Here is a 1141412-nt window from a genome sequence, read left to right as displayed (position 1 = left end):
ATACGGTTCTTCAGAGTGGAGACGCGCGCGCACGTTTGGTTTTTATGCGGCGTTCTCCCCTGATGGTTTCTGACGTCGCCTTCTGGGCTATGTATACATATGAGACATTCAATTATCATTAATCCAGAATGATACAAGTTTCAGCTTCCGGCGTGGAAGAAGGCTGTTGACGCCGACATTATATCATTTCAACGTAGGGAAAGCAAAACGGATCATTCAATGTTTCTCATTCAACATAAAGCATGTGAGATAATTTTCCGTAACGTTCATAATCATCTAAAAATACAAACGAAGTAAAAATACACCGGAAGCTTATTCGAATTGAATATAACGCTTTGCACCTCGATGTCGAATTTGTCCACTTGCAATCTTTTGCAGCATACACATAGAATGTCATGATTACCACGAGAATGAAGAAATATGTTGGTAATGATGGAAGCAAGAAGAGACGCAGTCAACAAATATTCTATTCCTCATGGCATTCATTTCATTTGACACGTAAGAAGAGGTAAAGCGGGAATTTACTTTCGTTAACACGAAAGATATGCCGCACATATTGATAACGAGGAAGTCTGCGTCTTCATACGTTTCCTCCTTGAAATCTGTATGCTCTATTATATACTAAGTAGCCCGATCATTGTTTCAGTAATGTTACCCTCTTGTTTGACCCCGTAACGATGAACAGATTCCAAATCCATGTCTCCCTTCCTGGGTTGTTTTTTGTGTTTTATTGCTTGGAATTCCTGAAGCAGACCACTGTGCCTTCCCCCCTCGTGGGTTAGGTCTCAAAACTAAACCGCTTTGTATCCAATGGCATAATTTATTCAGACAGCATCAGCATAAGACTATCAAACAAAGCTTTCCATTTACAGTTGCAGCACTCTAACCAGCACTGACCAAAGTGTAATCCACGGTCATGGTCCTAAATTACCAGCTGTCTGCTACTGTGGCAAAGTCCGTACTACACTGTCGATTCCGCAGCACCATTTTATCTGGTAACACTGTGTAGTTGCACAGTTGTGCTACCAGGTCTGTCCTCACACTGTCAACTTTATGTATCTCACTTCTCCTGTAGCGTAGATCACGAGGAGCCGAAGTAAATGAGTGTATTCTGCATGACGTAACATTCAGTATTCCCTTCTTTCATAGCCACTCTTCATGTGCATCGATACCAAATAGGAATGCGAAAACTCTTGCGAGTGAGAGAATGACAATAACAATCGTAACAAGAACAAGCAAATAATGAATGATGTTTATTCCAACGCAGAACGAGAATGGCTTTAAATATAAAAATCTGTATCTATATCTATATCCATATCTATTGATCTTTGAGTTGGCACAATGCAAATATATTCTTAGCATTTAGTTACTGAATTTAGTTCTGGATGTTTGCAGAGAAAAGGAAAAGTCGGTACTTCTCGCTAGTGTAATATAATGTGAACCAGCAACTACCCTTTCCTTAGAACACGACTCAAGCAGGTCCTCAAGTAGGTAGCAAGGCACTGCTGCATTCTGTTCCCTGACATTGCTCTGATGACGGTTAATGCAGATAGTTCCGATTATGAAATACAAAACGTATTGCAGGTTAGTTCCTAGGATAGTAACATTAAATTTGCGTTGTAGACGGCACATGAACGTGACGACTATCCATATTACTCATCAATATAAAAAGACAATATTTAGGGAACTTAGCAGGATTACTCAAAATGAATTCTGAAATTGGGTGACTGACTGCACAGGTGCTAAACGTCGTCAAGAGTATACGATGTCCTAATCGCATTAGGAATATGAAGATCGTCTTCGACAGCTCGCAACTTTCACATTGCTATCTCCACCCTACTCCAGACAGCCCTCGGTGGAGTTGCACTAAATTGCCGATGTTATGGAAGGCCTTCAAACCGACAACAGACCACATATTGAAAAATACAAAGCGAATTCTCTTGCAGCGTAAGCTTATTGTAACTAATCTAAAAATTATTGGAGAGGAACATTGTCCTATTCAAAAAAAGTAAAATGTTACACACTGTTGACGTCAAACGGACATTATCTATGTCCTGTCTTGTGTCCTACTCATCTATAATATCAAGTGTACTATGAAAATGATTATATATAATGGACGATAGGGTAATGCATTGATACCAGATGGTGGGGGCCGGCCGGTGTGGCCGTGCGGTTCTAGGCGCTTCAGTCTGGAACCGCGTGACCGCTACGGTCGCAGGTTCGAATCCTGCCTCGGGCATGGATGTGAGTGATGTCCTTAGGTTAGTTAGGTTTAAGTAGTTCTAAGTTCTAGGGGACTGATGACCTTAGAAGTTAAGTCCCATAGTGCTCAGAGCCATTTGAACCATTTGAACTATTTAACACAAAATGACATTAAAAATTAAAGTTATTCACGAGCAGCTAGTTGAGAATATGTATGAACATTAAATGACACGACGAACTGAAATAATATGACGAAGAGTTCAGCGCTCACTGGGAATAGAGCCCCACACATATCGTTGTTGACTACACACAAAGAGACGTCAGCTACCGAATTTTTCTCCACCAGCTGCTCAGAATAGCATCTTGAACTTACAGTCATCTCGCAAATAGTTCTGTGTCTCACTGGGAGTTAAAAACGTCAGATATCGTTAGTGTTGACAACGAATGAAAATACATTAAAAATCAAAATTATTATCCACCAGCAGATAGGTGTTCTCATGATAGAGCTTGATAATACATAATTAAATCTTTAGTGCCGGGCCAGGATTCGATCCCATTCACGCGTAAAATGTGAAGGTGTTGAGGAATCTGCAGTTTTGAACAAACAACAAATTGTAGCCGAGCTGTATTGCCACGAAGGGATCAAATTCCGCGTTAAGGGCAGTCTGAGTTGCATTCCCAGTTTAGAACCAATTTTATCGACATACAGAAGCTCAAATAAAAGATGGAATAAGTGTCCTGTGACCATACATAGCGTTTGTGTCGTCACTTGAAATAAATAACTAGTATAAGAAAGGTTACTGGTGATAGAGTTTCTACATGTCGCCACTCCAGACTTTATTGTGGTTCAACCTACCGCCTACTTGGTAAAGAAGGAATATCATCTTTAATGTGAATTTTCAGACCACGCAGCCATTATATCTCCTCACTTGGTGTAGCCAGGAGAGAATGGAATCTGTCTCTCCCTATCTAAAATCATTGACGGAAGTGGGAATCGAACCCAGACCATAGGTATAACAACCTACCATCCGTCCAACAGACCACGAAATCCTCTTCTCTGCGAGTCATTTTTCTATCGTAACGCAGTTGCGCCACACTGGATGAGAATTCTGACACACAGGCTCCCTGTAGTAATTTGCAGCATGTTCAGTAAATTCATTTACTTGGTTGACCGAATCACCATGAACTAGCTGCCTCGGCTACCCAGTGCATACATTCGACTATTTTGTAATCACAGAAATAAAATCACGTAACTGCCACCTACACACAACTGCCAACAGTGTAGGATGCAGAAGTTTAAATAGGAAGTGTTCCTTTCCACTTGAGCTATTCTATTGCGCTATCTGTTACTAGAAAACGTCGCTCAGTCCAAAAGAAAAGCTGTAACTGTTTGTCTCTCAGAAGTCAAGACCTGGCCATATGCATAATCTCACAGTGCTGTGGAATCCAAAAGTTCTGGAGGAATAGTTGCCGAGCTCTGGAGCTGCTGTAGCTACGTGTCAGCTTGTAGCATGGATAAGATGTCGCGAGTTCGAATCCATTCAGTGCTACATTTTTTAAAACGCAATTCTGCTCTCTGCTGAAGGTATCAATCTAATGGAACTTTGAACATAATTCCCTTCACTTCTCAACCCAAAGTAGTCGCATGTGGAAAAAGGGATAACTACTGTGACATTTTGTTCTGTTCAGGTTTAATAGACAGCAGGCAGCAGATGCATCTCGAAGATGTGCAGGGAGAGCGCATCGTGCCATAATATGTCAGAAAAGTATTTTCTATATTAGCCGTCGTGTGGTAGTGATATTTTATTCTTCTTCAAACTTTATTTGACAGCTTTAACTCAGAACAAGTTTTCTACATGCATGTAATCAATAAACTGCATGTGCATTGTCAGACTGTCATAGGTAACATCTGAGAATTCGCATATATCGTTGATGATTAATTTCTCTCTCATGTTTACTATTGTTTTAACAACACTAAAGGAAACCTTACGAAAATTGTGCACTGTATTATAAGAAATGAAATAAAACTAACCATGGTAACCTTACGACGAAAGTATCTGTACACAAGCATGCCTCTATCGACACGAATTAGTAAAATACTACTCACTTAGATTTTGATTGGGTCTGTGTTTAATTGGTATGCTGTGTCATACTCAAGAGGTATGCAAATGTGGCATTTCATAAATATAGTTACGTATTCCTAGAAACCCAAAATTCGCTTGTCAGCAGCGGAAAGAGGCCTTACCTGTTGTGCAGCATTGTAAGTTTTTCAACATTGCACTATGAGCTGAAAGCATTTTCTTGCGATTTCCTTATTGATGTTTGATCTGACTGCTTGTAGCTCTTTCACAGAAGGGATAAAAACGTTGCAGTCAGTGAGAGTGGAACTGCGAACCGTAACAGACGCTTTTTCACAGCTCAGCACGTTACCACAGAGCTGGCGAGGAGGTATGAGTCTTAGCTTCCTATTACGATGGCAATGGTAACTAGAACTCGTAAACCGCTATTTGAATGTCGAGATTAGTTGCGGTTTCCACCTGCAACGACTTTCCTGGGCTGGAAACCATAAATTTTCAATCTTTTGTTACCCTGCAAGCGATAATAACTCAGATTATTCAATGGAAATGACAGGTAAAATCAAGTGAACTTTGAGGCTTAATTCCGTGCACACCAGGAAGTAACTCGTCGATCACAGAGTTGCCAAACATACGTTGCCTTGTTGCCAAATCTCAGTTACAGTACCAGCAGGAAGAAGACGAACCGATGTGATCCTACAGCGGTCTGGGAAGTGACCATAGCTGGTGTCTCCAAGTCACGGCTGCTACGGCCTGGAATACGTAATGCGTCTCATTCGCTTTCTGTAACTGGGTTTAGGGACTGGAGCGTAGTTACTAATAATACTCAGAACTGACTGCAAACTGAGCGTCATAAATCAGTAACTCTCATTGTTGTTTTTATATTTCTTTCGTAAGTGTACTCAAAACTAAGAAAGTCATTCACAGGCGTTTTCGTGCCTCGCCGATAGTCGAGCACAACATACAAATAAAAATAAAAAAGAATGTGTGTGTGTGTGTGTGTGTGTGTGTGTGTGTGTTTGTGAGAGAGAGAGAGAGAGAAATAAAAAGCAATGAGAGAGAGTGTAAAAAATTGTTGTAAAGAAATTGAATCATGGTATTTAAAGAAATCTTTCATTAAAATGACACGTTCCATATCATTACGAAATGTCGTATTCATGATCTATGGAACAAGAGTTAATCTAATGTAATCTAATCTAATCTAATCACATCATATTGATGATTAGCCATGAAGAGTCATGAATTACCGAAATTTTGGCCAATACCAGTAACCAAATGTAAACTTGAAAATAAAAGACGACAATTTTTGTAATAAACCGTGACTGCTATCAAGACCCTTTCGTCCCTGTTATCGAACCACGAAAGATGTCTGATATACCTCCATTCTGAAGTAACAAAGTGTGCATGCATTTAAAGATGAAGTGCATGATGTGAAGTTCTGTGACGGAGATACGAACCCAACACGTAATCCGATTGTTAACTAAGAAAAATCAAATGTTACGTATCGGTTTTTCTTACGAGCCGCTAGGTGTCTGAATCTAAAATAAGGATACAAACTTTTGTGCCTAAGCGACAATCGAACTGCACACCTACCGTGCATCCACGAATATAGCTTAAGTTTCAGTTGCTTACTCATGAACAGTAAGATGTGTGCGTGTTTGACCAGAAATAACGACACCTGTTGCCATTGTTGGAAACACATGAACAGACATTGAAATTGCGCGTTAATTTTCACTAGCAGGTGGGTGTGCACTTGATAGAGCAAGAAATGAAATTATGAATATTTTTGTACTGGATCAGGTTTCAGACCCACATACTTACCTTTGGAGGAGACCTAGAGAAGATTGCAGTCTTGGGAAATGGAACGAAATGACTGAACTATACTGTTCCGAGAGATTCAGATCCTCGAAAGAGGAGATACGAATTCGAATCACAGTCCAGCACCAAATTTTTCAACGTCTCTAGTTCAATCAAGTACAAGTAAAATAGGAGCCCCGTCCCTTTAAATGGCTATCGGTTCATCAAATAAAATAAAATTTTCTAATGTAAGTAAGCTTACTGGCGACTGTATTTCTGTTTACCATGACTTCCGCTGTGTCATTTCCCAACGTAAACCGGCTCTGCCCAGTTGGTAATGAAGGAACGTGATGTATAATGCGGATTCTGGATTATAACGTCTTTCTCTTGAGGTTACCAGAGGTAAAATAAATCTGTTTGTGCCTCTTAAAAGTAAATGCCTGAACCCACGCATTGCACCTGTGATAGCTCGTTCCACCATACCATTGTGGCCACATTACCCAGCCCCAAGAGTGTGCTGTAACGGATGATGTGCTTAGCTTACAAAATTAGTCACGGTGGAAAAAATGCGAGTCTATTAAATGGTCGAGTAGAAGCAAGCTTCTGACGCAGAGATTATGCTATTCTCATGTCAGCAGGATGTAAAGACTCTTCTAGGCATCATAGGCTGGATGTGAAGCCATTTTGATTTTTCACAAATTCAGCAAATTTCTTAGTTCGAGAAAATCCACTGCAAAGTGTAAAGTTGCCGGATAATTCGATTATTACTGTTGTTATTACTATCATTTTATTCATACCGCTGCTGGAACACGACCGTAGTCTTCAGGTAAAACGCGAGACCAGCTAATACGACGTCTGGCGACCGAAAGCACATATCGACAAAATATTTATCGCCCCTTTCCTCTCGGTGCTGAAGCTATGAGTGTAATTCAAGCGAATCTACAATATCATATTAGCTGGTCTCGCGTTTTACCTCAAGACTACGGTCGTAGTCAAGAGTAATGTACTAAGACTGGAGTCAAGACTTCCTCTGGGAAGTGCCGCAGTCTACATGTTGCTAGATCGAGCATATTGCCAGACATAGAATTCTGAGAGGAGCACGACTGTATTGTCCACCTTACGTGAACGACTCGGCGGTCAATTTTTTGGTCTGAGACGGTATCTACAACACATATTGCACGCTGAAGACCCAGAAGAATTTAAAAAAAAAGTAGTTTATGAGAGCAACGTTAACCATAGCGTTCGAAGTATTCATAGTATTGTATACGTGTGTGTAAACGCCTTCCAATGACCACTCAAGAAAGACAAGGATACACAGTCTAGCTCCAATATTATAAATACGCCTCAGTTTGTGGATGAACTCAGACTTAGGTTGATAATAATTGTGAAAATTTAGCAGCACTGTACCCATAGGTGTTAAACTCGTTTTCAACCAATGATTCCCACAGCTACAGGGATACTACTTGTGATACCTCTTAGACAAAATACTTAAGCAGTGTTATCAGACGAAAAGATCAACCTGACACAAACTGTGAGAAGTTTGTTTTACAACCTTCGTACTTGGATATTCAGCTTTTTCCTATTTGAGATATCTGTGATTGTTGCTGCTTAAGACGATTTAAGCAGAAACTAAATTCCCTCAGCTTCGACAATGTTTAAAGAAATCGTCTTATTGGCACTAAATAGTGGTTTGTGAATTGTTTACCGGCCGTACTCTGCCGTATTTTGCCGGTTGGAAGGCAAAAGCTTACTGACAAATTTCACACAGAAATTACTGTTACAGTGTACTTATGGAGCCAAATGAGTGAATTGCGTATTTTCCGGTGAGAAAGAGCACTGGCAAACAGTCTTCACTACATTAGGTTATTTAAACTGGTGTCACTCTGAGCTAGAATTTATGGTCAGCGACTAAGTGTAAGGTCAACGTTTTGGATGCGAGTTTTGCGACTGTGAAATACTTTCCTACATTATAGAAGCGAATATTAAATTTGAACTAATATTGCGAAAATTTTGTACTTGGACAGCTTAGAATGAAAATACTTCTGTTTATTTCAAAGGGAAACAATAGATTTTCTAAAACACTGTCTGTCATACACAACTTGAAACAGGTCATGTCGACCAAATCATGTGGAAGAACTAACAGCAACGTATATCGGAAGGCAGTAAGATCTCTTGCCTTTTGGTTTGTCAGTACTCGATAGCCATTTCTAGGCGAAAGTAAATGAAGAAAGGCAGTGCGTTTTTGTTACCAAGTAACGTCTTCGTCAATTACTTTAGTTTTAAAGTAATCTACGAGTAATTGCTGGTGTTTGATATTAACATGAAAAGGATTCCGTAGACAGGGAAAGAACCTGTTCATGGGAAACTACATCTATAGTGACCAAAAGGCATTAAATGATGTTACAGCAGCGGTATGAATAAAATGATATTAATAATAACAGTAATAATCGAATTATCCGGCAACTTCACACTTTGCAGTGGATTTTCTCGAACTAAGAAATTTGCTGAATTTGTGAAAAATCAAAATGGCTTCACATCCAGCCTATGATGCCTAGAAGAGTCTTTACATCCTGCTGACATGAGAATAGCATAATCTCTGCGTCAGAAGCTTGCTTCTACTCGACCATTTAATAGACTCGCATTTTTTCCACCGTGACTAATTTTGTAAGCTAAGCACATCATCCGTTACAGCACACTCTTGGGGCTGGGTAATGTGGCCACAATGGTATGGTGGAACGAGCTATCACAGGTGCAATGCGTGGGTTCAGGCATTTACTTTTAAGAGGCACAAACAGATTTATTTTACCTCTGGTAACCTCAAGAGAAAGACGTTATAATCCAGAATCCGCATTATACATCACGTTCCTTCATTACCAACTGGGCAGAGCCGGTTTACGTTGGGAAATGACACAGCGGAAGTCATGGTAAACAGAAATACAGTCGCCAGTAAGCTTACTTACATTAGAAAATTTTATTTTACTTGATGAACCGATAGCCATTTAAAGGGACAGGGCTCTTAGTTTACTTGTACTTGATTGAACTAGAGACGTTGAAAAATTTGGTGCTGGACTGTGATTCGCATTCGTATCTCCTCTTTCGAGGATCTGAATCTCTCGGAACAGTATAGTTAAATCATTTCGTTCGTTTTCCCAAGACTGCAGTCTTCTCTAGGTCTCCTCCAAAGGTAAATATGTGGGTCCGAATCCTGATCCAGTACAAAAATATTCATAATTTCATTTCTAGCTCTATCAAGTGCACACCCACCTGCTAGTGAAAATTAACGCGCAATTTCAATGTCTGTTCATGTGTTACCAACAATGGCAACAGGTGTCGTTATTTCTGGTCAAACACGCACACATCTTACTGTTCATGAGTAAGCAACTGAAACTTAAGCTATATTCGTGGATGCACGGTAGGTGTGCAGTTCGATTGTCGCTTAGGCACAAAAGTTTGTATCCTTATTTTAGATTCAGACACCTAGCGGCTCGTAAGAAAAACCGATACGTAACATTTGATTTTTCTTAGTTAACAATCGGATTACGTGTTGGGTTCGTATCTCCGTCACAGAACTTCACATCATGCACTTCATCTTTAAATGCATGCACACTTTGTTACTTCAGAATGGAGGTATATCAGACATCTTTCGTGGTTCGATAACAGGGACGAAAGGGTCTTGATAGCAGTCACGGTTTATTACAAAAATTGTCGTCTTTTATTTTCAAGTTTACATTTGGTTACTGGTATTGGCCAAAATTTCGGTAATTCATGACTCTTCATGGCTAATCATCAATATGATGTGATTAGATTAGATTAGATTACATTAGATTAACTCTTGTTCCATAGATCATGAATACGACATTTCGTAATGATATGGAACGTGTCATTTTAATGAAAGATTTCTTTAAATACCATGATTCAATTTCTTTACAACAATTTTTTACACTCTCTCTCATTGCTTTTTATTTCTCTCTCTCTCTCTCTCACAAACACACACACACACACACACACACACACACACACATTCTTTTTTATTTTTATTTGTATGTTGTGCTCGACTATCGGCGAGGCACGAAAACGCCTGTGAATGACTTTCTTAGTTTTGAGTACACTTACGAAAGAAATATAAAAACAACAATGAGAGTTACTGATTTATGACGCTCAGTTTGCAGTCAGTTCTGAGTATTATTAGTAACTACGCTCCAGTCCCTAAACCCAGTTACAGAAAGCGAATGAGACGCATTACGTATTCCAGGCCGTAGCAGCCGTGACTTGGAGACACCAGCTATGGTCACTTCCCAGACCGCTGTAGGATCACATCGGTTCGTCTTCTTCCTGCTGGTACTGTAACTGAGATTTGGCAACAAGGCAACGTATGTTTGGCAACTCTGTGATCGACGAGTTACTTCCTGGTGTGCACGGAATTAAGCCTCAAAGTTCACTTGATTTTACCCGTCATTTCCATTGAATAATCTGAGTTATTATCGCTTGCAGGGTAACAAAAGATTGAAAATTTACGGTTTCCAGCCCAAGAAAGTCGTTGCAGGTGGAAACCGCAACTAATCTCGACATTCAAATAGCGGTTTACGAGTTCTAGTTACTATTGCCCTCGTAATAGGAAGCTAAGACTCATACCTCCTCGCCAGCACTGTGGTAACGTGCTGAGCTGTGAAAAAGCGTCTGTTACGGTTCGCAGTTCCAGTCTCACTGACTGTAACGTTGTTATCCCTTCTGTGAAAGAGCTACAAGCAGTCAGATCAAACATCAATAAGGAAATCGCAAGAAAATGCTTTCAGCTCATAGTGCAATGTTGAAAAACTTACAATGCTGCACAACAGGTAAGGCCTCTTTCCGCTGCTGACAAGCGAATTTTGGGTTTCTAGGAATACGTAACTATATTTATGAAATGCCACATTTGCATACCTCTTGAGTATGACACAGCATACCAATTAAACACAGACCCAATCAAAATCTAAGTGAGTAGTATTTTACTAATTCGTGTCGATAGAGGCATGCTTGTGTACAGATACTTTCGTCGTAAGGTTACCATGGTTAGTTTTATTTCATTTCTTATAATACAGTGCACAATTTTCGTAAGGTTTCCTTTAGTGTTGTTAAAACAATAGTAAACATGAGAGAGAAATTAATCATCAACGATATATGCGAATTCTCAGATGTTACCTATGACAGTCTGACAATGCACATGCAGTTTATTGATTACATGCATGTAGAAAACTTGTTCTGAGTTAAAGCTGTCAAACAAAGTTTGAAGAAGAATAAAATATCACTACCACACGACGGCTAATATAGAAAATACTTTTCTGACATATTATGGCACGATGCGCTCTCCCTGCACATCTTCGAGATGCATCTGCTGCCTGCTGTCTATTAAACCTGAACAGAACAAAATGTCACAGTAGTTATCCCTTTTTCCACATGCGACTACTTTGGGTTGAGAAGTGAAGGGAATTATGTTCAAAGTTCCATTAGATTGATACCTTCAGCAGAGAGCAGAATTGCGTTTTAAAAAATGTAGCACTGAATGGATTCGAACTCGCGACATCTTATCCATGCTACACGCTGACACGTAGCTACAGCAGCTCCAGAGCTCGGCAACTATTCCTCCAGAACTTTTGGATTCCACAGCACTGTGAGATTATGCATATGGCCAGGTCTTGACTTCTGAGAGACAAACAGTTACAGCTTTTCTTTTGGACTGAGCGACGTTTTCTAGTAACAGATAGCGCAATAGAATAGCTCAAGTGGAAAGGAACACTTCCTATTTAAACTTCTGCATCCTACACTGTTGGCAGTTGTGTGTAGGTGGCAGTTACGTGATTTTATTTCTGTGATTACAAAATAGTCGAATGTATGCACTGGGTAGCCGAGGCAGCTAGTTCATGGTGATTCGGTCAACCAAGTAAATGAATTTACTGAACATGCTGCAAATTACTACAGGGAGCCTGTGTGTCAGAATTCTCATCCAGTGTGGCGCAACTGCGTTACGATAGAAAAATGACTCGCAGAGAAGAGGATTTCGTGGTCTGTTGGACGGATGGTAGGTTGTTATACCTATGGTCTGGGTTCGATTCCCACTTCCGTCAATGATTTTAGATAGGGAGAGACAGATTCCATTCTCTCCTGGCTACACCAAGTGAGGAGATATAATGGCTGCGTGGTCTGAAAATTCACATTAAAGATGATATTCCTTCTTTACCAAGTAGGCGGTAGGTTGAACCACAATAAAGTCTGGAGTGGCGACATGTAGAAACTCTATCACCAGTAACCTTTCTTATACTAGTTATTTATTTCAAGTGACGACACAAACGCTATGTATGGTCACAGGACACTTATTCCATCTTTTATTTGAGCTTCTGTATGTCGATAAAATTGGTTCTAAACTGGGAATGCAACTCAGACCGCCCTTAACGCGGAATTTGATCCCTTCGTGGCAATACAGCTCGGCTACAATTTGTTGTTTGTTCAAAACTGCAGATTCCTCAACACCTTCACATTTTACGCGTGAATGGGATCGAATCCTGGCCCGGCACTAAAGATTTAATTATGTATTATCAAGCTCTATCATGAGAACACCTATCTGCTGGTGGATAATAATTTTGATTTTTAATGTATTTTCATTCGTTGTCAACACTAACGATATCTGACGTTTTTAACTCCCAGTGAGACACAGAACTATTTGCGAGATGACTGTAAGTTCAAGATGCTATTCTGAGCAGCTGGTGGAGAAAAATTCGGTAGCTGACGTCTCTTTGTGTGTAGTCAACAACGATATGTGTGGGGCTCTATTCCCAGTGAGCGCTGAACTCTTCGTCATATTATTTCAGTTCGTCGTGTCATTTAATGTTCATACATATTCTCAACTAGCTGCTCGTGAATAACTTTAATTTTTAATGTCATTTTGTGTTAAATAGTTCAAATGGTTCAAATGGCTCTGAGCACTATGGGACTTAACTTCTAAGGTCATCAGTCCCCTAGAACTTAGAACTACTTAAACCTAACTAACCTAAGGACATCACTCACATCCATGCCCGAGGCAGGATTCGAACCTGCGACCGTAGCGGTCACGCGGTTCCAGACTGAAGCGCCTAGAACCGCACGGCCACACCGGCCGGCCCCCACCATCTGGTATCAATGCATTACCCTATCGTCCATTATATATAATCATTTTCATAGTACACTTGATATTATAGATGAGTAGGACACAAGACAGGACATAGATAATGTCCGTTTGACGTCAACAGTGTGTAACATTTTACTTTTTTTGAATAGGACAATGTTCCTCTCCAATAATTTTTAGATTAGTTACAATAAGCTTACGCTGCAAGAGAATTCGCTTTGTATTTTTCAATATGTGGTCTGTTGTCGGTTTGAAGGCCTTCCATAACATCGGCAATTTAGTGCAACTCCACCGAGGGCTGTCTGGAGTAGGGTGGAGATAGCAATGTGAAAGTTGCGAGCTGTCGAAGACGATCTTCATATTCCTAATGCGATTAGGACATCGTATACTCTTGACGACGTTTAGCACCTGTGCAGTCAGTCACCCAATTTCAGAATTCATTTTGAGTAATCCTGCTAAGTTCCCTAAATATTGTCTTTTTATATTGATGAGTAATATGGATAGTCGTCACGTTCATGTGCCGTCTACAACGCAAATTTAATGTTACTATCCTAGGAACTAACCTGCAATACGTTTTGTATTTCATAATCGGAACTATCTGCATTAACCGTCATCAGAGCAATGTCAGGGAACAGAATGCAGCAGTGCCTTGCTACCTACTTGAGGACCTGCTTGAGTCGTGTTCTAAGGAAAGGGTAGTTGCTGGTTCACATTATATTACACTAGCGAGAAGTACCGACTTTTCCTTTTCTCTGCAAACATCCAGAACTAAATTCAGTAACTAAATGCTAAGAATATATTTGCATTGTGCCAACTCAAAGATCAATAGATATGGATATAGATATAGATACAGATTTTTATATTTAAAGCCATTCTCGTTCTGCGTTGGAATAAACATCATTCATTATTTGCTTGTTCTTGTTACGATTGTTATTGTCATTCTCTCACTCGCAAGAGTTTTCGCATTCCTATTTGGTATCGATGCACATGAAGAGTGGCTATGAAAGAAGGGAATACTGAATGTTACGTCATGCAGAATACACTCATTTACTTCGGCTCCTCGTGATCTACGCTACAGGAGAAGTGAGATACATAAAGTTGACAGTGTGAGGACAGACCTGGTAGCACAACTGTGCAACTACACAGTGTTACCAGATAAAATGGTGCTGCGGAATCGACAGTGTAGTACGGACTTTGCCACAGTAGCAGACAGCTGGTAATTTAGGACCATGACCGTGGATTACACTTTGGTCAGTGCTGGTTAGAGTGCTGCAACTGTAAATGGAAAGCTTTGTTTGATAGTCTTATGCTGATGCTGTCTGAATAAATTATGCCATTGGATACAAAGCGGTTTAGTTTTGAGACCTAACCCACGAGGGGGGAAGGCACAGTGGTCTGCTTCAGGAATTCCAAGCAATAAAACACAAAAAACAACCCAGGAAGGGAGACATGGATTTGGAATCTGTTCATCGTTACGGGGTCAAACAAGAGGGTAACATTACTGAAACAATGATCGGGCTACTTAGTATATAATAGAGCATACAGATTTCAAGGAGGAAACGTATGAAGACGCAGACTTCCTCGTTATCAATATGTGCGGCATATCTTTCGTGTTAACGAAAGTAAATTCCCGCTTTACCTCTTCTTACGTGTCAAATGAAATGAATGCCATGAGGAATAGAATATTTGTTGACTGCGTCTCTTCTTGCTTCCATCATTACCAACATATTTCTTCATTCTCGTGGTAATCATGACATTCTATGTGTATGCTGCAAAAGATTGCAAGTGGACAAATTCGACATCGAGGTGCAAAGCGTTATATTCAATTCGAATAAGCTTCCGGTGTATTTTTACTTCGTTTGTATTTTTAGATGATTATGAACGTTACGGAAAATTATCTCACATGCTTTATGTTGAATGAGAAACATTGAATGATCCGTTTTGCTTTCCCTACGTTGAAATGATATAATGTCGGCGTCAACAGCCTTCTTCCACGCCGGAAGCTGAAACTTGTATCATTCTGGATTAATGATAATTGAATGTCTCATATGTATACATAGCCCAGAAGGCGACGTCAGAAACCATCAGGGGAGAACGCCGCATAAAAACCAAACGTGCGCGCGCGTCTCCACTCTGAAGAACCGTATCGGAGAATCACGGCAAGCATTTCGCTGAAGAGCTGCCTCGTCAGAGAGCCTAGAAATGGCAGCGTCGTAGCAAGTATTTGTCAACACTCTGATAGTGCATTTACTTCCGGGTGAAGGTCGGCGTTACCTCGCTAAATTCACTTGACATTCGTTTTCCACATCGAAGACTCGTACGATATAATCCACTGCAAGATGACACAATTAGAAAGTATATTTAATTTCTGGACTCCAAGAACGGCGTTCTTCACATAAGTAACACCTGTTTGTGTGTGCATTCGGGAGGACGACGGTGCAATCCCGCGCCCGGCCATCCTGATTTAGGTTTTCAATGATTTCCCTAAATCGCTTCAGGCAAATGCCGGGATGGTTCCTTAGGAAGGGCACGGCCGATTTCCTTCCCCATCCTTCCCTAATCCGAGCTTGTGCTCCGTCTCTAATGACATCGTTGTCGACGCGACGTTAAAACAGTAATCTCCACCTCCTCTGTTCGTGTGTTTAAGGTTGCGTTTTGAGGTTCAGGCAACATCGCAGTGACTATATTCCGCCTCTGGCCGCCTGTGTGTCGTTAGCTCAGAGGTTCCCTTGTGCGTTGCAGTGCTTGTACTATAAGACATAGCAGTTCGAATCACGGTAGAAGCCGCTGAGTACAACCTTTTATTTTCCATTTTAATTAATGGAGTTGCAAACTGCTAGTAAAAATTTCTTATGCGAAATCTGAAGAATGCCTTTAAACATCAATCTTCGTCCGATTTCGACTTAGTAAATTAAGTTAATATCATGGATTTCTGCTTTGCAAATTCCAAGGTGCTTCACTGTAAAATAGACCCTGAAAAGATTCAAACCGACTGTCAACGATATAAATTTGAGCTTTTTTCGTCATATAGGTCTAACATGTCAGAAGGTTGTTTATGAAGTGCACATGTTCATTAATGTAGTTCCCTTCTTCTAAATTTTTGCAATAGCATTTAACTGTAGACGTTTTCTAACACCGGCGTTAGCAATTCCTTTCCGTTCTCTGAAACCTTCAAAACGACAAATTTTTCTGGTTTAAATCTGATGACCTTAACTATCACTTCCGATCAACAATAAATACTTCATGAACCCATACATGGAACTCCAAATGTGCAGTGTTCCTGCACTGCTACAGAGCATGCATTGCAAGGTATTCACACAGTTTATCGCATAGACTTACCATAAGGAATGAAACAAGAACTGTAATACACTTTACACCACAGACGCTCACTCTTGCTTGACGAAAACATCCAAACATTGACGAAAAGTTGCACAAATAATTGAGTTTGAAAGGAAAAGAAACGAGGTATGAAGCATTTATAAATTCATCGAATGTAGTGAGGTGGTTTAATTTCGTCCCAGTCTATAAAATTAATTTCGGGCCAACTCAGCTCTTGCCGATTAATGTAATATAATACCCGCCCACTAATCAGGGCGTCTGTCTCCGTTGCTTTTGAGCGTGAATGGAAATTGTAGAAATTTTCTGTGGAGTAACATTTAATAATAAAGCGTTTTAAATCATCAAAAGCGATGAGCGGTTGCAGGCGCTTTCGATAAAGAACGGGGGAGTGCAGCGCCGCTGCTGTCGCCACGGCCGCTGCCAGTAGCCAGCAAATGGATCCCGGAGCTTTGTCGCATACGGCGTCCAGAGGAGGACAGTCTGCAGGAATTCTGCCGCAAAATCGTTACTGGATAAAATTTTGATATCGGTGTGTCACAAAGCGAAATAGATTGAATCTGCGCTACCATTACATTCACGTCTTCAGCATTCAGACAGAAGAGGCTATAAAAATATTTTGTGCCAGCTGCTCTCGATCAACTGACATTATGAACAGAAACAACGCACGCTACCGCTAGACCACAGGCGTAATCACCCTAGAGTTTCTCTATCATGGGATAAGTTCTCCTCCAGGAAGTGCCGCAGTCTACAGTGTTGCCAGATTGTGCAGATAACCGGACTTAGAGAATTAGCGAGTTGGCCAGTTTTTTTGTCCCATGTCGCGATCGGCGCGGACTTAGCCTCTGAAGCGGCCGGCCGCCGGTCAAGTTTTATGTCAAAGAGTGTACATCCTCAAAGTGCACTCCATTCGGATGTGTTAGCAGCGACATGACAACATTTGTCTTGCCGCTGTTGGATGGACCCACAATTACTGACCGTATGTTGTCGGGAAGGAGTACGCCATTCTTCTTCTAATCTTCTTGCACACTGTCACAGCTTCAGTCGCTCACAACAAAGTCTTGATGTTTCACCAGCTCTGTCATGTTACCTACTACGTCAGGTACTGGCTTGCAGTGGGCTTTTATAGAAAATAATGAACACTACGCGCTTCCATGATACCGACCATCGCAGGTACTGGCGTGCAATGGGCCTTTGCAGAGAATTTAGTTAAATGACATAATTTTCTGCTGTTGTATGTTTGCAGTGAAAATATGGGTGGAAATAGCTTTAGTACTTGCAATATAGTGAGAGGTAAGAAGCAAAAAACACATACATGGTTACATAAATTTTTATTCATTAATGAGACACAGGATCCACTACATCAAAAGATCTTTCTCTATCTTAACACTGGTACGGAATACAGAAAATAAAGCCTTCTTGTAAGAACAGAACTCAGCATGTATTTCTCTCAGACTTCTTGGCAGTACATTAGTTATCGTTGGTACCATATTCACCAACTATTCGAAGTCGTCTATATGCACACTGTTCATACTTAGATACTCTGCAATGTCTCTGTATACTGCTCTAACACAAGGCAACCATCTGTCTTTCCCACACAGTGGATAGCACCATCTGTAGACCGAACAAGTTTGTAACGGTGGAGTGCTGTAGATAAAGGGATGTTTCCCTTGATTTCACATCCTGTTGTACAGGATAGAGTTAGAGCAGCACAGTAAACGTCCAGAGCAGGACAGCTCGGATGGTACTCAGTGGTCAACTGCTGCTTGATGTAGGCTTTTGCACAATATAGTTCATCCAACTCCACCTCCGTAAACTGCTCTTTAACACATTTCGCTGCATTCTTGATCTCTGTCACAACATGCCACTCTTTGTCTGTGGTTGCTTCTATACCAATTTGTAAAAATTCTGAACCAGTGGTGGATAAATTATACACAGAAGTGAACAGTGGTGGTGCACAAGACTTAATTAGTATCTTCTTATCTATTACATCCTCACTTTGTCCGTCCAGTATCAATGGAATACTCTGCGATGACGCGTACGATAGGGTCCAGTACTGACCTGTGTCGTGCTGATTACGATCCCTGGTACACTACTTCAGACAGCAACAGCCCCCCAAAAGGGCAATTCGAGGACCCCATGGCCTCTTGTACGACTCACTGGCGCAGGCGGAGCTGTTTGCGGATACATACCAACAACAGATGACTACGCCCCCCACGGAGGATGGAGATGATACACTCCACCGTGCAGAGGAGGACACAGCGGCGGTATGGGAAGCTATTCGGGACACCCCGACTAACGCTATGCCCGGCTCACAACGCCGGAGGAAATTCGGAGGATTATCAAGTATAGCAAACACACCTCACCTGGAACAGATAGAATCAGCAATACGGAATTGAAACACCTACCGAGAAAGCCTATTGTGCTTCTCACTCGGATAGTGAACAGCTGCCTCAGGACTGGATACTTCCCAGAGGCATGGAAGATTGCCAGAATAGTGCCAGTACCAAAACCGGGCAAGGATCTCTCACACCCTGACAGCTACAGACCCATAAGTTTACTGCCGACGCTGCGAAAGGTACTGGAACGTGTCCTACTGAAACGCATGCTGGACATCCTTGTGGCACACAACACCATCCGACCGGAGCAGTTTGGCTTCCAGGAGAAGCTGTCGGCTGAGTTACAACTACTACGCATCACGGAATCTATCCAAGACAATTTCAACAAGAAAAAACATACCATTGGAGTCTTTCTCGATATAGAAAAGGCTTACGATAAAGTATGGCGGCGCAACTTGATCGTCAAGCTCCGACGTACCACTCCCCAACCAGACTGCTATTTAAAACTTCTCGACAATTTTCTTCAGGATCGCAGATTATATCTTCGCATTGATGACGAGAATTCAACAACACGGCCTGTCCTTGAAGGACTTCCGCAAGGATCGGTCATATCTCCACTACTGTTTAATTTATACATTAATGACCTCCCGACGGTGCCACATGTTGCTGGCAGTTTCTATGCCGACGACACAGCGCTCCTGACTGCAGGCACCAGAATGGACCACCTCATCACACGGATGCAGCGCCAACTAGATTTAGTGGACCACTGGACCCACAGGAACAAAATAACGGTCAATGCAGAGAAAACCAAAGTTATTGTCTTCACACGTCGAAGACCCATCGTCAACGAACGCCTACGGATGTCAGACCAGCCACTCCCCTGGGCAACAACTGTAAAATACCTTGGAGTGCATCTGGACGCCAAACTGCTGTAGAGTCATCACATTATGGAGAAGAAGACGTCTGGCCTCAAAATGCTGGGAGCTCTCCTCCCATTTCTGAAGAGCTCGTACCTCAGCCAACGCACGAAACTCCAGTTGTACCACGCCCCAGTTGAACCATCTGGGGGTACTACGTGTGCCACTAACTACAAGAAGCTGCAGCTCGTACAGAGCAGATGCCTACGATGGATCACTGGAGCCCAATGGTGGATCCGGAATCATGACATTCATCGAGCCTTTAGCAAATCTTACCTCTCAGACAAGGTCAAGGAGAAGGCACGAATCTTATTTCGGAAGTTGGGCATGATACGCGACAGTACACCACAACTCACCACAGTAGGTACGGTAGAACCCTTACGCAACCACAAATATAAATTACCGAAGGCGATAGTATTTGAGCCTCCGTAAATGATATCCCTACGTAATTCTCCATAATTTAAGGACATAAAGTCCTTTAGCACTTCTACACACATGTTTTCAAACACACACCAAGAGCAGCGAATTAAAGGACTCTTCTGTGTGCCCAAACTAAAGCTGAAAGAAGAATAAACAAATAACGCGAAAAATTTTACCTTTTCCATTCCCTACAGAAGCAAAAATCAACGAAGTTGATCAGACTTCAACACCACACACACACACACACACACACACACACACACACACACACACAAATGGTACACTACAGCGAGTCAGGGGCTAGTTGAGTGTTGTCAACCGACAATAATATCTCAGTGTTCTTCTCCATCAAGCTGGCCAGGTGTGCAGCAAGATCCCAGGATGCTTCTGCTGCTGCAGCTATCGGCAGGCTAGGACACATTGCTGTTGCAGACCACGACAGGCTGGAGGACTTCATATCCACTGATAAGCAGAGAATAAAAACCGTTACAAGCGATAATAGCAGCACAAAGACTTAATCTTCCTCACACGACAGCAAACACAGTCGTTAAACAAGGGATACTTACTCATCCGCAACTTATTCCTATTCGGCTGGGCAGCGCTGGACAGTCTCGCTGGCGCTTCATGTTAACTACTATTGAGGCTTCAGAGCTGCTACACCCGCCTTATATCCCTGATGTGATCGTGTACTGCGTTCGTATCGGCTACTGCCAGTTTCAGGTGTCTCTGGTGAACTAATTGTGAACTATACCAGTTGCCTGGTCCTCTGGATCGGAGCAGACGTCTCTTGTGAGGTGGAAAACTTACTGTGAATTTAGCCCGACGGTTAGTCACGCGGTCTAACGCACTGCTTCTCGAGTCGGAAGGCGTGCTGGTCCCCAGCACGAATCCACCCGGTGGTTTAGTGTCGAGGTGCCAGCCAGCCTGTGGATGGTTTTTAAGGCGGTTTTCCATCTGCTTCGGCGAATGCGGACTGGTTCCCCTTATTCCACCTCAGTTACACTATGTCGGCGATTGCTGCACAAACATTGTCTCCACATGTGTGTACACCATAATTGCTCTACCACTCAAGAATTTTGGGTTACACTCGTCTGTTATGAGGTGGACTGCTGTGGGCTGTTGTGGGGTTGTGAACCACTGAGAGCTATGGCGGGTGAAGCCTCTCTGTCGATTCTAGGTCCCTGGTTCAATACATACATACGTACTGTGAATTTCAAAAATGGCAGCCAGTTATAACAACAGCATTGGTCTCCTTGACTTGCAGAATACATCTTGATACCATTCTGCTGCATAGACTTTATCTGCCAGACAGTATTACTCTTCTTCTTGAGGCACTCATCCAATATAACTCCTATGGACGCAGTCTTTGGTTGTATGGTAAAGGCAACATGGCTTTTAAACTCCTCCTGGTCAGACACCAACAGCTCTTTGATAGAACACATTCCTCACAGCAGCGAGGATGGGTTGGTGGAGGGGGAACTGGATAGGGATGAGCGGCTGAAACTCTTCAGTGGTAGAAATCACGAATATGAATATGCTTCCACTGAAGCGAATTAGCATGAACTGCCACTACTTCCATTTGGAAGAGTGAATGCTTCATGTGGAATATCTTAGCACTTTGTGCGTGTGCATTAGCATGTATTGGTTGTGACGTGTATCTTGGATACATCCCTCTGCACTGCTGCAATCTGCTGAATCAAATTCTTCTGTTTCTTTCTCCTACACTCTTTCATTATCATAGCCTTCCATTGCTTGTGTAGTGAACTATGGCTACAGTCGTCCTTCGAATGGATACATGTAATACAGCTGTTGAATGTTGCTCTATCCTCCACATTCATCTCATTGACTGAACACATCGCAATGTTTCCACAATAACTGCTCATTATAGACTGAACCTCTCCCACCAATTTTGGCCTGTGAAAAAAATTTCCCACACAAATTTGAATTTCCCGTAAATTTCTGCAGGAGGGGGTGCAGCATCAGCACAGCCCTGGGGCAAAGAAATTCCCACCAAAACTCGAAATTCCCTCCAAAAATCAAAATTCCTGGCAACAGGGTAGTTGGGGGAAGGGGAACGGGAGGAGTGAGGAGGAGGGAACATGTGGGAACCCACTTGCAGGCTGAGGAAAACACATGACGCCATCTGGAGGTGGGGGTAGAGGTGGGCGTGGTCAGGGGTAATTAATTGCTCAATTTAATTAATTTGAATATAAATTTTATATCAAAATTGCACCCATGCCGCCCTTACCCTATTACTTATGGCTCATTTAGATAATTAAAATAAAATAACACTCATGGATATTTATGCAGATAAACAAATAGTTCACGGGTTGAGGGAGGGACATCAGTGTCCAACGGGCACACTATTTCGTCAAGTGATCACGGTGTCATCATGAGGTCTGATGATGAATTGATTGCTTAGGGGCCTGCGTATCTATTATCTCTTCCCCACTTCCTCAGATCTGTCGCTTCGTCCATCGTCCGCACCCAGAATCTCCGCCCTCCCTCTTTCCCCTCCAATATGTTGCAGCGTCGTTGGCTCCAGCCCATATACGTCAGCTGGTGGCACCTCTATTGTTGTTCTGCATGGTTCTGAAATCAGTTCATTGTGGAACATCTCTTTCGTATTCATAATCAGACTAAGTGCGGTTACCCAGGTCTTACTGGGGATGTAACGACTATCACGACTGATCAGCGGTCCCCTTTCTCAAATCTCGATAGATTCTTTAGTCACCCAGTCCCAGTTAGATGTCAGCATCAGGATCTTGGTGTGGTTGTAATTCATGCCGTATAATTCCAATACGCAATGTTCCGTGACTTCCGGCTTGTTTGGATGTTGCAGTCTAGTGTGCAGTTGGTGTTCTCGGCCACGCTCTTCGACAGTGCACACCGTCTGTCCTATGTAAGTCTTGTCACAATGGCAAGCTATCTGGTAGATTCAAGATTTCTGTAGTCCAAGGTCGTCTTTGACACTACCAAACAGTAGTTTATTTTAGCTGCTGGGCGAAAGACTGTTTTCACTTGGTGTTTCCAGATAATTCGTCCTATCTTTCCGGATAATGTTCCTTAAAATGGAATAAACGCAATGATGGTATTCTCCTGAGGTTCGTCTTTGGTTTCCGCGGGTTGTACAGTGGGCGTGAGACATACGGCTCTTTGCCTGTCAGTGTAGCCATTCTTCAGGATCACCATCCTCAGATGTTCAAGGTCTTGGTAGAGGCTTTTATTGCCGTACGGCGGGTGAGCCCTACATCCCGTTCCTCCGCACTGAGCGGTGGCAACTGTCTGCATGAAGGTATAGGTCGGTGTGTGTCCACTTCCGATTCGTGCTGAGGCCCAGCGTGCCACCCTCTTCATTTTTACCAGGACATCCAGAAAGTAGAGCTCTCCATCCACTTGTACCTCCACGGTAAAATCGATGTGCTGGTGTGTGGAATTAAGATTTATGCGGAAGTCATTCAACTTGTCTCTTCCATTTGGTGACATGACGAAGGTGTCGTCTACATACAGGGAGAAAAAAACAGGTAGGTTTCCATTTGGCTGATTCGAAGGCTTTTGCCTATAAATGTTCCATAGATATGTTAGCGACAACTGTTGGTAGTGGACTTCTCAAGGCTACTCCGTTTTTTTTTTTTTGTTTTTTTTTTTGTTTTTTTTTTTCTCGTAATAGCGACCATCGGAAAGAAGGTATTTCGGGATCAAGACATGCCTAAAACGTATGACCGTCTCTATGCCGAATTTCTTACCAATAAGTTAAAAGCACTCTTGTCAAAGTACTCTATTGAAAAGTAAGACAAGGCGAAGCTCTCAAGGATGTCATTATCTTCAGCTTAAAATTATATGTCGTCCAACAAATCCACAGAGTTACGAATATGACGTGAAGACCTCCAGACGTAAGATCTAAGCAAATCCTTAGGTAGTTAGAGAGTGAGTACCTGGTGCTGGCAAAGCCGTCGGTTGCCATCACTGACATCTGGCGATTCACCCCTGAACTGTATCGTCATGAATAACGCCAGGAGAAGCTGAAGAATTACATCTTTGTACAGATACAGTGAACTTTAAGTCTGATGTGAATATTGCTTTTTATATTACTTTATTACTGATATATTTATGTCTTTTGGGTTTGTGATTATGCGCGTTAGTACTGTTGAGAATTGATAATTCGTTCTTATTTAAGAAGCACATTGTATAAAAGATTTGATTAATTTTCTGTGGTTGACTAATTATCTATATTGAAAATAATTTTGAATATATTATGCGGTTTATGTACGTACGTAGTTTGCCAAAAAGTAGACATTATGTATGCAACCTGTAACCTTACAATGCCTATCGACAGTGCTGTCTAGATATAAACAGACGTGAGTTTTCCCCAGTATAAGTTCGCAAGGTAGCTTTAAATTACATGAAGAAAATTTTGTAGAGGACTGAGACTCTTATCCAGCACCTATTGTTCCTGTTAACTTACCATGAAAAAATTGAATTATAGTTTCATTCACAAGTAACATACTGTTCGTATACTAAACTTGAAAAGTAGACGTTAAATATCATTTTCTTTTACATGTAATGGGACGTGTGCATGTTTGAACTAGGAATAACATGACGAATAGTTCTGTGCCGACGAAGTTGAACCCTGCAAGTATTGTTGACTACAGACGAATATTCGTTAAAAACCAAATTCTTTTTCTCTAGCCGCTATGAGTGGCATGTCTGAACTTTAAATGATGTGATGAAAAGTCCTATGACGGTGAGTCGAAATCCCCATCTATATTTACTGTCGACAACACTCTAAAGGACGTTAAGAATCAAAAAACCTTTTTTTTGAACTGGAAATGACATAATGAAAATTTGTGCCAAACAAGGATTTGAACAAAGATAAAGGCCTTTCGTGCAGGCCTTTAGGAGTTAGGAGTCTGGAATCTTGGAGAAAACAACGAAATGATGGGACTTGAGTCTCAGATCTCGCGAAAGGGACATACCCTTAATGTATCTAGAAAAATATATCGTTGTACGACACATAGTTCAGTAGATATGACGTCATAAAGACTGAGATGCATAAGAAACTGCTGCAGTATGGGTAACGTTTTAACTGGTTTTTCTTTACTATTAACTCTACTTACAACACATTTCGCAGACAGTAGGCACGTATACCACTGGCTCCACCTGCAAAATTATATCATTGTGCACCACATAGTTTAGGAGATATGACGTCGTAAACTTCGTGCTCCGTGAAAATGAAAATGCTGGGTGAAATTCGCTGGAGACACAAGTGAAATATGTGTACAAATACGCGTGAAATTTGTTAAATACGTGTGAAATATATTTGAAACATGCGTATGTGGGCAAAGCCACCGGTACAGAGCACGTCCTAAACCCCTGGAAAGATTACAATCGTATTTGGTACACATGTTAGTTTCAATCTGGAAAGAAATGCTATAGTGTTATGAAGCACCAATCTCCTATTGGGGTGAATGTGATAACGTGGAGAGAGAAGGGCAGATGAAGAGATGGAGAGATAGGCAGAGTGTGGTGGAGAAGGAAAGGAACAGAAAAATGGAGAAGGAGAAGATGGACAGAGAGAGGGGAGAGGAGGAGATAGACGCAGAAAAGAAAGAGGAGAGATGAATAGGGTGAGAGGGGAGAAGGAGGTAGGTAGAGAGGAAAGAGGAAGATATAGACGGAGAGAGAGGGAGGAAGAGATGGAATTAGAGGGGGAGGAGGAAATTGACAGACAGAGGGGCAGGAGGGGATGGACAGAGAGTGGGGGATGGAGATGGACAGGGAGAAGAGGTGTTGGAGAAGGACAGAGAGAAGTGGAAGCAGGAGATGGAGTAATAGAATGGGATGAATACATACCCAGGCAGCGCCAGGAACTTAGCGAGTACTGAATAAATATCAACACATGATGAGTGAGCCACACATTCCTCTAAATTAAACATAAACAACCAAGGTTTTCAGTCAACGACGTGCCTAAAGCCTACCACTTCACATAAAACTTGAAATTAGGAAACAATTTATGATAGCCCAACAAAAAGATTCAAAGCTTATCAACCATGTAGCAAATGAGCTTTAGTAGATAGAAGGTTTTTGTTGCTCCAGACATTCAGAAACTAATGAAAGACGAAATATTTCAAGACAAAATGAAAGCTTCAATATCCTTCAAAGAAGTTGTCAACAAGTTTCTCAGCAACTACGTATTATGAGAATACAATAACAAACATGTTGGATAACTGAGCTTGAAGCTGCACTTGCTGGATCTGACGTAAGTCGTCTTCCAGAGAATCTAGGTGACGTGAGTGAAAAACGTGTAGAAGGGTTCCATCAAGATAATAAATAAAAGGAAGCTAGGAAGAAAGGTTGATGAGACATCAGCATAATAGCTGACTACTGCTGGATGGTACGCAGGTAGTGTCTTCAGGCTCTACACAAAAGAAAATGTTCGAAACCGAGCTTTGTGCGGGAAAAGAAGAGATGTTAAAATTAACGGCTGTACATTGGTACTAGCTGAATACCTGGCATTCTGCATCTCTTCCGGCCACTCTCTTTGTTCATTTGCTACTCTCCTGTCTCTGTCAGTATGGTCCTCCCCACCATCTTTATCCATCTGCTGTTCCCCCTTTTCCCACATGCTCCTTCCCCCTCCATCCATCTCCTCCTCCCCCCTCTAAGACCACTTCCAACTGCTGTTGTATCTCCTCTTCCCCCATTTCTCTCTCCATCTCCTCCTCCTCATCTCTCTGCCTATATTTTCTTCCCTTCTCACAGTTTGTCTCCTCCTCCCATCCTTCTGTGCCCCATTCTCTGTCCATTTTCTCCACCCCATCTCTGTCCATCTCCCCCTCCCCCCTCTCTCAGGACATCTCCTGCTCCCCCTCTTTCTGTCCATCACCTCCTTGACCTCTCTCTGTCCATGTCCTCCTCATTCGTTCCTCTGTCCACCTCCTCTTCTTCCCTGTGTCTGTCCCTTTGCCCCCTCTTCCTCTCTCTATGCACCTCCTTCTCCCCCATATCTGTGGCCATCTTTAACGAATTTTGACCTATAGTTTTGTTTTCACGCAGCTCAATGATTATGACGTCATATCTCCTGAATTATGTGTCGTAGAATGATATAATTTTGCAGGTGCGTTCAGTGGCATATGTGGATACTGTCTACGAAATGCGTTTTGAATGGAATTAGTTGCAAATAATTCATAAATTTAAACGTCATGTATGATGTGGCATTTTTCACGCATCTCAGTGTTTATGACGTCCTATCTTCTGAACTATGTGTTGTACCGAAAGCTGTTGCGAATGTAACTAGTAGCAAAGAAGATATACATTTAAAGGTCATGCCTGATGCGACTGTTTCACTGCATGAGCAGCGAAAATGTAGTTAAATGCTAAACTTTTTCCCTTTCATCATTTTGTGCGGGTTGTAAGCGATAAAAAGTTTCGTAAATGTTTGAAATTTTGTGTAAAGGTTGTTTAAGTCAATAAGTGCTCTCATTCTGAAATACTCCATCGATAAAGTCATGGTATTCCTGCTTCGTTGGCTAGAATTCTTTTCATCCCCAAACTATTTGATAGGTAGGTGCTTCTTACCCCAACAGCGATTATTTCCAGACGTTAAGTGATATGTGTACCAAGTTTGTTTTACATCGGTCCAGTGATTTATGAGGAGATGTGGAACATACATACATACATACTCTCTCTCTCTCTCTCTCTCTCTCTCATTCTCTTCCCCTATATCTGCGCCCATCTTTCGGAATAATCATACACAGGGTGGTCCATTGATAGTGACCAGGCCAAATATCTCACGAAATAAGCGTCAAACGAAAAAACTACAAAGAACGAAACTTGTCTAGCTTGAAGGGGGAAACCAGATGGTGCTATGGTTGGCTCGCTAGATGGCGCTTTGTAGTTATTTCGTGAGATATTTGGCCCGGTCACGATCAATGGACCACCCTGTATATCGCCCTTGTGGAAATCACAAACAAAAAAAAAGAACATTTAATTCAAGGGTGACGACACAGTGCAGCAAAGGAGTAAAGTCGTAAGTAAAATTTTCAATCAGAACGTGAACATCATACAGTTCAGTAAAGTCGTTAAAAATTGAATTGAAAATGTCGCCGTGGGAAGTTGACTCTCGACCAACGGTGTTAGCGAGGGATGCAATATTAGCACGTTTCCTGCGCTCCCGCGTAATAATACGATGGAGTAGTAAAGTCAGTTCATCTTGTAAAAAGGTACGTGAGTGAGACCTCCTCCAGAGTCCCTCCGTCTGAAACCGTTTTAGCTGAAACACTTTTGGTTTTAATTCGCCGTACACCCATAATCCGCAGAGGAGTTTGGCTAGCGTTACCATAAATTTGACGTAACATAGAGCAAAAAATTCTTGGATCCACCGGACGTCTGCCACTTTCGCGGCACCAAAACGCATGACAGCTTTACGAATTTCTGATTTGACACGCAGTGTACATCATTACACAATAGACGAGTACCGTTCCACTGAACGACGACAACGGGCCCATACTTCCTGAATGACAAATACCAAGGCAATGGACTTGTAACCAGGCTATACTGGGCATCTAGAGAACACGATACAATTTACCGGTTGCTGCATATAATTACATGTGACAGCTACAGCACAAGGATTAGTAAAACAGGCAGGTACCACGTCAACGTCCAAGCGCTGCCCTCACAAGGAATCAGAATGTTAAAAGCGATCAAGTTGACTGCTAGAGGTGGCAGTAAAACATGTGTTAAGGATAAGCATCACATCGATGCAACTGCTGAGTCGTGAGTTGTGCTGTAATAAGTTAGCACGTGTTTGTGTCTCTCGTCGCGGAAATGGAACCGCATAATATTGCGCAACGGCATGCCATTTCTTTTTGCGTTAAATTTTGTAAAAACCCGCGACAACTTACGGTAAGCTTCAGAAGGCTTTTGGAGAGGAGGTTATGTCAAGAGGTCGAGTTTTTCGTTGGCATAAAATGTTTATTGAAGGCAGAACGGTTGAAGATGAAGACCGCAGTGGACAAGCATCAACCTCACAGGACGGATGTCAACTTGGCCAGGGTGCGTGAACTCGTATGATCTGATCGAAAATTGTCCATGAAAATGATTCCAGAAGAACTGAACATCAATCGAGAAATGGTTCGTCTAATAAAGACTGAAGATCTACGTATGAGAAAGATTGGTGGAGAAATAGTCAACAAAAATCTCACACCACAACAGCGAGAAACAGAGTAAAATGTGGCAGGCGATCTGTTAGAGCAAACGTAAATCAATCCAGAATTGTTGAGCCGTGTTATCACTGGCGATGAAAGTAGGTTTTTTCAGCACGATCCAGAGACAAAAAGGCGAATGTTCGCAATGGTGCTAAAAGAGATCACCCAGACCAAAAAAAGTTAGCATGTCAAAGTCAAAAGTGAAATGCATGCTTGTGTGCTTCTTTGATTCCAAGGGAATTGTTCATAAAGAGTGGGTGCCTCCTGGACAAACAGTTAATCAATATTACTACACAGAAATTTTAGAAAGACTTCGTAAGAGTTCTTCGTGTCCGTGCCAACATTTCTGATAACTGGATTCTGCATCACTATAATACGCCATCCCTTACTGATCTATCACTACAGCAATTTTTAACCTCAAAACAAATTTCAGTACTACCACAGCTACCTTATTCACCAGATATCGTTCCGTGCGACTTTTTTCTATTTCCAAGAGTCAAAACGGCGGTCAAGGCACACCATTTACAAACAACACAAGATGTCCAAAAAGATGTGATGAGGGTCTTGGAGGATATTACAGAAGATGAGTTCAAGAAATGTTACCATCAATGGCAGAAGCGCTGGAAGAAGTGTTAGCAATCAGAAGGGAATTACTCTGGAGGAGACAACACTAAACTTGAGTAATACGGTAAGCAACATTTTTTTTTCACATCAGTCTCATTACTTTATTGTCGCACCTCGTACGTACCCTCTTTCTCTCTCTCTCTCTGTCTGTCTCTGTCTCTGTCTCACTCTCTCTCTCTCTCTCTCTCCAATTCCTTCAAATAAGTTGTCAACCCCCCCCCCCCACCCCCACCCCCCCCCACCCCCACCGCCCATGAACCGTGGACCTTGAAGTTGGTGGGGAGGAACAAAACTTCTGGTCACGTGAATACAGGGTTATAAATACAAAATCAAATATGGGTGTTGCAGAAATAGGTGTAATAATGAATAAGAAAATAGGAATGCGGGTAAACTACTACAAACAGCATAGTGAACGCATTATTGTGGCCAAGATAGATAAGAAGCCCACGGTTACCACAGGGATACAAGTTTGTATGCCAACTAGCTCCGCAGATGACGAAGAGATTGATGAAATGTATGAAGAGATAAAAGAAATTATTCAGACAGTGAAGGGAGACTAAAATTTAACAGTCATGGGTGACTGGAATTCGATAGCAGTCAAAGGAAGAGAAGGAAACGTACTAGGTGAATATGGAATGGGGGTAAGAAATGAAAGAGGAAGCCGCCTGGTAGAATTTTGCACAGATCATAACTTAGTCATAGCTAACACTTAGTTCAAGAATCATAAAAGTAAGTTGTATACATGGAAGAAGCCTGGAGATACTCGAAGGTTTCAGATAGATTATGTAATTGTAAGACAGAGACTTAGGAAGCAGGTTTTAAATTGTAAGACATTTCAAGGGACAGATGTGGACTCTGACCACAATCTATTGGTTATGAACTGTAGATTAAAACTGAAGAAACTGCAAAACGGTGGGAATTTAAGGAATTTAAGGAGATGGGATCTGGATAAACTGACAGAACCAGAGGTTGTAGAAAGTTTCAGGGAGAACATTAGGGAACGATTGACAGGAATGGGGGAAAGAAATACAGTACAAGAAGAATGGGTAGCTCTGAGAGATGAAGTAGTGAAGGCAGCAGAGAATTAAGCAGGTAGAAAGACGAGGCTAAGTAGAAATCCTTGGGTAACAGAAGATATATTGAATTTAACTGATGAAAGGAGAAAATATAAAAATTCTGTAAATGAAGCAGCCAAAAAGGAAAATAAACGTCTCAAAAATGAGATCGACAGGAAGTGCAAAATGGCTAAGCAGGGATGGCTAGAGGACAAATGTAAGGATGTAGAGGCACATCTCACTAGCGGTAAGATAATGCTCCCTACAGGCAAATTAAAGAGACTTTTGGAGAAAAGAGAACCACTTGTATGAATATCAGGAGGTCTGATGGAAACCCAGTTCTAAGCAAAGAAGAGAAAGCAGAAACGTGGAAGGAGCATATAGAGGGTCTGTACAAGGGTGATGTACTTGAGGACAATATTATGGAAATGGAAGAGGATGTAGATGAAGATGAAATGGGAGATATGATACTGCGTGAAGAGTTTGACAGAGCAATGAAAGACCTAAGCCGAAACAAGGCCCCGTGACTAACAACATTCCATTAGTATTACTGGTAGCCTTGGGAGAGCCAGCCCTGACAATACTCTACCATCTGGTGAGCAAGATGTATGAGACGGGCGAAATACCCTCAGACTTCAAGAAGAATATAATAAGTCCAATCCCAACGAAAGCAGGTGTTGACAGATATGAAAATTACCAAACTATCAATTTAATAAGCCACGGCTGCAAAATAATAACACGAATTCTTTATACACGAATGGAAAAACTGGTAGAATCCGACCTCGGGGAAGGCAATACTGACCCAACACGTGAGGCAATACTGACCCAACGACTTATCTTACGTTTCTAGCATTTGTATACTTAGAGAGAGCTTTTGACAATGTTGACTGGAATACTCTTTTTCAATTTCTGAAGGTGGCAGGGGTAAAATACAGGGAGTAAAAGGCTATTTACAACTTGTACAGAAACCAGATGGCAGTTATAAGAGTCGAGGGGCATGAAAGGGGAGCAGTGGTTGGGAAGGGATTGAGACAGGGTTGTAGCCTATCCCCGATGTTATTCTGTCTGTATATTGAGCAAGCAGTAAAGGAAACAAAAGAAAAATTCGGATTAGGAATTAAATTCCATGGAGAAGAAATAAAAACTTTGAGGTTCGCCGATGACATTGTAATTCTGTCAGAGACAGCAAAGGACCTGAAAAAGCAGCTTAACGGAATGGACAATGTCTTGAAAGGAGGATATAAGATGAACATCAACAAAAGCAAAACAAGGATAATGGAATGTAGTCGAATTAAATCGGGTGATGCTGAGGATATTAGATTAGGAAATGAGACGCTTAAAGTAGTAAATGAGTTTTGCTATTTGGGGAGCAAAATAACTGATGATGGTCGAAGTAGAAAGGATATAAAATGTGGACTGGCAATGGCAAGGAAAGTGTTTCTGAAGAAGAGAAATTTGTTAACATCGAGTATAGATTTAAGTGTCAGGAAGTCGTTTCTGAAATCGTTTGTATGAAGTATGACCATGTAAGGAAGTCAAACGTGGACGATAAATAGTTTGGACAAGAAGAGAATAGAAGCTTTAGAAATGTGGTGCTACAGAACAATGCTGAAGATTAGATGGGTACATTACATAACTAATGAGGAGGTATTGAATAGAATTAGGGAGAAGAGAAATCTGTGGCACACCTTGACTAGAAGAAGGGATCGGTTGATAGGACATGTTCTGAGGCATCAAGGGATCACCAATGTAGTATTGGAGGGCAGCGTGGAGGGTAAAAATCGTAGAGGGAGACCAAGAGATGAGTACACTAAGTAGATTCAGAAGGATGTAGGTTGCAGTAGGTACTGGGAGATGAGGAAGCTTGCACAGGATGAAGTAGCACGGAGAGCTGCATCAAACCAGCCTCAGGACTGAAGACCACAACAACATCAAGTTGTCAACAAGTTTCTCGGCAACTAAAAATACGTGTATTATAAGAATATAATAACAAGCATGCTGGGTAACTGGGCTGTCGTTTGTACACAGGTGATTCATGTGAAAAGGTTTACGACGAGATTATGGCCGCATGATGGGAATGAATACAAATTGAATGTGGAATTGTCGTTGGAGCTGGACGCATTTCATTTCGGAAATCGTTGGGGAATTCAATATTCCGACAACCACACTGTGAAAAGGAAAAACCAAAGTTCATGCATTACCTCTCACCACCAACAACGTAATTTTGGAAATTTGTGGTAAGTTCGCCGGCCAGTGTGGCCGAGCAGTTCTAGGCGCTACAGTCTGGAACCGCGCGACCGCTACGGTCGCAGGTTCGAATCCTGCCTCGGGCATGGATGTGTGTGATGTCCTTAGGTTAGTTAGGTTTAAGTAGTTCTAAGTTGTAGGGGACTGATGACCTCAGCAATTAAGTCCCATAGTGTTCAGAGACATTTGAACCATTTTGTGGTAAGTTCCTATGGAACCAAATTGCTGGCGTCATCGGTCCCTGGGCTTACACACTACTTAAACTAACTTAAATTAACTTACGCTAAGGACAACACCCTCACCCATTCCCGAGGGAGAACTCGAACCTCCGACGGGGCGAGCCGTGCGAACCGTGGCAGGGCGCCCCGGACCACGCAGCTACCCCACGCGGCGACAATGCAATGGGCGACGGCCTTCACTTAACGACCGAGAGCAGCGACGTTTGCGAAGAGTTGTTAGTGCTCACACACAAACAATACTGCGTGAAATAACCGCATAAATCAACGTGGGACGCACGACGTACGTATCCGTTGAGGTGGTTCGACGAAATTTAGTGTTAATGGGCTATGGCTGCAGACGACTGACGCGAGTGCATTTCCTAATAGCATGACATCGCCTGCAACGCTTCTCCTGGGATCATGACCGTATCGGTTGGGCCCTAGACGACTGGAAAACCGTGGCCTGATCAGATGAGTCCCGATTTCGGTTGGTAAGAGCTGATGGTAAGGTTCGAGTGTGGCGCAAACCTCACGAAGCCATGGACCCAAGTTGTGAACAAGGCACTGTGCAAGCTGGTGGTGGCTCCATAATGGTGTGGGCTGTGTTTACATGGAATAGACTGGGTCCTCTGGTCCAGCTTAACCGATCATTGACTGGAAATGCTTACGTTCAGCTACGCGAAGACCATTTGCAGCCATTCATAAACTGTATGTTCCTAAACTACGATGGAATATTCACGCTTAACACTGCACCCCGTCACCAAGCCGCAATTGTTCACGACTGGTTTGAAGAACATTCTGGACAGTTCGAGCAAATGATTTTAGCAGCCAGATCGCTCGCAGTGAATCCCATTGAACATTTATGGCACATAATAAAGAGGTCACGTCGTGCACAAAACCTTACACCGGCAACACATTCGTAGTTATGGACGGCTATAGTGGCAGCGTGGCTCAATACTTCTGCAGGGGACTTCCAACGACTTGTTGAGTCCATGACCTGTCGAGTTGCTGCACTAGGCGTGGCAAAAGAGGTCGGACGCGATATTGAGAGGTATCCTATGAATACGGTAGAATGGATGTAAATGTTCATACACAGAAATGATTTCAGATGATCTATTCAAGAGAAAGAACATCACAAACGCAACAAGTCAGTAACGCGTTGGTCCACTTCTGGCCCTTTTTCAAGCAATTATTCGGCTTGACAGATTTGTTGGACGTTCTCCAGAAAGACATCATGCCAAACTCTGTCCAACCTGGCGCGTTAGATCGTCAAAATTCCGAGATGACTGGAGGGTCATGCCCCAACGTTCTCAACTGTGGAGAGATCCGGTGACCTTGCTTGTGAAGGGAGGGTTTCGCAAGCACGAATACAAACATTAGCAACTCTCGCCGTGTGCGGGCGGGCATTATCTTGCTGAAATGTAAGCCCAGGATGGCCTGCCATGGAGGGCAACAAAACGGGGCGTAAAATATCGTCGACGTACCGATGTGCTGTAAGGGTGCCACGGATGATAATCAAAGAGGTCCTGCTATGAAAAGACATTGCACCCCAGAACATCACCCCAGGTTATCGGGCTGTATGACGGGCGACAGTCAGGTTGGTATTCCCTCACTGTCCGCGGCGTCTCCAGGCACGTCTTTCCAGGTTCAAATGGTTCAAATGGCTCTAAGCACTATAGGACTTAACATCTGAGGTCATCAGTCCCCTAGACTTAGAACTACTTAAACCTAACTAACCTAAGGACATCACACACATCCATGCCCGAGGCAAGATTCGAACTTGCGACCGTAGCAGCAGCGTGGATCCGGACTGAAGCGCCTAGAACCGCTCGACCACAGCGGCCGGCTCTGCGCAGGTCATCGGGGCTCAGTTCGAAGCGGGACTCGTCACTGAAGACAATTCTACTCCAGTCAATCACATCCCATGCCGAGGACATGTGTGGAGATGCCCCAGACAGCTGTGGAATACGACATGACTGTTGCCCGCAATATGGGCGGACAACCAGAAGTGATGATCTGTGGTGCCATTTTATTAGACAGCAAGAACCCTTTGGTTATGATCCGCAGTACCTTTACCGCACCGTGGTTCGTCGTCAACATTTTACGCTCCGTTCTGTTGTCCTTCACAGCAAGTCATCCTTAGTTTACATTTCAGCAAGATAATGACCGCCCGCACAAGGCAAGAGTGTCTACTATTTGTCTTCGTGCTTGCTAAATCTTGCCTTGGTCAGCAATGTCGCCGGATCCATCACCAGTTGACAAAGTTTTAAGCATTATGGGCAGGTCCTTCCAGTCATCTCAGGGTTTTGACGATCTAATGAGCCAGTTGGACAGAATTAGGCACTATATGCCTCAGGAGGTCATCCAACAATTCTGTCAATCAATGCCATGCCAAATAACTGCTTGGTTATGGCCAGAGGCGATCCAACACACTGATTATCTGCTCAATTTTTGAAGATTTTTGTTTTGAATAAATCATCTAATTTTCTGAAAGTGTAATCATCTGTTTCTCTGTACATGTACATCACATGTATCGATTTCCATTCCATTCGGAAAATTCCTTCATGGTGCGTCTTTTCCTTCTTTTCTCAGAATGCATATGTGTACATCTATTTTTGTAATATGTATGGATTGAAGGCCATAATGGTTCATGATATGGTTAGGAGTCTCTTATGTGCACATTAGTTTTTTAATAAAGTTTTTTTAACGTGTGTGTTTTATATGAATCTTCTGAGTTTTCAACATCTCTTTGTAAGAAAAAATCTTACGTAACAGAGGGCAACCCTTAGTGTTTCTGAACTTAGCATATCAAGAAACGTTAGGATCACCTAAAATGATTTAAGAAATTCATGGTATCAATCAGTGGATCTATGTGTACTGACCATATTAAGAATCTCATTACAACGAGAACATACTTTCCTCGCCACGTTATAGAGATCTTCATGCTAGTAGGTAAATTATCTGAGCTCAGAATCATCCCCTCTGATTTTTGCGTCGTGCCGTACGTACTGTACTGCCCAACACGCACACCCTGTTGAGCTAAAGATATTTCTGCTGTCTGGAAAAAACGTGCTATTCCTAACGTATTTAGTTACACAGTATCCAATATTCAAGTCCACGTCTGCAGCCATAACACATTTACAGTGATCTGTGGGTTGCTTTGGTTTCTCCAAGTTACTTACGCGTTTTCTATTTACTGTTACTGATATTCGAATTAACACTGCTACTATCTGCTTTGTAGGTGACGTCGCCTTCCTTTGCATTTACGTCATTCGTTGAAGTGAAACCTTCGCTTACCTAAGTTTACTTTACTTACCTGAGTTTACTTTACTTACCTGAGTTTACTTTGTCATTGCTGGTTGTCGTGTTTTCGTGCTTTTACTTCTCCACGTTTCTCCCTTTACCCTCGAATAAAATTCCACAAGGTTCGAAACGCGCTGATTTTACGTATCTTCTGCTTTTCGGTGTGTCGTACGCTTTCGTAGTGAAGCGGTTGACTGCTGAGCGAGTAGGTGGAAGACCCTGTGTCACTGCCGTCGTTGACTATTGTGGCTGAATGTACAGTCCGCGATTTCCTCTGTTCTCAGCAGAAATTGAGTCTGAAGTGTGGTCCACCGAAACAGGCGATACTTCAGATCCCTTGCAACTGATTGCTCTATTAACCCCAGACAGACTATGTCTTCAATACAGTCTGTTGCTTCCGGGAAATTGTCCCTAGTGACACCTGCAGCGAGTAAAGGCAGTATCGATGGTAGATAGAATGAAACCCATCTGTCCTCACCACACGATTGCCGTATGCCAATTACTGGCTTCCACAGACGGAGATTTGTAGTTGTTACATTTGAATGGCGTTGCAGGTTGAGCGTTGTCCATCTCATAGTGAGACTGGCTGTCGTAAACGTTGTAGATCATTTTTGCAGTAAAACTGAACTATAGTCGATGCGGGCTATAATCCCGTGTAATAAAATTTGATACGTCGTGCATTCTGTTGCTGCAGAATTTTACTGTCACGATTGTAATTCGAATGCAGAACGCAAGCTATTCTTTTGTCTGTCTCAGTAGAGGCTTTTAATTCGTGCCCTTCTCCATCACATTTAACGCAAATCGTTTGACTGGACGTGCAGACGAGTGAAATATGATGTACTTCACATAATTTGTAACAGCGTGCTTCTGTTAAATTATCATTTGCAGTTAATGATTCGAAAGCAGTGTACGTTCTTTCCTTTCATAACAACAAATTTCATGTAATTCTTCAGGCTTTCCCGGCGAGGCGTTGTCATGTTGACTAATCGGGTTTCTGCGTCTTTCCTGCACGATATTTCAACTGCGTGACTCACAGTCTTCTTCAGGTGCTGTGCGACACTGATTCCAGTGGTTTTTTTCTGTTTTTTCTTCATGTTGTGTCCAAAGAGTGATTCCCTTTGGCGATTTTTTCTTGTGGAGTAGCAAGGTGTGACAAATGGTTTCACTTTATCGTGTATTCCTTTGCAAAGGAGCTTGGGCTCTCTGTGGGTCCTTGAGTCCTTTGAGGGTGTTGGTTAGATAGTCGTACGAGTGATGGACAGTAACAATCACGAATAACTGAAGATTGCATCATCCTTAATGGTCCTGTGGGGGTGCAACAATGGCTCGAGACAACTTGTATTTGTGCCATTGTTGTGGTAGGTCCTGGCTTACATTCGCAAGTTGGTGGACACTTCCCGATTCTCGTCTAATTTGTGAAAAAGACGATTGTTCTGGTCTCTTATCTTCTAAGCGACGTATTTTTCTCCTGTCAGCTCGTGTATTTCTCTCGTCCTGGCCCATTGTGGGGCACCTAGACTCCACTTCAAACGTCTGTTTTGTAGTGGTTGCAAACTACGTATATTAGAGACACATGTTGTTCCCCAAGACGTCGAGCCGTACAGCAGTGAGGGTTGCACCGTTGCTCTATAAAGTTTTAATTTCGTTGACGGGTTTATATTCCTGCTCGTGGAAAACGGTGTGAGTGCCCGGATCATCTTCATAGTATTCAGTTTTATATCTTGTATGTGTGGGGTAAAAGTCATCCCTTTATCCAGTATCACTCCCAGGAATTTCGCCGTCGCAGTCCAGGGTATTGGCTGTCCATTGATGGCAAGTCGCTTCCTCAGTTCCAGCCGTTTCTTCGTAAACAGTTTTGCTGCAGTTTCCGTAGGACGTTCAGATGTGTGTGAAATCTTATGGGACTTAACTGCTAAGGTCATCAGTCCCTAAGCTTATACACTATTTAACCGAAATTATCCTAAGGACAAACACACACATCCATGCCCGAGGGAGGACTCGAACCTCCGCCGGGACCAGCCGCACTGTCCACGACTGCATCGCCTTTGAGTTTTCGTAGGGTTTAGGGTGATTTTATTGCCCTTTGCGCATTGTTCGGTGATGACAAGTTGTCGCTACATCCTGTTGAAAAGTTTTTCGATGTTCCTTCCAGAGGTAAGGAAGGCCGTGTTGGCGTACAGTCTGGCGGTGACGTGCAGAATGGTGGGAATGACGTTACTGTACAAATTAAACAGGCATGGCGATATCACTGCTCCCTGTGGGATGCCAGCTGAGACAGTTTTCAGTGATGATTTCTTCCCAACTATTTGTACAAACAGACGACTGTCCTGCAGAAAGCTACTAATCAGCTTGATGCATCAGTCGGGGAGACGGGTTTGATCGATTAGTTTGACTATAAGCTTGTCACGCCACACCCGATCATATGCCTTTTTGATATCTAGGGCCGGCCGGTGTGGCCGAGTGGTTCTAGGCGCTTCAGTCTGGAACCGCGCGACCGCTACGGTCGCAGGTTCGAATCCTGCCTCGGGCATGGAAGTGTGTGATGTTCTTAGGTTAGTCAGGTTTAAGTAGTTCTAAGTTCTAGGGGATTGATGACCTCAGATGTTAAGTCCTATAGCGCTCACAGCCATTTGAACCATTTGATATCTAGGAAAACTCCAGCTGTGGAGTTCCGTATCTATTCAGGTTGAGTTGTATGGACTCTGTGATCCGAAGCAGCTGATGCTCCGCCGATAACCGTGGCTGGAAGCCAAACTGTTCATGGCGTATGATATTATTTTCTTCCAGATAGTCTTTGAGACGATGTAGTAGCACCCGTTCCAGTATTTTGCAGAGTGTGGGCAACAGTCTAATCAGGCTGTAGCTCTCAGGAAACGTTGGGTTTTTTCCTCTTTTGGGAATAGAAATCGTCTTCACCGTTTTCCAGTCTGCAGGGAAGTAGCCGTTGAGTAAGCAGCTGTTGATAATTCGAGTTAAGAGAACGATGGCCTTTCTCGGAAGACGCTTAAGATCGGCGTTGCTCACAGAGTCCTTGCCAGGCGCCGAGTTGTTCGTCTTTCTGATGAATTTTCTCACATCAGCGGGAGTACTAAGAACAGGCCTCAGTTGTGTGGGGAGTTGGCGGAAGTCGGCGACTCGCTATCGGATACGGTCCTCTTCCTTCGAATCCTCTGCATCCTGTGGGGGCGGAGCTGTTTTGTGGTGTTCATATACGTCGGCATACAATTCAACTTGGCCAAGAGAGTCGTATAAGAGGCCATCGGGGGCTCGTATTGCTCTATTAGGTGGTCTCGGTTGGCGTAGTGGCCTGACAAGTTGCCACTCTTCCCTAGTCTGGAGAAACATTTCATCCATCTTTGTTTCCCAGAGTTCTTGATGCAATTCTTGAGCTCGACGGCATAGCACCCGGGACAAACGATGCATCAGCCATCTATCTTCTGGATTTCTATATCGTTACCATCTTTTCTGTGAGTATTCCAGTGAAGCTTTATGTCGGTGAGATGAGGAGCGAATGTTTCAAATTGATGCTCATGACGAAAGATATCAGTCACTGCACGTCTTGTTGCCCGTTGGATTTTAGCTGTCAAAGTTGCCACAGCGATGTCAATTTCCGGAATTGTAGAGACTGCTTGGGTCGGTCAGACGTCATTGTTAAGATATGTCGCAAAGAGATGCCAGTTAACAGCTCTGGAGCTAGCAGGAAGTATTGGGAGGCCGCCTCCCTCGAGAAGTCAAAGAACTGGTAGATGATCAGATGACAGGTCCTGGAGGGTCAAGGGCTGTAGATTTGCTGCGACATATTTAACAGTCGCTATATCGAGAACGTCAGCCTAGTGGACGGCGAACTCAGGGGTGAGAGTCGGCTCCCGTGGCCCATATATTGTGACTTGAAGACCGTTCTCTAGATCGTAGAGTTGCTTTCCCTTTCGGTTGGCACTCCCTGAATGCCAAGCCCCATGTTTGGAGTTAAGGTCTCCTCCCAGCAAGACCTTATTGAAACGATCGAAGACAGCATGAAGATCTCTGGCCACCAACTGTTTCTTGGGGCTAAGATACGCCCCCACAAGAGTTATGTTTCCTATTGCCGTGAAGATTGTAACCGTTGTGGCTTCCAGTGGGTCCAGGGGCGGTAGATCCTTCTGAAGATGTCATATGGTGTTTTTGACGAACACTGCAGTTTCTCCACCTCGTTGTCCAACCCGGTCCGTCCTATAACCATGCATGTTGCGTAATTTGAAACTACCCATCTCCGTCACGTGAGTTTCCGATATCAGAACTCTGTCCAACCTGTGCCGACCAACAAATTCGTTCAGTTCAGTTTGTTTACGTCTTGCGCCATTGGTATTAAAAATGCAGAGTAGGAGGTGTCTTGTTCTGCGGCTGTTATCTATTCCTTAAGGAGCGGTAAACGCCTTGATTATTCCCTCCACCAGCGCACTCCCCTGTAGAGAAGGTACCTGATGTCGTAGATTTTATGGTTGTCCTTTGCCTTGGGAAGGCTGACGCAGTACGTGGGCAGCCTAACTAATTCACCATTGAATTCATCTCCCTCTCTCCTTTTATATTGATGTATCCTCATGTATCCCCCATGCCGGCCACGGTGGCCTCGCGGTTCTAGGCACTGCAGTCCGGAACCGCGGGACTGGTACGGTCGCAGGTTCGAATCCTGCTTCAGGCATGGATGTGTGTGATGTCCTTAGGTTAGTTAGGTTTAAGTAGTTCTAAGTTCTAGGGGACTGACGACCTAAGATGTTAAGTCCCATAGTGCTCAGAGCCATTTGAACCATTTTTGTATCCCCCATGAGCCATGGACCTTGCCGTTGGTGGGGAGGCTTGCGTGCCTCAGCGATACAGATAGCCGTACCGTAGGTGCAACCACAACGGAGGGGTATCTGTTGAGAGGCCAGACAAACGTGTGGTTCCTGAAGAGGGGCAGCAGCTTTTCAGTAGTTGCAGGGGCAACAGTCTGGATGATTGACTGATCTGGCCTTGTAACACTAGCCAAAACGGCCTTGCTGTGCTGGTACTGCGAACGGCTAAAAGCAAGGGGAAACCACAGCCGTAATTTTTCCCGAGGGCATGCAGCTTTACTGTATGGTTAAATGATGATGACGTCCTCTTGGGTAAAATATTCCGGAGGTAAAGTAGTCCCCCATTCGGATCTCCGGGAGGGGACTACTCAGGAGGACGTTGTTATCAGGAGAAAGAAAACTGGCGTTCTGCGGATCGCAGCATGGAATGTCAGATCCCTTAATCGACCAGGTAGGTTAGAAAACTTAAAAAGGGAAATGGATAGGTTAAAGTTAGATGTAGTGGGAATTAGTGAAGTTCAGTGGCAGGAAGAACAAGACTTTTGGTCAGGTGAATACAGGGTTATAAATACAAAACCAAATAGGGGTAATGCAGGAGTAGGTTTAATAATGAATAAAAAATAGGAGTGCGGGTAAGCTACTACAAACAGCATAGTGAACGCATTATTGTGGCCAAGATAGACACGAAGCCCACACCTACTACAATAGTACAAGTTTATATGCCAACTAGCTCTGCAGATGATGAAGAAATTGATGAAATGTATGATGAGATAAAAGAAATTATTCAGGTATTGAAGGGAGACTAAAATTTAACAGTCATGGGTGACTGGAATTCGATAGTAGTCAAAGGAAGAGAAGGAAACGTACTAGGTGAATATGGAATGGGGGTAAGAAATGAAAGAGGAAGCCGCCTGGTAGAATTTTGCACAGAGCATAACTTAATCATAGCTAACACTTGGTTCAAGAATCATAAAAGAAGGTTGTACACATGGAAGAATCCTGGAAATACTAGATGTATCAGATAGATTATATAATGGTAAGACAGAGATTTAGGAACCAGGTATTAAATTGTAAGACATTTCCAGGGGCAGATGTGGACTCTGACCACAATCTATTGGTTATGAACTGTAGATTAAAACTGAAGAAACTGCAAAAATGTGAGAATTTAAGGAGATGGGATCTGGGCAAACTGATTAAACCGGAGGTTGTACAGAGTTTCAGGGAGAGCATAAGGGAACAATTGTCACAAATGGGGGAAAGAAATACAGTAGAAGAAGAATGGGTAGCTCTGCGGGATGAAGTAGTGAAGGCAGCAGAGGATCAAGCAGGTAAAAAGACGAGGGCTAGTAGAAATCCTTGGTTAACAGAAGAAATATTGAATTTAATAGATGAAAGGAGAAAATATAAAAATTCAGTAAATGAAGCGGGCAAAAAGGAATACAATCATCTCAAAAATGAGATCGACAGGAAGTGCAAAATGGCTAAGCAGGGATGGCTAGAGGACAAATGTAAGGATGTAGAGGTTTATCTCACTAGGGGTAAGAAAGATACTGCCTACAGGAAAATTAAAGAGACCTTTGGAGAAAAGAGAACCACTTTTATGAATACCAGGAGGTCGGATGGAAACCCAGTTCTAAGCAAAGAAGGGAAAGCAGAAAGGTTGAAGGGGTATATAGATGGTCTATACAAGGGCGACGTACTTGAGGACAATATTCTGGAAAGGGAAGAGAATGTAGATGAAGACGAAATGGGAGATACAATACTGCGGGAAGAGTTTAACAGAGCACTGAAAGGTCTGAGTCGAAACAAGGCCCCGGGAGTAGACAACATTCCATTAGAACTACTGACGGCCATGGGAGAGCCAGTCCTGACAAAACTCTACCATCTGGTGAGCAAGATGTATGAGACAGGCGAAATACCCTCAGACTTCAAGAAGAATATAATAATTCCAGTCCCTAAGAAAGCAGGTGTTGACATATGTGGAAATTAACGAACTATCAGTTTAATAAGCCACAGCTGCAAAATACTAACGCGAATTCTTTACAGACGAATGGAAAAACTAGTAGAAGCCAACCTTGGGGAAGATCAGTTTGTATTCCGTAGAAATATTGGAACACGTGAGGCAATATTGACCTTACGTCTTATCTTAGAAGAAAGATGAAGCAAAGGCAAACCTACGTTTCTAGCTTTTGTAGACTTAGAGAAAGCTTTTGACAATGCTGACTGGAATACTCTCTTTCAAATTCTAAAGGTGGCAGGGGTAAAATACAGGAAGCGAAAGGCTATTTACAATTTGTACAGAAACCAGATGGCTGTTATAAGAGTCGAGGGACATGAAAGGGAAGCAGCGGTTGGGAGGGGAGTGAGACAGGGTTGTAGCCTCTCCCCGATGTTATTCAATCTGTATATTGAGCAAGCAGTAAAGGAAACAAAAGAAAAATTTGGAGTAGGAATTAAAATCCATGGAGAAGAAATAAAAACTTTGAGGTTCGCCGATGACATTGTAATTCTGTCAGAGACAGCAAAGGACACGGAAAAGCAGCTTAACGGAATGGACAATTTCTTGAAAGGAGCATATAAGATGAACATCAACAAAAGCAAAACGAGGATAATGGAATGTAGTCGAATCAAGTCGGGTGATGCTGAGGGAATTAGATTAGGAAATGAGACAGTTAAAGTAGTAAAGGAGTTTTGCTATTTGGGGAGCAAAATAACTGATGATGGTCGAAGTAGAGTGGATATAAAATGTAGACTGGCAATGGCAAGAAAGGCGTTTCTGAAGAAGAGAAATTTGTTAACATCGAGTATAGATTTAAGTGTCAGGAAGTCGTTTCTGAAAGTATTTGTATGGAGTGTAGCCATGTATGGAAGTGAAACATGGACGACAACTAGTTTGGACAAGAAGAGAATAGAAGCTTTAGAAATGTGGTGCTACAGAAGAATGCTGAAGATTAGGTGGGTAGATCACATAACTAATGAGGAGGTATTGAATAGAACTGGGGAGAAGAGGAGTTTGTGGCACAACTTGACAAGAAGAAGAGACCGGTTGGTAGGTCATGTTCTGAGGCATCAAGGGATCACAAATTTAGCGTTGGAGGGCAGTGTGGAGGGTAAAAATCATAGAGGGAGACCAAGATATGAATACACTAAGCAGATTCAGAAGGATGTAGGTTGCAGTAAGTACTGGGAGATGAAGAAGCTTGCACAGGATAGAGTAGCACGGAGAGCTGCATCAAACCAGTCTCAGGACTGAAGACCACAACAACAACAACATCCTGGCGTGGGGGAATCCTTTTTCACTTAATGCCTCCTGGAGTTGACGTTCTGTAACCTGTGCAGCCAGTCGTTTGATCATCACCTTAAGTTCCTTTTCCTCCAGTGGTTGATGTTTGAAGTGTGGCAAATCGTAGGTCTCAAAAATTTCAGAGCCTTTCTTTGATCCTCAAAGGACTCGAAATGTTACTTAATCCGGTCGTTCTGTAAGATGCCCTTCAGGGTTCCGGAGAGTTGTTGACGTAGCGTATTATTCAATTCCACATACTGGCCAGTATAATTAATGGTCACTGATGGAACACGTTTTTGTTTTGCTGCGTCTGATGCACCAGCACGTTGTCCTTCCGACGTTCCTAGCTCGGGGTTTCGTGTCTGCGTGAAGTCGTCCTTGTTGTCATCTCTGGCGGTAATAGGTGTGAACCTATTGGTAATCTCAATCGTCTCAGCTCGTCGTTTCTGAGGGTTCGCGTCTTCTTTCGAGTTTCTCCGACAGTACCGTTTGTGTCGCACTAGGACGAAATCATCCGTTTCTGCAAAACTGGTGTCTCTTTCCAGCGGTTCTTAGTCCATCAATTCGACGTTCTCGCTGAATTCCAGTAGTGTTGTCCTTTCCTGTTCCGCGTCAGGTTCGTCGTGAAGGACGCTGCCGCGTGGAGGGTACGAGTTTTCTTCGTCCGTGAAGGTTGCAATTTTGAGCGGCGCCGCCGGCTTCCGCGAACGCTTTTGTTTGCCGGTAAAAGTGGCTGTTGGTGTCAGTTCGGCGTCGTGTTCTCTCGTCGCCGCGACGTCAGGCGGTTGCACAGCTCCGCCCGAATGAAACGTGGAACTCTCATAAACCAATTCCATAGACTATATCGTCTCCCTCCGATGACCATCGGCGGGTGCCGAAGTCGTCATAAGTGGAGTGGCTGATGGGCCCTGAGGCGGGGCAGACCCCGCCGACTGGCGATCGACCCCTCCTGCGCGCGCGCTGCAGGGTTTGCTCGCGTTCTGAGTACACCGTTTTTTTGTGCCGGGTGGTCGCAACTGCTAGCTTGCAGGTAGAAGTCGGTGTGAGTGGATTTGAGGTACCATCTCCCTTCCTCTTAACTAGTATATATAGGAAAGGGAGTAGTCCATCTTTCTCCAGTTCCGTGGTGAATTTAATGTTAGGGTGGCGTGAGTTTAGGTGGTCCAAGAAAACATCGAGCTTTTCCCTCCCGTAGCGCCAGATGACTCTGGTACTGTCATCAACCTGAGCGAGACGGAATTGGACGCGACTACCTTGAAAGTATTGAGGAGGGGTCTCAATTTTGCAGTTACCCCCAGAAATATTCATGCTGCGGCCTTCGTCAGTGCAGTGAAGCAGGTTGCCCTGAAACTTTCTGCCAGTGAGGCTGAAGAAGTCGGACGAGAGACTTGTAGGGCGCTCACTAAGGCCAACGGTGGTTCACGGGTACGAACTCTTTCAAATTTGGCGACGGAGATAGAACATCTACGGTCTGTGTTCTACAAAAATGGATACTCTTCTCGAGATGTTCAAAAGGCGCTGCGCCGTGTTTCGCCATCGGAGGTTCCTGAAGAGATACAAGAAGAACGCAAAAGGTTCCACATTTGCCATATGTTGGGCCGATATCTGCCAAAATCAGCATAATTCTCCGCAAACATAACATTAAAAGCGTGCTCCATTCGCCCACCAAGATTAAGGCTCTATTAGGGAGGGTGAAGGATGACCTACGTCTACAGAAACCGGGCGTTTACCACGAACCATGTGAATGTGGGATGGCATACATCGAACAGACGACCAGGACCGTTGACATCAGATGCAAAGAGCACCAAAGGCCACCAGACTGAGACAGGCGACCAAGTCAGCGATTGCCGAGCATTTTTTAGAACTCAATCATTCTATGAAGTATAAAGGTGCCAATATTTTAACACAAACATCGAGATACTAGGGCAGCGTCATCAGAGAATCTATTGAGATTAAGGTCTCGGAGAACCTCATTAACTGGGACACCGGTTTTCAGCTGAGCTCGGCTTGGAATCCAGAACACGATCTTCTGAAGACGCAACGTAGGCAACACCAGACCCCAATGGCCACAAGTATAAAGATGGAATTAGGGATAACAGCCCAGTACATGTAACAAATGGCATACGTGAAATGGTACCTCAGACAACAGACACAATATCTGAGGGCGTTCTTTCGAGTCTCGAGTGACAGATTGAACAGAATCGACGTGAAAATGACAGTGCAGCCGCTCCTAGGGGACAAGAACTTCGGACGGAACGCCTAACAGGGCACACCACGGTAATAGAACGTCTCAATTCACAGAAGGACTCAAATGATGACAATCGGAAGATAAAACGTCTAGCACAGCTTAGACGCCATTCAGAACTTAATTCGGCTACATTGACAATGTATAATAGCCACAAAGTACGCGCACAGCGTTCCGAACAGCCGCGGCTAGAAGAAAACGCTACAGCAGTTGCTATTGGTCGGCGGACACCACGGACAGAGCGTCAGACGCGGCGCGGACCACAGAGAGAACGCCTAGCACAACGTAGGCATAAATACCGGACTCGTTCTACACTGGAATCAGTATCGGACAGCACCTGAAGAGGACTGTGAGTCACGCAGTTGAAATACCGTGCAGAAAAGACGCGAATAAGAAGCAGAAACCTGATTATTCAACATGACAATAAATTTCTTACTTTCGGACTGTCCCCAAGTATCCCTTGTCCATGGGGACCAGCCTTGAATTTTTAAGAGTATGGTTTCATACAGTTCTTCAAGAAATTCTCTATCACAAAAGGTCTCCGCTACATTGTACGCTATGATTGATGGGTTTTTCTTCTTTATAAGTACACATTTCATGTTATCTGTTTTACTGACGCACATCTCGATGCTTAGACCATTCAGTTTCCACTTTAAGTGTACACGCTGTGGACGTCATTTCCTTGATATTGAGATTTTCTTTTCTGGGCTCATTTCACGAATTATCTTCTTCGTAATAACTTTTCTATTCGTCTCGTCTGTGGCCTTGATAAAAATAATATTGTCTTGTTCTGCCATTTTTGACGCACTTGGACAATATTTTGGATTCTACCTTTCCCAGAATCGGGAGTAGCTTTCACTGGACAAGTGTACTGGTTTTCGCCTCTAAATACTCAGTTTTCCCCTTCTTAACGAGAGAGCAAGTCTTCGACGGCTTGTCTCTGAGATTTGTGTTCTCTTGACGCAACTCGATTATCTACCCTGCTAACTTTGCCTGGAGAAGCGCCCAGTCCGAGAGTTTCTCCTTGATTTTGTCTTTCGAAACAAGAGACACTTCTCTTCCAATACTTTTTTTCGATTATGACAGTGACACTATGCGACTGTTTTTACCACTTTATATTTCTCTAGTGGCATTGTCTCTCTCACTCCTTCTCGGAAACCCTTCCTGTTTGTCATTAATGGTAACACCGATTTTACGCCGATCCCCTGTTCTTCACTAACTGCATCGAAAACCTTCCACAGTGAATTGACTGTTTTTCTGCTACATATCTTTCTCAAAAAGCTCTGTAGTGCAACCCACAGCGAATCTCTGCCTTTGCCAAATATTCATCATGTATTCTTCTCCAAATCAGTTTCTGGAAACCTGAAAGCATCGTATTTTAATATGCTGCGATTGAAGAATCAACATACGATATTTTCCTAATTTTTTCTGAATCTTAAACGCGCCAGTAACACAGATCTAGCCTTGTCTTGTATACAGAGTGAATCTGGGTTGTATTAATTTTATTTCTTGCCCCCATTTATCCTTGTATCTGTATTACACTGATAATACTGCTCAACAGTGCAAATGTCGATGGTGTACACTATATCACTTGTTTGGAAACAAAATTTTTCTATTCAGATTTGTTTTTAGAGAGGGTTCATCTTGAGGAAAATCCTGTGGTTGCAGATGAAAAACTATAAAACAAAAAAAGAACAAATGTATTAAATTACGTAAAGATCCTGGAAATCCACAGAATGTGATAACAAGGTACATGTACAAAATTTTTTCTGTTCTCAAAATGTAAATACTGACTTAAAAACTCAAATTTGGTGTGTACAAGTAGTAGAAAGCGTTTTTCCTGTTTTATAGAAGATAACAAAAAAACACTGATGAAGCTGAAACTTTAGCAAAACATCTCTGCCGGCCGGAGTGGCCGAGCGGTTCTAGGCGCTACAGTCTGGAACTGCGCACCGCTACGGTCGCAGGTTCGAATCCTGCCTCGGGCCTGGATGTGTGTGATGTCCTAAGGGTTAGTTAGGTTTAAGTAGTTCTAAGTTCTAGGGGACTTATGACCTCAGCAGTTGAGTCCCGTAGTGCTCAGAGCCATTTGAACCATTTTTTTGAAAACATGTCTGGAGAATAAAAATAAAAATAGGAATTCTGTTTGCTCAAGGCGGACTCTCCAAATACAAATCTATTTGTAAGCAAACACGGACAGATGAGCTTCAGCCTCAAGATGTTCATTTGTTCCATTACTTTTGATAGTTGCTGTTGACAACAGTAATACCCTGTTTACTATTCGCCCTCAAGCTTGCTTTCAGTACATCTCTGCCCTATCCTCACAAGGGTAACTGGGGAATGGATAGGTTTACTGATGAAGAGTTGTCGGATATGCACCTCGTTTATGGGTGCACTAATAAGTGAAAGTAAAGTCGTATGGCATTAATGGCTGGTAGACACCGAAGAGCAGTTTCAGCCGCCTTATAGGAAAGGTTTTTCCTATCCTCCCCGCCCGCAGGCACTTTTCCTTCGCGATGTATGACAGTTGTGTTGGTAAGTGGTAAAATTTTGGTAAGAACTTATGGGGCCAAACTGCTCAGATCATCGGTCCCTAAGCCTACACACTACGTAATCTGACTTAAACTAACTTACACTATGGACAACATACACACCCATGCCCGAGAGAGAACTCGAACTTCCCACGGGGGGAGCAGCACGGACCGTGACAAGGCGCCCAGCCCGCGCGGCTTTAGTGTAGGCGACTGTAATGTGTTTCTGTGTAGTGTTGTGTCATGTTCGTGTTGTAGACGACGAGGGAAGGGAGAGCGTGGAAGCCTGTGCCGGCACATAGCTTACTGCTGTCGAAAGGTACCAAGGTGTCGCCGAGCTCATTGTACTCTTCACCATCAACAGTGCCACATGCCTTCACTTCATGAGACAGTGCGGACAGGTTTGGAATGTTACCCAGGGCCTTGGCGCACTGACAAGTGATCATGAACTTTATGTCGCGACCTCTCCTCCCACTTTCGGCCAAATACTGGCAGCGAAATTTTCATCCTCCACAAGGATTCGAACTGTCTTACTTATTAATCGAGCACCACCTCACAGGAGTGCGTTTGCGACTTCGGCTACGAAGGCAGGTTATGGGCTGATCGGTTGCAATGGTAGAGCGGCACAGCGCCGCTGTGCTGAGTTACTCCAGCAGTGACGGCAACCACATCGCAGTACTTTCCCAAATGTACGACGGTAATTGTATTACTCTATTCATGTGTTGTACGTGTTTGTTGCATACTACAGGTTGTTTCATTGTTGTGACGGCATCTTCACATAAGCAAACGTAAGCGGTGTGAGGAATGGTTTAAATCATAACTAAATTATGACTTTGTAACTAAGCACCGAAAACCATGGGCTTCTAATCTAAAGTACTCATAAATATTCCTGAAAAATCACTGCCAGTTGCTACAGTATGGAACAGCGCGACCGCTACGGTCGTGGGTTCGAATCCTACCTCGGGCATGGATGTGTGTGATGTCCTTAGGTTAGTTAGGTTTAAGTAGTTCTAAGTTCTAGGGGACTGATGACCAAAGTAGCTAAGTCCCATAGTGCTCAGAGTCATTTGAGCCACCACTGCCAGTTTGCCGGTAGAAAGCAGGTTCACCTAGTATAGCAGAGAATGTAGTCTCAATGGAGTGATGGAACATACGAAAATTTGTGCAAAAAATCTACTTATCTATTTAAGTGGCTAATAGGAGATACATACTGCCTCCCAACAGCAGCTACAGATGACTTTCAAATGGAAAGAGGCAACATAGTGATAAAACACTCGGCTTAGGTTCAAGAACATCTCTATTCCAGTCCCAGCGTAGCTAATATGTTTCCGATTTTCCATCTAATCTGTAAAATAATTACAAGCGAAAGAGTAGATACATCATTTCACAAACTCGTTCCTAGGTAGAACGGGTAGTCCGTCGCTAATGGCTGAAATGGCTCTGAGCACTATGGGACTTAACTGCTGAGGTCATCAGTCCCCTAGACATAGAACTACTTAAACCTAACTATCCTAAGGACATCACACACATCCATGCCCGAGGCAGGATTCGAACCTGCGACCGTAGCGGTCGCCGGGTCGCAGACTGTAGCGCCTAGATCCGCTCGGCCACGCTGGCCGGCCCGTCGCTGATGGATTCGGCTGTCGGTCAGAACCTAAGATTTTTCAAAATATTCAGTTTCTCCATATAAAGCTCCCGAAAAGCCTCCCAAACATGCGTTGGAGTTTGTCGACTGATTTATGGTGTACGTCGCCGATAGTAACCACTTTCTGTTTCCGTTAGTGAAAACGATTCAACGACGCAACACAATAGAAAACGTTGTGTGGCGTGCTAGTTGTATCCGTCATTGACTGCAGAAATGACTTAGTGCTTCAACAAAAGACGAAATTGCAGTCAAAAGTAACCAAAGAAAATATTATCTATGTGGTCTGTACCGTCGTCGACAGTTTTACCATTCGAAATTCTATCAAAGACCTCCGCAATGACAGGTTCCCCATCGTAGACACCCATATCGCTTGCCTTTATTCGGACTACGTAGTCTGAAGTTCGAGCAATATGTTACTACCGATTGTGAAGAGTGACTCAACGAACTGTGCCAACATGAAACATGAAATTTAACAAATGACAGTGAAGTAGACCGAGAGACCAATGCAAGAGGATGACCCATTCTCGTTCCTAACAAGGGAACCTCCCCATCGCACCCCCCTCAGATTTAGTTATAAGTTGGCACAGTGGATAGGCCTTGAAAAACTGAACACAGATCAATCGAGAAAACAGGAAGAAGTTGTGTGGAACTATGAAAAAAATAAGCAAAATATACAAACTGAGTAGTCCATGGCAAGATAGGAAACAACATGAATAGTCTGAACTCAGGAGCGCCGTGGTCCCGTGGTTAGCGTGAGTAGCTGCGGAACGAGAGGTCCTTGGTTCAAGTCTTCCCTCGAGTGAAAAGTTTAATGTTTTATTTTCAGACAATTGTTATCTGACAAACTCTTATCTTTTCATCACTTTTTTGGGAGTGATTATCACATCCACAAGAAAAGCTAAATCGGGCAAAGTAGAAGAATCTTTTTACCCATTCGCGAAGTGTACAAGTTAGGTGGGTCGACAACATATTCCTGTCTTGTGTCGCACATGCCGTCACCAGTTCAAATGGCTCTGAGCACTATGGGACTCAACATCTATGGTCATCAGTCCCCTAGAACTTAGAACTACTTAAACCTAACTAACCTAAGGACAGCACACAACACCCAGCCATCACGAGGCAGAGAAAATCCCTGACCCCGCCGGGAATCGAACCCGGGAACCCGGGCGTGGGAAGCGAGAACGCTACCGCACGACCACGAGATGCGGGCTCCGTCACCAGCGTCGTATAGAATATATCAGAGGTGTTTACCTGTGTAGGAATCGGTTTTGAGCCATGACCTTGCGATCAAATGTTTTCGGTTCCCATTGGAGAGGCACTTCCTTTCGTCTACTAATCGCACGGTTTTGCGGTGCGGTCGCCAAACACAGACACTAAACTTATTACAGTGAACAGAGACGTCAATGAACGAACGGACAGATCTTAACTTTGCGAAAATAAAAAAAAATAAAATTTTCACTCGAGAGAAGACCGGAACCAAGGACCTCTAACTCCGAGGGTGCTCACGCTAACAACGGGACCACGGCGCTCCTGAGCTCACCCTCTTCATGATGTTGCATATCTTGCACATGGACTACTCAGTTTGTATATTTTGCTTATTTTTTTCATAGTTCCACACAACTTCTTCCTGTTTTCTCGATTGATCTGTGTTCAGTTTTTCATGGACTATCCACTGTGCCAACTTATAACTAAATCTGAGGGGTGTGCGATGAGGAGGTTCCCTTGTAAGAAGTATTACATTTAGAGCCTCCATGATACGGGACCGGACGGAGAAATTCTCAGTTATTAGTAGTAAGGTTCCTATAGTCAGACACCCGCTCGGATGGCCGCGCGTGTTAACAAGCTGCTTCCGGGATTCGGGGAGGCGCACTGGCCTCGGATCGAATCCCTCTGTCGGATTAACAATTAGAGCTGGTGTGCCGGATGTGATTTCTAGGCGGTTTCCCATATCCAACTAGGTGAATGCAAGGCTGCTACCCTCGTTCTATCTCAGTTACATCATTCGCAAACATTAAGAAAACGTTCGCACACTTTCACTGGGATAACACTGCATGCAGATAGTTACGGTAAAAGGAGGGGGGGTGGGGGGCGGGGTGGATGGGGGAGGGGACAACAAGCACGGCATCCGACCACCCCCTAACATTAACAGTGCCAATTGCGATAACAATCACGCTGACCCCGTTTTGGTACCGGATAAAGGAAAAAGAAGAAGAGAGTGATCTAGCCATTGTGATAACTAGATTAATGATGATACGTCCATATCGGTTCTCCCCCGGGTAGGTATCGCTCGTGCAAAAGAGTTTAGACCTCCCGCTGATTGCTTGCGCACTCCTTGCCTTGAGAAGCGTCTTAAAGCCTGACGCGAGCGGAAAAGATAGCGGTGTCCCGTGTTTGGCTGTCAAGCATAGAGCGGGGCTCGGGTGGACAAGAGCCACGCCACTGCCTGTATTTGTCACGTGACGGTCGCCAGTTCCGAGGTGAATCGTCGGCATGGAGGCAGTGTTGTAAACGCGACACTTGAAAGCGCAGTTGTCTGTCATTAGCCCAACGGGTCGCTGTGTGGGGTATGTTCGCCGGAATGTGTCGAAGGCTGCTGTCTTTACCTCGTCTCTGGCGTCTGATTATTAGTGGTGAAAACCAGACGGACATTTAATTTGAACTGAGTTTCCCCAGATTACCCATATTCTTAATTTAGTTAGACGGTTAGGGTGTTAAGTTACGACAGTGACAAACTGTATGCCCCTATTTGTGCGTTTAAACTGACGTGTCGAATTGTACATTATGTTTACAAAATGCATGGATGCCAGAATGCGGTCTCTAAACATTGAACTACAAATATTTGTTCACTTTTCGTATTATTAGTAAGGAGTTACTTAACGCTATTAGTAGTAAGGAGTTACCTATTGCAGTCGTGCTTTACTTAAGTGTCAAATTTTCGAACTTACTGTTTCAGCCTTTTGTATGCCTGTGTTGGCCGATTTGTTGCATTCATGCATAATTGAATTGCTTTATTGTAATGCGTAAATTAATTGTGGTTTTTCTCTCTGTCGCAGAAGTCCGTAATAACTGCATGTATTAAAGTAACGCGGCACGAGACGTGGGCACACTGGTGCATTATACAAGTTGCTGTCTGAGATGTTTTACCTCAACCGGGTTAGATAGAGCAGGAGTCATTTTCCTGAATGTGTGCCACTGAAACATTTTCTGTAAGGATGGGTAAAGGCAGTGTCAGGTGTAAATTCAGCAAACTGCGGAGTTTATTGTTATGGCCATTTCTTTGGGCACTTGTATTTTATCTGTTCTTAATGATGAATGGTTTTGATTTTCTCACAAAGTGGCGTGCTGAGTAGAGTTTGGATTTCACAATATTGTTATTTGGATGCCAATCGAAGTTCAGCCTAAATAACTGAATTTTGCTTTGTTCTCATTACAGTTTTGGAATTGAAGTGTCCATTTATTTTATAAACCACAGTTTAGTGACTGTTTACATTGTCTAAGGGCCAAGGTCCTTTTTAATTTCTTAAAATTTCGAAACTAGAACCTGTACAAAATTTTAATAGTTAATACTAATGATCCTATGCAACTGTTTGTTAATTACCATTGTAAACAAATTGACTTGGTTGTTTGTCAAATAAATGTTATATACAAGTTCCCAGTGGCTTACCAATCAAGACTCCTTGTATCCAAGTTCAACCTGCTCCAAGATCAAATAACTCTGTTCCTAATCTGAACGTTCCAAATGGCTCACTCATTTTAATTTTCAACAGCAACCACTTGCAACATTCGTCGTATTCATTGCCTAGATAGCTGGACTGGACAGTCTTTAGATGCTACTAGTCCAAACAGAGACTGTTGGAAACCTAAATATCTAACAGAAGAGAAATTACCAAAACGCTGCGTATCTGCCGTTGCATCCTATACTTTTTTCATTCTAATTTAAGTTTCTAAATGTAAACTGCTCATCTCAAGTTATTACTATATGCGATCCACATTCAAACCCTACACGGATCATCTTATTACAGCTACTCAAATCTTCTTATAGATGTTGTGCCTCCGGTAGTTTAATCCGCTTAATAGGGAAAATGACCACTTTAGACTCGAGAAAGTTTTTACATTTACTTAAAAAGTGGGCTTTCTAATAAATTACATTCGCCTCACCATGGGGATAGTTGGCAGCAGTCGCTCATATTTTCAAATTCAACGAAGCAGAGATGAAATTGAGTTAATTACAAGCTTAACGTAGTGGATCTCAGCGTACAGACACATTTTCTATATCAGATTCCCAGAAGACTTTTAAGTGAAAAAATCTCGCATTGCAGCAGGGGAGAAAATCGTAAAGTAAATGACGTCCCACGCTGAGATCACATTGCCATCGAGGCTATGCCCACACGCTCTCATTTAAAGCTGCGAACTCTTCTGACACAGTGGTCGTTAGCGTTTTATAGTCAAAGTCAGTCCAATACTCAGTACGTGGGCGTTGGGGGCAGAAAATAAAATCGCGCAACGCCGTTCTGAACATCTTCGTAGTGGAGGTGGTTTGCCATTGATTTCCTCCCGCATATTATGAGACGTCAAGTGTGTATCTGTGTCGTGTGATTAGTGCTTTTACATTGTAGTGTTGATTTTTTGATGTTACGGATGAAGGGAAAGGAGAGGATGAAAGCTGGTGCTGGAACATTGCCCACTCCTCTCGAACAGCACGAAAGGGATTGCCGAACTTATGGTCCCATCCGACAGACGGATCACTATCAAAAGAGTCGTTTGCTCACATTCCATGAGACGTTGCGGAGGTATTTGGAGTTCCAAACCAGGATATTGTCGCTCGTGCTTATAGTCACTAGCAGTCACATTGTATGTGTTGGCGAGTAATAATAATCTTGTGGGACTTAACTGAGGCTCGGCGAGTTGACGGAGCTCTGGTGGAGTTAAGAATAGTTGAATGACAGCAGGTCCGATAAATATGTATGTAAATGATACAGTATTATTATTGATGGATAAATACTTGCTTTCAACCTTCCTCTACTTTTTGATTGATGTCTGCTGATAGCACTCCATTACGATTCTTTCATCATCACGTACGGATATCAAACGATCCCCATTGGAAGATGTCAGACTGGGAGATGGGAGGGGAGGGGAAGGGTGACATTGCCACGTGTGGATCGATTTCTTCAAAGACATACAAAGCGCTGGCAGTTGTGATCGAGCGGCTCTAGGCGCTTCAGTCCGAAACTACGCGGCTGCTAAGGTCGCAGGTTCGAATCCTGCCTCGGGCATGGATGTGTGTGATGCCCTTAGGTTAGTTAGGTTTAAGTAGTTATAAGTCTAGGGGACTGATGACCTCAGAATTTAAGTCCCATAGTGCTTAAAGCCATTTGAACCGTTTGAACATACAAAGCTGTAATGTGATACTGGCGAAGAAGTGCTGACGGATGCCGAGTCAACGATTTGGATTCGTTCGTCCTCTGACCTTCTGCTACTACATTAGTGTCAGAGAAACCCGTGACACACTTTGAAACAATACAAAGTCACTGAACTTGCAGTGAACAGTTTCTCTCACTGATGAGAAAGCAAAGGCTGGTGGGACATTTTTATTGTGTAACATGTAAAACTCATAGACAACCTCTGTCATTGTGTCACAAAGTCAGGAAAGTTTGACTTATGCAATAAATTACTTGTGTCAGCAGAGAAAGAATATTTCGCAGCAAGGGGTAATTATTTTCAATGGTGTTCAACATCTGTCGTATATTAAAAGTGATTGATATTGGGTTGGGTTGTTTGGGGGAAGAGACCAAACAGCGTGGTCATCGGTCTCATCGGATTAGGGAAGGATGGTGAAGGAAGTCGGCCGTGCCCTTTCAAAGGAACCATCCCGGCATTTGCCTGGAGCGATTTAGGGAAATCACGGAAAACCTAAATCAGGATGGCCAGACGCGGGATTGAACCGTCGTCCTCCCGAATGCGAGTCCAGTGTGCTAACCACTGCGCCACCTCGCTCGGTGTGATTGATATTAATGCTATAAAAATGAAATCGTGCTTACAACTAAGGAATTCATCTTTGAATTAGTTATAATTTGAATGAGGCTATGAACATTAATACATTTTGCTGTGATAATTGCCAATGAGTAAGTTTAAGAAAAATAGCTACAGACAGGGATGTAAACATTTTAAAAAGTGTTTTGATATGCCTGTTTGCAAGAAGAAAACTGCAGTTTTTCTGACAGTTGATAACAACTCTCAGTTGGCTACAGCTGAAGCAAGTACCTTTTATGGAATTAGTCAGTCTGAATGGACTGTGTCTAAATTATCCCTTTTCACTCCAACATTGTCATATGAAACGCGAACCTGGGAAACTTTATGCTGTAGTTTAACTGTCTCAGTACCCGAGATCCCTGACACATGTCTAGGAGGTAGTCTGCTCGAGTCCCGACGGTGGAAGAAATTTTCATCGCTAGTGGTTGGCCGGAATAGGGAGGGAAGGTGTCGGTGGCATAAAGTTCCTGTACGAATTCAAAAGTGTCATCATCCCGATACAGCTCCCTGTGCTGCCAATCTAATGCCCTTGGTAATTAGAATGCCAGGGGAGGACTAAAGCATAATTAACTGACTATATTCCCATGTACAACTCAGCAGGATGTGGAACGCTCAGCCTATAAATGTGTGTTACCATGTACTTCCAATATGTATGTATCTGAATGTTAGTGTATCTGTACGTATGGCTGTATAACCCAAATCTGGTTCTTGTATACTGTTCTCACATTCGATACGATATTGCAGTGCCTGTGTTATTCCGGTTACGATGCGAAGTTCCTTTGCACATGCATGCATGTCCAAAGGAACAGGCACTGCGGCGATTACAGCCGTTATGAAATGCACCAAATGTATTCGCAGTTGCGAATTAGGACAACCATTAGCTGTAGAAAGGAATGACGACAATAAAAATTTGTGCCACACCGGGACTCGAACGCTGAATTCCCGCTTATCGCGATGGGTCGTCATCCCAATTTTTATTTTGTTCTCATTTTGTTCGTTAATGGTCGTTGTGTTTATTCGGGGAGGACGTTCCATGACCCTTGTTCAAATTCATCGTTGATTTATTAACTCAGTTTTTTTTATTATTATTACAGATGGCAGATTACTCTCTTGCCGAATACGCTTACCTACCGCGCCGGCTCCCATTTGGCTATCCGTGCACGACTCGCTGCCAGACCCAAACTTCCAAATTTCATCAGTCATGCGTCTACGACCTGTACTCGTACATCCATTATGTATATTCCCGTACATGTCAGGCATTGTACTTGAAAGTCGCTTGCCTCGTATCGGCAGATAAATACGACATTGCAATGCCTGTGTTATTCTGATTACATCTACATCTACATCTACATCTATACTCCGCGAGCCACCTTACGGTGTGTGGCGGAGGGTACTTATTGTACGATGCAAAGTTCCTTTGGACATGCATGCAGACTTTGCTGCCATCTTCAGATATTGAAAACTTCTTGTTATAAATAGTGTACGTTTTGAGTTGGAACCTCATGCCAAGTTGTCATGTTAGTAGACAAAATGTAGCACATTATGCAACGGTTTGTCATAAATAAAACATCTAAAATCAAAAAGTACCTTATGCACATGTCCATATATGTAGCACTCACAGATAATTGTTACGTCATAAAAATCACAGTACACAATCATCTGTGAGAGCTACATGTATGGATATGGCCCTGTGGGTACGGTGCTTTTTGATTTTAAACGTTTTATTTATGACAAACCTTTCTATAATGTGCTACATTTTATCCACTAACATAACAACTTAGCGTGAGGTTCCAACTCAAAAGGTGCACGTCTTATAACAAATTTTTGAACATTTGAAGATGACAGCAAAGTCTATCAAAGGTTGGTTGGTTGTTTTGGGGAAGGAGACCAGACAGCGTGGTCATCGGTCTCACCGGATTAGGAAAGGATGGGGAGGGAAGTCGGCCGTGCCCTTTCAGAGGAGCCATCCCGGCATTTGCCTGGAGTGATTTAGGGAAATCACGGAAAACCTAAATCAGGAAGGCCGGACGCGGGATTGAACCGTCGTCCTAAAGTCTATCAAAACCGGCTGTTGTAAATAAAGAAATATTTATGCTATCTTGGGTTTAGAAAGTATTTGCCGTTTTAATTGGCATTGGTGAATTCGGGCGTGAGCTAAGTCGAGTATGCCGTCTACTTCAGGGGCAGGGTGGTATGTAGCGTGGCCACTGCGAGGTTAATAGAAGTGAGAAGGGGAATATTTTACTGTTAGTCTTCCAATGTTGACGACTTACGGGTGTGGGCAGCTAGCACCTATCAGCTGCTGTGGTATCAATATCAAACGGAAATAACATGGATTCGTGAATGAGCATAATACAGGCTGTCATCTACAAATGTGGTACATGTTTGTGTCACGTATTATAAAAATCTAATCAAGGCTGTAGTATTACAGTGCAATGAGCGAAAGAAAAATGACATTCAAAACACTTAGTACACATTTGTGATCGTGTCTGATATTACAATTACTGTTACTAATTAATAAATAACATACTAATTTATGTAGGTTACCAATGAAGTAAGAGCGGTAGGGGAAGCCATGGTACAGTGATCAGGACGGGAAAACTGGCCATTTCATATTTTTTGTCTTGAACGGTGCTGCTGCCTGCCATGAAGTGGTCAGACTAGTTCTCATCTACATCGCTACTGTTGTCAGCGGGACTGACAGAAGAAGCTTGTTCCGTTATTTTTTAGAAAAACTTTTCTGTTTTTGAGTCATCTAATGTAAAATCATTTATACAATTCTCATTACTTCACTTGTACGGAGAGAAATAATTTTTGACAGTGGCAACTACAATTGTAGTTTCTTGCTATTTATTTCGGTTTGGTAATTCCTTCTGTGGGTCACTAGTGCCGGCACGGCGTCTGATATGGAGAAGTGGCCACACAACACACTACTTGTTGGGAAAAGTGAACATCCCAGTAAGAATTAGTTACTTCCAAGAAACACGTATAATACAACAGATGAAACTGACTTCAAAACCCTTTTATATACAAAGTTACCATCCGTGATTCTATCTCTTTCTGCTAATTTTGAATTAAGTTACATTATTTAACACTGTCTCTGGTCTGCACAAATTTTTCTGTTCTGTTATGGCCTGGGCAAGCAACAGGGTTTCCAGGTTCTAAATTAAAGACTGTCTTTTATTTGGAACATTTCTCTTCTGCTGTATTTGACATAACATAAAAGTCTGATTTGAAACTGTCTGCTGTAGCCGCTTGATTTTCTTCCAAAGAATATGGCGTGAAGATGCCTAGAAAATGTTATTGGGATACTGCTGTGATGGCACTGGCCGCAGTACCCGCTTAGGTACAGACAACTGGTCACTATGTGAGCCTTCAGAAAAATGCATGTAGTTCCAATACGTTATTTTCTTTTTTAGTCAAAAAATATTTGGTGTGATACCTTATAATATGTAGATTCAAAATGTGTAAGTGGTAAGCATCTATCAACAACCATGGTTTGATGAAAATTGTAAATTTGACGACCACTGGTCTAGATGGTACTTTTAGACATGCATATACACTCCTGGAAATGGAAAAAAGAACACATTGACACCGGTGTGTCAGACCCACCATACTTGCTCCGGACACTGCGAGAGGGCTGTACAAGCAATGATCACACGCACAGCACAGCGGACACACCAGGAACCCCGGTGTTGGCCGTCGAATGGCGCTAGCTGCGCAGCATTTGTGCACCGCCGCCGTCAGTGTCAGCCAGTTTGCCGTGGCATACGGAGCTCCATCGCAGTCTTTAACACTGGTAGCATGCCGCGACAGCGTGGACGTGAACCGTATGTGCAGTTGACGGACTTTGAGCGAGGGCGTATAGTGGGCATGCGGGAGGCAGGGTGGATGTACCGCCGAATTGCTCAACACGTGGGGCGTGAGGTCTCCACAGTACATCGATGTTGTCGCCAGTGGTCGGCGGAAGGTGCACGTGCCCGTCGACCTGGGACCGGACCGCAGCGACGCACGGATGCACGCCAAGACCGTAGGATCCTACGCAGTGCCGTAGGGGACCGCACCGCCACTTCCCAGCAAATTAGGGACACTGTTGCTCCTGGGGTATCGGCGAGGACCATTCGCAACCGTCTCCATGAAGCTGGGCTACGGTCCCGCACGCCGTTAGGCCGTCTTCCGCTCACGCCCCAACATCGTGCAGCCCGCCTCCAGTGGTGTCGCGACAGGCGTGAATGGAGGGACGAATGGAGACGTGTCGTCTTCAGCGATAAGAGTCGCTTCTGCCTTGGTGCCAATGATGGTCGTATGCGTGTTTGGCGCCGTGCAGGTGAGCGCCACAATCAGGACTGCATACGAACGAGGCACACAGGGCCAACACCCGGCATCATGGTGTGGGGAGCGATCTCCTACACTGGCCGTACACCACTGGCGATCGTCGAGGGGACACTGAATACTGCACGGTACATCCAAACCGTCATCGAACCCATCGTTCTACCATTCCTAGACCGGCAAGGGAACTTGCTGTTCCAACAGGACAATGCACGTCCGCATGTATCCCGTGCCACCCAACGTGCTCTAGAAGGTGTAAGTCAACTACCCTGGCCAGCAAGATCTCCGGATCTGTCCCCCATTGAGCATGTTTGGGACTGGATGAAGCGTCGTCCCACGCGGTCTGCACGTCCAGCACGAACGCTGGTCCAACTGAGGCGCCAGGTGGAAATGGCATGGCAAGCCGTTCCACAGGACTACATCCAGCATCTCTACGATCGTCTCCATGGGAGAATAGCAGCCTGCATTGCTGCGAAAGGTGGATATACACTGTACTAGTGCCGACATTGTGCATGCTCTGTTGCCTGTGTCTATCTGCCTGTGGTTCTGTCAGTGTGATCATGTGATGTATCTGACCCCAGGAATGTGTCAATAAAGTTTCCCCTTCCTGGGACAATGAATTCACGGTGTTCTTATTTCAATTTCCAGGAGTGTATATTCAGTTTTCCATCCGCAGCTTTCGAAACGCTTCTTACAGGGCATACAAAAGAAAGTTTTATTGTTTATTTAGATACGTGGTCATCAATATGGATTTATCGTTTCTTATTGTATTGCCAGTAGGATTTTTATGCCATAATACCACTGTGTATCGTGTGTTGCATTTTCGGCTTGCTTACTCGTTTCAGTATATTCTGAATGTAAAATTTGTCTTATATCGGAATCTATCCTTTGCTATGCCTATGTAACTTCATACCAGGGTACGACTTAAACTTATGTACAATGTTAACTGTCAAAACGAACTGTTGAGTAACACGTGCAATGTTGAGATGGCTGTACGGGCGTGTTTCGAAAGCCAGTAAATTAAAAAACACTCAGGGGCACCACATTTTTCTGGTGTATTTTTCATGTGGTCGTTTCATTTTAGGTCGCTCCAGAAGATTACTCACTAGTATTTTACAATAGTTTCCGTTTGCAGCGTTTTGTCACGAACAGTGTAATCGCAAAAAAGGGGATCTCTTCCACTACGTATTCACAATACGTTAAATCATCCGCGTTCAGAATCTACTACCAATCCCTGCAGGAATAGTTAATCTTCTGTGGGTCTTCCTGGATTTCGCTACAGTCTTCTGTCGTTCCAATCTTCCTATAAACAATAGCATCATCTACGCGTAGTCTTGAGGGGCCTGCAATACCCAGGCGTATGACTTTTCTAGTACTAGTATTGTGTAGTCATTCTGCATTAGGCAGCGAGTTACGTGGGTAGTGACGAAAAACTATACTCGAATTTGGAAGGCTGTCGTTTTAATCAACGTCTTGTCATCCAAATTTAGGTGTTTAGTGGTTTCTGTAAATCACTTAAGGCAAATATATGGATGGTTGCTTTTGACAAGAGCACTCCAATTTTCTTCTCTGTCAGTCTTTAATTAAAGCTTATTTTATGACTCTGATAACTTCGTCGTCGATGGCACGTTAAAGAGTTCATTTTTTCTATGTTTCTTTTTTTTTCACGTTAGGCAGCTCCGGTTCTTAAAGTTTTCAGTGATTTGTCACCAATAGTGTAGTCGACCAGTAACGGGACATCCCAGCTATTTATGCGGAACAAGTTACATTTCTTATGCTGCGAGTCAACTGCCAGTCTCTGCAGCAAATTTCAAGTATATTTTCGATCGTGAGCATTAAATGTGTTCCATCAATCGTCAACAGATTAGAAGGGTAGCAAGGATGGTTCTGGACGACATTGACATTGAGTATCAGTTTACAACTAAGGCAATTATCATGCTTGTTACCTTCAATGTCACCCCTCCCCTCCCCCTGCCATCCCCTCTTCCACTACCACGCCTCTTCCACTCCCCACTTTTCTCTCAGCCAGTCGTGCGTCGACGTCATCATGCACCTAAAAGGAGTGACTGGTTGATAGGACACAGCATGAGGCCTCAAGGAGTCAGTTTTGGAGGGAAGTGTGGGGAGGGGGGGGGGGGGGATAAAAATTGTAGGGGGATACCAAAGGATGAATTACAGTGAGCAGGTTCAATTTGGCCGCCAAGACAAGATGAGAGAAATTAGGGCTCGTATGGAGGAATATGGACAGTCATTTTCCATCACTCCATTTGCTAGTGGAATAGGAAAGAGAATGATTAGAAGTGATAAGACGCACATGTATGGCATCTTGTGATGTATAGATGTAAATGTACATGTAGGTTGCAGTAGTTATTTTGAGATGAAGAGGCTTGCACAGTATAGAGTAGCATGGAGAGCTGCATCAAAGCAGTCTTCAACCTGGAGACCACAATACATATGCAAAGATCCAATTCTGATGGTGACATTGTGAATTAGAAATAACTCTAAAGCAGTAAATTGATAAACGTAATAAACTGGCTGTTGGGTACCTTCTGTCTCTAAAGCATATGGTGCGAACCAGTTATCAGGAAGAGAATACTCTGTCAAGGGTAACATGGTTGTGCCAGAAGTCATTAAACACAAGAAACAATGCGCAGTGCCACTCAGAGTGGTGTTAACAACACGTCCCTTGATCTGTAGAGCAACAAAAGAAGGATTCGTTTTGTGGTTAACCACAGTACATAATTTGGCATTCAGGCGACTGTGTCTGGAACTGATGGACATATCGCGAACGAAATTTACTTGACTATGGTTTGCTCGCTGCGAAATTCGATGGAGATGATGCGGTAGACCGGCGCTGTTCTCCCCAGACCGGGCTCAGACTACCAGTTTGGCCAAAGGCAACACAAACTCAAGTGTTAACGAATAGTTTTTATAAAACAAGCATTTCCCCATAGTGATACAACCGTTTCTAATAGGAATATTTTTATCTCAGCACAGTCTTGCTGCCATCCACAAGGCAAGGGGAATTTTTTCCCAATTTTCTAGGTTGGTCAGCTCATCCCTGTGGCTCATGCTTTGGAACATCTTTTAGAATATCATGTTGCTTCGTTTGCGTACCATATCGATTCGAACAAATACCCAGCATCAGGACGTATGCAAAGAAATCCGTTTTCAGTGTGTCAGAGTTTAGTAGTAAGCCAGGCTGCAGAATGAAGACCTGCGTGCTATGAATCGTAACTCCCAATACTGAGTATCTAAGGACATTTTACCAGTTAGTGTGTGTTGATGCATACCTGGTTTTCATTCGGTAATATCTACTTTAGTTCAATCGTTGATTCTGCATTCGTGAGAAACATATTTTATCTTGGTTGAAATAGGTTTTTCATACTTTGGATGAATTTCCCTTTATAAATAATCAGATGGTTCCTTATAAAAACGACACAAGATTTCCCACGTAGACTTTTTATGTGTGGAACATCACCAGCGACCTTCCTGCAGAAGCAGTGCTTATTTCAATACTGCAAAGAAAAAAGAAAAACGCTAAATTCAATTTTAAAAAAAAAACGCTTTTCACGTCAAATGATCGCTAGAGTGTTTTCTTCCGTGATAGTAATGAAGGTGGTAGTGGGAAGCGGCACCCGGAGAGCGCACCGCGTATTGGCATCGACATTAATGCTGTCGACATGTGACAAATTTCATTCATTACCCACCGGCTCTTATGCTAAAAGGTGGATTGAAACAGCTGCATCATTCACATTAGATTACATGAATTTAAGCTTCCAGTCAGTTACCGCAACGTAGTATGCGATCACATACCGCACAACGCTAAGCAGAAAACTGTAATTCAAATTTTAGAGTAGTGTCTAGGCAAGTACAGTTTACATATCTTTTTTCTGCATTGTAAAAGTCATTTTTAATACCCGAAGGAATTTAATCCAACCGCCAAGTAGGTATTAAAAGCGCTGAATTTCATAGTGCTGTATTTTTTTCAGTTATTTATGTTTTTGCAATCATTAATTGGCATTCGCTGCATATAGTTTACCTATTAGTGCATGTTTGATCATGACAGTTAGTCACAATCGTAACAGAAACAAACAAAATTTGTTGACATCAGTGTAAATAAATTATCATTTCCAAAGCATAAAGCTAGGTCGTGGACCAGTTCCTTATCAAACTATACAGTATTTGATTCACTGGGACATCATCATCTCAAGACAGTATATTCCTCTTCTGCTATGGACAGAGGGCATGCTTAACATCAGGACATTCATTAGACGTTTTGTAGCTGTCGAAGAATATGGATTTAAGTGCACTGATTTTTTTGCATTTGTCATTGTAAGCGCCTGAAGATTAATCTCGACAGAGATTTTGCAGCGATGCATCTGTTCTCCATTTCAGCTGAAATGTTTATCATAAATATTCAAAATCCGGCATATGTTTGAAATTTTCGAAAGACAGATTAATGTATGTCATGATACTATTGTGCCTTTCGAACGTAAGTCACTTTCAAGGAATAACACGTTCTTGCTCAACATTTGTTGGCGTACATAAAAATATACAGCACAAATTTACAAGTGTGAAATATTTATTGGCTTTCCACACACTTTGAATGAAGTGGACAATATTTTTGTTTCGAGAATTTTTTTTCTTTTTGCTGATATTGATTTTTGCGTAATGGACGAGCTACTGTATATCAGCTCTTAATGCTATCGTTACAGTTACCTCAGCTGAGTTTACAAATACTTATTCACTATACCCAGCTTGTGCTCCAATTGATACTAATAGCTTCTATAGCTTGTAGAGGAGACATATTAAATTATGTTCCATTAAGTTTCGGGTGTGCAGCCGCAAGAAATCTTCTTCTTCTTCTGCACACCCGAAACTTAATGGAACAGTCTTTGCGCCGCCAAAACCTGAAGATTCACATATTAAATTATGTTTCATGTACGAACGGTCTATTCCCACGTTACAAGTAAACGAAAATCTAAATATGTGTCAGTTCTCACGACGATATATAGGGTCCGTTGTTTCCTTACATATTATTATTATGGTCTTGAACGTTCCGCAAACATTTATTGTGTTGTTCAGCCAACTGTGATGATTTCACGATAAATGTCAAATCATATGTTTTTCAGCCCATCAGCTGCTAATATTATCAGTGACAGGTTGTGTAGATGGCGATATTCGAGACTGAATCAGTAGCAAAAGGAGTTCTTCGATGTTCGGTAGTGACCTAGCTTCGTCTACTGTTCCCTCAAATTATCCATTCTTAGTTCATTCGAGAACTGTGAGAGTATAAAAACTGGTTTGTCGGCGTAACGCGCGCCGAGTGGAAGTACAGCGTCTGCCGGAAAACGTGACACTGCAAGGCAGCGCACGGCTCACTGGAAGGAAAACACACTCGCCGAACTGGCCACACCCGTTAAGTGCGCAGCGCCCACACCGGAGAGCCGGAAAATGTTTGGGACGCAGTATCGTCGCATCGACCACCCCTTGTTTGCTCTGTAGGTAGGCTACTATATTCGTAACTGTTGCAGTGGCGTCAGAGTTATCATGCTTTTTGCAACTGACAAACAAGTGTGACACTGTTTACAGTGTACTGCACTTTATGTGTAGAACAACCAACCCCTGTGGCAGACGCTGCAAGAAAGGCGTTCTGCATCAATTTAGTATACTGTATAATTTCCGAAATCGTACGTTCCTAGAAGATTCAAGAAATATATTGCTTCCTCCTCACGTACATTTCGTGAAACGACCATGATGATAAAATTAGGGAGATTCGACCTCACACAGAAGCTTCCCGGCAATCTCCACGAACCATTCAAGAATGAATCAGAAAAGAGAGAGAAGTAATAGTGGTACACAAAGAACCCTCCGCCACACACCGGAAAGTGAATTTCGGTGTTTAGATGTAGATGTAGCTGTAGAAACTTCTATAGTTTTTTCCGTTCCTACGACTAAGACAGAGTACGTAAATGCCATCTTATTTTGGACTTATGCAAGGTGTCTTACATATCAGGACTCCTCTTTTTAATGAGCAATTATAAATATACGGGGTAGTCCATCTGAAGTTTCGGATGAGATTATCCCGAAAGCTATACATTGGGTAAAAACATTGGGTAAGACATGTTTGTAAGCTCAAAGGGGGACATCAAATGATAGTACACGTGACCTCCAACCCCCGCCCCCATCTATGGGGCGGGAGTCAACCTTTTAAAAAAATGGTTCAAATCCCTCCCTCCATCAAAAACTGTAGTGACTTGGCAAGACAGCCAAGCCACTCGGAGGTAGCCGAAAGGCACGCGTTTAAGCTCACGCAGGCTGGCGTGAGGTCTGGAACAGTTATAGGAGTTGAGTCTAATAAAAAAGGTACGTAGCTGGTAGAATACTTAACTTTAATCCATAATTGGTGTACATCGCTCTTGACTGTACATGCTTCACAAGCTAAATATCAAATGCTATGGCGCCTTGCTAGGTCGTAGCAAATGACGTAGCTGAAGGCTATGCTAACTATCGTCTCGGCAAATGTCAGTGAACCTTTCCTAGCAAAGTCAGCTGTACAACTGGGGCGAGTGCTAGGACGTCTCACTAGACCTGCCGTGTGGTGGCGCTCGTTCTGCAATCACTGACAGTGGCGACACGCGGGTCCGACGTATACTAACGGACCGCGGCCGATTTAAAGGCTACCACCTAGCAAGTGTGGTGTCTGGCGGTGACACCACAAAAACTGTGGAGGGTAGGACACATTTTGTATAAAAATAGCTTAATTTGGCGTAATGAAAGAATTCGTGCACATTTTGTATCGATTTAATGCGTCCTTCTCGGATAATTCTAAATAAATCAGAGTTCTTCCCCAATTTCAATTTCTTTCAATTTCAGCGCCATCTGTCAATGGTTTAAAAAAATGTTTCAGACAAAAGTTGATTACTTTTTTATGGAGAACCCGAATCTGCAATAAAAAATGGGTGTTTCGATTTAAGATTTAAAAGTTGCCCCCCCCCCCCCAAGGGGGCGGGGACTGGGGGTCACGTGTAGTATCATTTGGTGTCCCCCTTTGAGCTTACGATCTTGTCTTACCCACTATTTTTACCCGATGTATAGTTTCCGAGACAATCTCATCCGAAACTTCAGATGAACCACCCTGTATATCGAACCGTGACTACGACACGTGAAGAGACATGTAATTTGGAGTAAAACTCGTTCTTTTAGCTCTTTAATGTGTGAAGATACTAAAGCAGACGCGAATTTCTTTATGCAGCTCGAGTCCCTCTTGTACATCTACTTCTATGTGATTACTCTGCAATTCGAAATTAAGTGTCAGGCACTGGGTTCATCGAACTACCTTCCAACAACTTCCTACTGCTCCACCCTCGAACAGGGAGTGGGAAAAACCGACACTTAAATCTTTCCGTACGTTCTCTGATTTCTCTTATTTTATTACGATGATCATTCCTCCATATGTAGGTGGCCGTCAACAAAATATTTTCAAACCCTGAAGAGCCCTGAAGAGGAAGCTGGAGATAGAAATTTCATGAGAATGTTTTGCCGCAACGAAAAACGCCTTTTTCTTAATGACTGTCACCATAATTCGCGTATCATACCAGTGACACTCCGTCCCCTACTTCGCTATAGTAGAAAACGAGTTGCCTTCTTTGAACTTTTTCGATGTCCTCCGTCTACCCTATCTCATGCGATCCCACACCGCACAGCAGTACTCCAGAAGAGGACGGACAAGTATAGCACAAGCAGTCTCTTTAGCAGCCCTGTTGCACGTTTTAAGTGTTCTACCACTAATTCGCAGTTTTTTGTTTGCTTTACCCTCAACAGGTTCTATGTGATCGCTCCAACTGAAGCAGCATTCCACAAGATGTGGGGTTTTACTTTAATATTTGGACACCCTGTTACGTTATTGTTTTTATGAAACATTTCATTAATTTTATGGACAGTATACACAGACGGGGAAGAATCGCATCACCAAAAGTAATTAATGCAGAGCAATGACATTTCGGGAAATCATTTGTCTAGGTATGTAAGTATTCCATTATTATTTTGAGTTTTTCCTCATTACAGAGGCTTATCTCCAACATAATAATTTACTTGGAAATTACAATACAAACAATAAACGTTCTTAAACTATATTTTCAAAATATTCCTGCAGGTGTTTCGATCTTGCGTGTACTCTTCCTCTACGCCCATTCTACTTATTGTGTGCTGTACATTTTGGAGCCAGGTGGTCATAGGTCGTCCTCTTCTTCTTCTTCTCCCCTCCGGTTCCCACTCCAGTATCAATTTTGGTATTCTGGTTTTCTCCATTCGTCGTACATGCCCGTAACACTATCCATTACGTCATATATTCTTTATTTTATTTCCATTCTCCTTATTATTTCGGTGTTCCTTATCTTATCTTTCCTGGAGATTCTTGCCGATCTTCTCCAGAAGTCCACCTCTAGAGCTTGAAATCTTTTAATGTGTTTCATGTTAATTGTCCAGGTCTCCGTTCCATACAGAACCACACTCTCTAATATGGATTTCTATATTAATCTTTTAGTTCTGCTCATTACATTCCTGCTCCATAAGACTGAGTTAAGCATCCCAATGACCCTCCGTGGGTGCATACACGCCAATAATCATAACTTCCCTAGCAAATAATGTCATTTCAACAGTTATAATACGTTGATTGATGAATGTCCAATATGTGATTCTTTCCGTCCGCTACTAATTCTTTTATTGATTTCTGACTCAGATTTTCCCTCGATTTCTAAAATGGATCCCAAATAACAGAAAGTGTTTACCTTTTTGATTTTCTTTCCTTCAATGTATAGCTCATCTGAATCATTAGTCAAGTATTCTGTTTTTTGGTAATTAATCTTCAAACCCCAAGTTCTGTATGCTACTGCTAGTTGATTGCACATATAGTTAGCATCTTCCCCATCTTGTGCTACGACTACTTGATCGTCAGCAAACAATCAATGAGGTAGGTAAACTCCATCTCTTATTTCTAATCCCATACTATTACATTTACGAGACCATCTTCTAAGGCTAATATCTATATAGATTTTAAATAATGATGGTGACATGGGACAGCCCTGTAAAAGGCCTTTCCTTGTTCTAAATTTCTGTGAAAGTTTATTACCAACTTTCACTTGGCAAATGTTATCTTTATACATCTGTTGTAATATTTTAATCAAGGAAGGGTTTATGTTTGCCATATGTAGTGCTCTCCAAAGTAATTTTCTTGGAACAGTATTATACGCTTTTCCTAGATCTATGAAAATTAATCCTATATTTTTTGATTTTTCCCTATGTTTCTCCAAACTCTGTCGTAATGTGAAAATGTGGTCTACACATGATGTCCCAGCCGTGAATCCACATTGTTCTTCTTGGGTTCTAAAAATTTTTTCCAGTCATTAATGTGTTTGTAACATAAATTCCTCGATAATTTGAACAAATTTTCCGATCTTCTTTCTTAAATATTGTATTAATGTAACCTAGCTTCATCTCATTGGGTATTGAATCTCCATGTATCATTTTGTTGAAGAGCTGTGTTATCAGTTTCACAATTTTGTCGCCACCATATTTCAGACACTCCAGATTGATATTCCCTGGTCCCGGTGATTTACCATTCTTTCCTGTCCTCAACGCCTGAAGTACTTCACTTTCTAAAATTTGGATCTCATCATCTTCATGTCCTTTTTCTTCCACTGTTCCTTCTTCTAGATATTCTTCTCTGTCCTCATTTAATAATTTTTGGAAATACTCTTCCCATTCCTTTTGTGTTATCAGTTGGAGATTAGTTTTGCTTTTTGTATCCTGTCGAAGCCCTTTTAATACTGACCATGCTTCTTTTGCTCTCCCAAATCCTAATTTGCTATTCACCTTGACACATGTTCTTTCCCGTGCTTCATTTTTTGCCATCCTTATTTTTTTCATCACTTCATTCTTCTTTTCCTTGTATATTGATCTTGTTTCTTCTGATTTATCATTCAACCACTGAAGGAACGCATTTCGTTTTGCTCTAACGAGGAGCTCTAGTTCCTCTGACCACCACTCTGCTGCACGGTTGTGGTTGCTATCTTTTTTGCCCAACACCTCTGTTGCTATGATTTTCACATTAGCTTTCATATAGTCATATATTTCCTCTGTACTTCCTTCAAATGATTCAACCAGTTTCCTTTCCATCCTGGGCGCGAAGAGTGCTTTGATACTCTCGTCTTGTAGGCTGTCAATATTAAAAGGTAAATCTTCATCTTTCTCAGTCTGGTTCGTTTTATTTATGTTACTTCTATCATTCCTTGCATTCTTCCATGGCCAGAAAGACTTCATTTTTACTAGATAGTGGTCTGATCCACACTGGGCTCCTCTATAAGATCTGGCGTCTACTGCCTTGAAACTAATTGTTTGCCTAATGATAATATAATCTATTATAGAATGAAGCTCTTTAGTGTTCTGTTGTCAAGTATATTTATGAATGTCCTCATGTTTGAAAAATGTGTTGGTAATTTTTAGATCAAATTGTTCACAAATTGCAATCAATCGTTCCCCATTGTCATTATATTCGTCCCCTCCTTGTTTTCTTACTATTCTACAGGATTCTCTAATTCCTACCCTTCCATTCAGATCTCCCATGATAATCAGTTCCTTTCTTCTTGCGATTTTTCAATAGTCTCCCTGAGGGTGGCCCTTATCTTTTGTGTCGTTCGTGGGTGCATATACGCCAATAATCACAACTTCCCTAGCAGATAATGTCATTTCAACAGTTATAATACGTTGATTGATGAATGTCCAATTTGTGATTCTTTCTTTCCATGATTTCTTTATCATAATGGAGACTCCTGTTTTGGCTCTTACTGCTTTTGATACCCTCTCCAGATATGTACATAATTATCCAGTTCTTCTCCTCCTTGGCCTTTCTTCTTTGTTTCAGAGAGTACGACAATATCCATGTTGAACATGTCAAGTTCTGCAGATAGTAAATTTATTTTAGTGGAAATACCTTGCAGTTTCCAGCATCCAAACATCATTTTCCGTTTCTCATCGCCAGTTCGTCGTCCAAAGTTCCAATTTTTCCGAGGCATATTATTAGGTTTTTTAGCATTTTTATGTTTTTATGTGAGTGACGAGCTGGCCCACTGCACAACCCCCAACCCGGAGGACCAGGTAATTTTTACTCAAGGTTTTCTTCCTTTAGCCTTTGATAATCCAATATCATACTACAAGGCAGCACTTGCTAGTTTTGGTCCACCCCGGGTATTTTATTTCCCCGGTACCCACCATATCTGGTGAGCATTCCCCTATCCGCCACCTGGGGAGACGGCGGATGGGAGACCAGCAAACTCCACATGTAAATTCACAGGTTAATGTAAACGCGAGATAAGCCACAGCAAATGAGAAATTGTGGTACATTAACAACCTTTGTTACCGCCACAGTGTTGAATGCGAGCATGCAAATACGCATTGCATGCACTGTGCTGTACAGGTGACGGATGTCAGTTTGTGGGATGGGTTTCCATTCCCCTCCCACTTGGTCGGTCAATACAGGGACGATTAATGCTGTTTGTGGATGACCCTGGAGTTGTCGTCCGATGATGTCCCCATAAGGTTTCGAGTGGCAACAGATCTGGTGATCGAGCAGGCCAAAACAGCATGTTGAGACTCTGTAGAGCATGTTGGGGTACAACAGTGGTATGCGGGCGAGCGTTATCGTGTTGGAAGACACTCCCTGGGATGTTGTTCATGAATAACAAGCAGCAGAACAGGTCGAATCACCGGAATGACGTACAGATTTGCAGTCAGGGTGTGTGGGATAACCACCAGAGTGCTCCTGTTGTTATACAAAATCGCACCCCAGACCATAACTCCAGGTAAAGGTGCAGTGTGTCTAGCACGCGGATAGGTTGATTGCAGGCCCTCAACTGGCCTCCTCCTAATCAACACTCGGCCATCTCTGGTTCCGAGCCAGAACGAGCTTTCATCAGAATACACAAAAGACCTCTACCCTGCCGTCTGCTCTCTGTTGACATCAATGAAGTCGCAAACGGCGGTGGTTTGTGGTCAGTGGAAAGCACGCCACTGGGTGTCTGTCTCGGAGTTTTCCTTGAAGCAACTGATTGAAAACAATTCGTTGTTTCATTGCGTAGCCAACTGCTGGTCAAATTGCTGCTCCAGATTCAGGACGATGAGCCAGAGCCGTATGGTGAACGCGATAGTCTTCCCTCTCGTTAATGCAATGTGGAGTCCGGTCTTCTTTTGACCGTACATTCTCGTGACCACCGCTTCCAGCAGTCATGTACAGTGGCTACATTCTTGCCAAGACTGTCTGCAGTATCGGAGAAGGAACATCGAGCTTCCCGTAGCTCTGTTGCATTGCCTCGTTGAAACTCAGTGAGTTGTTGATAATGGCGTCTTTGTCGCCTTAAAAGTATTCTTGACAAACATAAACTCACCACGACCTATCTCAAAAATAACTAACGTTCATGACGGTTGCAGCGTATATTTAAAGCAAACCTGGTTTGCATCCTCATTCCGACTGGCGCGAAATTTGAATAGACATCATGTTTCAGATGCAGAAACACGCCTTCTAACTTTCGTTTATGTCGCACAACTCCTCCTAGGTACTGAATTTTTTTTTTTTTTTCGTCAGCGTTCAAATGACATAATGTCATGATGAGAGACTGTTGAGAAATTCATACCTTCACAGTTTCTAACGCCCAGATGTAATATCCCGCATCATTCTGTTCAAGAGGATATCAAGTTACCTTACGTTAATAATCGGACACTAAGAGCAATAGTGTATGTTGTCTCGTTGACATAACAAAAACAAATAATCACAAACGCAGATTTATAGCTCTGCAGTTCAGTATCTGTTTGTTACAGATTCAGTTGCAGCCACGGAATGAACAACGACATTTGATTTTAGGTTGTCATACAAAATGTAATTCGCTTGGGGAAAATACGCTTACGATCCATATACCCTGCATTATCGTTGTAACGTCGCACAACGGTAAGAAAATGAAATGTAATACCAGTCGCTACTATCCAGGAAGCTAATGACAAAGAAAGAATTTTTGGTTAGAGTGTGAGGGAAGTTGTCAAACCGAGAGTTAGCAGACCGATTCGTCAACAATAAGAGAAGGTTGGACAATGTAGACAGCTACTTGAATAAACACCATAAATTGTATTAGAGGGCCGGCCGGTGTGGCCGAGCGGTTCTAGTCACTTCAGTCTGGAAGCACGCGAGCGCTATGGTCGCAGGTTCGAATCCTGCCTCGGGCATGGATGTGTGTGATGTCCTTAGGTTTAGTTAGGTTCAAGTAGTTCTAGGGGACTGGTGACTTGAGATGATAAGTCCCATAGTGCTCAGACCCATTTGAACCATTTTTATATTAGAGGATAAAGTCCACTTAACACCTACAAATCAGATGTTTGGATGACTTTTGGGAGAGGTTCCAACGAGAAATTGCAAAACAGAAGTTCTCGGAACACAACAAAGTAGACTGGAGTAAATTAACGAAATTGGTTTCACATAAAGGTGTTGGAAAAATGGGTTGGTCGATGTTCTGTTTCTACGGAAATTACATTCCAAAATGTAAGTTAGAGGTAGTAAACTTATGGCTATTTTATAACTGCTCTAAAGTTACTAAATCAAATCACCAATTTTCGGATCTCTTTCCTGATTAAAGACATGGTGAAAATTTTTCACTGTCTTGTTTTATTTTTAAGTGTGACAGCTACATTATAAAAACGACCTGTGTTATTTACTTAAAATAATGTTAAAAAGAGACTGTATGCTCTGTGACACACCGCTGGTCAGTATTTTCTATTAAACAGTTTGTAGAAATAGCTGGATATGTACCGAATGAGGGTGGCAGGACTGGCAGCACAGCGGTTCTGCGCCTGTGTCACCATCAGGACTTCACGTTATGATGCTTGGATCAAGTTCTTAGCTTTCAAATACAGATAATTTCTCGATTCTTTCTGAGAAAATCATCACCGCAAACGTTAACGAGACTTGTATGACTTAACTTTTTTTACCGAGCGAGGTGGCGCAGTGGTTAGCACACTGGACTCGCATTCGGGAGGACGACGGTTCAATCCCGTCTCCGGCCATCCTGATTTAGGTTTTCCGTGATTTCCCTAAATCGTTTCAGGCAAGTGTCGGGATGGTTCCTTTGAAAGGGCACGGCCGATTTCCTTCCCAATCCTTCCCTAACCCGAGCTTGCGCTCCGTCTCTAATGACCTCGTTGTCGACGGGACGTTAAACACTAACCACCACCACCACCCCCACCACTTAACTTTTTAGAACGCTCGGAGACGGCTAAAAATAAGACATCTCACTGTTTAGTAAAAATTAATAAGAATTCGTAATTTCTTCAAGTTCTAGGTCAATAAAATATCTTCACCTCAGCAGGAGAAAGTTAACGCACAGAAGGGGCGTAATACAGCGGACACTCAAAAACATTATGTGTTCCAGTACACTATCTGACCAAAAATATCTGGACACCTCTATGTAAATGCGCAATTGACCACTAGATGTCACGAGAGTCGGTCCTGTCAGTACAAAAAGACGCAGGGTGTATTATGTTGTGAGCAGAAAAGCAATAACAGCAGAATGGGTCGGTCAGGAGAGTTCATTGACTTCGAACGTTGATTAATCACTGAATGTCACCTAAGTGGTGTGAATGTAGGGGGTGTTCTTGTGGTTTTGATGCGGTCCTCTTATTTTGCATATGAAAATACTGAATACTGAAGGATATGAACACATTATACAGCACTTTATAGAGGAGCAGTTCGGAGATGCCGCTGTGTCAGCAGCACAATGCAACTATGTCGTAAATCAGCATCTGTGACGCAACGGTTTGTAGACAATTGCGTTACTGAAATGGATTTGCCTGCCCAGAGCGTAACCTGAACACAATGGAACTTCCTTGCGATGTGTTAAAACATCGAGTTTCCTCTAAATCCCACGGTCCAATATCCCTATATTGTTTGGTTTCAACTCTTGAGGAAGAACGGGCTACCATTCCTCTAGACATTCAGACACTTCATCTAAAGTGCCCCAGCAGAGTTTAAACCGTCATGAAAGCGAAGTATGGACACACCTCATATTTTAAACTCTTGTTGTTGGTAGAAAAAGAGCAATGGAACTTTATGAACACAACACATCAAGTTATTTCAAAATAAAGCAGCTTGAAAACAACCCAACTAAAATTTTAACCTGATCTGATAGGAAAATGACAGAACACACAGTAACAATTTCATAGTAAGTACGAGCCGTATCGACTATGCTAACGTATTGGGATAGACCAGTATGCTACACTGAAGAGCCAAAGAGGCTGGTACACCTGCCTATATCATGTAAGCCCCCAGCAAGCACGCAGAAGTGCCTCAGTAAGACACGGCATGGACTCGACTAATGTCTGAAGTAGTGCTGGAGGGAACTGACAAAATGAGTCCTGTAGGGGTGTCCCTAAATCCGTAAGAGTTCAAGGGGGTGGAGATCTTTTCTGAACAGCACGTTGCAAGGCATCCCAGATATGTTCAATAATGTTCATGTCTGGGGAGTTTGATGGCCAGCGGAAGTGTTTAAACTCAGAATAGTGCTCTTGGAGCCACTATGTAGCCATTCTGGACGTGTGGCGTGTCGCATTGTCTTGCTGAAAACGGCTAAGTCCGTCGGAATGCGCAATGGTCACGAATAGATGCAGGTGACCAGACAGGATGATTACGTACGTGTCACCTGTCAGAGTCGTATCTAGACGTATCAGGAGTTCCATATCACTCCAACTGCACACGCTTCATACCATTACAGAGCCTCCACCAAGTTGAACAGTCCCCTGATGACATGCAGGGTCCATGGATTCATGAGCTTGTCTCCATACCTGTACACGTCCATCTGTTCGATACAATGTGAAACGAGACTCGTCCGACCAGACAACATGTTTCCAGTCATCAGCAGTCCAGTTTCGGTGCTGAAGGGCCCAGACGAGACGTAAGGCTTTGCGTCGTGCAGTCATCTAGGGTACGCGAGTGGGCCTTCGGCTCCGAAAACCCATATCAATGATCTTTCGCTGAATGGCCCAGCATTGAAATCTGCAGCAATTTTCGGAAGGGTTGCACTTCTGTCACGTTGAACGATTCTCTTCAGTCGCCGTTAGTCCCGTTCTTACGGGATCTCTTTCCGGCCGCAGCTATGTAGGAGAGTTGATGTTTTACCGGATTCCTGGTATTCACAGTATACTTGTGAAGTGGAAGTACGGGAAAATCCCCACTTCATCGCTACCTCGGAGATGCTGTATCCCATCGCTCGCGCGCCGACTATAAAACCACGTTCAAACTCACTTAAATCTCGATAACCTGCCATTGTAGCAGCAGTAACCGATGTAACAACTGCGCTTCACACTTGTCTTATATAGGCGTTGCCGACCGCAGCGCCGTATTCTCCTGTTTACATATCTCTGTATTTGAATACGCATATCTGTACCAGTTTCTCTGGCGCTTCAGTCTATATTGGTCAATCCTAATAGGTACCACAGATGTAACCGATCAATGTTCGTACGTGGATGTAGTCTGTGGTTGATGCGCCCGTGATGACTCAGCGTTTTTGGACGCAGTATGCAAGTTCTTATGCTCCGACTGCTGGGCCATGGACGTGATCGGCGTAGATCAGGAGTGTACTGTGCACCCGCCGAATGGAAATCTGATTGAGAGACCACTTGGTTTGGTAGGTGTCAAACACAGAGAACCGTGAACTGTGAACACCCGATGCAGACTAACGGGAGAGTGGGCCGACGGATTTCTCTAAAGTCGTCCAGCGGAGGAATCTATCTATTAGGAACATTACGAACGTTGATTGTGGACAGTTGGGAATGTGCATCTCATGAGAAGCTTGCAAGGGATAAGTCCCTGCAGTCGCGCTGTTTATCTGTTTCCTCGGTGGCCCAGATAGATAGAACGTCTCCCATGTAAGCAGGAGATCGCGGGTTCGAGTCCTAGTCGGGGCACACATTTTCAGCTATCCCCATTGACGTATATCAACAACACCTGTCGGCAGCTGAAGGTTTCGATTAATTATCATTTATTCTAGAGAAGTTGCACGGTCATCAATGAAATCTGTTCTTTCGGGAACAGTTACTATCTTCATATATAATCCTGTTATTGGTACACTAGCGTGCCAGGCTGGTGAGTTTGTTGAGACCCACATCCACAACTCAACATCCGAGGCAGGGTTCTTGGCAGTATTGGTCCATCTCCTCATGCTTCTAAACATCAAAGACAGGCAACTGCATAACAGTTTTGCATGCTGTACATCAGTAGTAGAGCAAAGATGGTATCACTCCACTCTGCATTGTTGGCAGATTTATTCAAGATGGCGGCCATACATGTGGCAATGACGCACTAACACCATAGCAGGAAAATCAAATTTTGGTGGGAAGATAGGTCAGTTGGGCTACCTCCACAAAACCTAATTCCACCCCTCCCCCTCACCCCGACTCTCCCACCCCCTCTCCCCCTCCCCCTCCTCTCTCCCCTTCCTTCCTCTCTGTCATCTGTAAATTGGTGTGCAAAAGGTCTCAGTCTGTGCTCAGCTTCCAGATAGGAGCGACATAAGTCTTTACTTTGTATGTAGTGTGGCGTATTGCTTATTTAAACAATTTGAGTTGCCATTGATCGAATACTAAATGGTAGCTCCATACAGTGTGTTCACCGTGAGGTCTGGAGGCCAGCTGACCTCATTCACAACACCACCACCATCAGAGGGCGCTGTTGACACTCTCAATTCCCCTCCCATGACCTAATCCAAGATGGTGGACTGCGGAAATCTGGCAGGAAATTCGCTTAGTCTGTGTCTAGCTGCTGGACTGGGAGGACCTCATGACAGTAGGCTACTATAGCGTGCATCAGGGTTTGTTTAAACAATTTGTTTAAGAATATTGTTTATTTATTCCTGAAATCACAATACACTTTGAAACTGATGCTAGGGTTTAAAGAATTTAGACGACGTTAAACAATTGTGATACATTTTATTTTTTCGATACTGAAAGGAGCCACGTAATTACACTGTCATATATCACATTAAAAATAGCTGAAACACTTTCTCGCATACACTCCATGCACGAGAGTCGCGCCCACTGGAAAAATACCTCGCCTAGTGCCCGCAGCAATGACCACAAGCAACCACAGGGCTGTGCGTTAAACACTTCCTGTGCACTGGAAAAACCAGCAACATTCCTCCTCATCCTTGGTGCATTTTCATTCTTTGTGAAACACGCATACCCCTTGTCGTTGAACACAAACTGCTTCATGAGTTATTAAATCCGGTGTTTAACCAATGTGTGGAACGTTGTCACATGTGTTTCTCGAAGAGGTCACAGGAAAGAAATGTTCCACTGCACAAACAGAGACAGAGAGCTCTACAGATGACGCAAGAATATTTAAACAATTTGCGATGTAATTACACATTTTATTCAGATGAATACCACCATACTTGAACACACAGTCGAACACACAGTTCGCACGCTTTTGCGGAAAATGCCCCATCCTTCCCTTGTCCTTGAGCACAAGCAGTTTCTGAAGTTGTTAAATCCAATTGAATATGTCTGTAAATATACTTTCAAAAAGATCCATGCACAGTAGTTTCCTTCGAGATTCGTCATAAACAAATCGTTAAACAATTTGCCGGGATGGATTTCACAGACTGAATAAACGCTTGCAAAGTAGGAATTATTAATTAAAACTACAGATCGACACTGCTCTGGAATATTTGCGAGAATAAACGATTAGGTATAGTGTTTGACGCCTCAACACATTTGCAAATGTTGCTTTCAACATTTTGTTTCAAATACACTAGCACTCAAAATGGTGCACTGTCTTCCCAAGTGCACATGGAATGCAAATACATTGCGTAGTAACAAGAAGAATGCAGATACACTCGAAAAATACATTGCACGGCAATATTGTTTATAAACTGAAAATAAAATAAATGAGCGCCAAAGCGCGAATACACTGCGTTAAAACTCTAAAAACAATCGTACATCACGTAAAAAATATCGTTAAATACACTATCACAGCAGTTTGTTACACAAGGCACGGTCGTAAGTTGGGACCAGCGAAGCGGTGCGTCCGTAAGTGGCCGCAGTTCGCCACAGATTGAACCAGCGACCAGGAGCAGGGGCACTCTGGCTGGATCAACGAGCGCGTCCTGTACAGAGAACGGATCAGCGGAATAAGTTGGTATTTTCAGAACCCCTCATGCAAAAGCCGCGGAGCTGTGGCCAACAGACCAGCACCAACTTGTCGTGCGTGCTCAGACCAGCATTCATCAGCAGATGGGGTGAAATGCTGCACTCCTATTGGTTCCTGGAAGTATTGTCCAGCACTTTCCATCAACCGCCCTTCCTGATGGGTCCAAGCCAAATCAGTGTGTCTATATAAACACTACCCTCTCCGCTCCCAGTCTCGTTCTGCCAGCGTCAATTCGCCAGTGTGGTTGCTCCTTAGTTGTGTGTGTCAGTTTGTTGAACATGAAACGTTCAGCGATATTGAATACCATCAGCATCAGCGGAAAACGAAGTAGAATGACAGAAGAAGAATATGAACTGCCATGTAAGTAAAGAATTTGTGTTTGTAATATGTAGTTAGCCAGCCGCTGTGGCCGAGCGGTTCTAGGCGATTTTAGTCTGGAACCGCTCGACCGCTACGGTCGCAGGTTCGAATCCTGCCTCGGGCATGGATGTGTGTGATGTCCTTAGGTTAGTTAGGTTTAAGTAGTTCTAAGTTCTAGGGGACTGATGACCTCAGATGTTAAGTCTCATAGTGCTCAGAGCCATTTGAATAATATGTAGTTATGGTGTAGAAATCAGGGGAAAAAATTGATGTGTTAAATAATTCTCGTCGGCAGTTCACTTTCTTTTCCTTATTTTACAGTGCAACTCCAGGATTTTATCCTGGACTGCGAGGGCAGACGGGAGGAGGTGGAGGAGGCTGGACCACAGTGAACTCTCTCTGTCGAGGTCCAGCCTCCTGTTGCTAGCCTGCAACAAAAACTGTCACGTGAGTGTTAAAAAAGTTCATTGTAGTGGAAGTGTATTGCATTGTTGGTTTATTTCTTGTTTCGTACTTGTTCTTATTATAACTCACGTGGTGAAAATGCAGCTTGAGCTGGGGGCAATGCTGGAGGATCAAAAAATAAACCATCCATACGCTATGGAACAACCTCCAGCAGCGAATGCACAGCGCCAAAATTAGTCGCGAAAGTGTAGAAAAAAATGAAATATTTATGTGGTAACAGCTATGTAATTCAAAAAACTTTATGTTTCATCTTGTTACAGCAACAATTCTAATGAGGTTAGAGCTTCTAGACGCCGCGTGGGATTAGCCGAGCGGTCTCAGGCGCTGCAGTCATGGACTGTGTGGCTGTTCCCGGCGGAGGTTCGAGTCCTCTCTCGGGCATGGGTGTGTGTGTTTGTCCTTAGGGTAATTTAGGTTAAGTAGTGTGTAAGCTTAGGGTCTGATGACCTTAGCAGTTAAGTCCCATAAGATTTCACACACATTTTTGAGCTCCTAGACAGGCAACTGAAGGCTACTCTCCAACCGCAGCACCGGTTTCAGTACCCAGTGAGACAGCAGAGCAGTCTTCTCAGTGGAAAAAGAGAATTCCAATTTTTTGTTTGTTTGTATCTGTAGTATAGAAGGTTTTTCTGCTTCTCTAACAAATCTGTATATATATCTTTTTGTAGTTGTAGATGAGGTGGGTCAGAGGCCCCATATCGATTTTGACGAGGATGTGATGCCTGAATGAGTCAGGGAAATGGCTCTATATGAAGACCTGCAAAAGCAGCGTGACCTGGACCTTTTAGTGGATGACTTGCCTGAAGGGATGATAAAGATACCTGACAATGTTAATGAAATGTCCACGCCGTGGACTCAGAGCGAGAAAGGTAATTACTCACTCAACTTACTTTCCTTCCAGCAGCAGCAAGCAATATCTGGAACGTTACACTTTTTTTTTTCGTTATTCTCTCTCTTCTACAGCGGCTACACCTCCACAGCTGCAGCATACAGTAGTGCAGGTACCGGTGGTGGTTAAACATAACTCGCCAAAAGGGCGGCCTCCATAACCGCCCCAGCACCGCGTCTGTGAATCGAGCAACGAGCTAACACAAGACATCCTTTATGTGGGGCAGAGGGCCGTCTATAGACTGGTTCGAACAAGATGGGGGAATGGCATCTGCGGAATGTTCTGAGAGTAACATGATGTCTTCTCAGTTCGAGTGTTGAAAGATGAGTTCAAGCAGACCATCCATCTCTGACGGGATGCTGTCCCCCATCCGCCATTGTGGCTTTAAACCATCTCAAACCATTAGCTGTAGAACACCGAAAATTCCAGTCATTTTTCTCGACTGTAGGACAGTGCTTCGAATTCTGTTTGTGTAATTGTTCTGATTTTCCCCGTCTGTGCTTAGACACCAATGTGTGCTTGGAGAAAAGAGGAAAAAATAACGTCCCTGACTCCAACAGCAGTAAATATAAACTAAATCCTCTCACCATTTCAGAAAAGTGATGAACATCACAGCAGCTCTAGGACTTAGAAAGTTTTCTCTCTCTCTCTCTCTCTCTCTCCCTCTCTGGCAGCGCCTTCAAACAAGCAGCTACTCAGACACGGCCAACCGATTCGGCTCAAATTTGGCAGGTCGCTTTAGTATAACATAAAACGAAGGCGTCTAAGATATTTTGGGTCAACACCCCCGCAATTTTGAGAAAATCACCCCTAAAGGTTATGACAAGTAATCGACTCAAAATTGGAGGGATCGATAGATAATTGTAAATAGAGAATTTTTCATCATCAGGATGGAGTCCGCAAACGCAAACTTATCCAGAAATCGAGGAAAGAAACCTTTCCAACTGCCGCTTCTGTACCCGCTTTTCGCCGACAGCGCCGATAGTGCAGTTCCGCTTGGGAGCGACAGCCAAAGGACGTGTCGGTACTTCCGCGTAGTCGTAGCGCCGCAAGCCGTGTTTACAGAAATTCTTGGATTGTGACCTGTGATATTCTCAGTGCTTCTTCACTACCGTCGCACACAAGCTTCTTAATTCACTCACAGCGGTCTCGGCCGCTCATATTGTGCAGTTATGGCCCCAATGCACCCCGCAAGAATACCCTGTGTTTTTCATTTGAGAAATCTTCCAGAAATGTGCAACCGAGTTCTCTAGAAATCCATGACTGGATAGGAGATATTATTGGCATCACGTCCGACCAGGTCCGCACAGCATATTATGACATGGCGAAATACTGTTTCTTTGTGAAGTTTTTAGACCAGATACAACTGAAGAAAATTTTGGTGAATACTGGTGGGAAAGCAGAGTTCCGACATCGTGATCAGTCGGTGAGTACAGTTTCAATAACTAATGCTGACATTGACTATAAACAAGTGCGAATCTTCAATTTGCCGCCTGAGGTTGAGAATTGTTTTCTTAGAGATGACCTCGCCAAATACGGTGACGTCCGACAGATTAGAAACGAAAAATGGTCGAGCCGTCACAAACTCCAATGTTATAGTGGGGTTCGCTTGTCGACATGACCGTTAAAGTCAATATCCCATCCTATATAATGGTTTGTGGTTATAAGGCTCATGTCATTTACGATGGACAAGTAGGCACTTGTTTTATCTGTAACACGAGTGACCATTTACGAGAATATTGCCCATGGCGCGTTGTCGTACTTCGAAACAATCTGCAACAAAGACAGAGATTAACATTGGCTGATGTCCTAACTCAAAATCAGACGCCTTCTGTGATTGACTCCCAACCAAGTGCATCTGTGTCAGAGGACAACGATCTCGGTAACGGCACCTTCCCACCCTTACCTCAGAAACCCGTGGCCAGTCACCCCCTAGCCGCCGTTGTTGCATTATCTGTCGGTAACAAACGACGTCGTACTAGTGACGGTAGTGGCTGCGGTGACCAGGTCGTAAAAAATAAAACCGACGACGCGGAGTCACGGGCTTCCACACAGGACAGGCATATGTCGGATGGCTCAGTTACGACCCGCCAAATTCACATTCAAACTCCCGACGCAGAACCTGTCAATACGAGTGCAGTCGAGTGTTTACAGCAATCCGTTCCGATGCCGCTTCGCGACTCGCCACAGGTGGTCAACACACAAGAGGCGGCAGTCACCAACTGCAAATCGTAAACACAGAGGATGAAAAAAAAATGGTTCAAGTGGCTCTGAGCACTATGGTACTTAACTTCTGATGTCATCAGTCCCATAGGGTCCGCAGCTCGTGGTCGTGCGGTAGCGTTCTCTCTTCCCGCGCCCGGGTTCCCGGGTTCGATTCCCGGCGGGGTCAGGGATTTTCTCTGCCTCGTGATGACTGGGAGTTGTGTGATGTCCTTAGGTTCGTTAGGTTTAAGTAGTTCTAAGTTCTAGGGGACTGATGACCATAGATGTTAAGTCCCATATTGCTCAGAGCCATTTGAACCATTTGAACCCCTAGAACTTAGAACTACTTAAACCTAACTAACCTTATGACATCACACACATCCATGCCCGAGGCAGGATTCGAACCTGCGACAGAGGATGATGCACGCGGTGTAGAGCATCACATATACACCCGCCACCTCGGAACTGCTTCCAAACAACGTGGGGAACCGGAAAGATGTATACAAACAGCCAGTGCGGCTCCAGACAAACACAGTGAGCCTACTGAAGCCGCGTCTTCGGACTTGCCGTCACCCGTTCCGAAGCAAGGACTTTCACAAACTGTTTACAGCCATGACTCACCGACTCCGCCGTCTTCTATGAAACTTCGGAAGACTGTGCGACAGCAAAATAAAGTTAAACCAGATGACTCCGTGACTGGAAGTAAGTCAAAAAGTAAAGGCAGATCAAAAACTGGTACAAAACATGCGGATGTAGGTTCGAAGCCCGATGGTGAGATGGACTGGTCTTCCTACGCTTCCCAACACCCACACGTCTCTGACGAGCATGAGTCAAGCTTATAAGTTTTTGTCCCTGAACATTGATAGAGTTAGGACAGATTTAAAATTAGCAACGCTACGGCAGTTTCTCTAGGAGTCTGAAGCTGATATAGTTCTGTTACAGGAAGTGTCTGTCTTAAGTTTCCATGTATCAGGATTTGTAACAATCGTAAACACCGCGGCGGACGAAGGTACAGGTACGGCCATTCTATCACGAGACGGAATCCCAGTGAGCAATATCGAAATGTTGGACTCCGGTAGAGGCATCGCTTGCCAAATTTTTGACGTCATCCCCCTTCATTATCTACGCTCCATCTGGAACGACCCTAAAATCAGAAAGAGCTAACTTCTTTAAAGAAGACATCATCTACTTGTTGCGCCGCAACCCAACCCAGTTGATAATTAGTGGTGATTTTAACTGTGTGATCCACAGTAAAGATCAATCGCCAAACTTTAATTACTGTAGGGAACTACATGATCTAGTGCGTCACCTGCAGCTGAAGGATGCGTGGGAACTAAAATTTCCTACCCTGGTAAAGTACATGTACCTGACCTCCACCGCATGTAGCCGTCTTGACCGTTTGTACATCTCTGAGAACATTTGCCGACATGTTCTGGACGCCGATGTCACTCCGGCTAGTTTCTCCGACCACTGCGCCCTCTGTGTCACGATAAATCTGGCCAAACAGCATACTAAATGGCAGAGGATTCCGTGGAGCCTAAATGTTTCTATTCTCACCGATGCCGCGCTACAAGATGTCATCTCCACAACATGGGCGGGTTGTCTCAAGCAATGCTGCAGATATCCGAGCAAGATAGCCAGGTGGAATGTTGTGGTCAAACGGAAAATGCGATTATCCTTAAGACACTACAGTTGGCAACGGGCGCAAGATGTCAAACGCACGATTGATTTTTACCAGACAGTTCTGCGAGAGTTGTATGCGACTACGTCACTAACCAACACGCAGCTGACGACCATCAAACAAATAAAGGCGAAGCTTATAGGCATAAAGCGAACGCAGCTTGAAGGACTGAAGATCAGATCTAAAGCAAAATCGCTTCAAGAGGACGAACTTGCATCGCTGTATCACCTCACAAAACATCGTGCCCATCGCAAGCGAGCTTTTATCGGGGAGCTGGACACAGATGATGGACTCCGTTTGACCCGACAGGGTGATATTCTTACTACAGTTTACCGGTACTTCACGGATCTGTACTCGAAATGCGATACATATGGTGTTGACGGCTGCGATATGGTGCGTGTTCTGCCCACCGTCGTCACGCCTGCGGAGAACTCGGCGGTCGTACACGATTTTGCTCCAGACGAAGTCCTTGAACTGATTTCTGGCTCGCCATCGAATAAATCCCCTGGCCCTGATGGTTTGTCACGGGAATTTTATGTGCGTTTCTGGCCCATAATCGGACACGCATTTACAGATGTTCTCAGTGAAGTGATGCGGGGGAGTGATGTGCTTGCCGAAATGAAGGAAGGTCGAATTGTATTAATACCAAAAAGCAAACACCGAAAAACCTTAGATAACTCCCGACCGATTACTTTACTCAATTTTGATTACGAAACCTTTGCCAGAGCACTCAACAGCAGATTGTCTCCATTAATGAAGCAAGTGATTCACAACCATCAATCATGCTTCCCTGGTCGCACTATTATGACGCTCCTTTCGGAATATAGAGATGTAACAGCCATAGCGTCAGTCACTAACGCGAATCTCGCATTGCTGTTTACCGACTTTTGTAAGGCATTTGATCGCGTCCGCCACGAATACCTCCTACAGCTACTGCAGCGGTGTGGATTTGATCAACGGGTTATTAATGTCGTGCAACATTTCGTCACGGGCATTACAACCAGAGTCAGCGTAAATGGACAGCTTACTCAACCCATCGAGGTCCAAAGAGGATTGCCGCGGGGGAGCCCTCTCTCCATGATGTTATTTGTTTTATCGCTCGAGCCACTCTTACGCTCTATTCTTGACAAACTTGCAGGCCTTTCGATCGCCGGGACGTTCTTCGTGGTTCGTGCTTACGCCGACGACGTCGGAGTGTTACTGCGCAACGACGGAGACGTATCAACCCTCAAGACCGCGGTAGACGAGTACTAAAATCAACGCCGATAAATGCATCTTTTCGACGCAGTTATTGTACATTGGGCGAAGCGTGTCGAAGCCCACACCACTCTGAGGATGATTATCGACAAATGCCCGCTAAAATGAATGCAAAAAATTGGAAGTAGGTCAGCAATAAAATGCAAGGTGCAATCTATGAAAACAATTGGCGGTCCGTTGACATTCTGCAACGCATACGACTCCTCAGCAGTTATATATTCAGTAAAGCGTACTATACGGCCCAAATATTTCCAATCCCCAAGATGCAGGCCAAACACGTAATGAAACTCTCTAATAGATTTATCTGGCAAAGGCGTCTGTTCAAACTGAAATACACCACCCTGACGTCTTCCAGACAGGCCGCAGGCCGGCGGACTCGACATGCCTGACATTAACTAAAAGTGTACTGCGTTATATATTAAACGAATCACCCACTTGTTGGACAAGGAACCTCTCAGCGTATCCAGTTGGCTCTTCCGAACCTTACAATTCACCGATATGCACCCACCCATTGATGTAGGTAAAATGCATTAAAAATTACGACATGTCAAACAGTTTTTTCTTGAAGTAAGCTATATTGATGGACATTATTTCACGCAGGATTTACCGACGACGCACCTGTTATTAAAAAGATGGACATCTCCAATAGTCCGGAATCCCATTGAACTTAAATACCCGAGTGTTCATTGGAAGGCAGTTTGGGACAAGATAAGTTTAACTTTCCACACTGCTGAGGTGGCGTCCACATGGTATAAAGTGGTGAACGATGTTATACCCGCAAATAAAAGGTTGCATAGAATCGGCTTATGTGACATTGATAAATGCGTCCGCTGTGGTCTGGTCGACACCCTACGCCATCGCTTCACTTGTGGCGGCCATCTCATTAACTGGAAATGGGTGCAGCAGAGGCTGGGCCTGATTACCCGCAGCAGCCCAGCCAGCCACTGCACCGACATCCTGCTCTGGTCGGTCACGAAACATTTTCCAGCTACCAAGAACAACACCGTGATGTAGCTGTTAGGACAGTTTGTGACATATATCATCATCCACAATAGTGAAGATAATCTCATTAGTTTCGAGTCTTATATGAGAACGGCACGCTGGGAGATGAAACGTTACCCAAATTTCAGGACGATGTTTGGTAACAGGTTAGACATAATTTTTGAAAAACAAGTCATAGGGTAATTCTCGACGCCGGTAAGGACACAAATCACATGCAAGACTATGTAGCCAACAAAATACACAACGAACAAGGGTTTACACCTGTTCCTAGGACTGCTCCCGACTTCTCAGTGGTATTATTAGCTTCATTTGACGTTTTCATTAATTTATGTTGCCTGTGCATGTCTTGTTATCCGTTTGTATGCTTCAAATGACTTTCTGTAAAGAGTTTGGACGCTTGTGAATCAATTGACTGAACTGCAATTCTAGTTAAGACAGTCAGTGATATATATATATATATATATATATATATATATATATATATATATATATATATATATATATATAATTCTTTTTAATATGTTTGCGCTTTGGTTCTATATTTCTGTCTGGACTGAAGATGCTATTGTCAGTTTAATATTTTTGTTCTGTTTTGTAAGCTTACAAATGGCACTATATGGAACTGTATTGAAAAGTGTTCTTCAATTTATTGTAGGATACAATTCCTGTTGAAACAGTTCCAGCACTTCATTATTTTGTTTTTGGGATTATGTGCTTATATGATTGTTTCAATAAAGAAAAAAAAGTATAAAAAATAGCGCAACGGCCAGAGTAACTGACTGGCAATTGGAGAACTCGGGTTCGAATCTCGAAGAAATCTAGCGGATCTTATTCTTTTCGTTGGTATTTTTCCATATCTCAATTCACAGCGATAGGAGGGTTAATAAGGCAAGTAAATCAATAAGGAATGATAATAATAAAGTAGGCAAACTAATTTCCCAAACGCCGTGAGTTAGTAAAGTATTAAACTGTTAAACCTTGTCACATGAAAACAACTCAGAGTAAGAGCGCTGCGAAATCCTCACGAGGGATCACAGATAGCCAACCGCGAGACGCTTGTTTACAGCGAGGCACGGGACAGAATGCACGCGGGGAGAGTTACGTTGTCCCGATTGCCTCTTCGTCATATCATATTTGTGAACACGGAAGAGTGAAGGTGTCAAGCATGAGCCTTATAGAAGTCAATCGGAAACTGTTGTTCTCCGTCATTAGGCTGCCGCGAACCTCGCGGATACATGTAGTGATTTTTCCATCGTTAATGCGCCGAATGAAATACGTTTTGTTAATGAATACGGTGTTCTTCCGTAAGTAACATATGACGAGTACTGTATGTAGTTTGTAATAATTAGCTCGTCTGTTTATGCCGTTGTAACTAGTTATTGTTTGTTGTGTCATATCTTTCAGGTGCTAATCTGAATAATGAAGGATGTACACCCTTCGAATAGCGCTGTAATACATAGTTGGGAGCCTGTCGCAGACGATGGCAAGCGGGAAGTTACCGACGCTGTGTTTTGTTTTGTGAAAGTGTTGCAAGACAAAAAAAAAATGGTTCAAATGGCTCTGAGCACTATGGGACTTAACATCTGTGGTCATCAGTCCCCTAGAACTTAGAACTACTTAAACCTAACTAACCTAAGGACATCACACACATCCATGCCCGAGGCAGGATTCGAACCTGCGACCGTAGCGCCCGCATCTCGTGGTCGTGCGGTAGCGTTCTCGCTTCCCACGCCCGGGTTCCCGGGTTCGATTCCCGGCGGGGTCAGGGATTTTCTCTGCCTCGTGATGGCTGGGTGTTGTGTGCTGTCCTTAGGTTAGTTAGGTTTAAGTAGTTCTAAGTTCTAGGGGACTGATGACCATAGATGTTAAGTCCCATAGCGCTCAGAGCCATCGTAGCGGTCACGCGGTTCCAAACTGAAGCGCCTAGAACCACACGGCCACACCGGCCGGCTGTTGCAAGACAGATGCATTATCAGTGCACTAATGGAAGCAGGCAGTTCTGTTTCTCGGCGTTCCAGATTGATAGGAGCGGCTATCGTCGAGCGATTTTTCGAGTTTAGGAACGAAATGACTTTTGTTGATACTGAAGTACTATACCGTGAAGACGAAGCAGAAGGTGATTCAATGGAAGAAGATATACTGACTAGTGAATCGCAAAATGATCATAACACTTTGGAAATCTCCACGTCACTGGGAATATGTGCTTCATCTGTTCCCGATGACTATTACGAACCGGTTATTAAACGATTGAACTACGGCGCTATACCAATTGAAGTAAAAGGAAAGGCGGTAGCGCTAGCCAGGAATCATCCAAATTGGAACTGACAAACACTGCAAAAGAATGGAGCAATAACAGCCCTGAAAAGGAGGTTCAAAAATGGTTCAAATGGCTCTGAGCACTATGGGACTCAACTGCTGAGGTCATTAGTCCCCTAGAACTTAGAACTAGTTAAACCTAACTAACCTAAGGACATCACAAACATCCATGCCCGAGGCAGGATTCGAACCTGCGACCGTAGCGGTCTTGCGGTTCCAGACTGCAGCGCCTTTAACCGCACGGCCACTTCGGCCGGCCTGAAAAGGAGGAAGAACTTGAAATTGTGGGAAAGTGATATCGTTAAAGGAGGGACAAGATACGACAAATACCAGGCGATAAATAAGTGGACATACGACCGATTTGTCGAATCTCGTTGTCGTAACGAGAATGTAACAACGAGAACACTTCAGGAGTGGGCTGCAGGTCCAGCGCTTCAACATACGGCCAACAAGGATTTTACGTTTGCTGCATCATTATCTTGGGCAAGAAATTTCAAGTCGGAGTATAAAATTCGTCACCGGCTCGTCACAAAATACCTCTCTCATAAGGAGGTACAAAATATAGAGGATATACAGAAAGTGGCGGCTCTTTTCAGCACGCAAGCCGCATAGGATTAGCCGAGCGGTCTGGGGCGCTGCTGGACTGTACGGCTGGTCCCGGCGGAGGTTCGAGTCCTCCCTCGGGCATGGTTGTGTGTGTTTGTGCTTAGGATAATTTAGATTAAGCAGTGTGTAAGCTTAGGGACTGATGACCTTATCAGTTATGTCCCATAAGATTTCACACACATTTGAACATTTTCAGCACGCAAACGGCGTCATTTATGACCGGTTTTAATCGTGATTACGTGATCAACACCTGTCAAAGTGTGTGTGTCGGATGAACATTCGACGCACGTTATCTCATAAGGGAGAAAAACGAACCCTTGTCGCAGTTGGTAGTAAAAAGAAACTAACACATTCGTACACGGTGCAATATGCCATCACAGCCTCTGGAAAAGTGTTGCCTAAGGTTATGTGTGTTTACAAAAAACGAATGTTACATTGGGTTCTCGGGTTATAGAAGAGGTCAATCGTTTAACCAATTCGTTGAAAAATGTTTACATTACCTGCTCTAAATCCGGGAAACTGACGAATGCAATTTACAGAACATTTCTTGAGAATGTTTAAAACCATACGTTTCTGATAACAAGTTTTGTCTAATGTTGGATTCCTGGAGTGGACATATTAATACTACAATATATGACGCAATGTTTATAGATGGCCAGGGTCAGCCGACGTGCACAGTAAAAGTAATACCGCCAAACTGCACACCTGTGTGACAGCCGTGTGATGTTTATTTCTATCGCCAGGTTAATAACTTTATTTCCAGGCTTCAGAATTGCAGTGTGCTTCTGGAAACCCAGTGGAAATTGCACAGCCGCACGGATGCAATAACTATTCACAGCATAATTCATAACCAACATTCAGCACCGATTTTTCAGGCAATGATATCGTATGCGTGGTACGCATCAAAATTAATTCTCGAAAAAGACATATTTTTAAATGTAAACCAAGTTTGTTTTCTGCCGACTCTTCGGAAGGAACAGTGTAGTTGTCGAAAGATTGCATTCATTAGATGTTCTTCGTGCCGTGAGTATATTTGTTTCGAATGTTTATATGACGAGTACCATCCATGTAGTTGTTCGAAGAAAAGTGAGGACAAGAAACAGTTACTGGAAGAGCCATTGTAAAGTGACCTGCAGTAACATTTTAGTTGGTTACTACCCTAAGAGGTTTGAGAAATTTATATTCCTACCTTATTATTCAAAAATGATTCAAATGGCTCTGAGCACTATGGGACTTAACATCTATGGTCATCAGTCCCATAGAACTTAGAACTACTTAAACCTAACTAACCTAAGGATATCACACACATCCATGCCCGAGGCAGGATTCGAACCTGCGACCGTAGCAGCCACGCGGCTCCGGACTGAGCGCCTAGAACCGCTAGACCATCGCGGCCGGCGGTAAGTGTCCTGTTTGGAGTCACAGAGATACATATTTCGGCTTCCAGATATCGTCGTTTTGAGGCGTAAAATCAGATATTGCAGCAGATATCGGTTTCGGGATCTGTTTCCCACCAAAACATGTGACATGTCTCAGGGAGGTTTCACAAGTGTACAGTGATCTGTTTTTACAGTCCATGTTGGAGTGTGGCGGTATACATCGCAAAATTGAGGCAAAATACTGCGTGTCGATCTTTTTGAAAGTGCGTTTAGAGTAATATTCAATTGGATTTAGTAACTCCTGAAGCAGCTCGTGCTCGAAAACAAGGGCATTTCCCACAAATGCACGAGAAGTGTCTCCGGAATGGTTTCACAACTGTGGCGCGATCTTTTTCTTTTTGAGTTCGTGTTCGAGTATGGCGGTGGCGGTACTCCTCTGAACTGTTTAAATACTCGCGAATCGTCTGCATACTGCTCTCCCTCTCTCTCTCTCTCTCTCTCTCTCTCTCTCTCTCTCTGTCTCTGTGTCTCTCACCTCTCACTCACTCTCTCTCTCTCTCTCTCTCTCTTTCTCTCTTTGTGCAGTGCTACATTTAGTTCGTGTGTTATCCTCAAGTTATGCATGTAACAATATTCTGCAACACCAGATGTAATGCCTCCTGAAGCAGTCCGTGAAATACAGCACAAGAAAGTACACCAGGAGGACTGGAGCAGTTGAAAGTCCATGGCGGAATAGATTCTCAAACAGGCATTTGCCTTGGGAGGACGGAGTTCTGAGGTGCGTTGGTATTCCGCATCGGCTTTCGACACGTGTTTCGACAGGAATTTCTCAGATGTCAGGTATGAAAGGGATGCCGCCACCTGATGCTTTTGTTCGAGGATTATTGTCACATCTGGTGTGTTAGTCGCGGGACCAAAGACACACCAGCATGTAGCTCGGCAGCTGACAGCAACGTCGTCACTTTGAGGGGGCCGCTGGTGTACCCCGACTCCTTGCACACTGCGCAGATGGCGTTATGTGCTGCCCAGTGGATGGCGTATGCTTCACTATCGAAAGACTTTTAACAGTGTAATTATGTGTGATCGGTGTTTCATGACACCTGCCAACTGATTTTATTTATGAATAAAATATATACCCTTGAATTTCATGACATGACATCCTTCCTCTCCACAACAGAGCCACCAATTTCCAGGTAGGGGAAGGGAGGGGAAGAGGAGAGGGAGAAGGATAGGGGAGTTTAGCAGAGGGGGAGGGGTTAATTAATTGATCAGTTTGTTTGAGCAGTCATCCAAATGGATAAGAGTGAGAGGGGGCTATTCAAATAGCTCAGGCCTGAAAGTGTACCTGTATCACTGAGGTGGGTTGGCTATTTCCTGAGGAGTTGGTGGTGAAGGGAGAGGGGAAGGGGTGGGGGAACACTGGGTTAAGGACCTGTCAATCAAATGGATGGACTAGCCCCAGGGCGTTTTAATCCTCTTAGCAGAACAATAGGTTAATGACCTGTCAATCAAAAGAGAGCAGTAGGTTTGCCCCTGAGTGCATACCTGCCCCTGATTTAGGCAACCCCCAATGGGGCGTGGTGCCTCCCTTATCTCATTATTAGTGTTACACTATCACCGACTCTGGTGTGTGTCTGTAGAACCCAGACCGCTTTATATGCAGGGTGGTGGCAATATAGTCATTATGACGGTGTTTTTGATAGCTTGGTCGCTGTGTGTTATGTATGATGCCACCAGTAGAATCCCTATGTTGTCAGCTTCAAATGTTGGTTCTCCATAATGTTCCTCGAAAAGGACATCATCTTCCCTCCAGGGATTCGCGTTTGAACCACTTGCTGACTGTAATCCGTCTACTGGAAAAGAAAAATTACTCGTCATGCAAAGTGACTCTCACGATCAATTTAATTAATTAGCCTATCAATTTAGTACCAGTGACATGCCGCCCGGAGGGTGTTGGTGATGACTAGGGCACCACGGATGTGATTCTTCACTTGGAGTTTCTTTCGTTGCAGCGATATCTTTTAACGATATTTGAATTGCTCACCTATGCAGGGAGAGACTACCATCGTATTAAAATCAGATGAGTTACTGAATTTACAAAGTGATTTGGGGTGAAAAACTTACATTTACAATTTCTCTGTGCAGTTACCACAAGAGACTTCATATGTGGTGAGACATTTGGTTACCTTAAGAGAGAGTTCGAAAGTGAGGGGGCGACCTGTGTCAGTGGCAGATTTTGGCATTCCGTCATGAGGCAAATTGAGTTTCATATTCTAGTCCTGTGATGCATGACGAGACAGATAAAGAAAGATATACAGGGTGATTCAAAAAGAATACCACAACTTTAAAAATGTGTATTTAATGAAAGAAACATAATATAACCTTCTGTTATACATCATTACAAAGAGTATTTAAAAAGGTTTTTTTTCACTCAAAAACAAGTTCAGAGATGTTCAATATGGCCCCCTCCAGACACTCGAGCAATATCAACCCGATACTCCAACTCGTTCCACACTCTCTGTAGCATATCAGGCGTAACAGTTTGGATAGCTGCTGTTATTTCTCGTTTCAAATCATCAATGGTGGCTGGGAGAGGTGGCCGAAACCCCATATCCTTAACATACCCCCATAAGAAAAAATCGCAGGGGGTAAGATCAGGGCTTCTTGGAGGCCAGTGATGAAGTGCTCTGTCACAGGCTGCCTGGCCGCCGATCCATCGCCTCGGGTAGTTGACGTTCAGGTAGTTACGGACAGATAAGTGCCAATGTGGTGGCGCTCCATCCTGCTGAAATATGAATTGTTGTGCTTCTTGTTTGAGCTGAGGGAACAGCCAATTCTCTAACATCTCCAGATACTGTAGTCCAGTTACAGTAGCACCTTCGAAGAAAAAGGGACCAAAAACTTTATTGGCTGAAATGGCACAGAAAACGTTCACCTTAGGCGAGTCAAGTTCATACTGAGTTGTTTCCCGCGGATTCTCAGTGCCCCATATACAGACATTGTGACGGTTGACTTTCCCGTTAGTGTGGAAAGTTGCTTCATCACTAAACACAATCTTTGAAACGAAAGATTCATCTGTTTCCATTTGAGCAAGGATAAAATCACAGAAATCGATTCTTTTAATCTTATCAGCTGCAGACAGTGCTTGAACCAATTTCAGACGATAAGGTTTCATAACTAACCTTTTTCGTAGGACTCTCCATACAGTTGATTGTGGAATTTGCAGCTCTCTGCTAGCTCTGCGAGTCGATTTTCCTGGGCTGCGAACAAATGCTTGCTGGATGCGTGCTACATTTTCATCACTCGTTCTCGGCCGTCCAGAACTTTTCCCTTTGCACAAACACCCATTCTCTGTAAACTGTTTATACCAACGTTTAATACACCACCTATCAGGAGGTTTAACACCATACTTCGTTCGAAATGCACGCTGAACAACTGTCGTCGATTCACTTCTGCCGTACTCAATAACACAAAAAGCTTTCTGTTGAGCGGTCGCCATCTTAGCATCAACTGACGCTGACGCCTAGTCAACAGCGCCTCAAGCGAACAAATGTACAACTAAATGAAACTTTATAGCTCCCTTAATTCGCCGACAGATAGTGCTTAGCTCTGCCTTTTGTCGTTGCAGAGTTTTAAATTCCTAAAGTTGTGGCATTCTTTTAGAATCACCCTGTATTTCTACTCGATGAAAGAATACTTAGAGGGAATATAGTTTATGCCACAGTCCAGTACGGGATTTTCACAACAGGTAACGATACTTCAGCGACATGAAAACACGTGTTCTGTCCGATTTCTTCTATCTTCGAAAATAACTCGCATAAACGGGACGAATCTACATTTCGCGTGAGAAATTCGAGTTGTATGGTAAACAACATCGCTGCCTCGGATTGGGTAAAGTAATTTTTTTAAACTGGTAGGTCTACGCCGGGGTGAAATTGTTTAGAGCTATTGTAAACGTTCAAGTTGCAGCTGCTTGTTTCGGAGAGCACAGCGGCTGCCTGCAAGGGCCATCAAGAGGAGTCACCAACTGAAAGTAACGGATTAGCTCAACCTTCGACGTATACAAAGAATTCGTGTACCTGCCTGAGCTTGCCGACAGCAGCGAGGGCTGGCGAAGTGACCAGTGTGAGGGTGAGTGCAACGGAAGCGGATGTCTGTGTACTGCGTAAGAGAAGATTCAAAATGAATGACGTTTCCGCTGGACGTGTTGATAACATCCCAATTCCCACCACTCCAATCGTCCCCGGATGCCCTCCATGGTTTGGGTGGTGCACGCTGGCATACACGGGTGTCCACTACTGCAGCTGCGGCCGCGGCGGTAATTTTCACCGACCTCTTTACGTCGGCACTGGCGATGTACGATGGGGACAGGGGCGCCGCCTGTGGACATCCTGGGGCTGAGTGCACCGGGTGTGTATTTTCAGCTGTTTTAGGTTGTTTTAGGTTGAACCACAATAAAGTCAGGAGTGGCGACATGTAGAAATTCTATCATCAGTAACCTTTCTTATACTAGTTATTTATTTCTAGTGACGAAACAAACGCTATGTAGGGTCACAGGACACTTATTCCACCTTTTAATTGAGCTTCTGTGTGTCGATAAAATTGGTTCTGAACTGGGAATGCAACTCAGACCGCCCTTAAGGCGGAATTTGATCCGTTCGTGGCAATAAAGCTCGACTACAATTTGTTGCTTGTTCAAAATTGCAGATTCCTCAACATCCCCACATATTGCGAGTGAATGGGTTCGAATCCTGGCCCGGCACTAAAGTTTTCATTATGTATTATCAAGCTCTAGCATGAGAACACCTATCTGCTGGTGGATAATAATTTTGATTTTTAATGCATTTTCATTCGTTGTCAACACTAACGATATCTGACGTTTTTGACTCCCAGTGAGACACAGAACTATTTGCGAGATCACTGTAAGTTCAAGGATGTTATTCCGAGCTGCCGGTGGAGTAAAATTCGGTAGCTGACGTCTCTTTGTGTGTAGTCAGCAACGATATGTGTGGGGTTCGATTACCAGTCAGCACTGAACTCTTCGTCATATTATTACTAGTTCAAACATGCTCACGTGTCACTTCTGGTGTAACAAAGCCGTATTTAACGTTCGTTTTCTCTAGAATGTAACAGCGATAGGTGCCGGGTTGGAATACTGGGAAGGAAAAAATTAATGTTTCGTCTCGTCATTTCACTTAAAACATCTTGCTACTGCCGAGAAAATCCGATATGTCACAGTTGACTATGCTTCTATAACAATCCGATTGTGTTCTGGGTTCGAATCCCTGTCCCACACAAAGCCTTACCTCACGACATTTCAAGTAAGTTACTTGTGAAGAAGCAATATTCAACAACTCTCGTAGTTCGTTAACAGGGACAATAGATGCTGAGTAGGAATTCGCGTCCTTTAAAAATGTTTACGCTATGTAATTTAAAGTTGATGTTTCCTAACTGATACTGTCTAAAATCGAGGTATCTCACTCTCTGTATGCCTAGTCAGAAATGACTGTTAGTTTCCGTCAGTCACGAAATCTTTGCTTGGTCTGCATGACCTGGGTTTCAATCCATATGCAGAACGAGACGGTTCGTCGTGTCATTTGAAGTACATACATATTCTCAACTAGCAGCTCGTGAAAAACTTAAAAGTTTTCATGTCATTTTGTGTTAAATAGTAAGTACGGTATGTTACTTTGAAGAGGAAATCATGAATACGACGAGCTTACTACGTGCAGTACCTATCTGACGTAATAATGAGAGTGGTAACATTTCAGGTATGTCATTTATTGTAATAAATGTGAGCTTACAAGCCTTAAGGCAGTCTTATCTGTGATAAGGCGTTCCCTGATTTTGTAGTATCGTGGTATTACTTTATATCTTGAGCTATTGCGATACAGAGCAGTGTTTTCTAGTGATGATTTGTTGGAACCATTTTCAATAAAACGACTGTATCGAGGAGCGATTAGAGGGCCTGCTAGACAGCTGCGTTATGAGGGTTGTATTCGAATCAGGCGAAATGCAATTCAGGTCGTTCGGATACTTTTGAGCACGACTGTACATGTACAGACCAACAAATTAATACAATTTCAGAAATATTGAATGATATATTCGAGAGAAAGATCTTCACAAATTGAGCAAGTCAATAACATTTTGGTCCACGTCTCGCCCTTCTGAAAGCCATTATTTATCTTGACTCTGATTGACAGAGTTACTGGATATCCTCCTAAGGGCTATCGTACCAAATTCTGCTTAATTGGCGCGTTAGATCGTCACAGTCCCTAGGGGGTTGAAGGACACTGCCCAAAATGCTACAAATGTTTTCAAATCGGGGAGATTCGGCAACTTTGCTGTCCAAGTTATGGTTTGGGAAGCATGAAGACAAGCAGTAGACATTCTTCCCGTGTGCAAGCATTATCTTGCTGAAATGTAAGCCTAGGATGGCTTGACATGAAGTACAACAAAAGGGGGCGTAGAATATCGTCGACGTAACGATGTCCTGTAAGGGTGTCACGGATGACAACCAAATGGGTTCTGCTATGAAAAGAAATGGGATCCCAGACCATCACTCCTGGTTTTTAGGCTCTATGGCGGGCGACAGTTAGTTAAGTATCCCACCGACGTCCGGGGCGTCTCCAGGCACGTCTTTGACTTGGTATCTCATTGATTGGAGTAGAATTGTTTCAGTGATGAGTGCCGCTACGAACTTAACTCCGATAACCAGCGAAGACGTGTCTGGAGACGCCCCGGACAGGAGAGAGATACCAGTGTGACTGTCACCCGCAATACGGCCCGAAAGCTGGGAGTGATGGGGATTCTACGCCCCGTTTTGTTGCCCTTTATGGCAAGCCATACTGGCCTTATACTTCAGCAACATAATGCCCTCCCGCACATGGTGACAATTTCTACTGCTTGTCTTCAAGCTTGCCATACCCCACATTGACCAGCAAGATCACCGGATCAACATTTGCATTCACATCACAGTAAATTCAAGTTTACAATTGAGTTGGAAGAAGATACTGTAATCATTTTAGTGCTTAAAATTGACATTAAAAAGCAACAGCAAGTAACTTCTACAGACACAATAATACCTGTCAATTCCCAGCAGGTCATTGCACACGAATATGCAGCCTTCCACTCCATGGTGCACCGCCTACTGTACATGTTACAAACCAAACCAGGTTTTGAAAATGGACTGAAAATAATTAATGATATTGCGTACAGCAATGGCTACAGTCGTGCCCTAACTGACAACACTCTCAATAGAAAGCAGAAGCACAGGATAACAGCACTAAACCACATTGATGACAAATGGATCCGCACGCTATTTGTAGGTAGGATTTCACAGGTACTTTCCAGCAAACTAAAACCCAGGAAATATACTCCCCTTTTTATACTAGGAATACTGTTGCTTACATTCTCTTCAACAATAGAGATAAGATTCCACCTTAAGAATTTATAGGACTTTTTGCAATCTGTGTGGAAAATTATATGTATCTCAATTAAGCAGCGCTGTAGCTGCTAAACTGAGAGTCAAAGAAGCTGGAGACTGGAAAAGAAAGATTTCACCTTTGCAGAACATGTTCTGAATGACTGTCATTCTTATGATACTAAATGTTATGACCTCCATAGAGGAACTAGAGGCAGAACACTAAAATTACTCGTCATCCTGACCATTAATAAACACTAATCAAAGAATCCTGACTAGATACTTAATGACCAAATTCAGTTTCATTATTCTCTGATGCTAAAATAGATTAATGTTTTTCTTAGCATTACGGAATATACTTGTTATAACTGTTTTACACCCTACAGCCACATTCTGTAGACTCCTTTCTCCCCTCTGTCTGCTTCTCCCCCCCACCCCCCACCCCACTCCCCTAATTTCGGTCTGTTCATGGAATTCACCAGTTTGTATATAATCGAGTTTTTGAGCGTTCAAAACCAACAACCAAGCAACATTGTACGTTTTTAATTGACTGGACACCTACAAAACGCCTCTTTCTTCAGTATAATGTATCTAATCATTAAATAAGAACTTCCTTATCGTTTGCACTATTAACAATTGGCTCCATGGAGCAGAATTCCTTTAATGAATGAACTTGTTGATAAATATTTATCGTTCTCATAAATTCGCGTCTTAAGCGATTGTGCGTTAAGGAATGGTTCATATTTCTGCATAAATAAGTCATTCTCTGCATTATTTTCGGTTAACAACCCATCATGTCATATTTAGCCTTTGGTGTGTACTGGAACAAGGCAACTGACTGCAAGAGAATATTACTGTACTTTTCTTTTGCTAGCGAGATGTCACCTTGCTCTCCGCCTCAGCAAAGTATACCGTGCCCATCTTCTGACAATGGCTGTGACAGTTATTGCAGAGTTGATGCACTACAATGGCCAGAAAGATTTATATATGTTAGCAACATTTCTGTAGGAGATAAGGGAGCACCACGAAGCAGAGAGGGAAAAATGAGCCGTAAAATATCCCGTCTAACACTCTTCAGTGATCGAAGAATTTCCTCTTATTGTACGTTTCTTAATGGCTAACGCTGTTTTGTTAATTTCAATAAATAAGCACTTAGACACAGGTGTACTCACGAAAATTTTTATGAGTAATTTGACTTTTAGGCACGTGAAACATACGAACTATCATAGAAACATAAAATTTTCAAAACAAAATCTTCACAGGAATCTTTCTGTACTTTGAGCTCCAAAGAATTGTTCAATTCATTTAAGTGTAATGATTTTACACTCGCGCTTTATTGTTATCATGATGATAAAAGCGGCTTCGCATATTTTATAGTGTTTCTCAAAATTGCTTCTTTAGTCTTTAGTCTTTTACGGGCTCTTTTAGTTTTGTGACAGCTTTCATTCTCGCAGGTTAATCTGTGATGCGATATACACTACGGAAGCTACAGTGAGAACAGAGATCGACGTATACCTTCGTATTCTAGGACATATTCAGCACTTCAAATATAGTTCAAAACTATCAGTCGTAACTATATCAAAATTGTAAGCTGGTCATAACATTACCAACAAGTTTTTGTCGGGAATCACCACACTACAGATGGTGCATTAACAGCAACTCAGTATGTACAATACTCTGAACATGTCTTCGTTGCGCTAATACTGTAATTGTAAACCAGACATTGGCATGTAAACTAAGAGGAATAATCTAGCTCCTCGGGAAACAAGTACCTACTGTAACGTCACTAACTCCAAATTTCATGTACACATACAGATACACACATCACTCCAATCACATACTTTTCCTTCCGAAAATCGCAAAGCATACTGATGATTGTCACTCAACAAAACATTGTCTCCGCTGTCCCCATTGCTGTATGCGATCTCCGACTTGGTCCTTGGGTACTACCCCACAGCCTAAGCCTTTAGGTAATTAACTCGTATCGGTATGTAGATGCAAAATGAAGACTGTAAACTATCATTTGTTAAGCAAGTGGTTCTTTTTCTATTGTGTATTACAAATCCTTCGACAAGACGAGTGCAGTAGCTACACTGAAGTATATTACGAACGTGTTTAGTAACATCCTGTTAACTGACAAATTATCTCAACAACATGAGTCAGTTATAAGTAACTAAGGCTGATGGAAATTCAAGACAAGGAGCCAACCAATAGGTAGGTTTCTGCGATCTGACGACAGTGATGACCAAACTTTTAGAAGGGAAGCCGATTGCAGATCTTACACCGACCTTTTTTGTCTGCCAGTGCTGCTGTCAGCGGCCACTGTATCGGACGATGGCTGTGGATTCCGAAAATCTGCTTAACGCAAACTTTGCATCATGCTCCAATCTGGTTTATATATATGGGGACGAGGGAGTTTGTCGCACACTTATAGAATCCTCACACCTCATCTGCCGTGTTCTGCCGAGAGCATACAGGCATAAACTCCTATAGCTTTCACAGAGCCTGCATAGTGTCCACCGGTATATTGCTCTTTTAGGCTCATTGTTGCCCGCCTCCCGGGAAACTTTACAACGCCCTCTCCGCAGAAAAACGCTTTAGGAACGCGGGAGCGGCAGTCATCTCGTGCAGAAATCCAACGACGGAGTTTCCTGTTGTCAGCTTTGTGTCGGCTCGCGACGGGCGTCCGTTCACCCTGTCCAGTGCATACAATAGCCTTCGCCGAACGCTGTCCTACCAGGCGTCGGCGTCACCTTTACAACCTGCGTTAAGTTAATGGTGCTCTGCTGTCTGTCTATGAAACTGCCATCCAAGCCAAACGTAATTCTTAAGAAATAAAACGCCTATAAGTACTTCATGTACTGGCAACCACTATCGGATAATCTTTAATAAAAATAAAGGAATACGTTATTTTCAAGTCAAATTAATTCGATCTGCATATCGTTCTACATAATTTACGTCTCAAATATCGAAGATGTGAAAGTCGACGAAACCGTGAGTTTCGCCTCTTTCACTTGTTTCTGGAAACTCATTTTTCACATAAGTACTATCATGGATGCCTCCGCGACCAGTATCACAGAAATAGGGTAACCACTTATTCTTCTTCACTGATTATTTATTGTTTAATTGTAACTGGTAATCTACGATTAGTTATAATTTATGTTTTCTGCAAAATATTTATTCAGGTAAATTGTGAGATTTCCACAAATATTACTAAGTTGTAAAGAATGGCCAGACAGTTCATCTTAATTTCAGCGCCAGGAGTATTAATCTAGATTACTGAATTTTTTTTAGTTGAGAAATACAGTTTACCATAACCGATTTATCTGTTTTAGTTACGTTACGTTTTCAGCAGCTTTAACAGAAGATAACTGCACAAAAGGTATAATGCATCAGAAAATAGACACGTATCAGTGGATAGAGTATCTCTCCAAGTTTCTAATTACGATTACAGGTGTCAATATTGGCACCGTTTGTGATGCTAAAAATGTAGATACGTGCATGCAATTCATTGAAGACGCTGACACGTATTGCCAAGGGAGGTGCGATAGCAGCCCGTTTTGAACATCTCTGCGTTGGGTTGCCTAACTCCAGGCGCGACCTAATTTGATGCGACAATACTGAGCGAATAATTTGTCTAGATATTCTGACACGCCTACCCTGAAGTGCAGCGACACCACGACACGTATTATCAATCTAAACTCGTAGAGACTTTCTATGCATTGATATTTGCCTTTTTTCTGTATGTGTTGCAGTTTTCGCACTGTCGTATTCTGAATCTTCGGAGATGCTTACAAATAATCCTGCACACTGAGGGGACAAAAGTCATGGAATACCTCCTAATATCGTGTCGGACGTCCTTTTGCTCGTCTTAAGTGCAGCTGCTCGACATGGCATGGACTCAGCAAGTGATTGCTAGTCCCCTACAGAAATACTGAGCCATGCTGAGAGCCGTCTGTAATTGCGAAAGTGTTTCCGGAGCAGGATTTTGTACACGAGCTGATCTCTTGATCTATGTCCCATAAACGTTCGACGGGATTCATGTCGGATGATATGGGTGGCCAAATCATTCGCTGAACTTGTCCGGAATGTTCTTCAAACTAATCGCGAACAACCGAGGCCCGGTGACATGGTTCATTGTAATCCATAAAAATTCCATCGTTGTTTGGTTACGTGAAGTCCAAGAATGGCTAAAAGTGGTCTCTCAAATTAGCCGAACATATCCAGAGGACCCAGCCCATTCCACGTAAGAACACTCACAGCACCGTGGAACCACAGCCAGCTTACACACTGCCTTGTTGATAACTCGGGTCCATGGGTTCGCGAGATCTGCGCCATACTCGAACCTTACCGTCAGCTCCTATCAACTGAAATCGGGATTCATCAGACCAGGCTACAGTTTTATAGTCGTCAAGGACCCAACCGACATGGTCACGAGCCCAGGAGAGGCGCTGCAGGAAATGTTGTGCTGTTCGCAAAGCCACTCTCGTCGGTTGTCTGCTGCCATGACCCTTTACCGCCAGATTTCGCCACACAGTCCTAACGGATACGTTCGATGTACGTCCCACATTGATTTCTGCGCTGTGTTGCTCTTCTGTTAGCACAGACAACTCGACGCAAACACCGCTGCTCTCGATCGTTAAGTGAAGGCCGTCGGCAACTGTGTTGTCTGTTATGAGAATTCATGCCTGAAATTTGGTATTCTCTGCAGACTCTTAACACTCTGGATCTCGGAATACTGCATTCCCTAATGATTTCCGGAATGGAACGTCCCACGCGTATAGCCCAATTATCATTCCGCGTTCAAAGTCTGTTAATTTCCGCCGTGTGGCCATAATCACATTAGAAACCTTTCCACATGAAACACCGGAGTAAAAATGTCAGCTCCGCTGTCGCTGGCGCTAACTTGACGTGCCATCCTCAGGCACGTGTGGGTGCAGTATTAGCATTTGTTGTGCTTTAGCTGCTAGTCCTTACTTATATGAGAGTGGGGTAACCTTACGGATAGGATTGTCCTGATAGACGTAATTCGTCTAGGTCTTTTAAGATAGGTGACTGACGGAGGAATGTACACATACCCTCGTTTAATAGGTCGGAAACAGGAGATTTGGGTGGGTCGGGCGGAGGAGTTTCGCACCGACCCGAGAGGGACACGCTGACCGACCCAACCCGGCTGAGACCACAAAGTTGTGTTCCTAGTCGGAGGGCGTGAAGACGGGGTGTTTATTGATGAGATTCAAATCCTTCCTCCAGACCAGAGCACGTAAGGTCGAATTATGCCTGACTGGGCCGTAGGGCTGGTGAGGGAGGGGTGGTTTTGGCCTGTCTGGAGGGGTGAAGGAATAGGGATTTTCGGGGTGCGGGTACATCCCGTCACGAAGGGACGCGGCGACCTTCTGCAACACCGGCTGCACGCTGGGCCCCATAGGAAGCGGCAAGCATGCATTCGCCGCCGCAGCAAGTGGGAGTGTCTCGATGGGCGTCCCTCGTCTTGTGTCTGCATCTCATCCTCCCCATCAAGAGGGAGAGCAGACGGCTCCATCTGAGACGCCGCACTGTCCCGCTCGGACGCTGGGGGCGCGGCAGGCCCCGTCTGTGTGGAGGCATCCACCCCCGCAGACGGTCTCGTAGTGGTGTCAGCGGCAGGAGAAAGCGTTTTCTTCTTGAGGATCCGCAGCCCGTCTCGCAACTGTTGCAGCTGGCGGAGGACGGCCATAAGTTCCTCCTTCAAGGCGGCCCTTTCGGCCGCCAGGGTATAGTGGCAGTTTCGAGGCGGCGCGGCTCACCACCCCCGCATAGGCAGGGGGGGGGGGGGGGGGGCAGGACGGCCGTCTCGGGGCGCCAGGGACCGCGTCGGCGCGTGAGGCGACCTTCTTGCATCGGTATGAGCACCGCCGCAATCCGCACAGTTGGCAGCCACGCCGCGTGGCTTGGGGCAGGAGCGTGTTTCGTGTGCCTCGGCACACTTCAGGCACGCTACAGTGTCCCTGCACACATTGGCAATGTGCCCCATCCTTTGACATTTGAAGCACCACTGGGCTATTCGCTTCTTCGGGCGCTGTTAGCGGTCGCGGACCTTCCCGACCACTTCGGCCAGGAATTCCAGTGCGGTCGCAATCTTGCCTCCTTTACCGCGTCCGGCCATGTCGGTAGCGTGGGCAGCGACAGCGAAGCAGCGAGCGGTGCGTCCGTGCGCGAGGCGAGCGGGCGCCAGACTGGTAATGACAGCTCGCACATGCCTCTTCTGTGGGTATTTCGTCCCGGTCTGTTTGTAGTATTAACCGATTGGAGGTTTCGCCTACTGATTCTTGGGTTTTGTCGTCAAGTGATTCTAGTGTTTATGCGTCTTCACGATTGGCAGTTTCATGGGCAGTGTCCTCTTCTGGTGGACTCCTCTCTTTAAAGGTGGAGAAGTGCCACTGGCCGTTTGTGGCGGTCCCGGTCGTCATTCGTTTGTCCGAGTTGGTTGAGAAGTGGGTTGTCAGAAACCCAAGTCTTGTCGTAGAATTTCGCTGCTATCTGGCGAAATCTGTCGATGACTAGTGGTTCCTCCGCTGCTTCATGGAGATATTTGGCGGGGAAATATCGTGGCACATGGTAAATCCTTCTGAAAGCCTTATTTTGCAGCTTCTGCAATCGGTCAATGTGTGTTTTTGCTGCATTTCCCCAGACTGTACATGCGTAGTCCATTATTGGTCGTACACACGTCCTGAAGAGATGCAGTCCGACTGTTGGAGGGAGCGTCGAGTTCTCGTTGATGACTGGGTATAGTTGACCCAGTCTCTGATACGATTTCCGCCAGGCTGCGTCTACGTGTTTCTTCCAGGTGAGTCCTCTATCAAGTATGATTCCCAGATACTTTGCAGAGTCAGTCCACTGAATGTTGGTGCCGAAGAGCTGTACATTTGGTATCACCGGACGGTGTCTTTTAGTGAGCAGCAGAGCTTGGCTTTTGGTGGCGTTGAAACCAATTCTCTTCTTCGTTGCCCAGCTTTCTAGGTCTGAGCAGGCTTCTTGCAGTCTTCTGTGAAGGGTGTCTGGTCGTCGACTCCTCGTGATGACTGTTGTATCGTCAGCGTATATCGCTCGGCGGATACGTGGCGTCTCTGGAATATCTGCAGTTTAGACACTGTAAAGGGTGGGGCCCATTACAGAACCCTGCGGTACTCCTGCCTCAACAGGTCGCTCCGCAGACAGTGCACCGTCCAGTCTGACCTTGAATGTCCTGCCAGTGACGTAACTTCTTAGCAGCTGAATGTATGCTGTTGGTATGCCATAGCCAAACATGCTGTGCAGCAGTCCCTGATGCGCGGGTGACATCAAGCAGGACAATGCCGCAGTATTCTGTTTGATTGAAGGCTAAGATGGCTTCTTCAGTGACGCGTAGTTGAGTGGTTGGCACGAAAGCCAAACTGCTCTGGTGGAAGAATGTGGAGTTCTTCAATCTTCCTTTGTAAGCGGATGAGAAGAAGTCGCTCGAAGACTTTGCTCAGCTGCGGCAGAATACTTATGGGTCTGTAATTCTTCGGATCTGCCCTATCCTTGCCAGGTTTAGGGACAGGGATGATGACTGCCTTCTTCCATGCCTGTGGGTATGCCCTTGTTGCGAGTATGTTGTTGAAGAGTTGACATACTCACGTGATTGTTGCGGTGGTAGTTCCTTGAGCATTCTTCCATCTACGTTGTCAAGTCCTGGCGTCTTCTTATTCAAGAGATTGTTGATGCAACTCATGATTTCTTGTGCCGAGATGGGAGGTATTTCTGTCCCATCTTCGTCTTCTAGATGGTCTTGTAGCCATTGTTCCACCCGATTGACGTGGTTCTGGTCTAATGGGTGGTCTATAGGTTTGGAGCTATTTTCAAATCCGTCCGCTATTGCATTGCCCTTGTCCGCAGGGGTGTAAACTTGTTGTCCGTTGACTGTAAGCGGCGGTACGTTCGTTCTTCTTTTGTTGAGTGCAGCAACGAGTTGCCATCCATCTTCTGTAAAGTCCAAATTTGAGTTTTTCGCGGATCATCGTTGGTTGCGGTGTTCCTGAAGCTGCACCTTGATTTGTCGTTGCAGTTGGTTTACGCGTCGTTTAATTGCTGATTGTCGTGTTTGGTGCCATTCTCTGTTAAGTCGGTTCTTCTCTGTAATCAGTCTTTTGATCTGTTGTGGTAGGTCATCTTCTCTTCTCCCCTGCTGATCCGGTCTTGGGTGAGGTGTGGCTTGAGTCACTGCTTCAGTAATAGCCTCAGTTAGAATGTGCTCCTCTTCATTTACGTCTGTTGCAGCGACGTTGTCGAGTAGTTTTTGCAACACTGTTCGTTTGTAGCGCTGCCAGTCGGTTTTCTTGGTGTTCAGTCGTTTGGCCTATATCTATTACGTCAGGGGCTCCTCTCGGTCTTGGGTAACATGTCGGCTCGTGTGGTCCTATTGTCTGGGCGTGTGCTCTCTCCACTGCGGTTTGGTGTCTTCGGCCGCTGATGATCTTGGTGTTGGAGCTCCACGTCGAATGCTTAACGTTTAGGTCGCCGGCTGTGAAGTATTTTCCTCTCATGCGCAACAAAGCTACGGCGTCTTCTATTTTGAGATGACCAGATGGTGGACGGTAGACTGCTACAAACGTAAGGGGTCCTGTTGTTGTTTCTACTGCTACCGCTGTCTCTTCAATCTTCTCCAGCTGCGGCTTTGGGGCACGGTAATGTTTCAAGGAGTTTCGTACATAGATCGCTGTGCCACCGCCGGCTGTTTGCCTGTCATCCCTGTAGCAGGTATAGTTAGCTATATTCGGTCTTATATCAGGCTTGAGATGGGTTTCGGAGACTAAACAGACGTCAATATTTTCTTCTTGTAGGAAGTTCCTGAATTCCAACAGCTGTGGATAAATACCGTTGGCGTTCCACGTCACGACTTTGAGGTCCTCAGCCGTTCTAGTTCTTGGCATGTTGGGTCTCTTGGGTCTCGGTTTGCGGACAAATTCTTCTGATTGCGGTGTCCACTGCTGTTTCGACGGCTGCAGAGATTATGCGTGGAAGTTCTGCAACGAGTTTCGTCAATGCCTGAAGAATGCTTTTCAGGTCGTTGACGTCTTCACTCTTCTGCGCGGTTTGAGGTTCTGCCTGGTCTTGACGTCGTCGCCGATACAGGTCAGGAAAGTCCTCTTTTTGGAACACTGTGTCGGTTGCTTCTGTGACTGTCGCTCGTCTGTCGGGGTTGGCACCCCAGGCCGACGTAGTAGGTCTCCGTCGGGCTTCCGGCGCAGCTTGCTGCTCGGGTCGTTGTTGTTCACGTAGCTCTGCACGAGTTCAGATGAGGCGGTCTTGGGCAGGTTGGACAGCCCTTGCCGTTCTCGTCTAGTATCTGTGGGCAGTCCATGGAGTCTCCTGCCGGCGTCTTTGTACGTGGTGCACCCCTTGTAGCTGGCCGGGTGTGCACCTCCACAGTTTGCACACGTGGCCGTCTTTTCTCTGACCAGAGTGCATTGTCTACTGTCGCGTCCTTCTCCACACTTTACGCACCGTGGAGGCATGGTGCAGTATGGTGCGACGTGATTTATGCGTTGGCATCGGAAACACATGATGGGTCCCTGCCTTGCTCTTAGTTTTTCGACCTTAATCACAAGGTTGTTTAGTCTTTCCAACTGGAAAATCTTCTTGTGCTCCTCCGTGTCCCGTAGTATGACTACAAACTTCGGTTGGGTTCGGGGTAATGACAGCTCCACATGTGCACTGCCCTTTTATACCTTGTGCGTGCGATACTAACGCCATCTCCTCATGTGCGTATCGCTATCCCATGACTTTCGTCACCTCAGTGTATATTCGTACCGTTTCACAATACCAATCAAACAATCTTAGTACTACATAAAGACCAACAATATAGCAGCCACCCCTTTCTATAGTGACCTGATATTTGGAATCTGTTTTTTAACTTAGCTGTAACAAACTGACTGCCCTTTTGTTTTTCTGCTTATACTGTAGCGTGGTATGGTTGCGAACTGCCGACATGTCTGTGACTGTTGCGTTATTGTAGTGGTCTATTGTCACGCCAGACCATGCAGTACCTCAACGAGGGCAAATCCTCAATGATATTTTAGGTGGTGCATTTGTGTCAATTTGTGTCACAAATTTACCAGTGATACCTCGAACGCTGTATGTTCTGCCGCATCAAAATACATAATTCATAAACAAACTTCAGTTGTGAAAGGGACAATTGAACTTACTGATAGAGTTCGGACGGAATCAAAGTAGATGACTGCCTTTTAATAAAATACCAGTGGCACGGTAGTGGCAGCTCAGCTTGTGGTGCACAAAGATCATAGAATTTTAACGAAAATTGTGCAAATGAATCAGCATAAAGAAAACGCTACTCCTCTTGTAAATCAGGCAAAGACTAAGCTGTAGTGAATGCAGCGTGCACTAAAGCTCTATTATTTGGCTCGTAATGTGTTTTGAAGAGTGTACTTTTACCCTGTTCCCCACATTAGAATGTATTTGTTTGTACAGAAGATCAGACTGTCTTCTGCCAGCTGTGAAATGTGGTGGTGGTTCTGAAATATTTTTGACGATCTTACGGTTGTTTCCTGTGACTTTTGTGGTCTGTGTGAAAGTACTGGCAACTTATGAGGTCTATGATTGCTGTTTAAGTTGTACTGTTCGATTAACGTGATAGGCATTGTTCCCAGTAGGAGACTGAATAGCAGATGACACGCTTGTGAATATCCAAGACTGGTTTTACGAGACTGCGAATTCAGCAGGGCGTCCTCTCTGTTAATACATCGGACCTTTGCAATCTAAATTGAAAAAGATAATTAAGGGACTGTTAACCTTTTCCTGTGCTTCGTGCAAGTTTGGTGGTAACCTGGCAAGAAATGATATAACATCCCATTGGCAAACATTTATAATTTACATTTATCGAATCGCGGGAGTATCCAGGCTGTTTCAGATACCAAAGACACACCTGCACCGAATTAGGCGAACTTTCATGTTATTTTGTCCATCCTTTGTAGGCATCACAACGAAATTGTTAAAGAGTAATTTTTATCCAACACATGCTGTCTATTATGGAAATACTTCACACATAATGCGTTTTATACCGTTACCTTCTGCTTATGATCTCCTACATCGGGTATTTAACGACTTTTCGTTTGTTGCGTCGGTTAACGGCGATCAGCTTTTCGTATTGCATCTGACTAAGTCGTTGACTACTTCACGCATAGTGATGAATGTTTCATTGGCAGGCCGCGGCCTCAGGCGTGCCACACTGACGTGGCCGCCGCCGACCTCGTGGCCGTCAGCGGGCTAAAATATGAAAACGATGGCACCGTCGCTGTGGACCTTCACCTAAGGCACGTTCTCTCAGAAGGACAGTTTCCTTGTCACATATTAGGTTTTCTCAAAATTCAAATTTTGAGATAGTCCTACGTCTGGCACTAAGTGTACTTAAATGATCAAGGAAATTTATTAGAGAGAGTTTGCGTACGTCTCCATTAACACAAGAGAGTCGTGTGTTAAATGCAATAAAAGAAAGAGAGCCAAACAATATACAATCAAGTGTTGCTCTTATGTTAGTGAATCATAGGTCGTACCACCCATGATGGTTCCCTTAAAATGCATAACGCTTATAAATGTTTTTTTTAAATTAATAACGAAATATTTCATTCAAGAATAGGGGGTATATTCCCTCAGTAGCGACTCAGTAGGCTAACGCAGCAATGTATAGTTTAATTGCAAGACATTTGGCATACAACAACGTCCAATAGAAGTTATTCGAAAAGCTCTGAAATAAAAAGAGAACATTTTAAATAAAGAAAAGTTCAATAAGAAATTCCACGATAACAAAACAGCTAATAGTGCATATAGTTACACCAGTTGACCACACATACCTGGCAGCGAAGTACCATGATACAACTGAGGTATCTCAAGAGTACTCTCGTTGCTAATCTCATTCCCGAGATAGACTGTCCGTGGTTCTAAGAGGGCGCGCTGAAGAGTAATGCCTCCGAATGTTTTGTGTGAAAACATTCAAAGATTTTAAGTATGGCAAACGTTACTAATACTCCACGTATTTTTCCTTTATGTCTATATACACTGACAGAAAAAAAAACACAGAAGAAGATGTGTGAATTAAAGGAAAATTAGTAGACGTGTTTCTACATCTGAAAGATGATGTATGTTCAGATTTCGGACCAGTCGCATAAGAGTGGCGCTAGTAGTACCACTGTTGTAGTTGTAGTCTTCAGCCCAGGGACTGGTCTGATGCAGTTCTCCGTGCTACTCTATCCTGTGGAAGTCTCTTCATCTCCGAATGACTACTGCAACCTACATACTTCTAAATCTGCTATGTGTGTTGATCCCTTGCCCTCCCTCTACGATTGTTACCCTCTACGCTTCCCTCCAATACTAAATTGGTGAGCCCTTGATGCTTCAGAGCGTGTCCTATCAACCGATCCCTTCTTCTAGTCAAATTATGCCACAAATTTCTCTTCTCCTCAATTCTATTCATTACCATAGTAGCACCACTGTGAGGATGCAAATCAGGTTTACTTTAAATACATGTTGTAAGGGTGGTGAGACTTAGTTACCTTTGAGACTGGATGTGGTACACTGATGATACTCAAGAATACTTTGGAGGCGACAAAGCCGCCATTATAAACAACTCATTGAATTTGAACGAGGTTATGTTATAGAGCTACGAGAAGCTGGAAGTTCCTTCTCCGATACTGCAGAAAATCTTGGCAGGAATGTAGCCACTGTACATGATTGCTGGCAGAAGGTGCGGTCACAAAAAGACAAGTCACCGGACGGTCACGTGGCACTACCGAGAGAAAAGACCGTTGTGTTCGGTGTATGGCTCTGGCGCATTGTGCTGCATCTGCAGCAGCAATTTGAGCAGCAGTTGGGACCAGAGTGACACAACGAACTGTTACAAATCGGTTCTTCAAGGACAGCTCCGAGACAGACGTCCTGTGGCGCGCGTTCCACTGACCCCAAATCACCGCCGTTTGCGACTTCAGAGGTGCTAAGCGAGAGCTGATTGGGAGGCAGGGTGGAAGTCTGTTGTGTTCAGATGTTCATATGTGTGAGAGTTCCTAAGGGGCCAAACTACTGACGTCATCAGTCCCTAGACTTACACACCACGTAAACTAACTTAAACCAATAACCACCACAACTGTCTTCTAAATTGAACACGAGCGCTACGCTAGCGCTAAGAGGTTAGATAAGTGGATCAATGACTTTTTTATTTTTTTACCGATAAGGATTTAGGAAAGAGAGATAAGGAATTCACATTTATTGTCTATAACACGACATACAGTCACCAATCACTTTTATTTTACAGTTCGCATTGCCTACTTTAGCCCAAATAAAGAGGTACTCATCAACATTCAACTTCTTCTTCCCTCTTGTTGACAGTACAAAGGGCTTGTCTGGAACCAAAATATCATACGGCACCTTAGCAAGTGTGCCTGAAGTCTATGTTATACTCCATGTCGTCCACGCAAGAATTTTTGTTCAGGGAACGTTAGGCGTCACTTGCCGCGCGGCCTCTGACTGGTGCGCCCCTAGCGAGCCCGGTTCAAAGCAGAGCCCGGCAGGCAGAGCGCACTAGTATTACTTGCGCTCTGCCAGGCTAAAAGTCACTTCCAGTGACTGCGTAACTAGCGATAAGGGCGCTCTATCGGCAAGCACCGCAGCACGCAACGTCATTCACTCTGCGTCTGTCGACGGGTGCGGACGCTGTGCTCTTGGGTTACGCTGGGCGTTGACTTTCAACGTTCACTTGTCTTAACGTACCTCTGCAATGCCTAGGCGACGTTATTATCGTCGCCGTTGGTGGCGCATGGTGCGTGTGTACAAGACTTTGAAAGCCATAGATATTGACCTTGCTGGGCAATACAATAAGCAGCAGCTTATTGGAGGCCCAAATGAGTTTCGTGGACTAAGACTGTAGTTCACATGTGAAGTTTCTGCCGTGTTTGGTGGTAGTACATGGTTGACTCTTGCGGTTGTTTGGGGTAACCATGTAGGCTACACCCGTGTCCGAGGGAGGACTCGAACCTCCGGCGGGAGGGGCCGCGCGATCCCTGTCGTCGCCCCTCTAACCGCGAGGCTCTGTTGTGTTTTCTGATGGAAGCTGGTTCAGTCTCGGTGCCAGTGATGTCTGTGTGTCCTTTAGAAGAAGGCAAATTGAGGGCCTGCTACCAATTTCTTTGCATGCTAGACACAATAGACGTACATCTGTAGATATGGTACGGAGTGCGATTTCGTATGTCAGTAGGAGCACTCTCGTGGTTGTGCCACGTACCCTGATTGCTAATTTGTACATCAGTCTGGCGATTCGGCTTACTGTACTGTCATTCACGAAGAGCATTCCGAGGGGTGTTTTCCAATAGGATAACGCTCGCCCAAACACCACTGTTGTAACCCAACATGCTCTACAGAGTGTCAACATGTTGCCTTTGCTGCCCGATCACCAGTTCCTGGGACATCACCTGGTGACAACTCCAACGTCGTTCACAAATAGCATTTCCCATTCTCCCCCCCCCCCCCCCCCCCCCAAGTGCAACAGGCATGGAGCTCCACCGCAAACCGACATCTGGCAGCTATACAGCACAATGTATACACGTTTGCATGCTTGTATTCAATATTCTAGTGGCTGCGCCGCTTATTAATGTAACAGGATTTCAAATTTGCAGTTTTAACATGTTACCTAGACAAATGTATTACCGAAATTTCATTACTCAGCATTAATTATTTTTTGGTTTTGCGATTATTCCAGTCAGTGTATTTCTGAAAATCTAACCGTTTACCCGAATAAATATTTTGTAGTAAATATAAAATTTAGCTGATGGCGGTTATTAATTTACCAACATTTCACGTCTGCAATGGCTTATCCCACGCTTACATTAACCTGTGATCTTGAATGTTAATGACTTACGTGTGTCACCTAGACAAATGTATTCCCGCAATTTCATTACTCTACATAAATTCTTTTTTATGTGTTGTTTCCGGCAGTGAGTTTGAGAGAGGTTGCGTACACCTCCACTGACCTAAAATAGTAGTGTGTTAAATGCAACAGCAGAAAAGAGTGCTAAATTATTTACAACGAAGTGTCGCTCGTATAACACGAACTCTTAGGTCGTACCGACCATGATCGTTCCTTAAAATGCATATCGTTTTTAAATGTTTTATATTAATGGCCAATATTTCACTCAAGAATAGAGAGCACAGTCCGTCACTAGCATATTAGTAGGTTTACGCAGCAATGTATAATTCAATTGAAAGACATTTGGCGTACAACAACGCCAAGATGATGTTACTAGAAACGATCTGAAACAAAAAGTGGATATTAAAAAAGATTCAACTAGTAATTCCACGATAACATAATAGTTAATAGCACATATGATTACCTCAGGTAACCACACACACCTGGCAGCGAAGTGCCATGACACATTTGAAACATGCCAAGAGCTCTCTCCATAGTTGATCTCATTCCTGGGAAATATTGCCCATAGTTTTATGAGGACATACTGTAAAGTAATGCCTCCGATTTTTGTGTGAAAAGTGTTAAGGCTTTTCAGATAAAACAAATGCTGTTAACAGTCTACATCTGTAGTCTTCATGTCTACATTTTTTCAGCCCTCTGCCGCCAGAGGGCTCCGAATTATTGCGCTTCAAATGGCGGTGTGTGACGTAACTAGGTCTGTGCGTGAGAAACAGCTGCTGTAATCGAGTTTCGAATTTGAAGAGTTCGTCCACACATGGAGCACCCTCTCTTTCAGCGTGACAATGCCAGACCACACACGAGAGCTGCGACATCTGCAGCAATCCGACGCCTTGGGTTCACTGTCGACAATCCTCCATACGGTCCCGACTTGCCACCATCCAGTTTTCATCTGTTTTCAAAAATTAAAGAACACCTTCGATGACTTCATTTTGATAGTGACGAAGCTGTGCAAGCAGAGGTGAGGCTGCTGCTCCGCCAAAAATTTCAAACATTCTACTGCGACAATATCAATAAACTGGTCTCTCACTGCGAGGGTCGCCAGGGTGGCTATATTGAGAAATTAATATGTATATATGAAGAATAGAGCTGTAGAATGTTAATAAGGTTTGTTTTGTTTAAAAAGCGTTAACAGTTTTCACATAAGAAATTCGGAGGCATTACTTTTCAGTAAGCCATTGTAGAAAAATGCTTGGTGAAAATACGAAAGCAATAATTCTTCTCCATAATGCAGTAAGAACATATTTCTTCAAATAACAATTCCCAAAATTCTGGCCAGATGCTAAACTTAATACTAGAATTTAAATCGTCCATAGTTCCTCGATACCAGTTCCATAATCCCCCATTTTCTTCTTCCTGTCGTGACAAACATCCATCAGCTCAGTCGAGTGGACGTGATGTGTCCCTAGACTCCGTCGGTAAGCACGAACATTGCTGTCGCGTTCTGACGACCCACTTGAGGAAGTGTTACATCACATTATGTCAAAGCTTCCGAACACCTTGTCACAATTACAAGGCAGGCGAACATGTTGTTCGAGCTTCCCAATGACCCGAAGCAGTTACAAGGTAAATGAATGTGTCTGTTATTAAATGATAGCAAAATTACCAGTAAATGCATTAATTAACAATAAGAAGCTTAGAACCGTACTAACCTACACATAGTGCAACCAGGAGAGCATATGTTTAATATCACTTTTGTACGTTTTTCTTGAATACCTCGAAATCCGCACCCTCCACCGAAAATGTGTCGCAGTACAAAATTAAACTACATTAAATTTCCTGCCATAAATGCCCTATTCATTTTTTTCCCTAGCACTAATATTTTGCTCGAAGAGTGAGCGGCCATGTTCAGAATCCCGCGAGATGTACGTGCGCCATTGCTTAGGTAGTTTTTGTAGGACGTGTTTGAGGTAGTACCACGACTTTATAGACCACAAGTGTGCGTATCAAATTGTTCGCCTCAACTTCCTCTGCATACTGTGGTACGTTGTAAACAATGACAACGTTTGCCGGCTGAAGTGGCCGAGCGGTTCTAGGCGCTACAGTCTGGAGCTGCGCGACCGCTATGGTGGCAGGTTCGAATCCTGTGTGATGTGTGATGTCCTTAGGTTAGTTAGGTTTAAGTAGTTCTAAGTTCTATGGGACTGATGACCTCAGAAGTTTAGTCCCATAGTGCTCAGAGCCATTTGAACCAATGACAACGTTTGAATAACATGGAAAATAAATAACGATGTACACTAAATGTGTTCTGTCTTGGAAAGCATTCAGAATGAGGCATACGTCCGTATTACGTTTTTTGTTAAGAATCACTTATACTATCACCCCCCAAATCATGTTCCTATCCTCCTGCCTCACCCCGTACAAATACAGTTCCGCAAAAGCATACAAAAATTAATTGATAATGTGCAGGCAGTTAAATAGTCTTAATTATTCAATACAGTATATTCTAAATTGAAAACCAAGGCCTGATAATGTTTTAATTAGATGTAGTATAAGAAATATGTTTAATCCGATGACATTTTAATTTAATTTTGGGCGCCAGGTGTGGTGTGTAAATAAGCAATCACCAGTGTTAAATCTGGTGCCCGCTGTGTGAACCGGACACCTAAATTCGTTTGATATAATCTCCGGCCAAATAACTAAAAAATGAACGCCTAGGTTTATTAATGATGATCGTATGGCTCGGCGCTGAGTAGCAAGTCTTTTCAGCTAACGTCACACCGGACGATTCGCGTGTCGATGATGATGAAATGCTAATGAGGGCCACACAACGCCCAGTCCTCGAATAGAAAAAAGCTCCCACCTGGCCGGGAATAGATCCCAGGCCCGTCGCATGTCACTCAAACGCGCTAACCACTCAGCTAGGCGGGCGGACACACTTTTAGCAAACAGAATTAGGCAATAAATTAAGCATATCAACTTAATGGGAAAAAGCGATCAAAGAGGTGAACCCACAGAAATATTAGGCGAGCATAGGTTGAAAACAGGAAAATCAGTTGGTGTCCACCATATCAGCAACGTCGAACCCTTCACGGAATAAGGTGTATGTGTGTGGGACAAACAAACGCTGAATTTAAATGCAAGCTGGAGGTAATCGGCATCGCATAGTAGAGCAAAAGTCGATGTTACATTTTCTTTTGTAAGTGTCATTTCCTCATGTGGTAAACATTTGGCTGGGTAAATTGTTTCAGAGTCAAAGGACAGATTATTAACTAAGAGGAGAAGTGATTGTTAACTCAGACTATTTTGATGCTTTCTTCAGTCATGGAGAAATGTAACATTTTCTCACAAATGAAACTTCTCCCTTAGAGGCGATAGCCACTTGTGTTAACATGGCTGTCCATGTACCGAAGCGATTTGACAACGGGTCGGTTGCACAACTGCTTCGGCAAAGGGATAAAGGACAACTTTCCATTAGAGTGGCTAAATGTCGCTTCAGTAATCATAAAGAAGGCAAATGAAATATCATAAAGCAAAATAAAATGTGTAGTCGAGAATTGTCAATAACTGTATGTACACTGCGCCACTGGAACTGTAATACTATGAAGACGGTCTGCATCTAATGTCATACTGGTATGACGTGTACTACACGATAGGATGTACAAACGATTATCATTTCAGCACAAGCGCCAAAAGCAAGTAGGAGTAACACCACCTACATTCCGCATGTGAGGAAAGATCCCACAGCGGGTTTCTCATTTATAGATCACATTCGGATGTTCTTTTGTTTGTGAGAATACCATGTTATGTCTCGTGTAAGAAGGAGAAATGTTTGCCAGTACGTGTCGAAATTCGACAGTGGCAGGATGACGACCTGTTAACGTTCTGCGATGTTGCTTCCCGCTGAGGTCGGGATCCCCTGACTGGCATGCTAATGTTGCATCGAAGGTCTCGGGAGGGTCATTCTCAGCGCATGCAGATTCTCAATGACCATTGTGACTAGCGCCCGAGAGAACAACTGTATTTATCGATCGCTTGTTTCAAGCAAATATTAAGCTGATGGTCAAATTACATGGTATTGTTCCTTGAGGAACTTGTACTCTGCAGTGGCCATCAAGGAGATTCCCAGTCTGTCTTGTGCTACTTAGCCGATCCGTTGTTAATTCTGTCCTACTTCTGCCAGCAGAAATTTTCGTTTGGTGTTGAGAATTATTTCAGTGCATCTACTCAGTTGGGACTCAATGTCCGATGATAGTGTCTATAGGCAGATAAAAAAGGTAGCTCTCAATGGGTCATACGACCAGTCGTCCAGTAACGGGGTACTTTTTGCTTGAAAAAAACGAAGTAGAAGGTTTTAGTTATTATTTTGTGCGTGCAGTTGAGAGTTGGTTGAATCCAAATTTTTGATCTCCAAAATCCTGGGGTCAATTTGTTGAGAGAAAGAAAAACAAGAAATTTTCGAATTTTTGTACGTTTACGCCTATTACTCGGAAACTATGCATCTCACTGAAAATGTTACCCTTACCAAAACGAAAGGGCATTAAATTTTCCATCGAATGAACTACTCAGATGTGAAAATTGGTGCAGCCGTTTGGTCACAGTCAGCTGTCAAAGTTCGGTCACTTTTACCAACTTGGCTACAAAGTCGGCTCCAACACCTGTAACTCAAAACCGGCTACTCCAAATGAAAAACGTCAAGTTATCAGAGTTGTAGAGATTGAAATTTCATGTTAAAAAAGCATCTAGTTTTTCAGTTTTAGGCACTATAAAGAGTTCATACCCTTGAAAGCCAAAGTAATTCCATTTTGCAGCTTTTTAAGTCAAAGTCATTCGGTGAAACGAGATTTCCAGTGGGAAGCAGACTTTCTCACAAGCAATTATGTATTTCTATGTAAATACTTTTACTTTTATTCATTAAGATGTATTTTTATCCATGTTTTAATTGCTGAGAGTGGGTTGCTAAAATTAAAATCAAGTACACAGTAATGGCCAATATGTATTTACGTATGAGAAATATAAAAATTTGTACAAATGAACAAATACAGGGGCATGAAAACATTAAAAAAACAAAATTAAAGTATTAGAGATAAACATTTTATCAAATTTCACTTCCACCGAAGCCGTTTGGGAGACCGCGCGAGATCCTGGTTCAGCATCCGACCTTCAGAATCCATTGCGGCACCTTCACCAACTTCTCCAATCTCTTCCTCATCCCCGTCGAGCTCAGTTTCTGCGACGTTCTCGCAGGATAAGCCACAACAGTGTTTGCACATCGAGGAGCAGTTCAGTCCAGATTTGCGACGTCCACATACTACTGTGCATCCTGCTTTTTTTCTTTTTTTCGTGCGCAGAAAACCATCTAGTAGCGTGTGTGGTGCCGACCTGTCATCATCGTCACGGGAAGCAAGCCTCACAAGTTCTTCTTTCAGCCCCACTCTCATGGATCAGTTTTCTTCCCAGCCAAGATTGCACCTGATCGTAGGATAGCAGTGAGTCCCACTTTGTTTCTTCCGATGTTGGCGGCAGTCTTTCAAGTTTGAAAGATTTTCTCGGGGCAGACTTTACAAAAAGCTCGTATCAGCGCTCTTCCAAAGTCGCGCAGTTGGAATACTGATACAGGGTTAACATTAGCTGTTACGTCTTAGGAGACTGAAGGCTTAACAAATTCAACAGGTTGCACTTTGAGGTGTGGCTTTTGCGCCATAAGGTTTAGTAATTTCGCTTTTCCTTAACCAAAACTAGAGAATGTGGTGTCACATCCTGTGAAAGTATGGTTGAAAAGAGAAAATGCAGGATCTACTCGGAAAGAATTACTGGAGTACCACATTACTGCTGATTTCCTTCTTCCCAGTTTATGGAAGTACAAGTTGCTCTTGTTGTTTCCTTGACCCATTAGGAAAACAAGCACATAAATGACGTCCCCCACGATTGCCACACCGTTAAACTCAGTAACTTGGGAGATGACTGCTTCCACAATTAATGAATCCGAAGCTTCTTCTGCCTGTAGTAATTGAATATCTGCGGCCTCAAATTTCCCCAATGTCATAGAAATCAAGCGGTTCTCGTTGCTCTCATTTGCGAGAAACGTCTCTTGTGCGACTGCAGCATTTGTATTTTCATCGGAAGCGATATCTGATGAATAAACTGGTGCCTTTAAAAGAAGAGATCTTTTAGAAGACGTTGCTCCCCTTCGCGAAGCACTATTTGGGTAGCTATCGAATATATATATATATATATGTGTGTGTGTGTGTGATTTCAGATCCGTAGTGCTTTCTAAAGCAATAATTTTGACACGGGGTCAAATGATTGACAGAACTTCAAGTCTCTATGAGATTGCTTGATAACACACAGTCTGTGAAACAATGTTAATGGGTTTATGGTAGGAATCCTCTTCTTTCCTATCCTGAGATCCATAGCGCGGGATGCAAGTATTATAACCTTGAGGCTGCGTTAAAATGAGACGTTTTAAAGCTCCTCTCCTTTAATTCTGGTGTTCCCCTTAATTCCTTCTACTAATGCCGCATTACAATTTAACAATTCATCACCAATTACTCCACAGTTTATTGGAAATGGTGGAGGTTTTAACAGCCGGTCATTCAGTTTGTCACTAGTTGGAACTCAGCGCTGAAGCTCTTAAATCCACATGTTGCTCGCTTGTTCTTGATGATGTATCACAGTGTTCTTCAATTTTTTTTACAAACGTCCTGTAAGGATGCCATCCCTGAAGTCTTCTTTGTTGGCACTGAATCGGCGTCCGTGAATTACACCGCAGCAGGAAAGTATGGGGAATTTTCTTAGTGTGTTTAAACGCAGATTCAAATTACCAGTACGCTCAGCCTCAGTGAACTGTTTTGTGAGTATAATATTGCACCCATAATTCGGCTTTCAAGCATATGAACGCTTAATAGTGCCTAAAACTGTAAAACTGGATGCTTTTGTAACATGAAATTTCAGGTTCTAAAACTTTGATAACTTAACATTTTTCATTTGCAGTAGCCGTTTTTGAGTTTCAGACGCTGGAGTCGACTTTTTAGCCAAGTTGATAAAAATGACTGAACTTTGACAACATACTATGCCCAAACGGCTGCATCAATTTTAACATTTAACTAAGTCATTCGCCGCAAAGTTTAATGTTCTTTCATTTATGTAATGGTGACATTTTCAATGAGATGCATAGTTTCTTAGTAGTAGACGAAAACCTGAAAGAAGTGCCAAAATTTCGTGCGTGTTTTTCTTTTGCCCCAAAAAGTTATCCCGAGATTTTGAAGGTCGAAAACTTAGATTCTACATACCCTCAAATATATACGCAAGATAAAAAAATGAAATCTTCTACTTCATTTTTTCCAAGCTAAGGGCCTTTTATGCGACGCCGTTACTGGACTACGCTTGAAACAGCTAACAGGTGCTGATGCTCGCTTATTGAAGAGGGCAGTGAATGCATTCACTATGGTTTGTCTGCGGTCTCTTCGAAGTAGTTTTAGGGTTTCCGATGAATACAGCATGGAGCAATATAAGCAGGGCGTAATGTAATAGCTACTCAAGAAGCTATCGTATCTGAAAAAAAAAATGAGTCATGGAATCTAAGCGTGTAATCTATACATTTGCACTCCTTAATTATATTCTACATGGTTCAAATGGTTCAAATAGCTCTGAGCACAATGGGACTTAACATCTATGGTCATCAGTCCCCTAGAACTTAGAACTACTTAAACCTAACTAACCTAAGGACATCACACAACACCCAGTCATCACGAGGCACAGAAAATCCTTGACCCCGCCGGGAATCTATATTCTACATATTAAAGCATATAAATACCAAAGAACACCAATATATATTAGTAATACACGATACAGAAATAAAGTGTATTACAGTTTCCTTGTAAACTAGTACGTTCGTAATTTTTTGCATAAATGACAGGGTAATTTCACATACATCGCTTGAGAGCCAGAGTAAAAGCACCATTGATGTGTACACTTATTACAATGTGTACTTTCTTGGCTGTCTCTTTGTATGGAATCAAACACAAAATTCTGGATGAAATTAACTAAGAAGCCCCAGAGATAACCTACACTGAAGTCACATCACCGAACAGTTGTGCGACATAAACGGAAGTTGGTAGCGTGTTTTCACATCTGAACGATGATGTCTAATCAAATTTCGTACCAGTCGCGTAAGAGTGGCGCTAGTAGCACCACTTTCAAGATGCAAATCATGTTTGCTTTAAATCCACGCTGTAACGATCGTGAGCGTCAGTTGCCTTTAAGACAGGACATGGTGAGTTGCTGTTAGTCAACAATGTCTTTAAAGCAACAAATACGCCTTTATCAGCAGCTGACTGAGTTCGAAAGACGTCGTGTAATGATGCCACGAGAAGCTCGATGTTCCTTCTGCGGTACTGCACGAAGACTTGGTAAGAATGGAGCCACTCTACACGACTCTGGCAGAGGTCGTCACTGGACTGTAGGGTCGCTAGGTGACCGGGCTTCGGACGGCCATGTAGCACTACCGGGAAAGACGACCGTCATGTTCAGCGTATGGGTCTGGCGCATCGCTTCGCATTTCCAGCAGCAATTTCAGCAGTATTTGGCACCACAGTGACACAATGAACTGTTACAAATCTATTACTTCAAGAACAGCTCCGAGACGGACGCCCTGTAGCGTTCATTCCTCTGACACCAAACCACTACCGTTTGCGACTTCAGAAGTGTTAAGCGAGAGCTTGTTGGAGGGCAGGGTAATAACGAATGATGATGATGATCAAATAATAAGGACAGCATAAACACCCAGTCGGAGGGCAGGGTGAAGGTCTGTTCCTGATGAAAACTGGGTGTGCCTCGGTGACAGTGATGGCTGTGTGTTGGTTAGAAGGAGGCCGGTTGAGGGCGTGCAAACAAGCTATCTGGGTGGTAGACACACTAGACCTATACCTGGAGTTATTGTCTGTGGTGCAATTTCGTGTGACAATAGGACCACTCCCGTGATTGTCCAACGTACCCAGATTGTAAATTTGTACATTAATCCGCTGATTCAACCTGTTGTACTGTCATTCAGGAACAGCATTCCAACGCTCTCCCACTTACCACTGCTGTCACCCAAAATGCTCTACAGAGTGGCGATATGTTGCCTTGGCCCACTCGATCACCATCTCCGTCTCCAGTCGAGCACATATGGGACATCATCGGACGACAACTCCGCAGTCATCCACAACCAGCTATAATTGTCCCTGTATTGACCGATCAAATGCAACAGGTATGGAACTCCATCCCACGAACTGACATCCGGCTACTGTACAACACAATGCATGCACGTCTGCGTACTTGCATTCACCATTCAGACGGTTACACCGATTGTTAATGTACCAGCATTTCACATTTTCAATGATTTATCTCACACTTACATTGACCTGTCATGTTTCAATGTTAGTAACTTAAGTTTGTTACCCAGACAAATGTATTCCCGAAAGTTCATTACTCTACATTTCTTAGTTTTTGGTGTTGCGATTATTTTTTCTTCAGTATATTCCTGTACTAAACTACGTTGTGACAGGGAACCTATGCTGATCTAGAAGGTAAGAGGCTGTGTAGCGGGAGACCTCTGATACTTCTTTGGTTCTGCTCGGATTCAGCGTATTTCTGAGTGCAGTTCGGGGTACTGTATAACTGTCGTGTAGTGATACCCTCACATCTATCACATTATTATGATATCGATATCAATTAATACCGGGGACTTGTTTTGAATGGCTTTGGTCATTCCTTTTGACGCATTCCGCTAATAAACTGCATTTGATAGATGTTTATCAAGGCAGACTGTAGAGAGAGTCGGCAATTGGGTCCAATGCCCACAGTTAATAGCCGGTCCCAACATTAGTTTCGCACTGTGCAGGCAAAAGTGTAATTGGCAGTGCCATTCTTCTTAGGGTCCCATCCTTGATTGTCTTGGTTTCTAATGCTTCATTGGAAACAGAAGAGCTGCTACTATAACGGGTAGTCAAATAAAACGGAAACAGAAGCCGAAAGTATGCAAAGTGTTTATTATTTCAAAAGTAATCACCATCACTGCTAATAAATTTATCCCACTGCGACACAAGACGGTCAGTGCCTTCATGGAAAAATGTTTGGGGTTGTGTGCGGAACCCTGAGTGTACCCACGCGTGCACGTCTTCGTCCAAAGTAAATCGACGGCCACGGACATTTCTCTTCACAGCTCCAAAAGTACAGAAATCGCACGGGGAGAGATCGGCACTTAACGGAGGATGTACAAGGACTTCCCAGCGAAATTTCTACAACTTACCAGAAAAAAAACCTTGGGAAAATGCTGGTGGGCCACTTTTTTGCATTCGCCTCGTTTTTATTTGACTGCCCCTTACACACATTCCTTCCGTCATTGACCTCGTACCAGCGTAGTTGTGCTCTTCATTACAAGTACCACTAAAAGTCTTTCGCGAAATGTTATTTACCATATTAGATAAACACTGCAGTCTGCATCATGTTGTAATTCATAAACCGAAGACTAGTAGCTTTCTTTCAATTATTCACTCCATTCCTCTTGACAGATCCCTCTGGCATCTGTTGCCGATTCTTCACCCTGATGAGGAAATTTGAAATTTGTAGTAAGGTCTTATGGGATCAAACTGCTGAGGTCATCGGTCCCTACGCTTACACACTACTTAATCTAACTTAAACTAACTTACACTAAGGACAACACACACACCCATGCCCGAGAGAGGACTCGAACCTCCGACGGGGGTAGCCGCGCGAACCGTGGCAAGGCGCCCATAGACCGCTCAGCTACACCGCGCGGCCCTGATGATATTGTAAACTTTGAATTCGAAGGGGCTTCAAACTTCCTTCAGTATACTGATCTAGTTCTTTTTTCGTTCTCGGTCAACTTTGGGAGTAGATCATCGGATTTCGAAATTACTCTGTATGCTCTTCACTGAGCCGCCATTCAGGTATTTATTTCTCTTGTCAGTGAAACAAGTTTCATGCGCTGGTTCTCGGCCATTTCTTTTAGGCTTCCCGGTTTCAAATAAGTTTGCTGGGTATACTGCCACAAGCAGCAGTATTGCTTCGGTGGTTCAAAAAAATGGCTCTGAGCACTATGGGACTTAACATCTATGGTCATCAGTTCCCTAGAACTTAGAACTACTTAAACCTAACTAACCTAAGGACATCACACAACACCCAGTCATCACGAGGCAGAGAAAATCCCTGACCCGCCGGGAATCGAACCCGTGAACCAGGGCGCGGGAAGCGAGAACGCTACCGCAAGACCACGAGCTGCGGACACTTCGGTTGTGTCGCTCTGTAGCATATCACTGCTCATCGCCACATCTTCTTTAGTGTTTTCATTTAGCTAAATGTTCACTATTTGTCTGACCATTCACCTACTTTAAAATGTAGACTTTCAATATTACTTCGTAAATTGAACTGCTCAAATAAAGGTTGACACCACCCTCATGACTTCCATAGCTTTCTTTTATCAGAAATTTCTTCCTAGCACTAGTTTGATCATAGGAAAATGTTGCATTCAGCCATATTTCCAAAGGAAGTTAAAGTTAATCAGACTTCGCTCCGCAGTAAATGGATCACGCTGAGTTTGCAATCGTGAACGGGGCAAAGCTGCTTTTACACACAGACTGTGCGCGAATTCTCACTTTATGCGAATAAAGGTGGCCAGCCTGGGAAGCTTCCCGCGAATTGGCGTAAACCACAACGACTTCAAGCGAACATTCAAATGCAGTCGTGTGATGGCACAAATCATTGAAGATACACTGTCCAGTCTCATTAAAGACACCACCCAGCGAAAGCTTGAATAACCACCTTATGCAGCGTGGACTACTGCGAGACGTACAGGAAGAACGACAGTGCGGTTCTCGAAGGTACTGACTGGGATGCGGAGCCATGTCGACTCCAGTGCCGTAGCCAGCAGTGCTAGGTTTCTCGGTTTAGTATCCGTGGCGCCAACAGCCCGATCGAGGTGGTCCCGCAGATTCTCGATTAGGTTTAAATCCGGGGAGCTTGTTGGCTAGTGGAGTACGATAAACTCTTCCTGGTGCTATTGACACCGCGCACGTACATTGCCAGCTGTGTGACACGTTGCATTGTCTTGCTGGTAGATGCCATAGTGCCGAGGAAAAACATACTGAAAACATAGAGACATACTTGCGTTGATTCATTTTGCCATCTAGAACGACGAGATCATACAGGGAATGCCACGGAAATATTTCCCACACCATAAGACCCTTCGTCATCCTGGGCCGCTTTCTTTCAGATTTTTGACCCTGTACACGCCAACCGCTTTCTGTCCGATGGACCATAAACGTGATTCTTGTGAAACGCCAGCTGTAGCCATTCATTGGACGACAAGTTGGGGTACTGGCGTGCAAATTCCAGCCTTCGTCTCCGATGAACAGCAGTCATCATGGGTGCATGAACCGTGCACCTGCTGAGAAGACCCATACGCAGCAACTTTCGCTGAACGGTCGTTGAAGAGACACAGTTGGTAGCCCCCTGATTCATGTGTGCGGTCAGTTGCTGCTCTCCCGTACACACATTTGCAGCCACAGTTCATCCCTGTCATCTATGGCCCGTGGTTCACCACAGTTGCTTCAGCGCCTGTTCTGGATAGCACCATTTTGTCATGCACGGTATACTTTATCCACGGCGGCATGAGAACAGTTCACAGACTTTGCCGTTTCGGAAGCCAGTCATCATGCCTTTTTGGACATCAGATACACCGCTCCGTTTCATCACTACGACAACGACTGTATTGTTTAGCGAACCCCCCCCCCCCCCCCTCCCCTCTCCCCGACACACTTCATATACCCTAAAATGCTAGTGCTGCCACCTGCTGTCTATGAGTGGTTGTTGCACATTGACGTCGAACATAAACGGTGATCACATTAATGTGGCTGGACCGTTTGTCTCGTAGTGATCACCCGCGGAAAACAATTCCAGCTGAAGGCCGTTACCTCACACGTTCCCCAAGCACGATGCAACACAACTGAGTGTGTTTCTTTGGAAGAAGCTGAAGAGGGTGGGGGTGAGGGTGTATCGACTAAGACAGTACATAACTGTCTCCAAGCATTTAATTTTGCCTCTAGGGGTCCATTACATTCAGCAGCACAAACCACCCACTATAACGCTGCCCGAAGAAGCAGAACAAGTGAAGACCTGCAATAGAAGTTGCCTGAACGGCGTTGGTTTCTCTTGCCCAACGAGCTTAGCATTTGTCCGACTCCTAGTGATCCTCCTAGTAGAGTAACCAGATACCAGTTCATGCCTCAGACAAGCAGTCCCAGGGGTTGAGAAGGGCAGTGGATCAGTCTTGTTTTGGGCGGATATCACGTACAAATGTCAGACGTCTCTCATCGCTATCGACGGTACTTTGAGGACTGCGCAGTATCCAGCCTATTTAACAATCCTACGGCAAACAGTTACACAACGTCGTTTCTCAAGACGATAATGCACGAGCACATCGCGCTGACCTAGCGAACACCAATGGAATTGCCTGCGATATCTACTGAGATGAATCAGGCCATGATTGGAATCAAATGAAACTGCATTGCGTCTTCACAGGAATATCCTCACAGACTGGATGACCCCAGGAAAGGCGCCATCAGAAATGGGAACAGGCTTGAGTAGGAAAGTAACCTTTTGGATAACATGCCAAGGAGGATCCAAAATTTTTAAAACGCACAGGATGGAGCAACACGGCACTTAAAGGTTAAATAGCAGCAGATTTTGATTCCACAAATGTACTTAGGTGTTCACCTTCGAACGGAGTAATTCCGTTATTGTTTTCTCTTTATTGCACAGGTAATGTTATACTTTTAATTTCGCATTATATTCTTCTTCTCCTTCTTTTTCTTGATCTTTATCCTGTATTTTGACGGGGCAGCATGTTACTTATTGGATTTGGATTTGGCAATGTTAGTGGTAGAGGTTGGCCATGTGTCTTTCCTTTCAGCAACCCTTTATTGACACTATATGGCTCCTTAGCTTGGTCATTTTTAATCGTTTTTTTTTTCTTTATTGTGATTTTGATCACCTTATGCAAGGCGGGCTGTCAGCAGCAGAGTACGCCGCTCTTCAGCCTTGAGTTTTACAATAAGTAATACATAGAGGTGGCACAGAGAATACAATCAAAACGGTGGGCAAAAAATGTAGACACTTAAAAAACAAAAAACATGGAGCCGTTCACGCTGGACGAGAAACATCACTAACACTAGTTGACACTGTGCACATAACATGGATGATGGCGACGGTACACGTGAACTGTGGTGGCGTGACGGCGAACAAACACTAAACACAAACGAAGGCACACACACGAGACACTGATGACGATGATCTCCGGCGCGCGAAAGTCCACGTAGCGTGTGCGAGTCCGGGGACCTGCCAAAAGAGGAGGGGGGGGGAGGGGGAGGGGGAGGGGAGAACAGAGATGCCACGTGCAGGGGAGATAGGGGGGAAGGGCGGAAGGGGGAGGGGTGGAGGAAGGGGGGAAAGGAGAGAGAAGGGAGGGAGGGTCCCTAAAGGAAAGGACACAGGAAGTGGGGGAGGGGGGGAGGATCAAAGTTGATAGGAGGGGTAGATGGAGGGGAGGAGGACATCATCAGGGAGGGGGAGCTGGCGGAAGCCACCTTGGGAGAGGATTTTTAATCGTGCTGTTCATATCAACTTACCTTCTGTATCAGCTGAAGATAAGGTGAGTGCAGCACACATCTTCTTCTTCTTTTTGTCTAGAAGTTCCCATATCGCTCCTGCTTGTATGTACTACTGTACGGATTTTGATCCACTTTTGAATAATAGACAGAGTTATTCAAGAGGAAAGTTCGTGTGTACAATTTATAAGTATTTCGTAGAAATTGGCTGAACTATGTTTGAAGACTTTCCGCGCTGAGAAAATCGTTGCATTGCCATCTAGCGTACAGTCGTAGCAACTCCAGACACCAGGGAACTTTGAGCAGAATACGTGTCGGGCCTGTTAGTCCGTGGCGTTCCTGAAATTCGATAGGTCGCCGGATCGAATACCACCCGGAGCAAGGTTTCTTCAGTGTATTTTAATTTAGCATTTACTGATCTCGACATCCGCCAGAAGCAAAACGTGGTTCGGATTCCATGTTGACCTGTAGGTCTCGTATTCCCAGAGCAGGATCGGAGATGGGTTTGGTGATCTAACCAGTCAGTCCCTAGCAGCAGAGCGGAACGGACATTCTGTGTGTTTCAGCCACCAGCGCGAGCACGTTCGCTTTGTTTACTTCCTCGAACCGACGCCGTAGCGCGACAAAATAATGGTGAATCAATACAGAAAATCAACACTGAAATTCGCTTTTCGAAACGACTTTCCCAGGCTAAAAGAACTCGATGTCGAGCGGTTTTAAAGGAGGAGGCCAAGATTCCGGTTGCAGACATCGTTGGCAATTACTTTTCGATGGTAAGTAGTCAATGTGAAACTTATTAACGACGCTACATTTGACAAGGTTCTTAGAGAGATGAAGCAGGGACTCCGCTTCTGCCACGCAGACGGAAATATTGGCAACGTCAAGGTTAACCATGCTGGACGGTGACTGCAGTTATACGTATATTCGAATTACCCTTCGAACTCCCGCTGGCAGACATAGTGGCGGCGCTCCGCCCATACAGCACGGTACAAGAACATGTGGCAGAAAATGAACCCAATTTAAGACTGATTCTGTCCTTAACGGGCTACGGCAATTGCGCATTCATCTCCAACGACACGTATTCAAATTGGTTCAAATGGCTCTGAGCACTATAGGACTTAACAGCGGAGGTCATCAGTCCCCTAGAACTTAGAACTACTTAAACCTAACTAACCTAAGGACATCACACACATCCATGCCCGAGGCAGAATTCGAACCTGCGACGGTAGCGGTCGCGCGACGACACGTATTATCATATAGCCAGATAGCAGGCTGCCGGACCATAGTCATTTATGTCGGCCAGCCTAAAAGGTGTTCCTGATGCGGCAAGGAAAGTCACCTTCGTCCGAGTGTGTCCAGTGCCAGATCACACAACTTCCACCGCAGGACGTGCTACCTCTACCGACGCCGACGATACCCCCGATGATTTGCGCGGTAGTGCTCTCCGCCTGTCCAGGCATGACATAACGTTTGTGTACCGGAACAGCCATTCACGGACCGACGCCTGGGCGATCGGTCAGTCTGGCACGTGATAGAACTCCATAAGAAGCCATCGATACGACCGAACACAGCAGGCACCGCTGACAGCAGGGTGACAATCGATTAATTTACCGTACCAATCGAAGCTTTTGTGCCAGCGAGGCGTGAGTAAATGCCATCGTCCAACGCGGAAGGCACCGCTGGAGAAAGAACTGATCCCGCAAGACACCAGCACGAAGCTCACATCACTACCACCGACAATATCCCTGTGGTACAGATGGCGGCGTCCGTCTGCCAGTCCTCTGTAACGAACAGTTGTCAGCAGGAAGGGTCCACCGCAGACTGCGATGCCACTCGGTCCCTTCCTATCAACCACTACAACCTTACGTAACGTGAACAGACTTCTGTGCTGCTGGAACATACAATCTGAACAACACCGGGAGTGCCGCGGTCGGTAAGGTCTGGCGTCACTCGCTGCCTTCCACCATCACCGTGCATAGCCCTGGCCAACAACGGCGCCGCCAGACTTTCTGCTAGGTCGCGATGACTGTCAACATGGTTAGCTCCCATGCCAAGATCCAACTCCTGAGAGAAAAAATACAAAAAAATCAAATGGCTCTAAGCACTATGGGACTTAACATGTGAGGTAATCAGTCCCCTAGACTTAACTACTTAAACCTAACTAACCCAAGGACGTCACAAACAGCCATGCCCGAGGCAGGATTCGAACCTGCGACCGTAGCAGCAGTGCGGTTCCGGACTGAAGCGCCTAGAACCGATCGGCCACAGCGGCCGGCAGAAAACATACAGACCGCGAAATCGACTTCTCATTCCTGCAAGAAGTGCGAACGAACGGACTCCTGCACTTTTATGGTTATGCTAAGTATGTGAAGCCTGGCGGTCTCGCGGACACAGACATGGAGAATTTCATGTGTGATGTTATCGAAGCCACCGACATCACGTATCTCCCCTCCTCTAGAGGATAAGCGCTCACGGCACTCGACACCTGATTCACTAATGTTTATGCAGCGTCGGGCACCACAGATGGTCGTGGCTGTGCTGGGTTCTACTCCGCTGACATCGCCCCTTTTCCTACGATGGTACGAACACGTCTTCGACGGCGATTTTAATTGCGTCCTTCATCCTAAGGACCAAATCCGGCACTACACTCCTTGTCCAGAACTGTGTATAGTGACTGACGATCTTTACTTGTGCGACACGCGAGAAAGATACACAGTGACAGCTCTGGACACACGCATCTTGCCAATTATTTGGCGAGCCGATTGGATCGCATATAAGTCTCTCAGGGTCTTATACAGGGAGTGATGGCCGCCTAACGGTGGCCTCTGGCCTTCTCTGGTGACAGTGTCTATATCTGCATGATACATGTCCATCCCAATAAGTCTGGCATATTAACAGCTTTTGGAAGATAAATTTAACTCACTTCCAAGACCCGGACTACCACTGGCATGTCGCCACAATGTGGGCCTGCTGTGAACAATGTCGCTCCCGATACCCCTCAACTTTGACGTGGTGCCGCTATGTGCCAATTGGGCAATGCGCAAGTCACTCGTACAGTTTATCAAGGACACAACTGAGTGGCATCGGCAGACTCTCGATTTTTACCACGTGTCGCTCTGGTCTGGGACTAGTTGACGTACGGGCAGGGTCAGCTGCCCTCTATAAGACCAATATGTGCAAACGTTGTATCAGTCAACATGGCCCCTGCCAGGTCACTTATTAAAGGTTCTTGGAGGTTCTGATGCTGGTCTCGCACGTGCCGCCGGTGTCGGTGGCGCATGTCGCGGCATACCTCCCCATGTATCGACATTCGTTCTCCAACACAGCTATATGATTTCGGGTCTCCCCGCAACACGCCCGCCGACGGAAAAGGATTTTTACACCGCCCTTTTGCACACGATTCCTTGTAACGTGGTAGAAACAAGCACCCAACTGTGCATTGGCCACGATTGTGGAATACGATACACCACCAGATTCTGCCTATCACCGTGCGCGTGTGCGCGTGATGTGGAATCAAGCCAAGCCACAAACAATACAAAAAAAATGAAAAAAAAGAGACGAGACAGCGGCTCCACGCTATCAGATTAACGGACTCCTCCCCCCTTTGCCCTGACTGTCGCCTCCTGGACACCGCTGATCATTGCTTCACATGAGTGTCGTCCTCCGGCGTTTGGCAATTGACACAGATCTCCGCTTGCTTCCTCCGTGTGACACCTAACGTGTTTGAATCTCGGGCCCTCCTGTGTCTAGACAACTATTACTTTCAAAGACAGTGCAGCTTTATTACTGGTGGTACCTGCAAACCACTCACAACGCCCACCAAGGCACCCAAGGTATCGTTTATTCTTCGAAAATTACTTATACAGTGTTTTCGTTAACTCCCCGCTTACTTGGGGAGTGCCATGTTCAGTTAGACGTTCTGCACAGCGCCACATTGAAGACAAAAACTCCTGAATTGTGAGGAAGGCAAGAGATTGGCTGATTCATAGAAAGATGCATTCGATGGGGCATTAGCAAAGCAGAACGAGTCTGTTGTAGATATTTTTACACTGCATTGTTGGAGGTAGAAAACGACAAGGGCAATGTGCAAGAAAGATTCAGATGCACCATTTTTTGAAGAAATGCTCTTTTTGCTGAAGTTGCACAACTAGTACGCAAATGCTATTTTTGTCCATCGTTTGAATAACATTTTCTTTTATAACATTATGTTTATAGAATTTTTGTTTGTACACATTTACTAAGTACAATCATTTAAAAAAAAAACAAATTTAAAAAATAAATAAAGAAATTGAAGAACCGTGGAGCCCATCTCCTTGGGAGAATTTTTGCGAAAATTAAGGGCAACGCCTGAAGAGGGATAGTTCTTTTTATTTATTTTTTTTGTTAGAATGTAAAGTGTCGGTGGCAGTTAGGGTAGCTTTGACTAAAAAGAAAAAGATTTAACTTAGTTACGTCATCAGATATCTAGTCAATTAAGAAAAAGAGGGAACAGCGCAAAAAAAAAAAAAAAAAAAAAAACAGTAAAGCCCAGGGTTAGTAGCCGAGGAGTCGCGGGTGGCATACCAATCAGATTGCAGATTTTTACCTCTATTTTTAACCTAGCAATCACCTGTCCATTATGTGGAGATTCGCCAGACACGAAGCGTATTTCGGATTCCACGTTAAACTCTAGGTCGCCTTTGCCTGTCTGGATAACTGGCTAGGGAGATGCAAGTGGCCGAAGTGACGTCTAATTGAAAGACTTGCACCAGGACATTGAGCCACACGAAATTTTTATTACCAGGAGCTATACTATACGTATACGTAAAGATTCTCTTTCCATACATGTTAATTACCGTTTCCTGCCGCCTTTTCCTGCCAATAGATGAAGGCTAATCTCAGGGACTACTATAGCGATTTTGGTACAATTTCCAGTAATAGATAGATACATTGATTCACTAGGAAGCTTTGTGTATATGTTTTTTAAATATTTGCTGCAAATTGGCTGAACTGTTATGAAGTACTGTCTCCCTCAGCGCCTTTTCTGACTATATATGAAGGCTAAACTCTGGAATGACTATAGGTATGTTGATACTCGTGATGGACTTGTGCGACAGCCCCGACAAATCAGCGAGTAGCATTGTTAACGGGTTGAGGTCGAGCAGCCCGCTCACGCCTTTATGCGTTGCGGTAGCCGGCAAGTTGCGTGTGCTGCTTACATTTTTCAGATTATGTGAAAGTGATAGAATTCAATTACCTAACGTTGTTCTCTGATGTTTAATCATCTCTATGCAGAACCCGCTAAACAAAACTACCGTTACCACAAACAAGTCCAGCCGTAGACATTTAGCGCTAGTGCTTAATTGCTTAATTTTTTAAATTTTAGGTGCCGGAACGCACCTCTTCAGCCATACATGCACCACACTCCTCACTCTCTCAAGCCATCCAGCCATAAAAGTCACAAGTTTCGAGTTTTGAAAACTTGTGACAAAACTTACAATGAGAGAAATCACTTTCTACAAAATATTGAAATTCAAGTTTTTAAAACATAATTTCTTATAATCAAAACAATAAAATCACAAATTTAGTATTAACAACAGGTGCTACCGTATTGGCGCTATAACAGTAGACCCCTATCACTTTGCTTCCTAATGCTGCTGCCGGCCGGGGTGGCCGAGCGGTTCTAGGCGCTACAGGAACCGCACGACCGCTACGGTCGCAGGTTCGAGTCTTGCCTCGGGCATGGATGTGTGTGATGTCCTTAGGTTAGTTAGGTTTAAGTAGTTCTACGTTCTAGGGGACTGATGACCTTCGAACTTAAGTCCCATAGTGCTCAGAGCCAGCCTAATGCTGCTCGATGCATATCGACACAAATTGGTTGTCTACGTGCCTATGACGTCATAATTTTACCCGCTGCCAGCCGTAATGTTCAAACAGTTGCACTGTTGTTGCTCGGTGAACGTGTGTCCACTATTAATTAATAAAGCATTAAGCGATGAATGACGATGAAGATATTCCTGACCCCTCGTGGTAACGTGCAATTCCGGCTTCCCGAAGAGTTAGGAAAAACAAAAACACGATATGACATGAGACACGAAGTTCGATGTTTAGTAATTGCTTTAGACGTCATTTCACTTCTATTTACTGAGAAACTATGAAGAACCACATGCGATGTGAAACTACAGAAAATTAATGTTACAACTTATGTTGTTCGAAGGCGGACAACATTCGCCGAAGCTGCTGCAAAAAATTGTAAATAACTAAGTTAGTAAAATAAGATTTTCCCATCACTTTTCTTCTGTGAGCGCTTAGGATGCACAACTCACATAACCACTTTTCACGCATTTTAGAATACAGCCACATTTTTACTTTCCTATGTACTGAAGGATTATTGAATTGCGCATGCAGTAGTGGGCAAAGCAAGAGCAATTAACACAACGTTTTTCATAGCAGGAAAAAATTCTGCATGTTTATCATTAACTTAAGTGATTGATAGATTTATAGGTATTTGTGCTCTCATAGAACAAAAATCACTCCAAAGTATTGCTTCAGGTAAGAAGTTATCAATTCATAACACTTTCGAGACGCTTTGGCTCAGGAAACACGCAGCTTTGCCGAGTTGTAAATGATCGCGTACATATGTCACAGCATAGTAAATTGCTTGTGAGTAGTTTCGATAAAAGAAATACTGGTACACATTCAGTGCACATACAGATGTTAGCCGGCCGCGATGGTCTAGTGGTTCTAGGCGCTCAGTCCGGAACCGCGGGACAGCTACGGTCGCAGGTTCGAATCCTGCCTCGGGCATGGATGTGTGTGATGTCCTTAGGTTAGCTAGGTTTAATTAGTTCTAAGTTCTAGGCGACTGATGACCTCAGAAGTTAAGTCGCATAGTGCTCAGAGCCATACAGATGTTAGATACGTGTAGAAAATAGCAAACCGAACCAAATCAGTACTGTGATTTGAGAAATCCCATGAAACTCAACTTACAATTTGGTAGCTACCTATATAACCTTCGGTCCCCGAACCCACATCGAGAATACCGAAAGATTATCGTCGGAAATGAATATTTTTACAAAAGAGAAAAGACTGCTGGAGAACGCTCCAGATCGTGTAAACTTCTCCCGTGCTGGAGGTATATATCCTTCTCCTCGAAGACCGAATTACTCAGAAATGGGTACAGCTGACGACTTGTGACGAATTGTTTACTTTTAGAACATCAGACGCTGACTGCCGCCAGGCCATATCAGCCCTGAAACATGTATTTCAGGCTTTAGTCTACTGAAGTCCACGGAATTAGTCTCGTTTATAGTTTGAATGTCCGAACCTCGCAATAGCGTTCCCTTGTTGTTAAAAAACATAATACACTAAATTAACTCACCAAGCTCCCTTAAGCGGGCTACACTTCGTTCAGCATTATGAAAAAGCGAAATTGGGAATATCCGAAATGTGTATCAACGGCGACTTATTATTTTTTATAGTGTTACCAGTATGATTTTTATAGCATATTACCTCTGTGTGTCCTGTGTTCCATCTTCGTCTTGTTAACTCGTTTCAGTGTATTATGAATGTAAAATTTGTTTTATTTCGGAATTTGTCCTTTCTTAAGGCTATCTAACTTCGTACCAGAGCAATACTTACGATAAGGCTACACGGGCGTTCTTAACGCTACTTTTGTGCGATAAATAACGCAAGATATATGGAGGTTTTTATGCTGTATGATATGGCTCCACGGTAAGGAAATTAACGCGCATTGTCAAATGACAGGCACGTTCTCAAGGTACTGCAGATGGATGCGCCTGCGCCTGCGTCAAAAGACGAAAGTGGCAGCGGCTACACGTGCGTTAAATTTTAATAACGCAGTATTGAGGTCAGCGGTTACTGGTGGCCACGATTGTTGAGGGTTACTCGACATTCAACTAAGTGCGCATGCGTGGCTCGATAAATGGTTCAAATGGCTCTGAGCACTATGGGACTTAACATCTGAGGTCATCAGTCCCCTAGACTTAGAACTAATTAAACCTAACTAACCTAAGGACATCACACACATCCATGCCCGAGGCAGGATTCGAACCCGCGACCGTAGCAGTCGCGCGGTTCCGGACTGAAGCGCCTAGAACCGCTCGGCCACCGCGGCCGGCGTGGCTCGATACTCGTAACGGAGGTTATTGAAGGTGGAGTGTTTATAATGGAGGCTGAAAAGCACAAATGCTTATACGATGTTCGCGACACTGATTACGGGGTGTTACAAAAAGGTACGGCCACACTTTCAGGAAACATTCCTCACACGCAAATAAAGGAAAGATGTTATGTGGACATGTGTCCGGAAACGCTTAATTTCCATGTCAGAGCTCATTTTAGTTTCTTCCACCTACGCTCAATGGAGCACGTTATCATGATTTCATACGGGCTACTCTACCTGTGCTGCTAGAACATGTGCCTTTACAAGTACGACACAACATGTGGATCATGCACGATGGAGCTCCAACACATTTCAGTCGAAGTGTTCGTACGCTTCTCAACAACAGATTCGGTGACCGATGGATTGGTAGAGGTGGACCAATTCCATGGCCTCCACGCTCTCCTGACCTCAACCCTCTTGACATTCATTTATGGGGGCATTTGAAAGCTCCTGTCTACGCAACCCCGGTACCAAATGTAGAGACTCTTCGTGCTCTTATTGTGGACGGCTGTGATACAATACGCCATTCTCCAGGGCTGCATCAGCGCATCAGGGATTCCATGCGACGGAGGGTGGATGCATGTATCCTCGCTAACGGAGGACATTTTGAACATTTCCTGTAACAAAGTGTTTGAAGTCACGCTGGTACGTTCTATTGCTGTGTGTTTCCATTCCATGATTAATGTGATATGAAGAGATGTAATAAAATAAGGTCTAACATGGAAAGTAAGCGTTTCCGGACACATGTCCACATAACATATTTTCTTTCTTTGTGTGTGAGGAATGTTTCCTGAAAGTTTGGCCGTACCTTTTTGTAGCACCCTGTATAAAAATCTTTCTAAGAAATAATATACATGGACGAGTGTATATAAAACAGTTGTCACAGATTGATGGGCAAATGTGGAAGCAGAAGAAAGAAATGAATCAGGTAAGCCTTTGTAGTATTACTTATTTATATTTATTATTTAGTATAGCAATAAAATCTTCGTAAAAAAGTTAATGCTACTCAGTTTCACTAATTATTAAGTGATTATTATGAAGTACATTTGACAAGTAATTTCTATATCTACATGCAATCATTCTTCACGGAAGTGAGCCATGATTTGAAACGAAATATGCCGTAACATTTTCTCGTACAGTACCATTTCCTCGTACATCGGTTCCCCTTTCGCTGCCTCTAGTACCACGATGTGGCAAACTTTCCAAGGAACGCAATAGTACGTCTTTAAACTTCAATGCATCCCCTTTCCTGACTAAGTTGTGTTACAAACAACGCGTTTTGATTATGGAATTTGCAAGCTCAGCATGAACGTCAAGAGGGCAGAGAAAAATACACCACTTATTAGCTAATATTCCAAAGGCACATTCGACAGATCTTCAAGCTCTGCTGAGCCGATAAGTGAAGATTATTTTTTCAAGTATTATAATTTTTCTTGAATAAAGTCGCATTACATTTTGACAAGGTGCAAAAGCTTCATCAGCTACAAAGAAATACGGTATTGGTTGGGATTCATTTTGAAGTGGCTGTGGCAAAGATAAATTGAGGTTACCCGAATAGGTTTCCTGCCCTATATCTGGATAACCATCCCTTTCAAGCGCACCGACATCAGTGTACGTGAAGCAACAATCAGCATCCACCACAGCCATTAGTGCTGTAGAGATGTCCTTTTGTAATTAAGAAAGGCACTGACACTGTGGAATGGCTTAATTATTTCAGTGTGTTTACCGTCTATTGCTCCCATGAAGTGGGGAAATTTGACCTTAATTGAAACTGAGCAGTTATATCTCTGCAATATTCGGTTTTTGGGGTTTTCATAATATTCCAGCCATAATTCCTCCCACATTGTTTCACAAGTGCCCCTAACAATGTCTGCTATTGTCTGACGTCCAGTAAGATACAAAGATCGAAAGGAACATCCAGTGGCTAAGCATCTGAAAAGAAAAGGGCATCAACAATTATAAACAGTATTTCGTATAACCGTTTTAGTTTTCAGACCTCCATTATATACTAACACTAGCAGCAGCGGTTTTGTTATACCGACAAGCTGTGTTGTGTCAATGTAATTAGTTGGCGTTTGATACGTTAGTAAAATTACATGTTATTCATAATATTGTATAATATTGTGTACTTTCACGTTATCAGTGTCTAATTGTGTAATTAAATTAACGAGGAATATTCCACTTCAGAAAAGTATGTGCAGAAGAATTCGAGGAATCCGAAGGACGTAAACGTAAAATCCATGAAAAATGCACCCTCCGATAGCTCTACAATGTCTAAGAGCGAATATATATATATATATATAATAAAGAAATAAGCTTCCACCAAAAAGCAGTGGAACATCTAAGGCAAATTTCTGGATTTCTCGTCACAAATCAGTACAGCAAAGCTGTGTATGTTTTGCACCTGCATTACTGGAAAGAATAATTTCCCTTTCAGTACGTGTGGTAAAACGTAGGAAACACTCTACAAGGAACTGACTCCCCAACAGGGAAACAGACTCCAACTACATGAAATTCCACCTACCAGTGACACTTCAGAAGAAGCTACAGTTTTCCATGCACAGTCAGCAAACAAAGCAAAAAGGAGAAAAGTTGACAGATTCGAAAAAGACCTGTGACGGATTCTTGAACAAAGTACCTCTCACAGATCTGAATCAGGCAATTCAGATAAAATGTTGATGCTATCATTATTTCCAACATTTGCAGACCTATACACACATGATAAATTATATTTTCAAATTTTTCAGCTATTAGAAACTTATGATCATCACCCTAACTCACAATGTCATAACCTAAATTTGCCTTCTCGTGACGAATCTAGTCAAATAACTTATGTGCAGTCCACAGCCCCACCTACTCATCCATTTTCAAATGAAACAGTCAAATCTGGAGATTCTTCAGTGACATATTTCGATGTGTCGTAATTACTGACCGAGCGAGGTGGCGCAGTGGTTAGCACACTGGACTCGCATTTGGGAGGACGACGGTTCAATCCCGCGTCCGGGCATCCTGATTTAGGTTTTCCGTGATTTCCCTAAATGGCAACAGGCAAATGCCGGGATGGTTCCTCTGAAAGGGCACGGCCGAATTCCTTCCCCGTCCTTCCCTGATCCGACGAGACTGATGACCTCGCAGTTTGGTCTCTTCCCACAAACAACCCAACCCTCGTAATTACTGAATTGAATTGTACTGTGGGTATCTCATATTTTTTGGTTGCTGTTGTTGTGGTCTTCAGTCCTGAAACTGGTTTGATGCAGCTCTCCATGCTACTCTATCCTGTGCAAGCTTCTTCATCTCCCAGTACCTACTGCAACCTACATCCCTCTGAATCTGCTTAGTGTATTGATCTCTTGGTCTCCCTCTACGATTTTTACCCTCCACACTGCCCTCCAATGCTAAATTTGTGATCCCTTGATGCCTCAAAACATGTCCTACCAACCGATCCCTTCTTCTAGTCAAGTTGTGCCACAAACTTCTCTTCTCCCCAATCCTATTCAATACCTCCTCATTAGTTACGTGATCTACCCACCTTATCTTCAGCATTCTTCATTCATTTTTTGGTAGGTATGTTAAATTTTCTTGTAATTTGTACAATAAATGGCAGTACAGCTAGTATGACCAAATGTTTATTATTATTACGATTATTATTACATACAGGGTGAGTCAGGAGGAAAGGTACATGCTTTGAGGGGTGATACTAGTGGTGATTCTGAACAAAAAACTCCTGATAAACATATGTCCTTTTCTTAACCGTTTCCAGGTAAACCAATGAAAACAACTAAGAACGGGAAACGTGTAGCGTCGTCCTTACTAACCGTGTCAGTATGCAGTTCACTTGCACATGGTGCAGTTGTTTGCCTCAAGTCTCAATCCGAAAGTGCTCGTCGTAGTGCACGGTACTACAGTGTTGTTGCGTGAACAAGGAATACAGTTTTGTGTAGTGAAAACGCCACGGATCTTCACACATGCAGAGTATGCTGACATGGTGTTTGCCTATGGTATGTCCAATAGGAATTGCAGAGCTGCTGTGCGAGAATACCAACAACGATTCCCGAATCGCAGAGTGCCAGATAGCAGGGTGTTTAGCAGGGTGTTTCACGGATTGCGTGAGCGTGGTACGCTTCCCAGCGTAAACGTTGTCTCTGAACGTCCCGTACAACAAACTCTTAATGAAGCTGAGACATTCTTCAAGTAGTGGAGCGCAACCCTACTACTAGCTCTAGAAGAACTGCTGCCCAACTTGGTATTCCACAAACACGAGTGATACGCACGGTACACGAGCGCGGTCAGTATCCCTTCCGTCGGCAGAGTGTACAACATCTGCATGAAGCAGATGCTGCCGCCCGGCAAGAATTCTGTCAATGGATCACTACCAATGAGCGATTAATTCCACGTATTCTGTTCACTGAAGAGTCAACAACACGAGCAACTTTCATGTATGGGCAAATGAAAATGTGCACGCTACTGTGAAAACGAGGGTTCAACGACGTTTCTCAGTCAACGTGTGGTGGCTGTATTATTGATGACCAACAAATCGGTCCAGTTGTTTTAGATAACCGACTTACAGGGACACGGTATCTTGAGTTTCTTCAAAATGTGTGGATACCCCTTTCGCAACACGAGCTGGTATGTACTTTCAGCATGACGGAGCTCTTAGACATTCCGTACGGCTAGTGACACAGTATCTTAACACAATGTATCCTGGTCGTTGGATCGATCGCTGTGAAGTCATTGCTTGGCCACCGCGGTCACCCGGTCTTACCTCACTGGATCACGGTTTGTGGGAGTGGCTGAAGAGCGACGTCTACAAGCGCAGAGTGGACACAAGACAGGAACTTCTCGCTCGTATCTTACATGCTTGTGCCCAGGAAGAGGAATGCAAAACTGAGCTCCGATCGGAGACACGACACCTGTATACAAGAGCAGCAACATGCATTGAAGTTGACGGTGGACTGTTTGAACATCTTCTATGAGGAAACGTATACAATTAAACAAACCATAGCATAACAGTATCTTAATTTACCGTCACCTGCACCTTTCCCGTTCCAAACTGTTTTCACTGGTTTACCCGGAGACAGTTAAGAAAAGGACATATGTTTATTAGAAGCTTTTTGTTCAGAATCACCAGTAGTATCACCCGTCAAAGCATGTAGCTTTCCTCCTGACTCACCCTGTATAACACGTGCCTTAATGATGCAACTGATAGCCTTCCTAGCTTTGCGAGGTCGATCTACAAATATCGGATGTCTGGATCACTTTCTCTGTTTTTTTCTGTTTCCATCGTCTGACAACTAATACCGAAATAGTCGATTTTGATGTGATGCTCGGTTCTGTCGTTGTACTTCACAATTCTCGAGACACGTGCTTGACACCAGTCGATCCATAATGAACCGTGCTACAAAGGAAACTACGTTAACAATACATCGTGTAGCAGGCGTGCTCACAAACCTGCGTCATTTATCATATAAAACGCCGCGTTACCTATCGTATGGTAGAGCCCGGAATCTGCGATAAGAAAACATTGCGGTAATTTTCGTAAAGTTGTTGTGTTAAAAACCGCCCGTGTAGCCTTAGGCTTGACTCCGAATCGTCAAAACAAAGTGTAGTATAACATTTACAGTGTTGAAATGGCTGTATGCGTACGTTACGAAAGCCAATAAATTAATTATGCAGAGAAATGGATAACAATACGCTGCTTCATATGCTATTTTAGTATATAAGCTTATTTTCGCTTTATTGCTTTCATCAGTAGATCTTCAAAAAATTGCATTTATGCATAATTTAAGTAATATATAATTTATAAGGGTTTTTTTACATTTGATGTTGTACTCGCGTCCTGACATTGTGGATGGACATATGTCAACTTTGAATAAACCATTATTGTTGTTTGGTTTTTGGTTGTAGCGTTGTTTTCAGGAACGTCTTAACGTTGTTTATGGGTCGTGTATCTATGGACTTGTTATTGATGTGCTTGTAATCACTGGTGTTTTGGTTATCCGTTATCCCTATACACAATTTCTTTATGTAAAATCTATTTACATATAATCACCACCATCTTGTTTATTCGTTTATTGACAAATTATTGTAACAACGATGTGTTTGCCTGTCACACCAGTGTTAATAGATTAACTGCTTCTTCTGCTGTTTTGTAAGTATGTTTATTGTATTTTAACACAAATGACTACTTCCCTTATTTTTGATAATGTTTTAACATCTTATGTACTAATACACTATGTGATCAAAAGTATTCGGATACCTGGCTGAAAATAACTTACAAGTTCGTGGCGCTCTCCATCGGTAATACTGGAATTCAGTATGGTGTTGGCCCACCCTTAGCCTTGATGACAGCTTCTACTCTCGCAGGCATACGTTCAACCAGCTGCTGGAAGGTTTATTGGGGAATTGCAGTCCATTCTTCACGGAGTGCTGCACTGAGGAGAGGTATCGATGTCGGTCGGTGAGGCCTGGCATGAAGTCAGCGTTGTAAAACATCCCAAACATGTTCTATAAGAGTCAGGTCAGGACTCTGTGCAGGCCAGTCCATTACAAGGATGTTATTGTCGTGTAATCAGTCCGCCACGGGCTGTGCATGTGTGCCTAATAGCATAGGCACATATGGAACACACACGACACAGATCTGTAAGTCCACGGTATTGGTGATAAGTTGAGAAAACCGTCCCAAAGCACATGTGCTACAAAACGCCACTGTTTCCTGCGCATGTATCCCGACATCAATATGGGATACGATCACCATGCACACGTACACAGGCCACACAGTGGGTTGGCATGCTCTGGATCAGGTGGTCGAGCAGCTGCTGGGGTATAGCCTCCCATTCTTGCAACAGTGCCTGTCGGAGCTCCTGAAGTGTAGTAGGGGTTTGAAGACGTGCAGCGATACGTCGACCGAGAGCATCCCAGACGTGCTCGACGGGGTTTAGGTCTGGAGAACAGGCAGGCCACTCCATTCGCCTGATATCTTCTGTTTCAAGGTACTCCTCCACGATGGCAGCTCGGTGGGGCCATGCGTTATCATCTATCAGGAGGAAGGTGGGACCCAGTGCACCCCTGAAAAGGCAGACATACTGGTGCAAAATGACGTACTGATACACGTGACCTGTTACTGTCCCTCTCTCAAAGACATGCATGGGTGTATGGACATCAATCATAATCCCACCCCATAACATCAAACCACAACCTCCATACAGGTCCCTTTCGAGGTCATTAAGGGGTTGGTATCTGGGTCCTGGTTCACACCAGATGAAAACCCGGCGAGAATCACTGTTCAGACTATACCTGGACTCGTCTGTGAACATAACCTGGGACCACTGTTCTAATGACTATGTACTGTGTTCTTGACACCATGCTTTACAGGCTCTTCTGTGGCTCTGAGCACTATGGGACTCAACTGCTGAGGTCATTAGTCCCCTAGAACATAGAACTAGTTAAACCTAACTAACCTAAGGACATCACAAACATCCATGCCCGAGGCAGGATTCGAACCTGCGACCGTAGCGGTCTTGCGGCTCCAGACTGCAGCGCCTTTAACCGCACGGCCACTTCGGCCGGCGGCTCTTCTGTGACCAGGGATCAGTGGAATGCACCTTGCAGGTCTCTGGGTGACTAAACCATGTCTGTTCAGTCGTCTGTAGACTGTATGTCTGGAGACAGCTGTTCCAGTGGCTGCGATAAGGTCCCGAGCAAGGCTACCTGCAATACTCCGTGGCCATCTGCGGGCACTGATGGTGAGATATCGGTCCTCTTGGGTGTGGACGTCCCGTACTGTAGCGCCTGGACATGTTTCCTGTCTGCTGGAATCGTTGCCATAATCTTGAGATCACACTTTGTGGCACAAGGAGAGCCCGTGCTACGACCTGCTGTGTTTGACCAGCCTCCGGTCGCCCTAGTATTCTACCCCTCATAACGTCATCAATGTGTGTTCTTTGAGCCATTTTCAACACACAGGCACTATTAGCACGTCTGAAAACGTCTGCACACTTACTCGCTGCACCGTGCTCTGACGTGCACCAAAACACCTCTGCATACAGGGTGTTTCAAAAATGACCGGTATATTTGAAACGGCAATAAAAACTAAACGAGCAGCGATAGAAATACACTGTTTGTTGCAAAATGCTTGGGACAACAGTACATTTTCAGGCAGACAAACTTTCGAAATTACAGTAGTTACAATTTTCAACAACAGATGGCGCTGCGGTCTGGGAAACTCTATAGTACGATATTTTCCACATATCCACCATGCGTAGCAATAATATGGCGTAGTCTCTGAATGAAATTACCCGAAACCTTTGACAACGTGTCTGGCGGAATGGCTTCACATGCAGATGAGATGTACTGCTTCAGCTGTTCAATTGTTTCTGGATTCTGGCGGTACACCTGGTCTTTCAAGTGTCCCCACAGAAAGAAGTCACAGGGGTTCATGTCTGGCGAATAGGGAGGCCAATCCACGCCGCCTCCTGTATGTTTCGGATAGCCCAAAGCAATCACACGACCATCGAAATATTCATTCAGGAAATTAAAGACGTCGGCCGTGCGATGTGGCCGGGCACCATCTTGCTTAAACCACGAGGTGTTCGCAGTGTCGTCTAAGGCAGTTTGTACCGCCACAAATTCACGAAGAATGTCCAGATAGCGTGATGCAGTAATCGTTTCGGATCTGAAAAATGGTCCAATGATTCCCTTGGAAGAAATGGCGGCCCAGACCAGTACTTTTTGAGTATGCAGGGACGATTGGACTGCAACATGGGGCTTTTCGGTTCCCCATATGCGCCAGTTCTGTTTATTGACGAAGCCGTCCAGGTAAAAATAAGCTTCGTCAGTAAACCAAATGCTGCCCACATGCATATCGCCGTCATCAATCCTGTGCACTATATCGTTAGCGAATGTCTCTCGTGCAGCAATGGTAGTGGCGCTGAGGGGTTGCCACGTTTGAATTTTATATGGATAGAGGTGTAAACTCTGGCGCATGAGACGATACGTGGACGTTGGCGTCATTTGGACCGCAGCTGCAACACGGCGAACGGAAACCCGAGGCCGCTGTTGGATCACATGCTGCACTAGCTGCGCGTTGCCCTCTATGGTTGCCGTACGCGGTCGCCCTACCTTGCCAGCACGTTCATCCGTCACGTTCCCAGTCCGTTGAACTGTTTCAAACAGATCCTTTATTGTATCGCTTTTCGGTCCTTTGGTTACATTAAACCTCCGTTGAAAACTTCGTCTTGTTGCAACAACACTGTGTTCTAGGCGGTGGAATTCTAACACCAGAAAAATCCTCTGTTCTAAGGAATAAACCATGTTGTCTACAGCACACTTGCACGTTGTGAACAGCACACGCTTACAGCAGAAAGACGACGTACAGAATGGCGCACCCACAGACTGCGTTGTCTTCTATATCTTTCATATCACTTGCAGCGCCATCTGTTGTTGAAAATTGTAACTACTGTAATTTCGAAAGTTTGTCCGCCTGAAAATGTACTGTTGTCCCAAGCATATTGCAACAAACGGTGTATTTCTATCGCTGCTCGTTTAGTTTTTATTGCCGTTTCAAATATACCGGTCATTTTTGAAACACCCTGTATATGGACTGCTGCCAGCGCCACCGTGCAACGACTGCAGGGTCAAATGCACCGCATGGTCATACCCCGACGTGATTTAAACCCGCAAACCGCCCACCAGAGCGTTGTTTCACCATGTATCAGCATTATCCTTAATTTATGAGCATGAGTGTATTACTGCGCCTCCAAGGCAAGTATGCAGGCCATTACAAAATATAGTGAATTTTCGTGAAGGTTTGACTCATGGAGGATTGACCTCCAACGTGTCAGAATCTTTCAGAAAGTTTATACCTCCAGAAATAATGAAGATTACCGTGGGCTATACAAACCAAGAAGCTCGTAATAAGAACGTAAAACTTACAACCAAAGAAGGAATGTACGCCTTCATTAGTATTTTGAAACACATTGACACAAATAATGATACTAGACTGCTTCTTGAGAACTAATGGAGGAAAGTACTGGGACAGAATATCTACATAGCTACAATGAGTCGTATTCGATGTGGAGAACTTCTGTCCCTGATTAGATTTGATGACAAAGAAACAAGAACCGAAAGACGAAAGCAGGATAAGTTTTGCCCCCTTCGTGATGTTTTCGACAAAATTGACAAAACATTTGTGAAATACTACATACCAAGCCCAGATATAACGATCAATGAAATGCTCTCTCTATTTCGAGGAATATGTCTCTTTAAGGTCTTCATGAAAGACAAGCCTGGGAAGTATGGCATATTGATTAAGATGTTATCAGATGCACACACCTGGTATGTTCTAAAAATGGAGTTCTATGCAGTGAAGGATGAACGACCTACTGAGAAACAGAGTGCAAAGGCAGTTGTTAGATGCCTAGTGAATCAGCTGGCAGGAAGTGGAAGAAATATAACAACAGATCTTTATTATACATCCATAGACCTAGCCGAGAAGCTTTACAGTGATGGCAAGTTAACTTTGGTGGGAACATTGAAGAGTAACATAAAACACAAGAACAGCTAAAGAAGACGCAGGGTCGAGAGCTATATTCTTCCAAGTTATTCACAGATCCGGAAACAGACAACGCACCAGTTACCTTGGTTACATACATCTCGAAACTGAAGCCTCCTAAGAATCTCTTACTTCTTTCCACACAACTCAATGATAATAAGGTGGATGAGTTGACAGAGAAAAAAAAAGACAAACATCAATCACTACTACATTGAAATCAAAGGGGCATAGATAGCATTGATCAAATGACGCGACATCATTCAGTAAAACGAAGGACGAGAAGGTGGCCATTATCTCTCTTTTTCACCTTGATAGATATCGCCTGTCTCAATACTGGAACAATTTTGATGATAAACAACTCAAAGTGGAATAAGAAGAAGCATGATGTAAGAAGGCTCTAACTGCTAGAATTAGGTTCGATACAGTTCCCCACAGTCGTTTAATGAACAAAGTAAGAGCATATGGACTATCAGTCCAATTGTGTGATTGGATTGAGGAGTTCCTAGATAACAGGACGCAGCATGTCATTCTCAATGGAGAGAAGTCTTCCGAAGTAAGAGTGATTTCAGGTGTGCCGCAGGGGAGTGTCATAGGACCGTTGCTATTCACAATATACATAAATGACCTTGTGGATGACATCGGAAGTTCACTGAGGCTTTTTGCAGATGATGCTGTGGTGTATCGAGAGGTTGTAACAATGGAAAATTGTACTGAAATGCAGGAGGATCTGCAGCGAATTGACGCATGGTGCAGGGAATGGCAATTGAATCTCAATGTAGACAAGTGTAATGTGCTGCGAATACACAGAAAGATAGATCCTTTATCATTTAGCTACAAAATAGCAGGTCAGCAACTGGAAGCAGTTAATACCATAAATTATCTGGGAGTACGCATTAGGAGTGATTTAAAATGGAATGATCATATAATATTGATCGTCGGTAAAGCAGATGCCAGACTGAGATACATTGGAAGAATCCTAAGGAAATGCAATCCGAAAACAAAGGAAGTAGGTTAAAGTACGCTTGTTCGCCCACTGCTTGAATACTGCTCAGCAGTGTGGGATCCGTACCAGATAGGGTTGATAGAAGATATAGAGAAGATCCAACGGAGAGCAGCGCGCTTCGTTACAGGATCATTTAGTAATCGCGAAAGCGTTACGGAGATGATAGATAAACTCCAGTGGAAGACTCTGCAGGAGAGACGCTCAGTAGCTCGGTACGGGCTTTTGTCAAAGTTTCGAGAACATACCTTCACCGAAGAGTCAAGCAGTATATTGCTCCCTCCTACATATATGTCGCGAAGAGACCATGAGGATAAAATCAGAGAGATTAGAGCCCACACAGAGGCATACCGACAATCCTTCTTTCCACGAACAATACGAGACTGGAATAGAAGGGAGAACCGATAGAGGTACTCAAGGTACCCTCCGCCACACACCGTCAGGTGGCTTGCGGAGTATGGATGTAGATGTAGATGTAGATGTAGGTCAACAGCTCGTTAAGCCAGTTGTGGAAGAGAGAGCAAAGAATATGATGGGCTTACAAAAGCCTATCATCTCTCCAATGGAAAGTATTCTAGGGAAAACGCTGCCCAGCATTACTGCAACGGTTCAATCTGTTGAATTTTATTCAAGAGGAAGATGTCACATCTATTTGAAGAGTAAAAGCTCTAAAAAGGAAAAAAAAGCAAGATGACAAAAGTGTCTATAGTTTGTTGCAGGTGTTCCAAGTATGTGTGTTCCACTCATTCTGCAAAAACAATCATATGGAAAGGTTGTGTAATTGAAGGTGAAAGTGAATAGGAAGCAAAAACTCAATTGCAATTTCTGACTGATTTTCTGTTTTCTTATTTACAGTTAGCTATTGTACGTTCTTTTATGATTTATTTTATGATTTCTTAAGTCTGATGTATATGGAAGCGTTAATTTCATGATAAAAATATAATAATATTTCTCATATTCATTACTTTATTTATTGTCTTCGTATATGTTTTAATGTTCCTGATAACTATGGAAAGTGTGTTGCAACCTAGTAAAGAAATTCCTAGTTCATTAAATAATCAAAACAAAACAAACAAACAAAATGTTAAAAATTGAAAAGAATTTGAGGGCAATTTTTGCCCCCCCCCCCCCCCCTTAGACATCCATGTAACACAGATCCGAGCTTAGTGGTGGTAGGGTTAATGAAACCTTCCTACAACTGCACTATGTTGTCCGCACCTCACCCTATCTCCTTCACAGCACCAACAACCCCCTTTCCTGCTATTGGCCACATCAAGCATATCCCTGTCCGGCCACAACCCCTACGTAATGACCTGACCAAACACCTTCTCCTCAGCGTCTTCTTTCCCACCCTCACCATCACCTGTGCTACTATCTATGTCCGTCCCGCAGCTCCTCTACCCTATGACTTCATTTCCCATACCTTCTCAACCTATGTGATTGCTGGCAACCTCAATATCCACAGCCGTGACCCCGCCAGCCTTCGGCAGTGGTATAAGTTCCCTACCACCCTCCACGGTGACCTTGTTCCTGTCCCACAGCACACCAATCCTGAAAGTAACTCCACCCCATATGTCATCCTTGCTTCCCCCAACCTCCTTGCCCATATTGCCATGGACGTCCTCGATCCCATTGGTAGTGACCACCTCCCAATCCTTCACACCATCTCGTCCACCCATGGGCCCCCTCCTGACCCCCGACTTGCTGCCCCTCTGCAGTGCTGACTGGGATTTCTACCAGGAATCCATTGCCTCATAGGTCGAAAGCCCCCACTTTACCTCTCACCATACTGCTAATGTCACCAATGCCTCTTCCTTCCTCCAGAAGGTCATCACTGAGGCTGTGGAGACCAACAGTGCTATCAAACTCATCCACACTCGCCGCCCTACACTTCCTCCACAGGCCATCCTTCTTCTCCGTGAATCCCACAGGCTGCACTGCTCCTTCCTTTGCACCCATGACCTGGAAACACTCCTCCATGACCGTCAATTACATCGTCACGTCTGAAACCTCCTCACAGCAAAGAAATGCCGGGATTGATGCCAGACATGTACATGCCTCAACTCCCCCCATCCTGTCAACTCCTCCAAGTACTGGTCTGCCTCCCACTGCCTTACCAGTATTCATCCCACCCCACATTACCCTCTTCTCCACAACAATAGCCCCTTCCCTGACAACCTCAGTAAGGCTAATCACTTTGCTTCCCACCTCTTCGACGTCTTCTCCATTCCTGACGATCCCCGTTTTAATTACTCCCTCCTCCTCACCATCCTTGAACACACTGATACCTCTGTCCCGCCACTCGCCCCTAGTTTTTGGTACTTGTATCAGTTCCTACCCTCAGACATAAAACTCCTGTCACCACACACGAAATCAAACTCATTCTCTGCTCCAAACACAACAACACATCTGGTCATGACGGTGTCACCTATTACCAACTCAAGGAATCCCCCCGTACTTCCTGGCTGCCCTTGCCACCCCGTACAACGTTATCCTCTCCACCGGCGTTTACCCTGACCTGTGGAAGACTTCCTGTGCCCTGCTGTTCCCTAAACCCAACAAACCCCCCTCTGACAGCTCTTGCTATCGTCCCATCTGCCTCACCTCTGTGTTCAGTAAGGTCTTCGAGTCGATCTTCTCCCACCTTACCCAGCACCACCTCCTTCCCCTTACCCAGTCTGGCTTCTGGCCCTCTTTCTTAGCCAATGACCAGCTCCTTAATCTTACCAGTCTTCTTTCCCTCCAACTTAACTCCCATCGCTCTACAATCTTTGGTTCCATCGATCTCCAGAACGCCTATGACCTTGTCTGGCATCCAGGGCTCCTCTTTAAATTGTAGACCTATGGTCTCCACATCAATATCGTCCATCTCGTTGTTTCCTTCCCTCCCATCGTCCCTCCAATGTCAATATCCACAATACCAACTCCCATACTTTCTATCCCACTGCCGGCATGCCCCAAAGCTCTGTACTTTATCCTATACACTATCTCCTGCATACTGCCAATATGCTCAAACCTTCCCCACCTGTTCACCTCCTCCAGTTTGCTGATGACACCGCCTTCCTGACCCTTTATCCTACCCTTAAACGGTCCCAATGTACTCTTCAAACCCACCATGAACAGTTCACTACCTAGTGCAACCAGTGCCTCTTTCGCATCAACCCTTCCAAGACCCAGGCAATCATCATAGGTCATACCACTTGTTCCTTCCAGATCCATGACTTTTACCTCACCATTTATGAATATCTTATCCACCTCACTCCTATCCTGAAATACCTTGGCCCCACCCATGACCGTCACCTCACCTGGACATTCCATCTTCTCACAATCCAGCACAAAGCCCACAATAGACTCCGACACTTGAAACTCCAGTCTGGCCAGATATGGGAACTGCATCCTTCCACCATCCTTCGCACCTACAAATCCTTGATCCACCCCATCCTTTGTTATAACAGCATTGCTTGGATTTCCACCCCTCCCAGATTCTATAAAGCCTTCCAAATCCTAGAATCCCATCGACTCTGCCTCGCCTTCCATATCTGCCTTCCATCCCCATGCAAATCCTCTACAACCACATCCCCTTCCCCCATCTTCTTCTTTTCCTCAATCATATCAGCACCCTGTACATTGTCTGCTAACTTGATCCACCCCACCCCCTGTTGAATTCACTCTCTCCACCTCCAGCCCATTGCCACGCCTTTACTGTTGTGTCCCACCCTCTCTCCATCTCCACACCCTCCACCTCCTTTCCCAATGCAGCTTCCATCACATACCACTCCCGGATGATGAGCTTCGCCCTGATCTCTACCCTTCCTACCAATGATAAACACATCTTCTCCGCCCTACTCCTCAGGATTGCCTCTCCCCTCTTCTTCCCTTCCCCTGAACGGTTTTCCTCCCTCCTACACCCCTCTCCCTTTCCTGTGCCCCCCTACTGTGTCTCTGCCCTCCCCTCTGACTTGCATTCCATCTCACGCCCCACCCATCTCCTCCCTCTTGGTGCACCCCCTGATCCCCCGTTCTTCTTTCCCTCTGACCCCCTGCAACCCCCCTTTCCCCACTGCACCTTCCTCTCCCCTCTTTTTCCCTCCTCGGCCTCCCATCCCTTGGCAGGTCCCTTCTGTCACTTTTTATTCTTCATTTGTGATCCATGGCTTACAGTGGATTTTTAAGTGTCTCTCGATCTGTATATTTTTAGTACTGTGGCCGACTTTAACTTGTGTGTGTGACTCCAGTGTATTTTAAGTGCCCCAAAAATCGCCAACTGTGTTCTTTCAACCTTATGTCAACTTTTTTAACTGTCCCCCAATGAATGTCCTTGTGTCAGTGTATATTTTAACTTCCATTGTCTCCAATTACTATTCTTTTTATATCGCCCTTTTTTACGCCCTATTTTATGTATGATTTTCTATTTTTGTTTTTTGTAACGCCACTGTGCCGCTTCCAGCCCTTCCCTGCCCATAAGGGGCAGGGGAATGAAACCACAATAAAAAAGAAAGCCGTCAGTCTGTATATGATCGTAGTATCATGAGAAATCCGAGGAGTCGTCAGCACCAGCCTTAGGGCTAAGCGCTATAACCTTTCTCTGTTTCTTAACGTCACACACAATAGTACTGCTTATTTTTATTACAGGTTCTCTGTATATTATTTTAAGACCATATGTAATAGTGCAGTTTGTAACTTTGCTTTTACTACCCCTGCGGTGATAAAAAATTCTGAACATGGCTTGTATATAAGTCGAAACCGGTCAATAAAGAAATATTATTGCTATCTCGACCGTGCTGCTCTGAACACTATGACACTTAACATCTGAGGTCATCAGTCCCCTAGAACTTAGAACTAGCTAAACCTAACTAACCTAAAGACATCACTCACATCCATGCCTGAGGCAGGAATCGAACCTGCGAACGGAACGGTTGCGCGGTTCCAGACTGAAGCGCCTAGAACCGTTCGCCCACATCGGCCGGCCTCGACCATACATTTTAACGTAAATCAAACAGAATAGCCCCCTCAGAGTCCCAGAAAATCGTAGCCGTGACTTCACCAGCTGAGGCTGCGGCTCTGAACTTTTTCTTCAGAGGAGAGGTGGTGTAGCGCAACTCCGTGGATTGCCGTTTTGTTTCCGATTCGAAGTGATGAAACCAGGTTTAATCAACTGTGACGATGTTCGACAAAAAATTGTCTTTATTAGTCTCTTAACATGCCAGCAGTTCCGCACAGATGCTCTCTAAGGTCGCCTGTTAAGTGGCGAGAAACCCCGCGGGCACACACATCTTTAAGTGCCCCAATAGGTGGACAAGTGTCTCAGCTCTACAAACAGAGACGTCCAATTGAGCAGTGAGATGTTTGATTGTGATCAGCCGGTCACCTCGAATGAGAGTGTCCACACGTTCCCACACTGGAGGAGCCACAGCTGTGTGCGGCCGGCCAGTACCTGGTAGATCCTACATGTTTGCGCGACCTGTTTGTGATGATGACAGACGCTTCGGTCTATGCCACACTATGCTATTGTTCACTGACAGGTGTCCGTAGACATTCTGCAACTGTCTATGAATATCTGCAGTGCTCTGGTCGCAAAAAGAAATTCAGTGAAAGTTCTCTGCTTGGAACGCACCTCAGATACAGACGCCATTTTGAAGGCTACGTATGCCGGCCGGAGTGGCCGTGCGGTTCTAGGCGCTACAGTCTGGAACCGAGCGACCGCTACGGTCGCAGGTTCGAATCCTGCCTCGGGCATGGATGTGTGTGATGTCCTTAGGTTAGTTAGGTTTAATTAGTTCTAAGTTCTAGGCGACTGATGACCTCAGAAGTTAAGTCGCATAGTGCTCAGAGCCAGGTGGTGGTCCATGTTGGTACCAATGACATATATCGATTTGGATTGGAGGAGGTTCTCTCTGGTTTCGGGCGGCTAGCGGAAATGGTAAAGACTGCCAGTCTTGCTTGCGAGATTAAGGCGGATCTCACCATCTGCAGCATCGTCGACAGAACCAACTGTGGTCCTTTGGTGCAGAGCTTTTCTGGAAAAAAGGACTAGTGCATTCGTAAGTCAACGGCACAGCACTCTTATACCCAGGGCCGGCTACACAAATAAGTCATACTCAGAACGATTCCATGCGTCTGGCATAGCTAATTGAGTCGAACTCCTAGCCCTTCCCGTCACAGATAAGATTTCTCCTCTTCTATCGAGCGAGAAACGCGCAGTAAGAACCAACTCAATCTAGCACTTGCGACGGAAAAGGGTCAACCAAAACGGTGACATTTAAGCCAATACAAACAACATTAAGAAGGGAATGCAAGGACACAATAAACAACCAACTACACTAGATCATTCTAAACACGATAACGAGAAAAGTCTAGTATACAGCTCCTTGAACTTCTTCAGGTTAGTTACGTGGTGCATACCTCGCGATCTTTTTGTCCTCAGGGTTTCTATTTCTACACCTTAAGTTCCACGTATTGGCCTTCCATGTCAAGGCTTGCACGATACAAATGGAGGGAGTCCAGTCCCAATATTGCCTCGACTGACAGGTAGGAAACCACTAGAATGTTTGTACACAATCGCACTGATTGGCATACGAAATCTATCAAAACTTGTTTTGTGGCAGGCACTATCTTACCTCCCATTGCACCCCAAAATTTCGTCCTTTGAAGAGGCAATACGGGCCACGTCTTCTCCTTCATGCAACTTTCAAATACGTTCTCATTAATGACTGACACGTAACTTCCTGTGTCTAGAATACAATGAATACATTTACCACTAATATTTACACTAATCACTGGGTACGAAATAAAGGAAACGTCCTCTGGCCCCCGCAACAAATCTTCTCTGATGTCCTCAGTATTCATGTACTAGAGTGGGGGGTCAATCATATTGCGAGTTGCAGCCAGAGCTGCCGCGTTCTAGTCAGTTGTTGGCCTGGTTAGCTCCTTCCCGAGGCGCATTATATGCTGGGGATCAGGACCGTGAATTTCCACACTATTATCGGCCGGCACCCCATTGGCCGACCCGCCGTTTTGCATCCCATTCCGACGCCTATTTGAGCCATTGCGCGAGAACCACTGGTTATTGCGGTTCCAACGCGAGCCATTTGACCTCGGCTGTGGCTCCGATTGGTCATTCGTGTTGACATTGTCCTGTGTGCCACCGCCAGTCTGTTGTGGCCCGCAACTGTCGCCACGCCTCTCATACGCGAGTTCTTGCAACAAGAGTTGAAAGGACTTGAGATCACTCATGCCCCTGCCGGCAATTATGATGTCGCACTGGAGACGTTGTGGCAGTTTCGCCAAACATGTGCGAATGAGTTCTGGCGCGTCATATGGTGTATCGAGGAACTGATTTCGCTGGATAAAATCCGTGAAGTATGTGAGTGGGCTATGATGGCTCCATTCAAGGAATGGTTGCGTCATCATGATCCCTAATTTTACGCAATCTTGGTCGCCCTTCGGCCAAAACTCGTCCAGGAATGCCTTCCTAAAATCGTCATAAGAGTGACAGTCGTGCATAAGAACTCGCATTCGTGCCGCCGCCTCATCCCGGAGATGCCCACAAACAATGTTTTTCTTGAGCGCAGAGCTCCAAGAAGACGGGAACACGCCCTGAAATTGATCTATGAACGTCCGAGGGTGAACCTCGACGCCCAGATCAGGAAACGTGCTGTATCTTTGCACGGAAAGGAAGTGCTTTCTATTTTCATCTTCGTCATCATTTAGAAAAACTTCACGACGCGGGTTGCTTGCGTTATCCCATCTACGTAACCGGCACAGTCTATCTTCAAGAGCCCTCACGTCACCGCCACTGACTTCTCTAGGCGCGCGGTCGTCGCGGACACAGTTCACTGCATCATCGGCTCTTCCCTGTGCCGCATTCTCGCACCCAGATGGCGAGTGCAAAACACGTGCCAGCTCTTGACAGGCTCGGTTCATTGCCGCGTGATGCTCCGTCACCGACAACTACTCTACGGCAGTTGCTCGTTCACGCGGTTCACTGCTTCCTCGTTGCGTGACACTCGTTCACATACGTTTTGTACTGCTGCCGCCTGCTCCTTGTTGGGATCACTAACGACCTCGCGAATCTGTTCCAGATTGAATGGTGCTCCCTCTGAGCCACTAATCGTACTACCTTCCACCACGCTCAGTCGTTCCTCTACTCGCTGGTTGACACTAGATTGTTTCTCTATAACCTCTGCAACATGAATGTCAAGCTGCTCTTTCCAGGACTCAGTGGCTGCAAGACCATCCTTCACAAGATCTACATCGTTCATAAGTCCGGCTGTTGTGCCCTGTACCTCTGCTATGAACGAATCTGTCTTTTCTTTCTGTTCGTCAATTTTATCACTAAGAGTTTTTATTTCCTTCCGCTGTCGTTCTTCAGAAGCTCCGATTTTCTTTCCTAGCTGCTCGGCATCTGCCTTCAATTCATTTCGTAGTTGCGCTACCGAAGCCTGCTGTTGCTCCGCGAGTGTTTTATTCTGCTGCTCGGCAACTGCCTTATTACGCTCTTCCATTGCCCTCATTTCATTTAGTAAGATCTGGATCAGGAACTGTTCTGAGGTGGGCGTGGCTGCTCCGTCGGCACTCTGGCCTTCCCTTGGAACCGTTGGGTCAGTGGCCGCGGCCACCGCCAGTGTAGCCGGCTGTTTCGCGTGCGCGGGTGCGGGCTCATTGAGCTGGGGCGTGGGGTGGGGACACACACCGGCACCTACCCGCTCAACCACGTGGTCCGCGCGGACTGGTGCACCCTGCTTTGTCTTGCCCGTCTCCACTGTCCTTGGCACGAAACCGCTATCTTCGGCCATGGCCACGTGCCTGACTTCGAGCTCGGCTGACCTACTCTTAGCAGATCGCGTTGTAGCGTTCATATTGCTAATAATGTGTTAGGTCCGCAACACGATTTTATGAATGACACACGGTCTCAAATGAAATGCACGCGATGGGGGGCAAGCAATTACGGAATTCGCACTTTATTAATGACCAATCAAAAGCTCGCGGAACATTTATTCAACAACAAAACAACGCCGTTTTTGCAACGCCGATCACAGATGCAAACAGAATTGCACGACCACCTATGGAAAGATAAAACAGTGCACACATACAAATTATTATGCTACACCCAGGGAAACAGAAAAAAAACAAGGAAAGACAAATGGAATGAATAATCTGATTACGGGGGTCAGAAAATTCAATCAGTATCGATCCTGGCAGAGTCGCCATGTAAAAGCAGTGGCTCGTTTTTTTTTTTTTTTTTCAGGTTACTATCCCTTGCTGTAGGGGCTATGATTTTTGATATTTTTTCTAAACCAGAAAGGTAAAACAGAGGCCACTACTTCCACCACATCCAGTGGATTTAGTGCTCACATACTCACACTGAGCCGTGAACACTTCGCAGTTCATCAATGGGAGATAATTGAAAATTTTTATTACTATTATCGGTGCCATGCGTGCAATGGTCGTGCCAGGCGCGCGATATTGAATCTTTATCCTATCATTAATGGCGCGAGACCTGCACGACCTTATAGCAAACGTTATAGTTCTGCATTATTCTATTGTGACACTAAGGGCGATTTCACGTAATGAAAGGGAGAATGTAAAGATTAAAGGACTCATTTATTTAATAGTTGAATATTGAAGAATTATACAATCAGATGGGGGTGGTGGAAGAAAGAATTGAGTTCTGCAGCCTGCCCCAACGCTCGTTCATAATAAGCCACGATAGCAGGAGGAAAGGAATTTTAGGAACGATCACCGTATTATCAAATGGAGTCCAATGTACTAAAGGAAGTGGTTGCAGGCATGCAACGACCACCACTATGAATCAGCCAAACACTAAGAAATACGTTACTGTGGGTGAATCGCTAGGTAGCCTCCTGTACTAAGGGAATGAAACCAGCAAGACGTGAAACTATTCATACGGGGGATACTAGACAACTTTGGTCCGAGGTCCGACTGCGTTAACGAAAAATGAAGGGGCGCCAGACACTCACCACGTAACGTAGGACAAAGGGCACAGGTTTTCAGGCTAGGAAGACCCAAATTCTGAGTCGAATTTTGCACGGGAGAACTGAAAGAGCTACTGCCATACGGAGCGGAAAAGTGAGCATGAAAGTATACACTTTAGTGCCGAACTGCAAGCTACTGTGACTAACCAACACACCTCGCACATTATGCCCAACTGTACAAGGAAAACCTACAGTCTTATAACTCGGAAAAATTGCGTAAACCGTAATTTAAGGAACGCACATCAGTAAAATGACCTATAAGGTTCCCTCTGGGCCACAGGGCGCGTAGCCTCAGTGCACGTCGGCGCTCATGCTTACCGAACTTCATCTCCTGGAAGCCGCACTTCTGGTCACAGGCACGGTCACACTAGAACTGCCCTACTGCCCCTTTGTCCACTGTCCACCCGCGGAGTCCGGTTGGCGCCTACCGGCGAAAAACGGGCGCGCACCTGAACTGGCCAATCAGAGGGCCGGAATCTCACAGGGAAGCGACCTCGCGACGTTAAAATCGAGCAGAAATAGCGGTTACAAGGTTGGTAAGGCAGGTCGGGGAACTGAGAACAGGAGAAACTTTGGCCACTACTGAATGTTCAAACGACAACACGTGCTACCCTGGCGATCGGAAAAACGATGGGAAACGGGAAGCCATCATGGCTGCTAAAAAGACTGCTGCCCTGACCCATAAATAAAGAAAATTCCTAGCGCCAAGCTCCTCTCACAGATCAGTGTGAGACAAAATGTAAACATCGTAAATAAATTAGGCAACCCACAGAAATTATTAACAGGGCCTGAATTATTATATTACCGAATACCAGAATGCTGGGATTAGAAATATAAATATGAGCACTGAATGGTGAATGAAGTGCACGTCTTTCAACCTCTTAGCAACAAACAATCCTGGACAAATAGGGAGTATCATGACGAATACAGGGATCAGCGAGCACAAGGCATTTGCTGCTAGGCTGAATACCGTAACACCCACAACCATCAAAAAGAAACGTAAAGGACATATATTTAAAAAAGCTGATAAAAATGCTCTTAACGTCTTTTTAAGAGACAGTCACCACTTCTCTCGATCTAATCATGTACGCGTAGAAAAGATGTGGAATGATTTGAAAGAGACAGTATCGACAGCAGTTGAGAGATATACAGGTGGTCCATTGATAGTGACCGGGCCAAATATCTCACGAAATAAGCATCACACGAAAAAACTACAAAGAACGAAACTCGTCTAGCTCGAAGGGGGGAACCAGATGGCGCTATGCTTGGCCCGCTAGATGGCGCTGCCATAGCTCAGACAGATATCAACTGCGGTTTTTTAAACAGGAACCCCCAATTTTTAATACATATTCGTGTAGTACACAAAGAAATGTGAATATTTTAGTTGGACCACTTTTTTCGCTTCGTGATAGACGGCGCTGCAATAGTCACAAACGTATAAGTACGTGGTATCACGTAATATTCCGCCAGTGCGGACGGTATTTGCTTCGTGATACATTACCCGTGTAAAAAGGGACCGTTTACCAACTGCGGAAAAGGTCGATATCGTGGTGATGTATGGCTATTGTGATCGAAATGCCCATTGGGCGTGTGCTAAGTATGCTGCTCGGTATCCTGGACGACATCATCCAAGTGTTCGGACCGTTCGCCGGATGGTTACGTTATTTAAGGAAATAGGAAGTGTTCAGCCACATGTGAAACGTCAACCACGACCTGCAACTAATGATGATGCCCAAGTTGGTGTTTTAGCTGCTGTCGTGGCTAATCCGCACATCAGTAGCAGACAAATTGCGCGAGAATCTGGAATCTCAAAAATGTCGGTGTTGAGAATGCTACATCAGCATCGATTGCACCAGGAATTGCATGGCGACGACTTTGAACGTCGTGTACAGTTCTGCCACTGGGCACAAGACAAATTACGGGACGAAGACAGATTTTTTGCACGCGTTCTATTTACCAACGAAGTGTCATTCACCAACAGCAGTAACGTACACCGGCGTAATATGCACTATTGGGCAACGGAAAATCCACGATGGCTGCGACAAGTGGAACATCAGCGACCTTGGCGGGTTAATGTATGGTCTGGCATTATGGGAGGAAGGATAATTGGCCCTCGTTTTATCGATGGCAATCTAAATGGTGCAATGTATGCTGATTTCCTACGTAATGTTCTACCGATGTTAGTACGAGATGTTTCACTGCATGACAGAATGGCGATGTACTTCCAACATGATGGATGTCCGGCACATAGCTCGCTTGCGGTTGAAGCGGTATTGAACAGCATATTTCATGTCAGGTAGATAGGTCGTCGAAGCACCATACCATGGCCCGCACGTTCACCGGATCTGATGTCCCCGGATTTCTTTCTTGCTATCGTGATCCACCGACAACGCCTGACAACATGAGTCAGCGCATTGTCAATGCATGTGCGAACATAACGGAACTACTCGCTGGTGAGAGGAATGTCGTTACACGTATTGCCAAATGCACTGAGGTTGACATCATTTTGAGCATTTATTGCATTAATGTGGTATTTACAGGTAATGGCGCTGTAGCAGCATGCGTTCTCAGAAATGATAAGTTCACAAAGGTACATGTATCACATTGGAACAACCGAAATAAAATGTTCAAACTTACCTACGTTCTGTATTTTAATTTAAAAAACCTACCTTTTACCAACTGTTCGTCGAAAATTGTGAGCCATATGCTTGTGACTATCACAGCGCCATTTATCACAAAGCGAAAAAAGTGGTCCAACTAAAACATTCATATTTCTTAACGTACTACGTGAATACGTAATAAAAAACGGGGGTTACTGTTTAAAAAAAACACAGTAGATATCCGTTTGGCCTATGGCAGCGCCCTCTAGAGGGCCAACCATAGCGCCATCTGGTTTCCCCCTTCAAGCTAGACAAGCTCCGTTCTTTGTAGTTTTTTCGCTTGACGCTTATTTCCTGAGATATTTGGGCTGGTCACGATCAATGGACCACCCTATATACCACATAAATCAATAAGTGATGGTACTGATCCCCCATGGTACACAAAACGGGTAACATCGCTGTTGCAGAAGCTGCGAAAAAAGCATGCCAAATGCAAAAGAAAGCCAAATTCCCAAGACGGGCAAAGTTCCGCAGAAGTACGAAACACGTATAGCTCGTACTTCAATGCGAAATGCTTTTAACAATTTCCACAACAAAATATTGTTTCGGAATCTGGCAGAAAACCCAAAGAGATTCTGGTCATACATAAAGCACACCATGACAAGACGCAATCAATGCCTTCACTGCGCGATAACAATGGTGAAGACACTGATGACAGGGCCACTAAGACAGAGCTATTAAACACGGTTTTCCGAAACTCCTTCACCAAATAAGACGAGGTAAATATTCCTGAATTCTAATCAATAACAACTGCGAAGATGAGAAACATAGTAGATATCCTCGGTGTAGCAAAGCAGCTTAAATCACCTAAAGGCAAGGTCTCCGGTCCAGATTGTATACCAATCAGGTTCCTTTCAGAATATGCTGATGCGATAGCTCCGTATTTAGCAGTTATATACAACCGCTCGCTCACAGAAATTTCCGTACCTAAAGCCTGGAAATTTGCTCAAGTCACACCAATCCCCAAAAAGGGAAATAGGAGTAATCCGCTGAATTGTAGTCCCATATCACTAACGTCGATTTGCAGTAGGGTCTTGGGACATATATTGTATTCAAACATTACGAAGAAAACGATTTATTGACACATAGTCAGCACGGAAACCTCGTTCTTGTGAAAAACAACTAGCTCTCAGAGTGAGATTTTCACTCTGCAGCGGAGTGTGCGCTAATATGAAACTTCCTGCCAGATTAAAACTGTGTGCCCGGCCGAGACTCGAACTCGGGACCTTTGCCTTTCGCGGGCAAGTGCTCTACCACCTGAGCTACCGAAGCACGACTCACGCCCGGTACTCACAGCTTTACTTCTGCCAGTATCTCGTCTCCTACCTTCCAAACTTTACAGAAGCTCTCCTGCGAACCTTGCAGAACTAGCACTCCTGAAAGAAAGGATACAGCGGAGACATGGCTTAGCCACAGCCTGGGAAATGTTTCCAGAATGAGATTTTCACTCTGCAACGGAGTGTGCCGTGATATGAAACTTCCTGGCAGATAAAACTGTGTGCCCGACCGAGACTCGAACTAGGGACCTTTGCCTTTCGTGGGCAAGTGCTCTACCATCTGAGCTACCGAAGCACGACTCACGCCCGGTACTCACAGCCTTACTTCTGCCAGTATCTCGTCTCCTACCTTCCAAACTTTACAGAAGCTCTCCTGCGAACCTTGCAGAACTAGCACTCCTGAAAGAAACTAGCTCTTTATACTCATGAAGTAATGAGTGCCATCGACAGGTGATGTCAAATTGATTCCATATTTTTAGATTTCCAGAAGGCTTTCGACACCATTCCTCACGTGCGTTTTCTAACCGAACTGCGTGCCTATGGAATATCGCCTCAGTTGTGTGACTGGATTCGTGATTTTCTGTCAGAAAGGTCACAGTTCGTAGTAACAGACGGAAAGTCATCGAGTAAAACAGAAGTAATATCCGACGTTCCCCAAGGAAGTGTTATAGGCCCTCTATTGTTATTGATCTATATTAACGACATAGGAGACATTCTGACAATGAGTAGCCCTCTTACATTATTTGCAGATGATGCTCTCTTTTACCGTCTTGTGAAGTCATCAAATGATCAAAACGAATTGCAAAATGATTTAGATTAGCTATCTGTGTGGTGCGGAAAGTGGTAACTGACCCTGAATAAAGAAAAGTGTGAAGTTATTCATATGATTACTAAAAGAAATGGCCGACCGGAGTGGCCGTGCGGTTCTGGGCGCTACAGTCTGGAGCCGAGCGACCGCTACGATCGCAGGTTCGAATCCTGCCTCGGGCATGGATGTGTTTGATGTACTTAGGTTAGTTAGGTTTAATTAGTTCTAACTTCTAGGAGACTGATGACCTCAGAAGTTAAGTCGCATAGTTCTCAGAGCCATTTGAGCCACTAAAAGAAATCCGCTAAATTTCGATTACGCGATAAGTCAGACAAATCTGAAAGCTGTAAATTCAACTAAATACTTATGGATCATAATTACAATTAACCTAAATTGGAACGACCACATAGATAATTTTGTGGATAGAGCAAATCAAAGACTGCTTTTTATTGGCAGAACACTTATAAGGTGCAACAGATCTACTAAAGAGACTGCTTACGCCACACTTGTCCGCCCTATTGTGGAGTATTGCTGTGCGATGTGGAATCAGCATCAGGTGGGACTGACGGATGACATCGAAAAAGTTCAAAAAAGGGCGGCTCGTTTTGTATTATCGCGAAATAGGGGGGATAGTGCCACATACATGATACGTGAGTTGGAGTGGCAATCATTAAAACAAAGGATCTTCTGATGAAATTTCAATTACCAGTTTTCTCCCCCGATTGCGAAAACATTCTGTTGGCACCTACGTAAGTAGGGATAAATAATCATCACGATAAAATAAGAGAAATCAGGGCTCGCACAGAAAAATTTAAATGCTCGTTTTTTCCCGCCCGCCGTACGAGAGTGGAACGGTAGAGACAGATAGAAGGTGGTTCATTGAACCCTCTGCCAGACATTTAATTGTGAATAGCAGAGTTATCACGTAGATGTAGATGTACTTCGATACAGAGGGGTTCGACCATTAGCCTGGCCAGGACGTATCCAGATCTTCAATCCATAAAAAACATTTGGTCATGAGTTGTCGAGACATTGACACACCACCAGTCGCCAGCCACTACTCAGGCGTTGACTTGAAACAGCTGCCAAGTTTGGACAAGTGTAGACGATGGGTCTACTAGCCACTGGGAGTTCCAACTTTAGGTGGATGATGGGGCCCCTCAGAGAAATAGCATGTGGGATGGGAAAGAATGTCAGTTTGCACTCAGTGTGTTTGTTGAGGAGTCTCATCTGTAATATGGAGGAGGTCCTGCTCGTGGCTGTCAAGCACAATGTGTGAAATTGATTGCAGATAGTGGCATATGTGGGCACTAATGATGCCAATAGTAGGGAGATGGGGGCATGAGCCCACTTTAGATATCAAATTGATATCAATTTAATACGCAAATTAATTCAATTCATCAATTAAGTACCACAACAATGCCCACACCCACCCGCAGATGACATAATGTGTTTTTCTCAGCTGGACCACGGGTCCCTGCGTCCTCCCCCTCCCATTTCTCCCCTTCCTCCCCCCTCCATCTACCTTATTGGCCGGAATTTCAAATTTTGGCGTGAATTTCGAAGTTTGGTGGGAATTTCTTTCTCTCAGGGCTGTGCTGACGTTTCAGCCCACCCCACCCGGGAGCTGGCGGGAAATTAAAAATGGCGGTGCCCTTTCTGGGACTCGAACACCAGTCCTCCTGGAAGGAAAGCCCAACTGCACCCCCCAACACACAATTATACCACTAGGCGTCTGAAATTGGCAGTAGCTGACACAACGCAGCATCTGATCGCATCAGGGATATAAGGGATGCCTTGCAGCTCTGCAGCCCACGTTCGTCAGTCAGTCAGCATGAAGCGCCAGCCGATATCGTTCAACGCCGCCCACCCACAGCAGCAACAGAACAGGAAGAAGCCGCAGAAGAGTAAGTAACCGCTGCTTAATGTTTGTGTTTACTGTCGTTTGAGGAAAATGAAGTCTCTGTGCTTCCACCATCGCTTGTAACTGTTTTTCTTCTTCGGTCATCAGTGGTTGCGACTCCATCATACACGCCATGGCAGGATATTCCAGTGACAATGCATGAACTAAGTGAGGATGTAGTGGATGATAAGATACTAATTAAGCCCTGTGCACCACTACTCTTCTCTTCAGTGTATAATTTAACCGGTAGTGAAGCAGGCGCCTTGCCACGGTTCGCGCGGCTCCCCCCATCGAGGTTGGAGTACTCCCTCAGGCATGTGTGTGTGTGTGTGTGTGTGTGTGTGTGTGTGTGTGTGTTGTCGTTAGAGTAGGTTATTTTAAGTTAGATTAAGTAGTGTTTAAGTCTAGGGACCGATGACCTCTGCAGTTTGGTCCCATAAGAACTTACCACAAATATCCAAATTTAAATTATAGTGGTTCGAAGCAATATTGGTATAGAGACAACTGAAGATAGAGACCGGTGCGCTGTGAAAAACTCGAGCAGGCATTTAAAAGCATTAAAGTACGGTTTACAGAGGTGGAATGGGATGAACTGTGTCGTGCAAAAGCCTGCATCAAGCAGTAATTGATCGCCTAGTTTTATCCAAGCCGCTCTGCTATGGAAATTTACTGTGCACCTCTAACTCTATCCATTACAACAGTGTACAATGACCTGCACTCTGTGTGAAATCGGGTGGCACATCCATTTATCTACAGCACACCGTTAAAAACTTGTTCAGTCTACAGATGGTGTTATCCATTGCAGTGGAAAGACTGCCTTGTGGTAAACCTGTGTATAGAGACATTGCAGAGTATCTAAGTATGAACGGCGTGCATGCAGACGACTTCGAACAGTGGGTCAATATGGTGCTAGCGAAAACTAATGTACTGCCAATAAGTTTGAGAGAAATACATGCTGAATTCTGCGCCTACAAGAAGCCTTTATTTCCTACCCTCTGTACAGGTGTTAAGGTAAAGAAAGAACCTGTGGGAAACCCCTTGCACGGCAGTACCTGAAGTAGTAGGTATGATGGCAGGGTGGGTGGAGCATTAAGACTTTGTTGTAAGCGACTGAAGCTGTGACGGTGTGCAAGAAGACCGGAAGAAAAAGAAGAAATGGCGTACTCCTTCCCGACAACATACGTACAATAGTTTTAGGACCATCAAACTGCGGCAAGATAAATGTTCTCATGTTGTTGCCCACACATCCGGATGAAGTGCGCTTTGAGCATGAATGTGTGTTTCAAAAACACTGTTTCCGCCCAAATACCAACTGTTAAAGGAATATTGCAGGGTGTAGATGGTGTCACATACACTATATTCAGTGAGAGAAGTGATATTCCTCCGCTGGAGAAAGTAAAGGCAAACACAATGTTTGTATCTGATGATGTTGCTGTGCGAAACCAAGATCAAATTCAGTGATATTTATGTTTCGGCCCCATATTTTATCTGAATCAGACATATTGCAAAATCCCAGAACAGCTAGTGAAGGAAATACTAACATAATTATAGCATTCAAACAAGACAATATGAATTTAAAGCACATTTACCAGGCTCATGTAGGAACCGATATGTCGTTCAATGATTCTGTAAACATATGTGCAGGTTGTTGGAATCATTCACAGTATGGGTTTTCCGTTATTGATAAAACAAGAAAACTGAATGATGGCAGGTATAGATAGACCTCCCAGGAGTTCCTGTATATGTATAGCCATGCAAAGAGGGGTGTACATGAGCATGCGCATCATCATGGATAAATCCGTACGCATGCCGGGAGCTCAGTTTGATAGGATTGGTGTGCATGGACGAAACATTCGCTTGTACATGGACGCTAAAATTCAAACTGTCGAACGCGAAGTTGGAGGCGTACGCAAGGAATTAGAGACGTGTTGTCATACCCTTCTGAGACGGAACAGTACACTGAATGATCGGGTTAAGCAATCGAGAAGAAAGTAAACGACTTAGCTGAAGGGAAGATAGCTGTTACTGAGAAGGGGCAGCTGCATAAGAACAAGAGCGGACATATAAAACCTCACGCTGCACAGAAGTCCAAATAGTATACAACGAGATGCCGGCTTAGCATAAAGTCATTGAGGCACGGAAGGCCGTTCGCGAGAATTTGTGGTTGCTGATGTTAGGGCATTTGAAGCGGGAGCAGACACCGCGAGAAACCTTTAAACCAGTTACTGAATCTCTCGATGGACTCTCAGCGAAATTCGACGATGACGATGACGCTATTACCAATTTCATTAACCATCATAGCGACGATGGTGAAAAAATAGTAGTATTCATGGAATTGACATTCATCGTAAAAGAGTGAGCAATCGACTCCCGTAGTCTATATATTACTACGATCCCAATGAGCTAATAGACCAGTTACGACTGCTCATGGCATCAGTTGCCGCTGGTAATACAGCTCATTCGAATGAAGTTGTTTCAGGCATTTCTGAGCCTAGAAATAACGGTATCATCGAATAAGTATGGAGACTGTAGTTCGAGAACTGCACAAACCAGCACGCAAAACATACCATCGAGAATATGTTGTGATTAAAGGTTTGGACGACCTGTGGCATGTGGATCTCGCAGACGTGAAAGAATGTTTAATGTCTGACTAACGGATTCAAATATATTTTAATGGCCATTGATACTTATTCTAAATTTGCCTGGTCATTACCCGTGAAAGCGAAAACAGGGAAGGATGTCGTGCACGTGTTTGGGCGATTACTGCAGGTGGGGCCGAATGGAAGCCCAGACAACCTTCAAACAGATCACGGCGACGAGTTTTACAATACATATTTCACGACCTTGATGGAGCGGTATGGGATACATCATTACTCGACCTTCACCCCCCTGAAGGCTAGTATCGTGGAACGTCTGAAAAGAACACTGAAAACCCAAATGTGGATGCGATTCAATCTTCGTGGCTCACACAAATGGACCAACATCCTTCCGTAAATAATTGCACAGTATAATCGAAGCAAACACCGCAAAATAAAAATGAGTCCAATCGATGTTCGTTATAATATACTTCTAGATACAGCATACAACCGTATTAAAATGTTATATCCGCGCAAACAGTAATTTAATGTAGGTGATTTATTACGTATTTCAAAACACAAGACCGCGTTAGAGAAGTCATACGTGCCAAACTGGTCAACCGAGATATTCACAGTTTCCGAACTGCAGAGAACGAATCCTAGAACCCACATCTTAAAGAACAGCAGTGGTACTGAAAGTGCAGGATGCTTCTACAAAGAAGAGTTACATAAGAGCTCGTAACAGGATATGTATTTCGTAGAGAGGCTCATATGGATTCGAGGGAATAGAGCGTTAAGAAAATGACTTGGTTTCCCGCATCACAAAATAGCTGGATCGACGCTGATGCTTTGCTAAATAATAGGGTGCGCAGAACACAACCACCTCAGCAGCATAACGAACATGATAGTAGACGCATTATAGGGGGAGGCGGTGTTCTCGACAAACTACCAGTCGAATTACACATTCCTGGATACAACTACTGTGCACCTGGAGCAAAAGGTGATAAGGGGGTAAATCTGCTCCACGAAGCGTGTATGAAACACGACATTGCATTCACAGCAAATAAAGATCGTAACACCACCTGCGGCGGAGCGATGTTAAACATTTCGCTAGCACTGAGTGAAGCAAGCTGCAAATTAATAGCCGGCCGGTGTGGCCGTGCGGTTCTAGGCGCGTCAGTCTGGAACCGCGTGACCGCTACGGTCGCAGGTTCGAATCCTGCCTCGGGCATGGATGTGTGTGATGTCCTTAGGTTAGTTAGGTTTAAGTAGTTCTGAGTTCTAGGGGACTGATGACCACAGATGTTGAGTCCCATAGTGCTCAGAGCCATTTGAACCATTTTTGCAAATTAATGTACACCTGCCTCATTACAGCGTTCGTTCACCATCCGTTGGTCTGCATTCGTAGGTACTATGTAGACGATGTTAAAATCAGCATTGAAGAAAATCATCGTCCATACTTATGACTGCATAGTCCGCGTAACTCAGGTAACAAAATAAACCGGTAAATCTCTAGTAATAACGGGCAAATGTGGATGCTTCCTTCCTTCATTGAAAATGTTCGCTTCCGAATGCTAATGTTTTTTATTGTCTTTTAGTTATGGTGCCAACCAGTCCACATTTACGTCGATAGCACATCTACTACTTGTTCATGCAGCTTATATCACACGCAAGACAGCCAGAAATGTACTAAGTCCAACCCGAAATATTACGAGATTAATACAGACAATACTCTGCTACGAAATGAGTTTCACACTCAGTCCTTTTCAGTGGATTCTTCAAAGGAAGATGCTCGCCAAGAAATATTCTGTAAATGCATACTGAACGCGCCACACAGAATTATTCACAAAGGCCGATAGTTTCACACGCGGTTTTCTCTACAACAAAGATTCCAAAATCTCCTAAACGTCACAGAACTGTCCGTAAATGCATCTGCTTGCACGGCGATATAAACCGAACGCGAAATAACAATCACTTCTTCATTTTTCAAATAACTTTTTCGGACACGTCTAACATGACCTTCTCGTCCGGCAGCTTGTCCATGACTCTCTGAATTCCGTTGCTTTCAGGGCATATAACTCATTCCAATGCACGCGGAAGACTTTACTTTGATTGGTTGATCAAAACGAACAACCAATCAGATCAATCTTTCAAGATCATATTCGCGCTTAAACTGTTTTACTCCAATCAACATTCGCAGATGCATTTACGTCATTTAATGCTGCAAATATTAACAAAATGTTCCACCAAACCAAACCAAACGAAAACTAAGAGAAAACTATGCTTGAAATATACGTTAGAACTGATTGTTCTCTTATTACCTTTCTGGTCGCCTTATTACAAAAGCAAACACTCGTAGACATACGTCATCCGCCAGTTAGGGGGATTTACAGTTTTCATGACACCCTGGTGGCGTAACACTTGCTAGTTACGTAAGGTGTAATACAATGTAGAATTGAAATTTGGCGTATGTCCCACATACACACTCACATTCACTCTCATTTACTCTCACCCTAACACAAAATATAAATATTAACTTTTAAACTGTTATTTTCATTATGAAAGAAAAATTATTGAAAGTTTAGAATCGAAAATCTTTATAAAATAAATCAGCGCAATGAGAGTGCTATTACTGTTTTCAAATAACAAATTAAATATAAACTGTTATTGCTCCTATCTGAATTTACTTTCTTAAGTGTTGGTTAAGTACTTTTTTAAATGGGTTTTTTATATCTCCAAAACTATTATAGGTATCGGTATGAAAATTTTGACACAAAGTTCGTCTGAATAACAAAACGTCATGTACCAAATTTGGAATAAACCAAATAATATTTAACATAGTTAGTGAGTTTCTTGGTTGGGGTGAATAAGTGATTTTAGTACGCGCCACAGTGAGCATTCTAGTGGTCAGCTTTAGCGGCAGGCCACAAGTCGGCCACCGCCGAATGTTACTATACTGCAGGCTTCCAAAACAGCTTGCCGTAACGTAACAAAATTTACTACAAAAATCTGCAGTCGCATAATAGCTGCAACGCTACACGCCAATCGAATTTTAACTGATAAAGCTAAGGCAATACTTGGGAGAAAGGATATTGGGATAGATCATTGAATTGCAGCATTTTCAGTTGAATAAACTAAGCATGGTAACGTTAAGTTGGGCTTGAGTGTGAAGGAGCTCAGCCAAATTATGAGAGCTGCACGTAGGACGCAATGGAAGAAGATGACAACCGACGAGTGCATGAAAAACTGTATCCTGACTGCGTTGTATGCAGCTAAAAGCGCACTGCAGCGGAAAGAAGCTAGCAAAAAAAAAAAATGATCGATTAAACTATCCAGGGTTCTACCAATACCCAAGACGTCGGGTGGAATTATTCCTTTCCTCGGTCCCGCCCAAGCCGGTCTCTCAGTGGTGGGTTCACTGGCTGGGAGTGCTGCAGCAATTGCTGGACAGACAAGAATGCACAAACTTCTCAGGAACAACTTCAGGAGGCACGAAGACATAACCGCAAGATGAAGGCAGCAGCCATCGAAAAAGAGTTGTACTAGAAGGGACTAGGTCTCCTCATAAACAAAAGAAAAAGCCATCTAGCAAAATGGTTCAAATGGCTCTGAGCACTATGGGACTTAGCTGCTGTGGTCATCAGTCCCCTAGGAATTAGAACTACTTAAACCTAACTAACCTAAGGACATCACACACATCCATGGCCGAGGCAGGATTCGAACCTGCGAGCGTAGCGGTCGCGCGGTTCCAGACTGTAGCGCCTAGAACCGCTCGGCCACACCGGCCGGCGTCATCTAGCAGTCCTACCTGATACGACGCTTACAAATACAGATCTGCTTAAGTTTGTTAAGAAGACATATACAGATCTGCTTAAGTTTGTTAAGAAGACATTCAACATTCCGAGGTATGTTTATGAGGAATACATTACCGAAGACTATGTGGAAACCAGGAGGATGCGGAATTGTGTATCTGGATGTAGCAGGAGGACATGAAACTCACTGGGTAACATTTTTAAAAAAAATAAGAATTAAAATGATATCCACTATTTCGACTCATTCGGTTACCTGTTACCCCTTGAAGGATTACAACGATATTTCACAGGCGGAAGGCATGTGTTCTACAATTTTCGATGCTGCCAAGACTTTAACACATTCCTGTGTGGTCATCTATGCATCATGTCCCTCCTAACGCTTACGAATGATATATAAGGACGGCTACTAAGCATCCATTCGCCAGTATATGTTTAGATGCAAGGTCACTCACTCTCACTTTAAAAGAACTCTCGTCTGTATTACGAGTGAATTACTTCCCACCAACTGATTTGAGCATTGAAGACTAGAGAATCGCGCTGATTGGAATGGAGACATACAACACCATCTCAAATATCACAGAGGCTAACAATAAACTGCATTTGGAAATTAATGATAAAAACGAAATTGACGAATTTTAACCTGGTGCATAAGATATAGACGATTCAAACGAAGTTTTAAAACAGTCTGAAAAAGTGGTTGAGCTCCATGCAAACATCAGTACACGTGAATCTGAAATAAGGACGGTGAATGCATCGATTGACTTTAAGCAGAATGGTTCAATAGGCCCACTAATGGGTTTCACATAGGGACAGGTTTTGAAGAAGGATCCCAGTAAATTTTACAAATCTGATAAGACAGTGGATATTCTCATTGTCACTACAATTCGTGTTGAGTGTAACGTTGCAACGAACTAATATCTCCACGATAGATTGGTTCATTCAATTTACGGATTCTTCCCATCGGTTGGAACAGGGTGTAAGGCTGTTGAGACTTCTACCAAAGCTATACACCTCCCAATGACACATCAGACATTGCACTATCTGGAGCTGCATACTGTGGAACAGAGTAATCAACTTGTTGACTTTCGTGGTAAGGAAACCATTGTACGACTACATCTAAGACAATATGGGCGTAAAGTATAAAACCACTGCACACAGCACAGCACTTCGCAGCAGAACCGCAAGGTGGTAATACGTGCGAACTACGAGTTCCTTAAACCAGTAGGCTTGAAACCTCGCAATGACGTCGTCGCTCAATATATCTCACCAAGTGGAATATGATGAGCGAACCATACACCAGAAATACTTCTCACATAAGCCTTGTGCTTCAACGACATTTAACAAGAACGATGAAATTAGGATTGTCCTCCAGCACCAAGACGCTGTAACTGTTCCACGCAAGAGTTTCAAATATTTCGATGGATAATTTAAGAAAAAGGATCGTAGTCATACAGTGGGATCAGAGCTTACAAGTAATGGTTTGGCATTCCTGTTCCAGGAAATGCGATATGAACTTAATGGCATAAAGATTGATTGTACACGTAATGTTGACATAGCATCAACCTTTAAAACATGTGTCTCATCATCACCTTCGGATCTGAATGGTTTAGAAAATACAGGGTCGTTTATAGACGAGCCCGTGGGCAGAAAAGCAAAAGAGAACCGCTGATTTACTGCATACATATCTCTAAAATTGCTTATGGAGTACTTTGAGGACACGTAGTGAATTATTATGAATGCTAAACAGGAGCTTATTCTGGTACAGAGTGCAACGGATAGCAGCTCCTGCAATCAAGGAGCTCAAGAAGAGAATCAGATCATCAATAAAATTATAAGGAAATGCCACACATCACTGTAGCAGACGAGGAGCGTTTGAAGCTTATCAAAGTTCTGAATACCGGTACGTATCTGCCATTAACTTTCCGCTTGCGGGAGGTTTTTGAGTACCTGCTGCTACTGACAGCGAGCAGTCAGACATCGGCTATTAAAACCCCCGTGCAGCTGGAAACACCGAGATTCATCATACTTGTATTTCCGACCAATAGAATGGGGAAGTCAGCAAACGATTCCACTACTGTAATATAACTAAAGCCAGAGTCTACTTGAATTCAGAATTCTATCCATATGGCAGTTTACAGCTACATTGGGATCAGAATGTGTACAGTCTAACACTTGACATGCGTGCAAGGTTCCGTGCTTCTTACTATGGAGGTGTTGAAGAGGAAGGATGCCTTCACAGTCCACGGAAATTCAAGGAGCTGGTACCAATCACCGTAATAGACTGTTCTAAGCAGAATGAGATAATCAAATCAAGTCCAATAGATGTACGAATCCTCATCAAATTTTCCATAACACACTGCAGCGTATGCTCTAGCTCTGCATGACCGTGTGATTAACTATTGCCCACTTACTGGTGTTGTGCAGCATGCTGTATTAATTACCAAGTGCCGTAGCGTATCCAAAGCATTTCACAATTACAACTTGCAGTGTGAACGTCATCGTCGACATTCAAGGTTTCTATGATGATGAGAGCAGACAATTCATGTTTAAAGATGTTACATTCAGACCATACACAGAAGATGCTGGTATAATAAAGACATTCTCAGCAAGGACTGTGTCACTGAGGCCTTTTGAGGACGTGAATTGTGCTAAAACACGGAGGAGCGCAAAATGTCTAACATGTTTTTTTTTTCATGGACTCCACTACGACGACCCTGGTATACCTTAAAAAGAAGTGATGACGTCACTTCGAATATTGAGACCATCATGGACGTCAAAAGCGAGGAGAAGATCACATGGATGCAACGAATCTTCAAGTTTGCATCTATTCAAAACCTGGAATCCTACGGGTGCCCTGCTCTCCATCAGCTCAAGAAGAAGATATGTGAAAATGAATTGTGTCTGCTTACGAAAATGTAAAATTACTTTTAAGTTGGATTAATGAAGAAAAATAAAATTTTTACCTCACATTCTGTGTTTTTCTTTCTTTCCACCAAGCTTCTACTTAGATAGTATACAGCTTTGCGGCCCGCCCAGTTGGCCGTGCGGTGTAAGGCCCGCCGCACACTGCACGCAGCAGAGGCAGAGCAGAGGCGTAGCAGAGCAACAGAGGTTTTGCCTGTCAGCGCACACTGCACGCAGCAGAGGCGCGGCAGAGCACAGTGGCGGCCCAGCGCTCGCGAAACACAGAACGCCCACCAATGTCCACCGAGAGTCTGTCTATGCAGTTAGACTTAGATTCCGATTCAGATTCGGAACTCAGGAGTGTTATTTTATTGTACAGTGCATACAAGAACAGAGAAAGATCTCTATGGAAAAGCAAGCACATGCAAAAGCGAAGAACACATGCCGAATACGTGTTGTCTACGGAAGTTCCTGATCACGTATTCAGGGAAAGCTTCCGACTGAACAGACGGCAGTTTGAAGAGGTTCATACAGGGTGTTTCAAAAATGACCGGTATATTTGAAACGGTAATAAAAACTAAACGAGCAGCGATAGAAATACACCGTTTGTTGCAATATGCTTGGGACAACAGTACATTTTCAGGCGGACAAACTTTCGAAATTACAGTAGTTACAATTTTCAACAACAGATGGCGCTGCAAGTGATATGAAAGATATAGAAGACAACGCAGTCTGTGGGTGCGCCATTCTGTACGTCGTCTTTCTGCTGTAAGCGTGTGCTGTTCACAACGTGCAAGTGTGCTGTAGACAACATGGTTTATTCCTTAGAACAGAGGATTTTTCTGGTGTTAGAATTCCACCGCCTAGAACACAGTGTTGTTGCAACAAGACGAAGTTTTCAACGGAGGTTTAATGTAACCAAAGGACCGAAAAGCGATACAATAAAGGATCTGTTTGAAACAGTTCAACGGACTGGGAACGTGACGGATGAACGTGCTGGCAAGGTAGGGCGACCGCGTACGGCAACCATAGAGGGCAACGCGCAGCTAGTGCAGCATGTGATCCAACAGCGGCCTCGGGTTTCCGTTCGCCGTGTTGCAGCTGCGGTCCAAATGACGCCAACGTCCACGTATCGTCTCATGCGCCAGAGTTTACACCTCTATCCATATAAAATTCAAACGCGGCAACACCTCAGCGCCGCTACCATTGCTGCACGAGAGACATTCGCTAACGATATAGTGCACAGGATTGATGATGGCGATATGCATGTGGGCAGCATTTGGTTTACTGACGAAGCTTATTTTTACCTGGACGGCTTCGTCAATAAACAGAACTGGCGCATATGGGGAACCGAAAAGCCCCATGTTGCAGTCCCATCGTCCCTGCATCCTCAAAAAGTACTGGTCTGGGCCGCCATTTCTTCCAAAGGAATCATTGGCCCATTTTTCAGATCCGAAACGATTACTGCATCACGCTATCTGGACATTCGTCGTGAATTTGTGGCGGTACAAACTGCCTTAGACGACACTGCGAACACCTCGTGGTTTATGCAAGATGGTGCCCGGCCACATCGCACGGCCGACGTCTTTAATTTCCTGAATGAATATTTCGATGATCGTGTGATTGCTTTGGGCTATCCGAAACATACAGGAGGCGGCGTGGATTGGCATCCCTATTCGCCAGACATGAACCCCTGTGACTTCTTTCTGTGGGGACACTTGAAAGACCAGGTGTACCGCCAGAATCCAGAAACAATTGAACAGCTGAAGCAGTACATCTCATCTGCATGTGAAGCCATTCCGCCAGACACGTTGTCAAAGGTTTCGGGTAATTTCATTCAGAGACTACGCCATATTATTGCTACGCATGGTGGATATGTGGAAAATATCGTACTATAGAGTTTCCCAGACCGCAGCGCCATCTGTTGTTGAAAATTGTAACTACTGTAATTTCGAAAGTTTGTCTGCCTGAAAATGTACTGTTGTCCCAAGCATATTGCAACAAACGGTGTATTTCTATCGCTGCTCGTTTAGTTTTTATTGCCGTTTCAAATATACCGGTCATTTTTGAAATACCCTGTACATTGATAGAGCAAGACATAAGAGGAAAACCAAGTCACATGCGGGAACCCCTACCTACAGAAGAAAAATTAGCTGTATGTTTAAGGTATGCAATTGAAATAAAGTATTTTTTCTCTCAATATTTATTAAAGTTCAGAGAAACAATTTCCATCTGTAAATTTGTTAAAATAATGAACATGATAACACTGTTTATAGTAAATGTGGTGCTGAAGGTTCAAACTCCGTACCGCGAGAGTCAGATATTGACGTGGTAGACGAACTATTTTCTGTGCTGCCTGATGGTATTGATGAATGATTTTGAGCCACTGGTTTAGTCAAAATTTCCTCCTCCGTTTCAGATACTATCTGAAACACTTTTTTCTTTACCAACACTTGGTACGCCTTTGGCATCTCTTTTGTCGGTAGGTACATCGACATGAAAAATTGGTGTAAGGCGTCATTTTCTTGATGCAGTGATCTTTCGCGTAAAATGTCTCTTTTCTTAGCTCTCTTTTCGTAGCTGTTAATACTTTCAAGAATGATTTTACTGACATCTGCTTTCTTCTTCTTCTTTGACAATGGCGTCACCAAGTCGCCTTGTGTTTCGTTCCTCTGTGTGTCTGTTACGTCATCTTCTCCACCATCATTTGCAACGCTCGTTGTAGCATTTACCTCTTCCATTATATTTGTTACTGAACCTCTGTTGGCCATATATGGAACTAAAAATTCCATCTGATTTTGGTACAGCCATGGGCGGATTATGGTCGCTGCTTGCCCACTCTTCTTTTTCTGTCTACGGAGGGCATCTCGATGACAACCCCTAAGTTTTCTCCAATTTTCTTTCGCTGTTTCCCCTGCAACAAGGAATTCCTGAATTTAGTTTTTCATATATTTCCGTATAAAGTGACATAAGAAAGGTGAACAGTTACATTTTCGAATAGTTTGCCCCATTCCCCTAGTAGTGTCAGAAACAATCTGTGATTTCGTGTACACGTACCATAAATGTCGAAACCGTTAGTAACTTTCTGTCCACTCTGCTTATGCTACATAAACGGATTGTTGTCTTTTTTTCATTTTAGGTATTTAACGACGGGGGACATGTTTAAAACCATCGCTCTAAGGTACCGAATGGGTCAAAGGATAGTGTCGAAGGTAGTTTATGATGTGTGTGGAGCGATATGGAAGCATCTACACCATTTATCTACCTGAGCCAACAACAGTTATGTGGGAAAATATTGCTTCTGTCTTTGAGAGGAAATGGCAGTTTTACAATTGTCTTGGAGCTGTTGATGAGAAACATATCATTTTGCGAAAACCTCAATTATCTGGTTCCTCATTTTTCAATTATAAACAGCATTGCTCTGTAGTATTAATGGCTACTGTCGATGCTCATTACAGATTTACCTCTATAGACGTCGGTTCAATGGGCAGATTTAGTGATGGAAATATTTTTTCTAATTCAGTATTAGGAAGATAACTGACTAACAGAACTTTAAAAATCCCACGAGATAAATCGCTTCCTGGACAACAAAATAGAGCCCCTTACGTTTTCGTAGGTGATGAGGCATTTCCTTTATTAAAAAACTTAATGCGACCGTACCCTTAATGCAGAGTTACTGGCAATGACAAAAATAAAGTTTATAATTACAGACTGTCTCGTGCTCGTCAAACTGTAGAGTGTGCATTTGGTATCTTGAGTTCCCAATTTCGTGTGTTTAAACGACCTTTTGAGTGTAAACTAGAGACTGTAGATAGAATTGTGACAGCTGCGTGTGTACTTCATAATTACTTGAGGACTGATAACATTACGTCAAATGATCTCGCCGAGGAGGACGACATGGGACCACAGAGTACTAACCAGCTTCTGTCGTCTGCTCCAAGTAGGTGCAGAAACACGAGTGAAGCTTTTCTTACAAGAGAAAAATTTAATGAGTATTTTAATTCACCAGAAGGTTCTGTTCAATGGCAGTATTGGCCATGGACGTCGGGAGTGACGTTGCGCATCATGCAGCCTATTGCGCACAGTTTGAGTCGTAACACGACGTCATGTGGCTTCACGAAAAACATTATTGAACATGTTGGCGTTGCTGTCAGGGTTCCTCATAGCCATAATCCGTAGGTAGCGGATATCCACTCCATGTCCGAACAACATCGCTTTGGTTCACTCCGAGACGCCTGGACACTTCCCTTGTTGAGAGCCCTTCCTGGCACCAAGTGACAACGTGGACGCGATCGAACCGCGGTATTGACCGTCCACGCATGGTTGAACTACAGACAACACGAGCCGTGTACCTCGTTCCTGGTGGAAATACTGGAACTGATCGGCTGTCAGACCCCTCGGTCTAATAGGCGCTGCTCATGCACGGTTGTTTATTTCTTTGGAAGGGCTTAGTGATATCTCTGAACAGTCAAAGGACTGTGTCTGTGATACTATATCCACAGTCAACGTCTGTCTTCAGGAATTCTGGGAACCGGGGTGGTGCAAAACTTTTTTTATGTGTATACATAGAGTATAAAACTATAACTGGTGTGACTGGAGACATTATCCTGATACACTGAAGGACACTGGACTGTCGACTTAAGGCGTCAGCGCGCTCTAGAGCCACCCACGCTGCTGTTCGAGTGGTAAATCGCGCTAACAGACACAGGTAAAGTAGCCTACCAGGTCCAAAAAATATATTTTAAATGCGGAGGAAATAAATGTTCACTACTGGAAATTAAAACTGGAGCACCAGGAAGGATAGTAAACAACGAAATTATACTTACTTTGTGTTACGCTACAGTAAGAATAACACATGCCTACATTTGTAGGTGATCTGGGGTGTACAGGGGGTCAAATATGCTGCCACCTCTGTTAGGAAGAACAGCTGTAATCCGGCTGAGCATCGAATCGAAGTAATCTTGGATGACAGATAACATTTACATCATACTCCGCAAGTCACCTAACAGGGTGTGGGGGAGGATAATTTTAGTACTATTAACTGATCCCCTCCACTCTCCTCACTGTTCCACTTGCGAGTGGCGTGTGGGAAGAACGATTGCCAGCAAGCCTCTTTATATGCACAGTGTGGTTCATTGGTTTGAAGGGGGAAACCAGATGGCGCTATGCTTGGCCCGCTAGATGGCGCTGCCATAGGTCAAACGGATATCAAATAGGAACCCCCATTTTTATTACATATTCGTGTAGTACATAAAGAAATATTAATGTTTTAGTTGGACCACTTTTTTCGCTTTGTGATAGATGGCGCTGTAATAGTCACAAACGTATAAGTACGTGGTATCACGTAACATTCCGCCAGTGAGGACGGTATTTGCTTCGTGATACATTACCCGTGTTAAAATGAACCGTTTACCAATTGCGGAAAAGGTCCATATCGTGTTGATATATGGCTATTGTGATCAAAATGCCCAACGGGCGTGTGCTATGTATGCTGCTCGGTATCCTGGACGACATCATCCAAGTGTCCGGACAGTTCACTGGATAGTTACCTTATTTAACGAAACAGGAAGTGTTCAGCCACATGTGAAACGTCAACCACGACCTGCAACAAATGACGATGCCTAAGTAGGTGTTTTAGCTGCTGTCGCGGCTAATCCGCACATCAGTAGCAGACAAATTGCACGAGAATCGGGAATCTTAAAAACGTCGGTGCTGAGAATGCTACATCAACATTGATTGCACCCGTACCATATTTCTATGCATCAGGAATTGCATGGCGACGACTTTGAACGTCGTGTACAATTCTACCACTGGGCGCAAGAGGAATTACGGGACTATGACAGATTTTTTGCACGCGTTCTACTTACCGACGAAGCGTCATTCACCAACAGCAGTAACGTAAACCGGCATAATATGCACTATTGTGCAACGGAAAATCCACGATGGCTGCGACAAGTGGAACATCAGCGACCTTGGCGGGTTAATGTATGGTGCGGCATTATGGGAGGAAGGATAATTGGCCCCCGTTTTATCGATGGCAATCTAAAAGGTTCACTGTATGCTGATTTCCTACGTAATGTTGTACCGATGTTAGTACAAGATGTTTCACTGCATGACAGAATGGCGATGTACTTCCAACATGATGGATGTCCGGCACATAGCTCGCGTGCGGTTGAAGCGGTATTGAACAGCATATTTCATGTCAGGTGGATTGATCGTCGAAGCACCATACCATGGCCCGCACGTTCACCTGATCTGACGTCCTCGGATTTCTTTCTGTGGGGAAAGTTGAAGAATATTTGCAATCGTGATCCACTGACAACGCCTGACAACATTCGTCAGCACATTGTCAATGCATGTGCGAGCATTACGGAAGGCGAACTACTCGCTGTTGAGAGGAATGTCGTTACACGTATTGCCAAATGCATTGAGGTTGACGGAGATCATTTTGAGCATTTATTGCATTAATGTGTTATTTACAGGTAATCACGCTGTAACAGCATGCATTCTCAGAAATGATAAGTTTACAAAGGTACATGTATCACAGAGGAACAACCGAAATAAAATGTTCTGTATTTTAATTTAAAAAACCTACCTGTTACCAACTGTTCGTCTAAAATTGTGGCCATATGTTTGTGACTATCACAGCGCCATCTATCACAAAGCGAAAAAAGTGGTCCTACTAAAATATTCATATTTCTTTGCGTACTACACGAATATGTAATAAAAAACGGGGGTTCCTCTTTAAAAAAAAACACAGTTGTTATCCGTTTGACCTATGGCAGCGCCATCTAGCTGGCAACCATAGCGCCATCTGGTTTCCTCTTTCAAGCTAGACAAGTTTCGTTCGTTGTAGTTTTTTCGTTTGACGCGTATTTCGTAAGGTATTTGACCCGGTCACGATGTATGGACCAACCTGTTTAAGCAAAAATTAAAATAAAACCATATATCATGCTTGATAATCAAGCCGTACAAAAAAGTAGAAATTAAGTAAGAAATATCTGTACCTAGCGACAAATTGTTAACTATATAATTTTGTACATTTTTAAAAGACATTAATTTTAAAATAAAACAAGGTTTCTTCTTACTTTCAGTCCTGCAAACTGTTTTATTATATCTTTCGCACCTGATCAACAGTTTCATGCTCCACTGCAAAATGAATAAACCGTTAAGATGATTTTGTGTAGTAGTCGAAGGTAAAAACTCCTTTCACTACTTGCCCAAGACCGCAACTACTACTGAAAGTGGTCTTTTAATTATATCCCATTTATTAAAACTGTGTGCTCGACCGAGACTCGAACTCGGGACCTTTACCCTTCGCGGGCAAGTGCTCTACCATCTGAGCTATCCAAGCACGACTCACGGCCCGTCCTCACAACCTTACTTCTGCCAGTACCTCGTCTCCTACCTTCCAAACTTCACAGAAGCTCTCCTGCGAACCTTGCAGAACTAGCACTCCTGAAAGAAAGGATATTGCGGAGACATGGCTTAGCCACAGCCTGCGGGATGTTTCCAGAACGAGATTTTCACTCTGCAGCGGAGTGTGCGCTGATATGAAATTTCCTGGCAGATTAAAACTTGTCCGCAAAAGGGAAAGGTCCCGAGTTTGTGTCTCGGTCCGGCACACAGTTTTAATCTGCCAGGAAGTTTCATATCAGCGCACACTCCGCTGCAGAGCGAAAATCTCAATCTGGAGACAGACAATCTGGCACACCCAACGCCAGCTGTATCCCTCGAAATATGTGTTGTTGTTTTGGTTAGGACAGAGCTGTGAGGGAAAACAGATTTATTGTTTGTGGTAGATATCCAACGAAGCACACCTTGAGAGTGGCATAGTATAACACAATGGAGTCATCTGCTGATTTCCAACTATTGGCTGCTGCCCTCCTATGGCATGGTCATCATGCAGGTCGCCGGACACCGAGCCAAGCGGCGCATATGGCCCAGGTTGTGTCATCTAAGGCTGCATGAGTTACTGGCGTAAGTGGCGCGGCGTCCTTTCATCTGAAGCCACCGGAACAGGCCAGGAGGCGGGAGTATGTGTGTCTCGTCGGGTCCTGTGGGGCAAGGCGGCTACAGCAGCCGTCATGAATGCGGACGGAGCCCCCCCCCCCCCCCCTTCCCCGCGGTCTCGCGAGGTGGCGTGGTGCAGAAGGCCGGGAATGAATGAACACTGGCGCACTAGCACCCGGCAGCGCAGTGCGGAGAGTCTTAATGACTTTGCGCTCGCAGTATATGAAGCCATGAAGTGATCGGAAGTTAAACAAGAGTATCACTGTCCTACGAAATTCAAATTATGTCCTTCTCAGAGCATAATTCACTGATTTCCCGTCCTCTGAATCTTTTTTCCGATTTCTACCACCTATTCTCGTTTTATAAACAATTTCCATTAACAATTTCTGTTAATATTACGTCTCCTGAATTGGCAATTGAGGGCCACATGCAGGCTGAGAAAAATACATTACATCATGCGGAGGTGGGGGTGGGGGTGGTTTGGGGGGGCTAATTAATTGATCAATTTAATAAATTTGCATATCAGTTTGATACCAATTTGATATCGAAATTGGGGTTATGCGGCCATCTCCCTACTACTGACGCCTGCCACCTGGGTTCTTAGGCCATCCTCGCTTTCTTTCGGTGGATGGCCGATTTCGTAAAGGCTACTAGCAATGCACGTGAGGTGCAGGCTAAGCTATTTGTAGCATCATACCCACGGTCAATGTGGTCCTTTGGTTTCAAGCAGAGTGAAAAGTGTAAACCAGAGACTCTGACAACTCTGCGACGGTATCGGATGCGAATTTCTCGACCTTTGAAATCGTGTGGAGAGTTGTAGCGTCCCCCTTAATAATAGGTCAGACGTGTACCACACGCAGAAAGCGGCTACTAGGGTAGTGGAGTACGTGTGACAGGCACATGAGCATTTTTTAGGTTAGATAAACCCTCCTCTCCTTCAGATCAGAGGCTAATTATCTGCCAAATTAGAATTTACGTCAGCCACAGTGGTCACAGAGAATACTTGTACTTGCAAATCGGATACAAAAAAGGTTGATATCAGTAAACTGCAGGAGCATTGAAGGAAAGGTCCCAGAATTAGTACCGCTTATTGAAGGTTATAAGGCTCAGATAGTATTAGGAAGAGAAAGTTGGTTGAAACCGTAAGTGAATAGCACGAAATCCGAAGTTCAGATTGGAATATTTATCGTATAGACAGATTAGTTGCCAATATTTATAGCAGTAAACATTTAGATAATATCTAGCGAAGTTTTCCCGAGTCCGAATGTGAATTAATCTGGATAAAGTCAAGCATCAAAGGCCGGTTAAGAATGGTAATCGGATGCTTTTACAGATCACCTGGGCCAAGAGTTGTAGTGGTAGAGATCTTCCGAAAATTACTTGGAACAGATAGTTAGATAACCAACCCGTGAAGGTAACGTCTTAGACCTCCGAACAGCAAAAAAACCTGAACTTATCGAATCAGTTAACGTTGAGGAACGTATCAGTGATCATAAGGCTGTGATAGCAACTATGACTACGGGTTTTACAAGAAATGTTAAGAAAGGTAGGAAAATATTTTTGCTTAGGAAGAGTGTCAGGATACAAATGGCAGAGCATCAAAGCAGTCATCATCAAATATTCGGTTGTGAGGACGAAAATGTGCAGCACAAATGGGAAAACTTCAGAAGCATCGTTCAATATGCCTTAGACAATTACGTTCCGGGCAAGGTCATAAGTGATGGAAAGACCGGCCGTGGTTTAACAGTCTTGTCAGAAAACTCATTCGTAAACAAAGAGAGCTTCACCACAGATCAGCTGACAAGGGAAAGCTGAACGAAACGAAAATGAGGGTAGGAAGAGCAATGAGAGGAGTACCGAATGACTTCGAAAGTAAAATTTTGTCAACTGATCAGAGTAAAAGCTCCACGAGGTTTTGGTCTTACGTAAAATCCTAAATCGGTTCGAAATAATCTGTCCACTCACTCAATGACCATACTGGCACCGAAACTGAAGACGACAGAGAGAACCCTGAAATACTGAATTTGATCTTCTGGTCTTCCGAAATTGTTTCACGGCGGAAGATCGTAATGCGGGCCCTCCTTTGAATCGCTTACGAACGTCGAAATGGCAGATACTAAGACAACCGATCACGGAACAGGAAAGCAACTAAAATCGCTTAGTAGTGGAAAACCATCAGGACAAGGTGAAATATCTATAAGATTCTACAAAGACTGTGCACTAGAACTTGCTCCCCTTCTAGTAGCAGTTTATCATAGATCACTGGACCAACGAAGGGTACCTAGCGACAGGAAAAAAGCGCACATCATTCCCGTTTTCATGAAGGGTGGTAGGATACATACACATTTATACGTCTATATCGTTGACGTCAATCTGTTGTAGGATTATGGAACATGTTTTATGTTTAAGAAATATGATATTTTTGGAAAACGAAAATTTCCCGTATAAAAATCAACGTAGATTCCGCAAACAAAGAACCTGCAGAACTTGGCTCGCTCTGTTCCTCCATGAGATCCACAGCGCTGTGGACAACCACGCCCAGGTTGATGAAGTATTCCTTGTCTTATGGAAGGCATTTGACACTGTCCCACACGGCCGTTTAGTAAAAATATATATGTATATACGATCTCATAGAGTATAGGAGAATATTTCCGATTGGATTCAAGACTTCCTTACAGATAGCACTCAACACGTCGCTCTTGTGAAACTTTGCGAGAGAACTTTCCGGGATGAGTCGGACGACATTTTACTTCTTCCCTCATACTCAGAGCCCGCTCTAAAGGAGGGGGCAACCGGTTATTTGTCAGGGGTTCAAAATTGTAGGACGTCGTTTTCGCTTAGGTATGAGAAAAATATTAATGTGTTAAATACGCCATAACAGAAAAATTTTATTGAATACGAACATAAAATATAAGTTCCGTCTCTCTTTTATCTAGTCTTGCATTATTATGATGACGTCGCTCGCTGCTCGGGCAGTTGCTGCGCTATCGCGATACGGAACCCTCAGAGCGCCAGTCCTACACGCACTTGGCCTGTTTTTTTTTTTTTTTTAACTAAATACATCTATAATTAAGATGTTGCTTAGTTTTATACATACTACTTTACCGTAAACCGATTATTTTGGATCGACAATTATACGACACTTCATTAGAAGAAAAAAAAGGAACTTCTCATACGAAGAACGAGATGCAACAACCAAAGATACAAAGGAACAAAATAAAATACATTTTTTTTAGTTTTATAAGCGAGCACGCAGTAAATGCTACAGACACACGATTTGAACAACTTAGTAATCACAGTAGCTGTTTTCAGTTCTTGTATATACGATCAAAGAAATGCTCCTAAAACACTGTAGGAATTTAGGATGTATTTTAACGGGTGGTGATTCTGTTTACATAAATGGGATAGAATTAAAAGACCACTTTCAGTAGTAGTTGCGGTCTTGGGCAAGTAGTGAAAGGAGTTTTTACCTTCGACAACTACACAAAATCATCTTAACGGTTTATTCATTTTGCAGTGGAGCATGAAACTGTTGATCAGGTGCGAAAGATATAATAAAACAGTTTGCAGGACTGAAAGTAAGAAGAAACCTTGTTTTATTTTAAAATTAATGTCTTTTAAAAATGTACAAAATTATATAGTTAACAATTTGTCGCTAGGTACAGATATTTCTTACTTAATTTCTACTTTTTTGTACGGCTTGATTATCAAGCATGATATATGGTTTTATTTTAATTTTTGCTTAAACAGGTTGGTCCATACATCGTGACCGGGTCAAATACCTTACGAAATACGCGTCAAACGAAAAAACTACAATGAACGAAACTTGTCTAGCTTGAAAGAGGAAACCAGATGGCGCTATGGTTGCCAGCTAGATGGCGCTGCCATAGGTCAAACGGATAACAACTGTGTTTTTTTTTAAAGAGGAACCCCCGTTTTTTATTACATATTCGTGTAGTACGTAAAGAAATATGAATATTTTAGTAGGACCACTTTTTTCGCTTTGTGATAGATGGCGCTGTGATAGTCACAAACATATGGCCACAATTTTAGACGAACAGTTGGTAACAGGTAGGTTTTTTAAATTAAAATACAGAGCATTTTATTTCGGTTGTTCCTCTGTGATACATGTACCTTTGTAAACTTATCATTTCTGAGAATGCATGCTGTTACAGCGTGATTACCTGCAAATAACACATTAATGCAATAAATGCTCAAAATGATCTCCGTCAACCTCAATGCATTTGGCAATACGTGTAACGACATTCCTCTCAACAGCGAGTAGTTCGCCTTCCGTAATGCTCGCACATGCATTGACAATGTGCTGACGAATGTTGTCAGGCGTTGTCAGTGGATCACGATTGCAAATATCCTTCAACTTTCCCCGCAGAAAGAAATCCGAGGACGTCAGATCAGGTGAACGTGCGGGCCATGGTATGGTGCTTCGACGATCAATCCACCTGACATGAAATATGCTGTTCAATACCGCTTCAACCGCACGCGAGCTATGTGCCGGACATCCATCATGTTGGAAGTACATCGCCATTCTGTCATGCAGTGAAACATCTTGTACTAACATCGGTACAACATTACGTAGGAAATCAGCATACAGTGAACCTTTTAGATTGCCATCGATAAAACGGGGGCCAATTATCCTTCCTCCCATAATGCCGCACCATACATTAACCCGCCAAGGTCGCTGATGTTCCACTTGTCGCAGCCATCGTGGATTTTCCGTTGCACAATAGTGCATATTATGCCGGTTTACGTTACTGCTGTTGGTGAATGACGCTTCGTCGGTAAGTAGAACGCGTGCAAAAAATCTGTCATAGTCCCGTAATTCCTCTTGCGCCCAGTGGTAGAATTGTACACGACGTTCAAAGTCGTCGCCATGCAATTCCTGATGCATAGAAATATGGTACGGGTGCAATCAATGTTGATGTAGCATTCTCAGCACCGACGTTTTTAAGATTCCCGATTCTCGTGCAATTTGTCTGCTACTGATGTGCGGATTAGCCGCGACAGCAGCTAAAACACCTACTTAGGCATCGTCATTTGTTGCAGGTCGTGGTTGACGTTTCACATGTGGCTGAACACTTCCTGTTTCGTTAAATAAGGTAACTATCCAGTGAACTGTCCGGACACTTGGATGATGTCGTCCAGGATACCGAGCAGCATACATAGCACACGCCCGTTGGGCATTTTGATCACAATAGCCATATATCAACACGATATGGACCTTTTCCGCAATTGGTAAACGGTTCATTTTAACACGGGTAATGTATCACGAAGCAAATACCGTCCTCACTGGCGGAATGTTACGTGATACCACGTACTTATACGTTTGTGACTATTACAGCGCCATCTATCACAAAGCGAAAAAAGTGGTCCAACTAAAACATTAATATTTCTTTATGTACTACACGAATATGTAATAAAAATGGGGGTTCCTATTTGATATCCGTTTGACCTATGGCAGCGCCATCTAGCGGGCCAAGCATAGCGCCATCTGGTTTCCCCCTTCAAACCAGACGAGTTTCGTTCTTTGTAGTTTTGTCGTTTGATGCTTACTTCGTGAGATATTTGGCCCGGGCACTAGCAATGAACCACACTGTGCATATAAAGAGGCTTGCTGGCAATCGTTCTTCCCACACGCCACTCGCAAGTGGAACAGTGAGGAGAGTGGAGGGGATCAGTTAATAGTACTAAAATTATCCTCCCCCACACCCTGTTAGGTGACTTGCGGAGTATGATGTAAATGTTATCTGTCATCCAAGATTACTTCGATTCGATGCCCAGCCGGATTACAGCTGTTCTTCCTAACAGAGGTGGCAGCATATTTGACCCCCTGTACACCCCAGATCACCTACAAATGTAGGCATGTGTTATTCTTACTGTAGCGTAACACAAAGTAAGTATAATTTCGTTGTTTACTATCCTTCCTGGTGTTCCAGTTTTAATTTCCAGTAGTGAACATTTATTTCCTCCGCATTTAAAATATATTTTTTGGACCTGGTAGGCTACTTTACCCGTGCCTGTTAGCGCGATTTACCACTCGAACAGCAGCGTGGGTGGCTCTAGAGCGCGCTGACGCCTTAAGTCGACAGTCCATTGTCCTTCAGTGTATCAGGATAATGTCTCCAGTCACACCAGTTATAGTTTTGTACTCTATGTATACACATAAAAAGAGTTTTGCACCACCCCGGTTCCCAGAATTCCTGAAGACAGACGTTGACTGTGGATATAGTATCACAGACACAGTCCTTTGACTGTTCAGAGATGTCACTAAGCCCTTCCAAAGAAATAAACAACCGTGCATGAGCAGCGCCTATTAGACCGAGGGGTCCGACAGCCGATCAGTTCCAGTATTTCCACCAGGAACGAGGTACACGGCTCGTGTTGTCTGTAGTTCAACCATGCGTGGACGGTCAATACCGCGGTTCGATCGCGTCCACGTTGTCACTTGGTGCCAGGAAGGGCTCTCAACAAGGGAAGTGTCCAGGCGTCTCGGAGTGAACCAAAGCGATGTTGTTCGGACATGGAGTGGATATCCGCTACCTACGGATTATGGGTATGAGGAACCCTGACAGCAACGGCAACATGTTCAATAATGTTTTTCGTGAAGCCACATGACGTCGTGTTACGACTCAAACTGTGCGCAATAGGCTGCATGATGCGCAAAGTCACTCCCGACGTCCATGGCGAGGTCCACCTATGCAACCACGACACCATGCAGCGCCGTACGGATGGGGCCAACAACATGCCGAATGGAACGCTCAGGATTGGCATCACGTTATCTTCACCGATGAGTGTCGCATATGCCTTCAACCAATCGTCGGAGACGTGTTTCGAGGGAACCCGGTCAGGCTGAACGCCTTAGACACGCTGTCCAGCGAGTGCAGCAAGGTGGAGGTTCCCTGCTGTTTTGTGGTTGCATGTGGGGCCGACGTACGCCGCTGGTGGTCATGGAATGCGCCGTAACGGTTGTACGATACGTGAATGCAATCCTCCGACCGATAGTGCAACCATATCGGCAGCATACTGGCGAGGCATTCGTCTTCATGGACGACAATTCGCAACCCCATCATGCACATATTGTGAATGACTTCCTTCAGGATAACGACATCGCTCGACTAGAGTGGTCAGCATGTCCTCCAGACATGAACCCTATCGCACATGCCTGGGAGAAATTGAAAAGGGCTGTTTATGTACGGCGTGACCCACCAACCACTCTGAGGGATCTACGCCGAATGGCCGTTGAGGGGTGGGACACTCTGGACCAACAGTGCCTTGATGAACTTGTGGATAGTATGACACGACGAATACAGACAGGCATCAAGGCAAGAGGACATGCTGCTGGGTATTGGAGGTACCGGTGTGTACAGAAATCTGAAGGTCTCGCTATATGGTGGTACAACATGCAATGTGTGGTTTTCATGAGCAAAAAAAAAGGCCGGGAATGATGTTTATGTTGATCTCTATTCTAATTTTCTGTATAGGTTTCGGAACGCTCGGTACCGAGGTGATGCAAAAAAATTTTATGTGTGTAATAAGGAACTCGCACTTATTCGGCATTCGGATGTGACACACGGGGAATCGCACTCGGTGGGCAGCGAAGACTGCCGTTCCTACCACAGGAAGGCTGCAAGAGTGATCACTAGACGCCTTCCGCGAGCTTGAGCTTCCCTTTTGTTGACAACATTTCCTTCTGCTGACAACGACATTCCCTTTGCTAAATGAAACTCTTTGTAATACGAACACCTGGAATGGCCTGCTGACCCTTTAACTTTCGATTGGAATTTTTCCCCAGTTTTCTTGTATTTAATATAAGGAAAAACTGAATATAAATGATCATACAAAGATTTCTGAGCGTGTCGGCGACGAACAAATGTTCGTAAGCCCCTAGACCTTAACAAAACCACACCTCCATGGCTGCCATGTAATAACAAAAGTAATAAATGATTGGGTAAATACTAGGTCCATTGTTAGAATTTATGTTATGTAATTAATAATTTTTTTTCCTCTTGTCTTATATATATATATATATATATATATATATATATATATATATATATATATATATATATATATATATATATATATATACAGGGTGTCCCAGCTATCTTGTCCGCCCAAAATATCTCTGGAACAATAACAGCCAGTGGAAAACGACTTTCACCGGTATCAATGTGGGGCTGGGGCCCATGAATGTACATATTTGGAAACATTCTAAAACGAAAGCATATGTGTTTTTTAACACAAACTTATGTTTTTTTAAATGGACCTCCAATATTTTTTCTTCAGCAATCCATAGCATGACAAAGCACATACACAATGGCGTTGATGGCATCGCAATATTCCCATTACATCCCGAGATATTGAGACGCGAAGTTGACGCTTGAAACACCCGACATGCGCTGTTAGCGCACGTCCTGAGGCCCAGGCGTGAACCCCACGCTGCCCGTAATCGCGATGTGATTGACATGTGTAATCACACCTCCATACTTATCAAGAGGGACACTTACCTGTCAATCACATCGCGATTGGGGTGTTACAAAAAGGTACGGCCAAACTTTCAGGAAACATTCCTCAGACACAAATAAAGAAAAGATGTTATGTGGACATGTGTCCGGAAACGCTCAATTTCCATGTTAGAGCTCATTTTAGTTTCGTCAGTATGTACTTGAAGGAAGGTAATGTTGACTTCGGTGCTTGTGTTGACACGCGACTCATTGCTCAACAGCACTAGCATCAAGCACATCAGTACGTAGCATCAACAGGTTAGTGTTCATCACGAACGTGGTTTTGCAGTCAGTGCAATGCTTACAAATGCGGAGTTGGCAGGTGCCCATTTGAGGTATGGATTAGCACGAGGCAATAGCCGTGGCGCGGTACCTTTGTATCGAGACAGATTTCCAGAACGAAGGTGTCCCGACAGGAAGACGTTCGAAGCAATTGATCGGCGTCTTAGGGAGCACGGAACATTTCAGCCTATGACTCGCGACTGGGGAAGACCTAGAACGAGGAGGACACCTGCAATGGACGAGCAATTCTTCGTGCAGTTGACGATAACACTAATGTCAGCGTCAGAGAAGTTGCTGCTGTACAAGGTAACGTTGACAACGTCACTGTATGGAGAGTGCTACGGGAGAACCAGTTGTTTCCGTACCATGTACAGCGTGTGCAAGCACTATCAGCAGCTGATTGGCCTCCACGGGTACACTTCTGCGAATGGTTCATCCAACAATGTGTCAATCCTCATTTCCGAGCAAATGTTCTCTTTACGGATGAGGCTTCATTCCAACGTGATCAAATTGTAAATTTTCACAATCAACATGTGTGGGCTGACGAGAATCCGCACGCAATTGTGCAATCACGTCATCAACATAGATTTTCTGTGAACGTTTGGGCAGGCATTGTTGGTGATGTCTTGATTGGGCCCCATGTTCTTCCACCTACGCTCAATTGAGCACGTTATCATTATTTCATACGGGATACTCTACCTGTGTTGCTAGAACATGTGCCTTTACAAGTACGACACAACATGTGGTTCATGCACGATGGAGCTCCTGCACATTTCAGTCGAAGTGTTCGTACGCTTCTCAATAACAGATTCCGTGACCGATGGATTGGTAGAGGCGGACCAATTCCATTGCCTCCAAGCTCTCCTGACCTCAACTCTCTTGACTTTCATTTATGGGGGCATTTGAAAGCTCTTGTCTACGCAACCCCGGTACCAAATGCAGAGAATCTTCGTGCTGGTATTGTGGACGGCTGTGATACAGTACGCCATTCTCCAGGGCTGCATCAGCGCATCAGGGATTCCATGCGACGGAGGGTGGATGCATATATCCTCGCTAACGGAGGACATTTTGAACATCTCCTGTAACAAAATGTTTGAAATCACGCTGGTACGTTCTGTTGCTGTGTGTTTCCATTCCATGATTAATGTGATTTGAAGAGAAGTAATAAAATGAGCTCTAACATGGAAAGTAAGCGTTTCCGGACACATGTCCACATAACATATTTTCTTTCTTTGTGTGTGAGGAATGTTTCCTGAAAGTATATATATATATATATATATATATATATATATATATATATATATATATATATATATATATAAGAAAAATTTGTTAACATCGAGTAAGATATAAATGGCAGGAAGTCGTTTCTGAAAGTATTTGTATGGAGTGTAGCCATGTATGGAAGTGAAACGTGGACGATAAATAGTTTAGACAAGAAGAGAATAAAAGCTTTCGAAATGTGGTGCTACAGAACAATGCTGAAGATTAGATGGGTAGATCACATAACTAATGAGGAGCTTGTGGCACAACTTGGTTGGTAGTACATATTCTGAGACATCGAGGGATCACCAATTTAGTATTGGAGGGCAGCATGGAGGGTAAAAACCGTAGAGGGAGACCAAGAAATGAATACACTAAGCAGATTCAGAAGGATGTAGGCTGCAGTAGGTACTGGGAGATGAAGAAGCTTGCAGAGGATAGAGTAGCATGGAGAGCTGCATCAAACCAGTCTCAGGACTGAAAACCACAACAACAACATATAGTAGTAGTTGTACGGTTTGCTTTTGTTTCTAGGCTGCATAACAAATAATAAATTAATTCTGTAATACGGTATGTGTGTTTCGACGATTCTGTAGGCCTTCATACAGATGACAAAAAACATCCTGAAGTCGAATGCGTTGTAAAGCCTGCTGCTATCCACATTCACGTTCAACACTAACGCCGTACTGAGAACTATTTACTGCCTTCCGCAGATTTGGCTTAGGGGATCTGAAGCTAAGAAGACGTGACCACTGTGAGTAAAATAGCTATCCCCATAACGAGCCCCGTGTCATTGCAGCTGCAAGAATGACTAGCAGCAGACGTAAGCACATCTTTACGGAAATCTCTAACAGAGTCTCTGCATCATTAGTACCCGCTACGTGATACGACTAGAACAGGTGTGGTCTTAACCTGTAGTGATCGTTTTTTTATCCCACTACTGTCCATCAGTCATCTGTCTCTAATCGTTTCTGATTGTCTGTTCGTGAAGACAACGCCACGATACTAAATGCTTGTTCTAAACACTGCATGCTGAATTTATAATGATGCTGCAAACTCACGGGGTCCACTTTATTGAGATAAACCGTTCCAATACATCACATCCAAGGCTGATTTTTCTGCACAGTAGAGCTCACTGGAATTACGGAGGGGCGGGTTACAACTTCTCATCTATCTTACAGTCATTACAGCCCACTTACGCCGATAGGCTTCATGCTGTCCATTCCTTTCATTCTGCGTTGGTAGATACTCAATAAGCTGATGAAAAGTAGCGTTGAAGGAACACCAAGTACCTACCAAGCAAAGGCCGCATAACTCAAGCTCGGAAGCAGCATCTGCAAGGTCGCAAAATTTCGGGCCTTCGGAATTATAAGCAGCTTGCTTCAAAACGGTTTAAAGTTCAACTTATTAGCCTTTACTGCCTCCAAAACAAGCAGCAAATGGCGACCAAGTGCGCATTTACTGTCCAAGTATTACTGGTGCACATTAGTTGCTGTTTTTACTACAATTTCTGTATACGAAAGCAGCCAGAAGTTCACCAGTCCGATCCGAACGATTTTCACGTTCTATCCAATTACTGACCCGACACACGGCTGTTTGCTAGTTACTACATCAAGTCGTTCAGTGATCTTCTTATGAAGGAGTGCTCGCCCAAATGTTTCATAATGTTCACCAGACACGCCACGCGGAGTTTGAAGTACAACCAGAAAGTTCACACGCCAATAACTTCAAAAATGGTTCAAATGGCTCTGAGCACTATGGGACTCAACTGCTGTGGTCATCAGTCCCCTAGAACATAGAACTACTTAAACCTAACTAACCTAAGGACATCACACACATCCATGCCCGAGGCAGGATTCGAACCTGCGACCGCAGCAGTCGCACGGTTCCGGACTGCGCGCCTAGAACCGCGAGACCACCGCGGCCGGCCCAATAACTTCCAAACCAAGTCACTTAAGATGTCCAAACTTTCATTAAAACGTTCAAAACTTACGTAGCTTTATAATTACGATGAAAAAACCGACAGAATGCAAGAAGCCGGCTGGTGTGGCCGAGCGGTTCTAGGCGTTTCAGTCTGGAACCGAGCGACCGCTCCGGTCGCAGGTTCGAGTCTTGCCGCGGGCACGGATGTGTGTGATGTCCTTAGGTTAGTTAGGTTTAAGTAGTTCTAAGTTATAGGGGACTGATGACCTCAGATGTTAAGTAAAATAGTGCTCAGAGCCATTTTTTAGAATGCAAGATGTTCATCTTAACAAAAATATGAGCTGAGCGGTTCCATGTAGAGATGCTCAATAAGACGGTTCCCGAGCGAGTCTCAGAGATAAAAAATTGTAGCACAAAGCACTACACAAAGCGCGTGAAAGCGCTTAATCCCTATCGGCTGAGGATTTAGGCAGCTAATCAGATAAGCTCGAACATTCCTAGTCTCACGATAATTGCTACGTCATCCAACAGCATCACAGAAAGCAGTTTACAAAAGAAATTCTGAATTTACGAAACCAAATTTTATATAAATAAAACAAAGTTTGAACTAAAACCTAGAAATGAAACACAGACTGACTTCATACCTAACTTCTCTCCTGGTTGCTTTTATACAAAAGCATGCATACTAAGACATATGTCACATGATTCGTGACTGCATAAGATTTCTCCCATGCATATATTTTACATAATTTTTTAATACAATCAAACATCCTGGCTTTACGTATGCCCTCCATACACTCTCTCACTCTTTCCACAACACTCACACATCAAAACACAATTAAATAATATTTTTTAAAGTGGCTGGTATTACAGCAGCTTTTGAAATGAAAGCAATGAAAAGTCTAGATAAATAACTGCGATGTACTTCATCTTTCTAATTATAGTTTCTGCCGATATTTTAAATGACTAAATTACAGTCTCTAGCTCAGTTTCGTAACTCCAGATAAGTTATTGTGGCTTTTTGGCAAAAGTTTGTGTCTCGAAAGTACTGAAGATAATGAAATGAGATTTCTATAGTATAGTTGTATTATCAATAGAAGTCTGTATACGGAGTACGTAAAAGAAGATGGAATACAATTTAATACTACTACTTTATATTCATAGAAAATGTGCATAATGTATCGTACGCAACCGGAATGTAAGTATGTAGTCCCAACGGCCAGTGACAACTGCTGGACAACTGCTGCTCTGCCACCACCTACATGACAAGACACACTTCCCAAGATCGTTTACTTCACTGTAGAGAGGAAAGACTAACAATAATGTGCTACGTTAGAAGACCTTTAATTTACTGCCGCTGTTATTTTTCAGGATGGACCTTAAAATAATTATGGCGATCCCAGTGTGTTTGTTAAACCTACAGCCATCCGATTTGAAATCCTATTCACGTACAAATCTAACAGAAAACTGTTTGGCAACTTTGTTGTTCCCGGCTATGAAACCTTCACATTATATACTCGACGACTGACTCACTGAGTATGGCCTCTGGTATTAAGTAAGAATGTTCAATTTTGACTAGATACTGTTCGCAAAACGCGTCAGGAGGAAAAATTAAAGAATTCAGCGACAAGTACAAGAGAAAATTATTTGAGCCAACCATAGTAGCAGACTCACCTAATGTTTCATGTCCAAAGTAATGAACTTATAATAATAATAATTATTATTATTATATTTTTATTGCAGTCGATTGCCGCATAGTCTTCATAATGATACCGGTTTCGTTCAATTTTCTAACATCTTCGGATCTGTTAAAACAAATAAAAGACATGCAAAGTTTGATATTACATATCGTTAACTTATATAAAAGACACATACGATAAATATAAAAGTGCGTACTATGCCATTGTTGTTGCAGAACAACCCGTCAGTTTTATGTGATGTGCGCAGCCTCCATACGTCAATACTCTACACATATTACAAAACCAGGAATTATAAAAGAATGTTGGCAAGCATGTTATATGGTGTCATCCTCTCTATGTGGTACATCAAGATGATAAATTCATTGTGTTAAAGCAAAACAGTTACAAAGATATACCAAATTGTGGTCAGGGTATTTATGTTACGGACTATTACGGGTTCTGACACATGAATAAAGCATATACGCTATAACATTGTACACAGAGGTTAACCTGTCGCCTATTGGTACACTCACGGGTGCCAAGATATAGTAATTCGTATTCTTGTAGATCTGACGAATATCATGTTTTTTTTTTTCTTTTACGCAAGCAGGAGACCATACGGCAATCGAATATGTGTATTTTTTATATATTTATGTTTATAGTACGTGAAGTTCAGAACTCAAATATCAGTCATCCAAAGCCGTTCGATGCAACTCTCGAATACTGTCGAGAAAACCAACTTGTGGGCGTTGTTAATACCCTAAAGCAAGGTCCTTTTCTTCGTCGGGCTGTGTGGCTCTGTGGCAGAATGCTTGCCATCATATGGGCGGCTTGGGTATGACTCCCGCCCATGGTAAATTTTTAAACAAAGGTGCATGTTCCATGAACATTTCCGTGAAGTGTAAAATACGCAAGAATTGAAAAATTTTTGTAATTCTTTTTTAAAATTTAAACAGCCTTTATTAGCAATATTTTATAAAAGATCGGTAATTAAGAATTTATATTTGCAGTGTAAACTGAAATTTTTGTGTGCAACATGTAATTAGAAATAAGAGGACGTGCATTTTTCATAAAAATGAAAATGACATATATGTTCATTAGCATACACAGGATATTCGGAAATTCCCGTTACAGACTTCTAGGGCGTGTAGAGGGAAATAAGTACATAATATTCTGAATAGGAACCCATGTCTGCAAACGTCATCCAACGACGCTACAGTGCGTCAAAGTTATAGGCGCCGCCACCTGTAAATGTATGTATTACAGGATGATTTCATGATGTTACAAACTTTCTAGGATGATGGAGAAGCATAAATGTATTAATTTGAGGTAAGGGTCTCTGTACCGGAAACGAATGAGACAAAAGCTGTAACCGAAAACCACTCTGACTGACAGTGGAATACATACACTGGTATTGGTGTTGCTACGATTGTAGGGTAGGCAACTTTCATGGGCGGTAGTATGGATCAAAACAAGGAAAATATGTCAAGTAAACCGGGGCTCTACAATGCATACCTGAGCAGCTATGAGTACTTGTTCATCTTCGCTACTGTCAAACATCTCCTGCATTGAACAAGCGCTCATAGCTCTTAAGATATGCATTTTAGAGCCCGTCTTTATTGGATATTTCTTCTTGTTTTGGCCCATACTACCATCCCTGAAAGTTACCAACCCTACTGTCTTAGCAACAACAATACAGGTACATGTATTCCAATGTCAGAATCATCAGAACGGTTTTGGCTTATAACTTTCTACTCCTCAGCTTCCGGTACAGGGACCTTTACCTCAAATTGATGCATTTATCCTTCTCCATAATCGTAGAAAGATTGCAACATCATCACGGACTCACCCCGCATGTACAGACGTTTACAAGCACCGGCGCCTATAATTTTGACGCTCTGTAGCGTCGTTGAATGACGTTTCCGGAAGTGGGTTCCTACTCAAAACATTATGTACTCACTGCCCTCTATAAGTCCCAGAACTCTGTAACGGAAATTTCCAAACATTCCGTATTTGATGAATTTTATATTTAAATGCTGTAAGTATCCGAGCTGAAGGAGAAAAGAACGAAAAAATTAATGATCGAAACGTGATTCGAACCAGCGATTCCCAGTCTCGATCGCTACTGATTTTTCTTCCCTATCATTATCATTATGTCTTTTGCGCCTCATGGAAATGCCTCATAGAGCGTGCACCTTACTTCAAAAATTTGGTTCGGCCGGTAATCGTACTCAGGACCTGCACGTGGCAGGTGAACATTCAACTACGCAGCCTCTCCGTCTGTCGAAAAAAAGTCTTACTTCATATTATTGACGCTCGGAAAAGGTCAAAGCACGTTTTATCGAGAATTTTTGCGACTTGCATTATACGGCTTTCAATTATTATTGATACTTGAGTTCTGAAGTTCACGTACCATATACACTTACGAAAAAAAAAGAATCGCCAAAAGTAATTAATGTAGAGTAATGAAGTTTCATGAGTATATTTGTCTACGTAATATATTTAAGTGATTGACACGGCAAGGTCACAGGTTAATGTAAGCGCGAGATAAGCCATTGTAAATGTGAAATGCTGATACGTCAATAACCGATCGTGTGACTAGGGCCTCCCGTCGGGTAGAACGTTCGCCGGGTGCAAGTCTTTTGATTTGACGCCACTTCGGCGACTTGCACGTCGATGGGGATGAAATTACGATGATTGGGACAACACAACACCCAGTTTCTGAGCGGAGAAAATCTCCTACCCAGCTGGGAATCGAACCCGGGCCCTTAGGATTGACATTCTGTCGCACTGACCACTCAGCAACCGGGGGCGGACAATAACCGGTGTAACTGCCAGAATGTTACATACAGGCATGCAAACGTGCATGCATTGTGTTGTACAGGTATCGTATGTCAGTTTGTGCGCTGGAGTTCCATGCCTATTGCACTTGGTCGGTCAGTACAGAGACGGTTAATGCTGTGTATGGATGACGCTGGAGTTGTCGTCTGATGATGTCACATATGGGCTCAATTGGAGACAGGTCTAGTGATCGAGCTGGCCAAGGCAACATGTCGAATCTCTACAGAGCATGCTGGGTTGCACCAACGGTATGCGGCTGAGCGTTATCCTGTTGGAAAACACCCCATGGAATGCAATTCATGAATGGATGTTTGTGATGTCCTTAGGTTAGTTAGGTTTAACTAGTTCTAAGTTCTAGGGGACTAATGACCTCAGCAGTTGAGTCCCATAGTTCTGCTAGAACATGTGCCTTTACAAGTAAGACACAACATGTGGTTCATGAACGATGGAGCTCCTGCACATTTCAGTCGAAGTGTTCGTACGCTTCTCAATAACAGATTCGGTGACCGGTGGATTGGTAGAGGCGGACCAATTCCATGGCCTCCACCCTCTCCTGACCTCAACCCTCTTGACTTTCATTTATGGGGGCATTTGAAAGCTCTTGTCTACGCAACCCCGGTACCAAATGTAGAGACTCTTCGTGCTCGTATTGCGGACGGCAGTGATACAATACGCCATTCTCCAGGGCTGCATCAGCGCATCAGGGATTCCATGCGACGGAGGGTGGATGCATGTATCCTCGCTAACGGAGGACATTTTGAACATTTCCTGTAACCAAATGTTTGAAGTCCCGCTGGTACGTTCTGTTGCTGTGTGTTTCCATTCCATGATTAATGTGATTTGAAGAGAAGTAATAAAATGAGCTCTAACATGGAAAGTAAGCGTTTCCGGACACATGTCCACATAATATATTTTCTTTATTTGTGTGTGAGGAATGTTTCCTGAAAGTTTGGCCGTACCTTTTTGTAACACCCTGCATACACTGATTGACAAAAAAAAACGCACCGCCAAGAAGGATTTGTGCGACGTCCCTGCCTGGACCTCAGTGTCAGGCGAGACTGTGGCACCGAGTTCCGCGAAGGATGCAGAGCAGCAGCAGGCGCAGCCTGGCGTCGAACTGAAGGGCGCTGCTCACGTGGTCCGGCAGTGCTCTGGCGTCGTGCTGCAGCTACTCAGCAACGACCAAGTCCCTGAATCGAATGACGTCCTGTCCTCAAATTCAGCCTCATTTACAGGGTGCTACAAAAAGGTACTGCCAAACTTTCAGGAAACATTTCTCAGACACAAATAAAGAAAAGATGTTATGTGGACATGTCCGGAAACGCTTAATTTCCATGTTAGAGCTCATTTTAGTTTCGTCAGTATGTACTGTACTTCCTCGATTCACCGCCAGTTGGCCCAATTGAAGGAAGGTAATGTTGACTTCGGTGCTTGTGTTGACATGCGACTCATTGCTCTACAGTACTAGCATCAAGCACATCAGTACGTAGCATCAACAGGTTAGTGTTCATTACGAACGTGGTTTTGCAGTCAGTGCAATGTTTACAAATGCGGAGTTGGCAGATGTCCATTTGATGCATGGCTTAGCACGGGGCAATAGCCGTGGCGCGGTACCTTTGTATCGAGACAGATTTCCAGAACGAAGGTGTCCCGACAGGAAGACGTTCGAAGCAATTGAGCGGCGTCTTAGGGAGCACGGAACATTCCAGCCTATGACTCGCGACTGGGGAAGACCTAGAACGACGAGGACACCTGCAATGGACGAGGCAATTCTTCGTGCAGTTGACGATAACCCTAATGTCAGCGTCAGAGAAGTTGCTGCTGTGCAAGGTAACGTTGACCACGTCACTGTATGGAGAGTGCTACGGGAGATCCAGTTCTTTCCGTACCATGTACAGCGTGTGCAGGCACTATCAGCAGCTGATTGGCCTCCACGAGTACACTTCTGCGAATGGTTCATCCAACAATGTGTTAATCCTCATTTCAGAGCAAATGTTCTCTTTACGGATGAGGCTTCATTCCAACGTGATCAAATTGTAAATTTTCACAATCAACATGTGTGGGCTGACGAGAATCCGCACGCAATTGTGCAATCACGTCATCAACATAGATTTTCTGTGAACGTTTGGGCAGGCATTGTTGGTGATGTCAAGATTGGGCCCCATGTTCTTCCACCTACGCTCAATTGAGCACGTTATCATGATTTCATACGGGATATTCTACCTGTTCTGCTAGAACATGTGCCTCTACAAGTACGACACAACATGTGGTTCATGCACGATGGAGCGCACATTTCAGTCGAAGTGTTCGTACGCTTCTCAATAACAGATTCGGTATCCGATGGACTGGTAGAGGCAGACCAATTCCATGGCCTCCACGCTCTCCTGACCGCAACCCTCTTGACTTTCATTTATGGGGGCATTTGAAAGCTCTTGTCTACGCAACCCCGGTACCAAATGTAGAGCCGTATTGTGGACGGCTGTGATACAATACGCCATTCTCCAGGACTGCATCAGCGCATCAGGGATTCCATGCGACGGAGGGTGGATGCATGTATCCTCGCTAACGGAGGACATTTTGAACATTTCCTGTTACAAAGTGTTTGAAGTCACGCTGGTGCGTTCTGTTGCTGTGTGTTTCCATTCCATGATTAATGTGATTTGAAGAGAAGTAATAAAATGAGCTCTAACATGGAAAGTAATCGTTTCCGGACACATGTCCACATAACATATTTTCTTTCTTTGTGTGTGAGGAATGTTTCCTGAAAGTTTGGGCGTACCTTTTTGTAACTCCCTTTATATTCCGTTACTGCCGAACTGTTTCTCTAAAACCTGCTGTCTAATCACGTCGCCCAAAACAAGGAGAGTCGTTCAAATTTTGTGGCAATGACCCGCTTTCTAGAATGTCCTTTGCTGAACAGGGCAGTTTACCGCTGCGCTCAGCTATCCTCGCTTCGCAACTCACTTGTGCATCTGTTGTTGTGCCCTACACGCCGACATAGCGCGGCCGACGGCCAGTGCTGTTACCGCAGTACTCTGCACCTGGCTGCATGCTACTTTCAGTCACTGACACTAAAAATTTAACACTTTTACCTAAAGAACTTTGTAGTGCCACTACATTGCCTCCCTCCGTGGAGAAGACCCAGTATCTCGGGTCTTACTCTGCCCCTTTACTCTACTTTGATTACAACTATACTCTTTATCTGTACAATTACCCCAACTCACCTATTACTAAGTATCACGTAAGCACTGTATCAAATAAGTCAAACTATCTGTCATCTCTTGTCCTGCGAATCCAACCTACCCGAATTTGCATTACCCTTGGATAGAGTTTCCTCATTCTACGACGCTTCAAATATAAAAAAAAAAAGAACCAGTAAGAGCAAAATCACCATGTTGCTACGAAATGCGTCACTATTGCTTGACGTCCACTATTCCGATACAGCTCTACATGCATTTGGTTCAAATGGCTCTGAGCACTATGGGACTTAACATCTATGGTCATCAGTCCCCTAGAACTTAGAACTACTTAAACCTAACTAACCTAAGTACATCACACAACACCCAGTTACATGCATTTGTTCTACAGTTATCTGCTCTTCTTGGGCTGCTATCATTTGGCTTAAAGAGTGGTCCAGACCTGACTCGCAAGTATCATTCAGAAATGTAATATTCTGTTTGGATAAGATCTCTAATGGTTCGCCTGGTCAGTACAGCTGTGACTGTGTCACATTAAATAGATTAACTTCCAATAGTCGCTGATAAATGAAACATTGGTTCTACTATATCACACCAAGTCCTATTAGTTAGTAGTCCATTGTCTCACGACTCCAAACGTTTTTCCCCCGCGAGTTTCCCTTGCTCATAACGATTGGCGACCACCACCGTCTCATTGTACACTGAATAGACCCAGTGGAGCCCTGCTCTCCGAAAATGAGGTTTTGCCTCAATCACCTCCTTTGGGTAAAGATGTTCTCCCGTTTTTCCCTTAAGTAGTTGCAGAATGCTTGTGTCCCTACTCATTCTAACTCACGCACTCATCTCTATGTGTCGATCCTTGTCTTCTGCTAGTAGTAACACCCTTGCTTCCCCCACTTGCATAAATTTCCCAACTGCCACTAGCTTCACCGATAATTGTGCACTGTGTAACACCTAAATACTGCGTATTTGCCAGCTATTGGTATTCTTATCGATACATACCATCACGCACTCTCTGTTACTACACTCACTGCTGCAATATGGTAGTAAAATGTTAAGTTCTGACTACTCGGTTCCACTACTAATTCTAATTCCGATGGAACTCTCCTTTTACCTTCCTCGACCCTTTCAGAAATTGCTCAGTTTACAGCAAGACAGGACTCAATTGACCACATAGCGTCTAATGGACTTCCTCCTGCAAATTTGTTAGCTAGACCCTCGCTTCCCACATGCTACCACCTAGCAACCGCAATAACCTTGTCAAGGTTAACATTGCATCTAATACCTTGATACGTACTTGCACTGCCTCCATACACCGGTTCAGGGTACTAGCCGAGATCCTGGTATATTCCATGATTCCTTTAGTCAGCTGGCGGAGCATGCGTGTAATGCTCTACACTCCGCTCTCCAAATTCATAATTTGGGTGGAATTCCACCCTACAGTCAACTTATTCGTTTCTGCTAACCATCTTGCGGCTTCTGCCGTTTCATTCAATTTACTCACGTCGCTTATGTCTGCTGTACCGAAGACTGTCTTCAGTATTCTACCCCCAGCATCTATCCACTCCCTTTTTACTCTCCTAAGCTCGTCCGGAACTACTTCAGTCACCCTTTGATCTGCTCCTTTAATCGTTCATATGCCTCGAGCAAGTTCCTGTGTCACTGAGGCCTCTCTCTGCTTCCCATTACTAATCGCCAATTCTTGCACCTCTGAAAATACTTCTTCCAGCCTTCTGATTTCATTTCGTAACTCCCACATATTAAATACTAAACTTAAAGACCATTTATGGCTACAAAATACGACATCTGGCTGTTTGAAAACAACACTCCACCATCCAGGTGATGCACTTGCAGTACCGTTACTCCGCCCTGGCGAAGAGGTACAGCACTGCCAAAACTAACATTTTTCTTCTTCGCCTGGCAACCTGAGGACAGGGATCCATATCACATCCCCTCCCCAAAAAAGCCTGCTGTCTCTGAACAGCGATCATCTTATTGTTCTGCTGATAAGACTACCACAAATAAATATATAGGTCTATTCCTACTACAATCAACATTACGTCCTATGCTACACATACAAATAAATTGCACAAAATCGATGCACGTAACTACTGTCTTGACGTTAATGTATAACGAGTCTGAGGTATCCGGACTACCCTCTCTTATTGCTCATCGTTTGCTTTTTCCTCTTAATATCCTTGCATGCCTTTACTAGTGCCTCCGGCACACCCTTGAACGCTCGCAGACATCCTACATGCACAATTGTCGTCTTTGTTGGTAACTGTAGCTTCACATCCACCGGTGACATAGTTCCGGCTACTTGGTACAGGTCCTGGTACTGCGTTAAAAAATTCTTTGACTTTGCCTTCAGCGTATATGGACTCGGCAACATCGCCCATTGGCCTCCCTTCTACTGTAGTGACATAACCATACGCCTCACTGTTTCTCCAAAGCCTTCATATTTTTCTTTGTACCCTGTTACACTCCTCCTTTACATTTCTTGCAAAATCGCAGACTGCTTCTCTCTTTCTGCCACTCTTCTGGTCAATCACGTCGAGAGGTGACGGCCTCTTTTTCCCATCATCACCTCGAATGGTGATAACACAGTGCTAGTGTGTCCTTCAGAGTTATACGCGTTTACGACATAAGCTAGATATATGTCCCAATTTGAATGATTTTAATTCACGTAGTAACTAAGCATTTTCCCAATTGTTCTGTGAACTCTCTCTGACCATCCATTAGTTTGCAGATGTTATGGGCTAGTCCTCAACTTCACTCTCAGCAGCCGACACAATTCCTTCATCAGGTCTGACATGAAGTTCGTCCCGTGGATCGTTAACATCATCTGTGGCATTCCGAACTGATTGCTTGTTTGTCCGGTATTGGCACCATCTCGACGTAACGAGAAAAATTATATATTATGGTCAGCACAAAACGATTACCCGCTGCTGTTCAGCTGAATGGTCGCAATACATCCACCCCTATCAAACTAAAAGATTTTGTTGTTTCTGGCAATCTTTGTAACAACACCTACTTTTGACTCAAATTGGGCCTCTGTGCACAATCCACACAATTCTTGACGTATCGCTCTACATCATTCTTCCTTTCCACCAAAACTTCTCTGCCACCATGGCCTGACAAAATGCAATCGTGCATCTCACGTAATGCTTCCAATTTTAGCTTGGCTGGCACCACCAGTTGTGATCGTAATTTAGTCTCTCAGCACAAGAATTCGTCATGCATACCAAACTGCTGTTATTTCTTATACTGCCTACATTCCTCGTTGGTGTTCTGTGCTGCTCGCCATTCCGCAAAATCGTGACCCAGTGCTTGTATTACAGCTATCTATCTGCTTAGACCATCCACTTATCTGTGTTTCCTCCCGGCTTGTGGATTTCTTAATACTCAACTTCACTGAGTATCAATGCCCATCTCGTAAATCTACTAGATGGGCCCTTCAAGCCTAGTTACCACTTTCAAGCTGTAATGTTCATTATCGCCTTAAGCTTCCTCCCGAGCAAATGTCTAAAATACGTTATTCGGTATACCAGACTAAGCATCTCTCACTCCATTGTGGAGTAATTTTTTTCTGCAACTTTCAGTTGTCTTGATGCAAAGGCAGCAGGACTTTCTTGAACATCGACCTTCTGGCTCAAAACGCTGGCAAGGGCGTAGTTTGACGCATCACATGATATAAATTCTTTCTGAAATTCTGGAAACACCAAAACTGGACTGGATGTCAACATTTTCAACTCGTCAAATGCCTCCCTTCCCCCCCACCCCCACCCACCCCCCACCGACATTCCACCAACCACACAAACTTAACCCCTTTCTTCAACAACTACGTAAGCGGTCTTGCAATATCCGCACATCCCTTCACGAACCTTCTATAATAATTCGCGAGACTGAGGAAAGATTGTAACTCCCTAGTAGTTTGTGGTACTGGAAAATCTTGCACTATTTGCAGTCTCGGATCAGTCATTACACCATCCTTATTTATGACATGGCCGAAATAGTTAATTTCCTCCAGCGCAAAATGACATTTTTCAGCACTGAGTGTGAGACGTGCTGCCTACAATCTGCTGAACACTTCTTTTAGACATCTGCATTTCCGTTGAGTGGAGAATTATATCCTCGTGATGTATTAACCACTGGCATGGTTTCAGTTCTCAAGTACTCCATGCAGCAACTGTTAAAATGTAGTCGGCCCATTTTTCAACCCAAAACGCATCCTCCTGTATCGGTAGTGTCGTCTATTTGCTAGAATAGCTTTTTGGGTCTGTCTTCAGGAGCCGCTTCTAACTGATGATATTCTCTCTTTATGCTCAACGTCGAGAAATTCTTGCTTTTTCCTAGGTTAGCTATGGTTTCCGCGATATTCTGAACAGGGAATGCATCTGTTGTAGTGTTGCTATTAAAATAGCGATAATCGCAAGAAAACCGATACTTCTGCGAACCGTCCATAAACTTCTTACCTACGATTACTATTCCAGCCCCCCTTTCACTGTTTCTTTTCTATTATTCCGTCACCTAGTTTTTGATCTATGAACTCTTCTAAAGCTGGTTGCAACCACCGTGGTAATCTATATGATCTTCGGTATACCGGTGCTTCATTTCCTGTTGGAATCCTGTGTTGTGTTAGTGGCATGTCAGGTAACGGAGAAAACAGATCCTGGAATTCTAGCAACAGATCCACCAACTCTGCTCTTTCCGATCCTTTCAGATGCCTCAACTTCCTTATCCGGAACCTCTGCTGTAGCTAATAACGTTAACTTCAACAACTTTACATCTTCAGCGCCAAAATTATCCACCCCGGCGGGAGTAGTAAAGAGATGGGGCTCTGTGGGCAATATTGACATCAAATTGAAATGCAAATTAATTAACTTGATCACGCTCACCACAATCCCCAACCCCGAATGACGTCATGAGTTTTTTTCAGCCTACACGTAGGACCGCGCTTCCTCCCCATCCACCACTTCCCCTTCCCCTACATAACCTCTTAGTGGGAATTTCGAATTTTTGCGTGAATTTCGAGTTTTGGCTGAAATTTCTTTGCCCCAGTGCAGTGCTGACGTCATAGACAACCCCCCCCCCCTCCCCCGCCACCGGGAAATGGCGGGCAATTGAAAATTATCGTGCCCTTTCTGGGGCACAAACCCTGATCCTTCTGGACAGAAAGCTCAAGTTAACCCCCAAACACATAGAAACTGTCAAGATGCAGAAGAGCAAGTTTGGTTGGGAAACTGGAGTAAAGATCGGTTCTAATTACGCAATTAATCATAAACATCGGTCCCAGTTACATAACTATATGCCTAGAGGTACACAAGGAGTGCCTGAAATCGCAATACATTTCAAAAATTGACGATGCCATACGACAGGTGTCATCCTGCTGAGGAAAAATATCACGATACCACTCTCCAAGTAAGTGGCAGACGCACTCAACCTCTACCCTTCACCCAGATGCTGGTGGGGAAAAAAGTTGAAGTGGAAGGTACTATCCTTATTTTTTGGTGGGAATTATGTTCAACTGACGATATGTTGGTGTTGGACAGAGAGGAGTTTAATAAGTGTATTACCTGTAATCATACAGATGAGGACTGTATCTATCGCTGTTTGACATCAGAGTTCGCTACAGAAGTCTCCTGATGGATTGTTCGACGATCACCCTGTAACCTAGGTGCTCAAAATTGAGGGAGGCCAATATCCCGTACCATAACTGATGGAAAATGCTTCACTATTCTAGTAACACATCGTAACTGTCATGTAAAAAACTAGCATTCGTAAACAATGGGTCATAATGCAACACATGTACTGGGTATCGGGAAAAATCATCGGAATAACACAACTACCACAAAAACCAACCCCAGAAGATTGCATCAGGAGAGAGTCGTGGTAGTTGCAGCTGTGTCCTCCTCGATGGATGGTCTCGAACTGACCACATGAGAGGGAGTCTTACCCTACCACCCCTATCACGCTTCATTCCTTCCTCTCCTCACTGCAGGTAGGGATAGAGGCCTGTTCTATCTTGTCGCTGATGGTCCACAAAGAGATCCTTCTGGTAGCATTGATATAATATATCCAGTCTGCAGATATCAGTCACAGATAGATAAAAGACAAGAGCAGCATGCTTCATGCAATCTGTTCAATGCATAGCTCGGAAAAACTGGACCCCCTGGAACAACAACGAAATTCTGTAGAACACTCCAGATCACTTTTTCAAACTTCCACTGCCTGGGGAACAGGTAGCTCTCTGCCTATTTCGACCACAGCCCCCCAGGAAGCCTCCTGGTTGCGGAGTCTTAAGTGCAATGCGTCGCGAATGAGCACGTGGCTGGGCGGTCAGTGCTATCGATGCCGGCAAAATCTACACATACAATAGACTGTAACGTCGGTGTCCTTCAGAACGAAACTGAGATAAATGGCAGCTGTGCTAACTGTAGGTTGTTTGTCTAAAAGGGCAGCTGCGACCTCCTATGGAACACGCCCACCACACCTCTAGTAGCTCCACCCACAAGAGCAAGCCATTCTGAGAGTGAAAACACGTCACTTAACAGTTTTATTTAACTTCAATGCACCTCCTATAAGCGAGCATCTATTAAAAAGGAAAACACAGTCGTGCTGATAAATAACTGTCCTCTTTCCACGAAAATGGGCACAGTCCATTTTCTTTCAGTTGTATAAGCAAAATCGGCATAGTTTTTACATTCGACTGCAGGATACAGTGCGCATCTCATTATTTTGCGACATCCAACAAAGTGAAAGAAACTACAGCATCGCTGCCGATTACAGATAACCAGGCCGAAGAGGTTGGATTGTACCCTACCTACACATGTCGACCCTGCGTAAAATAAGGAAAAATGCTTCCACTATTTTTTCTGCGAAAACTACCGATCACTGCAGAATGTCCTCATTATTTCGAAACCGTTATTGGAGTAAACAATTTAATGCTGAAGAAAAAGCATCTGTGTTAGGCAACCTCTTTCAGCTTTATAGACAAAGTACATGATTTGAGAGCATCTCTCACTTTCAAATCAGTGTGTAAATAAACTGTCATATGTATTACAAACGTTTCAGACCTGTGAGATAACGGTATAGAATACAGCCTTTCATGCCATTTCCTCACATGGTTCAAATGGCTCTGAGCACTGTAGGACTTAACTTCTTTGGTCATCAGTCCCCTAGAACTTAGAACTACTTAAACCCGACTAACCTAAGGACATCACACACATCCATGCCCGAGGCAGGATTCGAACCCGCGACCGTAGCGGTCGCGCGGTTCCAGACTGTAACGCCTAGAACCGCATGGCCACTAAAGGCCGGCCATTTCCTCACGTGTCAGTAAAAACACTGGCACTGTCTGTCCTAACGATATTATGCAGTTCATACATCTTACTTAACGTAATATGCAAGATTAGCCATTGCATTAAACTACTTTACAATTATGTTTGATGCAACATTTATTGTTGCTTGTCCCTCTAATGTTAACAGTATTGATTCAGAGTGTGTGCGAACACGAATACACACACACACACACACACACACACACACACGCGCGCGCGCAGAGAGAGAGAGAGAGTCATTGATTCCAGTGAGAGTGACGACTGCTGTGTCTTGAACAACACATGAGCCAATCAATTACGCAGGTACATTGCGACCGAAAGGTGTCTCAGTTGTTGGCAACAAATTCCAGCTGTGATGGGCACACCCTTGGGGAAGAATTCATAGTGCAAAACACACTTTTGGAGCTATCAGATGGAAAATATTACGTTCATACTACTCTTTCCTCGAGTTTACGTCTCTTAGTAGGTCTCAGCCGTTCATTTCTTAGGAAGTTAACGATAAAGGCATCATAACACGTCACCAGTAACAGTATTGCATAGGAATGCTCAATGAGCGACCTGATGACGTTCAGCCAAAACTGCAATAATAGTCACTCCGTTGGTTTTTGTTGCTTCGAATTAGTGTATGCAGTACACCTACACCACATTTCTGGACCTTGTCTATTGAATGTAAATGTCACATGATGCTTAAATGGTAATGCATTACTTATATTAGTAGTCGAGACTTCCTTAAGGCGGAAAATCATTCATGCCAGAACGATTTTGTTGAAACAATAATATCTTTTTCTGACGTATTTTTCCCAAAAGCACTCACTCCGCACACAGTTCAGATCTTTCGAGCTGCTTCCTCTGCATTCACCCCTCTATTATACCAAAAGTAAATACTGTGTTGCAGATGTTACACCTTTTTCCATTTGCGACTCAATTTTACAACGTTTAACTGTAGTTCACGATATTCAAGTATGAAAAATCCAATGCTTAACTGAAAGATAATTAGAACTTCAAATTCGAAAATGGCAGTTGATACATACACTGGTAGCGTCGCTCCGCGTTCACCTGGGCGGCACCCGATTTCAGGCGGCGGGTGGCGTCTGGCCAGTTGCCGCTGCAGTGCGAGGAAATACTCGAGCATAAGCTGTTGTGATCGCGACGCAGTCACGAGCTGTCCTGTAGAATTGTTTGGCTAAATGGTTCAAATGGCTCTGAGCACTATGGGACTTAACATCTATGGTCATCAGTCCCCTAGAACTTACAACTACTTAAACCTAACTAACCTAAGGACGTCACACAACACCCAGTCATCTAGAATTATTTCTGGAAGTAGTACTTATTACTGGTGGGTAGAATATGAAGCTAATTACTTTCGATGTTCAATCAGACTCATAACTTTAGACGAGGTCCGAAAAGTGACCAAAAGAAAAAAAAAAAAAAAAACAGTTGGACGCGAACACGTGACTATAAGTTTAGAATTCACGACGATTACCACTTTTTTCCGATGATCGAAGGATCAGGAAGAGGATGTAGCGGGTTTGTCTATGTCGTTTTATTGATTTCTTCGTTTAATTTTCATAACATTTTTAATTTTTTATTTTGTATTGTATTTATGGATTCATTTTTGTTTCATTACAAAAAAAGATCCTACAACTGCCGTAGCCGAACGTCCGAGTCGTCTTCTCGTCTGTTGGTAGGTTGGTTGGTTTTCGGGGGAAGAGACCAAACAGCGAGGTCATCGGTCTCATCGGATTAGGGAAGGACAGGAAAGGAAGTCGGCCGTGCCCTTTCAGAAGAACCATCCCGGCATTTGCCTGGAGCGATTTAGGGAAATCACGGAAAACCTAAATCAGGATGGCCGGACGCGGGATTGAACCGTCGTCCTCCCGAATGCTGTTGGTAGGGGTTTCCCCCTATTCCGTCCGTAGAGGATCAATATGCTCGAGGATTCTGCTTCATTTTCAGCATCTCATACCCGGAACACCCCAGTGCCCCAGTGAGCAGGAGGATCCGCAGATAATGAACTTAAATAATTTGAGTAACGGTTTCTGTACTTCGGGTGGCGGCTGAAAGCTGTATGTGTCGTCATCAGTAGGGACCAAGAGTCGAGTGTGCCTTTGTGAGCATCGCAAAATATGTAGTAAAGGGCCATGCCTTTTAGCCAATTATGGCGTTCGTCCTGGTTGATGGAAAGTATACGCCGTCGGGGAGCAATATATCATCAGCGGAGGTAGACTCCGGCAATCGCCGCAAGAGTCATGCCAGCATGCGCTGCGTCAGTAGCCAGCACTTGCTGGTCGCCGCACAAGTCAGGCGGTGTGCATCCGAGTCAACGACTGAGCATGTCGGACACAAGTGGTCGTCCGCCAGATGAATGGAATGTAGCCTCTGACCTGACGAGTAGCGAACTTCCCATTCACAACTACGTACCACTGAAACGTCCCCTTAGAACAATTTATACATGACTGTGCTTAAACTGACACACAACATTTTTAGCGCAACGCAATCTGACTTTCAAAAATCCCTACAAAAGAAAGGCCCTGACCAACATTAACCTATACCTTTCACAATTCACTTACCTCACCAAAAATCTTCGTTACTCGAACTACTGCAATACAGCGAGCGCCACTACTGCCAGCTAAATAAAAGATTCAAACTACTGAAGGCACTAACTACTAATAGGCATAGTTAGCAAATGAAAGATTTTAATAGAGAGCAAACAATGTATTTACCTTAATAGTGTTGAAAAATCATAATATACATAGCAGTTCATGACATCCAGTCTAACAAATTTCAAAACTCCGCCATTTCTCTCCCCACATCCACCACTGCTGGCGGCTCACCTCCAACTGCGCAACGCTACGCGCTGTTAACATCCAGCTGCCCAACACTACAATGGCAGACAACAATGCAAACTAGCCACAGACTGCACACAGCACAGCCAGTGATTTTCATACAGAGCGCTACGTGGCGTTACCAATAAGAAAACCTAAATAGCCTACTTACACCACAACGAACGCACCGTCGTAGGCAGAAAAGGCATGTGTGCCGCTCGCCACATCGTGTTCCAGGCAACTTCAGGATGTCTGTGCCCGACCGTATTTATAGGTTGCTGCTGTTGATAGAGGCGATAATAGTCTTTCGTGCTGGGCATCCCTGTCGTCGAAAGGTCTGACCGCAAGTAGCTGAAGTCAATCAAGAACTCTCTGATGTGGGCGAGTGCCGGTGAAGTGTGACCTATAGAAACCGGGGGATGCAGAGAGTGTGGTGCCACTTCCGCTATCAGGATTCCCGTCAGAGTTGCGTGGTCAGAGGTCCACGTGCGACGCATAGTGTTGAGATTAAGCGATGGCGCACGGTTATATACATGAATCGAACAGATACCGCCCGCCCGCTGCGGCAGTGTCAGGGTGGCGAATCGGACTTTAAAAACAAGGCCGGCGCTTACGAAATGTCCATATGCTGCTTGAAATCTGTCGGTCATCGTAGCCGTCAAGGGAAGGACATGCGCAAAATAGTTCAGTTTAGAGACAAGATAGGTGTTGACATAACGTGTTCTGAGGAGCATACCCATGCGACGCGATTTGTTGTCCTGCAGCAGAGCACGTGTCTGGTGTAGGAGCCGGCAGTGGGTAGCAGCCACCGTGCGTCGAACATTGCTATAGAACTGCACTCCTAAACATTTGAGTACGGCCACCTTGTCAAAGGGCAACGCAGTTACGTGGGAAAGCCCCCCTCCGACATCCATGTATTTTGTCTTCTTCACGTTGATGATGCTCTCAGCGACCGCCCCGTACTGGCGTAGCCACTGAAGCGCCATATGCATCCTCTGATCTGGCCAGGAACACAACGTCATCGGCGAATGCAAGGACCACGGGCTCACCCAACACAACGACATCTCGGAAGTAGAAAACACTTTCTCCTGACACTTCCGCATCTAACAGTGGTGCCAGGTTGTGTAGATGGCCGGACTCAGCAGCGGTTGGTTTTATTGGCCACCTGAAGTGAACTACTCAGACTTAGTCTCTGTGGCGGCCGGCCAGCGGTCAGTTTTTATCTCTAAGGCTGTACGTACCCTCAATTACACTTCTCGCTTCAGTCGTGCTTGATATTAGCAGTAGTTTGAGGTCAGCCACATAAGTGCTAAAAGGAACTCGTTAAACTTCGGTTACACGATAAATCAGTCTAACCTAAAAGCCGTAAATTCAACTAAATACCTAGGTATTACAATGACAAATAACTTAAATTGGAAGAAACACATAGAAAATGTTGTGGGGAAGGCTAACCAAAGACTACGTTTTGTTGACAGGACACTTAGAAAATGTAAAAGACCCACTAAGGAGACTGTCTACCCTACGGTTGTCTGTCCTCTTTTAGAATACCGCTGGGCGGTGTGGGATCCTTACCAGATAGGACTGACGGAGTACATCGAAGAAGTTCAAAGAAACGCAGCACATTTTGTATTATCGCGAAATATGAGAGAGAGTGTCACAGAAATGATACAGAATTTGGGCTGGACATCATTAAAAGAAAGACGTTTGTCGTTGCGACGGAACCTTCTCACGAAATTCCAGTCAACTTTCTCCTCCGAATGCGAAAATGTTTTGTTGACACCGACCTACATAGGGGGTAACGATCACCACGATAAAATAGGTAAATCAGAGCTCGTACGGAAATACATAGGTGTTCATTCTTTCCGTGCGCTATAGGAGATTGGAATAATAGAGAACTGTGAAGGTGGTTCGAAGAACCCTCTGCCAGGCACTTAAATGTGACTTGCAGAGTATCCATGTGGATGTAGATGTACTGGTTTTGATAGATGCATCCATGTCCCACGAGGAAATAGAGCGAGGAAAAACCGAAATGAATATTTACGATAGTTGATACATCGAGGCACCATCCACATCCCGCTGCATGAAAATGTATACAAAGAAGCAGCAACTTCTTACGAGGGAGTAAGCACCAAAATAGTAGCCAAAGGAGATGTAACACCCTTACTGCTGTTTACAGTAGCACCAAAACGGCTCTGGTAGCATTCCTCTTACATAAAGAAAATCTGGTCTCATGTTTAGTAGTTTTGCTCATGTGTAGGATAATACAGCAATTTCGTCCTAACACCACGTCTCTCCAGTACAACCCCCTAGCACTATTACAGGTGATGTATGACATTGTTCCTGTCTCCTTTGCCGCACAGGGTAGCCGTACGGTCAAATGTGCCTTGCCACGGTTTGCGTGGCTCCTCCCGTCGGACGTTCGAGTCCTCCCTCGGGCATGGGTGTGTGTGTTGCCCTTAGTGTAAGTTAGTTTAAGTTAGGTGGGTGAGCTGACTTTAAATACAATTGAGGTGTGGCGACTTTAAATACTACTGTTACAACGAAGTGTTTTCACTATCAGAATGGCTTGCTCTTGTGGGTGGAGCTGCTACAGGCGTGGTGGGTGTGTTCCATAGGAGGTCACAACTGCCCTTTTAGACAAACAACCCACAGTCAGGACAACTGTCATTTATCTCAGCTTCGTTCTGAGAGACACCGACTTCACTGACATAAGTTATTGCATACACATTGTATGTGTAAATTTTGTTGTCATCGATAGCACTGACCGCCCAGCCACGTGCTCGTTGGGGATGCATTGTACTGAAGACTTCGCAACCAATGTAATTTGCTGCGAATACATAGAAAGAAAGATCCCTTATCATTTAGCTACAATATAGCAGGTCAGCAACTGGAAGCAGTTAATTCCATAAATTATCTGGGAGTACGCATTAGGAGTGATTTAAAATGGAATGATCATATAAAGTTGATCGTCAGTAAAGCAGATGCCAGACTGAGATTCATTGGAAGAATCCTAAGGAAATGCAATCGGAAAACAAAGGAAGTAGGTTACAGTACGCTTGTTCACCCGCTGCTTGAATACTTCTCAGCAGTGTGAGATCCGTACCAGATAGGGTTGACAGAAGAGATAGAGAAGATCCAACGGAGAGCAGCGCGCTTCGTTACAGGATCATTTAGTAATCGCGAAAGCGTTACGGAGATGATAGATAAACTCCAGTGGAACACTCTGCAGGAGAGACGCTCAGTAGCTCGGTACGGGCTTTTGTTGAAGTTTCGAGAACATACCTTCACCGAGGAGTCATGCAGTATATTGCTCCCTCCTACGTATATCTCGCGAAGAGACCATGAGGATAAAATCAGAGAGATTAGAGCCCACACAGAGGCATACCGACAATCCTTCTTTCCACGAACAATACGAGACTGGAATAGAAGAGAGAACCGATAGATGTACTCAAGGTACCCTCCGCCACACACCGTCAGGTGGCTTGCGGAGTATGGATGTAGATGTAGATATAGATGTAGATGTAGACGTAGATGTGATCCACTGAGAGTCTGCTCTGGGGGTGGTGGCTGGCATAGAGCTGCCAGTTCTCCAAATAGCGGAATTTTTTCAAATTGGAGATTACTCCAGAATTTCGTTGTCGTTCCATGAGGGTCCAGCCTTTCAAAGCAATACATTCAACAGATTGCATGAAGCATGCTGCTCTTGTCTTTTATCTAAATGTGACTGGATATATTATATCAATGCTACCAGAAGGATCTCTTTGTGTACCATCAGCGACAGGATAGACTAGGCCTCTATCCCTACCTGCAGTGAGGAGAGGAAGGGATGAAGCGTGGTAGGGGTGTGAGGGTAAGACTCCCTCTCATGTGGTCAGTTCGAGACCATCCATCGAGGAGGACACAGCTGCAACTACCACGACTCTCTCCTGATGCAATATTCTGGGGTTGGTTTTTGTGGTAGTTGTGTTATTCCGATGATTTTTCCCGATACCCAGTACATGTGTTGCATTATGACCCATTGTTTACGAATGCTAGTTTTTTACATGACAGTTACGATGTGTTATTAGAATAGTGAAGTATTTTCCATCAGTTATGGTACGGGATATTGGCCTCCCTCAATTTTGAGCACCTAGGTTACAGGGTGATCGTCGAACAATGCATTAGGAAACTTCTGTAGCGAACTCTGATATCAAACAGCGATAGATACAGTCCTCATCTGTATGATTACAGGTAAAACACTTATTAAACTCCTCTCTGTCCAACACCAACATATCGCCAGTTGAACATAATTCCCACCAAAAAATAAAGATAGTACCTTCCACTTCAACTTTTTTTCCCACCAGTTCGTAGGTGAAGGGTACAGGTTGAGTGCGTCTGCCACTTGTTTGGAGTGGTATCGTGAAATATTTTCCCAGCTGGATAACACCTGTTGTATGGCATCGTCAATTTTTGAGCTGTATTGCGATTTCAGGCACTCCTTGTGTAGCGCTACGCATATGGTTATGTATTTGGGACCTATCTTATGATTAATTCTGTAATTAGGACCGATCTTTACTTCAGTTTCCCAACCAAGACAAATAAAGTACACTAACCTAACATGCTCTCCTGCATTTGGACAATTTCCCTTTTTTAAGTGGTGCACTTGGGATAACTGTCCAGAAGGACAAGGGTTTGAGTGCCTGAACGGTAACCGTTATTTTAATTTCCCGCCAATTCCCGGGTGGGGTGGGACAAAATTGCGCTCGGAGCCCAATCTCCCTACTACTGACGGGTACCACTTTTCCTTCTTTCCTTGCCTGTAGGCGTACAATACTACGTTTCACCAAACAATATGCTGTTTCTAACACTTCACTACCCTCCAATGGCTCTATTACATGTCTTACACCTACTGGTAGTTCGATTCCACATTTACCAATAGTGATTCCCGGGTGCCTTTCGACACACAATCGTACATAACAAGCCTTAACGCTATTGCTCGCTGTTTAACTGGGCTGTCTTGTATACTAGACACTCCTCGCGGTACATAAACATTGACAACAGTTTCCCCTAGTCGGAATATCTTCCCACTCAATTTCCCTACACGTCGTTGAAGGTCAATTGTGGCATGATGTTGATGCAGAAAATCTAAACCAATTATCAAGCCAAATCCCCCGTTTACATAAGACACCACTTCCACACACTGTCTAATTCACCAGTGACCCCAATTCTCATATATCATTGCGAATTCATTGTCCCAGGAAGGGGAAACTTTATTGACACATTCCTGGGGTCAGATACATCACATGATCACACTGACAGAACCACAGGCACATAGACACAGGCAACAGAGCATGCACAATGTCGGCACTAGTACAGTGTATATCCACCTTTCGCAGCAATGCAGGCTGCTATTCTCCCATGGAGACGATCGTAGAGATGCTGGATGTAGTCCTGTGGAACGGCTTGCCATGCCATTTCCACCTGGCGCCTCAGTTGGACCAGCGTTCGTGCTGGACGTGCAGACCGCGTGAGACGACGCTTCATCCAGTCCCAAACATGCTCAATGGGGGACAGATCCGGAGATCTTGCTGGCCAGGGTAGTTGACTTACACCTTCCAGAGCACGTTGGGTGGCACGGGATACATGCGGACGTGCATTGTCCTGTTGGAACAGCAAGTTCCCTTGCCGGCCTAGGAATGGTAGAACGATGGGTTCGATGAGGGTTTGGATGTACCGTGCACTAGTCAGTGTCCCCTCGACGATCACCAGTGGTGTACTGCCAGTGTAGGAGATCGCTCCCCACACCATGATGCCGGGTGTTGGCCCTGTGTGCCTCGGTCGTATGCAGTCCTGATTGTGGCGCTCACCTGCACGGCGCCAAACACGCATACGACCATCATTGGCACCAAGGCAGAAGCGACTCTCATCGCTGAAGACTACACGTCTCCATTCGTCCCTCCATTCACGCCTGTCGCGACACCACTGGAGGCGGGCTGCACGATGTTGGGGCGTGAGCGGAAGACGGCCTAACGGTGTGCGGGACCGTAGCCCAGCTTCATGGAGACGGTTGCGAATGGTCCTCGCCGATACCCCAGGAGCAACAGTGTCCCTAATTTGCTGAGAAGTGGCGGTGCGGTCCCCTACGGCACTGCGTAGGATCCTACGGTCTTGGCGTACATCCATGCGTCGCTGCGGTCCGGTCCCAGGTCGACGGGCACGTGCACCTTCCGCCGACCACTGGCGACAACATCGATGTACTGTGGAGACCTCACGCCCCACGTGTTGAGCAATTCGGCGGTACGTCCACCCGGCCTCCCGCATGCTCACTATACGCCCTCGCTCAAAGTCCGTCAACTGCACATACGGTTCACGTCCACACTGTCGCGGCATGCTACCAGTGTTAAAGACTGCGATGGTGCTCCGTATGCCACGGCAAACTGGCTGACACTGACGGCGGCGGTGCACAAATGCTGCGCAGCTAGCGCCATTCGACGGCCAACACCGCGGTTCCTGGCGTGTCCGCTGTGCCGTGCGTGTGATCATTGCTTGTACAGCCCTCTCGCAACGTCCGGAGCAAGTATGGTGGGTCTGACACACCGGTGTCAATGTGTTCTTTTTTCCATTTCTAGGAGTGTATTTCATCCATCTATAACACCCATTATGGCAGATTCCGCCTCTGCATTCGTTCTCACTGAACTTATTCCGATCGGAAACCACTATCGGCAGCCCTGGGGCCCCATTCTAAGTTTAACGGACCCTTTCTATTCCTTGGACTAACTTTAACATTATCCTTATAATCTCACCGTTGACCTCCCTGCCGCCGTTGGATAAGCAGCTGCAGCAGCAAGTCGTATACTCCTAGCTCACTCATTTGTTACATAGTTTAATTATTAATTTCTTTGTGTGTTTTTGGTACTTGCATTGTTTAATTCATGAATTTCGGGCGTATTATAGTATTTGAGAGTTGTAGCATCGCGTTTTAGTACCCGAATAGTGTAAAATCGCGTAGTCTCCTTCCGCCGCCGAGCAGTGTGTCAGCAGTGCGCAAGTAGCAGCATTACTGCATTTACTAGGCAATCTTGTATTTTAATAACCGTTTAAATTTTGTGTCGATTTGTTTGCGCTCTCTGTAGATTAGTTCAGACGTTCTTTGCACAACAGTTTTTAGCATGGATAGGGACTGCAACTACTGTGTTCGGATGCAGGCTGAGTTGGCATCCCTTCGCGCCCAGCTTCAGGCAGTGTTGGCTTCGGTCACACAGCTTGAGGCTGTTGCCAATGGGCATCACTGCGGAGGTCCGGATGGGGGTTTGTCGGGGACGGCCAGCTCGTCCCACGCATCCCCCGATCGGACTACGACTGTGGTTGCCCGGGATACTGCCCGCATTGAGGCTGATCCCTCACCTGTGGTAGAGTGGGAGATCGTCTCAAGGTGTGGCAGGGGGCGAAAGACATTCCGGAGGGCTGAACGGAAGGCCTCTCCAGTTTGTCTGACGAACCGGTTTCAGGCTCTGTCTCAGGCTGATACTGATCTTCGGCCTGACATGACTGCTTGTCCTGTTCCAGAGGTTGCCCCTCAGTCTGCAAGATCCGGGCGGTCGCAGAGGGTGGGCTTACTGGTAGTTGGGAGCTCCAACGTCAGGCGCGTAATGGGGCTCCTTAGGGATATGGCAGCAAGAGAGGGGAAGAAAACCAATGTGCACTCTGTGTGCATACCGGGGGGAGTCATTCCAGATGTGGAAAGGGTCCTTCCGGATGCCATGAAGGGTACAGGGTGCACCCATCTGCAGGTGGTCGCTCATGTCGGCACCAATGATGTGTGTCGCTATGGATCGGAGGAAATCCTCTCTGGCTTCCGGCGGCTATCTGATTTGGTGAAGACTGCCAGTCTCGCTAGCGGGATGAAAGCAGAGCTCACCATCTGCAGCATCGTCGGCAGGACTGACTGCGGACCTTTGGTACAGAGCCGAGTGGACAGTCTGAATCAGAGGCTGAAACGGTTCTGCGACCGTGTGGGCTGCAGATTCCACGACTTGCGCCATAGGGTGGTGGGGTTTTGGGTTCCGCTGGATAGATCAGAAGTCCACTACACGCAACAAGCGGCTACACGGGTAGCAGGGGTTGTGTGGCGTGGGCTGGGCGGTATTTTAGGTTAGATGGCCTTGGGCAAGTACAGAAAGGGCAACAGCCTCAACGGGTGCGGGGCAAAGTCAGGACATGCGGGGACCAAGCAGCAATCGGTACTGTAATTGTAAACTGTCGAAGCTGCGTTGGTAAAGTACCGGAACTTCAAGCGCTGATACAAAGCACCGAAGCTGAAATCGTTATAGGTACAGAAAGCTGGCTGAAGCCAGAGATAAATTCTGCCAAAATTTTTACAAAGGTACAGGCGGTGTTTAGAAAGGATAGATTGCATGCAACCGGTGGTGGAGTGTTCGTCACTTTTAGTAGTAGTTTATCCTGTAGTGAAGTAGAAGTGTGAATTATTATGAGTGGAGGTTACACTCAACAACCGAGCTAGGTTAATAATTGGCTCCTTTTACCGACCTCCCGACTCGGCAGCATTAGTGGCAGAACAACTGAGAGGATATTTGGAATACATTTCACATAAATTTTCTCAGGATGTTATAGTCTTAGGTGGAGATTTCAATTTACCAGATATAGACTGGGACACTCAGATGTTTAGGACGGGTGGTAGGGACAGAGCATCGAGTGACATTATACTGAGTGCACTATCCGAAAATTACCTCGAGCAATTAAACAGAGAACCGACTCGTGGAGATAACATCTTGGACCTACTGATAACAAACAGACCCGACTCTGTAAGTGCAGAACAGGGAATCAGTGATCATAAGGCCGTTGCAGCATCCCTGAATATGGAAGTTAATAGGAATATAAAAAAAGGGAGGAAGGTTTATCTGTTTAGCAAGAGTAATAGAAGGCAGATTTCAGACTACCTAACAGATCAAAACGAAAATTTCTGTTCCGACACTGACAATGTTGAGTGTTTATGGAAAAAGTTCAAGGCAATCGTAAAATGCGTTTTAGACAGGTACGTGCCGAGTAAAACTGTGAGGGACGGGAAAAACCCACGGTGGTACATCAACAAAGTTAGGAAACTACTGCGAAAGCAAAGAGAGCTTCACTCCAAGTTTAAACGCAGCCAAAACCTCTCAGACACACAGAAGCTAAACGATGTCAAAGTTAGCGTAAGGAGGGCTATGCGTGAAGCGTTCAGTGAATTCGAAAGTAAAATTCTATGTACCGACTTGACAGAAAATCTACGGAAGTTCTGGTCTAACGTTAAATCAGGAAGTGGCTCGAAACAGCATATCCAGACACTTCGGGATGATGGTGGCATTGAAACAGAGGATGACACGCGTAAAGCTGAAATACTAAACACCTTTTTCCAAAGCTGTTTCACAGAGGAAGACCGCACTGCAGTTCCTTCTCTAAATCCTCGCACAAACGAAAAAATGGCTGACATCGAAATAAGTGTCCAAGGAATAGAAAAGCAACTGGAATAACTCAACAGAGGGAAGTCCGCTGGACCTGACGGGATACCAATTCGATTCTACACAGAGTACGCGAAAGAACTTGCCCCCCTTCTAACAGCCGTGTACCGCAAGTCTCTAGAGAAACGGAAGGTTCCAAATGATTGGAAAAGAGCACAGGTAGTCCCAGTCTTCAAGAAGGGTCGTCGAGCAGATGCGCGGAACTATAGATCTATATCTCTGACATCGATCTGTTGTAGAATTTTAGAACATGTTTTTTGCTCGAGTATCATGTCGTTTTTGGAAACCCAGAATCTACTATGTAGGAATCAACATGGATTCCGGAAACAGCGATCGTGTGAGACCCAACTCGCTTTATTTGTTCACGAGACCCAGAAAATATTAAATACAGGCTCCCAGGTAGATGCTATTTTTCTTGACTTCCGGAAGGCGTTCGATACAGTTCCGCACTGTCGCCTGATAAACAAAGTAAGAGCCTACGGAATATCAGACCAGCTGTGTGGCTGGATTGAAGAGTTTTTAGCAAACAGAACACAGCATGTTGTTATCAATGGAGAGACGTCTACAGACGTTAAAGTAACCTCTGGCGTGCCACAGGGGAGTGTTATGGGACCATTGCTTTTCACAATATATATAAATGACCTAGTAGATAGTGTCGGAAGTTCCATGCGGCTTTTCGCGGATGATTCTGTAGTATACAGAGAAGTTGCAGCATTAGAAAATTGTAGCGAAATGCAGGAAGATCTGCAGCGGATAGGCACTTGGTGCAGGGAGTGGCAACTGACCCTTAAAATAGACAAATGTAATGTATTGCGAATACGTAGAAAGAAGGATCCTTTATTGTATGATTATATGATAGCGGAAAAAACACTGGTAGCAGTTACTTCTGTAAAATATCTGGGAGTATGCGTGCGGAACGATTTGAAGTGGAATGATCATATAAAATCAATTGTTGGTAAGGCGGGTACCAGGTTGGATTCATTGGGAGAGTCCTTAGAAAATGTGGTCCATCAACAAAGGAGGTGGCTTACAAAACACTCGTTCGACCTATACTTGAGTATTGCTCATCAGTGTGGGATCCGTACCAGATCGGGTTGACGGAGGAGATAGAGAAGATCCAAAGAAGAGCGGCGCGTTTCGTCACAGGGTTATTTGGTAACCGTGATAGCGTTACGGAGATGTTTAACAAACTCAAGTGGCAGACTCTGAAAGAGAGGCGCTCTGCATCGCGGTGTAGCTTGCTCGCCAGGTTTCGAGAGGGTGCGTTTCTGTATGAGGTATCGAATATATTGCTTCCCCCTACTTATACCTCCCGAGGAGATCACGAATGTAAAATTAGAGAGATTAGAGCGCGCACGGAGGCTTTCAGACAGTCGTTCTTCCCGCAAACCATACGCGACTGGAACAGGAAAGGGAGGTAACGACAGTGGCACGTAAAGTGCCCTCCGCCACACACCGTTGGGTGGCTTGCGGAGTATAAATGTAGATGTAGATGTAGACCAAAACCTCCTCTACTGCCATTTCCATGAAATTGTTGGCGACCCCTGATACTCCAGTTGTGCTGTGGGTTTCGTAATTGGTAACATTGAATTTGAAAGTGTCACTTTCGACCGCAATTAAAATACTTAATATTCGATGTAAATACCTGTTTCTGCTCTCTTACCCCTACCGACGTATCGATTTTTTCGTATTTGAAAGCTAACCTAACCCCTTTATGAAGATAACTAGGTGCCCCGTGCGCACTCTCCAAGACGTTTCTGGTGTCAGACGCCTTAAAAAAGCATCGAGCGCTCATTTCTCGGCCTCTTGCAGCAACACTTCATTTACCTCCTCGTTTAATGGAGAGCTCGTAGGTTTTAAGGTTCATTTTCCTGATTCTATCCGCAAAATATTCTACTGCCTCATTATGTCTCCTGGATACCACCCTTAATCGTTCGCGAAAAAATCGTACGCTATTATGCTTTCTGTATCGCTGTTCCAACTCCTGTCTCAACTGGTCAAAAGTTTCTGCATTTCGAAATGCTCTTGGTATCTTGCAAATAGTTTTGCTTCTCCTGACAAACGTAACCTTCCAAAGTGCAACACCGTTTATCTGACCAACTACCTATGTCAGCTGACAACTGAAGATCCTCTGTAAATGCCAACACATCCTCAGACAATCTACTAGAGAAAGGAGAAAAGATTCACCACATTCAGATCTCTCCTAGAGTTTGCGACTTCAACACTACTATCTAGCGATTCTTTCCTGCTAACACATTAAACCAAACCACATTATCCGCTCTCAACTGAGCCACCTGATTCACTAATGAGTGCACCGCTTCGTCACTGGTGACACCACGTGTCTGATTTTGCCTCTGCATCCATTAACCAAGATAAATATTACGCAACAACGAAATAATACGCACAGAACAATTAGTCCCGAAGTGTTCTACCGAGTTATTTCTTCTCTCTGGTCATGAGATACCTGTACTCTCTACATTCCGTAGCCGTGCGCCCAAAACGGCTACAAGTAAAGAAGTTCCACTACTGATTCAGCATAAGCAACGGACTGCCCGAGGAAATTACACTGAGTGCAACGCACAGGTGCTAAGCATTCTTCTTTACCATCACTCCTAAATGGCGACAGTTCCACAGGTTCGTCTTGTTTCGTAAATGTAACTTTCGTAAAATCACGCGATCTAAACTTCGATCCCATGATTACCATCGCACAAGATCAAAATAGTCTCACTCACCCCTATGACGACGTGCTGCGGAAGTTCCACACCCTCCGCTGTTGAATGCTGCAACGTTGGCCCTCCTCATTCCACTCTGTGTAGACCGCTCAGTAGCGGCAGATCTACTGGGTGTTACGAAAAGGTACGGCCAAACTTTCAGGAAACATTCCTCACACACAAAGAAAGAAAATATGTTATGTGGACATGTGTCCGGAAATGCTTACTTTCCATGTTAGAGCTCATTTTATTACTTCTCTTCAAATCACATTAATCATGGAATGGAAACACATAGCAACGGAACGTACCAGTGTGACTTCAAACACTTTGTTACAGGAAATGTTCAAAATGTCCTCCGTTAGCGAGGATACATGCATCCACCCTCCGTCGCATGGAATCCCTGATGCGCTGATGCAGCCCTGGAGAATGGCGTACTGTATCACAGCCGTCCACAATACGGCTCTACATTTGGTACCGGGGTTGCGTAGACAAGAGCTTTCAAATGCCCCCATAAATGAAAGTCAAGAGGGTTGCGGTCAGGAGAGCGTGGAGGCCATGGAATTGGTCTGCCTTTACCAGTCCATCGGATACCGAATCTGTTATTGAGAAGCGTACGAACACTTCGACTGAAATGTGCAGGAGCTCCATCGTGCATGAACCACATGTTGTGTCGTACTTGTAAAGGCAAATGTTCTAGCAGAACAGGTAGAGTATCCCGTATGAAATCATGATAACGTTCTCCATTGAGCGTAGGTGGAAGAACATGATGCCCAATCAAGACATCACTAACAATGCCTGTGTTGATAACGTGATCGCCGGCCGCGGTGGTCTCGCGGTTCTAGGCGCTCAGTCCGGAGCCGCGCGACTGCTACGGTCGCAGGTTCGAATCCTGCCTCGGGCATGGATGTGTGTGATGTCGTTAGGTTAGTTAGGTTTAAGTAGTTCTAAGTTCTAGAGGACTGATGACCTCAGAAGTTAAGTCCCATAGTGCTCAGAGGCATTTGAACCATTTTAAAACTTCTCCCACACGACCCCGTAGCCAGGAGAGCCCAGAGATGAGGCTTCCGCCACCAACCTAACACCAGTAACTTTCACACGCAGGGAACAAACGTCTTTGCCTACCCGAAAACTACAAGGGTTTGCCACTCTGTAAGACTACCGCTGATTGTCTGCGACAGACTAAACCACTGTACAGCAGAATGAAACACACCCACATTCATTCACTCACGCATGCCACAGAGTTTTGGAATAGGAGAACAAGGGATAAACATTTTGTGGAGTCATGGTCGTGAGTTGGGTAACATATATAAACATAAAAGATTTATAATAGCGTTACAGACGCATTTGCAAGTCTGAAAAGAACTAACATAACAACGATCTAATGCTTGCAAATCGTAGAAAGAAATAGGCTACGGCTAGATTGGATCATAGCTCAGTCTTCTCTGGTACGAAGTTTAGCAACGAAAACACCGGAATTGTTATGTAGGATGCAATGTGCACTGGAAAGCAAATAAAATGATAATGAAAGGGGACTGTAGGGCCCTTTCAACTTCAGTGGTTTGTAAAGGGTAAATGTAGACGTAAAAAATCAAGTGTCATAGATTTGTTTGTAATTTAGAAATTAAGGAAAAAGTAATAGGTGACGGAATACGATGGCCCGGTCGAAATGCTAGGGTCTAGAAGAGAAATCTTCAACAAAGGGTTTGTATTCAGGTACTTTTTTGGAGATGTAAACAATCGCATAATATCTTTCTCGGTGGTACTAAGTGCCCAAATTCCAGCACTTCCTTCAGAAACTGTTTCATTAAATTCTGACGTGGAATATGTATCCTGGCTAATAAATTACTTAGAGGTTTGTTTAGCAGAGATATATAATAGGACTTATAGTGAGATGATCAGTCTTAGGGCACAAAAAGATCAACGATTTGTTGATCAGTTCAGCAAAATCGGCCAGTAGAGGCCATATTTTCAGCAATAAACAAGAAAACCATTCCTGATGTAGACACTGCTCTAAGTGAACGTAAACAAATAATTGCATTTTCTACCGCTGAACTATCATAAGGTTTGAAGGACCTTAGTGGAGAATGTTCTAGTTGGAAGCTAGAAATTATTGCAATGTATACTGCTTATGAAGAAACGGTAAATAAAGATTTGATACCTAAGCATTCTGTAATATTAATGAAACAAAAATAGTATTTAGAAGGTTTTGTGACGGTTCCCAAACCCAAGGTCCTCGGCGGTACTTTTCGGGCAGCCACCACAAATTGTATAGAGCGTGGGTAGTGACCAGGATGTAGCTATGTCTGTTGGCCGAAAAATAATTAATGACAAGAATTGCGCCAGCTAGAATGAAGAGATAACTTATCTTTATTTCTGACGAAACGTGCACCAGCAACACAAGTCCAAGTAATATCCAAGAGTAATCGGTGTACTGAACCCAGTCGAATACAATAGCAAATATCACACTGCAATGGCTCCGCTGTAAACTCCACGAACGGCTAGCAACAGACAATCGACAATAGACTGTCCGTCTCGGGGCCAGCGCTCCTCCTTATATGCAAAAGGCAGAGGGCGCTGCGGACCCGAGCTCAGCCATGGCGCGACCTCTTCCGTCGGCGGTAGACGTCCTGAGACGCCTACGGCAGCGACAGAAACTGTGGCCAGCGATGTCAAGGTCAGGGCGCGCGTGCGCGAGTTGGTTGATTGGTTGGGTCCGTGGATACAACAGAAGGAGCAGTAACTGAAACAAATTTCGCGACTGAAGTGGGACGCCAAACCCGGGAATAAGCTTGTTATGGACGGGAACATTTCTTCTTTAACGGATAGAAAGAATAATTTTTCTGATAAAGTGGTTAAAATTTACCTCCTAGGTTTTGTTCTAATACGGTGCAGAAAATTTGATGAGTATATCTCTAATAGGAAAGTTCACTGGAAGATGTTCAATCAGGATTTCGCAACGTCTTCACTAAATCTTGGGAAGTCGCTGGATATCTAAAACGTTATACAGTAATCTGATCTAATAGTGTTGCAGAGTGATATACCTACCCAGACAGCCACGTGTGTTATTAACGACCGCTTCCGGGACGGGTAGGTACACCGGCTCAGGACGAGTCCGCCCGGCGGATTAACGACCATGGGTCGGTGTGTCGGCCGTCCTAGATGCGGTTTTTAAGCAGTTTCCCACATTCTACCAGGTGAATACCAGGGTGTTTCCCATTTCACACCTCAGATACATGCTACACAAACATTTAGGGCACTTTCTCATACCTGCACAAAGAATTTACTCTATACGCAAACAGAACTAGATACACTGCTTCTGTCCTGAGGAGTTGGTAAGAGACTGATGACTTTCGCTGTCCGGTCTCCTTAAACACATAAACCAGAATTAGGATCAGAGTAGTTAAAAGCGTAAAATTCAAAAAAAAAAAAATGGTTCAAATGGCTCTGAGCACTATGGGACTTAACATCTTATGTCATCAGTCCCCTAGAACTTAGAACTACTTAAACCTAACTAACCTAAGGACATCACACACATCCATGCCCGAGGCAGGATTCGAACCTGCGACCGTAGCAGTGCCGCGGTTCCGGACTGCAGCGCCTAGAACCGCACGGCCACCGCGGCCGGCGTAAATTTGAAGAAAACATTTTACAGAACTGTTGGCCACAGGAGATCCAAGAAGAAATAACTATGAATTTATTTAACGGAGAGAGAGCTACCAGGCTAGATGTAGTTCGTTAGTTGTTTTCAACGATTTCTGATGAACTAGAGCCAGCTCAGCTTGGGGAATTACATCTTACCTTGGTTCACAGGGCCTGCGTCGGTTCAGACTCTGAAAATTTGTCAGCTGAATTAGCCCAGCTCAAAGCCACATTTCGTCAGAATGGTTATACTTAAGGACAAGCGTTACGCTATCGACCAACTATAGATCAGGTGAGTGAAGATAACACCGAGGTGGCATCAGTGAGTCTGGAACCGCGTGACCGCTACGGTCGCAGGTTCGAATCCTGCCTCGGGCCTGGATGTGTGTGATGTCCTTAGGTTAGTTAGGTTTAAGTAGTTCTAAGTTCTAGGGGACTGATGACCACAGATGTTAAGTCCCATAGTGCTCAGAGCCATTTGAACCATTTTTGGCGTCAGTGTCTACGATGTTTTTGCCTTGTAGGATAGGTCGTATTTTGCTGAGATAACATGTGAGATGTGTTTCTCGACCACCATCTAAGATTAGGGTCCTTTTGGGATATCTAAACGATGACCTTGGTGTGCGTAAGATCGGTGTCTATCGTATTCCATTTTAGCTGTGGCATGTCATATATTGGTCAGGCCATTAGGAGCGTTGGGGACCAGTGGAGTGATCACAGGCGCTGCACACGCTTACAACAGCCCAGCAAATCTGACATTGCAAAACACTGCTGTGGCACCATTCTGTGGAGTATAACAACACGGAGACTCTGGCATGCACTTCCAGCTACTGAAACAGTGTTATTAAGGAGCAGATGAAATTAAATTAGCAAGTGACCTTATAAATAGAGATGGAGGTTCTTGCTTAAATTCTGCGTCATTCTCTTGCCATAAAACAGATGGACATAGTTAATTCTACCTCATCCGTTCCTTATTAACATTCACTATCGATAACTTCAGACGTCAGCCATTCTTGGTTGTGCTGTGGCACTAGTGTTTACAACGTATGTATGTCTGTATGTGTGTGTGTGTGTGTGTGTGTGTGTGTGTGTGTGTGTGTGTGTGTGTGTGTGGGTGGTTGGGTGTGTGTGTGTGTGTAATCTATCCGGATATGCTTTGCATCAAATTCCTTCACACAGCGCTTCCTTGCTGCACTTGTGTCTTGAAAACAGCAGGGTCTGTACCTGTTCGAAATATCGGTAGTCTTCAAAGACGTCACGCGGCTGCATTCCTGTAAGTTATTTGACCGTTTTACTGTTAGCCTCCCGCATCTTACGCCATTTCCCGTGCAAGAAGCAATGCTGCAGGCGCTGCATGGCACATGTGAAAACTGCATTGCCCTACTACAGTAAAGCGTTTACAGGTGCGGACAAGCAACTAAGTTAGCGACCGCTGCGAAAGCACGATCGACAGGTGACAGTTATGCACGTACAGGCTTGCTGCGCAAATGGAGACCCTTGCCGTCACTGGTAACCGCCCGCGCGTATTTACAATTAGCATGACGATTTTGCTCACAAGCAAAGGTTAAACGGAATATTGGCTCATTGAAGGGCATGCTGGAGGCAACCACAATACAGAGTGTCCCAAGAGGAATGTTCAATATTGATGAATACGGCAGGAATGATCACTCGAAGCAAAAAAGTCTAGTAAACATGGGTTCTAAAATGTATATCTTATGACCTATGAGCACTTGTTCATCTTCGTTACTGTGAAACATACCCCACATATCTCTTTGTTGTGTACATAGTTCCGCATAGTCAGGGCGTACACAACTTTCCCAGTAGAGCGCGCCCCGCTAAGCACAATAGCGCAGGCGCAGCGCTCGTCCGTCTCCACACTATGAGATGGCGCTGCCTTAGAGACGGACCAAATTGTGCTTCCGCCGATCCACGTATTAATATGTAACGCAGCCAATGAGATTGCTGCTAATGTAGAACCTTTTCTCCTCACGGATCACACTTACGCAGTGATACCTGAACGCGCAAGGTATTATAACGAGTGTACAGACCTCCGATTAGTCAGTCTGCATTTGTCTGCATTAGTCTGTACCAGTCTGCATTTGTCTGCATTTGTCTGTACCAGCCTATAGTCAAGTTTCAGTCTGCGCCTAATAAGATTACCATATTCCTGTACATAGCCATGAAGATAAATGAATAGACACTTTGTCAAGTATCAGAGATATGTGAGAATAAGATTAACGTACCAAGACCAAAGGAACTTCAGATTGTCAATTGTAAACAGCATCCAGAATCAAGTTACGTAATGTCTACGCTTTTTATTATTTTAATAAATGTGTGTGAAAATTAATCAAGTTCTGTTTAAAGTTGGTCATCGTCAATCTGCTACTCCAAGCGTGCAAGTGGCATTTCTATCGTCTGACCTAATGGTAGAAGATAAACACGCCACGATAAGACCACGAGACATATTGCTGACACTCGCCTACTTCGTTAGAGCGACAAGTCAAATAATCTGACGGTGTGTGTACCGAAAGTCTTACAGTACGCACACCACACTCTTCTACTGAACAAGAGCTCATAGCTCTTAAGGCATGCCTTTTACAGCTCATGTTTACTAGGCTTTCTTGCACAGAATGATCGTTCGCGTCGTATTTCTGAATATTGACCATTCCTCCTGGGACAACCTACATGTGAGGTCCCGCGAGTTCGTACAGTCCGTGAGAAGAGGAGAAATGTTGCTTGATCTAGGAGCAGGCACTAAGAGTGGCGAAAATCGAACTCAGTATACCGCAGCCGATTCATACTGTGTTGGCAGGGGGCGGCAGTCCAAAGTAAAGGGAGTTAATTTAAATGGAAAGCAGAATTGGTATTAAATTTATAATCTCCCAGAATTATTCAAGAAACCACGCGTATAAAAGCAGGTAAACACGGATTCATAGGTATAGACAGGGGATGGAGCATATAGGTTCCTGAAACAAACTTCACCCACAAGAGGTAAATGGGAAGGTGGTGACATTACCCATCCGTATAGGATAGTTTCACTCCGGCGTTCGTAGTAGTCGGTCACGCGTTGTTTACTTGCGCGCGCTGCAGCCATTGTTTACAAGTCACATGCGACAGGTGACGTCTCGCGTAGCGTTTATTATACAGTTGCGTTACGCGGTAAGTGATAATCTTTACATACTCCTAAGTGCGTTAGAAAGTATCAAGTACAAACAACAATCGAAACCTACCCCACAATAATACCTTGAAACTGGATTTCGCCAAGTACAACGAGCGGCCAACAGCTCTCGAAATCAAGAGATGGGTAATTGCCCACATGAAAGTAACAAGAAATCAAGTAGACAGTGAGCAACTTGACACTAAAGAGTCGGCCTACTATTACAAAATTTGCTCCAACTTAGTGTACTGGTCACTTTGAGTTAGCATTAGCGACAGGCTCTCTCAAGAAAGTTGCCCTTTAGTTCAGTCGAAGGCTACTTGACAAATGTGTGTGCCTTTAACAGTTCCGTGAAGGCTCCAAAGGATGTAACAAAACTCAAATTGCAGCCTTATGAAAACGTTCGTGCAGTTCTGAACGAGGTCTGGGCGGATTTTTACCTGTTCCTCGTCCCAAATGGTATCAGAACTATCAAAATGGAAGCTATAAAACCGATGCCCTCTGTAATGACTAGTGGGGGCTATCAAAAGTTAGTTACATTACGTACATGGGACAACTATAAACATGTTTCACATGTAGCGAAATATACCACGTTAAACAAGACTGTTCCGGACGAAAATTCTGTCTTGAGTAAACCTATTTAAATGTAAACCTTTATTTTCTGACATCGTAGCAGAAATAAATAGTGAACCGGTGGCAAACGGTGCTGTATGAGCTGAAAGTTCAAAAAATGCTTCAAATGGTTCAAATGGCTCTGAGCACTATGGGACTTAACATATATGGTCATCAGTCCCCTAGAACTTAGAACTACTTAAACCTAACTAACCTAAGGACATCACACAGCACCCAGTCATCACGAGGCAGCTGAAAGTACACTGCTGGCCACCGTAAATGCAACACCAAGAAAGACAAGAGGTAGCACAACAAAATTTATTTTGTAGATAACATGTTGACCAAGTATCAAATGATTACGTTTACAGACGTCTGTGACATGTGGTTCCTGCCAGAATCAGTAGCCAGAGTAGCCGCCATTGTTGGAGATCACCGCTGCCACACGTCTCGGCATTGAGTCAAAGAGACGTTGGATGTGTTCCTGGGGTACCGCAGCTCAAGCAGCTTCCACACGTTGCCAAAGATCATCTGGTGTGGTAGCTGGGGATGTAATCTGGGTCACTCGTTGAGCAACCATGGACCACATGTTCTCTATCGGCGAAAGATCCGGAGAGCGAGCAGGCCAGGGAAGCAATTTAATCTGGTTATTGACGAAGAACCTTTGGACAATGCGTGCCACGTGTGGTCGCGCATTATCCTGTTGAAATATGGCTGTGGTCGAGCCCTGAAGGTAAGGAAGGACAACTGGCTCCAGCACCTCGGATATGTAGCGCAGGCTATTTAAAGTACCGGCAATGCGTACTAGAGGCGTGCGAGAGTAATATCCAATACCGCCCCATACCATAATACCCGGTGCAAGACCAGTGTGGTGGTGCATAATGCAGCTGTCCAGCATCCTCTCTCCACGGTGTCTCCACACTCGAATCCGACCATCGTGGTGCTGCAGACAGAAGCGTGCCTCGTCAGTAAAGACAACGTCATTCCATTCTGCCGTCCACATCCGTCTGTCATCACACCATTGGCGACGGAGACGTCTGTGGTTCTGCGTCAATGGTAGACGAAGCAATGGACGTCTTGCGGACAGACCACTCTGCTGTAAACGGCGTCGAATGGTACGCGCAGACACTGGATGATGCGTTACAGACGCAATGTGCTGTGCTATGGTTCGGGATGTCACTCAGCGATCCGTCACTGCTATGCGCACAATTTGCCTATCAGCACGTGCAGTGGTGCACCGATGTGAATGCGATCGACCACGTCGGTCCGTCGTACCCTCCTGCATCCAACGGTCACATATCCGCATTACAGATGTTTGGTTTCGTCCAACACGACTAGCGATTTCTCTGTATGATAATCCACAATCTCGGTAAGCCACTATCCTTCCTCTGTCGAACTCGGATACTTGATCAAACGATGTTCGCTGTTGTCTAGAGGCATAACTGATCGTCTTATGAAACAACCACAAGGTAAACACACGTGCCGAACGTACACTCATCGAAATCGCCAAGCCTTAAATGGCGCTATGAGGTGGCGCCACAGGCGCGCGTGATGTGCGTCTGCGCTGAAATTCTAATCAGTTGCATATCTCATCGCTGCAAACCCATGGTGTAAATTTCACTTGATTCGGATGCTTCCTTCAGGGTGTTGCATTTTCGGTGGCCAGCAGTGTAATTCAGTTGCTGTTAATGATCTAAAGACTGTAAACAATAACTCGAACACAGTAGTGATGTACGAAATGTTTCAAATGAAGGTGTATCTCCGCCTTTAGGCCTACATGGAAAGAGCACCAGACAGAATTAGGAACGGGGAATACTGACACACTATCTGCCAGTCACGCCCATGCCACTAGTGTACCTGAAGATGATAGCACAGCTCATTCTAGTAATGTCGAGGCAACAACTGGTAAACAGTTCGACACTCAAAGAGACATTGTAATCATGGACGGACAGTTTACAACAGCCAATTCAGAAATGTCTGCAATGAAGGCCGCCCGTGGTGACGCGGTACGCGGTGATTTGGGGCTTGAATTTAAATCGATGATACGTTCAGCGGAAGCATTTGCGGATTGACCATAAGAATCAATAGAACAATCACAGATGGACACAACTGTGTCTACTAGTACAGGGAAGCTGGGTCAACTTTCGACTCAAAAGTATAAGAGGAAAATTTCTACGAGTAGTAACTAAGGGGAGCAAAACGATGTAAACAAAAAATCCACGACAACTTCCATTAGTGGCAGCGGGGAAAGATATAACGGTGTCTGACTTAGAAATGATCTCCTATGCCGAACATCAATTGTTTGCGGACAGTCGTAAGGGAGGACAAAAAGTACAGACACTGGGGAACCAAGCGTAAATATAGTCGAAGCGTAATTTCAGTCTCATTCCAAAGTTCAGACCAATTACTATATCAAGTATAAACACAAAAACTGAGAAAAATAATCCACAACCACAAAAGACATTTATAACCTATCAAAATTATAAATTTGGAAATTGGTGGTAAATTCCTATCGGACCAAACTGCTGAGGTCATCGGACTCTAGGCTTACACCCTACTTAATCTAACTTAAACTAACCTACGCTAAGGGAAACATACAGATCCATGCCCGAGGGAGGGCTCGAACCTCCGACGGGGGGAGGGGTCAAAATTATAAAATGTTTACATTATATATCAATAGAATATCAACTAAGTTCTACAGACCTGTCTACAAAGATACTTCCATGCGGCTGAAATCGATATAGTATTACTACAGGAAGTCGAAACTAACAATCTAGATGAAATTTCAGGATATAACGTAATTCTCAATAGATCTGAAAGTGCAGGTACGGAAAAATTAACAAAAGATGGCATTCAAGAGGCATAAACGGTGAGGCTATTAAGTGGCAGAGAAATACCAGCAGAAACAGAAAATACAATATTTCTAAATGTGTATGCTCCGTCTGAAATCAGTCGTTAAGAGGGGAGGGCCGTGTGTTTCAAACAGGAAATTGTCTCTGTTTTATCGACGCGATGGAGCAGAGTCGTATATGGTGCTGATTTTAACTCTGTTATTGCCAAAAAAGACCAAAAGACCAATTTCAACAGATACATGGAACTCGAACACATGGTCAGAAATTTAAATGTGATTGATCCGTAAGGAGGCAACAAATGCTGACTCATTAATGTACGCCTGCGTGACTAGTCATTCAAACGAGCGGTATAAATCGAATATACATCTAACAAGACTTAGTACTTAACGTCACTATGTCAAAAACCTGGCCTGTAAATTTTCTCAATCATTTTGCATGTATTACCAAAATCAGTTTATACGAGAGTTGGAATTTTAATAGTGGCAACTATTTATTTACAGCTCGTACAAAATAGATACGTGTTCCAAAGTTTTACTGACCTTCAAAGTAGTCACCAGAGCTATGTATAACCCGTTGCCAGCGATGTGAAGTCGTAGGATACTGTTAGCAGTGCCAGTTGTGCTTCCAGTTCGAGCGGCGCGGTCTATTGCCCGACGAATTTGTAGCAGTTCTGAAGCGAATGCCGTGAAGTGTTTCCTTCAGTTTAGAAATCGAGTTGAACTCACGAGGGCTTAAGTCAGGGAATGCAGTAGATGGTATAGCACTTAGCCGGCCGCGGTGGTCTAGCGGTTCTAGGCGCTCAGTCGGGAACCGCGCGACTGCTACGGTCGCAGGTTCGAATCCTGCCTCGGGCATGGCTGTGTGTGATGTCCTTAGGTTAGTTAGGTTTAAGTAGTTCTAAGTTCTAGGGGACTTATGACCTCAGAAGTTAAGTCCCATAGTGCTCAGAGCCATTTGAACCATTTTTTTATAGCACTTAGCAGCCTCATCAGTAAAAAAAAAAAAAAAAAATAAAAAAAATAAACAGTAACAGCTTGCACTGTACGTGCTTGAGCATTGTCCTGCAAAATGATGGTCAGGTCCTGCGGAAAGTGTCGTCACTTCTGTCTCTAAGCTGGTCGTAGGTTGTGTCCCAAAAATGAACAGCACAGAGACAGAAGTGATGACACTTTCTGCAGGACCTGACCATCATTTTGCAGGACAATGCTCAAGCACGTACAATGCAAGCTGTTACTGTTTTTTTTTTTTTTTTTTACTGATGTGGCTGCTAAGTGCTATACCATCTACTGCATTCCTTGACTTAAGACCTCGTGAGTTCAACTCGATTTCTAAACTGAAGGAAACACTTCACGGCATTCGCTTCAGAACTGCTACAAATTCGTCGGGCAATAGACTGCGCCGCTCGAACTGTCAACACAACTGGCACTGCTAAGAGTATCCTACGACTTCCACATCGCTGGCAACGAGTTACACACAATGCTGGGGACTACTTTGAAGGTCAGTAAAACTTTGAAACACGTATCTATTTTGCACGAGTTGTAAATAAATACAGGGTGGTCCAAAAGTCTGGAAACACCCTCATAAAATTCAAATGGAGTAGCAAACAATGAAACAGAGTCCCTACACTCGAGGAACGGGAAGGGGGAAACTTTATAGGCTATGCCACGAACATGGCGGCCACCTTAAAAGTCGCCTTCTTGGATTCAACTCCAAAATTTCAAATGGTAATGTGGTCATGTGACATATCAAACAGATAGAAAATTTCACCAGAAAAACAATGCCGTTGTTACTTTAAACATAGCTTTATTCATTCTCGGGTTATAGCTAGTTACATGTGGCAGCGGTGGGACGCTCGTCAGCATGTGTGTTATGTGCCGAAGAGACATTACGCCGATGTTACACAGTCCCGAGAGACCACCAACAGTCATACAGTCATAGGAATGGCTCGATATGTTGTCCATTATGTTGGATTGTTAATGCTATAGTCCAAACCCAGTCCTGATGAACTTTGACCAACACATCTGGCTGAATTTGACCACACCCATCAACAATGTGCTGCTTTAGATGATGCAAATCTCGTATTTTCACAGAATAAATCAGTGCTTTGACATGATCCCAAAGATAAAAATCCAAAGGAGTCAAATCTGGTGAACTTGGTGGCCACTCCACAGCACCCCTATGACCAATCCACTTTTGAGGGAACTGCACATCCAGGTATGCTCGCACATTGTGCCCCTAATGTGGTGGAGCTCCATCATGCTGGAAGAATTCCGGAAATGTTCCGTCCTCTGTTAACAACAAGGGAACACTTCTTCATCCAATAACCTCACATACCCGTTGGCTGTTAACGTACCATCAATAAAAAAAGTCCAACGACTTTGGTACCCCACACCCCACACCACACCAGACCATCACTTTTGTGGGTCGACCGTTTTGGAAGCATCAATCCAGTGCAGATATGTGTCGGACCAGTATCTGTGATTCTGCTTGTTCACTTCACCACTGATAAAGAAATTGGCTTCATCACTGAACAGCACCTGATAGGGGAAACGTGGGTTTATCTGCAGCTGCTGTGTCACCCATTCTGCGAACTGAACCCGACTATCTGGGTCATCCTCGTTCAGATGTTGGAGCAGCTGAATTTTGAACGGGTGCCATTTGTGCTGCGATAAAATTCGCAGTATGGAGGTACGGCTAACCCCACATTCTTGTGACAGGCGACGAGTACTCGGATACTTGCTAAATAATGCCAACACGCTCACTGTGTTGTTGCTTCATCGGTGGCGGATTTTGGTCTTCCAGCCTTAGGTTTATCTGAGACAGAACCTGTTGCTCAGAATTTGGCCAAAAGCTTGGCAAATGCGCTGCGAGTGATGGGCTGTCTGGTTGGGCGACGACTGTACTTCTTTCTCCTGATATCAAGATGATTTCAATGCGTTCTTCATGTGTTAAAGACGTTTTGTAACCTGAAAATAAGGAAACAATGATTAAAACGTTAGCATGAGTAAATGATATCTAACAGTTAAACACATGCAACATAGGAGGCATGGGATAGTCACTTTGCACAGTTTCAGACTCCATTTTATGACTTCTCAATGCGTAATACTCACGCTGCCGAGCTTCCCACTGCTGCTGCAAGTAATTGGCTATAACACTAGAATGAATAAAGCTATGTTTAAAATAACAACGGCATTGTTTTTCTGGTGAAATTCTCTATCTCTTTGATATGTCATATGACCACATTCCCATTTGAAATTTTGGAGTTGAATCCAAGATGGCGGCTTTCAAGATGGCCGCCATGTTGATGGCATAGCCTATAAAGTTTCCCCCTTCCCGTTCCTCGTGTGTAGGGACTCTGTTTCATTGTTTGCTACTCCATTTGAATTTTATGAGGGTGTTTCCGGACTTTTGGACCACCCTGTAGTTGCCACTATTAAAGTTCCAACCCTTGTAGAAGCAAACAACTGCAATCGTTTTGTAGTGGAAAGGCATCAGGGCCAGATCATATACCTGTAATATTCTACAAAGATTATGCAAAGGAACTTGCTCCCCATCTAGCAACAGCTTTCCGATTGTCGTGTATCAACGAAGAGTACCTAGCGACTGGAAAAAAAGCGCAGATAACTCCCGTTTTCAAGAAGGGTCACAGGACAAATGCATATAGTCCTATTTCATTGGCATCATTCTGTTTTAGAACTATGAAACATGTTCTGTGTGTTATGACATTTTTTGGAGAACGAAAATCTCCTCTATAAAAGTCAGCATATATTCAGCAAACAGATCTTGCGGTACTCAGCTCGCTCTGTTCCTCCATGAGACCTACAGCGCTGTAACCATCGGTGTTCGGGTAGATGCCATGTTCCTGGACTTCAGGAAGGCATTTGACACTGTCCCGCACTGCCGTTTAATGGAAAAAAATACAAGCTTACCGAGTATCGGACCGGATTTGCGACTGGATTCAAGACAGATGTAGAGATAATTTCTGAGATACCCCAAGGAGGTGTGATAGGACCGCTAGTGTTTAGGATGTATACAAATGATCTAGCACAATGCTTCGGAAGCACTTTAAGTTTGTTCGCAGATGATGCAGTTGTCTATAAAAGGACAGCAACACCAAAAGACAGTAACGATTTGCAGAATGACCTACGTAGGTCTGATGAATGGTGCAGGGACTGGTAGTTTGACCCTGAACGTAAATAAATGTAACATACTGCGCACACATAGTAAAAGAAACTAACTACTGTACAACTACACTATTGATGACAAATTGCTGGAAACAGTAACACAGTAAAATATCTAGATGTTTCTATCCGGATCGATTTTAAATGGAATGACCACATAAAAAAAGTATTAGGAAAAGCAGATGTCAGACAGATACATAGGAAGAATCATCCACGAAGGAAGTGAAGTACAAGGCACTTAATCGACCGATTCTCGAGTATTGCTCATTAATCTGGGATACTTACCAGGTAGGACTGATAGAAGAGATAGGGAAGATCCAACGAAGAGTGGCGCGTTTCATCACTGGATCGTTTAGTCGGCGTTAGAGCGTTACAGAAATGCACAACAAACTCCAATGGCAGACGTCACAAGAGAAGCGTCGTGTGTCACAAAGATTTACTACTGAAATTTCGAGAGAGTACTTTCCGGGAACAGTCTGAAAATATATTACTTCTTCCCACACATGTCTCGCGAAATTACCATACGAGGATATTCGAGTTAATAAAGAGACTTACCGACAATCATTCTTCCTACGCGCCATTCGCGAATGGAACAGGAAAATGGGGGATCAGTTAGTGTTACAAGAAGTATACTCCACACACCGTCAGATGGCTTGCGCAGTCTTGGTGTAGATTTACATATATAACTTTCAGTGGAAAAAGATGCTGGGGATATCTTACTCAGAGACGAGGAATTAAGAATTATGGTGTTGGAAACGCGGAAGGCCTGCGTCGCTAACATAAGGAAATATCCCAGCAAGTAATATTGGCGGGTGGAACCGAAACCCGAACTACTAAGATTGTTTAGACAATATGGTTACAGCAGAATTGACTGGAAGAAAAGTATATAGGAATTTCAAATCATGTGCCTCCGAGAATTATACCAACATACACACGACGTGACCACTGCATCTGTTCACAGATAAATCAGATTAAAGCGCAGATAATGTCAACGCAGAGAGCTAACTGTATTATCCAAAAGAGAAAGTGTCACTCTACCACCGAATCCGACATCGAAAAGTATAAACCGCAATATAATCGAGAAACTCATGAGAGGAAACGAAGCAATACAACAGCAGTCTCATATCAAAAGTGGAGTGCTGTAACATTCCCGTGAGTTGTATGCTGCAGTAAACGAAGACAATCTCGAACAAGTTTCTCTGAACGACATCGACGGCGTGCTGACAAGCAGACAACGATTCTCTCAGCGAAGAATTTACAGAAAGGAAATATATGAAGACCTATTGAGGAACCCGAAAGGAAACTCACCAGGAATGGATGGCATACCAGCTGAATTTTGTCTCATTTATTGGAATATATTGAAAGAAGAACTAATTAACGTGTACAGTGATACATGGAACGTCCAATAGCTCTCTTCAAGGATCCACAAGGGGTTCATCGTATTGGTACCGAAGAAATACCCGCCAACAAAAATCAGTTACCCTAAGCCGATATTTTTGATGAACGCCGACTACAAAATTCTAGTCCGAGAGCGAGCGCAAGATTTAGGGACATAGTGATAAACATGATAGGAGATCATCAAACATGCGGGTTCCCCGGACGCAATAAAATAGACACCCTGAGTCACTAACGTGACATAATAGCCATCACAGATATTTGTAGAACAAGAAACTTTGTAAGATCTATTGGTTTTTCGAATGCTTCCGACCAAATCTCTCAAAATTTTCTACTAAAAGCAATGCGGAAATTTGGTATCTACAACAAATTCACCCAACATGTCAGACTCATATTGCAACTGGCCATTCGATATAATGTGGTCAGCCCTATATAAAGTTGTGTTCGAACGTCTCCTAAGAAAACTGAATTCATTCACAGTCATGATCTTGTTAGGAAAGAAAATCGTATGTCGAGCATTTGTGGATGATCTGAGCATATTTGTGTAGACACAATGTGGCGGAACAAGCGCTGTATATTTTGAGATATACAGAGGCGAGTGTGCCGGAGCTTACCCCATTTCACTGCTAGTAGCGCCGCATCATCATAACACGCCTGTGCGTAGCATAGAAAGAATTGCGCTATAATCTATGGTTGAAATTAGATATTAAAGTTATTTTTCCAAATTTTGTCATTATATGCTTCAGTATATTAATGTTAAAATAGTTAAATCTCAGAATGATCCAATAAACATGTTTCGCCAAATACACTGTTTTAATTTTAAAAAAATAAGTGGCGCTAAATAATGCAGCTAGAAAGCTAAAAATTGTTCGGAATGTGCAAACGTATGCCACAATCGACTGTTATAGGTCTTAACTTGATCGGAGCAATATTGGTCAAAATCGGAGTTTCGACGATAAGTTGAAGGCGCTAAATATTACTCAGAGAGATGAAAGTTCTTATGAAGCTACAGTTTGGTACAAAAGCAATAACTTTGTGACTCCACTAAGCTAACTCTAATAGTTTTAAAGTAATTTACTAAAAGCTAAATTTGGAACAAAAACGTCCTTATTCGTAATAGATTAAGCATCATTTGTATTAATGATAGAAAGTTATAATTACAGCATTTGATTACGTTAGGGAAATAATACATCTGTACCAAGTTTGAAGACTTTAGTGTAAATAACAATCAATTCAAGGACTCTTTAAGAGGTAGCTCAGAGGTTACGTTCTACTGTCGGTTCTGTTCTAAAAATTCTAGCCAGCAAAGTTTAAATGCAGTCGAGCTGAGACTTTCTCAGTAACTAAAGCCAACGTAACTTTAATTATGTAAAAATTATGAAGATTGTAAATTGGTACACAATAGAGTTATTAAATAATATGCGTCCGAGAAAGTGGCCATTTAGGTGGTACTACCTGCGTATACAGCAGTTGACAGCAGATGTTCCGTTCAGCCGTCCGCTGCGTACATACATAAATACGGCTAGAGAGGCATGAGACAGATTTCGTCCAAATCTATCGATCTGTCCATATCATACGCTGTGTCTCAGATGATGTCACAGCCAGGCAGCTACCAAACATGTTTTCGGTACAAATAGGAAGAGAACGCACGATGACTGTACACCATCGTGGATCACTTAGATTTTAATGGAAGCAATTGTGTGCCGCCCGTAATGTCGACAAAACGACGTGGCAAGTGGTGAGATTATTTTCCACTTTCGTGGCGAGCAATTAACTTCTATGATTAGAAGTAAGGGCGAAATACCATTTTGATTGTAACTTATCATAGAGGTTGCCTCTGAACTGCTCATAGTGCTGATTATAATGGGACGTTATTATTATTATTGTTATTATTATTATGAGTATTATTATGTTTGTGCATGTGAACTTCTACTGAATACATGAATCAGTTAGAACTCAAAACTTTTATTTATAGTCCTAGTTCTTGATCCCACTGAGTAAACAGGAAGTAGGAACACTTCTTTCAGCGAGGACAAGAAGAATTTTGGACTTGCAGACTGGAAATTATGGTCAGTATGTTCATCACTTCCTGACTGACCGCAAAAATAGTCATCGGGGTCTTGTAAGCGATGGTGACAAACGAATTCATTATACAGGGTGAGGGCAAAGTCTTCCGCTGATTAGAACATTTTATTACAGAATTACAGTTTGACATAACAATTCACATCGGATGCCGTCACATAACTTAGTGTTACTAGTGTTTTTTTTCTTTTTTTTTTAAGACCACTTACGTTAGTAAACCTCTGCGTGTGCTCCCTTGGTAGCTCGGAGAATGTCGAGGCGGTATTCCAGTTCCCGCCAGGTGTTTCGTAACCTATGTTCTGTCACGTACCCACAGCAGCTTGTATCCTAACCTTCAGTTCGTCGACACCATCAACTGGTGTGACGAAGACTCCGTCCTAGTACAGCCCCAGAAAAAAAATTCAAGGGGTGTGATGTCTGGAGAGCGGGGTGGCCAGGGTGTTGGACCGTTCCTTCCAATCCACCGATCCGGAAATGTTTCATTCAGGAAATCACGCACTATCAAAGCGCAGTAGTGGGGGTGGGGGGGGGGGGGGGAGGGGGTTCATCTTGCTGGAAAAGTATCCATGGTTGATATTCTTCTAACTGTGGGGCGATAAACTGTTGCAAAACGTCTGAGTAAATGTTAGCGGTAATGGATTTTTCCGCGAAGAAAAACGTTCCAAAAACTTGTTATGCATGAGGCCGCACCAAACATTCGCTGTCTCGCTGTAACTGTACAGTAGCATGTGGAGGCTCTAAACCCAATGTATGGACATTTTGCCTATATCATTCCACTGACATGAAAAGTGAATTCATCGGTAAATCATATGCGATTTAGGTAATCGTTAGCGTCATCAATCCTGTTGAGAATCTCAGTTGCAAATTCAGTACGTGTCAACAAATCATTCGGGTGCAAGGCCTACATGATTTGCACTTTGTAAGCATGCAACGCCGCGCGGGATTAGCCGAGCGGTCTCAGGCACTGCAGTCATGGACTGTGCGGCTGGTCCCGGCGGAGGTTCGAGTCCTCCCTCGGGCATGGGTGTGTGTGTTTGTCCTTAGGATAATTTAGGTTAAGTAGTGTGTAAGGTTAGGGACTGATAACCTTAGCAGTTAAGTCCCATAGGATTTCACACACATTTGAACATTTTTAAGCATGCAACCTAATCCTTTTACGAAGCATCTTCACCACACTCGCTTGCGGTATTTCAAGTTCACGTGATGCTTGATGAGTTGATTTACACGGATTCCGCTGAAACGATTGCTGAACACGATCAACAGTTGCATCACTCACACGAGGCCTGCCACTTCGAGGACTATCTTCAACGCTGCCTGTTTCGTTAAACTTTGCATACCATCGCTTTATTGATTTAACGTCAGGAGGGCTGCGTCCATAAGTAGCCTGAAACTTACGCTGAACACTGATGGGCGATTTCGTTTTGTGAAACCAAAGCACAATCTGCGCTTTCTCCTGCTTCGACGCCATTTCTCCAGTAACTAACGTGACCTTACAGACCACGTCGGTGTTGTGGAGCGCTAGCGCCATCTATTGGTCACAACAACTAGTAACACTAACCCGTGTAACGTATTATGTCAAACGGTTATTCTGTTGTAAATTTTTATAATTAGGGCAAGACTTTGTGCTCACCCTGTATAATAACCCGCCGCCGGTCCATAACAAGACCAGATACCAAATTCAAAACATTTACTGAACGCTTACTGTTCAGCAACAGGAGCCAGTAACAAGTTGAAGACAATGAACAAAGGAAAAGGTTTACTGCTGGAACAACAAGAATTGCTACCCACAGCGACAAAGGTACAAGGTGTAGGTCTAGATCTGGCGGCAGAGTTACAAAGGATGCAGACTACCAACTGGCGATCGATGTTGCACAAAGTCAGGACCAGCATACAGCTGCAAAATGGCTCTGAAAACTATGGGACTTAACTTCTGAGGTCATCAGTCCCCTAGAACTTAGAACTACTTAAACGTAACTAACCTAAGGACATCACACACACCCACGCCCGAGGCAGGATTCGAACCGTAGCGGTCGCGCGGTTCCAGACTGTAGCGCCTAGAACCGCTCGGCCACCCTGGCCGGCATACAGCTGCATTCCAAGCGATGTCTCAATATGATGTAAAAAGTAAAATTAAGTAAACGAGTTCACCTTATCAAAAGTGAATTAAATAACATCCATTTTGTTAGTACCAGCGCCACTAGCCAAACGTGTATCAGTGATTGGATATCTTGTATGCCGTGGAGATGGTATTGGATTAATAGATACGTACGCAAAATGCAACGCATTACTAGTACGCAATGTCCTTAAAAGATCAAAATTCAGCCACATCGGATTAACAAGAAGCACTAGTCAATATTAGCAAATACGCAAAGTTAGCTTTCTCAGAACCACCATAGTCGAGAACAGCTACATAACCTAGGAAGATAAAATGAGCAATGCATAGAAATAGTGCCATCGTATTAAGATACTTTTAGGTCCTAACAGAATGTTAACTAAATACCCTCATGTCAGTTGGCCAGAGGTGTGGAAGAACATTCACAACATAGGCCCTACAGCTTGCATCAGATGTTACAACAGAATGGTATAAAGCTGTCAGTGAAAGTATTACAATTGTCACATTGTTGTACTCTACCCATCTTGCCGATTCACCTAATTGTGATAAGTGAAATGAGGAGGAAACACGAGTTCACATGTCACCACACACGCGTGATTTCGGAATGGACTCAACAAAAACTTAGATTGCTACTGTGCTATGGCACAATATATCAAGATATAAGAAGGGACACCACACCAAAAGCAGTACCCCAGCCGGAAGAACTATACGGTAATCTGGCTATCGGATCAATTCTTACACTACATGAAAAAATCAAAAATATCGAGCTTAACTGAAGTAGTGGGGCAACAAGGAATATAGTGTTCCTATTGGCTAATGTTGGAGACAAAGGGAGAGCTGACACAAGTTCAATATCAGAAATAGAATGAAAAAAAAAAACAGTTTGCACTAGCCCATAAAATTAATTGTTTAACAATTTACAAGAGTCAAATAGATCACTTACAACACATTGCCTTCACCTTACGATGCTCCTTCTTTGTAATAAAACATATTTTCAACATTTGAGTATCATACACAAACATTATGCGTATCAAGCAATGAAATTTCCCCCACAAATGGATCATAGTACTAAATATATCCGAGATCTTGTATACATCAATGTTTGAGAGCACCAACACCCTCCTCCACCACATTGTTCCATTAAACACATCTGATGAAAAAACAACCTACTGATCACACAAACTAGCGATCGCAAGGCATGCACCGTTCGCCATCTGCAGGGTAGCCCCCATCTTCACCGGCCAGGAGAGAGACCCAAACCTGCCCAGGCCATCTCTGCCCATGCTGAACTTGTGCATGTATGCAATACAACTATCAGAAACATGATTGGGTTCTTAAAAGTACTATAGAATTCCTAAATTGGGTTCTCTCCGCTACATTCAGAACGTAGGAGGAAGGTTCTATTGCGTGACTGAACAGAGACAACAGCAAATACCACTGCAAGACAGAGTCTACTGTGATGTGTTGAGAAACACTAAACATGACACATTTAAACCACAATCTCCTTCGCAGCAATATTTGCCATGGGTAGATGTTAGAGATTGCTGAAACACTCTTACATTCCATGTAGTCGCCTTCCAGACACCCACATGCACTGTGCAGCAGTGCAGTGCCAATACTCAGAGGTCGGTGAAAAATACTTCCGCGACCGCAACCGCAGTTGTGGGCACATGTGTATGTCAGAGTGCACCACCCCTTGCAGGGAAAGCATGCAGGGATGACTGGAGTGGTAGGAATTCAGATGTTATCAATACGTCCAGTGCAAACACCAATCATTTTGAATCTTCTCTCACACAACACACAATACACAAAATGGACAACATACACCATGTGATCAAAAGTATCTGGACACCCCCATATAATCCGACGGGAGGCCCTAGTCACACAACATTTACATTTACATTTACCCCTATATAATACAGAATTGACCACTGGATATCACGAGAGGAGGACCTGCCAGCATAAAATGAGTTGGGGGATATTTGTCTCGTCAGTAAAGATGCTAAAACATCAGAATGGATGTGTCAGAAAAACTCAGTGACTTCGAAATTGGCCTAGTCATTGCATGTTATCTGAGTAATAAGTCTATCACGGACATTTCAACCCTTTTAAAGCAATCCAAGATGACAAATAAATTATAATGTGGTTGTGATGTGGAAATGCAAAGTTACAACCACAGCAAAACCAAGACCAGGTAGACTTCATGTGCAGACAGACAGGGACTGTCAGTCATTGTGGTGTGTCATCGTAACAAATTGCAAAAAGTCAGAGGAAGTAAGTTGTGAAGTGCTACCAGCAGTCCAACTAGCACAATGACTGTGATTAGGGAGTTAAAAAATATTACGTAAATTGTCAAGAAGTTCCTCATAAACTCTTCATTTCTGTGGTGAGTGCAAAGCAACACCTGCGATGGTGTGAAAAGTGACGTGACTGGACAGTGAATGACTGGAAACGATTGACTTGGAGCCGAGAATCGTGCTATATCCTTTGACAGTGTGATGGAAGGGTTTGGGTTTAGTGAATACCTGTAGAACATTACCTGCTTTAATGTGCAGTGCTAACAGTGAAGTATGGAGGAGGTTGTTGTTGTTGTGGTTGTTGTGGTCTTCAGTTCAGAGACTGGTTTGATGCAGCTCTCTATGCTACTCTATCCTGTGCCAGCTTCTTCATCTCCCAGTACCTACTGCAACCTACATCCTTCCGAATCTGCTTAGTGTATTCATCTCTTGGTCTCCCACTGCGATTTTTACCCTCCACACTGCCCTCAGAAACTAAATTGGTGATCCCTTGATGCCTCAGAACATGTCCTACCAACAGATCCCTTCTTTTAGTCAAGTTGTGCCTCAAATTTCTCTTCTCCCCAATTCTATTCAATACCATTAGTTATGTGATCTACCCATCTAATCTTCAGCATTCTTCTGTAGCACCACATATCGAAAGCTTCTATTCTCTTTTTGTCTAAACTATTTATCGTCCACGTTTCACTTCCATACATGGCTGCACTCAATACAAATACTTTCAGAAATGACTTCCTGACACATAAATCAATGTTAACAAATTTCTCTTCTTCAGAAACACTTTCCTTGCCGTTGCCATTCTACATTTTATATCCTCTCTACTTCGTCCGTCATCAGTTATTTTGCTCCCTAAATAGCAAAACTCATTCACTACTTTAAGTGTCTCATTTCATAATTAATTCTCTCAGCATCACCCAATTTAATTCGACTACATTCCATTATCCGCATTTTGCTTTTGTTGATGTTCATCTTATATCCTCCTTTCAAGACACTGTCCATTCTGTTCTACTGCTCTTCCAGGTCCTTAGCTGTCTATTACAGAATTACAATATCATCAGCGAACCTCAAAGTTTTTCAAAGTTTTGACTTATCTGGACGAAAATTACAGTTTGCAGACTGACACAAAAAAGTATGTCTGGCATCACTTTAAGACAAATGGTGACCTGATGATACTTAGATGTCAAGGTGGAGGAGGTAGCGTTATGATATTGGGATGTTTTTCATGGCTATGTTGTGGTCCCATTTTTGCACTTAAGAAAACACTAAAGGTGGAAAGATAGGAATACACTTCGCAGCAGTGTGTACTGAGTACACTAGAGGAAAATTTGAGAGACAATAATTGTATCAACATGACAATGCGCCCTGTGACAAACCAACATTTGTGGGACAATTGTTTGTGGGAAATAACATCTCTGAAATGGAATGGCCTACCAAGAATACCAACCTAAAACCAATTGGAGTATCTTTGGGACGAGTTAGAACGTCAACTTCACACCAGTTCCCAGCTTCCAATACCACTAAAATTGCTGGTTTCACTTCCTGAGGAAGAATGGGCTGACATTCCTCAACAGATGTTCAGACACTTCATTGAAAAATACAGTTCAAGCTATCATAAAGATAAAGGGTGCACACACCCCATATTAATGCCCACTAATAGGTGTCCACATCTATTTGATGAGATCATGTTCACTGCCATGCAGAAAAGTTGTGTACTCTCTAGACTGAGATTTCAAACTTAGATTCCAATACCAACAGGTAATATCTAAGGAAGCATTGAATTTCGCATCGTGAATGTTTTGTAACAATTGGAGCTCCAGCCGCAATAAAAAGAAAACCACCAACATTGCAGACTTATTTCTACCAAATTCCTCTGAAGCGAAGCGTTTAAACAAAAAAGCCTTTGCTCTATTCATTCTATCCAAGTATAAAACAATCATGGTATCAGGTCTGATAATCATCTGTGGAGCTGTTTTGCTGCATATTTCTCAATGTTCTTTTTTTTATACAAAAACTGTAGTTTCTAGTAGGTATTCACTTGGTACTGACAGAATACCCTATTTTTTGAACAGTGCAATGCAGTGGGCCCTTTTGTAACTCTTGCTCATTATACTTCTGGCTCATTTTTGCATTTTGAACACATTTTCCACATTCTGAGCACTTGCACTCCAGAATATTATGCCATAACTGATGCTAGAATGTATGGGTTCATAGTATGTTGCTTTTAGGCACAAGTTATTACACACTGTGGTTAGTATTCATAAGGCATAGCATGCTGTGCTAATTATTTTTCCAAGTACCTTAATGTGTTCATCCCATCTTAATTGCTGATCAACATACATACCTAAAAATTTTGTGCAAACTACTCACTCTTTGGTTTCATTATGTATTTTATATTTTGTTATTTTAGGTCTTTTATTCATCTAGGAGTTCATATTATTAGTCTATTTTACATAAAGAGTCACTTTATTGTTATTTGACCAGTTGGAACTTGGTGACTAAGATGGCGTCTAGTGCGGTTGTGTGTAGTGATCAAGTGAACAAAAGTTAAGTTGTGCCTTAAAAACAGGTGTCTATGGGAATTGTGGTAGTGAAATTGTGAAGCTAAAAGAACGAATTCCAAGTTTACAAAAAACTGTGGACGTTTTAAGATATGACATTTCGCGTTTAAGAAACGAAAATGCTGAGCAGCTGAAAATCCCTCGCAACATGGCGCCAATTGTAAATAATCAGTCGAATTACTCGACAAACAAGAGTAAAATTTACGAAAATACGTGTTGCGTGTGTAAAAACTACAACACTTTCAGTGACAGGCTTGCACTAAAATATCAAAAGTTGCGGAATGGAGACATGCAGAATCGGAGAAATTCCAGTGTGTACCAACTACGTTTAACGAACAAAACGCAACGTTAGAGTCAAAAAGTTTCAGGACTCTGCTACTGTGGACATCGTGCATAAAATGTAAAACTGTGTTTCATTTCTCTTGTGTAAATGTGAACTCTAAACAAAAGTTCTGGCTGTTTATGGAAGACGAGTTAGGACTAGACTTGAATAACAAAGACTGTACTTACGATATAATCAATGTGCTCATTGATGAGGTTAAAGAATTAAAAATTAAATCTGACGAGCTCCGACTACAGAAGTTACAAAATGATGGTGAAATACTCAGAGAAAAAAAAAGGTTCCAAATCATGCGAAAACAAAAACTCTATAAACTAAATCGCTGCAAAAACCAATCAGTATATTACGCCTAAAACAGCATCTAAAGCTGTGAAAAAAATTGCGAATGATTCCTCGTTATACATTACGCCAAGGAACAGGTTTGATGTGCTACAAAAAGATGAAAATTGTGAACAACAAAGCACTGAGGTAAATAAAAACTTCATAGTTCATGAAAACAGCATAAGTAGCAAGAAACATTCGTACAACAGACACAGCAGTAATATAAAAAGCTCACCTAAACACAAAAAAAATAACAGTGTTTGCAGACAGCCATGGGCGATCAGTTGCAGCTAACTTAATGTATCAAAGTCATAATAATTTCGTAATCCAAGGAAATGTTGTACCAGGTGCACCATTAACTTCAATACTTGAAAGCTGTAACAACTTACAGAATCTCACAATGAATGACACAGTTATAATCTGGGGTGACACAAATGATGTAGCCAAAAACGAAGCAGACAAGGCATTAAATGCTATAACATCAGCATTAATTAAGCTTCAGCACACAAATGTAATCATAGTAGGGATACCCCATAGATATGATCTTGAAAACTGGTCTTGTGTGAACGATGAAACCAGGCGAACAAATAGGAAAATAGCCAAAATAGTGAAATCTTTCCAAAACACTCAGTTTGTAACAGTCCCAGAGAACTGAGACTGGTACACTTCTCACGGACTACACCTAAATGCTACTGGCAAGGAAGGAATGGCCAGAACTTTACTTTCAGTCATGTCTCCAAAAAATCAACTAAAGCCTGCAATATCACTTGAGTGGAAGGATCCAGATGGAACTGAGCAAATAGTACCACAGCAAGAGAAAATTACAGTACCAGAAATGAACCACAATGTTGTCAAGAGGACAGTAACAGGATATTCAAAAGTCCAGAAACACATTGTGCTCCTAGAAGATCCTCAAGACCAATAAAACCCAGAGTTCAAAGTGACATGTTTTTGTGCGAAAGTAAAGCAACTAACAAATTCCCAGGACTGGGTAAAAACAACTTGCTAAGCCAGCTAGTTAAAACAACAGAAGCTGTGGCATCAACTGCAGACTCTTCAGCATCACTTACTCAATCAAATGTGGAGTATACAACTCCAGTTACTGCAACATCAGGCAGTTCGGCAACTCCTCGGACTGTACGGAGGAAGAAGGCACCTCAACAGCTACCTTGACAACTAGACAGACAGAAGCCAGGTTGGGTAGTAGATCGAGAAAGGCAAGATCGCCAAAGAACAGGAACACTTTTAATGCCTGGATCCAGAACTTATGTAAGTGAACCAACTCAGTGCATTTTAAAGGAAGATAATCCGAGAGACCAGTTAAAAATACCACTAAGGCTCATGCACCTAAACATACAGTACCTTAGAAATATGCTTAATATCTTACAGGTTTTTGTAAATGAACACTCACCTCATATAGTAGTGTTAACTGAGCATGGATTAAAATCTGATGAAATTATTTACTGTAAACTAGAGGGCTAGTCCTTAGCAAATAGTTATTGTAGACAGCAACATAAGGGTGGTGGTGTGGCAGTTTACATTAGTGGGAATCTCGAGTACAAGAAAATAAACTATCTAGAGCAATACAACAAAGAACGCTTGATTGAAGTGACAGGCATTGAAGTCCACACCAAAGAGTGTAGAGGGGTTATGAGAAAACATAAAGTTATTGGGATTTATCATCCACCAAAGGCTGATGTAGTTAGCTTCATAGACACATTTAGTGAGACGTTGTGGTCCCAGTGACCTAACTATACTTGGTGATCTGAATATTGAGGCAAAATCTTCCAGTTTGTGTAATATGAGGTTAATAGATACTCTTAACCCACATAATCTCATAAATGTAGTAAATAGTGATACCAGGGTAACAAAGTCCACATCTAGCAGAATTGATTATGTTATACTATGTAAACATATTAAAGACTGTGTTAGATGCTGGAAATTGGATTTTCATTCCTCTGACCACAAATGCCAGCTTGTAGAGCATCCCAAAAATGACAAAAGTTATCGAAAATAAAAGTATCCTAAAAGAGAGTAACATCCTTGCCCTAAGAAATAAATTAGCTATAGAGGACTGGGATCTGGTTTACCAGACTGAAGAATCTGAAAACAAATGGGCCAAATTCTATGATACTATGCTAAGACACTTTGACAGATGCTGCCCTGTTAAGAAAATACAAAGAGCGTTCACCCATAACCAAAGTGCAAAAACCAACAGACTGATACTTCCAGCAAATATGATAAAACTCAGGCAAAACATCCAGGACCTGGATGTGTTACACAAGTCAACAAACCTGCAGGTTTTTAAGGCCAAGTACAACGAAGCCAAGAAAATCTTTAAGAAACAGCTTTCAAATCTAAGAAAACAGATATACAGCAGTGAAATAGCTCAATCAGACAATATAGCCAAGACATCATGGAGAATTGTAAATCAATTTTGCAAAGCCACACCGAAGCCAGAAACTGAAATTGTAAATATAAGACATGAAGGAAACACAATTAAAGATCCTAATAAAGTCTGCAATGTTTTCAATAAATACTTTATATCTGCAGCTGTTAGTCCAGTTAATAACACAATTGTGAGTAGTGAGGTAAAGCTCTGCCCCTTTGAAGAGCCACCTTTTGAATTCAAACAAGAAAGTGAAAAAGAAATGGGCAGGATAATAAATAACCCAAAGAATAAGTTCTCATCTGGATGGGATGGTTTGAGTAGTATCGTGATTAAAAAATGTAATAAGGAATTAGTTAAACTAGTCACCGACCTGGTAAACTGCAGTATCAGAGAACATACATTTCCAAATGTATTGAAATGGAGTACAGTTAAATCAGTGCATAAAAAAGGATCCAAGGAACAGGTTTCAAATTTCAGGCCCATATCATTAATACCTGTCTTCAGCAAAGTATTTGAAGTTGTGCTGCTGACACAACTTAGTGACAATTTCTTGAAAAATAAGTTCCTAACAGAGACACAACATGGATTCCGAAAAGATCATGTACTATCACAGCAATTACGGAATTTCTTCACAAAACATATGGTGCCCTTGATCAAGGAATGCAAACAGCTGGCATATTTCTAGACCTTACTAAAGCCTTTGACTCGGTAAACCATGAGTTACTTTTAAGTAAACTTGAGTCATGCAATGTAAATGCTGCATCCATGTACCAAGCAGTATACAAAGCTGACTTACGAAATCAATAATCAGATCATTAATTTCCAGTCCAAATATGAGACAGTCACACAAGGTGTACCCCAGGGCTCAATTTTGGGCCCTTTCCTTTTCCTAGTGTACATAAATGATATACAGCAACCTTTAAACTCCCAATTGGTAACCTATGCAGACGATACATCACTTATTTCTTGGTAAACAAAATGATGAGTTAATGTTGGTAGCAACTGAGGGACTACGTCAAATAACTACATATTTCCAAGATCAAGGTTTGAAAGTTAATATCAGTAAATCTCAGTTATTGCCATTTAAACTTACAAACTTACACCAAACCTCCATTCAGTAACATAGGTGGAATTGAAGTAGTGGACACAGAAGGCTGCAGATTTCTAGGTATTCACCTAGATGAAAATCTAAGATGGGTAAACCATATCAAATTTTTATGCAATAAAATCAGCAGTTCATTACATCTAATCAGCCAGTTATCAAAAGTAGTCCCACATCAGACATTAAAAACAATTTATTATGGAACCATTTTTGCGCAGATTAATTACGGGATAGAGATATGGGGTTGTGCTGCCGACATACACAGGAACAGAATATTAACCCTCCAGAAAAGAGCAATCAGAATTATCCATGGATTAGGGTATAGAGATTCATGCAGGGAAATCTTTGTTCATCATAAATACCTCACAGTCTACTCACTGTATCTTTACAAATTAATTATATTTTTTGTGACACATCAAAACAAAGCAACAAAATGCTCTGATATGCATGCCTATAATACAAGAAATAAAGACTGCTACTACAGACAAAGAACAAAATTAAAAACAACAGACCATAGTCCATCCGTTAGTGGTCAAATATGGTACAACAGATTACCGAGCTCTATAAGGTGCCACAAAGGGAACTTATTCAAAGTGAAACTGAAATATTTCTTGATTGACAAGTGTTTATATTCTTTAAGTGAATATTAATATTAAACTAAAATAAATTATTGCCCGGTACTCACAGCTTTACTTCTGCCAGTATCTCGTCTCCTACCTTCCAAACTCGAGTTGTGCTTCGGTAGCTCAGTTGGTAGAGCACTTTCCCGCGAAAGGCAAAGGTCCCGAGTTCGAGTCTTGGTCGGGCACACAGTTTTAATCTGCCAGGAAGTTTCATATCAGCACACACTCCGCTGCAGAGTGAAAATCTCATTCTGGAAACATCCCCCAGGCTGTGACTAAGTCATGTCTCCGCTGTATCCTTTCTTTCAGGAGTGCTAGTTCTGCATGGTTCGCAGGAGAGCTTCTGTAGAGTTTGGAAGGTAGGAGACGAGATACTGGCAGAAGTAAAGCTGTGAGTACCGGGCGTGAGTCGTGCTTCGGTAGCTCAGTTGGTAGAGCACTTGCCCGCGAAAGGCAAAGATCCCGAGTTCGAGTCTCGGTCGGGCACACAGTTTTAATCTGCCAAGAAGTTTCATATCAGTGCACACTCCGCTGCAGAGTGAAAATCTCATTCCAGTTTCCTTCCTGTTTACATGATACACAAGAATTGATAATTTACATCTGCTTATCTTGTTTTCTCCTCACAGTAGATTTGCAACAAAATTAGTTTTTATTAAACTTTCAACTATTTCAATAAAGCTGTTGCATATGCTTGCTCTTCCCCTTGGCTTTGTAATCTTTTTATTGTCATGTAACAAGACAATACTCTCATCAGTTTTCTTACTTTTGCCTGTTTCCTTTTTTTCACATACCTTTTACTTCTATAGAAACATATAAAATATTTCACACATTATTGCATGAAATAGTAGAAAACTGTTAATTTTAACACCAAACTGTGAAAAATATAAGGTATTTTTATGTCAAATTTAACTTTAAGGCAGAAAGATTTCTGGTCTCTTTTGACATACCATTGCTGGTACAATAATTTATAACACTCTTCTCTATTCCAGTTCCTTCATTTGTGCTTAATATGTAACACAACTTTCATAAAAAAAATTATTTATTAACTTAGATATTTTGAAAAAGATCTTTTGTTCTGTTCAAACTATGTTCAATTTTATAGTGTGCAGCAATAACTGATGCACTGGTTAGTTCATACAGTTATTGCCAAATATAACTGTAAAACATTACTCACTGGTTTTTGTTCCATCCACATTACATAATTTTTTAAAAAGTGTAAAATAATAAATAAAATGATAAAACATATGAATTGTAAAATAAAGTTAATACATGCTGACAATACATCCCATGTATACAGACAGCACATTTGATTGGTATGATGTACACTGAAGCCAGCTGTGTTGTAACTAAACAGCAGCCTCAGTGTGAATTCAACCTTTGAAACTTAATAGTCCATTTGGCACAGTGTGCATATATAAGAAGTTTTAATGTTTTATCTTACATTTACTGGTCTGTATTTTACGATTCAATCCAATTTAAAGTTTATACAACTGTACATTTAATAATGCATGCATGTAGCATTATTGTAACTGGTTCTTTATATGTCTTTCAGCACTGAAGATGACCATACAGTGACCAGAATATGGATATGCCATAAACATTAATTGCAACTGATTGTTATACCTTTTAATAGTTGAAATAAATACAGTCATTGTGGACAACTTCTTCTGCATGGAATCAAACATGTACCTGTAGGTTATTGCTTTTTATTAAGAACTGCTCAATGAGATTTTGTCAGACTGCAAGTGGAACTGAGACTACATAAACATTCCTGGTATAGTAACTGACAATATTCTTGTTGAGTCTGCACCAGGATCATATAATCATCTTGATACAATGTTTCATCAGTCTATCTGGGTGCCATCTTTAGATGAGAATGTTGTTTGCTAAATTTTGCTGATGAGAAACAAAGAGCATTCTTGCCTTAAAATGACTGTCAGATGGACAGTTGAGATATCATGTCAAGATTATTTTATCATCTGGCTGCAGACCCAACAAGAATATTACAAAAGAAACTGATTGCTGTGAATCAATCAGAAATATGTTAAATTATTCTCTTGCTAACATCTGCATCTATTGAATAATATGTTGGAGATGACACAAAAAATTCATTATTTTGTTTTAACTTTTGTTATCCTCTCTGTGGACTCTGGGTGTATTTTCAGATAGTATGTGAATAATGGAGCCAGTTTACTAGTACTTTGTTATGGCTCCTAAGTTTTCCATCTAAGCTGGGATGTTGTCACTGTTGGAGACTGTCACGGTTGCTGTGCATTGTGAGTTGAAAATCATAGTCTCTGTCTGCACCAATCCTGTCTCATTCAGGGGCTTAGTTCCTACTCCAAAATTTAACAGAGACTGAAGGTTCCCCAAGGGGTAAAAGCAAATATCATTATCTATAACACTTGCATATGATTTTGAACTGATAACATTTCAGAAACAGTTTCATCAAAGAACAGGCCTCATCACGTAAACTATTCATTCCAGTAGGGTCTATTTCCTGGAATTATATTGAACTTGCCCTTATAAGTGATATATAGCTGAGGAAAATTTTGATCCTCTTTTATTAAACTGCCATAAGGTTTCAGATAACCAGAAGTTGAGAACTTGCAGATGAAGTATGTACTTGAAATAACTACACGTGATGTATGCTGGTATAAAAAAATTTTGAACTGTGAGACAAACAAATCTATCAGTCATAAGTCTCTACTATAATGAATGAGAATCTAATGATATTGGTATAAAAAGGTTTAGTGTATGATTACAATAATGTTTCTAATGTTACTGCGCATGCCCAAAAAATGTCTGTCACTATTAATCATCACTACCAAATAGCTTTAGTTCAAACATTTGAATATCAACATTCTAAACACGCTGCACATAACAGAACTCTTGGTTTTATCAAGTACTTCACAACCAGATTTATGTAATGGTGTCTATCTTCTATTAAGTTGTCTGAAACTTAGCCCAGAGTCTTTGTTAATTGTAATAATTTTTCTGTTTTCATACTTGTTTCATTATTTACATCTTGGTTTTGACAAGAGAAATTTATTTACGTAACAAAAATTTTTCACTACTTATTCATCCTTTTTGTCTTCAGTTATCTGTTGTAACTTGCTCTAAATAAGAATATGTTTGTCTTTATTATCACACTGCCTTTACTCACTCTTCCATTTCCATCCCACAGTTCTGTATGTCAATAAGGATGTAGTGTGTGAGCATAAATCTTTTGGTTTCTTTGTTTCCTCAAAGTTTGTATGCAGAGACTCTTAGAAAATTTGCTCAGGTAAGTACAAAAAAGGGAAGCTGTCATCAACCTGAAGGATGGTTTGAGTGCCACAGTGCTTTAGTAGAAACAACCGTATTTAACATTATATATGAAGATAGTAACTGTTCTTGAAAGAACAGATACCATTTAGTGACTGAGTAGCTTCTCTAGAATAAATGATAATTAATTGGAACCCTCTGCTGCCAACACGTGTTGTTGATATACCTCGATGGGGACAGCTGAAAATGTGTGCCCCAACAGGGACTTGAACCAGGGATCTCCTGCTTACATGGCAGGTGCTCTATCCATCTGAGCCACTGAGGACACAGATGAATAGTGCGATTGCAGGGCCTTATTCCTTGCATGCTTCCCATGAGACCCACATTCCCAACTGTCCACAATCTACATACGTAATGTACCTAATAGATATTTGCCCATCCACTCATTACTCGAGAACAATAAGGTGACGATTCCCATAAGAGTTTGGGCAACCTGTGTGCATTCGCACAGACAAAGGTCAATGGCTGGGTAACCTTTAACTATATATATGAAGATAGTAACTGTTCTCGAAAGAACAGATATCACTGATGACCGTGCATCTTCTCTAGAATAAATGAGTCCTGGTCGAGGCACACATTTTCAGCTGTCCCCATCAAGGTATATCAACAACACCTGTTGGTAGCTGAGGTTTTCAATTCATTATCATTTATTCTAGAGAAAGCAGTGCATTTGCATATCCAAATAAGCCACTAAGTAAGTATTTGACTAAATGAGAGGAATTATGAAACTGGAATTTTTTCATGAAAATAGGCATCTCACCATTCAGTGTATCAATCAAACAGAACCATGAACTTAAACAATTTTTCAATTATCTGTCACATATATAAACCAAATTATAGAAATTAGTAGCTAAATAAACAAACCCCCTGAAAATGCACTTAGTATTATGGACAGCTGCTTTGAAAAGCTTCCCCCAAGCACCTTCACTTTCACAGAAGCGAGCCAAAATAATATCCTAAAAATAGTGAAAAATTTCAAACCTTCAGTTTATGTTGATTACTGTGATATGTCATGTAATTTGTTGAAATATGTTATTGATTGTGTGATTTATCCCTTAACTTTTTGTATTAACAAATGCCTAGTTGAAAGTAAATTCCCCGACATACTAAAAATTTCTGGAGTTGTGCCCATACATAAAAAAGGGGAAAAGAACTGTCCTACTAGTTACAGACCTATATCCATAACCCCAGTTTTTTCAAAAATTTTACAAGAAATTATGAATGAGCAAGTTAGTGTCTACTTGGGTACAGTTAGACACTGGACTCGCATTCGGGAGGACGACGGTTGAATCCCGCATCCGGCCATCCTGATTTAGGTTTTCCATGGTTTCCCTAAATCACTCCAGGCAAATGCTGGGATGGTTCCTCTGAAAGGGCACGGCCGACTTCCTTCGCCATACTTCCATAATCGATGAGACCAATGACCTCGCTGTCTGGTCTCCTTCCCCAAACAACCCAACCAACCCCTACTTGGGTAAACTAAATATAATTAGTGATAAACAGTTTGAATTTAGGAAAGGTAAATCCACAACAGATGCAATGGACTCCCTCGTAAAATTAGTACTAGATGTGTTCGAGGCTAGGGACTATGCCCAGGCTGCATTTTGTGACCTGAGCAGAGCCTTTGACTGTGTAGAGCATGACACTGTGCTGAATAAGCTAGTTTACTATGGTTTTGATGACAACAGTATAAATCAGTATAAATATGTTCAGGTCTTTCTAGAGAACCGTCAACAAGTTGTGTGCATTGGTAGGGAGAAATCAAATTTGGTTAATGTTAGGTACAGAGTGCCTCATGGGCCGGTGCTTGGACCTTTACTGTTTATACTGATGATTAATTACCTGCCCTTGTTCATAAATTCTCACACAATATTGTATGCTGATGACACAACTTTATACATAAAAACTCTGATCTAGGTGTACTGAAAACACTGACCAAAAATACCCTTGCTCAGTCCTCATTATGGTTCAAAGCTAATGGCTTCTTACTAAATGAAAACAAAACCCAGACACTGTACTTTAGCCTCAAAGAGATTCCTAACTACCAAGAACCAGAAACTGTCAAATTTTTAGGTGTTACTATTGACAATAAATTGACATGGGAACCACACATTAAAAATATATTGGCTAAGCTTGCAAGAGTTATTTATCTAATTAGAAATTTAAAAAGACATTGTTCCACATATTTTGCCTTCTTCCAAAGCATCATCTCTCATGAAATCTTACTGTGGGGTAGTAGCTATCATGTAAATGAAATTTTACTTTTACAGAAGAAAGTAATAAGAATGATAATGGATTCTGATAAAACAGAACATTGTAAACCTCTGTTTATTAAATTGCAGTGTCTTACAGTAGTAAACTTATTCATCCACAATGTTTTATTGTTCATTAGAAACAATTTCTCTAATTTTGTATTGAGAAGTGATATTCATAGCCATAATACTAGAAACAGAACATCTGTAGACGTGCCATATCATAGATTATCAAAATTTCAGAACTCCTACCTAGTTCTTGGACTAACGATGTTTAATAGACTAAGTGCTGACTTTAAAGAACTGCCTGTAAATATTTTTAAAGCTAAATTATACAAGCTACTTGTGAACAATCTGTTTTACACCATTGACGAATTTTTTGAAGACGAAAATACTGTATTCTAATGTGTACCTATTTTATGTAAACCAGTTTACATCAATATAGTAGTTTATGTAGAAATATATGCTCTTGACTTTGTCTATTGCTGTAATCAGCCGAATGACAATAAAATTTTATTATTATTATTATTATTGTTATTATAGATTGTCACCACTCCTAAACATAGCCCTTATAGATTATAAATTGAAACATAATTACCATTTTACTAAACATTTGTTTGGTTGCTTTTATATCCCCTCTCTGGGCAGACAGTACTCAGTTGGCATCCAGAATTCATTCAGGTAAAATCTACGTCTAGAAGGTCTACTCATAGCTATTGCTCATGTAACATCTCCATGATGGAATTTGTATTAACATCTCTGTACAAAAGTTCACACTCAGACTGGAACATGTCAACATATCCACTAGAGAATTTGTGACTCTATAAGGTAATGAATGCAAAAGTGGTGGTCTAATTTAAATCAGTTAATATCTCATGACAGTGTCTGCTGTGAATGCTTTCTGTAAATTTATCAGACACAGTATCAGTTTGACTCGAAGATGGAAATTTGTACTGTAAACATTGCCACTGTGTAACATGTATTATAAGTTGCAAATAACCTTGGTGCAGTAATATCATGTTGAGAAAATTTGCAATGGTTCGATGAGGCTTATTAATGAGTTTCATAGGAACTGTGGCCTAGTCATCACTGGAAAGAAAATTAATTTGCACAAATGTGGAAATGTGACAAATTCAATCCAAATGTATTGTGTCTATCATTGAACTGTAGAGTTACCAACTAAAGCAATTTCGGGTTATAAGACTTCAGTTCTTTTTGGGCCAGTTGAGGATATGCAGAGACATCACTGGGCATAGTGAAAGGACTCATGAAATTAAAGTAGTACAGCTAGTGAAAATATAGTGACAGTGGGTTCTTAGTAGGAACAGAGGACAGTGTGAAAACTAATACAAGGAAGTGAATGAATGTGTAATTCAATGCATAGCCTGAAACAAGTGTGACATTGTTAGTATGGCACCAAATTATGTATCAACTAATGAAAAATCAAAGATATGACCACCATACTGGATGGACTTTCTTCAGACAATGAGAAGATGTCAACAAATATATCAACAGCAACAGCTACCAACACTGGAGAAGTAACAGATACGATCAAATAATAGAAATTCCAGGTTGAAATATTTATACTATAAGGAAAAATATTGCTACTCACCATAAAGATGACATGTTGGGTTACAGAAAGGCACGACAAAAAGACTGTTACACATTTAGCTTTTGGACAAAGCCTTCTACTGAAAAGGAAACACACACATATTCATTTATACAATTAAACACACCTCACGCACAAATGACCACTATCTCCAGCAGCTCAGTCTGGAATGCATTCCAGTCCAAGCTGCTGGAGATAGCAGTCATGTGTGTGTTAGGTTTGCTCGCTTGAGTGAATTGATGTGTGTGTCATTCCTTTCCTGAAATAGGCTTTGGCCAAAAGCTAAATTTGTAACAGTGTTTTCTTTGTGCCTCTTTTCATGTCAGTATGCCATCTTTATGGAAGTATAGGGTAAAGTGTTTCTTCTGCTAGTTTTTGAATGTTGTTTGTCATCTTTTCAAACTGCGTTGTGAAATGATTAAACATAGTGTATTTAATGTGGATGGACAGGGATTAGAAATTAGAGGAGAAAAAGTACTATTTAAAAGTGAGCCCTGCAAGAATACCTGCTTTGAGGATAGGGATCAAGGACTAGGAATTGATGATGAAAAGGGGGTGCTAGTTAAAAATAAGTCTTATGGTGAGAGTGGGATAAAGTGAGAAGAATTAACTTGCTGTGACAAAATGGATGCTAGGCAATTATTGGCAAAATGTCTAGGGCATCACCTATGGAATTCTTGAATGCTAAAGATGATGGAGGTGATATCAAAAGGGTCAGATGGAAGACATGAGCTAATATATTCATCATTTAGGAGCAGAAATTAAAAGTAGTTAAATTCAAAAACGGACAAAAATAATAGTGACATTAAAAACAAGGTTAAAAGAGACATTAATAACTAAAAATCAGATTTGGACAAAAAGATAAATTCAGTAAAAGTCTATTTGGAAAATAAGTTAGAAAAAGTGAATAATGACTTGGAAGTAAAAATAAATACTACAAGCAAAAAATGTGAAACTAGGAAATAGAAAATTACGAAATATTGTGATAAAAGAGTAGAAACAGTTTTTAATTCATGTAAGGAAAAGAATGAAAGATTAGGGAAAATGTGGACTCAAAATAAGAATAAGTTAGAGTCACAAATTGAAACAACAAAGTTAGATATAAATAATATAATAGAAACAACAGAAAAACAAGTAGAAAACAGATGTATGTTAACTACTGAAGAAAAAATAGATGAAACCATAGAAAATATCTGCTTATAAGTTAATCTACATTTGCTTACATTGAAAACCAGATTAGTGTGGTCCAAAGTGTTGAGCATAGTGTATGTAATGTGTCTAATGAAACAGAATTTGTTATTTATAAGAATTTTAACAATTCTGAACCATAAAGTAATGTTCACCAATATGCTTTTACTAGAGAATTTAATGATTTATGTATGAATTGGACAGATATAATGATTTACATAGGAACTGGACAGATGAGAAAGAAACCAGACAAGTGTAAGTAGCGCTCACAGTCTGAGGATTCTTTGGAAATTTGATTATGTTTATAGACAGTTCACCTACAGGTGTCGATGAGCGAGTTTCCAAGTATCAAATTATGAGAGAAATTGCCCTATCATTTGATTGCATTCATGTATAAACTTAAATTTTTTACACCACAAGGTGACCATAGACCTTAATATTTGTCATTAAAATTCAACTTGATACCTCTACTGTTCCTGAGAGAAATGGTTTTAACAGATGGAGAGACGGACAGCAACAAACTGACCTTATAAGGGTACAGACACCTAAACATACCAGTTGCAAGAGGTTATCTAAAGGAAGATGCCTATGGATGGGCAGTTACAGTTACAGAATCTTGCAATTCATGGTAAGGTTTTAAGGAAGCATTTTTGAAACAATGTTAGTCCAGGGATGAGCAGAAAAAGATTTTAAACAAATTTTGGGGTGGTGAAAGGTATGATTTCAGAAGAGGCACTACCAAAGGACTTTGTCACTTCTGGATTACCAAGATTAAATATTTTGATACAGAATTAGGCAATGAATCAATCATAATGGGACTAGAAAACAAACTTCCCCATAGATAAAGCAAGCTGAGGAAGAAATAATGGAAATCCCATGTTAGGTTGGATAGTAAATGACTCTAGTGGACTGTGGGATGGTGGAAGAAGCCAATATGACAGACCAGGGGAACTGAAGATTTTTCTGGTTGCAGCTAAATATGCAATTACATAGTGTGTGTGAATGAAAATACAAGTAATTTTAGGTCAGTTTAAGGGAATTTCGTGTTTAGGGATCCATTCATATTTTTGGTTTTTAAAATTTTCACCTTTTATAGAAAAATGGGGGTTGGTAAGTATGATGTATCTTTGGAGACGTAATGAGACCTTTGTTTCTCTTCAAGTTTTCTGGCATGGACTTTTTGAATATTTACTTGTGTTTGTATATGTCAGTAAAATTTCATAATTGTTTATGGTGCTCATCAGTGAGTAAATAAACAGTCATAGCATCCTACAAAGCAGGAATCACAACACTATGGATATGAGAAAAGCTTTGCACCATAGTGGTATTTATTTATCTTGAAGAAGTGCTAGTCAGGAAGATCTGAAACAATAAAGGGGTAATACAGAGATGTGATGAGAAAGTATTAATAAACAGAAGTTAAGAAAAAAAAGTGTGCCTGCGAGAATTGCATGCAAAGTTGAAAAGTTGAACCCCGATATAAAACTTAACCTGCAATTGTTACTATTGAAAATAGAAATACTATGCTATTTGAAATAAAAATAATAATAATAATATAGACAAAGACTAACAAAAATAGTGAAAACAGAATTGACAGCAAGAAACAAGACAAAAGCTATAAATACTTATGCTATACCAATATTGACCTACTCATTTGGAGTAGTGAAATGGAGTAACACAGACCTAGAAGCACTCAATACACTTACACACTCACAATGCCACAAATATAGAATACATCACATACATTCAGCAACAGAAAGATTCACATTAGGCAGAAAGGAAGGAGAAAGGGGATTCATCGACATAAAAAACCTACATTATGGACAGGTAGACAATTTAAGAAAATTCTTCCTAGAACGAGCAGAAACTAGCAACATACACAAAGCAATCACTCATATAAATACATCGGCTACACCACTGCAATTTCATAACCACTTCTACAACCCTTTAGATCACATAACATCAACAGATACGAAGAAAGTAAATTGGAAAAAGAAAACACTACATGGCAAGCACCCATATCATCTAACACAACCACACATCGATCAAGACGCATCCAACACATGGCTAAGAAAAGGCAATATATACAGTGAGACGGAAGGATTCATGATTGCAATACAGGATCAAACAATAAACACCAGATATTACAGAAAGCATATTATTAAAGATCCCAATACCACAACAGATAAATGCAGACTTTGCAAACAACAAATAGAAACAGTAGATCACATCACAAGTGGATGTACAATACTAGCAAATACAGAATACCCCAGAAGACATGACAATGTAGCAAAAATAATACATCAACAACTTGCCATAAAACATAAACTAATAAAACAACACGTTCCCACATACAAGTATGCACCACAAAATGTACTGGAGAATGATGAATACAAATTATACTGGAACAGAACCATTATAACAGATAAAACAACACCACATAACAAACCTGACATCATACTCACCAATAAAAAGAAGAAATTAACACAACTAATCGAAATATCCATACCCAATACAACAAATATACAGAAGAAAACAGGAGAAAAAATTGAAAAATACATCCAACTGGCTGAGGAAGTCAAGGACATGTGGCATCAGGATAAAGTTGACGTTATACCGATTATACTATCAACTACAGGAGTCATACCACACAATATCCACCAGTACATCAACGCAATACAGCTACATCCAAATGTATATATACAACTACAGAAATCCGTAATTATTGATACGTGTTCAGTAACCCGAAAGTTCCTAAATACAATGTAACATATACCATACAGTTAAAAGGAAGTCACACTTGATGAAGGTCCGCGTCACTTTCCATTTTTAACCAGACCTAAGGTCTGAGAAAAATAGAAATAATAATAATAATGGTAAGGAAAAGAACATAACACCACATAATACATTAACTACTGGTGGAAATGAATGAATGTGAACATGTTTCTAAAGGTTTCCCAGTCATACACAGAGAACTGGATGTCACATGGTGTGAGATCAGCTGAACTGTAGTGCAAAATGTGGCTGGCCGCACATGTGGCACTTGAAAGAATGGGAAAAGACAGTGTATGTCAATCAGTGAGCCATTACAGTGCACTGTGGTGGTGTTCATCACTGCAAAATGGCACTAAGACAACATCTGGATGACTTCGCATGGGGAAGAATCATTGGGAAAGCAGGAAAGTGGAAGAAGAACAAAGTGTAATGAGTGCAATACAAGAGTTTCATATTGCTCACAGCATTGTTGCACTAGCATGGGGAGCGTTCAAAAAGACAAACACTTGTGTCTAAAGGAGAGGAGGTGGTTGACAGTGGTCAATTACAGAAGCGGAGACTGCTACATTGTGCAACAGGCAAAAAGAGACCCATGCCAAACAGCAGTTGCAATTGCAACTGCATTTAACAGGACTGCAAGGCACACAATCTCACCCTCTACAGTGGCACAACAACTGCATGGGGTGAGGGGGGGAGAGGGGGGGGGGCTCTTTGACCGACAACCAGTACATTGCGTTCTGTTGACACATACACATACATCAGTAACACGGTTCATGACGGTGCCAAGAGAATAGGCACTAGACCATTGTGAGGTGGAGTCGCAGGCTTCTTTTGGATGGGAGCAGATTCAGTCTAAGTCGTGATTCTGGACATACCCTCATATTGCAAGGGGCAGGAACATGTAATGCACCTGAGGACATTCTGAAATATGATTGTTTTGGTGGTGCTGGTGTTATGGTCTTGGGGAGGCATATTTTTGTATGGACATACTGACGAAATCTTTAAATATGGGCCAGTTGCTGATCATTTTTATTATGATACTGGTACTCCTTCTCCATGTACATCTTTTCAGAGGTGCATTTGACCCTGACTTCATTTTTTATGGATCACAGTGTGCTACTGCATCGAAAAGCACAGGAGGAGAAGCTCTTTGAATGAGAGGATATTCATCAATAGACTGATCAGCCCCTTCCCCTGACTTAAATATCCTCAAGCACATGTGGGATGCATTAAGAAGATGTATTGTAGCATTAAAACATGCACCAATTACTGTATATTAGTTGTCAACTGTGCTGGTGGAAGAATGGAATGCCCTACCACAAGAACTCTTTACCAGCCTTGTGGCCAGCATGGGGCATGTTGCAGAGCAAGCATTGCTGTCCATGATGATCACATACCCTATTAAGGACTATTTTCTGCCTTTTTTAAGTTCCAGGGGACCATTATAAATCATGGTGACTTCAGTGTAATTATTTTCTTTGATTTAAAGTGTATTCTCTGTTTGCTCATTGCACGTGTCTTTCAGTTAACTTCTGTATTAAACTGTAGCAGTTCTTATTATGTGTGGTCAAAGTTTCATTGAGCTGTGTTACTTAGCAGCAACATGTCAAGTGAAAGTTACTTTCATCCTTAAGTCTTACACACCAATATATATTTAGTGCAGACATTTGTAGAACTTCACAGTTCGGACATAAAATTACTTCAAGGGAATGGTTAACTATGTTACTGATATAGACAGTCATCAGAATCTATCTCTTCTGTTAATTACTATTGCATTCATTGCTCCAGTAACATCACAGATTAGTTGATCTTAAAACTTGCAATTAACAGGTTTCACCTTTTAACAAAATACAGTGCTAGAAGGCAGACTGAACACATAACTTAAAAATCAAGGATGGTTTAAAATTTCCAGATTCCAGTGGCCTCATTACAGTGTTCTTTCTATTACTGATGACTTCAAGTACAAGAGATATAAGGAACTAACCTCCATTTTGATTTAGTATGGAATGTAGTTGGGGTAACAGAACAGTCACTACACTGAATTGCACAGTAGGTCACTGTGCTTAGTTAGAGCTGTGATGTTGAAAGAGACACCATGCTTCTCACTCACCTATAGCTGTCATTCAAAATTCACATTGCAAATGAAAATACCAGCAAATATTAAATCTATTCCATAATATGGTTTTCATGTGGTAAAAGTCTTGGGGCTGTTGACATTCACTGCAAAATTTGTGCTTATATGAACCAAATATGATGAGTGAATGTGTTAAGAATCAGTGGTGTGGTTTGTTAAAACACAGTGTGGAATGTTCGTGAAGATTATAGGCATGACCCTCCAACCGTAGTCAGCAATGGACTGGCATGGAAAATTGATACAAAAGTGAAAAAACTGGTGTGTAATGATACTTTCACTGACAGACAACTTTCTGATTATTGTGTTATTCATGATATAATGGGTAAAAAGTTAGAGTACCACAAGTTCTGTGCTTATTGCCTTACAAAACTCCTTTCTGAGAACCCTCAAATTCAACAGATGACTGCCTCACATGACTTTCCTTTTTCATTCTAGTGTGGAATATGAAGATCTACTGAACAAATTCATGACAGATGATGAGACATGGTTACCTATGCTAAAGCAGAGACAAACCAGCGATCAATGGTAATGGGGTCATACCACCTCACTCAACAAATCAGAAAATCTTGCCATGTGCTGCTAACCAATAAAGGAACAACTATAACTGGACTGGAAGGAATATTCATCCTTAAGCGTACTGTGAGACATTAAGAAAATTTGTGGTGATTATGCGAAAAAGCAACATAAACATATAGTTTTAAGATTTTTCCAATAAATTTTCTTTAATTAATCCAAAATTTTGTTTATAACACAACAAGTTGCTTTCTGGGTAGCCCTCATATAAAGTAACTGCTAGAATAGTTAAGCACAAAAGTAGTAGTAGTAGTACTGCCAAATTTATCTCCTGTTTTAAATACCTCTTCTATAACATACTAAATAATAACCAACTGAAAAGCTTCTTGTGCTTGATAATGAAAATGAACCATCAAAACTTGTAGCAATAATCAACATTTTCATAACGGTTGATGATCATACAACATGATTTTGACAGAATTATATGTATTTATGGAATTGTTTTTTCACTCTCTATGTGAATGGAGAGCTGCATCAAACCAGTCTCAGGACTGAAGACCACACTTGCAAAGATAGCCCTAAAAGAGCAAAGAAGTGGTAAAATATTCTAGAATAGAGATAATTTTTCCTAAGAATATGATCATACACAACATATTCACAGTTACTTGCATTGCGTTTACCATTACAGACAGTGTTCATCATGAAGCAGATTTTCTGGAGCCAGAGGTTTTGCATTATTTCACATGAAGATTCCTATTGCTTCCAGTTGAACAGGAAATATGTCAAGTTCAAACAGGTGCTCTAGGTGACTGCTGTCTGTTTATTTTATGGCTGCTTTTGATACAATCAGATACAAAAATCATCACAAATGCTTGTATCTTATCATGCTTCAAAGGGTTCAAAAATGCAAAGGAGAGCAAGATTGTTAAAAAAAATTACCACTATTTTTAAATGCATAGAAATGAAACATTCAGATTTATAATACTGAATTACGTATAAAACTTGCTTTGTATTTATTACTATGAAAGCAAGTTTTATGTTCTAACAGGATAAAACTATTAGAAGGATATGGAAAGGTTTGAAGATAATGAATGAATTTAATGTAACAGGAATATCGATAATTTTAAGTTGGTAAGTAGAACATATAAATTAGCAACAGTGAAATACATGTTTCACTGTGTAACAAGGAAAAAATTACTGTCTGCGGCCTCTTATATGAAAGGGATACGTTTTACTGACAAACTTGCAGTGACTCATACATAATCATCATTACACATGAGGAAGGAAAAGATTTGCTGCTCTATTTTCTGAAACAAATAATACACATCTGGTTTTATTTTGACATAAAAAAGTAAATCAATCCTCATCCTGAAGGTTGTTACAGACACCACAATGCCTTACTAGGAATGATCCTGATTGGTAACTGATAGTTACCAACCATGCACAGGCAGGGTGACAACTCGAGCGAGCGACCAAATGATGTAAATTGCCCTGAAGATGACCCCATTGTGGGTTGAAACTGGTTGGCGGCAAAATAAATAATACAATTGTGACTGTCATTTTGAATAATTGATTATAAGTAAATTATCACTGTTTATCTCCATACGACTATGTTGTCTAAAATTTTCTGTTGAATAAATTTAGAAAACTGGGATCTGCTGCAGACTGGGCAATAGATCTGCTGACATCTTTGTGTTTTTCACGTACACATTACGAGAATAATGTAAGTGAGATTAGAGTGCATCCACAATCATACATACAGTCCTTTTCTCATGCACACCTTACACAAATGCATTAGGCCTTGAAGTGGTTAATATTAATATCATGAATACTTGAATACTCTGCTGGGTACTGTAGTGCGACATGTGGAGTACGAGTACATAAGTACTCCAGTTGGTTAGTTGACTGTTCTTCCACAGATCATTTTACTATGATGTTAGACATGTGAGCTTAATACAGAAATTAAACATAATTGTATGTTAAGAAACATCCATGCACATAATTACTTACAGGTCTAGTTAATTTCAGATTAATGTTGCACTATTTGTTCACATATCATCATGAGTCACTCACACATAATTTCAGATGACTTCAGATCCATGGTGGTCTCCCTGCCTCTCCATTATATTTTTTGTACAGTCCCATTTGTCTGTCTGAAAGACTGAATCAGTGTTTCTCCATAATGAGATGAACTCAGGAAGCTGAGACCAGGTTATTATTTTCCATCATATATCTTGGTCATACAATGTTCTGATAACATACATTATACTCTGAAAACATCCTCACTTTGCTTTAATTAACTGCACAGTATATACTATTTGAGAGTTATGCTTTAACTGTATTTTAGAACATGTTGGTTTTAGTTATCTCTTTCTTTTCATTTGACAATTCAATTCCCAGGTAGATAATCATGTTATGAGATTTTTGTTTAATTTTTCTCCTTAGATGTAAGTCAAGTCTGGCTCTTGTTCTATGATCAAAAGTAGAGCAGTTATTGCAATAATTAGTTTTCTTCTCAATTTGGCAAATGGATTGGTAGTCGCATAGTGACCTTAGCAACCAACCTACCAGTCACGTACGGTGAAATATAATTAGCGAGTGATAGCATTAAGATTACTTTCTTTTTTTTATAACTGCATGACACATGCTTCTCTATTTTGGTATGGCATTATATATGTTAAGTTATTGTGAAATAAAAGTAGGTTATTCAAAACAGTGTTTGATTCAGTCACAGTAGATGTCTACTTACCCTATGAGGTAAAAATTCTACAGATCTATCAGATGGTGCAATTGTAATCTCTTACTGTTTAAACAGATTTTTGCAATTGACTAAGTTATTGTTTTTAATGACCCGTTTTTGTAGTTTGAATGTACTGACCATATTTTGTGCACTTAATGGCAAAAAAGGATACCATAGCTAAAGACTGAGAGCATATATGAATAGGTGCAACTATTATGACATATCATGCTGACCACATTCTCTTTGGTAGTATTGTTGTGTGCCCACTGCACTACAGTTACTGTTCGTTTCTAAAATATCTATGTTTGCTACATATTCTATGGAATTATCATATCAGTTTAATGTGATTATCAGTTTTGCTCTTCAAACTGTAAATTACACAGTTTCCTTTCTTTATGTTACTTATTGACTAACTGTGAAGATCCCTTACACTTCCATTAGCTGTAGACAAGGTGTGCTTTATTCTGTATCAAGTTTAATGGATTCATGAAGCAAAGTTGTGTGTCTGGGGGGCACACGCGTGCATGTTTGCCCATATATGCATAATACATCTTTTCTTTCCTCAGTGACATCCACAAAGAATAACATGCTGATAAGCCAAAAGATTATGACCACTGCCCACCATACAACTGAACGCTGCCTGGTGGCATTACGAGTATATGACACTGTAAAGAAAGTATGTAAGTTGAGCAGAGAAAAATGGGGAAACATTCTAGCTATGATACAATTGCAAATGAGCAAATCCACTGACCTTAGAAACTTTGAGTATGGGCAGATAGGAATGGTCTGACACCTGGAATGAGCATTGCGCAAATGATGAAGCTGCTCATCTGTTCCCATGCTGTCTTGAGCATCTAAGAGAAGTGATTAGAGGGTGGTGAAACCACAAGTAGGTGACAAGGTGCTGGACATCAACACCTCATCATATACTGTAGAAGATTGAGGCTCACCTTCTCTGTAAAGCAGGATAGGCAGTGATCTGTGGCAGATCTGATGACAGATCACAATGCTGTTGCAGCTAGAAGTGTTTTGTAGCACACTGTTTGGTACACTGCAGAGAACACCCACATTTCCATGTTGACCCAACAACATTGTCAATTATGATTGCTGTGGGCACAGGGCCATCAAGATTGGACCATGGACCAAATTGGAAATGTGTTGCCTCACCAGACAAATCATAGGCTGGTAGGGGCAATATTATGCTACGGAGGATATTCCCTAGGGCTTCCATGGGACTAATGGCAGTAATCAAAGCCACCAAGATAGCTGTGGAATACATGAATATTACTGGAGATCACCCGCACCCCTTCATGCTCGATGACTTCATGGCATTCCCGTCTGGATAACTGTCCATGTCAGAATCATGCTACAATTTTTTGAAGAGAGTAATAGTGAACACATGTTCGTATCTTGGCCACCAAATTCACCTGAACAGCTACTAGCACCACACCCACAAACCACCAGGAATTGTGTGGCATGTGACATGTGTATCTGGTGACATATACATAAAGAAATCTACCACAGACTTGTCAAATCCAGGTGATGCTGATTCACTACTATATTGCATTCAAGGGATGAACAGACTCTCTGCTAAGCAGCTGGTAATACCATTTTGGATCATCAGTATAGTTCCAATATGCTGTTTAAACATCCACTGATTTTATTAATTATATGACATTAATTACAACTTTTCATTTTTTGAATTCATAGAAGCTGGAAATTGTTCTCACATGTTAAAATTACACAAAACACTGAGCTACATTTTCTAAAATAAAATTTATTTATCCTTTCATTGTTGATCTACACTAGAGGATGAACAAAGACAATGTAAAATAAGTTTTGGAAATCATTAAAGTATTGGACACATTAGCCATAGAGCACACCAACACAGAACACTAATCAACATTGCTGAAGCAAATGATAATGAGTTTCTTTCTGCTATACTAGACTAGACATACACAAAGATAATGTTTTGGATCATCAGTATAGTTCCAATATGCTGTTTAAACATCCACTGACTTTTATTAAATATATGACATTCATTACAGCTTTCCATATTTTTGAATTCATAGCTGATGTCAATTGTTCTCACATGTTAACAAAACAGAAAACACTGAGCTACATTTTCTAACACAAAAGTTATCTTTTAATTGTTGATCTAGACTACAGGATGAACAAAAAATGTAAAATACATTTTAGAAAATCATTAAAGCAATGTACACATTAATTATAGAGCACACCTACACAGAACACCAATCAACATTGCTGAAGCAAATGACAATGAGTTTCTTTCTGTTATACTAGACTAGACATACACAAAATATGTTTACAGTATGTTTGTTTCTGTTATACTAGATTAGACATACACAAAATATGTTTACAGTAAGTGTCTTTCTGTCATACTAGACTAGACATACACAAAATATTTTTACAGTAAACTGTAAATGCAAACTACATTAAACAGTCTGACAAGTTAGATCAGCTCTGCAGGACAGAATTTATAGAATCAGATGTTACATGAAAATTTGTTCCTCACACTCAGGTACACAGAAGTAGGAGTATATAAGTGGGAATGTAAAAGTAAGATCCATGGGGCTTCCAGAATTACTATCCTAAATCCTTATATCATGCTGCTGCCTTCATTTGTAGGTACAGAATAACTGTGTTAACACAATTCATTTTCACAAAATGACATACCTTGTAAAACAAAAATTGTATGACCACATAACAACAACAGAGCATTGATAACTACTGTGTGTCATAGAAATTCCATTTCACACACATGAAGCATAGCAACATAAAGGCAGTAAATTGTAGGAAGCATTTTTTTCTGATTTTAAGTTGAAAAGACTCAATAAATATCAAAATGTTGCTACGGACAAATTTTTGCCCTGTGTGTTATATTATTAGAAATATTCAAATGTTACATATTCATATAAAATACACACTTTGCAGATAAAGTCAAAGATAAAACAGACATTCCACCCAGTAAGGATCAAACAATGGGTGCACAATTTCTTCTTGTTATCACAACTAATATCATAAAAGTAACAGAGATGCAAACACCAACTAATTTTATACACCAGACATGACTTTCAGTGTTCATTCCTATTAAGAAACAACTTTTTTTTTAATAAATCATACCGTATAAATGTTAAGAGCTAACTAACATGGAGCAGGAATGCAGTATGGTGTTGAATGCGTAGAGCAGGTAGTGCAGATCTGTACACAAACTGAACAGTGGGACATATAGCAAATAACTGGAGCAGATAACTAACCTAACAATTATTTCCTTCTGTGATTTTGGTGTAGGTTCATCTGCCACTTTACTATATGTGTTGCCTTGGTCTTAAACTGGTCCTTGCTATAAATTTATGAGTTGGTTTTCAGATTATAAACTTGTTCATACAGGACCCATGTTGTTCACTGATAACTTCAAAACAATTACTTTACTACAGTATTATGACTGTGATCTCGTCATTTCTATTAGTAGGCTCATACATAAATGTAAAGTGGTCCCATGGTAAATCGCTGTTACCTTTACCAACATAATCTGAACATTAAAGTATAGAGTGATAAACAGTGTTGCACAAGAATACTGCAGGCTTGACTGAGAGTGAATTTAAATAATATTCAGCAGTCTACATCTATATCTACACCTACATGTAAGAAATAAATATATCCATAAAATAACATCAAGACACTAAAATTTACTTGACTTAGTCATACTACATGTGCTGGCACACTACAACATCAAAACATCAATTACTACATACATACAAGGTATATGATGTATTTTAATAAACATTAAGGTACAGATATTTGATACAACAATTTCATGCATGGCTGTCTTAATTACTTGTTTCCAATTGGCACATATATTTGCATTGCAATTAATTGTTTTAAATACACAACCATAATCTGTCCATGATTATGATATGATATAATACAAGTTAAAGCTTTTCAAGGATCTGTTATTCAGATCCTAGACATAATACTGTAATTGGTAAGATTAGTCATGGACTGACATTTATAAAACACCAAGATTTGTCATTTCTTTTACCACACACTATAGAAAATGGTGAATGATGACACTTACTAAGCCATGAAGAATCACTGTTTAAGTGACCATGTAAAAGGTGTTATCTACTGTACCTATGTTCTGCACTAATGCTTGTAGTCATTACTTTTAGCCCAGATCACATAAAAATCATATTAACTGACTACTGCCTTTGGCAGGGAACTCTTGTCAGTTAATGGCCGTCCACTTACTTGTGCACATTTGACTAGGGTCTTCTGTTCTCTAGGCAGATGTGCAAATCACTATGTCACCCTGGCACAGTGGCTTTGCACAACCGCACAGACTACCTCCCTCCTCAAGCCAAAGTCCTACTCATACCTCAGCCCTGCTGGTACTCCTCCCACAGTCAAGCAGCATTGTAGAGGCTCTCCATCCTCAGCATTGAATAAAACAGAGGATCCTGCCTAAACTCAGACATAGGTGCTTCAATCAAATGAAACTGTACGGTTCCAGAGAACTTTTCAAGTCCTAAAAATCTACTATGCATATATGCAGACTGAAGCAATGGCCATATTCGATGTTTAAGACTTGAAATGTCTCTGGAATGATGTAGTTTTACCTGGGACATTCCATGTCAACTAACTTAGGTCTTCCTGCTTGACCATCACTGATTTTGAAAAACAAAATTATGTGAACATTCTCACATATCCCTGATATACATTGGTAAAGTTTAACATTCATCAAAGCAATACTGGACAGGACATAGTCACTTGCTTAACTCCATGCGCGACTTTGAGCAGAGCGAGTGTGAACTTCTATCGACTTTGAGCTGTTATATCTCAGGCAATAATTTGTTGGATGAAATGAATTGGGCCAGTTTGTACAACTAAGTGCTCATTTTAGAATAATAATGAAAAGAATTTTACGATACACATTTGAAATTTCTTCAAGTGCCGATGTTTTTGGGCTATTTTGACTACAATTTTCTGGCTAAATATGGCTTGTAAAATTCTTTTCATTATTAACGTTTACAGTTGTACAACTTGGCCAAATTAAAATTCACCAGAAATTCATGGTCACCCTGCTCAAAGTCATGCATGGAGTCAAACATGTGACTATATCTTAGCCAGTACTGCTTTGATTACTGTTAAATGTTCATCGGAGACTTACATGAATATCTACATCAAATTTCATCCAAATCTTTGATGGTTAAGCAGGAAAATGTTCTGAAATTTGGCAGTGTGACATGGAATGACCCTTCAATTATTATGCGATCTGGGCGTTTATGATTTGTTGCAGAAAGCAATGCTGCAACATTTTTTTACAGTTTGGAGAGGTAGGAAGTCTTAAAATAACCATAAAATTATAATATCTGCAACTTGTAAAAAGTTTTTTTCTCCAATAAGATGTCACAGTACCATTATTTTTAAAATTTCAAGTGTGTTGTAAGATTTTATTTAACACAGAAAGTGTTGCTACATGGCTAGTACTGATGCAAGGGTGAGAAAAAAATTAAGCCTTCTAACACAATTAGTTACATCATTATAACGTACTGATTTGTTCAAAATAAGGTACATTGTCGCAGTTAAATAATAGTTAACATAACACAAATGTTAACAAGTTTCATATTTTAGAGATGCCATATTCCATTATGGGCCTGAAGTCTATTGGTCTACCTATGTCTAAAACATGATACATAATCCAAACAATATTCTATGTAACACAACAGGTCAAATATTAATATCAGATTATATTTCAAAAGTTGATCACATGTAGGTTAAATATACACTGGCCCATTTTCACATGATTGAAATTGTACTGCTGAAAACAGTTTCTTCCTGAGAAATAATATGATATAGGTATTTTCACTCACAGTTTAGGAGCAAGTGTGAAACATGATGAAACACAATGAAAATATATTCTACATCAGATACATGCACATATTTTTGAAGAAAGTGTAAAAAGGCTGGTTGAAGAAATTAGTCACTGACAATGGATTTCACTACATGTAACGAATGTCAGGTAAAATAATATTATCTGGTAGAAGGAGAATGTGAGGCGGACATTAATATTTTTCACATATAAAAATGCAATGCCTGAGATGTGATAAGTGTCAGAAAAAGGATTCACTGACGTCTGAACCTCCAAATACTGAATTTGAAGTCTGGGCAATCCACTGCATGTTTCACTTCTTATTTGTATTCAAGAACATCTTCCTTATTTTTCTCGCAATTACAGTAATATACACATTTCTTTTTTTAGAAAGTAGACATTTCAAGATTTGCATTTTGCTTTGTGAGAAACTCTTTGACTTGCAAGTACTGTGCTTTGTAATCATCCTGCAACAAAGGAACAGGAAAGATTGATACGGATGGAAATATGGTATTGAGTTAATTAAAACATGTACCATTTCAAATAATTAAAACCCAAAATAAAAAACTAAACATTACCCGGTGATTGATGAGTGATTTTATATCAAACCCTAAGGACATCTTCTTCCACAAATCTTGAAAATATTTTCCATCGAAATAGGTATCTGGCAAACACTGTAACAGAAAAATATTCCATTAGCATCTACTGCAAATATGCCACATTATGAATAATAAGGTTCCTGGGATGTGGACAGGCACATGCAGTTTGAAATGAAGTAATGAAAAACTACAGGCTGCTTGATGCTTCACATTAAAGGAAGGATATTTCAAAATTGTGAGTGTTGACACACACCAAAAAAGTCAGAGGAGTCTTTTCGTCCTCAGATAAGATGGGTACCAATTGATGTGGATTCTGAGTGGCTAGCCCCCTTTCCATTCTCCTGCAACTGTTTCCTGCTCTGAAGAACTGACATGAACGGAGTATGTTATGACACATGTAAGTTGTCACTACAAACAGCTACACTGATATTAAGAATTTAACGATCTGACATAAGCTGACCATATTGTGAAAAACTTTGTAAAAAATTATTCTTACACTTACAGAAAATCAATAACTAAATAACAAGCACAATGTTAACAACTGTTTACAAAATACTGAGAAAAAATATTCTTTGGGAACTGTGAAGCTAGTAAGTTGTTAGGAATTGAACTCAAACAGAAAGAGACTGATGTCAGTTTCCAATTAATATAATCATTTATAGATATACTTATGATTTTATCCAAATAAAGGGTTTGTCTAGTAAAACTGAAGCAGATGTATTTATCATAAAAATATTTAAATCAGTCCAAGTCACAGAGATTTAAAATCTAGTCCTTCCTTCACATTCTATATTAAAACACACATGATAAATAATTTTGTCCTTAATGATGGTATTAGCAATGATGACAATTATTATTATTGCCATTAAGGACAAAATTATTTATCTTTGGGTGTTTTAATATGAAACATGAATAAGGACTAGATTTTAAATATTGTCATGTTTGCATTCTCTGCAACTTGGACTGATATGAAGCTTTTCATATGAATACATCTGCTTTTATTGGGACAAAATCATAGAGACACTCTAGGTTTCAGGATGTAAATCCCATCTTGAGGTGGAAAAAGAGAGAGAGAGAGAGAGAGAGAGAGAGAGAAGAAGAAGAAGAAACTAAGAGGGATACTATATAAAATGAATCAATTAAACAGGTCCGTAAAAATGTGACCATCAGGTCATGTCTTGATTGCATATGAGAAATCGTACCAGCCATGTAAAAAAATCCAGCATTTTTATTAAGTAGTATGTGATGTCCGATGCAAGTGAGGCACAAAAGGGTTCTCTGAGTTAACAAGTAACACACTACATAAATGGTGCCTAACGGAAAAAACTCTGAATGTATCAACAAATAAGCACTGATTGCCTGCCTAATGTAACCTGTGAACCAACTGTGAATGATCAAATATCTGGCATTGACTTAAGAAAGTAAAATGAAAGCATAAATGCCATATAATGCCAAAATGTGAACCTCAAAAGTGGCAGATCACATTAATGTCTGCCGTATGTCGTGGATACCCTGCAAAACTGGTCCATAGATGACCATGTGAACTGCAATGAGATGCCCTGGTACACATGTACGTCATAAAGTGTCCACCCCCAGAACTAATACCAAGGGCAGTAGGGAGAACCAAAGAGATCATTGCTAGCAACATGGTCGTACCCCCATATTGTCTCCCAAATGTCACCCACAACTAATAGCACTAAAGTCATATTACTGTTTGAATGGCATTAACTGAGATACAACTGATACAGGGCAAACAAAGTCACAACACGCAATACATGATGCAATTGTCAAAAAATAATAAAAAGGGATAATAAAATTGTCAAGAAAGAAAATAATAAAACCATTGTATAAAATATAAAAGAGCCCAAACTGACATGTTATAAATTAAACATATTAGTAGAAGATATGACAAAAATAAAGAGTAGTTAATTTTCAAAATACAAGGTTATGGATGAATCTTTAATTATATACAATCTGCACATACTTCAAACTAGGCTCAGAGAACGTGATGCCACTCATAATCCTCAGTCAGCTCTAGTGGTGCATTGGGTAACTAATATGAACAGCTTGTGTAACATTAATGAGGGCTTAGAAATCTTGTATGTACAATCAAAAGAACTGATCCTTAAGTTTTTTTTAAGAGTTAGAAATCATGAAGTGTAAGTTGCAGCATCTAGATAGTAGCCTCAATGATCAGACTGAACATAAACATAAAGGGACACTCAGCAACTATTTACAATATCTGCGGTGGTCTCCACTGTAGTAGGCTGTCATATTTGGTCATGTTTGTGTAAGGTATATGTAGAACATCTTGTCTCCTCATCTTGAAGGTTGTGTATCATGTCAACTGGGAGATGTTGCATAATGTTTTCAGAGCTACGTTCTACTTTCCTTTCAACGAACTGTACATACTACATTGTTCCTCAGCTTTGTACCTAATATGTAATTCTGCAGCTATGTATATGCAGTTTTTTATGATGTTTACTAGTAATTCTGACTTTTCTGTTACTGGAGATTTTAAGCACCATGGTTATGTAGGTTACCTTGTACATTGTGTTGCACTATCTGTATCAATAGCCTTGTATTCTTAATGTGGCCTGCACTGTATATTTGACATATCCTGCACTGTTATTTTTGATTTGTGGTATGTCAGTTTGGTCTCTTTTATGTCGATTGAAGGATGCTTGAAGTTTCAGTTGGTTGCCCATTTGGTCACTAGGAGCACTGTTCATCATGTACCCTTCATTTCTGTTGTCGGTGCAAAGATGGTGACTGCTCAACGAAAAGCTTTTCATGTCATCAAGTGTGGCAGAAGTGAATAGACAACAACTGTTCAGCATGCATTTTGAACCAAGTATCGTGTTGAACCTCCTAATATATGGTGTATTGTATGCTGATCTAAATAATTCACAAAGAAAAGGTGTTTGTGCAAAGGGAAAGTTTCCAGACAGCCGCATACGAATGAAGAAAATTTTGGCCCTGCAAATTCTACAATGACCATTTGGAAATTCCTAAGGTAAAAGTTAGTAATGAACCCTTATCACCTACAGTTGGTTCAAGCCCTTTCCAAAGCTGATAAGGTGAAAAGAATTGAATCCTACAAGTTTGTCCTTGAGCAAATGGAAACAGAGGCCAGTTCATTTTGAAGTAATGAAGCAACATTTCACACAGTCAGTCGGCACAACATCTGATGATGGGGCACTGACATATCTGGAAATGTTGCAGGAATGGCTGTTGGCTCAGCTCAAAGAAGAGGCACGTCAGTTCATATTCCAGCAGGATGGGGCACCACCCCATTGGCACTTATCTGTCCATACCTATTTGAACAAAAGATACCCACAGCATTGGATCAGCTGCCTGGCAGCTTGTGACAGAGCACTCCATCATTGGCCTCCAAGAAACCCTTACCTCAACTCCTGTGATTTTTTTCTATGGGGTACGTTAAAGATATGGTGTTTTGACCACCTCTACCAGGTAACACTGAGGAAGTAAAAGAAGGAATAACTGCAGCTATCCAAACTATTGCACCAGAGATGCTACAGAGAGTGTGGAATGAGTTCGAGTATTGGGTTGATGCCACTCGAGTGTCTGGAGGGGATCATATTGAACATTTATGAACTTGTTTTTGACTGAGACAGACTTTTTAAGTACTATTAATTAATTACCCACACTTCCATCATGTTTCTTTGATTAAATACAGATTTTAAGAGTTATGGTATTCTTTTTGAATCATCCTGTATACTTTTAGGGACAAAATGGCTAAAATAGCTGAATCTGGAAGGGCACTTCCAAAAGGAATTAAATTTTGAACTGAAGATAGGATTCATAACATCGGTAGGTATTGTTACAAGTTTAAATTTGGAAACAGCATATGAAGCAATGTGTCAGTAGGTCATAGTGACATTTGATGACATCATATGATAAGTCAAGTGCCTTGAGTCATAGCACAGAGTTCCAAAATATAGTGCAATGGCTTTTTATTCTGCAGCATATGTCAAATTTCATCCTACACATTGTCTCCTGGGGAAAAAGTGTAGGTAATACTACAGGCCAAGGGATGAAGTCTATGGCTTGTACGTTGTTTCATGATATGGGAACTGTGTGAAGATGACTCATTTCTCCTTGGAACGTAGTAAAGGAAAAGTGTGATAAGGAGTGGATAGTTTGTTCTGTTCTTGTCTTTGGTAACAGGACAGGATGCTTTTCAAACTGATCCTCTGGTCATTCCCACCTAGATAGAAGTGTATTCCACAGTTAACTACCAGTCTGCAGCTGTGCACAACATACTGATAGGACTTTGTTCCAATATCTGCCTACTCTGCTGAGATCATTGATGAGTCACTATAATGGCTACACCTTGCAACAGTGAAGCTCAATACAGGGTGCATTATTGCTCTCTGTATCTATAAAAGAATCTGTTGCATTATCCTAAAACACGTTCTCAATACAGTGTATATGGTATTTCCAGAACCTTTTTAGTCATGGTACATACTCCTTTTATCCACTGCTTCAAATTTCATGCACTGATGACTCCTGTATAAAACTTATATTTTGCAATGTATTTTAATGACTGAAAGAGAAATGTAAGTTCAAGATGCAACTCCTCTCAAATACATCTAACTATTAGAACTATGACTTGGCCTTCTCAGGCATGTGAATGCATGAATGATCACAATAGGTCTGTGCAGTGAAATGACGTTTCATATCACGCTGCACTTGGTATACAATATACAGTCACGCATTGTAACAGAACTATTCAGATTTTTTGCAACACAGAGTTCAGCTACTATTTTTTAGAGAGTTCCATTGGCTGCTGTGACTACTATGTGTGTAAAAGTGCATATCTGAAATTTCCTGGCAGATCAAAGCTGTGTGCCAGACTGGTACTAAAACCCAGAACATTGCCTTTTGTCAACAGTGCTTTTACCAACTGTGCATCGCAGGTACAGCTCATAATCAGCCCTCACAGCTTCAGTCCTGTTAGTAGCCCTCTGCTACTTTCCAAACTTCACAAAAGCTTCACAGCATTTTGGATGAACCAGTTCTCCATAAAATGCTTCCTTCCAGGAACATGTCCATCACAGAATGCCAGACAGCATCTATTAAGTTTGGAAAGTAACAGAGTGTTACAGGCAGAATTAGATCTCTAACTGTAGGTTGCAAGTTACACCTAGGATAGCTCAATTGATATGAGCACAACCTGTAAAAGTTCAGATGGAAGGCCACAGTTTTTATACGCCCCAGGCTCTAAACTTACAAACGACACCCCACTATCATGCAGGCTTCAAAATCTTCATGCTGCTGCGGATGGAGATAGTGGTCATAAGTGTATGAGGTATGGCTGCTCGTGTGAATGTATGTGTGTTTTCCTTTCTGATGAAGTCTTTAGCTGAGAACTCAATGTGCAACAGTCTTCTCATTGTGGCGGCCTGCAACTCAGCATGTCATCTTTATGGTGAGTAGCAATCTATCCTTTCCATAATATAGTTGACATTATAATCTGGACTTTCCATTGTTTGAGTTTGCCTAATGACCAGAACAGGTCTTACTTCACTTCTGTTTCAACTATTCATCATTCCTGTAACATAATTATTTTCCAAAGACTGGAACACATAATGAAATATAAACTGTGAAATAACATTTACAATAACTGACTCAGATGAAAATTTTGGGTCATATAGCTTTTTAACCAGTTTAGATCTGCAGTCGGATGTTTTGAAACTCATTTCATGTCTAGTGATGTGGTATTAAAATGTAGCCTCTTTAGCAGCACAACCAAATAAGTTTTATTCACATTTTTTACTTCAAAAGATATCTTATGTTTGGTGAAGCAGTAGCAGTAATACAACTCCTATGTTTAGATATTTTTGTGTGGTCTAATATCACCTTTTCCTTTATGTACAAGTCTAATATCACCCTTCCTTTATGTGCAACAGACAGTTCTCCAGTACATAGTGAGCAATACACAAATTCATTGCTACTGTCAATATTGTTGTGGTCTTCAGTCCAGAGACTGGTTTGATGCACCTCTCCATGCTACTCTATCCTGTGCAAGGTTCTTCATCTCCAGGTACCTACTGCAACCTACATCCTTCTGAATCTGTTTAGTGTATTCATTTCTTGGTCTCCCTCTACGATTTTTACTCTCCACGCTGCCCTCCAATACTAAATTGGTGATCCCTTGATGCCTCAGAATATGCCCTACCAACCGATCCCTTCTTCTGGTCAAGTTGTCCCACAAATTTCTCTTCTCTCCAATTCTGTTCAATACCTCCTCATTAGTTATGTGATCTACCCATCTAATCTTCAGCATTCTTCTGTAGCACCACATTTCGAAAGCTTCTATTCTCTTCTTGTCTAAACTATTTATCATGCACATTTCACTTCCATACATGGCTACACTCCATACAAATACTTTCAGAAACGACTTCCTGACACTTAAACCTATACTCGATGTTAACAAATTTCTCTTCTTCAGAAACACTTTCCTTGCCATTGCCAGTCTACATTTTATATCCTCTCTACTTTGACCATCATCAGTTATTTTGCTCCCCAAATAGCAAAACTCATTTACTACTTTAAGCGTCTCATTCCCTAATCTAATTCCCACAGGATCACCAGATTTAATTCGACTACATTCCATTATTCTCATTTTGCTTTTGTTGATGTTCATCTTATACCCTCCTTTTAAGAAACAGTCCATTCCGTTCAGCTGCTCTTCCAGGTCCTTTGTTGTCTCTGACAGAATTACAATGTCATCGGTGAACCTCAAAGTTTTTATTTCTTCTCCATGGGTTTTAATTCCAACTCCCAATTTTTCTTTTGTTTCCTTTACTGCTTGCTCAATATACAGACTGAATAACATCACGGTGAAAAATCAGCATTTCTGTTGGAGGTTAATATTAACCACTCGCTTTCTTTTGCCCATTGCTAAATGGTGGGACAGAAAACAAATACAGATAGAATGATCAAAACGCGTAGAGGGGTTACTTCACACACAAAAACACTGCAAAGACTATTCCTGTTGTGTTACCAAATGATTAACAGTAAGTGAATAGTTGTGGTCAAAGTGATAGCCACGTGTCCCCATCAATGTCAGCAGTTGCTCCAATGTTAGCTGACAGAGGCAAGGCAGTAAAAGAATGACTAAAAACCTGATGTGAAATATATAGATACAAAATTTTTAAAAAAAATTCCTTGTCAGCTATAAGATTTTCAAACAACCGATATTTTTATAACCACAGATATTACCCCAGACAGCACTAAAAAATCAGGACTGTCCAGGCATACAGTAAGCCTAATTAAGACTGAAAAGTGCCTGGTTTCAGTGGAATTGTTAGTTATGGGGTATGGTGTGATGGATTATGTAGTTTTTTTCACTGAGGTAAAATGAAACGCTTCAGTGATTTTGAAGAATTTGCAGTAAAGATGCAAAGATGAAAAACAGGTATGTAAGACTGCTGTCCTTTAGACTGAATTTTATAAGATATTAGGCTGGAAGGATCTGGACAGGTTAAGAAGAGACAAGGCTACAGAGAGGTAAGAAGTAGCGTCAAGTGACAGAAGGAACAGCCAGCTTTGTGTCGAATGTGAAAAGATTACTTTGAGCGATAACTACAGTTAAAAATGGATGAACCTCAAGCAGATGTAGGTGTAGAAAGGTAGAGAGGGTAAAACAAACTTTTAGTAAGATTTGCAAAAATACGAATGCAAGGAAGGCAGTACGGAGAAATAAAATTTTGTTGTTATGTAGTTTCATGCCAGTGGTGTAGATCAGCTGTAGCAGGATGAGATAGTAACAAATTCACCAGAGAACAAGGGCAGCAGTTTTTTAAACCTAGTACTGTTCCATGACAAACAATAGTGTATTTAGGATAAATGTGTCAAAGATTTCACCAGTGATGACTTTTTAGGTTACTGTGGGGAGAAAGAAATAATCTCCTCTGTAAAAATTGAGATGGATTCTGCACACAGACATCTTGCAAAAGTCATGTTGCTCTGGTCCTCCATGAGATCCACAACACCATAGACAGTGGCATTCAGGTTAATGCCATGTTCCTTGACTTTAGGAAGGCATTTAATGCCATCCCACATTGCCGTTTAGTGAAAAAAATATGAATGTACCGAGTATTGGCCAGATTTGTGACTGGATTGAAGACTTCCCTGCTGATAGAACTCAACAAGTCACTCTTCCAGAACAAAATTGACAGATGTAAAAGTAATTTCTGGAGTACCCCACAGCGTGGTACGACCATACCTGTTTACAATGTATGTAAATGATCTAGTAGAAAGCCTCAGATTGACCTACATAGGACTGATAAATTGTGCAGGTTCTAGTAGTTAACCCTGAAAGTAAATAAATATAATATATTGCACATACATAAGAAAATAAATCTACTACTGCACAACTACACTACTGATGACAAATTGCTGGAAACAGTATCTACCACAAAATATCTAGGAGTAACTATCGACAGCAACTTTAAGTGGAATGATCACATGAAACAAATACAGTAGTTGTAAAAGCAGCAGATGCCAGACTGAGATTCACAGGAAAAATTTTACGGAAATGTAAACTATCCACAAAAGAAGTAGCTTACAAGGCACTCACTTGACCAGTTCTTGAGTATTGTCCATCAATCTGGGACCTTTACCAGGTGTCACTAATAGAAGAGAAAGAGAAGATCCAGTGAAGACTGGCATATTGCATCACAGGACTATGTAGTTGGTGCAACAAACTCCACTGGCAGATGCTGCATGAGAAGTATTGTGCAGCATGAAGAGGTTTACTACTGAAGTTTTGAAAGAGCCCTCATGTCACATACATCTCACGGAATGATCGGGAAGAGAAAATTCAAGAAGTTAGCGCTAATAAACAGGCTTACCAACAACCATTCATCCCCTGTCCCATTCACAAGTGGAACAGGGAATGGGGGATCAGTTAGTATCACCCAACATACCCATCACCACAAACTGTCATACGGCTTGCAGAGTACTGATATAGATGTAGATGGAAATGGAAGTGTAGATGAAGTAACCAAGCAGTGTTATTCAAGCATACCATATCTGTGCAAACACCTCCTTACTGACAATTTTCAGCAATAACAAGAAACTGTTTTCCATCACATTATATTTTAATCAGCTCACAATGTCAACTATCATATCTGTGTCAGAATATTTTAGGGCTGGGGAATAAAATTTATGAACTACTTTTTGCATCAATGTGTTAAGAGTCATGAAACTCAGTTGACATAATATGCATCTCTGAACATCATGTGACATCATCCTTTAGAATAGTGAGCATATTCTGAGCACCTATAGGAAATTTTAATGTGTTCATAAATCACTTGCACACTCTATTAACGTATTTAACAGCACAGTAGACCAAAGGCACAGTGGTTGTTAGTGATTTTAATACAGATTTTCTTAAAATTCCTTCCAGTAAGAATTCATTTCAGTCAGTAAGATTATTACAAGGCACTCATTTGACCAATTCTTGAATATTGTTCATCAGTCTGGGACCTTTACCAACTACAGTAGTTATTTGCTCCAAAACAGCCATATGTAGACACATATAATGAACAAAATTATAATACGTGATCAGTAATCAACAGTTTCTCTTACGTTTTCTCACAGGCATCACAGCACATGTTGACAGTATGATTGATTTACAGTTTGTCCCTGTGGCACAAATTCCTGATAAACTAATCCTTCAAAATCAAAGAAAACTATCAGCATGACTTTCACATTTCTCCTGACCTGATGAGCTTTTCTTGGTCTTGGAGAACCTTTCCTGGCCCATTGAGAAGATTGAACCATGGTTTCAGCATTATAACCACCAACCCACACCTCATCACCAGTTATGATTCTCTTAAGGACATCTCGCTCTCATTTGCGTAATCCAAAAGCTTTTCACAGATTGTGAGGCAAAGGTCTTTCTAGTCTTGACTCATGAGGCACAGGACGAACTTGGTGGTATTGATGCATTCAAAGATGCACTCTCAGGATTGCATGACATAATCCAACCGAAATGTAACATTTTTCTGCAATCTCTTGGACAGTCAGTCTTCGATTGGTGTGAACAATTTCGTTGACATTTCCAACATGAGCATCATTGGTAAATGTCGAAGGGCATCCTGAATGGGGGTTATCTTTAACTTCCATCCTGGCATTTTTAAACCCTGTGAACCATTCGTAACACCAAGTGTGGCTTATGCAATCATCACCATATGCTTTCTCTCTGTAAAGGTTTTCATAAGCTGAATGCAAAATTAAATGCAGACGCATTGCTTCTCTAACCCTGCTATCTCCAAATTCACAAACTGTATGACACAACATTCTACTCAATACAGCACTGAACAATGACTAACAGATATACAACAATCAAACTTTTGGCAGTTACACATTAAACACATGCATGTGCAGGGATCCCAACTGCATTTCACTCCAACACACAACTGGCACGAAATTATGAATGTTGCATCATTTTTTTAACAGGCTTTGTCTGTTTGTTACTGGAAAGTTAACTGGAGAATTATCAACACAAAGTCAAATATGGGTAACAAAAGTATAGTTCTAATAATTAACAAGAAAACAGGAATGGGAGTAAACTACTATGAACAGCACAGTGAATGCATTGTCGAAAACAAGACAGATATAAGGCCAACATAGTAGAACAAATTTACATTCCTAGTGCCTCCACAGATGAAGAAGACACTGAAATAACATATGACATAATAAGAAAAGGTAGTTATGGGAAACTAGAATTTAATTGTAATGAGCAACCGGAATCTGGTAGTATGAAAATGAAGAGAAGCAAAAATAAATGGGTACGAAAAGTCTAGTATGAAGTAAGTAATTTAGGTGTAAAGGAGAACAGTCACTAAATAGCAAAAGTGTTGAGCTGCAGAGAGACACACACAAAAGGAAAAGAAAACTTGCTAGCTTTTGGAATAAATCCTTTGGCACAAGTGTGTGTGTGTGTGTGTCTGTGTGTGTGTGTGTGTGTGTGTGTGTGTGTGTGTGTGTTTACAAAATGGGTCTGAGCACTATGGGACTTAACTTCTGAGGTCATCAGTCCCCTAGAACGTAGAACTAGTTAAACCTAATTAACCTAAGGAAATCACACACATCCATGCCCGAGGCAGGATTCGAACCTGCGACCGTAGCAGTCGTGTGGTTCCAGACTGTAGCGCCTAGAACCGCTCAGCCACCCCAGCCAGCCATGGTGTGTACACCTGCTCAACAAAGGATTGATTGTGAAAGCTAGCAAGTCTCCTTCCTCTTTTGTGTGTGCCTGTCACTTACTCGCCAATTTTGTTATTCAGAGAAGGAAAAACTGTAAGAGAATGTGGAGTGGAGAGAGAAATGAAAGGAGAAGTACACTGGTGGAATTTTGCACAGAGCATAGTTTAATTATCGCTACTCTTGGTTTAAGAATCATGAAAGAAAGTAGTATAAGCAGAAGAGACATTGGAAGTTTTCAGATATTCTCAGACTTCAATTAGAAAGTAATACATCTATTTCTGAAAAAGATGGGTGCTAACAGGTGTGAATATTACAGAACCATTGGTTTAATCAGTCATGGATGCAAAATACTTACACAAATTACTAACAAAAGAATGGAAAATGTCATATAAGAAAGGCTTGGGGAAGATGAGTTTGGGTTCCAGAGAAATATAGAAGCACATGGGGCAAATAGAAGCACATGGGGCAATACTGACCCTATGATTATCTTTGAAGGCAGGGCAAAAAAAGGAAAAAAAAAATTATAGAATTTGATGACTAAGAGAAACCTTTTTACAAAGTTGACTGAAATAAACTCTTTGAAACTGTCAAGATAGCAAGGATAAAATATACAGAGCAAACAGTTATCTACAGCTCATACAGAATCCAGACAAAGTTATGACCTTACCCCTAATGTTATTCAATCTATAAACTGAACAAGCAGTAAATTAAAACATTGAGGTGTGAAGATGGCTTTATAATTCTGCAAGCAATGGCAAAGAACTTGAAAGGATAGTTGAATGGAATGGAAAGCTTCTTGAAAAGAGATTATAAGATGAACATCAATCAAAGTGAAACAAAGGTAATAGAATGTAGTCATTTAAAATCTGGTGATTCTAAAGGAATTAGATTAGGAAATAAGACACTCAAAGTAGCACATGGATTTTGCTATATGGACAGCAAAATAAGTGAAGAATGGCAATGCAGAGAGGATATAAAATGCAGATTAGAAATAGCAAGAATTGTATACCTGTAAAAGAGAAAACTGTCAACATATGATACCAGCACACCTGGCAACACTTCACAAGCCACAGATGAACAGGAATTGGATATACTTCCTGATTTCCTCCTCCCCCTATTTCTATACATCTCCTTCTCCCCACTCTCTGTCCATCTCCTCCTTCCCCTCTCTATTTCTGTTTCCTCCCCTGCCCCCCGTCCCCTCTCTGTCATCTCTTTTTCCCTCCCTCTCTTCGATCTTGGGCTTTGTTCATTGTTATTTCTAATGTACCCTTGATTGGGGACAGAAGTCACTTAAAGTGAATGGCTAAATATATTGGGATATTTGTTATATAGGGTATGAGAGGGACTTCTCCAACAGCTGGATCTGTGAGGATGGTGGCTTCAATGACAGCATTTCACACAGTTTTAATCTGCAAACTGGTGAGATTACAAAGTCTGTGATTAATACAACTTTCCTGTTTCCTTTTATAACTGACTGCAAGGAAGAAAACAAAACAGCATGTTGTTGTGTATACAATTTTTGTGTAAAATTATGTACAACAAGAAAGAATATATGTGGGAGAAGCAGCTTGGCTAATAGTTTGAATGTCCTGCTATCATAATTAAAATTGACTGTGAGATAGGAAATGAAACTGTACATTTTCACAGCACAACATAACATTTTCTTTCTTGCTGTCAGTTTAAACAGAAAAATCTGTACATTGTAGTTTAAAAAATAAAAAGCCTATATCCATCTGAATGCTTATTAGAATATCATCTGAAGTAAAGAACATCTTGAGATTTTTGCTAATAACTCTTGCCTTTTATATATTTATCAGTGTATCGTGTAAAAATTTGATGTAAAACAGTAAAGCATGTTTTGAGAATTTTGCTAACAATGTTTCTGCTTTGTAAATAAAATTGCAAACAGTTTTGTCACAAGTATGAACATACACCTCTAAAATGCACCTTGTGGAACTTGGCACGTCCACAAATGTAACACTCCTCTGATGCTTGTAAGTTGTTAAAATTTACATTATATAGTAAAAGTGAAAATTTATGCCAAAGTTTAGATTTACATGACACGCAAAGTACATTTTGGAACCTTCTCACTGTAAATACATAGTGCAAGTCAAACTAGTTTTGACAAATCTGTGTGGAATGTGCAATATACTCTCCATTAAAATGTGCAATACACTCTCCGTTAAAATGTTAACATGGTATGAGTAATGAATGTATACTGGATCATGACATAGAACCAAAAATGTTTTTAAATTTCTGAAGATGACAGTCTCACCTGTTGAAACAAGTCCATAAAAGAACAGTTTCAAATGCAATCTTAGCTGTAAAAAGTTTCTTAAAAACTCAACAACTTTTTGAGATTTTTGGCAATGACATTTCCCCATTATATATACACAGGGTGAATCACATAAAACTTGAACTGCAAATATTGTGGAAATGGAAAGTGCTGTTGATGTATGGTTTTCTTAGAATAGATTGGTAGTCCGAGGCACTTATTGTTAGCGAATGCACAGATTGTAATAATACTTATAAAGTACTGACATTAACAAAGTAAAAGTAGGGTAAATTAGAATGTCAATGGTGTTTGCTGAAGGATTCTAGCGTGCGTCTTTTATGAGATACCACAGTTACAGAAGTTCCCAGACATTGTTTTATGCCATTCAACATGCATAGTTGTCAGGTATGATTTTGGTATGTTTGCTTACATTGTGCTTGTGTGTTCCTTGAGTGCATTGCAACTTGCTGCTCAGTTAGTGTGTGACAGCCCAAGTAGTAGGTTGTGAGTGGATGATGGGCTTTACCAATGCAGAAAAGCCACCATTATCATGGTGTACGGAAAGTGTAGGAAGAAAGCAGTTCACCCTTGTATGGTATATGTGGCAAGATATCCCAATAGACATCAACCATCTTGTCAATTATTTATCAACCTCTCCAACCAGTTACATGAAAGTGCTAGTGTAACACCTACATACATAACAGAAGGAAACAACTGATTTCAGCTGAGGGGGAAATTAATTTCCTTGGTGATGTTGCAGTTGACTTGCTTGTTAGCTCCTGTGAAGTCACATGAGGAAGTGGCATGAGACAAGCAAATGTCCTACATAGTCTCCATTGACACATTCTTCAGCCCTATCACATCTCTCTCCATGAAGAGCTGCATGGAAATGATTACGAGAATCAGGAGAATACTCCAGATGTTTCCTGCATCTTGCCTAGTGAGGAAGCCACATTTACCAGTCAGGGCCAGGTAAATTGCCAAAATATCCACTATTGGTCTGTTGAGAATCCCCACTGGTTTCATCAGGTCAAATTTCAGCTTCCATGGAGTGTAAATGTGTGTTGTGGGATAGTGAACCATCAACTCATAGGGCAATTTTTCATAGACAGAACACTGAACCTGCACAAGTATCACAGTCTCCTAACAGACCATCTTCCACAGATGGTAGAAGATATTCCTATGCAGACTAGAAGGAGCCTGCGGTACCAACATGGTGGATGTCTACCCCATAGTGCACAAAGTACTACAGCATGTATTGTTTCCAAATCGTTGGATTGGACACAGAGGACCTGTACCTTGGCCAGCCTGTTCCCTGGATTTGGTGTCTGCAGACTTGTTTCTGTGGGGAAAGCTGAAAGATGGTACCCACGAGGACATACCAACTACACCCAATGATATGCAATGACATATTACTGCAGCCTGCTGAGACATCTCCGCTGAAATGCTAGCACATGAGCAGCAGTCATTCCGTACCACACTGGAAGCATATACTGCTGCTGCCAGTGGTCATTTTGAATACAATCTGCAATGTTCAGGGAATAGGCCACGAAACAGGTCCTCTGCATCCAATCGAAGATCTGCTGTAGTATTTTGTGCACTATGGGGTGGACAGCCATCATGCTGGTACCACAGGTTCCTCCTAGTCTGTAGAGGAACAGTTTCTAGCATCCCTGGATGAAAGTCTATTAGTGGGCTGCAATATCTGTGCATGTTAGTGTTCCATCTATGAAAAACAGACCTATGAGCTGAAGGTTCATTATCCCACACCACATGTTTACACCCCATGGACACCAACATTCCACGTGACAAAGCCAATTAGGATTTTTCAACACACCAATAGTTCATGTTTTGTCAGTTTATCTGGCCATGATTGGTAAATGTGGCTTCAGCACTAAACAAAATACATGATACATCTGGAGTATTCTGTCTTAACCCCCATCTACAGAAGTTAACACGATGCTCACCATTGTTTTCATGCAACTCTTCATGGGGAGTGACGGGGTAGGGATGGAACTCATGTCAATGGAAAATGCATACGACACTTTCTTGATTCATGTCACTTTCTCATATTATTGTGTGGAAGCTTACATGTGGAGTAACTGCAATAGCAGCAAGAACATTAATTTCCCCCTCTTCTGTCATCACTTCTTTCCTTCTGTTATGTTGTCTAGGTGTTACACTATCACTTTCATGTAACTGGTTTAAGAGGTTGAGAAATAATTGCCAAGATGGTTGATGTCTATTGGGATATCTTGCCACATACCCCACACAAGAACAAACTGCATTCTTCCTACCTCTCCATAAACATGATAATGGTGGCTTTTCTGCATTGTTAAAGCCCATCATCCACTCACAAACTGCTGCTTGGACTGTTACACACTAACTGACTAGCAGGTTGCAGTACACTCAAGCAGACTGTAAGCAAACATAAATATTACGGCATAAAGTGAAGCGCCGGCACGTCAGTCAGGAATGATAGAGAAGAGATGGCTGTGAGAAGAAGTCAGCCAACTGCACGCTGACTGACCCCTATCCAGGAAGACAATGCAACAGCAGCGGCCCCTATGTGAAGAGGACATAAGCACGGTGCCAACTGGTGATGGCCCAGTTCGATAGTAGCTGCAACATTAGCAACTAGGGTAGCAGCATCAACGCTATTTACTTCGCTTGTACACTCTATGTAACTCAAACATCAAATTGTTTATCCTGAAGAAGATTGCTTGTTTTATAGGTTGCCCTTTGCTTGCAACACATCTGTGTAATTGTAAAAGGTAAGTATTGTAAATTTCTTTTTTGTAATAAGACTCATTAATATGATTTGTTTGAATGTTTGTCTAGCAAACCTAGTAAACAGGCTTCCTAGACACCGCAATAACATCATACCTAGCCACTAGGCAGACTGAATACCACAAGCAAGTGTCAGTGTAAAAACTTTTCAAAGTATGATGTCTCGTACATGACTCACACTAGAAGACAGCAACAAACACCACTGACATTCTAATTTATATTTTAATTTGTTAATGTCCATAATCATTGCTACATTTACAAAATGTGAGTTTGCACAAAAATATATTTTCTAAGTATTACTGCAATCTGTTGATTGTCCAAGAAAATGAACCCCTGGCTAGCAATCCACTCTGTGAAAATTGCACATCAATAACACTTTCCATTGCTGCAATTTTTGTAGTGCAAGTTTTAGGTGCTTCACCCTGTATATACAACCCTGTGGCCATCCAAATGTTTACTACAGAATTGTGTAAAAATCTGAAGTAAAGTGGTCGAGAACTTTTTGATATTTTTGTTAAAAATGTTAAACAACAACTTATCTTTATACAGAAGTATAGATGCACTTAAGTCTTAGAAAGTATTTTCTGAAGGTATTCATCTACAGCAGGGGTAGTCAACCTTTCTTCACCTACCACCCACTTATGTATCTTTACTAGTAGTAAAATTTTCTAACTGCACACTGTTTCCAGAGTAATGGTGATTTATGAAGTACATAAGTTGCTTCAGTTTATAAATTTATAAAGCAGAGTAAGTTAAAGCATATAGTAATAATTCCTTACCAAATGCTCTCTGTCAAAATTTTATGGAAAAATAATGAAAATGTTTTTCAAACCCCTACAACCTACCAACCCCCATAAAAGCTCGAATGCCAAGTAGGTAATATGGACCAGATTGACTGCCACTAGTCTAGAATGTGGTCTTATACTGAAGTGAAACGTGAATAATAAATGCTTCAGACAAAAAGAGAATAGCAGTTTTTTCAATGTGGTGTTACAGGAGAAGGATGAATATTAGGTAGACAGATAGGCTGACTTACATGGTAGTACTAGATCAACTGGGGAGAAAAGAAACTTGTGGCACAAGTTGACAAAAAGAAGGAAACAGTTAATAGGGCATATAGTGAGGCATCAATGAATCATCGGTCATCAGTCTAGAAATGGAGGGGAGTTGTATATGTATATGTGACTTCTTTGGGTGGGGCAGGGAGAGGGGAGAGGGAACCATAGAGGGAGAGCAAGGCTTGACAACAGTGAGCAGACTCAGATAGATATAGGTTGCAGTGATTCTGCAGAGATGAAGTAGCTTGCACAGGACAGACTAGTGTAGAGAGCTGCACCAAACCAGTCTTCAGACTGAGTTTGTCAGTCTTGAATATTGTGCCATGGAATACTTGAGACCAGACATAACAAATAACCTGATCAATATAAATATGACCATCACTACATCAGAATAACTAAAGACCATCATAAAATTTTTAAAATCAAAACAGGTATGATAAAATGTCAACAAAATTAATTAAAGAGTGGATAAGTTACATTATCCTGGGTACCTTCACTGCGCATTGTTATGGAGAGTCAAAATAAGTTTTGGCTCTGAGCGCTATGCGACTTAACATCTTAGGTCATCAGTTGCCTAGAACTTAGAACTAATTAAACCTAACTAACCTAAGGACATCACACAGCCATGCCCGAGGCAGGATTCGAACCTGCGACCGTAGCGGTCGCTCGGGTCCAGACTGTAGCGCCTAGAACCGCACGGCCACTCCGGCCGGCAAATATGTTTTGCGTTATGTTTTTAATAATGTCATGTTTACATGTATTGTACAATGTGATGTGTTTCTGAGCAGGTCTTGAGGAGAGAAAATGGATTATTGAATAACAAATACACAGTACTATTTCAAAAAGATATATTGCTATTTATATCTTCATAACAAACAAGGTTACAAGAAAGTCGATCATTCTGTTTAATATCCACTCGGTAGCTAAACATTTGCTTGATACATTTTTCACTTCTTTTATGAACAAAAAGTTATTTGGGATGGCCTTGTTAAATGAGACACCCTGTATGGTGTGAAAACTGCCACTCAGGGTCTACGTTTGAGACTGGAAGCCAAACTGCCTTTACTACAAACTGCTGGCAGAAAAGTTGTTATTTCACTAAATTATTAAGGGCTTTGTATCCCTTCAGACTATGTAAACTGAAGAGACCTGTCATTTCAGGTATACATAACAGGCTGTTTGCCATCTCATCATTAATAGAGTTCATCATTATCATCCTTTTGTTGGAACAGGAATCTACCAATGTGAACACAGACTTGCATGTATCTGTGGTCATAAAAGTTGGCAGGCTGGTCTAAGGTGCAGTTCAATGCGTTTCACTGTTTTCTTCGCCTCTGCTTGAAGTACTTTTCTTCATGTTTTACAACAGTTGCTAGTTTCATCATTAAAAATTCCATTTCTAATGATAATGAATCCATCTTCAAATTGTTTTAACTTGGAGTAGATCTAACAGTTTTAACCACAAACATTATATTACCAAAAACTTTTATGCAGCAAATTGTACCAAAAATAATGCATTTTGGGAAGAGCTTTAATTCTGCACAATAATTAGTTTCCATTTTTGTGAGAGATAAGTACAAACACAAAAACCACCAAACACAACATTTCAGCTTGAGAAACACATAAATCAATATGGCACCTGTTTGGTTTGCTTCTATCAAGCAATCACAGTGCAGGACAAATGTCTCACAAACATATTTCTGGCTGTAAACTAGAATGCTGTGAACGTTTATCACAGTATTTACTAAATATTATTTTTACTATTCTGTCAGGTGAATAGCCTGAGTGATTGGAAGATATGGAACAATGAGGCACTATGCTGATTTCTGTGTTTACACAGCTAAAGGGCCGTATTTTGTGGTTTTAAGTTTATAATTGTGTAATATGAAAAGATGCATTTTAACTAATGTATCACACTAAAGATCTCTCCAAAGCACAATGTTTTTTCTAATGATTTATAGCATAGGATCTGACAGAATGAACAGTAGGATTTGAAAACAAGCACAAGTATATTTCTCAGGTATTATGCAATATGAGGATTTTGGACAGGCTTGAAAGGAGATATGGTAGAACTTGTGTGGATGCAGAAAGTAGTAATGTTACAGAAGTTATGGGTGTAATGTAGCATTATCATCTCCAAGAACTTGTGAAAATGTGTGTGGATTTTCTACAGTGCCAGACAAAGTAAGTGTGTGCTATACTGAAGTAAATACGTGTGTAGATTGCTTCATGAGTGATTTAAGTGGGATAATATCTAGTCCATTGGGTGATAACAGGACTCTTTTAGAGGCCATGGAGCCTAGGCCAGATGTACAGGGAAGTGCATGTGCCAATGATTTTTTGTATCATGCAGAAAGGAAATGCACACTGTAATTTTGTTGTGATACTGCAGAGGATGCACAAGAAGCGACCAATAAAGCTGACTGTATTGCAGATGTTGTGAATAATGAAGTGGTACAGATGCACTTATTTCCAAAGGATGCAGATTCATTGCAATCTGTGGTGGCACTGCATCCTTAGAAGGGGGAGGGTGTAGGTGAAGAACAAGGAAAAATTATAATGAGACTGTTAGTCATGTCAACAAGGCAAAATCCTTTCAGGAGGGTGTTCCCATATATCAGGAGGATCGTAAAAGTGGTGACACTTGCAATATAATATGTACTGGAGATATGATGGACCATCATGCAAAAACTGAGCTATGGCGATATGTAATGAAACTTGGGGGAACAGTCTTCCAGGTGGGGTGAACTGTCAGCAGCGATAAAACAGCCACATGGTTCATCTGTCATGAAGACTGAACCAATTAAACTGTGGGAAAAATCATTAAGGTTCAATTCATATGATGTAGTACCACAACCCATAAGGAAATGTAACATTTCAAGAAGAAACCAATGTGTGAATGAATAGTGTTATAGTGAGGGAAATGAGGGGAATTAACTGTCAATGTATTGTGTGTGATACTAACATATGTGGGTTTTGCTTGCACATAGTTATAGGGACATGTTTTTTAGGAAAATGGAAGAGGAACAGCTGTTGCAGAGAGAAAGTTTTGGTTAGTGAAACAAAAGAGAAGGTTAAGAACTGGCTGCATGAAAAGAGATGGTGAAGATAAGAAACAACAGTTTCAGACCACTTACTATTAAGGATGATTCGTTAAGGGTAATTTGTTAAGAGAGAAAGACTCTTTTCCACATCTGTTGGTAATGATGTTAGAGGGCACATTATTTTGCATTAATATTTGTTATGATTAATGGCTTACATATGTTTTTTCAATGATTAGGATGCTTAATGGATGCCGTTGAAGATTTCTTGTGTGTTCTGTGAGACTGGATCTTGTGAGATAATACAGGGATGGGAATGTAAGAGATTAATGACATAGTGCTCAAAGCAATTTTTGCATGATGATTAGTAAAGGATTTAAGCAATTTACAGCAAATTGAAGATTTGCCAGTGATTAGAGGGATTAATAGGAATTGGTGTTAACAGTTTTATTTTGTTTTGTGTAATTTTGTGTGGAATAATGTTTATTTCACCAGTGTGCTTGAAATAACTTTATATCATAAAATGGAAGTAACAGGGAACAAGTTTTGAAATACCAGCTTAGCATAATATATAAGTAAGCAGGACCACCTGTTGTGAAGAACAAGCCGTAAGAAAGTTTGTGAGAGGGAAAGCATTCCCCAGTATTTTTGGTAATTTGTTGAATGAAACGTCAGGCAAGTAAATTAAGTATGCATGACTTTCTGACAGACATCAGCACCTTCCTGAGTAAATCAATTTATCATTAAGTAGTTGGTAATGAATGATACACAGGAGTGAAGAATCTGGTAACATTACTCTGTTAGTTTGTAAGTGGTCAGTTAAGGAAGCTACTGGTCATGGGGAAAATGGAGGTGCCAGTGGGGTAATATGCACATTAAGTATGCAGTCAATGAACCTTGTGGTTTAACTTACGTTCTTAAAGAAAATATACTGTACACAATTATTAGTTTCAGAATGTATGTTGAGTCTTTGCAGAGTGACTGTGAGCTAACATCTGGAGAGTGCATCTACCCGAGGGGGGAGGTGCGTAGTGCCATGACCATATTTTGATGCTATTTAGCAAAATAGTGACAATGCCACTGCTACTGGAAAAGGCCATGGGACTGTACATGCTCAGCACTAGTCAAATGTTGTTATGTCAGATGCAGCAACGCCACTGGCTAATTACAACACTGCAGGCCAGACAAGATGCCAACACCATAATAACAATGACACATTGGAAAGGTAGAACTACTGCAGCATTGGTAGGCCAATTACTACACATCCAATTCATGGCCTTGTTTTGGCCTACATGCTTGAGAGTGATGCTTTGGCAAAACAAGTTTGCACTCATCATTTTAGGCAGTGGTATAACAGTCTGGCTGCCACCAACTACAAGGAGATGTCTACGTTTGTCTATGAAGTGACATGGTTCTACAAGCAACCACCACGAGACTTGGTCTCCACTAACTGCAGGCCAACGGCTGTCTCTTAGTCCAATGTTGTGGTTTAGTGCCTTCCAGTGTTGGGCCACTTCCAAGATCACTTCAGCTACAGCCAGCGATCTACATTGAATGGTAGCCATTAATGACCAGGGCGGTGAAATTGCTCAGCCACCAATGCCTGTGAGGGAAAAAAAGTCATTGTAGGACGATGGTGGGATACCACACCTTCTGCAGTGTCCTGCCCTGGGCAGCAGAGCTGTGCCTAGATGGCATACAAGTAGCCGCATACTCTGCAGGTGAGCATTTCCATTGAGCCACTGACATCACAGCACACTACAGAGCACATATCGTAGAGGGCATTAAAGAGTGTTGCCACCACAGAGTGCCATCATGAGTGTTATAGTTCTTCAATAAAACGAAAACAAACAAACACCATCCAAACAGACCTTGTAGGCCAGTGTCATCCTCAGCCAATAAGTGTCAGTGAATGCAGATACGGAGGGGCATGTGGTCAGCACTCCACTCTCCCAGCCATAGTTAGTTTTCATGACCAGTGCTGATACTTCTCAATCAAGTAGCTACTCAACTGGCCTCTCAAGGGCTGAGTGCACCCCACTTGCCAACAGCAGTCGGCAAACACAGATGGTGACCCATCCAAGTGCTAGTCAAGCCCAACAGCACTTTACTTCAGTGATCTGACAGGAACTGGTGTTATCACTGCAGCAAGGCTGTTGGCTCCTCAATAACATGTATGACTAATAATGACGTGCCTCTGAGCAACCATCAGCTATCATCCTGACAACAACCTCCCACTTTAACTCAACACTGCCAATGGAGAGATCATCCACCCCAGGCCCCTACACAAATAATATACTGATGAGCCAAAACTTTAGGACCACCTGCTTAATAGCTTGTTTTTCCATCTTTAGAACAAAATACATCACTGATTCTGCTTATCAGGGATCTGATAGTTTGTTGGTAGGTTTTTGGAGGTATGTGGCATTAAATGTCTATGCACAGGTCATGTAATTTGTGTAAATAACAGGCCACTGATTTGCATATGTGGTGATGGCACTTGATAGTGCCCCAGATTGGTTCCATAGGATTTACAACAACGGAATTTGGTTACTGAGCCATCAATGTGAGTTCACCATAATGCGACTCAAACCACTGTATAATGGGTGTTCAAAAAGAAACAAGCCAGAGGCATAGTTACAGAAACCATTACCTGTATGTTAGAAGTATTGACCATGGCTTTTGAGACACTTGTCCGACTGTGACACAAGGCAGTGAATGGCTGTATCATAAAATTCTCAGGGCTGTGATGTTAACCAGTTCTACACGTACAGCTGGATGTCACCATCCAAGGTGAATTGTTTGTCCCTTGGAGCCTTTTTAAGGGGACCAAAAATTCATTCCTTCCGATTCACTTCCTGCAGCATGAGACAACAGTTAATGTCCAGCGCTACTTGCAAACCTTGACTATCCTTCACCAAGCGATCAAATCAAAACGACCAGGCAATCTCACTCATGGGGTCATTCTGCTCCACGACAAAGCAAAGCCTCATACGGCCAACACAGTCACGGCACTCCTGCAGAAATTCAAATGGGAGCTTCTTGGCCACCCTCCATACCGTCTCTGATTACTCCATTTTTGGTCCCCTTAAAAAGGCTCTGAGGGGCAAATGATTCACCTTGGACAACAACATCCAGCTGTACATGTGGAACTGGTTAACATCACAGCCTCAGAAATTTTATGAGACAGCCATCCACCGCCTTGTGTCACAGTGGGACAAGTGTCTCAACAGCCAGGTCAGTACTTCTAACATACATGTACTGGTTTCTGTAATTATGCCTCCAGCTCATTTCTTTTTGAACGCCCCTTATAGCATGGTTCTGGTATCGAGATACAGACAACTATACTGCTGAAAGATCACAATGTATGATGAAAGATGTTCTCCAAAACATTTGTGCATGCACCACTGCTGCGCTCTTTTGGCAGAGATACCACAGATCACCTTCTAACCTACTTTACAGAGCAGACAAGGCTCTGAATTCCACTTTCTGTGAAGACTCATGGATGTTCAATCAAATTTAGCACCTAGTGGTAGTTTCACTGTCATTTTACCTCTTTCTGTAGATGCTCACAACAGTAGCATTTGAACATTCGACTAGCTCCATCATTTTTGGGATACGCGCTCACAGGCTCTGCGTAACAATAATCTGCCCTTTATCAAAGTCATTCATCTCAATGGATTTCCCCATTTTCAGCCATAGCTTGGCCTCTCTGTGTCTGCTCCACTTACATACTTTTGTTACTATGTCAGGCACCCACAACGCCACCAGGCGGCATCCAACATCACGATGGGCAGTGGTCATAATGTTCTCCTTATCAGTGTAAAGAAAACCCTGTTTCTACTATCTGTGACTTTTTTGAGGTCTTGATTGTGCTGATGAAAGATTGTTTAGCCAGTTCCATTGCATGCCTACAGTCATGTGCCAAGAACAAGAAGTGGAGAAACCTTCTCAGCATACTTCACTACAAGAATAATACCTAACACAGAAAGAATGAACATTAAATACAGATTCCTTCGAAGTTCAGTTCTCGTGATTGTAATATGTATGAATATTCTGTTCAAAAGTTTGGAGAGTCTGCCTAGAATTTTAATGTTTACAGTTGGCACAATGTGACATGATGTATTGAATCAGGCTGTTTTCTAGAGAGTGACAGTGTTCAGACAGGCAAAAAAATTTATAAATGTCATGACAATTTTTACGAAGAAGATGATGGAGTTACATTAAATAAAATAGGGATGTTGACTCTATGCCAGTTGACTAATGAATGATTGCTTTTAATCAAGAATCATTTCAACAGCCACAGATAACCATGCATTCAACAACATGTAGTGGATAGTGGTGCTTTCTAAACAGCTCTATAAATCTGGGGCCCTCTCAAGGTTTCTATGTAGATGACAATTTATCTCTGAAAATGTTTCCCAAAAGGGGGGACAAAAAGTGAGTAAATACGTGTATATGTCAGCCACAGCCTCTCAGTTCAGAAGCCTCAACTTAAGAAAACACTGGCCGTCAAAGTCTACATTGCATCACGAATAGATGTAAAGTGTAAATACTGAGATCTTCAGGAAAATTGTTTGCAATGCAGATCCAAACAAATTGCACCTATGCAACATTTGTACTAAAAAGTGTGTTTCTCCTATCCATCAAATGATGTAACCATATACATAAATGTCAATCAGTTTTCAAAAATTTTACATCATTGTCTGTCAGCAATGTTATCTGGTAATGGAGCAAAGCCTCCAAAATGTGTTACAATTTTAATAGGTTTTAATGTTCAGTGTATGGTTATGAAGTACTTACTTATTTATAGTTTAAATACAGAGTGATGGGAGCAGCTTATCTGAAGCATATTTTTTGTTTTTTAGGGTTCTGTACCTCAATCGGTATAAACAGAACTCTTAAAGGATTGCCTTGTTGTCATTCTGTCTGTCTGTCGGTCTGTCTCTCTCTCTCTCTCTCTCTCTCATGGCTAAGACCGATTTTTCTCAGGAACAGACAGACATATCTAGTTGAAATTTATGTCACATACTAAGGTCTATGGGCCCTTGGTGGTGTAAAACAATTAAGGGGACATGTATGTGAATAACTGTCAAAAGATCAATTTTTTTAATTTTTGTCTTAAAAAATTCTCTGTAGTTTTCTGAAGAGGAAAAGTTTACTTTCAAGATAATGGACCACAGAAGGTACCAAATTAGAGGAATTTAAAAGTGGCTGTACGCACCATGACTTCCCCATGGCATGCAGTCAGCTCTGTTAAAAATAAAGTTTGTGAATTCAAATCTTGAGCTGACATAAAATTAAAAAAAAAAAAAAAAAAAAATAGAATGTGTTGGACATGTCCAGAAAAGGTTAGCTAGAAGACTGAGGAACTTGAAGAGGAATATGAAGGGAAAGAAATTAGCCGATGGTAAATGGCTTACAGACGAAGAAATAGACAGGTTGCAGAATTATTACGGACAAGCCATAAGACAAAATAAAAATGAACTTGAGGGAATGAAAAAGGCACTATGAGCTACCTTCTTTCATAAATCCTCCACAGATGACAATGCATGTGATGCACTCTGCCCATCTGGCAGTGATTGATGGTGTGGCTGTTACTCAAGGGGGGACTGATGACCTCAGCAGTTGAGTCCCATAGTGCTCAGAGCCATTTGTTACTCAAGGTGAGGCCTACAACCATAAACATTCTTTGCCATTTGCTATAATGGAAGTTGTAAAACCTATATACAGGGATATTAGTGACACAAGATCATTAGAAAATGGTAGGACTCAAAATCCAAATGAAAATTTCAATAACTGTATATGGGAACAGATACAAAAACTGTTCTAGGAGAACAAAATACTTTGAAAATAGGTATGCTAAATTCTGTTCTATATTTCAATGATGGTTAATGTTATGGAACTGATGGGAGTGCCTGGTGGACTAAATATGCATAGAGCTCTAATAGCCACTGACTAAAGGAGACTCTTTGAAATAGAAAAATCAGTGTGGGAAGCCACCAAAGAAGCAAGAACGAGAAGAAGAAATGTGAAAAAGAGAAGGAAGGAAGAACAACACAGGAAACAAGATGAATATGGACCTGGGATGCATTAGTGCCATGCAAGTTTAATAGAAAAAGCAAGTGTTAACTTTGACTTGAATTTCCCAAAAGTTAAATTATTTCATGTACTGTTACATATTGGCTAAAAACTATTAAAGATAAAGAGCTGGAATTTTGTATGCTGTCTTAAAACATGCTTAACTGAAAAGCAGATTACTCTTGTGACTTAACTTTCAAAATAAAATGCTTTTTTGAAGAAAAACCTTGAATTCATTTCCAAAATTTTTGATAATCAAACTTAAAATTTTTTTGTACCACAATTTATGACAGCACCATCTTTTCAATAGTCTGCTTGAAAGATAATAGTGTAAAGAACTTACAGAAAAAAATAAACCTTCTACTTTCTTTGTATTTTGAGTAATATGTACCTATGATGCACGTAAGTAATTAGCATTGTTTATTTTTATTGCAACAAAAAAAAGGTGTGAAAGATAAAGCTGTCGTTCACACAAACAAATGTTCCCAAAAGATGTTTTAAATGAGGTGAGCATTATATGGGCTTACAAATTTTATTCTTTGAGTTATACTGTTTAGAAAACTGACAATTTTTTGAAGGTTTCCCCTGGTATTCATGGACCAGTCCCCTTAAGCTTCTAAGTTGAATGCAATCAAAACATACAGCCATTTATGTCACATATTTAGATACTTGCAAACTCACACACCAAAACATATTATGGTACTTCCCACTGACCTAGAATCATGAAATTTGGCAACAAGCAAGGTTTCACATTATGACTAATGGAAAAAATCCAAAAATTATTAATTTGTAATTATATCACAAGAAAAAAATATTTTTTGTCATATTTTATCTGTCTGTCTGCCCATCTGTTAAGATGTCTTGTTTGCGTATCAAGTTAAAATTTATGTAAAGTTCAAATTTATGCTACATACTAAGGTCTATGCTCCCTTGGCATTGTAAAATATTTAAGCTTCTAAGTTAATGCAATCAAAAGATACAGCCATTTGTGTCACATATTATGAAACTTGCAAACTCACACACCAATACTTATATGGTACTTCCGATTGACCTAGAATCAGAAATTTGGCAAGAAGCAATTTTCCACACTATGCCTAAAATTTTTAAAAAATCCAAAAATAGTTAAACTGTAATTATAGTGCATAAAAATATATTTCTGCCATTAGAACTTACACTGCATTCACCATCCATCAAAAACTTAACAGAAAAATATTACTGCATGCAAACGTAAAATGTAAATTGTAGTCATGTTCTACTAAAATAATAAAAAATATGTTATTAAATCTCCTCTCTCTACATATGTAAACAGAAGTCCCCTGCTCACTTCATTTTGTATGTCTGGGCTATTGTCAGGAGCTACTGTAGAAATTTTGACATGGTCTTGGAATCCCCAGCACCGATATCTTCCCTATATGAATACTCCAATACCCATAACAGGCAAAAATCATCAAGACTCTCAATTCCTGGGGTTGATGAACTACACACACACAATTAAGTTAGTATTGAGCCCCCAGTGCTCCGTTCGCAAGGGGGTTTTTTTTTTTTTTTGGGGTGGGGGGGGGGGTATGTGGGAATGTGTTACTCATGTCATCATCATTCCTTGTCTAAAGCCCTGGAGGAATTTACCACCTGCTATAAAGAAAATCACCTAATCACCTGAATCCAAATGCTACCAAAACTCAGACCCAGCAATTTCGCCTCAGGAACAAATAAGCAGCTAAAACTCTTCAAATCATCTGGGAAGGAATTGCTCTTGAAGACTGTCTGACTCCAAAATATCTGGGAGTGATTCTGGGCCATATCTGTACATACAAGAGACAGAAAGTGTCTACCAGAAACAACACAGTACAGTAACCGACAAGTTGAATACGCACCATGAGAAATAGTGTGCTAACACTGTGTTACACCTGTGCGGACTATCAATGTTCAGCATGTTACAAGTCCAACCATGTCAGAAATATATATGTGGTGCTTAATGAGACCTGTTGCATTATCGTGGATCATTTAAGACCTACATCCATTGGTGAACTCTGCTGTCTTGCTAGTATAGCCCCTCCTGAAATTAGACACGAGATAGCTGCCTCGTGCCAGGAAAGCAAGGCTGGGACTATAAAAGTCCACGCTTTATGTGGCTATCAGCCAGCACATCATCAGCTAAAATCGAGAAAAAAGTTTCTTGGTAACTACTGAAGCTGTTATAGGAAAACCAGAGCAAGCAAGGATCTCAAAGCTGCGGGGGAAATGTCTACATCCTGGGTATTCAGAGAAGTGAATGCTCTCAGCAGATTATGCGCTAGTACCATGAGATGCAAAACCAACCTGCAGAAGTTGGTCCTTCCTGTGGAGTAAGTTTTTTGCACGTGTGGTACTATTTTGACTAACAACTATCTACTACAATGTTCTTCAACTCCAGCCACATGCACCATGAGGGAGACCTGATGAGTGGGACAATGAACGCACTCAAGGTGGCCAATTTCTAGTCAATCAATGAATAAAATGATGTCAACACTCAATTTCCTTTTGTTGATTCTATACTTTGTACTTCCGACAAAATAATAAATGAAAGAAAATCATTTTCTATTCCTGTTTTTTGGCTGAGGGCTGTTCAAACATTTTAAAGTTAATCAGGAAGATGTCAGTGTGCATGCATCAAATGTAGCCTACTGTAATTTTAAGTTTCTTGCATCATAAATGAAAGCCAGGTTTAATGCCCTTGCTTCAGAGACTGAAACAGTACATGTGATGTAGATATTCTTATGGGCCTAATGTAAATGCATGACAAATGAAACTAAGTTCATCTGTGTTACTAGCACCACAGATAGTATTAATATATTTTTTAATCTATGTATCACAAAGAAGCATAAGTTTATCTATAACATTTGTAGTGTTGAAACACATAGTTACATCTGTGATGTATGCAGTCAGATGCACATGATGTGTCACTGTCTCAGCGGCCAGAAACAGGGGTTATGGGTGTGTGAGTTGTGCTCATTGTGAATGTGTACATGTTTTATACTTTAGAAGAAGGCCCTGTGGCCAAAAGCTCAAAGATGTAGGTCTTTTTGTTGTGCCTTTCTGCAGCTCAATGTCTCCTCTATATGGTGGGTAGCACTCAATCCCTTCCAATAGTCTCATTATTCCATACTGGATATATTGTTGCTTCTGTAGTGACATAGTCTGAAGGACAATGAATAGAAATAACTGCTACAATACAGTACATAAGGTAACTGAAAGAAATAAGCAATGAGATGAAGAGAAATGACACTATTATCCAAAGACAATAATTACACTAAAGTCACTGTGATTTTTTATGGTCCTCTGGATACCACAAGAGGCAGGACATGGTTTTTAATAGGATGTGTGACCACCATGGATGGGAATGCTTGCCCTGTATGTGCTCCTATGCTGGTCACAAGACTAGTAAGCAATTCTTCTGTAAGTGTGTTCCATTCCTCAACCAGTGTGGTTGACAACTGCTGGATGGTAGTTGGTTCTTTTGAATGTGCTTCAGTGCCTCTCCCCAATGCATCTCACACATGCTCAGTGGGATTTAAGTTGGAGGAATGGGCACACCAGACCACTTGCGAAATATCCCCTTGCTCCCGTAACTTCTCCACCTGTGCTGCTCAATGCAGTCGTGCATTGTCATCCATAAAAACAAAACAAAGTCAGGGCTAAATGCACCCCTGAAAAGACGCACATGGGGAAGGAGTACAGTATCACAATAACATGGACCAGCAAGTGCACTGTGTTCAAAGATTGGTAGGTCACAATTCTCACACAACACTGTGATTCCGAATACCACACCACTTTGACCACCAAAATGAACATGGTCGATAATGCTGCACATACCCTCATATATCTAGAAGCAGGAACATGTAATGTGCCCAGGAACATTGTCAACCGCGATCATTTTGGTGGTCTAGATGTTACGGTGTAGGGATGCATAGTGTTGTATGGGCACATTGACCTCCCAATTTTTGAATACAGTATATGTACCTATCAGTGTTATTGGGACACTGTACTTCTTCTCCATATGTGTTTTTTCAGAGTTTCATTTGGCCGTGACTTCATTCTATGTTGACAAACATGACTGCTTTGAACTGTGCAGATCGAGGAGCTCTTGGAGCGAGAGAATATTTAGTGAATGGACTGGCCTGCCCATTCCACCAACTTAATTCCATTCAGTATGTGAGGGATGTGTTAGGGAGAGGTACTACAGAACATCCACATGCACCAAATAGCATCCAGCAGCTATCAACAATGCTGATGGAGAAACCAAACACCCTACCACAAGAACTCCTTACCATCATTGCGGCCAGCATGGGATCACGCTGGAGAGCGTACTTTGCCATCTGTGGTGATCACACACTTTATTAAGAACCGTGTTCCATCTTGTGTAATGTCCACAAAACCATTATGAATCATTGTGACTTCAATTTAATTCTTCTCTTTGAATAAAAAAAGTATTTATGGCTGTCTCGTCACATATTTCTTTCAGTTAGATTCAATACTGTACAGTAGCAGTTCTTTCCATGTATGGTCCAAGTTTCATCAAGCCATGTTACTTGGCAGTGACACCTCATGTGAAAGTTACTTTCATCCTTAGATTCACCCACCAGTGTATAATGTGGCATTAATTGTGACAGCCCATTTACAGTGCATCATAGCAATGTTTGTGGCAACACCTTATCATTCAAATAACAAGACCAGTTCTATTAGTCTAAATGCATATTATAGCTTCTTTTATAAGCAGTAAAACTCATATGAATATCTGTGGACAAGTAGATCAAACTCCTTTGCTCTGATATCACTTAGTTTCATGTATCCTTTATTGATTTTAATGAAACTGTAAATTTTAATTGGTCTCAATGTGGAACTATATTTTAAGGGAAGTATATCTTTTAAGTATGTTGGTTTACTATAAACTGTAACAGAGAATGTTAAAATTGTATTTCTGATGGTGCGAGTATGCTGAGACTACAATGTAATAATAATGTGTGTCTACAAAAGGAAAGTGAAAATTTCTATAAATATATAAGGTTTATTTCCCATTTTTTCATTTTCTTTGTTATTTGTATATAGCAAAATGACAAATCTAGAGGCCACAAAATATTATCTGTAGTGGTGGCCACAAGAAGCAATGAAAAATTTATTCTTTTCTGAAACACCTTTTTAGGTGTCTATTTCTATTAACAAGTACAGTAAAAATCATGAAGACAAAATAACTAGGAAATGATGGCATCTGAAACAGCAGTGTTAGCTTACCTCTTGAGGTGGTACTGGAAAGCCACATGCTCCAATGGTATTGAAAACATGCATTGCAGTTTTAAGATAAATATTTGTCAAACGATACCCTCGAGCATTAGGCTTTGAGACATGTATACCTTTTAGGTATTCATAGTCATGTTCATTAATAGTTATAGCCATGATAATGAACAAATCAACTTCAGTTTCCATAATGAATAACTCGTCAACTTCCTGAAATGCAAAGAATAAATAAGTGATCTTAAAAACAGCATTGCTTATATTTAAAAAGAATACTGAGAGAGAATATTTAAGTGATCAATGCCATTACTATGTAATTTTACATTGTTTATGGCCAAAACTGTTCATTTAATCAATTATAAGGCAGTCATGCTGAGGTCTAAAAGTATAAATAATACAAAAAACTGGGCAGTTGTAGAACAAGCATAAAACCAACAGCAATTTGTGTCAATCTGACAGTGTGACGTCCCTCAACTTTGCCACACAGCCATGAGTACTTCCTCAAGGTTATAACATCACATAGTGTGTGTCACCCCATATATACTGTAAATCATTATACATTCTCCTCCCATGAGAGGAAGAGGTGTAACCTGTTAAAATTGTTAACTAGAACAAGGCATAGGTATGCAATGTGGTTCCTGTGTTGCAGAGTACGATAAAGAATGATTTTAAGAGCGGCAAATAATGACAGATGTCATACAGATGCAGTCAATGACCCAAAAGGCTATCTCCAGAACATCACTCAAGTGTATCGAGCTACCATAGTCATTCAGACTTGAATCATAACAGGTTGACCAAGGATCACAAGCCCTCAGTAGCACCATTCTCTGACAGCAACACCATGAAGCAACTTTCTGGCTGACTACTGGAGTCACACCTAGCAACATCATAAGGAGTCCACGTTTCAAGGCCAACTGTTTACTGGTAGTAACTGAACACTGACAGTAACTACACACAGATTACCTCTGTACTTGAGTGCATTCTGTTCATCACTGTGTAACAGTGGACTGGCGTAAGGTGGAGTGAGAGACATGTTCTTGGACCAGTGATGGTGTGATGGTGTGAATGAGCATCAACGCACTCATCAACAACTTGTCAAACCATTTCAGTGTGGTTAGTTGTAAAGGTTCATACAACATATTAATGGTCAGCATCTACCATGCACTCTGGTTTTCTCATGTGTTTGTATTAATATCAGTAGTCAACATATTTAAACTTTTTTTGCATCTGGTTTGCAAACTGATGGATTTACCTAATTTTGGGGTGCTGAATTCACTGGTAAAACCAGTTTTTTCTTTAACACTTTAATTTCATAGATACACAGCAGAATCAAAACAATACTGGTGAACACTGACAGAATTAAAACAAACAATAAATATGTATCCAGAACTTTAGAACTCAATATTATTTAATATGTATATATGAACATGATGCCAATAGAAGGCCTCAATTATTTCACACATATTTTCAACTCTAAACTTCTTTGATAACTGAAAAATGTGACCATGGTACTCTTCTTTTGTCTGCTGGTTCATCACTATCCCATTAGACTTCAACAGTGGTAGCTCATCATCAAAAGGTTCCAGTGACCTTCATAATGGCTTTCCATCACACAGAAATCTCAGTGAAAGCATTCATCCTGCTCATCACTTATGGCTCCCAGATTTTCCAGAAAACAAATCAAGGTAGGAATGTAAAAAGAGAATTTTAAGTAACATTCTAAACCTCATGTTCTTGCACCTGTCAAACAGATAATTCATAATGGAAACCAAGGTGTCATCTCTTCTGCTGCCCGAAAAGTGTTTCCCAATTGCTTTGAATGAGGACCAACAGCAACTTCGATATTTGTGGCTTTGGTATCAAAGGTTGAATCTTTCAGCAATTTTATTATCTGTTATCCAAAAAAATATACCTTCTTTCAGCTCTGCTTCACTCAATTTAGGAAACTTTTCTTTCAAATGTTTCAAGGCCTGACACAAAAATACCCTTAAAAATTAAAATTCTTTTGTGCTACATCACTTTGAAAGGTGGATTCAGGTTCTGCACACCATGATACATACTAGTTGATATATCACATCCTAGATGCAAAACAGCTTATTAGTAGTGTAATTGGTTGGTTGGATTGGAGAGAATGAGTAGTATAATTAATGTAAAATATGACTCATTTCTCTTGATACTTTTCTTCCTTGCCTTGCGTGTTTTCCAATGTTCATTCTGTTCCATTTGCAATGTTCTTTCAGCAAACACAACTGTAACTCTGATCAGATATTTAATTATTACAGACTTAATTTATCAAATTACATTGCAGAATATTAAGAAACCTAATCTGCAAGCACAAAATCAGGTTAATTTGGAAATAAAGCTATAAAAGTCACATTAAGTAACAAGACTTTCATTTTAAATTTCACAATTTTTCATTAAATTTGTAATTGACATCTGAACAACTATTAAACTATAGTCCTTTGGTATCAAAGACCAGCCTTAAAAAAGCACACTAATTCATATGTAATTGCATTGCTTTCACTTCCTGGCTGTCTTATAGAGTCTGCAATCAAGGCAAAGAGAAGCACCAAGTGTGCTACTGTAAGAAATAAGCTTTACTACTGCAAAATGAGGAAGTATGAAAGATGACAGTGCTTTCCGGGAAGGCCACTGCCATGGTAATACCTGTCGGGCACTTCCACTTTCATTTTGTCTTGGTGATTATCATACAATTTCATTCGTCTTCGGTATATCTAAATTTTCCCTCATTGATATTAACCTGATGGACTATTAGAATTAGGATAAACCACTGATTGATCTAACAGTACTTGCATGACTTGAGTAGCAGCAGTAGAATTAAACTCGGCTATAGAGACAGATTTTTAGACGCTGGAGGTGACAATCGCATTAGGGGCAGCTTTAGAACTTTCCCTGAGCAGCAGGTGAGTTCTCAAAACGTTCTCATTGCTAGCCTTCCTTTGTAGTTACCGAAACTGGCTGTGGGCCCTGCAGGGCAGTGGTTTATGGGCCACAATTCTGGTGGTTGGCCTTGTTCCACTAGTGGCCGAAGCAAGAGGGTGGGAAGGCCATGGCTGAATGCAAAATGACACTTTTTTAGAAACTGGCAGCACTGGGCATCTTGGTGCTGGCCTAACCACTTTATTAGCGAGTGGACATGGTGTGGGAGTCAGAAGTTCAAGAACATCAGGGAGAACAGCTGTTTTTTGGAAGATGTTGAACAATGGTAGATGCTGTGGCCACACATTTTGGACATCGTAGCACCTACTGCATCGGCATCCCACTTTACGTCAGCCATCACAGGATGCCTGAATATGTTCACCAGGAAAACCTATGTCATCTGTGTTGTCAAAACAAAGACTTATTGGTGGCCACAACACAACACACCTCCAGGTCTCCACCAATGGTCCCCAGCGACCGCTACCCATTTGTGGAGCCTGCAGAACAGCTTCACCTGAGGGCGTAGCAAGCCTAGGAACTAATTTGCTGCACCAGGCACGTGATCGCAAATAGTTCTGGCAGATACATCCGGCAATGGGCCTTATAAAGTGGCACACTGCCAGCAAAAGGCAGTTCGACGCATCGCTCAGAAGGATACAGAGCTGCTGCCCCGGCAGCCATGGCCAGACGCCTCTTCTAGTTGGCCAATCTCCTGGTATAGTCGACAAACCTCTTGACATTGTAGAACTGTTTGTGTTGATGCTCTCCCTGTGAAAAGTTAGGTCTTTTTATTATTATTACTATTTTGTATTTGTGTCGATCTGCAGTTGGAATCGAGTCGTTTGTTCTTTTGGATATTATACTATTGTTTTGTTTTGGTGAGTCCAATAAACTGTTTCCAGATCTGATTTTTACACATTTCTATTCTGATAGTGCAGATACTTCAGTAAAGGAATGGACTTGCTTCTTGACTGTCGCGGAATACAGACACCAGAGCTCTCCCATTTTTATGGAGAGAGCAGTTAGTTGTAAACTCATTCAGACACCCGGGTGAAATTTCAATATTTTTGTCGATGTGGAACAATCGCTGGTGGATGTGAGATTATCTCCTGCTGTACGATGTGCTACCGAACATTGCAGCTTTGGCAGCGTCGCATGCAGATGATGACATCTCATCTCTCACCAGCTATATCAGTAATGCTGTGCATCTTCAGCAAATTCAGAATCTTATCAATTACTTCCATGACCATCTTTTTTATAGCAGCCTTGTACTCGCAGTAGTTGCTCCCAGTGTTCATTGCATGCTTAATTATATTTTGACATGAGAGACCAATCAGTGGAACAATACATTAGAGCGTGCTTGCCTTGACTGGCATTCTTCCACTCACAGCAGCCGGCGTCATCTACATGTAAATTCCAGTTAGGTTCTCCAAGTATATTGCCAACCAACCTGTATTTGTGTTAATGAAATGTTATACACTTGAAGTTTCTGTTTATATGGTTTTTCTCTCTTGACTTTGATATTAGTTAATAAATCTCTATGTGATGCTGTAGGTACTTGTTATTAATTTTTCAATGACACCCATTCTCATTCCCTGTGATGTCATTTATTTTGTTGTGGGTTTGAAGGAGTTAAATTAATTTTTTGTAAAGTTACTCAACTAATTAGGTGATGCACATAGGGGCTACTATTTAACAAATGTCAGATTTCCTTGCATTACTGATAAATGTGGCACCTCTTGGGTGTGGTGGTTATGACTTTTTAGTCATTTGGCAGATGGAGAATTGTCACCACCATAGGCCAGCTTGCAAGTATAGCCCACAGCTCTTATCTTTTTCCAGTAATAATACATAATTTCAAGCTTTGCTAAATCCAAATCCTTATTCCTCTTAGCAAAATTGTAAACAACACATTTATTGACACAATGTCTGTTATCAGAATGCTGAGGAATCACATATTATTGTACACCACTGAAAGGCTGCTATCTAACAGTGCTGCACCAAGGAAAATTTGGCAGAATATTATAAGCATGTGATACCTTCAGTTTCTCAGGATTAACTGGGCAGTGAGACTGCAGTAGCATGACACTGTAGCTATTTATATGGGTCTGTATGTGTGCTCTGAAGAAAAATGCACATTTGTAAACTGACGTAAAATATTCAAGTTCTTGTTTGTATGAGTATAGAACTCTCAACAACTTTGGTACATGGGAAGCAGTTTTCTTTACTTGTGCTATTATTTGATAAATTAATAATGTTGCTGTAATGAAGTATGGAAACTAAGCTTAGTGAAGGTGATTCCTGCATTCGTTTTCATCATCAACATCAAACGTATTTTTGTACCTGAATTTAAAATGATAATTGTGATGAAAATGAACATTTTTTGGTTTCAGTCACATGCCCAAAGCAGTAATATATAACTATATAGCAGAGCATGAAATGAAGTGTGATGATTTGTTGGCACTTGAGAGTGAGTATATGTGAATGTCTCATTTCAGAGACATTATGAGATCTACTGCAACTGCAGGCTTAGTGCCATGAAGTCATTATGACATTATTACAAACAACTGTGCTCTTCTGAAAAAAAAAATCCATTGCTTATATAAAATACAGAGCAACCCACTACGGTATGATTACAATAAACAGCTGCAACACTATTGCTTGAGTGGAACAGCTGAATTGGAAAATACAGGGGTTTTGCAATAAGTAATGCCCCAAATTATCATTATTTTTATTACTACAGCCATTAATATATATAAGGAAACATACTTTTAGATTATTCAAATTTGATGTTTCTTTCACATGTGTACAAAGTTTTAAACAATTCCAACAGATGCAGAACTGTAGTGAAGCATCAAAATGGCATCTGCATAAGACACTCATTAGAAGCAACATACTGTAATTGCATTCTTGGTTGCAGAAAAAGAAACCATGGAGAACATCCATAAATGTTTGTGTGCAGTTTGTTGTAAAGATGCAGTTGATAGGAGTACTGCTGGTGATGGGTAAATAGAGTTTAAGTGTCAGGAAGCACATAACTGAGCTCCACAATTGACGATGTTTGGGACTCCTGTCACAGCCTATGCTCCCCACATACTGAATCATGCAGATGTCATTATTCTTGCAGACTATCACATCAAAACTCAAAACTTAGCTCTACAGCACTGCAAATGTGAGTGCAATGAAAATATGACTACTAGCACAGGACCAAAGCTTTGTTGTTGTTGTTGTTGTCTTCAGTCCTGAGACTGGTTTGATGCAGCTCTCCATGCTACTCTATCCTGTGCAAGCTTAGCTTTAGCCAACAGGTAATACATGCTGTTACATAATGCTGGTGTAAGGGCATCAAACATCATAGCAAAAGAATTTTTAATTGATACTGTCACCAAATTCCAACTGTTAAGAATACATATGTTCTGAGAGAAAAATTGTGGCAAATTATTTATTGAATGACTCTCATACTTATACTTGCAGCTCTGGCTATTGTGTATGAGACTTTGCTTCAGCTTCTCCACATCTTACTCCACCATAAAATTTTATTTTAAGTCCAAATGCATAATGGTAATTCATACTTAAACCATTATACTACTCCAATAGTCTTCCTGTTACCAACAAATTTGAAGAATCCAGCACACTAGTTGAAAGTGATTACATAAATTGAACATATATATACTTGACAAGCCACCTTGCAGTTGAGGTGGAGGGTACTTTGTATACCATTCTCAATTCTCGAATTCCTGTTCCAGTCATGAATGGTTTGCAGGAAGAACATTTGCCAGTAAGTCTCTAGGGGGGGCTCAGATATTTCTAATTTTATCTTTGTGGTCTTTTTGCAATATATTCACAGGAGGAATCAATATATTTGCTGACTCTTCTAGGAACACACACTCTTGGAACTTTAACAGAAAACCACACCATGATGCAGAATGGCTCTCTTACAGCATCTACCTGTGGAGTTGTTTCATCATCTCCACGACACTTTCATGCTTACTATATGAACCTGTAACAAAATGTGTTGCTTTTCTTTGGATCTCTATTTCCTATCTGGTACGGATTTCGTACTGACGAGCAACATTCAAGTTTTGGTCCAACTAGGTTTTCGTAATCTACTTCCTTTGTTGGTAGGCGACATTTTATGAGGATTCTTCCAATGAATCTCAGTTTGGCATCTACCTGTCCTGCAATTAGTTTTGTGTGGCTATTCCACTTTAAAATGTTGCATATGCATACTACCAGATATTTTATGAAAGTAACTGCTTCCAGTGACTGTTCTGCACTCATGTAATCATATAATAATGAATCTCCCTGTCTATATATGTGCAATATATTACACTTGTTTATGCCAAAGATCAATTGCTACTCCCTGCACAAAACTCTTGTCCTCTGCAGATCTCCCTGTGTTTTGCCACAATTTTCTAGTGTCGCAATTTCTCTGTAAACAACAGAATCATCCACAAAAAGCCTAATGAAACTTCTGACATTGTCCACTATACCATTTTTACATATACTGAAAAAAGTAATGGATCTACAACCTCTGTTGGGGTATGCCCAAAGCTAGTTTCACTTTCCTCCATTGAGAATGACATGCTGTGTTCTGTATGCTAGAAACTCTTCAGTCCAATCACACAGTTGGTCTGATATTCTGAACATTCATATTTCATTCTTAGCAGCAGTGTGGAACCGCATTAAATGCTTTATGAAAGTCAAGGAATATGGCATATAGTTGGGCACTGGTATCTACTGCTTCCTGGGTCTTGTGGACAAACAGAATAAGCAGGGTTTCTTGCAGTCATTGCTTTCAAAACCCATGTTGATTCCTAAAGAGGAGAATTTTAACCTCCAGAAATATCATAAAATGTGAGCATAAAACATATTCCAAAATTCCACAACAGGCTGACATCAGGGGTATAGGCCTACAGTTTGCACATCTGCTTGATGACACTTCTTGAAAATGGAAATGACCTGTACTCTTTTCCAATCATCAGGAACACTTCACTTCTTCCGAGATCTATTAGCATACTTTTGGTGGACTCTGTTAAGTGTGCAGCCTTCAGGCTCATGCTAAACTTCAGTGCTATGAAACATTTCCTAGTATATGTGGCACACTGTTTGGCTCACTGTTATTCCTGTCTGCATCTAACCCCCATGAACCACGGACCTTGGCGTTGGTGGGGAGGCTTGCGTGCCTCAACGATACAGATAGCCATACTGTAGGTGCAACCACAATGGAGAGGTATCTGTTGAGAGGCCAAATGTGTGGTTCCTGAAGAGGGACAGCAGCCTTTTCAGTAGTTGCAGGGGCAACAGTCTGGATGATTGACTGATCTGGCCTTGTAACACTAACCAAAATAGCCTTGCTGTTCTGGTACTGCGAACGGCTGAAAGCAAGGGGAAACTACAGCCGTAATTTTTCCCGAGGGCATGCAGCTTTACTGTATGATTAAAAGATGGTGGCGTCCTCTCGGGTAAAATATTCCGAAGATAAAATAGTCCCCCATTCGGATCTCCGGGCCGGGACTACTCAGGAGGACGTTGTTATCAGGAGACAGAAAACTGGCGTTCTACAGATCGGAGTGTGGAATGTCAGATCCCTTAATTGGGCAGGTAGGTTAGAAAATTTAAAGAGGGAAATGGACAGGTCAAAGTTAGATATAGTGGGAATTAGTGAAGTTCGGTGGCAGGAGGAACAAGACTTTTGGTCAGGTGAATACAGGGTTATAAATACAAAATCAAATAGGGGTAATGCAGGTGTAGGTTTGATAACGAATAAAAAAATAGGAGTACGGGTAAGCTACCACAAACAGCATAGTGAACGCATTATTGTGGCCAAGATAGACACAAAGCCCACGCCTACTACAGCAGTACAAGTTTGTATGCCAACTAGCTCTGCAGATGATGAAGAAATTGATGAAATGTATGATGAGATAAAAGAAATTATTCAGGTAGTGAAGGGAGACAAAAATTTAATAGTCATGGGTGACTGGAATTCAAGCGTAGGAAAAGGGAGAGAAGGAAACATAGTAGGTGAATATGGATTGAGACTAATAAATGAAAGAGGAAACCACCTGGTATAATTTTGCACAGAGCATAACTTAATCATAGCTAACACTTGGTTTAAGAACCATGAAAGAAGGTTGTATATGTGGAAGAACCCTGGAGATACTAAAAGGTATCAGATAGATTATATAATGGTAAGACAGAGATTTAGGAACCAGGTTTTAAATTGTAAGACATTTCCAGGGGCAGATGTGGACTCTGACCACAATCTATTGGTTATGAACTGTAGATTAAAACTGAAGAAACTGCAAAAAGGTGGGAATTTAAGGAGATGGGACCTGGATAAACTGAAAGAACCAGAGGTTGTACAGAGTTTCAGGGAGAGCATTAGGGAACAATTGACAGGAATGGGGGAAAGAAATACAGTAGAAGAAGAATGGGTAGCTTTGAGGGATGGAATAGTGAAGGCAGCAGAGGATCAAATAGGTAAAAAGACGAGGGCTAGTAGAAACCCTTGGGTAACAGAAGAAATATTGAATTTAATTGATGAAAGGAGAAAATATAAAAATGCAATAAATGAAGCAGGCAAAAAGGAATACAAACGTCTCAAAAATGAGATCGACAGGAAGTGCAAAATGGCTGAGCAGGGATGGCTAGAGGACAAATGTAAGGATGTAGAGGCTTATCTCACTAGGGGTAAGATAGATACTGCGTACAGGAAAATTAAAGAGACATTTGGAGAAAGGAGAACCACTTGCATGAATATCAAGAGCTATGATGGAAACCAAGTTCTAAGTAAAGAAGAGAAAGCAGAAAGGTGGAAGGAGTATATAGAGGGTCTATACAAGGGCGATGTACTTGAGGACAATATTATGGAAACGGACGAGGATGTAGATGAAGATGAAATGGGAGATATGATACTGCGTGAAGAGTTTGACAGAGCACTGAAAGACCTGAGTTGAAACGAGGCCCCGGGAGTAGACAACATTCCATTAGAACTACTGCCGGCCTTAGGACAGCCAGTCATGACAAAACTCTACCATCTGGTGAGAAAGATGTATGAGACAGGCGAAATACCCTCAGACTTCAAGAAGAATATAATAATTCCAATCCCAAAGAAAGCAGGTGTTGACAGATGTGAAAATTACTGAACTATCAGTTTAATAAGTCACAGCTGCAAAATACTAACGCGAATTCTTTACATACGAATGGAAAAACTGGTAGAAGCGGACCTCGGGGAAGATCAGTTTGGATTCCATAGAAATGTTGGAACACATGAGGCAATACTGACCCTACGACTTATCTTAGAAGAAAGATTAAGGAAAGGCAAACCTACGTTTCTAGCATTTGTAGACTTACAGAAAGCTTTTGACAATGTTGATTGGAATACTCGCTTACAAATTCTGAAGGTGGCAGGGGTAAAATACAGAGAGCGAAAGGCTATTTACAATTTGTACAGAAATCAGAGGGCAGTTATAAGAGTTGAGGGGTATGAAAGGGAAGCAGTGGTTGGGAAGGGAGTGAGACAGGGTTGTAACCTATCCCCGATGTTATTCAATCTGTATATTGAGCTAGCAATAAAGGAAACAAAAGAAAAGTTCGGAGTAGGTATTAAAATCCATGGAGAAGAAATAAAAACTTTGAGGTTCGCCGATGACATTGTCATTCTGTCAGAGACATCAAACGACTTGGAAGAGCAGTTGAACGGGATGGACAGTGTCTTGAAAGGAGGGTATAAGATGAACATCAACAAAAGCAAAACGAGGATAATGGAATGTAATCGAATTAAGTCGGGTGATGCTGAGGGAATTAGATTAGGAAATGAGACACTTAAAGTAGTAAAGGAGTTTTGCTATTTGGGGAGTAAAATAACTGATGATGGTCGAAGTAGAGAGGATATAAAATGTAGACTGGCAATGGAAAGGAAAGCGTTTCTGAAGAAGAAAAATTTGTTAACATCAAGTACAGATTTAAGTGTCAGGAAGTCATTTCTGAAAGTATTTGTATGAAGTGTAGCCATGTATGTAAGTGAAACGTGGACGATAAATAGTTTAGACAAGAAGAGAATAGAAGCTTTCGAAATGTGGTGGTACAGAAGAATGCTGAAGATTAGATGGGTAGATCACATAACTAATGAGGAGGTATTGAACAGAATTGGGGAGAAGAGGAGCTTGTGGCACAACTTGACTAGAAGAAGGGATCGTTTGGTAGGACATGTTCTGAGACATCGAGGGATCACCAATTTAGTATTGGAGGGCAGCGTGGAGGGTAAAAATCATAGAGGGAGACCAAGAGATGAATACACTAAGCAGATTCAGAAGGATGTAGGCTGCAGTAGGTACTGGGAGATGAAGAAGCTTACACAGGATAGAGTAGCATGGAGAGCTGCATCAAACCAGACTCAGGACTGAAGACCACAACAACAACATCTACATTTACATTTGTACTCTGTAAATAATGTGAATATTAGATGTACTTCTCAGAGTGGCACGCAGGTTTATTCCTGTACCTTTCACATTTACAATGCAAGAGGAATAACTACTTAAATTCCTCTGTGCACACTGTAATTACTCTAACGTTATCTGTATAATACCTACAGAGGTAATAATTAAGGGGCTGAAGTATATTCCCAGAATCTTCACTCCACACTGGTTTTGGAAACTTTGTTTGTGGTCATTCCAGATAAATGATGTATTTCTTGACTATCTGCCATTCTGATTTTTCAGTGTTTCCATGACAATTCCTGTGAGTCAAACAAATATGTAACTATTCATGCTGCCCTTCTTTTAAAATATTCTAATTTTATTTTTATTAGTTTTGAGTACTTGACAGAATTCTGTTTTTATTTTTATATTTATTGATGTTGTTAATTTAATTGAAACTGTTGTATAGGCACTGTTTTTGGGTGTAGTGTTAATGTTCTTCCTCATTTGCTAATTTTATATTTATTTATTGTTAGCTTTTAACTTTGTAATTGTATTACCACTGCACTGCCAAATATGAAATTTGCTTTGTGTTCATGCCCCACTCTAGATGAGTAATATGTCTTCTAATGTTGTTCATGAATATTGTAACTTCTTTGATGACAACAGTCAGTTAAAGACTGACGTTGGTCTTGTACACCAACAACCAGTCAACTAAGTAAATTAATCCTGTGGACAAACACCATATTATGGCTTTCATTTTGAAAATATTCTTTTCATGACAGGAACTTACAGCCCAGTCATCAAGGAAAAATTAGGGCAATAAATTTGTGTAGTTACAAATTTTTCGTACGGTGGTAGGGAGTAGGAAACAAATAATAGACATCCTGACTGTTCAGATGTGAGTGGGAGCACATGTGTGTTTGTGTGTGTGGGGGGGTGGGGGGTGGGGGGGGGGGCATTTAAATCTTTTTGAGTTTTCTTGACTAGCTCGAAAACTTTGACCTCTGCTGAAAATGTTACCCGGAACAAAATTAAATACACTGCACAACACAATTAAAGGGTCACATTTTTGGAACACCATAATTGTCTCCCATGGCAATGTAGACGTTTGAAATTTAGCTCAAAGGCACCTCCAACCTTCTTCTGTAATTGTGTAAAACCATGGACCTAGCGACGAACTTGGTGATGTTTCAAACAGCAAAATGGTGACACATAGGACAAAGCGGCCAGAGCTCAGAAGTTCATGTGAGGTGTAAGATGATTTCTTCTGCCCAAGACTTTGTGGACATGTCATACAATGGGAATGTCATTCCAACCCCTTTTATACACATTTCACCAATTCTTTTTACGCCTCTGCAATGGAGGTCATAACCACAATGCCCATCATTGAAATAATGCAGTTACCTTATAAGTGACCAACAGAAACATTTCACACACACCATCAACAGAATCAACACTAAAAGTCCTCAGTGGGTGTGGTAAAATATGTTAATGAAACCACCCCTTCCACTGGGGCATTGGTTACCACACATTTCACTGTCAAAAACGACAGTTCGCACTACAATGGGCAATAGGATGATCTTCTTGACAACCTTTAACACTGATTCAACCCTTTCCTAAGGGCATCCATGGGCTTGTATCCTCATTGATCACGATTGCACCCTATTGGAGTATAGTGTAACTGTAAATTTTGCTTTGATATACAGGTTGGAACCACTAGTAACTGTTCAAAACCATCCAGTGAAACGAGACTGTGACCTGAAGCAGGAAAGCGTGTTTATGTTTTTTCATCCCTCCTGCTTCACACACTAATTTGACTGAACAGAGACACCCATTTACTGATTCCTAGATGCTGGTGGACATACATCCATTTTGGCACCCCTTAGATTTTATATGCAGCCAGCAGGCGTTAACCCAGTGAATGTTGTGTGATGCAGCTGAGGTGTGTTGAAATGGTCTTATGTCACAACAGCACCTAGGAATCAGTGAATGGCTTTCTCTGTTCAGGAGCATTTTTAAAGTGCCCAACATAGGCACAGGGATGGCACAGAGGATGTTGATGAAATAGATAGTCTTAGAGGGATCCTATGCTGTTTTACTCAAGCATGTGTCAATGTCGCACACCTCTTGTCCTTCTCCCTCTTCCCCTCCCCCTGTAATCATGTCATGTTTCTGCACCATTACAGAGGAAGGTAGTAGGCATCTTTGAGCCAAATTTCAAACTCCTGCATTGCAATGGGGGACAATTACAGTGTTTCAAAAATGTGAGTCTCTAATAGTGTTGCACAGTGTACTTTAACTTTACTACAAAAAAGGTCCTATTCATATTTTTCTCCAGGACTAATTTCTGCATTGCAGGGGATGAAAAAATCACAGATTGTTAAAAATAGTGTTTAATGGTATACAATTAATGTATACTGATAAATGAAATGGGTTAAGAACAAATATTAAATGCTTGTATCACACCTAAGTGTAGTAGAAACATATTTAGGAATAAATTGTGTTCTGAGGATGTAGCACAGCAGAAAGACGGGGGTGGAGTTAGAAGTGTGAGGGAAGGCAGGTCACCAGATTCTGTTCATGCACTTCCCTCCTTCACACGTCTGCAAAACTGCAGCTGACTTACCATTCTTTGTGTTCAAAAACCGTATTACAGAACAGTCGATGGGCTCAGAAATTGCATCAAATAATTTTGAATGATCACTAACAAATGTAATGTTGACACAGTCTAGCTGTAATGGTGTCAGTGGAAATACAATGAACCAGAAAGCCAAGTGTGAATGTGCAGAACTGTGATACTTGTGCTGCGGTGACAACAGAACAAAATGGTACTTACATTCAGGAAATACCTAGGGTGAGGTGTGCATTTTTCACAAAGTGTATTAGCACTGCTTTGAATACAGGTATGAGTGACTAATAATACAAATGCAAGAAAAGCATAAGGACAGAATATACATAAATCTGTGGACACTGTTCCACAGTGCTAGATGGAAACTGAATCCTAGTCATCCTGTATGGGAGCTGTAGCATTCTTCCAGAAAAGGCATCTTCCCCCACCACTAGTGTTACACGCTTTTCAACTCACAGACTGACTATATCTCCCCAGAATTTACTGTCCAAACCCCTCATGTGAGTAGACAAAATAAGTTCACTGAGCTCCAGTTTATATAGTGGAGTTATTTTCAATTTCTTAAGTGAGTTTTTTTTGCTGTTGTTAAATGAGCTCTTATGTAAAAAAGCTTAACAGCTGGAGCTGTCAGCTGTCTACCACACTGAACACCCTACCCCAAGTGTAACGTGCTGTCAATACGTATTTGACTGTATCAATTTCATTATCTCCACTGCAAATGACTGGAATACTTTTTGCAGCTTGAGGGTATCAAATGCATCATCACAGCCAATGTCATATATGGCCTAAAGGCTTAAATTGGCTCTCTCTGTAACAGGAGAAGGTCACTTAGTGTTATGGAACTTCAGAATTTCAGCACAAGTCAAGCACTGCATTAAAGCAGATTACTATTCTAGGTTTAAACATGATCAGTGATATCCCATCATTTGTATTGACACCCATCTTGCAAAATATATTGTGGATGTGTGGTAAGTGGCTCCACTTAGTGCAGCCCAGTCTACAACAATTCTTGAATGGGAGAGATTTATGCAGTCTACCAATACCACAATTCGTGGTGAGAGAAGTGCAATCACTTTCTGATCATTAATTAATTCACCAACAAGTCACTGCACCATGGTTACACTGCTTTACACTATGCTGTCAATGACAGAAGTGGTAATATGACATATTTTTTCAATCTTGTCCATTTCTCACTACCACTACATAGGTCACTGACAACATCAAACTTACAAGTTAAGCACTTCTCAGCCATTGTTTACTGGAATGTATTTTATATAAAAGCTCATTTAACTACTGAAAATAACTCCATTACATAAACATGAACACTGTGGAGTTATTTTGCCTACTTACATACGAGAACTGGATGGGAAATACTGTGGAGATGTAATCTGTCTGTAAGCTGACAAGTGAGCAGTGCTCACGATGGAGGATATCTCATTTCCTGGAAGAACACTGCACCTGCCATACAGGATGACAGAATCAGTTTCTCCTGTAGCAGTGTAGAACAGTGTGTAGAGCGTTACATAGAATCATCCATATGCTTTCCGTGCATTTGTATTATTAGCATCTCATATCTTTATTCAATATAGTGTTAACATACTTAGTGGAAAATAAACTCACCTTCTCCCCTGGAACTTTCAGCACACTGCATCATCAATGAATCACAAGAGAAGCTGCAAAAGGACTGGTATAACCTTGTGAAGTACACTGTAGCTGCTTTTGTGCCATAGTGTGGTACAGAGAATGAGAAATTGCCTGGTTGCTGTTCATTTTGCAGATCTATGAAGCAGGGAAGTGCATGGCCACAATCCAGTGGCTTACCTTCCCTCACATTTCTAATATCCACCCCCCCCCCTTTCGATCCTGTTACACCACCAGAACATAGTTTATTGCTTCATATGTTTCTACTGCACTTAGATGTGATACACGCATTTCATATTTGATGCTAAGCCATATCATATAATAATAAAGATTAGTTTTATATCAATAAAACACTATTTTAATAGTCTGTGATTTATGCATCTCCTGCAATGCAGAAACTATTAGTCCTAGAGAAAAAAGAACAGGACCTTTTCTGTAGGCAATTTAATGCTGTTTAATTTTGTACTGGGAAATATTTTTGCTAAATCCCACTGTTTTTGAAATATGTAAGCAGAACCTAAAAAAGCGACTTTGACACACACACCACCTGCCATGATTTTTAGTATGTTTTTAATGACACACACCCTTACCACTGTACAAAAATTTGCAAGTACACAATTTTTTTCCCACAGTCAACATTTTTTGGTCTCCACTGACTGGGCAATTAGTGAAAATATACTGTGAGACCTGGGTTTCTCCTGGCAGACACACACACACACACACACACACACACACACACACACACACACACACACACACACGTAAACACTAGCACCATCAAACCAGTTATGATGGACATCAGAAGTTATGGATGCTGAAATTAATAATCAACGGGTGAGGTAGCATAGACTCTATCCCTCTATTTTTAGACAAAGAGAGAGCAGGACTCCATGTAGAATTTAAACAAAAACCACCATCTCCATTTATAAGGTTACTTGCTAATTTCATTTCAAGAGCTTCTTTAATGACACTAGCCCAATAGCTGGAAGGGCATGCCAGAATTTGTGTGTTGTTATATTCCACAGGATAACTGGTACCATGACAATGTTCTGCAATGGTGGATTTGCTTGGCTGTTGTATGTGCTACTTATGCTCAGGACACTGGTCCTCCACAATCCTGATAGCCTGACCAATATATGACATGCCACAACTGCAAGGAATACAGTGGGCACCCACCTTATGCAAACCAGTATCATCCTTTATGGAACCTAACATGGGCCCTGGTCTTGGATGGTGGTCAAAAAACACACTTCACATCATATTTCCACAAAATATGACCAGTCCTGATAGAAATGCTCCCTGTGTAAGGCAAAAAGGTGTTACCTCGGTATCATCATCACTAACCCAGTACACAGTTGGACAATGGTGCTATGCACATCTGATCTGTCTTTCACTATAACCATTCTGATGAAATGTTATCTACAGTTGAGCTAACTCAGCTGACAAACTCTCAGGGTCTGAGATGACATGGCCCCTGTGAAACAAAGGTACAGACTATCCCTTCCTATAAAAGGCATGTCCCAATGTATCATCCACCTTCCTCCTAACCAAAACATCAAGGAAGGGAAGACAACCATCCTTTTCCACCTCCATTGTGAAACAAATATTTGGGTGGATTGAATTCAGGTGTTCTACAAGGTCGTTCAAATTCTCAATGCCATGAGGTCAACCAACAAAAGTATCACCTATATATATGAAAAAAAACACACACACACACACACACACACACACACACACAGACACAGGTTTCAAAGCCACCAACTGCAGGGCACATTTCTCGAAATCTTCCATAAAGAAATTAGGAGTAATAGGTGACAACAGGCTGCCCACTGCAACTCCGTCTTTCTGCTCATAGTAGTGGTCATTGAATAAGAAGTAAGTGAAGTCAACACATGTTGAAATAGGTTTGTTAATTCATCACCAAACCTAACCTCAGTCAACTGTAACAAATTCAACAGAAGATCACAAGTGAAGAGAGACACTACATCAAAACCTATTAGATTACTAGAGTCATTCAAATGCATTCCCTCTAATCAACATAAGAAATCCACCGAGTTCTTAATGTGGTGCTCACACCAACCTTCTATAGGACTCCACCGAGGCACACTGTGTTTTGCTACACAGTATGTCTGACCACCAGTCCTACTCACATTGGTGCTCTGACATATCACATGGCATAACACCTGTGGAGTACCAATGTTTCATCCAGTTGTGAGTAACATTGGTGCTCCAACCTAGATATCATGTAGCAAAACACCTGTATACTCTGTTGAGCCCTGTAATAGGTCGGTGAGAGCACCACATTAAGAATTCAGTGGCTTTCTTATTTGGATTATAGGGAATGCATTTGAATGAGTCAGATATTCTAGTAAGTTTTGATGTAGTCTCTCTCTTCACTCATGTTCCTCTGTCAAATTTCATTACAATTGGTTGAATTTAAGTTTGGTTATGAATTAATGAACCTATTTTGACATGTGTTAACTTCCACCTAATTTTTATTCAATGACCAGTACTATGAGCAGACAGATGGAGTTGTGATGGGAAGCCTGTTGTCACTTATTATTCCCAATTTGTTTATGGAAGATTTAGAGGAACGTGCCTTGGAGTTGGTGGCCATGAAACCTGCGTGTTTTTTCAGATATGCAGATGATACTTTTGTTGTCTGGTACTGAGAATTTGAATGTCTTTATAGAACACATGAATTCAATCCACCTAAATATTTGCTTCAGAATGGAGTTTGAAAAGGATTGACTTGTATCTGCAGGCTGATAGTTGTCACCACCCAGCTTGTACCTTGGTTCAGAGAGCCCATGCCATTTTGGGCCCTGAGAGTTTGTCAGCTGAGTTAGACCATCTAAGGTCACCTTCCATCGGAATGGCTATAGTAAGGACAGTTCAGACATGTGTTGCACTGTTGTCCAACTGTGTACCATGTGAGTAATGATGATACTGAGGTAACACCAAAGTCTATGTCCGCCCCCGGTAGCTGAGTGGTCAGCGCGACAGAATGTCAATCCTAAGGGCCCGGGTTCGATTCCTGGCTGTGTCGGAGATTTTCTCCACTCAGGGACTGGGTGTTGTGTTGTCCTAATAATCATCATTTCAACCCCATCAATGAGCAAGTCGCCGAAGAGGCGTCAAATCGAAAGACTTGCCCCAGGTGAATGGTCTACCTGACGGGAGGCCCTAGTCACATGACAATTACAATTAATTACCAAAGTCTATGGCCTTTTTGCCATACACAGGAGCATTTCAAACAGGGTTGGTCATATTTTGTGGAAATATGATGTGAAGTGTGTTTTTCAACCACTAGGGTCCCATTAGGGGTTCCATAAAGGATGATACTGGTTTGCATAATGTGGGTGTCTACTGCATACTTTGCAGTTGTGACATGTCATATATTGGTCAGATTATCAGGACTGTGGAGTACCAGTGTTCTGAGCATTAGCAGCACATACGCTTGCAACAGCCGAGCAAATTTGCCACTGCAGTACATTTTCTTGGAACCAGTCATCCTATGGAATATAACAACACATTGATTCTGGCATGAATGTTCAACTGTTGGGATAGTGTTTTTAAGGACGTTGTTGAATTTAAATTAGCAAGTAAACTTATAATCAGGGACAGTGGTTTTTGATTAATTTCTGCATGCAATCCTACTCTTTCTTGCCAAAGAAGACAGAGCAACACACTTTATGCTATTTCACCCATTGATTATTAATTTCAATATTGATAACTTCTGACATCGGTCATCTTTTCTTGATAGTGCTAGTATTTACATTGTGTGTGTGTGTGTGTGTGTGTGTGTGTGTGTGTGTGTGTGTGTGTGTGTGTGTTGTCTTTATGGAGTTTCTGTGGAAACTGAGGTTTCAAATTCGCTTGCACAGCAGTTCCTTGCTGCAATTTTGCCTTGAAAATGCCATGGTGGGCTCCTGTCGAAATACCAGCAGTTGTCGACAATGTTACTTGGCTCATTTCCTGTAAGTTACGTGAAAATGTACTACTTGCATTTAATTGGAAGTGCTGTCTGGTAGACTGAAAACAATATCAATTAATAAGTCATATTTACATTTATTTCTCAGCAGCACTGATTATTATTTTTAATAGTAATCACCCCACATTTCCTTATGCCTTTATACCCTTTCAGTTTTTCCATCTTTTCTAACATTTTATACAGTTTCATAAAGGTAGCATACCTCTAATTATTTTCTCAGCACAGGTGGAAAAAGGAAATACATTAATATCAAATAAGCAGTAGTTATCAATCACAACAAAAGTAAAAATTCAACCAGAGTAACTGAACAGTTGAATCAAGCTGTGTCACTTACATGTATGAGGTAAAACAGTGTTGCAGCTGGAATAATGAGATGATTTGGCATAATCTTTAGTTTTTCAGGTTGCATATAATTAGACAATATCCAAGCGATTAGACCCCATCTCTTCTTCACGGTATCATCATCACTGGCCTTTGAGTCCCAAAGTGCATTGAGACCAGGATGTCTCACTGAAACAAAGTTACAAAACAAATTGAAACAAGAATCACTATCTGATGAAATATTTACACACTACATACTAATACATTACAGAAATTCAAAACTTTCTTGTATCAATATGGAACATACGTCAACAGTTAATATCCTCATTTGTTTATGGTTGCTAGGGAATTGATGAGAGAATGATAATTCATGGAAAAATAATTATTCTATTTCAATATCACCTGTCTTTCAGAAGCACCCTATCTTTTTGCGGCAAGGAAAATTGTTCTTATTCCTTTATTACAGTTCATTTCTATGAACGAGAAGTGAGTGGGGAACTGTATTTACTTTTTACCAAAATTGAGATCCAATTTGCTTCCAATTTCTGCAGACAACTACCGACTAGCCTTTTATACAAATACGCTTCATCAAGTAATGAATATGCAGCAGGATGGGGCTAACTTATGCTTCTCAACTCATGCTGATAAATGCATATGCGCATATACTGTAACTGTAGATCATTCGATAAAGTCCAGGCAGTCTTCGAAGCGCTCCAAAAGGTCACGTGCCAGCTTGCGGCACGGTCATGCAGTAGCCACAGCAGTGGCCACTACTTCCTGTCGCATTGGAAATACCCGCGGCATTCCCCCTTCTACCCAACCCCGGTGCACAGATACCCTTTGTCGTTGAACACGAACTGCTTCAGGAGTTATTACATCTGGTGTTGCGGAATATTGTCACATACACAACTTGAAGATGTCACAGGAACTAAATGCACCACTGCACAAAGAGAGAGAGGCAGGTTTGCAGATGACGCGGGAATATTTAGACAATCACACGTTTTATTCCGGGGAATACCACCACCACCACAATTGAATGCGGACTCTAAAAAGATCGCGGCACACTTGTGAAACCATCCCAGAGACACTTTGCATGCTTTTTGTGGGAAATAACCTTGTCTTTATGCACAAGCTGCTTCAGGAATTAGTAATTCCAATTGAATGTGTCTCTAAATACACTTTCAAAAAGATCGCTGCACAGTAGTTTGCTTCAGTTTTGCGATGTATACCACCTCATTTAGACACAGACTCTGAAAAAGATCACGACATACTTGTGGGACCTCTCAGTCTTCCTCCACTACTCTGCAATATTTGTATGCACAAACAAACAAATTAGGTAAAGTGTTTAATGCCTCACTACATTTTCAGATGTTGCTTTAAAGAATTTGTTTCAAATACACTCGCACACAAAACACTGCTCTGTCTTCCCTGGTGCACATGGAATGGAAATAGTTCACAGCAAAATATACTCGAAAAAATTACATCGCTAAAATAAATGATCACAAATATACCGCGTCGAAACTCTGAAGACGATCGTGCATCATATAACAAAGAAATATTGTTAAATACACTGTCACAGTAGTTTGCTACACGAGGCACGGTCGTAACTGGTGGACACGCAAAGCGGCGGCGCGTCCGTCAGCGGCCACAGCTCGCCACACAGTGAAGTGCAAACCGGAAGCGGGTTTTTTCTGGCTGTACCCACGAGTGCGTGAAAACAGTAGCCGACCCGACCAGCACCAACTTGTCCTGAGTGCTCAGATCAGCATTCACCAGCAGGTGGGTAGAATGCCACACTCCTATTGGCTACTGAAAATACTGTTCAGGACTTCCCATCAACCGCTCTTCCTGATTGGTTCCCGCCAAATTGTTGAGTCTATATGAACCCTCCCCTCTCCACTCCCGGTCTCATTATGACGATCTTCGACGACTAAGTCGAAGAGAAAATCCCAACACCCAATCCATCATCCTGTTCCTTCCCATATAACACCAAACTTCTCGCCTACCTCAGGCAAGTACCAGACACACTCACAACAATCATCACAAATCACAGACACCAAAAACTATAGAAAAATCACACACACACGTTCACAGGGGAGTAAAAGCCGAAAGGCTACAGACTCCCCCTCACACTTCCCCAAAGAGGGGAAAACAACAGATGAGAGCAGCAGTCCCGGTCTCATTAGGCCATTGTCAGTTCGTCTGTATAGTTGTGTGTCTGTATGTGTCTCTGTCTCTCCTTAATCAATCACGAAGTGCAGCAGCAGCAGCAGCACTACCAGCGTCAGTGGCAGTAGCAAGCATTTTAGAATGGTTGAAGAAGAAGAGTGAATAATTTATGCATATGGTGATGGTAATTAAATCGGGAAAAAATTTAAGGTGTTAAAAAATTCTCATCGGTATTTCAGTTTCTTTTTCTTATTTTACAGTGCAACTCAGGACTTTATCCTGGATTGCTAGTGTAGACGGGAGGCGGAGTAGGAAGAGGCTGGGCTGCAGCAAATTCCTCCTCATGTGGAAAGCCAGCACCTAGGACTGCAACGTGAGTATAATTTTTTTTTAATAGGCGGCTGGAGGCACGCCTAATGAGACGGCAGAACAGCCATTTAAGTGTAAAAATAATTCTAATTTTCTTTGTGTGCGTCTGCAGTAGTGTATGTTTTTTTTCTCTAACAAGTATGTATATTTATATATATATGTCTTACTGTTTTTGTTGGTGAGATGGATCAGCAACATATCGATTCTGATGAGGATGAAATACCTGATTGGGTCAGGGAAATGACCCTAGACGAAAACGTACAAAGGGATCACGACCTGGTCCTTTTTGAGGAGGATGACTTCCCTGAAAGAGTGGTAGAAATACCGGACAACGCTGATGAGTTGCTAGCGCCATGGACCCAGAGCAGGAAAGGTAATTACTCACTCCGCTTATAACCATGTAATCATCTGTATTATTTCATTCTTCCTTTCTTTCCTTGCAGCAAACGTTGTACTTCTTTTTTTTTTTTTTCATTATTCTACAGCAGACGCGTCACCGCAGCCACAGCACAGTGTAGCTCGGGTACCGATTGTGGCTAAACCTTCCATCTCGCCAAAGCAGTTTCCGGTAAGGCAATCAACGCCTATAAGGGCGCCGCTACACGGATCGCGAGACGCTGCCGCTGCCGCTGCCCCAGCACCGCCACTGCCATCCGTGGACCGAGCAATGAGCTACCACCCCTAAGGTTACCGTGACTGGCTTGCAGCAGCAACAACAGCATCGGGAACCATCGCCAAAGGCAGGTTACTCCCACCGGTTTGATCCAGTAGCGCCGCTTCATCCTCCTCCTCATCCTCGTCAGAATCATCGCCCGAGAAAGGTATGTCTGCCACTGCAGGTACCACTTAGCACCTCACCGACCCCGTCATCGACATGATGGACATCACGCTGTAGTAGTAGTAGTAGTAGTATTAGTAACAGAGATTATCCTGTGGCTATCCTTTTATTGAAGGGCATCAGGTCAGTGACATCATACTGCAGTTAGGATACCTGGTGAATGCAAACGCTTTTGAGGAGCGAATCTCATTCATGATGATCGAGAACCCAACAGGAGGGTACCGCAACCCTGTTGGTTTTCTAAGGGCGTGCCTCCTTGTCATAAAGAAGGAGCTCCTCAAGGTAGCCTCTGATCCACGGTATCCCACGTATTAATAAACAGTGCCCTGCGTCGAGCTGTCGCACGTCCACAATGTTGATTCTGGCACTGAAGAGAAGAATCTTCATTAACTTTGGGGGGAAAATGGCGTGATAACATGGAAAACTTCAATTAATAAATCCACCTTGAGTGCTATACTGGCCCGGTTCTCCGAGATGGAAGTGAGAGGGTCAGCTAAAGCACTCAGCCAAATATTACACCTGGACATCCATACACATGTCTATGATCCGGTAAATGGAGAGTCTAGCAACACCAGGCTCTCTAAAAATGTAGCTAATAAGAGGGCATGCATTAATGTCGAATACAGAAAGTATCAGGTTTGTTTTGCATGGTAAATCCCAGCTTGCGAGAGAAATTACGATCATAGGGATCATTCTGAGCGGTCCAGTACATACCATGTAGGTGTTAATATTCGTGGGTGTTATAACTTTGATGGTATCGAGTTCCCCAACAACATCCAGGACATACCTAAATTTGAGGGCAGAATACCGGAATAACGGTGCGCTTTTATGGCCTGGAAAAGAAAAGCAAGTCAGATGAGCAGGACAAGCATATTGTCGTCAGTCCCCTTGAGGCGTGGCGCCTTTATTACTCCTGTCTAGAGCCTGAGTGTCAGGACAATGACTCATGCGTGCACAGTGACAGATGGTTTGAAGTGGGTTCAGCCGAGTATGTAGTTCTACTTTTCATCCACAAGAGTCCAGTTGTGCACAGAGACATTCAAGAAACAGGTCAAGAAAAAGTTTATATGAATTGTTCTGTTTATTTCTTGAAGGCTGTTTTGTTTATTAATGTTTGTACAGTTTTGCATATGCTTTTAGTAGTGTGAATGATGGGTGAATGTGGACTAAAGTAGATATGTAGATCACTATTCTACTGATAAACGCTGTGCGAACTTGCACGAGAAATTTTTAAGACAGTGTGAATGCAGACGACGGGGAAGTTTGTATCATAATATGTTAAGTAAGTTTATGGTAAAAGAAAAGCTAATTCGAGTGCAAATGAAAATAGTTAGTATAAACAAAATATCAGAAAGTTAAATATTTATTTCAGGAAAAAGTACAGTTCGAAAGTGTGTTAATTGTTGATTGGTTAGTCATGAAAAGCGCAGACTAAAGCGGGAGAATAATGTTTTTCTATTGGCCTTAAAGAAAACTGACCAATCAGAACGGAGATTCTTCGCGCGTCTTTTCTCTTGGAGGTAGAGAATGCTTACGGCAGTCAAAGGGAGTCGGAGCCTAGTCTTTCAATGGTACGGTCGTGTGTAATATGAGCTCCGAAGGAAGTTATAATTTTCTGGTTTTAGTTGTGCTACATTTTCCAAAAGTGTTTTAAAGTAAAGGCATATTTATTCCGTAATAGCTGTTCACATTTTGGGAACTACGTTACCATTAACTGGCTAACGTGAATGAAAGGGTTTGTGCATGACTGTGTTAAGATCAGCACGGCTCCGGCAGTGAACGTGTAAATTATCAAGGTTCAGAATATACCGAAATTTTGCCAGTATTTTCACCTTTCATTCAAAATTAAGACCTTCTCCCGATTCTTGGAATAGTTACGTTGTATGCAGCCTGGTGTGAGTTGCAGTACGGTTGACAGGTACGTGCAGGTAAAGGACGAAAGAAGCGGGCCGCCGCACCCTCCATTTCTCAAAATTTGCCAGTGAGCATGAGTTGCATGTAAACGTGCTACTCTTCTCTTAAGGTGATTATTATCATTATGTTTGGATCAAGACAATATCCCGCCTTCTCGCCTCCCAGATGAATAAAAATAAGGGTAAACAGCATATTTGCTTAAGGTGCCTGAATTATTTTTCCTCAGACAAGCTATTAGCAGCGCATCTAATAGACTGCACTGCGCCGGCCGCTGTGACCGAGCGGTTCTAGGCGCTTCGGTCTGGAACCGCGCTGCTGCTACGGTTGCAGGTTCGAATCCTACCTCGAGCATGGATGCGTGTGATGTCGTTAAGTTAGTTAGGTTTAAGTAGTTCTAAGTCTAGGGGACTGATAACCTCAGATGTTAAGTCCCATAGTGCTTAGAGCCATTTGAACTATTTTCTGACTGCGCTTCCAAGGACTCGGTACGTGTTCCAGAAACTCATTGAAACTCTGCCTCGGGGCAATATGCATATCACTCAAGCTGCACTTTCCGACGAGGAAAAGTTTCAACTTGTGACTAGGAAGTGGGTTTTCCTATACGAGTATGTAGATAGTATGGCGAAACTCTACGAAACTTGGCTACCCGACATAACTACATTCTCCAGCGACCTCACAGGCAGTGCCATAACGGATACAAAGTATGATCATGCCGTGAGTGTCAGGCTGGAATTCAACATCTCCACTTTAGGAGAGCATGCACGGCTTTACATGGACACAGACGTGCACCTGCTTGCAGACGTTTTCGAGAAATTCTGGAGTCTATGCATGACCACATATTCTCTGGATCCCGCCTTTTGTTACACGGCACCTGGATTGTCTTGGGATGCAGTGCTCAAGAAAACGAAATTCTGACATGCTTCCTTTCCTTGAGCCAGGGATCCGTGGGGGCCTTTTCGAATGTGTCCATAGGCATGTCAAGGCAAATAACCCACGGATGGATGACAGGTTCAGTGCATTCCTTGATTGCAGTTACATAATGTACTTGGATGTAATTAACTTACGAGCATGCCATGCAGCAATCACTGTCAATTGGTAAGTTTCGATGGGTGCCAGATGAGGAATGTGAGTGTATGCGGTGGAGGCAGAACTAACATAACCTATTAGTTTGCATGATGCGCATGCCGATTTGCCGTTGTGTCCACAGCAACTAGTTCCGCGAGGAGGCTTCACCCCAAAACTGATTACTACGCTGGGGAATAAGCGGAGATACGTTATTCATTATCGTAATCTCTGGGAGTGTCTCAGTGTGGGGATAGAGCTGGTTAGAATTACCTGGACTATCTCCCTGAAGCAGTCCCCCTCGTTCAAGGAGTATATTGATTTGAATATGAGATACAGAGCTTCCACGACGTGTGACTTCGAGAAATATTTTTATAAATTAATAAATAATTCAGTTTTCGGTAAAACAATGGAGAATTTGAGGGAAAGACTTGAAATTTTGATTATGACCGAATGGGATGGGCGTTGTGGCACAAGAAAATGTATTGCCAGACCAAATTTTAAGCGGTTCACCATGTCCAATAAGAACTTTGTTGTTGTTTGGATGGCGTACACTGCAGTAGAGATTACGAAGCCTATTTATGTGGGGATGTGCATACTAGACCTATCCAAAACCCAAATGTACAGCTTTCATTATGAGTTTGTGAAAACTCACTTCGCAGATCCTAAATTACTTTATATGGATACAGAGAGCTTCATCTATTGGATGAAGAACTGCAATCCATATGAAGTAATGAGGTACCATGGTAATGAATTCAACACGTCCTCGTACATGGCCGCCAATCCTTATGGTATTGTTCCACAGAACAAGAAGGTTATCGGACTAATGACAGACGAGGCGAATGGATTGTCGATTGTGGAGTTTGACGATCTGCAATGAAAAATGAATGTGTATCCCACATTGGAAGGTGCCACCCAGAGGCAGGCTAAGTGTTCAGATGTGTGTGAAATCTTATGGGACTTAACTGCTAAGGTCATCAGTCCCTAAGCTTACACACTACTTAGCCTAAATTATCCTAAGGACAAACACACACACCCATGCCCGAGGGAGGATTCGAACCTCCGCCGGGACCAGCCGCACAGTCCATGACTGCAGCGCCCTAGACCGCTCGGCTAATCCCGCGCGCAGGTAGGCTAAGGTTGTGTGTCGTATGGCATGGAGAGGCCTCTCTTTCGAATACTATTTGTGGTGCCTTTGCAGTGGTGCTCGCGGTGCAGCACTGCAGGGGATTTTACCATATGACCATTTCACGAGTGTACCGTGAATATCAGAAATCTGGTAAAACATCAAATCTCCGACAACGCTACGGCCGGAAAAAGGTCCTGGAAGAACAGGACCAATGACGACTGAAGAGTATCGTTCAACGTGACACAAGTGCAAAGCTTCCGCAAATTGCTGCATATTTCAACGCTGGGACATTAGCAAGTGTCAGTGTGCGAACCATTCAACGAAACATCATCGATATGGGCTTTTGGAGCTGAAGGTCCATTCGTGTACCCTTCATGACTGCATGACACAAAGCTTTATGCCTCGCCTGGGCCCGTCAACACCGACATTAGACTGTTGATGGCTGGAAAAATATTACCTGGTCGCAAGAGTCTCGTTTCAAATTGCATCGTGCGGATGGACGTGTACGGGTATGGAGACAAAGTGACAGCATCCTGTCTGATCACCTGCATCCATTAATGTCCACTGTGCATTCTGACGGAATTGGGCAATCCCAGCAGGACAATGCGACACCCCACACGTCCAGAGTTGCATTATAGTGGCTCCAGGAACACTCTTCCGAGCTGAAACACTTCCGCTGGCCACCAAACTTCCCAGATATGAACATTGTTGAGCATGTCTGGGATGCCTTGCAACGTGCTCTTCAGAAGAGATCTTCACCCCATCGTACGCTTACGGATTTATGGACAGCCCTGCAGGATTCGTGGTGTCAGTTCCCTCCAGCACCACTTCAGACATTAGTCGAGTCCACGCCACGTCGTGTTGCGGCACGTCTACGTGCTCGCGGGGCCCTACACGATATTAGACAAGTGTATCAGTTTCTTTGGCTCTTCAGTGTATACGCACGCCATATGTCTGAAAGAAAGAAGTTAAAAAAGCATACCCAAAAAATATATTTATTTATTAAAAACCGTAAATATATTAGTATATTTATTTACTCATATGTAACGTATGTGTAACCCCTAAATATATATACCTACGCACCATGTGCGTCTTGTCAATAGAGTAATTTTTAAGTTTTCACCTGCCGCTAGCCATCCAAGTCAGATTATATAAGTGTGTATATATATTTATATAGCTCACAGTCCATCAGAATTATTATTATTGTAAAAGCCATTGTTACTGGGACCGTTGAAATTAGATTCTAAGTGTGCAGAGTCCATCAGAATTATTGTAAAAGCTTGGACTGTGGAATTTAGTTGTAGTAAAAGTATCTCCACATTATTTTTTAGCGTGGATTTATATATCTGAAAAAATTGTAAACATTCTCATCCAGTGCTACCGGAAATAAAAAAATGTAAAAATTATTCTCAACCAGTATTACTGTTGTAGCATCTAATTAAAAGTATCTCTGCACTGCAATATCAGAGTCAAATTGTACCTGAAGAACTGCATTGTACCTCAAGAACTGAACTGTAATCTCAAGAACTGAATTTCATCTGTTTAACTGAATATCGTTTCCATATGTCTTTAATGTTATTTACAAAAAACCTATCCCCTGTTAAAAGGTTTTGCAACACCCTAGTTCCCAGAACTCCTGTAGATAGACGTTAACGTTGATTGTGGATACTGTAGCACAGACACAGTCCCTTTGACTCTTCAGATATGTCACTAAACCCGCCCAAATATGTGAACAGCCATGCATGAGCAGCGCCTATTAAACGGAGCGGGTCCGACAGCCGATCAGTTCCAGTCATTCCACCACGAAGGAGGTACACGGCTCGCGTTGTCATGAGTTCAACCATGCTTATACGGTCAATACCGCGGTTCGATCGCGTCCGCATTGTTACTTTGTGCCAGGACGGGCTCTCAATAAGGGAAGCGTCCAGGTGTCCCGGAGTGAACCAAAGCGATGTTGTTCGGACATGGAGGACATACAGAGAGACATGAACTGTTGATGACATGTCTCGCTCAGGCCGCCCAAGGGCCACTACTGCAGTGGATGACCGCTACCTGCGGATTATGGCTCGGATAATGCGAAACTTCACTCCCGGCGTCCATGGCGAGGTCCATATTTGCAACCACGACACCATGCAGCGCGGTACATATGGGTCCAACAACATGCCGAATGCACCGCTCAGTACTGGCATCACGTTCTCTTCACCGATGAGTGTCGCTTATGCCTTCAACCAATCAGTAGTAGGAGACGTGTTTGGAGGCAACCCGGTTAGACTGAACGCCTTAGACACACTGTCCAGCGAGTGCAGCAAGGTCGAGGTTCCCTGCTATTTTGGGGTGGAATTATGTGGGGCCGACGTACGCCGATGCTGGTCATGGAAGGCGCCGTATCGGCTATACGATACGTGAATGCCATCCTCTGACCGATAGTGCAACCATATCGGCAGCATATTGGCGAGGCATTCGTCTTCATGGACGACAATTCGTGTCCCCATCGTGCACATCTTGCGAATGACTTTCTTCAGGATAACAACATCGCTTGGCTAGAGTGGCTAGCTTGTCCTCCAGACGTTAACTCTATCGAACATGTCTGGGGTAAAGTGAAAAGGGCTCTTTATGGATGACGTGATCCACCAACCACTCTGAGGGGTCTACGCCGAATCGCCGTTGAGAAGTGGCACAATCTGGACCAACAGTGCCTTGACGAACTTATGGATAGTATGCCACGACGAATTCAGGCAGGCATCAATGCAAGATGACGTTCTGCTGGGTATTAGAGGTACCGGTGTGTACAGCAATTTGGACCACCACCTCTGAAGGTCTCGCTGTACGGTTGTACAACATGCAATGTGTGGTTTTCAAGAGCAATAAAAAGCCCAGGAATGATGTTTATGATGATCTCTAGAATTTTCTGTGCAGGTTCCGGCACTCTCGGTTCCGAGAGTTACAGAACCTGTACAGAAAATTGGAATAGAGATAAACATAAACCTCATTTCCGCACTTTTTATTGCTTTGATATATATATTTACACATAAAAAAAGTTTTACATCACCTCGGTTCCGAGAGTTCCGGAACCTGTACAGAAAATTGGAATAGAGATCAACATAAACATCATTTCCGCCCATTTTATTGCTCATGAAATCAACACATTGCATGTTGTACGTAACGCCGCTTCCTTTGGACGCAAAGATGAAAACATAAAAATAGTACCCAAAACCCAATACAAGCCCCAAACCCAAGATCCAAATTTCATAAAAAAAAGAAAACAAAGTCCCACTGTGATAGCATCACTTGAATAGTAGAGAAACAATGTAAAAAGAAATAGAAAAGAAATCCAGTATAAAGTAATTTAGTATGTTTGCAAAAGAGAGTAAAATCGAATCCCTTTAGTATCAAATTCAAGTAAAAGTAGATCGCAAAATATTACCAGCAGGGAGAGGGCAGCCATTCGAGACCTGAGACAGAGCCCTGAGATTGTTGTCTTACCAGCTGACAAACGCAATGCTACAGTTGTCCTTTCCCATTAGGACTACATTGAGAAGATGCAGAGCCTGCTAAGTGACGTCTCTTACAGGAAGATCAACGTTGACCCCACAAAGAATGTGGAGAACAAGACTAGGGCTCTTCTCAAGGACGCGGATTTACCAGAGGATATCGCCAAGAAATTGACACCTCAAGGACCTGTACCGCCAAGACTTTATGGACTCCCTAAACTCCACGAAGAAGGGGTGCCGTTACGCCCAATTGTCAGCAACATTAGGGCACCTACATATTTGCTGGCCAAATACCTGGCAGAACTACTAAGCCCTTACGTGGGTAAATGTCCTCATCACGTTCGGAATTCTATGGTTTTCGTAAAATGTCTCGAGAACTTCAAGCTGAAAGACTCAGATATCCTGGTGAGTTTTGACGTTGTCTCGTTATTCACCAGGGTACCCCTTCGAGAGTCAGTTGAGCTCATCGCACAGAAATTTGACGAGAAGACGACCGACCTATTCAGGCACGTTCTGACTTCCATGTATTTTCTCTCTAATGGAGAATACTATGAGCAAACAGAAGGAGTCACAAAGGGGAGCCCACTTTCGCCTGTGGTCGCGAATTTCTATATGGAGTATTTCTAGGGGGAAGCTTTGCTGACATCCAAATGGAAACCTACTTGTTTTCTACGTTATGTTGATGACACGTTCGTGAGGCCCCATGGAAGGGACAAGCTCCTAGACTTCCTTACACACCTGAACTCCATACATCCGAACATCAAATTCACTATGGAGACCGAAGCAGAAGGAAGTTTACCATTCCTGGACGTCATGGTCAAAAGAAGAGCGGATGGCACCCTGGGCTATGGGGTACACAGGAAGAAAACGCACACCGACCTGTATTTGCATGCAAATAGCTGCCACCACCCTTCCCAGAGGAATGGGGTACTAAAAACACTGGTGCACAGGGCGCGCACCATCTCGGACGTAGAGAGTCTGCCCCATGAACTGGAACACCTCGAAACTGTATTCCGGAAAAACGGGTACTCGGAATGGCAGATCAGACGCGCTCTCAGCCCCACCTACACAGTACAGCGTGTGGAGATGGACGAAGTCACGGAGGAATAGATAGCCACCACCTATATACCGTATACTGGCGCACTATCGGGGAAAATAGGACGAATATTGAGGAAACACCGAGTAAGAACTGTCTTTTGCCCACCCAATGAAACACTAGCATTACTGGGAAGTGTCAAAGACGATCTCGGTTTGCGGAAGGCCGGCATATATCAGATTCCCTGTGAGTGCGGGAAGACTTACATTGGACAGACAGTGCGCACCATCAAGGGTCGTTGCCGAGAACATCAGAGGCACACTCGACTTATGTACCACAACAAGTCGGCAGTCGCAGAGCACTGTTTGTCCGAAAATCACGAAATAGACTACCAACATACCAGGGTCTTGGCACAGGCATCTAAATACTGGGACAGCGTCGTTAGAGAGGCTATCGAAATTCGCACCAGGGACGGACTCATCAAAAAAAAAAATGGTTCAAATGGGTCTGAGCACTATGGGACTCAACATCTGTGGTCATAAGTCCCCTAGAACTTAGAACTACTTAAACCTAACTAACCTAAGGACATCACACACATCCATGCCCGAGGCAGGATTCGAACCTGCGACCGTAGCAGTCGCGCGGTTCCTGACTGAGCGCCTAGAACCGCTAGACCACCGCGGCCGGCCACGGACTCATCAACACAGATTGCGGCTATAACCTCAGCAAGGCACTGAGTCTAATTAAAAAGAGGCTCAACAAAGAAAACGAACGAGCGAGCAGGGCGGACGACGCAGTTACACCGACGCCACCACAGACGCCGACGCCAGCCTCTTTTTTTATTTTTATTTTTTTGTGTGTGAGGTGGTGTTTACAGTTCCTTCGGCGTGTACTTGTGTGTGGTTTCTTTTGTTATTCTCTGTGATTATATTTTTATTGACAAAAACAAATCGTACGCTTTGGAGGGCATGGTCGGTAACAATAAGGCCTTGCGGCCCCCGACCATCCTCGATTTATGGGGCGTGGGTTTATGGTTGTTGGGTTCTGTGCAGTGGGTGCAGCAGGTGCTGCTTCCCACTGCTTTCCTTTTGTACAGTTGCGCCAGTCGGCCGCTCGGCGAGGTGTTGTCGTCGTTCCGTGGCGGCCGCTGTACTCGTTGTTTCCCGCCGCTTGCCCGCTGGGTACGGGCGTCGTGCATTCGTAGGTCTGCAGCAGGTCTGCGTCTCACTTTAACATTGACTCTCTATCATCTAGTCTAGTGTGGTTTACTCTAGATTAATCTATGATGCTAAGGGTGGTCGTACAGCGGACAGAGAGTGGGGGGGGGGGGGCTTAGTCACCACGTCTTACTTTAGTTTGGGTTCTACGCTAAGTTGCTTGGGTACAAAAGCGGTAAAACAAAGGTAACTCAATTTACACATTTATCTAAACACTATTGGATTTCAACAAGGGAGCACAAATCGGCTAGACAAATTAACTACGAACCAAGGCAAAACCAATTTAAACATTTATCTGTTCCCTATTGTTTCTCAACAAGGGAGCAAGGATTTGTAAGGACAAATAACAAGGGTATATTATATCAAAGGGGAGTGCTAGTGGACTAAGGTAGAAACAAAATCATATTAAACTATTAGGCTATTCACTATTGCTTACTAATCTACTCATCTTGTATGATTTGGCGTGGCACTCTCTGCCTGTGCCACGTTCGGGGTATCACAGTACCTGTGCCCCTGAGTTGTCTACAGTTTTCTCTTAGTGTTGCTAGTTTGTCAAATAGTGTGTTTGCTAATCTTTTAACTGTATCTTGTATCATCTCGATTTCCACTGTTTCGTGGAGCTCGCGTATGGGTGTCCATGTTGGGCGTCCAGAATCCACCTTAGTACCTTGTTTTGCACCCTTTGCAATTTTTTGTGGTTGGTCTGGCACGTGATTCCCCACGCAGAACACCCGTACGTTAGTGCTGGGAGGACTGTTGTTTTGTATAGTGTTCTCTTTGTTTCCATCCACATCTCCCTGCTGAGGAAGAAGGGTAGGAGGGCTTTTGCGAGGTTTATACCTCTCTTCCGCTTTTCCCCGATGTGAAGGTGAAACAGCATTTTTTGTCTAGTGTTACACCCAGGTAATTCACGGAGTCTCTCCACGGTAATTCCTGGGCTTTTAGAGACAGCTGGTTTCTGAGTACCGGCCGCTTTCTTGTGAAGTAGACAGCTGTAGTTTTGTCTGCGTTTAATTTCATTTTGTTTCCCCTACACCAGTCTTCTACCATGTCTAGCTGCCTTTGGAGGCGTGCTATGTTTGAGTGGTGCTGCCTGCCACTCGTGTAGAAGGCTGTGTCATCCGCGAATTGGGCTATCCTGGCATGCGGTGACAGGGGGATGTCGTTTGCATATATGTTGAAGAGTGTGGGTGATAGTACCGAGCCCTGGGGGATGCCGGCCCTCAGGGTCTTTCTTGAGGAGCGTTTTCCGTCTACCTCAACAAGGAACGTCCGGTCTGTCAGAAAGCTGTCTATCAATTTTGTGTACACATCAGGGATCGTTGTATTGTGATGTATCTTGAAGGTCAGGTTGTCGTGCCAAACCTTGTCGTAAGCCTTTTCCCAGTCGAGGAATACTGCTGCTGTTGAATTTGTGTAGTTGAAATTGTGTGTAATGTGTTCTGTTAGTCGAAGGACTTGTAGCTCTGCAGAGATCTTTTTCTGGAACCCGAATTGTTCTGGTCTGAGGGTTTCATCGTCTATGAGACATTTGTTGATCCTGTCCAATAATACTCTTTCAAGCGTTTTCCCCATTGTGGAGAGTAACCTGATAGGGCGATGGTTCGCCGGTAGTTTTGGGTCTTTCCCTGCCTTTGGGATTGTAATAACTTTTGCTGCCTTCCAGGCCGCAGGGAATTTTTGTAGCAGCATGCAGCTATTTATTATGTGTGTTAGCAGGACTAGTGGTTTCCAGGAGAGGTTCTTTAGGTGTATGTTTGAAATTTTGTCTAGTCCTGGTGCGGATCTGCCCTTTCTGCAGGCTATTATTTTCCTTATTTGTGTCGGTGTTGTGAGTTCTGGTGCTGTTTGTGTCGGTGTGTCTCGGAGATTTTGAACTGTTTGTGTGATATTTTCTTCCTCAAGCTGTTCAGCGGCTGTGAGATCGATCTGTGGTGTTGTGTTTTGCTCCTCGTACGTGGCCGCAAACAGTTCGGCTTTCGACAAGGCATCAAACACGATTCCCTGGGGTCCTAGCATAGCCCTTTTGGCTGGTCGCTGCTGTCGAATGTTTTTGACCAGTTGCCACTCGTCCTGGGTTTGGAGGCATAAGGTCTCCATCCTGTCTTCCCAGGTTTCTGCGCGCCATGCTTTCAGACGCTTTTCGAGTTCACGAGACAGTCTGTTCATTTCTCTCCGCTCCCGCGGGTCCCTGCTTCTTTGCCACAGTTTTCGGTGTCTGTTTTTCTGGCATCGGAGCTCCCGCAGTAGCGGAGGGAGTTCTGTTTCGTGCCTATCCGGTAGTATTGTAGTTGTCCAGTCTGTTTTATGGCTTTTTGTATTTTGGATGTCAGGTAGCCGGCCGAAGTGGCCGTGCGGTTAAAGGCGCTGCAGTCTGGAACCGCAAGACCGCTACGGTCGCAGGTTCGAATCCTGCCTCGGGCATGGATGTTTGTGATGTCCTTAAGTTAGTTAGGTTTAACTAGTTCTAAGTTCTAGGGGACTAATGACCTCAGCAGTTGAGTCCCATAGTGCTCAGAGCCATTTTTTTTGATGTCAGGTATTCGACAGCATCGTCCAGCTTTTCCTCTGACGACAGGTCCAGTGTTGGGTTTATTGTGTCTGTGAGGACCCTGCGATACTGTTCCCGGTTCATTTTTATCACTTTTCTCAGGACGTCCGGGAGAGAGTTCATCCTACGGAGCCTCTCTAGTACCGGATTGTGGTAAGACGTTAGGTCCTGGATCGTATCTAGCGTGACGTCGTCTCCGATGTTTTTCGCCAGCAGTACGTCCAGGACGTCCGGTCTGTGTCCGGCTATGACTGGGATGTGTGTCGCGTCGTCTGGGCCGCGGACGATGTAGTGGTACGCGTCCTCCAGTTGCAGGAGTTTTGTTCCTTTCGGGTTCGTTGTGCGGGAATTCCACGCTGGAATTTTAGCGTTTAGGTCCGCGTCCAACGCCACGCTTTGGTGCCTGTCGAAGATCACTCTGAGGCCTTCTTCCAGCAACTGGCGGTTTGGGGCTAGGTATGCTGCCCCCACCGTCAATTTCCCTCTTTCCGTGTTTATTGTAACCAGAGTGACCTCGATATCCTGCACTGGAGGTGCGACCACCACATCGTGCGGAATTTTCCGTTTTAGGAACACGGCCGTAGCGCCTCCTCGTTGATTTTGTCTGCCTGTGCGGTAAGCCGTCATGTTCCGCAGTTTAAAAGTATCGCAGGCCGGAGGTGTGTTTCGGAGACTAACAGGACGTCCACATTGTGATCAGATATGAACGTTTGTAGTTCCGTTTTCTTGTTTCTGATGCCGTTTGCATTCCAGATGCAAAGTGTTGTGTCAGTGTTTTGTCTGCCTCGTTGCGCCATCTTTACATGAACGCACTAAGCAGACCCTGTAGTATTATGTGTGTTTTTTCCGTCCTGTCCGATATTTGACGGAGCGCGTTTGCCGTGTTAAATATTGTTGTGATGATGTTTGAGTCCTGCTCGAGGGTACGGATCGTGTTTATGATCTCCCAGAGGGCGTCCACGAGCAGTCCTTTTTCATTTGTGTGTGGTGTGGCAGTGTTTCTCTGTTTGTTTTGTGTTGTCTCTTTTTGCATCTGAGTTGGTTTTGTAGTGTTAGTTTGGATGTGGTTTGATGTTGTATCGGTCGTTGTTGATGTTAATGCCTCTCTGAAGGAGCGGCGGCGAGGTGTTGGTGTGTTCGTGTCTGTGCCTGCCGCCTCCGCCTGTGCGGCTGCGGCAATGTCCGGATGGACCTGTCGTCGCGCAGGGAGAGGTGGAAACTGTGGTCTTGTTTGTTGGGAGCGTGGGGAGCGTGCGGGGGAGCGTGCGCCCTCTGTTGGGTGTGTGTCTGGTCTGTCTGTTTTGCGTGTCGTTCTTTCTGTTTCGTCATTCGTCACCTTTTGTATTGTTTTCCCTGGAGTTGGGACTCTTACTGGGAGATTTTCTCTGTTTGTTTGGTCATGTTGTGTCTGTGGTGTGTCTTTTAACTTCTGGATGGGGTCTGTCCTCGTCTGTCTTTCGCCCTTAATTGTGTTTTGCATTTCAACTTGCGTATTTCTCATGATATCACATTCAAACATGTTTAACGCTTTCCCCTCTCGGTCATAATATTTTCCACACGGAATCTACTAAAAAGGACGACACTCACTACTAGCGTAAGCAATGAAAGAGTAGTTACTTAAACTTCTCACTTAAATTTTGATGAGGAATGTATTTAGGAAGTACGCCGTTATGCTCCAGGAATAATCCTGAATAAGAACATCAAGTCAAAAACCCTGAGCAAAGTGAGACATCCCCAGTGTGAAGTCATGTCTTGTGAAGAATATTGTATAAAAATAAGATAACTTTAATTGCTTTTGCAATGCGCTAACACTTCATAGCTTTACATCACAGATAACTTTCAGTAGATAACGAATTACCACTGAAGAATTAGTCAGATTTTCTAAGCGTATGTTGTTGTGGTCTTCAGTCCTGAGACTGGTTTGATGCAGCTCTCCATGCTACTCTATCCTGTGTAAGCTTCTTCATCTCCCAGTACCTACTGCAACCTACATCCTTCTGAATCTGCTTGGTGTATTCATCTCTTGGTCTCCCTCTACGATTTTTACCCTCCACGCTGCCCTCCAATGCTAAATTTGTGATCCCTTGATGCCTCAGAACATGACCTACCAACCGATCCCTTCTTCTAGTCAAGTTGTGCCACAAACTTCTCTTCTCCCCAATCCTATTCAATACCTCCTCATTGGTTACGTGATCTACCCATCTAATCTTCAGCATTCTTCTGTACCACCACATTTCGAAAGCTTCTATTCTCTTCTTGTCCAAACTAGTTATCGTCCATGATTCACTTACATACATGGCTACACTCCATACAAATACTTTCAAAAACGACTTCCTGACACTTAAACCTATACTCGATGTTAACAAATTTTTCTTCTTCAGAAACGCTTTCCTTCCCATTGCCAGTCTACATTTTATATCCTCTCTACTTTGACCATCATCAGTTATTTTACTCCCCAAATAGCAAAACTCCTTTACTACTTTAAGTGTCTCATTTCCTAATCTAATTCCCTCAGCATCACCCGATTTAATTTGACTACATTCCATTATCCTCGTTTTGCTTTTGTTGATGTTCATCTTATATCCTCCTTTCAAGACACTGTCCATTCCGTTCAACTGCTCTTCCAAGTCCTTCGCTGTCTCTGACAGAATTACAATGTCATCGGCGAACCTCAAAGTTTTTACTTCTTCTCCATGAATTTTAATACCGACTCCGAATTTTTCTTTTGTTTCCTTTACTGTTTGCTCAATATACAGATTGAATAACATCGGGGAGAGGCTACAACCCTGTCTCACTCCTTTCCCAACCACTGCTTCCCTTTGATGCCCCTCGACTCTTATAACTGCCATCTGGTTTCTGTACAAATTGTAAATAGCCTTTCGCTCCCTGTATTTTACCCCTGCCACCTTCAGAATTTGAAATAGAGTTTTCCAGTTAACATTGTCAAAAGCTTTCTCTAAGTCTACAAATGCTAGAAACGTAGGTTTGCCTTTCCTTAATCTTTCTTCTAAGATTAGTCGTAAGGTTAGTATTGCCTCACGTGTTCCAACATTTCTACGGAATCCAAACTGATCTTCCCCGAGGCCCGCTTCTACCAGTTTTTCCATTCGTCTGTAAAGAATTCGCGTTAGTATTTTGCAGCTGTGACTTATTAAACTAATGGTTCATTAATTTTCACATCTGTCAACACCTGCTTTCTTTGGGATTGGAATTATTATATTCTTCTTGAAGTCTGAGGGTATTTCGCCTGTCTCATACATCTTGCTCACCAGATGGTAGAGTTTTGTCATGACTGGTTCTCCCAAGGCCATCAGTAGTTCTAATGGAATGTTGTCTACTCCCGGGGCCTTGTTTCGACTCAGGTCTTTCAGTGCTCTGTCAAACTCTTCACGCAGTATCTTATCTCCCATTTCGTCTTCATCTACATACTCTTCCATTTCCATAATATTGTCCTCAAGTACATCGCCCTTGTATAAACCCTCTGTATACTCCTTCCACCTTTCTGCCTTCCCTTCTTTGCTTAGAACTGGGTTTCTATCTGAGCTCTTGATATTCATACAAGTGGTTCTCTTCTCTCTAAAGGTCTCTTTAATTTTCCTGTAGGCAGTATCTATCTTACCCCTAGTGAGACAAGCCTCTACATCCTTACATTTGTCCTCTAGCCATCCCTGCTTGGCCATTTTGCACTTCCTGTCGATCTCATTTTTGAGACGTTTGTATTCCTTTTTGCCTGCTTCATTAACTGCATTTTTATATTTTCTCCTTTCGTCAATTAAATTCAATATTTCTTCTGTTACCCAAGGATTTCTATTAGCCCTCGTCTGTTTACCTACTTGATCGTCTGCTGCCTTCACTACTTCATCCCTCAGAGCTACCCATTCTTCTTCTACTGTATTTCCTTCCCCCATTCTTGTCAATTGTCAGTTTATCCAGGTCCCATCTCCTTAAATTCCCACCTTTTTGCAGTTTCTTCAATTTCAATCTGCAGTTCATAACCAGTAGATTGTGGTCAGAAACCACATCTGCCCCTGGAAATGTCTTACAATTTAAAACCTGGTTCCTAAATCTCTGTCTTACCATTATATAATCTATCTGATAGCTTCTAGTATCTCCAGGAGTCTTCCAGGTATACAACCTTCTTTTATGATTCTTGAACCAAGTGTTAGCTATGATTAAGTTATGCTCTGTGCAAAATTCTACCAGGCGGCTTCCTCTTTCATTTCTTCCCCCCAATCCATATTCACCTACTATGTTTCCTTCTCTCCCTTTTCCTACTGACGAATTCCAGTCACTCATGACTATTAAATTTTCGTCTCCCTTCACTATCTGAATAATTTCTTTTATTTCATCGTACATTTCATCTATTTCTTCATCATCTGCAGAGCTAGTTGGCATATAAACTTGTACTACTGTAGTAGGCATGGGTTTTGTGTCTATCTTGGCCACAATAATGCGTTCACTATGCTGTTTGTAGTAGCTAACCCGTACTCCTATTTTTTATTCATTATTAAACCTACTCCTGCATTACCCCTATTTGATTTTGTATTTATAACCCTGTAATCACCTGACCAAAAGTCTTGATCCTCCGGCCACCGAACTTCACTAATTCCCACTATATCTAACATTAACCTATCCATTTCCCTTTTTAAATTTTCTAACCTACCTGCCCGATTAAGGGATCTGACATTCCACGCTCCGATCCGTAGAACGCCAGTTTTCTTTCTCCTGATAACGACGTCCCCCTGAGTAGTCCCCGCCCGGAGATCCGAATGGGGGACTATTTTACCTCCGGAATATTTTACCCAAGAGGACGCCATCATCATTTAATCATACAGTAAAGCTGCATGTCCTCGGGAAAAATTACGGCTGTAGTTTCCCTTTGCTTTCAGCCGTTCGCAGTACCAGCACAGCAAGGCCGTTTTGGTTAATGTTACAAGGCCAGATCAGTCAATCATCCAGACTGTTGCCCCTGCAACTACTGAAAAGGCTGCTGCCCCTCTTCAGGAACCACATGTTTGTCTGGCCTCTCAACAGATACCCCTCCGTTGTGGTTGCACCTACGGTACGGCCATCTGTATCGATGAGGCACGCAAACCTGCCCACCAACGGCAAGGTCCATGGTTCATGGGGGGTCTAAGCGTATATTATTTATAAATATTTCAGCTGAATCATGATTACTTATAGTAGGGGAGAAACGTGTCAATTATACCACTTTTGATATTTTATTTGTTACATCCTAAACAGTAAATTACAAAATTATTTAAACAATTCCATCCTCAACTGCGGGATGTTGTTCTTGATATCTGATCTAAAGAACAAAAATTCTGAGAAAAATAAACGGACTACACTTACTTTTCTAAATATCTGCAAGTGGTACAAATTAGGATTCTGGTTGCCTCATTTGTACCAGTAAGCGTGTAAATTGTGCCTCCCTTACAAACCATCTCCCTAAGCTTAAAGATAAGTAATTACTGGCTAAGTTTAAGCAAATGTTCCATATTTTAGTTCTTACATCACTATTTGCATGCATGGAATATAGCTTTTTCCCTTCTTTCCCCAGCCCTCCGATCATTTTGCATTTCGTGCATCTCATCATTTCTTCCATTCGATCTTCCTCGCAAAGTATGCTATGCCATTCTTCTGTGTTACGAATGAATTTTTGTGGTGGTTTCCCCGCTGAGTCTCCACAACACTTCCTTCTCACAGATGGAGCAGTAATTCTAGATTTCTTCTTCTTTATTTGGTTAACTATTTTTTTCTGCGAGGGTTCTTTTGCATTGAAATTATGGAGCAATCTGTTTCGTTCTACAATGTTAAACGCAAGTTTTGTTACGTCCAACATGCTTAAACCGAACATCATCTCTTTAAATGTAAGAATATGTTCTTCCAATTCGTTTTAAATTTCACTGAAAAACATTTTACCATGGCCTAACATATTTGTATGCCTGTTTGCAATTTTGTTTTGATTTTCAGCATGCCTCTTAATTGTTGTCTTAGGCCATATTCTATACGTGCACATTAATTGAATCCATGGTCCCCATTTAGGTATTCTGTTACAGCTAAATGCGTTATATTTGTGCTCCACTTTCCATAACGCCTTTCAGAAGTTATACTGCTATACAAAATAATTCTTAAATTAATAACTACAATAAAGAATGGATTAGAAAAACCACCACATCATTTCTAAACATTATGTTACCATTAGTGCTAAACGCATCTTTTAAAGCTCACAGTACAGGGAAGTTTCCTAAATTGTGCCAGTACAATATCGGAAATCTATAGCGTTACATTACAGGCAGCCTCGACATTTTCTCTTTGTCAGTTTCTATAAACAAATCATAACCAATACAGATTCATAACAGTCTGAAAACTAAGGCTATTTCATGTATAATCACGCATAAATAAAACATTATGTTGCCACTTACCTTCTAACAATAATTCTCCTCGCCAAGTACAAAAAATATCAGATGAAAGCTACAACAAATTCAATGCTGTCTTTAAACGATTTGTTCCTCAACAAACAGAACTCTTAGCTGATAATATCGCAGCAAGAAGCACACAGTTAAAGGTGATTTCACTAAATTTCAGACAGTAAAAGAGGCAGGAATTTTGTAGCAGTGGTACAAAGTAGGAGCCGGTATAATGTAGACAACTCTCCCCTATGTATGACTCGAGAGTAAGATAAGATTACATCTCTAATACAAGAGGCAATCAAATGAAAACGAGACAGATGGAAAATATGTGAGTAAAATGGTTATTATTTCAAAAGGATTGGCCGTAACTATTAATATATTTATCCCATATGTGAGAATACGGCCAATACCTTCACGGAAAAATGTTTTCGGTTGCCTATGGAACTGTGATTGCACCCAGGCGTTCACCTCTTCGAGCGAAACGAATCGACTCGACGGCCACGAACGTCTTTCTTTAGGACTATAAGAATATGGAAACGCATAAGGAGAGGTAGGGACTGTACGCAGGATGTGTAAGTGCTTCCCATCGAAACTTCTGAATGTCGACGGACGCTATCATTCTGTTGCAGAATAATGCCCGTCCACATACTGCCAAAGCTCTTTCGACTACGCTGCAGGAGTTCCGCTGGAAAGCCCTTGCACATCCTCCTTAAAGTTCCCATAGTTTTGGAGCACTGAAGAAAGACATTCCACATCTAAAGCTGCATCTACATACATACTCCGAAAGCCACCGTACGGTGCCTGGCGGAGGGTACCCTTTACCACTACTAGTCATTTCCTTTCCTGTTCCACTCGCAAATAGAGCGAAGGAAAAACGACCATCTTTATGCCTCCGAATAATCCCTAATTTCTCTTATTTTACCTTCGTGATCCTGAAGCGAAATGTACGTTGGCGACAGTAGAATCGTTCTGCAGTCAGCCTCAAATGTCGGGTCTCTAAATTTCCTCAGTTGTGTTTCTCGAAAAGAACACCACCTTCCCTCCAGGTATTTCCATTTCAGTTCCCGAAGCAGCATCTCAGTAATGCTTGCGTGTTCATCGAACTCACCGGTAACGAATCTAGCAGCCCACCTCTGAATTGCTTCGATGCCTTGCTTCTGTCCGACCTGGTGCGGATCCCCAATACTCGAGCAGTACTCAAAAATAGGTCGCACTGGTGCCCTATATGCGTTTTCCTTTACAGATGAACCACTCTCTCCTAAAATTCTCCCAATAAACCGAATCCGACCATTCGCCTCCCCCACTACAGTCTTTATATGCTCGTTCCATTTGCAACGTTACGCCTAGATACTTAACTGACGTGACTGTGTCAACCAGCACACTGCTAATGCTGTATTGGCGGGTGTGTTATTCCTACTCATCTACATTAACTTACATTTTTCTACATTTAGGGTTATGTTATGTTATGTTAACCGGGGACCTAGAAACGACGGACAGGCTCAGTCCCCGCCGCAGCCGCAGTGGTCCGCAACCCCACGACTATCGCAGTCCACTTCACCCCTCCGCCGCCCCACACCGAACCTAGGGTTACTGTGCGGTTCGGCCCCCGGCGGACCCCCCAGGGAACGTCTCACACCAGACGAGTGTAACCCTATGTCTGCGTGGTAAAGTAATGGTGGCGTACGCGTACGTGGAGAACTTGTTTGCGCAGCAATCGCCGACATAGTGTAGCTGAGGCGGAATAAAGGGAATCAGCCCGCATTCGCCGAGGCAGATGGAAAACCGCCTAATAACCATCCACAGACTGGCCGGTTCACCGGACCTCGACACAAATCCGCTGGGTGGATTTGTGCCGGGGACCGGCTCTCCTTCCCGCCCGGAAAGCAGTGCGTTAGACCGCACGGCGGGGTACATTTAGGGTTAGTTGCCATTCATCACACCAATCAGAAAATTTGTCTAGGTCTTCACGTATACTTCTACAGTTCTCAACGACGACACCTTCCCATACACCACAGTATCATCAGAAAACAACCACAGATTGCTGCATTCGTGGCCGTTGATTTGCTTCGGAGAAAGAGGTGCAGGCCTGAGTACAATCATAGTTCCGTAGGCAACCGTGAAATTTTTTCATGAAGGCATTGGCCGCCTTTTCTCACAGTGGGATAAATGTATTAACAATTATTGCGATTACTTTTGAAATAATAAGTAGTTTATTTACTTTTTTTTTATCTATCCCATTTTCATGCGACTGCCCCTTATGTAATGCCGTATAGAGGAGGAAATTCACAAGGTCAATTCTTGTGTTATATGTTTCAACATATCATCGAATCATAAGCTTCCAGCCTTTTCCACAAGTCTATTAGCCCCCTGTATACTACGAGGACGTGCGAAAAATAATGCCTCCGAATTTTTTTAAGCTGTTCTCAATACCGGTTGAAGAATTACATGTGACACGTATTACTCGGCCGACTCCCCGATTCACTGACGCAAGCTGCAACCTTCTGCTGCTAGAGGACTCCGAATTGTGGCGTGTAACATGGCGATGTGTAACGTAACTACGTCGGTGCATGAGGAACAGCGTGCTATAAAGCAAGTTTCTAACCGCAGAAAATGTTCCTCTAACTGAAATCAATAAAAGAATGAAAGCTGTGTGCGGCTATGATTGTATCAATATCAGCAATGTGGAACGTTGGGAAGTTCGCACTCGTAATGAAAGAAACGGTGGTGCTAACGTCAACGTGTGTGATAGAGTTCGGAGGGACAACAGCGCACTGCAACCGACGACACTCATCGGAATCGGGTTGATGAACTTCACAGAAAATCGTCGGATGACACAGACACAGCTCTCAGGTAGCCTACATGTGGCGTATTGCGAGAGCACGACCTCAGATGTTAAGTACAATAATGCTTAGAGCCATTTGAACCATTTTTTTGGGAGTCAAAGCGATGCTATGACACATTCCACACAGAGGAAAATGTCCAATGGGATGCTCTGAGAATCCAAAGAGAACAAATGACGGAACTCTTCGACATTATTTTCGGCACGACGCGATGAATTGAGAGTAACGAAGTATATGCGAGATGATCACCACAGCTAAGCATCTGCAGCTGCGCGTCGCAGTGACTACCCAGTTTCTTCAAGGCTATGGAGCTTTTCCCAGTGTCCCTTGGAAAAAATCGTGACTCGGAATGAAACACGGCTCCTCTACTACGAACCAGAGAGGCAGCAATAAAACCTAGCGTGGAAACACCCGCTGCCCTCTGTGCATAAGAACTTCAGACAACAGTCATTCTAAAAGAAAGTAATGCTAGCACCGTGACGGAACGTAAAAGAGATTGATCTTGGATCCTGCTAGGCAACGGAAACGTGAAATACGTACAGGGCAACGAGGACTATCTCCTACCTGCATGCCCGTGTTTAACTCATAAAGCAGGACAAAGGTACGCACTCTCCAAAGACCTGGTTTTGAGTTGCTTCCACATCCAAGGCACAACCTTGGTCTCCCGTCATCGGATTACCACATCTTCAGCCCTCTAAATAACTCGCGTGAAGTGGAGCAGTGTTAAGACACGAAACACGCATTCGGAAAAACCGGGTTTCATGAATCTCCCTCCGACCATTCCGATTTAGGTTCACCGTAGTATCCTTAAATCGGTTAAAACGAATTTCAAGAAGGCTTCTCAGAAAATGACACCACCAATTTCCTTCCTCAGCCGTCTTTTAACCGAAACTGGGCTTCGTATCTGCCGCTCTCGTCGTCAACGTGACATTAAACCCTTATCTTCCTTCCTTTGTTAGCAGCTCAAAAACCTAATTCGTTGACAGCATTCACAAGCCGATCGCAGAGTTCCTAAGCGCAATACCGTCCTGGGATGTATGTGGCAAAATAATATGTGTAGTTCTTCTTCTCGTTTGGACATAAAGAATTTCTGTCAACACTGTCTTTACTTTTTGACTCAATCTGACATACACTACTGGCCATTAAAATTGCTTCACCAAGAAGAAATGCAGATGATAAACGGGTATTCATTGGACAAATATATTATACCAGACCTGACATGTGATTACATTTTCACTTAATTTGGGTGCATAGATCCTGAGAAAACAGTATCCAGAATTATCACTTCTGGCCGCAATAACGGACTCGATACGCCTGCGCATTGAGTAAAACAAAGCTTGGATGGCGTGTACAGGTACAAAATGGTTCAAATAGCTCTGAGCACTATGGGACTTAACTTCTGAGGTCATCAGTCCCCTAGAACTTAGAACTACTTAAACCTAACTAACCTAAGGACATCACACACATCCATGCCCGAGGCAGGATTCGAACCTGAGACTGTAGCGGTCGCGCGTTTCCAGACTGTAGCGCCTAGAACCGCTCGGCCACTCCGGCCGGCTTTACAGGTACAGCTGTCCATGCAGCCACAGTTCATCAAGAGTAGTGACTGGCGTATTGTGACGAGCCAGTTGCTCGGCCACCATTGACCAGACGCTTTCAATTGGTGAGACATCTGGACAATGTGCTGGCCAGGGCAGCAGTCGAACATTTTCTGTATCCAGAAAGGCCCGTACAGGACCTGAAACATGCGGTCGTGCAATATCCTGCTGAAATGTAGGGTTTCGCAGGGATCTAATGAAGGGTAGAGACACGGGTCGTAACACATCAGAAATGTAACGTCCACTGTTCAAAGTGCCGTCAATGCGAACAAGAGGTGACCGAGACGTGTTACCAATGGCACCCCATACCATCACGCCGGGTGATACGCCAGTATGGCGATGACGAATACACGCTTCCAGTGTGCGTTCACCGCGATGTCGACAAACACTGGTGCGACCATCATGATGCTGTAAACAGAACCTGGATTCATCCGAAAAAATGACGTTTTACCATTCGTGCACACAGGTTTGTCGTTGAGTACACCATCGCAGGCGGTCTTGCCTGTGATGCAGCGTCAAGGGTAATCGCAGCCTGGTCCCTGAGCTGATAGTCCATGCTGCTGCAAACGTCGTCGAACTGTTCGTGCAGATGGTTGTTGTCTTGCAAACGTCCCCATCTGCTGACTCAGGGATCGAGACGTGGCTGCACGATCCGTTACAGCCATGCGGATAAGTTGCCTTTCATCTCGACTGCTAGTGATACGAAGCAGTTGGGATCCAGTACAGCGTTTCGTATTACCCTCCTGAACCCACCGATTCCATATTCTGCTAACAGTCATTGGATCTCGACCAACGCGAGCAGCAATGTTGCGATACGATAAACAGCAATCACGACAGGCTACAATACGACCTTTATCAAAGTCGGAAACGTGATGGTACGCATTTCTCCTCCTTACACGAGGCATCACAACAACGTTTCACCAGGCAACGCCGGTCAACTGCTGTTTGTGTATGAGAAATCGTTTGGAAAGTTTCCTCGTGTCAGCACATTGTAGGTGTCGCCACCGGCGCCAACCACGTGTGAATGCTCTGAAAAGCTAATCATTTGCATATCACAGCATCTTCTTCCTGTCGGTTAAATTTAGCGTCTGTAGCTCGCCATCTTCGTGGTGTAGCAATTTTAATGGCCAGTAGCGTATAAAACACCCACTTCAGTAGTAGACTGATTCTGTCCATTCAAATACGTACATTACAAACGTCAAGGACACAGTTCATGTATTGCAGATGTACTTGTTAGTCACAGGAATGTTTATCTCGAATCGTCTAAGAGACTCCTCATTTACTGTATGCGCCGGTCGATGTGGCCGAGTGGTTCTAGGCGCTTCAGTCTGGAACCGCGCGACCGCTACGGTCGCAGGTTCGAATCCTGCCTCGGGCATGGATGTGTGTGATGTCCTTAGGTTAGTTAGGTTTAAGTAGTTGTAAGTTCTAGGGGACTGATGACCTCAGATGTTAAGTCAAGTCGTGCTCAGAGCCATTTGAACCATTTTACTGTATACTCCACTTACTCCAATGCGACAGTTCCCCAGGCATTGACGTAGAAAGACATCGTCCTCCACGAAATGGGAGGCTCTTACTTCGCTTCACCTGTCTTGTGATGACTGACTGTTTTTGTTGTTCTCATCACTTCATCATCATTCATGAAAGTGGCGAGATTGGACTGAGCAAAGGTAGGGAATTTGTACGGGCGCTGATAACCGCGCAGTTGAGCGCCCCACAAACTAAACATCATCATCATCTTACTTCGCCGGTGCAAAGCCTGTGCCTGACATATACCCAATATATATTGAACTGATGGGAGGAGCATGTGCTCTTTGCCACAAACCATGTGTGAGCACATCTAAAAATTTACAGAGATAGTTTATGGGAATATGAAACTAAAATATCTTCATAGTACTTTTTCAGGTTTACATCTGTTATTATTAAGGTAGTCATACTTTTACGGTATTATTTAAGATCGTTGTCTATTTCCTTTTACTATAACAGTAGAACATCCTGTCAGATTAATCTTTTGCAAAAAAGGCAAAAACAAAATCAGTATTTCAGTTTTTCTCCTGTACATACGATAATATCAGAGAAGCTGAGCGAACATCGATCATTCTTCTTCAACATGTAAGAATACTGGTAGGTAGGCCAGATATTAACGTTTCATCGATGTCGAGGTCATCAAAAAGAACGCACAAGCTCACACTGTAAAAAGGTGGGGAAAGAAATCGAAATCTCAAATTTGACGGAATCACTACGATATTCGCGATTTATGAAAACCACGAGAAATGAGTCTGGTCTTCTGACCAGCGTACTGCCTCGTTCGATAACGTGAACGGGATTTTATTGTAGTTGCATATTATTCAAATCACCGTCAGAGAACCAGTATGTTCCTCACACATACGCTTCTCATGTAAGAGGAGAGTTGGGGGTTAACGCCTCGTCGACGACGACGTCATTAGGAAGAGATTCCTGGAAAAGGAAACCGGCCTTGTTTTCAAATGAACAATGGCCACATTGTGAGATTGATTTGAGGAAGCCATACAAAACCATTTTTCTTGATGGTCAGACAGGAATTTGAAACTCGGTCTTCCCGAATGCGAATCCAGTCTCGTGACCACTGAAACAGTCGTTCCGTAATAAGCTACGGCCATAAATACAGGTATCTCTGGCCTTATAAGGACGCAGAGGCGTTTGAAACCACCATTTTGGATGTCTTCACTAAATCGTCATTTCACCGCAGATTTTACAGGATGTCTCCATCCTGGATGTGGTTGAATTTCGTTGCGAGATTTGTAAGTGTCGTAAGGAACATGTGTTGGTCAGCAGTTTATCACCAGATAAACCAGGAAACGATGGCGAAGCGAGACTTCCAGGCGCTGTCATAATTCGTGGCTTTTCTGTAAAAGAGTCTTACCGTCAGCGTTCTGGGTCAAAAAAAGAGACGATGCTAGTTTCAGTCCAGCCCATTTCAATCGATTGACTCGAGCACAACAGCAACTACAGCATAAATCGTTAGTGTCCATCTGTAAGCGTTTGAGAGGGAGACTGCGTAACGAAAAACCTCTATATTCTTGAATACGGCAACACTGACGTCAAAATCCCAATCCAGTAAAACACATGTTTTCCACACTATTCCTGTATCATTCAAGACAAATTTCTGTTGTGGGTCACACTTACTACTAGAGGACGCATTGGTCAACATCGCACCACGAAGACAATACAGCAGATTACCCACTGTCAAGCTACATAATAATTCTAAACTGAATTTTTCTCTTCACGATCGAAGAACAAATGATAGCTTTCAGCAAACACAAATCTTTAATTAATTTTTTTTCTGCAATATTTCCGTCTGTGGCAAGATCTTACAATGATGAGGATTCGAAAATGATTTTGCAATTATTTTTACTTGATTCTTTTTATTTAATTCATTTCGTCACTAATTTCACTAACCGCAATGGAAAACAGCCACGTAATCCATCAATATGAGCATCGTGTAACTTTGATCAATGTGTATTTGTATTTTAATTGTGTGGCTGTTGGGTTTCTGAGACGAATACGAGAACAAAATCAGTATTTGCCTAGGTAAGTGTGGGAAATAACTAAAACTGGGTAGTGTAGCTGTCCATTAGTTATTAATCCTTCCTGCGCTTTCGATACAGGTCTGGCTCACCTTCCTGTCTCGAGATCCAACGCAGTGCACTTCTCAAAAATCGTTTTTAGGCATCCAATGTCCCATTTCAGTCTAGCCTTTTAGCCATCTCGATCTGGCTTCTCCGCCGGTGATTTTCCAATAGCCGCATGTCACGAACTGCGCGGCCCCTCCCGCCGGAGGTTCGAGTCCTCCCTGGGGCATGGGTGTATGTGTTGTTCGTAGCATAAATTAGTTTAAGTAGTGTGTAAGACTAGGAACCGATGACCGCAGCAGTTTGGGCCCTTAGGAATTCACAAACATTTGAACATGTTCCAATAATAAAAGTTATAAGCCTTCTTTGCTGATAGAATAAACGTATTTCCTCCAGCATAAAATCGTCTTCCTCAGTATATAAAATCTTATTTCTTCACAAATTAAAATCTTGTTTCTGCATAAAACTATAGGCCTATGTAAAAACAAGCCCTTTGCCCTTCGTAAGTTAAACCGTATTTCTTAGCAAAATGAAAAATATAAGTTTCTTATTTATATCAGTTACAGTATAGAAAAAAAGGAAAATTGATTCATAGTTAAAAAGTTAAAGAGCGTTACTGAAGAAAATACTGCAACTACCCACATTTTTGATTAAATGATTTATTTCACATTAGGTAGTTTCGTGCCTTGGCACCTTTTCATATGACAGTGAAGATTTCTCGTACAAATTAACCATTTTTCTTCAACAATGTAACGAAATATTCGTGATTTTGTGGGTACTCAGAAACCAACGAACCGCACGAAACTCTGTAGTTGATAGTTAGTTGATGATAAATTTTCGTGGAATCCAGTTGAAGTAGTCGGTTAAATTCTGCAAATGGCAGTTAGTTAATGATACATTTTTTTCAGTAACCAGTAAGAAAATCTAAAACGATGTGTAGTATTAAAATTTTGCAATCGGAAACTATTTCATATTATACATGTAAGACCGATACATTTCTTTTAATTTACATATTACAACATAGAAGTACGTTTCATGGACATGTGACGTACTAAACCACGTGCTAGGCTAAGGACAAGAAGGCCGACGCATGTGTTTACGTCTGTTAAGCTTACATGCGACGTCATAGCAGGTAAGTGATTTGGTTGGCAGTACCAAGGATCAAGATGGTACAGTGATAGAATACTTTTACAGCTACGATGTCTGTTACTGCAAAGATTTTTGTTCCTAGCCTGGATCGGGTGGAAACTATACATTCAATTTTCGTTGCCAGTGGCAATGTCTCATGCAACTACACATTTAATTTTTGTTGCCAGTGGCGATGCCTCATGCAAAATTTTCAGTCTCTAAAAAAAATGGATACATTTTCTCTTTGATCAACTAACTAAGCTACATACGGCATCATACATATTCTATCAGTACAAAATTATATGATTTGGATTAAATTTTGCAGATACATTTAGTTTCATAACTCTCATCAATAAAATAATATTAAAGAGCTTCCTCTCTCTTCCTCCCCCATTTTTTCTTCCTCCGCAGAGTTTTGTACTTAATTTTGTAATTTTTTTAAAAATTGCGTACTTCTCTATGCACTTTTTTGTTCTTAGTGTTGTCCTTTCTAGTCCAAATACAGTAGACTTTGCCCGTCCTTTTATCCAGTTAACGACAGTTATGTTGTGTTGGGGTATGGTATTTCGTCTGAAATTAGTAAATCTGGTGGTTGTATGACGTTGGGGCGAGTTCTTTTGATGGTGGCAAGTTTCTGCCTGATAATGTTGCGAAATAGTTTTACATTGTTCCACAGGAGTAAGTGCTTCACATTGTCTATTCAGTTGCAAATGAGACATGTTGCTGGGTTTGTTAACTTTGTATTTTGGAGTTTACGATTCTTGGGTATTTTCTTGACTCTAATGTGGTTTGCTGATGCCACAGTCGATGGTGGTTTCGATCGTAGAAGGTTGTCCACATTGCTGAACAACTGCTCTTTGGAAACTGCCATTCAGTACTGCTGATTTTTTTTTATTACGTTATGGTATATTTGTTGGAATCTGAGCTAGATTCAAAAACGAAACGTTTCTCAATAGGATGTTTATTATGTTGTTGTTGCTGTTGTTGTGGTCTTCAATCTGAAGACTGGTTTGATGCAAATCTCCATTTTATTTTCTCCTGGTGCAATACTCTTCCTCTCCGAATGAATACTGCAACCTACATCCTTCTTAATCTGCTTACTGTATTCGTCTCTTGAACACCCGTACAACTTTTGCCCCCACACTTCCCTCCAGAACTAAATTGGTAATCCGTCGATATCTCAGAACGTGTCCTGTCAACTGATCTCATCTTTTAGTCTGTTGTGCCACAAATTACTTTCCTTCCAATTCTGTTCAGTACTTACGCATTAGTTACGCGGTCTGCCCATCTAATTTCAGTACTATACTGTATCACCACATTTCAAAAGCTTCTATTATCTTCTTCTCTGAACTGCTTATCATCCACGTTTCCCTTCTATACAAGGAGACTGCTTTCAGACGAATACCTTCAGAAAAGACTTTCTAAAAATCTATATTCGATGATAACAAATTTCTCTTTTTCAGAACCTCTTTTCTTGCCAGTACCTTTCTACATTTTATATCCTCTCTCCTTCGGCCGTCATCAGTTATTTCACTGCCCAAATAGCGGAACTCATCTACTACTTTTAGTAGTGTCCTTTCCTAATCCAGTTCCCTCAGCATCTCCTGGTTTAATTTGACTACATTCCATTGTCCATGTTTCGCTTTTCTTGGTGTTGGTCTTATATTCTCCTTACAAGAAGCTGTCTATTCCATTCAACTGCTCACCCAAGTCCTTTGCTGTCTCTGACAGAATTACAATGTCATCGGGAAACCTCAAAGTTTTTATTTCTTCTCTTTAAACTTTAATTCTTTTCCATATTTTTCTTTGGTTTCCTTTACTGCTTGCTCAATGTACATATTGAATAGCATCAGATATTCATTACGATTTCTGTGGGAAGTTAATGACAGTAAAAATTATTTGGGAATATTTCATTTAATAAGCGAGTCGTTAAGCCATTTGCTGCCTTTCTCATTGGTTTTATACGAAGCACTGATTACTAATGGCAGTGGCAATTGTTAGTGTTTCAAATTTGATCTTGAAAATGTAATATCTGGTTACATATAACAAGGAAGATGAAAAAGTGCTTTGTGCTGACGTTTGGAATATTATAATGGAGACTAAGATACTTCAACACATGAAAAATGTAAACAAACTGTTCTGGAAAATTCTTAACTGATTCCCTGTAAGTGGACTGTGGCTGAAATTTGGTAAAACACAATGCAAAAGGGACTGAATATTTTTAAATTCTTAGATGCTTATATTGATAAGAATGTCAACTGAAGTCACGTGTTTTTATTTTCTTAAATGTCTACTCTCTTCATCTTCTGCGTTGATGGTAATAGTAGGCTTTGTGATGCAAATGAATGCACGTGGACTGTGACTGAAATTTGATAAAACACAATACAAAAGAACCAGGATATTTTAAATTTATAGGTGTTTATGTTGATAAGAATGTGAACTAAAGTCTCGTGTTTTTTATTTTCTTAAATGTCTAATCTCTGCAACTTTCGATCGATACAAATTTCAATAATTTACCTGCTTTTCCTATTTTCACATTAATGTCTTGTGGCGTCATATTCTTGGACAATTCTTCACTGTGTAAGAAGGCGTTCGTTGCCCAGAAGCGCGTAGGAAAACAAAATATGTGGTGGCTGTTCTAAATCTTCTTGTAGACAGCTCTAACAACAGCCTCGCAGAACATTAGTTCTCATGAAGTTTGTTGCAAACAATCAAACACAGTTCCAATTAAAAAAATAATACCAGAAGACGTAATAACTTACAACATCCATCATTCAGTGTTGCAAGGAAAAGAGCGAGGTATTCAGCAACAAGAATCTTTGACCAGATACCCAGTGATGCGAAGCAGCTCATACAACACGAACCTGAAGTCTACTTCCAAAATTCCAAACGTTGTTCAGGGATGTCTTGGCACAAGGAACCTGTGATTTCCAGTGGGCCGTTACAGAGTAACTGCGGTTCGTCTGTTTTCTCACAACAGCACACATTTCGACAGTATGCGGTGTGTGTCTTGTCTGGAAACAAACTCGTTCCATTTACTCACGTTACTTTTTGTTGATAACAGTGATGCCCACTTTACTCGTAGCTCTGAAGCTCGCGTTCGACCCTGTTCGGTTCTGTCTCGGGTTTGATTTTACAGCACTATTAGTTGTAAGTTAACAATTACACACAGTAGCAATGCCAGATTTACTGAAAAAATTATGGCCTATCTCACAGTATTTTTCCATCCGCCTGTAGATTGTTGCATTTATCTGCGTTTTGACTTGTGTGTTTAGGTGATTGCATATTACAGGGCTTGTCATTGATGGGAAGGTATCTTCACGAAAACAAAATTTATTGGGATAACAAACCGACTGAGTCATACTTTTGTTGTTACTCTGTATTGAACTACCGGAGACCACGGGTCCCTTGATACCAAAATGTTCAGGAATTATCCCTGAACAACCTCAGACATTTTGTCGGTGGAGTTCGGGTTATCGTTTAGATATTGCTAACTCACCTTGTCAAATGCCTTTACGAACTCTCAAGAAACAGTTGTACATTTAATTTCTTGCGCTTTCGTAGTTCACTGCAAATCTGTATTCCCTTATGTTTTACAGTACTTTCCCGTCTTTGCAAACACGTGTTTAGTATGGCTCTGTTGTGTGCATTATCGTTTTTAGCCATTGTTCGATGATCCGTGGCATTACTTTGCAGTTGTGCGAGGGAAAATAAAAACAGGTCAAGAAAACATCGACGACTCCGGTACATGGTTCAAATGGCTCTGAGCAGTATGGGACTTAACATCTATGGTCATCAGTCCCCTAGAACTTAGAACAACTTAAACCTAACTAACCTAAGGACAGCACACAACACCCAGTCGTCACGAGGCAGAGAAAATCCCTGACCCCGCCGGGAATCGAACCCGGGAACCCGGGCGCGGAAGCGAGAACGCTACCGCACGACCACGAGCTGCGGACACTCCGGTAGAAATGAAATAGAAATGAAATGTCATACAATAAGGGGCTGTGCTGCGATACAGCCATTTGAAATTCAGCGTGCAATCTTGTTTGTCCAGAATCGCTTTATAGCATGTATCAATGCACATGGTCAAAATTTTGAGCGCTTGATGTGACAGTTATAATAATAAACACACGAACCGTACCTTAGTTACGTGTCTGATTACATTTGGTACAGTAGGGTAGATGTGTGTGGCACCTCTTCTCGTGACGAGGATATAGTGGTTTGCGGCGCTGTTATTTTGTAACTATTTGGTAAAGTTCCAAACATGCTATGTCGTTGAAGTCCTCTTCGAAGACTCTTCCCGATACCACAGAAAAAGTATACAGATCTATTAAGAAAAGAACAAATTCGGAGTCATTTTTCGGCAGCTAAAAATGTTAATAATTTCTCGCGTACACGAGAAAAATCACCACATTGCCCGCTGTAACTGCACCTTGTTATATTTGCTCATTCTGGGTGACCCGTCTTAGCTACCTCACTATATACAAAGACCACTGGACTTCATTCGTAGTAAAAATATTTGGTAAATATCTACGGGGATAGTTTCTGGTCGGAGAAATTTACTTTTAGGACGTTGTGCGATCGTACATTCCACCCATTCTTCTTAGATTTCTGTTATCTGTGTTAATATACAAGGCGCATCTGAAACGTTCGGTGTATAGTCCCATATCTTAAAAACAGTGCTGGTTAAGATTAGGCGCCCGCGTATACGTACTGAAAGACATGTCAATAAGCCGCGCGGGGTAGCCGCGCGGTCTGGCGCGCCTTGCCAGGGTTCGTGCGGCTCCCCCCGTCGGAGATTCGAGTCCTCCCTCGGGCATGCGTGTGCGTGTTGTCCTTAGCATTAGTTGGATTAAGTAATGTGTAAGCCTCTTTTTCCACAAAAAAAACATGCCAATAAGCGCCCCCTACCGTTCAGATCACCAAAGCGAAACAGTGGTGCACGCTGCGATCAAGCTAACGGAGTCACTGTGAGAACATGTATCACTGAAAAATGGATCAACGTGTTAACATGAAGTTTTGGTTCAAATTGGTGGAAACGGGGACGGAGACCAACGAGTTGAGTTGTTAGTCAATTGTACGGGGTTAAAGCAGTAAGTAACAAGTCTACGTACCAGTGGTTTTAACTCTTTAGATACGGAAAGGAAGGTGTCGACGATGATCCGCGTACGGGTCAACCGTCAACTAACACAATTTCAGGCAACACCAAACGAGTGTGACGGATGCTTGCGAACGATAGGCGGTTGTCTTTGAGAATGAGAGCAAAAGAATTAAAGATCAGCAAAGACAGTGTAAGCACAATTAGTTATGAACAACTGAAAAGACAGAATACTTGTGCCCAGTAAATACCGCACACGCTGACAGACCAGCAGAAGGAAACTCGAATGGAAACGTCTGGAAATTTCATCGAAATGTGAGACCGCAACCCGCAGTTTTTCGAAACCATCGCCAGAGGGTATCAGACCTAGTGCTACCAATACGATCCAGAGAACAAATGACAGTCAATGGCATAGTGTTCATCGTCTTCCCCGCCTCTCAAAAAACGTTGGCTGATAAAATTCAAAACAAAGACGATGTTGATCGCCTTTTTCGATAGCAAGAGCTAGAACCATCATGAATTTCTACCCGGGGATCAAACTGTGAGTAGGGAGGGTTACGAGAGATCTTGAAACGACTGCTGCAACGCATCCGGCAAGTCCGGCTAGAACTGTGCCTGAGTGCTGGGGCACCCATCCCCTGGGGGCAATGGATGAAGGGTTAAAAGTCGGTGTTACGTAGGTTTTTAAAAGGGTCGGAACTGGAACATTTTATGGCTACTTACAAGTTGCCATTCGTCTTCCAAAATCTTAAAAATGGAATTTCCTCCACGACAACGCACGTCCGCACACTGCGATCCGCGTGCTCAACTTTCTCGCTTCAACGCGAAGTGACTGTTCTCCAGCATCCTCGTTACTCTCCAGATTTGGCGCCGGCAGACCTGTATCCTCACCTTAAATTGGCGGTGAAAAGCTTAGCTTCGCAGACGTTCCGGATATCCAACAATGTGTGACCATGATATTGCGAAAGACTCCACAAGAAGAGTTTGCTGACGGTTGCCAACAGATTGGCAGCCGATACCAGAAGTGTGTTGTAGCTAATGGTAACTACTTTGAAGACCGGTAAAGGTATTTTGTTTGTAGCTCTTGTTTCCTTTATTTTCTGAGACTATACACCGAACATTTCAAACATACCTATAAACTGTGAATTTAGTTAGCAAAAATCTCGAAGGTCTTGGTCGATTTACTTCTTAATTTTTACATAATACTTTTATAAACATACGGACGGTATTTTTTTTAAATAACAATGTGCCAGTTTTCTGCTGAAACCGGCTGCGAGAAAGAAGATGCTGCGATGTGTCGTGTTGTGAAAATGTGCTGTTTCGTTTTTTTTCTCGCTGTCGGTCTTGACTACGATAGCTTAAACTGAATGGGTAAATGGACTGTTATCATTTGTACACCGGGTATGAGACAGACCTCTCCAGCTACTGGATATGTGAGGATAGTGGCTTCAATGATATTATTTAGCGTATTTTTAATTAGCGAATGGGTGGCATTAGAAGTTTCTAACGATTCAGATCGCGTAGTAGTATTTTGATCATAAGCTGAAAAGCCATAAATTCGACTTTCCTAACATAAAGGTTTTCTATTAAAATCGACTACGGAGAGGAAAACAAAACAGCACATTGCTCTGTGCACTATTTTTTACAAAAATTACATGTACAGAGAAATAATGTATATGGTAGAAACAAATTGTCTAATGATTCAAATGCCCTGCTATCGTAGTTAAAACCAACTGCGAGAAAGAAAAAGTAACCGCACATTTTCACAGCACAGCGCAGCATTTTCTTCCTCTCAGTCAGTTTTATCAGAAAACCTGTACATTGTTGTTTAGAAAAAAAATAGATAGCCCATGTCCATCCAGATGTTTGTTAGAGTGTCGTGGAAAAATTTGAAGTAAAACGACCAACGATTTTTCGAGATCTTTTTCAGTCATATTCTTTTATATAGTTCATTATAGTTTCGAGTTTCGTACCTTCAATGTGGGCAAAGTCGCGTCGCGTCCTGACACAGTCACCAGAGATACCCCCATTAGGACTTTATCCAATCCCCACACAAACTTTGCAGTTGCAAAGCATTGCTTGGTTCACTAGTTAAACATAATTTTGCTCTGCTCCAAGTCTTTTTTGCAGTTTTCTTGTTATTTATGGCTGCGAGTTTTCATTAGTAGGATGACTAGCCATTACGTCAGTGATGGCTTCCTTAATTTACTTTTGATTTGTTATAGATTTTCAATAGTCTATTCTCACTTTTGTTAAGACTTTTCTGGTCACACTTTCATTCTCACGTATCAAATCATACATTAATGTTTCCTCTCCTTCAATCGCATTCTGCGTTTTGCTATTATTTAATATTCCAGTTTTTCTTAGTGCATTTCTTTTTGGTCCAATTATTTTAACTTCAAGAAGCATTCCATTACTTTTACGTCTGGTTGACATAATTTCCTCGGATATCTAAAGCAAAAAACTGCCGTTTCCCTACATCACAACGCTTTTTGTCGAATAATTCATTATCATTTTCCATACATTTGGTATTCGACAGTTAAGCCCTCACATTGTTGCCTAGTTACACGGTATCCTGCTTACATCTTCATGTATACTTTGCAGGGCAGGGTACTTCACACCAGCATTCATTTTTCTGTCCTGTTCACTTATTGTGCAAGGCAAAAACTATTATTTTTAAGCCTCTTTATACGTCCTAATACAATCTTACTCTCATATTCACAACGCGAGATTTACGATTGTATCGTAATGGTCACACAGTCTTCTTTGAATGCAGTTTCTCTAAAGCTACCCAACAGGGTTTCGTGGGAACTACGGCGTATTCCGTAAAGGTCTCACACAGCGACACGCGCAACACTGCGTCATAAAAGGTGTGTAATGCTGATTTTCAAAACCCTTTCTGCGCGATACGTCTTCTTTTGTTCGATAATTACTGGAGTAAAGTATGAGAAGTGATTACAATAGATTGAGGAACATACATCCCTTGTTGGACTATTCAATACATAGCTTCTGTCCAGCATGCTTGCTGAATGGTTCATTACATGGACGAATCCAGGCAATGTGATGTATTTCAGTTCTTTCGTATCCTTCCTGTGTGGTCTTTGAATTATATGTTTATCGAAAAGACAAGCTTTATGCGATGGGAGGTATTAAACAAACTACGGTAGAAATTTATCCCCATGTGAAATGGTTTGGGCAGAAGTAACAATTATGGATGAAGCAAACGTTGTAGTTGGTCTTCTACTGGCCACCAGATTTACCTGTAGAAGTAACTTACAACTCCAGAGAAAACCGTCGTTCCCTAGCACATATCTTTCGTAGATATACTACAGTAGGTGGAAGAGGTTTATTTCTTTCTACAGTTGATTGCGAAAAGTAGAATTTTATAGTTGGCGGACGAGGGACACCTTCCTACGAAAGAGTTATAAAAACTTTCTTTGAAAACTGTCTAGAACTGGTGGTGCGGCACCCTACCCATGATGGAAATATACCTCGATGGCAACAAATAACCCCGACCTTTTTGAGGATGTTCACATAGAGGACCATGACTGACTTGCAGAACGAAAAAAAGGTACAAGGCGCAGTACAAGTAAGCATACGGTAATTTCATTTCTCATACAGGATCTAGAATAATTTGATTCAGATAGTGAACATGTAGATCAAGTTAGAAGCAATATTCGTCCAAGTTTTAGAACAACAAGCGCCTATCAGAATACAGATACTCCAGTAAGTATACAAGCAATATCAAGTAACTTCTTTAGGAAAAACATCTCCTGCACAATAGGTGAAAAACAAGATATAGCAAAACAAAAGCTGAACTTCTGAATTTTCTTTTGAAACTTTCCTTCCCCATGAAAAATCAAAGAATGTTGCCACTATTCAATAGCTGTACCATCACTAAGTTGAATATCATAGCCGGCCGGAGTGGCCGAGCGGTTCTAGGCGCTACAGTCTGGAACCGCGCGACCGCTACGGCGCAGGTCCGAATACTGCCTCGGGCATGGATGTGTGTGATGTCCTTAGGTTAGTTAGGTTTAAGTAGTTCTAAGTTCTAGGGGACTGATGACCTCAGATGTTAAGTCACACAGTGCTCAGAGCCATTTGAACCATTTTGAATATCATAGCAATCAGCCAATATTATTTACAGGACATATGGAAACAGCATGTCAACAAAAGAGACTGCATACAAAGCACATGAACTGTATATACTAGAACATTGTCCAAGCGAATGGGATTCACATGAGGTCTGACTAACAGGGATATCGAGAGCGCAAAAACAACGGCGGTGCGAATGGGCACAGGGCTGTATGACTAACGAGAGAATGTAACAGAACAGAGGGGGGGGGGGGGGGGGGGGGGTAAAAACCGCCCAGCTGCATACGCGTCCAGAACTCTGAAGAATGCAGAGCGAAATTACAGCACAATCGAAATAGAGTTTTTGGCCGCAGTTTTAGGGGATAAAAATTTCCGGAATATTTGTTTGGTCGAAAGTTCACCATTTGTACACATCATAAACCACTATAGTGGGTCGGGAATACTACCGATCCGTCTCACGTTTAATGAAGTTCAGATTGAAATTAGAGGAGTATGATTACGGAATTCTATACAAAAAGGACACAAACAACCAAGTAGCTGATATCATATCGAGAATAAGGGAAGTACCGTTAGCTGATACCGAAACTGGGGCAAATGAAAGTGAGGAAAATCCGGTAGTCAAGGAAGACTAATAGCAGGAGATTAATGCTGAAAAAAAAGCGGAAATTTTGTGGCACTTCCATGACGCACCCTTTGGTAATCATCAATGGATCGTGAGAACGTACGATCGAATTAGGAAGTACAGAACGTGATGCGGTATGAAAAAGGATATTGAGGACTATATCAGAAAATGTGTCTGTTACCAAATAAAAACAAGATAAGCCAAAATAAGACAAATACGCCGTTGGATATAGCACCAATACCAGAAGAAGTGTTTGATAGGTGTGATGTTGGTATCGTCAGTCCGGTGACAGTAACAGAGAGAAATAATAAGTATATCCCAAATTTCAGGGTGATCTAACAAAAGTTCACAGTAGTGGAACCAATGGAACAGCAAGCTGCAGATAAAATGGCTCCTGTCCTGGTGGAAAGAATAATTTTGAGATCTGGGATACCTTGGTAATATTGAGTGATAATGGCACCAATTTTTTGAGTGACACACTAAAGAGAGTGTGCAGATTCTTAAGGGTCGGTAGGGTGCAGTGTTCCTGCTATCATCCCCAGTCGAATGGAGCACTGGAAAGATCACATCGAACTATAACGGAATTTCTGAGACTCTGTATCAATAGTGCTCAATCACTTTGGGACGAATGGCTTTAGTTCGTGGTATTTGTGTGCAAAAACACACACTATAGCGGCACGAATTATACACCACATGGGTTGTTTTTCGGTGGAGAATGTAATATACATGGTACATTGCACATGTGTTACTTACAATTACGATGACTATGTATATGAATTAAAGAGAAAATGAGGCGGATGCACCAATGGGCCAGGGATTATTATAAACCGTATAAGGAGAAGATAAGGAGTACTCTGATAGAGACCAGAATCCAAAAGACTTTAAAATGGGCGATCAAGTTCTATTGTACGATGACAGCATTAGAAAGGACACAAGCTTATGCTAGACACATAGTGGCGTAGCCCATACAGTGTAGTAAGGACAGAGGGACCAAATGTGGTCATTTGTTCGAAGAGAAACAAATCTATAACGGTGTATGCCAATAGGTTAAGGGATTTCTTCTAACATAGGACTTTTTCTTGAATTTCAGATGGGTAAAGTGACGGGAGTTCTGTACCTGGTGATCAGTATTGTAGCCATGTACACCATTGGACAGTATCAAGATTTTAGAAGATTTTAGCATAGAGAAGGTTCCTTTCACACCGGGCTTATATTGTGATAGTATGGACAAGGTACAAATCTTCACTGTGACATGGAGGATCGTTAGCTATATTAATCCAAGAGAACTTCAGGGAAAAGCTGATGAGACAGAGAGACTGCCATATTTGTCCGTAGGGCTATGTAAACAAAAGTTTAGGAATAAGGGATCAAATACTTACAGCTGTAGAACAAGCCTTAGAATGGCACACATAAAAAGGATATGGAATTCACAAGATCTAATTGAACAACTAACAGGACATGAGACATGTACGAAAAGAAGTGTCTTAAATTTCGTTGGTGAAATATGTAAAATATTATTTGGGACAGTACATACACAGGCTGCCTCATATTTGAAATCAAAGACTGATTTAATTGAAAATGAGCAAAGTCAACTGTTTAAGTTGACCAAGGAGGAAGTAACAGTAGTCACAGCAACTTTGACGAGTTTCAGTCATACAGCAGCTATCAAGTGAAAGAAGGATGTTGCAACCAGCAAGGGAAATTCCCAAGGATTGTATTAAGAAGTTAGCGAAACTACATTATAGTATTTGGACCCTATTGAGTCAGGACTAATGGTTATTAGTTGCTCCGAAAGAGGAAGGCTTGACTGTTTTGTGGAATGAAAACAAGCCGATTGTAGTGGCCACCGGTACAGCGAGACTAACATTTTATGGAACATAAGTGTTCATACAGTCCAAAAAAATCAAAAGAATTCATGCGACCGGTGAAGACCCAGTGCCAGCCTTGAACATGGAGATTGATTGCTGTATAAAGTTGGACACGCCGTTGGAGCATATAATACAACGTTTAGATGACCTTAAGGTAGTAGCCCACAAAACAGAAGAACTAAGAGGAGTAAATAGCACTTCAAGAGCAGCGTAGTTCTTCAGAAATACCTTGGTTTTATTACTCGTTCTTGTCCTACCTACGAAAAGAAAAGGAATTAAAGTCCAACGAGAAGTATTCAAAATTTTTAGGTTTGCTGATGACATTGTAATTTTGTCAGAGACAGCAAAGGACTTGGAAGAGCAACTGAACGGAATGGGCAGCATCTTAAAAGGAGACTATAAGATGAACATCAACAAAAGCAAAACAAGGGCAAGGGAATGTAGTCGAATTAAACCAGACGATGCTGAGATAATTAGATTAGTAAAGGAGACGCTAAATGCAGCAGATCAGTTTTGCTATTTAGGCACAAAAATAACTGATGATGGCCGAAGTAGAGAAGAGAAATTTGTTAACATCGAATATAGATTTAAGTGTTAGGAAATCTTTCCTGTAGGTATTTTAGAGCGTAGCCACGTATGGAAGTAAATCATGAATGATAAACTGTTTAGACAAGAAGATAATAGAGGCTTTTGAAATATGGTGCTACAGAAGAATGCCGAAGATTAGATGGGCAGATCGTGTAACTAATGAGAAGGTACTGAACAGAGTTGGGGAATGGATCTCTTGATAGGTCACATTGTGAGACATCAAGGGATTGCCAATTCGATATTGGGGGGCCTCTGAGTCACTGACCTGTCTTTTGGGCTGATGCCGAAGAGCAGTCATGAGTCTGCCTCTGGATTCAGTGGATCCCACTTTGGTTTCTGCGTCTGACGACGCCACATAGGTTCCTCAGCCTCCATCCTGACGTAACAATAGTGGCTTCCAGCCCCAGGTTAGATGATCCCTATAAACTGGGTGTCACATGTGCTCGATTCCAGCACAGATGGAATTGGAGGACAAATTGGTCAAGGATAAGGAGGGCAATGATTCCGCAAGTGGTTCCGACCCATTACACCAAGAGTGCAAAAGTCACATAGGGTGAGTCACAAACAAACACAATACTTGTTCTCAGGAAAATTGTATTTTTCTGCTATGTCCACAACAGGACTTATAGACTGGAAATTTACTTTTAGTAAGCTGAGTGAGCCAGTTGAAATGTCTCAGTTTAGGGGTAACAGTTGGCAAGAGTACCTTGTTCCAACTAATTTAACAGGTCATAGTGCGCGTTGTGATAAATTTATGCCTATAATACGTGCTACCTGTAGAAAATACGGGAACAAAGCACATGACAGGTCAATGTGTCGTTGAACAATACATAGGTATAAGAATTACATGTAAATTCCTTGGACGCAAGTGTAGTTATTGAATTCATATTTGCAAGTGCTACTAGTCTGTTCGTGAAAAAAGCGAAAAGTAAATTGCACAAACATGGTGCATTAGCAGGCAGTTACTACCAGTGATATGATAACCAGTTTTATGGACCAAGTTTCTAAATTGTTAGAGGACAGTGAACAACGTAAAGCTTATAATGAACAGCTAAATCAGGAATTAAAAGCTTTACTGGCAGGGCAGCAGCCACAATCGAGTCTAAGTGAAATCAAAAATGTAATAAATGTGTCTTGCTCATATGTTGATCTTGCAGCCATTATCTCATAACCCCCTTCTATGGAAAAATATCAGAGGGCCGAGTCAAGTATCTGGTCAGACAGGGGCAAGCTTGGGGATAGCCAAGTTATGTACCGCGTATCACAAAGTTCTTAATAAGGCACCCACATTTGCAAAATTAGGAGAGGGTTTGCGGTAAAGGTATATAAAGCAAAATAGTGTGTAGTTTTTTTAGGAAAAACTCAAAAACTTTACGAAGAAAGCGAATGAACTGAATCATTGTCTGACCCTATACGCAAAGTGAATGCTAAGACTCACGAGGCATTCCCTCAGGTTTTTTATTTTGCACATTCACAAATCAGTTACCTCGGATCTACACTCCTGGAAATGGAAAAAAGAACACATTGACACCGGTGTGTCAGACCCACCATACTTGCTCCGGACACTGCGAGAGGGCTGTACAAGCAATGATCACACGCACGGCACAGCGGACACACCAGGAACCGCGGTGTTGGCCGTCGAATGGCGCTAGCTGCGCAGCATTTGTGCACCGCCGCCGTCAGTGTCAGCCAGTTTGCCGTGGCATACGGAGCTCCATCGCAGTCTTTAACACTGGTAGCATGCCGCGACAGCGTGGACGTGAACCGTATGTGCAGATGACGGACTTTGAGCGAGGGCGTATAGTGGGCATGCGGGAGGCCGGGTGGACGTACCGCCGAATTGCTCAACACGTGGGGCGTGAGGTCTCCACAGTACATCGATGTTGTCGCCAGTGGTCGGCGGAAGGTGCACGTGCCCGTCGACCTGGGACCGGACCGCAGCGACGCACGGATGCACGCCAAGACCGTAGGATCCTACGCAGTGCCGCAGGGGACCGCACCGCCACTTCCCAGCAAATTAGGGACACTGTTGCTCCTGGGGTATCGGCGAGGACCATTCGCAACCGTCTCCATGAAGCTGGGCTACGGTCCCGCACACCGTTCGGCCGTCTTCCGCTCACGCCCCAACATCGTGCAGCCCGCCTCCAGTGGTGTCGCGACAGGCGTGAATGGAGGGACGAATGGAGACGTGTCGTCTTCAGCGATGAGAGTCGCTTCTGCCTTGGTGCCAATGGTGGTCGTATGCGTGTTTGGCGCCGTGCAGGTGAGCGCCACAATCAGGACTGCATACGACCGAGGCACGCAGGGCCAACACCCGGCATCATGGTGTGGGGAGCGATCTCCTACACTGGCCGTACACCACTGGTGATCGTCGAGGGGACACTGAATAGTGCACGGTACATCCAAACCGTCATCGAACCCATCGTTCTACCATTCCTAGACCGAGAAGGGAACGTGCTGTTCCAACAGGACAATGCACGTCCGCATGTATCCCGTGCCACCCAACGTGCTCTAGAAGGTGTAAGTCAACTACCCTGGCCAGCAAGATCTCCGGATCTGTCCCCCATTGAGCATGTTTGGGACTGGATGAAGCGGCGTCTCACGCGGTCTGCACGTCCAGCACGAACGCTGGTCCAACTGAGGCGCCAGGTGGAAATGGCATGGCAAGCCGTTCCACAGGACTACATCCAGCATCTCTACGATCGTCTCCATGGGAGAATAGCAGCCTGCATTGCTGCGAAAGGTGGATATACACTGTACTAGTGCCGACATTGTGCATGCTCTGTTGCCCGTGTCTATGTGCCTGTGGTTCTGTCAGTGTGATCATGTGATGTATCTGACCCCAGGAATGTGTCAATAAAGTTTCCCCTTCCTGGGACAATGAATTCACGGTGTTCTTATTTCAATTTCCAGGAGTGTATTATTAGCCAAGATGGAAGGAGGACAGATCCTCATCTCACTTTATTTGTGCGTTCACAAATCAGTTACCTCGGACCTATTATTAGCCAAGATGGAAGGAGGACAGATCCTCATCTCAGTTTATTTGTGCGTGATTTTGCAATTCCACAAACAGTAAAACAGTTATAATAATTTCTTGGATTAGCAGATTACTAGCGAAAACTCGTCAAAGAATTTTCAGAAATTGCACAACCACTAACTAGATTATTAAAAAAGGGGATTACATACCACTGGACATCAGGATGTCAAATAGTATTTTAAAACTTTAAAGGAGATGTTAACATCAGACCCTGTATTGGTTTGCCCTGATTTTACCAAAGAATTTATACTATGGTGCGATGCAAGCAACACTGCTTTAGATGGAAAGGAGCACCCATTGGCATATGTGTCTCTTCAGCTAAATACGGCTGAGTGCAACTATTGGACTACAGAAAAAGAAATGCTATCTTTAACATATGGTATACCATATTTTTGTTGTTATCTATATGGTCACAAATTTAAAGTTATTATGGATCATTCATGCTTGAAATGGTTACTGCGACTGAAGATCCTTCAAGTCAGCTAACAAAGTGGTCACGGAAGTTAAGTGAGTTTCAGTATGAGGTAGTTCACAAACCTGATGTTCAGGACACAAATGCGGACACACTTATCAGGAAAACTGCGGTGTTACAAGCATCTGCACTGAGCCAAAAAGACTGAAAGAATGCACAAGCAGCGGACAAAGAATCGAAGTTGTACAGCAAGCAACCGCCGTTTCTTAGACACAGAGGTTCACTGCATCAGTCAACAAAATGCACACCATGCATTTCGATTCCTGCACCACTCTGAATCGAAGTGTTTTGACATGTACATGACCATGTACTGTCAGGACATGGAGGTAAAAGTGATACTGACAGGCAAATTGCAGAGAGAGTTTGGTGAAAAACACAATGAGATGATGTGGAGCAATTTGTTAGAAATTGCATCCTATGTTCTCAATGAACAAACTTGAGACCAAAAAATACAACTACAAAGGTTACCAGAACCACGGAAGCTATTTCAGATGGTAGGAGCTGACCTTCAATACGAGTTTAGCAGGGAATAAGTAGCCTATCTATTAATTACGATCAACCATTTTTCGAGATACCTAGTAATTAATGATAACGATACTAGATTAAAAATCGAGAACTGTAGTTCAAATCATGATTAACAATTAGGTACTTAAAAATTGGAGTACCGGAAACTATAATCGCAGGTCAAGGAACTAATTTTATGTCTGATATGATGAAGCTGTTATGCCTCCTGTTAAAAGTGAAGTAGTTGCGATCTCATTGTTTCACCCACAATCAAATGGGCATGCAGAGCGAGTCCACCATACCACAGTTAAAACCTTAGGTGAATGTATCTAAATTATGTGGTGTGTACAACTCTAAAACCCACACAGGGACAGATCTTTCACCATACGAAGTACGTAGTATATAGGCAGAAGATAGCTTCACCTTTTGACGTGATGTAGCCGAAGTTACGTACACAGGGCAAACATGTGAAGCAATTTGCAAGAACTCTGAAAAAGGTATAGCGACAGATAAAACGCATTAACATAAAACCATTGGAGCGTCAAGAATGCACTGTACAAATTACAAGTAAGTTACCTCAGTACACAGTAGGGCAATGAGTCGTACTAGCGAACTCTTATACCCCAAATGGTGAAACTAATAAATTCTTGACGAAGTTTCGAGGACTGTATCAGGCAGTGTATATGGCTTCACTGGTTAATATCAACTAATTTGCCCATGAAAACATCGATAGTGTACGTTAGTTAGATAAAGGCTTTTAACAGTGGCTTTAATGTGTTACCGCACATACTATCACATAGTGCATGTTAGTAAGATAAAGGCTTTTAAGAGTACCATTAATGTGTTACCGCACATACTATCAGAATTACCGCAGAAGAAGAAGAAGTTACCACGTGGAACGAAACTAGCACAGACTGTACCGTATGGGCTTAGGTCTAGGGATAAGTATTGGGTTATATGTGTTTAATTTTATTTTATTTAGTTTTCTATTGTATATGTAGTTTCCATTGAGAAACACCTGCACACTGAGAACGAGATGAGATTTATGTTAATTCCTTTCTCCTAGGTGATGTCAAAGATGATGTTAAAACACGCTATCACGATCATTGTGGTCTTACTCGTACGTGAGGCAGAGGTAGTTAAGAATCAGTTGTTGAAAAATGGAATCTTATTTTCATGGTAACCGAACGTTCTGCTGACGAACCACAGCTGGTCGCTAAAACTTGCATTTGACATCTGGGAGGTAAGAAATGAAGTACAACGATTACAGGATATGTTCATAGACTTAGCAACTGAAGCAATAAAATGGAAAATGCTAACGGATATGTAGACTGAATATCATGAATTGAAGTATTCCTACGACAAACTAAGGAGTCTGTTGCAACAACTGACAGCGATAATTCCTGAGTAGCTGGTGCGAAAGAAGAGGGATTGCTTAGACGTTGGTGTAAGGCTGTTGAAAACAATATGTGAGACACCAGATAACGAATACTTCGTGAATTTAAATAATGTGCTACGTACGGCACAGGAAATACCCACGAACACAGAAACAACTTTAAGTTGGCATATGAAACAAATCACGAATATTTAACAAGAAATGTTGAACATCACAAAAACTATGCCCAAAATAACAACAAAGTTTTAGCAGTATGCGAAAGGAATGATGGAAACGCTAAAGAAAGATTTAAGAGAGATACAATATCATATACCCTACTGGCCATTAAAAATTGCTACACGACGAGGATGACGTGCTACAGATACGAAATTTAACCGACAGGAAGAAGAGGCTGTGATATGCAAATGATTAGCTTATCAGAGCATTCACACATGGTTGGCGCCGGTGGCGACATCTACAATGTGCTGACACGAGGAAACTTTCCAACCGATTTGTCATACACAAACAGCAGTTGACCGGCGTTGCCTGGTGAAACGTTGTTGTGATGCCTCGTGTAAGGAGGAGAAATGCGTACCGTCACGTTTCCGACTTTGATAAAGGTCGGATTGTGGCCTATCGCGATTGCGGTTTATCGTATCGCGGCATTGCTGTTCGCGTTGGTCAAGATCCAATGACTGTTAGCAGAATATGGAATCGGTGGGTTCAGGAGGGTAATACGAAACGCCGTACTGGATCCCAACTGCCTCGTATCACTAGCAGTCGAGATGACAGGCAACTTATCCGCATGGCTGTAACGGATCGTGCAGCCACGTCTCGATCCCTGAGTCAGCAGATGGGGACGTTTGCAAGACAACAACCATCTGTACGAACAGTTCGACGACGTTTGCAGCAGCATGGACTATCAGCTCGGAGACCATGGCTGCGGTTACCCTTGACGCTGCATCACAGACAGGAGCGCCTGCGATGGTGCACTCAATGACGAACCTGGGTGCACGAATGGCAAAACGTCATTTTTTCGGATGAATCCAGGTTCTGTTTACAGCATCATGATGGTCGCATCCGTGTTTGGCGACATCGTGGTGAACGCACATTGGAAGCGTGTATTCGCCATCGCCATACTGGCGTATCACCCGGCGTGATGGTATGGGGTGCCATTGGTTACACGTCTCGATCACCTCTTGTTCGCTTTGACGGCACTTTGAACAGTGGACGTTACATTTCAGATGTGTTACGACCCGTGGCTCTACCCTTCATTCGATCCCTGCGAAACCCTACATTTCAGCAGGATAATGCACGACCGCATGTTGCAGGTCCTGTGCGGACCTTTCTGGATACAGAAAATATTCGACTGCTGCCCTGGCCAGCACATCCTCCAGATCTCTCACCAACTGAAAACGTCTGGTCAATGGTGGCCGAGCAACTGGCTCGTCACAATACGCCAGTCACTACTCTTGATGAACTGTGGTATCGGGTTGAAGCTGCATGGGGGCGGATGTACCTGTACACGCCATCCAAGCTCTGTTTGACTCAATGCCCAGGCGTATCAAGGCCGTTATTACGGCCAGAGGTGGTTGTTCTGGGTACTGATTTCTCAGGATCTATGCACCCAAATTGCGTGAAAATGTAATGACATGTCAGTTCTAGTATAATATATTTGACCAATGAATACCCGTTTATCATCGGCATTTCTTCTTGGTGTAGCAATTTTAATGGCCATTGGTGTAACAATACTAGATGAGACTCTACTAGTTGCCAGACTACTACGCGAACTAGCTAATAGTATGCGAGATTCCAGAATAGAAATAGAAAGGGAATATGAAGCTGCTTATCAAGCCACACATGGATAGTTAAGTACAACACTATTAACATCATAGTAGCTTTTATTAGGATTCCAGAGAGCAGAAAAGTAATATCTAATGGAGTTACAACATGTTTTACGTCTGGTAAAAAGTAACATAGCATTTTTGATCGTGTTTCTTCGGTTAAGGTGTATTTGGATCAACCTAACGTATAAATTAATATGCAGTTTCCAGAAGCGGGTTTCAACTCTCGATACCAGTGCTTACGCTTCCATTCAAATGGAAGCTTATTAATGACCGGGTACAGGTTCAAACTAGCGGTGCATTATTTTTCAGGACAAGTGGATACGCACGTTGTTATGTCAATAAGAGATGTTAGCAGTTGTGTCAAGGAGTCAGTCACAAGCTGTCCATCTCAGGTGGCGCGAAGCGACAAGTGATCGTGTGAAATTCCGTTATTCCTAGGAGAAATGTGAGCACCAGAATACAAAAGGGTAACATCAGTGCCACAACCACACTTTCACCAGGATGACAATCATCGGATTTATTCCATGTTCTTACGAAAGACAGTAGCAGCGAAAGACAGTAGCAGTTCATTGCTATAACAATAGAACATTTATGGCTATGATAAAATTAGAATTGAGGCAGACTGGGTTATTGATTAATAGAACCAAGTGTGACATAGATGGAACACAGTTTCACCTTCCTGCTATAATTATAGGTACCACGTTAATTATAGGAACTCGATCAATGTTGTATTTGGCTGGAGAAACCTCTACGTATGTTACCCATGCAAAACCTAACCTTCCTGAACAGTACATTGGATCCCAGTTTGCTACAAACGATAGGTGGCTTAATCAATTCAAAGAAAGGACAAATTTCGGTAGGTAAAATGTCACAGTGTGTACGGTGGTATCAAGAGAAACGTAGATGGAATATCATTATGATCAGTGAATCAACAACTAGTGTTATCAGGATACTAGCATTTATTTGTGCAGTTTACTTTTGTCTAAGACGGAAAATCACTCATGCAAAAGAAGAACCATTCATGAGATTTCAATGGAATGGTTTCGTACTAGCAAATAGGAGATTCTAGATAACATAAAGTAAAAAGAAGCAAACTAGGAAGATGACATTGAACTAGGGTATTACTTCTGTTGTGATTAAAGGAACCAAAGACTCAGAGTATATATAAATATGTAAGACAGTTAACCAGCAGACAAGGAAAGAGTAAAATTCGGACGAATTTTATTAAAGTGGATGAGAGGCCCGTAGGTTCGCGGTCGCCCACTCCTGGGCTGGAAAACCCAACTGTTTCATCAAGATGGAGACCGATGAACCTGTGAGGCGTCGTCACACACAGTAAAACAAGATTAAATAATACTTCTTTTTCTCCTCAAAATACATCTTGTCACCGTGTCTTTCGCAGCGGCAGATGACTTTGTACGCTGGAGGGGAATATGCTGCATCCAGATGCAGGCGTAAGGTTGCCGAACATCACTATATCGTTTCCAGAGCACAGGCCAGTGACTCAGAGGGTGGCGGTTTGTCTGCCCATTGGGTCTGAAGGCGCATCCTGTCAGCTATTCTGCTATGGATGACTGCGGAGCGTGATTGTTTGGCCCGTATGCTATCCTGAGAGAACTCTATTTCTCTCAGATCACTACCCGTGTTGTCTCATAAATGGACCACCATGTCAAATGCCGTGATGTCGTGTTGAATGCTGATCCTGACCCACCAGTTCAGTAAGCCGTCTGACCGCCACGATTCTGAAGTTTCAGAGCAGCTGATGCCCTGAACTGGATTGGTGTTGGTGGGCTCCATAAGTGGTGGCTTCAGTACTAGATGCTGATTTGCAGTCATCCATGGCTATGAATCGGTGGTCATCACATAAGTCATCATGAGTATGGCCAATACAGGAACAATCTCACGCAAGATGCTACAAAATTATAATCACAGAATCGAGTGCGAACAACATGAATGCCATCAATCCTGATCGACTGACTCTAGGCTATTACAGTATTTATGGCGTCGAGGAGCGGTATTTATGACACCATTTGTAATGACCAAATCAGTCTCGCCCATTATGAGTCGTCAGCGGTCTTAAGTTTTGATGTATTCGCTTCATCAATTTATTTCAGTATCATAAATGCTTTCTCAAACCCGTGTTAATTGTTTCTGCGTCCTACCAAGTGCTCCTTACATAATTTTACGAGCGTAACGGAGGTAGGTTGGTCTGCATTTGTCTTACACTTTTCCCCTAATACCAGTCACACCTACACACAGAATTTTGATGTTAGACTCTAGGTGACCGACCAACCGTGTCGTAAAGTTTACACCTAGTGGATGGCTCGTGTTGTTATATTTCCATGTGCTTCAGCAGTGTCAGGCTGTAAGGACTTACAAAAATTTTCTCTCTCACGTTCCTTTACTATCTTGACGTGTAACAAATTTGAATAGTTCATATATGATTGCGGTTATTGTTGTCGGCTGTGCATTAACTCTGGAGGAATCCATTCGAGGGACTTCCTGTATATGGGTTGGTGGAAGAAGATACTTGACCATTTAGACTGTAGTGCTATCCCATCACCATCTGGACTTACTACCTATCGCTTATTTTGGATAGCCAGCACTTTATTTACGAATGTCAAGTGGGTTACTGAAACTATCGTGAATATTCCGGCAATTTTAGATAAAACAATTGCCTCATTTAAATTTCTTGCCGTTTTAATTTGACAAAATTGCGATATTTTCAATTTATCTGGGAACATTTGAATATACTGCCATGTGGTGTGCTTCTACCATCTTTAAAATTCTGACTGGAGCTGAAGGTTAACTTGAATCAAGAGCTATACGTCGTGGGCCTTCAAATTTTGTATTTATCAAAACGATTATGCAATCATCACGCAAAAATCTACTATGTTTCCCGCAAATAGTACTCACTTAAAACTTCTGCAGCTGCAAGCCCTTGGCCCTGAAAATGGAAAAGTTATAGGAGCACGAAGCACCATTTTGGGTGACTGTGAACTGGTGCGTTTGTAGTGTTGTCAAAGCAGCGATTTCCAACAATTTCATAACGAAGATAGCAGCTCTAATAGTTCCACACAGCACTGCTAATAGTATTATTTTATTCTTGCGATTAATCAGAAAATACGTTCAGCATCCCCGCAGTAATCTGAGCCGAAGATACTTGTACATCAGAAGGAAAACAGAAAATATGGATACTTGCTCCATGGATATCCAATATGCAGACTTGATGTTCAGCTAGATTCAATTGCTCATCTATACATACAGCTCATTGTTTTTATATTTTGAACGTTGTTTCACAGGTCTAACTAAATACGGAAATTCTCAATGCAATGTTGCATGTCAGCAGTTTTTATCGTCTAAGGTACACTTGTGTGGACAGTACTAAAAAGGAGATGAGCGAATGACACTGAATGGTGCTACATTCCCTAAATTCTCACTATTTACGATGTATATTCGTTATGATAAATGTGGTTCACACCTCTGGTGCGCATTCTCCATAAAAAATAGGCATATGTCATATAATCAATTACGACACTGGTAATGTAGAAGTACTTCACGAGAAATGGTAAAAGCTATCGACATACCCAGTCGCGTTCCCTTGTTCCTGTCATCACTAGCGATGTGCTTGCTATGCGTTTCCTCCCTCAGCACGAGATAAAACAAGGTTTTAAAGTTTCAAACTGATTTACCATGACGGAGGAACTTTACTACTTTCATATTTTGTCTTCAACCAACCCCGAACCTGAAAGACTGTTTCAACGTTTGGAATCCAGTTTGTCATCTCTTCCTAAATCCTGTAACAACTCGGTTGAGCTACGACAGTGTTTCGTATTTGGTAATGTAGTGGTAAATAGGTAATAAAAATTCCGTTACACATACATTCTGCAGGCATAAGTTTTTCACCTTTTTACACCAAATTACTTCTTATTTCAGTCAAACGGAGCAGAACAAAGATGCAACGAAATATACAGCGTTAATGTTTGCTGTCCATTAGACTACTCTATTACAGTAAATATAATGGATTTCCGTATCACCTGCTTCAATTCCGAAAGGAAATTAAGGTCTTTTTTGTCTCTTCGACGTCACTTCATCAGCTTGGATCTAGGCGGAGCACTACATCAGTTGATACGGATAAGAGACAGAACTGGTGGCACTACAAATGAATGAATCTTCGTTGTATTAACCTTGGGTAGCTTTAGGAAACTATGAAACCATTAAATTGGATGGTGTGACAATGCGTAGGAGCTGGCACATACCGAATACGAATCCAGTATTTTACCACTGCTTCGTCGGCTTGTTGTAAACTCATACGGTGTCCACATTGTTATACCATTGGTTTTCTGAGGTATCCTTCCCTGCAGAGTGGAGGGAAATATAATCAGTGGATTCAACATCTGAAAATTTATCGTGGACATAGAATTCATCTTGATATCTTCTCTTTATGTGTTTTCCTCGAGGCTCAAAAATGTATGCGTTCATGTCCCAAAATATAATATAAAACGTGCAGATATTCGGCAGTTCTCAATACTGCGATTCTGTCTTGCAAAATTACACACATTTTTCACTGAAAGCGAAATATAGGGCGCTGAAAGTATAAAATCATACTGTAAGAACAACCACTCCAGTTGTTGTACGTTGAAAGAATGCTGATTTTAAGATATGGATAGAAACACTCTTCAGTCATCTTTTTTTTTTTTTTTTTCGACGAATAATTGAGCTACTTGTTCTTGAGCCTACTTCATCCGTAAATTCTTGCTATTGGCATTAATTATTTGTCTATATGTTACAAAAAATTTATTAAAATCGAGGTTGCCACAATTTAAGGGAGATAACCGCAACTAACAGACACTATAACTAAGGCTATATATGACATCTCGGTTTTGAAGATGTTGACTGATCCTCTTCCACCTGAGGATAGAGGTATCATAACAAGATAATGGCGCCCCAAACGCGAGCGAGTCATTAGTGGGCCTAAGAACAAATCTAAGTGTTCCAGGAAGTCTATCGCTGAATCACCATCAATACGTGCGTGTTCGCGCGCACGCACTACATTTCCTCAATTTTTCTTCCTTCTCTTTGTATGACGACAAACATGATTCTAGAACAGCGATATTTGAGAACTTAGTAATTATAAAGGAAACAACGCCGTCGTTCCATAGAAAACATATAATTTCGAAAATGAAATTCTACAAGTTCATTGTTTATTTGAGTGTTGGCACATGATCTTGGACGCTGTCCAGAAATCCGTTTGCAAAGGATGATGGCAAAAGCTGTATACGTTGTGAGTCGTTTTAGTTACCAATCAGTCAATTCGTTTTCCTCACAAACAGTAGACAGCCATGTCACTTACATAGCTGGTCGAGAAAAGAGAAAAAACTGAACACCGTGAATATCATGAGATATGTACAACTTTGTAATACGTATGAGTGATGCATATTCTATTAAAGCCTTTGAAATTTCACACGAATATAATCAAACAACCACCAGCAAAAAATAGATTCTTTTATGGTGCCCTGAATATCTTGCATTCTTTGCCTCAAGTGGTACCAACTACCACGTTGTTGCGGCACCACTTTACAGCTCACTGACTACGCTATTCAGAAAATGATGATCCAACTGTCAAATGAATTTCTCAAATTCATTTCTATTCGACGACATATTGATTCAACAGTAAAGCCAGAAGTTATATAGGGTGTTGATTGTATTGTGAGAGGCGGTACTACTAATCGAAAAAGAAGTCCAATATACATGGGTCTGGAAATGCATACCTTCTCAGAGCAAAACACTGGTTCACAGGAGCAGCTAAAAGGCGTTTGGCTGTGAATATGAGCACAATCGTCGCACTAGCCCTCCGTCAACACGGTGAACAGAGTAGTTTTACGTATTTGTGTGTTACAGAATTCCAGGTACACGTTAGTCTGATAAGTAGGTAACCTGCAGTCAGTTGTGTGTTTCGAGATTTGTTGTAGCGTAGATTCATTCGTGGTAGTGTGTGTTACTGAAACATAAATTTCTTACCACTCTTGGTATGTATCGTGGTTTCTTATCTACTTACACAAAAAATTTTATTTTTATCTTTACTGTTATTGTGCGGTTTGTACCCGTACGTAGGAATGGTCTACTATTTTTCTTTTCTTTTCTTTTCTTTTCTTTTCTCCACCACTTAACAGCAATGAAGGCCTACTACTCCACAAGTGATATGGCGGACATGATTTTCTCGTATGTTTTAGCAAATATAAGTAGTCTCCGAGTATTTACACTCCAGATAAAATATTTTCACGACGCAAGATAACAACTAATAACCTGTTTCTGGCGGACTGTTTCAGCCTATTAGGGACATACGTTCTCTAGCGCCCCAAAAAGGAAACGGTGGAAAGTATAGCTCAGTCCGAAAGTCTGAAATGTAGCATACATCCTGGAACCAGCATGTGACGATCAGCAGCAGTGGAAGGCATTTATCACCCTCCACGCATTCTTCAACGCGTCCATGCCATAAGGCCGCAACACAACCGTTGCAGATTGCAGTTCTATCAACGGCTCTTGCAAAAGTGATGTGTAGATCCACTGTATAAATGAAAGAATTTATTTACTGATGAAGCGGTGTTCATTGCAGATGTTGTGGAGAATTTTCGTAATCGGCATGCATGTGGTGATGAAAATCCTCCAGCAAATGTAGAAAAAGGGCGTTATCACCATTTTTCAGTTCATGAATGGCCAGGCGTTCTTGATGCTAGATTAATACGTACTACCACAGAGATTAAATGAAGCTCATTGTTCAGAACATTCTTTCTGACGTATTGTCTATTTTTCTGGATGACGTAACATACTATCAAAGCTTACAGATGTAGCTCATGCATGATGGCTTCCCTGTTCCTAATCCTTCAATCCCCTAGACTTTTGGGTCAAGAACTGAGTACCAGCATCGCCTTGCGTCTCATGAAGACGAATCACGTGAACATTGTCCCAAACTGCTGAAACTATCGACAAGGTGAGTAGTATAATACTGGCCCATACAGGTAGAGGTGAATGAAAGAGTCATCAGAAAAAACATATGAAGCATTTTACATGAACAGTTAACTCTGTATTTGAAGGAGCTCGCTTTTTTTTTTCACTCTGTCCAAAATCAAGTGTGAAGGCAAATGTTTGGGATGTCCGCTGATACTCTGGTTAGACTTGTTGGTGTAGATTAGAAGTGGGACCAACACTTTATCCCAGAAACGAAACAGCAGTCAGATGTATGGGTGGAGGTCGGTGACCATACACAAAGAAAAATTACGTCGAGTTCACCTGACGGCAAGGATGGCCACTCTGTAAAATGGACAGTTATTACTAAATACGTTGTAAGCAGTAAAACATGGACTAGCGAATACCGCGCAAGTCTTCTGGGCCAAGTGGACGAGAAAATACGTAAAAAGAAGCCTGTATTGTTAAAAAGAGTCATCTGTCAACAGGACAATCAGAGGCGCTTTGCTAATGGAAAAATTGAGTGTTTTGCCTTAACAATTGATGGAACACCAAGCTTGGCATCATATAACTTGCCTTCATTCCCAAATCCAAATAATATTCTATTTGAAAAACCTTTTTGAGGTCAATATAAGTTTAAGGGTATGTGGTGACCTTTCGTAATCGTAGTCTTGGGGATAAATCTACACACTGGAAAGCGTTGGTCAAAGTGCATTGACATAATGCGTGACCCTCGAAGAATAAGTGCATTTTTATCCCAAGAATACAGTGTTGCAGAGCCAGGCTGAAAAGGCTGAAAACATCCAGCTGAATAGTACCATGCGGCACAGAGGGTTATCTCAACAATTAGTAACGATTAGTAACGATTACCTCAAGTAGACTGCTGAGGCCACAATCACACCGTTACTTCAGCACACACGTCGCATTACATTCCATCAAGGCGATATTCAGTACGCGACACCTAAATTGTTCAATGTCTCTTCGATTTCAGTTGAAAAATATTTCTTCCTGAGTATGTGCATATAGGTACATAAGCGGGAACCATACAAAACTCCTTTTAATTTGGGTTTGCAACGTATACAATCTCTTATTTCTGTTCGTGGAAGCTTAACAAACTAGTTCTTTTTCAATAGGTTGATCTTAGTGGACTGCCACTTTAATCGTCATTTATGTCACTGTTTGTCATTAACTGCTACAACTTCTACTCCCCCATCACACCGTCTTGATAATGATTCTTTTGGGCAATGAATTTATCATTTACTAACTTAACAAACTAAAAAAAACATACGCTTTCAAACATACATTATTCCCCACATTCAGTTGTTGTTGGTGTCATCGGAAACCCGTTTTATCGCTGTTGGCCCTTGAGAACATTCTCTCTTTATTTTTGTTTTTGAGTATCGCAGACACAACACTGCTCTCCTATCTACGTAGAAGCCACTTGTCAACAGAGTCGCCATCAGACACGAGTCAGTCGTGAAAACCAGTTTTTCCCCGAGGAACAACGTGATTTATCTTTATTTCTTTTTCCTTTCCGTTCAGTGACTTAAAACGTTTACACGGTAAACTCTAGTTAGCATTCCGTTTTTTAGAAGGTTGCTGATCACTATTGCTTCCGTAGTTCCTTACACAGTAGACTCCATGAATATAGTCACCGAAATCAATTACTTTTGCCTTTTTACGGCACCTTCTTTTTTTATGGAAGAGACCATCACGTTTCCGATACTAACCCATGACTTCGGCATGTAGTAGAGAACCCCATCTGCTGTTCAGACAAAAGCAACAAAAAACAAACATCATTGTAGTAAATAAGACAACTAGTGAAATTTGCGTCGTAAGCGTCCGTTATAAGCAGCCAATTAGAGTGGCGGCTATCTTACCGAAGCCAAATGCCGGATGGTTCCTTTGAAAGGACATGGTCGATTTCCTATCCCATCCTTCACTATTCGGAGCTTGTGTTGCGTCTCTAATGACCTCGTTGTCGACGGGACGTTAAACTGTAATCTTCCTTCTTCTTGCCAAATTTTTTTCCATGTCTATTTGCTTCCGATATCTGAATGGGCATCTGAGATGCACATAGCAATTGCCACGACGTATGAATACGCTGGAGCATACTTTTCTTTTGATGTTTTCAAATTGTCTTTTCCTAACTCGTCTGTTTAGTAACTTCTAGAGTTTACTTGGTTTAGAAGGTTCTACAATCGGAGGTTTAGAAGGTTCTACAATCGGAAGGAAAACTAGAGGAAATTGTATTTGCGAGACAAGATAAGAAAAGATATACACTGTAATGATCTGTTTACAGAAAAATGAAATGTGTATAGTACTTCACAACAGTGAAAACCAAATAAAGCTGTGAAACATTCGATGTGACTACTCCTGTTATTGCTATTCTTCGTATCTGATACGTCTCTTGTCTCGTTGCTTGGCCATCGAAGCGTATATTCTAGACATTGTATTGTATTTGGATGTATGAATTTCTTATTTAAAAATATATATACGGATTTTTTTCTATGTACGGGATGACTAACCATACATGATCCCATTTTGACCATATTACAAAGTGTCTCCGTTAGAATGTTAGCAAGCACCTATTATATTTAAAGTGTCAGCGACAGTAAAGTCACGGTGTCCAAGCAAGGTGCGTCAGAAGTTGTATAAAATTTTGGAGGGTCTGATTTCGTATCTTTAGAGTCCTGGAGTCCATTATGATTTATGTTTGCCTTGATTTTCTCTAGCCATTCCAGCCTTCAGAAAGTTTATTTCCTTCAACAAGGACACAGTGCATTCCATCTCCAGTCTTTAGAAAAACTAAATTAGTTGCCGGTTCTGACTAAATCTCTGCCTACGAGAAATTAAATTTAGAATAAGAAACAAAAAAAATCTGTAGGAGGAACTATCTACACTTAAATACAAGAAATGAAACTCCGCTGAAATGTAAATATAATTCTGTAAGTCTGCAATCACCGAAGGTAAAATATCTGTCTGAGAGGTGAGCAATAATGGTGAGATGAATGCAGAGAACTACGTACAAGCTATTCACAAGTTGTTACCTCTTGAGCAGTAAGCGTTTATGGGGAAACGCATTCAAAATAATCGAGTAACAGCGTTGGAACTACGTATATTTTTTTGGCTATCGCCAAGTCAAATAGAATTTGCTGGTTTTTAGTATCGCCTCATCTTAATTACAGTCGTCAGCCACGTTCCTGCTTGACCGCTGCAGCCAATTTTTGGAATTGTCAGGAGCATATGTTCACGGAAGACGACACAAGTAGCAACACCGAAACAATGGAGATGACGTCAATGAAGATGACGAGGTGCTATAACTCAGTAGCATTTACTGTCTATTCTAACTTCATGAAACAAGGTATAACCGTTAGAGGTCTTGACGAACGCAAACTGAAATGAGTTCAGGGTGTCAGCCGACTCGATCCGAGGCCACGTGTGACTAACTGTACACATTCCAGGGGCACCGGCCGATTCGGGGAACCTCTACACAGCATGACGGTCCGGGGCCTCGTGACGTTGGCTCCAAGCGTCACGGTTTTTCTACAGGAAAAAAGACGTAACTCCACAGTACGTTCGGTATTACAAGGAAATTCCGTGCCGACTAGCAATACCGATGGAGCTAAAACTACTTCCTTCCATCACCAGAGTCAGATACGTTAGTCACCATAAATCTACAACATTTTCTAAGGCGATTTAATATTTTTCGACTTGTGGATCTGAGAATTCTTTTTAACTGCTGAGCTCATGTAAGTTCCTAGTCGCTATAGAGATTTCAGATAACATTTCTGTCTTGAAACGACGAAATCGACTTTCAGATTTCGAAAGAAATGACGGGGCGAATTCCATGTAGCGTTTCTACTGTAGCTTACCTAGGACTTGATAAAAATTAAAGACAAGAGAAGAAGGGAATTATTTAACAAGGACTGCTGAATGCGGAACTGATTTTATGGACAGAACGGTACACGAGCAGGAAGGCAGTTTGTGAAGCAAACGAGCACAAGCTAAAGGTCAATGTTATATTTCACAACAAAGTACTATTATAAGCAAGTTGCATATCGGTCAAATTGTTGTTGGTAATAATCTGGCAACCTCGAGACTACCGCTGATGGCGTCACGTCTTTTTGCAACGTAGCGGTGTGGCCGCTCGTTTGACCTTGACTGCTGTGCCATGATGCCACGAAGACGCAGTCGCTGGCGTAAGGTCTTCTGCGACACGCCAAGGTACACTGCGATGCTGCGAATCCCACCACTAGTTGCTCCATCGAAGCCTACAAAGAATATCATTTTCTTCATTCTTTGAAGTTCCTCATAGGAGAGGTAATATTTGGACGTATCTTATCATTGCATCATGAAATATCACAGTCCAATGTAACGTATATGACGAGAGTATATGAGCGATTAATTTAGCATCCAACACCGCCACAATAAAACTATAAAAAACATTTACAGAGCGTCCGCATTTCAGAATAGGTAGTGAGGACTGAATTAACACTAACATTTCTACCCAATGAGCCACTTAATGCTGTATTGCGAAGATTACATGGAATCAGTTGCTGACATCCTCCCCAGTCCAGACAAAGATAATGTGCAGAAGAAAGCAGTACTACGTACAATGCCTACATGCCTCAGCGTCTCGAATCTTGTCATTATGATGGTTCTAGTGGAGGAATTACTATCGGAGAGACAATGTGGATTCAGGCCCGCTAGAGCAACCACAGATATGATATTCACAGCTCATCAGCTTCAGGAATAATGCAGAGGTAAAAACAGACCTCTTTACATTGCCTTTATTGATCTTACTAAGGCACTAGACTCCGTAAACTGCGAAGGTTTTAGATGTGAATGGTTTTCCACAGGAATTTATTGCCATCTATAAATTGCTCTATATAGATATGACAGTAGCTGTTATTGGTAACGATTCTGTTGGTCAGTCATTCCGTATCAGTACAGGTCTTAATTTCCTTGTAGGTTGCCGCTGGCATGCAGTTAGTAAAAAATGATCTTCCTGATCAAATACGGTTAACTTACAGAACGCATGGGAAACTGTTGAATCTGACCCGTGCTAAAGCAACGATTCTAACATTTTCTGTAGCATTAGTTGAGCTACAGTATGCCGATAATAATGCAGTTGTAGCTCAGTCCGAAGAACTAGTGTTAATTCTGAATGCCTTCTCCCCAGCTGGTATCAAACTGAATATCAGCAAAACACAGGTTCTTCACCAACCAGCACCATGGAAAGGACAATGAAATATCGGTGTCACCATCGATGGAATGAATCTTCGAGTAGTTAACACATTTCGTTTTCTTGGCAGCATCCTCTCATCAAGTGCGAATACAGAGTTGGAAATACAGTACAGAATTAACAGTGCGGGAGTATCCTTTGCCAGAGTAAGATGTCGAGTATTTGACAACCACAATGTCAATACTGCCACATAGATCATCGTTTACAGTTCAGTTTTAATTCCCAGCGTGCTTTATGGATCAGAATCCTGGATAAGTTACAGAAGCCACCATAAAAATCTGGAACAATAACATCAGCGATGCTTGAGGAGGATTCTGTGTGTATTACAGCAAGATAAACGCACAAGTGTCAGCATCTTTGGAGAGGTACATCCAATCAGTACATAAGCGATGGTTTTAAGACGCCAGTTACGATGAGGAGAGCATATAGTTTGCATGCCCAATAATCGCATTCCCAAAAATGTGTTTTACTCGGAGTTAACAATGGGCAAACCATACGTAGGAGATCAGAGGAAATGATTTAAGAATGTGTCACACTAATGTTAACAACTGGGAGACCTCAGCCCTCGACCGTTCATTCTGGCGGTCACTGGCCTATCGAGAGGAATTTCTTTGTGAAGAAAACAACCGACTGACAGTAACTGAAAGGAGGCAGCGTAGAAAAGAAAACAAAATACGGAGACGAAATAGGAGAGATGCTACTCTACCTGGGACCACCTATCACCACTGAGGCAATATGCGTACTTCTCTCACTGGACTCTACAGTCACCTCCGAATTCACAGACGATTAGAAGACAAACCTTCTCAATTAGGAGCGTTTTTTTATGACTATAACTATATATCTTATGTATGTCGTGAATATTTTTAAATCGCTCCCCAAGGAAAGGTTTTTCCGTATATCGAGAGTTGTTGTTGTGGTCTTCGGTCCAGAGACTGGTTTGATGCAGCCCTCGATGCTACTCTATCCTGTGCAAGCTTCTTCATCTCCCAGTACCTACTGCAATCTACATCCTTCTGAATCTGTTTAGTGTATTCATCTCTTGGTCTCCCTCTACGATTTTTACCCTCCACGCTGCCCTTCAATACTAAATTGGTGATCCCTTGATGCCTCAGAATATGCCCTACCCAACCGATCCCTTCTTCTAGTCAAGTTGTGCCACAAATTTCTCTTATCTCCAATTCTATTCAATACCTCCTCTTTAGTTATGTGATCTACCCATCTAATCTTCAGCATTCTTCTGTAGCACCACATTTCGAAAGCTTCTATTCTCTTCGTGTCTAAACTATTTATAGTCCACGTTTCGCTTCCATACATGGCTACACTCCAGAAACGACTTATTGACACTCAAATCTATACTCGATGTTAGCAAATTACTCTTTTTCAGAAACGCTTTCCTTGCCATTGCCAGCCTACATTTTATGTCCTCTCTACTTCGACCATCATCAGTTATTTTGCTCTCCAAATAGCAAAACTCGTTTACTACTTTAAGCGCCTCATTTCCTAATCTAAATATCGAGGGTACATATTTTAATAATGAAGAAAGGAAGTAAGCTTCGAGTTCCACGTCCCGTCGATAGCGCGCTTGTTAGAGGTTCAAATGGCTCTGAGCACTATGGGACTCAACTGCTGAGGTCATTAGTCCCCTAGAACTTAGAACTAGTTAAACCTAACTAACCTAAGGACATCACACACATCCATGCCCCAGGCAGGATTCGAACCTGCGACCGTAGCGGTCTCGCGGTTCCAGACTGCAGCGCCAGAACCGCGCGGCCACTTCGGCCGGCTCGCTTGTTAGAGACGGAGCACAATCTCGGATTGCGAAAGGATGGGGAAGAAAGTCGGCCGTGCCCTTTTCAACAGACTCATCCTGGCATTTGCTTGGAGCGATTTAGGGAACTCACGGAAAATCTAAATGTGGATGACCGGACGGAGATTTAAATCGTCGTCCTCCCGAACGCGAGTTCAGTATGTTAACCAATGCGCCACCTCGCTCGGTTACCACAATGCGTTACGTCTCTATACTAATGTCTCCAACTGAAGTTTGCTGATAATATTTAAAAAAACATCTGCGTTGATTAAACAAACGAGTCACTACTCCCGCAGTTCTCCTTAGAACTTTATCTACCTGAAAAAAAAATTAATCCCCTCTCATTTATATACCTGACTAACGTGAATTATTCCATTTATTACCAATATATACAAACGATATCGGACTTCTGGTTTATGTAGGAGCATAAAATAACTGTTTTAGACTTAGTGTTAGCTGTCAATCACTCAAAACAGCCCCGATTTTTGTAAATCTCTTTAAGTTTGCAACTTCTTTAGCAATGCCATTTCTCTATCAAAAGAAAAGAGACCCCATTATTCTTCAAATTGTGGGCAGCATCAGCTTTCCTATACGACGAAGTTGTTAATGACCACTGTGTCACTACAATTTATTGTTATGCAGGCACCAAAACGTATCTGATGACACCGGTGTTTACTTTCTGCGGTGGTTTACGATGAGGAGCCTGGATAAAGTCGACGTTTATGCTCTGTGAGGCATTAATTTCTTCTAATAATCACGAATGGTAAAATGAAATTAGGTTTCACAGTTTGTTTCAGGGCTTTTCATAAGACGGGCTTGTTTAGATTCGAGGAATAATTTTATTAATCTACACGCTGATCGGTAAGTTATATGTAACAGCTGATGCTAAACTTCGTCATCACCTTAACTGACAACTCCTGTAAAGTTTCTGTGGAAATACCGGGAACAAGAGGAAATGAAAATGGTTTCTTGCGAAACTAGTTCTAGCTTATTACTGACTGATATCGCAGCTTCAGCTTCATTCCACCTTCTCATAAGCTTCATCCTTATTTCCGTTCTTGCGGATCACAAATTCTGCATTCTCTCATCAATCTCAAAACAGTGCTTTCGTTCTCCACATTATAGTCGGCGGTTAACATTCGAGCGCAAGCCAGACAAAGCCTGAATCACTCATTTATCTTGCTTTGCCACTACTAAACCTCTGAACTTCACAGATAGAACACTAGAGACTTTTTTTAAAAAAAATTACGTCTATTAAAAGCTACACGAAGATACGTGCTAGGTAAAAATAAGAGAAAACTACATGTGTACATGCCTTTTACTCGGTGCTGGAAATGTTTCGAAAATCTAACGAATAAATGAAAGTAGCTTTGCCATTCATTGAAAAACAGAAATTAGAATATATATTAAGTCTTTCTATCGTGACGGAACGCGGGGACGGAGTCGTCTGATAATCTGAGATTAGGAATAGATTGCCTCTGACTGCAGTCAACGACGACGACACCGGCGATGGATGTTGGGCAGACAGCAATAGCTGTGTTGAACTCGTTCCAGTTCTGTGTTTTTAATAACGGAATTTCTTCTTTCAGCAGATACTGTACGGGCACCTGACCGTCACGTTCACACTCCGATTTGCAGAAGAAGAGAACCATTTCAAGAATCAGGTCAGTTCAATGGGATTTTGAAAATAATTCGGCGTTTCGCCTGAGACAAGGTAGCAAATTCCTAGAAGGGCGGACAAGGACTTGAATGCATATCCGTGTCGACACTGGGCAAAGCGCTTTACCACGACGTCCGTTTAGGTGTGGGCGGGGTAATGAGTTCTTGAAAATAAAAATAAAAGTATGGGGACAAGACCACCATTGAGGCACTGGCCTCGACAAGCTACTGAGAAACTGTTAAGTCACTGAAACACCCGCTGCCTGCATGGCGGTGATCCATCAGCATCTTTATCGTGGAAGGGCGGTGGGTGAAAGTCTTTGTTTACAATTTTTGTCGTTCGTGCTGATGAAGTATAAATGGTCATTTGATGGGTACCAGAAGACATGGTCTGTGTAGCTACTTCCTTGCCGGCCGGTGTGGCCGTGCGGTTCTAGGCGCTTCAGTCTGAACCGCGTGACCGCTACGGTCGCAGGTTCGAATCCTGCCTCGGGCATGGATGTGTGAATCGACGACAAGGAATCAACATACTGTACAAAAAATGAGGAACGTAATATACTAGATTAAATGAAAGTAACTTGTACATTTAAAGTTTAACAACACAACCAATCGGATCTAATAACCGGTAAACACAAATTTCAGTGCGATGAACAGTTCAAGTTTTTGGGCGCAATAACAGACGAACAAAATCACAGACAAATAGAATTGAAAATGAGACTTCACAACGTTAATAGAGCATACTGCTCCACACAAAAACTTCTAGAGTCTAAATTACTGACAAGGAAAACTAAAATCCAGCTACATAACACAGTCACTAGACCACTTTAAACTTATGAAGCATAAACATGGAGTTTAACTAAAATAAATGAACACCAGCTATAAGTATTTGAAAACAAAGTTTATGGGAAAATCTTTGCTCCATACTACGATAACGATTCGCAAAGCTGGATAAGAAGACACACCACAAAAACGCAGTGCTATCACAACAAGCAACATTAATGATCATAATAAATTCCAGAAGACTTCAATGGGCAGGCCATTTGATGAGAATGAAAAAAAGGATGAAATGGTTCCAAGAACATTCATAAAGAAGGCATCTGATAAAAGACCAAAGGGGAGACCCAGGAGTACATGGGTAAACGAAATTAAAACGATATATAACAGGATGGGCGTAAATGCTTGCAGGAAGATGCACACGACAGAAGCTTTTGGAGGCAACATGTGATGTCGGAACGGGAGTTTCGAGGGTCTTAGGAGATAAGACGAAAAAGAAGAAGAAGAATATGTAATTAGGAATGCACTTTTCTAAACCATTTTTATAGATGCTATACAAGTGTTGATGGGGAAATATCATACTTGGAAAAATTCAGGATATGTCACCTCTATACATACGCCGCACATAATAAATAAAGAAATAAGAGAACACTACAATATACAATTCAAACAAACAAATTTCTGCGTTGATGGCTTACTCGCACATCGATCAGTGTAAGCGACGTATAATGTGCTTATGGAAATAAATAAAACTTAAGCTGCTGTGGAGGATGGCCATCCAGAACACCACAGCATTATTTTTAATTTCATCAAAAATATTATAGTTTTAAGAATTTCAGCAGCTTCTACTGGTACGATGTCTTTACGAACGACTCCCAACACTGTTTTTAAGTACGCTAGATGCCTTTGTCACGACTTGGTACATCCAGTATAAGGAATGCGTATTCCTGAGTGTGTGTGTGTGGCGGTTTTAGATAGACATATAAAAAGAGATATAGAGCATATTTAAATATCAATCACAGTCTGTAAAAAAGTAACACAAGAGAACCATGAAAGGGTCAGCATATTGCCAGATTTTTCACTGATAAATTGTACTATAATATTAAATGTCTCGTTTCATATTACAGCGAGAAATCTCATTTATGATCGACTAAACTACACCACACAAGTGTGGGAAGAACTGTCTAAAAACCACATTCAAGCTGGACAGTGTAGCCGGCCGCTGTGGCCGAGCGGTTCTATGCGCTTCAGTCCGGAACCGCGCTGCTGCTACCGTCGCAGGTTCGAATCCTGCCTCGGGCATGGATGTTTATGATGTCCTTAGGTTAGTTAGGTTTAAGTAGTTCTAAGTCTAGGGGACTGATGACCTCAGAGGTTAAGTCCCATAGTGCTTAGAGCCATTTGAACCATTTTGGACAGTGTACCGGGCAATGGTCACTGGTCTGTAGAGCGGACTGGGTCCTGGTTTAATTCTAAGGTCATGTTAACATTATCTTGTGTGCCTGCTCCCGAACGATTACACAGAGTACCATGTAGATACGCAGATTTAAAGCGGACACAAGTGCATGGCTTCATTCAATTGCGTAACCGTTTCATTAGCATCGCGACAGCTAAGAGAGAATAACTACCAGCACAGGAGGAACATTAAGTTGTTCAGTATGAAATGGAATCTACTCGGTACACGTTGACCTCTGTCCTTATCGGAAAAATCATCGTGCTTGGTGTACACAGAAGGTACAAGTAAAAGACTGACATTATTAAGCTCAAAACGCCGCCGCTACACCCAGTTGCAAGTCGGGTTTTATGCACTACTGCTGCGTCAATCACAGCCTCGATCGTTAACTTCCCGTCAGGACGAAAATTAAATAAATGTATACTCTCCAAAATTAAGCTTGGTCAGTAACTTGAAAGTTGCTCTTCTGAAAGAATTTGAGAGGATATTTAAGATAAGAGAGAACATTTACCCTCACTGCCTAGTTTCCGGACGCAATGTTCAAAAACGCCCAAATTCATCATCAGACGCGCTTAATCGCGTTGGAAAAACATACACCGCCATCAGAATATATACCATAAACGAAGTCAGAGACTGAATTGACACAATAATAGATCCTTGAGACACGTGGTCACGCCACAGCTAGTTCACACTGAACACAACTAAGAAAATGTGAGCGCCTGTGTCCTGCCCTGTGAACCTCGACTCAGCAGTGATATACTTTTACTTGTTAGTGCCTGTAGCTGTCATTTACAGGGCCTTTAGAAATATTGGAAAGTCTCCGGCATGAGTACTCGACACATTACATTTTAGCAAGAAAGTACTTGAGTGTTGCGACTTCCGTCGCAAACTGATACACTACTTTCAAATGCACACAAAAGAATGACTGGAAAAAGAAAGATACACTGTGGCAAGCTTTTATGAAAGCTAATTTCTTAATGCACGGCTCAAAAACATTAAAGGCAAGCATATTTCACATATTTGTGTATGTCATAAGTTTTCGCAAAAAAAAAAAAAAACATTGTCTCACTTTTACAACAGAAAAAATGTCTCCTTGTAGCAACAACAACAAAAGAAGAGTTTTCTCACATTCAAAAGTGAGTGTTACGGGAATTTTGGTACAGATTCAAGTTTATTCCTTAATTGATAATCTTTCTTAAGCATTTTGAATACCATTTGTTTGAGCCAACGCTGATCTAAGATACTAAGCATAATATTAAAATGTAATGTTGTTGATTTCTAAATGCTAACTTCACATAATTAGAGCTATTTTCTCTCTGATAACTGCATTTGCTAGCAATTAAAACTGAAGCACCAAAAAGGATAACAAGTAACGAAATTTTACTTTTTATAAATATGCGGTATAGTAAGGAGAATGCATTAATGAATTTTGTAGGTGGTTTGGGGGTATACAAGGTGCGAAATTTAATACACGTCTCAGACAGCAACAGTGGCTCTAATCGGGTTAGGCACCGAGTCAAACTGAACTTGGATGACAAATATAGGTATGTTATTTTATGTTGCATCAGTTCTATGTCAGAGTCACTCGATCGTAGCGGTTCGCGAATGGTGGCGTCCCATATATCTCGACAACCATAACAAGATGTTAACGTCAATACATTTTGCCACCTCTACATCTGGCACGAGGGAGCTATTACAGAGAAGATGAGCATCTTCTCTCGAGATCGATAAGACACTCTGAAAATATTTTGAGGGAAAAAATTTGAAAATAGGAGGATTACGAAGAAAATAGAACAGAAACTTATGTTGAGTAGATAGCATATTTCACCACTTCACATCCCAGCTGGCATAGTAACTGACAACCGAGAGAAAATTTTACAGCATTTCGAAGATATGTTTCAATTATTTTAGAATTCAAAACATGAATCCTAAACACGATAGTTGATAATTAAAATATCAAAAGTAATAGCAGATGGGACGTAAAATTACTCGAGGTATGACGAAAGGAAAGACATCTTGAGAACTGGTTACAATTGGAGACAAAGTGATATAAAAAGAAATTATAATAATGCTTACAGATTTCTGCGAAGAAAAAAGTCCCCAAAGTCGGAATAAAAACAGCCTAACAAAACACAAAAAGCCTTGGACCTACCATTCTTCTCTCCGCAGTTTACGAGATACTCCTCAAAATTGTCGTCAGTCAATTTTAAACGGGCAGAGTACAAGCTGTCTCTATTAGTGGATGTGGGAGACTGAACTAACTGAAAGTCGTGAATTACATTACATCACGGAGCAATGAGTATAAAGTAGCATTTTTCTGGTATCAATAAATTTTGAGAAACCATTTGCTCAGTTGCAACAAAATCGGTGCTAACAGCGCTTGAGAAACAAAGCATTCCTTGAACACACGTCAACAGACTGATGAACATATAACCGAATGCAACTTCCATTTGCATTCTTCAGGGCGGTGAGAAGTTCAGAATTTATGCCGGAATCAGGCAAGGAGATCCCATTACACTAAAACCATTATTAGCAAGGGGCTATTTTCAAGCCCTTAAACTGTGGAAACGAAAAGTGAGTATGTGATATTGAAACATATACCAACCACCTTCGTTTTGCAGATGGCATTTAACAGTTTGCCCATAGTGACGATAAATCATAAAATAATGTATAACTGATATTTCGAAAAGAAAATAGCGTAAATTAACAAGGAATTCATAGCACCGTCTCATGAGCTGTGCATTTATTACTGTTAAAAATGACTAGGTGGACAGCAAAATAAATAAACAGAAGCGTGAATCTGTCCTTAAGTGCTTTCGGTAAGCTAATCAAAGTTTTCAAAACAAAGTTTCCGATAATTATGTCTTAAATTCAAAGTTTACAACTAGAGCGTATTGCCTATTTGGTATTACGGCAGTAAGATGCGAATACTTAACGCGAAAACCACTTAAAAACAGGAGGTTATTATACGAGCAATAGACAAATGTATGAGGAATTAATAGGAGAGATAGGAAAACAAATAAATAGATTGGAGTCTAGAGTCGAAGACATAATCTTGAACCCAATGAAAACAAAGTGGATATGGGCAGGACATGTATTCTGGTGGCTGAATGGTAGATGTATCTATGCAATTCTCTGCCAGATTCCAAGAGATTAAGATCGAAACGACTACCTAATATAAGACGTGCAGAAGACGTTGCAAAACACACAAAAGCAACAAGCTGAAACTAAATTTAGTTATTGATTCATAAACAAGAGTGAGGCTCGTCAGACTTCTCACTAGAGCTGCTTTTGCGAGTACAAAGATACGTAACGTCGTTCCTATTACTTTATGGAGTTCCATGGAGCTTAGAAGATCTTGCAGATGTCTAAATCAAGTTCAAACTCTCTTTTTTATGATACAGAACCTTATTACAGTGTCTAACTTTAATGATTGCCCTCCTTATGACGCAAGATTTCATGCCATATATTGCATCATTATGAATGAAACACAACAATCGTATGACGATACTGCACATCTGCATTTGTTTACACACACAATTGAAAACTAATAATTAAATATTAAAGCAACGTGCAGAAAGAAACACGAAAAAGGAACATAACTCTGGGCTACTTTAACAGTCCGCCCCTTTCCTGTTAAAATATAGAAATGTCTCTTTAACGCTGTTTAATTCCTTGTCTGTGATAATTCTCTTATTATTATTTCTTCTAAACGTTTCTGCATGTTCCCCGCAATTGTTGCCGTATATTTGGGCTGACTACGAGACAGCCTTTCCATAACCTTGTCAATAGGTCCTCTTTTAACGAAATTGACCGTTGTTTCCTGTAAATTCTCAGTAACATCGAGATGTAGAAATTGTGAGGCTATTTCAGTAACTTTAGCGTAGTTATATAGTAACTACAGACTCACTCTGTGCACCTTGTGTTTACGGTCGCTATCTCTGTAGAACTGCACGTTGACCTGAAGTACAATTTTCACCATATTTCGAACAATCTTTTAATACAGCCGAGTAGACCGAGAGAGGTGGCGCAGTGTTTAGCACAGTGGACTTCAAATCCGAGGCCGGCCATCCAGATTTGGATTTTCCGTGGTTTCCCCAAATCGTTCCAGTCAAATGGCGCAGTGATTCCTTTCAAAGGTCACGGCCGATTTCCTGCCTCATCCTTGAACTTTTCTGAGCGTGTCCTCCATCTCTAATGACCTCGATGTCGATGGGGTTCTAATCTTCCTTCCTTTCTACACCGAGTAACAATTTTTTGCCATAGAACTATCAGTAAATGTAAAAACGCTCACCTCAGTCGGAGATACACAGTCCCATATTATCACACAGCCCCCATAGCGCTTTATTGTGGGCAGTAGCTCCTTTTTATATAAACCACTCTGTTGCCATGCAACACATATTTCCGCTCCCTTCATACATATTAACACTGTATCTACGTTTGCCAGTAAATATAACGTCTCTCGCCACTCATAGCCTTTACTAATATAAATTCTTCGGAGGTCGAACCTTTTCCTACAGGTAATATCACTAAAATATTGATTTTTTTTCTTGTCAGTCGGCTCCTGTAATATTGACCACAAAGCACTCTTATGTTTATCCCGGTGTGATGTTTCTTCTTGCACTTTTTATACATTTTACACACTACGAGACGTCAGTCTTTAATAATAAGCTTCCGAGGTTGGCACCATTCTGGCAGTGAGTCGATTCGATCTTCATTACCACATTTATTTACTACGTCCTTAATAGTAAAATTGTGTACGTTTAAAAGAAAAGCGTGATTTCCCTGTGCGAAGCGTAAAACAAGATGACGAGGCCATTTCGCTTCATTTCACATCGAGCATTGCTGTGCAAATGCACAGGTAATTAATTAACTGTAGGACTACAAATGAGGTCACGAGTGACATTTCTTGCTATCCATCCGAAGAAACAGACTGAAGTAATTCGGCACCAAAGACAAAAAGAAGATTTACCCGCAGCTGCTAATTATGAATTTTGCGTGACATTATGTTGTTGGAAAAATGCTTTCTCCATACCCCTACGCACTTATTTTCCGCAAAGGCAGACGCAGTACGGGCTCTCTCCATTAGACACGAGAAAACTGTCGCTGTGGTTAGTTAGACCCTAATGCCAGTATTATGTTCGTGGATTACAAGGAATGCAAGTGATATTGCAGTAACACAAACCCCATACTTTCAAATAAATTTTGAATGTAAAATGCAGCTTCTAAGAATCAGACTGATAATCTCCAAATAACGTAGACAATATTTTACCAACATTTTTCCGCGTCAAACGTGAATGAGAACTTTGAAGTCATTACGATATCCTCCGTTGCCATTGTCAGGAGCCGACTGCCTTCACTGGTTCTTTCGTGGCCTTATATAAAAGACTTTTATAAGCAAATTACGACACTCAGGTGATGGGAGTAATGAAGAAGGAAGACACCGGAAACTCGAGTTCCCAGTTAAATACGAAAGAAAAATAAATACAAACTAGAAAAAGCTGAGAATGCGGTCTTCATCAGTTGCTACATGACACATAACTTCCGGCAGAGGAAAACCGAATTTCTGAAACCGATTTTCGCTGTAGTTTTAAATGATGAGGTCTGAGGCAGTTTTGATACCGGTCAAATATCGGTTTTCTGATCGCCAGTTGTCTTACACAATCTCTCTGGAAACCAGCTGACCCGGTTTTCGATTTAGTAAGCCCGACGACTGTTCCTCTTCAATTAAAAATCGGGAAACACACAATTTCGTGCTCAGTCTAATATCTCTACTTCTTCGATGCACAATAAGTCCCTCCGTCCAGTTTAGTCGAAAAGTTTCACAAAAGAGGCGTAACCTGAAAATCCAAGTGTGTTTCAGACACGGTTGGCTGTTTACATGGGAGCGAAAATCAAGAGTGGAGGAGAAAATCCAGCTGCCAGAACCGCATTTCCAGATAGATATGGGAGTGTTTACACAACTAACCAGAAATGGTATTAGGAATTGCTTTACGAAGTCCAGTTTTGGCAGACTCGTGTAAACGTAGCGATTGTGAGCCTATGTTCGACAAAGGAGCTTTTTCCCTTCGTGAAGTATTCAGCAGGCCTCCTGCCAAGATTTATCTGGAAATAATTCCACACGCAGTTTATTATACTTGGTCAACTTGTGCTTGCAAGCTGCATAAATTCGCTTTGTGGAACATGCCTAAAGTGTTAGGCAAGGTTGATGCGGCTCGCGACGCGAGAAATTCCGGTGGGCAGAGTGATCTGGACAGTACTTCCCCCGGGCCCAGCGCCAGTGTGGAGGAAGTGGAGGGGAGCGCAGGTAAACAAGTCAGACCGCAGCCAGCGGCCAGCAGTCGCCACCGCGCCGCGCAGCGCACACCATGGCCGTCCGCGCCTTCACAGGTCAGTGCTCTTGTCGCTAAGGAGTCGGCTCCCGGTTCGTACGCCCCACCCTTTCTCTTCGTGACACCACGCTGGTAAACCACAATGGCAGTCAGCTCAGAGGGAAGAAATCGAAAAGTGTCGATCGCGAGACTTCTTTCCGATATTACAAAAACACATGCCGGTATCGAGATAACTGACAAATCAGCGAATGCTATGGACACAGTTACCTTTAGGGTTGCGACTACGGCGATATCAAAGTTCAATTAAGTGCTTTTGACATGTAATAATTTCGGAATGCTGTGACTCATTACGTGCAGCAGCTACTGTCACCGTATCACTCACGTTATAGTCAATATAATTTCCACGGTAAATGAGTTAGGAAACTCCTCCCCATTTTATTGTTGGAGTGCTGAATCTCTAAATTTATCTCAAAGTTCAGCTAGCAAACTATCGACGGAGAGGATGCGCGCTAATCGTTGTATTTCCCTAGCTTTAAAAGGCAAAGCTTTGCTAAACTCTAAAGTTGCTTTGAATAGAAGTTTTACTACCATTGTCTTATTAAAAGTGGTATGCCGTCGCTTTTCTCCGACCACTGAAATGACGTACCAAGCCAGTCATACAGAAATTTACAGTTGAACATAAACTCCGAACCACGGTGCAACCTGACATTCTTCACACATACAAATCATTGCCTGAAGTGATGAAAGTGGCAGGAAAAAAGCGGAACCGTAACGACAGGTCCCATTAAGCTACAGCACATTATGAAAACCTTTAGGAAACTTGCCACGTTCTATCTGCTTGGCCACCAGATGGCAAAAGAACATGAAAATTGTTGGAGCGAAGTAATGATGGAACTTATCGTTGATGAGATACCCATTTACAACCGCACAGAAGTCGTAAACAAGCTAGCGTCGTCCTAACGAGCAGAAAAGCGCGCTGAACTGTTGATTCATATCCACTGCTCCGAGCGAGGTGAAGCAGTGAGAAAGGCGCTGTACTTCCTTTTGGGAGGAGTTGGGTTCAAATCGTCTGGCGATTCTGATTAGGGTTTTCCGTAGTTTCCTCAAATCGATTAAGCCAAATAGAGGGTTTGTTTCTCTGAACAATTTGCTGAGATATGAAATGGAACGATCGCATACGCTCAGTGTCAGGTGAAGCAGGTAGTAGACTTCAGTTCTGTGGTAGAATACTAGGGAAGTGCAATCAGTATACGGAGATTTCTCAAAAAACACGCTCCTGTGATCCAGTCTAGAATATTCATACGAAACAGGGCTAACAGGACATAGTGCACGTAAACAAAAAGTTGTACGAATAGCCAGAAGTTCCTCCTGTGCGAGAGCGTCAAGGATATTTCGAAAAAAAAAGGCATACACTTGAGAATAAATTCGAAATATCCTATGAAAGCATGCTTAAAAAGTTTCTTGAAGCAGCTCTTAGGGATTGCGAAGAGATTAGAATATTACATCGCGCACAGAAGCGTTTAAGTGATAATTCTTCCCGCGCTACACACGTGAATGGATCGGGAAGCAGTCCTGAGAAGTGGCACAATGAAGTACCCTCTGCCATGCACTTCAGTGGTTTTGAGTATGGATGTAGGTGTAGAATAGGACACGACTAATGTTTTTGCCCATTGTCGACTATCAGAGCTTACGCTGTTGCTCATGACGGCGTTAAACGCTGATATTCCTTCCCTTCTTCATTATGTTAAATGGTGGCAATAATGCGCAACGTTCTTCTTGTAAATAAGCTATATTTTGGAGTTAAATGGTAAAAATTGGCCTTATCGAGTAGACGTGGATACAGTTCATAGCTTCAGAGTTTCACTCATATTCTGCGGTGGCGGTGCATGTATCGTTACGTCTGCAATTCTCCTGGAAAACGTTCCCCCAGGGCGCAATGGAACTATGTGAACGAACGTTGACCCCGCGGGGTACAATGGCAAGGCGGTTGAGACGAGCCTGCGAACAGCCCAGCCTACGCATACCCCAGCAGCAGCCTCTCCGTTCCACGTCACTAGCCGTTGACCTGCCACGAGTAAGACGATTTACCAGCAGCCCATCGTCACACGGCGTGAAATGTTTTAAGGACATGTGTAAAAATATGAAAATCTGGAAAAATAACGGAGTCCTGATTTTCATTCCTGCAAATTCCTTAAAACTTTAATCTTCATATTGAAATGCTAGAGCTAAACTGAAATCAATAAGCCAATAACAAAATTTGCCCTTTGTTTTTCAATGGATCATGAATCAATGGAAATTTCTTTGAAATGCTTGTGTCAAGTGTTCATAACAGAAGCAAACTAGCAAATATTCCTATATTCCTACTTCATATGTGCTATTCCGTGGTTAAAAGTATTTAAAATCATGTTTTGCATAACGTAAGTTTTTGTTTGCTAAAGAACATTTGAGTCCTTTAATCGCCAACAAAAATTGTTTTCCAGCCATAAAAAAAGGGGTTTCACGATGTCAAAGATAACAGCAAAGTGTCAGGAAGACATAGTTAGCATCACGATAGCAGTCGCAATACTTCAGATGTGATCAATCTTGTTCTGGTGGAAGATAGGTGGCACCTGCAAGACGCCGAATTAAGATGACAAAATATAGAAACAGTAAAGCATGTCTACCTCAGAAATAATTATTTTGCGCTGAGGCCAGTATTGTTGCTGTTAAAAGGGTAGATGGAAATGTCTGTTTCATACGCAAAAGAATAAAATCTGGATCAAAATGAAATTTTTTGGACGGACACTTCCGGAAGATGATGGATCTCATTGTAAAGTGACAGTACACAATCGAACTATGAACGGGCGATGCAAAAGCTAAAACTGACCTTGAAGTACTTCGGATGGAATGGAAGCATAGATAAAAATTTACTAAAATCTATGCAACTAAAGCTAACTGAATGAGCATGAGTGATGGTTAAAATCACTTAAACTTAATTCCTACTGGTAGTACGAGACAATGTTGGAACAGGCTTTACAGTTCCAAGCGCGTTTTGTAGCGACAGCGTCTGAAAATATTCCTGTACACTGTCTGCTTACGTGTCTAACAACCCATAAAGCTGCTCGTTCTGAAGACAGTCACGTATATCTAAAAGTGAACGAGCTGGAGTGACTCTTCTACGTTAATGTACAGTAAACGCGCGAGCCTTCTATTGTATCTTGCGGTTTTGTGTGTGTGTGTGTGTGTGTGTGTGTGTGTGTGTGTGTGTGTGTGTGTGTGTGTGTGTGTGTGTGTGTGTGTGTGTGCGTGCGTGTGCGCGCGTTTTTTATATCGACCTCTAATTTAGAATTCCTAGTTCTGGGCGTGATATGATACACACTGGCACAATGCACAGGAATCTTCGGGTTGGCGAAATAAGCAAACTTTCTAGCTAGACAATTCTTAAACGAGGAAATAAAAATCGAATCTCTACTCAGCAAATCACTATGAAGTGCATGAAAGAGGGTAATTCCTATTTTACTGCTTCTTAGGGCCTCCTTCCATACTGTTCATTTATAGAGCGGGGGAAGAATGTTTAAACACTGCTGTGCGCGCTGTATTGCCTGTCTTCGTGGCCCCTGCGGGAACGATGCGTTGAGATTTACTATATTCGTTGATTCGTTGCTTAAAGCTGGTTATTGAAACTTTGTAGCTATGTTTTGGCAATTTTTCTTAAAGCATTTGCCAGTTTTTCAGCATCACCGCGCAAAACTTCGTCCACTAATTCTTTCCTTCGTTGTTAGTCCTGCTTAATTCGGGACACACACTTCAACAATATTCCAAGATGGGTCGCACGAGCGATTTGTAATCAATCGCCTTTGAAGACAGTTTCCATTTTCGTAGTATCCTAAGTGAACGGAAGTCTTCCACCTGCTTTATCTACGACTGAGCCTATGCGATCGTTCAATTTCATATCCAAACAAGTCGTTATTCGGGTATTTGTGTGAGTCGAAAGATGCCAGTTGCGACAAATTGATAATGTAGTCGTACGATACTAAGCTTTCTCGTTCTGTGAACGGCAAACATTTACAATTTTTGAACATTTAAAGCGAGTTCCAATCTGTACATCACGTTGAAATCTTATCGATATATATTCGTGCCGTTTCCTTCAGACAGTACTTCATTGTAGGTAATTGCAATATCTGCGAAAAGTCTTAAGTTACTATTGTTTGTGCAAGGTCTTAAATATAAAACATGGACAGAAAATGTTCCAACATTTCCCTGGGGCACGTTTGAAGTTACTTATGTAAAAGATTGTTCACCCAATTGCACATGCTGCATCCTCTTTATCTACAAATCAGTCCAGTCGCAAATCTTTTGATGCTCTCATGTGATCGTACTTTGAATAATAACCGTAGGTGTGGGGTACTGACTGAAATGCTTTTAGAAAGTCAAGTAATAGTCTGACTGCTTTGACCAAAGAACTTTAATGTCTTATGAGAAAAACTTCACGTGGTTTTCGCATGATCGAGCATCGAATATCAAAGCAGGGTAGTGTTGAAGTTCGTAACTGACTGATTCATTTAATTCTCGTTTTGAGTATTAGGGAATGAGGTTACAAAAGACGCTAATGTCAGTATAGAGAGAGAGAGAGACATTGTAAGTCTATAACTTACAACACAATTACGGCATACCTCTGAGTTTCCTTGCGAAAAAATTAGGTCCACTTCGTCGACTACATTCATTCCTTCAGTTATTGTGAAAGGGATACAAATTTAGGTAACTCAATCGCAGAACCTACGTTCCTCCAGTTACACGATGAACGTAAATATTACCATGAATAACTAATAGTGCGCTGAAGATCGTGGCTTGACTTTTTGTCAAGCATACACAATTAAAATGAATGTACGTTGGTCTGTGCTCGTTTCGCACCAATCATATGCTGCGCAAAGGCACCTTGGGCGCAAACTTCGTACTAAAAATCCTGCACTCATTTCGTAAAATTAGTATCTCCATTGTTTACAAGGAAACATTTAGAAGTTTTAAGAGACAGCAAGAATAAACACTAGCGTATAAGGACTTTTCATCTTGGAACTGAATTTTTAGAAATCTTACTTGAAGATTCAAAGGAAAATACTTATTGCATCGACAAACCTGTGGAACTTCTTGTAAAGTGGATGACGAAATTTATAAATAAACTAAAATACTAGATTTACATGTATAGTAGGTCAAACATTGACAGGACATTTGTCACCTAAATTCCCGCGAGTCGTCATGGAATGACATTTCCTATTGCGCTTGTGCAAGACCCACGACAGTAGCTAAGAAAATTTATTCACAATATTCAGACAGTGATAAAATGTGTGCTGCAAAGCCCTATTTCCCAAGACCCCTGTAAGGGCTCCGCTAAGAACCGGATGAACAGGATGGAGACATGGCATGTAGTTTGTTAAAACAAGCAGAATCTGTACTTTAGGATATGATTTACTTATACTTTGTACTCAGCTATTGTAAATATCTTCAAAGTGTCTAATCACTGATTGAAATAAATTTCGTGAATTCGCAACCATCTTAGTCGTCGTCCATGTGTAATGTTATTTGTAATAAAAGGTATTCCACAAAGTAAAGAAATGGCTAGGGACTAATAATGCCGGGTAAGTTTGCAAGATCGTTTCCAGTGAGCAAAATAGATTGGTGGGTACTTATTCCTCAATCCTTCATTATTGTTGGTGTGTGATTGACATTAATATTTATTATAGGTTTGTTACAGGCATGTTATGACGCATTTATTTTTAACAACGATTTAAGTTGTTCACTCCACGAATGTCAATTTAACTTTTATATTAGAAAAAATTGATGTGACAAATATTTTCTCCTCGATAGCAAAGGCAATGCAAATGGTTGCTGTTCCCGCAAGAAACGTTTGACAGATTACTGCTGCAGTTCTGCTTGAAGACATAATTCACTAATTATTTTCTTGAGGAGATACCACTATTACATTGTCACGCAACTAAATACACTAATTTCCTAACAGTTTGTGTAGGTTCTCTTTACCAACAGTAACGGCTGCCCGCCTAGATAAGATTTTGACCTCAACAGAGAAGGCAACTCTATTGGTACACCGCTACTTTCCAGCATAGAGGTATCGAATGTAAGCACAGTTCTTATCCCCTATAAAGTTCAAGAACGGCTAAAACCAGTCTCAAATTAATAACTGGCGACGTGTAGCACTTCCTCGCATTTGTTCTGGTCTGACTAGTGCTATAATGAGTCTAGTAAACCGATAAATTACGAAATTTGATATCATGGTATTGCAGCCGAAAATTTTTTTTATATACAGGATGGTTACAATTAAACTTTCGCTACTTGAGAGGGCCCCTTAAAAAGTGTGATCGTAGCACAATTCAACATTGTGGAAACATTTGTAAGGACACGCGGAAAAGAAATAACGAATAAACCATTGACAGACATTTGCATTTCCAAATGATAAGGTAACGTTCAATTTCGTATCCTACGCTCTACGTTACAAACGTAGCTCAATGTGACAACCATCTGCATCGACGACAGCCTAGAACCGTCCTAGACACAGTTTCACAATTGTGCAGCACTTCTCTAACGGTGGACCATGGAATATTCAACTGTCGTGACACAGCTGGTGCACCGTTTAAAGATCACACATTGCGTCCAACATTCTCAGCCATGGCAATAGTAACTACAATAATTCGTGGTGGAATTGGCCGTCGGCAACTCCCAAGAGCAACACCCAAATCGCCAGTTAATTCGAACTTCCTAATCATGTTCTTCAAACCCGGTGCGGAAAGGGGACTTCTCCATATTTCTTTAATGCGTCGATACTCGCTAAAAGCAGCAGCACTACTGCTATTATTTCAATCACAGCTATAGCAAAGCCCTGCTCAACTTGTACAGACCCGTATCGACTGTCTGCAATTGATGATGCAGTACGGCGCCTAAACTGAAATCATGGCAAGGTACCAGACGGACGGCGTCACGACGAGAAGCCCATTAGCTCCAATTATAGCCAACCTCTTCCTGGAGTACTTAAACATTGCCCTAGACACGGCTCCTGCAAAGTCTACTTGCTTTTATCGGTACGTAGAAGACCCATTCGTTTTCTTGCTTCGTGGGCGTGAAAATCTGGTAGAATTTTTCAACTTCAGCATCCATAATATCAGATTTACGATGGAAGTAGAGAAAGGTACATTGTCTTTTCTAGACGTCCTCATCCGCCGGAAAGAAAATTGATGTCGCAGCCACCCACACAGACCGATATCTGCATGCTACCAGCTATGATCACCCTTCATAAAAAAAAGTTCTGTCTGAGGACATTGGTGCATAGAGCGGAAGCCGTTTCAGACGCTGAAAGTCTTCCGAACGAACTGAGCCACTTACGGGAAGTCTTAAAAGAAAATGGCTACAGCAACCGCCTGATTTCTCAAGTCATCTTGCAAGGACGAAGAAGCTTGCGTTCTTGCCGTTCTGTGGCTGTCACAGGAAAGATTAGCCGGCTTATGAGAAGCACAAAATCGATACGGTTTTTAGGTCACCGGCTAAAATTTGACAGCTAATAAGGGTTGTGAAAGACGATGTTGGTCTCAGAACACCAGGAGCATGTAAAATACCGTGTGGGTGTGGACAGTTCTATATGGGACAGACTGTACGAACTATTGAACAGCGCTGTGTGGAACACGAGATGTTTTCGCCTTTGGTATCCTGAGAAATCAGCGGTGGCGAGACATACTTCAGAAAACGGACACCGTATTGGATTGGCCGAGAAATCTGTTACTGCACGGACTACTAATTTTTGGGATAGTGTTTTAAAAGAAGCGATAGTTACAAATTTTTGACAGCATCCTCAATAAAGACGGCGGTCTGCAGCTAAGCACAACCTGGAACCCGGCCATCGGTAAGTTGAGGCGGGCGCAGTAAGCGCGCAATGAAAACATTACCATATATGGCGCTGGAGCGAGCACCAGTGACGTCACTGAAGACAGCGCGGCTGTATAAGGACGGCAGCTGCAATCATTAGACAATCACCACTTGACAATGGCCAAGGAGTACTCGGCCGGAAGTTTGTGGATTTTAAACCACTAGAGCCCGAGAAAATTTTACCAGCTTATCAGTATGTCTGCAACTCGAGAAGCTACACCCCACTAAGTTTACCTGATCTTCTAAAAAAATGGCCAATTTGTAGTAAATTTTTAGTTTCTATGCGGTTCTTTTACCTTAGATTCCGTAAAATTTTACTAGGGCACCTGAATACAACCACTCAGACTGATACCATGGCACACTCCCCCACCCCCTCCCTTCTCATAGTCAAATGGTTCAAATGGCTCTGAGCACTATGGGACTCAACATCTGAGATCATCAGTCCCCTAGAACTTAGAACTACTTAAACCTAACTAATCTAAGGACATCACAAACATCCATGCCCGAGGCAGGATTCGAACCTGCGACAGTAGCAGACGCGCGGTTCCGGACTGAAGTGCCTAGAACCGCACGGCCACCGCGGCCGGCCTTCTCATAGTCGATCCAGGCTGTAATTTAAGTAAGTTTCTGTTAACAATATGAAATATTAATAGTGTATGATGCGTGTAGGCGTTGGTTATGGAGGCCTTGACCTTGCTTCCACACCGGCCAGGTTCTCTCCGCCTTTTCCCTACATTTTATCTGCTCTGTTGGGCTGTTTTGTTTCCCCTTTCCTTGTCTTCTTCCCCAGGTGGTGTCCCTGTTGCCTCATGATATTGGTACGGTATGGCGTGGGTGTAGAGACAGTTTGTTGGTGGTGCTAGTGCTCCACTATGTGTAGTATTTGAGCCACCCTTGCTCTCTGTTTCCACCCACCCCACCTCCTGTTCATTCCTCTTCCTGATGTCCTGACATCCCTTTTTCCTTTGTTTGCACGTGACCCCTTCCCCTTGATGATTGGGCTTCAGGAACAATTTCCTGCCATCCTAGGTCATGGGACCAATGACCTCACTGTTTCGTCCCCTCCCCCAAACCAACCAACCAATCAACCATTTCATATGAAACGACTGACGCTGCATCCCGGATTTGATTTCTTAGATCCTTGAGATCCCTAACCTCTGTTTCTCACAAACTTGAGTTCACATACACCCAGGTGCAGAGCAGATATCCAAGGAAGTCAAATCAGGTAAACACAGTGGACGCAATCTTGAAACTCTTCCTGTCCACCTTTTGGCGAATCTTCGATTAGGTACTGATATTCCTTTCTGCGAGAGTAAAATAAGAGAATCCTCTACCCTGTTGGAACACAATTATCAACAATGTTTCTTGCTGAAGAGTGGTTCCTGAGATTGCTAATTATTATTAATTAATAACCACTGATTGCGGTTTCCCATCAGACATTGTTTGTTTTTGCAAAGTCCTGAGATTGCTCCAGAACACCAACGTATGTTTCTCTTCTATTCCGCAAAAACAAAGGGTCCATAAACTGTAGTCATTGTGAATCCAAGCCAAACATTAATTTTTGATGAGTGTTTTTGCTATTAAATGGTAGAGTGAGGTGCCTTGTTACTCATAATGCAGCAGTTGCGTTTAACTTCTCCGCTGATGTGAAATGTGGCCTCATCAGTAAAAAAAAAAATTGCCACGAGGTGTTCGTTGCACGTAACTCCTATCAAATCATAACTCAGCTTGGAGATCGGCGTGAGCTTAGTGTTCAAATTTGTTAAGCACTGAATGTGGCATGCTTATTTGTTTAGCTCTTTGATTTTGATAAGTGAAACTGGTTCCTTAAAGGAAGAGTTCATGCACATTCGGACTTCTTCAGTTTGCTTCTGATACACTGAACCCTCTCTTGTGGTACAGGCCGTTTCCGGGAGCGTGATTGACAGACAACGTTTCCAGGTCTTTGGAACTTCTTGACAACTAACAGGATGTTTTATCTTGTTGGTGCTGGTTTGTGAAATTATTGGGTGAAATACTTTAATTTCCAGATAAGATAAAATACACAGCCACCCACTAACACCCACACGTTCTCTATCGTAGGCATTCTTCCCGATTAAATTGAAAAAAAGGGCCATGTTATTACGGAAATGGATTAAAATTATGTATTATGGAAATATACAAATTATTTCTTAGAAATGAATCGATACTTCATGACCACCCCATGCAATAAGCCTTGTAGAATACTTCACATAGATGTAAAATTACTTGCACTCCTGAGCTAGCTCGTCTGTTTATTAAACTGTTTCATATCGTGCAGATAAACTGCAGATTAATGTTCCCAACAGTGAAAGCAACAAGACTATAAATAGTTCCTCTTATTGCCAGATGAAGTGTGTTAATTGTAACTCAGATGGAATGCCACAGACGGAGAAAATAGCTACCATGAGTAAGGCCAGAGTGTGATATGTGATTTGTTTGTGTAGTCGTCGTGTTCCTGTGCGGAGTGCTAGCCGTGCCACCCCTTCTGGACCTGCCGCCTGCTGAGGACCCAAGCCTCTGGGACGACGACGACTACCTCCCCGTGTCTGCGGGAGAGCGATTCGATGCCTTCGACTGGGCACTTTGCCGGGCGCTGGATGCACGCTACCCGGGAAATGTGGTAGTTTCACCCATCGGCGTCAAGATGGTCCTTGCAATGCTGTACGAGGGCGCCACGGGCGACACAGCGCGCGAACTCGAAGCGGGGTTGCTGCTCACAAAGGACCGCCAGCAGACGCGCGACAAGTACAGTGCCATCGTGGCCTCGCTGCAGGTAACACTCCGAACATCTAAACTGTATTTAGTTAACTATTTATTTTGAATAAACGTCCTCTGAATCATTACCCAAGAGTGTATACGACGAGGCTAAAGATATTCTGAGAGCTTCCAGATTTCTATAATCATCCTACAATTACACTGTTGATCGTTTAAACTGCAACGCCATGAAGGCGGCGTGCAACAAACCTCAAATTGCCACGGAGTGTACTACATGTTTGGATATGCACGTGATTGTCCTTTCAGCATAACTGCGCGGAGTAGTATTAAGTAATGCCAGATTAAGTAGCAGCCTCTTCATTCAGATATCGCGTTTGGATGTTGGTTGTCTGAGAAGATGCTTAGTGTAAAGAAAAAAGTCTGCCCAAGCATACCGGAATTCGGCAGCAGGATCGTGGCCTATCGAGACTGCACGCTCTTGTTCGGAGATACCGCTGTTCATGTGGGTCGGGATCCCAAGACTGTCCTGTGAATGTGGAACTAATTACTTCAGGCGGCCCATAACAGACACTGAGCAGGATCTCAATGGCGCCACACAAGTGCCCGAGAGGACAGACGTTATATTCGCTCGACTGTGCAGGGTTTTACAGCCATGTCAACTATATAGTCACAAAAGTGACTTGGTTTCAGCGAGACCAGTATCCCCGTGGACAGTGCAACCATGCCTCGAACACCGCAGAATGCCAGCAAGGAGACCATTGTTGCGGGTTCCTTTGAGCCAACAGAGGCGCACAGAAAATGGCGCAACTGAAGACAACGCTGCACAACGGAATGGCACCTAGTCTTTTCAGACATGTCGAGATTTCATGTACAGCTTCACGATAGAAGTACCTGTATGTGAAGATGCAGAGAACTCATGTAACAGATTGCATTTGTCGTCATATGGGCCCACCACCTGACGTGATGTCCGCAGCTCGTGGTCAAGTGGCTAGCGTTGCTGACTCTGGATCATGCGGTCCCGGGTTCGATTCCCGGGCAGGTTGGGGATTTTGATCTGCCTGGCAACTGGGTGTCTTTTTCCCCATCATTTCATCATCATTCGCGACCGTGGCTAATTTGGACTGTGTAAAAATTGGGACTTCGCATGGGCGCTGATGACTGCGCAGCTGAGTGTCCCACCACCACCACCACCACCACCACCACCACGACCTGACGTGGTGGTATGGCATATCATGTCATTGAGTACGTAGCACGTTTGCCTCTAGTTCATAAAACTGGTAATTTGGACAGCAGGTGCTCTATCCGACGTTAATGCTAGTAGCTGTGCCTTATCCTAAAGGTCTTTGTGGCCACATGTCGCACATGATATCCTGCCTTGTCTCTCATCCACTGAAAATTTTTGATCATCGGTTGCCGAGGGAATGGGATGCTACCACACGCCAGCTGCTACTAATGAAGTCTGTTGTAGACTTCACACCATGGAATGATCTAACCATACCTGTATTTATCATCAAAACCTAGAATTGGTGCCATCTGAGTTATTAGAACCACTGTTGCTGCCTGGGGTGGTAGCTCTTTTTACTAAACCTCTCCCGTTGTATGCCCCAAATAACCTAAAAATTCATTGACAGCAGGCGTTGCCTGTAGGGGTAACAGCGACAGTTAAAATTTTTTTCAGGCCAGGCACAAAAATCACTCAATATTTTTACTGACTGGTTTCGATTCACTATCATGCTTGCTTGATAAAAGCTGCAAACAAGCGTCCTTTATGATATTTTGTTTATAGATGCACTGTAACTTCCATTCGCCTTCTCTTCTACAGGTTTTTAATGCTTGCCCATTTCATATCACTGCTTGGTAAGGAAAAGCTGTCACTCCAATGGTTGATTTGAACAGTACGGTGTACTACTAAACATGCTGCTGCAGGAGGTAGTAAAATATCTTATTCTGACCTTTGAACTAGCGTTCTCTGTCTGGAATCCGAAGTGTTGCCCAACTTCGCAACTTTCACATTAACAAATCATTGCCATAGCAACAAGAGGGGGTGTTCACTTTAAAGGAATATTTAATACAGAAGGCCCACAAGGCCACAAATAAGAATAAGAATATTCTCAATGATCAAACAAGCAACAGAAGACCAATATTCAAACTAATTCAGTCTACCATCTCTCTCTCTCTCTCTCTCTCTCTCTCTCTCTCTCTCTCTCTCTCTCTCTCTCTCTCCCTCCCTCCCTCCTACCACCTATCCCTCCTACCACGTATCCTTCCTCCATTACCACCCCAGCACTTCTAAATTCTCCCATGATGCCTGTCAGCTCTAAGGCATGTGACAAAGAGCAGGCAAGCATGTGCAGTTAACTGCAGTATAGATTATATGCAAAGAAATATTTATTGGAAGAAACTTATATTTTATGCATTTAGCACATACAGAATGAAAAGTGGCTGCATGAACAGGACACACAAATGAATGTAAGTACAAAACACAACCATATACTGTAAACAGAAATAGCTAGACTTAAAGAAACTGAAAAAGAACCCCTACAAATCTCGAGTAGAAATATGCATAATCAATTTTACGTCTACTATAGACAACTGAAGATACAAAACATCTATTGGTGCAATATATCTGGTACTCAAAAATAAATTTTTAGTTGCAAAAGATGTAAGTTTCTTCATCCTTCCGTTAAAACATAATTGAAGCTAGTAACTGACTGCAGTTGTTAACAGTATTCTTTCCCATCACAGATTATCGAAATAGTATTTGCAGGGTGATTTGCGATGCAGCTGCATGACATTCTTTATAATATGATCATATTACGTAATGTTTTCTGTTATTTGGATCTGCCGGTTTTGAGCTACAGAAAATTAGCTATAGCTCTGTAAAAATTAGATTGCTTGAAAAATGGTATATAACTGTTGGATTCTTTTCAGTGTCATCTGTACATAGTCTGATTTTCCATACACATCAAAAGTCGCCCTGCAAAAAACTAAAACATGATTTAGTAGTTACACAATTTATTACGAAGTCTTGGTAAAACTGTGTGACTAGGAATTAACCAGTTGTTCAGTCAGAAATTTCTATCCACAGGGAAGCAACCCGGATTATCTGTTCGACTTGGGAAACAAAGTATTTGCAGACGTCTCACTGACACTACGACCACGCTTTGTTACAATCCTGAGGGCGTTTTATAACAGTGATATTCAAAATGTCGACTTCAGAGATCCTAAAACTGTGCCCTTAATTAATGAGTGGGTAAAAAATGCTACACGTGGTCACATTGACTCAATAATGAATGAAGGTATGTATAGCTCAAACCATATTCTCTTTTTCTGTATGTCATTCGTGGAAACCACTCTCAAGAGCGAACTTACAGCAAATTTTTTTTTCACATTTAGTTTCCACTACTTACACACGCCTTTGCTTCGGTTATACACACATACTACAGGCAGTAATAAAATAAAGCTTTCTACGAAGATACTAATATTCAGCCGTTATATTCACTTTGTGAGGTCTCATCGCCATTTAATATATTGCTGTTAGAAAAGTAAACCTTGAATTTTTATTTTCTTTAGCAATTTGTCGCAGGTTGTCAACCTTTAAGCTTCTTCCTTTACCACTCTTGTCAGGACAAAATACCCATAAAACTTCAACTCTATATGGCAGGTTATCGTGTCAGTTATGACTGAAAGATACTAATTTATAATGTAGCTGCTATTATCTTCTAAATTTAAATACTTGGAAGGCAAAAAATTAAGTGAATTTAAAGTTTATCACAACAAGAAATTCTAATTAAAGTTGGTTATTAATGGAAGGTATTAATTACAGATGGTCTTTCGGACGCTGTCCTCCTGCTTGTGAACGCACTGTACTTCAAAGGCTCTTGGAAGTATCAGTTTCAGCCTCAGCTTACCTTCACCAGCAATTTCTACACAGGCAAAGGGAAAACTGTAGCCGCACAGTTCATGCGTCAGAGTGCAGAATTTTTCTACTTACACTCTAAAGAGATTAATGCAAGCATATTGCGATTACCCTATCTTGTAAGTTGCATATTATTAGCAATTCCCGAGTTATCTCTGTGACTGCGGTGTGAGGAATCTCTGCAAGTTCATTATAGTAAAACGTTGTACTCATTGTTACAGGGCAGGAAATTCTCAATGTTCATCGTCCTGCCGGACGACAGGGATGGTCTCGAAAACCTTCTGAGCACTGTAAATCCATTTGCTCTGCGAGAAGATCTCGGACTGCTCAGACCGACTGCAGTACACGTGGTGCTCCCAAAATTTACTTTCGAATTTTCTGTACTCCTGAACGATGTTCTGAAGGAGGTAAGTAGTTATGTAAAGGTAATTAAAACTAGACCACAGAGTAATCATCTCGGATATATTGTAGAACTATACTGACAGCTCATGTTGGTCTCGGTACGCTGCATTAAAATGCACAGCGCTAGCTGCTTGAATATCAACTTCGTTGTTGCTGAATTCAGAACTGGGACGTTCTTTTCCTCAGATGACTTTCCATTTGGTCGCCAGTTTGCGAGTTATTGAAATTGCATATTTGTTGGGTAAAAAAAAAAAAAACGCGTAACCTAATTTTTACGCAGTCTGTTTATGAAGGATCGCAAACAAATGTCACGTACATAACATTTTTGTTAGAACGTGGGTACCTGACCACATCACGGAAACGTCATTCGTGTCCAAACACTTTGGCGGTCACTTGAAACATATCTATCACTCTCCTTCACTTACTTCCTATCGTTGCAATTTCAAAAGCAGTACAGCATGTTGGAAGTTTGTGTCCAAGCTAATTTTCTGCAGTTAGCACACAAATCTTATCCATTGCTAACTATAATGTTTATGGACGTGATTCAAAGTAAGAACCCACAGCCAACAATTGTGTCCATTGTTTGGTGTGTTCTAGCTGCAACAAATATGTTTCCTCAGTGGAAACCTCATGTGCACATGTTTGTGAGTGTTCATTTTTTCACCATGCACGAGTTCTGTAACCAGCTGGGCATAACTAAAAAGTTTCAACAAGTGAATGGTTGAATACTATTATCGTTCTTTGCATGGTAATTATTGATCAGTTTGTTTATTATAACAGTGAACATTTCAAAATTGCCCATAAAAAGAAGCCAAGCGTAAAAAGTACATTTTCAAAACGAGTATATACATGTGTATAAATCTTGCATCTAAAATGATCAAAAATCACAACAGCATTAGAGCACAAAGAAAAGTTTCTTTCTGCCAGAAAAATTCAGATCTGAAAGGGTTAAGCTTTAGTGTGTAAAGTAATTTTTGTTTAGTGCATTTCAAACACAGTACTATAAATTAAAAAGTGTAATGTGGAGAAAATTTCAACTTTGTAAAGTATTTGATTCTGTTATTGTCTGGAAAGTCTGTCTTCGCAACCGAATCAGACTTCCAAATGTTTATTCACACGTCTCTCTTCACCTTCATTTTTAAAGCTGCTTGGTAGTTTGTGACGCATGACGTGACAGGATCTGTTGGGTAGCCGGAATAAAACTGGTCAGGAAATTGCGCCCCACTAGCTCAGTCTTAAAACGCAATAGCTTCTCACGCATAATCGCACCCTTTCCGAAAGTTCACTTACTTGGTATCTCAAGAAAAAACTAAGAACCCAAATGTCTCGACATTAAATTCAAAAAATACCAGCAGAACTGACCACGTGCAGGTTACATAAGTTTTACTTATGCAAAGCTGATAACTATTAAGAAATAACGCGGACTTACTTATAATGCTCCGATACGATGTTTTTATTTCGGACTAGCACTTGCACAGGCGTTACGATGTCGTCGGAGTTTTTGCAGGTCGTCACGTAAGTGTGCAATCGTGTTCGGAATCGTTTCGGATGGTTTTCTAATGGTTGTTTCGCTGTCTGGAGTAAAATTTCGCTTTATTTTGAACATTTGGTGCGCATGATGGTTACAACAGAAAACACATGCTACAGCTGAATTCAGTTTATAAGCAGCTTAAATACTTTACCTTATCTGTTGCAAATGTCACGAATGCAGCAGGCTACTGAGAAAGTATAAAAATAAAGGGAAATGAGGCTAAAATTCAGATTCCTAGCCGTTAAGATTGGCTTTCTAAATATAGAAACATCACGACTGATTAAGCGTATGAGGAAGACAGAAGTAAAAAAGGTGGTAATTATTAAGAGAAATTAGAACAAAATTTCCAATCGTAAGTGCCGATAATGCGGTTGGCAATAACATTGTAGTGTCTGTTCGCCTGACCGATTAAATATTACATGGAAAAGTGGAATCCATAAATGCGATGCAACAGGCATTTCAAAGCTCATTAGTTATCACCTTGAACTCTACCCGCATAAGGAAAAAAAAAACACCCTCCCCCTGCGGGTCTGGGGTAAGAATAGGCCCAAGGTATTCCTGCCTGTCGTAAGAGGCGACTAAAAGGAGTTCCAACCGTTTCGGCCTTTCATGTGATGGTCCCCCTTGGGGTTTGACCTTCATTTTTCAAAATTCTACAAAAGTACGAGCCTTTGGGGAAGGACGCCTTACGTGGTGTACCACTGGTCCTCAGTGCACTAAGTCCTTGGCACTCAGCATTGTACCGGCGTTGTAACCATACCCACTATTCCTCAAATTGGGCCTAAACGCCTGGGTTATACAAGTTACGCCCATAGTGCGTCCCCATCTGCACCTACGATCATGATGGACTTTCCATGGCACCAGAAATCCAGCACGGTAGCCAGCCCGTTGTGGTGGGGTCGTCATGTACCCTCTAGGTTGTAGCCCCCTGACAACACAGGGATCGTACTGCCGATACCTGAGCAGCAACCTCCCCACGTCGGCCAAGGAGTAGATGCCCGTCTCCTTGGGGCATCAGGACTCCCGGCAACAGTCATCCTGCCAGGTGGCCCTTGCTGAGGCTGGGTGGCGCCTGTGGGGAGAGCCCCTGGTCGGAGTGGGTGGTATCGGGGCGGGCATTTCGCAGATGAAACGTCAACACGTATCAGGTCGCTTTGCGGCCGAGTCTTTCAAATGGAAAGGTACTGCCTCTAGTTCTGGTTCTCCTGCCCTTTCCCCCTTGGCCACTCCCTGGGAGGAGGGACAGGCCCGCCGGCTTGGGGCGAAGTACTTCCCCCACTATTTGGTCTGTTCTCGAACCGATGGGGGGACGGTCGCCACCTCCAAGCCCATGTTCTTTGTTCAGCACATTGAGGACATCTTCGGGGAAATCGAGGCTCTCAGTAAGATGCGTTCGGGGTCCGTTCTTATAAAGACCACCTCCACCACACAGTCGGCGGCGCTCCAGGCGTGCGACCGCCTAGGGGATATCCCAGTGTCCATTGTCCCGCATCTGGCACTAAATAGGACGCAGGGGGTTATTTTTCATCGGGACCTCCTGCTGCAATCTGATGAGGAGCTCAGGGCCAACCTGGTGCGCCGAGGTGTGCATTTCGTCCGGCGAGTCCAACGCGGCCCCAAAGGCCGTCGCATCGACACCGGGGCCTTTATCCTCGCCTTCGAGGGGGACCTTCTCCCAGAGAAGGTAAAGGTGATGTGCTACCGGTGCGACGTGCAACCTTACGTCCCGCCTCCTGTGCGCTGTTTTCGGTGTTTGCGCTTTGGGCACATGTCGTCACGGTGTGAGGCTGAGCCCCTTTGTGGCGATTGTGGACGTCCTCTTCGTGAGGAACATACATGCACCCCACCACCTCGGTGCGTTAATTGTCCTGGCATCCACTCGCCTAGATCCTCAGACTGCCCCACATATCAGAAGGAGTAGAAGACACAAGAACTCAAAACTTTGGATCGTCTCTCATATTCTGAGGCCAGGAAGAAGTATGACCGCCTCCATCCTGTGCCGTTGACCACTTCGTTTGCCTCAGTTGTGTCCCCTCCTTCCGCGGTATCCTCACCCCTATCCTGTCCCCCCTCCACCTCCTCCCCACATCCGGGGTCTCTGCCTCCGCCTCTCAAATCCCTCCCTTCCAAATCCTCCTCCCCCGTGGCCCCCGCCCCCTCTGCCCCAGGGGCCACCCTTCCCCCCCCTCCTCCTCCTCCTCCTCCTCCTCCTCCTCCTCCTCCTCCTCCACCCCCCCCCCCCCCCCCGCCGCCTGAGAAGCGATCCTCTTCTCAGGCGTCCATCGGGGCAACGTTCCGGACCCCAGCTTCCGAGGTCCGGCGTTCCAAAACAGACCCCACGCGTGAGGAGGACCTCCTTCGGGTCCAGCCCACCACCCCTGTACCTCCTCGGACTTCCAAGAAGGCCCCCAAGAAGAAGTCTTTATCCCCCTCTCCACCCTGGCGCGTTTCGTCTGACGCTCCATCCGTGAGTCGCTGCTCCCGGCCGTCCTCAGTTTCGCCGGGATGCTCTGCTGCCAGGCGCTCAGCTGGCCTCTGGTCGGCAAATGATGATGCCCCTCCTACACCACCAGGGACAGCGGCCGCAGCTGGCGACGACTCGATGGAACAGGATCCGCCTCCCGCCGGTTGTAGCGTTGTTCCCTCGAAACCTGGCCCTCCGTGGCTGTCGAGGTGACCAGCTCTTCCCCCGTCTCGTTCCCCCTCCTTTTTGACTAGCGATGGCCTTGTTACATTGGAACATAAGAGGTATTCGATCTAATCGGGAGGAATTAAAACTGCTTCTCCGCCTGCACTGTCCACTCGTCCTTCGTCTCCAGGAAACCAAGTTGCGCCCGACTGACCGTATTGCCTTTACCCACTATACCTCGGAGCGGTATGACCTCACCCCTGTGGACGGTATCCCAGCTCATGGTGGGGTCATGTTGCTCGGTCGGGACGATGTCTATTACCATCCCATCCCATCCCATTGACCACCCCACTCCAAGCAATAGCTGTCCGTATTACTCTTTCTGCTTTTACTTTTTCAGTTTGTACCATCTACACTCCATCGTCATCCGCTGTTAGTCGGGCTGACATGATGCAACTGATTGTTCAGCTTCCCCCGCCGTTTTTATTGTTTGACGACTTCAATGCCCATCATCCCCTTTGGGGCTCTCCTGCATCCTGTCAAAGAGGCTCACTCTTGGCGGATGTCTTCAACCATCTCAATCTTGTCTGCCTCAATACTTGCGCCCCGACTTTCCTCTTGGACTCTACTCATACCTACTCCCACTTGGACCTCTCGATCTGTTCTACCACTCTTGCCCGTCAGTTAGAGTGGTATGTCCTTTCTGACACCTATTCGAGCGACCACTTCCCCTGTGTCGTTCGTCTCCTGCACCACATCCCATCCCCACGTCCTTCGAGCTGGAACATACTGAAAGCTGACTGGGGACTTTACTCCTCCCTGGCGACCTTTCCGGACCACGATTTTCTCAGTTGTGACAGTCAGGTCGAATACCTCACGGCTGTTATCATCAATGCTGCCGAACGTTCCATTCCTCGTACTACCTCTTCTTCACGTCGTGTTTCCGTCCCCTGGTGGAATGAGGCTTGTAGATACGCTATCCGTGCTCGACGACGTGCTTTACGCACCTTTCGCCGCCATCCTACGTTGGCGAATTGTATTGGATACAAACGACTCCGAGCGCAATGCCGTAGAGTCATCAAAGACAGCAAAAAAGCTTGTTGGGCCTCTTTCACTAGCTCCTTTAACAGTTTTACTCCCTCTTCTGTCGTATGGGGTGGCCTGCGCCGGCTGTCGGGCATTAAGGCCCACTCCTCGGTACCTGGCCTGACCTCAGGTAATGAGGTCCTCGTTGATCCTGTGGCTGTCTCCAACGCCTTTTGCCGGTTTTTCGCGGAGGTTTCAAGCTCCGCCCATTACCACCCTGCCTTCCTTCCCAGGAAAGAGGCAGAAGAGGCTCGGCGACCTTCCTTCCACTCGCTGAATCTGGAAACTTATAATGCCCCCTTTACTATGCGGGAACTCGAACGTGCGCTTGCACTGTCCCGGTCCTCTGCTCCAGGGCCAGATGCCATTCACGTTCAGATGCTGGCACACCTTTCTCCGGCGGGCAAAAGCTTCCTTCTTCGTACCTACAATCGCGTCTGGACCGAAGGTCAGGTCCCCATGCGTTGGCGTGACGCCGGTGTTGTTCCTATACCCAAACCCGGGAAGGATAGACACCTTCCTTGTAGATGCCGCCCCATTTCTCGTACAAGCTGCGTCTGTAAGGTGATGGAGCGCATGGTTCATGCTCGGTTAGTTTGGATTCTTGAATCTCGACGGCTACTTACCAGTCCAATGCGGCTTTCGTCGCCGCCGTTCCGCTGTTGACCACCTTGTGACCTTGTCGACATTCATCATGAACAACTTTTTGCGAAGGCGCCAAACGGTAGCCGTGTTCTTCGATTTGGAGAAGGCTCATGGTACCTGTTGGAGAGAAGGTATCCTCCGCACTATGCACAGGTGGGGCCTACGCGGTCGCCTGCCCCTTTTTATTGATTCCTTTTTAACGGATCGAAAGTTTAGGGTACGTGTGGGTTCCGTATTGTCCGACGTCTTCCTCCAGGAGAACGGAGTGCCTCAGGGCTCCGTCTTGAGTGTAGCCCTTTTTGCCATCGCGATCAATCCAATTATGGATTGCATTCCACCTAATGTCTCAGGCTCTCTTTGTCGATGACTTCGCGATCTACTGCAGTGCCCAGAGAACATGCCTCCTGGAGCGCTGCCTTCAGCGTTGTCTAGACAGCCTATACTCGTGGAGCGTGGCAAATGGCTTCCTGTTCTCTGAAGAGAAGACGGTTTGTATCAACTTTTGGCGATATAAAGCGTTCCTTCCGCCATCCTTACATCTCGGTCCCGTTGTTCTCCCATTCGTGGAAACAACTAAGTTTCTAGGGCTCACGTTGGACAGGAAACTGTGTTGGTCTCCGCATGTCTCTTATTTGGCGGCCCGTTGTACCCGTTCCCTTAATGTCCTCAGTTCTTAGTGGTTCATCTTGGGGAGCGGATCGCACTGTCCTGCTTCGCTTGTATCGGTCCATAGTCCGATCGAAGCTGGATTATGGGAGCTTCGTCTACTCGTCTGCTCGGCCATCCCTCTTACGCCGTCTCAACTCCATCCACCATCGGGGGTTACGTCTTGCGACCGGAGCCTTCTACACTAGTCCTGTCGCGAGTCTTTATGCTGAAGCTGCCGAATTACCATTGACCTACCGGCGCGACGTACTGCTGTGTCGGTATGCCTGCCGGCTGTTGTCTATGCCCGACCACCCCTCTTACCAGTCCTTCTTCGCCGATTCTCTCGACCGTCAGTATGGGTTGTATGTGTCTGCCCTGCTGCCCCCCCGGAGTCCGCTTCCGTCGCCTGCTTCGACAATTGGATTTTGCCCTCCCTACCACCTTCATAGGGGGTGAGAGCCCGACACCACCTTGGCTCCAGGCTCCGGTTCATATTTATCTCGACCTCAGCTCACTCCCGAAGGAGGGTACTCCGGCTGCAGTGTATTGCTCACGGTTTGTCGAACTTCGTGCTCGACTTGCCGGTCACACCTTTATTTACACCGATGGCTCCAAAACTGACGATGGTGTCGGCTGTGCCTTTGTCGTCGGGGCCGCCACCTTTAAATACCGGCTCCTCGACCAATGTTCCAGCTTTACGGCCGAGCTTTTTGCTCTCCATCAGGCCGTTCAGTATGCCCGCCGCCACCGCCATTTATCGTATGTACTCTGCTCTGACTCACTCAGTGCTCTTCAGAGCCTTGGAGCTCCCTATCTGGTCCATCCCTTAGTTCAACGGATACAGCAGTCCCTCCATTCTTTCGCTAATAATGGTTCTCCTGTCAGCTTTCTGTGGGTTCCCGGGCATGTAGGAGTGCCTGGGAATGAGGCTGCGGATGCTGCAGCCAAGGCTGCAGTCCTGCCTCGGCCAGCCTCCCATTGTGTCCCGTCATCTGACGTTCGTGGGGATGTTTCTAAGAGACTTGTGTCGTTGTGGTGGGATGCTTGGTCATCCCTCCAAGGAAACAAGCTCCGGGCAGTAAAACCGCTCCCAACTGCTTGGACAACCTCCTCCCGACCATCTCGGCGAGAGGAGGTCCTTCTGACCAGGTTGCGGATTGGGCATTGCCGGTTTAGCCACCGCTACCTGCTCTCCGGTGACCCAGCCCCGCAGTGCCCTTGTGGTCAGGCATTAACAGTGCGCCATGTTTTATTGTCGTGTCCCCGCTTTAGTCAATCTCGTGTTGTCCTGTCCCTGCCATCTACTTTACCGGATATTTTAGCTGATGACGCTCGAGCAGCTGCTCGTGTTCTGCGTTTTATAACTTTGACTGGCTTGTCCAAAGACATCTAACCTTTTTACTTATTTTATCTGCATCTTTGTTAGGTCTTTCTGGTGTCCCCCCCTCCCCTTGAGTTTTACTAGATTCCATGTGCTCTAACAACAGTGACTGGGCGCTAATGACCTCAGTAGTTGAGCGCCCTTAAACCCCACCAAAAAAAAATCCTTTACGGAAAATTAGTTCTACTGTCCAAAACAAAAACAGATTCAAACACTGTAAAAATGGGACTTCCTAAGACAGCACTTTGAGTTTTGCTGACCACTACGTTTCTAATAGCAGAATCTACTGCAAACAACGAATTACGTAGCGCAATAAATCAGTTCAGGTAAAGTCTCACGTCGCTTAATGCACAATATAAAGCGCAATATTTTGTTACTCATACTGAGCAAACCTTAAAACTAAGAGCAGGCGTTTAAGATATGTATGGTGCTTCATCGTAAAACAAAAACAAATGACAGATTCCAACCATTATACTCACTCAGTGACCTTTGCAACCACGAATGTTTAAACGGTGTGAAAGCGCTACTTACTAGTTATCGCATTATGTCGTGAAATTAGCCACACTGCGCTCGTTTCCCATTTTATAGGCTGAGGTAATTACATGACTATACTGGGGGGCGCAGGACGAAGGTTATGCAAAACGGGACCCGAAATCTGACAGGGCCTAAATAGAGCTTTGGCAATAGCACTGCAAATGAAGAGTTAAAGGATTTGCCAGTTTCAAACTTCATTACGATTTACTGTACTAATGACAGAACATGCAACCACCCAACTAACCAGAAGACTTAAATATTCAATCATCAATAAAGGAATGATGCATAGTTGAGATGTACAAAACAAGCTGGTGGAGAGTTATCGACTTCTCGGAGTGACGTGACTGATGGGGAGTGGAGCGATTCTATTGCTTTAGATTCACGCATTGTTTTTCACATCAGTGTTACGTGAACAGTTTCTTTCTCTTCCTCTTCCTCAACCCCCCAAAAATGTTTTCCGGCGAGGTCGGTTCATACACCCCCTTCCCCCGTCTATCAGACAGAATCGCACCTAGAATTCATGCATACATACTGCAACAAGAACAAATATAAGTTTTCTATTAGCTTCACAAATATAGACGGCCATAACTGAAACAGAACTGAGTGCTGCAGAAATTTTAAAACTGCCTCCCCGGTAGAGGTCAGTGAGCTGTCCCATACTAACGAGTACTATGCAACGAAGCTAATCATTCCTTTTCATCTAATGTGCCAACCCACATTCACAACCGAATGCCATGGGTAAAAAGGCACAGAACGTAATGTGTTCTTTGAAATAAACCAGGGACAATACTGAAAGTTGTGACCGAGCGACGTAGTGTAGTGGTTAGCACACTGGGCTTGCATTCGGGAGGTCGAAGCTTCGAATCCCCCCCCCCCCCCTCCCCCCGGCCAGCGTCCATATTTGTTTTCTGTGATTTCCGTAAACCATTCCATGCAATTAACGCGGTGGTTCCTTCCTAAAGGACACGACAAAGTTCCCTTCCCCATCCTCCTCCCTCCCTACTGATCTTCCGTGTGAAATTAAAAATATTGGCAAGTTTCTTAATTGGGCACTATAAAGTTCTATAAATTTTGGAAAGAAGTTGTACTTGGTCCTGGCAACAGTGTACTGCAATTCAAATTATATATCTACCATTACCTGCGTAATGAGAGGTCAGTGAAGTGAGGATGGTAAATATTTCTTGTTACAAAAACTTCACATTGTTACACATTAACAGGATATCGGCAAATTGACACTTTTTTGCAAAAAATAACTGAAATTTATAACAAGAGTTGACTGTATTGACAAATGCTATATATATCTTTCTGTTTCAGCTGGGAATAAAACAAATTTTCACTGACAAAGCTAATCTGCAGGGAATTGCAAGGAGTCGTTATGGAAAGCTGTCAGTCTCAAAGGTTTTACAGAAATCAGCTCTAGAAGTAAACGAAAAAGGAACTACAGCAGCAGCTGCTACAGGCAAGTTGTGCTAGTTTAGCCAATGTGCAAAAATGCGTTTAAAGTTTCTACTCCAGCATCTTTATATCCCAATATATTCTTGACTGCGAATATCGTTAATCGTAAGTTAACAAGAAAAACATCTTGGGTTTCCAAGACGAGTATTTGAATCAAGAATTAGTAAATTTTAAGTCCTCATTGTTGGAGGAACAATGTCGTTGACTGCAGTTCGTTTCTGGGAGTTATACAATTAAAAGTATAACAACCAGTTCTAGGTGCGTCTTATAAAAGTATTGAACTGAATTGTTACATCAAAGAAAGTAGGCCTAAGTACTAAAAGCACAATTAAGTTCACACTTAAATCACATCACATTAAACACTCTTGTGATGCACCCATTAGAAACAAACTACGTGATTACTGTTTACGTAAAATTCTTTATAGAGAATTTCACTGAAAAATTATTCGAAAAGGTAATTTCCCAGGTTTATTAATGGTTGTCGCACTTGATAATTAAAAACCCCATTTACAAGACATGAGTACGAATGCTGTCCATTAACGTTATTAATAAAGCTTAATCAGATTCTGGAAACAGCTGTCATTCAGGCTAGTAACAAAGCAAACTGTTACAGCCTATGCTTATTTTCTGAGAATTACATTGGAATACGTTCCTTCCTCCTCGCTTAGTCAACAGTAAAGGATCAGCAAATTGTTTGCCTTGTGTGCATCAGTAATTCACATTTTGAATCTCAGGAGTGTCTCAACCATATACACGGATCAGTAAGAGAACGAAGTCCACATCTTCGTGTACCTCGTCGTTCTAATTTTCGCCTACAGAGATGGCGGAGCATTAAGACACGAGACTCGTATATGGGAGGAAAGCAGTTTGTCGCCGTCTAGCCGTCCATATTAGTTTTCCATGATTTCCCTAAAACACTTAAGGCGAATGACGGAACAGTATTTCCAAAAGGTACGGCTGTCGTTGACTGTACTTCAAATCTTAACACCTCGTTCCCCCATGATTTTCATTACAGTCCCAAATCGAGGGTTTTAACAGTCTGCCGCCCTGGTTACTATAGAGGCCCAGAGTAATTTTATATTTTGTGCAGTACGGGAGATCTGTTTTTAATGTGATATTTTCTGACATTTTATGTGAGCACAACTACTCTGTAGCTGTCTTTACGCATGGGTCTAGACAGGGGGCCTCAGTTGGTTGCTGTATTGTTCTCCCAGATCATGTCCTCAAGGTCCGATTGCCTCAAGACTTCACTGTCTTCGACGCAGATCTACATGCGATCTTGTGGGCACTGAAGCAGATGAGACGTTCTTCCAGTGCTAAATTTGTTTAATCCGATTCTCTGAGTGCTCTTAACTCTCTACAAAGTTTCTACCCAGCACATAAAATACTCCCGAATATCCAGGATGTCCTCCAACTGCAAAGACTGGCGAAGATTGTGTCTTTCTGCTGGGTACCAGGGCACACGGACATTCGGGGGAACGAAAGGTCGGATCCTAGCAGTCAAGGTGGTGTCATGATCCTCAGTTGTTTTAGTGTGCCATCATCCTGCATGCTGTGGCCTTGCTGTTCACATCCAAGACTTGCTTCGATGGGAGGAGGAGTGGCTGAAAGTGACGGACAAGCTCCGTCTCGTTAAAGCCACAACGCGACGGTGGTGCCTGTGCTTTCTTTTACCTCATTTGTCGTTCTGTGTTTCAATCTCACATGTAACTTTTTCTCTGTTTTCGCGTATGTGATATAGTGATTTGTGCGGTCGATTCGAATGCATGAGTGTGGAACTATTTTCGAGGTTTCAGCCACATTCATTGGTTTAATGTGTGTAAAGGCGCTGGTAATCACGCTGTTGAGCGCCCATAAGACTCACTCTCTCTCTCTCTCTCTCTCTCTCTCTCTCTCTCTCTCTCTCTCTCTCTCTCTCGCGACTTTCATCCCCAATCTCAGACTTCACTGCTACCGTTGTTTCGATTTCTTCCTAAGCCTAAACTACGCAATATGCTACGTCACTTGTTTGTTGAGAGTTTAAACTTGATCATGATCTTAAGATTTTCCACGTCTCTCTTCAGTGTTTTGCAACACTCCTTTGTCCGTTTTCTGACACAGTATGTAGGATAGGACAAACAAGACTTGGGTGGTACAATTTTTAACTGCTGCATACAGATGTCAAACGGCGTTTCTAGTAGACCTTTTTTGGCATATGGTTTCAGGGTAGAAATTTTTTATATATAAATTCTTAAAGGCTGCAACATAAATTGTATGAATTTTCAACCGTGTGTCTACATCCAAATCAAAATCTAGATTCTGCAGACCACTGTAAAGTGCATGTCAAACAATCTATCCAATTCTACCACAGAAAAGTATTATTTATTTCCATTCCATCGACTTCTCGAATACTGGAAGAACATCTATAATGGCATTGTACGCGATGTATTCGGTCCAATTTTGTCTCCACGGGAACGACACATAGGGGTTGTATGTTTAAAGATTCTTCATCTGTTACTGGTTCTTCAAACTTGTAAGTAGTCTTTAGTGGGATAGTGGACACCTTTGTCATCTGCCATTTAAAGTTCACTGTGGGTTAAACCTGTCAAAATTTGTGCTGCCCTACTTAGTACAAGTTCATTGTCACCAGTTAATCCTATATTGTATGGGTCCCACAGGTGAACCAAATTATAGATTGAGTCGCACAAATGTTATCTAAGGAATGATGTTTATAGATTGAAGGCATTTTTCCAGTATTCCACCAATGAATTTAAATCTGTCACCTGAATTACCCACGACTGAGACTTGTCATTCCCTTGCATATATATATCCACGAACTGTTATATCCAGATATTTATATTAGTTGACTGATTCCATCTGCAATTAACTGATATTATAGTCAGTAGATACTACATACTGCGTTTTGTGAAACGCATAACTTGAAATTTCTGAATATTTATCATTACATGATTTCTGTTGTATGTCCTTTGCGTCTCCATTCCGTGCAATCGATTGCTTCCTTCTAAATGTTGCTGTATGTGCTGACGTCTATCACGTAATCACATCTGAAATCGCTTCCTCGGTCAACTCCTCTTTCCTTCCACTTAGAGCTCTGTCTTGTTACTTGACCACTTACCTACCTAACAACCACCAGCCTAGGAGCACCGATAAGCTAATTCTACAGAGCAGTCTACAGTAAACAGCAAAACTCTAAATAGCAGCGGGATACATCTGAACAACAGAACCTTTCATTAGAAGGCAAGGAGGACATTCCATAAAAAGTGGCCTTTCTGTATCTAGACTGAGTTAACACATGCAACAACCCTAAAATCAAGGAAGCAAGTAAGGAATTGTGTGATATTTCCTAAACGACCACTGTTCAACAAGGGCAGCAGCTCCTTAAATGCGAAATGTATGGGGAATTCTCTGATGTAGCTCAAAAACGTAATTACGTTGGCTCAAACAAAATTATGGTCTCCTGCCTGGGTATTATGAGTATTAAAACCAAGGAATTGTGTAATGGAATAAGAAACATTAAAACATAACTGCCAAATCGTCAAATTTGGAGTACGTGTTGCAGGCTTCCTCTGCCTAAGTGTGTCCACAGCTACCAAACGCCCTGTCAGAGTTCGGCTACACAATACTTGCATGTAAAGCTATATGGGGAAAGACAGTGATCACACAGTAAGGAACAGAAACTGCAAAATATTTCACGAAGAAATGAAAGTTCAAAATATAAATTATCGGCCAAATGTTTCACGCTGAACTGAAAACTTGCTAGAAAAGTCAATGCAGCCACCAACATCTACAGAATTCTTCGGCTCTGTGTTTAATACGCCTGTCATCAGTCGACATTGTCTACCCAGACGAGGAAGCATAAATACGTTCTCTTGTAAGTGCAGCTGCAAAACAGCCGTTACTTCCATACCTATATCAAGATCAGCCACACGAAGTACCAAGAGCACAAAATACTGACGTCTCATCACAAGAAAAAATGCAGCAGGCAGTGTACCAAAACGCCCATAATGGCCAACTTTACCACTAACAGCCAAACGTCAAGCGAACAAACAGAGAATGGCAAGTCGTACTGAGATTCTCACGAAAAGCTTTCATCCAGTCACCATATACGTGCCATAAAGTGTAAGTCTGTTGCCTATACCTGCCCTCCTAATGGTACTGTAAACTCTGATTCACAAAGAACTTTTAGCAGAGTTTCCGCTCTGTTGTTGGTTAGTGAGCTTTATTGTAGACCCTTTTATGGGGGTCTGTTACCATCTGAGAGCCTAGCATGTTCAGAAGCTCGTCTTCTGAAAGGAGTACAACGTTCATTTCAGCACACTTACAGATTTCTTCTCCACCATAGATGTGTTTGCTTTTTGTTGCTCGTAGGCAGCTCAGGAGAAAAGGTCTAAGACTTCACTCCAGTGGGAACTTCATCTTCATACATCTGACAGACAAGCAGTGCACCAAAGTGGATACCAAGACTGACTAGACATTGTTTAGGCAACTGGCTGTTTTTGAACACAGTGTCACATTACGAAAGTGATTCATCAGTCTGACTAATCAAAGATCTTCGGAGGAGGGAAGTACAACTCTGCAATAAGGGTCAGTTTGAGCGGCTCTGATCAGGTTCAGATAGTGACCAAATACACTTATCACTGCTGTATTATTTAGGTCAAGAATTCCTGAACTCTCATCAGTCCATCTCGGCTCAAGTATAGGCAACAAGAAGAAAGATTTCTGGAAAATATAAAAGGCCAGCTATAGCACCTACACTGAAGGGTGTCTCCAACCACCAGCCAGTAACATCGACCAGACAATAGCCCAGCGTTTCGCCATTATTGTCACCACTGCTGCTGCTGCTGCTGACGTGGACCTGGCATCGCGTTGTCACCATATGATCATGGAAACGATTCAGTTGAACAGGGCCCCCTTCTCCATGTGAGAGCGGCATTTGGCACCAAGGCTCCTGATACTGACTCCAGTCACAACAGAATCGAGAGCACTATGCTTCAGCAACATAGAAATCAAAGGAAATAACTACAGAACATTTAATGAAATACGGCACAGGAAAATTTTCCGAATCAGACAGGCAGTTTCGGTCTCCCATCAAAGCGGAAAAAGACTTAACTTACCCAGTAGCTAGCGAAGCACTGCGTTAACTAGCTATGTAGGAAAAATCTTAGCATATGGCCTGGTCTGGATCAGACAACACAGCTTCTTAGCCGATCTATGTGGGTTCAGGAGATATCGACTGACCGTTGACAACCTTGCCTGCCGGAGGTAGCTACACAAACCTTACTACTGTGATAGCGGCCAATAGTTATATTTTTCGACACAAAGGGCATATGATACTACTTGGCATATTATTTTCGGACGCGATCATCAATGGGGCTTCTGTAGTCATTTTCCTAGGCTTTCGTAGTCCTTTGTAACCAACTAAAAAGAGGCTACCGAGTTGGGGTTTCGTCTGCAAATTAATTTACCTGCCAGAAAATAACGCGGAAAGTTGTTTCAAATGTGTAATGAGGTTTCTGGGCTACTTCAGATCGTAAGGGAAAATAGCACTTACTCCATTATGCCTTGGTCTAAGCAGCCCAATTATACATGGCCTCCTCCTCTGGCGAGGGAATCCTCCAGTCTGCACTACTTGTGTACAGAACTAAGTACGCCACACTCTAAATGTTTTAGATTCAGAAAACAGGGCAGAGGCTAGTTCACCAGCTGGTGTATGATGTTTCGGTAGACGATAATACGAATGTGGGACAATACTCTGAAATGTCTTGTTTGCTCCCTTAGTTAATGGGGATAATATTTTGTTACCCGGGTGGCTACCTTATCCTTTCCTTTTTTAAATTTGATCAGTTCGCCACATTTTCTGAGTTTATAATTTCAGCCTTCATTCTACAGACCAATTAGGTTTTTAATATCACATTTTAACAATCTCGGTGTGACTGTTTTACAATCCGCGTGGCTGGGTATGACTGGATATATGAATGTGAGTCTTCTAACAGTTCACATTTGACCAGTTATTGACACAGCATCAGTGAACACATTATTTTTAACAATATAAGTTTACTTCAGTCAAATGTTCGACAGTCACTCAGTTGAAACCGGTACAGCCACAGAAGAATTTGAGTGACTGAAATAAACTTATTCTCCTACAGAGTACATGACACTGATTTTCTATCCTAATTTTTAGCAAGTCAGATTGCACTTACATGAGTTTCCCAGCTTGACAAGGAATTGACAAATCGTAAAGATTAGGTAACCAAACACATTTAAAAAACGTGTCTTCTGTTACAGGTATCGAGGTCATTGATCGAATCGGAGTCAGAGAGGTGACATTCAACGCTACACATCCATTTCTTTTCTTTATTGAAGACGAGACGACTGGTACAGTAATATTCGTAGGAAAAGTTGTGGAACCATCGACTGACAAAACGCCACAGAAAACCACGATTTCTGTTCGACAAGGAGAATTCCACGGTGACAAGAAGAAAGACGGTTCCAAAGGTGTTCAACAGTCTCACGTGTCTCAAACTGAAAAGGAAGGACCTTACCCTGTGGAAATGCCAGATTTTGACATCACATCTCAAACAATCGATAAAGGTGGACAGCAGAAAAAGCGGGTGTACTATATTTTATCCCAAAGTGCGTTCCATTACCTGATTCAATTTTTACCACAGAAGCTTCCGCAATAGTGAACGAAGAAAGTTTCCCCCCTTGATGTCAATACTTTTTACTCGCTAGTCTTTACCAATGCGTCTGCTATACTCATGTTCATAACATATGACTGTGAGAAGACGTGTGTGTGTGTGTGTGTGTGTGTGTGTGTGTGTGTGTGTGTGTGTGTGTGTGTGTGTGTGTGTGTGTGTGTGTAAGAACCAACCAACAGATTTGCAAATTATTAATACAAAAGTCGCTGTCAAAAGAACAATATTTTATTGGTATGTAATGTGGAACAACATGCGAGTGTTTTTTATAATGTTAAACTATATTTAAGAGCTGCAAAGCTAAAACAGAAAGAAAGATGTTGGTTTTATTTATTTATGTCTTGTTAAACTAAAATTTAACTTTTAATTAAAGAAATTTGTAATAAGCGTTTTTCACAACTGTTTTCATCTCGGTATAAATAGCAAAATTTTTTGTCTGTGCCTAAGGTACACCTTGCCTCAACCTAACATTTTAAACAGATTATGCATACAAACAGACGCAAGCTATAAACCACCAACCTAAAAATCATTGACTTTAAAGTAATGTTCAGTGGGTTTGGAGAGGAACAAGGAAACATCCTAGACAGTGCTTGCTGGCTTCCTTTAAAAAGTTGTTGCAGGCACAGGCAACACTCTGCAAATATAAAAGAGGAACATATATTCTAAAAATGATGTGACATCGTTCTTAGCACCACGTTTCGTCCCAAAAATTTCATCGCTTACGTTATATGTGATGTGCTTCTTTTGTATCTTGTATTTCTTACAAACGACGTCACCTTCTCTCAAGACACTACTCACAGCGCTCACCAATCATCCTGAGAGTTTCGCTCTCCATACCTTGGATATTAGGAGCATCAGTCTCACTTCACCGTCAAAACCCCTAAAGACAAGTGCTATCAATCTATCATACGAGTCTCAGATCCTATGGTTACATGCATGTCAAAGATCTGCAGGGCTTTTCAGTGGATCGCAGAAAGGCACGACACTATCAGCTGCACAAGTCCGTAACATTTCCCCTTAAATCATTCCATAACTACAGCGAAACACGAATAGAAACACAAAAACTCTATTTACAGTAACATCACTGGATTCTATATTCGCTCAACAAGTTTGTGCCACGTTTAGAAACGCCACCCATCAATCACTGGAAGAGCGATTATAGCTTATAGCGCTTCGTCCCTCTTCAGTGGTCAGGAATACTGAGTTCTTATATCTCTCCCTGTGGTAGAAACCCTTGGTATTATCCTCCAAACCACTGTCTTCTAACACTATTTGTGCTGACTTAGCTGTCCGACCTGCACTCACGAAAGGGTAGAAAGAGAACGAGGGCTATTTGCTAGTGTGGGTTGCATAAATTCAGGGGCAAACTTACTGTTATGCTAACTGATTTAGTACTCCTGTGGATAATACATCCTGAGAAACCTCTCCCCGACCTTCTCCTCCCTTCCCTCACCCCCCCCCCCCTGGGAAAAGGAAATTGTTCAGTTCTGAGCCACTTGCGCCCCCCCCCCCTCCTGGGAAATCCCCCCGCATTCCCCCCCCCCCCCACCACCACCACCACCACCACCACCACCACCACCACGACCACCACCACATGCATTGGTCACATTGGCACCTGCGTACACAACTCCGGCCATTCCAGACGCTCAGAGGCCGGAGAGACTCACTGACAGCCAAGCAGTTAACCGATCAATTTACGTGGGGAATAATCGTCCAGTGCAAACACTTCTCATATTGAATCTTCTCATGCAGCACACACGTCAACTATCTCCGCTCGACAAGCATACTAGCTAGTTAAGTATTCAGCCATCCAGAGGACCCGCCACTGGGACTTGTTCTTTTAGCTGTCGGCAAGTGTCGATAGGTTGAAGCATTCTTCGTAACTAACCAGTCGTCATAGGTTAAGCTGTGGCTTCTGGTCGACCGCTGGCTGCAAACACTTCGAAACAAGCAGATGTGGATTAGATGCAAGTTCTAACTGCAACTCCCCAGTTCAAAAATCCACTTTACCAAATCCGAGACAGGGATGTTGCTGTCCATATACGTCGAATTTCTCATGTGAGATTTAGATCCCTCCCATTTACAGGAGTCATTTTCAAAGACAGAAAAACTCAGATAACGTGTTTTCACAGCGCTAAAGTAAAGTTTCCTTGGGAAATACTGTACAACAGTATGGCATAGGGTACACTTCATGTAAGTATTCTCTCATCAGATAAAACTATTTGTACTTATCTGTTACGTCCTGCATCACAGGACAGGCAACTCATTTGACTCATGACAAAGTGCTAAGAGCATGCTCTACTTCTGTCATAGGATGTCTCCTCACATTTGCACTGTCTCCAAGTAACCAAATCCTTCATCTCCTAAGATAGCAGCACAGGGAGTTGTAAATACCAGGTTTCTACTATGTATCACTTTATAAATTCGGTAATATAGCTGAGTTTGTTACGATGATCATCTCTCCCTGTGGGAAATTGAAATTTCGTTAAGATCTCGCCGCAACGATAAAACGCCTGACAACTGCTCCGACTCGTGGATCATATCTGTGGTACTCTATCCCTTGCTTCCACCAGTAAATCATTGTCAAACTGATTAACTAAACTGGCCATGAGTCACTTCGCATGGTAATTTTTTTTGTTGCAGTCGTATTACGCTTCCCAGGTAGATCAAATGAGAATCCCTGGAGGGTTGACGATATTTCTTTCGAGGAATACTATTGATAAAACTTACAGAACCGACATTTGAAGCTGACTGCAGAATGTTTCTTCTGCTGCCAACATTTTACATAAGGATCACGAAGGTAAGATAGGAGAAATGAGGCTCATGTGGAGACATGTAGCTGACCCTTTTCCCTCGCTCTACCTGCGAGGAGAAGAGGAAAGGAAATGACTAGTAGTGGTATAGGGAACCCACCGCCACACACCGCATGATGGCTAGCGAAGTAGGCATATAGATGTAAATGTAACCTTAGTCTACCTATTAAGACGTGACTCGCTGCATTTATAACCACACATATCATGGAAGAATGTTCTCTTAATTATCGAGAAAATGAAGGAACTTCTGCCACTGATTGTCTCATGGTAAAAATGTTCATATTAGCCCCTATCTTTATCGTTGCAGTCACTTCACGTGACGTATGTGAGAGGTTGTAATATGGTCGCCCACAACACTTAGATGTCAGAGTATCGCTAACCTGCCGTACTCTTACGAATCTTGCAGTCTTTTATATATAGGATTTGAATCCACCTGTTTTCGACGAGCAAGTGATGTGCCCTGCCAAGTCAGAGATCCCTATTAATTCTCTGGAAATACCACTATTTTCTGACAACACTGTTCCACTTGTTTGAAGGCTGCCGGATCCACCTGTCATTGACTAGGTAGACCCATCACAACTAGAAAAATAGCATACTCAATGCAAAGGAGGAAATGCACGACCATGCAGAGTATATGCGGACAAATACATTCAGAAGCATAACACCTACAATTCATCAATATCGAATGACTAAATATCCTCCTGTACATGTCCTAATCTCCTTTATTACAGTCTTATGATTACTTTGCCAGAAATACGACAGTGTAATGGTGTCAGAGACTTTTGACAGCTCACTCTCTCTCGCGCGCGCTACGATTTTACCGCATCTCTGATCTGATGCATCCCAAAAAAATACCATGTGTGTGTTGACATCGAGTATATGTGGTGATCCCTTTAAATATTCATGTAGTGGTCCACTGGCGCAGGTGGCCAGTTACTGAAGTCGCTTCCACAGTGCTGTGTAAAGTTTCGTCGCCTGTATTGTAGGAAGACCATATCCCACAGACACAGACTATCAATCACAAGATAGGTTCCTGAGTTATTTCATAAGCAGTTTGTGTGTGTGTGTGTGTGTGTGTGTGTGTGTGTGTTGCTCCCACAACACACACAACGATTGAAATAAGATAGAGGCGGTATTTCGTATTGACAACAGCGTAGAAGACATTGAAACTGGTAGTCTGCAGCATTGTGAAGCGTTTCCAAACAGCTCTCTGAAGGTGATGACTTCTACATTTAAACTCATGTTCCACAATGATGGGGTAGCAGATGTCTTGGTGTTCCACTTTCAAACAAACCAACAGTGTTGATTCCTCATATTTGCGGGTACATACTACACCCAGTTATGATTACTGTTTCGGTGTCCTAAGTGGTGGTCATCATGACCTCCAAATCTTAGGCATCTGTCTTTCTCATTTTTATGGCTTACAATGCATACCTGCATGTTGAACAAGGAGACTTTCTGCATGATGTAAACCCACAGAGCACAGATAGTATGCACCATCAATTGTAACACCAGTGGAAGTATGGAATGATATCATACACCCAGTTAAGCATGTAGGTACCATCATTCATCCACATTTTTGTCGTATTTACCTCAATTTTAGGTATTTTCATCAATTTTCATAATTTCATCACGTTTTCCGTAATTTAAACGCATATTACCCAAATACTTGAGTTCCAAACCATCACTCTCGACGACTTGTATCAACAAAAAGGCAGATCCCGCTGATCGCGTGATGCTCTCAGCCAGTGACATTGCAGCATGATTCTCAATTCATGTATCACTGCTAAACCACCCATCCATTACTCTGAGAGTGCTAAATACATGTGGACATATCATGAGTGCTGTAGGGGGAGGGGAGAGGAGGATGGGTATCTCGCAGAGAGGAGTGGCAGAAGGCGACATGTGCTGGCTAGGAAAAACATCAATGGAGAGGGGGTAGTTACTTGATCAATTTATTAGTGTAATTAATTTCATACGAAAAGTGTCCTCATTCCCACTTTACCCTAGTACTTCTCTACTGCCTTCATTCTCTTGCCACCTGTGCACATACTCATCCTCAGCCTTGTTTTCTAAGTCGTCCTGTCATCTCCAGTGTCTTTGCCTACCACCCGGAACAATCGCCCGCTCCAGCCGGAGTGGCCGAGCGGTTCTAGGCGCTTCAGTCTGGAACCGCGCGACCGCTACGTTCACAGGTTCGAATCCTGCTTCGGGCATGGATGTGTGTGATGTCCTTATGTTAGTTGGGTTTAAGTAGTTCTAAGTTCTAGGGGACTGATGACCTCAGATGTTAAGTCCCGTAGTGCTCAGAGCCATTTGAACAATCGCCTGCTTCCCAATCCTCATTGTAAAACATCATGACTGGCTGTGTTGGAGTGTGATTCTTCAATTTATTTTTGTAATTAATGATGAAATACTACATGAGTGAGTGGCCGAATGTTGGTGTCGAATGGGAACAATATTTTGGCCATCAACTGTTGTTTTTAGGACCTTCTTTTAAACGGGTGCTTGTCTCTACTACCCCACCCCTCCCTCCCTCTTCCCTTCTCATCCTCCAACCAGCCATTCTTCCCGCTGTCACTGGCAGCACCCCTGTTGTTGCTCTGCTTGCTCCCAAAGTACTTTCATTGTGAATATCTCGTACCTCTACATAAGCAGACAAAGTGCAGGTTCCCAGGCCCTCATAAGGATCCAATAGTTGAAGATATGTGCCAGTTTAATCCATGATCTGGACATAACAGGTTTATCTCAAGGTCATTGATATGGACTTCTGGTATCAGGTTACACACACGGCAGAATTGGTTCTGGACTTGGTAGCAGCAGGTTCAATCGACACGCTAGTCAACCATAACACACCTGGAACAATTCGTTTGTATCAGCCATAGTTTTGACTGCATAATAAGGCTAGTTTCCCAGTCTTGGCTCTGTATTAACTCACACGTCAACAACTGGCAGCGATGACTGCAGCGGCGCACGTTCAAGTACCGCTGTTCAGCAGCTCCAAGCACTTACACCTGAGGCCACTAACTACAGGCGAAAAATATGGAAATTATCAAAAATTCAGTAAAATCCGGATACGTCATGGGCAAACAGGTCTCAAATGAGAGTATAGCCAAAATTTTTTGTGATATCAAAAAGATCAAAGTGCCTGGCGATGCCTCTTGGATACTTCCCTGTATACAAGAGTGAGCGGATTATTGGAAAAAAATCTGACTCCAAACTGACAGAGATCGACGCTAAAGATTGAGAGAAAGACCTTTAAACTCCTTGAAAAATAAAAAATATGAGCATTTTGTTATTCATACAGAATGGGGAGTAGACATGGTGTCACACATATAACTGGAAATAAAATCAGTAAAGAGGGTTGGGTTGTTTGGGGAAGGAGACCAGACAGCGAGGTCATCGGTCTCACCGGATTAGGGAAGGATGGGGAAGGAAGTCGGCCGTGCCCTTTGAAAGGAACCATCCCGCCATTTGCCTGGAGCGATTTGGGGAAATCACGGAAAACCTAACTCAGGATGGCCGGACGCGGGATTGAACCGTCGTCCTCCCGAATGCGAGTCCAGTGTCTAACCACTGCGCCACCTCGCTCGGTCAGTAGAGAGGGGACAACACGCTTTTAATAGTGGAACGGTGGAGAATTCTAGAAAGAAATGCTGGCAATTAGACATTGTCGTACTCCCACTAGCTCAGTGTGTGAGTGAGAAACCGGTAACATCATGAAATCGAGAAACGTTTGCAGATAGAGAATAAAAAGGAGCTCTGTGAACAACATGGATAGCATAATTTTTACCTCTATCACTTACACTAGCTCCTAATAATACTGGTAGTTGGTGTTTGTCTATTTTTTAAACCCATTTATTGTACGTTTGACTTTTTTTTTTTCAATTGTCTCTGGCGACATCAGTTGTGGGAAATTTACTGCACTCGTCAAATAGGACACTGACTGTTTTAGAGGAGAGTAAATGCACATTGGTGGTGGGTGGTTGCGGTCAGTGTATTAGGTAGTCAGAGCAGAATCACAAGGGTCGCCTTCTCTGAGTGGTCAGCGCGACAGACTGTCAATCCTAAGGGCCCTGGTTCGAGTCCCGGCTGCGTCGGAGATTTTCTCCGCTCAGGGACTGGGTGTTGTGTTGTCCTAATCATCATTATTTCATACCCGTCGACGCGCAAGTCGCCGAAGTGGCGTCAAATCGAAAGACTTGAACCAGGCGAGCGGTCTACCCGACGGGAGGCCCTCGCCACACGCCATTATTATTATTATTATTATTATTATTATTATTATTACTGGAAAGTGCTGCCGCCATGGCCATAGTGGCGGTGGGTTAGTAACGTGTGGGTTACTACACTTCTCCTTTCCTTAGGGGGGGAGGGGGGAGCGCCCAGGTACTGTCTCCATTGTGATGCTCTGATGGTTGACTTGATCATGGTGTTGGATGTGCTCATCCCGGGTATGAATTCCCTGTTTTACTTACTATTCGCCCTATTTCCACAGTTTTCCTATTTTATAATTGGAGACACTAGAGTTGGGTAGTATAGGGAGAGGTCGTAGGCTGTGTCAATTTGTTTATAGCAAATTACCTAAAGTCACGTCACTTGTGTTCTACTTGTTAATAACTATTTAGTATTACGTGTCACCAGCAGAGACCATACTCAGGTAGACACATAAGTACAATTTTTACCTGTTTTTCGCCGGCCGGTGTGGCCGTGCGGTTCTAGGCGCTTCAGTCTGGAACCGCGTGACCGCTACTGTCGCAGGTTCGAATCCTGCCTCGGGCATGGATGCGTGTGATGTCCTTAGGTTAGTTATGTTTAATTAGTTCTAAGTTCTAGGCGACTGATGACCTCAGAAGTTAAGTCGCATAGTGCTCAGAGCCCTTGAACCATTTTTTTACCTGTTTTCCCATATTTTACACCAATTTTAAGTATTTTCAACCATTTCCGTATTTTCCACAGTTTTACATTTTACATATTTTGTCCAATAACGCAAGATCCACCCCGCTGTCCCAGACGTCGCAACGACGTCATGATGCTCTCAGGTAATCACAATGCACTATGTAAATTTGGAAATTTGTGGTAAGGTCTTATGGGACCAAACTGCTGAGGTCATCGGTCCCTAATCTTACACACTACTTAATGTAACTTGAACTAACTTACGCTAAGGAAGACACACACACCCATGCCCGAGAGAGGACTTGAACCTCTAACGGGGGGAGCCGCGCGGATCGTGAAAAGACGCATCAGACAGCGCGGCTACCCCGCGCGGCCACAACGCATTATGTGACCGAATTATGGCTCAAATGGCTCTGAGCACTATGGGACTCAACTGCTGTGGTCGTAAGTCCCCTAGAACTTAGAACTACTTAAACCCAACTAACCTAAGGACAGCACACAACACCCAGCCATCACGAGGCAGAGAAAATCCCTGACCCCGCCGGGAATCGAACCCGGGAACCCGGGCGTGGGAAGCGAGAACGCTACCGCACGACCACGAGATGCGGGCTGACCGAATTAGATATCACTGCTACTGAAGCACATCTTCCCAACTCGATCTTTTATATCTGGGGAACCAAAATGGGCATCTAAGGGATAATGTGTACGCTGTGTCTATTTGCGAATAAAAAAATACGTTAGTCGAGGCTTGTTTGTTAGTAACAAATTAACATTTCATGGCACCAGCAGACGCCACACCCAGACAGATAAATAATTACTCTCATTATCCCATAATTTTACACATTTTTGTGTGTAAACGTCAACATCGCGTCGCGTCGCGTCACGTCGACGCATCCCGTCAAGTCGACGTCATGATGGTCTCAGCATTTTCCCGATTTATGTCATTTTCCCGATTTATGTATCATTGCTAAGCCATCACTCCATCACTAGCGAGTGTGAGACGTCACAGTGTTAGAAATAAACACATTGGTAGAAATTATGACGTCATAGAGAATTCTCTATGCACTACCGATTTCTAACCAAAGATAGATAAATAGAGAAACACCCACTACATTACTAGATTATGTGACATCATAGTAAAATTCCGATGCCTCCATCCACAGATACCGTATTTGTATCACAGCGCTACAAAATACGCACATGGAGATAGAGTCGACCAGTAACTGAAACCAACTCAGCGAAAATCATGTCGCCTGCAGATTAGATCGCCTCTCAGAATCCTACGTGTGGGTGTGTTGCCAAGAACGCTTGGAGGATTGTTGCCGAGACACTACCCAGCAATGGTCGATAAAGTTGCGGTATAATGCTTTCCAGCCTGTTGGGGTGACATTGTTGCTATATCACTTACGGCCGAGGTATCTCCCGCTTGCGATAATAACGGCAAAAAGATCCCGGAACCTCGGTAGAAACATCAATGACTTGTACAAATATACACACAGATTACGGGGAAATCACCCCTGCAATCGGTGGAAAATACCGATACGGTATAGAACTTCTCGTGCAGTCGCGGCAACCAGGTTGTGAACGGGAGACCACATATCTTCCTAACACAACGCCAGACCATCTACCCAGGCGTGGCAGAGAAATTTAAACAATAGGGATCTGTAATCGTCTCCGAAGCGAGCGACCTAGTGGCTGTACACAAGATACTCAGTCATTGAAGGAGGAGGCATCCTGCCACAGCAAAACCTGACGTAACTTGTTGACGCCTTCGCAGAAATACGCAGCTAACAGTTTAAGCGCCATGCACATACCTCCCCACTCCCCTTTCTCTCTAGACCGATCAGAAACACACTCCCCTTCTGCGCTCACCCATCAGCTTTTAAAACTTGAGCGGACGACACCGTTTGCAGCCAGGTAGCACTCCCAGGTGGAATGATGACACGTAATTACGATGTCTAAACAAAATAAACACTGCAATATTCTTAGCATGAGCAAGATTACTATAAGTCCTGTATATTAACCACGGGCAAATCAGCGTATTGTCATCGCTATTAACGTAATTTCGACTGATGCATTGAATTCCAAAGACACACACTGGACATCTAGCACACTGGAGTGTTACTACGAAAACTTATTTGTGCGAGTATCCGCTAAACGTGAGCAGGACAGGTGCAACTGGCATATCCTCTCACTACAGGTGAAAAACCGGGTATATCGAGAAAAAAATTAGCGACAAAATACAATCCTAGGACCACTTCGACGATGCACTGGACACTAGTATTTCCAGACATGTAACTGTCGCAATATTAATATGCGACGTCGCGGAAATAATCCAAAGTATACACAACCTCGCCTACACAATCGAGACTAGGCAATGGCCACAGCGCAGTAAAAATAACCTCTTCCCACATATAGAGTCATAGACTCACAGAGGTCACGATGCATATCCCACTATACGAAAAAAATGCGACCTTCGAGATAAATCGCCGTTTGTCGACAGCGTGTTCTCCAAAGAAAACTTATCGTGCAAAAAATGGTTTGAATGGCTCTGAGCACTATGGGACTCAACTTCTGAGGTCATTAGTCCCCTAGAACTCAGAACTAGTTAAACCTAACTAACCTAAGGACATCACACACATCCATGCCCGAGGCAGGATTCGAACCTGCGACCGTAGTGGTCTAGCGGTTCCAGACTGCAGCGCCTAGAACCGCACGGCCACATCGGCCGGCACTTATCGTGCACCTCGTGATTCAAAAATGCGAAAATCACACGCATAATGACAGATGGAAAAACGGTTTGCACGTACCTGGTAACAGTCAATCAGTATCATATTTATGACGAGAAGATGTGCGTCTCTGTCGACCCAGGATCGGAATACTCGGGCGTGCAACACTTCTCTCGCTATTCCCAAGGTCCACAATGGGTCAACATTGTGCGAACACTGGCTGACAGAAAGCGTGCGAAGCGGCCTAAGAAAACCTAATAAAGGGACCGATGGCCCTTGTAGTCTGATCCCTTCAATCCCACAAACCAACCAAAAGCTAATAAATGGTGGAGATCCCCGACTCGTGAATCCGTTCAGTTAACGGACAGAAAGTTCCTATCCACTCGCCCGGATCTGAGCGTCCGAAGACTGTGCCCGCATTGCAACCGTTAAAACGAAACAAGATCCGAATTGCACCCACAAACTGAGAACGACGCCTCTCTAATGGCCACAGGCCATTCTGATAACGTTACCAACATGCAACTGACGAACACGAAACAGGCAGGGGAAGCTGTCTAAAGAAAAACGTTCTAATATTATTTTGTTACACGTTGTAAGTTGCTGGATTTAGCCAAATAGGCTTATTAATATAAAAAGCATTATTTAGCAACAAAAACACCCCATATTTGTACTGTCTACAATAATATGATCAGGTGTTGAACTTTCAGCTCCTACGACGAATCCACCTCTCATACATCGTTAGAGCTCTGATGACGTCCAGTCTACGCTATGGTCGTCAGATGACGAATCGCAGATCATATAATGTTGGGTCTAATACTTTTGGGGGAGGAGGGGGGTAGCAGATTTTACCTTCACAGTGAGATTTTATTAAACCGACTGTACTTGTGTTATGTTTGGCAACGGGAACCTATAAAAATGCGTTCTGGAAGTATACGCAGTGTTAAATTACGATCGATGTATCACAAGACAGACTTGCACACTGTATCCTACGAAAGAGGAAAAAGGAAGCTATGAGCAACCATGTGCTTTATAAGTTGCTGGCCACACTCTGTAGCACTGACTTTGACTGCCTGTGGAAATATTATAACACAATCCTTACTAAGTGGAAGATTTATCCAAAAACTAATAACATAATGCTGGGACTTGTTACTGGTACACTATGTGATCACAAGTATCCGGACACCTGGGTGAAAATGACTTACAAGTTCGTGGCACCCAACATCGGTAATGCAGGAATTCAATATGGTGTTGGCCCACCCTTAGCCTTGATGACAGCTTTTAGTCTCGCAGGCATATGTTCAGTCAGGTGCTGGAACGTTTCTTGGGGAATGGGAGCCCATTCTTCACGGAGTGCTGCACTCTGGACAGGTACTGATGTCGGTCGGTGAGGCCTGGCACTAAGTCGGAGTTCCAAAACACCCCAAAGGTGTTCGATAGGATTCAGGTCAGGACTCTGTGCAGGCCAGTCAATTACAGGGATGTTATTGTTGTGTAACCACTCCGCCACAGGCCGTGCATTATGAACAGGTGCTCGATCGTGTTGAAAGATGCAATCGCCATCTCCGAATTGCTCTTAAACAGTGAGACGCAAGAAGGTGCTTAAAACATCTGTGTAGGCTTGTGCTGTGATAGAGCAACGGAAAACAAAAAGGGGTGCAAGCCTCCTCCATGGAAAACACGACCACCGCCTTCAAATTTTACTGTTGGCACTACACACGCTTATATATGACTTTCACTGGGCTCTCTCCATACCCACACCCTGCCATCGGATCGCCACATTGTGTGCCGTGATTCGTCACTCCACACAACGTTTTTCCACTGTTCAATCGTGGAATGTTTACGCTCCTTACTCCACGCGAGGCTCCGTTTGGCATTTACTGGCGTGATGTATGGCTTATGAGCAGCCGCTCGACCATGAAATTAAAGTTTTCTCACATCCCGCCGAACTGTCATAGTACTTGCACTGGACCCTGATGCAGTTTGGAAATCCCGTGTGATGGTCTTGATAGAGGTATGGCTATTATACATTACGACCCTCTTCAACTGTCGGCGGTCTCTGTCAGTCAACAGACGAAATCAGCCTGTACGCTTTTGTGCTGTACATGTCCCTTCACGTTTCCACTTCACTATCACATCGGAAACAGTGGACCTAGGGGTGTTTAGGAGTGTGGAAATCTCGCGTACAGACGTATTACGCAAGTGACACCCAATCACCTGACCACGTTCAAAGTCCGTGAGTTCCGTGGAGCGCCCCACTCTGCTCTCTCACGAGGTCTAATGACTACTGAGGTCGCTGATATGGAGTACCTGGCAGTAGATGGCAGCACAATGCACCTAATATGAAAAACGGATGTTTTGGGGGGGTATCCAGATACTTTTGATCACATAGTTTAGGTTTCAATCAACACGCTAGTATTACGTGAGCTGACATTCGACAACACATTTTTTTTTTCGTGAAAATAATATTGAGAACCGTCATTCACAGTCAACGTGACACAAGGCAAAATATAACTTGTAGAGATTGACGTTTTCGTGCCGGCCGGGGTGGCCGTGCGGTTCTAGGCGCTTCAGTCTGGAACCGCGCGACCGCTACGGTCGCAGGTTCGAATCCTGCCTTGGGCATGGGTGTGTGTGATGTCCTTAGGTTAGTTAGGTTTAAGTAGTTCTAAGTCTAGGGGACTGATGACCTCAGATGTTAAGTCCCATTGTGCTCAGAGCCATTTGAACCATTTTGACGTTTTGCTCTTTGTAGCTCTGTTTTTGTGAACGGCACAAGGTATCATACTGTGTGTGTGTGTGTGTGTGTGTGTGTGTGTGTGTGTGTGTGTGTCTTGCGAAGCGAGACGTCATGGTCACATTATCCCATTAGAAGCAATATTCGGCCTGGTGATAGGATAGGCTCTAAAAGAAACATAATGAATCTGTGTGTATTATTTAGAAATGTACGTATGTAAGCTCAGGACTGTCAGTAAACTAGGCTTCTATGGAAGTAGTTGTTGCGATAGTTATAGCCCACTTCCATCAACCCAAGTGGTTAGTGTCTCAGACTGTCAATCAAATCTCGTATTTTATCGTACACACAACGAAAATCGCAAACATGTTATGTATGTGATAAATAATTATTGATTCGAAGACCAACCGCAGGTAACACCATACTGATATTGGCACTGTATAGTGGGACGATGACACATTTGGAAAGATGATGTTTCTACCATCCGTAGCTTCAGGGGCATAAGAAAGCTAGTCTTCCAGTCTTGATTCTGTGGGAAGTAACGTGAGCAGATGAGATGATTTCAATTATCCGGCTGAGTAACACTGAATTTCACAATCAGATTGGCTGTCGTTATCGCTCTTTTGTGTAATTGGGTTCCACGTTAAAATTATAGGCATACAGTGAATAATTTTATAAATCATTTTTGCTATAGGCGAACAGTGAATAGCTATATAAACCAGTACTGTCTTTCTTTCTAGTATAGTTTTGAAGTATTACATCCTGCCATTACGGAATAATCCACTTAAACTACAGTCTTCCACAGCATGTACACACCCAGCCAAAAAACTATAACACTTATGTACTTGAATTTTAGGAGCCATGACATGAAAAGACGTCATGATCCATACCATCTTATCCAGTATTACCCATCAACTAGACCAGTTGCAGAACGTAAGCATTTGCTTCAGCGGACGTTGTCACTGTCAATAAAATTCTTCATGATTGTTGACCGCATTGTCAATATATAAAATTGCCCGACGTTTCGGCCACAGTGACAAATGGCCTTCCTCAGTGCTTTGTGCTGAGATAACTCACTAAGACCTGAGGAAGGACATTTGAAACAGTGGCCGAAACGTCGCACAGTTTCAGATAGTGATAATGCTGGCAACAGCCCAGAAGAATTTTACTGACACGTTGCAGAATGCTCTTAGGGATATAGAGACGATCATTTTAATAGACCTGCTCAACAAACAAGGTTTACTGTATATACCAGGAACACATAATTTATTCTATGTCACCACCTGCAAGACAGCCAGTCTCTGTAGAGATGCGTAGTCGTTCTTTACATTTTCAGACTTCCTCAGATTTCTCCATACTGATTTGTTTACGTCGAATAGACAGTAACCCGGATGTGCAACATAAAATGCTACCAAGGTATCGACCGTAATATAACTGTCAGTACCCCGTTTGGTACTTTGTGAAACCCTTTATCAATCCGGGTTGTTTAGGAGAGACGGACTTCCATCACATCTACATTAATTCTTTGCACGTCAGTCTATTTTGCTAATTGTTTATGTCTGTCGATTTGCTATTATTAGGTAGACCAACCATTGTAATGCATATTTCCACGCTAAATAATTAAAACTATAGGGATACAGTTCTATAACCAATTACTGCACTGCCTAGGTGTCATCTCTGTTTGCGCCACGTAATATTGTTCTTAACAAATCGAACTCAAGTGACGTAATTTGTTTTAAACAAACAGTCACATCCTCTCCATATGCTGTCCAGCTCCAGAGTAATCCCCCACACCCTGGTCTCTTATTTGTAAAAGATGAAGATGAAGATGGTGAAGGGTGGAAAAGGTGGGGGTGCTTGAGCGTCAATGGTCCAGACGGGAGATGGGGTAGGACAGGGAGGGGGAGAGGCGGTTGCCGCCTTTTTATTTCACACGCTACAATTGCCTGGGTGATTCCCCTAAGTGATCTTGATCAATTCCCGGTGGTTCCCCGGGGCAGAGGGAGTGGGGGAACCAAGGAGCCCAAGTATGTAACCTTACACCGTGTGTGTAACATGACATCGGATGTGATGAGATCGTTATCTTAATCCGTACCCACCCCGCTATCCTGCTTGCGTAGGGAGGCAGGCGCATATCTCCTCGCTGACCCTGGCTGGGCTGATGCACGGGCAGCGACTTTCGCATGGCACTGCTGGGCTGGCATCCTTGCTGTGCAATCCACTGTGTTTGTTACTGTAACCCACATGTCGCCACACTTGCGGCAACCGACCCACGGCTATTAACGTTCTATGGCACTTCCATGCTACTTTTCTTTACTTTTGTAAAAGACTAATAATTTCCTGACCAAAGACTGGGTCACAGCACTACACTGCCCTTCCCTACGGAGAAGTCCCAATCCCTTGGATCGTACCCAGGCTTAGAACAGTTTGTAATTACTTCTGCCCTTAATCCGTAAAACTAGTACCCCAAATCTGTTATCCTTAACCAGTACGCAAATTACTGTGTTCATTGTTGAATCCATAAATCTATCTTTCATCTCTTGCCTGTCGTAACCAGTCGATGGGAACTTCGATTAGCCCTGATTCGGCCTTCCGCATGGCTCGTCAAATACATGTGCGCTAGGCAGAGAAAAATCAGAATCACCATGGCGCTTGGAACTGCAATGCTCAGAGTCACAGTTACTTGACCCTTACCGATCCAGTACTGTTCCACATGCTGCAACAGTTCTTCTGCAGTGATCCACCCCTCCTGAGCTGCTATAATTTGGCTTAATGAATGATACTGGCTAGGTTCCCAGGTATTGTTAAGGAAGGTATGGTTTTGTTTGGACAACATCTCTAAAGCTTTGTCTGGCCAGTACAGCTGTAGCTGTGCCACATTTAGTGGGGTAACATCCATCACAGTAGCGGACAAATGATGCTAGGGTCCCAAAATATTACACATAGTCCCACTGATCAACAATTCATTGCTTCGTAATTCCAAACGTCTCGTCCCCATCAGTTTCCCCTGCTCATAGCAGCTAGTAACTGTCACCTTGTTATTGTTCACCAACTATATCCTATGCAAACCTGCTTGCTGAAAATACACTTCCAGTTCGATCACTACTTATTGACAAGGACATCCCTCTGTTTTACTCTTGAAGAATTGTATGATGCATGCGCTCCTGCTTGTCACAGTTTCAAGAGACAGGTATATGGTGACTACCCCGCTCTAGCATTGCTGGATCTTACCATTGGTCACCAAAATGTGTTGATTCCTATCTTCCGTTAATAGCAGCACCCTTCCTCTGTTCCTTGCCCAAATTTTCCAACTTCCGTTAACTTCGCTGTGTAAGTGTGTAATGGGTAACACCTGATCACATCGCGCTTGCCCACCGATAACAACAACAATATGCAGAATCGTGTGCTATCTGTTGTTACACCCACCGTTACACTATGGTAGTAGAATGGCAAGTTCTGGCTACTCAGCTCCACCACGAGTTGTAATTCCGGCGGCAATTCTCGTTGCACCTCCCTCAGTGCCCATGTAGCGGTTGATGAATGCTTCCTGCAGTCTCGTGAACTCCACCCTGGCATCCCAAACACTATCCCCCAGAAACTGCAATAGCCTTGTTAACGTTACTCTTGCATCCAGTATCTGCATTCGAGCTTGTACTGCTTCCAAACCCCGGTTCAGAGTGCTATCTGAGACCATGGCTTGATTCACAACTTCCTTAGTCAGTTTCCGGAGCATGCTTGTGTTGCTTAGCACACTACTCTCCTAGTTCATGATCAGCATGGAATCACATTCTACAGTTATTTTATTTGCCTCAGCTAAACCTCTTGAGGTCTCTGTCACTTTGCTCAACTTGCTTACATCGCTCGCCTCTTCCGCCCAGAACAGTACCCGCTCCTTACTCAAATCCACTCACTGTGCACAATCCACATAATTCCTGACGTATCGATCAACATCATCTTTCCTTGCCTTTCCACCAATACTTTTCCGCCACTCTCCCATTCGTTGCCCAGGAACCCCCATGGCCTAATAAAATGTGATCATGTAACTCACGTAACACTTCTACGAGTGTTCAATTGTCTTGAAGCAGAGGCAACAGGATATTGTTGCTCGTCGACCTCCTGGAACAAAATACAACACAGAGCGAGATTCGACACATCACATGACAATATGAACTCCTTCGAAAGTCTAGAAACAACAACGCTGGACTTCACGTTAATACTTTCTTCAACTCGAAAAATGCTTTCTGGCATTCTTTCGACCATATAAATTTAATCCAGTTCTTCAGCAACTGTGCAAACAGGCTGGCAGTGTCCGCAAACTCTTTCACGAATTTTCTATAATAATTTGCGAGACCGAGGAAACATTTTATTTTCTTGGTTGTTCATGGTATCGAAAGCTCTTGCACCGCTTGTATTAACCTCAGATCGATCGCCACACTATCCTTATTAATGATACGGCCAAGATAGTTAACGTCTTCCAGTGAAAATTGAAATTTTCTGTGCTGTGTGCAGTGCAAATGGGCTGTTCTTTATCTTTTGAACACTCCCTCAGGCGTAGTCTACGTACTTGCATATCCCTTGAAAAGATGATTATATCAACAACATAGACATTGATGTGGTTTCAATATCTTCAGAACTCTGCATTCTTCAACCCAGATGCCATCCATATTTTTTGATAGTGTCTCCAAGGTGCTAATAACGTCGTTTTCGATCTATGCTAAAAACGCCGTTTTCGGTCTATCTTCCGGAGCAACTGCTAACTGATGGTATCCACTCCTGAAGTCCACAGTCGAGAAGTAATGGCTGTGCCCTGAGTTATCTGTCGTCTCCATGATGTTTGGAATTAGGTAGGCATCTGTCGTAGTCTTACTATTCAAATGGCGGTAATCGCAACAAAACTGATGCTTCTTTGAGACCTTCATATACTTTCTTCACACGGTCACAATTCCTACCACCCAGGGACTAGTGCTCTCTCCTATAATTCCATCAGCCAACTTTTGGTTTATAAATTCCTTCAAGTCTGGTTGCAACGATCGTGGGACTCTGTACAGCCTCCGATATACTGGTGCTTCGGAATTCTGGCATAGCAGGCAATGGCCCTTGCGGAAAAAATAAAATCCTGAAATTCTAGCACCAGGTCCTCCATCTGGATACTCTCCGTTCACCTTAAATGCTTCAATTTCCCACGAGATGCAGTCCTAGCGGGATCGTGCCTCATCACAGCCAACACCTCCTGTGTGGCTACGCTCCTCATCTAGAATCTCCAATGCAGCCAATAACTTTTCCTTTAACAAAATGGTTCAAATGGCTCTGAGCACTATGGGACTCAACTGCTGAGGTTATTAGTCCCCTAGAACTTAGAACTAGTTAAACCTAACTAACCTAAGGACAGCACAAACATCCATGCCCGAGGCAGGATTCGAACCTGCGACCGTAGCGGTCTTGCGGTTCCAGACTGCAGCGCCTTTAACCGCACGGCCACTTCGGCCGGCTTTTTCTTTAACAACTTGACTTCTTCAGTGCCAGAATTATCCACACTGACGGGTACTATTTTGCCTCCATTCCTCTCTTGTATTCGTATAATACTATGGTTCACCAAACAACATGCTGCATCCAACATTTCACTACCCTCCTGATTCTATTTATATGACATATAAACTGGCAATTCAGTATCCCCATTCACTCATAGCGACTTGCAGTTACCTCTTGACATGCACTCATGCGAGTCAAGCCTTAATGTCATTGCTCACAGTTTATCTGGACTGTTTTTTTACATTCCTTGTGGCAGATCAACAGTGACTACAGTTTAACCTAGGTGGAATGTCCTCCCACCAAGTTCTACTAAACGTCATCAAAGATCAATTCTGGCATGATGTTGATGCAGAAAGCCCATGCTGTAACCTTTATTTACAAAAGAAACAACTTCTTTACATTTCTTAGACCTGGTTACGTCGAACGAAAAACTCGTCGCTGCTGACACCAATGGTCGTATATCACTATCCTCTACCCCACGCAAATTATAACATGGTGGGTTCCAGCGCCTCCTTCCCACTAACTCTCTTGAGGCCACTGACACATGTGCCCCTGTATCCAACAAAATTTTAATATTTCCTGCCACCTATCACACCCATTATGGCACATTCCACCTCTGGATTCGTTCTTACTGCATTTACTTTACTAGGAACTCCTGTCTGTGGTCCTGGTGATTCCCCCTAACTTGAACGAAGCCTTCCATCTCCCTGCACCACCTTCATTATCACCCCTATATCCTTGTCAGTGACCTACATCCCCCCTACCACCATTCACATTAAATTGCTGGCCACCTCTACTAAACCCATCACTCGTTCATCCTGGTAGCACTGTCTATGAGAATACATGTTTCTGATCCTCCGCCCCTGTCGATCTATCAATTTGCTCGTATTCTAGCGCCAACTTAATCCCAGCGTGGAGATCTTTAGGTCCCCTGTATGTAGCCAGCTAGACATCTCTGGTGACAAATGCCTCAGAAAAGCATACAGTGTCCCCTGTTCAGCCTCCTACAGTACCACTTCGTTCAACTCGTCATCCTGCGATAACTCATAGGTGTGAACATTCAACTTCCTGATCCTATCCCACTGCCTCATATACCTTCTGGGCACAGTACCCAATTGCTCCCGATAAAACCGCGCGCTATTTTGCATGTTATACCGTTGTTCTAACCCCTGTCTCAGTTAATCAAAAGTCCCTCCATTGCCTAAGCTTCTCTGTACCCCTCGAATAACTTTGCTTCCCCCGTCAAACATAATTACGCAGTGTGCAGTAACTGCTTATCCGAACAACACCTAAGTTAGCCGATGACTTGAGATCTTCCACAAATGTTACCACATCCTCAGACGTCCTGCCAGAGAAGGGAGAAACAAGGTTAGCAATAGCCGAATCCTTCCCTAGAATCTGAGACCTCAACAACCGTACTTCGTGATACTTCTCTGCCAGTACATTATTTACAGCTACATTACTGGATCCCATTTGAGCTACCTGATCCACTAAAGGTTGCAAAGCTACCTCACTGGCGAAACTTGGTGTCTCTGACTTTGCCTCTGCCTCGAACTTACTCATTTTCACAACTCAGATAAACACAGAGGAATAACAAAATTAATATAGGTAGAACAGGTCGTCACAGAGTACTCTATCACCCATTTCTTCTGTCTAATCACGAGCCACGTGGACTCCCAGCACTGCCAGCTGTGTGCCCAAAACGGTTACAGATGAATCAATTCACTACTACCGATTCAGCACACGGAGCAGTGTTTCCAAGCAAAATACACTGAGTACTATGCACAGTCACCTATCACTCATCTCTAGAATTCCCGCTAAACTGTGATAAGTCACAGTGATAAGTCCTCCAGTCTTGTAAAGGTAGCGTTCAGACAATTACGCCCATTAAACTCTGACCCCATTACTATCACCACACAAGAGCAAAAACAGTTTCACTTAAGCTGACGACGATACTGAAGTCTGTGGTTCGGATGATGCGCTACAGGGATGGCACCCCTCCACTGTCGACTGCAGTGACGTCGGTCCTGACGCCACTCTGTAAAGTGCTGGGTGGTGGTGACAGGCCGTGGAGCCCAGGGTAAACACTCTTAACAACTGCAAATAACTTTATTGATCTTGATACGTGGCGTAGTGAGGTAGGCACACGTCTCCTCCTGATCCTGCCCGGGGCTGATGTATAGGCAGCAACTTCTCCCTGGTGCTGCTGGGCTGGCACCATGTGCTACTGAGGCCGGCAGCCTGTGTTAGGCAATGGGCGTTGACGTCATGTTGTGCTGCGATGGTGTCCACTCGCGAGGCCGCTTCCCCGCTCTGCACAAGGCAGCGGTGATGCTGTGTGGAGCCAACACCGACTCAAAGTAAGGCCTCGGAGCTTGTTGGTGACGTCACGTCAGCTAGGCACGGCGAACGCCACGTCTGTTGCAGGCATACTCATAATGGTGGTGTCTCCCTCCCTGACACAGGGAAATGTGAAACTATTGGCGGTAGTTGACCAACACACATTGTTCTGAGACATTTCTGCAATCAATTAATTGCGCAATTTGTTACACTTCTTAACAAATAGTGTACTCCTGAACTTAAATTTCCACCTGTTTTAAGGATTGACATACAAAAACAACTTCGTGGTCCAGCAGCGACAGAATGCGTGCTTCTTTACTTTTTTTGTAAATCTGAGGAAGTTACGTTTGTACTGGGTTGCTTTTACAAGAAAATGTGAACACATTGGTGCTCTTCTTAATGCATCTCGGTTGACTCTGCGGTGAGTAGCACTGAATGTTAATGAAATATCTTGCGATTTTACACGTTGGGGGAAGGGGTGGGGGACAGAGGAAGAGGCAAAAGAGAGATACTTGTTTTATCAAATAGATTTTTTTTTTATCTTATAAAGTTTCTCCTTTCAGTTGTAAGAGGGGAATATTTATCTTTTCTAATGCGCATGTTTAAAAAAGTTTAAGCTCAGCAGTATTTTCGATGTATGAAGCTATTTTGTTTCCTGTTTAGAATTCCTTTCGTTGAAAACGACTGTAATCTAATGACTGGCAACAGTTGGACATTTACACACGTAAATTAGTTCACATTTCCAGTGACGATGTCAAACGAAAATAAATAAATAAATAAAACGATTTCATTGTAAGGGGATTGATTTAAGTTTCCATAACAAAATGGATCAAGTAAATATAGTCGAACAAGGCCCCGGGAGTAGACAACATTCCATTAGAACTACTGACGGCCTTGGAAGAGCCACTCCTGACAAAACTCTACCATCTAGTGAGAAAGATGTATGAGAAAGGCGAAATACCCTCAGACTTCAAGAAGAATGTAATAATTCCAATCCCAAAGAAAGCAGGTGCTGACAGATGTGAAAATTACCGAACTATCAGTTTAAAAAGCCACAGCTGCAAAATACTAACGCGAATTCTTTACAGACGAATGGAAAAACTAGTAGAAGCCGACCTTGGGGAAGATCAGTTTGGATTCCGTAGAAATATTGGAACACGTGAGGCAATACTGACCTTACGACTTATCTTAGAAGAAAGATTAAGGAAAGACAAACCTACCTTTCTAGCATTTGTAGACTTAGAGAAAGCTTTTGAGAATGTTGACTGCAACACTCTCTTTCAAATTCTAAAGGTGGCACGGGTAAAATACAGGGAGCGAAAGGCTATTTACAATTTGTACAGAAACCAGATGGCAGTTATAAGAGTCGAGGGACATGAAAGGGAAGCAGCGGTTGGGAAGGGAGTGAGACAGGGTTGTAGCCTTTCCCCGATGTTATTCAATGTGTATATTGAACAAGCAGTGAAGGAAACAAAAGAAAAATTCGGAGTAGGAATTAAAATCCACGGAGAAGAAATAAAAACTTTCAGGTTCGCCGATGACATTGTAATTCTGTCAGAGACAGCAAAGGATTTGGAAGAGCAGTTGAATGGAGTGGACAGTGTCTTGAAAGGAGGATATGAGATGAACATCAACAAAAGCAAAACGAGGATAATGGAATGTAGTCGAATTAAGTCGGGTGATGCTGAGGGAATTAGATTAGGAAATGAGACACTTGAAGTAGTAAAGGAGTTTTGCTATTTGGAGAGCAAAATAACTGATGATGGTCGAAGTAGAGAGGATATAAAATGTAGACAGGCAATGGCAAGAAAAGCGTTTCTGAAGAAGAGAAATTTAGCATCGAGTATAGATTTAAGTGTCAGGAAGTCGTTTCTGAAAGTATTTGTAAGGAGTGTAGCCGTGTTTGGAAGTGAAACATGGACGATAAATAGTTTGGACAAGAAGAGAATAGAAGCTTTCGAAATGTGGAGCTACAGAAGAATGCTGAAGGTTAGATGGGTAGATCACATAACTAATGAGGAGGTATTGAATAGAATTGCGGAGAAGAGGAGTTTGTGGCACAACTTGACAAGACGAACTGACCGGTTGGTAGGACATGTTCTGAGGCATCAAGGGATCACAAATTTAGCATTGGAGGGCAGTGTGAAAGGTAAAAATCGTAGAGGGAGACCAAGAGATGAATACACTAAGCAGATTCAGAAGGATGTAGGTTGCAGTAAGTACTGGGAGATGAATAAGCTTGCACAGGATAGAGTAGCATGGAGAGCTGCATCAAACCAGTCTCAGGACTGAACACCACAACAACGACAAATATAGTTACTTGAATGTAAAATTTCCTAAGCTTGCATTGGGGCAAAGCGTCTTCTCACATTGATCTACGTTTGTTTCGACAGGGTTCGGTAGTACAGAGATATGATCTTCATTTGTAGCTTTACGATAGTAAGAAAATCTTTCATCTAAATAAAATTGCAGAATCCAAAACAATACCAAACATTTTGTCCAAAGATGAGAGATTTATAGTGATAAGCACGCCCAGGCGTTTCTGCCTGCAGCAGACCTGGCGTTCGCCGTGCCTAGCTGACGTTACGTCACCAACAAGCGCCGAGGCCTTCCTTTGAGTCGGTGTTGGTGGAGCCCGCTTGTGCGCTATTCCTCAGCGTCATGTAGGCCCTCGCCCCTCTCGCGTCGCTGTGAAGGAACACGAAGACGGCTATGTGTAGGATACGACTCGCTGCCCTCGGACAGTAGTCAGCTGGCGGCTCGTGTTGAGGGGCCGAGTCCCACTAGTAACCCACTGTCGGAGTCGGCAGGCACGGACAGCAGATCGGCACGGCTGAGACACCAAGTTCCGTGTAGGACTTAGTGCAGATAGCAGGTGCAGCCTGGTCTCTAACCCATGACTGCAGCTGGTGGAGCCAGTCGCCTCATTGTCTGGCGTTGCTTTGGCGTCTTGGTGGCAATGCTGGCTTCTCGCCATGACAAGTGACCCCGGTCTTAAAATCCAGACTTATTTATATGCCTCTATTGCCTATTTGTTTCACTAAAACCCGGGCACTTTGCCGCTGAGCTCAGCTACCCTCACTGCTGAATCCACTGGCATATCTCCACATGTCTTCACAATTGTGGCTACCGACCAGCGGATCTTGAAGTAATGCACTATGGCGCTTCCATGCTACTTTTCCTTACTTTTGTTAAAGACTAATAATTTTCCGACCAAAGGTAGGGTCGCAGCACAACACTGTACTTGAAGAATGTAAGTTTCGTTCAGACTTTGGCGTAATTCCTCTTCTGACAGTTCACTAAGGGTAGATGACACATTAGTAACCGATGGGCATAGTGTGGCAAATCTATTTAACAAGTACTTTATATCCGTTACTGATAGAATGGGATTGTCAGTAAATAATGCCCTTGAATATCTGAAACTAACCTTTACAAATAGCTTCACGTACATGAATATGTCGCTCACTTCACCAAAATAAATAACTTCCATAATAAAATATTTAAAACAAAGAATTCTAGTGGTTATGCCTGCATCTCGTGGCCGTGCGGTAGCGTTCTCGCTTTCCACGCCCGGGTTCCCGGGTTCGATTCCCGGCGGGGTCAGGGATTTTCTCTGTCTCGTGATGGCTGGGTGTTGTGTGCTGTCCTTAGGTTAGTTAGGTTTAAGTAGTTCTAAGTTCTAGGGGACTGATGACCATAGATGTTAAGTCCCATATTGCTCAGAGCCATTTGAACCATTGAGCCCTCTAGTGGTTATGATGAAATATCAACAAAGTTAATTAAGGCCTGTTCTTGTGAGTTAAGTACAATTCTAAGTTACTTGTGTAACCAGTCAGTTATAGCTGGGACATTTCCTGACTGGCTAAAATATGCAGATGTTAAGCTTCTATTCAAGAAAGGGGATAAAGAGATACCATCAAACTACAGACCGATTTCACTTTTGCCAGCATTCTCAAAAATTTTAGAAAAAGTATTGTACAGGCAGCTTCTCAACCATCTGACCACAAATAACATATTATCAAGAACACAGTTTGGATTTCTGAAGGGTTCTGATATCGAGAAGGCTATTTACACCTACAGTGAAAATGTACTTAATTCATTAATAACAAGTTACAAGCAGCAGGTATTTTCTGTGATTTGTCAAAGGCATTCGATTGTGTGAACCACGACATCCTTTTAAATAAATTAGAATTCTATGGTGTCACGGGCAGTGCTGCAAAATGGTTCAAGTCATACCTCGCTAACAGGAAACAAAGGGTGTCAGTGCAAGGGACTAGTGAATTAAGTCATCAGTCATCATCAGAATGGGAAGAAATTAGATGTGGTGTCCCACAAGGATCCATCTTGTGACCATTGCTTTTTCTTGTGTACATTGATGATCTCTCATCAGTTACACTGCCAGAAGCTGAGTTCCTTTTGTTTGCAGATGACACAAGTGTTGCAATAAATAGTATGTCGAGTGTAGTTCTAGAAAGATCTGCTAATGATATTTTCATGGATATTAATAGATGGTTTAAGTCCAACTCACTGACATTAAACTTCGAAAAGACTCACTATATGCAATTCAGAACCTGTAAGAGGTTTCCACCCAGCATATGCATAAAGTATGAAGAAGAGCAGATAGAAGAGGTTGACAGTCTTAAATTCCTGGGATTACAACTTGATAATAAATTCAGTTGGGAGGAGCACGCCACAGAACTGCAGAAACGCCTTAACAAATCTGTATTTGCAATTCGAGTGTTAGCAGACATAGGCGACATAAAAATGAAAAAGCTTGCATACTTTGCCTACTTTCATTCCATAATGTCATATGGTATAATATTTTGGGGCAACTCTTCAAGTCAAACAAAAGTTTTCAGAGTCCAAAAGCGTGTAATACGTATTATTTGTGGAGTAAATTCGCCGGCGTCCTGTAGAAACCTCTTCAAAGAACTGGGTATACTAACTACTGCCTCTCAGTATATTTACTCCTTAATGAAATTCGTCCTAAATAATATACCTCTTTTTCCAACAAACAACTCAGTTGATACCAGGAACAAAAATGATCTGCACAAAGACTTAAAAGCACTTACATTAGTTCAAAAAGGGGTCCACTACTCAGGAACACTCATCTTCAATAATTTGCAAGCAAACATAAAAAATTTAGTTACAAATAAAGATCAGTTTAAAAGGAGCCTGAAAGACTTACTAGTGGCCGGCCGCGGTGGTCTAGCGGTTCTAGGCGCTCAGTCCGGAACCGCGCGACTGCTACGGTCGCAGGTTCGAATCCTGCCTCGGGCATGGATGTGTGTAATGTCCTTAGGTTAGTTAGGTTTAAGTAGTTCTAAGTTCTAGGGGACTGATGACCACAGATGTTAAGTCCCATAGTGCTCAGAGCCATTTGAACCATTTTTGAACCTACTAGTGGCCAACTCCTTCTACTCCATTGATGAATTTTTTAATGGAAACAAATGATGTATGTATATATTCATACTATTAGTATTGTTATTTCAGCTTTAAAAAAAAATTGACATGTTCCACATCCACGAGGATCTCCTCAGCACGGATCTATGGAACGAAAAAATAATCTAATCTAATCTAATCTAATCGCACATATCTTATTTGGTTAGGCACCCAGGACCATTGTCGACCGGTCCTTCACAAGGCAAGAGTTGGGAACATCTAATGTGCCCAGGAACATTACCGAACATGATAATTCTGGTAGTCCAGGTGTGAAAAGACATACTATAGCGTGGGTGTACTGACCTCCAAATCCATCAACACGGTACGCTCACCGGTCAACGTTATTGTGACGCTGTACTCCTTCCCCAACGTGTCTTTTCAGTGGGCTCTGACTTCATTTTTATGGATGCGACGGCATCGATCTGCGCAGGTGGAAGAGCTCCTGGAACGAGAGGATATTCGGCGAATGGACAAGCTTACCCGTTCCCCCGACTTAAGTCGCATCGGGCACGATGGTATGCGTTTGGGAGACTCATTACATCACGTCCACATGAACCACCAAGTCCAGCAGTTGTCAACCACGCTGGCGGCGGAATGGATCGCCCTACCACGAGAACTCCTTACTAACCTTGTGGCCAGCATGATATCACGTTGCACACTATGCACTGCCGTCCGTAGTGATCACACACCCTATTTAAAACCATGTCCCGCCATTTGTAATGTCCAAGGAACCATCATGAACGGCGATGACTTCAGTGTAATTATTGTCTTTGAATAAAGTTATTTTTGTTCGTTTCACTGCGTATTTCTTTCGGTTACCTCTGCACTATACTGTAGCAGTTGTTTCTGTGTATGCTCTAAGTTTCATCGAGCTACGTTACTTGCCAGTGACATATCACACGAAAGCTACTTTTGCCCATAAGTTTTGCACACCAGTGTAATTTCGTCATCTATAAAAGTACTGTAGATCTACGTTTAACCAGTCGTGTCGGTCGGCTAATACTGCATTGACCTAGTAGATAGTGTCTGAAGTCCCATGCGGCTTTTCGTGGATGATGCTGCAGTATACAGAGAAGTTGCAGCATTAGAAAATTGTAGCGAAATGCAGGAAGATCTGCAGCGGATAGGCACTTGGTGCAGGGAGTGGCAACTGACCCTTAACATAGACAAATGTAATGTATTGCGAATACATAGAAGGAAGGATCCTTTATTGTATGATTATATGATAGCGGAACAAACACTGGTAGCAGTTACTTCTGTAAAATATCTGGGAGTATGCGTGCGGAACGATTTGAAGTGGAACGATCATATAAAATTAATTGTTGGTAAGGCGGATACCAGGTTGAGATTCATTGGGAGAGTCCTTAGAAAATGTAGTCCATCAACAAAGGAGGTGGCTTACAAAACACTCGTTCGACCTATACTTGAGTATTGCTCATCAGTGTGGGATCCGTACCAGATCGGGTTGACGGAGGAGATAGAGAAGATCCAAAGAAGAGCGGCGCGTTTCGTCACAGGGTTATTTGGTAACCGTGATAGCGTTACGGAGATGTTTAACAAACTCAAGTGGCAGACTCTGCAAGAGAGGCGCTCTGCATCGCGGTGTAGCTTGCTCGCCAGGTTTCGAGAGGGTGCGTTTCTGGATGAGGTATCGAATATATTGCTTCCCCCTACTTATACCTCCCGAGGAGATCACGAATGTAAAATTAGAGAGATTAGAGCGCGCACGGAGGCTTTCAGACAGTCGTTCTTCCCGCGAACCATACGCGACTGGAACAGGAAAGGGAGGTAATGACAGTGGCACGTAAAGTGCCCTCCGCCACACACCGTTGGGTGGCTTGCGGAGTATAAATGTAGATGTAGATGTAGATTATTACTGTGAACGTCGGGTGTTCAAACACACATTGTTGCTGCAATTCTTTTCCATTATCGCTACTTTTAATTCTGGCAACGATTTGTTTAGCACCAGGCTACGGTGTACACGTGAAAGTAGATAAGTTACTTCTAAGTTTAGGGTCCTGCGTGTTTGGGAAATACAGTATTCACTTTTGTACGAATGTTTTGTAAGCAGTCTCCTTTGTAGATGCACTCTTTTGTTCTTGGAGCACACCGTTTTAAAACATGGAATTAACTGCCTTTTCAGTTTCAGTTTCTGTCTCCTATTTTTTTGAAGTTCGCGTTGCCCAGTCTCAAAGTCTCTGCCTCCATAGTAACCCCATGTTACTGGGAATGTTATGCAGTGTTTCTCAGATATAATTTGCAACTGCAAACTGGGCACACCACCTCTGTCTCAGATGTTATCTTCCTCGTGCCAAAAGAAAAAAAAAGATCGCTACCATAAGTTTCGTGAATCCATGCGCGACGCACGTGTTTGAAAAATTGCGAAACTATCTCCATTTTAAATATTACTGCCACGAAGGGACACAGCACCGTGAGAAAACTGGAAAGACCATCAAGTTGCCTTTCTCATGACGTTATGAATCTTAACTAATCAGCAGATCCGATACTAGTATGCCCCGAAAGGCAGGGGCAGCGGCACACGCAGTATCAGTGACCGCAGGAACTGGTACTGATTTTCGTGATCAGTGGATGCGAGCCTCTCTCGCACCTGGAATTCACTTTGTTCTGTCCTTTTGTACCGCTCATTTCGTTTAACTTCGTTTTGTTCTTATTCCGTCTTGATCCAATTTCAGAATATAATGAAAGGATTTCAGCGTCGGATACAAAAGCCCAATTTTGCGGCATCTCTTCAACCGAGGAAGTAATCGAAGATCTTTTTACCAGGCTGAAATGTGTCGAGAGGATGGAGTTGCTATGTCCAGCCCTTATGATTTGGGTTTCCCGCGCTTTTTCTAAAGCGCTTAATGCAAATACCGTAATGGCAAAAAACAAGCTGAAGCCAGCCAGCACTGAATCCAATAACATACTGGGTGACAATTATTCAACTATGTGAAATAATATTGCCATAACTTCTCAACGGTTTGCGTTAGGACGTTCAAACTGCACGGTTGCCTGCGGGGCATCGTGGGAATTAGTATGCGCAGTATGGTTTGGTTTAGCGACGAAGCCCACTTCCATTAGGATGGGTACGTCAATAAACAAAATTGGCTCATTCGGGGGACTGAGAATCCGCATTTCGCTATCGATAAGTCTCTTCACCAGCTTTCTCCTCCGAATGCGAAAATATTTTGTTGACACCGACATACATAGGGAGAAACGATCACCACGATAAAATAAGGAAAATCAGAGCTCGCACGGAAAGATATTGGTGTCCGTTCTTACCGCGTGCTATACGAGATTGGAATAAGAGAGAATTGTGGAGGTGGATTGATGAACGCTTTGCCAGGCACTTAAATGTGATTTGCAGAGTATCCGTGTAGATGTAGATGTTGAACGAGTGAGTGTGTTGTGTACAATGCCTAGTCACGGAATAATCGGTGCGATATTCCTTGATGGCACGCTGACTACCGAACGGTACGTGAAGCTTTTGGGAGATGATTTCATCCCCATTATCCAAAGACACCCTCATTTCGACTATATGTGGTTCATGCAAGACGGTGCTCGATCCCATCGAAGCGGGAGAGTGTTTGATGTCCTGGAGGAGCACTTTTGGGGACCGTATTCTGGCCCAGGGGTACCCAGAGGCCACTGGCATGGGGTTCGATTGGCCGCCATATTCTGCGGATCTGAACACATACTACTCCTTGTACATCAATAGCCCAAAAACCATTGCTGAGCTGAAAACAGCCATCCAGGAGGTCATCAACAGCATCGATGTTCCGACACTTCAGCGGGTTATGCAGAATTTCGATATTCGTCTGCACCACACCATCGCCAATGACGGCAGGCATATCGAACACGTCATAACCTACATCGTAATATCAGTATTGACGTTTACATGTTGAATAAAGTGTGTGCACGTCGTAGTTTGTAACCAACTTATGTTTTTTCCATATAATTCTGATTTAGTGGTCCCTCGTGTGTTCTGTTTACGTTGTTTCTGTTGGATATCGAATTTCAGACAACAAACTCAGTATCAAAAGGTAGTTCCACGAACTAATCTCGACTATGAGAATCCTTTTAGTCCCTGAATGTCTTTGCTCTGGCGTGTGCTACACGTGGCCAGGACAGAGGTTATCTATAGCATGACCACTTAATAAAAAGTATTCCATACAACTACTTTTCTTCCAGTCCACTGCTCCAGCGAAGGACACTCCACCAACAAGACCACAAGTAAGTAGAAAATTGTGCTCTCCTTCCACGTGAGTGTTATTACGATTTACGCGAGGTCAGGTACGGAATTATTAAAACAATACTTGGAGGGAGCTTCATAGAGTCACAAATTTTATATTTTCATCTACATAATATTCCGCAATCAATCTAACGGTGTGTGGCGGAGGGTACCTCTGGTACCACTAAATGACCCCTCCTTCCCTGTTCCACTCGCGAATGGCGCGTGAGAAGAATGACTGTCGGTAAGCCTCTGCGTTAGTTCTAATTTCTCGTATTTTCTTGTCCTGGTGATTTAGCGAGACGCATGTGGAAAGAAGTAATACATTATCCGGCTCTTCCCGAGATGCGCTCTCTCAAAATTTCAACAGTAAACCTCTCCGTGATGAACAGCGCCTCTCCTCAAGAGTCTGCCACTGGAGTTTGTTGGGCATCTACGTAACGCTCTCGCGCCGACTAAACGTTCCCGTGACGAAACGCGCGGTTCTTTGTTGGATCTCCTCTATTTCTCCTATCAGTCTTACCTCGTACGGATCCTAGATTCACGAAAAATATTCTGGATTCGGGCGAACAAGCGCCTCGTAAGCCACTTCGTTCGTGGACGAGTTACATTTCCTTAAGATTCTTCCTATGAAACTCAGTCTGGCATCTGACTTTATACGGTATTCGTTAATACTATGAGTTGAAGCTTTATGACGCTGAACTATTTCTCATATCAGTAGGAGTGTGTATTCTGTTGCGTTTAGCTGTTTGATGTATAGTACTCTGAGCTCAGTTACGGCTAAAACAAACACGCCATAATTCGGAGCCCTCTAGCCACAGTGGGTTGCAACTTGCGTCAGCGAAGCGGGAAAGTCGACAGAGTAATACGCGTGACATGTAATACTTCAACCGATATTGAGACCAGAATAAAAAATTTAGAGGCATTATTTTTCAGCAAGCCCTGGTAGTATTAGGTACCAGGGCAAGTGCAAAATAAGGAAATTGCTGAATATGAAACCCAAATGGTTACATGCATGGACAATATTCTGGTACTATATGGCAGTCGCCTTACTGTGATAGTGATTTGCCTGTTGGTGAAAGGGTGTTTAGATTGAGACAAGAAGCTGTATACAGTGAAGTCAACGGCCTAGTTCTGCCGTGCGTTTTGTCCTGGCCACTGTAGCACAAGAAACTAATTTCAATACGCCCCTACGTAAGACACTGACCTACAACGCAAGGGTTCCTCCTCCGTTTGGAAGACCTACCACTGTTCAAAAATTGCTATATATTGTGACAGGAAGTTAGCATGCTGTTTGTCAGCTTCAATAGTTCTCTTTTATCTAACGGTATAGATTTGAAGTTCTGTGTCAAAGTCTCGCACAGCAGTTATGAGGCAGAAGATTTTCACGGGTTTCTAGGGGGGATGGCTAGTCTTTTTTTCCTTTTGTTGTGAGCGAGCAAATAGCTACAGTTGTGATTAGTGTAGCTGATGTTCTGTTATCTTACATTTATTTTAACATTTTTAATAACATCACTTCACTGTGTGTTTTACGTATAGCACTTTTCTGTGTATATGTTTGTAGCGGCGTGTGAGGGAATTACGTTTCTATTAGAGGATTACATCTTTTAAAACGCAGTTTTTCATATTTTTACCATTTTCTCTCCAAGATGTTATAGTGGGAGCGCTGATTAATTTTATGTAGCCATTCCTTCTAATTGAAACCGACCAGTTATGCCTCAATTGCTGGCATGTTTCTAACAATGAACAAGATGACGTTGGCTAGGCGTCAGGCACAGAACGCGCACAAAAATAAGCTTAGTAAAATATAAATGACACGAACGAGGGCGGTTGTTTCCAGCCCGTTCATTATACTTTGCTGGCAGTTTTTCATGATGTATACTAAAGTTTAAAGCGACGTGTCATACTTTCAAAGTTAAGTGGTCCATTGGAGCTGTGTGCATTAATACAAATATCACCGAGCGATGTGGCGCAGTGGTTAGACACTGGACTCGCATTCGGGAGGACGACGGTTCAATCCCGCGTCCGGCCATCCTGATTTAGGTTTTCCGTGATTTCCCTAAATCGCTCCAGGCAAATGCTGGGATGGTTCCTTTATCCGGCCGGAGTGGCCGTGCGGTTCTGGGCGCTACAGTCTGGAACAGAGCGACCGCTACGGTCGCAGGTTCGAATCCTGCCTCGGGCATGGATGTGTGTGAAGTCCTTAGGTTAGTTAGGTTTAATTAGTTCTAAGTTCTAGGCGACTGATGACCTCAGAAGTTAAGTCGCATAGTGCTCAGAACCATTTGAACCATTTTTGATGGTTCCTTTCAAAGGGCACGGCCGACTTCCTTCCCCGTCCTTTCCTAATCCGATGAGGCCGATGACCTTGCTGTCTGGTCTCCTTCCCCAAAACAACCAACCAACTACAAATATCAAAAACTATCATGGCTTTTGTGAATACTTCTTCTTCGTTACCATTTGGCACGTCGGAGAAAGCAAATAAGAGACGTGATGCTTTGGCTAAAAAGTAAACTCACATTGGTGGTGGAATGGGGTGTTTAAAATATCTAACCAGACATCTAGATTTAAGGTGTCGGTGATTTCCCTCAAACACTTCAGGCGAATAGTGGAATGAAAGCATCGAACAGGCAACTATCAATTTCGTTCCCCATCCTTGGTCATTATAAAGACGTCTTCGCCGATGGAACATAGGACTGTAATCTTACTTTTGTAGAAAAAAAATGTCATTACCAACTGAGGACTTCGTCCGGTATTCCCAGCAGGATATCAGAGCTGACAGAGGATGCCACAAATGTAAACGGTTTCTTAATAGCAACGTGGAAGTGTAAGATTTCTTAAGCTCTATTTAATTACAGTCCATTTTGATATCTGCTCCGGTTGACAGGCATCGTACAATCTCTAATGACACAGCAGTTGTTTTCTTTTCCTGCTGAATACATCAAAACCCTATATGGTACAGTTTAAGACCAGTCAGAATTATTTTTCATACTTATTGGCTGATGTACGTACCAAAGTGATCCGCAACCAGCAGTGCCTCCAGCCAGTCCTATGGTTTTACATAAACACTTGGTTAAGAAACCAGCAAAGTTACCCCCTTATTCTCTCAGCTCTTTGTTTAAAATAATCCTATATACTTACCGAAAAGTTAGCAAAAATCTTGTAAGGCATTGCACAGGCGCCTGCGTAAAACTCAGAGCTGGACTTAACTAAATCCCCGTCAGGCAAGAACGACTGTTATGTGGATCTTAGAAAAATTAAGAAAATGCATTTTCTACCGATCCTCCTTATCGCGTGCACAAACTACATGGAACGGCTGTACAAACACCTTTCCCACCACTTAAAGGAGTACACCAAAGAAATGCGAACATCCGATGTTTGTTATATACACTCCTGGAAATTGAAATAAGAACACCGTGAATTCATTGTCCCAGGAAGGGGAAACTTTATTGACACATTCCTGGGGTCAGATACATCACATGATCACACTGACAGAACCACAGGCACATAGACACAGGCAACAGAGCATGCACAATGTCGGCACTAGTACAGTGTATATCCACCTTTCGCAGCAATGCAGGCTGCTATTCTCCCATGGAGACGATCGTAGAGATGCCGGATGTAGTCCTGTGGAACGGCTTGCCATGCCATTTCCACCTGGCGCCTCAGTTGGACCAGCGTTCGTGCTGGACGTGCAGACCGCGTGAGACGACGCTTCATCCAGTCCCAAACATGCTCAATGGGGGACAGATCCGGAGATCTTGCTGGCCAGGGTAGTTGACTTACACCTTCTAGAGCACGTTGGGTGGCACGGGATACATGCGGACGTGCATTGTCCTGTTGGAACAGCAAGTTCCCTTGCCGGTCTAGGAATGGTAGAACGATGGGTTCGATGGCGGTTTGGATGTACCGTGCACTATTCAGTGTCCCCTCGACGATCACCAGTGGTGTACGGCCAGTGTAGGAGATCGCTCCCCACACCATGATGCCGGGTGTTGGCCCTGTGTGCCTCGGTCGTATGCAGTCCTGATTGTGGCGCTCACCTGCACGGCGCCAAACACGCATACGACCATCATTGGCACCAAGGCAGAAGCCACTCTCATCGCTGAAGACGACACGTCTCCATTCTTCCCTCCATTCACGCCTGTCGCGACACCACTGGAGGCGGGTTGCACGATGTTGGGGCGTGAGCGGAAGACGGCCTAACGGTGTGCGGGACCGTAGCCCAGCTTCATGGAGACGGTTGCGAATGGTCCTCGCCGATACCCCAGGAGCAACAGTGTCCCTAATTTGCTGGGAAGTGGCGGTGCGGTCCCCTACGGCACTGCGTAGGATCCTACGGTCTTGGCGTGCATCCGTGCGTCGCTGCGGTCCGGTCCCAGGTCGACGGGCACGTGCACCTTCCGCCGACCACTGGCGACAACATCGATGTACTGTGGAGACCTCACGCCCCACGTGTTGAGCAATTCGGCGGTACGTCCACCCGGCCTCCCGCATGCCCACTATACGCCCTCGCTCAAAGTCCGTCAACTGCACATACGGTTCACGTCCACGCTGTCGCGGCATGCTACCAGTGTTAAAGACTGCGATGGAGCTCCGTATGCCACGGCAAACTGGCTGACACTGACGGCGGCGGTGCATAATTGCTGCGCAGCTAGCGCCATTCGACGGCCAACACCGCGGTTCCTGGTGTGTCCGCTGTGCCGTGCGTGTGATCATTGCTTGTACAGCCCTCTCGCAGTGTCCGGAGCAAGTATGGTGGGTCTGACACACCGGTGTCAATGTGTTCTTTTTTCCATTTCCAGGAGTGTACATTTTCTTTTGTTACATATACATGGTGAACATTAATAAAACCGACAAACTGCAGTGACGAATTCCTGACTGGAAATGGAGGAAAAAATGTCCTATGAACAAGTCTCCCGAAATGGATCGTTGCCATGATAGATGGCACTGACGAATGACTGTTCCTCTGACCACGTGCCGTGTGTTCCTTGTGTGTTGCAAGCCGTGTGATTGACGCAGCGTTCTGTAAGCAGCAGAACAGTCCGGTATTCATATCGGGAACAAGCCGAGATAGTGTTTGTCTACGGGTAAGCAGAGTGAACAGTCGAGAGGCAGCATGACTATACCAAAACAAGTACCCTCACAAGCACCAACCACATCACACAACATTTCAAGCCCTTTTTTCGGCGACTATGTGATCATGGATCTTTCAGACAGACGAACGTGCAAGCTCGCGGCGGACTGTGTGTACACCAGATTTGGAGAACTGGGTTCTACGGAATATTGAAACGAACCTCACTACAAGCACCAGGCAAGTGCACGGCCATTTTCTTGTTTCAGTCAATGGAGATAATTTTCCCACATAACTTTCTACTAAAAACTGAATTTTGTACATGATCAATAAGCTAAACGAGACCTCTAATGTGACTGATAACATTCAACATAAAAAGGAAAGACAGAGTCATAACCTTTCTGTATTCTGGCAAATATGGACCGGAATGTAGCCGCACAAAATGGTGCACCATCGCACGTATGGGCAAATTTTCTGAGATTTTACAGAAAAAATTGAAATCCAGCACTCCAGCACATACGGAACCACTTACATGATAGTAGTACCACCAGGGCCGGTTGTAACGCCGAACTGAGTGGGGCGTCAGAGGTTCCCATGTACAGATTTCGTACACAGATTGTATCATAATTAGTACCGAAAACTGACATGGAAAGCAAAAAGTTTTGAGTAAAAGTGGGTCTGCAAACTCGATGTGAGCGAGATAACTGCGAATGTGTGGTTACAAGCCGCCACTGACTTCAGTGTCAAATATTGTACTAATTATTATAAACATATTTGAAATGTACACTTTTCGATTAAGTCCTCACCAAATCGGGGTCAAATTCCACCCAAGATTTGCCTTAACATAAAACACAATACTACTTCAGGACGTTTCATGCGGCGAAACAAGTTTTTTTCAAAAATCAAGTTGATAAGACATGCCTTAAGTCGATAGTTGCTCCAGAAAGATCGTGTGGACTGTCAACTTCATCCACTGAAACTGACGCCTCATGGTCAATACATGGTGTTTCATAATTCCTATTACAGACTTCTATGAGTTGGAACGGGGAATTAGTAAAGAAAATTTTGAAATGGAACCCATACCTGGAAATGAACCGTTTGAATGTAAATATGTTTGAAGATCGGTTCACTTTCAAATATGCCGCTTCACAGTACACACATACAGCGGAGACAATGAGCTCTGAGAAGTGTCCTCTACATGAGCCCGTGGCATGGACAATGATTCGAGTAATAGTCGTCGGATTCTCTTTTAGGTTACGAAGGACGTCCTCGTCTACATCTGCATCTAGATACATACTCAGCAAGCTACCGTAAAGTCCGCGGAGGAGGGTACCCTGTACAACTACGAGTCATTTCCTTTCCAGTTTCCCTCGCAAACAGAACGAGGGAAAAACAGCTATCTGTATAAAAATCTTGAATGCTTGCAGCTCAGCAGCTTTCAGACATTTGTTAAAAGACATCTTCAATAAACCGTGAGCTGCAGTAGAATTGTTTTATCTTCCAAAACCGGTTTTCGGGTTCATAACCCATCATCAGTGGCATGTGATGTGGAGGAACCAACAACTGTATGTGTATCGATTTGTACAAAATGATAACTGTACATATGTAGCAGTAATATAAGTGTGCTTACATTATGCACTTCTATAGCAATGACAAGATTGTCAGTTAATAACACAGGATCTGAAATATGTTCTATAACACAATACACAGTTTGTCATGTACGTTATAGCTGTTTACATGTCTTCGTACAAGCCCAAATCTCTCTAATCTTATCTCCATAGTCCTTACGCTAAATGTACATTGGTGGCAGTAGAATCGTTCTGCAGTCATGCTCATATGCTGATACTCTAAATTTTCTCAGTACTGCTCCTCGAAAAGAAGATCGACTTACCCCCAACGACTCCCATCTGGGTTTCCGACACATCTCCGTAGTACGTGCGTGTTGTTCGAACCTACCGGTAACAAATCAGCAGCCCATCTTAGAATTGCTTCTATGTCTTCCTTTAACTCGACCTGGTGCGGATCCCAGATACTCGAACAATACTCAACAATGGGTCGCTCTAGTGACTTACATGCGGTTTCCCGCACAGACTATCCAACTTCCCTAAAATTCAAAGGCGAGATTGCACTGCGTCCTTAGAACACCATAGTCAACACTTCTAGTTGCAAACCTACCAGTTTAGCCGGCCGAAGTGGCCGTGCGGTTAAAGGCGCTGCAGTCTGGAACCGCCAGGCCGCTACGGTCGCAGGTTCGAATCCTGCCTCGGGCATGGATGTTTGTGATGTCCTTAGGTTAGTTAGGTTTAACTAGTTCTAAGTTCTAGGGGACTAATGACCTCAGCAGTTGAGTCCCATAGTGCTCAGAGCCATTTGAACCTACCAGTTTCTCGCAACCATAGTCGTAGCTGGACGAAAACGGTATGTGATGTCATAGATACAACAGGGACTGACGACGGCGCCCTCTTCACAGTTTTTGAGCGTACCGTGAAGCGGGAGATTTGGAAGTGATTTTTAAACTTATTTTATATCGCAACGGAAATGGGTTCCTTATTAAAACTTTATCTACAAAGTACTAAATCCTATCTACAACCGCTAAAGGTCTGTAAAAGAAATTGTGAAACTCCCTGTTGCTTTATACTCAGTTCTGAAAGAGTTTTCGATGTTGAGGGCTAGAAACATTGCCAGTATATATACTTAGCAACTGTACGACTTACACATCATCTAATCAATAGAATATTTCTCTTTCGTATCACGCACAAATTTGAGACTTCTTTTTCACATGCACACATAAGAAATTTAACCATTATCAATTTTCATATACTTCCCTGACACATTACTGAACGAGGTGGAGCAGTGGCTAACACACTGGTCTCGCATTCAGGAGTACAACGTTTCAAATCCCCGTCCGCCCATCCGGATTTAGGTTTTCTTTGATTTCCCGAATTCGCGCGAGGTAAATGCCAGGACGGTTCCTTTGAATGGAGCATGGCCTATTTAAATCCCCATCTTTTCGTAGTCCAAGTTTGAGTTCTGTTTCTAATGACTAAGCTGTCAAATAGCTCAAATGGCTCTGAGCACTACGGGACTTAACTGCTGTGGTCATCAGTCCCCTAGAACTTAGAACTACTGAAACCTAACTAACCTAAGGACATCACATACGTCCATGCCCGAGGCAGCTGTCAATGGGACATTTAACTCTGACCTTCCTTCCCCCTTCCTTCATAGCAGATTTTCTTAAATTTAACTACATACTGGTGAGTTTTCATCACATGTAACATTACGCAGTTCAACAGCGTGTTATGCTTAACACGTCAGTATTAAATTAGACGATTTCTTTGTATTTCAGTTCCACTTTTCACGACGGAGAATGAAATAATCTATAAATTATTGAATTAAAAATTCCATTATTAAACCAAAAAATAACAAATTTTATATCAGTTTCCCTCCACTCAGAAGGCTGTAGCACGCAGCGACTGTTATATTGTAAATAATAGATTTCAGCTATCAATCGTCCTTTTTTAATTCAATGAACTGTGAATGTAGCCAGACCAACAGGGATTACATGCATTGATCAAAAATGATACTGCATTGAGAATGGCTAGTTTCTAGCTGAAATCTAGATCTGCCAATAAAATTTAAAAAGGACAACTGATAGCTGAACTCTATAATTTCATTTGTTCCGCTCAGTTTAAAAGAGAGTATATTTTTATTCACGCTACAGCAATGTACTAGCTGTAGTCCTTTCTGCTTTCAATAAAATCTTTTGAAGATCTCAGGGATCTCAGGGTTGCCTTAAATGGAAATGAAGTGTTTCATCTTTTAATATTCACCACTGGAGTAAGATTCGTAAATTTATTTCTGTTACAGAGAAATGTCTTTGTACAGGGGGGTGGACAAGAATATGGAAACACAAAAAGCAACACATTTTCATGCCTAATACGGTGTAGCAAAACCACTGGCATTCAAAACATCTTCCAGTCATCTCGGAATGGATGATTACAGGTCCTGTAAGATTCTCAAGGGAGTATTATACCATACTTCCTGCAAAATAGCGGCAAGTTCAGATAACGACGATGGAGGTGCATAGCGCTCACGTAAGCTTCGCTTCAATGCAGACCACAAAGGTTCGATAATACTGGTATCTCGTGAGTGTAGTGGCCACGGGAGATGCAGCAGTTCATCCGCGTGCTCACAGAACACGTTCTGGACGATGAGAGCTGTGTGAACAGGGGCCATGTCATCTTGGGACACAGCATCACAAGTGGGGACCAAACTCTATACTATGGATTGGACCAGATCAACCAAGACTGTCACATAATCTTTGACATTTGGCGGATGATGTTTTTCCGCTTTCCCTGTGTGCGGTATAAATCTTCTTCCTCTTTAAACACCAAACACTTCGGCTTCCTTGGATACGGAAGCACCTACCGTAGCAACATCAAAAATTCGCCCACGTTCGAATTCACTTATCTTGGACACAATACACGCACAGCTACACGGAATGCTGTTCTGACCACGACTGACGCTTTCAACGAAACACGAACATTGCACAGGTGCCGTGCGTTGTCAGATACAACAGCACAACCTGCAGCCTGAACTAGCATCTGCATCTGAGTTCAAGAATTCATTTCTCGCCGTGTTTCCATAGTTTTGTACAACTCCTGTAGTACTTACTGTAGAAGAAAAAGCGACGCATTTCCTTTATCACTACATTTGGATTTATTTTTAAGGGTCTTACGATAAGCCCAATGAAAGGCACTCATTGTCTGTGGGCGGGATCAGGGGGAAAAGGGAAGGGGTGGGGTGAGCGATGGGACGCAGCCCCAAATCCTCCCGCGGTCAGAAAAATGGTTCCGGATCCTCCCAAGCCCGCAAGGGTCTGAAAAACGATGGGACCGAATCCTCCCGTTTGAAGCAAGTAGCAGTTCTAAACGTTATGAATACTCCAAGCAGGCAACAGAAAGCATATGAAGTACAGTAGAAGATGCAAAAAATTTTAGTGTGTATTGTATGTTTAAAAGTTTTATCTTTTATCTTATTGAGATAAAGTCCAGTCGGCACAGCGCCAGCGACTAAGTCACGCTCAAGGTCACGCGCAAAGCGTGCATAAGTGAATCTGTATTTTTTGTTTGAAACATGGGAGGGGTAGGGGAAGGAGATAAGGAACATGGCAAAGATAACTATATTATTGTCTATAATACAACATACCTTGTGTCAGTTTGGGAGGATTCGGTCCTGTTACCTACCTTGTTTCCGGACCATTCTTGGCCGCGTCCGAGCGTTGTCCGCAGAATGGTACGTCCCTCGCGAGGTAGACTGATCTAGAACCAGCTCTGAATAAAACAGGTAGGGTATTACTCGACAATAAGGGTACAACAAATATTTTAGAACAAAGTGGCTTTCATAGAAGCATCGTTAAGCACCGCAGAAAATAATATGTTTCCCAATCAAGCAAAAATGCTGCAATTAGATTATATAGAGAGAACGCAGCGAGAGACTGCAAAACACTGATTCAGTTTGTGGTGATCTTTTCTAAAGGAACGCCATCAGCGTGATGTACAATGCGGTCTTCTCTGAATAGCCAAGAAGAGTTGAACGGTGAAACAACTGGAAGCATTAGAAACCGGCATGTGTATGACACAGATACCAGGTTCAAACTGAACAAACAGTTTCACATTCCAGTGCTCAGTTTGCAAAATCGGTCAAATTAGCATATATGTTTCAGTACCCGCTCGCCAACCATTGAGACTCTACAACATCATCACCAATTGACAGCAAGAACGCTTGGTTGAACATGAGCGAGCTGTGAGGGGACAGCTGTGTGAAAGAAGCGCACTCTTTCCACAAAAGCATATTAGGGATACACGTCTGTTCGATAGTAGTCATTTATTAGTTCGATAGTAGTTATTTCTTTAGGATGCTGCTTGTATAAAATGATACTGCAGAAATAACTGCGTTTACACTCGCAGGCAGAGGAAAAGGCTTCTTTTCGTAGGAAGAAAATAGGAATAAAAGGGACAGGAGAACTCACATTTTGCGCCCCCTCCACGGCTGCTATGTTGGCAGGGGACTATCTCGCCACGGCCTCAGTACAGCCCCTACAGGAGCGTCTAGCAACACGCATTTTTTTTTTCTTATCTGCACGTACAGGTTGACAATTATTGAACTGCATGAAATAAAATCGTCAAAACTTCTCGACGGTTTGCGCTAGGACGTTCAAACTGCACAGTTGGCCGAGGGGCATGATGGGAATTAGTATGCGCAGTATGGTTTGGTTTAGTGACGAAGCCCACTTTCATTTGGATGGGTTCTTCAACAAACAAAATTGGCGCATTTGGGGAACTAAGAAACGGCATTTTGCAATCGAGAAGTCTCTTCACCCCCAACGACTGACTGTGTGGTGTGCAGTGTCCAGTCACCGAATACTCAGTGCGATATTCCATGATGACACACTGACTACCGAACGGTACGTGAAGGTTTTGGAAGATGATTTCATCCCCATTATCCTAAGTGTCCCTGATTTCGACAAGATGTGGTTCATGCAAGACGGAGCTCGATCGCATTGAAGCAGGAAAGTGTTGGACGTCCTGGAGGAGCACTTTGGGGACCTCATTCTGGCTCTGGGGTATCCACAGGCCAGTGGCATGGGCCTCGATTAGTCGCCATATTCTCAGGATCTGTACACCTGCGACTCCTTTTTGTGGGGCTATAGTAAAGACAAGGTGTACAGCAACAACCTCAAAACCATTTCTCAGTTGAAAACTGTCATTCAGGAGGTCATCGACAGCATCGATGTTCCGACACTTCAGCGGGTCATGCAGAATTTCGCTATTCTTTTGCGCCTCATTATCACGAATGATGGCAGGCATGCCGAACGTGTCATAACCTACATCCGAGTATCAGTAGTGACGTTTACATGTTGAATAAAGTTTGTGCACGGCGTAGTTTGTAGCTAATTCACATTTTTTTCATATAGTTCAATAATTGTCGCCCTGTAAAACTCTCCTGGGTTTCGTTCGTACTTTTCGCTTCCTTGATCAACCTATTCTCCCTCAGAAGGTCGTATAACTCCTTATAATTCTGTTGTTGCTTAAAAATACAGGGTGTCTCAGGAGAAATAGCATATGGACACATACCATGTTCTGAAGGGTTTTCGGGTAGAATACATTTAAAGTACATTTGTTTTTGGGGTAGTGGCTGGCACGTATTTGTCGGGGTAGTACAAATAATTCATCACGAAGATTGCCATACCTTACGCCATTAGATGTTAGTTTAAGGGGTTGGATGAAGTCTCAGGTGTAAAATCGAAAGGCGAATACGACGAAGTGAACTGCTTGCTCGAATCATGATAGCTGCTGCCCTCATCAGGGAACGCGCAGAGGTACTCGGGAAAGTAAAACATGTTCTCCCACGAGAGCACAAATGCATTGAAGTTGCCGGTGGGACGTTCGAACATATATTGTAAACTGTACGACAGCAGTAATGTAACGTTTACCATAGTGCTTACACGTGAATGTATTACAAATACGTATTTTTCAACTGATGTTTGCAAAAACTTATGCTGTACTTTTTTCTAACTGTCGTACATATGTAAACCTGACAATGTATTAAATGACACAGAAAATAAATAACAATATACATTTAGATGTGTTCTACCCCAGAAACCATTCGGAATAAGGCGTATGTCCATATGAAGTTTTTTGCTTCAAGTGAACGTTCCTGTCATATCCCTGAATCTTGACCATTCCTCTTCGTACACCCAACTGGCACGAAAAACTTTAATGTCGTATTTGCACGGTTCATTTAGCTAGATCTTGACCATGCATTGTCCCAGCAAGCACCGTGCCGCAGTGGCTACGCAATGCAGGAGCGGGATTCACATCCCGTCTCGCTTTCGAGACAAATTACCCTACATCAAGAGAATAGTGCAACAGTTCTTTGAAAACTCGACGGCCGACATCTTCTCCACCCATGGTTCAAAGTGATATTACGTTGCGTTTCTACCCCTTCCTTGCATTATCATTTTAATTATATTAAACGTTGTAGCTCGTTGAGGCATTCTTTACAGGAAGTTACAATATTCTGTACAATTCAGCGTCTTCCAGGTTTCAAGAAAGAATGATCACTAATACTAATAGTGTAATTCGCAAACTCTCAATTAAAACTTCCTCTCGGTATTATCCGTTTCATGTCACAGCCCCTTCGCAAAAAATGTATTTTTCAGTTCCCGAATAACATAGACAACCCCATGACCAGGATACGAGTCAAGTGATGATTAGTGAGATATTGTGATAACACTAACAAAGTTTCATGAAAGATATTGTCGGTACACATGACGACATCTATTTCAGGTATTCTTATCGGTACGTCAGTTATAGCTTTGCGATTGTCAGCTTCCATCTGTGATTGCAGACCATCGTTGTTTATGGTTGCTAATGTGCGCTCTTGTAATTCACTTCAGAGATAGGATTACACCGCCGCATTGTAAATTACTGAGCCGGCATAGTGTGGCGCACAAATATTCTGCTGATATTAGTAATTCCTTTTTTATGTAATTTCAAGTTTAAACTTCTAAATAAATAAAGTCATTTAACTTAGGGTACATGGTTGGTCTACTCAGTCGGGAGGCAAGCTGACATTCAACTCGCTAATCCCTTATTCGTGGCCGGCCGGAGTGGCCGAGCGGTTATAGGCGCTACAGTCTGGAACCGCGCGACCGCTACGGTCGCAGGTTCGAATCCTGCCTCGGGCATGGATGTGTGTGATGTCCTTAGGTTAGTTAGGTTTAAGTAGTTCTAAGTTCCAGGGGACTGATGACCTCAGAAGTTAAGTCCCACAGTGCTCAGAGCCATTTGAACCATTTTGAACCGTTATTCGTGTTCAGAAGTGTATTTGTATTGTTTCTCTAGTACCTGGCAGACGTATCTCCTTTTCTGCCGAATGTTGCTATATAACAATATGAAGTTACACATTTTTTCTATTGCTTCAGACGCAACTTCTCTCCCACCCACATTTTTCTATTCCACATTTGCTGTCTACACCTCCGTCTCTTGCTACAGAATTACAACATCCCTAAACTACAGTATTATCGCGTCTTTTGGGACATCGATTTTGATTCACAGCTACTTTACGAGTTTTATCTTCGTCGTGAGTCTCTTATTTGGGAAGATTCGCATCCGTTTGAGTTATTTACTTTAGTTTGTTTAGTTGCCTTTGTGATATATTGCCGCATTTTTTATAGTGGTTGTAATTGCATATTTCCTTTGGGCGCATCAACATTCGCAGCCTACATAAGTAGTTTTACAAATCAAATAACACAATTTCAGAGACTTTACTGGTCTCATACAGATACGATTATACACACACACACACACACACACACACACACACACACACACACACACACACTTTCGAGGCTGAGCTGCTATTCCAGAACATGGAGAGCCTCGGCAATGCTGCTCGCATGTAAGTGGCAGTTCAAAGTAAACTGGGGTGGCAGTGCGGATTTGGATCGGGGAGAGAAACGTGCCAGGGTAATCCGTGTAGTTGTGTGAACCGCTGTGTCAAGGTGGCTTAGTAGCTAACGTACCTGCCTAGTAAGCAGGATACCCGGAATCGATTCCTGGCCTAAGTACAAATTTTCACTCGCTGCAGTCTATACACATGAAAATATTTTACTTCCGCCGGTTGTATTTACAGGGGCGGCCAAATGAAAACGATACAGATGGAAAAAAAGTCAGTCAGCTGTTTATTATTTCAAAAGTAATTGCCGTAACTGTTAATACGAGGGTTGGAACTTAAATAGGGAAATACGGAAGCGTCCGATCCCACCCGTCTGCTTTGACCCATGACGTCACAAATATGGCGGAAACAAAAACAAACACACACACTTGCCACAAGAAGCCTAGTGACACTAACGGGACAAGCGCGGGAAATGGGGTGTTTTGGGTGGGGGGCAAACTAAATATAAACAAATTTAGACGCCTTGCGTAGCTACAACGTGTAAGTGAAGACAGCCATGCATGAATACCCACCCACTTCCCCAAGGGTCGTAACCCCTGCAACCCATAGAAGATAAAGATGCTTCAGTAGCTGATTAGTGTTTTTTGTCTTAAAAAAAAATCTCACGGGATAGAACGAACAGATCAGAAAGATAAATATAATAAACTAAAACAGAAATTCGAGGAAATAGATAATTAAAATACGTAATAAGTGTTTTTATATTTAAAAAAAATCTCACGAGATAGAACGAACAGATCAGAAAAGTAAATAAAATAAGATAAAACAGAACTGGAGACAGCCACACTCAAACCAAACTCCGCGCCGTCATGACGTCACACACGACAACACCCTTACGTCACGGGTCAAAGCCGACGCGTTGGATCGGACGCTTCTGTCGACCCTTAAATAGTGGCAACTATTTATTCACAAGCGATACAAAAGAGTTACATGTTTGCACCTGTTACTGTCCTTCAAAGTAGTCACCAACGTTGTGTAGAACCCGTTGCCAGCGATGTGGAAGGCGTAGTATATCGATAGCAGAGCCTGCTCAGTTGATGATGTGAATGGAGCCGTCTACTGCCTGTCGAATCTCTGGAACAGTTCTGAAGCGAATGCCACGAAGTCGTTCCTTCATCTTCGGAATCAAATCAAAGTAACAAGGACTCAAGTCTGGGTGGATGGTACAGTACTTCCCAGTCCCATCGAGCGGTCATAGCAGCTACAGCTTGCGCTGTATGCGCCCGCGCATTGTCGTGCAAAATGATGGGTGGGTTGCGCAGAAAGTGTCGCCACTTCTATCGCAAAGCTGGTCTCAGGTGATTCTCCAAAACGAACAGCAATACTGTGCACTGACGGCCTGTCGTGGAGGTACGTAATGCGCTAGGATAACACCCTCACAGTCGTACACGAGAATCACCGCAACTTTCACGATACTGGGGCTCTGACGCACTTTCGACTTTCGCGGCGACCCAAATAACGCCACTCGTTGGATTGGCGTTTCAGTTTTGGCTTCGTGGCATACGCTTCAGAACTGTTCCAGAGATTCGACAGGCAGTAGACCGCTCCATTCGCACCATCAACAGAACAGGCTCTGCTAACGGTATACTACGCCTTTCACATCGCTGGCAACGGGTTCTACACAACTTTGGTGGCTACTTTGAAGGACAGTAACAGGTGCAAACATGTAACTCTTTTGTATCGGTTGTGAATGAATAGTTGCCACTATTTAAGTTCCAACCCTCCCACATTTGTCCTCTGTGAGAAAAGACGGTCATTGCCTTCCTGGAAAATGTTTCTGTTTGCCTATGGAACCTTTATTGTACCCAAGCGTGCACCTCTTCGTTCGAAGCAAATTGACGGCCACCAATGTCTTTTTTAAGGGTTCCAAAATATGGAAATTGCATAGGGAGAGCCCGGCACTGTATGGAGGATGTTCTGCAGCGTACTTGAAACAACCTTGGCAGCATATGGACGGGCTTGGTAGGATTATGCAAAGCCAAGATCTAGCTAGATGAACAGTGAAAATACCACGCTAAGGTTTTGCGCTTGAATTATTGTCAGGAGATATACCTGGTGCCCCTAAAGGAACGGTCAATATTTAGTGATATGACAGGAAACATGGGCACGTTCACATGTGGCCAATGTTGTTTCGAGTATGCTGCAGAGTTTTCGCTGGGAAGCCCTTACACATCCTCCATACAGTCCTGATCCCTCCCCATGCGATTCCCATATTTCTGGAACCGTCAAGAAAGATATTCGTGGCCGTCGATTTTCTTTGGACGAAGTTAAGCCTGAGTACGCCCATGACTCCGTAGACAACGACAAACATTTTTCCACGAAGTCATTAACCGTCTTGTCTCACAGTGGGATAAATGTATTAACAGTTATGGCGTTTACCTTTGGAACAATGATCAGTTCACTTACTTCTTTAAGTCTGTATCATCTGACTGCCCCATGTATTATTTCCTGTCACCTCTCTTTTTCGCACTTCTCTCAAGACTCGCTTCATGTTTTCATTCGTTCAGAGACATACATCTTTGAGCCATTTTACCCCTTAAAGAGTTATGTACATAATTATTTAGTCATGCGGGTTACTTTGTCTACGTTCCGCTGCATTATTGACCATTCTACATTTCACCCTGATGCTGAAACAATGTACCTTTCCACGTTGATGCTATGTGAAAGTGATAAGGCAAAATACTTATCACAAACAATACTAGTGCCTATCAGTAGTCAATAGGTAAAGATGTCCTCAACCAGAAGATTGTTTTGAAAATCGCAGTGTTTTAGTTGGCACGTTTTTCTTTGAGGTGGACAATGGCCTTGCGCAGTGGTAATACCGGTTCCCGTCAAATCAACGAAGTTAAACGCTGTCGGGCTTGGCGAGCACTTATACAGGCGACTGTCCAGGTCTGCCGTGCGCTGTTGGTAAGTGGCGTGCACTCAGCCGTTGTGAGGCCAAGTGAGGAGGTACTTGACTCAGAAGTAGAGGCTCCGATCACGAAAACTGACAACAGCCGGGAGAACGGTGTGCTGACCAAATGACCCTGCATATCCGCAACCAGTGACGCCTACCGGTGAGGATGACACGGCGGTCGGTCAGTACCGTTGGGCTTTCCGAGGCTTGTTCGAATGAGGTTAAGTTATTACTATTGAAGGTAGAACGCCCTTGTATTTACCTGAATGTACTGACTTATCTAGCCTGTTATGGGGGAACCTACAGTTAAACGTGGACTCGAAACCATGGCATAACTTCGTTTGTTTTACGCTATCAAATCATTGCCAGAGGTGAAAATAGCGACAAATTAAAGGAAAAAACCACAAGACCGATGCAGATTGAAACATGCATTTTAGGATTTGTAATCTGAAACCCACTTAGACCCAGTCATATTAATATACGTCGTTAATAATCTTATAAATTGATGAACGATATTGGCTTAAGAAATCTATTTGTTTTGCTGCAGATGTATCAAACCTAACAAGGCTAGTAGATCTTAATACAAACCAGGAATGACCTGCTCTTGAAGAAACAAAGACGTACTACGGACATACAAGGCGAATGTTTGAGGTGTAGCAGGACATCCTTTAGCAGCTAAACAGGAAGCTGTTTCACGAAGCATGTCACAATACAGATCGCTAGCTACATCCTGAGAAATATTTCACCACTCTTCCTGCAAAAACACACGAGATATGGAACTTCTGTTTCCCCCCGAGTACAAAACGTTAAAACAATTTACGCAGCTGAGTGACGTCTTCGACAACCGCCTATATTTCGACAGGAGCATACCCCGCCATTTTCAAGACACGTATGCAACGAGAGAGCGCTGTGCAAGGAAACTGAAAACCTCTGTATGCGGGGCGTAAGACGTAAGGACAACACACGCAAAGTAGACACTAGCGTTGCCACACAACCAAAGATGACCAACGTCAGAACTTGTTGGTAGTGAATATTAATTACCAACGGGTGAGGTAGCATTAACTCTGCCCCTCTGTCACCATCCGGCTCAGCGTGAAGTGGTACTTCGTACCTTTGTTCATATGGGGCCAACAAATTTCATGCCCTGAAAGTTTTTCAGTTGAATTAATCCATCTCGAAGTCACGTTTCGACAGAATGGTTATGGTGAAAGACAAATTAAACTGGCGTTGCGCTATCGACCAACAGTGACTCCGATGAGTGGTGAAAATAACTAAAATAACTATGTGGCACCAAAGTCTACGGCCTCTCTGCCTTATGCAGGTAGCATTTCCAACAGAATTGGTCGTATTATGCGGAACCATGATATGAAATATGTTTTTCGCTAACCATCTAAGATTAGGGAACATTTTAGGTGCTACAAATGATGATCTTGGTTTTCGTAAGGTGGGTGTGTACCGTATTCCTTGCAGTTGTGCCATGTCATACATTGGTCAGGCTATCAGCGCCTTTGAGGGTCGGTGTATTGAGCGTGTCACACACACAACAAACGAGCAAATCTGCTGCTGCAGAACATCGCCTTGCCACCAGTAATCCTATGGAATATCAGCAACATGGAGACACTGGCATCCATTTCCAGCTATTCGGGTAGTGTTATTGAGGAAGTAGTCGACATTAAACTAGCAAGTGACCTTATGCATAGAAATGAAGGTTTTTGCTTAAATTCTGCTTGGAATCCTGTTCTTTCCCTCGTCAAAACAGAGGGACAGAGTTAATGCTACTTCACCCGTTGGCAATTAATAATCACTATTAATAACTTCTGACGCTGGTCATAATTGCTTGTGAGGTGGCACAACTATTCACGCGAAATGTGTGTGTGTGTGTGTGTGTGTGTGTGTGTGTGTGTGTGTGTATGGCATACCGAGGTTTTACATTTCCTTGCACAGTGGTCTCTCGCAGAAGAATGTGCACTTGCCGAAATATCGGCGGTTGTCGAAGACGTCATCCCGCTGCACTTCCATAGATTGTTTGAACACACGAGACATTGCATCGGTTGTGCAGTCTCGATCAACGGACCAAAACTGGGAGTCATCACAGATCAAGACTTATTGTCTGCACTACCATACCTTTAAAAAAAAGGAGTGTATTGTAGCAAGTTTCCAGAATAATAGGACAGAAAAACACATTACTGAAGTTGGAGGAAGTCTGTCTCCAACACGGCAGTGCCATCAGCGGTTATACTCATCAGCGTCTATGAGTCCACATTACTTCTGTCTGCATATGATAGAAATAATACAGCAGGTTACATGTAAGAGATGGAAGTGCCCTCAACTATTCAGGTTGAGTCGAAAACATGATAAAATTCTTATGGGTTGAATTTCTCACGTAATAACAAGAAGAAAAACAAATACCGACATGGGTCGGAAAATGCTTAGTTTCTGTGGTCAATTACGGCTGATCTTACACAAGCCAAACTTGTGTACAGGGGCCAGCTATCAATGTTTCTTACGCAACACACTACCTCGTTACTTGGACGATATTCCAGCGTACCTGGATGAGTGTAACAAAGTCTCTCGGCTGAGCACGGAAGGGAACAATGTTGTCAATTCATTGACATCCGTACGCACAATAAAGTTCGATAAGAACAGCTGTGTTGTTCCGTACAGAATTTATTCTCACGCTCCCTATTGACGCACGATGTTGAGTGAATTTGCTTTGTAGGATCATAAATATCTTTTCACCTGCCTGTGCAGTTTCAGTGCTAGCTTCACACATGCTACCGCGTAAAATAAACACGCCACACGGAGAGAGGCATAACGAGAATGAAGCACAACAGCTCTATTACAAACCGCAATTGTCTTCCGTAGCTGACACGCGTAACAGACACCTAAGGTTGCAATGCGATATTACTACGGTGAAGAGAACAGACGGCGTAACCATATTGATCCTCTAGCTGGTTGTTGTTATGGTACTTGTCCTATAAACAATTAGCTATTAGGCACTCGGGTATGCTGATCATAATATATCCTGTCTGTCGGTCGAGGCATATGGTGGTCCTGCATATTTCAATGTTTTCCTGCTCCGCGTCTAGATCAGTTTGGTGGCTTCTGTGCTCACCCTGCATAAACCCACAGGACTTCTTTCTGGGGAGCTGTTTCAAGCCCATATTACATTATTTAAAACGATGAGCCAATACATTGTCGATTCGATATCTGAAATGTCGTGTAGAGATAAAGAACCTCGCAAAAATAGGAAGACGTCCTCAAAAGCCTCATCTGTGCAGCTGCTTGAGGATATTACCTATCAAAGCGGTATTGTAAGTCTTCTCTATGTCAAAAAAGAGATAAGGAAAGAAACCAACTATTACACAATGCCTGCTGTATATCCGTCTCCAGCACGGCCAGGTTATCAATGACTGAATGATAGCTGCTGAACCCCCACTAAAAACTACTAAAGAGTGATTAGGATTCCTACATCCAGATAAAGCGACGGTTGATCATACTCTCCAAGGATTATCTACGTATTTTGTGAGGGCAAAGCTACTCGGGCATGTATGTCCTTCCCGGGTTCCTAGGCGGCGATTTATACTTCTTCTTTCCACAAGTCAACAAACTGTTCTGTCTGTCAGATAAAATTACGTAGGGCGAGGAAAATTTCTTTACTTCTCCCCATGAGACGCCATATCATTCTGCCTCAGTGACCAATCTGTGGCGCTGGGAAGTTGGAAATCAGCTGACATTAGCAGTAACTCCGGTGTAATTTGCCATCATTCACTGGGCTAAGTCACGAGACTCTCTGGAAATATTACATTTCGCATTGCAGCAACGACTGCACATACGGTTGTCTTGTGAAGCAATACTCACGCATACGAAGGGTTGAACATGAGAATATTTAATATTTGGACAGCTGAACACATATGTCACAAGTCATCTGCTCTCTGAACACCATGGTGTTATGCCCAAAATGTTAATACTTGAAGCGACACATTGTGGTAGTTATGCAAGGTCTTACTTCCGCATAAGTGAAATGTGATATTATGCACTCGGTTAGTTTTGGTACTCTGGAAATAAGAACTCCAGTTCATCATTCACTAACTTCGTAATGATCTTGCTGTGTCCTCCACAAGATGCGGGATGCAGTCTATAAAAGTTGTTCCAAAGAAACACCGACAACCGTTGGTGACAGGTTCCTTACAGCAAAACAAGAAAGACATGGACTCCAAAACGCATATCTTAAAAAGTTATGAGCACTTGTTCAGTAGAAGAGCTCTGCTTCACAATAGCGAAGATGAAAAAGTATTCATAGCTCTTAAAGTATGCATTCTACTGGACTTCGACAAGGACTACGTAATGCTCCCGCATTACGCCACAACAATAGTTCCCAAGTAGACATCCATCAGCTCAACGTGGATATTAGCAGATATACGGCTCCATTCAGCAGTTAATTAGTATCTGAAGTTAGTACCTCAGACAGAGTCTTAGGACCCAGCTACAATGGCCATCAAGAAGAGCCAAACTGGACGTAATACAACTAATGATCAATGGATCCACGACTGTACCAAGATTTAAAGACAGATCAGTGTAAGTTGGCACTGATGTATATTGCCACACACAATCTTGGTATTACATCTACGTATTGTGAAAATTTTATCAGTAAATCATCGTCAATTGTTGCTAGTCTGTGTTGCCGTCATTTTTGCAACAGTCACTGCCTAGTTGTATCTGGGCCCTGTGAAGACTTTGTATAGTTACTGCATCCAATCACACCACCTCACAACAGCAACTACTCGGTGGAAGGGAGATCCCTTCCTGACAAATTTATGTGTTTCATGCCAAGAGCATTTAGTGAATACAACAGATCTTGTCATTCAGCAACCTAGAATTTATTGCAATTACGACTAGTGGGTATCTCAGTATTTAAGGCCTATTCTCTGAGTAGTATGGCGTTTAACAACTTGTTTACTTGGACAGCTTTCGCTGACTATTCGGGAGTGTACAATTCTGTGGCCTTTAAATAGATTTTAGTGCCCTGTGAATACCTCTTCAAGGACATGAAGAGGTGACAATTTCTGGAAAGTGCTTTAATCACGTTTAATGACAGCGAATACACAGAATGCAGTCTACTACTGCAGTCATTTTGTTTTTAAGGATTTCTCACATGAGCGACCCACGAGAAGTCTCCCGGTTTTTTGGCTGAGGATACTGCTCATAAGAGAACTCGAACCGCTGTGAACGTTTGTGACACAATTACTACGAGTTGTTTGGGGAATAAACGCCAATACAGATAGTTTCTCTTGTAATCTTGACAAGCTAAAAAGCCTAAACTTTGGGGGCGCCAGGTGCCCCAAATGATGCGCGGTAACAAGTGTTTTGCTTCATCGGTGCGTAGCACACCTTGTGGTTGAAGGTATTCTGATAGGAAATTGCACAATCCTAGCAGCCCAAGCTATTAAGCCAAGATTCTCGATTTCTGAGAAACACAACTTCCCATCGCCTGGATTTGATTTGGTGTCACGATCACATGGTCTATGACTTCGCAAATTAGTTTTGTGTGGACTGCGTGCCGTGCTTATTGTTGACATGTTGGTAGTAAACCAGTCAGTTGTTACTAAATAACTTTCATTCTAAGGAAAAACAATCGGATTGGATGGCGAGGTCCTGGCCCACTGTTAACGCGACTGCTGGATCCCACTCCCGAGTATGTTTTCTTTATTTATTTACATGCAGTCGTTGGCGTATCAAATCCTAGTGTAAACTGAAGAGTAACTGGTTGGCAGCGACCTGGCGGCCTGTCTCACTATACAACAAACAACAGGGTTTTTCGAAAGGGGGGAGGGGGGGAGGGGAGGGGGGATTTGTGTCGCTATCATGCATGTACTGAAACTACGAGTTGTCACATTGAACAGCTGATATGAGCGTAAGTTGTTGTTATATGGTGTAAGTTTTTTATGTCAATCAAAAAAAAATCATTCAAGACCAAAAGTTTCTTATCTCAAAGCACTGAGCTTACGATCTTCTAATATCTGTATAATTTTGACTATACAGGTTTGAGAGTTTCTGTATAGCGCAGTATTATACGCGATCCTGAAGATACAAGAGCAGCGAGACATCATCATATATGGAATTTCTCGTCTGCTCGTCGTCTTCGAAGCGTAGCAAAGTGATGCAAATTATTCAGGACACATTTCTACTCCAACCGCATGAGACACGTTTTTCATTCTGGTATGTATCACGGCACAGGGAAATCCATGCAAATAGGTTAAGTCGACATAGCAGCCAAACATATCTTCAAACACCATAATTTGAGAGAATGTGCCACATACTTGGAGGCTGATATCTCGTTGTTGAGCATGATAAACAAAGATTCATACGCCACATTTAAACAAAATGCATTTTACAGTTTTGACGGGAGGGCAGAAGCAAAAGTAAGTACTCAATTTCAGCTGACCAAGGGACGAGAATAGTACAACTCATGAAATGTTATGGGATTTATGGGTCCGCATATAGGCAAAAAATTTGTTTATTCTCAACAAAGATGTTTCTACGAGAGTTCAACATCACCGTTTTTCTTTTACTTTTTAGAATTTTGAGTACTGTCTGGACTTCAGCATAATTATTTTGGTTTGACATTTTAGTGGCTCAAAATGGCTCTGAGCACTATGGGACTTAACAGCGGAGGTCATCAGTCCCCTATAACTTAGAACTACTTAAACCTAACTAAACTAAGGACATAACACACATCCATGCCCGAGGCAAGATTCAAACCTGCGACCGTAGAGGTCGCGCGGTTCCTGACTGACATTTTAGTGTGCTGCAGAGCTGGCGTCTCCTCTTTTCTAGTCCGATGCTCAAACAGCCTCGTTTTTCTGGCGCACAATTTTAGGCTTTCCTGTGTTCCATTCCTCATTTTTCTCTTGAGCTTCATAGCTGACGGATAATACTTGTAGTTTGGAGGGAGAGAGAGAGAGAGAGAGAGAGAGAGAGAGAGTGAGTGTTTGAGTGCTGTCAACAGGGAACATTATACTTTAATTCCAAAGAAAAATTTTTATCAGTTTTAATCAGAGCCAGCCAGATTTTAAGTTTTTCTTGTGTCATTCAAGGCAAATCCCAGAATGATATTTTAAAGGAGTCCACTGCCTGTATCGCCTCCCTTAATAACCGATATATCAATCGCACATTAAACCTTCGAAAATAGAAAGTTATACACGTGTCCCGTCTGTTATTAATCAGTCTACCGCATAAAACTGAACTGCTACGGGTAACTGACGATATTGGCTTAACTCTATTTTGTTTTAATTCCTGTCCGCAGCTCGTGGTCGCGCGGTAGCGTTCTCGTTTCCCGCGCCCGGGTTCGATTCCCGGCGGGGTCAGGGATTTTCTCTGTCTCGTGATGACTGGGTGTTGTGTGATGTCCTTAGGTTAGTTAGGTTTAAGTAGTTCTAAGTTCTAGGGGACTGATGGCCATAGATGGTTCAAATGGTTCAAATGGCTCTGAGCACTATGGGGCTCAACTGCTGAGGTCATAAGTCACCTAGAACTTAGAACTACTTAAACCTAACTAACCTAAGGATATTACACACATCCATGCCCGAGGCAGGATTCGAACCTGTGACCGTAGCGGTCGCGCGGTTCCAAACTGTCCGAGAAATGGACGTGTATTTGTGTTACATATTTTAAAGATTCCTTATTTTTGGACGTGCACAATGTGAGTGCCGTTAAATTCTCAGAGAACTGGTTGAGCACATCCCATCGTGTACTTTATGGCAGCACACAAGCACAACATTTACAAAACGTGGTCGACATTGACGTAAATACCGTAAAAACGCATTAGTTTCAAAGACGTTAAAGTAGTAAAGATGTTAGGCTACTGACGCTGTTTGTTATTTATTTCATGTTTGATTGCGAATATGATGTTACGTACTTTCAGTGCTGTTACCATCAAACAGAATGACGGTTCATCTACATATCTCTCGTACTAAATTCTTACACTATTTATTTTATTACTGGATGAGAATTTCTGCTCAGTATGGTTACTGTAAACATCAGCTAAAGGTCCAGCAAGACTTTTCCCCCTTGGTGTTGCAGTATTTTGTTTACAGGTTTTGCTATTAAAGGTCCTAGGCGCTTCAGTCCGGATCCGCGCTGTTGCTACGGTCGCAGGTTCGAATCCTGCCACGGGCATGGATGTGTGTGATGTCCTTAGGTTAGTTAGGTTTAAGTAGTCCTACGTCTAGGGGACTGATGACCTCAGATGTTAAGTCCCATAGTGCTCAGAGACATTTGAACGATTTACTATTAAAAATAACATAATTACGAGACATTACAAGTGTGAGAATCTCTCGTAACTCATATACAAGTATTTCAGGTTAGTTGAGCTTTTTATGTTCTAGTAGGTCATTTTTCAATACGTTAACAGTTTCTTCTACTGGGATATTAGTATAAAATTGAATTATATTTAATGAGCAACGTCTAGCCATTACTGGTATGTGTATGCCTTTAATATTGTAATGGCGCGACGGAGCGTCAACATCAGTATTAGCCAAGAGGGCCACTTCTGCCTCATAATGGTGTGTGCCGGAATTTATGAGTTGGGATGTTCCAAAACCGCTTTGTTCGCGGAATCAGAATGCTCTTTCAATAACAACATTCTTTAATAAGCGCGGCTTCCATACAAGAGGTCGATGTCTGCGCCCAAGAATCGGCCAGTGCACGTGAACCCTGGGAGCGGCAGTATGCCACCTCAGCATAACACAGCAGGTGGTATGTGTGCCCTTCCTAATGCAAGATAACTGTCTGCTTAGCATCAGCATGGTGAAACTGCTGAGTGATGAACACGGCATGGGGTCCGAGTGCTGGGTAGGGCTATGCAGATGCTCTGCTTTAAACCCAGGACCCTTGGAGTCAGCCAGAGTGACAAGTGATGACTCCAAGACACAGGTCTCTTCTCCTCTGGTGAAAGTCGAAAGTTCAAGTACAAGTGCTGCTAATAGCTGACGCAGGGGATTCATTTAAACTCTCCAGGACTGGGTATGTTCTGACAGGAGCCCACTTCCCTGCACGTAGACAGCTCTGGAAGCGCAGCATTGCGCCACAGCGTGAAGTGACCCAACCCACTGCTGCAGTAGACTACTGCGTTGCAGAGTTCTACGCCATTTTCCTAGAACCCAGTTACAGGACTTTGTCTGTACTGGGCCAATACACTCCTCAACTGTTTGCGATGCCTTGCAGCGACTGATGCCACAACAATAAATTCTACTAAATCAACTTCGTTTTTGATCATATAACTGCTTTCAAAATTGACAGTGGAAAGAACGTCTTTCAGTTTCTGCTTATTCTGTATGCCGGGTTATTTATTGCGTTTACTAGCGGTTGTATGGGGCAGCTTTCTTTTTTTTCTGGCTCTGAGCACTATGGGACTTAACTTCTGAGGTCATCAGTCCCCTAGAACTTAGAACTACTTAAACCTAACTAACCTAAGGACATCACACACACCCATGCCCGAGGCAGGATTCGAACCTGCGACCGTAGCGGTCGCGCGGTTCCAAACTGTAGCGCCTAGAACCGCTCGGCCACCCCGGCCGGCCCATTTGTATGCCTCCAGCGGTACAGTTCATTCCACTAGGAGAGGAAGTTAAAGATTAATATGACTGAGAGCTACCATTCACTACTGGTGGTGCATTCAAATTCTAATAATAGCAACATAATCTGCTCATAAACGCCGGCCGCGGTGGTCTCGCGGTTCTAGGCGCGCAGTCCGGAACCGCGCGACTGCTACGGTCGCAGGTTCGAATCCTGCCTCGGGCATGGATGTGTGTGATGTCCTTAGGTTAGTTAGGTTTAAGTAGTTCTAAGTTCTAGGGGACTGATGAGCACAGCTGTTAAGTCCCATAGTGCTCAGAGCCATTTGAACCATTTTTGCTCATAAACAGACTTAAAGCTCTGAATACTTGAGTCACTAGCGGACTTCTTGCAGATCATAGGCAAAAATAACTTCGGTTTCAGTTAAATTATTTTAAAAACACTAACTGCATATATTACTGGGTACATAAGAATAGAGTTAAAGAGGAAATTTGTGTTTTTATTAACTTCCTTAAAGCATGATAGATGAACATTTGGGATCGGATATTAAATATGCAATTAAATAGTAAACCTCAAATGATGTGTTATAAGCTTTCAGTCCGAAAATGGCTGTAAGACGTATTTTTGCCAGTTAGTTACGACAAAATTTTCTCTGATAAGGCCTCGGGGTCTACAGATCGTAAGCACGGCCCTGACTGGAACCTCACGCCACTCACTGCAACGATACTAAAGGAGCATATGCAAACTGGCGGAGCAGATGAGTAGTGAACAGGCTTTGACATCTCTTATAGTTCAGGCACTGAGTGTTGTGCAAGCCATCCAGCATTGGTCAAAAAATCTTAAAGAGATTTTCATTTAAGAGGTGAGACAAAAATTGTCATGCACACGTAAATGTGTATACCATACACTGAAGTACAAGATACAGTTCTTGGGCTGTTGCAATCACGCAACATCAGGCAGAAAAAGAGTTTACAGCACTAGTTTATATTGACAACACTACTGCAATGAATACGTCCAGAAGTCATATGTTACGTATCACGTTGTTTAATAGTATTAACAATACACATATCAATTGGTTCTACTAAGAAATCTGTCAGTACAATAGAAGGAGTTGCCCATATTCAGGCTCTTTGTAAAATTGCGGTAAACCGGGTATCTCCCCCGGACGGCACTTTCAAGGGGCGCCAAATTCATATTCTTGAAGAAAAAACCCTTATTTCACAAAGCGCACAGCGTCCGGCGCACGTTAGTCTATCGATTATCCATATGATTTTGAGACGCATCTCAGTTCGTTTTTGAATATTTTTAACATGTTATAGGTTTTATTCTGAACGAATTATAAGTTGATTTTTGAATGCGCGCATAGTGAACGTGATTTTCTGCCAGGGGAATACCCATAGCATCTTGAATATTCTTCCCTGAAGACAAAAGGGGACGGGGCTATATGATCTGAGCCGAATAAACCCGAACGGGTAAATACCAATCGCTGTTTGTTTATGTGGTTGACTGGGTGTGCAAATGATCAGCGTTGTTGTAATTATTAGCGAAAGCCATAGATTCAGACTACCAGAATGGAAATAGAGGAATAACAGGTAAAAAAGATTACAAATTATCATCTCGGTGTATCCAAAAAAATGAAATTTTGACAGAAAATTGTTAACAGATCGCTTCACTGCTAAGAACCAATTGCACAGTCCCCGGTTAGTAGCCGCTTTATGTTCTATTCTCGGAGCCGACCGACGTGGCCGAGCGGTTCTACGCGCTTCAGTCTGGAACCGCGCTGCTGCTACGGTCGCAGGTTCGAATTCTGCCTCGGGCATGGATGTGTGTGATGTCCTTAGGCTAGTTAGGTTTAAGTAGTTCTAAGTCTAGGGAACTGATGACCTCAGATGTTAAGTCCTATAGTACTTAGAGTCATTTGAACCATATATTCTCGGAAACGCGCGGAAAACGCCTTGTACGAACACGTAATTACGCCTAAGTGGAGAATAAACGCGGGATAACTGAACCGGTCATTCTGGCAACGTTAGTTAAGTTAAAAGGAGAGTAAGTTTTGACGATGGCCGGAACAGTCACAGAATTAGTGATGACAAGTTTGTTTGTTAGAATGAGGGAGGAGAAGAAACTGGGACATGACGCAAATTGTCTGGAAGACTATGACGATTCCAAATTTATATAAAAATTTCGTACAACTATTTTTCGATCTCATGCATCAGAAACTGGAGCGCATGAATGAAATGTGAAACTATTTCCTACCATAAAACTTTTTGCTTGTAGTATACCTAATAAACATTTGATATTGGTATTTCGTGAATTATATTCTATCATCAGAATGAAATTTTCACTCTGCAGCGTAGTGTGCGCTGATATGAAGCTTCCTGGCAGTCGTGAGTTCGAGTCTCGGTCCGGCACATAGTTTTAACCTGCCAGGAAGTTTAATATTCTGCCGCGATATTTATGTAAATAAGGTTCATAAAAATGACCATTTGTGCCAAAACAGTCTCCTTATTTGGTGTGTGTTACAACTGCTGCAATATTAGAAAGGCTTATTTCGTTTTCTCTAGCAGACAGTGACAAAATTGACGTAATCACATAGAGAAACCACACCACTACTATTCGTATTCACAGCTTTTTCGGTACTGGACAACGATATTTTGATTTTTCAGGCAGCAAAACATTTGACCAACTTTGATGAGGTAATACATTCTTCGCAGAAAGCAAAGCACGCCGCGTAAAGCTGTAACAAGATTAGAAAGAAAGAACTGCTGGGAACTAAGGATTGAAGAAACTTGCTTGTCTCTTGTCCTTACTGCTTTTATGTTTCCCATATTTCATTTATGTCATACAAAAGGAAAGTTATTAGCTAATAGGCAATAAAGAGTGGAAATTTTCTGAAGAGCTCTTATTCTCCCGGCCACAAATAATCCCACCCAGTATTAATTTTGAGTTTTTTAAGGGGTTTGGGGTGTGGGATAAGATGTCAAAGCGACCGACTGGGAGCAGAGGAGGCACCAGAGGACATTTTAATTTCCACTGTCCTGAATATAGCTTTGATGGCTTCCTTTACAAAATATACACGTTTGAATTACACACAGCGAAATATAGTGACGTGCGATAAAAGAATGTTGTGTGAAGAGGCGTGGCACTGCATTTTGGCACACTTAGGACCAAATAACATGTCTTACATTTCCTCGAACATATGTTTTATAAATCAAACTCTTCAAAAAGATTTGCGCTACAAAAGAACATATTTTTGAAAGATCGATTTTTTTTAATTTCTGACGTCCTATCCCAAACGCTCGAGGGGAGTTGAGGCTCCACTATCAAATTTTTTACCCCGGTTCGGAAATGTAGATCCGGGGCCGATTACGAAAACATGCTGAAAAGTAATGCTTCCGAGCTTTTTATGTGAAAACTCTTACAGCTTTTTTTAAAAAAATGGAGTCATTAACATTAGACATCTGTATTCTTCATTGTTTACATATCTGCAGAACTCTGGTGCTAAAGGGCTCCGAATTATACCGTATAATATGGCGACGGGTAGCGTTACGTCTGTCGGTGAGTAACAGCGTCCTGTAAACAAGTTTCGAATTCGAAGAATTCGTCCACACAGGGAGCACCCTATCATTCAGCATGACAATGCCAGACCGCACACGAGGGCCGCGAAGTGTGCAACAATCCGACGTCTTGGGTTCACTGTCAGCGACCAGCATCCATATAGTTCCGACTTGGCACCGTCCGCTTTTTATCTGTTTCCAAAGCTTAAAGGACACCTTCGAGGAGTTCACTCTGATAGTGATGAAGCGGTGCAAGTGTAGCTGAGGTTGTGGCTCTGTCAACCCAAAGTCAAATATTCTACAGTGACGGTACTAACAAACTGGTCTCTCGTTGGGAGAAATGGGTTCGTCGCCGGGGCGACTGCGTTGAGAAATTAATATGTAGACATGGGGGAATAAATATGTAGAACGTTAATAACGTTTGTTTTATTTAAATACCTTTGAATTTTCACATAAAAGACCGGAGGCATTAATTTTCAGCACATCTCGCATATCCAGTACTGATCCTACTCTTAACTGAAAACTTGTCTAACATGGAGAAGGTTTCAAGGAAGATTGGTAAGAATATTACGCTGTGGTTTATAGATTCAACCAGTTAAACGTAAGGATACTTTTTCGTTCGACTATCTGGATTCGGAAGAGAAAATCATTGAAACTCACCTACCCTCGGGACAACGCCATTAGATACAACGATCACACAGTATCAACTCTGCTCATGATCACCGACGCAGAACCAATTACCAGCCTTGAGGCATAAAGAAAATCTCAGATCAGAATGGCCAAACAGCAAAATTCTTAGCGGACTCAGATATTATTGCGCCTACACCCTTAAAATAAAGTAACGCAAATAATATAGCAAAATAAAGAGTAATAACGTTGATCGGTTACCTAAAGAAAGTATCTGTTTACCCTTAGAATAAGATGCGCCTGTCTCCAGTGCACTATCGATATCTGAAAGTTCTTACAATACAATGCCTGCCGGCCCGTGTGGCCGTGCGGTTCTAGGCGCTTCAGTCTGGAACCGCGTGACCGCTACGGTCGCAGGCTCGAATCCTGCCTCGGGCATGGATGTGTGTGATGTCCTTAGATTAGTTAGGTTTAAGTAGTTCTAAGTTCTAGGGGACTGATGACCACAGATTTTAAGTCCCATAGTGCTCAGAGCCATTTGAGCCAATACAATGCCTAAACATTAAGAAGAGCAGATTCCACTATTCTATTATATATTTGATCAGTATTTAATTAACAAAAATATCAACAATTCCGATAAAATAGTACGTAATCCCTATATGCTCATACCGTATTTCTCGTCTTTCAAATGTTGAACGAAGTGTCTGCAACATGTGGGGTCTGAACCAAACTTTTTTTTACTCACCCTACAAACCAGGATCATCTTATAGACAGTACATATCAACTCCCTGGATTGTGATATGGTGCGGTGTTTTTGGGAGGAATTCTTATGTTGCATGGAAATAATCCGTGTTGCAGGTAGTGATGCTGTTGAACACATATAATTCAGTTATTGATGGAATATGTGTGACATGTTTCGAAATGTGTACTATATTATCTTTGTGAATTGTAGCTTCATGAAAGCGGTGTGTTCGCTTTTAATTAGCTGATGATACAGATCAACCCCCTGTGCACTGTGTTTGGCAGGAATTCACATGTGGCGTGCATATGATACGTGCTGCAGACGCACAGTAATAATAATTTCGAGTGACTCAACGGTCTAGAGCAAGTCTTTCAGTTGGACGCCACTTCGGGGACTTGGGCGCACCTAACCTAACACAGTAATCATACTAGAGCAAAGGGATGTACAGTTTAACGTGGAAGACGGACCACGAGTCGTTGCTAGCGAATCTTCACATAAAGGACACATGAAGGCTAGGTTAAATGCAGGCTGAAAAATTACTATGGTTTGACTGGGATTCTATCCTGTGACCTCCCGGTATACAGGCAAACTATTTACCACTAGACCACCAGCCCTGACATAAGCACACACTGAATACATTTAAGTCTGGAATACATTAGTTACAAGTAGAATATGTGCAACATACAGGCTGACTCAGGAGGAATGACACATAATTTTTGACGTGATCTACACGTGAAAATAAACTTGTTAACATGCGTCTGATTTTCGATCGTTATGGAACTGGAGCAGGTTGAAGACTACACATATCCATTAATGAATACGAAGAGAAGTGTGAATATCGCTTACCGAAATACTGTGTAGGAGCTACGGTGGCTCCGGCCTGAGTGGCCGTGCAGTTCTAGGCGCTACAGTCTGGAACCGAGCGACCGCTACGGTCGCAGGTTCGAATCCTGCCTCGGGCATGGATGTGTGTGATGTCCTTAGGTTAGTTAGGTTTAATTAGTTCTAAGTTCTAGGCGACTGGTGACCTCAGAAGTTAAGTCCCATAGTGCTCAGAGCCATTTGAACCATTTTTGAAATGTATCGTGCCTTTCGTGAATAAAACACACGTTAATGAAAACTATGTATTCAGTTTAACGACTAATTGCTTTGATACGAATTATTACAATTAGAATTTTTTCTAAGTATATGAAGTAAGTTTTAATACATCTACTTTTGTATTCTGTTGTTTTTTTACTACATTCTACTACACCACTGGCCAATAAAATTGCTACACCAAGAAGAAATGCAGATGATAAACGCCTATTCATTGGACCTAATATATTATACTCGAACTGACATGTGATGACATTTTCACGCAATTTGGGTGCATAGATCCTGAGAAATCAGTAGCCAGAACAACCACCTCTGGCCGTAATAACGGCCTTGATACGCCTGGGCATTGAGTCAAACAGAGCTTGGATGGCCCGTACAGGTACAGCTGCCCATGCAGCTTCAACACGATACCACAGTTCATCAAGAGTAGTGACTGGCGTATTGTGACGAGCCAGTTGCTCGGCCACCGTTGACCAGACGTTTTCAATTGGTGAGATATCTGGAGAATGTGCTGGCCAGGGCAGCAGTCGAACATTTTCTGTATCCAGAGACGCCCGTACAGGACCTGCAACATGCGGTCGTGCATTATCCTGCTGAAATGTAGGGTTTCGCAGGGATCGAATGAAAGGGTAGAGCCACGGGTCGTAACACATCTGAAATGTAACGTCCACTGTTCAAAGTGCCGTCAATGCGAACAAGAGGTGACCGAGACGTGTAACCAATGGCACCCCATACCATCACGCCTAGTGATACGCCAGTATGGTGATGACGAATACACGCTTCCAATGTGCGTTCACCGCGATGTCGCCAAACACGGATGCAACCATCATGATGCTGTAAACAGAACCTCTATTCATCCGAAAAAATGACGTTTTGCCATTCGTGCACCCAGGTTCGTCGTTGAGTACACCATTGCAGGCGCTCCTGTCTGTGGTGCAGCGTCAAGGGTAACCGCAGCCATGGTCTCCGAGCTGATAGTCCATGCTGCTGCAAACGTCGTCGAACTGCTCGTGGAATTGGTTGTTGTCTTGCAAACGTCTCCATCTGCTGACTCAGGGATCGAGACGTGGCTGCACGATCCGTTGCAGGCATGCGGCTAAGATGTCCGTCATCTTGACTGCTAGTGATACGAGGCCGTTGGGATTCAGCACGGCGTTCCGTATTACCCTCCTGAACCCACCGATTCCATATTCTGCTAACAGTCTTTGCAGGTCGCGGTGGCTGTGCGGTTCTAGGCGCTGCAGTCCGGAAAAGCGGGACTACTACGGTCGCAGGTTCGAATCCTGCCTCGGGCATGGTTGTGTGTGATGTCCTTAGGTTAGTTAGGTTTAAGTAGTTCTAAGTTCTAGGGGACTGATGACCTAAGATTTTAAGTCCCATGGTGCTCAGAGCCATTTGAACCATTTTTAACAGTCTTTGGATCTCGACCAACGCGAACAGCAATGTCGCGATACGATAAACCGCAATCGCGATAGGCTACAATCCGACCTTTATCAAAGTCAGAAACGTGATGGTACGCATTTCTCCTCCTTACACGAGGCATCACAACAACGTTTCACCAGGCAACGCCGGTCAACTGCTGTTTGTGTATGAGAAATCGGTTGGAAACTTTCCTCATGTCAGCACGTTGTAGGTGTCGCCACCGGCGCCAACCTTGTGTGAATGCTCTGAAAAGCTAATATTTGCATATCACAGCATCTTCTTCCTGTTGGTTAAATTTCGCGTCTGTAGCACGTCATCTTCGTGGTGTAGCACTTTTAATGGCCAGAAGTGTACTTCTGAATACTCTTCAACGCGTACTTTTATGAGGCAGCTATTCAGCATAGGATAAACAAAATAATGCTCTCACACTACGTTCCTTCTATGAGTAATACGGGAGACTTAAATCCATTTTGGGAATAATGAGGAGGTTTAAACACACCAAAATGCCATCATACAATATCTTAGCCCATAATCATAAGATAAGCCGACATATTTAATAAATTTGAGGGATTTCCCTGCTAAACGATTTCACACCAGCTGTCGCCCGCCCTTACATGCGAGAACCTTCTTGTGAGTTCCACAATTCATCAGGAGAATGAAATTCGTGGCCAACACTTTGCAACAGACGAAATTGTGGTCGAGTATTAGCGGTAGTAGTGATTTCCCTCTACCCAACCCCCACCTCTCCCATCCCCCCTTCTCTCTCTAACACGCATACACGCCCGCCATGTGAATCCAATGAAGGAAGACAACGTGAATTCAAGGAAAACAGATTAAAAAAAAACAAATCTTGTATACCGATGCTACAGAAAGTACGTGAATTGGCGCAGCACTTGAAGGAACTACACTCTCGCACTCTCGTGGACGGTGGTTCGAGTCCCCGTCTAGTCATTCAAGATTTACAACGGTGTCGCTAAATCGCTTAAGCTTTATTACTGCATGTTTCCCCCCCCCCACACACCCCACCCCTCGCCCCCGCCCACCATGTTGCTCCTTCCGACTGTGAGCTCCGTCTCAAATGACATTTCAGTCGATAGGACGTTAAATCCCAGTATTCTTTAAAATTGCTATATAATTCAAGATGTCTTCTTTAGCGCTCTTTTCCTTCGTTTCATATGTACCGTCCTCCAGTTGCAGCGACTGTTCCGTTCCTAATGACCTCAAAATCGACCAAATATTGATCTATAACTTTAATTTACTTTGAATGAGACTGAAGTGATCACTAAACTAAAAGTTCTCATGCGATGGACGGATCACCGTCAACTCTGTCTCAGCGTCTCACTCAATGAGACACGAATGAAAGGTTTCTAATTTAATTGAAGACATTGGTGCACAGTGTGATGATCATACACTGTACATCATCATCGGCATCGCTCCTTCTCTTGTTTGCTAAAACGCTAGTAATGAACATTCCTTACAACGCTACAGATTCGCAGCGAGTACCTCCCAGACAAGAGTCACTACGTTCGACAGTGTTCTCATCTACGGATGCGGGTGATATTTACGACACAGCCAACATTTTGTGCAGTGAAATGACGATAAGTTGTTAATCAAACCATAGGGAAATGTCTTCTCCTGACAGTAGTTCATACTCAGGGTGAACCAGGACACCATCAAAAAACTTTCAGAGGTTGTATTATAGACCAAACCAAGAAAAAAATTACAGTAAACATAGGTTTTAAAATTCATACGCCAGCCGGAGTGACCGTGCGGTTCTCGGCGCTACAGTCTGGAACTGAGCGACCGCTACGGTCGCAGGTTCGAATCCTGCCTCTGGCATGGATGTGTGTGATGTCCTTAGGTTAGTTAGGTTTAATTAGTTCTAAGTTATAGGGCACTGATGACCTCAGAAGTTAAGTCGCATAGTGCTCAGAGCCAAAATTCATACCTTAACAGCTATGAGCACTTGTTCATCATTGCTACTGTGACACACATATTTTCTCCTGTAAACTCTTTTTTGAGAGTTGGTAGTACTGGACCAAAACGAGGAAAAAAGTCCAGTAAACATGGACCTCAGTCCGCATTTCGTGGTCGTGCGGTAGCGTTCTCGCTTCCCACGCCCGGGTTCCCGGGTTCGATTCCCGGCGGGGTCAGGGATTTTCTCTGCCTCGTGATGGCTGGGTGTTGTGTGATGTCCTTAGGTTAGTTAGGTTTAAGTAGTTCTAAGTTCTAGGGGACTGATGACCTAAGATGTTAAGTCCCATAGTGCTCAGAGCCATGGACCTCAAAGGGTATATTACTCGGCAATGCGAAGTGGTAACCTCGCCACAGTGGCAGAACCGTCGTGTTTACGCCACAGGAACACGGATGAGGAAGCAATACTAACTACACTCCTGTGTTCTTATAAGTGGAGCTCTGTCACACACAGCTTGTCTATTAGCACCTTTGCAAGCGACGCAGTTTCCGGAAGACGAAAATCTCATATCGAAATTAAAATGCGATGTTCGCTGTAGTGTTTACAGGTTAGGTTTGAATCTATTTTCCTAATCCGATCAAATGTAAGTTTTCGAGTGTCACTTGTCTAACACGAATATATTATGTAGATCTACCGTTCCGATTTAGTGAACTCTGAAGTGGGGCTGTGAGCACCTTTGTAGTTTTTTTATTTGATAGAAAGAGGAGGTCGTTCAAGAACAGACGTTTAAACATCTTATCCAGGCGGGACAGTTTTATTACTCCCGCCAGATCATGCGCATTGTTGAAAACAAGTGCCAATTGATCACTAGTTAAACATTATTGTAATCAAACATTTTGGACACTTGCAATGGTTAGAAATATTCTGAGCTTGTGAAGACATTGCGAAAATCAATAGCGTTGTCTCAAGTAGTGGTAAAGTGTATCGGGTAAACATAAGCCAGAGGTAGGTTCTGAATCGCCAGAAGTACCCTTAAGTTTTAATTTTAAACTCTCCATAAAAATGATTATTCATTATTTTTATTCAGTTAATTGTATGTATATTGTTTAAAATCCTTTGACACGTAGATTTAAACATCGTATCAACTTTTTCATTTGCCAATAAGCTTGTAGATTGTATCAACAAGTCTATCCCACCTCTCCCATTGTGAGTTGCCTAATGTTTCGTCACTAACAAATGATTGCTGATGAGAGCGTTTGGCAGCAAAAGAAAGTGGATATAACAGTTTACAAGGGTAATACTTACTATGGCCAATTACTTTCGTTAATTTCGAAAATATTTGAACACTTGCGTATTTTGTTTCGTCAAAGAAAGATGAAATGTTATTCTCCTCAAATACACAAAGATAAGACTTCATGGTCCATTTATGAGTGATAGCCCGACATTTTGGTTTTTCAGTCATGTGATAAGTGTATCCTTAATGAAATTCATGAAACAGTCTGCATTCACTTCAATAAACAGCGACAATACTCCTCACACACTGTCACTTTGCCCACACTTATTTAGAGTGTAATGGGGGTGAATCCGTGTTTTATGTAACTCACTGGTCGCTCTGACGCTTCATTCCTCCATAAAAACCTAATGGTGCAAGCCCTTTTTTGCACTATGTCCTCTCGTTCGCACATAAGAACACAGATATTTTGGCTTCTTTTAAAACTAACTCCCACAGACATAAAAATTTTTATACGACATCACTTAAAACTTCCGCGCTAACAGACCGTGGTCAATGTATAAAACTTTCTCCTAACGTTTCCTCTCCGACAGAGGGAGACATCTTCAGAGGTTAAGTGGCGAACTGCAACCAGAACTTGAGGAGAGCCGAATATATGGGCAGTGTAGAGGACACCACACCCATCACGTGACGTCGGCTACGAGATTATCTCTGATAGTGCCAACATTCTCGATTGAAAGTAATCGATTGTCATTCTTACTTTGCAATGTTGGCATCAAATTTCATCTAATTTAATGCCTTCCTCTTTTCTGTTAAAATTATTCCGGTGTTTATAGTTCTCAATAGCCTCTCTATACATACGGGCATGATAATGCGATGTTTTCGATATGACACTCGTCTCAGTGAATTTTATTTCATGGTCACCCTCTTGGTAAAGATGTTCCGCTACGACCGATTTATCCGTACGTCCCAGGCAGCAGTTCCTCTTGTGTTTAACGAGACAGTTGTTAGCACTTCTTTCTGCGGTACCAACATAAACCAGTCCACAACTACAAGGAATTTTATATACACCCGGTGTAGCCAAATGATGTCGTATATCTTTTGCCGATCTTAAAACGTTCTTTTATCTTCCTAGTGGGGCTGAAGGTAGTTTCCACACCATACTTGCTTAGCACTTCTGTCTCTAAGCTGGTCGTAGATTGTGTTCCAAAAATAAACAGCATAGAGACAGATGTTATGACGCTTTCTGCAGGACCTGACCATCATTTTGCAGGACAATACTCAAGCACATGCAGTGCAAGCTGTTACTGTTTTGTTTGACTGATGGGGCTGCTAAGTGCTATACCACCTACTGCACTCCCCTGACTTAAGTCCTCATGAGTTCAACTCGATTTCTCAACTGAAGGAAACACTTCACGGCATTCGCTTCAGAGCTGCTACATATTCGTCGGGAAATAGACCGCGCCGCTCGAACTGTCAACACAACTGGCACTGCGAAGAGTATCCTACGACTTCCTCATCGCTGGCAACGGGTTATACACAATGCTGGTGACTACTTTGAAGGTCAGTAAAACTTTGAAACACGTATCTATTTTGTACGAGCTGTAAATAAATAGTTGCCACTATTAAAGTTCCAACCCTCGTATCTCCTTGTTAGAATAATCATTGTTCTTGAATGTAGTCCGTAGATGTTTAAGCCCATCTTTTAAGTTAGTTGGTTAACAAATTTTGTGCGCCCTGTCAACCAAGGTTTTAATGAGACCTCTTTTTGGTCTGTGGTGGTGGTCATAATCTTTAAGCAGGTAACTGTCAGTGTGCTTGGCTCTTCTGTATAGCCTACGGCCCAGCGTCCCATCCCCTCGCTTGATAACAGACACATCCAAGAAATTCAGTTGGCCCTTATTCTCCGTCTCCATAGTAAACTGTATTTGAGGACTGATACTGTTGAGATGTATCAGAAAGGCATCCAATTCCGTTGCACCGTGCGTTCATACTACGAACGTATCATCGACCATCGACATAACGGTATCACCTGGCTGGTCTTTTACTAGCAGTCTGCAACGCTCGTTGTTCGAAGTTCTCAGAGTTTCCTAGTTAGCCTTGAAGTTCAGTTCTGTGTGACAAAAGCTGTGTAGTTTTCTCAAAGTTGGTATTTCTTTATATTGTTCGTAATAACGTAGAAATTGCTGCATGATAATACACTTACCCATTTCGTCGATGGTATCCTTATTGTGAGCACATCGCCTCTCCTTCTTTGGCGTGGAATTCTGAATCCCACCCTCCTCGGCTTCGTGTCCCTCCTTCCGTAATTCGCTAACCATCTACTTGCTCAGCTTTAAGATTCTGGTCATACGTTTCGCCGCCTTCTCCGCCGGCAAGACAAATCCCTTCTCTTCCTCATCGTCAATATATTTAACCACGTTAACAGGAAGCCGTCGCGTCTGCCCACAAAGACATTCGCGTTCATCTTCCATGCTTGCACCTTAATCGGAGTGACACCGTGCCTAGTCGCGTGACCAAGTTAGTTCCTGCTTCGGCCAGGTTACCACTTCGTCTCGCCGGCTAATAAATACATTAAGAGCTATCAGTACTTGGACATCTTCGCTACGGTGAAACACATCTCTTCTACTAATTGCTCATAGCTCTTAAGGTACTCATTTGAGACCCCATGTTACTGGACATTTTTTCCTTGTTTTGGTCCATGCTATCACTCCTCAACATACGGAAAGCAAAGAGCTTGCAGTAAAAGAGGTGTGTTTCACAGTGTCGAAGATGAACAAATGTTCATAGCTCTCAACGCATGCATTTAAAAAGAAAAAAAAAACTCTGTCCGAACAGGCCATGAAGGCCCAACGGTACCAACCGGCCACCGTATCATCCTCAAGACCACAGGTGTCACTGGATGCGGATATGGGGGGGGGGGGGGGGGGCACACCGCTCTCCCGGCCGTATGTCAGTTTACAAGAACGGAGCCGTTGCTTCTCAATCAAGCAGCTTCTCAGTTTGCCTCACGAGGGCTGAGTGTAAACCCGCATGCCAAAAGCGCTCGGACGTTGGCATGTATTTTACAACCCATCTTTAACAGACATAATGGTTCAAATGGCTCTGAGCACTATGGGATTAACTTCTGAGGTCATCAGTCCCCTAGAACTTAGAACTACTTAAACCTAAGTAACCTAAGGACATTACACACATCCATGCACGCGGCAGGATTCGAACCTGCGACCGAACAGACATAATTTTCTTTTTTTGGTCCATACTACCATCTCTGAAAGTTTGTCGGCGGAATTCTGGTTCATCCTGTAGACACCTCATCTATCAATTTCAACACATTAGTTTACAGGGAGAACCGGTTCTCTGGCACAGTCGAAACTTTTCTTGATGAAAGAAGAGTGAAATTAAGGGCACATCTTTTATGTCTTAGATGCCAATACAATAATTTCCGCGGAAATGACAAAGCTTTGACGTTACTTCATCAGTTCGCGCGCGCGGCGTTAAACCAAGCGAGTCGGCGGCGTAGTGGTCACGAGCACAATTTCAATTTTTTGTGCTTTGTGTTCAGATCCAATCATATGGTTTTTTTTCGCGAAAATACATGACATTAATGACATCAATATTTTTTGTGACATCGAGAATAATAAGGGGTCATTGACAAAGGTAAGAACTTCACATCTTAATAAAAGTTGTCTTTATATAATCTTATATAACTCGGGAACAGGCCTCGGAAAGCCCAATGGTACCAACCGACCGCAATATCACCCTCAGCCGATAGGTGTCACTGGATGCGAATATGCAGGGGTATGTAATCAGCACACCGCTCTCCTAGCCGTCGTCAGTTCTCGTGCCCGGAGCCGCTACTTCTCAATCAAGTGGCTCCTCAATTGGCTTCACAACGGCTGAGTGCACGCCTCTTGCCAACAGCGCTCGGCAGACCAGACGGCAAGCCCGGCAGCGCTAACTCTGATGATCTGACGGGAACCGGTGTTACTACCGCGGCAATGCCGTTGGCAATATATAACCTCATTCTATTAACAGTAACTGAAGACGAAAAACATGCAAATTCTAGAATTTCTGTTTTTGTTTTGATTGTTTGCTTTTATACTTCAAGAGGACCAGTGTATTCATCAAAGTGACGTGTATCATAAAAACATCAAAGCATTAAAGTTCAGAGCACCACGAGCGACGTGCGAATACGCATGTGCCACAGTCATTTTTTATGTGAATAGCATTAGGAAAAGTGATCTCGTTAACGTTGCTAAATATCTCGCGTACTGGCGATAATTTCGCGGCAAACCAAGCATATCAAAGTATTTTATCGAAAGCTGGAGCATACAGTGGATTACGGATCCATGCGTGTGTTTTATTAATTGCGTCGCTTCTACTTGTGATTTCCGTTTGCTGTACGATGAGAACTGGGCACCTCTGTTATGAGCGAATGTAATTCTTCGCCTGTCAGTAAAAGTATACGTCGGACGGTTGATGGTTGGAGGAATTACTTTTAATGTACACGTCGATATTCCCATTTCATTGACAATCAGGCCATCGCATAAGAAGGGATAACTTTGTCCACACCACGAGTCAATAATGTACAGAAACGGCTCCATTTTTACGTAAAGTCGCAAAACTTTGTCCAAAAACTTATGATACGATTTCTTTGTTTCAGTTGGTCGGTAGCTATTTCTGTAACTCTCTCACTTCAAAACGATAACATTGTCTTACTATAAATGTGATGCTCACATTCTGTTTAATCTGTAACTATAACGAAATCAGGATTGGACTCGGGAATTCTAGTGGAGGTTTTAAGTTGCAACTCTCCTGCTCTTTCCAGTAATTAATCAAACGTACCCGTAAACGTACCCATGTCTTTGCTGCTAATGTATTTGGTGACATGCCGCTGGCGAATTCTGTGTTTCCCCTTAAAAGAATCGCAGTATATGGTTGGAGCTTTGAATTCGAAACTTTCCGACGGCAATAAGACTGCTGCAGCCATTGCCCAGAGCCGCAACGTTCATGTAGTATCTAGGTGTCCATTGTTTCTAGCCTCTGTAAAACGATCGAACGCTTACGGATCGATTATTTTATATTTATCTCGAGTCGCCCCTCCGTTTGTGAGTCCTCGATCGCGATATCTGTTTTGTACTTGTGAGCTTGTGCCCTCGTACACTGCCCAGTACGGATTAATGCTTTCCGGAGAACTGTTAACAACGGTTTTTGATTGGCTCCAAGAAGTCAGGGCAAATTTGGTCCCCGAAACCAACAAGACGTAATCCAATTAATGGAACGGCATCGTAATGTGTACGCAACTGCCACAAAAGCTGGAAAACTTGCAAAAGATACCTGTCATCAGTTTTTGTACAAAGTTTATGTGACCTTACGTAGAAATGGATCCGTTTCTGTACAGTATTGACTCTTGGAATGGACAAAGCTATCCCTCATATACGACTGCCTGGTTGTCGATAAAATCGAAATATCGACGTCTTCATTAAGAGAAATTCCTCCAAAGTGTCAACACTGCGATGTACATCTTTACCGACAGGTGAAGAATTTACATTCGGACATCACAGAAGTGCCCTATTCTCATCACACAACAAACTGAAATCACAAGTAGAAGCGATGTAATTAATAAAATCCACGCCCGAATCCGTAATCAATTGCAGGGTCCAGCTTTAGAGAAAATACTTTGATATGCTTGGTTTGCCACGAAATTATCGCCGGATCGTGAGGTATTAAGCAAGGCTGCTCTTTCTAATAATATTTGCACAAAAAATGACTGTGGCACGTGCGCTTTCCAGCTTTGATCGTGGTGGCCTGAATTTTGATGTTTTGAATGTTTTTATGATATATATCATCCTGGTGAGCCCACTGGTCTTCCTGAAATATAGAAGTAAAAAATCAGAGCAAAAATTGAAATACCAGAATTTATATGCTTTTCATTTTCAATTACTATCAGTCATACAGGGCTAAATAAGAATTGTGACGATGCTCGTAATATCTGTCTTTAATAAGATTTGAAATGTTTGTTTCTTTTGTCAATAGTCCCATCGTATTTCTCGATGCCACAAAAACTATTGTTGTTACTGACGTCACATACTTCCACAACAAAAGAAAAAAAAAACAACATACACTGAGCACAAAACTTGGAAACTGTGCTTTTAGCCTCTACGTCATCAACCCGCTTGATTTAATTCAGCTGGAACTGATGAAGTAGCATCAAAACTGCGTGATTTCCTCGGAAACTATTTCATGTTGGCACCTAAGACAAAATATGTGTCCCTCTATTTTCACCAAGTGTAGCTCCGACTGTGCCAGAGAGCTAACTATGGCGCGTTCCCCTTGTTAGTCTAAAAACGACATGGCAGTTAAAAACGCTAAATGTTTATGTTTCAATGCCAGTACGACATTAACGCCCTCTCTATTATTGGGGGCTAGTTATGCAAAAATCTTTATTTCTGACAAGATAAGTAACTGTTGTAGTTTCCCGAAGGTGATAACTATTTATGAAGATCTTATTTCACCATGCCTCACTTAAGCGGCTGGTGCAACTTGTGTGTAAAATCATGGAGGGGAGATTAAGCGTATAACGTCCCGTCGACAATGAGGACATCAGAGACGGGGCACAGGCTCTGATCGAGAAAAAATACTGACCATGTCCCCTTTCAAGTGCTGGCGCTTTAGCGTATTAGGGAAATCTAAATCTGGCCGTCCTCCCAAATGTGAGGCCAGAATATTACTACTGGGTCACCTCGCTCCGTGCTACTAGATTAATATTAATGAAATGTTCTCGGCCTTCCAGCCGCGTCAGATGGTCAATATCCCACGTACTTTCCACCGAGCTCTCCTCGGACATTGTCAAGTGGTAAATGACTAGACAATAACCGAGGAGAGCTCGGTCGAAACCTCGTGGGATTTTAGCCACATGACACGGCTGGGAGCCCGAGAAGATTTTATTAATTCATAACACCGCAAGACCATGCATTCACAGATTAATATGGTTCAAATGGCTCTGAGCACTATGCGACTTAACGTCTGAGGTCAACAGTCGCCTAGAACTTAGAACTAATTAAACCTAACTAACCTAAGGACATCACACACATCCATGCCCGAGGCAGGATTCGAACCTGCGACCGTAGCGGACAGATTAATATTACTTGGAAACATTGTCAGCATGTGTATGAAATAATCGTTCCCATTACTGCGGCCATAAGCCTCCTTCCACCCATTGCTGCACAGAGGTAAGCCCAACAGACAAAATGTTCGGCACCCCTTTAAAGGATGAGACTGGTCGCTTTGGAACATTGTAGATGGCGCAGCACTGTACCAGGTGGCCATGTGGTCTTCCACCACTGAATTGGTATGTATGTGCCAGACGATTGCATGGAATCAGCACAGTAAGTAGGTCGACGTGTCAGAATGATCCATACCACACCTTGAATGATGTTACACTATTTGTTAGTGTCAACATAAGATTGTACAGCCAACCAGTTGCAAATAACTGATTGATACACTGACTTACGTTTCGACACCTACTACGGATATCTTCATTAGATGAAAAATTTGAGAAAGCGTAAAATTACATTGCAAGAAACCAATGGTCAGAATTACGAGCAGATATGCTCAAATCAAAAAATAAAACTCGTTCCAGCCTTTGGCACATGTGCCTAGCTAGGACCAACATCAGATTGTTGAGTCTGATGTTGTTCCTAGTTAGGCACACGTGCCAAAGGATGGAACGTGTTTTATTTTCTAACTGGAGTATATCAGCTATTAATTCTCACCATTGCTTTCTCGCAATGTAATTTTACGGTTTCTCAAAATTTCATTATGGTTAAGCGTAGTAGGTGTCAAAATCCAGGTCAATGTACCTAACAGTTATTTGCAGCAGGTTGGCTGTATAATCCTATGTTGAAACTAATATACGGTTGCTGAGAAACAGCCATGTTTCACATTTGTTGATGTATCAATATGGACTGTCCAACATATCTATAAGGAATGTGTAGACGTGTAGTGTGGTCTGACATCTCTCGATTTTGTCTCAATTCGTATTATGCAAGGTGTGGAGTGCACCGACGGCGCAATGAGGTGTTTTAACCCGCAGCGAGTAGAGCGTGTAGTACAGGTCAGAGGTCGCTCTGTTATGTTTTTCGTACCGTGACAGGAGCCTACTCATTCAGGTTATCGTGATCTCAGTGAAGGAGTGTTACACTTGGTTCTACATCTTCATGACGATCGCACTGTGTACACTCGTGCCTCCCGAGATGACAACAGCCGTGTTCATGCACACGTGCTTGGTTAGACCAACATTAGAGCACGAAACCGCAACTCGACTGGCCCACTAAATCAGTGGATATTAATCTCATAGAAAAAGTCTGAGCCCGTTTGAAACAGCGTATGAAATGCAGCAATCAACATCTCCGCAATTTGGTAGCGCTCTGAGACCTAATCGTGGATGATTGGCTCGGGTCGGAGTGGCATACATAAACAAACTGACGGACACAAACTTACTCACCGGATTGAGGCCATTATGAAGGCAAGAAGCAGTTACACGAAATTAGCGTCATGTTTCCTGGGTGTTAACTATCGCAAGTCCGTCGAAAAGGCTCAGAGACATACCCGATTACAATCTCAACACATCCTGTAACATCTCTTTTCACTAACACGAAAACTTCAACACTTCACACAAAACTTACCCTTAATATTGCGCTTTGGAACAGGAGGGAATAGAAAATTTCAAAGAACGCTTGCCAAACCAGTTATTTAGCAAATAATCACATGCCAGTTTCATCATAGCTGATTGTCCAATTGGATACCAACAAATGTATGTGCTGTTGCATTTATCGCACAGCTCTGTACCTAATTACAGGAACTTGGAAATTATTAAGCAGCCTTGAATTTTATGTGTCTTCCAAAATTTATAGGTAAATTATGAAACACATAACATGTCAGCCTCAGTTGCAAATAGAAACCAATCTTTACCTAGGTTTCAGCCGAAATAATTTGGTCTTCTTCAGAAGCTACTGACACTAAACTGTTGCATGCCAAAGTTTGGCTGACTTGTTATATGTTTAATTATCACAGTTGCTGACGGGACTTCACGGTGTTAAAAATTCTTAGGTAAATTATTCGTTGTGAACGATTTCTAAAACTGATTCCGTACTGTGTTCGCTGCTATATATATATAACTTAAGCTTATTTATTTAAATCTGAGGGACAACATACTGACTTTCTCAAACTCTGATTTTATTATTTTACTTGCACCTCTTAGAGTAATCTCTCATTGCCGATTCTTTGGACAAGTGTATGCAGGTTAGGAGCACGTCCTTTATGGTATACAGCGATAATCCTTCCAGCATCGTTTTACTGCGTAAAGCGGCTTTGTAAAATAGGAGGAAACGGTACTGGACACCTTTCACATTTCAATAGATAAATAATCTCATTTTTAGTATAGTAGTCTGTACGTAAAGTGAAATTAGAAGTCGGTAGAAAACAAATCTTTAAAAGATATTTACGGTGTTCGCGGATTTTTGGTTGTTTGCTGCTGTTGGTAACGGTTCGCGTGACAAATGATGGTAAGCGAACATGAGAAACCATATTTGAGATGTGCATAGCCAATCACATAGCTCGTCCATAATTTCCTATTCTTCGTCAATGAAATTAACGGGTATTTTATTTCATTCACAGCAATTTAAGCTGTACCCAACTGTATGCTATTATCTAATTGCCTCCGATCAACAATAACGAATTGCCAACTGCAACACGCAATGTTAGAGAGGGATACAGTAAATGCACTTTAGCCGACAAAATGGTGTAAAGAGGCTAAAAGCCTACGAAAGCAACCCTCTGAAGTACTTCTGTAGTTTCTAGTCAAATAACACAAAGCTAGTGTATCAGTTTCTAATATAATTTTTTTACGAAATTCTCATAGATTACTTATGTCTTTTCACAGGTCTGCCAGAAGCTATTTTCTGCTGCTGCCCTGTGTGTGTGTGAATTTCTAAGGGACCAAACTACTGAGGTCATCTGTTTCTAGACTTACACACTACTTTAACTTTTGCTAAGAACAATATACACACCCATGCTCGAGGTAGGACTCAACCTCCGGCGAGCTGCTGCCCTATGAAAATAACATGAATATTAGTGGGCGTTATTATAGTTCTCCTTTGAGTACACACCTACAGAACAGCTTCTCCGTACGATAATCGCTACGACCTAGCACTTGAAACCCGTGTGTTTCGGGTGCGTAAATTTTCACACTTCTCTGTTCAAGTTGGACTTACACTGATAAAAGTCGAAATAAAAGCATCCTAGTTCACCGGTTCAATTTACAATTGACTTCACAATTTTGAATATTAATTAACAAAGCAAATGCACGCGTGAAAAACGTTGAGACACTGTGGACATAACTGCGAGACAAACAGCCTACTCGTACTCCAATTGAATCTTTAGTGCACATTTATGGAAGTTCTTAAAATGTAGTACCACAACAGCGTAGTTTTTTTGCAAATGTTAGAAATGGCCCTGACAAATGGCTGGGTCAGTATTCGTCTAGGAACGTGTCTCCAAGTGTTTCACGTTTACCAGAAACCGAACTTAAAAATGACTCTCTGGTGCAACATTACTACTTATGGCGCCGGCCGCGGTGGTCTCGCGGTTCTAGGCGCGCAGTCCGGAACCGTGCGACTGCTACGGTCGCAGGTTCGAATCCTGCCTCGGGCACGGATGTGTGTGATGTCCTTAGGTTAGTTAGGTTTAAGTAGTTCTAAGTTCTAGGGGACTGATAACCACAGCAGTTGAGTCCCATAGTGCTCAGAGCCATTTGAACCATTTGAACTACTTATGGCAATAGAATGAGACGAAGTCTATTGACGATGCGTCCTTTTTAACGGAAACGAATGACAAATGAGGCAACGGATGACACACAACGGAACGTGTTTTTTCTTAGTGTGCAAGCGTGAATGGCAAATAGCAGTGGACCGGAGTGAATGTGGCACGTCACCAAAGCCGTATTTCGCGAGCAGCCGCAGCCTTGGAAGAGCCTCTGCACTTGCTGCTAGCTGTAGTACAGTAACTGGCTGAACGGGTCAGCCGACTGTTCCCCCTTCCTCCACTGGTGACGTCACGAGTAGGGGAAGTGGGGTTTCTCCACTTCTGACGGCATCTGCAAGCAGTCGGCTGCCGAGAAGTGACAAACACCCATCATGATCGGCGCAGCCACAGGTGAGGCGATTGCGCTATGCATTGCTATGCCAGCCACACACATTCTCACAGTCGTACCGCTATTGCTGCGAACTTACATTTGAAGCCCGATAAGTGCTTGAGGGTATTAGTTTTGATAAAGAAGTTGCTCCTTCGGAACAGTTAGCAGGGCAAGTGGTACACTTGATGAAAGCACTTGGTTAGGAAACTAATTCCTGGGCACAATATTCCGTATGTAAAAATAAAATTAAACAAAAAGGGGGTACGATGTGCAGCTCGTTCATTAATTGACGTATTTGCTTTCGAAGTAATACAGTTAATTTTCGTGAAGTGCATAAACGAAAAATAACTATGAAGTCAGATATATCTCACGCATTCATTATATAGATCTTATTCTGAAATCAAACGCTGATAACTCGGAGAGTTGCCCCATGTCTGAGCTTTATATAGTAGTTAGGCTTTCGTTAACAGGCAATGATGTATGTTTTGTATAAATACCTCATAAATGAGCACTTCGATGAAGGGAAATGTAGAGACTGGTCCCTTGATTCGAACTGTCAGTGTTTCCCGTTCTCTTATAAAACTGTTTCGCATGATGATAAACCATGAAATACATCAAAATTACTGTTTAAGTACGCTTGGATGCAAAAGTTAACTAATTACCTCAAGAACTGTTAAATTATTAAAATTGTAAATTATGTACCATTGTCAAACGCTGTGATCATGCCTTTTCTTCAAAAGCTATTTATGAATTGATGTATCACATCAGTGCAGTGCAAATTACAACCACGTCAACCGCAATTAGCTGTTTTATGGGAAAAATGGTATCTTAATTGCTTTTAAATGTGAATGGTGGAAAAATTTCCTGCAGATAAAGGTAGTTGTTCGTTCAAAGGTTGCTGATGAGTTTATTCACGTGAAAAAAATATATTTAGGGCCTGCTATCGTATATTTCTTCAACTGACAGTTTGGGAGGACATTTGTAATGTTCTAACATGAATTCAAGTTGCCGATGAGCTGATATTACAAATATCTAATAACAAATGCATGGGAAAACAAACGCACTAATCATACATCGCGAATGTTAATTTCTTGCTCCATTTAAAACTTTTATAAATTATAGTCCTGTAGAAAGGTTGTTAAATCAGTAAGGCAAAATATCTGCATTCATTGACGAGGAAATTCATATTTTTTGTATTCCACGTAAAACTAAAGCTTTCGAAGTGCCGTACAATTGTATGTTCAGGCTTGACGATACAGTTAACCTACTCATCAGTCAGAAATAGTTTACGGTACTCGTGAAGCCTTGCACTTCGAAATGTCACAACAGGAACGTCCAATAACTTCTTGTCAAAGCAGGTGGTAGGGTTACGGTACTAAGTTTGCTGCAGTGGACACGTTCAGAAACGCAGCTACAGTGAATAACTGTACTACACCACACATCCAGCAGTATTTGGTAACGCACACTTGCGTACTCGGTCTGGTAGATTAAATATTAGCAAGCTATCACAAAACTTAAATCTGTAATACTAGCATATGAGCTTTACAAGCTAACACATGCTGCCAAGAGTTGTATGTTTTCTGATTAACACCTCTTGAACATACTCAGAAGTGACCCACGTGATCATTATCGCGCGTGCAAAACATTTCAACTCTTTCGTGCACGGAGGCTCTAGCCATAAGTTAGAGGTTAACAAATCCCAAGAATGGAAAGGTAAATTTGGTACCTAGCCCAGGAAGGTAAGGAGGTTACCTTAATGAGATGGACCCGAATATAGACCAATACGTCACAACATAACGAAGCGAGAGACATGCTAATTTTGCTCGTCTATTGCAATCGTATTCAAACAAAATACTCTATGGTTAAGATACCAATGTTCTCAATTGCACTGGATTTAGGTGTAGTGTATCCGCATATACGCGAATTTCATGCTAAACATGGTATGAATGTTACTAAGACGAGTCAGTTTGCTTTCCCAGCTTGTTACTTTAAATTGCTTTATGGTATTCGACACGACCTGAACACTGTCCAGCGGAATACACGAGAGCATAAAAAAGTTGAGACTACAAACAAAATTTTGCACAAATTGCTTACAATAAAATTAGATTAGCGCGCGGTTTTTCGCCCATCCAGGAGTCTGTATTCCTTAGTTTGACTAAATCGCTTGTGATGAATACCGGAGTGATCCCTTCAGAAGGAATAAGTAATTTCCTTCCCCACTCGTCTACGTCAAGCGATCTTTACTCAACCTGACCTTAAGCTCTGTGTCTGACGAACTCGAGATCGACAAGAGGTTAAACTTTCTTTACGTTATAGCCGAAAATATGTAAATGATCGCTGGCATTGCAGAATGCAGCGTTCCAGTTCTAAGCAAAGTGGATTAGAATTTAACATCCACGTCGCCGTATAGGTCATTAGACATAATGTACTTGCCGGACTAGAAAATGTTAGGGGAAGAAGCATCCCGTGAACTTGAAGCACTGGACCTTACATTCACTACGGCAAATCCAACGGCGTCTTGGGGATTTGAAACAATCCCACCATACTGGAGTTTCACTCAGAGGTTTTCAACTTCGGCAAAGAGAAAAAGCTACAGAAGTCCTAAGAATAAAATTCTTTGGTTCTCATATCAAAAATCCATATAAAATGTCATCCTTTAACAACTTTTAGTAATGTCTTCACAAGACTATTATAGTATTTGTTGTAGCTGTTTCGAGTATATGACGGAAAAAATTGGCAAAACTGTTTCTGAAGTTCTCATGTAGGACCAGAAGAAAATATGTACTACACTGAGATTAACATGCGTCTCCCATCTAACATAAGAAAATTAACGGAAGTGGCGTAGTAGAAAGAAAGACTAAAGTTAGTCCACAATATTTCCTGTCACGTACAGTCACTGCATAATGAGAAAGTACTAAAAATTAAATATGCAAAAAATTTTGTTCGTCGCTGTAAAGTTGACCTTAACCCAAAAGATGGTTACTACATATTGTCGTATTTGAGGTGGTATGCGCTTGACTTCCTTCGACTATTCGAACTGACTGACTTGGCTAGTTATAGGGGAACTGAGAATAATAGTGCAATTTGCATTTTGCACATTAACAAATCATAATCAGACGAAAGATGCGATAAGTGATTAAAAAAATCAAGGGACCGAACGGGAATAGAGCTGTAGATTTTGTAGTCTAGCACTTACCTAGTGAGTCACACTTATAACGGATAAGGTAGGATAAAGGATTCTTATCGAACAAGGATATGTCATTGACTGCACGCGACTACTGAGTCATACTTCACGACGACTTCTAGAGCATTATTTACGGACAACAGTTTTCTAATCCTGCATAACGTGATCAAATACGCTTTGACCAGCACAAATTTGTTGGCAATTCGATGTGTCCAGAATAAGGTAAATGCCGGCAGTTACTTACCTGCCCAAACTGAAACAGTGGAAACTTACACCTAGTGTCTGTAGGAAATTTACGAATAATACGCGAAATAATTTGTAACTTGTAATCGGAAATTTTATAGTCCCATACGAAACCGATGAAAATTGAGCCACAGTCAGTGACCATGCGCTCAGACGCAGTTCAAAATGGTTCAAATGGCTCTGAGCACTATGGGACTCAACTGCTGAGGTCATTAGTCCCCTAGAACTAAGAACTAGTTAAACCTAACTAACCTAAGGACATCACAAACATCCATGCCCGAGGCAGGATTCGAACCTGCGACCGTAGCGGTCTTGCGGTTCCAGACTGCAGCGCCTTTAACCGCACGGCCACTTCGGCCGGCTCAGACGCAGTTGCTGTGAGTGCACCGGGAAAGAAAATACTACAGAAAGGTTACGCTTTCGGATTTCAAACATTGTTGAAATGTGGTGTAGCTTGATGGACTTGTAACATCAAGAACTGCAAATTTATTAAAACTGCTTTGAAAACATAGCTGCACTAGTCAAAAAACCACGGAGAAATAAATGGTGATAAAATTCAGAGGTAGAAGATAGTTTGTGATCTGAAGAGGAAACTTAGAGTATACACTATGCGATCAAAAGTATCCGGACACTCCCAAAACATACGTTTTTCATATTAGGTGCATTGTGCTGCCACCTACTGACAGGTACTACATATCAGCGACCTCAATAGTCATTAGACACCGTGAGAGAGCAGAATGCGGCGCTCCACGGGACTCCTGGACTTCGAACGCGGTCAGGTGATGTCACTAGACATACGTCTGTACGCGAGATTTCCACACCACTAAACATCCCTAGGTCCAATATTTCCGATGTAATAGTCAAGTGAAAATGTGAGGGGACACGTAAGGCGTACAGGCTGACCCCGTCTGTTGACTGACAGAGGCCGCCGACAGTTGAAGAGAGTCGTAATGCGTAACGACCAGACATCTATCCAGACCATCACACAGGAATTCCAAACTGCATCAGGATCCAGTGCAAGTACTATGACAGTTAGGCAGGAGGTAAGAAACTTCGATTTCATGGTAGAGCGGCAGCTCATAAGCCACACATGACGCCGGTAAATGCCAAGCGACGCCTCGCTTGGTGTAAGGAGCGTAAACATTGGACGATGTCCGCCCCCGTTAGCTGAGTGGTCAGCGGGACGGAATGCCACCCCAAGGCGCCCGGGTTCGACTTCCGGCTGGGGCCGGGGATTTTCTCCGCTCAGGGACTGGGTATTGTGTTATCATTTCATCCCCTACTCCGACGCGCAAGTCGCCCAATGTGGCGTCGAATGCAATAAGTACTTGCTCTCGGCGGCCGAACTTCCCCGTATGGGGGACTCCCGGCCCACAATGCCGTATGCTCATTTCCATTTTATTCCCACTGGACGATTAAACAGTGGAAAAACGTTGTGTGGAGTGACGAATCACACAATGTGGCGATCCGATGGCATGGTGTAGGTATGGCGGATTCCTGGTGAGCGTCATCTGCCAACGTGTATGGTGCCAACAGTAAAATTCGGAGGTGGTGTTACTGTGTGGTGGTTTTTTTCATGGAGGGGGGCTTGCACCCCTTGTTTTGCGTGGCATTATCACAACACAGGCCTACATTGTTTTCAGCACCTTCTTGCTTCCCACTGTTGAAGAGCAATTCGGGGATGACGATTGCATTTTTCAACACTATCGAGCACCTGTTCATTATGCGCAGCCTGTGGCGGAGTGGTTGCACGACAATAAGTCCTGTAATGGACTGGCCTGCACTGAGTCCTGAACTGAATCTTATCGAACACCTTTGGGATGTTTTGGAATGCCGACTTCGTGCCAGGCCGCACCGACCGACATCGATACCTCTCCCCAGTGCAACACTCCATGAAGAATGGGCTGCCATTCTCCAAGAAACCTTCCAACACCTGATTGAACGTATGCCTGCGAGAGTGGAAGCTGTCATTAAGGCTAAGGGTGGGCCAACACCATATTGAATTCCAGCATTACCGATCGAGGGCGCCATGAACTTATAGGTAATTTTCAGCAAGGTGTCCGGATACTTTTGATCAGTATATCAGTAATAACCTGAAATAACAAACGGAAGAAGTAACGATTAAAAATACAGACAGCTTTGGAAAATCCAGCTAGGGAAAATTCTGCTGAAATTACCTGCAAGTATTCAGGAGGTTCATGTTGCGTTGAATACATTCTGAAAACTACAGTTGGGCGGATTTGTTGTTACATAACGATACGAAAACTTCATCTTATCAGCACGTCTTCAACAGTTGCTCATAAATGTGCTAATCTGAAATTATCTCCGTCAACAACGTTTTCAGATTTTGGAGAAAGCATAATGAAAGCTGGAAGTGAAATGTGGACTAGTGGAAGAATCCAACGTTGTCAATTTCATTTAACACAGAGCTGGTGGTGAAGCATACAAATGTTGGAACTTGCATATGACTGCTATTCTAGAAATGAAATCGGCAAATTTGTCTTGTATATTCTATTTGCTATTGCAGGATCCTAATATGGTTGACAGCTGTTTTGTTGAGGACTTAATAACAGCGATATCCGTGTGTGATAAGCTACAAACGTTCTGCGACTATTTAGTAGATATTTACACATACAAAACCGCACTCTTGCATCCACCAATGTGGGCAGAGCTATGCTGCATTAGACACAAACCACCAATGCTAGCGAAAATTTCCACGGCTAGTAAAATAGTCCGTTCCACTCCCGCAGTGCAGATAGATTTCTTGAGGTACGGTACTGAAGTAAATTCAGCTCGACATCAATATTGCAATCAATTCCTAAAAAAAAAAAAAACAAGAAATCTTATCCAGATTTAAAAAAAAAACGGGAAGCAACAGTAGGCTAACTTGAAAATGGAACATTACAAGAATGCAATATGAGAAATGAGTTACCTATGAAGTAAAGCCTGAGGCAGTTCGCCTCGTGGTGCATCCTGGGTAACGATAAACGAAGCGGTACAAAAATCACCGATTCATATTTAAACAATAGCAGGATAAGCAGTGGTTTTTCCTTACTACTTAAGACAGAAAATGTTTGCGTCGGTTAGAAGTATGTTATTACCTGAGCTGTAGGGTAAGTTTGTGGTCCTTCTCTGACAGCGGAAGGATTGCCTCCAGGGCTCCAGACGATATCCTGAAAATAAAGAACGGTTGGTTTTAGTAAGCTTAGGGTTACCAGACGTCTCTTTTTTGGACTAACAACGGTCCAGAATGATTTTTAGGAAAACCGGGGAAATGTATAGCTAAAAAAAATACTACTGCTTCAACTCGAAAGTGCGGAAATACAACTGAACTCTCACAATTGCAAACACTAAAGAATTTAATCTTTCTTCCAACAATATATTTTTCTAGCCTTTCCTCTTTCCTCTGTCAGCGCCGCGCTGAGCTCGTTACTACTTCAGAGCAACTGAAATAACTGGTGTGGCCACTACAGTGAAGTACCAGCTACAAGACAGCCAGTTAAAGTATTACGTATGCAACAATGCAAGATACCTCGGCTTCTAACAATTTCGAATTACAATGATCATTTTAAACTGCTCTCTTCTCAGTTTGTTTTTAGTTTTTAAGTGAATTAGTGTTAATGTTCAATCGAAACCATGCCAAAACGGAAATGTGCGTTTACCGACGAGTTCCAGGAACGGTTTCCTGACTTCGGGCTGGGAAGTATCAACTAAAAGACAGTGTGTCTCATCTATCCATTTGGTACATTCATTTCAATTGCTAGTAATGGTAAGGTTTATTATCGTGCGGCTGTTTGTCCGTAAATATAAAATTGACATTGGAAATTCATCTGTAGTACTTTTGTTATAATGAATAACTTATAATACGTGCATAATTATTTTGCAGGAGGTTAGACCTAGCTCACCAAAACACTGGTAAACACAATACGCTTGTTTGTACTGCTTCATCTTCGTCCAAAGTCGACTTTTTTGCACAGTAGGATTCCAGACTGGCCCATGCAGCTGAAAGCACCCCATTTTTCATACGGTCAAACATCATCAGAGTTTTAAATCAATGGACTACACAGGAAAGCTGGAGAAAGTCTTAATCAAAGACTCAAATACATCTGTCATGGGTTCGCACTAAAACAGAAGCAATTATTAATACTGCAGTGTCACTTCACTCTATTGTCTGTTGACCTTTTAGAGGTATTTCATGTTTCGGTATTGCAACAGGTGGCAATAACCATGGTCCTGTGAAATTATTTCCAATTATAATGTAATACTATGAAAATAAATCTGGAGTAATTCCAACAAAAGTGATAGAACTTAAAAATACTTCAAATGAACATTCTCAAACGACTGCATCTTACGTATGCGATACTCTAACAAATAGAGATACTGATAACAGATTTTGCTTTTTACCAGGGACAATACGAATACTAATTTTTGTGAAATTAGTACACTACTGGTCATTAAAATTGCTACACCAAGAAGAAATGCAGATAAGCAGGTATTGATTGGACAAATATATTACACTTGAACCGACATGTGATTACATTTTCACGCAGTTTTGGTGCATAGATCCTGAGAAATCAGTACCCAGAACCACCACCTCTGGCCGTAATAACGGCCTTGATACGCCTGGGCATTGAGTCAAACAGAGCTTTGATGGCGTGTACAGGTACAGCCACCCATGCAGCTTCAACACGATACCACAGTTCATCAAGAGTAGTGACTGGCGTATTGTGACGACCCTGTTGCTCGGCCACCATTGACCAGATGTTTTCAGTTGGTGAGATATCTGGAGAATGTGCTGGCCAGGGCAGCAGTCGAACATTTTCTGTATCCAGAAACGCCCGTACAGGACCTGCAACATGCGGTCGTGCATTATCCTGCTGAAATGTAGGGTTTCGCAGGAATCGAATGAGGGGTAGAGCCACGGGTCGTAACACATCTGAAATGTAACGTGCACTGTTCAAAGTGCCGTCAATGCGAACAAGAGGTGACCGAGACGTGTAACCAATGGCACCCCATACCATCACGCCTGGTGATACGCCAGTATGGTGATGACTAATACACGCTTCCAATGTGCGTTCACCACGATGTCGCCAAACACGGATGCGACCATCATGATGCTGTAAACAGAACCTGGATTCATCCGAAAAATGACGTTTTGCCATTGGTGCACCCAGGTTCGTCGTTGAGTACACCATTGGAGGCGCTCCTGTCCATGATGTATCGTCAAGGATAACCGCAGCCATGGTCTGCGAGCTGATAGTCCATGCTGCTGCAAACGTCGTCGAACTGTTCGTGCAGATGGTTGTTGCCTTGCACACGTCCCCATTTGTTGACTCACGGATTGAGACGTTGTTGCACGATTCGTTACAGCCATGCAGGTAAGATACCTGTCATCTCGACTGCTAGTGATACGAGGCAGTTGGGATCCAGCACGGCGTTCCGTATTACCCTCCTGAACCCACCGATTCCATATTCTGCTAACAGTCATCGGATCTCGACCAACGCGAACAGCAATGTCGCGATACGATAAACCGCAATCGCGATAGGCTACAATCCGACCTTTATCAAAGTCGGAAACTTGATGGCACGCATTCCTCCTCCTTACACGAGGCATAACAACGTTTCACCAGGCAACGCCGGTCAACTGCTGTTTGTGTATGAGAGATCGGTTGCAATCTTTCCTCATGTCAGCACGTTGTAGGTGTCGCCACCGGCGCCAACCTTGTGTGAATGCTCTGAAAAGCAAATCATTTGCATATCACAGCATCTTCTTCCTGTCTGTTAAATTTCGCATCTGTAGCACGTCATCTTCGTGGTGTAGTAATTTTAATGGCCAGTAGTGTAGTATTAGTAGAATTGGTACAGTTCGCTCACCTGAAAACAGTTCAAATGATAGATTAGTAGTATAAGACTGCTCTTCTCACGTTTCACGTAACAGTACTCAAAATGGTGTTGCTGCGGGGCTGACATCCGAAGTATTAAAATATTTAATTCTGTTTGCACAGTGCGCACTGAAAGCCTGACTTCTGTGAATACATAGATGTGCTATCTAGGCAATTAAGTCGCTCTATGATTAGGCGGCGGTCTCCTTTCCCTTGTTACAAGACTAACCCAAACGTATCTTGCGCAGAAATCATATTTCATTCCTCAAGATGCAATATGTGTGTGCACGTGTGTACGATGCCACAGTTAAATTTCTCAAAAAATGGTTTTCAGTATTTACAACGATGCGTTTGAAGAAATTTTCCAGGGAGGGATGATGTGGAACAAGCAACTATGTCTCTAAATGATGAGCAATACATAAAGTGCTTTGACCAGTTCTTAAATTTTTGTCGGTTTTTGAGGAAGCAGGCTAATGGAGATCAGTTGTCAAATGATCTCTGGCGTAAATATTTCCAAGAGACAAGGAATGTCGTTTTTCTCAGAGCTACTAAAAATTTTAGTTTTTCTTTGCTATTACTAGTCACAACGCTAGTGTAAAAGGGTTTTCTCACTAGTATACAAAGGACCAAAGATAGAAATAGATTCAGTGTTAAGTCTGTTAAGGGAATTAAGTGTGCATTATAAGCATTGCTTTTATTTGCCTTTTATGATTATTTGCTGCAAAACAAGTAATTACTTTAAGAAATTGGTCCATCAAATGAGTGCTTCAGAGAATGATATAGGTGACTAGTTTGTATTAAAATGTCACAAATTATTGAAACGTATGATTAATTAAACTGATACGGAAAACTACCTATTATGTAAGTTTCATTTGCAAATCACACAGGGCAGTATACTTACATATTTTCATGGTATTAGTTGCAAAAATTATTTATCTTAATGCCACTTCGGTAAATGTCGAGTAACCTATAACAGTTTTGCAAATTCTAGTGTGAATCTAGAAGTGTCCTCAGTTTTGAAGATTACCCTAAGTAATCTACTTATCTGAACGGCGAACAGTTACAGATCCCTTTTTCATTTTTGTAAACGCAGGTAATCGCCAGATGATTCATAAACTGATGAAGTTTCTTTCGCCCTACTACATATTAACAATGTTACTATACAAATGTATTGCAAAGTATTTAAACGCGCGTGCATGAGAAGAAAAGATTAAAAATCTATAAATTTAGTTTTAATTGGCATCAGACACCGCTGACGTAGACTGGTTCCGGCAAGCCCCTTGCGGGGAAGTCCAGAAAACAAGGAAAAAAGCGTGAGGTAGGAGGGAATGAAGTGCCGCAAAGCAGGCTGATGTTTACGCTGACCGCTGCCGGGACAGTTGCCACCAGCATGTAGCAATCTTCGCCATCAGCAGCACGAGGGTCAAACACCACGGCGAGTGAGAGCCAGTACTGGCGGAAAATGACCTTGTGGGACGCTCAACATGTAACCCACTGAAATAAATACGCGCTGCAACAGGACGGCATACTCCTGCTTATTTTGTGTAGACTGCACGAAGGAACTACGGTAAGTCTCGTAGTAACTAAGTTATACATAACGCACGCAATTAAGAAGATTCACTGGGAGACGAATACTGGAATAAGCTACATATTCTGTAAGCCACTGTGCAGTATATTGCGTGAAGTACCTATACCACTGCGTCCAGTTCCTTTCGCACATGGTGATTAAATATATGGGTACGTATGTGGTACCATCTTATTTTGACGCTCCCTATGTGGTATAAATAGCGGAAGCAGAGTAATATCGCTCTTCTAAGACTACACGAGAGGACTTAGGCGAGAAGAACGGCACCCATCTTCCAACGAATCTCATTAAGTCTCCTCGGCATCTGACACTTCAGAATGATCTATACTAAACTGTTAAGATTGTAGCACCACGTCTCTGAATTCCCTATCTCCTCTGACGTACTTAAGGGCTCAAAACACTGACGCGTTGCTTGATTTGCCGTAGACTTGCACGCCGTTTCCTTCACATATGTACTGTACTTTGCCACAACCTATTGGAAAAATGACTTTCGCCGGCCTTTATTTTCACTGATTTCATATGTTTTTAAAATTTCGTAGCGCTTTGTTGTTAAAATTTATTTAAATGTTTAACGTGTATAGTGTTATGTTAAAATGCTAAAGTTTCTTCTCTTGTTTGTTGCATTGTTTTGCATTTATCCGCAGCTCAGTATAAAAAGAGAACTATCGACTTCGTTCTGTATTTCCATGTAGTGATTTGGTGAGGATGCTTTCCTTGACTTGAAGTGGCAACGAAGCGATCTAGCAACGTCAAAGTGCGGTGCTCTCGTTCAGTAAGTGCGCGAGCGTCAGGTTGATACTCGTCACTCTATAGTACGGTGCTTATTAGGCGCTACAACAGAGGCGTCGTTAATCACATGGAGGTTTACCGTTTACGTACGTTCCAAAAAGTACTTCCTTCCACACATACCTTGCCAAATGGTTATGGCAGTAAAAGTGGGTAAATTGCAGCTTGCCCAGAGGCCTAACGACAGTCATTCAGCCCGCGCACCATTCGGGTGAAGAACAGGAAATATAGGCACATGGTAGAACGCAGTTTAGATACCACTGATGACAGAAAGGGAAATTAGTTTCTGGCACAGAAAGACAATCCAGAAGTAGTTTTCCAAGACTTTGCAGCGAAGCAAAAAATGCGAGATATTACAAGGAAGAAGTGCGCACTTTGAAGGAAACACACAATATCGGCAAGCTGAAAGAAAATACTCGTTCCGTTATCTGACTCCTGCTAAAGCCAGTTAAGTTCATAACAGGTCGCAGGAGTCACTCAGTCTACAAATACCTTGTAGGGGCTACTGAGATGGAACAACTCATTTCTCCTGAGGTGTTTCGTGCCTTTGTTGAACTAAAACTGCGCTGAAGTGCTAAAACTTAGAAGTCAATCTACATAACTTGCAGCTTTAAGAAAATGTTCTTTAAAGCTAGCCACAATAATAGTCAGCTTAAAATCATTTCACTCTTCATACAGCAGCTTCTGATTCACTTTTCAGTAAATGATGGCCATGCCACCTGTCATTAAACAACTCCCCCCCAATGCCGTGGCGTCATCAAATTGCAAAACTGCCTCGTACCCCTGGTGCGTATATTTCGAAACTTACCTGGCAGTTCGCTGTATATTGCAGAATAGTAGTTCGTTATTTTTTGAGGTGTGATTGTGATATCCGATGTATTAATGGTGCTATCCGGTTAGATCTTTATAAAACAAGCCTAGTGAAAATAATGGCAGCTAGTACTTAATTGCAGAGAAATGGAAGGTGCATACTTTCATACTTAAAATGTGCCTTTAGATTACACCCCGCAGGGGGCTCACGACTGGCGAGTACGTGCGTGGCAAACATAGGGCTCCACGCTATAGACGCACCTACTTCCTTCCCTGCACTGGAATCTCTCATCTTTGAATTTCCCTCCGTTTTTCTCTTATGGTGGCAGCCTCTGATGTCGACCAAGGCATTCCCCGTGTTCTGGTTTCCTTTCTCGGAGTATTCATTCAGACACGCGCAGATTAGTATTTAAAGTACGAGCTTGGCAAACACGTAAATTTGGAAACAATTATTGTCCTCACAGATGCCAAGTATTTGATACTTTAGGTGACACTATAACATTTAGCACTTCATTCATTGCAGAATGATAGTTTCACATCAGAGTAAAATTATCTACAACTTGATAAAAAGTTCTGAATATCTTTTCTATTAGCACACAGTCGAATCTAAGACGGTACTCTCGTGTTAAGCAATGATTACGAGTGGTCGCTGATTACGGATACTAGGCAGAGCGGCACTGCGCTCGGACATAACTTCCCAGCTGCGGCGGCGTTAAGGAAATACGTGGGGCATGTCTACATTGACATCTGAGATTCGTTGATGCGTCGGGCAACGACTATCTTCAGTTCTGGTGCAATCGTGAGTTACCAACTCTTGCATGAGACCTCGCTCTACCGACAATACACTTTCACTTCTCTATAAATCGTTTTTCTGCTTTGACAGTAGTATTGCCTTCAGTGCCTCGCTTTTACTACTCCTACGTACTTTCCTCACCTGAGCACATTCCTAGTGGATGTCACTACCTCCGGATGAACGCCGAACCCTTGACTCGGACAGATGACATCGCTGTTTTGCCAATTTTAACTGTCCAATCAGTCAAAATCTGCACTGAAATTTTTTTGTAGAGGAAGAATACACCGAAAGAAAGTAAATTTTAGCTTTCAAGTCACACAGTATGTTTCAAAATATGTTGAAATATGAAAAATTTGTAACTCGGCAGGCGACTGGAAGGATTTACACACCTGCCGTAGCTGTGGCGCACAGCGCATGTGCAATACGGTGGGCACATATCTTTGGTTGACGACATATAATCGGACTACATGGCACAACACAATCATTTGTAAAGCGAATTGCAGATTTTGTTGATAGTTTGACACAATTGTTTAATTACTATTTGCTCTAATTTGAATCTCATTTAATATCCCTAATAATGAATTACCTTTGCGCTATCGCTAAGTGTTAACAATGGAGAAAAAATTGAATTTTCTTTGTGATTTCTTGCGTGTGGTTGGTAATAACATCTGTCTTTAAGTGCCAGAGGTTCACAGTAATGTGGAATCCAATTACTGTTTCCAACCACGTGAAGACGAAATACGAGGAACGTGGTATACAATAGAAATCACTTCTCCTGAAATAAATAAATATATATATATATATATATATATATATATATATATATATATATATATATATATATATATATATATATTATTGGTGTTTTGCCCTTAAAGAGCGCATTTGGACTAAACTACATGGCCAGTTCCTTTTGCTGCCTTCCTTGCTGCCCAAACTTCCCTCATTCGCTCGCTGTGTTTCTGTTTCCGGTCCTCTGTCCATGCTTCTTGTCGGCTTCGTGTCTTCGGCTTCATCTTGATTGCCTTTTTGGTTGCCCATATTTCTTTCATCTTCTGGCTGTGATCTTGCTTTCGTTCTTCGGTCCATTTTATGCCTGTTCGTTTGTCGCATTGTATCTCATGTAGTTTACTTTTCTTAATGATGTTTCTGAACTTTATTCTGTCGTTTATTGTGTCTGCTGTTATGTTGAGCTGGTTCAGGTCGTTTTCTACCTCTGCCACCCATTTGTTGTTTCTAGTGGTTACCCAGTCAAAGATCTGTTTGGTCAGCCTGTGTGATGGCATTCTGTATAGGTGTCCATAGAATTGTAGTCTGCGTTTTCTAATCTTTTCTGTGATTGTCTCCGTATGTTTGTACAGTTCCTCTGTAGGTTTCTTGATCCATATTCCATTGTTGTTAGTTGCGCCAAATATTTTCCTAAGTATTTTCCGTTCTACTTTTTCTAATTGTCTGATACGTGTATGCCCTCGGATTAGTGTGGTCTCTGCTGCATATAGTGCCTCGGGGAGCACCACCGTGTCGTAATGGCGTAATTTGGCTTTTTGTGAGATAGACTTCTTGTTGTAATGATTCCACACTACTTTGTATGCCTTGTCCAGTTTAGTCTTTCTTTCTTCATTTGAGTCTCTGTTATGTCCACTCATTTGTAGTGTTTCACCGAGGTATTTGAAGTTTGCTGTTTTGTAAATCGTGCCATACTTTGTGTTCAGAGATGAGAGTTTCTTTGTGCTCATAAACTGTGTCTTTTCGTAAGAGATCTGTAGTCCAGTTTTGGAAGCGATTTCGTGCAGTTTTTCAATAGCGTCTTTTGTTTCCTTTATACCTTTCGTGACAATCGCCAAATCGTCTGCAAAAGCCAGGCATTTAATCTGTAGGTTTCCTAAGGTTATCCCCTGTTGTGATGTTTCCCATTCTTTTATGACCTTATCTAACACCAGATTGAAAAGGAGAGGTGAGAGGCCATCGCCTTGTCGGACACCTGTGCGAATTTCGAAGGGCTCTGATAGTTCCCCACAGAACTTTACTTTTGAGGTCGTGTTGGTTAAAGTTTGCTCTATGATAGCCCGTGTTTTGTTGTCTACTTTGTATTCTGCCAGAATTTTGAAGAGAGTTTTCCGGTCGATAGAGTCGTACGCCTTTTTGAAGTCAACAAAGGTAATGATCAGGTTCTGTTTGTGTTGTAAAATCATTTTCAGGTTCCAAATTTGTTCCGCACAAGACCGCCCTTTACGGAAGCCTGCTTGGTATTCCCCAATCAAGTGGTCGGTTTGGCATTCTAGTCTGTTCAGTAAAGCTTTAGAGAGGATCTTGTATGTGACCGGTAGTAGGGATATTCCTCTGTAGTTGTTCGGGTTAGTCTTGTCACCTTTTTTGTGTAGTGGGTGTATCAGGGCAGTTTTCCAGTCGTCAGGAATTTTCATGGTCTTCCAGATGTCTTCCAAGATCCTGTGGATGTCTTTGGTGAGTTCTGGGTCTTGTAACTTCCAGATTTCCGCGATGATGCCATCTTCTCCTGGTGCTCTACGATTCTTGAGTGACTTTATTATTTCTTTAACTTCTTCTAGAGTTGGAGGTTCACTATCTGGATTGTATGTGCTCGTTTCTGTCATCATTTCTTCCATGGGGGGGGGGGGGGGGGGGGTCCGTGTTGAGCAGTTTTTCAAAGTACTTTGCCAGAATGTCACAATTGTTTTTGGTATTGGTTTCTAGGGTTCCATCCGGTCTTCTGAAGCACAAGTTGGGTTGCTGATATCCAGTCATATTTTCTCTGAACGCTCTGTAGAAGTTTCTTGTATTGTTCTTCATGAAGTCCGATTCGATCTCTGTCAGTCGCCGTTTGTCATACTGTCGTTTTTCACTGCGAATGATTTTGCTTGATTGCTTCTGTGTTTTCAAGAAGTTCATCCAATTCTCTTGGGATTTATGGCAACCAAATTTTTTCCATGCACTGATTCGTTGGTCAATAGCTTGGTCACATGTGTGGTTCCACCAACGGTGTTTCCGTGTTCGTGGTGCTTGTGCTAGTTTCATGGCCTCTCGGATTCTTCGTGAAAGTTGTGTCCAGTCTGTCGTTTTCTCCATTTTAATTTTGTGTAATATTTGTGTCTGGTTTAAAGTAACATATTCTGGATCTGGTCTAACAATTTTGTTCTTCTGGAGCTTTTTCTTGGGCAAAAGACGAATCCTGATCTGTAGTAGGTGGTGGTCTGAGTCGAAGTAGCCTTTACGGGTGTCTATGTTCAAAATTTCTTTTTGTGAGTCTTTCTGCACTATTACGTGGTCGATTTGTAGTTCTTGCTTTCCGCTGGGGAATTTCCATGTGGTAAGTTTTCGTGTTGGTTTCTTGAATTTTGTTGACATAATGGCGAGGTCGTGGCTTTTGCAAAAGTCTATCAGATGTTTTCCGTTTTTGTTGGTGTCCTTGTGTGGAGTATGTTTTCCTGTGATATGTCTGTATATCTTTTCTTTTCCGAGTTTGGCGTTGAAGTCTCCCAGTATTATTTTGACTCTATGTGCAGGAATTTTTCTGATAGTTTCTTCCATTGTCGTCCAGAAGTCATCAATTTCGTCCGGGTTTTTCCTGTTGTAGTCATTAGTTGGTGCATGTGCGTTGATTATTGTGTAGGATTTATTGGCTGATTTCACTGTGATGGTGCTGATTCTTTCGTTTGGTGACGAAAAGTCGATTATGCTGTCCGTGATGGACATTTTGTTAGAAATTATTGAAACATTAGAACAAACTGGAAATAACTCGGATGATTCCGTGAATTGTGGTTCACACAACGATTCTGTGCTAATTAAAGTCCAGAACAAAGTTAGAGTACCTTCCAAGCTCAAAGAAAACCTTTACAGTAATACATCTAACTCAGAAAGAAATGTCTGTAAGATTTTTGGGTAAATGAAGGCGGGAGAAAAGCTCGAACTTAAGCAATGTGCGAAGCTGGTTTCGTTTTGTCACATCTGAACATGAACTGTGTAACGGAAGAAAGATTCAAATGAAGTACGAAATATGTGCCAAAATGAAACTCGTACAAGTATGAAAGAAAAACTAGTAGAAAGATTGAGACAGACTCGTTACTCAACGCACCGTTACTGATGATTTATGGGACTGGGCTCATTCAATTGCAATTGAGGTGACCATTACTGCCGACCTGGTTAAACAGATTCAAGAAATTATACGGAAGACGAAGTCACAAGATTACGAAGTTTACCTGAAGTAAAGATGCATAGACGTCATTAAAAGGAAATACTATACAAAAATTCGTCGCTGATGTGAAGACAAAGCTTCTTACCACCTAACAGCTGCGCATAAAGCGAGTCAGGTTTCGTGCAAACAGCGCTTTATCATTTTTAGCAAAAATGAAGTCACTGTGCAGTCGAATGCTACAAGACGTTCTTATACAACAATCCCAGAGATAAATATCAGTGGATTACTGTATCCACAGCTTTAGCTCTGTCTTCAGGTACATCAAGCCAACTTAGGCCAAAAAAATTAAAAGCAAGGACTGTTTACTTGCAAAATCTTCTAATCGACGTAGCAAAATCAGCAAAATATGGGAAATAATAATTTTCAATATTTGAAACGTTTACCATCCGCAGAAAATTTCATTTCTTTTGTTGGACTTTGGGCCTGGACATAACGACACCTCTTTCTTTAGGAGAACAACGAAAAGAAATTCGGATTCTACCTGGAACTAATGGTATGCTTTAGTCTCTCGCTAATAATTTTTTCAACCGTGCAATGTAATTTTTCCAGAAAATTGTCGGACAATATAATATTCAATAGCTCTTCGTCATTTCAAGTTCACCAGTGGGACAGTATTGTTAATTTTCAGTAATTTCTACATTGTCAGTTTGCATCACCGCATCTGAAGAATTTGATCAAGTATGCCTAGTAAGCACCACTATATGCAGAACGGCCACGATAATTTCTTGCGCATTTCAGTTCTGTCAAAATAAAACTAGTAATTACTGTAAATAGCCTGAATGAGTTCATTTTTCGTTTCAGTTGTGCCTGGGGTATGGGAAACGTCCAATACACGCTTTCCATTTTTGTGATTACAAGCAACAAACAAGGAGCTGTTCCATTGTTAGCAAAATATGCGATATTCAAAAATTATAAGAACTGTTCTACAGAAACTCTTATAAAATAGCCGGCCGTTGTGGACGTGCGGTTCTAGGCGCTTCAGCCTGAAACCGCGTGACCGCTACGGTCGCAGGTTCGAATCCTGCCTCGGGCATGGATGTGTGTGATGTCCTTAGGTTAGTTTTAAGTAGTTCTAAGTTCTAGGGGACTGATGACCACAGATATTAAGTCCCATAGTGCTCAGAGCCATTTTTTTTTGTTATAAAATATTTAACGTCAACAAATCTGAAATAGTTTAGTTGTCGATATGAACTCAGATATTCAAAAAATTGATTTGAGTCTTTTGGTATGGTTTAAGTCCTTAAAATTCACCTGTCTACACGCTGAACTTCGAGCTACGCGGCGCTACATCATCTTGTCAAGGTTGCTTCTGCTTATCCGCCGATTCGCGCGACCGGAAGGAAGGGCTGTACAAACAGCTGTTACAAGCTGTTCATATAGAAAAAATGAGTAACCCTGGTTTTTAAAAATACTGCCAGTGAGCCTTTACGGCTAGCATTTTGACACTGCATTTCTTTCGATGTATTATTCCTGCGTGAAAAAATTTCAGCGTTAAGTTTCGACATGTCAGACTGGACCATTTCCTTGCAAGTTATTCATGTAGTTTATTCTCCATTTTTATTAAGAAATTTCTTGGCTTTGTAGGAGTAAACAGCTGTCTAAGTTGGGAACGAAAAAACGATCTGGATATCAGAATAATTGTTTTGCTACTAAAGTGCATAGCTTGCCAGCAGATATCGAAGATATATTGGCAACTAAACATAGTTTCAAGGCCTGTGCTGTTAACAGAATAAGCACCGCGTAAATTTATGGCACGGAACAGTCATGATCATTCTAAGGAAAGTAAAACCTCATTCGATAACAAGCTCCTCTTACGAGGACCAAAGAAAATTCTGGGGTAATAAAGGTGGCTCTACTTATGGCGACCATTAGAGACAAAGCACTAATTCAGTTCGACAGTCTCATAAACTGGATTACGAAAATCGCGAAATACCTAATTTTGAATTCTCGAGGCTGGGGATAAAGAGGTCAGGCCGTTCGGTATTTCAGTGGAAAGCAACACCATGTGTTCGATGAACCATATCATATTTTATTACGCTGATAAGGGGACCGCGCCAATTCATAACCAATTTAGACCAAATTTATGGTATATGCAGAGCTTTGTTAGAAATTAAAGTAACAGATGTGGGAGCTCCTGATGGAAATGGACATGTCTTGTGGGTAGGGCCTCCCGTCGGGTAGACCGTTCGCCTGGTGCAAGTCTTGAGAGTTGCCGCGACTTCGGCGACTTGCGTGTCGATGGGGATGAAATCAGGACAACACAACACCCAGTCCCTGAGCGGAGAAAATCTCCGACCCAGCAAGGAATCGAACCCAGGCCGGTTAGGTACGACATTCCGTCGTGCTGACCTTTCAGCTACCAGGGGCGGCAGCTCCAGATGACAAAGCGTTTAGGAAAAAATTGCATTTTTGACGCGGCGCTGGTAGGACGAGGCTTTAACTACTTGTTAGCGTAGTTGTTAGGCAGCGGTTTGGGCAGCGGAGAGAGGACAGAACGCTAATCCGAGGGTCACTGGGTCGAGTTCCTCGATGGATAAGTTTTTATTTTAGGACTTTACGTTCCACTGCAAACAGATCGAAATAATTCTCAAAATATTGTTTATTAATATTTCCATAAAACGCATAAAAGGCAAAGGAAACATGAGTATTGTAAATAAATTTCCAAGAAGGAATTTAAGAAGTACCCAAGAATATCCTGTATAAAATTAAACATTTATTACTTTACAGTTGATTTACATGTTCAGGGGTGATACGTGTCGTAAAAACAGATGAAGCTATAATTTTTTTCGGTGTCCTGCATACGTTGTAAGCTCCGCATTTTTACAACTACATCGATGTTTTTAGGTTTCTATAAAGAGACAAATTTGGTTTACATTCATAAAAGGTTCTCTCATCACAGTTCGGCTGCAAACCACGCTAAAGCATTATTTCGTCAATATTGACAAGAATAGTTGATCATCTACAATGGACTGTGTTTTGAAGCGGTCTTCTCGGGATGTGATTACTTTTTCTCTCGCTGCGAAATAAGAGCAGTTTTGAAAAGTTTGTGAGTAAACTACTTGCGTGACGATAAAAAGACATTGCAGGGACGGATTAGCGGAGTGCATTTGAGTGCTATATAAAGGCGATCCTTCATTTTGAAAAGACTAGTCATATAACTGTAGTATCCCCCCCCCGCTCCCCTCTGGTCAGTAACAGCATATATTTGTTCTCCTCCACGTAGGTGTTCATAGCACAAGGCAGTTTTTTTGTAAGTTCCTCATATTTTGATGAAATGACATTCCCACATTTTTCCACACACTCATCCCCCGTTTTTCTAATCCTCGGTCCAAATTTTCCTTTCTTTCCATTTCATGTCTTTCTATGGAAATATTAATAAGATGAGTATATTTCGTTTATTTGCAATGTAACATAAAAAGTGAAAAGAAAAATGCTTCCTCATAACTACTCTACCCCGCGACTCTCGCATTAGCGTTCTGTGCTCTTTCCGTGGCGCCGACAGCTGCCTGGAAACTGCATTAACATAAATGGGTCATGCCTCGTCCGATCCACGCCGAAAATGCTATTTTTTTTTTCGAAATGTTTCTCAATCTGGAGCTCCCACTTCAGTCACTTTCATTGTCAGCCAAGACCTGCATATATCATACATTCGGAGGAAATCGATGATGACGAGCAGGCGCGATCCCATTATCTTTTGTAGATATTTATTGGGCAATCAGTGCCTGTTCCATTCGCCTAAAGAGCTTTCCAAACATACTCTATTTTTCAGGAGCCCCAAAACGCACAACGTTCTGCACTACACAGGATAAAATGACCAGCTGAATACTATAACAGGTGTTTGCCGGATCATAGATCATACTGAATTTCTTTGCTGAACGAAAATCTAACCACCTCCTAATCGATGCACCACAGAAGCAAATAACTGCTATTCTTCTTACAGTAGATCCTTCCATAATTCATTCATATGCGCAAGAACAGACTTAAGTTTTTTTTGTAGCTGAAAGGATAATGTTCATCAGCATTTATCAAACTACCATAGAAAACATTAACACAAGTTTCAGGGCACCCTAAGGAACCTGTGGCGTTGCAGTATCGACTAAGTAGACATTGTATACGTTAATTCAGTGCTGAGTGGAAGCATGCGTCAGCGTGCGTAAACATCAGCATCAAATAACGGTGGCGTATTGCGTCAATTCAACGCATGCATCGGAATATCTTCCATCATGAGTAGTGGAAATCAACCATTCGCCTAAGACTGCAACGTGAGCCAGATGTTAATGATGCAACAGTTCTAACTTCTTTGCGTTACTTAAGTCAACCAACACACTACATGGTCAAAAGTATCCGGACACCTGTTGTTGGAGATTAATATCGGGTGTGTCTACCTTCTGACTTTCTCAGCTTAACTGCAGTATACTGGGAACAATGTCTGAATGTCGGGAGAAATGTTACTGTCCACAAACAATCGCCTCAGATATTGCCCTATGACAGCATGCAGTGTTATGCTGATACCAACGTTTATTGTCGTCGAAATGGTGCTCTGCTGCACGCAGTGCACAATGTTGTAAAACTGTTGGTATCCTTCTGCATTTAAAATTTTCTTAAGCACAATGACGGAACCACGCACTAACCACCAAAAACCCCCACATCGTACCACCTCATCCTCCTCATCTATACTCCACTGTTGGCACTAGAAACGATGGCAGGTAAGGTCCTCCAGGCAATCCCCAAACCCTTTCACCGGATTGCCACAGGAAATAGCGTTATTCATAACTCCAAATATTTCATTTCCAGTTACGCAGGGTCAGTGGTGTTGCTGTTTAGCCTACCTCAAGGGTCACTTGTTACTATTGGCTACAGAAATGCATGGCTTATGAGGAGCTTTTCGATCATCGTACCCCATTCTTTTTAACTCCCTGCAATCCTTGTGCGTAGCCGGACTGTTGGTAGTACTTAATGTCCCTGCTCCCTGTCCATCAATGCTGCTCTTCGTTTAGCTGTGGTTGTAGCTTCGGATTTCGCCTTCTTAATCGCATCACCAACAGTCGACTTCTGGAGCTGGTAAAGAGGTGGTGACAGGAAGAGAATTCAGCCATCCTTCCAATTAACCATGCCAAATCAGTAAATAACCATGCTGACCTTGCGTTGATGTAGGACAAACGCATTTTAGGTATTTGTCATAATATAGTCCCTATTATCTGACAGTGTCGTTTAATTAACACAGTGCTCTCCACCTCTTACACTAGTGGATCCGCCTCTCCTGGTCATTTCGAATTACACAGGGCTTCCCAGATACATTTGATAAGATAGTGTGTGAACGGCACCCACTGAAAGCACGTCTCCTATTGGTGTGGTAGTACCTAGTCGAATTGTTTTCGTATAGAGAGATGATGATAAAAACTTCTAGTATCGTGTTCAATTTTGTTTCTAAATAAAACTAGATTCATTTTGCTGCTTTAGACTGACCCCCATGCAGGTCTGGGGATTAGAATAGGCCTGAGGTATTCCTGCCTGTCGTAAGTGGCAACTAAAATGAGTTCCTCACGTTTCGGCCTTTATGTGATGGCGCCCTGCAGGGTTTCACCTCCATTCTCAAAAATTTTCCCGAAGAGCGAACCAATTGGGAAGGACGCCTTACATGGTGCATCGTGTCCATCGTGCATTGAGATCTTTAGCCCACTTTCTTGTCATCGCATAGCAGCCCCGCCCATTCTCCATCTCTTGGGGGAGGACATCTTCCTGGGTGCGTTTTCCACCATGCACTATGCAGTGTCGCTTTCTGCATAGACGATGTCCATGGACTTCTTAGCACCTGATATCCAGCACGGTAGCCAGTCCGTTGTGGTGGGGCAGCCATGTACCCTGTTGGTTGTAGCCCCCTGACCACACAGGAATCGCTCTGCTGATGGCTGCGCCATAAACTTCTCACGTATGCCAAGGGGTAGATGCCCATCCTCCTGGGGCATCGTAACTCCCGGCAATGGCCATCCTGCCAAGTGGCCTTCGCAGCAGCTGGGTGGCGCCCATGGGGAGGGCCCCTGGTCGGAGTGGGTGCATCAGGGTGGATGACATGAAATGAAGCGTAGTCCATCTCTTGCTGGTGGTGAAACACCAGCAGTCTCTAAGCGATCATGAGCTCAATTCAATGCACAGAAGTATGACCCCAAATCGTTCCCCTCCCTGGCCACACCATGAGAGGAACGTTAGGCCAAGGATGGCAGTGGATCTTACTCAACCCAGTACCTTGTATGTTAGTGAGCTGATGGGAATCTTTCATGACAATGAAGCCTCAGTTTTTTGTTGAGCATTCAGAGGACAAGTTTGGGGAGGTGGAGGGCTTGTCCAAAATGAGATCTAGGTCAGTCTTGATCAAAACAGCATCCTCTGCCCAGTCACGGGAGTTACTCGCTTGTGACAAGTTGGGGGATGTTTCTGTAACCATCACGCCCCAGAAGAGCTTAAATATTGTCCAGGGTATCATTTCACAGGGACTGTCTTTTGCAGTCCGACAATGAGCTGCGCGCCATTTTAGAGAGAAGAGGTGTACATTTCGTCCAGCGAGTCCACCGGGGTCTGAGGGATAACCAGGTTGCACCAGTGCCTTCATTTTGGCCTTGAGGGTAATACATTACCCTAGAAGGTCAAGGTGATTGTCTACCGCTGTGATGTAAAGCCCTATATCCCTCCTCCGATGCAGTGCTTTAAGTGCTGGAAGTTTGGCCATATATCTCCCTGCTGTACTTTCAGCGTCACATGTGGAGATTGCAGACGACCATCATATCCCAATACTCCATGTGCCCTGCCTCCCATCTGTCAACTGTGGAGGGCACCATTCGCTTTGCCTGCCAGACTGAAAGATTCCCGAGAAGGAAAGGAAAATCATGGAGTAAAAGACCCTGGACCGACTGACCTACACTGAGGCTAAGAGAAAATTTGAATGCCTACATTCTGTGCATACCACATTGTCTTACGCTGCTGCTACAACAGTTCTGGCACCATCAGCTCTGCCAACCCAAGTCATCTCTCAGAGCTGGAAGACTACACCTGCCCCCTTGATGGTTGATGGTGGGGGCATTTCCCTCCCTGTTGCTCCTGCAACATCTGCTTTGGGAGCAACAACCCCTCCCCCCCCCCCCCCCAACCATCAGGGATGTCCGTCCCCACTTCTAAGCCAGAGAAATGTAGTCTTCTTTGGCTTCTCTCGCTACAAAGGGGTCCCTTGGGTCACTCCCTTACCAGGGTTCAGCTAGTGGGAAAGATGACACCTGCCAGTGGCTGAAGAGCCCAAAAGCAGCTGGTCATGGGGCTTCACGCTCATCCTCCATCCCAGAGACTGAGCCAGTGAAGTCCTGCCGGCCAGGGAAATCCAAGGAGCAGTGAGAGAAATCAAAAAGGAAAACCCCTAATACAAAGGAAATTGTGGTGGCACCCACACCACTGCTACCAACAAGCTCTGAGGGTGGGATGGACATTTTGGCATCTGCTGTGGACCTAGATCTCGCCACTCTGACACAATGGATATAGACTGCTCATGCAGTATGTCAGTGACAGCAGGTGTCTCTGAGGCATAAACTGCCTCACTGAATGTTCCATGCCTTCCCAGTCTTAAGATGTCATCCTCAAGTGGAACTACGACAGTTTTTTTTTTCCACTGCCTGGTGAAGCTATGGCAGCTCTTAAGCTTTACACCTGCTATCTGCATTGCCCTCCAGGAAACGTGGTTCCCAGCAATGTGGACCCCTGCCCTCTGTGGCTATGAGGGATATTACAAGAACTGTAGTGACTGTAATAGTATCAGGTGGGGTTTGTACTTATGTCCTAAACTCAGTCTATAGTGAACCCGTGCCCCTTCATACCCCTCTTGAAGCTGTGGCTGTCAGAATGACAACACAGGAAATAACTGTCTGCAATGTATATCTTCCTCCAGATGGTGCAGGACCCCTGAATATATTAGCTGCACTGATCAATCATCTTCCTAAACCTTGCCTACTTTAGGGAAATTTTAATGCCCATAACCTCTTGTGGGGTGGCACCATGCTTACTGGCCGAGGTAGACATGTCTAAACTTCACTGTCTCAGTTCAACATCTGTCACTTCAACAATGGCGCCGCCACACATTCCAGAGTGGCTCACGGTATTTACTCAGCCATTGATTTATCAATTTACAGCCCTGGACTTCTCCCATCTATCCACTGGAGAGCACATGATGATCTCTGTGGTAGTTACCACTTCCCCATCTTCCTGTCACTGTCCCAGCATCAGGCCCACAGACGCCTCCCCAGATGGGCTTTAAACTAGGTGGACTGCGAAACTTTCACCTCTGCTGTCACCGCTGAATCTCCCCCACACAGTAACATTAATGTGATGGTTGATCAGTTGACTACAACCGTTGTTTCTGTGGCAGAAAACGCGATCCCTCGCTCTTTAGGGTGCCTGAGGTGTAAGGCAGTCCCTTGGTGGTCGCTGAAAGTCGCTGAAGCAATTACGGAGTGTCGGCAAGCTCTACAGTGGCACCCTTCCCTGGAGCACCTCATAGCCTTTAAATGGCTCAATGCCCACGTTTGCCAACTTATCATACGACGGAAGCAGGAGTGTTGGTCGAGATATGTCTCGACCATTGGGTGCCATACGTCACCTTCCCAAGTCTGCTCAAAGATCAAACGTCTTTTCGGGTACCAGGCCCTAACAGGAGCCCTTGGTGTTACCATAAATGGCGTGTTATGTACTAACGCAAACGCGATTGCCGAGCACTTTGCTTCGCACTTTGCTAGAGCCTCTGTGTCTGAGAATTACCCCCTAGCCTTTTGCACACTCAAACGGCGGCTGGAAGGGAACGCCCTCTCATTCAATACACGCTGCAGTGAATCCTATAACGCCCCATTTACAGAGTGAGAGATCCTCAGTGCCCTTGCACGTTGCCCTGACACAGCTCCTGGGCCTGATCGGATCCAAAGCTGGATGATTAAACATCTCTCATCTGACTACAAGCGACATCTCCTCGTCATCTTCAACCGGATCTGGTACGATGGCGTCTCTCCATTGCAATGGCAGGAAAGCACCATCATTCCGGTGCTCAAACCTGGTAAAAACCCGCTTGATGTGGAAAGCTTCCGGCCTATCAGCCTCATCAACGTTTTTTGTAAGCTGCTGGAACGTATGGTATGTCAGCGGTTGGGCTGGGTCCTGGAGTCACGTAGCCTGCTGGCTCCATGTCAGGGTCGCTCTACCACTGATAACCTTGTGTTGGTAGAGTCTGCCATCCGAACAGTCTTTTCCAGATGGCAACAACTGGTTGCAGTTTTTTTTTTTTACTTACGTAAGGCATACGACATGACCTGGCGACATCATATCCTTGCCACATTCTATGAGTGGGGTCTCTGGGGCCCACTCTCGATTTTTATCCAAAACTTCCTGTCACTCTGTACTTTCCATGCCCAAGTTGGTGTCTCCCATAGTTCCATCCATATCCAGAAGAATGGAGTCCTGCAGGGCTCTGTATTAAGCTCCCTATTTTTAGTGGACATTAAAGGTCTAGCAGCAGCTGTCGGGCTCTCCATGTCATCTCTGTATGCAGATGACTTCTGCATTTCGTACTGCTGCTCCAGTATGGGTATTGCTGAGTGGCGCCTAAAGGGAGCCATCCACAAGGCGCAGTCATGGGCTCCAGCCCACGGTTTCCAGTTTTCAGCTGCAAAGTCGTGTGTCATGCACTTCTGTCGGCGTCATACCGTTCATCCAGAACCAGCACTTTACTTTAATGACGATCCACTCACTGTAGTGGAGACATATGGATTCCTAGGAATTGGTTTTCGGAGCTTGATTGACTTGGCTCCCTCATCTTCGTCAGCTTAAGCAGAAGTGCTGGCAGCACCTCAATGCCATCCATTGCCTGAGCAGCACCAACTGGGGTGCAGATCGCTCTACGCTGCTGCAGCTCTACAGAGCCCTTGTCCAGTCCAAAATTGACTGTTTTATGGTTCGGCAGCACCTTCAGCCTTGTATTTACTCGACCCTGTGCACCACTGTGGTGTTAGACTAGCGACAGGAGCTTTTAGGACGAGTTAGCTGACCCGTGCACTGGTACCTCCATTGCAGATCAGACGTGCGTAACTCCTAGCACACATTAGTAGTTACCCTGAGCATCCGGATTACAGTCTCCTTTTCGCGTCTGCGGCAGTCCATCCCTCTCCCACATCGGTGGCCCAGGTTGCGGCTAACTATTGTGGTTTGCGTGCGGTCCCTCTCCTCCGAACTGGAGTCCCTTTACCACCTCTACTTGTGGTCCGTTCATGTACGCCTCCATGGTGTATGCCTTGGCTGTAGCTTCGTCTGGACCTTTCACGTGGCTCTAGTGACTCCATTGACCATGCAGTCAGTTCCTCTCGATTCTTGACGTGTTCCGGGGCTCTGAACTGGTTTACACCGACGGCTCGGTGGCTGATGGTCACGTTGGCTTTGCCTACGTTCACGGCGGCCATATTGAACAGCATTCCTTACCCGATGGCTGCAGTGTATTCACTGCAGAGCTGGTGGCCATTTCTCGTGCAGTTCAGTATCTCCGTTCATGCCCTGGGGAGTCATTTCATTTATGTACTGACTACATGAGCAGCCTGAAAACTATCGACTAGTGTTACCCTCGTCATCCTTTGGTAGCGTCCATCCAAGAGTCCATCTATGCCTGGTCATACTGGATCCCTGGTCACGTCGGAATCCCTAGAAATGAATTTGCTGACAGGCTGGCGAAACAGGCTACACGGAAACCATTTCCGGAGATGGGCATCCCCGCAACTGACCTCCATTCGTTATTACGCCACAAGGTTTATCATTCGATCTGTATTTTGGCGCGTGTCCTTTGTCCCTCTGTTTCCTTAACCCTAGTGATTTTAGGGTGAAGGATTTAATGTGTTACAGGGTGGCTGGCTTTTCCTTTTTATTTTCGTGGTGGGCCAGCCACTGTAATCTGCTTCCTTGTTTTACTCTCTTCTGTTTCTTGCATCTCTGTTGTTCTCTTGTCCTCTTTTGTTCCTTTTAGTGTTCGTTGCTTTCCTTCGTTCTTGTGGTCTTTCCTTTCTTTCCGTTTTGTGTTGTCTGTCTCGTCTATTTTCTTCTCACACTTGTGGCATTGTTTTATTAGGAACAACGGACCGATGACCTCGTAGTTTGGTCCCTTTCCTCCTGTTTTAAACCAACCAACCAACTTTAGAGTGATTAAGGTCGATGTTGCGGGCTGGAGCAATCGAGAAGCCCCTTACAGAACGTTGTACCATTTCAGTGGCCGCCATAAAGTTATTTTACGCGCCTCTAGCAGTCTTCCAGCGGAGATTACATAGCCCCTTAAAAGCATAATTTGGTTGCAATAGCAGATTGTTTCCAGTATCGCAGTGCACTACGTGACAGCTAACAGACAGCAGTTTAACGGCTCTATCACAATTGAATGCTACAGTAAAGTCGGCAACGTTAGAGATTTTATTAGTTTGTTCTCGTAAGAAATTACCAACGATTTCGAACGTTCGCATTCGTAACTATACTATGTCGGGCAGAAAGTATATTTTGGAAGAGACTAAAGTGGGGACTACGCATAAACGAACAGACCGCACACGCACACGCGCGCGCGATGAATATACAGGTGGCGCTAATCTACGAACGAGAATGATTACGCACTGGCCACCTTTGAGTGAACCTGCGTTAACGTTCACATCAGGACATTTTTAGAGTTTTCACTAGATTCCCTAAATAACTATGAGGGAATGATGGGACTGCTTCTTGAACAGGGACAGTACAGTTACCTCCCAAACCTTCTTCAATCCACGATTGTGTTCTGTGTTTAACGACATACACACCGTTGCTAAATTTATTTCGCACATCGTCTATTCCCACACTAGCAAGTACGACTAACCGGATCGGCGTGTAACACAGTATCACATTAATTAAACGGTGATCATTGAATGCGTAATGGCTTTGACTACCTGCATAACAATACAGTATTCCTCAAGTGCAAGTACTCCTTCGAACCTGAAAGTAAGTCGTCTTTATCGAAAACCGTTCCTTTAATAATAAGACGTTGTTGTAGGAAATTTGCAGGATACTTCTAAAAGATACTCTCATGCTATTACCAATTCATATTGACTTGTTCGCGGTGAAAGGGCACCACAGCACTACTGCAAAACTACACGCAATGTGAAATCTTATTCTTGCGTTAATGCTTAACGGGATCCGGCTACCAGGAAGAAACGGAAACAAACATCCGGTTTAAGTATTTCAACAGTCGCGACGTCAAATGACGCAATCTCCCCCACCTGTACGATTCTCTCAATTGTTCTTGCAAGTACGGTTACGGGGAAAGTATTTCATGCACGCTTATTTCCTTACATCTGCAATGGCTGCATTTCTGTGGCACCATGGCAACTCAACTCTGTGTTATCCAACATTTTTCGAAGATGAAATAATCTTGGCATAGTATTTTGAATCTTACAATTTATTTCGTTGATGATGAATATGGGGGTGGTGACAGTGATGAGAGCCATGATAATGGAGATGTCCTCGGATATGAAAAGTAATTAAATATTGGATCATCCTCTCCCAATCTCTCTCTTGCCATAGTACAGAAATATAAACTGCAGTTTAACTACGTGGTTTGTGACAAATCAGCTGATAAACTATTTGCCGCCTCCCACTCATAACGTGCATTCATTTAATATGTGGCACAATGTGTACGCCACAGACACCACACAATGGTGGGAAGGGCCGGCGCAAGCCCAACTGCCGTCCCGTGCGAGCTGTTAAATTGCCCCCCCCCCCCCCCCCACCACGATTTTTTTTTTTTTTTTTTTTTCGCAGAACGTTTGTGGCATTCTATTTAAACAAATTTGTAGGAAATGTCAGCACTCAGTGTAACTGTTGAGTTACGTTCAGCATGTCGGTGTACATGTAAATATAACTCAAAGCATTGAGACTGGCCACTCAGTGGCCGAAATATATGTAGATCTGGAAAATAAAAACAAAAATAGTGACTGACTGGTGACATTCTCTATAGATTTGTACAAAAGAGTCGCTGGGCACCAGCTCAAAAATGGAGTCAAACCTGATTGAAGAAATCTAACTAATTTTAATAAAGTTTACAAAAATGTTCAGATGCGTGTGGAATCTTAAGGGACTTAACTAATCGATAACGATAATTTGGTCTGATTAATAATATTTACAATAACTATTTAATGTTGAACAAAATAAGAAACAACTCAGTAAATAACCAACACACTGATCATAATATAAAACTTTAAAAAATACTAGATAAATCGAACCTTCCTGGCTTTTGCTTGTGCAAACTCTCACATGATCTGTGTAATTTAAGTCCTCTGCAAGCTAGTGTTACATCGATATTGTTGCAAGATCATTCAAACGAGTTTGGCTCATCTTTGATCGGAGGTATGTCTCTATCAGTTTCAGTTTTGAGGAACTCCTCTCTCCAGTCGCAACTGTCACTGGAAGTGTTAGGAGAATTCTCAGAACAATGTTAATTTTACGGCAAAAGTTATGTCTCCCTATAAACTTCAGTCTCTTTTGGACCTATTCCAGGTTTCAACAATGTTGAAAGCACTTTTAGTTCTTCCCTCAACTCCTGTCGCTTGACTCATGATCTTGCAAAATCGCTGCGAGGTTTCTACACTTTGTGTCCAGGCTGTCAGGAGGTGCATTCTTAAGTTCGCCGATGTCCTAGAGAAAATCTAAATAATCACAATGAGATTTCAGTTGATTGAATATCTCATCCAAAGTTGTGGTTACTATATCTAAAAGATAATAGTAGAATTCAATCTTGTAACGCTTTGTTGGGACATCTATTGTCTCATCCCTTCCTCCATAGGTAAAGTGTATTGGCTTCTTACTTCATCGCCGGGAAACACTTTTCCGTGATAACGTTAGATCTTCTAGCTCTAATTCTATAGCCAGTTCTTTGGAATCCGTCAAGAAAGACACACTTTTCTTCTGTTCTGCAAGTCTCAAAATATGCTTTCGTTTTTAAAGCATTTCCACGGCCGCAGAAGCATTTGTCAGTGGCCTGGATGGTCTTACTGACTACACTGATGTGAAGCAGAACATCGTACCAGATTACCAGAGAAGTGAGAAAGGTGTAATTTTTTGATTCGCAAGTGACGTTGCTTCGTGAGGGGTCATGCCATCGAATTCTTCTGATATCTGAACCAGTGCATCATAAACGCCTCCAATTTGAAATCTCAGGGGAGTAAGTGCATCGATGCGACTTTCCTACCAAGTATCGCTCAGTGTCTTCAGCGACAGGTTAGGCAGATACTTCAAGACATCCCAACGTCGAACGGAGGGCGAGAAGTAGTCATACAAGCTTTTCACTGTGGAAAACATGGGAACAGCATATTTAGAAGACATAGCGGCATCGTTTACAACAAGATACAATGAGTGACTGCTACATGGTACATAAAATGCTCTCTTGTTCATATCTGAAGTTCTTTTCTGGATACCATACTTCTTTCCTTCCATGTTTGCTCCATTGTCGTATCCTTGCCCTATCATATTACACAATAGGATTTTTTTTATCTTCAAAGAACTTGAGTACGACCTGCGTCAAAGTGGAAATTTAAGAATTGGGCACTGGAAGAAACCCCAGGAAATGCTTCAGAATTCGGACATCGTATACCCTGTCGAGTCTAGTCTCCTGGACGAAACTTACCACAGCTGTCATCTGCTCAACTTTTGAAATATCTGGTGTGCAGTCCAGAATTATACTGTAACACTTTGCAGATTTCATCATTAATAGAATGTTGTTGGTTATAGATGATCCAATAAGATGAATTATTTCAGTCTGTGTTTCTTTTCCAAGATAATGATGACCCTTACTCTCACCTTGCTTCGTTCTGTGCAGGTGCTCCATCATCACAGTGTCGAACTTTCCGAATAATTCAGAGAGTTTCAAGAAGTTTCCTTTGTCAGGCTGAAAGAATGTATCTGTACTTTCTCTCAAAGGCAGACATTGCCGACCCAGGAAATGAATGATTGCTATTAAGTGCTCAAGAACATTTTTCCATGAGAAATATACTTCTATCATCGACCTAGCAGACTGTTCATTTTACAATGTGTTTATAGTGTAAATCTGTACCTAAAATTATAGTAATCGTGGCAAGCTAAAATAGCATAGGAGATAATAATAGTGAATCTGATTATCCAATCATTAATAATTGGTTTGTATCTTCTTATCAGCTTCACTTAGTTAAGATACCCCTTACTGAGCATAGAGGAGAGGAGAATGACACCTATTGTTAGGTGACTTACTGTGGCTGTTTATTCAATTGCAGCACCAACGCTTGCAAATGACATTTTCATAACTACTAAAAAAATGTGATGAGTTTAAGTTAGCATTACTGTTGTAACCCTTTTCATTTGCTGCTGCTGCTTGATTAGAACAGCAAAGAAAAAAGGTCATTACTGATAGAACAAAAGCTCATGCTTTGCAAGAATGAGGAAGGAAATTAGTCACATCCTTACACAAAAGAAACATCCCAGCAGTCACCTCCTTCGGTTTTGGGTAAATGATGGAATACCTAAATCAGGGTGGCCCTCTCCTGGAACAATCCAGTGTGCCAAATTTGCACCATCTACTTTAGTTGCATTCCCAAGAACCATTTAACTAGCAATATGTGGAACAGACATTAAATATGAGCATTATGTATTCTTGTAAGAAATGTTCTCTTCCTACTCCTCTTTTTTTCAAAATAAAGTTATGCATCCATGATGAACTACTCACTTTGTTTAGGGATGAAGCAAAGTAATACACTTTATTCCAATAGCATATCTATACCTACAATTTGTTTCAGTCTTGGGATTGCTGGGATATGTCACATTTGCGTATTCGACAAACACTGGACTGAGAGGAAAATTTTTTAACAAAATACCTAGTGATGACCGATTCAATTATTTTGATGCTGAGCTAATACAGGTAAACAGAAACAATATCATTTGAATTTTCAGACCTTTTTTATGGCTTGTCAATAGTTCTTCACAAAATGCACAAAAATAAATGAAAGAACTTTTCAGGAAGCTACAAAGCGGCATGATGGAAATGTACTTATTTCTCCAGTGAGTATGAAAGCTGCTCTACTAATGGTACTTGAAGGTGCAGTAGGTAAATCTGCAGATGAAATTAAAGATGTTCTGCGATTGCCCGATGAGAAGGAGTTGTATCGGATGAAAACGCAGCAATTTCTGCGTAGACTCGCTGTAAGTATGTATGAGGACAATGGGAGACATGTTAGAGACTCAGAATTTTACTCCTATACAGGAACTGTACCAGTTAATGTGTAAACCTAATGGAGTACCTATTACCATTCTAGACAAATGTATTTGATAAAAATTCTATTCAGTACTGAATTCAACTCCAATCAGAAATATTTGCTACAATAAATGTAAACTGGTTTGTAAACAATAAAATAATGAAGTAATGAACTTGTTAAATATTAAGTTTACTTCACACAACAATAATAATCCAGACTTCTAGTTCTCTTAACATCTTATCCAAGTGTCAGAAACAAGAAAAAGACCACACACATTATTTTATAGCAAAGTAATGAGAGAGGGGGAGGGTTGAATGATTATTTCTGCAAGAATTCCTGGACTAACAATAACAATAATAATTTATTTCCAAAGGTCAAATCTCCATCGATTACCATAGAGACCGGAAACAGTCTCTTCCTCTCAAATGACTTGAAGCCATATTCAGAATACAGAGCTGCAATGCAAGAATATTACTCTGCTACCATCAGTGAAGTGGACTTCACTTCACCAACAAAAGCTGCTATGACAATCAATGACTGGGTTAGTGGAGTCACCCATGGACTTATACCAAAACTTGTTGAGGCAGGTTAGTGTGAAGAAACACACTGTAATATACTGTGTGAGATTTTTTGTGTTCATTATCATGTATGCAGTCTTTTCAAATTCAAATGACAACAATCATAAACAAGATGAATATTTTCTTATGTCAATTACTTAGTAGAGTAGATGATCAGACTGGCTAGCTAATCACTACACAAAGCTGAGGAGGAATTCACTTCTCAATACACCACTGGAGCAACACACACGGCCAGCCCCCACCCCCTCCTCTCTCTCTCTCTCTCTCTCTCTCTCTCTCTCTCTCTCTCAGCTAAAATAGAAGAAATAGAGCACACATATGTTTACCCTCTGATCTGGACTCTAGCCAGAAAATAAAATTCTACCATGGGGCAAACAAAAACTGTAAAACACAAACAGCAGCCTGGTGAGTCTCACAACTGGATTAAAAACTCACATTTTTTATGACCGTGTTAAATGCAAGCTGGTAAAAACTATTTAATACTAACAGTGAGTAGAGGGTAGTATACTACTGCTTTATTGTGCCCACTTGTGCATTACTTTACTTGAATAATAATGTAATAGCCCGGACAGACAAAGCTCAATGTGCCACTGTTTCTCACAACACATCATTTTGGCTGCAATGCCAATGTGCTCATTTCCTCTTGATTACATATCTTGATGCCTGGCTAAATGGTACCTCTTGCTTTTATAGAAGGAATAGCCCTGAAACATCTGATACTTTTTCTGTTGGGTACAACTGTTGGTTATTTCAGATGGCACAAAGGAAAATGGAAGCAGATGAGACAAGACCACCTTCAATCTCTTATCACCACCTCTAGTGCCCAGTGAATGTAATGGGCATTTTACGCTCATTTTGAAGGCAAATGCTACAACAAGATCATAAAGGATTACACAATTGCAGCAGTTTTTCTTCTTATGGCTATTAATGTGGAATGTAAGGTGCTTATATAAAGTACTAAACAAGTCATAAAAGCTTCATTCAAGATAGTATCTTCTAGACATAAATCTAAAACAATCCTGGGAGTTGAAAGTTAAGACAAGTGTGATTCATCACAACATTTCCGCAAGAACACTCTTGCTTTGAATATCAAAGTATGCAGTCACTTATAGATAAATATTACAAAGTTGTTCAGTAATAAGGTGTTTCATGCACTACAAACAGTATTTTGTATCATTGTTATAACTATTACTGCCTGATGTTCCCACTTTGGTCTTAAAAAGAATGTTACTAAACACATCTATGGGGAAACAGCAGTCACTATTTTCGTAGGTCTATGAATTAATAATGAAGCTGCACTAAAATATTATATTTTGTAAACACCAACATTAAGGATGAAATGAAATTTCTTAAATTTGTACTTTTTTCAACCAATCATTGAGCAGCAAGCTATAACCTCTTGCCCACAAAAAAGCTATGCATTGAGTGATGTGTAGCTTCTATGTACACACGAGGTTTCAAAATGTGTGGTATATCCTGAAGATTTATGAAAATGTAAAAAGTTGAAACTGTGACATGATTACACAATTCATATAAATATTATGTCACTTTGTGTTGAATGGATTAGAGACTTCAGAAATTATATGAACTATTAAAGCATCAGTTTTCCACCTAAAGGAGTGAGGTTTCCTGTCATTGATCTAAACTTGAACTATACAGTGCCACATGCTTCCTCCAAACTGCAGAGAAATTTCCACTCACTCTACCAAAATAGCATGCCTTCAGTGTTACCTGAAGACTTTGGTATAACCTTGTACTACTAGATAATGTTAAAAACCTCAATATTGAGATTGTGTTGCCTCCAGAAGCAAATAAACATCATTATCACACAACATACAACAGTCGCATGCAATGAGAACTCATATCAAATGTGTGAAAGAGCAACCAGAAAAATTTTCATTGATAAGTTATTCGAATTGTCCTCAAATAAGATATTTCTGCAGTTCCATATACACAGTGCTATCAATGTACACATGTATAAATATGGACTTGTTTATGACATTACCATAATGAATACAGTAACGTTTGATAAAATCCATTTGGTAATGACACCAAGATATTGACATATTCTCAGAAGTCACAAATACAGAACAACAGCAGTTAATGAATTTTCACTGATTACTAATATTAAGTTGGTATCTAGAAGTTCCCAATATTAGAATTCTTTGCTCAAATTGATAAGATTCCACTGCAATACCACTAGATTTCTATATAAGATGAAGGATGACTCATCCATTGTGATGATTGCTACATAGTTTCAGGTTTCATCACCTGTGATAACCTCTGAAAGTAAGTTTGGCTTGTCTTTGAACAGTCATGGCACAAACTATACCACAGTCCTCATATGCAATTCTACCAACAGAAGATATTCACATCTGCAACTGCATGTTCCCAAGGTGATGTAGTTTTAAATAAAACACCTACAGTCTTGCAGCATCAGATCCCTACACACAGCACACACTACTTCAGGTCTGTTTATGATTGTAAGTATTGTCTCCAGTAGCTTGCTTTAATGCTTAGCGTATTTCTGTATTAGTTTTCCTGACTCAAACAAAAAAAATGTTGTAGAGGCACACTGCTTTGTCAAGTAAGCCCTTGCCAAAGTGCAAGCTATCAGCAACATGACAGTGGAAAAATGCTCACCAACAACTAAACCACTCAGCTAACAGCAACTTGTGACACTGATTTAAGAAATATGTATGGGGGAGAAATACTATTGCAATGTTCTAAGACATTTGGAGGAACAGAGAAGACTGTCCACAGAGATTCTGTGTGAAGACTGCTTAGGCCTACTCCATGACAATCCAAGACCACATAAAACCTATGTTCAGGAATTTTTGGCAACAAACAGGTAGTAGCTGTGTCCTATGCACCATACTCAGGAAACTTAGCTGTGTGTTACTTCTTCCCAAAGAAGAAAATAAGGCTGACTGTGTGAAAGTGATACAGTGGAAGGGATTAATGTGGAATGGCAGAGGGTATTAAATGCATTGACAGAGAAACACCTCCAGGATGCACTCCAAAGTAGCAGAAATGTTGGTATCAGTGCATTTGCTTCCAGGTGAACTACATGGAAGGCGATAGTGCAGAATAGGGTCCATGTTAGACACAGTAATTTTAGGTAACATGTATTGTGAGAGTTTGGGTACTACTTCATAAATTCCTCATTCACACATTGCATAAATGAAGAATGAAAACCTGAACCGCAGTTTAGACTCCTTTTACAATTACAGATTACCTGATGCAGGTCATATAAGCTACTTCGCTAGTTTAAAAAAAGATGAGTGTAAAGACTCATATAAAATTGGGTATCATTAAACTAGAGTGCATTTGTTGTTTACTTTTACTTCTCATTACATGTATCATACAGTAAACATAAAAAGACTAGTAAAATTACTTTGTTACACAGATATATTTTATAACAAGCTGCCATTATTATATTCTCTTTATGCAATTGGAAACTTTGTTTTGCATAGTACAGCTTGTAGCCATAAAACTGAATTTCATTTATTGCTTGATTTCAGAGGGTCTTCCAACTGATACAAAGCTCATGATGACGAATGCAGTCTATTTTAAGGGAAAATGGAAAATAGCCTTTGATGCAGATGGTACAACAGTGAGATGTTTCTACAAACAGAATCTTGAATGCCAAAGATCATATTTCATGGAAACCCTAAGTTACTTCAAGTATGGTTACATAAGCTCTCTCGACGCAGAGGCTGTGGAAATTCTTTATTATGTAAGTACATTGTTCCCTTTGCTGTCATCATGTTCCATTAGGCTTCAACTTTTATACCTTCTACAAACAGCCAAAAATTTTCTTCCTTTCAAATTTTCCCACATTCTATTTTTCACTACCATACAAAGCTGTGCTTCAAACATACATTCTCAGAAATTTCTTCCTCAAATTAAGGTCTATGTTTGATGCTAGTAGACTTCTCTTGGCAAGGAATGCCTATTTCAGTAGTACTAGTCTGCTTTTTATGTCGTCCTTGCTTAATCCATCGTGGGTTGTTTTGTTGCTCGGTAGCAGAATTCCGTAACGTTAAGTTTCTCAGTATTCTCATTTCTGCTACTTCTAATTACTTTTATTTTTGTTAATTTACTCTCAATTCATATTCTGTACTCATTAGACTCGTCATTCCATGTAACAGTGCCTGTTGTTGCTCTCCAGTTTCACTGAGGATAGCAATGTCATCAGTGAATCATATCACCAATATCCTTTCACCTTGAATTTTAATCCCACTCTTGACACTTCTGTCATTGTTTCTTCAATGAACACAGTAAGGGCAAAAGACGACGTCCCTGTCTTACACCTTTTTTTTTTTTTTTTTTTAATCTGAGCACTTTGTTCTTGGTCTCCCACTCCTCTCATTCCTCCTTGATTCTTGTACATATTATGTATTACCTTTCCTTCCCTATTGCTTACACCTATTTTTGTCAGAATTTCAAGCACGTTTCATCATTCTACTTTGTTGAACGCTTTTGCCAGGTCAACAGATCCTATGAACATGTCTAAATTTTTCCTCACTCATGCGTCCATTATCAACTGCAATGTGAGAACTTCCTCTCTGGTGCCTTTATCACAGATCCTAAATTTTCTTTTCCAATCTTCTGTATATTATTCTTGTCAACAGCTTGGATGCATGATCTGTTAAGTTGATTGGGCATGTTAAGTTGATTGTGTGACAATTCTTGCACTTGTCAATTCTTGCTATCTTTGGCATCATGAGGGTGCTGTTTTTCCAAAAGTTCGATGGTATATTGCCAGTTTCATACATTCTACACAGCAATGTGAATAGTCGTTTTGTTGCCACTTCCACCAATGATTTCAGAAATTCCAATGGAATATAATCTCTCCCTTCAGCCTTAGTTGATCGTAAGTCTTCCAAAGCTGTTTTAAATTCTGACTCTTAAACTGGATCACATCTCTCTCTTTCCTGTCGACAACTATTCATTCTTTTATCATGTTGTCTGACAAGTCCTCCCTGTCATTGAGGCCTTCAATGTGCTCCTTCTATCCACTCTCTCACCTGCATTTAACAGCAGTATTCCCATTGCACTCTTAATGTTATTTCCCTTGTTTTTAATATCACCAAAGGTTGCTCTGACCTTCCTCTATTCTGAATCTGCCATTCTAGCAATCATTTCTTCACATTATTCATGCAGCCATTTTGCATTAGCTTCCTTGCACTTCCTATTTATTTAATTTTTAAATTATTTGTATTTCCATAATCCTGAATGGTTTTGTACTTATTTTGTTGATCAGTTGAAGTATTTCTTCTGTTATGCATTGTTCGGTCGAGAATACAGGTGTTGGGCTGTTGCATTGGCCTGCATATTCTCCACACCTTTGACATTCTGAAAACATCTAATCATGTATTGCCAAGAGACTGGTGTGTCAACACTTGCCAGCCACTAAGATTCATACACTGTGGCATACAGTTCACGCATAGGGATCATGAGAAAAATATGAGCTTACAAAAAGTACAGAGAACTTCGTGGACAGTCATTCTCTGTCATTCAGTACACAGATGGAATAGGAAAGAAAACTGATAATACTGGTATTGTGTATTCTCCACCATACACTGGCTTGTTGAGTATTTAATGTGTGGAAATGACTTGCCCAAATGTGAGATCCAAGCTCAATTTGACTACATGCCCAGCCAGGCTGCTGCCAGAGACGGCAGATCTTCGAACTAAATTTCTCATAATTTACCCCACAATTGCACACAAATTTAATAATTTCCTACATGGCTGTAAAAGCCCAATAAATAAAGTTCTACTTGCTATTCTTCCTGGTGCTGCAATTTTAAGGTCAAACAATGTACAAGCACTCTCCAGCAGTATGTACTATTTACACACCACCAACAGTTACTGCAATTACTACATTGCATTTAGTTTAATTACATACTTTTGTTTGAATGTGAACAGCATCTTGGTTAGCATGGGATAGGAGACCTTGCCTTATTTTCTTGTTTTCATATTTGCAAGAGCTATTCAGATATCTAGTGGCTGTGGTAATGGAGAGTGTATGTTTTAAGAACTTGATGTCAGAGTTGACTGGTGTCTGCAGACAGGTAGACAGAAGCTGTATCAGCAGCTACTGATGAGCTCCTTATTTGGTGCCAGACACAGTTGACAGTTATTAGCATGCTGTGCTTAGATGAGGAGTGGTTGTGTGGAAAACAGCAGCATCAAATCGCAAACATGTGTATGTCAAGTTTCTTGTAAGTTTGAGGCATTACATCTGCTAATAATGATTTGGACAATGGGCTTCGCCTTTTTGCTTGAATAAATGGCTTTCTTATTGTGTTACAAGCACCCACAGACGAAATGGAGATAGTGCTGTGTGTAAGCAACTTAAATTTCAAATCATATGATCACCTGTCTTTGGGAAATAGTGTCATGCAAGGGGAATAAATCCCATGTACACTTAGCGTATCCCTGTAGGAATTGTCTGACAGGTGAAACAAGCTATCCATGTGCCAGTCATACACTTAGCGTATCCCTGTAGGAATTGTCTGACAGGTGAAACAAGCTATCCATGTGCCAGTCAAAAGTATTGGTTGTACTTGACTACAGATTACCACTCAGGTCTGCACTAATTAATGTGTGTTGCATGGCATCTGAGACTGTTGTTTATTCTTTCAGAAAATGGTGAAGACAGCTAGTCTCACTAATGGATCAAACTACAAATATCAATGTGCACCATCATTCAAAATCAGGTTCATCTGGTCTGAATGAGGGTGGAGGGTCGAAATTAGAGGCTCTCTGAGTTGTGCAGTGTAGCTTCCTCAATGTGCACTTCATGTATTGAGTAGCCCAGGAGAGGGCAGGAAACTTCCATATATAAGTTGCAATATTAACTCCAATGAGATCAAACAAAAGTATGAATACACATAGACAACAGTAACTAACAGTGATACTTACCTGGAAACATCACCAAACTTACCTGAGATTTTAAGGAAAGAAAAACACACTTCCAATATCTCAGCCCCAGCAATTGATCCTGCACAAAAATTTGGGCCACAGTTCTGGTAGTATGTAGTTATGAACTTCTAAGCGCACAGCATTTAAATAATTGCGCCCACACATTTTCAATCTGTCCATCTACAGCTGCCTAATGCCAGAGTACAAAGTACTGTATAGCAGATTAAGAGGTTTGTCTTCGTAAGACCAATGATCCAAGAAGCAATAATGCTTTGTTCATTGTTTCAAAATGTACTGTTTCTAACCCATAGCTGTTGCCAGAGATCACTTTGCTTTGAACACCTTCATGTTGCAATTTAGAAATGCAGTATAAATTAATAAAATGAATGAATATATCATTAAATAAGTAGCATACTCCTATTTAATAATTAACATCACTGATATTTGTTGTTTGCTTTGGACTGAAAAGTGGACACTGATAAAGTGAAGTACATTTGCAGGAGTTACGCCATTCATTGTGACTGGTATGGTTAAACTGGAAATTATTAACTCCATTTCATAACACTTCAGTTGCTCACACTGATTCATTTTGATTTTGAGGTATGGACAGGTAAGATAATACTGAACATATATTTGCATGTGGCTGAAATATTATGTACACTTTCCATATAAAGCAATTTGTTCTTGAAACAGATTTCAAAATACATTTGACAGATGTGACCCTCTCCCTCCAAGCTCCCTTGGCTTTGAATGTAACACACACAGCAGTGTGCTGGTCGCTATTCTACTGTACAGTACTTTATGCTCGGGCTGCAGTAGGGTGGACAGAGTGACAAACTATAGGTGTACACAAATATTTAGATGATGTTCGCAGGGACATATCCGCATACTACCAGAATTGTGGCCCACATTTTCATGTGGTATCACCTTTTAGATCTGATATCTTGTTACTGTGCCTTTTCTTCTCAAAATATGAGATCAAATTGGGCTTGATCCACATTCATTAGTCAGTCATTCAAATATAGCCTCAGTTCAATAGCACAGAAAGAATTATGACTGCCACATGATAGTAGTGGTAATTTTAATTTGCTGATATTCACTGAAAAAATGATAAATAGCCAGTGCTGTATAAAAAACAGTTTTCCAACGTAATCCTGAACACATTCTCAGGTGTCAGCCTCCAAGAAACTATTCCCAAAAAGCCATGGTAGAGATGAAGTAAGTGGCACATTGGTAATACACCAGACTTGATCTCTTTCGGCTGGCAATTCAAATCCCTATCCAGTCATTTCAGTTTTTTAGTTTCCATCCATCACTTAAGGAAATTTCCAGGATGGTTCCTTTGAAAAGGATACAACTGAGTGCCTTCCCCAATTGAACTTGGGCTCAGTTTCATGGGATGTTAAAACCTGAACTTCCTTCTTGACATTTCATGGGAATATTCTGAATCTTCTAACTATAAATGGAACAATTGTTTTCAACTGTCCAATCAAGGAAAAAGCACTTACAATTTGTATTGGTATCAGAACAATGACAGCACTAAAGGCAAAAAGTTATTCCTCAAATCTAGGAAAGCAGTTGTTTTGTGGAACTGACAGTTTAGTTTAAAATTGACAAAAGATTCAAGATTAAAGCTCAGATACACAAATTACTCTCTATATATACATGGAATATGGCAAAGACCCTTCTTGGTTAAACAGTGCCCTCCAGAGAATATTTGGGAAACCAATTATTCTCAGGAACCAGTAGCTCCAGTATTCCATACATAGTTGAATATTTTGGGTTATGACATGCCAGTAGACTGCGTGACACTCTCAATTTAATGACATACAAAATCAGTTGGCAGCAGTTCAGTGTTTAATAACATGTATTCCTACATTGATAGCCATAACTATTTATGACATTATATACTTTAAAGAGTTTTCCAGTGATAGCAGTGCACTGAAACATTTGAGGTGTGCTACAAAAGGATGTTGAAAATTAAGATGACTTATAAGAAATGAGGCAGTTCTCCACAGGAGAGAAACATACAGTAAACACTGATGCTGTTTCATTAGTGACAAGGACACTCTCTCTGCCAGTAAGTTGGTTTTTCCAAGGTGTCCATTGTGCATCAATGCTGTCCCCACCTTGTCTAAAACAACACTGATGCCTAATTCCCACATACACCTTGCACAACTGCTGACCAGCCAGAATGGAACATCCCATTTTGTCCACCCCTTGCCATGGTCTGAGGTAATAAATACTGTCCCTATTATCTTTATCACTGTCACTAACCCTCAGTAATACTCTTGTTGGTTCTTATGACTTCTGCTCCCATCATCCTCTTGGTAGACTCTAGCAGTCAACTGGCCACATATGGCCATCCATCATCAACTATTCCAGCCTTGTCAGTGCCAATGTCTACTCTGAGAGGTAGGACCAACTTTTATAACAATCATGACATATAACAACTTTGTTGCACCCTTGTACTGTATTCTAAGTGGATATAATTATAAACGAAACTGTGGCAACCATTGTGGGAAATGCTGCTTGGCATAGTATTACTTTAAAAGATGCTTCAGAACAAATACCACTTGCCATCACTGTTGTCCTGCAACTTTCTTCTAAACTGTGAAGATGATTGTTTCTCCAACATATTTGTAATTAACAAGAAAGATTTCTAGAGATACAGTTGTCATGTTTCAAAATAAGGACACCATCATTTCATATACAGCTGCAGTGATTTTCCTGTCCTTGCAATTGTACTGTCTTGTTGAGGGTGTATTTATATTTTTGTCATGACCCCTCTACTGGAATCCACAATGTCACAGTTTTAAACTGAAACTATGACACTTTTTTCAACATTGAAACTGGCACTTTTTAAGCCAGTTCACAAAAGTCAGACTGACTTAGTTTTTAAATTCACTTCTTTTTTAAAATTGAATGTATTCATTATGTTAACATTTTTGGAATAATTACAATGTGTGTTAATACAAGGACAATTAATATTTATAAAAAATCCACTGTCCTTTTCCATAGGCAAGTCAAGAAAACTAGACACTTGATATATTGTTCATTTTAAAGTCAAAGTAGTTCAGGCTCTTTCTGTATGAACCAAATTGCAGCTGCCATCAAAATAGGATTTGCAGTTATCACAATATAAAATCTAGCACATAACAATAGTTCCACTTTTACAGCATGGTAATGCTGTGCATGAGAAGGAAAGACTTCTTTAACAGCAGATACAGGAAGTTGGTGCAGTGCAAGGATACTGAACTCACTCGGGAGGACTGCAGTTTAAATCCTTGTCAGATTGTGCAGTTTCCCTAAATATCGTACGGCACATGCTGGGATGGTTCCCGTGTATGTGACATGGCTGATTTTCTCTCTATACTTCCCCAAACTGACTGTTCTACATCTGACAAATTTGTCACTGACTGGCTGTTTAATCCTAATCTTCCTTAACCGTTCATTTATGTGCCCCCTCCCCACCCCTTGTGATTTAGTGAATTAATGGGGACTTCTCGGTGTGACGTCATGTGTGCTGGACTGCTGTTGAAATTGCTCACCAATATTTTATAATGTTTGTCTTCAGTTACTTATTTTAAAGTTTATTTGTGTTGATATTTGCTGTAAAAGTAAGTTATCAATGGATTTTTATTCATCTTAGTCTTTCTTTCTGTGTTGTTGATGTGAGTGGTTTGTTATTCATGAGTATGCTTACGTCATTCATCAAAGTCTCAGACCTCAGCAGTGTGTTCACATTTCTTAGTGTGCAGTTGCAGCTCTAGCAATTCTAAAGGTAAGTACTGTCAAGAGATTTGTGCACTGTGTTTGAATAATAAATTTAGTAGTTTTCATTCATCCAAATATTAGCAGTTGCAGCTGTAGTGGTTCTTAAGTTGAATTCTGACAAAGTTGTTTGTGCACTGTTATACAGTTATTAAATTTAGTAGTTTTCAACTGTGTCTCATCTTGTTTGTGGCAAATTGATGGCCTAATAAACTGTTGGAGATGTTTGCCCACTGTGTTTTTTTTTTTGAGTTGCCTGTGCATTGAAGTTGTTCAGCAGATTTTGTGTGGTAGTTTTCAGTTGGTGTGTCTTACTGATTCTAGTGCAATATTTCAGTGAAATTTTCATTCACTGTTTTAATTTCATTGAGTGTTCCAGGGGCTGCTTGAATTTTTGCTTTAACTAAGAAATTGTCTGAGGTTTTGGTGGTATTGGTATTATTTGTTGTTTAGTGGTATTAATAGAAGTTGTTGCTTTCTTAGTAAAGTGAGAACTTAGAGACCACTATTGTTAGTTCTTTAAGTAACTCTACTTTTGTAATTAAACTTATGTAACATAAATATTTAGTTTTTTCAGTAAGTGTTAAAATTTTACCATGAGTGAGAAGTGTAGGCTTTGTCATAGGATTGTGAGTAGTTCATTATAGTGTGGGATCTGTTCAAAGTATTTTCATTGGGGGGAAGACAGTGGGCATTCTAGTGACGTCCTCTCCTAGGAATGCAGAATCCATAGCAGAAATATGTTGACAGAGGAGCAGGAGTGTAAGATCTGTGCCCTTCAGGCACAGTTATAAGACACAAAGGAGAAATTGGATAGATTGAAGAGGGTGAAAGGTGATGGGAATGTGAACTGGCAGTTGGTAAGAAGGCAGCTAGGAGGAAAAGATATCCAGACAGTTGTGCTTCGTGTATATGCAATAGATTTGACAGACTGTCAGAGTTGAGCGGAAAGGAGCCTCTTATAGCTGTTGGTGTAGGAAACACACAGCAGTCCTCAGCAGTTAGGAAGCCAAAGCCAGTTACAAATTCTAACAGAAAGGAGGAAGTTCTGCTAGGTAGTTCACACCATAGAGGTGTGGGCCAGCAGATGCAGGAAATGTTGGGAGTGAGTACCAGGTCACCAGCACTGTGAAACCTGGTGCAGGGCTGGCTCAGGTGACTGACAGCGTATGCTAGTTAGGTAGGAATTATCTGAAAGAGGATTGGGTAGTGATTGTGACTGGAGCAGAGAATAGTCTTGATGGGGATGGGGAATATGATGTAGGTGGTGACCTGGTAAAGATAGCTACTAACTGCCGAGACTAATGTGCAATCTGTGCAACTGTTTCAGTGTCATGATTGGCCTTATCTTAATGCGGCTGTTAGGCATGTTAACAGGGGGCTGGAGAAGGCACTGATGGCAGAGGGCATGGGTCACATTGCAGTGCTGCCAGTTGAGTCTATCGGTAGATCGGGTTTCACTAGGCATGGCCTGCACCTCAAGAGGAATGTGAAGGGGGGGCTGGCAAAGCTTACAGGTGACAGTGCAGTGGGTGGTGGTGGGATCACTCATGGAAAAATTCCTGTACTAGCTGCACCTTCTTTAGATTGAATTCAGCTGGTAGGTATGCCTGCTTAAAAGACGTCCCTCTAGCAAAGGAATCACCTTCAGAGGTGGTAAAGTATCAGAGTAGAGAAAGAATTAGGATATTTAATCAAAATATAAGAGGTATTAGAGAGAAAGTTAGTGAACTGCTTATAGATGTTGACTCTGACATTATTGGTATATTGGAGCACCACTTGAATAATTTGACAATTCAGAGGCATCCTTTACCAGGATACAAATTACCTGGCTGTTTTCAAGGAGTTCCTTGCAGGATGGTGGAGTGGCCATGTACGTAAAAAAACAGTACTCTATTTGAGTCCATAGACATATCACAGCACTGCACTGAACAGATATTTTAATGTTGTGCAGGGAATTTAATGAAACTAAACGTCTAATTTTTGTTGTTTACAGGTCCTCCAACTCTGACTTCAGAGCATTTCTGCTCAAGCTAGAGGGCAGGGTTCTCAATTCACTTTATAGGAACTGCCAGAAATTACTCATATGTGGAGACTTCAATTTTATTTTTGTATATGATTGTGCAAGAAAAAGGATGCTGTGTAGGAAAGCTAATCGAATGGCATTAGTGTTTTTTTTAAACCTTGTTAAGGAACAAGAGTGGCAGAATATTTATAGTGCTGATAAGATAGATGACAAATATAATTCTTTCCTTAACACATTCTAAACAGGGTACTAGCATAGGGTGTCCATTCGTCCCATTTTTTGTCAAAATGTCCCGCTGTCCCGAAAGTTTTTTGGGGGACGCTCAAATGTCCTTTTTTTTATGATTCCGCTTGGCTAGAGTATTTTACGCTACTGGTTGTTTGACTTGCTATTAACTGCGCAATTATTTATGCTAGGAAGCGTGTGATGACTTTCAGCATACGCCAAACATGTACCGAACTGTCAAAAACCGCAAGTAATTATAAACGCACTATAGGTTACAAATAACAACAGATTCTTCTCTTCTAAATCGCCCACTGAATCCATCCATTTGGTCCAGAGATAGTCTACACCACTGATACTTGCTCTCTGGCTTTTGTCACCACACTGTTAATGTTTTGCACTGTGCAATCACTGTTTCATTATGCCAAAACGGAAGTGTAATTTTAACAGTAATATAAAAAGAGTGTTTCCTTTTATCACTGTTAGTGGAGAAACTGTAGAATGTACGTCATGCAGGTCAAAATTTGCTATTAGTCATGGTGGAAGGTCTGACATTGTGAATCACATTAAGACGAAGAAACATCGCATGAGTGATCAAACGAAAAGAGCAAATAAATGCGTGAGTGACTACTATGTAAAGCTAAAATCAGTAACAGAAATGGATACGCAGTTGGCAGCACAAGAAGCTACGTTTGCATACCACAGTGCAATGCATAACCATAGCTTTAAGTCAATGGACTGTACTACGGCAGTTGTTGAAAAACTTTTCAATCCTAAATTCACATGTGGACACACAAAAGAAATGCAATCATTTCAAATGTTATTGCACCATATGCAGCTCAGCAGGTTTTAAATGAACTGAAAAGTGCTAGCTTCATTTCTGTAATGATTGATACATAGAATCATCTGGATTTGAAGTTGGTTCCTCTCATTATGAGGTATTTTCACCCTGAAAATGGCATCACGGTGAAAGTGCTCGAATTGGTTAATTTAGTTGGAGAAATGTCAGATTTACTTCAGAATTATGTGCTGGAGGTTTTAAAGAAATATGATCTTGAGGGAAAGGTGATTGCAGTTTCTTCGGACAACACTAACACCGATTTTGGTGGTAAGCAGAGGAAAGGACAAAACAATTTGTTCTATAAACTGCAACAGAACACAGTGAATAATATAGTAGGTGTCGGCTGTCCAGCACATGTGGTGCACAATTCCTTACAAACTGGCTCAGACTGCCTACCCATCGACTGCCAATTAACTGTAAACAAAATCTACCAGCATTTGCACATATACTCAGTAAGGGTTGAATCTCTGAAGTCGGAACTACGGAAGCATCTGATCCCTCCCGTCTGCTTTGACCCATGACGTCACAAATATGGCGGAAGCGACCATAAACCACGATTCCAGTATGGCGCATATAAAGTCGTTACGTACACATTAGGAGGACGAAAATACATCGAAAAAAAAATACACACATTCCACAAAAAGCCTAATGACACTAACGGGACAAGTGCAGGAAATAGGGGGCTTTTGGGTGGGGACAAACTAAATATAAACAAATTTAGACACCCACCTCCGTACAAAACCATGCACAATGACGAAAAAAACCAAAATCACAAAACTCCCCAAATACCACTAAACACAATATCATCTGGAATAGGACACTTCCCTTGACCTATATAGCTCAACAGCAGCTCCCGATCACATAAATTAGGACCTAACGCTTTCCTTGACCTATATAGCTCAAAAACATCTCCCAATACCAATACCAATACCAATACCAACATTCACAGCCACACATTGGGATCGAACACTTCCTTTGACCTGTTATCCTTAAGACATCTCCACATACAGCTGTCCCTGGTCCAAGACACCGGAACTTTAAGTAAGCCTCATTTCTTCACGACATACCAAACACTTCATGACTTCATCCAAAAATCCAGATAGTTGGAGAAATTTTATTAGAGACAATGCACTGTCCCCCATCATAGCCGACAACCGAAAACTGTTGACCCTGTCATTCATATACATACCTACCAAAGACATAAAAAAAGAAATTTACCAAAATTCACACACAATGCCACACTCGCAAACTAAACCAAAAACATCACCTAACACACCACCAGAGAGCACCACTAATTGCATCAAAACGACACCTACAAACACGCCACTCTCACAAACTAAATTCCTCGCCGTCGTGATGTCACACGCAACAGCAGCCTTACGTCACGGGTCAAAGCCGACGGGTGGGATCGGACACTTCGGTTGACCCCTGAAGTCATTCTGAAAGTTTACTGAAACTGAATACAAAAGTGCACTTGGGCACAGTAAGACAAGATGGCTATCTCTGCCACCAGCACTGGAAAGAATTGTAGAGTTATTTCCCACTTTGAAATCGTATTTCATTTCCCTTAAGTGTCCTGTTATCCTTAAACAATTCTTTGATAACCCTGTGTCTATTGTTCTTCTACACTTTCTTGTTAGCCAGCTAAAACCTTTCTCCACAACTATTAAATGTATTGAGAAACAAGAAATTACAATAGTGGAAGCTTATCAAGAAATAAACAAATTATTAGGCACATTACAATGTAGAAAATCTGAAGGATTTCTCACATCCTTTGTACATGAGACTCTAAGAAAGCTGGAAGAAGAGGGTGAAACTACTGTAAAACAATTTCATATCTATGCTGACATCTTCCTTGACTCTTGCACTGAGTATATTAAAGAATGGTTTTTACCATTTCTCACACCTTTTAAAGCATTTGACTGGGTTAATACTGAAAAGGGGCAGCTACAGTGGAAGGATATTCAGGACTGTTGTGTTTTTGTTAAAAGTATTGTACCAAATTTTCCTGTTGATGAAGACGAACTGTTCGATGAATTTTCATGTGCTCAGAACTTCATATAAAGTGAAGAAAGAGACAAAGAAAGTGTTAGTGCAACGTGTTGTAAAATATTTGCTTATTTCAAAAGTAAAAACATTAACATGTAAAACATTATTCATTTGGTGAAGTTTTGTCTGGAAATTCCTGGGTCAAATGCTGCTGTGGAACATACATTTTCGTTAGTGAACTCTTTGTGGTCAGATGAAAAAAACTGAATGAAAGTTGAAACAGTGAGGGCCTTGCTCATTGTCAAAACACTCTTTAATGGTGCATCGTATACTGACTTTTATGATACAATTTCAAACGAAAATGCACTTCTTGATAAAGTACGTAAAAGTGAAAAGTACGGTGATAGTGTGGCAGAATAATTGTAAAAAGTGATTTGAGGTCATCTGAGTGCACGTTGTAAAGGTAAACTTGTATGTGTATTAAATTTAGTCAATACAATATTTATGTCCCAGTTTTTCCTTCATTTTCCCAAGTTTTTCTCTAATTTACTTTAAATGTCGCCTTTTTAAATGAAAATGAAATGGACACCCTATACTAGCAGTAAAAGGCAGCCTTGGTGGCTGACCAGGGGGATAAGGATATCATGTAGAACAAAGTGGTAATTATATCAAAATGTTAGTAGTCACAATCAAGCTACAGTAGCCTATTACAAACAGTATTGTAAAGCACTTAAGTGTTACTAGGAAGATAGAGAGTATGTGGTATGCAGATACAACACCTAATTCATAGGATAAAATGGAAACCATATTGTCAGTTGTGAAGGAAGTGTCTGGTCAGAAGCACAAGGTTGACAAAATAGTCAGTTTATAGTAAAAACATTTCTGTTACTGATAAACCAGATATATGTACAGTATTTAACAATCGTTTTCTGAACATTGCTGGTGAATTAAAGAAAAACCTAGTTTCTACATGGGACTGTGTAACACTCTTGAGAAATGCCTTTCTGAGATTGATCTGTGATACTGACAAGGAGGAGATTTAGGCAATAATTAAATCATTGAAAGCTAAGGACTCTCATGGATATGACGGAGTGCCTAGCATAATCTTAAAGTACTGTGCTGCACGTGTTAGCCCTGTCCTTAGCCATGTTTGTAATTTTTCCTTTAAGAATGGCCAGTTTCCTGAACAATTAAAGTACTCAGTGGTAAAGCTGCTTTACAAAAAGGAACTAAGAGATAATGTACACAATTTTAGACCTATTTCTATGCCATCAGTGTTTGCTTAAGTTATTGAAAAGCCGTGTATGTAAGGATAACTGATCATTTTTGTATAACATAATTTGCTATCGAATGCACAGTTCAGCTTTAGAAGAGGTTTAACAATTGAAAGTGCTATATTCTGCCTTCCTTGTGAGGTACTGAATGGATTAAACAAAAAGTTTCGAACACTAGGCATCCTTTTTGATGTAACTGAGGCATTTGATTGTGTTGTTCATAAAATATTGCTCCAGAAGTTGGACCATCATGAAATGCAGTGAGTAGCTCACAATTGGTTCACCTCTTACTTCAACAACAGACAGCAAAAGGCTGTTATTCGCAGTGTTTAAAATGGCTGTGATGTGGGGTCTGAGTGGGGCACGGTCAAATGGGGAGTGCCCCAGGAATCAGTGTTGGAGCCACTCCTGTTCCTTATTTGTCTATATTATATGCCCTCTATTATTATAGGTAATTCTAAAATGTTTGTTTGCTGATGACACTAGCTTGGCAGTAAAGAATGTCGTGTGCAACACTGGCTCTGTTTCAAATAGTGCAGTTCATAAGTTCATGGCTTGTAGAAAACAAACTAATGCTAAATCACAGTAAGGCACAATTTTTACAGTTTCTAACACAATTCAATGAAACCCGATATTTTAATTTCACAGAATGGGCATATGATTAGTGCAACTGAACAGTTCAAATTTCTAGGTGTTGAGATACATAGTAAACTGTCATAGAAAGCCCATGTTCAGGATCTTGTTCAAAGACTTAATGCCACCATTTTTACTATTCGAACAGTATCTGAAGTCGGCTATTGTTTGACATGAAAATTAGTCTATTTTGCTTATTTTTATTCACTTATGTCATATGTTGTTATATTTTGGGGTAACTTTTCCCATTCCCAAAGGATAGTTTTGGCTCAGAAATGGACAGTTCGGACAATAAGTGGTGTAGGTTTGTGAACATCTTATTGGACCCTGTTCACCGGTCTGGGTATTCTGAAATTGCCCCCTCAATTTATATATTCTTCACTATGGTTTCTTGTTAAAAATATCAGCTGATTCCCAAGAATTAGCAACTTTCACTCAGTTAATACTAAGCAGAAATCCAATCTGCTTTTGGATCACACTTCCTTAGCTCTTGTGCAGAAAGGTGTGCAGTATAACGCTGCATCTATTTTCAATAAGCTACCACAATAATTCAAAAAAATCTTAGCAGTAATCCACATGCTTTCAAATTGAAACTGAAGAGTTTCCTCATGGGTCACTCATTCTATTGTCGAGGAATTCCTCGAAAAATTAAGATGATTCCTATGTTACATTGTTGATTGCGTTTACTTAAACTTATGGCTGGGGTTTTTATTTATTTATTTATTTATTTATTTTTTTGTTCATAAATATTTTAATTTATCTGTAATTACTTTATGTTGTAATTTCATGTAATGACATGTTCCATGACCCTGGATATTTGCTCCTCAATTCGGCCCTATGGGACTATATGTGTAAATAGATAATTAATCTTGAACACCTGACACACTTATAATATGAATTTTATTCTCTAATTATAACAGTAGAATAATTTGCCAAAAAGATATCCTATCAGACCATTAAAGTCAGTGAAGCATGAGGTAACTAAAATGAATGTATAGCATGAAGTTTCAAGAGATACACACGCACTTGACACTTTTAGATTTGGTATTTTGCAGAACTATTTAAAAGACAAAGTAATACCACTTTTCCCTTTTTGGTTTAATGCCCATGTTACAATTTAATTTGATTATTAATGTTCCAGGATGATCAGTATTCAATGGTGATTCTACTTCCAACCAAGAGAAACAGCATTAACAAGTTAATCAGGGACTTAACACATACCCCACTTTCAGAGGCAATTGGAAAACTTCAGCTAACAGAAATACTGCTGTCAATACCTCGTTTCAACATAACCTACAACTCTGAGCTCATACCTGTTCTTGAGAGGGTAAGTTTTTCTTGAAAATGAAAAAATGTCACTTTCGAATGAATTTTACACCAGGAAATTGGATATATAATACTGTGAAATTTACTGGCAGATTAAAATGGTGTTCTAGACTGGGACTTGAACCCAAACCCTCCTAGACTTTGGTGGGATAGGCTTTTGTCAACAGAGTAAGCCAGGAAAGACTTCCAACCCATTCACGAGAGCTACAGTAGAGTTTGAATAGTAGGAAACAAAGCATAGAAAAGTCATGAATTGTGCTCTGTCAGCAAGTTTCACTAAATCATTTCACAAATCAGTGTCTACTTTTATCTGCTGTTACCACACTTCCTGTTGATATGTCTACAGTGTGTCTGATGGTTTACTATACCACATCCTTGAGACACGCATGTCTGAAGGAACAGACGCTGTTAAGATTTACGGCTGTATAAAATAGAATAAAAATATTTGCAATTGTGAACACAATTAGACTTCAGCTGCACAATTTATTGGCGACATGTGAAAATTTGTGCTAAACTGGGACTCAAACCTGGATCTCCTGCTTAACATGAGTAGTCACCTTAACTCCCCCCCCCCCCTCCCCCCCCCCCACCCCCAATATGTCAACGTATGTCCATGTCCTGAACTCAAACCATCGCTGTGATTTCTGTGGAAGGACAGTGTATAGCACTCCATAAAACACAGACAATGCAAATTAGTATTACTTACCTACAAAGATCTGACTGTAATAAATAATCTCTTTCCCTGCATGGGACTTGCAGCAACTGTGAGTGTACAGGACATGGATAGACAGTTATGCCTGAGAGTTTGGGTCAGTCTTCCAGGCATGCTCAGAAAGCTGAAACGGTTAAGGTGACCACTCGCGTAAAGTGGGAGATCTTGGTCTGGCACAAGTGTCACTAATAAGTTGTGCTGTTGAAGTCTAATAGTATTCACAATTATGAATACATTTCTTCTTGTTAGTTACGTGCAGTGTTCTGTCTTCTAAGCCAAACCACCAAAGTAATTAATTCAATTTTTGAAGAATGTATTACACCAAATGAGAACTTAAGTTAGATGCCTAATGATATTCTTGTAAATATCTTCAGCTTTGAACATGTAACACATCAGCCTCAGTTGCAAATAGAAACAAATCTTCAGCCAGGTTTCAGCCAAAATAATTTGGCCTTCTTCAGAAGCCAGTGACACACAACTATTGCATGCTAAAGTTTGGCCATGTCAAGTATAAGACTGTAGCACCGTAGTAACCAGTCATAAATCTGCATTACTTGGGCTGAAGAGAAACAGCAGGCCCACTGCACGGATAAGGTCAACAGGCTGCAAGTGCTGCACAGCTCTCGTGGCCTACCGACCTCATCCACACAGCGGGCCTGCTGTTTCTCTTCAGCCCAAGTAATGCAGATTTATGACTGGTTACTACAGTGCTACAGTCTTATACTTGACATGGCCAAACTTTAGCATGCAATAGTTGTGTGTCACTGGCTTCTGAAGAAGGCCAAATTATTTTGGCTGAAACCTGGCTAAAGATTTCTTTCTATTTGCAACTGAGGTTGACGTGTTTATGTTGAATTATCACAGTTGCAGACAAAATTCCTTTTCAGCTTTGATTTGTGGTTTTAGGGCATCTTGACCTCAGTTTTAGGGAGGTACAGTTAGTAATTATTATGTGAAATACTGCTGTCACGCCAAAACTGTGCAATCTGTAACTGTTAGTGATACTGGTACATGAAAGCCGTGGCTAAATTGCACAACACAGTGAAAACTGAATATCACATGATGCAGGTGTGTGTGTGTGTGTGTGTGTGTGTGTGTGTGTGTGTGTTTGAGAGTGAATTATAGTACACTAGTGATTCTGAACAAAATGAATTATAGTACACTAGTGATTCTGAACAAAATACTGCATATGGAAGTATGCCTTATTTTGAATGGTTTCCGAGATACAACAAATTAAATACCACTTTTGTTTGTTTTTCTTGAATAACTTGAAAACTGCACACTCCAGCGAAAACAGGTCACAGTACAAAATTAAACTCTATTAAATTTCCTACAAAAAAGGTCCTATTCATTTTTTCTCTAGAACTAATGGTTTGTGCAAAGAGTGTGCGAGAATGTTGAAAAACTCACTAGGTGCGCATGCACTGTGGCTTACGTAATTTACATAAACTACGTAAGCTATCCCCCCCCCAAAAAAAGTACAGTGGCATGAGGTCTGGTGATCATGGGGGCCATGTCCTACGAGCAACTCTGCTAATTACCTGGCTGTCGAAGAGTTCATTTAAATATCTGCACACAGCACGACTGTTACGTGCCAGCGCCCCATCATGCTACAACCACACGTATAGCCATATGTCCAGGGGAACATCTTCCAGCAGGCCGGGTAGAGTTTCTTCCAAAAAGTGAAGGTAATTTGTCCTGGTAAGTCGAGGAGGTAGACAGACCAGCCCAACCAGATGGTCAGACACAATGCCTGCCCAAATGCTGAGCTAAAATCATTTCTGGTGTCCGTGGTCTTACATGATGTGAGGATTTCCCCTTGCCCAGTAATGAACATCTAGAGTGTTGTAAAGGCAATCCCGACAGAAGCTGCACTCGTCGGTAAACAACACAATGGCGGGGAAGTCAGGATCTCATGTAACACATTGCAGAAACCACTGGCAAAACCTTAGCCTGTGTTTGTACTCCGCCACAAGATTTAGGTCTTTGACAGGGTGAAAACTAAATAAATACTGGCCATCATTCCACAAAACCTCCCAGACAAACCGAGGAGTAACCCTTATGTCATGTCAAATCGCTAGAGTCCTTGTCGTAGGTGCTTCCTCGAAGCGCTCGATAACGGTCTCTTCAAATGCAGCATCCCATTGTGTTAAGGGTCATCCAGCATTACCATGATATTATGCTAACGAGCCTGTTTTGCCAAGTTGCCAGTGAAATGCTTCAAATGTTTGCAGGTGTGGGTGGTGTCTTGCTGGGTACTGTTCCTCATACAACCGTCAAGCTCCGTGTGCATTACTGTTGGCTAGTCCATAGACAAAAAAAAGATATCTCGTTGTTCTTCAAACGAATACTGTGCTGCCACGCTTACTGTATGACTAAATGGCTGGTGATTGTGTGTGTGCGTGAGCACTCCAAAGTGAAGCCTACATGTGAATGCCTCTGATGTAAGATGGAGACAAACAGCAGGACCTGTTCGACACATGTGCATATCACGTGGAGGCAGTGACAGGGTGAGGAATATTTGTATATGTGAACTGATAACCACATTGCTGTCCGTCAACCGATCATCAGCAATGGGGCAATCCCACAGCCAATCAGTGTGTGGTGCCATGTTTCTGTAGTTTAAAAATGGTGCATTGTCGACATACACAACATAAGTGATTTTGGTTCCTACTGGCATCACCTATCCATGGTTAAGATTTCGTGACAGTTTTTCTCCACCCTGTATAATGGCATACGGAGACTCTCAAATAAGTGGATCAGTTCATTTCTTACTGACTGGAAACAACTGGTGTAAATTAGGCAACTGATCAAAAGACCAACACAGTTGCTTAAATACAGTCACAAGAGTGTACAATGAAATGATATGCCCCAAGTATCTGTTGCAGGACCCCCAACTTCACATCACATTAATCAATGATGTATGAGTAAATGAGGAGTCACAAGAGGCTCTTATTTGCTGATGGTACAATAACTGGGCTAGCACTGAGAACAGAGACATACAGTAATCTGTAAACTGTGTGACAAATCAAGTCAGTAGTCAGGCAAACCTTCAGCACTTACATATAAATGATAGTAAAACTGTTGATATGAAGTTTAATTTATACCAGAATAAGAACCCACAAAAAAACGGTTGTGCCAACTAAGGGTAAATCAATCCTAAGCAGCACACTGTAAAATTATACCCGGCACTGCTGCAGTGCAACGTAAATTGGTTGACCCATACCCAGTTTATTAATGGTAAGCCGGTCGGAGTGGTCAAGCGGTTCTAGGCACTACAGTCTGGAACCGCGCGACCGCTATGGTTGCAGGTTCGAATCCTGCCTCAGGCATGGATGTGTGTGATGTCCTTAGGTTAGTTAGGTTTAAGTAGTGCTAAGTTCTAGGGGACTGATGACCTCAGAAGTTAAGTCTCATAGTGCTCAGAGCCATTTTTTGTTAATGGTAAGCCAAGTAGTGTGTGTTATCTAGTTAGTTATAAAACAATACACTAGTATCAACACAGTTAAAAATGCCTACTATGCATACATCTTCTCTATCACGACTTGGTACAAAGAGAATCAAAAACAGGGCCACTAGAACAATGAATAGAAGTGAAATAATATGATTGTAACTGTGACTTCACATAATTTAATATACTTCCCCTTCCATGTACTTATACTTCATAAATACTTAAATTCATTAAAACAAATCTTACAGAAAGTTTCAAAGTAACTGTGATGGTCACCCTCATAATACTTGTCAACAAACACCTTCATGATTTCCACTAACTCTACCAGACGAGAACATTTTACTTTTGCTTGAATCTTTTTAATCACATTTTCTGTAAGGAATTATTTCCACAAACCCTGTACATGATATCAATCTGTTGATAGTCAACATCTGTAGTATACAGTGAATTTGTAGGTTAAAAAGATGCATAAAATAAACTATCCTCTAAAGGGCATAGTCACTACACTTCAATGTTCTAGGAAAAAATGTAACTCATGATTGAGATTAACTTTACTATAATCCTCACATGTCACTGCACACCTTCCTTCTTCCTAAATATGTGATGATGCTAAAAATTTCTGTGAATGGACAACTATCTAATGGAAACAGACTTTTAAAAAGTGTGCCACAGCTTGTCATGATGCATATCAAGGCTTTAAGGTTATGTTTATATAGTGGAAGCAGTAAGCAAATATTTGTTTACAACTGGTTTCAATATAAATTCATGCAGTCAGTTGGTGAAGGTTTATGAGGAGACTCTTATGTTTTCAACAGTTAAGAGGTAGCTGAAACAAAATGTGGGCACATTTCTCTGAAAGATCAAACATAAACATCTATAACTGCACCCGTACGTGGAAATATTAAGAAGGTACACAATATGGTATTGGACAAGTGATAAGAAGTTGCCATAGGTGTATCAGAAGAAAGAGTGTAGTGTGTTTTAGTTGAAGATTTGACTATGAGAAAGCTTTGCATTTGTTAAATTCTACATAAAAGCAAATGTGAAAACAAATTTTTTCAGTGTTATTTGGACTGTCTAAAAGAATAAAGACAACTTCCTTTGTACATCTAGTTGCTACTGTGGAAGTGACATGGATCAGCCACTTTACATCAGAAACAAAATGACAAAGTGGAATTATATGGTGACCTTACATGGAAAAAAGCAGTCACTTCATCTACCAGAAAGGTTATGACTTGTATTTCCTGAGATATGAAAGGGATTTTCCCCATTATCATGCCAAAGTATAAAACAAAGAAGAGTAGAGCCTGAAATGAACAAAAAAATTAATACATAAAAATGACAATACGCCATCTACAAAGATACTTTAACAATAGGAAAACTGAGAAATTTGATGTACAAAGTGTTGGAACATCCACTGTATCCACCAGATAGAGCACCCTTAGACTTTCACAGCCACAGAATTTAGAGCCAATTGAAGACTCTGACTGCTAATTAGGTTTATTGTGCAAACTTCTCAGAACTGGACAGCAGAAACTGAATTTACTCTCTGGATGAATATTCAACAAAACACATTGGCCTCTCAGGGAACTATGCCAAAAAAACTTATTTTTAAGCTAAACACACAGTTTTTCACTGAGACCAAAACTCTTTCCTTTGCCCTCATGAAATGTGTTTCTCCCGCAGTCAGATTTACTTAATTTTTTTTCACCGTACTGCACACAGTATTTACAACTGCATTGAACAGTCAACATTACTGTTTCCTTCCGCTAATGTTCAAAGAAGATACATCAAATGATTGCATTCAACTTCTTTTTAAAACTATATTTCACCAACTCTCAATACTACACAAGATGTTATTTGGATCTTCAGTACAGTCTAAGTTCAGTTATCCTACCAAATTAAAATTCTCCATAGTTTATGATGAATAAAGGTGGCACAAGGGTAAGACAATGGACTCATATTTGGGAAGATTTTGGTTAAAATCCTTGTCTGGCCAACCAGATTTGTCGAGAGATCTGAGTGAACAGGTCCAGGTATTGACAGAATGGGTGCAGGCAACAACCTGGCCAAGATTAGTACATACAGTACCACAAGTCCTCTGGAGAAGTTAGTTGCGTCACACACAAATGTTGGATTTGTGTCGAGGTTCTACAATGGCATGATCAACCCAGGCTGAATGCCATCAGGAAAGTTGACAAGAAATTGATGCAGTGTGCTGAGTTCACATGGAGGCTTCCACTGATGCTGCACAAGTTGCTGTTATTGGGATATGGGAATACACAATATATGGTCTACACTTGGACATGAAGGGAACTTGATAGCCAAAAGTTAAGGAGGTTAGGGACAATGTCACAAACAGTAGACTTTCTGTGTTTAGGTTACACGTATCATTCAGATAAATTGGTTTAAAAGAAATCCATTTCAGTGAAGTGCCACGCACAGAAGAAACTTGTGTGGATAAGCTTTGCTTTGGATAAGACAGAATGTTGGAGGACTAAAAAAACAAAGTTAATGAATTTCTCCTTTGTTTAAACAATCCAGATTGTCTAAAGGAAGTTGATGTATTATGTTGTTAGAGCATCATTTAAATATGGGTACCCATATGTTAAACATTGAGGGCTACAAATTACCAGTCCATTTCTGTAGGGAAAGTATGAAGAATATAGGAGCTGACATGCATGTAAAAGAATAAGTTCAGATCTACTGGCATCAGTAATTCCAATTTAGATCAACAACTGCAAGCCTGTGCATGTGAACTGCTGCTACCAGAAAAGTCATTTAAAATTGTTACAATAAATAAGTGCCTGTTGTGAATCTTTCAAATATTCTTACATGAAATTGAGAAGTTATGCCACCCAGAAGACAAAAGAAAGCAAATGATAATCTGTGGACATATTATTAAATTTTCTGAAAGATGCCAATAAAAGAAACACTTTAGACAAGTTGCTTCAAACTTGAAACATACTGCATTGTTAATTTCCACCAGCAGAATCACACACGAAAGTAGACAACATTTTGTAGGTGAACATTTAATAAGTGAAAAAAAAAAAAATCATCCAGTAGTGAATGGCTTCTCGGATAATGCACAACTAGCCATACTCAGAAATTTACCTGATTTCAATTATATAAATGACATACAGTAATGTTATTTTTAATTGTACAGTCAGTTTTGGTCAGAGATCATTTTCCAGTACCTATTGTATTATTTAACACAACACACTACTTTGATTACAATGAAGTGGTAACATGGGAAGCAGGTACAGTAGTCAACAAACATGCAACAGAAAGTTCAAATGCAATCTCACATGAAGCTGAGTGGAGTGATGTGTACAATGTGACAGATGTCACTTTGAATTTAATGTACTTCTAGATGGTTTTCACTCGGTCTTTAACAGTTGCTTTCCAAGAAAATAAAGTATGGTTCTAATCAGACAAAGAAAGGCTTGGATTACAAAGGGGATCAAAATATCATGTGCAAAGAAAGGGAAATTATTTGCAATGGTTAGGACAAACAGTGAAGTAGAACAGGTTAATTATTACAAGAAATTTGTGCTGTCCTAAGCAAAGTGGTTAAAAAAATGTGAAATAAATATTTCAGATAATAAAGTAGGTTGCAGTAGGTACTGGGATATGAAGCAGCTTGCACAGGACAGAGTAGCATGGAGAGCTGCATCAAACCAGTCTCAGAACTGAAGATGACGATGACGACAAAATCAAACCTATATGGGCACTAGCTAGGAGAAACAAGTAACAGTTAAGGAATGTGAGGACTCCATTACTAAAGAAACGAGTAAAATAGCAAAGTATAGCAGTCAGGTAGCCAATACAATTAAGAACTATTTTGTCAAAGTAGCTCAACAGACTGGTAGTCAGTTCAAGGGATAAAGCAATGTAATACATGCAAGAAGCAGTGCCCCCCACACATACAGCCATGTTACAATTACTGCACACTCTATCAAAGAAATTAACAATGTAATTGTACTCCTTCAAAACCGCATTTCCGTGCATCTGGCAATGTCTCAAGTGAAATACCAAAATCCTGCTAATCACATAAATTCAGTGAGTTCAGTCACATGTGCAAAGCATCACAATCACAGGAGATACTTCCACAGAGATGTAAAGGCGTCGGACAATAATGTATTTCCAAGAAAGTTAGTACAACAGATATTATTAATTATTGACATGTCTCACTTTTCAACTCTTAACATAAAGCAGTCACCAATCCAAAGATTGTTTTGAACTAGGCATGCTCCTGTTGGAGGTGGTATGATGTTACCTTCCTCTGACCTTTGAACTGATTTGCCCAGCCAGTTATCGGGGACCTACAGTTTTATGTTGATTCTGAACAACAGTGCAATTTGGCATTTTTTCCAAATCAACAAACACTGACACAAGTGAAGGAAGTGATAAGTGATAGATAAAAATCCTAGGACTGATCCATGATGAAACTCAAGACCTTCAAATTTATGATCTGGAACTTTACTACTGAGCCACACATTCTGGAAAAAAATTATATAAACAAGAACAACAACAATGCACTTCCCTCAAAATAACACATTTAATCATTCTAAAATTTTATTTCAAAATGGTCTTCACACACAGATATTTTTCAATTCATAAAACAGATTGCACAAAACTTAAATGAGAGAATATTGCCAAATGGTATTTTATGAGACTTGTCAAAAGAATTTGATTGTGCAGTTCACATTATTCTCCCAGAAAAGCTCAAACATTGAGATATTGCAGGTAATTTGTTTTCATTCAGTGTAACTAAAAGGACACACAGGGACATTGAGAATATACACAATGTAACGGCATCTCAATAATGGGGAATAATGACAACAGTTGTATCATAGAGATGGGATTAGGTCCAATCTTGTTACATATATAGGGTGATTCTGTAATGATGATACAAACTTTAAGTGGTGATGGGAAAGGGTAAATGTATCAATTAGAGGTAAAGGACCCCAGTCTGGAAACAACAGAGTCATAAGTTACAAATTAAAATCATTCTGATACCTCTGACAGTGGAATACATGTACTAGTACTGTTGTTGCTAACATTGTAGGACAGGCAATCCAGATGAGCACTTCAGTGTAAAGTGTGGGATAATAACTTGCCTAATCCAATGCACATGGTGTACTGAGATTGATATGAGCACTCCTGATAGTCATTGTCTGTACTGTAGTAGACAGCTGTCTGTGTTTACAACTTGAAATACTAACATCTACCAGTCTTCACCAAATGGAGTTGTACCCAATAACAGAAACTGCAGACATGATTCTCATGTATGGGCAAGGAAATGGAAGCAGCACAGAAGCATAAAGGTTGCATCGGACTACATATCAGCACAGAAGACATCTGGCTCGCATCACCTTTTCAAGACTGTTCCAACAATTATGTGAAACAGGCCAAGTGGTGCCACAGTGTGATGACCAAAGATGACGAACTACACGGGCACCCGACACACAGTGCAGTGCTTGTTGCAGTGGATAAGGTGCATGCAGCTGCATGTGAAATGAATGTTTCACAAGAATAATGTGTGGTGAGTATTATGGAAAATGCAGCTACACCCCTACAACCCACAGAAAGTGCAAGCTTTCACTCCACCTGAATTTGGACCTCGTGTTGTGCTCAGCCAGTGGTTCTTGCAGATCCTTACAGTCGATCCTCACTTTCCTGCACATGTACTTTTGATGGCTGAAGCCTGTTTAACCAGAGACCCAATGCTAAATAGGTGCAGTAGTTGTGTTTGGACTGATGAGAATCCCCACACTACAGTTGAGAGCGAACACACATTATCAGTCAACACTGGGGTACGGCAGAGTCAATAATTACATACTAAGCCTGTTTACTCTTCTTCTGCACTTAAATGCACCAGTGTAAACAGTATTTATCACAGACATACTACCCAGGTTCTTGAAACATATCCCACTTGTTTCTCATCAATGGATGTGGTTCCAATATAACTGATGGTTTGTGTACAAATCAGACATCACCCAAAAAGTGGATACACACAGGTTGATGTGTAAAATTGCCAGCATGTTCACGTGGTCTCGCCCCACTAGATTTCTTCTTGTGAGGCTGTGAGGAGTCTTGGGTACAAGATGCTTGTTGAGACTAAAGAGGATTTCCTGTCAAGAAGTCTCACTGCCTGCAACACTATTCAGAAGACACCAGGAATATTAGAGTGGGTATGACAGAACTTTATGTGATAATGCCAGGCCTGCATTGAAGCTGTAGGATGTCATTTTGAAAAACTGTTGTAAATGTAGCTGCCAATGAAACTTGGTTGGTAAATGGAATTCATTATTGCTATACCATAAGTTTAGGGTTTTTGGTCTCTCTAACATTGAATCATACATGCCATCAGTGGACCATCAACAAGGGAAATTATCTGAGTGTATTGGGGAATATTCAGTGGGCATTGTATACATCATGATCCCGGTTTGGCAATTGGTGCCCTCAGTTTGAGTGCTGCATGAGGCTAAGGTGGAACCTGAATAGATTTCTGTTTTTGCCTTCTGACTCAGTTGGTTCCGGACTAGTATCCCTTATCTCAAATTGATACCTTTCCCCACCATTCCCAAATGTTTGTGACATGATGGAGTCACCCTGTATAAATCCCCTTCCATCACATATTCAAAAAGCAGAAATTATAATAAAACTCAATCAAGTAACTTCAACACCTGAAAATGTAAATAATATTTAATTGAAAATTAATTGGTTCTCTACAAATGGGTTGTCACTGGATTCAGATGAAACCCAATACATGCAATTCAGTACTGCACAACCCACACCATCAGAAATAATGCATGAGGGTAAATCAATAAATGAAATGGAATATTCTTAATTCCCAGATTTGTACATTGATAAGAACCTGAAATAGAAGTCACATGTGATAGATCTTCTTAAACATTCTGCATAATAGATAACAGATTTTGGAGATGATGATGTTGAAGTTGCCTTGCTTTTCATATTTTAGTTCAGTCTCTACAGAATCATATTCTGAGGTAGCTCATCATTGAGGAAAAAATGTTTGTTATACAGAAGCATGTAATAAAGATGTGTTGTGTCCCCTCTAGAATATATTATAGACACCTCTTTAAACTATTGGGCTTACTGACAACAGCCCTACAGTACATATAATGCCTTATGAAGTTTGGTAGCAGCAATAAATTGACTACAGTTTGAAATTTATTGTATGTAAAAATGTTGAACTTAAAACATGCCCAGAATCTTGCCAAAATATTTTAAACAACGTTCTGTAGTTGTAAAACTGACTCATTCCATATCATGGAGAGAGGTCACAATTATCATCCACATAACATGTAAATAAATAACTAGCAAAATAACTATGAATATCAGTAACTACCATCTTTTCTCATTTTCTTTCTGATCTTTCTTACACACACACACACACACACACACACACACACACACACACACACACACACACACACACAGTATAGCACTCAAAAAAGCTCTACTGTTTCTATTGCAGAAAAAGAGAGATGCGGCATCATGTACCATGACAATCACAATGCTGTATGAATAACATGGAACCTCCTAAAATATTTTTGTTGGGAACTTTTTGTTGTGGTTTTCTTTGCATGCTGTTAAAATATTTTTTTTACAGTTAGGAGTACAAGAGGTGTTTGGGGCTCATGCCAATCTCTCTGGAATTGCAAGAAACATAGGAACAGCTCATATCAGCCAAATACTACATGCAACGAAGATTGAAGTCAATGAAGAAGGAACAATTGCAGGGGCTGGTACAGGTATGTTAAAAATGTTTTAATTTTTATACATCTCGTATATATCATAATATGCTTGACTGATAAATTTAATTTTGACAGGTGTTCTAGTTGTTCCACTTATGGGAACTACCATTCCGAGATTCCGAGCTGATAGTCCATTCTTATTTTTTATCCGTGATACTGTGGCTGGAACTATACTATTTGGCGGGCTTGTCTCAACTCCAGAAGCCGCAAATATGCAACCGAGTGAAGAAACTTTCGTATCAGAGTTAAAAGTTGAATTGGACACGAGGAAAGAAGAGACGACAGAACATTATATTTCACAAGTATCACGAGGACATACAAAACATCTAGTAGCAAGACCAACCAACCTTCCAACAGATGGAAGACCAGTATACCAACAACCACAATCCAATGACAAAGATGCCATTCAGTTTTCATTTTCAGGAAATTTATAGTTTATCTTTCAATATGTAAGTGTCCTGAGATTTGCAGGATGACAGTGCCCAAGACAGTCATTGCAAGATTGAAAATGATCAGTAAAGGTCTAAGATTACATAAACAATTCTCTGTTGCATGATTATGCAGAGTTGGACTGCAATTTATACATATTGAGGCACAGTTAAGAATGTAAACTACAGCTGTGTTTCACACATAAGAAAGTTCATAGCATTGCGTATGTTTCAGTGTACATTTTACCATCCCTACTCCACTCAAGAACTGAATGTAGGAAAAGTGACAACCTGTATACTTATCTGAAAGCTGTAATGTACCTAATCATATCTCCATCATTCATGTAAGGACACTACACAAGAACGGCAAAATATTAAGATTCCACAAAGAAAATAATTCTTAAGGTTTTGAAAGTATAATGTAATAAAAAATTTTGAGTGGCTGCTAATTTAAATTTTTCACTGTTTGAGACACATGTTCGAAAGTAGAAAACATCTCGATAAACCAAATACAGCAATATAATATTTCCTGTAATGGATAACACCTTTTTTTTATCGCTTTAATTTATAACAGAAATGCTCTCATTAATTATATTTTCAACCAAATAAAATTGTGCACTGTTTATTATTAATTTTTCTTTCCCTCTTTCATACAAAGCCTGTTTCAAAGAGATTTTCTACCTAGTAGTGAAAGGGTGGGAGGGGGGAGGGGAGGGGAGGGGGAGGAGGAGGAGGAGGAGGAGGAGGCGGGCAGGCAGGCAACTACCTTGTAACTATTTATATGCCAATTTGAATTGTATATTCATGTTGGTTTCCATCCATGAATACTCTAATTGCTGAATAATGATTTATATTTAGTAAATCAAAAAATGTATGGACACTAAATGTGATGAACATCTTCAAAGTAGGTATATTCACACCAGTATCAGAAGAGTATATGATTACCCTCAACACCAATACAGTCATATGACTAACGCTGTTAATGTGGTTTCTATGTGACTTACAGTGACTGCCAACCTAGTAGAGCTGGTTTATGCCAATATTTTGATTATACAGACTGAAGGAATACACTTAAGAGTTAAGAGGGTAATCTGGCACTCCATACACCCTGTATGGTTGTGTGTGTTTCCTGATAAGATGGAGCCCTCACTTATCCTGTCAATAGGAGGACATCTTGATTAACCTATGGAGTCATGAGCCATGCCTCAAATTTATCAGTGGATGTGTATCACTCAATGCCCAACAAACTGTGCATTGATGCCATTTAATAAGTCAGCTACCTTGGCTGTCTACTCTTTACCTATCACTGCAGAAACTTCAAAACACTCCATTTTAAACACGTGTCGCAACTGGCACAACACTACTGCAGTAATAAGAGACTGAACTTGCGTGTGAATTGTTTTGCCCCCTGCCCCTCCCTCCCCAGCCATTACTGTCTCCTTAATTTTATAGAAACCAGTCCACTAAAGGTTTATTGCTCTGTGCTCCAATAGTAAAGCCTTCAAGTGGGAAGATGGTTACATCATTTCTATGGTATGCTGCCAGTGCTGACCTGACAATTGCTGCTACATTGCCACGCACATGAGACAATACAAAAAGTCAAAGTACTACATGGTACATTGGAGTAGAACTTTTACATCATGGCACCCTATTCAGCTTTCTTAAACTAAGATTCTGAATGTGATAACATATCAAGAAATCTGTTTTTACACTGAAAACAATTAGGATTGCCAGGCTGCAAAACTAAGTCGCCTCTTCCCAGCAACTACAGGTAACCTCATGCCATATCAAAAGTACTCGGGAAGTTTTTCACATGGACAAGTCACATTGTGCTCATATGTGGGTGTTATTGGTTACCATCAAGAAGGAAAACACTGGAAGAAAGAAAAATGACAAGCAATTTACTTCACTAAAGTTGACAGTGAAATAGGGTGGTGCGGTGCAGCTGTACACGTAACTTTACCATATTTAGACATTTCAGAGGGGTAACTTGAGCTTTGTTGATGATTCACACTCAGATTAACTCTGTTACTGAAGAGGATGTTGCTGAAATGTGGAAATGAATGGGCATTACTGTTATCTACAGCAAGTGGCATGAGTAAATCGAACAAATTTTCAAAACAAGGCACAAGGCACATGGCACATGGTACACACCACTCAGTTTGCATTGTTAAGCATGTATTTTCACTGTAATATAAACATAAATGGAGTAAGAAATAAAAAATGCAATTACTCTGTATTGGTCCACTGGAGACCATGGGTTGCCATTTAATTACTTGGAAAATATCCCTGAATAACTTCTTAAATTCAAAGTGTATTCAGGTTCACCCTGTAGACATCTCACATATTAATGTAAGCTCTGGAGCACTTGATACTGCTAAACTGTAATTATTACTGAAAACTTAACATTTTGAAGCAACTATCCCACAATATTTCAGTAACATGCTACACCAGCTTCATTACCAATCAATCATATTTGGTGCCCTAATTAGATACTCAGATTGTGCAATACTGAAATTGTCATTCAAGACATAGTCCCACCTTAAAATGCAGTTCTGTGATTGCACATAGAGATAAAGTTGATGGACATGGGAGATTGTTTCATGATACTTTTGCATGATGGCACAGTATGTCAGAGGGTGTAGAAAGTACTGTATATTGGATCACACTTCAAACCAATTTGTCCAACACATCAACAGGAGACAGGTGAAGTTAATACAAGAAAAGCATGCAAAAGCATGCCTCTAGTAGATTACAAAATGTAAGCATAAAAATCACACAGTGATTAAGCCCAGTCCTGTTCTGACAGGTCAACTGCTGTCTACAAGCCAGTAAAAGGAGTGATCTGATTGTGGGACATATGATCAGCATGTCACCAATTCCTCCAGTCATTATTTCCAGTAGATGAATTCTGATGATGCCACTGCTTCTTTGTTGAAGCAGCTCATTTGGCATAATGCGGTTGAGCAGACACGATTATAGACCTACCTAACCTGACTGAGAAGGTACCAGGAATGGAATCCGGGTAACTGGGCACCAGAGGCAGCAGCACTAACCATTTGGTTACAGAAGTGATATCCAGAACATTAACCACTCTGAAATTGTTGGAATTGCAACTGAATGTATTCTGTTCTGTTCAATGTTCTCTCAACAAACACCACAAGTATATGATCCCTGTAGATGATGGCTTCCCACACAGTGATGCTCAGAGTTGGTTTATGTGACTACTGGATTAATTCCATTGTTTGTTTGCTCTCAAAGTTGAAGCCATGCTTGCAAACACAGTTGGGCAAAATTTATTTGAATAATGAATAAATATAGTAAATATTATTTGATGAAATTGGATAGATAAAAAAAATCTACTCACCAAGCAGTGCCAAGAGAATGCACATATAAAAGATATACATATGCAAGCTTTCAGGGCCTCCTCCTCCTCCTGGCAGTAGGGTTGAAGGGGAAGGGAAAAGGTGAATTAAAAGAACTAGTGAGGTTTAGGAAAATGTGTAGTTTGGAAAAGTCACCCAGCACCCTGGGTCAAGGGCGACTGACCAGAGATGATAAGGAACAGAGCAGCAGCTTGCCAAACATATAGAAAAATGTAGTTAGTACAAAATTAGTGGTGTGATGAATGGCAGTCATGTTGATTAAATATCTTGGTGACATGAAATGACAAGGATATAAGGACGGTAGTAGGGAAGGCGAATGGTAAATTTTGGTATATTGGGAGAATTATAGGAAAGTACAGCTCATCTATAATGGAGACAACACACAGTTTGCTAGTGTGACCCAGTCTTGAGTAATTTAGGATCCACATCATGTCATATTAAAGGAAAACATCAAAGTAATGCAGAGGTGTGCTGCTAGATTTGTTACTGGTTAGTTTGATCAATATGCAAGTATTATGGAAATGACTCCAAATTCAGTTGGAATTCCTGGAGGCATGATGCCATTCCTATCATGAAATACTATTGAGAAAATGTAGAGAACAAGCTTTTTGCCACTGAATGCACAATGATTCTACTGCCAACAACAGACATTTTGAGAAATTTGAGAGTGGAACACAGGAAAGTGAATGTGTAGTAGTGGTACAAAGTACACTCCATCATGCACTGCATGGTGGTTTGTACAGTATGTACAGTCTGTATATGTAAATATGAATGTGGCATAATCATAGGAGTAAACTGCATTGCCCTTGCCAACTGAGCAGCATAAAAAATTGTATGCTGATTACCACACTCCTATAATTGGATAACTACATGTATATTATCAGCAAATGTCTTTAATATGTGCTAAAAAAAGGACCAATACAAGATGTCACTGAAAAATTACATGTACCTGTTAGCAGTTTATCAATAAAATAAAAATAAAAGTTAAATCCTATTTGGTGGCTTATATCAGGTTAAGTTACAGCATCTATTAAATTGCAAGTCAAGTCAATAACAAGAAAGAAGCAAGCTACTACAGTTCATTAAAAATGTATTACCAGGGTGAATATCTGACTGCAGAAGACTTTAATTTTGAATATGAAAGTAGCTGTGAATTTTAATGGTCATTGATGGACAATGTTAGATATTTAAGGACATGGGCATAAGGTATTTTAAAATGTCTGAAGCACTTGAGGACAGCAGCGATCTTGTGGCTGCAAGGAGCAATGAGAGAGACCCAAAATAGTGGGGCATATAGAGTTCATTACAGTGACACTGTGTGAGTACCAGAAGCATGCAAGGTCAATAATCAGGAAAGTAAGCAATGACCTTTCACTCCACCTTCAGGCCACAAGTGGCTCATCAGGACCATCCGGCCACTGTGTCATCCTCAGCTGAGGATGCGGATAGGAGCAGCATGTGATCAGCACACAGCTCTCCCGAACATTATGATGGTTTTCATTGACTGGAGCCGCTACTATACGGTTGAGTAGCTCCTCAATTGGCATCATGAGGCTGAGTGCACCCCGAAAAATGGCAACAGCACACGGCACCCTGGATGGTCACCCATCCAAGTGCCGGCCACGCCCGACAGTGCTTAACTTTGGTGATCTGACGGGAACTGGTAAGCAATGAACTTGGTGGTCTGCAAATTCTATTAGGGAAAGGTAGTTGTTTTATTGACACTTGTGTAGGCTCAGCAGATATGGGCTTTATTCTTCTGGGCAAACTTATATTTAAGGTCTCTGTGTTAATCCCCAGAACTCTTAAACATAGAGAAATGATGTATAGTGTTACCAAATATCAGCTACTGCCATATTGCCCCCTCCCTCCAGTAGTTCACAAAGTTATTAGAAAGCCAACATATATATGCCATTACAATTTGATCAAGCTGATAAGTACCCAGGAAAAACTGGGTGAGGAAATCAGTATGTTAAAAGCGCATATAATGCAGTCTATGCACACAGTAAATAGACAGCACCACAATATCTGCATTAGCAGACTGCGTGAGACAGACAAATTAATCATCAGAAATTAGCTGGGATTGTAATATTTACAAAATAACGTGATGTGAATGTAAACTGACTCATTCCATATCACTGATTTGTCATGCAAATGATCTATGGAACACACAACTAATCACCTCCAAGTCTAAAATGAATGTATTTGTAGCAACATAATAGATACTGCTTACATTATCTAGACAAGTTGCACCTCATTCCGTTTCTCTAATGTATTCATTAAAATTTAGTAGCTGCTAACCCATTTGTAGATACCAAGCTCTTCAAAGAAATGGCAAATCTGTCATCAGCTCATGTACCTACGAAGCTGGCAGAAATAATGGCCTTTTTATACAACTTTTGTGCCTCAGAAAAGTATAAAATTTGTTCAGAAATGCAAACGTGACTGAAATGCCAGGAGTACGATATATGTTGATACTTAATATGTCATAGTTGAAAAGGTCTATGCAGCTTCCAAGTAATAAGTACCCCACTTAGACAATTGTCTACTAACTTAAACACCTAGTGACTAATCTACTAGAATGCATGATTGTTGACACCAATTGTTCTACAAAGTACATGCTAAATTGCAGCATCCAGCAAATTTATCAAGTTGATATTGTTAATTTAAACCAGCATTCATTTAAGTATATAACTTTCAAAGAATTTATGTTCTCCAGAAGTACTTGCAGTTCATATATTTCTTATACCACCCTACTGATAGCTGATGTTTAGATCGATTATGAAATTATTTTTATGAACTAATCAAGCAAAAATCTTCACACCAGTCAACATTTCTGGCACTAGTTACGGGTTTGCACTCTAAGTTGCATTCCTGCATTATTTAGTTACCTTTGGACAAAATCCATTGGGAATTGGGTCAACTTCATTAGTTACAGCTGTTGAAGGAGCACTCAAAACAATAACATATTTATTTGTGCATTTTTTATGGAGAGAGAACTCCTCAAGAGCATTCCTTTTCAGAAGCTAACATCCTTCTGTCACGTTTTTGAAGGTATACCATGACTTGTTAAAAAATTTATTTCATAATTTATCATTTATAGTCACATAACATTTACAGATTTTTGCATACAGGTTTTTTTCAGTTTCAAATTAGTTATATTTATCTTTTTATACTCAAATAGTCTAGTCTGTCATTCATTTCTGCTGACATCATTAGCACCTCCTATGAGTACAGCACAATAATTTCTTGTGATATTAGAGAATTCTTAGTCGCATTCACAGTAACACTTGACATTTGTTACAGGTTTTTTAATGGCAGAAACATGAATACTGTTGCTAACATAGCTTGTCAGTAATATTGACATGTGGCATGCATGACCATAACTAAATAATGTTACCATCTTCTTCTGTAATCATTTTACCACTGCTAAAAAGTTTTTTGTTCTGCCTTCACCATAAGCATTTTCAAAACCTTCATCACATGTGTATTGAAGGGCATCAATATTATTGCACAAAGTGAGATTTCTTTACCAGTTTCTTGGTGTTTATTTCCTTTTAAAAGAGAACCATTTTGTAGAGTGCATCAACTTGTCCATTTAATTTACATAAAAGTTTTGATTATGATCTTCTAGCAATATAGAAATGTGTGTTCCTTTTTCAAACATGTACACTTATCCTTCAGATCAATTTTCTTTTTCTTTTAGAGCAAACATATCACTTCAAAATACTGTGATTACTCTCTCCATTTCTCTGATTATGTGTCTAAATTTGCTTTCAGTAGTGCACATAAGAAAAGATCATGAATAATCGACAGTTACAAATTTTATGTTTTACTTGGAACATATTTCATGGAACTAACAGTGGTAGTTTGTCACATATCTTGCAGCTGTCTGCACTCAGATTGAGTTTTACTGGTGCAGGTTGCAGTTAAGATTTTCCCGCATGGTGTCACCTTGTATAACTAGTAACTACCAGTAAACTTAAAACCAAAATCTGAACTGAAGCTATTTATTTGTACCTACAGAAATGTCCCTCACAGATGACTTTTAAGATGCCATTGATCAACTACTTCAGCATTTCCACAAATGACCCAAGTCTGATGCACTTATAAACAGCCTGGATTAGGTGGAACCAGCATAAGAATGAATCCACTCATGATACCATGATCAGGCAAAGAAAAACTATAGCCAACACAATCTGCATGGCAAAGAGAAATTATGTCAGGGCCCTTGTGCAACAGACAGGTAAGAACTTCCACAGAATCATCTCAAGAGACCAGTACAAAGAACTCAAGAAGCAGACAACACGGTACCCTACTTCTCCACAGATGTGATTGGAACTTCCATCTAAAAAAAAAACTGCACCCACCAACATCCTTACGGTCTGTTTGCAGAAGCTTCTCAACATAGGAACATAAAAAAGAGAGCTTCTCCCAATTGGAGTTCAAGGAGAGAAAAAGAAAGAGAAGAGGAAGGCACCTACAGAATCTGGCATGACCAGCTGCATCAAAACCAGGAGGGCATAAACATATGTGTAAGGAAAAGACAACTGGCCTTCTATGGACACTTGATCTGCATGAATACCGAATGACTCACAAATGGGGTCTTCACGGTGAAAGGTGAGACAAAGGCCACCAAGCACACGAGTATGACACTGGTAAATTCTTATCTGGAACAAATGGACAACACACAGGCCCAGTTGAATTGGTGAGTTCAAAAACGGGTCATGTACCAGGAGATAAAATTTCAGGAGACATAAGACCATGATGTCATGGAGTTACCATGTAGCAACTGGGCCTCAGAGTAAAACAATGTATGCCATTACAACATTTTAGCCATTGACTGTCGCAGGCCGGAGTGGCCGAGCGGTGCTAGGTGCTACAGTCTGGAACCGCGCGATCGCTACGGTTGCAGGTTCGAATCCTGCCTTGGGCATGGATGTGTGTGAAGTCCTTAGGTTAGTTAGGTTTAAGTAGTTCTAAGTTCTAGGGGACTGATGACCTCAGATGTTAAGTCCCATAGTGCTCAGAGCCATTGACTGCAATATTAACCATTGACTGTGGTCAGTAATAGTTTGAAAGTACTGTAGATGACCACTTTTTGATGATGATGATGAGGAGGAGGAGGAGGAGGAGGAGGAGGAGGAGACTGTCAATTTGTCTGCAGTGGAAATATTGTGCTATGCAAGTTTGTTATTCATATTTGTTATAACAATAAGAGTGTGTGTTATGAGCATACAGGTTTATTCATAATGTACCCAAAATATGACCACAAACAAAATACAGCAAAGAAGACTATGGTGGGTATCATGATTGTTCTCTCATCTATCCTTCACAGGCTACTGTCAGATACTGTAGATACTATTGTAAAATGGTTTCTGCCCCACTGGTATGTATTATAGAATTTTCTTTATATAGGAACATGCCCCTCTCTATAACTCCATACCCGTCAGCTTCTGTTGATGGCACATGACCCCCTGTTATACCAAATTATGCATAGAGATATAAGTCTCTGCAATGCACTGTCTTGGGTCATACATTTGAGGATCTTGTTTCACTTGTTCGAATTTAATGGCAGGCTGTGCTAAGTTGAACTCCCACAACACTGTTAAGGTTTTCCACTATGTGAATACTTAAGGCCTCCATAAGAACACAATCCCAGAATGATGTTGTGGACAAAACTTAAGTCTTCTCACACATGTGATGTCCCGTCTTCAAGCAATGCTCCGCTACTGCAGATTTGAGAGATTGTCCCATGTGTGTATACTGATAGCGTTCAACACAATGTCCTTGTATGGTGGGGTGTGTCTGCCCAGTAGAAATTCCCCAAACAGGCATGGGATCTTATATACACCATCTTTTCTAAGGGCAAGATCATCTTCGACGAAACAACAAATTCGTCAATTTTGCTGCTGGGTGAAATGCACTTAATGTAATACGTCTTGAAAATTATTTCTGTTCTTGAAGTGTGACAAATGATACAGTTACAGTTTCGTAAGTATTGGGCATGACAATACTGTGAAGAAACACTAAATACTTTGTCTAGAAACTCATAAACAGATAGTTTTGGAAATCATTTGTGGTGGAAATATTTTAAATCTAAAGTCAACAAATAAACCTGATCATCTTTGAGGATGCCCACGCGGAAACTAGTCAGTGACAAGGAGACTGTTGCAGCAATGATGATTGCCAAAGTACAAATTGCAGATAAACAACTACAAAGATATATATATGTTCAATAAAATACACTGCTAAATATTAAAACTGCAACATTATGAAGGCAGCACACAACAAATATCAATCTGTCATAAGACGAGGTAAATGCTTGAATATGCAAATGATTAGCACTTCAGTTCAACCACACAAAGCAGGAGTAATGCTATTTAAATTCTCCAAATTTGAAAATATTAAGCAGTAGATTTCTCATTCAAAAACTGAATTTGAATGTTGGTCATTATGCCTCATGTAAGGAGGAGAAATATCTACTGGCAAGTGTCAGAATTTGAGAGTAGCAAGACTGCGGCACCTTGAGACTGTACTATCAGAGTATATCATTACATTAAGTGTGGAAATCTGTATTTATATTCACATGTTTGTTTGTAAAGTTTGCTGTGCATGAAGGTAGTTTTGGCATCTGCACACTCAATGTAATGAACATTGTTTTGAAGCACGTGATTTTATGTAGCCCTCCTGTGTTCAGTAGGTATTTCAAATTTCCCTGCACTCATTTGTGCCTCAATTGTATGACTGTTTACTGCTGAATAACATGTGTCAACACTGTTTACAATTTACTAAGTGCACTGACCTAACATGTTCACAAGTGCTGTCATTAGTAATAGTGTCTAGCTACTAACAAGGGAACCTCCTCATCGCACCCCCCTCAGATTTAGTTATAAGTTGGCACAGTGGATAGACCTTGAAAAACTGAACACAGATCAATCGAGAAAACAGGAAGAAGTTGTGTGGAACTATGAAAAAAATTAGTAAAATATACAAACTGAGTAGTCCACGCGAAGATAGGCAACATCAGGGACACTGGAAGGCAAGCTGCTTGGTGGTCCCGTGGTTAGCGAGAGCAGCTACGGAATGAGAGGTCCTAGGTTCAAGTCTCCCTTTGAGTGAAAATTTTATTTTCAGTTTATGTGATAAACTCTTAAGTTTTCATCACTACTTTGGGAGTGATTATCACATCTACAAGAAAACCTAAATTGGGCAAGGTAGAAGAATCTTTTTACCCATTCGCTAAGTGTACAAGTTAGGTGGGTCGACAACATATTCCTGTCATGTGACGCACATGCCGTCACCAGTGTCGTGTAACATTTATCAGACGTGTTTTCCCGTGGAGGAATCGGTTGACCTATGACCTTGCGATCAAATGTTTTCGGTTCCCATTGGAGAGGCACGTCCTTTCGTCTACTAATCACACGGTTTTGCGGTGCGGTCGCAAAACACAGACACTAAACTCATTGCAGTGAACAGAAACGTCAATGAACGAATGGACAGATCATAACTTTGCGAAAATAAAGCAAGTAAAATTTTCAGTCGAGGGAAGACTTGAACCAAGGACCTCTCGTTCTGCAGCTACTCACGCTAACCACGGGACCACGGCGCTGCTGAGCTTGCGTTCTCCTTGATGTTGCCTATCTTGCGTATGGACTACTTAGTTTGTATATTTTACTAATTTTTTTCATAGTTCCACACAACTTCTTCCTGTTTTCTCGATTGATCTGTGTTCAGTTATTAAAGGCCTATCCACTGTGCCAACTTATAACTAAATCTGAGGGGGGGTGCGATGGGGAGGTTCCCTTGTAAGAAGGATTTGTGTCATTTCTAAGCATTTCAGAATACTGTTCACAGATTATCACATCACTCTGTAGTGAAGTCAATCCATTTTCCATTTATTTAGTGTTCATCGGTGTAGTCCCCAGTTTGGAGTAAAGTTCGCTGCACTCATTTGGTTATGGTCATTTTCCATTTCATGAGGGCTCAACTATATAGTAATTACTATAAGCTAAGCCTATAGTCCAATCCCTTGATTAGGAACTGAGAGTTCACTAACTTAGAACACAGCCATTGTTGACTGACACCCATGAATCTCACATATTTGACACATCCATGGGACCATGTTTATCCTATGTTATGAAAAAATTGAGCACTACTGACAGTCAAAGTTTAATTACCTCTTCAGTACGTTACAACAAATTTCAATCCAGAATAGGCACACAATATTTAAACCACTAGCCTTTCTGGTCACTGATTTCAAAATAATTGACAAATTTCCATAGTAACATCATTTCAAGTAGAATTATACAGAAGACAGTTACTGTAATCATATTAAGGTAACTGTATATAAGCCCAATGAATGAGAAAGAATATACAGAGATATATGCAACTATTCACTGACAGATAAAATGGTTATGGTGGTGACTCAGAGGATTTCAATATCATGGGCAAGTCTGAGAGAGAATCAGTTTAGGTAATGATATCCATATAGGTCATTATATGCCTATAGGGAAACTTGTGCTGGCCAGTGTGACCGAGCGGTTGTAGGCGCTTCAGTCTGGAACCGCGCGACTGCTACGGTCGCAGGTCCGAATCCTGTCTCGGGCATGGATGTGTGTGATGTCCTTAGGTTAGTTAGGTTTAAGTAGTTCTAAGTGACTCATGACCTCAGATGTTAAGTCCCACAGTGCTCGGAGCCATTTTTGAAACTTGTCATTACAAAACCGCCCGCATCTCGTGGTCGTGCGGTAGCGTTCTCGCTTCCCACGCCCGGGTTCCCGGGTTCGATTCCCGGCGGGGTCAGGGATTTACTCTGCCTCGTGATGGCTGGGTGTTGTGTACTGTCCTTACGTTAGTTAGGTTTAAGTAGTTCTAAGTTCTAGGGGACTTATGACCACAGCAGTTGAGTCCCATAGTGCTCAGAGCCATTTGAACCATTACAAAACTGAAAGATAGGATGAATGACCAGTGGACACACAAAATGCAAATCAGGCCACGGGTGGTGCAAATAGAATAAGGAATTAGGGATAGTAAAAGTGCTGTCGCTGTCTGCATGCTTATTTTACTTATCTGCAACATACGCAAATTACTATGTCAAATACAGATACTTTGGTATTTTAAGATGATACACATGAGTAGCCACGACTTGTTGGTCTTAAAAATGTAAGTTTATAAGACTTCCTGCAACAAGATCGACAGCTGCCCCAAGCGGCTGTGTGTCTGTTGTGCTCTTACATTTCACATCGTTTTCATGAGATATACTGAAGCTGCAGCGTTTTTCTTTGACGCGCTAGTGTAAAAGGGATGCAATATCAGTTAAGGGGAGGTTTACTATCTTTGGCCCGAAAAAAGGCATGTTCTTTGAGAATTTTTTTCTTTGAATGTGTTATAGATGTCAACGTCAAATTTGGTCAAAATGTTTATTGATATTTCCTCTACAAACTAGAATTTTTTCGACCAGAAATGTCGACGAGCAAAGGCGAAAGTGCCGTCGGAACGAAACAAAATTTCGACGTAGACATCCACGCGCGGTATATCACAGGTCAGCCAGCTCGTCTGAAATCAAAACTGAGTTGACTTTAGCGAAGTATACAAGATTCTTTAGGACTTGTACCTCGCGTAAGTTATTTGGACAATAGGAAACATAATGGCGGCCATTTGAAAAAAATTAAGTTTTTTCATCAATTTGCCTACTTCGTCGGCCAAGTAAAAATATAGTTGATGGATCGGAATAAAAGTGGTACAACTCCTAGATAATTTAGTTAGCTTCGTCTGAAACAAAGAATCATGCCAGTCGGTTCAGCAAATTCGAAGTTACCATACCGCGCGATATAAAAATCACTTCGAGAAAAACGCATTTGAAGTTTTGACTACATATAAATGCAATATTATGCAACTTGTTCAATCTGCTATTCCGGGTCCATAAACTAGTCCTTCCTCTTCCTCATAGAGGACGTTCTGCTCGACCTGGGCCATCCTAGGCAGCTCAAGTGCAGCTAGTACGGCCAATGAAAAGCAGTTTTCGACCGTTTGAATCCGGTGGTAGCCCGAATGCTTGGCAAACTACGTCGAATAGTGTCCCAAGGTGATGTCCATCGCTGTCATGGTCTTCAGAATTGCTGAATACCCTTCATTGAAGCTGCTCACTGCCAGGAAAGTCGCAATCTCCACAGTCTTCGCACCAGAATGCAAGTGCTTGGAGGCTAACTTCCAAACACACGCTGAACACGTTCAAACTTTCATTTGAATTTTGTGTGTTTCCTCCCAAGCACCAGTAAAATAACTTGTCCTTCGAAAGAAAAAAACTGGTGGGTGAAAAAAAGGCCGATTTCAGGCAGGTGCATTTTTTTGTTCAACCGCGAATAACAAACATTTCCGTTCTGTATTCGAAAAGCCGTTTCAGGGGTGGATTCTAAACACTTTTATGGAGCCAAAAATGCATATTATTTAAGTGGCACAATCCGTGTAATTCGCACGCCTATTTACTTAAATACATAAGCCGGCTCCCAGCACTTCCTTCGTCTTACAGTAACATCTACACCTATACTCTGCGAAGTGCATGGTAGACGGTACATCCCACTGTACCGGTTATTACAGCTTTTTCCTCGTCCCATTCACATGCAGAGTGCAGGAAAAATGACTTTAAATGCCTCTGTGTGTGTTGCAATTACTCTAATCCTACTCGCACGATCCCTATGGGAGCAATATGCAGGGTGTTGTAGCATATTGCTGGAATCGCCATTAAAGCCGATTCTTGAAACTTTGTTAGTAGACTTTCCATCTATCTTCAAGAGTCTGCTAGTTAAGTTCTTTCAGCATGTGAATCTCTCTCTCTCTCTCTCTCTCTCGTGGGTCAAACGAAGCTGTTACTGTACCATTCGTGCAGCACTTCTTTATATGATCAATATTATCTGCCAGTCATACTTCATACGGGTCAGCACACTTTAGCAGTATTCTAGGATGGGTCGCACGAGTTATTTGTAAGCAATATTCTTGGGAGAATGATTGCATTTCTCTAGTATTCTACCAATAAAACAGTCCGCTACCCGCTTTACCCACGACTGAGCCTATGTGACTGTTCCACTTCGTGTTCTTACCAAGTGTCACACCCAAATATTTGTATGGGTTTATACGATACTTTTTTTTTTTTTTTTTTTTTTTTTTTGAAGCGAACAATTTTACATTTTTGAACACTTACAGCAAGCTGCCAATCATTTCATCACTTTGAAATATTATCAAGGCCTGACTGAACATTTGTATAGCTTTGTCCAGACTGTATTTTGTTGCAGATATCATCATCCGTGAAGGGTGTGAGGTTGCTATTAATATTATTCCAAACATCATTAATTTACAACATGAGCAGCCAATGACCCAACACGCTTCCCTGGGGTGTGTCCGAAATTAATTCTACAGCTGTTGATGACTCTGCATCCAAGATAATATACCATGTCATCCCTACCTGGAAATCTTCAATGCAGTCACACATTTCGTCTGATACTCCATATGATCGTACCTCTGACGATAAGCATTGGTGTGGTCCCGAGTCAAATGCTTTTCGCAAATTGAGAAACAGTGCATCTGCCTTATTGCTTTTATTTATGGCTTTCAGGATGTCATGTGAGAAAATTAAAATTTCACATGATCTGTGTTTCCGAAATCCATGCTGGTTGGCATGGAGGAGGTCATTGTGTCAGAGATACTGCATTACGTTTGAGCTCAGAATGTTCTAAGATTCTACAATAAATGGATGTCAAGAACACTGGACAGTAGTTTTATTGATCACCTCTGCTACCCTTCTTGCAGAGAAGTGCAAGCTGTGCTTTCTTCCAACTACTGGGCATGGTTTTGTGCCCAGGGGATCTGAGACATAGTTAACAGAAGGGCTAAAGGTGGATTCACACTTGTCGGAACGCCACCATCAAGAAACCATAAAGTTTTAGCATGTAGACAGTCAGAGGAATTTCTGAGCATTCACACAACACGAAAGAACATCGTGGCGTCATAGCTGATTCATAAATCACTCACCAGAGTTGCTGTTTCGTAGCTCATGGTAGATTATAAAATGTCGAAATTTAGTTTAAATAAGTTTGCAATGATTGTTATTGCACTTCATCATGAGGAACAGAGCAAAACGGTCTGGGCTAGCAAAATGTTAAATTGAAGCTCTTACGGATATTTGCATACTCGTTACAAGGAGCTGGAAGAGTAGTAGTCATTGTTCTATAAGTATTTCAGAATGTCTGAACAACAGTTTTTTTACCTGTTAAGCAAGAGACAAATAAAAATTACGAAAAGAAACCCAAGATTTAAGTATCCAATATCACTTCGACTGCAGCTCATGGTTTGCTTACAGTATGTCTAGATGGGAGGTTTTGTGTACTTGAACTATGTTTACACATATTTCTGCTACCTGCTGTTCATCATTAATTTATTAAAAATCTTATTTTAAACTTCTGCATGCCACATCAGCTTTACTCCTAGTTTTTCTTTTCACTGTTCCACTGGAAAAATCTTGAGTAAAGCACATTGAACAAGATATGCATCTTTTATTTTGCAATGTATTCCTTCAGTGTATAAAATAAAATACTTTAAATTAGTATATTCTTCCAGTACATATTAAGACATTCTCGCAGTAGTAGTCACTGGGGAATACTTTCGTACCAGTTCACACTGTGTTCTTCAAAATTGCTCGCCAAGTAGGCTACGCTATGGCCCGTCCAAAAATTCTTACCAAGAAACCTTGGTGGTGTGTGGTGTGTCAACGCCACCATATGAACTACAGAGGAGAATCTTTTGATATGACGGTGACATTCTGTCAAGTGTGAATTCACCTTAATTCAGCTGTGAACTGGGTATAGAATCTGATAGGGATTCCGTCAGTCCCTGGGCTTTGTTCAGTTTTTACGATTTCAGCTGTTTCTCAACATCATTGACACTGACATCTATTTGACTCATCTTTTCAGTGGTACAAGAGTTAAGCTGGGGCAATACTCCTTCGTAAAGGAACATTCGAAAACAAAGTTAAGCATTTCTGGTTTTTGTTAGCTACCCTCAACTTCAATTCCAGGCTCCTCAATGAGTGATTGGACTCTAACTTGGGTGCCACTAGCAGCCTTTACATATGATCAGAATTTCTTTGGGTTTTTGTTAAACAACATTTGACAATATTCTGCTACAGCAGTCATTGAAGGCTTCACACATGACGCTCTCAACTGTCAAATGTGTTCCATTCAGCATCCCTCTATCTATGGGCCTATGTTTTGTTTAATACCAATTGTACCATAGTACATTTCTTTAGAAATTTGCTTATAATGCCTGTGTACCAAGGAGGATCTCTTGTATTACGAGCTGTTCTACTGGGGTACATATGTATCTAATGCATGGTCAACTATTCTTTTAGACTTGAGCCATAGTTCCTCTACTTGCTCCCACACTGAGCTAAGAGTTTAAAGTTCCTCATTGACATGAGACTGTTGTTTCTGTTTCTCATTTGCTGAATGTAAAAATCATTCTGCTTGTTTCAGTTGCTTTTTGTGTTTTTGTATTGGTGCTATAACTGAATTATGGACACTGATATCAGTATTGATGTGAACTTCCTCAAAGAGGTCAGGTCTGTTCATTGCCATTATATTCAATGTATTTCCATCATGAGTGGGGTTCAGATTATCTGTTCTAGGTCGTTTTCAGACAAGGCTCACAATTTCATGTAATGTCCACCACTAACAAATCCACCACTAACAAATCTATATGCATCCTAATTGATTGTTAGATAGTTAAAGTCTCCTTTGACGACAGTGTCATTAGGAAACTTATGTACAAGCAAACTGAGGTTTCTCTTTCGTTTACATCAGGAGATGAGTCTGGTGGGCAATAGAAGGATCCAGTTATTTTATGCCCACCCCTGATACTGAGTCTTTCCCAAACAATCTCACATGCAGCGTCAGTTTCTATCATGGTGGATGGGAGTCACTTGTCTACAGCGACAAATACTCCATTTCCCTATCCTTTCAATATACACTTACATATTCCCCAAAAAAAAAAAAAAATCTCGCTGCTACCGATTTCAGATTTCAACCAGCTTTCTGTACCTAGTATTACGTGAGCTTCATTGCTTTTGCTATGCTGCGAATGATTCGGCAGTTTACCATTAGGATTTTAATATTTCAAAATGAGGGAGCACAGCAATCAGTCATTTCCTTTCATGTTTTATTAAGCAAATCTAGATTTCAGCTAGTGCCTAGCCATTATCAATGTACTATTTCATAGCCTCAATGCATGTCCTAATATGTCAGTCCCCTGTTGTTGGGGTTTCTGTCACAGTTTCTTCAAGACTACTCTTCTTGAGCCATTGATAATGGCTAGGCAGTAGCCGAAATCTAGGTTTGTTTAATGGAACCTGAAGGGAAAGAATGACTGACTGCTGTGCTCCATCATTTTGAAAGTCATATCACAGTCGTTGAGCGCATCCACATAGCTAATGAAAGATGACTTGATGAGGATTTTAATACTCTCACCTATGGGAGGCATTTGTTTCGATCTTATAGTGATACTTCTGGGTTTCCTACAGCTATCCTTATCTGGATTGGGTGGAGAGTCACTAATCTAAAAGAAATCCTTGTGTACACCCCACACACAGTGAGCTACCTGAGTAGCAGCCTGTGATTTGTAATGCACACCTGACCCATTTAGGGGGACCTTACAGGTCTCAGCCCTATGGCACAAGCTCAGGAAGTCGCAGCCTAGCTTGTCACAGAACCTTTGAAGTCTCTAGTTCAGTCCTTCTATTCGACTCAGAACCAAAGAGTCAGGATAAGTTCTGGAGACAGTGCTGCAAATTGTTTCGTTGAAGCTCCATGCACAAGGCTGGTATTCTCAACCCTCTTTCAGTCGCTGGAATGATCCAAGTATGACCTCAGAGCCCAGACAAGTATCATTTGTTTCAAGTGTGCCACAATCTGCACTTCATTGCGTGTTCCCTCAATGGCTGGTGGAATAAGCTCAGCATGCCCAATGAGGCCCCCAGGCATACACACTGAGTGTACCTGGTGTTTCTTCCCATACCTTACTGCCATTTTCCCACGGGGTACCATTATTGGTCATGCATTTGAACTGTCGACAATTGATACACTCCTATCCTTTCGTGTTTATCTCCTCTTGATGCACAACAAAGCAGGTTTACCCAAAACAGGTGAAGTGAGTCCTACTGGCTCAGTTTCATTGAATGACAGCATCTTGAACTTGTTTATAAGAGGGATCGGTATAACACCCTGTGTCCGACTTGGTCCCTGTCTACCCTGTTCAGGACTCCACTCACAGTCAAGTAGATGGGTAATTATAGGGCTTGTATTTCCTGCAGGAGACAGTGTGTCCACAGGAGAGGATACAACATCAGGTATCTTCGTGCCTCTCTTGGTAACCCAACACTCCCATTCACAGCAGCTTCCAATCACTCGACAGTAGTGAGGATGATGTCCAGCTGCTTACGAATAGTAACTAACTAATCTCCTGCCTGAAAAAAGCCAACACATTGGCACTGTGTTATGCCTGGTCCAGTATTTTACAGAATAGTAAAGGAGAAACTTTATAATAAGCTTGCTGATTGTCTTTTAAGTTTGATATGCTGCAAATAATATCAGCAGTCTTTTGGAACGTAAGTAATTCATAGCTAAAAGCGAGATATCTATTACAACAGAGAACTTGGCTTTACTACTGCTCTAAAGTGTTTTCTAGGTTATCGTTATTAAGGAAGTTAGCAGCTTTATTTTACGATACATACAGACAATAACACTACCAAAAGAGGGAACTAATATAATACATTATTTTCCTGGGTGTAAACCGAGGCTACTTTGTTCCAATATTTAGACACTATGTACCGATGCTTGAAAATACCTAAGGTAAATTTAGCAAATTTGATAATTTTCAAGCAATTAACTAAAGCACGAAGGAATGATGTCTGAGTGAAGAGATCTTCAAATTTTCATTTTACAGTGAGTTATACAGTTTCTAAAATTGGGGCAAAGTTTCCCATATGGGCAGGTTACTTTGCTCCACTTTCAAAATCAATTTAATTCTTATGGAAAAAATTCTATGGAGCAATGTTAGACACAGAGTAAATATTCGATTTTCTTGGATACACCATGTTCACCAAAAATACATTTTTATATAATCTAGGTACCATAACCTAATTACCACACAGTTCAGTAATTTGGAAAAAGCCCCTTTTATTCACTATGTTAGGTAGATCTATGCCTCCTACAACAACTTTCCCTCCATAAGAGATCATCTGGTTTTGATGGCCATTTGCATGATATTTTTTGACTTAGTTACAGCACTTATTGTAGCCCCAGTCTCATTAAAGTTTTGAATAACACCTGGATACAGATGATCCTCATAATGAAAGATCACAAAAGCACCGACTTATCTCTTTACTTCTTTAATTTGTGGTCCTTGACAGTTCTGTAAGTTTTCCTCCTCCTTCGTACTCTACTTCCAGAAGACATCTCTTACCGTGAGACTCCCAGGATTCTTTGTCAGAAGAGTCTTGCGTATAGTGATCTTCACTTCTCTTAGAATGCCAAATTTGCTTTCTTTTACATTTTCCTGGTTGGTCTATAGGTGTTTGTGAACCGGTTTCTGCTGCAACACCCACATTTTCCACCATTCTTCTACTGGTACTTGTTGCATAAGAAAGACTTTTTCGAAGTGAGACTGGAATCTTTCTTCTTTTGTGGGACTTCTATCCCCAGGAATGTTGAGAGTGTCCTTTCTTTGAAGAATGAACAGAAATGAATTATTCAGATCATCTTGATGCACCTCTCTGTGTCCAATGCATTCAAGCAATGGTTCAACATTACAGGGAAATATTCCACACTTCCTAAGGCTACTTCTCACATTTGGCTGCATCACATCAAGAGCCTTTTGCATCAGAGCAGGAAATTGGTGTTTAAGAACAACACCACACTTCATTCCTTCAAGTGTTTGCTTCCACTCACACAATACATACCACCATACAACTTTCATGGGATGAAAGAAGGCAATGTCTGAAGGTTGAATGAGATGAGGTCAGTTTCTCCACACCTCTGCAAAATTTGGATGTTCAAATGTGTAGAGAGATCGTCAGGAATCACAGCCTTTCTCCCTTCCAGTTTCTCCAACTTCGGCAGCAGTATGGTCTCAAACCAGTTACTGCATCAAACCATCCTGAACTACAATGATTGTACCTGCATCCCTTTGGACCTCCCTCCAAGCATGTGTTCCGCAACTGCCCAGACTTGTAGGCAACATAGGGTGGCAAAAGTCCCCCTGCTGCACTGCCACACATCATAATGGAGCAACTAGATTTAGAAAAGTTACAAATTCTTTCTGGGTACTTTGTACCTCGGCAGCAGATAACTGTGCTTTTACCAGGATTGTCGAGAGATTTGTCTCATCTCATGTGTAATGGTGTTACATAGGACATATTTCAATGCGTTTATGCAATATGATTTCATCAATAGCTGCCCTGCTGCATATCTTTGTCAATTGAGGGTGTCGTTGAAGGAAACATTTTGTCCAATCTTTCCCCGGTATATTGTTGGAAATTGCTTTCACACTACGCTCCAATCTATCCAGATAAGATTTTTCTATATACACTCCTGGAAATTGAAATAAGAACACCGTGAATTCATTGTCCCAGGAAGGGGAAACTTTATTGACACATTCCTGGGGTCAGATACATCACATGATCACACTGACAGAACCACAGGCACATAGACACAGGCAACAGAGCATGCACAATGTCGGCACTAGTACAGTGTATATCCACCTTTCGCAGCAATGCAGGCTGCTATTCTCCCATGGAGACGATCTTAGAGATGCTGGATGTAGTCCTGTGGAACGGCTTGCCATGCCATTTCCACCTGGCGCCTCAGTTGGACCAGCGTTCGTGCTGGACGTGCAGACCGCGTGAGACGACGCTTCATCCAGTCCCAAAGATGCTCAATGGGGGACAGATCCGGAGATCTTGCTGGCCAGGGTAGTTGACTTACACCTTCTAGAGCACGTTGGGTGGCACGGGATACATGCGGACGTGCATTGTCCTGTTGGAACAGCAAGTTCCCTTGCCGGTCTAGGAATGGTAGAACGATGGGTTCGATGACAGTTTGGATGTACTGTGCACTATTCAGTGTCCCCTCGACGATCACCAGTGGTGTACGGCCAGTGTAGGAGATCGCTCCCCACACCATGATGCCGGGTGTTGGCCCTGTGTGCCTCGGTCGTATGCAGTCCTGATTGTGGCGCTCACCTGCACGGCGCCAAACACGCATACGACCATCATTGGCACCAAGGCAGAAGCGACTCTCATCGCTGAAGACGACACGTCTCCATTCGTCCCTCCATTCACACCTGTCGCGACACCACTGGAGGCGGGCTGCACGATGTTGGGGAGTGAGCGGAAGACGACCTAACGGTGTGCGGGACCGTAGCCCAGCTTCATGGAGACGGTTGCGAATGGTCCTCGCCGATACCCCAGGAGCAACAGTGTCCCTAATTTGCTGGGAAGTGGTGGTGTGGTCCCCTACGGCACTGCGTAGGATCCTACGGTCTTGGCGTGCATCCGTGCGTCGCTGCGGTCCGGTCCCAGGTCGACGGGCACGTGCACCTTCCGCTGACCACTGGCGACAACATCGATGTACTGTGGAGACCTCACGCCCCACGTGTTGAGCAATTCGGCGGTACGTCCACCCGGCCTCCCGCATGCCCACTATACGCCCTCACTCAAAGTCCGTCAACTGCACATACGGTTCACGTCCACGCTGTCGCGGCATACTACCAGTGTTAAAGACTGCGATGGAGCTCCGTATGCCACGGCAAACTGGCTGACACTGACGGCGGTGGTGCACAAATGCTGCGCAGCTAGCGCCATTCGACAGCCAACACCGCGGTTCCTGGTGTGTCCGCTGTGCCGTGCGTGTGATCATTGATTGTACAGCCCTCTCGCAGTGTCCGGAGCAAGTATGGTGGGTCTGACACACCGGTGTCAATGTGTTCTTTTTTCCATTTCCAGGAGTGTAGCACAGGTCAGCAGAATTTAAGGGGAAGCCATAATCACTCATTTCTATATACGATGCAAACACATTCTCCTCATTTCCATTAACAGGCTTCATTCTTGGGGTATTTTGGTGTCTTTGCTTAAGTTTGTTTAAAATCATACATCTTTGGACTTTTAAGTGAGGTGCAGCCTTTCTGTGGGAAAATGTACCATTCCTGATACTTTCCACATTAACAAGCGAAGTAGGATTTCAGTTCACCATTAAATTCTACAGCAAACGGTCGTATACTTACCCTTTCAGTAACAAAATTCTGTTCCGTAGGGCAACTTTTCAAACGCAAATTTCAGTTAAATAAATAACACTTCAACTTAATGCTTCCACTGAAAAACTAAGCACAAAATGGCAGACCCAGAAAGTACTGGAAGGAAGACTGATGCTATCTATGATTTAAAGTTGAAAGCTTTTGATTTTAGTTAAGTATTTCCCCTCCAGAGGGCTTTGAAACTTTTCATTTCCCCCCAATAGGAGCAACGTGGCTCCATTTTACGGTATTCACGGAGACTGTACTTCATAAACACAGATTTATTACGAAATACGTTCTACAAAACACTTGTAAACTGCGAAAATCTTTGCAAGCCTCCGAAACTTCTCAATACGTGCCTTTGTCACGTGAATACAAAAAATTAGGGAACTGTTAGTTGTGTATGGGGACTCCACAATATAGCTCAACAGCCACAGGAGTTTTTATTAAACAGCACGAACATCATGTTTACATTTGCAAGTTTTCGAAATGAATTTACGTGATGCACACGTTTTAAAATCATTAAAATCGAACAAGACTCTAACTGTAGCTTACCTTTATAGAATGGATGAAATCTCTCAACTGTAACATGTTGTCTACCGTTCCTATTGTCTTTGCCATTGACAGACATCTCATTTGAAGTCTGAGTTCGAGGACACTCAAGCAGCAACACAGTTTTAAGTCTCTCTTTTGTTTTCTGCAGAACAATAGATGCTGGCGGGAAAACAGTGTCTGCAAAATCTTCCATCCTAGCACCACAGTCACGTGGAACTTCGTTGAGCACACGGAAAATTATCCCTGGGATTTCATTTTTTCTGTGTTTCTCAGCAGCTGTTAAAAGTATTCGTTCCCAGTCACTGCCAGTGTTACCTAAAAGACAAAGACAATTTAAATTTTAAAAATCAAACTTACGAGATGCTTAAAGAAGGGGAAATGTACCATTATGCTGCCAGTAACGACGACAGATTTGTATACTTTACGTACACAAAAATATGCAAAAAAACTGGAGATTCAAATTTTGATGGAAGAAAGAGACTTGAAAAGCTAATTTGCTTAACATGCTTAGATCTCATTTCTTCTGCGCAAATTAAAGTACCACAAGACAACACACATGTCTTGACAATTGAATGACAAATGTAAATAAATATGATTCCGAATTGGGGCTCCTTAATGTTAACTGACAGACCACAATGGTATATGGGGTAAAACTAGCAATTAATGATCTAACAACTACACCTACATTCATGCCACATTTGCAGAAACTAAGATCAATGTTTTTGATCTGTCATGCTAATGTGAAAAGTGGTAGAATTGATAAAGCAGCGTACAATAACCTCAAGAGACACTAGAGGTCACAAATTAGATTAGCCAAATGCAGAGAAAATAATTTCAATGAGAGCTCAATAATAAACTTAATTCTGCATGGAGGGTCATTAAAGCAGGCAGACTTAGAGTAAAAGTTGCATACGATGTCATTCCAGATTTTTTATTTTTTAATCAATGCTCCAAACACTAATTCTTCACATCCTTATAACCAGAGTTTCAAAATTACAGTCTGCTTATACAAATTAGTTTTTATAAAATTTTGCTGATGCTATGCCAACTTGTTACCTGCAAACAACATGTTCGTTAGTGGCATTTTTCTGGTCTATCTTAAAAAGAATATAGTAGTAGTTCTGTTTCAAAAAGGATGACAAATCCTGATCTAATAATTATTGTGCATTTTCTCTGCTACCTATTTTCTCAAAAATAATTGAATAAAAAGCGAATTCTCATACACCAGCTACACAGGCCACAACTGGTCAAAACATTTCTATTGTGATACCCTCTTTGGAATCCAAATTCTCTGCAGGAGTATCCAGGGCAAGGTTCCTGAATTAGTATCTCTTATTGAAGGAAATAGTGCGCATATAGTATTAGGAACGGAAAGTTGGTTAAAACCGGAAGTGAACAGTAACGAAATCCTAGACACAGAATGGAATATATACCGCAAGGATAGGATAAACGCCAATGGTGGAGGAGTATTTATAGCAGTAAAGAATTCAATAATATCCAGTGAAGTTATTAGCGAATGCGAATGTGAAATAATCTGGGTTAAGTTAAGTATCAAAGGTGGGTCAGATATGATAGTCGGATGCTTCTATAGACCACCTGCATCAGCAACCGTAGTAGTTGAGCGCCTCAGAGAGAACCTGCAGGACGTCGTGAAGAAGTTTCGTGATCATACTATTGTAATAGGGGGAGACTTCAATCTACCAGGTATAGAATGGGATAGTCACACAATCAGAACTGGAGCCAGGGACAGAGACTCTTGTGACATTATCCTGACTGCCTTGTCCGAGAATTACTTCGAGCAGATAGTTAGAGAACCAACTCGTGAAGCTAACGTTTTAGACCTCATAGCAACAAATAGACCGGAACTTTTCGACTCCGTGAATGTAGAAGAGGGTATCAGTGATCATAAGTCAGTGGTTGCATCAATGACTACAAGCGTAATAAGAAATGCCAAGAAAGGAAGGAAAATATATTTGCTTAACAAGAGTGATAGGGCACAAATCGCAGAATATCTGAGTGACCACCATCAAACGTTCATTTCTGAGGAAGAGGATGTGGAACAAAAATGGAAAAAATTCAGAAACATCGTCCAGTACGCCTTAGATAAGTTCGTACCGACTAAGGTCCAAAGCGAGGGGAAAGATCCACCGTGGTATAACAATCATGTACGAAAGGTACTACGGAAACAAAGAAAGCTTCATCATAGGTTTAAGAGTAGTCGAATCATAGCTGATAAGGAAAAGCTGAACGAAGCGAAAAAGAGCGTAAAGAGAGCAATGAGAGAAGCATTCAACGAATTCGAACATAAAACATTGGCAAACAATCTAAACAAGAACCCTAAAAAGTTTTGGTCATATGTAAAATCGGTAAGCGGATCTAAATCCCCTATTCAGTCACTCGTTGACCACGATGGCACCGAAACAGAGGACGACCGAAGAAAGGCAGAAATACTGAATTCAGTGTTCCGAAACTGTTTCACTGCGGAAAATCGTAACACGGTCCCTGACTTCAGCCGTCGCACGGACGCCAAAATGGAAAATATTGAAATAAACGATATCGGAATTGAAAAACAACTGCTATCGCTTAGTAGCGGAAAAGCATCCGGACCAGACGAGATACCCTTAAGATTCTACAGTGATTATGCTAAAGAACTTGCCCCCTTTCTATCAGCAATTTATCGTAGATCGCTGGAAGAACGTAAAGTACCTAGCGACTGGAAGAAAGCGCAGGTCGTTCCCATTTTCAAGAAGGGTCATAAATCAGATGCGAATAATTATAGGCCTATTTCGCTTACGTCAATCTGTTGTAGAATAATGGAACATGTTTTGTGTTCTCGTATTATGACGTTCTTAGATAATACAAATCTCCTTCATCATAACCAACATGGATTCCGCAAACAGAGATCATGTGAAACTCAGCTCGCCCTATTTGCCCAAGAAATTCACAGTGCCGTAGACACTGGCGAGCAGATTGATGCCGTATTCCTGGACTTCAGGAAGGCATTTGATACGGTTCCGCACTTACGTTTAGTGAAAAAAATACGAGCTTACGGAATATCGGACCAGGTTTGTGATTGGATTCAGGATTTCCTAGAAGAAAGAACACAACATGTCATTCTTAACGGTTCAAAATCTGCAGATGTAGAGGTAATTTCGGGAGTACCGCAGGGAAGCGTGATAGGACCTTTATTGTTTACAATATACATAAATGACTTAGTTGACAACATCGGTAGCTCCGTGAGGCTATTTGCAGATGACACGGTTGTCTACAAGAAAGTAGCAACATCAGAAGACTCGTACGTACTCCAGGAGGACCTGCAGAGGATTAATGCATGGTGCGACAGCTGGCAGCTTTCCCTAAACGTAGATAAATGTAATATAATGCGCATACATAGGGGCAGAAATCCATTCCAGTACGATTATGCCATAGGTGGTAAATCATTGGAAGCGGTAACGACCGTAAAATACTTAGGAGTTACTATCCGGAGCGATCTGAAGTGGAATGATCACATAAAACAAATAGTGGGAAAAGCAGGCGCCAGGTTGAGATTCATAGGAAGAATTCTAAGAAAATGTGACTCATCGACGAAAGAAGTAGCTTACAAAACGCTTGTTCGTCCGATTCTTGAGTATTGCTCATCAGTATGGGACCCTTACCAGGTTGGATTAATAGAAGAGATAGACATGATCCAGCGAAAAGCAGCGCGATTCGTCATGGGGACATTTAGTCAGCGCGAGAGCGTTACGGAGATGCTGAACAAGCTCCAGTGGCGGACACTTCAAGAAAGGCGTTACGCAATACGGAGAGGTTTATTATCGAAATTACGAGAGAGCACATTCCGGGAAGAGATGGGCAACATATTACTACCGCCCACATATATCTCGCGTAATGATCACAACGAAAAGATCCAAGAAATTAGAGCAAATACGGAGACTTACAAGCAGTCGTTCTTCCCACGCACAATTCGTGAATGGAACAGGGAAGGGGGGATCAGATAGTGGTACAATAAGTACCCTCCGCCACACACCGTAAGGTGGCTCGCGGAGTATAGATGTAGATGTAGATGTAGATGTAGAAGCTACACAAAAGGGCTTGGGCAAGCAATCTGAATCTCTAAACCACAGAATATTACTGGAGAAACATTTATGTTAAGGCATTAAGCACCTGGAACAATAGACGGGACTGTGCTCACTGAGCACTCCTCGAGCTTCTAGTTCTCAAGCAATTCTCAAAAAGCTCACGAGGCACAGCGTGGCGGCGCCTGTCGCTGCACCCTAGTTGACTACGACAGCATGGGCTGGGGTTATTGGAACTGAAGGCCGACACTAAACAAACACACTCGTGGTCACTGTGCTCATAACTAGTATGTCTCCGGTTTCAATCGAATAAAGTTATGATTCAAAACAATGTGGATATATGAAAGCGAAAGTCATGGAGCTGACAATAGCAACAGCACTTGTTGAAGTATTTGTTTTCAAAGTCTTCGAAATATTTCAAAAAATACAACGGGCGTGATCAGACACTTACTCTTCTAATAATGCGGCTCAGGCAAAATACCCAGGTACAGGCCTATAGGTATGAATGTTATACGTCAAAATCGCCAGGGACGGAAACATTGATGACAACGTAACCCAAAATCAAAAATAGCGAAGTTGCACGGTATGTAATTTTATTGGATTACTTTTCCAGCAAAATCTCCTTGCAGGAACCACTGATCCAAAACATACGTTTCTCGTCACAGAGGGAAGTAAACGGCAACAAGAACTAGTTGCCGCTCAAGTTGCCATGTCAATTTTAAACAGCTCTGTTGTAGAGGACACTGGTGTTCGACGTTTTGTCGTGCTGTCGGAAACAAAATATTCGATTATAAATCGAAAGGGGGAAAAAAAAAATTGTGCCACATGACTGATGAAAATTACTATAAAGAGAACGAGACTGTAAACATGAAGGACTCTACCAGTTTCTTTAATGATCGACATTTGGACCTTGCTGAATTATGGCATACACGTATGGATGTAGCTGGTCATTTTATGAACAGTAATTTGTGCCTAAAAACTTTAGCTCTCGAGACATAGTTTCTTTCCAGTAAAGCATACAGTGCCAAATGTTAATAAGGCATTAGATGACAGGGTTTCATAATGGAACATTGAAAAGAAAGCTGTAAGCATCAGAACTGGTAACGCGAGTTACATAACGCCCGCAGTACAGCTTACTCGTACTCGCAGCGTAGGTATGCAACACGATCGATTTAGTTGAGAAGAGTTCTTTGAACAACAACAACAGTGATCCCTGCATTAAGCGGGAAAAAAGGCGAGAAAATTCGTCAGTTATTTTAAAACAAATTCCTACCCTAATGGAAAAAACCTCTACATAAATTAATTCACCAAAAAGATACTTGTAGGGAAGTCAGTTCTGCGGTTCTGTGCAGCTGTTGTGACAGATGGTTACATTGGGGTGAACGTGGTGGCATGGGAATCAGGAAAGTAAATGGGTCTCTTCCAAGGTATTGAAGAGTATGTTCAAGGGATAGGAAAATAGCGGAACACAAAGGGAAGATTTCTACTTTGTGTACTTTGCAGCGTTGGCACGCGACGCAGTAGCGTGCCCATTGCTGGCAGCCCTTGTTGACATTTCTCCACACAAAGCGCTCTGCTATGAGGTGGGCGTAGGCACGAACACTGGGGTGGGCTAAATTACACAATGCGTTGAAGACAGCTCGATGGAGTGTGGTTGGGATGAGGGGGCATAATGTGCGCGTACTGTGGTCACACCAGATCTCACCAGAAATGCCAGGGAAGGTGGCACAGACGAAGTGTAGTGAAGAGGTAGAGTCTGAAATCAGGTTTTCTGTGTCCTCGTCAGTGGGTTGGAGGTTAGGCAGTTCAGAGAGGTCTAACAGGGAATGGATGGCGTCAACTCGTGAAAGGAAATCAGCAACCATATTGTCAGCACCCTTTATGTGTCTGACATCGGTGGTGAACTGAGATATGAATTCCATGTATCCGAAGCAGCTAGGACGTGGGTCAGCTGGCGGGTTTGTAATGGCCATAGACAGGGGTTTGTGGTCCATTAAAACATAGAAAGGACGTCCCTCAACGTCGGTCTTAATATGCTCGATCACTTCGTAGACAACGAGCAACTCCCTGTCAAACGCGGAATATTTCCGTTGTGCATTGGTAAGCTTGCACGAGAAGAACTGCAGAGGTGAAGTTTGGCTGTCGATTGTCTGGCTAAGGGCAGCGCTGATAGCAGTATCGCTCATGTCTGTAGTGATGAAAAGCTGCGCATTGGGATGAGGATGCATGATGGTGCAGGCCTCGGCAAGAAGATTTTTGAGGGCAGTGAAAGAGGCAGCCATAGCAGGGGTCCATGGAACAGGCCGAGATCCAGAAGTGTTGGTGCCTGCCAAGGTGTCTGTCAGTGGAGCCTGAATCTCTGCAGCCCAAGGTAGATGTCGGCGATAATAATTAATTGTCCCAAGAAAGTGCCGGAGCTCTTTGAATGACGAAGGTCTGGGTAGGTTTAGTATTGTTTGTACTTTCTCAGGGGCAGTGAAATGCCGTCAGCAGAGACCTGAAAACCAAGAAAAGTGACAACAGGTTGATGTAGCTGTAATTTGTCCTGGTTGGTCTCGATGCCTGCTGCCACGAGAGTGTTCATAACAGTTTGCACATGTCGAATGTTGTCCTTGACAGAGGAGCTGAACACAAGAATGTCATCAAGATATGGAAAGCGGAATTTTAGGTCGAATAGTACTTCGTTGATGAAGTGTTGCCAGGTCTGGGTTGCGTTTTTCAGAACGAAGGGCATGAATCGAAATTGAAATAACCCGATCGGGGTGGTGATTGCTGTCTTCTTGATGTCTTCAGGTGCCATGGGGATCTGGTGGTAGGCCCATTTGCAATCAATGACAAGAACGTGGTCGCACCTGCGAGGGAACTGGTATAGTTGGCATTGTTGGGTATGGGGTAGATGTCCATAATTGTTTGTGCGTTTAGTTGACGGTAGTCTCCGCACATGCGCCAAGACCCGTCTTTCTTGGGTGTCATATGTATGGGTGTAGACTAGCTACTGGCAGAGGGTTCAATGACGCCGGAGCTTAGTAGTTCAGAAATCTGATTTTTAAGGTCGGAGAGGCACTCGGGACAAAGTCGACATGGTTTACTGGAGATAGGGGGACCTGGTGTGAGGTGAAGCTTGTGAACCGTGCCGTTGGTGATGACAGAAATGTTGCCGGTGGCACAGGAGGCGGTTTGTTTACAATGTGTGGCGGGCGGGGCAGGCAAGGCGTGGTTGTGGTGTTGGGAGCCACTCAGCGGATCCAACAGGAGCCAAAGCAGCAAAGTGTCCCAGGAGTCAATGCGAAAAGATGGCCGCCAGCCCAAAGCAGTGGCACTGTGGTCGGGTGAGCTTGGTAGAGCTTGTGAGCCTTTAGTGAGTCCACTGTCCGAGGGCGTGGCTTGTGGCAGCACGGTCATGGGCAAAACGCTTGGCGCGAATGCACTGTCTGTGTTGTCAGTGGCGGTCACACAGCGGCACGCAGGAGCCGAGGTTGCATAGTTTGAGGTGCTGTCTGCAAGGGACGGGGTAGGAGCCATCCGTTCAGGAACACGTGACGCTCGTCGCACCTGCGTAGTTGTGTCGGGCCGAGTGTCAAACACTGCCATGTTAGGAGGATGCGGCCATGCGGAACTGTCAGTACATGTTATGGCAGTCTTGATAGCACAGTTGCAAGGGATAGCGGGATAAATACATGGAGGCTCGATTGCTGGGACGGCAAGCAGATTCGGCGCACTTACTGACCTTGCTTTGTCCTTGCTTAGTGTCTGTAATTCCTTCGCTGCATCGGAGAGCTGGAGCTGTGTTTTGTGGAGCCGGAGGGAGGGCTTGAAGTTTTCCTTGTGCAGGCGAGCGACGTGTTCAAGCTCGACAAGGCACTTGTGCATGGTTTCTTGTAACGTCGTCGACACAGACGAGCATGTACGGATGATATGAGCCCGGACCGATGTGTCACGGGAGGGGATGGGGGGGGGTGTTTGCTCTACGGAGCACAGGGGAAATGAGTCTTGGATGGATGATGAAACACAGTAACACAGTGTTTTGCACTAGGTCCGGTGAAAGTTTGTGGTGTCGCAAGAAGTCAATGCCTAGTAAGGTTCGTCAATTTCGCACACTAAAAAAGTCCACTCGAGTTTGCAGTTTGCAGAGCGTGAGACGACGTAGGAAGTTGAACCCGAGCATTGTAGTTTATATAAATTCATGGCTTGCAGTGAAGTATGATGAGGGTGGATGTTCGACGACGCTAAGGATGGAGGCAGCAGCGAAACATCAGTGCCTGTGTTCATTAGGAAAAGGTATCCCAATGAAATGTCTTTAATGTAAAGTCGTCCACAATTACCCGGCTGTTCCCGGACAGAATGGAGCACTGGGGGGTGCCTGTCATGTTGTGTGCAGGAGGCGGCACCCGGACGTACCTGTGATTGGCGTTTGGGAAGTAGCAGAGTGGTCTGCAGTTCCGCACTGCCTCACCAAACTGTGTGTGGAAGTAACAGTACGGGTAGTGCAGTTGCATTTCTTGCAGAATGTTCATTGCCAGTGGTGGTGGCCGAGGTTCGGTGGCTGCAGCAGGTTTGGTTGCAGAAGGGGGCGGAGCCGGTGACATCCCAGTTGCTTGTTTACTGTTTCCCGGAGCAAGCTGAATGGTCGGCACAGTATGGCCCCAGCTGCGTCCGGCCACAGGACGAGGAGTCTGAACCTGAGACTTGTCAGGTACGCAGTGGCTGGCGAAATAGAGCAGTGATGCATCATGTAGCTTGTCAGCAATTGTCATTCTTTGCTCAACAGGTTCGGGAGACATTTGTGCCAGAGCAAAGCGGATGTGAGGAGATAGTTAATCTGACCAGATGACGAGGAGAGCTGTGTCGGAGAGTAGATCGGCGCTGACCAGGGCACGTAGCCGTCTCCAGAGCTGGGAAGGTTTGTCGTTGACTAGTTGCTTGACGTGGAGCACTTGCCATATTGCTGCCTCAGTTGAGTGTGTAAGCCGACGTAGAACTGTCTTTTTGGCTACAGCGTATCGGGTAGATGAGTCCGGGGTGGCAACCAGGTCAGTAATCAATTCCTCCTGGTCGTGCAGATGGGTGATGAGACACAGAAACCTGGTTGACTCATCGAGTTTGTAATGGTCAAACACTTCGTCCACAATTTTGAACCAGGTTGTAGCTCTGTCAGGATTAAATGGTGGCAGCATCAATAAGCAGTGTAGAATGTTTGGAAGAACAGGCTGAGTTGAGTTTGTCAGGGCACTGCCTGAATCGAGCTGTTGTTGCTGTAGTATTCCAGAAGAGTGTGCCTCTTGGGGATGTGGCAACGACGGCTGTTCAGGTGGCAGCATGAAGGTGACACGTTGTGGTTGAGTGCAATCTGTAGCGAGGCATAAGCCCGCCGCAGGTGAGACACTGTAATGTGTCAATTGCGCTTGCGGAAGCTCAACACATTGCAAGTGTGTTTGGATTGACGCGTCGCGGAACACCGACGCGGATGAGGCACCGAGATGTGCCAAGAACGGTAGTGGAAGCTCGACTGGAGCCGGCGTGGGGGCGACAGGTGAGAAAAAGTTCAAAGTTTGAGAATGCGTGTTAGTCCATGGAAAGCTCGACGTATGATCAGAGCCGGGGCCACCTGTGTTGCAGAGAGGCTGCGGAGGTGCGGGCTGTCCAGAAGCACAGTGTGTGAAATGATGTCAAACGTGGGACGGAATGTGTGAATGTTCACTGTCCATAGTCACACTGCTCAAAACGGTGTGCGGACAAGGTGAATGTCGTGGCACAAAACAGTGAGGCATAGCAGTGGGACAGAGGTGGAGGTCAGGCACAGATAACAAGTTATTGTTCCTGTTGCAGGCCGAGGTATCGAAGTAGGAAGGCATGTGCTGATGCTGAACCGAGGCAGGTGTGGACATGGTCGGATGCTGAGGAGGTTGACCTGTGAACGAAGTAGTTCTGGCCACGTGGCAGGTATCTGCATGGTACTGCATGGATTTCGGCATGGCAAATCGTTGTCCTGGCGATAGTAGGTTGTCTGACAAAGCACTTGGAGAAATCGGCAATGATCCTGCACTGCACGGAGATCCGTAAGAGGTAACTGCACAGACGATTAGGGAGGGCACATGTGGCAGGAACAAAGGCGTTTGATAGCCGGAGTCATGCGCACTCCTAACCTCATGTATTGTTGCAGGCTCGAAAACGTCCGGTGAAATCGGCAGACTCATCAAGTGAGAGGCATCGTGTTGCAGTCCTGGCAGGTGTACATCGCCCGCAACACAATGCATGTCGATCACAAAATCTGGCATTGGGCGCTGGGCCAAAGTCATTGTTCGAATGCTGTGTCGATGTAATACATGCGAAAATAACCAGCACGGAGGTCGCGGACACAGTAAAACGGCGAAAACAGAAGATGTTACAACTCGGGGTCACCAGTGAGGAGGGTGTTCGGGTTGGTTGCACCAAAAGGCACATCCATCTAGCAGTAGTTTATTTATTAACCTTAACACATACAAGGATCACAAAGGTGGATGTGAGTCCATCTAAACTATGGAATTCTTCTATGGGGAAATTCTCCAGGCCCCCAGAAAATTTTTTTTTGGCAGAAGCAAAGAGTCATCATTAAATGTGGACTATAAAGCAATGAAAGTAAGTTATTTGGTTGGATGAGTCTTCTTTTCACTCTGTTTCCAACTTCTGGCTGAGTTTACTCCCAAGAGTGAAACAGGGTGGGGGTTCAGTGATCATTTGGGTAGCCATACTGTGGTATTCTATGGGCTCAATGGGCACTCTACAAGGTCACATTACTGCCAAGGCTTATGTGACCATTTTAGCTGATCATGTCCTTCCCTGTTTGTTCCCTAAGCATGACGTTGTGTTTGAAGATGATGTGGCCCCTGGTTGCACACCTTGTATTACCCATGAGGGGTGAGCACACGGAGGAATTGTCTCATCACCTCATGCCACCACAGTGCCAGATCTCAATATTTTTGAGCCTCTGTGGTCTACTTTGAGAGAAAGGTGCATGATCACTATCTACCTTCATCATCATTACCCAAACTTGCCATTATTTTGCAGGAAGAGTGGTATGAGATTCCCTTGAAAAGATACAATATTCCTGTATTTATTTAGTCTGTAATGACTGGAAACTGTTCTGAATGCCAGTGGTTTTCCTCAACTGTATCAAGCATGGTAATGTGTTGTGTTTTTGGTGTTTTCATATTTTTGTCCACCCCCTGTATCTTACCCACATCATAAATTATGATAACCTATGTGTACACCTCCAGCCATAATTTGCAAACACTTTTGAAGTGCATGGCAGCACAAAGGACCTACTTCTTATTGTCCCACATTTTACATTTTTTTTTGTTTCATTTCCATATTTACTACCTAATACAAAGTTGCCGATATTTATTAGTGGACACTGATATAGCATGCTTCCCCCATTCGCCGTGACAGATTGAACTGTTCTCGGTTTGCTGGGGATATTTTCAATGAGGTGTCTGAACGTCTGTGGAAGAGTAGCGGGCCATTCTTCCTCCAGAGTTGAAACCAGAGAAGGTAGTGATGTTGGATGCTGGGGTGTACAGAAGTAGATGTTCTAACTTAGCCCAAAGGTGTTCCACTACGTTCATGTCAGGACACTGGGCAGGCTAGTCCATTTCAGGAATATTGACATCCACAAACCTTTACTTCACAGAGCCTACTTTACGACAGGGTGCACTGTCGTGCAGATACAATCAATCTTTTTTCCAAACTGTTCCTCTACAGTATGCACTACACAATGCTAACCATGAAAACATCCCTATACCATAGAATGACCTCCTCCACACTTCACTGTTGGCACTACAGATGATGGCAGATAATGTTCTGCAAGCATTCACCATACCCTGCACCTTTCCATCAGATTGCACAGAGTGTGATTCACCACATGACATCACTCGTTTTGTTGTTTCTCTTTACACCACATGATATGTCACTTAGCATTGTCTACAAGTTTATGAGATACTGCTCAACCATCATACTCCATCCTTTTTAATTCCCTACACAGTCTTTTACGTGGACTGCTCATTGCACTTTAACTCATGGCTGATTCATTCTGCTGATTTCATGCAATTTTTTAAACTACCCTTCACAATGCTCAATGGTCCCTGTGCATCAATACGTAAGGTTTGCCTGACATTGGTTAGGCTGCTGCTGTACCTTCGTATTTCCACTTCACCAAAAGTCAAACAAGGGCAACTATAGAAGGGTTGAAATGTAGCTGTGGATTTGTTACTTAGGTGGCATCCAATGACTAGCCCATGTTCGAAACCAAGGAGCTCTCCTGACCAACCCCTTCTGCTGTTACACTTCTCTTCTAACACCACAATGCTCCCTGCCACTTTTTATACTGGCAGGTTAACCTCTCATGGCATGTAGCAGTCAATTACATAGGGGTGTCTGAATACTTTTGATCATAGTAGTATGAGGGAACAATGACTGGCTGTGTGTGTGACAATCAGTATAATCTTACCTTGTAGTCCCTATGGGAGTAATATGTGAGAAAGAACAGCATAGTCCTAGATTCCTCATTTAACAGTGGTTCTTCAAATTCTGTAAGTAGGCATGTTACCTTCAAGTGTCTGCAGGTTTAGGTTTTTTCTCCCATGGGTCACACAAGCCTGCAGTCAGTCATGCTATTCTTCGTACACATACAAAACCCCATATTAGATCTATTTGCTACAGGTCCCACACATTTGAGGAGTATTCTAGGATGGATCATGTGAATGCCTTATATGCAATTTACTTTGGGGAAGGACTGCACTTTCCCAAAATCCTACCAATGAATAGTAGTCTACCATCCACTTTGTCTACAGCTGAGCCTATATAATCATCCCATTTCATAAGCCCACATTCATGTATTCATATGAATTAACTGATTTCATTTGTGACTCATTGATATGGTAGTCATATGATATTATGTTTTTGCATTTTGTCAAGTGCACAGTTTAAATTTCTGTACATTTAAAGCAAGTTTCCAATCTTTGCACCACTTTTAAATCTTATCAAGACTTGCCTGAATATTTATGCAGTTTTTTTTTGTAGTACTTCAGTGTAGATAGCTGCATCAAATGCAGGTTATTATTAATACTGTCTGCCAGATCATTAATAGACAACAAGAGCACCAAGTGTCCCAACACATTTCCCTGGAGAATGCCCGAAGTTCCTTTTACAATTAATGACTTATTTTATTTAGTCTGCTTAGACAAATATAGTAAACACCACTGTATGAACGACACTGGCCCTCAATAAAAACCAATAATCATCTCAAACAAGCATATAGTGACTTCATTTATCACCTCTATTGGCAGTACTTAACAGTGGCACTGTAACTCATCTCTCAAAGAATCAGCAGAATTTCAGGAGAAGGGGAGGGGGGATAAATCTTGTGTGAAACACAGCTTTATTCATATACAGTACTGGTTTCAAATGAATTTTTTTGGAATCAACGAAAGAAAATGCTCAGTCAACTACATGTATTGGCAATACAATTTTAACAAATTATGTTTCTGAAGATGTACATAAATTATGTTTAAATTTAGGAGTTTCTGATCATCCAACATTACTCACTCAGCTCAGATCAAGCAAGGAGTTCTGCCTAAAAATGTCTACATGAAAAGGAACTTTAATCAGGAAAATATGAGTTCATTGCATGACAAGGTGAGTGAGACAGAATTGCACTTTGACTGAAATATTTCAAGCAGTGGAAGTTTTAAAGCATTCTTAAGTAGGTTTTTAAATGTTTTCAATGAAAAATTTCCACCTAAAACTTGTTTTACTAAAGCAAAAAAAATTTGAAATGGATCACTAAAGGTATAAAAATCTGTAGTGCTATGAAAAGCCAGCGACATAAAGAACTAAGATTTAATAAAAACCCTGACTTTGTTGAATATGTTAGACAATATAAAATTACATTTAAGAAAGTTGTGAAGGCAGCAAAGCAAATGGCAAATAATAGTTTAATTTTAAAAGATCTGAATAAATCAGTGTTAAAGCCTGCAGTCATGAAATTTGTAAAATCAAGCTTGAAGATGAAGTTATTGTAAATCCAGCTCAAATTTCAGAATGCTTCACTGAATTCTTCATTAATGTAGGGAAATCAGATGTCAATGCTGCAGTCTGTAACAGCAAAGTATGTGTCTTCAGACTAGATCAAATGTCTGAATGCCTCCCGAAATTTTAAACAGTGTCGGCAACAGAAGTAAAAAGTGTAACATTAACAATGAAAAATGAAAACTCTGCACATTGGGACAGGACACCCACACAAGTTCTCAAATTTGTGCATAAAATAATAGGACACCCACTGTCTACAATAATAAACTAATCTCTTGAACATAGATGTTTCCCAGAGATGCTAAAGCATGCAGAAGTAAAACCGCTGTTCAAAAAAAGGGTCGAGAGAGGATATGCGAAATTATCATCCCATACCTCTTCTTCCAGCCATGTCAATAGTATTAAAAAGGTCAGCTGCCATCCAAACTCAAAACTTCATTGAAAAATCAATTTGGCTTCCAGCATGGAAAAAGCACTATAGAAGCAATTAACAAGTTTGTTGACAAGATTAGCACATCATTAAGCTATAAAACTAAAGCTGCAGGGATCTTTTGTGACCTCTGGCTTGCTTCATACATGTGCAGTAGGAAAGAAAGGGTGGTTGTCTACAAATGCAGGAAATTATTCTTCCAAATGGAAGACTAACACAAGGTATCCCTCGAAGTTCTGTCGTAGTACCTATTTTGTTTCCACTATACATTAGTGATCTGTCAATCAATACAAATACCCCATCAGTTGTATTTGTAGGTGACACATTTGTATTAATTGAGGAGCATGAGCCACAAACTATCGCTGTCTGCATCGTCAGTACAATAGGTCATTTAGAAACATAGTTGCATCTCAATGGATTAACACTGAACATCCCAAAAACACACATGATCCAGTTCAGAACAAACCAGACAGCATCACAGGAAATTGAAATAAACCATAAAAACCAAAATCTAGAAGAAGTGGATTCTGTGAAATTTCTAGGATTAAATTTATATGAGAATTTAAATTGGAACAAATGTGTAGAATATCTAATAAACAAACTATATAGCTTTGCACCTGCAGTGACTGACATGGGCACAAGGAAAATTGCATACCACAGCTCCTTTCAGTCAGTTATAAGGCACAATATTGTTGTTTGGGGAAATTCGAGTAACTTAATGCACGTACTAAAATTACAGAAATTGAGGGAATCCAAAGAAGTCATGTCACTATTTTTTTTCCATACCAATTTAGAATTATGTGAGGAGAACTGCTTTGATCACACTTACAACACAAGAAAATTTTATGCTCCCTGCTCATTGTTTAAACTCATATGCTCAGATTACCCAGTGTGGGGGAATGAAAATTTACAATAAATCAAAAGCCAAGAACATTTTGACTATCAACCTAGATTCACTGAAAGGAAAGCTACATGATACTCTGCTTCAGTGATGATACTTCTCAACTGAAGATTTCATGAATGATGAACTGAATATCTGAGCAGAATGTAGTGTATAAATTGTCTTGTTACGTGAATATGTAAAAATATCTTTTCACAAAAAAGTAGCATTGATGTTTAAATACAACTCCACATTATTAACTATAGCTTTATATCAGTAAAATTGTATTAACCATATTCTGATGTGTCTCCTATAGTCTAATCAAATGATTACATATGTATGTTATAAGACAAGTAAGTCACAGTTTACAATATCATGCAAATAGTAGATGCAGGTGAAAAAGTAAATCCCAAATTTCTTTATTTCCAAAAGGTATTTAACTCTGTACCACAGCATCATCTGATAAGAAAGGTATGATCATTCAATGTATCTTTTGAGACATGCAACTGGCTCAAAGAATATTTCACTAATAGAACCCACTACATTATAATGGATGGCATATATTCCACAGAAGTGAAAGAAACATCAGGTGCACTCCATGAAAGCATAACAAGACCACTAATGTTATCAATATCAGTAAATGAATCACCAGATATGGCTAGTGGAGATATTAGATCGTTTTTATTGGACAATAATAGGGTAATGCCAGTTGGCTTCGACAGAATCACCACTTGGTGTAATAAATGGCAGCTCTCTTTAAATGTGGATAAATGCAAGATAATGACCATGAGAATGAGAAAGAACAAAATACCATAAAATTACAAGATTAAGAGTCAACTTCTGGAACCATCCAAACAGGATATATTTATTGTAAAGCTAAATCATACAAATCAGTAGTAGGGAAGACATCTGGAAACCTTAGGTTTGTTGGAAGGATTCTGGGAAAATCCAGCGCATCTTTCCAGGAAACTTCATAAGAGATGCTAATGTGATAAATTTTATAGTACTGTCCCTGTGACTGTACTCCACATAAAGCAGGCATGACAGAAGGTATCTGTCAAATTAAATGACACACTGCTAGGATTGCAACACATTATAGCCCACATAAATGAGTAGCAAAGATGCTTAGGGAATTTAAACTGGAATCTTTAGAAGAAATGTGGCTTTTTTATTGCTAAATCATTCTAGACAAATTCCCTCCCAGTGTGCATGGAAGACTGTGCAAAATTTCTGCTGCTTCCATTATATGTCCTGCATAGGCATGAGAATAAGGAAGATTATGGCACAGATAGCCATAAAGACAATAATTTTTCTCTTGTTCTATACACAAATGGAATAGGACAAATAATCAGCACTTCTGACAAGAGATATTCTTCACCATGCACTGTATGTTATCTTTCAGAGTATATATGTACATGGAGATGTAAAATACAGATTTTGAAATATCAATTACTTATGGAAATTCTTCAGTGGATAATGTCCACAGAGATCCTCATTTTCACAACAAAGGTAATAAAAATTTAAGTTTACACTGTGTGTGTGTGTGTGTGTGTGTGTGTGTGTGTGTGTGTGTGTTTGTTTGTTTTCATGTTGCAAGCAACTACAAGTGTTTTATGACTCTGATATTCATTGTAACGTAATCAAACCATTGATAATTAAGCAATTCTATGATGGCAGTCAGCAAATTGAGTTCTATTGATTCTGCTAAATAAGTACCAGCAATTGTCTCTGTACTTCTTCACTGTGTAAAGTCTTTGAGGGAAATAGGTATAAATGAAAGTAAACCTGTTTAGTAAGGCTGTATTATTTACTTTGTTTGATCAAACTGTGCCGTCATAATATGTGAAATGTTGCAGAATACAAATGTTTCAAAGTTCAGAAACTTTACTGAATTTAGAATTTCAAGAATTACACGAGTTTCTCAATACTTTCATCAGTTAATTTTCTGTGGACATTGTCATTCCTCTACAGAAGACAACAAAGCCAACATCAAGATAATCAGCTAAGTAAAACTTCTTATTTTCATATGTGGATATGCCCTTTCATGCAACTCACTTCAAAATAATGACTAACATTCAGGTGTAGGAGAAGTAATGAATATTCAGTATCGAAAAGGCACATTATAACATGCATGGAAATACACATTCATATGGTTTACTAACCTGAACTGTAACTTTAAAAAACCCTGCATAATGCAAGCACAGACATATACAAAATTGTATTGCCATCGTGTCTGCTATGATAAAGTTCTACATATTTACTAACAACAGTGTCATCTCCTAGCAGATACAATCAATGCTGTGCATTCATTATGTGTAGCAAACTACTGAAAAACATTATTTAAAAAGAAGTGCATTTTTATAACTGCTGCAGGGAACACATTATAGTGTAAGTAAAATTTCTATTCACTTTGGATTATCAGTGGTGAGTAAATTCAACAGTAGAACAGTTATCAACCAGAAGATTGGTTTGAATACTGTACCACAAACCTTTACTAGATAAGGTCCTACAGCAAAAGTCTAGAACAGGGCCAGTGGCATACTTACATATTTCATGCAGGAATGTTGTCAGTGCTTGGCATGAAGTATGATGGAACAAAAGAAGGTGTGTCACCTGTTTGCGTTACGCAGCCAATGAGAGAGTAGCAGGCAGATGACATGTTTCAAAGTAATACATTCGGAACAAAACGTGAAAAATAGCTGTAAATGAGGATTATAAATTTCATAGCTCCTCGTTTGAGTCACAGCTATTTAAACTGTGCTAGCAGCTGCAAAACAAGGACAATGTCGCAACCCCTGATATTCGAAAAAGCAGTGTAATACTCATATTTCTGCTCTGTATTGCTATGCAAGTGATCTGTGTGAGCACTCTGAGTAAGTGGATCAGTGTTTTTTAATTAAATCATGGGAGGAGGTAGGTGGGTCAATGTTTTTAACTAAATCATGGGAATAGGTAGGTGGGTCAATTTTTAAACATTAAATCATGGGAGAAGGTTGATGGATCGATGTTTATTAATATATCAAATGAATAGTCATTGATCCCCCTGCCTTCTTCCATGATTTAATAAAAAAACATTGATCCACTTACTCAGTGTGCTTGTGCAGATCCATTGCATAGTCATTTCACCACCACATTGTACACATTTTTGTGTCTCTGCAATTAATCCATGAGACATGCACCGATGTCAGTCCACTTTACAGCACTTGCTGCCATAATCACAAAATATCTCTCTTGAAATTCAGTGATACACAAAAGAACAGCCAACAAAACAAAGGTTTCAATTTTGGCACTAGAAATACATTGCCTCTCTCCTCGCCTCTCACTGGTTATGAGAGAGAATCATCTCATCTGCTACGTAAAACTGACATGTTGCCAACCTATGCGTGGTAGGTAAGCACTGCCTTGACTGCCGATGACCCTGATCTAGACTTTAGCCAGGTCCTATTACTGTTGGTATGCTCTTTCCTTCAAACAGTTTGAAAACCCATGCGCTTATAAGATTACCCATATTTTAATGTTGAGTCCAAATCAGGTTGCTTCTAGACATCTTTCATTACAAAAAGCATTGTAATATATTAAATTAACAATAGTGAGAGATGATGCTCTAGAATCAAGACAGGATCAAACATTGATTCTTTGGATTTCTTTTCAGACACTTAAGTGATGTGGCTCCAAACTTCAAAAGCCACATAACATAACTGTTCCAAGTTGAAGCATAAATTTGTATCCATTATAACTGTACCAAAATGTGTGTGAAGTTTGTAATGCAGCTCTTGCAATAATGTTAGTTACAACATAGGTAAACTTTTTGCTTAGTGTTAATGTAGCAATGTTAACCATTTGAACAGACTTGTAAGTAGACACCTCCATCTCAGCATATATATGCTTTAATGACGTTATCACTATTCTCATCTAGATATAAAGAACTGGAATGCAGAACTTCACACCATTCTGAAATACTGAGTTGAACCAGCTGGTCTTGAAATCATACTAGTGATGATTCAATGAAGTGTGCAAAAGCAGAGCAAAGTCTTTTTTTCTGAAAATATGGTTACTAAAAAGCAACATAGATCAAAAGTTGACCATCTTCCAAAAAGTTCTCATACTTGTTGAAATCTAAAGATCTAAAATGAAGTTACTGAATTGTTCAACACCTAAAAGTTGTGTTTGCCTCCAATTAACAACAATTCTCAGTAATGCCTTATGAATCAAGAAGAAAAGAAAGAAAGAAAAATTGTGTGAGAGTGATATTAAGAGGTAAACTATTAATTCAGTTCAGTGCCTAACTTAGTAAATCTATGAACTCAAAGTCAAAGTATAGTTAAAGTGTGAGACACTACACTTGCACAAAAAGCAAGCTCCAAGTGGAGATAATTTGCTACTGTCTTACCCAGACTGTGGAAATTTAAATGAATGTGGTATGGGCTTGTGCATCATAGTATTTCATTTGTGTCATTATGGACGGCTATGGAATTGGGGGTAAGAAATAAAAGAGGAAGCCGCCTGGTAGAATTTTGCACAGAGCATAACTTAATCATAGCTAACACTTGGTTCAAGAATCACGAAAAAAGGTTGTATGCATGGAACAAGCCTGGAGATACTAAACGGTATCAGATAGATTATACAGGGTGTTACAAAAAGGTACGGCCAAACTTTCAGGAAACATTCCTCACACACAAATAAAGAAAAGATGTTATGTGGACATGTGTCTGGAAACGCTTAATTTCCATGTTAGAGCTCATTTTAGTTTCATCAGTATGTTCTTCCACCTACGCTCAATGGAGCACGTTATCATGATTTCATACGGGATACTCTACCTGTGCTGCTAGAACATGTGCCTTTACAAGTACGACACAACATGTGGTTCATGCACGATGGAGCTTCATGCACATTTCAGTCGAAGTGTTCGTACGCTTCTCAACAGATTCGGTGACCGATGGATTGGTAGAGGCAGACCAATTCCACGGCCTCCACGCTCTCCTGACCTCAACCCTCTTGACTTTCATTTATGGGGGCATTTGAAAGCTCTTGTCTACGCAACCCCGGTACCAAATGTAGAGACTCTTCGTGCTCGTATTGTGGAATACGCCATTCTCCAGGGCTGCATCAGCGCATCAGGGATTCCATGCGACGGAGGGTGGATGCATGTATCCTCGCTAACGGAGGACATTTTGAATATTTCCTGTATCAAAGTGTTTGAAGTCACGCTGGTACGTTCTGTTGCTGTGTGTTTCCATTCCATGATTAATGTGATTTGAAGAGAAGTAATAAAATGAGCTCTAACATGGAAAGTAAGCGTTTCCGGACACATGTCCACATAACATATGTTCTTTCTTTGTGTGTGAGGAATGTTTCCTGAAAGTTTGGCCGTACCTTTTTGTAACACCCTGTATAATGGTAAGACAGAGATTCAGGAACCAGGTTTTAAATTGTAAGACATTTCCAATGGCAGATGTGGACTCTGACCACAATCGATTGGTTATGAACTGTAGATTAAAATTGAAGAAACTGCAATAAGGTGGGAATTTAAGGAGATGGGACCTGGATAAACTGACTAAACCAGAGGTTGTACAGAGTTTCAGGGAGAGCATAAGGGAACAATTGTCACAAATGGGGGAAAGAAATACAGTAGAAGAAGAATGGGTAGCTCTGAGGGATGAAGTAGTGAAGGCAGCAGAGGATCAAGTAGGTAAAAAGATGAGGGCTAGTAGAAATCCTTGGGTAACAGAAGAGATATTGAATTTAATTGATGAAAGGAGAAAATATAAAAATGTAGTAAATGAAGCAGGCAAAAAGGAATACAAACGTCTCAAAAATGAGATCGACAGGAAGTGCAAAATGGCTAAGCAGGGATGGCTAGAGGACAAATGTAAGGATGTAGAGGCTTATCTCACTAGGGGTAAGATAGATACTGCCTACAGGAAAATTAAAGAGACCTTTGGAGAAAAGAGAGCCACTTGTATGAATATCAAGAGCTCAGATGGAAACCCAGTTCTAAGCAAAGAGTGGAAAGCAGAAAGGTGGAAGGAGTATGTAGAGGATCTATACAAGGGCGATGAACTTGAGGACAATATTATGGAAATGGAAGAGGATGTAGATGAAGATGAAATGGGAGATACAATACTGCATGAAGAGTTTGACAGAGCACTGAAAGACCTAAGTTGAAACAAGGCCCCAGGAGTAGACAACATTCCATTAGAACTACTGACGGCCTTGAGAAAGCCACTCGTGACAAAACTCTACCATCTGGTGAGCAAGATGTACGAGACAGGCAAAATACCCTCAGACTTCAAGAAGAATATAATAATTCCAATCCCAAAGAAAGCAGGTGTTGACAGTTGTGAAAATTACTGAACTATCAGTTTAATAAGTCACAGCTGCAAAATACTAATGCCAATTCTTTACAGACGAAAGGAAAAACTGGTAGAAGCCAACCTTGGGCAAGATCATTTTGGATTCCGCAGAAATGTTGGAACACGTGAGGCGATACTGACCTTACAACTTATCTTAGAAGAAAGATTAAGGAAAGGCAAACCTATGTTTCTAGCATTTGTAGGCTTAGAGAAAGCTTTTGACAATGTTGACTGGAATACTCTCTTTCAAATTCTAAAGGTGGCAGGGATAAAATACAGGGAGCGAAAGGCTATTTACAATTTGTACAGAAACCAGATGGCAGTTAAGAGTTGAGGGGCGTGAAAGGGAAGCAGTGGTTGTGAAGGGAGTGAGACAGGGTTGTAACCTCTCCCCAATATTATTCAATCTGTATATTGAGCAAGCAGTAAAGGAAACGATAGAAAAATTTGGAGTAGGTATTAAAATTCATGGAGAAGAAATAAAAACTTTGAGGTTCACCAATGACATTGTAATTCTGTCAGAGACAGCAAAGGACTTGGAAGAGCAATTGAATGGAATGGACAGTGTCTTGAAAGGAGGATATAAGATGAACATCAACAAAAGCAAAATGAGGATAATGGAATGTAGTCGAATTAAATCGGGTGATGCTGCAGGAATTACATTAGGAAATGAGACACTTAAAGTAGTAAAAGGGTTTTGCTATTTGTGGAGCAAAATAACTGACGATGGTCAAAGCAGAGAGGATATAAAATGTAGACTGGCAATGGCAAGGAAAGTGTTTCTGAAGAAGAGAAATTTGTTAACATCGGGTTTAGATTTAAATGTCAGGAAGTCATTTCTGAAAGTATTTGTATGGAGTGTAGCCATGTATGGAAGTGAAACATGGACAATAAATAGTTTGGACAAGAAGAGAATAGAAGCTTTTGAAATGTGGTGCTACAGAAGAATGCTGAAGATTAGACGGGTAGATCACATAACTAATGAGGAGGTATTGAACAGAATTGGGGAGAAGAGGAGTTTGTGGCACAACTTGACAAGAAGAAGGGACCGGTTGGTAGGACATGTTCTGAGGCATCAGGGGATCACAAATTTAGCATTGGAGGGCAGCGTGGAGGGTAAAAATCGTAGAGGGAGACCAAAAGATGAATACACTAAGCAGATTCAGAAGGATGTAGGTTGCAGTAAGTACTGGGAGATGAAGAAGCTTGCACAGGATAGAGTAGCATGGAGAGCTGCATCAAACCAGTCTCAGGACTGAAGACCACAACAACAACAACAACAACAACAACATAGAATTGAAAGTATGGACAAGTGTGAAACCCAGTGCTAACACATGCCTTACCCTTCAAGAACAGAACCAAGAGAGTCTCTGAGATTGGTATCCCGCTCCAGGAGAAAGCCTGCCATGGAAGTTTTTCATTCTCATGCCCATATATGTAAGCCTATAAAAAGGTAGATGTGTGGAGTTGGTATTATTTCATACTTCATTTGCGGGCTGTAAGATGTGCTACTGACATTTTCACTAAAATTACATTTTTCATATTTTCAGCATGATTTATTCAATGTAAAACAAATTTGCAATGAAACTAATTTACAATCATTGTAACTATTACGTTACTGCGTAAGTTCATATGTTTTTGTTTTGCATGTTGGCACTCTGGTTGCTATGGGTTTATTTTTCTATTGTCATTTTTTATTTGTAGAACTACTGTTGCTGTTTGAGTTTACATGTTGTCATTTGGAGATAGTCAATGGAGCTGTGGACTCTACACAATGGTGTGCAAAGTGGAGAAATCTGAACATTTCAGACATATTCTTCTGTTTTGAGTTCAATAGAGGGGTGACAGCAGCAGAAGCAGCTAGAAACATTTGCACCATGTATGGGGATAAAGCTATTGGCCACATCACAGCAAGAAAATGGTTTTCTGATTCTAAGGAGGATTTTTTTACACTAGTATCTCTTGACATTCAGGAAGACCTTCAGCGTTTAATGAAGATTGTTTAGACGCATTAATCCACAATGATCCACATCATTGTATTCGGGAACTGGCCAATGTGATGAATGATCATTCTACCATGATGCAACATTTGCATGCAATGGGGAAAGTTCAAGAATTATATATATGGGCACCACACCCTCTAATCCAAAATCACAAAAGTCAGCGGATGGCGACAGTGAATCTCTGTGTGCTCATCATCAATAGACTCATGAACAACACCACCCATACCTATCCTGTATCATTACTGATTATGAGAAATGGTGTCTTTATGACGTGAAATAGTTGAGCCCAAATAAAGCAGCAGCTCACCATACAGACCGGTGCACATCCATGAGAGATAATGTTATGCATCCAGTGGAATGGTGACTGTGTGGTGTACTACAAATTGCTTCCCTAAAGTGTAATCATCACTGCTGACATATACTGCCAACAACTGAGATATATTGCAGATGAAATCCAAGAACAACAACCAGGAAGACTGTATGAAGTGATGCTACTCCAAGATAACGCCCGCTCACACTCTACCAGACTGACAAAAACACTATACATGAGTTGGGTTGGGAAGTCATTCCACACCAGCCTTATTCACCCGATCTTACACCCTCAGATTTTCACATTTTCCATTCTCTATGGAACAACCTTCAAGGAACTTCTTTTCCAGATTAAAATGCACTCAGAATCATGTGATTTCTACAGTTGCAGAATCGGAAAGTACTACAGTGTTGGCAGACTGTTGTAAATATTGAAGGAGGATATATTATTGATGACTAAAGTCTCTGTCATGGGTCTCTTCTGTGTTTATTAAACTTATTGAAAAATTTATTTAAAATCATCTTGAGAGGTAAATTATGTTTAACTACAATTATTACAATCATTTCTGGTTATCTGTGTTAAATTAGCATACAGAAATATGGTATTTCTAGCTTAGCTTCATAAATATCTGAAGATGGTGTGCCACACCAAAATCTGTTGAAGGATAATACATTGTGTATCAAAAAGAATCATCTGATTAAAAAACATCATAACTATTATGTTATTTGAGATATGTGTGTGGACAATTTACTGTTGGAAAGAGCAAACTCTTGAGTTTTACATGTTTCCCACCAGGTAGTAGCAATGTGCACCCACTTCAGTTCTAGTAAAAATGGTGTCGGGACAATAGAAGGCATTTTGTGTTCTACATTTTGTGCAGTGCAGGTCACTAATAACTGTTCGGTGTGACTTTCATACTAGGTATCGAGAAACAGGTTGTTTGTGTAAAGGCAAATTGCCAGAATCTCCCCGAGTGTCTGACACAGACATTGAATACATCCATCACAGTTTCACAAGGAGTCCACAGAAATCTGTTTGTCATGCAGCTTGACATGCCCTTGATGTCCGTCGGGTGAGTGTTGCGTCAACATTTACACATGAAACCGTACAAAATTCAGTTATTGCAAGCTCTTTGTGAAGGTGACAAACAACATGTGGAGTTCTGTAATTTCGTTCTTGGCAAAATGGAGGATGACAGTTTTCTTCCATGCTTAGGGCTTAGTGATGAGGCAATATTCCATTCAAATGGGAAGGTGAACCATCATAATGTGAGAATATGGGGTACGGAACAACATAAAGTTGTACGACATTAGAGGGACTCCCCAAAATTTAATGTATTTTGTGCAGTTTCACGGAAAAAGACATATAGCACATTTTTCTTTACCGAGAATACTTGTTACTAGAAGCATGTATCTCAATACGCTTGAGAACTTTCTTTCCCCACAGCTGGAGATTGATTCGAACGACTTCATTTACAAACAGGATGGGGCACTGGCATCTGGAAGTGTGGGAATTTTTAAATCAAAGGATTACTGGACTAAATGATTTAGCTTTACATTACTGCCCTCCAAAGTCACTGGACTTGACCGTATGTGATTATTCCTTGTGGGGGTTTATAAAAGACTCTGTTTATGTGCCTCTGTTACCAACAATAATGAATTAGCTGAGACATCGCATAACAGCAGCTGTGGAAGCTCTAACTCAAGACATGCTCACTGTAGTGTGGAAACAATTTGAATACCACATCAACATATGCCATGCATCTCAAGGGGGCATATTGAACACCTATGAAAAGGTATGAATAAAGGTTTTTGAGATCCCCGTTCACCAAAAAACAAAATTCATTGTGAATGTTTATTCGTTTCAGAAGTATAGACGTGTAAAATTGGATAATTCTTTTGGATACACCCTGTAAATTATTTGTCACAGTGACTGTTCTATCCAACTTGACTATATCATTTTTTGTCAATTACAATACATAAACATAGAATATAATACAGCAAAAGGGTCGTTTTAGTAACCTACAAAATATTCCATCTGGTTCTTGTAGAAAGAAACAGATGATATCTCCACCAATAACTGAGTTGTCCAAACTACTTGAGATGCCCTTGATTATCAAAGACAAGTACTTGAATAGACATTTACTGTAACTTCTTCTTCCTCACCAAAAACTTTTGAAGTCACTTCTGGTGGCTAAACAGCCTTCTGAATGTAAACAACATGAAGTATTTACAACACTTGTAACATTCATGGAAGAGAATATGACATGCAGCTTATGCCACAAAAAAAGAAACATACTTTTAAATTATGCTTCATATGACATAAGTTCAGATAAACCTGTAAGATTTAGATTTGGAATTCACCTGTATTTACATTAAGTATTGAGCACATTAATACAATGAGACGATAGCCACTGACCCACTGAAAACAATCTTTTTCTGACTTAGTCATATTCCAAAAGGGGTGCAGTTAAAATGTATTATGAGTATCTGGACATGAAAACTATCTTTCTGCTCATAAAGTGGAAAACGCATAATAAATATGAGAAATGTCAGTTTGTTAAAAAGCTATTGGATTACAAGGGCTGTGGGTGACTTCATGATGTTTACAACAGTTCTCCATATATTCCAAAGAATTTGTACAGAGACAGAACAAATTAAATAATACTTCATTCAGAGTGACAAATGTTGTCTTCTGCCAAGCAGGATAAATGAAAACGTGAATGAAATAGCAACCACTCCTGTACAAAATATTTCATTGTTTATTTCCAGCAAGCATCAGAAACAGTCAGGAAAAAAGTAAAAATACTGCTTTCACGAGCCCAGGAAATGACTTGATGGAGTTCATGATTACAAGAACTCAGCAAGAGAGTTCTCTTAGCCTCCATCCCCTCAATTCTACATACATGCAGTGACTTTGTTAGGCCAAACAACACAGCAGGAGGTTGAGTGGCAAACCCCAGCATGAAACTGAGTTGGTAAGCAGAGAACATTTGGATGTCAATGGAAGGCAACGGGAAACCACCACTGAAATTTTCCCATGAGCCCCCATGGCTTTCTCAATCCTAAATTGTCCAGAGCTTTAAGTCCCCCAGTTGGATCTCTGGAAAGGGAAGGGGGAGGGGAGGGGAAGTGCAACATGGAATATTCATGGACTATTTTACATGGGAAAACTTGCTATATTAGAAAGAGAGATGAGTGCAAATGACCTGGATATTTTCAGCCTTGGTGAGACTCACTGGAGAGGAAGTGGCCATTTCATAACTCAATGAAGGAGCACTGTGTATTACTCAATGTGTTGCCACCAAAGAAGAAATGGTGTTGCAATAGTTGTCCCTGGAAATGTGAACAACTGTGTTCTAAGTTATGAGTCCATTAATGACAGGAAGGGTCATATCTATCAAATTAAAAGCTTCTCTCTCTAAACTCAACATCATTCCAATCTATGGCCCTACTGCTACAGAATCAGATGAAGAGATAGAGGAGTTCTATGAGCAGCTGAAACAAGTCCTTAGCAAGAGCCCTAACAAAGAACAGGCAATAATTCAAGAAGAGTTCACTGCAACAATTGTAGATACTAGCCAATACGCATAGGGACAATCTGTGGTTGGACCTTATGGTCAATGTGAGAGGAATGACTGAGACAGATACATACTAGATTTCTGTATGAGTAACAACTTGACTCACTGTAACACTATGTTCCAATATCATCAAGTCAACTTGGATAGCACCTGGTGATAAATGTAGAAACCAAACTGACTTCATCCTAATGTGAAGATGTAAGACTTTGGCTATGGACTGTAAGACCTTTCGTGGAGCTGAGTGTGAAAGTGATAACAATCTGCTGTCCACGATAATGTAGATTACACTCAAATCCACCAAGAGGAGTGAAGAAAGACAATTGCAACTCACAAACAAGGAAGCTCTTTGAGAATTTGGTGAGTTTTTAAGACCAAAACTCCACAACATCAGTCTTCATAAAGATGTACCAACATCACAAACATGGGACCAAGTGAAGGAAGTTGTTTCCGCATCACTCCTGACATCAGAACGATCACAAATTGCAAAATATCCTTGGATACCACAGTCCACACTACAACTATTTTAAGAGAAGCAATCTGAAAGGACCTGTGCGATGAAATACAATGGAATTTCAGAAAGTACAGACTGCATATCATAATCACAATCAAGTATGTGATCTCTTCAAGAAGCTCAAAATCATCACTGGTGAATTTAATACTCATATGTGGGTGGTAGATGATGAGAATGGCAACCCTATTGGAGACAAGGAAGAAACTGTTGCAAGGTGAAAAAAAGTACTGTGAAAAGCTGTATTCTGGGATTAAAAACAGTAAGAAAAGTCAAGCAGTTGAGCAATTTACATTGGAACATACAATCTTACACAGCAAAATAGAGAATGCAATACGACATCTGAAGAACTATAAATCCCCTGGTCTAGAGAGTATATCTGGTGAGACAATCAAGGAGATAGAGCAAGAAAGTTTTTATGTCATGCATTCAATGTGTACAAGACTGTGGGAAATTGGGAAATGGTCAGAAGACTGGTCAAAGTCGCTCTTCATCCCATTACACAAAAGGGTCAATCAGGAACTGCTCCAACTACTGAACTATTGCTCTCATATCCCATGCAAGCTAAATATTGCTTACATCCTGAACCAGTCTTTAAAGTCATACATTCAGCATCACATATCAACAGAAAAAGCAGATTTTGTTGAAGGAAAAGAAACTTGTCAACAGATTCTCAAAATGAGAAATAATTAAGGAATTGCCAGAATTCTGTGTTCCTGACTGATCTGCTTCCTTGATTACAGAAAACCCTTTGATTATGTTGTCTGGGAAAAGATAGCCAGGTGTCTGCAGAGTTTGGTGTCCCATCACACTTGACAGCGTAACACATCTACAGAATAATACCTTGTAGCTGTGAAGGTGAGTGCTGGCTTGTCTGATTTCTTCAGTGCATCAAAAGGTATCAGGGTTGTATTCTGCCCCCCCCCCCCCCCCCCCAACACCCAACTGAACAACATCTGTGCAAAACATGTCATTACAAATGCCTTCATGGATAAACTAAAGGCCTCTAAATTGATGGTAGAACTATTAGCAACCTCAGATTTGCAGACAATTATATGCTTTTAGCCGTCGGCGAAGCTGAACTTGCTGAGCTATTAATGAAAGTAAAGGATATTAATCTATTGTATGGATTTGACCTCAATCTCAGCAAGTCCAAACTCATGATAATTGATCGAGGATTACAGGTTCAACTCACAGGTCAATTAAGGGAACTGGAGGTCGTGCATTCTTTAATCTATCTTACATCGACCATCTGCAACATGGGAAGCTCTAAAGATGAAATATGAAGATGAATCATGCTAGGGTGAGTGACTACAAAGAAGCTCACCAAGATCTGGCAGAAAAGAGCAATAACACATACCACAAAGTTCTGGCTTGTTGAAACATCAGTGTTTTCCATCTTCTTTTATGGCTGTGAGATATGGACCCTTAAAGCCAGAGACAAACAGTGCATCAATGCACAGCTGAGCTTTGGTGGTGGCACAGGATGCTGCACATAAAATGGACTGAAAGAACAACAAATGTGTCCATTACTGAGCAACTCAGTATCTCCATGTGCCTTTCTTCTTGTGTCAACAAAAAAATTCTCCAGTTCTTTGGCCACATTGAGAGAAGAGATGATGAAAACTTAGTGAAAATAATCATGGAAGGGATGATGGAGGGCAAGAGACTGAGAGGAAGAGCAGCAAGCAGGTGGATAGATCAAACCAAGAAGATTTCAGGTATACCTCTTCAACAGGTTGTAAGAGATGCTAGTAATCAAACAGGATGCACATACTTGGTTCATGGGGTCATGACACTCAGTAATGAGCATGACCAGTGATGATGAAGGCTTTCATACTGCATACAGTAAATTCATAAACCCCACGTGATGTGGGAATTGCCTCTCCTTACAGAGGCAAAAGTATGGAGCTGAAACTCCCATTCTACATTAATACATCTGCATCATGCCATTCTTGACTATTATTACAGTTATGGATGTTGCTTGCACTACAGACTGAGATAAATCTTTATTCTAGGCTATTGCTACTGGATTGTATTGCGTTCTGAATATTGTAACTGTACAACAAACTGCACAATGAATAACACATTGGCAACTACGCTATTTAAACTCCATGTATGCATCACTATGGAATCAGTGTTATCAAGTTCCTCTTAAACCAGCTTCTATAGAAGGAACAACAGCAAATCAAAAAGTTGACTGTACCCTCATATGACTCAAGATCCATTGTAAAATGACTGGCCATGCAATACAATCATAAAGGAGGTCATGAATAGTGGACACTACTGGATGGTGAGGGTATCATTAGTCAACAGCCTGCAGACTAGTAGTAGAGTCACAATCAGAAAACAATTGATAGTTTTCTTCTTGACGAAATGGTAGGCTCTAGCAATTGCCACCCATGCTGCCAGAATCAACTACAGGACTAAGGGGAAAAATAATTGCCCAGCTTCAGCTTCTGTGAGATCATATCTTATCTTTTCTGAATCTTTAGAGCCATCATGTATACGATTTCAACACCTTCGGCTTTCTGAAAGGCAGTGAGGAAGTTGTGACATAAAACAACAGGGATAACAGAGAATTTACACCCTTGGATTAGGTCTAGTGTGAGTGGTACACCAGTGTGACCATGACCACGACCAATGGCTGGCTGTGGCTGCAGCTACTACGAACAGGGTTACAGCTGGGCGGCATTGTTGGCAGTCAGTTGGCCACAGCTCAGTCTTACTATGGAGATTATAGAGGTAGCTACAGCTGTGTAACTCTGGAATCATGAGGTGAAACAAAAGAAGAGAAGGTACTGGGTAATCCTGTGTTGCAACCCCAGTCTAAAAACAGACCCTTTTTTATTGAACTTACATTATTCGATTTCACTAGTGTGTCTATAAAAAGTTTTGATGAAATATCACAGGAAATCTCAGACAGCATAACTCGTAACTTTTTAATTACTTACAAAATTCCTATTCCATATATCGTTGTGTTGTGACCAGTTTGTATTAAGACATGGATTAAAATAGTTTAGGCTACCATTAAATCTCTTTCTGCTCAGCCCAGTGTTGTTATGTAAATAACACAATGTCACGTACTCCACTGATTTACAAATCTTTGTTATAGGTATAATCGTTGACTGTTCTGTAATAAATTATGACAACTTCAATTCTACTTGCATTTACTGAGGACACTCTTTCCATATATGAAATCATTTTAACTGTTTAGAATATCTACCTTCTATATATTTATTGTGGATCCACTCAATCAATGAACTTTTGATCAGGTAACTTTACAAATATCAGAGTATACTTGCTTCCCACACCAGATACTAATTGAGTACATGTAAGGTTTTTGTTAATCAAAGAAAACCTGAATTTAATGTCTCTAGGTACTTCAATACACTTTTATTCATGTAAATGTGTGAGGGCCATCAAATGCTACATGTCCACAACACAGAAATTCCGTAATAAAAATAATCAAACAAAAACCCTAAGTGCCACCACCACTTTAAATCTAACTGCAGTGCCTCACTACACCATGCAGTGGGTCGCTCTACTATCAGACCTAGACGCACACCGATATATCCACTTAGTCGGTGAGAGGTTTACATGGGAACTAACTAACTCTTTATGTCATACCATAGGAACCATTTAAAACGAACAAACACGCAGCCCCATGCCAACTTTTGACAATTAATTAATTATTCATTGCTGCTGTCAGTTTTCTACAACAGTGGCCGGCTGCTGTGCATCACTCAGGCAGCATCTCTGGACCCAGTGATGACGAGTTGTTGCATCGCTGAAGTCGCGCACGCTCACCACCTGTTTTTTCATCAATGCTGTCAGATCATCTACAAAATATTTTTTTTCTTAATACATCGTACACATGTATTTACAGTAACCATCAAGTGTTACTATTAAGTTATCGGGTAGGATGCTGAGCACTGGTAAGGGCGAACATAACCCATGCGTTTTGACACAGCACACACTTAAGTACAGGGTGATTCAAAAAGATGGACACCATTTCAGTTGGCTACATTTTGTGAGCTATATGTTGCATTTTAATTCTGTAAACTGCATTTGATTACACATGCATGGAAGTTTACAGATGTTTAATATACCCTCCTTCGGCTGCATGGATAACATTTAAATGGTAATTCTTCCAGTCCATCTGTGGCATGAATCGGCAAACCAGTGTTTAATAGTATTAGTTGAAAACAGTCTTGGCTACATTTTTTTTTTTTATCAACTACACATTTCACTTTATTTTGGTATCTTCAGGCTGATCTACACGGGAAACAGAGAACAAATACATCTGTTTAAGGATCACAATCGCATTTTGCAGATTTGGATAACCTAAAAGCATGAAGCTTCCTGGCAGGTTAAAACTGTATACCGGACTGAGGCTCGAACTCGAGACCTTTGCCTTTCGTGGGCAAGTGCTCTACCAACTGAACTACCCAAGCACGACTCATGCCTCATCCTCACAGCTTTACTTCCGCCAGTACCTCATCTCCTACCTTCCAAACATCACAGAAGCTCTCCTGCAAACCTTGCAGGACTAGCACTCCTGAAAGAAAGGAAGGTCTTGAGTTCGAGTCTCAGTTCGGCACACAGTTTTATTCTGCCAAAGAGTTTCATATCAGCGCACACTCCACTGCAGAGTGAAAATCTCATTCTGGAACCTAAAAGCATGTTTAAACAGATCAAATACTGAAAGAGGAAATACCTTAACTTGGTATTTCTTAGGACGATCCGTTAGACAGTGTAGCGAAAGGGCTTCGTCGAGTACATCAGGCCAACATCAACTTCATTAAACTTAGTAAATACTAGAAATATAAAATAGTAAAAACGGATAAGAGAATTCACAAATGATCGGACACTCAGAAATGCAATCATATTGCTGAAGCCTTATGATAAGGCTTTACCTTTCTAGATGGACATGAGTCACTCCAAGATCTGCACAGTGCAGGCCCCATCTTATTCTATTATTTGCTCCTGTGAACATGAATTTGTTATGCAAGTCTTGGAGTCACTCATGTCCATCTAGAAAGGTAAGGCCTTATCATAAGGCTTTGGCAATATGATTGCATTTCTGAGTGTCCAATCATTTGTGAATTCTCTTATAAATTTTTACTATTTTATATTTCTAATATTTACTGAGGTTAACGAAGGTGATATTGGCCTGATGTACTCGACGATACCCTTTAGCTACATTGTCTAATGGATCATCCTAAGAAATACCAAATTAAGGTATTTCCTCTTTCAGTATTTGATCTGTTTAAACATGCTTTTAGGTTATCCAAATATGCACAATGTGATCGCAATCCTCAAATAGATGTATTTGTTCTCTGTTTTCTATGTAGATCAGCCTGAAGATGCCTAAATAAGGTGAAACGCGTAGTTGATAAATAAAAAAACTAAAATTGCAACCAAGACTGATTTCAACTAATACATTGAAATGGTAGTTGAATTCATCCCACACTAGATGATAAACCTGTAGCATCATTGAGTTCACCACAGCAGTGATACAATTTCTTAGGTCCTTCGAATTTGTGGGAAGACATAAACTGCATTTTATATGAACCTCCACTCGAAAAAAAATGCAGGGTATGAGATCAGGAGACCTTGGTGGCCAGAAGTGAAGTGCGAAGTCTTCATTCACCATGCAACCTCTCCATTATTAAGGTAGAGATTCATTCAGAAAACATCAAAAATTTAGATGCTAATGGGATGGAGCTCTGTCCTACTGGAAAATGGAATCTCCTGAAGCTTCATTCATTTTAGGAGCAAGACATTTTTGCATCATTCTGAGACACATTACTCCAGTAACCATACTGTCACCAAAGAAGATGGGTCCATAAACTTTTGTCAGTGATATGGTGTGAAAATTTTGGGCTGTCCCTCTCATGTTTTAGTGTTGCATGGAGATTTTATAGCAGCCATATCTGAATATTTTGCCTTTGGACTGTCCCATTTACGTGAAATGTAGTTTCATCACTAAAAATGTCACGAGGCAGAAACAACTCATCTTCTTCCATATTTCAGAGTATGTGGTCACGAAATTATACATTCTTTACCTTATAAATTGCATGAAGAGCCTGTACCAGTTGTATATGGTATGGTCTGTACACTGACAGACACCTCAGTATATGCCATACAGTTGTTTGCAGTAGTCCCAATTCCCTATCCATAATGAGACAATTTCATTTGGCTACATTCAAAGTTTACTCGAATGTGCTCCATGTATTCCTCTGATACATGCAGTCAGCCTTAGGTTTTATCTTTACACTTAGAGCTAGTCTCATCAAATTGTTTATTCCAACAACCCATGCTCTTCTTGATTGGAATTTCAATGTTGGACTTAATATCGAAATGCACACTGCACTGTATTCACAGACTTGCTTTTGCTGAACTCATGGATGCAAAAAACCTTGTGTTGTATAGCAGCTACCTTGCTTACAGATGGAAGTGCTGGGGTATTTTCTTGAAGTCACTGATCAAAGATGAGAAAAAAAGAGCCTGTTCTATCTGTCACAATTTGTGTGCCCATTTTATGCTAGTTTCTGCAGATTTTTGCAGCACACCATCTACCTACATCTGCAACTACATGAATACTCCGTAAATCACAATTAAGTGCCCAGCAGAGGGTTCACTTGGCCGGTTCACCGCCGACGACCTCGTCTGGGTACGGGGATATGGCAGACAGCCAAAATGGAGCCCGGGCTGCATCTTAAGACACCGTGGCAGACGCCTGTATGAAATCCAGATGGACACGGGTGTTGCAGTGCGTCATTCGGACCAGCTTCGGCCTCGGGTGCCAGCAACGCCTGTTCCGAATGCCGCCACATGACCTTTGGCTCTACCTGATGCTTGGGATCTTGGCATCTCTCAATACTCACAACGCAGCCCTCTCACCGTCATCGCGATGCCAGCACCAGAACGGACGCCACCAGGAGACGTGCCCATGCAGGAACCGGAGGACCATCCTCTGTCAGAGTACATCTACTCGCCTCCTCCTCCAACGGATGCTGACACATCGCCCATGTCTCCTGTCATATCAACTGGACTTGCTGCAACGGGCAGATTGGTGCATGGGGCCCCAGCAGATTCGACCCCTACGTCTCCTGTCATCTCGACCCGTTATCATCGGGGACACTTCCGTCCGTACGGGAAGCCTCCTCCTCGAGACTTTACGGCGAGTCAAACAACGCCTATTGACGTTAGCCATCTCCAGGACACCTCCATCAAGACCAGTGCAACAATTTCAAAGGGGGGAAAAGTGTTGTGACTCGCCGATCATTCAAAGTGCCGCCGCGCAATTACGCACGTCCTCTACGTGCGGCGCTGTCTGCCAGCCATGCAGCAGCCGCGCCACCCAAGCGGCCAGCCGAGCAGCGGCCGCTAGACTGAGACTCAGTGCTTATTCGAACGCTAACGTGTACACATGTCAACTTACTCTGTGACTTATATGTGTTGTTGTCATCATCATCATCATCATCATCATCATCATCATCATCATCTTGGACAGTTTCCAGCCACTGGCTGGGTCTGTCGGGAACACAAGCCTCTCCATTGTGTTCTGTCTTTCCACCATTCCCCCTCTTCCACCTTCGTCCAGTTCTCTCCTCTTCTCGTCACACATTCCTTCACTCCCTTCACCCATCTATCTCTTGGTCTTCCCCTGGGCCTCTTCCCCTCCAGTTGCATATCAAACATCCTCTTTGGAATTCTTCCCTCATCCATTCTCTTCATGTGTCCATACCATTGCAGTCTTGATTTTTCTATCCTGTCCTGTACTGGTTCCTCCTTTAGTCTTTCCCTCACATACACATTTCGCAATCTGTCTCGTCTTGTTACACTCAACCTGCTCCTCTGGAACTTCATTTCACTAGCTTGTATTCTACTTTTGTCGCTTTTGTGCATTACCCATGTCTCACTTCCGTATGCCAATATGGGGACAAAGTAGGTTCGGTATATAATTCCCTTGGATTTCTGTGGCACCTCATTGCTCCAAATAAGCCCCCTAATGCATTTGAAGAACTGCCCTGCTTTTCTGCACCTTTCATTTATTTCCATTGCGTTTCCCCCCTTACTTTCAATCATGCTTCCCAGGTACTTGAAGTTCTCTACCACTTGTAGTTTTCCCCCTCCACAAGTTATATCCACATTTGGCCTATTCTTCTTCCTTGTTGTGACAATTATTTCACTTTTCTTTGCAGAGAAATGCATTCCATATTGTGCTGCCGTTGCCTCCCATACATCTAACTGCTCTTGCACCTCCTCCTCGCAATTTCCCCATAACATCAGGTCATCGGCAAAAAGCACTGCTTTCATTTTATGATCTCCAATTGCATCTGATACTTGCTGTAGGATTTCATCCATAACAATAATAAACAATAAAGGCAAAAGTGCACTTCCCTGTCGCAGCCCATTTTCCAGCTTGAACCATGCAGTACGTTCCCTCCCCACTTTCACACAACTCTCACTTCCCTCATACATTTTTCTGGCTTTTCGTGTTATCTCTTCATCTATCCCTTTTGCGTTCAGCACATCCCAGAGCTTGTCCCTATAGATACTGTCATACGCCTTCTCAATATCTAAAAAGGCCATGATTAAGTCCTTCCCGTACTCATAGTGCCTTTCCTGCAGTTGCCTTACCGCAAATATGAGGTCCGTTGTTGATCTTCCCGGTCTGAAACCATACTGCTCCTCTTGCAGTCTACTTTCAATACTGCTTCTTATTCTCTTCTCCAGGATCTTTTCATAGATTTTTCCACAGTGGCATAGCAGGGTGATTCCTCTGTAGTTCTCACATCTCCTTTTATCCCCTTTCTTGAAGATCGGGACTATAATTCCTTTCTTCCAATCCTCAGGAATTCTGTTCTCCTTCCACACCACCCTCAGCACTCTGTACAGCCACTGGGTTCCTACTTCTCCTGCTGCTCGTATCATATCCACTGTTACTTTGTCCCAACCTGGTGCCTTGCCCCCTTTCATCCTCTTTATGGCTTCTTCCACTTCATTCCAAGTTAGATCATCAATTTCCCCACTATTATAAACGTCTGCTGCCTTAGGCTCTCCATCGCTGTTAGTTACCCGCTTGACAGCATTCAACAGATCTTCAAAGTACTCCTTCCAAATCTTTTTGAGCTCATGCATTTCCTCCACAACTCTTCCATTATTATCCATGATCCTCAGGCACTCGCTTCTGTCGTTCCTCTTATTTCTTACCATGGTTTAAAGTACTTTTTTGTTCCCTTCACTGTCCTCTTCTAACATTCTTGTCCATTTTTCCATCCACTTCTTCTTCTCCGTCCTTACTATGGTCTGTGCCGCTTTCTTGCTATCCTTATATTTTACCCTAGCTTCCTCTGTTCGGGTCTGGAACCATTCTCTGAAGGCTTTGTTCTTTCGAAGTACTGCCTCTTTACATATGTTGTTCCACCATGGGGTTTCCTTACTTCTCCTCTTTGTGCTAGTTCTTCCGTACACAGTCTCAGCTGCCTCAACTAGAGCCCTCTTAAAATCTCCCCATTCTTCTTCCACTGTTCTCTGATCTTCCTTTGGCAGCTTCTTCCTGATCAGTGTCTGGTACTGGGTCCTCCGTTCATCCTCTTTCAGCATCCATGTCTTCAACCTTTTCTCCTGTATGTCTGTTGCCCTCCTATCTTTTTTCTCTCTCAGGGTGGCTACCAACAGCCGATGGTCACTGTCTAAGGCCTCAGATGGAATGACCTTAACATCTGTGAGGCTGCTCATCATCTGCCTATCCACTAGTACATAGTCTACTACTGAAGTTTGGGACCAGTCTCCACTGTACCAAGTTATTTTGTGGCTACTTCTCTTCTTGTACCAGGAATTTGTGATCGCCAGCCCATTCCTCTTGCAGAATTCCAGCAACAAATTTCCTTCTCTATTTCGGTTCCCCCAGCCCTCTGGTCCCATTATCTCCTCGAATCATTTCCTGTCTGTGCCAACATGTGCATTGAGGTCCCCTATTATAATCTGATTACCTCCATTTAGCTGCTTTTGCATGTCATCTTCAAATTCCTCCTTCTCCTTTTTTGTACACCCCACCTGTGGGGCATATGCTTGGATTATTTCAATGCTTTTTCCTTTCACTCGTACTCTGGCTTTTATCATTCGATCATTGATACCTTCCACCTCCTCCTGCAGACCCTCTCTGACCACTATTGCCACTCCATTTCTTCCCCTCTCATTCCCTATCCAGTACAGTTTACATCCTTTACTTAGTGGTTTCTCACCAACTCCTCTCCACCTAGTCTCAGCAAGTCCCAAGATGTCCAATTTCCTCCTTTCCATTATTTCTACAATCTCTTCTAACTTCCCAGTTAGAGTCCTTACATTTAAGGTGCCCAGTCGTAAACCATCTCGTAATCCTTTTCCATTGCTTGGTCGGTTTCCTTTAAATCCGTTCCGTGATCCGAGGCATGTTCCCTTTTTGAAAGCAGTTGATTTATCCACTACTGGCTTGCTAGGCCTATCGCAGCTTCACCAGAGCCCCATTAGCCGTCACGTTTCAGGGTTCCCATAGGGCCCTCCCAGCTACCGTAGCGGTCCTGGGGCACACGAAGTCCCCGCTGTACATCGCCCCTATAGGCAGTCCCCTACTTTGTGCCGTTGCCCATCTCCCACGACTTGGACGAGGGGTTGGACTTATGTTGTTGTGTCGTTCCTAAATATATGTGTTAAACTTGAAGTTCTAACATATCTATTATTCCACTCATGAACAGCGTACAGAAAAATGAATGCCTATATATTTTTGTGTGAGCTCTGATTTTCCTTATTTTATTATGACGAACATTTCTCCCTATGTAGGTTGCCGTCAACAAAATATTTTTGCATTCGGAGGGGAAAGTTGGTGACTGAAATTTCATGAGAAGTTCCACCTGCAATGAAAAATGCCTCTGTTTTAATGGTGTCTGTCCCAAATCCTGTATCATATTCTCTACTAATTTTCCGTTGTGTTTTCTTTTCCTTACCCAGCACTCTAGCCTGATATAGTCCACTTGGAACTTCACTTTCTGGTGAGGCCTATGTCCCAGCATTTTCAAATGATAAGCTGTTGTGAATATGTAAGGGGGGGAGTGGTACTACTTACAAACAGCAACAGATTAAAATATAGATACAGCACTGTTACCAGTTAATCTCCATTTTTCTCAGCTGTAAGAATCTTTAATGTTACACCATTTCTTTTGTAATAACATACCTGAAATAATAAAATAATATTTTAACTACTGATAAAGTCTATTATTTGTACATTGAAAATACACACAGTGATATGTTGGACGAGTTTTGGCATGCCATATGTGGTAGAAACTGGCAGGATGCATGCTATTTTTTTTTTTTTTTTAATGATTGGCATATTTCTGCTTATTACATTATCTTAGCACAAGTTTTCAAGAAATTTTGTTCAGAAAAACGTTGCCTGAAATGTAAGCTGTTTCACAGATGTATGACCTAATTTAGTAATTTCTCCTTTTCAGCTATTTAGCAACAGCAGATTCATTTGCTTGATGCTTCTTGACTATGAGTAGCAAAAAGGTAATCTGGACTGTCTTGAAAGATGAATGTTTATCAGAATTGACAAAAACAATTAGCTGCATACAGCAAAAGACCTTGGAACTAAGACTAGTTTTTCAAGCTGTCTCGACACTGTTGATGGAAAGCTTGTGCAGCTGCAGAAACCAGCAAACAGCGCACCAATGTTCTGTAACTATAGGAAGTACTTCTGAGTTGTATTGATGGCTATTTGTGTGGCAAACTATAAATGTATTTCTATAAATGTGCTGACTAAACAATACTTCAATAATCAGTAGTCTCCAAGTGAACACTGCTTAATTACATGGTGATTCTGGAAGATAAACACATTTCAGACATAAACAAAATTCCAGTGTCTTATGTATGTCTTACTGAGGATGTGCTTTCACAGTCACACAGAACTGTGTGTCTATACATAGGGCTACAAAATGATACAGAAAATTTAAGTATTCAACTATTGTCATTTTGGAGCTAGTCTTTTGTAAACTGCACATTCTGGATAAAGGCCAATCAGTGGAGGATCCTTCACACTGTTAAGGTATATTGTATTCTGCACAGCTATGTGTGAAACACAGATACATTGTACTGATACATTGTAATGATATCGCCTGATTCATGAGGATGTTCTACACTGAATATGCAGGCACAGAACCAATTCACAGTACTGAAACACATTGATCAATTACTTTTTAGATGAAGGCACTCGGCCATGGCAGTTGGATTACATTTACTGAATCATATTTACATGTTGGGATAATTAAATAAAAATAAAGGTAAAACAACTTACACAATGTGTTTTGTTCCTGTGGTGCTGAACATTCACTGCCACTGAACATTATACTCATTTCTTTCCATATTCTCATTTTCAGATTTTTATCTGCATATTCTTCAGATGACAAGTCCCACAAAGTAAGTCTCTCCCAATTTTAATAATAAATTTTACTGACCTGAATTTCATGATGACAGAAAGATCCTTTTGCACAAATGCAGCAACAAACAAACAATCAAATGTAAAAAAAAAAAAAAAAAAAAAAAAAAAAAAAAAAAAAAAAAAAAAAAAAAAAAAAACCCACACAGCTATAAATGCATCCAAATGTTCCCAGACAGTGCAGTCTAACATGCATGCTATCCCAAGCAACTGCATACAACTTTGGCTGCAGTGACTGCATGGCTAGAGACTAGTTGCATTGCAAAATACTGGCAGGATGGGACAGCTGCCAGCAGTCAGCTAGTTGAGTGTGTGTGTGTGTGTGTGTGTGTGTGTGTGTGTGTGGCACTTTTTGCCTTCTGTGCAGACTTGGCCACAACTGATCAACCACAAGAATGGCTGTGATCCCACTAGTGTGCTACCACCTCAACCGGACCTGCAGTCTGGGTACACACCAGGGTAGAGCATTTGGGGTCACCCCATAAGAGTGCACTAGAGATGCAGGAGGTGGACTCCCCTATAGTGAATTCCAAACATATTCCAATCTGGAAGTGTGCCTCGGAGTTTTTTTTGTCAGGGGATATACATTTACACCAGGAAAAAAAGAATCTGAGAATTTAAATGGCTAGGAAAATGGCAGATGGTAGTTGCATAATAAATTAGCAGTAGGTGGCATAAAAAGTACAGAAGTAAGATCACAACTCCTGCCAGAAGGCAGTCAAAAGAGCTTATATGAAAGGCACAGGTAGGTGGCCTTACCCCACAATGGTGACCTAGATGTAACAGTTGCAATGCTGGTAGTGCTATCTGACACCTGTAGCCTAGTCACAACAAGACCAGTGCCCACAGCATGAGTGAGTGGCACAGTCAGAGCCCCAAAGAGATATTCCCAGGGAATAAATATGGGTTAACCATGTCAGTTTAGAAGGCGAAGCCTAAAAAACAGGTCCATACAATGGCTTGAGGTACTGATTCTGAATGTAGAACTTTGGGTCTGGATGAAGTGTGGTGTAACAACCAAAATGTACGAAATGTGGTTTAAAGGAGGAAAACTGAGAGACATGGTAGAAGGTCCAAGAATAAGTCTTCCCTATGGCTGCTTGCAACTGACAATCAGCTAAGGCCACAGGCTGAGAGCTGTACCAAATGGCAAAACTGTCAAGAGAGAGAACAAGAGTAATCAATAGATCCATAGAGTCTACAGATTCATTGATGGCCACTAAAAAAAGTTAAACACTCAATGAGTCCTGAGGGATACCATTCTCTTGAAACTAGGGAGAGCTAAGAGAGGCAGCAGCTCTATTTCTTAACAACTGAGATGACAAAAAGTAGAAAATAAAAAAAAAAAATGGTAAAGCACCTCTGAAACCCCAGTTATGGGCCGTGGTCAAGATATGGTGATTCCAGGTAGTATCATACGCTTTGTGCAAGTTGAAAAAAGACAACAATATGATGCTGCTTGGTAAATGACAGTCTGATTGGCATTTACAGCCAGAACAGATGGTCAGTTGAGGAATGCTCCTCTTAGAAGCCACAGTGATAAATAAACAAAAGGTCCCAGGTTTCAAGAACCCAATATACTGAACAGGCCACTATACTCTCCAGCACATTAATGAGATCCATCGGTTTGTAGCTGTCAATGGGTACTGAATTTTTGTCTGGCGTAGAAATTGGGATGATGATACTATGAAGAGATTTCACCTCAAAGCCAGGTATGAGTGAAAACAACGAGCAAGTAGTTTTTATGATTCACATTCAAGTGTTGAACCATTTAACTGTGAGTTGTGTCAGGGCTTGCGACCATGTTGCAAGACAAGTCAAGCGCTCTAAATAATTCCCATTTCTTGAAAGGCTTGTTATATGACTCGTGGCAGTACACAGTAAAGGATAGGCATGCACATTCTGCTCTCCATTATTGTGCCTGAATGGTGGAAGCATAAAAAGTAGATGCTCACAGCATTGTAAAGTGGACAGAAAAGTCTTCAGCAAGGACAGATTGGTCAGCAGAGTCATTAAATTAAGTAAGAGACCAGGGACAGTTTTTGGCTGCTGGTGGTCTTAACAAACCATGCAGCTTGAGGGAGCGGATACATGCTGCAAAAGTTTTAAATTCTATGGGAGATTATTTTTAAGAACAGGTAAGGAGGAAAAATGAACAGCTCTTAAATCTGTGACTCCTTTGGCTACAGTTTGGAGCTACGTCTCCTGCGACCTGCCACCTGTGATTCCTTCAGCCACTGTTTGGAGTCAGGTCATGGACCTGTAGAATTCTGAGTGGTGGATTCCTCAGAGGGTGGCCTACTGCCACGAGATGCTGGAGGAGGGTGAGGCTTCAAGAGTGAGGGATCAAGGTCTCTGGTGTTGGTGAAGAGTGTGTAACGGATGTGCTTGGCCTCATCTCAGGGTGTAGGATACGGTCACAGTGAGTTGAGTCTCAGGTAAAATCTGAGCATGCAATGAGCATTTTGTGAAGACACTCATGACACTAATCACTACATTTACAGAAGGGAGGCATTGGTATTTATTATTATTATTATTATTATTATTATTAATTTTTTCAGATTGATAGCCAATCAAGAGTTTCCACACTTCTATTTTCCACTCTTTTTCATATATAAGGCATACTGGTGAGTGTGAAGGGTGTTGACCCTAGTAATCAACATATTTCAAAGGGTGTCCACATGGTACACCATAGTGTCAGCAGCATCAATGGGTTTGTGCATTCATTGCGACATATGTCCAAAGCAAAAGTATTTAAAACAGTAAACTGGTGATGGTATATTTATTTCTTCATAATCTTACTTTAGCTGGGAGTGTGGTTTCTTCAAATGCCAGAAGGAGTGCTCCAGTGTCCACTCAGTTGTCTTTTGGTATCCAGCCATTCCAGGTTTGCATTCAATGGCTCATCCAATAGTAGGTTCAAACTCAAGGTGCAAAGCAATAATGTTATGAATTCTGTGGGGGTGACATTAACTGTAGTACCACTACATTGAGTAAAAGGAAGACCATAATGCTACCTCTCCCGGTCGATGATTGTTGTAGAATGTTTTCTTTTAGATGTTTCATGTCTTACATGCCAATGGCCACCTGTCCGATGAAGCATAAAATTTGATTCATCTGGAAAGGTCACCCAGCCTTCATCTCTGATGAACAGCAGTGCATGGGTGCACAAAACAGATGTCTGCTGCGGAGCTCCATACGCAGCACTGTTTGATGAATTGTCATTGAGGAGATTGAGTTTGTAGCCCCTTGGTTCATCTGGGCAGTCATTTACTCAACAGTTGCACATCTATTCCCCTGTACATATATTTCCATCTATATCTACACCTACATCTATAAAGATATTCTGCAAGCCACCATACAGTGCATGGCAGAGTATACCCTGTACCACTACTTGTCATTTCCCTTCCTGTTCCACTCGCAAATAGAGCAAGAGAAAAACAACTATCTATATGTCTCCATATGAGCCCTAATTCCTCACATCTTATCTTTGTGGTCCTTACACGCAATGTATGTTGGCAGCAGTAGAATAGTTAGGCAGTCAGCTTCAAATGCTGGTTCTCTAAATTTTCTCAATATTGTTTCTCAAAAAGAACATTGCCTTCCCTCCAGGGATCTCCATTTCAGTTCCTGTAGCATCTCCATAACACTTGCATGTTGTTTGAACCTACCAGTAACAAATCTAGCGGCCCACCTCTAAATTGCTTCGATGTCTTCCCTCAATCCGACCTGGTATGGATCCCAAACACTCAAGCAGTACTCAAGAATAGGTTGCACCAGAGTCCACCACAGCATCATCAGCATACAACCACAGACTGCTGCCCACCCTATCCTCCAAATCATTTATGTATATAGAGAACAACAGTGGTCCTATCACACTTCCCTAGGGTACTCCTGACGGTACCCTTGTCTCTGATGAACACTTGCCATCAAGGACAACATATTGAATTCTATTATTTAAAAAGTCTTCAAGCCACTCACATATCTGTGAACTTATTCCATATGCTTGTACATTCATTAACAGCCTGCAATGGGGCACTGTGTCACAACACTTTCTGGAAATCTAGAAATATGGTATCTTCTGTTGCCCGTCATCCATAGTTCTCAGTATATCATGTGAGAAAAGGGCAAGCTGAGTTTCACACGATCAATGCTTTCTGAAATTATGCTGATTTATGGATATAAGCTTCAAGAAAGTTTATTATATCTGAACTCAGAATACGTTCAAGGATTCTACAGCAAACAGATGTGTTGGTCTGCAATTTTGCAGATCCATTCTTTTACCCTTCTTATATACTGGAGTCAACTGCAATTTTCTCTAGTCACTTGGGACTTTGTGCTGGGCGAGAGATTCATGCTAAATGCAAGCTAGGTAAAAGGCCAACGCCATAGAATACTCATTATAAAATTAACCAGGATTCCATCTTTACCTGGCTATTCATTTGCTTCTAAATCTTTCAGTTGTTTCTCTACGCCAGGTATGCTTATTAGTATGTCATCCATATGGGAGTCTGTCTGAAGGTCAAATCACGGTATGTTTGTAAGATTCTCCAATGTGAATGATTTCTTGAAATCGAAATTTAAAGTTTTGGCTTTTGTTTTTCCATGTTCAACTGCCACACCAGACTGGTCAACAAGGGACTGAATGGAAGCCTTAGACCTGCTTAGCAGTTTTACATATGACCAGAATTTTCTTGAGTTCTCTGCCAGATCTTTTGGCTTACACTTTGCCCATAATTCCTCTGCATCCATCTTACTGGAACTAAGTGATGCCAATTCATGTCTAAGTAAGATGTTGGTAACTACTTATCTGCTCTATCTAGCAGAAACACTCTCCTAGCCTTATTGACTGACTTATTAATTTTTGTAATCATAGCTGCTATAATGACATCATGAGTGCTAATCCCCATTTCTATATTGACATGGTCGATAAGGTCCAGCCTATTTGGAGATACAAGGTCTACGAAATTTCCACTGCCTGTGAGCTGCTGAGCTAGCTGCTCAAGACAATTTTCAGTAAATATAATCAAAAGTATTTAACACACCTACCTGTCTGTACCCTCTGCCATGAATCCACAGACATCCCAGTCTATATTTGGCAAGATAAAGTCACCTCAACTAGTGCTGCAAGATCTGGGTACTTACATGCTACTGATTGTAGATTTCTTTGAATGACTCTAAAACTGTCACAGCAGAATCAGGTGGCTGGTAAAAACATCTGACAATTAACTGGATTTCACCTACACCTGTTATACACCACCAGATGACTTCACTGTCACACTCAACTTCAACAGAGACAATATTTGTATCAACTGCACTGAACACTGCCCCTCATATGGCCTCTAACCTGTCTTTTTGATATACGTTCCATAACTTGCTAAATATCTCAGATCTTTCCACATTGGGTTTCAGCCAGTTCTCAGTCCAAAGAATAATTTGAACATGAGAACTTTCCTGGAAGGCAGTAAATTTGGGAAGTTTATTATGAATACTTGGACAGTTTACTGATAAAACTGAGATAGTCGAACTGTCTTTATTCTGAACACCGTTTGACTTCCCTTGCTGCATATTGACTGACGAGTGTCCATCAAAGGACTTCAAACTACTGCCTAGCCTAAGAAAATCCTCATGTGTACGCCACAAGTAATGTGCTACCCAAGTAGCTGCTTCCTTTGCGTAGTGCACCCCTGACCTATCAAGGGAAGTTCTACAAACCCGCACACAATAATGCAGGCTCATAAATCTGCAGCCAAGACTGTCACAGAGTGGACAAAGCCTTTGATTGAGAACTTCTACTCGGCTCCAAACCAAAGGACCCCAATCAACTCTGGGAATGAAGCTGCAAATTGCGAGCTCTGCTTGCACACTGTGCGCGAGGTCAGCAGGCTTCACCACCTCTGACAACTGCCTGTACAAACTGATGATCACCTCAGAATCCACGCGACAGGCATCGTTGGTGCCAACGTGAGCCACAACATGCAGACAACTGCACTCTGCACGCTCAATAGGTCAAGGCTAGGCCACCTACACATCTCAGATGAGGCTCCTTCACAGACATACCGAATGCACATTGGCTTTCTCTCCAGGCCTGAACACTATCTGCCTAAGGGGCTCCATAATGCGCTTAACATTGGAGCCCCCAATAACTAGTAGACCCCACCACCCATGTACCTGCTCGGATCCAGCTGAAGGAATGGCCACCTGTCCACTTACAGGCTGAATGGGTGAGGCCAGGCAGCCAGTCTCCACATTGGCCCTCCACGTCGAGCAACGCAAAATCATTACCACCCGCCACTTACCCTCCTGTGAGGGCGGATCAACCACATTGGGTGCATTAGGAGGTGTCTCAGAAGCAGAGCCCATGGGCAAAACAAGCAACACCTGAGGTGTCCCATGCAATGTGCCACATTCTCTGCCATTGCTACACCCTGAGGCAGCAGTCTGAAGGTGATTGACTGCAGCCAAAAGCACATTCAGCTGAACTCCTCCTGTGTCCACACAAAGCATGCACATATCCAAGCCATCCTAGCAAGACTAACTGACAAAGTGAACTACAAAAGCAGACAATCCTTGATATGTAACTTGATAGCCTCTCAATGTGTCACCAATGGATGCTGATGTGTTAATGAGCTTGTAGCTGGGTTTGCAGTGAGCAACTATTGTGCTACAGACAGAATGAATTTACACATATGAAAACATGAGATTAAACCTCTTAAACAGAGAAACACACATAAAATTTAATAAATATTCTCTGTGGAAGTACAGAAAAAGACAAAAACTTAACTTGCCAGTCTGTAGTCGTATATCAGCCAAGAGCTGGAGCCTGAGTGGCTTACTAAATTAACAGACGGCTGCTTTCAAAACAAAACAAATGAGCACCTACTGTGTTACAGACTGAATGGATACCTGTAGCCATTGTTCATCCTGCCATCTACGGCCTGTTGTCTACCACTGTTGCCTCATAACTGGTATTGGATAGTGCCATTTTGCCACAAACCGTATACTTTAACCACGGCAGCACGCAAACAGTTTACAAACAAAAGCTGTTTCAGAAATACTTCCAGCCTTGGCCCTAAAGCCAATGATCATGTCCTTTTGGGTGCCAGATAAATCGCTTCATTTCCGCATTACAACAACAACTGCACTGTTTTCCACATTCCCTCGACACACTTTATATACCCTCCACTGCTCGTGCTACCACCTACCATCTGTGAGAGATTGCACAAACATAGGTGGTGATCACATTACTGTGATGACCGTGTTTAAGGAACAGGGACTGAGTACGAATTGCAATTTAAAATGTTTGTGAATGCAAAGTAACATAGACTCTCTAATCAGGTATGTTATAATGTGTTTTATCCCCAGTTTGGAAGTGAGGAACCAGGAATTGAGGAAATCTGGTCAGTCTCTAATGGAAATAATGCAAATAGCTCAACCCTATGAAACTGTTGATGCAGCTCTGTGTTTCTTCATGGTCAAAGAGTATATCATGGCAGTCAGATCTCCACAACAGTTATGCTGAACATTACACCACCTCTTTATTTCCTTTGCCATGCATGCAGCAGATGCAACCATCAGCACAGCATGTGCCACTATCCAGGCAGAACATGCCACAGGTGCAGCAAAAAAGGACACTTGCAAAAGGTATGTTGTAATAGCTCCAGTGCAGATATGCTCCCAACCTATGGAAGTGTACCATGTAAGTGATAAATCTACGGAAGTCCTGATTTCTCAGGATGCAATCCAGCAAATGTACTTAGATTTGTTCAGTGAGAAACACCCTGTAAAATTACTCTTGGACAATGGTGGTTGTGTGTCCTTGCTAAACCAATCTACATACTTAAGTTCAGATTATCCAACTGTGCAGGCAGTCGAGACAAATCTTTGGGTCTACGAGCTTCATTAAGTGCCCTCACTACAAAACTTCCAGTTTTATTCACTTATGACCAGTTAAATTCTCTTGTGGTAGCTGATCCCAAAGAGAAAGTGATTTGGGACAGACTCTTCCCACACTTTCAAATGAAACAGAGCATGCCATGCAATCTGAAGGTCATTGCACCACCTTAAACAGGCTCTTTGACAGATATACTGCAATCTTCTCATCTAGATTATGGAAGACAACAGATCTCAAAGCTCATACCACTCTTAAAGTGACAGCTACCCAACACTTCTTCAAAGTCCATCCAGTGCCCTGGGCTCTAAAGAAGGCTCTTAACACAGAATTGTATTAAGTCACTAATGAGGGTGAAATATTGTCTGTCTCCCATAGTCTATCACCCACATTGCTGCTAACACTACACAAACCCAGTGGTTCTTTAACACTTCGTGGTGACTTCAAAATGACAACAAATGCATGACATGATGTGGAATCTTATGCTCTACAGACCCCAATATGAACTCAGCTCTTTTCCAGTAAAGCTGACATCACAAAGACATATTTTCATAACTCCTCAGATACAGCATCAAGGGCTTACCAAGTGCTAGATGTGCCATACTGCCTTTACCATTATAATTGGTTACCTTTTGGTATCCCTCCAGCCCCTGTCATATATCAGCATTTTGTAGATAACTTGCTGTAACATATTCCCAAATGTGCAGCATACCTTGGCGAAATACTGGTTCAGCTGTGACTCTATCACTGCCACAGTCTCAAGCTTTTGTTCCAAAGTTTGGTGGGAAAAGTATTCAAATTCAACCTGCATAAATGTTCTTTCACTCAGTCCTGACTCACATAATTGGCATTCAAAGAGTTGATAAAACAGATTTGCATCAGTGGAGGACTAAGTCATGGCTATCAACCATATGGAAGTGATGTCTAACATCTTACCTTATGCACCCTGTGGTTATCTAGCAATGTAAAGGGCTACCCCACTTGAAGCCCACAGTCTTTGACAACCGTCTTAGGCGATAGTTGACTATGTCACTTGGCTGAATTTCTGTAAGTTATTTGAACATTGTATACACTACAATACAATATGGGGTAAATTAAAACCAACATAAAAATTAATGATGTCAGAACTGATCACACGAAACAATTTTGTTACCTTGGTAGTATGGTCACTGAGGACAATAAATGCTTAATGTAAGTGAAGAGAAGAACTGCACTGGTAAAACAGGCATTTATAACTAAGAAAACATTTTAACCAGCAAACATTTGAATATAGATGTCAGAAAATATTTTGCACATTCATTTGTATCGAGTAAACAGTTATATGGAAGTGAAAGTTGGACTCGGGGTAGACAGAGGTGGAATCAACTTGAAACTGTTGAAATGAGGATATGGTGGACAATGACAAGAGCAAGCTGGACTGAAATAAAAACCAACCTGAAAATCTTAAGGGAAGTAAATGAAGAGAGGAGATTATTAAAGTAAAGAGAAAAATAAAATTTACTGGATGTGTCATCAGACATAAAACCTTCATCATTAAAATTCCTGAAGGGACAGTGCTGGGAAAGAAAGGAGGCGGATGGTCTAGGATGAAGTATTTGGAAGACACTGAGAAGAGGATAGGATGTTGCAGTTATGTGGAAACAAAATGAACAACCAATGACAGATGAGAGTAATTGCACTGACAAGGCATTAGCCTTTAGAATATAAATCAACTAATTTCAAAGTGTGTATACTTCTTTTACATCCTGTAGTTAGGAGCATGTATCTTAAGCAATTTCAAGTGGTACAACAACATAAAACTAATTGTAAGAGAAGCTGATGTCAGATAGAGATTAACTTGAGGTGTTCTCAGGAAATATTATTCACTTATCGTAAGGGCAGCTTACACAACCCTAATTCAACAAATCCCTGATTACTGCTCAGCAATCAGGAATGTTGCACAGTTTTAATTGTGGAGATACAGATAATTCACAGAACAGTTCATTTCGTAAAAAGTTTGTTTCATGAGCACAAGGACATCAAAAGGAGATAATTCAACTCCAGAGGTAGATGAAACAGGAGAGGGATTTTGCTTCATAAAGAAATTTATTGTTAAAATTCCAAGAATGTATGCTCCATAAAGACTCAAGCAACATAATACCTATCCCACACATATCTTTTGCAATAACCATGATGGTACAATCAGAAAACTCTGAGCTTGTGCAAGAGGCTTAGAAACAGTTGTTCTTTCTGTGCACCATTTGTGAATGAAACAGGCAAGGAAACAAATGGAGGGAGGGATGATGTATAAACATGACTCGGCCACATACAATAAGGTATCTTGCTAAGTGTAAATATAAATGTCAATTTAAATTATTATTGTTTTTCTGTGGTAAGCCCACAGGTGCTGCACTGCATAGTTGATCTTATCTTTATTCTGTACTAGCAAATGTGAATTTCAGTTTATGTTTGTTTATGAACACCCAATCTGATTGATTACTGTAAATCATGGAAAATTTTTTTTCTTTGTGTATTCACTTCTCCCAACATATTTCCACATTTTGTGCAGCCTTGAAATTTTACTTGTACATGGCAAGCTCATGCATAGTCACAGACAATTTTGAAATAAAAAGTGTCTACATAATTTTATTGCTTCACGATAATCTGGAAAAATGGTTTTGAAGCTACTTTTACTTCACCACAATAGCATTTTTCATAAGGTAAGCATGATAAGATGTAGTTAATTTGCATTTTCATGTGAATTTTAATGTTACTGGTAGATTATATACTTTTATGTCCCTATAAAACAAGCTACACAAGAAATCAACACATAGCTAACTTTACCATCCCTGTGTCAAAATTTTCATACAATGGCATTAGCAGTCACTATGTTTATCACCTTCATATATAATGTAAATAATAAAATAGGCAGTTCCAGATAAAATCTTATTATATAAGTTTCAATCAGTGTAAGTTCTCCACAGTTTGATCCACAAAAGTCCAAATTTAATGGTCTACCTGCTTTTCTGTTGTACGTACGTTGTACAGTATTTACTTGCTTTTTTGTACTCACTATTCATGGACACTTGCACAACAACAACTAACTTTATTCTTGGCAACTGAGATCAGTAGTATGAGCTAAAGATTATTAATGGCACATATAGTTCAAAGCCTTCTATTGCAAAAATAGTTCTGAACATAATTGCTGTTACTGGCACACCACAAAGTGAAATAAACTGTTATTGAGCTCCCATTGATGTATACTTTTTTAACATACAGACAAAATGCATTATAAAACATTTGCAGAAGAATTGGTCTTGAATGCTGGACTTGGCACTTACACTGCATACTGTTTACTAAATATACCATTAGCATACACAGCAAGTGTTAGCTCAAATGGAAGTGAACACTTCCTTTATAAACTGCTACACCATACAGTGTTGCCAGGTTGCACAAATTGCTGGCCTTAGAATTTCAAGTTTATCATCACATTAACAGACAGTTCAGAATTATTACAGTAGTTTCAGTGATGATTTGGTAGCCAGGCTCTTTAGTCAGAGCCTTTATGTCAGTGGTGCTAGACAACAGACTTTGTGGATCCCTTAGACAGTAGACACATCACAATATTGCAAGATAAAACATTTATCTGATTCAATAGGTATGACATTTTAGCTTTGCCATTTTCTCAGAGACTATGAGAATGTTCTCAGTGCAGAATATCGTGTTGTTTACCTTTCTGTTGTTGTGGCGTCCTGGTTAGTGTCTGTGGCTGTAGACAGCCAGATATTACTGTCATTTTTTACTGCCAGAGTCAGCAGTTACATTACTGTAAATTTACTCTGCTGCACATCACTGCAGCTACAGTTCTCAAGTACTGCAGCTATCTTCAATTACCTTTGTCTATGTCCCAGAATGAATATTTGTGTGGGATTTTCTGAGGCTAAGGTGAACAATGCACGAGTGGCAGCACAGTGAGTGATGTTAATTGTCTTCTTCCTATGAACTGTATACAGCATGCTCTGAGATTTTAAATTACTGTTATTTCTTCTTTCTAATAAAAAAAGAAGGCACCCCTTCTTCCAATGATTGGTTTTTCAAACAGAGGAAACATACGTTTGGGAAAGGACCTTGTATAAATGGTTGTTGCATAGATATATAATTTCTCTCACCAGCAACTTTGCACTTATACACTGCAGCAATGTGCATAAATGGCTGGAACACATACATATTTGACTAATGCAAATATGTAAAGTATTAGCCTCATTCTTTATTAAATGGAAAAAATAAAAAAAAACTTTGTTAATGTCTTTTTTTAACAGCAGCAGCCAATTGTACCTCTCTCTGTGCATAGGATTTGCTCCCCATTATTACTTATAGCTCAGTGCTTTTATGCCAGCAGGCACCATACCCTAAAAAACACACACACACACACACACACACACACACACACACACACACACACACAAAGTAGTGACCTAGGCATTAGCATTTACTCATGTATCAGTAATGTAGAAAGGAAGACTAGAATTTATCATTCTTTTGATAACCAGATGGTTCGAGATTGTATTACTAACCAGCTGTCATAAAACAATGCCACTAATCTATTTGTTTGGATTACCAGAAAAAATAAATGCTTGAAATATTTCAAATCACTGCCTAAAATTAGCAATTAATATAACTAGTAAGTAATTTCTACATCATCTTGGTATCAAAAGAAACAAATTAGCATTTCTCACTCATTACTGTTCAGCAGGTATCCAATAAAAGAACTGCTTCAGGAAAGTACTGGTGCACTACTGTATTTTTCTTTCTATATAGATATCCCAATGGTAGTTCACAAACAGAATTCTTTAGTTTTAAATTATTCACCACTGACCAGATCTATTGCCCCCTATACAATCTCAAGATCTGAAATTAGTTGCATACAACAAAAAAATACTGTATTAGTTTAAGGAAAGTCATTAAAGTGCCCAAAAGTATGCATGTCCTGACAGAAATAAATACTGCAGATAACAAGATTAAAACTATTAGCTGCATTGTCAAACAGGAGACAAGACAGCCAGTCAGAGTACAGGATTCCATAACAACTAAACTAGATGACAATGGTGTGACTGACAATTCAAAAGTTGTAAATTTTTTAACTATCACTTTCTAAATGAAACAGCAAATGTATTATTAAATAGTTCAGTTGAAGAAGCAAGAGAATATATTGTTCCAACGTAATAAGTAATGTCCTTAGTGATATGTGCAATGCACCACTGGCACAGGGAATTTTTCCAGGCAGGTTAAAATATGTAATTGTTACATCATTCCACAAGAAAGATTACAAGACAGACTTAATCAATTATCATTCAATTTCCTTACCGATATCTTTTTAAACAATATTCAAAAAATTAAGGTGCTCAAGAGTAGTCGCACACTTAACTGGAAAAAATTTATTAGCATTTCACATTTTGGATCCCAGAAATGTTGCTCAACTAAGAAAGATATTTATACATTCACTCATCATACAGTACAAGCCTTACATAATAATGTTTTGCCAGCTGGTGTTTATTGTGATCTTTTCAAGGCATCTGATTGTGTGCATCATGTTTATCTCTTAGAAGAACTTGGGTGTTACGGAATAGATGGCCTTACACACAGTTGGTTTAAATCACTCAACAAACACATTACCAAAACATGTTCTGAGTAATTGAGGCAATGTCAGAAAGGTAAGAAAATTTTAGCGACAAAAAAAAGGGGGGGGGGGGAGTCCAACAGGGTTCAATTTTAGATCCACTCCTATTCCTTATACAAACATTAAAAAAAAATTTAACATTTTACATCACCCCAGTTCCCAGAACTCTAGATAGACATTGACTGTGGATACTGTATCACAGACACAGTGCCTTTGACTGTTCAGAGATGTCACTAAACCCGCCCAAAGACATAAACAACCAAGCATCAAGCATGAGCAGTGCCTATTAGATGGAGGGGGTCCGACAGCCGGTCAGTTCCAGTAATTCCACGAGGAAGGAGATGCATGGCTCGTGTTGTCTGTTGATCAACCATGCCTAGACAGTCAATACTGCAGTTTGATTGCATCCTCATTGTTACTTTGTGCCAGGAATGGCTCTCAACAAAGAAAGTGTCCAGGCATCTCGGAGTGAACCAAAGCAATGTTGTTCGAACATGGAGGAGATACAGAGAGACAGGAACTGTCGATGACATGCCTTGCTCAGGTTGCCCAAGGGCTACTACTGCAGTGGATGACCGCTACCTATGGATTATGCCTTGAGGGAACCCTGACAGCAACACCACCAAGTTGAACGTCATGTTATGACTCAAACTGTGTGCAATAGACTGCATGATGCACAACTTCACTCACATTGTCCATCGTGAGGCCTATCTTTGCAATCACAACACCATGCAGTGTGGTACAGATGGGCCCAACAACATGCCGAATGGACTGCTCAGGATTGGCATCACATTCTCTCCACCGACGAGTGTCGCATATGACTTTGACCACACAATCGTCGGAGATGTGTTTGGAGGCAACTCGGTCAGGCTGAAAGCCTTAGACACACTGTCCAGCGATTGCAGCAAGGTGGAGGTTCCCTGATGTTTTGGGGTGGCATTATGTGGGGCCAACATACACTGCTGGTGGTCATGGAAGGCGCTGTAATGGCTGTACGAAACATGAATGCCTTACTCCGACCAACAGTGCAACCATATCGGCAGCATATTGGTGAGGCATTCATCTTCATGAATGACAATTCGTGCCCCCATCATGCACATCTTGTGAATGACTTCCTTCAGGATAATGACATCGCTCGACTAGAGTGGCCAGCATGTTCTCCTGATATGAACCTTACCTGGGATAGATTGAAAAGTTCTGTTTATGGACGACGTGACCCAGCAAATCGCTGTTGAGGAGTGGGACAATATGGACCAACAGTGCCTTGATAAACTTGTGGATAGTATGCCACTACAAATACAGGCTTGCGTCAATGCAAGAGGTGGTGGTGGTTAATGTTTAACGTCCCGTCGACAACGAGGTCATTAGAGACAGAGCGCAAGCTCGGGTTAGGGAAGGATTGGGAAGGAAATCGGCCGTGCCCATTCAAAGGAACCATCTCGGCATTCGCCTGAAACAATTTAGGGAAATCACGGAAAACCTAAATCAGGATGGCCGGAGACGGGATTGAACCGTCGTCCTCCCGAATGCGAGTCCAGTGTGCTAACCACTGCGCCACCTCGCTCGGTGTCAATGCAAGAGGATGTGCTACTAGGTATTAGAGGTACGGGTGTGTACAGAAGTAGTCATACCAACAACAGATGTAGCACATGAGCATGATCAGAGTACAATGCTCCAGATTTTTGGATGTACAGACTGATGAAAACTTGAACTGGAAGAAGCATATTACTGAGCTTCTCCCGAAATTCAGCTTCACAACTTTTTCTCTTTGTAATGTTGCTAATCTTGGAAACAAACATATCAACCACCTGATAAATCTTGCAATTTCCACTCAATAATGTGGTAACTCATCACTTAGAACGAAAGTATTGATTGCAGAAAAGTGAGCCATAAGAATAATATGTCATCTTCACCCATGGATGTCATGAATGTGCCTCTTCAAGAAGCTAGGAATTTTAATTGCACTGTCACAATACACATATTCACTAATGAAATTCATCATAAATAATCAATTACAATTTTAGAAGAAATGTGATGTCCACATCTACAGCACTAGATGGAAAAATGATATTAATTACCCACTGTCATAATATGTCTGCCAGGTAGTAGAGCAAGTTTTAAATGTAATTTAAAATAATTTCTCCTTGACAGTTCCTTAATAATAATAATAATAATAATAATAGCAATAGCAACAGTAAGTGTAGCTGGATGAGTATGATTCAAAATAATGCGTTCATTAATGTTAACACCAATCATGCATACACATCCTGTCAACTGACGCATTCCACATCATTTCAATAAAATAATCATTCAAATGATGCACGGAATATATAACTACCTAACTAACCAACCCAGAGGTTGTTTGACAATCTAGAGAACCTTTCTGTTCCATCCACCAAAACCATTCAGCATTTGCCTGTTAAGCCCAACATTACACTGTCCTCGTGGGTGTAGACATCATACATATGGTTTTTAAATCTGTGACACATGCTAGTTGCCTAACCATTTAATTCCAATTTTTCATTTGAACATGGGGAGTATTCTGAATATACTCCTTAATTCAGTTGATTTTGTATATGTTCAGCATTGCAGCTTGATAAGAACCAGATACAATCCATTGAAAAATACTATAACTGACCTGTAATTGGTATGTCTGGGTGTGGCAGGTAACTCCAAATACTTTCAGCCAAAACATCACTCATACTTGGATCATGTAAAAGTTCAGAGCATATCAGTCGGAGCAAAATGTAAATGGTGTCTCCCATTGGAATACTCCTTATATAGTCGGCAATGTTGAGTGCGATGTCCTTGTACCAGTACATCCCTCGGCTGCTGACGCTTTCATGATACTCCTGTAGGGAGATAACAAGAGGAGAAGAGAATAAGTAAAACATTAACTTTTGCATATGCAATTCCAGAAACAACAATCTAGAATAAAATGACACGCATATAAAAATACAGTACTGGGCAAATAACATGAAATAAAAAAGAGAAATCTTAAACTTTTATTGTATTAATTACAAATGATCCAGTGTGTTATAAATGACTAATGATCAAACACAAGGTATCTTTCAAGTTAACAATGTGGATCTGATTGCGAGTTATAAAGAGGCTTAATTTTATTCTCCAGTGTTCCCCAATATTATTATTCCATATGTTAGTGAGCTACAGTTCCATTTGAGCAGATCTCTCAAAGTGAAAGTGACAGCATTCCGGCTAATAAAATAAATATTCAAGTAGCAAAAATTCCTCTGAGGTGACACATAAATTCATTCATTCACACATAGTGTCCCAAAAACCCAATTTTGAAAGAGAGCCTTCAGTGATGTTGGAGGAGCTTATGAGTGCTCAATGCTGAGGTTATCAGTGCTCAGTGCTGTAGAATGAGTCGAGTTATACATTAAGTGTGACAGAAAATCGTGAAGTGCCCTATCATAACTTCACAAATACCATCACATCCAAAAGAGATACACGTAAGACCAATTTTCACATAGGTAGCCAACATCAATATATTTTCACACTGGTGTTGTACTGCAAAGAACTGTGTCAACAAATCAAAACAAGCACCAGATTAAACCAAACATAATAATCACTATGTATACCATGGATCCATACCATTCAAAACTGTCATTCAAAAACAAACATGACAGTAATTCAGCACTGAAGAATACCTTTGAAGTATAGAACAAGAAATTAGGAATGTCAATAATAATGTAAATGCATTAGGTTGTGTGAAACCTGGTGCTTGCATGAATCAATTCTTATTTACAAAAAGTGATATTTCTCCTAACACAATGAAGGATGAGCATATTGTGATCTGTGTTGCTAAAAATTATGTTTCACATAATTAAGCTTTGAATATTGTTAATGCCTTAAGAAAGCCTCAACACTTATTGAAACATACCCATTGTTCTTCACATTCCCCAAAGGTATGATTTAATTCAATTTTCATGTGTTAACAGGGCAGTAAGAAAAATGTGGTACCTTCACAGGCATGACATTGTCACATCACTACACATTCAGCATGGATGTTACATGGACCAACAATGGCTCAGTAACAGCTGGGGAACAGAACTCTGTGAGAGGGAAACAAAATCATTACGCAAGTCAATCTACAGGAAGCACAGTGTCTGAGCGGTGCTGAAAAGATCATGGGCAGAACTCAGCACGCAGCTGATGTGGGTGGCTAATAGCTACACACTTGGCACAATACATGGCACCATACACTACGTCAAGTCTGTAATGGTTGAACTCCAAGTAGGCACTAGACCACTCCGTCTTCTGCTGCCCACCAGTAAACATTTCTGCCTTTGGTTCCGCCCATATTATGCGTCATGTGCGACCTCCATGGCAGGTTTCCAGACTATCCTGCTGCACTAAGCATGCCAGATTATCTACCTCCATCATGATTTCTGCTGGTGGGGATACTAAAACCTGAACCAACCACTAAAGGTTGGCAGCCATGCAGCCAGGCAAGCGGGCAAGTTTTGGTGTTCTTGTGAAGATAAGTCATTTTAGATTATAACAACATTTATTTTAGTACTGATTACATGGTAAATATGTGTATTAGAGTGCTTTTTAAGCAGACCATTAAAGTTTTCATTTTTCTTTATGTAATATAGCAGAAAATGTGAAAAGATCATACAGTTGGGTTATAGTTCTACATCTACATCTACATTGATACTCCGCAAGCCACCCAACGGTGTGTGGTGGAGGGCACTTTACGTGCCACTGTCATTACCTCCCTTTCCTGTTCCAGTCGCGTATGGTTCGCGGGAAGAACGACTGTCTGAAAGCCTCCGTGCGCACTCTAATCTCTCTAATTTTACATTCGTGATCTCCTCGGGAGGTATAAGTAGGGGGAAGCAATATATTCGATACCTCATCCAGAAACGCACCCTCTCGAAACCTGGCGAGCAAGCTACACCGCGATGCAGAGCGCCTCTCTTGCAGAGTCTGCCACTTGAGTTTATTAAACATCTCCGTAACGCTATCACGGTTACCAAATAACCGTGACGAAACGCGCCGCTCTTCTTTGGATCTTCTCTATCTCCTCCGTCAGACCGATCTGGTACGGATCCCACACTGATGAGCAATACTCAAGTATAGGTCGAACGAGTGTTTTGTAAGCCACCTCCTTTGTTGATGGACTACATTTTCTAAGCACTCTCCCAATGAATCTCAACCTGGTACCCGCCTTACCAACAATTAATTTTATATGATCATTCCACTTCAAATCGTTCCGCACGCATACTCCCAGATATTTTACAGAAGTAACTGCTACCAGTGTTTGTTCCGCTATCATATAATCGTACAATAAAGAATCATTCTTTCTATGTATTCGCAATACATTACATTTGTCTATGTTAAGGGTCAGTTGCCACTCCCTGCACCAAGTGCCTATCCGCTGCAGATCTTCCTGCATTTTGCTACAATTTTCTAATGCTGCAACTTCTCTGTATACTACAGCATCATCCGCGAAAAGCCGCATGGAACTTCCGACACTATCTACTAAGTCATTTATATATATTGTGAAAAGCAATGGTCCCATAACACTCCCCTGTGGCACGCCAGAGGTTACTTTAACGTCTGTAGATGTCTCTCCATTGATAACAACATGCTGTGTTCTGTTTGCTAAAAACTCTTCAATCCAGCCACACAGCTGGTCTGATATTCCGTAGGCTCTTACTTTGTTTATCAGGCGACAGTGCGGAACTGTATCGAACGCCTTCCGGAAGTCAAGAAAAATAGCATCTACCTGGGAGCCTGTATCTAATATTTTCTGGGTCTCATGAACAAATAAGGCGAGTTGGGTCTCACACGATCGCTGTTTCCGGAATCCATGTTGATTCCTACATAGTAGATTCTGGGTTTCCAGAAATGACATGATACGCGAGCAAAAAACATGTTCTAAAATTCTACAAGAGATCGACGTAAGAGATATAGGTCTATAGTTTTGCGCATCTGCTCGACGACCCTTCTTGAAGACTGGGACTATCTGTGCTCTTTTCCAATCATTTGGAACCCTCCGTTCCTCTAGAGACTTGCGGTACACGGCTGTTAGAAGGGGGGCAAGTTCTTTCGCGTACTCTGTGTAGAATCGAATTGGTATCCCGTCAGGTCCAGTGGACTTTCCTCTATTGAGTGATTCCAGTTGCTTTTCTATTCCTTGGACACTTATTTCGATGTCAGCCATTTTTTCGTTTGTGCGAGGATTTAGAGAAGGAACTGCAGTGCGGTCTTCCTCTGTGAAACAGCTTTAGAAAAAGGTGTTTAGTATTTCAGCTTTACGCGTGTCATCCTCTGTTTCAATGCCATCATCATCCCGGAGTGTCTGGATATGCTGTTTCGAGCCACTTACTGATTTAACGTAAGACCAGAACTTCGTAGGATTTTCTGTCAAGTCGGTACATAGAATTTCACTTTGAAATTCAATGAACGCTTCACGCGTAGCCCTCCTTACGCTAACTTTGACATCGTTTAGCTTCTGTATGTCTGAGAGGTTTTGGCTGTGTTTAAACTTGGAGTGGAGCTCTCTTTGCTTTCGCAGTAGTTTCCTAACTTTGTTGTTGTACCACGGTGGGTTTTTCCCGTCCCTCACAGTTTTACTCGGCACGTACCTGTCTAAAACGCATTTTACGATTGCCTTGAACTTTTTCCATAAACACTCAACATTGTCAGTGTCGGAACAGAAATTTTCGTTTTGATCTGTTAGGTAGTCTGAAGTCCGCCTTCTATTACTCTTGCTAAACAGATAAACCTTCCTCCCTTTTTTTATATTCCTATTAACTTCCATATTCAGGGATGCTGCAACGGCCTTATGATCACTGATTCCCTGTTCTGTACATACAGAGTCGAAAAGTTCGGGTCTGTTTGTTATCAGTAGGTCCAAGATGTTATCTCCACGAGTCGGTTCTCTGTTTAATTGCTCGAGGTAATTTTCGGATAGTGCACTCAGTATAATGTCACTCGATGCTCTGTCCCTACCACCCGTCCTAAACATCTGAGTGTCCCAGTCTATATCTGGTAAATTGAAATCTCCACCTAAGACTATAACATGCTGAGAAAATTTATGTGAAATGTATTCCAAATTTTCTCTCAGTTGTTCTGCCACTAATGCTGCTGAGTCGGGAGGTCGGTAAAAGGAGCCAATTATTAACCTAGTTCGGTTGTTTAGTGTAACCTCCACCCATAATAATTCACAGGAACTATCCACTTCTACTTCACTACAGGATAAACTACTACTAACAGCGACGAACACTCCACCACCGGTTGCATGCAATCCATCCTTTCTAAACACCGTCTGTACCTTTGTAAAAATTTTGGCAGAATTTATCTCTGGCTTAAGCCAGCTTTCTGTACCTATAACGATTTCAGCTTCGGTGCTTTCTACCAGCGCTTTAAGTTCCGGTACTTTACCAACGCAGCTTCGACAGTTGACAATTACAATACCGATTGCTGCTTGGTCCCCGCATGTCCTGACTTTGCCCCGCACCCGTTGAGGATGTTGCCCTTTCTGTACTTGCCCAAGGCCATCTAACCTAAAAAAACCGCCCAGCCCACGCCACACAACCCCTGCTACCCGTGTAGCCGCATGTTGCGTGTAGTGGACTCCTGACCTATCCAGCGGAGCCCGAAACCCCACCACCCTATGGCGCAAGTCGAGGAATCTGCAGCCCACACGGTCGCAGAACCGTCTCAGCCTCTGATTCAGACCCTCCACTCGGCTCTGTACCAAAGGTCCGCAGTCAGTCCTGTCGACGATGCTGCAGATGGTGAGCTCTGCTTTCATCCCGCTAGCGAGACTGGCAGTCTTCACCAAATCAGATAGCCGCCGGAAACCAGAGAGGATTTCCTCCGATCCATAGCGACACACATCATTGGTGCCGACATGAGCGACCACCTGCAGATGGGTGCACCCTGTACCCTTCATGGCATCCGGAAGGACCCTTTCCACATCTGGAATGACTCCCCCCGGTATGCACACGGAGTGCACATTGGTTTTCTTCCCCTCTCTTGCTGCCATTTCCCTAAGGGGCCCCATTACGCGCCTGACGTTGGAGCTCCCAACTACCAGTAAGCCCACTCTCTGCAACTGCCCGGATCTTGCAGACTGAGGGGCAACCTCAGGAACAGGACAAGCAGCCATGTCAGGCCGAAGATCAGTATCAGCCTGAGACAGAGCCTGAAACCGGTTCGTCAGACAAACTGGAGAGGCTTTCCGTTCAGCCCTCCGGAATGTCTTTCGCCCCCTGCCACACCTTGAAACGACCTCCCACTCTACCACAGGTGAGGGATCAGCCTCAATGCGGGCAGTATCCCGGGCAACCACAGTCGTAGTCCAATCAGGGGATGCGTGGGACGAGCTGGCCGTCCTCGACAAACCCCCATCCGGACCCCCACAGTGATGCCCATTGGCAACAGCCTCAAGCTGTGTGACCGAAGCCAACACTGCCTGAAGCTGGGAGCGAAGGGATGCCAACTCAGCCTGCATCCGAACACAGCGGTTGCAGTCCCTATCCATGCTAAAAAATGTTTTGCAAAGAACGTCTGAACTAATCTACAGAGAGCGCAAACAAATCGACAAAATTTAAACGGTTATTAAAATACAAGATTGCCTAGTAAATGCAGTAATGCTGCTACTTGCGCACTGCTGACACTGCTCGGCGGCGGAAGGAGACTAAGCGAAATTACACTATTCAGGTACTAAAACGCGATGCTACACTCTCAAATACTATAATACGCCCGAAATTTATGAATTAAACAATGCAAGTACCAAAAACACGCAAAGAAATTAAGAATTAAACTATGTAACAAATGAGTGAGCTAGGAGTATACGACTTGCTGCTCAGCTGCTTATCCAACGGCGGCAGGGAGCACACTGACTGTGACCAACCGACACTGGCCGTTCAAAACAAAAACAGTAGACAAACGACTACGCGAATTTACACTATTCAGGTACTAAAACGCGATGCTACAACTCTCAAATACTATAATACGCCCGAAATTTATGAATTAAACAATGCAAGTACCAAAAACACGCAAAGAAATTAAGAATTAAACTATGTAACAAGCGAGTGAGCTAGGAGTATACGACTTGCTGCTCAGCTGCTTATCCAACGGCGGCAGGGGAGTTGTATTATCAGTTTACATTTTGCCGCAGTAAATCTACAGAATTTCATTTAATTGTTCTTTGCTCTCGCTAGCAATTTAACTGTAGTGTACCTCTTCATTATTTAAGTCACATTTCCAAAAAGTAGTGTGAAGTTTAAGTTGTTGTTTCGAAAACTTTGCACTGATGTTTTTGTTTACATACAATTTGCGTACAGGCCAAATTTGTGGAATCATATTCTCGTGTTTATCTGTAATTTAACTGACTTATTCTTAATAAATTATTATGTTTATCATGAGTGAAAAGTGTTTGACTTGCCACAGAATTGTTGGGTTGGGGCTTTGGTGTGACGACTGCTGTAGTTTTTTCCATGTGGGTGATTGTAGTGGCTTGGGAGGCGGGAAAGTAAATGAGACTCATCAGTGTTTTTGTAGGATATGTAGCAGAGATAGTAAGATACTAGAACAGGAGGTGAAAATTGCCACCCTTCAGGCTGAGTTAGACAAAGCCAGGGGAGATCTTGACAGGTTAAGGAGGGAGAAGGATAAACAGAGGTCGGAAGTGGTAATAGGCAACAAGAGGAAGAGGCCCTGAACTTTGTCTGACAGCTTCGTGGTGAATGTGGAAAATAGATTTGACCTGTTGCTTCAGTTAGAAGCTGGTGAGCCTCAAGCAGTTGCAGGTGTAGACAGGGCACAACTAACTTTCAGCAGCAAATTGAAAAGTAAGAATATAGGGAAATCAGTAAAGAGAAAGAAAGTGTTGTTGTTAGGTAGTTCCCGTGGAAGAGGTGTTGGCAAACTTTCACACGATTAATCAGGATCAGAATACCAGGTCACCAATTTTTTTAACCGTAGTGCTGGTCTGGAGCAGGTGACATATGATTTAGAATCACTTTGCAAAGATTTCACTCAGGAAGACACCATGGTTATAGTGGGTGGGCCTGGTATTAGTATTGACAAAGATCGTGGGTACAGTATAGAGTGTGACCTGGCAAAGATTGCATCAGCATTGAAGCATAGTAGTGTTGAGTTTTTATCTGTTCTTGGGTGCCATGACCAACCTCATTTGAACTCTTCTGTCAGGAAAGTTAGGATCGGCTGATTATGTCAGGTGCAGGGTCACACATTGGTGTGGTTCCTGTTGACTCTCAATAGGTGGGATTATACTAGGCATGGCCTTCACCTCAACAGGAAGGGGAAGGGTAAAGTGGCTGGGGAAAATAGCAGGAAAGTTAAAGGGGGGAGGCACTCTCATGAGTGATAAAATACCAGTGGTTATAGGGCTCAGAAAACACCATTTTTTAGGGTAGTGACAAAAGAAAGAAACCAAGTTTTAAGAGAGGTTAGGATTGAGAAACCAAAAAACATAATTATAGCTTATTACATCAGCATAAACAGCTGTTGGTTAAGAATTTTCAACAATCAGCAGGAATTTCAGCTCTACCCCATTTTAACTCAGTCAATATGAAAAGTCAGCTATCTCTATTGCATCAAAATATTCGAGGACTGAGAAATAAAATTAATGAATTAATTATCTGCAAAGACGAATCAGGGTCCTCAAACCCAGCTAACATAATCTGCCTCTCTGAACATCATGTCACCACTGGTATAGAACTTTTAAGTGTTACAGGACTTAGGTTAGCATCTCACTTTTGTAGAGCAGAAGTAGAGAAAGGAGAAGTTGCCAAATTCATCAGGAACTATCATAAATTTAACAACAAAGACACTCATAAATTTTGCCTAGAATAGCATATGGAAACATGTGCAACAGAAGTAGAATTTCATAAAAAAAATCCTTCATAATATTAAGAGTATATTGAGCACCTGCAGGTAACTTTAATCTGTTCATAAAGCTCCTTGAAGCTGTACTGGCCCATTTGGCAACCATAAACAAAGAAATAGTGGTTGCTGGTGACTTCAACATGTATTTCCTTGAAGACTCTCCCAATAAGAACTTATCTGAGTTAGTGATACTTTCATTCAACTTAATTCCCTCTGTAACCTTTTCAGACCTGATACACACAATTGTGTGGGTGTGGTTTATTTGCATTGCAGCATCATATTATTCCACTATGAGTTGAGTTCCAAGTCACACGAGTATGCAGGAATTGCTGTTTCGTATACAACTCGATTTATATCGAAATCTCGTTATAGACGCGAGATATTGTGTCTTAATCTTTGATAATTTTCAAGATGGCGGGTCGGAAGCATGTCTGTTGAGGTAAATGTTTATTGTGCTTTATTTATTGTGTTTTGACATTTAGAAAAATGTGTTTGAGATTCCGAAAGGTACAGAAGTAAATAAAATTATGTCTGCCACAATTGTTTGAATACGTTCATAGCTACAATGAGTGTAACATCCACACGCACAATTGTGCGTGTTGGGGCTATTTTACCGGCATATGGTCGTTTTCGGTTGATGTTTGTGGTTACGATTCGGAACAGATTATGGAAAAGGCAAGTCATTTTACTGTTGTATTTATGCATTATTTTCACAGTTCATTTCTTTGTTTCATTTTAGGGCTTACTGATGAGGAAATTCTAGCCATTTTAGATGACTCTGAAGTGGAAGTCTTCAGTAGTGATGACGAATTGTTAGATACAACTGGGACTCTTCCAACAATCAAACCTAGACTTGGAGATAGCTCTGAATCTTCTGTCAAGGAGGAAAATTGTAACAATGCTTCTGCAACAATACAACCAGTTGCTCCAGACGTTCAGGACAATTTTCCCAGTCAACACAGTAGAAAGAATTCTAAAAAAACAGTGGAAACACATCGTCGTTTGTCCACTTGGAGGAAAAGACCATTCACCTCCAAAATTTTTGCGCACTCAGAGAGTGAGGTAGGACAGGAAATTAAAACTACAATGAGCAATTTCAGTGAGTACTACCCAGATTTTTTTCGGTTAGCATCTGACTGCACTAACAGTTACTTCTTTTCGAAGAAATGGAAGTTGCTTCATACAAACCATCAAGAGATAAAAAAGCTGTATTGCATGCATGTACTTATGGGATGCATTAGATATCCTCGTACACATATGTACTGGCAGAAGTCATTGTGTATGCCAACTATTGCAGATTGTATGCCTAGAGACAAGTTCTTCACTCTCAGAACAGCACTGCATGTTGTGGACACTAACAACATTCCATGTGAATCAGAAACTAATAGATTGTGGAAAGTACAACCTGAAATTAATGTTGTACACAGTGCTTGTTTGAGACTTCCACACCCCTCTGAAAATGATTACTCCATTGATGAGCAAATGGTACCGTTTACTGGATGCTGCACATTGTCTCAGTATGTTCCAAACAAACCACGCCCTTTGGGAATTAAAAACTTTGTTTTGGCAACAACGAAAGGTTTAGTACTTGATTTTGAATTTTATCAAGGTAAATAAACTCCTCTGCCAGATGTTAGTCTTGGTCTTGGGCCATCTGTAATACTTTGCCTTGCTCAAACATTACCTCAAAGTGAAAGACTATATTTTGACAGATATTTTACAACTTTGCCATTATTGCAACAGTTACTTGACCTAGGGCTGGAAGGAACAGGAACCATAATGAAAAACAGAGTGAAACCAGTTCACCTGACAGAAGTAAAAAGACTGAAGAGAGGAGATAGGGAAGAATTCTGCAGGGACGATGATAAAATAGTCTTTGTCCAGTGGAAAGATTCAAAAGCTGTGACCCTTGCCTCTACTTGTACAGGATGTGAACCTGTAAGCAATGTTGAGAGATGGAGTAAACCAGAAAATAAGTACATCTTAGTGCCATGTCCTGCAGCCGTAGTGAAGTACAACCTGTGTATGGGAGGAGTGGACCTCTGCGATCAAATGATGCAGACCTACAGGACTTTCTTGAAGACAAAAAAGTGGACTTTAAAAGTTTTGATTCATTTACTTGATTTGGCTTGTGTCAATTCCTGGTTACAATACAAAGTTGAATGTGAAGCCAATAAAGTACAAAAGAAAAACACTTTAGATCTTCTTGGATTCCGATAAGTGATTGGGGAAGCACTAATTTCTTCTTCAGGACAGGAACATGAAACTGAATCCGATGAAGAACCACCAAGTAAAATGTAGAAACCAGTAGACACACCATGTGATGAGAAGTGGCTAGACTGGCCAACTGGCCATCACTGGCCAACTGTTGATGATTTGCCTTCAGCTTGTTGCTGCAGGCAAAAAAATTGCAAGAAGAGGATGAGAACAAGATGTCTGAAGTGTAATATTTATTTGTGTTTGTCAAAAGACAGTAATTGCTTTCGTGAATATCACTGCAAGAAATGACATAAATATGTAAGATAATCCTGACCCCACACAATTGTGTGGGTTCAAAATTTGTATCAAAATTAAAAAATAAAATTTTCTAAGCAATTGGTCCATGATTCTATATTTTTTTTAGTTACAAAAATGTATTATTTCAAAATTTTCATTTCAAGTTTGGGTGGGGGTCTGAAAAGGGTAAAGTTCTCAACTACTGTAGCCAATTACTCACAAACAGCCATTGATAATATCTTTATAGAAAAGTCCAATGAACTAAATTATATTACAAAGCCAATAGTCAATGGCCTCTGTAGCGGTTCCACCTACTTTATTTTCTTGTTTGTCCTTGGTGTCAACGTACTGCACTGCTGCACTGGCTGAAAATTGGGGTTTGTAATTTGGACACTGACTATGGTAAATAATGTAGCCGACAGATGCACAATTGCGTTTCACAGTACTTTAATTTTCACTTTTCACAACCCCCCAATATTACACAGATATATGTGTATGGCCAGTGCACTATTGTGTAATCTTTCCATAAGCCTCATTAATAGTTTGCAGGCGAACCTCCACATATTGCTACAATAGTTTTCTGTTGGACATCTACGAGCAGTAAAAACATAACCACAAAGCTCACAGTTCTTGAAGAATAGAAAGGTACGTATGGAGCAGACACTGTCAGTGTTTTAACACACGGCCTATTGGTGTAACACTTATTTCACTGTTAAAATGATGCATTGTTGTCGTTCTCAGATTCCTCATCTGAAACTCGGCCGTGGACTGACTGTCTCATGACCAAAAATCGGGCCCTTATATATCATCACAATGATAGGTGCTGAAACTAAACATTTTTTGAAGTTTAATTTACAGAAATTACAATTAAAGCTTAACTTATTATATTAACTGAATACATTGAAGATTCCGTCTTTTTAACAGTTTCCCCTACTACAAGAGTTAAGCTGAATTATTTGCTTAAATCATGAAATTAACAAATATTGTTATGCAAACAATACTTCTGACAAAATTGTTAATTACTTCGGAATTAATTAAGGTCTGTTTTTGATAACATGTTTTTGAATAGAGCCAAATAAATACTTTAAGATTACTAATATTTCATATTACAAAAGTTTATAATGAGTACAGAACTTATATTTGTTTATACATCAACAATATAATTTATGTTACAAAACAATTACTGATTCCACCCTATAAAAAAAATACTAACTAGGAATAGTTGAAATAACTTAGAAAATCACTTACATACATAAAACTAAGCACAAAATTAGATCTGATGTTATATTCTTTAAAACTGAGGGCCAACCTTTCTCTTACACGAAAATGCAGATTATACTCATGTATGCTAATAGTAAATAGTTAAAAGTAACAAAACAAATTTAAGGAGGCAGATGTCAAAACAAGAGAGAAATTAAAAATATCTCAGCTTGCTTCGTCACACCTTTCAGCCCATGAAATGCAGTTCCTTCTGTTAAATGTTAATACTGAACAGGATATAAAATCTGTTAAATCTGAACTCAAGAGGGTAGCCAATTAGACCAATTAGCCAAAAATGGATTAAGGACACTCCTCAGAGACATTCACTGCAGTGATGTTTACAGTGATCATGGCATGAACGAAAAATATAACATTTTTGCTAATAAAGTGCTTACCTAATTTGAACACTCTTTTCCCCCAAAACTAACCAATGTTAGAGAAAAGTCTACAAAGAAGCCATGGATTACTCAAGGAATGGAGGTATCTTGGAAAACAAAAAGAAAACTGTACCTGTCAATCCGAAACAGTTCTGATGTTGATGCTATAGCACATTACAAGAAATACTGCAAAATATTAAATTGTGTAACACGGACATCAAAGCAAATATATTACAAAGAAAAGATAGTCATATCTGATAACAAAATAAAGACAATATGGGATATAGTGAAGGAGGAGACTGGTAGAACCAGACATGAAGAGGGGCAATCAGCATTAAGAGTAAATGATACATTGGTGACAGATGTGTATAGCATTGCAGAGCTTTTTAACAAACATTTTATAACTTACTAGAAAGATGGGGTTGTCAGGTTCTGTAGATGCTGCCGTGGGATACTTCACACCAGATATTTCAAGTAACTTCCATAATATGAATTTCACCCTCACTACCCCAGCAGAAGTAATGTCCATAATAAAATAAAACAGAGTTAATTAAAGAATGTGATTCTGAGTTAAGCAATGTATTAAGCTATCTGTGTAACCAGGCCTTTTATCAGTGGAATAGTTCCTGAATAGTTGAAATATGCTGAAGTTAAGCCACTGTTTAAGAAGGGGGATAAAGAAATAGTGTCAGTTTCGCCAGAATTCTCAAAAATTTTAGAAAAGGTAATGTGCAATGTGCTTTATAACCATCTTATCACAAATAACATACTGTCAAAGTCGCAGTTCGGATTTCTAAAGGGTTCTGAGTTTGAGTAGGCTATCTACACTTACAGTGAAAATGTACTTAATTCATTAGACAAAAATTTTTAGGCAACAGGTATATTTTGTGATCTGTCAAAGGTATTTGACTGTGTAAATCACAATATCCTTTTAAGTAAATTAGAATATTACGATGTGACTGGAAATGCTGCAAAATAGTTCAAATCTTATATCTCTGGCAGGAAACAAAGGGTGTTATTAGGAAAGATACATGTATTACGTTATCAGGCATCATCCAACTGGGAACTAATTAGATGGGGGGTCCCACAAGCTTCTATATTAGGGCCCTTACTTTTTCTTGTGTATATCAATGACCTTTCATCAGTAACATCACCAGATGCCAAGTTTGTTTCATCTGGTGATGACACAAACATTGCACTAAATAGCAAATCAAGTGTAGTCTTAGAAAGATCAGCTGATAAAATATTTATGGACATTAATCACTGGTTCCTTGCCAATTCTTTGTCAATAAACTTTGAAAAAACACACTACATGCAGTTCAGAACTTGTAAGGGGTGTCCCACAAGTATATGCCTAACATATGATGACAAGCAGATAGGAGAAGTGGACAGTGTTAAATTCTTGGGATTACAGCTTGATAATAAATTCAACTGGGAGGAGCACACCACAGAACTGCTGAAGCATCTAAACAAATATCTATTTGCAATGCAAACTCTGTCAGACATAGGGGATATAAAAATGAAAAAGCTGGCATACTACACTTACTTTCACTCCACAATGTCATATGGCATTATTTTTTGGGGTAATTCATTAAGCCAAGGTCAAGTTTTCTGGGCACAAAAACATCTAATAAGAGTTATATGTGGTGTGAACTCAAGAACATCCTGCAGAGGCCTGTTCAGGGAACTAGGGATACTAACAACTGCATCTCAATATATTTATTCCTAAATGAAAATTGTCATTAAAACATATCACTTATTTTCAAACCAACAGCTCAGTTCATGCAATCAGTACTAGAAATAAAAATAATCTTCACAGGGATTTAAAGTCACTTACTCTTGTACAAAAAGGTGTGCATTGTTCAGGAACATACATTTTTAATAACTTGCCAACAGCCATAAAAAGCTTAACAACCAATGATTTTCAGTTTAATAGAAGCCTAAAGGATTTTTGGTGGTCAACTCCTCCTACTCCATTGATGAATTTCTCAGCAGAACCAACAGATATTGTGTGTGTAACTTCTGCACCAATTCAGAGCACTAACATGTTCATTGTAAATCAATATTGTAGTAGTTCTATTATATGTTTATTACCTTATAAATAAAAAACAGTTTTTTTTTTAATTTTTAATTCAGTGCATTAATGCGATCTTAGTAAATGAGTGTTGTAAAAGGATCCTTTCATATAGTGTTCATTTAAAAAAAAAAAAAAGACAATCATTCCACTTGGGACCTGTGGAAGATACATTAGCTTATTTGTTTTAGTTGTAAATATTTGTCATGTATTATTGTTTTTCTGACATGTTCTACATCCTGGAGGACCTCCTCACTGTGGATCAACAGGAATGAAAGTAAATTTAATCTAATCTAAAAAGGAGACAATGGTGGCGCCAGTGGCTCCAGAAGAAGGGCATGGATGCTGCAGCAATGTGGGGTCCACTGGTGGCAGTAGAGGTGATGCCTCCTCCATCAGACAGGTGGATATTAGGCTGAGGAGGAGGGGGAGGAGGAGGAGGAGGAGTAGGGTGGATCAAAATCCACGGGCTCCAGAGCAGCAGCACAGGTGTAAGCTTCATTGGGGGCCACTGTCACAACTGACAGGACAGTGGAGCACAGTATAGGGTTGGCAACATGGGAACATATCACTACAAGTGAGACCCCTCACCTGATACAACATTGTGACCCAACTGGTACCCAGTAGACCAATAGACAGTGGCTGTTATGACCCAACAGGATTTGAGCATAGCTAATTTGCATGACACATCGGCCACTCCCTACAAGCATCCACCATAAACAACTGATAACCTTTGTTGCTCACAACAACACCGTGCAAACACTCCTCCTGCCAGCCAAAGGACTGATCCAGCAGGCAGACCTGGGAGGAAAATGTGGCAGTTCGTGGTGCTCCTTGGGTTGAGACTGCACCCACTGAGCAGTTTCGCCCAGTATGTAGCCAGAAAGCTTAATAATGCATCATCATGGGAAGTGGCAGACATGGAGTTCTTCATTTGGGTCTTAAATGTATGCTTGAAGCAATCCACCATCGAGTTAAGAGCCAGGTGAAATGGGGAGCAGTAGCCAGATGATAGATACAACTGCAAATGCAAAAGTACTCAAATCCTCACGAAACTAATTACAAACTGCTGACCATTCTCAGGTACCAGGGATCTTGGGGATCCCTCAATTTCCAAAAATTACTGACAATGCACAAACCATGTCAGTCTATGATGTGGAAGACAGCTTGGCTACATATGGGAAATTGGACAGTGCAATGACCACCAAACACTACATGCTGCCTAAAAAGGGGCCTGTGAAATTGACATTCACCCTGTCCCAAGGGTGCTCCAGAACTGGTGGCCTAAGAGATGACTAGCATGGCAGTGCAGCCTGATTCTGTGCACAATCCTCACAAGAACAAACCAGATGTTTGATGTCACGATTCATTGCCGGCCAGTAGATGTAATGTCATGCCAATTCCGCCACAACTGTTGGGCAGTCCCATCCAGCAGCTTGGAATAAGGCCAAATAAGGAAACCAATAGCTTGTGATCAATGATAAGGAGAGCGTCATACAACAAGACATGAAACATTTTAATGCCAAAAATAATAGCTAGGGTTGCCTTTTCAACCTGTGAATAATTATGCTACACAGCAGAAAGCGTCTTTGATGTGTAAGAGATCGGCTGTTCAGTGCTGTCTGGGTTCCAGTGGAACAGGATGGCACCAGTGCCATAATGGGAAGTATCACAGGTCAGGGTTAAAGGTTTACCTGATATGAAAAAAGCCAGACAGGGAGCACAGCACAAATGCTGCTAGATAGACTGAAAAGCCTGTTAACAAACTGCAGACCAGACAAACTTAATGCCCTTCCGGCAAAGCTGGTTAAGAGGTTGGGAGATGTGTGTGGCCTGGGGAACATACTGAGGATAATAAAAAATCTTACCCAAAACAGACTGGAGCTCCTACAGGGTCTTGGGCACTGCTAGGTTCACAACGGCTTTGATGTGGTCATCTGTGGGGACAAGACCATCTTTACTAAGCACATGATCCAAAAAAATGCACCTTTGGGGAGAAAAAACTGCACTTCTCCAGTTTACAAAGAAGGCCCTACCTCAGCAAGCATTGGGAAAATCAGATGAAGGTTTCTGTAAATGCTCCTCCCAACCAAGATGTAATCAGGGTCATTGAGGCAAGTGGGAATGCCCTAAAAGCTGCTCCAAATACCACAGGTAAACTCCTGGCTCAGCCAAAATTTAGGAAAGATATTAAACTGGTAAAGTCCAAATGGGGTATTGAGGACTGGAAAAATCCAAGAAACGGTGTCCAATGGCAACTGCAGTAAATATTGCGCAAGTCAATGTGGGAAAAATACCAACCTTCTGACAACTTTGCAAACCAACTCTGCCTGCTATGAAAGGGATACATCCTCAACACTGCCTGCAAATATTCTGTACTAGTTAACAGAAAATTCACTAGCAACAAACTTCATCTAAACAAATTATAGTAATTTCCATGTTGACCGTGTTGTGATTGCACACCAAGGTCATCAGATCCAGGAAAGACAATGCTCACACCTCTTAAGTGTTCAAATAGATAACAGGCTTAAATGAGAGAATCACATTCTCCAAATCTCAAAAAAGTTGCGCTCAGCAACATTCACCATTACAATAATATCCAATATTGGAAATACCAGTACTGTATCTCAAAGTGTGCCTATTTTGGTTATTTCCACTCACATATGTATTATGGAATCACCTTCTGAGGAAATATTTGTCAAACAGAAAAGTGTCATCAAAATTATGTGTAGAGTGCCATCAAGAACTTTCTGACATAGCCTTTTTAAAAAAGTAGCGATACTAAATACTACCTCACAATACCTTTATTTCTTGTTGTAGTGACACTATTATATCAACATCACTTCCATGCCTGCATGTAATATCGTTCCAACATCAATTAGATGACAAGCAGTAGCTGTAACCATGTTCCAAAAGTGTACTACCCATCAGACCTCACCTCTGTACAGTCAGCCACAGCAGGGTCAGCCACGGTGCTGCCTGTGTGTAGTCTGAGGCTCATCTCATCTTGGCAGTACTGAATAGGTCTTGGCTTTTCTCGATCCTAGTCAGTATAGCGCGACATGACATTTAGCAGTGTGATGTAACACTTTCTTCCAGTATTTGCCCGGCTTATTTTGGTCAGCATGATTTTCTTCAGTTCAGCAGATTAGTTGTGTCAGCATTGTTTATGCTTCATTATTTATTTGTGGTATAAAAGAAGTTCACAGATGCAGTGACTGTTTGCACAAAAAGAGGCAGTCTAGTGTTCTATAATTATAATCCTCTAAAAATGAATGGGAATCACACAGGAGCAAGATGATAACTCTCAATATCTGTTATGTATTCGCATTATTGACAGGTACTGCAAATTTGCTATGAAACAGCATTACAACACCATGCAGAAATAATTTAGAGATTTTGTTGACAATGAAAGAGCTAAAAATTATAATGATCAACAGGCAATTTGTACAGGATTCACTGTTTTGTACATGAAGATGTAATCTGTGTTACATATGCAAGCACAGTACACGTGATGGAATGTGTGGTGTAAATAGTAAATTTTCTACATCAGCAATTACAACAGTGTCTGATGGAAGTGAATGAAGAGTTTGGATATGTTACACATTACTCTAAAGTACATTGGTTAAGTCAAAGGACATGGCTGGAATGAGTTTTTGAGTTAAGACCCACTATTGTTGAATTTATGAAGGAAAAAAGAAACCATGGACCTAAATTAGAAGATCTGGAATGGATTGCACACCTCGAATTTTAAATAGTCAACTGTCGACTGTCCTTAGTAAGAAATTTCAAGGTGGAAGCGACTTACTTCTGTATCCATGGTGAAAAAGAATGCGTTGTTGAAGGGACAGTTTCTAAAAAGGAACACCACCCATTTCCCTAAACTTAAATTCACTGAAAATGCAAGGTTTCAACAATACATTGTGGCAATGAATGAATTTCAGAAATAGCTTTCTAAACATTTGAGGAGACTGCCAATTGTACATCTACTGCTGAGCTGTTTCTGAGACCATTTGCCATTTCAGTTGAAAGCACCCCTGTGCATTTACAGATGGAACTGGTTGAAACTGCAATGTAACTCCTGTTTAAAAGACAAATTCTTTTACATTATGACTGTCCGGTGTTCTATGTAGTTTTCCTCAGGAAGAGTTTCCATACACCTATAATGAGGTCGCAAACATGATATCAATGTTTTGATCAACATATGTGCATGAAAGGATTTTTTTGATTATGAAATTAAATTAGTCATGATTATGTGGTAAGGTGTGTGACAAATGTCTGCAAAACTGACTGCATCTGTCGATATGCTGACAGTGTTTGGCAGATATAAATTTTACTCCTACAACATGCTGAAAATTATTTAATAATATTTATTAAAAATTTATTTTGCTTGTGATCTACACTCCTGGAAATTGAAATAAGAACACCGTGAATTCATTGTCCCAGGAAGGGGAAACTTTATTGACACATTCCTGGGGTCAGATACATCACATGATCACACTGACAGAACCACAGGCACATAGACACAGGCAACAGAGCATGCACAATGTCAGCACTAGTACAGTGTATATCCACCTTTCGCGGCAATGCAGGCTGCTATTCTCCCATGGAGACGATCGTAGAGATGCTGGATGTAGTCCTGTGGAAAGGCTTGCCATGCCATTTCCACCTGGCGCCTCAGTTGGACCAGCGTTCGTGCTGGACGTGCAGACCGCGTGAGACGACGCTTCATCCAGTCCCAAACATGCTCAATGTGGGACAGATACGGAGATCTTGCTGGCCAGGGTAGTTGACTTACACCTTCTAGAGCACGTTGGGTGGCACGGGATACATGCGGACGTGCATTGTCCTGTTGGAACAGCAAGTTCCCTTGCCGGTCTAGGAATGGTAGAACGATGGGTTCGATGACGGTTTGGATGTACCGTGCACTATTCAGTGTCCCCTCGACGATCACCAGTGGTGTACGGCCAGTGTAGGAGATCGCTCCCCACACCATGATGCCGGGTGTTGGCCCTGTGTGCCTCGGTCGTATGCAGTCCTGATTGTGGCGCTCACCTGCACGGCGCCAAACACGCATACGACCATCATTGGCACCAAGGCAGAAGCGACTCTCATCGCTGAAGACGACACGTCTCCATTCGTCCCTCCATTCACGCCTGTCACGACACCACTGGAGGCGGGCTGCACGATGTTGGGGCGTGAGCGGAAGACGGCCTAACGGTGTGCGGGACCGTAGCCCAGCTTCATGGAGACGGTTGCGAATGGTCCTCGCCGATACCCCAGGAGCAACAGTGTCCCTAATTTGCTGGGAAGTGGCGGTGCGGTCCCCTACGGCACTGCGTAGGATCCTACGGTCTTGGCGTGCATCCGTGCGTCGCTGCGGTCCGGTCCCAGGTCGACGGGCACGCGCACCTTCCGCCGACCACTGGCGACAACATCGATGTACTGTGGAGACCTCACGCCCCACGTGTTGAGCAATTCGGCGGTACGCCCACCCGGCCTCCCGCATGCCCACTATACGCCCTCGCTCAAAGTCCGTCAACTGCACATAGGGTTCACGTCCACGCTGTCGCGGCATGCTACCAGTGTTAAAGACTGCGATGGAGCTCCGTATGCCACGGCAAACTGGCTGACACTGACGGCGGCGGTGCACAAATGCTGCGCAGCTAGCGCCATTCGACGGCCAACACCGCGGTTCCTGGTGTGTCCGCTGTGCCGTGCGTGTGATCATTGCTTGTACAGCCCTCTCGCAGTGTCCGGAGCAAGTATGGTGGGTCTGACACACCGGTGTCAATGTGTTCTTTTTTCCATTTCCAGGAGTGTATATTGTTGAGAAATACGAAACAAAGTCATATGTGGCACTTTCTCAATTCTCCCCCCCCCCCCCCCCCCCCCCTCCTCCCCCTCAGACAACATGGTGTGGTAGAGGGCGAAATGTGCACTCAGGGAACAAGAGAGATTGGCAAGCATGCATGACCACTATTAGTAAGCAGAGTTCTTGGCCATCCAAGAGCTACAGAATATACTTGTCAGCAGACTTAAGTCCAGAAAACTACATTAGCCAATGTGAAATGCGCTTCTTGTATATGATTTGTGCCAAGAGTGGAAAAAGGTATGTCAGAAGTTTCCACCAGCAAATTCGTATCTTATTACTGCTCCTATTAAACATATGAATTGATTTAGTCTTCCCAGGAAACTATGGACAACTCTGAATTGATTTTGTACAGTGCATGGAATGTGTGATGCCTGTTTGTGTGAATGGAGATTCAAGGATGACCTGACTAACTATTCAAACCATGCAGCACCTGACTGAAGGGTGTTTATTATGAAAATTTCTTGGTGGAATCAATGAACTGCACTTGGTGACAACAGGAACTGTGGACTGGTTAAGAGATCTAGATATTCAATTATATAATTACTGTGCATGTGGTTTGTTTATAATAATCATTTATATACACAGTCCAGTCACATTAATGTGACCAACACCTATGTTCAGTATCAACATCCAGTAACTACTCACGGACAGCAAGGATCAAGGGGTGGCACTAGCAGTGGAAGGTATATAGGTCATGTCGGGAGATGGTGGGCAATAGTGCAGTCATCGGCATAATGTGGAAGCAGAGCAATTTAATTTATCTGATGTCCAAAGAACAACATTGGCTTTTGGGCCAAGGGTGGAGGCATTTTTGAAACAGCTAAAATTGTAAACTGTTTGTGGGCCACTGTGGTTAAAATCTATTATGCATGACAAAATGGCACTATCCAAAACCTCTGCCGAGGCAACTGAGGTGCCCAACTGGCCATAGAACAGGGACAAACTATGACTGCAGAGATGTTACAGGAAAATACAAGTGCAATTGTTGAGAAACAGACCACCAAGATGAATCAAGGGGGCTACCAACAGTGTCTCCTCAATGACCATTCAGCGAATGTTCTATGAACTCCTTAAAGAAGAATGTAAAATGACCATCAGCCACAGGCAAGGCCCCCTCCACATCTCAGATTAGGGGACCGTGGCAGACATATCGAGTTCACATTGGCTTTCCGTCCAGTCCTGAACACTATCTGCCTAATGTGATCCATAACATGCCTAATGTGCCAGCTGCCAATAACTCATAAACCCAACCCTCCATGTGCCTGCTCGGACCTTGCTGAAGGAGTGGCCACCCGACCACTCACAGTGTGAATGGGCGAGGCCACGTGGTAAATCCCCACACTGGCACTCCGCCTCGAGTGACGAAAATGCATTACCACCCATCACTCTCTCTGTTGTGATGGCAGATCCACTGTGTCAGGTACACTAGGAGGTGCCTCGGCAGCAGGGTCTGCAGGTGAAACAAGTGACACCTGAGGTGTCCCATGGAATGCTCCACATTCTCTACCACCACTACAACCTGAGGCAGCAGCCTGAAGGTGACTGTCCGTAGCCAAAAGTGCATCCAGCTGTTCATGAACTGCAGCCAGTGCTCCTGCATCCACACATGGCATGCCCACATCCTACTCATCCTAGTAAGACTAACTGAAGATGTAAACTATAAAAGCAGAATCCTAGATATGCAAATTTCTACACTCCTGATGTGTCACCAATGGATGCTGATGCCTCAATGAGCTATGTAGCAGCTGTTCAGAAAAAAATGAAACCTGCACTACAGACTATCTGAATATTTAACTTGCTGCTCTGTAGATATGTAACAGCCAAAAACAGGAGCCTCCTCAACATACATTTGCTACAGAATTCTTGAACAAACAAATATAATAAATTTCCTTCATATGAGAAAGCTTCTGTCAAAATATCAGCACAGGTTTAGAAAGCATTGCTTCTGCAAAACTCAGCTTGCCTTTTCCTCACATGATATCCTGTGGACCATGGATACAGGGTAATAGGTAGAGTCCATATTCCTAGATTTTTGGACAGTGTTTGACATGTTACCCCACTGCAGATTGTTCACAAAGGTATGAGCATATGGAACAGGTTCCCAGATATGTGATTGGTTCAAAAATATCTTCAGTAATAGAACACAGTACATTGTCCTTGATTACAAGTGTTCATCAGAAACGAAGGTATATGATAGGACTGCTGTTATTCTCTATACACATAAATGATCTGATGGACAGACTGAGCAGCAATCTGCAGCTGTTTGCTGATGATGCTGTGCTGGATGGGAAGGTGTCACCATTGAGTGACTGTACAAGGATACAAGATGACTTTGACAAAAATTCTAGTTGGTGTGATGAATGGCAGCTTGCTCTAAATGTGAAAAAATGTGGGTTAATGGAGGTGAGTGGAAAAAACAATACCAATGTTCAAATACAGTATTACCAGTCTACTGCTTGACACAGTCATGTAAATTGAGTATCCAAGTGTAACCTTGCAAAGCAATATGGAATGGCACGAACATGTAAGGACAGTATTAGGGAAGGCAAATGATCAAAAATTTTAGGAATGTGTAGTTCATCTATAAAGGAGACTGCGTACAGAACACTACTGTGAGACATTCTTGAGTCATACTCAAGAGGTTAGGTTCCCACTAGATTGGATTAGAGGAAGACATTGAAGAAATTCAGAAGCAAACAGCTATATTTGTTACCAGTAGGTTCAGTCAACACTTAGGGATTATGGAGGTGCTTTGTGAGCTCGTGGTGGTCCCTGAAGGGAAGATGACACTTTATTAATAGAACACTAATCAGTAAATTCAAAGAATTGCATTTTAAGCTGATTTCAGAATGATTCTACTGCTACCCATGTACATTTCACACAATGGCTAGGAAGATTAAACAGAGAAAGTACAAAGGCATACAGGCAGCAATTTTTCCCTTGCTATATTTGTGATTGGAAAAGGACAAGAAATGACTAGTTGCGGTGCAAGGTACCCTCCATCACACACCACACAGTGGCTTATGGAGTATGTGTGTATGCATAGATATTTATTTCTACAAATTTCTCCTTGATTTCCTCTTCTGCTTGTACAGTGTACAGATTAAGTAACATCAGGGACAGGCTACATGCCTGTCTCATTCCCTTCTCAAATACTGCTCCTATTTTCATGTCCTTCAACTTTTACAGCTACAGTCTGGTTTTTGTATAAGTGGTGTATTTTATCTTTGCTATCTTCAGAATCTCAAAGAGTGTATTCCAGTCAATATTGATAAAAGCTTTCTCTAAATCTACAAATGTCATAAATGTCAGTTTGGCTTGCTTCAACCTTATTGGTGGTATTGGTTTAATGGTTATTAGATCTTGGTCCAAGATAATTCTCTGCCTAACATTTCTTCTTCCAAAGCTGGAGACATAATTAAAAGTCTTTAATGACTCACAAATCAGATACAGGCCCAGCAAGCCTAACTGTTGACATGCACCTACGCAATGGTCAGTTCATGAGATTATCCAATCACTGCCTATGATCGCAGAGTCACACCAACATATGTTATGGAGCTAGTAGTGGATAAGAGTTGGTGCTGTTTCTTTTATTTAGCACTAAGGCCCACAGCTTGTCTGATTTCAATCCTCATTTACTGTTAAAGCTGTTTTTGTGCTTTTGAATTTCTATGGCCTTTCTATACATCCTAGCATAGTAATAATTACATCTTGATTAAACTACAGTGTCAGAGAAACCAATCTGATGGTTCCCTGGTCTCAGTGCATGCTCTGCTACTGCTCATTTATCTGTACTGTCTGGGCAACAGTTGATCTTGTGTTCCTCAAGGCAGGTTTTAATGCTTCTTTTTGCAGTTCCTATGTACACTTTACCCCAAGTTCAAGGTATTTTATATATTCCTGCCATGGCAGGGATGGATGTAGGTTCTTTGCAGTGTTCCAATACCCATGCACCTTTCTTGCTGATTTAAACACTATATCAATATCATGGTTCTTGAATACTCTATTGCTGCAACCTGTGACAGTTCTTACAAATGGAAGGAAAACTTACCCTTTAGTTGTTTTTTTTTTTTTTTTTAATTCAAATCTCTAGATCTTTTAGGGTTTAGAGCCTATTTATCTTTTCGTCAGAGAAGCTGTTTCTTCTGAAGACAGTTTTTAATACTAGAGCTTGTCCTCAAAGTAATGTTTTGATAACTCTTCTCTTCTGTATGTGATGGTGACTGAAATTTCTGTGAAGGTATCTATTCATGTGGGTGGACTTTCTGTAGACTTTATGCCCATAAGTTCCATCAGGTTTTCAAATTACCTGTACACAAAAAAATGAAATTTGACCTTCTTTCACTTTTTTATAGTGAACTTTATATTAGAATTACTATTACTCAGAAAATGTACTAATTATGAGAGTTCTTTTCCATGAGACCATATGACAGAAGTATTATCCACATACTGAAACCAACATGAGGGTTTTCACTTTGCCATCTGCAGGGTTGTTTCTTCAGATTTTTCCATATAAAAATACACTGTAACAGCACAGGGTGGGTTTCCCACAGCCACACCACCAGTTTGCTCACAGAATTTGTTGTCCCATTGAAAGAAACCATCTAAAGTTTCCCTTCCATTTGTAAAAACTATCACAGATTGCATCAGCAGAGTACTCAGAAAACATGATATCAATACATTATTTAAACCGACAAGAAAGGTGCACGAATATTTAAACACTGCAAAGAATCTATGCCCACCAATTGACACAGCTGGAGTATACAAAATCTTTCACAATTGTGGTCAAGTGTAATTGCAAAAAGAAGCATTAACACCTGCCTTAAGGGAAAAAGAGCAATTGCTGCCTGGGCAACACGGATAAATGAGCAGTAATAAATCATGCACTGGGACCATGGAACCACGAGTTGGCTTCTCTGATATAGTGATTTTATCAGTATCTATTCATTACTATGCTAAGATGTATAGAGGGGCCATAAAAATTCAAAAGCACAAAAACAACTTTAAGCAAAAATAAGGTTTGAAATTAGGCAAGTTGTGGACCTTGGTGCAAAATAAAACAATCACCACCAAATCTTCCCCACTAAAAGTTCCGTAACATACGTTGACCTGACTTTGTGATCTGATGACCTCATGAACCAGCCATTGTATGGATACATATAAATAGTTTGGCTTGCTGAGCTTCGAGTCCATAACTGCTTTCCGAATCATTAAAGCCTCTGACAATGTCTCCAGCACTGGAAGATGAAACGATACACAGAGAATTATGCCTTTGACCATAGGCTAATGCCCATAAAACCATTATCACCAAAAATGCAAATACCTACTATGAAATCCTGGATTTTATGATTTCTTCAACCTGTCTACTAAGGTGAGTCACAAGGTCAATAACACTTTGTATGTACTTATATTTCTCCAGAACCTAAACTGATCTTGCCTGAGGTCATTTTTTACCAGTTTATCCATTCTTGTGTAAATATTTTTTATCAGTATTTTGCAACCATGACTTACTAAACTAATGGTTTGGTAATATTTGCACCTCTCACCATCTGCTTCCTTTGGAATTACAATTATTATACTCTTCCTGAAGTCTGAGGATATTTCACCTATCTCATATACCTTGCATACCAGGAAGAATAGTTCTGACATGGCTCTCCTTAAGATACTAATAATTCTGAGATAATGTTATCTGCTCCAGGGGCCATATTTCACATTTGGTTTTTCAGTGCTCTTTCACATTCTTCTCATAATATCCACTCTCTCATCTCATCTCCATCTACTTCCTCTTCTATTTCAGTAATATTGTCTTCAAGCCGTTTCCCTTGTGTTGACCCTATATGTAAATTAATGGAGTGCAAATGATACAAGGGGCGGACAAAAATATGAAAGCACCAGAAACACAACACATTACCATCTCTAATATGGTGTAGGAAAACTGTTGACAGTCAAAAGAGCGTCCATTCATTTTGGAATGGATAAATACACATCCTGTAGGGTCTTCGAGGGAGTTTTATATCATTATTCCTGCAAAATAGTGCCAAGTGCAGGTACCAAGAGGTGGCTAGTGATCTCTTGAAAGTAGACCACAAAGGCTCAATAATATTGAGATCTGGTGAATTTGGTGGTCAGGAAAGAGGAGACAATTCATCCTCATGCTCACAAACATCCCAGTATGATATGAGCTGTTCTTGTCTTGGAATGCAGCATCATCATTGGGACAACAAACATGGTACTGTGGGATGGGCCTGATCAGCCAAATTGGTCACACAATCCTTGGCAGTAATGTGATCTTGCAATACAGTACCATGATATGGCTCCCCAAATTATCGTAGAGTCCCCACCACATTTCCCTTGGCAGTAATGTGATCTTGCAATACAGTACCATGATATGGCTCCCCAAATCATCGTAGAGTCACCACCACATTTCATTCTTGGGACTAAACTTGCCCAGAAGTAGGAAAAAGTGTGAAACAAGATGCATCAAATCAAATGACTTCCTTCCATTGCTCCACAGTCTGGGCTTTATGTCTTCAGCATGATGTTCTTCTTTTATGTGCATTTGCATCACCAATGAGTGGTTTTGGAATTCCAACTCGCCCTACAATTTGCCACTTCAGAAGTTTGGTTTCTGTTCTTGGTGCTGACAAGGTTCAACAGTGCGACATTTGGTTCTGCAGTGACTTTTGCAGCTGTTGTCTTTTTATTTTTTATCACATTACTCTACAGTGACTGTCTGTCATCTTCATGCACCACACAGTTTCATCCATGTTGTGACTTGGTGGATGATGGTTTTTCACTTTCCCTTTATACGGTATAAATCTCTAACATGGTGCCTCTTGAAACACTAGACAGTTTGGCTACCTTGGTTGTGAAAGCACCCACCATATGGAGACCAATAATTTGCCCACAATCAAATTTACTTAGCTCTGACACAACACACTCACAACTACATGGAACAGTGTTCTGATCATGACTGACACTTGCAATATATAGAGGAAATTGCACAGGTGCTTTTCATGGTCAAATACAATAGTGTAGCATGCAGGCTTGGCTAGCATCTGCATTTATGTTCCAGCATGCATTTCTCGCAGAGTTTCCGTATTTCTGTCCTACCCCTGTACATGGTTAAATTAACATTATGGAAATAGCATGCTGTAATAAAATACATGTTCCAACTCATCTGGAAATAGCATGCAGTAATAAAATACATGTTCCAACTCATCACACAATGTTGCATCTACACACATCGCTACAAATAGGCAAAGTTAAAAAGTACCTGTAAATCAATACATTCTATACAGGGATTGATTACTTAGATAATGCAGAGAAGGGGTTTGGTAACACAAGTAAACATCAATGTTGTTGTTTTTGTGGTCTTCAGTCCAGAGACTGGTTTGATGCAGATCTCCACGCAACTCTATCATGTGCAAGCTTCTTCATTTCCAAGTAACTACTGCACCCTACATCCTTCTGAATCTGCTTAGTGTATTCTACTCTTGGTCTCCCTCAACGATTTTTATCCCCCACACTGCCCTCCAATACTAAATTGGTGATCCCTTGATGCCTCAGAACATGTCCTACCAACTGATCCCTTCTTCTCGCCAAGTTGTGCCACAAATTCCTCTTCTCCATAATTCTATTCAGTACCTCCTCATTGATTACATGATCTACCCATATAATCTCCAACATTCTTCTGTAGCACCACATTTGAAAAGCTTCTATTCTCTTCTTGTCTAAACTACACTCCTGGAAATTGAAATAAGAACACCGTGAATTCATTGTCCCAGGAAGGGGAAACTTTATTGACACATTCCTGGGGTCAGATACATCACATGATCACACTGACAGAACCACAGGCACATAGACACAGGCAACAGAACATGCACAATGTCGGCACTAGTACAGTGTATATCCACCTTTCGCGGCAATGCAGGCTGCTATTCTCCCATGGAGACGATCGTAGAGATGCTGGATGTAGTCCTGTGGAACGGCTTGCCATGCCATTTCCACCTGGCGCCTCAGTTGGACCAGCGTTCGTGCTGGACGTGCAGACCGCGTGAGACGACGCTTCATCCAGTCCCAAACATGCTCAATGGGAGACAGATACGGAGATCTTGCTGGCCAGGGTAGTTGACTTACACCTTCTAGAGCACGTTGGGTGGCACGGGATACATGCGGACGTGCATTGTCCTGTTGGAACAGCAAGTTCCCTTGCCGGTCTAGGAATGGTAGAACGATGGGTTCGATGACGCTTTGGATGTACCGTGCACTATTCAGTGTCCCCTCGACGATCACCAGTGGTGTACGGCCAGTGTAGGAGATCGCTCCCCACACCATGATGCCGGGTGTTGGCCCTGTGTGCCTCGGTTCTTATGCAGTCCTGATTGTGGCGCTCACCTGCACGGCGACAAACACGCATACGACCATCATTGGCACCAAGGCAGAAGTGACTCTCATCGCTGAAGACGACACGTCTCCATTCGTCCCTCCATTCACGCCTGTCGCGACACCACTGGAGGCGGGCTGCACGATGTTGGGGCGTGAGCGGAAGACGGCCTAACGGTGTGCGGGACCATAGCCCAGCTTCATGGAGACGGTTGCGAATGGTCCTCGCCGATACCCCAGGAGCAACAGTGTCCCTAATTTGCTGGGAAGTGGCGGTGCAGTCCCCTACGGCACTGCGTAGGATCCTACGGTCTTGGCGTGCATCCGTGCGTCGCTGCGGTCCGGTCCCAGGTCGACGGGCACGTGCACCTTCCGCCGACCACTGGCGACAACATCGATGTACTGTGGAGACCTCACGCCCCACGTGTTGAGCAATTCGGCGGTACGTCCACCCGGCCTCCCGCATGCCCACTATACGCCCTCGCTCAAAGTCCGTCAACTGCACATACGGTTCACGTCCACACTGTCGCGGCAGTGTTAAAGACTGCGATGGAGCTCCGTATGCCACGGCAAACTGGCTGACACTGACGGCGGCGGTGCACAAATGCTGCGCAGCTAGCGCCATTCGACGGCCAACACCGCGGTTCCTGGTGTGTCCGCTGTGCCGTGCGTGTGATCATTGCTTGTACAGCCCTCTCGCAGTGTCCGGAGCAAGTATGGTGGGTCTGACACACCGGTGTCAATGTGTTCTTTTTTCCATTTCCAGGAGTGTGTTTATCATCTACGTTTCACACTCCATACAAATACTTTGAGATAAGACTTCCTGACACTTAAATCTATACTCAATGTTAACAAATTTTTCATATTCAGAAACACTTTTCCTGCCATTTCCAGTCTACATTTTGTATCCTCCCTACTTCGACCATCATCAGTTATTTTGCTCCCCCAATAGCAAAACTCATCTAATACCATAAGTGTCTCATTTATTAATCTAATTCCCTCAGCATCACCTGATTTAGTTAGACTACATTCCATTATTCTCATTTTGCTTTTGTTGATGTTCATCTTACAGCCTCCTTTCAAGACACTGTCCATTCCGTTCAACTGCTCTTCCAGTTCCTTTGCTGTCTATGACAGAATTACAATGTCATCAGCAAACCTCAAAGTTTTTATTTCTTCTTCATGGATTTTAATTCCAACTCCAAATTTTTCTTTTCTTCCCTTTACTGCTTGCTCAATGTATGGATTGAACAACATCGGGGATACGCTACAACCCCGTCTCACTCCCTTCCTAACCACTGCTTCCATTTCATGCCCCTCGGCTCTTATAACTGCCACCTGGTTTCTATACAAATTGTAAAAAGCCTTTCACTCTCTGTATTTGACCCCTGTTACCTTCAGAATTTGAAAGAGAGTATTCCAGTCAACATTGTCAAAAGCTTTCTCTAAGTCTACAAATGCTAGAAACGTAGGTTTGCCTTTCCTTAATCTATCTTCTGAGATAATTCATAGCATCAGTATTGACTAACGTGTTCCAACATTTCTACGGAATCCAAACTGAACTTCCCCAACGTCAGCTTCTACCAGTTTTTCCATTCATCTGCAAAGAATTTGTATCAGTATTTTGCAGCCGTGACTTATTAAACTGACAGTTTGGTAATTTCCACACCAGTCAACAACTGCTTTCTTTGGGTTTGGAATTAATATATTCTTCTTGAAGTCTGAGGGTATTTCACCTGTCTCATACATCTTGCTCACCAGACAGTAGAGTTTTGTCAGGGCTGGCTCTCCCAAGGCTATCAGTAGTTCTAATGGAATATTGTCTACTCCCAGGGCCTTGTTTCAAATTAGATCTTTCAGTGCTCTGTGAAATTCTTCATGCAGTACCATGTCTCTCATTTCATCTTCACCTACATCCTCTTCCATTTCCAAAATGTTGTCCTCAAGTACATCACCATTGTATAGACTCTATATACTCCTTCCACCTTTCTGCTTTCCCTTCTTTGCTTGGAACTGGTTTTCCATCTGAGCTCTTGATATTCATACATGTGGTTCCCTTTTCTCCAAAGGTCTGTAGGCAGTATCTCTCTTACCCCTAGTCATATATGCCTCTACATCCTTATATTTGTCCCCCAGCCATCCCTGCTTAGTCATTATGTACTTCCTGTTGATCTCATTTTTGAGACATCTGTATTCCTTTTTGCTTGCTTCATCTACTGGATTTTTATATTTTCTCCTTTCATCAATTAAATTCAATCTCTCTTCTGTTACCTAAATATTTTTACTAGCCCCCGTCTTTTTACCTACTTGATCCTCCACTGCCTTCACTATTTCATCTCTCAAATCTACCCATTCTTCTTCTATTGTATTTCTTTCCCCTGTTCTTGTCAACCATTCCCACCTTTTTGCAGTTTCTTCAGTTTTAATCTACAGTTCATAACCCATAGATTATGGTCAGAATCCACATCTGATCCTGGAAATTTCTTACAATTTAAAACTTAGTTCCTAAATCTCTGTCTTACCACTGTACAATCTATCCAAAACCTTCCAGTGTCTCCAGCCCTCTTCCACATATACAACGTTCTTTCATGATTCTTAAACCAAGTGTTAGCTATGATTAAGTTATGCACTGTGCAAAATTTTACCAGGTGGCTTCCTCTTTCATTCCTTACCCCATTCCATATTCACCTACTACTTTTCCTTCTCTTCCTTTTACTACTATCGAATTCCAGTCCCCCATGACTCTTAAATTTTCATCTCCCTTCACTATCTGAATAATTTCTTTTATATCAACATACATTTCTTCAATCTCTTCATCGTCTGCAGAACTAGTTGGCATATAAACTTGTACTACTGTGGTAGGCGTGGGCTTCATGTCTATCTTGGTTACAATAATGGGTTCACTATGATGTTCATAGTAGCTTACCTGTGCTCCTATTTTTTATTCATTATTAAACCTACTCCTGCATTACCCTTATTTGATTTTGTATTTATAACCCTGTATTCACCTGACCAGAAGCCTTGTTCCTCCTGCCACTGAACTTCACTAATTCCCACTATATCTAACTTTAACCTATCCATTTCCGTTTTTAAATTTTATAACCTACCTGCCTGATTACTGAACCTGACATTCCATGCTCCGATCTGTAGAACACCAGTTTTGTTTCTCCTGATAACGATGTTGTCCTGAATAGTCCCCACCTGGAGATCTGAAAGGGGAACTATTTTACCTCCAAAATATTTTACCAAGAGGATGCCATCATCATTTAACCATCCAGTAAAGCTGCATACCCTTGGGAAAAATTACGGCTGTAGTTTCCCCTTGCTTTCAGCCATTCACAGTACCAGCACAACAAGGCCATTTTGGTTAATGTTACACAGCCAGATTAGTCAATCATCCAGAATGTTGCCCCTGCAACTGCTGAAAAGGCTGCTGCTCCTCTTTACGAACCACACATTTGTCTGACCTCTCAACAGATACTCGTCTGTTGTGGTTGCACCTACAGTATGTCTATCTGTATCGCTGAGGCATGCAAGCCTCCCCACCCATGGCAAGGTCCATGGTTCATGGGGGAGGGAGGTGGAGGGGTAAATATCAATAACAACCATATATCATTTCACATAACATTTTCCACTATGTTTTTTTTCTTTCAGTTTTTCCCCTGAGAAACATTACTCCAAAAGTTAAGCAATGCATAATACTAACACCTCATGGATGCTGACTCAGTTTTTCAGGTTACTAAATGGTAGGCTGTGGTACCCAAAGTGGAAACCAATGGTCCTAACACTCAGCTGACATTGTGAAATAATGTGTGTTGTGTAGTGTGTGCACGAGTTGGAGTGGGATGGGAGTGAACAGTATAAAATTTGTCTTTTACATTATTAAATAAGTTCTTTGGAGAAAGTATTGTACACTAGGGATAAACAGAATGAGGTAGCATTGTTTCAAACAATGTGACTTGTATTCGGTAGGGTGGAAGTTCCAATTTCCATCTGGTCATCCTGATTTAGGTTTACTGTGGTTTCCATAAATTATTTCAGGCAAATGCTCGCATTGTTCCTACTAGAAGGCCATGGCCAAATTCCATGTCGCATCCTTCTCAAACTAGACCTGTTAGTTTGCAAATGCATGTGTATAAGAATTATAACAACGAAAATAATCAATTTTTGACAACATAATGTAATTGGATAGAAAAAAAGTACTCACCAAGCAGCAGCAGGAGAACACACACATAAAAAGGGGTTTTACTTACACAAGCTTTCGGAGCCACTGGCTCCTTCTTCTGGCAGAAGGGTTGAAGGGGAAGAAAGAGGAGTGAAGGAAAAGGAATGGGGAGGTTTAGGAAAAGGAGCAGAGTTTGGAAAAGTCATCCAAAACCCCGGGTCAGGGGAGACTTACTGGATGGGATGAGAAGGAAAGACTGATTGTTGGGGACTGCACTGGACAAGATTTGAAAATTTGGGAGTTGAAAGGTGGGAGACAGGGTAATATGAAAGACAGAGATTACTGCTAAAACATCGTGCATGAGTTAATAAGAGTGAAAAGCTAAGTGCTTTGTATATAACAGAGGTGGGAAGGGGACGGAAAAAAATAGACAGGTCAGAAAATGAAAGATGTAGAAAACTAAAATGGAGCAAACCCAAAGGAGTAGTTACTGTGAATAAATGCTGAGACACAAGAAATTAACTTAAATTAATGCCAGGTGGATGGCAAGAACCAAGGACATGTTGTTGTGCTAGTTCCCATCTGCGGAGTTCAGAGAAACTGGTGTTGGGGGGGAAGAATCCAGGTGGCATGTGTGGTGAAACAGGCACCGAGCTCATGACTGTCATGTTGTAGAGCATGCTCTGCAACAGGATATTGTGCGTTGTTGGTATACACCCTGTATCTATGCCCATTCATCCTGACCGATAACTTGGTGGTGGTCATGCTGATGTAAAGGCTGAACAGTGTTTACATAACAGCTGGTATATGATGTGTTGTTTCACAGGTGGCACTCCCTTTGATAGTATATATTATGCCAGTTACAGGGCTCGTACGAGTGGTGGTAGGAGGGTGCATAGGGCAAGAATTACAACAGGGACATTCGCAGGGGTCGGAGCCATAGGGTAGGGAGATGGGTGCAGAAGGAGCATAGGGTCTGAAAAGGATATTGCAGAGATTGGGAGAGTGATGAAAAGCTGTTCTAGGTGTGGTGGACAAAATCTCAGACAGAATGAATCTCATTTCAGAGAATGATTTTAGGAAGTCATGGCTTTGTTGAATAGCTAATTAATACAGTCCAGACCAGGATAACACTAAGTGACAAGTGGTGTGCTCTGAAGTTGTTTTGTGGAGGAATCAGCAGTACCAGGACTGGATGTGATGGCCTGGGAAATCTGCTTTTGAACTAGGCTGGTGGAGTAATTATGTCCAGTAAAGGCTGAGGTGAGAATGGTGGTGTATTGCTGTAAAGAGTCTGTATCCGTACAAATCCTCGAATGCCAAGACTGTATAGGAGGGAATGCTTGACATGGAAAGGATGGCAATAAAATGTAAGTACTATTGTTTGTTAGTAGGTTTAATATGGACAGAAGTTTGTAGCTGGCCTTCAGTGAGGATGAGATCAATGTCAAGGAAAGTGGCATGAGATTTGGAATAGGGCTACGTGAAATTTAATTGGGAGAAGGTATTTAGGGAGTCCAGGAATTTTAACAGGTTAGCCTCACCATGAGTCCGTATGACAAAGGTGCCATCAATGAATCTAAACCAAACCAGGGGCTGAAAAGTCTCCTCCAAGTGACCCATGAAAAGGTTGGTATAGGAAGGAGCTATCCTGGTTCCCATGGCCACGCCCCTAATCTGTTTGTATGTCCTTGTATGTCCGATCCTCAAAGCTGAAGTAGTTGTTGTTAAATATAAAGTTGATTAAAGTGAGCAGAAAGGATGTCATAGGTTTGGAATCAGTTGGGTGCTGCCTAAGGAGATGTTCAGTAGCAGACTTACAGACCATGTACATGGGGGATGTTGGTATAGATGGAGGTGGCATCAATGGTGACAAGCCAGGTGTGTGGTAGGAGTGTGTCAGGAACAGATTTCAGCAACAACAACTGCTACTGCTACTACTACTACCACTATTAAAAGCAAACTCCGTCTGAACAGGACTGGGAAGGCCCAACAGTACCGACCGGCTGTCGTGTCATCCTCAGCCCACAGGCATCACTGGATGCGGATATGGAGGGGCATGTAGTCAGCACACCAGTCTCATGGCCATATGTCAGTTTACGAGACTGGAACCGCTACTTGTCAATCAAGTAGCTCCTCAGTTTGCCTCACAAGGGCCGAGTGCACCCCACTTGCTGACAGTGCTCGGCATACTGAATGGTAACCCAACCAGGTGGAAGCCCAGCCTTACAGTGCTTAACTTCGGTGATCCGATGGGAACTGGTGTTTCCACTGTGGCAAGGCCATTGGCACTGCTGCTGCTGCTACTACTACTACTACTACTGCTAATAATAATAATAATAATAATAATAATAATAAAAGGTTAAATCTGCTTTTGAACCAGACTGGTGAGGTAATTAGGTCCAGTGAATGCTGAGGGAGTTTTGTTTCTGAGCAGCTATGGTTGGTAGGACTGGGCCCATGCTTATGGTATGCTTGGACAGGGGAGGGGGGTGGGGGCAACAGGTGTGCCCCTCCACTGTACAATACATAATTATAAAATTTCCTTTTTGTGAAGAAGTCTGAGCAACAAATTTTTTTCAGAGACAGACTGCACAGTTCAGATACCAAACATTGTCAAGGACTCATGTGCTTGCATGGCATAAAGGGTTCAAGGAAGGACAAGAATGAGTGTAAAATCAGTGACACAATCGTTGTGCTCAGACCACCATTACGAACCAAAATATTTGTGCAGGTCAAGACATTCTTGATGATGACTGACAGGCATATGTATCCAAATTACAGAACATGTTGGACTAAGTTATGGGAGCTCTCAAGCAATGACCACAAACGACCTAAAGTTCTGTTAAGGGTTTGCCAGATGAGGCCTTCACTTCTTGACTGCAGATCAGAAGTTCAGACGTTTGGAAGTCTGTCAGAAGCTTATAGCATGGTTTGCCAAAGAGAGTTGCACATTTTTCAATAGGATCTTCACATGCGAAGAAATGTGGGTCCACCACTACACTCCTGAGTCAAAAAAAAGCAGCATGGAGAGGTGGAGGAAAGGGGAGACAGCCCTAGTAAAAGTCAAGACTCAAATGTCAGCTGGAAAGGTTATTTCAACCACCAAGTCATTGATCTTTTGCCTGAGCAACATGAAATCAAAGCTGCTTACTACTGCCAGCTGTTGAATGAGGTGAGGGCTGTGTATCACACAGAAGATGAGACCAACTGATTCGAGAGGCTATCCTCCTCCACAGCAATGCCAGGCCCCATACTGTAGTTCTAATGGACTCAAAACTTGAAAAAAATGACTGGACACAATGTGATCATTATCCCTACAGCCTGGATCTATCACCCTCTGATTTTCATTTGTTTGGGCCACTTGAAGAAATTCTAAGCAACAACAATATGAAGATGAGAAGAGCATGGAGTAACTTGTGTGCAATCATCTCCTAATGCAATCAACTTCATTCTACAATGCTGGGATTAAAAAATCTTCCTTCTTGCTGGTAAGAATGCATTTCTAAAGCAGGAAATTATGTGGAAAATTAATTAAATTTCTTTTTCAATGAATACCAAATATTTAAAAAAAAAAAATAATCCTGTTTTATTTGATTTACCCTCGTACAACTACTATACTTGCAATGCCTCAGTAATGTTTACACTCTTGCTGTGTGTAGAGGGAGTAGTGGAGTGGAGTTTATGTCAAAATGCCACAAAGGTGCTATTTGGATCATTTTTCATGGTAAATTTTAAGCAAGTCAGACCACATTCACAGCAGAAAGTGTCATTTCAAGGGCAGCTCATGGCCAACTAAAAGTAAACATGCAAAAATAAGGCGAATTTATGGCCTTAGCTGTACATTCAATGCACAGATTTCTGTAAGATAATTGTCTACATAGCTTACAACAGCCTCTGGAATTGCATTTTCACAATTAAGTGAATATCAGAGGCTGAAAGCAGCTGGCTGTGTACTAGATATCCAGCAAAGTGTACATTGGCCCCTTAAGGAATAATGTTAATGCTCTGACAAATGGAGAGAGGTGTTGCATCCACACTTACAACTGTTCAAGTGCGGTATATGGTCCAGACTTCCTCTTTATGGACAGCAATGTGTGGCCCAATCAAGTTGCTCTGATGATGATGATGATGATGATGATGATGATGTTTGGTTTGTGGGGCACTCAACTGTGGGGTCATCAGCACATGTACAAAAGTCCCAATTTCCACACAGTCCAAATTTTTCACATTCGAATCTAACCACTGTCATGAATGATGATGATGATGATGATGAAATGATAAGGACAACACAAACACCCAGTCCCCGGGCAGAATCAAGTTGCTCTGTTAGATTAATTACTCACAGAAGAATATTTCTACCTTGTCAGATCTGAAACTACAGCATGCCTGGGATTCATTAGAGGACTGAACTGCTGCCTGCCCATCTCCACAAAGGACTTTTTCAGACCTCCAAACAGCTCACTAACAGGAATGATATCCACAGCTAATGGAGCTCTTGATCAACCTCATATAATGGGTGCCAGGATTGAGTCAAATGTGTGTGGCAGCTCATGATAAACATAGCACCTTTTAAGTTTATCATTTTTTAGGATTTTTTTTTTTTTTACATTGATACTTTTGTTTGTAACTAGGAATAACCATATTCCTTATTTACTTTTGTGGTGTTGTCTGAAGAATGGTGTGCAAAAGCAAGGTTGGCTGCACACTGCACCGACAAATGAGAAACGTCAGCATAGCCATGCCTCCTAAAGCTTCTCCACACCATTGCAATAGCTTGTCTACTTATGCTGAGGAATGCATGCCCCAGTTCACAGTCAATGATCAAGATGACAGCACCATACACACCAGCTCATGATAAACATAGCACCTTTTAAGTTTATCATTTTTTAGGATTTTTTTTTTTTTTTTTACATTGATACTTTTGTTTGTAACTAGGAATAACCATATTCCTTATTTACTTTTGTGGTGTTGTCTGAAGAATGGTGTGCAAAAGCAAGGTTGGCTGCACACTGCACCGACAAATGAGAAACGTCAGCATAGCCATGCCTCCTAAAGCTTCTCCACACCATTGCAATAGCTTGTCTACTTATGCTGAGGAATGCATGCCCCAGTTCACAGTCAATGATCAAGATGACAGCACCATACACACCAGTGTATTAAATTTCTAAGGAAGAACTTTGTGTGAACATTACGTCAGCCATTCTTCAAGTGAAGAATCTTGTAAATTTTTCTGTCTCAAGTGATACTTTAATATTTAGAAACAGTTGTAAATACTCAGAACATTTCTGTGGAAATGGGTTATGGAAAATTTTGATCTTCATATCTACACTGTAACAAAGTGAACTAATATTTTATATGTCGTAGTTTTGCTCAGTCTCTAAACCAAAGAACCCACCATTGTGCCAGTGCGTGTATTTTCATACAGCACAACAACTCTTTTCATGTTGTGGGAGAGATTGTTTATATTGTTACTTTTGTTTGAAAAGGTACGTAACTATGGTTGCAAAAGATTTCTAATTATGTGTTTTGACAGTCAAATGTCTTGTGATTCAGCTTTGTCATATCTTGTAACCTGTCCAGGAAAAATGCTCACTTTTTTCCTATGCAAAACTTTTGGACATTAGTGTATGAACCATATTGTGTACATAAATAGGATGAAAGTTAATATAAACATATTTGATAGCATGACCAGGTATGATCACTGTATGATTCACTAGAATACTTGTTGTGTCATCATGGGGCAGCACTGAAAAATATGCTGCATTATAATTTGTAATTTGTAATCAACAGCCAGATTTCAGCAGACAATTCTATGTAATCCAGTTAATTCTGATACTGTCCACTCAGACTGAAGAAGACCAATTCATTATGTTACTTCTGCATATCCATTTTTCTGATTTATTTTAATTTTAGCACACTGAGCATTCAGCTGCATAAGTAACTCTGTTTGTTCAGCTTCTAATGCCACAATTTGCGCCCTCCACAACTCAATGTGATAACATTTTATATATCTTTATAATATTCAGGTGACAACTGAAGAAAAAATTACAAATAATTTGAATACTGTATTCTGAGAGTCTTATTTCCTTTCCAACAACATATGTACATCCTCTGAAGCATTCCTACTCTTCTTTGGCTCTGTAACAGTTATTGTGGTATTAGAGTACTCTACAACATGATTATGAATGCCCTTATTAACATATTACAATGCAAATGCAAAAACTTTGTCTCTCAATCTGGCATCCACTCACACACTTGCACCCACACATACAGCATTTAAAACTGTTAATAAACTACTGCCACAAAACTGACTTTTTAAAATATGACATAATCACATATTTGGAGGCGCTATTAATCAAGCAGCTGTCAGAGCAAAAGTTTAAATAATATATCAAGAAAGTGTAGCTGACTGATAGCTAATAAAAAATAGAAATTTGGGAAGGACATCTTGCACAAAATACGATTTTAAATACTGCATCAGTTTTACCTAGTCATGAGTTAGAATAGAAGACTGGCCATCAGGTAACATTTCTGTATGTTGAGTTCCACAGCTTTTATAAATTTAAAGAGAGACTTTTTTAATCTCACGAAAGTTGAAATTTATTTTTGAACTTTCTAAAAGTTTGTCTCACCCTCCCCCCAATGGACAAAGAAACAATCTGTGCAACATTTTAGCTCAAACAAACAACTGCTAAATGACCCCCAACATACATGAAGTACTGAAATTTTCACCTAGAAGGTCTTTTTTCAGTATTTTTTAGTTATTTCATTTGCAATTATTTGCAGATACCAAAATAGCATGTGATTTTTATTTCCAGCAGTTTGTGATCTGGTATTGCTAAACTAGTGAGAAGCTATACCAAATGTTTTTGATGTGAATTATGTTACATGATAAATTTATGCAGTTGCTATTACACTGCTATTAATGTCTGATAAATTTATTTTACAACATCTGTATTTTTACAATTTTAAGAGCTTGGTTTACTTATTTTGTTAACCAAAGATGAAATATCTTCCATAGATGCTTTTTTAATTATTGTTTTGAACAATATGTACTGCTGGTGCAAAGGCATTTCTGTGATACGTACACTCCCTAAATTTGTAAGAGGGCAGTTGCTTCTTCCAGCAGTTCATTACACAAACTAAGAATATATTTTTACATCTCTCTCTCTCTCTCATATTCCATGTTTCCAGTCAAATCACTGTAGCTAAACTACCCTCAAACTAGCAAGTTTTAAATCTTTTATTATACCATCCATAAGATTTATAAAATTTATAAAAAGTGCAGTGATTCAAAAATACTGTACATTCTTTTTGTAAAAATGCATGAATTGCTATTAGAAAAACTGACCACACTGCTGATAAGTTATTCCAACTTTACAATGAATCAAAGAGTTCACAGAAACATGTAATTAGAACTGCAGACATAGAAATAGGAAAGAGAGGTCTTTTTCTCAAAATTATGGATGATCTCTGCCCCATGAACCATGGATCTTGCCAAGGCAGGGTGGCTTCCATGCCTCTATCATACAGAATAGACACATTGTAGATGTAACCACAACTGAGGGGTCCCTTTGGAGGAGCAGACAAATATACAGTTCCTGATGGGCAAAAATGTAGCTGAATGACTGATCTGGCCTTTTAACATATGGCCCTCGTGTGCTGGTACTGCAAATGGCTGAAAGAAAGTGGAAATACAGGTGCTTCTTCTTTTGCTCACGGGCATGCAGCTCTACTGTATGGCTAAATGACAATGGCATTATCTTTGGTACAATCTTAAGAAGGTAAAATAGTTCCCCATTTGGATCTCCGGGCAGGAACTAAACACAAGTAAGTTATCACCAGGAAAAACAGAACTGGCATTCCACAAGTTGGAGCATGGAATGTTAGATCCCTTAATTGATTACACAAGACAGAGAATTTAAAAAAGGAAATGGATAAGTTGAAGTTAGATATACTGTTAATTAGTCAAGTGCAATGGCAGGAATAACAGGATATATGACAAGGCTTTAAACACTAAAGCAAATAATGGTAATGCAGGAGGTGGTCCAAGAACATATAAGAAAGCAAGACTGTGTGTAAGGTACTATGAACAGCACAGTTAACACATTATCACAGCCAACACGGATATGATGCCAATACACAGCACAGTAGTACAAATTTGTGTGCCAGCTAGATCCATAGATGAAGACATTGAAAGAATATGAAATGAACGAAAAGAAATAATTCACACAGTTAAGGGAGACAAAAATTTAATGTTATAGGGTACTGGAATTCAATAGTAGGGAAAGAAAGAAAAGAAAAAATAATAGGAGAACATGAACTGGGGGAAAGGAATGAATGATGAAGCCCCCTGGTAGAATTTTGCACCAAGCATAATTAATCTTTGCTAACACTTGGTTTAAGAATCACGTAAGAAAGTTGTATACATGGATGAAACCTGGAGACATTTGAAGATTCCAGATTGATTGTATTCAGTGATTCTTATTAATGTATAAAAACCCTAAAGTGACGTAAATGACACTGATACAAGTAATTTAATATAACACACACGGAGTCACAAATTTTGGGACATACCCCAAAAATGGACACGACAAGTTGAACATGTGACATACCTTGCTGCACATGCAGCAGTTGGGCTTGATCGTGGAAGGGTGATAGCGCCACGCAATGACTGCTTTCAAGCGATTGGTGCAAATTTAAAACAACTTTTGTAAATGTGATCTGTTCTAAATATAAAGTTACAAAATTATTGTCATCGCTGTAACCAAGAAAAAGTGTTCTTGTTTTGTGTTTCTTCCATTTTGTCCCTTCTTGTTTTGTTTACAGACAATTTTTAGTACAGAAAACATACGTCATTTACTGGTAATGATGGAATTTGGATGCTTATACTCATTTACTTGTGAGGCAGTATGGAAGGTTTTCATTGAAATTACCTGTCCTCCCCCGGTAGCTGAATGGTCAGCGTGACGGATTGTCAATCCTCGACGCCCGGGTTCGATTCCTGGCTGGATTGGGGAATTTTCTCCACCCAGGGACTGGGTGTTGTGTTGTCCTCATCATTAGCCTATCATCCTCATCGACTGCAGGTTGCTGAAGTGGCGTCAAATTGAAAGACCGGTACCCGGCGAACGGCCTGCCCGACAGGGGGCCTTAGCCATACGATTAAATAAATAAATCGCAATTACCTTGCAAGTACCTTGCAATTAACCAGCAGAGATCATAAAAACAGTAAATAAAATAATAAATTTTACCTCAATGTCAACACATAACTGACTAGTGCAGTGAAGATAAAAAAATTACTGCCTGTCCGTTGCAAGATTAGAAACCTGAGTCCCATGCACCAAAGTTGGGCAAGTAGGCCTGGAGCTACACCGACATGAATACTTGACTTGGGTTGGGATGATGAGAAGCAACAGACCAACAGATCAACAGCTGCAAGTGTAATGAAGTACATCATGTACTGACATCACATGTTCAACATTTGTCATCCACTTTTTAGGTATTTCCCAACATTTGCAACCCCATGTGTCTTATATTAAATTAATTGTCTCATCGTCATCTATGTCACTTCAGAGGTTTTTAAATGTTAATAAAAATCACCCTGTATAATGATAAGACATATATTTTGAAACCAAATTTGAAACTGTAAAAAATTTAAAGGGGCATGTGCAGACTCTGGCCATAATTTATTGGTTATGAATTGCAGACAAAAACTGAAAAATTGTACAAAGGTAGGAAATTTAGAAGATGGGACATGGATAAACTGTAAGAACCAGAATGTGTTGAGAATTTTGGAGGAATTAGACAATGATTGACAAACAGCTGAAAGGAATGCTGTAAAAGATGAATGAGTAGCTGTGAGAGATGAAATAGTGAAGGCAGCAGAGGATCGAATAGATACAGCAACAAGGCCCAGTAGAAATCCATGGATAACACAAGAGACATTGGATTTAACTGCTGCAGAAGCAGAAATAAAAATTCAGCACTGGAACCATACAACAGGGAATACATGCATATAAAAATAAGGTTAGCAAGATGTGCCAAAGAGCTAAGCAGGAATGAAAGGCTTTAGAAGCATGCATAAGTAGAGGAACGATAGAGGCTGTCTCTAGGAAAATTAAAGAGATCTTTGGAGATAGAGAAACAACTGTACAAACAACAAGAGCTTGGTTGGATAGCCAATACTACACAAAGAAGGGAAATCCAAAAGATATAATGAATATGCAGATGACCTATACAAGGGAAACAAATGCAAAGAAAGGAAATCCAAAAGGTGGAAGAAACATAGAGAGAGTCTATATAAGGGGAACAAACTTATGGAAGATGATATACAAAGAGATGACAAAGTGGGTGAAAATAAGACAGGAACCATGATACAATGAGAAGAATTTGACGGAACACTCAAAGATCTAAATCAAAACAAGATATGTTCAGCAGACAATGAAAGACAACATATCCTCAGAATTACTGAGATCCTTGGGAGGGCCAGCCATAACAAAACTCCCACCTGGTGTGAAAGATATATAAGACAGGCAAAATATCCTTGGACTTCAAGAAAAATGTAATAATTCTAATTTGAAAGAAAGCTGCTGCTGACCGATGTGGGAATTACTGAACTATCAGTTTAGTAAGTCATGCTCACAAAATATTGACACAAATTATTCATGGAAGAATGAAAAACTGGTAGAAGCTGACCTTGGGGACAATCAGTTTGGGTTCTGAAGAAATGCAGGAACATGTGAGACCATACTGTCCCTATTGCTTATCTTAGAAGATAGACTGAAGTAAGGCAAACACACATATTTACTATTTGTAAATTTAGAGAAAGCTTTTGACAATGTTGACTGAAGGTAGCAAAGATAAAATACAGAGATTAAAACATCGAAAAACATGAAAGAGAAGCTGTGGTTGAGAAGGGAGGTTGTACTCCATTCATAATGTTATTTTATCTGTACACTGAGCAAGCTGTAAATAAAACCTACAAGAAATTTGGAGAGGGAATTACAGTTAAGGGATAAGAAATAAAAGATTGTGATTTGCTGATGACATTGTAATTCTGTCGAGGGCAACAAAGGACCTGTAAGAACTGTTTTAAATGGATAACTTCTTGAAACGAGCTTATAACATGAACATTAACAACAGTACGATGAGGGTAATGGAATGTTGTTGAATTAAATCATGTGATGTGGAGGCAATTAGACTATGAAATGAGACTCTAAAACTAGTAGAAACTATTTGGGCAGCAAAATAGCCATTAATGGCCAAAGTAGGAAGAATATATAATGCTGACTGGCTACAGCAAGAAAAGAATTTTGGAAAAAGAGGCTTCTGTTAACACTAACAAGGGGAGGCCGCCAATTGTGAAATTCAGATTCGATTCATACTGCGCATAATAAAAGCTCATGGCCAGAGGTGTAATGTGGCAAAGCACCAAGATGCACTTCTCAGCCGTTGTCGAGAAAGTCGACAGTTAAAAGAAACCGTTGCGGTGAAATACTCTCTACGATTAATAATTTTTCACAGCGTCGTGGCGCAGCGGTAAGCGCTTGGTTTCGTAATCCGAAGGTCGCTGGATCGAATCTCGCGCCATGCGATTTTTTTAATTATTAGTTTTTTGTAATTCAAATATATACATATTAATGAATTGCTTATGCATGTTGGTGAAGGCGGATTGCTCTCCAATTGTACCGCCTCCATTTTTCCGTTTTTTTAACAGGGTGTACCAAAGCTCTCCCGTCCGCACTGATTTTCGACGATGTTATAAGTTGCGCTAGGGACCGCATCTACCTTCTGTCGAAGTTAGCAGGCAACTACGCTGTTATGCGGTGGCTCGTTTCGGCCCATTCAACATCTGTCCTTCAAGTGTAACGAGCGAGTAATGGAGTTTATATTTCATACCTGCCACAGCGAATTTGTGTTCGTGGGGGTCTCTATTCTAATTCGAACGTTTGACTTACGCTATACGTATTCGTTTCGGAATATCGTTTCTACGTCTTCCGTTAACTATACGTGGTTAACATTATGAAGACAATTAATAACATTTGTGAAATACAACTTTGTTTGCGGAAAACATAATGATGTTCGAAGTCGCCAGTTTTTTCACGACAAACGACATTCAACAACTTATTATATGCATAATTGTTGCAACTGATTGCCGGGAATTATATATATGTGTGTGTGTGTGTGTGTGTGTGTGTGTGTGTGTGTGTGTGTGTGTGTTTGTGTGTGTACACATTTGAATTACAAAAAACAAATAAAAAAAAAAAGTTGCATGGTGCGAGATTCGATCCGGCGACCTTCGGATTACAAACCAGAGCGCTTACCGCTGCGCCACGACGCTGTGGAAAATTATTAATCGTAGTCAGTATTTCACTGCAACAGTTTCTTTTAACTGTCGATTTTCTCGACAACGGCTGAGAAGTGCATCTTGGTGCTTTGCCACATTACACCCCTGGCCATGAGCTTTTAGTATGCGCAGTATGAATCGAATCTGAATTTCACAATTGGCGGCCTCCCCTTGTAAATATAAATTAAAGTGTTATTAGGTATTTTCTGATGATAATTGTGTGCAGTGTAGCCTTGTATGGAAGTGAAAAGTGGACAATGAACAGTTAAGACAAGGAAAGAATAGAAGATTTTGAAATATGGTGCTATAGAAGATTGTAACACATCTACCAATTAGAAGTAGGTTTATAATACGCAACTGTAATTATGAAGTGTGTATTCTTTGTTGATTAAGGTCATTGATTTGTGACAGGAAATTTAAAGTATTGTAATGTATATATGGAAAAAGCTAAATGATGTTTAAAATAATGAAATTTTATAATATGTGAATATTAGAAGAAAAACATACATTGGAAGCTGGTTCATGCTTAGGGCACTTGTATTGTAAAATGTAAAAGATGTAGGAAAGTCCCTCCACAACAGAAGTGGATCAGTGCAATGTAAAAGGTGGTTTTGGCGGTCGAGCTGGGTGGGTACTTGGTGGGAATGATACGCAGCCAGTGGCTGGTCGTTGCACGGTACACATCGACGGTGCCAAGGGAGGTAATTGGAAGCCGTTTTGCAAGGAAATTTGCCTTGGATGTGGATTTGTCTGTTGCTTGGTACTCTCAGCAATAAGGAATGTCTCTAACACATTAAACATTTGATGCCAAGAAGAAATTGTATAGAGCATTCAAACATCAAGAGCCATGAGCACAGTTAGCTGCCACATTGCTTGCCACCACTACTTTGCCACTGCTCCAACAACTTCAAGCATACAAATATGTATCAGAGGACAGACCAGTTAATTTGTGTGAGTAATTTTAATAATAATCCAAGTGATATAAACCTGTGCTTAGAACCATAACTTCTATCCTGATCATGAACCTATGCAGGATCCACTCCTAGGTGTTTATAAAACTGAGGATCCTGTTTCAAATGCACAATTATTGTTTATTTATATTTGCTAGATTTGCAAGGATTATTGAAAGTGAAGCTAGTTAGAATTTTTCTAAAATACTCTCAACTTATTGCAATGCATTGTTTTGCAAAAATTCTGTGTCAGACTGTGTAAATGTAACTGTATAAAATACCTGCTTCACAGGTTATGAAAAAGGCACATAAGTCAAATTTATTTGAAACATAATGTACCCTTGATTACTATCATGAACCATTTATTTGAAGTTAATTGAGCTCAGTGTTGAACAATTTGCCTTGAACAGTAAAAACATAAACTATTCCAAGTGATGCTAAGAATTAACTTTAGTTGAATTAAATTTTGCTACTGAAATAATCATAGAGTTTGACTAGTGATACAATATCAGTTTATGGGTCCCACCATATTCTTCTCATATTAGAAAGGTAATTGGAATATTATTGGCACTAAGGAAATCTGATACATTTCTCTAAATGGGAGCATAAACAGTGTACTGTGGTATTATTTATTTTTAGTTTTTGGTATTTATATGTCAGTTAAGTCAGAACCCCCTCCTGGCCAAATTTAGTTCTGCACTTCTTGCAATAACATTTCAGTACTGACTCAAGGAACAATCTTGAATGTAGCTCTTATTAGTGTGAGTTTGGTACAAATTTTGCTTCCTATGATTACTAGTACATACAGTAATGGTGACTGCTGCTACACACAGCTCAGAGTGCCCTGTGTCCATTTGTATCCTGTGTACAATTCAAAGGGAAATATTAATGAAAGTAACTTCAATAACTAATATTTAATTCTCTTAAATATATATTTCCAAATTCACATGCCTAATTGGGCTGGTGACCGTTCATTTTTTCATTCATATACGAAATTGACTACTTTAATTAAACCCCAAAGTTTAAAGTCTGTTTAGTTTTTCAATTAATAGCATTATATTCAAAATGATAGTCCGATACCTTCATCCATTAGATACATGCACGGTCAACTTTTCCGAATCTTCTCGGAGGGTAACATTAGCAGGCTAGTGTTATACATGGCTTTTCCCGTGACAGGACTTGAGGTTAGGTTGTTAGGGAAGAGTGATGTATAATGAAGATGATGGTTACACTGAGTAATGACTGAGCAAATACTAAACTGAATTGGAAAAACAAAATTTATGGCTCAATCTGACTAAAACATGGGATCAGCATAAATGATAAAATATGGTGGAGACAAACTAGTACGGGTTTTGCATGAGATTATAGTGGAAATATGGCAGAAAGAAAATATGGTGAAACAGTGGAGTACAGCAATACTCTGCCCTATACATAAGAAACATGACAAAGCTGACTGCGGGAATTATAGAGGAACTGCACTTCTCTGTATAGTATATAAAGTATTAAGAAAAATCATGGCTGGGTGGTTAAGAGCATACGTAGAAGAGTATCTAGGAGACTACCAGTGTGGTTTAGAACAAATAGATCCACTATAGATCAGATTTGCATAATCAGACAGATCCTTGAAAAATGTTATGAGTGTAACATTGACGTCCACCAGCTGTTCATTGATTTCAAACAAGCTTATGATAGTATCAAAATGGATCAACTTTGGAAGGCAGTGCAAGAGGCAGGAGTCCCTAACAAACTGATAATATTGATTCAAATGACTTTGAGAAGAACAATATGCAATGTAAAGATCAAGGGCACTTTTTCAAAGGCATTTGAAGTTAATCAAGGACTACGGCCGGGTGATGTGCTCTCCACTGTTCTGTGTAATGTCTCCTTGGAGAGTGTAATGTGTGAGACACAAAGCAACAACCCTGGGGGAACACTGTTTAACAGAGTGACTCAGGAGCTTGCATCTGCAGATGATATTGATTTGTTATCCAGGAGGAAACAGGACCTGGAAAAAAAGCTTGAAAAAGTAGAAAGATATGGTGCAGAGACGGGGCTGACCATTCATCAGTCAAAGACCAAGTATCTGTTAACATCTAGGAAAAGATACAGTGAAGGAGAAAGAAGCATGACTTTGAACAGAAAAGAATATGAATGCTGTGAGACCTTTAAATATCTTGGGTCACTGGTAACTGAGAATAATGATATGCGAGAAGAAATACATGCAAGGACTGCAGCTGGTAACAGGAGCTACTTTCCATTGGTTAAAGTGTTTAAAGCAAGGAACCTTAGTAGGAATCTGAAGCTGACTGGGTATCATACAGTAGTTAGACCTGTGGTGATGTATGGTTCAGAGACCTGGGTTGTGACACAAAATGATGAGGAGTTGTTGCTGAGATGGGAAAGGAAGATACTTAGGAAAATCTATGGGCAAGTGAATGATAGAGGTCTTTGGAGAATTAGAAATAATGAGGTCAGAGAGTGGTACAACAAACCAGATATCGTGACAGAAATAACATGTTGGTTGGGATATGCTGAAAGAATGGTGGAGAACAGCACAGTCAAGAAAGTTCTCAAAGGAAAACCTGATGGACATTGTATAAGGGGCAGACCAAGGACCAGATGCCTAGACAACATGGAGGACGACTTGAAAGGATGGGAGTTAGAAGATGGAGAGCCAAGGCAGTCAACAGAGAAGAGTGGGCAGAGGTTGTCCAGGAGGCCAAGGCCTTACAAGGGCTGTAGTGCCAAGGAGTAAAGTAGTATGGGATCAGTTGAAATGACACATCCAGAGTCATTACGAATTCTCAATTTGGTAATGGAAGGAAAGGAAGGGGTGAGAGAGAGAGAGAGAGAGAGAGAGAGAGAGAGAGAGAGAGAGAGAGAGAGAGAGAGAGAGAGAGAGAGAGAGAGAGAGAGGGAGAGGGAGGGGGAGAGAGAGAGAGAGAGAGAGAGAGGGAGAGAGAGAGTGGGGGGTGGGGGTTATGTGTGTGAGGGGGGGAGGTAAAAATTGTAGAGGAAGATCAAGACTTGAATACAGCAAGCAGGTTCAAATGGATGATGCAAGGTGCGGTAGTTATCCAGAGAGGTAGACAAGAATGACATTTTTCCACCAGACTATCTATAAAAGTTTACTAGAGACACAGTTGAAAATGAGCAAGGCCTGAAACAGGTATATGAAAAATAAGAAAAACTGTACATGGTCTGACAGAAAAATGTCATTCTCCAAATTTAATGAGTCTTTGGGGCCCACACAAAAGAAAGTGAGAGATGAAGAGGCTTGCAAAAGATGGAGTTTTGTGGAGAGCTGCGTGAAACCATTGTTTGAATTGAAGACAACAACAATAACAACAACACTGACGACCTCTCTGACATGACTCACAAAGTTCCTTGCGACGTGTGGAAAAACAAGACGATATCAGTCCCCCAATGCTTCAGTGCCAAACAGGACACCTGTCCTCTGTGTTTCATGTAGGTCAAAATGGAAGATTGTTTTGCCACCCATCAACTACATGTGTCCAATACAAATGATTCACTAAGCAAAACCAGTGATGCTGATACTGCTAGTAAAATGTAATCTGGCATTTTTCACCAACGATGATAACGAGAGCAACTGTTCCAACAAGATGAGCTACTCTGCACATTTTTACTCATTCTATCCCTCAGTTTATTGATGTATGCAAGATCCATGCTACAAATGCAGTTTATATGGTAATGATTGCTGCACAACTTTTAGGTAGGTACTGAACACCTGGTAGTATATCACACCTTACCTCAAAGATTCTGATGCTTTGTTAAGAAAATGATACATGCAGAAATGAGACATAATTTAACATTACTGACTTCAGGGAATATACTTGCAACATTCACAGGTGGTTAAAAAGGAGCAATTGCTGTGAATCTCTCAAATCCTAATATCTTTAGGAGAACAGAAAATCACAGCTGTCTACCAATACTGAATAAGCAAAGTATGGATCATAACCAACAAAATTCAAGAAATTTGTTGTAATACAGCAGCAAGCAATATGGGTCTACTGAATGGTGCTGAGGTGATACATACCTCATTCAATCTTAACTGTCAGTTTTACTGCATCTACTGCAAGTTGTCTGGTTGTACACAGTGAAGTAGCACAACCAGAGTTCTGGCATTTATAGTAAAGCATATGATCAGGATTGTACAGCCGCACTTTCACACAGGGATCCAGCCTTTAAATGTTCTGGCAGCACTGGCATTGCTGAAAACCTTTTGACTCATTTTGTTGTGCCTTTCACCATCTGGGATACTTCTTATGCCATTAATGTCACTCAATGTTTTTATAACATTAAAGGACTTCAATGGGTATTTTCACAAGTGTGACTATATTAAATAACTACATGGTCAGATATGATGAATGTCACTGGTTCAATCAGAAGAGTGTTATTCCACAATCTACTAACACATTTTGATGTTCCTGTAGTTACATAAAGTGTTTCCTAAATATAAAAACTTCCCAAACATTTATTTCTATCTCTTTATGATCATAAAGACATTCTGAATGACATAGCAGGTCCTGTTACTATTCCACACTGTTAGATTCAAATTTTAGTCGCTCAGGTAGGTAGTATACCTGTATGTCTGGGTAAGAGTAATATGAAGATGTGGCAGGAGTCCCATATACAACATCTTAATGAAAACTTCACTTTAACATCTGTTCATCTAGTTGACGTGTTACGCACATTGAGGTTGAGCTTTTCTCCCAGTTCAAAAAACTTGGTTTTAAAAAAAAAACTTGGGATGTGGTGGGTAAGCTTCCTGGTGTGTTTGCCATTTATCACATTTTGCACACATGTAACTATCCCCAACATTATTCAATATCTATACTGAACAAACACTAAAGGAAACCAAAGAAAAATTTGGAATAGGAATTAAAGTTCGGGGAGAAGAAATCAAAACTTTGAGGTTTGCTGGTGACAATGTAATTCTGTCAGAGACAGCAAAGGACTTGGAGGGGCAGTTAAACGGAATCCACAGTGTCTTGAAAGGAGGATATATGATAAACATAAAAAAAGCAAAACAAGGATAATGGAATGTAGTCAAATTAAATCAGGTGATTCTAAGGGAATTAGATTAGGAAATGAGACATAAAATAGTCAATGAGTTTTGCTATTTGGGCACCAAAATAACTGATGATGGCCAAAGTAGAGAGGATATAAAATGTGGACCGGCTGTGGCAAGGAATGCATTCGCGAAGAAGAGAAATTTGTTAACATCGAATATCGATTTAAGTGTTAGGAAGTCTTTTCTGAAGGTATTTGTCTGGAGTGTAGCTGTGTATGGAAGTGAAACATGTATGATAAACATTTTAGATAAAAAGAGAATAGAAGCTTTCAAAATGTGATGCTACAGAAGAATGCTGAAGATTAGATGGGTTGATCATGTTACTAATGAGGAGGTACTGAACAGAATTGGAGAGACAAGTAATCTGTGGCAAAACTTGACCAAAAGCAGGGATTGGTTGAGAGCACACATTCTGAGACATCAAGGGATCACCAATTTCATACTGGAGGGATGTTTAGGTGGTAAAAATCATAGAGGGATACCAAGAGATGAATGCAGTAAGCAGATTCAGAAAAATGAAGTTGCAGTAATCATTCCAAGACAAAGAGGCTTGCATAAGATAGAGAAGCATGCAGAGCTGCATCAAACCATTCTTTGGGCTGAAGACAACAACAACAACTTACAGAACACTAATGATGTTGTACTACTCCCTCTCCTTTGCATTATGCTGATAATAAAAATTGAGGTATCAAGGTTAAATAATAACATTAAGTGAAGATAATTTTTAAATTAACTCTAATATCATATATGGAAGAATATACTTCAGATACTTGAATACTGATACTGATGTAGGTACACTGTGACTCTTGTCCATACAGCTTGAGAAACAAAATATGATTTTTGTATACATAAACTAGTTCAGAATCAGGAAAACAATAATAACTACTATCCAATAACCAGAACTGCTTAACATCCATGTGAAATGGATACAGCGGTGTACATGTTAAGTTTTTCAGCAATATTTTCTCACTCCTCAAGAAGAGAACTCTACAACTCTGGATCTGTAAAAGAAAATACTGACGTAGGTGAAATACATATTCCAAGAGAATGATACAGCAAATGATTCAACAAACTTATTGTGAATCAATTTCATATGGCCATCAATTGTCATTAATGTCTATTCGTCCAGACATGCAAGTAAAGAATGATAAATATTTTAACAATACAGAAGTTGCAAAGAAGATTAGTGTTTAAAATCCTGTTGACAATGAGGTCATAATGGATGGAGCACAAGTTTGGAGTAGCGAAGAATGGGAAAGGAAACGGAACATGGCCTTTCAAAGGAACCATCCTGGCACTTGAGTCAGGATGGCCAGACAAGGGTTTAGCACTTTTGACATGAGCATTCCGTTTCCTATGTTGCATGGATTATACTTCAAAAAGACAAGTGATGTAGGACCTATGCCGTCTGTGTCTCAGCTTCATAAATGAACTGCAATGTTTTCTTTATGTCTGTTATCTGTATAAAGGCACTCTGTGATGCTTTTACTACCAGGAAAAAGCAAAGATGGCAGCACCCATCACTTGTATTGGCAACAAAGAAATACAGACAACATTATGTGTTACTTGCTTTTCGGAGTTCATGTTCCCCTTGTTGTCGCATGCCACACGTTACAATGTTACACACACAGTGCAAAAGCCTTTGATAGTTGTCTGCTACACACTTTGTATTCATTTTCAAGATGAACTTACAGTATAATACTGAAAAGCCTAAAGCTCAAATTCTCAGAAATTGAAAAAAGATGAACCCACATTTTGCACCATATACGTACATGGTTTACCATATAGATACATTTATGCTGTTTTTAAGGTAAAGGTAACATTCAAAGGCAAAAAATTTTGTCCTTCAAAAACCGTTACCTTACTGTTCGTGAAATAGAAGGATACTAGGAATGTATTCCTTCTCGCAACAAACACAAAATGATTGCATAAAATTTCAATGTCAGAACAAAAACAAAAATGATACAAAATTGAAACTTGTCTGTAATTTGGATTACAATAAAAACAACTCTGTTGGGGACCACAGTGACCACCTAATGGACTACTATATTTACCTGATTATAAGACAAGGGTTTTTCCCAAATTCACCATTCAAAAAATATGGGGGTCATCTTATATTCACGGGTCATCTTATATTCACAGATTAAACTACTGCTGCTGCAACATTTTCACGTTGTTTAATAGGTTACTATAGTGATCATCTTACATTTACAAATGAAGCTATGCCTATTGAGGTTTTGTATAAATTTATTTTGCACAATACTTGGTTTTACTTGTGTTCAAATAGACTTGAGGTTTCCTGATATGCTGAAGTGATCAATAGAGTATTGACTTCGCTCGAACAGTCAGGTGACATTTGAGGAGGAGGAGGAGGATATTAGTGTTTAACGTCCCGTCGACAACGAGGTCATTAGAGACGGAGCGCAAGCTCGTGTGACGGAAGGATGGGGAAGGAAATCGGCCGTGCCCTTTCAAAGGAACCATCCCGGCATTTGCCTGAAGCGATTTAGGGAAATCACGGAAAACCTAAATCAGGATGGCCGGAGACGGGATTGAACCGTCGTCCTCCCGAATGCGAGTCCAGTGTGCTAACCACTGCGCCACCTCGCTCGGTGTGACATTTGACCTGCGGCACTAGTGTAAGGGATATGTGAAAAACTATGAACTAGCCACTACAACAATCTGATGCTCTCTTAAACATTAATAATTCTGTGAAACACATGAGGAAATAGGATTAAATTCTATCAACTTACAAACTTTTGTTGTATTTGAGCAGGTTTGCAGTAAAAGTTCTCATACATGTATAGATACCATATACATACATTTATGCTACTTTTAAAGTTAAAGTAACATTCAAAGGCAAAAAATTTTTTCCTTCAAAAACCATTACCTGATTCTGAAATGAAGTCATTATTTTATTCGGTTATGACAAACCAATTATTTACCAAGTGGGTTGGAAATGAGGAATTTGGTTGCTGTTCACATATTAGAATACTAGAGAAAATTGTTACCCGCTTTTAATCAGCTTTAGAACAATATGCTGACACTCAGATGAAATGAGAAGGAAAATTAATCCCGAATGAAATGTGACACAAAAAAAAAAAAAAAAAAAAAAAAAAAAAAAAAAAAAATCATATGAAACTGACTGTAATTGTTGTCACAAGAACAAATTACAGGGGAAAGACCCATTGTGAAGATAGCATGAACAGACATCATTAGATTGCAGGATGAACAGAAGTTTGACAATTGGACTGAATCATGATTGCGATTTTTATCTATATATTGTTTTCTGTTGTTACGTATGACCCACACCCTAGAAGATATTGCCGTCCATGTTTCACTGTTGCTCAAGCACAGCACTATGAAAAGTTTGAGGGGGAGCAGTGACTCATCTTGGCTGATAATTACAACGAGTGTGGAGAGAGGAGTGTTGAAAAGGCAGAAATTCCATTGTGCAGTCAACCATGGGAATGTGTACTGTGTACTTTGCCTTTTCATGAACATCTACCATGTTTAAACAGCAGTTTGCATGAATCCATTTGCATTCAGAATCAAACTGATTTTAAAATTTGACCAATACTCAACATAAGCATATGAGGGTAATCCCAAAAGTAAGGTCTCCTATTTTTTTATATAGTACAGAACTCTGTTTGTGTGGCAGTTGGTCACACTGTTATGAAGAGTGCTTCATGTTCTGTGAGTAAACATGTGCATGCCACACTGAGGCACTCAGTCGTGGCTTGGCAGCCATTGAGAATGGAGCTCTCGTTGGATGTTACCGCTAAGTGTGAACTGCACACAGTTATTTGGTTTTTGAATGCAAAGGGCACTGCGCCAATTGAAATCCATCGCCAATTAATGGAAGTGTATGGTGAATCGTTCATGGATGTCAAAAATGTTTGTAAGTGGTGTAGAGAGTTTGCAGCTGGTCAGATCGAAATTCACAATGATCAAAGGAGCGGGAGACAGTCAATTTCTGAGGACCACAACTAATGCTGACAGGTACTGTGAGACTCTGGAAAAACTCAAACTGGCAATTCAGAACCGGAGAAGAGGAATGTTGAGCAAGGGCATACACATTCTCCATGGCGAAGCTCGCCCACACATCGCTCGGCAAACCGTTGCTCTCCTGCAACAGTTTCAGTGGAACATAACCTCCCACCCACCCTATAGTCCCAACTTGGCGCCCAGTGACTATCACCTGTTCCTTAGGTTAAAAGAACATTTGGCCGGAAAGTGATTCAGCTCTGACAACGAGGTGAAAGAAGAGGTTCATAACTTTCTGAACAACATGGCAGCGAGCTGGTATGACATGGGCAGACAAAAACTGCCACAGCGTCTACAAAAATGCATCGACAGAAATAGTGATTATGTCAAAAAATAGGTAAATGTTCAAGCTGTAAATTGATGTAAACCATTGTAGAATTAAACAGGCCTATATACTTATAAAAAAATAGGAGACCTTACTTTTGGGACTGTCCTCGTACATTTCTGCAGGAGATGCTAACAGTCTATATGGGGCCCAGTGGTGTTCTTATGTGTTTTGCACAGCAATGTTGTAAACACGCGCTGTGAGGTATAACAGAAATGACTGGGGGTGTGTCAGCTGCTGTTTCTACACAACCAATGAGAAAGCAGTGGGCAGACAATATTTTTGAAAGAAAGTAAGAGATGTGGAAACATTCTAATCAGTATAGAGGCAAAAGCTGCTGTGCATTAAGAAAAATACAGCTGTGTTCTCTTGTCCCACAGAAATACCAACATATTCAGAAGAAACACTCAAATATTTTCACAGCTGTGCTGTTAAGATGATGATGATTATTAAAAATATTACAGGCGACATGCTAAGTAAAAAAAAAGGCAGTGTTGATAAAAATTGATGTAAACAATTTATTTTTGTTTATTTTATTTCTGTTTGTATTATCAAAACCTAGATAGTCAATAAATGGTATAAATTTAGATTAGGTGTAATGTTATGTTTTTACACAGACTCCATACAACAATAAAAGATAGTAATTTTGATTAGTCGGAATATCTTAAAATAAATTTTTCTCAAGGAGGCTCTTAAAAAAGGGGGGGGAGGTCATCTATTGTTCAGGGTCATCTTACACACAATAAATATGCTACTACACTTTTGAGACAAAGCAAATAAAGTGGTGGAAGAAAGCTTTTTTCACTTTTTCATGATGTTTCATATGAAAAGTCAAAGTCCACTAGCAAACATCTTGTCGAATTTGTTACTGAACGGGCAATGGCTTCAATAAACAAAGGAGGACTGGTTGAATCAGCTTCCACTCAAATTAGTTCAGCAGTAAACAGACTCAGTGGGAGACATTTACCTACACTGATTCTGACTACAGAAATATCACAATGGTCTCAGAGGCGATGTAAGGTTTTTATAGAATGAATCAAGGCAAGATTGGGGAAAGTGCCAAGGAAAGATACTATGCACTACTGTGAGGAATGTGATGTAGGATTTCGTTTTCCAAAATACTTCAAAACTTTTCATACCAAGGCAAATATAACTAAGTAATTTTCCATAAAAAAACAACATTTTCAAACAACAACTCAAAATTGTATCTCCATTTAGGAAATAAAGATGAAAAAAAAATTATTGTTGTTGTGAAGACAAAACAATCATTTGAACATAGTAAAATGTTCTATGCAGCAGAAACTGCAACACAAAATTCAGAAAAACTGTAAAAAAAGCACAGTATCCATTTGAATTACACCATAGCTGCCCAATCCTAAAAATGTTAAAACTGTCCCCCAAAATGCAAGTTCGGTGTGCTAACCACCACACAACCCTGCTGGGTCAAGTTTGATGAGTATGGTCCTGTAAAATAAAGTAAGTTGGTAAAACGCAGAAAATTGGTAATAAAGGTTACACCAACTTACCCTTAGTTTTCTTAATGGGACTATGTCATTTCCCATAAGTGAAGCAAAAAGTGGGAGATGCTCCTCGGACAGTCTTAACCTGTCTGCTAGGTTCTTGCTATCATAAAGTATTGTAAAAAGTTTAGGAAATTTGATCCTGTCCACTGCAAAATAGTAGTGTATTCCAGCATGTATCATGAAGTCAGTGTCTCGAGCAAGAATGCCAAAACAAGAATGTCTGCGGGCATAGTCGACAATTTCCTCATCACATTCATTAACAGATGCATAAACCTGTAACAAATAGAAGCAAAAGTGCCAGTGATCTATAGAGAAATTTTCAAAAGTTTAACAAGAAATAATAAAGTAACAATAACAATAGTAATAATAATAATAATAATAATAATAATAATAATAATAAAGATTACATACTGCAATAGAATAACAAAGAATTACAGTAGGAACTGAAATTCAAGTGTAACCACCTTTGCAATCTTGAAAGATCTTTATGATAAAATAAGATGTCCATTTTAGTACAATTTCCAGCATGAAAGTAACTCAGACACTAGGAAACATACACATTCACTTTCAGAACAAACCCACGAGTGGAAAATATCCAATATCTAATCCCCCAACATTTCTTCTTCCTCTGGACCTGCTGCTGTTACTATTAACATAAGTGGGACACTGAGAATGATAGATACCCAAAGCACACTATCATGGGGCCCACATTTACGTGAATATCAAAGAAACTGTTGAGACAGCTGTTCATGAATCTTCATGTAAACAATGTGGACCTACAACACAGATAAACCTGACTCACCGTAAGATCAACAGAAGTCAGAAGCATGAATAAATGCTACAGTCTCACAATTGACATTGTTGTGTTTTAGGCCTTTATGATTCTCAGCACCTTAATTGTTTTTCACAGAGCACAGACAGCGTAATATTGGAATCACTTACAGTGATGTTCTCAATTAATTTGGGCATATAAATGTGTAGCAAAAACTCTAACATACTAGCAGTATGAAGTTTGGTCTGTTTGCAGGTCTTGTCACACATAATTCTGAGGAGGAAGGGGGATGGAAGCAAGAATTTTTTAAATATTATCACTGTCTCAATTTTAGTACAACAGTTAATACAATACATATAATAAATTTATCAGTACCTAAAAGACTGTTCATGGAAGCTACTCTTGAAGGTAGTTCGTCAAGACACATAGGTTATCAGTTTGTTATCTCAATTGTGTTTCTATCTTTCCATTCTCCTTATTTTTAATAAAAGTATATAAACCTGTATATGGACACATCAAAAATAATATTGTGCCTATCTAAGTTGATGGTGTACAAATGTACATGATATGGTTGGTTCATAAAATAGTAACTTATCATTAATTAAAGACTGTTTTTACCACTTTTATCTAGCACAAACTGGGAAGCATCTATTCATGGGGCACAAAGTTTTGTGGCTGGAGCAGGGTGATGGTGGTAGTGGTGGTGGTGATGGTGATTGTGGTTGGTGCAAAAAGCTTAGAGTTACATAATGTGAATCTGTAAGAGGTAGATTTTTTTCATTAATACATACAGAATACCATCATTCAGAACTATTAATAACATGTCTAATGCGTGTGTGTAAGAATGGATGACTGTAAAATGTGTATATAAATTGTAGCAATGTGTTTATGTTTCTTATTGATGGTAAAATAGAAAGTGGGCTACTGACACTGGGCATTTCTTCTGAGACCAGTGGAACTGCTAGGCATAGATGAGCTACAGACTCGAACTTTCAACACAGCTCAGGGAAATTCTGCCTGGCATCTGTCTTTCTCACAACTAGTTTTATACGTTTTTTCACTTTAAACTCCTATATATTGTATTCTCTCAATTTGAAGTCCGCAGAACTTTCAGGCGGTGGGTCTTTTGAAAATAGCCAATCCTGTACAATCCATAGGCTCCAGTATTTTCATAGAGCACAGCCTCTTTCCTGTGTTGCTGATGGCCATGAACAGTGAAAGGCACTTCTTCGAGTGTTAGTTAAAGTTTGTATTAACAGATGACGCAAACATGCACTAAGTATTATGGATATTTGAGTAGAAATATATCTTTGCACTAAGGTCAATGCGCAGCTCATTGTAGCAGGGTTGTCAGATCCTTTGAATTTCAGAGGAGCTTCCATTTTTTTTAAGTATTCCAGCAAATACAGAATTTTGTGCAAATCTTAATTTTATTTAATCAAATTAGATAAAGGAACTGTAAAACAACTCTTGTAAACATGGCACAATATGTGACACCACTCAGTTTGTGCTCTCACTGTTGCTTGTGGGAACATCCAGCTTATTGTATCATCAATGTGCATACTGCCAAAGTGGCATTAAATAAGAATTCTCGTACCAAGAGGCCAACCTCCTTGAAAGGGGGCTCCTGGTCAACAATGCCATATGGTATACACATTATTTTTAAAAAAATTCCATCTCAAGTTCCACTGAAAGAAAGAAATGTGCACACATTACTGTTGCCAATTTGTGTGGGGAACACAGGCAAAGAAACTCTGCACCACATGTGGAGCACCACAGAGGAAGCATGGAGTAGAGGAAGCAACCCCCTATTGTCTGAAGTATTTTGCTAGGGGTAAGAGCCATAGCCTGTGTTTCATGCACCAGTAGCGAACATCAGAATCTTTCATGAAGTAACAATTAAATTTTCAAATAAAGTACTGCAGTAGTACAAGCTGCTATATATTTCTTGTCAGTTCATTCAGAACACAACAGAAATATATGTGGTGTTAACAATGACTAACACTATCCGACGTCATGCTTAGATGCAAGGGCAACAAAACAAAGACTTCCCAGCTGAAGCAAGGAAAAGTGTGCGCAAGGCAATGGACGACTGCTGACAGTCACCAGATCACACCATTAGCTTCCAAAAAGTATAGCAGTGTTTTGCACATGTAGATTTGAGTTCCACTTCAGATTCTGAGTTTGTAGTGACAAGAACCAAAAAGGTAAAATATGTTACAAATTAGAATCTCTTATGGAAAAAAGAAACAAGAAACTCCCATACAATACCTACTGCTATGCATGTGATAGTTTCCTAAAATTTAAAAGTGGTTAACAGTGACAGTAAAACACACTAGTGGAAAGAAGCATGGGACACTGAAACTTATCTAGGCAGCATGACTTGATTCACAATATTCATTGTGGCACAACAGAAGTGGCTGGAATCTTAATTACGGTTACAGGCTAGGCTGGTTTGGTGAAGCTAATTGAAATTCTTAAGAAAAATACACTGAAGTGCCAAAGAAACTGGTATAGGCATCCTTATTCAAATAGAGAGATGTGTAAACAGGCACAATATGGTGCTGCAATTAGCAATGCCTGCATAAGACAACAAGTGTCTGGCACAGTTGCTAGATCAGTTACTGCTGCTACAATGGCAGGTTATCAAGATTTAAGTGAGTTCGGATGTGTTGTTATAGTTGGCACATGAGCAATGGGACACAGCATCTCCAAGGTAGTGGTGAAGTGGGGATTTTCTATACGACCATTTCATGAGTGTACTGTGAATATCAAGAATTGGGTAAAACATGAAATCTCTGACATCACTGTGGCTGGAAAAAGATCTTGCAAGAATGGGACCAATGACAACTGAAGAGAATCATTCAGCATGACAGAAGTGCAACCCTTCCGCAAATTGCTGCATATTTCAATGCTGGGCCATCAACAAATGCCAATGTGCGAACCACTCAACGAAACATCATTGATATGAACTTTTGAAGCCGAAGGTCCACTCATGTACCCTACATCTCAGCAGGGGACTGTTCAAGCTGGTGGAGGCTCTGTAATGATGTGGGTAATATGCAGTTGGAGTGATATGGGACCTCTCATATGTCTAGATATGACACTGATAGATGACAAGGACGCAAGCATCCTGTCTGATCACCTGCATCCATTCATGTCCCTTGTGCATTCCGACAGACTTGGGCAATTCCAGCAGGGCAATACAACACACCACACATTCAGAACTGCTATTGAGTGGCTCCAGGAACACTCTTCTGAGTTTAAACACGTCCTCTGGCCACCAAACACCCCAGACATGAACATTATAGAACATATCTGGGATGCCTTGCAATGTGCTGTTCAGAAATCTCGACCCCCTCGTCCTCTTACAGAGTTATGGACAGCCCTGCAAGATTCGAGGTGTCGTTTCCCTCCAGCACTACTTCAGACATTAGTCAAGTCCATGTCGTGTTGCGGCACTTCTGCATGCTCGTAGGGGCCCTACATGATATTAGGCAGGTGTACCTGTTTCTTTGGCTCTTCAGTGTAAATTTAGCTTTATTATTGATGAATAAACGGGTACAGGACCTGCATAAAACATTTGTGCATGGCAGTCCATGTCCAGAGTGAAGGAAACAAAATAACATATGCCTTTTTAAGATTGTTTTCACTTACTGCTAGGACTAGTGAAACACTGATCAGGAAGTTGTCGTGTTCTTCTATCATAATGATATTCCATTCAAACAGAACATGACTGGTTTCACTATGGAAGGGGGGCAAATGCTATATTAGGGGCCTTGCATACCTTGTCCACTTGATTTGTGCAAGATATTCAACTGCTGTTTGTGATGAAATGGAATTGCCATATATTTGCACTTTTTTTATTCATATGTAGGCTTAAACCTTCCATGATACACAGAACATTATTATATTTGCTTACAAATGTGCCTGTTGCCATAATCTTGGCTGTTTTTCCACTATCGGACCAGGTTTTAACAAGGGTAGTCATAAAGTTTTAATTATTAACTTCACTAAATAAAGTTACATAATTAATTTTTTGTTTGTAGCAGGTACATATCTACAGGCCAGGGAAATAATGAACTCCCTGCACTACACCACTACAACACATTACTATGAGAGTCAAAACGAAATGCCAACAGTCCTTTGATAAAATGGAGTATTGTGCGGCAACTCATTTTCTGGATTTAAGGGGGACAACACTGAAACAAAGTGGAAGTTTAAGATAAACCAGCACCATCATATGTCACAGTTCTTAGGTGGCACAGATGTTCCAGTGAGATCAAACATGTCTGAGTGATAAAGAAGGAAGAGGGAGACCATTTCTCTGTAAAGAGTCAGGTATCTTAGGAGAAGTGGAGGGCACAATGCTCAAAGACCAAGATATCACAATAGAGGTGATAGTGGAAAAAGTAAACATTAGTCATGGATCAGTTTACAGCTTCTAATACAACATTTTATTGCCTGATGTGTTCCTTTAACTGCTAACACCTCTTCAAAAAGCCTGCCAAACTAACACAGTTGTGGCTCTATCAGATCGATCCAGACACCTTTACTCTTCTACCAACATAAGAATAATTGTTTTTCAATGATTTCACATTTATTTTGTACTGATGGTCTTTCCTTCCCTTATACACTTCATTAGCAAGCAGCCTATGTCCTATGTCTTCCCATGCATTCTTACCCACATTTGCTTGGTAAATTCGCCAAGTCTAGCTCTTACCTCCTTTGTAAGGCTTTTCCATCATTTCCATGACACTACTTGTCCTGTAGTCCAAGCAGATATTCAGACAAGCTTTGCTACTCTTTCTTTCCTGGTCTCATATCTCTGCATTCTAACATCGATTTTATTAGTCTTGCTGCTTTAGTGTAATAAACTGGGGCTCACAGCAGCTTTATTACTTTTAGTAGAACATTCTTTGCTTCAGATTTCAATGTAATCTGCTTCTGTTCTGATTGTGTGTCAACATCTTTTAATGAAGTTAACCACTGACTGAATATATCAGTTAATACATTTTTATTCCTCCTATATTTGCTTTGTGGTATTCAGCAACTGCACCTTCTTTGTTTTTTGTCTGTCTTGTGCTCTCTAATTCCTTTACTACTGGCTTATGGTCACTTATCTCATTAATTATATCACAAGGCCTTATCAGAAAAAAAATCCAGTAAATTATCACTGCTTGTATTTTCTGAAACAAACTGCACACAGCATGTTCACTAAGAGTTGATTGGTGCCTTATGAGCCTACTTTCCCCTCACCAATATACTGCTGGTATGTTTTGATATCCCCAATTATATTTCCATCCTTGTTATCAGCCAGGTTCCCATAATTTTAACAGTATCTCAACTACACTTTCCTTCCATTCTCCATTTTCCATTCTGTATATGGCCACTACACCCACCTCTTCCTCTCTACAGGTGTTGAGCTGTACTCCTACAATTTCAATGATACTATCACAGAAACTCTGCTGACATAAATATGCTTCAAGCATTAAAATAAATATCCCATACCCCTGATTCCTCTATCCCTAGATCCCTAGCAAGGCACATGCGTAATCATTTCCATTGTTGCCTCTAAATGTCTTGATGAAGTAAAAGAGTTTCAGAATGTTGTAAAGGTAAAAATACATAGACTATTTAATCCCAGCCAGATATGCTGGCTCTCTACACATATGCTTCTACTCAGGCTGCTTGAGCAGTATGATGTACTGAACCTCTTTTAATAGTTCCATATTTTGTGTTTCTCATCTTCAGCACACTTTATCCTAAGGTGAAGAGTCCTACTAAATCCACAACATGCCATGACATTAGCCAACATTGAAAATTGTATTAGAATGTTACATGAAAGAAAATTATCTAGAATCAGTCTCCTTGAGAGATGATTTGTATCAAAATCTCTCTCATTTTAAATCTTTTGATGACATGTATTTAGGAGTAAGGATTTTGTTTAAGACTGATAAAAATACAGACTTGGCTTGTGACCAAATTAAGACGTTTAAACAAGTTTTCATTCTTAAACTTTTTGGTTTAGAGTAACCATTAGATATTCAGTTTCCTTTCAGTGATAAAGTTGTGACATGTGCAGCGAAGTTTCCAAGTTAAATTAAAAACTACATTCAAGAAACTGACACTTAATTGAGACTATTAAGAAATACAGAGGTAGGAATGCTGAATTCTGGAATGTTGTTCATAAACTGATATGGGCATATGGAAAACCTTTATTCCAAAAGGTTTCAGCCATGGTGTAGGTTGGAAAGAACATTTTGGCAAATATAGAGAATGAAAATGACAGTAAGAAACTTACTGAGTCTTAGATCAATAAATGGACGTCTATGTTCCAAGAGGCATATGAGACCTTCCCCCTGCCATGATTTTTCTATTTCTGATAAATAATGACAGCCACAAAAATGTTGGGGAATGAGAGCAATCGATTAGCAAACATTATATAACTTTCTCTTAATGTTTCCTATTAGGTATATTAATGAAATAAACTGACTGTATCGCATTATTGGCTGGGAGACTCAAAAAAATGGTTCTGAGCACTATGGGACTTAACATCTGTGGTCATCAGTCCCCTAGAACTTAGAACTACTTAAACCTAACTAACCTAAGGACATCACACACATCCATGCCCGAGGCAGGATTCGAACCTGCGACCGTAGCGGTCACGCGGTTCCAAACTGACGTGCTTAGAACCGCACGGCCACACCGGCCGGCTGCTGGGAGACTCCATCTGGGGTAGTTTGGTTACCGTGTATATTAATATAAAGATGTCATTATTTATTTACAGAGGCTTTTGAAATTTTTCCTATACCCACCAAAATTTTTAAGGTCTAGCCTTCAAAATTAATCTGCATTTTGAACATTGGATTTTAGGCTGTGAATTGTTCAAGTTGTATCCAATCAGCAACCAGCTGATTTACTTACATTGAGAGAGGTTTTAGATGGTTCAGAGTATGAAAGAGGCAATTCTGAGCTAAATTATGAGTTTGAAGGTACATGACTGGCTACTTATCAATAATAAATAGTTCTTAGTACATGCTTACAAAATATTCCAATTTATGATCTCTTTTAGACTTTCATATGATTACAGAGTCACTGACTAAATAATTTGTTTCAGCAGAACAACAGAATGGTAGTATCTCATCAGAAGGGACTGGGAGTGATGGTAAATTTAAGTACGAGCTGTTTGCTGCTGAAGTTCGAATTTTGAGTGCAGTTGATACCCAGATGTCTATAAATATCAATTCAGTGCCAAAAAAATTCTCATGTACATCAACTCCAGCCATTTTGCATGAGATTGTGCTTAGGTTGTTCTAACTAATGAAGAAATTAGAGATCTGCAGGCATAAACAAATCTATATGCATGGCAAAAAAAAACAACAATGAAATGTAGTAAGAACTTAAACATAATTCATTGTCGATTTCATGGAAGCCATGCGACATTAATTGAAATGAGGTTTTTCTTGGCCTCATTGTCCATGTATGTATCTCAAAAGGGTCAAGAACTGCACATCACAGTAACACTGTTGTTGTTGTTGTTGTTGTTGTTGTTGTTGTTGTTGTCGTCGTCTTCTTCAGTCCAAAGACTTGTTTGATGCAGCTCTCCATCCTACTCTATCTTGTGCGAGCCTCTTTCATCTCTGAATAGCTACCGCAACCTACATCTTTCTCAATCTGCTTACTGTGTTCATCTCTTGGTGTCCCTCTACAATTTTACCAGCCACATTTTCCTCCAGTACTAAATTGGTGATCCCTTGATGTCACAGAATGTATCCTATTAATCGATTCCTTCTTTTGGTCAAGTTGTGCCACAAGTTGCTTGCCTCCACAATTCTGTTCAGTACCTCCTCATTAGTTATGTGACCAACCCAACTAATCTTCAGCATTCTTCTGCAGCACATTCTGAAAGCTCCTATTCTCTTTTTATCTAAATTGTTTATCGTCAATGTTTCACTTCCATACATGGCTACACTCCAGACAAATACCTCCAGAAAAGACTTCTTAATACTTAAATTTATAAATTCTATATCCAATGTTTACAAATTTCTCTTCTTCAGAAATGCTTTCCTTGTCATTGCCAGTCTACATTTTATGCTCTCTCCACTTTGGCCATCATCAGTTATTTTGCTGCCCAAATAGCAAAACTCATCAACTACTTAAAGTGTCTTGTTTCCTAATCTAATTCCCTTACCTTCACATGATTTAAATTTACTACATTCAATTATCTTTGTTTTTCTTTTGTTGGTGTACATCTTATATCATTCTTCCAAGACACTGTCCATTCCATTCAACTGCTCTTCCAAGTTCTTTGCTGTCTCTGACAGAATTATAATGTCATCGGCAAACCTCAAAGATTTTATTTCATCTCCCTGAGCTTTAATTCCTACTACAATTTTTTCTTTAGTTTCCTTTACTGCTTGTTCAATGTACATATTGAATAACACCAGGGGTAGACTACAACCCTGTCTCACTCTCTTCTCAACCAATGCTTTCCTTTCATACCAGTCAACTCCTATAACTGCCATCTGGTTTCTGTACAAGTTTTAAGTAACATTATGCTCCATGTATTTTTCCCCCGGTACCTCCAAAATTTCAAAGAGAATATTCCAGTCAACAATGTCAAAAGCTTTCTAAGTACACAAATGCTATAAATGTAAGTTTGCCTTTCCTTAACCTATCTTCCATAGTAAGTGCTAGGGTCAGTATTGCCTCACGTGTTCCTACATTTTTCCGGAATCCAAACTGATCTTCCTTGAGGTCTGCTTCTACCAGTTTCTCCATTCTTCTGTAAAAAAATTGTGTTAGTATTTTGCAACCATGTCTTATTAAACTGACTGTTTAGTAATTTTCACAACTGTCAGCAACTGCTTTCTTTGGAATTGGAATTATTACATTCTTCTTGAAGTCTGATGGTATTTTGCCTGTCTCATACGGCTTACTCACCAGATCGAAGATTTTTGTCATGCCTGGCTCTCCCAAGGCTATCAGTAGTTCTGACAGAATATCAACTACTCCCGCAGCCTTGTTTTGACTTAGATCTTACAGAGCTTTGTCAAATTCTTCTTGCAGTATCATATCTCCCATCTCATCTTCATGTACATCCACTTCACTTTCTATAATACTGCTTTCAAGTTCATCTCCCTTGTACAGACCCTCTATATACTCCTTCCACCTTTCAGCTTTCACTTCTTTGCTTAGGACTAGTTTGCCATCTGAGCTCTTGATACTCATACAGCTGCTTCTCTTTCCCCCAAAGGCCTCTTTCATTTTCCTGTAGGCAGTATCTATCTTTCCCCTAGTGAAATATGCTTCTAAATCCTTACATTTGTCCTCAAGCCATTCCTGCTTAGTAATTCTGCACTTCCTGTCATTCTCGTTTTTTAAATATTTCTATTCCCTTTTGCCTACTTCATTTGCTGCATTTTTAAATTTTTTGCTTTCATCATTTAGGTTCAATATCTCTTGTGTTATCCAAGGATTCCTTTTAGGCCTTGTTGTTTTACCTATCTGATCCTCTGCTGCCTTCACTATTTCATCTCTTAAAGCTACCCATTCATCTTCTATTGTATTCCTTTCCCCTGTTCTATTCAACCATTGTATAATGCTCCCCCTGAAGCTCCCAACAAACTCTGGTTCTTTCAACTTATCCAGGTCTTATCTCCATAATTTCCTAACTTTTTTCCAATTTCTTCAGTTTTAATCTACAGTTCGTAACCACTAAAGTGTAGTCAGACTCCAGAACACTAATCCAGTGATAATCAAGCAGCCCTGGGGTCAAGGGCATTTCTGTGATATTTATGACAAGTTTCTTTTGAACTCTGTCGAAAGAGATGTGAAATTAGGGAATTAAAGAGATTTATACACATCTCATGGGTTAGTGCAAAGCCCAAAATGGTGTTAAGAGTAAAAAAGAGCATAATCTTCTTCTTCAAATTTTGCAATATTTTTCATCTGACTACCACTGTGTCTTGGTGGGATGATATAGGTTACATAAGCAGCTCCGAAGCACCTGGGACACTATCCACAGGACTGCTGAGCAAGTAATGCTTTCAGAAGGTTCAAAGCCAAATAATGGGACAACAGAGATTGGTCATGTGAGGCGTGCAGGTTGGCCAGCGAGACAGTGGCTGCAGCAATGGATTGCTGTCTTGTCTACCAATCACCCTACCCTGCAGATGTGTTCAACTGCTCCTCTCCTTGAGGGCAATACGTTCTCTGCCACTACGCACAGTTCCCTCCACAGTCATAGCAGATGACAGACAGAATGTAACCCATAGAAGAAGAGTAGGAGAATAAAACTCCATTTTTTGGCAACTCTTTTTCATTCCATATGATAAAGTCAACAGGATCACCCTTAACCCATCCTGATAAAAACAAGTGGTGTCCTGGAATGGGATCGCCACCATTAAGTCCACCCAACCTTTTCTTGTTCAATCACAAGAGCTATTAGACACCCATGAGCCCGCTGGTACCTTGCTGCAGGTTCTGTGCCAGATGCACACCTGGTGTGCTTGTGCATAAGTTTATGTACTGAGTGCACCTGCCACAGCAGTCAGTTGGGATAGCTATGTAACACCACTGAGCACACTATCAGCCACACGCCACTGCTGCCCAAGCCAAGCAGAGGTGAGCCGCTGGCAGTTGCTGGACTTCCGCAGGCTGCATCAATTCAACGGAGACAGCACTCCGCTCCAGGCCACCTCCAATGCTGTTGCCACCTTCATCACCACCACCGGCCCACTAAACACCCCCCCCCCCCCCCCCCCTGGGGCCGACACCATGTAAGTGTCACTGCAATGCATTCTGCTAGTTAACAACTCTGGCGAGCTTCTGCTGAGGTAATATTTCATCACCTAGAATAGAACGAGACCTCTTTTTGTGTTCATCTGTTCGGTCTCAGTCCCAGTTTTGCAGTCAGACATCCTCACCAATCAATGGAGAGGACAGAAATGGCTCCCAATGCTGCAACTGTAGCAACAGGTGAGCCTAGCCACATTACTTCACTGCAATAAGCATCCCGAAACTTGAAAAAATAGTATACGGGAACAGCTTAACACAATAACTCGTGAACGTGAAGCCAGAGCAGTCAAAATAGCCAGTATGCTTCCTGCGGTAAATTTTGTACCTTCTTTTGCTGAAAAGCCAGGCAAAAATGCAACAACATTTTTGCAAACTGTCAAGGAGTAGGACATACATGTGCATGGCCAAACCAGTTTTTGTTAAATGTCAACAAGCTGAAGCTTTCAGGTGATGCAGAAAATTATGTAGAGTCAGTAGATGTGTTGCAGGAAGCACCCACTTTTGAATTCTTGGCAAAGGATTAGCACAGTGCTACTCTGACAAGCATCATGTTAGCTATTATTGTGATCGGTTGTTCATCCTTAGACAGAATAGCAGTGAGGACTTTGAAGCATTTGCAGACAGAATTAGGGCAGTATCTTGTCACAAGAGACAATACATGTAATGAAGTCTTAATTGAAGAAACTGTATCCATATGTGGACTCAATCCACAAATAGGCAGTGAAGTAAAGGTAGCCTCCTCAACCACCTTGCATGAAGCAGTCAGACTTCTTCTACACTCCTGGAAATGGAAAAAAGAACACATTGACACCGGTGTGTCAGACCCACCATACTTGCTCCGGACACTGCGAGAGGGCTGTACAAGCAATGATCACACGCACGGCACAGCGGACACACCAGGAACCGCGGTGTTGGCCGTCGAATGGAGCTAGCTGCGCAGCATTTGTGCACCGCCGCCGTCACTGTCAGCCAGTTTGCCGTGGCATACGGAGCTCCATCGCAGTCTTTAACACTGGTAGCATGCCGCGACAGCGTGGACGTGAACCGTATGTGCAGTTGACGGACTTTGAGCGAGGGCGTATAGTGGGCATGCGGGAGGCCGGGTGGACGTACCGCCGAATTGCTCAACACGTGGGGCGTGAGATCTCCACAGTACATCGGTGTTGTCGCCAGTGGTCGGCGGAAGGTGCACATGCCCGTCGACCTGGGACCGGACCGCAGCGACGCACGGATGCACGCCAAGACCGTAGGATCCTACGCAGTGCCGTAGGGGACCGCACCGCCACTTCCCAGCAAATTAGGGACACTGTTGCTCCTGGGGTATCGGCGAGGACCATTCGCAACCGTCTCCATGAAGCTGGGCTACGGTCCCGCACACCGTTAGGCCGTCTTCCGCTCACGCCCCAACATCGTGCAGCCCGCCTCCAGTGGTGTCGTGACAGGCGTGAATGGAGGGACGAATGGAGACGTGTCGTCTTCAGCGATGAGAGTCGCTTCTGCCTTGGTGCCAATGATGGTCGTATGCGTGTTTGGCGCCGTGCAGGTGAGCGCCACAATCAGGACTGCATACGACCGAGGCACACAGGGCCAACACCCGGCATCATGGTGTGGGGAGCGATCTCCTACACTGGCCGTACACCACTGGTGATCGTCGAGGGGACACTGAATAGTGCACGGTACATCCAAACCGTCATCGAACCCATCGTTCTACCATTCCTAGACCGGCAAGGGAACTTGCTGTTCCAACAGGACAATGCACGTCCGCATGTACCGCATGTATCCCGTGCCACCCAATGTGCTCTAGAAGGTGTAAGTCAACTACCCTGGCCAGCAAGATCTACGGATCTGTCCCCCATTGAGCATGTTTGGGACTGGATGAAGCGTCGTCTCACGCGGTCTGCACGTCCAGCACGAACGCTGGTCCAACTGAGGCGCCAGGTGGAAATGGCATGGCAAGCCGTTCCACAGGACTACATCCAGCATCTCTACGATCGTCTCCATGGGAGAATAGCAGCCTGCATTGCTGCGAAAGGTGGATATACACTGTACTAGTGCCGACATTGTGCATGCTCTGTTGCCTGTGTCTATGTGCCTGTGGTTCTGTCAGTGTGATCATGTGATGTATCTGACCCCAGGAATGTGTCAATAAAGTTTCCCCTTCCTGGGACAATGAATTCACGGTGTTCTTATTTCAATTTCCAGGAGTGTATTATGTGAGGAAGCAGGAAGATTTGTATCCACCCTGCATGTGCCAGCAAATGGTAACATGTGTTCATTAATGACACAAGTTGCCAAAGATGTGGGAATCCTAACTATACAGTTGAGTGCTGCTAGGCTTCATGCTGTAAGAAATGCCATACCGTCAGAAATTAACAGCATCATTGTCTGCAAAATAAGTAGCCAAATTCCCCCAAGAGGAACACGCCAGCAGAAAAAATAAAATGATCAGTCACGCAGGAGTACTCATACACAGTGAAACGAACATGGGGCAGGTCCTGCCACTCACCCTCAACCCCAATGAAATATATGGACCCTACAAAAATGGTTCGTATATTTCACTGAGGTGGCAAATTTAGTTTTAGTGGGTGAGCTCAGAGGGAAGACTGTCAAAATTCTTAAGAATACCAGCACTCAGATTAGCATTCTTTTTGTTTCAGATAATGACAAGTGTGTGCTAAAATTGCCACAATACAATGAAAGTGGACTTGGAGACGAGATAATCATTCCTGCATGCATCTGTACAATATATCTGCACACTGAAGGGGAAGAGTATGTCTTTGGTATGAAAATAGTAAGGAAATGCAGACAGGACTTCAGTGTTATCTTAGGGAATTATTTTCTAACACACTATCAGACTGTGATAGGTTATCGAATGTACCCTGTTCAATTCAGTGGTTCAATACTTCGTTTGAGCAGTGAGCGTGCATTACAATCACGAGGAACTTGTGAAGGGGAGGCCCACCTCACAAGCTCCAACCAAGCCATGTATACAGGTGCTGAAAACTATCATGCCTGTAAAAATCATTGGTTGAACAGAAAGAGTTCTCTGGATTGATATTAAAGACCGAGAACTGCTGAGATCAGACATTCTGGTTGGTCCACTCACCCAACATGAATTTCTTGTCGGGTTGCAATTACATGTTAAGAGAGGTTTGAGTAAACTCAAGATTAAGGGGAACAGGTTTCAAATACCTGTGTGTGTTGTCAAATTTGGTCAACAGTGGCCAGTTGTACAAACTGAAGTGGCAAAGCCAAAACATGTTAAAGGAAAGAATAAGAAGCAGTTATCAGTACGGAAAGTATGCACGATAGCATCTTCATTAAGGGATCAGTTAAAGAATAAGTTGGCACATTTCCTGGAGTCTGAGCAAAATCTTTTATACACAGTTTTAGAGAAATATGCATGGTTGTTTGAGGAAAGGCAATATTGCCAGCTACTGACCTCATACAGCATGAAATTGCATGGGAGATGCAAGACCAATCATGCAGAAAGGATATGGAATACCATACCACCTACAGTCTGTTGTTGAAGACAATATTTAACAGCAGTTGGGTGGATAATTCAACCCTCTGCAAGTCTGTGGTCAAGTCCTACTGTTGTTGTGCCCAGAAAATCAATCAATGGGGAAAAAATCTATCCATTTGTGTGTTGATATGAGGGCAGTAAACAACGTTACCACACCTGATACCTACCCCCTGCCATGTATCAACGAGACCTTAGACAGACTAGAAAACTACAAATACTTTACCATCCTGGACATGCATTCTGAATATCATCAGATTCTGATTGCACCATAGGATAGACCAAAAACTTCTTTTGTGGTTCTTTTTGGACTGTATGAATTCTTGCTCATGCCTTCTGGTCTTTTGGTCTAAGAAATGTGCCTGCCACTTTTCAAAAATTTGTTGACTTGTTATTAAGAGGTTCAAAACTTTCTCTGTGTCTTGTCTGTCTCAATGACATCATAATTTTTGCAAAAACAACTGATGAGCATACCAAGAGATTAAGAAATGTATTATCTTCACTCCAAAATGCAAATTTAAGTTTGAAGTTAGAAAAAAGTTCCTTTGCACAATCGCAGGATCAGTACCTGATGCATGTCATTAGTTCAGAAGGAGTTAGGTCAGATCCTAGGCTAACTGATGCAGTGGATAATTTCCCAGTGCCAAAACATGTTAAAGAGTTACAATCTTTTCTTGGCTTAAACAATTTTTATCACTGACTTGTACAATATTATGCTACAATAGCAAAACCGCTGACAAATCTATTAAAGAAAGGTACAGTGTTTGAATGGACAGAGGACTGTGTGGAAGCAATGAGAAATATCAAAAACATACTGACTAGTTCCCCTCTGTTAGTATACCCAGACTTTGAAAAACTGTTCATCCTTTTGATGGCTGCACCAGATTACACGGTTGGGGCCATTTGAGCCATTAAATTGAGGATGATGGGGGAAGACTAATAGGTTTTGCCTCCAGGTGAATAAATTCTGCAGAAATTACCTACAGCACTTCTGAGAAAGATTTGATAGCTCTCATATTTGGCAAAAATTACTTTAAATACTACTTGTGTGGATGCCAATTCACTGTGGTTGCACGACACAACGCTAAAGTATGGATGCTCAGTTTAAAGGACCCCACAGGTCGTTTGACTTGGTGGACATTAAAAATATGATTACACAGTTTTGCATAAAGCCTGCCATTTGCACGGATATGTTGACGTGCTTAGCAGAAAAATTAGAGCTGCACAAACAGATGATGTTTTGATAAAAGAATCAGAAGAATTACAAGAGAGACATGTGCAATGATGTATGCATCACTCTCTGATTTTGTTACAGAAGACGGTGTACTATATCGCAACACCCCATTGGGTAACAGAATAGTAATACCTAAAGAACTGCAACAACGAATAAGAGCACAGTTGTATGACAGTTTACAGGCCTGCTATAATGGCCGATGAGCCACAAACACAAGAATAGCCTCAAACTACTGGTGGAGGGGTCAACAAACCGACATTCGGAAGTATATACAAAATTGTCTGCCTCGTGTGCAAAGAGTGCCTCCACTTATAAATGTTACCAGAAGCTTCAAAACCATTTCAGATTGTGGTCTTTAATCTCTGTGGCCCATTCCACAAAGCACCAAGAATAATAAATATATATTGTCAATTATTGATCACTTTTCAAAGTATTTAATTTTGATACTACTTGCAGATATGACCACAAACTGTTGCCTGCACCTTTGTCAATTACCTGGTATTGCTGTTCAGAAGTCCCTACACAATACTCACTGACCATGGCTCATATTTCTTGTCGGCAGTGTTTGCACAATTTTGCAAAACATTAAAAATAAAAATTGGTGAACTACACCCTTTTACCCAAATGCCAACGGGCACTTGGAGCATGTGCATAAGACTATTGTGCAAATGTTATTGTATTATCTATCGAAAACACACTTAGCTTAGGACAAATATGTAGGATTCATTATTTCTGTGTACAACAATCATGTCCAGAAGGCAACAGGATACACTCCATATGAAGCTGTTTATGGTGTACCCATGAAATCACCTTTTGAAATTGACAAATTTCCTCCTAGAGTCAATGGAGGTGAAGTGAAAAGGCTAACCCATTGTCTCAAAGCCATTTGGAAACAGGTTAACATAGTAATTCCAAAGCCACACAAAAGCAGTTGGAATGTAGCAACAAAGGTGCTATGCTTTCTCAGAACAAGCCCGGCAATTTATCATTGCTTCAAAAACCATGGTGAAGCAAGGGCAAATCAAGAAGTTCACTCCTCTTTATGAGAGCACTTACTCACTTTTATGGATAACCTCTCTAAATGCTGAAATACATTTACTCAAGCATTCTATCATAGTACATTTTGACCAGCAAAATCCGTATCACAGACCAGCTGCACCATCTCAATTATCTCTTCCTGCTTCTCCTTCTAAAACAACCACGGCACATAAAAATGCCACAATGGCGAAGCCAAAGAAAAAGAAGGACAAGCTGATGTCAACCCATCCCTACTATGCCTTAAGGAATAATCTGTGCTGGTGTAAGCTGCCACCAGCACACCAGGTAGCAAAGAGGTTGCGAGAAGATCGATAGAGGCCAAGGACAGACTAGCAAGAAACATGCCACAAATGCCCTCTTGGCCGCCAGTATTTAGATCACCACCGTGGACCAAAGGCCTCAATCCCAGTCAGTTCCAGACTGTCATCCAGTGAGTCACCGAGACGTCAGTTGCAGCCCAGTAACTTGCAGTCGCAGACAGTTGCAGGCAGCACATAGCGACCAGAGTAATGTTCACAGCGGACTTTTACTTCAACAGCAAAAAGGCTAATGTGATCTGTTATGGAAAGCTTGTACCACAACACCTGGACTATCTTAAGTAATTTTCTGTTCTGATAAATAATGAAACCAGCTAACACGTGCATGCAGTTTGTGTTATAGAAAGAGGATACTGGCCACCAACCAACATCCTCTCCTTGCTTCGCATATACAAGCCTACAGTGACAATGAGACAACACAAAAAAACTGGCAAAAAATATAATTCCTTGCAGATTCTGCTTGCTTCTCTTGTGTTTCAGCTTGTAGGGGTGCTCATTGCTAATTTCTTGTTGTGTTCTTGCATGTATTTCAGGAAGGAAGCTGCAGAACTAATCAAATTTCTCTTTTCAGAGGGTCTGCTTGCTTTTTGCTATAACATATTTGTGTAAACCATGGCTATCCCGCCCACTCCACCCCTGCCCCTGCACCTCAGCCACAGAAGATCAATGTGATGGTTCTAACACAAGCTTTTCAGTTTTAGAACCAACAAATTGCTGCCTTGCTAAAGACAATACAATAACTTCTGGCTGCACAAGTTGCATCGGCCACACAACAACCAACTGACCGACTAGCCCAACAAGTGGTGCCAACCAGCGTACCACTGTTCTGACAATTTAACGACACTGAAGAGGAATGGCTTGAATACCTGACACTACCAAGCACATTGTCAAGCTCATAGTGTACAAAGTGCTATCAAGCTACAATACTTTCTTTTGATTTGGGCTCCCCATTGTTCAGATTAATAAAAAACTATTACCAACTGTGTCTCCCGACGAACTCAGTTATGACAAAGTTATCACTGCATTAACCCAGCACTATGACCTGCAAGTCCAAGTAGCTGCAGCCAGATATCAGTTCTTTCACTTGCAGAAAAATCTGGAACAGATGTACCATCAGCGATACACAGAATTAGTGGGCATGACTATGAAGTATCAAATTAAGTGTAGTTGTGGTACCTTTATGGTGACTTAATGATAGGGATGCTGTAACATTCAATGTCCCAGATAGAAGACAATGGGAACAGATCCTAAGGTACTCTGATCCATCACTTCCTCAAATGTTGCAAATCTTAGAACAATATGATTTGGGTGCCATAGCAGCCAATAAGTTTGACCAGGCCCTGAACTGCAGGCATTGCTAGTCATGATGACATACTACATTCGGTTCATACCGAAAGCCCCTCAGATTGCAGCTGCATTGCATCTCTTGCATCACAAAAATGTACCTTTTGTGTGGACTAAAGACTGTCAAGATGCCTTTCAGAAACTCAAAAATGCCTTGCTTAGTGGCAGATGTTAAGTACTTTTTGACCCTACCAAGCCAGTAGTTTTGCAAGTTGATGCTTCTTCCTGTGGAATCAGCACTGTGCTTTCGCATGGAATTGGTGCACAAGACAGACCTATTGCTTTTACCTTGAAGTTGTTAACTCATACTCAGTGCAATTATTCACAAATAGAAAAAAAAGGCTCTTGTTATTCTGTATGGCGTGACAAAGTTCCATCACTATTTGTATGGTCACAAGTTCTATTTAGTGATAGATCACAAACCTTTACAGCCCTTGTTTCATCTGTCAAAGCTAGTTCCTACATGCACTGCTCAAAAATTGCAATGATGGGCTTTGTTGCATTTGCAGTATCAGTATGAAATTGTGTACAGACCTATGGCACAACATGGCAGTGCAGATGCCCTACTTGCTTTCCAATTAGCCCATACTCCGATTTTGATGCATCTGCCACATCTTTTTGCCAAATTGATGTGCAGGACTCTAAATTGTTAGAATCTATTCCCTTGCACTACAATAAAATAGCACAGGCCACAGAAGCAGACCCAGATCTCAAGATTTTGTTGCATTACATTCGCACATCTTGACCTCGTTCACTGAACAGTATCCACAACTCAGTAGTGCACCGATACTTTGCTCGCCGGCATAACCTTTCCGTATAATAGGGTGGGATTCAAGCTCAAAATGACAGTGGACAGTCACATGTGTTTATTCCCAAAGTGTTGCAAAAGGATGTGTTGCGATTGGTCCACCAAAGACATTGAGGAATTGTTTGCACTAAACACTTAGTGTGCCAGCACTGTACTTGGTAGGGCATGGATTCCCATATTGAACAGATGACATTACAATGTCACACATGCGTGGAGAACCAATCCGCTCCACCACAGACATTCTCAGCTTGACTCATTGACATTCTCAGCTTGACTCATTGCCATGGCAACAAATGTACATTGACTTTGCAAGAAAATTTTGGAACAATCGTTAGTTCACAGTGGTAGACTCTTCTAGCAAGTTTCCACTTGCAGTGCCTATGAATTCAACCACGTCATGTAGCACCATTCAAGCATTGTCCTCCATATTTTGCACTGAAGGTTTGCCAGAAGTACTTGTGTCAGACAACAGGTCACAGTTCACTTTACGTGACTTTGAACAGTTTTGTGAACACAACAACATTCGTCATCTAACAAGTGCTCAGTTTCACCCGCAGTCCAACAGAGAAGGGGAACTCTTCTTACGCACTTTGAAACAACAGATGTCCAAGCTTTGCACCACCCACACATGGGAACAAGTGCTGTAAGTCTTTCTTGTCTCCTACCACTCCTACCCAAGAGACAGACCATCACCGGGACAACTTCCGCACGGCTGCCGCCTTCAGATGCTGCTACACTTGCTACACCCATTGCAGCATCCGGTGTCGTCAATGGTCCACAAGTATCGTTTTGCGCTGTGCGATTTTGTTCTTTTCAGGGTTTATGGCAACCTTGGGCACTGGGAAAGAGGCGTTATCCAGGAACGCATTGGCTCTTATATGTATTCGATTGTAAGTCCTCATGGTTTGCAGCGCCGTCACCAGAACCAAATTCGAGCATGTCATTTGCCCCATGATTCTGCTGCTTGTCTTACCTCAGATTCATGGTTTCATGGGACTGCGCAGCCTTCACAGCCATCCGCTGGTGCCACCATGGCACTCCAGGAGAAGCGGATGGATGATGCACCCCCCCTCCCCCCCCCCCCAAATCCCTCCCGCCGATCCCATGGTCCTGGTCCTGCCACCACCTTTTCTGTCACCATCATTGCCCCAGGACATGTCCTCAGGTCTGGACATATGCCCTGGCAGCAGTTTTTTGGTGGATGTTCCAGTTGCCTCACAAGCCAGTTGGTGGGGTATGGTCGGAAGTGTGCCATCCTCCACAGCTACAGCTCCTGGCTCATCTTTACATCCAGCACCCTGTCAACCTCCCTGTTGTCATTTGCAGCCTCACAACATGACAACGGTGAGGAATTTCGGGGGGAGGGGAAGGGGGGGGGATGTACTGGTGTAAGCTGTCGCCAGCACACCAGGTGACACAGAGATACAGAGGTTGTGAGAAGATCAATAGAGGCCAAAGACAGACTTGCAAGAAATGCGCCACAAATGCCCTCTTGGCTCCTAGTATTTTGATCGCCGCCACGGACCAGAGGCCTCAATCACAGTCAATTCCAGTCTGTCATGCAGTGAGTCACCAAGACATTAGTCGTAGCGCAGTCACTTGCAGTTGCAGACAGTCACAGGCAGCACATAGCAACCTGAGTAGTGTACACAGTGAACTTTTACTTCACCAGCAGTGAGGCTAATATGGTTTATTACAAAGAGCTTGTACCACAACACCTGGACTATCTTGAGTTAGGTAATTTTCTGTTCTGATAAATAAAGAACCCAGTTAATACATGCATGCTGTTTGTGTTATAGAAAGACTATACTAGCCATCAACACACATCCTCTCCTTACTTCCCGTGGTACAAGCCTACAGTGACAAAAGACAACACAAAATAAGCACCCTTATAGCCCAACGCTCCTGGGACTAAATACATTCCATAAGAGAGCAAAATTGCCAATGTTATTGCTGAATGAAGTTTACTGGAAGTTTTATTTATGCAATGTACTGGGAGGACCGTGACAACTGCCAAGGAGATGCATTGCTACCCCCTGTACACAGTAAGAATTTTCTTGTTTATGATCATATGTGTTTGTATTTGTGTCGTGTTATACGTAAGTCATAGTTTTGAAAATTAGCAGCCAGAGCAGAGAGAAATAATTTTATAATTAACAGTAGGAAATGAGGATAAATGTTAAATGGAAGACATAGCAACAGATTTTGCAGTTGTGGCAAAATCATGCCAATTGCAGGAAAGCATGAAAGTGCAACTGTGCTTTTGAAATAGTAATCTCGGAGTTACACAGCCTAGCATTTTCCAATCAATTGTTCCTGGTCATGGATGAGGAGACTTCAAGGTCATTACATTCATAAGTCATGTAAGACAAAAGACTTCTGTGAGGTATATACGAAGTATTTAGTTTACACAACATTTTTGCCACTAGGAACAGATGTAAGACACTGTAAAAGGCCTCTGAAATGCTTACCAATAACCATCATTCAGGAATACATACTCACAAGTCACATCTGAGAATTAAATACATTAAAAGACTAAAAATTACACTCTGTTACAGGATTTATCAGAAACTCCTCCTTGTGCTACACCTTGAACACTTTTGGAGAATAATGGCTGAATTTTATCGAGTCGGCCTTCCTACAGGAAGACCTGACACTGAAGTTATGTACCTGATATTGTGCTAGATTTCAGTCTAACATTTATTTCCAGTTAATTGCTATGTAACAAAACGTTAAAGCTATACGAGCATGAAAACCACACACTTATACTGTACCCACACTTATGAGTATTAACAACAAATAACCCGCAACACAAATGAGTTTATGATTACTTCATTGTATCTCAATATTATGAATGTGCCAAGAACCACACATTTAAGTGAAACATCTGTACATCATTACACCAGTATTTTACACTTTGCTTGAGTACTTTATGTACACTGCAGGTCTACCTGATGGAGTCAGCTACAAATGATTTGAATAAGAGATTTATATTGTCACGAGCAAGCTTTTAAGAATATAACACAACCAAACTTAACACTTATAAATACTGATGTGATTCTTCAACTTATCCCAGCGCATTTCTCACTCGAACAGTCCACTGGTGTACTGCTGGTCCACAGTGACCAACGGGCACAATATTTCAGTGATCAGACATGTTGCCATCGTCAGTTGCGCTGATGAACTGAGCTCCTGAGGGTGGGTGTCCATCCTAAATCCCCTTCCCCTGCGAGGCATTCTCTCCGCGGTCCGTGCCTGCGGCTGCGCATCAGCAATCACTGAGAGGCTGGCGTTGGTGTCTGTGGTGGCATCGGTGTAACTGCCTCGTCCGCCCTGGACACTCGTTTATTTTCTTTGCTGAGCCTCTTTTTAATTAGACTCAGTGCTGATTCCCATGCCTTGCTGAGGTTATAGCCGCAATATCTGTTGATGAGTCTGTCCCTGGTATGAATTTCGATAGCCTCTCTAGCGATGCTGTCCCAGTATTTAGATGTCTGTGCCAAGACCTTGGTATGTTGGCAGTCCATTTTTTGATTTTCGGACAAACAGTGCTCTGTGACTGCTGACTTGTTGGGGCACATAAGTCGAGTGTGCCTCTGATGTTATCGGCAACGATCTTCGTTGTGCGCACTGTCTGTCCAATGTAAGTCTTCCCATACTCACAGGGAATCTGGTATATGCCGGCCTTCCGCAAACCGAGATCATCTTTGACACTTCCCAATAATGCTTGTGTTTTATTGGGCGGGCAAAAGACAGTTCCTACTCGGTGTTTCCTCAATATTCAATATTAGCTGCCACCACCCTTCGCAGAGGAATGGGGAACTAAAAACACTGGTGTACAGGGTGCACACCATCTCGGACGCAGAGAGTCTGCCCCATGAGCTGGAACACCTCAAAACTGTATTTTGGAAAAACGGGTACTCGGAATGGCAGATCAGACGCGCTCTCCACCCCACCTCTACAGTACAGCATGCGGAGATGGACGAGGTCATTGAGGAAGAGATACCCATTGCCTATATACCGTATACTGGCGCACTATCAGGGAAAATAGGACGAATATAATAAGTTGTTGAAAGTCGTTTGTCGTGGAAAAACTGGCGACTTCGAACATCATTATGTTTTCCGCAAACAAAGTTGTATTTCACAAATGTTATTAATTGTCTTCATAATGTTAACCACGTATAGTTAACGGAAGACGTAGAAACGATATTCCGAAACGAATACGTATAGCATAAGTCAAACGTTCGAATTAGAATAGAGACCCCACGAGCACAAATTTGCTGTGGCAGGTATGAAATATAAACTCCGTTACTCGCTCGTTACACTTGAAGGACAGATGTTGAATGGGCCGAAAAGAGCCGCCGCATAACAGCGTAGTCGACTGCTAACTTCGAAAGAAGGTAGATGCGGTCCCTAACGCAACTTGTAACATCGTCGGAAATCAGTGCGGACGGGAGAGCTTTGGTACACCCTGTTAAAAAAACGGAAAAATGGAGGCGGTACAATTGGAGAGCGTTCCACCTTCACCAACATGCATAAGCAATTCATTACTAGTTTTTTTTTTATATATATATATATATATATATATATATATATATATATATATATATATATATATATATATATATATATATATAAAAAAATTACAAAAAAATAATAATAAAAGAAATTACATGGCGCGAGATTCGATCCGGCGACCTTCGGATTACGAACCCGAGCGCTTACCGCTGCGCCACGATGCTGTAGAAAACTATTAATCGTAGAGAGGATTTCACCGCAACGGTTTCTTTTAACTGTCGATTTTCTCGACAACGGTTGAGAAGTGCATCTTGGTGCTTTACCACATTACACCTCCGGCCATGAGCTTTTATTATGAGCAGTATGAATCGAATCTGAATTTCACAATTGGCGGCCTCCCCTTGTAAGACTTAATGAATATAACATCTTCTTTAGAAATGACCATAACTCCACAAATCTTACTATAAAACACATGCACTTCAACTGCATATCAATACGCTACATACTATTATTCAATTAGGCCTACAACAAAAACTCAGTTTCAATTTACTACCCGAAAAGATGTTTTTGCGCACTGTTACTAATATCTCACTCCACTTGATACCACCCGTGCAAATGATGTACCCCATATGGGAATCCACTTTATCTCACTATTATTCAGCTGCTCAAGTACATTTGTTGCAGTCCACTAGCATGCTGCATGCACAGATATTATTACCAATTACCTGTGGCAACTGTGAATTTGAGTGTTACCAATTACATCTGTTCACAGTGCCTGGCCTACAATTCAGAAACATATACTTTGGCAAACTAGTGACACTCTAATACTCAGTAAAGACCATCAACTGCATGCCATCACGCATTTTTATGTACGCATAACAATTACTACATGTGTCCTAAAATGTCACTCAACACTGGTTGAGGAACTGTGAACTTGTATTATTCCTAGAGGAAACCCCTACTCCTTCTCGCCCTCTTATTGTTCTGACAGTGTACTAACCCTGGTTTGCCCTGTTAGCAACAGCTTATTGCATTTTGTACACCAGGCCACTATTGTATTTTTGATTTGTTATCAACTCACTGCAATTTCCCAGATTTTTTAGGTCGCTTTAGTTGGCAGTGGTCTTTTGTTCAATATTCCTTTGTGTTAAGCTCTCAACACATTTAGTTTATATCCATAACATTAGCCTTACACCTTTGCTGCCATTCCTAACTGAAGTGCGAGTCCCCTTGCCACAACTACATAATTCTCTGACATTATCCAACACATCTTATGTCACCTCTTAGAATCTATCAATAAACACCTAGCCAAGGAGCATGGACAAATTTCTCTTGACTGTGCTACCGCACACCCTGCTGAATGGCACATTCAAAATTATTACAGATGAGTAGCTATTCTGAGTGATACACCTGTACCATTAGCTCTACTTGTCATTGACTTTATTGTATTGATTTCATATAAATATGGCTACAGTAAATCACATGAGCCAGCACTGCAGGTTGTACCAGATCCCCAACCAGCTGGTGAATATCAGGGTTAAAAATGTCATTTTATAGGCATGGCCCTCCTTTAGGTTAAGATATGAATTCTATTTTTAGTAATTAGTCCAGTTCTACTGCATGTCTAATCAGACCAGATTTGTAAACAGAAAACCTACCTTTATTTGTTAACTTTAGACATCAAGTGTTTACTAATTATTATGTATTCTGTAAAGCTTCTTTAATTCATTTCTTTTGTAATCACACTTTTAATGGCAAATTGTTGTATTTCTAATGACAGTCATTATTACTTTTCTGTCCTCCTTTTATAAATTGTAAATTACTCGAACCCCTACTATGCGACTCCCGCCCATGAGTGTTGCAGTCACCGACAGCCAACCCACTTGCTCCATGTCAGCCTTGACACTTGGATCTTATCATGGTGCCCATGTAGCCATGGGCTCGCTCAGCTATAGCGCTGCTGACTGCCACTAGCATGCTCACAATGACGCCTAATTGACAACAGGCCATTGCACCAACTCCAAGAACTTCGCTTATTTCAGAAGTAACTTTCTAAATAAAATTGTTAAGCAAGACGTTTCAAGAACTAATACTTGTCAACATGAATTATTGCAATACTGGAACTTTGTACCCCATGTGCCTAGTATGTTTTCAACATTTGGTTTACAGTCTCCTTTAGGATAAGTGCCCCTTTCTTAAAACATTAAATGTCCACCAACTTCCAAGTAGCCATTTCAACAGTTACATTTTTCTTGATTATCAGACTCACTCGACGTAAATCAATTAATGACCTGTAACTGCTTCTCATAGAAGGGGGAGGGAATTGTGCAGTCCAAAGTAGTGTTGAGGGTAAAAAAGAGCATTATATTCTTTTTCAAATTTTGCAATTTTTTTTTCAATTACCACTGTGCCTCAGTGCCATGATGGGGTTACAAAAGCAGCTCCACAGCACCATGGATGGATCCCATGCTCAGTTCTGCTCAGCTAGGAACACTTTTGGGGATGCCGAGCAAGTAATACTTTCAAAAGGTTCAAAGCCAACGAATGAGAGAGCAGGGATTGGTCTTGTGGGGTGTGCAGGTTGGCTGGCGAGACAGTGGCCACAGCAGAGGATAGCTCTCTTGTCTACCAGCCCTCCTACCATACCATGGTTCACTCCATGGTCATAGCAGACGACAGACCAAATTTACCCCATAGAATCGAGAAGGAGAATAAATCTCCATTTTTTGGCAACTCTTTTTCATTCTATATGCTATAGCGAACAGGATCAGTCCTGGATGCTCACTTACACTCCTTAACCCATCCTGACACATATATTAGTAAACAGAAAGAACTTTTTAATATGAAGTATGGAATTTTGTTTTGACTTCATAAATGATAGGCACTGTCTGCTCCGAATTGTGGGGATGAACATAATCTTCTCGATTAGAGGGGTTTTATGAAGAGGTTATCACTATTTGTCACTGCGGCATGAATAAATCTCTGTCATCTGCAACACTGCATTGTATTTGGATGTTGATTATCTTCCTAGTGCACTTTATTACAGTAGTATCAGTTGTTATGTAGTCCTGCAGTTTAATAAAATAAGCCTTGCTGAAGACACAGTAGTTGTACCACACTGTTATTAAGAAGCTGGTTTTAAAATAGATGATGTACTTCATGTGTTCCAGTTAGTAGTAGTAGTAGTAGTAGTAGTAGTAGTAGCTTTATTCATCTGTAGATCTCTTTTTACAAGGACATAGCACATGTCAAAATATTTACAAATTTAGATCAATTTAAAATAAGCTAATTCATATATACATATATTTACAGACTTCTAGTTAGAGACAATCATTAGATTTACTTCTGGTGTACAATACTTCGTTACAAATAACTTATTAAATAATGTAATGCCACATTGTTCACTCATATCTCACTATCAGTCACTGCACACATTATACACACATTGTTTCATAACGCTTCACTCACTACACACACACACACACACACACACACACACACACACACTGGTGATCTCTGAGCCATTTTCTGTACCGCAACTTCCCATCTGCTATCCTGAAAAACTTAAGTCAGCATCCCTCCATAATGAGTGAGATGTTAAGCTCAGAAAGAGGAAGAGGTGTTAGTATTGTGCTATGCATAGCTTGGGAGTAAGTATTTCTAGAAAGGAAAAAAAGAAGGAAAAAACAAAGTGAAAGTGTTATGTGGAATGTTGGATATTTTATAATTATTAATATTATTATTATTAATATTATTATTATTAATATTATTATTATTTATTTGTATAACATTGTTTATCAAACCCCAAGTAATCCATCAATGTATAAAATGTATTGCATAACAGCTACTTTTTAGCTGCCTTTTTAAATAAGTGTATTTTGGCAATTTCTTTAATCTCTTTTGGTAATTTATTGTACAGCTTTATTCCTTGGTAGAAAATGCTGTTTTGAGTTTTATGTTTATTTTTTCTTGGTAAATGTAAGTTGAGTCTATCTCTTGTTGCATGGTCATGGACAGAGGTGTTTGTGCAGTAATTACCGATGTTATTTTTGATGTGTACAGCTGACCGGTAAATGTATTCACATGGAGCAGTTAAAATCCCCAGTGTTCTGAACAGATCTTTACAATGAACTCAACTAATATTTTTGGTTATTATTGTTATGGCTCTTTTCTGGAGTTTGAAAATTGTGTTCATATTTTGTGCATTTGTTCCCCCAAAAAAGAATTCCATAGCTAAGAATTTAGTGTACATATGAATAATATGTAACTAAAAGACACCGCATGTTACACATTAATGATAGGATTCTAAGGGCATAACTTGCTGATGACATTCTGTTTGCAAGTACCTTTGTGTGTTCACACCACTTCAACTGAGAATCAATATTCATTCCTAGAAATTTTGAATTTGTTACACAGTCTATAGAGGTGCCATCTACATTTTATTGAACATTGTCATTTTTCCTATTCAAACTGAAATTCATAGCATTAGTTTTCTTTATGTTCAATGTCACTTTATTGCTTATTGACCAATCAGAAACTTCCTTGAGAGTTTCATTTGCTTTCTCAGCAAGGAGTTCTCTTGTTTTCTCAGTAACTATAATATTGCTGTTATCAGCAAAGAGGATTTTTTCACCATGAGTAATACTACTGGGAAAGTCATTGATGTATATCAGGAACAGTATTGGTCCTAATATGCTACCTTGTGGAACCCCTATATTAATGTATTTTGGTTCTGATAAGTGTTTTACTAAATGTTTAGATCTATTTGAAGTATGTGTCATCTCTACTCTTTGTACCTTATCTGTTAGGTATGATTGAAACTAGTCATTAGCTACCCCTCTTATTCCTAATGCTTCTAATTTATTTAATAGAATCTAGTGGTCGACTGTATCAAACCCCTTAGAAACCAAATTGCGATTCACTTAAATGACTGTATTTATTCCGGTAATTCATTAATCTGTCTTTCATAATTGCTTCATTATTTTTGAGAATGCTGACAGCATGGAAATGGGCTGGTAATTTTCTATGTCTTCTGCATTACCTTTCTTAAGCAAAGGTACAACTCTTCCCTGTTTGAACTGCTCTGGAAATGTCCCTGATGTGAAGGATTCATTTATTATATTTGTTAAGGGGCCTTGTATAATCCCTGTGCATTGTTTCAGTACACCCATTGGTATTTCATCTAAGCCTACTGACTTTTTATTTTTTAGTTTTTGAATTGTTTTACCGACTTCATTCTCTGTGGTTGGACGTAACATCTTTGTATTTAGTGCAACATTATTTACAGGTGTTATATTTGTTCGGGGGAATTTTTGCTGTAACTTCTCCGCAATACTTGAAAAATGTCCGTTTACATAGTTTGCTAAGTGCTGTGGATCATTTATTACTTTATTTCCCTCCCTTAGCAGTATGTTATTCTGCGTTTATTTGCCTCTCCCCGTTTCCTTTTTTATAACAGCCCAGACTGCTTTGCTTTTATTCGCTGCATTATATATTATTTTGTCATTAAATGACTTTTTTGCAGCAATCAGCACCTTCCTATAGATCTTTTCGTATCTATGATAGAAATTTAAGAATTCTGGATCATTGTGAATCTTTTTCATGGAACTGAGGTACTTAAGTGTTTGGGAGGACTTCTTAATACCTGCTGTTATCTATCTGTTTTGGTGAGATGTTGATACAGACATGCATACTTTTCAAAGTGCCTTTTCAAAGTTCAATTTAAACAATGTGGAGAATTTAGAGACTTTCATATTCACATTGGTTTCCTTATACACTTCAACCCAGCTTTGTTTTTCTAGTTCTTTTGAAAAAGCTTTTATTTTGATTTCTGATAGTTATCGTTTGTAGGCTCATAGTTTAGGCAATGATTCTATGCCTGACTTTACTTTTGTTATTTGACAGAGATGGTCTGATAGTCCAAGATCTTTTACAGCTACATCACATTATTCCTGGTCCATATTTGTGGCCACATTAAAATAAAGTGATCCATTACAGAGCTGTTTGACTTCAAGGTTCTTAAAACATTTATTAACACTTGTGACTGCACAATGAGACACTTTTTATTTGTGTTCCAGGTTATCTATTTATCACATTAATAACATTCTGGCATACATATCCACAGTTACTATAGTTGACTTACACTGAGGTGACAAGTCATGGGATAGTGATATGTACATATATAGATGGCAGCAGTATTGTGTACACGAGGTATAAAAGGACAGTGCATTGGTAGAGCTGTCATTTCCACTATGGTGAATCATGTGAAAAGGTTTCTGAAGACATTATGGCTGTACAACAGGAATTAACAGACTCTGAACGAGGAATGGTAGTTGGAGATGCATGGGACATTCCATTTCAGAAATCATTAGGAAATTCAATAGCCTAAAATCCACAATGTCAACAGTGTGCTGAGAATACCAAATATCAGGCATTACCTCTCACCATGGACAACGCAGTGGCTGATGGCTTTCACATAACGACTGAGAACAGCAGTATTAGCATATAGTTGTCAGTGTTAACAGACAAGCAACACTGCTTGAAATAACCACAGAGCAACACTGCTTGAAATAACCACAGAAACCAATGTGGAATGTATGGCAAACATATCCCTAAACAGTTGGAGAACCATGGCCTGGTCAGATTAGTCCTGATTTCAGTTGGTAAGAGGTGATGGTAGGGTTCAAGTGTGGTGCAGACCCAACAAAGCCATCGAGCCACAACTGTTCATGATTGGTTTGAGGAACATTTTGGATAATTCTAGCAAATGATTTGGTCACCGAATGAACATTTATGGCATGTAATCAAATGGTCAGTTTGTGCACAAAATATTGCACCGGCAACACTTTTGCAACTATGCACAGCAATAGAGGCAGCACGACAGTATTTCTGCAGGGGACTTCTGATGACTTGTTGATTTCATTCCACATCAAGTTGTTGCACAACTTCGGGCAAATGAGTTCTGACACAATCAGGAGTTATCCCTTAACTTTTGTCATCTCAGGGTATTTTAACAAACACTCTGTAATGTACCATGAAATTTCTCACAACTGTGTATATTTTTATTCATCAGTCATCTCAATGAGTTAACTAAGATTCGATGAGTCTGATGAACACAAATAGAATCCTAAATGGCAGGATTAACTGATCACAGTTGAGGTTTCACACAAATGTTAAACATTAAATAGATGTTGAATGTGTACAGAGAAGTGAGAAAATAAAACACCTACAGCCATCCTTATGATTTTATTTTATTTTGTCACAACCAGTTTCAACACTTCAATGCATCATCTTCAGGCTGCTGTTGATATGATCCCTATATACCGGGTGATCAAAAAGTCAGTATGGATTTGAAAACTGAATAAATCATGGAATAATGTAGATAGAGAGGTACAAATTGACGCACATGCTTGGATTGACATGGGGTTTTATTAGAACCAAAAAAATACAAAAGTTCAAAAAATATCCGACAGATGGTGCTTCACCTGATCAGAATAGCAATAATTAGCATAACAAAGTAAGACAAAGCAAAGATGATGTTCTTTACAGGAAATGCTCAATATGTCCACCATCATTCCTCAACAATGGTTGTAGTCGAGGAATAATGTTGTGAACAGCACTGTAAAGCATGTCCGGGGTTATGGTGAGGCATTGGCATCGGATGTTGTCTATCAGCATCCCTAGAGATGTCGGTCGATCACGATACACTTGCGACTTCAGGTAACCCCAAAGCCAATAATCGCACGGATTGAGGTCTGGGGACCTGGGAGGAAAAGCATGATGAAAGTGGTGGCTGAGCACACGATCGTCACCAAACGACGCGCGCAAGAGATCTTTCATGTGTCTAGCAATATGGGGTGGAGCGCCATCCTGCATAAACATCGTACATTCCAGCAGGTGTTTATCAGCCATGCTGGGGATGATGCAATTCTGTAACATATTGGCGTACCTCTCACTCGTCACGGTAGCAGTTACAAAACCAGAATCACGCATTTCCTCGAAGAAAAAAGCCCCAATAATGGTAGATGTGGTAAATCCAACCGATACTGTGATTTTCATGTCGTGCAATGGAGTTTCCACGACAGTTCTAGGATTTTCGGTAGCCCAAATTCTGCAGTTGTGGGTGTTGACAGACCCTCGGAGCATGAAATGAGCTTCGTCGGTCCACAACACGTTACTCAACCAATCGTCATCTTTCGCCATCTTTTGAAACGCCCACACCGCAAATGCCCTCCGCTTCACTAAATCGCCTGGTAACAGTTCATGATGCTGATGGTTTTTGTACAGATAGCATCGGAGGGTATGCCAAAGTGCCAACCAAACAGTAGTGTATGGAATGCCGGTGCGACTTGCGACTGCACGAGTGCTGACTTCCCCGTGCTTAGACAAACTCGCTACAGTCTCCATTTCTTCGTGAACTGTCTCAGCAGCATTACGCCTTGCACTCGGTCAGCCACTACGGGTTCTATCATCTAAACAACCCATGGCTTCAAATTCGAAATCATTTTCGCCACAGCTGCATTTGTCAATGGACCTTTACCCGTTCAAAACCCCTTCCTATGGCGATAGGATCATAACGCTGAACTAGCACATTCCCCATTCTGATAATACAGCTTCACTAAAAGCGCCTTTTCAGGTAACGACAACATCCTGCAACTGCTGGCGCATCTGATACTCTCTCTCATTACAGCTCCTTTTATACACGATTGTCATGTGCAGTCACTGACGTTTTGCTGTCCAGCGCCATCTTCAGACATTTTGTGAACTTTTTTTTCCTAATAAAACCCCATGTCATTCCAAGCATGTGTGTCAATTTTTACCTCTCTATCTACATTATTCCGTGGTTTATTAAGTTTTCAAATTTATACTGACTTTTTGATCACCTGGTATATCACATCAGTTGCCAGCATTACTGGATACACAGATAATGTGTCATCACTCCAACCATCAACTGTGAGTTGGTAGTTGGCAGGAGGTCTCTGGGACGACGGCCGTTTACTATTGTGACAAAATAAAACACCTGCAGCCATCCTTATGATTTTATTTTATTTTGTTGCAATCAGTTTCAACGATTCAATGCATCATCTTCAGGCTGTTGCTGATATGATCCCCATATATATCACATCAGTTGCCAGCATTACTGGCTACGCAGATAATGTGTCAGCACTCCAACCATCAACTGTGAGTTGGCAGTTGGCAGTTGATGGTTGGAGTGCTGACACATTATCTGCGTATCCAGTAATGCTGGCAACTGATGTGATGTATATAGTGATCATATCAACAACAGCCTGAACACACTGAAGCGTTGAAACTGGTTGCAACAAAATAAAATAAAATCATAAGGACGGCTGTACGTGTTTTAATTTGTCACAATAGTAAACAGCAGTCATCCCGGAGACTTCCTGCCAAAAGGATGGACATACAAAAACTGTACAGAGAAGGGCTGCACAAACGTTCTTAAGTTTGTTTGACCCATGGGAAAATGTCAGAGATGCAAAAGAAAGTTAGCTGGGAGACACTAGATGACAGACATAAATTGTCTTGAGAAAGCCACGTTACAAAGTTTCGAGAACCATCTTTAAATTATGACTCTAGGAATATACTGCAATGACCCCTATGATGAGAGGCAACATAGTCACTAGGTGACCATGATCTCATGTTTTGACATTTTGTTAATACCGCAAGTCCCTGATCACAAATATTTATTTATTCAATTACCAGTTTCAATCATTATGATCATCTTCAGACTGATCTGTCTTCATGAAGGTAACAGAGTAAGCATATAAATATACAGGGTGAAGAAAAAATGCTGCATGGAAGATCAGCACGCAGTTCCTCACCCAGATTCAGGACAAATGTTTATCTAGCAAAATCAGATCTTGTGCATTTTGAACATATGTATGAAAACAAGGTGCTGGCAGTACTGTCACATCATGCAGGGCATCAAAATGTACAGAGGAATGTGTATCACCCTGCACTTCCCTGCTGGCCTTTGTAGCTCACTAAGCAGACTGCTGGAACATGAAACCCTCATCCAACATGCAGCTATGCTTCGAATGTCAAGTTTCTTTTTTTATTGTTTAGATGTCCATTCCCTATTTCTCATAATTTATAAGCAGAACATCATTTTGTCATGTGGCAATAGCCTATCACATAACAGTGGGCTGCATGTGTCTGCTAACCACACAGTACACAACCATAACTTAGCCTATTAAGTTCATGTAGGACAGCTTCCTGATAGAGTACATAAACAATGAATATGTCAATATGTTTTGATGCTAGGCACGCCCAATAACCAAGCTGAAACTGCTGCTTGTGCATATTCTGAACAGTATCCTCACATGCACCATCCGGATAAGAATGTTTTCCATCAGCTGGAGCAACGCCTCCAGGAAACTGGTAATCTTCGCCCACAAGTAATGGGCACAGGTCATCCAAGGACTAGAAAAATGGCTCTGAGCACTATGGGCCTTAACATCTGTGGTCATCAGTCCCCTAGAACTTAGAACTACTTAAACCTAACTAACCTAAGGACATCACACACATCCATGCCCAAGGCAGGATTCGAACCTGCGACCGTAGTAGTCGCGTGGTTCCGGACTGAGCGCCTGAACCGCTAGACCACCACGGCCGGCAAGGACTAGACATACTCCATAAACAGAGGACATGATTCTTGAAACAGTTCACCAAGCACATCTGCGAAGTACCTGTGATATTAGTAGTGTATCCATCCTCAGCATCTGTAGTCGTTTGAAACGAAATAATAAGAAACCAACTGCATTAAAGAAATTTAATTTTTTTTACCAGTTTTAGGCACTTAGTGCCCTTCTACAAAAGGTTATACCTATTGTACTATTTCTGAGTGTCAGTAAGAAGATGCATACAGCAAAATGCCACAGCCGTGTGGTTCACAGTTGCAAAGTGTTTGCAAATGCAAAGTGGTCGGTTTGAACACCTTCTCTAAAGTGCACGTTGCTCATACATGTACACTATGTGATCAAAAGTATCTGGACACCTGGCTGAAAATGACTTACAAGTTCATGGCATCCTCCATCGGTAATGCTGGAATTCAATATGGTGTTAGCCCACCCTTAACTCTGATGATAGCTTCCACTCTCGCAGGAAGGTGCTGGAAGGTTCCTTGAGGAATGGCAGCCCATTATTCATGGAGTGCTGCACTGAGGAGAGGTATCGACATCAGTCGGTGAGGCCTGGCATGAAGCCAGTGTTCCAAAACATTCTAAAGGTGTTCGATAGGATTTAGGTCAGGACTCAATGCAGGCCAGTCCATTACAGGAATGTTACTGTTGTGTAACCACTCCACCACAGGCTGTGTATTATGAACAGTTACTCGATCATGTTGAAAGATGCAATTGCCATCTCAGAATTGCTCTTCAACAGTGGGAAGCAAGGAGGTGCTTAAAACATCAATGTAGGCCTCAGCTGTGACAGTGCCATGCAAAACAAGAAGGTGTGCAAGCCCCCTCCATGGAAAACATGACTGCACCATAACACCACTGCCTCCAAATTTTACTGTCAGCACTACATATGCTGGCAGATGACATTTACTGGGCATTCGCCATACCCACACCATGCCACTGGATCACCACATTGTGTACCATGATTCGTTACTCCACACAATGTTTTTCCACTATTCACTCATCCAATATTTATGCTCCTTACACCAAGCGATGTGTCGTTCGGCATTCACCGGCATGATGTGTGGCTTTATGAACAGCCGCTCAACCATGAAATCCAAATTTTCTCACCCCCTACCTAACTGTCATAGTACTTGCAGTGGATCCTGATGCAGTTTGGAATTCCTGTGTGATGGTCTGGATAGATGTCTGCCTATTACACACTACGACCTTCTTCAACTGTCGGTAGTCTCTATCAGTCAACAGACGAGGTCGGCCTGTATGTGTTTGTGCTGTATGTGTCCCTTCACATTTCCACTTCACTATCACATTGGAAACAGTGGACCTAGGGATGTTTAGAAGAGTGGAAATCATGCATACAGATGTATGACACAAGTGACACCCAATCACCTGACCACGTTCAAAGTCCATGAGTTCCGCATAGTGCCCCATTCTGCTCTCTCACGGTTTAAAATGACTATTGAGGTCGCTGATATGGAGTACCTGGCAGTAGGTGGCAGCCCAATGCACCTAATATAAAAAACGTATGTTTTTGGGGGTGTCTGGATACTTTTGATCTCATAGTGTATGTACCGGCACTGTGAAGATAAGCCTAGACATCAAACAAATGTTACAGTGTTGCCAGATCCTCATTTTTTAAATCGCATTTCTATTAAACCTAATGGGAGGACTGGGTTTTGCTGAATACACTTTTTTCTAGAACTGGAATGAGGAATCACATGCCAGCCACCAAGTGTGGAATTTTTTCTTCACCCTATATAGCCATGAATGGCATTGTCACATAGAGTAAAATCATGATAAAATGGTACACACTAATTACCTGTGAAGTCAGGTTGTCACTATGCATCACTCCCATAGGTATCTTGAGGACAATATTAGATTAAGTAGAGCACACATACAGGCATTTAAACAGTCATTATTCCATATATGATTGGAATGGGAAAAAGCACTAATAACCTAGACAATGGGAAGTACCTTCTGTGATACACTTCACAGAGGTTTGCAGAGTATGGCTGTACATGTAGTGGTAAACGAATGCTGGGAAGTGTGCCTCCTAAGAACCCATTCATCTCACCAAAAAAAAAAAAAAAAAAAAAAAAGTCACTCACATTAAAGCCATGCAGGATGTTATATCTTTGTTGTAAAACAATGACACCAACACGAGAGTTCTTTCTAATATTGCCTCGAGCTGTGGTGCATGTAGTGTGGTGCTGTGGTTAGCATCGCTGGCTGGCTGGGAGGCTGAGAGTCACCAGTTTAAACCCAACCACCAGCAATTATTTGTTATTTAGTATATACCATTCATGGATTTCTGGAATGTTCAATGGCTGAACAAATACGAGCAATTTCTGGAACATTTAATATTTGTATAAACATCTGCACTCTCTGACCTAGAGTTCAGTTCTGTTCTGGCTGTATGTTGGCGCCATTAATAAACATGCTTTCAGTTCTAAGTGTTGTACTTCATTGACAACTATGACTTCAGATTTGAGCTTGATTGCAATTCTGACATGACAATATAAAACAAATGAAAGAGAGTTGTACTGTGTCTAGTTTCTAGGGATCTGCAGCATAGTTATGTGTCCACCTTCCCTCTTGAGGTTACAAGTACATTTCATCTGTGCCTCCATGGTCACAGCTACTAATGTTTTAAGGCCTATCACAGTGATCAGTGGTTTAACACCTGGGAGTAATTTTGTGCTGAGAAATAATGCCATGAAACACATCTGATTTCATTTTCACAAACATATGTCATATTCAAACTCATATGCATATGATAAGTTTCAATTGTATATAGTTTAAATCATCAGATTTCTTTAAAACTCTCCATTCATAAAAAATCACAATAAAGTAATCAACAGTGGTGGCTAAACTGAAATGCTCTACAAGAAGTGTAATTTAGCTGTAAGCTGGATATACTCACATTGGTAAAACACAGTTTGAATGTTTTATTCTTCATAGCTTAAACAATACTCTTTCTGATCTTTTAAGAAAAGCAGTTATTACCTTTAAGGATATTTACAACAAAATACGAGGTTCATATTCTAATCTGTGGCTAGCTCACTCAGGTGTTTGTAGGCCATAAATTTGAGTATGGATTGCAAGGTAAGGTATTTTCTGGCATTTATCACATATGTAAAGGTTTTCCAGAGATTAAAGTCACATTAAGAACCAGGATTTCTTGGAACCAATGAGGACTTATGCTTTGTATAACTGTACATAACCGAATGAGCTACTAAGCCTTGTATGTTAAAAATAAACAGTCCAATAGATTCAACAGATTGCAGTTCTTGGTCAGGAAGCTGTGCTTGAAAAAGTTCCAGATAATATGGCAAATAAAATAATAATGTTATTGCTTCATACTCATTAATTTTTATTCAAAAGACTAATACTGACTTATGTCCTCTTAAATTGTCAATAATGTTGACTATTCTCTGCGACACATAAATATGTTTTAATCAATTTATGTTCCTGCTTTGAATTTTCTTAATAATTAATGTTGGTGAGACAACGCAGGCAAATCACAGGAAACATATGACTCCAGCTGACACTGTTCAGAGCTCTGATTAAATGACCACTTGCATAATTTTATGTTAGTAAGCAAAATTAAATGATCAAAGTGAAATACAAATAATTTGTGCAGATTATAATTATAACTTTAATGTTTCTGTTTCCTACCTCACAGCCACAAAAGTGTTGAAAAATATATCTGGCATAATAATGAAGGCCTATAGGCTGCTTCATCCAGTTGGGAAGCTGATCAACCTGTGCATGATTATTATCCAACCAGTAAAAGAACTTTCTATCTGCCTCCTTATCTTTTCTTCTTCGTTCACTCAAAGTTTCTCTTTTTGCATTTAGTGCTGGACCGTCAAAGAAGAAAACTAATTTTATATCTTTGTCTTCAAATGACTTCACAAATTTAATGCATTCCTCCCTAAATTCTTTGTACTGTCCACCACATGTCCAGTTTAGCTGACCATATATTGTTTTAAGACATGATGGTCCATCAACAACAATCACTGGTTTTCTGCCATTCTCAAATCTGAAAGAAAACATTAATAATATGAATATTAATTACATCAGCACACTAACAGTTTTGAATAAATGTAATTGTATCATTCTCGATGTATTAACTCTCAATCTCTGAAATCTATTCAAATTTAATAATGCCTAACACCATAAAAATTATGGTGAACAATTGATCTTGTGAACATTTTTTGAAACAATAAACACCATAATTACAAGCAAGACAATGTATAGGTAGAGGTAGTGCATAACAAATAATGATCTTTCAGTAAATATTAGGATATATGCAAATAAAAAAACATATCCCAATGACTTTAAAATCAATTATTCAATAAAAATTTTGGACCTGACTTATTCACGTCAAATACAGTAATTATTTTCTAAGAAAGTATATATTTTCCCTCAGTAGAAGATTTTACAAGATCACTTTATACATAGTGAGATTACGATGATTCTGAGGGTGCACTGGAAAAGATGGAAATAACATTGGTGCTACAAGTGAGCCTTTGACACCGGCAGTACCACTGCTGAATGCAGTGTGTAGAACTTTCAGCTGTTGGACTAAATGCGCACTGAGAACTGGTCAGTTCATTTCTGTGTCTGTAGTATTATCATCTACTTGAACTCAGTTGCGAGTGTGACTGGACTAGACTCCGATTTGGCTTCTTCCTTTATTGATAATTCACTCTGGCTGGCTACGGGCTTGTGCGTGACTCTTGAGCAGATTTTCACATTACATCTGTGCTAAATTGTCTCTGTTCAGCTTGTCGTTTATTTTTCTTAAATCTGCTGTGCAAGCTAGAATACTGGCACAAGGTTTACTATATGCTATAAAGTGCAAACTTTTGTCATAAAAGTTTGAGTGCAGAAGTGTTCTAGAAGATCAAATGGACAAATAGGCATTGAAAAAGGTATGGAAACACCGAAAACACAACACAACACATTATCATACATAATACAATGTAGAAAACACACTGGCATTCGAAATAGCTTTCATTCATCTCCTGTATGGTTTCCAAGATCTTACACAATTCTTCGTGAAAGGTATGGGCACATTCAGGTAATTATGATGATGAAGGTGGATAGAGATCACTCACCCTCCTCTCCATAGTAGACAAATGCTCATTAAATTGCAATCTGGTGACAGTGGTGGCCAGAGGAGATTCATCCTCATGCTCATAAACCCAGTCTTCAATTATGTGAGCTGTGTGGACATCGGTCCTGTCATCTTGGGCACAAGATCACCACTGGGGAATAAACATTGTACCTTGGGATGGACCTGACCATTTATACTATCACATAATCCTTGGCAGTAATGCCACTGTGCACAGTAACCATGGGGCCCATGAAATATCAAGGTAAGGCTGCCCAAATCAAACACTGAACGCCAGCCATGTTTCACTCTTAGGACATAAAGTCAGCCATAAGTTGGAAACAGAGTGAAACAAGACTCATCCAACCAAATGACTTTCTTCTATTGCTCCACAGTCCAGGTTTTATGGCTTCAGCACCATGTTTCCCTGTTACACAAATTTGCATCAGTGATGAGTGGTTTTGAAAATTCCAGCTCAGCCTGCAATTCCCTGCTTATTGAGCTCCCTTCATGTTGTTTTGGTACTGACAGGGTTTACGAGCCCAATACTCAGTTCTGCAGTGACTTCCGCAGCTGTTGTCCTCTTTTCATCACAATCCCGTTTAATGACCATCTGCCACAATCACTCAACACACACTTTTGTCTGTGTTGTGAGTTCATAGATGATGATTGTTCCACTTTCCCGGTATCCAGTATAAATCACTGATATAGTACCTATCGAAACACCTAACACTTTGCCCCCTTGGTTATATAAGTGCCCACCATATGCGCACCAACAATTTGCCCACATTCAAATTCACTTAGCTCTGACATAATACATTCATAATTACACAGAACAGTATTCTGAGCATGGCTGACACCTGCATTGCATTAAGGACACTGCACAGGTGCTGTTTGTAGTCAATACAACAATGCAGCCTGCAGGCTTGGCTAGCATCTACATTTACGTTCAAGCATCTACCAAAAGGAATGCATTAGGCGCAAAAATGCCACTTACAGTACATGATACGAGGTTTGAGAATGTAAACAAATTTAATATACTCTATTCTAGTAAAAGTATTCCAGTGAATGACTCAGAACTGAAGCTGAATTCGAATGTTAAAGTGACCTTGGCAAACGTTCCAAAATGTGTGAATTTGAATCTTAAAGTGACCTTGGATAACGTTCCAAAAAATGTAAATTGTCGTAAAAAAGTTATGTTTGATTTGCCAAAGTCTGAACTACCAGCAGCAAGAAGTGAAATTTATGCTGAGAATAAAACAGAGCGTGTTCATATTTTTGCTGACAGTCATGGAAGAGGTGTGGCCAAAATTGTAAAAAACAGTTTTAATAGTGCTAATGTTTGTGGAATCATGAAACCTGGTGTGAAAATTCAGGAAGTTGTAACAGGCTGTGATCCTGAAAGAGTAAAAAACGATTACGTGATTATAATAGGTGGTTCAAACAATGTAGCCTGCAATGAAGGTTTTGATGTTACATGATCACTCAAGGAGAAATTAACGGCTCTTCAGCATTCTATGGTATTTGTTGTGAATATTCCTTAGAGACATGACTTAATCCCACAATCCTGTGTAAATGAAGCTGTTATTCAAATGAACTCTAAATTAGTGAAGACTTGCAAACAATTTAGCAATACTTGTGTAGTAGATACGAGTAATTTTCAAAGAGAGTTGTTTACCAGACATGGTATGCACCTTAACAGGTCAGGTAAACAAGCATTACGTACTCTTTTACATGCAGCAATCATGGAAGAAATCAACAAAATATCTCCCCACTCAGAGCCTATTCCCCTTAAATGGCTCCAGCAATCACATCAGACTAATTTTCAAGTTCAGAATTTCAGCGATGCAGTTAAAAATGAGCCTATTGTTTCTAAACCCACAAGTACTTTTTAGGCGAAAGCAACAGTTCTCAGCAAATATGAAAGCTATGACAATTTTTCACCATAATGTAGGAGGACTTACAAAGTTAACGAAATTTCTGTTCTTTTAGATGACCTACAAGAGGTAAATGATGCTGATGTTCTATGCTTTAGTGAACACCACATGAGAGATGTTGAAATGTTACAGCTCAGTGGTTACTGTCTAGCTGCACATTACTGTAGATCTATCATGAAGAATGGTGGAGTAGTACATACTTAAAAAATAACATATCATATACCACATTAGATTTAAAGAGTCGCTGTATTGAACAAGATATTGAAATATGTGTGTAGAAATAACTATAAGTGACCGTACGGTTATAGTGTTAGCACTATACAGAGCTCCCTCAGGGAACACTAATGTGTTCCTGAGGCAGTTAGATTCTGTCTTATCCCAAGTGTACTCAGCATCTAAGAATCTAATAATTACAGGTGATTTCAATGTAGATTTCCTAAATGAAAGCAATGCTAAAGCAGATTTAGAACATCTAGTTGATTCTTATAATCTGATGACAGTAGTAAATTTTACAAGTAGAGTTACCGAGAACTGTCAAAGTCTGATTGACAATATATTTATAGATAAGTCAAGAGTCAACAAGATCAGTGTGTGTCCAATTCTTTGCCTTTCTGATCATGGAGGTCAGTTGCTTACTTTCACTGACATCAATCTGTGCAACAGTTCTGAGAATTCTTGGAAATCTTTTGGAATAATAAATGATGAAACCATCAAAAATTTCAACAACAGCCTGCAAAAGATAGATTGGAGTCCAGTTTTCAATGAAGCAGATGTGAACAAAAAATATAATACATTTCTAAATGAATTTATGTCTATTTTTGAAGCCACTTTTCCTAAAAAAAAATAATAATAATTAGAAACAGTCATGAAAGCTCTATCAATAAGTCATGGATCACTGGACGGATAAAAACATCCTGCAGAACAAAGAGGATGCTATATAATTCCCTCAGAACTTGTAATGATCCAAAAAAAAAAATGTCTGCACTACAAACTTTACTGCAACATCCTAAAGAATGTAATAAATAAGTCAAGAAATATATGCATTAAGTCTGAAATTGATAAGTCTGACAACAAAATAAAAACAACTTGGTATGTAATAAACTGGGAAATGGGCAAAAGAAAAAAAAAAAAAAAAAAAAAAAAAAAAAAAAAAAAAAAAAAAAAAAAAAAAAACAGGGAACTTAAACAAGGTAGCAATATTGTAAAGAAACCTGAAACGGCTGCAGAAATCTTCAACAGACACTTTTTGTCAGCAGCAGAGAAGACAGGCTGCAAAGGTTCTGTGGATGAGTCATTGGCTCTTCTACAGAAAGCTATCAGCAATAGACCCCCCACAGGTATCCTTATCTCATGTTACAGTAAAAGAGATTGAACGAATTAATACTTCATTAAAAAATAAAAAGTCTGTAGGTGTGGACAATATTTCCTGTAAAATATTGAAATGTTGCTATAAATATGTAAGTCCAGTCTTATGCAACATATTCAACACATCACTGCAAGAAGGAATTGTCCCTGACAGGCTAAAACTAGCTGTAGTGATACCACTCTTTAAAAAAGGTGAGAAAGAAAATGTTACAAATTATCGCCCAATCTCCCTTTTAACTATCTTTCCAAAAATTCTTGAAAAACTGATGCACAGGTTGATTGTCAAACATCTCAGCTTCCACAATATCCTAAACAAAAGTCAGTTTGGTTTTTGTGTAGGTCTTTGTACAGAACAAGCAATATTCTCTTTCACCAATCAAGTTCTGGAAGCCATGAACAAAAAAAAGTCTCCAGTAGGTGTTTTTGTGATCTCTCTAAAGCCTTTGATTGTGTAAACCATCTAATTCTTTTGAAAAAAGCGGAATATTATGGTTTGGGTGGTATCGTTGGTTCATGGTTCCAGTCATACCTAAAGGACTGAAAGTAGACTGCAATGCTGAATGGCACATCTGGAGAACCTGCCTCATCTGAGTGGGGCACAGTAAGTTGTGGTGTGTCACAAGGCTCTGTTTTGGGTCCACTGCTGTTTCTCATCTTCATTAATGATCTCCCACTTTGTTCTGATACAAAGAGTAAATTTACTCTTTTTGCAGATGACACTACAATTCTAATTGATGATTTTACAGACAACAATCTTGACCAAACTATAAACGAAGTTTTCAATGATATAGTAAATTGGTTTTCTTCAAATGGTCTCTCATTGAATACAGATAAAACCCTTTATATGAGATTCCATACTCCACAAAGAAATCTGGAAAAAATTAACGTTTAAGAGTAGAGATCAAGCAATACAAAAAGTTGAGGTTACAAAATTCCTGGTTACTTATAAAGACAGCAAATGTAATTGCTCGACACACATTCTTCATCTTTACAAAACACTTAACTCAGCAATATTTGCACGATGGGTTATTGCTTCAGTGGCTGACGCAGATACTATTAAGGCTTCTTACTTCGGCTATTTTCATTCATTGAAGTCATATGCTACTGTATTCTGGGGGAACCAACCTCTCGCAAAGAAAATTTTCACTGCACAAAAAAAAGCCATCAGAATAATGAGTGGTGTCCATCACAGACACTCTTGTAGATGCTTGTTTCGAAAGGTGGGGATCCTTACCACCGCTTCACAGTATATCTTTTCTTTGTTGACCTTTGTCTGTAATAACCCTTATATCCACAAAGATAACAGCCAATTTCATAACTATAACATAAGCACCAAAAACAGTCTGCACATTGAATTGAAAAGTCTCACTATTGTTCAAAAAGGAGCTTACTACTCCAGTATTAAGCTGTTTAATGCTCTCCCACCACACATCAAATGCCTTAATAATAGATTGCGAGCATTCAAATAAGCTCTCAAGGAGTACCTGATAGAGAAATCTTTTTATACAATTGATGAATATGTGAAAGAAAAGCCGCGCAGGATTAGTCGAGCGGTCTAAGGCGCTGCAGTCATGGACTGTGCGGCTAGTCCCGGCAGAGGTTCCTCCCTCGGGCATGGGTGTGTATGACCTTAGCAGTTAAGTCCCATAAGATTTCATACACTTTTTTTTTAAAGAAAATGTATATAATCACTAAACTTGCAAGTGTTGTATAAATAGTGTAATTAATTTTGTTTTGAATAGGCATATGAAAATTGTTTATAGTATTTCTGTATCTCCCTTCGAATAGTGAACTTATCTTGATTCCTGTATATATTACTCATCCTTAACATGTGAAACAAAAACTTTCTGTTAATTGAATGTGCGTTTGTTTAGTTGGTATCTTATTTACATTCTATCTTTTTGTTGCATTTATGTAAGATATGTTTCAGGTCTGTACAATCAGACAAATTCCATATCATATATATATATATATATATATTACTTATCCTTAATACGTGCAAAACAATTTTCTCTTTATTGATTGTGCTGTTGTCTATTGCTTTTATTTACATTGTATCTTTATTGTATGTATTTACACAAGTTATGCTTCAACTATGTACAATTTGACATGTTCCATATCCTTGCGATTCACTCACTTCCAGGATCTACGGGACATGAAATACATAAATAAATAAATAAGCATGCAGTTCTTGATGTGTTTCCATATTTTTGTCCAACCCCTGTACATAAGAGTCAGTATTAATACTATATCCTTTACTTGTTAATAAGGTGAACTTAATGTTCGCCAAGAAGTGCTGCAATGAAACCTAGCATCTCTCAAAGGAAAATACTTACAGTTAAGCAAACAATTATTTCTTTAAATTACTTTGTAGACCACTGAAGACACTTAAAACAAGTAGGTGAAATAAGTTTGGTCAAAAATGAAAGTAAAATTTGTAACACCATAGCTCTAACACTGTACTGATTTATTTTGCCTTTTGTTTTGTTTAATGTTGTAGTGTTGAATTTCTGTAAAATTTGTTGGATTGAATCAATACCATGAGAGTGTTTATTCTTTTCTCTGTTAAAAACTTTGATGTCTTTTAGATTGTAGGAAGTGTAATCTCTGTAATATGTACAATATGAGTAAATTATATGTTTTGTCTTTGCCACATAATCTCTTTGGTTAGCTTTAAAATTAAATAATTTTGTGTAGAACTACCAATATGTGCAAATGTTCTGTTTTATTTAAAGTGTTTGTTTGCTGTTATGTAAACTACTGACCTTCACTTAGGATTATTAGTTATTTTGTATGTAAAAGGTGTTGTGGTTCCCCTCGGGAACAGAAGCATGCAGTGCGCACAAATTGTGGTTGGCATAGGTAGAAAAGGTGGAATCAAGAGTCAGTCAGGGACGAGCTACCAAACAATCAACTGCTCATGTAAAAGTTGTGTATTGTGCTGGTGCCGAGAGAGGCTTTCTGTGCCACTTTCCAATGCCTCAGATAGATGGATAAAGACTAGAGCTATTCTGAAATTGGTATCTATCATCGCCACCAAGAAATGACAAGAGTCCAGCAATTCTACCAGCAAATCCACCTACCAACATGCACTCGCCACCACATTGCGCAATCACTGTAGTAGAACAGAAGAACAATTGTAATGTACAGTGAAGGATCAGCTCATTGGATGTGTTAGTGTGCTCAACTACAAGGTAATTTATAACTGAATTTATGTACCTACCTTAATTTTTTCCTTATCACAACACCTCTCAGGTTCCTCTCCATTAGAACTATGGTTACCGAGTATCCTTTATTGAAAGCATATTAAAATTAATATAGCAACAGAGTGTGCTAAGATTAATAATGTTTGTTGAAAGGATCCAACAAATATCTCAATTTTGTGTACCATAAGCAGTACTGTCTGTAATCATGTGAAATGGCTCACTTAAAATTGAATGACGTAAAATGTTTACCCTTACTAATTCAGTTTTTAAATTTTCAAAATCTTTCTGACATTCAGGCTGTTCAAATGTGTGCTGAGAAAAACTTGCCCCTTCACAAATTTGAGGTAAAACCCACAAAGACCTAAAAACTCTTAATTGTTTCCTGTTCTTTGGAAGAGGACACTTTTCAATAGCATTAAGCTTTTCTGGGTCTTTGCCAATCCCAGATGTGGTTATTATGGGTCCCAAAAACTTAATTTCTTGTCTCACAAATTCACACTTTTTTAACTTCAAAGTCATGCCCCCTGCTTGAAGAACAATAAGGGTTTAACAGGTCACAATGTTCTTCCCAATTATCAGTAGCAATTAATAGGTCGTCTACATATGCAATCAATCTGGCACAAAGTTCTTTTCCTAAAACAGAATACAAAGCCCTAATGAAAACAGAAACAGATGTACTTAAACGAAATGGTGCAACTTTGTATTGGTAACATTTTCCTGCAAACAAAAAAAAGCTGTATATTTCCTAGAATCTTTGTGTAATGGGATTTTCCAATATCTGCCAGTGAGGTCTAGACTGGTCAGATATTTTACATTATGGAACTTTTGTAATAAATCATCTAAATTTTCAGGTCTGTCTACTTCTCTCCTGACAATTTTATTCAGTTTTCGTGCATCAATGACTACTCTTACGCCTCCATCCTTCTTATTGACTATAATAAATGGACTATTGTATTCACTATTGCTTCTCTCTATTACCCCCCATTCCAACATTTTACTAATTTCAGCTTGTACTGCTTCTTTCTTAGCTATAGGTATTGGGTATGGTCTGACAAAGTATGGTTCATGTTCCAGGACATCCATACGGTATTCAAAATTATTTACGACACCTGGTTTATCAGAGAATACTTCCTTATTATTATTCAAGATATTAAATACATCCTCTTTCTGTTCACATGAGATCTCCTGGATAACATCAACAATCTCCCTTAAACTGTCAGTTTTTTGATCATCCTGCAATAAATCTTTCACATGGTATATTTCATATAGTTGGGATAAACCATCATTTTCAGATCTTATTTTTAACAATATGGGTTCTATATCAACATCTTGGACCTGGTTGTGACCTTCAAATTTAATTTCTATTGTATTGGTTTCCCTATTAACAGTTCTACTACCACAATCTAAAATTACTTTTTCCTTGTCTAGCCAATCAATACCTGTTCAAATTTTTGACTTTCTATTTCAAAGTCCATCAATACTTGTTTTCAAATGGGCTTGCTGGACTTACCAGTAGCTCCTATAATTTTTACTCCACTCACAGACATTATTACTAGCCCTGGTTTACATGGAATATGATCAAAGAATGATTCATATATGGCACTGATTTGGGATCCTGTGTCGAAAAGCACTTGCAGCTCAGGGTTATAAACATTTACAGGTATTATGGTTTGTTTAATAATTCTGTGTTCCTTTTCCTCCTGTTCTTTCCATAACAGATCCTACTCAATCATAATGTCTTTCCAAGAAATATTACCTACTGATTTCTGTTGTATATCAGGTGGCTTTTTGGGTTTGTTGACCTCTACATCTTTACAGATTTTCAAGAGATCATGTTCTACTATATTTATATCAGGAGGTTCTTTAGGCTTCTGTAAATCTACTTCTTTCATTACATGAAGTAAAGCTTGCCCTAATATAATGTCATCTGACGGCTCTTTCGGTTTTGTTTCGGTTATGCATTCCGGATTTTGTTTCGAAAACATGTCATTCAGTTTTTTCGTAGCCTCTTTCTGCAAAGGTATAATTACGTTTGTCTACCTCTGAAAACTCATCTGTATCTGAATCTGTAGTCTCTCCTTCATCTGAGCTATCACTAAGCTCTATTTCGTTATCAGATTCGAGCAGGAAAGCAACTTTTAAACAGTGAGGCAGATTATCTCTAGATGTTTCAGCTACCTTGATTTTTGGATTATTTTCTACACAATGCACATCGTTTGGACACTCGGGTACTTCTGTTTGTATCACTTTGAACGATTTCAGCCTTAACTTCATACTTAGTATAATCGTCATTTACTTCGATAACCTTCATTTCATTTTCTTCCTTGCTATCCTTCTCAAGTAATTGTGCGAAATTCTTACTAGACCCTTCTGCATTAGAACTACAAAACACCTTTCCATCAACAATAGCTTCACCTGCACTGCTTATAATGTCATGTTTACTAATGTCCTCCTTTACATCACTTTCACCTATTATTAATTGTGCACATGTCTTTTGCGTGGCATATTCTACCTTCCTTTCCTCTTTACTCATCATAACCTCACCCACGTCTACGTCTTTTACCTCATATACATCATTAACAACACAAATATTCTTCTTTTCACTCGCATTTTCTGGCTCTCTTTCATTCTTTAATAATGCCTTTTCGCATGATTCTGATATTGAGTTATCCTTATCATATGACATATTAACTTTATTTTCAGTTTTACATTCGTCTATTACTAAAACCGGCTAACGGAAGTGTCCGATGCTGCCTTTTACGTTTCTCTCTACGGCAGCCATCTTGTTCTGACCTCGATTTGTGTGTGTTGCTGAGTACAATGTACGGTGCTCCGGCAAGCGCTGCCCCAAGCACAAGCCCACTGGGCTTGCCACTATGTATCACTCTGCGCACGTCACCCCCAGGCTCGTCCTTAAACTTCCTGCCCTGTATTTTACATCCTTCTTTCTCGAATTTATTATCTGACGTCTTTTCTTTTAGCCCAAAACCGGTTTCCACGTGAATCCGGCCCGTAACACACGTGGTTTTCAGTTTTCCACTCCATCTCTATTTTGGAAATTCTGTGCCATGTATCCCCTACCGCGCATCATATAGCTTCCCCTTCCTCTCACGCGACCTCTTTGAATCGTGTTTACACGACAGCTATCATTTTCAGGTCGTTCATTTTGGTCATTACTTTCTCTCGATTAATTGTTGTTATTATTGTGACGAACTTCGCGATTTCCGCGCCAATGGTCTTCGTCTTCGACTCTTTCCAAAAACGCTGCAAAATTCCTATGATTACTACTCACATATATTTTTGAATCCTGTGGTAGTTTCTTCCAAAGTTCCCAAACAATTACGGTTTCAGTGCGCCTGTTTTTCAGGTGTATTAATTTCCTATATCATGATTTACAAACTTCTTTCAAGGTTTGCCTCCCTCTAATATCATACATTCAGGCCATTATACACTCCTGGAAATTGAAATAAGAACACCGTGAATTCATTGTCCCAGGAAGGGGAAACTTTATTGACACATTCCTGGTGTCAGATACATCACATGATCACACTGACAGAACCACAGGCACATAGACACAGGCAACAGAGCATGCACAATGTCGGCACTAGTACAGTGTATATCCACCTTTCGCAGCAATGCAGGCTGCTATTCTCCCATGGAGACGATCGTAGAGATGCTGGATGTAGTCCTGTGGAATGGCTTGCCATGCAATTTTCACCTGGCGCCTCAGTTGGACCAGCGTTCGTGCTGGACATGCAGACCGCGTGAGACGACGCTTCATCCAGTCCCAAACATGCTCAATGGGGGACAGATCCGGAGATCTTGCTGGCCAGGGTAGTTGACTTACACCTTCTAGAGCACGTTGGGTGGCACGGGATACATGCGGACGTGCATTGTCCTGTTGGAACAGCAAGTTCCCTTGCCGGTCTAGGAATGGTAGAACGATGGGTTCGATGACGCTTTGGATGTACCGTGCACTATTCAGTGTCCCCTCGACGATCACCAGTGGTGTACGGCCAGTGTAGGAGATCGCTCCCCACACCATGATGCCGGGTGTTGGCCCTGTGTGCCTTGGTTCTTATGCAGTCCTGATTGTGGCGCTCACCTGCACGGCGACAAACACGCATACGACCATCATTGGCACCAAGGCAGAAGCGACTCTCATCGCTGAAGACGACACGTCTCCATTCGTCCCTCCATTCACGCCTGTCGCGACACCACTGGAGGCGGGCTGCACGATGTTGGGGCGTGAGCGGAAGACAGCCTAACGGTGTGCGGGACCATAGCCCAGCTTCATGGAGACGGTTGCGAATGGTCCTCGCCGATACCCCAGGAGCAACAGTGTCCCTAATTTGCTGGGAAGTGGCGGTGCAGTCCCCTACGGCACTGCGTAGGATCCTACGGTCTTGGCGTGCATCCGTGCGTCGCTGCGGTCCGGTCTCAGGTCGACGGGCACGTGCACCTTCCGCCGACCACTGGCGACAACATCGATGTACTGTGGAGACCTCACGCCCCACGTGTTGAGCAATTCGGCGGTACGTCCACCCGGCCTCCCGCATGCCCACTATACGCCCTCGCTCAAAGTCCGTCAACTGCACATACGGTTCACGTCCACACTGTCGCGGCATGCTACCAGTGTTAAAGACTGCGATGGAGCTCCGTATGCCACGGCAAACTGGCTGACACTGACGGCGGCGGTGCACACATGCTGCGCAGCTAGCGCCATTCGACGGCCAACACCGCGGTTCCTGGTGTGTCCGCTGTGCCGTGCGTGTGATCATTGCTTGTACAGCCCTCTCGCAGTGTCCGGAGCAAGTATGGTGGGTCTGACACACCGGTGTCAATGTGTTCTTTTTTCCATTTCCAGGAGTGTAAATTCATGCCATAAATGGTCTTGCTTTTCTTCTGACCAGTATTCATCAATAAATTTTTGTTTAAAACTTTCAAAGAGCATCTGGTTAGTATTGAGGTTCAATGCCCGCCTTTTTGCATTCCTGTTAATGCAGTGATCATAACATTAATTTATTCCTGATCAGATAAATACTCAGGAAAGTTCCTTTCACAATTTTTCACAAAATCAAGTGGGTGCCATCCGTTACGTCTCTTTGCAAGGTCGAATTTTTCCTCGCCCTCTAATATTTTACTGAAAGGTATTCTTTCAGTAAAATGTGCAGGTCCTCTTTGTAATTTTCTTTCTAAGTCGTACATTTTGCCTTGGATTTGTGAAGTGTTATGGTCACACTGCTTTTCGCAAGTAATGATCTGTTTGTTTAGTTCTTTACTTGTTTCTGTTAAAGATTGTTTAATCAGTGCAAATTCCATGTTAGTTTCTGTTTGTATTTCGGATTTAGTACCGAATACCTTTTCGTCCACTTTAGTACTGACTAAGGGTTGTATTTGATCTTGAATTTTAATTACTTCAGTGTCAAATCTTTCGTTAATGTCATCAATCTGTCCTTGTACACTAGCAATATTGCCATTGATGACAGTAATTTCGCTTTTAATGCCTTTGATTTCATTACTCACTATTCCTACCCCTGAATTGACTTCTTCAATTTGTTTGCTAAGTCGGGTACTCTGCATTTTGATTTGTTTACTTTGTGCAATAATCTGTTGGTTTTGCTCGTCAAGTTGATTATTTTTCACTCTTGGTTTCCATTGCATTTTCATGTTCAAGTCCTACTTCCCTTGCTGTTTCTTGTGATACGAACATATTCCTCGATTCGCTAGCATAGCCACTGTCTTCGACAACATCGCCTATTTTGTCTTGTTTAGTACGAGCGACATTCACAGCTTCGATCTGTTTGTTTATGTCCGCGTGATATTGTACGTAGTTTAATTCGTGTGTAGTGCCATCTGTTGGTGTGTTGCCTGAACTGCTCTCGGTTGCATTCTGGTCTCCTGTGTCTAGATTTATTTCTAGTTTTCTGTCCCTTTTAGTTACTATTAAGTACTGATATCTTTTTACCTTCAATTTACGCTGACTTTTCACTATTCGTTCTGTCAAATAATTTACAGGTTCACACCGCTGGACTTTTCTGTTCACTTTAAGTTTGAAAGATGCTTAATACTTATACTTTTTCCATTGGTAGCTTTCAAGCATGGTGTAACCAGTGGCTCCTGAAAATCAATCCTTCCAAGACCCAGGCAATCATCGTAGGTCATACCACTCTCTCCTTCCGGCTCCTGGATTTCTCACTTACCGTCTGCGCCCGTTCTGTCCGCCTCACCTACCTTGGCCTCACCACTGACCGTCACCTCACCTGGATCCCTCATCTCCGCTCCATCCAATTCAAAGCCCACAATCGCCTCCGACTCCTCAAACTCCTCTCTGGCGGGAAATGGGGGTTGCACCCCTCTACTACCCTCCACACCTACAAATCCTTAATCCGTCCCATCCTCTGTTATGCCAGTCCTGCCTGGATATCTGCCGCCCCCCCCCCCCCCCAAAATTCTATAAGTCCCTCCAGATCCTAGAGCGTCATGCACTCCGCCTTGCCTTCCGTATATGCCTCCTGTCCCCCACGCAGATCCTCTATGACCTCATTCCTTTCCCCCATCTGCTCCTATTCCTCAAACATATCCACATACTCTACACCTCCTGCCGCCTTGATCCGCCTCACCCCCTGGTTGCTCCTCTCCTCTCCTATCCCCGCCCCCTGCCACATCTTCACTGTTTTGTCCCACCTACCCTCCATCTCTACACCTTTCATCTCCTTTCCCAAGGTGGCTTCCATCAACTCCCCCTCCTGGATGATGCCCTCTCTCCCTCCATTTATCCCTCCTATCAACTCTGATCCTCACCCCCCCTACTTTCCTCCGTCCTTTTCCTGGGCTCCCTCTATCCCCTTCCATCCTCTTTTTTCCCCACCTACCCACTCTCTGCCCCCTTCTCTCCCCCGAGTCCTTTTGCATTTCCCTCCTCTGCCTTTTCCCATTCCCTCTCGCGTCTGCCCTGCCCCTCCCCTCCCCCCCCCACTATGAGTCCTCTACCTCCTTCGGTTCCCCCCCCCCCCCCCTCTTGTTTTTCCTCTCCTCCCTCCTTGTTTTCCCCCTCATCTGTCCAGGTCACCCCTCCCCCCCCCCTCCATCTGCCCTTGGCTATGGTGTGTCATCTTTGTGCGGACATTTTAGTGCAGTGTTTACAGTGAGTGTTCAGTGTTGTGTGTCTTTTCCGAAGTGTTGCAAACGGACATCATACTGTTGCTGGGTGTGATTTTTATATCTCTTGCGAACAGAAACCAGACTGTTGCCATGTTTTTTTAATTGTCTGTCTACTATGTTACCTATCTGCTTCCTGTGTATTTTATTAGCATTGCCAACCCTTTGTTTTATGTTTTAACTTTCCACAATTTTCTGCTGTTTTACAATTTAAGTCACTGTTTTATCGCCTGTTTTTATTTGTTTCTTATCTTCTTCTTAAGTTTTAAAAAGTCTGTAGGCTGCAGAGCAGCGTACTAGGCTGCTGCCAGCCCCCCCCCCCCTCCCCCCTTAGGGGGGAATTGAAATTCAACAACGGAAAAAAAAAGTTGCCGTCAACTGATTAACGTCCTGTCAAGCGGCGCCACGTGTATCGCACGTCTGCTACTATTATACCACAACCTCAAAACTGGAGGCAGTTCGTATCATTAAATTATTTTTATTCAAGCAATTATGGTATAAAGCAACAGAGCAGTGTTACCCTCTGAGAGGAATTTTGTTATGTTGACCGTGTTGTACCTAACGGAGGTGGCTTATCGGAACTGAAAGAATTATGTAAATATTTAAACAACAACAAACAATATTTTACCTATCTACACTGTTCAAAGAATAAAGAAAACGGTCGCCAGCCTAATTAAGCAAAAGAATAATTGACATTCTTGTTCAAGAATATAGGTATGAGTAATTTTAATGGACAAACACAACCTATACTTCGCCACACACGAGTGCAATGAACTCTGGCACCTGAATACAGTATGTTCACATTGAGGTTGGAGCTAACAGATCAGAACAAACTATAACAGATAACAAAACACACTATTATCTTGAGGACTTAGTCAAACTTAATGATCTCAATAACATTACTCTTAATATTCACTATAGAATCGTTAATTGGACATAGGTTTAGTATCACTTTTCAAACAAATTCCTATCTGACATGAAATATGGATATAGTTTACAGCAAATTTAGTTACTGTGCATAGATAAAATCTCTTATTCCTAACACCTTTCTACTTAGAATGAAAATTAAATGGAGTTCACTAACAAATTACTTCTCACTGTCTTTTGAATAAAGAAGTTACTATTTTCATAGACAGTGGCCTTTCTATTAATCGTTATCTAGCATGAGCACAATAGACAAACTGTTGATCCTCTTACACCATTAACATGCACTTTTAATGCACAAGAGGAACCCACTATTGTACAGAATTTGACTTGAATAGCAAGAGTAATTGAAACTTTCTATAATTAAGTAACTTTCTTTGTGCCTTTGAACTACTTTCAATGGAGAGGGGGGGGGGGGGGACGGCTTAATCTTGACCACTGTAGCAGAGCAAACTAAACACACTTTCATTACATCAGTGAAACACTTAGCAAGCATGAACATATAACTCTAAATAGTTGCAGTTCTGAACTTTTACTGCATTGAAACACAAAATTGAGATATTTGTAAAATCCTTTCAACAAACAATATTAAATTTAGCACACTCTATTGCCATATTAATTTTAATATGCTTTCAATGAAGGACACTCGGTAATCACTTTAACATGGGAAGGACCCTAAGTGGTTGTGTGACTAGGGATAAAAAATCAAGGTAGGTATAAGAGGTCGAGTATAAGTTACCTTATTTTTGCACACACTAAAACATCCAATGAGCTGATCCTTCACCCTACTCCAGCTTTGAGGTTATGGTACAGCAGTAGCGGACAGTAGTGTTATAAGTTCAGCTGCAGAAAACAAGTAATAGTTATTTATTATCTACAATATAAAGAATGCTGAAGTAGTGAATGAGGATGAATGGCTGCAAGTGTTAATATAAACTGTTATATGTTGACAAACAGATATATAATCTAGATGTTTCATGCAACTGAAACTCCTTTAATACCTCTACTGAGTCTGATCAAACATCTATCTTTATGTAGCTCATATTCCCATACTTGAAGTTGAAATTTGATGTCACACACTTTTTTAAATTTTACTTTCTTTCAAGTATCTTCATTTAGTATATCTTTATGATATACACTGCTGATTTTAATTACAATTCCGTTTTGAGTGGATATGGATGACTTGAAAGACATATATGACATTCTTAAATTACATCAAGTATAATCCCTTACACAAACACCTTTCTTCTCCACAGGGGAAAAAACAACTGCCTTACTAACATGTTCTTTAAACTTAATATGAGTGACATGTTAGTAGCACAATTTTGTGCTCTGTACAGAGGAATAAATGTTCCCTCACTAATAAGTACCAGCTGCTAGTGCAACTGAAGAAAGTAAACAAAATTAAGGTTTAACGTCCTATAGAAAGTGATGTCATTAGATACTGAATTGAAAAGAAAGGCAGGTTACAGATAACTTCTTCTCAATGACAGGATAATCAAAGATGGATCACAAGCTCACACTGGAGAAGGAAATCAGTCACGCCCTTCCCTGCATTCATTGTAAGCTATTTACGGAAATTTCAGAAATCTTACTCTGAATGACCAGATGGGGTTAAGGCCCAAGATCCTCCAAGATGTAAGTCCACTCTCTTAACAATGTGTCACCTGGCTTCATACTGAGGCAGGGTGGAGGACAAAGTTGGACACCTATTAAATAATTTAGCAAAAACACATAAACCTTAAACCGAATGAGTAGATGGTCATTTGAATCCTGCTTCTCTCAAGCAAAGTGTGGCTATAAAATAATGGGACTATTGCTGTAAATTACTTTATTTAAAAAATACATACTGAGTTTTTGTCGCTCTCAATATATTCCCCTCTTCTAACCCAACAACACTCAATGCGAATTTTCCATGGATGGAAACAGTGCTGGAAGCCTTCCTCTGTGAGCTCCTGAATTACATGTGCCACTTTTTCTTTCACTGCTTCAATGGACTGAAATATTGTTTCTTGTAATGCAGGTTTGGACATGGGGAATAAATAAAAGTCACATAGTGTTGGCTCAGGTGAAGAAGGTACCTGGTCTAAAACTGGGGTGCTATACTATGCTAGAAACCTTTTAACAGACAATGCGGTATGAGCCAGTGTGTTGTCTTGAAGCAGAATCCATTACTTCCAGAGTTCGGGATATTTTTTTCTAATTTTCTCACAGAGTTGAGCAAGAATCTCAAGATGGTAATGCTGATTAATAGTTCGACCTTCAGAAAACCAGCGAAGATACACAATTCCATGAATATTAAAAAAAGAAACAATCATCGTCCCTCTGAATCCTCGTTTGCTCATTTGACCTTCTTTTGCTCTCAGTAAAGTTGGACCCTTCCAGTGCATGCATTGGAGCTAAGTTTCTGAATCATAAGTGAAAAACCAAGAATCATCACATGTTATCACTCTTTCCAAGAAATTAGAATCATTTTCAATTGTATTCAAAGCATCTGTACAAACATTTTCATGAGTTTCTTTTTGTATGAGCATGAGAATTTTCAGCACCAGTTTCATATACACTTTTCCCATGTTAAATTTGTTCTGTAAAATTTGAACTCCACATTCTTTGTTAATTTCTACAGTTTCTGCAATCAATCAAATACTCAACTGATGGTCATATTGAATCAGATTACCTACTTTTTTGATACTTTCATCCATTTTTTTATGTTGAAGGGCGTCCTAGGCATGAGTCATCTTCAACATGTTCTCGCCCATCCTGGAAGTGCTTGAACCACTCAAAAACTTGTGTATTTGATAAATAGTCTTCATCATACACTTCTTTTAGCAGAATATAGCTTTCAGTAGCAATATTTCCAAGTTTCATGTGAAACTTCATGACAATTCATTGCCTACTATTACACTTATCATTTTCCCATTGAAACAAAATAACATCTAGTGCACAAACAAACAAACAAAGGCCACAGCCACACTGATTTGCCCACACTGATTTGACTATAGACACCAGAGACACCAAATTTGATTGAAAAGGCTTCACGCTTCACAGCTATTGGTCGTTCATCTTTGGCACACGTGTACTTATATGACAGCATCAGTTCCATTATTTTATAGCCACACGTCGTATGCAGCACTGAAGTCACTGCATCACTTCACTTGATGGGTGCAGAAGGTGTGAGGCCTATTCATCATTTGCAGATTAAGTGTGAGATGAAAAATGATATCCCTTAGTGAAATGGCACCAAGGAATGGGAAGGAGAACCAGGCTCACACAGTGTATACACTTAGGGAAACTCATCAACATCTACATCTAATCATACTTCGCAAGCCACCTCATGGTGTGTGGCAGAATGTGCTTCTGGTACTACTAACTCAACCCCCTACCCCCCTGCTCTGTTCATCTACATATATGTCTACACAGATACTCTGCAAGCCACCATACGTTGTGTGGCAGAGGGTATCCTGCACAACTACTTGTCATTTCCCCTCCTGTTCCACTCACAAATAGAGCGAGGGAAAAATGACTCTCTCTTCCACTCGCGAACAGCATGTGGGAAGAGAGAGTGTCAGTAAGCCTCTGTACTGGCTCTAATTTATCAACTTTTCTCATCATGTTCATTACAGGAGATGTATGTAGGAGGAAGTAATATCTAGTCTGACTCTTTCCAGAGGGTGCTCCCTTGAAATTTCAATAGTAAACCTCTCCGCGTTGCATAATGCTGCTCCCATAATGTCTGCCAACAGTGGTTGTTGACCATCTTGTTAATTCTCACACAGTGCCTAAACTATCCCATGATGGAACACACTGCTCTTTGTTGGACTTTCTCTCTCTCTCTCTCTCTCTCTCTCTCTCTCTCTCTGCTATCAGTCCTGCCCATATTGATGGTCAATACTCAAGAATCGGTCAAACAAGCCCCTTATAAGTGACTTTCTTCATGGTTGAGTGAGTTAGATTTCCTTAAAATTCTCCCTATGAATTTGTCTGACAGCTGCTTTGCCTACTATTTGTTTTATGTGGCCATTTCAGTTGAGGTTGCTCTGGATAATTACTCCTTTGTATTTCATAGTAGATACTGTTTCCTGCAGTTTCTCATCAATTGTGAAGTTGTACAGTAGTGGATTTCTTTTCCTATGTATGCACAATGTGTTACATTTATTTATGTTCATGCTCAACTGTCAGAGCCTGAACCATTCTCAATTCTCTGCAGGTAATTCTGCAAATCAGTACTGTCGTCTGGCACTGCTTATTTTGTATAGACAACTGCATCATTTGCAAATTGTCTTAAGTAGCATCCAATGCTTTCTACTAGAACATTTATATACACTGTAAACAATATCGGTCACATCACCTTTGTTTCACTAAACGGCAGTACAAGTTGGCATCAAATACCTCCTGAAGTCCAGGAACATGGCATCAACCTTAGTGTGTCTGTCTACAGTGCCATGGATCTCATGGAACGAACAGAGCAAGTTGCGTTTCACAAGATCTCTGTTTGGGGAATCCATTTTGATTTCTGCACAGGAAATTTTTGGTCACCAAAAACACCATAATTCTTGAGCATAAAACATGTTCCATAATTCTACAATTGACTGATGTCAATGATATAGGTTAATAATTGTGTGCAACAGTCCTACAGCTACCTTTGAAAATGGGAATGATGTGCACTTATTTCCAGTTGCTAGGTGTCCGTCATTGCTCCAGCAACCTATGATGAACTTCTCCTAGATGGGGAGCAAGTTCTTTTGCAAGATCTTTGTAGAATCTTTTAGGTATCTCATCTGGTTCTGGTGCCTTTCTACTACCAAGCGATTGTAGTAGCTTTACTATTCTGCTACCAGTTATCTCATTATCTGCCATTTTGACATTCATACAGTGATTGAAAGGAGGGGCAGTGTTACAATCTTTCCTGGTGAAACAGTATCAGAAGATCAAATTCAGTATTTTGCTCTTCTCTCTTACCTTTTGTTTTGGTGTCCGTATGGTCTCTGAGTAAATTAATAGGTGATTTCAAGCTGCTTACTGATTTTACATAAGAACAAAAACTTAGGTTTTTGACATTGCCTTCATGAGTTGGTTCTCTAACTATCTGCTCAAAGTAATTTTCGGATAAGATTTTCAGAATAATGTCACACAAACCCCTGCCTCTGGCACCAGTTTTGATAACATGACTCTCCCAATCTACACCTGGCAAATTGAAGTGATCCCCTAATTACAACAGCATGACCTCAAAAATAATAATAATGATAATGAGTGTATGGCATTGGTGGCCAGGAGACCCCTCGCAGCATGGTTCGGCCGCCGCTCCACAAGTTCTTTAACGCCACTACGGCGACTTGGGAGCGAATGAGGATGAAATGATGATGAAAGACACACAACACCCAGTCATCTCGAGACAGAGAAAATCCCTGACCCCGTCGGGAATCAAACAGGGGACCCCGTGCACGGGACACCTCAGAAATTATAAGTTGTTTCTGAAGCACTCTGCCAGTACAGCTCCTGACCCAGACAATATATAAAAGCATCCTATTAGCATTTTTCACTGAACTTTAATGCTTAACTTCACCCAGATTAATTCACATTTGGGATCTGTGAGAACACTAGTTCCGTAATGCAATAAATATGCTGTCACAAGTGGTGACTAATCTATCCTTATGATAAATATTCCAATATATAAATTTAGGATTTTGTTACTGTTCACTTTCAGTTTCAACCAACTTTCTGTTCCTAATCCAACCTGGGCATTAGAATCTTCAACAAGTGATATCATTTTTGAGACCTTTCCTTGGATGCTCCCACAGTTTACTAATATCATATTAACCTTTTCTATATACGATCTGCAAGGACGAGCATTCTCTGAGAACAATGTTGCTGTTGTAACTTCGATTCTGGCTGGCAGTTCCTCTCTGATCCCAAGTGGGGGAAAGGGGGTTTATCTAACCTAAAACACCCACAAAGCCACACATACTCCATTACTCTAGTAGGTGCTCCCAGCATGTAGTGCATGCATGGCCTATTAAGGGGAGCCGACCGTGGTGGCCGAGCGGTTCTAGCCGCTACAGTCTGGGACCGCGCGACCGCTGCAGTCGCTGGTTCGAATCCTGCCTCGGGCATGGATGTGTGTGATGTCCTTAGTTTAGTTAGGTTTAAGAAGTTCTACGTTCTAGGGGACTGATGACCTCAGAAGTTAAGTCCCATAGTGCTCAGAGCCATTTGAACCATTTTATTAAGGGGAACCCTACAATTCTCCACTCAGTAGCAGATGTCAAGGAATTCACATCTGATAACATTGCAGAGTCGTCTGAGCCTCTGGTTTACACCTACCATTCTGCTCCAAATCAGAGGACCACATTCAACCCTGGGTACAATGCTACAAGTAGACAGCTTAGCATGCGACCAGTGTCCAGTTATAGTTGCCTTCACCAAATCAGCTAACCAATGAAAGAAGCCGAGGATGGCCTGAGAACCCAAGCAGCAGGCATCGTTCATGCCAAGATGTGCCACTATTTCCAACTAAATACACCAAGTGCGCTCGATAGGCATCGGCAGGGCCTCCTCCACATAACAGACAATACCACCGGCAAACATACTTGGTGCATACTGGCATTCTTTCCTGCTCTGTATGCTATTTCCCTGAAGGGCTACATCATATACATAACACTGGAGCTCCCAATGACTAGCAAACCCAGCCCTGCACTTGTACAAACTGGGAAAAAGAATTGGCCACTGGCCCAACAGGATAGATATTCGATGCTGGCTCAGAAGCATTATCAACACTAGGCAGTAACTGTTGCTAAGGCGTAAACTGTCAGTCGTGAGGTCTGTTCCCTCTTTTGCCTTCCACCCAGAGACAGGCAAAATCACCACCATCCGCCACTCACTCTTGACTGAGGATGGACCTGTCAGATATTGCATATCAGAAGACACAGTGACAGCCAGGAAACCAGGGGATTCCATTGGCAGCAAAGGTGTCACAGGTCTTATCATTGGTGACTCCAATGTCAACATAGCTTTGAGCATTAGCCAGAAGCCAGAAGCCTGTCAGCTGTAGCCAATGCATCTTCTAGCTGTTCACAGACAGCATCCAATTCTCCTTGTGTCCACTCACAAGTGGCACCTTAGCCATATTGTATTGTGTACAAAAACTTAATAAGTTCTCAAAAAATACAAGAAAAGCAATCAGGAGTAACTTAGAAAGTACTAGTTGACCCCACAAAAGAGAAAATTACTTGACTGTGGTGCTACTGAGGTTGGTACATATGCAAAATAACGAGAAGAGTAAACAAACACTAAGATCTGCTCTGCAGTGTTGTCACTATAGCCTGGGACTCCAAGATCTGCAAGCTTTTAAAACAGATAAAAATTGCTCTACTGAAAATATGTGTATCAACAGTTGCCTTTTACTAGAAACTCTGCTCACCCAAAAGTTACTGCAGGAAATAAATATGCAAACTCCAATGTGCTGATCTAAGCTATATGCTAGCACAAGATTTAAATGTAGAGGCAGGACATGGCACTTCTGACGATGGAAAATTATGTGAGGAATTCACCTCACACAAAAATATGTACCAAGATTTATGCAAAAACAAAAACTTCAGAGTAATTTGCTAAACACTAGTCTACACAGTAGAACAGAGAGATATAGCCCACTTCTTAGTTCCACAGTTTGAAATGCAGCAGTACTCACAAATTGTGCTGTATTAAGAACTAGTTACAAGCATAAACCAGTTGTATGTGTTTGCAGCAGTAGGTAAGTAAACTACACCATCTGAGGTAGGAGTATGGAAAGATCAAATGACCACGATAGGCAAAAGTTGTACTTATATCATTCTACCAGTCATATCCTTGAACTTCTGGGACACTTGCAGTTCACTTGTATGTATGTTCTCCAGCAATGCCATAATAACTGATGGAAAGTTTAACTCTCACATAATAGAATGGAAAAGTTACAACTTTATGAGTGACAGACAAAACAAAACATCCTGAAAAACAGTTTCAAAAGCTTTTTTGGGAAAGTATCTAGAGCACAAAGTTTCAAAACTCTCAGATTGTGGAAGTATATTAGATTTGTTGGTGAAAGACACACCCAATCTCTCTTAATACAATCTGACATGACTGCGATCAGTACACATGATGCAATTGTTGAAACATGCAATAACAATGGCACAAAGGGCTAGAGACACAGCCAGAAAAGTACAGCCAATTTGATAAGGAGGGGACCAACTTGTTTCTCAGAAAGATACTACACTTACTTAATTCAACCAATAACAATGCAGGTCAGATACGTCTCAAATGAATATCACGTCTAGCCCTAGAAAAATATAAAGGGGTCAGCAGAAGAAATTGCTAACTCTCAATTTAGAAAAGATTAGTCTTATCATGGTATCCGTTGTATTTTTGAATGCATGACATGCTAGTGAATAGTATTTCCATATGTAGTGATGGAAAGTGCTGTCTTCTATATAAATTGTTCTGTCTTGCTGTACTTGTGTCCTTAGTTTTGAATTTAACCAAACATATATCATGGAATAACACAAAATATATTCTTGTGGGTTAGCATTTTCTTCCGTTGATCCATTTGTATTTACCCATCAAAATAGATAATGATTATACACATGACCAATTACATACAAGTATTATCATGAAACTCCTTGGCCTTCCACTGGTCATTCCACTGTATTTTGTACAATACCTAGCTTATTTTTCTGCCCATGGTTTCCGGTCAGCTTCTCTGAATACTGACACCAGCTATTCCTCATGACAATACTCTTCTTTCTGCCTGCCCCTCCCCATCCGTTTCTTGCAGTTACATCTCTGCACATAAACAATTTAGTCAGTATGTGTGTGGCTGTCGTATGGAATACAATGCATGACCGCTCTCATTCTGATTGTTTTCAGTCACTTATATTCTTCATTAAGCTGTTTTTGCACTATGCAAGGACAATTCTTTTTGTTTTTCTTATTTTTAATGTTAGTGAGTAGAACAGTACACATCCAGAATGTTCTTATTAGGTGGAGCCCAGTAAAACTTGAATAAATTGCTAGAATTTTTGCAAGAATTAGAAGAAGAAGAGAATGAAAGAAATGAAGACTGTTGACAGTCGATGGTTGGAGAGATAACATCACAGTTACAGATAGTTTGCGTAAAGTAGTTATGTTGGCCACTGATGCATCGTGTATATGGATGGTGTTAACCCCTTCGGCATCAGGCCTGAAGATGGTGCATTGAAGTGCCGAAACTGGTAGCCATAAAATAAATGACATCATAAGGATGGCTGTAGGTGTTCCATTTTCTTATAATAGTGAACAGCCGTAGTCCCCCAGATTTCCAGTCACAAGGATGGACACACACGAAAATGAAAGAAAAGTTGAAAATCAACCAACTCGGAATTTTGAGAATGATTCTATTCTGAGTGAGGAAGAAATAACAAATGATGACCGTGATTCTGAAACTGAAGTTGAGGGTAGTGATGGAGAGGACAAACATGAAACAGGGGCCAAAGATTTTCATGTTGGGAAGGATAAAGTTATGAAATAGTGAAAATCTAGTTTATTGAGATTTTCAAAAATTAAGACAAAAATATGGTAAAAATTTTACCTGGTCCAAGAAGAAAATAAGAGATTCTGCACACCTCCAACTGAAGTATTTTCGAACCATTTTGATGTAAACACAATTAAGGACATTTTAAAACACACTAGTTCAACATTCGAAAATTTATGCCCAACGTATACACAGCCGAGATATTGCACTGATCTAACCAGAGAAGAACTATTGGCCACTATCAGTATCCCTATTCAAAATGGCTTGAAAAAGGAGTGAATGATAAACGTGGAAGATTTATGGGCAGTGGATGGGATGGGAATGACACTTCTCTGAGCAGCCATGAGTTCTCGCACTTTTCTACTAATTTTGAGGAGTCTTCAATTTATGATCATACAACCCAGCAGGAAAGAAGAGCGCTTGATAAACTTCCTGCCATAAGATATACACCCATTTAAAAAAGTTTTGCATCACACTGGTTCCCAGAACTGAAGATAGACAGTGACTGTGGGTATTTTATCACAGACACAGTCCCTTTGACTGTTCAGAGATGTCACTAGACCCGCCCAAAGATGTAAACAACCAATCATGAGCAGTGCGTATTAGACAGAGGGGGTCTGACAGCCGATCAGTTCCAGTCATTCCACCAGGAAGGAGGTACACAGCTTGCGTTGTCTGTAGTTCAACCATGCCTAGACAGTCAATACTGTGATTTGATTGCATTCATATTGATACTTTGTGCCAGGAAGGGCTCTCAACAAGGGAAGTGTCCAGGTGTCTCGAAGTGAACCAAAGTGATGTTGTTCGGACATGGAGGAGATACAGAGAGACAGGAACTGTCGATGACATGCCTTGCTCTGGCTGTCCAAGGGCTACTACTGCAGTGGATGATCTCTACCTCCGGATTATGGCTCGGAGGAACGCTGACAGCAATGCCACCATGTTGAATAATGCTTTTTGTACAGCCACAGGAAGTCATGTTACAACTCAAACTGTGCGCAATAGGCTGCATGGTGCACAGCTTCACTCGAGACATTCATGGCGAGGTCCATGGAGACATGTTTGGAGGCAACCCAGTCAGGCTGAACGCCTCAGACACACAGTCCAGCTAGTGCAGCAAGGTGGAGGTTCCCTGCTGTTTTCGGGTGGCATTATGTGGGGGCGACGAACACCGCTGGTGGTCATGGAAGGCACAGTAATGGCTGTGCAATATGTGAATGCATCCTTCAACTGATAGTGCAACCAAATTGGCAGCATATTGGCGAGGTATTCATCTTCATGGGCGACAATTCAAGCCCCCATCATTAACATCTTGTGAATGACTTCCTTCAGGATAACAATGTTGCTCGACTAGAGTGGGCAGCAAGTTCTCCAGACATGAACCCTATCAAACATGCCTGGGATAGATGAAAAAGGGCTGTTTGTGGACAACATGATCCACCAACCACTCTGAGAGATCCATGCCAAATCACCATTGAGGAGTGGGACAATCTGGAGCAACAGTGCCTTGATGAACTTGTGGATGGTATGCCACAACCGAATACAGGCATGCGTCAATGCAAGAGGACATGCTACTGGGTATTAAAGGTACTGGTGTGTACAGCAATCTGGACCACCACCTCTGAAGGTCTTGCTGTATGGTGGTACAACATGCAATGTGTGGTTTTCATGAGCAATAAAAAGGGCAGAAATGATGTTTATGTTGATCTCTATTCCAATTTTCTGTACACGTTCTGGACCTCTCGGAACCAAGGTGATGCAAAACTTTTGATGCCTGTATTTTTCACAGCTTTGTTCAAAATATGAGAAAACCTTACAGGATGAGTGAACTTGTCACTGTTGATGAAATGTTGCATCCATTTCATGGACACTGTTCATGGATTCAATACATGCAATCAAAACCTGCCATAATGGCATAAAACTGTATGCAATGGCAGATGCAAAGACAGTTTATTGTGAAAATTTGGAGGAATATGTCAGTAAACAGCCAATAGGTCTACACTCTGACTCAAACACAACAGGGTAAGTTGTAAGGGGTCTTGTTGAGGGCAGAGTCAGTGCAAACAGAAATTTAACCATCAATAATAGGTATACCTCTACGCCCCTAGCCACATACCTCACATAAGAAAGTATTACACTTCTAGAAGCTGTGAGAATAAAAGAAGGCAATATTCCTCCAGAGTCTTTACCTAATAAGACAAGCACTCTAAGTGCTTCAATATTTAGTTACCAAAATATGTAACAAAAAGGCTGTTGTTTTGATGTCTATGATGCATAGTAGTGGAGGGATAAAATCAGAGAGTAGAAAACCAGATATTATTTCAGATTATAATACAATCAAAGGTGGAGTGGATATGCTGGACAAGTTATGCACTACATAAAGTATATACAGAACAACCAAGAAGGCAGATTTTACTGATTCTTTTTTTATCCTTATAAATAAATAAATAAATAAATAAAGTTGGAGTGAATACCCACGTGATGTCTGTAATGTTGAAAGGAAATGAAAGACCCATCTTACGTAGAATTATTTTGAAAATGTTTCTCTCAAACTAACGAAGGAAACATGGATTGTAAGACTATCTGCCTACCAATGGACCTCAAACATTTCTAGATCTCCAATATCCACAATTTTGACTTCAGCTTCATCAAATCTTCACCATGTAGTATGTGTGCTCACTTTCTATGTAAAACTCACTCTTCAAAGAAAATTGTTTGCAATAACCATCAATAAAAACAATTTATAGTTATAAATAATTAGATTCAGTTGCAATACAAAGAATAATAAATGTTTCTCATTTAAAAATTTTTCTTGTTTGTGTTTTTATATCATAAACATATTCACCGAGAAAGCCTGCACTTGCATATATTCTACAGGGTGACCCAAAAGTCCGTTCACATTAGAAATTTCATGAATTCATGAGGCAATGTAGAGAGAGAGGTAAAATTTCACACACATCTCAGGAATGCCATTAGGTTTCACTGAAACCAAAATCAAGTGCAAAAACTGGCCAGCAGATCACACAGGGCAGCAACACATCAGTGAAATCACATGTGAGTAACGTATAAAATGAGCTGTAGTGAATGAGAGAGTCAAACCATCTCTAGCCTGGTTGATAAACACCTGCTGGAAGGTACAGCTTTTACACAGGATGTTGCCTCACCCCATATTGCTACATAGGTGAAAGATCTCTTGTGCACATCGTTCAGTGAGGATGGCATGCTGAGACACCACATCTGACATGCTTGGCCTCCCAGGTCAACAAACCTCAATCCGTGCGATTATTTATTGTGGGGTTACCTGAAGTTGCAAATCTACTGTGATCGTCCGACCTCCTCAGGGATCTGATGGCTTTTATCACCATACCTACTGACATACAGTACAGTGCTGTTCACAACACTGTCCCTCAACTACAGGTATTGTTGATGAACGATGGCCAACATGTTGAGCATTTGTTATTAAGCACACCGTCTTTGATAAAAATCAATTGTTACGCTAATTATTGCTTTTGTATCACATGAAGCACCATCTCTTGGTCATTTTGTGCACTTTCTGGTTTTGATAAACTTCCATGTCATTTCAAGCAGGTGTGTCAATTTTCACCTCTCTACCTACAGTATACAATTAAGTACCGAATTTTCAAATGTTAACGTACTTTTGGGTTGCCCTGTGTTTTGAACACAAAATGGTTACTGTATGTTGTTTAATACATTTCATCTAAAACAGGAGCAATTATTTACGTAAAATAATTTGTTTTATTTTGTGCAATAGCTGACTGCTCAAGTGACAGGTACTTCACAACCAGTGGAAGGTTAAGAGACAGGCCTGTTATACAGTAGCATGAAGCGAAGCATAGAACAACAGGTATGCAGAGATTAATTGAAATACATTTAAGCATGAAAAGAGCAATATGTGAAGCCTTCAGTAAGTACCTTAACAAAATCCTATCATAGCACACCTTCCAGAACCCTGATAAATATTTGACATTAACAAATGCTGTAACTGGCTCAAAATTTGTGCCCAGACACAGGGACTGAATCAGGCAGCAAATCATAAATTTTATCTCTGTATAACATAGAAAAATCTGAGGAATATTGCTACTCTTCAATTCCTGTACCACTGTAAAAAAGTTATATGGCAATAAATGCTAGTGATATTTAAAAGCAGTTGAAATAATGCAGCAAGGCACTAGAGTCCATTGTAATCCCTGCCAGATTTTGTACACCATTTGTAACTGAATTAACTTCACTCCTACCCATAATGTACTAGAGATCCCTAGAGTGCAGATGGTTCCCATTGATTAGTACAGAGCACAGGCCACCCTCATGTTAAAAAAAAAACAGCAACAGAACTGATCCACAGAATTACCTGAGATATTCAGAGTTCATCCATAATGATCCAACTACAACAAAATCACCTTCTCCACGGCAGACTTCCAAAATTAAGAATTTTAAGTAACACAACTCACACTCCTTGGGCAATATCTTAAAAGGAATGGGTAGATGCAACAAACTGCACTTTGTGTTTACAGTCTTTGTAAAGTCATCCATACAGTACCAGTACTATCTGCTGAAAATGTTTGTCTGGCATATATAGCCAGATATGTGATGGACTGAAATTTTTTGATGGACAGAATGCAGTATGTTGTCATGGACGGAGAGTTATCCACATACAAACAAGTAATATCAGGTGTGGCCGAGGGAAGTGTGATAGGGCCATTACCATTCAGACTAATGTATTAATGATTTGGTGGATATTGTTACATGCAATCCCACACTTTTTGATGGTGACAATAGTATCTATGAGGAAATATCATCTGATAAAATGTGCAGTAGAATCCAGTTGAATTCAGACAAAAGTCAACCTGATGTAAAGCCTTGCAGTCATCTCTTAATGGTGAAAAACATACAGTTGGCAGAAATCAGGAAACATAATATTGTGTATGTTTTTGACTACACAATGAACGAGACATGACTGCCGTAATGATCTTCCTACAAATCCTCACACTAACTGTGTGTGTGGGAATGTGAAAAAGAAGAATCATGTGGTCTCACTAGTACGTAAAGCAAATGAAAACTTTGATTTATTGCTGAAATTCTGGGAAACTGCAGTTCGTCTATGAAACAGACTGTGCATAAAAAGCTTCCATTACCTGTACTGGAATATTGCTTAAGTTTATAAAATCCATATCAAGTTGAACTAACAAGGCATACTTAGCATGAACACATAAGGACAAAACAAACGGTCTGTTTAATTTAGTTTTTGCATGTTCCATGAATCATAATAGCGATTTCTCACCAAGATGTAGAATGAGTCTGATTTACAGTTATAATGTATCGTGTAAAGTATGGAAATAGCTGGTCATTTCCGTTACTGTGTTATTTTAATATAAGGGTGAATCACTAACTATTGCCACCAAGAATAACTCTGAAAGTGTGACAGTAGTTGAAAAGTTTGTGGGACAAAAGTTGCATGGGACAACAGGGTCCATAATATGACGTAGGTTTCTTGTTGCTAGATGGGGTTGCTTCAGATATATAAGGTCAACTTTGTATTTTTAAATGGGATGCTATAGTTTGGTACTTATTTTCTGATAGCACCTATCAAGACGAATGGAATGATGTGTAACAGTAAGGTCTTTGAAGGTCAACGAACGTCACAAAGGTGGCATGAACGTCCATTTACAGAAGGTGTTCGAAGTGATGACCATTGGTATCAATGGAGTGCTGCATTCATGGATTGAGTGGTATCCTTATCACATCAGCACTTATGAAAGCCCATGCTCTGACAATTCTCTCTCACTTATCTTCAGGTGTAGTTGGAACGTCTTTATAAACAGTGTCTTTTACGAATCCCCACAAGAAAAAATCCAGAGGCATCAAGTCTGGCGAACAAGTTGGCCATGACAAAGCTCCTCCACGTCCAATCCAAAGATTTGGGAAATGTCTCTGCCACTGATTTCTAGCAATCAGTGAAAAATGTGCCAGACACCCATCGTGTTGATACCACATTCTGTTCCTTGTTCCTAAAGCTATTTCTTCCAATAACAGACCTAATGTTTCTTGCAGGAATGTATTGTACTTCCTACCATTAAGATTTCCTTTGATGAAATAGGGGGCTATAATTCTGTCCTCCAGAATCCCTCACCATACATTCAACGACCACGGTTTTTGGTGTGCATCTTGCCGCAGCCAACATGGATTTTCAGTTGCCCAATAATGCATGTTACTCAAATTAACATTTCCATGGTTTGTGAATGTAGCCTTGTCAGTAAACAAAATCAAATTAATAAATGTGTCATCCCTCTGAATCTGAAGTTGAGCTCATCAGCAGAATTCAATGCGACGCATACAATCCGTACCAGTTAATTCTTGGTGGAGATTGATACGATAAGGATGATATTTATGTCGAAGCAGAACATGAACAACACTACTCTGGCTCATGCCAGATTCACTGGCGATTTGACGCGAACTAACACAAGTATCTCGAACCATAGTGGCAAGAGTACCAATTTCCGTTTCCTCGTTAGTAATTTTCCTTTGCCGGATATGTTTCCGATGCGATAAAGATCCAGTTGTTCTCAATTTATCATACACATATTTAAATATACAACTTGTACGGTGAGTACATTGAGAACACCGTTCAGCGTATAAGTCTCTAGCTCTCACTGAAGTTCGTTGGCATTCTCCATAAATGAGAAACATATCAACTTGTTCTTAGAAGGAATACTTCATTCATATTTGCTTGATTCAACGATACTAGTCTTACCATTCCTATTAGTGTTGTATTGCAGAACTGTTGAATGGTGTTTACATGTCAGTGGCACATTAGATGGATACACCATATTCGGCAAATATTTACTATTTGCACGATATACAAGAGGGAATTGTCAGAGCATGTGCTTCAATAAGTGCCGAAGTGATAAGGAATACCATTCAATCCATGATAAGAAGATTGCAGCACTGCACTAATAGCAATGGTCATAACTTTGAACACCTTCTGCAAATGGACATCCATGCTATCTTTTTGACCTTCGTTGACCTTCAAAGACCTTACTGTTACACATCACTGCATTCGACTCGATAGCCGCTTTCAGAAAATAAGAACCAAACTATAGCATCCCATTTGAAAAAACAAAGTTGACCTTCATATCTTTGAAGCGACCCCACCTAGCAACAAGAAATCAACGCCATATTATCCCCAGTTGTCGCATGCAACTTTTGTCCCACAAACTTTTCAGTTACTATCTTACCTTCTGAGTTATTCTAGGTGGCAATAGTTAGTGACTGACCCTGTATATTTTTACACACTCTTCACATTACTGGCTAAGTGGTCATAGATTCCCTTTTGTGCCCCACCTTGCAATGGACAGGGTAAGAATGAAAGTAACTTTCACACAAGGACCATACCCTGTAACCGCTACAATATGGTACACAAGGTAAATGAAAGAAATACACAATGAGACAAAACAAAATGACAGTTTTATTCAAAGACAATAATTACACGATTTACAATGGTCCCCTGGACATCACAAAACGTGGGATGTGGTTCACAATACAGTGTATGGTCGTCACAGACAGCAATGCATGCTCTGCAACATGCTCCCATGCTGGCCATGAAGTTGGTAAGGAGTTCTAGTGGTAGGGCATTCCATTCCTCCACCAGCACAGTCGACAACTCCTGGATGGTCACTGGTGAATGTGAATGGGTTGAAATAGTCTCCCCAATGCATCCCACTTGTGCTTGATGGGACTTAAGTCATGAGAATAGTCAGGCCAAGCCATTCATCGAACATCGTCTCATTCCAAGAGCTCCTCCAGCTGCACAGTTTGATGCAATCACAAACTGTCATCCATAAAAATGAAGTCAGAGTCGAATGCACCCTGGAAAAGATGCAAACAGGGAAGGAGTACAGAGTCACAACAACACTGGCTGGTGCATATACAGTGTTCAAAGATTTTGAGGTCAGTACGCCCATGCAACAGTATGTCTGCCCACACCATAACATATTGCCTACCAGAATGATCATGTTTGACAATGTTCCTGGCTGCATTACATGTTCCCAGTCCTTGCCATACCATGTTATGTAATGCATACAGGAAAACTGTTGAACATGATCATTTTAGTGGTCCAGATGTTATGGTGAAGGGGGGCATAATACTGCACGAGTGTCCTGACTTCCAAATCTTTGAACACAGTACACTCATCAGTAAGTGTTATTGTGACACTGTACTCCTTCCCCATGTGAATCTTTTCAGGGGCGCAGTCAGGTCTGACTTCATTTTTTTGGATTACAATGCATGACCACATTGAACAGCACAGGTGGAGGAGCTCTTGCAGTGAGAGGATATTTGGTGATTTAACTGAGCCACCTTCTCCCCCAACTTAATTTCCATTTGGCACATGTGAGATGCATTGGGTAGACATATTGCAGCACATATAGGTGCACCAATGACCATCCAGTTGTTGTCAACCATGCCAGTGGAGAAATGGAATGCCCTATCAAAAGAACGAACACCTCACCAACCTTGTGGTCAGCATGGGAGCACATTACAGAGCACACACTGCCATCTGTGGTGATCACACACCACATAAAGAACCATGTCTTTTGTAATGTCCAGGGGACCATCACAAATCACAGTGACTTCAATGTAATTATTGTCTTTGTATAAAAGGTGTCATTTCTCTTTGACTCATTGCATATTTCTTTCAGTTACTTTCTGTATTATAATGTAGCGGTTATTTTAATGTAGAGCCCAGATTTCATTGAGCTATGTTACTTGGCAGTGAGACATAATACCGAAGTTACTTTTCTCCTTAAGTTTTGAACACCAGTGTATTTATGAATGTTATTGTTGTTTTCAAATAGCTGCAGATCACTGACAAAATCTTAACAATGGAGTAAATGTCCTGTTAAGTGGTAGTTATTATGGCCAACTATTTGAAGACCTTTCTACAACAGATTCTACAGTGGACATAACACATTATCCTATTTCATACTTGTGTGAAACAAACACCTTCTTCCTCAATAACTTACCACAGGATAGGATCCCATAACACTTTACTGTACAAAAACATGTTTTTGACATTTTCACCTTTAATATCTGTAATGCAAAAGTTGCTGAGTGTAGACATTTAAGAATAACTGTTACATGCAACTTCTAATTTAGGTTCTTATCAATATAAACACCTACACATTTTGAATATTATGCTTCATATATTGATTTCCATCATGAATTATTGCTAATAGTTTGGTGAGGCTTTGTGTGGTATAGAATTACATGTCTTATGTTTTATCCAAGTTTTGTGACAGTCCATCTGCAGAGAGTCAGTTATTAATTTCCAGGAAAATTTTATTTACATTATCAAGTGTTGTAGTTTCTCCATTAGGTTTCATTATAATATTTGCACTATTAGCAAAGGGAACTTTCATGATACAAAGCCTATCATTTATATATAACAGGAACAAGAGCAAAACCAATACTGATCCTCATGGCACATCTGTGGTGATAACTCCCCAGTTTGCAGATACTATGTGCGCTCCCCAGACTTTTTAATATGAGCTCTGCAGTCTTTTAACTAGATAGGATTAAAAACAGTCTCCAGTACTATAATACTTGAGGTTACCTAGGAGAATACTGTGAACTGCACAATCAAATGTTTTGGACAATTAATTGAAAACAACAGTTGACAGTACTCTATCATTTAATTTTGTATAATCTGATTCGTTAATTGAAAAAATTGTGTGTTCTCTGAAGAGACTCTTTTCAAATCTAAATAGAGACTGACTAAGTACCTCATTCTGAAATAGGTATGATCAAAAGAAATTCTTGCATACATGAAGTCTGTCAGCGGCACCAAATTTAGTGTCAGATATTCATGGTTGACACTGGAACTGATATTGAAGGTAGCAAAGAAAATGCAAAAATTCTTCACTCAGTTTTCAAATGTTTCTTTACAAAGAAAATTCCAGCAGTACAGTCCAAGTTTAATTCTTGACCCACAAGAAAGAGGAGTGGTACAGATATTAGTGTCAGTGGCTTTGAGAAAAAGCTGAAATTTCTAAAACTGGACAAGGCTTCAGGGATCCTGGAACTCCTATCAGATTATACACAGAATTAACTGTAATATACTCTAAACTGTTCCCAGTAGTTAGAAGAAAGCAAAGGCCACACTTATCTATAACAGAAAGAGTCACAAAATTAATGTCCAATAACTATAAGTACTTAAGCACAAAATTTTTCAATAAGTTACCATGCTCAGCTCGTACAGTACCACTAAATAAATATAAGAATACATTGCAAACCTGTCTAAAAAAACAACGAATTCTATACAACTGAAGAATTCTTAGAAACTAATCATCAAACTATATGTTTTACCTAAGTTATGAAGAAAATGTTTTGATATTATGTAAGCTAGTTATTTACTGTGATTCTTTTCTTATGTGTGTATTTAATTATTGTATAAAACATTGTTTTACATAATGCTGAAGAAAAGGTCTTTAGTTCCTTTTCCTTTTCTCCCCTTTCTGTAATTATCTGAATATCGTACTGAAACTAAAACCCTCTGTAAACATTGACGAAGCCAATTGTACAAAAAAATACTGAAAGGCTAATAAAAATATTCTTTTCTATTTGACATCCATTTGTTATAGAATCTTTGAACATATTATGAGATCAAATGTAATGAAGTATCTCCAACACAATGACCTCCTCCATGCCAATTGGCATGAGCTACTTTCAGAAAGTGATTCTTAAATATGTTGGCCACCTGACAGTTATCATTCATTATTTAACTATTTTCTTTAATAACAAAGTCGTAACATACTGCTATTTCTCTTATAACTTTTGCTCATATAGATTTAATTTTATCATCCACATTATTAATTTCAGAAATTTTATTGTGGAGGAAACTGTGGCAATGAAAAATCTTAACTGGCAAATATTCAAAGAAAGGAGCACAATATCTGGTGAAAATCTACTTAGAAATTTTCAAAAATTAGTATTCAGAACAGAAATTATGTATATCATGCAGTCTCCTACATATGACTTCCATAGAAGCTGTGAAAACAAAACCAGATTAGCAAATGCACATACAGTAACAATATACAATACTTCTTCCCACCCATCACCTGTCAATGCAGTATAAAGTACCATCTGTCACAAACTTTATAATGTTTTGCAAAACATAGATGTAGAAGTTATTTATCCACTTTCAACTGTGTCTTTCACTTTTAAGAGAAAGCGATGAAGTAGTTTGTCATTACAACTATGTTGTCTAATATTCAAGATCACTAATCAAGGTTATTCACCATTTTTGGCTACTGGCGGTGAATCTAAACCGTGCTTAAGCCAAGGTTATGTGAAAGAATGTTATTCTTATATCTGCATCTACATAATTACTACGAAATTCACAATTAAGTGGCCTGGCAGAGGGTTCTTCGAACCATTTTCAAGCTATTTATCTATTATTCTACTCTCAAACACTTAAATCTTTCTGTGCGAGCTCTGATTTCTCCTATTTTATTATGATGATCATTTATTACTATGTATGTGGGTTCCAACAAAATATTTTCACACTCTGAGGAAGTAGCTGATGATTGAAATTTCATGAGAAGATCCTGCCGCAATGAAAAACGCCTTTGTTTTAATGCCTGCCACCCCAATTCATGTATCATATCTGTGGCACTCTCTCCAATATTTCATGGTAATACAAAAGGTGCTGCCCTTCTTTGAACATCTTTGATGTCCTCCATCAATATTAGCTGATTCAGATCCCACACAATGCAGAAACACTCCATAATAGGGCAGACAAGTGTAGTGTAAGCAGTCTCTTTAGTAGACCTGTTGCATCTTCTAAGTTTCTGCCAATAAATCACAGTCTTTGGTTTGCCTTCCCCACAATATTATCTATGTGATCGATCTGTAATTGTAATCTCTAAGTATTTTGTTGAATTTACCATCTTTAGATTTGAGTTATTTATCATGTAACTGAAATTTAGTGGATTCTTTTTATTACTCATTAGGATGATATCACACTTTTCATTAGAGTCAAGTTCTACTTTTCCCATTAGACAGATATCTTGTCTATATCATTTTGCAATTGATTATGATCATCTGATGCCTTTACAAGATGGTAAATGACAGCGTCATCTGCAAGCAATCTAAGAGGGCTGCTCAGATTGTCTCCTAAATAGTTTATATAGAGCAGGGACAGCAGAGGATCTACAACACCTTCTTGGGGAATGGCAGATATTACTTCTGTTTTACTTGATGACTTCCTGTCGGTTACTATGAACTGTGACCTTTCTGAAAGGAAATCACAAATCCAGTCACACAACTGAGATGATAGTTGATAAGCACGCAATTTGAGTAGAAATCACATGTGAGTAATAGTATCAAACTAGTTGTGTTTCACAAGAATGACATTCTCTGAATCTATGTTGACTTTTTGTCAATAAATCATTTTCTTCAAGGCAATTCATAATGTTTGAACATAGTATACATTCCAAAATCCTACAGAAAATCAACATTAGTGATATGGGACTGTAATTCAGTGGATTATTAGTATTTCCTGTTTTGGGTATTGGTGTGATTTGTGCTACTTTCCAGTCTATAGGTATGAATATTTTGATGATGGAGCTCTTGCAAATGATTGCTAAGTATGGAGTTATGGTATCAGCATACTCTGAAAGAAACCTGAATGGTATACAAGCTCGACTGGAAGCCTTGCCTTGATTAAGTGATTTAAGCTGCTTTGCTACATTGAAAAGTTACTCATGGTGGCAGTTCTTGATTCAAATTCTAGAATATTTACTTCATCTTCCTTGGAAACCATTTTTAGTAACTTTGCTTTAGTGGCACTGCCATCAGTAACATTACCATTATTATCGTGCAGTGGAGGTACTGGTTGGGTCTTGCCACTGGTGTACTTTACATATGACCAAAACCTGTTAGGGATTTCTGGTAGATTTCAAGACAATAATTTCATTGGGGAAACAGTTAAAGGCATCTCACACTGAAGTTTGCACTAAATTTTGAGCTTCTGTAAAACTTTGGTAATCTTGGGGGTTCTGCACTCTTTTCAATTTGGCATGCTTTTTTTGTTGTTTCAGCAACAATGTTCTGGCATGTTTTGTGTACTATAAGGGATCAGTACTATCTCTTATTAATTTATTTGGTATATATCTCTCAGATGTCATCAATACTATTTTTCTGAATTCAAACCACATCTGGTCTCCACTCACATAGTTAGTTGGAAAGGAGTGGAGACCGTCTCTCAGGAAGGTGTTAAGCACATTTTTATCTGATTTGTTAAATAGATATATTTTGCGTTTATTTTTAGTAGGTTTGGATGTTACAGTATTCAGTCTCACTATCACCCTATGGTCACTAATCCCAGTATTGATCATGATGCTCCCTACTTGATCAGGATTCTTTGTTGCTACAATGTCAAATAAGTTTTGGAATCATTTACATTTTGAGTGGGCGCCTGAACTAATTGTTCAAAGCATTCAATATAATTTCAGATGACAGTTTATGTCTACCAACGAATTTAAACATGTATATTCACCCACATACTGAGAGTAGCTTGAAGTCACCACCAACTATAATTTTGTGAGTGGGGTGCCTATTTGAAACGATACTTAGTTTTTCTTTGAACTGTTCGGCAACTCTGTATCATCTGAGTGGGGGGGGGGGGGGGGGGGGGTGTCAGTAAAAGGAACCAATTATTCATTTATTCCAGTTGTGTAGTATAAGCTCTACCAGTACTAACTCACAGGAACTATCTACTTCAATTTTATTACAAGGTAAGCTATTTCTGACAGCAATAAAGACTCCACCACCAACGTTATTTAATCTGTCCTCTCAGAACATGGTTAGGTCCATTATAAAAATTTGGATGAACTTATTTCCAGCTTTCCATACCTATAACAATTTGAGCCTCAGACTTTCCATTAGCACTTGGAGCTCAAATTCTTTCCCAACACAGCTGCAACAATTTACAACTACAGTACCAATTGTTGCCAGATTTAGCTTCCTATGTTTGTCCTGAACCCTTTTAGATTGATGCCCTTTCTGCAGTTTTCTCAATACCCTCTAACCTAAAAATCCACCCAGTCCCTTCCACACAGCCCCCACTACCCATGCAGCTGCTTCCTGTGTGTAGTAGACACCTGACCAACTAAGTGGAACCTGGAAACCCACCACCTTATAGCACAAGTCACGGAATCTGTAGCCCACACAGTTGCAGAACCATCTGAGCCTCTGATTCAGACCCCCAGCTCACCTCTGTACAAAAAACCACAGTCGGTTCTGTAGATGAGGCTACAGATGGTGAGCTCCACCTTCATCTCGCAAGCAAGACTGGCAATTCAGGCACTTCAGCTAGCCGTCTGAAACCAGAGAGAATCCAAAGTGACACGCATCATTAGTATTGACATGAGCCACTGCATGTAGCCGCCACCTGCAGTTGTCTGCACCATGTGCTCTTTATGGAATGGGAAGCAGCCTATTCACATCTGGAATGACTACTCCCAGTATGCACACAGAGCGCACACTGAATTCATTCCCCTCCTTGACTGCCATATTCCTAAGGTGCCTAATTACACACCTGATGTTGGAGCTCCCAACTACAAGTAATTCCACCTTTTGTGAATGCCTTGACCCTGTGATCTGAGAGGATTCCTCTAGAACAGGGCGAGAAATTGTATTTGGCTCAGAGACATTGTCAGCCACAGAGAGCACCTGAAACCTGTTTGTCAGATAAACTGGGGAGTCTCTCCAATTGACACCCCCCCCCCCCCCCAAAAAAAAAAGAAGTCTCTCATTGCCAGCCACACCCTTGAATGACCTCCCACTCAACCATGCGTGAGAGGTCAACCTCAGTGCGGACAATACCTGGAGGGGCCGCATCCTTCCTAAAAACCCAGAATACTAAACCCCTCACCTGGTTCAGATTCATTGATGGCATCTTTGCTATCTGGATTGAAGTGTGGACAACTTATTCACATTCCTCCAGAACCTCAACAACGTCTCCACCATTTGCTTCACCTGGTCCTACTCAACCCAACAAGCCACCTTCCTAGATGTTGACCTCCACCTCAGAGATGGCTACATCAGTACCTCCACCCATATCAAATCTACTAACCACCAGCAATAGCTCCACTTCGACAGCTGCCACCCATTTCATACCAAGAAGTCCCTTCCGTACAGCCTAGCCACCCATGGTTGTTGCATCTGCAGTGATGAGCAGTCCCTCTCAAAATATACTGAGGGTCTCACTGAAGCCTTCACTGGCTGTTATCCTCCCATCCTTGTACAAAAGCAAATCTCCCGTGCCTTATCTTTCAAGTCTCCCACCACCTCTCGAAGCCCCACAGTCCGGCCACAGAGGAGCATTCCCCTCGTAACTCAGTACCATCCAGGACTGGAGCAACTGAATTAATTTCTCCGCTAAGGTTTCAATTACCTCTAGTCGTGCCCTGAAATGAGAAATGTCTTGCCCACTATCCTTCCCACCCCTTCTACCATGGTATTCCGCTGTCCACCGAACCTACGCAATATACTCGTCCATCCTTACACAATCCCAGCTCCCAATCCCTTACCTCCTGTCTCATACCCCTGTAATAGACCTAGATGCAAGACCTGTCCCATACATCCTCCTACCACCACCTACTCCAGTCCAGTCACTAACATCACCTATCCCATCAAAGGCAGGGCTACCTGTGAAACCAGTCATGTGATTTACAAGTGAAGCTGCAACCACTGTGCTGCATTCTATGTAGGCATGACAACCAACAAGTTGTCTGTCCACATGAACGGCCACCGACAAACTGTGCCAAAAAACAAGTAGGCGACTCTGTTGCTGAACATGCTGCTGAACATGATATCCCTCATCTCAATGACTGCTCCACAGCCTGTGCCATATGGGTCCTTCCCACCAATTCCAGCTTTTCTGAATTGTGCAGGTGGGAACTTTGCCTGCAATACATCCTACATTCATGTACCACTCTTGGCCTCAACCTTCATTAGTCACTGTCCTCACCCATCCAGCCCCCTCCCTGTTCCCATTCCAGCACTACACAGCCGTCATTTCACCACCACACCTAGTCTTTTAATTTCTTTTTATTTCTCTCCTTTCCACTATTTACCCCCTCCCCGCTCCACACCTTCTCTCCTGCCCTCCGTCTAAACTGCAACACTTCACTGTCTGCCACTACCATCATACTATCCCCCCCCCCCCAGCCTCCTCCTTACCCCCACCCAGTTGCCACTCCCCTCATGCACTGTTGCTGCTGCTTGCAGTGTGGTTTCAGTTCTCTGAGACTGCAGCCGTGTGTGCAAGTTGCATTTGCGTTAGTGTGTGTGTGTGTGCATATATGTATGTATGTGTGTATACTGCTGACAAAGCCCGTAATGGCCGAAAGCTATAATTGTGTGAATCTTTTTGTTGTGCCTATCGTGACTCAGCATCTCCGCTACATGATGAGTAGCAACCTTCCTTCTCTGGTATTGTTACAAACCCTTCTTATATACAATTCAGCACTGATAGTTAAGTGTTTGACTGTTAGGGAGCATCTGGCTCTACATTTGTAGCCTGGCTGTCATGTTGTGCTTCGGGTGGTTGTCACTAGGTATCATCTTTACTGTGTGTAGCTTTCTATACTTGACAATACAACACATGCTTTCAGTCTCCCTTCTGTATTTTTGTTTAGGAAATGCTTTCAAAAAAAGGATCACTATAGCAATCCTGAATTTTGACATTGAATTTAGGAGCTCAGAAAGTGAAGATGAACGTGATGTTGTGTGGCGTCGCAACTAGTGCGCGATCGCCCATTTGTCTATTAAAAGCTTTACTTCAGAATGTATGTGGGCTGCAATGTAAGCTGGTAGAGTATTATACGGTCAGTAATGGACGAGTTGTGTCCTGCAGACTGACATCACGACCATCTGTTGCAGCTGCGCGTGTGAAAGCAGTGGAGTAGCGCTGGCAGGCCACTTACATTATACGAAACTAAAAATATTAATAACTAATAAAGGAATAACCTGAGGAACATCATATTTGATGTACAACCTTCTGTTGTGAAAACAAACAATATGTCAAAGTCTGAGATCAAAAATAGTTGTATTTTGGAAGTTAGTAAAATTACATAAAAAAACATAATTTTCCGACAGTCAAGAATTTAAATAAATACAGTGATGTAATAGTTCACCTTCAGTGACTATGTACGATGATCTGATAACACTTTCAGTGTTCATATATAAACTTGGAAAGTTTTTAGTTTCAGAAAACCTCTGTAACTTTTCTATAATAATAATTTCAAGAATTATAAGTAAATATGTGTATTGTGTGTTAGAGTGTGTGTGAATGAGAATGCGTGTGTGAGAGTATGTGGGACGTTCAGCATTATTAAAAATCATTCATGTAATTCTCTACAGGAACTGGCAAGTGTTCCAACTCTGTAACGTGGGAACGCATCCACTAGTGGTTCCCCTACTAGTGAATGTCCGATGTCCAAGTATGTATGCTTATGTATAAGACAGCCAGAACATTCGCGACTACATAATAAATTTCCAGATGTAGAGTAAAGCTTATAGTTCATTTTGTTTTGTTTATTTAATTAGAGAGTTTTGTGTTACTTAATTAGATGACGTCAATGAGCCTAGAGAAGTAGTTGGTGCTTGCTAGATTTTGGCACGAGCCGTGCCCTAAAAGTGAGTTCTCATTGGTCGTAAGTGCTGACAGCCAATGAGAAGTGAGACGGTTGGCCGCCTAGCGAGGAGATATAGTTTTGAGTGTGGGAGAGTGAGAGAGAGTCGCAAGCTAGCTTTGATTGGAGGCGGTTATGCTGGATGTGACTTTTCGCATTATATGTAAGATGAAGTCTTGGGATGACTTCCGTGTTATGGTCTAGTGTCAATGGTATCTGGTAGTGACCAGAAACTGTTTACGAAAACTTTAGAGTGTTGTGATAATTCGTACCAACGAAAATCGCGAGTGAACTTTGAATTATATAGCGTGGCGGTACTGAGTATATTCTTACTGAGTATTTTATGGCGAGCATAAGCTTTAACTAAAGACAACCACAGAATATCATGTGCAGAAGTAATTGGCCGATCATTGACTGTGTTACAAGTAATTGGTTTCGGAATTTGGGAAGTTAAAAGTTCTGGCTGTTTTAGGTATGGTGATAACTGTGAGCAGACACTTTAGTAATTTTCGTAAATGTGGGCTGATTATCTTGCTTAACGGCAATAAAGATCTATTGAAGGTTTAAATTTGAACTTCATGTTTAAAGTACGAGTGACATCCCCTTTCCGAATCATTTCTTTAAAGTACATAGACAATTTTCAGCAAATTTTACTTATAGCGGCCTCCGGTGTGTAGCTATGAGGTTACAGTTTCCTCAACACTGCTTTTCTGTGATCTCTTAAGTAGCTGCAGTCAGGAGTTTATGTGCAAAGATCTACCGCTGTAAAGAGGTAGGTGAACAAAAATTATAAAAGAAATTGCATTGCAGCAGCAACGTATAATCCGTCGCAATTGGGGCATCGCATGCACGCACGTAAAAAATCCGTCGCAGTTGGTTCATTAGAGACTAAAAATGATGACAGTTTGTCAGTTGAGTGACAAATGTTCAGCAGTGTTACACAATAAATACATCCACTATGTTCCAGCCAACTCCTGCGAGATTTATGTTCACAGAAAACTGTTGTGAAATACATAGTTAGACTTCATAGCTACACAGAAACTAAAAAAGACTTCCAGTTTCAGGATATTTCCATCAAAGTACAGTGCATGAGTACACTCGGGATTTTATTATTGGTGATCTTCAAAGCTTTGTAACTCATTACTTTGAGTTTTAAAAGCTATCTTTATAAGCCTGTATCTAATTTGATTCATGATAGAATGTTTTTCATTAATAAAAAAATATTTTTGACATTATTTGGAAAAAAAAAAAAAAAAAAAAAAAAGATACTTATGTTACAGGGTTAAATGAAACAAACGTTACTAACGTACTACATCTTAAGATCCTTGCCTCATTTCAAAGAAAGTAAATATGCTGCTACCAACACATTTTTACTTTTTGCACTACACAAACATTTTTTAAAAAAGAGTGGAGGTCATAATTCCTTCTTATATTATAATTGTAATACAGTTCTTTGGCTGCATAGTGAACAGGATTGTTAACTACAAAGCACATGACTGACAAATTGTGAATTAACCTCAAGTTGGGTAAGTGTAAAGGATAGTAAATGAAGGTTCTTGAAGACAATCCATACATGATAACTAATACATTTCTCTGCATAGTAAATACTGTATTATTTAAATACTATCATCATCATCATCATCATCATCATCATTATTATTATTATTACTATTATATTCAATGTTGGTGAACTGATTGAGAAGATTCCATACTCAGCAATGGATTAAGGAATGAAAGCAAGATAAAAACTGGTAGGCTTTTAAAATATGGTGCTACTACTATGAAAATTTAATCTAGAGAAATAATGCTAAACACAAATATTTCTTAACAGTGTGAAGGTCACTGTTCTCCCAGCAGAGCTTGCTTTCTGTAGGAACACCCAAAAATTTGAATCAAATCATTCAGTTATGAGTTGTTACATCTGAATTCCTGGGATTATTTGTTAGCATTAGATTCTAGATTAGGTGATATCATCTTATACACTCTAAAACAATAAAAATGGTGCACCACAAAGGAGCTATGCAAATTGACAACAGACTGATATCCATAGAGGTACTGATGAAAAATGCAAAACTGGAAACTTTGGCAGCCGATGGATGAATATGTGACACTGCAGCACAATTCCACAACTCAGCTGGCAAGGACAGGAAACATGGGAACATGTCAATACCAGGGCATAAGTCCTTTGTGAATTTCATCCCATGAACTCAGCTGAACAGTAACTATGCCTTGCAGACAGGCATGTGAATAATATACGCAGATGTCAGCATTTGAGGGAGGACATGTAGATGGGCTCGAAGATGCTGCTTGGAATAATCTGTGACCCACCTGACAGTTGAATAGGAGCCACTATTTAACAATGTTGGCAGGAATGGGTGAACCATGGCAGAATGCAGCATCAAGAAGAAAGTGATTGACCTAGTGAGACAACAGAACGTGAGGACCAAGCAATCATCAGAGAGGCACTCCGAGCACTGGATTCATCATTATCATTGGTCTGACATGCAACTGGGGCTTCAGTGAGCACAAGGACATTTATTAATAGGTGGTTCACAGAAAGGAAGTTGAGCTCATGGTGCCCTTGCACCAACAACTGTTGACCTCTGTACAGCAACAAGCCCATTTGCAGTGGTGTCAGTCACATTTGGCCTGGAATATCATTAACTGGAGTAGAACTGTCTTCAGTGAAGAGTCCTATTTCAAACTGTGCCTTAATGACCAGCAAAGAAGTGTCTGGAAATGCCCCAGAAAGTGGCGGGACATTAATCTGATTTTTGTCCACCATACGGTCTGACAATCAGAAGTTATGGACTGGAGTGCCCTTTCATCTCACAGCAGGACCCCTTTGGTTCTCATCTGCAGCACCCTTGCAGCACAGCAGTATGTTGACAATATTCTATGACCTGTTTTGTATCCCTTCATGGTAAGCCACCCTGTGCTTACATTTGAGCAAGGTAAAGCCTACCTGCACATGGCACAAGTTTCTACTGCCTGTCTTTGTTCTTGCCAAACCCTACCTTGGCCAGCAATGTCACCATCTCTCTCCCCAACTGAGAATGTGCTGAGTATTATGGGTGGGGGCCTCCAGTCACCTCACGGTTTTGATGATCTATTGTCTCAGTTGGACATAATTTGACGTTACATGCCTCAGGAGGATACGAACAATTCTATCAATTCCAAACACTACTGACTTGTTCAATTTGTGTCACTCTCCCTCTTGAATAAATCATCCATTTTTTTCTGAGATTGTAATCATTTATTTGTCTGTACTTGTACATCACATCTACTGATTTTCGTCCCATTAGGATAATTCCTCTGTGATGTGTGTGGTTTTCCCTTCTTTTTCTTTTGTCTTAAGAGTGTATACAAAAATGTTACTATCATCAGAAAACATTGTCCATTAGTGCACGGGTAAATTACTAGAAGCAGTAGAGAACCATGTACAGATTTCAAAAGCACTACATACCCAACAACGCTTCTGATGCTACCTCCTAAGTTTAAAACTGTTCTTTGAACCCAGACATTGACACATACCCTTGCCTTTCACTCTACCATCATAGTACAATCTGACATTATCTCTCTATATTCCAGATACAAAATGTAAACTAATATTCAGTTCCAGAAGTTTTTCCTACTTTTCAATGATTGTAGATAAATACTGTAGTTGTGGGAAATATGACTGAACTTAAGAATAATATTTATCTCGATACAATGACTATCAAAAATACACTTTTTAAAACTGGGAAACATTCATTGAATCTCCATTTATGAAGCAGTTAATTTACGTTTTCTTTACTAGTATCAGATGCTTGTTCTTTGAAGCACAATTTTTAGGAAGGCTTCTCGTACTGACGCGTCAATTCAGTTCACATCATCTGGAGTTAACCCACAATGAAAGTAAACAACAACCAATACATATACCTTCACCTGTACTAGATGGCATTGATCATTTGTTACAGTTCCATTTTTATGCTTGTTTAACATTTCACTCAAATAACCAAAGAGTAAAGTTTCTGTTTCAGAGAGGTAACAGTCACAGTTGGATGCAGTAACTTAGTATTGATACTTTCACTCTTTGAGTCTAGAAATCATAATTTGAGCCAGACCTCATTAAAATGTGTACATTCTGAAGTCTTTGATGACTGAGTAACAGTAGGTTGTTGTGTAGAACAAGAGGGTGTTTATCCAAGTGTAACAGGACAATTTTACATTCTAGGAGGTCTAGGAGACTGAGCTGATAAAATTCTTCATGACATCATCAGTATCAGTTTTCAGTAATGTCAGACGTTTTCTTCCTATTGAGTAGTGTCATGATTTGGACATCAGTCCCTGTGTAAGTTACACCTATCACCAGAGTAATTGCTTTCTGTGAATATAAAGTTGTTCAGTCAGACTTTTATGACCACCTACCTATAGTACAGTGGAAAATTTTATGAAATGTCTGATGGAACAGGCAAGAGCTCTCCACTATCTGGTGTTTCAGATCTTCAGAAGTTTCTTGATCCCCCCAACGTATTGTTGAGATGGGGGAAAAGGAAAAATTGTCTGAGATATTCTGGCTGCACGTAAATTTGACAGGTGGCTTGATCTTTCCATATACCACAAGTTCACATTCACCAACAAATGTCTTAGTACACAAGGCTTCCATGGAACAACTCAGAAGAAAGCAGTTTCAACACATAGCTAAAACTGTTTTGACATGGATCACTTAATTCCAGGATAAAAGGTCAGTAGTTTATGTTCTGTAAGCCATGTGAAAGAAGATACCAAGTTAGTGCTTTCCAAGAAATGAAATGAGATGATCCACAATATATTTAGTAAAGTAGATGGAGTCCCAGACAGAAAATGCGTAAGACTTCAGCACAAAGTTAAAGGAAGTCTTTGGCTCAACATCACTGGAATTTATTACTTCCCAGTTAATGTAGATATACCTGTATGGGTCAGTCTATCTGAATAGTTTCCAAATTTTGTGCAGAACACCAACTTTAAAATAAAATTTGAGGTCTGGAAAAATCTGTGATTGTTGAGCACAAGCTTATGAAGGAATTAAAGTTATGTTTCATGAAAGATATAAATTTTGAAAGAAATGAATTAATGACATTAGCTGTCAGTGGGAATAGATTTAAATCAATGGGTAAATTTGAAAATTTGTGCCAAATCGGAATTTGAAACCAGGTCTCCTACTTACTAGGCAGATGTGCTGATCATTGCACCATCCAGGCATAGTGGGCATTGAACTGCACTAATATCAGACCCAAATTCTCAACTTACCCACACACTACTGATGTAGTGCCCCTTGACCATAACCTCATTACTTGTGTCATTTTACTGTGTCCCATAAGAGTTCAAGCATGATGTGCATCCACATTGAAGTGATTACTGGCCATTCTCATCTTAATGTCTGAAAGAACAGGCACCACATACATAATTAAGGTGAGGGTGGCCACTGATAGCTTTAGTGCAAATGCACACCACACTCGAACTCTTATGGGAATTGGCGAAATGCCATGAGTGAAGAGGATAATGGACAAGGGGCACTACATCAGTGGTGTGTGGATAAGTTGAGAATTTGGCTCTGATGGGAGGCATGCTAGGGTAGTCGGTGCAGTTGCAATGGCCACTGTGTCTCGATGGCGCTGTCGTCAGCACATCTGCCGAATAAGAAGACGACTCAGGTTCAAATACCAGTCTGGCACAAATTTTCAGCTTTCTCCACTGACTTAAATGAATGTCCACTGGCATCTAAGGTCATTAATTCCTTTGCGTCTTGATTCATAGTGGCTGCAGGATCCAAATCACCTCTTCTTTCAGACATGTCTGAAAGGACACCGTATATATATTAGACACACACACACACACACACACACACACACACACACACACCAGTCACAAATATGAAAATGTGTAACAACAGCTCTCTCTGGGACAACAGCTACAATGTTAGTGGTGTACGGTTGCTTGCTTGTGATGTTGAAAGACTACTGAGAATTTCACTGGGATGCTTATATTTTAATGTAAGCAGTAGCAACACTAGTGTTCCTCCATCAAAGACATCAACGTGATCTCTGGTTGCATCTCATCACAATGAGTTAGGTCATTAATTTAACATTTATCTTCCACTAATGTTGTCTCATTGTTTTCACGTTTAATTTGTACAAATACCATCCCATCAGTTATTATTTTTTCTAGTAAAAAAGGTGCATATTCCCTGACAAAAGCTACAATATTATTGTATAAATAGTCATTAAGCAACCTAAAAAGAAATTATTTAGTTTCGTTTGTTTTGTAATAAAAATCTCATCCAACAACAGTAAGTGATTTTGGGACTTTGTCATTCATTCGCAGCAGATAAGACAATGGACAGCTGAATTCAAACATTAGCGTACTTCTCTTGAAGATAAGTCATGTGAAGAACATTGCAAAACCGAAATCACAGATGAACACAAGAATATTAAACTATGACATTGGATGATGAGTGTGTGAAATAGCAGACATCATATACATATATCAGAAGGAAAAAACTGAAATTTTATCTCATGATAACAGAAAGTTTTCAGCAAGACTGATCCCTTATTTGTTGTAAGTCTCCAAAAACCAAATATGTTTTGATCAATTTAAAACATAACCTGAATGATTTTTTGCTGTAATTTGTCACTGTGGATGATTCAGAGGTCCACCAATTCATCACAAAAATGAAACAGCAATTAAAGCAATGTGTGGAAGCCAGTAGCCATGCACTAGAAAAAGTGAAACTCATATCATCTCCTATGAAGGTTACAGCTTTTTTTCCTGCAATGAAAAGGGAACTCTTATTCAAGTGAAACAGCAACTAAGAGACCTTGTATGCAAAAGAGAAAACCATATTTTATCAGCACAATGAATCTGTTCACTGGAAAAATGGTGGACAAAGTGCACATATCTAAAAGGGAACTACATCAAAAAATACGTGCATGTTGACCGCATATAAAACACTTGCACGACACCTTTGCTTGAGTGTTTGAATCCTCATAAGGTCAGGTTAATGGGAGACATCAAAGCAAATCAGAAGCATGCTGCTCAATTTGTTACCAGTAGGTTTTGCAAAATAGTATTGAGAATATTTAATGAACAGGGCATTTGCAGCTGGCTGCAAAATGATTCAACTGACACCAATGTCCATATTGTGTAAGCACAGCAAAGACAAGATAAGAGAAATTAGGGCTTGCCCCATTTGTGAGTGGAACAGGGAAGGAAATGACTAGTAGTGGTAAATGGTCCCTCCACCATATGCCATATGGTGAATTGCAGACATTTTTTCTTTGTCCTTGGAGAAATGTACATCAGGTTTTATACATGTAGGCATACACAAATTAATGAAGGTGCTAATACCACATTCACACAGCAGCATTGGCAAGCTGGTCATTTTCAGAACAGCAATTCTCTTTTCCATTTACCCTCCTCGTAATACCGGTGAGTTGACTATTGTTTTTTCTTCATCTCTAGGCTTTTCACATAAACTGCATTTCCATGATATTCAACTCCTGCTAAAATCAATAATAATAATAATAATAATATAATAAAATATTTCTATGTTTTCTCAAAAATGTCAGCAGTTTTTCAAATGTCTCATCTCTCCTCACAATTTTACACTTTTAATGATGGGCTTGTGTTTTATAGGTTTGAATGAAGCTGTATCAATTGGGCTCTCAAATTAGCTTCTTTAAGTAAACTCACTATTACTACTTAAATTTTCTTCATCATGTTTGATGAGTGAACAGCCTTTGCCGTGTATGGTAAAAACCTTAGATAGTTCAAATGAAAAAAGCAAATTAAAAGTTAGAGGATTAAAAACCTGTTACTGGGTTAGAAAGTCGTGTGGGGCACTCCTGATTAATTACCCTAAACATTGTTAGTTTTATTCCAGTTATCATCGTTTCCTTACAAAATTAGTTTTTCCATTTAGTTACATACCTTCTTACAGCCTAGTTATTATTTCTCTCCCTAAATCTGAAGCAAATAGAACTGACAACAAGAACCAAATATGTAACTTTCCACTTTTTTATGTTTTAAATGTTTTGTTTAGAAAAATGCTCATGTGTTTCAACAGGCATATTTTAATCATATTATGGGTAAAATTATTGGAAATAACTCTTTTAATCCTATCACATTAATTATTAATTCCCTTGGACAAACAAAGTTTTTTCATCAGACATTTAAACAGCATTTTCCACTTGTCCAAAACGCAAATCAAGGTTTTCGTCCATGTAAGTGTATAATGCAGTTCTTTATGAACTTTTCCCCATTAGTAAAGCTCTCTCTGTCTGGCACCTTATAATTAGTTTTAGAATATGAGCTTGTTTGAGCAAAAATATCCTCCATATATAAAATCATGTCCTGGCACTCTTCGCTGCACAGTATTTTGTTTATTCTGACATAAATACCTTAAAACTGACACAAGACTTCATGTGTTTACTCAGTTTGACCAATTTCCAAATACAGAATAAAAATTAGTACCCTTACTTGAATTATCAAGGTTTTATACAATAGATATATTCAGTATTGCAATCAATCTCTAACTGTCACTGTAGCCAGTTTCTATCTTCTCAATGTGGCTTGCAGGGCTGTGACCTATAGCAGCTTCAACCTGATTGGTTGAGCACAGACCAGCCTGCATCTATTACCATATAGCAAGCTCTCAATGAAATATGCTGTAGACACAAGTCAACAAACTTTTTAATTTATACTATGATCCTTTGTTATCCCTTCTTAGTTTTTACAAAGACCAAATCATTCAATCCTGATGTTACTGCTTTTAGTTTCCTGTCATATTTTTTTCCTTCCATCCTGCCACTTTCTTTTCATCCTGTCTGGTGCTTCACGTGTGATTTGTACCATAGTTAATGTTTGCAGCATGGATGAACCTGTCTTATCTGCAATGATATTCATGGGCTTTTGTCCAGACATCAATTCACATGGAGCAAAACTGTTGTTGTTGTGGTCTTCAGTCCTGAGACTGGTTTGATGCAGCTCTCCATGCTACTCTATCCTGTGCAAGCTTCTTCATCTCCCAGTACTTACTGCAAACTACATCCTTCTGAATCTGCTTAGTGTATTCATCTCTTGGACTCCCTCCACGATTTTTACCCTCCACGCTGCCCTCCAATGCTAAATTTGTGATCCCTTGATGCCTCAGAACATGCCCTACCAAACGGTCCCTTCTTCATGTCAAGTTGTGCCACAAACTCCTCTTCTCCCCTATTCTATTCAATACCTCCTCATTAGTTACGTGATCTACCCATCTAATCTTCAGCATTCTTCTGTAGCACCACATTTCAAAAGCTTCTATTCTCTTCTTGTCCAAACTATTTATCGTCCATGTTTCACTTCCATACATGGCTACACTCCATACAAATATTTTCAGAAACGACTTCCTGACACTTAAATCTATACTCAATGTTACCAAATTTCTCTTCTTCAGAAATGCTTTTCGTGCCATTGCCAGTCTACATTTTATATCCTCTCTACTTCGACCATCATCAGTTATTTTGCTCCCCAAATAGCAAAACTCCTTTACTACTTTAAGTGTCTCATTTCCTAATCTAATTTCCTCAGCATCACCCGACTTAATTCGACTACATTCCATGATCCTTGTTTTGCTTTTATTGACGTTCATCTTATATCCTCCTTTCAAGACACTGTCCATTCCGTTCAACTGCTCTTGCAAGTCCTTTGTTGTCTTTGACAGAATTACAATGTCATCGGCAAACCTCAAAGTTTTTATTTCTTCTCCACGGATTTTAATACCTACTCCGATTTTTTTTTTTTTTTTTTTTTTTTTTTTTTTTTTTTTTTTTTTTTTTTTTTTTTTTTTTTATACTGCTTGCTCAATATACAGATTGAATAACATCGGGGAGAGGCTACAACCCTGTCTTACTCCCTTCCCAACCACTGCTTCCCTTTCATGTCCCTCGACTCTTATAACTGCCATCTGGTTTCTGTACAAATTGTACATAGCCTTTCGCTCCCTGTATTTTACCGCTGCCACCTTTAGAATTTGAAAGAGAGTATTCCAGTCAACATTGTCAAAAGCTTTCTCTAAGTCTACAAATGCTAGAAAGGTAGGTTTGCCTTTCCTTAATCTTTCTTCTAAGATAAGGCGTAAGGTCAGTATTGCCTCACGTGTTCCAACATTTCTACGGAATCCATACTGATCTCCCCCGACGTCGACGTCTACCAGTTTTTCCATTTGTCTGTAAAGAATTCGCGTTAGTATTTTGCAGCTGTGACTTATTAAACTGATAGTTCGGTAATTTTCACATCTGTCAACACCTGCTTTCTTTGGGGTTGGAATTATTATATTCTTCTTGAAGTCTGAGGGTATTTTGCCTGTCTCATACATCTGGCTCACCAGATGGTAGAGTTTTGTCATGACTGGCTCTCCCAAGGCTGTCAGTAGTTCTAATGGAATGTTGTCTACTCCTGGGGCCTTGTTTCGACTCAGGTCTTTCAGTGCTCTGTCAAACTCTTCATGCAGTATCATATCTCCCATTTCATCTTCGTCTACATCCTCTTCCATTTCCATAATATTGTCCTCAAGTACATTGCCCTTGTATAAACCCTCTATATACTCCTTCCACCTTTCTGCTTTCCCTTCTTTGATTAGAACTGGGTTTCCATCTGAGCTCTTGATATTCATACAAGTGGTTCTCTTTTCTCCAAAGGTCTCTTTAATTTTCCTGTACGCAGTATCTATCTTACCCCTAGTGAGATAAGCCTCTACATCCTCACATTTGTCCTCTAGCCATCCTTGCTTAGCAGTTTTACACTTCCTGATGATCTCCTTTATGAGACGTTTGTATTCATTTTTGCCTGCTTCATTTACTGCATTTTTATATTTTCTCCTTTTATCAATTAAATTCAATAAAAACTAGTTGCCTTTAATGTTTGCAGCATGGATAAACCTGTCTTATCTGCAATGATATTCATGGGCTTTTGTCCAAACATCAATTCACATGGAGCAAAACTAGTTGCCTCATGCCACATATTATCAAGGATTTGTTCAAAGATAACCAGTGACTCTCCCAGCTTGAGTTAACTTATGAAAATACATCCTTTATGAGTTGCAATTTCATAACACGTCCTGTTTCTGTTCATCAGAATTACACAGACAGAAAAGAAATTGCAACACGAAAAAGTAATTAATGTAGAGTAATGAAATTTTGGGAGTACATTTGTGTAGGTAATATATTTAAGCTACTAATGATGCAAGATCAATGCAAGTGCAAGCTAATGCATTGCAAATGTGAAATGCTCATACATTAATAACCAGTGAAACTGACAGAATGTTCAATGCAAGCATACATTGTGTTGTACAGGTGCTGGATGTCAGTTTGTGTCAGGGAGCTCCAGGTCTGTTGCACTTGGTCGGTCAATACAGCAATGGGTAATGCCGTTTGTGGATGACACTGGAGTTGTCATCCCATGATGTCCCATATGTGCACGACTGGAGAAAAACCTGGTGATTGAGCAGGTCAAGGCGACATGTGGATACCATCTAGAGCATATTTGGTTACAACAGCGGTATGTGGGCGAGTGTTAACAAACTGGAAAACACCCCCTGGAATGCTGTTCATGAATGGCAGCACAACAGGTCGTATCACCAGACTGATGTACAAATTTGCAGTCAGGCTGAGTAGGACAACCATGAGAATGCTCCTTCTGTCATATTAAATCATACCCCAGATCATAACTCCATGTGTAGTTCCAATGTGTCTAGCATGCAGACAGGCTGGTAGCAGGCCCTCAACTGTCCTCCTCCTAACCAAAACACAGCTGTCACTTGCATGGAGGCAGAAACAGCTTTCATCAGAAAACACAGCATACCTTCATCATACCCTCCAGTGAGCTCTCGCTTGACACCATTGATGTAACAAATGGCAGTGCTTTGGGGTCAATGGAATGCACGCTACATGCATCCAGCTCAGAGCTGTTCTTCAAGTAACCAATTTGTAACAGCTCATTGTGTCAGTGTGATGCCAACTGCTGCTCAAATTTCTGCTGCAGGCACAGCAAGATGAGCCACAGCCATATGCTGAACACAATGGTCTTCCCTCTCAGGAGTTCCATGTGGTCATTCAGAGCCTGGTCTTCTTGTGACTGTACATTCCCGTGACCACCACTGTCAGCAATCATGTACAATGGCTAAATTCCTGCCAAGTCTTTCTGCAACACTGCTGACGGAACATACAGCATCTCGTAGCCCTATTACGTGACCTTGTTCAAAGACAGTGAGGTGTTGATAATGGTTTCTCGGTCGCCTTAAAGGCATTCTTGACTAACACCAACTCACCGTGTCCAGTCTCAAAGGTAATTAATGGTCACGACCATTACAGCGTGTATTTAAATCAAACCTGATTTGCATCCTCACAGTGGTGATAATAGTGCCACTCTTATGTGGATGGTGTGAAATTTGAACAGACACCATATTTCAGATGGAGAAACATACCTACCAATTTTCGTTTATGTTGCACAATTCCTTCCTGGTGCTGTGATTTTTTCCCCGTCAGTATATGATCGACTGCATAAATCCTACTTCTCATTTCATCCCCTGTCTTATAATTTTCTCTCTGACTAACTGCCTTTGTTGCATAAACATGGCTCTGTGTGATCTCTATACTCAAGCAATACAAAATCACAATTTCAGCTTTTGAATTTGTGTTGGTAACACATCAGTAATATCTGACTTTCCATCTTTCAAAAAGAACTATAATATCCCTTTCCTCAGTAGACACAGCAAATCATTACAATCAAAATCCATTTTTCAGATACATTTTTCCAAAAAATCTACACCAATTGAAACTTTGATGCTTATAGTAGGGTGAATGAGGAATTGTTTTTCTATTTTTTTTTTTTTCTTCCAGTCACCTACACTGAAAGTAAAACACGGTATGTAAAAGTTTTGGATAGTTTTTGTGTAGATAACACTATTTTCAAACCCCTGATAATGGCATTTTAACAGTATCATCCTTTTCTGGAAGTGAATGTAAGAAGTGCTCAATGTTGGAAATTACCAATCTGCTTTCTAACAATGCAGTATTTCTCGCAGATCTCAAATTAAGGTGGCCTGGCTCAAATCTCACAATAAGTGCTTGTACAGTTTTAATTAGTAAACTGTTTCAAAGTTTGTGGTAATCAATCATAAAATGATAGGCCACATTGCCCTATGCCCTCCCACACAGGTTCACGCATGCTTAAGTCACCTAATTCACTGATGCTGCACTTCCGGTGCTGTCTATATTTGAAACCCTCTTTATATATGACTTCATATATTAAATCTTCTCCCTCCACAGACTTCTTCCTCAACAGAGGGTTCACAGTGTTAACACTTACTTCATTTGTTTAACCCCTCTCTCATGAACTCTACCTTCAATGAATTTCTGTTTCTTTATTAACAAGCCCACAGGTGTAAGTACTTAAAGTTCCCTTACTTGCTCTCATTCTGTAGTTGCCTTCTTTTTGGCATCTTTACCACAACTGAAAATGTTATTTAGTTTTACTGTCACTTTGCCACTAACTAGATGTCTTTAGTTTGAAAAATCTTCAAAGGCTGTATTCTCTACTGTACTTGGCACAATCACCGTAGCCCTCCACACTGATGTGGCAGCATCATTACCTGCTTGGTCAGCCATTACTTCATTCTCACTGCCTGTTTCCATATTTTCTATTACTGAAAGAGGTGGCTCATAATGACAGTGTTTCTTGTAATGAATCTTACCTCTTCAGAACTTTCATATGACAACTGAAATGTTTGATTCTGTATAATTAAGACACGGCATGTGTTAATTATTATACTTATATATATTCCACATCTGAAGATATTTCTGCATATATTTTATCACCAAAACACTATTTTTCTAATAATACACTTTTATTTTTCATATTGATTCATTTTGCAACATCAGTTTTGATCCATGAAAATTAGTAATCACAATTGTAAACTTATATGATCCAAGAACTACTTTACAATAAAGATAATATTATTATGTTTCAGTTTTCATACAAACAAAATTTCTGTTCTCATTTATAATTTTTCTAATTTTATTATCAACCATAAAGTCAAATTTGAACAATTGCAGGAAGCTGCTATTTTTCATACTGTGAAAAATTTGCAATCTCTGTTATGACCCTTTAGATGCATAAGTCTTCTGGTAAATAATCATTTCCAGAAGTCCGGCCCTGGTAGCTGAGTGATCAGCGTGACAGAAGGTCATACCTAATGGCCTGGGTTTGATTCCTGGCTGGGTTGGAGATTTTCTCTGCTCAGGGACTGGGTGTTGTGTTGTCATCATCATCGTCATTTCATCCACATCAACACGCAAGTTGCCGAAGTGGTGTCAACTCGAAATACTTGCACCAGGCGAACGGTCTACCCGACAGGACGCCCTAGCCACACGGCATTTCCATTTCCAGAAAACACTATGTACACTATATCAATAAAGCATTTCAATTAACGCAGTCATGTTAGTAACAGTTTGAATTTCATCCTGTTCTAGAAGGATCTGGAAGCTATAGAGTTGCTGTATACATGTTAAGATGGCCAGTGCAGTTTCAGTAGCTACTGAGGATGGCTGATGTGATAGTCTGAGGAATTATATTCTTTGTCTTGTGCAAAAATATTACACAGTGTTGGTGATATACAAGTATGGTTGCATAAAGTGTTTCAAGGACTTATAAATAAATACAGATGACGATTAAAAAGCAAACATATTTCAGAGAATTGTCATTGAAACACCTTGGACCCATAATTTTTGAAAACTTACACAGGGACAAAGAAGACACCACAGACAACAAGACAGCCATAGCAAGTTAAGTAACATTTATCTGCTAGTATATTGTTCCAGCCTTCCTTCTTATACAAATATTGGCCAAACTACAGGAGGAATAAATGGTTCAATGTTGCAAATTTTGATTCTGTATATCCACAAAAATTTTAAAGAACAAAGGTGCATTATACTCTGTTTGAGCCCTAGTTGAGACTCGTCCTATTTTAACTGATAAGCCTCATTATTTGAATCATAGTTTTAACAACAGAGTTCAATATCTCCTTCTCTACTATAAACAGTGTCTGTTCACGACTTAAGTGTGGGACATTGTCATTTCCAATCATTATCTTACTTGGTACTTCATCTGCACAGATGATTCTGATACTATTTTGGCTGTCATTTTAAGCACACCCTAAACTATTTGCAAACTGAAAAATTTGTTATAGGTATCTATGTGCTGACAAAAACCACAACTCACATTAAGTGGAAGTTAGAAAAACTTTGCTGGTAATAATGTGTCTAGGTACTTAAGTTTCCACCAAAAATATTTACACAAACTTTTTAATAAGCCTTGGTACAGCTGATACTTTCACCTATTCTAGAAACCCATCATTCATTTCTGCTGTGTTTCTCACAGGCAATAGTCTTGTAAAGAAATTTTTTTCATATATCACACATTTCTGTGACTTTGAGTGCCCACGCTGCAGCATCACCTATCATATGACCATTAACAAGAAATTTGTTCCTGCAGTCTCCAAAATTTAGGTGGAATGTTATAAATTACTGAATACATGCTTTTGGGTGACTCAGTCCCTGTGGTTAAAAATGATTAAATTTCTAATACTTTATACACAGGGACTTCAGACAGTAAGTTACACATCTCATCCCACACTAAGACCATTGTGCAACAAGGTAGCGCATCGTCAGAAGAGAGTACATGTTCTCGGTCTGCTACAGAGACAGTTCTGGAGTGGTATGGATAACACGTGCATCACAGAAATTTGGAAACATATTCCAAAGTTGAAGTTCATATCACAGTACGTATACTGTATGCAAAACCTCAGAACTACATATACAGGGTGGTCCATTGATAGTGACCACGCCAAATATCTCACGAAAGAAGCATCAAACGAAAAAACCACAAACAACGAAACTCGTCTCGCTTGAAGGGGGAAACCAGATGGCACTATGGTTGGCCTGCTAGATGGCGCTGCCATAGGTCAAACGGATATCAACTGCGTTTTTTTAAATAGGAACCCCCATTTTTTATTCCATATTCACTTAGTATGGAAGGAAATATGAATGTTTTAGTTGAGCCACTTTTTTCGCTTTGTGATAGATGGCGCTGTAATAGTCACAAACATATAAGTACATGGTATCATGTAACATTCTGCCAGTGTGGATCATATTTGCTTCATGATACATTACCCATGTTAAAATGGACCGTTTACCAACTGCGGAAAAGATCGATATCATGTTGATGTATGGCTATTGTGGTCAAAATGCCCAGTGGGGGTGTGCTATGTATGCTGCTCGGTATCCTGGACGACATCATCCAAGTGTCTGGACCGTTCTCCAGATAGTGACGTTATTTAAGGAAACAGGAAGTGTTCAGCCATATGTGAAACATCAACCACAACCTGCAACAAACGATGATGCCCAAGCAGGTGTTTTAGCTGCTGTTGCAGCTAATCTGCACATCAGTAGCAGACAAATTGCACGAGAATCAGGAATCTCAAAAATGTCAGTGTTGAGAATGCTACACCAACATCGATTGCACCCGTGCCATATTTCTATGCACCAGGAATTGCATGGCGACGACTTTGAATGTCGTGTACAGTTCTGCCACTGGGCACAAGAGAAATTACGGGATGAAGACAGATTTTTTGCATGCGTTCTATTTAGCGGCGAAGTGTCATTCACCAACAGCGGTAACGTAAACCGGCATAATATGCACTATTGGGCAATGTAAAATCCACAATGGCTGCGACAAGTGGAACATCAGCGACCTTGGTGGGTTAATGTATGGTGCAGCATTATGGGAGGAAGGATAATTGGCCCCCATTTTATCGATAGCAATCTAAATGGTGCAATGTATGCTGATTTCCTACGTAATGTTCTACCGATGTTACTATAGGATGTTTCACTGCATGACAGAATGGTGATGTAATTCCAACATGATGGATGTCTGGCACATAGCTCGCGTGCGGTTGAAGCGGTATTGAATAGCATATTTCACGACAGGTGGATTGGTCGTCGAGGCACCATACCATAGCCCGCACGTTCACCGGATCTGACGTCCCCAGATTTCTTTCTGTGGGGAAAGTTGAAGGATATTTGCTATCATGATCCACCAATAACACCAGACAAAATGCGTCAGCGCATTGTCAATGCATGTGCAAACATTACGGAAGGCGAACTACTCGTTGTTGAGAGGAATGTCGTTACACGTATTGCCAAATGCATTGAGCTTGACGGACGTCATTTTCAGCATTTATTACATTAATGTGGTATTTACAGGTAACCACACTGTAACAGCATGTGTTCTCAAAAACGATAAGTTCACAAAGGTACATGTATCACAGTGGAACAACCGAAATAAAATGTTCAAATGTACCTACGTTCTGTATTTTAATTTAAAAAACCTACCTGTTACCAACTGTTTGTCTAAAATTGTGAGCCGTATGTTTGTGACTATTACAGCACCATCTATCACAAAGCGAAAAAAGTGGTCCAACTAAAACATTCATATTTCTTTACGTACTACACGAATGTGTAATAAAAAAGGGGAGGGTTCCTATTTTTAAAAAATGCAGTTGACATCTGTTTGACCTATGGCAGTGCCATCTAGCGGGCCAACCATAGCGCCATCTGGTTTCCCCCTTCAAGCCAGACAAGTTTCGTTCTTTGTAGTTTTTTCGTTTGACCCTTATTTCATGAGATATTTGGCCATGTCACAATCAATGGACCACCCTGTATATTCAACATGAAATTCTGGTGGTATAGGGACCAAATATAATGTCATGTTCAAATGTAGTGTAATGGAGCCAAAAATCTGACCAAGGCTGCATAACATGAATAATGCTGATTGGGAAGGAAGGAAGATCTTGCATCACTCAATTTCCAGAGAACTGAAATAACATTGGGGTGAAGGGGAGGGCAGGAAAGAGATTTTCCAACAATGATTCTTAAATGGCCATGAACAAGGAGAAGGTTTCTGTCATAGAGGAACTGAATGATTGATAGAATGTTCCAACTGTTATTTACAGAGACTTGGTGACTACATTGAAAACTAGGGTCATGTATTTGTGTCACTTTGAAGTGCAGTGTAGCTTTCCGAATAAGCTACTTGCTCAGCCATACTAATGTGTCACTTACTTTTTGAAGGTCTGTTGTTAAAGCAGCCTCCACTGGGATGGCAGGTGCTTGCTGTGCAATCATTCTTTAAATTTTTGTAAATTCTTGTGCATAATCATTAGCAAAATTATCTTTTCAGGCATGTTTGTTAAATCCCAAAATATTTCATGAACTTGCTATTAATCATTTTGATCACATGAATTGTCATGGATACTCATTGGTCATGCAAAAATACACAGTGACTCAAAAGAACAGGAAATTATGGAATGGAGATTAATGGATGAGCACAATTACTTTACAAGTATTTATTTATGCCAATGTATAGTACAAAGTATGGCATTATTGAATGTCACAAGTATTTTTTTGCTTTTTGACTATCACAACTGACAATGAGCTTCTCCTCAGCACACACATTCCTGCAGCCTGATACGACCATTATGCATGGCTCGACCTAACATTTCAATAGGAATCCTGGAGATTCTCTCTAGGATTCCTACTTTAAGTTCTTTGGTGGTAGCAGATCAGGTATGGTAATCTGCACGCCTAAGAGGGCCCCATAAGAAAAAAATCACATGCTGTCAGGTCAGGTGATCTTGGGGCCCATGCAATGTCATTGTAGCTTGAAATGACATGGTACCAAAGAACTGTCACATAGCTCCGGTCAGTATCCATGCCGTACGTGCCTTTGCTACATAATGCTGAAATCAACTCTTTATAGGAAAATGGGGCACTTCATGCATACTGAACACATGTTATAGAGGTAGCACACCAATCATCATCTTCAAAAAAGTATGAGCCTATAATGCCACTCGATGATGTGGCACACCACACAGTAATCTTGCTGCTGTGCAATGGACACTCGTGTAGCTGATGTGGATATTGCTGGGACCAATAATGAAAATTCTGTCTACTGACAAAGCCACTGAGGTGGAAGTGAGATTTGTCTGACATACACAGGTCATTAATGAAATTGTTTTCATTGTGCACTTTTGCTAATAAGCATTTGGCATTGTCTATGCATTAGCAGATCACTAGGTTGAAGCTGCTGAACGATCTGCAATTTGTTTGGATCAAACTTGAAATTCATTTTCAGTATTTGTTGAACTCTTGAACAATGCAACTGTAGAGACTCTGCGTGATGTCAAATGGAGCGCTTGTGGGCTTCTTGCCAAAGCAGTTCGCACAGCCTTGATATTGTCTCCTGAACAAGCAATTTGGGGTCTCCTTGAAGATTGCTTCTCCAACGCAGAACCCACTGCTTCAAAATTACAGACCCAGGTGTTGCTGTGTGCACTGAGGAAACATGATCTAGCTGTCTGATGTTGAAACAACTCTGACATTCTCGATGTGCAGCCTCCACACTTCCATTCTTGTAATAGGCTTTTACTGCAAAGGCATGCTACACACTATTCCATTGCTCCATGTTTGCTGCTTACTAAATGGCAAGATAATGTGAGCAGCATTTTATATGTCATTTGGAGCCACCCACCTCACAGCATTGCCGCAACACATCTCAAAATTTCCCATTCTTTTGAGTCATCCTGTACTTAACCCACGTTTCAAAATTAATATAGTCTGATTCACGAACAGTGTGAGCCTGTGCAGGTCGAGGCATGGATGGTGCTAAATTGCTGCTGATTCAAAAAAACAGTTGTGGAAAATGCATCATGAGGTTCTGCACTTGAAGAAAGAGCGTATCCTGCAAATTATGTCCGTCACTTGCTTACATAGAATTTGTTGCTAACCGCCATCATCAGCCATGACAACTCACAACAACTGGAATAAAAATTCACTAAATAACTCACTATGATCATGTTTAATGCTCTGCCTATAGTAACAGATAACTCAGGGTTAGTTCATCTTCCCCTTTTCTGTTGTTACATCACCAGTATCAGTGGACAGTTTAGTATCAGTGTGTTCAAACTGTACTATGTCTGAAAAGCATGCATTGCTACTCACCATAGAGACGACACATTGAGTTGCAGACAAGCACAACAAAAGGACTGTTACACATTTAGCTTTCAGCCAAAGCTTTTTTCAGAAAAGGAAACACACACACACATCCAAAGAAACAAGTGCACCTCACACACACATCTCCAGCAGCTTATTTATAAACGTACACTGTAAAAAGAAAATGCAACTTACCTGTAAAGGGCAGCTAAAGTTGACATGTCTACCCAGCGGCAGACATCAGAACAGTGCCTTTCCACAAATGTCCGTAGGCCATGAACTCCCATTTCAATGCCTTCACTAAATGCTGAAACAAATGATATTTTACTTAGTTCCCTGTTCCATGGTTCATTTTACAATATAAACTGTAATGATGTGGAACAACACATTTTACGTGCTGAATACACTGAGGTGACAGAAGTTATGGGATAGCAATATGCACATATACAGATGGCATACACAAGGTACAAAAGGACAGTGCATTGGGACAGCTTCCACGTGTACTCTAGTGATACATGTGAAAAGCTTTCCAATAAGATTACAGCCACAATGGGAATTAACAGACTTTCTACAAGGAATGGTAGTTGGAGCTAGACACAATGGACATTTCATTTTGGAAACTGTTCAGGAATTCAATATTCCAGGATCCACAGTGTCAAGCGTGCCACGAATAGCATATTTTAGGCTTTATGTCTCACCGCGGAGAACACAGTGGTCAACACCCTTCGCTTAATGAACGAGAGCAGCGGCATTTGAATACAGTTGTCAGTGCTAACAGACAAGCAGCAGTGTGTGAAACAATGTGTGACGTACAATGAATGTATCCATTAGGACAGTGCAGCAGAAATGTTGTTAATGGGCTATGGCAGCAGATGAATGACACGAGAGCCCTTGCTAACTGTACAATACCATCTGCAGTGCCTCTTCTGGGCTCGTGACCATATCGGTTAGATCCTAGAGAAATGGAAAACTGTGGTCTGGCCAGTTGAGTTCCAGTTTCAGTTGGTAAGAGTGATGGTGGGTTTCAAGTGTTGTGCAGACCCCATGAAGTCATGGACCCAAGTTGTCAACAAGGCCCACAATGTCGTGGGCTGTTTTTACAAGGATTATTAACTGGAAATGGTTATGTCTGGCTGCTTGGAGACCATTTGCAACCATTCATGGGCTTCATGTTTCCAAACAACAATGAAATTTTTATGGATAACAATGCGCCATGTCACCAGGCCACAATTTTTCATGATTTGTTTGAAAAACATTGTGGACAATGTGAATGAATGATTTTGCCAACCAGATTGCCCAACATGAATCCCTTCGAACATTTATAGGACATAACTGAGAGGTCAGTTAACGCACAAAATCCCGCAGCAGCAACACTTTCACAACTATGGACAGCTATAGAGACAGCACGGCTCAATATTCCGGCAGGGGATTCTTTCTGTGACTTGTTGAGTCCATGCCACATTGAGTTGCTGCACTATGTCAACCAAAAGGTGGTCCAACATGGTATTTGGAGGCATCCCATGATTTTTATGACTTCAGTGTATTTCCACATGCTTTTTAAGAAAAAATATACACAGATGTGTGTTAGTAATTCCTACCCATCACATTTCACAGATTAGTATAACAGAAATTCTTCTACAGAATAGCAGTTATCAAAAAGGAACTTTCTCAGTTTGTTTCCAAATTTTACTCTGCTGTCTGTCAGATATTTTATATCATTGGGTAAGTGATAAAAAAATTTTGTTGCAGCATTGTGCGCCCCTTTTTGTGCTAAGGAAAAAGACAGTCTCAATGTGGAGCAATAAATGCCAATTTGTCTTCTGATATTGTAATTATATACCTCTTTGTTCCTTTTGAACTGTAATGGATTAATTACAACGATCTTCATGAGGGAATAAACACTCAGTGAAGCAGTAGTCACAATGCCCAACTCCTTAAACAGATGACTACATGACAATTGTGGGTGAGCACCACATATTATTCTTACAACACATATTTGTGCAATGAAAATTTTCTTTCTTAAAGATGAGTTATCCCAGAACATTATTCCATATGACATTACTGAACGAAAACATTGAAACTATGTCACTTACTGATTTGTCTCTGCTCATGATTTGCAATGATTCTGAGTGCAAATATGGCTGAACTAAGTTGTCATAGCATCTCCAAAATGTGCTTTCTCCTTTTTAATTTATCAATATGAATGGACACCAAAGAATTTTGAAGTTTCTGCCCCATTTATTATTTCTTCGCCATGTGTTACATTTGTCACTGTGCAGTATCCCTAGTTGTGCAGAACTGATTATGTTGTGTCTTTTTAAAATGGAGGGTCACACCATTTGCAGAAAACCAGTCAATGATAAATTTTCAGAACTTAATTTACATTTCTTCTATTTCTGTTTCTATGCTTGGACTGATTACAATAGTAGTGTCATCTGCACAGAGAACTAATTCTGCTTGTTGTATATGGTTGGTTATACCATCAGTCCCATAACATTTCAATTTATCTAGGATATTACTGGGATTCACACAGCAAATGCCTTAGGCAGGCTGCAGAAAATACCAGAAAGCACAATTTTATTATTTAATGCCTAATAAAATTTGGTGAGTGAACATGTAAATAGCATTCTCTGTAGAGCAACTCTTCTGAAACCCAAACTAATTTGCTGAGGACACTATTGTTGCTAAGGTGAGATGCTATTCTAGAAAACATCACCTTCTCAAAAATTTTGGAAAATGGTGTTTGACATGAAACAGGTCAGTAGTTATTGACATGTTTGTTATCACCTTTCTTAATGAGGGTTTAACAAACAGCATATTGCAGTCTGGACAAATGCCTTGAGTTACTGATGCATTACGTATTTCAGATAAGACCAGGCTTATTATATCGGACCAATCTTTAGCACTTTACTGGAAACACCATGAAAATCAGATGAGCTTTTATTTTTGAAAGAATGTGTAATTTTCTCAATTTCAGAAGCAGAAGTTGGTGACACGTCCATGTCATTGAATTTTATGAGTTACATTTTCCACATGCTCTTGTGATTTTTCTCTTGAACTCTTTGTTCCTATGCTTTCCACTATATTTAAGAAATGGTTATTAAAACATCTGCTATCTGTGACTCATCATTTATAATCCTTAGATTCAGTTCAATAATGATGTTATCCTCTTCCTACAAATTTTAAGTAGTTTTTGTAGTGTGCAACTACTGCAGGACCCCTACTTGTTCTTGCCAAAAGGCACATTTCCCTTTTCCTTTCACAAGATATTCAGAAAGGACACTTGTGCAATTAGGTAAATAGTTCTGGCTTTGGTATCCAGTACACTAGACTATACAATTATACATTAACAAAAGAACAAATAAAACAACAAAAATATACACAGAATAAGGAAAAAACTTATCCAAGAACACCAAAATTACACAAAGAAAGATGTGAGCCTACCAGTAACAAATCTAGCAGCACACCTCTGAATCTGTTCAATGTCTTCATTTAATTCTAACTGGTGGAGATTCCAACCACTCCAGCAGTACACAAGAATAGGTTGCAACTGTCTCCTTGTTATTTTTTCACTCCCATGCACAGCGTGTTTGGTGTCTTCCACACCATATAGTATGTTATGCCCAGCAATAAGCTGAGCTCTATGTACTGTACTTCAAAACATCCCTATCTGATAAGACCTAGGACATGATGGAATAAGTTCTATCGCCCTCTGGAAGGTTTTTCTTGTTCCGAGCCTAGATGGTTCAGATTCAGAGCCACATGAGGGATGTCTAGTGCCATTTTCCTGCTCGTTCTTCATAAATTCATCCACTGTTCTTGGTCCTAAATCTGTGAGCATTATGTCCATGTGATTATATAACATTCTGATTGAAGTTTGACTGTGGGCATTCTGTTACAAAGTGTATTGCATCATTCAGAGCAGTGATAACCTGTGTGGCATGAACAGAAATTGTACTGTTAAATGCTGCGTATTCTGCTATGGTGAAACACAGAGCAAGGGTTGACATATGGAGAGTGCCAGAGTGCACACCCCATACTCTACTATTGAGCTTTTAGATGATATCTTTCCCTGCACACAATTCAAAAGTTTGTCCGTGCAGTGAGTTATGAAGGTGTGGCTGTTGTCATGTTTTATTTCTGTGCACTCTGCAGTGTCACAGCAAAACAGTAGCTGTTCTCCCCAGTTTATATTCAAGCTCCTTTGGACTTCCACTCATGTAGAACACACAAAATTGCATTTTTCCAGAATCAGGCTTTAGGTGTTTCACATTATAATAAAATGCCACATCGTTAAGCACTGACTCTCTCATTTCCACCTCCTCAAAACTTTCAGCATGGGCAGCAAATGATGGCATATCCACATACACGAAAATCTTCTATTCCAGAATGCAATCTTGTATTGTTTTTGAATTGTTGGTTGCTCAAGTCAACATTCCACTGTAATGGGGCCACGATATTGCCTTCAGTTACTTTATTATTCTGATTTCTCCACAGACTTGAATCCACACTGCTGCTTTATAGGAGTCTGGTAAACCTGCCCATATATACATGAAATAGGGACCGGAAAATGTAGCACCTATTTTTTGTGGAATTCGCATCCTTTTTTTTCAAATTTTGCATCATTTTTGTCAAAATCTAAGTTTTTTTATTGATTAGATGCACAAATTAAAAGGTTGTAATGCTACATGAGTGAAGACAAACAAAGCCTTAGTTCTTTGAAACTGACTGCTAAAATAAAGTGCTGATTGGAAACTTTTTGACTGAAATGTTTGCTTTTGCAAAATCTTAAACACCTTTTTCTTACAAAATGGTCTTTTTGTCATTTGGCTGCATTTAATGTTTCAAAAATGATTGCTTTATTGAAAAGCAGCAACATTTTCCCATCAGTGAATTGAATGCATCTCCGACTTACCATGTTTCTGGACATTATCTGCCTTTTCCCGCCCAATTCAATGAATACAAAACCAGCAGACTATCAATTTCAATCTTTTATGGGCATTCAGAGCTGTGCGATCCTTGTTGACAGCGCCACAGATAGAACTGACTTAGACCCCTTCCACACTGGAACACTGGTGACGGTCACCAGCTACTGTCACTGACAGAGATACATTCGTCTGAACTGGAGGATTCACACCAGGACACTACACTGCCTCACTGAGCCACTGTGACCCAGCAGTAACTCACCCTCACCACGTGTGATGGACAAGGTCACTTTGTTTGCAGCAGTCACTACCGGACATGCATTAGTTTTAATTGGAGTGTTCACACTGTAACACAAATCACAGACACAGAGCTGCAAATTTGCCAACTGACAGGCAGTCATTTCTGAGACAGTGACGCAAAACATTCATTGTACATTACACTGGAGGCATTGTAGCCATGAGTTTAGATTTGATTATCACAGAAGATTTTGTAAGTCAAGAAGAAAGTCGTCCTGCTATTTGGGATGTGAGAAGCGATGACTATAGCAACAAAATGATGAAAACGAATGTGTGACAAGAAATTATAACGAAGCTTGTGCCTGATTTCAATGAGAAGAGCATGGATGAGAAAAACAAAATTGGTAAGTTGTATGTTCTTTTTTTCAAATTTAACAATTTGTTTTTCAGACCATAAAAGGCTAGTGAAATTTAGTTGCTACCCCTGTACAGGCCCATTTCACTAATTAATCAGTTGGCAATACCTGTGGTGTCGGACTCCAGTGATCCAGGCGTGTTCACCACAGTCACCAGTGACCATCACTGGCAACTGTCACCGTGTCCCAGTGCGAAAAGGGCCTTAGCGTGCAAGTAGAACTGAACATATGGTAACTCTATTTTAACATAGGAGAGAAACTTCAGCGCAGTAAAAAATGTTACAGATTTTATTTTCTAATCGATATAGTGCAGAGTGCAGGCACTGTTGGCTATAGTGGCAGATGGCCGGAAGCGCAAACAAATTAGAATTTTGACCGCCAGAGGGGAGAGGAGCAGCCTACAAGAACTGACACATTGTCACAGGGATCGCCGATTTCTTCTGGTGTTCGTTGTAATCGAAATCCGTGATGGACCAGGATTGGTTGCTTCGCATACTTCAAAATACAAAAACAATAAGAAATGCACAACAGAAAGTAATCGGGGTCGGCTACCGTTCAATTGGTTGTTTAGGTGAGAATTTTTTAATGGCATGGTTCAGGCTCGACCTCTAGCGGTACTTGATGCAATCACCTTTCAAAACGTCTGCCACCTAATCTGCCACGTTGTGTGTGTCCACATTATATAACCATTTGAGCTTTAGGCATTTCTTTGCTCTAACATTCTAGGTCTCACAGCTGAGAACAACATTGCACTACACAGCATGTATCTTAAGTAGATGATCCAACCGCCACTAATGGCATGGCGCCAGGTCATTGAGCACATTGATACATCATTGCATACAATATGTTTTTTTTATTTTGCAAACAAGTTCTTACACACTCTATCTTTCCAAATTGAGCTTCACCAGATGTACAATACCAGTAACTGATAATTGGTTACATTTTCGATATTTATATGCAGAAAATAAAAGGTATTTCTGACTATCTCTGATAAAATACTTCATCTGGACACAATTCGCTATGAAATAATGTCTATTATGTTATTTGGCAATTTGAGACAGAATTCGCATCTATTTCGCATTTATCCCAAAATGCGAATTTCTAGTCCCTATACATGATTACGGAAAATTCTTCCCGAGACTGTGAAAATCACAAAGAAGTGAATGTAGTCAGATATTTTTGAGTACAAAAATAATGCTGCAATACTAATTTTGCACCATTTCATTGAAATATCCAGTTATGAGACATGTATGGTCTCCATATTCCTCTTCTAGCACACTTCCTCATTTTGTAAGGGAATCCTAGATGTTTCGGATAGCATCATGGTGTACCCAAAAGAAAACGAACTTTTTAAATTTGTTTATTCATATCTTAAGCACACATCTTCGGTTCCCTCTCCACTTGCACTAATACACTCGTCTACTCTTTTATTCCATTTTTCAAAACATTATTATATTCATCGTTTGTGTTCTTTGACAATGCCTTCGTGGTTTCCCCCCCCCCCCACCTCAGTAACATCAGCAAAACACTTTTCTTTCGTGTCTCTTTTCATTCTAGGAAAAAAAAAAAAAAAAAAAAAAAAAAAAAAAAAAACACACATGGGGCAAGGTTGGGTGGGGGGCAGAGGGGGGGGGGGGGGGGGGGGGAGAAACAGTGGTCACAACATTTTTAGTCAAGAATTGTGCAGACTGGCTATGAGAGCAGAGACATTGTCATGATCAGAAAACCAATCACATGGCTGCCACAAATCAGGCCGCCTCCACCGCACACTGTTGCGCAATATTTTCAAAACTTTGAAGCAGAAAGCCAGCTTACCTGTCTGAGCCTGCAGAACAAACTCTGAATGGATGACTCCTCTCACATCAAAAAACAAATCATCAATGATTTAACGTTTAATTTCACCTGACGAGCTTCCTTGGGGCAAGGCGAACTTGAAGTCTTCCACTGGCATGATTGTTGCTTTGATTCAGGATCATAAGAATAGTACAAAATTTGGTCACCTGTGATAATTTTTTTTTAAAAAAAGTTTGGATTATTTTGGGATTCTTTATTCACAGCATAGCATGCTTCCCTGTGACCTTGTTTTCGTTGAGCAGTCAGAAGTTGTGGCAAAAGTATGGCAGCTCCCCTTCACAGTACCAAATCTTCTGTTGCAATTCCCTGCACTGAATTCCAAGTCACTCCTGACAGCCCCGCAATGTCTTCAATGGCCCTTCATTGATTTTCGTTGATAATTGCATGAACGTTTTCAACATCTTCATATGTTCAGGTCATGGAAGCACAACCAGATCACTGTTTGTCATCAATAGATATTTCACCATTTTTGAAACAGGAAAACTACTCAAACACTTGAGTTTTTCCCTTAACACCATGTTTGTATGCTTTCTTTTACATTTCAAGAGTTTTTGTTCCACTTTTTCTGAGTGAAAAGCGAAATTTCACCACTGCATGCTGTTTACGAAAATCAGCCACTGTAAACCAACAATCACAAAAAACAGTTGTCACTACAAACTGTGCCAAAACTAGTCCTCTATTTCTTCAGCAACGGAACTTGGCTGGCTGACTGACTGGAAGGTTTGCTCTATGCACTCCTAGTGCTAAAATGTGTTAATAGAAAAGCTATGGTCACCAAAAAATTATTTCAGTTTCTTTTGGGTACTGCCTAGTATATTACTAAACAGCTAAAATGGTCACCTGGCCCCAGTTGCAGGCTTCTTATATAACGGCTTCCAGGGGCATGAAAAATTTGATTTTCAGTATTTCAAATAATTATTGACCGAATTCAAATGGCTTTTGGGTACTGCCTCGTATATTACTAAACAGCTAAAATGGTCACCTGGCCCCAGTTGCAGGCTGCTTATGTAACGGCTTCCAGGGGCATCTAAGAGGTATATTCTTGCTTTAAAAGTTTAACATGATAAGTATTAAGGTGTCTCATGACATGCAAATAGCCCAGACCGTATTCATCCAGTATTTCAGAATTTGACCACTTAGCAACTTCCGACACACTTTACACACAGTTTCAAACCATTCCAAAATGTTTTCTGACTGACATGACCCCACCACCTCCCCACTGAAATAATAAAAATAAAAAATTTTTACCTTTCTACATTTTCACTCTTTATGCAGTAAAACCTCAGCTTCAGGTGCGTTGTTTTATTTTATTACTTCTTTATTACTAACTCTATTTACAGCACACTTTTCAGGCAGTATTCATATATAACAATGAATGTATCCAAAAAACTGTATTATTGTATGATACAGATATAATGCATGAAAAATTAGCTTTTCTTATCCAGACTATTCTCATCCTGTGTTTGATATCAAAGGCACTTAGTGACTATCAGCAAACTTTAAACATAATTTCAAAAATTGTACGACACATGGTTTCTATGTGGAAGTCCGATTCTTTAAAAAATTGGAGGTGCAGTTCTTTCAAGTAATTTGCACAAATGAAGACTTTGCTATCATATATCATCTGAACTAATTCCAGCATCATCAGGTTCCCACATAAATCTGCATTAAACACAGTACACTCTTTTACCATGCCATAAAGGCATAGGCATGGAAAAATCATTGAGCAGCTATGAATGCTCCTCTACAGAATACAATTTATGGTAATCTGTCAAGTTTGAAATGCTCTCAATTCTCAGTAACAACAATGTTGCAAACCCTCAAACATGCATAGCTACATCTCTGTTCGCATATCTAAGCACATATGTTTTCGCTTTGCTCAAAAGTTAAACAGGATTGTTGCTTACAGACATCTACAATATGAGCTCTCTTACACTTCATTGTTGGTGGCAGCTTTATGTTCCTGTGTCATACTGACGCCATTAAACTGTTACGTTTTGCTCTTGGTTTACCCTTTCGGTGTTGATGGACAGTTGAAGAACTTGGAAGTTCTGTGAAGAACTCAGGGATGTATTCCACTTCTTTTCCTCCTCCTCCTCCTCCTCCTCCTCCTCCTCCTCCACCCACACCACCACCAAACATTAAAGGGTAGTCCTTGTTGATGTTGCCATCATTCTTTGCCTCTCAGCACCTGTATCATTTGGCTATAGTTGATTCCACTGATAACACATTGTAATATAGATTTTCCAGGTCTACCTCCAGATTTTTTCCCAAGGGTTCCTTCGAAGATTTTTTATGAAGCTTTTAAGTCAAATTAGGTGTCCAATTGTTTTAATTTTTCTTCTTTGTATCATGTTAATGCCCTTTTAACCTTGATGTCTTTTAGAATTTCTTCATTAGACTATCTTTCAGTCCATGATGCTTTGTAGTTCCTCTCCACATCCACACAGCTACTGTTTATAATTTTTTCTTTCCTTGTTTCCCTAAAGTCCACCCTTCAGAACCAGAGCTCACAAAGCACCTACAAAATGTTTTGATGAACTTTTTCCTTGCGTCTGTATTATGGTGGCTATATGTTAATAAACAACTCTTAGTTCTGAATACTTGTTTAATCACTGTAATTCATCTTTTAGTATTCATTATATGTAATGTCTGTGCACACTAAGTTGACACTCGGCACAGTGGAGTGACCGTAAATGGGAAATGCCTTTACGGTCACTCATATCAGCCACCACGCCAAGTGTCAACTTAATTTACATGGACAGTACTTCTGTTGTAATCTATTATTGTACTACCCAAGTTAGAAAAAGCATTTATTGCATTAGCATTTTATTTCCTGTTACATATTTTCCCTTGCTTGTGTGTTCAATTTATTTACCATAATCATTTTGATCTTTGTTGCATTTATTTTCAGTCTGTGGCTATATGTTGTAGCAGACAAAATTTTTAACATACAGTTCATATCCTTCTCAGAATCTGCTAAGACTACTACATCATCAGCAAATTGAATACAATGTATTTGTTTACCATTGATTTTGATCCCTTTGGAGCTGCTTCACTTTTTTTTTTCTTTTTACACTTTCTATACCTAAAATGAATAAATAAGGAGAGAAAAGGCAGCCTTGTCAGGCACCTCTTCTAAGCCTAGCCTCTCCCTTAATACCACTGATATCAATTTCTGTACTCTGGCTTTTGGACAGACTGAAAATCAGCCTTTTCTCTCTCCAGTTTAATCTCATTTTATTCAGTTTTCCAAACAGTATTTTCCAGTCCACTCAATTAAAAGTCCCCTCTAGGACCATGAATGCAGGACATATTTCCTGTTCACTTCAGTTCTTCTTTCTAAAATGATTCGTGGTGCCATTATAGCTTCTCTGCTTCCTTTTCCTTTCCTAAATCCAAAGAGATCTTCTCCTAAATATTGATTAATCTGTGCTTTTAGTATTTCCTTAACGATACGGAATTGGAATTTTTGAAATAGGGCTTAATAATGCTCAGGTTCTATAATTTAAACAATGATGGGCATTTTATTAATTCCACTGATATTGTTACACACACACACACACACACACACACACACACACACACAACACACACAAGACTTTGTACAGTTGTTTTTTTGCCTTATGTCCAGCACACCTTAATAGCTCAGTAGGGATGTTATCTGTTCCAGTTGCTTTGTTGTTGTTCAGGTTGTTTAAACCATTATTGAATTCTAAGATGGTGACTGGTAGTCTTGCGAATTCAATTTCCACTTCTTCCATTGCTCTTATGTAAACTCAATCATTTATGACATCATCTCCATCATATAGTTCAATGAATTCTCTTTACCTAACTACTATTTTTCCAGACTCAAACACAATGTTCCCTTTTTTTTTATCTTTAACGACATTGCTACGAGCTCTTCACTTCAACTATAATGATTTCATTTCTGAATACACTGAATTTACCTTGTTTGTTTGCTTTGACTGCAAGGTCTTCTTCTATATCCCTAATAATTTGTCTCATCCACTTATCTTTTTCTATGCACCACATTCTTGTTATTTCATTCCTGATTTTTCTGCTTCAGCCAAAATATATTTTTCTCAACCTACTTTATTCTTTTATGAGATTCAGTATTTCTTGTGTCATCGATGGTTTTCTTGGATTTAGTTTCTTCTTACTGAGTACTTACTGCATTCCTTCAGAAGTAAAACTCCTTTCTTCCTCGAAGCTCACATTTTGCTCACGTCTTATCCTCTCCACTCTAAATTTCTTCTCAATAGTCTTTTGGTACACCACTTTGTCTTAGTTGTACTCTGTTCCTTTTTAAATATAATAATGCTCTTGGCTGTAACTATTATGCAATCAATGTCCAAAGCATTGTATGAATGACTAGATTTTTATTTGATTTCTGTATCTTTGTTTGACTACATTGTTCAACTACAATATTACAACTTCTCTCCAACACTAAAACTGATTTTAGTATTGCATTTATTAGCTCTGATAGGATAGCCACCCCAGCATGAGGAAGTAATATGACTATCACGTATGGTGATAAGCAAATAATGTGCTTGTAACCAGATTTCTTGAAGTCTTTCCACAGGTGGTGGTCTTCCTTTTGCTGTATATAATTTTGACTCATGATTGCAGATAACTTGTCACCATATGTGGTCCTTTGGTTTGTTCACAGAATAACTTTTTCTGCTACCAGTGATGATTTTTCTTTTTATTTGTACATGGTATGCCATAAGTCAGTCGTCAAAAATGCATTTGGTGCAATAATACTAAACAAATGAAAATAAACAAAAAACAGAAATAAATGTAGAGTTCAGTGAACCTACAAAAGACTCTCAAAGTGATTTTTAGGCTTTTCTAAGCAAACACTGCAGCTTTTCAACACTGATTCACAAACTTTCTGCAAATCTTCTGTGCCTATAAGTTTCAAACTCTGATTGGATTCATTCCTTTAGTTGTTGAACATCGCTAATCTTTATGAAACAGATGTCATTGTTTGGTACATCCCACACTCAGACAAGGCTCTTGTTGCCAAGCTGTGGAAGGTTCTGACATTTGAGGGGTTCACAACCAAAGTGGACTAAGTCTGTTTTGAACACTTTAGAGAAATAAGAGTCCTGAAATGGGGTCTTAAAGTTTCTGCCTCATTAATAATACCTAAAAATTTAAATTTTCGACAATGCTTAATAACTAAGGAACAGTTTAACTTAAATTTTGGCATACATTGGAAATAATTTATTAAACAGTTTAACTTGTTAAAACAAAAAATGGACTTTGTTCACTAGGGTTGTGAATTTTAATTTATTGGATGGAACAAAAAACTCAATTAAAAAGTGTTTTTAAACAATCACTGTTTTTTGTAACAGACATAAGTCAGACCATTACATTTATGGTTATAACACAATTTACTACCAAAATAGAGATTTGGTGACTTTTTTCCCCATAACTATATCAGCACAATTCAAATCAATCAGTGTACCCATATTCATTGCTCTGATCTTCTTCACTGTTTATTGTTTCAGTTGACCTAGTAGAAATCTCAGCTGGGAGATTGTTGAAGAAGTATTGATGAACTGGAGGTGTACAGGAAAAGAGATCCATCATGTACTTCTATTAGCGGCAGAGATCTTACGTTGAATTCCGTATGGGGGCTCCTAACTGACAGATGACAGTCATAATAATGATCATGCTTCATTTGTTTTGCTTGAGGTTTACCTCCGAGAAAGAATATTTTCATTCAGAGTTTCCTTGACAAACATTTTGAGTGTGGAACCTTTCACCACACTTAACCACCTTATGTTTAGTCAATTGAAGGCTTTACCATCGGTGGTGTTTTTTGCTATTGTTGCTTACTTCCTCCAAAAACTTTGTGACTGAGAATTTCTCTCTCTCTTCATATAAACAAACTTTAAATGTGGAATCTTCCACTTTGAGGATTTGTTAATTTGGACCCAGTGTTCCAGTGTGTACATATGTTGCACCTTTTTGTTTGCAGATTTAATTATTCCAAATTCAGAATCATTTGGCAGAAACATGGCCATATACCAGGCACTTATGATCTATTACATTTGCTGAAAAATGTTGCTCATGAACCAGCTTCAAAAGTGTGGGCAGTATTTTTTATATATATCTTTCTGAACACAACAGCTACCAGAATGTAAAACAATATGTTTGTGGCTACAGACATTATCTTGTAAGTACATCCTGACAACACTGGCAATATCTTGAAATCACATTCCATCACTTGTTTCGTCTCAAATATACAAAAGTTCTTTATCAGTATAAAAGCAATGGACTCCAAAACTGTATATGTATATGTTTCTTTTGTAGTAAGCAATTATGGTTGAACGTGTCAGAAGAGGCCAAGTCTTTTGTAGATCAAATGTGTAAGCTTAAACACTATTTGAAGCCTTCTCCTTGTCAGTGTGGAGTGGTGCTCAAGCTTGCTCAGCTCTCCGAAAGTGGAGTTCCTTCTCTGTAACAATGGCTCTTAATCTGCTGCACGGATTTTCATTTCCAAAGCATCACAAAGACAACAAGTATTTTTATTAGGAGGCTTAAAATGCAAATTAAATTTGTTGCTGAAAATTTTGTAATATATTTTCTCTTTTACTAGTCCCAGTACCTCTCATTCACATTTTCTCAAATAAAGAAGATACATTTTGTGAACTGAAAGTTCAGGATCCATATACATTCTGCCAGGACTATCTATTCTGGTATAATGACTGCAATGTGCTGGAAATGATTTTATATGTGCAGTTGCACTGTAATGATCGATCTTATTTTGTGGGCTACGTTTTCCTCGGTTATCTGTGACCGGAAGAACTTCATCTTTCGATACAAAATGGTAAACACTACTTCAGCTGACTTTTAATGAACCAAAAACGTACTTCTTGCAAACAGTAATATTTTCCCGATTTGCCCAAAGTGTATAGTGGTAGCTGTACGATTTTTCTGTTCCACTAGTATCACGACGGTGGGATCTAATAGCTCTATTCACAAAACGCTTCCTAATATTCTTCTTCCAAATGTGTTTCTGCCTTTTTCGCTTTCTCCCTCTTTCAACATTTTGAGTTAGACCAGACTGAGAATTTATGTTGGGATCTCCTACAATTGGTAGAGATGTTCCATCCGATACTGAAACAAGTAAAAACAAAATAATAAGCTCAGCACAGAACTCAATAATTAGCTGTAATAGTATTTATACAGTAATAAAATGCAATTCTTAATTTATCAGAAGCCAACTGAAGCAGATTAATATAAATGTCCACTTAGCATCAGTAGAACCACAGGCAAAATCACTACTTCTTGCACTGCGAACTTAATGTTTGCTGCAATGGAATTAGGAAATGGTATCTGAAAAATACTGTGTAAGAGTCAAGCATTAGTTGTGTGATCGCTTTTAAAGCACTGTTCTAGACCACAATAACAGGTACATAAGCGACAATATACAATGTATAAGCAACTTGTTGGTATATAAGTCATAGTCTCAGAATGATCAAAGCTATATTTCCATTCTACAAAATAACACTAGGAATAATTCCAGTTGACTTACCTAGGTCTGTATCAGATGATGTGTCAGACAAAGAATTAGGAAATAATCTTCACCAGGATCATAATCTTCTTTGGCAGACATACTATGAACACGAAAAACACACACAAAGTATGTACTTGGGTCACTATCACAATGAAAAACGCTTAGTAACATTCAACTTGCACAGGAAGAGCAGCAATCTGTGAAGTACGTAAAGAGTTATGGATTTACTCCACTATTGCATTGAATAAATAAAAGGATCATACACTATTAATAAAACAGAGAATGTACTTTATACTTGGAATTTCGGAGAACATTCTCAAGTTCACACGAACAAAGCGAGTCAAACAATATACTTCACCTGTAGACGTGGCAAAAAATGACGCAACTGACAGAAATAACCAGATACTGAGAAGTAACGGTTGCTGTGATAACTGCTCATCTGATACTGGCAGATATTTTAATAACTGCCAACAGTGCCCGGCACCATCTGTTGACCGAAGATCGCACTACACTTTCACGTCAACTCATTGGAGATCTGGCTACGAAGGAAAGGTATAGACCATTTTGGATGACAAATAACATGTCAGAAAGTATAACATAAAACATTTGTATATAATACTTATTATTGTCATCATTTGTCAGGAGATTACAGTAATCGCTGATATTTACAGAATTAAGACACTGTTAGAATAAAACAGTTATGCACTTTTAATAAATTTATCATACACATAATACCTGATCTTGACTGTTGTGACCAAGTGTTGTCAAAAATGATATATAGCAGAATTTTTACTCAAGCTGGTCTAACAATCCCTGTTCATCTGTAGAGTAGGAGGAGGAGTCAACGGAAGCGTCCAATTCCACCCGTCTGCTTTGACCCATGACATAAGGGTGTTGTGCTGTGTGGTGCCATTACAGCATGATGTTTATGAGTTGGTTTTGTTTGTAGATGTCGCCTTGTTGTGTTTCATTGTGCCCACCTTTGTATATGTGTTTGGTGTTTTCGTCAGGTGTTATTGGTTTGTTGTTTGTAGTGTGGTAAGGCGTTTAATGTGTGTGTGTGTGTGTGTGTGTATGTGGGGGGGGGGGGGGGGGGGGGTGGAGTAGGGCTCGCCGATCTAGTTTGCAGTGCCAGAATTTGCTGGTGGTAACTGTTGTTTTCTTTCTAGTTGAGATGTTTTGTATATTTATGGTGTATTGAATGTGTTTTACTTTATGTAGGGATGTTTAATTGGTGGATTTTTGAGGTTGTGGTTTCGGTTTTATTTTTCGTAGTTGTAGGTGTTGGTTTTGTGGTATCAATAGTTGAGGTTGGCCTATACAGGTCACTGGAAATGACCGATTCCCATTTTCGTTGTTGGAGGTGTTGGTTTTTTGTATAGTCATCTGTGGTTGATTCATATAGGTCAAAGGAAACGTCCGATTCCAATTTTCGTAGTTTTAGTTTTAGGTATTGGTGTTTTGGCATTGTCACCTGTGGTTGACCTATATAGGTCAAGGGAAGTGTCCACTTACTGCACATATTTAGAATGAAATTTTCAGGAAGTTTCACTGCAGATATTTGTTGGTGTAGCGGAATGTTGTAATTGTTTTTCCACTAAGTTTTTAATGGTTGCTGACTTGCTGGCAGTTTATTGAAAATGTGTGTACCTTAATATTAGACCCCTTTTTGTACCAAGGTAAGTGATGATTACTGTTTGTATTCCTAGTATTAATATTATGTATTGAGCGATTGGTTGGAAACACTTGCAACAAATTTCATTGAGGGCTAAATATACTAGTGGTTAGAACAGGTTTCTACATGAAACTCTTCAGGCTTTCCCGGCGATCAAATGACATCTCGGATTGTCGGGTGTTCTGCCGGATATCAGCGTCGTCCTTGCACGATATTTAGGCAACGTAGCTCGTAACCTTTATCAGGTGCGACCTGAGACGAGCCTCAGGCCACACCTGGTGAAGGGTACGAGCTAGGTTACCGAAATATCGTGCAAGAACGACGCTGATATCCAGCAGAACACCCAACTCAAGATGTCAGGTTTCTACATGATGTTCTTGAATTTATACCACAAACGATTTTTATTACACGCTTTCACATGCTACAAAGTTTTGCTCCGTTCGATGATTTAGACCTACCTCAGAATATGATCCCTTATGAAATTATAGAATGAAAGTATGTAAGCTTTTTTATATTTATGTCTCCTACATCTGACATAATTCTCACTGCAAATACAGAGTTATTTAGGCACTTCAGCAATTCTGTGGTATGCCCTTCCGGACCGAATTTATTACCGAGTTGTAGTCCCAGAAACTTAACACTGTCAACCTTTTCGATCTACATGTCTTCATATGTTATACACATGCTGCAGCTGGAAAAATAGAGCAGTTTTCCAAATCTCACATAAAACTATAGGACTATATTGTACAGCAGTAAACGAATGTCACATTACGTATGTTTTTGTGTTGTATTACAACGCCGTTCACTTATTCTGTTAAGCGAACAGCACAAGAAATTAAGCTTCGAATTTAACCTACATTATTCAGTTTATATAGTACTTCATACTTAAAAGCGCACGTTGTTAACATTTTACTTAAACGGTGCTGTGCGTAAGTTCCGCGTACTTTCTGTTGCAGCTGCGAGTATAATATCTCTAATAGCGACCGATAACATACAAACATGTAATATGAAACACTGAGCGTTCAAACATCAACTGAGATGTACCTGGAGTTAATTAGCTACGGTTATGGCACGATTCATGCGACATTCCTGCGATTCCGCACTACTCGCAGTTATGCTGATAACTAAACAGATGGATTCCAACTATGTCGTTATTCAACTGTAGCCCCGTCGGAGTATTTAGTATTGGGTAGTGAGAAATAGCTTGACAGTCATTGATAACCATTAAAAATAACAGTTATCCAGGAATAACTGGAACCGTGATAACGGTTACTCCAGATTAACCGTTTGGCCCATCTCTATTCACCTGAGAATGTTCTCAGCTTGAGTCAAAGTGTTGCTGAACACGAACAAAATCATCCGTTTTCATGTGAATAAAACTAAAGAAGTTTCTCACAAGCGAAGAACATTTTCAGTTTTCTAAAGTAAGATCTGTATCATATTACAGAGTGTTTTTAGTGAATATGGCAGAATATATGCTGATTGAAAGGGAAAAAGATATACTCAGCCCTATGAAATACTGAAGAGAGAAGTTGTAGAAAACATTATGAGGCTGGCTTATCATTTTCTTCCCGAAAAATCGTGAAAGCAAGATGAGCACCCTATCAAACAATCAAACGAATATAGTGAAATATATTTGAGCTATTTAGTAGACCCAGATTTTCAGACTGGCATGCGAGAAGACTTTTAGACAGTACTTGATTTGTAAGGAGAAGGAAAAGAAGAAGAAGAGGAGGCGGAGGTTCCGGTACTGCGACATTCCGCAGTTCTTTAATTATTATTTAGACGGCTTAAAACGTTATATTAACGCTGTTTTTTCGTCAGAGATACTGGTACAGCGTATCGGTGTGAACCGTCACAAATCAAGCACTGGACTTAGGCACACACTAGACAACTGTGTCACTGACATTTTCAGATGTTCTTCATCATGTTAATTGAAATGCACCTTTGTGGATTAGGTTTTCCAGAAACGTAGGCAAACTAGAAACAGCAAAAGTTAATTAGAAATCAAGATATCAGTTTCCATGTGTGGTAGGAGCCGTTGATTGGACGCAAATACCGATCATAAAACTTTCTACACGGAGATGAAGACATTAACCGAAAGGACTTTCTTAGTATCAATGTGCAAGTGACATGTGTTTACAGTGAAATGTTTCATAGCTTGGCCTGTAAGTGATGCTAGGCTGTGGAGAAACTCTGATATATGCCAGATACTAAGAGAGAGCCAAACAAGAATTGCCCAAATAAAAATCTCCCAAGTCTTACAGACTGTTTTGTTCTGCACAGATAGGGGAAGAGGATTTTGAGGCACCTAGTTTCGGTGACAATGATCTTTCTGTAATGGGAGAAGAAGAAGCAGTAGTGAATACACATATACGTGGCACAAACAGAAAACGAGAAATTGTCAGTGTTATACATCAATTGTAGTGCATGGGGGGTTTGTACCTAAACTTTTTATAAATGAGCCTAAGTCATGCAACTTTCTCGCAATTCCATAGTAGTTTGATTTTTCTAGGAACCTGCTGACATTTGATTTGGATATTTTACTTGCAGCAAAAATTGTTTCACAGGTGTGGTGAAAGTATTTGCCAGATTCTACAGTAGATAAGTGTGCAAGCTGTTTAACCTGTAACATTTCAAACTGGAACAGTTAGCCTCACTTTCACTTACTGAATCATTTCAGCAAAATGATATGGAGTTGTGATAATACAAAATTTAATAAACGTTAATTAAAAAATAACCTTTAATTTTACACATGATGCATTAAAAAATATCATTCTGATGAAAATAGAGACAGTAGTCTTCTATTAAAAAAGAAAAATCAGTTTTCGCTGTTTCGTCTTCAGTAAGTCTAACAGGTACCGCAAAAAAAATTTAAAAAAAAGAGGCGCTGTAATTCTGCATTAATAAACTGCTTGTCTCCTCAGTTTCCATAACTAAACGCTGTCATTTCTGCGCCCCCCGAGGAGCCATAACAGGTGATCATGACGAAGAAATTTTGCGAATATTGCAACAATGCCTGTGACTCAAACTATGTAGTGTCAAAACCATTTAGCTCTACAAATTCCAAACAAGCATCTGGAAAAGAGACGTCCCTACTATGGAAGCGCATAAAACAAATAAAAATACAAGTGTGTGCCATGACTCCGTTTTTTGAAGTGAGTATATACAAGGTGTGTGAGAAAAGTAATGAGACTGATTTTTTTATGTACGAAAGTTTTTATTTTTTTCAAATAATGATATTGTCTCCTTCAAAGTAGTTCCCTTCAGCAGCTATACACCAGCAGAGTCGTTCTTCCCTGTCTTGGTAGTAGCACTGAAAGGCTTCAAGTGGTACGGCCTTTAACAAAAAATGGTTCAAATGGCTCTGAGCACTTCCATCACGGAATTTTTAGCTCAGATTTAACATCTGACGTCATCAGTCCCCTAGAACTACTTAAACGTAACTAACCTAAGGACATCACACCCATCTAGGCCCAAGGCTGGATTCGAACCTGCGACCGTAGTGGTCCAGACTGAAGCGCCTAGAACCGCTCGGTCACAATAACCGGCAGCCTTTAACATTTCAGTCACATTCTTTGGAATGTTTTCCAGAATCCAAAAAGACCTCCTTTTAAGATATTGTACGATTTAGGGGAAAAAAATGTTAACAGGACTCAGATCAGCCGAATAGGGGGGGGGGGGGGGGCTGTGGAACGACAGGAATGCCTTTTGAGGTAAAAATTCCGTGATGGAAGTGGCTACTTGACATGGAGCATTGTGATGATGCAGCATCCACTTGTCTGCAGTGTCCAATCTCACTGAATTCACCCTTTTCCTGAGCCTTTCAAGGATATCTTTGTAAAACACTTGGTTGACAGTTTGTCCTAGAGGTACACATTCCATATGCACGATACCCCTGCCTTCAAAAATACAGGTCAGCATTATTTTGAGCCTTGATTTACTCATTCGACCTTTTTTCAGTCGAGATGTCTCATGAGTCACTCCTCACTTTGCTGCTTTGTCTCAGGATTGTATTAAAAAATCCATGTCTCAGGACTGTGCTAAAAAATCCAGGCTTCATCTCCTGTATCACACAACTGAACCATTCGTGATCATTGGCAACCCGCTCAAGAAGATCAATGCACAAAACTTTGTTCAAAATTTTATGTACAATGAAAGTGATTAACAGTTCACCCATCATCCTTATTGTTAAACTTGGGTCTGATCTCACAAAAGCACGCACACGTTCGACGTTCTCGGCGGTTTCTGAAGTTGAATGCCTCCCTGAGCGAGGTTCATCTTCAACGTGTTCTCAGCCTACCAAAAATGATTTGTTCCAGCGAAAAAAATTGTGCTCTTCATAAGGAATGTTCCTCATAGGCCTGTTTCAACTTAAAAATATCGCACTCACGGAGTCCCTAAGTTCAATACAAAACTTGATGGAGCAATGTTGCTCTAAATTCTGCCGTTCCATTTTCGTAGTCAAGGACACAACGTCACTGATGATGCTCTCAAAAATCATGTGATGGCTGTATGGACATGAAACTCAGAATGAGTATCTGGAAGGGACGAACACATCTGTCTACACAAGTGGAACAACACAGTGTTGCCAGTTTGCTTTCAGTGTTGTCAGTATCATTACTTTTCTCAAACACCTCGTATAGCACCCAAAGTCACAACCACACACTTGTGCAATGGTACTTGATGCTGAGGTAAGCCGGTTCGAATCCTGAAGGTGAAAAAAATTTTCACTGCCAGTAAAGTTCCTGATCAGCAGACTTTGCGCCATTGTCCTGGTTTCAATAACAAACCTCTCTGCAGTGTCCCACGAAGTGAGGGTATGTGACACTGTTGATGGTGATACGTCTGTCACATGGGGACTTAGGGCTTGACAGCCTCCTTGGTGCTATTCTCAAGCTGTAGGTTATTTAGTCCAGTAATGGCGTCACAAAAAAGGCACTTCGTTTGCAAAAAAATGAGGTACAAGATTTTATTTTTGTATCGAATGTATATAGCTGAAAGTATGTAGCATCCAAAATTTCAGTTTTCAAAACCCTCGGGACAACTTTCTGTGGAAAAAAAAAGAAAACACGAAATTGTGGCACTTTTTTCAGATTTTCCCCTATTACTCGGAACTTATGCACCCTACTGAAATTTTTACTATTACCAAAATGAAAGAGCAATAAATGGCCTACTTAAATGTCAAAATCGGTGCAGTCACTTGCTTGAAATTAGTTGTCAAAGTTCGTTCATTTGTATCAACTTGTCTAGAAAGTCATCGCCAGCGCCTGTAACTCAGAAACGACTACTCCAAATGAAAACGTTAAGTTGTCAAAGTTGTAGAGCATGAAATTTCATGTTATAAAAGCATCAGTTTTTTTTCAATTTTAGGCACTATTAAACATTCAAACACTTGAAAGCCAAAAATTATATTTCGTTCTTGTTGTGTAAGTCAAAGTTATTCAGTGAAATGAAATTTCGAACAGGAAGGCACCCTGGGCGTAGAGGTATCTGTAGATCTCCCTCAAGTGACATGTTGTAAACAGCTGAGGCTGCCATCCACTCCATTCCTTTGTTATTGTTTCCACTGTTGGTTGTCCCAGTCTTCCTGTGTTGTGGGTGGAACGCGTTCAAAACTCCTTGTGTCTTCCAAAATTCTCGTTTCCTCGTTTGAGTTTACTTTCGTTGTGCGGTCAGGGCATTTAAAATGAGTGGTCCAGATAGTACGGAAGTGTTTTTTAATATGCTATGGCAATTTGGAAGATAATGATGTGATTAAAGTGAAACGGAAAAGACTGGAAACGCTACTACAGTCCAATAAGAATAGGTGAATCGCAGCACATAGTAACTTATAACTGATCTTGCTGAAGCTGATTTGCACAGTGCTTGTCAGTAGACGTACAACAATCCAAAACTGATTACATCGTCTTTGACAAAAGGCCTTGCACCGTCAACATCGAATCTTCGATGATACAAGAAGGTTCAAATGGCTCTGAGCACTATGGGACTTAACATTTATGGTCATCAGTCCCCTAGAACTTAGAACTACTTAAACCTAACTAACCTAAGGACAGCACACAACACCCAGCCATCACGAGGCAGAGAAAATCCCTGACCCCGCCGGGAATCGAACCCGGGCGTGGGAAGCGAGAACGCTACCGCACGACCACGAGATGCGGGCATACAAGAAGGTACTTGTTTTAATAAACACTGCTTTTACTGTGGCGAGGAAACTGATGCTAATTGGGAGAAACTTAGCAGACTACGCAAAGCGAAATATTGTTCATAGAGCGATGAAACTGTTAATGGGATAAGTGAATGGCGAGATGATGACCGAGTTCGCGAAATGTTGGAATCTATCCGTGATGAGGGGCCTTTGCGCAAAAGATGCTCGGTATCATAGGTTTTGTCAGAGGGATTTTTAACGGACAATCAAGAGTGAAGGAAAACAGGGAAGTCCTAGATCCACAGATAGATTGAAGCAATTGAAATTTCTTCCTACATCGAACTGTCAGAAGAGTGCCAGTTTACTTTGCAAGAGTTGAAGGACGAAATCACGAATAGTTGGAGGCAGAGGTAAGCACCATAAAAAACCCACTCTTCCGGAAGTACGGTTAAGAAATAATTACTGTTGACGGATGTAAGAGAAGAACAGTAGTGTGTTCCAACAGTACAGGCTATAAGATTCTGTCTGATAGTTTCTATCACAGCAGCAGACCGACGAGAAGAGCGTCTGAGAATTACACGCCCTGCTGATGATTTACTCTGTGAGGACATCCATAAACAGGTCTACGATACACTACTGGCCATTAAAATTGCTACACCACGAAGATGACGTGCTACAGACGTGAAATTTAACCGACAGGAAGAAGATGCTGTGATTTGCAAATGATTAGCTTTTCAGAGCATTCACACAAGGTTGGTGCCAGTGGCGACACCTACAAAGCGCTCACATGAGAAAAGTTTCCAACAGATTTCTCATACAGAAACAGCAGTTGACCGGCGTTGCTGGTGAATCGTTGTTGTGATGCCTCGTGTAAGGACGAAAAATGCGTACCATCACGTTTCCGACTTCGATAAAGGTCGGATTGAAGCCTATCGCGATTGCGGTTTATCGTATTGCGACACTGCTGCTCGCGTTGGTCGAGATCCAACGACTGTTAGCAGAATATGGGATCGGTGGGTTCAGTAGGGTAATACGGAATGCTGTGCTGGATCCCAACAGCCTCGTATCACTAGCAGTCGAGATGAGAGGCATCTTATCCGCATGGCTGTAACGGATCGTGCAGCCACGTCTCGATCCCTGAGTCAACAGATGGGGACGTTTGCAAGACAACAACCATCTGCACGAACAGTTCGACGTCGCTTGCAGCAGCATGACTATCAGCTCGGAGACCATGACTGCGGTTACTCTTGATGCTGCATCACAGACAGGAGTGCCTGCGATGGTGTACTCAACGACGAACCTGGGTGCATGAATGGCAAAACATTTTTTTCGGATGAATCCAGGTCCTGTTTACAGGATCATTATGGTCACATCCGTGTTTGGCAACAATGCGGTGAACGCACGTTGGAAGCCTATATTCATCATCGCCATATTGGCGTATCACCAGGCGTGATGGTATAGGGTGCCATTGGTTACACGTCTTGGTCACCTCTTGTTCGCATTGACGGCACTTTGAACAGTGGACGTTACATTTTAGATATGTTACGACCCGGGGCTCTACCCTTCATTCAACCCCTACGAAACCCTACATTTCAGCGGGATAATACACGACTGCATGTTGCAGGTCCTGTATTGCCCTTTCTGGATACAGAAAATGTTCGACTGCTGCCCTGGGCAGCACATTCTCCAGATCTCTCGCCAATTGAAAACGTCTGGTCAATGGTGGCCAAGCAACTAGCTCGTCACAATACGCCAGTCACTACTCTTGATGAACTGTGGTATCATGTTGAAGCTCAATGCCAAGGTGTATCAAGACCGTTATTACGGCCAGAGGTGGTTGTTCTGGGTACTGATTTCTCAGGATCAATGCATCCAAATTGCGTGAAAATGTAATCACATGTCAGTTCTAGTATAATATATTTGTCCAATTAATTCCTGTTTATCATCTGCATTTCTTCTTGGTGTACCAATTTTAATGGCCAGTAGTGTACATTGTAATATCCCCCACCTAACGATTTCTTGTGAGATGGCTCATGCTTTGTCACATCCAGTGGCTTTTGCAGTAAGACCACGGTCATTTCTACCTTCACTATTGATTGCGCTCAGTACATTCATGTACAAAAGATTCGGGTCAGGTCTTACTGTCAACACTTTTAGTGCAACTGGATTTGCAGCTCCATATATGAAAGCTTCCCTATTTAAGATGTCGTAGATTGCATGACCTAAACATCTTAACACAACCAGTGAACGATTTATCCAGCATCTTTGGTAACGTCGATTTTAACACATGCACGACTGACAGGTAGAATACTTTCTGTTCTAAGTTTGTTTGTGTGGCCATCCTCCGCAGCATGCACAGAAATACTTGTTTTGTAAATAATACCGCCTTTTCTTGCTGCCACTTATTTTCCCAGACGCGTTTCGCCTTTTTATTACTCTGAGGCATTTTCAGTGGGATCTACAACGACATAGTTTTGTTATTTTTAGATTACCAAACAGCTGACATCGCGTTTCTTTTGTGTAAATAAGTAATTACTTACAGTTTGTTGGCATCTGTGTTTCCTCTCATCTGGTCTGGAGGTCGCACTACCACTTCATTTCCGAAATTTTATATTCCAAACTTTTTCTTTCACACTATTCGCCACATTTCTCCTTCTCTTTCTGATGCGCTATTATTCTTTTGCCACTAGTTATAGCTATTTGTTCGAACACTGTGCTTTTAACGACGTAAATATTGTGAGTTCATTACGTTGTTCCTCCTGTTTGGTTTGTTGTCACCCTAATGAAGTATATGTTGAAAACTAACGTCTATTCATGAAGTTTATATGTGTGTGTGTGCGCGCGCGCGCGCGCGCGTCTGTGTGACACACAGAGAGAGAGAGAGAGAGAGAGAGAGAGAGAGAGAGAGAGAGAGAGAGAGTCTGAGCGTAAGAGTATTGTTTTTTTTTAGTGTGGGTGGGTGGGGGGGGGGGAGACAGGTGGGGGTGGAAGGACATTAGTGGTTTGAGTTGTAGACTGCTGAATATGAATGTAATAGGTGTTACTGAGTGGTTGAAAGCTTTGGTGATAAGCTGATTTGAGTTTTGATTTAAATGTTCTGTGGAAGGGTTCATGGCCAAGTGAGTGTATATGTGTTGGGTGGTATTATTATTAGTAGTATGGTTCTTTCTTCTCGTACTTTGATAATTTTCAAAGAGTAATTTTAACATGTATCCTGAAAACTTGTAAAGGGGGGGGGGGATTCTCTGAAGAAAAAAAAAAAGAAAAGAAAAAAAGAACATCTACACACTCTTCAGCTCACACACACACTCTCTCTCTCTCTCTCTCTCTCTCTCTCTCTCTCTCTCTCTCTCATATGTACACACACAAACACACACACACACACACACACACACACACACACACACACACACACACACACACACACACAGATACAAACATCATGAACAGACGTTAGTTTTCAACATACTGTAACCTCCCCACTCCTCCCTTCTTCCACCTACTGTCCACATTAAACAATGCCCAGTCCAAGTAATTAATAAGCAAAGTCTTTTATGATGATTTGACATGAGCGAAGATTACAATAAACTTTCAAGGTTACTTAGCTTGTCATGATGAGATGGCTCCAGTTCTTCTTGTCTATGGGTCTCATTCTTGAAGCTGAAAATCTTACATCAGGCCCTCACAGTTGGTTTTAAATAAATGAATTGGAAGGTGGTTGTTGCAGAATTTTTTACTTAAATATATTTCACAATTTAGTATCATACAGCAGGGCTTCCCAACATCTTCAGCTGGCGGACCCCTTCTTCAGCCGAAAATCCATGGCGAACCCCTAGTCAGTCAGGAGCACAGTAACTTTAAATTTCAGAGCGAAACCCATGGGAACTGAAAGTTTTTAATGCAAGTGCCATGTTCCCAATGTTCATATCAGCGCACACTCCGATGCAGAGTGAAAATTCTCATTCTGGAAACATCCCTCAGGCTGTGGCTAAGCCATGTCTCCGTAATATCCTTTCTTTCAGGAGTGCTACTTCTGCAAGATTCGCAGCAGAGCTTCTGTTAAGTTTGGAAGGTAGGAGACGAGGTACTGGCAGAAGTAAGGCCGTGAGGACGGGACATGAGTCGTGCTTGGGTAGCTTAGATGGTAGAGCACTTGCTCGTGAAAGGCAAAGGTCCCGAGTTCGAGTCTCGACCCGGCACACAGTTTTAATCTGCCAGAAAGTTTCAAGAAATAATATCATTAACACATGGCTTTATCAGATTTTCTGCAATAGTATGAGCTTTGCCTGTTTTTGCCACTCAATAACTAACCAAGAATGAAGCTTTTAATGAGTTTTCATTGATTTTTTTTTTTTTTTGCGCGAGTTTTCATGCAATGCTGAGAAGCAGCTAGTTTGGCACTCTTCCTTTTGAAAAAATGCGGGTGAGTACCTTTAAAATGACGGCGCAATTTAACTTGAACCATTGAACAGTTCGGAAGGACTCGCGCACAAATTACACACTGAGCTTTACCGTCCTTTGTCTCCATAAAGCCCATTTAAAAATAGCTTTCTTTGTACTTCCTCTTCTTGTTTATTCCACTTCCACAGGATATTGCAACCAATGGAGTACTTGCAGCATTTTCACATAATAAATCCGGCTGTGGAGCTTCTTGTGATTGTTCTTCCTTTGGTCGTCCTCTCGCCTCATTCATTTCAACTGGAAACATCCCTTGTTGTGAAGGTGATGGAGAAACTGCACCCTTCTTCAATGATCCTGACTTCAGCCACCGATCCATGTTAGAAGTAATAAACTGGTCGAAAATCGACTTACGAAATAGGTAGTGCACTGACAAAGCAAGTTTAACATTTAATGATGCCTGGGGCTGCAAACTGCCTGTGAGCACTGTGATTGGTTGACAAAGCTCGCTCCGCGCATGCGTACAACGTTTCAGCGCATCTAGCGCCGTGAGCCGGCGCACAAACGACCCCCGTATCGTTGCGAAACAGTTGATCAGAGAAGCCGCATTCTCCGTCACTAAACTGTGTATGCGTTCTCACTTAGGAACCGCAAAGGCTGCTTGGGAATACGACGTTAAGTAAAAGTACACAAGTTTTTCACACGAAAAAAACAATGAATTTGATTTTCACATATTTAGTCAATAATTTTACTCATTATTTTACACGATTTGGTGAAACAGCGCCGCGGACCCCCTAGAAAGAGCCCTGTACGTACAGTATGCGCCCGAACACATCAGAGGAAAGCTTATGACTCTCTCGCTCTGCGGAAATCGGAAATAACAATAATCCAAAGCGTTTACTATTTTTCTTAAGAAACTGATTCCTATTTTTCCTCACATTATTCATTCCGATTATTATTCGATAAATGAATCCGGAAATAAACATAGTTAACAGTGTAGGATTGCATAATTAATAAAGGAAATTTTAAGTGTGTAAATAATTCGTAATTTCAAATGTTTCTAAAAAAGAATAATTTTAAATATACATTCAGAACTAGTATTTATCGATTATAACATCGTAGGCTTAAATAAATAAATAAACTAAAATATTTTATAAGGTAATTCATTTTCATAAATTTTGGCTCACAGTATAACATACTGTATATGAAATTATATGGAAGTTTTCAGAAAAGCAACTGAGATGATACTGACCTGTCCAAAATTCGAAAAATAATACTGGTACCGACAACTACTGTTGAGGAAACGTAATGCTAGAGGAAGATGTCCCATTGCAATATACTTCGTAGGTTGGGAACAGGTAGGTAAACATACCAAACAGTAGGAATCACATAATGAACTTACAATATTTACATCGTTAAAAGCACAGCGTTCGAACAAATCGCTATAACTAGTGGCAAAAGAATAGTAGTGCACCACAAAGAAGAAGGAGAAACATGGTGAAAATTGCGAAAGAAATAGTTCAGAATACAAAATTGTGCTTATGTTTCGGAAATGTAGTGGTAGTGCGTCCTCCAGACCAGATGAGAGAAGATGCAGATGCCAACAAACTGGAAGTAATTACTTATTTGCATAAAAAACGAGATGTGATCTTGTCTCGAATGAAAACCAGCCCACAGTTGCAGAGTCATGAGATGCTTTTATGATAACAGTGGTTTGTGTTGAAAAAAAAATTGTGCAACTGTGGGCTGTTTTTCAATCGAGACAATTTCGTAACGGTCGCTGTTGTCGCTGCCATGACGAAAATGATGCAACGTGATCTGTTTGATAATATAAAAATAACAAAAATGTATCGTTCTAGATCCCGCTGAAGATGCCTTAGAGTAAGAAAAAGGCGAAACGCGTCTGGAAAAAATAAATTAACCTGCAGCAAGAAAAGGCGGTTTCATTTACAAAACAAGTATTTCTGTGCATACTGTGCAGGGTGGTCACGCAAACAAACTTCTTATTCAGACCATTCCAGGCAGTTTCATGTGATTTATACCAGAAATTCAGAAGACTTCACCTGAAAGTCCATAAAACTGTACAATGCACACCATATGCAAATGTAACGATCTTGTACGTAAATATATCAATGTAAAGATTAAAAACAGCTCACCAAGTAGCTCAGAAATTGTGGTTAAAATTAAAATACGAAATCAAATCGGTATACTCTACAAAACACGAGTTACACTATGAGTTATAACATACACAGTTACAACTTGCAAACACCATTAGCAATATGGCAGTTTTCTCCTGTGTAGTTAACAAGGTCGAAAGGCACACAAAAACTGATGTACAAAGAATGGAAACAGTTCATAGAAGAAAGATCAGCCAACTCAAAGAACTCCAGTCACAACACAACAACTTTACACACAAAAAGAAACACACAAATACACAAATTCTGCTCAAGATTAGTGAACCTTACAGACATACAATTAAACATAAAGAAAGACAGCCATTGGAGAAATTCAGATACAGATGAAGATTACATAGAAAATCTAATTACAGAATCAGAAAGCGTTTTGACAAGGGAAGGCAGGAATGAAAACAATGGTTTCAACATTGGACTAACTAGAGAACTAGTAAAATCAGAAATTTGTAATATAATAACCAGTATGAAAACACAAAAACAACAAAAAAGAATCTGCAACATTCAGGAAACTTAGGAGAAAACTTCAAAATGGAAATATCATTTCCAAAGCAGACAAGGGGAACACAGTAGTACTCACAGACAAAGAACAATACATTGAAAAAAAAAACACAAGAACTCATCTCACAAAATAACATTACAAAATTGAAATCAGACCCAACAAACAAATTCCAGACAAAAGTAAAACACACACTGAAAAATATAGACATCATACTGGATAACACAAAGAAAAGAAAGCTGACACACTGCACCTTTTGTACAAAGCCAACCAAAAACCCACAAACCAAATCTTCCTGTGAGACCAAAACTGGATTTCAGAAAATCCCCCTCATAAAAATATGAAGGGTACATGTTAAAATTACTGACTCAAAATTTCAAAGTACAAGAAGACAGAACCATTAAAATCACTACACAGCTAATACAACAAATAAAAGATACAAAAATCCCAGACACAGCAACACTCCTCTCATTTGATCCAGAAAGCACATATTCCAACATACCAGTACCAGAAACAATAGAAATTATAGATAAGAACGTGAAAACCTATAGTCGACTCCTTGATGAATGGATTAATGAAATATGCACATTAATAAAGCTCACAACAGAACAAAATTACTTCCAATTCAATAATGAATTTTATTTACAAAAAGATGGATTACTAATGGGGTACCCAGTTTCAGGAGCCTTAGAAAATATTTTTGTAAACCATATTTAAGGGATAATTGTCACAAAAAATAGTGGCAAAGGAATACAATATATTATATTGGTTCAGGCATACAGATGGCATCCTTTGCTTATTGACAAACCACAAACAAAAAATGAAAAATTACATACAAGGTACAAAAAATCTAAAATTCGCATTTTAAATAGAACATAACAACCAAATTAACTTTCTGGATATAACAATCAAAAAACAAAACAATAACCATATATTTGGAATTTACCATAACACCACAGCAATGGTCATTATCATTCCCCAATCCTCAAACCAACCACACCCACAAAAACAAGCAGCACTTTGCCACATGCTACATAAACTCAACACAGTTCAACTCACCAAAGGAAACTACCAAAAAGAACTAGGCATAATAATTCAGATAGTACAATACAATGTTTAAAATAGTAACATAGTCACAAAGCTACAAAACAAAATTAAAAGTAAAATAAAAGCAGAAAGCACCAAACCACAGACAATAGCACAACAGCCGTGTAGTCTCGGGCACCTTGCCACGGTTCTCGCAGCTCTCCCCGTCAGAGGTTCGAGTCCTCCCCTGGGCATGCGTGTGTGTGTTGTCCCTAGTGTAAGTTAGTTTAAGTTGGATTAAGTAATGTGCAAGCCTAGGGACCGATGACCTCTGCAGTTTGGTCCCATAGGAACTTACCACAAATTTCTGGCACAACAGAATCAAACACCAACACTCAGTGCTGTAACAACTACACAGAATAATCAGAAAAATATGAGGGAAAATACAGAATGGTACACAATGACATACGAACACAAGCTCACACATAAAATCACCAACATTTTCGAAAGACAGGGAATAAACACAGCGTACACAACAGACAATTCTATACAAAAATACACCCCAAATTGAGAAGAAACAGACACATATACCAGAAAGCACGTATATATCAACTACAGTGTAACACTTGTGATGGCAGACACATAGGACATCATCCCGAGAACTATACCTATGGAGGACATCATTGCCAACACCGAAGCAGCCATTCGGACCCTTCCTTGTGAAAGGGCAGAGGAAATACGCACTGAAACAGCCAGGATACTGCGCCGAGCAAAACCACCAGCTTGCAACCTGAAGAAAGAAGAGGTACAAGCCATTAAGAATCTCAACGCCGACAAGAGTATATTGGTACTGCCTGCCGATAAGGGGAATGCGACCGTCGTAATGAATACCGAAGATTATGAGCAAAAGATCCGAGACCTATTAGATCAGACGACGTACCGAAAACTAAGCGCAGAACCGACGCAGCGTATCACTCGGAATACGAATCGATTAATCAAGGCGTTTTCTCTGCCGGCGGACATACAGAGAAACCTGCGCAACACTGAAGCCTACCGCCTCGGCTGTATGGATTACCCAAGATCCATAAGAACAACGTTCCACTGAGACCGATCGTTAGTGCTCCTGGCTCACCAACGTATAAACTGGCGAAACACTTGGCCTCTCTGCTCCAGCCACACGTGGGGAAGACCGACACATACATTAAGGACTCAGGACATTTCATTGAGAAGCTGAAGAAACTGAAACTTGCGCCAAACGACATCCTGGTCAGTTTTGATGTTGTTTCGTTATTTACGAAAGTGCCACTCAGTGACGCTCTGGAGCACATCGGTTCCATGTTCCCGCAAGACATCAAAAAGCTCTTCCATGCATGTCTCACCACGAGGCATTTCACGTGGAATGGCGATTTCTACGAACAGCTGGAACGTGTAGCCATGGGTAGTCCTCTCAGTCCAGTGGTGGCCAACTTCTTCATGGAACAATTCGAAGCACAGGCACTGGACTCGGCGACTTGCAAACCTAAGGTGTGGTACAGGTACGTCGATGATACTTTCGTGGTGTGGAGCCATGGTGAAGAACAGCTCGATGAATTCCTGAGACACTTGAGCAGCCTCCATGCCAACATAACATTTACCATGGAAGTAGAAAAGGACAAGAAACTGCCATTTCTAGATGTGCTGGTCACAAGGGACGGCGAAAACCTGGGACACAGCGTGTATCTGAAACCGACACACACGGACCGATACCTGCACAATCTGTCAAACCACCACCCGAGCCAGAAAAGAGGCATGATTAGTACGCTCGTAACGAGAGCAGGACGAATATGTGAGCCTCAACACCTCAAACGAGAAATGCAGCACCTGGAAACTGTTCTGCGGAGCAATGGGTACTCCACAAATTACATTAGAAGTGTAACAGAGCCAAACACTCGGCGAAGTAAGGAACCAGAAAAAGAAATGTCGGGTACGGCCTTTCTGCCATACATTCCCAGAGTGACGGACAGAATCGGCCGTATATTGCGCAAACACGGCGTAAAGACGATTTTCAAACCGACAAGGAAGATCAAAGTGTGTCTTAGATCGGCGAAGGAGAAGAGAGACCCACTTGCAATGTCGGGAATATACCGTATACCATGCACATGCGGAAAAGTTTATGTCGGAATGACTGGACGATCAATTAACACCAGGATCAAAGAGCATAAGCGACATTGCAGGTTGGGGCAGGTGGAGAAATCGGCCGTGGCAGAGCACGCACTGAATGAGACCGACCATGTAATAAAATTCGCCGACACGGAAATTCTGGCTGTAGAGAAGCACTATCACATGCGCTTGTTCAGAGAAGCTGTAGAAATCCAAAAACACGCGAACAGTTTCAACAAGAAAGAAGAAAGCCTTAAGGTACTGCAGCGAACGACCGCCGCAGGTAGCAAGAGGAGAACCGCACCGGAAATGACCGCGGAGAAGCCCTCGGACGTTGGCGCGCCAGGTACATATAGTCTGCGGCCGCGAGCTCGCCTCCAGTTCACCACCGGCAATGGAGGGTGAAACTTTGACAATGCCAGCCACTCGTGCTGTCGAAACGTCAGAAAAATCATTAGATGAACGTCGGCCGAAGAACCCGAGACAGAAGCCAATAGGCAGTTTGTAAACAATTCATTGTTTACACTAATAGATAAAATAATAGAATAAAACTCCAAAAGAAGATTATCATAATAGTAATATAATAATAACACCAACCAACAACTGTTCACTCACTTGGCCATGAACACCTCCACAGAACATTTACATCGAAACTCGAATCAGCTTATCACCAAAGCTTTCAACCACTCTCTAACTCTATAACATATTCAACACTATACAACTCAAACCACCAACCTCGCCCCCTCCACTCCCCCCCCCCCCCCCACACACACACACACACTAAAAATAAAACCATTTTCATCCTTCAGCTCATTCTCTCTCTCTCTCTCTCTCTCTCTCTCTCTCTCTCTCACACACATAAAAACACGCACACGCGCGCGCGCACACACACACACACACAAACACAAACACAAACAGAAATATAAACATCATGAATAGACATTAGTTTTCAACATATACTTCGTTAGGTTGGCAACATGTATGTAAGGAAACCAAACAGGAGGAAACGCATAATGAACTCACAATGTTTACATCGTTAAAGGCACAGTGTTCGAACAAATAGCTATAACTAGTGGCAAAAGAATAATAGTGCATCACAAAGAAGAAGGAGAAACATGGTGAACAATGTGAAAGAAAAAGTTCGGAATACAAAATTTCGGAAATGAAGTGGTAGTGCGACCTGCAGACCAATTAAGAGGAAACGCATATGCCAACAAATTGTAAGTAATTATTTATTTACACAAAAAAACGCTAAGTGAACTGTCTGATAATCTAAAAATAACAAGACTGTACCGTTCTAGATCCCACTGAAATTGCCTTATAGTAAGAAAAAGGCAAAACGCGCCTGGGAAAAATAAGTTGCAACAAGAAAAGGCAGTTTTATTTACAAAACAAACATTACTTTCTATTCCATGGGAGAAATCACAATCACTTCCTACACAGCTATAGAGTCTGACAAGAACATTGATCAGGAAAGAAAACATTCACTTTCTGAATTTTTGTCCACAGTTGGTGTACCTCAGTGGATCACGTATCAAAAAGCAAATTATATTAGCTTAAACAGTATTATTATAAAGGATTTCAGTTTCGACGACCCTGAGTGCTTGAAGGTACCCCTCTCTAGATATGAGATTCTGTGACTTTATGAGAAGTGGAAGAGATTCACTACCATGCCAGAGTGGAAAAGATTCACAGACAGAGCCACAAATCACTGAGAGTTTCTTAGTTCAAAATAATGTGCCTCCCATTATTAAATTATCCTCCCACCTTGAGCAACACAATATGTACATCTCTTCTAACATCACTGAAAAAAATGCATAAAACATGATCAAAGCTGGTATTTTGTCAGTTTCGATCAGACACTTTATCTGAAAGCAATGGATACTGTAAGAAGTAAAGGCGGTGATTTAGGAGATGTCATTGTACAATTAGGTGGTTTCACCTTCTAAAGTCCTTACCAAGGTGCTTCAGTAGAACAATGGTAGGCTTGAGAGACTTACAGTCCACAATATTAGCTGAAAATAGTTTGAATAAAGTTTTGAGTGGGCATGTGTACACGCAAGCGGTAAAAGCTCACACATTGGTTGACATGATATTGTCATATTACATCTTTCAGGACACTGAGTTCAAAGAAAATGACATGAAAATAACTGAGGAATTGTTGCTCCCCATAACAGACCAGGACCAGCGACAGTCTCCCAAATAACCTCAATGGAACTGAAATTTGATAAAATGTGTGTCATATTTAAATTATGATTTTTAAATATCGTCATTTTCTTTTATTTTTTGAATTGTACAAATTTTTATATTAGGCCTACTCATATGTAAATACAAACTGGCCATTAATATGTAGTTGGTTTTCATTTTAGCAACCCACTCTTACTAATTAGGACATTGATAAAAATTAATAAAAATACACTTGAATGAAGACAATTAAAAAGATATATATAGAAAACACACATGTGCCCATTAGAAAACTACGTTCCCACTGAGAAATTGATTTCATTGAATAATTCTGACTTAAAAAAGAGGAATTATTTTGGCCTTGAAGTGTACAAACGCTTAATAGTATCTAAAACTGAAGAAACAAATACTTTTGTAACATGAAATTTCATACTCAACAACTTTGATAACTCTACATTTTTTTATTTAGAGTAGCTGTTTTTGAGTACCTTGCATTGGAACCACCTTTTAGCCAAGTTGGTAAAAATGAACGAACTTTGACATCTAATTGCAGTTTCCGAGTAATAGGTGAAAATCCCAAAAAGTGTCAAAATTTATTTGGTTTTTTACGTACAGAAAGTTGTCCTGAGGGTTTCGAAGGTCGAAGCCTTGGATTCTACATCATCTCAACTACATACGCATGACACAAAAATAAAATCTTCTACTTAATTTTTTGCAAACGAAGGGCCTTTTTTTTTACGCCATTACTGAACTACATAGCCTAGAATTCAACATACTCTCAGCTATTTGCACAAGATAAAAGAATAAAAACCTCTACCTCGTTTTTTAGAAGCAAAAAGTACTCCATTACTGGACTCATGAGTCTGCACCAGATTTCATCCTCTTCCTTCTCTCGCGCACGCACGCGCACACACACACACACACACACACACACACACACACACACACACACACAGAGAGAGAGAGGGAGAGAGGGGGGGGGAGGGAGAGAGAGGGAGAGGGAGAGGGAGAGGGGGGGAGGGAGAGGGAGAGGGAGAGGGAGAGGGAGAGGGAGAGGGAGAGGGAGAGGGAGAGGGAGAGGGAGAGGGAGAGGGAGAGGGAGAGGGAGAGGGAGAGGGAGAGAGAGAGAGAGAGAGAGAGACTACATACATGTACTACTACAGATACTGTAATGGATCATATTGCCAATAAACACCTCATATTACAAAAAGGTTCATGCAAAAACGTGGAAGGAGTTTGTACAATTTTATGCATGCTCCACTGTATTAGTTTTACTGAAAGTGGCCTAATATTAGACGACTTTTACCAAAATTTTTTTTATTTCCTCAGAATAAAAGTAAATAGTTTCCTAATTCATAATTTCAAAACGTTAACAAATGGAGAGAATGGGACTTTCCAGGGATTATGTGTACTGTATGGTTGGTCATACCCAACTAAGAACTTCAAACAAACAGTTCTTCCCTCATTATTAACGTTATTGTCACATTCTTCACCTACTTAAGATCAATCTTAGACTTAAGACGTGTTTTCATATTTCGCAGTTCACTTAATACGAGGATCGTCCACAATTACGTTCCGTTTCTATTTCTATCCGCGGCAGCACTACGATCGCAGTTCCAAGCATGCATGGCAGTTACTCTGACTCAAGGAGAAGACATATATGCCATTTTCAGATCGCTGCTGCCGACGTGTGCTTGGAGTGCTTCTTTATGTTGCGGGGCGTCGATGGTCGAACCCAGGACTCCAGATGGATGAGCTGAAGCCGGGAACCACCGCGCCACTTTTCGTCAGGAGGCTGAGCAAGTTCAATAGCGTCAAGAGGCAGTGCAGAGTGATACAGCAGTATTCAAAAGCGTTTCTTTATTCACGTAAGTTACAGTACTACAATGGGTGTAGTGCAGTGTAAGAGTGCCGCCCACAGCGCTGTTCCATGAGTCCAGCCAGCTCAGCAACCCTGGTATGCTGACACCGCTGCTCCATCATCAAGGCCGCTCAGCTGGGAGTCATCTGCGTCCGCCCAGTCGCCAATTGTTGATGCGTCGCGTCTTCCTGTGTAGCTGCTCACAATTCCTGAGACTGCTACAGTCCCTGGTCCTCGCCGCCTACAGCTCTGCTTGGCCTGCTCTGTCTGACCATGAGACGAAAGTGCATGTACTGGTTACCCATGGCCCTCAGGCTGCCGCTGCTCCCAGGACAGGACGGGACTCAAACCCACACCCTCCTGGACGCCGTGCCGCAACTTGCCACTAGTGGCGCTTGCCGGATGGCAACACCCGCCGCCGACTCTGGTGCTGCTGCAGATCCTGCAGCACATGCCTCAGCCCGGATGCTGGTACACCATCCTGGACCTGCTGCAGACTGTGGTAAAGGTCCCAACCTCTTATTCTGTTCTTCCTGCCTTTCCAACACTTTTGTATTGGCCTTCTGTACCCTCTTCCAGACTCCCTGTATTGTTCGTGCAAATTTCCTCACTGTGTCCCCTTTAGCTTCCGATTTCGGACATAGAACGTCAAACGGTGATCGCATATTTCTTCCATATACCATCTCGAATGGTGACATTCCGACCCCCGAATGTATTTTGGTGTTATTACTCGATACCATGTACGGAAGATAAATGTCCCAGTTGTCATCGTTTCCATTCACTTAATAACTTAGCATTTTTGAAATTGTCTTATGTACTTGCTCCGTTCTCCTATTCACCTGCGGATGAAATGGACTGGTCCATGATTTTTTAATTCTCAATAACCGACACAACTGTGTCATTAATTCGGACATGAATTTCGTTCCCTGATCCATAATTATGATATCAGGCAACCCAAACTTCACTAACCAGTTATTGACTAAAGCTTGTGCTACCTTACTTGCTGTTGGTCTGGTATTGTGTCCACGGCAAGAAACCGCGAAAAGCGATCAATTATAGTTAAAACGTAACTACTCCCTGCTGGTGTTTTGTTATATGGCCCGCAGCCTTCTAGCCTGATAAACTCGAAAGCTTTCGCAGCCTCTGGTAACCATTGCAATGGAATTCTTGCATGCGTCACATCCACTCGCTGCGCACATGGTACACAATTTGCTACGTATTGTTCCATATCCCTTCTCCGAGTGCAACACCAAACTCTTTCTGCTACTCATCTTTCCATTGCTCGACAATCTCCATGCCCTGAAAGCACATGATCATGGGCCTGCTTTAAGACTTCCTCTCTCAAACTCTTTGGTACCACTATCCGTGGTCCACATCTGGTAACTCTACACAACGAATTTCCCTCCACAATGAATTGTGGTTGAGTTCTAAAACCCTGGCACTCCTCATGCTCTGCTTGTGCCCTTTGCCATTCTGCGACACTCTTACCTATTACTTCTAATGCGTCTAACTTGTGACTTAATGCATCTGCATTCCCATGTTTCTTCCCTGGCTTATGAATTACTTCAAAGTCAAACTCACTTAATTTTAGAGCCCACCGTGTTAACTGACTAGGAGGATCCTTGAGTCCCAGTAACCATCTCAATGCCGCATGATCTGTCATGACATTAAACTTCCTACCATAAAGGTAACAACGAAAATACATTACTCCATATATTATAGCCAACATCTCCTTTCCCGTTGTGGAATAATTCCGCTCTGCCGTACTTAACTGTCTAGAAGCATACGCCACCGGATGCTCCTGTCACTTTACCATTTGACCCAGAACACATCCTGCTGCGCTGTTTGAGGTGTCACATGATAAGATCTTCTTCAAAATTCGGAAACACCAACACCGGACCCGAAACTAATCTCATTTTTAATTCATCAAAAGCTGGCTGGCATTCCTCCTTCAATTGAAATTTAACCCCTTTCTTTATAAGCTTTGTTAATGACTCAGATATTTCAGCAAAATCCTTTACAAAATATAATAATATGAACATAACCCAATATATGATTGTAATTGCTTCATTGTATATGGTGTTGGAAAATTTTGAGCTGCCTCTGTTAACCAAGGATCGGTTTGAATCCCTTGTTCACTGATTACATGACCTAAATATCTGACCTGCTTTGGCGCAAAATTACACTTTCTTAAACTTAATGTTAAATGTGCCAACCGCAATCTTCTGAGGACTTCTTTTAAATGCGATACATGTTCTGGTATATCCTTCGAAAATACTAAAATGTCATCCCGGTAAACCATACATGCCTTTGGTTTCAATCCCCTTAAAACCCCATCTAATAATCGCTGAAAAGTGTCCGGTGCATTTTTCAACCTGGACGGCATACGTAGATACTGATAGTGTCCCTCAGGAACAGTAAAAGCTGTCTTTGCCCTATCCTCTGGCGCTACTTCCAACTGGTGGTATCCGCTCTGTAAATCCATCATTGTAAAATACTTACATTGTCCCAGATTGTCCAAGGTGTCCATGATATTCGAAATCAGATATGCGTCCAAAATGGTTTTCGCATTCAGAAACCCTATAATCACAACAAAACCTATATTTCGTTGTACCATTCACCAACTTCTTAGGTACGAAAACTACAGTGCTCGCATACGGACTATCGCTATGCTCTTATGATTCCATCCCGTAGTTGCTGTTCTATAAACTCCTCTAGTAGCGGTTGCATATGACTTGCTACCCTATATGGTTTCCTAAACACTGGTGTATTATCCTACATTGGTATGTGATGCTTTGTAATCAGTGTTGATGGTATCCTACCCTCCCTTCCGAATAAATCGCTAAATGTCAATAACAATTCCTCCAATGCGACCCTGTTGTCTCCCTGCAAATGCTGTAATTTGCCCCTCAATTACGATGCATCGACGTTTTGCTTATGGCTCTCCTCTAAATCCTCCCTATCGAGGTCATCTTCATCAAAAACTCCCAATGTGGCCAATAACAACCCTTTCAACAAGCTAAAAACCGCTATGCCGAAGTTATCTACACTTACAGGAACCCTATAATCTCCTTCTACATAACCTGCGTGAGCTAAATTCCTCCGCACAAAACAGTGCACATTATCCAACTCCTCATTACTCCAGAGTGGCTCCACCATGCACAACGTCTCCTGTGGTAAGTCCATATTTATCGAAACCCAGACTACCTTCCCTGTACCTGCCAGTATGTTATCCTGCTGATCGACCTTTAATGAATCCGTTCACAATTTAGCTGGCATCCCCTTCGCGTTAAGTGCGCCTTGCAACATTCGTCCATTTGCAACCGTTTCCCCCATGCAAAACTTTGTTCCACTGAGTTCCACTGTTTTTTGCCAAAGATCTATCTTCGCGCAATGTTTGTCAAAGTCCAGTCCTAGAATCACCCACCTCTACCTGCTCACTAAACTTAGTTCCTGCAATCACAAATTGAAGTGCCATCATACCCAATGACTCCACTTTATCATCCCCCACCCCACATAACCTATAACGTGGGGGCTCAAGCCTTCTCCTGCTAACCAGGACTAGACTAATAACAGACACACGTGCCCCCCATGTCAACCAGAAACCTCTGTTCCCTTCCGTTCGCCAAGCCTAATAAGCAGCATTCTATCTGTGTACCTACAAGCGCATTACCTAATTTCACTGGGACCGCCCTCCAACAGTTGAAGTGGTCCATTTCTCGTTTAACGGCTGCTGTCGCAAGGTTCCCCCCTTCTTTTACTCCTGCAGTTCACTGCTCGGTGACCCATTTCCCCATATGAGTAACACCGCAACTGATGCTGACACAACCTCCTAATATGCCATACCTGGTCACAACAAAAACACTTAATTTCCACTGCCAGAACTTTATGCTCTACCCTTTGCTTCGTCACATAATCTACCGCCTCCAAGTATGTGGCAATCTTTAGAGCCACCGCGAGATCACTGGGATTCTCCATTCTCATCCACTATCAGGTGTAACTTCGCCACTCTCAACATTACAACATCCGTCCACCCATTGGCCTCAGCCATTGTGATAATGTCATTAAGCAACACCGACACATCCACCATCGTTTTACCTGAAAAAGGGTTAATCAATGCCGGGTCAAACGGTCTATGACACTCCCCGACCTGCAATTTCCTTTCAGTCGACGTCCCTTCCCCTACTCGCCATGCCTCAAATCTCTCTGCTAATTCTTCATATTTTTCTTTGTCATTTATCCTTGCCTCCGACAATACCCAAATTTTCTCAGTTAGAGCGGCTACAGCTTCCGCTGTAGTCACTGCCGCAGCCTCCACTGCTTGATGTGTTTCCACCATTCTTGGTTATAGCTCTACTGTTAGTGTTAATTCCACCCTTCTACACCTGAAACTTAGTTCTTGAGGCGAATCATCGCCCATCTACATTCTGAACAATTGCTTACCAAATGTCCAAATCTGTTACATATAAAACAACTCTTGGCACCCACTTTGTACACGGTAATCCGTGACCTGACAGGTTACAAAAATTACATCGCTTAGGCGCTGTGTTGTCATGTCCCCCATTTCCCCTGAATTCAGATAATTCTACAGGCTCCTCTGGCCTTACAAAAGATACCTTCAAAAAGTCCATCCTAATTGACACTTAACAGCTTAAAACACAAAAAAATGACACATACACAATAAATCAAACGTCAGTCACCCATCCCCATTGTGCTCGTGCACAGGTGACAGTCCTGATTTCCTCCCTATACTGGTATGAACAAACACTTCCCAAACGACAATACATAACAAGAAGTGTACGACCACCAATCACAAACACAACCAAACACCTCAACTACCCCTCTACACAGGCACACCTCAACGCTACTTGCTCTACATAAGATGTGGGAGTGGAAACCTGGTACCAGTGTTATAACCTGCACCACTTCTGACATCACTGTTGCAGGGTGTCGATGGTGGAACCCAAGACTCCAGATGACCAAGCTGAAGCCGAGACCCACAGCGCCGCCTTTCGTCAGCAGTCCAAGCAAGTTCAATAGCGTCAAGGGGCAGTGCAGAGTGATACAGCAGTATTTGGAAGCATTTCTTTATTCACATAAGTTACAGTACTACGATGGATGCAGCGCAGTGTTGGTGTCTGCCTGCAGCGCTGTTCCGCGAGTCCAGCCAACTCAGCAACTCCTGGTACGCTGACACCACTGCTCCGTCACCAAGGCTGCTCAGCTGGTAGTCAGCCGCGCCCGCTCGGTCGCCACTTATCGATGCGTCGCGTCTTGCGCCACGAAGCTCCTCGCGATTCCTGAGACTGTTAGAAGTCCCTGGTCCTCACCGCCCTCTGCCCTGTTTGGCCTGCTTTGTCCGACCATGGGACGAAAGTGGATGTACTGTTTACCTGTGGCCCTCGGGCCGCCGCTGCTCCCAGGACAGGACCAGACTCGAACCCGCGCCCTCCTGGACGCCGTGCCACAACTTCCCGCTAGTGGTGCTTGCCGGACGTCAACACCCGCCGCCGACTCTGGCGCTGCTGTGCCTCCTGCAGCGCACGCGTCGCCCAGACCCCGGTACGCCAGGTGGGAAGCAAATGTGGCCCGTCCTGGACCCACTGCAGACCACTGTCAGTGCCCTCCTTCAGGCAGACCGTGCAATCTCCAAGTACCTGGGTGCCATTCCGTCCTGCCCCAGTGTTGTATCCCCGGAGGTGGAATACAGCCCGAACAAGTACATAGAAAGAAAGAAGAGATTTACATAGAATATTTACATCACCGCCAGACTGGCCCCTATGAGCGTAGACCAGCACAGGTCCGACCCGACTCTTGACTGACCTGGCACAGCCTTCAAGCTAAAAGTGCCTGACTATTTATACTGATTTTCCCCTCCCTTCTGACGTAGTGTCAGAGAGAGAGACAGAAACTATGTCAAGGTTAAATTTCCATACGTCATCCATTTGCACATCACCATTCCCAGCTCTGGCCTACTGCCTCGCCTCATACCTCGCAATAACTTCAAGCAACGCTGCGGTTTCCTGCCTTGTTGTTGTACCACTCAAAACAAATCGTGCATGGAATAACGCCATCGCAGCTCTGCGCCCTGTGTACTCTATCTGGCCTACTAGCTGCTATTACCACACACTGCCAGCGGCCCCAGGCTTCATCGCCCAAGCGCGCCTATACTGAATTTTAACAAAATTCCCCTTTCCTATGACTAAGACTAATACTAGCACAGCATTTATAATTTCGGCCGTAATTGAAAATGGCAACGCGTGTGAAATCAGATCTGTGATTTGTTTTCTAAATGCAAAGAAAGTTAAACCAGAGGAAATTCATCGACAAGTCTGTGAGATTTATGGACAAAATGCTATGAGTGATTCAATGGTTAGAAGATGGGTCAGACTGTTCAATGAAGGACATGATCAAGTGCAAGATGCAGAACAAAGTGGACGCCTGTATGTGGTTACTGATGAACTGGTTCACACAACTGAAGAGAATATTAAGCAAACCATAAGTTTACACTTAGTGTCCTTCCTATGGAAGTACACAAACCTCACGATCACTAATTTATGAAATTGTTACTGAAAAACTGAAATTTCGGAAACTGTTCTTACTGAACAACACAAAAAACAACGGATGGGCTGTGCACTTCAGTTTTTGACACGCTAAAATGAAAAAGGCGATGGTTTTCTTTCTCAGATAGTCGCGGGGGATGAAAGTTGGATATTGCACGACACCCCTGAAACAAAATTGCAATCAGTGGAATGGAGGCACACTTCATTAAGTTAAGCCAAAGCAAATCTTGACACCTCGAAAAGTCATGGGCACCGGTTTTTGGGACAGAAAAGGCATTTTGCTGATTGATTTCTTACCACAAAGCCAATCAATCAATGCACATGATTACTGCGAGACCATTAAGAAATTGCGCCGCGCAATACAGAACAAGCGCTGAGGATTACTGTCAAAACATGTTTTTTTCCATGATAATGCCCGACCTCACATGGCGAATGTGAGCAAACAACTCTTACGGGAATTTCACTGGGACGCGTTTGATCATCCACTGTACAGCCTGGACCTCGCTCCTAGCGACTTTCATCTCTTCTTACACCTAAAATCTGTCCTTGGTCAACACTTCAACGATGATAATGAGCTGAAAGAACATGTTACCACATGGTTGAATACACAGGCGGCAACTTTCTATAAAGAAGGCGTACACAAACTTGTGCCATGCTATGACAAGTGCCTACAAAATTACGGAAGTTATATAGAAAAGTAGTTTAACAGATGTAGATTTTTTTTACAATAAATATTTTTCTGTATCTGTACACGTTTGTTTTATATAACCAAAGGGATCTTACTTTGTGGACATACCTCGTATTTGCCAATCAAGTCATTTCTTTCTCATAATTTGCTCTTTACCAATGCTGAATTTCCTTTAAGCTATCAGCCTTCTGCCTTCTCGTGATCAGAGTTTGTTATTTGCTCATTATCACCAGCAGTGGGACAAAGCGGGTATCAGCATAATTTGTTAGTCCAGCTTACCTACTTCATGAGGAAGCATACATTCAGAGGCATACCTATTGTTCTCTTTTGATTGAAAGGTCCTTAATTTATTGTTCTGTAGGATAATCAGTCCTTTTACTTGAAAGTTTTTAACCTATTGTTCAGTGAAGTGGTTTTCCAAGAAACCCCCACCTCACCCTCTCCTCCTCCCTCGCCCCTCTGGGAACTCCCCTCGCCAATACGAACACACTTTTGATATCAATTTGGTTGACTGATTAATTAAATTGATCAATTAATTAACCCCTCCCCTCTGGGAACCCCTCTCCCCTCCCCACCTGGAAATTGGCGGGAAAAAGACTCAGCTGAGTGGCCATTTGGTGAGAATCTATGGAGGGGCAGGACAGAAGTGTGCTCGTAATACCACTATTGGAAACAATAAATTGATCAATCACCAATTTGATGTTGTGACTGGATTTCTAAAGCACTATATAATCCTTCGCTGGTTCTCTCCACTGCATTCAGAAGGAGGAGAAAGGCCTACTGAATGATAGGATAGAGACGACGACAACAACAACAACAACAACAAATACCACTGCAAGACAGGGTCCACTTCAACATATTGCGAAGCACTGAATACGACGCACTTAAGCCGCAATGCAACCCGTAGTAATAAGCTGTCATGACTAGATGTCACAGATAACTACCAGTTGGGTATTTGACGTGGCGATTCAGTTTTTAAAGCACTATAAAATTCCTAAATCGGTTCTCTCCACTACATTCGAAAGGAGGAAGGGCCTATCACATGATGGAATAGAGACAACCACAATAACTACCTCTGCAAGACAGAGTATACTAAAATGTATTGAGAAGCACCAAACATGACACACTGAAACCATGATCCACTCCATAGCAGTAGTTGTCATGGCTAGATGTTAGAGACCACTGGGACACACACACATCCTGCACACTCTTGTCCTGATGTTCACACAAAGTGCGCCGCTGTCGTCAATGCTCAGAGACTAGCGATAACTACCACCGCAACTGCAGCCACAGTTGAGGACACGCGTGTATACCAGAGTGCATGACCCTCTGCCATGGAGGACATCTCAAGATGACTGGAGATGCAGGAATTCGTACGTTATTAATACATCTAGAGCAAACACCTGTCATTTTGAATCTTCTCTCATGCAACACACACATGCTTCTATTCCCAATCACCCAGCACACTGCTCACTCTGCTACCCATCATTGCCATGTGCAAGATTAGACAGGTTGGCGCATTCTTTGTACCTAATAGCTGCAAGGTGCTGGGGCTAGCAGTGTATTTAACACTACATTCTTCTAGAATCTTCATATGGAAATGATGCTCTAAGCCCCCACCCCCCTTTTTTAACTCCGACTTTTGCTGTTGCACATGGATTAAGAAGAAACACGAACTGACTGTAATCGACCCTGCAAGTAGAGTAGAAGAGAGTTGGGCACCAGCAATAATTTAATTTAATAGAAATTAATTAAGTAAAGGAAAGTTTCATTAACGTAGTGAGAAACGAAAGGGTTGCTCTACCGATTAACAGAATAAAAGTTCTGTCCAAAATAACAATTTGATTTATGACTAAACTCAAAATAATAAACAAAACACACGAAACATTTACAATACATCAAATTGGATAGTCAAATAAATGCTGTGAAGATGAAGTTGTCCATAAACTAGATTGTGACATTTATGACGAAGTGGTATGTGGAGCCAATTCCTTGCAACTCAGCCGGCCGCGGTGGCCGTGCGGTTCTAGGCGCTGCAGTCCGGAACCGCAGGACTGCTATGGTCGCAGGTTCGAATCCTGACTCGGGCATGGATGTGTGTGATGTCCTTAGGTTAGTTAGGTTTAAGTAGTTCTAAGTTCTAGGGACTGATGACCTAAGATGTTAAGTCCCATAGTGCTCAGAGCCATTTGAACCTTGCAACTCAAATATTAAGAGCAACACCCAGCCAACCCAACATTAATTGCTGCTACAGTAGCGAGAACTCAGACAATGAACACCCAAGACAGAACAAAGTTCGAAAAGACAAACAGGCGCGCTCTGCTGAGCTCTGATTATTACCTAGCAAAATTCCCTAATCTGCCGGTGCTGCGGACATACATTAGCAAACTGTCTTCTTAACTGCAAGAACACGATCTGGCGTACCGGAGGCGATGGCTGGTTGCTTCAACGTCCCGTCGTGGTGGTGATAATGTCGCGAGTATAGCGCGAAGCAAATTATCCTGGTCTGGTTGTTCCAGACTAAAGACTTCGTAGCAATACAAATGCGCCTTTGAGGGAGACGAAGAAGGCCCGCCACACAATCACTGACGGTACAGTGATTGATTTTAACAAGCGAAGTCACACAGTAACTCCAATACAGTCATCTTTAGCCAAAACTGATCAAGACAGACAACTTAGGCCGCCTGTACACAGAACGCTTAATTGCCAACTGCACTCGGAAAGTTACGTTGAAGTCGAAACTTCAGCAACTTCGTCAAACAGTTACAATTAAATAAAAGTATATTAGACAGCCAACGGAAGGCAGGCTGTCCAGAGCAGCGAGAGCGCAGTCTTGTAACCTACTCCGACCGAAAGGCGAGAGCCGACTCTCTCAAGAGCACCCGTACAAGCCGAACACAGAACATTCCCGCCCCCACGACAGTGGCCGTGGTTATACGTTCCAATCAGCAACTCGAAAACCGACGGAAAATTCCACTCTATTGCCGAAGCACTACCATTCCGCCAATGGAGATTCTTGGCGCCAATTTCTGGGCCGATTTTGCTACGTCACGGAGCTATGCCCTGAGCAAGCCAATCACAGTTACGATTTTGCAGAAAACGCGGGAATTTGCCCGTCAAGACTGCCTGGGAACACAAGTCATTCCCACGCCTCGCTGGTAGCCCGCCAGAAAGTGTTTTCACAAAGTTTCTGCGAAGTAACGGAATCTCTAGCCCAGCCGCTCCTTCAGGCCCCTGTGGGCGTGTTGCTACCACTCTTATGACAATGTCGGCGTCTGGAAAGCATCCACTCGACTTCCTCACACCTGTCGGCTTAACACTTCCAAGCTCAGCAGAAACCGCCTCTCACCGGACCATCCGGGTGACGAGAGACGCTGCATGGGAAGTCCGCGTGTGAAGGAATAGCAACTTTTCACCGCATGCAATTAGAGAGGAAAATCGAATTACTCTGAGTAAGATAGAAATGTGAGAGGGGGCTCATGCCACCTCTCACAGCCTGTCACAGGCTGAGCTAATCCGCAACTTCTGGTCGTCAAAGTCTTGTGACCACTTCTGCCAATAGCCGCGGTGCACAGCAAACCAAATGCCGCCAGCTGCCGTGTGCTGTGAAACAAACAGCTGCACCTCAGATATATACGTTATTTCTAATTCCACCTCGACACAGACCCACCCAAATTAGCCAAATCCACTTTACGCAATCCAAGACAGCAATATGTTCGCCATACACCCTGAATTTCTCACGTGAAATGCAGAATTCTCCCATTTATACAAGGCAGAAGAAATCAAGACATACGAGCCTTTTTACATTACTAAAGTATCGTTACTTGCTGTGAAAATCCTGTAACAGTACGGCAAAGGTTATATTTCCTCTAAGTACTCTCTCATCAGGTAAAAAAAAAAAATCTCTTCTAATCAGCTTAATATCTGTTAGACACAGGACTAGAATATCAAACTTATTTTTGGTTCATGACAGAGTGCTAAGATCTACTGTTTCAGGACGCCTCCTCCCTTTCAAACTGCCTTACAGTAACCAAATGCTTCACCACATACAAAGTCTCTTAAGGTAACAGCACAGATGTAAATATCAGGTTTATACTATGTATTACTTCATAAATTCGGTAATGCATCTGATATTATTACGATGGACATCTCTTTCTGTGTAAGTGAAAGACCGAAATTTCGTTAAGATATCACCACAAAGAAAAAAATACTTGATTACTGCTCCTACGCCAGAATCATATACATGGTACACGAGCCACTGCTCCCACCCACCAGGTAGGATGTCGTTGATATTAAATGGATAGGCTAATTAATCACTTAGATCATGAGAGTCACTTTGCATGGCGAGCAATTTTTTTTTTCCACCAGCCAGTATACACTCACCAGGTAGCTGAAATGGGAATCCCTGGAGGGAAGACGATGTTCTTTTCAGGGAACACTATTGAGAACCGAACCAAAGAAGGATTCTGCTGCTGGAAACATACATTTCGCGTAAGGACCACGTTATTAAAAGCACGATCGCAATGTCTATGTGACGGTCACCCTGGATAAAAAGCAGTTTTGGTTCTACAGACACATACAAGAGTCGCTGATAGTGTTACGCTACTGGTCGAAATTCAGTCTGCGATTTCGAATGAAGTCTATCCATTCAATGATTACTTGCATTCGATCGTATAGAGACGTCTTTTAATTATTACTGTCACTGGTGAATCATATTTGTGACACTCTCATATTTCAAAACGAGTCACCTTTTTCAAACCTGTCTGCTAACGAGCCCATACAACAAAACTCCAGCGTACATTATTAGACAGTCCCTCTGCATCTTGTAACTGTCCCTCGTTCTCAGCCCCACCCTCCCTGCAGCTTTGTCCATGTGATCGTTCCAGTTTAAGTTGGAACTGAACAGAAGTCGGGAAGTCGGAGAGTGCTATATCTAAAGCCTTCTGCATTCTGTGGAGAAACAGGGTGAGCTGAGTTAATGTGACATTAGCGTGTTTTGATCACTCAGTGAAAATAGGAACATGCTGTCATTGCTCTGCCAACTGTGTACAATGTGTAAGACCAGCGCCAAACGAAGCTTTCTCCTGCAACACGAGGTAGCAGGCAAAACAGTAAACGCCGTTACAGGAACTGGAAGAAGAACAAGGATTAGGTACTGCACTGCGGTGTGTCTCCAAACAACATATAGATACTGCAGTCTGAAGAACATCTGGATCTCTGAAAGTGCATACATGTCTGTCAACCAAGCATTCTCTCTATCCTCGTTATTCTGTACCATCCAACAGAGAAAAACTATGAACTATAAAATCTTCGCTGACGTCAACCTGTAGAGAAATTGATCAGATTTTACCACACCTCTATCTTCCGATATATCGAAAACAAATAATATCTATGTGTTGACATTGATCATATGTGGTAAGCCATAAAAGCCACATGTGTTGGTCCATTGGAAAAGGTGGCCAGTGATTGAAGTCGCTTCCACAGACCAGTGTAAGGTTTCATCACCCGTACTGTAGGATGGTTCAAATGGCTCTGAGCAGTATGGGACTTAACATCTATGGTCATCAGTCCCCTAGAACTTAGAACTACTTATACCTAACTAACCTAAGGACAGCACACAACACCCAGCCATCACGGGCGTGGGAAGCGAGAACGCAACCGCACGACCACGAGATGCGGGCATACTGTAGGAGGACCACATCCCATAGACTATCAGTTGCAAGAGAGGGTCCCTGTGTTGTTGTCTGACACATTGTTTTTTCTCCTATAACATATCCAGGCAGTGTGTGACTGCAGCTTTGTACACTGCCATACATTTTGTTTTTCTACCAAGACTTCGAGGTCTGTGTCAGGTGCTAAACTGACATTAACATGTCTCGATCCATTGTCCCTCACAGAAAGTTAGACACTGCATGACGTAAACTACGATGCTACTGCTCTCACACCACGCATAATTATTGAAAAACGAGGGCTATTTAGAAAGTAGGGAACGTTTCCGTCTGACGCCGCTAGGCACGCGCCGATCGCGTATATTTTGGTATGGATGTGCGTGGCAGCTCAGTTGGCATCCATCAGTGACAGCGGAAACGTCTCTGCAAGTCTAGTTTTTTCGATATGCGAATTTGAAATACGCGCTGCAATCGAAAATCCCGCCAGTTGTGAGGTACGGTCTGTGATACGATTTTTGTTGGCAAAAAACATAAAGCTATAGAAATTTATCGTGAACTGTGCGAAGTGTATGGAAACAACGTTATGAGTGAATGTTCCGTCCGGAAATGGTGCGTTCGGTTTAAAAATGGCCGAACCAATGTTCATGATGAAGAGGAGAGTGGACGCCCGAGCATTGTGACTGACGATCTTGTCGCTAAAGTTGATGAAACGATTCGCGAAAACCGTCGCTTCACAATAACGGAGCTTTTGGTTTCCTTTCTACAAGTTTTACAGACTTTGTTGTTTGAAATTGTCACTCAAAAGCTGACTACCACAAATTTTGTGCACAATGGGTGCCCAAAATGCTTACAGAGCACCATAAAGAACAGTGAATGGGGACAACGTTGACATTTCTGGAGGCCTGCCACAAACATGGTGATTCACTACGGGATCGAATCGTAACCGGTAACGAGACTTGGGTGAAACACGTCAATTGAGAGACAAAATTACAGTCCATGGAGTGGGGGCACACAAGGTCCCCCCAAAAACCACGAAAATGTTTGCAAACCTTGTCAGCAAGGAAGTTGATGGTGACATTGTTTTGGGCTAGGAAAGGTGTGCTTCTTATTGATTTTCTCGAACGTGGAGTAACCATAAATTCTGCATGGTACTGTCAAATTTTGTTTTTGCACGACAACGCCCAACCTCACATGGCAAACCGCACTAAAGAACTCCTTAATTCATTCAAATGCGAAATTTTCCCTCAGCCGCCCTACAGCCTCGATCTTGCACCGAGCGACTTCCACTTGTTTCCCAAGATGAAGAACTGGCTTGCAACGCAGAGCTTTGATGACAACGCGGAACTCCAGGCGGGCGTGACTTACTGGCTGAAGTCTCACACGTTCCACATCATTACGAAGTGTCACATTCATGATCTATGGAACAAGTATTAATCTAATCTAATCTAATCTAATCTAATCTCAGGCAGCAGAATTTTACGACGAAGGTCTTTCAAAGCTTGTCCACCGCTATGATAAGTGCTCCAATGTGTTTGGTGACTATGTGGAAAAGTAGTATGTCAGTCAATGTACATAAATTTTATAGGCAGTCAGTCAATGTACATAAATTTTATAGGCAAATATACTTCAAAATGTCCGCCCCTCGTGGTCTCGCGGTAGCGTTCTCGCTTCCCGAGTACGGGGTCCCGGGTTCGATTCCCGGCGGGGTCAGGGATTTTTCCTGCCTCGAGATGACTAGGTGTTGTTGTGTCGTCTTCATCATCATCATCATTCATCCCCATTACGGTCGGTGGGAGGCAACGGCAAACCACCTCCATTAGGACCTTGCCTAGTAAGGCGGTGCGGGTCTCCCGCATCGTTCCCCTACGCTCTGTAAAGAAGCATGGGACTTCATTTCCATTTCATACTTCAAAATAAAAGAAAAAATTCACTACTAGTTCAATGCTGATAATTTTACGAATATTTCGGTCGTTTAACTTACTATGGGAAAGGGAAGGGAAAAGTTGTCTATGTAACTCATGCTGAATGACTTCTTAGTTAAATCATTAGTTTCCGTCATAACAGCATAAAATACTACCACTTTTGGAGGATCGTGTGTTTTGATTGAAAACATTTTGCAAAAAGGTCTCTCGTACTTATTTTACAGGCATAAGATATTTTTGAGGATTATATTGACTGTTTCCTGATTGACTGTTCACGTCTTCTCGAAGAACCATCTCATGGAGTATCTTTCTGTGCTATAAGGTGATCCGTCACGCAAGGTCATTTATGCATTGAAAAAGTTTATGTTCCGTGATGAAGTTGAATTCCGAGAAGAAGAACAGATTGTTATTTGTTATACTTGTATTGTCCTTACCACTATGCATGTCGAAGCATGGTCCTGTGCAGGTTCAGATGCCAAACCATCGCATTTGGATTTCAGAATTCTTTAAAATCAAGTCGTCGATAGTTATATCTCAAGTGTGGCTTTTCAAAAACCGAAAAATCATTAGAGTTCCTGTCCTCTGTTCTGTCACCTTCATTTTATGAACCAAAAATGAAAACTATGAAGAGTGAAGCAGAACCAACGACGAAAATACGTAAAGATTGAAGTAGAAATCGATAAAATTCCAAAAATTATGAATAATGGGATTGAACAGTTCGTTTATAATAACATGAGAGTATTGAGAGTATAGATTTGCTTTGAGGCACAGGTTTCTTGAGACAGAGTCGTCGCAATGGCATGACAATGGAGACGTCAGTGCTCTGCACCTAGCTACAAAACTAAATGTTGTAAATTATCCAACTGACACAGGCGTCAAGGTCACGAAATACTGTAATAAATAATTTTAAAAAAAATCAGGAAGAGAAGCTATATATACTTCAAGTTGTGTCTGAGTATCCCATCAAGTTGTATGGCAGAAAAGAGATACTTTATCGAAGAATATTTTTAAAAGATAATTTTATTTTCTTGTCGTACTAGGTCAATCTCTTAGAAAATAGTGAATCTATAGGTTGTATTATTAAAGTTAATGCAACAATATAGTATTAATAATGAAGTTGAAAGTAATACAATCGTCACTTAAAAAACTACTTCTGAAGAATATTTATTTAGATAAAAAGTAAATACCCAATTATATAACATTCTACAATTTTCCAAAAGTAGAGGCACCTGTTCCCCTTTTCCTACTGAGCTGAAAGAAACCAAACTAGGTAGCAGGACAAAGAAAAAGCAAAGTCGAAAAATAAGATCTTCCCTAAGTGTCATGTTTTATTTTTGGAAGAAATGCGAAAATCACTACTTCTACGTAAACTTTCTTCATTACGTTTTTTTTAAAAAAGATTAAAAGTTAGCTTAAAAATCAATCATTAAATGAAGCAGACGAAATCTAAAAAATATCTGCGAATAAATAAAAACTTGCTTGTGATATGTGTTCTACAGTTGACCAGAATGACAGGGAGATAGGCGGATTATTATTTGCTGCCTGAGAAAATTATATATATGGCATGCAGCTTAATTTTTACGTCAGTTACATAACTATAAGAAAGTTATAAATCACCGGTTGTAGATGCTGAACTGAATATACAAAATACCAGAAGTAGAGGTATCCGGAACAGTTTGAATAGAATGAGAACAGGCGAGCATAGTGGGAAAAAAAAAGAAAGAACAACAACTTAATACTGAACTATATCCCGTTTCAAGTAGGACGGCGCTTCCACACATATAGGCGGAGCGATAGGGAGGCTTGGAGGGGATAAGACTTGCACGTGCGTGGCGACAGAGAGCGGGCAAACGAAGTCCGTGTTGACGAACTTGTTGCTGCAGACAACAGTCATGTTCATTTGACTTCGGTACATCGTGTTACACGTTCAAATCTATGAGGGAATAATACATTATATAACCGTTTTCGATCATTCGTCTACATGAGAGAAAACTTACTTGTGAGCCTTCAGGCTGTGTCTACTGCTGCTCCACCACAATTGTCTGTGTGACGTCGGAGGGCGAGAACAGCTCATACAACTTTGTGAAGACTTCAAGAACAATTTTTCTCAAAACGACAATTGTCTAACGACAAGATCATCAAAAAATGGTTCAAATGGCTCTGAGCACTATGGGACTCAACTGCTGTGGTCATCAGTCCCCTAGAACTTAGAACTACTTAAACCTAACTAACCTAAGGACATCACACCCATCCATGCCCGAGGCAGGATTCGAACCTGCGACCGTAGCGGTCGTGCGGTTCCAGACTGGAGCGCCTTTAACCGCGCGGCCACTTCGGCCGGCACAAGATCATCGAAAATAGTTGCAATAACTGTCATTTATCGAGATTTGGACTGTATTTTAAGTAAAAATGTAATACACAACAAAATAAACTTCAAACTCAAACCAAAATCATTATATTTGTTTGACAACTGCTTCTACTCCATATAATTTTTAACTGTGTATAATACGCATATGTGCGTGTGTTTCACTGCTGTTCAACGTAAAACTATGCATAAAAAATAATTACTGGCAGCAGACACTAGTACAAAAGACTATCGTACAAACTGTTAATATGTTATCATATTTTTCGGTGTCAACAGCCATTATGAGTTGACACTAATTCATTTGACATTACAGTGGGAGAACGCATTTATGATCCAGTGAACAAGCTAACGATTAACCATCTTCTGTGAATAACTCGACGGAAGGCTAATCGATAATGTCGAAAACGACTGATATCTCGACTGGTAACCCTCCCTTTCATTTTAAGGCATTTTCCATTTCGTGACATGAAAATGACAGGGGTTTACGTGTAGAAATACTGGAGATTTTGACGAATTTATACAGCTGCATTCTCGGAAGTACTACAACGGGCTGTTAAAAGCTTAACTTTTACTTGGACAATGTGTTGAACATTATAGTCTGGATATTTCACAGGCTACATATTCCTAATCAATAAAAGCTAAGAAGTTCTGATGTACAATGTATGCAATTGACAAAAACGTTTTTAAACCATGAGTCTTTAAAACCAGGAAGATTATTACTTTACTTTATTTCAAAATTCTACATCGTAATACCATCTGCCATCTGAGTCCATGTCCGAACCATGTGATTGTAAATTTAGGATGATAAGTTCAAGACTTTTATCCATCTTCACCTCCGTGTGAAAGTCTTATTTTTGAAACTTTTCAGCGCCACGCTGAACGGAAATGCTGTCTATTGCTTCATGCACAAGCCTTTCAGTGCCTGTTATCTTGAATGTTTTTTTTTTTTTTTCCTCCACATAGCTTGTAAACTGTGCGCAAATTAACTCAAATGTTCAAATGTGTGTGAAATCTTATGGGACTTAACTGCTAAGGTCATCAGTCCCTAAGCTTACACACTACTTAACCTAAATTATCCTAAGGACAAACACACACGCCCATGCCCAAGGGAGGACTCGAACCTCTGGCGGGACCAGCCGCACAGTCCATGACTGCAAATTAATTCTATCGAATTATACTGACAGTAATATAGGGATAAACGCAAAACTGTGTGGCCACATTCACATGCAAGAAAGTCAAATTCGTACATTCTGTCGCGTGACTTATAAATTATTGAGCTGCAGGAGTTCAGCACGAGTCCGGCTTATATTGTCCGGAATATTTTTATTTTTCAGCCAGAGCACAATATCCCCTTTCCTGGCGCTCGTACTTGGTCATTTCTCTATAACAGCTGAATGACAACTGGCTCGGTAATTACCGTACAATGACCGACTTGGCAAAAATTGAAACTTCCTGGCAGATTAAAACTGTGTGCCCGACCGAGACTCGAACTCTGGACCTTTGCCTTTCGCGGGCAAGTGCTCTACCAACTGAGCTACCGAAGCACGACTCACGCCCGGTACTCACAGCTTTACTTCTGCCAGTACCTCGTCTCCTACCTTCCAAACTTTACAGAAGCTCTCCTGCGAACCTTGCAGAACTTTTTCCTAATGGAACTTTAAAACTTCAAGTACCATCACTAATTTACCAGTAGGTATTCATGGAATGATTCTAATTCACCCATGTTTCATCAGTGTAGTACACTTAGAACTACCTCCTCCTAACAGACGTGCTTTGTGCTGCTTCTATGTCAGTTCTTTCAGCTGAAAACTCTCCTCTTAACATATTTAAAACCAATGTACTTTAAATTTATTAACATCGACTAAGCGCTACCTTTGAAGCCAATCTGATCAGGCATAATTGTAACGAGTTTTTGTGATGTTGGGTATCCCTTCTTATATACATTTCAAACTCGGAGAGCTTTAAAACGTCAAGACCATCTATTTGTGCTATAGGTTTCTTGCGATTTCGATGATTTTCAGGCGACACGATAACAAATTTTCCCGATTTTTCTACAGCTCCGACACTTTTGTATACTATTCTCTGTACAGTTCTCTTGTCGACACGTGTTTCTGCAGTTCGTTCATGAGTCTTCAAAATGTCAAAAGCAGAAATATCCCTTTCAGATTCACATTTGAAGATGTTATAAATGCGGGACACAAACCACCTCGACTGCTTGTGAAGCATCTACATCTACACGATTATTCTGCAATTCACAATTAAGTGCATGGGAGAGCGTTCAAAGAACCACCTTGAAGCTATTTCTCTACCGTTCCCCTCTCGAACAGCGCGCAGGAAACACGAACACTTTTATCTTTCCTTGCGAGCTTTAATTTCTCTTACTGTATTATGATGAACATTCGTCCCTATGTAGGTGGGCGCCTGCAAAGTATTTTCACACGCTGAGGAGAAAGTTGGCGACTGAAATTTCATGAGAAAATCCTGCTACAACGAAAAACGTCTTTGATTTGATGAATGCCATCCCAATTCGCGTACCATATCCGTGGCAGTCTCTCCTCTGTTTCGCGAAAATACAAAACGAGCTGCCCTTCTTTGAACTTTTTCGATCAATTCTATCTGCTATGGATCCCACACCTAACAGCGATACTCCAGAAGAGGGTGGAAAAGCATACCTGTTGCATTTTCTAAGTGTTCTGCCAATAAATAGCATTCTATGGTTTGCTTTCCACACAACGTTATCCATGTGATGTTGCATTTTAAGTTATTCGTGATTGTAATTCCTAAGTATTTAGTTGAATTCACACCCTTTAGAATCGTGTGTATTCTGTAAACAGAATTTAGCGGATTCCTATCAGTACTCATGTGGACGACTTTTCATTAATTAGAGTCAACCGCCACTTTTCTCACCATACAGATATCTTGTCTAAGTAGTTTTAAACTCTTTTGACTTTTTAAGACGGTAAATCACAGCATCATCTGCAAACAGTCTAAGAGGACTGCTTAGATTGTCTCCTAAATTATTTATTACATCAGGAACAGGGGAGCGCCTATAGCACTTCTTTGCAAAAGCCAGATATCACTTCTATTTTACTCAAATTTTTCCGTCGATTACTACATACAGTGATCTTTCTGACAGGACAACACAAAACCAGTCGCACACTAAGACGATGCTCCGTAGGTACGCAATTTAATTAAAGTTGCTTGTGAGGAACTTCATATTTATTGCTGTCACATGACATTTTCATTTTTAAATCACACTAAAACGTATAAAGATACACATTCACATCTATACTGCTACAAGAAGTAACATCGACATCTCAGTGAATAGTTCGGTCTCTTTGTGAGTGAAACTGCACTGTCGCAAAACACGGCAACACCGCACTATGTGGGAGAGAGATTCTCACAGTCCAGTTTGTACCTCGCGGCTAGCCGCTCGGATGGAGAATGTATCCTCTTGGCTACCAAAAAAAAAGTGCGCGTCATATATCTTGGCGGTCGAGTTTAGGTTCGTTCTGCGCATCTGACGTCACAAAACACAGTCAGCCAATGAACAGAGAACGACGTTGCCAGATCTCGACAGCAGTGCAGAGCACGGACGAGTGTCTTCAGTTTTAGAAACGTTCAGTCATAAATAAAGTAATAGAACAAAAGCAATGTCTTGATAGCAGACTTTCTTTTACAGAAAGTTTGGAAAAAGCATTCTTTATTCCAATTGCTTCATATTCTATTAATTAATTAAACCAAACAAGCAATAAGACTCCTAATTCAGGCGATAGCAAGGAAAGATGTTTGTTTCAATCTCACGAACTGCTTTTTCGCAATAAAGAACAGCGGTAATTGTTTATTTCCTATTGTACTTCTACGAAGCGTGAGTAATTCATAGTCATACCAAGTGTGTCAGGTGTTAGAGTCCTTATAGAGTTACCCTGTTCAATGAGCCGAGGTAGCGGTACGGTTAAGGTGTTGGGCTGCCAAGTGAAAGGTTATGAGTTCAAACCTTGTGTAGTGCTTAATATTTTCTTTATTTAAAAACAATATTGGAGTGCCTTACTTCACGAATTTTATTCGTTTGAATGAAATTTCTAGTGCTTTGCCTCTTCATTTACTTGGTCGCTGCTGCAGACACGTGCTCCCCGCATTCTGCGCTGCGCGCTGTGCGCGATTTTGTCATCACTGCACTTCTCGCCTGTGCAGACACGTGGGGTTCCCACTGCTTTGACACACTTATCATTCGATATTTCACAAAAACTATTTGGCCAAAAAATTTGATTTTTACACGTCTTCTTGCCTGATACCTTCCCCCCATAAATGACTTAATTTTGTTTAGATGTGCAGCATTAAATGTAGTAAACTATTGCACGAAATTTTGAAGAGTTTGCAGAGGTAAAAGTCCATAGCGTATACTTTCCGTATGGTCGATTTTAGTTGCCACAATGTTGAGAATGAAATGTGGACAAGATACCTAAATTTCATATAATATTTACTGTATAACAATATCTCATTTAATTTAAGAACCACATAGGTGTCGTATGTAATATTGAGAAATATTCCGTCTTTCGCGACTGTAATAAAAGTTTTATATACACACGGCGCGTTTGACTTTTATTCTAAAGCACTTCCATCGGTGAAAGATATGGCACATACACAATGGTATTCATGTTCTATTTCTTGTTTTTGTTCCACAGTCGCAGTTTTACCAATGGTATTGAAATATATCCCTCTTCTGCAACTGTAATAAGCGACTTATTTAGACCAGACGCGTTTCTCTCTTTTGAAGCATCGTAAGAGGACTGTATTTTGTGTCCTCCATTGCCAAGTAACCTTTCGTAGTTTTGTGCTGCGGTAGCACAATATTCAGCGTTTGTGTTGGCTCATCAGTGTTTTAGCAAATAAATGCTGTTTGTGTGTGCCACACACAAAATTATGTTTGACATAGCTCTGAGCACTTCACTGACAGACGGTATATTCAAGTCCTAATGTTTTTGTAAGTCCACAGTTTTGTTTAATGTATTTTGTCTACTTCCTTTTGATTGATTGAAGTGCTTTAAAATAAAGCCAAACGTGCCCAGTGTAAGTAAAACTTTTGTTACAGTCGCGAAAGGTGGAATATTTCTCAATATTACATACGACATTTATGCGCGAGCCGCCAAGATAGAAGAATTGAACTATAGGTGTTAAAGCTGGGGGATGCGCAGAACTGCAGATAGGGCCACCTTCCAACATGATGCGAGTTGTAGGAGCGGTGGAAATAGAATGAGGAAAAAGAATGAGACCAGTTGAACGAGAGCGAGGCGGGAACGACGAAAGGAAGAAGTAGAACTGGTGAACTACCATTCCGGGAATGAGACCGACTGCGACCGAAATGAACTGTGAACGACCGTTCTTTAGAGGTGGTTCCTCGGTCTCTCCGTTAACTTTCGTGAACAGTTCCTTTGTACCCGTTCATTTGGGAACATCCCACCCCACGGGTAAACATCGCATTGCCTTCAGAGGAAAGACCTTGCATTAGGATTCCCATAGCCTTACAAGCATTTATACTTACGGCGTAGTGCTTAAAGTGGAGAACAGCTCATCTGATCCATGAAAAGCAGCATGTTGGCGAGGTTATGAACTCCAAAGCGAAGGTCAGACATGCCAACGTCAACTCACAATGTCGGTGTAGAATGCCTAGCTATTGTTAAAACTTATGCTCCCACAATGTGAGAAGCAGTTACGTGGTAATTTGATAATAAAATATGTCTCGTAGACTTGTATATAAATTGTCCTTAACATAAATTTCCACCTTTACAAGTTAACTGCTACGATTACGTCGATGTCTGGACTGACTTACTTGGGTAACCAACTTCTTTTTCTCAAGAACAGAACGAAATCCGTACACAGACGCTCACAGGCAACTTTTTAACCTTGTAGACAGGGCATCCATAGGTGGTACCTGCAAAACAATGAATCATGAAAGAGTAACACAAACTAAAATACTCACTAATATGAAAATTTTTTAAAGGACCTTTAAAAACATATAAAACAGAGGAAATTATTCACACATAGCTAAGTCATAAAAGCTAAGTAGCCCGGAACATGGAACCCAACATTCGGTGTCTGCTCAAACTAATAAACCCCAGATGATGGTACGTCAACGAGTCAAAATCAGTCTGATGTACATGTCCAAGTCCAAAACGGCCGGCGGAGCCTAGACATCTTACATCACCGCAATCGCCTGGTAACACGAAGATACACATAAAACTATATAAAGACCTGATGAGCAGCTAGTTTAAAGAATGGAGGGGGTGCTTACAGCGAAGTAGCACAATAGTCCAAAGAACTGGACAATGTGTATCAAGCAAGTGACTTGTTAACAGAAAAGGAGATACAAAAAAAAAAGATATAATAAGATGAGGATGTGGTTTCCAATCCCACGAAACTGGTTGTGATCTAACAATAAGAAGATTAAATACAGTTGAAGGGGCTTCTTAATCGACAAGGTGATTAACCTCATAAGCTTGCCTTGTGCTCAGAAAGTGGTATGAGACATTCATACTTTAGTGAAAACCAGAGAAACTAGTAGTCATTGACATCCAGTGTTCTTATGTTTAACGTGTGAATAAAACGGCCACGAAATACAAGTAGATGTCAACTGAAACTTCATCCAAAAACTACATTCATCATAAGTTTGCATCAGTCGTAACAAATATCATGTTCGTTCTTAGCTGCCCCATGTCCTTAGTTTCAAAAATTAAAAGATGTCTGCCTTGGTACCTGAGCGGTCAATGCGGCGGATTGCTAACCGAAGGGGCCCTTGGCAAATGGTTCAAATGGCTCTGAGCACTATGGGACTTAACATCTGAGGTCATCAGTCCCCTAGAACTTAGAACGACTTAAACCTAACTAACCTAAGGACATCACACACATCCATGCCCGAGGCAGGATTCGAACCTGCGACCGTGGCGGTCGCGCGGTTCCAGACTGGAGCGCCTAGAACCGCTCGGCCACACTGGCCGGCGAAGAAGGGGCCCTTGTTCGATTCCCGGCAGCGTCAGAGGTTTTCTCTGCTTGGAGACTAGGTGTTGTGTTGTCCTGTTCGTATCGTCATAAATGACATTCCACTGTTGAGATGGCTGTATGGGCACGTCCCGATAGCCAATATATTTTGAAAAAAAAAAAAAAACCAAATAAAATAAATCGAAGTTTCATTTTATTGTCATTTCTCATGAGCTTAGAAAATAAATTTGCCGCAAAAGACACAAATTAGCGATCTTGAAGCGATACATCTCCGTAGAACTACCGTTAGGTGCCATAAAATGACTCACTGACAACAAATTTTTCGCACGGAACTACCTTCTTCCGATTCCTTCCTCCCTGGCCAGACAGTTGCTCCTGCTGTGGAGTGAGTGCGAAGGAAGGGAGGAAGATTTGGAGTGTAACCAGCCCTGGATCTACGATATTTCCGACTCTGGGCAAAAACATGATACTAGCGACCCCCCACCCCCTCGAGGGTTTGAGATAGAACGTCAAAAACTGAAGAAAAATCGATGTTTCAAAAATATGTTCATTTGGTAGCGCACATATTTTTGAAGAGTTTGATATTTAAAACATATATACAGGGTGTTACAAAAAGGTACGGCCAAACTTTCAGGAAACATTCCTCACACACAAAGAAAGAAAATATGTAATGTGGACATGGGTCCGGAAACGCTTACTTTCCACGTTAGAGCTCATTTTATTACTTCTCTTCAAATCACATTAATCATGGAATGGAAACACACAGAAACAGAACGTACCAGCGTGACTTCAAACACTTTGTTACAGGAAATGTTCAAAATGTCCTCCGTTAGCGAGGATACATGCATCCACCCTCCGTCGCATGGAATCCCTGATGCGCTGATGCAGCCCTGGAGAATGGCGTATTGTATCACCGCCGTCCACAATACGAGCACGAAGAGTCTCTACATTTGGTACCGGGGATGCGTAGACAAGAGCTTTCAAATGCCCCTGTAAATGAAAGTCAATAGGGTTGAGGTCAGAAGAGCGTGGAGGCCTCTACCAATCCATCGGTCACCGAATCTGTTGCTGAGAAGCGTACGAACACTTTGACTGAAATATGCAGGAGCTCCATCGTGCATGAACCACATGTTGTGTCGTACATGTAAAGGCACATGTTCTAGCAGCACAAGTAGAGTATCCCGTATGGAATCATGATAACGTGCTTCATTGAGCGTACGTGGAAGAATATGGGGCCCAATCAAGACATCACCAACAATGCCTGCCCAAACGTTCATAGAAAGTCTGTCGCATGTCAACACAAGCACCGAAGTCAACATTACCTTCCTTCAATTGGGCCAACTGGCGGTGAATCGAGGAAGTACAGTGCATACTGACGACACTAAAATGAGCTCTAACATGGAAATTAAGCGTTTCCGGACACATGTCCACATAACATCATTTCTTTATTTGTGTGTGAGGAATGTTTCCTGAAAGTTTGGCCGTACCTTTTTGTAACACCCTGTATTTGAGGAAGTGTAAGGCATGTTTATTTGGTCTCAAGTGTGCTAAAGTGCAGTGCCACACCTCTTCACACAGCATTCTTGTTTCGCACGTCGCTGTATTTCGCTCTGTGGAATTCAAACTTGCATACCTTGTAAAGGAAGCCATCAAACTTACATTCAGCACAGTGGACATTAAAATGTCACATGGTGCCTCTCCCGCTCCCTGTTGGACGGTTTGACATCCTACTTCCCTCAAAAAGCTCACAATTAGTACAGGATGGGATTATTTGTACCCGGGAGAATAAGAACTCTTCAGAAAATGCGCACTCTTTATTGTCTATTAGCAAATAATTTTCTCTTTTTTTGTGAAATAAAATTAAATATAGGAAATATAAAACCAGTGAAGGCAAGAGACAAGGAAGACTGTACACATTTCTTCAATTCTTAGGTCCCAGCATTTTTTCTCTAATCTTGCTACAGCTTTACATGGCGTGCTTTCTTTTCTACAGAAGAATCTACTACCTCATCAAAGTTTGTCAAACGTTTTGCTGCATGAAAAATCAAAATGTCGTTGTTTAATAATGAAAAAGCTGTTAATACAAGTAGAACCCAAAACTGGCGTGGTTTCTCGATTTGGTTACGTCTACTTTGTCACTGTCTGCTAGATAAAGCTAAATAGGCCTGACTAATGTTGCAGCAGTTGTAACACACGCCAAATAAGCGAGACTGCTTTGGCACAAATGGTCATGTTTATGTATCTCATTTACATTAATAACATGACAAAATATGATTCATGAAGTGCCAATATCAAATGCCTGTTAGGCCTGCTCCAAACAAAAGGTTTTATGCTAGGAAATAGTTTTACATTTCAAACTTTCATTCATTTGCTCCAGTTTCTCAAGCATGAGATCGAAAAGTAGTAATGCGAAATTTTTACATAAATCTGGAATTGTCATATTCTTCCATATAATTTGTGTGATGAGACCTTTTCTTTTCCCTCCTCATTCTAACAAACAATCTTTTCATCAGTAATTCTGTAACTATTCCTGCCATTGCAATACTTATTCTCCGTATACTTTCCATAACCCTGCCACAATCACCGGTTTATTCTGACTGGGCGTTATTACATGTTTGTACAACCGCGCTATTTTGAGAACAGAACTTAAGCGGCTGCTAACCGGGCGCTGTAAGATTGGCCCTTAGTATATAGCGATCTGGCAAAAATTTTCTGTCAATATTTCATGTTCTTGAATACACCGAGAAGATAATATGTAATCTTTTTACCTGTTATTCCTGTTATCCGTTCATTTCCATTCTGGTAGTCTGAATATTTGGATTTTACTAATAATTGTAACAATGCTGATCATTCGCACACCCAATTAATCACATAAACAAACATGAACGTGTTCAGGTTTATTCGGCTTAGCTCGTATAGCACTGTCCCCTTTTGTCTGCGGGAATGTTCTTTATTTCTAGATGTGATGGGGAGTCCCCTGGCAGAGACATCACGCACACTTTGCACACATTTAAAAATCAACTTACGATTCGTTGAGAACTCAACAGTATGCATTCAAAATCCAGTTGGGATGCGTTTCAAAATCATATGAATAATCGATAGACCAACGTGCGCTGGATGCTGAGCGCTTTGTGAAAAAAGGTTTTTTTATCTTCAAGAATATGGCTTTCGCACTCGCTGCAATTGCTCCCCGGGGCAGATATCCCGGTTTGCCACCGCCTGCCCAACCACCGTAATCTGATCCAGACCTGAGTCTAATGTCCCTCAACACGGAGGTCATTAGAGACAAAGCACAAGCTCCCTGGAGCGATTTAGGGAAATAAAGGAAAACTCAACCCAAATCAGGATGGTTGAAGTCGGATTTTGAAACATCGTCCTCCCAAATGCGAGTTCAGTGTGCTAACCATTGCGCCACCTCGCTCGGTGCCTGAACGCGAGCCAGCGATTATACATTAATGGCAGAATTATATCAATCCCGTTTAGAGCTAGAGACCATTACACTGTACTGGTGTATTATCTTTGACTCAGTGCACAGACACAATTGATTTTGGCATATTTAGCTGTCCTGTATTATAACTTGCAGTACACCATTTCAAGGCACTGGAGCATTGAAGATTTATCAGGTTTATCACAGACAAGTCACTCTTATCGTTAAATGTCAGTTAATCATGCATCAACAATATAAGCCTCCGAGAGAAAATACAATAACCGAGATTACAACAAAAATTGTCACAACACAGTACTAACATAATGGATTTGGTCGTCGATTGTGCAGTTAAAGGATGTAGGTTTGCATACCACTCTGTGCTTGTATTTTTTAAACTAAGCATTGTTGACAAATTCTGGGGCATTATTAATAATATTGAAATAAATATTTGGCTATGTATTTCGAAATATGTGGTTAGGCAGGAAACAATGACGAGAGCTGACATTGCTCCAAGTGATAAGAGGAGCAATAATATTCATATCCTTCCTTATCACAAATATTTGTTTGTTTATAACGAAGTATATAACCAATATAGGTTGTTAGCTGTTTTTGTTTCTAGTGCACACAAAGATCATGAAGAAACTGATACATCAAATGTTACAACCAATGGCTCTTCCAGTTGCCATATTTCTGCCGCTAACGACATGTACCGCTTCACATGAGCAGATTGGTGAATAGGCCTGTAATGGTTTAAAAGGTCATGGAGGTAAGGTGTACTGCTTTCTCTCCGTTCATCGTGAGCTGGACATGGATGTCAACAATGCGCTATACACTGATGAGCCAAAATATTATGACCACCAACTTAGTATCTTGTTTGTCCGTCTTTGGAACAAAATTCATCACTGATTCTGCATGTCAGTGATCCTAAAGTTTGTTGGTAGGTTTGTAGAGGTATGTGGCATTCGACATCTACACAGAGGTCATGTAATTCACGTAAATAGCAGGCCGCTGATTTGCGTACTCTGTGATGGTGCCCCATAGCGACCCAGACGGGTTCCATAGGATTTACAGCAAGCGAATTTGGTCGCCGAGACATCAACATGAGTGCACTATAATGCTGTTCAATCCACTGTAGCACGGTTCTGGCTACGAGACACGACAATTAAACTGCTGAATGACGACATCGCCGTCAAGGAAGACATCAAGAATGAAGGGATGTAGCTGTCAACTTGTCTTTGATTACTACCACAGGTCCCATGCATTCACAGGAGAATATCTCCCTTAGCGTAATACTGCTCCCACCAGCCTGCGTTCATGGCGTGCTACACGTTTGGAGCTGACGTTCACCGCGATAGTGGCGTTTGTGGAGATGACCAGTGACGTAGGGTCATAAAAATGTGATTCACCTGAAGAGCCGACCCGTTTTCATTGATTGATGGTCAAATCTCGATGGTTCCATGCCCACTGCAATCGTAACTGACGATGTCGTTGGGTGAGCATGTGAGCACATAGAGGTGATCTGCGGTGGAGCTCCATGTTCAACAATGTATGATGAACTGTGTGCTCCAAAACACTTGTACGTGCACCAGCATTGTGTTCTTTCGCTGGAGATATCACAGATCACCATCTATCCTACTTTTCGATACAGACAAGCCTCCAAACGCCACGTTCTGTGAAAAGTTATGGATGTCCTACCATTTAGCACCCAATGGTAGCTTCACTGTCCTTTCACATCTTTCTGTAGATGGTCATGACAGTAGCACGTGAACATTGGACCAGCATGGCGATTTTCGAGATACTCTTTCACAGGTTCTGCGTAATAATAATCTGCCCTTTGTCAAAGTCCCTTATCTCAATGGACTGACCCATTTTCAGCTCATATCTTTGCCACAGTGATCCCCTGTCCGTGTATGCTCTGCTTACATGCTATTGTTATCGCGTCACGTCCTCGCAATACCACCAGGTGGCATCCAACGTCGTGGTGGCATCCAATGTCTTGGTCATAACGTTCTGGTTGATCAGTCTGCATTCTTCTGTGAGTGTTGTTATGTCATTGGATTCTCTTCTTCGAACATAGTCGCATATAATTAAGGTGGTTTAGCGCGGTCCAGCGGTAACGAAACGAACCCACTAATTACCGTCGCATTTAACGTGCACCCACCCTGCTATATTGCTGTTGTTTGCTCCGATACACGTTTTCGTATGACACGTCCATATGGGCACAATTGGCCAAATGGAAAAGGACTGTCCAGTGAGATTTGATACAAGAACCACCCGGGTTCAACGTGTAACACAGTGATTAACAAATAAACTTAATTCATTCGATACAGAAATAGCCAAAGTTACAGGATTCACGTTCCATTTAAGTGATGACTAGTTCTGGGTTATCTGAACCCATTTTCAAATCATTCAGACAGACAAAACAGTATTTTCCGAAACAGCATATCAACCACGTCAAGATTATACATATACATAAAACAAAGTCAAGCTTAGCCATGAACAGTGGCAGGACAAACTTATGGCAGTTATATGCTTGTTCTGCCACTGTTCATGGTTAAGCGTGACTTCGTTATATGAGGTGTGTTCAAGAAGTGGTGACTTCATATTTTTATGAAAAAATATTTATTAATTCATCAATATTCACGTATCCCCTTCAAAGTATTTCCCCTCAGATACAATACATTTGTGCCAACGCTTCTTCCAATCCTCGAAGCATTTTTCATAAGCACTTTATGGTACAGCCTTAGAGTACTTCCAGTGATGCAGTTTTTTTCCTCAATCGTTGTAAATCTTCGTACTTTCATGGTCTCTTCAGTTTTGGGAACAGGAGCAGGGGGCCAAATCCAGTGAATATGGTGGCTGAGGCATGATTGTCGTATTGTTTTTTGGAAACATAAAATCTCTCACAAGTAACGATGAATGAGCAGGTGCATTGTGATGCAAAAGCCATGAATTTTTTCTCCACAATTCCGGACTTTTTTTGCGTATTGCTTCACGCAAACGGCAATAACGTCAAGGTAATTCTCCTTATTGACCGTAAGACCTTGACGCAAAAACTCATGGTGCACTACGACACAGTGATTGAAAAAAGAGTGAGTGAAATTTTGACATTTGATCGAACTTGGCATGCCGTTTTTCAGCATTGGCTCTCTAGGGTGCTTCCATTTGGACGATTGGGCTTTGGTTTCGACTTCATAACTGTAAACCCATATTTCATCACCAGTTATGACCCTTTTGAGCAAATCAGGCTAATTACTGACGTCATTCAAGAGCTCCTGAGCGATGCTCATGTAACGGTTCTTCTGATGAAAATTGAGAAGTTTTGGGACAAACTTCGCTGAAATATCTCATGCCTAAAACATCCGAAAAAATTGCATCACACGAGCCGACCGATACGCCAACATCCTCAGCAACTCCTTTTACGGTAATCCGACGATCTTCACAGCTTTGATCTTATCATCTGCTATTGATGTGCTGAGGTGTCCACAGCGGAGCTCGTCATTGGCATCTTCTCTAGCATATTGTAAAAGCTTGTACCACTTGTAAACTTTTTTTTTTTTTTTTTTTTTACTTAGAGCAGACTCACCGTATGCCACTATCAACATTTCAAGTGTTTCAAAGCACTTGGTCCTATTTTTACACAAAATCTGATGCAAATTCATTGCTCCATTTTTTATAATAATCGAAAACTGCCGATCACACTAAAACCATCTAACCTTTCTATCTGTCAAAAACAAAGTATGCTGTACACTTGAAACTGTGAACATATGTGCGGGACATGTGTACCAGCAAAACAAAAAAAAAAAAAAAAAAAAGGATCGATAATCGAACGTACATTGCCCGTGCAATTTGAAAAGTCACCTTACTTTTTGAACAGCCCTCATACATATACACTAATAATCCAAAACATTATGTCCACTGCCCACACCGACGTCGGATGCCACCTGGTGGTATTGCGGGCACGTGACGCGATAACAATAGTATATAAGCAGAGCATACACGGACAGGATATCACTGTGGCAAAGGTATGAGCTGAAAATGGGTCAATCCATTGAGATAAGCGACTTTGACAAAGGGCAGATTATTATTACGCAGAACCTGTGAAAGAGTATCTCGAAAATCGCCATGCTGGTCCAATGTTCACATGCTACTGTCATGACCATCTACGGAAAGATGTAGAAGTACAGTGAAACTACCATTAGGCGCTAAATGGTTGGACGTCGACAACTCTGCACAGAACGTGGTGTTTGGATGCTTGTCTGCATCGAAAAGTAGGATAGGTGGTGATCTGTGGCATCTCCAGCGAAAGAGGACAGTGCTGGTGCACGCACATGTGTTTTGGAGCACACTGTTCATCGTACATTGTTGAACTTGGAGCTCTACAGCAGACCATCCCTGTGTGTTCACATGCTGACCCAACTACATAGTCAGTTACGACTGCAGTAGACATGGAGCCATCAAGATTCCACTGTCGATCAGTGGAAACGGGTCGGCTCTTCGAGTGAATCACACTTACCTCTACTAGGTTGCTGGTAGTCTCCACAAACGCCAGTATCGAGGCGAACAGCGGCTTGAAACGTGGAGCACGACACGGATGCAGGCTGAGGGGAGAAGCATTATGCCATGGGAGACATTTTCCTGCACTTGCATGTGACCTGTCGTACTAATTGAAGACACACTGGCAGGGTCATCCGTGGTGGCCGAGTAGTTCTAGGCGCTTCAGTCCAGAACCGCGCTGCTGCTACGTCGCAGGTTCGAATCTTGTCTCGGGCTTGGATGTGTGTGATGTCCTTGGGTTAGTTACGTTTAAGTAGTTCTAAGTATAGGGGACTGATGACCTCAGAGGTTAAGTCCCATAGTGCTTCGAGCCATTTGAACCATTTGAACACACTGGCACCTGCATCCCTTCGTGTTTGATGTGCTTCCTGATGGTGATGTCATCTTTCAGCAGCATATCTCTCCACGTCTCGGTGCCAGAACCGTGCTACAGTGGTTTGAGCAGCATTATAGTGACTCACACTGATGTCTCGACAACCAAGTTCGCCTGCTGTAAATCCCATGGAACCCATCTGGGTCACTATCGGGCACCGTCATCGCATACGTGAATCAGTGGCCCGTTATTACAAGACCTGCGTGTAGACAGCAAATGCCGCATACGTCCAAAAACCAACCAACAAACTGTTGGATCCCTGATACCCTAAATCAGTGATGTATTTCGTTCCAAAGACGAACAAACAAGCTAGTAAGCAGGTGGCCATAATGGTATGGCTCATCTGTATATGTATAATCATGACATGGTTTATATGCCATTTCGCAAAGTATAGTTTTTTCTAAAAAAAAAAAAAGTACTTGCTCGCGAAAGGCAAAGGTCTCTAGTACGAGTCTCGGTCCGGCACACAGTTTTTATCTGCCAGGAAGTTTCGTATCCGCGCGCACTCTGTTGCTTAATGAAAATTTCATTCTGGAAACATCCCCAGTCTGTGGCTAAGCCATGTCTCCCCAATATCCTTTCTTCCAGGAGTGCTAGTTCTGCAAAGTTCGCAGAAGAGCTTCTGTGAAGTTTGGAAGTTAGGAGACGAGGTACTGGCAGAATTGAAGCTGTGAATGCGGGTCGTGAGTCGTGCTTGGGTAGTTCAGTTGGTAGAGCATTTGCCTGCGAAAGGCAAAGGTCCCGAGTTTGAGTCTCGGTCCGGCACACAGTTTTAATCTTCCAGGAAGTTTCATATCAGCGCACACTTCGCTGCAGAGTGAAAATTTCATTCTGGAAACATCCCTAAGCTGTGGCTAAGCCATGTCTCCGCAATATCCTTTCTTCCAGGAGTGCTAGTTCAGCAAGGTTTGCAGAAGAGCTTCTGTGAAGTTTGGAAGGTAGGGGACGAAGTACTGGCAAATTGAAGCTGTGAAGGCGGGTTGTGAGTCGTCCTTGGGTAGCTCAGATGGTAGAGCACTTGCCCGAAAAAGGCAAAGGTCCAGAGTTCGAGTCTCGGTCCGGCACACAGTTTTAATCTGCCAGGAGGTTTCATATCAGCGCACACTCCGCTGCAGAGTGAAAATTTCATTCATAGTTTTTTCTATATGAATGATTCGAAAAAGGGTTCTGATAACCTGGAACTAGTCATCATTTAAATAAAAAGCTTATTTTGCAACTATATCAATCTTATTTCGAACAGATTAACACAACTTGCTGTACTGCAATTGATCCAGCATGCTAAAAATCTATAATACAAACGTAAGACTTCTAATGCTTAACACATAGGCGTCTATCACTCCTCTTTTTATACTATAAAGATCCACAGTGACAGCACATGATCACCCCAATCACGCCACTTTGTGTGCTAGATATCCAGTTATGTGCAATGTGCAATGACAGAGTAAATGTTTATTTTGTTTATTTGCATGGCTGGATGAACAAGGCTCTGAGCACTATGGGACTTAACAGCTATGGTCATCAGTCCCCTAGAACTTAGAACTACTTAAACCTAACTAACCTAAGGACAGCACACAACACCCAGCCATCACGAGGCAGAGAAAATCCCTGACCCCGCCGGGAATCGAACCCGGGAACCCGGGCGTGGGAAGCGAGAACGCTACCGCACGACCACGAGATGCGGGCTGATGAACAAGGAAACTAAACATCCCTTCCACGTTTTATGCTTGCTTCTTCCTCCATCGAAGCTTGCTCACTCACAAAGGACTTTCTCGCCTCATCCAATGGATATCTAGCACACAAAGTGGCGTGATTGGGGTGATCATGTGCTGTCATTGTGGATCTTTAGAGTATAAAAAGAGGAGTGATAGACACAGCAGGACGCTATGGATGATTCTTATGACTGGAGAATCTATACAATGTTGATACTAACATTGGTAATAATAATTATATCGAAGATGTTATGCTTTTTAGCATGATGAATTTAAATGTGCTCACAACTGGTGCAGGACATTTTTCGAATGAAGAGTGTTTCACTACTTGAAGAACTCTCGAAAATAACGTACAAGAGGCTGAAACCGAGACTTCGCGATTGGTAATATGCGTGCAGAGTCCCTATGTGTATGTGTGTCAGCGGTGGATGGTCGCGGTTCAGATGCAAAACTTGCTAACTGTTCATCTATAAATGACGCTGCCGCGTAGGTACACTTTGTAGGTAGAGATGACTCTGAGCACTATGGGACTCAACATCTTAGGTCATAAGTCCCCTAGAACTTAGAACTACTTAAACCTAACTAACCTAAGGACATCACACACACCCATGCCCGAGGCAGGATTCGAACCTGCGGCCGTAGCAGCCCCGTGTAGGTAGAGAGGGAGAAGGAAAACTCTCATAGCCCAAGATGCTACCTGCAGTCGACATACTGTCACCTAACGAATAAATTATTACTGGGGTAATAAAAATAAATACCCAAAAGCTACAGTTTGTAGATGTCCTGAAAGGGTTGGTTATATGCATCAGAGATGGAAGGTATAAACAGAAAGAACGAAGCACATCTGGTAAGCAATTAGAGCATATTCTTAAGGGGGAAAAAAACTGAGCAGCAACAGAAATCGGCTCTGTACACATGTCATATCCCTGTTCCAGACCCTTACACGATGGAGTGGAAGACAAACAAACATGTATAACTGTTTCCAGACTTTTAAGTTTCCATCACGTGCAGCACTACAGAGTCTGAAGACAACCTCTCTGATGGGTCAGACAGTACACGGAATTCTTTCCAGACTTTAAGTTTCCAAACTATCCATCACCTGCACCAATCGCTGAGCCTCATATAGGTATGAAGCGACTTCTATTATACTTTTCATGATCGCTTTATCCAAAATGCATGCATATGGATCTTCAGGAAGAGAGGAAGTCTTACGATTTTTTAGTAGGTTGGTGCATAAGACATGACAATATTCTCACAGAAAATCAAACAACACATGGGTATGTTAGCGACATGACCATATAAATATGGAAAAACTATCGAAAAATATGAACAATGACATAAAATCAGTAAAATTCGAGGAATACCTGGTATAATCACGATAAAATTGATGGGAAATACGTAAAATCGAGAAAACCTACTAAAATTATAGAAATTGACTGAGAAAACATACAATTAGAGAAAAATAATATGAAATGAGTACTGACTGAAATCAATCAAATTGCGTGTTCTGGAGGATGAGAGTAGACTGATGCTACATATACACACCTTAATAGTGGAAAAAGGAGGCATTCTAGAAACATGGCGTCAAGGCGAAACTCCAATATTATGCTGCACATGAGCAATAGAGCATAACATCGGACCACAACTTCGGTGTGCAAGAGGAAGGTCACTAGGGGAGGTGGCAATCTGTGATAAGACTGGTACATCTTCTCTGTCTAAGATCATGGTGTTTATTTCCTAAGATGCCACTGTTTCTGCATATGCATTTTCGGGTACCGACGATCATTTATAGGACTGTTGTGAACATATCATCACTTCCAAATTGTAATCGGGTCTGAACTTCATAAACAGAAGGTATCATACAGCTCTGAAACCCTATGTAGTGTTTGTGTTACAAAGAATAGATGTTTTCTTTGGTGTGCAAGGTAGCTGTTTTATGACCTTAGCTTGCCACCATAGTAAACTTCCAGGGAGAACGTATGTCATGTGCTGGAAATATATTTCTTACATTCAAATATTAGTAGCATTGCATTCCACATGATTAATAGATCAGAAACCGCACAGCTCTAACATTATAGTGTGTTTAAGTGCAGAACCGTGTGACACTTGGAATGTGTGTATGTCCCACAATAGTTTCCCTGTTTGCAATACGTTCTTGGTATGGACGACAAACACTGTAACAATACTTTAGAATTGTTAGTGCAAGTGATTTACGTAAAATCTTTCAAACTCCGTTCCTAAGTCACTGACACAGGTTTGTAAGGTACTGCAAACCTGGTGTGTGTGTGTGTACAGTCTTAGACATAAAAACTGACCGCCGGCCGGCCACCACAGAGACTAAGTCTGAGTTGTTCACTTAGGGGGGCCAATAAAACCGACCGCCCCTGACAACGCTAAGTCCGGCCATCTGCACGATCTGGCAACACTGCTAGATGCGGAAGTGTCAGGAGGAAGTGTTGTCTACTTCCGAGATGTAGTCGTGTTGGCTGAGCCCGGGGTCTAGTAGTGCCGGCACGGTAGCTCAGTGTGTTCGGTCAGAGGGTTTAGCTACGCTCTATAATTAAAAACTGAGTGCACGGATCAACAAACAACCTGAATGAGTGTCATCGGACGTCCGCCATGAATAAAGTCAACGAACAATATAGAACAAGATACTTAAAAAATGGTAATCGTTGCGAATTCTAAATTATAGTCGCGTGTTTGCGTCCAACTGTTATATTACCACATTTCAGCCCTCGTCTAAAGTTATGAGTCTGGTTGAACATCGAAGATAATTTGTTTCACATTCTACCCACCAGCAGTAACAAGTACTTGCGGAAACAATTCCACAGGACAGCTAGTGGCTGCGTCACGACAGAACAGCTTACGCTCGAACGTTTCCTCGCGCTGCAGAGGCTACCTGCCACCGGCCAGACGCCACCCGCCGCCTGAAATCCGGCGCCGCCCAGGCGAACGCGGCGCGGCGCTGGAATGTATGTATCAACTGTCATTTTCGAATTTGAAATTCTAATTATCATCTTGCAGTTAAGCATTGGATTTTCCATACTCGAAAATCATGAACTACGGTTAAACTTTGTAAAATTGAGTCGCAAGTGGTAAAAAGTGTAACATCTGCAACACAATATTTACGTTTGGTATAACAGAGGGGTGAATGCAGAGGAGGCCGCTAAAAAGATTTGAACTGTGTGTAGAGCGAGTGCTTTTCGAAAAATACGCCATAAAAATATTATTGTTTGAACAAAGATGGTTTTGGCATGAATGATTTTCCACATTAAGCAAGTCTCGACTACTGATATATGTGATGCATTACCAGTTAACCATCAGGCGACATTTGCATTCAACAGGCAAAGTTCAGAAGTCTGGTGTAGGAGTACTGCATGCTCTAATTCGAAACAACGAAAATCAACGGAGTGACTATTATTTAACGTCATCAGGTCGGTCATTGAGCAGTCCTAAGCAGTACTGTTACTGGTGACGAGTTATGACGCCTTTATCGTTAACTTCTTGAGAAGAAATGAAAGGCTGAGCCCCACCAAAAGACGTAAACTCGTGCAAAGAGTAGTGTGAACATAATATTTTACATCTGATAAATCCAAAAACCTGTTTTGGGTTACGAATTCTGCCTCAAGGGGTGTGTGCATCACAGCTGGAATTTGTTGCCAACAGCTGAGACGCCTTGCGGTCGCAGTGTAAGATAATCGACCGACAAAACAACATCACGTGTGCTACTGAATGATAAGGCACTTTGTTGATCTGAGAAACACGACTGTCCAGGAGATTGACAGGAAAGTCATCTCTCAGGCACTTGTATTGATAGGGAAGTCCTCTCTCAAGCACTTGTTCCTCTCATCATACACTCGTAAAATTTTACCTTTCCCAATCTTGATTGATCAACATCGACATCTTTAGAACCAGTAGGTTTCTACATGCGTAGAATTTGTAAACCACCTTAGCCTTGTCAGATTGCTTTAGATATCGTGAAAGAAAATTCTGCTGCTGATTAATTTCTCTTTGATGATTACTTTTGCGTTCAGTAAACTCATGCAAAACGCAGTTAAAATATTCACTGTACTAACACAAATTAAATTCAGCTTAGTACAGAAACATCACGACTGCAGTCTATCTTAAAAAAGCATTAAGTATCTGTAAGACGATGGAGCCTATTTTAACACGAATTAGTAGGATATTAAGGGCATTTGACTTGGAAAAGGTCTGTATTGACTTCATGTCCTGTATCATTCGCAAGTATTATCAAAAAGGGGCAGTTCATACATAAAATTATGTTTTCACAACAACAACAAATATGTCGGCAGAAAACAAAAGTGGCATTATGAATTTTGCAGTACCGTAAGGTTTTCGCTCTGACACTAAGGGGTACTAAAAGTACCAAGACGAATTTTGCTCGAGCGTTATCTTACGATTCCCTTATTGAGCTTGTACCTGCCTGCTTGTAGCTCTGCTACAGAACAATTAAAAATCTGGCTTCCAGCGAGTCTAGAAAGGCGAACGAAAGCAGCTGGCACCTGGTAGCCAAGCATGTTACCTGGGAACTGGTTTTTCCTAAAGTGGGTAGACATCATTTTCAGGTTGAATTGTTGGCAAATGTCAGTCAGACGTGTGCCGTTGGTGTAAGTGTTTCGGTGTAATGAATTTGTGCCAATGATTTATCTATAGCTTTTTCTGTCCCAAATAGATAGTTGAAGTCTCCCATTACTATTTTCACCTCATCTTGTGTTCCAGAATTTTTCGACATTTTCGGTGTTTTTCTTATTTTCTATGGTGGTGGGGGCATGTGAATTGATGAGTGTATATTTTTTTATTAGGGCTCTGAATGATCATAGTCATAAGTCGATTGTTGATGGGTGTGATCTCTTTGACAGAGCTGATGATAGATCTGTGTTCGAGAAATGCCATGCCGAAGGTTGGTACGCCTTTCGCTACCTTTTGTTGTGTTTTGCTCTTGAAGACGCGATAGTTTCCTTAATGCAAGGTTTCACTGTCTGTCAGTCGTGGTTCTTGAAGAGCAAGGATGAGAATTTTTTGTCGGTCGATTTCTTATGTGAGATTATTCAGTTTTCGTGTTTGGATCAATGTATCGATGTTTAGTTTTCAAATGCATGTTTTCTGCTTGTAGGGAAATTTACCAGAGATATCCGATATTCTCTGCCGTGCTAGCCTGGACCCCCCACAATCCGAAAATCCAGCTGCCGCCTGTCGACGAGTGAGTTGTGGGGTAAAGTTGACTTTGCTTGCACAGTTCATGTTTGCTTATGTTTCATTGGTTTGGCCTTGATGATACCAGGACCGGACAGGACCAGAGCGTGTTCAAGCCTTTGGAAGCAAATATTTAAAAAAAAAAAAAAAAATTCAAATGTGTGTGAAATCTTATGGGACTTAACTGCTAAGGTCATCAGTCCCTAAGCTTACACACTACTTAACCTAAACTATCTTACAGACAAACACACACACCCATGCCCGAGGGAGGACTCGAACCTCCGCCGGGACCAGCCGCACAGTCCATGATTGCAGCGCCCCAGACCGCTCGGCTAATCTCGCGCGGCGCAAATATTTTCAGCCGAGCTCATTGAGCTAACAGACGGTGATCAGAGTACCGGTGATTTTTACTCAGACGTGTCTGGATTTTGGGTTCAACGGGTTGAGTAGCCGTTCAGGATTGTGTTAGTATTTGGTTCACCCCAAGTATTTGATTTCCTGGGATCCATCCATATGTGGGAGGCTTTCCCCTATCCGCCAAACGGGATTATTATTATTATTATTATTATTATTATTATTATGTCATCTGCAAATCCCATATGGTGTATTTTCCCACCACTGAAACAGATGTGCATTGTCTGATTCAATATTTCCATCACATAAATATGGGTTAAAATTACGTTATATTGCTGCTAGCAAACATATTCATCACTTTTTCTTAGACAGTTGCTACCTGTTGCTCCATCAAAGGAATTTATGTGCGCGGCGTTGTTGCAATACAGACGTTCAAATTATCCGATTTCTGTAATTTCATTTCGATACCAGATCGTTATAATCGGATGCAGCCAGTCAGTCTTTATGTGGATAACTAAGGAACTGATTGTTGTTCAACACACGGCAGTCGTCGCCCTCACTGGAATCAGTGACTGTGTGTGTGTGTGTGTGTGTGTGTGTGTGTGTGTGTGTGTGTGTGTGTGTGTGTTAATGTTCACGCACAATCTGAATCAATACTATTAACATTAGAGAGACAACCAACAATAAATGTTGCATCAAATATGACTGTAAAGTATTTTAATGCGATGGGAAGTTACAAACTGAACTTTTACCCAACCCACGTCCTGCATATTGCGTTAATTAAGTAACGTGTATTAACTCCATAACATCGATAGGAGAGACAGTGTGCTCTTGCTGTCGTGGCTCGTGACAAGTGCAGCGATTACCAGTGCCCAATGCCACCGCGATTTGTTTATGTTGGCTGAGCGTGGACACTGGCAAACGCTTTGCCATAAACAGAAAGAAATCACCTTGGCTCTGACTGCAGTGAGCGGACATCACTGCCTGCATGTTCTTATAGTAACAAACGTGAGACTCTACTCACAGGTGTCATGGAGGAATTGGAACGGATATCATGTCATTAATCATCAGAATAGTAACCAGTGATGAACTGTCCACTCTATTTGAATCCCAAGAAAATAGGAACCTTCTCACAAAGGAATGTGAGGTGATATCAAAATTTATCCAACGTACAAAAATTAACTGCAGAGCTTTCATGCACGCATTAGTAGCACACAAGGAAATAATATGTCTTCGAAGCGTATATTTCATTTCCTCTTCTCATGTCAACGCCCTTGTTTTACTATGAAGTGAGAAAATAAACACGAAAACCTAAAGTTCCTGAGAAGCATATAAGCCATTTCCTCTTCTCATATCAAAGCTTTTGTTTTAGTATGAAGTAAAAAAAAATAAACAGTCTAGGGTTCTGAAGCATAATATGACACCAGACTCTTATCGTAGGCTCTATCAGAAAGGCAAAAAGCTGGGAGCTGTCCATTCTTTTGTCCAACAGTCTGTTTCCTTTCATGCATTACTACCATTCGACGGCTCTAATTTAAGGACTTGCGGGCATCAAGTTCTTCAGCACAATAAGCCTCATGCTATTGTGCTAATTACAGTATGGAAAAAAATGCAACAAAGTCGAGTTCCACTAGAGCATTGAGGATATTTGGACATGTCTGTATTCAGCAATGACTGCCAGCTGCCACAACACCTAACAGAATCCATGCGGCCGGCCATACAACTGTGAGTGCACTTCAGACATTCAGTAAAGGCGGGTCCACGCTGAGTGCGCCGTGCCGTGCCGCGCTGAGCAAAACTGCTGTGCGCGGGTGAGCGCGTCCAGTGTGGACGGCGAACTGCGCTGCGCAGTGTTCTGGCTGTTGTCGGTACAGCAAAGGGAGTGGCGCGTTTGCGCGCGCTCAGTTTAGACGGGGCTTCGGCTGGCAGGCGTGGTAGTTTATTACGTGCGTCAATTCGCGGTGACAGGTCATGCGTTCTCGCGTAGGTGTCCTCATTATGGAGTGGGACCGGAAGCAAAGTGAGAACCTCAAAGAGCTGTATAGACAAAGGCGGGAACTGTGGGACCCAAAAGACAATAATTACCACATAAAAATCAAAAAAGTGATGCTTGGCAGTGGGTCGCGAGTGGCGTCGGCTGTGAAATCGACGAAAAAAAAAAAAAAAAAAAAAAAAAAAGAATGACATCATTGTTGTCTTCCTACAGAAGGGAGAAAATGAAAATGAATCAGTCTAGGTGCACTGGAAAAGGTAACTACTCATAAACAATGTTTGTAACAACACAGTTTCCCATTTACATTTATTATAACATCGCACTATTGTTTCAGGGCTGACAGACACAATAGTAACTGGTTTGCTTTCCCATTATTTGAATTCCTGAAGGAACGAGACACTCCCACTGGTACGATACACACAGAATATGTGCGTACATGTTATGTAACAATTATCTATAATATAGAGTCAGATTCTATTAGCACTTTAACACACTAGATAATTAGGCCAAAGTGTGGTCTTCACAATGGTGTAGTGATAAACACGTATATGCTTTCATGCTGCCTCATCTGGCCAAGGTATACGTCCATTTTTGATAAAATAGTCGGCTATCTCTTCGCGAATAGCTCGGGCATTTGACGAACTTTTTCTTGGCACTGCCTTTAAATTGCATAATGACACTGGTTGTGCTTCCCGTCTCCATGTTCCTTCCACTAAAGTGCCATCTGGCAGCTCACTGTCCACTGTGCCGCCTGGAGCATACAAACTGGAAGATTTCTTGCTCTGCCTCAAATAATTATGCAAGTAAATAGTTGTCAGTACAATAACACTGGCTTTTTCTGGGTCCAGAAGCATTGGTTTCCTCATGACCATAAAAACGGATGTCAGGATTCCAAAACAATTTTCGACAACTCGACGGGCTCTTGAAAGTCCATAGTTGAATGTTCTCTCTTTTGTACCTTTCGCATAGACGCCTGCGTATGGTTTCCATCACATTCTCATGCAAAGCAAATGCTTCGTCGGCCAATATAACATATGGCGTCATCTGTTCACGTGCAGGAAGTGGTTCAGGTCGAGGTATGTTAAGGGAGTTGTCTTGCAATTTCTCCCACAATTTAGTGCTTCTGAATATTCCGCCATCAGATATACGACCTTGTGAACCTACACGTGCATACAAGAAATTGTACTTTGCATCCACCAGAGCAAATAACACAATGCTAAAAAAGTTCTTATAGTTATAGCACTCGCTGCCGGTATTTATTGGTGCCTGTAACATTACGTGTTTACCGTCCATAGCAGCCAGGCAATGGGGGAATTCCATGTTTTATCAAATTCCTCCGAACATCGTTTCCATTCTTCTGAAGTACTCGGCAACTGAAAAGAAAGGGTTTCAAAGAAGTTACAACATATCTTGTCTTAAAAACTGAAGAATTGAAACATGTCTTTGTTACATAATCGTGTCAAGTGTGGTTGAAATGAGGGTCTACAATGGGCAGTTCTAGAATGAAAGCTTGCGATAACAAGAATTTCTCTTGTGAGGGGCCCACAGTGATATAATATTTTCTGAAGGAAATCATGGCGCCATTGACTGTTGACAAATTTTTAGTATCATGTCACAACTGCAGTTTCGGCGTTAAGCCATAGTCTTGCATTTTGCATAGAATTTTCATTCCATATATGAAATTCGTACCGCAATATTTTATGCTCAGAACAAGTGCATGCCGGTTACAATGATATAACTTAACATACACTCCTGGAAATTGAAATAAGAACACCGTGAATTCATTGTCCCAGGAAGGGGAAACTTTATTGACACATTCCTGGGGTCAGATACATCACATGATCACACTGACAGAACCACAGGCACATAGACACAGGCAACAGAGCATGCACAATGTCGGCACTAGTACAGTGTATATCCACCTTTCGCAGCAATGCAGGCTGCTATTCTCCCATGGAGACGATCGTGGAGATGCTGGATGTAGTCCTGTGGAACGGCTTGCCATGCCATTTCCACCTGGCGCCTCAGTTGGACCAGCGTTCGTGCTGGACGTGCAGACCGCGTGAGACGACGCTTCATCCAGTCCCAAACATGCTCAATGGGGGACAGATCCGTAGATCTTGCTGGCCAGGGTAGTTGACTTACACCTTCTAGAGCACGTTGGGTGGCACGGGATACATGCGGACGTGCACTGTCCTGTTGGAACAGCAAGTTCCCTTGCCGGTCTAGGAATGGTAGAACGATGGGTTCGATGACGGTTTGGATGTACCGTGCACTATTCAGTGTCCCCTCGACGATCACCAGTGGTGTACGGCCAGTGTAGGAGATCGCTCCCCACACCATGATGCCGAGTGTTGGCCCTGTGTGCCTCGGTCGTATGCAGTCCTGATTGTGGCGCTCACCTGCACGGCGCCAAACACGCATACGACCAAAATTGGCACCAAGGCAGAAGCGACTCTCATCGCTGAAGACGACACGTCTCCATTCGTCCCTCCATTCACGCCTGTCGCGACACCACTGGAGGCGGGCTGCACGATGTTGGGGCGTGAGCGGAAGACGGCCTAACGGTGTGCGGGACCGTAGCCCAGCTTCATGGAGACGGTTGCGAATGGTCCTCGCCGATACCCCAGGAGCAACAGTGTCCCTAATTTGCTGGGAAGTGGCGGTGCGGTCCCCTACGGCACTGCGTAGGATCCTACGGTCTTGGCGTGCATCCGTGCGTCGCTGCGGTCCGGTCCCAGGTCGACGGGCACGTGCACCGTCCGCCGACCACTGGCGACAACATCGATGTACTGTGGAGACCTCACGCCCCACGTGTTGAGCAATTCGGCGGTACGTCCACCCGGCCTCCCGCATGCCCACTATACGCCCTCGCTCAAAGTCCGTCAACTGCACATACGGTTCACGTCCACGCTGTCGCGGCATGCTACCAGTGTTGAAGACTGCGATGGAGCTCCGTATGCCACGGCAAACTGGCTGACACTGACGGCGGCGGTGCACAAATGCTGCGCAGCTAGCGCCATTCGACGGCCAACACCGCGGTTCCTGGTGTGTCCGCTGTGCCGTGCGTGTGATCATTGCTTGTACAGCCCTCTCGCAGTGTCCGGAGCAAGTATGGTGGGTTTGACACACCGGTGTCAATGTGTTCTTTTTTCCATTTCCAGGAGTGTATTTCGAAATTTAACTTAACGATGGCTTACGGCCGAAACTGCAGTCGTGACATTGTAATAAGAGTTTGTTAACAATCAATGGCATCATGTCTGCCTTCAGAAATCATCCGATATCAATCCACCGACCATTGTTCACAAATTTCACCATACTTGTCACACTAGTGGAATTTCCGAGTTCGCCAAGAAATATTGCTACTTGTAGAATCGATTTAGCCGTATAAGTGAATTAAAGGAAAAGAAATTACTTCGTACTGTACCATAATGAAATAGAATTCTGGTTGTGGCATTTACTGTAAAACCTTATACATTATAGCCTAATATTTCATTTCAGAGTTCTGGTGATGAAGAAAACCAACAGGATTCTACGGTAAATGTCGCCGAAGAAGTATTACATCTAAATGACACTACTCTGGAGAGTCCTGGCGAGTCACCTCCTATTAACAAAGAAGAAGGAATGGCGTACAGGGGAAAGGTTTTCCAGTCCCCAAAAAAACCGGCCAGTAAACGTAAGAAGAAAGAAGATCCGATGCTCATGAAGGCCTATGGCATTTTGGAAAGTGTGGGAAATGTACGTCCCGACGAGTGTTCCACATTCGGGGAACATATTGCAATGAAGCTCCGCAAATTTGACACCCGCAGGTGATCAGTGCTAATGCACAGAATAAACAATTTGATTTTCGATGCCGAGACTGATTTGTATGCACATCATCTGACATCAGATAGTTCGTCTCCTTCTGTCGTCCATTCTCCCCAAAGCAGTCCTGTTCCCCACCCACCCCTCTCCCCCATGCAGTCCTATTGGCAACTTCTCCTTCGAGTCACTCCCAGTCACTTCTGCTCGTCTCTCATCAAACGGTTGTCCCTACTCAACCAAGCAGCAGCAATGAACAACATGACTATCTCGCTCTGCCTACCAGATTCAGCTCTGCTCCAAGAACCTCCATCATATACTTTTTTGTAGTGCTTCATAAATACATTTGATTAAGCACATTCTGTTAACAATAACGTGTTTCAGACATTTTTATTTGTATGCGGATATTTACGTACATACGTATGTACGATATTTACGTACATACTGAGTGGTCAGCGTGACAGACTGTCAATCCTAAGGGCCCGGGTTCGATTCCCGGCTGGGTCGGAAATTTTCTCCGCTCAGGGACTGGGTGTTGTGTTGTCCTAATCATCATCATTTCATCCCCATCGACGCGCAGGTCGCCGAAGTGGCGTCATATCGAAAGACCTGCACTAGGTGAACGGTCTACCCGACGGGAGGCCCTAGCCACACGACATTTCCATTTTTTTACGAACAACAAAACTGCAGTCAATAAATAACTGTTTGTAAGGAACTTTCTTTGATGTAATGCTATCAGCCCTCAACCCCTTTTACCTTGTAAACATTTGACTTCGGACAGGTAACAACTTTATGCAAATAACTTAACTACAAATCCTTTGAAAAGGATGGTTTCATTTAACGACAATGAACAATAATAACTTCTTACCTTCACAAAGGGTTTCAGTGCATTATTGAGAGTGGTGCAAACTTCGATGACAATCGTTGATATACTTTGTTTAGATAATTTGAACAGATACATCACACTTGTAAAGGAATCTCCAGTTGCCAGAAAGCGCAAAGTTATTGCCAGTCTCTCTTTGGTAGACATAGCACGTCTACAATTTGTGTCTTTCTTCATTATGTCTGGTTCGATCACTTTCAACACATATTCGAAGTCTTCGAAAGACATTCGATAAAAGTTTTCGAACTGTCCACTGTCGCCTGCAAGTAGTTCACTGAAAAGATCATTTCCACCGTACAATGCCCTACTCTTTAACACTGGGGTTACCCAATGACGACGATTCTTCCTCTTCTTCCTTAACTGATGGTACAGCACAATAAATGCGGCACTCACAATCTTGGCTCGCTCCATCTTCAGACGTGCGCGCGCTCCAGCTGGAACTACAGTGCGTGTCTCGGAACGGCGCGGCGCGGACGACGCATCCTACTGTGCTACAGCAGTGCGCGGGCTGCAGCGGCGCGGCGCAGTGTGGACCCGCCTTAAGACGTCAGGAGATGGACGGAAATGTCAAATTAACGTCACTTTCCGAGTCGTATTCAATCCAGAATGAAGTATTATTAAGGTAGTTGAGCATTCTAGCAATTACACTTTGATGATTCCCATATGAGTATTCTGATAGCCAAAAGAACCCGTTAGTCTGAAACCATCGGGAACTGCATTAATATCAAACCGCAAGAACTTGAGACAATACGTGGACTCTTCGCTGGGTAGCCTATAACTGTTATTTAGGATTCTCTCCATCCTAGGCATAATGCAAATGGAACTTCACATTGGGTTGGGTTGTTCTGGGAGAAGAGACCAAACTGCGAGGTCATCGGTCTCATAGGCTTAGGGAAGAACGGGGAAGGAAGTCGGCTGTGCCCTTTCAAAGGAACCATCCCGGCATTTGCCTGGAGAGATTTAGGGAAATCACGGAAAACCTAAATCAGGATGGCCGGACGCGGGATTGATAACTTCACATTCACGAGGCGCTTTCTGATGTTCTTGACAAACATCAGCAATTTGCTATCACAGAGAGTTACAACTGTCTTATGATAATGGTACATGTTTCCAGTGGGCGTGGTGGTGTTACGCTATCAAACTGCTTACAGTAACGTTAGTGGTGGCGCACATAATTTAGCGCTGACTACCTACTTAAATAAAGATAGTGTGGTGGCGTCATCGCTTCTCTTTATTTGGCATCAGCTTGGGAAATCCAATTTAACGAACATAGTACTCCATTCACGAGCTGCTAATGATACAGTATGACTACAGAGATCATCGTGCGGGTCTTACATTAATTCTGCAGTGAATTGCTTAACAAATATTACCCCCAGCTATGCAGCTAGAATGACACATTACACAGGTACTCTATGGTTAAGTAATTATACAGGATGTTTCAGGAGGAATAGTAAATATTGTAGGAGATGGTAGTATAGACAAATTGCAGAAAAAATGCCACATAACATGTGTCCAATTTTTATTGAGTACATATAGCTGGGTTCAATGCATTTTCGTTTCGTATGTTGGTCCTTACAGGACCCAGTTGTCTACACTTCCTTGAAAATGAGCTTCCAGCGTTACTGGAAGAGGTTCCTTTAGCTACAAGAACGTGTATGTTCATCCAGCATGACGGGGCTCCTGCACATTTTAGTCCTCAGGTGACACAGTCCAAACCTAACGTTTCCAGGAAGATGGAGCAGCAGATATGGGAACTTTTCTTTTCCACCAAGGTCCCCGGATCTTATCTCTTTGGATTTTTGCCTGTGGGGATGGTTAAAGGCGAAGTCTACAAAGAAAAAGTAAACCCGAGAGCCGATTTGTTCGTTCAGATTATGAATAGTGCAGCCCTCATAAAAGAACGCAAAGACGACCTCAGAAGAGCTACACGTGGTGTTATCAAGAGAAGTCAAATGTGCATAGAAGTTGGTGGGGGAATTTTTGAAAATCAACTTTGGACGTCCTCATCTGCCTTTGCTTTGAGTTTGTTAGGGTTAAGTACTAACAGCTGTATCTCTGCACTCAATAAAAAGTGGATGCATTTATATGTAATTTTTTATGCAATTCGTCTGCACTACCACCTGCTAAAATATCTACTATTCCTCCTGAAACACACTATATATAGATATATGTGTGGTGTCTGTTCTTCCAGACATGTCCGAAAGAAAAGACACTACGAATCCGGGTTCTAACCTGGTCAGGCACAAATTTTCATCTGACACCGTTGTTCTATTTTAGCGCCCATGATAGCCTGGACATCCATCCTTCGATATTTAATTGATTAACAAGTTTTGTCTATTTCGATTTGTAGTGTCTGTTCTTTCGGAAATATCCGAAAGCGTGCACGCGCGCACACACACACACACACACACACACACACACACACACACACACACAGACATTTTTATCTTAAGTGCTGTCGGAAAATGTTTGGCAACTCGGTGATAGTGCCGGATTGGAGATGTATCAACCTACTCATTTCACTAGATTTAATTGTAACTTTCTGAACAATTCATGTTTAATAATTGACAGCGACAGTGTCTCCATTCGTTTACTTTGTCAGAAACCTGCTTCTTTCTGCCCTTGCCTGTACTACAGCAATGAGTGATTGCTCACATTCTTGATGCCTTACTGGACGTGCTACTGCAACTGTAGCCAAAGATTCAAATCCTGCTGGAAAAGTATGTTTCAAGTCAGATGGTTTAGCTCCTCCCCTAGTGTCACTAAAAACGATCACAACGAAATTAAGTATAGGAATCCTATGAAACCCTTGAGTTCATAATGCGGTGCTGTGCACATGAAAAAAGTAGTTTTTCACAATTATCAGATGACAGATGGAATTTCTCAGGTTCCATTAATTATGACTGCATTATTAATTCTTGGTTCACAGGCGCTTTTCTGTCGCTTATTGTAACTGTTTTTTGAATGTTAGAGCTGGAAGAATATGCATCAGATTTTCGTCATATGGAATATTCGAATTCACCTTAAATCTTCAAGTTTCGAACGAAGGCAGAATATCCGTCAGAAAACATGACAACAAGAAGACAGACCATGCCTGTCTTCTGGCGAATGTACCAATGACAGTGATCTCGATAACAATATTGTACAGCAAAGATACGTTGCCAACTCAACCACTGGAGAAGCTCCAAAATTGTAAATCGCGTCTGCTGAATACGCTTTCAAGGTTTCGGTCTGATTAAGACAGCAAAACACAAACAATTGTCGCAGTTATTTATTTATGACATTTAGTTTGCATTCAGTGCATCGATGTATCACAACTAATTACACTCTAGCCCCTAAACCTACTTACAGAAATGCGAATAAGACTCATTGACATATAATGAGGATATTGCGGGCCTTACCACACGCAACATTGAGACGAAGCTATACAGAATACATCAGCTAGTATCCTTCCTGGCAGTATAACTGAAACTTGGCAACAGTGCAGAATATGTTTGGCAACTCTGTGACCGACGAGGAGGAGGAGATTAGTGTTTAATGTCCCGTCGACAACGAGGACATTAGAGACGGAGCGCAAGCTCGGTTGAGGGAAGGATGGGGAAGGAAATCGGCCGTGCCCTTTCAAAGGAACCATCCCGGCATTTGCCTGAAGCGATTTAGGGAAATCACGGAAAACCTAAATCAGGATGGCCGGACACGGGATTGAATGTGACCGACGAGTTACTTCCTTGATGGCACAGAACTATCCTGCTAAATTCACTTGATATTATCGTGTCATTTCAGTTTAATAATGTGAGTGATTTTCTCTTGAGATGTGACGTAAGGATATCAGTTAATGCTTTTGAGGCAACGAAAATCGTTTCACACGGGAAATACAACTATTATCGTGTCTTACGTTGCGAATTATCTGCCATCGCGGCTACTGGGCCAGAAAGTAACTCAAAGGCACCGCACCTATTCGCTAGCTCCTACGTAATGTGCATGCCTGTCAGGTGCACGCTGCATTTGTTCGCCTTTCAAGACTCGCTGAAAGCCAGATTTTTAATTCTTTTGCGGCAGAGTTACAAGCAGGCAGATACAAGCTCAATAAGGGACAACGCTCGAGCAAAATTCGTCTTGCTACTTTTAGTACACCTTAGTGTCAGAGCAAAAACCTTACAGTGCTGCAAAATTCATAATGCCACTTTTGTTTTCTTCCGACATACTTTTTGTTGTTGTGAATACATAATTTTATCTATGAACTGCCACATTTCCATAATACCTGCGCATGATACAGGACATGAAGTAAATACAGATATTTTCGAAGCCAAAGTCGGTAATATTCTACTAATTCGTGTTAAAATAGGCTCAATCGTCTTACAGATACTTAATGCTGCAGTCGTGATGTTTCTTTAGTAAGCTGAATTTAATTTGTATTAGTGCAGTGAATATTTTAACTGCGTTTCCCGTTAGTTTATAATAGTAATTATCAAAGAGAAAGTAAGCAGCTGCAGGATTTTCTTTCACAATATCTAAAACAATCTGACAGTGTTAAAGTAATTTACAAATTCTACGTCCATAGAAGCCTACTGGTTCTAACGGTGTCATTAAATCAGTGTAGTTTGAAGAGTATTTTCGACTAGAAATGAATTGCCTTGACGACTGATCGATCAAGAGCGGTAAATGTAAAATTTTACTAGTATATGATGAGAGGAACAAGTGCTTGAGAGAGGTCTTCCCAATCAATAAAAGTGCCTGAGAGATGACTTTCCTATCAATCTTCTTGATAGTTTTGTTTATCAAATCAACGGAGTGCCTTATCATTCAGTAGCACACATGATTTTGTTTTGTTGGTCGATCATCTTACACTGCGACCGCAAGGTGTCTCAGCTGTTGGCAACAAATTCCAGCTGTGATGTACACACCCCTTAGGGCAGAATTCGTAGCGCAAGACATACTTTTGGAGCTATCAGACGTAAAATATTGTGTTCACACTACTCTTTGCTCGAGTTTACATCTTTTGGTGGGACTCAGCCTTTCATTTCTTCTTAGGAAGTTAACGATAAAGGCATCATAACTTGTCACCAGTAACAGTACTGCGTAGGAATGCTCAATGAGCTACCTGATGACGTTAAATAATAGTCACTCCATTGATTTTTGTTGTTTAGAATTAGAGCATGCAGTACTCCTACACCAAACTTCTGAACTTTGCCACTGAATGCAAATGTCGCATGATGGTTAAATAGTAATCCATCACATACATCAGTAGTCGAGACTTCCTTAATGTGGAAAATCATTCATGCCAGAACGATCTTTGTTGAAACAAGAATATCTTTTTCTGGCATATTTTTCTCAAAAGCACTCGCTCCACACACAGTTCAAATCTTTCTAGCTGCCTCCTCTGTATTCACCTTTCTGTTATACCAAAAGTAAATATTGTGTTACACCTTTTTCCACTTGCGACTCAATTTTACAATGTTTAACCGTAGTTCATGATTTTCAAGAATGCAAAATCCAATGCTTAACTGCAAGATGATAACCAGAACTTCAAATTCGAAAATGACAGTTGATACATACACACAAAGCGCCGCGCCGCGTTCGCCTGGGCGGCGCCGGAGATCAGGTGGCGGGTTGCATCTGCCCGGTAGATGCTGGAGCGCGAGGAAACGCTAGAGCGTGAGCTGTTCTGATCGCGACGCCGCCACGAGCTGTCCTGTGGAATTGTTTCTGCAAGTACTTGTTATTGCTGGTGGGCCTAAATGTGGTTAAAAAAAAAAATTCTGTTGGACGCGAACACGCGACTATAAACTTAGAATTCGCGACGATTACCACTTTTTTTAATTTATTTATTTATTTATTTTTATATATTTATTGAGATCACATAGGACGCCCTCCAGGCGAAAAACAAATATGGGTAATTACAATCAATAACAAACACAATAAAAAGGGAATTACAGAATTTAAAGAAAACGCCCTCCTGGAAGAACAGACAAAATGGCATCCGCATCCCGCCAACTTGTGGGTAGCCGCACACTGAATCCCAAGGCAGTGAGGCATGTTCCAGGCACGTCTTAACGAAGAATATTGCATTTGCCGATACACTGGATCGAGTCCTGGCATTACACAATCTCAGTGAAATCACCTTGTCATACATGGGACACCCCAGCTGCAGGGGGGATCGAAGAAGGCACAACCCAAACAGTTGGCATAGTACTGACGGTATCGCGAATGGTGCACGAGAAAAGTAAAGCAATCTTGCAGGAACGTCCATACATCAAGAACACTCTTATCACCTTCATGGAACAAATAAGAGATCGAGAGTCCTTTTATCCAGATCACAGTGTTGGTCTTCATACGTGGGAAGTAAGTCTCATCTGGGAACAGAAGAGATTTCAGTGTAATGGCATGGGGAGCCGTACATAGAAGAAAGGCAAGCATCTCGTGAATCAGCTGCCATACCTCTGCAGAAGATCCACACATCAGTCGATTTTCGTCCGTATCAAGTTCGTGACAACGAGGACCCAGCGGCGAATCTGTCATTTTTATGGCATGTAGACGCTGTTTTGCCATGTAATTTCCATTAACGACCAGATACCAGGTCGCCTGTGTGCTCTTGTCAAGGAGAATATGTTGCACACAACGCCAAACCACGGGCCATGCGATTGTAGGATGTCAGCTTTCCACAACATTCCTAGTATGATTTCTCATCATTAGGCGGTAAACATCATGTGCGGTAGGGTTTCTGGTACTAGGCAAGTTGGCATGGACATAACTGTATTCGATGAAACAGGTCCTGACATGTGAGAGTGAGGAAGAAATATGGATTACTGCAACAGGTGCCGGTTCGACGGCGGGTCCACGATTTAACCATCGTACTTACATAAGGGGCAGCTGCTCTCGCTTGGACGATGACAAGGCCGTGGCCGCCATCTCGAGGAGGAAATGTCGGCGTGTCATAGCAGACTTTGAGGATGAGACCCGCACTTAAAAAGTAACCGAACGCCGCCTGAAGTCTGTGTGCCATTGCATTTGGCATCGGTAAAATCTGTGCTAAATGGGGCAGTCGCGAGACTCGATGTATGTTAACAAAATCCACCCTTTGTAACATGTCCAATGCTCTTAGGAGGTTGCCACGAACGTTAGTGCAGATAGCTTGAAGCAGGCGTTTGTAGTTAAATGAGATCATGCGCTGTGTATCACGCATGAAGGTGATCCCCAAACATTTGAGCTTGTCCACTAATGGCAATGGAGCCACACTCTCTGTTGGAAGACCTCTACTGACGGACATAGCACTAGATTTCGTCAGATTCATACGGCTGCCCACAGCAGTCCTGTACTGGTTGATCCATGCCAGTGCCTCTCGCACTTCATCGTCTGATAGAACCAAGAACACCACGTCATCTGAATAGGTGCGGCAGATGAAAGCATTCCCCCTCATTGTTAACCCTTTGAGCTGGCTCCTCAAACCGTGTAACAGTGGCTCAAGGGCGATGGAGAAAAGCAGCATTGACAGCCAACATCCTTGACCCACCAACCGCATGACATTAATAGGGCCCGCTTCACGGCCATTGGCCAGCACTCGTGATGTGGCACCTTGGAGGAGCCGCAAGACGATGTGTATAAACCTGTAGGGAAAGGCCATCCGTCTGAGTACGTTTTCTAGAAAGGCATGACTCACTCTATCAAAGGCGTGGTCGAAGTCCACTGTCACTAAGGCACCGTGACAGCGGCAGGTCGTGGCCAGGACTATGGCGTCATGATAATCACTGAGTGTCATCTGAATGTTACTGTCACTACCAAAGCACGTTTGACCCAGAGACATGACTGGAGGAATGACGCGCTGAAGGCGTGCGGCAAGAATCCGAGTAAAAATCTTGAAGTCACAATTTAACATGGTCAACGGTTGATAATGCCCAATCCCTGACCTCCCGATGGCTTGGGGACTGGGATAAGCAAGCCTTCTACGAATTCGGGTGAGAAAGGAAGGTCAGGGTTCATCAGTTCTTCATACATTGCAGTCCAGCATGAGCCCATGTCATCAAGGAATGTATGTAAAACTCCAGCAGGAACCCATCTGGACCTGGGGCTTTATTCGCCCCACCATTATGAAGGGTATCGGCGACATCATCAGACGCAACTGTCACTGTGAGAATCTCCGCAGCAGCCTCATCCACAGTACTCGTCAAGGAAAGGACATCAGTCGTTACCGCTATGTTCTGGTCCCCTGCTGCATAGAACTGGTTGTAGTGACCCACAAAGGCTTTTACAATGTTATTCTGGGACGTCAATCGGCGACCATCTGGCATGTCGAGGGCGTTGACCAGATTTCTCCGACACCGCTGCTTCTCTCGGATAATATGATGCATGGACGGGGGCTCTCCTAGTACACAATCGTGACATCTTGTGCGTACTATTGTGCCTTCAAGGCATTGATGCACAAGAGAAATAATCTTCGCCTTAATACGTTGAATTTCAATCCGCTGTTAAACAGAGGGCCAAGGTTTGAGAGTTCACGGAGAACTGTGAGATAGTATTCCATGGTATGTCGTTGCCACAGCATTTTGTGCATGGAAGGATGGTTGTACCTCCGACGGGGTGCAGACTGGTGCTTTCACCACAGAATCAACCATCAGGGCAACATCTTGATAAATATGATCCTCATTGTCTTGAGTGTCCTTCTTTGACACATCCCAAGCATGTCTTCGGCTGGCTATCATAAATAATAATTGCACAACAGCCACCAACATATAAGTAGGACGGCACATGGTTGGTTAGCTCTATGTGGATCTGTCGTACTCAGAACTGGGTATGTAGTGAACTGAACCCACTTTTCAGCTGTATGACTATATGACTAATCAACTTTCCATATGGACGGAATGCAGATACCACTATCTCTGAAGGTACCTCGAAAGGGAGCTCTAATACAGGTATCATCCGCTGTCCAAGTCCAACATTTTCCACAGTTATGTCACCGATGTGTCCATCAGAGTGACGGACCTGTTGCGGCCACGTGTGGTAAGCGTTGCTTCACACAGTGGAGAATGGCAAAACAGAGGCAGGGCGGCGACCGAGGCGTTGTGAAGTAGGCAGGCACAGATAGCCTTGCTGACAGCAGCAGTCTACCAACAGAATGACGCAAGGACGCACACAGACCGAGCGCCGAGCGAAGCCTGGAGAGTGCTGAGTAAGGAGAAGTGAGGCCAGCACACTAAGTTACGCTGCCATATACTGCGGGAGTAATAACAAAACGCTACCACCAAGGGTAATAAACGTCCTCCTGCCGGATATAAATAGTGGAGGGCAAGCAGCAACAGACAGAAGCAATTAGGAAGCAGTTCGGATCTGAGGACGGATGTGGCCCGTGTCCGAATGTTCAATCTTCGTAGGTGACGATTCCGGAAGTCTGTTCCAGCTCGCAGGAGTCATTCGTTCGCCACCAGATGTCAACTTCAGCTCTAGAGGTCGGTCCGAGTTCGGTCGGCACCATGGCTAACGGTCTTGGTCACAGGCGCCACTGGGGACTGACGCCCGGACTTCACAGCAACCCACCCCCACGGCGCATGGTCCGTCCATGACGGGACCTCGCGGACATCGCGACTGATGGCTTCCCAGCTGCCAGTGCAGCAGGCGTCGGCAGCTGACCTCACGGCGACACGGCTCCGTGGACGTGCCCATACCGGGCGCCGAGCGGCGACGAGTTCATCTCAAGCACAGGGCATCCTGGCTTCAGCGGAGAACTGGTGGCTTGAGGCTCCCGAGTGCATTCAGCGGCGCGCGTTGCGTGTATTGTCAGAGAATTTACACAGCAGCAGCCAGGCGGAGGAATCTGCAGGGCTCGGCAGTGACGACGAGGGAGAAATTGTAAAGAAAGTTCAATAAATAATTGTAAAACTCCACGCCGTCTCAGTCTTTGGCGCAGCCACTGTGTCTGATTCTAATAAGTGGTGCAGAAGTTGTAACAGAACTTAAGACCACTTCGAGTTGCACTTAGAATTGTGTCACATATGTTTTTGTTTACGAATTTCACGTATACCACACTGCTTACTATGGACATGTGGATGCCAACAAGGTCGCTGCAATCAATCTTAACTTCATCTCTGATAAACTGTTCGATTTCTAGTGCTTTTGGTCGGATATACTCTGGTGCAAAGCTAACCTTCAGTGTCGATTTTCTGTGGGCATAAGCCATTCTCAGTCGAAAGAAATATAGCACGCTAAGACAGCAGAATCATGTACACAACTCTGTGAGTGAGCTGTGCGGCGAGGACGTTAACAAGACGCCCATGCCGCTAGCATGCCGAAAGGTGACTGCCACTAGACCACGGGCTCAGCCAACACAACTACATCTCGGAAGTAGACAACACTTCCTCCTGACACTTCCGTATCTAGCAGTGTTGCCAGATCGTGCAGATGGCCAGACTTAGCATTGTCAGGGGCAGTTGGTTTTATTGGCCAGCTTAAGTAAACGACTCGGACATAGTCTCTGTGGCAGCCTGCCGGTGATCAGTTTTTATGTCTAAGACATAATATGCATTTTCCATTGCTTGTGATCATTTTCGAGGACCGATTCGAGCATTGCATATTTTCTGAACCATAAAAAGATGTGAGCACTGAGTGCTATATAGCTCTGGAAAGCTATATTTTGCATATATCACAAAGAATCTATCATCTTAAAGTTTGCCACTATAGTGAATGGGATAGAAAACTTGCACAGTGGATGTATGTCACATGTTGGACATGATGTCCTGCATTAGGGTACTAAGAGCATTGAACTCTGCATGACTAATATGTTGGAAACGACATGGCTTTAACATTATAGTGTGTTAAAGTGCAGAATCATGTAGATTTAGAGTACATGTGTTTATGTTGCACAACCATTGCTCTCTTGGCAGTACCTTCTTGGTGCTGACTCCAGACACTGGAACAACACCTCACAATTGACATCACAGTTGATTTACGTAAAATGCTTTGGACAACATCCACCTGGAGCTCTACCATGCATAAATCATGTTTCTTCTTGACTGTCTGTTTTATCATCACAACACACTCATATTTACTCTACACCAATAAGGGGGCTAACCTCCTCAACATGCATGCATCTGGAGAGATCTTATGCACCACGATGGGTGCCGTAAGACTGGTGCGGAACACTCTTTACCAAACAGCAGTTATAGACTCAGCTCAGTTTGTTCCCTCACGAGACATGGTATGTAGCAGGTATAGTACTTCTGATTAATTGCAAATTAAATTGGCTACAGTGTTGCAGGTAGGACTGGTCGAAGGCAGTGTGGGGGCGGGGGGTGGGGGGGTGGGGGGGGGAGGGGGGGATCTTTCAGTCTTCAACTTTATCTTATGAATTCGAGAATACTCTGTGGTTCCCATCCACATACCGAAAGCAGGCCAATCGTAATCATAAATTCCGCACTATGATTGAAGTACTAGAATATGTAGCTGACCTAACTGCATTGGTATAGGACGCTGTCTGGTATGGTTTGGTGTATATGTCTGAGAATTTACCGTGAATGGACATACTGCACAGTCATCTATCTACATTTGCAGTTGAGTATATGGTACAAAGTACTGGAGAGGCTGTTTAGTGATGATACAGAAATTGGGAAGCATGATGTCAGGTCACTCGTTGGCGTTGAAATTATGGAAAAACAGGTAAAATTGCTAAAATTGATCGCACTTTCAAATGTGGTGCTTATTACAGTATTTCACCCCTATTGAATGTGTATTTTTCATCCCATCCATCCACTGGTATGCTGTTGATTACCACATAATGATTGAATGACAACACTTGTTTCACATGGAGAGAGTCTTGATGGGAGCAACACCTTCCAGGGATGGTAAGCACTCAAATAGTGATTGCGTGCATGGCTGCAATAAGAGTAATCAATCCTCTTGGTGTCTTTGAAATTGAACATCGAGATATCTGCTACCCTGTCACTGTGGAAGATGAAATTAAATGTAGAGGTTATCATCTGCAGGCAGCTGTTTGGAAAGGCTCCACAATGCTGTAAACTGTTCCAGTTTCTGCACTTTGCAATGTTTTCCACAGTTTTGTCAACAAGAATCACCACCTCTGTCTTTTATTTCAACTGTCCTGTGTGTTGTGAGAACAGTGTAGTTTACACGATGCACTGTCCAGTTTTCTGAGAGAGCCAATGGATCAAATCATGTGGATTTTGATATAACATCTGACAAAGGCCTCGAAGTCATGGTAGAAAAACAAAATGTGTGGCTGTGTATACAGCTGTAGTCATATACTGTTCCAATGTGTAACAGCAAAAAACAATCTATCAAACTGCTTATGAAACAACACATGACCCTCTCTTTGCGACTGATAGTCCATATGGTCTTCCTCCAGTACAGGAGACAAAACTTTACACAGGTCCATCAAAGCGTCTTCGATCACTGATCGTCTCCTCCAGTGGACTGATACATGTATATTTAATTGGATCACCACATGTTGTCGATGTCAAACTATGTATCGGAAGTGAGGGATGTGGTAAAATCATATTGTGTTCTCAACCAGGTGACATTAGTGAAGTTTTTACAATTCGTTCTTTTACTCTGTTGTATTTTACAAAAATAATGAGGGAGAGGGATGGAGATTGTGGTATCAGCAAAGACTCTGACACCATTATATTGTAGCATTTCTAGCGCAGTAATCATAGCAACATGATAAACGAGATTAGGGCATGGACAGAGTGATATGTTATAGACCATCATTCGATATTAATGAACTGAAGGCGTTACACTTCTTAATTTCTTTGTACAGTCCATGTATACGAGGCATGGTTGTGAATTTCCTCCTGCACGTTAGTCCAATATTTTTCTCATTGTGATAGCTCTTTACCTGTCAGCCTTCTAACCAATGGAACAGCACTGTCAGAACAAGATTGGATATCGTGAGAATTAGCATGGGTCTATGACTTGACGGGGGACAGCTCTTATTCATGGAAATGATGTGGATTCAAATGCTGTATATTGAAGACTGGAAGATCCGTGAGAAAACTGGAGGTAAACGATACTCTGACGAAAGGGGAGTTGAGAGGTGAGTTCTATAGCGCTTCTTGTAAGTGTTGTGGACAAACATAATACAACCTCTCACATTCGTCTTGGGAAGTGACAACAATAAGAAAATTAGGAGCTAATATGGAGATTTTTACCGAGAGACAATCAGCAGCAGACGTTCCGTCTTTTGTTTTAATAAATGGATAAATAAGACAACGTTCATCCATGAGTTTTGTGTGCCAATAAATGGATGGACTGACAACTTAATAGGTAGACTTAATTTACATTTATGTCTGTTTGCTAACATCACAAGCCATCGTATGATATGTGGCGGAGGTTACCCCCCTTTCCTATTCCACTAGCATATAGAGCAAGGGAAGACTGCCTATATGCTTCCTTACAAGCGGTAATTTCTATCTTGTCTTCGAGGTCTTTACACAAAATGTATATTGGAAGCAGTAGACTCCTTCTGCAGTCAGCTTAAAATGTCGGTTCTCAATAGTGTTTCTTGATAAGATCATCTTCCCTCCAGGGATTCCCATTTGAGCAACCTGGCGAGTGTAATTTGAGTGCTGAATACGAATTACTCGCCATGCAAAGTGACTCTCATTACCAGTTTAACTAATTAACCTATCAATTTGATAATGGGGGGGGGGGGGGGGGGAAGTGATGGGTAGGTTACCACGGATATGTTTCCAGAGTTGGAGCAGTAATAAGGTGTTTTTTCGTTGCGGCGACGTCTTTTAATTAAATTTCTATCTCCTACCTAGACAGAGAGAGATGACCATCATAATAAAATCATACTTATTACCGAATTTATAAAGTGATACATAGTATAAACATGGTATTTACAACTTCTCTGTGCTGTTACCTTAAGAGACTTCTTATAAGGCCAAGAAATTGGTTACTTTAAGGGAGTTCGAAAGTGAGGATGCATCCTTCACAGAGGAGGACCTTAGCACTCTGTCATGAGCCAAGAACGAGTTTAATATTCTAGTTCTGTGATACAGGATGTAACAGATATTAAGCTGATTAGAACCGATTTTTGTAACTGATGAGAGAATACTAACAGGAAATATAGCCTATGCCATACTGTTACAGGACTTTCACAACAAGTAACGATACTTTATTGACGTGAAACGAGTATATGCCCCGATTTCTTCCGTCTTCAAAAATTACTTGTATAAAAAGGAAATACATACATTTCGCATGAGAAATTCGAGGTGTATGGTCAACAAAATCTCTGTCTCGTATTATTTCAATGGGGGAGGGGGGCTTTGTCTGGATGGAATTGGTTAGAACTACTGTAACTGCAGCTGCTGCTTGACTCACAGCGTGCTGCTCCCAGTTGCAAGAGTGGTCACAAAGAGTCAGCGACCAGAAGGCCTGGATTCGCTCTGCCTGTGACGTGCGGTCAGGTGCAAAGAATGCGCCGACCTGTCTGCTCTTGCCTGTGGCAGGGGAGGGTTAGGGAAGTGGCTAGTGTGCAGTGTGAGCAGCAACAGAAGCTGATGTGCGTTGCGTGAGAAGATTCAAAATAATGAGTATTTGCACTGCACGATTATTCCCCCATGTAAATTGATCAGTTGAGCACTTGGTAACAGTCTCTCTATGCACTCAGTAGGGACAGCATGTGGATGCCAGGGGACGGGCGTGCAGCTGCCAGCGTAGTCGATACGTCTGGGGGTATCCCCCGACTGGCGGCCACGGGATGGTGCGAAGTCCCTGTCGGTGGCAGGGGGGCGCGATCGCGGCTCCCGGCAGTCGGTGCAAGGTGCGCTGTTCACAATCATGAGTGTTTGTTGTGATCAGTTGGATTTTTTCACCTGGTATGTTTAATGGAAAGGTTTCGGTGGAGAGCAGTACTTGTGTTCTCAAACGTCAGTGCATACAAGACCTCAGATACATTTAGCACTACGATCTATTCGTGTTGGAAATGTAATAACGTGATTTGCATATTGTTTGCATGTGATACTTAAAACCTGAAAATATGTTTTTATTATGATGGAGCATCGTACAATGGTGGTGTTTTAAATGGTCTAATTCACTCTTGTAAATTGTTGAACAATTAATTTGAGAGAGTAGAGCAAATGGACTATTTCCCTCTATTTTTGATATCGAAATTGCATTAGTCAATAGGAACACAGTATTATGAGGAGAGGTGAAAACCTCTGTCTGCAAGGTTGGAGATGTTGGTTCAGACACACAAACAGGAAGTGGCATCTTGAGAGAGACAGACAGGAAGCGAATCTGAAATTTCCTGATCGACAGCATGCCGTCACTTGATGCTTTGTTTGGGGTCATGAGATAAAAGGAGACCGATATCTGGTCCACAGTCAGTGGCATTTAGTATTGTGAACTGAATTAGGACATTGGGCGGTTTTCGATCTTTGTCGTGGCACGCACACACGCTCGAGAGCCCGAACAGTGGCTCGTTTATCGCACTTCATCCCATTTTTTGGCGCTTACAGTTATTACGTCATGGGAAGTGAGGTGGGGAGTGCAGATGTGAACTCTACCCAAATGGGGGAGCCCTGTCTCCAGAAAACTTATTAAGTAAAGAATATGCATAAATGTATTATTGACATTAATTTGAATTTCGTGTCATGAGATCCCTTTTCTCCAGCACATATTGAGTGTTTTTCTGCCAATTTTTTTCTGGAAGGGGTGGGGGACGGGTCGAGGGGTGTGGAGTGGGACATCCTCTGGTGGTGGCACTGTGCACTAGCTCAGTTGATCCTTGCACATCAAGGTGAGCACACAGGGAAATTTCCCAACAAGACAACACATCCAATCTGGAGCAGTGTAATTACATAATTAGGACATGTAGTTGCTGGATGTGATCTTTCCCGCCAAATAGAAAGATCCAAGCCCCCGAAAACTGACCTTTATAAATAAACAGTATGTCATCTACTATATAACTGACATTGACTTAAATTTCGTATTATTAGATCCTTCCTCTCCACCACAGACTGAGTGTTTCTCGCCAATTTCCAGATGGGGCAGGGGAGGGAGGGCTGGGGGGTTTCCCAGATGGAGCGGTTAATCAGTTTAATTAATTAGTTAATTTGATATCAAAAGGGTGCTTGTATCGGTGAGTGCTAATGAAACAAAACATTTGCTGCAACAGTTGATATGTGGACTGATTTGCACAATCAGTTGCATTACTTGACGTTTACAGTATATTACATAAAAAAGATTGGTGTCTTGTGAATAATGCATTATTTACAATTAAATTCCCAGATGTTAAGATAGGAATAAATATTATGAAAGAAACAGGAACAAGGATGTGTGATTTCACCAAGTATGTTACATAAATTTCTTTTTTCCTCAGAGTAGAATGCCAATATAATAAAACTTTCGGAAAATTACGAAAGGCCCCTGGTGCTGCTCATTGTATAAATATAGCACTCAGCACAGCTTCAATGAAGATAGCTTCTTGTTAAATCATGCCCCAAACATTCAAGCAACAATAAATACTGCAAAATGCATTGTACACAGATATATCTCCTTGAGTTAGCAGTTACTACGTATGTTTGTCCTTAGATGTAAAATTCAACGAAAGACTAAGACTTTAAGATGACAGAACTACACACGTTTTCTGCATAACCAACTTTTTCTAATATATTATGGTTAGTTCACGAAATGGAATCAGTCCTATTCATCCGTCAATCAAAAATTAACTCATACTGAACCGTTCCTATTGCTCTCCTAACTGAAAATCAGGAGCAGGGCTTAAACTATATAAACCCCAACCATCACACAATCATTCTCACTCTGCTCGAGTTCGTTCATGGGTCCAGAACTTTCCACACCCAGTTGCCTGCATGTGTTAATTCATCATGAAGCGCCCAGTACCAGTCACCATCAATGATAGAGCAGAAAGTAACCTGTAAGTAGATATTTTTTCAATGTGCAGAATTTGTAGTAATGTATTCTCACTGTTCTTTTTGACGCTAATTTTGCAGTAAGTGTGTATTCTGAGTTTTTTTTTCTTCTAACATGTGTTACTCGTTGAATATTTCTGCTTGTAGCATGTGTTCCGATTTCAGTACATCAAATGTGTTTGTAGAACATTTTTCTTTGTATTTCAAACCACATTTTCAAATTTAGTAGCGTATTTCTCGTTAAAACGAATTTATCCGCAAGAGTCGTATATTTTCCATTGCATTCCAAGCCACTTGTTCGAATTTCCTTACATTAAGTTTCTTTGCCATTGCAGCATTCATGCCAGACACACTACCTGCCTTCGATTGGCAGCTCAAAGAAGATGGCAACAGCAGTAGCTTCCACATGAGGATGAACAGTCTACACAGCCGACTACACCAGCACCACAGCAGCCACATAAGTATATATTTTTAACCGTACAGAATTTGTAGTGGTACATTCATGTTAAACCGAATTTAGTAGTAGCAAGTGTATTTGAATTTCGATACATTTCAAACCACATGTTCAAATTTAGTAGTGTTCTTCCATTTGTAGCACGTTTCTGTTTGATACGTATTAACACTGCATTTCAGATCACACGATCGAAATTCTGTAGTATATTTCTCTATAAAATGAAATTAGTATAGGTCAGATTACACTGCATTTCAAGCCATGTGGTCGAATTTCGTAGCATATTTCTCAATAGAGTGAATTCAGTGGTATATTTTCCACTCTATTTCAAATGATGTGGTCGAATTTCTGTAGTTGTATATTTCCTGATAGAGTGAATTTAGTATTAGTAGTATGTTTCAGATAAAGCAAATGGTTGTCTCATCAAAATCTTGTCACCTTGTTACAGTGTACACGATGACTCACATCGATTAGCTAGCAGAGGCTGAATTGCAGCGCCAGGCTAATGAGGCTGCACAGACCTTGGAGCAGTCATGGAAGTATATACAATCACATAGTGTAGTTCTTTTCACAACATTTGTGTTACAAGAAACTTGTAAGAGAGTGTTACAGAACTTCGTATTTCATTTGTTGCAGCTTCTGCAGGAGAGATGGAGTTTCAGCTCCATGAAGAGGTGCTGGCATGGGAGGCAGCTGTCACTGAGGACCACTGGGATTTGGCACTGGCATGTCAGGATGAAGGTGAGAAGGGAATGACTTCAGTAATTATCTTTATTTCACGTGTATGTATGAAATCAGTGTTCTCCGCTTCTCTCTCTCTATCTATCTATCTATCTATCTATCTATCTATCTCCATCTCTCTCCAGTTATACTTTCACAGTATGCCATGGTGCAGCTACCTGGCAGGTGCAAGTGAAACGCATGCCTGCGAGACATTCATCACCTGCCTGGACGCTATTAGCCACCGAGTGAAGCGCAGCCGCCTTCGTCTCTACTGCCACCTCTGCCGATACTGTCACGCCCGCCATCACCATAGGTGCTGCACCATTCTGGCAGCTGTGGATGTCACCTACTCCAGCGCAAGCTATCACCAGCCTCTCATCATCTCTATGGCAGCATGCTTTGCCCAACCACCACCGCAGTAACAGCCTGGCATATCTGGGGTAGACCTCACTGACATCTTGATGCACAGCATCTCCACAGCCTGGCTGTTCACACTGGGATGACATGGACCCATGCTGTCTACCACTGCTCATAGTGTATCATTGGTTGGCAGCAGTTCCCTCTCCCATCCTAATAGTGATCTGCACCATGTTAGTAACGCCATCCCAGAGCTAAACTATGTGGTAATCGAGGGCAGTTTTGATGGGCGAATCTCATTCTCGTGAACTGAGAACCAGGTGGGTTTCTTCCCCAGGAGACAGAGTTTACTTGCCTTATCATCCGAAGTGCCCTTCCACTAAGCGCAGTGCAGTGCTGTGCTGTGAACTCACGCATCCCCCCCCCCCCCCAAACAACGCAGTGCTGCAGAGGAGAGCATCATCATCTATATTTGGGGGAGAAATGTAGTAGTATCATGGAGCACCTCTGCCGCTACGTGGTTTGATGATTTCACCTTGAGTGCCATATGAGACAAGTTTTCTGAGCTGCAGATGAGAGGCTCAGAAAAGCACCCAGCCACATGTTATAACTTCAAGTTGAACAAATGTATTTCAAGGACAACAATTCATGTAAGTCACAGATCAAGTAAACAAAGTAAGACGTGTATACACTTTGACAGTCATATCAGAACTGAGTCCGAGTAGAGCGGCCGTTGGCCGCTTAGGTGGTGCTGCTGCTGCATGGCTGGCAGACAGCGCCGCATGTAGAGGATACGCGTAACTGCGCAGCGGCACTTTGAAAGATAGGCGAGCCACAACACTTTTCCCCCCTTTGAAGTTTTTGCACATGTCTTGATGGAGGTGTCCTGTAGATTGCTAACGTCCATACGTGTTGTTTGACTGGCCGTAAAGTCTCGAGGAGGAGGCTTCCTGTACAGACGGAAGTGTCCCCGATGACAATGGGTCGAAATGACAGGAGACGTGGGGGTCGCATATGCTGGGGCCCCGTGCACCAATCTGCCCGCTGCGGCAAGTCCGGTTGTTATAACAGGAGACATGGGCGATGTGTCCGCATCCTTAGGAGGAGGCGAGTACACTTGTTCCAACAGATGGTGGTCATCTGGTTCCTGCATGGGCACGTCTCCTGTTGGCGTCAGTTCTTGTGCTGGCACCGAGATGATGGTGAGAGGACTGCGATGTGAGTAATGAGAGATTCCAGGATCCAGAGCGTCAGGTAGAGCCGAAGGTGGTGTAGCGGCATCCGGAACAGGTGTTGCCGGTACACGAAGCCTAAGCTGGTCCACAAATGACGCACTGCAACACCCGTGTCCACCTCGATTTCACACAGGCGTCGATCACGGTGTCGCAAGATGCGGCCAGGACTCCATTATGGCCGCCTCCCATATCCCCGTACACATACAAGGTCACCAGCAGTGAACCGGCCAAGCGAAGACACCCGCGGCCATGATGTGGAAGGCCGCAGAAGATGAAGTAGCGTGCGGGGCTGTCAGCCATGTAAGAGCTCAGCTGGGCTGTGGTCGCCCATGGGGGTAAAACGGTAAGAAGCCAGAAATTGGAGAAGCGCATCATCAGCAGCCGAAGAAGTCAGGAGTTTCCTCATCTGAGCCTTAAATGTGCAGACCAGACGTTCAGCCTCACTGACTGTGGATGGAACGGAGGAGCCATGACGTGCATGACGCCGTGACGGGCACAAAAATCTGCAAAATCGGAAGAGGCAAATTGCGGACCATTATCAGTAACAAGAGTAGAGGGAATGCCTTTCAAAGAGAAAATGCGAGCTAGAGCATTTGTGGTTGCCGCGTTGGTAGGCGACGTGCAACAGACAATGAAAGGAAAGTTAGAGTAGGCGTCAATTACGAGGAGCCAATAAGTACCTAAAAAAGGTCCCGCGAAGTCAGCATGACTACGCTCCCAGGGCTTCTCAGGTGAATGCCACGGTGAGAAAGACGACTTCAGGGTGGTGGCCTGTGATGCACAAGGGCCACAGGCAGCGACCATGTGTGCGATTTCAGTCGATGCCGGGCCAGTACACATGACGGCGCGCCAGGGATTTTGTGCGAGACACACCCTAGTGCCCTTGGTGAAGGAGGCGCAAGATTGAAGCAAGCAAAGACGCAGGTACCACAACACGCGACGAAGCATTTTCGATGGAAAGGAGGATAACACCATCCCTAGCCATGAGGCGGTAACGCAAAACGTAGTAGTTCCACAACGGATCAGAAGTCTTAGCGGATGGACGATCTGGCCAACCCTTCTAAATACAGCATAAAACCCGGGAGAGGGAAGGGTCAGAACCCGTAGCAGCCGCCAGCCAGTCCCCGGTGATGGGAAACCCGTCGACAACCCGCTGCTTGGCAACATCCAGGTGGAAACACAAAAGTTCGTCCCTATCGAATGCCAGATCAGGACCCATGGGAAGGCGAGATAGTGCTTCAGCATTTGCATGTTGAGCCGTCGTCTGGAAATGAATCTCATAATTGAAACGAGACAAGTAAAGAGCCCAACATTGGAGGCGGTGTGCAGCCTTGTCAGGAAGTGACGTTGATGGATGAAACGAGGAAACAAGTGGTTTGTGATCCGTAACAAGATGAAATTTGGATCCATGGAGAAAAACACCAAACTTATGAAGAGCATAAATAATGGCCAAAGCTTCTTTTTCAATTTGAGAATACTTTCGATGGGCATCCGTGAGCATTTTGGAGGCGTAAGCAATGGGTTGTTCAGAACCGTCAGAAAAACGGTGCGCAAGGACTGCACCGACCCCGTATTGAGAGGCGTCCGTGGCAAGAACAAGATGTTGGCCAGGTCGATAAGTAGCCAGGCACAGGGCCTGTTTCAGCATAGTCTTCAATTTCTGGAAAGCCGCACCGCATGACGTGGACCAGTGAAAATGCACGTTTTTATGCAACAGGCGATGCAACGGCTGAGCCACTGAAGCAGCAGAGGGTAAAATCCTGTGATAGTATGCTATTTTCCCCAAGAAGGACTGCAGTTCCTTAACAGATGTAGGGTGAGGAAGGGCATCGATCGCAGCGACAGTTTGCTGAAGCGGATGAATACCATCCCGAGAGAGTTGAAACCCCAAGTACGTGATAGATGCCTGAAAAAAATTTTGATTTCTGAAGATTACACTTAAGACCGGCAGTCTGTAAGACATGAAAAAGTGTGCGGAGATTCTGAAGATGTTCTTCAGTGGTGGAGCCAGTGACAATGTCGTCCATGTAATTTATACACCCAGGGACAGTGAGCAATACTTGTTCCAAGAATCGCTGAAAGAGAGCAGGGGCGCTGGCAACCCCGAATGGCAATCGTTGGTATTGATAGAGGCCAAAAGGCGTGTTAAGGACCAGAAACTGCCAGGAAGCAGTGTCTAGAGGAAGTTGATGATAGGCTTCTGACAGGTAAAGTTTATAAAAATACTGGCCTCCAGCAAGTTTAGTGAACAATTCTTCGGGTTGAGGCATAGGCTAAGTGTCGATAAGGCATTGAGCATTTACAGTGGCTTTGAAATCCCCCCAGAGACGAATATCACCATTTGGCTTAGTAACAACAACGACAGGAGAGGACCACTCACTCACTGAAAGTGACAGGAACCAAGACCCCTGAAGCAGTGAGACGATCCAGCTCCTGTTTGACCTGATCACAAAGGGCCACAGAAATGGGCCGAGCCCAAAAAAACTTAGGCTGAGCAGTGGGTTTGAGCGTGATACGAGCTTCAAAGTCGTTTGCACGGCCTAACCCAGGAGAAAAAAGGGACGAAAATGTCATCGACAAGGAATCCAACTGAGCATAAGGAACAGCATCAGAGACGATACTGACAGAGTCATCTATGGAGAACCCAAAAGCGCGAAAGGCATCGAAACCAAAAAGATTCTCCGCATTACTACTGTCAACCATAAATATGGCAACAGTGCGAACAACAGATTTGTAAGATACCTCAGCATCAAATTGTCCCAAGAGAGAAATATTCTGTTTATTGTAAGTCCGTAATTGCCTAGCGACATGTGACAGGACTGGAGAACCCAACTGAAGATACGTCTGAGAATTGATGATAGTGGCAGCAGAACCAGTATCCACCCGCATGCGAACATCTTGACCAAGTATTTGGACAGGTGACAGGACTGGAGAACCCAACTGAAGATACGTCTGAAACTTGATGATAGTGGCAGCAGAACCAGTATCCACCCGCATGCGAACATCTTGACCAAGTATTTGGACACTGAGGAATAACTTCCCTGAAAGGGAAGAAGTACTATTGACAGACAACACAGAATCAGAATCAGCGCCATGTTCATGAACATCATGTATGCGGTCGGATTTGAAAACGAATGACACACGGCCCTTTTTTTTGCATTTGTGACACACGGCCCAATGTTGTGGACAATCCTCTCGTGAATGTTTCGCAAAACACAGCGGACATGAAGGAAGTTGCCGTGGGTTTTCTACATCTACATCTACATGATTACTCTGCAATTCACATTTAAGTGCTTGGCAGAGGGTTCATTGAACCACAATCATACTATCTCTCTACCATTCCACTCCCGAACAGCGCGCGGGAAAAACGAACACCTAAACCTTTCTGTTCGAGCTCTGATTTCTCTTATTTTATTTTGATAATCATTCCTACCTATGTAGGTTGGGCTCAACAAAATATTTTCGCATTCGGAAGAGAAAGTTGGTGACTGAAATTTCGTAAATAGATCTCGCCGCGACGAAAAACGTCTTTGCTTTAATGAATTCCATCCCAACTCGTGTATCATCTGCCACACTCTCCCCCCTATTACGTGATAATACAAAACGAGCTGCACTTTTTTGCACCCTTTCGATGTCCTCCGTCAATCCCACCTGGTAAGGATAGCACACCGCGCAGCAATATTCTAACAGAGGACGAACAAGTGTAGTGTAAGCAGTCTCTTTAGTGGACTTGTTGCATCTTCTAAGTGTCCTGCCAATGAAACGCAACCTTTGGCTCGCCTTCCCCACAATATTATTTAGTTTTGCTTCAGCTTCTTAGAGGTTTGTTTACGGCTGGGGCGAGGCTGCGCTTGGGAGCATACCACGGCCACGTCGGCAGGTGGGGACACGCCACACGCTTCGTCAACAGCGCACAGAGGTTGTATTTCCAAGACATCACCCCATGCCTCTATTTGCGCTCCAGCGGCGCGAGAAATTTCAAAAGACTGAGCGATGGATGGGACTTCATCTAGAGTCGGATTTGCCAACTGAAGGGCACGTTGCCTAACTTCTTTGTTGGGCGCCGACCGAATAATAGCATCCCATACCATGGAATCGGCGTAGGATTCTTTGTGAACGTCAGTAACAAATTGACACTTTCTACTGAGGCTGTGATGTTCAGCAGCCCAAGCGCGATAGGATTGATTCGGTTGTTTTTGACAACGATAAAAGGCAACATGAGAGGCTACCACATGTGTATGCTTTTGAAAATATACTGACAGAACTGAACACATTTCAGCAAAGGACAAAGATGCAGGATCTCTCAAAGAAGCCAACTGCGACAACAACCGATACAATTGAGGTGAACTCCATGAAAGGAACAGAGACTTACATGTTTGTTCGTCTACGACATGAAATGCCAAGAAGTGCTGTCGAAGGCGTTTTACATAATCAGACCAGTCTTCCGCCGTCTCGTTAGGAGGAAAAGGAGGGACAGACAACGACGAGAGACACCCCGCCTTGGATGGCGCGACGAAATCAAGAATCGCATTAGTGAGAAGCGTTTGCTGTTCTATGATGAGACCTTGCAATAGTTACTCTAAAGTAGCCATGGAAACCTGTGGGTCAACAATGAAAAAGAAAAATTCACCACCTCGTCGCCAATTGTAACTTCAAGTTGAACAAATATATTTCAAGGACGACACAATTCATGTAAGTCACAGGTCAAGTAAACAAAGTAAGACGTGTATACACTTTGACAGTCAAATCAGAACTGAGTCCGAGTCTAGCAGCTACTGGCTGGCTGGCCGCTTAAGTGGCGCTGCTGCTGCTGCTGCTGCATGGCTGGCAGACAGCGCCGCATGTAGAGGATGCGGGTAACTGCGCGGCAGCACTTTGAAAGATCGGCGAGTCACAACACCACATAATAAATCTCGACATCCATACACATGTCCATGATCCATCCAATCAATGGAGAGTCCAGCTATATTAAGCTTCCTGATGATGTATCTAGCAAGGAGTCATGTATTAATGTCAAATACGGAGATCATTATTGCTTTGTGGGGTCAATGCTGACTTGCAAGAGAAATTATAAGGTGCATATTCAGCACATATCACGATACAGCGGAAGTATTGATATTTGTGGGTTTTATAACTTTGAGGGTATCGAATTCCCCGTTAAACCCCCAAGACATATCTAAATCTGAGGCACAGAATACCAATATATTGGTTCATGTTTTTACCCTGGATGGGTGTAAGTCAGATGATGGTAAAGTTTCGAATATGGTTGTTGGACCCGTCCATTTCTCGGAATTAACAGCTCAACGTAAGGTGCATGTGTACATATTGTTATTCTTAGAAGAAGAAAATAAGGAAGACAATTACCATTACTGCTGGATCAGAGACATGTCCCCCTCCTCTCCTCCCAACTGGGTAGACACAGACATAAAGAGCATACTTGCTTAAGGTGTCTGAATGTCTTTCCCTGATGTGACTTTTTAATAAAACATCAATCTGACTGTTCTACTAGGAAACCAGTATGTGTTACAATCGAATTTATTGAATTTACTACTACAAAAGCTAGTACGGTACTGCAACTGAGCAAAGGTGACCTACACATCTGTATCAACTATTATAGCACATTTTTCTGTACACACACCTATACAATTCATCAGAAATGAAAGGCAGGTGTAGGTGTGTGGGTGTTTTACAGACTTTGATGCTGCTGCTGCTGCTGCTACACCTCAAACTTTAGAAAGATGATTATATATACTCTGCAAGCCTACACACTGCGTAGAATAGCTTCTATCATGCTAATTGACCCCTTTTGCTATTCCTCCTGAATATGGAGCAATGGGAGAACGATTATGTGCCTCTAGCAAGTACCTTCAAGTATTCAGTTGTGGTGAAGCTCAGCGACTTGTACCATGCAGTACTGATTGCTATAGAAAGACTCAGTGTATGGCCCACTACCAGGAACAATGCCCCTTTATAGTTTATGCTGATTTTGAATGCCTCCTCACTCCTGTGACACATTTTGAAGGTGAATCTACAGCCTCACATACAAACGTCACAAACACGTACCATATGCAGCAGGGTACCAGGTCGTATGTACGTATGTATGATTTATGTCTTGCATCAGAAGTCGTATGTCGAGGGTAATCCCACGATTTGGTTGCTCACTGAGTTGGGAAACTTTCACCCGACGTTGATCTTACAGCATCAACATTCCCATGACAGAGTCAAAGGAGAATAATGTTTATACGTGAAGTCTGTTTAATGTTATATCTGTGGGCAGCTGTTAGATTGGAAAGTGGAGACTTCTCACAGAGACGATAGTCATCTAAAGAGGAAGTTGCATCCTGCTGCCCATTACACATGCAACCTGAAGTATCAATTACAGGGCGCATACCTGTCTTTCTACAATCTAAGCAGTTATGATACTGTATCGCTGAGCATGAATGATTGGGTCGTTTTCCTGCCTGATAGAGTCCAGAAATACATCTTATTCACCAAACAAATGTCACCTATAATTACTCTCTACTCCCTGGACTCTCAACACTTTATGCAGGCACCACTCCATAAACTTGTTGAAACTCTGCCTCAGGAGGATACGCACATCACCTGATGTGCATATCCCAATGGCATGAAGTTTCAGCTTGTGACAAAGAAGGGAAGTTTTCCCATAAGAATATCTGGATCATATGGTGAAACTCAATGAACCAGGCTAACCAACATTGCTGCATTCTACAGTAACCTTAAGGGTGATGCCACATCGGATGCATAGTTTGAGCAGTCCATGAATATTTGGCAGGAATTTAACATTCCAAATTTGAGTGAGTATGCAAGACTTTAAACGGACATGGAAGTGCATTTACTGGTCGATGTTTTCAAGAAACGCTGGAGTGTATGCATGGACACATACTCTCTTCAGGCAAGTTATTGCAGAAATGTGTATCTTATACCCTAAAATATAATTTATTTTAAAAATTGAAAAATTACATCCTCAATTGTAAGCATGAATTCACCGTGTTTAGGAAACAGCATGTATACATGGACAAGGAAAAAAAATTCCCGGATTTCTACCGGATTTCCCAGATAAAAATACACTTTCTCTCGGATGAAAACATACTTTTCCCTGTTAACTGACTGTATATTTTCTCTCGGAACTGTATAAGTCCTTTGAATGATTATGGTTTTATACACGGGAGTAGAATTTCCCAGCGCTTTATAAAACTAAACACAGGGAAAAAAAATGCGTTTTGGAAAGATCTTTGATGTGCAGCAACATGTACGCTGCATATTTTTGTATTACGAAAGTATAAATTCGAATTCCACCAAACACCGCATGTTACTTTCCGAAGCATTGAAATCGAGATTGCAATGGGCTTTTGTAAGCCAGTCATAGCTCATGTCACGTGATCTCGCCAGCCGATGACAGCGGGTATTCAGAGCTTAGGACATGTGATGTAACGCACAAACAGAAAAAGTTAATGGTTTAAATTAATATACATAGTGTTTCTACACGAAACGCAAAGCTTTCACATATAATATTTGTCTGGAAGATTAATACGCTGCAAGAAAAGCTAAGCTTTCACATACAATGTTGGTCTTTTGTGCGCGTATTACAATTTAAGATATACCACACAAATATGATCGTAAAATTTTTACTAACGACTTAAATGTCTGATCTTCTGGGCTCGAAATTCATCTAAATGGCTCGTCATCAAAGAGTTGATTTTCAAATGAGATCCAAAGGCTCTGTGATTTAAGAAATTCATCGTACATTATCGCACATAGCTCCGTTGTAACTGCCAGAATGGTACTTTGATGGTAACGCATTTCAGACCACCATTCGGAATATTTTCCCATGACCTGTTAGAAATAGATTCGTTTCCGCAGTTGCCAGAGAGCGCCAGATGACAGGCGTCACCGCGCTTGCGCAGCTACGATGTCGTAGGGAGCCCGTATGTTCGTACGTGTACAACATTAAAAGATCGTACATTATGTCATAGAAGAAACAAGACATCAGAGGATACTCGTAGAGCATCGCAATTTCGAGACCCACACTAAAATGTGCACATTTAAAGTGCACCTTTGTATGTCCATAGATTAGATTAGATTAATACTAGTTCCATGGATGATGAATACCATATTTCGTAATGATGTGGCACGAGTCAAATTTTTCAATACATGACATAATTAAGTTAATTTAACAACATACTTAAGTTAATATAACAACTTTTTTATTTTTTTGTGTTTTTTTGTGTTTTTTTTTTTTTACATATTCCCAGTTAAGTAGGCCACGACTTGATATTAAGCTTTTCAGGATGTAAATTTTCTTGGAGTACCAGTACTGTGTTATCTCATGTTTGGTTCTTTATTATGGCATAATGCCATACGTGCTAGAAGTTGAAAACGTGCACTTGAAATGCAGCGAACAGTGTGTGGAATTAAAAAGAAAATTTCTTTAGCAAACCAACAAAATAACTTCATTGTTCTGCAAGGCAATTAATGCTTGACTGTCAGAAACGTGGAAATCAGAAATCTGTTTTGTTTACATTTAACGTGAGAGCAGTAAACGAAGAGGAAACAGCAAAATCACTAAATGTAAACACGGGTCACGTGGAGACTACCCACTACCTCACTGTAACTCACACTGCTCTACTCATCAGCCCCGGATCTACGATATTTCCAAACCGGTGCAATACCCCGCCACTCCCTCGAGCATTTGAGACAGGGCGTCAAAAATTTTAAAAAGAAATCGAATTTTCAAAACTATGTTCATTTTGTAGCGCACATCTTTCTGAAGAGTCTGATGCATAAAACATGCGTGTTCGAGGAAATGTAAGACATGTTGTCTGGTCGTAAGTGTGCGAAAGTGCAGTGCCTCGCCGCCTCACACAGCATTCTTCTATCGCACGTCACTGTACTTCGCTCTGTGGAATTGAAACGTGTATATTTTGTAATGGAAGCCATGAAATCATATTCAGGACAGCAGAAATTAAAATATCCTGTAGTGACTCTCCTGCTTACAATTGGCCGGTTTGACATCATGTCCCTCTCCTTAAAAAAAAAAACAGAGCTCTTAAGAAAATTTGCACACTCTATTCCCTATCAGCTCACAACTTGCTGCTTTGTGTGACATAAAACTAAACATAGGATACATAAACCCAGTAAAGACATGAGACAAGCAAGACAATATATATTTCTTCAATCCTTAGCTCCTAGAATTTTTTTCCTTTCTAATCTTGCTACAGCTTTACATGGCGTGCTTTCCTTTCTGCGAAAGAGTCTATTACCTCATCAGAGTTCGTCAAATGTTTTGCTACATGAAAAGTCGAAATGTCCTCTAATACTGAAAAAGCTGTTAATGCAAATAGGACCCAAGACTGGTGTGGTTTCCCGATCTGATTACGTCTATTTTGTCACTCTCTGCTAGATAAAACAAAATAGGCCTTTCTAATACTGCAACAATTGTTATACACACCAAATAAACGAGACTGTTTTGGCACAAACGGTCTTTTTTGTAACAACAGAATATAATTTACGAAGTACCAATATCAAATGCCCATTAGGCCTATTACAAGCAAAAAGCCTTACGTTAGGAAATAGTTTCACATTTCATTCATACTCTCCAGTTTCTCAAGTATGAGATCGAAAAGTAGTAGTACGATATTTTTATACGAACTTGGAATCGCCATATTGTTCCATAATTTATGTCATGTCCCCATTTCTTCTCCTTCCTCGTTCTAACAAACAGTCTTGTTATCACTAATTCTGAAACTATACCTGCCAATGTCAAAGCTTATTCACAGGTTAACTCCACTAACTCTGCCAGAATCACCGGTTTAGTTATCCCGCGATTATTCTCCGGTTAGGCGTTGCTACATGTTCGTACAACGCGTTTTCCGCGCTTCTTCCAGAATAGAACGTAAAGCGGCTGCTAGCGGAGGCCGGCCGAGGTGGCCAAGCGGTTCTAGGAGCTACAGTCTGGAACCGCGCGACCGCTACGGTCGCAGGTTCGAATCCTGCCTCGGGCATGGATGTGTGTGATGTCTTTAGGTTAGTTAGGTTTAAGTAGTTCTAAGTTCTTGGGGACTGATGACCTTAGAAGTTAAGTCCCCTAGTGCTCAGGGCCATTTGAAATCAATTTTGCTAGCCGGGGACTGTACAACTACCCCTTACTAGTATAGCTATCTGGCCAAAAATTTTCTGTCAAAATTTCATTTTCTTAGATACATCGAGAAGGTAATACGTAATCTTTCTTACCTGTTATTCATTTATTTCCACTCCTGTAGTCTGAATCTATGGATTTAGCTAGTAAATATAACAACGCTCATCATTCGCAAACTCAATCAACCACACAATCAGACAGCGGTTGCCATTAATCCGTTCCACCTTACTCCGCTCAGCTCGTACAGCCCCATTTGTCTGTAGGAAAGTTTGTTTCTACATGCAACGAGGATTCCCCTGACAGAGACATCATGTACACTATGCACGCATTCACAAATCAACTTACGATTCAGTCAGAAATCAAGTTAGAATGTATTCAAAAATCGACAGGGATGCGTTTCAAAGTCATATGAATAATCGATAGACTAACATGCGCTGGATGCTAGTCGCTTTGTGAAACAAGGTTTTTTTCCCTCAATAGCATGAATTTGCCCCCACCCTCCTCCTAGAACTGGGCCTGCTGCGCATGCAAGAATCTGTGAGCTTGGGCGCTCCATTAAAATTTTTCCCGGTAGCATCTAGCTGCTTTGTGCGACTTCTTACACAGCCAACACCCACATTTCTGTAGCCAGAAGCGGGAGAAGGTACTACTCAACTGTGCGTGCACATGATCCCGCTCGTAACTGCTAAAACAAATCTAATGTAAACAGTTGTGACGTCACGCTCCTTGGGGGCAATTTGTTGTTCCGAAGCATTGCATAGTCTCCCTAAATCCTTTGACACACTTTGCTGTTGACATACGCTTGTATGAGCACTGTGTTTTGTTGCTGTATATGGCGCATTTCCTTTGCAATTAAGTTTTATTTTCGTTTTTTCTCTCCTTCATGTTTTATAGTTGCAGTATTATTCTGAAATAGCGGTATACAGTAATATACTTTGTTAGAGTATCGGTTCTTGCCAGTCAAAATTATAAAAATTTAACTGAAAACAAAAACAATGAAAACTTCCCGGAGTTCTAAAAAATTCCCGCGTTTTTCCCGGTTTTCTCTCGGATGAAAAAATTCCCGGGTTTCTCCCGGATCTCCCAGTTGTCCCGGGTCGTATACACCCTGGGAAAACAATATACACAATCCATGGAAAGTTACATCTGCCTTTTTCAAAGGATGAGATTAAGGAATTCAGATGTTGCAGGAGCAAACGATACATTGTCTCTACAGTTACACACAAACAATAAATTAAAATGTAGGCAACACGAACCTAAATTACAGAAGAAATATGATTTCGGCAACACCACATACCATGGCACAACTTCCGATAAAACCGAAGGGTCCTTATGTAAAACAAATTTAAAAGTTGCCTTTGGAGTAGAAAATACCTTAGGGTCAAAGGAATCATCATAACTTCTCTCGGGGGAAAAAAAATAAATATCTTCAGTCCACCATTTGTAAGATCACACATGATGACAAACATTGAATAGACAGGTTGAACATTTAAAACTCACTTCAATGAATGTACACTTGTTCAACGTAAAACATCGCAATGTATGCAGTTGTGAACACAACAATAAAATCACAGGTATTGAAAATTAAATTATGACATACAGATTTTGCATGGAGCCAACAAGGGGCAGTAACTCAAGGTGCTTGAAGAGCTGGGAATTTATACTGGGGGAAAAAAAAACGGCAACACGGAGATCATCCAATGTAATGAAAGAGCCACATAAACATCACAGCCGTTCCCTTAAGAGTGAGCAAGTGGAAGCATTCTTGGACCCATTGCATTAAGGTGGTGGTGGTGGTGGTGGTGGTGGTGGTTAGTGTTTAACGTCCCGTCGACAACGAGGTCATTAGAGACGGAGCGCAAGCTCGGGTTAGGGAAGGATTGGGAAGGAAATCGGCCGTGCCCTTTCAAAGGAACCATCTCGGCATTCGCCTGAAACGATTTAGGGAAATCACGGAAAACCTAAATCAGGATGGCCGGAGACAGGATTGAACCGTCGTCCTCCCGAATGCGAGTCCAGTGTGCTAACCACTGCGCCACCTCGCTCGGTTTGCATTAAGGGATGGATTGTGTACAGTGCTCTAAAGGACACCAGAGACTCTGAGCATATGACAATTAAAAAGCATGTGTTGCTGGATGGGTGGCCTGAGAGAGAGAGTGAAGAACTCTGTTGTAAATATTGAGCAGTGTTCTGGAAGCCAATACCAATAGTGGTCGGTGGCAACGATGAAGTCACACCTGGCACCAGTCAGTCAGTCTTAAGAGCCTGCATGAAGGTGGTATCGCTAAGTTACATGCGAAGGTTGAGAAACTTACAGCGACATATTGAATCTGGAGTAGTTTCCTTAGTTTGTGAACAAAGTCCAAGATGAACATGGGCTGCCACATGAAGCCAAGGTGGTGAAGGATTCACATCCATCAGAAATCTGGCAGGTAGCGGGAAGTTAATGTGCCGGAGCAGTAGTCGAAAGCAAACTCTGCGAGATAACAGAGAAAGAGAATGGGCCCCTATACTGACGATCAATAGTCATCAAAAAAGGAGGCACAGGATGGATTGCTAGGCATGGCAGACGAACGGCATGCGTATCTGCTGAGGATAACATCACGCCAATATGGCAGCGGTAGTTTGGCAGCTTCTGCATAGAAACTCTCAACTGGGTTGGTGTAAAAGGTGCTAGTGGCTGAACAGATTCCACGATGGTGGACTGTATTAAGACGGCATAAGATGGATGAATGAGCGGAGGAATAAATGGGACACCCATAGTGTAGTTTCAAACGAACAAGGGATTGGTACAAATGGAGGAGGGTGGTCCAATTGGTTCCCAAGAAGTACCACTTCGGACACGTAGGACACTAAGGTTCTGGTTACAGCATGCAGCCAGCTAAGACAACATTTTGGAGGACCACGAAAGTTTTCTATCAAGCATGAGTCCTGGAATTTCATAGTTTCAGTGAATGGAAGAGCAACAGGCCCAAGATGTAAAGACAGTGGAAGAAACCCACTGCCCTGGCAGAACTTCATACGAACAGTTTTCTCAGTGGAAAAGCGAAAGCCCTTGTCCATATTCCACAAGTAAAGATGATCGAGGCATCACTGAAGATGCCGCTCAGGAAGACAAGCCCATGGAGAATTTCAATGGGCCAAAAATGGAGCTGGGGATGACTGGAGGGAGACAGACCATAATAGGGTTAATGGCTATAGCACAGAGGACGATAGTAAGGACAGATTTGTCCTGGATAAAGGGGTCCGACAAGGCCGAACCCACACGTACCTTAAAGCTCTGTCTTAAAGTTCCTGATGAAGTGAGAGCATGATCTAGCTCCCTCATAGTAAAGGCGGCACTGTAGCATTCACGATTCTTAGAGGAAAAGAGTACCACTTGAGCCGCCTCCACTTGTTTCTGAGCAAGCTGCAAAATGGTGGCCTTAGAGTCAGAGACAGTGACAGAGTCCACAATGACATCATATGCAACAGTCAGGCCAGAAATTGGGAAATAGACCTTGGTCCACAGAGCCAATGGAGGTTGCCCCTCATAATGGAAGAGGGAGTGACACTGTTAAAAGAACGAGTAAATGAAATCCAGCCAACTTTCTTGCTATCGCAAAGTATACGAAGACGCTGCACATGGAACTGTTTATAACAAATACAGTTAATCATCATACGATGACAGTCAAAAATGTGCAGAGCACATCTCTGAACACAAATCATTTTGCAGCACGCCTCATTCCACCAAGGGACTGGGACACAGTACGGTTAAGATGAAGTACGAGGTATGGAACATTCTGCAGCAGCAAGGATAATGTTCGTAAGGTACTCTACCTGATTATTACAATCGGGGAAATGTTGTTTGTAGACGGTCACTAGGGAGGATTAAAGCCTCAAGTCTGTCTTAGAAAGCCCCAAACTGGATTTACGTGTAGATGGGGCAGCAGACAGATAGCACATGGGAAATAGTTGCCTAAATACGTGTCAGTCAGAACGAAAGGAACGTGGCTACTAACAAGGGAACCTCCCCATCGCACCCCCCTCAGATTTAGTTATAAGTTGGCACAGTGGATAGGCCTTGAGAAATTGAACACAGATCAATCGAGAAAACAGGAAGAAGTTGTGTGGAACTATGAAAAAAATAAGCAAACTATACAAACTGAGTAGTCCATGCGCAAGATAGGCAACATAAAGGATAACGTGTGCGTAGGAGCGCCGTGGTCCCGTGGTAAGCGTGATCAGCTGCTAAACTAGAGGTCTTTGGTTCAAGTCTTCCCTCAGTTGAAATATTTAATTTTTTATTTTCAGACAATTATTTTGCGAAGCTGCACAGGTACACAGAGCACTATTGTTTACGTGATCGTGTGTCAATTATCAAAGTTCAGGTACTCACACATAATCAACTTCGCTCTCCAAAATTCCAAGATATGTTCAGATTTGCTTGGACAAATGCAGGATTTGACAGTCTACACACGGAAAAATTTGAAAACGTTAAAAGAATATGTTTTGACAGAGCACAGGGAAAACTGTGTGACTGTGAAACTGTTGCATTCATTTGTTGCAGTTTATCTGACAAACTCTTATGTTTTCATCACTTTTTAGGGAGTGATTATCACCTCCACAAGAAAACCTAAATCGGGCAAGGTAGAAGAATCTTTTTACCCATTCGCCAAGTGTACAAGTTAGGTGGGTCGAAAACATATTCCTGTCATGTGACGCACATGCTGTCACAAGTGTCGTATAGAATATATCAGACGTGTTTTCCTGTGGAGGAATCGGTTGACCTATGACCTTGCGATCAAATGTTTTCGGTTCCCATTGGAGAGGCATGTCCTTTCATCTACTAATCTTTGGTTTTGCGGTGTGGTCGCAAAACACAGACATTAAACTTATTACAGTGAACAGAGACGTCAATGAATGAACAGACAGATCATAACTTTGCGAAAATAAAGAAAGTAAAGTTTTCACCCAAGGGAGGTCCGCCCCAGTAGCTGAGTGGTCAGCGTGACAGACTGTCAATCCTAAGGGCCCGGGTTCGATTCCCGGCTGGGTCGGAAATTTTCTCCACTCAGGGACTGGGTGTTGTGTTGTCCTAATCATCATCATTTCATCCCCATCGACACGCAGGTCGCCGAAGTGGCGTCAAATCGAAAGACCTGCACCAGGCGAACGGTCTACCCGACGGGAGGCCGTAGCCACACGACATTTCCATCTCCATACCCAAGGGAGGACTTGAACCAATGACCGCTCGTTCCGCAACTGCTCACGCTAACCACAGGACCATGGTGCTCCTGAGCTCAGAGTATCCTTGATGTTGCCTATCTTGCGCATGGACTACTCAGTTTATATATTTTGCTTATTTTTTTCATAGTACCACACAACTTCTTCCTGTTTTCTTGATTGATCTGTGTTCAGTTTTTCAAGGCCTATCCACTGTGCCAACTTATAATTAAATCTGAGGGGGGTGCGATGTGGAGGTTCCCTTGTAAGTGTTAAGGCAGATAAAGTTGAGTTGATTGAGAAGGTCAGCCAAGAGAGCACTTCTCCTAAAGGTTCACGGAGAGCCCCAAAGAGGATGGTGCACATTAAAGTCACTGAGCAGCAAAAAAGGGTGAAGCAGCTGACCAATAAGATGCAGGAAGTCTGCCCTGGTTACACCAAATGATAGAGGAATGTAGAAATTGCAAAGAGAAAAGGTGAAGAGAGGAAGGATAATGCACGCTGCAACAGCTTGCAACCGAGTGTTCAGCGAGATGGTTTGGCTACGAACGTCACCCCAGATGAGCAGCATGAGTCCCCCACAAAATGGAATGCCATCTTCGGGTGGAAGGTCAAAGAAGACCAGAAGGAAATGTGAGAGCTCAAAGTGCTCGTGAAACAGGGAATGGGGAGGAGGGAACAAACGAAAGGTAGTCACCTTGGCAGCTGCCGAGTGCCAGCCTTCACAGACTCACTGCTACAGGGCACACACGTTGGAGGATCCTGTTCCACAAGATCTACTGTGGCATTGGCATTCTCCCTGGATCAGATTGTAGATTCCAGGGCAGAAAAATGATAGGCTGTGCACACCGGCAAAATGGCTGGTCAGCTGGCTCAGGGTATCATGCAGTGACGCCGCTGAAGAGAATCTCTGAGATGGGGAAGGAGAAAACTGTGTCTCTATTAGATTTCTTACAGTATTTGTTGTTGGAAGATGAAGACACAGATGTTTGTTGGCTGGAGGGACACAAAAAGTTTTCGTGAGAGTATTCCTTTTGTCCTTTCCATCCTGGTGGTTGTGTAGCAGGTGATTTTGCCACCAAGGGCGAGGATTTGGTGGCTCATTGCAAAGCTGGGGGAGGAGGAGACAGGGATGCTATTGTGATACTGGGCAATTTTACAAGCGCAGTGCTGAATTGGAGGTTGGAAGTCTGCATGGCCATGTCCTTTGTTGAGCGAGGCATAGCAAGAACGGTACTGTAAGTGCTGGATGGCAAAATGCAGGGATTTCGACTAGCCAACAACTTGTGAGTGACAGGATAAGGTACTTTTTTCTTCATCTGTATCTTATGGATAGTCCGCTCATTGAGATACACAGAACATTCTCAGGACAAGTAACAGATTTGGTCATGTTTTGACAGGACACGAGAGCATGGTTGTAACACTGTCACTGGTAGCAACACATCAGGTTTGGAGTGAACGGTCAGACCGTGATGACTTCATAGCTTGCTTTGTTTTTCGACAGAAGCAGCCCTTTATTTTACATTGTACAATTAATTACTGACGCATACATGTATGCCTATAGTAGCGACATCCAGCGAACCTGCAACACCAACATTTTGTGGCTACTGTAGGGCAGTTTGTTTTGAACAGTAGTGCTGCTGACAAGATGAGTCTTGGATATGCTGTTTTATATATATGACGATGCTGCTGCTGATTTTGTGTTTAACATTTGCGATGCCACTATGGCTCCAGTATATTAGGATATGTTTTTATAAAACAACTATGCCTCTTCATATTTCAGGTGCACAAATGCACATGTATGTCAGTAATACTTTTCATTATGGTCTGTTTTATTGTTTTAAGCTGTAGACAATCTGCTAGTGTATTTGTGTTTTTCCCATATTTTGCTGCAGATCTGAAGATGGTCATGACAGACTGAAACCAGTGACAAAAGATTTGTGACCATAGATGTGAAGTAAGGGAAATTTATTCTATATTTGGGTCACTGGTCAATTCATGACCATGTCACAGCTTGTTTAATCAATGAAATATGAATATGTGTGTCTCAAACCTAAATGAAACTTGTTGGTCTTTCGGCAAACAGTGTTCAAGTAACCAGTAACTACAATGATTTTTTATCCGAATTCATGAGTGAATTCAATGAACGTTTTCCTTTCATAACAGTATATGACAAGCACAGTAAGACAAACTCATGAATAACTAAAGGAATACGCTCTTTAACATCAGAAAGAGGAAACGGCACATGGAAACACAGCACAACCATGATGCAGTTTCTCCCATACGTAAGCAAATACAAAAGAATATTTGACAGTAATGAAACAGGCGAAACAAATGATGAACAGTAAATTAATATCAGATGCCATAAATAAATAAAAGCTGTATGGCCAAAACTGAAATAGGTACTGAGAAGACTATTGCCTTTAAATTAGAATTTGATGGGGAAACTGTCACAAACTTCAGACAGAAATGTGAAGAATCCAACAGATACTGTATAACTTGAAATAAAATGGATAATAATGTGGCACAGATCAGCTGAATTTAAAGTTATTCCTGTATCCTGTCATGGCGTAGCTAGCATTATCAGATCCCTACAAATTCTGAAATCTTTCAGCTGGGAGGAAATTTTAAAAAAAATTAATAAAGGCATGATGTCGTAATATTGCATACCAACTCTGTAATACAATAAATCTATCATTTGTGAAGGTCTGCTTCCCCAACAGGCTGAAACTGATGGACACACTACCTATTTATGAAAGGAACATACATGAGAGAGGAAATTTCCACCCAGTAACAATATTATCATTTTTTCTCCTAAAATAAATGAGCGAACTCGTATATTCAGTTAGAAAAATATAACAACACTCATAACATAATCCTGAATAATTGATATGAATTAAGGTAGGGGCTATGAATTAATTTATCACTAAAATATGTAATTGCCTTGATAAGTGTGTTTATCTGGTATCTTTTGTGACCTCACTAAAGCATTTGACATCATAAACCATAAGGTGCTGCTTCACAAAATGGCTACTTATGGTTTCCATGCAAAATCTTTAAACTGATCCTCAATCTGTCAGAAAAACAGAAAACAGGGTGTATTTATACCACAGCTGCAAACCTTGACAAGAGGATGTCAGTAATCACACAGCAAAAAGGGAGGCACGTTTGGGGTAAGCCAGTTCGAATCCTGGTGGTGGAACAACTTTTTCACTGCCAGTATTTGGCCAGCAAGGGGAGGAGTGGTGGTGGCGGCATAAAGGTCCTGATTACCAGACTTTGTGCTAGTGTCCTGGTTTAAATATCAAACCTCTCTGCAGGGTCTCATACAGTTACAGCATGTGACACTGTTAATGGTGATCTGTCTGTTGGATAGGGAAGTTAAGCTTGGCGGCCCCCATGGCGCTATTCTTGAGGTGCCAGCTATGTGCCAGCACCAGGTTTCACCCTCTCCCTCCTATCCTCACCATCATAATCCTCATCATCGTCGTCATCATAAAACACACACACACACACACACACACACACACACACACACACACACACACACACACACACACACACACACTCAATACATACATGTAATATTAGAAAAAACTGTAATGGAGTATGTTGCAAATAAACAAGCAGCAGCATATGATTAGAAAAATGTAAACAGTACCTTTCCTATTTTTTCCTAAACATCAAATTGTAAAACGTACGTTATAACACTGACAAGGGGAGGCCGCCAATTGTGAAATTCAGATTCGATTCATACTGCACATAATAAAAGCTCATGGCCAGAGGTGTAATGTGGCAAAGCACCAAGATGCACTTCTCAGCCGTTGTCGAGAAAATCGACAGCTAAAAGAAACCGTTGCAGTGAAATACTCTCTGCGATTAATAATTCTCTACAGCGTCGTGGCGCAGCGGTAAGCGCTCTGGTTCGTAATCCAAAGGTCGCCGGATCGAATCTCGCCCTATGCGACCTTTTTTTTTTTTTTTTTTTTTTTTTTTTTTTTTTTTTTTTTTTTTTTTTTTTTTTTTTTTTTATAATTCCCGGCAATCAGTAGCAACAATTATGCATATAATAAGTTGTTGAAAGTCGTTTGTCGTGGAAAAACTGGCGACTTCGATCATCATTATGTTTTCCGCAAACAAAGTTGTATTTCACAAATGTTATTAATTGTCTTCATAATGTTAACCACGTATAGTTAACGGAAGACGTAGAAACAATATTCCGCAACGAATATGTATAGTGTAAGTCAAACGTTTGAATTAGAATAGAGACCCCACGAACACAAATTTGCTGTGGCAGGCACGAAATATAAACTCCATTACTCGCTCGTTACACTTGAATGACAGATGTTGAATGGGCCGAAACGAGCCGCCGCATAACAGCGTAGTTGCCTGCTAACTTCGAAAGGAGGTAGATGCGGTCCCTAGCGCAACTTATAACATTGTCGAAAATCAATGCGGACAGGAGAGCTTTGGTACACCCTGTTAAAAAAAAAAAAAAACGGAAAAATTGAGGCGGTACAATTGGAGAGCGATCCGCCTTCACCAACATGCATAAGCAATTCATTAATATATGTATATATTTGAATCACAAAAAAATAATAATAATAAAAAAAAAATTGCATGTCGCGAGATTCGATCCGCCGACCTTCGGATTACGAACCCGAGCGCTTACCGCATTCCCACATGACCAGCAACAAACTGTCCATTCGCATGAATGGACACAGGCAGACAGTGTTTGTTGGTAATGAGGATCACCCTGTGGCTAAACATGCCTTGGTGCACAGCCAGCACATCTTGGCACAGTGTTACACCGTCCGGGTTATCTGGATACTTCCCACCAACACCAACCTATCCGAACTCCGGAGATGGGAACTTTCCCTTCAGTATATCCTCTCTTCTCGTCATCCGCCAGGCCTCAATCTCCGCTAATTTCAAGTTGCCGCCACTCATACCTCACCTGTCTTTCAACAACTTCTTTGCCTCTACACTTCTGCCTCGACTGACATCTCTGCCCAAACTCTTTGTCTTTAAATATGTCTGCTTGTGTCTGTATGTGTGGATGGATATGTGCGTGTGTGCGAGTGTATACCTGTCCTTTTTTTCCCCCTAAGGTAAGTCTTTCCGCTCCCGGGATTGGAATGACTCCTTACCCTCTCCCTTAAAACCCACTTCCTTTCGTCTTCCCCTCTCCTTCCCTCTTTCCTGATGAGGCAACAGTTTGTTGCGAAAGCTTGAATTTTGTGTGTATGTTTGTGTTTGTTTGTGTGTCTATCGACCTGCCAGCGCTTTTGTTCGGTAAGTCACCTAATCTTTGTTTTTATATATAATTTTTCCCACGTGAAATACTCCTCTTTGAGTTACGAAGGACAGCCACAACTTTTCAAAGGAAATGCTTTTACACAAGCACATGAAACGAGCCAAAGATCAGTAGTCACTGGCCCCTTGTCAAAGATTTAGCTTATCTGAAAATATCCCATATTATCTACAGTAATATATAAATACAAGTCATCACTGAAAGCTGTCACAAAAAAAACTAAAGTTCTTGATCGATTTACTCCAAACTTTTTCATGATGCTGTAGCATACAGTTGGAAGAACATAGGCTACATGTAAAAGGGGAAAGATTGTTAGCAACAGTCTCAAAAAATGTGGCTCCATAACCATTCCCATGATGCGATTCTTGAGTTTCTCCCGGCGTATTTGATAATCAAAATATCCACGGGTGTACTGCCGGTCTACACTGTCCAACAGGCACAATATTTCGGCGATCATACATGTCGTCATCATCAGGTGAACTGACGGACTGAGTTCCTGTGAACGTGCCAGCACGGAGATCTGTACGCTATGGCTGCTCAGAGGGAACTGGGTTCGGTCGCGGCGGCGGCCAATTTAAATACCCTCCGCCCGCGGCGCGCTCCCTCCGCTGCCCGCGCCACAGTCGCGCAGTGGAACAGATTGCGACGGCGTCTGAGATGACGTCTGAGTGATGGCTCTGTCTGCCGTGGTCATCACAACTATATGTTTGCTTGATTTACTCTTCATTAACCCAATCGCTGGTTCCCAAGCCATGCGAAGATTATAGCCACAGTCACGGTTTATGAGGTCATCATTGATGCGTTGGACACTGTAGACAAGCAGTACACCCGTGGACATTTTGATTCCCATCATAGTAATTGTCAATATTCGTATCGGGTCTCCAGCTGGAACATAACGTCATGTTGATATAATATTTGAGTGGTCGACATGGCCGCCATGTTCAGGTGAATTAGCCATTGCACTAACTTGGAACTTAAATCAAACATGCAGTAGTATCTCCTTTATACACCGCCTGTAGGTCCAGCACACGTACACCAACATAATTATCCACAAGCACAAAGCACAACAACACACTGGTGGTGAAAACTCACGGAAACAATAAATCAATATCAAACATTGTTGGCACTTTTTGATGACTGAAGCAAAGACTGTTGTTTTTTGATGTCAAACAAAACAGGGTTCCAACTCTTACTTCAAGGATACCTCTTATCTCTGTTTATAATATTATCAGACAGCCGGATTTCAGTAGCTTCTTTCACTGCACAGTCCCAATAATGTGACGCAGGGGCAACCACTTGTGTCTCATTATACAACGTTTTATGCCCTTCAGTAAGACAATGTTCTGCAACAGCAGATTTTTCTGACTGAAATAAATGCTTGTGGCGATGGTGCTCCATGCATCAATCCTAGACCGTACAAATCGTTTGTCCAATACAGGCTTTCCAGCAAGGGCAGGAAATTTTGTTGACACCAGGCTTCTCAAACCATAATCATCCTTCACTGAGCCTAGCAGCACTGATATTAGCTGGCAGGCAGAACACACTTTTAATATCAAAACATCTTTCAAATTCTTCCTGTTTTTGAAGATATGCTTAAAAATATATTCCTTCCGCCAGCTAAGAATAGGGTGCTGCTGGGCTCAGTGAACAATGATTTGGTTTTGAGGAAGTCCAGAATCTATAAATTACTTGCCATTGCAGGAGAGCCTATACTGGATAAACAATTCATATGCTAGAGAATCGATGTGTCGAGCACCATCGCCACACGTGTTTATTTCAGCCAGAAAAATCTGTGGTTGCAGAACACTGTCTTACTGGACATAAAATGTTGTATGAGACACAAGTGGTTTCTCCTGCATCACCTTATTGTGACTGTGTAGTGAAAGATGCTTCTGAAATCTGGCTATCTGACAATATTATAACCAGAGATAATGGGTATCCTTTAAGTAAGAGTTGGAACTGTGTTCTGTTTGACATTAAAAAACAATGGTCCCTATTTCAGCCATCAAAAGTGCCCACAGTGATATCGATTCATTGTTTCCATGAGTTTTCACCACTGGTACACTGTCGTGTTTTGCGTTATTGGTCAGTTATGTTCGCGCACGTGCGGTGTACGTACAGGCAGTGTATAAAGTAGCCGCCACTGCATGTTTGATTTCAGTTCTGGCAAGTTAGTGCAATGGCTTACTCACCTGAAGATGGCAGCCAGGTCAACTGCCAAAATGTTGTATCAAGATGACGTTATGTTCTGGGTGAAGACCAAATAAGAATTGTGGCGCATGTTGGAACAAATGATGCCTGTTGTCTGGGCACCGAGGTCATACTTGGGTCATTCTAGTGACAATTCATAACGGAGAGACCATCCATGGTATACAGTCTCTGTAAATATACTTCTAAAGAAACAGAGCCTATTGCATAATAGATGTAAAACAAAGCATAGGACTATAGACAGAGAGTGCTGAATGAAACGCATTCGGCTGTCAAGAAAGCAATGTGTGACCCTTTCAATGACTACTGTAGCAGAACACTGTCTCATGATTTTTCACACGACCCAAGGAAATTATGATGATGTATAAAGGCTGTTTATGGCACCAAAGTTAGTCTCCAGTCCCTAGCAAATGGGATAAGAACTGAAATTGAGAGTGGCAAAGCAAAAGCTGAAATGCTCAACTCCATTTTCAAATGTTCCTTTACAAAGGTAATCCCAGGATTTCTTGGATTCCCCCCCTTCAATCCTGATACAACTTAAAAGATGAATGAAGTAAGTATTTGTGTCAGTGGCGTTGAGAAACAGCTGAAATCTTTAAATCTGAACAAAGCTCCAGGGCCCATTGGAATCCCCATCAGATTCTATACTGAATTTTCGAACTAGTTAGTCCCTATTTTAACTATAATCTACTGTAGATCCCATGCCTAGTTCTTGGAAATAGGCACAGGTCACACCTGTCTACAAGACTAGTAGTAGAAGTGATACACTAAACAACCCTTGACATTAATTTGTTGTAAAATCTTAGAAAATATTCCGAGCTCAAATATAATTACATATCTTTAACACAATAACCCCCTCAATGCCAAGCAGCAAGGAGTCTCATAACATCAATCATGTGAAATGTTGTGTTGGCAGAAGAGCCAACACCGTGTTACGAATGGAGGCCGAAATGCACGCGTTTTAGCTCATGCAGGCTGGCGTGAGGAGGGAAGAACTATACTGACGTGAGGTCTGGAACATGACAAGGAATTAGAATTCAGAAAGCGGACGTAATTAGTTTGATACTTAACTTTAATCCATTAATGATGAACGTCGCTCTTGACAGTACATGATTCACAATATTGTCTGTTCAGAATTCATTCTAATTAGTGAATATGGCGCCTTGCTAGGTCGTAGCAAATGACGTAGCTGAAGGCTATGCTAAACTACCGTCTCTGCAAATGAGAGCATATGTAGACAGTGAACCATCACTAGAACAGTCGGCTGTACAACTGGGGCGAGTGCTAGGGAGTCTCTCTAGACTAGACCTGCCGTGTGGCGGCACTCAGTCTGCAATCACTGATAGTGGCGACACGCGGGTCCGACATATGCTAACGGACCGTGGCCGATTTAAAGGCTACCACCTAGCAAATGTGGTGTCTGGCGGTGACACCACATGAAACACAACTCACACTTTTCTCACGACATACTGAAAGCTCTGGATCAAGGCAGTCAGGTAGGTGCAGTATTTCTTGACTTCCAAAGAGCATTTGACTCAGTGCCACACCTATGCTTATTGTCAAAAATACAATCATATGAATCAAGTGAAATTAGTGACTGGACATTTTGGCAGGGAGGATGCAGCATGTTATCTTGGATGGAGAGTTATTGTCAGATGTGGAAGTAACTTCACATATGGTCTAGGGAAGTGTGTTGGGAACCATGTTGTTAACATTGTATATTAATGACCTTGCAGAAAATATAAACAGTAACCTAGGGCTTTTTGCAGATAATGCACGTGTTGTTATGAGAAAGAACCTTACGACCCAGATGTCCTGTTCAATTATCCCACTTCAAAAGACAACATCTCACATTTCGCCTTCCATTCTGCCATTTCCATGTCAACTGGCAACTTCGTCACTAGCAAAATATGTTATTCACAAACCCAAGTCCAGATGTCCTCTGGTGCTTGGTGTTAGCTGTTTTTGTAAGTGGAGATGTCATGGTAAGCAGTACTTGCCAAATGTTTTCCAGGAAATTGACAGATTTGGGTAAGGTTCTTGATGATGTGGGGAGGCATCAGTGTTGACAGCTGTACAGATCTTAGAATGTGGATTTTATAAACAAGGAAGACAAGTAGCAAATGCTGAAACTTTTTACATTGTGTGTGTGTGTGTGTGTGTGTGTGTGTGTGTGTGTGTGTGTGTGTGTGTGTGTGTGTGTGCGCGCGCGCGCGCGCGCCACTACTCGCGCATCTGTCTGTCCATCCATCCTTTACACATGCTGACTGATAAATTGAAGCCCCCGGAAGGAGATGAGAAAATTAAATGAAATTTTTTGGGTTGAAGGGTATGTGATGTTACTTCAGTGATTACAAAATTGAATCAAATTAACAAAGAACTTTGAAGTAAGGGCCTACTTATCAGTACGATGTTCTATCCTTTCTGGCCTGGATGGATGCATCGATTCGATTGGGAAACGTGTCACAAAGCTGTTATATCCTCTCCAGAGGCAAGTTGGACCATAAATAATGTCACTGGTCCTTGATATCCTGGATAGGGCAATGGGACAGAGTTGACATTAAAGTTAATCCTACACAGTTTCTATTGGGGACAGATCTGGGGATCTAGCTAGGCAAGGGAATACTTTAACATTGCCTGTTTGTCCTGTTGAGAAATGGCTCCACAGTATTGTTATATAACAGGTAATACATGAGGACACAAAATGTCTGTAATGTAACATTGTGTCACCAGCATGCACTCAGTCACTACAGGCCATAACCTGAAGTCATACCTGATGGTTCGGTTCCTCACACCATGGCTCCGGGAGTACCACTGTTCTGTTTCTCCAGAATACTGGAAGAATGAGACGTCTTCCTACGTCACCGCAACACTCACCGATGAGAGTTATCTGTTGTAGTGTAGAATATTGGAGAATGGGATATCTCCCTAGGTTACCTGTTGTAGAGCAGAACTGAAATTCATCACTGAACACAACGTGATGCCGTTCATCAGCAATACGTGCTTAGCAATAATGCCACTACTCCAAACACCACAGTTGGTGTACTGGTGTGAACAGCAAACTACTCTGGGGATGGTAATTCCCTAGTCCAGCTGTTGCTAGTCTCTGACCAACAGTGCAGGATGACACACAATGATGAGTCCATTAGTTGTTCATGGGCAGCAGACACAGATGTGAAGGAGTTTTTGATGTGTTTGGTGCACAATATGTCTAACTACCTTGTGTTGGTTTGATGTGGTTGACCGGATCCTTGGCAATGAGTACATCTGCCCTCACATTCCCAGTGCACATCGGGCCACTGTCATGTCAAAATACCCCATAAATGCGCATGCATATGCGGCATTAGTAAGTGGCACCAAGATACTGTCATATGTGAGGTAAAACATGAGGACATAGGATGTCTCTGACACCCCATCATGCCATCAGAACTTCCGCAATCACAACCAGCCATGACCCGAAGTCATACCCAGGCCACTGTCAACCAACGTCACTTTAACAGCACAATGGTCACAAATCCCTGCTTCTTTCCTGACACTGTCAGTAAAGTCAGAGCTATTTATACCCATGAGCTCAAAAATATTTCTGTTACATGTGGACTGTAGAATTGGTTTCTTAAGACAGTTTTCAGAGAAAACATTCTAAACTTTTTTGTAAGGCTGCCTGTGTATGAGTTAGATCTTTTGTGATTAAATGGTTTTCCCATCCCACACCGATGAATTGACAAACCATATGATGCGTTGTATCCGTTAACTGAGTAGTAGTATCAGAAACTAGTCATGCAACAAAATATATCATTTACAACTAAAGCAGATAAATCAATCTAATCAATTACTACGCATGATCCAATTCGCAAAAATGAATTTAGTAAGGGGTTAACACTGAAATAAATCTATCACAATTTCTAATGAAAAAATTAATATATTTTCCATGTTATGCAATCTGCTGAAATAATGGAGAGAAAGATGGTGCATTAGGTACACACAGCAGATTGTCTCAAAAAAAGTATCTCGATATCTTCTAAAAGGAGACACACATCGTTCATATGAAACAAAGACAAGGTGACAGAGCAACTACTGCAACAGTTATGAAATGGAGGATCCACGTAAGTACAAAATGACAATAGAAGAATGAATACTTACAATGTTACAATAGCTCCCCCGTCTGGTATATTCAGCAACAAGTGACAATTACTTGTTTAAGAATTATGACATATCTGGGACTAATACTGTAGAACATCTCAATCACCCAGCTTTTGTGAAGAATTTGCTCATCTTTGAAAGTTGCACCTGGAAAAGCAAAAGACAGACCTGATATTTTCAAGAAGCCAAGAGTCTGACCAACAACTAACAAGTCATTTCAGACTGTCAACACAAGGATGAACCACAACATTTGGATTAATAAAAGCTGCCCTGCAGCTTCAAACAATTATGTAACTGCAAAAGGTTTCCCATTTAAATATAACAAATTATCTCTCAGTATACATTTACCCGTTTCTTGATGTAAATCTGAAAAAGAAAAACAATGTACAGGCATCTTCACTGTTAAGACTAAAATATGTAGCACAGCAGACTAATTAAGAACATGAATAAACCACAACAGAAAATTTCTCAATAGTGAAAGAATCAATCTAGGAAAAACTTCCTTGTCTCATAAGAATTTCAAGACAAGTGATTTATAAGAATCATGGAAAATCTTAATACATGGTCAAATGAGGATTTGGAGCACCTCCTCCCATATTTGAAGCACATCCTCCCAAATACAAATCCAGCAATGTAACTATTTTACCAACCCGCAAAGTAGCTAAGGTGCAGACATGGAGATAAATTAAAACTGTGTGCTGGACTGAGACTCGAACTCGGGACCTTTGCCTTCCATGGGCAAGTGCTCACCGACTAAGGTATCCAAGCACAACTCATAACCTGTCCTGACAGCTTTACTTCAATCAGAACCTAATCTCCTATCTTTCGAACTACACTGAAGTTCTCCTGTGAAACTTGTGGGACTAGCACCCTTGGAAGAAAGTATATGGCAGAGACATGGCTTAGCCATAGGCTGGGGGGATGCTTCCAAAATGAATTTTCCCTATGCAGTGGAATGTATGCAGATATGAAAATTACTGGCAGATTGAAGGTTCCAAGTTCAAGTCTCGGTCTGGCACACAGTTTTGATCTGCCAGGAAGTTTCATATTGGTGCACACTCCACTGCAGAGAGAGAATTTCATTATGGGAGATATAGTTTGAAGAAAACATAAAAACCATGCATTTCCAGACAAGTTCATTAGACCTTTTTTGTCCCGTATCCTCTCATCGATCAATCCCTGGGATTCGTACAAGGTGAAAAAAATCACCCTGCATAGTGCATGGTGGAGGATACTTTCTACCAATGGTAGTCATCCTTTTCCTCGTTCCACTCGCATGTGGAACAAGAGAAAAGTAATTGCCTCTATGCCTCTGTATGAGCCCTAAATTCTCTTAACCTGTCCTTATGTGATATGATCACTGGAGGTACCAGAACTGTTCTACTGTCTTCCCCACACATAAAAGAATTGCTAGCAAACAGTATTACTGTTGACCACCTGATCAAACATATACAGGATGAGAGTGTGCAAAAATTAACAGGACATAGAGGATGTGCCACTGAACAATTTGCGGTAAGGAACCTGGGGTCTGAGAATCCAGCTTAAGGAGATAATAGGAATAAATAATAGAATAAAATTACATTAATGTGCACTTTTTTTATTACATTACTTACAGTTAACTGCAAATACCATCATTGCCACAATGAATGTACCATTTGTATCGTATCTTACAAAATCTTCTGAAACTGATTTTCAACCTCAATGCATCAGCTAACAAGATTCTGATGCTCCCTGACAAATATCGCTGGTGTGTTTTGAATCATGTCACAGGCAGCTGCAATTCTGGTAACTAATTCCATCTCGGCATCCACTAGCATCTTATACACAAGCGACTTCAGACGGCCCCATAGGAAATAAACAAGGGAATTCAGATTAGGTGACCTTGCAAGCCACGGAATGGGGACCCCCCTCCCCCCCCTTCTAATCCCGTGACCAGGAAATACAGCATTGAGATGGTTGCAGAGACAACAGCACTGAAGTGAGGCGGTGCACTGTCATGTTGTATCCACAACCTCTCATGAACAGCCAAGGGTACATCCTCCAAAAACTCTTTGCACAAACCTCAAATATACATGGCCATTTAGACGGCCAGATAGAAGATATGGCCCAATGAGATTGTGGCCTACAATGCCAGCAGGTATTCTCAGCAAAACGTACTTGATGGTGTGACCCTACTACAATGTGAGGGTTTTCCTCAACTTACACATGACTATTCCAACTGTTCAAAATACCACCACAATCAAATAAGGTCTCGTCAGTAAACAGCACAATTTAATGTAAAATCTGGCTGATTAATCCTTGGAGCAACCACTGACACAATGCGACCCTTAATGCAAAGTCAGTCACAAGCACTTCATGGACTCGTTGGGAGTGATGTGGGTGTAATTGCTATTCGTTAAGTATTCATGCTTCTAAATAAACAGCACAGTACATGTAAACTTGTATGCATGTTAGTGATAAATAATCTGGGAAACAGTAACGCTACACACTGCGGTAGAGAAGTTTACTTCCATATCACCTTAAGCTGTCTTCTCAGACCCCACATTCCTTACCTCAAATTGTTTAGTGGCGCATTCTCTATGCCACGTTGCATTTGTGCACACTCTTACAGAAACACACTGTATTTATATACATAGAAAACACATATGGACCTATCACACTACCCTGGAATCCTCTCGAAATTACATTTGTCTCTGATGAATGCTTGGTGTTCAGGACAAGGTACTGGGCTGTATTACTCAAAAAGTGTCCGAAACACTCACATATTTGAAAACCTATTCCATATAGTTAGATCTCTGTCAGCAGTCTACAGTGTGGAGCACTGTTGAACAATTTCTGGAAATCCAGGACATAGAATATGCCTGTTCACATTAATCCATGGTTTGCAGTATATTTTGAGCAAAAACACACAAGTGATGATTTCTCAAGGCATTCTGGTTTCTGGATAACAGCTCTCTCTCTCTCTCTCTCTCTCTCTCTCTCTCTCTCTCTCTGTGTCCACCAACAAAGGAAGTAACTTACAAAACCCTCATTTGCTCAATACTTGAATATCGCTCATCAGTCTGGTAATTGTACTAGATCCAAAGATGAGCAATGAATTCCGTTAAAGGTTGATTTAGTATGTATGAAATAATCAGTCAACTCCACTGACAGATACTACAAGACAGGTATTCTGGGTTCCATGTAGTTTAGCATTAACTCTTTAATGCCTGAATAAATTTCTTCATGGAAGAAAAAAAATTAAAAATTATATCATTCTAAAAGTACCCGAAAAACTCAAGACATGACAGCACACGGCAGAAGCGTTTGTAGCTTCGTGAAGAGTTTGCATCTATTGGCACTGGTGCTCGAAAATAGTTAACTTTACACTTAGCAGAGGCATTGGTATGATGCAAATTCATGACACCCGATGATAAATGGTTAAAATTTCAAGAGTGTATGTTCTAAGAATGGTCAACCAAGAATTTGAGGAACACGTGTATCAATGTCTCGTATGTTAAATGTCTGTTGATACAGATGATACACATGGTCTTATTGCATAGCTTGGGGTCTCCATTTTCACTATATGGGACAACTAAAGTCATTCATCATCTGCTGGCTGTTATACATTACAGTATCAGGGGACCTCTCAGACAGAACTGAGTACCGGTGTTGCAGCATTCTCCAGCTGACTGACAGCAGCTGTCATTTGTAGACATTGTATTCAACCAAGCACATGCTGCAAAATCTGTCAATTATTCCTAATTGAAAGACAGTCCCAGGAGGACTCCATAGCTTCTTTATTGTCCTTTCAACCCCCCCCCCCCCCCCCCCAAAAAGTTCATCACAGTTTATAATTATGAATTAACTCTGTCTCTTTTGCAGTTCCAACCAAACTATAATTCGGTGAATTTGGCTCCAGTTAATTCCCTGGAGCTGAATCTTAACACTGAAATGACGAACACTCGAAGAGTGTTCTCCATTAAGAAGCCTACTTCCCAGCATTACACACTGTGTTCACCGATGGCACATCAATGAGGCTTATTTAAGGGACTGTAAGCAATCGGTGCATGAATCAGCCAGCTCTCATGGACACCTTAATGCAGTGTAAGTTGCAAGGGCAGTCTGTTTGATCCAAGAAGGACTGACTTACCACCATGTTGCTACAGACATCAGTGTCTCTCAATCTCTCATCCTAGGTCATGGAAACATTACAGGGAAACAGGTCAGTACACAAGGTGAGCTGGGCAAGTTTGCCAACGCATTACAACCCCACTTTAAGACTGATACCTAGCCATCTCTGCATTGTGGCAGTGTATGGCTACCACCAGAGTACTGCAAGACGATCTCAAAAGGACCACTGGAGACATTGTGTCCAATCATTCTGTAAGGAATACGTTATGAGAAAGGACCTTACAGGCCAGATGTCCTGTTCAATTACCCCACTTCAAAAGACAACATCTCACATTTCGCCTTCCATTCTGCCATATCCATGTCAACTGGCAACTTTGTCACTAGCAAAATATGTTATTCAGAAACAAGTCCAGATGTCCTCCGATGCTTGGTGGTAGCCGTTTTCGGAAGTGGAGATGCCGTGGTAAGCAGTACTTGCCAAATGTTTTCCAGGAAATTGACAGATTTGGGTAAGGTTGTTGTTGATGTGGGGAGGCATCAGTTTTGACAGCTGTACAGATGTCATTTGTTGTCATCCATGGTTGCCTTACCACCTGACAGTACGTCAATCAGATCCTGCTGGGCCATGTGGTGGTGGCTGCTGCAATACAGTGGTGGGCCTGCATTCCTTCTCATGAACAATAATGACAGGGTCCACATGGCAATTCTCTCCAGAAATGTTTGGAAACCTGGACAATGAAGTAATGGAATGGCCAGAAATGAGTCCTGCCGTAAACCCTATTGCATATGAGTGGGACATGCTTGATAGAAGTGTTTGTGGGAGTCCTATTCTACCACAGCCTCTTCACAAACTCTCAAAGGCTCTCATTAAAGAACTGGGACGGATACCATGAGAACTCCATAGACTTATACGGGACTTGCCATGTAGGTGTCTGGCAGTGATAAATACTCACTGAGAGCATGCATGTTATTGAAGTTCCCAAAGTCCAATGAAAGCACCCAGGATGATGGAATGAATGATTGTTTCCATCTCATTTTTGACACCAGTCGGATATGTATTATGTAAATCAATAAGGATGTAGTAATGTTTTGTTGTGTACTTAATTTGTGCAAGATAAAGATATAATTTGGTAACATACTCACTCCTCAATCATTGCTCAATGGAATATGACAGACACCCAAAATTATGTTCCCTAATTTTTTGGCCAGTGTATTACTTCCTGCTACATATATTTCACAAAAAGACCATATTCTGAAAGTTTATGGACCTAGAAGAGTCAATCAAAATATTGGGTCCTCCTATGTATCTCTCACAAGAAGAAAATGGCTCTGAGCACATCTGAGGTCATCAGTCTCTCACAAGAAGACTATGAAGGTGAAATTACAGACATTCGAGATCACACAGCGGCTGACCAACAATCTTTCTTCTCACAGACCATTTTTGAATGGCATAGGAAAGGGGGCAGATGAGTGGTACATGAAGTACCCTCTGCCATGTGTCATAAGGTGTCTTGTTCAGCAGAGCTGTGAATGTGGATGTAGACTGATTGACTGATATTGGTAGATAATTTTGCACACTGTTCTTTTGTCCTTCTTACATATGGGAGTAACCTGCACATTTTCCCAGTCACTATGGACTTTTCGCTACACAAGAGACTGACAATAAATGTGGACTAAGACATTGGCCAATGCCACAGAGTACTCCCGGTAAAATTGAATTTAAATTCCATCAAAGCCTAGCACATTATTATTTATTGACTTGTTCACGTTTTTTAACAACTATGATGATTAATTTTGTTTTGAATATGTTGTTCTGGCAGTGTTAGGTGTATGTTAACAGTGATACACAGCAGTATGGATAGACTAAATGATAAAGTTTTGGCTTGTGTGCATCTCCTGATGGGTTCACTGAATGCAAAGGAAGAGTGGATCACCAACGATATGCTGAGATGTTCTCACAATTATGGAAACCAATCACAGTCTTTTTGCATCTGAGGGTTGTTGGTTTACTCCATGTTTTGTAATGTATGTTGTGATGACTGTGTATTACACAAGTTGACAAAAGAAGAACTTTTTTGTGGCCTGAATGAAGAATGTGGAACTATACTAATTTGGAGTCACAGAAAAAAAATCTGTTATTACGTCTTTTACCTGTTCTAGTTTTGGAGATGCATGATAATATAAGGTCAGTGAAATGTAACATTTAACAGTGTTATGTGAAACTATTAAAAAAGTCTGAACAATTTTTTAAAATGAGAATGTGATTTAAATCAACTACATTCAACTTAACAAAATCAACAGAAATGAATACAAAAAAATACGTGAAACACAGACATGGACTCTTTGGAGGAGGGTACTTTCTCTTTACTGTGATCCTGTGCTGAAGCATCTTGAAGCTACATCCAACAATAGTCTGCATGCATAGAACAGTTCCATCAATCCTGATATCTTCATTCCATCAGTCTTGGTGGACCTGTTCATCATGCTATCACACAATCATTGCACTGCAGTTCTCCAGAAAAAATCTAAATGCAAATGGAGAAAGTACATTTTTTGTGACATGACGATACTTGTCCAGCGTGCTGTTCACTAGCTCAACACAATTTGCAGCTCTTCTGTTACCCAAGAATCCACGCACAACACTATTAAAGGCTTCCAATGCTTGTTTCTCATTGCCCTGGAGGACGAAGAGTTTTGACCTACAAACATTTTACGAATTTCAGGACCAATGAAGACTCCTTTCTTCAGCTTTGCCTCACTCAGCCATGGAAATCTGTCTTTCACATACTTTAAAGCATCTCCATCACTATTCACTCCATTTATGAAGTTCTTCATGAGGCCAAGTTTGATATTTAGAAGTAGCATAATAATTTTATTCCAATCTATCAGCTAGCCAAGCTGGATGTTCTTATACCCATGTCAAAGAGTTTCCATTGGAGATTAGTATTTTATGGTGTATACAGCAGATTTAACCCAACCGTTCCACTTACAGGAAACAGCAGTGTTTTGTGCATCCCAACTGCTTACCCAACAGTGTTGCAGTCATCTTGAGGCCTCCACAGATCTGCCAGTTATGGTCTTTGTATTAACCACTTTCAGAAGCAATTTCGTATTGGCATATGTTTCCTTCATATTGACATTGTGGCCACCAGGAATTAAAGGCATATAATTCTCACTATGGAGCAACACAGGTTTTAAACTAAGCTTTGAAGCATCTATGAATAATCTCGTGTCCTACATTGGCTGCACCACATTCAAATCTGACATCAAACTACTCACATTACAGTAGACATTTTGGTTATTCTTCTTTATAAATATTGAATGCAATCTTTCCCCTGTGTCCTGTACATTGATGCATTCGTAAGCGGTTCTAAAAGATTCCACTCTTTCAGCCTAGAAACTCATCCTTGTTTTGTGGTAGGTCAAGGTTACGAATTAAATCATTTATATCACCTTAAGTTAGCCTTTGTGGCTCTTTTTGATACAGCTGTAAAATTAGGACACTGTGATATTAAAGCAAAGAGTATTGGATGAGATGTTTCTTCCATTTTGGCTTCATTGACATCTGTCTCCAGACTGTAATTCCTTGGTTCATTACAGGCATGCAATACTCATATGGATAGCTGACCGGATACTGGTGTACGTAATGTTCAACCTCTTCTTTCTTCATAGATCTTTGTTAATAGGAGTATCACACAGAAATAGCTGTTATCCATATGACTGGTGTGCTACATTCAAATCATAGGGGCGGTATGCCTGATCATCTCATTTTACACCAAAATAATGATGGTAAGCTATGTTTAGTAATGGAATAATAAGATATTTCTGGTTGACAAACATTACATGTCCACAGATATAGCAGAAATGGCCAGAATGCTTTACACATTTTCATGATGATGTGGCTTTTTTATGATAGTCCACTCACAGAATCAAGCTGGAAGAATAAAAGGCCTTTCCTAATTTCACTGCAAGTAATCTGAAAACAGGCAAGAATGCAGACAAGTTTTACATAAGAACTAAATAAGATGTATATTGGTATTTAATGTAATGAAGCACCCCACACTTACATAGTATAAAAACAGAGTTATATAGTATATCTCAGAAATAAGAGGTAATGTAGTGGTTTAAATGTAAAATTTGTTTTTTACAGTCCAAAATATATAGGAAACGGCTGTTTTCAACTCAGTCAGATTTTCATTGTTGACCTGTGTTCCTGGGCTCTCACTGTTGTGAAAGTATTTTCACAAAAACAAAAGTGATAGAGGTAACAAAACCACACAACTCATAATTACATCATTACCCTGTAATGAGCCAATGGGGACCACAGGCCCCTTATAACAAAACGCTCAGAAAATATCCCTGGGAAAAAGAGAGACAGAAATTTTTGGATGTATGCAATCTCTAAAAAATACTAGTAAAAATGCAAAAATGGTTCCTCAAGCCACTTTTAATGAAGGAAAACTCCCTAAAACATAATTGCACGTGGTGGTGAACAAGCAATATTTACAGTAGAAGAGGATAAAGTGGAATCAAATGGAAGCTAGGACCATCTTCAATTTCCAGTCTCGTGATGATGTGGGATACTCTCAAACCATATATACAAGAAGCTGCCTTAGAAGACAGGTGAAGCAGAAAGTATTGGCCAAGGATATATAGCATTGTGCTAGCTGTGAAGATCCTTACCATGGCCTTTGAGACTATAGGCTAATAACTATTCCTCTAAATGAAACTCAGTAAGAAAAAGTGAACTAAAAGATTGTTAAACTGATCTAGAGGTGACACTATGGCAAACAAAAAATGTATCCTTTACTGTGAGAACATGACTTGAAATCAACAAATTGGGACATACAGCAGTACAGATTAGATACACTTTGGCTACCCAGAGTCAGGTGATACAAATCTGATGTGATGAAAATATGTGAATGCTACACACTTTCACTCTCTGGGGGAATGGGGGAGCACATTGAGCAAAGAAAGGAGTGGCAATGTTATTTAACAATACACAAAAATCAATTGACTACAATCTACAGAGCAAGGTGGCACAGTGATCCACATTTTAATTTCTCTTGGATTTCCTTTATTGCTCATTTTTAAATGCATAGATATTTACTGGATGTAGCCATCCTCCCTCCCTACCCTTGTCCAATAAAAGCTTATGTTCAATTCCTAATGATCTCACTGCCAACAGGGTTTGAAGCCACTTCATTCTTGCTCTGAATGTCAACACTTATACAAGCCTTTATTTAAGAGACTTGGGACAGTATGTTTCAGGAGAAGTGTACGATATGCACTCATCACATAATGATACATATCAACAAACGAAGGTGGTGAGTTACTACTGAAGGAAACATTTTACAACAATCTACATGAAACAGTGAAAAGTATAAATAACAGTGACATATAGATCAACATATAAAGGATTCAAAGGTATGGTGCACATTCATGGCATAGGGGACTGGTTATACATTCAACTGCAGATTTTTGGCTGGTAACAGGAAAGCATGTTCCAACTGCTTCCTTTACTATGTTTTTGATTGGGGGGGGGGGGGGCGGCAGCAAAAGTAAAAACAATTCCTCACCAGTAAGTGGAGGGATAGGCCGAGGGGAAGATCACTCAAGTACTTCTCAAAGGAAACCTCCTGAAATCTCCTTAATTGCTTTAGGGAAAGCATTGAAACTCTACCTAAATCTGGATGTTCGGACAGGATCATTCTCCCAAATGCAAGTCTAGTATGTTACCACAGAGACACCTCAATCTGTCATCCTTGAAGTATTGGTTAGAACACAGAGTTTGTTTTTGGAAACTCAGTTTCAAATATTCAGCAATTTTTCCATTTAACAGGTGACAAAACAATGATGATGAGACCTCCTGGTAGATCAAAACTGTGTGCTGGACTGAGACTTGAAATCTGGACCTTTGCCTTTCCTGGTCAAATGCTCCACCAACTGAGCTATCCAAGCACAGCTCACGATCAGTCCTCATAGCTTTACTTCCACCAACACCTCATCTCTTACCTTCCAAACTTCACAGAAGTTCTCCTACAAAACTTGTGGGACTAGCAGCCCTGTCAGGAAATTTCATATTAGTGCAAACTCTGATGTAGAGTGAAAAATTCATTTTGGGAACTGTGCCTAAGCCTCTCTCCATGATATACTTTCTTCAATAGTGCTACTCCCAAGTTTTGCAGGAGAACTTCTGTGAAGTTTGGAAGGTAGGAGATGAGGTACTGGCAGAGTAAAGCTGTGAGGATAGGTCGTAACTTGTGCTACGGTGGCTCAGTTGGTAAAGCATTTGCCTGTGAAAGGCAAAGGTCTAAATTTCGAGTCTCGTATGGCACACAGAAGTTTTATATTAGCACACACTCCCCTGCAGTGTGAAAAATTCATTCTGAAATAATAATGATGGTAAAATTTTCTTTGATGAACGTGGTTAAAATTCATAAAATGATATAAATGTTCATGAGAACTTAACTACAAAAAATAAAATATGATTCTTGCATTCAACTCCTGCCTCCCCCTATCTCATCATTAAAAACATGCTGTTACCTGTTAGGACTAGAGCAATAAAATGATAAACTGAACTCAGTAAAATCTAAAATAATATTGCCTTAAGCATGAATGACTGATTACTGAACTAAAAGGATAAGCCAGTCACTCTGTTACACATTAAAACCTCCATCCTAAAATCTTTGTGGGTGGTCTTTCCACATTAAAGTTTGGTTCTGCCTTTGGCCAAAATATAACACGCACTGTTAAAATGTGGTATACAGTGATTCACATGCCGTAAGTATCACACTTTCGGACTTTCTCCCACCACAGTATTAAGTCATCCATTAAAGGGGCTTTCCCTATTCAGAGAAGTGTCAAAGTAATTTCATCCCACTGAAGTGGCTTGTACAAGACATGAAAAGGTCAGGCAGTTGCCATTCACCAACCACAGTAAACTATCACTCACCAAAACCCATTCCTTCTCCCATAGTGGAATGGCATTCTGATCAATAAGTGAGGTGACAACGTGCAAGGGCATAGCATTGTCACACACTGTGTCCCGTTCTGGCTGCCTTAGCTGGTATATCTGCATGCTCATTCCTTCAGGTTTCCACACAGTAGTGTTTGCAGTGAGATGAGGAATTTGGAGCAGATACTCAATTCCCTCATAGATGCTCAATGCATTTTGTATCACATACACCTGTGCTCTTAAGTGTGGAAATGTGTTAAAAAGTCAAAACTCAAACAAATGACCTCCTCTTGAATGATCAGTATGTACTATGATACAATGCTACATATTTATAAGTTTATACAAATACAACCAAATTTTTGTATTAGAAGTGTATTTATCTTTAAATTAAATCAAGTCTGTAATGTTTCTGGGGGTCTTAAGAAGCCAGGATAAGCTTACTCCAGCCTTGGAAATCAAACGTCAATATCTGGCACAACCATTTCCAAAAGTAACCTCTTTGCATGAATCTCAAAATGCCTGACTGATTGCTGACAGTTATTGAAGAGATACTCTCAATATGGGCAAGAATTTACGAGGCATGTTTTTTTAAGTAAGTACCGTTTAAAAAAAAAAAAAAAAAAAAAAAAAAAAAAAAAAAAAAAAAAAAAAAAAAAAAAAAAAAAAAAAGAAGACGTGCTAAGATATCTCAATAATTTTACTTTTACATGAAAGCCTGTACCTTAATCTATGCACTGATGCCATTACAGTCTGATTCTTCCTTGTTTATGTTGTGTACTGAGTGTTTTAAGATGCCTCCAATAATCGTGAGTCCCGCTGACTGTGGAGTACAGGCTGTTATAAGATTTCTTAGTTCTAAAAGCCTAAAAGCAATCGATATTCATCATGAGATCTGTGCAGTTTACGGCGAAAACATTATGAGTGATGGAATGGTAAGAAAGTGGGTGAGAGCATTTAAAGACGGCCGCAAAAATGTGAATGATGAACAACGGAGTGGGCGCCCTTCGGTCGTTAATGAAAGTTTGGTGCAGGAAGTGGACAATAAGGTGAGAGAAAACAGACACTTTATGATTTCCTCCTTGTGGGATGACTTTCCTAATGTTTCTTGTAGTGTTTTGTATGGAATTGTGACCGAGCACTGGAATTACTGAAAATTGTGCGCACTTTGGGTACCGAAAATGTTGACGGACGTGCACAAAACCAAACGTTTAGACAGTGCATTGACTTTGCCTTGAGCAGTACCACAACAAAGGTGATGCTTTCTTAAGCCAAATTGTTACGGGCGATGAAACGTGGGTGGCCTATGTCACACCAGAATAAAATCAACAGTCAATGGAAGTTGAGCAAGGGCATTGTTTTGCTGCAAGGCAATGCCTGTCCGCATGTGGCGAATCAAAGACCAAATATTTCATCACATCTTTTCGATGGAAAACTCGAAATCATCCTCCATACAGCCCCGATCTTGCGCCCCCTGTTCCTGCACTTCAAGAAATACCTGGGCTGTCAGCGTCTTCAAGACGATGACTAAGTCAAAACAGAGGTGATGCAGTGGTTAACAAGTCGGGCGGCAGACTTCTATGACGAGGGTATTCAAAAACTGGTACAACATTATGACAAGAGCCTCAATATTGATGGAAATTACGTAGAAAAGTAGATTAAGGTACAGGCTTTCATGTAAAAATAAAATTATTGAGATATCTTAGCACATCTTTTTTTAATTTCAAAACCGTACTTACTTAAAAAACATGCCTCATACATATGAATACATTTTGCACACAGGCTAGGAGTGGATAGGAATGCAATTGATCCTAAATCCTCCAGTAGTCATGCCAACATTTTAAACGTGAGGGTCTTGCACTGGCTGGGATCATTCAAATTTTTAATAAAAGTGAAGCAGATAATCTGCTTCCCTAACCCAATAGTTAATATACTATATAATAAAAAAAAGGAAAAAAAACACATAAAGGAATTATCCAAATGGGACAGAAATTGGGAGGTGTAATGCACATGTACACTCAAACAAATGATTACAATTTCAGAAAAAATTGATGATCTATTCACGTGAAAGAGCTTCACAAAATTGAGCAAATCAATAATGTGTTGGTCCACTTCTGGCCCTTATGCAAGCAGTTATTCAGCTTGACACTGATTGATAGAGTTGTTTGATGTCCTCTTGAGGGATCCTATGCCAAATTCTGTCCGATGTGCACATTAGATTGTCAAAATCCTGAACTGTTTGAAGGGCCCTGCCCATAATGCTTCACACATTCTCGTTTGTGGAATGAGCCACCTTGCTGGCCAAGGTAGGGTTTGGCAAGCATGAAGACAAGCAGAAGAAACTCTGCGTGTGCAGGCAGCTTTATCTTGCTGAAATTTAGGCCCAGGATGGCTTGCCATGAAGGGAAACATACCAGAGCATAGATATTGTTGACATACTGTTGTGCTGTAAGGATGCTGTGGATGACAACCAAAGGTGTCCTGCTTTGAAAAGAAATGGTACTCCAGACCATCACTCCTGATTGTTAGGCTGTATGGTGGGTGACAGGTTGGTATACCCCTGTGTCTGGGGTGTCCCCAGACATGTCTTCAGCATGGAATTTCATTGACTGGAGTAGAATTGTCTTCAACAATGAGTTTCGCTTCTGACTCCCAATGACCAGTGAACACCCATCTGGAGATGACCCAAACAGCTGTGGGATACCAACCTGACTGTCACCCGCCATACAGCACGACAAATAGGAGTGGTGATCTGCGATGCCATTTCTTTTCATAGCTGAATCCCCTCTGGCTGTCATTTGCATCACCCTTGTAAGCAATGTCTAATCCAGCTCCAACATCGAGAAAGAGTAGATGTAAAACTAACTGTTGGCACAACTGAAGTCCCAAATTCTCCTCTGAATTTCGGCAGCAGAGCACAAGGCACTACGGGCACTCAGGGAGGACACAGTGGTCTTGGCTGCAGACAAAGGGAATGGGATGGCGCAGCTTAAATCGGAAGACTATTGGCAAAAAAATCAACGCCCTCCTGCAGGATCCTGCCTACAAACAACTAGGGAAGAACCCCACCACAACAGTGACTCGCAACACCGTTGAGACGCTCAACAACTCGGGACTAGAGAAGAATATTATCAGGAAGCTGTACCCGAGGGCACTGACACCACCACGTCTCTATGGCCTCCCAAAGGGCCGAAGGCATCCCATTACGGCCTATTTTGAACACTACTAACTCGCCGACATATGGTATTGCTAAGCATTTATCAAAGATGTTAAAACCCTTTGTGGGTTACGGTCCACACCATGTGAAAAACCCGGCTGAGTTTATGAAGGTACTACAGGGGATGCGGCTGGAAAATGAAGACCAACTAGTCAGCTTTGATGTGACATTCTTATTCACACGAGTACCAAGAGAAGACTCCCTGGCTTTACTCGAAGAACACTTTGAGGAGGATATCATCAAGCTCTTTCGCCATGTGCTAACCACCACCTATTTCAAATGTGGTGGGAAGTTCTACGAACAGATAGATGGTGTAGCTATGAGCTCCCCCCTAGCATCAGGCATACCCGACCTATACCTGGAGCACTTTGAAAAACTAGCACTGGACACTGATAAACACGAGCCAAAAGCCTTCTACAGATACATTGATGATACTTTTGTAGTTTGGCCACATGGCAGGGACAAACTGCTCGAGTTCCATCAACACATCAATGGTATACACGGAAATATCAAATTTACCATGGAGATAAAAGAGAACAGAAGCTTAACCTTTCTGGATATCCTGATAACAAGAGACATGGAGAGCACACTGGGACACGCAGTATACAGAAAGAAAACACATATGGACCTCTATCTTAATGCCAACAGCTGCCACCACCCTGCGCAACGCAATTCCGTACTCAACACCTTAGTGCACAGGGCCAGGTCCATCTGCGATAAGGCAAGTTTGCCACAAGAATTGCAACATCTCAAAGACACCTTCAAGAAAAATGGATACAGTGAGACACAAATAAGGAGAGCTCTGAAGACCGACCACAAGAAGAGAGCGCGGATGAAGACGAAGTAATGGGCTGTGCATTCTCGCCATACGCAGGTCCTCCAAGGGCCAAGATCGCTAGAAGTCTCAAGAAACAAAGTGAAGACCGTTTTCCGCACAGCGGGAAAAATCAAATACCTTCTCGGTTCAACCAAGCATCCACTAGGTCTGACGGCACCTGGTGTGTACTAGATCGGATGCGAATGAGGGATGCAATATATAGGACAGACGCAACGTTGCATCTCACAGCGCCGCAATGAACACATCACGCATGTACGCTTGGGTCAGACCAACAAATCTGCTGTGGCAGAACATAGTATTGATGAGAAACACACCTTCGATTTCAAGGACACAAAGAAAATATCCAGTACAAACGGATTTTGGGACTAAGTAATCAAAGAGTCCATAGAATACGGTTACATGACAACCTAACCAACCGCGACAGTGGCTACCATCTCAGTGCAGCTTGGGAGCCTGCAATCAGGAAAATCAGAGAAGAACGTTCTGTTCCACCAAGGGCCGCGGACGGAGCAGACACAGACGAATGCCGGGACACGAACCCTGCACACGCGTCTCCCCCCACCACCTGCCGACACTTCGTCTGAAGATGACGGAGACGCATTCCATCGAAACGTTGCTACGAGACGATGGCACTACTCGGCTGACAACCCGTGAAGACTTCATATATGAAATTCGCTAAGAAAGCCTGCACTCACATATAACACATAGGCCCTATTGTCAAAACTAGAAGCTTTGAGGTGGTTATGCATAAAAAGATATTACTTAAACTTTTTAGTCATTATAAATAATGTAGAATCATAAAATTAAAACTATTGCATCACTACATTGTAAAAGTGTCATAAAAATCAGTTTTCACTATTCTGTAAGTAACCATCACAACTGCAAAAACCTCTACTTAACTGCATAGTTTGTGAGCTCTACATAGTCTTGTTTATTAACTTTAGCACTCACTCTGAGCCCCACATGTCTCAGAGGAAGTCTCCAAACCTGTTACTATGTTCATTAACGTAGCTAGAAATGGATAATCATAACTCTGTCTTTTACAATGTTATGGCAAACTACTTTTAAGTTTATAATTTAATATAATTTATAATGGTTTTTTAAAGTTTATGTAAAGCCATTTTTATATATAACCACCATGAACATTTACATATATAGTCCACAAGCCACCATACACAGCACAGTAGAGGGTACGCTGTACCACTACTAGTCATTTAATTCCCTGCTCCACTCACAAATAGAGCAAGGGGAAAATGACTGTCTCTATGCCTCTGTAAATGCCCTAATTTCTCATATCTTATCTTTGTGGTCCTTACACAAAATGTATGTTGGCGGCAGCACAATTGCTCTGCTGGCAGCTTCAAATGCCAGTTCTATAAATTTTCTCAACATTGTTCCTTGAAAAGAATGTTGTCTTCCATCCATGGACTCCCATTTGAGTTCCTACAGTACCTCCATTACACTTCCATGTTGTTCGAAATAACTGGTAACAAATATAGCAGTGTGTCTCTGAACTGATACAATTTCTTTCTTTAATCTGACCTGATACGGATCCCAAATGCTCGAGCAGTACTCAAGAATAGATTGCACTAGCATCCTATACACAGTCTCCTTTACAAATGAACCACACTTTCCCAAAATTCTCCCAATAGACCACAGCTGATCAACTCGCCTTCCCTACCACAATCCTTTCACACTTGTTCTTTTTTTTATATCGCTTTGTGATGTTATGCTTAAGACATTTAATAGACATGACTGTGTCAAGCAGAAACTATTAATGCTGTATCCAAACATTGTGGTTTTTTCCCTACTCATTTACATTAAATTACATTTTTCTACATTTTGAGCTAGATGTCATTCAACACACCATCTACAATTTTTTTCTAAGTCATTCAACTTCACAACCTTATTATACACCACAGAAGAATCAGCAAACAACCACAGACTGCTGCCACCTCGTCCGCAAGATCATTTGTGTATATAGATGATGATGATAGTACTTCTACCACACTTCCCTGGGACACTTTTGACGATACTCTTGTCCCTTATGAATACTTGCTTTCTAGGACAACATACTGGGTTCTATTACTTAAAAAGTCTCTGAGGCACTCACAGATCTAGTAACAATTCCATATGCTCATACCTTTGTTAACAGTCTGTAGTTGGCATCAAGTCAAACGCTTTCCAGAAATTTAGAAATACGGAATCTGCCTGTTGCCCTTCATCCGTATTTCGCAGTGTATCATGAGAAAGGGGAAGATGAGTTTCACACAAGTGATGCTTAGTAAAACCATGCTGATTCGTGGACACAAGAATTTCAGTCTCAAGAAAATGTATTGTGTTCAAACTGAGAATATGTTCAAGGATTCTGCAACAAACCGATATTATGGATATTGGGCAGTAATTTTATGGGTCTGTTCTTTTTACCCTTCTTATATACAGGTGTCACCTGTTCTTTCTTCTGATCACTTGCGACTCTGCACTGGGTGAGACATTTGCAATCAATGCAAGCTAAGTACAGGTTCAATGCTGAAGAGTACTCTTTGTAAAACTGAACCGGGATTCCATCTGGACATTGCAACTTATTTGTTTTCAACTCTTTCAGTTGTTTCTCTATGCTAGGGTTGCTTATTACTATGTCGTCCATAAGGGAGTCCGTTCAATGGACAAACAATGACATGTTTGTACGATTCTCCTCCATGAATGATTTCTTAAACACAGAAGTTACAACTTCAACTGCTATCTTCAACTGTCATACCATACTGGTCAACAAATGACTGGATGAAAAGAAGCCTTAGACACACTTAGCAATTTGACATTTTTCTCGGGTTCTCAGCAAGATCTTTTGCTATGGTATGACAGACATAGTTGAACATTTCGTGCGTAGATCTTTTTCACAGACGCACGAATCTCTACTAACCTCTGTCTGCTGTCATTTGCACATTATACATCCACATGGGTACTCTGCAAATCACACGTAAGTGCCTGGCAGAGGGTTCATCAAACCACCTTCACAATATTTCTCTATTATTGCACTCTCTAACAGCACATGGAAAAAACGTGCACCTATATCTTCCCTTATTTTATTATGATGGTCATTTCTCCCTACGTAAATCGGCATCAATAAAATATTTTCACATTCGGAGAAGAAAGATGGTGATTGAAATTTCGTCAGGAGATCCCGTCGCAAACAAAAACACCTTTGTTTTAATTATGTTCACACCGAATCCGGCGTCATGCCTGTGACGCTCTCCTCTCCCATTTCTCCATAATACAAAACCTGCTGCCCTTCTTTGGACTTTCTCAAAGTACTCTGTTAATTCTATTTGGTAAGGATCTCACAATATGCAGCAGTACTCCAAGAGAGGACAGGCAAGCATGGTGTAGGCAGTCTCTTTAGAAGATCTGTTTCATCTTCTAAGTGTTCTGCCAACAAAACACAGTCTTTGGTTCACCGTCCCCCAACTTTGTCTGTGTGTTCTTTCCAATGTAAGTTGTTGATAACTGTAATTCATAGGTACTTAGTTGAATCTACAGCCTTTAAATTTGATTGATTTTTCGTGTAACTGATGTTTAACAGAGTTCTTTCAGTACTCACACGAATGCTATCACACTTTTCATTATTTACGGTCAACTGGCAATTTTCACACCATACTGCTATCATTTCTAAATCTTTTTGCAATTTGTTTTGATCTTCTGATGACTTAACTAGATGATAAATGGCAGCATCATCTACAAACAACCTGAGATGGCTACTCATATTGTCTCCTAAATTGTTTACATAAATAAGGAACAGCAGAGGGCCTATAACATTACCTTGGGGAATGCCAGCAATCAATTCTGTTTAACTCAATGACTTTCCATCAGTAACTACAAACTGTTGACAGAAATTCATGACTCTACTCGCGTAGCTGAGACGATAATTCACGAGCACAGAATTTGATTACAAGCTGCTTACGAGGTATAGTGTCAAAAGTCTTCTGGAAATCTAGAAATATGGTATCAATTTGAAATCCCTTGTTGATAGCTCTCAACGCTTCTTGTGAGTAAAGCTGTGTTTCACAATAACAATGTTTTCTAAAACTGTGTTGACTGTGTGTCAATAGACCGTTCTCTTCGAGGTAATTCTTAATGTTTGAGCACACAATGCACTCATGTTCTTTGAACAACTAGAGATAGGACGTTTATATTCACAGGACATGTACACTAGTATTTTCTGCAGAAATGATTAGCATTTGAACCATGTCAGCTCAGCAGGTTCAAGGTCAACATCAATATCATGGTGCAACACCACCTATCAGTAAAATGTGCTGGCGGCTCTCATTGTTACTATAAACCGAAGGTAATGGATCAATTTTGACTTCAGCAGACATGCGGGATGCCTCACAGAGGTATGCCCCCTCCCCCTACACACACACACACACACACACACACACACACACACACACACACAGTCTCTCCGTAATGAATCCATAGACGTATAGATGTCCCAGTCTATACTCCGTAGGTTACAGACACCTCCAACTAATATTGAATGATCTGGGTATTTATGTGCTACTAACCATATAGTTTCTTTGGATGACTCTAGACTGTCACTATCGAATCAAGTGAGTGGTAAAAACATTCAGCAATTACCTTGGTTCCGCCTAGACATATTCTACGTGACCACATAACTTCACTGCCAAACACAACTTCGATCTCAGTAGAGGCAACATTTTTGTAAACTGAAATGATACTCACTCTCCTATGACATGCAATCTGTCTTTCTGATATATGGTCCACGATCCACAAAATATCTGCTAGTTTCAACAGTAAATCATTATCTTACAGCTTAGAACTGTTAAATGGTGTGGAAAGTCTGCTGGATGATGACATACTTTCAAAAATTGTTGAAGAACAATAAATAATTTAGTAGCTTTGTGGTGGTTAAACATTAAAACATTTATAAAAGCTGTGGAGCACTGCTTAAAGTTATCTGCTTCTAAGGCCTTCCCTAGGTATGCACCTTCAATTGGAGTTAGACCACATTCATACGACAGTGAGCAGCATTTGCTGCTTTGGCTGTGTTCTTTTTATTTATATGTTATGCTGAAAAAGAAAATGGCAAATACGAAAAAGTCTTTATTTTAAGCATGTGACAATGTTGTTGGCGGTCTGAAAACTTTTCTCAGTATTTCAGTATCTGAACAATAATAAATATAAAATAATGTTAGAAGAAAATCCATGAAAAGAGGTCCTGCTCAAAAATTATTAGATCTATTTTATTTCCCTACACAAAAACAAACAATTTAAAACCATTTCCTGGCAGAAAACAAATTCAAAATTACAAATAGCTCATCTTTAGTTTTCTCTGAGCTCTCAAATTTGCAATGGCCAAATAGTAATCAGTACTAGAAGGTATCGCTCTTCATGATTAATGCAGTAATTTATACAGTCATGCAGTAATTTATACAGTCATAGACAGAACTGCTTTCATAGTTATATTTCCATATATGACTGTTTGGGTTGCATATGGACTGTACATGGATGCCAATGGCCTGTGGAAACAATTTCAGAAATTCACTCACATGCACATACGTGCAACCCCCCCCCCCCCCCCCCCCGACACACACACACAAACACACACACACACACACACACACACACACACACTCTTCCACCTCTGATAGTCAATTAATAAATGCTGAGTGGCTCAGTAATACCAATCCATGACGGGTGCGGATATAAGCTGAGAGTCCGCAACCAAATGCACAAACAATCACTAGAGCCTAAAGAAAGACTGGTCATACTGGCATTCCTGGAGATACCTGAATTGCCAGCCCATGGCAGGGCAGCGGTATTTATCTAATGGAAATGGAGGCATGGAAACTGATGTGTGGCAGAGGTATTCTAATCATTTCATGGTGGCCTTGCATATTACAACAACAGCATACCGCCCTTTAAGCTATAGTTGACTGACTGTTAAATATTTTGTTGGTTTCAATGTAACACATTCCCCTCTAAATCACTGGTACAATGTGATTAGTTGCTTAGTTAGACTGCAGAGAATAATTCGCCACATCCATGTGCTCTGGGATGTGGAATGATCCTTGTGGCACACTGGTAGAAAGGAAAGTGGGCTTGTGAGCATGGTGTACTCAAGAACATGGTATCCAGGCTTCCAGCATTACAGTGGCTGAAGGCTGAGAAATGGCCTTCATAAATTCACATGCAGACAATGTCAGATGGTCTGCTCAAAAAAAGGAAGGATGGTGGAGTTTAACACCCCATCAACACTGAGGTTATTAGAGATGGAGCACAAGCTCTGATTGTTTCACGGACGGGGAAGGAAATCGACCTTGCCCTTTCAAAGGAATCATACCAGCATTTGCCTGGAGTGATTTAGGGAAATCACAGATAACCTAAATCTGGACAGCTGGACGTGGGTTTGAACCACCATCATCCTGAGTGCAATGTCTGCTCCAAAGGTAAGGACATTAGAGACAGTGCAACTGATGGATGGACAGGAGCTGCCACTTCCATGTACCAGTGGGTGATGTATGGGAGTAAACTACTAAGTGCTAGTTGGACTTGATCTGGCAGTCGTCCACATTCTAAAGGGTGTTGTCTTCTTGTTGACAGTGACCACACATTCATAGTAGTATGTGAGCGAAGTTCATTCCGATAGTGAGTATAATAGTGGTCAGGCAATCCCACCATAAATAGAAAATTACCCCACTTCTGGGTAACAGTGTCCAGCTTCCACTTGGAGGATATGCCAACTTCCATGTTCAGATACTGCTGCCAGGATGAAAGGTATATTGGGGTGGTTCGTAGATGCTGCAGGCTCTAGATGAAGGTGGTTCTGGAACATGTGTGGTTGTTAACCATGGAGGATTTCTATTGGCCACAGACTTCATTGTAGCTTCCGTGGTTGTAGGTGACACTGGGACAATATATGGGAAATCTGGGACAGCATTGATTATTAGTAGCTCAGGCATGATTCAAACATTACTTTTTCTTATTTACTGTACAAAGCAAAGAAATAATATTATGTCAAAGAATAACAACTATCAAACAAGTAATGTGTATCAATCTGGATTAGGGTAAGACGACACATTTTCCATATCATATGTAGCAAAAAGTGCCATATCGACAATGTATAGACAATTGTTTAAAGACCTAAATTCTCCGGGTTTCAAGCAAAACATGATAATATTAAGCGAAACAAATTTTTACTTATATAGAACTTATCAAATAAATGTTATGTGAATGTGGGCAAGTTTTGAAAATGGCAAAATGTGTGTAAAATATCCAGAAATAAACCAACATGAAAACACAGATTTATGACAAGAAAATTAATGATTTTCAGGAAAAAAGTTATAATACTGATAAACATAAAGAAAAACCTAAGTAATTTTTAATATGAAGAACCTTGTACACTTTCTCTAATGAATTATAAGTTATTGGTAACTGTAGTGAAATGTATAATAATGTAATATACCAATTTGAAATGTGCTGCTGAGGCCCCTACATGTATTTTGGGAACTACTGAACTGTGTTAGGAGTAAGTTAGATGAATTTACTGTGAAATAAACCATGTCAATAAAGAACAAAGTGTCTGGTTGTTTTAATTAGAGCCCATGGACCATAACTGATAAGAATTAAGATGAGTATGTTATTTTTTGTTTATTTTGATAAACATTATGAACAGGAGGTGCTGAAAATGGAGAGACTTGCCATTATAACATCCTGATGTGCGTCTTCTAGTGCACAAGATGCCAGAAATATGTAGCATGTGCAGCGATTAAAATGCATCTGGCAGTACAACTTTAAGTTAGCTGTTATGAACAGTGAAATATTTGCAATGGATAAGGTTAGTGGCATATTACAGCAAGAAAGAAGTTGACGTTTGTTGACAGCAGTTATAGGGATACTGGTAACCTGTAGAAATATGCACAAGGAAGTTCATAGCAGGGCAAATGCACTGGATTAACTGAGTGCTGGAATATGTGTTGTATCCGGTTTGCCGAGCACTGGTGGCATGTGGAGTGCATTCAGCCCTTGTGATGCAAATCATATCTAATTTTTTTTTCTTAACAATTATTTCTCATCACAACTAACCTTGCACCACCTTTACAAACTTTCCAGATTATTTCTAAACATGCTATATATTCCTTCCACCTTTCTCTTCTTGACTTAACATTGGTTTGCTATCTCCTCTCTTTATGCACACACAGCTGCTTCTCTGTTAGTCAATGGTCTCTCCAATTTTCCTATATGGTTCTACAGCCTTGTATTGCTCTTTTAGCCATTCCCGCTTTGCATTTTGCACTTTGTAATTCTCATTTTTTAGATGTCTGTATTCCCTTTTGCCTGCCTCACTTTCTGCATTTTATATTCTTTCCTTTCGTCAAATTGTTTATCACGTCTGTTATCCAAATTTCTGAACTAGGCATTGCCTCTCTGCCTATTTGTTCCTGTACTGGTTTCATTGTTTCCATCTCTCAAAGGTACCCATTCATTGTCTATTGTATTCCTTTCCCCTATTTTTGCTCCTAATGGTCCCTTTGAAACTCTCAAAAACCTTTGGTTCTTTCAATTTATCCTTGTGCCATTTCCTATCATTCTGGAATTTCTTCAGTTTTAATCAGCAGACTATTACCAATAAACTATGAGCAGAGTTCACATCTGCCCCAGGAAATGTTTTGCAGCTTAAAACTTCTCATGATCCTTTAATCAAGTGCTAGAAGGAAGGCCTTCTACTACGTTCTGATGCACTAAAGCTCAAAAATTTGCTTCTATTTTTCCTGAATCGTGGCAGATATTTCCTACAAGGTTTCTGGACAAGTTGATACAGCACCCAACAAGCACTCTAGAACTCCTCAAAGAGATTTGATGGTATTCAGGACAGATTTTTCAGCTGACCAGCCCAACAAATCCACTTGATGCTCTGTGAATGACACTGCATTGACAGAGAGGTGTATTATGTGGATACAGAATAGATCTAGTTTGAGCATCTATCATTTAATAGAAAACCAATAATAACATCACATGGACCACTCTAAGATCACACATTCATTCGAGTGATTAGTGGTTCTGGGCAGCCTCTCAACAGACTGTTATGTCACTGACCTCTGCAACTGTGCAATAACATACCTTCAATGGAACAGTTGAAAAGATCACAATTATTTGAAGTTATTCCCGTTTTACGAGGGTTGGAACTTAAATAGTGGCAAGTATTTATTCACAACCAACACAAAACAGTTACATGTTTGCACCTGTTACTGTCTTTCAAAGCCACCGGCATTGTGTAGAACCCATTGCCTATGATGTGGAAGGCGTAGTCACCGTTAGCAGAACCTGTTCTGTCGATGGTGAGAATGGAGTGGTCCATTGCCTGTCGAATCTCTGGCACAGTTCTGAAGCGATTGCCACGAAGTGGTTCCTTCATCTTCGGAATCAAATCAAAGTCACAAGGACTTCAGTCACCTGTGACCAGCTTTGCGAACGAAGCAGCAACACTTTCTGGGCAACCCACCCATCATTTTGCATGACAATGCGCGGGTGCATACAGTGCAAGCTGTGGCTGCTCTGTTCAGTCGGTGGGACTGGAAAGTACTGTACCATCCACCATACTCCCCAGAGTAAAGTCCTTGTGACTGATTTGATTCCGAAGATGAAGGAACCACTTCGTGGCATTCGCTTCAGAACTGTTCCAGAGATTCGACAGGCAGTACACAACTCCATTCGCACCAACAGAACAGGCTCTGCTAATGGTATACTACGCCTTCCACATCACTGGCAACGGGTTCTACACAACGCTGGAGACTACTTTGAAGCACAGTAACAGGTGTAAAAATGTAACTCTTTTGTATCGGTTGTGAATAAATAGTTGCCACTATTTAAGTTCCAACCCTCGCATGTTTCAGAATTTGAGCCTCTTTATCAGTTAATTTCTTAGGTCTACAATTGAATGACTCGGCTTAAAATGACTCCAGTGTTCAAACTTCATAATAATGAAATTGTTAATGGTCCTGGACATGGGCAACACCAGGCAAATTTCTCAGATGGAGTACCCAAGACCGTTTTTCCTTCTGGAAAACTTACTCTCAATTCTCTTTTGCATACATGGAATTGCTATGTACAGTCCCTTGTGCAATGGAGATAAAAATAAAACCACACTTCCAGCACAATTCAGTAGAACACGTTGGGTCTCCAGTCATTGATAGCTCAGCTACATGGTTTAGTCTTTGAAGATGTGCCAAAGAGTCATTTCAAGTTTAGAACATGCACACATTGTCAGTTTATGACAAAAAGCAAGAAACGTCTGCCAAACTGGTGCACACTCCAGTGATGTCATTCTAACATTCAGCCATACCCTGAGAACATAACACTGAAGTCCTGTGTCCTCTTTGTGCTTGCCTGCAATTGATGAAACCAGCTGATGATCACTACCTACAAATTATGGCTTGAAGGTGTAACAGAGTTGCACTCTACTTTTTTGTGGGCAAGTGGAGGGCTGTGTCAACCACCTCAACACCATCAATTTGTCCTCTATGCATCCATTATGAACAACACAAACTTTCCAAGCACCATGATGCATCAAAAATATCATTAAGTTTTCTCCTCTGATGAGTGCAGAATTATTCTAGTGTCTGATATCGTAATCATAACAGAATAGTGAGGGGGCCTGTCTTTGTGTAGCTCCACAGGCTCAGCAGAGGTGGGCGAGCCATGTTTCGGACCAGCGTTACATTCTAATGAAAGACACCTCGAACTGCTATCGAGGGTAATTTGAGGGTTTTGCAGACTCTTCCAAACTTTGTCCAGCCCTAGTCAACATTTCAGCAAAGAGCTTGTCTTTCAAGATGACACTGCATAAGCATGTTACGGCCAACTCGAGAACACTTTCTTCAGGAGGCAGGACTCATATGAATGAAATGGTCTGTGCTCTCTACTGTAATGAATCCAACTGAGCTTACCTGCAACTATTTGAAACTTCCAGTACATAATCAGAGAAACCCACTTCATACATTTAGTAGCTTCAGGAGGGCCACTGTTGAAGAATAGTACAGGCTTGAGCAGCAACTTCTCTATCAACTAGTGGGCAGTATTCTGAGGAGGATTCAAGCATGTTACAATATATAGGGTGGAACAACACAGTCCAGACTGTTACCTTGCAGAGATTTAGACTTCAAAAATGTGCTCTTTCAAACAGATTGCCTTTGTTTCAGTTATTGCACCTTTTTTTAATAATACAGTAAGTTTTTTTAGTTTCATAATGGTTATTCTTTCATTTCTTCACAGATAAACAACAGGTGGTGCAAAACAGCAGTACTTGTTCTTAGATGTATAACCTGGTATTAGTTAGATTTTTCAGAAATCTTTGTCCAAAAAGTTTACTTGTTACCATCTTTTATGGACTAAAAGAGACTTGTTTTTTGTTTTTTTTTTCCTTCAAAAAATTGTCTCCAAAATTCAGAAGCATCATATTTGAAATTTATATAAAAAGTCCAGTCCTAGATTTAAAATTCCCGCCAGTCTTAAAAATGAACATATATTCGAGGTCGCAGGAAACCAATCTCTATCTGACAACATTAGATTCAAATGGTACCGACAGTGCACTGATATGATGAACATGAGCTGTGGGAATTCACGAGCTTGCTAACACTGTATCCCTCCTGTCCTGGCATCACAAACCCAGAACTATGTCTAGCCTATGATGCGTAATTGCAGTCTATGGTGCCAGTGAATTTAAATTGGAAGCGATTTGTGTTATCGGTAACAGTACAATATTTTTGTTTGGTAACAGTACAATATTTTTGTTAGTAGCTAGTTTCATAACTGAAAAAAAAACAACAACAACAACAACATTCTCAATGGCACTGAAGACGATCCTATATACGAAGAGAATAATGTTAAATTGGTATTAGTCGTAATTTGTGACAAATGTTTCTTTAAATTCACCTCTTAGAATAACCTTGCACTGACATTTTCTGAACTTCCAGTAATAACAAACTTAACACATTAGAGTAGGCAGCATTCTTTTTACAGTGCAATAAACTTAACATATTTCACAATATTCCTTTACTGTTTCATATCTGACCATGAGTGGACTCTGTGGAAGTTGTAGGAAAGTGGGTAGTGGGATGCAGTGTTGAAGCTGTAGTAAATGGTTTCATGGGGGGAGGGGGAGGGGGGAGACATAGTGGACAGGACTCTTGGGAGATCACTGAGGCCCTTTCCTGGAACTGAAAAATATGCAGCAGGAGTATGTTAATGGAGGAGCAAGAAGTGAAGGTCTGTGCCCTTCAGGCACAGTTGGAGCAAGCTTGGTGAGAGCTGGTGAGAATAAGGGAAGGTGGTGGCAGGGGAGGGGAGGAGGCGAGGGGGAAAGGGGGGGGGGGGGCACTGGCAGTTTGTAGGAGAGCTAGCAGGACAACGATGTGATCTGGCAGTTTTGTTGTGGTTACCGGTAACAGGTTTCAGCTGCCAGAGGTGAAGGGTGAGAAGCCTCAAGATGATGTAGGCATAGGATACATGCAATCAAACACTGCCTGTAATTAAGAAGGGTAAGAACAACACCAATGTTAGGAAGTGGAGAGCACTGCAGCTAGGTAGCAGTCATGGCAGAGGTATTGGTCCTCTATCGCAGGAGAAGTTAGGGAACGAGATCAAGTCATCAGCATTTTCAAGCCAAGTGCTGAGCTAGATCAGATGATTGAGGAGTTAGGGCCTTTGCGTAAGGATTTAACCAACGATCATCACGTAGTGACAGAATGGGGCAGGGAACAGCCTGGACAGAAACAGGGCATACAATCTAGTTGGTGACCTTAATAACATGGCTTCCCTAACTGATGGCACCAATGGGAACATGGCAGTGCTGTTCCAGCAGCATGACTGGCCTTGTCTTGGCAGTACTATAAGACATGCGAATGTGGAGCTGGAGGTGGCACTGATGACTGTCGGCCAGGTACACACTGCGCTGGTGCTGGTGGGGACTATTACAAGATGGGGCTACATTAGGCACGGTCCGCTCCTGAACAGGTTTAGGAACGGTAGGTTGGTGCAGTTAATTAGTGAGAGTATGTTGGATGCATGTGGGGTCCCACATAGTCAAACACCTGTTGTCATGGATAGGAGACCTAGGAATTTTTTTAAAAATAAACCCCAACAGGCTTCCCTCTCTTAGAAATATCTCAGCTAGCTTACGAACCTTCTGCGCCATGTATACAGGAAATAGAACGAATCACATTGGAGTGTGCAAGCACCATGGAAATTTGCTAAGAATTATCTATTATTCCTCAAAATGTGCAGTCTATTAAAAATAAAGTACATCAGCTTGAAGTTGAATTACAATCTCTGAGCAGCATGGCAGTGTGCATTACAGAGCACTTGTATAAAGATGATGAACTGCAGCATACAGTATTATCATATGAATGTGCAAATTGCTACTGTAGTCTACCTTAAAGGATGGGGATCATCTATTTATATCAGGGGTGTCAAACAGTTTCAAGTTAGCGAGTATCTTACCACAATTAGCACATATAAAAATTTTAAATTCTCAGATATTGAAATAACAAAGCTTTCTGCTTATAAGAGTCAAATCATTCTGTGTGTTTACTGCTCACCTAATGGTAATGTCCCTTCTTTCTTCAAAAAATTTACTGAAGTCCCCGGAAGTGTCTCTGCAGCCAAAACTAGCATAATAATATATGAAGACATGAATGTTAATACAGGCATTGAAGGTGAAATTAGTAATAACTTCCTGAACAATTCAGCACTTTTGACATACCACAAATGGTACACACTGCTACGGTGATTTCAAGAAGTTCACCTTCAATTTTAGAATATGTACTCAATGGACACTGACAGGGAAAACTGTAAAATACTTATCAGAGATCTTGGCATCTCGGATCATTACTTGAGACAATAAACGCTAAAGACAGGTTTGGTGGAACCTCCAAAACTGCACGCCTACAAAAGGATTTTCTCACATCATAAGATACATACTTTTCCTAGGGCATTGGCAAATCAAACCTGGAATGAACTGTATATGTAAAGCAACGTAGGTGGTAAGTTCTCTAAATTTTGACACTGTTTAAATAAATTTTTGAGGTGACATTTACAAAAATATCCATTTCTACTGCAGCAACTAAGGAAAATAAATGTATAACTGCATACATCAAAGTCCTCACAGGCACTTGAATTTCTCAGTTCTTTCCAAATGCACTTCACTAATCCACAGTTCCTTGAATACCATCACAGGTAAAAAAAAAAATACAAGAGGTTATTATTGGTGGCAAAAAAATCACTCAATGACAAATTAATGAATTACGATTATTATCTGACACTATCAGCTACATTGGAGGTAAACTCAGAATCTAATCATGGTGGGTGTTCTTATTACAGAAGCTTATTCACCCAGATCGAGAAAAAAGTTTTTTAAAGGCCAAGCCAAGACCAAATTAATATATAACGCAGAACATAAAAGTAAAGCAGTGCATGGTGCTGCAAAATAAAAAAAACTAAAAAAGGTGGACAGAAGTATAACAACACACAAATCAAAGACGGGGATAGGACAATAGGAAGTCCTTACGAAATGGCTAATTTTGTAAATGATTATTTCTCTGGTGTTGCAAATAAGCTGCAACAAAATCTTCCTGAAACAAATGTAGCACCCACAATGACTTCTACAGCAAGGACTATGATGATGTTTACCCGCAACAAAGCTTGACATTAGGAAGACAGTACAACAATTAAAAAATAGTAAGTCAGCAGGCATACATGAGGTTCCTATCTCTGTTCTGATGGTGTGTGTAAATAGCATACAAGCCCCATTAACAACCATAATAAACCAATCCTTTAGTTCAGGTGGCTTTCCAGAGTACCAAAAGTACTAAAGAAAGATATGTGGAAAGCACTAAAAATCAAGGGCCAGTTTCACTGCTGTCTTCATACTCAAAAATAATTGAAGCAGTCATGAAAGAGAGAGTGATATGTTACTCAAACAAAGACAACCTCTTTAACAAAGCATAGTTTGGTTTCAGAAGTGGAAGTAGTACAATATCAGCCACTGCAGAGTTCACAAATGTGGTACTTGCAGCTATTGATAGGGATCATTGTGTTACAGGCATTTTCTTCGACTTGTCAGAGGCTTTTGACACTGTTGACCATAAAATACTATTGAGCAAGCTAGAAATGCTAGATATAAGAAGAACAGTCAATGAGTAGTTTCAGTCTTACTTGGAAAACAGGGTGCAAAACATTGAAATTGTTCACGTCTGCTGGTGATAAATTTTTAGTAAAACAATGGTCAGACATGAAACATCAAAACATAGGTATTGCTCAGGGTAGAGTATTCGGTCCAGTTCTGTTCTTCATTTGTATCTATGAGTTTCCAGACAGTATAAGACATGGAGAAAAAGTTCTCTTTGCCGATGGCAGCAACGACTTAGTCATTGATAAAACATCATAACATATACCCACATAATATTACATCATCTAACCACCCATCACCACCCAACCACAATAGAAATGGACATGAAAATTGTCCAATTAAGTAACAAGAAACATCTCCTAAATCTAAAAGAGAACTTCCAAATTCAAAATGTAATAACAAAGAAGAAACACACAATAAATGACTAGACAAACATCAGCAACCAGATATTACTTAAACTAATAAAATATATTGTAGAGAAAGAACCCCCCCCCCGAACACTACAAAATAATACCACAAACTAGGCAATATCCCACACCCCTTATCAGCCACCTCTGTAGCATAGTGAAGTAATAATTGACAACACAGTAGTCTGGACATGTCAGCTCTTTTCACACACACACACACACACACACACACACACACACACACACACACACACACACACACACACACAAACAGAGCAATAGCCGACACTCCCATCACTACCAAAAAAAAAGACAAATGCATGCTACAATAATAAAACAACACACATCAAATGGCAAGATGACACTGGTTCTTAAAAACATTAAAATGTGAATATAGTTAGTGTTTGTGAAAGTGCTGTGTGGTGAAATCTAACATAAATGTGGAAGAACATGAAGAGTGATGTAAATAACAAAAAGCCACGAGTAACGATAAGAATTAATACTCTTTATAGTTGTAAGTTAAAGCATGAAAATTGTTCATGATCCTGACAATCAAAATCATAACAGGATAAACCATATTGTTACACTGACCATTGAAGATGCTTTAGATTAAAGGAAAACAGTTGCAGAAGGCGTATCTAACCTAAACAACTTTTGTATCTGTAACTGACGAAAAAGGCTGAAAAGCAAAGAAGACAACATAATTTACGTATAAATGAAGAAACATTATTCATTAAAGGATTACCGAATGAGGCCACGTAGCTCTTGAGACACTGACCTCACATTCAGGAGGATGGAGCTGGTCTGGCCGGCCATCCTGATCTTGGTTTTTCCTAGATCACAGAGGCAAATGCTGGGATTGTCCCTTAATCAAGGTCATGGCTGACCAATAGGTTACCTGTCCTATCCTCTTAAAACATGTTACGTAAGCACTGTGTTATATTTTGCCCCATTGATTGGCACTGTATTATCTTAACAAATCCTGTATCACTGTGAGATGATCCTTGGATGAATAAATAAATAACACAAAATAAAACTGCATTTAAAAATGTCTACCAGCATTCTATAACATAGTGTACATCATTCTATAACAGAGTGTACATGTTTTGTTCACCAAATGTACATTAGAAATCTTCCTTCCCTCCATCCTCCCTTCCCCGCCTCCTTGTTACTCTTGTCCACTACGCCCAACATATGCTCTTGAACTAGTCAGGATGTAGTACTAGAACAATGTAAAAAAATGTGTAATTATAGTGGAAACTTCCGGTAAAATGTAAATACATTAGGGTTAAAGAACACCACTCATCGAAAAGCACAAGCATTTAGTCATCAACAGGCACAGCAAAAAGGAAAGAAAATTTGCTATCTCTTGGAAGGAATCTTGTTGGCAACTCTCATGCTTCAGCTATTTGGTAAGTGGTCTCCTTAACTACTAAAGCATTTATGGAGCCAAATGTATGTTTCATTAGCCTGTTAGCTCCGAGGAATAACATTTTTGGAAAGCTTTGCAATGATTTTGATCTTGTGTAAGTGTAGCGCCCCAAAATACACGGTGAGTGGATACTTTTACTTCTTTAATTATATATCATGAATATTCATATTGATTATGTAAGAATGCTGATTCTCGTGGTGGTAACACTGAATAAAATGTTCTTGGGCTTCCACTGCATTATCGGATAAAATGCCATGAGCTTTTCACCAAGTCATTGTCCATCAAAATGACTGCTGATGGGCTGCTGCTAGGCTTTTACATACTCTAGCTGACAGCTGTGAAGTTATTGGTACCTGCAGTACAGCCTTATATGGAGGTATGTTGAATCCGCATTTGATGCACCTATTTCAACCTTGTGATCACTGGACCCCACAATGTGCTGAATTATTAAGTGTTGTCAGTGATTTTTATGACAATGGCTTCTTTCATTACAATGTCCCACATGCCATTAGTGGGAGCCACAATAGAGGTGTTGTCAAGCTTGATCTGGTGACTTTTCCAGCTAAAGCAGATTTTTCAGGATAGTACAGGTGATAAAACTCTCGTGTATACTTATTAACCACTTGTACAAGTTTACTTTTTCAAAACTATTACAAATGCCTTCCAGCATTTCAGTAATTGCCACATCTGAAAATTGATTTCATTTTCTCTCTCTTCAGCAAGCAGCGTAGCTTATTTGACACAGAGCTAAAAAAAAAAGCAAAAATGCAAATTTCTTTTCCTGCTCCTCACTGGTGGCCTTATTGCAATTCTTACTTGAGACAGATTTGTTTAGTGATTGTCGTAGCCATTATTCTTGAAGAGGTTGTGTAAATGGCACAGCACATGGGGCAAATTATCAGTACCCGGTATTTTTCTTGAACAATGTACTACAGTTTGTATCACATGCCACATGATGATGGCTGATGGCATGCAAGTACAGATTGGTGAGCGACAGTTTTCTGTAGAAACTGTGACTAAGGCACCCACTGTGGTTGTGATGGATGACGATACCTAGGTAAGGCAAAGTGTTGTCTTTTTCCTACTTCTATAGTGAACTTCATGTTACTGTTAATGCTGTTGAGATGTTCCCGGTATCCATCAAGTTTTCCTTGTCCATGGGGTCAAATGATGAACTTCTTGTCAACATGTTGAAATGAACAACTAGTCTACTGGGGTCATGACTAAGGCAATATCCTTTAAGTTCTTCATAAACAGGTTTGCAATAGTAGAAGTAATGAGCTTCCTATTGCAACATTGTCCATCTGATCATAATACTGGCCATAATAATAATAATAATAATAATAATAAAGACAAGTGTGTGCCTAAACAGACTGACCACGCCACTTTCACAGAATTGGTTTACTAGATCCAAAAAGTATTTGATAGGCATATTTGCAAACTGTACAACAATATCAAAACTGACCACGATATCATCCTCATTAAGTGTAAAACATTTAATTCAAAATGGTTCAAATGGCTCTGAGCGCTATGGGACTCAACTGCTGTGGTCATTAGTCCCCTAGAACTTAGAACTACTTAAACCTAACTAACCTAAGGACATCACACACATCCATGCCCGAGGCAGGATTCGAACCTGCGACTGTAGCAGCCGCACGGTTCCGGACTGCGCGCCTAGAACCGCGAGACCACCGCGGCCGGCACATTTAATTCAGGAGATAAAATGATATGCTTTGATATGAACCAAGACCCACATGCGAAGCGGGGAGACCGGTCAAGCACTTCACCAGTTTGTATGTCAGTGAACCAATGGTGGATACGATGAGGCAGAACAGCATCCCATCTTACATAGAGCACAGACAATAGGTCTGCTCTCATGTCATTCTCATTATTCTAAATGCTGGGTCATGGGGAAGCTTCTGGTGAGTGTATTCGTGTCTGCAATTATGGCTCTTTTTCCCTTGTCAGTACGAAGAACAACAATTCTTCCATCATTTCATAGTGCACGAAGGTGCGCTCAACCCCAGTCATGTTTTGTGCTGGTGCCGTTGATTTGTGACGATAAGGCTGGTTTCACAACAATTTGTCTACTGTTCCACTGGGCAACTTGGGGAGTGCTTGTTTGACACCATTTGCTATTTCACAGGCAGGGATGTGTTGCTGCAAAGGTGTGAATAAGTCAGCTTAAGTGCCAATATGGTATCCATGTCTATGCATATGACTATCAAGTTGATGACGAGACTAAAGAGATACATAATCAAATCATTCTTCAGGCCTCCACAAATAATCAGACAATTACTGAGAACAGATAAAGTTGTGAGAGGTCTCAGAATAAATGAGAGTTTACAATCTTACTTCAGACAAACAGTGCACGCTGTATCACAACACAGGAAGGAGCATGGGAGGTTTTATTAGCTATGCTCTCTCAAATAATCTGCTTTACCTCAGGATGCTCCAGAAAAGAGTCACCAGATCAAATCCGTCATGTCTCACACTAATGGCGTTTGGCACAGTGTAATTAAAGAAGCCATTGAAATAATGATAACTGAAAACACCCTTAATAGATATGGTGGTCTAGGGCTCAGTGCAGTGCGAGATCCAATGATTGCAAAGCTGAAGTGGGTGCACTGACTGCAGTGTCAACATATACCCATATACGGCAAAACAGTGAGCAGTACTTGCAGAAGCTCCTATCATTTTAACCACACAATTCAGCTTTAAGCCTCAGAACTTCTATACTTATTGATATGTTTCAACAATCCACTCCAGTCATCTCTAAGTCATTGGGATAGTACACAACAATCCACCTCTGCCTAAATTAACTGCAGTAAAGAAAATTCCTCGTTCTCTGAGATCACTGCATGGTGAGAGTTAATATCTTAAGAAATTTGGATTCATCAGCTCAATCAATTGGACACTTTTAAAGGTGGATCCATTAACAACACACCTACCACATTACAAATTCTCAGACACTGGGTAAATGGTACACGTACAACTAGGCTGTTCCCAGAATGAATTAGTCACTCTGTAGAAGTGTGTGTGCCGATACAAAACTGTTCATCTGGCTTCTTGTTGTACACCATGCCCACAAAGCATACTTCTGGACACTAGGTAGCAAATGGTAGCCACAGTATCCAACGTGGCAATGCCAGACTCTTCACATATCTGTGCAAGTATATGATCACTAGTGCCATATGTTGCATGCAATGCCTTGACTGGAATGGCACAAAGTATTTCACATTAAGAGGCACTGCCCCCCCCCTCCCCCCCACGTCCTGCACAGTGTCAAATAAGGCAATCACACTACCTTAGTACATCAGCCTTACTTTATGCTGCTTACAGACCACTTTGTTAATTGTAATTGGTTTTGCTTAGTAGTCCCAACAACTGTATTTTAAGTTGAAGTGGAAAGACTTCAGTGTTTAATAACCAAAGATGCAAGCTAGCAAGCACCTTAAAAATTATGCAGATAAGGTTTTTATAATATTTTCATACTTCATCACCGAGCGGGGTGGCGCAGTGGTTAGCACACTGGACTCGCATTCGGGAGGACGACGGTTCGATCCCGTCTCCAGCCAACCTGATTTAGGTTTTCCGTGATTTCCCTAAATCGTTTCAGGCAAATGCCGGGATGGTTCCTTTGAAAGGGCACGGCCGATTTCCTTCCCCATCCTTCCCTAACCCGAGCTTGCGCTCCGTCTCTAATGACCTCATTGTCGACGGGACGTTAAAACAACACTAACCTAACCTAACCTTCATACTTCATCATTCTCCGTCGGGGTTTACTTCTTTTTAAATCATTGTTAGGTAATTTGTTTGATTTTCATTTAATAAAGAGATGTCAAAGAAAGTAAAAATATTGAAGTATGATATTCAATAATACACGATTTTTTTAAAAAATATAAGGAATGCAACATTGCAGACAGAAAATGACGAACTTCAACAACAATTCCGGACTGACCTATGTCGGATGTTTTGAGTGCAAACAGATTTTTCCTGTATGCATTCAGTTTAACTTCATCAAAAACACTGCTAAGAACAATTTCAAAAGTACTGTCATATTGGGTATGATTGGCCACGTTTTTGATGTTTTTGCACAATATCTCTTGCATTTCTATTCACAGTGATTTTTATTATTATGCACTATTTCTATACGAACATCCATGTCACACTGTTATATTTTTCATAGGTTAGTAGAAAAAAAAAAATAACTGAAGGGGTCAATGTTACCCCATGACGTGGGGTAACTACAAACGTACAGAATAATCCAGGGATATATATTAGTGTAGTGCAGTATGAGTGTGGTCACAGTAAAGGGCCCTCAATGATCCCCAATGAAAACTGGATGTTTTGTAATACGTTGATAAGCTAGGTATCAGAGAAACATCTTTTTATGAATAAAATTATCAATCCTTTGTTAAAAACACACAAAAAACTTTTACTGAAAAAAAATTAAACTTCTTTTACTAAAATCCTCCCTGGAAATTTATACAGAGTTCTGCACCCTTCTGCCCTTGGCAGCTTGCCAATCATATGACAGAATGGGGCAGTATCATATTCCTTTGGAACAAATGTAGTTTTCATTGAGTCAGTGGAGCGAAGCTCCCATTACTTCAACTATCTTTTCCTTTGTTGCAATTTTTTGAATAATACAAAAACAGAAACGTCTGCTTCCCCCTTTTACCCCCAACTGCTTTTACCGTAACAATGTCATCTGGGAAAAGATGATAACACTCAAACCTACTGAGCAGCAAATCTTCAACAAATGGTTTGTTTGAAGGGTCAAAATTGCTTTCACCATTTTCCCCGAGTCTCTGGCAATTTCATTACACCTAGCTCATCATCTGATGAAGAATTATCTCACTTTTGGAAGAAATTTTTCCTGGCCTTTGAGAGGTCTTCATTAGCTGTGGATCACTTGGAACAACTAATCTGAGGATAGTTTCTACCATTTATGCCTGCAGATAATTTGAACATTTTATATGGCGCAGACACACTTTCATATGATGACCTTTTGAACAATTTTGGTCCAATGTTCAAAGCATAAACACCTAAAACAGCTTTACCCCAGAGCTTACATAAATTTTCTTTCTTTTTGTATTTGACAGGACCATTGATTTTTTCTTCTTTTCACAGAGAGAGTAAATAAAAAAAAACCAGAGATTCAGCTACAGCTTCCTTCGTTGCTTCCATATCCTGTTCGCTAGGGAGTTTACAGAGGACAACTTCTTTTTTAAATTGGAATATCCCACATGCCTTGAACGCATTTTTGAGATTCATCTTAATTTCACTCCTAGACTATTTATCAGTTCATTAAGAAGGGTTCGAAACATTGCCCTTGGTACAGTTTGGAACAGTGTATTGCTCATTTTGAGCAATGAGTCTTCAATGGATGAGGGGGTGGGGAGGGGGGGTGGGGGGGGGGGGGGGGGAGAAACATCCAAAGGTTGTGTTAAATGGATTGTATTGACTGGGATACACACAAACTTTATGTAATTTTCATCACATAGCTGACAAACCTTACTTGTGAAATGTGAACTTAAGTTGTCCCGTATCATTATCTTTGTTCCAGGCAGGTTTTTAGCATGAGGAAGCAGCACATTTTTAAACCAGTCTGTAAATACTGCACTCTCAAACTAACCCTGTTGAGTTCTGTTGTGGATTGTTCCACCTCTACAGCACCTTCCATCACAACAGGGTGCACCCTTTGGTCCTCCATAACTCCAACTATAATATGAATTTTCAGTTTTATGAACAATAAGTGGTAACAAAATATCAGAAGCAGACCCACACATCATGATAGTTGTGGATGATGACTTGGCATGGTTGAAATCAAGGTCAAGATACTTAACTCCATGGCAAAATATAAGTTTCTTCCTTCCTCGACCATTTGATGTATTAGATTCATCACAATTAAATACATTACAGGCAGTTGTTTTCAAATTGGTAAAATATTTGATACGTCGATCTTTTGTCTCTTCCTCCTAGCTGCAAAGATAACTTTATTTCGTTTAATAAATGTATGGGCCAAATCGTTCATTACCTGGATAGTTATTCCGGAATTATCTTTCATTGCATCCAACTAAGTCTAGGAATGTTTTGGAAAAACTTTAATATCCATAATCTGCAGTGCAAACCCCAATCAGCAGCAGTGGCAGTAGAATTTTCTAATATACATTCTTCTTCTGATGTTAGTGCATTTTTATTTCCTACCTTAATTGGTCCATTTTTCCTGATGTGGTTTTTTTAACTGTGGTTTTTGATATACCTTTACTATCTCTTTACTATTTTTAATTAACTAAATCACTTCTTCCAATGTTTCCTTATCCACATCTAGGTACTGCCTTGCACCTGGAGGCCTTTGCTACATTCTAGGCACTGCAGTTCAATTTTTAATTTAGTTATAGCTTTACTTTATCTATTCAAACTGACACTTTATTCTTTAACTTCACTGTCTAATAAAGCTATAGCCTATTGTGCCCCTTCTTTATGCTTAAAACAAACACTAATCTCAATCTAAAACTACTGCAATAAACAGAACACTTGTAACAACAGAGCCTGTCCATGACTGACTGAGTTTAAATTCACTGTTGCTCCAGTCTCAATTTTTTTACACTTGTTTTCTGCCATATTTGGGCAAATACATGTGGATTAATGGAAATTTGGTGATAACATTTAGGAGGTCAATGTTACCACCAAGAGAAAAACCTGACAGTGATAGGAGTAACTACTTCTTCTGGGTCCAGAAACTTTTCCCAATTCTATTTATAAGTAGATATGTAGTGCTTGCTTAAAAAATTGTTTTGAACTACAATATTTCTTTTTAATTTTATCTTAAAGTGTACGAATTCAAATCAACAGATTTAATTGTATTATATGATAATTTTTATTTTCAAGAAGATACTTAAGTTTATCCAGAAATGAAAAGGAAGAGCGAAATTGACCCCAGGGTCAGTATTACCCACAGGGGCTCACTATTATCCCAGTTGACAGTACCTAAGCTAGTAACGAATCTTTACACTGCCATATTATATAATCATCTGTTTAAAGGGACTAAACTACTGGGCCATCAGTTCCTCTATTTCACAACAAAAACACGTAAAAAGGTAAAAAGTGAAAAAGTAGGGACTTGGCTGCTCAAACTATGTGAGTTAAAAGAGTTTTAAAAAGTGTGTCAGTAGCTGTAACACAACAGGTCACAGAAGACAGAGATAACCCAAGCATCATCTTGCACAAGAGGCTCTAAGGGCACAACAAGGTGAGGGCAGAAGAAAGTAACCTGCAGTAGCATGTGGGGAACCCACTGCAGGTTCTCCCCTCCCCCTCCCCACAGACACCCCAACACAAAGTGGAAGAGTATTGCAGTTTTGTGTAAAATCCACTGCCCCTCAGGAAATACAACACTTTGGTAGTCGCTGTCTCATCATCTCAATGCATCTGAGCAAGCTGAGAGCATGCTACAGTCCAGCCAGTAGGGCACACTCGACAACAACATGTGCTATCGGCAGTAGACCATCGCAGCTGCAGTGAGGAGGATCCCCCTGATGCAGAAGGAACTCTTGAGTGAGTCTCATGTGGCCGATGCATAATCAGCATAACACAATGGCATCTTTCCAAGAGGACTGGAAAGATGTATTGCACACCTTAGTCGACCCTTTGATCATTCTCAACTTGTTTTGGGCTGTAGCAGCCAGCCATTCCAATTTCCAGAGCCGCAAAACATTACGTTGAAGTTGTAATCTTAAGCCTCTAAACGGTATTCCAACATCAAGTTGATCTGTAGTTGTATATTTAGCTAGATGGTTGACTAGTTCACTTTTTCGAATTCCTATGTAGCTCTATGTCCAGATGAAGATCATTGTCTCTCTAGAGCTGTAGCGATCAACCAGTAGGTCCTGACTGTCAGTGACCAAATGATTTTTGGGGTAGCACAGGAATATGCCTTTTAAGCAATTCATGGAGTCACTTCAGATCAGAAAGTTCATCGTGGCCAGGGATTTGACAAACCGCAGAGCCTGAGATACTGCAGCAAACTCTGCAGTGTACACACTGCAAATACTCAGCACAGAGTGCTTCTCATGTCACTTAACATGTGCAAAAGTGTAACCAAACCTGTCACTGACTTTTGATCCTTCCACGTAGATGCATAACGGATCATAATAATCATAGAGGATTGAATGAAATAGGTGTCAGAAGGATAGAATCAGCCTCCTCCTTGGGGCCACAAAATAGGTCCATCCGCATCACAGGACAGGGTACAGACCATGTGGGTAGGTTGTTGGAAGTTCTTCAGTAGAGTATAGAGTTGGATCCCAGATGGTCTAACCAGTTTTGAGCAATGCGCAAACAGTCTCAACTGCTGGTTATGGAACAGAGTTGAGTGACATGGGTGAGTGGGCACCTGACAGACTGAATGCGTAATTTTCCAGTAGCTTTTGTTGTCTAACGTGCACTGGTTCACTTCCACCAGGAGGCTGTCAACAGAGTTTGTACAGAAGACCCCTATTGCCAACCACATGCCGGTGTGGTGAACAGGTTGCAGCAAGCTCAGTATCCATAGCCCAAGAGGGATAAAATTATCACTTTGTAAAATCGCAGAACTATGCAGTCCATGGCCAACGAGGAGTTACTAAGAAAACAGATAGCATTTACCTTTTTCGTGTAAGCTGCCTGGAGCTGGCACACATATGGAAGCTAACTTAGCTTGTTGTCAAATAAAATATCTAAGAATTGAAAAGTTTCAATGACTTCAAGTATTTGGTCACCAAGATAAATTTCTGGGTGCGGGCAGACAGTCCGGAATTGGCAGAAATGCACAACTTTTGATTCTGCAGGAGAAAATTGATAGCCGTGATTCAGGGCCCAGTTTTGAATTCTCCAGACACCCCCCTGAAGTTGGTGCACAGTGATGCAGAGGTGTAGTAAAGGCAAAGATCGTCCACAGAAAGTGACAGAGAGAATGTGAGGTCCATTGCATTTACAGTACCACTGATGTACCGGGTGATCAAAAAGTCAGTATAAATTTGAAAACTTAATAAACCATGGAATAATTTAGATAGAGGGGTAAAAATTGACACACACGCTTGGAATGACATGGGGTTTTATTAGAGGAGAAAAAAAAAGACCCGAAGTCGCAAGTGTATTGTGATCGACCGACATCTCTAGGGATGCTGAAAGACAACATCCAACGCCAATGCCTCACCATAACCCCGGACATGCTTTACAGTGCTGTTCACAACACTATTCCTCGACTACAGCTATTGTTGAGGAATGATGGTGGACATATTGAGCATTTCCTGTAAAGAACATCCTCTTTGCTTTGTCTTACTTTGTTATGTTTATTATTGCTATTCTGATCAGATGAAGCGCCATCTGTCGGACATTTTTTGAACCTTTTTTTTTTCTTTTTGTTCTAATAAAACCCCCATGTCATTCCAAGCATGTGTGTCAATTTGTAACACTCTATCTACATTATTCCAGGATTTATTCAGTTTTCAAATTTATACCGCCTTTTTGATCACCCAGTATATAGTGAACAGTGTTATACTCGGAACTAATCAACTGAAGGAGGCACTCTAGCAATTGCCCGCAAATTATACGCCAAATGTATCTGCAAGAGACCATGTTAGACATGTATTAATTCTTTCAGAAAAAACACAGAATCTATATGTAAGACAATTAGCTAGTCAGATGAGACAAGAAAAAGAAGAAATATTTTGAAATTGTTCACCACTGGAAAACATTTACTTGTACCTACTACTTGTACATCAAATAACAATGAAAAAGAAAGTGTTATTAAATAATTTAGAAGTGTGTCTGGATATATGCCAATTTTGTAATCTTGTTAGAGTAAAACAGCAGCAACATTATCAACAAAAGCACTGTGATGTGCAAAATGATCTAAGCAGCAACAGAAGAAACGAATTACAGGTACCGTACATGAGATTTCACATGGGCAACGGAAAAGCAAAGACTACACATTAATCATTACATGAGAATATGTTTAAGGCCAGCTAAAAGATTACTGACATAGCAGACTGACATCATCCCTATGTAAAACTTATGTAATGTATTTGCATGGTATTTTTTTGTTGTTCATGTAGAATATATGTAACTAATATGCATCAACATATTTGTCGGAAGCTTGTCCACTACCCCAAATTTGTTACTTGAATTTACCTCACAGCTTCAGTTTTTATAACGAAAATTGGGTTAAATATGCAAATTCGATATAATTTTGGTGAAGATGTAAACTTTGTGCTACGCTACAAGTCAATCTTTTACAACACCCTTAATTTGGCATTCACATTCACTGGCTTCGCCAACTCACAAACAAATTATCACATTTCAGCATAACATAGACCTCTGACTATACTACAGATTACATATGAAGTCTGTCTGCAACACCGTGCTCTCATAGGGGACTGGGGGGGGGGGGGGGGGGCCGTCAGTAACACACACTTGCCCATTCCTCTGCAATGTACTGCGCATTGGCTTTAGGTGTATGCATGTAGATGTAAATAAAAACAACTATTAAAAATCTAAACAACACGGACTATTAATAGAGATATGTGACTTGAATGACCATGTTTAACATTTTCTGTTAACAGTTCGGTGGCTTACTGTCACTGAAAAATTACAAGCAAATAGCCACTGATTTGTGGCCAATGGTAAATTTCAACCAAATAATTCGTGATAATAGGTTGATTTTTATTACCGCACAAACAAAACTGTTGCCAAAGCGGTGTACATTAAGATTAATAAACCAGACAACAAAATACAATTATTCTGCGCATTAACATACAGTAGTTTATGTGTCATCACCACTTGATCAGTACATTACGTTCTGTCTATTAATTTTCATTCAGTTGATCATTTTGCCCCTGATTAAAAAGATATTTCAATTTCGCGATATTTTCGGCAGTGGAGTTGAGCCAGTCATCTGAAAAGTTGTTCCAAACAGTTACTTCAGTACCTACAGAAGTTGATTTACAAATTAATAATAAAATGACTCCCTTCACATCTTTACGACTTAACGTGCGCAATGATTCATGGAACATGAAATTAACTATTTATCCCTTTAGTTGTATGCTAATTTGAAGTTTATTTTATAATAATCGTCTTCCCTTTCCAAATACAACAGGTCTGTGACAATCCAGTGCCCTAGGTCTCTCTACGCAACCGCACTAATATATTAACAAATTCCCCAAGTATGGCGCTTTCACTTCCGTTTTGTGGGTGATGATTTACCCTGCTGCACAAATCCTGCAAATTAAATTATCGTTCACGAGATGATGATAAAATTAAGATTGTTGCAAGATGGAAAGCTTAACCGTATTTTATACTATACAGAAACATGAAAAAGTTGTCGCTCATACTTACTGATAGCTTACCGCCCACTCGATACAACAAACACTACTGATTTTCATAGATTGTTTATACATACAAACCACCTGTCAAACCGACGCCACCAACGTGCTTATTTGTAGGTGGTGTTGTTAGGTTCGTTTGAGCAGTTACCAGAATGCGCCAGACAACAGGCTGAACTGCGCATGCGCAGCTACGATGACGTAGGCAGCCCGTGCTTGGTGCTTGCTCTGCTCATACGCTTTTCGTCGTATTTCTGGTGGGGCATCACGGGACCATGTGTAGCCGTGCCGCCCGTGCTGCATGTTGTTGAGAGGACATACTGAATTGTACTTAAAGCACACAGATAAAGGATGCAAATAAGGAAGCAGTTCTTGGCTTTTGAGTCATTTCAAAATTAGACTCCACAGCTCGAAGTACCATAAAATTTTTGACAGATTTTTTTTTTTTTTTAATTCGTGCTCTGCAATGTTGTTATGTAGCATTTCCAACACGTTTACATCTACACATCACTGCAAAAAGCTACTAGGATGTAATACAAATTACTTGCAACAAAAAAAGAGAGAGTTTCTTGTGTAGCTTACACCGGAATAAAGGACAATAAATTTCATGACTATTTCAAAATGTTAAAAAATTAACATGGTTGTCTATGAGGCAAAGAAACTGTACAACTGACAGTTTATATTCTACTCTAGGAATAAATATGAAGCCATGTGGGGAGTTCAAAACGATAAAACATGGTATGCTGCTAGTCTAATATTTAGCATAGGATGGCATTCTATAAATTTAAGACGTAAACACAAATTAAGAAATAACTTCAGGCCCAGAGGAAGTACGAAACAAGTGCCTTGTGATCGAAAAACACTTTCACAGAAGGTAGATCTATAAAATTCTGCTACAGCTGTCAATATATTCGAAACAAAATATTTAGTTCAAAGCCACTGACCAAATTTGCCTACTTAGCTTCAAGTCAGTGTTTATGTATGTTCGTATGTATATAGCATTAAGATATCTTACATTGTCATACAAGGAACAGGACATCAGAGACTACTCCAGCAGCATCGGAATTCCATAAACCATACTAAATGCTTCATTCCGCTCTAATTGCACATTTCTACGTCCAGATGGACTCTGAAGTTCCTGATATTCAGCTTTTCATGTGGTTCCCGTGATACAAATTTTCTTGGAGGTCCAGTAGTGTATTCTCATATTTGGTTCTTTATTATGGTATAACGCCATTCGTCCCAGAAAATGAAACTTTGCACTTTAAATTGAACGAGGTTGAAAGTAGCCAATAGCGCGGAATGAAACACTTCGTTTCGTTTCAAATAAACTAACTGCCTCAGCGGAAAAAAAAAATTAACTGAAGCAAATTTCTCTATGAAACAGACAGAAATAGCTTCATTAAGTCATTAATGGTTGATTACTAATAACCTGGAAGTAATATAAAATCAGAAAATTGAAACTACTAACTTATTTTGGTCTTTCATGGTTATGAGAATGTATATTAATTCACTTGATGGCTCCCGGGCACAGAAATCTGTTTTGTTTTCATTTGACGTGGGAGCTGTAAACGAAGACAAGGCCACGGGTCACGTGAGGAAGGACCCCCCACTATAACTCAGCTTGCTCTGCGCATGCGCGAATCTGGCAGCTTGGGCGCCCCAGGAAAATTTTTCCGGGTAGCTTCTGGCTACTTGCTGCTACTGCTCGTACGCCAAACAGCCACGCTCCAAGTAGCCAGAAGCGGGAGGAAGGCACTGCTCATACGCGAATTCAGCTCTGCGCATGCGCACCAGCCCGCTGGCAACTGCTCATACGAACCGGTTCAAACCAGGAAGCTCAACAAACACTCTGACCGAATGAAACTCATTGGTCTGAATACATAATCATAGCGTAGAAATATCTGTATTTCTATTGTACGTATATAATTCGGAGTATAACAGCAAGGACATTACAGTATCGAAGCTTTTGAGCATATAGCTCTTTTGTTCAGTTTATTACAATAATTTGTGAAGCACACTCCTTTTTCTAATATAAAATTTATCCTCAAGCGTTCTAACTACACTTAAAATAAACTGATTAAAAATATAAAGTATGAGAACTATTGTCAAGGAACGTTGTGACGATACATTAAATGATCCCTATTTCGTAAGTAACAGATAATCTTTTTAAGAGTGTGGGCATATGAAAAATCATCCGACTGACAAATTTCCTACACTGATGTCCCAACTTTCACTACGCTCTGATAACCAGTTTATGTGCCACACCACCCTAGCGAAATCACATGTCGGAATGCAATTTTAATATGAATATTTCATCTGTTTTTAAGTTAATTTACTTATCCATGACTAGATAAAAATCCATAAGCATGTGCTTTATACTTTTTAAGTGCAAATGCGTTTCACACACACACACACACACACACACACACACACACACTCATACACACACTGCGCAGTGGATTTGAGAAAAGAAGTAACAAGATTTCCGGTGGCAGTATTATTTCAGATTGAGTGTAGGTTTTAGCGAAAGAAATCAACCATATTACCGTGTCTCTTAGTGCACTCGCACTAAGCATTGCTCAAAAATATGGTGTAGAATAAATTTAATATTTCGTAATATTTTGTGTGCAAAGTGAAGACATTAGCCTTTAAATCAGTCTTTAGGCTATCGTAAATAGCTTCCAACATATCACACAAAAATTTTGAAATTGTGCCTTTCAGAATGTGGTATAGGTCTACATATTGGGAAGGTATAATCGCCAGATGTCAAATATCGAAGCATCACTTCTAGTTTCACTTGACCCAGAACTGCATCTTTAATGTGTGTACCGATTTTTTAAACAGAGCTTGAATCACACCTTTATTAGAGTTCGAAATTATTAGTGGTGACCCTGAAAAGCAAGATTACAAGCATCATGTCTTGCTGTATTTATTTTAAGTTGTGCAGACACACGTCAATTAACCTTCAAGGACTGTCATTCAGTATATGTGTGAAAGACAAGCATGGAGTTTAGAGTAAGATAATCTAAATACCTAAAGCACTGGAAAGTGGAGACACATACACCACATTCGCAAACTGCGTTATGTAACAGAACCACCACCCTACTTGCATAAAAATGCAAGTAAGCAGTAATAATTATTTGTAGTCAGCTAATCTGCACCTTCCACAACCCAAAAAAGGCCCACTACGTTAACTTGGACCCCTTTTTGGACCAAGGGTAGTGATTTTAGGTCTTTATGTAGATTGTTCTTATTCCTAGTATTGATACTATGTATTGGACTATTTCTTGGAAATATAGATAGATTACTTGCAACACATTTCCTCAAGGAATAAATATGCTGAGAAGCAGTGGTTAGCATACAAAGTTCCTTGAACAGGTTTCTACATTATGTCCTTGAATTTACACCACAAATGATTCTTATCACATGCTTTTGCACCCTTAAAACGTTTGCTCAGTTTGATGAGTTACCCCTGAATATGATCCCATATGACATAATAGAATGAAAGTAATCAAAGTGTGCAAGTTTTTTTTGTATTTGTATCCCCTACATCTGATACCATTCTCAATGGAAATACAGACTTGTTTAGGTGCTTAAGCAATTCTGTGGTATACCCTTCTCAACTGTCAACCTCTTTGATCTGCATGTCTTCATATGCTATACACATGTTGGAAGGAAATCTCTTACAGGTTATGAACTGCATATAGTGGGTCTTCTCAAAGTTTAATGGCTGTCAGTTAGCTTTAAACCATTTATTAATGTCAGTGAAAATTTGATTAGCAGCTATTTCTAAATCTGTGCTTGACTTACTACTTATTGCAATGTTTTTATCATCTGCAAACAAAACAAACTTAGCATCTGGTAATGTAACAGACGAGAGGTCATTAATGTACACAAGAAAAAACTATGGACCCAACATGGAACTTTGAGGAACACCACATGTAATTAATTCCCAATTAGATGAAGACTGACTGCTTACTGCACAGGTATTTTGCAATGACACTCTTTGTTTCCTGTTAGATAGATAAGGCTCAAACCACTTCTCAACAACACTGGTGACACCATAGTATTCTGAAACTCCCTGGCAGATTAAAACTGTGTGCCCGACCGAGACTCGAACTCGGGACCTTTGCCTTTCGCGGGCAAGTGCTTTACCATCTGAGCTACCGAAGCACGACTCACGCTCAGTCCTCATAGCTTTACTTCTGCCAGTATCTCGTCTCCTACCTTCCAAACTTTACAGAAGCTCTCCTGCGAACCTTGCAGAACTAGCACTCCTGAAACAAAGGATACTGCGGAGACATGGCTTAGCCACAGCCTGGGGGATGTTTCCAGAATGAGATTTTCACTCTGCAGCGGAGTGTGCGCTGATATGAAACTTCCTGGCAGATTAAAACTGTGTGCCCGACCGAGACTCGAACTTGGGACCTTCGCCTTTCGCGGGCAAGTGCTCTACCATCTGAGCAACTGAAGCACAACTCACGCCCAGTCCTCACAGCTTTACTTCTGCCAGTATCTCGTCTCCTACCCTCCAAACTTTACAGAAGCTCTCCTGCGAACCTTGCAGAACTAGCACTCCTGAAACAAAGGATACTGCGGAGACATGGCTTAGCCACAGCCTGGGGGATGTTTTCAGAATGAGATTTTCACTCTGCAGTGGAGTGTGCGCTGATATGAAACTTCCTGGCAGATTAAAACTGTGTGCCCGACAGAGACTCGAAGTAAAGCTGTGAGGACCGGGCTTCGGTAGCTCAGATGGTAGAGCACTTGCCCGCGAAAGGCAAAGGTCCAGAATTCGAGTCTCGGTCGGGCACACAGTTTTAATCTGCCAGGAAGTTTCATATCAGCGCACACTCCGCTGCAAAGTGAAAATCTCATTCTGGAATCATAGTATTCTAATCTACCTAAGTGAATGCTGTGGTTTACACAGTCAAAGGCTTTGTCAGGTCACAGAAAATGCCAGTAACCTTTAATTTATTATACACTCCTGGAAATGGAAAAAAGAACACACTGACACCGGTGTGTCAGACCCACCATACTTGCTCCGGACACTGCGAGAGGGCTGTACAAGCAATGATCACACGCACGGCGCAGCGGACACACCAGGAACCGCGGTGTTGGCCGTCGAATGGCGCTAGCTGCGCAGCATTTGTGCACCGCCGCCGTCAGTGTCAGCCAGTTTGCCGTGGCATACGGAGCTCCATCGCAGTCTTTAACACTGGCAGCATGCCGCGACAGCGTGGACGTGAACCGTATGTGCAGCTGACGGACTTTGAGCGAGGGCGTATAGTGGGCATGCGGGAGGCAGGGTGGACGTACCGCCGAATTGCTCAACACGTGGGGCGTGAGGTCTCCACAGTACATCGATGTTGTCGCCAGTGGTCGGCGGAAGGTGCACGTGCCCGTCGACCTGGGACCTGACCGCAGCGACGCACGGATGCACGCCAAGACCGTAGGATCCTACGCAGTGCCGTAGGAGACCGCACCACCACTTCCCAGCAAATTAGGGACACTGTTGCTCCTGGGGTATCGACGAGGACCATTCGCAACCGTCTCCATGAAGCTGGGCTACGGTCCCGCACACCGTTAGGCCGTCTTCCGCTCACGCCCCAACATCGTGCAGCCCGCCTCCAGTGGTGTCGCGACAGGCGTGAATGGAGGGACGAATGGAGACGTGTCGTCTTCAGCGATGAGAGTCGCTTCTGCCTTGGTGCCAATGATGGTCGTATGCGTGTTTGGCGCCGTGCAGGTGAGCGCCACAATCAGGACTGCATACGACCGAGGCACACAGGGCCAACACCCGGCATCATGGTGTGGGGAGCGATCTCCTACACTGGCCGTACACCACTGGTGATCGTCGAGGGGACACTGAATAGTGCACGGTACATCCAAACCGTCATCGAACCCATCGTTCTACCATTCCTAGACTGGCAAGGGAACTTGCTGTTCCAACAGGACAATGCACGTCCGCATGTATCCCGTGCCACCCAACGTGCTCTAGAAGGTGTAAGTCAACTACCCTGGCCAGCAAGATCTCCGGATCTGTCCCCCATTGAGCATGTTTGGGACTGGATGAAGCGTCGTCTCACGCGGTCTGCACGTCCAGCACGAACGCTGGTCCAACTGAGGCGCCAGGTGGAAATGGCATGGCAAGCCGTTCCACAGGACTACATCCAGCATCTCTACGATCGTCTCCATGGGAGAATAGCAGCCTGCATTGCTGCGAAAGGTGGATATACACTGTACTAGTGCCGACATTGTGCATGCTCTGTTGCCTGTGTCTATGTGCCTGTGGTTCTGTCAGTGTGATCATGTGATGTATCTGACCCCAGGAATGTGTCAATAAAGTTTCCCCTTCCTGGGACAATGAATTCACGGTGTTCTTATTTCAATTTCCAGGAGTGTATATTGAATTACGTACATTCTCACTGTAAGTGTAAATCGCTTTCTCTATATCAGAACCCTTAAGAAATCCAAACTGTGACTTGGGCAATATATTATTTGCAGTCAGATGCTTAAAGAGATGATTGAACACAATCTTTTCAAATACTTTTGAGAAAGCCGGCAAAAATGAAATTGGTCGATAGTTTGATGGTATCTCTTTATACCCATTCTTGTAAAGAAGCTTAACTTCAGCATATTTTAGCCAGTATCGAAATTTACCGCTGATAAGATATGGATTTCACAAATAACTTAAGATAGAACTATACAGTGGGGGCTGACACTGAATGGATTTATTAGTATAAAGCTTGATTTTTATTTTTTCGCTTGCTGTTTAGCTGTGCTTTCTGCCTGGCAGTAAGTTGCAGTGCATCAGTCACGTTGCCCAGAACCAGATAGAACCACCCTGAAACTTACATGTTGAACCATCAGCAGCTAAACTCACGTGTTGCTGACGAGGTAACCATATTGAACTGAGCGTCCTACGATCTGACCAACCAATAGGGAGGCTTGGAGGTGGTCAAGTGGGGGTGGAACCACGGCCAGCTGCCGTGCCGAGAGCGGACAAGCCGCTCACTCTCTTCTGCTGGCGGCTTCCAAACCGACCAGACGCCCTCCTCACCTGCTCTCTTGAGCGGCTGCCTATTCAGTCTCAGCGGCTTCTCCAGGCCTGCCTGTATACGGCATTAAATTTTCATGCATATGAAAATATGTTTTCTTTATGCTTGCCTACTGCTTTCCCCTCCTGGCCAATCGTGACTCATTGACAACTGGTGTTAGAAGTGGGATGGCTCACTGTTAGGCCCGTCTCATTTTAAGTTTAACCAGCTGTACCTAATGAAGCTGCAAGCAATACTTCGCCCTTGACGTGCCAGATGTGCTGCGCGATAATAAGCGCACGCATTCGTGGCATTGCCACGCAGCGTTCCACCGTATCGGCGCCTTTGTCCAAGCACCTGCCGCAGCGAACGCCAGGCTGCGTAGCCAGGCGCCTCACCACACGTCACCACCAGTCGCCACGTTGCTGCCGCCCCAGGCAGCACGCTACGCTGCAGGCAGCCGCCTTAGGCGCCACGCCGTGGCATGGACACGCGTTCTGGCCCGCTATCTGAGACACAACGCCCAGATGTCGACGCTGCTGCCCTCACCTCCACTGCCGTTTACAGGTGCCATTGCCCAACGCACCACTGCCACAGCTTCTGTAAGTACGTCGCTCATTTTTCTACGCCGCCGCCTCCATGCTGTCAGCTACACCGTCGTCCTGTCCAATATAGGCCCTTTCTTTTCTTTCTGTGCTTCAACTGTAAAAGTCTTCAGTGAGCACTTGGTCCCCTAAATTTGTAACCATGCCTCAAACCCGTAGTACCACCACTGGCGAAGATAACTCCCCACCTATGGGAAAACCAGACCCAGTAGCTCCCTCCAAGCAGAAATCGACAAATTACTATTACAGAAGATAGAATTAACAGAAGAATGCCAAAAATTGGCTCAGGTGATGCCCGTACCTACATTGAATAGAGACACCACCTCTTTCACCACATTAGAAGCTGGGTTGAAAGAAAGGTATTCAGACCAACGTGACACGCACTATTACAGGGACAAGTTATCTACCCTCCACCAGGAGCAAGGGGAGGACGTGGAAGCATTTTCTGACCAAATCCGCACTATGGTTCAAAAATGGCTCTGAGCACTATGGGGCTTAACGGCTGAGGTCATCAGCCCCCTAGAACTTAGAACTACTTAAACCTAACTAACCTAAGGATATCAGACACATCCATGCCCGAGGCAGGATTCTAACCTGCGACCGTAGCGGTCGTGCGGTTCCAGACTGTAGCGCCTAGAACCGCTCGGAATCCGCCTTATGGCATGCCGCACTTGCATGCTGGGTTCGGATCCCACATGTAATGAGGTATTAATCGAGCAAGCAGAAGCCCACTTGATTGATGTATTTATACGTGGAATCAACTTGTACGTGGGACGGGAGGTCAAAATGGCATCACCCGCGTCGTTGAATGGTGCCACACGACTTGCAATGATGCAGGAGGAGGTAGCACATTTTGTTGCTAGTTCGGCGCGCCCGGACGAACAGCCACGTCCAATTTTCAAATACAAGCAGGCGTGCCACGGTTGCCGAAAGGCAGGCCATGCTGCCACGCAGTGCCGTGCACCTTATTGCTCTCAGTGTAGAATCATAGGGCACACAAGTAAAAACTGCCTGCAGAACTCGGGAAATGGGGCCCCCTCGTACAACCAGTAGAGGGAAAAATTTACCAAAAATCTACCCCGACCCCAAAGACAGCCGGAAAACGGTCGAGGAGAAAGTCACGCCACCAGACCGAGCCCCCTGTAAAATTTACGCATCGAATCCGCCATGGTGTCGTAAATGAGGCATCGAGTATCCTCCTACAGGGTAAAATTAGAGGAAAGAAGGTAAGAGTACTTGTTGACATGGTATCACAAACATAGGGCACGGGGACAAACAAGTGTAAAACCACCCTGTCACCACATTAATGGTCTGAGTGACGAGATAATCCTACCTGATGGGTATTGTCAAGTTAAGTTGAGAATCAGAGCCAGCTACTACCCTTTTGACATGGACGTAAGTCGGAAACGATAGCGAGATTTCGATGTCATCCTGGGGAGTGATTTCCTTCACCGCTACCAGAGTGCGGTCGATTACAGAACGCAAACCGTCCTTCTCAGTGAGAAAAACCACCGGTTCGGCGGCTCCCACGTCATTCCGTTGCAAGGAATTTGTGAAACGCGGCCGCTTCCACAGGTTCCTTCTGCACAAACCTGGGCGTTACATAAACTACCTCTGTTAGAATCAGCGGTGGCATGGAATGCATTCTCTGGCTTGGGGTCAAATCCTGCAAACTGCTGAGAACAGCCGTACTGGTGGATCCTCTCCGTCAAAATGATGCCCTCAACAGATTACAAGTCCATGTTAAACGCGTTTTAACAACAGCAGAAGTTCAGGGGAAGAAATTTTACGTTCCCGTCTGTTTGGACAATTTTGGAACGAATAGAGGTAGAGATTCCTAGTGGCACCAGTATAGCTAGCGGCCACGGGATTGAAGACAACCACCCTGTAGAAGAGAAGCCAAAATCTAACCAACACCGACTCCTGGAACGTAACATATGTCATATTGCTCCCGTGCTCAAAGACAAATTTAAGGATAAGTTATCTCATCTGTCTGTGGCTGACCAAAACAAATTGTACTCCGTCTTGGAAGAACACTCCTGGTTATTCGAGGAAGGGCGTTATCTGCCGGCTACTGACCTTGTTTACTATGAAATTCCCACCGGAGATGCAAGGCCCATTGCACAGAAACCATATAGAATACTGTACCACCTCCAGCCTGTTGTGGCAGAAACTATCCAAGCAGGGATAATATAATCCTCCGCCAGTCCCTGGTCGTCCCCAATTGTTGTGGTCCCCAAAAAGTCATTCAATGGAGAGAAGACCTACCATCTTTGCGTCGATATGAGAGCATTAAATAAGGTAACCACTCCTGATACTTACCCTCTCCCCCGTATTGACGAGACGCTAGACAGGTTAGGAAATTGTAAATACTTCACTACCCTTGACATGAAGAGTGGGTACCAGCAAATACCGATTGCACTACAGGACTGGCCAAAAACAGCGATTGTAGTTCCCTCCCGTCTATATGAATTTCTGAGAAAGCCAGCCACTTTCCAAAGACTTGCTGACCTATTACTTAGACGATTGAAACCCACAACGTGCCTAATCTATCTAGATGATATTATTGTTTTTTCCAGGACCATAGATGAGCATGTTACCCAGTTAAGAAATGTTTTGTCTAGACTAAGAAGTGCTAATTTAAGCTTAAAAATAGAAAAATGTTCCTTTGCTGAGAGTCAAGTACAGTATCTTGGGCACATTATTAGTGCTGATGGAGTAAAACCCGCCGCCCATCTAATTAAAGCAGTTAGAACATTCCCTTCCCCTAAGAATGTAAAAGAATTGCAAAGCTTTCTGGGACTCAGCAATTATTATAGGCGTTTTGTAAAAGATGTAAGTAGGCTGTATAGGTTTTTTATTGGTAACGCCACCTCTGTATGAAAATCACTGGCTGTGCTGTGTGCAGTCTGTGGCTGCTTTGCATTGTTGTAATACTCGCCATTGTAGTGTTAGGCAGCTGGCTGTGAACAGCGCGTAGCGTTGCGCAGTTGGAGGTGACCCGCCAGCAGTGGTGGATGTGGGGAGAGAGATAGCGGAGTTTTGTAATTTGTCATGAACTGCTATATATATTATGACTTTTGATGATACTAAGGTAAATACATTGTTTGTTCTCTATTAATATCTTTCATTTGCTAACTATCCCTATCAGTAGTTAGTGCCTTCCATAGTTTGAGTCTTTTATTTAGCTGGCAGTAGTGGCGCTCGCTGTATTGCAGTAGCTTGAGCAGCGAAGATTTTTGTGAGGTAAGTGATTTGTGAAAGGTATAGTTTAATGTTAGTCAGGGCCATTCTTTTGTAGGGAATTTTGAAAGTCAGATTGCGTTGCGCTAACAAAATATTGTGTGTCAGTTTAAGCACAGTCATGTATAATTGTTCAAAAGGGGACGTTTCAAAGACTATGCCACAATAGCTAAACCCCTTTCCCAGCTGTTGAAAAAAAATGTACCCTATCAATGGACCACAGAGTGCGAAGCTGCCGTGCAGCATCTCACAGATGTTCTAACTAGTTCCCCCTCGTTGATCTTTCCGATTTCGAAAAACCATCCACTCTCTCATATGATGCTTCCGACTTTGCCGTATGAGCTGTTCTGAGTCAAATTATTTACATTGAGGAAAGACCAATTGGTTACGCACCCTGTCAACTGAACCAGGCGGAAATTAACTACAACACGACAGAGAAAGAATCACTGGCACTAATGTTCGGAGTTAACTACTTTAGATGCTACCTTTACGGGAGAAAATTTACAATAGTAACGGATCATGCAGCACTTCAGTGGCTATTAAATTTAAAAGACCCTAGCAGCTGTCTCACACGCTGGGCTCTGAAACTGAGTGAGTATGATTACCAAGTGCAACACAAAGCTGGAGGATTGCACCTGAATGCTGACGCCCTTGGCAGAAAGATGAGAGTAGCTCAAACAGGTGATGTACTAATTGACGAACTAAAAGACTCTCAGGAAAATGATGCAAAATGCTGCCAGCATCGCTCCCATACGGATTTTATTACAGAGTATGGAATTCTATGTTGTAAGAAACCCCCCCCCCCCCCCCTCTGGGTAAATCTATAGTACACTACTGGCCATTAAAATTGCTACACCAAGAAGAAATGCAGATGATAAACGGGTATTCATTGGACAAATATATTATACTAGAACTGACATGTGATTACATTTTCACGCAATTTGGGTGCATAGATCATGAGAAATCAGTATCCAGAACAACCATCTCTGTCAGTAATAACAGCCTTGATACGCCTGGACATTGAGTCAAACAGAGCTTGGATGGCGTGTACAGGAACAGCTGCCCATACACCTTCAACACGATACCACAGTTCATCAAGAGTAGTGACTCGCGTAGTGTGACGAGCCAGTTGCTCGGCCACCATTGACCAGACATTTTCAATTGGTGAGAGATCTGGTGAATGTGCTGGCCAGGGCAGCAGTCGAACATTTTCTGTATCCAGAAAGGCCCGTACAGGACCTGCAACATGCGGTAGTGCATTATCCTGCTCAAATGTAGGATTTCGCAGGGATCGAATGAAGGGTAGAGCCACGGGTCGCAACACATCTGAAATGTAACGTCCACTGTTCAAAGTACCGTCAATGCCAACAAGAGGTGACCGAGACGTGTAACCAATGGCACTCCATACAATCACGCTCGGTGATATGCCAGAACGGTGTTGATGAATACATGCTTCCAATGTGCGTTCACCGTGATGTCACCAAACACGGATGCGACCATCGTGATGCTGTAAACAGAACCTGGATTCATCCGAAAAAATGACGTTTTGCCATGCGTGCACCTAGGTTCGTCATTGAGTACACCATCGCAGGCGCTCCTGTCTGTGATGCAGCATCAAGGGTAACCACAGCCATGGTCTCTGAGCTGATAGTCCATGCTGCTGCAAACGTCGTCGAACTGTTCGTGCAGATGGTAGTTGTTTGTCTTGCAAACGTCCCCATCTGTTGACTCAGGGATCGAGCCGTGGCTGGACTATCCGTTACAGCCATGCGGATAAGATGCCTGTCATCTCGACTGCTAGTGATACGAGGCCTTTGGGATCCAGCACGACGCTCCGTATTACCCTCCTGAACCCACCGATTCCATATTCGGCTAACAGTCATTGGATCTCGACCAACGCGAGCAGCAATGTCGCAATACGATAAACCGCAATCGCGATAGGCTACAATCCTACCTTTATCAAAGTCGGAAATGTGATGGTACGCACTTCTCCTCCTTACACGAGGCATCACAACAACGTTTCACCAGGCAACGCAGGTCAACTGCTGTTTGTGTATGCGAAATCGGTTGGAAACCTTCCTCATGTCAGCACGCTGTAGGTGTCGCCACCGGCGCCAACCTTGTGCGAGTGCTCTGAAAAGCTTATCATTTGCATATCACAGCATCTTCTTCCTGTCGGTTAAATTTCGCTTCTGTAGCATGTATTCTTCGTGGTGTAGCAATTTTAATGGCCAGTAGTGTACAAACGTTTCGATATGCATCTGCTGCCTGGCCATCTATTAAACCTGAAAATAACAAAATATCGCAGAACTTAGGCCTTTTTCCACATGCGACTATTTTGGTTTGAGAAGTGAAGGGAATTATGTTCAAAGTTTCATTAGATTGATAACTTCATCAGACGGCAGAATTTCGTTTTAAAAAGTATTGCACTGAATGTACTCGAACGCGCGACACTTACTGTTACGCTACTAGCTGACACATAGCTACAGTAGCTCCCGAAGTCAACAACAATTCCTCCAGAGCTTCCACATTCCTGTGAGATAATGCATATGGCCAGATCTAGACTTCTGAGAGACAGATGGTTACAGCTCTTCTTTTGCACTGCATGACGTTTTCAAAAAACAGATAGTGCAATAGAGTAGCTTAAGTGGAAAGGAACACTTCCTATTTAAATTTTTGCATCCTGCACTCTTGGCGGTTCTGTATAGGTGGCAGTTACGCGTTTTTATTTCGGTGATTACAAAATAGAGTTGAATGTCTGCATTGGGTAGCCGAGGCAGCTAGTTCATGGCGATTGGTCCAACCAAGTAAATGAATGTACTGAACATGCTGCAAACCACTACAGGGAGCCTGTGTGTCAGAATTTTCATCCTATGTGGCGCAACGGCCTTAGGATAGAAACATGAGCCCCAGAGAAGAGGATTTGGTGGTCTGTTGGATTCTTGCTAGGTTCATATAATTGTGGTCTGGGTTTGATTCCAACTTCTGCCAATGATTTTTGATAGGGGGAGACAGATTCTATTCCTTTCTGGCTGCGCCAAGTGAAAAAGGTATAATTGCATTGTGGTCTGAAATTCACATTAAACATGGTCTTCCTTCTCTACCAAGTAGACGTTAGGTTGAATCACAATAAATTCAGGAGTGGTGACATGTAGGAACTCTATCACCAGTAACCTTTCTTATATTAGTTATTTATTTCTAGTGACGAAACAAACACTATGTAGGGTCACAGGACACATATTCCATCTTTTATTTGAGCTTCTGTATGTCGATAAAATTGGTTATGAACTGGGAATGCAACTCAGACCGCCCTTAACGCGGAATTTGATCCCTTCGTGACAATATAGCTCGACTACAATTTGTTGTTTGTTCAAAACTGCAGATTTCTCAACATCTTCACAATTCTGCGCGAATGGGTTCAAATCCTGACCTGGCACTAAAGTTTTCATTGTGTATTATCAAGCTCTAGGATGAGAACACCTATATGCGTGCGGATAATAATTTTGATTTTTGATGTATTTTCATTTGTTGTCAACACTAACGATTTCTGACGTTTTTGACTCCCAGTGAGACACAGAACTATTTGCGAGATCACTGTAAGTTCAAGGATGTTATTCCGAGCTGCTGTTGGAGAAAAATTCGTTAGCTGACGTCTCTTTGTGTGTAGTTAACAACGATATGTGTGCGGTTTGATTCCCAGTCAGCACTGAACCCTTCGTCATATTATTTCTAGTTCAAACATGCTCACATGTCGCTGCTGTTGTAACAAACCCATATTTAACGTTCTTTTTCTCTAGAACATAACAGCGATAGGCCCAGTTTGGAGTCCTGGGAAGGAAAAAATTAATGTTACGTCTCGTCATTTCAGTTAAAACATCGAGCTACTGCCGAGAAAATCCGATATGTCACAGTTGATTGTGCTTCGATAACAATCCGATTAGGTTCTGGGTTCGAATCTCTATCCAACACAAAGCTTTAGCTCACGGCATTTCAAGTAAGTTACTTGTGAAGAAGCAATATTTAACATCTCTCGTAGTTCGTTAACAGGGACAATAGATGCTGGGTAGGAATTCGCGTCCGTTAAAAATGTTTGCGTTATGTAGTTTAAAGTTGATATTTGCTAAGTGATGCTGTCTATAACCGAGGTATTTCACTCTCTGTATGCGTAGTCAGGAATGACTGCTAGTTTCCGTGACTCACGAAATCTTTGCTTAGTCTGCATGACCTGGGTTTGAATCCATATGCAGAACGAGACGGTTCGCCGTGTCAATTGAAGTTCATACACATTCTCAACTAGATGTTCGTGAATAACTTAAATTTTTAATGCCATTTTGTGATAAATAATACGTACGGTATGTTACTTTGAAGAGGAAATCATGAATACGACCAACTTACTACGTGCATTACCTATCTCACGTAATAATGAGAGCGGTAACATTTCAGATATGTCATTTCTTGTAATAAATGTGAGCTTACAAGCCTCAAGGACAGTCTTATCTGTGATAAAGTGTTCCCTGATATTTGTAGTATCGTGGTATTACTTTACATCTTGAGTTATTGTGATACAGAGCAGTGTTTTTTAGTGATGACTTGTTGGAACCATCTTCAATAGTCAAATGACTGTACCGAGGAGCTATTAGAGGGCCTGCTAGACAGCTGCGTTATGTGGGTTGCATGCTAATCTGGCGAAATGCAATTCAGGTCGTTCGGATACTTTTGAGCATTACTGAACATGCCTAAAAATCTAATAAATGTGGAATAAAAGTTCTATGCCTTGCAGATTCCAGGGACTACTATATGAATAATGCTTTCTTTTATATTGGTTCAGAAAGTGAAGTTCGCAGAAACATGTCAGTGCCAATGCAAACAGTGTTGCGATTAATTGAACCCATCGAAGGGACAAATCGAAATGTGACTGTTGACAATTGGTTCACTTCCACTGAACTTGCTGAGAAATTGAAAACGCAGAAGCCCACCATCCTGGGAACAGTGAGAGCCAACAAACGTGAAATTCCACAAGAATTTAAGGCTAGCCGGCCTAGACAAATTGGATCTAGTCTCTTTGGACATAGTGCAGACCTCACGCTTTGTTCATATGTTCCGAAGAAGAACAAAGCAGTTATTTTATTGTCTACCATGCATTACGACCAGAAGATTACAGACTCTGGAAAACCTGAAATGATAACCAACTACAATGAAACAAAGGGTGGGGTGGATACTCTTGACCAGCTCTGCGGTACATACACTACTTCGAGACGCACAAGGAGCTGGCCTATGGCTATTTTCTTCGCAGTGTTGGACATTGGCCGGTAGGTGTGGCCGAGCGGTTCTAGGCGCTTCAGTCTGGAACCGCGCGACCGCTACGGTCGCAGGTTCGAATCCTGCCTCGGGCATGGATGTGTGTGATGTCCTTAGGTTAGTTAGGTTTAAGTAGTTCTAAGTTCTAGGGGACTGATGACCTCAGATGTTAAGTCCCATAGTGCTCAGAGCCATTTGAACCATTTCTTTTGTTGTACATTGCTGGTGTAAACAGTGCTATTGTGTCATACTGCAAGCCTAATTCAACAGCACAGTAGATGCCAAGAAGGAAATTTTTGACTTGATTAGGCATGGCACTTATCAGAGAGCATATGGATAGACGTGAAACCAGATATCTTCCAAGGAAGCTGCAGCAGGTTGTTGCAAAAAATAGAAGTGGAGACGAAGGAGTGGGGAGTATAGAGCGACGTGTCAGAAAGGGGTGTTGTCAGTTGTGCGCTCGAGAAAAAGACAGAAAGACAAAATTTCCTCTGTGAAGTGTCATAAGTTGCATTGTTTGGAACACAGTGTATGTATTTTCCCAGACTGTGCAAAATAACATGGCTTATTTTACATGCACAATTTAATTATGTAATCACACATAATTTATGTATATACACATAGTTCATGTATTACACATTCTCATGTAATAATATGTATCTAATTTGACAAGTAAATGCAGTTATTTGTGATAACATCTTATTTTCAATCATTGGGGTTTCTCAGACCTCACTAGAGCTTTAATGCAATTTTTTTTCACCGGACCAGTTATGGGTTAAAATGATAAAACTATTTTTATACACTATTCTGGTGTCCTAGGATGGCGTCGTCAGTGTATATCCACTGCTCGAGCTGCTTATAAACCAACTAGAACGAAGTCCGGAGACTGCTGTTCTGTCTGTTAGGAAATTAATGGATTTTATACGTTTTTTGAAGTAGGAAACGTACGTATCCTCAATCACACTTCCTGTCCTCAGTCATGCATATCATTAGTAGTAGTAGTATCAGTTTTGACAGGAGTGGCTATGTCTCACTAGAAAGCAGAGCGAAGAAAAAGCGACATGAATGTTTTCAGTAGCTGATACAGTGAGGTACCACCCACACCCTGCTGCACGAAAATGCACACGAAGAAGCAGCAACTTCTTATGAGGGAGTAAACATCACAGTCTTATTGATTTTTACAGTAGCATCACCAGAGCTCTGGTAGCATTCCTGTTACACAAAGAGGTCCTAGTTGATGCTAGGCAGTTTTGCTCATATGTAGGATAATATAGCAATTTCGTCCTAACACCAAACCTCTCTAGTACACATCCCTCACACTATTTCAGGTGATATATGTGATATTGGTCCATTCTCCTGCAGAAGACTCTAGGGAATCGCTTAACTCTGATAAATACGTTGATTCTTCTCCTTAATACATGGTGGTCAAAAAGTCAGTATAAATTTGAAAACTGAATAAATCATGGAATAATGTAGATAGAGAGGTACAAATTGACACACATGCTTGGAATGAAATGAGTTTTTATTAGAAACCAAAAAAATACAAAAGTTCAAAAAATGTCCGACAGATGGCGCTTCATCTGATCAGAATAGCAATAATTAGCATAACAAAGTGAGACAAAGCAAAGATGATGTTCTTTACAGGAACAAAAGCAGAATCACGCATTTCCTCGAAGAAAAAAGGCCCGATAACGGTAGATGTGGTAAATCCAACCCATACCGTGATTTTCTCGTCGGGCAATGGAGTTTCCACGACAGTTCTAGGATTTTCGGTAGCCCAAATTCTGCAGTTGTGGGCGTTGACAGACCCTCGGAGCGTGAAATGAGCTTCGTCGGTCCACAACACGTTACTCAACTAATCGTCATCTTCCGCCATCTTTTGAAACGCCCACACCGCAAATGCCCACCGCTTCACTAAATCGCCAGGTAACAGTTCATGATGCCGATGGATTTTGTACGAATAGCATCGGAGGGTACGCCTCAGTGCCAACCAAACGGTAGTGTATGGAATGCCGGTGCGACGTGCGACTGCACGAGCGCTGACTTCCCCGTGCATAGACGAACCCGCTACAGTCTCCATTTCTTCCTGAACTGTCTCAGCAGCATTACGCCTTGTGCTCGGTCGGCCACTACGGGGTCTATCGTCTAAACAACCCGTGGCTTCGAACTTCGAAATCATTCTCGCCACAGCTGCATTTGTCAACGGACCTTTACCCGTTCGAATCTCCTTCCTATGGCGATAGGATCGTAACGCTGAACTAGCACATTCCCCATCCTGATAATACAGCTTCACTAAAAGCGCCTTTTCAGGTAACGTCAACATGCTGCGACTGCTGGCGCATCTGATTCTCTCTCTCATTACAGCTCCTTTTATACACGATTGTCATGCGCAGTCACTGACGTTTTGCTGTCCAGCGCCATCTGTCGGACATTTTGTGCACTTTGTTTTTTTTCGGTTCTAATAAAATCCCATGTCATTCCAAGCATGTGTGTCAATTTTTACCTCTCTATCGACATTATTCCGTGGTTTATTAAGTTTTCAAATTTATACTGACTTTTTGATCACCCGGTACTTAAGGAATAATATTGTTTGTCAGAACCGGCTGTAGTTCAATATATGGCACCTCTGAGTAATACTTATGTCGCCTTTGTTGGAGTATGTGTTACGAAACCCATGTAGTTTACAGGCGGAGGGGAGGGTTGAAAGTGAAAGATGCCAGAGCATAATTTTTAAGCTTTTCTCGGTTTTAAGTGTCTGAGTACCCCTAACCCACTTCATTTCCACGCATTTCGTGGTACCTTTTCTCTAATTTAATGTTCTCAGGCAATTTAAGTAATTTTGGAGATTTTTGGGGTTTTTACATATTTCGTCGTATTTCCCTCAATTTTACGTATTTCCCATCAATTCGTCGTGATTAGACCAGGTTTTCCTCGATTTTTACCGATTTTATGTACTTTTCAATCCTTTTTTTGATATTTTTCAGTATGTATATGGTCATATTGACGACATACCAATCCATGCATTGTTTGATTTCATACGAGGATATTTGCATGTCCTATACACCAGCCTCCTAAAAAATCCTAAGAATTCCTCTCTTCCCTATGATCTACCTGCATGCATTAGAGTAACACTTGCCTCGTACCTAGATGAGACTCAACGAGTGGTGCAGACTGGAAACTCGTAGCCTGGAAACAAATACGTATACTGGCATGGAACATCTGAGTGCTTGTCTGCAGGCTCATGTAGCGACGCACTTTATGGAAACTCAAAGTCTGACACAGTGCTAAAAGTTCATTTAACTTCCACTTCACCTATAACTCGGTGGATATATCTCGGAACGTCTGATGTGATGTCGAGACAGAGTACATTACAAATACTAAAGAATTATCTAGTTGGGGCGTGTGAGGGAGTCGCAAATACCGCGTACATACCATGTTCCTTAATCGAATCACTTTCAAAGTTTAGTGATTTTATCCCTAGGCTACATCGTTGGCTGACAATACGTATTCCTACGATCACCGCCATGGTATTTGTCCAGAAAAAAACCACCTCATTCAGAGGTAATGTGGTACCTCGATTCGTAAAGCGGGTATAGTTTTTAACATGGATACTTGTATGCACCTGTAGAACCAAGACTGGTTGTGACAGTAACACGCGGTAGTTGCTGGGGTCGGATTTTTCTTTAACATATCGCCGATAACGTGTCTCTTTCTAGGACACAGTGGTAGGACTCGAAAGAAGAACTTAAGCGACATGCATGCCCATCGCTGATTTTGGATCAGTATTATTTGGTATCGTAGGCAATCAGTTATTGACGAGGTAATATACTTAGTAATATTGGTGGGTGGGTGGTATGTTCGCATTTGAGCATCAGATTTATAAAGTATGTGTGTTTGTTGTAGGGAAGGTAAGGATTTGACTTGGAGTACTGTGATTGCGGAGGGGGGAGTAGGTCCAATTGTAAGGAAGGTACAGCTATTTCCAGAGCCACTGCCGACAAGAGGGTGTATTTCCGATACTTCACTCATTCTCGAATGCCGTTCAATTGAGAGCGCGATCGTAACATTTAATTCTAAATATAATGATAAACATATCTGCCACCAGTTATCCGGAATGATTCGTAGTATGCAAAGTCCGTGGTTGTAATGATTCACGTTTGCTGTTAACAGTAGCATCCGTGCGAATGCAGAGGCCTGTTGGATTTTAAGAATGTATATGAGTTAATTTTGCCCTTGTCTAGACGACCAGATAGTGAACTAATACTTAATACGTGTTGGGCGGCTTTCGTCATCAAGTGGAACTTTGAGAAGATGGTATGATTGTGATGGGGTGTTATTCTCTCTCATGTGAATTGTCCGTTTGTCTGTTTGTGCACATTTCGCGCATTTGTTTAGTTGAGAGAAGATCGAATGTGGTGTGTGGGAGACACGTTTGCCTGTTCTCTAGACATGGGAAAGACCTTAGTTGACTTGTAAACTATATGGATGATTTGGGATCTGTTACATGATAGACTTCGATATTCGAGAGTGGAAATATCAGTTTCCTCTATTTGTTTCTGGTTACTCAGTGGTCTTGAGGACACTCCACACAGCTAAAGTTTCGGCTTTGTAGAGAAATAATTTTGAGTCTATATCTTGGGAATTATGTTGCATGAGCGATCAGGAGGCTACTGCTATGTGCTTGATATCGAGAAGTACGGCGAATATTCTTCTGAGTATAGTATGTATTTTATGATCTGCAGGCAAGTCTGCGGGTTTAACTGTCAATGTAATTTAGCGATGTGTGGAAAATAATTGTACCTCTGAATGGTTCCGAAAGAATAGGTGGATGGTCCTTCGATACCGGCGGCATCAGTAATTCGTCGGATAAACTCTATAAGAGCTAATCATAATGGTCCATCATTTGTGCTGGGAAGCGTAGGGCACATTTGCGTATGTTGAGAGCAGGAAGGGTAACACGTTAGGATCGCTGGGGAGAGTGCATTCGATGTTAGATTCGTTTGTAAGTATGTGCGTGCACTTGCCGGTGTTGCGTCAGACACGCTGGGCAGTTAAGTATAGTTAAACGAGTGTATCATGTCGCGCTAGGAGCAATGCGCTCTGTGCTATTGTGTCATAGGCTGCTGCTAGGAGGTCTCACGTATGGGGGCTCCACCTTGGAATTCTGCGACGTCGGTATAGTGGTAACTGTACAGACCCGAATTACACCTGCGTTCGGTGTTCGCGCCTCGGAGCTGTGACGATGCGCGGTCCTGAACGGACAACTGTGTGTGCCTTGACAGCTGACGGCCGCGTCGACCCCAAGAGCGCGGACTAGCTTCAAATGATTCAAATGGCTTTGAGCACTATGGGACTTAACATCTGAGGTCATCAGTCCCCTAGAACTTAGAACTACTGAAATCTAACTAACCTAAGGACATGCCACACATCAACGCCCGCGGCAGGATTCGAACCTGCGACCATAGCTGTTGCGCAGTTCTAGACTGAAGGGCCTAGAACCGCTCGGCTACAAAGGCCGGCGTGGACTAGCTTCTAGTGTTTGCGCTCTGTAAATTTGTCTTCGCTCCCATCCGATTGCGTCTTCATCGGCGTGTAGGTGAACACGTATTGCGATAGCAGTTTCTCAGAAATGAAGTATGAAAGGGATGTGGCCGCTTGCAGGACCCGGGCTGGGGCCTGTGCGTGGTTTGACATCTGACGGATGCGTCACTTATCGTTGCCTCCTGTGTACTCTACTGGACAGGGGGTGGTGGACTGTGCTTGCGTGCATTTACTGCATTATTTCGCGAGCAGGTCTGTAGGCCGCGCTATGAGTTATTTGAACACTTTACGGGTACTGAACGTGTCTAGACATAACTGTGCTGAATTATTTAGGAGGAGTATGAATGTCTGTAAATAAATTATTTGCGTAAATTAGAAGTTGTTTGCGTGTCTGCAGACTGTGTATTATGAGCGCAAGTATAAGGTCGGGAGTGTTTTGCCTCAGTGTGATAAATATAATCGATCTCTAAATAAAATATTCGAAAGCAAATAGAGTGGACTCCTTCCTTACTCTCCCCAGCAGCTTAGCGCAGCTGGAGTAACTTTAGCATAACTCTCGCCCCTACAGACCACCATCTGGGATTAGGTCATAGGAGGGATGAGAGTGCGATCTGATGGCAGTAAGATGTACTATGTCAGTTGGACAGTAAATCTCGTGGTGGAGACACTGCCTGCAAAGTAAAGACTTGTGTTCAGATCTGTTTTCCCGCCATTTCACCCCACCATCTTGGATGACGTCATGTGCTGTGCACGTTAGTACATGTTAGCCCGCCAACATTGGTCAATAATGGGGCGTGGTGCTGGGTTGAGGACTGAGGTGGACAATTTAGATCTTTGATTCCAAGTCCAGGTGGGTGTGGCATTGGTGAAAACTTATTCTAAGTCCTAGCTTCTATGAAGTCGAATCACATGACTAATGCAGTAGCCAATAGTAGTGCAGAATTCTAGGGGTGGGGGGTGATAGGTCATGAATTAACACTGCACTGAGAGTGGGAAAATGTGGAACTTCTCGCTTTTTTCATTGAATATTGAACTTGTAAATTGACTTATTGAATATGTTTAAAATTGAAATGGAATGAAGTACTTAGGTAATTGATAGGTTAGATGAGCGATGTTTGCGTCACTTGTGTTCAGCTAAATTTGTTAGCATATTTACAGAGGACTATGTCCGGCGCGAGTATAAAGGTGCGGGCTTGAGGCTGTGATGTAAACAATAACTCACGGGCTGCTGATGTGGCGCCTGTCCGGTTATAATGCACGTGCAAGAGAGATCAGACGCTCTTGTGTCATCACCCGACTTCACAGCAGCGCCTTCTGGTGGCCATGATATTAACTAAGCCACTTGGGCTCTGGAGCTCGTGGTGAACACACTGGATACAGCTATCTTGAATAATGCTACTTGCATCATCACCTGATGTCACGGCGGCGTCCTCTGGTGGCGACAATATGAACTAAGGCAGTTGGAGTTCAGGCCTATTGGCAAACACATGTGCTTGAAATTGGTTAAATAATAAAGACAAGTACCTTTTTCCCACAATTTCTTTGCTCAGTAGTAATAATTGTGGTGTGATGCATTATCATGCTGGAATTTGAACTTTGCGCCATTTTTTTGGGGGGAAGGTGCGTGGCACTTTCCTGCCAAAATTCAAACTTCCCGCCAAAATCTACCAGCTTCTTGATGTCATCGACGCCATCTTGGGTGGCGTCACCGCCATCTTGGATAACGTTACTTTGTGCTAGAAGTGCTGTTGTTACAATACTCAATCTGTCCTTTTATTTCTTGCTTTCACACAATTTAGACTTCCTCAGTACATCTCTTCTACTCTGATTTTTGTCCCTTTTTCCACACCCCGCATTTCTATTGCGTCCCAGACCTTTCTTGTACAGACACAAATCAACCACTTCTCCCTCTGAAATCCACTTCTCCCTCTGAAATTAGGAAAATAATAAACTTGCTTAAAAGCAAAAACTCACATGGAATTGATGGCATTTCCAGCAAAATACTAAAAGCTTGTTCTCAACAGATAAGTAAGATTCTCAGCCACCTGTGTAATAGCTCTCTAGAACAGGGCATTTTCCCTGATAGACTGAAATATGCTATTGTTATACCTTTGCATAAAAAGGGGGATAGATCTGATGTCAACAATTACCGTCCAATCTCCCTTCTAACAGCTTTATCCAAAATTTTTGAGAAAGTAATGTATTCAAGAGTAGCTTCACATATCTGTAAAAATGAAGTACTAACAAAATGTCAGTTTGGGTTCCAGAAAGGTTTTTCAACAGAAAATGCCATATATGATTTCACCAGTCAAATTTTGAATGATCTGAATAACCGAACACCACCCATTGGGATTTTTTGTGATCTCTCAAAGGCTTTTGATTGTGTAAATCTTGAAATTCTGCTAGACAAGCTCAAGTATTGTGGCATGAGTGGGACAGTGCACAAATGGTTTAATTCGTACCTAGCTGAAAGAGTGCAGAAAGTTGAAATAAGTAGTTCTCGTAACACGCAAAGATCAGCACATTCCTCAAACTGGGGAACTATCAAGAATGGGGTTCCACAAGGGTCAGTCTTGGGTCCTTTGTTGTTCTTATTATATATTAATGACTTGCCATTCTATATTCATGAAGAGGCAAAGTTAGTTCTCTTTGCTGATGATACAAGTATAGTAATCACACCTGACAAACAAGAATTAACTGATGAAATTGTCAATACTGTCTTTCAGAAAATTACTAAGTGGTTCCTTGTAAACGGACTCTCACTGAATTTTGATAAGACACAGTACATACAGTTCCGTACAGTGAATGGTATGACGCCATTAATAAATATAGACCTTAATCAGAAGCATATAGCTAAGGTAGAATATTCCAAATTTTTAGGTATGTCCATTGATGAGAGATTAAATTGGAAGAAACACATTGATGATCTGCTGAAACGTTTGAGTTCAGCTACTTATGTAATAAGGGTCATTGCAATTTTTGGTGATAAACATCTTAGTAAATTAGCTTACTACACCTATTTTCACTCATTGCTTTCATATGGCATCATATTTTGGGGTAATTCATCACTGAGGAATAAAGTATTTATTGCACAAAAGCGTGTAATCAGAATAATAGCTGGAGTCCACCCAAGATCATCCTGCAGACATTTATTTAAGGATCTAGGGATATTCACAGTAGCTTCTCAGTATATATACTCTCTTATGAAATTTGTTATTAACAACCAAACCCAATGCAAAAGTAATAGCAGTGTGCATAACTACAATACTAGGAGAAAGGACGATCTTCACTATTCAAGATTAAATCTAACTTTGGCACAGAAAGGGGTGAATTATACTGGCACTAAAGTCTTTGGTCACTTACCAAATAGTATCAAAAGTCTGACAGATAACCAACAAGTATTTAAGAAGAAATTAAAAGAATTTCTGAATGACAACTCCTTCTACTCCATAGAGGAATTTTTAGATATAAATTAAGAAAAAAAATTAAAGAAATAAAAATAAAAAATAAAGAAAAACAAAAAAACACAAAAAAATAAAGTTGTTATATTAACTTAAGTATGTTGTTGAATTAACCTAATTATGTCATGTATTGGAAAATTCGACTCATTCCACATCATTACGAAATATCGTATTCATGATCCATGGAACTAGTATTAATCTAATCTAATCTAATCTAAATACCTTTACTATGTCGGGAAACACCATCACAAGGTCTTCCCCAGGTTCATAGTGTGGTCCTGGAGCTGCATTACTGCAAATGTGAGGTGAAAAGTTGACCTCCCTGGCCTGAAGCCACGCTTTTCCTCTCTCAATTTTTTCTCAACCCTTGTTTTAAGGTGGTGCAGTGGTCAGCACACTGGACTCACGTTTAGGAGGACAATGGTTCGACCCACGACCGACCATTGTGATTTAGGTTTTCTGTGATTTCCCTAAATTATTTCAGATAAATGCTGGGATGGTTCGTGTGAAAGGACACGCCCGACTTCCTTCCCCATCTGTCCCTAATGAGATGGGAACAATGACCTCACTGTTTGACACCTCCTCCTGAATCAACCATCTAACCTTGTTCAGATTCTGCTCTCCAGGATCTTTTCATATAGCTTGACACAGAATGGTAGCAGTTTGACTCATCTGTAGTTTCTATTCGCTTTCATGAATATAGGGACAATAAGTGCCCTCTTCCAATCTTCTAGAGTCTTCTTCTCGTTCCACAACACCCTCATCACGTGATACAGCCACTGTTTCGCAACCTCCACTTATTTCTTCACCATTTCGACACCTATTTCATCCATACCAGGTGCGTTTCCTATTTTCATCTTATCCAGTGTCATTTCATTCCATGTCAGGTCCTTCGCATCCCCCCCCCCCACCCCTCCTGAGTTTACTTCTATCTCCTATAGTCTCTTATCCTCACCTCCAAGTCCATTCGAATTTAGCTAATGCTCAATGCACTTCTTCCAGACTATCTTCAGTATCTCTTCGTCATTAACCTCATTCTCACTTCTATCTATCATTGCTCCATCCTCTCTCAAACTTCGCCTCTTACGTTTAACCATTCTATGTAGTTCTTTCTTACTTCCAATGATATCTTCACCCATTATATTTGTTCATTTTTCTATCCAATTTCTTCTCTCCTCAGCCATTGCCTTATTAGCTCCTTTCTCCTTTTTCTTGTACTCTTCTCTTGCTAATTCCGTCCTTTCTCGGATCCACAATCTGAAGGCCTTGTTTTTCTTTCCCACTACCTCCTTGACTCTTTCATTCCACCATGGTGTCTCCTTCCAACGTTTTCTGCCACTTGTCGTTCCACATACAGCTACTGCAGCTTCTACCATAGCACTTTAAATTTTCCACATTCCTTTTCTCCTGTTCTTGGTTCGTCATTTAGTAACGTTTCCCGTATAATCTCCTGGTATTCTTCTTTTACTTCCTTTTCCTTCAGTTTCTATACTCTAAATTCTCCTTTCCTAGTTCTCTGTCTTCTTCCATTCCTTCATGATACTCATGCTTATCAGCAGTAGCTGTTGGTCACCATCCAATGCCCCAGATGGTAGTACCTTTATGTCTGTTAGAGTCTAATTTGTGTCCCAGTCATAGACCATGTAATCCACCAAGGCATTCTGCACTAGATTCGAGCAGCACGTTATTCTGTGGCTCTCTTTCTTCCAAAACCATGAGTTACCTATCACTAAACCATCTTGCAGTATTCTAGCAGTCTCTTTGCATCTTCATTTCTACTTCCCCACGCTCCTGCTCCCAGTACATTTTAGTACCCTTGTCTTTCACTCCCTACATGTGCACTGACGTCTCCCATGGCTAATATCCTTTGTCAATTCATCTGCTTTTGTAGTTCTTCCTAAAAGTTCCTTCTCTAGAGATGTACAGCCCACTTGAGAGCATACACCTGAAACACCTCCATACATCTTCCATATGTCATTATTATGATATTGATTATCCTGTCGCTTATCCTCTGTATCTCATCTTCTAGATCATCCCTCGCAACGACTCCCATTCCCTTTTGTCTTCCTTCTTCATTTCCATTCCAGTACCATCTGTAATATTTCCTCAGTTCCCTACTGCCTTCTTCTTTCCTTCTTGCCTCTCCAATGGCTGGTCTTCTCCTTTCTGTCATATACACTATCTCCTCTGCCTTTCCTGTCAGTGTTCCAATGTTCAAAGGTCCGATTTGTTGTCTGTTTGCTTTGCTAGGTCGTTGTTTTTCATGTCTATCCTTTCTAAGGCTAGTTCCCTAGTTCAAAGCGAGTTGTGGATCCACTGTTGGCTAACTAGACCTATCACCCTACAGTATATGTATGTGTGTAATGAAAAAATTTAATAAATTTTGTTTTAAACAGGAAACAATAGTACCGTGAACTTGGGTGCATAGAGACAAAATTGAGAAAAGTGAATTTAAGTAAACCTTTCACTTGTGTTTTCATCTATGGTGTTGCAACCAGTGCATTTAAGATGGCCAATCTGTTGTCTGTAAGATATTTTCTTGCCAAAACTGTACTTTATCATGTTGGCTGGCACTATATTGAGCTGGTAATTAGCGTGTTTTTGACCTCAAAATGTGGGTCCATCCGGAGGCAGAGTGAAGTTCATTGAATTTATGTTCTTAGCTAAGCGTATTTTGGTGATTAGTTACACATAATAAATATTTATTTATCTTCATTTTGTTTGTTTCAAGTATTGCTTGTACAGTTATATAGGGGTGAATAGAGACGAAAAAAACCAAAAGTACTTACCAATAACATATTTATCTTAAGAATATGTATTTATGCAACAAACAAAATTAATTTTTATCTTTATTTTACTTATTTGTTAATCTAACCTCAATGTTGACCTATTTCCAATGATTCATGTTGGCTAGGATATACAAAAGAGACCCTCGATTGAATGCACATCACCCTGTTGATGAGAAGACGGTAGTGCAGGCTGTCCAGGCAGCTGCTGATGAATTTCCATGAGGAAAGCAGAGAAAAGAAATTGAAATCTATAAGGCAGCCCTGCATCGTTATGTGAAACATTCAAGTGACACTCCTGGTAGGAATACTGAGTTCAAGAATAAAAGATCAGACTTGTATTTCTAAACATTTAGAAGAAAAACTTGTTGACTATCTTATAACTTGTGCAGATCTGGGCTATCCTTTAAGTGACTTTGACTTGCGTTTTTTGGTTCAAAATTTTTTTTTTATTTTTTGCACTTTTTTTTGTTACGCATATATTTGGGTTTAAATTGATAGGAAATTTATTAATTTATGTTGATTGGTTTCCGTTTTACAAGCGTTTTAGTAAAGCCCTGCAACACACACTTTTCATGAACTCAACCTTCTTTTTACTCGCTAGTGACTACTTGTTATAGTACAACTGTTTGAAAGCTTAGTTTGTAACACTGATGAAATACTGTTGGCAACGATGATGCAAACAGCTGCCAGTTTACTTTGTTGTTTTCAGTTCTTTGTGGTGACTGAAAGTGAAGTTTGTTTACGATATTCGTATTTCAGTGTTTATATCTCAGCAAATAAGTTTATATTATGTAAAAATGCCGCTAATACAAAACAAGAAAAGAAAACGTGAGTTCAGTGGGGGGAGATGTAACAAAAAACAGTTTTTGCATCGTGGTGAATCTGAACTGGAAGTTCATTGTCAAGGTGACCCTAAGCCTAGTACTAGTATTGAATTTGCTTGTGCTTCTAAAACAAGCTCTTCTTCTAAGAAACGTACCTGTAACTTGGCTAAATATGAGATATATCGAAAAGGAGCAGGTTGCTATGATATTGTTAATATCAACAGACTATGTTGCCTAGTTAGCCAAATTGCAGTGTGCGTAAAATGTAAAGTATCCTTTACCGTCTCTACTGGAAACAGGCTAGGCTTACAAGTACCGATAGTAATAAAGTGCAGTGACTGTTCTTTCGAAGTGTCCACTACTAATTCTCTATGCTTACCAAACTCTAAACAATCAGAAGTGAATGTTCGATTAGCCTACACATTCCGATGTATTGGAAGAGGTGAAGAAGTGGCGAAAATTTTCTGCAGCGAGGTGCTGCAAAAGAGGTCTGTGAAGAGAGTATGAAGGCTGCTGTTGAAGAAAGTATCGGTGAAAATGATGGTAATAGAGACTTGACAGCAATATTTGACGGATCGTGGAAACGTAGGGGCCACACTTCACTCAATGGAATTGTAAATGCAATAGCGGAAAACACAGGCAAGGTAACTGATGTTAAAAAATTTATACAAGTATTGCAGATGCGAAAATAGAATGACCAACAATCATGATGCTGATTGCCTAGCTAACTACTCTGGAGTATGTGGAGGAATGGAGGTAAAAGGAGTTGTAGAAATGTTCCAAGAATCGCTGCCGAAATACGGAATGCAGTACAAGTATTATTTAAGGAGACGGGGACAGTGCTTCTTACCCTAAGGTTTGTGATGCCAAACCATATGGTCCCGACTTCTCAACTGAGAAACTGGAATGTTGCGGTCACGTCGAGAAGTGGATGGGTAGTCGCCTCAGGAAACAGAAACAGAAACTTGAGAAAACAAAACTTTCCTTAGGCAAAACCATCGGGTGTCGTGGCCGCCTTACTGGTGAGGCTGTAAATCAAATACAACTATATTATGGCCTAGCTATAAGAAGGAATGCTACAGAAACTCTAAAGGACATAAAGACAGCGGTCTGGGCAGAATGTTTTCATTTGTCAGCTACCAACGGAGACACATCTGGACACGGACTATGCCCCAAAGGTGAGACAAGCTGGTACAAATTCATAAAAGCCCAAGAGAAAAATGAGCCTTATGACCACAGTGACCACACTCATCTTCCTGTCATGTAACAAATAAAACCCATATTTAGAGACTTGGTCCATCCTGACCTCTTGCATAAGTGCCTACATGGTGGAATGCAAAATCCGTCAGAGTCTTTCAACAATGTTCTATGGTCGCGGCTACCAAAAGCAACTTTTATTTTGATGACTACATTTCAGTTGGGAGTGTACGAAGCTATTACAAGTTTCAATGAAGGAAATTTAGCAAAGTGTAAAATTTTGAGTCATATAGGCATATATCCAGGCAAGAACTGTGTCAAGTTTTTGAAAAAGGACGACGAACTTCTGATTAAAAAAGCGGACAAAGCTGTCACAGAAATTCAGAAAAAGTGTCACCAGGCCACACAGCAAGCAAGAAGAAAGATTGAGGACCAGTTCGAAGAACTAGAAGATCCAGATGACCTTCATATGAAGCTGGAATGTACTAAAGTAAGAATAAAATCATTGTTTAATATTCTTATCTTTATTTGCGTTTCCCCGACAACTGTGGTTTTCAATGGTTAGGAACATTTTTCTTGGCTGCTATTAATGTTATCAACACGATTTTTTAAAAATTGTTCCTTATTTGTTAGCTGTTGATTTAAACTGAGGAAATATGAATATCTTTTAAAGAACTATGGTATAAATTTAATTAAAGCCAAAAAAATGCAGTTTTTATGGCTACTTTTAAAAATATTTTTTTAAATGTAAGTTTTTATTATTTTTAAGACTTACCGTTTTAAAATTGAGATACAGATATAAGGAACACAACAAAAAAATCATGATAATATGTCAATTGGGTAGGGATAAAAATGTTCCTAAAGTCATATAATTTTACATGACCTAGATAGAATCATCCAATTCCCCTTCATATAATGTCACTTGGACAGAGAGGGCATATACATAGCTAACTTTAAAGACGACATGCCTGGATATGGGTTGGGATCAGCTTCCTAAATAGATATAAAACTAAACTGTCTCAACACTTGTGTAAAAATATTAAAAGGAGCTGAAGGAAAGTGTCCCCAGCAACTGCCACTCTCTTTGATCAACTGATAGGGTCACAGGAGGGTACTGGATCTAGTGTTACTCTAGCAGACTTTCCAAAAACCAATGTAGATGGTCCAGAAAAATTATCTGGTGATTTAGAAGAACATATTCCAAAAGACCTAGAATCTTCTGAAGAAGATATGTAAAATGGTGAAGTGGGGACTGCAGATGAAGATGTAAACAATTTAAAGGAAGGAGACTGGGTTGACGTCAAGTTTTCTTACAAGAAGTGTAAGAAGGTGCTCTTAGGATGGTTCTTCAAAATGGCCAATACAATGAAACTCTTCATCACCAAGTGGTAACTTTCGTTACTGCAGAAGCCCATTGAAGTACGTCATTAAGTATACTATTTCGTTTGTGAGTTGACACAGCTTCTCATAAGAAGGGGCTTATTGTGAATTTCCTCTGTTGTCTTTGGTTTAAATTTCGTGTGCGTTTGGGGGTATTCATCAGGCACAGTTCCGCAGTTTGTTAACTATGCATTGCATAGTATCGCTGCTGGCATTCTGACAGTCACTTACAGTTGTTAGTCTCCTCATTTGAGTGGTAGCCTTCGTTACTGCAGCAGTGCTTCGAAATACACCATTTCATTCGTGAGTTGACACAACTTCTCAACTTCTCATAAGAAGCGATTAATTTTGATTTTTTTTCGGCACTGTTTAGTTTAGACTCCTAAATTAAGCATGTGTTTGTGTATTTATCAGGGACAATACCAAGTTTTAATAACTGTCTAGAGGATATTTCTACCATCTTTAGTAAGGATAGCAACTAAGATTGCTGTGTTGAGATGTGAGTTGAGTTGGTGATTCTTTGCTCACAGCTCCAGGCATTGCTGGGTTTGGTCACCCAGCTTGAGGCTGTTGCCAACAGGAATAACTGTGGGGGGCTGTATGTGTGGATCTAAGGGACATCACACATCCCACGTATCCCTCGATCAGTCCACTACTGTGGCTGCCCCAGGTACTGTCCACACCAAGGTTGACTCCTCACCTGCGAGAGTGGAAGCTAAGGGTGGACCAACACCATATTGAATTCCAACATTACCGATGGAGGATGCCACGAAGTTGTATGTCATTTTCCTGTTGACGTAGCCCTGTTTTTATTGCATGACTGACACTCTCATCATCTTCAACGTGTGTTCCCCACAGAGAATTTTTAAGCGGCCCAACTTTTTGGGTGCCAGGTCTGGGCTGTGGGATGGATGAGGCAATGATGTCCAACCCAACTTGGCGATGTGTTCCCGGGTTCTAAGACTTGTGTGTGGTTGTGCATTTCGTGTTGGAGCAAGATTTCTGCTGAATTCTTGTCCTATCGAACATGTCGCGAACAGTTCTTGAGTTTATTCAGTCTTCCTGTATGCCTCTGAATTGATGGTTGACCATCTTGGCATCACATTCACGAGAATGACGCCATCACAATACCAAAAGACTGTCACCATGACTTTTCAGCCAGGTGTCCAGAGACTTTTGATTACATAGTGTAAGTATTTGTTCTGAAGAAACGGAATGCACCTAAGCAAAATTCCTATCATGTGAATAAAAAATTCCTACTGAGTAGTAGTTCACAATTCAGACACGCAAAGAGTGCCACCACCTGGACTTGTCCCCCAGCCGGCCGGAGTGGCCGTGCGGTTCTAGGCGCTACAGTCTAGAGTCGACTCTACACTGTTCAATCGTCCAACGTTTACACTCCTTACACCAAGTGAGGTGTCGTTTGGCATTTACTGGCGTGATGTGTGGCTTATGAGCAGTTGCTCAACCATGAAATCCAAGTTTTCTCACTTCCCATCTAAGTGTCATAGTACCTGCAGTGGATCCTGATGCAGTTTGGATTTCCTGTGTGATGGTCTGGATAGATGTCTACCTATTACACATTACCACCCTCTTCAACTGTTGGCAGTCTCTGTCGGTCGCAGGTTCAAATCCTGCCTCAGGCATGGGTGTGTGTGATGTCCTTAGGTTAGTTAGGTTTAATTAGTTCTAAGTTGTAGGCGACTGATGACCTCAGAAGTTAAGTCACATACTGCCCAGAGCCATCTCAACCATTTAAACTTGTCCCCCAAATCTGCAACTCAAACCTATAGACCAACGTATCCTCACCAACCGCCTCCACACAATACTGTGTTCCTAATGGCTAGTACCGAGTCAGCGAAGGTATATAAAGACCATCCCCACCACCAGCCGTTCTCATTACGTCATTGTCAGCAATTGTGTCAGGTTCTCTTCTTCTTGCACATGAGAGTGTCACCAGTTTAGTTGAAAACTGAAAAGCTTAGAAGTATAAGGCAGCAGCAGTACCAGTGGCAGCAGCAAACGCCCAAGACCGCAGCAGGACGATGGTGAATTACCAAGTAAGTACAGATTCAAATCGAAAAACTTCAACTTTCCACTAATGATTTCGTAGCAGCGGTATTGAATACATGTTGTCTTATTGTTTCAGTATACAACCAGCGTATAATAGAGGAGCAGGCAGCAGCAGCATGATTGTTACTAATATACTGTATTTTTATTATTTGTAAGGCAGCTGAAAGGCAGCAGCAGCAGGATTGTAACTAACATACTGTATTTTTCTTCTTTGTAGTACAGTGTCTACATAATGTATTGATGTTTGACGTAGTCTTAAAAAAACTTCATAAAAATATGTTGTATATTTTTTGTTGTTGTTGTACGTGATTTACTGGAAGAACGAGATATACAGGGTGAGTCACCTAACGTTACCGCTGGATATATTTCGTAAACCACATCAAATACTGACGAATCGATTCCACAGACCGAACGTGAGGAGAGGGGCTAGTGTAATTGGTTAATACAAACCATAAAAAATGCATGGAAGTACGTTTTTTAACACAAACTTACGTTTTTTTAAATGGAACCCCGTTAGTTTTGTTAGCACATCTGAACATATAAACAAATACGTAATCAGTGCCGTTTGTTGCATTGTAAAATGTTAATTACATCCGGAGATATTGAAACCTAAAGTTGACGCTGAAACCTCCGACGTTCAGTTGCGTGTTGTAAGAAACACGGGCCACGGTTGGCGAGCGGCATCTGCAGGCACATGTTTACGATGACGACCGTGTTTACGAGAGTTGCTGTAGTGCACTGTTGTGGTTTGGTCTACCTGTCGCAGTGTCCGCATGTAGCGCTTGCTGCTATTGTTATTCTGCATTCGTCTCCGCACGCAGACCAACTGTAGTACACCGTGTTACCAGACGTCTGTGATAGTGTAGTGTTGTAGGAACTGTGTCCATGGTGTATTCGAACTCTGAAAAGGCGGAGATGATACTCATCTATGGCGAGTGTCGACGAAATGCAGCTGAAGCCTGCAGGGTGTACGCAGAACGGTACCCAGACAGAGAGCATCCAACGTGCCGCACACTGCAAAACATCTACCGCCAACTGTATGCAACAGGTATGGTCGTAGCATGCAAACGGGTCCGTAACAGGCCCGTCACAGGAGAAGCGGGTGCAGTTGGTGTGTTAGCTGCTGTTGCCATGAACCCACACATGAGTACACGAGACATTGCGAGAGCCTGTGGACTGAGTCAAAATAGTGTCATGCGCATACTACATCGTCACCGCTTTCACCCGTTTCATGTGTCGCTACATCAGCAATTACATGGTGATGACTTTAATCATCGAATGCAAATTCTGTCAATGGGAATTAACAGAGAATGCGTTGCAGTTCTGCCTGTTTACCGATGAAGCGGGTTTCACAAACCACGGGGCGGTGAATCTACGGAACATGCATTACTGGTCCGTGGACAATCCTCGCTGGCTCAGACAGGTAGAGTGACAGCGACCGTGGAATGTAAATGTATGGTGCGGAATCATTGGCGACCACCTCATTGGTCCTCACTTCATTGCAGGGGCCCAAACAGCTGCAACATATATCGCGTTTCTACAGAATGATCTGCCAACGTTGCTCGAAAATGTCCCACTGGAAATGCGTCGACGTATGTGGTATCAGCGTGATGGTGCACCTGCACATTCCGCAATTAACACTAGGCTGACCCTTGACAGGATGTTCGACGGGCGTTTCATAGGACGTGGAGGACGCATAAATTGGCCAGCCCGTTCTCCTGATCTTACACCTCTCTGTGGGGTACGTTAAAGGAGAATGTGTACCGTGATGTGCCTACAACCCCAGAGGATATGAAACACCGTATTGTGGCAGCCTGGGGCGACATTACACCAGATGTACTGCGGCGTGTACGACATTCATTACGCTAGAGATTGCAGTTGTGTGCAGCAAATGATGGCTACCACATTGAACATCTATTGGCCTGACATGTTGGGACACACTCTATTCCACTCCGTAATTGAAAACGGAAACCACGTGTGTACGTGTACCTCACCCCTCATGGTAATGTACATGTGCGTCAGTGAAAAGACCAATAAAAAGCTGTTAGCATGTGGACGTAATGTGCTGTTCCAGTCTCTTCTGTACCTAAGGTCCATCACCATTCCCTTTGGATATCTATGTAATTCGGTGCTCTCCGATACACACGATCGAACAACGGAGGAGTGGTACTCAAGCATAAACTTAAGGCTCTCTCAAAGTGTACCTCTCTGTTATGGAAATGGAGCTCCCCAAGATTGTTAATGATCCATGATACCCCGCCATTAAATGCAATGCAGTGTTGTGCATCAAACTGTCACACCTCGCACCCTTCCCCCACAAACATGTGTCTGCCGTTGAAGAGATAAGCCTTCATTATCTTTGGGGGGATTATGTCATGACATCATAGAAGACATCAATCGCCAAGTGGTTTCATGAGTCCACTTTAAGTGCTATAATGGACAGGTTTTCCGAGATGGAAGTTACAGGGTCAACCAAAGCGCTCAGACAAATACTACACCTGGACATCCCTAAACTTATCAGTGATCCATTAAATGGAGGGTTAAGTTATACCGAACTTCCTATGGATATAGCTGAGAAGGAGGCATACATTAATGTTCAAAATAAAACCGGCCAGCCTTGTTTTGCATGGTCAACCCTGGATTGCGAAAGAAATTGCGATTACTGGTATCATCCAGAATGTATAACTCGATCCGGTAAAACCTAAAAATTCGTGTACGGTATAACTTTGACTGTACTGAGTTCCGTGTTACACTCTGGCACATACCTAATTCGAGGCCCAGAATATAGGTTCATGTTAATGGCCTGGAGAAACTGAAGTCGGATAGGTAGAACGACCAGGATAAACATATAGTTGTCAGAGCCTTTCACTTCTCCTAATTTCCCAGTGAACATAAGCTGCATGTAAACATGCTGCTATTCTCCAATGAGAAAAATAAGGATAAAGGCGTTTATCATTGTGTTTGGACCATAGACCTGTCCTGACTTCTTTCCTCCCAACCGAATAAACACAGGCATAAACAGCATACTGGCTTAAGGTGCCTCAATGCCTTTTCGACAGGTGAGTGTTTAGTAAAAGCAGCTATAGTGCGTTTAAAATTAGTTGCGACCTTTGACGTTTGGCTCACCAGAGAGGACATGGCGCCGCTGCCTAGGTAACACCAATGACAAGCTGGCTTTCCCTACCACGCCGCCAGCAGGTCGGTTGGTTAAGCGGCCCTGTTGCCATGCCTTGTATAAGCAGTACAACGTGGTGTCGCGCATTAGAGGCACCTATATTCATCAGCTCTCGCTGTAAAGTGATATTTTATGGCATTGAATTGTTCCACAGTCGTCAGGTTTTGTGAACGAGAGTTCCGTGTTGGCGTTGCATTAACAACAGCGTAGCACGCATGAACACGATATTCGCAATTAAAGGGGTCGTCCAAGAACTCGTTCACCGGCTGTAAATATAATGTTGTGTTGCAAAATATTTCTCTGAATTTGACAATAGTAATGGACAACACGCAATATCACTCGGTTTTGATGGATAAAGGTGCAAAGATGCAGCGGAGGAATATGGCTACTGTTCTCTGGGTACAAAGAAATGTTCGACTGGATAAAATTGAACCTAGTTTGGGTAAGACGAAGTTAATGGGACTTGTAGTACTGTACAAGCTAAAACTCCACGCTACCAGGTCGTCGAAACGCTAACGGTAAAGAACATAGTTTAATCAGGCTTCCCCCGTATCATGCTCTTTTAAATCCGACTGAGAATATATGGGCCTAGGCGAAAAGTAATGTGGCAAAAAGCAACAAGAAATTTACACTCAGTGAGGTTCAAATGCTGACAATAGAAGTCACTGCAAATGCTGTATCACAGGACTGGTCTCAAGTTGTCTGCCATACCAAGAATGTAGGTGAGGAGACATGGATTCATAAAGGACTGTGTCGCGTTTTGAGTAATACGCCACATCTCCTGTTGCTGTGTTAATTTCGCTTTTTTTGACCAAATACGGCAGACCTTACAGGTATATTTCTCACTAACATTCGAATGCAGTTTGAATTGTCTCAGAATCCTAAAACAGCGTATTATTGAGAGTGGAACATATCAATAGTTATGAGAAAATCCATTTTCAGTATAAACATTAATCTGCAGTTTCTTCACTTGCATCCTTCAAAACCCACAGCAATTCTCGTTCCACAGGCTGTTGATGCTGCTTCAAAATTACATTACCTCATTAAAAAAATCTGCAGTTTCTTGAATATTTCGATAGATATGGAAGTGTCACATATAGATCATAAGGCAAAATACTCTTCTCTTTGCATACTATCATTTGCCAAAATCTTGTTCCGATACCTCAGACAGTTTGTGAGATATGAGGAATTTATGAATGTCTCATTTTGGGGCTTTCACTGGCCAGTGCGTTCGTGACGGAGCCCTTTTAAATACATTCCATTTTCTCAACATTGGAGACAGATAGCGATATCCTTCTAGTTTTAAACAACAATTGGATATGTTATCTGAATTTCAAAAGCAGCAACATACGACTTTAACACGTATCAAATGCAAATTCATAGTGACCCCTACTTTACACTGCAAACTTTTAAGAATTTCTTGCAGTAGTTTAGCTAATTCCGAAACATCACAAAAAATGACCATTAACGAAATAACAGGTACTTCATCATGAAACTGACGAATGAAGCTATAAAATCTGCGAGACTTAGAGTTTATTACCGTCTAGTTTCTTTAAAATCGCTTGAGAAAGATTACAGATCGGCCAGCTTACGCGTCGAGCAGGCCTGGCGTCATAGTCGCAGGCTGATGGGGGAGGGGGGGGGGGGGGCTGCGAGACAGGGAGTTCAACGTGTCATATACATTTGTAATATGCGGGATACATACTTTGAAGTGCATTTAACAACCGAGCGTATTTTTTATGTACTTCTTACTTAGTTTGTAAATATATACCTCAAAGTGTAACCAGCAAGTAAAGCTTTGCGCTAGATAAAAAAAAGAGGAAAATAAATCCACAAAAACAGGAAAAAATCGATGAAGTTTGTGGTTTAATATCTAATATGCTCCAAATTCGGTGGTTTTCACACACTTTCAAAGGTATTGGCTTGTTATCAAGTCGTTTTGCAATACTATCAAGGTAAAAAGTTTACTGCATCAGACGCGTTAATAGTATTAAGTGCGGTGTAATAGCGAAAAATTGCGGTGGCTGATGTAGATACAAAAAAATCGTTGCATCTGAGCTGTGGTACTTATCGCAAAGAAGCTTTCAAAGTTTCTTCTTCTTCGTTTCCTTCCTTTCTCTTCAAACGATTTTATTTCAGGTATCAAATACAAATTGTTATGGCGCTTACGAAACGTCTGTGGTTAGCGACGGCAGTTACAAAGAGAATGTGTCTCTACTAGTAATGTAATGACATTTAAACGTACAGGGCGCTTTTCGGACAAACCTATGGCGCCCTGTGATCACGTGATCAGGTTGGCAATGTAGGTTCGTTTGAGTACGCCAGAGAGCAATTTTCCATTTCGAGAAATTGGCGCTACAGCGCATGCACGGCTACGATGACGTAGAACTTCCGTGCTTGCTACTTGCGCTGCTCGTACACTTCTCGGCCCATTTCTGGCTGGAGTGAGTTGGGAAGAAGTTGATCTTCAGTTGTGATCGTTGAGCGTTGACCATGTGCAACAGCAACGATTTTATGGGGAAGAGGCGATACAAAGTAAGATTTTTTTTGTTCATTAATTGTAAAAATTGTTCCGTAATATTCTATGTATGTTATTTATTGCCTGGAAATTCAGTTATATATCCGTTATTTTCAGACTACGACGTAATGGAAGAGTTCCTAGTTTTTCATTCACCTCGCACACAAGAACCCTTTCATTCTTGTCCCACACCGGAACCGTTGTGGGATAGGGAAGCGACTTTGAATTCTATAGAATTGTATATAATGAACGGCTAGGTAAGAGCCGAGACCTGAAACGCAAACAGCAGACGTTTACGCCAGCGCAGTGCAAGAATAAATCGCGGTGATTGCTACGAACTTGCAAGGGTATAGTAGGCAATAATAAGTAATCCAGGAGAGGATGAAGAGACTTCGTATGCATGAAAGAAATGTATGAGGTGTTTCAGAACAAGAGCAACATTTACCCTGAGGTTACATTTGATGCTTCGTACATTCATCATGTGAACTTCTTTTAAATACTTATAGTTTACAACAGTTTTTGATGTACATTAACACAGTGCTTAAATTTCTTTAGACATTGTGTCGGAGGCAGCGACCAGGCTATTCCGGTGTCATTAGGATACAAGACTGGCGACAGCGAAACACGGTAGGTGACGAAGTTCGCAAATGTTACCACATCCAGTTGAAGGCGTTGTGGGTATTATCTTCGAAGACGAAATTTTTGGAGGGGAGAAGAAGCTGTGTTTGGTCTGTTATTGTTGTCGTCGAGGTGGTACATGCTGTATTGAGTTGTAAATCAGCCGTAGGTTTTTTTTTGCTACTCAGGTTTCTAAGAGACGAAAAGCGGAACGCAAAATTGTTGGAGAGAAAATAGGAAACGTTATATACATTCACGTTCTGGGAGGCAAATAAGTTGATCGGTTAAAGTGATTGTGGTTAGAATACCATATTTTCCCGTAGAATATAAATGTACAGGATTTATTTAATACTGTGACGTATGCATTCTAGCTGCAAGTGTAGTGTTGCACTGGTGAACATTGTAATCTGCTGATTTAGTTTTATAGCTGTGTGCATGCAATTTAGTACTGTTCTAATGGTTGTTGGAAGGCTTCTTCAATGTTTACTATCGTTTAAAGATGGTGAGTTATTAAGTAATGGAGTTCTTGAACTTTATTTTTAGCCACTGAAGTATATAACGGTGAAACTCACTGAGAACAGAAAGAGACATCAGGCTTGCAGCAAACCTGGAGAGACTGTGGGAAATTTGCATTTGCAAAACAAGATGCTGAAATACCAGGTCAGGATTTATATGAATGACTCGGCTGACATTCAGAAAATTCATAAAGCAAATCAGTGCCTAGTAAATTCACTCATTATTATTAATCATAAGTACCATTAGGGAGTAAATGATTTAGGATGTGAGTATGAGGGTTTCATTGTTAGAGTGGACAATTTTTAGACCTTAGCTGCACTGCTTAAAGAGAAAATGCTGTAGGACAGATTGAATAAAAGTATTCTGTCATTCCTGTTTGTGGGCCAGTATAGTGAGAAAGATTTCTAAGTGCAAAGCAGGCGGTACTAACCTTTTTGGGTTGTACTAAGAAGACGCAAATTCTGAACAAAGGTTCCAACAGTATTGAAGTTACATTCTACCTAATTTAGTCCTGTTTTATTGCCAATTAGCAGTCATTGTCTTGTCACTATTTCCTACCAGAGGTTAATGTGAGGTTATTTGCACAAGGTCAGGTTCTGATGCTACACCCCTCTGCTTTGACCCATGATGTAACTGTGATGTGGTGTGTGATGTCATGGTGAGCCTTGATGTTTTTGAGTGTTTGTGTTTTTAGATGGTATGTTGTATTCGGTGGCGCTGTCATGTGCAGGATGTTTGTAAGTGAGTTGTTTGACATAAATTGAATGTTTCAGGTTGCTATTGGAAGAATTTGTGCTGGCTTTCTTGTGAGTTACTTTGAATTTGCATATTGTGGCTGATGGATTCATTTTTATGTTTGGAAATATTAGTGCCGGCGTCATTCCATGTCAAATCAACACACTTTAAATAAAAATTTTACCTCACCCTCTTCAGATTTTGCTGAAAGTTGGTATACTTTAGTGGGTGCTGAAACTAAGAAAAATACCAAATTTCCATTTTTTACCTCAAACCATTCCTGGAATATGGTCATGTACACTTTTCAAAAATTGGCCAAAAATCTGTGAACGGACCTTTTTTAAATTGCCCTAGGAGCTGTGCTAATTGAGCTAGAGAACTGGGAAAGGTGTCATTTTACAGCATTTTTCATGCTCTTTCCAGTGATAGAAAAAACATAGCTTCTAATTAATAGCCTTTTTCAAAATGGTAATTAATATTTTGATTTAATTTTTTTTACAAAATATAAATGTGGGATGATGATGGGTTAATTGTTAAAAAAAAATTATTCCGGACTCTTGTTTTTCACTAACGGCCCTAGTTTGACCAAACTGACCTTTAAGGTAGTACGTCAGTAGAGGACTGTACACATACGGCTTGATGTCTGTACAATAATTCAGAGACTGGAGCCATTGTTGAGATGATGTAGTCTGTATTGTTACCTTCTAAGGCTTTGTGTGCCTACAGCATTATTGTGCACTGTGGTTTTAGTGCAATTCAATTGTTACCTCTGTGTTGACCAGTCTGTATCTATTATATTTAATAGTTCATTTTCAAGTAAATCTATACATTGAAGGACAGTTTATAAGTGGTTTTTGTATAAATATGGTGTGGTGTCACCGCCAGACACCACACTTGCTAGGTGGTAGCCTTTTAAATCGGCTGCAGTCCGGTAGTATACGTCGGACCCGCGTGTCGCCACTGTCAGTGATCGCAGACCGAGCGCCACCACACGGCAGGTCTAGAGACACGTACTAGCACTCGCCCCAGTTGTACAGCCGACGTTGCTAGCCATGGTTCACTGACAATCACACTCTCATTTGCCGAGACGATAGTTAGCATAGCCTTCAGCTAAGTCATTTGCTACGACCTAGCAAGGCGCCATCACCAAGTATATTGAAATGGAGATTATATCTGTACAAGAGCGATGTTATACAATTATGGATTAAAGTTAAGTATTCCAGAAGCTACGTACTTTTCTTTATAGCATTCATTACGTATCCTGTTTCAGACCTCACGCCAGCCTGCGTGAGCTTAAGCGCGTGTCTTTCGGCTTCCTCTCATTGTGTCTAGGCTGTCTTGTCTAGACACAACATATGGAACCAAGTAAAAAGTGCAGTTCTGTAAGAGTGCAGTGTTGTAATCCATTGAAGAAGTCGAAACATTTGATTAGAGACAGAAAAAAACTGAGAAATGTCACAACATGGATGCCGAAATTATTTCCTCAAATACCAAGTGGTGCCAAGATTTGTTATAAATGTAGGAAAGATGTAAACAAATTGAAAAATACACCAGAGCCCATCAGTGATGAAAGTGTTGGAGAAGAATCTTCTGGATCAGAGATAATCATCAGAGACCAAGACCCTGACTTGTCTCCAACTTCAGTAGCTGTTAAAACATTTAACACAACACTTCCAGAACTAGGTGAGTCCCCAATTGACAAGAGAAAACTAACATCTAGGCATTATGCCAAATCAAAAGTGAAGAAAATCTCATCAGTGACACGTAAACTTTTTGTTGCTCCTGAAACTTCGTCAAATACTGATGAACCTGTTCTTGAAAATCTTAAAAAAAACTTTAAAAATTCTATAAGTAGAGCAAAAAATCTAATGATTCTTACAAGTTTACCTGAAAAGTGGAGTGTCAGGAATATAATGAGGGAATTTAATGCTCTTAATTACATTGTTCGGCAGTCCAAAAAACTTTTGAAAGAGAGAGGATTCATGGAAGGTCCAAACCCAAAACCAGGGAAGTGTTTGCCAACAGAAACTGTCAAAACTCTACATTCATTTTATGAAAATGATGAAGTTAGCAGGGCAATGCCAGTATTAAAGATTGTGTGACAATTACAGAAACAAGTGGAAATAAAACAAAAATATCAAAAATACTTATTTTGTGTAACCTTAAAGACGCTTACAAACATTTTAAAGACAAGTTTCCTAACATAAAAATAGGTTTATCTAAATTTACTCTGTTGAGACCAAAACATTGTGTATTAGCTGGCCGGAGTGGCACACACACTGTCTGCGTGTGCACAGCTCACCTAAACATAAAATTAATGATAGAAAATGCCAAACCAAATACATTAACAAACAGCAGCTTAAACAATTATAAGCAGTGCATTGAAAAAATGCTTTGCAACCCATCATCAGTTGATTGCAACATGGGAAACTGTGAATACTGCCCAGGAGAAACTGTCGTATGTAAAATTTTAAAAGACTTTTTCATGAAAACTTAATTGAACAAGTTCAGTTCTGACAGTGGGTGTCAGTTGACCGATGTAATCTGGAAATTGTTCACAAAACTTCTGAAGAGTTCATAGATTTATTTTGTAGTAAGATGTCGACTTTGATTTGGCATTACTTCATTGCCAAGCAACAACGAACATTCCTTAACTCCACAAGAGAAAACCTTATGGAACCTGAATTTGTTGTCATACGTGATTTTTCAGAAAATTATAGTGTAGTTCTGCAGGATGAAGCTCAGAGTTTCCACTGGACAAGAAAACAGATTACCATTCATCCTTTTGTTATATATTACAAACAGGAAGACAAAATTGAGCATATGAGCTTTGTCATTGTTTCTGATTGCCTGGAGCACAATACAACTGCAGTTTACACCTTTCAAAAGAAGCTAATTTCATATCTAACAAATAAATTTCAAAAGATTCCAAAAAAGATATACTATTATTCTGACGGTTCTGCCGCTCAGTATAAAAATAAGAATAACTTCCTGAACCTTTGCCTTCATGAGGAAGAGTTCAACATAAAAGCTGAGTGGCACTTTTCAGCCACAGCACATGGGAAAGGGCCTTGTGATGGAGTAGGGGGTTCAGTAAAGAGACTGGCAGCTCGTGGAAGTTTGCAAAGGCCGTACCAAAATCAGATCCAAACCGCACAAGATCTATTTGACTGGGCAGTAGATAATATCACAAATGTTGATTTTGCATATTCCACTCAAGAAGACTATGCTGCTTCAGAAATATTCTTAAAAACCCGACTTGAAGAGGCATTGACCATCAAAGGAACACAGCAATTTCACGCTTTCATTCCCAACACTACATCAAAATTAATAGTCAAATACTTCTCAGGTGATATGCAGAGTTGGGAGAGGGAAGTAACTACATCACCAGACAAACAGAAGTCGCAAGATGTATCAGGCTATGTCACCACTTTATATGGCAGAAACTGGTGGCTTGGGTACATTTTAGAAAAAAACGAAGAACTTGATGAAGTGAAAATAACTTTTCCTTATCCATGTGGACCAGCTAAGTCATTCTCTTATCCTGCACATGCAGATGTCCGATGGGTGTCAGTTGTGGATGTTCTCACAAAAGTGAATCCATTTACTCCGACAGGAATAACATACATTCTTAATGAAAGTGATGTAAACCAAACCCAGTCAGCTTTATTAAAATGTAATATGTGAAGTTCCAAGACAGTTTATTGGGAAACTGCTTTCAACTCAAAACTTAATTTTTGTCTCAGGTTAGTGTTAATGTACATTTTATAGAAAGTTGTTTTAAAATTATTGTTAGAACCTATTGTGTTAAATTTAGCTATGTACAGATACCTGTTACTCAAAGACAAGCATTACGTATTTAATTTGTTTAATAGTTCCATTTCAAACATCATGGACCAGAACTATTATGTAAATACTTGTACTTATTCATACTTTATTTCAGTTTGTAGTTAAATGTTCAATTTCTTGTTTTTGTTATATCAGTTAATATACTGTTAGTGAAGTTGTATGAAATTAAAATAAGCAGTCAACTTAATTAAAAAATATGCTGATTAGTGTTGGTTTAATAAGGTGATGTTTTGATATTTCTAATGCTTGTTTTACTTACCTTTCAGTATATTGTAAAGAAATTAGTGTTTGTTAAAGGTCAGTTTGGTCAAACTAGGGCCATTAGTGAAAAACAAGAGTCTGGAATAATTTTTTTTAACAATGAACCTATCATCATCCCAGATTTATATTTTTCCATGTGATTTACGATAGTATGAAGTAGTTATGGAAATATTTTGAAAATTTTCAATTATGTACTTTTAGTAAAAAAAATTAAAATTAAATCAAAATATTAATTAGTATTTTGAAAAAGATTATTAATTAGAAGCTATGCTTTGTTGTATATCCCTGGAAAGAGCATGCAAAATGACACCTTACCCAGTTCTCTAGCTCAATTAGGTCAGCTCCTAGGACAATTTAAAAGAAGTCTGTTCACACATTTTTGGCTGGTTTTTGAAAAGTTTACATAGTCATATTTCAGGAATGGTTTGAGATAAAGAATTAAAATTTGGTATTTTTCTTAGTCTCAGTGCCCACTATAAGCATACCAACTTTCAGCAAAATCTAAGAGGGTGAGGTAAAATAGGTGTGTTGATTTGACATGGAATGAATCGCCGTGTGTTTCTTGTGGTTGGAGATTTAATATTAGTTTTCTTTTCTCTTCAGTCATGAAGACGATAGATATTTATGAGGAGCTCATTGCTTGTTGCATGGGCGAAGTTGTTTGCGTATATTGAAACTGTTGGTGATAAAAATTTTCATAAATTTTTGGTATTTCCTATTTAGTGTTTGGTAATTGTGTCGGATTGTTACTGGTAGGTATCGTGGGTATTGATGTACCATCATTAGTTAGAATACATTTCTGATACAATCTACCTTTCATAATAGGGCAGTAAATCACTTTGTGTAGACTGAGTTTGTTCTTCACATATAGTTTGTGCGTGTTTTGATTAATTAAAAATAATGCTATGTTCCAAGGGTCATTGGTCTGTTTCTATAAAAATGGTGTTGATTACATTGGTTTTACACTCTGTGTCTTTTTTGTGTTTATGACTACATACTGGCTATTTACAGATTATCAGCTAGCTCATTGGTTGAAAAGTAATAATAATGAACATATTGGCCTGTCACTGCTCATGTTACTGTTAAGGAATGTTTACATCTACTACTAAATAGCACAAGCAATCATTGTAGTCTTTTGTACCACAAGGTTTTTGTTAAATGTCCATCTTCAGAGCAGAAGTTGCCAGAAACAGCAATTTCAGTTAACATTAGAATTCGTGTAAAGGTTTACAGAAGCCTTTTGCCTTTGGTTTTATTCTTCAGGTTCTATTTACCGTGACCGGTTTTGAATTGACGAGCAATTTATCATCAGATGGTTGCAGCTATGTTGTGCCTCATGTGACTATGGCAAGAGAATGAAATGTGTTCACAGGATGTGATAAGTATGTACAGTTCAAGCCTGGCCAGAGCTGCACAACTCCAACAATGCTGCAAACATGCAATAAATATGCACCATCTGATGATAGTGATTCAAAACTGGTCATGGTAAATAAGGATTGAAAAATATTACAAAAGGTGGCTGACAGCAGTAATTTCAGGAAACCTTTATTCATCAGTCACAGTGTCCCACATATATAATGGATAGTTGTTAAAGTTTTAAAATTTTTTGGCACCTGTCAGATTATATTGGTGGAAAAGTAATGGAAAACTTTTGTGGCTCTTGTCGAATGCTTTTGTGAGCCTTTGGCAGACTTAGTGATAAACAATTTTGTTTTCTTCTAAATTTTAACGAAAATAACTTCTTGGTTGACATATGGCTATGGTGGCACAGGGTTGTTTGTTATATGCAACATACCACATACTTATAGTGAGCAGGAGCTGCACATGCAATGCAAATAGAGCAAAACATATGTTCAGATTATTTTTATTGTTGTCTTTGTGAGCAGCAGTGGGAAAAATATCAGTGGGGGTGGTCGACAGGGCAACAGTTTGCTCTCCCCTTCCTGTACATTCTAATGTGCCTGAGAAATCTGTGTTGCCTAAAAAAATCAGTTATTTTATTGTATATTTATTTGTCCTGTGAATCATACACTGTACAGGGGTACATAATGATATAGGACAAATCAAATAATTTGCAATAAAGTTTAACGGAAAAACTGTTGTATGCTTTTCAGTATATGGCACTATAACTCTGACATGTGGGAATAACATTTCACAAATATACAAATAAATTTTACACGCACACATTTCATACTTTCGGCCTTGATTATACAGACACACACATATATATAATAGACCACATATTATACACAGATAAATCTACAGGTACGCATTTCTTATTTTGGCCTTAATTGTATAAACTATTTAAATTTATCACATATTTACATTGTAGATAAAAATTCATCAACACCATGGCAGCAATTCTGTAGCAAGTAGTCACTCACTGGAGTTTTGAATTTATGCCTGCCAGTTATTGCCTTAATTTTTTTTAGGTGGTTTATTATATAATTTTTTCCTGCTTGCAAGGGTCCTTTTTATTTTAGTGTTGTATGTGTTGAAACTGCATATGTAAATCTTGATTATTCTTTGTGTTGTATGAATGGATATTTTGGTTTTTTGGAGCAATCTTGCTATTTTCATCTACGATTTTCCTTATAAACATTGTTTCTAGGATATATGGGCATGGTAATGGAAGAATATGAAGCTTTTCAAATGAGGGTTTGCATGAAGATAGAGGTGCTGAGCCTTCCATGGCTCTTATAACTCTTTTTTGTGCAATAAAACAGATTTTGCTGGGTGGTGAATTTCCCCAGCAAATTAAACCATATCTTAGCAGTGATTCTGCTTGGGCATAGTACACATTTTTTATGGCTTGCATTGATGTGCATCCAGCAAGAATTTTTATACTATAACGAATGGTATTTAATTTACTACATAGGTGTTGTGTGTGTTTCTGCCATCTTGGATCCAAACTCTCAAAAATTTGGTGCTATTTACAATTTCAAGTCTTTTGCCTACCAATTCTATGGTTCCAGTTAAAGGCTGTTTATTCTGCACTGTGTGTAGATGCATAGTGTTTGTTTTATGTGTGTTTGTTATTGAGTTGTTCATTGCGAACCATTCTGATACATGTGAAGTGCTCTTTTTTATTTCATTTTGGAGCTCCTCTGTGGTCTTTCTTTTGATAAGTATATTTGTATCATCAGCATATTTAATGTACTTATCGTTAGGGGTGGATGGTCCCAGGTCATTTACAAACAGCAAGAACAAGATTGGTCACAGTACGGAACCCAGTGGCACACCGTATTTAACACACTGTTTTTCTGATTGATAGAAAGTTGAATTTTTTCCTTCTTTGTACAAGACTTCAACTATTTGGAGTCTGTTTTGTAAATATGACTTTACCCACTCGTAGGCTGGGCTTCTGACACCAACATTTTCTAGCTTTCTAAGCAATAGACCATGGTTAATAATGTCAAATGCTTTTGAAAGATCTAGGAGTATTGCTGCTATGTGTTCTTTTTTGTCTAATGCATTTAAAGCTTCATTTAAGAAATCTATAATAGCTGTCTCAGTGGATTTACATTTTCGGAAAGCATGCTGTGTAGCTGAGAAAAGTTTATTTTTTTCAATGAAATATACGAGTCTTTTATAAAAGATTTTTTCAATTATTTTAGAAAAAACAGATAATAGAGAGACTGACCTATAATTTGTTATATCTGTTTTTTCACCCTTTTTGTACAGTGGCTTCACTTTAGCTGTTTTTAACCTTTCTGGGAAGATTCACCGAGAAAGTGAACTATTGCATATGTCTACCATGGGCTTGACTACTAAGGGTGCTCATTTTTTAATGATATGGCCGGGTATGTTGTCAGTACCAGAGGAAAATTTTGATTTTAGCTCCCCTATTGTTTTTAGCATTTCCTGTTGATCTGTTTGGTATAGGAAGAGAGACTTGTTACTAGGGATAGTTTAATCTGTTTTGCAGTGACAGCATATTGAAAGTTTTGCTTCACCAGAATCTCAGCTGCCTCAGAGAAATATGAGTTAAAATTATATTTGCTATCTGCTGGGGATCAGATATTACAGAAGTTTTTTTTTGTTCAGTTTGATGTTATGGTATTCTCTCTGTTTTACTCTTCTTTCATGCCTTATGATGTCGCATATGGCTTTCATTTTATTTTGTGCATTTGCTATGAAGGAACTATTTGCCATTCTTTTTGTTTCTTTTATGACTTTAACTAAAACCTTTTTGTAATTCTTAAAGTAGGAATCAAATTCTGGGGATTGGGTGTGCTGTCTGGATATTTCATGAAGTAATTTCTTTTTCTTCACAGATATTTGTATCCCTGTTGTGAACCATTTTATTTTCAGATCCTTTTTTGTGACTGTCTTTTTATGGAGTGGAAAGCAAAGTTCAAAATAATAGCTAAAACTATTTAGGAATTTGTTGAACTTATCATTTGTACTTTTACATTCATAGATGTCTTCCAAGTTTCTAACAGACACATAGGTGTCGAGAAAGAAATTCAGTTGGCTGACCTCTAGCCACTGTCACAATCAGTTATTTTAGTCAAGGTGTAGTGTGGTTTTGAAAAATCTGTTCAAGCTGAACTGTGATCTGCACTATCAATAAAAGACAGAAATATGTCTGTGTGACCTTTGTATCCTTTGGTTATCTCAGTCAGTTCAAAAGAAAATTTAAAATGTACCTCATTAGTGACTCCTTCCACTGATTATCTTAGTGAAAGGATTTGATTCCTCCTCTAGATGGATGGCAAGTAGTGTGTTGTAAACTTTCGTGTGGAATTAAATATTTAGGTCACTATTGTCTTTGATAAATACTTGATTAATGAAGTAAATATTAAGTTTCTGGTAAGGCAGCCTGCAGCTACCTAATACAATTGAAGTAGCAGCAGAATTCTATCTAATTCACTGGAACGCATTTAACTTGCATAAACAGAACTAGTATGAAGGGTTGCAGCAGTTTCTTGTTAATACAGTGTACAGCTTAAGCAATGTTTGGTTGTATTTTGTTAATGTGTACCTTAACTTGTTCCTTACCTTCTTGGTAGGATGTACAGAACGATGAATTCATAGAAGGAATCTCTCTTCTGCTGAAATTGTGATGGTTTGCTTATGTGAAGCTACTCATCAGGAAATGTGTATAATGTGAAGATGCTGTCAGAATGCTTAATGCTTGATCATGTGCCTACAGAATGACTGTCGATAAACCAATAGCCTCACTATCTCCAGCTGCCCACGTCTGATGTGAATGCAGTACATGATCAGATTAGCTGATTATATGCTTCAACATTTCACAACTTAATATGTGGTCAAATGTAGTTTTCACTCCTAGGCACTTCATTTGAGATTGATTTGCACGTCATTGGTGACAGTGATTTGCGTGTCATTTGCGACAGAGTGATGTACTCTATGTACAAAAGTCATGTTACTAATCAGTACATACTTAATTCTTTCCTAGTATGACATGTAGTGATGTTATTCTACTTATGTTTATTCTTTCCATTAATGCCAGGTTCTATCAAAAAATATTCAATAATTATTCAATAAACCTTTGATTTTCAGAAACACATCGCAAATCCAGGACCACAAGAGAATGACTACACGATTGCACAACCAAACATTCTCTGGGATGTTTACTAGGGACAGGCCATAGCCAATACCCAACATCATTATTTTACTAGCTGTGCCAAATTAATGTGTCTGGTAATGTATTAATAGTATTATCATAGAGACACTTTAAGAAAAGGAAATGATTCACATTCCACTGTAAAAACCCACTGTCATAAAATGTTTATTGAAGTGGATGACAATTGTATCTCATGTATTGGAGTTACTGTTGCAATGAATGTGATTTTTTCAGCATGACATGTTAAAAACAATTGCAGTAAAATAAATCTGTTTATTGCAAATGAAGTTGTCTACTACATATGTTATATTGTCCCATTATATGTGTTGTCACAATCCCTGCTCCCATCCCCACCCAGGGAAAGTAATTACAGAATCATTGCATGATGTTACTGTGTGTGTGTGTGTGTGTGTGTGTGTGTGTGTGTGTGGAAGTGGGCAGGGGGAGGAGTGAACACACTTTCAAGAAGAGTTTATTGGTCTGTCCACTAGTGATAAGTCAGAGGATAATATTTTTTCACTGAATTGCTTACATTTCTTCAAAAGTAAAGCTGTGAAAAGTATGAAATTAAAATATTTTGTGATTGACTCTGCATGGAATGTTTAATGTTTTGTTGTTAGATATTAAATTCAAAATTTATTCACTTACTGTGAAGTATTAAACATCAGCTGCATTAGGTATAGATATAATACCTATTAGTGACACAAAAATTTCTGCCGGACTGTGACTTGAACCCACATTTCTATCTTGCTGCAAGGAAATATTCCATGAAGTTTTGGGTTTGCAGTCAGATGTTACTGGACCAGTCTTTTGACTGCATAACTTACAGCAATCTGAATGTGAATGGGGCGAAGAAATACTGAGTATTTATATGTCCTAGAAACCTCAAAGATTCCCTGTGTATATGCTTAGAATAAGGTATTATGAGCCAATTGTAACACATTCAGCCAATGATACACAGCTTCTTATTTGTTATTTGTTCAGTTCTTTTTCTTTGATTCTTTTCACACATCAACTCTCCTCTGCTTGTAACTTCAGATTGATCTTTCTCTGAGAGTGTATAATGGGCTATGAAAATGAACACTTGCTTACAACAGTTTCTTCTAGATATGTTCAGTTTGCTTTGACCTTTTTGGATGTGACATGATCTTGAAGAAAATATTTTGTGATTGGCTCTGCAGGGGATCTGAATCCTGTCACATTCATCTTTTTTTTTATCATAATATATTTGGTTACACTGATGCAAAACATCAGAAAGAGTACACGAGATGAAAGCTCCATGTATAAGGGGCAGTCAAATGAAAACCCAGACTGATGGGGAAAAATGTAAGGAAACTGTTTAGTATTTCAAAAGGTAATCACCGTAGCTGTGAATACATTTATGCCACTGTGAGACAAGATGGTCAATCGTTTTGTGGAAAAATGTTTGTGGTTGCGTACAGAACCATGATTTATACCTGTGTGTGCACCTCTTGGTGTGAACCAAACGGAGGGCTCTAAAAATTTGGAAATCGCATGAGGAGAGATTGGGACTGTGTGGAGATTATGTGAAAGCTTCCCAGACAAAACTCTGCATCGTAATTTAAGAAGGCTGCCAATAAAATGCCTGCCAGGGTTGCCACACTGTAGAAGTTTCTCTGGGAAACAGATGTTCTCCATAAAGTCCCAATCTCTCACCGTGTGATTTCCATACTTTTTTAGGGCGCTGAAGACATTCATGGTTGTCCCTCTGCTTCAGATAAAGAGGTGGGTGCCTGGCTACAATTGTTTCCAGAGGCAACTGCAAACATTTTTCCACAAAGACATTGACCACCTTGCCTTACAGTGAAATAAATGTGTTAACAACTATGGCAATTACTTCTGTATTAATGAATAGTTTACTTCTTTTCCATCTTTCTCATATTAATTTGACTGCCCTTGTACACCTCTCCCCTAAGTTTGCTCGTGTAGATTTGTGTACTACACAAGTGCTCTATTATTATTTTTACAGCATTTTATTTTTTTAATACTGTGTTCCCTTCAGAAATTTGCAGCTGTATGCTGGGTTAAAGATTTCCCAAATTTGGAAGGTTTTTCATAATCCAGCTAGATTTTTCTGCAGTGCTAAAGCAGTCGATAGTAACTTCATAAACACTGATTGACATGTGCCATTTTGGATTTGCGAACTGTAGACTCACTTTTTTGGGGTGGAGGCAGCAGAATACATACTTCTATTGTAGAGATGAGGAACTTTAAACTTAGCAAGTTGGAGTAACTCCAGTTGCTATAACTCTACTCCTTAGATAACTTTATTTCTTTTTTTATATTATGCTGGTATTAGATGTACCACATTTACATAAAGTGCCAAAATTTGTATTTAGGTGCTGTTTCAATAAAAGTCATTATTCATTAGTTTGAGTTCTGCTAATGTCAATGGTATAGTTAATTTTTCATTGTACGTGTTCTTTTAAGAGAAATCTGTAATTTGCTTTGTTCAGAAATCATATGCTTAGAAACATATTGTGAGGTAAAAATTGTTTATTTTCAGAATGACATAAATTATTTGAAAGCCCACATTTCACTCTTTCAGTAAACACTTTATTATTTGTGAAAGTCATTAACAAAAAAGTTATTTGCAATTAAAGTTTCCACACCCAGAAAATAATATTATTATTTGGACCTTTAAGTATGTTTATATAAAATCATAGCTGTAGTTATAATTTTCTTGTTCTAATTTTTCTGAACTAGAAAATAGCTTTGGTTATCATAGTAATTTGACTATTAAGAAATGAAGAAAACTCCTATGCTGTGAAATTTACAAGAGGCTCAGTAAATTCTCATGGCAGTGTGCATGGTATGAATAAAATAATACAACCAACTTTGTTTATTTCTCAATCATCTATCACATAGATAAAATTATTACTTGCTTCCCTATAATGTCATTACCACTAATTTCGAAAGTGTTCTCTTTATATAGCAATAGGAATTTAGCACCTTGTAATCGTTACAGTAACTTCTCCATGGCAGAGTCATAGTTAGCTATTTTCATCTTAATACCTCAATGTAAAAATTCATAGGGTGCACTCATCCATTCCACATTTCAATGTCAGTCACTAATATGAGTAGATCTTACTGTTACAGTCACTCAGTGTGATTATTTCATGAACTTGTTTGTAGTCATCCACATAACTTCTTTGTGATAAAGTGTTAGTAAAGCTTCAGTGACTGAGTGCTTTCAAATGTTGTTTTCTGAAGATTTACTTTTTTGTAGACTTGGATGACGACTTTGCCATAGAAAGAACCTGCCACTAGAGTTAAAGTATAGTAACTGACTTGGTTTATTTGAACTATAAAAATAGTTGATAGCAGAAGTTAATCTTCATCTTTGTGTTTTGGCACTAAGAAATGTGAAGTGATCTCAAGTTTAAATCAATGATGTCATGTCCATCATTGAAATATTAGATTACATCTCCAACCAATTTCAGAGAATGAGACTTCAAAAGATTAGCATTACCAAAGAATACCAGTAATATAATCAGGTCAGCAATGTTACATAATGTGTTTAGCTTTTCTCTGGGCAACTGTAGAATTCCTAATGATGATGAAAAGCTTCCTAATGATCCATTAAACATAAAATATGGCTGCACATACAACTAAGTATGATAGGATTGTACATTTAAAAACGCATTTTGTAAGCAACTTCCTTTCCAACTGGAAAAACAAGTTGCCCAAAACCTCAATAGTAAATGCTATATTGTACAGTGTGCTCATTGACCCTTGAAGTGTTTGTTCCCGTTTCATGAAGTGAACAAATTATATTAGGAGTGAGTCAATTTTGTAAAGGTTTCTGTTCTTCATATACAAGATATGCCTGTAAGAGTTACTGTTAAGTCAATTATAAGTTCATCAGGCAAATTTAGGAAAACTAAAATTATAAGTGGTGGCTAGATACCTATACACAGTGTTCACATGCACATCTTACAATGAAATTATGGCGTAGTCTACATACTAATGCAATGAGTTTGTTGAGGTGATGAATCCATAAACAATAAACACATTCCAAGTACAGGAAACCTTGGCTAAATAGTGTTATACTGCTGAAGGCCAAATATAATAAATAAAGTACAGGAAGCCTTTCACTGCATTTATGTAACTCTCTGGATTAAAATTTTCTTTTATAGACGAATAATATTGAATCTGGTTTGTGTTAATCACAGATTTGTAATTAATTCAGGGGTAAGCATTATAGCTCTTGGATCAAACATAATTACCTCATGTTGAAAAAGTGGTAGCATAATAGTATTTATTTGGGTTAGTGGACACAGCAACGGAACACTGTTGTTGTAAAAGAGAATAGTAACACTTGCACCAGATCTACATCCAAAAAGGTGCTATCCAGTGTAAATATTTTGTGATATGTACCTAAGACAAAGAGCTACAAAGAGAACTCTGGGTTAAGTAGGCAGAATCTTGTGTAGGAAGGACCTCATGTCAGGACATGATACAAGAAAACATAAAAAAGATATGTGCTTTCACAGTTACTTTTTATTTTCCGTATACCATTAAGATTAATCAAATATGTGTAATAAGATACCTGATTGCAATACCATTACTTCAGACAAACAAATTTATGAATAGACACAAGTGGTAAAACAGCCTGCCAAGATATTTTTATGAGCAGTAATCGAAATTTATACAGGTAGTGTATAGGCAACATGGATTCTGAACTTCTCAGTATTGTATGGCATAGTCCAAAATAAAAGAACTGTGATTTTACGATTGAGAAATACCGGACTCAAAAAACTGAATCTTACAATTCTGCAAATAGCAACAGTTGCACACCTATTGCAATAAGCTGTGCATTAAATCATGATTTCAGATATCACTATGAGTGATTGACACTTACAGTGAAAAACAAATTATGTGCATTTTATGTACTCATGTAGAGCTGACAAAAATTGTTTGTGTAAACATTTTGAAAACCCACTTAGAGTGAGTGAGTGAGTCTGTCTGTGTCAGTGTGCCGGTGGGTTAGAAGGTTGTGTAGTGCTGGAGTGGGAGCAGGGAAGGTTGAGGTCAGGGGGGTCAGGGTGGTGTGGATGAAAAGAATCCGGTCGAGCATATCATGTTGAGTGGCATGCTTAGCAAATGGATGATCCAGTTTGGCGCTGGCCATTCATGCGGATACACAACTTGGTAGTGGTCAGGACCATGTACAATGACAGAAAGTAGTTGCAGATAACTTGGTAGATCACATGACTGCTTTCACATTTGTCCCTGCCCTTGATGGGATGGGAGATGCCTGGGACAGGACTGGAATGTGTTGTATGGGTCAGGTTTAGCATCTATTACAGGATAAGCCATGTGGGACAATTCATTCGGTTGTGTGTGTGTGTGTGTGTGTGTGTGTGTGTGTGTGTGTGTGTGTGTGTGTGTGTGTGTGTGTGTTTTGTCGTTCTCTGAAGTATCATTAATGAACACTGATGATGACAGAAAAATGTGTATAAACTATCATTAATGCAATACAAGTCGTCCAATCTTAGCATTTTAAGAAAACTAAATTGTGTGGTTGCCTTAGTCTTAAAGCAGTATTTATCTCTCCAAGAATATATATCCTGTCCTTAGACCATTTTGCAAAAAATAAGCCAATTTTCTCCAGGGACTGTGCAAATCTGTGTGACCGAGCAGTTCTAGGCGCTTTAGTCTAGAACCGTGCGACTGCTACGGTCGCAGGTTCGAATCCTGCCTCAGGCATGGATGTGTGTGATGTCCGTAGGTTAGTTAGGTTTAAGTAGTTCTAAGTTCTAGGGGACTGATGACCTCAGAAGTTAAGTCCCATAGTGCTCAGAGCCATTTGAACCATTTTGTCCATATGATCTTTTGCAGGCTTGCCAACTGTAGCTTAGAAGTTCTGCTTTTGAGTAAGCTTCATCTGTTGAACTGCATCCCCCCTACCAGGTACTGCTCGCAAACAATGAAGCCCCCACCACTTCCACTATATCCACCCATACAATACTATCTTAACACTCTGTTTCGACATTCAGCTTGGCCACACATAACAGAACTGTCACCTAGCCACCCTAACCTAGTCCTTGAGCTACACTACAGATTAGTCATCACAACAAAATGCATATTTAATCTTGTTATGTCCGTGTTCATTTAGGGAGATAAAGTAGGTGTTTACACAACCTGAAAATTAATTTGTGTAAGGAAATTGCATCTGAAATGTAATGTTACAGAAGAAGGCTGAAGATTATATGGGTATACGGGATAACTAAATAGGTGGTCCTAAATAAATTTGGAAAGAAGAGAAATTAGTGGCACAACTTGACTAAAAGGTGGGACTGACTGTTAAGACACATCTCAAAGCATCAAGGAATCGTCAAGTCAGTTTGGTAATGGAGGGAAGTGGGTTGGGTAAAAATTACGGAGGCGCACGTAGGTTTGACTACTGTAAGCAGGTTCAAATGGATGGAAGCTGTGCCTTGTAATAAAATATATCCAAGTTTCCTGAGCAAATTAATTACAATTGCAGCCAACGCTTTTAACAGTGTGATATCCTCATGGATTTGTGCATCAGTACAAATGGTCAGGGTTGCTTCTAAAGGGTATCAAATATGTGTCTGTATCTTTATTATTTTCAGTTATCTATTCTCCGTTCAAATATTTACTATCAACAAACATTTGATATAATAGTCAGTGGCTGCAGAATCATTTATAACATAGTTCCAGCATGTTTAGGGGGGTGGGGTGGGGGGTAATCTGAACAGACCCTGAAGGCCCAATGGTACTGACCAGCTGCCGTGTCATCCTCAGCTCTTAGGCATCACCAGGAGTGGATACAGAAGGGGAATGTGATCAGCACACCACTCTCCCAGCCATTGTCAGCTTTTGTGACCAGTGTCGGTACTTCTCTGTCAAACAGCTCCTCAATAGGCCTCACAAGGGCTGAGTGCACGTCACTTGCCAACAGCAGTTGGCAGATCCGGACGGTGGCCCATTCAAGTACTAGCTGAGCCCAACAGCTCGTAACTTCGATGATCTCATGGGAACTGGTGTTACCACTGCAGCAAGGCCATTGGCCAAGAAAATATTGGTTTCATTTTTATTGTGTTCTGACCAAAGGAAACTAGGGTGCAGTTGTCTTGTACATGTTCCATGGTGTATTAATAACTTGCAGACTTAAGCTTGTGTACACAAAAAACATTAAATACAAAATAATTTTTAATCATTATGGGCTCCAAATATTTCTGTTTTCTGTGTAGTATTATCACTCCTAGCAGATTTGTATGTTTTTTATTTTTTATTTATTTATTTATTTATTTATTTTTTTTTTTTTTCGTGTTACAAAATCACTGATTAAAAAATTGGCTACTTAGAAATTGCTATCCGACGAATAAAGAGTATTAGATACATATTTCAACACAGGAAGCAATATGTACAGGATAATCCCTCTAGGCAAAATTCACATCCTTTGGCAGCACTTCTTCAGTGCTGTTATTAATGCAAGATACCTTACACCCTTGGTCCCTGCAAACCAAGTTGAACCTGGAATATTAGACAATGAGTGCCAGTGTAAAAAAATACCAATCAACACTATTGTGTTTAATACAATTACAATTCCACATTTTGCTCATCTTTACTTTCGGTGCATTTCCTTTGCCGCAACTATATAATAACTCTGTAAAAATGTGATTGTAAAGATCACAGTACAGTGTATAGATATACTATCAATACTGAACAAATTACAGTGAGTACTGTTATCAGCTAACAAGAATAGACACTATGTTAACCATTGTTGATTAATATGTTTATGACTTTAATGTAGAATAGAAGCAAATTCTTCAGAGAATGGGGCATTAATACGAAGAAAAATCTTTTTATACACATTAAAAATAGAGTTTAAAACTGACTTACCATCCCATGATTGGAATACAGTCATTTTTTAAGCACTACCATAATATCCTCTTCTTGCCCATGTATCTCAAATAAGCCAAAAGTCTGTAGTCATTCTTGAAGCACTTAATGATGTCTTCTGCCGTACTTTATGCACATTCCTCAAGCATGCAGCATCAGTATTTGGGCATAGTCTGAGAGCGTTGAGACAATTCACAGTAGTTGAAGTGGGTGTGGTAACTTCTGTGAATGATGTTACTTTCCATGTTTTGGTACGGGAACAGTCGTGTGTTGATTTTATAAAGTTCTGTCGAATAATAGTTAAAATAAGATGCCTCTTTAAATTACATATTTATAGTTCGTTAATGAAGTTACTATACGTGAACATGGATTCGACCTATTTACAATGAGAATCGTCACACTCATTGATGTACTTCATTGGAAATCCTTATAATTTCTTTGCAAGGAGCATACGATCTGCTGAGTTGGAAGCAGCCTGCCCCTATTGAAGGAGGCCTACCAGCTACTGAGCAGACAGCCACCGGTGACCACAAGCAGAGTAGTGATTGATGCAGGTCAGTGCACAAATGGGTGTCACAACAGACTCCCAAATTAAAGATCACTCTCAACAACATGAGAGACACAGATATCCCAGATGGACGTCCACAATGATTACCCTGAGATGGAAAAGCAAAATGGTGGTGATGGCCGACAGCACAACACAAACGATGGAGGCTATCTGAGAGAATAGAGTCAGATCAACTCGAAGTAAGCCGCTACAAAGGGTGGCTGGCACATAATGAAGAACTGAATCATAATATTAGCAACTTCAAGGAAGATAAAAGATATCGAAGATGAGACACCATGGCAGACCATTTTGCCTACCATACTGGAAAGGAAAAGATTACTCCCAGCTAAGGCTGTAACTTGAGAAAAAAACCCATGGCATAACATTATTTACTACCATTTTCTTACTGTATTTTCTTTAGCTATATGTATTATGTATGTGTAAAATTTGTAACAGCAATCTAAAGAAATAACTTAAAATGGTAAGACTGAACTAAACAAGTTACCAGCTTTTTGCAAGAAATGGGATATAAATGCAATAAAAATAAAATTTGTTAAAACCCATGGCTGGAAAGGGTAGTTAGCATTCCCTTAAATAGCTTGCTCTTTCCTCTGACGGAGGAGACTGGGAGAAAAAAGGATGATAATGTCCGTACCTTGAATTTGGGGGGGGGGAGCTTGTACAACAATGGAGCGATTTGTGTCTGCTAATATTAACAAAACTGAGATACAGTGTTAAGCCATGTTGTTAATGACATGACATTCACATGGTTCTAAATATGTGTTACTCAGGGAATACCGTTGATAGTTATTTATCTGTGTTATTTGCTTGTGATAACATGGTTTTTTTTTTAAAAAAAGAAAAACAGTTAGGAATATCAGTTAATCAATGGAGAACATGTAGCTTGCTGCCTTTCTTATGCCTGAGGCAAATTAAGAAAAATGGGGGCAAATAATTTACAGGCTTTCGAAACTTTAGGAAAATACTCATATTGGATTTAGTAGTGAGAAACAGAAAAGTTGCCTCCCCTAGTGGGTGAGCGTCTGCCTCCCCTGCCCCATAATTCAATTTTTTTAACTTTATTTTTCTGTTTTTATGAAAAACAGCTCATCTTTCGAAGACATCTGTTATCGCACACATACACACACTCTCTCTCTCTCTCTCTCTCTCTCTCTCTCTCTCTCTCTCTCTCTCTCTCACCCCCTCCGTGCTCCTACATCCTGCCAGCTAGGCTGACAGTGTCATTGATATTGGTATTTTGATTTTGTGGCATGTGGGATGATAGTGGTGGAGTAGTGTCAAGTGGGGTGGGTGGAGAGAGAGGCAGGGGGATGAGCTGGTAATGGGTAGCTAGCAGCTCGGACAGAGATGGCCAGTTTGCTGGCTAGGAATGTGGGAGGGAGGGTTGGCAGGTATATGGGCTGGCGCAATTGTAGTAGCCAGCAGGAAGGGGCACTTGCTCAAGGCAACTTAGCTTGGAGGAGTGACGGGACAGAGGGGACAGAAATTGTTGGGTCGAGGGTGTGGGGACAGCAGGTTACTGTAAGATGAAGCCGCGATAATTTAAGGAACAGAGAATAAGTTGTAATGATAACTCACATCTGTGTGGTTCAGAAAATATAGTGGTGGAGTGGAGGATCTATATAACCTGGGTTGTGAACCAGCCATTGAAATCAAGCATTCTATGTTCAGCTGCACGTTGTGCCACAAGTATGGTCTGCTTTGCATTTGGTTACAGTTTGGGGGTGGCCATTCGTCCTGGTGGACAGCTGGTTGGTAATCATACAATACAGAAAGCTGTGCGGTAATTGCACCCAAGCTGGTATATGACATCTGCTTTCACAGGTGGCCCAGCCTCTGATGGGGTAGGATAAGCCAATGACACAACTAGAGTAGTAGGTGCTGGGGGGTGGATTAGGCAGATCTTGTACACTCCTGGAAATGGAAAAAAGAACACATTGACACCGGTGTGTCAGACCCACCATACTTGCTCCGGACACTGCGAGAGGGCTGTACAAGCAATGATCACATGCACGGCACAGCGGACACACCAGGAACCGCGGTGTTGGCCGTCGAATGGCGCTAGCTGCGCAGCATTTGTGCACCGCCGCCGTCAGTGTCAGCCAGTTTGCCGTGGCATACGGAGCTCCATCGCAGTCTTTAACACTGGTAGCATGCCGCGACAGCGTGGACGTGAACCGTATGTGCAGTTGACGGACTTTGAGCGAGGGCATATAGTGGGCATGCGGGAGGCCGGGTGGACGTACCGCCGAATTGCTCAACACGTGGGGCGTGAGGTCTCCACAGTACATCGATGTTGTCGCCAGTGGTCGGCGGAAGGTGCACGTGCCCGTCGACCTGGGACCGGACCGCAGCGACGCACGGATGCACGCCAAAACCGTAGGATCCTACGCAGTGCCGTAGGGGACCGCACCGCCACTTCCCAGCAAATTAGGGACACTGTTGCTCCTGGGGTATCGGCGAGGACCATTCGCAACCGTCTCCATGAAGCTGGGCTACGGTCCCGCACACCGTTAGGCCGTCTTCCGCTCACGCCCCAACATCGTGCAGCCCGCCTCCAGTGGTGTCGCGACAGGCATGAATGGAGGGACGAATGGAGACGTGTCGTCTTCAGCGATGAGAGTCGCTTCTGCCTTGGTGCCAATGATGGTCATATGCGTGTTTGGCGCCGTGCAGGTGAGCGCCACAATCAGGACTGCATACGACCGAGGCACACAGGGCCAACACCCGGCATCATGGTGTGGGGAGCGATCTCCTACACTGGCCGTACACCACTGGTGATCGTCGAGGGGACACTGAATAGTGCACGGTACATCCAAACCGTCATCGAACCCATCGTTCTACCATTCCTAGACCGGCAAGGGAACTTGCTGTTCCAACAGGACAATGCACGTCCGCATGTATCCCGTGCCACCCAACGTGCTCTAGAAGGTGTAAGTCAACTACCCTGGCCAGCAAGATCTCCGGATCTGTCCCCCATTGAGCATGTTTGGGACTGGATGAAGCGTCGTCTCACGCGGTCTGCACGTCCAGCACGAACGCTGGTCCAACTGAGGCGCCAGGTGGAAATGGCATGGCAAGCCGTTCCACAGGACTACATCCAGCATCTCTACGATCGTCTCCATGGGAGAATAGCAGCCTGCATTGCTGCGAAAGGTGGATATACACTGTACTAGTGCCGACATTGTGCATGCTCTGTTGCCTGTGTCTATGTGCCTGTGGTTCTGTCAGTGTGATCATGTGATGTATCTGACCCCAGGAATGTGTCAATAAAGTTTCCCCTTCCTGGGACAATGAATTCACGGTGTTCTTATTTCAATTTCCAGGAGTGTACTTTGGTCTACCCCTTGTATATGATCTCTGTGACAAGAGGTTGAGAGTGGGAGTGGCTTACAGATACACTAGGATGATGTGTAGGTTGGGTGGGCAATGAAACACCACTTTAGGAGGGTTGCAAAGGATCTTGGGTAGGATGTCCCTCTTTCAGAGCAGGAAGAGAGGTAAAGCCCTGCTGAATGATATGGTCCACATGTTCCAGTCCAGAGTGATGTTAGGTGAAGAGATTTAGCTGATTCTTGGGGATGGTGTGAGGGTATGGCATTGGAATGTCGCTGTCAGCGAAGGCCTTTGTGAGCCCTTCAGAATACAGGGCAACGGAGTTCTCCTCAGAGCAGATATGTCACCCACAGGTGGCTAAGCTGTATGTGGAGGGATTTTTTTGTGTGGAAGGGATGGCAGCTGTCGAAATGCAGGTACTGTTGGTGGTTAGTGAATTTGATGTTGACTGAGATGTGGATGGGGCCATCAGAGAGGTGGAGGTCAACTTCCAGGAAGATGGCACATAGCGTAGAGGAAGGCCAGGTGAAGGACATAGGAGAAAGGGTGTTGAGGTTTTAAAGGAATGTGGATAGGTTGCCTTGGCCCAGATCATGAAGATATATCATCAATGAACCTTAACCAGGCTAGGGGTTGGGAGATGGATCATTGAATATTTGTTGAATTACTCCATAATTGTAACATTCAGACAAGTTATATTCTAAGTGTGTTTATAGTCATTGTATCTCAGTCTGGGAGTCATTAATTGACTTTCTGCAATAAATCATACAGTGAAAATTGGGATTTCTCTGAAGAAACTAGCAAATTGCCTAGTTCTTGCAAAGCAGCTTGGTACCAAGATAGTGGCCCCCGTTTCAAACAGAGGAAGGGGCTTGACACTAATTTAGCATAGCAGTCTTGAGGATAACAGTCTTCTGCAGCTACTGAACACAAAACATGGTTGATATACTCAGCAACTTTTCTACAAAAATCATAATCACATTTCTCTGCTTTCTCAGGCAGTGTGTGTTTCAGAGTTAATTGTATCATTGCCATCAATATCTTAATGAAATTCTTGTGGGTGGAGTTCAGCGATCAGGAAAAGTGCCTAACACCAGCCAGATGCATGTCAAAAGATGTTGCTGAGGTCTCCCGTCACAGCACTGCGTAGCAGGAGAGACATCAGGCAGACATTGAAACCCTATGGCATCATGTGAGAATTATTTCAGGTCTTCTGATTTAATTAATCCATCATTTAAGGAGGATCTGGGCAATAATTTACTTATTTCTGCAAACATGTTTGGGAAAAATAACGTTTTAATAGAGACTCAGCTTCTGTTTATTTAACAAGATAATATTAAAGACAAAATTTATGTGGTTCTATCTTTTTGTTTGGTCATCAACCTACTCAGTTATAGATCATTTACATTTACAATAGCTATGGTGTAAGTTACACAATCAAGTCAGTGCCCCCAAACTAGACATTTCCATTTCAATCACATAAATTTTGTCATTAATATTATCTTGTTAAATAAACAGAAGCAGAGTCTCTATTAAAAAGTTATTTTTCCCAAACATGTTTGCAGAAATAAGTAAATTATTGCCCAGATCCTCCTTAAATGATGGATTAATTAAATCAGAAGACCTGCAATTCTCACAACCTTTGTTCCTGAAGAATAAACTAGGTAAGTAACATAGCTGAATGATTTGTTATATTATTTTAAACTGTATTCATCCAAGACAAAAGAAGTGACTTCATTCTTGTAGGTGTATGTCCAAATCATTTGATGGCCTCTGAAAAGAATTTACATCATCGTATTATGCACCTGATAAACAAACACATTCACAGTCTTACCCAAAACCCATTTCATGTTCTGTATTTCTCTCCTTGTAATGTTACTGGAAACTTATTACCTATAGGCATGCTATCACTTAAAAAACAAATACAATGTAACTGACTTTGATTTTGCACAAATGCAAAAATGTGCTCAGGCACGGGTCATTGTTGTGTGGAGAGTAGTTCTTGTACCAAGACTTTACCTGATGGAAATTAGAATGATCTCTTCAATGACAAACTGTTGCTCACTAGAAAGTGGTGCGTTAACATGGAGATCTGTCTCAACAGTGATTCACAGTGCCAGCTGCTCCACCAATTGATCCTCTTGCAAGCCTTCCTGCACTTTGCTGCAGTCTTCCAGCTTCTTGGCCTCCATACAGACAAATAGCCTCACATAGCTACCACAGCTCCAATTACACAGTATTTCATTCTTTTGCAGTTACATGGAATTTCTATATTTTTTTACCTTGTTTGACTTAAGCAGAATTTTTTTCCACCTTCATTTACATTGTAAGGCAATGAAAATCCATAATTCTTGCAGAAACAGCCGTGTCACGCATGTCAGCTGAAGAAAATCAAGAAAGGAAAGCAGATAAATGGAAATAAATAATAGCCATGAAATCAAACTTACTATTCTTCAGTGGCCACTACAATCATTTTTTACATGAATTTTTAGTTTGAAAATAATTCTCAAACATACCGATTACCAGAAACTCTCATGAATTTCAATTAAGAAGAAAACTTGTACTGTGAAAACACTTTGTATAGCATAAGCCAACTTTTGGTCAGAGAATCTGTCTATTTAATATTTGTTTCAAGTTTATGCCCTGACCAAATTTCCTCTCTGTTTCTTTTCTTTACTTATCACTCATCTGGTCTGAGGCAACATTCAGTTGGCTGCTACTCAGCCACAGATCTGATGTGAAAAGCCTTGAGCAAGACTGTGTCTATATTGATGGAGACCACATAGTAAGAGATAAGCTCCACTCTTGGCAAGATATCCATTGCATGTATTGTCTGTTGGTAGGAACCTGATACTCTGTCCTTACTACTGTGATCAATGGGACATTAAAAATTAATCTTCACACAATGGAAAATCCATTATGTAATAATGACAGTATTTTGAACAGGGTAATTGCTACTCATCACATACCGGAGATGCTGAATGTATGTTGTGTAATTGTGATGAAGGCCTGTATGACTGAAAGCTTTGTTTCACAATATTTTTGTAGCGCGTAAGTATGAATCAGCATCTCCACTATATGGCGAGTAGCAACTATCCTTTTCATAATACTGTCAAACATTAATCTTCCTTTTTTGTTGTTGTGAGATGACAAAGCAATCCAGGTACAGTTGGTAGTGACACTATTTTAAACCAAACAACTGTTTTTGTTGTTATAAGTAGTGCTTGATTTGTGATGGTATACACTACTGATACCTCTGATATAAAAAAAAAGCCATTACAATAATGTTTTAAGACATTGATTAAAACACACACACACACACACACACACACACACACCCTGGTAGGGCACAGTACGGGTACCTCTTCTTTTTTTACAAATCAAGCACTGGTCATAGCTGTTGCTACTTCTGCTTGTTTTATTTCTTCAAGATCATGTCATATCCAAAAGGTGAAACCATACTGAACATATCTAGAAGAAACTGTTGTAAATCAGTGTTCATATTCATAGCCCATTATGTATCCTCACAGACTGATCAGTTAGAAGTTACAAGCATCCCCCCCCTTCTCTCCCCCCCCCCCCCTCCCCCATCTAGCCCCCTTTTCCCTTGTACCCGCAGTCCTTGCAGAGCCTCCCAGATTTTTGTTCATCATCAAGTGTGCTGCATCAGTGTTGAGTTTGGTGCTGTTATACAGTGTCATCAAGTGATGTGGTTTTAATCATGTGCTCAACTTGTATATAGTTTTACTGCTTATGATTGTTCCATGCTATGCTCCCCATCATGCCACTGCTTTAATTGTTCTGCGACTTTTTATGCTCTGCCCGTGCTTTGCCTTGTGTCTCTTAATCATTACAGTGAGTGTTTTTTTGTGTACGGTACTTTTTTAGATTTTAATTGCCATTTTACACTCATCCCTCTTTGTATGCATTCTTCCACTTTGCTCTCCCTTTTTGTATCTCTGTCCCACCATGTCTTCTCCTTTACATTGTTTTAAATGTCCTCCTGTACACTTGTCATGTCTTTCGGTTGAAGAGCAGCACCTATGCTGCTGCCAGCCTCCCCGGAGGGGGAATTGAAAATACAATAAAGGAAAAAAATGGCACAATGAACATTCATAGCTGTGATTTTTCCATCCTTCAGTGGTGGCATCAGTTCCTTCCCACTCTCCAAGATGACATTGTCCCTCTCCTTCAGCATACCCATTCTGAAAGTAACACCACCCACAATGTCATCCTTGCTTCACCCTACCTCCTTGGACGTATCACTGCGGAAGTCCTAAATCCCATTGGCAGTGACCACCTCCCACTCCCGCTCACCATCTACTTTGCCCCTTGCCATTCACGATTACCGCTGTGCCGACTGGAATATTTACCTGAATCCATCGACACCCAGGTCGGAAGCCACCCTTCCCCTTCTACCATCCTGATGACATCGCTCATGCCTCATCCTTTCTCCAGAAGACCATCTCTGATGCTGTGGCGGGCAATGTTCGCACCAAACCTATCCAACCCCATTGTCCTACTCTTCCTCCGTGGGCCATACCCCATCTCTATGAATCCTGCCAGCTCTACCGTTCCTTCCTTCATACTTACGCCGGGGTACCCTCCTCCATCACTTGCAACTACGAGGACATGTTTGAAACCTTCTGACAGCAAAGAAATGCCGGGACTGGTGCCATACATGCACATGACTCAAAGCCACCCTCCCCATCAACTCCTCCGAGTACTGGTCTGCTTTCCACTGCCTTACTGGTAGCCATCCAGTCCCACATTACCCACTCCTCAATGACTGCTTTCCACTGCCTTACTGGTAGCCATCCAGTCCCACATTACCCACTCCTCAATGACAACCGCCCCTTCCCTGTCAACCTCAGTAAAGCTAACCATTTTGCTTGTCACCTCTCCAAAGTCTTCTCCATCTCCAATGGCCCACACCTTGATTAATCCCTATTCCATGATGTCCTTGACTGCATCAATACCATTGTCCCGCCACTTGCTCTCAGCTTTTGGTGCTTGGACCAATTACCATCCTCAGAATTGAACACTCCTATCACAGCACATGACATCCTCTGCTCCAAACACAACACAGCCCCTGTTTATGATTGCACCAGCTACTGCCACCTCAAGGAATGCCCTCTCTCCTTCGTCGCTGCCGTTGTCACCCTGTACAACACTATCCTCTCCACTGGCTTTTACCTCAACCTGTGTAAGACTTCCTGCAGCCTGTTGTTTCTTAAACCCAACAAACTCCAGTCCAGCACCTCCTCCTATTGCCCCATATGCCCCACCTCTGTGTTCAGTAAGGTCTTCGAGTTCATCCTCTCCCACCCTATCCACCACCACCTAACACCACTTCTTCCCTCTTACCCAGTGTGGTTTCTGGCCTTCGCTTCTCCACCAACGACCAGCTCCTTAACCTTAACGATCTCCTCACTCCAACTTAACTCCCGTCACTCTGCTATTTTTGCTTCCCTCAACCTCGAAAACGCCTCTTACTGTGTATGGCATTCTGGGCTCCTTTTCAAGTTCCAGACCTACTCCCTTCCTATCAACTTCATCTGTCTCATTGCCTCCTTCCTCCTTCAATGTCCGTCCTATGTTACCATTCATAATACCAATTCCCATATCTTCTACCCTACCGCGGGTGTGCCCCAGGGCTCCATCCTTTCTCCTATCCTATATCTCCTGTACACTATTGCTGTGCCTAAACCACCCCTACCCATCCATCTCTTTCAATATGCTGATGACACTACCTTCCTTGACCTCTGTTCTAACCTTGAACAGTCCCAGCACTCCCTACAATCCCACCTAAACCAATTTACTGCTTGGTGTAACAAGGGGCTCCTTCAAATCAATCATTATAGGATGTACCATCCCCTCCTTCTGGCTCCATGATTTCTACCTCACCATCTATGACTGTCCTATCCAACTTACTCCCACCCTGATATACCTTGGCCTCATCCTTGACTGTCACCTCACCTGGGCTCCCCATCTCCTTACCATCCTACACAAAGCCCACAGTAGACTCCACCTCCTGAAACTCCTGTCTGGCCAGACTGCACCCTTCGACCATCTTCCTACGTACAAATCCTTGATCTATCCCACCCTTTGTTAAACCAGTGTCGTCTGGATCTCTGCCCCTCCTAAATTGTATAAAGCCCTCCAAATTCATGAACACCATGTGCTCCACCTCACTTTACGTATCCATCTCCCCTGAGGATCTTCTATGACCTCAACCCTTTCCCACATCTCCTCTGTTTTCTTGACCACATCCATATCCTCGACACCAACCACCACCTTGATCCCCCTCACCCCCTGGTGTCCACTTTCCTCTCCACTATGTCTCCATCGAGTGCCATTTTAATTACACTACTGGCCATTAAAATTGCTACACCACGAAGATGATGTGCTACAGATGCGAAATTTAACCGACATGAAGAAGATGCTGTGATATGCAAATGATTAGCTTTTCAGAGCATCCATACAAGCTTGGCCCTGGTGGCGACACCTACAACGTGCTGACATGAGGAAAGTTTCCCACTGATTTCTCATACACAAACAGCAGTTGACGGCATTGCCTGGCGAAACGTTGTTGTGATGCCTCGTGTAAGGAGGAGAAATGCGTACCATCACGTTTCCAACTTTGATAAAGATCGGATTGTACCCTATCGTGATTGTGATTTATCGTATCGCGACACTGCTGCTCGCGTTGGTCGAGATCCAATAACTGTTAGCCGGCTGATCCCTGTGGAGGTTCGAGTCCTCCATCGGGCATGGGTGTGTGTGTGTGTGTTTGTCCTTAGGATAATTTAGGTTAAGTAGTGTATAAGCTTAGGGACTAATGACCTTAGCAGTCAAGTCACATAAGATTTCACACACATTTGAACATTTCAACAATGAACGTTAGCAGAATATGGAATCGGTGGGTTCAGGAGGGTAATACAGAATGCTGTGCTGGATCCCAATGGCCTCGTATCACTAGCAGTCGCGATGACTGGCATCTTATCTGCATGGCTGTAACGGATCATGCAGCCACATCTCGATCCCTGAGTCAACAGATGGGGACGTTTGCAAGACAACAACCATCTATACGAACAGTTTGACGGTGTTTGCAGCAGCATGGACTAACAGCTCGGAGACCATGGCTGCGGTTACCCTTGACGCTGCATCACAGATAGGAGCGCCTGTGATGGTGTACTCAACCTGTGTGCACGAATGGCAAAACGTCATTTTTTTCAGATGAATACAAGTTCTGTTTACAGCATCATGATGGTCGCATCGCCGGCCGGAGTGGCCGAGCGGTTCTAGGCACTACAGTCTGGAACCTCGCGGCCGCTACGGTCGCAGGTTCGAATCCTGCCTCTAGCATGGATGTGTGTGATTACCTTAGGTTAGTTAGGTTTAAGTAGTTCTAAGTTGTACTGATGACCACAGCAGTTAAGTCCCATAGTGCTCAGAGCTATTTGAACTATTTTTGATGGCCGCATCCGTGTTTGGCGACATTGCGGTGAACGCACATTGGAAGCGTGTATTCATCATCGCCATACTGGCGTATCACCCAGCATGATGGTATGGGGTGCCATTGGTTACACATCTCGGTCACCTCTTGTTCGCATTGATGATACTTTGACAGTGGACGTTACATTTCAGATGTATTATGACCTGTGGCTCTGCTCTTCATTCAATCCCTGCGAAACCCTACATTTCAGCAGGATAATGCACGACTGCATGTTGCAGGTCCTGTACAGGCCTTTTTGGATACAGAAAATGTTCGACTGCTGCCCTGGCCAGCACATTCCCCAGATCTCTCACCAATTGAAATCGGCTGGTCAATGGTGGCCGAGCAACTGGCTCATCACAATACCCGAGTCACTACTCTTGATGAACTGTGGTATCGTGTTGAAGCTGCATGGGCAGCTGTACCTGTACATGCCATCCAAGCTGCGTTTGACTCAATGCCCAGGCATATCAAGGCCGTTGTTACAGCCAGAGGTGGTTGTTGTGGGTACTGATTTCTCAGGATCTATGCACCCAAATTGCGTGAAAATGTAATCACATGTCAGTTCTAGTATAATATATTTGTCAAATGAATACCCGTTTATCATCTGCATTTCTTCTTAGTGCAGCAATTTTAATGGGCAGTAGTGTATATGTGGATTTTATGTAAATGTTCATCATCAAACTGGCCCTTTTTTGTATTTTATAACTCCACTTGTTTCCCCTTCTCATGTGTCAGCTTCATCTTTTATCCCTATATTTTATGTATGTACTGTTCTCCTGTGTTGTTTTGTGTAGTCTCGTGACTGAAGAACAGTGAATTGTGCCACTGGCAGCCCTCCCCTACCCACATGGGGCAGGGGTATGAAATAAGAATAAAGGGAAAAAAAAAACAGAGCAGTGAGACGGTGGGTCACTGTTGTAGTATTATTATCACCTGTCGTTACTTTCCTCCCAGCAACAACTATTCATTTCTGGATGTGCAGGATCCTACTCCTGTGTACTCCAACGACAGCTTGCTGTCCTCCTCCTCCTCCTCCTACTACTATTATTATTATTATTATTGTTATTATTACTCTCACACATCCTTCCCATATAGCGCTATTGGTTAGACTGGTTGGAGTAACTCTGTAATGCTAGACAACTAGCAAAAACAAACACTAAACATCCAACAATTATTTACAAAACAGAATGGAGCTACTGTCTAGTGTTCAATCAGTGACAACTCAAATTGTTTAAGTAAACAATATTGTACACTGTGCACAAAATAAAGACTTATGTCTGTCATATCCAGAAGCCCAGCACAGACTGAGTGATTTTCCTGCCAATTTCCTGATTTTTTTTGGGGGGGGGGGGGGCGAGAGGGGAGTAGGGGATGGCCAACAAAGCCCTCTAATGGGGGTGTTGTGAACCAGGTGAGCTGGTCTCCAAACATCAAGATAAACACACAAAATATGATATTCCCACTAATTAATTTGAATATCCCACTGTTTCGAAGGTAGGGGAAGGTGTAGGTAGGGTGGGGGATGTGGAAGGGGAAGACAGCCACATTCCAGCTGGGGAAAACCTATTAACGTCATCAGGGGGTGGGTGTATAATTAATCGATCAATTAATTAATTTGATATCAATTTTATATCAAAAGTAGACTAGAATGAATTTTACCCTACTATTGACATCACAAGACATCAAACGTGACGCATGCGTAGAGTCACATAGTCAAACTACGATCGGGGAGAGATGTCCAGTTGTATGGGAGCTAGTCTTTGACACTGTGGTTTTGAGAAACATGAAATCAACCATTCCAGTCACTGTAAGAAGCTTTCTTGATTGTAGGTTTGTTGTCATCGTTGCATAGAGGTTGACGATTTCTTTATGGAAAATTCCATGACGTCCTTTTATTGGTAGTGACTGGATGCCTGTGTCATTTTTCCTTGCTTATGTGATGGTCTCCAATTTTTTGCTAAATATGTCTTTTAGTCGGATTGTCGAATCGTTGATTTTGTAATTTCTGAAAATTTTTGACAGTTTGTGATTATCAATATGAACTTGAATGTCTGTATTCCATAATAAATGGCCTCTCTCTGCTCTACGGGTGGTTTCCGGTGGAAGGGCATTCATTGTTTCCCTAGAGGAGCTGAAGTAGTTCTTTCTCTCCCCCTCTTCAGTTTTTGAGCCATCTATATATATAAAAGCGAGTTGTAGCAAATTTTGTTGCAAGTTGGTCAAGATCGTAACTGATATCCTTCCCATTTCTTAAATCGTGTGACAAGTATGAAACCGGGACTGCATTAAACAAGATGTCATACAGACACCAATAGCAAGGTAATTTCGTGTCCTCTACTATTACTGGTAAGAGATGTTGCCATTTCTCGTAGATTCGTACAAGCAGAGGAGTTTATTTCCTGCTTTTCCTGTGAAGTGCTTGTGTTAGACTCCAGAATTTGGACACTTCCTTTATAGTGTTATGGTAAGATAACGATGAACAAGCCAAGACAAGGTTGAGGGCTAACTTCAGGGTCTTTAAGCGACAGGACCTTCCTGGGGTGATTGCAGCAGTGGCCATGTGGAAGTGGCCAGACAATTTCCAGTTATGAAATCCCTTACATCAGGCCCAGCAGCAAAGTGTATAGCACTGAAGCATCGGAAACGAGGAAATCCTCTCCCCTAATGATTTGCAAAAATGTCCTGAACATGGCCATCCATCTGAGTAGCCTGTTAGGATTCTCCATCTCGCCAGTCGAATTATTTGGCAGCAACTTCCATTGTAGCTACATGGCATCCTCTTTTCTCATGTTTAAGGACCTTTTCTCACCAAAAATGTTCCTCTCATAAAGTATCTCTCCTGAATCTTGAGTACTTTTTACTTTTCTAATATCTGCAAATTTTGTATTCCATCAGACAAAGTTTGTCAGTCGCTTCGATGATCGTCTTTATTGTGCAAATATTGTGTTAAACTCGAAACAAAAACACTTGCTGATTCCTACAATATTGCTTGTGGACTCTTCTGGGGCGATTACATCGGAATTTCTGTCTGTGGCCCCATCTGGCCTTAAGTCCGTATAATGAACCTACCTGGTGCCAGGAGATGAAGCAAACAATGTGACATAGTTTGCTGACATTTTATGATATCTCCTGTATATTTATGTATTTATTTATTTCTTATGGTTCAGTATATCGCCACATGGTTGTCGGTCAGGTGCTGGCAAATACGTTTCTAGTGAGAACCAACAGCACTTTTATTACTTTATATTGGCAGTATCATAACACCACCATGTGTACCTTAGCTAATAAGAAAAGTGCTAACACTTTGCTTTCTTTTTTCTGGGTACAACGATTCATTTTTCGTTAGCAGAGAAACGAGTTTCTGTGCTGCCTATTATGTAAGTGATGTCGGATGCCTAACGACCGCCAGGTTGAATTATCACTTCAAGAGTTACCTCAAAGAGAATAACTATGTAATAAGAGGTTAATGCACCTATCATACATTGTTTTGTTAGGCTATAGCCATCATTGTAATTGACAATGAGAATTATTTTATATGTACAACATAAAGCTTACTTTAAAATCACTTTTCTTCTTTGCCCATGTGCCAATTGTGAAACGGCAATATGAACAGCATATACCAATTTAGTGTAAAATAGGTATGAACAAACTTAGAGATAAAATTATTCAGACTCAAGCACTAATTACCATATCTGTTTTAAATGTAAATGTCTTCCATGATTTTAATGACTTTAAACGCACAAATGGGATATTTCATCTGTGTGATATAAAGAATTAATAAGTTCTTGGCATCTTAATTACAACTCGAGTGAAAACAATATTTTATACATACACGTTTGCTTCTTTAGTCCCAAGACTGGCCTTATGCAGCTATCCACACTGCTCTATACTGTGCAAATTCCTTCATCTCCAAATAACTACTGCATCATCATCATTATCATCATCCACTTGAACCTGCATAATGTATTCATCTCTTGGTCTCCCTCTAAAATTTTTCCACCACATGCTTCCTACCATTACCAAATTGAGATGCCTTCATGTCTCAGGATATACCCTACCAACCAGTCCCTTCTTTTAGTCAAGTTGTGCCACAAATTTCTTTTCAGTAGCTTCTAATTAGTTACTCTCTCTGCCCATCCTAGATTCAGCATCCTTCTGGAGCACCACATTCCAAAAGTTCAAGTTTCTCTTCCATACAAGGCTGCACTCCAGACAAATATATTAAAAAAAAGACCCTAACACTCAAATTTGTATTAGACATTAACAAATTATTCTCTTTCACAAATTCTTTTTGTGCTGTAGCCAATAAGCATTTTATATTCTCTCTACATTGGCCATTATCAGTAATTTTGCTAACTAAATAATAAAATTCATCTGCTACTTTGAGTGCCATTTCTTAATCTACACTGACGTGCAAAACATAAGGACAAATGTTACTTTCACATCACTTGTCACCACCAAGTAACGTAGCTCCACGAAACTTGGAACATACACACAAAGAATTGCTACAACACAGTAAAGAAGGTAAATGGAAAAAATATGCAATGAGAGAAACACAGATCACACTTTTATTGAAATAGGATAATGACACAGAAGTCACCATGATTTAGGATGGCTCCTGGATGTTACAAAAGGCTAGACTTAGTTCTTAATAAGGTAAATGATCACCATGGGTAGCAATGCATGATCTGCACCATGCTCTCATGTCAGCCACAAGGCTAGTAAAGAGTTCCATTTCTCCACCAGCGTGGTTGGCGCCTGCTAGATGGTCGTCTGTGTATGTGGATGTTCTGCAGCAGGACTCTACAATACACCCCACACATGCTGAATGGGATTTAAGTCAGTGGAATGTGCAGGCCACTCCATTCACTGAATATCCTCTAGTTTGAAGAAATCCCCCATCTGTGTAGTTCAATGCGATCATGTATTGTCACCCATATAAATGAAGACACAGCTGTATGCGTTATGTCTGACATAATTGATACACGGAACCTAAAGTGGAAAAGTGTTTATTGACACCGTAACATTAAATGCGCACAGCTCTGAGCCTTAGTTAAACATTGACTACACAAAAATGCTTCTTTAAGTGTCTTCCAAAACTAATCAATTAACATCGTAGAAATAAAAAACTTCAGAGAATTTACTATGGCAATAGGAGCTATTCTTGAATATTGTAGTAAACTACACAGTCTTGCAAAACGTCAACAGTTGGAAACCAAACATTGAAATCACTCGCTGAACGACATATTTAGTGGAATAAACGTTAAAAATTCTGACAAGCCACTATGGAGCACACCCATTGAGAATGCTAAGTCTTTGCCAAGCATGAGTAAGGAAAAAGTTAATGTTCTTACCTACAATCACTGAAATGATGACAAAGTCCAGACGCACTGAGCTGGCAGAGTCCAGTCCCAGGGGGCATGACAACTAGGTTGAAGAGGGGTGGTGGACGACGAACTGAATGGCTACAACAGCATAGGCTCTGGTGGAGTTCCCCAGTTCCAGGTTGCGGGTTTTCAAATAACTATGCACCCTCTGACTCACAGTTGCAATATTAAAATTTTGACTGGTTTCGTTGTCTAGGGGCTAGGATACATAGTTGCCGTATTACAGGCCAAATACTGCTGAGTCTACAGTATATGATAAGAATACACATATGAATCGAATGGTCAAAGGTTTCTATCACTTGGCAATTGCGAATTATGAGAGTAACATGTAAATTTATGACTGAAAGATTGCAATTAAATAAAGTCTGCAGGTACTATCTTAATGACTTTAAACAATGAGTACTTTTGAGAATGCAATATATTTCTGCAAAACACTTATTGGTGTCAATGGTCCAGCAATTAAATAAAATATAAGTTGAATACATTGAAACAATAGAGTCCTACTGAACATAATTAGTTATGAATAACAACAAAGCTCGTGAGATATTCAATTCTAAGCGCACACTACGTCTTCACTGTAGAAGCCACAGAAGCCTCACAAGTCAGCACTATGAAATATTTCTATCTGTCGCAACCACGCGTAAACTGCTGCACACTCTCCAAGTCCCTCTCGCGACTATGCATCCTTCACATCGTCACGTCCAGCACTTCCCGTGTCCAGTGCCATACTTCCCAGAACTGCCCACCGCCCAGGACTCACCAAGTCTCTGACACGACTGTCCAGAACTCTCCGTGTCCTGTGTGACTGTCCCTCATGCCGTACCGGTCCGAACTCGCTTCCATCCAGTCTCCCCATTCACGAGCACTGTGATTGGCTATAGCGCTCGTGCCATATCTGCAACGCAACTTACACTCACAGACATATTGCAACACATACGAAATGCTGGAGTTACAGTTAAATAACTTGAAATTAAATAAATATTTGTACGGCTGGATCATAAACATGCTCTAAGACACGTTATTAGCTACATAAACAAATTAAATAAACATATATCAAAGGAATAGAACAAAAGGTAGGCCACTAGCCTAATTTCTCTGTACTTTCTAAAACACGTTCAATATTTAACCAATTTCTTCATGAATTGTATATATCGGATATAAACAAAGACATATGGTAGATGAATAAATATATTTATAAGCGTGCTGCTACGGTTTTTTCGTGTAACTGTGGAGTACTTATGGCCTGACGCCATGTACAGCAATCCGCCACTTTGACCTCCAATAAATCATGTAATACTCAAGTTACATGCCTGTAATTCATACCAATTTAGGTTTACACTAATAGCTTTCCAAAGCCACAGCTATCGACAAAATCGGATGAAGTGTTTATATTTTGGAAATTCGTTGCTGCATGTTACTTGTATAATGTACAGTCAGATACTAAACTTTAAACTAATAAAGATATCGAAAATCTAATTACACCATCAGAATCGTCGTGCAAATAATGGTAATGTACATGTTTCTTTTTGAGGTATCATGATTCATGTGGCTACTATTAATTTCTATACGAACTGCGAAATGTCTGCCATTAAGGTTTCCCAAAGTCCGCCATCTTTGGCACTCCCGGGTCTCCTTCATCAACACAGCGTCACAACGGAATTCCCAGCCACACGGCTGGACCATATGCTAGGGCTATCCCTCTCGTCCAGCTAATGTTCGCCACCACATGTTTGCTGCCAGACCCCGGCTGGCCAAGCGGCCCGTGCGGCCATGCAAGCTTAGAATATTTTCAGGCCGCCACAATTCACCCATTACCTTACACACTTCCATTTATTAACATTCTGGCTTGCCAGAAGTAGCACCCTTCAGTTCATACTAGTACATATAAACAAATTCCAAAGAGAAGAATTTTATGATTAAACACCAGGCCAGTAGTGTCTTCCCAATTTTTGAAGTGATGTGGGAGCAGTATGAATTTTGAAATAATTTAAACTAAGACAAATTATGAACGAAAATAAATGCCTGCATTATAATTAGGCATAAATAATTTTCTTGCACAAGAAATAAAATTTTTAAATGCACTTTTACTTATCAGCGATTTTGTAAGCACTTCTTGTGCCACTCGCTGAGCGCTAAGGCGCCTTCTTGCACTAATATTTTCCGTCGCACTACACGCGCTCACACAAATTTTAGCACGAACTATAGTTCAACTCACATCAGTCTTTTGACCAAGTGCCTTGCAGTAATGGTATCTGCCTCTGAATTTCGAGTTCCACCGTTTATCGTGACAAATCTGTCTACAACAAAAACCGAAAGTAGGAACCCCTCAACAAACCATTTCCCAAAACCAACCAAGATCCTTGCTAAATATTCCTCCAGCGGAAAATGATGCTCAAATTCCCATAAGCTTTATTTAATTGACTTTAACATATCCTTCCTACCTCCAAGCACCAAAAAATGTGTGCACATACAATTACAATTTTGATGCCCTTCAAATTGACCACTAAATTCCTGGCCACACTCTTATACAAAGCATAAATCAATACATATTTTACTTAAATCCACGAGGTCACTCACCTCCACGCACTCTCAGTGCCTAAACTTCCCCCTTCTGCACACGTATAGTACCACAATAAACTAACAAATTGCTAATGAATCCCCAAGTGTGTATATATATATATATATATATATATATATATATATATATATATATATATATATATATATATATATATTTTATCCCTCCAAAATTACTACTACTAATTACAGATTAGAACAGCTTGTCACTTCTGCTTTTCGCTATATACCCTTAGCAATTTTAAACTTCTCTCGTTTCCACATATGCGGCAGCAACGAATGTAACGTTCTACTGTACCAATGCCAATCAGTCTCACTAGAATCACACTCGTCCTTCATATAACAATTTGTACGAACTTCATTACAAAAACTGTCGCCATCCATACTATTTACTTCAGCCCTCTCTAAATTTTCTGTTAGTTCTTCCACGTACTTCGCAGAGTCATTACCCACAGCATGCACAAATTTGCTGTTTTTCCCCTCCAAAATATCGACACTTGCAGCTTCAACAAAATTACACATCAATTCACTGTTAAACACTTTATCTTCCTGAAATAATACATTGATGCCTAAGCCATCATCACCATAAATATTCGTCTCAGCAACCTTATCTGCTGATACACCATTTAAATCACTACAAAAATTCACATCAGAAACCTTACTTTCCTCCATTGATAAATTAACTTTACGTGAATCGCACATAACTTTATCCTTCGCTTCTACATAACACAAATTGCTGCTACCTTGTCGTACAATTTTGGGACTTCCAGCCTTGCTACATTCTGCTGTGATCAGACAAAAATCAGTACACACTGCCATTTCTACACACCTTTCAGCCAGATTATCCCCCGATCCTATTTTACATACATTCTCACTTTCACACTCTGATAAACGTTTTAGATTCACACATTCATCAATACGTTTCATTTCGCCTTCATTCATCTCCGGCGGTACACCGAAAGGTTGCCGCCCTTCGATAGTGCAATTCCAGCGCTTATCGAAGTGCTAGGTGTTCCAGGTGCCAGCCAGCCAGCCAGCCAGCCAGCTCAGCAGAGCCGCCGCGATCCAGCAGCAGCAGCAGCAGCAGCAGCAGCAGCAGCAGCCGTCCCGTTCCCGGTCCCGGCCTGCAGCAGCGACCCCACCGGCAGCCAGCCAGCCAGCCAGCCAGCCAGCCAGCCAGCCAGCCAGCCAGCCAGCCAGCCAGCCAGCCAGCCAGCCAGCCAGCCAGCCAGCCCTCCTCCTGTGGCAGCAGCAGCAGCAGCAGCACCAACAGCAGCCCCGGCCCCGTCTGCGGCAGCAGCAGCTGCGGCGTTCCTGCCGCCCGCCGTCGCCGTCCGACCCTGGTCGTCCGACCCTGGTCTTCGTTCGTCTGCGTCTGCGTCTGCGTCTTCGTCTTCGTCTGTTCCCCATTTTGTGTCCTTTCCTTTTCGTGCTGTACGTTTTTTCTCCCTGTCGTCATGTCCGCCCCCACCACCACCGCCACCACTACCACCACCGCCATCGTCTATACCTCACCTTCCGCCGCCTCCACTACTATAACTTGGTGTGCTCAGTCACACCCCCCTCCTTCCATCCCACCTCTCCTCACTCTCCCTTCGCCCTCGCTGTTTGTCGCCCCCTCTCCCCTATCTTCCTCTCGCTCCTCTCATTCTGATCCTTTCCCCCCACTCCCCCAGCCTGTCACTGCAGCTCCGGCTAGGGTGGTGGCCCGTCGGGCCACTGTCCACGCCCAGCTCTCCCCGTCGCCTTCGCCATCACCGCCACCACCGTCATCATCGTCGCCGTCACCATCGCCTTCACCGTCACCATCTCCGGCGCCGACTGCTGCGTCCACGCCGGGACCTGTCCCTTCCCACCACCTCCCCATCGCTCCCGTCCCTCATGTCACCACCCGCCCTTCTGCCGCCGTCAAACGCCCTAGTGGCACCCCCACCTCCTCCGCTCCCAAAAAGGCCCCGCCCCGACCTCCATCCCCCCCCCCCCCCAGGGTGCCATGGATGTCTCCCCGCCTGGCCCTGCTCCCACCTCCTCCTCCTCCTCCCTCCCCAGTTTATACAAATATCTCCTGTCCCATCCCGATCCTTCCTTTCTCGAGGCCCGGAACCTCTCCCTCCTCCTCCGCCAACATTTCCCTGGTGCCCCCATCTCTCTCCTTACCCCCAGACGGGATTCTGTTCTCATCTCCTCCCCCAGCCCAACCCTCCATACTGACATCCTCTCCCGTCTCCCCATCACCCGTTTTGGTCCCAACGCCTCCCTTACCCTTGCTCCTTCTCCATCTCCTACCCACCAACCCCAACCCCCGCGTCGCCCGCCGACCCTCACCGCCGTGATCACGCGGCTCAGTCCGTCGATCACGGAGGAGGAGGTGTTGGCGGAGCTCAAGGCCCATCCCACACTGGAGGTGCGGGCGGTCCGCCGCATTTTCAACTCGGCCGGCCCCACCCGCCTTATGTGGGTTTTCTCTGAGGACGCCCCCTCCATTGACCGTCTCCTGAAGGAGGGTGCCCTCCTCTTCCACCAGCGGTACAAGGTCGACCCCTCCCGTTCCTCTCCTCAATCCCTGCGCTGCCAGAGGTGTCTGCGCTATAATGCGCACCCCACAGCTGAGTGCCGCGAGGCCCCCACCTGCCCGCATTGTCGGCAAGCGCACTTCCTCAGGCAGTGCCCTAACCTCCAATCCCCTCCTTCCTGCAATACCTGCAATCTCACCCATCCCACCTACTCCCAAAAGTGTAAAGCCCGACCCCCTCCAACCACTCCTGAACTCACCGTCCCTGTCCGTCCCCTGGACGCCCCCACCCCTCCTGGCAATTCCCTTCGTCCCCCCCCCCCCCCCACCGCTGAGGACATCATCAGGTTCCTCACCATCGTCCTCCAGAATGTTCATCCCTTTCAGCGCCCCCACACCCTCCAGCAGATCTCCCTTGCCGCCCGTTCCATATTCCAACTCAAGATGTACGCCACCTACTCCAACAACCAGGCCCATTTCACCTTCTCCCGCCTTGACACCCTCGTCTAAATCCCTATCATGGCGCGACAGCAACGTATCCTTTTCAACAACATCTGCTCCCTACCCGCCAACAGGAACCTCTTCCTGCACACCCTTGCCACCCACCGCGTGGATGCCTTCCTCCTTAATGAAACCTTCCTCCAACCCCACCACACCATTCACACTTCGCCCTACCTCCTCCACCGCTCCGATAATCCCCTCCCAATTGCGCGTGGCGGAGTTGCCATTGGTCACCACCGCCAGATCCCCGTTCGGCTCCAGCCTCTCCTTCCCGACCCCACCGAACACCTGATCCTTAGTCTCTTCTTCCCCGGCCTTACCGTTACCTGCGCCACCATCTATGTCCGCCCCAACGCTCCTATTCCCTTCGACTTCCTCTCCCATGTCGATCGTACCTTTTTCTCCTACGTGATCGCCGCCGACCTCAACATCCATAGTCGTTCCGCTGCCCAGTTACGGCGGTGGCATCGGTTCCTCTCCACACTTCAAGGCGACCTGGTCCCCATCCCCCAGCATACACGTCCCGAATCCAACTCCACTCCTGATGTTATCCTCTCCTCCCCCAACCTCCTTGGCCGCATAACGGTGGATGTCCTGGAGCCTATTGGTAGCGACCATCTCCCTGTCCTCCTCACTGTTTCAGACGGTCGTCGCCCTCGCCCTGACCCTCGTACTGACCCTCCCCCTAAGTTTGTCCACGACTATTCCCGTGCCAACTGGAATGCCTACCGGGCTACCCTTTCCACCCAGGTCGATAGCCACCCCTTCCCCTACCACCACCCTGACGATGTCACCCATGCCGCCTCCTTTCTCCAGCAGACCTTGTCTGAGGCCGTGGAGGCCCACGTCCCTACTGTCGCCATCCACCCCCACCGTCCTACCTTACCCCCACAGGCTGTCCTCCTCCTCCGTGAATCCCGTCGTCTCTACCGTGCCTTCCTCCGCACGCGTGACCCGGACACACTACGACGCCACCGGCAACTCCAGCGACACATTCGTAATTTGCTCGCGGCTAAGAAACGCCGGGACTGGCGACAGACATGCACCCGTTTAAATGCTACCCTGCCAATCAACCCCTCCAAGTTCTGGTCGGCCTTCCGTCGCCTTACCGGAACTAAACCCTCCCCCTATTATCCTCTTCTCCATGATGATCACCCTTTCCCTGACACCCTTAGTAAGGCGAATCACTTTGCCTCCTACCTCTCCGATGTCTTTTCCATCCCCGATGATCCCCAGTTCGATTACTCCCTCTTCCCGGATGTCCGCGATCGAACTGACACCTCCGTCCCTCCCCTCACCCCGGGTTTCCAGTACTTGGACAACATTGCACACACGGAACTCAATGCCCCTATCACTACACAGGATCTCATTGCTACACTCCGCACAAAACGCAACACCACTCCTGGTCACGATCGTGTCACCTACCGTCACCTTCGTGAAGCTCCTGTCTCTTTCCTCTCCACCCTGGCCAGGCTCTACAATGTAGTCCTGTCCACTGGTTACTACCCCGACCTGTGGAAAACCTCCCGTATCCTCATGTTCCTTAAACCTGGCAAACCGCCGTCCGCCGTCTCCTCCTACCGTCCCATCTGCCTTACCTCGGTCTTCAGCAAGGTCCTGGAGTCTATTCTCACCCGACGCATCCACCAGCATCTCCGCCAGCACCGCCTCCTTCCCGTTACCCAGTGTGGCTTTCGGCCGTCCTTCTCTTCCGACGACCTTCTCCTTCACCTCACTCATCTCCTTTCTGAACAGCTTAATTCCCGTCGCTCCGCAATCTTCCTCTCCCTGGACCTCGAACGTGCATATGACCGCGTATGGCATTCCGGTCTCCTCTTCAAGCTCCAAACCTTCGCCCTTCCTATTAACTACGTCCGTCTGATCAGCTCCTTTCTCTCCCGCCGTCCTTCCTATGTCACCCTCCATAACACGGATTCCTACACCTTTTTCCCCTCCGCCGGTGTGCCCCAAGGCTCCGTCCTCTCCCCCCTCCTGTATCTTTTGTACACGGCGGACATGCCGCCGCCGTCACCCCCCGTCCACCTTCTCCAGTTTGCCGATGATACCGCCTTCCTTGCCCTTGCCCCCACCCTGCAACGCTCCCAACGCCTTCTCCAATCCCATCTTGACCGGTTCACCGCTTGGTGCAACCAGTGGTTGCTCAAGGTCAATCCTTCCAAAACCCAGGCGATCATTGTAGGCAAAACCACCCCTTCCTTCCGCCTCCTTGATTTCTATCTCACCGTCTATGGCCGTCCCATCGCCCTCACTCCCACCCTTAAGTACCTTGGCGTCACCCTCGACCGTCGCCTCTCCTGGACTCCCCATCTCCAGACAATCCAAGCCAAGGCACGTTCCCGCCTCCATCTCCTCAAGCTCCTTTCCAGCCGTACGTGGGGTCTGGACCCCTCCACCATCCTCCACACCTATAAATCCCTCATCCGCCCTATCCTTTGTTATGCCCATCCAGCATGGATCTCCGCTCCCCCTACCTTTTATAAATCTCTCCAAATCCTTGAACGCCATGCTCTCCGCCTCGCCTATCGCATCCGTCTCCCCTCCCCCACGCGGATCCTGTATGATCTCATCCCCTTCCCCCACCTCCTCCTTTTCCTTGAAAGGATACGGATCCTGTACACCTCCCATAAACTCGACCCTCCTCACCCGCTCGTCTCCCCGCTCCTCTCCCACCCCCGCCCGCTGCCGCACCTGTATTCCCATGTCCCACCCGGTCTCCATCTCTCCACCCTCCTTACCCTCTCCCAAGGTGGCTTCCGCCAGCTCCCTCTCCCTGATGATGTCCTCGTCCCCTCCATCTACCCCTCCTATCAACTTTGACCCTGCCCCGCCCCCCTCTCCCGGTGTCCTTTCCTTTCGGCGCCCTCCCTCCCTTCTCTTCCCTTCCCTTCTCTTCCCTTTTCCCCTGTCCCCTCCCTCCACCCCTCTTCCCCCGGGCTTCCTTTCCCCCTTCCTCCCTCCCCCCCCTTTCTCCCCTGCCCGTGGCATCTCTGCTCTCCCATCTCGCTCTCCCACTCCCCTTCCTCCTCCTCCTCCTCCTCCTCTATTGGCAGGTCCCCGGACTCGCACACGCTCAGTGGACATTCGCGCGCCGGAGATCACCGCCGTCAGTGTATTGTGTGTGCTGTCATGTTTAGTGTTCAGTGTTTCACCGTCACACTCCATCGTTCACCAGTGCCGTCGTCTTCTTCAGTGTTTGTGCATCGTGTCAACCGTTCGTCGTGTGGATTGTCATCGAGTGTGAACGGCTTCTTGTGTTTTTATGTTCATGTGTCTACTGTTTTTTCCCGCCGATTTTTTACGTGATGTCTCTTCTCTGTTTCTCTCATTGTACTCTCTTCGGCTGAAGAGCGGCGTATTGTGCTGCTGCCAGCCTACCTGATTGTTCAGGTGTCAAAATAACAATAAAGTAAAAAAAAAAAAATCGCCTTCATTTGTGACTAGAAATGTGTAAATTCCTTCCTTCGAAGTATCAATACCAGTGTTCTCTACATCATTACATACATTACCATTACCCTGTTCCTTTAAACAGAAATCATCTACCTCCGCCGATATGTTTATAGCTTCAACTGCTGGCAAGACCAATGCTAAGCCTCCCTTAGTAACTTTGACTCTTCCAACCGAAACACAATCACCCTCACTTGCAGCTGGCGAGACCAAAGCTACCCCGCCTGCACTAACATTGACGCTGTTCGCCCACTCACAAACACTTGCTACTACACCACCTTCCTTACTGCTATTGCTACTGTTTGCTAATACCTATTCAGAACTCTCCACACAATTTGCTTACACACAGCTCATCTCCTCTATAACTTCTGTTTGAACCACTGAATCTTTCCATTCATCCCCATTCACACACTCATTCATTACACATTCATAACTTACATCATTCCCCGCAAATTTATTCCCATTACTTTTGCTTAAATCTCTCATGAATCTATGCTTCTGCCGTTCGCACCTGCTTTTATTCAAAGAGCCACCTATATAGAGTTCCTCTTTAACATACTCCATATTACATATTTGTTGCCTTTCTCCAAACCTATCAACATTTCTACCATTACTATTATCTCCAGTCCTTTTCATTGCCTGTTCAGATCACCATCCCCTGACCTGAGATGTGGCAAACATCAGTTTTCCGACCGGTTATTACGCGATTGCACTTCACGGGAATTTCCCCTGTCAAATCTGCATTCTTTACTTGGGTCCCATTCATGGGAGCTATCACCCCAGTTCGTTCCTCAACCATTCTGCTCATTCCAGCTACTATCTCCCCGAGAATTCCTTTGATTTCTCTCACGATTATTATTTTGGTGATGATTATTTGGATTCCCATTTTGATAACTACCGCCCGGTTTGCTCTGAGGTTTGAACTTCAAAGCCCTCTCTAATTTTTCTACAAATTCGTCCATGGAATCATATGGACTATGGACAAGATCCCACTGCAAATCTTTGGGTAATCGCCTTATTAATGTGGTGATTTCTGTTAAAACCCCCAACGGATTTTTCACATGCATAAGCTTGCCAAGTTCGCGCTTGCAAAAATCTCTCATTGGCCCATTACCATACCTATGACTCGGCCCGTTTAAGAATTCATTTTGGATCAGTGTCTGTTTTGCCTCGCTACAAAATTTATTCAAAAAACACTTTTCAGACTCTTTGTACGATTTGCACGAACTACATTTAACATTTGCCCAAGACTGTGGGTCACCCACCAAATGCCGTTTAACGTATTTAATTTTCACTTCGTCCGACATGCCGTGAACAAAGGCATCCCTACACGCAGCCAAGAAATTTACTGGGTGATATCTTCCGTCTTCTGTGTAACATTTCACAGATCTGGTATTTGCTGAAGGGATATTTATAACCGCCATGGCTTGTTGGGAGGCTAACGAATTTAAATCACTTTTTATCTGTTGCATTTATTTTTTAAATTTATTTTCACTAGTGATACTGGACTCTATTTTATTTTTAATTTTGTCCACTTATTTCTCCACCTCACCTACACAATTGACTATGTCACTAATTGCTAAATTTACATCACTTTTATGAGCATCTTGCGCTTTTATACAGTTGCTTACCTTGTCCCCAAGTTCCGTCTGTATCTTATCCATTTTTTCCCCAAGATCTTTTTCCACTGATTCGATTTTAGATTTTACTATTACAACTTCTTCTGTAATTTTCCCCATATCCACTCGAACACATTTTAACTTATCATCAATTGCTTTTTCAAGGTTACTCATAATTTTTTCAACTTCCTGTTTCACAGGGGAAACTATTTCAGTTCGCATTGTACCCATATCAGTCCGAATTGTATCTGTAACTATTTGCAGTGCGCCCATATCTGTTTGCAATGTGCCCATATCTGTTCGAACTGCGCTGATATTATTTGCCATTCCCTGGATCATTTGCATTAGCTGAGACATCATTATCTCACCCACATTCGTTCCCCTTGCTTGAATTCCTACTAGTTACACTTTCGCGCTCTAATTTCGGACTAACCGGCTCACTTCCATTTTCATAATTACACATACTAGGTGACTGTTTTGTATTCCTGAGATCTATAAGTGGAGCTTGAATTTTAGATTCAAACACTCTCTCAATATTTGCGCAGGCACTTATCTGATCTGAGATGGTTCCCTCTGCCATGGTGATGCCATTGGTTGTAGTGGAAGTCGACACTGAAGGCTACCCTGGAGTACTCAGAGACACTGCCGTCGTACTGCTGCTGAACTGCACCCGCCATTGGAGAAGTCGCCTGACATAATTCTAGCTGCTGCCAGTTACCGCTTGTTCCAACCGTCTCCAATACCGCTATCCATTAAACGCGCTAACCACTACTGTTCTCTGCACTCAACTTATTTAGACTCTGAGCCCCTGTGCAAATTGCCTTTAAAGTGATAGATTAGGACCTCCATTGATAGCATGTGTTGGTTGTGAAAATTACTGCGTAATTTCACTATTTCCAGAAACTTACTTGAGGGGGGGGGGGGGGGGGGAACCTGATCTCACACTGTGTTTTGTGAGAGGTTCACTCTACAGTAATCTCTACTGGTTTTGCAACAGTTTTTAAACATCGCATTGTACACTGAATAACAGAGAGAAAAGGAATTACCACTTTGCAGGGCACAAATCCTGGATGAGTCCCCAATTGCGGGCTTTCGAATAATTATGCACCCTCTGACTCAGAGTTGTAATATTAAAATTTTGGCTGGTTTCGTTGTCTAGGGGCTGGGATACGTAGTTGCTGTATTACAGGCCAAGTACTGCTGAGTCTACAGTATACGATAAGAATACACATATGAATTGAATGGTCAAAGGTTTCTAACACTCAGCAACTGCAAATTATGAGAGTAACATATATATTTATAAATGAAAGATTGCAATTAAATAAAATCTGCAGGTACTATCTTAACGACTTTAAATGATGAGTACTATAGTAGAAGTACTTTTGAAAATGCCGTATATTTCTGCAAAAGACTTACTGGTGTCGACGGTCAAGGAATTAAAATATAAGTTGAATAAAAGGGAAGAAATAGATTCCTACCGCACGTAATTAGTTGTAAACAATAACAAAGCTCACGAGATATTCACTTCTAAGTGCACACTATGTCTTCACTGTAGAAGCCACGGAAATCTCACAAGTGCGCAAGTCAGCACTATGAAATAGTTCTATCTGCTGCGACCGAGCGTGGTGGTGCAGTGGTTAGCACACTGGACTCGCATTCGGGAGGACGACGATTCAATCCCGTCTCCAGCCATCCTGATTTAGGTTTTCCGTGATTTCCCTAAATCGTTTCAGGCAAATGCCGGGATGGTTCCTTTGAAAGGGCACGGCCGATTTCCTTCCCCATCCTTCCCTAACCCGAGCTTGCGCTCCGTCTCTAATGACCTCGTTGTCGACGGGACGTTAAACAACACTAACCTAACCTAACCTAACCTATCTGCTGCGACCACACGTAAACTGCTCCACACTCTCCAAGTCCCTCTTACAACTGTGCGTCCTTTGTGGCGTCGCGTCCAACACTTCCTGTGTCCAGTGCCATACTTCCCAGGGCTGCCCACCACTCAGGACTCCCCAAGTCTCTGGCGCGACTGTCCCTCGCGCCGCACCGTTCCGAACTCGCTTCCATCCAGTCTCCACATTCACGAGCTCTGTGATTGGCTAGAGCACTTGTGCCATGTCTTCAATGCAACGTACACTCACAAACATATTTAAACACATACGAAAGACTGGAGTTACAGTTAAATAACTTGAAATTAAATAAATATTTGTATGGCTGGATCATAAACATGCTCTAAGACACATTATTAGATACATAAACAAATTAAATAAACATATATCAAAGGAACAGAACAAAAGGTAGCCCACTAGCCTAATGTCTCTGTACTTTCTAAAACACGTTAAATATTTAACCAATTTCTTCATGGATAGTATATATCGGATATAAACAAAGACATAAGGTAGATGAATAAATATATTTATAAGCATGCTGCTACCATTTTTTGTGTAACTGTGGAGTACTTATGGCCTGACGCCATCTATAGTAATCAGCCACTTTGATCTCCAATAACTCATGTACTATTCAAGTTACATGCCTGTAATTCATACCAATTTAGGTTTGCACTAATAGCTTTCTAAAGACATTGCGATCGACAAAGTCGGGTGAAGCATTTATATTTTGGAAGTTCGTTGCTAAACTTTAAACTAATAAAGATATTGAAAATCTAATAACACCACCAGAATCGTCGTGCAAATAATGGTAATGTACATGTTTCTTTTTGAGGTATCATGATTCATGCGGCTACTATTAATTTCTATACTAACTGCGAAATGTCTGCCATTAAGGTTTGACAAAGTCCACCATCTTTGGCACTCCCAGTGTGTCTCCTTCATCAGCACAGCATCACAATGGAATTCCCAGCCACGCAGCTGGACCATGCTCTGGGGTTACACCTATCGTCCAGCTAACGCTTACCACCACATGTTTACTGCCGGGCCACGGCTGACCGAGCAGCCCGTGCGTTCACGCCAACTTAGAATATTTTCAGGCCGCCACAGTTCGCCCGTTACCTCACAGGGTTGGCAATGTCATTCCGTCTACTGCCCCAGCATGAGCTTAAATCCATGAAGTATTGAGTACCACATCATTCTGATTGGGTGCTTGGCTGGACTGCAGAAGTAGAACATAGTCTTGATCGGCACAAGCTGATGCTAACTGCGCATGATGATTGAGATTTTGGTGCATCCACCAATGTCTTCCTCTGATGGTTTGCTTGCTGACTTCTTGGCCTCAATAAACCCCCCAGCAGAGCTTAAGGCGTTTGAATTGTGCAGCCCACAGGCATTCGGCTACTGGCGCTCTGCAGTAGATGCACCACAGCACAATGCAACCTTGAAAACATGCATATGTGGAAGGAATATAATGTCATGATTATCATACCAGTGAGTGCACTGTGTTCAAATATTTCGAGGTCCATAGTCCCATGTGACATTATGGCTCCCACATAGTTGAACCACCAGAATGATTATGTTCGACAATGCTGGATGTACTCCTATGGTGAGAGGTGGGAACGTGTAATGCACCCAAGAACATTGTCGAACATGTAATACAGTGTAGCAGTGCTTTCTATTTATGATCCAAGTTCAATCGAACTATGTTACTTGACAGTGACACATAATGCAGTTTTTAAGTTTTGCACGCATCAACAAAGCCGACTGGGTTGGCTGAGCGGTTCTAGGTGCTACAGTCTGGAACCGCGTGACCGCTACGGTCACAGGTTCGAATCCTGCCTCAGGCACGGATGTGTGTGATGTCCTTAGGTTAGTTAGGTTTAAGCAGTTCTAAGTTCTAGGAGACCGATGACCTCAGATGATAAGTCCCTCAGTGTTAAGAGCCATTTGAACCACATCAGCAATACCTGACTTAATTCGAATACATTCCATAACCCTTCTCTTGCTTTTGTTGATGTTCACCTAACAACCTCTTTCCAAGGCACTATTGTTCCCATTCAACTGCTCTTCTATGTCCTTTGCCATCCGTGTCAAAACAACAGTGTCATTGGCAAACCTCAAAGTTTTCATTTCTTCCCCTTGGACCGAGCGAAGTAGAGCAGTGGTTAGCACACTTGACTCTCACTCGGGAGGTAGACGGTTCAAACCCACGTCCAGCTGTCATGATTTAGATTTTCCGTGATTTCCCTAAATGGCTTCAGGCAAATGCCAGAATGGTTCCTTTGAAAGGGCACAGCCAACTTCCTTCCAAATGCTTCCCTAATCCAATAAGACTGAGGACCCTGCTATATGGTGCCCCCTCCCTCAAATCAATCAACCAACCAACCAACCTTCCCCTTGAGCTTGAATCTGTTTCCCAAATTTCTCCTTGTTTTCCTTTATTGCTTGCTCAATATACAGAATAAATAACACAAGCGACCCAGTCTCGGTCCCTTCTCAACCACTACTTCCCTTTCATATCTTTCAAGCACAGCAGTCTGCAATCTGACTTGTGTAGAAATTGTAAATAAGGATGTCATTCCCTATATGTTATCCCTGTCACCTTCAGAATTGCAGTGTCCAAAATGGCCGCTGACTCAGATACACAGATATATTTCCTCTACAAAACTTACTTATTTAAGAGTAAATAGTGTTGAATTGAAATTTATATACACTGAAGAGCCAAAGAAACTGGTACATCTGACTAATATTGTGTAGGGCCCCAGTGAGCATGCAGAAGGGCCACAACACGAAGTGGCATGGACTCGACTAATGTCTGAAGTAGTACTGGAGGGAACTGACTCCACGAATTCTGCAAGCTCTCCATAAATCCGTAAGAGTACGAGGGGGTGGAGATCTCTTCTGAACAGCACCTGCAAAGGATCCCAGATATGCTCAATAATGTTCGTGTCTGGCGAGTTTGGTGGCCAGCAGAAGTGTTTAAACTCAGAAGAGGGTTCCTGGAGCCACTCTGTAGCAATTCTGGACGTGTGTGGTGTCGCATTGTCCTGCCGGAATTTCCCAAGTCCATCGGGATGCACAATGGACATGAATGGATGCAGGTGATCAGACAGCATGCTTACGTGCCTGTCACCTGTCAGAGCCGTATCTAGACGTTCAGGGGTCCCTTATCACTTCAACTGCACACGCCCCACACCATTACAGAGCCTCCACCAACTTGAAAAGTCCCCTGCTGACATGCAGGGATTCATGAAGTTGTTTCCATACCCGTGCACTCCATCCGCTAGATACAATTTGAAACATGACTCACCTGACCAGGCAACATTTTTCCAGTCATCAACAGTGCAGTGTTGGTGTTGATGGACCCAGGCAAGGCAGAAAGCTTTGTGTCATGCACTCATCAAGGGTACATGAGTGGGCCTTCGACTCTGAAAGACCATATCGACGAAGTTTCGTTGAATGGTTTGCACGCTGGCACATGCTGATGGCCCAGCATTGAAACGTGCAGTAATTTGCGGAAGGGTTGCACTTCTGTTACGTTGAACAATTTTCTTTTGTTGTCGTTGGTCCCTTTCTTGCAGGATCTTTTTCCAACTGCAGTGATGTGAGAGATTTGATGTTTATCGGATTTCTGATATTCATGGTACACTCGTGAAATGGTCGTATGGGAAAATCCATACTTCACTGTTACCTTGGAGATGCTGGATGCAGCATGTTGGCAGAGAAAAACACATAATGTCCTCAGGTTGTGGGGTAATTAATTGATCAGTAAATTAATTTGATATCAACTTGATATCAAAAGTGCACCAGATGAAACTTTATCCTACTGCTGACATCCATCATTGATATGAGGCTGGAACATAGATCTTACCTACCATGTTTACAATGAAATACAATTCTAGTCTCTGGAAGTTTTGATGAAGACTAAATTGGTGAGGCAGATCTAAATCATATAATACCGGTATTAATAAGGTATATAAGCAAGCACACAAAGTACTGTAAACGCAAGTGATTGTAACTAACTAGTGTTACCTCTGTATTGTACAGATTCAATATAAATAAGTACAGTTTGATGGTGGAATACTTAAAAGTGGCAGTACATGTATTCAAACTTCGCACCATAAGCTCTCTTGGCTCAAGTAGTCTTATTGACACAGCCTACTAGCTGGAATAATGCACTGAACCTTTGTATATATTGTTTTTTTTTAAAATTAGTAACTTATATGAACACTCAAACTATTGTAGCTTCGATATGTTTGTTTATATGATGTCATTCTGCTGCAGCTGTTATACACTGACTGACAAAGAAAGGGATGCGCACTATAAGCGAGGAGGAAACCAAGGGAAATTTCGGTAATTGATCAGGTATGTGACTCTACTAGAGTGATGACAAAATCGAGACAAGTTTATAAGGAACTTGGCAATTTGAGCCCACTTACCAGTATGACATTGCACTCTGGGCTGCATGCATGCACTGGGAAGGGTGTCATAAAGCTGTTGTACTAACTTCTGAGGCAAGCCATTCCAATTGGTCATTCTAGATACTGGCACAGGTACAGGATTGACATCTGAATTGGTCCCATGTATTTTCTGTCAGGGACAGATCTGGAGATCTTATTAACCTCTGGAGTACCTCAACACTGCTCACACAGTTCACACATTACATTACATTACTTGTTCCATAGATCATGGATACGAAATTTCATGATGATGTGGAATGTGTCAGTTCAACGTAAGTTTTCACTACACTTTTTCTTTATAGCTGCTATTACATATCTAAAAATTTATCTATGGAGTAGAAATTGTCATTCAGAAGTTCTCTTAATCTGTCTTTAAATGTTAGTTGACTATCTGTCAGACTTTAAATACTATTTGGTAAATGACCGAAGATCTTTGTGGAAGCATAATTCACCTATTTCAATGCCAAAGTCAGATTTAACCCAGAATAGTGAAGGTCATCCTTTCTTCTAGTGTTGTAGCTATGCACTTAGCTATTATTTTTGAATTGGTATGGGCCATTAATATCAAAAAGGATAAGTGAATATTCCTAGTTCCTTAATAAATGTCTGCAAGGTGCTCTTGGTAGGGGTCCAGCTATTATTCCGATTACACGCTTTTGTGCCATGAATACTTTTTTCTTAATGTTTAATTACCAAAAATATGATGCCATATGAAAGTAATGAATGAAAATAGGCACTGAAGGCTAATTTACTGATATGTTTATCGTACAAATGTGCAATAACCATAATATCATAAGTAGCTGAACTCAAATGTTTCAGCAGATCATCAATGTACACTCCTGCTCATAAATTAAGGATAACTGCAGAACGTGGTGCCACACAACGTGACACTACACAAAACTGGCACTAATAGCATAGGCACATAGGGAACAAACACGACACATATCCTTAAGTCCACGGTCTTGGTGATAAGTTGAGAAAACCGTTCCGAAACACTTGTGCTACAAACGCCACTGTTTCCTGCACATGTATTCCGACATCAATATGGGATATGATCACCATGCACACATACACAGGCCGCACAACGGGTTGGCATACTCTGGATCAGGTGGTCGAACAGTTGCTGTGATATAGCCTCCCATTCTTGCACCAGTGCCTGTCGGAGCTCCTGAAGTGTCGTAGGGGTTTGAAGACTTGCAGCGATACGTCGACCGAGAACATTCCAGACGTGCTCGATGGGGCTTAGCAACAAACTTCTATTCAAAGTCTATATTTCTCAGTTGTGTTTTGCCGTTTACTGTACAGAACTGTAATACCGCGTTTTCTCAAGATTTATTGAGAGTCCAGTTACAGAGAAATACTTACTAATTTTCTGAAAGAAATTACTTACAATTTTCTCTGCTAATTCTTGTTTATTGGAAGTGATTACTACACTCCTGGAAATTAAAATAAGAACACCGTGAATTCATTGTCCCAGGAAGGGGAAACTTTATTGACACATTCCTGGGGTCAGATACATCACATGATCACACTGACAGAACCACAGGCACATAGACACAGGCAACAGAGCATGCACAATGTCGGCACTAGTACAGTGTATATCCACCTTTCGCAGCAATGCAGGCTGCTATTCTCCCATGGAGACGATCGTAGAGATGCTGGATGTAGTCCTGTGGAACGGCTTGCCATACCATTTCCACCTGGCGCCTCAGTTGGACCAGCGTTCGTGCTGAACGTGCAGACCGCGTGAGACGACGCTTCATCCAGTCCCAAACATGCTCAATGGGGGACAGATCCGGAGATCTTACTGGCCAGGGTAGTTGACTTACACCTTCTAGAGCACGTTGGGTGGCACGGGATACATGCGGACGTGCATTGTCCTGTTGGAACAGCAAGTTCCCTTGCTGGTCTAGGAATGGTAGAACGATGGGTTCGATGACGGTTTGGATGTACCGTGCACTATTCAGTGTCCCCTCGACGATCACCAGTGGTGTACGGCCAGTGTAGGAGATCGCTCCCCACACCATGATGCCGGGTGTTGGCCCTGTGTGCCTCGGTCGTATGCAGTCCTAATTGTGGCGCTCACCTGCACGGCGCCAAACACGCATACGACCAAAATTGGCACCAAGGCAGAAGCGACTCTCATCGCTGAAGACGACACGTCTCCATTCGTCCCTCCATTCACGCCTGTCGCGACACCACTGGAGGCGGGCTGCACGATGTTGGGGCGTGAGCGGAAGACGGCCTAACGGTGTGCGGGACCGTAGCCCAGATTCATGGAGACGGTTGCGAATGGTCCTCGCCGATACCCCAGGAGCAACAGTGTCCCTAATTTGCTGGGAAGTGGCGGTGCGGTCCCCTACGGCACTGCGTAGGATCCTACGGTCTTGGCGTGCATCCGTGCGTCGCTGCGGTCCGGTCCCAGGTCGACGGGCACGTGCACCTTCCGCCGACCACTGGCGACAACATCGATGTACTGTGGAGACCTCACGCCCCACGTGTTGAGCAATTCGGCGGTACGTCCACCCGGCCTCCCGCATGCCCACTATACGCCCTCGCTCAAAGTCCGTCAACTGCACATACGGTTCACGTCCACGCTGTCGCGGCATGCTACCAGTGTTAAAGACTGCGATGGAGCTCCGTATGCCACGGCAAACTGGCTGACACTGACGGCGGCGGTGCACAAATGCTGCGCAGCTAGCGCCATTCGACGGCCAACACCGCGGTTCCTGGTGTGTCCGCTGTGCCGTGCGTGTGATCATTGCTTGTACAGCCCTCTCGCAGTGTCGGGAGCAAGTATGGTGGGTCTGACACACCGGTGTCAATGTGTTCTTTTTTCCATTTCCAGGAGTGTATAATTGTATTATCAGCAAAAGGAAGTAACTTTGCTTCTTCAGGTCTCCAAATGATAACAAATGACTGTCATCCCACAAAGTCATTAATATATATTAAGGACAATAAGGGGCCCAAGACTGAACCCTGTGGGATATCATCCTTGATACCTCCTCAGTTAGAGGACTCTGCTGATTTTTGCAGACTATCTGTACTCTTAATTTTAACCTTCTGCATTCTTCCAGTTAAATATGAATTAAACCATTTGTGCACTGTCCCACTCATACCACAATACTTAAGCTTATCTAGAAGAATTTTATGATTCACACAGTCCGAAACCTTTGAGAGTTCACGAAAAATACCAGAGGGTGATGTTCGGTTATTCAGAGCATTGAACATTTGACAAGGGAAAGCATATATAGCATTTTCCGTTGGAAAGCCTCTCTGAAAACCAAACTGACATTTTGTTAGTAGGCCTATTTGTTTTTTACAAATATGCGGAGCTACTCTTGGCTACATTACTTTTTCAAGAGTTTTGGATAAATCTGTGAGAAGTGAGATTCGACAATAGTTGTTAGCATCACACCTATGGCCCTTTCTTCTGTAATCGTTTAACAATAGCGTATCTCTGTCTACCTGAAAAAGTGTCCTGTTTCAGTGAGCTACTACATAGATACATGTGCCATGTGTGGACGAACATTATCGTGTTGAAAACTGTCAACACAGTACTGTCGCATGACAGGTAACACATGAGGATGGAGCATGTCTGTGATGGACCATTGTGCTGTCAGAATAAAAATGGATCAGGCTACCCTCAGTCACTACCACCTATAACTTGAAGTAATACCTGACAGTTCCACACGATATTATGCCAGGAGTCACACAGCTGTGATTCTCCGGAAATCAGAGAATGAGGCCTCTACCTAGGTCGCCGCCATACTCACCAACAGTGGTTATCCATGATTGAGCAGAACCTAAGTTCATCGCTGAGTATACTGTAACGCCATTCATCAGCAGTACATGCTTTCAGATCATGGAACAACCACAAACTGAGACTGAGCTGTTTGTGTTTTAGTGTTAACTGTAGCCTATGCATGAAAGAGTAATTTCGTAGTCCATTTGCTGCTAGTCTCCAATTAATGGTGCAGGATGGAAGAGAATGTTGTTCTCGGACAGAAGGCGCAAATATGAAGAGATTTCGATGTGTCTAGTGCACAATATGGTGATCCTCCCTTGAGGTGGTCAGATGTGGTCGACTGGAACCTTGATTACAAGCATGCTTGCCATCACTTTGTTATGCAGTCCAACATCAGATGATTGTCATACCCAAATGCTCCAAAAATCCGAAAACTGTCCTATTCGACGAACTGGCCAGAAGCTGATAATGCTGTCTGACATGTGTACGCAGCGTCTCCTTGTCCTTCACAGTGGTCGCTCAAAATCTGAGACTGTTCACGCCCCTTATATAACACACTGGATCTGGTAACAACACTAAACACAAACAGCACGAATGCTCTCTGGTGGCCATTATACTTGCAACTCTAATAATTTACATACCCACTGAAGATGTCATCGACATCCAACCATGTCTTCTTGGAGCGTAACTTTTTTGTTCATGCCATATATGTCAAATATTATTGTAATATTAGAAAGGAAACAACTCCTGGTGTTCTGCAAAATTTTATTTATTCAGTTACTGATACAAACTGACTTTCAGCTCCTTAAACTATCCTCAGGTGACAACCGAATGTCACGAGCACAGATGCACTAGCTTGCGACTAATGTGTGACTTACACAGATATAATTTACACAGAAAATACAACAATGATGGCGTGTAGACTGTTTACATAGGAAAATATTACAATTTTTCTTTCACACAAAAAATAACTACTACTACGTCGTAACTGCCGTCTGCTCCACATCTGCTGTGCAGCGAGCTACGTTAATTTAAGTATTAACTGTATTTTTCTTACCTGTCACTTCTTCCGTGTGATTTTGCTTTTAGGAAGCTTTAATTTTCGAGCACTAGTAATAGTGTTCCATAGATTTCTTGTTTGTTTTGAATACAGTCAGAGAGAGTCCCTTTAGTCAGCTGTAGTGCCAGTAGTGCTAGCGTTTGTTTTGAATACAGTCCAGAGACAAGTAGTGCTTATTTTCATTGTTTTCAACAAGAAGTGTCTAGTAACCACAGTTTAATCAGCAGCATTTAGTGAATTAGCAGTCTAGTTAAAAGTTGATTAACTCTCTACAGTAAATTGATTTCTTAAGATGGATAGGATGTGTGACTGCTGCGTACGGACGCAGGAGGAGCTGAAAACTGTTCGCGAACAGCTGAACGTGTTGATGGCCGCGAACAGCCGTCTTCAGGCTGCTGCTTCGGAGTCTAGCGGCAGTGGGGAGTCTGGTGCGTCGCATGGTACACCTCACGGTCCCTGCTGACAAGACATCTTCGCGGGTACCGGGCGCGGTTGGGCCACCGTCTTCCCAAGAGGAGTGGCGGGTTCAGCGGCGTTCGCGGCGCACGAGGCGGAGGGTCAATGTGGAGGCTGGCCGTGTGGCATCGCCCGCTCTGCCTGTGAGTGGACATGTGGCCGCTCCTTCAGCAAGGTCCGAGCAGGCACACAGGGGGAGGGGTTTATTAGTGATTGGGAGCTCCAACGTTAGGCAGGTGATGGAACGCCTTAGGGAGATAGCGGAAAGGTCAGGGAAGAAGGCCAGTGTTCACTCTGTCTGCTTGCCGGGAGGTCTCATCCGAGATGTGGAGGAGGCCCTGCCGGGGGCGATAGAGAGCACTGGGTGCACCCGACTGCAAATTGTCGCTCATGTCGGCACCAATGACTCCTGCCGTCTGGGTTCAGAGGTCATCCTGAGTTCATACAGGCGGTTGGCGGAGTTGGTGAAGGCGGAAAGCCTCGCTCGCGGGGTGGAATCTGAGCTAACTATTTGTAGTATCGTTCCCAGAACCGATCACGGTCCTCTGGTTTGGAGCCGAGTGGAAGGCTTAAACCAGAGGCTCAGACGATTCTGCGGAGATCTGGGGTTCAAATTTCTCGACCTCCGCTATCGGAGGGAGAAATGTAGGGTCCCCCTGAATAGGTCAGGCCTGCACTACACGCAGGAAGCGGCTACAAGAGTAGCGGAGTACGTGTGGAGTGCACATGGGGGTTTTTCAGGCTAGAGAAGTCCCTCTCTAGGCCCGACAAGACGCCTCCTGAGACGCCGCAAGGTAGTAGTAGGCAAAACGCAACGGTGAATAACAATATTAATGTGCTTATAGTAAACTGCAGGAGCGTCTGTAGGAAGGTCCCAGAACTGCTCTCGTTAATAAACAGTCACAACGTCCACATAGTACTAGGAACAGAAAGTTGGCTGAAACCAGATGTAAACAGTAATGAAATTCTAAACTCAGATTGGAATGTATAGCGCAGAGGCAGGCTGGACAGTGAAGGGGGAGGCGTGTTTATAGCGATAAAAAGTACAATAGTATCGAAGGAAATTGACGGAGACCCGAAATGTAAAATAATTTTGGTGAAGGTCACGGTTAAAGCAGGCTCAAACATGGTAACTGGATGTCTCTATAGGTTCCCTGGCTCAGCAGCTGTTGTGGCAGAGCACCTGAAGGAAAATTTGGAAAATATTTCAAGTAGATTTTCCGGCCATGTGATAGTTCTGGGTGGAGATTTTAATTTGCCGGATGTAGACTGGGAGACTCAAACGTTTATAACGGGTGGCACGGACAAAGAACCCAGTGAAATTTTTTTAAGTGCATTATCTGAAAACACGTCCTCTGGGGAGACCGAGGCGTAGATGGGAGGACAATGTGAAGGCTGATTTGAGGAGCCTAGATATTGAAGATGAATGGAAGGAAATAGGCCAAGACAGGGACAGATGGCGAAAATACGTTGCTGCGGTAATGGACTCTCGAGTCCGGTATGTCCAGTGTGTAAGTAAGAATTATCTGAAAACTACCTTGAGCATTTAAACAGAGAACCGACTCGTGGCGATAACATATTAGACCTTCTGGTGACAAACAGACAGGAAGATTATTCTGTTTAGCAAAAGTGACAAAAAGGAGATTTCAGAGTACTTGACGGCTTAACACAAAAGTTTTGTCTCAAGTACAGATAGTGTTGAGGATCAGTGGACAAAGTTCAAAACCATCGTAGAGTATGCATTAGATGAGTATGTGCCAAGCAAGATCGTAAGAGATGGAAAAGAGCCACCGTTGTACAACAACCGAGTTACAAAATCGCTACGGAAGCAAAGGGAACTTCACAGCAAACATAAACATAACCAAAGCCTTGCAGACAAACATTAATTACGCGAAGCAAAAAGTAGTGTGAGGAGGGCTATGCGAGAGGCGTTCAATGAATTCGAAAGTAAAGTTCTACGTACTGACTTGGTAGAAAATCGTAAGAAATTTTGGTCTTATGTCAAAGCGGTAGGTGGATCAAAACAAAAGTCCAGACACTCTGTGACCAAAATGGTACTCAAACAGATGATGACAGACTAAAGGCCGAAATACTTAATGTCTTTTTCCAAAGCTGTTTCACAGAGGAAGACTGCACTGTAGTTCCCTCTGCAGATTGTCGCACAGATGACAAAATGGTAGATATTGAAATAGACGACAGAAGGATAGAGAAACAATTAAAATCGCCCAAAAGAGGAAAGGCCGCTGGACCTGATGGGATACCAGTTCGATTTTACACAGAGAACGCGAAGGAACATGCCCCCCTTCTAGCAGCGGTGTACCGTAGGTCACTAGAATAGCGTAGCGTTACAAAGGATTGGAAAAGGGCACAGGTCATCCCCGTTTTCAAGAAGGGACGTCGAACAGATGTGCAGAACTATAGACCTATATCTCTAACGTCGATCAGTTGTAGAATTTTGAAACACGTATTACGTTCGAGTATAATGACTTTTCTGGAGACTAGAAATCTACTCTGTAGGATTCAGCATGGGTTTCGAAAAAGACTATCGTGTGAAACCCAGCTCACGCTATTCGTCCACGAGACTCAGAGGGCCATAGACACGGGCTCCCAGGTAGATGCACGTTTCTTGACTTCCGCAAGGCGTTCGATACAGTTCCCCACAGTCGTTTAATAAACAAAGTAAGAGCGTATGGACTATCAGACCAATTGTGTGATTGGATTGGAGAGTTCCTAGATAACAGAACGTAGCATGTCATTGTGAATGGAGAGAAGTCTTACGAAGTGCCGCAGGTGTGCCGCAGGGGAGTGTCGTAGGACCGTTGCTATTCACAATATACATAAATGACCTTATGTATAACATCGGAAGTTCACTGAGGCTTTTTGCGAATGATGCTTTAGTATATCGAGAGGTTGTAACAATGGAAAATTGTACTGAAATGAAGGAGGATCTGCAACGAATTGACGCATGGTGCAGGGAATGGCAATTGAATCTCCATGTAGATAAGTGTAACGTGCTGCGAGTACATAGAAAGGAAGATCCCTTACTATTTAGCTACAATATAGCAGGTCAACAACTGGAAGCAGTTAATTCCATAAATTATCTGGGAATAGGCATTAGGAGTGATTTACAATGGAATGATCATATAAAGTTGATCGTCGGTAAAGCAGATGCCAGACTGAGATTCATTGGAAGAATCCTAAGGAAATGCAATCCGAAAACAAAGGAAGTCGGTTACAGTACACTTGTTCGCCCACTGCTTGAATACGTTGTGGGATTCGTACCAGGTAGGGTTGATAGAAGAAACAGAGAAGATCCAATGGAGAGCAGCGCGCTTTATTACAGGATCATTTAGTAATCGCGAAAGTGTTACGGAGATGATAGATAAACTCCAGTGGAAGACTTTACAGGAGAGACGCTCAGTAGCTCGGTACGGGCTTTTGTTGAAGTTTCGAGAACATACCTTCACCGCGGAGTCAAGCAGTATGTTGCTCCCTCCTACGTATATCTCGCGAAGAGACCATGAGGATAAAATCCGAGAGATTAGAGCCCACACAGAGGCATACCGACAATCTTTCTTTCCACGAACAATACGAGACTGGAATAGAAGGGAGAACCGATAGAGGTACTCAAAGTACCCTCCGCCAAAAACCGTCAGGTGGATTGCGGAGTATGGATGTAGATGTAGTTAAAGGGAAACCAAGAGCTTTATGAGGAAGTATGTTTAACAGCTGATGAAAAAAGTTTAGAATTTACGATATCAGTCTATTATTTGTATCTAAAACACAGTTTAAAAGAGGGAGAAAATAGAAACCGAGTTTCATCATTTAGTACACTACTGGCCATTAAAATTGCTACACCACGAAGATGACGTGCTACAGACGCGAAATTTAACCGACAGGAAGAATATGCTGTGATATGCACACAAGGTTGGCGCCGGTGGCGACACCTACAACGTGCTGACATGAGGAAAATTTCTAACCGATTTCTCATACACAAACAGCAGTTGACCGGCGTTGCCTGGTGAAACGTTGTTGTGATGCCTCGTGTAAGGAGGAGAAATACGTACCATCACGTTTCCGACTTTGATAAATGCCGGATTATAGCCTATCCTATCGCGACATTGCTGCTCGCGTTGGTCGAGATCCAATGACCTTTAGCAGAATATGGAATTGGTGGGTTCAGGAGGGCAATACGGAACGCCGTGCTGGATCCCAACGGCCTCATATCACTAGCAGCCGAGATGACAGGCATCTTATCCGCATGGCTGTAACGGATCGTGCAGCCACGTCTGGATCCCTGAGTCAACAGATGGGGACGTTTGGAAACAACAACCATCTGCACGAACAGTTCGACGTCGTTTGCAGCAGCATGGACTATCTATCAGCTCGGAGACCATGGCTGCGGTTACCCTTGACGCTGCATCACAGACAGGGGCGCCTGCGATGGTGTACTCAACGACGAACATGGGTGCACGAATGGCAAAACGTCATTTTTTCGGATGAATCCAGGTTCTGTTTACAGCATCATGATGGTCGCATCTGCGTTTGGCGACAACGCGGTGAACGCACATTGGAAGCGTGTATTCGCCATCGCCATACTGGCCTCATCACCCAGCGTGATGGTATGGGGTGCCATTGGCTACACGTCCTGTACGGGCCTTTTTGGATACAGAAAATGTTCGACTGCTGCCCTGGCCAGCACATTCTCCAAATCTCTCACCAATTGAAAACGTCTGGTCAATGGCGACCGAGCAACTGGCCCGTCACAATACGCCAGTCATTACTCTCGATGAACTGTGCTATCGTGTTGAAGCTACATGGACAGCTGTACCTGTACACGCCATCCAAGCTCTGTTTGACTCAATGCCCAGGCGTATCAAGGCCGTTATTACGACCAGAGGTGGTTGTTCTGGCTACTGATATTACATCTACATCTCTCACCAATTGAAAACGTCTGGTCAATGGCGACCGAGCAACTGGCCCGTCACAATACGCCAGTCATTACTCTTGATGAACTGTGCTATCGTGTTGAAGCTACATGGACAGCTGTACCTGTACACGCCATCCAAGCTCTGTTTGACTCAATGCCCAGGCGTATCAAGGCCGTTATTACGACCAGAGGTGGTTGTTCTGGCTACTGATATCTCAGGAATTATGCACCCAAATGGCGTGAAAATGTAATCACATGTCAGCTCTAGTATAATATATTTGTCCAATGATACCCGTTTATCATCTGCATTTATTTTTACAAGGGAAGCTCCCCATCGCACCCCCCTCAGATTTAGTTACAAGCTGGCACAGTGGATAGGGCTTGAAAAACTGAACACAGATCAATCGAGAAAACAGGAAGAAGTTGTGTGGAACTATAAAAAAATAAGCAAAATATACAAACTGAGTAGTCCATGCGCAAGATAGGCAACATCAAGGATACTGTGAGCTCAGGAGCGCCGTGGTCCCGAGGTTAGCCTGAGCAGGTGGGGAATGAGAGGCCCTTGGTTCAAGTCTTCTCTTGAGTGAAAAGTTTACTTCCTTTATTTTCGCAAAGTTATGATCTGTCCGTTCGTTGATTGACGTCTCTGTTCACTGTAATAAGTTTAGTGTCTGTCTTTTGCGACCGCACCGCAAAACCGTGCGATTAGTAGACGAAAGGACGTGCCTCTCCAATGGGAACCGAAAACATTTGATCGCAAGGTCATAGGTCAACCGATTCCTCCACAGGAAAACACGTCTGATATATTCTATACGACACTGGTGACAGCTTGTGCGTCACATGACAGGAATATGTTGTCGACCCACCTAACTTGTACACTTGGCGAATGGGTAAAAAAATTCTTCTACCTTGCCCGATTTAGGTTTTCTTGTGGATGTGATAATCTTTCCCAAAAAAAGTGATGAAAACATAAGAGTTTTCACATAAACTGCAACAACTGAATCCAACAGTTTCACAGTCGCACAGTTTTCCCTGTGCTCTGTCAAAACATATGTTTTTAACGTTTTCAAATTTTTCCGTATGTAGACCGTCAAATCCTGCATATGTCCAAGCAAATCTGAACATGTCCTGGAATTTTGGAGAGCGAAGTTGATTATGTGTGAGTGCCTGAACTTTGATAATTGTCTGAAAATAAAAAATTAAACTTTTCACTGAAGGGAGGACTTGAACCAAGGACCTCTCCTTCCGCATCTGCTCACGCTAACCACGGGACCACGGCATTCCTGAGCTCACACTACCCATGATGTTGCATATCTTGCGCATGGACTACTCAGTTTGTATATTTTGTTTATTTTTTTCATAGTTCCACACAACTTCTTCCTGTTTTCTCGATTGATCTGTGTTCAGTTTTTCAAGGCCTGTCCACTGTGCCAACTTATAACCAAATCTGAGGGGGGTGCGATGGGGAGGTTCCCTTGTTAGTGTAGCAATTTTAATGTCCAGTAGTGTATGATGGTGACATTCTGTGTCATATGTTTGTTGCTTTCCAGTACTTCCAGCAGAGTCGTATTTCTAAGTTTCTTTACAGAATGTAACACTTCACACTCTACATAATATGGGTTGTTTTTTGTTATTAGATAATGGGCGAAGATAGAATCTTCCTTTCTCAATCTCCAGCTTCTCTAACGTTCAGATAAACTAATTGCTACATCTTTGCCTGATGGACCAATGTACAGTTTCCCATAATGCTTGCATGTGATTTTACATACAACACTCTGTGCAAGGGTTGCAGTTTGTCTTTACTAATGAATAAAAATTTTGATATGCTGTTGTTGTTATAAAATGAAGGTCTTTTGTTGAGAGACTTCAAATTTTTACCGAGGTTATCTGAAATTTTGCCAGTGTATGTTGGCAAGCATATAGAAGTGGCGTAATTTTATGAATTTTCTTTTTTTGTAGCACTTTATCAATCAGGGCAAAGCTTTAGCCAGTGCTCGGAGCAATATGTTTGATGGCCTCTAATTGTGTTAGAAAGGTAGATTCAGATAATGGAACGGATGTGGGCCGATGCATCATTGAAAGGAAAGCTGCATGTTTGTGGGTTTATGGATGCTGGGAGCTTGCAGAGATTACTGTATCAGCAGGCATGGTTTTTTTGTAAATTATAAAAAAGCCGCTTTGTGCTAATATCTACACACATCAAAAAAGTTTTGTATCACCTCAGTTCCGAGAGTTCCAGAACCTGACAGAAAATTGGAATAGAGATCAGCATAAACATCATTTCTGCCCTTTTTATTGCTCATGAAAACCACAATAGCATCTTGTAGCACCATACAGTGAGACCTTCAGAGGTGGTTGTCCAGATTGCTGTACACACCAGTACCTCTAATACCCAGTAGCATGTCCTCTTGCATTGATGCATGCCTGTATTCGTCGTGGCATACTATCCACAAGTTCATCAAGGCACTATTGGTCCAGATTGTTCCGCTACTCAATAGCGATTCGGCGTAGATCCCTCAGAGTGGTTGGTGGGTCACGTCGTCCATAAACAGTCCTTTTTAATCCATCCCAGGCATGTTCAATAGTGTTCATGTCTGGGGAACATGCTGGCCACTCTAGTCGTGTGATGTCGTTATCATGAAGGAATTCATTCACAAGATGTGCACGTTGGGGGCGCGAATTGTCGTCCATGGAGACGAATGCCTCACCAATATGGTTGCACTATCGGTCGGAGGATGGCATTCACGTATCGTACAGCCATTACGGCGCCTTCTATGACCACCAGCTGTGTACGTTGGCCCACCCCAAAACAGCAGGGAACCTCCACCTTGCTGCATTTGCTGGACTGTGTGTCTAAAGTGTTCAGCCTGACTGGGATACCTCCAAACACATCTGCGACGACTGTCTGGTTGAAGGCATATGCGACACTCATCAGTGAAGAGAACATGATGCCAATCCTAAGCGGTTCATTCGGCATGTTGTTGGGCCCATCTGTACCGTGCTGCATGGTGTTTTGTTGAAAGGTGGACCTCACCATTGACGTTGGGAGTGAAGTTGCGCATCATGCAGCCTATTGCACACATTTTGAGTCGTAACACGACGTCCTGTGGCTGCACAAAAAGCATTATTCAACATGGTGGCGTTGGTGTCAGGGTTCCTCCGAGCCATAATCCGTAGGTAGCAGTCATCCACTGCAGTAGTAGCCCTTGGGTGGCCTGAGCGAGGCATGTCATCGACAGTTTTTGTCTCTCTGTATCTTCTTCATGTTCGAACAACATTGCTTCGGTTCACTCTGAGATGCCTGGACACTTCCCTTGTTGAGAGCCCTACCTGGCGCAAAAAACAATGCGGACGCGATTGAACCGCGGTATTGACCATCTAGGCATGGTTGAACTATAGAGAACACGAGCCGTGTACCTCCTTCCTGGTTGAATGACTGGAACTGATCAGCTGTCGGACTCCGTACTACGCTACTCATGCATGGTTGTTTACATCTATGGGCGGGTTTAGTGACATCTCTGAATAATCAAAGGGACTGTGTCTGTGACACAATATCCACAGTCAACGTATATCTTCAGGAGTTCTGGGAACTGGGGTGATGCAAACCTTTTTTTGATGTGTGTATAATAAGGTTGAGGAAATTGCCTGAAGAGCCTCTCAGATCCATTGTGAACTGGATTTTATTATGCTGGGACTTTAAATGCGGTAGTAATTTATCTAATTTTCTACTGGTACCAGTCCATAAACACAGCACATCATCCACATATCTGAACCAATACTTCATTTTGCAATTCAGTGGTTTCTTCTGTATGAAATTTTGTTCTAAATTGCTCACAAAAATTTAAGACAGTACAGGACCGAGAGGAGAAGCCATATCTACGTCATCAGATTGACTATCTGGATATAATTTTGTTTTACACACATTTTAGTAGCAAAGATAATGTCATGTAATTCTGCAGGATTTACTTCTGATTTGTGTAAAATATTTGTTAATACGTTTACAAATTCTTCAGTAGGAGCATTTGTAAATAAGGTAGACACATCAAATGATACTAGTTAAGAACTGGGTGGGATTTGTTTATCTTCTGTTTTCTCAACCAAAGCATTGGAATTTTTGGTACCAATCTTAGATTTAAAACTGGATTCCTTTTTAATGATGCAACCTAGATCTTTCGATATTAACAAGTGGCAGAAAATGATAGTATTGGGTTTACTGTAATGGCATCGTTATGTAATTTAGGTAAGCCATATAGTACTTTTACATGATGTAATGGTGGTTTTTACTTGTTTTTGAAAGCTACAGTCTGATCTGTGTGGAGATATTGAAAGTCAGAAATGTCAACGAACTGGTTCACTTTGGTAAAGTAATCACTTTTGTTCAAAAGAACTAAACAGCAGAGGGTCACTGGGAGTTCTGGCATGTATTTTGCTGACATCTGCATCAGCATTCCAGGAACTGAGGACATCATGATCATCCTTCCCAGAATCACTGACACCAGCATTCGGTGCTCAGGCAATGACATAATTCCTGGAATTTCCTCCCCCTCCCACCTTCTCCCTATGGCCAGTGGCACTAAGTATATGCATCAACATCACCGTACTGTCTGACAATTTCGTCACAGCTCCTGGGGGACCAATGGCATGCAAGATTCATCCTTCCCCTAGCCTTCGAGCAATTATAATTTTAATGGCTCGGTTGCGTGAATGCTGTCATTTCTTCGCTCATGTGTTCAGCTGATGACATGTTTGTGTTAAACAAAGAAGACTTTATCGACGCTATTAATTGTAAACGTCTATCAGACAAATGTGCTCACAGTATTCTGCATCAAGAATGGAAAGTCGTGATAACTGAGGAGTGTGTGACAGCAAACAGGAGAGATGCTGTCCAACAAATGATGTCAAAGCAGCACACCAGCAGTTTTTGTGAGCTGTGAGGGAAAGACCTATCGGTAAGTATTTCATTCATCTCTAAAATATTGTTATTATGTGTGTGTATTTCAGTATGCTTAGGCCTTTGTAATTATTATTATTATTATTATTATTATTGATATTATTACTACACCTCTAGCAGCAATAGTGGTGCCTGACCCACTGCAACAGGTGCAAGAGTCCATAGTGCAATAAGCGAGATGGAAGTGTTCACAATAGTGGCCTTCGACAAAAAGTTTATTTTGATTTTAAAGCAATCAGAAGTAACATATATAGCATGACAAAAAATGGCTATTACTGTAACTGCTGGTTGTAAATAAACATATCACGTAAAAATGTTTTATTTTCAACCCTGTCACACTCAGAAACACTTGGGATAATTATGGCATATTCGTCAGTGCAACACCAGTGCTATACTGGCATATTTATGGACTGGCGTAACATTTTATGCCGGTGTGTATGCCACAATTATGCTACATGCACACTGCACATACGTTGAACATAGGTCGTGGTGTGGACTCATTGCTCACTACTTTCCATTTGAGACACATAGAGACTATTGCTGGCTGCGTGACACCATGTGCTGGTTCCTGCTGGCTGACGCATTTCTCCACAGCTGTGCACTGCATTGGGGAAGTGTGAATCAGTATACAGGTCCCGTATTTCACAACGAGCTCTAGCCACATAGAGAACTGCATAATTTCCTATAAAAGAGGGTTTAACCACCCGAGCATACACTTGCTGCTAAGATAACAGTCAACACTATATTTAATGTCAAAGGTATAACGTTATTCATTGCTATACTACCAGAATCAGTAAGCCAATCAGACCAAATCACAGAAAGCATTGAGGCAATCTTCCCACTGATGCACCATGTTGATGATACCCATTTGGTAAAACATTGTGTGCTGTTACATGTTGAAGTTCATGGGTGCCTGCTGCACACTCTCATCTGACAGGAATCGTCGACCCTTCAAGGCCTCCTTACTGGACTGAAGGCTTATGATCACATGGAGAGAGATCAGGACTATAGGGCATGTGTTCAAGTGTCTCCCACTTGAGTTGGCAATAATATGGGGGCGTGAGTTGTTATGAAGCAACAGCAGCCCTTGTTAGGCGCCATTCCACGCTGGCAGTTTTTGACAGACATGCTGCCCTGTACACATTCTTCATTCTGTGATGAATGACAACCGGTGCTTGTCCTTCAGCAGCCAAGAAAGAACAACAGCATGTTCGTCCTTTTTGGAAGCATTTAATAATAGTGTCACCATAGTTCCCTTTCATGCATTTATTGCAAGCACATCGGAAATACACTACTGGCCATTAAAATTGTTACACTAAGAAGAAATGCAGATGATAAACGGGTATTCATTGGACAAATATATTATACTAGAACTGACATGTGATTACATTTTCACGCAATTTGGGTGCATATATCCTGAGAAATCAGTACCCAGAACAACCACCTATGGCCGTAATAACGGCCTTGATACGCCTGGGCATTGAGTCAAACAGAGCTTGGATGGCGTGTACAGGTACAGCTGCCCATGCAGCTTCAACATGATACCACAGTTCACCAAGAGTAGTGACTGGCGTATTGTGACGAGCCAGTTGCTCGGCCACCATTGACCAGACGTTTTTAATTGGTGAGAGATCTGGAGAATGTGCTGACCAGGGCAGCAGTCGAACATGTTCTGTATCCAGAAAGACCTGTACAGGACCTGCAACACGCGGTCGTGCATTATCCTGCTGAAATGTAGGGTTTCACAGGGATCGAATGAAGGGTAGAGCCACGGGTCGCAACACATCTAAAATGTAACGTCCACTGTTCAAAGTGCCGTCAATGCGAACAAGAGGTAATCGAGACGTGTAACCAATGGCACCCCATACCATCACGCCAGGTGATACACCAGTATGGCGATGATGAATACACGCTTCCAATGTGCGTTCACCGCGATGTCACCAAACACGGATGCGAACATCCTAATGCTGTAAACAGAACCTGGATTCATCCGAAAAAATGACGTTTTGCCATTCGTGCACCCAGGTTCGCCGTTGTGTACACCATCGAAGGCGCTCCTGTCTGTGATGCAGCGTCAAGGGTAACCGCAGCTATGGTCTCCGAGCTGATAGTCCATGCTGCTGCAAACATCGTCGAACTGTTCGTGCAAATGGTTGTTGTCTTGCAAACGTCCCCATCTGTTGACTCAGGGATCGAGACGTGGCTGCACGATCCATTACAGCCATGCGGATAAGATGCCTGTCATCTCGACTGCTAGTGATACGAGGCCATTGGGATCCAGCACGGCGTTCCGTATTACCCTCCTGAACGCACCGATGCCATATTCTGCTAACAGTCATTGGATCTCGACCAACGCGAGCAGCAATTTCGCGATACGATAAACCGCAATCGCGTTAGGCTACAATCCAACCTTTATCAAAGTCGGAAACGTGATGGTACGAATTTCTCCTCCTTACACGAGGCATCACAACAACGTTTCACCAGGCAACGCAGGTCAACTGCTGTTTGTGTATGAGAAATCGGTTGGAAACTTTCCTCATGTCAGCACGTTGTATGTGTCGCCACCGGCGCCAATCTTGTGTGAATGCTCTGAAAAGCTAATCATTTGCACATCACAGCATCTTCTTCCTGTCGGTTAAATTTCACGTCTGTAGCACGTCATCTTCTTGGTGTAGCAATTTTAATGGCCAATAGTGTAGACAAACACCACGCTAATTCCTTGCCTGCTTGTCACTGTTCATGCAGGGTGAACATTTATAAAACTGACAAAGTGCAGAGTAGGATTCCTGACTGGAAATAGAGGAAAAAAGTTCATATGAACAAGTGTCTGGAAATGCATCATTGCCACGGTAAATGGCGCTGACGAATCAGAGTTCCTCTGATGGTGTGCTCTCTGTTCCTTGTGTGTTGAAGGTTGTGTGGTTGACTGTACTGTAAGCAGCAGAATGGTCTGTTATTCATGTAGGGAACAAGCCAAGATGATGTTTTTGTATGGTCAAGCAGATGGAAATGGTCGAGAGGCAGTATGGTTATACCACAACAAGTACCCTCACGGCCACCAACCACATTACAGAACATTTTAAGCCCTTTTTGGCTTTTGAGTGATTATGGATTGTTGTAGACAGACAAACATGATAGGAGGCACCAGACTGCACATACACCAGATTTCGAGAACTGGTTTCTAAAGGATATTGAGACAAATCCTAATACACGCTCCAGGTAAGTGGCCCTCCAGCATGATGTAAGCCAGAGTACGATTACGCGTTTCCTGCATGACAATCGCGATTACCCTACCACCTGATATGGCTGAAGGGATTATTAGCAGTGGATATCCCTCTAAAGGGAGGATTTTGTCGGTGGTTTTTGGACCAGACCATCACAGTTATAGGATTTCTGTCATCAGTCCTCTTCACTGATGTAGCAACCTTTCCCAGAAGAGGCATCATTAATCTACATAAACGTCATCTGTGGGCTACAGACAGTCCTCGGAGGATGGTTGAGGTGTCTCATGAGCATCGGTTCAGCATCAATGTGTGGGCAGGAATTCTTGGCGACCACATAATTGGACTGTTTATTATTCCACAACGCCTCAATAGAGGAACGTACCTGGACTTCCCGCATAATACTCTGCCTGGGCTCCTTAAGAATGTGCCTTTGGCAATACGACACGTTATGTGGTTTGTGTATAATGGAGCACCGCTCCACTTCCACATTACAGCTTGCTAACATTTCAACATCTTCCCTAGACACTGGATAGGGCGGAGATGGCCTGTAGCATGGTCTACTAAATCACTGGACTTAAACCAGCTGGTTTTTACCTATGGGGGCATCTGAAAAGCGGTGTGTGTGCTGAACCAGTTGCTGATGTGCAGATCCTTCACAGAGCATTCCTGAAACCTGTGACGCTATTCAGAGAGTGTGAACGCGTGCTTTGCATTCCATGGATGGCACTTTCAGCACATGCTGTGACTTGGGTGCGATGCATCTCTGTTCTCTGTTCGAGGGCGATTTCTTGTCATTGCACGCATATTTACAGCTAGTAATAAATTATTCAACATATTATGTGAGAGCTCTCGAATTGTGAGCATGTAGAACCATATAGCAGCAAGACTTTTGTGAAGGGATTAGTGTCCAGCTAAAACAAAGATATACTGCACAATGGTGAGGCCAGTTGCATTATATAGTACTGAGTGCTGGCCAACACCTAGAAGTGCTGAACACTCACTAAATTTCATGTAAATGTGGATACTGAGAAGATAGTTAGGCACTTCCCTGCTCAACCACGTCAACAATACAAAGTCCGACGACTAGACAGAGCGGCTCCAATCAATGAGAAGATGCAAGAATGGAGACTTCATTGGTAGAGACATGTCATATGGGCACCATCTACTTCAGTCATTAGCTCAGCCTACCATCCCACTACTAAAGGACAGAGACAACGTGGACAACCTAAATTACAGTGTGTAGACACTATAAACAAAGTTCTAAGATCAAGATACCCAAATCCACAAGAATCATTAAAGTGTAAGAAATAGTGTGCATTGACCCAAAAAGTGTATCCCACTCCAATGGGATAGTGCTAATAATAATAATAATAAAAATAATAGTAATAAGAGGAAGAATACAGATGAGCCACTGCCACTGCAGTTATATAACCATACCTACATTTTAAACGAATATGGTACTAAACATATCAGTTGGGTACGAAGTTAGATCGTGAATTCTACCCAGTGGTAGTATTTGAAAACTAACAATTCGGGAATATAAAATAATATTATCCGTGGATGAGTGGAATTTTCTATGTCATGCTGCAGTGCAGATTTCTACTTCGTTCCTTGGAAATGTACCCTAGTTCTTGGTGATACTGGGTGATCATACAATGTCTGCAGGGACTTCCCACGACCGACTAAAATATTTAAGAACAGAGAGTGAGTACATCTACATGAAAACACATGTAAACATCTAATGTTTACTAGGTACACAATACATCAGTGTCTACAGTGTTGGTTAAGTTGGTAACCATATTTCTAGTGGTTCTACGAGAATCGTGGAGCAAAACATGTCGACCATCAGAAAAAATCATCATACAACTCTATGATTGATGCTGTGATCAATACAAGTGGAAATGCAGAAGCAACTGTTCGAGATATAAGTGCAGAACTATGCTCTTAACGTATTTTCATGTAACCTACTATATGTAAAAAATTATAAAATAAGAAATGTGCAAAAGCTATATATGTGTTATTTATTCCTCTATATAAGTCCTATTTACTATTGTAAATGAACAGTCTTCACCATGAGCGAGTGAACAAAATAATCTCGTCACAAGGATCTTGATATAAGTGATTGGTTCTGCAGTGATACTGGAAATCGGGAGATGAAGAAGAATGGTTTACTACTTCCTGGTAATATATATGCTTTGACTGTAAGGCCATCTGACTGGGAAAATTAATCTTATTTTATCGCTGTTAACACATCCTGAAGGGATTCGCTTCAAGCATGTACATAAATGTTCAAAAACCGTATTTGAGCCTAAATATCAACCATTACAAAAAATTTTGCGTGCTGTTGATTCAGTAACCCACCAGAAATTCAGCGAAAGCAGTGATATCCCACTACCTGAGAAAGTAAAATCAATTTATTCATAGTTGATGACATTATAGTGATAAAGCAGGGTTCAATATGCAAATATTTTGTTTAAGCTGTCATATTAAAGCCAACGTATTTTATTTGAGCCAGACATACATACTCCAGGGTTCCAAAGAAGTTGGTAAGGAGTAATGTACTGAAACAGGGCAATAAAAATTAAAAACATATTTACTAAGTACATGTAGGAACCAACATGACATTCCATGAATTTTTTTAGCATATGCACTGATTGTTGGAATCACGTGCAATGTGACTTTATTGATAAAATGAGGAAATTGAATGATGGCCAATAAAACGAAAGTTCCAGGAGTGTTTTCTTAAAAGGTAGTCATCAATATGCAACTGTATCAGTACACTGTAACTATGGACAAATTTTCACTAGTGTCGTACACTCGTCCCGAAGGCAGAAAAATCGAGACAATCAATGCAAAAAAAGGAACAGGAAAGTCCTATCCGAACAGTAGATACAAAAGATTAGATGTTGAGAGCAGAAACACAAGTCAACAAAATACTAATGGATGCACTTGGTTTCATAGAGGCAAGAAATATGAAGTAGTTTCAGAGTATGTAAACTGTATGCAATCACAAAATAGGCTTAGTATACAACAGCATGTCGGCGACAAAGCGTAAAGTAATTAAAATTTACAAAGCTATTCGTCAGACGTTACTATTGCGAAAATTAAGACTGCTGCAATAAGAACAGTCTCTCTCAGAAACGTTTAAGCCAGTAACAGCAGGTCTGAACAGGCTCTCACTAACTATGGATGTATGCAGAAGAGGAAGAAGAGGATGGAAACAGTATTACGGATTACATTACCGAACATAGTGATAGAGAGAGCTCATATGTGGCGTCAGAAAAGGATGAGACTTATATGATAAGTACCCACCTTACACAGTTAACCAAGGATGCACTACAGGTGGGCAATACGAAATTTACGCAATCATCGGGTTTATTAAAAGTCTTCAAAACTTGTAGTTCTGAGAAGTATCTATTGAAAGAGAAGCAAGCGCATGACAAAATATTACGAGGGCTATCCACAAACGACATTACGTTTTGGAATTAAAAATAAATAAAGTATTGGAATTTTTTAAAATTATATACAGATGAAAGCCACACCTAAATACTACTTTTCTACATAGTTGCCATTTAAATTAAGGCACTTATCGTAGCGATGGACGAGCTTGGAGATTCCTTCGTCGTAAAATTCGGCCGCCTGCGCCTTCAACCACGTGGTTACCTCTTCTTGAAGCTGTGAGTCGTCATCAAAACGCTGCATACCCAACCACTCCTTCATTGCTGGGAATAAGTGGAAGTCGCTCGGTGCCAGGTCGGGACCGTACGGCGGATGAGGAAACAACTCCCACTTAAAAGATTCGAGAACTTCACGAGTGGCATTTGCCGTGTGGGCCCGGGCGTTGTCGTGAATCAGCAAGATCTTTGAGCCCAACCTTCCCCTGCGCTTATTTTGTATTGCTCTTCTGAGGTTGTGCAGAGTTTGGCAATACCTTTGAGAGTTTATTGTAGTGCCTCTTTCCAGGAAATCCACAAAAATCACACCTTTTCTGTCCCAAAAGACAGTCGCCATCACCTTCCTTGCCGACATTGTCTGCATGCATTTCTTGGGTTTTTGGGGGGAATTTGTGTGCCCCCACTGCATTGACTGCAATTTTGTCTCGCAGTTCACATGCTTAACCCATGTTTCGTCACCAGTAACGATGCGATCGAGTAATGAGTCGCCATCTTTCTCGTAAGCGTCCAAAAACGTAACGCTGCAGCCATTCGCTGATTTTTGTGAATCTCTGTCAAGATTTTTGGTATCCATCTTGCACAAAACTTGTGGTAACCAGGCTTTTCGGTAATGATTTCGTGCAACAAACTTCGTGAAATTTGTGGAAAACTCATAGAGTTATTGTGAAATTGCGGTTTTCACGGACCGCGGCATCGACTATTTCGACAAGTTCGGCAGTCACTATGCTGGGTCTTCCACTTCGCTCTTCGTCGTGAACGTTAGTTCGGCCATTTTTAAATTTTATGACCCATTGCCGCACTCCACCTTCAGTGATTATTTTGTCCCCATACACTTCACAAAGCTGCTGATAGATTTCTATCGGTGTACAGTTTTTTGCAGTCAGAAACCTTATTACAGCACGCACTTCACACTTCGCAGCATTTTCAATTAACGCTGACATTTCAAATTGTCACAGTAACTCAACGGAGTACAGCACGAACCTCTCACTAGCATGGCAGGATGCCGACTGAGCGGCGGAATGCCATGACACCAAGATGGCCGCGCTAGTCCCGCCCCTAACGGGCACAAACGAAAACGTAATGTACTTTGTGGATAGCCCTCGTACATATGAGAAACGCACATAGGAAAGACAACAACCCAAAAGGGCGAATAAAGGGATATAAAAGTGAGAAATACGATAATATTATAAAACCCAATTTGAATGGTATGTGTGGCACAGGTGATGTCATAAGACTGAGCATTCTACCTCTGGAGTACTATACATACTACAATGACCCAAACAAGATCATAGAATAGTTACAACTACTCACAGCATCAGCCACAACAGGGAATACAACTAACATGAAGCTTCGGGAAAGAGCTTCAGGAAAGACGTATCATCATGTAATTATGGAGACAGTCATTCACGTACTTCACGAACCTGCGCACAAAACTTTTCCACATAGACATGTCATAATATGAGGTTCAGATAATTTATGGTAAGCCAGTGTCATAGATATGAATCAATATTAACATCCGAATAAATGCTTAAAATATGTTTTAATGGTCATAGATATATGTATTCGAAATTCGCCTAGGCCATGCGTGTGAAAGGAGAGACAGGGAAGGAAGTAGTATGGGTGTTTGAATAATTGTTACAGAGAGGGACGAATCGACGTCTTGACATTCCTCAAACCGACCATGGATATTTCAAAACAGTAAAGGAACGATACCGCATAAAGCACTATTCAACATTCTTGCACATGAAGGTGAGTATTACGGAACGTTTTGACAGGAGGATAAAAATTCGTATGCGGATGAAATTTAGTTTTCGAGGGTCAACAAATGACTAGACATTCTCCCACAAATAACTGAGTAATTTAACCAAACTAGTCAAAAATGCCTTTAAGGTGACAAAGGTGTCACTATCGACACCTCACTGAGTTTGAACAAGTTCGTACAATAGGGCTTTAAGAAGCCAGATATTCCTTCTGTGATATTACAGAAAGACGGAGCAGGAACGTAACCACTGTACATGATCACTGGCAGCGGTGTTCACGAAGAGATGTACAGTCGCAAGAAGACTGGACTCCAGACGGCCACTTAGCAGTACTTTGAAGGAAGACCATCGCGTTTCGTATATGGCTCTGGCACTTTGTACTGCCTCTGCAGCAGCAATTTGAGCAGCAGTTGGCACCACAGTCACACAACAAACTGTTATAAATCGGTTACTTTAAGGACAGCTCCGAGCAACACGCCCTGTAGAGTGCATTCCACTAACCCCAAACTACTCCCATTTGTGACTTGAGTGGTGTCAAGCAAGAAGTGCTTGGAAGGGCAGGGTGGAGGTCTGTTGTGTTTTCTGATGAAAGCTGGTTCTGTCTCAGTGCCAGAGATGGCTGTGTGTTGGTTAGGGGAAGGCAGCTGAGGGAGACACACTGGACCTACCTGAAGATGTAAGTGTAATTTCGCAAGAACATATTCTGAAATTACTTCCAGAAACAGCATCGGGATGGCGTGGTAAACTGAGATCCCCTTTCCATTTCTACGGCTGCAACTATTCAGCTTGGTATTATATGAGACTAGTAATGTACCGTTAGACTCTCGAAAAAATGTCATCTACACAATTCTGAAGATAGTAAGAGTCGATGTGTACGAAAACTATCGCACACACTAATAGCTCGTGCTTCAAAGCTGCTAACAAGAATTGTATAGAGGAGTATGGAAATGAAAATTGAGTATCTGTTGTTATATGACGATCAGTTTGACTTTAGGAAAGTTAAAGACACCGGAGAGGCGCCTCTAACGGTGCGTTTGATAATCGAAGCAAGGCTGAAGAAAAATCAAGACACATTCATAGGATTTGTTGAGCTACAAATAGCGTTAGACAACGTAAATGGGGCAAAATTCTAAGAAAAATAGGCGAAAGCTACAGGGAAAGACGGTTAATATATAATATGTGCAAGAACAAAAAAGGAAAAATAAGACTGGATGACGAAGAACGAAGTGCTCGGATCAAAAAGAGTGTAAGACAGGGATGCAGTCTGTCGCCACTACTGCTTAATCTATTCACAGAAGCAATGACAGAAATAAAGAAAAAGGTTCAATGGCGGGATTAAAATTTAGGGCGAAAGGATATCAACGATACGATTAGCTGATCGAGAGAGGTGGCGCTGTGGTTAGCACATTCGACTGGCATCCGGGAGGGGGACGGTTCAAACACGCGTCCGGCCACCCTGATGTAGGTTTCCGATGATTTCCCTAAATCACTTCAGGCAAATGCCGGGATGGTTCCTTTGAAAGGACACGGCCGACTTCCTTCCCCATTCTTCCCTAATCTAATGGGACTGGTGACCTCACTGTTTGGTCTTCTCCACCAAATCAACCAACGATTCGCTGATGACATTGATATCCTCAGTGAAAGTGAAGAAGAATTGCAATATCTGAATAGAATGAACAGTCAAATGAGTGCAGGATATGGATTGAGAGTAAACCAGAAAAGACCTAAGTAATAACATGCAGCAGAAACATCAGAATTGGTGATCACGATTTACACGAAATTAAGGAATTCTGCTCCCTTCAAAGCAAAGTAACCCATACCGAACGAAGCAAGAAAGACATAAAAAGTACACTAGCGTAAGCAAAGGGGGCAGTCCTGGTCAAGAGAAGTCTAGTGTTTTAAAACGTAGGCCTTAATTTGAGGAAGAAATTTCTGCCAAGGTACGTTTCGAGCACAGAATTGTGTGGTAGTAAATCATGGACAGTGGGAAACCGTAACGGAGGAGAATCGCAGCGTTTGAGATGTGGTGCAACAGACGAAAGTTGAAAATTATATGACTAATAAGTTAAGGAAAGAGGAGGTTCTTTGCAGAATCAGTGAAGAAAGGAACGACTGGAAAACACTAACAAGAAGTAGGGACAGGATGATAAGATAGGTGTTAAGGCATCAGAGAATAACGTCTGTGGTACTACAGGGAGCTGTGGTGGGCCAAAACTATAGAGGAAGACAGAGATTGGAATACATCTGGCAAATAATTGAGGACGCCTGGTACTTGTGCTACTCTGAGATGAAGAGGTTGGAGTAGGAGAGAAGTCTGTGGCGGACCACATTAAATCAGTCAGAAGACCGATGAATCAAAAAAATCAATTAATCAATCACATGAAAGGTTGTTGCACGGTAGATTGTGGGGAGAAATTATTATTAATAAAAATTCGATATGTTGCACCGTTTCCGGTATGATTAGCATTGAAGTTAGCCAATCAGGCCATTAGACATGCAGGTTCAAGTGGCCCACCACATACAATTAGTATCAGTTGTTCTCAAAACTTGATAATAGCGCACGAGACTGTTCAGTCTTTGGCTCGAGTCTGATCCTTACTACAGTCCCACGTCCAGTTTTTATATCGCTTTGTTCGACTTTAGGAAACAAAACGAGGAACACGCTAAGCGACGCCGTCTCCGGCGGCCACTTGGATTTGCGTGCCTACCCTGCAGCATCCTTTCAGACTGTTTATGACCATCCTGTATGTATACAGTTCACCTTTTTGGATCACATCTTGAGAGTAAGGAATATATATTTTCAACAGATTAGACATAAAAATTGAAATTTAAGAAGTGACAAATAAAAATGCGAAAGTTAAAATATTTTTGTTTTTTGTGTCAAGATTGACTGAAAAAGATGTAGCAAGTATTTGAAATTGTGAGTAGAATGTTTGGAATAGATTTTGTTTAATTAATAATGTAAATAGTTACTATGTAGTTGCATTGATCACGAACTTGACTTCAGTACACTGCATACACATGGTCCTGAAGCATTTCATCTTGTATTAATTTTGATAACCCCTGATTACCACCTCCGTAAAATTCTAGAAATTAGTTTTCATTTCTTTGCATGGGCTACATGTGTAAGTTGCGAGAGCATCTGTCTATCAGCTTTGTGTACGTTTACATCATGTAGTGGCAGCAGAAAAAGTTAACAGGAGATTGCAGGCCGAACTGTATGGTGCTGTACAGTCCAACCACCTAGTGACAAGTACTGTAAATAACGAACTACACAGACTATTATGTTTCAAATAGTATTTAATCATAACTAAAATGTTTTGCACTTAAATAACAATGTGTATAGAATAAATGACGACGATACTTAGTTCGTGGGGCACTCAACTGCATGGTCATCAGCGTCTATATAAAATAAATAAGTAAATATTATTGTCAAAGTATAAATGTAAATATTGGGAGAGTAAAGGCTATAGGGCGAACAGTAGTGAAAGTCAGTGAGGGGAAATACCAATAGACAAGGAATGGGTTACTATCCCCATTTTCCGGAGTTTTCTCTGTGAAGTCATGAAAGGTGGTTGTTAGTCAGCAGATATAGACTGAACCTCTAAAAGATTTACTGTATGTAATATTGAGTCCCCAATTATATCACAGCAGCACGCCGATGTTATTGAATGTGTAAGCCAAATTTGTACAAGGGTTTAACAGTCAGCTCACTTAATGATGGAATGGACATGTAATGATGAACTGGGCATTGCAACTCGGCCTGGGCAGCAGATGCACAGTGGTTCAAATGGTTCAAATGGCTCTGAGCACTATGGGACTTAACATCTATGGTCATCAGTCCCCTAGAACTTAGAACTACTTAAACCTAACTAACCTAAGGACATCACACAACACCCAGTCATCACGAGGCAGAGAAAATCCCTGACCCCGCCGGGAATCGAACCCGGGAACCAGGGCACGGGAAGCGAGAACGCTACCGCACGACCACGAGCTGCGGACTGCACAGTGGTGAACTAATGCCAGTGAAAAGCAGTTTCTTTCAGTACATATGGTGAAATCAAAATGTTAATTGCTATATTTTTCATTTCAATTACTCATTCAGTTAAATCTTGCTTTTCGCGTTAATTACTGTAAAGGGAACTACTTAAAACTGTCATTTGTAAATTGAAATGTGGTTCGCACAATTATTCAAATGACACGCCACCGCAGTGCACACAATACCTTCTGTGCAATGCAGGTTAGTAATATTTACTAACTGTGTATTTTTTACCTTACTGTTGTTTATTACTCTGTGTTACATGTTAACATTGCCTGTGGGTGTATGAGCGTGTAGTCTGAATTGCTAAGGTTAATGTGTGCCTTTTGTAGTGTTTGTTCCCAATCCCCATACATCTCACAGTCAGAATGAAATTGTCAGTATAGGACGCAACCCATCCACTAATGACGTTGTAATTTGAATATATTATTGTTAAGCGTAGTGTCTCACCATCTCAGGTGTACATTGCAACATACGTTATCGAGTAGCTACCACATGCGATCGTTACTGTTTCAGTCCGATGCATGGTTAAATGAATGTAATTCCTACTTAGGAATTGACTAGTTAAGGGAAATGAATTGGTGGCATCGCACACTCATGGGAGGAAATGTTGTCTTGCTTGTCTGAGTGCCTTTGTACATTCCCTATGACGGTAGCAGCGTCCATGATGCGACCAAGCAGTGCATTCTAGCATATTCACTTTTCTTTTGTACAGCTCAGACTCTATCCAACCACATAAACAAAAATGTAATGTTTCAACGTCTGGCGCTGTTGGTGGCTGTTAACTGTACTGCTACAACTAATCCAGAGATTAGAGTGTGTGCAGTTGATGTCTTTCCTCATGTGCCTGGTGAAATGTGGAGGGGCTCCATCATGCTGGTAGTTCATTTCAGTCTGCGTGGCCAAAGCAACTTCCTCAAGGCGTTCAACAAACGAAAATTAAAAAAAAAAAAAATAATAATAATAATAAAATAAAATAAAATTTTTTAAAAAAATGCTAGTAATTTTGCCTCAGAATTCGCTGTTAAAAAATGACTGGACCTGTCAACGTGTTACCAATCACGCCACACCAAACAATGATCAAGAAACGAACTTGGAAATTGGTTTCCACTGTAGTGTGCAGATTTTCTTGCGACCATCGATGACTATTAAATGGGTTTTTGGCTGCTTCAGTGAACAGTATTATTCAAACCAAATGAAATTCAAGTGGTGTGGCATAGTCGACAATGTGATGATTGTGGAAACGCTGTATGTGGAATGGGTACAAGGCCCCACATGTGATGTTCACCATACACATGATTGTGGGACACTAATACATGCATAAAGTCGCCTTCTGCTGGTAACAGGACTAAACTGCATCATTTCAACAACTTGTTGTTGTCTTTGCACAAGTTGTTGGACTACGCGTTGAGAAGATAAATGAGAATTTGGAAGAATGCCTGTTTCACTCAATGTGCTGAAAACTCTGGTAAACACACTATAATCAGGTGTTCAACATGTCGGAAAGCGTCAATGGTAATTTCCGGCAGCTGCAGGAGCAATAATACACTGCCTTCGCAGAAGTCGTAAACATACACCATACTCTTCATTCGTGTGGACGTGTAACATTTTAGCCAGCGCTTGTGTAAACATGGTAAACCGATGCTTCCATGTGATACACTCTCAGTCCCTCGCACTATGTCACTCAGAAAACACCACGGACAACTGCGCGTTCTACGGACTGGTAAAATGACAGAAAGACGTCCTGAGCAAAGAGGTTCAAAGCAACAAGGCAGGCTGGGCTAGAATAAAACGTCAGAGCGGTTTGCGAGCCACAACACCAAAAACAAATGTACATTAAATGTGTTCTGTCTGGGAAACCATTAGAAATCTGTGTAATCTGCGTATGATTGTTTCCTTCGTTATAATCATGGTGTGTGATGAAAAGATATTAATTCTTCTGTAATTGTATTTTGTAAAGTGTAACTGAAATTAACTTGCTGTAAAATATTTTGTGGAAGTAATACAAGAGCAATGTACTCTATTTACAATCCTGCAGCTTCTGGACGTAATACGTTAGATGCTAACTGTTGGAAATGACGTAATGTAATGTAGTTTTCTTAGAATAAATATAATCAACATTAATTAACTTCACAATATGGCGCTTAAAAAACCCTTCACTACAGTAACGAGTCGAACAGATCGAAAATGGATCTTGGAATTTCCCATCGGCGATAATTAATTAAAGTCAGTCACGAGGTATAGTATTAATTTCGCGAGACTGGGGATGGGATTTCATAGCAGTGGATTATCCAAATTGAATTTTAATTCGGAGATTGGTTAAACTCTCGCTAATATCGCCGACTGAGTGCACTAAAGGATGAGAGGTAGGGTTTGTCACTGAGAAGAGAAATGGGTTCAGTGGTTTCCTGCACAGGGTAGAGCAGCTGCTGTGCTGGATTCAGTGCTAACCTTGGTTGGCATCCATTAGTGCCTGTGTGGACTTTCACTAACCTGCGCAGAAAAAAAGAAAAATTAGTGGTTTACGCCCCACTGATGCTGAGGTCCTTAGAGATAGAGCGCATGCTCAGATTAGAAAATGGTGGAGAATAAATTCGGGTGGATCTCTTTCAGAGGAATCGTCCTGGTACTTATGTCATACGATTTAGGAAAACTACGAAACACCTAAATCTGTATTGCCAGACGGTGATTTGAACTACCATCCTCCCAAATGAAACTGACTTGCCTTGTAGAATGTTCTTATAGCTCTAGATAAAATTTCTCGGTTGCTCTAATTTGTCAGAATGTCTCCTGAAACGTCAGAAGAAAATATCCCGAACAGACGATTAACAAGAGATTCTCCCACGAGTTGGGTTCTGTGGAAAATGGCAATGGTTATATTTAGAAGTATTTTCTTTCCTCAAGATGTAACTTGTGGACCAAGGGGCCCTGCAGAGTTTGTTTTAAGTGTTTAGTAAGTTTAAGTTCACAACTGCGTTTTTTTAGTGGCACGAACTTTTATCAATCGTTCTGATCTTCAAGGATGCATGCAATTTTTTGGTGGCATTCTACACTCCTGGAAATGGAAAAAAGAACACATTGACACCGGTGTGTCAGACCCACCATACTTGCTCCGGACACTGCGAGAGGGCTGTACAAGCAATGATCACACGCACGGCACAGCGGACACACCAGGAACCGCGGTGTTGGCCGTCGAATGGCGCTAGCTGCGCAGCATTTGTGCACCGCCGCCGTCAGTGTCAGCCAGTTTGCCGTGGCATACGGAGCTCCATCGCAGTCTTTAACACTGGTAGCATGCCGCGACAGCGTGGACGTGAACCGTATGTGCAGTTGACGGACTTTGAGCGAGGGCGTATAGTGGGCATGCGGGAGGCCGGGTGGACGTACCGCCGAATTGCTCAACACGTGGGGCGTGAGGTCTCCACAGTACATCGATGTTGTCGCCAGTGGTCGGCGGAAGGTGCACGTGCCCGTCGACCTGGGACCGGACCGCAGCGACGCACGGATGCACGCCAAGACCGTAGGATCCTACGCAGTGCCGTAGGGGACCGCACCGCCACTTCCCAGCAAATTAGGGGCACTGTTGCTCCTGGGGTATCGGCGAGGACCATTCGCAACCGTCTCCATGAAGCTGGGCTACGGTCCCGCACACCGTTAGGCCGTCTTCCGCTCACGCCCCAACATCGTGCAGCCCGCCTCCAGTGGTGTCGCGACAGGCGTGAATGGAGGGACGAATGGAGACGTGTCGTCTTCAGCGATGAGAGTCGCTTCTGCCTTGGTGCCAATGATGGTCGTATGCGTGTTTGGCGCCGTGCAGGTGAGCGCCACAATCAGGACTGCATATGACCGAGGCACACAGGGCCAACACCCGGCATCATGGTGTGGGGAGCGATCTCCTACACTGGCCGTACACCATTGGTGATCGTCGAGGGGACACTGAATAGTGCACGGAACATCCAAACCGTCATGGAACCCATCGTTCTACCATTCCTAGACCGGCAAGGGAACTTGCTGTTCCAACAGGACAATGCACGTCCGCATGTATCCCGTGCCACCCAACGTGCTCTAGAAGGTGTAAGTCAACTACCCTGGCCAGCAAGATCTCCGGATCTGTCCCCCATTGAGCATGTTTGGGACTGGATGAAGCGTCGTCTCACGCGGTCTGCACGTCCAGCACGAACGCTGGTCCAACTGAGGCGCCAGGTGGAAATGGCATGGCAAGCCGTTCCACAGGACTACATCCAGCATCTCTACGATCGTCTCCAGGGAGAATAGCAGCCTGCATTGCTGCGAAAGGTGGATATACACTGTACTAGTGCCGACATTGTGCATGCTATGTTGCCTGTGTCTATGTGCCTGTGGTTCTGTCAGTGTGATCATGTGATGTATCTGACCCCAGGAATGTGTCAATAAAGTTTCCCCTTCCTGGGACAATGAATTCACGGTGTTCTTATTTCAATTTCCAGGAGTGTAGATTGACATTACAGAGCTAACTGCAGTCTGGTGGTTAGATATTGGTCAAAGAAATCAACTTTTTGAGATATGTTTCTGTGAAAATGAAGATGTTTGATCTTTTGAAATTGTTTCCCTCTCATATTTTTTACTGCTTTGTAGATTTTCGAAATATAAGAAGGAACAAGTTGGAAGTAAAATTGGTAATGTTCACTGTCTATTGTACCCAATCAAATGGTCGGAACAGGACTCTGTCTGAGTGTTATAAGATAGTTGCGGAGTTTAGGATGTTACTCAATCTTGCTTCTCGAGTTAAAGTGTGGCCTGTGACAATGATACACACGTTGTCACAATTATGGGAGTAAAGGAGATGGATCCAGGTTCTCTAGTCACATGTTTTTCACTGTTGTCGATTTAATAACATCGGATATCGATATCACATGAGTCGTCTTTCGCCATGCGCACCTCGATCGGGCCAAACAACATCCTTTCGTCTTAAGAAGAAGAGCAGGACTAAATTTTACAACACTAGCCACTGTCACCTCAGCGTAGCGTCGACTATCTCAGTATTAGGGAGATGGTGCCACAGGGGCTATTTTGATATCGATTTGGTATACAAGTTAATTAAATTGATCAATTAATAACCCCCACCCCACCCCCGGATGAAGTCATGTGGGTCTCCGCCTCCTTTCCACCCCTCCCCTACCCATCGCTCTTTACTGTTGGTGGGAATTTCAATTTTGACGGCAATTTCGAAATTTGGTGGGTATTTCTTTCTCCCAAGGTTGTGCTGACGTCCTACCCCACCCCTACCCGGAAATTGCCTACAAATTCAAAATGGTATGCCCTTTCTGGGACTCGAAAACCGGTCATTCCGCACAGAAAGCCCAAAGTGCACCCCGCAAAACATGGAAACTGTCCAGATGCAGGAGAGAAATGTTAGGTTAGTGTACTTTGTTTACTTTGGTTGGGAAACTTAAGAAAAGATCGGTATTAATTACGTAGTTAATCGTAAATATCGGTTCTGATTCGACAACAATATGCATAGCACTGCACAAGGAGTGCCTAAAATCGCAGTACAGCTCAAAAACTGAAAATACCATACAACTGGCGTTATCCTGCAGGCAAAAAAATTTCACAATACCATTCGAAACAAGTGGCAGACATACTCAAACTCTACCCTTCAGTCCGCAGCTCGTGGTCTCGCAGTCGCCTTCTCGCGTCCCGAGCACGGGGTCCCGGGTTCGATTCTCAGTGGGGTCAGGAATTTTCACCTGCCTCGAAATGACTGGGTGTTTGTGTTGTCCTCATCATTTCATCATCATTCATGAAAGTCGCGAGTTTGGACTGAGCAAAGGTTGGGAATTTGCATGGGCGCTGATAACCGCGCAGTTGAGCGCCCCACAAACCAAACATCATCATCATCGTCTATCCTTCACCTACAAGCTGGTGGTACAAAGGCTGGAGTGGAAGGTACTATTTTCAGTTTTTTGGTGAAAAATATGTTCAGCTGCCGAGGTGCTGGTGTTGGGCAGAGAGTGGTTTAGTAAGTCTATTACCTGTAACCATACAGCTGAGGACTGTATCTATCGCTGTTTAACATCAGAGATCGCTACAGATGCCTCCCGCTGCATTGCTCGACAATCACCCTGCAGCTGTGATAATAGAAATTCAGGAAAGCCAATACACGCTACCACAACTGTTGGAAAATGCTTCACTGTTCTAATTACACATCGAAATTGTTGTGAGAAAAACTAGCACTCGTAATTAATGGGTCATAAAGCAACACATGTACAGGGGAAAAGAGAAAATTGGTGCCCCAAAAGATTGCACCAGGAGAGAGTGCCAGGAGTTGAATGTGCGTTCTCCTCGATGTACGGTCAAGAACTAAAATCTTAGGGACATTCTCACCTCTCCTCATCCATCTCTCTCCCTCCCTCACCTCACCGTAGGTGGGATACAGGCTTTTTCAAACGGTCATCTGCTACCGCTTCCGTGCAGCACCTATGTTGACTGCAGCCTTCCGCCGATCTGGTGGCACAATCTTTGACCAGCAGAGCACATGGTGGATGGTCAAGGCAGAGGCTCTGCACTATCACGAAAGATCATGATGCCGCCTGAACAAAGTGAGATAAATGACTGGTACCCTGAGTGCAACTTGCTTGTTTGTCTAAAATGTAGCCACGCCCCGGGGGCATGGCTGCCTCAGGTGACCACATACACACTGGACCCGCCCCTGCTCGTAACAACATACCGTTCTGTGATGCAGAACACTTGTATTTGATGTCAACGCATCTCTTACAAGTGACATCTATTTTAAAAACGGAAAAAAACAATAACGACGATAATAAATGTTCTCCTTCCACGAAAATACGTGCAGCCCATTTTCTTTTTATGTCAGGAGCAAAATTGGTATAGTTTTTACATTTGACTGCAGAGTACAAAACGCGTCTCTATTTCTCCCCAACGCCCGTTACTTTACGACATCAAACGAAGTGAAAAAAAAAAAAAAACTACAGCACGGCCACTGTTTACAGATGACCAAACTGCAGAGGTCGGAGTGGTTTCTTTCACTTTGATGGATGGAATTACATGCTTGAGAGCATCCCTCACGTTCAAATATGTATCTGTAAATAAACTGTCATAAACATTACAAACATTTCAGACATGTGAAATAACATCATAGAATACAGGCTTTCACGGCATTTCCTGACATGCTGGAAAAAATACTATCATTTTATATTCAGCAACAACAAGCTATAATTCAAGAGGACGTTGCTGTTTTGTACACCATAGCAGGTCTCTTTTTACCAATCGAGTGCTACACTGCACTGGCATTTACAAAGTAGATCGTGAGAGCATGTCTTGTAACAAAATCTCACAACATCACCTAGTAGAGGAACCTATAAGGTTCCTCCATACATCGAAAACAAATACCGTATGCATGCTTACATTTAACATTTTTAACTCCATAACCGCCTCTACCAACCTGCATATAAAATTTCTGCCATCCAGCAGACAATCATTCACAATAGCAGCAGATTCTTGCAATTCTAGTTTCATAAGCAATTTGATCATCACAAAACATCCTGTTTCACGCAATCTACTCACATGTCGGGAATAACACTATCGTTTCCAGGTTCCACAACGAGCTACACTGAAGTGCCAAAGAAACTGGTATAGGCATGTGTATTCAAATACAGGATATTTAAACAGGTAGAATACGGCGCTACGGTTGGAAACACCTATATAAGACAAGTGTCTGGTGCAGTTCTTAGTTCGGTTACTACAGCTACAATGGCAGGTTAACAAGATTTAAGTGAGTTTGAACGTGGTGTTATTGTCGGCGCATGAACAATGTGACACAGTATCTCTCAGGGAGCGACGAATTGGGGATTATTCCGTACGTCCGTGAACATCAGCGATATGGTAAAACATAAAATCTCTGACATCACTGCGGCTGGAAAATGATCCTGCCAGAACAGGACCACGACGACTGAAGAGAGTCATTCAGTGTGACATAAGTGCTTCCCTTCTGCAAATTGCTGCACATTTCAATGCTGGGCCATCAAGTATCAGCACGTGAACTATTCAACGAAACATCATCGATATGGGCTTCTGGAGCCGAAGGCCCAATCGTGTACCCTTGATGACTACATGACACAAAGATTTACACTTCCCTTGGGCCTGTCAGTACCGAAATTTGACTGTTGATGATTGGAAACATGTTGCCTTGACAGATGAGTCTCATTTCAAATTGCATCGAGCGGATAGACGTGTACAGGTATGGAGACAACCTCACGAATCCATGGACCCTGGATGTCATCAGAGGACTGTTTAAGCTGGTGGAGGCTCTGTAATGATGTAGGGCGTGTGCAGTTGGAGTGATATGGGACCCCTGACATGTCTAGAAACGAATCTGACAGGTGACATATATGTAAGCATTGTGTCTAGTCACCTGCATCTATTGATGTCCATTATGCATTCTGACGGACTTGGGCAATTCCAGCAGGATAACGCAACACCCCACATGTCCAAAATTGCTACAGTGTGTCCAGGAACCCTCTTCTGAGTTTAAACACTTCTGCTGGCCACCAAACTCCCCAGACATAAACATTCTTGAGCATATGTGAGATGCCTTGCAACGTGCTGTTCAGAATAGATCTATACCCCTCCTACTCTTACAGATTTATGGACGGCCCTGCAGGATTCGTGGTTTCAATTCCCTCCAGCACTACTTCAGACATTGACCGAGTCCACGCTATGTCGTGTTGTGGACCTTCTGGGTGCTCATGGGGCCCTACACGATATTAAGCAGGTGTACCAGTTTCTTTGGCTCTTGAGTGTATAATTAATGTGGTGTCTGCTATATAGTTAGAGGTTATGAACTATGAAATAACACAGGACTTGCGGTAACACCTATTTTTAGACATTCAAGCATGATGATAATAATAAAAACAGTCATGATTCCATGACAATAGATACAGTCGATTTATATTAGTTTTATGAGCAAATTCGGTGTCCTTTGAGAGCATTCCATGTGTTCAAATTGTAAATTGTCATGTATGAGGGCGCTACTTTTTTTCAGACATATGAAATACCGATATAATTCAGAATCTATACATTAACTTAGTACGTTCGAGAGCACTTTTCATCATTATTTTGTTACATCCAGTGTAGGTAAAAAACTATGAACTATCTGCATCCAAACTTAGATCAGTCATACTCCTCGTAATAGCACCTCCTATAAGCTTTTACTGCACGTCTCTCTGTCAACACATCGAAAAACAAATACCATCTGCGTGTTGACATGAAGCATATTACATGTACACATATCGATTCATTGGAGCAGGTGGCCAGTGGTCGAAGTTGATTGCACAGATATCTATAACGTTTGTTGCCTGTACTGGAGGATGACCATATCCAAAAGACTATCAAGCACAAGAGAGGATTCCTGTATTGTCCTTTCATAAGCAGTTTAATACATTGTTTTTCGACTGTAACACATCCTAGCAGTGTATGGCTACAGAAAATTGAGAAAAGCTTAAATATTGTGCTCTGGCTGTCTTCACCTTTAACCCTTCCCCTCCCCCTGTAAACTACGTGCGTTTTCGTAACACATCCCCTCAACAAAGGCAACACAGCGGCGCCATATTAAAGCAGGCCAAACATATGTATCCCAATCTATAAATGTGTTCTCACGCAGTGTTATTCCTTAAGTATTAAGGAGAAGAATCAATGTATTTATCAGACTTAAGCCATTCCCTAGAGTATTCTGTAAGAGAGTGGACAGATGCCACATACATCAGCTTTAATAGAGTGAGAAGGGTGTACCCTAGAGATGTGCTGTTATGACGAAATTGCTATATTATCCTACACATCTGCAAAATCACCTATCATCTGACCAGAATTTCTTTGTGCAAGAGGAATGCTACCGGAGCCATCGTGATGCTACTGTAAACAAAAGTAAGACTGTTACATCTCCTTTGGTTACTGATAGTGGTGCATACTCACTCGTAAGAAGCTGCTGTTTCTTCGTGTGCATTTTAGTGCGGCAGGGAGTGGGTGGTACCTCAATGTATCAGCTACCGAAAATATTCATGTCGTTTTTTGGTTCAAATGGCTCTGAGCACTATGGGACTTAACTTCTGTGGTCATCAGTCCCCTAGAACTTAGAACTACTTAAACCTAACTAACCTAAGAACATCACAAACTTCCATGCCCGAGGCAGGATTCGAAACTGCGACCGTAGCGGTCGTGTGGCTCCAGACTGTAGCGCCTAGAACCGCTCGGCCACTCCGGCCGGCATGTCGTTTTTTCCTCACTCTATTTCCTAGTGAGGCACAGTCGCATTCATCAAAACAGCTACTACTACTAAAAATACGCAGAAGTGACGTGGGAATTGTGATTGATGTTTCCAACTTAAAATAACGTAATTCCTGAAGTGACAGAACTGCAGTCTCTTGACTTTCTTCTAGTTGGTTTATAAGCAGCTCAAGCGGCAGATGTACACCAATGATGCCTTCATAGTGGGGAACAGCTTGGTCACTTCCTTGGACACCAGAATTTTAAAGTTTTTCACCGTAGTGACTGAGGTAGAAAATTTGCAGGGTGATTGGAATGCGCCGAGGCACACATACCTTGCATTTACGCCGACTCTGACGAGGCTGATATGATGATGATGATGATGATGACGGAGGCGGATGCTGCAGTGCTACCGTGTCAGACCAATGGGAACAGCCAGGCTGCCGCTCAGAGTGGGTGCACGGTTTATGGCCCCATGTCACGGATTGCGCGGCTCCTCTCGCTGGAGGTTCGAGGCCTCCCTCGGACATTGGTGTGTGTGTTGTTCTTAGCATAAGTTAGGTTAAGTTAGTTTAAATAGTGTGTAAATCTAGGGGCTGATGACCTCAGTATTTTTGGGCCCTTAGGAATTCACACACATGTGAATATTTTGAACAGCCAGACTGCAGTGATGGTTACCGATGCTATTGCTTCTGCTGCAGACATGACCCGGTAACTTGAGGGGTGGTGGATCATTGCTCAGACCGCGGACGCTAGAGAGGCGATGCCAGAGTGGCGGCCGCGACCTTCCATGCCACGTGTAGCGGCGCCCTTATAGGCGAGGCGTGCCTTAACGGGCGCCACTTTAAGAGAGGAAGGTTTAGCCACCACCACCACCGGTATGCACGCCACGCTGTGTTGCGGCTCAGAAGACGCGATCACTGTGGAAGAAGAGATGAAAAGGTAATAATTAAGTACATTGCTTGCCGCTGGTGGTGCAGTGAAAGAATACTGACGACCACAAGGGTATAAGAAGAGTGAGTAATTACCTTCTTCGCTCTGGCTCCAAGGCATGAATATTTCATTGGGCAACACCATTACACCCTCAAAGAAGTCATCATCACCAATAGAGGCCTTTCCGCCTCTATTTCAGCGACCCTTTGCCTGACCCTTTCAGGCATTTCATTATCCTCGTCAGAATCAGCATCTGGCAATTGGTCTGCATCGCCTACGACAACAACAAACAAGATATATAAACCGATTTGTTAGAAAGAAAAAAATACTTCCTATACTACTACTACTACTACTACTACTACTACTAGAGGCACTACTACTTCTAGAGGCACGTACAAGTGGAATCTTTTTCAACTTACAAATATGCTGGTTGGGCATCTCACAATTTTCTGGAGGCTGTTCCTGCATCTCCGGATGAAAAGCCTCCAGCAGCCTTTCCAAAAACACTAACTCCTCCTCTAGAGGTGTTCCTGTAAAAGGACGAGACATAATTTTATTTATTTTGAATGTCGAGTTACACAGAAAGATCACACATGGATATTGCTTTCCATACTTATGTGAGAGTTGCTGTTGGTTATCCACAGCTGGAAGCTGTTCCACATAGCGTTGCTGCTGCTGCAGTAGATAGTTCTTTTCAGTCTCAAGCTCTGCCTCCAGCTCAGTTTGCATTTCCATCAAGTATCATCATCATCATCATTTAAGACTGAATATGCCTTTCAGCGTCCAGTCTGGAGCATAGTCCCCCCTATAAAATTCCTCCATGGTCCCCTATTCAGTGCTAACATTGGTGCCTCTTCTGATGTTAAGCCTATTATTTCAAAATCATTCTTAACAGAATCCATGTACCCTCTCCTTGGTCTACCCCGACACCTCCTACCCTCTACTGCTGAACCCATGAGTCTCTTGGGTAACCATGCTTCTCCCATGCGTGTAACATGACCCCACCATCTAAGCCTGTTCACCCTGACTGCTACATCTATAGAGTTCATTCCCAGTTTTTCTTTGATTTCCTCATTGTGGGCACCCTCCTGCCATTGTTCCCAACTACCAGTACCTGCAATCATCCAAGCTACTTTCATATCCGTAACCTCAACCTTATTGCTAAGGTAACCTGAATCCATTCAGCTTTTGCTCCCATACAACAAAGTTGGTCGAAAGATTGAACGGTGCCCAGACAGCTTAGTCTTGATACCGACTTCCTTCTTGCAGAAGAGAGTAGATCGTAGCTGAGCGCTCACTGCATTAGCTTTGCTACACCTTGCTTCCAGTTCTTTCACTATGTTGCCATCCTGTGAGAATATGCATCCTAAGTACTTGAAACCGTCCACCTGTTGTAACTTTGTTCCTTCTATTTGGCACTCAATCCGTTTATATATCTCACCCATTGACATTACTTTCGTATTGGAGATGCTAATCTTCACACCATAGTCCTTACATTTCCGATCTAGCTCTGAAGTATTACTTTGCAAACTTTCAATCACAACTAAGTCATCCCCATATGTGAGACTGCTTATTTTGTGTTCACATATCTTAATGTCACCTAGACAGTCTATTGTTTTCAACATATGATGCATAAATAATATGAACAACAGTGGAGACAGGTTGCAGCCTTGTCTTACCCCTGAAACTACTCTGAACCATGAACTCAATTTGCCATCAACTTTAACTGCTGCCTGATTATCTATGTAAAGACCTTTAATTGCTTGCAAAAGTTTGCCTCCTATTCCATAATCTCGTAGAACAGACAATAACTTCCTCCTAGGAACCCGGTCATATGCCTTTTCTAGATCTATGAAGCATAGATACAATTCCCTGTTCCACTTGTAACACTTCTCCATTATTTGCCGTAAGCTAAAGATCTGGTCCTGACAACCTCTAAGAGGCCTAAACCCACACTGATTTTCATCCCATTTGTCCTCAACTAATACTCGCACTTTCCTTTCAACAATGCCTGAGAAGATTTTACCCACAACGCTGATTAAAAGTGATACCTTTGTAGTTGTTACAATCTTTTCTGTTTCCATGTTTAAAGATTGGTGTGATTACTGCTTTCGTCCAGTCTGATGAAACCTGTCCCGACTCCCACGCCATTTCAATTATCCTCTGTAGCCATTCAAGACCTGACATTCCACTGTATTTCATGAGTTCTGACTTAATTTCATCCACCCCAGCCGCTTTATTGCACTGCAATTTATTGACCATTTTCTCCACTTCCTCAAATGTGATCCTATTCCCATCATCATTCCTATTCCATTGTACATCGAAATCTGAAACATTACTGATAGTATTTTCACATACATTGAGCAACTCTTCAAAATATTCCCACCATCTGCCCAAGGCATCAACAGGATTCACCAGCAGTTTTCCTGCCATGTCCAAAATACTTGTCATTTCCTTCTTACCTCCGTTTCGAAGACTGCTAATTACACTCCAGAAGGGTTTTACAGCAGCCTGACCCAAAGTCTCCAACCTGTTTCCAAGGTCTTCCCAAGATTTCTTCTTGGATGCTGCAATTACTGTTTGGCTTTGTTTCTTTCTTCAACATAACTTTCTCTGTCTACCTGAGTTCTAGTATGTAGCCACTTTTGATACGCCTTCTTTTTCCTTTTACAGGCTGCCTTGAATGTGTCGTTCCACCAAGCTGTTTGCTTCATCCTACCTTTACACACTACTGTTCCAAGACATTCTTTAGCCACTTCTAGTACTGTGACCCTGTACCTTGTCCATTCCTTTTCCAATGACTATAATTGACTACATTCAACTAACTGGTACCATTCTGAGATCACTGTTATGTACCCGTGCCTAATTTTCTTATCCTGAAGTTCCTCCACTTTTATCCTCCTACATATGGACCTGACCTCCTGCACTTTCGGCCTCACAATACCAATTTCACTGCAGATTAAATAGTGATCAGTGTCATCAAAGAATGCCCTGAATACACGTGTGTCTCTCACAGCCTTCCTGAATTCCTGATCTGTTATTATATAGTCAATGAAAGATCTGGTTCCCCTGCCTTCCCAAGTATACCGGTGAATGTTCTTATGTTTAAAAAAGGAGTTTGTGATTACTAAGCCCATACTGGCACAGAAATCCAAGAGTTGTTTCCCGTTCTTGTTGGTCTCCATATCCTCTCCAAATTTACCCATAACCTTTTCATACCCTTCTGTTAGATTTCCAATCCTGGCATTAAAATCACTCGTGAGCAGAACACTGTCCTTGTCCTTTACTCTAACAACTACATCACTGAGTGCGCCATAAAAACTATCCATCTTATCTTGATCTGTCCCTTGTGATGACCTCAACCCATAGGAAAAATAATTATCAAAATCTGAACTGTGAAGTCATCCAAAATTCTAGTTGGAAAACCACGCTCTTTGTTATACTTCTCAAATGGTCACGATCCCACTTTGTTTATGAGCTGAAACTCTAATATTCACGAGAAACTGCTCTGAAATTAACCTGAACCCACAAAATTGTGTATATATTCTCTGAAACTTCAAAGACATCTAAGACAATATCTGAAAGGAATTAGAAAAAGTGACAAAATTTGGTGAATCACACACAATACTGTTAATAATTGCATGAACACTGGGGGGGTTCACCATACATCTACCCACTTTTGAGAATAACCAGTGTCTCTTAATACTACGACTCGTAGAAATACAGTATCAAAAACTTCTATTACTGGGTAAACAGTCCCTACGTGATTTGACAGCTGACATTTATAATTCCCGCTCACGTCAGGAAATGCACCAATATGGGAATAGCAGCTATTACGTTATTGGTCAGAACGCAAGCAATTATGGCGGTCGCCGTAATTTTCGCGCGAAGCCATATTTCGCGACAAAAATACTCTTATTAGTCACTGTCATATATCTAGTCTCATAACAATACATAAAACTACATAAAATAACTACAATAATTGTGACACGCAAGGAGAATTAGTTCTAATGAGAGGAAGAAGTTTATATTTACTGGTGTTTCAAAAATGACTACCAAGCAACTTTCAATTCACTGATTGCAATTTTATTTTCGTTAGCAGAAAGCAAACATACACTAAACAAAGAATTTATTTAAATAGAGTCTGTAATTCTTATACTTTTAATAGAGAAAGAAAGTTTCTAGGTGAGGGGATAGCGTTCGGCGAAATCTCTTAACTTTTTGTTGCACACGAAACGTTGAGTTGGGCAGCACGATGTCGGCGGGTTATGATGATGAGAACAGGATACAGGCAGTTCCGCTGGTTAGTCTTCTCCGGCGAAACGCAAATAAAGTTCCGGCACAGCTGTATCATTAACCCCGTGGTGATTAACAAACCACAAGACGCCAGTATACGACCGTTGTTGACATGTCCTCTCTTTCAAAGTACATGACGTAGACATCGCTCGTTTTTACACTTTATGCACTGTCCGTGACGCTATCGTCCATAATTACACAGTTCGTCACATTCATATAGTCTTAGCCACAAATACACAGTTCATAGAATTGTTCTTGGGTGCGAAGCACACCATAAACAATGTCCACTCTGCTCTCGCATTTCAAACTTCGACAACGTCACTGAAAGTCATTTATATTGCACAGTTAATTAAAGTCTTTACTTTCACGGTTTGATAGAATGTGATAGACAACAGTTCCACCACCCAAAACCAATATCAGCAAAGTTCATTCGCATAAAAGCACTGTTCGTGTCGGCCACAACAAAGTAATGTTAGCGGCACTTTCACAGTCCGGTTTATTTGCTCTTAAAGTTCGCTGGCGATGGCATTACATACCGCAGTGGTAAAGAGAATTAACAATCTGATAGTTCGGTATCACTGTCCATACAATTACGTCTGCTTTTCATAAAACACAGTACTATTTTTCCCGCGCACGCTTCACAGACACACCATCCACCATCCCCTCTACTACACAACAACCTTTCGACTCTCGATATCTCTAGCGCTGTCCCCTGTCTATAGATGTTATATCGTTATCGTAAATTACATAAACCTTTATAAATGTTATTGACTGCATTTTTCACAATTAATAATATTCCAAAAGAGAACTTTACAAATTTTACCACAGGTACAAACCAAGAAACATATTTATCCATTGGCAAAGGAAATAATCACAATTACATCTTTACATTTAAAAACCACAGTAGAATGTTACATAATCACAATTAGAAATGCCCATATGAACAAAAGAAAAAGAATAGAAATCTAATGAAAATCACGAAAAAAAATTTATATGCGTAATTAGCAATGCCTTCACACCCTTCACAATGCGAATATACTGACACAATCCTAATTTTCTTGCTAGACACTGTCAAATGTATCCACATCAGTCGTTCGTTTACATACCTTATTGCAACTACGCTGGGTTCCATTTCTTTCCTGACGTAAAGCCCTACACCCCATTGTGCTATTCCTGCTTTGACTCCTGACAGGTAGACCTTGTATTCTCCCACTTCCTCTTCTTTCTCACCCCTTATCCGTATTTAACATACACACGAAAATTTACACTCAAAACACAAATTATTTAGTCACTTGGTAATCCTGTCTCCAGAAGTCTACGCCTCTTGCCGCTATAGTCTGAATCGTTGCTAGCTCTCTTCATCTTGCAGACAAAAACGTATGCACACACAGAGATAAGAGTGTACACAACAAGGTTGGTCGCTATGAAAACATCTTTCTCGGCAATTAGGCCAGCACTGGACCTGCAAGTACAAAGGCGGCGTATCACCGCACCAACCATGGTGGCCAGGTAAAGACGTTATGACCATCTCCAGGCGTACACGGCCAGACACGTCTTGCCTGTGGGGCAGGCGTGCACGCTCAAAACAGTAGGTCATCATTCAGCCTTCAGATTTCTGTAGCGAACAGATCGCTGATACGTTGCAGTGGAATTTCTTAGCGATAGTTCGAAAGCATTTTTACATGCAATGAGTATTGATGCACTGCGTTATTTCGGCTGGTTAAGCCTTGTGAGCGTGTTTGCAGAGTGTCATACATGCATTATTTTGACAATTTTACGCATAGTGAAAGTGTCTGTACACGGGTGTACTACATTATTTTGTGAACATGTCTGTGGCCTGAAAATGGCATTATTTCGACAGTTCAAATTAATGAGCATGTTAGTAGTGGGGCTAGGCTGGTACAGCCCAAAAGTACCGTTATCCAAGATGGTGGCGATGACGTCATCCAAGATGCCGGCGATGGCGTCAATCAAGATGGCGGATTTTGGTGGGAAGTTTGAATTTTGATGGGAAAGTGCCACACCCCACTGCCCAGAAAAATGGCGCAAAGTTCAAATTCCAACATGATAATGCATCACACCCCAGTTATCTCTATTAAGCAAAGAAAATGTTGGGAAAAAAGTACTTTTCTTTATTATTTAACTAATTTCAAGCACATGTGTTCTCCACTGAGTCTGGACTCCAACTGGCTTAGTTCATATCGGTGCCACCAGAGGGCGCTCTCCTGAAACCAGGTGATGAGGCAAGTACTGTCATTCAAGATGTCTACACCGGATGTATCCACCACGAACTCCAGAGGACGCCACCACAATGTCGGGTGATGACACAAGATCGTCTGCTTTCTCTCTCGTACCACACAAGTGGTCCCCGACCAGTATTCAAGATGATGGCACCTACTGTGTTCACTGCGAGCTCCAGAACCCAACTGACTTAGTTCATATCGTGACCACCAGAGGGCACTACCGTGAAGTCACATGGTGACACAAGATCCTCTGCTCTCTCTCGCGCATCTAACCTATCAATTACCAGTTTACTTAATTCCTTTTCAATTTGAATCACATTCAATAAGTCAATTTACAATTTCATTATTCAATGATCAAATGTGAAGTTGCACATTTTCCCACTATAAGCTCAGTGTTCATTCATGACCTAGCACACCAAACCCCTAGATTCCTGCACTCCTATTGGCTACTGCATTAGTCCTGTGATTCGATTTCATTGAACCTAGGACTTGGAATCAATTTTCACCAATGCCACACCACCTGGATTTGGAATCAAATAGTTAAAGTCTCTACCATGATCCTCAACGCAGCACCACGCCCCCCTACTGACCCATGTTGGCAGTCTAACATACACTAACTTGCTCTAACGGACACTAACCTGTACTAACGTGCACTAACCTGTACTAATGTGTACTAAAGTGCACAGCACATGACATCATCCAAGATGGTGGGGCGAAATGACATGAATACAGATCTGAACACAAGCCCTTATTTTGCAGGCGGTGTCTCCACCATGAGGTTTACTGTCCAACTCACATAGTACACATTACTGCCATCAGATCATACTGTCATCCCTCCTATTTACACGCCGAATACAATTTTCGCCGTATTTCTATATATCAAGCACTAGGCAGCATTCCCACCGATCGCTAATGCAACATAATGCACAAGATATAGACTGTAAATTATTTCTCCACAAACACTAAACTTTAGCTAGGTGCAGCGTGCTGTAAACCATTGACTAACTAGAAACAAATAGAATAAATTGATATTTGCACTCTCGAATACCGAAGTCGGTGATGTAACAGATTCCAAATGATCAATATTGTTTACAAACCAACTATGGTCTTTCCCACATCTAGAGAACAGGCAAACGTGTGTCCGACACACCACAGTCGATCTTCCCTCAACTAAATAAAGGCGCCAATGTGCAGAAGCAGTCGATAGAACAATTTACATGGGAGGGAATAACGCTCTACTGCAAACGCACCATATTCTCAAAGTTACACTTGATCACGAAAGCCGCCCAACACATACTAAGTATTAGTTCGCTTTAGGTCGTCAAGGGGTGGTAAAGTTAACTCTGATATATTCCTACACTCCAATAGGCCTCTGCATTCAGAAGACTGCTACCATTAACATGAGAACGCGAATCAATACCACCACAGACTTTGCATACATGGACACATTCTTGAAAACCCCTCACATATATCTTCTGCCATTAGACTTGCAATTAAATGTTACGATCATGGTCTCAACTGAATGGTATCTGGCAATGAATGAAGTATCTAAAATACACTCTGTTGATCGCTGTGGCTCTGGAAATACCTTACCTTCCTTTGACCAGACATACTCTTCGCTTCACTATCACAGTACTCCAAGTCAAATCCATATCCTACCTACAACAGCACATAGACATTTCCTTTACACAGACACATATACTTTACAAGCCTGATGCTCAAATGCGAACATATCACACACCCAGCACTAATACTAAGTATAATATTACCTCATCAATAACTGGATGCATATTATACCAAATAATACTGACCGAAAATCAATGATGGGTGTGCATGTCTCTTACGTTCTTCCTGCGAGTCATACCACCGTGTCATAGATGTAATCGAGTAGATGTTAAAGAAAAAATCCCGATCCCAACAACTACTGCATGTTACTCTCACAAGCGCTCTTCGTCCTACAGGTGCACCCAAGTATCCATGTTAAAACCTATAATCGCTTCATGAATCGAGGTACGGCATTACCTCTGAATGAGGTGGTGTTTTCTGGACAAATACCGTGACAGTGATCATAGAAATGTGTGTATTAACAGCCAATGATGCAACCTTGGGATAAACTCAATGAACTTTGAAAGTGATTCGGCTAAGGAAGGTGGTATGCAAGTGCTATTTGCGACTCCATCACACCACACCCAACTAGATAATTCGTTAGTTTCTGCAACGCATTCTGTCTCAAGACAATATCAGAGGTTCTGCGACATATCCGCTGAGTTATAGGCGATGACAGACAGTAGTAGTAGCTGATGTGGTGATTGAGGTCGTAAGAAGAAAAATATACACTAACTTCTCAGATCTCTAGCGTTACGTTATATGTTAGAAACTACGTCCATTCAAACATGTACTTGCATAGGCTCACACCCACGAGTCACCTTCCTTGAACCTGTTTGCTACAGTAAACTTACAACCTGGTTTTAATCACACCCTACACATCTTGCAGTCGCACTCGTTTCTACAGCTTTCCAAAAGTGCTAGTTCCAATTTAAGTCAGAGAAAGACATATCCAACACCTTCTACAACCCGTGTAGAAACAGATCGAGCTGAGTTACTGCAACAGGACCATTATAAAAGCTCATCGATGCGGGTGCAATGACGTATAGCTACGGTGGGCCTCCAGCGCGAAGAAATAGATTTCACAATACTTCCCCAGAATAGCATAGCGTGCAGCCATCCAGCATTCCTAATGGTTCACCAAGTCCCACACCATAAACTGCAGCTGTCTCTGTGGATGCGATCATATGATGGAAATATACAGACACCGCAGAGACCACTTTAAAGTTCCATCACCTATACTCTAAGCGAATTATCGTATGAGGCACTCCCTCTGGTCCTGATTCAAACATTGTTTTCTAACATGCTTTTGTACATTGCCCAACATTTCGTTTTCTGCCGTTACTTCGAGGTCTGTGTTAGATTCTAAACTGATATTAAGACGCTCTGATCCACGACGTCTCACAGAAAACTAGACATCAGACAGTGTAAATCAAATTCTTACGGCAGATAGCATAACACTGGACGATTTTTAAATAAGGAAACTAGACGAGTTTGGTAGCGTTGTGGATAGTTTCTAAACTACCGTCCGAAAGTGATTGACGACCTCTACATTTAAACTCATATGTCACAGTGACAGAATAGACGATGGCTCCACGTTCCATTTCGAGTTATTCCTAATTTTGCACTCGACCCCAAATTTGTTGACGAGTTCTAAGAGCGACTTTGGTCCGGTGATGTAAAAGGGATGATTTTGTATGGTGGGAGATATGAACTGTATGTTTACTACATCGACACGGTAGGCGGTGATATACTCCCTGGCTGGAGATCGGTTTGAAGCGCCAATATTCTTGCGAGTCTTGTATGTGTTTGATGACCTGTAGACAACTTTACGATGTTTAGTTGTCAGTGCAAGACGGCGATCAGTGTAAAATCGTTTATTACCTCTGAGTGTAGCATCTGTAGAAAGAAAGATCAGGTTGAGGACGTATAGAATGAGGGAACTGTCGGTGCAATTTAGCAATCTGTGTAATATGACATCTGAAAGCACCAGAAAGAATAGGTGGATGGTGCTTCGATACTGGCTGCATAAGTAATTCGTCGTGTAAATTCGATAAGAGCAAATCAGAATGCTCCATCGTTTGTGCTGGGATATAGGGGTCTGTACATAGTGGTGAGAGCATCTGCGTATGTTGAGAGCAGGAAGGCTATCACGTTATCTCCGGGAGGAAGACTGGATTCGGTGATATTTTCGTAAACAGGTTCTATTAGGATAGGAATTTACGCGCATACACGCTGAGACAACAAGAAAGCGAGCGTTAACTATTTCTGGGGCACTAAAATTACGAAGAGCGGGACTTGGCTGCTGTTTTTTTTTTCCACAAAGCCATGTGACGTAAGAATAAGATTGAGAATGTTTTAGATGGCGAGGTGTCAGTCACGCTGGGGTGAGGGTACGTGTGGCTGAACACGTGTATCAACACGCTCTGTGCTATTCTGCCTTCAAAGGTAAAGACAAGTGGCGCCTGGAGATGCCTTGAATATGAGACTGGCGTGAACGCGCTTTGGAATGCTATGGTGTTAGTATAACCATGACTGTATAGAGGCATACAACTTTCACCGGTGTTCGACGACGCCGGCTCAGGGACTGACAGAGCGCGCAGGACCCAAGCTGCGGCCGCCTCACTTTGCGTGGGTTGTGGCATGCGCAAGCCTAAATGGACGTCTGTGTGTGCTTTGACAGTTGACGGCCGCGTCGACCACAAATGCAGGTGAACGAGATTCTAGCGTTTGTGCTCTGTAAATCTGTCTTCGCTTCCACCCGATCGTGTCATCATAGGCATCTAGATGAACACGCATGTGGATAGAAATTTCTCAGAAATGAAGTATGAATGAGATGACACCGCTTGCGGGACCCGGGCGGGTGCCCGTGCGTGGTTTGACAGCTGACTGCCGCGCCATGTCGTTGGGCTTGTCTATGCACTCTACTGGGCAGGGGCTGGCGGAGGGTGCTTGTGGGCGTTGACTGAATTATTTTGGGAGCAGATGTGTTTACTGTGCTATGAGTTATTTGGACAGTTTACGAGTACTGAGAGTGTCTAGACATACGTGTGCTGAATTTTTTAGGACGAGTAGGAATGTCTGTAATTAAATTATTTGCATAAATTAGGAGTTGTTTGCGTGTCTGCAGACTGTGTATTGTGAGCGCAAGCATAAGATGGAGAGTGTTTTGCCTCAGTGTGATAAATATATTCGATCTCTAAATAAAATGTTGAAAGTAAATAGAGTGGACTCCTTCCTTACTCTCCCCAGCAGCCTAGCGCAGCCTGAGTAATTTTAGCATAATTCTCGCACCTACAGACCACCATCTGGGATTAGGTCATAGGAGGGATGACAGTACGATCTGATGGCAGTAATATGTACTGTGCGAGTTGGACAGTAAACCTCGTGGTGGAGACACCGCCTGCAAAATAAAGACTTGTGTTCAGATCTGTATTTCCGTCATTTCGCCCCACCATCTTGGATGACGTCATGTGCTGTGCGCTTTAGTACACGTTAGTACAGGTTAGTGCACGTTAGTACAGGTTAGTACCCGTTAGTGCAAGTTAGTGTACATCAGACTGCCAACATGGGTTGAGGATCGTGGTGGAGACTAACTATTTCATTCCAAACCCAGGTGGGTGTAGCACTGGTGAAAATTGATTCCAAGTCATAGGTTCAATGAAATCGAATCACAGGACTAATGCAGTAGCCAATATCAGTGCAGCATTCTAGGGGTGGGGTGTGCTAGGTCATGAATGAACATCATGTTGATGTTGGGAAGATGTGCAACTTCTCATTTGATCATTGAATATTGAAATTGTAAATTGACTTATTGAATATGATTAAACTGAAAAGGAATTAAGTACTTCGGTAATTGTTAGGTTAGATGCGCGATGTGGGTGTTACTTTAGTTAGCATATTTACAGAAGACTATGTCCGGCGCATGTATGGAAGTGGCAGCTGAAGGTGTGTGACATAAGTGGTCAGACGCCTGCGGGCCATTGGCGCAGCACGAGAGAGAGAGCAGAGGATTTTGTGTCATCACGCGAGTTCACAGTAGCACCCGCTGGTGGTCACGATATGCACTAAGTCAGTTGGGCTCTGGAGCTTGTGGTTGATACATCAGGTGCAGCCATCTTGAATGACAGTACTTCCGTCATCACCTGATGTCAGGAGAGCAACCTCTTGTGACACCGATATGAACTAAACCAATTGGAGTCCAGACCCAGTGGAGAACACATGTGCTTGAAATTGGTTAAATAATAAAGACAAGCACTTTTTTCCTCTCATTTTGTTTCTTAGTAGAGAAAACTGGGGTGTGATGCATTATCATGTTGGAATTTGAACTTCGTGCCATGTTTCTGGGCGAGGGGGGCATGGCACTTTCCCACCAAATTCAAACTTCCCTCCAAAACCCGCCATTTTGATTGACGTCATCGCCGCCATCTTGGATGACGTCTTCACCGCCATATTGGATGACGTCATCGCCACCATCTTGGATAATGGTACTGTGGGGCTGTACCAGCCTAGCCCCAATACTCTTGTTTTCAGAGCGTATTATTTTGACAATTTACGAGTTGTTTGCGTGTCTGCACATCAGTGTACTGTATTATTTCGGTAATTTACGAGTACTTCCCAGGTCTGTAGCCAATTGCTTTGCCACAACGATAACAGTGGTTCCCATCAGATCACCGAAGTTAAGCGCTGTCGGTCTGGGCTAGCACTTGGATGGGTGACCATCTGGTTTGACAAGCGCAGTTGGCAAGCAGGGTGCACTCAGCCCTTGTGAGGGAAGCTGAGGAGCTATTTGATTGAGAAGTAGCGGCTCTGGTCTCGTAAACCAACAAAACAGCCAGGAGAGCAGTTTGCTGACCACATGCCCCTCCATAATCGCATCTGGTGACGTATGTGGGCTGGGAATGACATGGCGGCCAGTCGGTACTGTTGGGCCTTCCAAGCCCTGTTTGGACAGAGTTTAGTTTTAGCTGCAGGTCTGTAGGCTGTGTATTGTGACCCCAAGCACGTCACAGGGAGAGTTTTGTATCAGAGTAATAAGTAAACTAGGTGAAATCCACCCCATAAATAAATTGTTGAAGCTCCCCAACTGAAAATAAATAAAGTACACTCCTTCCTATCCTGCATCTAAATCTGTAGGCTATGTATTGTGACCCCTGCATGTCAGGGCAGATGGTTTGTGTCAGCATAATAAATAAACTACGTGAAATTCATCCCTAAATAAATTGTTCCAGCTTCCCAATGAAAATAAATAAAGTACACTCCTTCCACCCCAGCAGTTGGATGGAGACTGACCGTTTCCCGCCAATTCCAAGGATGTGGTGGTGGTTGGATGACTTAGGTTAGTGGAGGAATTCCAACTTACCTTTTTCCCCACTACTTTTTTCCAGCCAAAATTTTCCCGCCATTTTCTTAGGTTAGTGGAGGTACCCCAAATGACCCCTTTTTTGCCCGTCCGGTGTGGCCGTGCGGTTCTAGGCGCTTCAGTCTGGAACCGCAGGACCGCTACGGTCGCAGGTTCGAATCCTGCCTCGGGCATGGATGTGTGTGATGTCTTAGGTGAGTTAGGTTTAAGTAGTTCTAAGTTCTAGGGGACTGATGAGCACAGATGTTTAGTCCCATAGTGCTCAGAGCCATTTTTGACATTTTTTCCTCCAAAAATTTAAACTTCCTGCCATGATGTCATTGCAACATTGCCACATCTATGGCCGCCATCTTGGGTCCGTCTTCTTGAATAAATCTGGCAACAATGCAGAGTGGGGCCATGTCCTTGTTGCCCCACCACTCTTGCTAACGTCGTAATGTGGGTCTAGATTTATACTGATAGGAATACTTGACTTTGATTGTGACAGACCTATAGGCTCCACATTTGTGCTGCAAGGTATGTCATCTTGTGTCATCACATGTTCAACATCTATCATCCACATTTGGGATAGTTTTCATCATTTGTGACCCTATGTGTCTCATATTAAATTAATTTTCTCTGTGTCATCTAGGATCCTTTGGGTTTTTTTAAACGTTAATAAGTATCACCCAGTATACACTACCAGGCCTGATAACAACTCTAACCATTAGCAACACTAATTCACCCTAGTTGCTGTTATACTAGTCACAGAGATTTGCAACTCTGATCATGCCTGCTGATGGTGTGTACATGTATGATGTTACAATGACATCCGATCATGTTTCACATTTTTGTCACGCAGTTTATATCTAATGGATATATACCCACAGTCACCAATAAACATTTGACAGGTGTGGTGGGGTTTCTACAGAGACGTA

The 1141412-nt window shown here is 41.7% G+C and overlaps 4 protein-coding genes and 1 non-coding gene across 10 annotated transcripts; 4 read left to right on the top strand and 1 right to left on the bottom strand.

Annotated features, from left to right (window-relative positions):
- Positions 1–273892: 273892 nt before the first annotated feature.
- On the bottom strand, positions 273893–995668 carry LOC124556838 (constitutive coactivator of peroxisome proliferator-activated receptor gamma-like). 3 transcript variants are annotated; one of them, XM_047130855.1, is made up of 15 exons: positions 995544–995668; positions 951998–952144; positions 901925–902011; positions 881846–881947; positions 821919–822030; positions 758327–758693; positions 719637–719906; positions 662452–662665; positions 605581–605895; positions 523071–523142; positions 478012–478098; positions 330317–330492; positions 310356–310568; positions 278572–278667; positions 273893–278460 (listed from the first exon to the last, which is right to left on the bottom strand). In XM_047130855.1, exons 5-15 carry the CDS (start codon positions 822008–822010, stop codon positions 278380–278382), a joined length of 1983 nt encoding a protein of 660 aa, XP_046986811.1. In that variant the 5' UTR covers positions 822011–822030; positions 881846–881947; positions 901925–902011; positions 951998–952144; positions 995544–995668; the 3' UTR covers positions 273893–278379. The 3 variants fall into 3 exon arrangements, 2 of the variants coding, with proteins under 2 accessions (XP_046986811.1, XP_046986810.1); XM_047130854.1 differs by lacking the exon at positions 901925–902011; XR_006968706.1 differs by lacking the exons at positions 273893–278460; positions 278572–278667; positions 310356–310568; ... (7 more) ...; positions 821919–822030; positions 901925–902011 and adding an exon at positions 863882–864482.
- LOC124556839 (serine protease inhibitor 2-like) lies at positions 405374–437374 on the top strand. The gene is made up of 7 exons (XM_047130856.1): positions 405374–405475; positions 415788–416116; positions 419147–419357; positions 419885–420096; positions 420199–420384; positions 430148–430292; positions 436574–437374. Exons 1-7 carry the CDS (start codon positions 405454–405456, stop codon positions 436969–436971), a joined length of 1503 nt encoding a protein of 500 aa, XP_046986812.1. The 5' UTR covers positions 405374–405453; the 3' UTR covers positions 436972–437374.
- Positions 516478–582927, top strand: LOC124556840 (leukocyte elastase inhibitor-like). The gene is made up of 8 exons (XM_047130857.1): positions 516478–516562; positions 549875–549996; positions 550095–550277; positions 550704–550917; positions 554433–554647; positions 569742–569927; positions 581732–581873; positions 581952–582927. Exons 1-8 carry the CDS (start codon positions 516544–516546, stop codon positions 582308–582310), a joined length of 1440 nt encoding a protein of 479 aa, XP_046986813.1. The 5' UTR covers positions 516478–516543; the 3' UTR covers positions 582311–582927.
- On the top strand, positions 987667–987739 carry Trnaa-cgc. The gene has a single exon. It is a non-coding gene; the product is annotated as a tRNA-Ala (tRNA).
- A 39148-nt stretch (positions 995669–1034816) lies between the features above and the next one.
- Positions 1034817–1046536, top strand: LOC124556730. Of its 4 annotated transcripts, none has more exons than XM_047130729.1 (4): positions 1034817–1035128; positions 1035233–1035304; positions 1035839–1035955; positions 1046186–1046536. In XM_047130729.1, exons 1-4 carry the CDS (start codon positions 1035078–1035080, stop codon positions 1046261–1046263), a joined length of 318 nt encoding a protein of 105 aa, XP_046986685.1. In that variant the 5' UTR covers positions 1034817–1035077; the 3' UTR covers positions 1046264–1046536. The 4 variants fall into 4 exon arrangements, 1 of the variants encoding a protein (XP_046986685.1); XR_006968672.1 differs by lacking the exons at positions 1034817–1035128; positions 1035233–1035304 and adding exons at positions 1035345–1035593; positions 1036405–1036469; XR_006968670.1 differs by lacking the exons at positions 1034817–1035128; positions 1035233–1035304 and adding an exon at positions 1036405–1036469 and having other exon boundaries at positions 1035363–1035955.
- Positions 1046537–1141412: the final 94876 nt, after the last annotated feature.

Source organism: Schistocerca americana, chromosome X (genome assembly GCF_021461395.2).
Source record: "Schistocerca americana isolate TAMUIC-IGC-003095 chromosome X, iqSchAmer2.1, whole genome shotgun sequence".
In the NCBI taxonomy this organism is placed as follows: Eukaryota; Metazoa; Arthropoda; class Insecta; order Orthoptera; family Acrididae; genus Schistocerca; species Schistocerca americana.
The sequence above is the reverse complement of the archived record's forward strand: the minus strand, read 5'-3'. Positions and strand labels throughout refer to the sequence as shown.

What these genes read in the sequence shown, in the direction of transcription:
- LOC124556839 (XM_047130856.1), top strand. Translation starts at nt 405,454, where the DNA reads ATGGCCGTCCGCGCCTTCACAG. An exon ending in CCATCGTGGCCTCGCTGCAG is followed by an intron (nt 416,117 to 419,146) that starts GTAACACTCCGA and finishes TTCTATCCACAG; the next exon opens with GGAAGCAACCCGGATTATCT. An exon ending in TATTGCGATTACCCTATCTT is followed by an intron (nt 420,097 to 420,198) that starts GTAAGTTGCATA and finishes TCATTGTTACAG; the next exon opens with GGCAGGAAATTCTCAATGTT.
- LOC124556840 (XM_047130857.1), top strand. An exon ending in TCATACCTGTTCTTGAGAGG is followed by an intron (nt 569,928 to 581,731) that starts GTAAGTTTTTCT and finishes TTTTTTTTACAG; the next exon opens with TTAGGAGTACAAGAGGTGTT. An exon ending in AATTGCAGGGGCTGGTACAG is followed by an intron (nt 581,874 to 581,951) that starts GTATGTTAAAAA and finishes TAATTTTGACAG; the next exon opens with GTGTTCTAGTTGTTCCACTT.
- LOC124556838 (XM_047130855.1), bottom strand. Translation starts at nt 822,010, where the DNA reads ATGGGAGTTCATGGCCTACGGACATTTGTGGAAAGGCACTGTTCTGAT. An exon ending in AAACTTACCCTACAGCTCAG is followed by an intron (nt 478,099 to 523,070) that starts GTAATAACATAC and finishes TGTTTTATTCAG; the next exon opens with AGCTGGTTCTAGATCAGTCT. An exon ending in TTCCAGTACCACCTCAAGAG is followed by an intron (nt 278,668 to 310,355) that starts GTAAGCTAACAC and finishes TTTCTGTTACAG; the next exon opens with TGTTTGCCAGATACCTATTT.
- LOC124556730 (XM_047130729.1), top strand. Translation starts at nt 1,035,078, where the DNA reads ATGAAAGAAATGTATGAGGTGTTTCAGAACAAGAGCAACATTTACCCT. An exon ending in ACTGGCGACAGCGAAACACG is followed by an intron (nt 1,035,305 to 1,035,838) that starts GTAGGTGACGAA and finishes CTTTATTTTTAG; the next exon opens with CCACTGAAGTATATAACGGT. An exon ending in ACAAGATGCTGAAATACCAG is followed by an intron (nt 1,035,956 to 1,046,185) that starts GTCAGGATTTAT and finishes TTTGATTTTCAG; the next exon opens with AAACACATCGCAAATCCAGG.